The sequence below is a fragment of the Leptonotus elevatus genome, chromosome 17, assembly GCF_054856555.1.
Source record: "Leptonotus elevatus isolate MCC_2025b chromosome 17, RoL_Lele_1.0, whole genome shotgun sequence".
NCBI classification, from domain to species: domain Eukaryota; kingdom Metazoa; phylum Chordata; class Actinopteri; order Syngnathiformes; family Syngnathidae; genus Leptonotus; species Leptonotus elevatus.
The window spans coordinates 2843166-3838165 of NC_141255.1; the positions used below are offsets into that span (position 1 = coordinate 2843166).

The 995000-nt window shown below is 42.2% G+C and overlaps 62 protein-coding genes, 3 long non-coding RNA genes and 1 other non-coding gene across 129 annotated transcripts in view; 30 read left to right on the forward strand and 36 right to left on the reverse strand.

The window, feature by feature from the left end:
* The window catches only part of LOC147159241 (uncharacterized), a 25230-nt gene extending 25024 nt beyond the window's left edge, over positions 1-206 (forward strand). Inside the window, exon 3 of the long non-coding RNA XR_015090484.1 lies at positions 1-206. This exon is cut by the window's left edge and continues 48 nt beyond it. This is a non-coding gene — a long non-coding RNA (uncharacterized LOC147159241).
* A 6196-nt stretch (positions 207-6402) lies between these two features.
* Positions 6403-41254, forward strand: ppp1r12a (protein phosphatase 1, regulatory subunit 12A). 5 transcript variants are annotated; one of them, XM_086059136.1, is made up of 27 exons: positions 6426-6824; positions 18702-18832; positions 19899-20017; positions 22873-23032; positions 24012-24156; positions 24226-24300; positions 24370-24461; positions 24536-24702; positions 25415-25536; positions 26953-27183; positions 27258-27349; positions 27901-28014; positions 28930-29082; positions 29314-29505; positions 30406-30558; positions 31757-31847; positions 31936-32100; positions 32179-32350; positions 33508-33629; positions 33732-33797; positions 34756-34772; positions 34846-34972; positions 35055-35159; positions 35245-35292; positions 36177-36210; positions 36624-36674; positions 39786-41254. In XM_086059136.1, exons 1-26 carry the CDS (start codon positions 6588-6590, stop codon positions 36653-36655), a joined length of 3162 nt encoding a protein of 1053 aa, XP_085915262.1. In that variant the 5' UTR covers positions 6426-6587; the 3' UTR covers positions 36656-36674; positions 39786-41254. The 5 variants fall into 5 exon arrangements, with proteins under 5 accessions (XP_085915264.1, XP_085915259.1, XP_085915262.1 ...); XM_086059138.1 differs by lacking the exons at positions 36177-36210; positions 39786-41254 and adding an exon at positions 37488-38562 and having other exon boundaries at positions 6403-6824; XM_086059135.1 differs by lacking the exon at positions 36177-36210 and having other exon boundaries at positions 6428-6824.
* A 799-nt stretch (positions 41255-42053) lies between these two features.
* On the forward strand, positions 42054-70254 carry pawr (PRKC, apoptosis, WT1, regulator). Of its 2 annotated transcripts, none has more exons than XR_015090587.1 (7): positions 42054-42211; positions 42395-42873; positions 58576-58707; positions 61853-61890; positions 68180-68307; positions 69091-69195; positions 69698-70254. XR_015090587.1 is itself a non-coding variant. In XM_086060204.1 (7 exons), the coding sequence occupies exons 2-7, from the start codon at positions 42493-42495 to the stop codon at positions 69782-69784; spliced, it is 834 nt and encodes a 277-aa protein (XP_085916330.1). In that variant the 5' UTR covers positions 42054-42211; positions 42395-42492; the 3' UTR covers positions 69785-70254. The 2 variants fall into 2 exon arrangements, 1 of the variants encoding a protein (XP_085916330.1); XM_086060204.1 differs by having other exon boundaries at positions 68217-68307.
* Positions 70255-80305: 10051 nt separating this feature from the next.
* Positions 80306-167147, forward strand: syt1a (synaptotagmin Ia). 2 transcript variants are annotated; one of them, XM_086058079.1, is made up of 11 exons: positions 80306-80404; positions 105040-105100; positions 123052-123192; positions 143934-144121; positions 148458-148630; positions 151307-151423; positions 157483-157650; positions 158846-159013; positions 160071-160188; positions 162846-162979; positions 163123-167147. In XM_086058079.1, exons 4-11 carry the CDS (start codon positions 143944-143946, stop codon positions 163327-163329), a joined length of 1263 nt encoding a protein of 420 aa, XP_085914205.1. In that variant the 5' UTR covers positions 80306-80404; positions 105040-105100; positions 123052-123192; positions 143934-143943; the 3' UTR covers positions 163330-167147. The 2 variants fall into 2 exon arrangements, with proteins under 2 accessions (XP_085914205.1, XP_085914206.1); XM_086058080.1 differs by lacking the exon at positions 123052-123192 and having other exon boundaries at positions 80387-80404.
* An 846-nt stretch (positions 167148-167993) lies between these two features.
* Positions 167994-170273, forward strand: cyb5r3 (cytochrome b5 reductase 3). Of its 2 annotated transcripts, XM_086058082.1 has the most exons (10): positions 167994-168156; positions 168413-168538; positions 168673-168745; positions 168811-168917; positions 168992-169121; positions 169204-169287; positions 169363-169448; positions 169524-169623; positions 169709-169889; positions 170010-170273. In XM_086058082.1, the coding sequence occupies exons 1-9, from the start codon at positions 168136-168138 to the stop codon at positions 169879-169881; spliced, it is 900 nt and encodes a 299-aa protein (XP_085914208.1). In that variant the 5' UTR covers positions 167994-168135; the 3' UTR covers positions 169882-169889; positions 170010-170273. The 2 variants fall into 2 exon arrangements, with proteins under 2 accessions (XP_085914208.1, XP_085914207.1); XM_086058081.1 differs by having other exon boundaries at positions 169709-170273.
* A 5515-nt stretch (positions 170274-175788) lies between these two features.
* LOC147159247 (fibroblast growth factor 23-like) lies at positions 175789-186522 on the forward strand. Its single transcript, XM_086059048.1, is given in 9 exon segments — positions 175789-175937; positions 176110-176177; positions 184477-184494; positions 184497-184550; positions 184586-184603; positions 184606-184700; positions 184702-185050; positions 185153-185256; positions 186112-186522. Coding segments are annotated over 9 exon segments (1266 nt in total).
* Positions 177418-182895, forward strand: LOC147159248 (fibroblast growth factor 6-like). Its single transcript, XM_086060326.1, has 3 exons — positions 177418-178249; positions 178363-178466; positions 179796-182895. Exons 1-3 carry the CDS (start codon positions 177937-177939, stop codon positions 179970-179972), a joined length of 594 nt encoding a protein of 197 aa, XP_085916452.1. The 5' UTR covers positions 177418-177936; the 3' UTR covers positions 179973-182895.
* Positions 186523-188737: 2215 nt separating the features above from the next.
* Positions 188738-199324, reverse strand: LOC147159249 (G1/S-specific cyclin-D2-like). The gene is made up of 5 exons (XM_086060169.1): positions 198894-199324; positions 198049-198264; positions 195471-195630; positions 193469-193617; positions 188738-190795 (listed from the first exon to the last, which is right to left on the reverse strand). The coding sequence occupies exons 1-5, from the start codon at positions 199104-199106 to the stop codon at positions 190640-190642; spliced, it is 894 nt and encodes a 297-aa protein (XP_085916295.1). The 5' UTR covers positions 199107-199324; the 3' UTR covers positions 188738-190639.
* A 20295-nt stretch (positions 199325-219619) lies between these two features.
* Positions 219620-221150, reverse strand: pex26 (peroxisomal biogenesis factor 26). 4 transcript variants are annotated; one of them, XM_086059454.1, is made up of 6 exons: positions 221066-221140; positions 220763-220865; positions 220547-220684; positions 220152-220465; positions 219919-220056; positions 219620-219832 (listed from the first exon to the last, which is right to left on the reverse strand). In XM_086059454.1, the coding sequence occupies exons 2-6, from the start codon at positions 220846-220848 to the stop codon at positions 219732-219734; spliced, it is 777 nt and encodes a 258-aa protein (XP_085915580.1). In that variant the 5' UTR covers positions 220849-220865; positions 221066-221140; the 3' UTR covers positions 219620-219731. The 4 variants fall into 4 exon arrangements, with proteins under 4 accessions (XP_085915580.1, XP_085915579.1, XP_085915578.1 ...); XM_086059453.1 differs by having other exon boundaries at positions 220547-220687; positions 221066-221139; XM_086059452.1 differs by having other exon boundaries at positions 220763-221150.
* A 30-nt stretch (positions 221151-221180) lies between these two features.
* llph (LLP homolog, long-term synaptic facilitation factor) lies at positions 221181-222446 on the forward strand. Of its 2 annotated transcripts, none has more exons than XM_086059455.1 (3): positions 221181-221317; positions 221745-221982; positions 222059-222446. In XM_086059455.1, the coding sequence occupies exons 2-3, from the start codon at positions 221751-221753 to the stop codon at positions 222232-222234; spliced, it is 408 nt and encodes a 135-aa protein (XP_085915581.1). In that variant the 5' UTR covers positions 221181-221317; positions 221745-221750; the 3' UTR covers positions 222235-222446. The 2 variants fall into 2 exon arrangements, with proteins under 2 accessions (XP_085915581.1, XP_085915582.1); XM_086059456.1 differs by having other exon boundaries at positions 221745-221970.
* Positions 222447-222626: 180 nt separating this feature from the next.
* Positions 222627-229118, reverse strand: hcls1 (hematopoietic cell-specific Lyn substrate 1). Its single transcript, XM_086059450.1, is given in 15 exon segments — positions 222627-223174; positions 223253-223318; positions 223391-223706; positions 225244-225381; positions 225464-225612; positions 225689-225758; positions 226194-226249; positions 226322-226445; positions 226448-226620; positions 226698-226752; positions 227003-227113; positions 227187-227310; positions 228412-228485; positions 228557-228640; positions 229048-229118. Coding segments are annotated over 14 exon segments (1677 nt in total). The 5' UTR covers positions 229048-229118; the 3' UTR covers positions 222627-223037.
* Positions 229119-229566: 448 nt separating this feature from the next.
* On the reverse strand, positions 229567-242777 carry golgb1 (golgin B1). 2 transcript variants are annotated; one of them, XM_086058824.1, is made up of 18 exons: positions 242175-242777; positions 241504-241582; positions 241250-241423; positions 241058-241171; positions 240736-240993; positions 240551-240664; positions 239762-240473; positions 239618-239697; positions 239341-239398; positions 234117-239025; positions 233639-234050; positions 232566-233579; positions 232304-232497; positions 232076-232235; positions 231121-231209; positions 230953-231024; positions 230807-230876; positions 229567-230729 (listed from the first exon to the last, which is right to left on the reverse strand). In XM_086058824.1, the coding sequence occupies exons 2-18, from the start codon at positions 241570-241572 to the stop codon at positions 230589-230591; spliced, it is 8640 nt and encodes a 2879-aa protein (XP_085914950.1). In that variant the 5' UTR covers positions 241573-241582; positions 242175-242777; the 3' UTR covers positions 229567-230588. The 2 variants fall into 2 exon arrangements, with proteins under 2 accessions (XP_085914950.1, XP_085914951.1); XM_086058825.1 differs by having other exon boundaries at positions 240736-240990; positions 242175-242776.
* Positions 242778-244460: 1683 nt separating this feature from the next.
* guca1aa (guanylate cyclase activator 1Aa) lies at positions 244461-247932 on the forward strand. The gene is made up of 4 exons (XM_086058833.1): positions 244461-244762; positions 245981-246130; positions 246231-246324; positions 246987-247932. The coding sequence occupies exons 1-4, from the start codon at positions 244565-244567 to the stop codon at positions 247112-247114; spliced, it is 570 nt and encodes a 189-aa protein (XP_085914959.1). The 5' UTR covers positions 244461-244564; the 3' UTR covers positions 247115-247932.
* On the reverse strand, positions 247900-253193 carry orc5 (origin recognition complex, subunit 5). The gene is made up of 14 exons (XM_086058831.1): positions 252550-253193; positions 252015-252107; positions 251766-251951; positions 251615-251689; positions 250848-250959; positions 250610-250740; positions 250489-250537; positions 250314-250404; positions 250191-250243; positions 249686-249798; positions 249260-249307; positions 248531-248641; positions 248335-248447; positions 247900-248260 (listed from the first exon to the last, which is right to left on the reverse strand). The coding sequence occupies exons 1-14, from the start codon at positions 252676-252678 to the stop codon at positions 248215-248217; spliced, it is 1350 nt and encodes a 449-aa protein (XP_085914957.1). The 5' UTR covers positions 252679-253193; the 3' UTR covers positions 247900-248214.
* Positions 253194-253291: 98 nt separating this feature from the next.
* lhfpl3 (LHFPL tetraspan subfamily member 3) lies at positions 253292-260519 on the forward strand. Its single transcript, XM_086058832.1, has 4 exons — positions 253292-254127; positions 256259-256489; positions 257291-257346; positions 257429-260519. The coding sequence occupies exons 1-3, from the start codon at positions 253683-253685 to the stop codon at positions 257311-257313; spliced, it is 699 nt and encodes a 232-aa protein (XP_085914958.1). The 5' UTR covers positions 253292-253682; the 3' UTR covers positions 257314-257346; positions 257429-260519.
* On the reverse strand, positions 259133-280844 carry kmt2e (lysine (K)-specific methyltransferase 2E). Of its 4 annotated transcripts, none has more exons than XM_086058828.1 (23): positions 280469-280844; positions 275755-275942; positions 272295-272406; positions 271985-272214; positions 271773-271912; positions 270697-270878; positions 270541-270579; positions 270254-270454; positions 270044-270174; positions 268726-268843; positions 268541-268650; positions 268218-268464; positions 267695-267793; positions 266578-266763; positions 265147-265476; positions 264786-265088; positions 264557-264707; positions 264259-264485; positions 263084-263680; positions 262728-263005; positions 262580-262659; positions 261989-262068; positions 259133-261914 (listed from the first exon to the last, which is right to left on the reverse strand). In XM_086058828.1, the coding sequence occupies exons 2-23, from the start codon at positions 275826-275828 to the stop codon at positions 260946-260948; spliced, it is 4884 nt and encodes a 1627-aa protein (XP_085914954.1). In that variant the 5' UTR covers positions 275829-275942; positions 280469-280844; the 3' UTR covers positions 259133-260945. The 4 variants fall into 4 exon arrangements, with proteins under 4 accessions (XP_085914954.1, XP_085914953.1, XP_085914955.1 ...); XM_086058827.1 differs by having other exon boundaries at positions 270697-270881; XM_086058829.1 differs by lacking the exon at positions 267695-267793 and having other exon boundaries at positions 270697-270881.
* Positions 280845-287909: 7065 nt separating this feature from the next.
* ndufb2 (NADH:ubiquinone oxidoreductase subunit B2) lies at positions 287910-288676 on the forward strand. The gene is made up of 4 exons (XM_086059254.1): positions 287910-288124; positions 288246-288378; positions 288456-288528; positions 288599-288676. The coding sequence occupies exons 1-3, from the start codon at positions 288039-288041 to the stop codon at positions 288525-288527; spliced, it is 291 nt and encodes a 96-aa protein (XP_085915380.1). The 5' UTR covers positions 287910-288038; the 3' UTR covers position 288528; positions 288599-288676.
* A 27-nt stretch (positions 288677-288703) lies between these two features.
* On the reverse strand, positions 288704-304180 carry kdm7aa (lysine (K)-specific demethylase 7Aa). 3 transcript variants are annotated; one of them, XM_086059252.1, is made up of 18 exons: positions 303993-304180; positions 299156-299241; positions 298951-299068; positions 297681-297841; positions 295858-295999; positions 295593-295779; positions 295367-295529; positions 293355-293442; positions 293185-293291; positions 293005-293096; positions 292852-292938; positions 292485-292766; positions 292272-292396; positions 291035-291165; positions 290852-290943; positions 290635-290753; positions 290226-290560; positions 288704-290022 (listed from the first exon to the last, which is right to left on the reverse strand). In XM_086059252.1, exons 1-18 carry the CDS (start codon positions 304088-304090, stop codon positions 289934-289936), a joined length of 2502 nt encoding a protein of 833 aa, XP_085915378.1. In that variant the 5' UTR covers positions 304091-304180; the 3' UTR covers positions 288704-289933. The 3 variants fall into 3 exon arrangements, with proteins under 3 accessions (XP_085915378.1, XP_085915377.1, XP_085915379.1); XM_086059251.1 differs by having other exon boundaries at positions 290852-290946; positions 303993-304179; XM_086059253.1 differs by having other exon boundaries at positions 290852-290946; positions 292485-292751; positions 303993-304178.
* Positions 304181-305615: 1435 nt separating this feature from the next.
* Positions 305616-322852, reverse strand: LOC147159260 (fatty acyl-CoA reductase 1). Its single transcript, XM_086060064.1, has 12 exons — positions 322672-322852; positions 318417-318695; positions 313255-313430; positions 312761-312940; positions 311036-311213; positions 309336-309380; positions 309141-309259; positions 308983-309050; positions 307712-307883; positions 307494-307623; positions 307213-307340; positions 305616-306974 (listed from the first exon to the last, which is right to left on the reverse strand). Exons 1-12 carry the CDS (start codon positions 322678-322680, stop codon positions 306812-306814), a joined length of 1647 nt encoding a protein of 548 aa, XP_085916190.1. The 5' UTR covers positions 322681-322852; the 3' UTR covers positions 305616-306811.
* Positions 322853-324401: 1549 nt separating this feature from the next.
* On the reverse strand, positions 324402-403735 carry magi2a (membrane associated guanylate kinase, WW and PDZ domain containing 2a). 16 transcript variants are annotated; one of them, XM_086058516.1, is made up of 24 exons: positions 403292-403734; positions 384570-384686; positions 353901-354020; positions 352504-352731; positions 351047-351251; positions 349894-349973; positions 343569-343626; positions 343181-343302; positions 342496-342765; positions 341648-341830; positions 338880-339488; positions 337561-337592; positions 335705-335951; positions 333043-333087; positions 332845-332957; positions 331429-331621; positions 331132-331356; positions 330865-331050; positions 329654-329879; positions 328755-328986; positions 328529-328681; positions 327352-327490; positions 327109-327197; positions 325446-325661 (listed from the first exon to the last, which is right to left on the reverse strand). In XM_086058516.1, exons 1-24 carry the CDS (start codon positions 403593-403595, stop codon positions 325605-325607), a joined length of 4233 nt encoding a protein of 1410 aa, XP_085914642.1. In that variant the 5' UTR covers positions 403596-403734; the 3' UTR covers positions 325446-325604. The 16 variants fall into 16 exon arrangements, with proteins under 16 accessions (XP_085914638.1, XP_085914640.1, XP_085914637.1 ...); XM_086058521.1 differs by having other exon boundaries at positions 325514-325661; positions 327109-327219; XM_086058512.1 differs by lacking the exon at positions 327109-327197 and having other exon boundaries at positions 324402-325661; positions 328755-328980; positions 403292-403735.
* Positions 403736-410394: 6659 nt separating this feature from the next.
* On the reverse strand, positions 410395-422417 carry gnai1 (guanine nucleotide binding protein (G protein), alpha inhibiting activity polypeptide 1). The gene is made up of 9 exons (XM_086058200.1): positions 421965-422417; positions 419365-419407; positions 417920-418061; positions 417566-417723; positions 414285-414413; positions 413125-413254; positions 412896-413049; positions 411746-411972; positions 410395-410994 (listed from the first exon to the last, which is right to left on the reverse strand). The coding sequence occupies exons 1-8, from the start codon at positions 422080-422082 to the stop codon at positions 411782-411784; spliced, it is 1065 nt and encodes a 354-aa protein (XP_085914326.1). The 5' UTR covers positions 422083-422417; the 3' UTR covers positions 410395-410994; positions 411746-411781.
* Positions 422418-423905: 1488 nt separating this feature from the next.
* Positions 423906-429717, forward strand: cd36 (CD36 molecule (CD36 blood group)). Its single transcript, XM_086058640.1, has 12 exons — positions 423906-424471; positions 424637-424797; positions 424870-425014; positions 426483-426638; positions 427526-427617; positions 427685-427734; positions 427810-427879; positions 427949-428136; positions 428201-428319; positions 428707-428780; positions 428868-428922; positions 428995-429717. Exons 1-12 carry the CDS (start codon positions 424349-424351, stop codon positions 429169-429171), a joined length of 1410 nt encoding a protein of 469 aa, XP_085914766.1. The 5' UTR covers positions 423906-424348; the 3' UTR covers positions 429172-429717.
* On the reverse strand, positions 429459-466355 carry sema3c (sema domain, immunoglobulin domain (Ig), short basic domain, secreted, (semaphorin) 3C). Of its 2 annotated transcripts, XM_086058638.1 has the most exons (19): positions 466331-466355; positions 466141-466217; positions 456682-456846; positions 444714-444874; positions 444076-444138; positions 442045-442164; positions 441724-441814; positions 440857-440976; positions 440640-440782; positions 440446-440560; positions 439594-439663; positions 438608-438752; positions 438125-438347; positions 436845-436933; positions 434939-434980; positions 434700-434857; positions 433260-433327; positions 432198-432328; positions 429459-431762 (listed from the first exon to the last, which is right to left on the reverse strand). In XM_086058638.1, the coding sequence occupies exons 3-19, from the start codon at positions 456818-456820 to the stop codon at positions 431289-431291; spliced, it is 2352 nt and encodes a 783-aa protein (XP_085914764.1). In that variant the 5' UTR covers positions 456821-456846; positions 466141-466217; positions 466331-466355; the 3' UTR covers positions 429459-431288. The 2 variants fall into 2 exon arrangements, with proteins under 2 accessions (XP_085914764.1, XP_085914765.1); XM_086058639.1 differs by lacking the exons at positions 466141-466217; positions 466331-466355 and adding an exon at positions 459209-459365.
* Positions 466356-466506: 151 nt separating this feature from the next.
* On the reverse strand, positions 466507-469780 carry fam180a (family with sequence similarity 180 member A). Its single transcript, XM_086059792.1, has 3 exons — positions 469213-469780; positions 467773-467870; positions 466507-467629 (listed from the first exon to the last, which is right to left on the reverse strand). Exons 1-3 carry the CDS (start codon positions 469337-469339, stop codon positions 467303-467305), a joined length of 552 nt encoding a protein of 183 aa, XP_085915918.1. The 5' UTR covers positions 469340-469780; the 3' UTR covers positions 466507-467302.
* A 9026-nt stretch (positions 469781-478806) lies between these two features.
* Positions 478807-585484, reverse strand: mtpn (myotrophin). 4 transcript variants are annotated; one of them, XM_086058276.1, is made up of 9 exons: positions 585380-585484; positions 584661-584770; positions 568063-568146; positions 567807-567969; positions 535636-535780; positions 486053-486094; positions 481623-481736; positions 481467-481550; positions 478807-480273 (listed from the first exon to the last, which is right to left on the reverse strand). In XM_086058276.1, exons 5-9 carry the CDS (start codon positions 535699-535701, stop codon positions 480187-480189), a joined length of 393 nt encoding a protein of 130 aa, XP_085914402.1. In that variant the 5' UTR covers positions 535702-535780; positions 567807-567969; positions 568063-568146; positions 584661-584770; positions 585380-585484; the 3' UTR covers positions 478807-480186. The 4 variants fall into 4 exon arrangements, with proteins under 4 accessions (XP_085914402.1, XP_085914400.1, XP_085914403.1 ...); XM_086058274.1 differs by lacking the exon at positions 568063-568146; XM_086058277.1 differs by lacking the exons at positions 567807-567969; positions 568063-568146.
* chrm2a (cholinergic receptor, muscarinic 2a) lies at positions 538471-586680 on the forward strand. 2 transcript variants are annotated; one of them, XM_086058271.1, is made up of 5 exons: positions 538476-538628; positions 543589-543677; positions 554113-554235; positions 554598-554646; positions 581090-586680. In XM_086058271.1, exon 5 carries the CDS (start codon positions 581133-581135, stop codon positions 582639-582641), a length of 1509 nt encoding a protein of 502 aa, XP_085914397.1. In that variant the 5' UTR covers positions 538476-538628; positions 543589-543677; positions 554113-554235; positions 554598-554646; positions 581090-581132; the 3' UTR covers positions 582642-586680. The 2 variants fall into 2 exon arrangements, with proteins under 2 accessions (XP_085914396.1, XP_085914397.1); XM_086058270.1 differs by lacking the exon at positions 543589-543677 and having other exon boundaries at positions 538471-538628.
* A 7-nt stretch (positions 586681-586687) lies between these two features.
* On the reverse strand, positions 586688-610848 carry ptn (pleiotrophin). 2 transcript variants are annotated; one of them, XM_086058273.1, is made up of 5 exons: positions 610688-610848; positions 597951-598048; positions 597605-597778; positions 595034-595195; positions 586688-587093 (listed from the first exon to the last, which is right to left on the reverse strand). In XM_086058273.1, the coding sequence occupies exons 2-5, from the start codon at positions 598045-598047 to the stop codon at positions 587038-587040; spliced, it is 489 nt and encodes a 162-aa protein (XP_085914399.1). In that variant the 5' UTR covers position 598048; positions 610688-610848; the 3' UTR covers positions 586688-587037. The 2 variants fall into 2 exon arrangements, with proteins under 2 accessions (XP_085914399.1, XP_085914398.1); XM_086058272.1 differs by lacking the exon at positions 610688-610848 and adding an exon at positions 598441-598542.
* A 93-nt stretch (positions 610849-610941) lies between these two features.
* On the reverse strand, positions 610942-624980 carry LOC147159269 (uncharacterized). The gene is made up of 3 exons (XR_015090431.1): positions 624883-624980; positions 624726-624798; positions 610942-611068 (listed from the first exon to the last, which is right to left on the reverse strand). It is a non-coding gene; the product is annotated as an uncharacterized LOC147159269 (long non-coding RNA).
* A 1504-nt stretch (positions 624981-626484) lies between these two features.
* Positions 626485-629175, forward strand: rad51ap1 (RAD51 associated protein 1). Its single transcript, XM_086058599.1, has 9 exons — positions 626485-626689; positions 626773-626825; positions 627550-627643; positions 627713-627825; positions 627896-627961; positions 628039-628116; positions 628180-628335; positions 628719-628838; positions 628919-629175. The coding sequence occupies exons 1-9, from the start codon at positions 626673-626675 to the stop codon at positions 629044-629046; spliced, it is 825 nt and encodes a 274-aa protein (XP_085914725.1). The 5' UTR covers positions 626485-626672; the 3' UTR covers positions 629047-629175.
* On the reverse strand, positions 629048-636264 carry ada2b (adenosine deaminase 2b). The gene is made up of 10 exons (XM_086058596.1): positions 636209-636264; positions 634025-634348; positions 632701-632920; positions 632413-632623; positions 631090-631217; positions 630935-631025; positions 630761-630869; positions 630541-630698; positions 629565-629767; positions 629048-629477 (listed from the first exon to the last, which is right to left on the reverse strand). The coding sequence occupies exons 2-10, from the start codon at positions 634311-634313 to the stop codon at positions 629390-629392; spliced, it is 1497 nt and encodes a 498-aa protein (XP_085914722.1). The 5' UTR covers positions 634314-634348; positions 636209-636264; the 3' UTR covers positions 629048-629389.
* A 162-nt stretch (positions 636265-636426) lies between these two features.
* On the reverse strand, positions 636427-640979 carry atp6v1e1b (ATPase H+ transporting V1 subunit E1b). Its single transcript, XM_086058600.1, has 10 exons — positions 640853-640979; positions 640674-640744; positions 640050-640115; positions 639486-639595; positions 639298-639364; positions 639136-639225; positions 637969-638037; positions 637807-637901; positions 637629-637716; positions 636427-636868 (listed from the first exon to the last, which is right to left on the reverse strand). Exons 2-10 carry the CDS (start codon positions 640704-640706, stop codon positions 636806-636808), a joined length of 681 nt encoding a protein of 226 aa, XP_085914726.1. The 5' UTR covers positions 640707-640744; positions 640853-640979; the 3' UTR covers positions 636427-636805.
* A 503-nt stretch (positions 640980-641482) lies between these two features.
* Positions 641483-645128, forward strand: LOC147159273 (uncharacterized). The gene is made up of 2 exons (XM_086058602.1): positions 641483-641640; positions 644057-645128. Exon 2 carries the CDS (start codon positions 644185-644187, stop codon positions 644692-644694), a length of 510 nt encoding a protein of 169 aa, XP_085914728.1. The 5' UTR covers positions 641483-641640; positions 644057-644184; the 3' UTR covers positions 644695-645128.
* Positions 645129-648753: 3625 nt separating this feature from the next.
* On the forward strand, positions 648754-651499 carry spic (Spi-C transcription factor (Spi-1/PU.1 related)). Its single transcript, XM_086059051.1, is given in 7 exon segments — positions 648754-648761; positions 648811-648844; positions 648847-648858; positions 648948-649035; positions 649107-649219; positions 649291-649396; positions 651012-651499. Coding segments are annotated over 7 exon segments (795 nt in total). The 3' UTR covers positions 651446-651499.
* Positions 651500-652569: 1070 nt separating this feature from the next.
* Positions 652570-655857, forward strand: spi2 (Spi-2 proto-oncogene). The gene is given in 7 exon segments (XM_086058601.1): positions 652570-652602; positions 652604-652677; positions 652679-652691; positions 652762-652846; positions 652930-653000; positions 653895-653994; positions 655524-655857. Coding segments are annotated over 7 exon segments (687 nt in total). The 3' UTR covers positions 655835-655857.
* On the reverse strand, positions 655514-698612 carry LOC147159276 (N-acetylglucosamine-1-phosphotransferase subunits alpha/beta-like). Of its 3 annotated transcripts, XR_015090457.1 has the most exons (24): positions 698131-698612; positions 697522-697607; positions 697311-697430; positions 697037-697087; positions 696767-696969; positions 696561-696625; positions 696348-696482; positions 692767-692928; positions 692047-692226; positions 691802-691972; positions 691364-691487; positions 690393-690608; positions 690196-690304; positions 688647-689340; positions 688323-688525; positions 687951-688170; positions 686622-686735; positions 686465-686550; positions 686285-686383; positions 686050-686217; positions 685158-685248; positions 675629-675793; positions 675484-675519; positions 655514-655828 (listed from the first exon to the last, which is right to left on the reverse strand). XR_015090457.1 is itself a non-coding variant. In XM_086058592.1 (22 exons), exons 1-22 carry the CDS (start codon positions 698294-698296, stop codon positions 684632-684634), a joined length of 3561 nt encoding a protein of 1186 aa, XP_085914718.1. In that variant the 5' UTR covers positions 698297-698612; the 3' UTR covers positions 683895-684631. The 3 variants fall into 3 exon arrangements, 2 of the variants coding, with proteins under 2 accessions (XP_085914718.1, XP_085914717.1); XM_086058592.1 differs by lacking the exons at positions 655514-655828; positions 675484-675519; positions 675629-675793 and adding an exon at positions 683895-684703 and having other exon boundaries at positions 697522-697633; XM_086058591.1 differs by lacking the exons at positions 655514-655828; positions 675484-675519; positions 675629-675793 and adding an exon at positions 683895-684703 and having other exon boundaries at positions 698131-698609.
* Positions 657416-677436, forward strand: mybpc1 (myosin binding protein C1). Of its 10 annotated transcripts, XM_086058588.1 has the most exons (33): positions 657416-657660; positions 660202-660228; positions 661428-661499; positions 663307-663357; positions 663861-663902; positions 664313-664354; positions 664770-664880; positions 665084-665232; positions 665314-665431; positions 665523-665571; positions 666028-666084; positions 667528-667691; positions 667758-667890; positions 668524-668538; positions 668717-668841; positions 668930-669035; positions 669124-669290; positions 669378-669543; positions 669634-669740; positions 669822-669958; positions 670044-670203; positions 670290-670394; positions 670462-670650; positions 671159-671293; positions 671388-671555; positions 671628-671716; positions 671794-671989; positions 672053-672192; positions 672273-672432; positions 672692-672828; positions 672900-673086; positions 674865-674903; positions 676764-677436. In XM_086058588.1, exons 1-32 carry the CDS (start codon positions 657639-657641, stop codon positions 674882-674884), a joined length of 3546 nt encoding a protein of 1181 aa, XP_085914714.1. In that variant the 5' UTR covers positions 657416-657638; the 3' UTR covers positions 674885-674903; positions 676764-677436. The 10 variants fall into 10 exon arrangements, with proteins under 10 accessions (XP_085914714.1, XP_085914706.1, XP_085914707.1 ...); XM_086058580.1 differs by lacking the exon at positions 674865-674903; XM_086058581.1 differs by lacking the exon at positions 674865-674903 and having other exon boundaries at positions 665526-665571.
* On the forward strand, positions 678621-683845 carry chpt1 (choline phosphotransferase 1). Its single transcript, XM_086058598.1, has 8 exons — positions 678621-679039; positions 680038-680185; positions 680253-680394; positions 680464-680548; positions 680630-680761; positions 680837-680995; positions 681924-682049; positions 682818-683845. The coding sequence occupies exons 1-8, from the start codon at positions 678800-678802 to the stop codon at positions 682932-682934; spliced, it is 1149 nt and encodes a 382-aa protein (XP_085914724.1). The 5' UTR covers positions 678621-678799; the 3' UTR covers positions 682935-683845.
* LOC147159279 (N-acetylglucosamine-1-phosphotransferase subunits alpha/beta-like) lies at positions 697268-707094 on the forward strand. The gene is made up of 18 exons (XM_086058595.1): positions 697268-697474; positions 700631-700791; positions 701157-701251; positions 702101-702220; positions 703184-703386; positions 703556-703620; positions 703706-703840; positions 703950-704111; positions 704232-704441; positions 704653-704823; positions 705263-705386; positions 705472-705629; positions 705726-705925; positions 706006-706225; positions 706317-706409; positions 706482-706567; positions 706636-706734; positions 706808-707094. The coding sequence occupies exons 1-18, from the start codon at positions 697441-697443 to the stop codon at positions 706977-706979; spliced, it is 2508 nt and encodes an 835-aa protein (XP_085914721.1). The 5' UTR covers positions 697268-697440; the 3' UTR covers positions 706980-707094.
* A 260-nt stretch (positions 707095-707354) lies between these two features.
* LOC147159280 (N-acetylglucosamine-1-phosphotransferase subunits alpha/beta-like) lies at positions 707355-717400 on the forward strand. 2 transcript variants are annotated; one of them, XM_086058593.1, is made up of 20 exons: positions 707355-707425; positions 710104-710264; positions 710615-710709; positions 711067-711186; positions 712578-712780; positions 712924-712985; positions 713071-713205; positions 713307-713468; positions 713582-713791; positions 714003-714173; positions 714802-714925; positions 715011-715279; positions 715376-715575; positions 715656-715875; positions 715967-716059; positions 716132-716217; positions 716290-716388; positions 716465-716632; positions 716767-716854; positions 716931-717400. In XM_086058593.1, the coding sequence occupies exons 2-20, from the start codon at positions 710148-710150 to the stop codon at positions 717000-717002; spliced, it is 2694 nt and encodes an 897-aa protein (XP_085914719.1). In that variant the 5' UTR covers positions 707355-707425; positions 710104-710147; the 3' UTR covers positions 717003-717400. The 2 variants fall into 2 exon arrangements, with proteins under 2 accessions (XP_085914719.1, XP_085914720.1); XM_086058594.1 differs by having other exon boundaries at positions 716138-716217.
* A 2333-nt stretch (positions 717401-719733) lies between these two features.
* On the forward strand, positions 719734-725481 carry dram1 (DNA-damage regulated autophagy modulator 1). The gene is made up of 7 exons (XM_086060195.1): positions 719734-719955; positions 720202-720269; positions 721066-721208; positions 721297-721474; positions 724649-724707; positions 724781-724873; positions 724965-725481. The coding sequence occupies exons 1-7, from the start codon at positions 719825-719827 to the stop codon at positions 724998-725000; spliced, it is 708 nt and encodes a 235-aa protein (XP_085916321.1). The 5' UTR covers positions 719734-719824; the 3' UTR covers positions 725001-725481.
* Positions 725482-726400: 919 nt separating this feature from the next.
* On the reverse strand, positions 726401-727771 carry LOC147159282 (uncharacterized). Its single transcript, XR_015090585.1, has 3 exons — positions 727597-727771; positions 727251-727357; positions 726401-726508 (listed from the first exon to the last, which is right to left on the reverse strand). It is a non-coding gene; the product is annotated as an uncharacterized LOC147159282 (long non-coding RNA).
* Positions 727772-728704: 933 nt separating this feature from the next.
* Positions 728705-804734, reverse strand: anks1b (ankyrin repeat and sterile alpha motif domain containing 1B). 2 transcript variants are annotated; one of them, XM_086058956.1, is made up of 28 exons: positions 804181-804734; positions 789101-789181; positions 787089-787245; positions 781684-781836; positions 781004-781147; positions 778492-778567; positions 777387-777488; positions 776711-776833; positions 774566-774753; positions 771795-771938; positions 767217-767373; positions 762189-762322; positions 759556-759769; positions 754369-754856; positions 754099-754227; positions 753532-753601; positions 751031-751137; positions 748029-748127; positions 747615-747767; positions 737062-737169; positions 736781-736972; positions 736590-736715; positions 735316-735387; positions 735121-735204; positions 733912-734049; positions 733586-733756; positions 730170-730261; positions 728705-729533 (listed from the first exon to the last, which is right to left on the reverse strand). In XM_086058956.1, exons 1-28 carry the CDS (start codon positions 804309-804311, stop codon positions 729485-729487), a joined length of 3882 nt encoding a protein of 1293 aa, XP_085915082.1. In that variant the 5' UTR covers positions 804312-804734; the 3' UTR covers positions 728705-729484. The 2 variants fall into 2 exon arrangements, with proteins under 2 accessions (XP_085915082.1, XP_085915081.1); XM_086058955.1 differs by having other exon boundaries at positions 735121-735207; positions 804181-804733.
* Positions 804735-805284: 550 nt separating this feature from the next.
* On the reverse strand, positions 805285-822967 carry bltp3b (bridge-like lipid transfer protein family member 3B). 3 transcript variants are annotated; one of them, XM_086059923.1, is made up of 24 exons: positions 822599-822967; positions 819296-819458; positions 819175-819213; positions 819002-819093; positions 818733-818922; positions 816929-817069; positions 816690-816857; positions 816438-816618; positions 816280-816363; positions 814902-815057; positions 814449-814561; positions 814246-814387; positions 813164-813357; positions 812385-813083; positions 811738-812309; positions 810438-810521; positions 810079-810227; positions 809699-809847; positions 809472-809622; positions 808112-808147; positions 806704-806954; positions 806384-806486; positions 806194-806318; positions 805285-806124 (listed from the first exon to the last, which is right to left on the reverse strand). In XM_086059923.1, the coding sequence occupies exons 1-24, from the start codon at positions 822640-822642 to the stop codon at positions 805990-805992; spliced, it is 4161 nt and encodes a 1386-aa protein (XP_085916049.1). In that variant the 5' UTR covers positions 822643-822967; the 3' UTR covers positions 805285-805989. The 3 variants fall into 3 exon arrangements, with proteins under 3 accessions (XP_085916049.1, XP_085916051.1, XP_085916050.1); XM_086059925.1 differs by lacking the exon at positions 810438-810521 and having other exon boundaries at positions 805286-806124; XM_086059924.1 differs by lacking the exon at positions 808112-808147 and having other exon boundaries at positions 805286-806124.
* Positions 822968-823891: 924 nt separating this feature from the next.
* ckap4 (cytoskeleton associated protein 4) lies at positions 823892-826311 on the forward strand. The gene is made up of 2 exons (XM_086058146.1): positions 823892-824374; positions 824968-826311. The coding sequence occupies exons 1-2, from the start codon at positions 823976-823978 to the stop codon at positions 826036-826038; spliced, it is 1470 nt and encodes a 489-aa protein (XP_085914272.1). The 5' UTR covers positions 823892-823975; the 3' UTR covers positions 826039-826311.
* A 1845-nt stretch (positions 826312-828156) lies between these two features.
* On the reverse strand, positions 828157-829629 carry LOC147159286 (inhibitor of nuclear factor kappa-B kinase-interacting protein-like). The gene is made up of 3 exons (XM_086059890.1): positions 829546-829629; positions 828820-829041; positions 828157-828756 (listed from the first exon to the last, which is right to left on the reverse strand). The coding sequence occupies exons 2-3, from the start codon at positions 829009-829011 to the stop codon at positions 828229-828231; spliced, it is 720 nt and encodes a 239-aa protein (XP_085916016.1). The 5' UTR covers positions 829012-829041; positions 829546-829629; the 3' UTR covers positions 828157-828228.
* Positions 829630-829935: 306 nt separating this feature from the next.
* Positions 829936-832118, reverse strand: LOC147159287 (inhibitor of nuclear factor kappa-B kinase-interacting protein-like). The gene is made up of 3 exons (XM_086059891.1): positions 831881-832118; positions 831679-831796; positions 829936-831103 (listed from the first exon to the last, which is right to left on the reverse strand). The coding sequence occupies exons 1-3, from the start codon at positions 832063-832065 to the stop codon at positions 830231-830233; spliced, it is 1176 nt and encodes a 391-aa protein (XP_085916017.1). The 5' UTR covers positions 832066-832118; the 3' UTR covers positions 829936-830230.
* A 475-nt stretch (positions 832119-832593) lies between these two features.
* On the reverse strand, positions 832594-842320 carry arfgap3 (ADP-ribosylation factor GTPase activating protein 3). Its single transcript, XM_086059889.1, has 16 exons — positions 842147-842320; positions 841592-841710; positions 840540-840612; positions 840342-840473; positions 840188-840268; positions 840046-840118; positions 839905-839964; positions 838351-838397; positions 838102-838250; positions 837632-837763; positions 836193-836333; positions 836003-836116; positions 835810-835936; positions 834818-834905; positions 833892-834016; positions 832594-833810 (listed from the first exon to the last, which is right to left on the reverse strand). Exons 1-16 carry the CDS (start codon positions 842213-842215, stop codon positions 833793-833795), a joined length of 1548 nt encoding a protein of 515 aa, XP_085916015.1. The 5' UTR covers positions 842216-842320; the 3' UTR covers positions 832594-833792.
* A 258-nt stretch (positions 842321-842578) lies between these two features.
* On the reverse strand, positions 842579-857785 carry pacsin2 (protein kinase C and casein kinase substrate in neurons 2). 4 transcript variants are annotated; one of them, XM_086059418.1, is made up of 12 exons: positions 857622-857785; positions 854404-854487; positions 854157-854313; positions 852306-852541; positions 850610-850765; positions 850371-850546; positions 850189-850309; positions 850029-850076; positions 848008-848141; positions 846096-846257; positions 844804-844985; positions 842579-843786 (listed from the first exon to the last, which is right to left on the reverse strand). In XM_086059418.1, exons 2-12 carry the CDS (start codon positions 854458-854460, stop codon positions 843674-843676), a joined length of 1542 nt encoding a protein of 513 aa, XP_085915544.1. In that variant the 5' UTR covers positions 854461-854487; positions 857622-857785; the 3' UTR covers positions 842579-843673. The 4 variants fall into 4 exon arrangements, with proteins under 4 accessions (XP_085915544.1, XP_085915545.1, XP_085915546.1 ...); XM_086059419.1 differs by lacking the exon at positions 850029-850076; XM_086059420.1 differs by lacking the exon at positions 846096-846257.
* A 232-nt stretch (positions 857786-858017) lies between these two features.
* On the forward strand, positions 858018-866087 carry bik (BCL2 interacting killer). Of its 2 annotated transcripts, XM_086059770.1 has the most exons (7): positions 858018-858175; positions 863691-863758; positions 863843-863871; positions 864532-864646; positions 865441-865533; positions 865609-865660; positions 865727-866087. In XM_086059770.1, the coding sequence occupies exons 4-7, from the start codon at positions 864540-864542 to the stop codon at positions 865820-865822; spliced, it is 348 nt and encodes a 115-aa protein (XP_085915896.1). In that variant the 5' UTR covers positions 858018-858175; positions 863691-863758; positions 863843-863871; positions 864532-864539; the 3' UTR covers positions 865823-866087. The 2 variants fall into 2 exon arrangements, with proteins under 2 accessions (XP_085915896.1, XP_085915897.1); XM_086059771.1 differs by lacking the exon at positions 858018-858175 and having other exon boundaries at positions 863673-863758.
* ttll1 (tubulin tyrosine ligase-like family, member 1) lies at positions 858177-864133 on the reverse strand. Its single transcript, XM_086059764.1, has 10 exons — positions 862460-864133; positions 862248-862371; positions 861563-861771; positions 861308-861488; positions 860415-860552; positions 860227-860335; positions 860004-860147; positions 859810-859896; positions 858799-858962; positions 858177-858458 (listed from the first exon to the last, which is right to left on the reverse strand). The coding sequence occupies exons 2-10, from the start codon at positions 862358-862360 to the stop codon at positions 858338-858340; spliced, it is 1266 nt and encodes a 421-aa protein (XP_085915890.1). The 5' UTR covers positions 862361-862371; positions 862460-864133; the 3' UTR covers positions 858177-858337.
* Positions 859373-859458, reverse strand: trnay-gua (transfer RNA tyrosine (anticodon GUA)). The gene is given in 2 exon segments: positions 859373-859408; positions 859422-859458. It is a non-coding gene; the product is annotated as a tRNA-Tyr (tRNA).
* On the reverse strand, positions 864273-870099 carry mcat (malonyl CoA:ACP acyltransferase (mitochondrial)). 4 transcript variants are annotated; one of them, XM_086059768.1, is made up of 6 exons: positions 870039-870099; positions 868877-869233; positions 867968-868055; positions 867540-867895; positions 866120-866403; positions 864273-864603 (listed from the first exon to the last, which is right to left on the reverse strand). In XM_086059768.1, the coding sequence occupies exons 2-5, from the start codon at positions 869069-869071 to the stop codon at positions 866128-866130; spliced, it is 915 nt and encodes a 304-aa protein (XP_085915894.1). In that variant the 5' UTR covers positions 869072-869233; positions 870039-870099; the 3' UTR covers positions 864273-864603; positions 866120-866127. The 4 variants fall into 4 exon arrangements, with proteins under 4 accessions (XP_085915894.1, XP_085915895.1, XP_085915893.1 ...); XM_086059769.1 differs by lacking the exon at positions 870039-870099 and adding an exon at positions 869630-869730; XM_086059767.1 differs by lacking the exon at positions 870039-870099 and adding an exon at positions 869331-869425.
* Positions 870100-870283: 184 nt separating this feature from the next.
* def6c (DEF6 guanine nucleotide exchange factor c) lies at positions 870284-880987 on the reverse strand. The gene is made up of 14 exons (XM_086059339.1): positions 880842-880987; positions 880717-880765; positions 877364-877592; positions 875473-875613; positions 875222-875407; positions 873538-873768; positions 873295-873441; positions 873108-873216; positions 872817-873031; positions 872304-872411; positions 872048-872214; positions 871126-871348; positions 870964-871054; positions 870284-870688 (listed from the first exon to the last, which is right to left on the reverse strand). The coding sequence occupies exons 1-14, from the start codon at positions 880888-880890 to the stop codon at positions 870477-870479; spliced, it is 2157 nt and encodes a 718-aa protein (XP_085915465.1). The 5' UTR covers positions 880891-880987; the 3' UTR covers positions 870284-870476.
* LOC147159295 (tetraspanin-7-like) lies at positions 878319-880941 on the reverse strand. The gene is made up of 3 exons (XM_086059340.1): positions 880842-880941; positions 880717-880765; positions 878319-880434 (listed from the first exon to the last, which is right to left on the reverse strand). The coding sequence occupies exon 3, from the start codon at positions 880290-880292 to the stop codon at positions 879177-879179; it is 1116 nt and encodes a 371-aa protein (XP_085915466.1). The 5' UTR covers positions 880293-880434; positions 880717-880765; positions 880842-880941; the 3' UTR covers positions 878319-879176.
* Positions 880988-881577: 590 nt separating the features above from the next.
* On the reverse strand, positions 881578-887064 carry LOC147159296 (uncharacterized). 2 transcript variants are annotated; one of them, XM_086059338.1, is made up of 9 exons: positions 886924-887064; positions 886463-886665; positions 886299-886391; positions 886141-886233; positions 885960-886070; positions 885767-885884; positions 885151-885625; positions 884535-884587; positions 881578-883851 (listed from the first exon to the last, which is right to left on the reverse strand). In XM_086059338.1, the coding sequence occupies exons 1-9, from the start codon at positions 886928-886930 to the stop codon at positions 882392-882394; spliced, it is 2613 nt and encodes an 870-aa protein (XP_085915464.1). In that variant the 5' UTR covers positions 886931-887064; the 3' UTR covers positions 881578-882391. The 2 variants fall into 2 exon arrangements, with proteins under 2 accessions (XP_085915464.1, XP_085915463.1); XM_086059337.1 differs by having other exon boundaries at positions 885136-885625.
* A 267-nt stretch (positions 887065-887331) lies between these two features.
* Positions 887332-889094, forward strand: washc3 (WASH complex subunit 3). Its single transcript, XM_086059662.1, has 7 exons — positions 887332-887519; positions 887725-887823; positions 887903-887968; positions 888038-888175; positions 888244-888342; positions 888429-888493; positions 888571-889094. The coding sequence occupies exons 1-7, from the start codon at positions 887469-887471 to the stop codon at positions 888662-888664; spliced, it is 612 nt and encodes a 203-aa protein (XP_085915788.1). The 5' UTR covers positions 887332-887468; the 3' UTR covers positions 888665-889094.
* Positions 889095-889524: 430 nt separating this feature from the next.
* On the reverse strand, positions 889525-899384 carry apaf1 (apoptotic peptidase activating factor 1). The gene is made up of 27 exons (XM_086060231.1): positions 899240-899384; positions 898583-898764; positions 898338-898512; positions 898075-898272; positions 897802-897991; positions 897603-897715; positions 897395-897526; positions 897054-897292; positions 896175-896342; positions 895972-896103; positions 895797-895910; positions 895546-895730; positions 895350-895476; positions 895078-895203; positions 894873-895013; positions 894571-894696; positions 894348-894494; positions 894149-894277; positions 893031-893156; positions 892825-892953; positions 892626-892751; positions 891545-891670; positions 891344-891469; positions 891150-891275; positions 890948-891073; positions 890466-890612; positions 889525-890397 (listed from the first exon to the last, which is right to left on the reverse strand). Exons 2-27 carry the CDS (start codon positions 898724-898726, stop codon positions 890251-890253), a joined length of 3765 nt encoding a protein of 1254 aa, XP_085916357.1. The 5' UTR covers positions 898727-898764; positions 899240-899384; the 3' UTR covers positions 889525-890250.
* Positions 899385-899773: 389 nt separating this feature from the next.
* Positions 899774-907930, reverse strand: tcp11l2 (t-complex 11, testis-specific-like 2). The gene is made up of 10 exons (XM_086059656.1): positions 907659-907930; positions 905964-906140; positions 905700-905832; positions 904362-904482; positions 903433-903656; positions 903234-903370; positions 902988-903160; positions 902650-902825; positions 901086-901258; positions 899774-901013 (listed from the first exon to the last, which is right to left on the reverse strand). The coding sequence occupies exons 1-10, from the start codon at positions 907780-907782 to the stop codon at positions 900742-900744; spliced, it is 1710 nt and encodes a 569-aa protein (XP_085915782.1). The 5' UTR covers positions 907783-907930; the 3' UTR covers positions 899774-900741.
* A 298-nt stretch (positions 907931-908228) lies between these two features.
* Positions 908229-918214, reverse strand: scyl2 (SCY1 like pseudokinase 2). 2 transcript variants are annotated; one of them, XM_086059654.1, is made up of 19 exons: positions 918075-918214; positions 917078-917274; positions 916852-917009; positions 915582-915726; positions 915352-915501; positions 914981-915202; positions 914790-914906; positions 914589-914714; positions 913410-913586; positions 913298-913309; positions 913101-913223; positions 911265-911378; positions 911050-911182; positions 910844-910962; positions 910643-910743; positions 910492-910558; positions 910325-910402; positions 910138-910260; positions 908229-910015 (listed from the first exon to the last, which is right to left on the reverse strand). In XM_086059654.1, the coding sequence occupies exons 2-19, from the start codon at positions 917252-917254 to the stop codon at positions 909458-909460; spliced, it is 2700 nt and encodes an 899-aa protein (XP_085915780.1). In that variant the 5' UTR covers positions 917255-917274; positions 918075-918214; the 3' UTR covers positions 908229-909457. The 2 variants fall into 2 exon arrangements, with proteins under 2 accessions (XP_085915780.1, XP_085915781.1); XM_086059655.1 differs by lacking the exon at positions 913298-913309.
* Positions 918215-918443: 229 nt separating this feature from the next.
* depdc4 (DEP domain containing 4) lies at positions 918444-921720 on the reverse strand. 2 transcript variants are annotated; one of them, XM_086059824.1, is made up of 9 exons: positions 921621-921720; positions 920761-921160; positions 920560-920693; positions 920304-920490; positions 920011-920237; positions 919461-919603; positions 919265-919390; positions 919114-919192; positions 918444-919037 (listed from the first exon to the last, which is right to left on the reverse strand). In XM_086059824.1, the coding sequence occupies exons 1-9, from the start codon at positions 921697-921699 to the stop codon at positions 918841-918843; spliced, it is 1572 nt and encodes a 523-aa protein (XP_085915950.1). In that variant the 5' UTR covers positions 921700-921720; the 3' UTR covers positions 918444-918840. The 2 variants fall into 2 exon arrangements, with proteins under 2 accessions (XP_085915950.1, XP_085915949.1); XM_086059823.1 differs by having other exon boundaries at positions 920304-920493.
* Positions 921721-922936: 1216 nt separating this feature from the next.
* On the forward strand, positions 922937-928206 carry dnajc2 (DnaJ (Hsp40) homolog, subfamily C, member 2). The gene is made up of 16 exons (XM_086060083.1): positions 922937-923140; positions 923460-923650; positions 923875-923950; positions 924182-924280; positions 924359-924581; positions 924720-924785; positions 924876-924967; positions 925046-925167; positions 925257-925406; positions 925477-925565; positions 925818-925887; positions 926006-926193; positions 926432-926532; positions 927445-927555; positions 927766-927920; positions 928027-928206. Exons 1-16 carry the CDS (start codon positions 923086-923088, stop codon positions 928093-928095), a joined length of 1857 nt encoding a protein of 618 aa, XP_085916209.1. The 5' UTR covers positions 922937-923085; the 3' UTR covers positions 928096-928206.
* On the reverse strand, positions 928110-931533 carry pmpcb (peptidase, mitochondrial processing subunit beta). The gene is made up of 13 exons (XM_086060084.1): positions 931428-931533; positions 931080-931217; positions 930920-931006; positions 930667-930796; positions 930390-930588; positions 930229-930308; positions 929556-929668; positions 929330-929473; positions 928976-929136; positions 928806-928891; positions 928651-928739; positions 928472-928547; positions 928110-928322 (listed from the first exon to the last, which is right to left on the reverse strand). The coding sequence occupies exons 1-13, from the start codon at positions 931509-931511 to the stop codon at positions 928258-928260; spliced, it is 1452 nt and encodes a 483-aa protein (XP_085916210.1). The 5' UTR covers positions 931512-931533; the 3' UTR covers positions 928110-928257.
* Positions 931534-931789: 256 nt separating this feature from the next.
* Positions 931790-933734, forward strand: phax (phosphorylated adaptor for RNA export). Its single transcript, XM_086059689.1, has 2 exons — positions 931790-931962; positions 932077-933734. Exon 2 carries the CDS (start codon positions 932079-932081, stop codon positions 933288-933290), a length of 1212 nt encoding a protein of 403 aa, XP_085915815.1. The 5' UTR covers positions 931790-931962; positions 932077-932078; the 3' UTR covers positions 933291-933734.
* A 3615-nt stretch (positions 933735-937349) lies between these two features.
* On the forward strand, positions 937350-938362 carry LOC147159305 (uncharacterized). Its single transcript, XM_086060147.1, has 2 exons — positions 937350-937542; positions 937745-938362. The coding sequence occupies exons 1-2, from the start codon at positions 937491-937493 to the stop codon at positions 938191-938193; spliced, it is 501 nt and encodes a 166-aa protein (XP_085916273.1). The 5' UTR covers positions 937350-937490; the 3' UTR covers positions 938194-938362.
* A 1251-nt stretch (positions 938363-939613) lies between these two features.
* Positions 939614-944318, forward strand: pus7l (pseudouridine synthase 7 like). Its single transcript, XM_086058077.1, has 9 exons — positions 939614-940721; positions 940788-940947; positions 942093-942309; positions 942375-942473; positions 942792-942873; positions 943013-943178; positions 943257-943380; positions 943497-943550; positions 943613-944318. Exons 1-9 carry the CDS (start codon positions 939944-939946, stop codon positions 943979-943981), a joined length of 2049 nt encoding a protein of 682 aa, XP_085914203.1. The 5' UTR covers positions 939614-939943; the 3' UTR covers positions 943982-944318.
* Positions 944319-992453: 48135 nt separating this feature from the next.
* LOC147159307 (prickle-like protein 1) overlaps positions 992454-995000 on the forward strand; it is a 10777-nt gene continuing 8230 nt past the window's right edge. Inside the window, exon 1 of the mRNA XM_086058038.1 lies at positions 992454-992558. Coding sequence (XP_085914164.1) covers positions 992532-992558 — 27 coding nt within the window. The 5' untranslated portion in view covers positions 992454-992531. The remainder of the gene's footprint in view (positions 992559-995000) is intronic.

Below are 995000 nucleotides of genomic sequence, written 5' to 3' on the forward strand. Positions count from 1 at the left end.
TCCCGCTGATGACTTCACCCTGCTGCGCCAGCGAAGGCCTGCGTGCATCAGGAGCTGCCGAGGCTTGTTGTGAAAGATGAGACTTCCCGCATTCGGGAAGCTGGCGTGTAGCGGCGAGCGGCGAGCGTGTCGCAGGGAGGAAGTGGAGAAGGACGTCGGATGCAGAAGTAGACTTGGTGTCACTTCCTGCTTCCGGGCAACCAATCAGATCGCATCCTGACTCCACAGGTTTCCCCGTTTGACATTTGGACCTGTTATTCACTGATTCACAACCACTGACAGAGACATCCACCCCCCGCAACCCCCCCCCCCCCAAAAAAAATGCACCATATATTTTTCTTTACATGGGGTAAATGACTTCACACTTTGGGCAGGAATTTGTCTAATGTCAAAATATGTGCTTTGTCTCAGTACAGAGTGTGAAGCTTCAAGCGCTGCTTTAAACCTTGCACAGTATCAAGGTGAGCACTCTACACACCCTAATTGCACACTTCAGTCTCTGTGTGTGCGTGTGTGTACGTGTGCGTGTGTGTGTGCGTGTGTGTGTGTGTGTGTGCGTGCACGTTTGTGTTATCCGCAAGCCATCTGCCGTTATCTGGGGAATGCTGTGCGCACACTTTATGTACATATATGTACCTTCGCTATTTTTAGCACCCCACGGCCGCCGCCTCCTCCTCCTTGGTGCAGATCTGGATAAATGTGCAGTTTTTTGCGGTGGATTATGCAACAAAATTCTGACTACACTATTAGAATTTAATAGCGGATTTATTTTTTGTAGTTGTCGTTATCACGCTTGGATGGAAAATGCCAAGTTCACGGCTAAAGAAAATAAAAAGTATGAAATGATGAATAAAATAAACTAAAATTTTACATCTAAAAATAAAATACAAAGTACAAATTTGTGTTAAAGAATATTACGCATAGATATGTTTTATTAACACTGTTAGGTGAATTCCATTATTATTATTATTAGCATTATTAGTAATTGAGGAATAGGTATGCAGTGTAATTAAAACATTTTTAAATTGTAATTAAAAAAAGGTGCAGAAAAATAATATAAAAAAAACATGTTGTGTGGAATATTGCAATTTCATAACAATTGTACTAATCTAATTTTAATGGAAATTTAGGAAACACCCGAATTGACACGGGGAGAAAAATTGTGATATATTTCTTATTAAGACGAGAAAAAAACTTTCTCGTTCGGATGAGAAAGTTTCTCATCAGAATGACAAAGTAGTCCATTGCTAGTATGCTAGCATGCTAGCACGAGACACCCAATAATCGGTTTGTATTTCTTAGTGAAAATTACTGCAGGACCGAGTTTGGTTATATTTTCATCTGGGACTTTATTATAAGGACATTTATGCTTTACTTACAAGTCGTCACCATTTTGTTGTGTCTGAGAGAAGAGACATTGAGAATGTCTGTCTTGTAGTCTGCTAAATAAGCTACCGTTTGCAGCTATAGATGTTTCTCATCCAATCAAGAAATGTTCTCATTCAAATGAGAAAATGTTCTTGTTAGGATGCAAAAGTTTGTCGTCCTAATGAGAAACATATTTACCCCCCCCCCCCCCCCATGTTACTTCAGGGGCTCTGTGTAAATTAAAGTAGATGTATACCAAGAAAAAATATTTTGAAAATATATCATTAGCCTCGTAGTGTAAATATGCTATTAGGCTCACAATATTATATAAATATAACTTTAATAATCATATTGAGTGAAACGTCAAAATAAATTATCTAATGAAAAATAAAAAATAAAATTTTAAATCACATGATTTAGACATAAAAAATAATCCTTCAAATGAAATGATGAAAATTAAACGTTAAAAAGTAGTTGTATAAAAGGATTTTTTGAAAAAAGGATTTGTTGATCATATCTGGTTTGATTTGTGCTTGTTTTGATGGTTTGCTGGAAAGCAAAGCGAGCCGCCCTGGAAGGCCGCCGAGCCCACACGCAGTTGTTTTACACTCGCTTGTTTTCAGGCTTCCTCTGCGATACTGCACTCTTCTCCCGCCTCCGTCCTCCACCTCCGCCCTCCGTTTCTCCCAAGCGACTCCCCCTCTCACTCTCACCCACATCCTCCATGCAAATCTCACCATCTCGGACGCAGGTATGAGGGGTGGGCAGCAAATATGACAGAGTGCCAGTAACACTTGAAATGGATCCTTTTTTCTTTTTTTTGGTAAAATCGTGGGAGCCAGACCTTTATTTAGAATGTACAAGAGCCAGTTGTCATGGCAACTGCTGTACAGTCAGTATTGGTATGAGTAGGTGATTTTTGTGAGATGATGAGCAGACTTTGGAAAGATAACCTGAAGGGGTTCTCGAACTTTTTGAGTCCAGGGGGAAATTTGTTTTCATTGGAATTTAAAAACGGGAAATTTTTGAGAAAAAAGTCATAATGAACAATAACAAATTAATATTTTCTAAAGAACAAATGTCGTAATGCTCTCAAGAACAGAGGTGAATTTTTAAAAGATAAAAATGTTTAATCTTACGAGCATTAAGTTATATAACAATATGATATTAAAAATCAATAATAATAATAATAATAATTCAATTTAAAAAAAAAGTCTGAATTTGACACATTAGCTTTAATTAACAACTCTGACTAATTTTAATGGTTAAAAAATGGCCAAGTGTGTAATATGATGTTTCAAAAAAAAAAAAAAAATCGACTTATTCACTTCAGACACGGTCCAATCATACACTGTCCAATCACATCCGCTGAATGTGCTAAAACCACACCCCACTCAACTCTCAGCTGTCAATCAAATGCCTCTTCCATGACCTGGAAAAAGCAGGCGGCTTCATCTAGCGTCTTTCTTAGGCCTACACAAAATTACATGTTTGAGCGTGAAAATATATACACTCAGGGTTGTTGCCGCCACAACGAGGCGCTCTAAAGCGGCCATACAACCATAAAGCCCTTGTCCACAAGCTAGCTGTCAAGTCTTGCCTGTTTTTTTTCTTTCTCCCTTTCTTTTCCTACGCTGTGTCATGCAAGCACTTATGGCTGACAATGAGGCACTCTAAAGAGGCCACACCAGCACAAAGCCCTCCAAATTCACTTTATAGAGTCTTTAAATGATACAACATACATAGTCATTCATTGAAAATGATTTTGTGGACCCCGAGCTAAGGTTCATGGACCCCAGGTTATACACGGCAGCATGCGTGGCAGCGGCGTATCGACAGCGACAGATGAGGCCTCCCATCACATTTGAACCTCAGAGAATTCCCCCGCTGGCCTGGCAGGGCCTTGGACTCTTGTTTGGAAACAGAACTGGAAATGTTTGGACTGGTTATCGTTGCGAGCATCTGCATGTTGTCATCCTCTCACCGCATCGTACGCTACGTCTTCTTTTCTACTTTGTAGTGCGCGGCCAGAAAAGCGATGAGCTTTTTTTTTCCACACGGTGCCGGGCCGCGATGATTCACACGGGCTTTTTAAGCGCAAAAACACATTTGCCGGGCTCTTGGCGCCGCGGTCTATTATTAGCGCCGGGAAACAAGGTCACTGGCCCATCTTTGTCTTATTAGGCTGTCACTGCTCAAGCAAGAGGCCTCGTACCTGATGCCAGAAGCGATGCCTAAGCGGCCGCCGGCCACGCTCGTGGGCCGCCTTCCCAAAAACATCATGTTGCTGTTTACACTGGATTTGTTTTTGCTGTCAAACTGGCACTTACGCATGCGCTGCCTGAGGGCGATGATGCACCGTCCAAGGGCCACTTGAACCCGATGGCAGGGTGTACTGACCGCGTCATCCGCGGAACGTAAATAAAATCCTTACGGGCAGTCGTTTTATTCACCCGGTTTACTGAGCGCGGCTGTTGCTCAGCAAAAACAGCACCACCGAATGACGCACGTCGACAGCGTCTCGTAGACAACAACTGCCGATGTGGAGTAAACATTTTTGCCGAGCGGGTAAGTTTGAATGTATTTGCGACGATGTTCGATCATGACACTGATAGTGATAGAATCAATACAAATATTGGCATTGATATTTTGATCAATCCGTCCACTTATAGGATGAAAAATGTCTTCAGAGCAAAACAGCTGAATGTTGTTGTTTTTTTCCACAACAATAATAGCAATTCCTCCTTGAAGGGTTGCCACCGCCATACGGCGAGATGCTAATCTTTTCCAATTTGATATGACTTCAGGCCGGTGATTGTGTGTTGTGTTTCATTGCTGTTTAGTGGTCAGACATAGTGAGACGCGGTCATTGTATGTACTGGAAATCTTATTTTCTACATGTCCCGTTTTGTACTTGTGTTTGACTATTGTGTGTGTCTCTTGAAGTGACAACGTCTCATTTGAGGAAACGGTGTTGCATTAGCAACTTAACACATTCTTAAGGCACTTCCCCTTTGGCATAACTGTCACTGGGCTCATGGCATGCAACAAACTTCTGCTTTTTTTTTTTTTAAACCCCTCACATTTGACTCTGACAGTTTGGGAACATAACGGGTACAAATGGGACAAACAATCCAAGTTATACCGTTTTTTTTTTTTTTAATTAGCTGTACGTGATTTTGGAACATCCCAGACATTGTTCCGCTAACTACGTGTGTCATAATTAGATTTAGTCTACTAACTCTTTTTACATGGCTCTGGCATCCACAACAAGCTTTTTGATGAAAGGACTCATTATGATCATGCATATTCCATTTTCATGTGTCCCTGAAATTGTTGTCCACCCTGTCATTAAAAGGTAACTGTGCCTTTACTGATATTTTCATTTTCAGGGACATCACTTTTTGTCCTTTAATTAATAAAGGCTAAAAACTGGATAGTTGCTCTCATGTTTTTGTCACTCCTAACATTTTCTGTGTAGTTTGATGCTGTCAAGGTGAAAATGTCCACACTGTCATAGTAAAATATCAATTGGTATAAGAATGTTTTGAAAATGTGAAATATATTTATTAAATGGCGCATAGTCGATTTGCTAACTGAATCATGCTGTGAAGTAATTGTCCATCATGTCCACCCTGTCGTTGTCCACCCCGTCATCAAGCTCACATATTTGACAGTTTTCATGTACACTGATTGCAGTATTTTTGTTGTTGTTATTTTTTGCATACAATAAGATGAATATGAAAGGAAAATCTAAACTTGGGGGGGTTCGGGCGGTGAAATGAGCAAGTCTTAAAGGCACCTTATGGCAATCTTGACTAGTTAGTACCTTAATGAACACAACTAGAGGGCACTTCTATTAGCAGCGTCACTTTCAGGAAGCCACAGTCAGAGTTGTCAGCGCGCCGATATCACTTGTAAATCAGCTCGGAGGCACCACCCCAACGCTAGTGTCTGGCATTGATAGCGGCCTTTGTAAAAACCACACGGCTTTCAATCACACCCAGCCCAAACGGGCCCAAGTGCTCCCGGTCCCGTTTTAGGGGGCGCCCTGGCACTCACGGGGGGAGATAGTGAGTTTCAAGTGTGGACAATTCCCGCTCCCATGCCCTCCGTGTCACCCACTGCCTGCGTTTGGCGTCTCGGGGATGTGGAGGGCCACTATCAGGAAGATAGACACGGGGCCCGACTTTCATGTTCTGAACGCCCTCAGAGAGAGAGAAAGAGAGAGAGAGAGAGAGAGAGAGAGAGAGAGAGAGAGAGAGAGAGAGAGAGAGAGAGAGAGAGAGAGAGAGAGAGAGGAATCACTCTGACTGAAAATTGTGTGGAGGGGACAACAGATAGGTGATATCTTTATCTGCAATGGTAATACTACAAATAAAGGCTGCAGGTTTTTCTTGACTGTTAATTGGGGGGGGGGGCTTCTATTACTGTAGGTGCTGCTGTTTTGGTTAGCAACAGAGTAAACAATAGCTAATGCTGCTTCAGCTTTTGGAGCTCTCCTCAATTAGCCATAATGGCTGATGAGATTTGGGTTGCAAACTCTATGCATATTAAAAATATTATTAAATGATTAATAATAGTCTACGTTTTATTTTTTTTATTTATCTGAACATCTAATTATATCTTCTATATTCACCAGGATAAGTGAAAAGTAGATATAGGCTACATTTGGTTAACTTTTATTTACAGACGGAAGGAAGAAAAGATGTTAGGAAAGAAGAAATAAGTGAATGAAGTTCGGATGGTATGAAAGAAAAGAAGGATGCAGGCCGTATGACAGTGTTGATATAAATGCAGTTCATCTATCCAATGCATATTTATATAAATAAAATTGTTGTCTATAGGACGTCATAACGGTGCCTACTGGCTGTTATGTAATATTTTCAAACTCTGCCTCGTCTTATTTGGTGTACACAGTCACAGTCTATAAGGGATTACCCGGCTCACTCTCTCGCTCTCCTCTCCTAATCCACAGTGGGTGACGTCACACTGCAGCTCCTCCATCGCGGACATCTCGCGAGACTACGATGCAACAATCCAGCCGCCCTCTTATCGCGCTAACGTCGATCTCCGATCGTCCCTCCTCCTATCCCGGTCCGCCCTCCTCCTCCCCGCAAGCAGCCCTCCCTTCCCACGCCCCAGTGCGCTGTGGGATAGTGCCACTATAAAGTATATCCTCTCTCGGACGAAGATAAGAAGCCCGAGACAGGAGGGGGATGAAGATGGCGGACGCCAAGCAGAAGAGGAACGAGCAGTTGAAACGGTGGCTGGGCTCCGAGACGGACCTGGAGCCACCGATCCTGAAGAAGAAGAAAACGAAGGTGAAGTTCGACGATGGCGCCGTGTTCCTGGCCGCTTGCTCCAGCGGCGACACTGAGGAGGTGCTGCGAATGCTCGACCGCGGCGCCGACATCAACTACGCCAACGTCGACGGGCTCACAGCCCTCCACCAGGTTGGTGTACCCACCCCCGACCCACAACCCGAGCCAGGCCCGGCCGCGATCGCCTATCTCCGGCGCTACGAATGTCCCTTGAACACCTGTCAAGTGGAAGCCATTCTCCTCCCGTTGTTTACCTACTTGGAGCCCCGGAGCACGGTCGCTCACACTACCCTGCTCTGAGTGCTCATGTGTTTAATTCCATTCGGTATTAGTCGTGTTTTGACTTGTGTACACGCAGCGAAGTTAACGGCTCTGCTCGTTGTTGTCGGTGTTGTTTTTTTGAGCCTTTTGGGGTTCCTGTACTTTCATGGCCGTCAACACACACCAGGCGATAACCGGAGTCTGTGGGCGCCGTCTAATTGCTGGCAATGCAGCGACTTTAGGGCTTCAGTCAGATGTGTCATCTTGTGTTTTTGTATTTTTTTTGACGTGTTAATCGGCGATTAGGTGTTGATACTATGGTTGGTGTTGTCACCGATTGAGTCTTCATTTATTTTACAAGGTAGAAATGAGCGTGCTGTGGCTAAGTGGTAGCGGCTAAAGTCGGTTTGTTGATAAACCCCCGTTAGCAACAGTGGCTTGTTGGCGAGCATATTTTATTACGATCACACATTTGTGTTGCCCACTGCTTGATTTATTGTCTTGTTGGTATTATTATTAACACATTCCGCAGTGCAGTGTTGGTTTCATGGTGAATTATGGCTGGGTTAGCAGGTAAATGCTAATGCTACGTTAGCTCAAGTATGTAGCTCCAGTTAGCCACCACCGGTCGTTCATTTGCGTTTGTCTTTGGAAAAGCTAGAAAGACCGTCAAGTCAGTGGGTAACGGTTTGCCCCAACAAAGATGACATTTAATGACTTTCAATGAGTGAACGTGTGCTTTTAAATCCACTGACAAGTCAGCATTCCCGAGCTAGCTACTACCCCGCTAGCGAGGCTAGCTGCTCTTGCAGTCAAATGATGAGATGGCAGCTCTTTGGCCTGACGAATTGTCACCATTTACTCGTCTTCCTTAGCTAAACATGATCAAATATCACATTTGTGTATCATGTGTTAATAGCACATGTCAAAAGATTGCATAACGGCGCTTGTTACGAGACGCTGTCACAATTAGATCTACTTAAGTGACTCAGATGTGTAGTCATTTGAAGTTTCATTAAATTGTCCAATTTGTGCTGATACAGCGTTTATCACAGCCTGTTGTTGTGTTTCTGATGGCCTCAGTTATTTTTTTTTTAGCAATAGTCTTGATGACAGCAGCTTTGTTATTGATGTTTTAACACATTTGTCCAGGTGCTATAGTCGTCTGTAGAGCAATGCGAGAGTTTTGGTATTAAACCTATAACTCATGCATAGATATGGAGCGATGTCACCTTCTTACCCGCTTGACTACTAAGCTCATGTGTCATCTGCTTACCTTGCTCCATTTGTCAACACCTGTTAACATTTTTGGAAGAATCGCAAGACTGTGCATCTCTCTGTCTTTGTCACCTTTTATTAAAATGTAGAATTAATTCCTCCCTCCAGTCCTCCCTCCCTCCTGCTCTCCTTTTGCGTAAAGATCGCAGTTGCCTTTTTTTGGGATGACGACTCGCAAGAGAGCGCTGCCCTACAGATGTAACCATCTCTGGAGAGGAGAAGCTCTGTGCGTGTGTGTGTGTTGTAGAGCATGTGATGTTTTTGCAGGGTAGGCTTTTTAAGGAGCTAAGGTGGCACTGCGGGAATTTGCGCCCTGGCCCGTTAATCCTAGAAGTCAAGATGATGACGACTTCGACTAGACGACCCATGTTTCCATGAAAAAGAGCTTGCCCGTCTTTGTCACATTGGCGAGGGAGGCCTGGAACAAAGCTCGAGGGTGAGGGGGGGATAGTGGCATATCGGGCCCCGAAACCCGTTGACCGGGGCAGGGTTATAAATATCGTGGCCGCAAGTTTTCCCGACTGTGTTTCAAGAGATGATGCTAACTTTGGCTATGACTCAGTCGGTGGCCACGCTTTGTAGTGGAGGGCCCGGTGTAATCTGGCATTGAGAAGGAGTCACCAGCTGCCTGTCACGGCGCAGAATGGCCACCGTAGGCAGAGAAAGGCCATCTGGTCTATCAGGAGCACTGAAAATTAACCTGAATTCTAATATTTGGCCCTTTATTTGTGGTCTAGTGTCTTCATTTGGTAGCATTTTTCTTGACTGTATTGCTTCCACATGAATTTAGATTCGATTTTTTTTTGTCCAATCAGATGTCAGTCTCTGTGTGGTTTCAGGTCAATCTAATCTGCCCCGGGCCTTCAGAATCAAGTAGTGCTGGTCGATGTAACTTAAGATGTAATGCCATTGGGACAGTTTCTTTAACCAATCAGATCTCAAATTTGTCCTCACAGTGTTTACGTCAGCAGTTTTCCACCTTTTAGATTGGTTGGTAAGCACCAAGTCGGTCAACTAGCAAAACACGTTTTTAGTGATTGACACACATCAATAATTATAAAAAAAAATCAATAATGCCTTTAATTAAGTTTAGCTTTTTCCCCCACATTTTTGTCTTGCTAGATAAAACTTTCAGAATAATTCCGGGTGACACACGGGTGCTTTTAGGTCACGTTTTTGTATAGCATTGATTGTTTCTATAATTGCAACATGATAGTGATGTATTTTTATTTATTTATTTATTTTTTAAGAGGCTTATGAAGTGCCCTCTGAAGGTCCAGGTACAAAGTTTATGGCCCACCAATACCTGTAGGTGCATTTTTGTTTCCGCGCTGGTAGTTTCAGTTACAAACAGCAACGAGGCGCTCGGGTTGAGGTGGGCGTACAAAAGTGGAAAGCGCGTCCTCCGCTAGAAATGTACTACGGCGTCCTCTTTGCTAAACTGGTCTCGGGAGCGTAACATTCCGAATGCCGTCGCCTCGGCCTCCGCATTCCTCACATGACAGTATTTGGAAACCATGGCAAAGAGCGAGCGGCGCAGACATTCCTCAGCTGTCACCTACCCCCCCCCCCCCGCCCCCCCAAACCCCCACCCCTCCCTCTATGGCCTGTCCCAATACCACTGAGCTCCATCAAGCCAATTAGCGTGGAGGTAACCACGGCTTGTTGTGGCCTCTCGCAGGAAAAGCTCCACATTGACCCACACCTGAACTTGAGCCTTTCTCCCGCCGGGCCAACGTAGCTCACGCCCGAGTCGCGGGTCCGTCCGCCCACCCCGAAGTCTGTGAATTTATCCGGAGCGGTCGCCATGGCGACGACGACGACTCGAGCAGAGTGTGTTGGTAAATTTGCATATACAGAGTGGGAGTTGCATAACAGCGTAACAGAGCTCAGCAGCGAGAAAATGAGTCAGGCTGGCGAGTTGCGGCCGACGTTGCCACGGAATGGTTGCGCTCGCCGCATGTGGTGGGCCGCGTTGCGTCCAGTCAGCCGGGCAGGGTACGGCCACCCGCTCTTGAGGTTCCCTGATGGATGACTCGGGGAAATTAATGTCATCTAATACATTTCAGATGACAAGAGTGAAAATTCAGCCATCGAGTATCGACCGAAAAATACGAGTTTCCTATTAGGCCTTTTATTACAGTTTTGACTCTGAGATACATAAATATTCATTTCCTTCAATGCTACATAGTGTAACCAACTCTTTACTGCAACTTAACGTTGAGCAGCCTGCCATTATTTCCTCACCAAACCTTTCTCTGAGCCATCTTGAAATTGACCACCCTGCTTTCTCTGGTCTCAACCCCTTTTATGATTTAGCCTGGAATCTTCCATTGCTATCAGCTGGCAGCCACACTCAACATTTTAATCACCCCTCATGAGTTATTGTTAAGCATCCTTGGTTTCCAACACAAGGTGATATTTTCACATCTCCCATCTTGCGCTCACCTGTTTAGTGCCTCTCATAAACAACAACCACCAGACCCAAAGTCCCTCTAGAATTGCATGCTTTGATGGTGACGTCTGCATTAGTGTCTTGAAGCTTTTTCAAGATTTGTCTTAAGGTAGCTCAAGAAAGAAACTCCGGATGCTTTGGAAGACTATCTGAGTTTGGAAGTGTTGAAGAATTAGAATCGCAGAGCTACTTGATTCAGCTCGATACAAGTAAAATGTCACTATTTGTTTTTAAATTGTTGATGTTCTATTATGCGTTTCTTTATCTGTATGGATCAATTTTCTCCCACATGATTGTAAGCCTTTGTTTGCAAAATGAGGGGCTCGTTGAGATGCACTGGTGCATTTGTAACATTTTTGCTGAATACATTAAGAAGGTGCACCTCAATAATTCATGGACTGGATTCTAGATGTTCTTGATTTGCTTTCTTTTTTGTTTTATTTAGCCAGTCTGGCTGTCTTAACCTCGACAGCTCTGCTAACGATGCAAATTCTCGCATACTGATGCTGCTGTTTTTCCGTTTCTGTCTGTTTTAGCACGTTAGCTGTGTTTCTGGACCTTTCTATAGCACACTGTCATAATTTGGATGCAATTAACCACGCTGTGTTAAACCGGAAATCAGGTCAACCGCAATCTGTGGCCTGTTTTTGGTATAAACAGATGGCAGGAGTGAGCATGTCGGGCAAATTCAGCTCCAGGAACAGTGTTGGGAATCTCAGTTTTAGACCCGGCAGCGCTCGGGTGACTAAGCGCATACATTCTCGCATCTGTAATTGGCAGGTCTCTCCATGTCGAGCCGACCAACCCCGTAATCATCCAGCAGGAAGTCCCTGTGATGTTGATGATGTGATGCCAGGTCGGCGGCGGCCGTGACTCGCCGGTGACGCTCACCTTGAGTTCTCTCTGTTGAGAAACACAAGGCGATAAAGTTATTTTAGAACACGTCACCGTAAGTTGTCGAGTATTCCGGAGAAGTGCGAGCGGCAGGTTGGAACTGGTTCACCCTGGGTCGTGAAGAGGAATTCCTCAGCAAACCTGCTGCTACGCATCCGAGCGGACTTGACCCAGGCCCCCCCAAAAATTTCAACTGCCGCGTCCGCTTTTTTTTTAAACGTTTGCAGGATGACTTCAGCTCATCAAGGCGCTCGCACCCTGTGTCATCTCGTCGGTCTGTCTTCTGCTTCCGAACAAAAACGACGGCGGTGATGGGAGGGCCGTGGTGTGGGGGTAGGCTGGTTCACTTTTTACGAGCCGCCTTGGAAGTGCAAACACCTGGACGGAGAGACTGCAAATTCCTAATGGTGGAAGCGCGCGTGTCCATTTGTTGTCCGCTGAGAGACGCATTCCTTTCGCCCTGGTCTGAAAATGGCTGCTACCAGAGTTATGGATTTAGGTACAACATTTGCGTACGGACTAAGCCCATTCATGAATAACAGACACTCACCCTAGAAATGATGGTACTTGCCTTTTATAAATGGCTTAAAGCAAAACATTTACCCCAAGATGTGACCTCCAAAGCACCTGAATATCATTTTAAACACGTCATACAGCAATTAGCCCCTTAGCTAATTCACGAGCAGCTACTTTCAACGCAGTTCCCACGATTGCCTACAGTTTTACAGCGTTTTGATGGCCCACAGAATATTGTGTATGTTTTCTGCTTTTCATGGCAAAATAATCATTTATTTATCTCATCTTTTTCACAAGTGCATCACGCAGTTTCAATTGGGACACATTTTGTCCGAGTGTGAGGCACCTAAACGTATATACGACTTTCAACTGATGGTATTTGTTGCCCTCATAATTGACGCGACGAGCCGAGATTTGCCGCCTGGTCTTTCTCATCGAGTGATCTGAATCCAAAGCGATGCAATGCTATGCTACCATCTACAGCGACCTATTTGTCATTATAGTGGTTTACAAACTGGAATTTCAGACTATTCAACTTTATTTAAAGAACACTTTAAAAGCAACAAAGCTGCATGCAAAGTTCTGTACATGTAGTAAATCTGGGTGAGACCATCTTTCACACCTACATGCTTAAAAACAAACTTTAATAAATTTGTCGTGGCAGTAAATGTTTAAGATAGGCACATTTTATGTCTTACATAAAAATTGGTGGATGTTTACTGTCGCCCTTATTTTATTCACTGTCAAACCCGCCAAAGCTTTGCAATACGTACAATGTGTAGTCAATTTATCAAAGTGTTGTTGACAAGATGTGAGATTGAATTAAATTTGCCCTCGTGCGCTTTTGTGTTTTATAGAGCTTGAAGGCCAGGTCACCCATAACACTTAAATTGAATGTTAATTGACTGCTGAGTGAATAATTAATGAGCAGCTAAGCTCATTTGCATAAGGCGACTCACGAGTCGAATTAAGATTTATGAGGACTGTCGGGTTGAGTCAAAACTCCACCTTTTGTGTTCACAAATAGCCAAAAATGCCTATAATTGATAGTTTCAATCATAAATGTACTACAAACTACGATGGACTGCTTTTTATATAGCGCTTATATCTGCACCTCTGGTGCCCAAAGCGCTTTACAATGCTTCACGTGCACCCATTCACACACACACACACACACACACACATTCATACACCAGTGGTCGGCTGCTCCCATGCAAGGCGCTACCAGGACCACTGGGAGCAAATCGGGTTCAGTGTCTTGCTCAATGGACGGCCACTCTACCACTGAGCCATGCCGCCCCCAATCCCAAACGGGACAACAATTACTGTGCTACTTTCCTATTTGGGCTGTGTGATTCGAGTGAATTGCTTAAAAAAAAAAAAAACTCCTTAGCAAATTTCATAGCCTGTTGACGAACAGACTTTAAAGTCGGACACAGCAATGGCATTGTCATTTGTCTTTATTTTATTTTTTTTACTGAAGGGGAGACTATTGCTAAAAAATTTGTATTTGGGATCTTTGGTGGCATCAAAAGATCACAAAACTTGCAAGTAGTTTGTGCAAAAAAAAAGAAGCCCAATAAGTGAATTTGTGGCTTTGTTGCGTGTGATTACTGAATGACTTTCTGTAGTCAGTTTGAAAGGGTTTCATATTGCGACGTGTACAATCGGCATTTCCAGTCAGCTCCCCGCCAAGGAAGGCGACGTTATCTCACTTCCTAGATGTTCACGTAGAGGGGGTGTTAAAACAAATGACACGTCGGTGGCTCTCCAGGATTTCTCTGCATGAGAGCGACGGGCGATCGGAAAGCGTCGCCGGAGCCCTGAAGAGCAACAGGAAGTGGCTGTTTATTTTTCTCATTTCCTCTTTGGTGAGGCTGCCTCCTTCCACCCCCCTCTCCTGTTATCATCGCACATGAACGTGTGCGTAGCCCGCTGCCCGTCTATATTGGCTAATGATTGGAAATGGGGATCTGCACGGGAATATCCGCGGACCCTCTCTCCAGCTACAATCTCACCGGCATTTTTTTTTTTTTCACCCTCTCCTTCCTCAATCCTGCTCCTTTTTCCACGGGAATCCCAGGCCCTTATATGGTTGTCATCGGTAGCAGCTAGAAGGCAGTGTGTGTGTTACAAGTGAGCTCATCTAGTAGTGTGTAGGGACCCAGCTGGTCGCCCTGTAGCCCCCTCCCCCTCGTACCCTCTGGCCTCTCCAACCCAGCCAGCGAGCACAGGAGCTCGATTATACAGCATGTACGCGCTCTTCGCCTAAGTTGAATTTCCTAATCTTTCTTTGATCTTTTTGACGTTTTTTTGAGTTAAGCACGTCCCCCTCGGACCCCCACGTCCACAGAGGAATTCCTTTTGTGGAAGCGGCCGCAAGAGGCGCCGGATGACGAGGGCCGGCAGGCGTGGCCAGAGCGCCGCCGATGCCTGAAAGCCCCGAGGCTAGGAGTAATACTTATCTGGGAATTTCTCCACTGGTATGCTAGTCCAGGGCTGAGAGAGGGCACTTTTGTGGTTGGCGCTGTTGGGTGAAAGCACTGTTTGTGGCCAAAAAGCAAAATAAATCCACACAGAGGAGCGCCGGGAAACGCAATCCCTTCCTCAAGGCTGTTTGACCCTCAATCTGTTCCTGTTTCACATTCAAAATTGTCTTCAAAGAAATAATGCAAAATTATTCTGTCTGCAAAAAAAAAAAAAAAAAAACTTGACATGTCTGGCTGATTGTCAGAAGAACAAAAAGTTAACATTTTTGGAGTGGAGTTTTTGTGTGTGTGTGGAAATTAAATGAATATAAAGCCTTTATTACATTACAAAAGCTCCTTACCACATTATGGGCTGCCTTCAGGGGCCGTGGGAATACCTTGTTGAGCGCCTTTTAATTGTCACGCCTCCATTTTGTTTGTTTGGGACAGCACAACATGGCTCACATAAAAAAATAATAATAAAAAAAAAATTATATAAAGGGGTGTTAGAAAACAAAAATCGATTTGGCAAAATATCGCATCCCCAAAATAACATGGCTCACATAAATATATATATTTATGTGAGCCATGTTGTGCTGTCCCAAACAAACAAAATGGAGGTGTGACAATTAAAAGGCGCTCAACAAGGTATTCCCACGGCCCCTGAAGGCAGCCCATAATGTGGTAAGGAGCTTTTGTAATGTAATAAAGGCTTTATATTCATTTAATTTCCACACACACACAAAAACTCCACTCCAAAAATGTTAACTTTTTGCAATCAAATGGCACGTCTATTGTTTGGGTCAGTGCAGCTTTTCATGATCGGTGTACCCTAGTTCAAAGTGCATCCCCGCAAACAGCAACAAGCTAATTTAGAAAAACAGTCAGTGTTGCCAACTTGGTCCCTCTATTTAGTGACTTTTTTTTGCCCCCATAATGACCGTTTTTCAAAAACACAACGAGCGTCTTTGAATTCTCGTGAAGAAACTGTTTCGCGTATGACAAGAAAGGAGCCTATGGTATGCAATCAGGAAGTCAGTCAGGCTGAACATTGGCTCATGATGCCTGCCTTTTTATACGCTGCAAAATAAGGCATGTTTGAAACATTACCAACTTGGTCCTTTTATTATTATTATTATTATTATTATTATTATTATTATTTCAACTTAACTTTTTTTTGTTTTGTTGACAATGGAGGAAGCACTTATTTACACCTGATAAAAAGGAAAAATATTTATTTTTAAAGTTGATAATGGGGGGGAAAAAAGTGACACTTTTTCTTTGAATAATTTTTCGCTAATGTAAAAATAAACAAAAATGTAATTTCATGTTAAGACTATATCACCTTGTCCTGCTATAATACCAATTTGTACCGTTGCGCTTTTTTTCACATCGCCCATCTTGCGGGTTCCTTGTGCGCCAAAGCCTCGCTCGCTCTCGCCGCTTTGCACCGGCTAAACAGGTTTGAATGACAACGTGTCTGCTGGAGAGTGACTCACTGCCGCTTTGAATGCTCCACTGTGTGCAGCTTAATGGCCTTCATCAATTTATTAAGTTGGCGGCGGGCGCGCATCTTTGTCCTTCATCGACCACTGAGTTAGGGCTGGACGATATGAGCAAAAAAAATCAAGTCTAAAAATGTTTTCTGTCATTCTGGACTATTATTATTTGAATCAAACATATTTTCAAAGATGTCATTTATTAAAAAATGATTCCTGTACAAAATGTTCAGACAACAATACTGTGTACTGATTCTAAATCAGTTTTAACGTAAACTTAACATTCATACTTTGCGCTTAAATGCCGCAATTAAGTAGTTGGTAGCTATTGTAAACGAAACACGTCTTGTAAAGTGCCCATCCAGCATTTTGACACTTGTGCTAAATAACATTTGGATGTAACGGAACAAAAGAACAGCTTTTAATAGTCCAGAAGAAGACAAGAGTGTGTTTGTTTATATGCACCTCGATTTCACGATTTAGCAAATTTTTTGAAAGATTAAATTTCTAAAACGACGCCAGGCTGCTTACGGTCTACAACACGGGTGTCAACGTTTCAATTCAAGGTACCGCTGGAAATGTCAAAGTACGTCAAATGTCTGAGTTTGATGCGTACCTTGGTTAACGCGCAGCATCACTTGTTTCTTTTTAGGAAATGAGTGAAGCCAAACCCATTCAGTGTGGTTTATTATGCTATAAAAGCACTAATAATGTTATTTAAAAAAAATAATGCTTTAGCTTTATTTGGCCATTTTAAATGCCGCTGGATTTTTTTTTCAACATATAACGTGACCATGACATCTTCTGTACTATGTTTATAAACCAACAAGTGGCGAGTCAGCTATGCTTCTTTTTTTTCTTCTTTTTTTTTTAAGAGCTCAGTATTGTTCATTGGGAAATGTCATCATCATTGCTCTTTTATTATTATTATTTTTTTTATTATTATTTTTATATATATATATTTTTTGTGTGTGTATGTGCGTGCGTGCGTGTATTTGTTAGCTCACCAGAAAACCTATTAGAAAAAATCTCATACCGTTCACCTAAACCGAACACCAGGAGACCCGAGGGGACCAAAGAAAAGTCAGCTATGTTTCTTGTCCCTTGCCTAATATGTTCTGCACTAGAACCCAAATAATAGTATTACATAATTGCCTTCTTCCTTAGTTTTAAAGAAGGAACAAGGAAAAAGCGAAGCAGTACTCTTGAACATGACGCCTTTGCTCAAATCAAGAGTGTGTGTGATTGTCTTTCAGTCCTCTCGCTCCATCATTGCTTTTGAAATGATCTTTTTTTTGTTGCTGTCCACCTGTGGCAGAAGATGTTCCCTTCACGCACACGCGCAGGGTGAGATAAGCTGAGCGCAGATACTCGGCAGCCTTGGCCATCTACGGCCGTGCAAAGCAACCAAATTTGGACAAGGATTGCAGGCAGATAGACGTGTGCCCTGAACGTGAGGCCACTCTGTGCGTGTGTGCGTGTGTGTGTCTATCTGTTGTCAATGACTTTGTTGTCATAGCAACCCCGGCAGAGAGAGAGACAGTCCAGGAGCTGTGTTGAAGGATAGTGGGTGAGTGGGATTTTTATGAGTGCTCTGTGGTAATTGTATTGTATGGCAAGTGTAGCTATGAGTTCACTGCCTTACATTTCAGGTTTACGTGTTTTTTTTTTTCTGGATAATCCAGTCTTGTAATTACTCGCATGTCCACAAAATATTGTTCATTGAAGAATAATTTGTCCTGATTAACAACTACAAATGTGAACCCTACCCAGATTCACATAAGTCAACCTTAAACATTTCTTGACAATAATATGTTATATTTGATCTCACTAGTCTAAACATGACATTCGAATTAATATTACATTTGTGGAATATGAGTTACGAAGCAAAATCCAGCCGTTTTTAATCCATCTCAGGGGTTGGCCATTTTGTCACTTGCTGTTGACTGAAGATAACATCACAGTTGCTCGGGTCTCAGGTAACAACCAATCACAGCACAGCTTCAGAAAACAGCTGAGCTGTGATTGGTCGTTGCATGAGTCCTGAGCAACTATGATGTCATCTTCACTCGACAGCAAGTGGCAAAATGGCTGCCTTATGATATTGATAAAAAGATGCTGGTTTTTATTGCTTAACTCATATTCCACGAACACAATATTAACCATAATACCATATTTAGACTAGTGGGCTGCATAGAACATAGTGTCAAGATGTTTTTTTTTAAGATTTGAGCCCTGAGCAACATTAATGTCATCTTCAATCGACACCAAATAGCTGGATTTTGCTTCATAACTCATATTCCATAAATGTAATATTAATCACAAAGTCATGTTTAGACTCGTGAGGTCACATATAACAAACATCATTGTCAAGAAATGTTTTAAGGTTGACCTCCCCTTTAAATGGACAAACAATGCGTCTTTGTTCATGTATCTATGTGGTTAATGTATGGTGACATTGACAAGCAGATCAATTTAAAGCTCTTCCACTAGATGGCAGAACATCCAATTATCAAGTGCGTGTATATACCTTTTTGTGATATTTATTGTTTGCTGGCGTGCTGTAAAATATCCGTCTTTTGGCAAAGGCTGTTGCCGTATCATTCAAACTGACTGATTGGTCGTCTCCCCCCCCCAGGCCTGCATAGACGACAACCCGGACATGGTGACTTTCCTGGTGACGCACGGGGCCAGCATCAACCAACCCGACAACGAGGGCTGGATCCCCCTGCACGCCGCCGCCTCCTGTGGTTACCTGGGCATCGCAGAGTGAGTGGCGTCCCCCGTAAACGGCACAACGCATCTGATTTTGTTTTGTTGAGATCGGGGTCACGTTGCCCTTTCCGGGGAAGCAGACCGATGCTATCAGGAGAATATCTAAACCGGTTTAAAGGGAGCGCTCAGTTCCCGTTTCATGACCTGATTTTCTGTCGCTGTGTGGCCAAGCTACACATTTCGCCACACTTTTTGGAAGCATGGGGAGAATCTAGAGAAATTCAGTGGTATCCACATGCGGGGGGAAAGTAGAAACGAGAAGTGGAGCCACGGGTGAAAGCAAAGGGTCAAGTCGCTGGTCAGACTGGTGACTAATGGAGACGTTGTGTCACAGAGGGAAGAAGAAAAAGGCTCGTTTTAGTCCGACAGTCCAGCGAACAACAACAACTTGGGACCACAAAGCAGCCAATGTCGAGATGCTAAGCAAGGGGTCAAAGGGGAAAGTGTGGCCCAGGGGTCCACTCCGATTCTTTAAACAGGCCCACAGAGGCATTTACATGATTGGGATTCCTGTGATATTTGTTGTTTTAGTTCATGTTGGAGCCATTTTATGTTTGATGGAAAATTACTTTGATGTCATTTAATATTGCAATTGATTTATCCATCAATCCATTTCTCAATGTGCATTGTCCACATTTGGGCTGAGCTGACTTTGTGCGAGAGTCAGAGTACACCCTGGACAGCAATTCATTTCCTGTAAATAATAAAATACAAGCTAGTAGTAAAATATATACTATTTGGAATAATTATTTAACACAGAATGTTGAATGATTTGTATGTGAAAGTTCATGAAATCAATCATTAAAAAAAAGTTACCGTAAAGACATTTTTAAAATAAATTTGACACGCCCTTTGGTAATACTGTGCCCGTCCGTCTTTGTTATTTAATGAACACTCTTCTCTTTTGACACAATATGAGCTCTTGTGTACGCTCATTAACCTGCCCTTGTGTTTACTACTTAAACGTGATCATGTATTCTGAATAAGCGTAGACCGCCTCGGGGGTTGTCGCAAGTGCAAAAACATCGTTGAAAACATGCGGTCGTGTCTCGACTGGCAGGTACCTCATCAGCCAGGGGGCCAGCGTGGGCGTGGTCAACAGCGAGGGTGAGACGCCGCTGGACATCGCCGAGGAGGAGGCCATGGAAGAGCTCCTGCAGAACGAGATCAACCGGCAAGGTACGGACACGACCAACATGCAACGTTAATGCTATTATTTTATAAATGGCTATTTTTAGGAGGATGTTTAAAGGTGAGGTTTTATCCACTTAATCGGCCTGTTTCTAAAAGTGGCGAGCGTCTAGGGATTAGGGGCCCCGTGCAGTATGTCATGCATGTATGAGTATGCCTTGCTCACTTCTCATTGACTGTCAGTCACCTGCTTCGTTTTTCCGCCCGCTTGCATAATAGCAACTTCTCTGAAAAGAAAAAAAGTCACATCTTTTCTATTCTTGGCCTCTGATGATGACTGTGCCCCCCTCCCCGCTGTGTAAAGGCATGCGTGGAGGAGTTTGGTGTGGAAGTACAAACCCGTCGAACAACACGGGAAAGAGGAATTGTTTGTCATCCATTTTGACTTCATGTAGGTGGAGTGGGAATTCAAAATGAAGGAAAATGGCAACCAAACAGCCCAATAATGTGTATGCACTGTACCTGCCTTGACTTAAGAGTGCCCCAACCTAAGAGTTAGCCAATTAACAGCCAGCTGCTAACTCTACTTTGAGCCCACCTCACTCATCAGGCCAGACTCCACCTTTTTAAAGGCACAGCCACTCAGTCTCGGATAGTGTCGTGAGAATGGTGACAAAATAAATGTGTAAGTCAAGGTACAATAGAAGCCATTTTAAGGTGTATTATCTTTCTGTCCAGCGTGTATTTATGATGTCAGCTGTAATCTGCTCAAATGGGTAACCTGAGCGAGTGCACATTTTCTTTTTGGGCCCGCCAGCGGCTGCCATCTCTCGTTTGGAGATGCCTGACGACTTTTTGAAGCGCGTCTCCGTGGCAGGGAAACGCAATGGCGATGGCCTTATGCAACCGGCCGTTGTGTAACATTTGTGTATGTTTGAAATATATATATAAATATATATATATATATATATATATATATATATATATTATATATATTGTCTATCAAGAAATACACATGATTTAAAAAAACAAAACATTTTGGATCACTGGATTTGTTTTTGATGGCACGGCAAAAAAATTTTTTTTTTGGCGGCACGGTGGCTGACTGGTTAGCACGTCCGCCTCCCAGTGCAAAGGTTGTGAGATCAAGTCCGGGCTTCGGCCTTCCTGGGTGGAGTTTGCATGTTCTCCCCGTGCCTGCGTGGGTTTTCTCCGGGTACTCCGGTTTCCTCCCACATTCCAAAAACATGCATGGCAGGTGAATTGGACACTCCAAATTGTCCATAGGTGTGATTGTGAGTATGGTTGTTCGTCTCTGTGTGCCCTGCGATTGGCTGGCAACCAGTACAGGGTGTACCCCGCCTACTGCCCGAAGCCAGCTGGGATAGGCTCCAGCAACCCCGCGACCCTTGTGAGGACAAGCGGTACAGAAAATGGATGGATGGATGGATGGATGGATGGATTTGTTTTTATTATTCCCGGTGCTCAGGTAGAGGATAATGCTGGTTTCTTGTTTAAAAAAACACACAAAAAAAAACACACAACAAATGTCAGCAGCTTTGAACTGCTGCCAATTCTTCTTCTGCTGGCTGGCTGTCTTCTTTGTGCAGTCCTACTTAGAGGCCATTAGGCTCCCTGCTTTTTATAGACGCTGTGTAGGCAACTTCCCAAGAGATCACGGGGACAACCCGCCGGGCCAGCGCTCCATTCCCGACCGATATCTAGTCCAGACCCGTCTATATTGTTGCTCACTTTGGAGTCTCAGCATCATTGTTCTTTATCGAAGTGGAAAGCAATGTTTAAGAGATAAGCGTGGCTCGTGACAACTTTTCACTTTTCACCAACTCCGAGTTGGATGCTATCAGTGGATTGTTATGACTTGCCAAGATGTCTCCACCAACCAGGCAACAGTTTAGAAAAAACTCTTATTCAGAATCAATATCTATTTGAAATTTGTGTCCCTTTGACGGTTTGGTTATGTTATTCTTACCAGTAGTGTAGTTCAGAGTGTGGGTATACACCATTTTTTTTTTAATGAACACTTATCATGAATATGGGCAAATTATTTGAGGCAAGAACAAAGAAACAATTCTAAAGCAGTATTACAAGGTACCTGTAAAAATATAAAAAGCGGGCCGAGGGAAGGACAGAAGGAAGAAAATGCAAAAAATCAGGTTTAAGCAACGGAAGGACGGATGCACAGTCAAAAGCGGGTCAGAAGGAGAAGAGAAGGAAAGAAAGGGAGGGATGGAGGTTGGACCGTGAAAATTAAAGCAAATCAGAAGTTTGAAGCAAAGTAAGGATTAAATTAAGGCTGCAAGAATTAAAAAAAAACAACTCTGAAGGAACAATGGAAGCCAGGAAGGAAGAATGAAAAAACTGCAAATGTAGAAATTAAAAAAATATATTTACTGTACCTACTTTGTGCCCACCCTGTATTTAAAACACTGACTCTTTTGTGATGTTCTGAACCCCGAGGAAGCTCATGTGGTAGCTAAGGAGGGATCCAAAATAACCAATGCACCCCCCCCCCCCCCCCGCCACTGTTTCTGGAGAAGCACCTTTTTTGACAATGGAATAAACTGCCTCCGATACATTGCGGCTCCTGGCCTGTCCTCAGCTCACTGTTTTTGTGTAGTAACACTCAGCTGACAAGCCGCTAGTGTTTTCTGCTGATTTAGTTTAGAGAGCGGACCAGGTGTCTTGAGAGACAATGCAGGCCTGTTTGGTGCATCGCGCCGACACATTGACCTACTTAACTGGACGCTAACTCACTGTCACGTTGACGCAACGTTGGCTTGAAAACCCGCGCTGCAAAGCGCAAGAAGCGGACGAACATTAAACACAACTGACGGGGGAATTAGAGTTTACAGGCCCCCCCCTTGTTGTTTTTGCTGTCGCAGGCGTGGACATCGAAGCGGCCCGCAAGGAGGAGGAGCGCATAATGCTGCGCGACGCCCGCCAGTGGGTCAACAGCGGCCAGATCCAGGACATCCGGCACGCCAAGTCGGGAGGAACGGCGCTCCACGTCGCCGCAGCCAAAGGCTACGTGGAGGTTTTAAAGTAAGCGCTCGGCCCCGAGTTTCGACGTCGGCCGGCTCACTGAGGGCTTTTGAAGCGGGCACAATGCTCGAGGACCACAGCTGTGTGTGTCCATCTGGTCCGGGAAGCCAGCCAGGATGCCATCTCAGATGTTCACTTAATGAGACAAGGGTACAAATTTGATCAAATTGGCCTTGTCTTACATTTTGGCTCCTTTAACAGTAATTCCCAACCACTTTGCTGGGAGAGCTCATCAGGTGTGCCAAGGGAATTGCCGCTTTCACTTTAATGGTCCCGCAGTGATTTATAGTGACAGGTAGAACAATTAATAAGGTAAATAGTAGGGGTGTCAGACAATTAAATTTTTTAATCATATGTAATGGCATGACTTAAATAGTTAACTCATGATTAATTGCAAATTTTATATCTGAAATATATTTTTTTTCATACTTTTTTTTTTAACATAAAAGTGGAAATAAATGTTAAACTAATAGAAATATGGCAGCATTTTTTTTTGTCATTGATACAGTAATTTCATAATTCATAGAAGAATTCAAATTAAAACGTACTGTACTGTAAAAATTAGTGTGATTTGGGTTTAGGTCATTTTTTGCCACTAGATGGCATAATTGCAACAGCTCAGTGCATTTTTCTTTTCATATTAAGAGCTATCTAATCTTAGATGAAGTAACTTGTGAAATCCTGCACATTTTTAAAATTGTAAAATACAACTTGACCCCAGTCTCCACAAATGTATGCAGTATGATTCAGTTTATTACTGCAAAAATTTTAACGTGGACGTGTCTGCTGTGTTGCGACTGGAATTCCCCCAGTACAGGCTTTCCAAGTAAGGGGTAGTCATTAATTGCGCGTAAAAAAAAAAATAATAATTTTTTACTGGTGTTTTATATTAACTCGAAATTAACGCACTAATTTTGACACCCCTAAAAAATTGTAATAATTGTTTCTGTTTGTTTTTTGTTTTTTTTCTATTCCGCAGGCTTTTAATCCAAGCAGGTTATGATGTAAATATTAAGGACTACGACGGCTGGACTCCTCTACACGCGGCGGCACACTGGGGCAAAGAAGAGGCCTGCAGGATACTAGTGGAGAACCTTTGCGAAATGGACGTCATCAACAAAATGGTTTGTGCCCCCAACATTCACCCCGCAATATGTATTTACATTTTTTATTTATTTATGACTTTGCATCAGGGCCAGACACCTTTCGATGTCTCGGACGAAGATGTTCTGGGGTACCTGGAAGAGCTGCAAAAGAAGCAAAATCTGGTAGGAGTTTCCCCAAGTGCTGTTAATCATTTGTTAAATGTTCAGTCTCATTTTCAGTCTTCATTCCAGCTGATGAGCGAGAAGAAAGATGTCAAGAAGTCTCCTCTGATTGAAACCACCACTACAGGGGACAACAACCAATCACTGAAACCACTAAAGAGGTAATCAAAGTGAGGCGAGGTCACGTATTTGTCACGTTGCGGCTCTTAACTGTGCTGAGCCGCCTGCGCCGCAGCAAAGAAACGCTACTGCTGGAGCCAGAGAAGAGCGCCCCGCGGATCGAGACCCTGGAGGCCGAGAAGGTGGATGAGGATGAGGAGGAAGAGGAGGGCAAGAAAGACGAGTCCAGCTGCTCCAGCGAAGAGGAGGAGGAGGAAGATTCCGAGTCGGAGAACGAAGCGGGTAACTTCTCCCTCTATCTTTAAACTTCTTGGTATAATTTTTTTGGAACTCCTTGAAGTTACAAAAAATTTGGGCTGGGTTTAAAAAAATCAAATAATCTATCGCAGCGATTTTTTTTTTCTTCCTATCTTACTCTTTTCTTGAAATTTACTGTACACATACATTTAAAAGTATTTTCTTACATTTATGAAAGACCAGACTTATCGCACTTAAGACAATTCAGAATCTTTAATTTATGTTTCAATTATTGAATTATGCAAATATTTTCATCTCACCGTTGCTGTTTGTGTAACACTTAAGTGATTATAACACGCGTTACTTTCATTAATAAACTAAATCATTTAACTAGTTACTGCCTCTGCACATTCTAATTTTGAATTTAATATTCGTGGAATTTTTATCATGTCCATATTTAAGAAGAATTGATGTTCCATAAATAATCAATATCGGATTGAAGTGAATCAAATCGATTTGGGAAAAATTTAAATCAAGTGAAATGAATCCTTGTAAATCGAAATTGAATGGATTAGTCAATGTGTGTGTGTGTGTGTGTGTGTATATATATATATATATATATATATATATATATATATATATATATATATATATATATATATATATATATATATATTTTATTTCGCTCAGCTCTCCTCTGAGCATTGCTTTACTCTTTGTTATAAATTGCCGAACTCCGATTTCTTCTTCTTTCTAGAAAAGAGCAAACCTTCGGCATCGGTGGGCAACAGCACGACGCCCGGTCCGACTGGCATCACTGTATCATCCCCCACCAGTCACACCAACCAGCTTACCAGCCCCTCGTCGCCGACTAAGAAGGTAACACGCACCAAATGGGCCACCTAAAAAATTAAAGGATGCACAAACGTCACATTTCACCCTTCGCTAAGGTTTGAGTACATTGAGTTAGTGAACAGAGACAGGAGCTACATTTCTGCATGATGCTAACATCTGCAGGCTAACAAGTGATAGGGCACGGTATCCATTTGGCCTCATTTGCAGCTGCTGCCCTCTGTTGGTAAAATGGACACATATATATGATTAGTAATTTCTCAGTAAAAACAGGGTTGTATGGGGTGCACTCCATTTTAAAACATGATCTTGAACAAGAGATAAATGTGAGGGTGTATTTTGTAAGAGAGGAGTATTTGAAACTCAAGGTCGTCTCACAAATGTGTTGGTGTACCTGAAAGCGGTCTGGCAATTGCATGCCTCCTCCTTCGTTATTGCTATTGAAAATCCAAGGGCTGCTCTTATTCTATTTGCGATGATTCACTTTGCTGGGTGCGTTTTCTTTTCTGCTTCTTTTTCATGCAAATGTGTGTGTGTGTGTGTGTGTGTGTGTTTTTTTAATCCTCCTTTGAAACCTAGTAACCCACACATGAATCTTCTATTGAACAAAATGTCCCAATGACACAATGTTTACAGAGTTTGGCACTTGACAGTAACGATTGTGTGGTGTTAGTAGACATCAAACAAGAAGTCTGTCCTTACTGCTAAAAGTGTTTCTTTTGCTGCTGCTTCAACCTCCTCCCTTCTCTTTCTCTTTCTCTCTCTTGCTCTCGCTCTCCCTCTCTCTTTCTGTGTGCGTCTGCTGGCTCTGTGTCTTTGGTTGGCTTTAGTTTGATTGTGTTGCCCCCCCCGTGCCCGTGGCGGAGCCGGGCTGTCCCGCATTGTGGCGTCGAGGCTTGCGCAAAACTGGCATTTCTCTCGTGCCCAAAAAAGCCACGGTGAGGCTAGTTTGGTGGTGTGCGCCGGAGTTTTCTGTTCTCTCATGCACCTGTACTAAACAAACCCCTTGCCTCCCCCCTTGTTACCATCCTGGGTTGCACAGACACTCACTCATCAGACCCACATGGTTTGCTTTTGTTTGTTTTAAATCGGTGAATGCATAATCGTGTTGTCACTTTGTGTTGATGTGGTTTATGTTTTGCGTGTTGGTGATATTTATGAGCACAATCAGCGTTGCTTTGATCGAATGACCATGAAGCAGAGGTGGGAGATTCAAGTCACCAATTTTAGGATTTAATTTTGTAAACACACATACCGAGTGATACTTGAGACAAATGATTTGCACAAATGGGATTTAATCCCACCTCTGCCATGAGGTAAGAAGTACAGTTAGTCTGATTTAGATGTGATCCTTTTAACAGGCATGTCCCAAAATCCTTAACCTGGATTACTTAATTTACTGACTAAAAATTTATTGTGACTAACATTGCATTTTCCTCCTAGGTCACCACCCAACCCAGTACCAAGATCTCGTCCAAAGTGGAGGAGGAGCGCAAGGACGAGTCGCCGTCGTCGTGGCGCCTGGGCCTGCGGAAGACGGGCAGCTACGGGGCTCTGGCGGAGATCACGGCCGCCAAAGAGGCGCAGCGTGAGAAGGACACCACCACGGGGGTGATGCGCTCGGCCTCCAGCCCGCGCCTCTCCACCTCGCTGGACAACAAAGACAAAGAGAAGGTCTGCGCGCTGAGGAGAAGCCCCCCCCAAAAGATTGAGCACAATGTGTAACTTAACAATGACATTTTCCACAGGAGAAGGACAAGGGAACTCGGCTTGCCTATGTGGCACCAACCATTCCCAGGAGGCTGGCCAGTGCATCGGACATTGACGAGAAGGAAAACAGGTGAGAAAAAATGCTTCAAAGCTCAGCAAACCTTGTTTGTTTTTTTATATAATGGACAAATCCATCCATCCATTTTCTGTACCGCTTGTCCTCACAAGGGTCGCGGGGGTTGCTGGAGCCTATCCCAGCTGGCTTCGGGCAGTAGGCGGGGTACACCCTGAACTGGTTGCCAGCCAATCGCAGGGCACACAGAGACGAACAATCATACTCACAATCACACCTATGGACAATTTGGAGTGTCCAATTCACCTGCCATGCATGTTTTTGGAATGTGGGAGGAAACCGGAGTACCCGGAGAAAACCCACGCAAGCACGGGGAGAACATGCAAACTCCACCCAGGAAGGTCGAAGCCCGGACTTGATTAATGGACAAATGGGTCAGGTTATTCATACATGAGGTGAAAAAAAGGAAAGGGGGTAAATGAGTGAGAAAACAGGATATAGAGGGTTTGAGCGGTCGTGTGAGGGACAAGAGAACAACAGGCACAACAACAGCCGCAGCAACGTACGTGTCGTGAGAAAATAAGCAAGTATGCTGTGTGTCTCTACAGGGACTCCACCACGCTGATCCGTAGCGGCTCATACACCCGGCGGCGCTGGGACGACGACATGAAGAACAGCGATGGAACCACCTCCACCAACAGAACCTCTAGCTACCAGCGAAGGTTAGCCGCCACCACCACCATCATCCCAAGAGCAAAAGCAGGAGCTGCTCCTTCGTCGTGCATAATTTGCCGAGGTCCCCATTGTTGTCATGCTTTCATGGAAAACGCTTTCACAAAGTCAGATGCATGACATGTGTTGCCTTCACGTCACATCAGGGCTTTTCATGGCTCAAATTGAGGTACCACTGGCTCAGACACTTAAGTCAAGTATGTTATCGTTCAACTTTAAGTTAAATAGTGCTGTCACTAGCAACTTAAAAAAAAAAGCCCCCACCCCAATCCTTTTTTTGTTTGTTTTTTTGGTCCAATAAGGGTAAACGTGAGTAGATTTTAGTGGATTTACGTACTCATTGTTCCTTACCACAAACGCCAACAAAATTAGTCTATGCTAAATGCGAAATATTGGTTCTGGCAACTTCCAGGTGCAGCAGATATGTTTTTTTTTTTAAATAGCTTAGACGCATGCATTTATGCCCTAATCATAAACCATATATTATACAAAGTAAAAATACAGGAAAACTAATCGATACTAAATTGAATACACAAAGTTCACATGTACATTTGGTTAAACAAGTTATATTCTTCTATAGTATCTTTAATTGTGAGTTTGTGATTAACTAGTAAGAGGATATGCCGATGCCTGACTTCTTAATAAATATACGGGGGATTTTTAGTGGACTTGTTAGAGAACTATATAGTAAATAATTCCAAACGCAGCCACAATTTTCTCAGAAATTTTGTAGCCGGAGGCAACCCCAAAATTAAGTGGTCTCTTTTGAACACCTGTGTGACATGAAAGCAGCAAGTGTGTGTCACAGATATATGTGTTTTTATAAGTGTGTGTGTGTGTGTGTGTGCGTCTCCACTGCTAACATGCTTCTTCCACCCGCCCGCCCGCCTGCCAACCCCCGCCAGCACGTCCCACACGCTAGCGCTAGGGCGGAGCGGCAGCACGCGGGACGTGCCGGCCAAGTCTTCGTCCACTTCCAGCTTGGACCCTAACACCTGTAACACTAAACCCTGGCAGCCGCCCACATCCCACTACCAGTCATACAGCATTTACCGCAGGTACACCCACATGCCCGCCACTGCTGTCCCACACCAAACCGTCAGACCAATTCCTGTTTATATGCTATCAGACGTCTATTCACAGCAGCTTTTTGTTTTTTTTCAAACTTGAAAATAAGTAGCATCTATCAATACTTGTGCAGAGAGGTGGCGCTATCTGTCCATGTCACATCCACTAATAAGAAGCAGGTTTTGGTTTGTCCGTAACTTAGTGAATTTTCCACCCCGTAGCGGCTCTTTTGGCAGACGGTCTGACGACTTGAGCTCCTCGACGACGACGACCACCCCCACCTCGGCCTCCTCCTCTACAACAACCACCACCACCTCCTCCTCATCGGTTACCTCGCCCATGGGCCACCGAGGCCTCCTCTCCAGCCTGGGCTCCGCCTCCACCCGCACTGGCTCCACCAGTCTCACCAGCAGGTAGGGTGGATGTCAGCGTACGTTTTATTTTATAAATTGTTTTACTTCCTACAAATAATTTTTTTTGTTCATCTAGCTAGTGTTAATTTCATCAACAAAAACTAAAAAAATTTTTTTCTTCAACACACATTTGACTTAGACTAGATAAAACGCTCATTAATAAACAATAACTGGGACTAAATCAGTATGCATTTTCGTCGACTAATAACGACGAGACAAAAATGTACTTCACTTAATAAAAACTGGACTAAAATCATTTTAGTTCATGAACAAAAACGAGACGAAAATTATATGATTTTGTAAAATCTTGTCTGCTAATCTGTCATGTGTCACACCCCCTTTCAAATTTGTAGCTGGCGAGTGCAACATGCACAAACATGGGACAGACACGAGTTTGCTTTATGGTGAAGGGTAAAAAAAAGAAAAAGAAAAGAAGAGTAAATTATAGTTATAATGTGACGTTAATCTAACGGCTATAACGTTCCAACAATTATGTTAATCCGACCGCTAACTAATGCTGACTAATTTACTAGTTTATAGCATAAAGCCATAGTTGTTTCTCATCAAAAAGATGAGAGAAAATTTAATGTGAAATAGTTTTAGATCTAAAATGTTCAACATAATCTGCTAAGGCAATTTTTTTTTTGTCCTGACTAAAACTATGCTAAAATGTTGACTTTCTTGGACTAAAATAAAGACCAAAATGCTAGATTTATAGTATAGACTAAAAACGGGATGAGGTTGACTAACTGATAAAAACTAACAAACGTGAAACTGGACAAAAACTGAGACTAAATGTAAAAATGGCGGATAAAATTAACACTACATCTAGATAAGATATGTGCTTCTGGTCCGATAACGGTTGTGACACGCCTGGTGTAATTGGTGCCCTCCCAACAGGTACTGGTCAGAGGAAAATGCGGAAAGGGAAAAGGACAAGGAGCGGGAGTCGGCCGCGGTCATCCCCACCATAAACACTGGCTCTACCACTACCACCATTGGCACGTCCGGCACTAACATCACCACCATGGGCACGGGTCCTGAACGTCGCAGGTGAAGAAAATGTGCTCAGAAACAAGACGAGTAATAATAGTGATCCCTCGCTTTTCGCGGGGGTTGGGGAATAATTGACGCCCCACCTAAAAAATTTGAGAATTGCCTTTATTGGGACCCACGAATGTTACTGCAGTCCTCTCTGCGTAGACGAGCACAACTAATTTGAACTCATTCACTGCCAGTCCAGTTAAAATAGATTTTTGACGTGTATATCCGTCAATGAGTTAAAATGTAATACCCTTGTAGCACCCTCTCATTCGCTGACACCCATGTCACTCACCAGACCAGGCCCCACCCACCTTTTTTAAGACCATAGTACTTGGTATGTTTGCAGAGAATAATTTTGGTTTTGTGCTACAGAAAAATGTTTTGTCAAACGCATGAAGGAAACACCTGTGTCGCATGGCTCCTTTATAAAAAAATAAATATATATATATATATATTTTTTTTTTTAATATGTATGTATGTATATATATATTATATATATTATAATATATATTATATTATATATATATATTATATATATATATTATAATATATATTATATTATATATATATATTATATATATATATATTATATATATATATATATATATATTATATATATATTATATATATATATATATATATATATTTTATATATATATATATATTATATATATATATATATATATATATATATTTTATATATTTATATATATATATATATATATATTTTATATATTTATATATATATATATATATATATTTTATATATATATATATATATATATATATATTTTATATATATATATATATATATATATATATTTTATATATATATATATATATATATATATATATATATATTTTATATATATATATATATATATATATATATATATATATTTTATATATATATATATATATATATATATATATATATTTTATATATATATATATATATTTTATATATATATATATATATATATATATATATATTTTATATATATTTTATATATATATATATATATATTTTATATATATATATATATATATATATATATATATATATATATATATATATATATATTATATATATATATATATATATATATTATTTATTATATATATTATATATATATATATATATATTATATATATATATATTTTTTAAATATATATATATAAATGTTTCATCCCCCCCAATTTGTAGGTCGTACCTGACACCTGTACGTGATGAGGAGTCCGAATCACAGAGGAAAGCTCGCTCCCGACAGGCTCGCCAGTCAAGGAGGTCAACCCAGGTGTGTTGATTGGAAGCTCCCCATCCTCAAATAACAATAACCAGGAGAAAGAAAAACAAAAGCAGAAAATATATTTTTTCCCTCACAGGGCGTCACTCTGACCGACCTGCAAGAGGCCGAGAAGACCATCGGCAGGAGTCGTACCCCAAAGAGCCGCGAGGAGGAGAAGCAGGACAAGGAGAAGCAGGAGGAAAAGAAGGAGTATGAATCCAAGGAGGACGACTACCGACCAAAGTACCGCAGCTTTGAAGACGTACGTTCCACACGCATCTCCCATTTACCCGTCGGCCACTTTCCAGCATTTGACCGGCCTTCCTCTCGTTACAATCAGCGCTACCGCACCTCCTCCGCCACGTCGTCCTCCATTTCCACGCTCAGCACTGCCTCGGTCCCGTCTTACTCCAGCACCGCACTGACCTCCAGTTCCAGCTGCCTCAACAGGCCCAACAGCCTGACGGGCATCACCTCCTCCTACGGTCGCTCCTCCAGGGACACCGAGAAAGGTCGGCGTTCCTCTCGCAACACAAATAACGACTCCATTGGCTGTTGGCGCACAGCGATATAATCCTCTTAGGTTCATTCCGGAACTGTGATGATCAGCAGCGTGTTTTTGTCACCGCCGACAGGAAATTTGGTAAAGTTGTGATGCCTCTCGGGAGGATAATAGAAGGTTGCTGTAGTGCATTCATCTGAAGGAAAACACTCGCCGCTTTGTCTTCCCCTGACAAAGGCCGCTTCTTCCCTCTCCAAGTCCTGATGATGACTTTTTTTCCAACGTGGGCTCCGTTTACCAGTTACGTCAAGGCTAATAACATGGCTACAGTGGTTTCCCCACTACATCACAGTTCATTATTTTTGTATTTTGCAGCGGATATCGCTTGTTTATTTATTATATATTGATTATTATTTTTTTAATACACTCATTACAACACACTTTAGAAAGTATTCAGGAGCACATTTTCTCTCTCACTCGCACGTTTAGCTCTCCAGTAAGATACTAAGTGTGCTTGCTTTAGGGGCGGCATGGCTCAGTGGTAGAGTGGTCGTCTCCCATCCGTGATGTTGGTGACCATCTTGAAGTGTCCTTGAGCAAGACACTGAACCCCGATTTGCTCCCGGGGGGGGGGGGGGTGGGGGGCATGGCAGCAGCCGACCACGGGTGTGTGAATGGGTGAATGTGACTCATAATAAAGCGCTTTGGGCACCTTATGGTGTGGTGCGCTATATAGAAAGCAGTCTATTTATCAAGCTGTTTGCCACTCCCAGTTGCAGTTTACTGTAAAACTGACACAAAACTACAGATGTGAAAGTTTCATACTTAAATTGAATTATTTATATTTAACAAGAAATTTCATTTAACATAAGTCTGCTAGCCTAATGCCAACAATGTAACATATCATAGACAGGCTAACTGAAAATTAGCATAGCATTTTTTTTTAACAGTAAGACATAAATTTAAAGTGTGTGTTAATAAGTTTGAATGTGTTTAAAATGAATGAAGGGTAAAACAATATATTGGACTTTTTTTATTTATTATACAGTGTATATTTAATCTCTCTCGTGGGTAGGTTTAGGATGTATCCCCCATCCCATGAGCAAGGGTTCACAGTAAGTGACAGATGTGCTTAAAGGAAACGTGCATGTTTCTTTTTGCCTTTAGAAACGGACAAAAAGGAAGAGGAGAAGGAAGGTGACGACAAGTCTCAGCCTCGCTCCATCCGGGATCGCAGGCGGCCCCGCGAGAAGCGACGATCCACCGGCGTCTCTTTTTGGACCCAAGATGTAAGACGCAATCAGTCCTCCCGCTTTTTATGTTCGTAATAAAGCAAGTTCTTTAAGGGCCCTTACGTGCGTTGTCGTCATCATCATCATCATCATTCACAGGGCGATGACAACGACCCTGACCAGCAGTCCGACTCTGAGGAAGGCAGCATCAAGGGAGAAGTGCAGGTAACTGACACAAAATGGCTCTGTGACATTTTAAAAATTCAGCCAGACCTTTTTTTCCCCCCTGTTCTTTTTGGATGGCGAGACTTCGGCTTTGATATTCACTCTCACCTCACCCTCAGGCTTTGATCTGAGATTGACACACGCACGCACGCACGTTTCCTATGATTGTCAAAGGCAAGTGTCCTTTTTTTCAGAGCAAGTGGACACGAATTGAAAGGACGTAAGCCTCGTTGCCTACAGATAATTGATCAAAAAACAGTGTCTTTTTAAAAGTGTTAATTTCTTTGCAAAATGAAAGCCTTAGTGATTCTGAAAAAATATATCCTTCAATCTTTTGAATTTGTAGTTATTATTGTGCCAAGGATGGGCAAAATATGCCCACCGAGCAAATAATTACATTATTTAAGTGTCCTGTGATATTTGTTGTATTAAGATGTTTTTTTTTTTCACTGATTGATTAAAATGTATACATTTTTATTTTGTATTATTTTGCATTAAATCTTGTATTCATTTATTTAATATAAATGAAATATTTGCTAAATAAGCGGTTTGATATACGTTGTATTATTAATTAATTATGATTTTATTTATTCCGTTTTTTAAATTTATCTTCATAATTTCTTATTTTACATAAATAGGAATATAAAATTGTAATGGTAAAAAAACAATAATACAAAGAACGTTTTTTTTATTTTATTTTTATAAATATGAGAATCTTTATCTTACTTCATGACTTGGAAAATCAAATGTGGCCCTTGTTTGCCCTCTTTTGAATTATACAATGAAAGTTGTATACCAACAGTATTAATATATTGAGCTAATTAATGGCCTAAAAATAAGTTTTAAAATTTGCTACCTTGAATCTTCAGACACCCTGAAAAGATCTAATCCACGAGCCTTTAAAAGGGACATATTGATATTTTCATCTTCTAACAACCACTTTCTTGTTTCCTTGCAGGTGGACAGGTTGTCCAGGTGAGTTTTAGGGCCTCTTGTTTGCTTAATACGAGCGAATCCGTCCACTTCTTAACGTGCGCTCACATTGCAGAAACGACAGCGGCACCACGGCGTCCTCCCTAGACCGCAACGACCCGCTGCTCAGCCGCAGCTACGGCGAGAGTCGGAGGACATACTCCAGCCGGCTGGACAGAGATGACGCCATCGACTACAAGAAGGTAAAGGAAACGCCGTCCGTCCGCTTTCAGTGCGGCGGATGGCGTGCTGGATTTGAACGGCGTGCGCGCGCTTTCCTTTCAGCTCTACGAGCAGATCTTGGCTGAGAACGAAAAGCTGAAGGCGCAGTTACGCGACACGGACCTGGAGCTGGCCGACTTGAAGCTGCAACTGGAGAAGGCCACGCAGGTGCTTTCTCCTTCTGTTCCTCATTGTCACCACAAACCTTTTTCCATTCCTGACTCGTCCGTCCACGTTTTTTTTGTGTTTGCAGAGGCAGGAACGCTACACCGACAGGTCACAGCTTGAGATGGAGAAAAGGGTACGTTGACGAGCCATCACTACTTAAACATGCTTAAAAGTCACTCCTCAAACTATTATTCACCATATCATTTGCAATGTCTAATATATAGAATACTTTCGGGGTATTAAAAAAGGGTCAAAATAGTAGCGCTTACATTTGTATAGGTATGTACATTTTGTCTGGTACTCTTGATATTTTTAAATTAGACCTGTGAAGGAAATTAAATAATAAATGAAAAGCAATAGTATAGTTAATATGTATGTAGTTTTTTTTCTTTTTCTTTTTTTTTGTCTATTTAATGTCATTATATATGCACACGCGTTAAATTATCATTTTTAGATAACAAATGTTACTCAAATGTATTTTTTTCTTCTTCAGTCGTTATAATGGCCATGTTTATTTATTTACTTAAATAATTGAATTGAATACCCCTTTTTGATTGGTTGTCACCTGAGCAACTGTGATGTCATTTTCAGTCAACAGCAAGTGACAAAATGGCCGCCCCCGAGATGGATAAAAAACCGGTTGATTTCGCTGCTTAACTAATATTCCACAAACACAATATTAATCGGAATGCCATTTTTTAGACTAGTTGGGGCACATGCATCATATTATTATTGTAAATACATTTTTGATTAATTTTGAAAGTATCATTGATTTTACGCTTTTTAATGTTAAATTTGTTCAATAAAATAAAAATAGTCATTGTAAAAAGAAAAGATGAGAGAAATAATGTAATTGATGTGACATAAATGGAAATACTGTTTGCTATAGCAAAAGAGGAAGGTTATCTAGTCCTACCCCTCAGTAATAGTTTTATTGAAAAAAGTTTTAAATGAAATATATAGTATCATAATCATCCAAATATTTGACACTTTATTATCTTTTGAATATATCTGAAGGTAACGAGCAGGCCTCAGTATCATCTGGGCGCTGGTATGAATTCAAGCTGACTTGACCTTTTTGCTGCTGTCCCTCGTAGCCGTGCACCTCCTCCGCCTCCTTCCTCCTCTTCTTTTTCTTGTCAAGCCTCCGAGGCCGCGTGTGGTCACCACTTGCCCAGACGCCTCATATACATATCTAGATATCAATATGCTGTGTGTGTCGATTTTATATAGTGCATGTGTTTTTGGTGCTGCTGAGGTTACAACACCACCACAGACTGGACAAATGACCTCGCTCGACCACGTGTTGATCACAGAGTGTGTTGATGGCTGACGCTTGTAGACTCCTCACGTGTGCGTTCGTGTGTCGCGCGCGTGCATCGTCTGGCACCGCACGCTTTGCCGCCATCACCACTCAAAGAAAGGAAAAAAAAAGTGACTTGTCTTTGTCGTCCCCCTCAACAGGAAAGGCGAGCTCTCGAAAGGAAAATTTCTGAGATGGAGGAGGAACTCAAGGTATACACACCTGCATGTACACATACATATACATGCCAGATTGATGCTAACGATGAGCGTTAGCTTTGATTTACTCGGACCCACGTACAGTTTCTTTTAACTCCTAAAATTGGTTTGCTTTTTTTATTTTTTAAATAATCTTCTATATGATAAGTTTTATAACAATTATACATGTAACAACATATATTTTTCATGCTCTTTTTTTTTTTTTTTCTCAAATAATCTGTAGATTTTTTTGTTGTAAATAATAAAATAAGATGGCCATTTATTAATTTTTTTATCTCCACCAATCAACGTAAATAATAAAATAAGGTGACTGAATTTAAATGACCATTTATTTATTTTTATTCCGACCAGTCAACATGCTGCACTTTGTCTAGCTCTGCCCATGGAAAGGGTTCCAAAAAAAGTGGTGTGGATCACTTCTTTTGGTACCCTTCAAGGTGGGAATGGTACTTGAGATGATTTATATGACACGTTCTGTCACCAGCCACTAGGGGGCGTTGTAGAGCTTTAGTCGATTGTATTTAGAGTTCCTCGTGGGTTGCCTTGTTTATGAGTGTGGAAAAAAAGTTGTGATGTCATTATGTGTTGTTGAAGTGAGTCCACACGGGTCCAAAATCTGTCCTCCATTTTCTAACAATCTTCCTTTTCTGTTTGCTTTGTCTCCTCCTGTTGCTTCTTTCGTCTATTAATGTGCTCCTCCCTCCTCTTCTGCTCCTCCTCTTCCTCCTCTTCTTGTTGTCCGCCACATTTGTTGTTGTTGTTTTTGTTGTTGTTGTTCCGCTGCTGTGTGTGTGGCTCCCCCTGCAGAACCTCCCCCAGGTAAAGCAGGTTCAGGCTCTGCGTCAGGTTAAGGAGCGGCTGCAGGCCGAGAACCGGGCACTGGCCCGCGTGGTGGCGAAGCTCTCGCAGGCCGCCTGCAGCCAGCTGCCCGCCGTCGACCTCTAAAAGCCGGCCACACTTCCTCCTTTTCACCCCAACGATCCCCTTGTCCCTTCCCCCACCCACCCACCATCCATTCATGCTCCGCCCCCGCCCACAGGTGCCTGACTGGTTTTCACATCCCTGCAGTTGTTGGTGTTTTCCCTGAGGAGGGGGTCTTTTGGTTGCAACTAGGGCTGGGCGATTCATTTATTAGTCTTGGTAATTGTTTTTCCTGTAGTTCCAAGCGCATACCCCAGGGGTGTCCAAACTATGGCCTGGGGGGGCCACTTGCAGGCTGCCATCCATTTTTTTTAGTCGATAAAACATTTCATTTAGTCGATAAAACAGGTGCCACAAATTAATTAAATTGGTGTGTGTACTATTTATGCAAAGATACGAAAACTATTTACAAATAAAATAATAATGTGGGTGTTTAACATTGTTTTAGGGCTACACTGATAATAGAATAACTCATTTAATTAAAATACAATTAATTAATTCAAATACAGAAACAAGGCCAAAGCAATATTGCTGCCCTAAAGTTTTTCACGGATCGGCTTTCCGTATGGTTCATTCAATGACACCCATGTCACTCCCCACTCCCCAGACCATAGGCACCACATTTTAAAGCCATACACACTCAAAGTCACAGGTACTATAGTAGATCCCCCCCCCCCCCCAAAGCTTGTTTTATATCAAGAGACATAGAGTAAAATAAATCCCAGAAAAGGGGTGGGGACAAAAATGTTTTTTGACTTAAGAGAATTAGACTTGACTTTATTGATCCCTTTGGGATGACTCCCTCAGGGAAATCTACATTTCCAGCAGCAATAAGAGCAAATAGGCATGCAGACAGGAAGAGCATCACACAAATGAAGAGAAATTAAAATTTTACAAAATTACAAATGCATTTAAAAAATGATAAAGGGGTGAAATAATATTAATCAGATTATTCTGTGGATGGGGGGGGGGGTCGTTTTTCTTTGATGTCCATATCGCCCATCCCTGGTTTGAACACTTTCCTTTGTTGGCACAATCCGACCCGATTGGCGCTTTAAACTGGACGCGCACGCAAAGGAAAGTGGGCCTCTCTAGTTTCTAGTTGAGTGTCTTTGCCTTGCATGAAGTGGCAAGACCCCCCCCATGACCCTTGAACCCTCTTTGTACGTGCGGGACAAACTCCCTTCCGCCATTTGATTCCCACTTAGTGAATTTGGGCCATTTTGTTTGGCCCTTTTGGATGTTTGTTTGTTCACGTGCAGTTCAGCTGGAATTGACCAAAAGTGTCACTGCAAACATCAAACTGAGAGAACATGACACTATATTTACAAAAGTATTGGGACACATCCTACAGGAAGTTGTCTGTGGTCGTACTTTTGAGAGGTCCAGGAACCTTTGGGGGTGTGGCTTTTCTGATTGGCTGGCTACTTTTATTAAGGCTCAGGGAAGCCATCAGAAAGTTTATCCCAGATCTAGGAAATTTTGGAGAACTGCTATTGTGTAAATTGAGTTCAGGAGTAGTTTATCAGGGCTAAAAAAAAAAGAAACCAAAACGTGCTAGTGGCTAGTTCTTTCAACAGGTTTAGAAACTTTTGAAGGAACATTTTATGTTTGTGTCAGGAACTACAAGATTCTGGTACAGTAGGACCAAAGCCTAACTTTAATTAATTCAGAGCTTTGAACATTTTGTGTTTGGACTGCCATAACTATTGTTTAAATTCGAGGGTACTTTATCAAGGCTAGAATAGGCCACTGCTTGAAGCTAGTACTTAAGACCAGTCCCGGAAATGTTGAAACATACCTGATAGACATAATGGGATCGTACCATTTGAGAAGGATACCGCTGTCCAAAATTTACCAATCGCACCATGTTTGATTCGATAAAGAGATGTGTCCCAATACTTCTGTCCACATAGCGTCATGTGATCCAGTTGCAGCGCAGAGTGATGGCGGCGGACACTTCGATTTTTTTTTTTTCCTTTTTGCAGTGTTTGACAATTGCTCTGTTGCCCATCTTGAGTTGGGTCCAAGTTGCGGTGTTGGCCGGATCCGGTTGTGTTCATGCATGGCTTTCCGGGGTTTTTGGGGTTGTTTTTGTTTTTAATTTCCTGTAAGCGTTAGTTTTGGCGCCACCTTGTGGGCCAAATATGTCTAAGCCCTTTTTTTGTTGTTGTTCCCATACAGACGCTCCCCGACTTAAAAGCGGACAACCAGAGGCTAAAGGACGAGAACGGCGCGCTCATTCGGGTCATTAGCAAGCTTTCAAAGTAGAGAAGACCGCCACCGAGACCCCCCCCCCCCACCGCCCCCTCGCCCCTCTGCCAGTGACTAATGGAATTGCACATTTAGATAGAATTGCAAAAGACATCATGAGACTTTTTTTTTTTTTCATCCATCCCCTCCGTTTACAAGCCCGACGTCTATTTAACCAGTAAGCCTTAGTTGTACATAAAGAGGACCGCTCTTGAGGAACAATTATTATTATTATTGTTATTATTATTATTATTATTACTACTACTACTACTACAACAACACCATCTGATTTTATTTGTGCCACGCCGCCTTTTACTTCCTCCTGTGTTGTGTGCTGTGCCCTCTTTCTCCCTTCCCGCTGAGAAGTGCCACTTCCTGTTTTTTTTTTTGTTTTTGTTTTTTTTAATCCTGACGCGTGCACACTCACTCACACACACGCACACGCACACGCACACTCACCCCCTCACCGTTTTCGTTATACCTCCAAGAGGGAAAAGAAACAGGAAAAAACAATTAAATATCGAGGCGGACCAGGTGGAATTTAAGCTTTCACTGAATGTGCAATATGCATTATTACTATTTTTGTTGTTGTTTTATGCTTTAATGAAATCACTTGGTTAGTCAGAAGTGTCACTCTTCCACTTTTCCCCCCTGTTTTTTGTGTGTGTGTGTGTGTGTTTTTGGCTTGTAGTGTTAGTTGGTTTATACTCCATATGTGTCACCTTGTTTTAGGAGGTACTGAGTGAAGCTGCGTGTAAATACATACATATAACATGTGTGTATTTACATTATGGCTGTATGTATGTTTGAGCGCAGCACACGCTGAGTCTGTTACTATTAAAAGTATACCAATTCCACACAGGACAAGCAGGTGTCTTTTTTTCCTTTTCCTTTTCTTTAAATTAGCTTAAGAGGCAAAAAGCGCTTCAGGTTCAAAAGTGGGACTGTCGACGGTTGTTTTTCCCCCCCACCCTTTAAAGAAAGTCTTGGAAAACAAACTACATTTCACTTTTTTGCATTCTTTAACTTCTGTTTTTTTAAGCTGTAGTATTATAGCCAACGACTCTCAAGCCTCCTTCCTTTATACAAAAAGTCTGTGCACTGTCGACGCCGCGAGTCCAAAACACGCCGATGAAATATCCCACGCCAACTTTTATGCATTTCAGTGGCCTTTTTAATTTTTATTATTAAACATATTTTAGTCGAAGAAAAAAGGAAGAAGTCGCTGCAAACAGACTGATGAGAATGATGACCATCAACTCTTGTTAAGTTTTATTTTATTCTTCTGTTTTTTTGTTTTTCTTGTAAAATAGGTGTGTGGCTTAATACATGCAAGCTGTGCTGTGACTACCAACCACTGAAAAGTTAATTAAAAATAAACTTGTACATTGTAAAGTCCACGTCTTGCTCATTTTTTATGTAACACTTTTAAATATTTAAGTTTTAATTTATTACAAATATTAACATAACCACTATTTCCCCTTTACCATTTTTGTGTGTGTGTTTCTATTTCGTTGAATGTAAAGGATCATTTAGAAATATTTAGCATACTTTCATTATTTTTGGACAGGCCCTCAAGTAATTGTCTGCAATACTCCATTACGCCCTCAAGAGGGAGACATTTAATCAGATAATACATTCGTTTGTTGGTACACAAGAGTAGAAGTGCTTAAATTTGGACAAATCCAACCCCCCAAAATAAATAAAATGGTACATTTGGAGTTAATTCACGCCATCCTGCGTTTGTGAGCAACTTGTTTTTCAACTTTCTTTGAATATCTTACATTATTTCGCATTCCAGGGCATGATTAGACTGAGCTTTACAAATACACATTATTGCCGAGAATCATGAGTCATTAAAATAAAAAATGATTAACTGGATGCTAACGGGGTAGCGTGGGAGCGCTGCCTTTGTTGTGACTCGGCCCAAATGACTCAAACATTCCTGTCCTTTACATCTTATTTCATAACGATCATAATAGCTGACATCACCTTGCAATTATGATGGATTATGTAGCTAAATTTAGCACGTTGATATTGAGTGAAACAAAACAAAAAAACAAATCCAAGCACTTTATTTATTTCACGTTTATATAAAAATATTGATATTTTCCACCGCTTTATTAGGTCGTAAATGTCACATAGAAGCGAGTCTGCCACTGTTGTTTTCCCAAGACCACTTCGGCTCCACTCGGAAATCTTCGGTCATTTCCGGACTCGGGCCGCCGCTCCGTAGGGCAGAGGGAGCTGCGGCTGCTCTCCGTGCGCCATTCACTGCAGTCAGGCGAGCAGGCGTCGGGAACACCTGGTCGGAAGCTCCGGCGTGCGAGTTTGAGAAAGCCAACGACCTGACGCAAGTGAGTACCCACTGAGCTTCCGCCATTTTTACAAAGTTTGTGTCGTTTTAATGTTTGCAAAAACTTCAGTTTCACTACTTTTGAATGCGTTTACAACTCGAACAACTCTCGCTTTTTTATTTTTTATTTAATTGTGTTTTATTTAAAACGTCCTCCCCCTTTTCGCCTTCTGTCTGCCACAAGCTCCCGGGGCACTCGCTCGAGGAATGCGGCGTCTTTAGGGGAGGAGAAAGTTGTCAAAACGTGTTGAAAGTGACGAGGACGAGCCTGTAAAAGCTAGCATGGCAACCGGTGGCTTCAAGTCGAGCGCCGCCACCGACTTCCTGGAGGAGTGGAAGGCCAAGCGGGAGAAGATGAGAGCCAAAATGCTCGGAGACATCGCCGCCGCCACTGGGGCCGGCGGCAGCGGCGGTGGCGGTGTCGGGGGCTCCTGCCGCCCGCCCGACGATCCGCAGCACCCGGCGGGCCACCTGAAGGACGACTCGCCGGAATGTTGCACCTCGGACGGCGGCGACCGGGACGGGGAAAGCCCGTCGCCCGGGAAGGGTAAGGAGAAGAAGAGCAGCGGGCTCAGTGCCAGGAAGGGGAAAGGACAGATTGAGAAGAGGAAGCTGAGGGAGAAGAGGAGGTCAACAGGTGTCGTCAGCATGCCGTCCAATGAGGTGAGTTGAGCTCTTTTTGCCGACATTTTGGATTACACCTGCTTGTTGTTTACAAATGAGATTTTCAAACGGAGGGTGGAGCAGCCAAAATTGCTCCCCTGCCCTCACTTCGGGAACCATTTTGGGTCCTGGCTCTGATGCTGCATTTGGGGAAGGTGGGAAATCGGACTTCTCTGACCTCATACCAGGAAGTGTGCACTGGAACGCCCCTTCGATTATGGAGATCTGAAATAAATGGGGTCCACACTTCACCTGACATTACTCGACAATGAGACACTCACCATGAATGGCGATTAAGAACATATTTATCTCTTTATTTATTAAAACATTCATTTAGTTATTCATAATAAGAAACTTGACTGCACTAACCAGAGCAACAAACAATTGACTGGAATCAGCCATTTTTGTTGTTTACATTGGGGGGGTTTCCGACTTCCCAACTTCCTCAAATGCATCATTAATTGGCATACTATATTGAGTTGCCATTCAGGGAGCCATTTTGTCTCCCCCACCTTCTGCTTGTGAACCCCAGTAGTCATTTTGGAAGCCGTTTTGGTGCCCTTCTGTAGTCAGGTTGTTGTTGTTGTTGTTGTGAAAAAATATTATATATTTCTACTGACATTTAAACATTTTGATTAGAAGTGTTTGATACCACTTTTTTTTCAGACTGATACCAGTATAAAATATAAATACTAAACCTAAGTTCATACCAAGCACCGATACCACTAGTAATTTTGACACATAAAACCCCCCCCCAAAAAATGCCAGATAATTTTAAAGAAGGATCTACACTTTATATCCCAGTTCAAATTTTTAATAAAATAGTATTCATTTGAATTATAGAACTAAATATTTATTATTTAGTATACTAATGTTTCTAATGCAGTGTTATAGTATTTTTAAGTGTTTTAAAATAATTGTCTATGTCATGGCAATAGATTTTATTATGCAACAATTCAAAACATAGCTTTTATATATAAACAAATATTTTATAAGTGGGGTTTATTTTCAAATAAAATTGATTTTCTGGGTTTACACTCTTTTCTTCGTCTGTATATGTTTTATTATAATTTCCTTCCTTTCATTCCTTAAGACATTATTTTTCATGCGAAAAAAGCATTTTATTCCTTTTTTTTTTAAACATGTAAATTGTTACATTTTGACGTTGAGATTGACTTCTAGAATGTGTGTGTAAATGGGTGGATGTGATGCATTGTAAAGTGCTTTGAGCGCCATACCATAGTGTAGAAAGCACTATATAAGCTCAGTCCATTTACCATTTATCTTTACGAGTGCTAGCGTAGACACGTTCCTCGCCAGCGTTTGTGTTGTGGCCCCATAAATAATTGTGGCCAGGAGGAGCTGTTGTTTCCCCCCACCAAATTCCTGCCATACATGTGTCCGCTCTAATCTGCTGCCGCTCTTTGGAGGAATGAAAGCAGCCTGCAGATGTTGGCCAAGGAGGAAGAAAAGAACTGAGGGCAGAAAGTGAGAATCAACTGGACGGAAAGCTTAGTTTACATTCTGGAGACTTTACACGTACTTTTTCAACCCCCAGAAAACATCTCACTCCACATGATGAATGGAATCAAAAAGCAAGTATAGTAGATTAAGATACTTTTGCGCTTGGCTGACGAGTGCATGCCGAAGCAACAGGTGGCGCTATATTCCTCAACTCTCGACCTTGTTTTCAGAAATGGCACAAAATAAGCAAGAAACAAATTCTGAAATATTTAACCGAACATGCAATTTGTGCATTGACTAAAATTCTGTAGACAAAAATGTCTACTTTTAAACTCCGGCGTTAAAGTGGGTGTGGCCTATTATGAATATGATATAGAATAAGGTCTTGTGCAAATATCTGTTGAGTCTAGCAAGCATGTCTTATCCGTTGACTCCTCATTGTGCGTCTTATGTAATCATGACACTTGAAAGTGAAAAGTCATCATAATGTTGACACAGTGTATGATACCCGCCTTTACCTCGTAAAAAGAAAAAGTCGTATACTTTCCTTGCTGCGTGTTTGTACGAATTCCAGTCGAGGCCAAAAAATGCGTTAATCAGCACGCGGAAGGGCGTGTTGCCGTGGATGCCTCGTTAGCACGTTGCCAAAACCAGCAGCTAATATTGTTCAAAACGTCCATTTTACGGGTTGCACTCGGACGCCATTTTGTGTGTGCGTGTGGAGCGTCACCAAGGTGCTGAGTCACACTCCCAGTGGGGAATTCCCACAGGAAGCAGGAAGTCAACCATTCTCATTTTCGCCCTCCAGTGACCTCCGCCAAGGCTGTCACAAGGAAGCGTGTCGTCTCATATGGAGCTTGAGAATTATTTGGGGTTCGGGGGGGGGGGGGGGGTGGGTGGGGGGGGTGGGTGGGGGGGGGGGCATATCATTAAGTACAAGAAGAATCAACTCTCCATGTCCTCGTCTCACCCGACTCGGCCTTCTTTCTTCTCTTCTCCTCATTTGGATATTGATGACCTCATTGCTTTTCCCAGCCTCCGTGTGGTTATCATGGAACATTGTGTCCAGGGGATGGGGGGGGGGTGAGGTGGGGGTAATTTTGGGGGGAGGGCACGCGGCAAGGAAGCAGGAAGCGGTTCGGCTTCTGGAAGGACGTTGCTGTTTTTGCCAGTCAATTCCAATCAGGCGGCTCAGAATCATGAGGCCTTTGGGAGCCCGCTTCTTAAGTGGAATTACGTTGACATTCCGCACGCGTTTCTTTTTTGTCCTTCCGCTGAACTGCCTGCACAAACATCTCAGACGCTTTGTAGCATCGCGTCGCTGGATCTCCATGTTTGAGTTTCAACTGAAATCTGAAAAATCCTGCAAAATAAAATTGTATGTTTTTAAATAATATCATTTTTTTTAAAGAACAAATTTGGGGGATGCATGCGTGGGGTCAGACGTTGACAATTAGCAAGTATCATTATTGTAAAAATGCATCAAATTAAGCTGAAAAAAAACAAAAAACTTACAAAATAAAATGGTATTAAGTATAAGTAATCACATTTTATTTTCCTATAAAGAAAGGTTCGGTGAATGTGCATAGGAAACTGGTGGGTTTAGTACCTCCGACAAGGTTAAGAACCAATGATAAAAAAATAATAATAATTATTTACAATTAAGATGAAATCCCCAAAAACGAAATAATAAAAAGTAAAATGTTATTTAAAATTAAAATACTTTTTAATTCAGAGAGCCATGTATTTGTTCCAATATACACAATTAGCATGTAGCATTTTAAGCTTAAACACACACAAAAAAAACATACACAATAATTGTTTTGTTTTTTTATAAAAAAAAACTTCTTTAAAACTTTGACTATGGAGCCAGTCATGATTTGGTGTGAAATGTGTGCCTTTGTGTAAATTTGTGGCTGGATGTCGGTCGACTGAAGCGGCTTTGAGCTGCTCCATGACGTAAGCCGAAGTGTGCGTGACGCACACACAAAAGCTCTGTTGCTGTTCATTCAGTCAGACTAACAACACCGACACCAGGACCACCACGAGGTCTCTGCCTTGTTGCCGTTTGTCGGCTGCACCCACACAACTTTTACATTCGAGTCTCATCATCATCATCATCATAATAAGCCCTTTGTTGTTAGTAACAAACAAGTTCAGCTCAAGACACATTTTTATATGAACACAAAAAAGAATCTGAATAGGCAAAAAAGTAAATATCAAAACATAAAATTGTAGTTTTGCTTTTTTTGTGTAAAATATGAAGAATATAGTAGTAGTACAGAAAAACTAAATGTGAACTGAAATACTGTATTCAAAAAGCTAAATATACTAAAAACTATAATTATAGTATAAAAACAAAAAATACATCAAACGGTCAAACAAAGTTGTTTCTTTCATATATTTGTATAGACATTTACCCAACGTAAAAGTAAAACGGTATTCAAAAAATAAATAATTATAAGCAAAACATAGAATAGTTTCAAACAAGTGTGTTGCAGAATATAAAACATTATATAAAAAGCTAAAGATACCTTAAACATAAAATTGCATTATTTGTATCACAACAGGAAAAATAAATGCATGATAAAAACTAAAACAATATACAAAAAATGCATATTTTTAATTATATAAAAGATGATAAAACTACAACAATGTCCCCCCCCCCAAAAAAAATCCTCCAAACATACAAGTGTATTTTTATTATTTTGGATAAAATTCCAACCATCTATATTTAGTATTTAATGAAACTAATTTCTTCGGAAAAAGAATGCAAAATTATTGTAACCAAAAACCGTTGAATTCGTAGTATGAAATCAAACCTCTGCTTGTGGCCTACGACAAACAAAATGTTTTAGTTTTTTTTACTTGCAGTGGTTGTGGTGACGCCCCTAGTGGAGCCGTTTTGCACTACACGTTCCTTAAGTAGTCTGCCGCCAAGCGTGAGTAAAGGCAGCACCGGATTAGTTCTTCCACCTGCGCAGGAACAAGACTCATCTGAGCGTCATTTAGCCACAGAGTGAGCAAGGCGAGGTGGCGTTGCCGTTAATCGGGCCCGGCAGCCTCATTTGCATGCAAAGCTTCCCCCGGTGATGCTTCAAAGAACAGATAAAAAGCCCTCGACTGGAAGCGAGGAAGGAAAAAAAAAAAAGCACGGACGGTGCAATCAACCGCTCGCGGCGACGTGACAGGCGGCGCTCGGTGCGCTGGGACGGCCGCGTTCACTTTTGTCAAGCATACTCTTCATCAACTGTCATCTCGGGAACCCCCCACCGACCCCCTCGCATTACTTAGCATTTTACGACTTACTTTAGCTTTAACTTGATAAATTAGTCACTCCAACATTCACAGCAAAACTCTTCTTGTAATACAATTTGCTCCGATTCCGATGCAATCTGAAACTTGAATTTAAAGCTACCCCGAGGTGTTACGATTCACACCAATTACGATGCGATATGTTCACAACAAATCGAACCATTCGTACACAATCCCATGCAATACGACTGTGATACGATACACTCCAATTAAGATACAAGACACCAATTACGACACGACGATTGGATTGGAGCTCGTTTCACAAGCCGCTACGTACGAATACATACGTTCCCCTTTCGACTACTGCCTTTTGAGTTGAGTGTGTAAAAAAAAAATAAATAAATGCTGTTTTTAAAGCAGCCTCAGCGGGTTCCAGCGCACGTTACAATTAAGGATTGTCTTCTTAAGCCGGGTTTTGGCCTTTCAGCTGCCGCCTGAGTGCACATTCCTCTCCGTCAGCTTTGTCTTCCTCCCACACAGCCTGATGAGTGTTTGGGCTTCTTCCAAGGATGTCCATTACAGAACAAAACTCTCTCTCGCTCTCACTCTCACTCTCTCTCTCTCTCTCTCTCTCTCTCTCTCTCTCTCTCTCTCTCTCTCTCTCTCTCTCTCTCTCTCTCTCTCTCTCAATCCCAACCTTTTATTTGGGAACTCGTGTCCAGGCAGATCGGCAGCCGAGGGGGTCACCGACGTGGACTTTTTTCCTTCTGTCGAAGCTGTCCGCCATATAATTATTATTCCGGAGCCGGCGTTCTCATGAATAACAAACGGAGCTGACCCTCGCGCCTTCAGGGCTGCTTCTTCAGGTTCCGTCACTGCGGATTCTTTCAGCAGCAAACACGCCGACGGCCTGCTTCCAAAATGAGATGTTAAATCCTTGGTAGAAAAAAAAACGTACAGGTTGTCAGTTACGACCTAAGCCAGATTTTTTTTGGCATTCTATAACTAAGGTAAAACACTATTTAGAATGATGAATTGATTAATAGTTGATTTTAAATATTGTCCGTGTCAGAAGTACATTTTCACTTATGTGACTAGTAAATATATAGTGACTTTATCCACATCTGCAACTTTTTCCTAACTAATCCGATTAATTAAAGACATTTTTTTTGTATGTCGCAGTCTCGGAAAAATTATTTGCTGCTTACCGGAACATGTAAAAATAAGCCGTAATTGTATGTTACCAACACTTTGTCGTAACTTATCCGATAATGTTTAAAAAAAAAAAATCCCCCCCTCATCGTCAGTAATCAAAAGTTATACTGCTGAATTTTCGTTGACCAGACCCATAAACGTAAACATTAAGTGTACGTTACCGACATCCTCAACTTGGTCGTAGCTCAGTCCGATGACGTTTTGAAAAAGAATATAACTGATGAATTGCTTGTTAATTTTCCCTCTCGTTGACCAGGGAAATTTAGTCAGACGTATTTAAGATAAAAATGAACTCTCATCTATCTGGTCTTCGACGTAACAAATTACCGACATTGCTAAATTTGTCCAAACGTATCCAAGATGGAGCTCGTATTGTCTGTTTTCCAGACAAAAGTCAATTGCCACTTACCTAAATTGCAAATACTTTATGTTACCCCCCCCCCCCCCCCCCTCATAACTTAGCCGATAAACTTTTAGAAATAACAAATGAATTGATTCATTGATTGTTCTTGTTCGCCGTGGTAGATCAGTTGAGACCATGAATTCCCGGCCAACTAGCACACTGTCATTTTAGCGTAGTTAGCTCAGAAAAAGAGGGAGGTATGCAAAAGTTTGATTTGGAAAATTCCACTTCAAACTCCGCAGCTTGTCAATCAGGGACTTCCCAGAGGAAAAGGCGTCCAAAATAAACTGGAAAAAGGAGGAACGCGTGTGGAGGAAACGCGCTAAGCTCCGGGCCTAACCGTCCAAATAAACGTGCGCATTTTTTCACACGGAAGCTTCCAAATCATCAAAGACGAGCTGCAGGGAAGCGAGAGTAAATCCGCGCTATGGCAGGCATGCGCAGACATTTGTGGATGTTTAAACTGCCGACGTTTTCGCCCGAGACCTCGCGGCCTCACCCTGCCCTCCTTCTTGTCAACTCCCAACGTTGTGCATCAAACATGTTTTACGAGATCTCCCGTGCGCCGGCTCGAGAAGGGAATGCGACCTATTGTTCTCCCTGCTACACTTTGGCACGGATTAGCGGCTGAGTCACAACATTCCCCATCATGGCCGGAGAAGACATGAAGGGAGAAGGAAATTGACTTCCAGCTTCTGTTCGTCCCGCATTGGATTAGTGCAACCTGGAAGGCAGGGAATGTTCATTGGCGTGCGGCGTTCTCGACTTGCGTTTCTTGGGGAGGCAGCCCCCGGTCTGCATTTACACATAAACAGGAAGTGGAACGTTACGCTTGGCTGCTTTTTTTCCCTTTCAGGAAAAGCGGAAGGAATGTCGGGAGTTGTTACCTCGTGGACAAAAATATTCGTCAGACAGCCAAATATTTCTGATGGAATTGTTCATTTTGCAAACATTTCAGGTTAATCCTCCGATTTTTTTCACATAGGGTGGGGGGGGAGCTCGTCGTACCGCCAATGGTGTCGTCCTGGTACACCACTGTCAGCATTGCGTATACTTGCACCGTTAGTAATATCTGTGAGCCAGATTAACCATACTTTTTGTGCAAGGATGGGCGAAGCCATGACACACCCTCCTCTACTTCTAATTGGCTGGTACCCGTTGCCTCCGCCCATGACATTGGCGAGCTCAAGGCATGAGAACTACTTTGGATTACTACTACTACTGAAAATTGAGAGTATACCCACTTCTCCAGGGGCCGCTACACCACTGCCTACCGTAAATAATTGACGCGCTGTATATCAACTTCCCTGCTAGAACTGCTGTCCCCGCAACGCCACCTTGAATAAGTGCTAGAAAATGGATGGATGATCGCCCATTGCGTCGCCCCTCGCCATATTGCGCTTCACTTTTCGCGGTCCTACTGTCATGAAGATTTTAAAATCTTACATCCAATTTTGTGTCCCAGATTTTTTACTGTATTGTAAATGTATTTTTCTAATTATTTTGTGAGTGCTTAAACATGCGCACATTATTCTACCTTTTATTATCATCTTTCTTATTACTTTCCTTATTCCACCGTTTTTTTGTCATTCAACTTCTACATTTCTCGTCCGATTCAGACCATTCCAACTTCAGCATGCTCCAAAAATTCATGATTGTTTTTTAATTTTCACATTTCATTATTTTTCTCATTTCTCACTTCCACTGTATTCCCACACGCTCCAAAAATACCCATTCATTTTATTTGAGACATTCAAAAATCCACTCCCAGCTCATTCAGTTCACCTTGAGATCAAATTTCACCACTCCCCCAATTCTCACATAACAAAAACTCCACATTTTTCCTCTAAATATATTGCACATTTTTCACCAACACAATTTCAAAGGTCGGCACTTAGTGTTCTTACCAAACTTACACCGTAGGGAATTTACCATTCATTTTCAATGGCACATTTAAAATAACATTCAAATAACCCCCATTTGAAATTCAAATCATTCTGCTTATTCATTTCACTGTGTGAACACTTTTCAACATGCCAACATTTTGCACATACCACACTCCCCCCCCCCCCCCTAATTCCATATAGTTATCATTCAATATAATTGCACATCATTCAATGCATGCATGTCACCACTGCCATTCAAGACCATTCCATTATCGTTCAATATCATTTAATATTGGTCCAAATCATTCAATCATTTGACATAATTCCATATCTTTCAACAACATTCCATCTCATTCAATATGATTCCATGTTTCTATTTTTTTTTCAGCATTCACACACAGTTTTTTCAGAAACTGCTCCTTCTAGTTTTTGAAAATGATTTAGTGATTAAAATAATATATATTTTTTTGTATTAAAAAAATTGTAACAATAAAAAAAGGACACTTATTGTTAATATTGTAAGATGAGTTTGAAATTGTATTATGTTTTGGGGTCACATAGATGATCACATATGATTAAATATGAATGCAAGTTATTAAAAAAAAAATTAAGGGTTCAAGCTCGTGACTAGAATAGTTAGTTATTTGTTTATGCGATGACGTGTTTGTTGACGCAGCTGTGAATGATCGACTTGGTTGGGGGTCAAAGTGCGTCTCCAGGACAGCTAAAGTGAATTGAACGTTGCCGTTTGATGCCTTTTTTTTTTTTTTTTTTTTTTTTTCTCGCGCAGGCCTCCAGTTAATCGCCTTTTTATTAAAACACAGCAGCAACACTGAGGCTAATTAGTTTGTTTGAAACGGGCACCGCGGATTGACGCGTTAAGCAGCACTTATTCAATTTCCGGGCACCAAATCAAAGCGCTTATTTCACATTTGGGCTAATGTGAGCTAATTGTTTGTTAGCACTGGAGTGTAGCAGACACAGAGGAAATGAAACGAAGCAGTTGAAACAGGCCCTCGGTGGCATCTGGGCTCGCTTTGTCTCACCGTGCTTCTTCGTTTCCACCGTCACGTGATAAGACAGCTGCGTTTTTGTTCATTTTGCAACCCCCGAAAATTTGCGAATTAACCTCGTTTCTGTTTTACCTACTCGCGTATTATTTTTGTGCTCAAACCATTTTAAAAAATATTGCCTTGTAATGACATCTGGTGGCCTATTGGTGCCACCAGGCCCAGACCTTGGGCCGCATTTTTGACATTTTCACTAAGGGGGTGTACTCGCTTTTGTTGCCGGCGGGTTTACAGTAGACATTAACGGTTGTTGCTCACATCTCATATGCTTGCCAAAGTAAATCCCGCTGCTGGGATCAACTGGCACTTGATTGGAATTCCTCTCCTATTGGAACTCGGATCACGCTTCTTCACACAAGGATTACCTATTCCCTCCCACTGTGCCTCTTTACTCCTTCTCACTCCATATAAGGATGATATATGCTCACTGGCACACGCACTAAAAATGTATATTTTCCCTCCCAAAGGGGTCTGCGTCCACACATGATAATTTTGCAGAGGTAAAAATGCATTCCCTGACTGGAAGGTGCTAGTTTGCGGCGCGTAAGCCGTCATTCCTTCATACAGTGTGAGATTTTACACACGTTTAAAAATGAGGTTGATGTTTCACTCGCGTTCTTCAACACTACGCAAGATTTTATGTAAATGTTTTTAATTCAGTACCTATACCTGTGTTTGTCAATGTGTAAATAGGTCAAAATGTAGCCAATCACAAGCTTTCTTGCCCAAACATTGATTTAGTTAAACCTGTGCCTGAAATGAGTCCAAATTTAGCTTTTGTTAAATTAAGGATGTTTTTTAAGATCCTTGTGTTTTTGTCAGGTGGCAAACATCAAAAGATCAATTTGCTTTTTTCCTTCTTTTTTTTTTTTTTTGCCAGTTAGTGTAACTGCATAACGTCTCCTTCAAGAAAGAATCGTAATCATGCTACTACAGCACAACCGACCGGTTGGGCGGCTTACGTGTTTTTGATGTACGTTAGCACGTCACAACCTGTTTCTGTTGTCCTACAAGTGTGAGCTTTTAGCACTACGCTAAACATTCCACATGTGGCACGGTGTCCACGCCCGCCATTTAAGGTCAAATGAGGTGCTGGAAGACTTTCTCTGATTGTGCGGCAGAACAAAGGAGCCAGGGTGCGATGTCATCCTGTCCCACAGTGGCCAAAAGATTAAATGCGAATGTCTTGCATTTTCAAGTTAAATACAACTGAACTCTACTTAACTCATGTACTGTAACATTATGCACAGTTTGAACATTTTCTTTCGGTGATTCTTTCATGTACCACTAGAGGGAGCCTTAATTTAAGTGGATATTTCTAACCGATCTCCTCCATGCCATGCATCCCATAATCACAGCATAATCCAGAGCTAACAATACAAGAATACGATTTATTTCCACCTAATCTCTTTGCCCAATTAGATTATTTTTTTTAAGTCACCCTCCTCCTGGCAACGATGCTAGCGCCAAAATAATTAATAGCAACCTGCCGGGAACGAAGGAGCTATTTGATTTGATTTTGTTTGAGCTCACATGAGATATTATCTCCTTAATTAGGCGGAGAAATTCCACTTGGGCAAGCCGGTGGCGTTTGTAAAGGAACTTTGCGTTTCTTCACCACAGTTTTCCGTTTTATTGGTGCCAGGACTCTTTTTGACTTAATTCTTGCCTGTAAAATGCAATTAAAAAAACATGCATGACGAAAACTTAAAGACACACATCCAACACATGAATTCTACAGTATGTACAATAACTACACTTGCATGTTTTATTTTGTTTTTATACAATGCAATGCTATTGTTCCTTATTTTTTAAATGTAACAAAAAATGTAATGTTTGCATTTTTTTTTCTCAGATTCTCAGAGATGTCTTTGCTATCAGGTTCCATATTGCCTTCCATTAACCAGTATAAGAAAAAAGAAAAAAAAGAAAGAAAAAAAAAAAAACAGTATAAGAGAGTATGAGAGCAACAATACCAAATTTAACACGCCTGCTCTCCATTCACACAAGAGACATTGCAACACTAATGAGTTGAGAAGAAAAATGGCTAAATGGATCCAGTTTGAGCAATGTCACTTAGGGGTGTGCTCACTTTTGTTGCCAGCGGTTTCGACTCTGGCTTTGATTTGATTTTGTTTATTTTGAAAAGACGTCAACAAATATGAACAAAAATCGAACTTAAATGTGAATTACCGAAAACGCTCTTAAAATTCTTTAATTATCTGCCGTTCTTGCGTCTTAAATTTGGTGAAAAGGGTCTTCCGGGTCTTCTTTTAAGGTGCAGATGAAGCTTGTTGTTTGTTGTCAGGCGTTATTGATGTTGTAGCAGCCAAACAAAATAGCTCAGCAGCGCCATCAGGTGCCCTCACACCGCTATTGCTGCTTTCCAAATGGCATGAGCCCCTTTTTTGTATTCTCAACAGCTGTCTTTACCATCCCTGTAATCAGTCACTCGGCAGGTGTTTTTATTATCCGGCGCCGGCGCGTCGTGACGATAGCAGCGCGCACGAGCAAGAGGAGCCTCTCGGCAGGAGGGTCGCTCTGCGCTTTGCAAGAGAAAGCTCAAAATCATCCAGCGGTGATTCATCTTTTTAACCGCAATCGAAGCAGCGTTTGTAGCTTTTCAGTAATCGAACCACTTTCTTGTATACGATGTCCTTTCTCGGTCAATTATGAGACGCTAATTATCCTGGCCCTTCTGGCAAATTCGAGGGGCCGCCGTTGAAATGCTCTGCGCTGACTTTTTTTAAGTCACACCACCGCAATGTTTTGTAATGTTTGGGGCCAAAGACAAGGAAGGTCAGTGACACCAGAAGGTAAACATGTTTGACATCCATCTGAAGTGACACAAATACACTAGAATGGACATTCCAAGGCCGCTGGAGACCATCTGTTAAGGGTAAGGAAGTTGGCATTAGGGGGTAGGGTTGGATCTGTAGTTCGAGTTAAGGGTTAGCACAACCGTTGACATTCTCATACTTCTGCTCGGGTCCAGGAGGGCAAAAATAACATGTTGGTGCATGAGAATAGCGGTCAACCTCACTAGCTTCTGTGATTCTGATCACCACTAGCGATAAAAGATTCATACTAGCGGTACCTCGCGGAATGGAATGTCTGTTTGGAGATCCTACTTTGTTGCTAAAAAGTTACGTCTAATAATGTACTGGCAACAACTGTGTGATAACAAAGAACAGTGGTTCTTAACCTGGGTTCGATCGAGCCCCAAGGGTTCGGCGGAGGCCAAGGCACACACCCGACGCAAATTGATTGGTGATGATACACCCCCGCTTGGCCATCATTGGCTGCAGGTGGTCAAACTATGTTGCTTGACCTATCCGTGCTGCAGGGAATTTGTTGCTGTCAGTAGTCGACTTGTGACTCCCTTCATACTAACTATGTCGAGCAAAAACAGAAAGTGATCAAACGGATATACGCAATATGAATTCACATGTATAACGGAACGTATGGTGTTCCACCGGGTTCACTTCTGAGGCCTCTGCTGTTTTCATTCTATCTGCTGCCGACTGGCTTCAAAGACTACGGTGAATGTTTTCAAGTGTTCCGTAAATATAGACTTGAGTTGAGTGATGGGAGTAATCATCCTAACTATCTAGCAAAATGTCTTCAATTAGGAAAAAAAAAATCAATAAAGAAAGGTTCTGTGAATGCGCATAGGAGACTGCTGTAGTGTGTTGCGTGACAGAAAAGAGCAGATAACATGCTTGTCCGCCCTGGTGTAGTCCTCAGTTGTTGTTGTTAACAAGAAGACCCTTTCTCTGGTGTTTGCAGTGAATGAAGTCTGCTCGAAGCCCTCTAATATTAGGCGCGATAAAAGCCCTGCATGAAAGCGCCGGAAAAAAGAGGTGAGCCGCGGGATATTGCCACTTTTTGTCTCCTGGCACTTCATCATCTTGTTTTTTCGCGTGACATTCCGCGGCCCGAAAGCAAACCGGTTCAGCGGCTTCTCATCCAGTGAAAATGTTTGAGAATAACCGCTTGCGTGTGCGCCACGGCCCAACAGATTCAGGCTGTGTGCAGGAGGAAGAAGAAAAAAAAATAATCCTTGGAACAGGAAGGAAGACGTGAAAACAAGATTAGAGGTTAGACACAACACAGGCCCGCTTCCTTTCAATTTGACAGGCCTCCATGCCACATTCTCAGTTCCATACCTGGTCTGGTCTGTGGTCAAAAAAACAAAGATGTGAAAACCATCCTAATAAATGAAATCTACCGACAAGGAGGTGAACACCGTGGATCCACTTGACTTTTTTCCTGATTTTCGCTCACTGCCGCAGGGTCACATCCGGAACTGATCAAATGCTAACATTCCAACTGGTTGCTAATAAATGAACAGTCAGGCAGATTATTCCTGGAGAATGTTAGTGGTCCAAAACAAAAGAGAGACACTTACGTAACTGCATGATTTGGGTTATTGAAACCAGATGTGGTGATAATGATAAATGTGCTTTGGTGTCAAGTCTTAAAATAGTTGCATATGCGTGTTGGTTCTGGTCCAGACCACTTGTAACACTGTGTGATCAAACCACACTTGACACGCTGACAAACATCCCGATGTCGCATTACAGCACCAGGAAAACGGATTCATCAAGTCTTTACATTTTGAGAGTTTTTGTGTGTGTGTGTGTGTGTGTTTTTAGCTCAGGATCAAATCAAACTTGATTAAAATAGCACCTTTCATACATAAAAATGCAACTCAAAGTGCTCTGTCTTTAACATCCACATAAAACCCACACCCTCCACACAACATCCCCATGAGCGCACGCACACACCCCGAGAACTATGTAAACGGACGTGGCGGGGCACAGAGAAACAATGTGAGGAAAAAGCACCCAAGGGGAGCTCATCTAAACTGAGAGAGATGAAAGCCTGCGGCCAAAGGGAGCAATGCCATCCCAGCGACCACTTGCCCAGATTGCCATCAAATTTTGAGCATGTTCAAAATCTCTCTGCGACAAGAAAAACGGTTCGAGAGCATAAAGAGGGTTGGTTTGAGAGAGTGTTGCAAGTGGCTGGCTACTGTGGCAAGCATTCAACAGTATGTGATTGTTAGCCTCGTTAGTAACAAGTCGCCATATTTTAGGATAGTAGTGGCATTTTGTTTGCATTATTTATACGTGGGTTCTTTTTGGATGAACCAACACGTGGTTTATTAGCACTTACTTTGTTTGCCTTTGAAAAAAAAAAAAAAACAACAAAGCGTGACATGAACGAGGATCCATCCAGGATGCTTTTTATACTTAAGTAAACATTGTGGTGAGGCCTTGAATCATTGACTCTTCTTGTAAACAGGAAGCAATGAGGGCTCTGGATTCTTTCTAGCCAAGTCAGTCAGTGTCATGGCTGAAGTATTCCATCTGTACTCTGGGTGCCCACTGCATTTTTTTAGTTCAACTCAATCATCCTTGTACTTTGACTTTGCACAAACCGCACTTTAATAATATCATTGGCGAAAACATCCCTTATATGGTTACAAGCCCATTTTGGAGTCGCGACTCCATCCAAAGTCAACTTTTGAGAGCCCTGATTGCAATGTAAATCAGTCCCGACACCAAGAAGTTCAAGTTACGTCCGGGGAAGGAGCGAGAAGGAGCTCGCAAGCCTCCCCAAGGAAAAGTGATAAAGCATTTGGCAGGAAAGGCCTCGCAAATGACTTAATTCCAGAGAAGCTATTTTTAGCGGCCTGTTGAGTGAGTTGGACATCTTTTGTCCTGCCTGCAGCGTGAAACCGAAACCGTTTGTTTGAATTTGGGACATCCGCAATCCTGAAAGCATTCAAACCTTTTTTCAGTACAGAACTGGACTTGCACGGAGTCCACGTATTCTACTGGACGCCATTTTAGAATTCCTGTTAATCATTCAGAGAACTGTTTTACTTTTTGTGTTGCACGGAGCACCCCAGGGATGATTGGACAACATTCCACAATTTCTCTAAATCACCTATAACCCATATTTAGTCAAAGAAGCACAGTTTCTTGGAACTGCTTCACATCTGTATTGCATGGAGTCGACGTATTCCAGCCTAAGAACTCTGGATGCAATTCTAGAATTCCTGTTAATCATCAAACTCATATTTGGTCATAATGTCCAACTTCTACACCTGTTAGTTGCTGGCAACTGGGAATCTGTCTCCCGCTATCCGAGGAGGTGAAAGGTTCCGGAAGTGGAGAAAGCTCATGTTGCTCCTCACTTCTCCTGTCTTAAGAGGATTAGAAGTGTAGAGGCGGAGGTTATCTCGGCCCGCCAACGATCTGCACTCTCGCCGCATCCGTGTCGAGCGACCCACTTACACTTTGCTGCTCCACTGATTTCTCATCATCACTCCCGTTTTCTCGTCCTCCCCCCCCCTCCCCCCCACTCCCCACCCAATTCTTCTTCTATCTTCCATCAGAGCTTAGATGAACTTGATGATGATGACGCCACGGAAAAGGACGGGCGGGAGGAGGAGGCGGAGCAGCTGGTCCTGGCCAACACCTTCCACAACGAAGCCATGACGGCGGACCCGGCCACTGGACATGTTACGGTAAGAGTGAGCCTGACGAGTTCTAGGCGACTCTAGAATTGTCCCTGGAGAAATGGGATACAAGTTTTGTCAAAATTGGCATTTTAGGCAGATGTTTATGTCCTTTTGTTTTTAAGTGACATAAAGACAAATCATGAACAGCAAGTAAATCACAATGACATCTTGTTGTTAGTTTAGTAGTAGTCGATAGTAAGGAGCAACATTATTCCTCAAACTGGTTCGATCTTTGTATTACAATCATTAAAAAGCATGTACAAGCCTAGTTAGCTCCTGTTAAATAGTTAAGTGCAACATTGTCTATAGCTGGTGTCTTCTTGTTTAAAAGCATGTTGCTAGCCTTGTTAGCTTAGCTTGATATTTATGTACAGTATCATATATATATATATTTACATATTTACAAGTATATATACATCAGTATATTTAAGAGCAACACTGTTCCTGCGAAGCTGGCTAACGTGACAGTTTGTTACAAACATCTCGTTAGCTTGGTTAGCTTAGCTTACAGAGTAAGAAGCAACACAGTTCCTGTGAAGCTTGCTAGCTCTCATTAGACTATCGCAGTCATTAAATAAAATAAATAAATAACAAACGTAGCTAGTCTCCTTAGCATAGCTTTTTATCTAAAGGAGCGACATTAACTCTAAAGCTGACCCACGACCTATTTACTATCAGTCGTTCAAAAGCCCGTAGCTAGTATCATTAGCTTTGCTTTGATATTGAGGTGTGACGCTGTTCCTCTAAAACTGGCCAACTCTTTTTTTATTAACTCTTTATTATTGTCGTAGTTAGCTTTGTTATCTTATCTTTGATTATAAGGACCGACATATCTAGTAGCACATTAACATTTGGAGCAATTGTAGTATGGCATTATTTTTCATTTATTTATTTTTCCTGGGTGGAGTTTGCATGTTCTCCCCGTGCTTGCGTGGGTTTTCTCCAGGTACTCTGGTTTCCTCCCACATTCCAAAAACATTCCAAAAACATGCATGGCAGGTGAATTGGACACTCCAAATTGTCCATAGGTGTGATTGTGAGTATGGTTGTTTGTCTCTGTGTGCCCTGCGATTGGCTGGCAACCAGTTCAGGGTGTACCCCGCCTACTGCCCGAAGCCAGCTGGGATAGGCTCCAGCAACCCCGCGACCCTTGTGAGGACAAGCGGTACAGAAAATGGATGGATGGATGGCATTATTTTTCAAATCATACCTGAGAGAAAGCACATTGAGGTTTGTAGTAGTTCCAAGAACTGTTACCGCTTGCTTGATTTGTAAGGCTTGAAACCAGAAACTGCAGTTCTTTGTGGATACTTGAAAGAAGCTGTCAAAAGTAACAAATATTAACTTTGTGATGGATCTCTGCTCTTTGGTCGTCCGTCTCGAGGCATCGCAAACCTGTCAGTTCCGCTATTGCAGTCACGAAAAAAGCCCTAACACGGAGCAGATGTGACCAAGCAGACACTCCGCTGTGTTACGCCGCATTCCCACGCACCGTCCTGCCGCTGAAGAAGCGCTCGGGCGGAACGGTCTTTTCCAGGTCGGCGTGCTGTAGTCATGTGGTCTGGGTTATCGGGCCTCGCCAAGCTCTTTTTGCCATCCTGGACCGGACAGAACATTCTGCAGGATCGTCTGCTTTTCATGTGGCGCCAGCATTGCAGCTCACCTTTTTGTCTTTCTTGGAAATTCAACAGAGGCCATTTTAGAAATATTGACCAACTTAAATTTGTGGGAAATGAGGAACGACTGGACGATGGAGTCTTCCAATGGTTTCTCCATTAAGGGTCAATTCAAATCATGTAACAAACGTGTTCATATTGTCTCTTTTTGGCAGACAACAGTTAAAAAGAAGCAAAAATGTTTTGTTGTCTAGCCGAAATGTCATCTTGATTTGTTTTAACAATGGGGAAACCATTGAAAGGTCACTACAAGCCCTAAGTGGAACAGCAGCAACCCAAACAATTTATTGGACATTTCCCGTCATGGCGTTCAGTGACGGAGGACCCGCGCGGGCCCGTTTGGACGTCGAGACGACGGCGGCGGGAGAAGCTCATATTTAACCGCCCGCGAGAAAACGCTTCATCGATCAGCATAAATGCTGCTTGCCGCCGACGCTCGAGTGCGTCGGAGGCGCAGCACCGGGAAGCGAAGCGGCCTCGCCGGTGCGCCCGGCGCGCACGGAGGCACATCAAGAAGTCATCTGTGCCACTAAAAGCTATTGCGGAGATTTGTCTCCGTGTATTTTTTGGTCAGGCGGCTCGCGAGAGACTGTTGTTATTGGAGCTGTCGCGACAAGAATGATCAAGTGTGTGGCGCGCTGATGTGCAGTAATCCCAGATGTGTGTGACCTTGTCGTCCATGTTCTGATCATCCACAACATTTAAATGGAGGCAACTAGGCCTTTTCTTGGCTGTTGAAGATGTTGAAGCTTTAACCCAAAAGGCTTCTTCACGTCTAAATCTCAGGTGTGGAGTCCCGGTGGTGTTGCCGCATAATCACCTGGCTAGTTTTGTGGCCTCGACCTCACACGGTTTGAACTTCCAGTTCAAGAAACGTTTTTTTCACGCTAATTCTCGCTTGTGTTAGCAGGTTAGCATTGTTGGCTAGCCTGTGGCTGCGCTGCTTGACAAACAAGATAATTTATCATCTCCGTAAGAGCAAAATAGCTCAACTTGTATTTGTTTCTTGTAGACAGGATGCATCCTCTGCTTCCTTATTCAAGGATCAATCAAAGCCATACCTCGAGGGGAGGACTTGCATCAAGCTGTTTTTTTTTTTTTAAATATTTAAATGAACAAGTTTGTCAGAAAAGTCGAGTTCATTTCCCTTCTTCTGATGGATATGTTGGATCCACTCCAATTTTAAAGCCCACGCCCGAAAATAAAGGAGACTGCTTTGGCTTCTCGTGGCGAGTGCTGCTTTCTTTAGCGTATCAATCCAAACAACTCCTGGATGAACATGTAATGGAGGGATGGAGATAAACATGATCTAGATTGCTTTTCTCCTGCTCCAGGCTGATGGATTCAACGCAACAAAGCTTGTGGGATACGTCAGCTCTGGTGTGCGTCCCGATTTAAAAGATGATGCGAGTGAGAAAGTTGCAAAAACTGCTTTTCCACCTCACTCGTGTCTTTTCCTTTTGTATCTATTTCAGGAGAACCTGGGAAGATCTGTGAATAGCCGCACTAAGAGGTACGAATATATCAATGCAACACGCTGATGTGAAATGTCTTTTTTCCCCGTTTGAACCCTTTTCCTCGCCGTTGATTTTTCACCCGATGGCCGCTTTTTGCATCAGTTGACATGGCGCCATCTGGACCCCCGCCCCTCCCCCCTCCACCCCGCCCCGACACTCTCGCAGGGAGCGCCGGGAGCAATTGATGTGCTTGGAAAGGTTCGGGTCGGACAAATGCGGCAGTTCACTGGAGTCCAGATTGCTTTGACATTTGATAAAATGACAGCAGCAAAGTGGACAGTAGCGGCACGCAACAATTGCAAGAGCGGAGAAATCCGCAATTCAAAAACATCCGTGGGTATAATTTCAGTGTGTGTGGCAATCTTAAGTAGCCAAATGACATGAGTCAATACATACTAATTATAGCTTATTGCTAAATGTGCAAACCGTCGCCATAGACATTCTATTAAATATGATTATTGTAGTTTTTTTTACAGTATGAAGTACAAAATTATTGCTAAATGTGCAAACCGTCGCCATAGACATTCTATTAAATATGATTATTGTAGTTTTTTTTACAGTATGAAGTACAAAATTATTGCTAAATGTGCAAACCGTCGCCATAGACATTCTATTAAATATGATTATTGTAGTTTTTTTTACAGTATGAAGTACAAAATTATTGCTAAATGTGCAAACCGTCGCCATAGACATTCTATTAAATATGATTATTGTAGTTTTTTTTACAGTATGAAGTACAAAATTATTGCTAAATGTGCAAACCGTCGCCATAGACATTCTATTAAATATGATTATTGTAGTTTTTTTTACAGTATGAAGTACAAAATTATTGCTAAATGTGCAAACCGTCGCCATAGACATTCTATTTAATATGATTATTGTAGTTTTTTTTACAGTATGAAGTACAAAATTATTGCTAAATGTGCAAACCGTCGCCATAGACATTCTATTAAATATGATTATTGTAGTTTTTTTTACAGTATGAAGTACAAAATTATTGCTAAATGTGCAAACCGTCGCCATAGACATTCTATTTAATATGATTATTGTAGTTTTTTTTACAGTATGAAGTACAAAATTATTGCTAAATGTGCAAACCGTCGCCATAGACATTCTATTAAATATGATTATTGTAGTTTTTTTTACAGTATGAAGTACAAAATTATTGCTAAATGTGTCGCCATAGACATTCTATTAAATATGATTATTGTAGTTTTTTTTACAGTATGAAGTACAAAATTATTGCTAAATGTGCAAACCGTCGCCATAGACATTCTATTAAATATGATTATTGTAGTTTTTTTTACAGTATGAAGTACAAAATTATTGCTAAATGTGCAAACCGTCGCCATAGACATTCTATTTAATATGATTATTGTAGTTTTTTTTACAGTATGAAGTACAAAATTATTGCTAAATGTGCAAACCGTCGCCATAGACATTCTATTAAATATGATTATTGTAGTTTTTTTTACAGTATGAAGTACAAAATTATTGCTAAATGTGCAAACCGTCGCCATAGACATTCTATTTAATATGATTATTGTAGTTTTTTTTACAGTATGAAGTACAAAATTATTGCTAAATGTGCAAACCGTCGCCATAGACATTCTATTAAATATGATTATTGTAGTTTTTTTTACAGTATGAAGTACAAAATTATTGCTAAATGTGCAAACCGTCGCCATAGACATTCTATTAAATATGATTATTGTAGTTTTTTTTACAGTATGAAGTACAAAATTATTGCTAAATGTGTCGCCATAGACATTCTATTAAATATGATTATTGTAGTTTTTTTTACAGTATGAAGTACAAAATTATTGCTAAATGTGCAAACCGTCGCCATAGACATTCTATTAAATATGATTATTGTAGTTTTTTTTACAGTATGAAGTACAAAATTATTGCTAAATGTGCAAACCGTCGCCATAGACATTCTATTAAATATGATTATTGTAGTTTTTTTTACAGTATGAAGTACAAAATTATTGCTAAATGTGTCGCCATAGACATTCTATTAAATATGATTATTGTAGTTTTTTTTACAGTATGAAGTACAAAATTATTGCTAAATGTGCAAACCGTCGCCATAGACATTCTATTAAATATGATTATTGTAGTTTTTTTTACAGTATGAAGTACAAAATTATTGCTAAATGTGCAAACCGTCGCCATAGACATTCTATTAAATATGATTATTGTAGTTTTTTTTACAGTATGAAGTACAAAATTATTGCTAAATGTGCAAACCGTCGCCATAGACATTCTATTTAATATGATTATTGTAGTTTTTTTTACAGTATGAAGTACAAAATTATTGCTAAATGTGCAAACCGTCGCCATAGACATTCTATTAAATATGATTATTGTAGTTTTTTTTACAGTATGAAGTACAAAATTATTGCTAAATGTGCAAACCGTCGCCATAGACATTCTATTAAATATGATTATTGTAGTTTTTTTTACAGTATGAAGTACAAAATTATTGCTAAATGTGTCGCCATAGACATTCTATTAAATATGATTATTGTAGTTTTTTTTACAGTATGAAGTACAAAATTATTGCTAAATGTGCAAACCGTCGCCATAGACATTCTATTAAATATGATTATTGTAGTTTTTTTTACAGTATGAAGTACAAAATTATTGCTAAATGTGTCGCCATAGACATTCTATTAAATATGATTATTGTAGTTTTTTTTACAGTATGAAGTACAAAATTATTGCTAAATGTGCAAACCGTCGCCATAGACATTCTATTAAATATGATTATTGTAGTTTTTTTTACAGTATGAAGTACAAAATTATTGCTAAATGTGCAAACCGTCGCCATAGACATTCTATTTAATATGATTATTGTAGTTTTTTTTACAGTATGAAGTACAAAATTATTGCTAAATGTGCAAACCGTCGCCATAGACATTCTATTAAATATGATTATTGTAGTTTTTTTTACAGTATGAAGTACAAAATTATTGCTAAATGTGCAAACCGTCGCCATAGACATTCTATTTAATATGATTATTGTAGTTTTTTTTACAGTATGAAGTACAAAATTATTGCTAAATGTGCAAACCGTCGCCATAGACATTCTATTAAATATGATTATTGTAGTTTTTTTTACAGTATGAAGTACAAAATTATTGCTAAATGTGCAAACCGTCGCCATAGACATTCTATTAAATATGATTATTGTAGTTTTTTTTACAGTATGAAGTACAAAATTATTGCTAAATGTGTCGCCATAGACATTCTATTAAATATGATTATTGTAGTTTTTTTTACAGTATGAAGTACAAAATTATTGCTAAATGTGCAAACCGTCGCCATAGACATTCTATTAAATATGATTATTGTAGTTTTTTTTACAGTATGAAGTACAAAATTATTGCTAAATGTGCAAACCGTCGCCATAGACATTCTATTAAATATGATTATTGTAGTTTTTTTTACAGTATGAAGTACAAAATTATTGCTAAATGTGCAAACCGTCGCCATAGACATTCTATTTAATATGATTATTGTAGTTTTTTTTACAGTATGAAGTACAAAATTATTGCTAAATGTGCAAACCGTCGCCATAGACATTCTATTAAATATGATTATTGTAGTTTTTTTTACAGTATGAAGTACAAAATTATTGCTAAATGTGCAAACCGTCGCCATAGACATTCTATTAAATATGATTATTGTAGTTTTTTTTACAGTATGAAGTACAAAATTATTGCTAAATGTGTCGCCATAGACATTCTATTAAATATGATTATTGTAGTTTTTTTTACAGTATGAAGTACAAAATTATTGCTAAATGTGCAAACCGTCGCCATAGACATTCTATTAAATATGATTATTGTAGTTTTTTTTACAGTATGAAGTACAAAATTATTGCTAAATGTGCAAACCGTCGCCATAGACATTCTATTAAATATGATTATTGTAGTTTTTTTTACAGTATGAAGTACAAAATTATTGCTAAATGTGTCGCCATAGACATTCTATTAAATATGATTATTGTAGTTTTTTTTACAGTATGAAGTACAAAATTATTGCTAAATGTGCAAACCGTCGCCATAGACATTCTATTAAATATGATTATTGTAGTTTTTTTTACAGTATGAAGTACAAAATTATTGCTAAATGTGCAAACCGTCGCCATAGACATTCTATTTAATATGATTATTGTAGTTTTTTTTACAGTATGAAGTACAAAATTATTGCTAAATGTGCAAACCGTCGCCATAGACATTCTATTAAATATGATTATTGTAGTTTTTTTTACAGTATGAAGTACAAAATTATTGCTAAATGTGCAAACCGTCGCCATAGACATTCTATTTAATATGATTATTGTAGTTTTTTTTACAGTATGAAGTACAAAATTATTGCTAAATGTGCAAACCGTCGCCATAGACATTCTATTAAATATGATTATTGTAGTTTTTTTTACAGTATGAAGTACAAAATTATTGCTAAATGTGCAAACCGTCGCCATAGACATTCTATTAAATATGATTATTGTAGTTTTTTTTACAGTATGAAGTACAAAATTATTGCTAAATGTGTCGCCATAGACATTCTATTAAATATGATTATTGTAGTTTTTTTTACAGTATGAAGTACAAAATTATTGCTAAATGTGCAAACCGTCGCCATAGACATTCTATTAAATATGATTATTGTAGTTTTTTTTACAGTATGAAGTACAAAATTATTGCTAAATGTGTCGCCATAGACATTCTATTAAATATGATTATTGTAGTTTTTTTTACAGTATGAAGTACAAAATTATTGCTAAATGTGCAAACCGTCGCCATAGACATTCTATTAAATATGATTATTGTAGTTTTTTTTACAGTATGAAGTACAAAATTATTGCTAAATGTGTCGCCATAGACATTCTATTAAATATGATTATTGTAGTTTTTTTTACAGTATGAAGTACAAAATTATTGCTAAATGTGCAAACCGTCGCCATAGACATTCTATTTAATATGATTATTGTAGTTTTTTTTACAGTATGAAGTACAAAATTATTGCTAAATGTGCAAACCGTCGCCATAGACATTCTATTAAATATGATTATTGTAGTTTTTTTTACAGTATGAAGTACAAAATTATTGCTAAATGTGCAAACCGTCGCCATAGACATTCTATTTAATATGATTATTGTAGTTTTTTTTACAGTATGAAGTATAAAATTATTGCTAAATGTGCAAACCGTCGCCATAGACATTCTATTAAATATGATTATTGTAGGTTTTTTTACAGTATGAAGTACAAAATTATTGCTAAATGTGCAAACCGTCGCCATAGACATTCTATTAAATATGATTATTGTAGTTTTTTTTACAGTATGAAGTACAAAATTATTGCTAAATGTGCAAACCGTCGCCATAGACATTCTATTAAATATGATTATTGTAGTTTTTTTTACAGTATGAAGTACAAAATTATTGCTAAATGTGCAAACCGTCGCCATAGACATTCTATTAAATATGGTTATTGTAGTTTTTTTTACAGTATGAAGTACAAAATTATTGCTAAATGTGCAAACCGTCGCCATAGACATTCTATTAAATATGATTATTGTAGTTTTTTTTACAGTATGAAGTACAAAATTATTGCTAAATGTGCAAACCGTCGCCATAGACATTCTATTAAATATGATTATTGTAGTTTTTTTTACAGTATGAAGTACAAAATTATTGCTAAATGTGCAAACCGTCGCCATAGACTTTCTATTAAATATGATTATTGTAGTTTTTTTTACAGTATGAAGTACAAAATTATTGCTAAATGTGCAAACGTCGCCATAGACATTCTATTAAATATGATTATTGTAGTTTTTTTTACAGTATGAAGTACAAAATTGTTGCTAAATGTGCAACCCGTCGCCATAGACATTCTATTTAATATGATTATTGTAGTTTTTTTTACAGTATGAAGTACAAAATAGATCTAATTTGACTTTTTACTGTTCTTACTTTTACAACACGGCAAAATGAGCATTTTGTTGACTTGTCGATAGCCGCTCAAACAAAGGCAATCATAAAATGAACCTTCAGCCCCCGCGAGTTTGGATCTCCGCCGCCGCTGCGTAAATGGTGACGCACGCTCGGCCATCCTGATATGTAAAGCGTTCAAAGCTCTTCAACAAAGGCAGTAACGCTCACTCCATTGAACAGAAGATCCCCCCCCCCCCAATCACCCACTCCCCCACACCTGTTCTTTTCACCCGTTTGTGATTCATGCCCTTTCATGAATGGAATTGCTTTCAAGCAGCAGGTGTGCTCATCATGTTGTCTGCGCGTGCGCGCAGCTGCAGCAGCATGGAAGAGGAGAGCCGGCATCGCCACGTCAGAGACGCCACGCCTGGAAGTCTGGAGAAGAGGCTGGAGGAGCTGGAGATGGTACACACCAAAAAAAAAAAAAAACATTGCATACTATAATTGCCGAGAATTCAATAAAAGCTCAAGTCGAGTGAAATCAAATTGGACTTTTTTTAAGGTAAATTTGACGATTTGAAGATATTCAAAACTTAGATGGTAAAAGTCTCAATTTGTTACTTTTTCATTTTAGTCAAAATACTATGACTGTAAAAGTGTAAGATTTCTTCCACTCTATCAGCGAAAAAAAAAAAAAAGTGTTAGGACTATGTTGATCATAAGGAAAATGTTTGAAAAAAATACTAAAGAATAAAAAGATATTTGTGTAATTACTGCAACAATTTTCTGGGATTCAGGTGCCTTAACAGAAATGAAAAAGTAAAACAATTGAAATGTTGTAAAATCTTTTTTGCAGTCAAAAATTGGGAACCTCACCCTAGAAATAATGACTTACTTTTGAAATGAAACAATATAAAAATTACATGTATGGATGTCTCTTTGCTTGTGGGCCGATGATGATGATGATGATGATGATGATGATGATGATGATGACGATGATGATGACGACGACGAAATTCCCTTGATGGTCGGAGTGTCTTTTGATCAAGGCTCGGCCCGGGTCGTGGCGCACATGTTCAGACAAGCGGCCCATTGAACCCACATCCACACTTCAAAGCCAAGAGTTCCTTTTATGTATCCAAATCTATATTACGGTTCTGCTCTGGGTTTCCATGGAAACACATTCGCGCTCATCAAATTCCTGATATGATTGCAAAGCGGGCGATGACCTCCCGGGGTCTTTTACAGGAGCTGGCCAATGAGCGGCAGGAGAACGACAGGCTGCTGAAGGCCCAACAGGACAAAGACAACCTCATTGACAAACTCAAAGAGGAGATTGACCTGCTCTACCGGGTGAGCATTGCCACTATTCCTTACTCTCATTTACTGCCTAAACGGGTGGCAGGTGAAAATAAAATAGTGCCGCTGTGTTCTGCTTTTCAAGTCATTCATTGTGATTGTAATTGTGCACAGTTGGCTCAGGCTCGACTACTGTAGGTGACTGCCTGAAGGGGCTGCAGATGGAATTAAAATAGTGTTGGCGTGTCTACCAGCCTTAGCTGGCTCAGGCCCTATGACTGTTGTTGGCTGCCTAAACGGGCTGCAGGAGGAATTGTGTGAAATAACATCGGCCATTATCAAAAATTGACCGAGGGCACAGTGGGCTCAAGCTACTGCTACTGCCTAAACGGGTGCAAGGAGAATTTGAATCGTGTGGGTTTGACTACAGAGCGTGACATTGTGGCAATTATGAAGACTTGCTTGTTACCAGCAGAGGGCGCAGTTGGCTTCTTCCCGACTATTTGGATTTTCTGCCTAGACGGGCTGTTGAAACGTGACTGTGTTGTCCCGGCAGGACTTGGACGACATCGAAGATGAGAACGAGCAGCTGAAGCAGGAGAACAAAACTCTGCTGAAGGTGGTGGGTCAGCTGACCAGGTAGAAGCGGCTTCAACCCGCCGTCACCAACGTACGCATATTTAATGTAAATGTTTTTGTACATACGGATCTTTTAGATGGAAATGAATGTATTACGCTTTAAAAAAAAAAAATGTGTAGCTGCTTTTTAACGACCAGTGCCTCGTGCGTCAATCATATCACTTTTTACGCTTTGCACATTTTTAGTGTCGGGGAAAAAAATGCCGGTCAATCATCAACTATTTCAGGGCATTTGAATGACGGTTTGTGTCTTCGGCTTACGAGCCTCTTTGTGTCCCAAATGAAATGAGAGTCTTGGAACGCATTGTGAAAGGGAACAAGCTCCGCGCCTCTTCTTTGTCTTCGGAATCTTCTTAAATCGTTTCTTTTTTTTTTTAGCTTTTAAAACGCACATAAGAAGGGTGTTCCGCGTTGCATTATGCATAGATGTGTACAGAAGATGCAGTCGTTTAATAAAACTTTGATTATCTCCCATCAGTCGCCTCGCTTGTGTTCATTACGGCTAATTGGATGTGATAGTGCACCGCTCGCTCGCTAATGCAAGGCGGCGGGCGGTGACACACACACACACAATCACACACACACACACACACACAGAAGTGACACAAATCCACCTGCCAATCATCCGATGTGGAATTTATACGCGAAAGAACCATCATCAAATCTCTGTTAATGACAAAATGGCGTCGCAATGCCTGATCGCCACGCGGTCGATAACAACATTGTTGTTTATTTCCGAAACGAGCTGCAGAATACGTCCAAATAGTGTGGGTGTGTCTCTTCTGGCGGGGAGGATTGGCACGATCCGTCAATTATCGGTAACTGATTGGTGCCAGCGCAGGATGCGGATTAATGCCTCAACGGGTTGCAGGAGACATTAAAATAATGTTGGTGTGTCTTTTTAGGATTGTCAATCATTAATCGTTAACCAATAATGGCCACAGTTAGGCTGACTGTGATCTTTTACTACCTAAATGAGAAATTGAAATCTCCACCACAATATGTGCAGTTTAGTGTCTGCCATTTACTCCCTCATCGGGCTGATAAAACAATTTCAGATATTGCTTATTGTCGACCCTAATGCAGAAATACTCGCAGTACTTTGCTTAGGCTGACTACTATCGTTTACTGCCTAAATGGGTGCAGGAGAAATTAGTGGGAGATCGGTACAATCAATCAATAATCGATAGCTAATCATTACCAACAGACAGAAGAGATAGCTGTTGGCTACTGTCCTTTACCGCCTAAACGAGCTGCAGGAAAAATGACAACTTTGTAGTTCCAAACACTTTGAAATATTGCCGTGAAGAAATACTCATAGTACTTGGCAGAAGTTATTTCAGGCCCAACTCGTTGACTGCTTCGACGGGCTGCTGAAATTGCAGAGTGAAATGTTAGCATCTGGCGCTTGGTTGTCTCTTCATGTGTTTCCCTGTCAGCTCCAAGTCGGAAAATTTACGAATTTTCCCAGCAGCCTTTGAACGCGGCGTAAAAGCTTAGAGGGCAAAAGCCGCATCAGGCCTGAAACGTATGAACAAGAGATGCCTTGCGATAGGACGTCCTTATCTTGTTGGCGGGGAAGGTTGACCATATTTCACCCTCTGCGACCAATCTCCTCAATCTGGAGCCTGATGGGAGGTCGGATGCCCGATTAGGATGCGCTTGGAGAAACACCAGCAAGAACTCAACCCGTCTACTCGGTCTTCTTCTGTTTTTGTGTGACCTCCACCGTGGTATTCTTCATCATCTGAAAAATAGAGTCGTCGGCGCGGGGGGTGATGGGAGGTGTTTGCCGCCCGATGGTGACACATGCAGGATTGACGGCAAATCAGACGCTCGCCATGGAAAGCTTCTTAGCGGCTTGACAGACTCGAGTGGCCGCTTGCTCTGCCGGGATTTGAGTCATCGCCGCCTTTTGATGTCTTCCCTGTGTTGCCGTGGAAACGGCGTAACCGAGCCTAGCCCGATCGATCGGTGGCTTGACAAATGCTTGCGTTTGTCTCCTTGGGCAACCGAAAACTGTGATCCGTGACGGTTTTTGGTACCGAAAGGGCCAGGACCGGAACAACTAGAAATAATCCACACACACACGAAAATAAAATCCAGGACACACTGGAAGTCGTGCCATACAAACACTAGAATGTGATCGTTCTTTGTCATTTATTCATGACAGTCGCCGACAGTAGAAATGACTGGAGCGAAAAGAAATCATCTACAAAGTCAAAAATGTCCAAAACATGCTTGGTCAGGTCACACACAGTCAGATGTGCCATACAAGTCATGATGTTCTTTTCCAGTTATCCATGACAACTGGCACTTACACAATTTAAATAAACAAAATGACTAGAAATAATCCACAAAGTAAAAATAATCATTCTAAAATTCCACACCACTTTTGGTCATGCTTAAGCAGGTGTGTAGTAAGATTATTGCAGTGCAATTGTTCCTTCCTAATTATTTATGGTCATGGACTTCATGCCCAATGAAAATAAACATGAGAAATAATCCAGAGTCAAAAAATCCACAGCACGTTGATTTGTGCATACAGTGAGTAGATCAGGTAGTCATTCAATTACTGTAACATGCTTTTTCATTTATTTATGATAACCCATGAGAAGATAAAAACAAACTTTTTGAAATCCAGAAAAACTCCAGAGTCAAGAAAGTACAATATGCAAGTTATAACATTAATGCAATGGCTCCTGTCATTGCCAAATATTCATGATAGCCACAAACATGCACAATAAAAGTAAATTACTAGAGAAAGCACCCCCCCCCACCCCCACCCCAAAAAAAATCCACACTGCACATGCAACACAATATAAATAATGATGTGATAGCTCCTCTTATCACCAGTTTCTTCATGCTACCGCCATGGACAATAGAAATAAACATTAACAACTCAAAATAATCCACAAAGTCAAAACAAGTCCACTGCATAAGGTACGTCATAAAATGATTGCAAAGATTTAGATTCCGTAAATATGCAAACCCCCATCATGCACTCAAGAAATTAACATGAGAAGAAATAATCCAAAAGGTAAAAAAAAAAAAAGTAGTCATGTAATTACTGCAATTAATCCGCCTAATAATCCACAACTCAAAAAATCCATGGCATGAATGGGTGATGTCATAAAATTACTTTAATGTAAATTAAGACTGCAACTATTAATCAAATAACTCTTCTAATTTAATTACAAAATAAGTTAGAAGCAAAATTTCTGTCTCGAATCTTTGCAGGGATAATTTTTCCACACGGGCTAATGTTACTGCATTCACCCACAACTCAACACTCTCATTTGCTGACACCCAGGTCACTCACCAGGCCCGGCTCCGCCTTTTAAAGCCACACGCACTCAGAATTCTCAGCGATTCTAAATATATTCGAGAGCAGCCGTTCCTTGACAGTTAATCATCATAACTCAATAGGGATGAATGCAGCCACGAGAAATGATCCTCAAAGTCAGGGAAATTGCCCGGTGAGCTGCCTGTGGCGCAAGCAGCGTCCTGCTGTGAAGGACGGAAGACGCCTGGCGTGAGGTCGTCCTCCAGTAAGTGTTTGTCTGCAAGTCACTTCTTCTTTTATCCCTCCCGATGGCCATCTTGTTTTTGTTTTTGTTTTTGACAGGAGAACCCGTGACAGGAACACGGCGGCAGCAGATGACTCAAAGTCCGAGCCGAGCGGGGAGGCTCGCCCGTGAAGGTCACTTCGCCGTTGCCATGACGCCACCGCCATCTTCCTCCTCCTCCTCCTGCCGAGTCAGCATGACGCAGCGTCAACACACGCCGGGGCCAGACGGGCAACCATCTGCCGGCTGCTCTCACGCTACTATACAAAATGGCCGACGAGACGTGTGTAAGTGACGTCACGTGGAGGTCAACCGCTCGGAATAATCCACAGAGGCTAAAGGAAAGGCACACACTACATCCAATGTATGTATTGTTTAATTAATTCACGATACCCACCAATGGGCACAATAGAAATCAACATAACTAGAAATCGTCCACAGAGTCGAAATAGTCACAAAGTAAAAATATTTTTAATGATTATAGTTTAACTTTAATGTCAATTTATGTTTAATTACAATTAAAAATCTTAATTACATTTAAAGTAAAATATTGTTACAAATATTAAATAAATAAATTTAGAAAAAAATATTGTTGCAAATATTACATAAAATGAAACAATTATTCATAGAAAAATATGAGGTAAACAAATTAAATGACAAAAATACATTTTAAAACAAAAATGCCAATAGGAAAATTGAAATAATATTCCAGATGAAATTAGTGTAAAAAAATCTAAATAAAGCTTTAAAGTTAACATGAATTTAAATATTTCATTCAATTGAAAAAATAAATAGTTTAGTTTGACCTAAAGACTTACATTGGTCAACAAAAATTAACTATATTATAAACATTTGTTTCATTAAAAACTAATCTTTTTTTTTATTATTCAAATAACTTGCATCTAAATGATAAACTAAAAACAATACAAAATTACAATATAAAAATAGAAATACTATTTGAAATTGCTATTTAAAACAAACATTTTGAATTAGTGTTAAAAATTTCAGCAAAAAAAAAAAGAATAATAAACAGGGAGCTTGTGTGCTGCATTAAGTGCGTCGTGTGCAATTTTCTCCTGGTAATATTTTCGCAAGTTACGCCGTCTGTCCGTCCAGCCTGGTGCTGCGAGTGTCATTAGAACATGAAAGCGTGAGGTCGTCTCTTCAGGCCTATTTTCTACTGGTGGCTTTGCATAATGGCCGCCCCCCTCCCTCACCCGCACCCCCCTCCATTAGTGGCGGCGTAACGAGCGGAGATGGACGCGTAATGACACTCGCTCTCTCTCCTCCCGACTTATTTGGCGGCAGCGGGCGGATGAAAGGAGCAAGGAAGGAAATTTGATTGCGCGTGCCGCCAATTTACTTTATTTTCTATTGCATGAACCACTTTTTTTTTTTATTAGGATTCTGGACAAAAAACATCTGACAGTTTATTTTAAATGTAACAATTTTGTGTGTAGGCGATTGATTTATATATATATATATGTATATATATATATATATATATATATATATATATGTATATATATATATATATATATATATATATATATATATATATATATATATATATATATATATATATATATATATATATATAGAGAGAGAGAGAGAGGGAGAGGGTGTTTGTGTGTGTGTGTGAGAGAGAGGGAGAGAGTGTGTGTTTGTGTAAGAAAGAGCGAGAGTGTGTGTATGAGAGTGAGAGAGAGAGAGAGTGTGTGGGTGTATGTGTGTGAGAGAGAGAATGTGTGTGTGTGCATGAGAGAGAGAGAGAGTGTGTGGGTGTATGTGTGTGAGAGTGTGGGTGTATGTGTGTGTGTGAGAGAGAGAGAGAGTGTGTGGGTGTGTGTGAGAGAGAATGTGTGTGTGTGAGAGAGAATGTGTGTGTGTGTGTGCATGAGAGAGAGAATGCGTATGTGTGAGTGAGAGAGAGAGAATGTGTGTGCATGAGAGAGAGAGAGTGTGGGTGTATGTGTGTGTGAGAGAGAGAGAGTGTGTGTGGGTGTGAGAGAGAGAGAGCGTGTGTGTGTGTGTGTGTGAGAGAGTGTGTGTGTGTGTGTGTGTGTGTGAGAGACTGAGAGAGTATGTGTGAAAATGTTTTTTTTTTTTTTTTTTTTGCGTGTTGACGGCGATCTTCACAGCGATCTAAATTGCGCAAAATGAGCGCTTGTCATCTGGGCTGCGATGATGGACGTCCGGGTGCCGTGACATCCGCTGTCGGAGGCTAGCCCGCTCATCGTGTCGCTATTGAGGCGCTTTTGTTTGGCGGTGCCGCAGGTGCCAATACCCACAATGTTGATTGCGGAGCCGTAGCGCATAATTACCAAGCACACTTTTCCTTTCAAAAGAAAAGCGGTGCAACTTAGATTTCTTCCTTTGCGGTCGCAACATTAGGTTGGCTACATGTCGTGCGTCGTCGCGCTGCCGCAGCGTGTTGCCGCGTTCGCCTGCAGCTGCACTCTGCGCGTCACGTGACCTGCCCGACTAAATATAAACTCTCCATCCAACACATCAAGAGAAACACACACGTGAGTGTTGCGTGTACAGTATTGCGTGGCGTTGGTCTTGAGAGGCTGCGGCGGCGTAATCATTTTTTGGCGTGTCTGTCACTTGCTAATTGACTCCCGAAAAAAATGTTAAGCTAGCAATGAGGTTTAAAAACAAAATAAAAATTATGAACATTCAATCTCATAGAAAAAAAATAAGTAATAAGAAATTTCAAATGTGAACATTTAGATAGAAATCTTGAAAAAATATTGAAATAAAACTCAATTAAAAGAAAAATTAATATTTAAGTTAGAACGAACAATCAACAACAATCAAAAATGGCAAGAAATGTAAAAAATTACAATTGAAATGACTGAAAATAAAATAATAAAATAATTTTGTACAAAATCCTGTTCAACATTTTAATTATCTAATGTAAAAGTTATCCTAAAAATGATCAAATTATTTTTATAAGTAAATAAATTACAAGTTATTTAAAAATGACAATTAACAATTTTAATGTAAAAGTTACAATAAAATTGAATTTAAAAAATTTGAAAATTACCCCCCAAAAAGTATTTATTTTTTACATAAATTGCAATTAAAATTTAACTAAAACAAAATGAAATGTATCAATAAAAATCTGAAATAAAAAATGTAAATTGACGTTGAAATCTAAAAAAAATTACCATGATTTTATTAAAATAAAAAAAGACATTTAAGAATTACTGTAAAATTAAAATAAAAAAAACATGACAGTTAAAGTTTTGAAAGAAAATTTAAAATATAAATAATTAAAAATACATTCAAACAGTTTGACTAAAAATGTGTTCAGTTACACTGGCCTATAGTTAAACTCATGTTAGTGTGAGTGTGTTTGTGTGTGTGTGTTATTTATTTATTTATTTATCTTTGGGCTGTTTGGACGTGGCGCTAGCGATGCATTGATTTGACCTTGAGTCATCTTGAGTGGCGTCTGATCCCAAATCAATAGTCTGCCTGCTCCCGAAATGCAACAATAATCCCCCAGAATTCCCTGCAGCTGAAAGACAAAAAAAAAAGCCAGGCCGTTATCTATTGTATGTGCGACCTTGTTGGGAACATCCCCGAGGCGTCTTGTTGCGCGGCATGTTGGCGGGCGCCATGATGATATATCAGCTCAAGGCCACCACTAGACAGTCACCCTAACTCACCCCTCAAGCCATATCTTAAAAATACAACTGTATTTTTGTAATATAATATTACACCTGCATTTAAATAATATAACTATATTATACCAAAAAAAATGTCATATAGTGACATTGGATTCATATTAGAGCTTTTAATTGGCCCAAAGCTAAGATGGGAGGAGTCATTGTTTTTGTTTTTTTATGTTGGGTTCATTTGCAAACTGCTCCCATGTGGAGTTATGCACTTTTTTTTAAAATGACTTAAAATGCATTGCCAATGATATTTCAGACCCCCAAGCAACAGTTCACGGCCCCACAGTGGTCCGAGCCTCCTCGTTTGACAACCACTGTGCTAAGAGAGTCTAATGCTCACGCGTCGCCCTGAGTGTTGACACAACGAGCCAGATAGCATGGCCGCTTCTTGTTAGTCCGAAAATAACCTCGCCGCTCGCTCTGCAGATTTAAAAAAAAAAAAAAAGAAAAGAAAAGAAGAATGATCTCCTCGACTTCATCTTGTCGTGACTATATGGATTAGAAAAAGAAAGACAAATACGCTGTCATTTCTATTTGGGCTCAAATGTGAGAAGTGGCAGCTTTAATTGGATTTATTTTAGGTGGGGGGGGGGACGCATTGTGAGTCGGCCATTGTTTAATTGACATGAAGAAGGCTTGAGAAATGAGCTGCTGAAGTGCTCATTTGCATTTGCAGGAGAAGAGTGGATTAGGCAGTCCACAAAGCCGTCATTGACCTGTGAGATGACACCTTATCCAGTGAGAAGAGGCACAGGAATCTCCTCACTTCACTTATCGCTCTTTGTGTTGCTTTTACGTTTAATATACTGCATTTTTTATATTACAATGCATAATTAAGGGAAGAAATCTACAAACATTGAATTGTAAGCTTTTACAGTACATGCAAAATCGACCCGATAGGAAAATATTATGGGTAAGGGGTTAAAACAGCATACATATATGCCTTAATGCAGGAGGCTTGTAACTGGTGTTTTTATTTAGTTTGTCCAAGTGGACTTTCCATCCTGCTTTCGAAGTGGACGTTCCAAGATGGCTCGATTAACGACGCGTTTAATTGTAAACGTGAACGTGTACTGTAACAATCTGCAGTATGGCGCCGCGCCACGGGGTGGCGCTTCTTTGTTTTTGTATGTAGTACTTCTTCGTTTTTGGCGGTGAATGTTCTTTTATGCTGTGGAAGCTACGGTTATTGTAACGCGTGATGGCGCCGAGCTCATTGTTTTGTTTTGTTTTCTAAATAAAGTGAACCTTGTGGACTGCCAAACTTTTTGTTGCTCTCTCGTTTTTTTTTATTATTTTTTTTGCTGTCCCGCTGCGCCACCCACGGGCCGATCAGTACCAGGGAGGACGTTGTTGGAATTGGATGAAACATTTTGGCAGTGGAAGGTTTGAAGGTATGTTGCGCAACATCTCTGCGTGGCCGATTACACCTTATTGGTTGCCTAATTATTTTTCAAATGTGATTCAAGTGTCATCAGGCTTGATCTGATCATGTCACGGCTATTGCTTCATACGCGGTGGGAACAAGTTTTACTCCATTTTATTTATTTACAATACAATAGCAATATGATGCTAAGTGGGCGGGGAGCTAGTTGAGAATTTAGTGGGAGTTTCAATTATACTGTTAATCCTTTTTTTAAGTATAAAAGTAGATTGCATTATAAATTAAATTATGCATTCTTTAAAAAATCTTCTTAGATTTGCATTTATTGCAATTAAAGTCATTCAATTAATTAGTCTGATCAATGCTGGAATGGTTCTCGTTCAGCTTTACTCAATTCTCGACTACCGCCCTTTCCTTCACTTCTGGCCTTCCTTCCATCCTTCATTCCTTACTTCCTTTTATGTGTCCTCATTTTCTTAATTTCCTCTTCCCATCATCCATCCTCCCTCCATGTTATGTTCTTTCTTTCCACCCTTGTTCGTTTCTGCCTTCCATCATTAAATCTCCATCCTTCTTCCCCTCTATCCTTCCTACTTTACTTCCCTCCATCATTCCACCCTTTCTTCGTTTCCCCCTCCTTTCCAATCATCCTTCCATCGGCTCGTACGTCTTTATTTTCTGCCATCTATCCATCCTTAATTATACCCTCCCGTTGTCCTTCCTTCCTTCCATCCTACTTTCTGCCTTCCTATTCCTTTCCTCTGGCATCCTTTCTTCCTTCTCCTTTTCCTTCATACCTTCCACCCCCTCTCCCTTTCTTCTATCCTTACTTTATGCCGTTATATGCCATCCATTCATCCATCCTTCTTCCTTTTTTTTTTACATTCTTTACATTCTGCCTTCATCCTTCTTTCCTTCCTTCAGTCCTTGCTTCCTTCCTTAAATAGCCTCTTACGGAAGGCACATTTTAAATGTGATGTGTTGATAGACTTTACCTCATGGCTTTAATAAAGTGCAAAATGGCGTCCGACGGTCACGTTTGAAGCATTCCATGGCAGCCCTTTCATTCACTCATTCATTCATTATTTCCTGGCCATGCCATTGAAATGGTATCGGTGCGCCGGCGTGGGCGGGCCCTCGCCTCTTCCCAACCTTTGCGTCATGCTGGGTGCAAAACTGCCCTGTGAGCACATTGTTACGGCTGCAAATGTTGTGTTGCTATAAATAGACGATTGATTATTGGACTGTGGCTGCAGAGCTGCGTGACCTTTTGGAGCGCCTCACCAAAAGCCGGCGGGGCGGGGCGGGGGGGGGGGGTAGAGCACACCCCCAGCCCCCCCAAAAAAGTGTTTGCAACGACGAAGGTGTCATGTTTAATCATGTAAATATCATGGAATTGTGACTTCTAATAATTTATATATGATGATGTCACTTCCTCATGTGGCCAATACATTAGGCACACAAGTCTCCAAACACTCAAGCTTTTAATAGAGACAATTTGCTTGAATTTTTGTTTTCATTTTTTACAGGGTTTTTTTCTTGCAACTTCCTGGAAGTGAGGTCGCCATGGCGACGCGGTCCATCACTCTTTAGCAGCCGGCCAACGACCTGGCAGGTGTTTCTGTCTTCCCTCTCTGGGGAAATTAGCCTAGCGCTCATGGGCAAGTTCTTACAAGTCAACTCCAGCGGGTGTGTTGGAAAGGTGGGGGGGGTACTTTTGTCCCATCCTTCTCCCACAGCCAATCACAGACAAGCACTCTCACTGCTGTAGGATGCTGGAGGGATTCCGAGGAATCGTGTCGTCGCCGGCGACAGATCATCATCATCATCCAGGCTCCGCCCCCGAGTTCCCCTCCCTCTCTCTCTCTCTCTCTCTCTCTCTCTCTCTCTCTCTCTCTCTCTCTCTCGGAGCGTCGCTGCCTCTCCAACTCCAGATGCCTCCGCCTCTCCAGCAGGAAGGTGCGCTTGCCGTCGTCTGCCAGGTAAGCACGCCGACCGCTCCTTTTTTTTTTTTTTTTTCTTTAAAATTCTCTCCGTGTGTTAACTTCCGGGAGGTTCCATCTCTGGCGGCTTGTTTTGTGGCTGGTGTTGTTTTATGAGTGCGTGCTGGTCTCCGGTTGCGAGGGGAGACCACCGTGTTGGTGTGTGGGTGGATGGAGGAGGGGGAGCGGCTTTTATCTTCTCCATCCCATCAAATGGACTTCTTTAATTTTTTGGGGGTGTTTCACGGGATTCTTTTCCTAAGAAATCAACCACTTATTTTATTCTTTTCATATCCAGCTCAAGTACTAGTACGCTCCTTGTACTAGTAAGCGCGCCAGTAGAGCGGACGACTAGTGTGTAGTTTTGCCCCACTACGCCCCTTAAAACTGCTGGGTTAACATTAACCCAATAGGGTTTAAAAAATAACCGAATATGGTGTTTGTATAAAAGTCAGCTAGCGTGAAATGCTAAAGACGGACACCAAAAAAAGCGTGGTAGCAACACATGCAGACAGACAATATAATCATTGGGCAAATATTCTTTATCCTCTGCTAAGAATGATTATCATTTCAATGTAACAAGTCTACTGCCCCCTGGTGGCACACCAGAAGATTATACTGTCAATTTTACACAATGAAGCATAAAATCATGGGAGTGCAAATTTCTTATTAAAAAAAATTTGGCAGGTTGGAACTCATGATTTTTTTTTTATACCTCTTTATTCACTTTTTGAGTACTTTTGATATACAGTATAAACTGTTGCTAGTAGTTGTCCTAGTATGTCACTAGTAACTAAAAACTATACTCGTAACAAACGATCTTCATCCGCCTCCCGGACCGCCCTCTCGCTCCCCTCAGGATTAGCTAACATCTCGGCAGGAAGCAAAGAGGTGATGATGAGGAGGAGGAGGAGGAGGAGGATGAAGAGGCGGGGCGGGCGGGCAGGTGCAGCTGTTTACCGCCAGCCCGGCCGGGAATACATTAACCAGGAAGCTCCCTGGTGTCCGAGCGTTACCAGGTGACAAACGCAAAAAGGCACAAGAGAGTGGCGAGCCCAACGCTCCGCCTTGCTCCCGCCTCGGCTGCGCTCAGTTCTCCGAGATGCTCCGTTTCGTAGACACGGAAGTGTGGCTATGAGGCAAAAACTCTTAATTGATCACGAATGCAAAGTTATCTGCCAAGGGGGGCAGAACTCACCTATTCCGGACTGCCTACTCCATCTAATGTTTGTCATTCCTATTGCACCCTTTTTAGGCCTTTTAAAAAAAGATATATACATTTTTTTCTGCCCCATTTTATTTAATTTTTTATTTTTTTTACTTTTAGTTTCTTTGCCCTGTAAAGTGTCCTTGGGTGTCTTGAAAGGCGCTGATAAATTAAATTTATTATTATTATTATTATTATTATTATTATTATTATTATTATTATTATTATTATAATTAATGATTGAACTTGTCCATATTGCTCAGAACGAGTCGACACTGTAGCTTTAACTAATTTATCACTTAAAAAAAATTATTTTGAAATCATTTTTCAAAGATTATTTTATCCCAAAAAGTAAATAAATGAATAAAAAATAAGTCAAAATTCACCTGTTACATATTTACAATAAAAACATTTGAATTTGAGGTGGAGGGCACCCGAAAAAAAATTACAAGAATAAATCATGAAATTGTTCAATTTTCATGAGAATTTCAATTTGGAATTTTGCGAACAAGAAAACACATGCTACATTTTTACAAAGAGAATGTTCATTTTGAGTGTATGAAATGGTAATTTTATGATAAATGAATTGTTCAATTTGTGATGTTTATGGCAATGTAAGTTTCTGTAAAAAAAAATATACACACACTTCCGGATAATAAAGTGGTAATATTTGGAAGAAAAGGAAAAAAATTGAAATTTACAAGAATATTTTGACAATTTTATGTGTATAAATAAATAACATTGTAAATGTATGAAAAAAAAACATATTAAGAGAATAATTGACAGTTTGATAATTAGGGGTGTTAGAAAAATCTATTTGGCAATATATCGCGATATTACAGCGCGCAATTCTCGAATCGATTCGATATGCGGCCGAATCGATTTTTAAACATCCATTTTTTTATGTGAATATTCAACAAAACGTCTTACTTAGGGTTAGGATTCACACACTAAGCATGGAAGAATGTTATATTAATGGAACATTAAGCCTTAATATTTTATTTCAGTGCTGTTTGTCAGTTATAAGCCTTCATTTTCAGATAAATAAATATTTTTTTATACAAGTCTTATGTACATGTACAAGTTTACTGATTAGTATTTTCTAAATTTGATTAAAATTAAAAAAAAATCGCAATAATCAATTTATAGCATCATATCGGGATTAATCGAACCGAATCGTGACCTATGACCTATCTGCAGAAATTTCCACTGCGGTCCATCCTGGTGCTTTTTGCGCACTTCCTTGAAATTCCCTCCTTCAAATGAATAATGCGCTTTCTTAGCAGCTGTCATTTGCAGATCTCTCTTCAGAGGAAATTGCTTGTGGCCCCACCGCATTTCTTTAATATCCTGATTCATACGCGGCTTTGTGGCCCACTTATTGCAAAATGACGCGTCACTGAGCCGTGGGGTGCGTTCGAGGTGTAGACGCATTCGATGGCACGTAAATATCCTACAACAGACATGGATATGCATGAAATGTCATTATTCCACATTAGACGTTATTAGTGGTACACACACCTGCAGTGTGGTACATTCTATAGATTCATAAATAGATGAATATGATATACATTAGTGGTTCAAACGGGAAATATTACGTACAGCTGGTATTAGCTTCTCTTACATTAACTATAAGGTCATTCTGGTACATTAGCTGAAATGATGTAAATTTGATACATTAGAGCTTTATGGACATTAAATATGATGTGAATTTGGTACATTCGTGGTTCATACATGAAATGCGTACTTTTGGTATTTTAGCTGTTCTGACATGAATGTGATGTAGTTGTGGTACATACAGTAAATATGGCACATTATCAGTACATACAGTAAAAATGATGCAAAAATGCTACATGAGAGGTACATAAAGTAAATACAATTTTGGGGTGTGCCCAAAAATTGATTCTGTTAAGAATCGGGATTCTCATTTAGTACGATCCAGAATCCGATTTTAAATGCCCCCAAATCGATTTTATTTAAATTATTTTATACTGTCTTCCCTTTGTTTGTGTGTGCCTTTATTGGGCGCGCTGTTCATGTTGTACCCGGTTTGGCCACCGAGGGGCAGTGTGGTTCCACGCGGTCTGATACACTGTTAAGTTGCAGCCACATTAGAGAGTAGAAGGAAAAAGTCACGATCGAGTTATTCCAATAAAAGTGTTTATTTTTTTTGTTGTTTGTGTGTGTGTGGAGCCGTTCTTTTGAGTGATAAAAGTGCCGCGAGTAGAGCGCTAATTAGCATCAGCGAGTCAGACTGGAGCAAAAATCATTGTCAATCAAATCATTTTGAATCAAAAATCCTTCTTAATCGAAAACTATGATGTCATTGTGGTTCATTGTAGACAAGAGGTACATACATTCAGTATGTGAGTGTACATTAGAATAACATGAAGTAAATATATGTAAATGTGGTACAAGTAGCATGAATCATGACATAAGCTATCAAAATGCCTTTCTTCTATATTTTTTTTCCAAACTGAACTGGTGTGACGGGTTGAGCGCGCGAGTGTGCCGGTCGGCGCTGAAACTTGCCTCTGATGTGAACATCCTTGTTTGTCGCCATGGCAACCAAGTCTCCCGCCGGGCTGTAGGTTGTCATGCCAGCCGCCTCGCGCCGCGCCACGCCCTCCCTCCCTCCCTCCCTCCCTTCTCACCCTTCCCAACCCACCGCGTGCTGTAGCCGGGTCGGGATTGTCCAGCTCTCACATAAATATCCCAAAGACGCCGTTGGATGGCTTTTTATTTTTTTTTATTTTTAGGGGCAGTCAGAGGTGTTTTCTTCCAAAACATGTCCTCCCAGTTCGATGGCAAAACACTCATTAGAGCGCCGCTTGCGGATAATAAGCAGGCATCTGCTTGCGTTTGATATCAGACATCTCGCGCCGATTCCCATTCTTCACCGCTGACACATCAATCGCGTCTGCTGCCGAGCCTCGGGCGCAACTTGCCATTTTCACGCCGCCTTATTTACTGTTGTGCTAAGGAGCCGGCGCGCCGATAACCGCGCTAAATTCGCCGTCTTTTCTTATCTCCTAAAGGAACTTAATACCTTGACGCTGCCGGGAAGAGATTGCTCTCCATTTTTTTAATCGGCGACCGCGCCGTCGCGACAACGGCGGGCGGGAAAAGTCATGTGATGGCATCGTCAAGCGTTGGTGAGGAAGACAAAAGCCGCCGTCCCGTCAATTTGCATTCCTACTGCACGAAAGTCGGATTGTTCGAGGTGGATTTCGGAAAGAGACGACTTTTTCAAGTTGAGAGAGTCTTTTTTTTTTTTGTCAGGAATAAATGAGATTTTATTTCGACCGTTTAAAAAGACGTTAAATCTTGCTTTTGAAGAAAAACAAGAAAAAGTTACATTTATTTGGAGACTGAAGTAGTATTTTTTTTGGGTGGGAAAAAAGTATTTTTTGGTGAATAAAATGAAAAAGAATATTTAAAGAAAAGAAAATCATAATTTCTTAAAGAAAACTGGTGGAGCATGCATGATTTCGAAAAAGCTCCAAATGCAGCTTTAATTAGAATTTTATTTTTGTAAGAAAAAATGTTTTCTCATCTCATATTTTTGGAAAAAAAATGTAAGTTAATGTCAGGAGAATTAAGCTGTATTTTTCATGACTTTTCAGAAAAAAAGTTTAGATTTTTTATTTATTTTTTTTATGTATAGAAAACAGTTGGAATCTATTGACAATACAGTATACGGCCTTTGTTTTGTTTCTTGCAGAGTCATATTTTTATTTAGTTTTTCATGTGTTTTTTTTTTTTTTACAGTGAATAAAATGTTTTCGGGGATGAAAGGCTTCATTTTATGAGAACGATGACGGTCAATTATTTATTTATTTATTTTTAAGTGTATTTCCCCCCCCAAAAAAGTCTGGGAAAATTTGAGGAAATCCTTAAAAAAAAATCTAACAAATAAATAAATAAATTAATTAATTAATTAATCAATTAAAAAAAAAAGTTTCGAATATTGACTTCAAGCTGCTCTATGTAGGAATTTGCCCAAAAATATCTTTACAATAAACTTTTTATTTGGCTTTTTATGACACAAACATCTTCTAGTTTAACACCTTAGCTGTTCACAATCCTCTAACCATTAGTTTTCAGACTGAATTCGGGTTCGAATTTCCCGCCCTCAGTCTGCAGATGTCATGCATGGGGTGTGTATGTGAAGAAGGGTGTGTGCAATGTCAGTTTTCAGCCACAAGTGGCAGTAGCGATTCAAAGTTCAATTTCCTGCATTGAGCAACTTTAAAAAACATTATGTTTCAAGGATATGTTGGCAGAAAAAGAAACCATGGCGTCATGTGACCGCGCGGTGATTTGATTCGGTTGGTACGTGGTGGATGTTGCTGATTGAAGAAGCGACAACGAGCGACGCCACTCCACGCGGGAGCGGCCCAATCAGAGGCGGCCTGCTGTCAATCACGCGCGTCCCCGGAAGCTAACGCTAATTGTGTATGCAAATGAGCAGAGCCGAGTGACTTTGCATCAGCTTGGGGCTTCGGCTGATTGCCAGATAAGCACGAATCTCCTCGCGCTACTCGGCGCCTTAATGAAGCCGCGCACCAGCCAGCGTTATTGACAAGAATTTCCAGGAAATGTCAAATCACAGGAGGCGTTCATTATCTCAATGAATTGAGGATACCGTGTTCAAAGAAAAAAAAACTGCCATCATTTCATCGTTTTTCGCAATATTTGAGATCCGAGTCGAGCCCAAATCTAGAGGAAAAGTATGAATATTAATGAGGCGAGCAAATGAGTGTATTAAGCCATATTCAGATGAAATATCAACTCGCATGAGGTATCTGGAAAATGAAAAGTCCATTTTTATTTAAATCTGTGCCGCATTTGGAAGTTACTATTTTTATATTTTAAAGAGAAAGTCAGATTTGTTTTTACAATTTTTGTGTGTTTAATTTGTTTTTAAAGAAAACATTTTTCATTTGTAATTTTTTTTGGGGGGGGGGAGATTTCTTCAAAGACCAGATTATTTTTTTGAAATTGTAAAAAAAAAAAAATACATTAAGCATTTAAACAATCAGAAATATTTTTTATGTTACAGTATGTAAATTCTATATTTTATATTCTGATAATATTTTTGGATGAAAACATTGAAAAAAAATCGACACTGGTGAAGAACGCTGGCCTCGCCGCCGCCGTTTTTTCTCGGCGCTGCCGCAGTTCCTCGGGAAAGGTGTGGAAGGAGGAACGGCATGAAGGGCAGCGCGTATGTCACGAACGACGAGGCGCTCGGATCCCTACGAAGCGCACGCGTGTCTTTGATCAAAAATGTGCCGTGTTTATCGGTGGCGAGCGGGCGGAACAGTCGTTGTCGGTGCGTCGGTGCGCCACATCTGATAATATACCATCAAAGAGGAGATTTGGCTTGCACGCCTTGTTAAACGTCGCACACTTGAGAAATGGTTACAAGGGAAAAAAAAGGAACCATAGTGTAAAATCAGGGAAGAAGTCTGGAAAATTTGGGGGATAAAATATCCTATTCAAGACTTTGTGGTCAAGCGTACGTTTTGGCCGTGTGTGCACCTTGTAAGGTGTACCACTTACCTGGAAGTCTTACAAGGTCAACAAGTTCACCTCCGTCTCCCGTCGGGCTTCAATCGAGCCGGAAAAGATAAGCCGGGAAAAAAATCGATATCGCTCATCACTCCAGACGCTCGACGGGGAACGCCCGCGGCGCTTCGTCCGCGCGCTTTACCCGCCGGGCCTCGAAACATAAACGTTTAATTGTGGGTAAACCGCGTCGCGCACGTCGACAGCAAACGCGGCCGCCGAGTCGCGACGGCGTGCGTCTTGGGCTTCGGGGTCGGCGCGTGGCAAGCGGCTGTTTACACGCCGTCCTCCAGGATTCGCCCTCGTGCGTGTGTGTGTGTGTGTTTTTTTTTTTTCCTCCCCCGCGTAAGATTGACACGGTCAGGCCAAGAGGCCAAATGCGACGTTGAGTACGCCTGGCTTTGGATCGGAAGACACCCGACCGAAACAGCTGCTAATATTAGCGATAGCATTTGAAGTGCGCGAGCATTCCCGTTTCAAATGCCGATTATTGGTATAGGCCGACCATTTTTAGCGTCGACGAAAGTTAAAGATGATGGAGATTTGGTGCTTATTTGTGCCTGAATTTATTCACTCATCACCCAGTTTGATGTTTGTTTTTTGAACAAATAGTTGAGCCAAGTAAAAAAAGAAAAGAAAATGTTTTTGATGAGAATAAAGTACATATGAGATCAAAGTCAAACAACAAAAAGCGTCAAAACAAAATCTGCAATCTTGGAATAAAAATGGGGGAGAAAATAGGTTTGAATTTGATCAAATCAAAGACTACATTTAATTAATGTGATTTATTTATTTATTTTTCTGGAAAAAGCAGTTGTAAGAGTTATGTAAAAACAAGCCATATTGGGTTAATGTCCTATTTTAGGACGTGGAAAAATGTTATGAGATTGAACTCAAACAAGCAAAAATATTTAAATGTTTTTATTTCAGAAACATTTCATCTTTTTGAGAATCTTGATTTATTTGAGAAAAAATATGCATGAAAATTTTTATTTTTAACAAGATGAAAGTATGATATTTATTTTTAAGGATTTTAATGTATTTATTTTTTTTAAGTTTTTTTTTTCTAGGAAAGAACATTTTTGTGAGGAAAACATGTCGAAATCTCAAACCTGAGGTTGTGGGTTCAATCCCTGACTTTTGTGACCATGTCGAAGTATCCTTGAGCAAGATACCGAACCCCCAGTTGCTCCTCATGCTGCGCTATGGGGTTGATGCTGACTTCCGGGTTTCGCACATCAGCGTCGTTTGCAGCCACTGATGACCACCCCCCCCCCCCCCTCCCCCCCAACCGTGCAATCCCGCCCAATCGCAGGGCGTCTCAACTCTCTGAAATGCTTCGGACAACTGAGACAGACACACTCGCACCCGACGACGGGAACGTGCAACCAAGGAGCACAAAGGCGGAACACGTCGCAAACAGGAAATGGAAACAAAGCTGAAAACCAGGAAGTCGGAAGTCCCGCCTCCTCCGTGGCATAGTAGATGAATGCAGGGCTGGACTGGCCATCTGCCATACAGGACAGATGCCTGGTGGGCCGATTATTATTTTCCTCCATTACCACAACTTAGAAGGAGCAGCCGATTCATTCATTTACAATCTAGAGCGCAAACTGAATCATCATCAATTGGTAGCGTTACGTTGTAGCCAAGAGCGGTCAGTAATCAGGCTCGGCCCGGTGAGTCCAGGGCCGATGATTTGTGCCAGTCCAGTTTTGGGTGAATGCAAAGTCAGTGTGAAGTGTTTTTCTGAGTGCCTTTTGAGTGGAAAAGTGCTCTAAAAATGAAAGACTGATGACCAAAATCCAAGTCTAAATAGAACGAGAAAAAACCCCTCCTTTTCTACCGTAAACTTCCCAAATCCTTTGCACCTGCGTCACGCATCTGTCTGACTCACACTCGCTTCAAAAGGCTGACGCTGACAAATTGAGTCAGCCCGGCCGGCACGGTGCATCCCGGCAGAATGAAAAGCAGCCAAACTGCAGCGCCATCAAAAATGTCGGCGCGAGGGGACGTGGATTCATGACGCGCGCGGGGGGGGGGGAAAGAGACGTCGCCGGTCTGGTGTCATCTCGGCGCTCATTTTATCTGGCATGTGCAGTCGCGCCGCGGAGAACAAAAGCTGCTCGCCCGCACAATGTTGAGTCAATTATAGAAACAATTATAATGTAGTCATCAATTATGAATCGGCGAATAATAGGACGGGACGGGGAGGTGGGGGACATCAAAAACAGGATCGGAAAAGCCGCACGCTAAAAACCCCACGGCCCCAGAAAAATGTCAACATTTCCATTTTGCGCACACGCCCGGTGCATTTTCAAGCGTGTTTTTCACGCGATCACTCGTTTTCTCCCGTCACAGATTTGAACATTTCCAGACCAAAAAGCGCACGCATGAATCAGCGCAACCAGCACAAAAGATTTTGTTGCTTCCCTTTTAAAGGCTGAATTTCCATGACAACTCTCTCCGCTGACAAACAAAAGATAATCACACTCGCTCGCTCACCAGGCGGGCGAGCGAGCGAGAGAAAAATGACGACTCCCAAATGGAGCCACGGGCCAACGCGGCGTGAAATCGCGCCAGGTCCCCAAAAAAAACAAAACAAATAAAAGCGTCCCGCCCTCGCGCAATTCGCCGTAAAATGATTTTCTGCCGAGGTCGGCGAGGGCTCGCTCCGCCGAATGTTCATTAGGCGGAAAATGCGAAATCGAACGTGGCTCGCACCTTTGAAGGCGCGACCGCTCTTTACCACGGCGGGAATGAGCTTGACCGGCCGCTCAACATCAATGAGGTTCCGTTTCACAACTGCGGAGGATTTGCCGTTGCAAAAGGTTAGAACAGGTTCGATTTATATGAATGTTCGTTCCCGATCTTAAAAATCGCTGCCAACGCAACAGGAAAATCGCTCTGGATAATCGCTAGCGACAATTGGGCACTTTTTTGGAAGATTGTCGTAGCCCACTTGCTAGCTTGTATTTTGCGTAGTCGCATCAATAAGTAAAACGAAACAAGATGTCGGCATCTTACGACGGTGTATTAGGGCCACGTATGAATATGTATATATTTTGGAGAGGACGCGGCAATATTCAGAGAAAAAAACTCAGAAACTAACAAGAAATACACATAGCGTATTATTCGGAATTTTGTGCCAATACTTTTCGGTCAAGTTTTCAAATAAGGAAATAGCAATGGCTTTAACCTGCCTTTTCATTTTATTAACAGTGTCCCATTAACCACAAACGAATCCTCACATGATTAGACTATAGCTACGCTATGTGTATTTCTCGTAATTTTCCGAGTTTTTTTTCTTGCAAATTTGCCACTTTACCAAGTGGCAAATTTACCGGGGTTTTTTTTTCGCTTTAAATTTTGCCAGTTAATAAAGTGGCAAGTTAGCCACTTCATAGTTGCAAATGTACCTGTTTTTTTCTCTTGCAAATTTACCACTTTATAAAGTTGCAAATTTACAAGTCTTTTTCTTGCAAATTTAACACTTTCTAAAGTCGCAGATTTGCTACTTTATATAGTCGCAAATTGACAAGTTTTTTTTCTCTCGCGAAGTCACTATTTGTCACTTTTAAAATTGCAAATTTACGAGGTTTTTTTCTGGCAAATTTAACACTTTATAAAGTCGCAAATTTGCTACTTTATATAGTCCAAATTCACTTTTTGTCACTTTTTAAATCGCAAATTTACCAGATTTTTTCTCTCGCAAATTTGCCACTTTATAAAGTCGCAAATTTGTGTGTTTTTTCTCGCAATATTGGCCCCGCCCTCTCGAAAAATATTTATACGTGGCCCTATTACGTCAATGTAGCATCTTGACATGGATCCTTGAAAACGTAGAGAGAAAAGCCGCTTCTCGTTGCGCTAGCTAGCCTAAGCGTCAAATGGCCGCCACTATATGAATCTTTCCAATGCAAAGAGCAGCAAATGTTGTCGGGCAGCTTTTGGCAGTGAACGATTTTGTTTTGCCCTTTTTGGTGCGCTTTCGTCACGTTTGGCTTCCGCCAACTGAACTCTGCTGGATTTCATGGCTAATTTCATCCACTTGATCCAAGTTGGTAGCGGCTTTGACGTCTTATGAAAAATGGACGGCGACTGTCTGAAGAGGACGGCCAATGACCGTCCGGGGCTCAATTGGATTTGCGAGCTGAGTGGAGAACGGAAGACGTCGCGTTGGCGGGCGACCGGTGATGAATGAGCGAGCGAGCGCTGGCGCGGATTGGCTTTTTATCTGCTCACGCGACTTGAACGGAGATTGATGGGCCCGCGGAGAACAGGGACGCACGCCGTTGTCTGTCTGGAGTGTCGGCGCCCGAAAGACCACCTTGCGCTATCCCCCCCAAAACCCCCTTAGCAGTCGTTTTTAGTGCAGGCTCACATGTAAGGTTAAATATTTCCTCGGCTAATTCCACTCAGCTGCCGTGTAAGTCGCCATGCGATAAGGGCCCCCCCCCCCCCAACCACCCGCCCCCCTTCCAGAATCTATACGTGAGCGCATCGATCTCCCCGCGTTTAGCAGCGCGGTGTACAAGTGTTATCTCTGGTCGCGGCGAATTGAGGCACTCAGACGCGCGGCATAGATTTTCCTGAGGGTCCAAGGTCACTTTGAGGCGCAACTTCCCCCACCAGGGATGAGGATGGAAATGATAAGCACAGCGTAAAAGCACTTTTCTCAGCTGTAAGCTAATGAGAAGATCACTTTTTTAATAAGATGCTCACACTTGCGGCTAAAGGAGGAAGAAAATGGCAATTATTTATCAAGTAGGGCTTGTACAAAAATAGCCGTAGCGCTCTGTAGTATCTCGGAAATGTTAATTCTTCACTTTAAATAGAGTTGTCAGGCGATTCAAAATTTGTAATCGTAAATTAAACGCATGACTTCAATAGTTAACTCACAATTAACTCAATCACTGCCAGCCATTTTCACTGAAGCAACCCCATTGAATATTGTGTTTTATTGCTATGAAAACATGGAACCTACCAAAAGAAAGATTAGAGTTTATTTTTTCATCAGGAAAAAAAAAAGTACATTTTGATCTGTTTCAGTTTTGCAGCAATTAGCATTAGAATATAAGTTTCATCATTATTCACAAATGTGTTTGTTTGGGAAAAGAGCTTTTTGCAACAAGGCCCTGGTTGATCTCTTATACTGTGCTGCCACCTGCTGGCCGTTTTTGTAATAACTACCATTGCTTCAACCAATCTCTTCCGTTCAGAGGCTGCATCAAAGCCTTCTGTATGCTTTAGCATAAAACAACATAAAAAAACATATAAATATGTCTTTGGGAGCATGGTCATTTTTTTTTTACAATAGAATGTATTTATACGTTTTGGGGAGTAAATGAGTTAATTGCACAGTTTATATCTGTTTTAAATGTACAATAAAATGTTTTTTTTTACTCTTAACATTAGGGATGCACCGAAATGAAAATGTTTGTCCGAATCTGAAAACCAAAAATGAGAAATGCTTGGCCAAAAAGCAAAACGCCGAAAAGAAGAAATAAGTAAAAAAAATTGTGGCGTTAAAGGAACTTTAATTAACACCCCTCGTTTAAATTAAACACTTTGAATGACATTTTGAGACAAACCATTTACAGCCCAATTAAGTGAAATTGGATCATTTCCACGGCCTCGTTTACTCGCACCGCTGTTTTGCCTGGCTTTTGGGCCCATTAGCGCCACCGATCAGACCGTATGGATCCGGATCCCGGCATCGGCTAAAGAAATCACGTGATGCGGAGTCGCGTTTCGCCCATTGACGTTAACCAAACGTTTGAGCCGCTCTGACGTGTGTGTGTGTCTCGTGTGTGTGTGCGTGTGCGCGCAGTCTGCCTGCATCCATTTTCCTCACTTAGCGCTAATGCCGTGTATTGAACAACAAGCAGGCGTGCTCCAAACAGAGGCCGGGGCCAAACAAGCATGCCTAATCCGGCCCGAACGGGCACGGGGCGCATCCCCGCAACATCCCGAGCCGTCCGCCTAATCGGCCTTGATGGGAGACGTGCGCCGGCCGCCGCCTCTCCTCGTAGACATTTGAACGATTCAAGTGAATACGGATGGCAAAGCCGCAGACGCGCCATTGTTAACCTCTTGACCGCCAACAGGCGTTATTAATCCGGCAGATTTCGATCGTCCCGAGCGGGGATCGTGATTACAAGCCAGCCGCTCTTGCGAGTTTATCGAAATGTTAATTGCTCGCGAGGATTTGCAGCGGATGGCGACGCAGTAGAATATTCCTCGCGCAGCACGCAGTCCGCAAGCTGTCGCGTAACACGCGCGTTAATAATTGAAAAAGGGCAGCAGGCAATGCAAACATTTGGCATCCAGCGCCAACGAGGCGCTGGATGCGAGCATGTTCTTGTTCCGTGGCCGCTGTCGGTTCGGCTGGCGGAGGCGGCGGGCGCTTCGCGGGTCGCCGCCGGTCTTTTTTTGTGTCTGTAAAGGTTAAAGCGTCACCCCCACCGTCCGTGCGGAGGCGTTTGCCTTTTGCGCTCGCCAAGATCCCCCGTTGACCAGAAGTCACGGAAGCAAGCGACGTTTGGAGATTGCATCTTTGCAAAGGGGGATTATGCTATGCTAATGCTAACGTCTTCTCAAGGGTCACATTTGGTTATTAGTATGCGTAATTCACTTTTAAGCAATTAACAACATATTAAATATATTGTTTTATATTAATCAAATTTTACTTTTGTATTTTTTACTGTCATAAATGTTTTGTTTGTTTTTAGATACTGCATAATTAAATGGTAATTAATTATTTAAATACATTTTATGCATTTAAGTTAGTAAAATGCAGTTTTTTACCTTTGTATTATTATTATTATTATTATTATTGTTGTAAATGTTATTTTCAATTAGTGAAATCATAATTAACTCAACTATGTAATGCCAACAAAGAAAAAAAAATGTCTTTGCAATAAATCAATTAAAATGAGCTACATGATTAAAAATGAATTTAAAAAGTAGGAATATATAATTAAAAAATTTATTCATGAGTCTAGTCTCTTTTGCTAACCAAAACAGCAGCACACAGCGAGGCATTTAAACAGTCTCTTGAATGTCTCAGTACCGTTCCGCCTATAATTCCAGTTCACCAGAGAAGCCTGCTACCATAATAGCATCTTTGGTGAAGCAGCATGCGGCTCACCCAAGCTTAACATTGTGCTCTTTGTTAAGTAACTGGATTAAGAAGTAAAATGAGTCCCACAGCCTGCTTTACGATCATCGCTGCAGCGCCACCTGCTGCACAGGAGGTCAGACGACACTTGATGGGCTTTCATGTTTCTGCTCCTCTGCCGGGTAAATTATTCACGCAAGTGATTTATACCGTGCGCCATGTTTGTTGCCCAAGCGCTCGCAACTGGCGCAACGATGTGCGATGTGGACTTTCCGCGTGGCCGCTCGCCATCCTTGCCAATGTGACCGCAAATGCCGCAACGATGGCAGCTGTGTTTGCGTGTTTCCCCCCCCCCCCCCCCCCCCCCTGCATATCAAATTCAGAGGGGGCCACATCTGTATCTGAAACGTCAAATTTTCTTTTGTACTGCAAATGTGTCAGTTGATGGAAGAAAAAGAAAACGTGAAGGACTGATATGGTTTCGTTTGTTGTCCATTGTTAAATGATGGCTTCCCGCCATGATAATGGCGAGCGCTTGTGCGTAATGTAGAAGTAATAAACGCGCCTCGGCCAGCTGTTGTTGGTCCCGGGGGGGGGGAGGTGGGCGCGTGAATCAGGTGGGCGCTCATCTGCAGAGTCGGCGCCAGACTCTTCACTCGGCTCGACGGCGCTAACTCCGCTCTGACCTAAATTTCGCAATGGCCCGGCCGCCAAATTCGTCACGCCATCGATCATACCTCGACTTCTCGCGCCGACGCATCATCGGTCACGGCGTCAACCTTTCCCGCCAGCCGCTCGATCGCCGACATCAATCACGCGTCAACGCGGCTCAAAGGAGACAGCGCCGGTGCACATCTGTATTTGTGACCTCCATCAGCGCTAACGCGCCGCTCGGCCTTTTTCTATTTCCTGCGCTCACTCGGCCCCGGGAAGAATCCTTAATGATTATTTATAAACCTTTTTGTTTATCGTTTTGGGCAGAGGGCCTCGTTTCAACCAAATAAGTGGAACGGAAAAAAAGCAGCTTCGCCTGAGGCCCGACGCTAAATACATTCAAATGCGCTCGCCAAGTGGAACAAAGTCAAGTTGAAAACAGTCGCGCTGCTGACGTGCTAACTTTGCCAGCCTGGAGAACCTCGCTCCGTTAAACGCGTCGAGGTTGGAGATTGTAATATTTCTCGTTTAATATTCACAAGAAACTTCCAAATCAAAATCATTGACTTTTGTTGTTTACGCAGTCGTTTAAAAGCTGAGGCTCTGAGCTAAGCTAATGAGCCCCAAGTATAACAAAATAAAGAGATTAGGGCTGTCGAAATTCAAGTGTTAACTCTGGAGATTAATTAAAATTTCATTAAAGAGTAAAAAAATTAACTCCGTTAAGTCAGTGTGCACTTTGCAGAGCTACATTTACACGGCATATTTGTACGCCTTTAATTAATGAATCGTGATTAATTGCGAAAGATTGTGCGATCAATTAAGTTTAAAATAAATTCATCGTTTGGCAGCACTAAAAGAAATACATACAATATTGAAAATAGTTGTCTGACAGTCCCAAGCTGCCACAGTTTGTTACATGCTACCTTTTGCAGATGTGGGAACCCAACTCCATTTGCTTGATATCATTTTGTGTCGTAATTAATTACAATATTCACAACAAATGATGTTCTTTATCGCTTAAAGTAGTTTGCAAAGTTGTGTCAAAGTGGAAGATGGCAGCACCCGATGATCTGAGCTAAACTGATAACCAGAGTGTAAGAAAATAAAGAACAGTAAAAGCATGTGAAAATGTTAAACGGTTGTCCGACAGTCCCAAGCTGCTAAAGTTAGTGACATGCTAACTTTACAGCTGTGGGAACCCAACTCCATTTGCTTCATATGATTCTGTGTTGTGAACAGTCACAATGTTTACAACAAATTGTCTTCTTTATTGCTTAAAGAAGCTTAGGAAGTTGTGAAAAAGTGGAAGAATATGGCACCTGATACTCTGAGCTAACTCAATATGACCCAAGTGTAATAAAATTTTAAAAAAAGACAGTAAAATCATGTGAAAATGTTGAAAAAATGGTTGTGTGGCAGTCCCAAAAAGCTAAGTAGTGACATGCTAACTTTTCAACCACGGGAACCTCACTCCTTTCACATTTAGCATTCTGTTGTTACAAGATTTAAACAAATTTTCTGTATCACTCAGCTGAGGCTCTAAGCTAAATAAATACACCAAATGAAACTAAAAATATGAAAATTTTTGAAAACAATATGGAATGACATGCTAATTTTGCCAAATTGGGGAACCTCGCCCCTTTCATTTTACACCAGTCTGTCGTAAACCTTTGCGCTACTGTAACAACTTTGTTTACTGCTCAAATGAGTTTATATTGGCGAGCTTACAAGTCGTAAAGGAAAGTTAACTTGCACAAAACTGAGGCATGGGGGAACCTCACTCCATCAGTCTGTAATACGAACATATATTTATGTAATTTTCTGTTGCTGCGAGAGACGAATCGACTGAATGAACAGCGCCTTCTACTGGCACGTTATAACACGCTACGACCCAACAAAACCTTTGAGCGTCAAAATAAACAGATGGGCAGAATTTTTCACCTGCAAAAATCTTAAGTGGACTATCAATGATCTCAACGGTTCGCTTTGTCCGAAATTGGGTTCCCAGCGCGGCGTGCACTTCAGTCCGCTTGATAGCACGTTAGCCCTTCCGCTATCACTTTGCGGCTGAACAGCGGCGCCCAAATGTGTTTACCGTTTCAATAAAATGCGGCGTCGTGCCGTCAAGCCTCCAAAATGAAGCGATGAATATGAATATCTTACGGGTACAGTGCGAACCGCTCCTTCAATCTCACCCCTCCAATTTGCACATGCAAATGTCCGGGTGGGTGGCCGCCGCGGCATAAATTACATTTGCATGCCGTTAGACGCAGGAAACGAGAGAATTACAAACGAGGGAGGCTGATTGCGCTCGGCTCTTTTTTTTTTTTTTTTTTTTTTTTTTTGGGAGGACCCTGGGCCAGTCTTAGGAGCCCCTCGTTGCAACTTTCGGCTAATGTAACGGTGGATTGGGCGGTCTGACGAGAACACTTATGGCCCAAGTGGGCAAGCTTTTGGGTTCCAATGTCGCGTTTGCTTTGATTGAAAACGGACAGATCGGCCAAATCAGTCAAAGGAATAAAATAATCATTTTCACAATAAAATGATTCATTCTCGTCTTTTAATTTGAATTCAAGTTAATGTTCTAATTAACTCATTCATTGCCTGCCCAGTTAAAATGGATCTTCAACATTTATAAGCCGGCAATAGCAGTGAACGAGTTAATACATTATTTAATAAATGACAATGGATGCAGGCTGTACGTATAATGGTCTATTTTATGATTTTTGAAAAATATATATTTATACTAAATTAATTAATTAACCTAACACCTGCATTTGGCGCCGGATAGAACCAAGCCCGACAGAATAGCGAAAATCGGTGTCTTTTTTGTATAATTGCAATGGGGGTGGGGGGGGGGGGGGTTGTTGCAAAGAAGTAAAGAAGTGGGGAATCAGGTTAAAAAATAAGCAAATAACAGGTAATAGGTTCCAAAAAAATCCACAAAAAGGTGAATTTGCAAATCCCAAACTGTGAATATGTTCACATCATTTGTAAATGTGTTCATTTTTCATAGATGTATTAATAAAAAAAAAAAAGTAATTTTATGTAATTTAATTCAGTTTTATTGTGTTTAATATTAATTACATTTATTCAACAAATTTCCGTAAACGTGTTTATTTTTGCTAATATTTTTAAGAGATATAATTATTATTATTTTTTTAATTGTAATTATTTTAATTGACCAAATTGAGAGAAAGTTGTTGAAATGAAGGCAGATTGGATTGTGTTTTTCACTCTTGGAGACAGCGCTTCATCACTCAATGAAAGGTTGTCAATGAATGTAGCTCAAATGCCTCTTGACAGCTTTAGAGTATTTGTAATCATAATAATAATGAATACCGATTCATATAGCGCTTTTCTAGACACTCAAAGACACTTTACAATGGAATGGATATATTGTCCGTGTACTCAAACATTCACACTGTGGTGGCGGTGAACTAATTAAGTAGCCATAGCTGCCCTGGCGGAAGCGTGGCTGCCAGTGTGCTCCTGCGGCCCCTCCGACCACCACCAAACATTCGCACCTTCCATACGCCAGTGTGAGTAGCACTGGAGGCAATGTGTGCGAAGTGCCTTGCCCAAGGACACGACGACACATAACTTGGGCAGAACCGTGAGCCACGGCCACCATGTGGCCCTGCAGCTCTGCTTACCTTTTGTATATGACGTGATGGAGACCCAGTAATGAATAATTTGTCACTTTTAAATGAGCTCTGCTCATGTTTCCGATCCGCCTTCTCACTGAGGCGTGACGCCAGTGATGATATTCCAGGTACGACTCCAGCGACCCGCCGGGCGAAGCGCCTTTTCCTTTCCATCACAGAGACTTTGGCCGCTTTGATTGACGGCCATTAACCTCCATCCAACGTTGTTATTCATCCGCCGCTCCTTTTTTTTTTTTTTTTTCTTCCTCTCTCCGTGAAAAGTCCGAATAAGGAGCCGACGTCGTCTTGACATCTCGGCCGGGGCCGTCACGACGTCGCTCCGTTTTTTTGTCGGCTTTGACGAGACAACGGCGGCGGCGGCGGCGGCGGCGACTCTTTTAATGAGGCACGAAAGGTCATCAAACCGCATAGCGAGCTCAGAATAGCCAATACGGTGCTGTGATCAAAGTCCACCTGGCTTTTTTCCCGTCCAATCTTTGCTGACTTTGATTTTTATTGAATTTTTTTACTTATTGGTTTTTTACTTACTTACCACGCACATATGACAATATATACAGTGTGATCTATATTTTATGCATACGTAGACAACTTAGTCTGAAATTGTCCTAAGATTATCATCAGAAACAAATGCCGCTAACACTGCAGCTCCGCTTACCTTTCGGCTTTGACAGGGTGGTTCTTTGCATTTTGGAACTTGTATCCAGAGATCCAACTATTTGTATCCAAACATTAAAACGTCTATTTTCTATAATAGTGTATGTCTCCTTGAAGCATTCCCGTCCCGAGGCAGTCGCTCGCAAACAAGGTTTGCGCGCGCACGTAATTTAATTGCCGTGTACTTTGCAGCCAAATGTGCGCAGCGCTCGGGCCATGTGCTCGTCACACAAACTCAATTAAAGCAACTCTAACCACGGCGAGCTGCTTCTGACGCACAAAAGCCGGCCGGCCGGCGTCGTATTTTTAGGATTATCAGGATACATTTGCCATTTTACGCTCGTCCGTTGGAAGCAAATGCGATTGATTTAGTTGCGCAGCTGACATTTAATAGCACGCGCGTGCTAATTTCACCCTGCAAACATGCAAATAGTCTTCATAACAAGCTATTAGGAGAGAACTCTTAATTATGTGTGACACATGCAGCATTTGCGTAATTAGAACAATTTTAAAAATGAGATAATTTATGGATGTTAAAAGTCATCCTAAATTCATATTTTCAGCAGTCACAAACTATGATCCCACAACAGCTTATAAAATTACATTTAATGGTAAATTGCTTACACATAAGATAAAAAAAAATAATGTATTTAACGTATGTCATACAACAATTACTATTAGGGCTTTTGGCCTTCCAGAAAGTGCACAAACCCGCAAATAGGTGAGTTTTTCCAGCTAACAGGTCAATTTTGGAATGCTAAACAGCAAATATGTGCATGATTGCTCTTTTTCAAATATCTGCCACTAGCCTAGCATTAGCACGGTAACAAAGAAATCCGCAAAAACACGTTACGGCGTTCGGATTAATATCTTGGTGAAGCAGCATGTGGCTCAGTCACCAATTCACTGGTGGCAACTTTTAGACCCGGTTTCCTGCATTCCATGTTTGCTCTGTGCAATTTCTCCTCAACACCTGCGAGTTGGGATGCTTTTAAATGCAAGCGTCTTTTTGATGGATGCCAGGCGTAAAGTGGGTCACCCTCCCTTGTGGAGGGGGAGGTCTCCGCCGCATCAGGCGTGGTCATGCCTGTCTCCTCCAATAAACCGTGGGGGCTTTCAGTTTATGCAAAAGTCATCTTACCTCGCCACGCCACTAAAGATGCAGTCATGTGCCCCCCCCCAAAAAATAAAATTAATAGAAATGATGAGCGAGAGTCAGTCTTCAAACGCAAACGCGGCGGCCGTTCCAAGGGCAAAAGTGTCATCATCTCGCCGCCAGACCATCTGAACGTCATTACGCCGTCTGATTGGAGTGGGCCGTTCAAGGGCGTTCCACTCTGCCCAGATGGTCGTGGAGGGCCGCACTCCAGACCACCAACAACAAGACATCGCTCACCAACCCAATGCAGTTGCGTTGATTCCAGCAAAATTGATTTCTAAACTAGGAATTCGTCCTTTGGTCATGCTCAAGCTACGTCCTCGGTTCGGATAACAAAATGGATCTTGATCCCAAAAACAAAAAAAAGGAAATCATCCACCTCACGCCACATTTCTAAATCACAACAAAAAATATTATAATAATTAATATCATTTTCTTGAGTCCTATAAAAGTAAAAATTGAATCGGATGAATTTGTCAGTCCGGCAAACCAAATGCAAAAACAAAAACTTCTTGATTCCAAAGAAATACAAAAATAAAATAGAGTTTCGTTCCTAATGATTCTACACCAAGGTTATTGTAGTTTATGAAAGCTAAATAAAAAAGTAAATATTTATTTTTACCTAAATAAAAAACACAAAAATTATTTTTTAAATAATATAGAACTGAAGCTACTTCTTATGTTTATAAAACTAACTGAAACTATATATTTTCTTTCTTCTTTTTTTTTTGTTCGACCGCACAGAAGAAAGTTGGAACAGTCATTTTGGAATTGTATTTTACTTCGCTTTATTACACAATACTTAAATATTGCATTCGACAAATATGCCATATTTAAAAATAAATAGATAGTAATAATCATAATAATAAAAACTCAATTCAAACGAAACTTTTTCAGAAAATGTCCTAACTGCATGATTTGCGATGCAAAATTGAGCAGTTCTCGTTCAGCGCAACTTGCTAGCTAGCAAAACTCGAACGAAAACACAACGCTTTCTGAATTCAAGATGAAGAGAGCCCGATTTGAGGAAAAGGCGACGCTCCCTGTTCGTTTTGTTCAGCAGTAAACCGTATACCTAAAAACTCAATAATGAAGGGTTCGGCGAATGCGCATAGGAAACTGCTGGGAGTTTCGTACCTCCAACATGATTAAGATGAAATGCTATCAGATTTTGGGTACGAACACTACATCGTCATATTTCCACACTTACTTACAATCATACATATAAAGGTGCTGCATATAAAAACATGAGTGAAAAACTGGTCCGATATAAGAAATACGTCCAAAATCTTTTCCCATTTGTTGTGTTTCATCATTTTTGAATATTCTTTTTGTGTCACGGCCTATTTCTCATATTCCAACCACATGTTTACTTTTTGATTTGCATGCGTTGATTGCACACATTGGCACGTTCACTGCACAAAATAGCCTCAAGTTATTATTATTATTTTTTTCTTCTTCTTTTTTTTTGCCGTTTAATGTCACCCAATTTAGTGCAATGACAACAGTGGTATAATTAGACACGCCACAGCCTGTTTCTTGTCTGGGTTTTTTTTTTGGGGGGGGGGGGGCAAATAATCCCGACACGTTTTCACATCGAGACAGACAAACGTTGAGTGGCAGGTTGGGCTTCGCCACCCCGACTAAAAAAAGATAAACAATGCGAGCAAAATATTGAACAATTCCTGCCGCCTCGACGGGCAGAATTATTCATGTCGCTTTGTTGCTAATACCCCGACGAGAAAACGGCGGAATACTAATAAGGCTTTTGTGCTAGCTTAGCGTTGGATGGGTAAGGACACATTTCGATGACCTACTTTGTAATGCGTCTTCAGTGCGCTCGGCTTAAAAATGTTTACTAGCCTCCGCGGACCTCTCGCCGCGTTGCTGGTACGAGCGCTTTCCTTTTTGCTCATAAGCGACTCAACCATCTGTTTTTATCTCATTTGTCTGGCTCTAATTGGCGTCACTTTTACGGTAATTGGCTTCAAAAAGCTTGTTTAGCGCCGGTCGGAAACATGCCTGATGCTTGAACCATTGGTTATGAGACAAGCGGATCTTTATTAGCAGGTGCGCGGCGGCCTCGCTTTAAAATGGAATGCAAGCGTGCAGATCGTTTTGTAGACAAGTCGGAATATACTGTCGTCTTATGCAGTAAAAAAAAAAGTAAGTCGGGTGACGAAACAGCCACAAATTGACTGACTGAAGTGCCTCCAGCAAAGTTGATGGGTGAACGCCGAGGCCGAGTCCGGACTCTGTTGTCTCTCCCGCGCCGGATGTGGGAACGAGCCGAGCGTAATGTTTGCTGTGTAAACACCGAGATGAGGATGGATGGAGGGGGTGGGTTATCATCGTATGGCGGCTTCATTACGTCGCGCAAACATGAAAGCGCCCTTGTGCAAAGGTTTGGCGCGGCCGTTCCTCGCCGCCGCCGCCGCCGCCGCCGCCGCCGCCGCCGCCGCCGCCGCCGCCGCCGCCGCCGCCGGCCCCCTGCCAGAGTCTTTGAGCGGCGTTCAAGTGGGCCTCACTTCCCTCCTGCCTGTTTTGCGGAGGCTGCCAGTCTGCTTGGAAGGCAGCGAGGAAGTTGCACACACACAAAAGGAGACAATGGAAAGAGGCTGGCATGATGAAAGCTCCTCCCTCCCCCCGGTGTAATATCGCCACGCCGGATATTGTGCCTGCTGTTAAACACGCGCCCGTCATTGTTCCTGCACAGCTCCTTTCTGATCAACAGATGCTGCGATCTCCACTCTTAGATGAGCCGACGCCTCGTATTGTATCTCGGTGTCTGTCATTACACAACCTCTCGACCCAAACACGTGATTCGCATCATCTTGTTAGCATATTGCTAATGCTAATTTCAATGTGAACTCTTAACCACACTCATAACACTTAGCCTCTATCCGATAAAGGCTAAGGGTTATATAGAGTCTCGGGATGGTCTATCCTTTAGCCCAACCCAAACTCCGCAACGCTCAACCCCAAACTCCAACGCTGATCTCTTAAACCTTGCCCAAAAAACCCAAACCGCCGAAAGCTTCCCCTAACCCCAATGCTCTTACACGAACCCAGAGCCATTTACCCCAATCACTAATCCCTGACTTCAAACCCAGACCTTACCCTGTCCACCTAACCCTAACTCTTATCTAATCCCGCTAAACCCAAGCCCTAACCCATGAACCCAATCCCCAAATTAAACCTCCTAGCACTAATCATAATCCTTACCCCAAATATGACCATAATCTCTTAAAGCGGAGGTGTCAAACTCCGGTCCTGGAGGGCCGCAGTCCTGCAGGTTGTGGATGTTTCCGTTCTCCCAACACAGCTGCTATATGATCAGCTCATCAGCAAGCTCTGCATAAGCCTGATAACGATCCTGCTGATTGGAATCAGCTTGTGTTGGAAGAGGGAAACCTCCAAAACCAGGACTGCCTGCCACTCCGGGACCGGAGTTTGACACCTATGCCTTAAACTTGACCCTATCCCTCAACCCATTACCCCTAAAACTATACCCAAAACAGCATAACCCTTATCCTAATCCGTTTCCCCCAAAACAGTACTTGCTAACCCTAACCCCAACCTCTCAAAATGTCCGTGGAGACCAATAATTTTTTTTTTCTTTATTTTTTTTATTTTTTATTTTTTATTTTTTTTTTTTATTTTTTTTTTAAGAGCTCAGTATTGTTCATTCGGAAATGTCATCATCATTGCTCTTTATTTTTTATTTTTTATTATTATTATTATTTATTTATTTTTTTGTGTGTGCGTGCGTGCGTGCGTGTATTTGTTAGCTCACCAAAAAACCTATTAGAAAAAATCTCATACCGTTCACCTAAACCAAAGAAAACCAAGGAAGGTGAAATCCAGCACCGACCTGACACCCCCCACGTGTAGACCAATCTTATAGCCCTTACCTAACCCTGTACCCTGTACCCTAACCTAGCCTAGCCGTAGTTTGTGTCCATGGTCTGCGGACTATTTGGCGTTGGTCCAGCCCACGCGATCGCAGCCCGCCGTGGCGTCTCGGTGGCCTTCTGCCGTCTGCAGCTAACTATTAGCTGCTAATTGGAGGCTTTTGAACAGCCCCGCGGTGACGGCTTGTGCTTAATGACCACCCCCGGTCCGCCCTCCCCCAGTTCATTAGTTTTAAAGACACGGGACTGCGCGGTGCGTGAACCACCGAAGAAGTGCGGGTGTTTCATAAGAAAAAAGAAAAAAAAGACCCGGCAGGTTGAAAACGGAATTATTTCCCACCGATTGAACAAGCAAAGCTCAAAGCAGAATTCACTCGCAGTCTGTGGCCTGATTTGACCAAACTCGATGGAAGGTTGAAGCGGAGGTTTAAGGACGACCCCCCCGTCCATCAGACTGAATGGTCGCCGAAACCTTCCCGAACGTTGCTCTGCCGGCGACACGGATGACAATTTGGGAGTCGCAGTCTGTCTTCTTACCCCGCCGGCGGTCGTTAGTTGGAATTAATTGTCTTAATTAGTGACGCCCGCCTGCCTTCGGGGCCAACGAGTGTTATTTAAAACATGAGTTCATCGTGATTTACGACTTCATCTTGAAATGGTTTCCTTTTGTCTCTTTCAGCAAACGCCGCCGTGAAGCTGGTGCAGGAAGGAGGACCCCGTCCGTCCATGTGAACAAAATCGTAAGTGTCTCCATTATGTGATAGGCGGTGTAAATCGGAGCAATTCCAAAAGTCCAATTGCGTCGTGATGATATTTGCCAAACGCTTCCCCTCCTGCGAGGCGCGCGATATCCATCAAAATGAGTTCATCCCACTGAGAGTCGGGATGCTCATTGGACATGCAGACGTTGTCTCTGTCGCTTCCCCCGGTAACGAGATGCGCAGGCGGGCAATCTCATATGCGGCACGCGGCGCGGCGGGATCGCGTTCTATTTCCGTTTCGCCGGGTTTGACTGATTTTAAAGTGTAACCCGCTACGTTTATTTCCAATTTGCAATGTCATATATTCAGCGCTGAGGCGCAAAACTGCGGAATCGCGCGGCTTCGGGTGGTCAATCAGACGGTGTTCTTTTTCCCATTTGGCTGACTTTTACCGACTTAAAAAGTGCGCCGGCTTTGCGAACGGCAATTCCTTGATTTGCAATGTAATATTCAGCCAACTGTGATTACGTGAGGAGGCGAGCGCAAATTGACTGTCCTGTTTCGTTTTCGGTGACTTGTACTTCCACATTCATAACATGGAGTTCAGTTCTCTCTAAATAAATTTGCGAGCAGCGGCGCGACTCTCATAGCACGGCCTTTTGTAATGCGATTGTGAAAGTGAGTTTCCGTGATGAATAAAAGCACAGAGAACGCGTAACCGGCTCGAACAAAACAGCAGCGCTAGCAACGCTACGCTAGCGTAAGCATAGTAAACAGCAGCGGTTAGCCTTAGCTGCTATGTTGTTAGCGTAGCTTATTCGTGACAGAGTGTCACTATAGCACGAAATGTTATCGGTCTGAAATATAAACGTGTGTCGGTTTTGCCCGTTTGCTCGTCTTTTGTGCAGCTGTTGGCAAACGAGGATGGGCTTTTTTTTGTTGTTGTTGCTGTTTTCCAGCAATTCTCGCTCGAACCCAATTATTTTGAAGCAAGGCAAGTTTCGGTCCATTATCCGCTTTTTGGACGTTTGTCTTTTGCCGATGAGGTCGCATGTGACTAATTATCACTTTCTGCGCTTGTCATTCGTGATTGACGTGTGGCGTGCGCGTTCTCTGCGCCTCCGCCCGCGTATCTGCCTTCTTCCATTAGCGCGCATGCTAATCCCCTTTGTGCTTGTTTAGCATTCGGCTTTGACGAATGTGCTTTTCTTACCATGTTTTCTTTTTTACCGTTCCTCTTTTTGACCAGCTGCCGGTAGATTCTGTGTATCGATGGCCAGGTAGAACCGTGCGAACATCCACGCAGTCCAATGAGCAACTTCCACATTGCCGAAAACAATCGTGAGCGAGAGGCGGCCGTCTGTCACAAGCGTCCTTCGCTCCTTTGGCCCGTGGTCAGCGTCTGAAAATGAAAGCCGGCGCCGGCGCCGCCGCCGCCGCGTCTCCCCGTGCCCCCTTTTTTTTAATCTCGCCGCCGCTGCCATTTCATTTCCTGCCCGCTTCGATGAATCAAAGCCATCTCGTGTCACTCTCACGCGCTTTACATTTCTAATCCACATGATGGCACCAGCTCGTGTCATCTTCTGCAGATAAACAAGCACCTGCGCTCGTAGACCGCGTGTTTAAAAGATGCGTTGTGAGTCATAGAAGCCAGTTTGTGTGGTTCTGCAACTCGTTTTTTTTGTGAGTTGGGAGTTCGTACGTTGGATTGCCAGTGAATGGCATGCTTGAATGTTGTCAAGTCAACCCCAAAAGTTTCTTTACAATAATATATTCTACACCCCACTATTCTAAACATTGTATTCTGATTAATATTGTGTTTGTGGAATATGAATTGAGTTGCAAAATCCACCCATTTTTTTCTTCATCTCGGGGGGGGCGGGGGGGGGCGGCCATTTTGCCACGTGTTGTCGACTGAAAATGTCATCACGGTTGCTCAGGGCTCACATTACGCTAACGGCCAATCGCTTAGGTTACAAACGTCACATGACCAAAATCCAGAAAACAGGTGAGCCGAGCGTTACATACATACAAAAGGAGTGCGGGCAAAAACCACAAGCTTTATTTAGCCCAGTCAAAATGAAGTTTAAGCCAACAAACAAAAAAGGACTGGAAACCCCAACGGTTCACTGTACTGCAGTTTAATTTCAATCCCAAACATTTTTTTTAATCTCCACTTCTCAATCATCACATGGGTGTTAGTTCTTGGTCGGAGGTCCGTGTGTCGTGCTGGAGGCCGCCCTCGCCTCCACCGTTCACTAAGCATCAAGGTGTGACGGTGACACAGTGAGAGAGGACAAGGCTTGTCCTCTGCCCCCCCCCCCCCACCACCCCACCCCTGACCATCCCTCGTGGTTGTCTAATGTGTCCTCTGTGAGCCAAAGTGTCTCGGACACATCGCGGTCGCTCTGAGCTGGAGGAGATATGACAAACACAAAAGGTCGACCCCGCTTGCCGCCGCCGCCGCCGCCGCACGACAACCGACGCCAGGCTAGCATGTTAGCCCACTTGCTAAAACACCTTATTAGACCTTCAATGGTTCTTGTGGAGCTGCGCGTGAAAGCCTCAAAATTCAATTTCAGATTTTTTTTTTCCCACAACAAATATGATTTCTATTATTTAACTCGACAAATTGCAATTTCTGTAGAAATTACGAGGGAATGCTGAAAAGCTGAATGCTAAGATTTGCTTCAATCATTTCAGTGAAATTGTAATCCATAAAATTATTATAAATAAATAAAAATGTCAAGCTGCTCTTCAGGTCAGCTTTTTAGCGATTTGCTATTAACGTCCAAGGCAATGATGGGGAGGCCAACGTCGCTGAGACCCGAAGCGGGTGCCGGTGGGCGAGCGGACGCGGGTTCTTCATCTCTCCGGCGGGATCCTGCTTTGAGCTGGCTGGCAGCAAACAGACACGCTTGCTTGGTCTTTTTGTTCTTGAGACTTTGTTTGATTGACGTTTGATTGATGCGGCGCCAACTCACCAACAAAGCAGAACCACGACCTTGAACAGTGGCGTAATGGAGGGGATAGTTTTCCAAACCCAGCCACAATCGGTGAAAACCCACCATTTGGAGAAACCGTATATTATCGTCCGTCGGATTTTTTTGCAGATTTTTCCGATTGTTTTTGTTTCTAATACAACAAAAAGATCAACATAATGACATTTAAACCTTCCTGCTCCTGCCAAGAAATGGGCAAACAAAATGTAATTTTACAGACTTTTCTTTCTGTTATAAAGTTAAACATATACAAAGTTTCATTTATTGCTGTCAGCGTTCAGGGACTTTTTTTTTTACATTTATTTATCAGCCAATTCATCAGTTATCAGAATTTTATTATGCCAAATATCGGAATAAGTATTAGCTTCAAAAATCAGTCGAGCCCCGATTTTGATTGACTGTTTGAGTTCACTATTAACTCATTTGCTCCCAAAAACATATAAATACGTTCTATTTTAAATATTGTCATGCTCCCAAAGACGTATTTATACGTTTTAGGTGGCAGCAGAACAGAGGAGATCAACCAGGGCCATGTTGCAAAAAAGCTCTTTGACTCGCATTTCTAAATAGATTTGTGAATAATGATGAAACTTAGCTATATTATAATTCTAATTGCTGCAAGAAATCTATATATTTTTCCTGATGAAAGAAGAGACTCAGATCTTTCTTTTGGTATTTTCCATGTTTTTATAGCAATAGAACACAATATTCTGTGGGCCTCGCGAAATCAGTCAAAATCCAGTAAAACAGCCGGGAGCAAAGGGGTTTGCTTCGATGAAAATGGCTGGGACTAAATGAGTTAAAGATACAAAAAAAAAAAAAAACACTGAAATCAGTTGTACAATATCGTGTAATTCAGCATTTCAGCTTCCAGTCGCCCTTGTGATATAGCATCAGAGGGGACTAGCGATTAGCCGAGAGCGTCACGAAGCTACCCTGGCGCACATCCTGAGCCAAAAGAACCCAGATGCTTGTTTAATACGGCGCTGGCTGGACCGTCGGCTGAAAAAAAAACGGAACACGGGAGCGTAATTCATGTTGTCTGTTTGCAGTGTTGCGACGGCGGCCAACCTTCTGCCTGTGCGGCCCCCTCAAAACACCGCCGCCCTCCCCTTTCCTTTCTCTTAATTCCAACCTGACGCCCCCGCATAGAAACGGGCCTTTCGAGAGTCAACTGATGACGATGACGACCTTCCAAGCGCCATCAGCCCAACGTGCGACTTCCAAGCCGTTAGCGTCACGCCGGTCCGGGTTGCCGCGGCAACTGAAAGCTCGCGGTTATTTCGGCAAAGTGCGTCAGGTTTCTCACACCTTCCGAGAATAAACTTGCGAGCTGCGTCGCCAGACAGCCGGGACGAGCAACGCTGACGACTGCATTACAACGTCGGCTAAGACTTTTGTGTTTGCTGGTTGACGCATTTTTGAACCTGCAACTCGTGTTTTCAGGGATGCAAGTTTAATGGACATAGCCCTGATGTCAATTATGAAAATCTGTGAGTCATCGGTGCCCACAATTAAGATATTAGTTTGAAGCCTAATTGACCTAGAATTCTTAGCTTAAAGGACTTACAATATAGATGGTTTGAGTTAAAATTTTAAAAAAAATTGCTCGCTCTTGTGTTGACTCTTAAAGCTGTGTTTTTTTTTACCTGGGTTTGATCAAACTCCAGGGTTCATCAAGTCGGCCTCGGGTTCGGCAGAGGTCAAGACACACACCCTTGCTTGGCCTCTCTGTGCTTCAGAAAATTTGTGGCTGTTGTGATGGCACATCGTGTGATTTTTTTTTAATTAAATTTTTTATGATCGTAATCCCGTCATACTATGTTGAGCAATAAAACAAAAGCGGTTGGATGAATACGTGCAATATAGATTTTTCTTGTATAATGGAAGGTGTGGTGTTCCACAGGGTTCAATTTTGGGGCCTCTGCTGTTTTCATTGCATCTACTGCCGTGGTCGTTTAAATGAAATCGTCAGCAATGTCAAACCGATTTATATTTGCAGTGATTGTTGGTTTTAAAGTGCTTTCTTTATAAATAAAGTTGAGTTGAGTGGTGTAATATCATAAAAGACAATTCAACGCATATCTCAATTTTAAAATGAAATTATTAAGTATGTCAGATCAAAACCGATTTTCAGAGTCAAATCAGTTTATATTAATTGCCTATTATATACAATTAAATACTAGCAGTTAGCCATTTTATTATATTTTTACTGTACGTGTGAAATCATAATAATTCATAAAGATGCCCCAATACTAAATCTGATACCAGCCTGTAATATATATTTGTATGCAAAATTATATTTTGGGCAGATTTCAAGGACAACCGTATCGTAATTTTTAAATCAATAACCGTTACATTATAATTTGAATGTTTTTGAACAAAGATAATTAAAAAAAAAATTTTTTAAAGCCTTATGATGCGCAGGTTTTTTTTCTGGAAACATGTCGTGACATATTCCGTGTCTGCTTGGCTGAAAAAGCGCCAGGCGAGCTGCGAGTGCTTGAAAATGGCGGAGGAGCTCCTCAAAGAGACGCCCGTGCCCTCTCCAGGGCGCCGACTTTGATCTGAGAGCTTCTCTGTTGCCGACAATGAGGCCTCATTTGGCCAACAGGAACTCTCGGCGCGGGCCTCCTGCGCGCTTTCCCCCCCCGCGTGACTGCCGGGGTCTTGTGACCTTGGCGTGACCTCCGAACATCACATCCAAATTGCCACGCTTCTCTCCCGTGACCCTTTACCTAACTTCATGGCGCTGCCCTAACACTTTTTACAGCGCAAACGGGAGGTTACAGACCCGTCTTGGCACTTCTCATAATACGCCCTCGCAAAAAAAAATAAAAATAAATAAATAAATAAAATACTGTCTGATCTAACACAGGTGCATCTGCTCTTTGGATGCTGTCGTCATGGAGACGACCCCCCCCCCCCTCCCTTGCAACCCCCCCCCCTCCCCCCCGCTGGCCTAGTTTGGCTCGCCTGCCCTCGCTGAAAGACGTTACGCAACCGCGGCGCAAGAGACGAGGTTGCTGCTCGAGCGAGATGATGACCTTAACGTACAAAAAAAAAAGTGTTGGAGGAAAGTCGACTTTTCTCAGGCTGGTTTTTGTGTTTGTTTGGGAAAATACATAATACCACGTTTTTAGGACTTATGCATTTGTTACTGATGACCATCCTAGCTAGTAATGAAAGGTGTTGATGCTTTATGATCCTCTGAGGAGTCGCTGAGTTTATAATCATACCCTAATCGTTACATTGAGACTATCAATGGATTAGGAAGAAGGAAAATGAGTGGTCATTTTGCCGTCATTTCTGTGCGGCCTCCATTTTGACTGAGGAGCCAGCACATTTCCATCTGCGTGTTTTTTTTTTCTTTTCTTTCCCAACCACAGGCGTCACCGTTCTTTATCCGACCCCCGCAGGCCTGCCGTGATTCTTATTCATGTGTGGCAGCGGATCAGCCCGGACATGGGGGAGGGACACGCGTGCCTCTTTGGGATTGGCATCACTTGAAAGTCGACCTTTGAGCTCGGGGGGCCACGTTTGATTGTTAGCGCGGATAGATGGGTCAGGTCGGGGAGGAAAAAATGGTTACAATATGTGTGTGAAATGTGGGAATGCGAATTCATTCATTCTCATTTAAAAATATGTTTCTAATGTATTTAAGTTTAAATAATTAACCAATTATTTATCAAATAAATGGCCATTTTAATTTTTAAATCAATAAATTTAATTTTTTTTGTTAACGCGGCCATTTTAGTAAAAGCTAAATTAATTATAGTATTTAATTGCTCAGTGGGCAGTATAAAGGAATAGAGTGGTGTATTTATACGTTTTCTTTTTTTATATATATATATATATATATTTTTTTTTTTTTCTAGAGCATACAGAAGGCTTTGATGCAGCTTCTAAACTGAGAGAATGCTTGAAGCAATGGTAGTTATTACAAAAATGCCCCACAGGTGGCAGCAGAGTATAAGAGATTAACCATGTTTCAAAAAGCTCTTTCTGTTTTAAACTGTTTTAAACAGATTTGTGAATAATGATGAAACTTAGCTATATTCAAATGCTAATAGCTGCAAAACAGAAACGGATAGAAATATACTTTTTTTTATTCTAATGTCTCTTTTGGTAGGTTCCATGTTTTTATAGCAATAGAACACAATATTCTGTGGGCCTTGCAAAATCAGTCAAAATCCAGTAAAACAGCCGGGAGCGAAGGGGGTTGCTTCAGTGAATGAGTTAAATGCTTTTGAATAAGACGGGTAAAGAGTCTTGTGTGTTTGCGCTTTTTTTTTCTTCTTCCCCTGGCTCGGAGTGGAGCTTCCCGCAGTGCGTCAAGGTCTCTGAACCCCGACTGCGGCGGCGGCGGGGCGACAAGGCCGTCCGCGTTTCTCGGTGTAATCTTGTTTGCTCAGGGGCACCGCGTGCGCGACAAAAGGTCCGCCTCGGAGATATTTGTGAGCGCTGTCGCGATAAGGCCGAGGATGTTTGCGTAGATGCACAGTGCCGCGGGGCACGGGGCACAGTTAGCATTAGCGGCTAGCTGCTGGGGAAGAGTGTGGAGAAGGATAGAAGAAGACTGGGATTATCAGATTAAATTAAGGCTGGGTAAAATCTCAATTTTTTTTCTCCCATTTTTTTCATCGCATCGAGCTACCAAAAAAGCTTTTGTAAATGAGCTCCTTTCTGTTGGCAGCCATGTTGTTAGTGTAAACTACTTCATAAACCTTTCCAAAAAAAGGACAAAATCATTCTGACAAATAAACTTACATTTTTCAAGGTCATTTTGCTCCACAGCACACCCCCATTTCCGTCTAGATGACCGTGATAATATCTCTCCTGTGGAGTAACCCCCCGCTCCCCCCCCCCCCCCCCCCCGATCCAAAGATTGCTTCTTACCTCTTCTCGGTGTGGTTACATAAGCAAAGCTCGCGGAGCGTGAAGGCGCTTGTGGACGCTCGCGCCGCCGTATGAGGATTTTTGCACCAGGAATGACATTTAGCGATATGGCGGGAATGGTCGAGAGGGTCGGCGCTGCCTGGCCCCCGCTAACCGTTGGGGTTTTTTTTTCCTTTCGGAAAGTGGCACGAGGTGATGAGCAGAAGGCTCGTTGGAGAAAATGTGAAAAGGCAGCAGGAGAAAGAGCTGCAGATGGCTGCTGAAAGGCAAATTTTCATTGTGCCGCGCGCATATTTAGCGGCGCATTTTTTAGTGGCGTCACGTCAGACTCGCCATATTTGCGACCGCATTCCGCATATTTTTTTTTTTTAGGTCAGGCTAAAAACGTTCTTTTCAATAATATGTTCTATGCGGCCGCACTAATCTAAAGACGGCATTCTGATTAATATTTTGTTTTAGGAATATGAATTAAACAGCAGCAAAATCCACCCCTTTTGATCCATTTTAGGGGCGGCCATTTTGCCACTTGCTGTCGACTGAAAATGACTTCACAGTTGCTCAGGGTATCGACCAATCACAGCTTAGCTTAGGTGAGCCATGATTGGTCATTGCCTGATGTTAGCTTTGGAGTCTGTGCTGCAACATTTTTGCATGAAAGTGACAAAAAAATACATATTTTTTGTATTAATTTAATAGCATTCAATCAATTATAAATAATAAAACAGAACATAAGATATGATAAACCTTTGTCAGTCCCACAATGGGGACATTTGAATATTTAGTTACATTTATTACAATTAATTAATTTACATATTTTGCATACATCTTAGCATCTTATACCAATAATACTGATAACAAATAATCATAAAATAGACACCGTTCCATATATTAATTATATTTAATGATTTAAAAAATAATAATAATTAAAAAAAAAAAATATATATATATATATATATATATATATATATATATATATATATATATATATATAAATAAACCATTTTCCATATAGATTAACATTTTATTAAATATTTAATAAATAATTATAACGAAATCAATCACAAATAGTACAATAAAAATAATGGCTTATTTTGCATATTCTATATACACATTAGAACTTAACATCTACTGATGGGCGATACCTGGCCTTATTTCAAGGTATTGCTACTCGTGACGATTTTACGATCAGGAACTTGAAAATAGAAGAATAGAAAATTGCCATTCATTTCAAGAAATTTAAAGATAAATGATTTATTGAGATAGATAGGTCTTTCTTTAAAATGATCTTTCATTGTTTTGTTTTTATTTGTTTTTTTATGCATCGAAAGTCCTAATGTTATCGGTACTTGGTATCGGTACTCAAGTTGAGTACTTGTATTGGTGCGAAAAAAAGTGGTATCGAACATCAGTAATTATACAAATAAACTTGAACTTGATGCGGTTGTTGTGGCTTAATGCAATGAGATAATTAGATGCGTGGCGACATCCGTTCCAATTGCTTTCGACACAAATGGGTCGTTGTCTGACAAATCTCAAGCTGTGCCTTGATGCGAGCACGTCGCGGTCTGAAATCTCCACACGATCCTTCATTTCCCTCCTCACACGTACGTTGAAGGTCTGAGCGTCAGCGGCAGTGTCAGTTCAGGTGGAGTTCAGCGCCGCCTTCCCGAGGCGCGTTGTGTGAGTGCGATCTGGGCCTCGTTAAAGCCTATTTGGCTCGGGGTCGGCGCGCGGCGCTCCAGCCCGGGATGGCGAGCCGGGACCCGCGGAGACGCGTCCAATTTCTCCTCTCTTATTCGACCTGATGGATCCAAAGTGGCACGGCGGCCAAACCAGGAGAAGGCGAATGGCGACTTCCTTTTCCCCAATTTCCCGCGCCCGTGTCCATTAGGGGTGCTGATTCTCAGACCTGTTTTCTTTGGGGTCTTTTTTTCGTGGCTTGCTGTCGAGAGTAAAACATCAGTTGCTTTCAGGGAGCTTTTGGACATGGAGGGCCCTGGCAAGGTGACCTCCGAGCGATGATGTAACGTTTTCCTTGGTGAGTCCTATCGACCCCCCAACCCCCCCCCCCCCCCCCCTGCGGTGGAGATGAGGCTCTTTGGTTGTAATTAGTGTCGTATGAGGCAGCCTCATTCTGCCAGGCATCAAAGCCGCCAGGTGCCGTCCACGACGTTCAGGTCTGTTTTTCTGGCTGCTAAAGACCATTTCATAATGTTTGTAAACAATAGGCGACTTCCGGGGCGTAGAAACTGATTGAGTACCGCACACTCGACGGTATAACGGGAAAATATGACAACATTTTTGTTGCGCTAGCGGTTGTATAGCCAATGTACTACAAAAGGGTTTTTTTTTCCTTAAAAAAAAAAATTGGAATTCAGTGAAACTTGTTTGTGATGAGGACAAATTGAACAGATGTCATAAATAGTTTTAAGATTGAAGATAGATACAGAATGTATCAAATGTTAGGATGAGTAAAAGTGTAAAAGCTAGCATGTTAGCTAACGTCAGTTCTACAGTGCGCTATCCATTACACCACCAATAACATCCGAGTCATAGAAAGTAAAATATTTAGCGAGTCCCTCCCATTTTTAAGGATGTAAAAAAAAAAAAAGAAGATTTGAATCGGAACATTCGTTTTGATTTACATGATATGAGTGCTTTCAGGTTATTACATCAAAACGTCTTTTATTGGAGAAAAATATCTGTCGGAAATGCCACACTTACAAATGACAACAAGAATCTTATTGCGTCATACCTTCTCACACCGAGCCGTTATCGAATTGTAATCCCGCAGAAACGAACCGAATCGTTCCACTTATAAATCCACATTTAACACATTTAAACTACGGCGGCGGATAAGAAAGCTAAAAGCATCATTGAAGCCATTTCAGCTGTTTTCCCTCAATCTTCTTTCTTTTAAGGATTTGTTTACTAATAATCGGAGATCGCTTGAGCTTTTTCCACCCCGAGTACGTTTGAAGGTCCGTAAATGAAAAGTAAATCGGGATGGAGCAAAAAATCTAAAGCCAAGGGGGGTGTCTGCGCTTTCCCCACCTGACGTACAATGAGGGCATCCATCATCGCACCGCCCACCGTGGCCGACTCCTGAACACACGCTCCGTTGCGCCGCGCAGTCAATTCTGCGTAATGAGCAATTGTGCCGCCGTGTGTTTTATCTACGACACACACACACGTACGCAGCGGGGACACCAACAACATTTGCTCGCTCCAGCAGTGATGCTGCCGAGTATCTGCGACTAAGGTGGGCCCCCGGGGGGGCCAAGCCATCCCCAATCAATAACACCACTGGTATAAAAATAACAACATTCAAGAAGATATCAGTAACTATGTATCGACCGGGTGGATGTTGTTAAAGCAGAGTTTAACCTAGAAATGTGATATTTGCCTTTTTTTTGTAAACATGTCTTTACTCTCGATTACAAAAAGCACGTGCGTTACACAACGATTATAGAAATTCAAGAATTCTACCATCGAAATGAGAAGCGCTGAAAAACAATATTTTCCAAATGTATCCATGTGTCAAAAATGAGCTACCACAATTGCATAATCATCAAAAAAAATTATCAAAAGACAACGATGTACCGTAAATCATTTTTATTTTACTCATATGGGCAATTATAAACATTTCTCTCTAAAAAAGGGGGCAGTTCACATATTGCAAAACTGGATTTGAAATGTCGATCATAATGTTAATAAAAAAATTACACATCCATCCATGACAAGCAAATGTTCTGCTTTCTGGCCACCTTGGCTGTATTTTATTGCCGGGCAGGGACGAAGGTCGCAGAGGTAATTAAATTACGGCAACCACCGCGGGGGTAGTAGTAATTACTTGCTTTCCCAAATCCAACCTAATCCCCCCCCCACCTCTCGAGTCTTCGGGAACAGACTCGGCTGCCCGAGGCGGCGCCGCTCGCCTCGCTACACTTTCGGATGTTGCAAGGATTGGCTAAGTGCTCGGTTCCCATCTAAAAAATGGCAACTCTTTGGCCTGAGACGCAAGCCCAAACATCTGCGGGATATCATCGGGCGCTGGCAAGTGTTGCTGACCCGAGCAGGTGTTGGTGTGTGAAATCTGGCGGCGGGTGTTTGGCTGTAAAAGGCGCACCTGTGCCCACAAAAGACGCCTCTGAATACTTCCATATTTCAACAGCCACTTATCCAGCGGCGAGCCTGTCAACCATTGGCGGCTTCCTGTCAGAGAGGGTGGAAGCGGGGGAGGCGGCAATTGAAGGAACAAATGGAGAATATATTTCCGTCAATCACTTCACGCCTATTTCTGTCCCGTCTCTTGGAAGCCTGCGGAAACGGACCAAATACCGTGGAAGGCAGTGTTGCGATCGAAAGCAAATCCTTCCCAGAAATGGCAACGACAAAGCCTGGCTTTGGTTTCTGAGCAAAGTCTGCCAAAGAGCTTCTTCTTTTTTTTAGCATGGATTTGTGAGCAACTTTAGCCTGGTAGCTTCAGTAATCTTAATAAACTTATTGCGTGTAACGTTAGCCATGTAGCTTCAATTTCTGAGCAAAGTTGGCCTTGTAGCTTAGTAGTGCGTTAAACAGAAGTAGTTTTCGTCATACAGTCAACTTGTTAGCCAAGTATCTTCAGGTATCTCGTAAACTTGAGGGTAAAGTTAGCCAAGTAGCTTAAGTTTTTAAGCAAACCTCGTAGCTTCCGTTTTTCCCCAGTTTATGGCAGCAATGTAAGCCAGGTAACTTGTCATAAAAGTAAACTTAAGTTGGCTTCATAGCTTTAATCATATGGTAAAGATAGCAAAGTAGCTTCATTTTCCGATGGTTAGCTTAGTAGCCTAAGTTGTATTTTCAACTTGAGGTTAAGTTCATCAAGAAACTTCCGTTTTTGATCAGTTTGATCCTTGTAGCTTCAGTCCTATAGTACATGTAAGTTATGTCACTCAAGTAGTATTTGTGAGCAACTTTAGCCTGGTAGCTTCGGTAATCTTAATAAACGTATTGCGTGTAACGTTAGCCATGTAGCTTCAATTTCTGAGCAAAGTTTGCCTTGTAGCTTAGTAGTGCGTTACACAGAAGTAGTTTTCGTCATACAGTCAACTTGTTAGCCAAGTATCTTCAGGTATCTCGTAAACTTGAGGGTAAAGTTAGCCAAGTAGCTTAAGTTTTTAAGCAAACCTCGTAGCTTCTGTTTTTCCCCAGTCTATGGCAGCAATGTAAGCCAGGTAACTTAAACATAAAAGTAAACTTAAGTTGGCTTCATAGCTTTAATGATATGGTAAAAATAGCAAAGTAGCTTCAATTTCCGATGGTTAGCTTAGTAGCCTAAGTTGTATTTTCAACTTGAGGTTAAGTTCATCAAGAAACTTCCGTTTTTGATCAGTTTGATCCTTGTAGCGTCAGTCCTATAGTACATTTAAGTTATGTCACTCAAGTAGTATTTGTGAGCAACTTTAGCCTGGTAGCTTCAGTAATCTTAATAAACTTATTGCGTGTAACGTTAGCCATGTAGCTTCAATTTCTGAGCAAAGTTGGCCTTGTAGCTTAGTAGTGCGTTAAACAGAAGTAGTTTTCGTCATACAGTCAACTTGTTAGCCAAGTATCTTCAGGTATCTCGTAAACTTGAGGGTAAAGTTAGCCAAGTAGCTTAAGTTTTTAAGCAAACCTCGTAGCTTCCGTTTTCCCCCAGTCTATGGCAGCAATGTAAGCCAGGTAACTTGTCATAAAAGTAAACTTAAGTTGGCTTCATAGCTTTAATGGTATGGTAAAGATAGCAAAGTAGCTTCATTTTCCGATGGTTAGCTTAGTAGCCTAAGTTGTATTTTCAACTTGAGGTTAAGTTCATCAAGAAACTTCCGTTTTTGATCAGTTTGATCCTTGTAGCTTCAGTCCTATAGTACATTTAAGTTATGTCACTCAAGTAGTATTTGTGAGCAACTTTAGCCTGGTAGCTTCAGTAATCTTAATAAACGTATTGCGTGTAACGTTAGCCATGTAGCTTCAGTTTCTGAGCAGTTTGCCTTGTAGCTTAGTAGTGCGTTAAACAGAAGTAGTTCTCGGCATACAGTCAAACTTGTTAGCCAAGTATCTTCAGGTATCTCGTAAACTTGAGGGTAAAGTTAGCCAAGTAGCTTAAGTTTTTAAGCAAACCTCGTAGCTTCCGTTTTTCCCCAGTCTATGGCTGCAATGTAAGCCAGGTAACTTGTCATAAAAGTAAACTTAAGTTGGCTTCATAGCTTTAATCATATGGTAAAGATAGCAAAGTAGCTTCATTTTCTGATGGTTAGCTTAGTAGCCTAAGTTGTAATTTTCAACTTGAGGTTAAGTTCATCAAGAAACTTCCGTTTTTGATCAGTTTGATCCTTGTAGCTTCAGTCCTATAGTACATTTAAGTTATGTCACTCAAGTAGTATTTGTGAGCAACTTTAGCCTGGTAGCTTCAGTAATCTTAATAAACGTATTGCGTGTAACGTTAGCCATGTAGCTTCAATTTCTGAGCAGTTTGCCTTGTAGCTTAGTAGTGCGTTAAACAGAAGTAGTTCTCGGCATACAGTCAACTTGTTAGCCAAGTATCTTCAGGTATCTCGTAAACTTGCGGGTAAAGTTAGCCAAGTAGCTTAAGTTTTTAAGCAAACCTCGTAGCTTCCGTTTTTCCCCAGTTTATGGCAGCAATGTAAGCCAGGTAACTTGTCATAAAAGTAAACTTAAGTTGGCTTCATAGCTTTAATCGTATGGTAAAGATAGCAAAGTAGCTTCATTTTCCGATGGTTAGCTTAGTAGCCTAAGTTGTATTTTCAACTTGAGGTTAAGTTCATCAAGAAACTTCCGTTTTTGATCAGTTTGATCCTTGTAGCTTCAGTCCTATAGTACATTTAAGTTATGTCACTCAAGTAGTATTTGTGAGCAACTTTAGCCCGGTAGCTTCAGTAATCTTAATAAACGTATTGCGTGTAACGTTAGCCATGTAGCTTCAGTTTCTGAGCAAAGTTTACCTTGTAGCTTCGTTGTGTGCGTCAAACGAAAGTAGTTCTCGGCATACAGTAAACTTGTTAGCCAAGTATCTTCAGGTATATAGTAAACTTGAGGTAAAATTAGCCAAAAATGTCTGTTTAAGCAAAGTTAGCCTGCTAGCGCCAGTGGTGGAGTGAAGACAAATTCGAAAAGTCACTTCAAATTTGACACAGTATCTTCCGTTGTAAATTTAGCCTTGTTAAAGTTAGCCACTTAGCTTCAGTTTCTGAGCAAAGTTGGCCAGTAGTGTTAGCCGCTGATAAATCTGGGTTAAAGTTAACTTCATAGCGTACTAAAAACCAGGACACTGTAATTTTGCTGAAAATCAAATATACAATAAATTCTCTCAAAATTAAATCACTAGTCGATCTTCATAAAAAGAGGGAAGTCGGGCGGGGGTTGTTCATGCAGAAGACTGATTGCATGCACCGAATCCTATTTCGTTATTACTTTAGCTAATGCTAAATGCGGTCTTGGTTGACAGCTCAACAGCGCTAAAAAATCCAATGCACTCACCCAAGCTTTTTTGCTCGGTCGCCGGCGGAACTCGGCAGCCAGGGCTCAAAACCGAGACTGTCCTGGGGTCAATCCGGCACATCTGGTCACCCTACATTTACAAAAAAAAAAAAAAAAAGTGTACTCTCCACACACTGCTAATATGATCTGACACCGGACTCATCCTGGGCTGTTGTCTCAACTCGCAACCTTCATTTCAATGTCATTTCTAGGCCAATGACATAACAGAACGCGATAAACGTGTTAGATATGTTTTGCTGGAAAAATCTTGCTTCGAGTTGGTCCTAAAAAATCTTGTGTTCTATTAGCCGGTAGCTTAGCAACAAGCGTAAATGCGACATCCTATGATAGATACACCTGAGGGAGCACATTTGAATCTTGGTGAAAGGAAACCTGTCATCGCCACAAGAAAGACTTTGGAGGGAAAAAAAAGCCGAAAGAGAATGACACACTCTGGCGGTCCAACAAAAAGCCGTAAATGTCAGCGCGGTGGAGGCGTCGGACGCTCCCGAGTGCCGCTCTTCCCGCCGATGGAGGAGATGTGACGCTGGGCCAGCTTCTGAAAGTCGACGTGAGTGCATGAAGTCATGGAAGCATTATGGATAATCACGCTGCCATTTTGCAATCGTTCAATAAGTGCATCACAATAGAGCGGGCAAACAACAAAATGGCACCAAACGACCTAACCGCGCTACCCTTTCTTTTAACAATCTAACGAGACCAGATTGTCCAAATAAAAAAAAACGGGGATGCTACAATTTAGCTGAAAATCAAATATCTAATAAATTCTCACCAAATATAATCACTCGTCAATCTTCATCAACATTTTGTGTTACGTTAGCTCAAGCTAAAGGGTTTCTTGATTTGACTGGCGTACCTCGCACCTCTACCGTATTTGGAAACATGCCGCCGGAAGAGCTCAGCTTGCAACAGCGACCGCGGCAGCAGTAGGACTACATTTCCCATGATTCTTAGACACGGAAGCAGGAAGTAGTTCTAGTTCCGATATAACAAAAACACGTGAATTTGGAAGTCAATGGGAAGTTTATCGTATGAATTCCTATGACAACTGTGTGGTTGACATACATGACAAAAAATGGGATCGAACAATAATATCAAAACGGGATGTCTTCATCTTCATTTCCTCAGAATTATGACTTAAAAAAACCCGACTTATTTCTAGTTTCTTGGTACTTAATTGTCCTTCTACTCTCTAACTTCTTTGCAACTTTCTTCCTTAAAAAACATGATATCGATTCCTTTCAGGCTGCAGCTTCGCTTAACATAGCCAAGATTGTCGTTTGCGCAACAATTGGATCCCATTGCAATTGTTTGCGAACGTTGCCATCTTTGCTTCATCTCCCTGATATCGCTCAGCAGGATTGTGCGTTCCTCAGCGCTGAGCTTTATTTACCCTGACATGCGTCTGCACGTATGCAAACCCTCAACCCCGGTTTTTTTTATTTTCTTTTTTCTTCCGCCGCATCTACCTGACACATTCAATTACCCACGACGGACGCTGCTGCCATTTTATATGCTGATAATCTGCCCGGCAACACAGACATCATAATGACCCTCAACTAATTCACATAAAACTATACAATCTTTTTCTCATTCACTGTGATGACTTTAAGCTAATAAAATTTGCAATGTATTCTTTTTAAAAAAAATATGCCTTGAATATCGGAATAGCCTACCACCAGGGGGGGGGGGGGCGAACCCTGCAACAGGAGCTTAAAGTTATTATGTGGACTAAATAGAGCGAGACAACAAAAGTTGCAGATGAGGAGATATTAAATGATGTCATTTGTTGAAATATAATGCAAATAACAAAATGTTTTTCCTAACATAATGCATAATTGTGATCAATAATCTTGAGTATAATTTCAATCAAAAATCGCGCAGCCCCACAAAAACAGGGGTGTGTAGACTTTTTAGATCCACTGTACTGTATAAAACTAAGTGTTTTAAAGCCGTATTAATTAGCGAACCTATTCTTGACTGCACTTAAAGTGGACATAATTACCACCTGCACGGGCCCCATCGTTAAAGCCATATACGGTCGCAGATGCTTTTAAGGGGCCGCATGTATACCCCGGGAATGCCCTTGACGAGGTTTCGGCGAGATATGGATGCGTTTAGGAGGGGTGGGGGGGGCTCTACACAGCATCATATTCACACATGCACACACACACACACACACACACACACACAAACACAGTGATTGTTGTTTTCACAGTGCAGAGGGTGCGAGTGGGTGGGAGAAAATGTCAGAAAATAGCCAGCGTGGGGATGGGGGGGGGGGGGGGGATATGTGCATTTTGTCTGACAGTAGAGGAAGAGAGCCAGCGTGTGTAAGCGTGTGTGCGTGTGCGGGGGGCTTGAGTAGGTGGGCGGGAAGAGAGGAGCGAGTGTCACGGACGGAGAGCGAGAGAGAGAGAGAGAGAGAGAGAAAGCGAGGAAGACGAGGCAGCCGCTCGCTGGCCGGATGCTCAAGTGTGCCGTCGGGAGCGTCGTGGTCGCTTTCTGAGTGCTTTTCATTTCTTTGATTTTGCTTTTATTTGCATACAGCGGCGCTTGGCAACTTGACACCCGGACCCTTCCCCTCCTCCTCCCCCCCGCCCCCCACCAAGACGCGACCCCCTGATTCCTGGGATTGGGAACGAGACCGCCAGCCAGCCAGCGCTCCCGGGAAGACGAGACTGCTGCCAGGTAGGACTGTGTGACGCGCGCACACGCAAGGTCGTGATTGTTGGAAATTATAGGAGGCGGTGGGATGCGCGCGCGCACGCACGCACGCACGCACGCACGCGAGCGAGCACGGAGACAGGTGTCAGATTGGGAATGACGGGATTACTGGAAAGGAGAAAATCCCCAAATGAGCTTTTTTGGGTGTGTGTGGTAAACTGAAGAGCACTTTCACACACTCACTTTTTGACGTTTGCCCGCCGCCGAATGGTCACACGCATTCTCACGCCAACAAATCGTCAAATTGCTCTTTTTTTCTTCTTTTCTTTTTCATATTCCAAAGAGATGCAAATTTGGTCATTTGAATGGTGGAGATATCACAGTATATCATAGCGAACCCCACATGCCTTGCAATTTGCCCCCCCCCCCCCCCCCAAGGGTCACATGATTGTAGTCTCGCCTTTCTTCTTTTTCATCAACAATTCTTAGGATAAAAAAAGTTTCTACGCTGGAAAAAAAGAAAGAAATTGAAACTGGAATACATTCCTGGCATGGAGATATTACGCATATCACAGCAAGCCCAAAAGTGTCATGCAAATTTCTTTTCTGACCTTGACACAACCTTGGGGATGTATTTGACAGTGTAAAGTCTGTCACAATGTCCTTTTTGTGAATCTGTAATGTGTAAATCTTTCATGCAATATTTGAATCTATATTTGTACTATCAGTGTTGCCTAAAATTGGTTAGCTAATTTAGAAAAATGCTTTATTAACATTAAATAATCAGTTGATCTATTTTACAATAACTAATGTAAATTTACATTGCAGCATTTAAAAAAAAAATGTTTTTTTAAATACTTTTATATATTTTTAATTATTTTACTTCAATTAACACATTATTTGTATTTATTTTTTTAACATAGTATTATTTATTTATTTTTGACCTAATAACAGCACATTCCCGCTCTGAAGGGCCATCTCCTCCTGTTGATCAGGTGCTTGTTCTGATTGGCTGATTGCTCAAGGGGCGGGGTAGGGGGGGGGGGCGATTCTGTGGTGGTGGGGGGTCTCAACGGTCATGTCGGTCCCACAGCTGCGTGTGATTGTGGATGCGTTAGCCTGTTTACCATTTCAGGACCCCGGACAGCGCACAAGTGCCTTTTTATGGAGAAATCCTCTTGTGCAGTGATTACATAATGATGCCATATTTGATTATTTACTATAGGCATGAGTCACACACACACGCACACACATGATCACAATCAGGCTGCGTAAAGGACACCAGCGTGTGTTTATTTAGCTTTGGTGTCATAATGTTGCTCAGTTCATTTTTTACAGCATTCACATAGAAGTACTTGTCTGATTGCGCAACACTAGAATATGCATGTAAAAATAATGTGACAAAATGGTCATATTTGTACAGGACTTTTCTTACTGGTTGTGATGGTGTAACTAATGAATCTTCTTGAGTCATTGATGCAAGTAGACAAGCGAGTGGATTCATTTATTGAAAGCAAACGTGGCCCCTGAGACCCCCGGAGACCCTCTCCAGTGTTTATATAAACACACGTACACAAACACACACAAATATGCAAACACGCTCTCAGCATGACATTGATTGTGTGCAACACCACACACACACACACACACACACACACACACAGAGCCTGACACAAACAATAATGTCTTGCCCCCCCGGCCTCACTTATCACCATCGGACAGCCAACCACCCTCTACTGCCCCCACCCCCACCCGTCCCCCCTCCCCCCCTACACATCTCGCCTAATTGAGGCAACTAATAACCAGCCCGGGTCATTTGTAGTCTATGTAGCCATTAGCATAATTGAACGGGCACGAGACTGAAGTGGTGTAAGATGTGTTAATAATGCGCCCGAGCGTCTCCAAACACGGCTGAATTGCCATTGATTTAATGGAGCGCCAGTCGGGATGTCAAAGTTGCGCATCGGTCACCACGGCGGACGCCAGCCTGTCGCACGGTACGCTGCCGCCCGCTGGTCAGCTCTTGTAAGTGCAAGGAAAGCCCTCAGAAACAAGATGGAAGCGTCTGGAAACGACGCTCGCGTTCGTTGTAGTGACCGATGCGATCCTTCGCCAGCTACTTGTTAGCCTTAGCAAATTCTGGTTAGCTTGATGGTAACAAACTGCAAAATGCCGTGGACTGCTAAAAAAATCGCATTTATGTCGCAGTTTTGTAATCCTTTAACGCAAACTTACTGAGGAGTTTTGACCGTCCTCATGTAAGTTTGGAGTATACTGCTCCCATGTGGCCAAGGCGCACACACCAGAAGGAGCAGCACAATGTCCATTGAATGGAAGTACAATATTATAGTGCTATTTTTTTTATTATTATTTTTTTTTTTAATTCATTTATTATCTATTTCTTTAAGACAGTTGTGTAGTTTGTTTTTGTGTTTTTTACATTTTCATTCATTTCAATGAGGAATTCTAAAGGTATTAAAAGTTGAGCCTGTGTGTTGCTATGCTATGCTAAGTGCGCCTCCGTCAGGTCGTCGCGCCACCTGCAGGTTAGCAGCAATTAAAAGATCTATCATGCCAAGAGGCCATCTGAGAAAGAAAGTCGGAGTGTGTCGGGTTATCCTCGCATCTTTTCTTTTTTTCTTCTCTTCCGCTCTCTCCAAACTCCAAATGGAGGCTAATCGCCCATCTCGGACGAGCGTCTTTATCCGCCCGGGAACAGATCCCATTACAGATGCGTCCCGCGCCGGGTTAGCGCTCTCTTTGTGGAACGCCGTGTGCATAAAATTCAGCCATCCTCGCCTCGCCATGCAGTCGTGACTGCAATTTGGGAACGGAACAGAATCGGAACGTTCCGGGTGAAAGGACAAGGAGTTTTCCTGTCAGAATGAGATTGAGATTAATCAACATCCCGTCACACTGCCGCCTTAAAAATGAAATCCGTGTGCCAGATTTGTGTGTTTTTAATCAAATCGCACTCTTTACTGTGTTACATAATTAAAGAGAATGTAAAGAAACTGAACAGTTACTGCCACATTGTTGGCTTCACTTCAATGGAAAGTGTGCTGCTCCTTGTGTTGTGTACATCTGGCCACCTGGGGGCAGTATAATATAATATACTACTAATACACATGAAGGAGACAATCAGTAAGAATTGCTTGATAAGCCACAATAATATTAGACGTCCTTCTCAGAGGATAAAGAATATATGCCTGTGAGAATTGTTCCATTACTTTTAGACGTGCTTCGACCGTGAGAATGTAATCAAATTTTGCGGGTGAGCACATGAGGATTGTGCATTAAACATGGCGCTGATATTCCATCACTGAACGGCTGCAAATTAACTTCCTGTCATTCCGCGACCGTAAAAACATCAGCGTACGTACCCTCGGACACCATTAACACCGTACACGGGAAACCCAGGCCTCGTATTCCTCCTTCTTTTCTGCCTCTGTAGAAACAAATTACCCAGGATGCACCTGGGAGAGATTGCGGCGAGCGTGCAGACGGATTACGGCGGCAGGAGTCTGACATTCACTTAATACACTACACTAATGGACTGTTTCGAGGCACCCTTCTGTCTGTGTGTGCGTGTGTGTGTGTGTGTGGTGTTCACGCCAACTCACTATAAATCACTTGTGCCGGATTCATAAAACTTTGATTTATTTTTTCCTGCTTCCAGCGCAACAAGCATTGAGTGACTTTTTACAAGATGGCGCTTCACCTCACTATAAATCCCTCAAAAGATATTGTGCTGGATTCATTTAATTTTGTTTTCTATTTTGTATGCGGTACGGCGGGAATCGGGATTCATAGTGATTGGTCACATAAGACATACTATCTATATGTTGTTAACAAACACGCCCTCTTAAGATGATGTCATGCACTTTGTTGACATGGATTTTTATTTTGCATCCGGTACAACAATAATGCCAAATTCAAAACTTAGTTACATGAATCCAACACAACACTTACTGAGCAATTTATAATGGTGTGATCCGGCTCCAACAGAAGTAAATGTCCTCTGGCTATGAATAACATATAATGTGCCGGATTTTTTTAACTTTTTTTTTTTCTTCAAATCCGGCACAACAAACCCCGAAGTGTTTACAGCTAGTAAATGCTCCACCATTGGCCACGCATACTGTCTGCACACTTTGTACTTCTTGTGCCGAATTCATGTAACTCAAATTTCATTTTGCATCCGGCACAACAATAATGTTAAATTAAAATCAAAGTACTGAGCGATTTACAGTATATTGCTAGTGGCCTTAGTGTCAACTGGCTCTGAGTGACTCTGCAGTTGTTGTGCCGGATTCATTCAACGTTTGTATTTTGACCGCATCCAGCACAACAAGCACTGAATTATTTATAGTGAGATAGCTTTTCCACTTTATGTGAATCAGTCGATACTTCTTGTGCCGGATTCATATAAGGCTCTTCTTTTTTTTTTATCCGCCAGAGTTTCGTCCACCCTACTGCCCCCTAGAGTTGTCTGAATGTTATTTTTTAAATGAGGTGTGCATTTGAATAATTGCATTTGATTAGAAAAGTTGCTTTCGAAAGGAAATTTATAGCACATTGAGTGTTGTATGTAATCAGCAAATTGTCATATTTGGTGCAAAACAATCATGGCGTCCCGCGTGTGTTTCTTTGGAATCATGGAAGAATTCAAGCATCCTCGTTGTTCATTTTCTCCCCCAATTTTGCTTCCTTAAGAGGACACTAATTATAAAAAGCCGCTTTCTTGGATGCCGCATTTCCCAGAAAGCAATTATCTACTCCATGCAGAAAAAGAGCTTCAGCGTGTACAATTTGGTTTGGAGGGTCCAGCAGGTTGCCGGATAATTGAATATGCTTGACAATTACTGCCGCTCACACAAACCCGCAAAGGTGAGCGTTTGTCGTGTCACTCAAATGATTGCGCAAGACAACAGCATGTTTTTAGTTTTCGATGCCGTCCGACCTCAGGTGCTCTCCCGCGCCTCAATCACGGAGCGGATCTTGAGTGACGCGCCGCCGCCGCCGCCGCCGCTAGCCACGCTTGCTAACCTTTTGTGCACGCTTACCTTTTGTGTTTGTGTGTTATCGCGGAATCGCCTGCAGGTGACCTGAGAGAGGGAGGACTCAAGTGGCAGGTGATTTTTAACCGATCGATCGAGACATTGATCCTCTTTAATGGCGTCGACAAACGTCTGTGAGCTTTCACACATTGATGAAGGATAATGGAGGCGTTTGGTTTGCCGTTGGTTTGGGACGGCTAACAAGACGCTACTCGCTGTGCCGGATTCATGTAACTTAGATTTTTACCTGGCTCAACTTTTAATTTATAGCAATATGATCAACTTGCTATGAATCACTCCGTATTTGCTGTAGCAGATTTACGTCACCGGTAATCAATTTTACGCAAGTACACAGCGGTTTATAGTGAGTTATAAATCACATTCTGTGCTTGTGCCGGATTGTGCGCATACAAAATCTAAATTCATGTTACATAAATCCGTAAGTACAGAGTGATTTATAGCAACGTGCAGTCTCATCTCAACATAAAACTTTGTACTTGTGTGCCAGCTTATGGAAATGTGCCGGATTCCCCCAAAAAATCAAACTTACGAGCCTCATTTATGTATCTTTTTTATTTTTATTTTTTTGCGTCTAACTCGACAAGATCGGAAATTTTAGGTCTCGGCCCAGGGTATAATTCACTTTATGTAACTGTGTTTTTAATTTTGCATCTGGGGTAACATAATTTGTCACAACAAATACAGAGTTAAGTGATAGGAAAATGAAGCGTTGCCTCGCTGTACTTGTGCCGGATTAATGTAACTTCTATTTGTATTTCACATCCAGCACAACATATACAGAATCAAGCACGAAAAATACTGAACGATTTATCGCAAAAAAAAAAATGACACCTTACCTCGTTATACGTCACTCTGCACTTGTGCAACATTGGTATGACCTGTTTTTTATTTATTTATTTATTTATTTATCTTTGCAATCAGTCAATACTTATTGTGCCGGATTGATGGAAGCTTGAGTTTTATTTTTGCGAAAGCAGACAGGAGAAAACAAACGAGGAGGAATTTTCACACTAATTCCCAACGTTCCCGCGCACGTGCGCGATAGACGGCTTATGCGTGTGCCATCCTTGGTTTCCATGACGACCGTGATCCCTGTATGATAATGGGATTCGCGCCGTAGCCGTGAAAACGCTCATCCCCGCTTGCGAAATTGGGCGGTCGAGGCTTACTCTGTGTACCTAATTCAGTGGCTGTTGTGAATTTTTTGGGGTTGTTTTTAGCCAGAAGATGAATGATTTTGTGTGTGTGTGTGTGTGTTTTTTTTTTTTTTTATGTGTCATGAATTTGTGTGTGTTTTTGTTTTTTGTTTTGTTTTTTTTTGTTAAAGGGAGCCAAGGCTAGACTGAGCACATTCATCTCTCGGCCGGGAAAAAGCGTGACAACTATAGATCCGGCTCTCCTTTTGCACAAGACAAATAACCTCATTACCCAACAGGAGCATTTAAAATAGGATCATGTCGGGAAAAGTGCCTCGGGAGAGAGCGCACGCAGACTTGCTGCTTTCATTTTTTGATTCTCCTTTTCAGCCACAAGACAAAGTACTGCCCTCGTCTTGTAGTTTTTTTTTTACACAGATTGGCTGCTGGGATGCATTTGTTTCACCTTAATGGCCGTCTTTTCCCTCAATAGCCTGCAGGTCTGATTTGTGAGCGTAGGAACAAAACGTTCCCCCCCGGTGAAAAATTAGAGGCCCCCGTGCATAATTACAGAATCGAGCCGGGATGCCCCGTGGCCGTTTCTGTACTCAAAATCCCAGTGCGCCTTTGCCAAAGCTGTCAATGAATATTCATCTCCGTTCGTTAGTGACAGGAAAAAAAAATGAGGCTTTTGGTACTGAGATTGCATCAGTGATGCCAGTGTTGAACTTTCAAATGGAAGATCTAGTCTTAATCTTCCTTGACGCAACATATATGCAAATGAGTGTTGACGTCAGTGTCAGCACTGGTGCAAGTATCAGCGATACCAGCCTATTCAAATGGCGTGAATGCACAAATAAATGACACCCATTGAAATGCATTGGGGGGGTTTTCAAAATTATTTTAAAAAACACTTAATTTAAATATGCTTTTTCACAATAAAACGGTTTAAATTTGGGGAGATACCAAAAAAGACTTATTTTAAATAAAATAAAAATCCACAAATAAGTGAATCTGCGGGTGCCGAATGCAGCGGTTGACTGTATCGGTATCGATATCAGTAGCTATAATTATATTAATACAATTACACAAGCATCAATATTAATAGGAACTTTGAAATGGTTGCCGATTGCTAATCACACTTATCAGTATCGATAGTTTCAGGGATATCAGCCTCTTTTACATATTTTTAAGCAACCATTTGGACAATATTGGAATGCACGTTGTTATTAGTATATCGATACACACCGCCATTTTACTAGGACTTTGTATTTGGAGGTATAGTGTTAATCTTTTGCTACTCAACATATTGTTGAAGTACCAGTATCGTATTGATCTCTGTGATATCAGCCACTGTTTTACCTGGATTTGGAAAAGTCTATTTTAACTTACTTTCCCTTTACTCGGCACATTTTCAAGTATTGATATCCGTAATTGATATCAGTTCATCAATACATTACTTGGACTTTGAAGTAATTTTTTGTGTCTCAACACCAGTACGAATGTTGTGGCCGGTGTTAGTTCACCGTCCACTCCGGTTATTTTCTCTCAATCGTTTTCATCCCTCTTGCAAAAGTAGTGTACATTGATTGGTCGCTGGACAAAAGCCAACATGAGGCACCGGCGTCCAATCACAATCCACGTAGACTGATTTCTAACACCGGCCGGTAATCGGCCAATCATAGCCTTTTCGGCTTTCTCTGCAGCAACCTGTCAAAATCTCTCATCTGGACTTTTTATCCCTCGGGTCTCTCTCGCAACCCCCCCGAACCCCCCCCCCCCCCCCCCCCCCCGCCTCGCCCCGCCCTGCCCTGTCCACCAGCCACCCACCTCTTCGCTGTCAACGTGTGACAGGAGGAAGCAGGAAGCTGCTTGTTACTTTCCACTTTATCTATTTTTTTTCCCCTCCACATCAGTCTGGAGTGTTTACACACAGCTCAAGGTCAAACTAGGGCAAACACGCGCGCGCGCACGCACGCACGCACGCAGTCATTTGCATGAAAAAGCAATTTCGCAGATATTTTAGAGAAGGCAGTAGACATCTGGAGGGCGCTGGGCTTTCTCCAATTAGACATAAACGAAAGGAAATGAAGGGTGGATTCAAGTTGGCTCGCAGGAACCCCCCCCCTCAGTTAACTCGTGGCCAATTCAAAGAAATCTGATCTTAGTCTAAAAATAGTCACTGGAAAAAGATTGTTATCATATTTTTGTGCTCTTTCTTTCACACCCTAAGATACGTAAGATGTTTTTGATCACCGTTTTTGAATATTTATATTTATATCCGACTGATTTGCATCCACGGGTGATACGATCTGCCGTGTTAATAATAATAATAATAATAATCAATAAACGCACACTCCGCCCTGCCTGGTTGTCATGGTGCTGAGTTAATATTTTTTTTTTAAAAAAATGACGTCTTTGCCCAACTTTGACCGCAGCCAGCACAAGCGACAGCCTAGCCTGAGGTGCACTTAAAGCCGGTGGAGAAGATCCACGTTGTAATACTCTCGCTGCTTCGGCTAAATGGAGACAAAGTGCTTGTCATTTCCTGCCTAACACCCGCTAATTCCCGTAAATGTCAGTAGCGCCGGCTTCACTCTCAGGTGTTTAAAAGGGGGGGGGGGAAACAAAATCGTGGGCGTCAAAACATGTATTTTGGGCTTTTTTTTTTTTGGTGGAGCAATCACCCGGATGTCATGAAAACCGGCATGCATGTTTGGTGTCCCACGCATGCAGAAAAACAAGCAATGTTGCAAACCGCACTCTTAGCCTGACATTTTTGTCTAAAAGAGCATTTTTCTGCCTTTTAGGCCATTTCCAACAATGGTACAAGAACAACAAATGGCTCCGCTGGGATTTATCGGATTCCCACAGAATTTGGTACGGGTATACGCCACAGATGGGCGACGCCAGATTGCAAAAATTACGAGTTTATGCTGTCGGGTGTTGGCGTAGCTCGGTGGCAAAGTTTGATGTTTGAAACGGAAAACGCGGCCTTTGAGTGTTATAAAAAATAAGCATCTGGCACCGATGCATCCAACTGACACGAAATCCGGCACACATCTTCAACGTGACAGGAAGCACGAAAAACCGAAATAGAAGCTAACTAAGGTTGATTTGAAGGCGCCGTCCTCTCTGCTATTCGCTCCATTCGTTCAAGCGACATTCTTTGGCGTTCCCATATTTGAACGTAAATTGTGAAAGTTGAGTGTTTTTCATCACACGGCGTGAACGGAGCTCGCCGGCAACGTTTGATGATTTTTTTTTTTCCGTGAAGCGCAATCCTCTCATAGCTCGCCTCGCCTCTGCGAGCTTCAGTCGCGACTGCAGTCGCAATGTTGAAATGATTTGGGTTACCTCAGCTGCACAAAAAGGGGGGGGGGGGGGCTCATTCTGCGTCCTATATGTGCACCGACCGACGCAATGAGTCACCATCCCGCTTCATTTGCAGCCATTGATAAGAAATCTAAGCGCTATAATGGGATGTGCAGATTGCCTCTGGCAATTAATATTGGCCATAAATCATCAGTTTATCTCAGTCTTCCTTGCAGACACTCTGTCCTGTCCTGTCCTGTCCTGTCCTGACCGGTCGGTAATGCTGATTAATTTTGCTTACGTATCAGACCAGGGTCCTCTCGGCTGACCTCAAGCGCGCGAGCTTACTTTTTGCGTTGGCAAAAAGCAAACATGCCGGCATGCTCTCTCTGATGTGGCATCGTAATTGGCCTAATGATGGCGCAGGAGAGGGTCCCGATTCGAAGCACAATGCCGCCTGATTGCATAGTCCTCGGCGCCGGTTGGAATTCCGTAATGAAATCAGCGCTCCCTTGTAAGCATCTTGTAGCGTTCCATTAAAGATTGTAATTTACTTTCCATGTTATGAGAAGCCTTTTTTTTTTTTTTTTTTTTTGCTCAGCATAAGAGAGACGATCCATCTTTATAATCACGGCCGGTCACGGCGGCAAATTTCTACCGGACGCACTTTTTCTGCTATCCAATTTGGGTTTAATCACTTCAGTTCTTCTTTGCTCGTTAAGGAGATGTTGCCTTACATGCTTCAGTGTAAAAGCAATTGATTATGATTATGGGTCACAATCGCCAACTTTTAGTACCCGAAGGTCGCGCAGTATTTTTCCTCCCAACTCGAGGACATTGAAGTCCGGAGCCGCTAGAGACGCTTGCCTAATGGTTCCGACCGAAGCAAACTCCTCAAGGGTCCAAAATGAGAGAAGACGGCGGAGCCGCAAGGTCTCGCCTCCGCGGAGACTCCGCATTACGAATGATAATGAAATGTTTGTACGCCCTCGCTCGGCTCTTGGAGGCCGCGCGCCGCGCTCGAAAAGGTGGCCGACGATCCGAACCCCCCAAACCATGTGAGGTTACAAAAAAAAAAGGTTGGCGCTTCAGGGCTCGTGTTCCCTGCGAGACGTTCCTGCCTGTCAGATGGCCGCTGAAGATTTTCCGTTCACGCTCCGTCGGCCTCTTTCCGTCTTGTCTGTTCAGATACTATTTTGTCCAAACTGGTGTCCCATTTGAGCCCCCCCAAAAAAAAAAGGCTCTTCTTTGAGCATCCGCCGCCGCCGCCGCCGCCGCCGCCGCCGCCTCCTGCCAAAAATAAGCCTCGTCACATTGTCACCTGCCACGTTTTAAATTAGCACGTGTCTGCTTTGTTGGTTAATTAAAAGGTTCCATTACATTCCTCTCCTGATAGCGATAAGACGTTTGGACAAAAAGCGAGGCTTTTAAACCGCCCAAAAATAGTCAGTGGTATTTTATTCCGCCTGATTAAACTGCGAGGTCGTCTTAGAAAGTGTTGTTAATCTCCTCTTTGTGAATTGCTCGCCCAGCTCAGTTTTAAACGGGGGAAGAAGCAGCAATTGGACGGTTCTTTGCTAGTTACGGTTCCTTGACGCGATTTCACGGGGGAAGCGGGGAAATAATTGGCCTGCTAATTGCTCTCATGGTCGTTTTTTTGTGGGTATCCGTTGGAATCCGTTTCAGAACCAGGGTTGGGAGTTTAATAGTCAGGTGTTGATTCAGGGGTAACAGTTACGGCGTAGAAGTTTTAGCGTTTAGAATCAGGGTAAAGGTTTGGAATGCAGTTTAAACTTGGAAGTTAGGGTTAGGGTTTAGAGCAGGGGTGGGCAAACTCGGTCCTCGAGGGGCCGGAGTCCTGCAGGTTTTTGGAGGTTTCCCTGCTGCAACGCAGCTGATTCCAATCAACAGGATCGTTACCAAGCTTATGGCAGAGCTTGCTGATGAGCTGATCATATATCAGCTGTGTTGGAGAAGGGAAACCTCCAAAACCTGCAGGACTCCGGCCCTCGAGGACCGAGTGTGCCCACCCCTGGTTTAGAGTCTTAAGATTGGTCGGTGAGTTCGGTGTTAAGTTTGGTTTAGGGCTTTGGTAAGGATTTTGCTGTTTGTGTTAAGAGTTCAGGGGTTAGGCTTCGTCCTGATAATCTGACGCGGGTTCGTCCCGTCTCTATATGCGGCATTAAATCCCGTCACTGTGTTTTTTTTTTGTCGGGATTAGTTTCCCCCCTGGCTGCTTCCCGCTGTCACGCATCCGGAACGTAACGTGATATTGTCGCTATCTGTGTTTTCATCCTTAACAGCCAGCGTTATAAAAATGATTCAGCGGTCGCCATTTTTTGCCCAAGACCAAAGAACAAAAAGGCTGTTGAGCGTTTTTGTTAGTCGTCGCAAACGTTTTTAGTCATTGCGATCTTGTCAGAGTGTGTTGAGCAAACATCTCGTTCCGTTTCTTCACGCTTGCAGGAAGAAGCGGGAGGACGGAATAATAAAAAAAAATAGTGTTGACAGAGCGTCTGGATAAAAACGGAAGGGCTCGGTACTCCCGCGCAAGCCGTCACAGCGACCCTTCCTCGGAATTAAGACGAGCGGCGAGATTGGACGCGGCTTCTGCGTTTTTGGGGGGTCGACGGGGCGGCGCGCGTCAGAGGAAGTTATCTGCAAAAGTGCGCCGAGGGGAATTGGTGTCGACAAGATTGTGCGGCGCGGCTTCTCTGTGGGCAGAAATAGGAATAAAATGTTTTGTAACCGAGACGGCGAGGCCAAAAAGTCACAACTTTGAGGAATGCAGCAAACTGAAACCTGAAAATAATAACAATTTAGTCGTTAGCTTCTCTCCTAAAAATATCCTTAATAGTCATCTGCATATTTCCACAAATTCACCAACCCGCGGTTTTTGAAGCCTATCGTCGGTTATTCACCGCTGACGGCACGTTTTGGCGTCGCTCTGCCGGAATCTGATCAATCTGTAAACTATATTTAAATAGACGTGCAAATAGCGGGCGTGTTTACGGCACAGCAGCTGTACAAGTTTCCATACACTCATCGTGGGCACGAAACACTCGCCCGGCGATTAATTACTAAAAAACCGTACTTGACTCAAATAAACAGCCCCCCTCGTAGAGCTCATTTCGTTTCATGATGCCACCCGCTCGACGGCCAAAATTCATCCAAGCGTAACTTGGACGACGACAACGTCGCCGCCGCTTTGGCCGTCGCCGGCGGTGATAATGATCATGTTGGAGGCGGGGGGAGGGTCCCCCCGACCCCCCCCCCCCCCCCCCCCCCCCCCCCCCCCCCCCCCGTTGCCTTGGGCTTCCTCCGCAACAGATGTTTTGGTTTTATTATCTGGGCAGATCAGGGACCCCAGTTTTGACAAGCACTGCTTTTATACGATTACAAAAAAGGGGATCTGGAGCAGACACTCCTGGGAAAAAATAAGAATCCGTCTCAACTGCAGGAGTCGCCGATTCTTTTTTTGTCCCACGCGGACGGAGAAACCTCCATCGCTGTATCTCACCATCGCGCCTGCCGAGCCGTCTTATTCAGCAGCAATTTTCGTCCCAATTTCACACGCTGTCTCGATACGGTCGCCTCAGATCCTAATCGTCGGGGTTTTGATGCCTCGCCCGGTACAGAAATTTCTCGGGCGGTGTCCTGTATGCCTGTCGCGCAAGCGTTACGTGTGCCATAAAAGCTGTCGGGTGTGAAGATGTGGAGATGTGTCTCGAAAGGTCTTAATTCAAATGAAGCCCGTTTTGGTTTCATGTCCAAAAGCAATAAACCCTAAAATGAACCAAGTTGCTTTCCCGACTAAATCTAACACGGGATTTCCCCGAGTAATTGTTCCAACTAAACTTCACCAAGTGTTTTTATGGCCTCGACTTAATTCGGTTTTTCAAACATCTAAACCTAACCTAGTTTCTGTTGGCCCTAAACCTAACATGTCTTACCCCAGGTTTTTTTTTTTTAGTCCAGTCTCTGTCAGACCGAAACCTTAACCAGCCTTACTTACGACTAAAGATGACCAAGTTGTTTTTTGAGTCTATTTCCAACAAAACCTAACCACATCTTTCTCTCAGGCCGGAACCCCCCCCCCCCCCCCCAACCTAGTCTAGCGGCCTGTCAGACCAAAACTTAACCCAGCATTTGTCCAGACCTGAACCTCAACTATAATCTCTCTCACAACTGAACCTATAATCGAGACATTTATCTACATCTATCCCTGTCTTTCTTGGTCCGAAACTTAACCAGTCTTTCGCTAGACAAAATCTAGTCGGTCTTTCTTACGATTAAACCTAACTGCGTCTTTCTCAGGCGAAACCTAACCCCGTCTTTCTTTCCAAGTCAATCTGAGTCTTTCTGGTCTCTGTCATTCCCAAGCTCGACTCTTTCTTGCCACTAAACCTATCCTCGTCTAAAAACCACCACGTCTTCCTTCTGATTCAATCTAACCCAGTCGTTTTTTTTTCCAACTTTAAAACCCAGCCCGCCGTTTTTTTCTGACTAAACCTAACCCAGGCTTTTCTCCTAACGCCAGCTTTTATGGCTCAAGCTTCTTCAAAAATCACGAATAAGAGTCACAAAAGCAGACGACTTGTTTGGACAAAAGTGAGAGTTTGCTGCTAATGATGCCGCGCCATAAACTGACAATACCCCGTTTATTTCCGTATCAGCCGCACGCGGTTATCTCTCGCGACCGACGGTGGTTTCAGTCCCGCTCTTCAAGCGGCGCTACGATTTAAAAAGGCCGTTGCGTTAAACGATGATGTCAGCCAGATCGGATGTGACAGCTCAGTCAAGTCCAAAGAAAAGAGCGTGTTATTTTTTACATTGCGCTCGTCGTCGGAGGAGGGGGGAGGGGTGGAGGGGGGGGGGGGGATTACTCTGGCGGCGAAAACAAAGCCAGCGCGTCTAAACGATGACTTTGAAATGACTTTTGGAGCGAAGAGGAAAAAAGCAACAACTCGTCAAAGCCGACTTTCTTCCCGTCACTGGTGTTTACACCGCGCCCCGTTGCGCCGCCGTCATCTAATCAGGGCGTTTTTTTATTTGCTGAAGGTGTTTGTCTCCTGGCCGCTCTCTCTCTCTCTACGACGCCGCCATCACATTAGCAACCCGGCGATGTGTTTGTGCTGCGTTATGATCTCGGGGATTGATTTTTCATGTGCTGTCATGTCAATCTAATCTGGCCCACAAGGCCTTCACAATCAAACTACATTAGCAATGGAAATATTTCCGCAACCATTTTAGATTGCAAATTCAACCTCCACTTGTTGATGACCTTAGTATTTTTTTATTTTTTTTTGTCCAATCCTTGGTGGCCTCAGAGCAAAAACTTGTTTCAGGGCAAGCAAAAGGCGTCTGTAAGGATTTGCGATGTCCTTCGAGAACCTTTTCTGTTCAGAAATGCGTAGCTGAGCTCGACGGGGGGAACCCGCATGGAGAAGTGAGAAGAGGTAGGTGGCGAGAGAAAAAGGGGGCGGCGACAACTGAGTAGAATGTAATCTGTAAGGAATTGCTTTTGATTCCACATGCCCCACAAATGTGCCTTGTTTTCTTCTGTGGGGGGGGGAAAGGTTGCGGTGACATGAGAATAGCGCAGAGATTTGTCACATCGCATCACGGCAGTCCCCCGCCGGCGGCTCCCCAGCTCGCCACATCTGGAGAAGATCACGTCAGGAGGTTAAAAAGCAAAAGAGTCTGGAATGGCAACGGTTCACCTTTTAAAGGACTTAATCCCACTGCTTTCCCCCCCTGCCACCGGGTTGCCGGGCAGACTTCGCCCGCGGCGAGGCGGAGGTTGAGCAAAAACGTCTCCTGTTATCCCCGCCGACTCCAGCCTTCGACCCGACCTCCTGCGCCAAACCGAGGTGAATTCCCCTCGGGGGGGGGGGGGCTGCCTTGTTAGTCCTCACCATCGGAGCAGACCGCCGGGTCCGAACGCAGGTCACTATCGGCAAATCTGTCAACATTTGTCGGACGGAATTGGCCTGTGTGTTTAATCTCTAGCCTTCACCCGATTCCCTTGGACTTTGCAGCTGACGGCGGCATTTTTTTCCCAGAGATTCTTTTTCACCTTCATCACTGAACTAACATTTCGTTGTATAAAATCTGTGTTTACACCTGATAATAAAGAGATCAACTTATTCCGCAAGACAAAAGTGGACTGCAGTACATCGATATTTTCGACCTCCATTTTGCCACACCCTCTTTATTGATTTGGGTGCACGTCATTCCGAGCCCTGAACGGCCGACCCATTTTTCCGCGGGGTGCCTTGCCTATCATATAAATAGACCGGTCGTCCCCTTGAGCATCCCGAGCGTGTGCCGCCGCGGGAACAAGAGAAGGCCGATAAGACTGGCGGCCCGCTCCTTTCTTCCCTCTACTTAGCTTTGTGAAGCTTTTGGAAGGCATAATTGAAAATGTGGGGAAATCTTTGAGCTGCGGCCTTAATAGAGCTGTCGCACCCGGGCAGCAAAGCGGGGTTAATAACTTTTTTTCCACTTCCATTACCCCCGAGAGATTGGCTGCAGGTGAGTAAAGAGGCCGAGCAGGACAAGGCGCAGGAAGCCACTTCCTTTCCTCTTATCTGCCGCCGCAGCCGACGGTCACGAAGCGCTTTATTATATTTCTAAAGACGCGCCCCCGCCGCCGGTGACACGCTTGCGTCTGCAAGCCGGGCGGCGTCCTGCCCGTGACTGACAGCCGCAAATTACCGCGTCGGTTCGCTAACCGCGCCTTTTTACACCAACTACAAGGCCCCTCCAGAGTCATTGACATTTGGCTCTTACTTGTACATTATTTGCTACGATTGGCTTTCGAGATGCCGGCAGAGTGACCCGGCGCACGTTTACATGCGTTTGGCTTCTAACTGCGGGCCAAGTCGGCACTCGAACGCGCTGTTAAATCAAATGTCATTCGTGTAACGTTAGAGAGAGTCGCGCGGGGGCGGAGAGCGCATTTCGCAATCACGTTGTTATTGGAACCATCAAAACAAAAGTCACGAGGCGAGCCTGGAGCAGGACACACATAACGAACGTACCCTTTTTTGAAACACTTTTCTAGTTTGAGGTGCAGTATCGGTTTTTTTTTTTCACATCGCACTCGATAGCTCAAAATAGTTTTTGCAAATATCTCAACTTTACTTTTGTTGTTCTATAGAATTTGGCAGCATTTTTTTTCTTACCAACTCAATCATTCACGGTATCGACTGAAAAGTGCTCGTCGAACTGTATCGTTTTTGTTTGCATAACCTGCGACCTGCTGTTCCGCGCCACTGCGCGCCATATTTTGAAGCGTAAATCGAACCGTAACCCTGTCAACACCTGCTTGATTGTGTCGTCAGAAAGCGAAAATCTGGACCCGACAAGGTCAGAAAAAAACAAAACGCCGAACTCTGCTCGCGCATCAGATAAACATCACCGCCTCCTTCGGCTCGACACCATCGTAATTAAACTGTTGCCGTTCCCTTTGGACCCCCGACAAGTGTCCTCGCGCTGATTATTATTGGTTTATCCGGGATCTGTGAGAAGTACCCGATTCCCTGAGACGGCGAGCGTAATGAAACCTGCGAGTGATGTTGAAGTGATTATCAAACGGCGTCGCGGCGACGCGCTCGCAGGCAATCAAACTTTGTTAGCGTGATTTTCACGGCCGCCCGGGGAATTTGAGGCCAACCTCATACATTCAAATAAAACACGTCTGGCTCCGGGGCTGCGTGTTTCTTATCGATCCGCGTTATTGATCCTGGCCCAATTAAGCCCTTCTGTATTTATGTATTGGGACGTTTTATACAACGTAAGCGGTTAGCGGGTGGATGGGTTGGTTATTGATAGGGATGGGCGAGTATCAATACCGCGTATTGAGCCTTATGTCAAGGTATTGGTTGTTACTATTAATTTCATGCAATTTTAAGAAAAATGCTATGTTGTGATATATACTTTAGGTCCTGCTATTTTTGAAGCATGTATAACGGGGCAAATTGATACGGCTAAGTTGTGATATTTTTTGAGTTGTCTTTCTACGTAGGTCAAGCATGGCAGCAAAGCTTGATGACTCAACATTTAAAAAAAATAAAATAAAAAAAAGCAATAATAAGGCCAACTCCACCAAGGTCAAAGCTGAACTAAACATGTTTTGAAAATTCATCCCCTGATGTCAATTTTCACTTAGTAATGTTAAATTTTGTGAGTAGATCCACAAAAAAAATGTTTTGATTTGAAGCAGCCATTTTATGTTGTCCTCCAAAGACAAAAGACTCAAGTCAAAGCTGTACTAAATCTTTTTAAAATTCATCTCCCAAAGCAAATTTTACTTTAGCAATGTGAACTTTTGTGAGTAGACCCACAAAAACGTTGTGCCTGAAGAGAGACTGGAAGCCATTTTGATTTGAAGCAGCCATTTTATGTTGTCCTCCAAAGACAAAAGACTCAAGTCAAAGCTGGACTAAATCTTTTGAAAATTCATCTCCCAAAGCAAACTTTACTTTAGCAATGTGAACTTTTGTGAGTAGACCCACAAAAACGTTGTGCCTGAAGAGAGACTGGAAGCCATTTTGATTTGAAGCGGCCATTTTATGTTCATTCCCACAGGTCCTCCAAAGACTCAGGTCAAAGCTGTAGTAAATCTTTTTTTTTTATATATTCAGCCCCTGAAGCTATTTTGACTTAGCATTATGAAATTTGGTAGACATGCGGACATGAGTAGACCCCCCCCCCCCCCCCCAAAAAAAAGTCTGAAAAAGCCTTACTGGAAAAGACACAGGAAGTCTGCCATTTTGGTTTGAAGCAGCCATTTGTGGCTCATTTTCCACGGGGACTTTGGATGGCAAATGAAGTGAAAGGAAAGATTTGTCATCACTGCTTTCATTTAAGTTGACATGTGTCGATAGTTAGCAGGTGATTATTGACAAAAGGGTTTTAATTGGTGATTTACTACATGATTAACTCATTGAAAGCTACAAGAGGGATGTGATCCATGTTGCTGCTTCTCACTCGATGAATCTTTTTTTGTATTCATACGGGGTGTTTTTTTCGTCTTCTCAAAAGCAGAGGACGTGCGTGATTTTATTTGGGGGGGGGGGGGGGCTGTGAGGGTATGATGGAGGCAACGTAGCAGAGCGAGGTAAGCGGCCAGGGAAGTGACCCAGATAGAGAAGAAGGGAAGCGTGTGTTGTTTCCAGCATCGGCGCTGCGTTTGGGGACCTGCTGGGCCATCTGGCGTCTCTGTAATTGGGTTGAAGGTTTACATCTGAGGAGGAGTCTTTTCACTCTTCTTTTATATATGTTGTATATTGTATTTGATGTTATCGTTGCATACGGTGGCGCCTTGACTTAAGAGTACCTTTTTTTCGAGTTACAAGTCATTTGGGAGATTTTTTTATTTGACTTTTTAAGTGATGAAGGTACTGTAATGCTCCTCGCATGTGGGAAAGGAGAGCCAGTTTGCAGATGCACTTTTACTGACATCCAACTAACAAATTATGCAATAATTACATTTTATAATATATATATAATATATATATTTCTTTATTTATATAATGTTTTATACTATTCAAGCTTGTATTGAATTTCTTCAATTAAACTAGTATTTGATTTTTTACAGATTACATTTTTTTATTTTAATATAAATAATATCATATAAAAATGGGCCATTTAATTAGAAAATATTTTTATGATTTATTTATATTATTCATATTTTTTAATGTGTGTCTTTTTTCTTGCACACTGGAACATCAAATGTGACACTTCAGTGGAGTGGAAAGGATGTACCGCAGGGAGCAAAAGCGGCCATTTTGTGCTTGTTTCCCTTCGAGGTCGTCAAAACAGAGCACGGGGAGCGGATGTATGCTATGCATGATATTCCCGCACAGACATGAGCGCACTCGGTAAAGGTCAACGCCCGCTTCAGCGTTTTTCCCGTGAAACCAGCTGAAGTGGATCTCCCGCACTAGAGGCGAGCGTGCGGAAGTTGCCGTGCGCTTCTCGAATGAGAGATGAGTCATTAAGGTGCAAAGGTAGCGTGACAACGTTTATATTCAAGCATTCCGACGACTGTCAAGATGGAAGAAACACGGAACGCGGGCGTGCGTGTTCATCTGGTCGAAAATACGCCTTTAAAAATTCAGCCCCAAATAAAGTTAGTTTCGCTGGGAAACATGTCATTTGGTAGGCGTGTCTTATCATAACCCACAAATAAGTCTCAAGTAGCCATGCTTTAAAAGAAACAGGAAGTCAGCCATTTTGCTTTGAAGCAGACATTTTCGGCTCATTTGACCCATTTTAAGCAGTTTTTCTTTATTCCATAGTTTTATTTAATTCAGCCCCAAAATCAGTTTCACTTGGCAATATAAGATTTGGTCGGTTTGTCTGTCTGGCATTTTATTTTGAAGTTGCCATTTTAGGCTGATTTGACACGTTTTTACGAAATCTTGTCAAGATGAATTAGTCTTGGATTTTTTTGTTTTTTCAGCTTGTGGAGCTTGTTTGTCTCAGCAACATGAGATTTGGTTGATGGTGGGTGGTTGTCTATCATGAGATGACCCACAAATACATATCAAGAAGTCGTGCCTGAAAAACAGGAAGTCTGCCTTTTTAAGTTCATTTGACCCATTTAAAAGAGTTTTCCCCGCATACTCTGTTTCAACATAAGATTTGGCTTGTCTATAATTATGAGTAGACCCACGAATAATCCTTAAGGAACCATGCCTGATTCCAAAGAAGCCATTTCTGGGTGGTCCTAAAAAGCGGAACTCCTCCTGGAGATTTTGAACAAAATTACCACCAAATTTAAAGGATGTAAACATGACAGAGTGACGACACTAAAAATGTTTAGACTTTGTAAAACAAAACTCTTTAATCACTCCTGTTTGATTTTTGTGGTTCAGATGATCTTTACACGTGTTTTCGTGTGTGCTGATCCGTGTATTATTTACACAAAAACACCTGTTACGCGCCCAGACGAGAGTGCAGCGTCCTTTCGGGCCGACTTGCAAACACTCAATTCAATTAAGTCCGAAAGCGGAGCCGACATTTATTGCCCGCGCCGCGCGGGGCTAATAAATAATCTCCCGTTTAAGCAAAGCATGAGCAGCTTTGTTGTGACTGCACGTGCCTCAGCGGATGTTTGTCCAGGCTTGGCTGGCAGATGCCGGCGCGCCTCAACAAACCCCACGCGCATCTGTCCGAAGGAAAAAAAAAACTGATGTCTTTGTCTGTTTTGATGGCGCAGGCTCGGCAAGATGAACGAGAGTCGGAGGGAAGCGCTGGCGGCGGCCCCCGCGCCCACCGCCGCCTCCTCCTCCTCTTCCTCCTCGTCCAACACCACCAACATGGCGGGCGGCCCAGACGCCGGACCCAAGGACGAGGCCTTCTCCAAACTCAAAAACAAGTTCATGAACGAGCTCAACAAGATCCCACGTGAGTTGTTTTTGACAATTATTGTATTATTGGGTTTTTTTTGTGTTTTTTTACAATAAAGTGTGATTACACATGCACTGCAGTAGGTGGCAGTGGAGCTCTCATTAATTGTATTATTATTATTAATTTATTATTTTTATTATTTCAGGGGAATTAATGCACTTTAAATACTTTCTGTTACAGACTAAATGCAAATAAATACATTTAAATTAAATTTGGAAAAAAATTTTTTAATTAAAATAAATTAAATTCTAAGTTAATCTAAATTTAGTTTTTAAGACTAAATGCATTTTGGGATTGGTTGATTTTTTTTTTTGTTCAATAGGGTACCACGTACATTAATGAACATTTCAATCATTACAAATAAAATGTAAACGCACTACTATGACAGTCACAAGGCTGATTTCCATAGATAGTCAACCCCTGCCAGAATGTACAGGCTGTGCTCATTGCATTCACACCTGCCAGTGAAGTCACGCACATAGCATGTTGTCGAATGAAATACACGCGTGTGCTTGTAGCACGTCATCCGGCATGGAGCGCTGCCCCGGCGTGGATAAATATAGCAACAAGCGTCGGCTCCAGAGCCAGCAACTCGTTCTCACCGCGGGGAGAGAAGCTCCTGTGGAAGAGTAGTGGCCCAATTTTCTACAAATACGCACACGGACATTTCATAGTGCCCGCGGAGAAATCCTGCGTGTGTTTACCAAAATAAAATTCCCATCAGGATCCACTAGTGCAGCTCTAGAGGTCGTTGTGAAGGTGAAGGAAGCAATACAATACAGTGCTTCACTTGTTTTGCATTTTGTGATGTTAACAGCCTTAATCAATTAATTTTTTTTCCTCACAATTGTGTTGATTGTCCAATTAACTGAATTTACCACAAGTGGAATCCAATTAACTCGTTCACTCCCAGCCATTTTCACTGAAGCAACCCCTTTCGCTCCCGGATGTTTTACTGGATTTTGACTGATTTTGCAAGGCCCCCAGAATATTGTTTTATTCCTATAAAAACATGGAACCTACCAAAATAAAAATTTGTCTCTTCTTTCATCAGGAAAAAAAGTATTTTGTTTCTGTTTTGCAGCAATTAGCATTAGAATATAGCTAAATGTCATCATTATTAAAAAATCTGTTTAAAACAGAGCTTTTTGCAATATGGCCCTAATTGATCTCTTGTACTCTGCTGCCACCTGCTGGCCGTTTTTGTAATAACTACCATTGCTTCAAGCATTCGCTTCATTCAGTTCAGAGCTGCATCAAAGCCTTCTCAATGCTCTAGCATAAAAAACATATGAATACGTCTTTGGTGGCATGGTAATATTTAAAATAGAACATATTTATACGTTTTTGGGAGCAAATAAGTTCAGCTGTAGAATCATATCAAGGATGACAGGATTTCTTAGCGTTTTGTTTGTTTGTCACATCCTTATTATGGTACATTGAATTTTGAAGGGAAAAAATAAGATGAATTTTGGAATAAGGCTGTCACATAACAAAATGTGGAAAAAGTGAAGTATTAAGTATTCACAGTGCTTCACTTTAAGTCTTCTTGAATGTTGAAGAAAAAATGTAATTCAAACCTTTTTTTCCTCCTTAAATTGACACACACAAAAAATTCCCTACACATCCAGACTGCAAATGAACGGCGCATGCTCAAAGCCTGTAAGTTGTAATTGGCAGCAAATGTAAACTAATTTCTCCTCCGCGTCTCATTTTAGGCGGAAAGCAACCCTTAAATGTCGTTCCGAAGAAATGTTTCTGCGCTTGCTTTTGATAGCTTTGGTTTGACTGATAACACGTATTTCTGCTGCTAATTTGCATAAACATTCCAAGGACGTCAGGCCATAAATGCAACACCACAATCGACGACAAGAACCTTTGTAGTTCCAGGAACTAACACGCCAAGAGCTAAAGCGCTAATAATAGAACACGTTGCTGGTGATTGTGCCTGTCATATCCGCCGTGTCGGGCGTCAGATAGAATTCACGGCAGAACAATGCCATTCCACAGAGAGCACGCATGAGAATTAGCTTGTGTGAAAAGTATTATTTGCCGTATCGTGAACTTTTTTTTCCTCCCCGTGAAAGACGTGCTGCCGTGTTGTTTTCTTAAACAAGCAAAACCCGGCAGAAGACGAGGACGCGGACGCACTCCCGCTCCCGGTCGTCATAACAAGACAAAATGGGGGGAAGGTTAATTGAGACAACAGGCTCCTGCCATATTGGATTAGTTCAGCATGGTGGATGGAAGACACTCACTTAACACAATAACATTTACTCTATCAGATGCATTGAGTATGTAACCGCCGGCGTTCAAGTGTCATTAGCGCGACAGGCCGTGTTTTATGTAGCCTTACCAGGAAGTTACCCGCTGTCAAATTGAGCGCATTGCTTATACAAGTGCTGCCTTGAAATGTTTTTTTTTTTTTTAAGTGAGTTAAATATCAAATAAATGACTGCAGTACTGACATAATTATAATGTAGGGAATTCAATAGTTTTTGCCACATTTTTTGCTCATTTCAATTGAAATCGTGCTCCTCCTTCTGGTGTTCACATCTTGGCCACTTGATGGCAGTATAATACAGAAACAGGGCTACATGGAGATGGTTAAATTTTTTTTAACATATTTGCTCTCCAAAAAACTATAAATATGCTGCATTATGAATATTACCATGCTCCCAATGACGTATTTATATGTTTTTAGGGGGGGTATACAAAAGGCTTTGACGCAGCATCTGAACTGAAGAGAATGCTTGAAGAAATGGTAGTTATTACACAAACGGCCAGCAGGTGGCAGCAGAGCAAAAGAGATCAACCAAGGCCGTGTTGAAGAAAAGCTCTTTCCCCACAGTTTAAAACAGATTTGTGAATACTGATTAAACTTAGTTGTATTCTAAAACTAATTGCTGCAAAACAGAAACAGAAAGAAATATACTTATTTCCTGATAAAGAAGAGACTCTAATCTTTCTTTTGGTAGGTTCCAGGTTTTTATAGCAATAGAACAATATTTTGTGGGCCTTGCGAAATCAGTCAAAATCTCGTAAAACAGCCGGGAGCGAAGGGGGTTGCTTCAGTGAAAATGGCTGCCAGTGAATGAGTTGATATAGTTTCAGGCTAACGCTACAAAATATGTCTGATTGCTAGTTGCATGAGTGAAATTTCAGAGTACCTATAAGTATGACTAAGTCAAATTATTTAATATAAGGGATCATAGGAAATTAGTACAATAATTTGTATTTTTACTAGTTATGTTACACTTATGGTACAAGTGCAAGTCAATAAACGTAAGACAACAAGCACAATAATCAACATTGTTCAATTAATTCCTTTGAGAATGACTATTCTAAAAATCTGGAGCTATTTGAAGCTTGCGAGTTGAACATTTTTTACGCCCCCCCCCCCCCCCCCCCCCCCCCAATCTCAGCGTAACCACAGATAAGCCATTGAAGGGCTTCGCACATCTTTTATACCCCTCGCTCTCTCCCTCTTGTGCTATTTTTCTCTGGAGAGAAGACACTGGCACAATGTCGTTAATTAGAGGAGGCTTTTATTGCTTTCTGGGACTCGGGCTTGCTTTAATTAAGGAACAACCGAGTGCTTCTCATTGGCCGACGTGAGCTCGATGAAGACGATAAGCGGCGTCCGGAATGGCACAGTTAGCAATGGCACCATCCCCCCCCCCCCCCTCAACCTGGCAACCCAGTTTAGTTTAGTGGAGAGAGAGAGAGAGAGAGAGAGAGAGAGAGAGAGAGAGAGAGAGAGAGAGAGAGAGAGAGAGAGAGAGAGAGAGAGAGAGATTGATTATTGTTGTGATGTGTGGCCCAAAGCATTCATACATGCTGGAGTTACTTTAGAGCATCAACTATTATTTTCTCTCTGGAAGAAAGAACTTATTGATTTTTGTCAACAGCTCATTGATCCTTGCACAGTACCCACCACTCATCTGCCCCCCCCCCCCCCCGCCAAAAAAGAAGAAGAAAAAAAACACTCCTCCCAGCAAAAGGCACTTTTCTTCTTTTGTACTTCAACTGTCAACAGCACCATTTTATTTTTTTGAGGCTTGGATTAATCGCTCACTGGAAAGTAAAACGTCCACCTCCTCGTCTTCCTCATCCTCGAAACTCGAAAGCATCAGTATGCTCCACTTGTAGGACGCGTGCAGGTGCGATTTGCATTTAACGAGCGACGTTAATCGCACAGCTGCTCAGGAGGAGGTCCTAATCTCATTAAACAAGTTCAGCCTGAACCGTACTGACGCTCTTCTGACACAACCCGTCGGAAGAAGAAAAACCCGCCGGCGGCCATTTTGACCGCGTCTGTTTGTCTCCGCAGTGCCGTCGTGGGCCATCGTGTCCATCGCCTTCGTGGCCATCATCCTGGTGCTGGCCTGCTGCTTCTGCGTGTGCAAAAAGTGGATCTTCAAGAAGAAGAACAAGAAGAAGGGCAAGGACAAAGGCAAAAACGCCATCAACATGATGGACGTCAAGGACGGGGCCAAAACCGAGGTAATGGCCCGTCGGCACAATGGTTCAAACATTCCTAACATTTTCAGATTGTAAACACATGAAAAGTGACATTTGTGCTCAGATTAATAGCAAAAAAGAGAATCTCAAAATCCCGAAACTGAGAAATTCTCATATTGAGTTGTAATTCCTGTCAATCTAGCCGCTATTATTCGGAACAAAGCTAACACATTAGCTGTCCTTGCAAATTGTTCTTAAAACGATTCAAATGATTATTTTCAGATTTCTGTGATCATTTTGGTTTTGTCTAATGAGGACCTAATGAGGTAATGAAGTGGCACACACCCCGAGAAATGACAAATTCAATGTTGACTTTGAATGCTAACAGTTAGCGCGCTAACGCTAGCACTGACATCATTTGTCTTTATTGTTTATTTGGGGGGGACATTTCCGCTGGGTTATTATACATGACGTGTGGGCCTTTGGATGAAAATCATTTCTCGCGGTGTTGCTCCTGTTGATGCCTGTGTGTGGTTGTTTTAATTTGTGTTTCTTCCTTCTATGTCCTCCTTATCTGTGTTGTGTCTGATGACTGTTCGGGATGGTCACTGGCGGTAGGTTTCCCAATTGCTGTTGGATTTTCTTAAGCCTGCTGCTCTGATGTTTTTGATCGTTTTCTGATAGCCTCTTGATGACAACCTAACTCCCGCTGCGCCCAAATATATGTAAATATGCATACACTACATGTTGATCTGCATATATGTGCGCACGCGCCGCATACGCACATATATACGACACGAATGATAAGACGAGGACTGAGCGACACCGATTGGTTGCCAGGCCCTCCCGCCTTTTCAACACCACCCGACCGACAAATCCGTCTGAGTGTCAATTGGATTTTTGTTTTTTCTAAGCGGGAGACCAATCGAGAGACCAATCAGCGTTGTTCAGCCTTTTGCTTTCACTGGAGCGGACTGGCCGATTGACTCAAAAGAAACGGGCCCACCAAGGACGCACTTGCGCAAGCACCCATTTGCTGGCATGATGCTTGGATCGCGCATTTGGCATAAGTGAGGGGCTCCAGGGAGGGGTGGGCGGCGACCAATCTTTAGGGCAGGGGTCCTCAATTAAACCAGAGGGAGAAAATATCTTTTGGAACATCATAATGGAAAATATATTGTACAATTTAATTCACTCAAAAATCGATAGTTGTCACCTAATAAAATGTTCCTATTTATAATAATAATAATAATTTTGCATTCAGTTTCATCCCAAAAACGTATAAATATATATATTTTTTAAATGGACATAAGTGTTTTTCACATAGCAGCGACAATATGTAATATATTATAATAATAATTAATTAAAAAAATTATAATACTACTAATTATTATTATTATTATTATTATTATTATTATTATTATTAAATATAAAATAAAATGACTGAAAATAGAAAAATAAATTTAAATTTAAATGTAAAAGTTACAGCAATATTATTAAATATAAAAATGATAACGCTAAACAAAAATGAGTATTTGGGTTTCTAAATTTTAATAATTTTATATCTAAATAATCCAAACTAATATGAACAGACGTAGACCTAAATGACTTCTTTCTTACATCACCACTTGCCCACCTCACATGCACCCACTAGTTCTACTTGCAAAAGCTGATCTGAATCAACCGTACTGACGAAAACAGTCCTTGCGTTGACGTGAAGTAATGCTAACCTTTAAGATTCAAGTGCGCTAAAGCCTGAAAATGCTAAAGTGAGCAAAAATATTTAATACATGCAATCCGAATAGCTTTAAATATAAAAAGCTTTCAAACTCGTCACCGCTTGCCAACTTGCAAATGTTCCTCCTCATAAAACTGAACTCCATTGAATTATTGATGATTGACGTTAAAAAGGTTCAAAGCAAAGTGCTTTTGAACATCCGCCTAAAAATGTCCAAATAATGTGGAGGAAATCTGAAAAGAAAAGCCTGAAAACCCCCAATTGTGAGGACCTCTGCTTTTGGCTGACGCTGACGATGATGATGATGCTGCTGCTGCTGATTGAGGGTGTAAAAACTCGGGGTTTGGGTCGGGGTGACACAGGAGCACCACAGAGAATGCTGTGCATGCCAAACGAGTATTAGAAAAAAAAAAAAAAAAAAAAAACTCTTGGACGGCAACTTTTGATGCTGAGTGAATGACTTTTGAGCCTCTTCAAACGCATGTTGTAGCACCCCCCCCCCCTCCCTTCACCACTATCACCACCTCTTGCTAACCCAGCAACCCCCCCCCACCTCACCCACCCAGGCTACTCACTAAAAAGGGTTGATCTGACTTGAAGTGACACCAAGGCAACTGTGATCTCTTTCCAGAAGATTCTTTCTCTTCTCTTCTCTGTTCTGTGCGTCTCCATCCTTGTTTTCCTTCTCAACGCTTGCCCATTGCTCTCATCTGCGGCGCCATCCTGCGACCTTCCCTCCAGACGCGCCATCAGGGGGAGCGAGGCTTTAGTGCATCTCGGAGCATGTTCCCGTCTTAACTGCTGCGTGTTTTAGTGCTTGCTCTTCCTCCTCCTCCTCCTCCCTTCAAACGTCATCAAACAAAAAAAAAGCGGCAGCCTTTGCAGGAGTCGGTCCGGCGAGCCGGCGGAGGGGGGAGCGGCGCCGGCACTCGGGCGAGGCGGCACTGACTCTTGGTGGGTGTCTCCTCCAGGCCTTGAAGGATGAGGAGGACGCCGAGACAGGCCTGACGGAAACGGAGAAAGAGGCCGAGCCAAAGGAGGAGCAGAAACTGGGCAAATTACAGTACTCGCTGGATTACAATTTCACCGAGAACACGGTAAGACGCCACCGCCGGAGCCTGCGCGCTCTCGCCGCCGTTTGTCTGGTGTTTTTGTCGTAAGTATGATGGGACGGCGATGTCGCCGTACAGTATCGATATGCCGATGCTGTCCAACTTCTCATTATGTTATTACCAATACGACAACATCAGCATCGTGATCTTATGGTTGGAAACTCTGAAAACTGCTGACCGCTGGTTTTAATTAGGGGTGTCAAAATTTGAGTTCATCCTTTAAAGTAACGCTAAGGAACTTTTCAGCTTTAATAAAATATTTTCATAACTCTTCTGATGAAACATGGACCTAAAACGAGTTGAATGGTACCTTTGCCATGGCCTGAGGGGGTCGGTATCATTTTTACTGGCACTAAACAACTTTGAGGAGGATGGTGGGAACACTGTCACACAAAATACACAAAAAAACTACAAATGTGATGACTGCTTTATGGCATACCTCACTTCCCCCTTTATCCATTCGTTACAAAGATGGAAGTCAATTTGAATGTCATGAGGTCAAAAATGACGCAATGTGCTTGTCCTCATGAGAAATGTGGTCTTTTTCAGGCATAATGTTACCGTTGTCCATATGGCGGCGCCATAATCAACGTAAACTGTAGGTTCCTTAGCGTTGCTTTAATGCCACTCATTTTTTTTAACGTGCGATTAATGACCACCCCTTATTTGGAAAGCCTGTACTGGGAGAATTCGCAGTCGCAACGCAGCAGACACGTCTAAGTCAAAATTTTGCAGTAATGAATTTAATAGTAATGCATATATTTGTGGAGATTGGGGTCAAGTTGTAGTTTACAATTTTAAGTTTTAATTTTAAGTGACTTCATGTTAAAGATTAGAAAGCTCTTAATATGAAAAGAAAAATGCACTGAGCTGACACCGCCTTACAAATGCAATTATGCCATCTAGTGGCAGAAAAATGACCTCAACACAAATTAATATCACACTAACTCAATTTTATGAATTATTTTGAAATCACTGAACCAATGACTAAAAGATGCAGCCATATTTCTATTAGTTTAGCATTTTTTCCTACTTTTATGTTAAATATTGTACATTTAGAACAGATATAAAAATTTGGTGATTCATTGTGAGTTAACTATTGAAGTCGTGCGATTAATTATGATTTTAAAAAATATAATCACCTGACACCTCTAGTTTTAATACACCGAGTGTTTCTACCCCTTCTCCCTCGCTCAGACTCAACCCCCCCCCACGCCCCTCACCACCACCACCACCACCAAAATAGGAATTATGATCAAGTTTCATTACTTCTCCCTATTAGACTATTTAACAAAAGCTGCTGTTTGGTCGCAGGAATTCCCAGCGAGGCTCCGGCGTTCCGGTCCGTCTGGTATTCTCGTTTGTTTCCGCCCGATTGGAAAACATCCCCCCGGCAGATCTCCATCTGCTTCATTTGGTTCCGCTGACTGACTTTTAAAAAGCAGACGATGCAGGACCGACATCAGCCGGCCAGATGTTGTGTGACAGATAAGACGCGCTGACTGAACGCGCCCTCCTGCCCCGATGGGACCAGCCGACTCCGCCGTTATGAGCGCGGCTGACAGGAGCGCAATTAGCTTCGACGCGGGATAGTTCGTCTTGGTCTTGGAAACAAATATTTGTAATCCACTGGCATCTTCCGGCTCTTATTGGAGCATGCGATCACATGACCGAGTAAGCAAACAGTCACTTCTGGAAGTTCTGGTTTAAACCCCTCTTCGCGACCTCAGAAAGTGGTATGAAGGTCACGATACGATAATTATCATGATTTTACGGGGAGGTTGGCGATATAAAAAAATAAAAAAGTCGCAATATTAATACATACACTCTAAAAACAGTTGGGTCAAAAATAGCCCAACTATAGGTCAAAAATGGACCGATCTGGACCGATCAAATGGACTTTGAGCCCACAAATTGGTCTTTTGGTGTAAAACCACTCATAAATATTGGTCAGATCCTTTATTTGGGTCCAAAAATTTGGGTCTATTTGAATAAAACAAGCCAGAAAGTTGGGTCAAATTGACCCATGAAGTGGATCGGTCCATTTTTAATCCAGAATTGGGTTACTTCTGACCCAAGTGTATAAACAACCTACAATCTCTAATGCACACATTGAGTTCTTCCACATGTTGACTCCGTTCACAAGCATATTACGTTCCCCTTTCATCTCACCATGAGCCAATGGCCAAAACATGCCCTGTAAAAATTTGACTAAACTAAAATTTGACTAAACTAAAAAACTAGCCACTAGAGGGTGCTACAACTGCACAAATGGAAATCAATCAGACTTTTTTAACATGGTGACAGAACCACCACGATATCGTGACAATTTTAATATCACGATATTGCCGTTAGCGTTGCATCCCTAGAAAGTGGACAATCAGGCCAACTTCAACTCCAAACGCTATGTCAGTACCTTTTCACACGGGGGGAAAAAGCCCGCTACAAAGGTGCTACTGTAAATTAAAAGTGTGAACACAATGAGAACCCTTCACCTCCTTTGTGGAGTGCTCCCTCCTCCAGGAATCTGACTGATTCACTCGTGGCCTTTGTCAGCACTCAAGAAAAAGAGCGCCAAATGCTTAATGACACTTGTAAAAGTCAAAGGAACAGACACCATTAGCGCTCAGGCAAGGATTACTTTCACAATGGCAAATTATGGAGTCATTTCGCAGAAAGGGCATTGAATGTGGACGAAATCATATTTTACAGCTCTCTGTGATTGCGACTCTAATAAGCGCCGCACGCAGCGCGGTTGAAGCGTATTGAAGGGACGGCGCGCCGCAATGGCCACCGAGGAGGCAGCTGTTTATCGCGCTCGCCGGGACGCTTCGCTCTTAATCCTCAGGCAATTTCGCTCAACGCCCGATGGACGCGGACGATTGCTTTCTTAGCTCCCCGTGTGCATCCGGAGGGGAGCGGATAAACTGCCCATTTCTCATCGCGTCCGCCGCCCCAAATATCGCCGCCCCCCCCCCCTAGAGTCGCGGCGCAGCTAATGAGACGAAAGGTCCCGCGTACAATGCAAATGAAGCACAAAAATACACCGTGTGCAGTTAACAGCGTGATATTTTATAGAGGAACCAGACCATCGTGTACCCCTGGGGGATGCGCGCTCGAGCTCAGACTCGCACAAAAATATGCATTTGTTATTTTGTACTATTTGTTATTATTCATATTGGCAGTAGACATCAAATAACTGAATCAACATGAATGTGTACTTTTGCCAAAAATACACAGAAAGGTGAACCTTTTTAGTTTAAATAATTTGCTTTAACCTCCAAAGGGTTTTCTCTTTGTAGCCATTTTAAATCCATCTACGTTGTTACTAGCCTCACGCTATCTAGTGCTAAGCTAGTTCGTCTCTCAAGTCCGGTGTCAGAGTTTGAAATGAAAACTCCCTTTCGCTTGTTGCTAGCAACGGCGTTAGCCGGCCAAAATATATTCCCAAAAGTACTTGCGGCTGTCCGCTCGAATGTAGCATGTATGCATAGCTTTCAGGCTTGTGCACTTGGACGAAGCATGCAAACATTCTTCTCTGACGACAATATGCGAAGTCAGATTCTGACTTGAATGGGGAAATTCTGATTTGCCGTTTGTTTTCGAAGGCTAATTCGAGCATAGCCCGATTTATCTAACAGATTTTTGTTCTGATGCCCGTTTATTTAGGTGCATTTCCACGGCCGGCCACTAGATGGCACCAAATTCATGTTTGACACTGTAGGCCTAAATTTGAAAGCAGAAGAGTGACAACAGGAAGTATTTAAAGCCAGCCTGTTTTTTGCTGAAGAATATCGAACATGAAATCCTTTCATTTTATAATGTTCGATGTATTATATTCATTTGTGAGATGTTGTTTGTGAATGGAAACAAGAGAGCAGGATTTTTATCCATTGCGTTTGCTCTATCTGTACTGTATATTACATATGTTTACATGTGTTTGCATCATTATAAAAATGTGTTGAAAGACCTTTTAAAAAAATGCTATAAAAACACGCCTAGAGAGTGTTTAACTAGACATAGCGTGGATTTCAATTTATTGCAAGGGTAATCTGGAACGTAACCTGTATCCTGATGACGGGACATATACCGTATTATACTTGACTGCAATAATTAACACTTTTAATCTCACACATACTCCAGAGTTTCCACATAGAGTGGTGATTCCCAACCGTAGTGTGAAAGCTGTTACAGTACATTTGTTTCGAAGGCTTTTTATCTGTTAACGTTGTGGGAGTGAGCGGCCGCGGTTGAGCCGGCCCACATATGCAACGGTGCAGTTAAGCCAGTTCAACTGAAGCGCGTCGCGGACTGAAGAGCAGCGCAAACAACGGAGCAGATGTGCAAACAGGGCCACGTGTGACAGGTGTGATTACAAGTGCTGTGCGCAGAGGTCACATGTTGGGTTTTGATATATTTTGAATGGCGAGAGTAAAAATCAACCCCCTACCATGCTACCCTTAAAGGCTAATTACGCACAAGTTTGTCACTCAAAAAAATCCAGGGTTGATTTTGCCGATCGGTCCCCGTTTTTATTGGGGGGGGGTTCTTCCCCACCCTGGCAGGCTTCCAGGATCTTGATGGCCGCCTGATGGGAAGTTGATTGACTAAGCAGCTCGGTCGCCTCTCGCGGGGGCGATGACTGGCAGGTCAATCTGACCGCCCGACCGCCCGGCGCACTTGACAATTATCGGCCTCGTCTCCGGACCCACACGCCGCCGCGACCTGCTAATACAGACAACCCTAACCCCACAATAGGTGTAAATTTATCATGTAGAGAGAACCTTTTTTTTTTTTTTTTTTTTACATATATTAGGGGTGTGAAAATGAGTGTGTTACTTTTGCGTTATGCTGCAATAGGGATTTTTTTTTCCCCAAAAAAATCTTTACAGTAGGCATTTTATTTGACCATTTATGACTGATCTTCTAATTTGTAGATTAACACCTTAGCTGTTCACAATGGGTACTTCCTGTAAGCCACAGACCAATAGTTTTCAGACTGGATTCGGGTTCGAATTTCCCGCCCTCTGTCTGCGGATGTGACGTAATGTCAAGTCAAGTGTGTGTTGTGTACGTGAAGAAGGGTATGTGCAGTTTCATTTTTCGTCAACAGGTGGCAGTAGAAATATTCTACGTTCAGTCGTTTTAAAGTTCCTTTAACGCCACTCGTTTTTTTTTAATGCACGATTAATGACCGTCCCTTATACTTGGACAGTCTTTACTGGGGGAATTCCTGTTGCAACGCAGCAGACACGTCCACGACAACATTTTGCAGTAATAAATCATTATAATAAATAATGAAATAATTAACTCATTCACTGCCATTGACGGCTATAGATGTCAAAAATTCATTTGAACTTATTTGTATTAGTTTAACATTTGTTCCTACTTTTGTTAACAAAAGTATAAAAACCTAGAATTTTTTTTTTATTGTATTTGAACAGATTAATTAGTGAAGTCATGCGATTAATTACGATTAAAAATTGTAATCGCCGGACACCCCTAATTTTTAATAACCTTTTCTTTAAAAGAATTTTTTTTTATTTAAAAATAATAATAATAATAAATAAATTTAAAGAAAAAAAGATTATTAAAAATTAGGGGCATCAGGTGATTAAAATTTGTAGTCTTAATTAATCGCACGATTAATCACAAATTTTATATCTGTTCTAAATGTACAAAAAAAAATCTAGGTTTTCATGCTCTTGTTAAAATGTTAAAAACTGAAGATTTTTTTTTTTTTAATTAACTAATAGAAATAGTTCTAATACATTTTTGACGTCTTTAGCGTCTATAGTCTAAGAAGCCAAGTTGCTGATGTCACTTACTAAGCCATGCCCCTTAAAGGCACACATGAAGCACTTTATAAGTCAAGGTGTCACTATATAAAGAAGACGAAAGACAGCTTTAAAAGAATAATAATAATAATAATAATAAATAAAAAAAGCATTCAAGCATTGTTGATACCAAAGCAGTTGCCAATCATTTCCAGATGTTCTCGTCATCATCCGGGATGACAAGTTTTGTCTCTTTCCTGCCCTCAGCTCATCGTGGGGACCATTCAGGCGGCCGAGCTTCCCGCCATGGACATGGGCGGCACGTCAGACCCGTACGTCAAAGTCTACCTGCTGCCCGACAAGAAGAAGAAGTTTGAGACCAAAGTCCACCGCAAGACCCTCAATCCCGTCTTCAACGAGCAGTTCACCTTCAAGGTAACGTTGCTGCTTCTTTTCTTTTTTTTCTCGACATTCTATTTTCATGCGAGCTAAGGTGTGCAGACAGCAGCCAGCTGGCGCATTAACAAGCTCCTGACAAAACAGATCACACGCTCGCGCGGCAGATGCTGAGCCAACGTCGTCACGGATGCCAGGCTTTTGCTCTGCGGCAAGGAAACTTTGGGCTTGCAACTTCTTCAAATCCAGTAAAACAGCCGGGAGCGAAGGGGGTTGCTTCAGTGAAAATGGCCGGGAGTGGATTTTGTTAAAATGTATTAAAATGACATTAAGAATCATTAAATACAACGAAGAGACATTAAATATGTAAATACAATCAGTCACTGTAACATAATTTAACAATAATAAATACGATTTTTTCTTAAATATGTATTTTGGGGAGCTGGTGAGTAGTTGTAATTTACAATGAAGAACATGACCCGGAGTCCACGAGTTGCTTAATGCTCCGAATACCAATTGCTCTGAATTTGAAAATGAAAAATGTAGTGTTCCTGTCATCAATGTACAACATGAAACACTAATGTAACCCAGTGGCAGAAATCATCTCAACACAAATTTTTGACTTAATGTTTCATGCTCTGTTTAACCATAACTGCTACCTGTAACTTTATGTATTACGACAAAATTACTGTATTAATGAACTAAAAGATAAAACCACATTTCATTTTAATTAACAAGAGTATGAAAAATGTAGAAATATATATATTTAATTGTACATTTAGAACAGATATAACGTGTTTAATTTAGGATTAATCGCGAGTTATTATGAAAATCATGGAATTATTTATGATTAAAAATTGTAATTGACTGACAACCCTAATATATAAGTATATGCATTATATATGTATGCATTTATGTATATGTGTGTTTGTGTGTTTATATGCAGTTGTATTAGAAATGTCATCAAAAAGCATTCAAATAGATTTGATCATACCTGCAGAAATCCTGTTATTGCATTCATGAAAATATATCATTTTTATTTTAATTATAGTTATTTCATTAGTTTTCATTGAAAATAAAAATAATGGCTGGTATGAAAAGTCACAACTGCACCACAGAATCACGTTGATCAAAATCTTCCCCTTGATGTGGGAGTGGCCTCATGCCCACCGCGTAGCTCCGCCCCCGACTAAGAACCACAAATGCACTCGCGCCATTGTGATTTTGCGTTCAGGTCCCCTACGTGGAGCTCGGCGGGAAAACCCTGGTGATGACGGTGTACGACTTCGACCGCTTCTCCAAGCACGACGCCATCGGCGACATCAAGGTGCCCATGAACAAAGTGGACTTCAGCCACGTCACGGAGGAGTGGGGAGACCTGCAGAGCGCCGAGAAGGAGGAGGTGAGAGCGCCAAACGGAAAACGGCGCTTAATCACACGTCCACGCTTCCACTTCAATTAATACCCGCCGTGGCTTTGCCGGGCGAACAGTTCAGGAGATTCCATTTTCGCGCTAAATGTCATGGCGCACTCTCTCGCGTTGCCACGGCAACCTGCTTCTCAGCACCAACGATGCTCCATTTAAAGGTTAATTGCGACAGCACCAGGTGACCGTGCCGCCGCGTCTTAAGTTGAAGGTTGACGCCTGGAAACCTTTCGGCAATTTGCAGGAGGGCGGGCAAATTTCTATTATTTTGTTTGTTTGTTGAAAGGAAACAGAAATTTATTGTCCGACGACAGCACATTCGTGAAGTGGTCTGCCTCACAGTTCCCAGGTTCTGGGTTCGAATTGCTACGGCGGCTTCCTCCCACATCCCCCTAAACATAAATGAAAGACTCTAAATTGTGTGAATGTCAATCTGAATCCTTATTCGTCTTCATGTGGCCTGTGATTGGCTGGCGACCAGTCCAGGGTGTGGCCAAATTCACTCACGAAAGGCTCCGGCTGAATTTTCTTTTTTTTTCTGTAAATCATCTGTTACGGCAACATGGCTTCCTATTGCGATGTTTAGTGATTGAATCAATTCATTTCAATTAGCATGTAGCTAATGATCGCATCTAATGGAGCCGAGCTTCAGCTTGTTAGTCAGACTTTTTTTTTTTTTTCTTTCGGGGAAAAGAAACGTTGTCAAATGAACGCCAACGTTTTTTTTGCGAGCTTCACTTCATCTCGATTATGGTTCTGCTGCGTGGGCGCCGCCATTAGCTGCTGAACATCGATGCGTGCTTGATTTATGATGTCTACGCTTTTATTACAAATAGACAAAGTTGCCAGCTACAGCTCATTAAAAGCCAATAAACGGCTTCGGACTTGCCTGCCGGAACGCGTGCTAACCGCTCGTTATGGAGCGGCGTTTTCCCAACCTTTATTGAATCAAGGCACGTACTGCATTTTACGGCACACCACCAAACAGAAATGTCACCAATAATAGTACTCGACTTTTTTTTTCCTGCTACAGCAAGAGAAGCTGGGAGACATCTGCTTCTCCCTGCGCTACGTGCCGACCGCCGGCAAGCTCACCGTGGTGGTCCTGGAGGCCAAGAACCTGAAGAAGATGGACGTGGGCGGCCTGTCAGGTGATATTTTCATATAGACTGCAAGTAGGAGTTACACAATCAGGATTTTGAAGCCGAGCAGGATTTTGAAAGATCGCAGATCCGATCAAAAGATCGACCGGTCTATCCAATCTATTTAAACAACTTTATCTACTGCACAGGTGGAGGATTGGGACCGGCCCTTCCCACGATAAGCCAAAATTTGCATATAATTGATGAAATAATAACATTTAAACACTAAAAGTTCTCCCCAAAACATTCAATACGCGGAAAATGGGGTGGAAACCCGACACACTGCCCAAAAAAACAACATTATTTCAAAATGTAAAAAAACTATATGACTTACTGTAATGTCTTATTTTGTGAATATGATCAATGACATCATTGATCAGTCTGCAGATTATATGACATTACAACCGATAACCGATTTTGCATAAAATGCCCAATATTTGCCAATCCAAAGGTGTACCATATCGAAAAAGTCCACCATATAAGATCCCTACAGCAGTGGTCCTCAACCCAGGTGCAGATCGTTATCAGCCTTTTCCAGAGATTGCTGATGATATGAATCACCTGTGTTGGCTGTGGGGGGCATGGAAAACAGGCTGGATACCGGTCCTCGAGGACCAGGGTTGAGGACCACTGCCCTATATAGAGTGGAACCTCGGTTTTATTGTGATAAAGCCATTCCAGGAAGTCTAACACTGAATTGTACGAAATCCAAAGAAGCATTTTCCCTAGGAAATAATGTCAATCCGATTAATCCGTTCCAGACGGCCACAAATATTAACAAAAAAATACTAGCCAATCTGATCAACCTGATCAAATTTGTGTAAGATGTATTATATAAAAAAAGTTGACCGTAAAAGATCCCTCTAGAGTGGAACCTCGTTTGTTTTTGTTTTGTTTTGTTTTGTTTTATTAAGCCATTCCAGAAAGTCTCAAACTAAATTTTACGAAATCCAAAGAAACATTTTCCCTAGGAAATTATGTCAATCCAATTAATCCGTTCCAGACACCCAAAAAATATTAACAAAAAAATACTAACATATTAACACACTAAGGATAGGTTCAGCAACACTCTAACAAGTTGGGACAACATCGGCGTAACATTCTGCCAAATGGGAGTCCTTCAAAATAAAATCATGGACACAGTCAAACTATGTTGTTTGTTTATATTCTGATTGTTAAATAAACCACCATGTGGTCCAACAAAGTGGTGAAACTCATTATACTGCATGCTTTTATTTTGAAGGACTGACTTTATGCAGGATGTATTACGCCAAGCTTGCAGTGACCCTTCCCTATATCACTATATAAAAAAAATATACATTACATACATACAAAGTCCATTGAAAATCACCAAATCTTTGCTCGCACACTCCAAATTTGACTCTGACTTGCATGTCAGCTTGCGTGGATGAAATAATAGGCAGGTGTGTAATCACAATCATTAAGCCCCTTCGGCGCCGCGGAGGAGGACAAGCCCCGGATGGCGCGCCGGCCGCGTCTATTGGTGTCCTCTTTAGCGCCCATGATTAGGGCCCACGGATGGAGACGTGTGCATTAGCATTAGCATGTGTGTAATCACAAATAATTATTTTGGTGGTGGGGGGGTTGGGGGGGCTAAATGCAGCAAAATGGCAGCTAAATGCGGTGCTGGCTCCTGCTAAGAGACACTTGTAGGTAAAAGTGCATTCATGTGTGTGTGTGCGTGTGCGTGTGCGCGTGTGACACGAGTGTGCAAAAGCGAGCCGACAAGTTACCCGCGGGTGCGCCGCGCACTGCGACCAATCCAAAGTGACGCGAGTGCAGGAGAGATGACAGGCGTTCTATTTTTAACCTGATTTGATGTTCATTGCCACAAAAACTCCCAGCATGCAACACGTTTTACATTTATTATAAATATTTTAAGGCTCTAAAACCCCCTCACAACACCTTAAACATTCACAATGGTCAAACCGTCATCATTTTTTATCAAATGGATACATTACTGTAAAAAAATAAAAATAATGCATGCAAATTTGCACTAAAAAAATCCGCAATATAGCGAGGCCGAAAAAAGTGAACCGCGTTATGGTGAGGGAACACTGTAATTCAAAAATGAATTCCAAAAAATGAGGGGGCAGTCCTAAGCGTGTCTTGGGTTAGGACCGCCCCCTCATTTGAATAACATTTTGTCTCCAGCATGAAATAAATAAATGTGAGAGCAGAGTGTCTTTATTTATTGATGGATATTTAATTCTAATTATAGATAAATTTTTGTATTTATTTCGACGTTTATTTTTTAATTGATTTTTATATTTTCAATCTCGTTTTTTTTTTTTTTACATTTTTTTATTTAGGGATTGTTTTTTTTGTTGTTGTTGTTTTTATTTCCATTTATATATATTTTTTTTTATTATATTTTTATATCTGTTTTTATTTTCACTTGTAGTCATTTTATATATTTATTTTTGGGATTTTGGCAGTTTTGGTCCATAAAAAAGGGCTTTCGTTTCCTTTTTTTTTTTTTTTTTTCTTTCTTTTATTTATTTATTTATTTATTTTTTTTTTTTTTTTTTTTTTTTCGTTTTCTGATGCAAGTCCCTCAAAGCCAATTTTTTACAATAGCGCCACGGACGGCCGTATGAAAGGGGTGTGAGACACTTTCTAAAGGCGCGTCTGTTGCGCCGCAGATCCGTACGTGAAGATCCACCTGATGCAGAACGGCAAGCGTCTGAAGAAGAAGAAGACCACCATCAAGAAGAACACGCTCAACCCGTACTACAACGAGTCCTTCAGCTTCGAGGTCCCCTTCGAGCAAATCCAGGTACTCGCTTTGCATGTCGATACTGCGGCACGGAAGATAATGAAACAGGACAAAATCCATATTTTTTGATGAGATGTCTACAAGATATGATAATATGGACAAACTAATTTGTCAATATGGATTTTCGCATCTTGTGTTTGTAGAAGGTTCAGGTGGTGATCACGGTGCTGGACTACGACAAGATCGGCAAGAACGACGCCATCGGCAAAGTGTTTGTGGGCCTCAACAGCTCTGGCACGGAGCTGCGCCATTGGTCCGACATGCTGGCCAATCCCAGGAGACCCATCGCCCAGTGGCACGTCCTCAAACCCGAGGAGGAGGTGGACGCGCAGCTCTCCACCAAGAAATAGGCAGGAACAGAGACGCCCCCCCCCGGCCCCACACACCCCACCCCGCCCTCGCCCGTCGCCTCCTCCACGCTCCTGCCTTCTTGTATAGCAGGGGGTGGGCGGGGGCAAAGTATGACCCCCGGGGCCACACCAGGTCCTCCAAGTATTGATATCGGCAAGTGAACTGGAATATTTTTATTTAATTGTATTTTTATTTTGGACTGAATCTTAAGTCAAATATGAAATTCTCGTAGATTCCACTTTACCATCACTACATATTTCAGATTAAAGGCACTTTTTATGGTAAAAAAAAAAAATAATTTTATATTAATATATTATTTATATTTATTTATTAAGTTTTTCCTAAAATTGGCCAATTGATTTTCATTGACCTCATGAAATAAAATTTTGAAAATGTTATCAAATACCCCAAAATTTACAGATACACTTAATTAAATAATTGGTTGATTTGAGTTGATATTAAAAAAAATGCAAATACATTTTTGACATTATTTGAAATGTATTTTATTAATTATTTTTGTTTTTAATGATAAAATTGTCAATTTTATATATAAAGTCAGAAAAATATGAAATAATGGGTTATGTGAATTATTGTAAATAAATAAAAAACTATAAAAAAAAAAAAGTATTTCATTACATTTTGAAAAGTAGTTTTATACATATTTAAATGCTTATTTAATTGCAATTTAATTCATTTTAAATGTTAACATTTTCTTTTGAATGAGCAAGATGATACCCTGCACACAAATAGACAAACAAGCATTCACAATCATTTCACGCATTCATTTTGAAGATTCAAACCCAGAATCTCTCAACTGCAAGGCAGCCGTGCTAACCAACAATCTAATGTGCCGGCCAAACTTTTCATGTTGTTTTAAAAATCCAAATGTGGCCCCTGGAGTGACCATTTTTGCCCCCCTCCCAACCCCCTTTCTTCAATAGCCAGTCTGTGTAAATACCTCAGTGATATCCACGCCTCCTCCTCGCTTTTCCCGCCACATCCTCGCCGTCAGGGTCTCTCTTGTCGCTTGGTCGTCCCCCCACAGCCCCCCTGGCCTGGCCCCGCCCCTCCTTCTTTTAAGCAATATGATGTGTATAGATGACAACATAGCGCATGACTGACACACACCTGTACATATATGACGTCCGTCCGTCCATCCGTCCTTCCACGCACTGTACACGTGTTTGTGTGTTGTTCTATCTGGATGTTTTTAATAAGATGTTCTATTTTGAACGCGTGTACATGGCGCACATACGTGTGTGCGCGCGTGTGCGAGCGACTGAGTGTGAACCAGAGCCAATATGATGCAACCCAGGATTTCTGAAAAATACTTCTTGTTGCAGAAATACTTCTTGTTATTGCATTCCATGTAAAAAAATTATATATATATATATGTATGTGTGTGTGTGTGTCTGTGTGTATATATACACTGTATGTATATATACATACATATAAGTATATATACATATATAAAGCAGAGGTGGCAAATCTAGGTCCAGAAAGTAAAAAACCCTGCCACAGTTTGGCTTTAGCCATTGAATGCTAGCTAGCTAGCTAGCTCCTTAGCTGGTAAACAAGCACTATGGGAGCTAGCAAGCTAGCACCTGAGGCTAAAGCCACACTGTGGCACGGTTTTTACTGTGTGGACCGAGATTTGCCACCTCTGATATAAAGTATATATACATATATATAAAGTATCAGTTTATATTCATATGCTATACATGTGCTAGCTATACATAGGCCTATGCTAGCAGACATCCAAAAAAAAAAGGCTATTAATTGCTTTGGTTATTTGAGGGGGGGCTTCTACAAGCACATGATTTCTTACGACTTTTTTCTACTTATTCGTCAGTCCGAGGGTCTCGCCTTTCCTCAATCGTACGAATCTCGTATCCTTTTGCTCGACACCCCCGCTGAAGTCGAGCTGTCGTGATAAAAGCACCAAGTCGTCGCCGTCGTGTCCTTAATCTCTTCTCTTTACCTTTGTTTTTTTATTGTTGGTTTGGGTTTTTTTGCCTTGTCGGCCGGCGTCTCCGCTCATTTTCTTTGATTGGTTTTCCTTCAATCGTAGGAGACAAAAAGCGCCCTCGGGAAGGGGGGGGGGGGGACGCCGGTGCGTAAACACTGCCATGCGCCGGGAGGCCAAGCTAGCTTGCTATCCTCTCGTGTCGCACACTGTTCGGGAACAAAACGAGTCTTGGCTTTCAGTTGCCTCGGCGCAGCGACGCCATTTTTTTCACTGCCAATCGTTGTACCCATTTGCACTCTAGGATTTTCTGTCGTTTGCGAAAAGTCGTCATTGTGTGTAAACAAAATGGCAGAACAAGCTAGCAGCTAGGTTCTTTCTGCCACGCTCAAAAAGCAAACGGTCTCGCATCACCTTCTTTACGTTTATTACACGGAGGGTTCAGTTTTCACTTTTGGAAAATCTCACGGCACACCACCAAACAAAAATGTCACATAAAATGATATATACTCTAATTACTTGGTGTGTAGTGTGTGTCTCAAGCTATTATTCTGTTGTATGAATGGCAACAGGCGGCTACAAAGGTTCGTTGTACCTTCTGCCATCTTGTGGAAGCGCATTTAATTGTTCTGCCTGTCACTACACGTTGCTGGCATTGATAAAGACATTATTTGTAGTAAATAAATCCTAATTTAGTGAAATTGGAGCTTTCTGACGTTTATATCCGCCAAAATCTAGCGTACGGGTGGTCAGGGGGACTTTCTAAGCGTTTTTCTCAAGTGTTCTTGTGTAGTTAGCGTATAGCGCTATTTGCGAAGATGCTACCCAATCACCATCATTCCGCGGGCGTCTCTCGCCAAACGCCCGCTTTGTGTATCACTGTGATGCCGTGCGTGTAGACGTGTAGACTTAGCGCTAGTTTGTTCCGTGGTGATGTCGTCAATTTCCCGCCAAGAGAGTTTGTTGAGCACTGTGCAATACTCCCGCGTGCGTGTGTTCATTCCATCATACAAAAAAAAAAAAAAAAAAGGCGACATTCCGAGCGAGGAAGCAAGCGACGACGTTCCCCGTTTGGTTTGGTTTTCCTCTGGTGCGCATGTGTGTGTGCACAGTTCAGGGAGTTAAATACCAAACAAGCTCTCCAAATCCGTGTGTGTGTGTGTGTGTGTGTACATATTTACATAAAAAAATGTATATCTATAAGAAATATGATAATCTAATCTTTTATGTGTCGCCATCCTTTTCTATTGGAGGTTACAATGTTGAATGTACAGTACGGACCGTGTTGGTGTTAATTAGATGTACTTTGCACTTTTATTTTGTATAAAACAACCTTTTACCCCCCCCCCCCCCTCCCTTTTTGCATCATTTTCAAGCTCCTGAAGAGGAGGAGCGGCAAATTTTAAAGAAAAGATGTTGGGAAACAGAAAATGTGCAAAGCAAAGTAGGAAAAGGGCAGGAACAAGGCGACGGGTGGGTAGGTGGCGGTGCAGAAAAACACAAAAACAAACGACAAAATAAAAGCCATTCAACTGCACCGCCGCCGCGCCAAGCTTCGCCTCTGACGATTCCCTGCACCAATCAGAAGCAAAGCGGTGTAAAAAGTACATGAAGATCCTTGTTGCCTTTGCTGTGTTTCAAAAACTGCCTGCTTGGTTACTTTGTGCGTTTTCTCCTCTGTGATCTCGTAAAAATTGTTCATTTATTTTTTCTTTTTCTTTTTTTCCACTGTGAGTGTGTGTGTGAGTGTGTGTATTGTGATTCACGCTGTGGAGTTTTCTGACTGTTGTTCTATAACTTCATAATATACAAATGATCAATCAATAAAAAAATGTTTTATTTCCCTGTTGAGATACAGAAAATTCACGAGTCTATTATTTATTTATTTTATTTTTTTGTTGAAAACCTTTACTCAGGTCACGTGTCGTCTTTGTTGTATCTTTTAGCTGCTGCTCTCTAGCGGTCAAACAGCAGGGGAAAAAAGTCTTAGCACCTCATGGAACACTACTGCCATCAAGTGGCGGCAAAGTACACCACCACAGCTAAATAAAAGTGTACTTTTGTGATAAATGTGACGATGGCTTATGTATTTACATTTAATATAAGTTACAATATAAAAAATACGATGCAGTACTAGTTCCGACAGAGGGGAAGGACGTTTATGGATGTAACGTCCTGTCACATAAGATAGTTTTTGCATATTTAAAAGTGAATAACCTTCGTGAATAAGATAAGAATACGGTTGATTATCGACATTTGTTTTGCGCCCAGACATGCGGATGTGACGTCATATAAATAACCCTCCCATCCTTTAGACTTGTCGAGTTTTACACCAATATTAATCATTTTTAAAGTGGGCAATATTTTGTGTAAAATTTGTTAAGAAAACGAGTTTCCAAACACTCGGAGAGCTAGTATTAAAAATCCACGCTGTGGTATGCGGAAGCAATGTTATGACAGACGGAAGTGACGTTTAATCAAGTTGCCTGTGTTCATGGCAAACAATCTGGACTGTTACTTAAAAATATTTTCAAGACACAATTATACTACTCTTTCAGAGCCTAATGTGTTATTAAAATGCGTACTACAATGTGCAACCTCATACAAATAATATCGTAACTTCGTAAGCGTGTGAAAAGAGTGTTTTATTGCTAATATAAGCGCTGTTGTCAAGCGTAACATTTTTATTTTGAAAGACTAAGAGCGGGTTCATGTTTTTAACCATGCTAACTTGACTAAGTCGCCTGTTGCAAACTGCGAGTTGACAGCCGACGCCACAGCAGCGACACAACACGCGTTAATTAAGTCATTTTTCTTCCCTTCAACCAAGTAGAAGAAAATGCTGTCCTACATCATTGGGGTGAGTCCACTTCAAATAGCACCAACATTGTTCGTCGGTGTGTCTCGGGGGTTCGCTAACTTGCTAGCTTTAGAAATGTAAATAGTGTTTGGGCGAGATGCCCGGACTCGCCCTCCGGAAAATGTGACTCACTTGACCCGCTCGGCGAGCCCGCTTAAGCCGCTAAATGAGCCCGTTAAGCCGGGACAACGCCCCACGAGCTCCCTTGCACAGACGATCGGCCAATGTGAAAAATGCTAATGCTAACTTGTGTCAGGTTATCCGGAGCGGCTTTGATGGCCTCGTAAACCTGCTCTTCAGGCTCCTCTTTCCCCGGAGGAGGCCCGCCATCACCCTGGAGGACCCCAGCGTCAAATATGCACTGCGGCTCATTGATAAGCAGGTGAGGCGTTCACCGACTCGTGTTTCATTGCAACTCATTTTGATGACATGATGATGATAATAGTCAGGAATTTTTTTAACATGACATGTAAAGCAAGATTTTGTGTATTCAGACGTCCCCTGCTTTATTTTCAGATTGTGAGCCATGACACACGGAAGTTCCGCTTCGCTCTGCCGTCCGGCGAACACGTCCTGGGTCTCCCTGTGGGTCAGTATAACATTTACTAGGTTCCTAATCATATCTTTAATTAAACACGACAATGTCATCCCCAGGACAGCACATCTACTTGTCGGCCAAAATCGACGGCAAGCTGGTGGTCCGCCCGTACACGCCCACGTCCAGCGATGACGACAAAGGCTACGTGGACCTGGTCATCAAGGTGATGACATTAATTCGACTTTTCCGTGGTTTTCTGTTTTTCCATAACTTATTTCATCATCCGTCCACGCGCAGGTCTACTTCAAAAACGTCCATCCCAAGTTCCCCGAAGGCGGCAAGATGAGCCAGTACCTGGAGAGTCTCCGCATCAACGACACTATCGACTTCAGAGGACCCAGCGGGCTTCTCATCTACCAGGGCAAAGGTGACATGATACCTGATATCAATACCTTTTATTGATACTCGCCCATCCATCCTAATAATAATGGCACATTTTCCCTGTGCAGGTGTTTTTGCCGTTCAGGCTGACAAAAAGTCTGCAGCTGTAACCAAGACGGCCAAACACGTGGGCATGATCGCAGGCGGGACGGGTAATTGTCCAATATCGTCGTAGACGTTACATGGCATATTTAATATCTGCGTGTATCGTGTGATCGCTACATCAGGGATCACGCCCATGCTGCAGCTCGTCACGGCCATCATGAAGGACCCGCAGGACCGGACGGTGTGCCACCTGCTCTTCGCCAACCAGGTCAGTCGCACCCCAGCCCTCACTCTCCATCCTCCATCTTGTTGCATGTTTGATCAAGTATGGCGTTCCCAACAGACAGAGAAGGACATCCTGCTGAAGCCCGAGTTGGAGGAGATTCAGGTCAACAACCCCGAGCGCTTCAAGCTGTGGTTCACCGTGGACAGAGCGCCCGCCAGTATGTTCATCCGCGCGCCACCACGTGTTTGTGCAAGCATGTGCAGTATTCCAATCTTCCGCGTGTGTGTGTGTGTGTGTTTTAGAGTGGGAGTTCAGCGAGGGCTTCGTCAGCGAGGCGATGGTGCGGGACCACCTCCCGGCGCCCTCTGCCGACACCCTGGTGCTGATGTGCGGACCGCCGCCCATGATCCAGTTCGCCTGCAACCCCAACCTGGACAAGGTGGGCCACGCCGCCGAGCGCAGGTTCATCTTCTAGACGCTCAGGTGTGACCCCCCCCCCCCCCCCCCCCGTACATGTATTTATATCATGTCACGCAGCTTGAGCGCTCACTCCAAATATGGTGCCTTATGCTTGTTGTTGTTTTTTTTTTTTGTATTATGCAGACTGATGTGATGTGTAAAAGGCTACTTGTGTGGATGCAATGTCATTTTCCGCCTTCCGGCCACTTGGATTTTCTATTCATAATCAATAAATCCAACCAATGTTGATCATCATGCATGTCGGCACTTTAACGGAGGACCCAGAAAGATAAGACATGATGACACAAGTTTTGTCCAGTTTGTTTATTGCTATCACAAAAAAAAAAAAAAAAAAAGGATGGGGGAATGTATGCAGCACATGTTTGATAAAGTCTTCTCCCAGAACAATTTTTGCCGTTTGTGTCTTTTTTTCCTCCTCGTGAGGACATTGTCTGTACACGCGTGTCACAACGTCGCGCATCACACACACAATCCAATTTTGAGGGTTTAAACCTTGTGGCACAAACGAGACGGGTATGATGAAGTTGCGCAATCCTCTAGCAATTAACTAACTTTTAAGAGTTGACAAGGTTGTTGCCATGTTTTTTTTCTCCCCTTTTTCCTAGAGAAAGGATCAAGACGCTAGGTCAGATTTGTTTTTAATGACCGTTAGACCTCATAATATGAAATGAAATATAGTTTATATAAAATTCAACCATGTTTTTAACATGACATGGTGCTCTGGGTCTTCTTCCTGGCCGCTGCGAGACCACCAGATGACGAGTCTGGCAGCTGCCCGACCCCAAGGATAGCCGGGTGTCATTCTGAAATGGATTTTTGCCTTGACTTGGCTTGAGCAGGGTGACCAAAGTAAGTAAACCCATTTGAATCAAGTTGATCTAATTGTGTCATTTCTGTCCACAGGCTTGCATCTTCAACATAGTTGCCAGATTAACTTCAAAATCTTTTCTTTTCTTTTTTTTTTTTTTGCTTTAATGTGTTTCTTCTCTGCAGTTTCACCAAAGCAGCACTGAGAGCCTCACCAAGGTACTTTACCTTCTCATTTATATTGGCATGTTCTTCCTGCTCTTGTCCACCAGGTGGTGCTGAAGAGCCCGATTCACGCAGCATGGCCTGACTTGTGAAGCAGAGCTTCGTGAAGATTTGGAAGTGTTGCATAAACTAACTTTATGAATCAAAGTACTTGCTTTTTGTCTTGTTTTTATTCTAGGTGGTGCTGATGCAGGCCAATCAGAAACATGACGTCATGATCAACTTCCTTTCCAACTATCAACGCCGTAAGCGGCAAACAAACTTGAGCACTCGCCTGCTTTTTCTTTTGACTTTGCATTCTGGATTCTTCCACCAAATGTCCAAGATGGGCTAAGTGACAAATTCTACATCAACATGCAAATAATAAAACTTGATTACAAAGAATACTATCAATTTGTCCTTCTCAAACATCACAAAAATCTAACTTAAAAATAACACTTTTTTTTGGGAGCTGATTGTTTTAAAAACGTATTATTGATTTTTTCAACAAAAAAAAAATCAATAATTTTTCCCCCAAAAAGGGTTAGGGTTAGCCTTCTTTTTCGATTCGTGTGTCTTGCCTGCATAAATTATGCAAATTAAGATTTGCGAACGCCCGTTCCTGATTGGAGGACTCATGTTTGGCTGCTGTCCTCCGCTTCCTCGAGCGTCAGTGTTTACGATCAGAGCAGAAACCCGTCGAACTCATTTTGTCCCATCTCATAACGCCGAGGTTGGAAGAGATAGAAATATTTTGGGCAAATGAGGGGAGACTCCTCGATATCTTCATTTCATTGAAGATGACGTAATGCTATTGGCGTGTGTGATGAATTGTCTGCAGGGCTGGATTTGTACTGTCGCCACAAATGTCAACTTTGTGCTTTTCAAGTGTGATTTAAATTAAAAGACAAATAAAAACTTAACACTGTTACTCAAAACAGCTTCGTATATTCACAGATGTGTCAGTAGCCTCTCGCATCGGATTATACGTCATCAAAAGCCTGAATGCGTTCTGCGCGGGCAGGAGAAAGTGCTTGGAAGGGAGACTGACACGTTTCTTCATATTTTCGCATATTTCCCCATTCTCAGTGGATTTTTATTCCCATTTGACCCCATTTACTGATTTTTTTATCAGCATTTTCGAAGAATATTTTGGGTTTGTAAAAAAAAAAAAGTCTCTTTTTTTATGACAGTCTGATAGATTTTAAAACCTATTCAGAAAATAGCATTATGTCTCTTTCAAGTCAAGCGCTTTCCTTGATTAACTTTTGATTGACAGCTGAGTGCTATTTGTGGTCGTGCTAGCTGCTTTTGTTGACATTTTAGCTAGCGAGCTTCCAATGGCGTAGCTAGAGTAACGATAAACAAACTAGAGTGTTAAAAAATATCATTCTAGGTCGTGTATTTAAATACATATAGAAAAGGCAGTTTAATTTTTTTTTAAATACTCACTCGAACGCATAGCAGAAATTTACCGGAAAGCTTTCGATAAGCAGAATCGTTCAATTCAAATTTAGATAAAAGTGCCGTGGTTGTCGTGACAACGCAACAACAACAAAAAACGGCTTCCCGTACTGTACGTTCGGGCTCACAAATGTTATCCGTTGAATTTACGGAAATACTTCCAAACAATTTATCAAAACAAATAGTACATTTGACTTTTGTAACGTAATGAAAGTGGGGAATGTGCTTTGGTAAAAGCAGCCTTCTCAACGCCAAATGGTCCAAAAATCTAACTTTTTAATATGTTTGTTTGTTTTTTTATCCCGTGGAGAATACGTACGTCTACGTTGATATTTAATTGCTTGACGTGCTTATTTTTTACTGACCGTTTTGCGACTTCAACACAGGGCTGGGGACTGGAACCACAATGTTTAAAAACAACAACAAAGCCAGATTGCACTTCTACTAATTATAATGCTAGAACGTTACAATATGTGTGTGGGCTGCAAGTGACTATACAGTATATTTAATTGATCATCAGTTAATTATATTGTCAATAATGGAATAGTGTGCGAAAATCGCATGTTTTGAATATTCGGAACATATGTTTTTTTTCTTTCCTGCTTGCGCAACGAGGATTTGGGTCAATGTGTCACAAGAAAGATGTCCCGCACCAGACGTCCAGTAGGTGGCAGCAATCCTCCGAAGCTCCAGGACATCCTGTCACAAGAGTACCCGTCAACCTCACGACGCGTCTGCGGCCGCCCGCTCGCCCACTTTCCTCACCCACCTCAAGCCTTGTCATTTTCCCTGTTTGGGGTGCGAGGGGGTGGTTTTATCGTCTGTGGTTTGTCGCGTTGCGCGCGGACCCGTAGGAGACCCGGGTGGGATGTGACGGTCCGTGCTGTCTTTGGGCCCAGACGAGAGCAGACACGCAACTAAATGCCCTGTGGTCGCGCATTCCAAAACTCCTCCAGAACTTCCTACAGACAGCTGTGACCAAAATATCAGATCCTGCCATGCGTTGCCGTCACAACATCGCGTCTTGGTTCACACGGAAATATGTTTACAATATCGTCTCTGGCTTCCCTTGAAAACTATTTCATCCTTCTATGTAATCCCGTTTTTTTGTTCAAAGCGGGCTATTTGTTGTCATGTTTTGTTGACACCTGCTGCAAGCGCCTCTCCGGCCTATATTGGCAGCAGCAAGGTCATCAGCGGCCTCCATGCGAGCCTGTCAGTTGGAAGTGGTCAGGATGCTGTTACCCCCCCCCCCCCCCCCCCCTCGTCCGCTCACATGAATGCCATCATTATGCTGTGGTCCGAAGTGGTAGTTTGCGTGGGGGGGATGGGGTCGCTTTCCAGGGCCTCTGCCCTTGTATGGCCGTTCCGCTGTTGTTATTTACATTCCGCGCAAAGCTTTACGTTGTAATCTCCTGTGGAAAGTATTTTTTTAGTTTCTTCTCTTAGTTATTTACAAGCTGCATGCACACGCGTGGATCCTTTGCCGTTTCGGATATCCGGCGGTGATGCTCCTCCAAACCCCGGCGTGCGGCGTGCACTTCAATTGTCACATGTCCCGGCCGATGGCGACCGCGGCGGGCGCAGGCGTCCTCTCTGGTGCTGGCACTGAGTGAGCAGACGCATCTGTCAATCAGTGGCTTCCGGAGTTTGTTTTCCGAGATCTGGTCTTCTTCTTAAGTACATGCTTTCCCCGCAAAGCTAATTGCTAGGGACATAATAGGACGTGTGGGCTTGTGACTGCACAAATTTAGGACCGTATGGAAAACGCCGCACGTTGATTAGTGTGCCTTTTTACGTGAGGCGTTCAGGTGCATCACGTGACTAAAGGATGGAGTTGAATTTTTCCGACATGGCTGCTAGCATTGATTTACTAGCACGAACCTTGCTGGATCTTAGCTTTGTCTCATTAGGATGAGCTTTTTTTTGACATTCATGTCAACGAGACATTAGTTTCGAGTCAGGGCGAATGCTTGCTAAATGCTTCGGCGTCGTTTTCCAGTGACGGGATATCGATCTGCCTAATCTGCATTCCCAGTGCTGCAATGCAGTCACAAACCTTCAGGTGCGGTGCTGGGGTGTCCTGACACGTCCTGGACACCAGAGGGGGGCAGTCGAGAGGTCAAGCAGAAACCAGGAAGCAGACTTTTTTTTTTTTTTTTTTTTTAGAAGTCAACCTTAATAGGTTATATTATATGTGACCTCACTAGTCAAAATATGACCTTCTGATTAATTTTACATTTGTGTAATATGAGAAAATCCAGCTGTTTTTAATCCATCTCAGGGGGCGGCCATTTTGCCTCTTGCTGTCGACTGAAGATGACATCACAGTTGCTCAGGGCTCGGGCGACGACCAATCACAGCTCACCTGTTTCCTGAAGCTGAGCTGTGATTGGTTGTTGCCTGAGCAACTGTGATGTCATTTTCACTCAACAGCAAGCGGGCAAAATGGCCGCCTTCTGATATTGATAAAAACTGTTGGGTTTTGCTGCTTAACTCATATTCTACTAACGTAATATTAACCAGAATACTGTATTTAAACGAGTGGGGTTGCATCGAACATATTATTGTCAAGATAAAGCCCGATAAAGACAACTTTTTCTATTTAACGTTTTTCCTTGATGTGATTTTCCGGAGAAATCTTTTTTCAGGCTTCCGATTGGCTGAAAGGGTCCTCCGACTTTCACTGATTGCTGGCTCTCGATTCTAAATATCATTTGTTAGTTGCTCTCCAAAACGGGCCTCGTGCCAAAACCTTTGATTAACTCCCGGCACGGGTGTGGATTTCATCCGGCAGAGGCCGCGACAGAAATAAACGGTCTGATCTTTGTTGTGCTGGCTGAGTGACAGCTCATCCCTCTTCTCTTCCCCCCCTCTCTCCTCCATGACTCTCCTTTCCCACTCGGCCTTGATCCGCCGCCGCTCGTCGGCCGCCGCGTGCTTTTCATCCTCGGGTGAGAACGGGAAGAGCGGTGGGCAAAATGCGCCTGCGGGATTCCTCGCATTCTCCTGAGCCGGCTCGGCCCCGGTGTTGGGTTCCTTGGAGGGGGCCGCAGGAGCTGGCGGGGGGCCGAAATCGGCTGACGACTCAGCAGCTGACACCTCCCGTGATCTCTGCCTCTTCCCACCGCCGTAAACCAAATCATCGACTTTTGCCAGGTGTTCCACTTTTCAGTTTGGCTCACAGTTTGGAACGCAGTTTGTTTTGCCTTTCCAGCTTTTTGAAGCGTGCCAATAACTACAACAATGAGCACAAAATCATTTTTTTTTTTTTTAATGAATGTTAACGCGATTGAACATATTCATTTATTTGAAATCAAGTGGATTTTTTTTAATTGAATGAATGATTCATTTGTGGCGCTAAAAATGACAACACTGTCACTTTAAATTATTGTCATCTCATGATGACCTCATGTCAAGAGTCATTATGTTAGCCGCGTTGCATTCAAGGGCACCAAAGTGCTGCGTCACAAGCAGCAAAAGTCACCTCCACCTACCGCTGAGTCAGCCGCAGCTTCCCGAATTTGGCAACGGACACCTCTGCAAGGTCTACCGGATGTACGCACCCTTGCAGAGGTATCGTTACCGGGAAACACCCGCATCGCTGTCGCAAACCTCGATATATGCGGATGCTTAAAAAAAGATCCTCTTGTGTCCCAAGTTTATTTATTTATAAGTGGCAGAGCAGTTTTTTTTTTTTTTTGTTTTTTTTTTCAGCTGCTGAATTAAACATCAGCTGACTCAGCAGGAATCCACCCCGGACGGCTCGCCATTCAGTCATCTCCAAATCTCGTTCTGTCTGTTTATTTATTTATCATGGATCTCTGGGAAAGTCATTTGGAAACGACTATTTGCGTCTTTCTTATTATTATTCCTGCCATTGTGTGTCTAAGTCAAGCACTCTGATGTCATTCCAGCCGAATCGCAGCTGCCGCGCCAACATCTCCCCTTTAAAGCCCGACTTAATCAGGCGCTCATCGCATTGGATCCACTTACTTACACTTTCATAATGCTCTTCGAATGGCCCATTGATTGGCTGCATGTGTGCACTAAATGGATGCTATAATTGCAACCGAGACAGCTGACCCCATCTGTCCGTCAAAATGGCCGGGATGTTCTGACTCAGTAAACTCCAGATTCCTTCTCTAATCATGACCCCTTTTTTTTTTTTCCCCCCGTTTTGTACGTGCATGCGTGTTTCAGATGCTAACGAGCGGCGGCATCGACCCCCCCCCCCCCCCCCGGTGCTCATTAAAAGTGCTCACTCGGCATCGATTCGGGTTTCATTTGTCAATAGGGCGGCTTCTTTTTTTTTTGCCTTTTCAGGCCTTCGCTGGCAAAAGCTGCAAAATTGCGCTTGCAACGAAGAATCTGTCATTTGAAAATGAGCCATTGGAACATTGGAATGGTTTTATAGGTTGATTGTTCACAAGCGCGAAGGCATCTCTGGCTTGGTTGCTATGGCGACGGCACACGCTTTGACCTGCAGGGAATATCCCCCCAGCGCGCCATCGCCCCCCCATCGTCCCCCACCAAATATATTATTTTTAGCATTGCACCTGCACTGTATGTGTAGATGCATGACGCGCATGATGAATAATTTGCATTAGGAAGTGTGGCCATAAACTTCCGGTCTAAATCAGGCAGCCATGCAGCCGCACATGACCCCCGTCCCCAAATTGGGCTGCGGACACCGTATCCGTCTTTCCGTCCTTCCATTCCATTCGACGGTTGCTCAACCCCAATGAATGTCAAACACATGCCCCCCCCCCCCCCCCCATGTTGGTCTCCCGTGTCACTTGAATCCCACCACAGGAAGGCGAAAAGAAGACTGAGGTGCTCGCCAATGTAAAAGCTAAAGCTAAACAATTTTTTTTTTAATAATAATAATAATAATTAAAGGTATGGATTATAGCTGGGGGGAAAAAGGCTCAAGTGACTCACTGCTGCCCCTTGAGGCCTAATGTGGCACTTGCCCATGCAGGATGCCCTTCCACTGCATCATGTCATTTTTGCAGATATATTGGGTTTTATTTTGAAAGTCAAACGAGGAAACTGTCCCTATCGCAGTGCGTGCTTGCTTGGCTCGAGTGTGAAGGTGCAGCACCCCCATCGCGTCCATCACAAGTGCCTGCAGGGACTTTTGGACCCCCTCTCTCTCTCTCTCTCTCTATCTATCCTTTCTTGTCCTCCTCCCATCTCTCCCACTCGTGACTCAGTGTTTGGGGTGTAGTGGGGGGGTCTACGGCGGTGATGTCACGCCGCTGAGGGATGAGCGCGTCAGGGCCAAGGTGAGTAAAGCCGCCCGCGCTGCGGAGTCCCTCCACTGGCCGGCGTTGCCCGCGAACGAGGCGGCGAAAGATGCTCATCGCCGGCGGCGCCACTCCAAGCTCGGACGCACTCCCTCCCGCCGCTGCCGCCGCTCCCGCCGCTCGGATCCCGGGCCATGGCGCCTTGAGCCGCCTGCTTCGCCCCACCAACAGCCTCCGCCGCCGCCGCCGCCGCGATGTCACAGTACGACAGGAAGTAGGACGACGTGCATTTCTCGGGCAGGTGTCCGCGTGCCCCCAGTTGCATGGCGCCTGCGCAAAGGCGCCTCTGCAGCATGACGCTGCCGGCCGCGCTCGTACTCTGGACTTGCGTGTGGGGGGTGGTCGCCCCGAGCAGCAGCGGGGCCAACCGCACTGAGTTGGAGAGGGGCTGGGAGACGCTGTTCTCGCGCTCCTATCTGGGCCACGCGGGCGGGCGGGCGCAACCCAGCTGGCAGAGCGACTACCTGCGGGGCGTCAAGCGGGTGCGACGCCTTTACTGCAACGTGGGCATCGGCTTCCACCTGCAGGTGCTCCCTGACGGCAGGATCGCCGGCGCGCACCTCGAGGAGCCGCACAGTGAGTTGGCGTCCGCTTGCGCGTAAAGTTGCCGCAACACGGGCGCGCGTGCGCAGACGCTGCACCTGCATGGGCATGAGGATGAGGATGATGCTAACGTCGCTCTTCTTCAGGTCTCATCGAGATCTCCAGCGTGGAGCGAGGAGTGGTTAGCCTGTTCGGCGTCAAGAGTGAGATGTTCGTGGCCATGAACCGCAGGGGGAGGCTCTACGCCACGGTAAATTGGTCGTCTTTTATCGTGCACCAAAATGAATCAAATGCCCACAAAATATAAACTCATAAATTACAAATTCCATTCCATTACAAAGTCCTCGGGCTACTAGTACCCTAAACAAATCACTACTTGACATTTCAAACTTTAACATGTGTCAAATGTGACAGAATGGACATATTGGTGTCCGTGGAGATGCCTGATGGCAAAGTTGACTAGTGATCACTCCCCACTTTTACAACCTGCTCTGAGATGAGTCCAAAATGGCGGCTTTACGAGAGTCGTTGCGTTATTAATATTCTGGCACGCGGAGGCGTCACATGTCCAAATAAACGTCCCCACGTAGGCCTATTTGTTTTTTATTTAGGGCAGGGGTCTGCTACCTGCAGCTCTGGAGCCCCTGTGGATCTCTAAAAAATATATATATATATTATAATTTGTTTCCTACATATTTATTTACATTTTTTTAGATAAAATATACTTTGAATAAATTAATGATTACAATTTTTTTTAATTAAAATTATTTATATTTTTTTAAATTCAGAGTCCACATTTGTAAGTTGTCTGAAAAAGAGACAAAAGATAGATGAAAAAAATTTTATAGCTAAAAATGCCGAAAAAGTGACCATGGAATGTCTAAAAAGAGCAGAAAATTACCATAACGTACACAAACTTGCCCCCAAAAAATTTAAAAAACAAAAAAACAAAAGAAGAAAGGCAGAAAATTACCACAAAATGTATTTGGAATTGTCAAAAAAAAAAACTGGCAGAAAAAACATTCAAAAAGTAACTATAAAATGTCAACAACAAAAAAACAAGAAATCCAAAAAATTATCATATAATGTACACAAAATTGCCCCAAAAAAGTCAGAAAATATATATCCAAAAATATCCAAAGACAAAAGAAGAAATCCCCCAAATGCCAAAAATGTCAGAAAATTAATAGCAAAAAAAAAGGCAGGGGAAAAAATGTCAAAAAATAGCCATAAAATCGTCCAAAAAAGGAAAAAGAGATGCAAAAATGACCATAATATGTCCATACTGTTTTGTTCATCACAATGTTCAAAAGTTTTGTGAAGATTTTTGGGTCATTTATTTGGCCGAAAATGGCTCTTTTGACAGTAAAGTTTTTGACAAATTTGACCTCATTCTCGAACTTCAACACGACGAATAAAAACTTTCAGTCAGTTTTCAGTTTCTTTAAGAATATGACATTGAACAGGAAACAACTATTTTGAGCTCAAAAGTATTGGGACAGTTGAAAAAAAAAATTGTAAATCCTACTCGATTGTCTTTAGGTCGGGGTTTTCTTGACGGCTTTCGTTGTTTTTCTAGAGGCTCTTCAGCGACGAGTGCAAGTTCAGGGAGACGCTGCTGGCCAACAACTACAACGCCTACGAGTCTTTTGTTTACAAGGGCTTCTACGTGGCCCTCAGCCGGCACGGGCGGGCGCGGCGAGGCGACAAGGCCAGCACCGCCGCCACCAGCACGCACTTCCTCCCTCGGTTGTGACGGACGCCGCCGCCGCCGCCGCGAGCATTTGCACATGCGGATTATTTTTTTTCCTTCCAGGTAACGCCGTGTCCACGCCAATGAACTGCGCCAATGTCGATTCTGTTATTATATTAAATATATATGTATATTTGGAGAGCTATCTTTATATTATGTATGCCATACTGTGCTGCTTTTCGGGGCCTTTGCCGCTCTCACTTGGTGCTTGCTCAGCTACACTATATGGACACGCCTCGTCATCGATCTGTCAATAAATCTGTCCAACTCTGGGAAAACAAGAACCGCAAAAAGCACGCTTGGATGAATTTGGTCTGGACACAAAATTGCACAAAAACTAGCCACAAACACACTTCAAAAGTCACTCCTGCTCAAAGAAGTGCCTTGAGATACGAGGGACCTGACTCACAATTTATTTTTGAGATACAAGCTGTGATTTTTTTTTTTTTTTTTTGCTTTGGCTTGCAAGCAAAACAACACTTTAAGCAACACATATTTATTTTTTATTTAATGATGTCATTACTTAAAGTAATATCATACACTCTAAAATCAGTTGGGTCAAAAATGGACCGATCCTCGACTTGGGTGAATTTGACCCAACTTTGAGTCAATAAATGTTTTTTTTAGTGTAAAAGAACTCATAAATATTGGTCAGATCCTTTATTTGGGTCGTTTTGTATGAAACCACCCAGAAAGTCGGTTTCAAATTGACGCATAATTGGGTTACTTTTGACCCAACTCTTTTTAGAGTGTAGGCTGCTTTAACAGTACTTCAAGTTACAAACGTGGTCACGGAACAAATTGAACTTGTATCTCAAGGCACCACTGTCCATAAAGTCCATATAGTGTATGTCGCTGACACGGAGGAAGAGCGTACGTGCTTAAAAAGGGTCTTTTAATTACCTCAAAGCACCGAGTTCGAGATGAAGGATGCATGGAACAAGCTCGAGTGTACGCGTGTGTGTGCGTGACTGATTTTAAATGCACTACTTTTGCTGTACGATTTAAAAAGGTGCCTTGGCGCTCCCACTCGAGGCCCCCTTGAACTTGCATGTAAGAGACACCCGGGTGAGGCAAAAAATAGGAATGACGATACGGAGCGGGCCTCAAGGAAAGGGGTGGGGGTCGGCAATGGGGGAGGGAAACGAGGGTGAGGCTATCTCTGGTTCTTCGCGCTGTAACGATGAAGTCATTTACAATCTCTGCCGCGGAGCAGAGAGGGGAGCCCAAAAAAAAACGCAGAGTGAGACCTCTGTGTCGTAGCTCAAGTGTGAACAGAGTGAGACGCCGACACGACATTTGACGCTGGTTGACTTTCAAATTGTTCTCATTTCAAAACGGCGCCTACGCAGCCTCTTTGCCACCTCGCCGTCTCTCTGAGCAGGATTGGAGGGTGGGGTTGGAGAGGGGTGAAGCGGCAGCAAAACAGGCCAAAAATCCAAATGTCAGCCAAAATAATGATAATAAAGTAAGACTACTCAACCTCGATGGTCACGCACAAACATGAGCTAATCCATGCTGTGTCACGATGCTGTTAGCTCATGCTAATTACTCATGTTAGCATCTGCTTGGAAAAATTAATCAGAGTAAATGTATTACTCATAATGGACACCACTTTTGGGCGATGTGCAATATGTTGCTAAAATGTTAGCGCACGTAACAGTCACTGTTGCATGTGATGTCCAATTTAAAAAAAATACACACACACACACACAATGTAAATAGTGCAGTTTAAAAAATGAATTCAGGAGACGCGAGTCACAATTCAAGATGTCGCCTCAGTGTTGCTGTTGGTATATGTGAGAGCGTGAGTGTGTGCGTGCCCTTGCCCTTTTCCCCAGTGTGTGTGTGCGTGTGCGTGTGCGTGCGTGCACTGCAGTAGCAGCCAGCAGCTCTTTCTCCGCTTTCAATGCAGTTAGGAACAAGTGGGTCGCATGCAGGATGCAGTGAAGGACAATGCAGCAAAATAGCCATGCCGTTCATTCTTTTCCCGCTCGACAAGTCGGGTCTGAATTAGTTGACCTTCCGATAGTGAAATATCCGCGACGAATGTCTTTCTACAAAATGGTCTTGCGCCATACTGATCTGCGCTTCTTGCAATTCACATAGCAGCCTGTTAAGGTGGCAAAGTATAGTCGGGTCTGAATTAATTGGACAGCAAACTAAATGGTCATAAGTCATACTCAGCTGTTCTTCTTCTTTCTTCAATTTTGGTGCCAGGCGAGACGGGTCTGAATTTAATGTTGCAATCTCAAACGCCACCATCCTGATTTAATAGTTACAGCAGCCTGTTTAGGCGTGTCACTACTTGTACCTACTCTATTTTCAGTTTAAGTTGACACAGCAGCCCATTCAGGCAACAAACTTGAGTCTGAATTAATTCTACTAGCAAAATTGATGACAAGGTTCACACGAATTTGCCCCTAATCAAACTCCATTCTCCTTCCCTGATTTGATTCATACCGCAGCCTGTTTAGGCGGCAAAACAGTTGGGCGTCAGGCCAACAGGCCTCTCAAATTCATGACGCCCCAAATATAAGATCTGTCGAATTTCACGCGCTCTACAAAATAGGGTTAAATGCATTCATCATACCCGTCTGATGAGAGCAGTTTGATTTCTGCTCGTAATGTCTACATTGGCAACTTATTCTTGACTGCATCATAAAAAAACAAAGTCATCAAATAAAGCATCTGCACCCAAAAGCTTGGCTAATCCAAATTTGTCCTTGCGATTCTTTGCCCCGTTAGTCAAATTGTCACTGTACTGTTTGCATGAGCACCTTCACCTGCTGCCTTAGTTTGACTGTCAATTAAAAAAAAAAAAAAAAAAACGTTGACTGATTGTCCCCAAAGCAAAGCGAGTTGGAGTCTTTTTATTTTTGTACGTATGTGCTGTGCACAGCAGTCCACTGTATTCCTGGGAAAACAATAAAAACTTTTCAACAACTCACTGCTGCCCCCAGTGTCCACTCACGTGAGTCGCATTCACTTCTCATTTCAATGCACGTTAAAAAAAATTGGGGGATTTGAAAAGCTGAAATAAAGTTAATTTGAACATGTTTTAGTTTGCAAATATGTTGACTCAGCAATACGGTAATATGATAAATATAATTATGCAGAGATTTGTGTATTAATATTTTCAACATATAACATTAATGTGATCATTTCAATTAGAAATGTTGTAACGATTGAAAATAGTGCCGCACTATGCACATAATAGCTGCGATTGGGAAAAACAAACAAACAAAAGAGCACTGGATTCTTAAAGCAGTAAAATAAAATACATGAACTCCACTAACGAGGATGGGTCACGTTCAAAAGTAATTAAAATATTAAAACATAATTAAAAAAATAAAAATTAAAACAACTTTCCTAACCCTAACCCATACAATTTCAGACACGATCCACATTAATCCTTTTCATTCATTATAATTCAAAGTTATTATAAAACATGATCAAAAAGAAAAGGGAAATAATTAGTGCTGTTTATTGTTTAAACACTATTTTATGCAAATTAGTTAAATTATAGTCACGGTCCCAAAAAACAAGTTGAAAAGAAATGAGCTCATAATTTCGTGGCAACAAATCACATTTCAGTTTAATTTTAAGTTGGTTAATTTAACTTAATGTAAAGTTGTCCTTTTGTGCTTTCCCGCATTTTACAACACACGAATTCAACCTTGCTGGCTATTTTAAACTGAATAAAAACAAGTCAGCAAATTGATTTGGACCAAACAACGTTCTTGCTTTGTTATGCTTACTCACACTTTTCCATAAATATAGATACATTTTTATTTTAAAGTTACCGTTTTAGGCAATCCATGATGTTGTTTTTTTGTTACAGTATGGTTGCGTTTAGGAATCGCGCCATCTGCTGGCTAAATGGTGAATGTGTTGTCAGGTGCGTCCAATCGCCTTTTGCGGTATCAAAAGTATTCACGTTCAATTCTCAGGTAGATATTAGGATTTAAAAAGAGTGTTTTGTCCAGGTCGAAGTATCAATTTAAGCTTTTTTACTTAAAGTAATATGGTAATCGTTTCTTCTCGGTATGTGCATATCAGGGCACGTGCCCTGACGTGGTTTTCTGATTACCGGTAATCTCGTATTCGTGGAATAATAAATAATCAGATTAATCCACCCACTCCCAACATTTTGACTTGACTTTAATGACAAAATCTTGGGCAAATGGAGCGGGCACAAAAAACTGGCCAAAAGTAAAGCACAATATTTTGAGTGTGTGGCGGCCATTTATCATTGACTTAATTTGTGTCACGTGCGGATGCAATGTGGCCTATCACGTGCAAACCAATGCAGTGTGGGAATGGCATCGGCCTCTATATGTTTATCTTTAACTTTCACGTCGAACTGCAAACAAAATCCCTCTAGTTTATCCGTATTGAGGCTTTTAAAACAACAACAGCTATTTCAGTCAAGAATACATTTCTACCTCGTGAAGTAACGAAGTAAGAAGTATCTTACTTCGTTACTTGACTGTATTTGTTTAACCACCGGAACACATTTCCTGTGTGAGGTGGGCAGGAAAGAGTCCAAAAACGACTTTAAAAAAAAAAAAAAAAGAAGAAGAAAAAAGAAAAAGAAAAAGAGCACCAACAACAAGTGCGGTGGCCCGGGCCGCGGGTCTAAACACGCCCAGGTGGAAGTGGCCCTTCCGCCGCTGCAAAGCCGCACATCTGCGTTGGTGGTGGACGGATGCGAGCAGGGCAGGGGGTGGCGCGGGGGTCCTTAAATAGCGTCCGTCTCCCAGCACGGCTGCAGAAGCCTCCCATCATGCACCACACGGCATCTCTCTGCTCCGGGATGGAGGAGGAGGCCACGCAGCGCCGCCGCCGCCGAAGCCGAAGCCGAAGCCGAAGCGTGCCGGCGGCGGCGGCCTGGATGCTCGCGCTCGCCCTCCTGCAGGGCGGCTGCGCGGCGTCCAACCCGTCGCCCCTGGCGGCCACCAACTGGGGCAGCCCGCGGAGGTTCGTGCACCTGCAGACCTCCACGGAGCTCAGCAACTTCTACCTGGAGATCAAGCTGGACGGCACCGTGCGGAGAAGCGCCAGCAGGAATCCGTACAGTACGTGTTCGTGTGTTGTTTCGTGTGTTGTTCAAGTTGGCGCTCCCGTTTTGATGTTTGTTGTTGTTGATGTTGTTGTTGTTGTTTTGGGGTGTCGCGCAGGCGTCGTCATGCTGAAGGCGGACACCAGGGAGCGCGTCGCCATCCTGGGCGTGAAAAGCAGCCGGTACCTTTGTTTGGACCTGGACGGAACCCCCTTCACCTCGGTGAGTCTCCCTCATCCTCATTTTTTCATCAACTCAGTGCAAGTATGTCGTCACTCTTGTCTCGTTTGACGCGCGCTTTTTACGCGCAGTTTCGCGGTCAGTTTGGAGGAAAACGACGAATAGTCATCAACTTGTTGAGGAATCATAATAAATGTGCGGCAGTTGAGGAAATCGAAGAACCGTTAATAATGAGGACATTTACGAGATGACAAGTGAATTAGAATAACAAGCGGCGGTAATGTATCAGAAAAGGTTCATGTAAAGATGACAACAAATGAATAACAAGCTATATGACAAATATAAAAGGTATAAAGAACATAGAAATAGAAACTAATTAAAATCAACACCGTTCTAGATTATTTAAGAACATGTAAACAATACTGTGGGAAAGTTAAACAACCCTATGAAACTGTAAAAAGAAAGAAAAAAAAGCAGCCTACATTATAGTTTAAAATCATTGAAATATTGGGGCAAAACGGAAGTTGAAGATTTATTGAAGTGTGCACATGCACGGGTGAAGCCAATAGTTTCAAAGTAGGGTTTTAAGACTTAAATTAGGAGTTTGGTTCAAAGGGTTTCAAACGGTTGGAGATAAAGCAAATAAATAATGTGCAATGAGGGAGGACTATGTTGTCAATATCTACTATCCTAGAAACGTTTCACTTGTCACGCCAAGTCAGCAAGATTGTTTTTATTGAGTAGCCTCTTGGCTACTATACCAAATGAATATACAAACAGTAACAAATCCAAAAACGGGTGCGAACGAATATGCGCAGCATCTGACAAGTGTAAATCACGTATATCGTGGATCGTGAATATAACTGATTGTTGTGTCGGTTTGTGTCCCCCGCACAGGCGGTGTGTCTACGCGACGACTGCGTGTTCGAGCACAGGCTGCTGGAGAACAACCGCGACGTCTTCTACTCCATCCGCACCGGCATCCTGGTCAACCTGGAGGGCTCCCGCCAGGTGTTCGCTGCCGGCCACAACCTGCCGCCCACCGCGCTCTTCCTGCCCAAGAGCAGCACGGTGCCCCTGGAGCGCCTCCTGCTGCAGCGGGAGAGGCGCAAGCGGCCGCAGGGAGAGACCGTCCCGGCGGAGGGTTCTGACTCCAGGGCCGTGCCGGAGGATGACGCGGAGCTGGAGCTGGAGCTGGAGCCCGGCGACGACGGCGCCAACGTGTCACGGGAGTTGTTTCGCGAGCCGCCGGCCCACGACCCGTGGAGCGTGCATTCCTCGAACCCTTCCAGTCCGCGCAGTGAGTGAGTGAACGAGTGAGTGAGTGAGTGCCCCCCAATAACAACAGCATAAATACAAATTTAAAAACAGATGAAATATGTAAATATGATGTAGATATCCGTAAGTGACCTTGAAAAGTTTTCCACCAATCTTAAATCAAAGACGATTTATTTATTACATATTTTTCTGGAATTGTAATTTATGATATGTATATACACGCCTACATATTTATATTGAAGGTATACTTGTGTTTGTTCACTTTGGGACCAAATAAATTACTAAAGGAAACTTGTTCAGCTGAAGTGATTATTATAAATCAGTAAATGCACGCATGCACCAGCGGCATTAATGTGAAAATTTGGAGAACACATAAAATAATAGTCTGACATTGTTGTTTTTTGTAAAAAAAAGAAAAGAAAAAAATCCTTCCTCCGTATTGATTTTTTTTTAACTCCTTAAATAGTATTTACATGACGTCACCGACCCCCACCTCTCGACCCAGCAGGCCAACCAAAATGCTGAGGAGCGCTCGTGTTGCTTACTACAAGTTACTTTGATTCATTCAATTGTTCATTCATTCCGGATTTTCACGAACCGCTTCACAACAGTGCACACGCGTGCCGTTCACGGGTGCAAAATTGGGCGAACCAAGATGTGAAATGAAATTTCTAGATAGTATTCACATGCCGTCATTTGCCCCACATTGTGTGCGGGTCCATGGAATGCCGAATTGGAACGGCAAAGAAGTGTCCGGAATTACAAAAAATACATCGAAAGGACTTCCAACCGACAAAGTCTACCAAAGTGTGTTCTTACTATTTTGATTAAAGTAAGTGTCATTGTAAAATGGTAAAAATGCTTTTACCATAATGCGATTGTGATTATATGTGAGCCGCTAGCCGTGGCTAAAAAATAGATTTGTGGTCAAGATGTTCGATTTTGAGATCTCTCCAAATAAATCCAAATAAGGTCTCTTATTTTCCTTTCCCAGCAGCCCAAAATTTGAAATTGTTGTTAAAGTGTACAAAAATAAGTGATGAATCAATAATATTGTTGTTTTCGTTGTAACATGCTAGTAGCTAGTAGCTAGCGCGTTTGGGGGGGAAACTAGCTACTTGGTTTAAAAAATAACCCGAGATTATTCACCTCGAATTCACAATTGATAAATGCAAATAGCAACCAATAAAATCCGACATTACAGAAGACGCAAGAATGTCCGCGCTTTGAGAGCCATCCTACCTTAGAACATACGTTTTCAAGTCGTCGGGTGCGGGCAGTATCGGCAAATGTTTGTAATCCAATCGATTCCACTGACCAAACGTTTCAACGTGTACCGATGCAACGAGCGTTGAGCTAAATCTTCTGCATACATCTTGCGTACACAAGTAACGTTAGCGGAAGCTCGTCAATAACAAAATGAAGATGACTTCACTGGAAAGTTGCCCGTCCATGACGTCAGTGTATAAACTATGTATACGCTATGTATGTAGGGTAGTTTATTTTCCTACAGCCTCTGAACTGTTCCCGATGACCCGCCCCTTAGTTAGGTGTACGTGCTGGGTTAGTATAAAAATAGAAAAATGAATCATTATTTGATTTCCGTTTTAAAACAGAAACATCAAAATTGTGCTCGATTTTCTCGTTTGTTGTCACTGACGTCATTCCTCATACTGACCAAGAGATGGCGCCAGCGTGGCGCCTAAAGACGATCTAGTGTTTTGGAACGAGCCATTATCTCCACTCGAGCAAATTCTAAAGGCCTATCACGTGGGGGGGATTTGTTGGTACCGCTCTGTTAATGATAGAAAGAAAAATTAGCAAAAGTAATAATAAATACAAAATAATGTAAATTAATTAGAATTTTGAGTGGCAAATGATGCTATTTCTATGTAATTAACACTCATGGCCATTTCATTAGGGACACCACATGGCCAAATTGTAACGTCACCAGCTCGGAAAAACGAGTGAACACATCCTGGGATTATATCGTTTATCCAAATGAAGCCCGTGTGACCTTTTATGTAGTTACTCTAATTAGTCAGAAGTCGGCAGCATTGCATAATTTCTTGTTGAATCCAATCATGCTTCCATCCAAACCGTTATCATGCAATCATTCGAAATCCTACATTTAGCAAATACAATTAATGCAGTTTATGTCGTAAACATAAATTTGACGTATTCTCCATCGCCCTCTCGCGGCCACAAAAAGTAAAGACGAGGACAAGAAAATGGTCAAGACGGGTGATTTTAGCCAATTTATTGAGAAAATGTTGAGGTACACTGTGTGGGGATAAAGGGGAGAGGATCAAAACCACGCCAAACATTCTGGTGGTACCTCAAAAATAAGACGATTCCACTTAAATCCAAAACAAACCAACCTTTAACTTTGGTCATTTTTGATACATTAACATCATACAGTACAGGGCGTGTTTGGAGCAGCACCACACAGATGAAATGTTTTTTTTTTCTTTTCTTTGTAGCCATTTAAAGCACAGTGGAATCTGATTTTAAAATAAAAGCATCCTCCCTCTGGAAAAGTAAGTGTGTGATGTGATTGTGAAGTGTGATGAGGTAACGCTCGATCCGTCCAAATTAACCTGAGGTACACAAACAAATTACAAGGAAGCAGCAAGAGTACAACCGATGATACAATAATAAACACAAGTACTTCCAGTCCCGCACCAAACTGTGGCGTTCCCTCCAGTACACACAAAAAAAGCAAAAGATGACTTGTAAAGTATACACAATTATAAAATCATAATAGCAGCAAACAAATGGAAACACAAATTTGTTTTTAAGACGAGAAGGAGAAAAAAAAAGCTATTTGTAGCAGCAAAGAGAAATTATATTTGTCAACTTTTTGTGTTCAACCCTTTGACACTTTTCAGTTTTTTTCTGTCTGCAAACATTTTGCTTTGTGAATTCAAAATGTGTGTTTGTTGGAGGGGGGTGAGGGGGTGTTGGTTTTTACTTTTCTTATTTCTATGTACAGTCTTTCACAAAGGCGACCCCCACCCCCCCTAAAAAAACAAAAAACAAAAAAACACACGCTCACATACAAACTTGCACGAGTTGAATACAAACACTATATTCAGCTCTGGAATAACTAGAAACAAATGTTTGGCTATGACAATTCAAGTACGATCAAATAAAACACGCACGCAAAAAAAAAAAGTCTACATATGACTGGTCTTTTCTTGGTCAATGTTGAATCAAATCACCAGCTTTCATCACCCCGTGTGGGAATCCAGCCCTCAAAAAAATAAAACCAATAACTTAAAACAAAAAAACTAAACAAAAACGACCCTACTAACCAAAATGAACGCTCCTTGACCACCATCCCCGTCTGCATCCTGAAGGAGCGCCTATTTTTATTTTTATTTTTCAAAAGTGCATCAATATTGTTCCTATGTCACGCCTCGCTCCACAAGTCCAAAACAAATTTGGCGGAGCGACGCTTAATCAGCATCCCGGAACCTCCTCATCTCCGCTGGGTTGTCAATAAACAAAAACCAGTATAGCTTACATTCCCACTTTTTTTTCCAACACCTGCGTCTGTCCCGCTCGCAACCTCCGCAAACCCCCGACTCGTCATCCCTGCCGCTTTTCGGCATCCTCGCCACTTCCTGTGTGAGCGGGCCCAGCCCACTCCTCCTTTTACACTTGACCCCGCCCCCCAGCAGCACTACAGGTGTCGGCAACAACAGCCTAGCGGCTAACAGCAACGGCTAGCTGCTAACAGCGAACAACTATCTGCTAGCAGCAACGGCTAGCTGCTAGCAGCAACGGCTAGCAGAACCCCCGAATAAATTGAATAACTGCAAAGATGCTAAGAGTAACGTAACTAAATACGAGCTAAATATACACTATTTTTTTGTTGCTCTCAAAAGAATATATTTAATAAGCTATTTCTCTTCAAGTATGAAAATATATTCAGGCTTCCGCTCAACATGGGGGGAAACCTAAGGCACTATCAAGTTTCAAGATTCTTAAATACCTTGTTTGATACATGCGACACCGTACAAAAAACGTTCCGGGGCAAACAAACCAAAAAAGAAGAAAACTCAAAATTTCTTAATCGTGAGAAATTCTTGGATTGTCAGGCCATCGCTTGAGACAAAATCAGTGTGGAAGGGGCGGGCCTTCATAAGTTGACGTCGCGCACGTCTGTGGGGGTGCTGGACTGGTCCTGCTGCTGCTCTCTCGACTTGTTGCTGCCGTTTGCACTGCCTGCTCGGCTCTCCTGCAGGTTGGCGGCCAGGACGCGCTCGATCTGCTCCTGGCATGCCCGCAAACAATCCTGCAAACGCAAGCGCGTCCTCGGTTAACTTCAAACAAACATTTGACACAAAGTTCCACTTGAAAAATGACTTTCTATTTTACCTAATGAAATGTTCATGCACATTTAATACAGCGATAATTTCAAATTCCACTAGAGGGGGCTCTCAGAGAACACTAAGAATGACTTGTCGGCGACAAATGCAAACTCAACGTAATAAAAATTTGATGTACAATAAGGTAATATTAATAACTGTAGGCAACAAGGAAACCAGCATTTTCAGCAATGCGAAACTGTGAAAACACTGCCATCTTCAGGCCAGAAAATGCAATTGCGTGTTAGGTTTGATAATATTAGGCTGATAGACAGCAGCGCAACGCTCGAGCCAACTTCAGCGTCACTGCTCATTTGAGTTATCCATCGTTTGTAGAATACATAACTAATCCTCACATCAAATTTACCAATTTCTCCCGTCAGACGAAGCGCATGTGGAAGCTAATTTGGGTATCAACTTAGTGTTTTTTCATACCCTGAATATAAGGGTATAAAGAAAAAAATACTTTAACAGATAAACATTTAACATTTGCATTTAACTCAAACTACATTGATTCTCTTTTGAGAGTATGTTAACTTAATGCTAACACACAATGCAAAACACCTTGCACTGGCTACAAAGACTAGCATCAATGTGGTGGTGATTAAAACCCTTTAACCAACTTCTATTTTAACACAAGCCTAACCAATCAACAAGCCAAAAACGAGCATCACTGCATCTTAACAGTTGTGAGCGTTTGATGTTTGTATTATACTGCCCCCTGGTGGACAAAGTGCACTCCAAAATTAGTTAGGGTGCACCCCAACTGTTTGATTCTTTGCATTTTGGGTTATGTTATTACTGTAAGTTTTGCTCAAGCACAATACAGTCTTTTTTTTTAAAAACAAACAATGTGTCGGCGTGTGGACAGCAGGTCTGCGCGTAGACGTGGGAGGTCGGTAGGTGGCTCGCTGCCGGGCGGCTGGCAAACAAAAGGGGAAAGCGGGGGCCAGCATTCCTTTGAAATGTTGTCTAATTGGAACCCGATGCGCCACCGGCCGCTGTTGTGACGGCGGGGGTCGCCGTGGCAACGTGCACCGCAAAACGCGGGGGGAGGCGGCCAATGACGGCGGCCCACGACCACGGCGGAGAAAAGCGTGTGGACTTTAGTTTTTTTTTTTTCATCTTGAGGGGCGCCACACCATCAAAGCACACACGCTGTGGAGGCTGCTGCCGCGCCGCCATCTTGTCAAAAAGTAGCATGATGGATAACCACGGAAGCAGAAACGCTCGGACTGACTCGCAAACATATTTGACTTGAGAATATCGGGTGCAATCTTCAACCTCCTCTCGCCATATCTATTCAAAATACCAACATGCTGGTTTTTAAACGTGCGTGATTTTCATGCCTGTCAATGTTCACCAATGCGGCACCTCTTCCAGTTGAGCGGCTGCTAGTCAAGTGAGCTAAAAAGTCAAGTGGCAAGTTGCGACCCGTGTCCCCTCCCGCACGTCGTGAAGATTCATTTAAAACTTCCCGTGGCATCTACAAAATAAAAGTGCTTACATATTCGAGTTGTCAGGACAGCTTTGTGACGAGGTGCGACAACAACAGTGGAATGCAACTGACGATTTTCATCGGTCAAAGAGCGCAGACCCCCCGCGCCTGTTAACTTTTACAATTGACGGAAATCCATCAGGGCGACGGAGAATTTTAAATCACTGCATTCTGAGCAAGATAGTTGTATAAAAAACGTATGTCTAAGGGTGTGAATTGCGTAGTACCTGGCGATTCGATTCGTATCACGATTCATAGGTCACGATTCGATTACATTAATCCCGATACAAATCTATAAATTGATTGTTGCGATTTTTTTCTTCTTCAAATTTTGAAAATACTAATCAGTGAACTTGTACATGTACACTGTAAGATTTGTATGGAAATGTATTTATTTATCTGAAAATCCAGGCTTCTAACTGAGCCACTGCATTGTGTTTTTTCCCCACATAAAAATTGGGGCCGCCTCAAAAGTGAGTTGCTGTATTTGACTTTTTTTATGATTGTGATGAACTTATTTTAATATTTTGGACAGTGAAACGTAACGGTTAAGTGTATTGATGGATAAATAAATTAAATTACATGCATATTTTTACAGGAATCATCAATTTACTTTTCACACTATGTTACTTAAAACATCACCGACCCAGTTAGTTGTGGGTTTTTTTCATGTTAAACTTTACAAGATATGTGGAAAGGGTGAGCAGTTTTGCTTTATATTACTTTTAAGATGCAGCGATCTTGTTTTTTGTTTAACACTTACACAAATGTTTTTTTTTATTACACATTTTAAATAATTTTCCCGATTTATATGCTGGCTTCATGCTTCTTTGATCACCATCTCTCAATCTTTTTTTTTTTTATGATAATCCAACATATTTGTATTATTTTCACAATAGCAAACATGTTAAAAAGATACTGCAAAAAGACGGAAGCGCTCCTCCACCAGGAGGGGCGAAGCGCTCCAGTGGGTGAGCAGAAATTGCATGTGTGCGACCACAAGAATGTGGGCTGCTGATGCTCTTTATAGTAGCAAAAGCAGCGGCGGCGGCAAACAGCTTCAATGTCGGTGCCGTTCTGTGCCGAGAGGCGACGCACTCACCACTTCTGTGTTTGTGATCTTAGCCAGCAGGTCAGTCAGGTTGTCTTTTGTCAGCCGCTGGTCCTTGTGGTCCAGCTGCAGGCCACAGATGGCGGCCCCCACGCTGCCGCTGGCAATCATGGAGGGGGGGTTCATGGCAAGACCGTCATCTGATGAAGAGATAAGCATGTAAGAATCACGTCTGGGTGACACGTGTGAGACGAGCGCTTTTTCCCAGGCTCTGAATTTCAAATTGGGTTCTTTCCCCCCCCTTGGAGGAAAAAGTGATTGGAAAAGCAGAGCAGGAATCCTCCTACTCGCCTTCGACAACGACTCCCTACAGTCCTCGTCTGAACGCCTGAGCCGGAACAGACCGCGCCAGCAAAAAGTCCAAATGACGGAAAAATGTGCTGCAGCGACGAAATCGAACGGCTCGAAAAAAATGTGATTAGAAAAAAAGGCAGATGAAATAAGATGGCACGATTGTGGCGAGCCAGGAGAATTGTCCGTAAAAGACAAGAGACTTTGGGATCATTTCACACTTAAAGGGGAAGTCAACCCAATAATAATAAAAAAAACATCTTGGCACTATGTTCTATGCAGCCCACTAGTCCAAATATGGTATTATGGTTAATATTGTGTTCGTGGAATACAAGTTAAGCAATAAAAAACAGCATTTTTTATCAATATCATAAGGCAGCCATTTTGCCACTTGCTGTCGAGTGAAGATGACATCATAGTTGCTCAGGACTCATGCAACGACCAATCACAGCTCACCTGGTTTCTGAAGCTGAGCCGTGATTGGTCGTTGCATGAGTCCTGAGCAACTATGATGTCATCTTCACGCGACAGGAAGTGGCAAAATGGCCGCCCCCTGAGATGGATGCAAACGGCTGGACTTTGCTGCATAACTCATATTCCACAAATGTAATATTAATAAATGAAAATAAACAGCCAGCCAACTCTACACTCATTCACTGACACCCATGTCACTCACCAGGCCAGGCCTTTTAAAGCCATACATAATTCAGTCACAGATACTACAGTAGAATGTGACGATGTCAAGCCCAAGTCAACCTCACATGCATGTTCGGGTCAACATTCTTATCAGAGTACTTAAATTATTAATGGGTTAATGAGTATAAAAGTTGCTTCTAAAAAAAAAAAATGCAATAGCTGCAGGCCTAATGGAAAAATTTTGCAAGCTGAAAAATGACAAAAAAAAGAAAGTGCGACAGGTTAGCACGTGACATTTGAACGACTTAAATTCAAACTGATTTTATTGTTTACTATGAAATCAAATGTGTGCCAATCATTTGAGTGGCCTTTCAATTCCAGCTTTCTTTCACACAGAAATCCTGAAAATGAGCGCATGGCAGACGAAGCAAAACTTATCTGGGTGTAACCAGAACCAAGCAAACTAAAACGTTATAAGAAAGTGTGGGAATAACTAAAAGCCATAAGTAGCAGTGGTGATAAAGAGCTTATTGTGCTTCTACTGCACTGAAGTAACCCTCTCCTCTGCTGCTCGTTTCCTGCCATTGAATTAGCAGGGAGGCGGCGGCACATAAAACAAGCGCCTCGTTTAACGCAGTCCAGGATATGAAAATATTTAGCGGGATTGTCAGGCAGAGAGGAGATGAGATGAGGCCTACGGGGGGAAGTTTGTGCTTCTCAGGGGGGGAAAAAATGTTTATTTTGGACTGCAGGCCGGGAGGAAGGAAGATCACAGGTTCGTCACCCTGACTTTTTCAACCTGGAGGCCTCCCCTTGTCAACACAGAACACCAATAAAGAGGAAGGAGGAGGAGGAGGAGGACGGTGCGATTGATTTGGAGACGCGGTGATTTCCAGGCCTGCAGCACACAAGTCATCCACGTGGGATAGGACGGCTCGAAAAATGGGTCACATGCGTCACCGGTGACTCATGGTGGGAGAATGCCGGACGTGTGTGCGTGCGTGCGTGCGTGCGTGGGAATCTGACGGAGGGGCGAGGTGCGGGATGCAGGGAATTGCGCCTTTACCTGTAGCGCACAGGGCGATGAAGGTCTGCGTGTGCTTGCGGATCATCGACACCTTGTCTTCGGGGAGGGGCAGCCGGCGCAAGATCTGCTCCACAAAGTCGTTGGGGGTGACGGCCGCCATGTTCCACCTCAATTTGCCCAGCACCAACAGCTCCCAGTCCTCAAAACACACACGAGCAACAATGTCCATAAATGCATTTGGTGACAATTAATTACAAAAAACGAAGTGCGATTTTATAAGTTGGAAGCACCTTTTCGCCAAAATAGCTTAACATGTTATCTATACCGCATTATCCAGACGTGTGAATGTTGAGTGTGTGAAATTCCACGCCAACGTCGGGAACGAGTCTCCAATCCATCCATCAGTCGGAAAAGTCCACGCAAGCTTGATTCCTTTTATCGCCTAGTAGACTTTTATCTTATCATCCTGCGTGCCATTTCTCATTCCTCACATCCGTTGTGTGCACAGCGGCGGTGACATGTGACGCGCTACCAAAGTCTCCCCCCCCCCCCCCCCCGAGCCAGAGAACGCCTTCCTTCCTGTCACAAGCCGAGGTGTGCTCCATAGCTCGGGCCTTCCTCGCTTCCGCAAAGCTTATCGGTATCGTACTAATTGAGAAGTATTGGAAACCGGGTTATTAGCTTTAGAAGGTTCATTTTAATTAGTTTTTCTTTTTGAGTGTTGTCTGTTAAATTTTGTTAAGTTTAATTCGTTTTCAGGGTGGTTCTGTTAGTTTCACTTATTTATAAAAAAAAAAAAAAAAGAAGAAGCTTAGTTTTAATTTTTTTAATGTGTATAACTTGTGCACAATATTTAATGAACACCATGGAATTTTTTTTTAAAGTAACACATTTCTTACCTGGCGTTGCATTTTGGCTAAGTTAAATGAAAAAGCAGGCGAGCCAAAAGTCAAGCAGGCAAAATTATGGCCTGGAAGCGACATCATCTGAAAGTACTTTTCGATTGGCTGCTGCGAGATGACGTCACCTCTGCGCGACACACTTTCAAATGTCCTTATTCCGGTTAATATCAAAATAAATATACTTAATAATCACATTTAAAAGCAAGCCCTTGGCTCATGCATGGAATTATTTACCATAGGCTAAAATGCACATTTTCACTAGTTAGTTTTAGTGATTTTTTTTTTAAACATAAAATGTCATTTCAGTTAGTTTATTTTCTTTTTAAAGTATTTTAGTAATATTTTTTTATAGTGAAATTGGAGATCGCAGACATGTCATCAATGTATTTGATTGTTGTCAACATATGTGTATCACCGCCCACAGGATTGGGGTGGAACTGCAACGTGATTGCGAAAATTTAGATCCAACTTGGCACTTTTTCAATAAAAAATTTAGATTTATATCGCGCCCTTCACAGGAGCCACTAATTACTAGCATGCAAAACTAATTATTTGTTGTTCATTAACGATTTAGCAACATTGGAAGGTCGGTACGCAATGACAGCGAAAAACTGCATATTCAGTTTTCAGGGCCATTTTGAGAACACATGATTTGAAGTTTAGCACTTTCAACAAAGCCAAATCTAAAATAAAACGTCTGCACCGCCGTAGTGCCAATGAACTCAGACAGTGCTAGCCTGCTATCTTACGGCAGTTAAATTAACGCATACCACTTGTGAATTTGTGCTATTTGCTGCCGTATTTAGAATCATTCATTTCATTCATATGCCTTACCTGCTTGCGTTGACATATGGATGTGTTTTTCATGCTTTCACATATGACAAGGTTGAGCAGGAATCAGACTCGCCTAAAGCACATTTGCGTCAAACATTTACACGCATTAATTGTCATTTGACATTGAATATGTGCCTTTTTTTGTGTGTCAGATCTCAAATATATTCTTATAAGTTAGTAGATAAGCGAGGGTGGGGCAGACAAATGGGACTTCCTGTTATCGAAGTCTAATATTTGCATTGGTGCACTTTGATGTCAGCGCGATTTTCTCACTCTGGGTGGCACGCATCTAAAATGGCTTTCTTCACCACTTCAATAGTTGAAAAGTTCAATGATATAAAATTGGATGAAGTTATGTTCAGACCCATAACAATTGCACCAGCTGATACGAGCAAATGATTGACAGTGGCCACACATATGCTAGCATTTAACACCATGTATCCCCCCGCGGAGGCCGCTTTGAGCTTCGAGGTTCATGCGCTCACTTCCTGGACGGATGTCCCACCCCTCCCCTCGCCGCTGTTGCAGCTGAAGAGCCACTGCCGCTTCTCTTCTGCCTTATCCTGTGAGGATATCCAGGAATACGGCGCATCGCAACAACATGACAGTGAACGTGACCGAAAGGATCAAACATGGCAGCCGAATGACTTCGCAACTCACATTCGTAACAACTCGGCTCATTACTGAAATCTTGCGCTTTTTGTTTCTTTCCTCTGACGCAACTTGAAAATGACTCAATTTCCAGGGAGCTTGCATGTGAACACTAGATGGCATTGCACTCCTCTTGCAGGCACGAGAGAATTGGAAGCTTCCTGTGAAACCAACTCGGCCATTAGCACTAGAATGTGAGGGCCCTCGTGAGCGGAGACCTTTTTTCTTACCAGCAGCTCCAGCGGTGTGATGGAGTTGTCCGTGTACATGCACAGCTTCTCGGCGGAGATGGGCCTGCTGTCCTTTAATTTGGAAGCCAGGAACATGCATACGGCGCCCAACAGCTGCAAATAATTCTTCTTGGTGGGCATCACAGCAAGGAATCTATCCAAATAATTGATGGCCAGTGGGAAGATGTCCTCTTCACTGTTCTCAGCCTCGCACACCTGGAGGAGGGGGGGAAAAAAGTGCATTTGAGCAAAGAAAGAACACTTTGTGCAAGTGTGCGGGAATAAATTGTTAAAGCCACTCATTTGCTTTTCAAGTTGCAGTAATGGAATAAGTACGTGGGCAACTAGCCTAATTTGGTTGTGCACATTAAATATGAAATAAAAAAGTGGTGCAAACTGTTACGAATACTTTACACACGACGAAAAGTTCAAATTCGCCATGTTGCCTGCCTTGTGCCTGAGCAGTTTTAACAAATTAATAATAATTCGTATGGTGAACTAAAGTGCCTTTTTTTCGGTTGTTAATTAAGACGACGCTGTCGTGCCTCGTGCCTCGTTCGGCCTAACCATTCCACGCAATTAGACCCATGATAAACACCACTAGCACAAGTAATTATCAAGCTAGGCTACGTCTTTATGAAGCTGAATTGTCTTCGTGGTGGAATTTCCGACTCTCCCACGCCTTTTGGTGACTCATTCCCATTCAATTGTCACACAAGTCAGGCAAAAAAAAAAAAAAACATCAATTGCAGGCATGTAAACGCGTGGCAATCTTGTGCAATTATAACCAATAAAATAGCTAATTAGCCAGGGCTAGCATAGTGGGGGAAAAAACAGCTACTAACCTCGAGCATCCAACCCGCGACGACCCGCCTCATGTACGGCTCAATATCCTTCTGGACCCGCTGGAAATAAGAGCACTGCGGGAGGAAGCTGTCCTCCACGGTTAGCAGGTTTTGCAAGACCCGGTCATCGTGGAGAATGTTCGAGTCCATCGGGGCTTTCGCCACCGTCTCAGAGTCCGAGTCCGACCCCGACTCCATGCAGAGAAGCTCCATGACTCGGGGCTAAAGCTCTTCTTCGTGTTTTGGTGACTAAAATATGAAGACGTTAAAAGTGTCACAGTGTTGTGGACAACGGGCAGGAGGAGGAGACGCGCCCTGGTCGAAGCAGGAGGCTGAGACTGCAACTTTTGTTTCAGTCTTGCTCCCCGGTTCGCCTCGTCGTCTCCTTCCTCTTCTCCTTCTGCTTCTGCTGACTTTTCGACCGTCAAGTTAGCAGGAAGGGAGAAGCGGAACTTCCTGTCAAAGTCTTCAAAAATAATGCTCACCAATTTTGGCTTTGAAAGCGCGATACAGTAAAAGCACTCAAAATAAAAAGTCATAATTGGACAAAATATACGTTCTCACGTCTAAAATACATGACAGTTTTTTTGGGTGTTTTTTTTTTTAAACACAGGTCATTCAAAGTACACAAAGTAAGCAAATTAGCTCGCCGGCTGGCTGGTTAGCTCCTCACATTTTATGGTGGCAATAAATGCATAAACACTCAATTTACATTCTTCTGCATTTATTGAAGGTAAACTGTGGGGAAATATGTCTTAAAAAAAAAAAAAAGTAATCTAAATAGACAACACAAAATGTATTTTTTTAAGAGTATAGACTAACTAAGATAACAGACTAGCTAGATCCAAAGATTATTGTGAAAATAAAATGCACACAATAATTCTACTGCCTTTATTGCATTTATGAGAAGTAAGGTAAGGAGGTCAAAGAGGTCTGCAATACAAAATATAACCCCCCAAATGTCCTTTTTGAAGAGGATTGTATGACGGGAAAAAAAGAGATATAAACACTTCTCTATTCTCCTTATTTGAGGTAAATGTAAAAATAAAAACATAAGCGTGTTTCTAAAATTGAATACATCATTTAAAGCAGAAAGGAGGCTAACAAAGCTAACTGGCTAGCCTTTGCGTGACATAATGCATGCACAAACACACACAAAAGTCTACACTACATTGTAGTGCATTGATGTAAAAAAAAAAAAGAAGTATAAAATACATCAAATACAACATATAAAAAAGAAAGGAAGCGAACTCAGCGAACTGACAGGGTATATCTTCTTGCATGTTTGTGATGGCAATAAATTCCTTTGTTGTACATTAGCCACACTTACAATCGACGCCACTTATTGGAGGTTAAAAACTGTGGGGGGGGAAATTACAGTACAAAAAAAATGTGATTTAAATTAATGAGGCTATTACAAGGAAAAAGGAAGCTGACTGGCTCGTTCAAGCGACGAGTGCTTGCATGTTACTGTGTGTGGCAATCATTACTACCGCACTTATTGGAATTTAAAAAAGGAAAAGAGGTCTAAAATACAACTAAAATATCCAAATGAACGAGGCCATTGAAAGAGAAAGCACCTAACACAGCTAAGTCAGGCTAGCTGGTTGCTGACGTGTTATGGTGGCAATAAATTCCTTTGTCAGAATCACTGGCAACAAATAGTCAACATTCTACTGCACTTGTTGGAGGTGTTTAAAAAAGGGGGGGAAAGCTACATGTTTCTGAGTCAATAATTCACCGGTGAACACAAGGAATGTAGGAGCAGCACGGTTAGCTCATGTGCTAAATACGCTGTGTCTTGTGCAGAGTAAATACTTTTTTTTTTTTTTTAATGATAAGGTTATTGTCAAGCCATATAGGTCGAAATCCATGAGACACGTCCCTATCAACAGACGTGGACTCTTTTGATCCTATTCCATAACGCATCTTTGATGCTGAATCATGTCAACGGATGAAAAATGTGCAGCAAAAAATATGTCATCCTAGAGAAGAAGAAAAAAAAAAGGGTAGAATTACATCAGAATAGGAAATCATGTGGTCGTTTGGCATTTCTTTGCTACGCAGGCCACGTGTATGTTTCTTATCAATAAAAAACATTCTCGAGCTGCTTCCGATCATGTGGGAAAAGCCTTGAATGACAGCTGAACTTCTTTTCACTGCCCCCCCACCGCCACCTCCACCACCTCACCCTCCTTCCTTTCTTTCTTGCTTGCATGCTTCCCCTCCCCCCCACAGCCAAAGTAGTGAATGAGATATGCAGTTTCATTGAGAAAAAAAAACACACACACACACACACACACTCTGTAGCCATTATGAGAGGCTAGCATGGGAAGGGAATGTCAAGGTTAGCCAGATTAGCTCAACTTCAAAGAAGGCGGCCTCTGCTTTTCCTCTTCTGGGATTTTTACGGGCACCCCGACAAAACGTCCCAAGAGGGCAGTAAAGGCGGACACCTAAGGGAGAAAAAAAAAAAAAAAAGGGGTGTCAGATTTTGAGCTGTTTGTGCATGTGCGCTATGATAACGCGCGCACACACAGAGGTAACAGAGAGCGCTGGGAAAGCGTGGAGGAGCGTGAAATCACCTTGATCCAAAGATTCCCGCCGCATACCAGCCCAGTCAACCTATGAGAGGCCCGCACATGGGCAGACCAGAAACAAAAGTCGAGGGAAAGAGGCGGAAAAATTTCTTTGAAGAGCCGGATCACAGCATCGCTGATATTATACCCACAAGAAGAAGAAAGCGAGTGACAACAGCTTCCTTACACTTGCCTAAGAATCATTTGTTTGCGGTTCAACTTATCCCTTCCTCACTCGTCACAAATGGTTTATGATGTCACAATGTCACATGCAAGAAGTGTAAATTATTCTACAATGTAAAAAATACGCAAGTAAAAAAATTATCATTGTGAAACGATCTGTCATCTCTGCATACAGCACTGTTGATGTTCTGGCCCAAAATGGCCACCACATTAGTATTTATATTGCCAAAGAAATTTGTATCCCGAAATGCAAAGTGAAAGCCCCGCCAAACTAAACAGGACGGCATCCTCGTGTTATCAATGACTTCCGTCTTTATTTAGATAGTAATTAGTTTCCTAAAAACACTGTTGCTAACAATTTACAGTTGTTGTTTTTTTTAGGAACCAAATTCTGTCGGCTGAATTATGTTAGGTTCAGACCGAGCATGGAATTCTGCGTCCAAAAACCTGACTATGCTCTTATTCAGGTTTTTGAAAACCCGAATAACAGCCCTGGGTTACTCCTTTCATAACCGCAATTCTTGCGCATATAAGCACATTCGGAATATCTCGATCGATCGGGGCAATGTTTTTCGCTGTGCTCGCTATTTTCTTCTTCGTCTTCTTCGCTTATTTGATTCGCAAAGGAATCTTGGTCTATGTAGACACAACTTATATGCGCAGCTCTGTTCTACTTGCTAAAGGCGCCTCACTTAAATACATACATTTCACATTATTTTGTATCTCTACGGCAAAAATGCCACAGTTTGTGCCTACATACACACGCAGTAAATTCAAGTATATAAAAGTTCGTGCTTCTGGCGTGTTAACCCACCGGAAATAATCAAGCCGTTGTCAACAAACATGACGCTTGCAGCAAAGAACCACACTTCTGGAGCAAGGAGGAAACGGACTACTTTATTTACTGTAGTGTAGTGATGGCAAAATGAAGCTTCATGAAGCATTTGCGATACTTTTTGACTCCTCTAGATGGTGCTCTTGGTTTAAAGATAAAGGCAAGTGCAATGAAAATGGATTACATTTGCATTGCATCTTTGAATCATGAGTGCCATCTTGAGGAGTCAAAAAGTATCGCAAGTGCTTCATGAAGCTTCATTTTGCCATCACTACTGTAGTGATTGACATATTTATGTCTTTTTTTGAACGCATAGTAAGTTATAAGCGGAAATGACGTAATTTACGAAATCACGTTGTCCGCGCGTCGTGGTCCGAACGGGTCAACCGGAATAACGCTTTCCCGCCACGCTTGTAAACGCGTTACCTCGATTGTTTCCGAAAGCGGAATTCTGACCGTAACCCGAATATTGACTGCATGTAAAAGTAGCAACTTGGACCCATCACGGCGGGAAAAACGAGCACGCGGCCTTTCCGGCATTCCCTAATACAAAAGCGCCATCCTGCGCGCCGTTACGTCTCTGACGCTACCCCCCCCCCCCCCTAGGGTGGAAAATTGCTAGGTTGAAGCGCACATTGGCCACCGCTGGCCAGTCAAAAGAGAAGCTTCCCCCTCGGCATGCTTCTGGAAGTGGGCCAATCAGATGAAAGGAAACTCGAAAAGAGACGGAAGCGCCAAAAAAGGATGCGCAAGTGGAGTGTTTTAAGTGCCAAGTTGCTTGATTACAGCTTACGAAGGGACAGTAGCGCCCAAGATGCTATGGCTGGAATGCTGCGGCGGGAACTCCCGCCGAGCGATGGCCGACATCGTGAGGAAGATAGTGTGGCGCTTGTGTGTGTCACATGGCCGACTGCGTTCACATGGACTGATTATACACCGTTTCCCAAACATGAATTGCAGGCGATAAAAAAAATGTCCACGGGTACAGTCACATGCCGGGGGAGGCTATTCCAGTGTCACAGGAAAAGAGGGAAGAAGACGCTTTCCCGCACGAGTCCTTTAAAAGGCACAGCATGCCAATTGCTCTCATTTCCTTTATCAAAATGCCGAAATGCCACTTTTTTCCATCTCATTAACTCATCACGTAAGCAGCCGCCCTGGAACACAAATGGACAGGGAGAGAAAAAAAAAAAAGAAAAAAAAAAAAGAGGGTGTTCCCACAGTGTGCCTTTGGAATGTTTTGGCTATTCCCAAAGTCATCATTCAAAGTAAAATGGCAACATTTGGAAGCGGGACAATGAAGGGACAGATAGCAACATCCGGCTCTGCCTTCTCGTGAGCTCGTCTGGCACTTTGGAACACAAGAGGGGTTTTCTTCTTGGTGCCGAGGGCCCCCCCCCCGGGTCACTGCGGCCCCCCCCACCCCCCTCCCCCCGCTACCTCAACCATTAAGTGTGTATACAAGCGTGACGTCCAGCAGCTTGCGCGGCTCACTCCTGGACGCTCCAAAGAACATTGGCCCATTCTCCGCCACGCATTCTCCAGAGCGCCGTTGATAGCGGGCGAGAGCGCGAGCGCATGTTTGCAACAAAAGCTCTTTTTTTTACTCTCAAAGGCTTTTTTTACGACCGCGCTGCACAATGATCGCAACGCTGGAAACAACCTTAACAGGAACGACAAGTAGCGAGAACAAAACATTCCTGGAATTTTAAGTGCAAATAAATACGGCTATACGTCAAGCACTTTACACCTGAACTTTTGTGTGCATTATTAGTCAGGAAATTTATCAAGGCCAAAAGAAGACCTTGCTCGGGTTAAACTGCTTTTGAGAGGTCCAGAAATCTTTTAGAGTGGGTTCTTGCAGTGTTGGAAGCTTTTACTTCCAGAAACTACAGGTACCCAGAATTAGGACTACAACAACTAGCAGCTTTTTTTAAACAACAGGAACTCGTGTTTATATTTAGCGACAGGGTAATGTATCCGGGCCAATAGAAGACCCGTCATGGGGGCATTACCAAGAATGAAATGTTTCCGGAAACTTGAGCTATCTAGTGCATTCCGACCACAGAAACGTTACCTCAAAACTAAAAACATCTGTGTGTTTGAACCACATACAAAAGTATGTCACGTAAGTTCCAGCAAAAGCATTTTAGTTTCATGAACTCCAAGTACCAAGAACAAAAAGTTTCCGTAAATTCAGGTAAGCATTTCAACCACAGGAACAAACTGGGCCCTTCTGAGTATTTGAACTAAATTATAATATTAGCTCCTGTGGTTCAAATGTCATCCATCCGGGCCTGGGAGATGACCTTGCAGGGATGGGTACGAGGTCCAGAAACATAAGAGTGGGATTTTCTTTACATGAACTACGGATGCCGAGCACTTCTGGAAACGTAGGACAGCCATTGAAGAGCACGTGTTTCTTTGCGGGGGGGGTCAAGCCAGGATGAAATCATTAGGGGACGTGCATGTGACATCACATCCTCGTTGTTTAACGGCGAAGCAACTCCTTGTTCGCCTGAATGATCGGATTAGACGCGCTCCGAACGAGGCACAAAGCCCCGTTCAGCGTTGTCTGAGAGAGACCACGACGTCTTCGGGTGAGCGTCTGGACTTGTGTTATGTCACTCCGGCTGAGGGCGGGGGGAGGGGGAGGGGGGGGGGTCCGCTCCCCTGAGCCCCCAACCCGCACATGTGGCGGGGTGGCTCAGTGGACGCGGCCAAGCGCCGGCGGCTGCCTGTCGCAAGTGGACAAGTGTGTGTGGTCAAAGATTAAGGTACGAAAAAAAAAGGGAAAATTGCGGCGGAGGGGCTCGGGTGGCAGCTGTTGACAACTGGAAGCAGATGATTGGCCGAGGCCAATGAGAGGGTGTGTCGCGCCTATGGAGAATGCCAATTCATCAAGGACAGGATGTTTAATAGAAAGACAAGGAGAGAAGAGAGCCTTGCAGCTGGACGCTTGGCGACCTTGCATTCAGCAACAGTTTCCTCCCAATGGTCAAATTTAAGAAAAACAAACTTAAGCGTTTGGAAGACAAATTCCATCAAATTTCAAGACCGCTTATTTACTTAAAGTGATCACTAGGGGACAGTTCCTGAGCTGCAGCGTGTCAAGGGTATCACCCCGTGACGAGACACTGTACCCCTTAAAAAAAGCCTTTTTTTTCCTTCTCTAAAGGGTCTCATTGTTCCGCAAATAGTTTCGCTTTCTTTGTGCGTTGGCTTCCCGTCGCGCACACGGCAACATTTCCACTCCTGCACGCTTACATTTCCCTCCTGAGAAAAAAAAGGCGGGAGGAAATGGAGAGGGTGGAACTTGACGGCTTTCAAAGCGTCTCCGGCCAGGCGATATGCTGCTTATAAACATGGAGCAAAAGGGGGGGGGATTGTGTCTGGGAGCTGCTTGGTGCTTTCCTGTGCGCCATCCGTGCTAACCTCGGGCCTCCAGTGGCGGGTGGCGGCATAAAGAGGCCTCTGTGAGGGCTCCCAGTCAGATCCAGACCTACGGTAATTCGCCTCAGTCCTTGATTAAATTCGGCAGTGAGAAGACTTTCAAAGACAAAATCTTGTACCGAGGAGACCTCCCTGGCTAAACGGGTGGCCCGAAAAGGCGACAAGAGAAATGCGACAAATCTGGATTTATGGAATGAGCATTTCGCGAGCTTGACAAACGTCAGCATACCGACCTTATTTGCAGGCAATTTTCGGGATAAGCTAGCAACATCATGCTAATGCTATCATGACCAGGAGGGGACCAGCATGACATTAGCATTAGCCTGACAAAATTTGCAGGTTTGGTTTCTTCTCTATAGGTGACATGTCCAACAGTTTCACACAATGACACTATTGTTATTATTTTACCATCACGTATCAAATTTCCCCAGATTTATTTGTTATGGTCGTGTGTTTTGGGTGCAGCACTGCTTGGATCCAAATCCAGTTGAGCAAGCAGACTCGCAAAAAACACACGGGGTGTCAATTAAATAACGAGCTTGACGGACCAGATAATGATGTTTTGTCTTGGCGGATCGTGACAGGACACGATGTTTCCCACAAGCCAATTCCCACGTCGACTGCCTCGCATTCAAGCGTATTGGGACCATACTGGAAGACGCTTGTCAATTCTTCCCAGTTAAAAAAAAAATTGTCTGCGACTAAGATGGAGGACGGCGCTGTGAGAAAGAGAAGGTCACACAGCGCCTGTGTGTCGTGGAGCTGCGACGGTCCGCTCGGTCGCAGGCCAGCGCTTCCCAGGACCGAGACCACGTCCCTAGGGGGGAGGCCGAGGAAAGTTCCGGTGGTGCTACTTTGCGACCTCAGCATATAAGGACAAAACGTCCGTCCAGAGCGACAACCCAAACCAGCTCGTTTTCAATCACGCTTAAAACTTTGCAATTCTGAAATAGTCAACTATTCCTGCAAAATGTGAACCGTTTAGCGGCAGTCTGGAGTTCTGCCTATGGCGCATATCTGCGTGACATCTCGGGGACAGGGTTAGGATAGAAGGGTGGGAGTTTAGGGTTGGATTTGAAGGATTATGAGGCTAGATTAGGGTTAGGGGAGGATGTAAATATTGCACATCCCAGTTCAGTCTGCCCCATCCTCAAGAAAATGTGGGGGGTGGACTGGGCGTCAAGGTGGAGGGGATAATGGGGAGTCGGGGTGGGGGTTACTTCTCCCGACAACCTAAGATGTCTTTGTTTCCAGGCCTTACGCAATGGCCGCTAACAGGAAGTCGTTAGGACCGATGTTATGGTTGGAAGTACGGGCCAGAGCTCGGAGCCCTCGGTCAGGATTCCCACTGTCAGTGAGGAAATGAAAGCACAGGGAGGCTTTCTTTTTATGGTTAGCCCATGAAGACATAAATACTCCCCGCTTTCAAATCCTCGACGGCGAAAAAAAAAACTTGATGACGGCGCAAAAAAAAAAGGAAAATGCAGAAGAAAGGCATACAAGATGCAGCGCTTCTTATGGAAAAGCACCCGCAACAAAAGACATGAAAAAAAAAAAAGAGCTGTGTCTTATTCAAGTGTGTTGACCTGGAAAAAAAAAGCAAACATTGTTGAGGAATGTGTGAAATGTGAAGCGTGGGAGGAGAGCTTCCACACATGTGGCTGTTAGCTAGACGCGAAGAGCTGCCAAAGGCTCTCAAGGTGCGGCCGCTTTCGCTCTCCCCCTCCACCACGACGGCTGTCGTCAAAGGGGGGGGGGGGTCGTCTGAGTTCATTCTCACGCTCCAGCTGCTGCTAGCACTAATGCTAACCTAAAGTGACAGTGCAGCTTGGTACATTCGCGCAACGTAGCAGAATATGTCAAAAATGAAAATCTGGCAGAAACCCAACATATAAGAAACATTTCCATACATTTTAGTGACGCTGAGAAGGTAGCAAGGGGGGGGGGGGGGAAAGCACTTTTTTTTTTCTTTTTTTTTTAATTGTGCGATTAACGTCACATTGACAACAACAAAAAAAAGACTTATTAAAATATGCTATTAGGCTAACGATCTGTGTTATCAAAACAGCATTTGATTGTCTTTACAGAAACGTAGCAAAAAACGCTACGTAATGTCCTGAATAGGGGAAACATATCATATCATAATTTCCACTACGCCAATGTACCGACCGGACAGCTGATATTGCGCTGCATGTCCGTCGGTGCTAATCAGGGCAAAGATTTCAAACGTGGCATGGACCCGTGTCATTCTTTTGCCCAATTGTGAAATGTGTGTCTCTCCCATGGCTGATAAGAAGGACAAATATGTGACAGCGAGGGAAACGCACACGAGAGTGAGAAAGTGATAAAATTCCCTTATGCTCAAATCATTTCCTCCCTGCAGCGCACTACTCCACACAAAGGGAAGAATTTGCAAGCTTCTGCAGCAAAATGCAACCATTTTGGAACAAAATGACATTTTTAGTGCTGCCTGCTGAACATTTGACATAAGTTTGACCATAAAATAGGTACGCCAGCTTTTTGTACCATTTCTTACTAAATTTGCAAGTTGGCAAAGGCTAATGCTGCATTGGAGGACGGTCAGAAGTCTGATTTAACGAAGTTGTTTTTTTCACAATTCCGACCTGTAAGCGTTGAAGGCGAAAGTAAAACAACCAAAATGGCTGATACTAATAAACTGTTTAGTTTTGGTCCTCAAAACTCATTTTGACCTCCGGCAAACTTACCTTCTCGAAATGTTACTTCATTTATTGTTTTTATCTTATTTCATAAGCATTCCATACAGTTCAGTAGTTCACCGTATAATTTCATGCAGGGAGATAGCATCATACTGTCACGTGCGTTGTGTTACGTGAAGTTATGTAGAATATTTATGAATGAAAAAAAAGCCATCTAGTTTTATACTGGAGTAAATTGTGTTTTACCATTCACGGTCTGTGGTTTTAAAGGGGTCGCCGTTGTAGTTTGTCGGTGAAGTCTGGGGTTTGTGGGATTTCCGAATTCAAGGGGCCGTTCCCGTACACACTAACTTCCTGGTTTGAATTAGGAAAAGTCCGACTTCCGACCATCCTCCAATGCAGCATAAGGATAAGGCTAAGGCTAAGTTGGATTTTACAGACATTAACTTGTTCCTGACACAATTTGTATTTATTTTTATTTTTATGAACAACTGTTCGGGAAATTATGATTTAGTGCAGCATCTCCACTATTCAAATGTAACATAATGACAAGTGTTTGTACATTGCTACCCAATTCTTGATTTTCATGCTACAATTAGTAGGACAAAAAAGACATTTGTCTGTCAACTGAAAACACACAAATTAGAGAAGGTTATGAAAACAATAGTCACTAACCACATATTAACAGCAAAATATAAAATGTTTGGTGATGCGATGTCTGCCTTTCTGTCAAAATTGTATAAACTATCCTAACATGGAGTTTTAAATAATCTAAGTTTATTGTCGCCAGAATTTAGCAAAATGTAACAAGACGCCATATTGAGTTGAAATTTTTTTTTTTTTACCATTAGCATGCACTAACCCTAACATTATATTGATTTATATAAATAAACAGGGCACATTTGCATTTTCTTGTGGGAAGTGGATTTCAAATTTGTGTACGATGTAATTCCGTTTCACAAATTAGAAATAAATTTAAAAAAGCACAGTATTGTACATTAATAAAACAAGAAATGGCCGGAAAAGAAATATGTCGCCGGCGTGACTCGACGGCCAGGTTGGATTCTTGAGTGACATACATCGCGCCTACCTGCTGACAGACGGCATAGCGTGGGAACCCGCCCACATCCGAGCCTATTGTGCAGCCATTAAATTGTGCAACGTGTATACTGTATGTCTACTTCGCAGCGAGAGCGCAACTTCTCCAAAAGCATCGTTTTATTTTGTGCTTGCTCAGTGCTTTTCTTGTGTGTGTGTCCACATTCACAGAAAGACGCTGACTTGCATCTGGCGGCGGCGCAGCGACCACGGCACCTTAACGACTGCGAGCGACACCCGTTTGGGCAAAAGCGTGGACGGGCACGCGCCAACACGTCAGGCGCTGCACCCTCTTGGGAAGCAGGGTTTCCCACAGAGGATTTGTTCTCACAACTCAGACAACGATCTGTTGTTGCGCATGGCGGAAAATACGCTAGCTAGCGTCACGGCGCTGTTAAGAAGATGGTTGGTGTTGGTGTTTAAGCAACAAACTGTAGTGGTTAAAGTACCTAAAAGGTTCAATCAAAAGCTCTTTTGGCTAAAAAAGTGCTTTGCTGTGGATCAAATATTTGGGAACTGAACAGGTCATAATGCTGCGTTCAGATGAAGAAACTGTTCATCAATCATCCAATAATTGTTTTGATAATGTATCTACTAAGGTTATTTTGATGAACTAAAACGAATGAAAAAACTATAGCTAAAATAAAAAAATAAAAAAAGTGTAAACAAAAAAAGAAAGAAAACTGAAACTACATTTTATGTTTACAAAACTATAATTATAGCAAAAATGTCAATTTTAGACTTTGGTACCGTTATTAATTTAATACATTAGCCTTTGGGAATGATTTTAAATATGATATATTTATATCTATATTAACCCGAATAGTGTGTCACACTGAAGTGATGTCGTCTAGCAGCAGCCAATAGAAAAGCACCTTCAGATGACATCACTCCTAGGCAAAAAGCAACGCTCGGTAAGAAATGTGTTACTTTTTTTCATTTTACCATGGTGTTTATTACATATTGCGCACAAGTAATATACGTAAAAAAATAAATTTAAAAAAAACATACTAAAACTACGCATTTAAAAAACTAATAAAAACTAACAGAACAACCCTGAAAACTAATCAAAACTAACTAAAATGAAAATTCCAAAACTATAATAACCCTGGTATCTACACACCAAATTGGACGCAAAACATGCTAACGGTGTATAAATCTTCCAGTGTCAAAAGACTTCAATTTCCCACTTTCCAGGAATGCAGCATAAAGCCACGTGAACTTCTTTCCAAAGCATTTAAATATTACAAACAATGGCTGCCTGTGACGGCAGCTGAGTCCAAACGGAACATTGTGTGGGCTGAGAGGTCTTTGGCTTTGAGTTTTTTTTTTTTTTTAAATCACGGCAGAGAAAAGGCGCTAGTGATGCGACGTTCTACAGCGGCGAATTGTAGCATACATCAAACAGGTCCGCCCGGGGCACACTTGATATCGCGTTTCATTTGAGTTGAGGCTCTTCATTCATTTCGGACTTTTAGAGTCGGACGGCCCCCGCCCCATTCTCCGCGGCCCCCTTTGGCTCGCTGTCGGTCCCCCCCGCGCCGAGGCCCCCGCCAGCCGCTCTGGAAAAACCCCGTGCATCTGACTCGCATGGCCTGGCTCCACTTGTGTGTTCTGCTTGGCCCGCGCCGCTCGCTCTGGAGGAGGAGGAGAGCTGGCCAATTACCCGCCGCCACCGCGAGACCAGTATGATGTCATCCCCTGCTCCGCCATAACAGGCTGCAGATGAGAGGAGGCCTAACGAGAAGCAGGGCCGCATAAAAGGAATCGCATTGTGCGGCCGTCTTCGTTATCGACGACAAAATCCCAAAGGAACGGACATGATGCCGTACAAACAAATGGGACTATCGGACTATTATTTTTGAGATAACATCACGGCAATCTAAGATCTTCCGGCAATGCCATGACATCAGCGCAAAATCAATATTTGAGTCGGAAGTTGTCTATAAAGACACAGCAAAGCTATTAGCTTAGCATTTAGCATCACTTTTGGATATCAAATGTGAATGCTTGTGGTTTGGAATGCAATGCAGGCGGCGAGACAGCAGTTCCAATTAAGGCTCTGGCGTGTCTATATGCAATCTTAAAAGGGAGGTCAACCTCAAAAAATGTTCTTGACACTAATATGTGCTATGCAGCCCCACTAGTATAAATACGGCATTCTGGTTAATATTGTGTTAGTGGAATATGAGTTAAGCAGCTAATCCAGCAATTTTTTATCAATATCAAAAGGCAGCCATTTTGCCACTTGCTGTCAAGTGAAAATGACGTCACAGTTGTTGAGGTCTCAGGTAACAACCAATCACAGCTCAGCTTCAGAAAACAGGTGAGCTGTGATTGGTTGTTGCCTGATCCCTGAGCAACTGTGATGTCATCTTAAATTGACAGCAAGTGGCAAAATGGCCGCCCCAGAGATGGGTAAAAACGGCAGTATAATCCATCCATTGTTATCCATCTCAGGGGCGGCCATTTTGCCACCTGCCGTCGAGTGAAAATGACATCACAGTTGTTGAGGTCTCAGGTAACAACCAATCACAGCTCAGCTTCAGAAAACAGGTGAGCTGTGATTGGTTGTTGCCTGATCCCTGAGCAACTGTGATGTCATCTTAAATTGACAGCAAGTGGCAAAATGGCCGCCCCAGAGATGGATAAAAACGGCAGTATAATCCATCCATTGTTATCCATCTCAGGGGCGGCCATTTTGCCACCTGCCGTCGAGTGAAAATGACATCACAGTTGTTTAGGGCTCAGGTAACAACCAATCACAACTCAGCTTCAGAATACATCTGTGATCTGTGACTAGTCATTCCCTGAGCAACTGTGATGTCATATTAAGTTGACTGCAAGTGGCAAAATGGCCGCCCCCTGAGATGGATAAAAATGGCTTGATTTTGCTGCATAACTCATATTCCACAAATGTAATATTAATCAGAATGTCATGTTTAGACTAGTGAGGTCACACATAACATAATATTGTCAAGAAATGTTTAAGGTCGACTTCGCCTTTCACCAAGCCTAGCCTTGAGCAGAAATACCTGCACAATCGCATGCCGCTCTCTTCCGGTAGACGGGACACTCCCTCCAGAGGCCGTTGAAGGTGACATACATTTATTCTCACACGCTTGGGCGCTCTCCCGCCAGGCCGCGCGCTTCCTCCGGGGCGGGAATTTGGCAGCCACATCAGAGAGGGTGCGAAGCGAGCCTGCGGGTCGCCGTTGATCTCCTCTCGTGGCTCCCAGCGCTTCCCGCAAAACCGAGCGCCGCATATAGATGCCGGACACGACGTATAGGCAAGGCCCCGCGGCAAGGCGACGAGCCGCAGTGTAAACAAAAGGCGGCTTTCACGCCGACGTTGCGTCGCTTTGTGACGTTTTTATCCTGGAGTTAAAAGAAGCGAAAGGGCGAGCGCATGACTTCATTTATCAGCCGGGACAGACAGGCGCTGTTTTTTTTTTTTTTCTGTAGCAATTTACTGTGTTGCACAGTCAGCAAGGTGCCATCAAATGTGACTGGAAATTAAATGTAAAATTATCACGTTACAGCCACAACATATAAAACATGCCTTCTAGTCAATCTATTCATTAATTAGGATTTGGACGACACCCCCTGAATCCTAGTAAATCATATTACCCAAGAGACATTTTAGATAATGGTGTGCTTCTTGCGGAAAGTTTGGGGGAAAACCCTCACTTCTGTTCCAGAATGGTCCGTAAAAAGCATGCTAACTTTGTCCAATGAAAAACCTGCCACAAGTGCTATAGATTTCAAATAGGTGTGTTACTCGACATGTTAATGGTGATCACAAAAGTCACGGATCGGATCGCCTTTTCCCATTAAATAAAAAAAAATAAAAATAAAAATTTAAAATGTCTAATATAGCCGTTTAGGATTTAGGAACACAACTTTTAAGTGCAATATGAGGCAGGAGCATTCTTATTTTTAACATGGTTCATGTATAAAATAAAAGGTATTAATGGCTTAAACTTGTTTTCCTATCATCTAAACAGCTAAGTTTGACATTTTCAGTTGAATGTTTTTTTTAAACAAGTAAGTAGCAGAATATTGAAAAAGAATTAAAGTAAACCAGGTACCTGTTGTCAAACTTACCAGCCGGCAGCCAGACACTCTTTGGTCATGCTAACAACTAGCCGCTAGCCACTTACTTCGGCGCCTTTTGCCATATTATAATATGACGGCATAATTATTCAGCGGTTTCTTACAGTCTTAAATTAGCGATTGAACATGAGTTCGGGATAACTTTGTGTCGATGTTGGTCGCAACTACAATGTCAATTAACTACGTCCTCAGTATAACGTCTAAAAGGGAAGTCAAGCTAGCCATCACGCCAAGACGTGAGCAAATTTCAAAGTAAAAGTGTGCTAATGCTATTTGCATCGCCGTCAATGTACTTTTACTGTATTTGGTCAACTTTATTTTGAAGTTTGTCTTAGCGTGTTACGTTGAGTATGTTTCAGCCTCCTTGACATGTCAGAATGGTATCGACTGTGAATGCGCACTTTATTTTTTATTTATTTTTTATCTCCACCAACCAATCCGCGGATCGGGCCTGATCAATGATGATCCGTTGCACCACTAGTTAAACATACTTTTTCATTTGGCATTAAATGCGTATTTGATGTCCATATGGCAAATAGGCACTAAATGAGTATTACATGTTGATTTAAAGTGCTCAAACTCGAAATGCAAATAGTAAATGCAGATCACCAAACACCCCCCCACCCCACACACACCCCAACATGACATCAGCCTGCAAACGTGCAAACAAAGTCCATAAAGCATGACAAGCATGAGCAAACAGCACGGCTCCATCAAAGCGCTTTATCAGCCTCCCCTGGTAAGAAGACCTCCCTCCATCTTGTCAGCGCATCTCCCGGAGAACATTCCATCCGCCTGTCCCACCTCAAGCCGGCGCTGGACTTTCTTTCCCACAGAACCCTAAACCCGATGAATGAGAGCGGGTCATTGTTTCGTCCCCATCCCAGCAACTTCCTCGTGGAGGAATGCTTCAGGAATGCCGACGCCGGCTACCTGACATTAGAAGGTCTTTGTGTGGGAATGGGAAGGAGGTCAAAGAGCTCGGACCATGGATGCTCACCTTGCTGAATGTACCTTTGATGAGCCAATTAAAAAATAAATTAAAAAACATGCAATTTATCACTTGCTACCAAGGGTACGAACTCGAGATGGAAATCAGAGTTTAACTCATGATATGGCTTCATTGCAAATTATAATTAGCATAATACAGCACAAGGTGGAAAAAACATTGATGTTACGTTGTGATAGCTGAAAAAGATGTGGTTGGTAGGGCTGGGTATCGATTCTAATTTCTTCAATCGATTCGATTCCAATTCACAAGAGTTCAGTTCGATGCGATTTAGATTTGGACTTCAATCCATATTAATTCATTATGGAACATCAGTTCTTCTTAAATATCAAGGACATGATAAAAACTCCACAAACATTAAATTCCAAATTAAATTTTGCAAAGGCAGTAACTGGTTAAATTATTTATTAATGAAAGTAACACACTATAAATCACTTGACTGTTACACAAACATTGAAATCAGCAAGCATGAGATGAAAATATTTTCATAATTCTAATTCAATAATTGTACAGTAAATATACATTTAAAAGTTTCTGAAGTGCAATAAGTCAGGACTTTCATGAATGTAAGAAAATACTTTGAAATTCACGTGAACAGTAAATTTCAAGAAAACAGTAAGATACAAAAAAAAATCTATTTTCATATGAATTTATTAAAATAGATTCATGGTTTTATGAATCGATATCAAGCTCAAAAAGGAAAATCGATTCAATATTGATTCTTCGATTTTTTTAAACCCAGCCCAAATGGTTGGATATTTTTTCAAATTTGTGTGGTTGATTTGATGACAAATTTAATTGATTCCACCTTTCTGACAAAAAGAATGTATCTTTTTTTTTTTTTTTAAAGACATCCAGATTACAGTGGACAAAATATTTTGGTGTCTTCATAGTAAAAAAAAAATTTTAATCCACTAAACAAATTTGGAGATACGGAACACAATTGAATGGATTGTAAAAAATAAAAATAAAAAATAAAAAAGTATGTGCGAATGCTGCGAGTTTTTTTTCTTCACAAAACACAAAATAAAAAGTTAATTTGGAGATAAGTGCTTTTTACAATGCTATGATGTCACCCTATATGAAGTGAAAAAGTTCCCTCCCAAAACCTTCGAGCGTCAATCTGACAGAAACACTCAAGCGCGCAGCTTTGGTTCGCTCTTATGCCAAAGTACAGTTTGGCCTGGAGGTGCAATTCCACTCATTCCTCCTTACAGGAGATTTTAATTGAAGGTGCGCCAGGCGAGGGTTTATTAAGATACGTTCCGATCATGTCCGGATGAGTCTTCCTCGCGACAAGTCGCAACCGGACGATGTGTTTTGTTTTGGCTTTTTAACGACTTTTGATTTGTGTTCCCGCCATGGGAACGAAACGGCCACGGCGGCCGCGCGGCGTGGCCAGGTGGTGCAAAGGTTTCGAGACTGCTGTTACGACAGGAAGTCGTTTCCCAGTAACCCGAGCGGCCCGGCATCAATGCACTTGCCGACATGATGATAAGAAGCGCAGATAAGGTGCCGACTGAAGAGTGCCGACGGGTGGGGCACCGTGAATAAGAAGCGGGCATTGAGGGGGGGGGGGGGTTTGGCTCATTTCAGCCTCAGCAGCATTGGGACGATTAAACTGCACGCTCAGCGTTTTTTGTTTTTTTTCCTCCACCCTGAACACATCGAACGCGTATCATGGAATCGCTGCGAGCGCCACCCAAAAGTCACGTCAAGCTCCAAACCAAACCGCCGCCCCACATCACTTTTTTTCCCCCCTCCCTCACAACAAAAGTCAGCACATGCGTTATTTACAACACACTTCCAAGAATCTGATTCTGAACCCAAGGAAAAATGTTGGCTAGAATTCAAACCGTTTGTGATAAGAAGCCAGCTGATTTATGCTTTCTTTTAAAATCAGGTCAGGGATTCCCAAAAGGTGGAACGGAACGTGCACCCCTGGAGGTATGGGGTGAATGAGTTTAAAAGTGTATTGACAGTTTATGGTACATAATATAGTTTTATAGTTTGCAGATACACAAGCAAAAAGTCACTCTTCTGCTTAACTCATTTGCTCCCAAAAACATATGAATATAATATTTTCAATGTTTTAAGTGTCCCAAAGACGTATTTATTCGTTTATTTTCTTTTTTCTTTTTGGTAATGCTGGAGCATACAGAAGGCTTTTATGCAGCCTCTCAACTGCAAAGAAAGGTTGAAGCAATGGTAGTTATTACAAAATCGGCCAGCAGGTGGCAGCAGAGTATAAGAGATCAACCAGGGCCATGTTGCCAAAAGCTCTTCCCCCCCACTGTTTTAAACAGATTTGTGAATAATGATGAAACTTAGCTATATTCTAATGCCAGTTGCTGCAAAACGGAATCATATAGAAAAATACTTGTTTTTCCTAATGAAAGAAGAGACTCGAATCTTTCTTTTGGTAGGTTCCATATTTTTATAGCAATAGAACACTATTATTCTGTGGGCCTTGCAAAATCAGTCAAAATCCAATAAAACAGCCAAGAGTGCAAGGGATTTCTCTTGAACGCGTTTCTTTTTACGAAAAGCTCAAGATTAGGTTTTGGTCAGAAATATGCCGCTTTTAGTCAAACCATTTTTTCGATAAATGACTACTAGAGAAAGGAAAAAGCGGAAAACGTTTTCACCATTTGTAGGTTTGGGGCTCATGACGTCACAAAAAGATTCTGTGGATCTTGGAAGATCAGTTGCTAAAACAGTTGGCACGACGGGAAACGCGTCTTTGAAAATGGCTGGCAGTGAGCGCGTTAAAACGAAGGGGGTGTGAAAGACCGACCTTATTGGACATCAAGGGCTTTTGTTTTGGAGAGCGTGTGCGCCGCCCTCCTAAATGAACATCAAGAGCAGTATTCAGCGCTTTACTTAGTGACTAAATAACAGCAAGTGAAAGTAACGTGTTACGGTTTTATGATAGCTTTATCAACATGAAAGAGGAAACATAAAAGCGTCCGACTTTTGTTTGCGACTGACAAACGGGGACGTCACCATGGCTACCAAACGGAAAAACACAGCCATTTTCAACTTAAAATCTCATTAGTTGACCGAGATGAGCATACTTATAATTAGCTAACCAAGTCACAACGAGCTAATGCTAAAAATGTCATTGATGCTATTCCACAAACAATAACATGGTTAAATAACTGCTGCGTAGTGACGATGCCACAACGTAGCTAGCTAACGTAGCAGCCTTCCAAGCAGAACCGGTCAAAAGCGGCTTGGCTGCCCATCAAATGACAATATCAACGGCTTTGAATCAGGGGGTCCAAATTCTGGTCCGGCGGCCATTTTGCTTTTTTATCTATGAGGTGGCAAATATCAAAATGGCCGCCGCTTGCTTGTATTTTTCTGTATGTAAGTTTGGACATGACTGCTTTAAATTAAATCAGCAAGTTGATCTGTTGTGAGGAGGTGACATCAGCTCCATGGTTGGAATAAATCAAAAAGCCGCACCAACAATATGGTGGCCCTGCTTGAGGCTGATTTTTCCCATGCCGTTACAACATTAAGCGGTATTATTGATGACGCTAGTGAAATGTCTGGAATGCAGTGCGAGAGGGGAGACGGAGGGATCTCGTAGAAAGCCAGCACTCCCCCCCAAAAAAAAGTTCATTTTCTCCAGCGCGCGCTCACCTAGCAACGAGCTAAACACTCGTCAACACTGGCGACGTGACGGCGACGTGCCGCCACCGGCGGGGCTCGCTGAGCGCAATGGTGGCCGTTGGGATTCATTCGCACTCATCTGATTCACTCCAATTATGAACGATATGATTTTTTTGCAATTTGCAAAAACGACACCATTCACTACAATTACAATATAATACATTTCAATGAAATCGCTCAAATGATATTATCTCCAATTCTGATACGATTCACTGCGACACATGATTCACACCAACTCCGGTTGGAATATGATTCACTTCAATTACAGCACAATTCTCTTGAATATTGATGCAATTCTCTAAAATTGTGATACGATTCACGCTATTCCCGATTTCGATCACGGTATGATTCCCACCAACACTATGATTCACTGTAAATACGATACATTCCAACCACAATGACGCGCTCCAATTGGGATAAGAACACGATATATACAAAGGGTATTTCAAGCATTCTCTACATAAATTAATGGTGAAATTATAAATCTGTCATTTCAGTATGATTGTAAATGGTAAAAAAAACACAAAACTGTCAGTATTACTTTCACATTTGATGACTTGAATGCTCGCCTGCTTATTGACATGGTCAGCCATGTTTTTTTGTTTACTTTTGACCCTGTAAGCGTTTAAGTAGGAAACTTCCCAGCCATGTGGAACATAGCATGAGCATGTGGTGACTCTTGAGCACCACCTACACGCAAGCACATGACATTGCTGCTTTTTTAATTGATTAAAATCAGAAAACATGTCATATAAATGAAAATAGGTGTAAAATGAGGCCATGCAAAAGTGCTAACCTTTCCAGTGTCATCCCCGCTTCCGCCTTTCTGTGTATCTGCTGCGGGGGGGGGGGGGGGGGGGGGGGAGAAAGTACAGCATAAGTGTGACACATTAGGTTAATAAAATAATTGTAAGTGAAAAGATAATTACAGTACCTGAGGGGGGAAGAACAGCAGTTTTGATATTGTGTGATGGTGAAGAATGTGAATCAAAGGCTTCAATGGAAGTCATGAGATTAAATAAGCAGCAAATAAAACCACACATTTGCTTGAATGTCAACAAGGAATGAAAATGAAATATTTCTATTACACATAATACATGAGTATGCACTTTAATATCCCTTTCATATGGTAAGTGCTTATTTATGTTACATGAGCCAGTGTGGTATGACCTGAAAAGCAAAATGAAATTACAACAATGTCCACATTCAGTCTTTCTGAGCTCGATAATATGGAGCCACCATGACGTTCCACATTTGTCGAAGCAGCTGATGTAGTTTGGAAATCCACACAAAGGAAGAAGGAAGCGCTGCAGGACACACAACAAAAGTGATAGCGTATTTCATGATGTTGTCAAAAATAGCTTCGTTTTTTTTTTTGCTTAGAAAAACTGACCTGGATCCAGGCGTAATAAAAGCGTGTAGAGAATAACAGCAGCTAAAGTGAGTTTATGTAATAGGGAGAATCCAGAAGTCGACGTCAATCTCCTGTAAGTAAGCCTCAACAAGGCCTCCACTTGATTGAGAATGGAACCTGTGTGTAGCAGGTTACAATATACGTATAAGTATGAATAGCAGCTTTCAGTATTGATCGACAGAAAGGTCCAGTGAGTCTAAATGCGCTCTCACCTCGCGTCGAGGCATTATCAGCATTCAACCCACAATCTGCGTTGACATCTGGCATGTTCCGCTCACGTTCCTCTTCTTCGATCATATCCAGCGCCGTTTGTCGTTGCTCTTCGGTGAATGTGGCGCTTCCCACCTCGCCCACGACAAGCTCGCGGGCCTGATCCGTGCGTCCGAGGGGCAGGAGGACATGCAGTAGATAGAGCTCAGCCACTGTGCGAAACCCGTCCAGTCTGCGGTTCGACGGGCTGTGCAGCCACGCTCGTGCAGCCTCTTGCACCGCTGCTGGCTTGTCTACCTTGGAATAGAGGAGGATGCTGCCGGGAAAGATGACAAAAGAGTATGAAAACCGCCGTGCAATGACATCATGGACAATGAACTGCTTCACGTGTACTCACCACATTTGTAATATTTTGGCTGGTATCTCATCCTGATGCTCATAATACTGAAGGACCCAAGCGAGGACACCTGGCCACTGGTTGAGCTCAGCCAAAGCTTGAATGCCCACTATGCAAAAACCAGCCTTAAGCTCACCCCTACTGGAGCGGATACGAAATCATGTAAATAAATAAATAACAAACTGAAGAAAGAGTAAGGTTTAAGTTAACACTCACCTCACGTCCTCTTCCTGCGCGTGGGCGAGGCTCTCCAGGCCTCTGTCGCACATATGAAAGGAAGCGTCGAAGTTTTTATAGAGCATCAGTTGCTCTGTGGCATCTTCCAACATGTCCAACAGTTTGGTTTGCGTAGAAGACAGCGGAGGGTTGAAAATGGGCGTAAAATCGTCGCTCACCGGAGGCCTGCTCATGACTTTAGTTACAATCAAATTATGTAAATGAACTAAAATAATGTTACAAACTTTGTTGTACTCCCGTCTTTTATTAATAGAATGTTGCTAAATATATAATTATACGCACCCCAAGGTGTTATTTGTACACAAGAACCTTCTGGTTGGTGTTATCAAAGCTTCCGGGTTGGGAATTATTCGCCAATGAGAAGTCACGTCATTACCTAAGAAAACAGCCAATCAAAACTGGAGATCTTCAGTTTACGCGCACAGCCAATCAAATCGAAGCTTATTCACGGAGCTCCTCTGCCACTTGTAAACACGTGTCCGTACCTTCCTGTTTCTTTTCACGGTCCAATTTCAACGAATACATCTAAAATCTGTAAGTTATTCTATTTACAATAGTGTTTCTTTAATTGTTAAGGAGTCGCGATTATGATATTGAGCGCTTCAACCGGCCTGTTTTGCGTAAAAAAAATTGAGTAGCAGTTGGATAGCTAACGAGCTAGCTGACGTTAGCTTTGCTGTAGCTTCATTTGTTAGTATTTAGAGTCTAAATACTCAAGTCATCTTTATTTATATAGCGCTTTCAGACAGCATAATAATAATTTATGTGATTTGTACCAATGTTATGTTATTTCAGAATGTAGCAATCTAAAAATATTACGTTTTTTTGTTGTTTTTACGTAACATTTAGAAGAATGTTATGTATTTCAGCCATCTTTTTCACCATGTATCCCTATACATATGGACAATCACTGTACATGCATGATGAGTAAGAACATTTGTTACTGTTGTTTTCCCCCCAGAACAAAATGGCCAAAAGCTTGCGGAGTAAGTGGAAGAGGAAAATGCGAGCTGAGAAGAGGAAGAAGAACGCCCCCAAGGAGCTGGCCCGCCTGAAAAAAACACTTGGTCTGGACAAGAAAGGCGAGGACGCCGTGATGAGCGACATACAGGAGATTGCCACCGTGGTCCCGGTCGAGAAGATCAAGAAGGAGGCTGACGTAGTCAATGAGGGAGCAGGAGACGATGGCGAGCGAGCATGTGCATCTTCACGCTTCTTAAATTGTAAACACACGTTACTGTATGTAAATAAATAATTGTATCACTTGCGCTGCAGGTGATAGCATGGACTTGGACAGCAAGCGCAACAAGAAGACACTGCTCAATGAACACGGACAGTATCCTGTGTGGATGAACCAGCGGCAGGCCAAGAAGCTGAGGACCAAAAGGATGTCTGAGAAGAGCGGCAGCAAAGTAAAAACAAACAAAATGAAGAAGGGCATTTCCTGGTGAAAAAAAAAAAAAGACTCTTGGAGGCAATCACTCTATCCATGATGACTGTCACGGTGTGGTTTACATTTATGTACCACACAGGCTCTGTTTATTTCTATGGAACAGAAGAAATATTTTGAACGGACACAAAACCTATTTTTATTTCATTTCTTCACTTATGTGTGATTAAATGTATCCCCCCCCCCCCCCCATATAAAATTCATTTAAACAACTATGAAGTCATTTTTGATTTACCAATATGACACAATTGAACTATAAAAAGTTAACAATTGCAAATTTCCTGTCTTATTGTGTTGGTAAATTAACCAGGAATGGGCAAAACAAGTCACAGGCACATATTGGTTTAAATTAGGTGTGTAAATGTTACCCTTGGCTTGGGACAGATAACAGACTTGTTGCAACATATACAGTATTATATTTATTGGGGATAATTCAATATTTTCATATTATGAGTTGTCCAGTCACGTGATGGGAGTAATTAGATATTCGGTACTGGGTGGAAAATATATATATTTTTTTATTTCCCATTTTTTTAGGGGTACCCAAGCAAAAAATAATTTTAAAGTACAGTGCAAAATATCAGATTGGGACTATCAGCAAACGCTCAAAATCAAGTCAGCGACTCAGACACAACAAAATGTGATCAGGACTTCGCTACTAACAGCAGCCAATACTGCGTGTTTTACAAAGACTCCCATTATCAACAACTCCACACCATTTCAAAGCTGAGACTTTGATGCCCAGCCCGAGAAAAAAAATCGTACAAGTTGCGGTGAGCCCCGGCGGGGGTTGGCGTCGGCATCTCACTGCATGAGCTGAACGTATGCGGCGGGAAACAGGCCGGTGCGTCCGTGGCAGTGTCCCTTCCACCAGCCCTCGTCGATCATCTCGATGTCTGTGATGACATCGTCGGGGTTGAAGGAGATCTCGTCCACGTCCTCTGCCAAAGCAAGTCAATACATCCTCACCAGAGCGCAGATTTGATTTAAAAAAATATGACCAGAAAATAGTAACGAACCTCCTTGATAGTCAAAAATGGCGATGGCTTGGACGCCGCCTGACAGGTCCTCATAGTCATCAGTTGCTGCAATATGGAAGAAAAGAAAATACGAAAATAGAAGTCAAGGCAGCACATCTTTGTGTGTTGATGTCATACCTGACGAAGCTGCTGGGGGCGCTGTGCAGACTTCTTCGTAGTCATCGCCTCCCTCCCCCACTGTGGGGGGCGGTGGTGCCACCTCCTCGTAGTCGTCGTCTCCCTCCCCCACTGTAGGGGGCGGTGGTGCCACCTCCTCGTAGTCGTCGTCTCCCTCCCCCACTGTAGGGGGCGGTGGTGCCACCTCATAGTAGTCGCCGTCGTCCTCCACCGTCACTTGGTTGTACGCATCCTCTGCTTCCTCAACAGGGGGCATTTGCAGGTTGTGGTCCGAGCGCACGGGCAAAGCCGGAGGCTCGGCGTCGAATGTTTTTAACTAAGATGGGGATGGGGGGGGGGGGGGAAATAGGACACATAGTGCATGTATAGAACCAGGAAGTGGTAAATCCAGGTCCATAAAGTTAAAAACCCTGCCACAGTTTGACTTTAGCTCCTGATGCTAGCTAGCTAGTTAGCTCCCTAGCAGGTAAACGAGCACCATAGGAGCTATCTAGGGAGCTCGCTAGCTGGCTAGCATCAGGAGCTAAAGCCAAACTGTGGCAGGGATTTTACTTTCTGGACCTGGATTTGCCACCTCTGTTAATAGAACTGAAAACCAAATTTGGTAACCTAAGTCAGTATTCACAAAAATACAGTTGTTGTTTACTTTATGTTTTATTTTTCTACATGTTTTTTTTGCAAGTAAGTAAAACATATGTATTTATAGTTTTACTTCTTTTTGTTTTTTCAATTTGTTTTATTGAGTTTATTGGTTTATTTTTTATATTATAACATAACAATGTCAGAAAGGAGCAAAAGTACTAATAGAAGTTGTAATAATTATTTAGATTGCACTTTTTTGTTTTTACATTATTTTATATTGGAACATTTTTAGTAAGCAAAATGCAAGTTGTAATAAATAATATCATTTTTTAAAATTATTTCCATATTGCAACACTTTCAAAAATGAGCAAAAGAAGCAATGCAAGTTTTAACTCATTCCCTGCCATCGACGGCTATAGACGTCAAAAATTCATTAGAACTAATTCTATTAGTTATACATTTTTCCCACTTTTGTTAACAAGAGTATGAATACCTAGATTGTTTTTATTGTATTAGAACAGATATAACATTTGTGATTAATCGAGAGTTAACTAGTGCAGTCATGCGATTAATTACGATTAAAACTTATAATCGCCTGACGCCCCTAATTTTTAATAATCTTTTCTTAAAAAAAAAAAGATTATTTAAAATATAAAAAACATCTAAGAAAAGATTATAAAAAATTAGGGACATCAGATGATTACAATTTGTAATCGTAATTAATCGCATGACCTCACTAGTTAACTCACGATTAATCACAAATTTTATATCTGTTCTAAATGTACAAAAAAAATTCTAGGCTTTCATACTCGTTAACCAAAATGGGGGAAAAAATGTTGAACTAATAGAAATAGTTCAAATAATTTTTTTACATCTATTGCTGTCAATGGCAGTGAATTAATATACATTTATATTTTACTTATTTTTATTATTTGATGACATTTTTAACCATATTAATAATACATTTTGTATAGCGCTTTTCAAAAGACACTTTACAAAAACAAATTATAAGTTTCCGAGTCCAAAAAAAAAAATGTAAGTAGGACTTCTAAATATTTACAACTAAAAGAAACATCTCAACATTACATAATGTAGAATAAACACGGACAAAAAACAATAAAGCAGCACAAGTAGCAGTAATGCAAATTCCAATATATATACATAGAATTTTTATGTTATCACATTCTAACAGCAGTAAAATAAGTAACGAAAACAGTAAATCAATATTTATTTTTGATTTTCATTTAACGAGTGGATGTTGAGTGTCTGACCTGTGCTTCTGATTGTGGTTGTGGTGTTGGCTGTGGTTCTTCTGCTGTGTTCTGATCGCTCTCCAGCGAAGCTTCAAAGTCTGCAAGCACTTCCGGGACATCCGCAAGATGAAGTTGGTCTTCTCTGCTCTTTTGCTCCTGTCGCAGCAAGCATTGAAGGGGAGTTAGTAAAAAATCCTCGCAAGATTTGTCTTTTTTTTTCTTTCTTGGTGGGGGTCACCTGCTGTTTGCGTTCTGCTTCCTGTCGTTCTCTCTTCTCTCGGTCCTTCCTCCTGCTCTTCTCTTCTTCTACTCTCCTCCGGTTCTCCTCGTCGGAGGCCTTGGCCAGGCTCTCGAAACGAGCCTTCAGCTTGCCCGCATTGGCGCCGGCTGCACGGGACGCAGTCAACGTTGACTTCTGCTTTATGTCATGTGCATACATAAATCTGTAACTCTTAGAACTCACAGGCTTCTATTGGCTGCGTCTTCTCATAAGCGGAGGCCGGGGAGTCCATGTCAGAGAAGGCGGCTGCACTCTTCAACATCAAACAAATTGAATTGACGTAAAGTGGCAAAAACGTCATATCTTAATCAATTTGTGAAAATATATATATATTTTAAACTGTACAGTGTGTTGTTGTTTTTTTAAATAAAGCATGATTTAAAAAAAAAAAAAAAGGTTAATAGGGTAATTGTAGTAAATCTTGTGTATGACAACTACTGACAAGTAAAAATTATAATATATATATTTAATGGTAATAGTTATTCAATTATGCTAATTGAGGGGGGGACTACCAATTTTATGTACAAATATTGTTATAGAGAATTACATTTACTGAATTTTTTTTTAATTAATTTGGAAATTACTTTTTACTGTATTTATTATAATATAACGACAGTTATATAATGAGGTTAATGATACGAGTAGTAGTAAAAAATAAAATCCAACTTCAATTATTTAACTCTCTCACCTTGTCCATGCGTTCCGACTGCACTCCATATCGACCCCCGAAACCTGCTGAATAATCTGAACACATTCCACTGGATTAAATTGATGTCGTGAAGCGGATTAGCGCAAACACAATCCGTGCCCTGTCACCTTTTTGGGACTGGTGTTTCTCCGTGCGGCCCTCGTAGTCATAACCCACAGCGGCTTTGTCCACTTTCTCCTTTTCCACGCCGTATTTGCCCCCGAAGCCTTTGGAATAATCTGACGGCAGAAAATGGAGGGGAAATGTGAGCTGTCAATCAAGCAGACTGAGATTATGAGCAGCAGAGTTGACCCGCCTCTTTGCGACTGATGCTTCTCCGTTTGGCCTTTGTAGTCGTAGCCCACGGCGGCTTTGTCCACTTTCTCCTTTTCCACGCCGTATTTACCCCCGAAGCCTTTGGAATAATCTGGAAGGATATAACATGCGAGACACATGATTAGAAATAAAACATTCTATATAACAATATAATGATATTCGACCCACCTTTCTGTGACGTATGCTGCTTGACTTCTCCTTTATACTCAAAACCCACAGCAGACTATACAGACAACACAGACAACTTTGTTACACATGGACTAAAAATGCTTTATAATTTACTTTAAATGCCTGATTACTCATGTTCTCTTGGGACGCACACAATTGACAAATTCTGTCTGACAAACATATTATAATGGAAGTTTTTTTTAGTCTATTTGAAGGCAATATAATGTGAATGATACCAAACGTAAAAAAAGTGCAGACAGGAAGTTATCAGAATAAAAATAAAACGTAGCCTCTCGTCCTCTGACCTTGTCGAGCCGATCCTTCTCCACGCCAAACTTCCCCCCGAATCCCTTGGCTGCATCTTTCTGGGAACTGTGCTGCTGCACTTGCGCGACGTAGTCGTGTCCCACCGCGACCTGCGCGACCCCAAAACGCAGTTTTGTACACTTTTTTGATCGAAGCGCGAAACCCCGACGTGCCCAATGGCACCTTGTCCATGCGGTCCGTCTCCACGCCGAACTTCCCTCCGTAGCCGTACGACGCTTTGGGCGTCATCTCCCGATGTTTCACCTGCTCGTGCTCTGCGGCCACTTTGTCCCTCAGCTCTGTAACACTGCACAAAATAAATGAATAATGGTTTAAGTTTCACCACGACGTGTTAAAGCATTTTGAAGGAGAAAAAAAAAATGCTGATTATTAGCAATCGAGTGACTGCACTGGAAAATTTACATGAGGAAATATGTCAATTTAGCTCAAATTCATCATCATAGTACTGTTTTTAAGAGTGACGTCACCTCATGTCAGTTATTTATTTGGTAATTTTCCATTCCTGCCAACGCGCCTCATACTCCTAATACATGCCACAGACTTTTTTCACCCTTTACTAACCATATTCAAAAGAACAAGTATGCAAAGAGTTTATAAGTTGTACAAATACTAATCGTTTTTAAAGCCTTTTTGTTAAGTGAGCTACTAATCAATTTTATATAAGAAATAGTATCATTATGAAAGTGTTGAAAGTTTGGTTTTTGGTTGCTGTATTTGCATTTGCGGAGATAGAATTTAGCTAAGACGATCAACAAGTTTATAATAAAACATACATCCTTTGTTTGCTTTCCATAATAAAATAAAAACATTCTCCCATTTTAAACTAAAGTCCTTGTGTAACTGTGAAGTAATAAATCCACAAAAGTCCTACATGCCACGGACTTCCGACTTGTGGGTTTCACACATCAGCGCAGTTTCCGGCCACTGCTGGCCGCGTTCCAACACTCGCACCCCTACCCCTGCGCTCCCCCCCCCCCCAACCGCGCGCTCCGGCCAATGAGCGTCTCAGCTCTCTGAAATGCTTCGGACAACTGAGACAGACAGACTCGACACTCGCACCCGTCGACGGGAACGCTCAACCGAAGGGAACAAAAGCGGAAGCGCAAGCACTGGGACGCGGCCCGCACGTCGCAAACCGGAACCGGAAACAAAGCTGATGTGTGAAAACCAAGAAGTCGGAAGTCCCGCCTCCTGCGTGGCATATAACCCATAGTGCTGCCAACTGCCCATTCCGTAATACAGTAATTGTTGGTAAACATTTGGTCAAGTCCATATTAGGCGATGACTAGATCTGCTCTCACTTCCCCTTCCTGTTTCTACACACTGACCGCCATGAGTGAACACAGGACTCAATTAAGTGGACAAGCATGACGTCTCCTTCACTTACCTGATGGGCTCTTTGTGGCCCGACCCTTCAATGGTCTTGGCCCCCCACCTCTGCTCCTGTTCCGACACGTCATTCTGAAACAGGAAGACGTTAGATCAAAATACATCCTGTACACACACACAGGCAGGAAGTCCTCATGCAGCACCTCAAAGTCTGGGTCCGTCTCCCAGTCGTCGCCTTCTGCAGCCACCGTTATGCTCACACTGTGGCCCGCCGCTGACTTCCACATCTTCAGGAATAACACACACATTGCATTGTGACTAATTCATGTTCATAACTTTATTGGGATGAATGGGGTAAAAAAAGTGCATGCTCAAGTTTTACTTCCCCAAAATGAACCACTTAAAGTTTGTCTTAAAAATGCACATGTATGGCGAAAAAAGCTTTTCATTTACAAAACAAAAACATATTGTGACTGTATTATGGTTGAGCATTTCTCATAATACCACTATTTGTAAATTAGCAAACATGTAATGTTAGCCCCCTTTATGCTGTCACACAATTACATTGTCTTTAAAGTTACCAGATTCCATCTTCATCAGTTATAAAAAATTAATGTATATACATTGTTTGGTTAAATATCAAATATATATATTATCTAAAACATTAGTAAGTTAAAAGAGAAGTTTACATTACCTTTCCAGTCCGTCACTTGACTTGAGAATGTTTGTTTCCGTGTCTCAGTCGAAGTGATGACACAAACGTGCGCGAGCATCAGTCACGTGCACGAGCGGTGGACATTCGTGTAACTAATTTTTATAGTATTTATCAATTTACAAACCGCACATACTTAAAATAACTTTAAATAAATAATACTTTAAATGGAATAAACTTGGATCGGAAATGCTGCGTTCAGGTACGGTCTGAAATTTAAACATTCGAATTCAGCAGACGTGAGACAATTAGTTTTTTTTGTTGTTGGTAAAATTATTAAAATATATCTTCAATTGAATCGCAGCAGATGCCGTTACGATCAATCAGGCCACTTCTCAATTTTATTATATTATTGTCGTACCGAGAATGAACACTTGAGGGCAGAATATCAAACTCCATGATAATGTTATCAAGTAAAACAAATCATGTTTTTTTTGTATTTCAGTTGAGGTGCAATAAAGATATCACCGTATTGAGTCTACAGTAAACCAGAGACTTCAGTTCCCACTGAAAATATCCTTTTATTCAAAACCTCTGAATATGTCAGCTAAAACAAAGATACCTAACTTACACCGCCTTTGCAAACAGGTTATTTTTGTCGTGAAGAAAAGAAACACATTTTTCCCTGCAGCCCTTAGAAAATGTTACATACAGTGTACATCTTCAAATGGAATGATGTAAGTAGGAAAGAAAGAAGACTGAACCTTTTCAACAAAAAAATTAATTAGGGTCAATCACAGTAATGCATCTTCTGATGGAATGAGCAGAGGTGGGCGTGTCAGTAAATTTTGCCGGCCCCGCCCTTCATTGTCAGTCCATCATCATTTCAAACCGAACCTTAGTACTAATCGGCGTTTATGGTTCAACTGGCTTCCAGATGGCTACCGATTCCACCTGTGGCTGTTAGGCTGTCCAGTTATTTTTGTGTTACTTGTCTGAAGATTTGTCACTAATAACAACATCAAAATTGTCCAGCTACATAACTATTCTTTAATTGAATTCTCGTGTGTTTATTAGAGAATTGAACAGTGATTGAGTTGAACAATTTCGATGTAGCTTGCGACTGTCGGAATGCCCACCTCTGGCTATGAGATGGCTACTGCTCGCAGCGCATCTCCTTTGGAATCCATTATCAACTTCAGTGAACAGAAAATGAATTATTGGTAATTGCACCACGCTCAGTTTTTGTGATCGCAACAGATAACGTGCGGAAACTGCACAACATGAACCTCAGAACCCACTTTGGATATATAAATATGGATACAATTATTTGCATTTCGACGTATAACATTTTCCCTTCATGTCCTCTCCATTAAAGTGTTAAAAACTAACAGCAGCTCCCTCAAAATGTCCTCACCCCCTGGCCAATTTATTAGGCACACCCAGCATACACCACATACGGACGGCGTAGTTATTGCAGGGTTGTTAAGATGATTCAGGGTCGGGGTTCCTAATAAAATGGCGAGTGTGTGTTTAATTGTACGTAAAGTGCAGTGTTTGTGTGCGGGAACCCTTTATCGACGTCACAGGAAGCCGCCCACGCACAGCAGCAGCAGCACGTGCACGCTGAGCAGGTAGACGGCCACCAGAAGCGGCGTGCGGCGCCGCCAGCACGTGCCCGAGCGTAGCGCCCGCAACAAGCCCGGGGTGGTGCCTCGACGAGTCTGCGGGAGGGGGAGAAAGAGGGGATTACACAGACGAGGTGCTAGAGTCACATGACTCAACTCAGGTGGAGACTCACGCGTGTGACGCTGCCTCCGGGAGGCTCGATGAAAACCGCCGTCTCCGACTGATCCTCCCATTTGGTTTGGCTGTGAAGGAGTATTCAACGAAAAAGATAAGCGGACATTACGCAAATTCTCCCGTCCTCCATTTTGCCTCTTATACCGCCTGAGTCGATCCTGCGCTTCCATGAGTTGCTCCTCAGCCGCCAGCCTCTGCTGCGTCTCTTCATCGAGTCTGAAGGAGCACATCCAAAAAAGATGCCATTACAGGCCGGTGATTCCCAAACTACATGCTGTGAAACAAAATGTCTTCTCTGGACCCATGCGGTACCTGCGCTGCAGATGCGAGGCGTGCACCTCCTGCAGGTTGCTCCTCTCCTGAGGAGCGCCGGGAGCACTGTCCACTTCCTGCTCTGAGGTCTGACAGAAGTATGAGAAGAATTTAATAATTCTACACTAAAATCGTTATTGTGGCTTAGAACAACAAAATATTTTTTCCCTCAAAATTTAGCAGGAAGAAATAATGAAATATACAAAATATTTATATACATTTTGTTAGAATAAACAATACTATTACTGTAGGCTACTGTCAATAATGACTTAACTCTTTCACTCCTAACCCAGTTGAAATGGATCTTTGACGTATATATATCGCCTGACACTCCTAATTTGTATATTTCAGTCAGGGAAAACAAAAAAGTATATTCACATTTGGTTTATTCAAACAATAATAATAATAATAGATTTTTTTTAAAAATCAGATTAATCACATCTTAGAATTTTGATTAATCACGATTAATCGCTTAATTAAAAGGCTTTTTAAATAAATAAAAAATTTGACTGCCAAATTTAAAGAGCACCTCTTATGTGTCAATTATTTCAACATTTAATATTATGAGAACATCTTCAAAAAAATTTGACCCACTCCACACGCTCATCCTCCTCTTTTTCAGATCAATTAATAAAATAAAATAAAAAAATGGAAAAAAAAAAAGACCCTGATAGTTTGACATGAACAAATATTCTGAATGTCATATGCAAACATTTATTAAATGCTTTATTTTAATGTATGTAATTATGTTTATTGCTCAAACGCAACCGGTTTTACCTTTAACGTAACCATACGCTATCTAGCTAAAGGATGATCTGTGGTCAAAATTAATAGTGTGATTAATCGGCATTAATGCAATATTTTTTTGTGATTAATTAATTAGTTAACGCTTTAACTTTGACAGCCCTAAATAGTAATAATAATAATAATTATTATTATTATAATCTTTGTTGACCTCTCTGTGGTAGTGTTCCTTCTGGCGTTTGGACGTGTGCGCGCGGGCCTCCTCCAACATGGCGGTGAGCTGCCTCAGCTGCTGGTCGCGCTCGGACAACGCGCTGAGCGTCTGCTGCTTCAGCTGCTCGGCTTGGCTCATCCAGTCCACGCGTTCCAGTCTGGAGGGAAAAACAATGCGCTCATCACCGCCAACATACAGATAGGATATGATGTTTGCAGGTCTCACCTGAGTGCCTCTATTTCCTCCTTGACACTCGCCGCCATGTTCTCCATCTCCATGACGACGCCGGCCAGGTGTGCGTTCTTGTTCTTCTCCTCAAAGAGCTCTTGGCTGACCTTGATCAGCTCGCCCGCTCCCAGACGAGCAAGCTCTGACTTGTTGGTCTTCAGCTCCATCGTCTGTGCGTGAAGCTGCTCCAGCTGTCAGGAAAGGCCAGAATTATCCAAAGAAATATCTTTAAGCGCCACTCGAGGAAGGCGTGACTCACCAGTCTCTCGCGGTCGTTCTGCAGAGCTTGCAGGGCGTTCTTCAGGCTCCACACTTCTCCGGCGGAACCCGTAGAGGGGCTTCCGACTTTGGTGGCCTCGTCCAGCTTGAGGGTGAGCTGGCGGGCTTTGTGTTCCGCCTGGTCCTTGCTGTCCTGAAGGGAGGCCATAGCCTTGCCGAACGACTGGTTCTCCGCCCTCAGCTGCGCCGCCAGCTCCTTCTCCACCAGCAGTTTCTGTTCGACGTCCAGAAGATCTCTCGCCAGCTCGGCGACCCTCTCCTGAGCGCTCTCGGACTCTGTGCGCATCAGGCCTCCCTCCCAGCGCAGCTCTGAGAGCTCTTTGGTCTCCCTTTCATGCGTCTCCTTCTCCTCGAGAAGGTTCTCCTCCAGAGCTTGCACTTGCCCGTGGGCGGCCTCCAGCTGCTCTCTTAACTTCTCTACTTCAGCTCCAGGAGCGTTGGCGGCTCGCAGCGGCGTCACCCGCTCCACTTTGAGCGCTTCCGACTCCCCGGCGTTCTTCAGTGCGCTTTCCAAGTCGTCGCGCTCCTTCTCCAAGGAGGCGATACGATCCCGCTGGGCAGCGAGAAGCTGCTTGTGCTGAGAGTCCTTCATGCTGAGAACCTGCTTGAGTTCGTCTCGGTAGCCGTGGAGCTCGGCGGATAGTTTGGCCTTCTCGGCGTACAGGTCGTCCCTCTGGACCAGCAGAGAGCGCAGCTCCTCCTTGAGACTGTTGCTCTCGCTCGCCGCCTCCTGGATCACAGCATCTTTGTCCACCATGACCTGGAGGTGCTTCTCCTCCAGCTGCTTGTACATGTTGAGCACTCGGTCGCGGTCGTCCTGCAAAGAGCCCATGGCCTTTGTGAAGGAGTCCAGTTTGGCTCGCCGGCTCTCACTCCCCTCCTCAGCCTGTCGCAGTTTCTCCTCAACGTCTCGGAGTTCCCCTCGTCTGCGCTCCAGTTCCTCCTCGGCTTGGCGTGCCCTGCCGTCTGCCTCCTTGCGCGCCTCCTCTGCAGCCTGTGAGAACAAACGCACTCGTCTCCAAGCGTGACAATGAGATCTTTTGCTGTTCTTACCTGAGCAACAGCTTGCTCCTTCTCATCCAGCATTTCCACTTCTCTCTTCTCCTTCTCGTGCAACGCCACCTGCAAGTTCTCCGTCAACGCCTTGGAGGTGTGCAGGTCCGCCTCCAGCTGCTCCAAGGTCAGGCACAGGCGCCGATCGTCTGCCTCCCTCTGCCGCAGCTCCACCTGGGCCCTGCCGACGTCCTCCTGCAGCCGAGCCACAGCCTCCTCCAGAGCATCGGCCCTCTGGTTGTGGCTTTCCACCTCGCCCTTGAGCAGCCGCACTTCGCTTTGCGCCGACTGCAATTCTGCTGTCGTTCGCAGGAGCTCGTCGTGCTCCCTCTCAACCTCAGCTTGGCTCTCACTTAATTTCTTCTTTGCCTCATCCAATTCCAGCTGCTGTTCTTTGTCGGATTTTTCTAACCTGCAATGTAAAATTCACGGATTTGAAGCACACGTGTGAACTCCGAAAAACAGATTTATGACCTACCTGTCCAGTGTGAGCTGGAGTTCTTCTTTGAGAGCGGTTTCTTTCTGAAGGTTCTCCGCCAGCTCCTTGGCCCTGGTTTCCCTGTCGCGAATGTCAGCCTCCTTGCCAAGCAGAGTGTCGTTAAAGCGCGTCTCCCATTGCCGGGCCTCGTCCAGAACTCGGTCTCGGTCGTCCTGCAGCGACGACATGCAGCGCGAGAAGGCAGCGAGCCGGGCGAGAGACTCATCGAGGCGGGCCTGCATCTCATGCGCTCGTCTCTCGGCCGCCTCTGCAGCCTCTCTGGCCTCCAGCGTGGCTTCTTCTTCTTTGTCCCGTTCATTGAAAGCCTCTTCCAGTCTCAGCTCCGTCTCCTTCAGTTCAGCTCCCAATCTGAACCGGACAGAGTCCAGCGTTTGCTCTGCTTCGGCTTTCCAAAGAGCTTCCTTCTGATGGGCGTTCTTTTCCAAAGTTGTTTTTTCAAGTATGACCTGGTTTAACTGCTCCTTGGCTTGACTGAAGTTGGATTTGCAGCTTGCAAATTCTGCTTCAGTGCTCTTCAGCTCTTCCAGATTTTTGGAAGTCTCTCCTTCGGACCGCTCAAGATTCTTGGTGAGCTCATTGTGGCCCAGCTGCAGGGCCTTCACTTCCACTCCCAGCTCGCTGATTCTCTCTTGGTACTGGATGCTGTCCTTCTGGAGCTGACGGACCTCCAGCTGCTTCTCCCTCAGGAGTTCCTCCAGCTGACGCGCTCGGCTTTGGCTGCCTTCTCTGACCCTCTGAGCAGACCTCAGCTGATGCTCCAACTCTCGGTGCTTCCCAGTTTCTGCTTCGGCTTCCGCCCGCTGCCTCTGGGCTTGCCTCATGTCCTCTTCAAGCCGGGCCGCCCTGTCTGTCTGGGCCCGGGCCTCGGCTTCAAGGTCGCCCCGCTCCCTCTTGAGGCTGTCCACCTCCCGTTTAAGTTCGGTAAGTTTCTCGTGGTGGTCGGCCGCGTCTTGCTGGTAGCCGGCAATGCTGCCGTTGAGTTGGGCCAGCTGGTTCATCAGACGCTCCTCTAAGTTGTCCTTCTCACTTTCCAGGTTTTTAAGGAGTTCCTTGAACTGGACCTCCCGTTTGGAGCCCTCCTCGATCAGACACTTTTCTCGCTCTTTGCTCTCCTTCAGACGCTCTTCCAGAGAGGCCATCAGGCTTGCATTTTCGTTGCTCTCCTGGAGATCTCGTTCAAGAGACGCTAGTCCAGCCTTCAGTTTGGCCTCCTTCTCCTGCCAGCGTTCCCTCTCTGAACTAAGAGCTTCCTCCATCTCCTTTATTTTGTCCTCTAATAAAGCGTGTTCCCTTGTAGGTTCCGATCCAACAACTTGAGCAGATGTTGAACTTATGTGGTCATCTGGATTCTTCTTTGGAGTTTTTTCGGCCTCAACCATTTCTGTCTCTGTCACGACTGGATCTGACGGCTGAACATCTCCTACGAGGGGAGCAGTGTGATCTTGTCTTTCCTCTTGGTCAAATCGTTCCTTGAGCTGCTGTGTTAAAGCATCTCTTTCTGCCACAGTGGTGTCAAGCTTGACTTTCAAAGTCTGAAGTTCCTCCCGAAGTCCGTTCAGCTCAGTGGTTTGAGCTTCGTCTTGTGATTTTGTTGGTGCGTTCTCCTGCTCCTCGCGAAGTCTTTCCGTCTCCTCCTCCAACTCCAGGATCTTTTGCTGCTTGGCTTTGACAAACTTCCTCATTTTGTCTTTGACCACCTCCACTTCTTTCCGTGCTTCCTCCGTCTGCATTTCCGCTTCCTGCCTCGAGGCCTCGTTAGACTTCACCTTAGCGGCGAGCTCCTGCCTCTCCTGCCTGGCAGCCTCCAGGACTCGCCTGACCCGCTCCGCTTCATCGCTCACGTTTTCGTAGGAGCGTAGCAGGGTTTCGTACTCGTCCTTCATGCCGTTGACCTTCTCCTCCCATTCCATACACATCTTAGACGCCTCCTCTTTGGCCCACTCGCCCTCTCTTTTACAGGCATCTTTCTCACTCGCTATGGCGTCCATTGCCAGCTTGAGACTCTCACAGGATGAGCTCAAGCTTTGGTTTTCTAGCAACATGCGGTCCACCTCGTCTATTAGCCTGGTGCGTTCTGCTCTGAGCTTCTCCAGCTCATCTTGCGCCACCTTAATCTTCTGCTGCAGTTCACCTATGAGGTTCTCACTCAAAGTCAGCTGTTCCTTCTGGGTCTTGTTCTCCTTCAGAATTTCCTTGCGAGAGATGAGGGCCGCCTGAAGCTTGCGCTGAAGCTGCTGGAGTTTGGCTTCGCTGTCCTCGTCGTCCTGCTTTTGCGGAACCTCAACCTCCAACTTCTTGCTGTTCTCTTTTTCCATCTTGAGTTCCTCCTCTAAGGAGGCTATCAGTTGATCTTTGTGGCCCACCGTGTCCTGCATTGACAGTATGAGGGTATTTTGCTCACAGAGCTGCTGGCTTAGCTCGGTGATCTCGTGATTCTTATTGTTCAGAAACTGTTTGAAATCCTCCACTTCAACTTGAAGAGCAGCAATGGAGCTGGTGGATTGAGAAGATGCTGTTGTGGTTGCAGCTTCCATTTCTGCCTTCAACGCCTCGGCACAAGACTCAGCTTGCCTGTACTTTTCTCTCAGATCTTTAATTTCATTGGAGATGGCTTCAATCTGTCTTTCATTTTCTCGTAGCGCTTGCAGCTCCTTGCTCACGTCCTGCAGTTCGGTTTCTTTCTGGGACAGGCTGGTCTGAGCTTCCTGAAGCTTGCGCTCAAGCTCCAAGTTTGCTGTCCGCATAGCCTGGATGTCTTCCTTGAGCGCTTTCAAGGGTTCCTCCATTTGAGCCGAGACTTGTGCAGACTGCTCGGAAAGTTGCTGTCCCTGAATACCTGATTTGTTTTGCTCTGAATCAGTCTCAGATGCTGCAAAATCCACCCAGTCTTCTTGAACCCAATCGTTAGCTGAGGTCTTCTCGATCTTCGCCATCGGGTCCTTGCTCTCCTCACCACGAGGGCTCATTTTATCTTCTAGTTGTCTAACTTTAGTGAGAAGAACCTCACGCTCACCACTCTGCAGCTCAAAACGTTCCATGAGCTCGCTGTATTCCTCCTTCTGCTGCTTCAGCTGATCCCGATGGTGCCTGTCTTTCTCCTTAGCTTTGCGGATGCTCTCCTTGCGAGATTCTTGAGCCTCTAGGACTCTCTTTTGCAGGGTTTCACACTCTGTTTCCAGGGAGGCCACTTGGGATCGTAACAAGGTGTTATCGGAGTCAGTCTCGGCCTGTTGGGTTTCGGTGTCCTTGTTCAGCTCTCTGTTAAGTGTTTCGGACAGAAGTTGCTCCTGCTGGCCAATCTTGCACTGAAGGTTCTCAATTGCTTCGTCTTTAGACTTCACTGTTTGCTCCAAGTCCGCCAGTTTGGCCTCCATCTCGTCAGTTGAACATTTTTCAACCTCAGGACATGTTTCAGGTGCCACCGTTTCTTCTTTTTCTGCATTGTTCTTCGCCTCCATCTCCAGACCGGCAACCTTCTTCGTGAGCTCTTTCCGTTGCACGAGAACAACCTGCAACTTCTTTCTTGTGTTTGTCAGCTGGGTTTCAACCTCCTTTTTGGACCTGCGTAAACTCACAAGTTCTTCATCCATCTCCGGAGAAGAAGTCTCTTCTCGTAACTGCTGAAGCTCTACCAGCTGCTCCTTCAGCTTGTTGACTTCACCGTCGGCCAAGGCGCGCTTCTCTTCTACCTGACTGAGTTTTGCAGACATGCTTTCATCGAGCTCTGTCATCTGTTGCTCTTTCTGGCTGAGGCGGACCTGCAGCTCACAGATCTCAGAGTCTTTCTTGCACAAAGACTCACTGTCACGAACTGACATCTGCGATTGTTCCAACATGCTGCTCTCCATATCTTGAAGCTTCATCTCCATCTGAGAGGAAAGGAGCTTTCTATCCCCTAACTGTGCGCTCAACAACAAAACCTGGCTCTCCTGCTCCGAAAGGGCTTGGCGAGCCAATTCCAAATCAGCCTGGAGAGTCTCGATCTTTTGCTCCTTGCCTTTGCTGTCACTGGACAGAATGTCAATTTGCTCTTCCAAAAGGCGCATTTCAGCACTGTGCTTCTCTGCCACACAGCTGCTCTGCTGGGAAAGATTTTGTAGTCCCTCTCTGGAAGATTCCAGCCCTTCTTCAAAGTCACTGGCCCGAGACAGCGCCTCTTCCTTCTCAGTAGTAAGCCTTTGTGTTTCTTCATCCAGACTCTTGATCTTCTCCTGTGACTCTGCAGCCGCCTCTCTGAGTGTTTGTAGCTCAGCCAGAAGCTCACTGTACCTTTTCTGGAGCTCCTTCGCCAAGGCCTGAGCAAAAAGGCCCGTGGGAACATTTTCAGAGGAGGCACCATCCTGAGTGACGTGAACCTCAACAGTCTCTCGGATCACGACAGAGGAAGACGTCACGGAAGTTGTGGAGGTTTCCTGCTCCATGCTCGTAGTCTCCCATGTCTGCAGCTGGCTTAAGTCCTGCACGACTGATGGCCATTCCTGACGTCCATCCTGATTCACGGCTTCGAGAAGAGTCCAGCTGCTGTGAGCCACCTCAGAATCAGTGCTGGTGACCATCTCATCGGAAGAAGTCCCTTTGGACTCTTCGGGGGATTCCTGATGTTCAATGAGCTCTGGGCTGCTCTCGTTGTCTGCAGTAACGGAGAGGACAGATGTGCCCTCAGCCACCAAGGTGGTCTCCTCTTCTCGGGTGTCCTCCAGGCAGTCAGGAGGCGTTGCAGAATTATCTCCAGTGTCACCGGTTTCAATCTGGTCTGTAGGTTCATCAACAATGTGAGGAGATGCAACATCACTTGTGCTCTGCTCTTCAGCCATTCGCAGACGTTCTCGCAAGACGCTAAGCTCATTATCCTTTTCCGACAGCTGTTGCTCCAGTGCCAGGACGGTCGCTATGAAAACCAACAAAGATCCAAATAGAAAAAAAGTGAAGTCCTTGATTTAAATGGGAAGTCAACCTTAAACATTTTTTTAACATTTTTAACCCTAACCCTGAGCAACTGTGATGTCATTTTTACTCGACAGCAAGTGGCAAAATGGCCGCCTTCTGATATTGATAAAACTTTTACTGATTAACTCATATTCCACCAACACAATATTAAGAGGAATATCATATTTAGAAAAGTGCGGCCGCATAGAACATATTGTCAAGAAATGTTTGGGGGGGGGGGGGGGCTGGGTCCCCTTTAAAGCAAAAACTTTTATACCTCTGTCAGCCTCAGAGGGCACATCTGCTTGTGGCTCCTCTGAATCCCTTTCGGAAGTCTAACCAAGAAGAAGAAGAAAACAATTTAGGTAGTTGGTCTGGCTGTCTAATCAGAAGCATCAACATCAGTGCAGTGATCTGAAGGTCAGATTAGAGTGTCAGTCACAACAGTGGAACAGTGCAAAAGAGATTAGAAGGCTCACGACACGACTATGACCTCGTTTCTGCCACAACTTGTCTGGCTTTGCAGATAAGACCTTCTTATTAGGAGCGCTCACCGGCCCGATCTGCTGCTGCTCCAGCTGCTGAACCCTGGCGATGGCGTCCTCCTTCTCACTGGTACTTCTGTCCAGTTGTTCTGGGAAGAAACCAGTGTTATTTTAAGACAAAAAAAAAAAAGAAAAGGCAATCTTCTTACTCACCTTGAAGAGCCTCCATAGTGTGAGCGACTTGAACGCAACGTTCCTCACTGTCGCTGTGATCAACTTTCAGCTTAGTCACTTGTGTCTCAAGGGAAAGCACAGCCTGCAGAACAAGAGAAAGATCATCTGGGACCGTAATGTCCTCCGATGGCTGTACATCTCGGGAGGTGGGAGCCCGCAAATGTCTCCAAATCTCAGCCAAGACCTCGCTCTTCTTCCAGGCCTCGTCCTGTCCCTCTTGAAGAGAAGCTAAATCTTGCTCAAGCTTGACTATTTGTGATTTTGTCTCCTCCAGGCTACTCTGGCTGGCCTGGAGTACTTTTGACTCGGCTTCTCTGGCGGACGTGAGCTCATTTTCAAGGCGAGATATTTCTAACTTGTCTTTCTCTGACGCTTCACGGCAATTTTCAAGGCGAGATATTTCTAACTTGTCTTTCTCTGACGCTTCACGGCACACTTGGACACTGTCCATTAGCAAAGCCATTTCTTTTTCCATCCGGGCAACTTCTATCCTCTCCTTCTCCAGGCTGTCGATAGCCGCCTGGCTCAGCGAGGATAGCTCGCTCTCGTATTTCGCTGCTTCCTCTTTTGCTCGCTCCAGCGCTTCCTGGAGGGCCGCATCAGCTTCGCTGGACCGCTGGGCCCACTCCTGTCGTTGTTTGACGGCTTCGGCCAGCTCCCCCTCCATTTGCCGGAACTGAGCAGTCAGGATCTAGACAGAAAATTTCAGGGATCATCTTGATTCAAGAGACTTCCAGGATAGGTTCAAGTGGATTGAAGAATCTGCACCTGTTTTTGTTGATCAGCACTGGTGACTTCCTGCTGCAGCATTTCCAGCACTTGTGAGCGGGATTTCAAAGCTTCTTCAAGCTCCTCGCACCGCCGCTGGGACGCATGGAGGGCCTACAAACACCGCAGCTGAAAATTAGCACAATTGATTACACGGCTTCATTGTTGCGTGCAAGATCTCGCACCTGCTGCAGCTCGCCGTTGTTAGGCGATTGTGCCGTGGTCCTCAGCAGCTCCTCTTCATGTTTTTGAATCTGCTCCTGAAAGCGCACATCCTTGTCTCGCACCACTGCCTGAAGGTGCCTTAACTGCTCGGCGTGGGCGGCATCCTTCTCCTCCAGCAGCTTCTCAGCGGCCTGGAGTCGTGTTTGCAGCTCACTACTGAGCTCTTGCAGGTCGCCCTCCACAGCCACATCTCTTGAAAACGAGCTGTCGGGGCTCTGCTGTCAACGAAAAAATTTATTATGTTCGATTTAAACAATTGAGATGTATTTGATTCAGGCTTACAATTGCTCCTTCTTGCCCCTTCAAATCATCAATTTGCTTGCTGAGAGAAGTTATCTTGGCTTTGGCCTGCAGTTTGAGCTTACTAAAGCGAGCCTCACTTGTCTCCCTTTCATTCTGCGAAAAGGAAAAACCAAACTTTCATGCATGCCTTATGATCTTTTTCAACATTTGCTGCTATTTATGTTATCCGACCTTGAGAAGTGCATCTTTGCCAGCCAGCTGAGTGTCCTTGTCACGGATGAGCTCCTTCAGTTGCACCACCAGCTGCTCCAGGTGGGCCAGACGCTCCTTGGTCTCCTCGGGGGATTCAGACTCTGCCAGAGCTTGGTCTGCATTGGCAGGAAGCTGAGGTGTGAGTTCACCCTCCTAGGAAAACAAACAAACATTTAGCTAACGTGTCCTCAGAGCGATAGTTTGATTCGAACATGTCTTTTTCTAAATTGCACCTGTGACTCTCCATCTTGACCCTCCTCTCCAGAGAGCTCCTGGAGGGCTGTAGCCAGGCGACTTAACATCAGGATGGCACTGCACAAAGGATGGGGAGGCAAAATGTAAATATGTGACTTATGCTTAGTACACAGTTAAGTTTATGCAAACTAAAACACAGATTTATTCGCCTTTAAAATGATTTATAAAGAATGCAGTACAAGAGCTGGATCCAAAATTACTTTAAATATATTTGTACTAGGGCTCGGTCTAACTTTCATTTATCCTGCCCACATTGACTGCGATCCCTAACTTCCGAGTCGTCACGAAAACCACCGACTTTTCCCGAGCCCATCGTCAACTATTCACTGCGTCTGCGTCACCGCGTTCTTCCACAGCGAAGATTCATGAGAGCTATTTCGAAATTAAATCGAATAGCTGGAGGCTGACGCCCAGATAGAGCGGTGGACATGTCAGGATGTTACAAGCGGGGTTAACTTGTAGGGAGTCGTCTGGGAATCTTTTGTTTACTACAGTTTTCGCGTCGATGCTACTTAGCTAGCTAACGCTCGCAAATTAGAAGCGAGCCTTCAAATCCTCTCCGGTTAGGGTTAAAGTCCGTCGTGTGTGACAGCTTGTTATGGAGCCTGCTAAGCAGTGAAGTTTGACAGCAGAAGGACCTTTGACTCACCTGTATGAGTGCTTCCCGGTGGATCTTTAGCGCTGTCTTTATCGGCTATATCTCCTTGGATGGATTTCCAAACAGAGCCACATCACCAAACTCTCCCGGAAACAAAACTTGCTCGCCGCTGATTGGACGACACGGTAAGAAACCGTGTGTCAATTACAATGCAAGGGATCGTCTTTATAAACGTAAAGATAAGTCACACCAAAAATAAATTAAACAAAATTATGTAATTGACTATCTCAAAACATATCCCCCCTTTAAAATTAATAGAGTGCGCTGGACATTGTACTGCACCTTCTGGTGTGTGGGTCTTGGCCACACGGGGGCAGTATAATAAGGTTACACAACCAGTCAAATCTCTGTAAACCACGGTCGCTCTTTGCAGAGGATAAAGTAAATATGGCTGTGAAAATTGTTATATCTGGCTACATCTGTTGCTCACGACACCTATGCTATTCAACAGGCCAACAATGTTTTGTATCGTTTGCTAAATAGAATTATCGAAAACAAATCATCCCCTCATCACCATATAGTTATTTTTACATAGTGGACTATATAGTCCACTACAAATCCCCCATGATTCCAAACAATTTTTTTCTTTTTTTTTTTAGGTGAAAAATAATAACAATGCAATAATGCCAAGACACAACCAGGCAGTAAAGCTGATCGTCAGCCGTGGCAGGCAGCTGGGTCGGAGCCTGGCGTTGCTGGCCAACTACGTGGCGGTCTTCGTGGCCTTTGTAGGTCGCTTTGTGCAGTGGATGGCGGACGCTGGGAGTTGGACCACGCACCTCACGCGCCGCACGCTATCCGCCTTCGACGGCGTGTACGCGCACCTGCGACGTGCCCTAAGGTGGAGGACTGGCGTGGACTGACCACCACACTGCGTACTCGACACGTTTTATCCTATGAATTTGAGGCCTTATGGTAGAGTTTTATGGGCTCTTTTACCCCAAGCATGTTACATTTGTACATGGATTTAAATTGATTTTACTTCAGAGACAATGCCTTTGCTAAGCATGATGCCATGGCACTACAACAAAAACATGAACTGATTAATTTTGTGTAAAACCATTCACATTAAGTTGTGTGAAATATTGGACTTTTAGTGCATAGCACTTGCACACAGCATTGAGTAAATTGCCACTAGGGGGCATGTGGTCATGGCAACTTCGTAATTTACTTAGTATGTACCTGTACAGGCACATACTAAGTTTCTGGGGTTTTGAAAAAGTGAAAAATTATCCATTTGTGATATTATCTCCTCAATGTTGTAAATGTGATTTATTATGTGATCATTTATTCAAAGGCAAGGCAACTTTATTTAGGTAGCACATTTCATAGAAGTGGACTAATTTGTCCTTGAAGTACTCTTCCCATGTATTTTTTTTTAAACAGAAAAGCATTACATTAACTCATTTACTGCCATAAATTCATTATTATTACAAATTAAAGGCAAGAGGCGATTACATTTTTGTAATTGTAATTAATCGCATGACTTAGCTAGTTAACTCGCGATTAATCAAAAATTGTACATCTGTTCTAAATGTACAATAAAAAAATTCTAGGTTTTCATACTCTTGTTAACAAAAGTGGGGGGAAAATGTTAAACTAATAGAAATAGTTCAAATGAATTTTTGACGTTTATAGCAGTCAATGGCAGAGAATGAATAAAAAAAAGAAAGGATTATTAAAAATTCGGGGGGCGGAATGGCGATTAAAGTTTTTTAGCGTAATTAATCGCATGACTTCACTAGTTAACTCGCGATTAATCACAAATTTCATATCTGTTCTAAATATACAATAAAAAAAATTATAGGTTTCATACAATTATTAACAAAAGTGGGAAAAAAACATTAAACTAATAAATAGTTAAAATGAATTTTTGACGTTTATAGCAGTCATTGGCAGTGAATGAGTTAATCTGTATTACAAAAAAGAAACAATCAGATTTATTATACATAAATGTTTTTGTCTTTTAGATTAGCATTATGCAGAAATAAACGCAAAGGGACAAGGAATTATTATTATTTTACATTTAAACTGACTTTATTTCTTTGTGCTCAGTTATTGCATTAAAAGAATGAAGGCACTGTCAACATTTTGGAGTGGATTATAATTTTCTGTCCACGCCGAGCGGTCTCGCACCTCCGCGTGACCGATGAACGTGCCAGTGTTTTGTGTCGTGTCAGCATACCTGGCAAGGAAGCGCCTGTTTTAATGGGACTTCTTAAAGCGTTAGATTGGATTACAGCCAGGGATTAGGAACCGAGAAGGGCATCACAAAGTGGCCTACAAAAGGCATCCCAGTGGCTTGTGCCCTTGTTCGCCCGCTATTGTGTGACTGTGAGGCGCCGTTCACAGTAGACCAGTCGGGCAAACGCGCGGTGGTCATGGGCAACTCGACAGGCAGCACGGTGGATGACCTGCAGGCGGTGGAGATGCACCTGTGGTACAAGAAGTTCATGACAGAGTGCCCGTCGGGTCAGCTCACCCTGCACGAGTTCAAGCAGTTCTTCGGCCTGCGCGGCCTCGACTCGGAGGCCAACGCTTACATCGAGCAGATGTTCCGCACTTTCGACATGAACAAGGTACTAGTTTCATGTTTGTACGAGGTCCTCTAAATGGATGATAGTATATAATGACATGAGCGATGGTCACCCCCATCAAAACTTCTCTGCCGCTGTTTCTTGCCCACTTGCCATATTATGTTTTAAAACAACACGATCTTGTATAATTGTTTCTGGATAACACATTGATTTAGTTAGGTTTAGTTCAATTAACCTAAATCTTGTTAGAAATAACGGGGCCACAAATGTTCATTTTAGAACGTAAACTGAATGATCATTTACATTTTTCTTTTATTGTTATCAATTATTTTATCTGTTGCATTTCTTTTTTATTTATTTACAATTGGCAATGGAAGAAAATGTGCTGAGTTTATACATTAAGTCAATCTGATTTTTTTTAAAATCTGAAATACTTAATTGCATGTATGGTGAAAATGACCAATATTTGTATTCATTATGGGTTTTTATTATTAAAAACAATATATATTTAATTCTAATCAATTGGCATTTTTGAGCAACTGTTTTTAGTTATTATTTATAAATTTCCTTTACCTTTATTTTTCTCATTCTAAATTAGCATTAATTTTATTAACAATTTTTACTTTGCTATTTTCTAAACTTATTTTACTGTATGAATGAAAATCATTTCTACATGACATTTTTTTAAGTATTTATTTTTCTGAAAAACTTTGCAACTGCTTTTACTTCACTATTTCGCTATAATTGTTTTTAATTAGTTATTTTCAAATTTTCTTCAACATTAGGAATGCAATACCATTTTCTGTGTTTAGAATGTTGTGATATGCCAAGAGCAGTTTCTAATATTTTGCCAGCCCCTTTGCCAAAATATTAGACACAGCCCTCACAAAAGCAGCTCGCACAATAATCACTCCTCATCAGTACTTTGAAGGGCGCCTCATTAAAACCCCGATGCGATGACCTTTCCCAAGAGGGACAATTCCTGAGACTAGGTCATCATCTGGCATTGGGGGGGGTGTCAATGTTAATCTTCACCCTTGAGATTATCTGATAGTGAGATGACGCATTCCCTGACACACTTCTGACTGAATAATTGGCCAATTAGGATTTGGAATTTTGGGAACCGCAAACACCAAATGATTGGATCGCGGGCGAATGCATTAGCAGTGCGTGTGAACGATTTAGACGTGTTTGGAGCCATCTTGTGGCGTCAGAAAGAGAACACAAAATGCAAATAGGTGAATTTTTCCCTTCCCTTAGGACGGTTACATCGACTTCATGGAGTACGTGGCGGCGCTCAGCCTGGTGATGCGTGGCAAGATGGAGCACAAACTCCGCTGGTACTTCAAGCTCTATGACGTGGACGGCAACGGCTGCATCGACCGATACGAGCTGCTCAACATCATCAAGGTTGGAATCGAAGAGGAGAAGAATTGACTTGCTGGAATAATAAGAATAAGAATATTGATAAGGGAGATGGAAGCAATTGATAATGTTGTTGTCCCCTCAGGCCATTCGCGCCATTACAGGAAACGACAACCAGGAAGTGACGGCTGAGGACTTCACCAACAGCGTCTTCGACAGGATTGACATCAACGGCGACGGTGAGGGCACGAAATTATTCATCTAGACATTTTAATATTTCAATAAATAGTGTTATTTACAGGATTTTTTGGTCAAGTGTGTTAATGTTATTTTGTATTAGCAATTTTTTTGTCTTATTCATTAGTAAAAGATTTGACTTGCATGTATGCCAAGCTGTTTTTTTCTCCGTTTTTATTTTTTCTTGTCATTTTTAATGTAGTAAATAAATATTACAAATATTCAAAATATATATTTATTTTTCTTCATGTTTTTTTCATCAGATATTAAAATATTAATTATGGTATACTTTTTTCCTCCCTTGAATTTTTTATTTTTTGGTGCAACTTAAAAACATTTGTATTTGTATTTTTAATTGTCATTATTTCATTCAACCAAACTTTTTAGTTCCCTTTTTTATTTTTATTATTTTTACTTAAGTGTATCTTCTACCTCAACCCATTTGAAACTTGATTTATTTTCTGTACAGTATTTCTCCCCCACCCATTATTTATTTAGATCTTTCAATAAATGTGAGCATTTATTTCTATTTATTTTTAGCTTATCTTTTTGTATTGTGAGCGTATTTGATGAGATAAAAACGGACTCACTGGCGCCATTGGCTAATACAATAAAAGATACTATAGTGCTCAGGTGTACCAAATGTTGTGTCCCGTACTGACAGGCGAGCTGTCGCTGGAGGAGTTTGTGGCGGGTGCTCGCTCCGATGACGACTTCATGGAGGTGATGATGAAGAGTCTGGACCTGACGCACATCGTCGCCATGATCCACAGTAGGCGGCACAGCGTTTAGCAAAGTACATTTGTGTAGAATATATGACGGCATATGCCCACGTCATGGAAATATGCTTTAAATGAGCGACAGAGATTATCACAAGACTACAAAAATAAGTGTATTCATTATAATTGTACCTTACGTCTGCCAGATGCATTTAAATTGAATCCAGTCAGAATTGAGGGATTCGGTGGATACAGTCAACAGGCATTTCTGTTAATATATTTGTAATATTTGTACTTTTTCTTTTTATATACACTATAATATTACATGAGCTGCTGCTGCCTGTTACTCAAAGTAGAAATGGATCAATTAGATGAGCTGCGATTGACTAGTGCCTTTTGGTTTGCTCGTTTGTACATTAAAATCACTTGCTCGCCCGTGATTTGTAAAGTTATAGTTCATTTTGAAGTTATTAAAAATATAGACAAGTATTCTATCTAGAGTTACCTTACAAGGTATGTAAATGCTTGTTTTTGTTTTTTTTACTTACATAAATAGATTTGCCGTACATTTTTGTGTGATTTCCAGTGGAGGAAAAAATAAATAATATAATTCACCTGCATAGTGCAATTTTAAGTGCGCTTCCATTAATTATTATCATCATGAATTTATTTTTAAAGAATACAGTAATGACATAATTGAACGTAAAGAATTAAGTCTGTTTTGCCACAATTTTTGCTTCACTTCAATGGACATTGTGTGGCGCCTCCTGGTGTGCGCAACTTAGCCACCTGGGGGCAGTATAATAGACATAAATGGACACAATCACACATCCTCAGTAAGATGCAGTAATATTACTCTTTTGTAAGTGATAAATAAAAATATACACCTGTGTTGTGTTGCTGTGTTGTCTTATGTTCAAAGACACTTTGCTAAAAGGGTTACTCTAACAGCACCAATGCTAACCACTAGCACACCTTTGGCGTTTTGCATTGCTTGTTAGCATTAAGCAAAATTGTCATAAGGCAAAGCTATGTGGTTGTCTTAAAAATGAATGTGTAATTTTCATTGTTTGATGCTTAGTCCGACGAGAGGTAACACTTCTGTGAAAGTAATTTATTTTATAATGACCACAAGGCGATTGAATGATTGTGTCCATGTAGAGAGAAAGTGTCTCATAAGAAGTCATACAAATACTTGATGATGTCAAAGTTCACCGTCCTGGGAAGAAAAAAAAACACAGTGTGCGTGTGTGTGTGCTAATGCATAGAAACAGCACACACACGCACACATACCTGGAAATAGCACAGATGAAGTCCTGTGAGACGGCGCATTTGTACTTGGGGGCGTCCAGCTGGTCCACATGGCTGACCTGCGTCAACAGCTGCAAGGTGACCAGCGAGGAGATCTGAACGGCACACAGAGCAAGGCTGAATGATGACGGGAGGCAGTCGCCGTGGATACCAGTCAGGTGAGGCCAGCCGTGCCCACCTGAGAGAAGATGCTGGCGGTGGGCGCCACCCTGCTGTCCACCACGCTGTAAAAGATGGCCAACAGGCGGTCCAGAGGGAAAGGTTTGGGTCCCAGCAGGTGGTTGCTCGTCTTTGGAGACATACATAAATGACGATGTTTATGTGATATTTCATAACACGCACAGTCGCACATGTAAGGAGAAAATGTGGTGGGCGATATACATTGTGATCGATTAAATATCTCGCATTCTGTAGAAACTGGATACAATTATTGTCAGACATTATTATCAAACATATTCACCAGAAATCCATTTAAACACCATTTCTCATTCTGAGAGCTCTCGTACAGGTGACAGTGGTAGGCAGACTAGTAATTACTGCAGCTCGAAATTTGTGATATCCGTCTTTATGGACTAATACGTGACATTTAAATTATATAAATATTCACAAAAATCTATGAAAACACTTTATATAGCCTGGATATAATTTTGAGTTTCTTCACTGTTAAACATTGCCGTAGAATATCATTGTGTAAAGCTTTGCAGAAGACGTATGAAGCAATACAAATTTAAATAAACAAACAAATAAATAAATATAGAGCTGTTGTTAAGAAAACGCTGCCAGTCCAATTGTTCGGTGAAGCGAGCGCAGATTTACATTTTTTGTAGAATAATTATCGTTAAAAATTTATGAAGAAAGAGAGTTTTTTTTCCTCGCCCATATCGCCCACCCCTATTTGCATGCTCACCTTCTCATTCTTCTTCAGGAAGTTGGTCTTTTTTATTTTGCCGTGATGCTGTTGGGAAGGAAAAAAAGACATCATAAGAAATGCATTAAAAAAGAAAAATCTTTTATTACTATTTGTTGTTTTGTATTGCTTTTTATAACCGCTTCTCATTTTTGGTTATACTTATTTTTCAGAAAACTCTTAATATTTTAAATAATAATTTAATATGTATATTTTAAATATATATTTTCTCAGAATGTCTCATTTTAATTAATTAATTAATTGAATCAAAAATATTTTTGGGGGTCAATTTATGTTTTATTTTATGATAATTTAGTAAATTTAAAACTTATGTCATCATTTTTTTTTTTATATTATACTTGTGTTTCGGAGAAATAATTTTATATTTTTCTCCAGGATTTAACATGATTTAAATTAGCGTCTCACCTTGACAAAGAAGCGCTTGTCGGTGCGGGCGGGGTTGTAGGATGCCAGGTAGGCAGCGATCAACAGGAACTTGGAGTAAAACGGCAGCTCCACATGGGTGTGAGCCGACAAACCTGACAGGAGGGCAAAAATGTGCAAGTAATGAGACAATTCTGCAAATGGAAATGGAAGAAAATGCACATTGGTAATGGATCAACTACAACTGAAACAAAAAAATGAAAAAGTCAAATATATGTATATATATTTATACTTAATAGCTAGCCACCAAGCTGATCTCACAACAGTTAACGCTACATTCTCATTCGAGACACCCATGTCACTCACCAGGCCAGGCCCCGCCTTTTAAAGCCATACACACTCAAATTCAAAAATACTATTAAAGAATGTCAGGATGATGACCCCAAGAGAACAAAAATAATACCAGCATGTATAATGCACAGTATTATGTTTAGTAAAGCAAAATCTAATTTGTATCAAATAACTCACTGCAGTCCTTTGAACTGACCTCTTAAAGCACCTGCTTCTGTCTCCACTTGCTGCATCTTCTCCCATTCAAGGCTAACAGACACACAGATATACACATGAGGGAAAACATTTGAGGAAGAGAGGCTTGCAAGGCTCCACTCACCTGGATACCTCCCTCAGGTAAACCGTTTGCATGGCCTTCTTCAGGTGGGGCTCAATGTTCCGCCACAGCTTGTGTGTGTCGCTCTCTTTGGCTGGTGACCAAACAACATATAAAAACACGTGACAGACACACACGTTTACTATTGTTATCTAGTTTGCTATTTTCAGCATCTTACCTTTCCCTTCAGTTACAGGCTCGCAGAATTTTGTAAAGTTGAGTGCAGCCTAAAGCGAAAAATCAGCACACATGAGGGGAAAACATACAACGGGGAAGGTGACGATCGAGGTGCAACCCACCAGGTGGCGCAGCTCTCTGAGGTCCCGGCAGACGGCATAGAAGACGCCCAGCAGGATGTGAATGTAGGAGGCGTAGAAGTCGGCGGAATAGGATGGGTGTCTGTCTCGGGACAAGATCTGGTGCAGCTCAGCTATTAAGATAATAAAATAAAATAGGTGGAACTAGCCGATGCGCACATCTTCAGTGCAAATGAGCATCTCACATGAAGATGGGTGACGGAGGGTAAAAAAAATGTACCTTTGGTGTAGTCGGGGAAGTGAAGTGGCAGAGGCTCCAAGCAGCCCGTGTTTGGCCGGAAAGTCTCCCACACGATCTCGCTAAGCAGGAGGACTGTCACATTGTCCTCCACCTACAGGAGGTGCATGCAGGAAGTTGTTATACACAAATATGAAACTAAAACCATGAGAAACAAATAGTATTAAAAAAATATATATTACAACAAAACCAAAATATAATAATGAAAAACGGTTATGGCAGTAACTCTCCCTTAGAGATAGGGTGAGAAATTCAGGCATCCGGGAGGGACTTAGAGTCCCATAAATGAAAAATATTAGAATAAAAATACACAAATCTTTGACAATTTATTTTTCCATTTTAAACTAATATTAGACAAATATGACAAATAGAAAATATTACAACAAATTGTAAAATCATTAGGGCAAAAATGTAACTTTTAAAATACAAATATTTTTGAAATTGTACAAATACAGCAAACTAAGAATAAATATTATGCCCAAAAAACACACACACATATTATAACAAAAATAATAGACATAAGACTAAAAATACAAAAATATATAACAACATATGAAGCAGGAAAGGAAAAAAAAAGGAAAAAATAGACACATTGGAGAGAAAAAATAAACCAAAACTATTGACACCCTCATCAATTAATAAAACATTATAGTCTATATTTGACACTGAATTACTGTGCGGCCTGTGAAATCTGCCACATGTGAAAAGTGATTTTGAGGTACGAAGTTGCTGCTTGACTAAATGCTCACCAGCTCCTGAAGACGCACAAGAACCGAGAGCAGATTAGAATCCATGTCTCGCAGCAACTCAGCTTTTTCCAGCACCTGAAGACCACAAACGCACACTGAAGCCAAAACAAAGATTGAATTTGATGCAGTAATGCTTATTCCGTGTCCTCACGATGTAATGCGTCTGCTCAGCAGCATCCCGTGAGCGATGTTGCCTGTAGATGCGGACGAAATCGGACAGCGACGGGCTGCGGGGGAGAGCGGCTGCTGCGTCTCCACCGAAGAAGGTCAGCAGGACTTGTTCGAAGAGCAGGGCAGCGGAGATGCACTCGGCGCAGCTGATGGTGGCGTTAGGTAGCTGCAAGGAGGACCATACAGCTTGTAAACAATTGCTGCATATACAGTATACAAACATGCTAACCTCCAGTTCCTTCAGTAGAATGTTCACCACGTGACTTTTCCCTGAGGCCCGATCCCCGTAGATGAAGATGCAAGGCAAGCTGTACTGCTGAGGCTGTTGAGACAAATATGGCACCAAATGACAATTTAATACCATTGATATTACCTTTGTCTTGTGCCAGCCTAAAGTACTTTTGTACTTGAATATTTTTGCCAACTCTGATTTTTACTGATGATGTGTTGCCAATTCACTCACCAAGAATGATTAAAACTAACAAAACAGCTCAAAGTAAAATTGACAAAAACATTTTCACTAATGAAACGAAATCAAAATGAGAAAGTAAAACTAATGATAACGAAAATGTCGTTTATTTTCATCTTTGTCAATGAATTTCACACATAAGCTTTCAGGGTTGATTTTAAATGTATTTATTTTGAAGGGGATAAAATAAAACTCCTTCTCTATAAACTAATAAACTTAAAAAAAAAAATTTAAACGTCAAAATGAAACTATATGTTTGTATCGCTTGGCATATGCCATGTGAGTGACCTCTTACTTCTCCCATGAGTGACAGCAGCATCCCGGTTTGGAGCTCCCGACACGGCAGCTGCTCGGCCACCTTCCGCAGCCTCTCATCTTTGTCGTCTGGATGCAGGTGCTGTTGAAGCAACGACGACGACGACATTTTTCTCTCCACAGTTTATCGGTTAGCTTAGCTCAGCTAGCATAACTGTCAACGAAGGGCTTTAAATTCTACCGGAAGTAGTGTCAAAAGATTAAGTAAAACGACGGCTGATAACGCAAATAGTTTTAACAATATGGTAGTGGCGTCGACATATCGCAAACTTATAACAAGTTGAGTAATAAACTTTAAGTTACAAACAAGTTAGCTTAACTGAGAAGACGAGTTTCGCGGGCGTCCGCGTTTCACATGGTGGCGTCAGCCAATCAGAATCAAGTGTCTTTACTACAGAGTTATGGGTAACGTAGTTTTCTTAAAACAAAACCTCGGGTAAATAAAAAAAACTATTCTAAATCTGCTATTGTATTGCTATGATATTCTACATAATTATATTAATGTAGTAATACTTAATTCGTGAAAGAAATATTAATTGCATAAAAGTTGTAATGTATTTTATGCAGGTCATTGCAGCTGTGTATGCTTGAAATGACGCTGCTATTACTTTTGTTTATTCATTCCTTCTTGCGTTGCAGATGTAATTACATGCTCGATCGAGTGCGCGTGTGCATTGAATCCCATTCCACACACGCACGCACGCACGCACGCACGCGCACGCTCGCGTACACACAAACCGTATATAACAGGCGACGTCAGACGAGGGATTAAAGAATGTGGGTTATCCCTGAAATATCCACGGCGGCTGCGAGCAGCTGATGCGTCGACTGCATGGGCTCTTTTTGCCCGAGACAGCTGCGTGTTTGTTTGTTTGTTTGTTTGTTTGCTTGTTTAGATGCGTACTTCGGTTGCATAAATGAATGCAAAGCAGACGTGTCAAGTCAAGTGATTCTGTGACTAAATAAGACGAGTAGGAGAAGACGGAAGAGGAGGAGGAGGTGGACGGGGCGGCGATTCGACCCTCGGAGCCGTCGATGTGCAGCTGAGCGCGGGCATCTTTCCTCGTCAGGAGGCGACCGAGGAGGAGGAGGAGCAGGAGGAGGAGGAGGAGGATGATGGTGCCCGGAGCCCCGAACACCGGTAGCGCCACCAGCATGCTCCCCGCCTCGGAGGCAGCCAAGATCTACCAGACCAACTACGTGCGCAACTCGCGCGCCATCGGCGTGCTGTGGGCCATCTTCACCATCCTGTTCGCGATCGTCAACGTGGTGTGCTTCATCCAGCCCTACTGGATCGGCGACGGCGCCGACACGCCGCAGGCGGGCTACTTCGGCCTCTTCCACTACTGCATCGGCAGCGGCCTGTCCCGGGAGCTGACGTGCCAGGGCAGCTTCGCCGAGTTCTCCAGCATCCCGTCGAGCGCCTTCAAGGCCGCCGCCTTCTTCATCGCCACGTCCATGGTGCTGGTGATCGGCTGCATCGGGTGCTTCGCGCTCTTCTTCTTCTGCGGCACCGGCACCGTTTACAAGATCTGCGGGTGGATGCAGCTGGCGGCAGGTGAGAGGGGCTGCGCGGAGGTGGGGGGTGGGGGTGGGGGGTAAACTGGAACATTATTAATGGAGGCATTGGAGGGGTTGACACCTCAAAATGTAACCATTATTTAGAAACTATATTTGATACGCTACCCCTCGCGAGCTTAACCATTTGATGCAGTTATTTTGGTACCCTTTGTTTGGTAGCTGTTCGCGTTGCCTATAACGCATTTGGTTGAGTTATTTTGGTACACTTATCTAAGACATTGCTACCCATATTTGGCATATTGTTGTGATAGCAAGGCTGCCTTACACAAGTAGACTTCATATAGGTTGTACTGTAGTTTGATTCAGTTTTTTTTGTGTATCCTCACCAAAGTTTCCGCTTGGTTCAGTTATTCTGACTGTAACTTTTGGTTCAGTTAATTTCAACCTTTCACAAGGTTGTACGTAGTTTTGGCTCTGCAAGATGAATTCTCGCGGTATTTGTGAGTTCACAAACACCGGGTTTCACACATCAGCATTGTTTCCGGTTGCTGTTTGCGACGTACGGACCGCGTCCCGGTGCTTGCACTTCCGCCCTCGTGCCCCCTCGGTTATGAGACGCCCTTGAGAGAATCACAATATCAATCTGGTGGATTTTTTTGGGGGGGGAGGGTAACCCCACCCCCACAATGTTAGCATTCAGTCCAGGTGTTTTCTACCCTCCCAAAAGTTATTGCTTGGTTCAGTTTTTTTATTAATTCCTTGCATTTAGCTCAGTTGTTTTCTCACCCTCCTCTTGGTTCAGTTATTTTAGTACCTTTTGTTTATAGTTTAATAAAGTTATTTTGATACACTCTCAATTTAATGCATTTGGTAATGTGACCATCGTCAACTTTAGCTTTTGGTCCGGCTGTTTTGACATGCTACACAAATGTTATGGTTTGGGTCTGTCCGTTATTTAGGTGGGCTACTTTCACTTCATGCTTGTTATTTTGGTACCCTATATGACGTTACCACCAATTTGTACCAGTTACAACATTATCATTTGGTTTTGTTATTTTGGCACATTACACAAGTGTTTGTTTCAGTGATTTTAGTACCATACGTCATGTCTGCTGTTTGTTCCAGGTATTTTGATACCCTAAATGAGGTTAAAAATGTCCACTCATCATTGGGCTACGAGTGCAAAGTATTGAAACTTTGATTTTATCGCTATAATTCTTATTTTAAAAAAAAGTGCCATATGAGCATATTTGCAATACAGTGGAGTCAGCAGGAAGTGTTTAGGGGGTTGGACTTGGGAGGTGGTTTGGGGGCTGGCGGATGTAAAGCGCAGACGACTTTTGCGGATTAAAAGGGGATCACCTCCTTTCACTAATGAGGATTTCCAAGGCGCAGCAAGTAATCTCCCCAAGCGACCGCTCATTGACAACTTACTGTAGCAACGAAGGAATGCTAAGCTAAAGCTAAAATAAAGCTTGTGCCTGCACAACAGCATGTGAATAAATGCAAACGATGCACAGATGTCCTCTCATATTGCTCAATAAATTGCTTTTTTTTTGTAATAGTGGTAAAGGCAGAAGTTGTATTTAAAGGCTGCCTTGTTGCCGGGCAAATTCTTGTGAATGTTTTAAACGCGTGTCCTTATTTTTCTCCCTCAGCCTTTGAAGTTGGGCTGCAAGGCCGTGGGGAAATGTCGCCGCTGTGCATCACTTTTGATGTTGGGAACATGTCCTCCCTCTCTCTTCTTTTTTCTCTCTCTCGCAACATCGAGCACTCATGACTGAAGGGAGTTTGCGATTTTGTGGAAATTCAACTGGAATGATTTTAATGAGGATTTAGAAGCATGTCTAACCTTTGCTCACATTTATTTATTGGTACATTTATGTGGGTGTTCAAATGAGGAAAATAATATAAATGTTACATTTAGGAAGGGGGAGGGATCCTGTATCTTAAAAATCTGTGAACAAAGACTTTTTTTCAGAAATGATTTTTTTTTTTGCCTCGGCAGCTTCCACGAGTACTCGATTTCTTTCAAATAGGGCTGGTATCGGCCCGATACCGATACATGGTATTGGTACTCGCCCATAAATGAAAAGCTTGTCCAACCAAGTTGAAAGACTGCCAAGTCGTCAGCAAAACCCAAAGTCGACTGTCCCCGTCCCCGTTAGGCACGTGTCTGATCCTGGGCTGCATGATCTACCCGGACGGCTGGGACAGCGACGAGGTGAAGCGCATGTGCGGCGAGCAGACGGACAAATACACGCTGGGCGCCTGCTCCCTGCGCTGGGCCTACATCCTGGCCATCATGGGCATCATGGACGCCCTCATCCTCTCGTTCCTCGCCTTTGTGCTAGGCAACCGCCAGGACAGCCTCATGGCCGACGAGCTGCTGGCGGACAGTAAGTAGCTCAGAAGGGCCGTGAATTAAAGCTGGAAATTGCAGGTCAGCATTTTGAGTTAAAATGAAAGTATAACATGAACAACTCAGAGCTTAACACAATAATAATTAATATGAAAAAAAATCCAATATCACACTAGTCATTAAATGAAATTGGATTTAATGATGTAAAATGCACTGCAATTGACTCAAATGTGATTTGAATTATTTATAGAGTAAATAAATAATGCAGTTCAAATAAAACGATACAAAATAAAATGATAGTAACATCAAATTCAATGTTATCCATATTTGCCCCTATTCATTAAATAAAAATATGGTAAAATAAAAAATGGTTAAATAATTAACACCTTAAAATGAAATGTCAGGTTGCCGATATAATGAATTAGTCAATACAAAAATAATATAATATCTTATAATAATTGTTAAAGTGAATGAAGTAAGGGTTTCCAAGTTGGCAAAATTAGTGACAATCAGCCTCCCCCCACCCACGAAAACACACATTGATGGGATCATCTAAAATCATAATAGTCAATAAATAAAATAACTGATTTGTAGTTAATTGTTTTAAATGTGTTCCAATCGCTTATTTGTCTCACGTCCAGCTGTTGAGCGTCTGCATAACATGAAGTCTCAGAGCCGTAGATAGAGTTTGGCCAATTCGGTTTCAGCAAGGTAACAAGATGGCGTCCGTTTGTCATGTGACCAGCAGTTGACCAATCGCGCTGTGATTGGTCAACTGCTGGTCACATGACATATTGTCACTATTTTAAATCGCTTTCTCTTCCAATTTCTCCCCCAGAGAGTGCTCACAACGCCATTTAACGCGCAAGTCAGCCTTTTTCATGCATATAAAAGGTGAGGAATGTGAGTTATTTTATCGTTTTATAAGGTGTACTATAATTAGAACCAGATTTGCATGTTATTCCTCAATTTACAGGTTGGCACGTCACCTGTTTCACGACCAAGCAGGGGCTGAGATGATGATGGGAAAGATCCAAACAAATCCTTGAGGTGGACAAGAAACTCGGAACATTCCATCTGTAAAATATAACTTACCTCAAACCTACTGCTTCATTTTGAGCAGGTTTTTCCCCCCCACGTTGCTGGCGTGTGAGATGTCGTCCATGTTGATATGAAGATGCCACTTAATGGGAAAAAACAAGACTTTTTATGAACCAAATTCATTCTGCAATTTTTTGCCATTTTCTTACACTTAAATGTTTGATGTGATTAAGTGGTGGACGTGACAATGATCGATTTAAACATTTTAAAAGCTACAGTCCATTGTTTGTGTGTAGCTATTACACGTGTGCCATCCATATGTACAGCCCGACAAAGCAAATAATTTTGAAAGGGAAAAAATTGCTACACCATTCATCTACCTCTACAGTTCAATCATGATGCTTTGTTTTTGTGTGACTTGCATAATACATGTATAGAATATGCATAAATAAGTGGACATGACCAGTATGGTGGGTTAAAAAATGTACTCAGAATATCGAAAGAAACGTTTTTGTGGACCATGTTGTGTTTTGAACTATTGTTTAAAATTATTTGTGGGGTAATTTATCAGAGCCAAATGGGGACCCTGCTGGCAGGTTAGTACAGTGGTGCCTTGAGAAACGAGTTTTAATTTGTTCTGCAACTGACCATGCAAACCACTTTTAATCGTCATTGAAAAATGCTTATATATATTTTTTAATATATATTGAAAAGTATGAATGATATTTTTATTTTCTTTCTTGTACTTTATAATGCCCCATTTTGGTTTACACACCTTGGCCACCCGGGGTCAGTATAATACTGGCATACAGAAATACTGTACCCGTACATGGATACCGTCACGACTCCTCAGTAAGTGGCACTATTACAGTATTTGTCATTATTTACAGAAGATCAATAATAACCATTATCTGTCAGTATATCTTGCTTTATTGTTTGTTAAAATATTCGTTGCTTGAAGGGTTTTTAACACCGCTACATTTATGCTATTTGTTAGCCCGTCTCTGCTGTTTTTTTGCATTGTGCGTTAGCATACTTTTAAGGCAAAGTTATGTGATTGTTCTTTGCCACAGTACAATGCTTGTACAGGGAGTCCTCAAGTTACGGCACAGTTCCGTTCCTACGGAGCCGATGTAACCCGAATTTCGATTTAAGTCGGATTTCCCCGTTCAAGTCGACAATTACATCAAAATAGTAATTTCAAAAACATTTGCGCGACCCGGAGGAGCCGGAATTAATATTTCCTGTTTCCGCACGGACATTCATTGTTGACGGACGGCAGAGCGGAGCAAATTCAAACTTTAAACACGGTATCTTGTTTTTGTCCTTGCAATTCAAAGCAAAAACAACTTTCATCTCAAGGCACCATTGTACTTTTGAGAGGTCACCGCCCTCTGGTGACCTTACTTAAAAGGTGCAGGCTCCAAAACCTATTACCCAAACTTTGATAACGCTTGTTTTTACAGTTTATCTACAATTTGCATGGATTTAAAAAATGCAAATAAATGAACTGAAACGGCAATAATGTCCATGGCATACTGGGGGGGGGGGAAGGTTCTATGCAAATAAATATGTGCATCGGTGGGGGTTTTTCTTGATTGACCTTCTGGCACTTAGAGAAAGCGAAAGCCAACAGAAGTGTTATAAAACTGTTATTACAGTGATTTATTATAATGAACCATGAAAATAGCCAACCAGTGCAGTGTCTGTGAGCTCCTCCTCTCGGCACAAACACACTCACACGAATAATATTAATAATAATAATAATAATAATAAAAAAACAGGACAAAGTTGAAGAGTCCAGAGAGGGTGGAAATAAAAAATAATGCTACAGTCACGGAAACATTCAGCTTTGCCAAGAAGAGCATTCTTATGTACAACCATGTTTGAAAAATGGGAGGCGATGGCTGCGAATTGTACAGGCGTAGAAAAAAAAAGAAATCAAGCAGATATTTACAAACGTGTTCCTGGTGAAAGCCGGAGTAACCACTTATTATACATTTAATTACACTTTCTACAAGTAACGCTCCTTATTGAAAAAAAAAAAGTAAACGGCTAGAATCCTATGGGAGGCGCTTGGCCCACCTCGGATGACCACCAAACGCGAACACAAGTGCACCCCCCCCCCCCCCCCCCCCGAGGTGGCGAGGACGTCTCCTGCCAATCATTTTCAGCGGCGCACAACAGACTTCCGTTGTCAGACGGAGAAATAAAAACAAAAAGGTCACCTTTTCTATACAAAACAAATGCTATAATGCGCCGCTAGATTCAAAGGGAAAGAACAGAGATAACAGACGGACGAAAGAGGAGAAAGGAGGAGGTGGGGTCAAGGCTGGAATGTCCATTGCTAAACAAAGTGCGGTTGAACAACAAAAGTAGGAGCTCGACCGAGACGTACAACGCTGACGTCTGCCCCACCCTTACAGGAAGAAAGTCGAAAACAAGAAGAGCGCTAAGAGCACCACGAGGGGTCGTCCATCTTTTACAGTTTGTCTTGAAGATGATGTCAGTCTGTTTGTTTAATTTATTTAAATACCCTTTTATCCAACAGTCAGCTGTTTTTCCACTGGCCATAAAAAAACATATCTACACCGCCCTTTGCTTGGGGTTGCAAAATTATGGGAATTTTTCTTTTTTTTTTTTAAGTGGGGAGATTACCATGGGAATAAATCAGTAATGTAATAAACTGAAATTTGGCTATCTGTAGGTTTTAAATTTGTCTGTGGAATTTACCCTTAATTAAAATTTTTTTTAATGAAGGACAGCAGTAGGCTATTGAATTTCCCTCAGTTATGAGCCGAAACTGGTTGCACTTGGAGCCGAAAGTTATGTTTCTGGAGAACCCACGGGGTCAAATTTGGCCCCTATAAATTCTGCTACTCAAATAACAAAGACCTTCTTTTTTTTTTCCCAGCAGTGATTTTGTCCCCGTGTACTTGTTTCCATTGGCCAAAGTGTGTTTGTACATTCATAATCCAGTTCTAAAATGCAATAAATAAAACAAATCAATTACATTGTTCAATGTAGCTGTGTATTTGATTGATTATTTTTCTTAAATTCTGAATAGTTTACTGACACAGTTTTTGTTATTCAGATTTTTCGAAATGATACCCCTAAATCCCAAAAGGGTCACATTTCGCCCTAATCCTAAATTAGGGAATAAAGGGTTAAAATTGAAAAAACATATATTTTGGTGTTCAGTGAATTTATAGCAGTCATTTCATGTATAATTCATAATTTTCCAAAGAAGAAAATGGTTCTTGGGTTCTCCAGGGTTAAAAAAATAATAATAATTTGAGGCAATAAGGTACAATAATAATGCAAATAATGCCCTCATATGTGGGCAAGGAAATTAGGAAATAAATAACTCTCAATATTCCCATGGAAATTTACCAGAAATTTCCACTGCTTTACAACCCGACCCTCGTCCCGAAATCCTCCTCAGGCAGAGTTCAGTGCCACCCTGTGCTCAGGTAACCCGAAGTGTGGAAGGGCGTCGAGGAGGCGGGGCCTCCGCGGGCCCCGGCTGGCAGCTGAGGCGCAGTGGCCGGAGCCGGCCCTTGCTGAGTCTGTTGCGGGGGCGGAGGTGGTGGCGGCGGCGGCGGGAGTCCGCTCTGCTGTAGGGACGAGGGGTAGGCGGACGGGGGCACCGAGGGGTTGACGAGCAACGTCGTCTGAAACCCCGCCAAGTTCTGAAAGTGGTGGACGCCGCTGGAAGGGTTGGGCGGCGGCGGGGGTGGCGGCGGCGGCGGGGTGAGGGACAGTGGCGGCTGCTGCTGAGTGGAGGGCTGGCCCTGCGTCAGCGTGGGGGCGGCGGTAAGCATGATCTGCTGGATGGGAGCGGACTGCAGGTTGACGTGTAGCAGGGCGGGGCTGGACATGGGGTGCGGGGGCGGTGGCGGCGGGGGCGGCGGCGGCGGCGGCGGGTCCGCCGAGGTCTGGTAGTGCACGCTATGGGGAAGAGTCTGCATCAGGGCTTGAGAACCTGGAGGGTAGGAAGGCGTGACCGCCGCTTTGAATCCGGAGAAGGGGCCCGCCGGGGGGGCAGTCTGAGCGGGGAAGTAGGCTGTGGAGGCGGGCGGCGCCGGTGGAGGAGGCGGGGGCGGCGGCGGCGGGGCGGCCTGCGAGTTGTACTGGACGAACGAAGGCGCCGGGGCCTGGCCTGCGGCTTGGTTTTGGGACTGGGAGGAGAAGAGCGCCCTCTGGCTGCGGTAAGGCGAACCCTGAGGCTGCACGTGGATGAGAGCTGGCCCCGGGTAGTGCACGGGGGAGGAGGGCGGCGGCGGGTGCAGCTTGGTAGGGGTGACGGGCGCCGATTTGGACTTGATGGGGAGTTGCAGGGTCTGGTTAACTACTCGAGGTGGACCGTCACCGTCTTCTTCTTTCCAGCTTATAGAACCAACTGCACCAGGAGAGCCCGGCTGGGAGAAAGCAACAAAACCATCAGAAACACGCCCCCTCCAAAAAAGTCCAACACGATCTGGTGAGAACTTACTGCATGAGTCGGGGTCTTCTGAGGCCCAGGAGATGTGCAGTCCCTCGGTGTAGGTGTGTCCCCTTCCTCTGCTTCACCATCTTGAACAATAAGAAATTATTTCACACTCAATTCAGTAAATGCAGTCAGTCAAGTAAGATTTTTTTTTTAAGCTTCTGTTGTTTTCTAATGACAATTTGATATGATAATATTTATGGTTTGAACCTGTTTTTAAGTACTGATATTTGGGGGAGGGGGATTCTACTGATGCTATTATAAACTGTCCAAACAACAAAGATGGGACAAAAGAGAAATATCTGCAAGGGCTGGGTATCGATTTCAAATAAAAAAAAAAATATGGGAAAAAGAGATACTCTATTAAAATAATCGATTCATGGTTTTATATATATTTTTATATTTAATTTTTAATTTTTATATTTTTTTATATTAGGCTCGAAAAGCAAAATCGATTCAATATCGATTATTAGATTTTTTAAAACCAGCCCTAATACCTGTTACATTTTGTTTTGGTACCAAGACTATTAGTTTTTTTAATATTTACATATAAGTATCTATTGTGATTTTCCTTGTAAGTGCTTGGCAGTCTCGCACCTGCGTCTTTGTCTTTACTGAGCAGCAAAGCTCTGTGGTAGCTCCGCTCGCGGGCCTGCTCGACAGACGTGGATGACGTCCTGAGAAGAAAACATCCGTTAACCCCAAGACAAACGCGCCAGATGTCATGACGTCATCTCCAGCCTACCATTGTCCCTCTCCTCCTTCCCTCTCTCCCGTGCTCTCAGACTCTTCCGTGGTCTGTGGCTCCTTGCCCTTGCTAAGAGCTGCAGAAGAGGGCGGAGGAGGTGGTGGCGGCGGCGGCGGCGGCGGAGGTAAGGAGGCCTCGTTGCTCGTTTCCATGGAGACGACAGGGAAACCGTCCATGCTCAAAAGGGGCAAGGTGGACACGGGGGAGTTGCACTCCGTCTTGGAGCCGCTGCGGCGAGCTTCACGCTGTCGCTTCCTGTATTCCAGCAGGGAGACCTTGAAGACAAGACGTGCTGTTGAGTGCAGGTGTCACAGCAAACCACAAGAGGGCGATGTCGCATGTTACAAGCTCACCTTCTTCTTCTGCGGGGGATTCTGTGCAGACCCGCCTCCCTCGTCGCCATTGAGCGAGCGCGAGTAGCCAGCCGAGCTTGCGTCTTCGGTGCAGGGGTAGAAGAGTGGCCCCTGGCCCTCAGCAAAAACTGGCTGGGCGGCCGGCACCGCCACCACAGGTGCCGCCGCAGCGTCAGGTCTGAAAGGCGCCTGCAGGGGCTCCAAGGTGTGTGAGGGGGTGAGGTCCCTTAGGTTGGAGTTGACAGGAGAGAAACTGAGGCCGGCTGGTGTCGTCGGGCACCTCTCTGGACTTTTGATCCAGCCGGGAAAGGGGGAGGAAGCACACGTTTCGGCGGAGGATGAAGCTTCGCCGCCACCAGCGCCCTCCGCCGCCACGCCATCCAGCCGGTCCTCCGCCAAGTCCGTGCACTCGACAACGGGGGGCGGCTGCGGACTCTCGGGGACAGACATCTTGGGGTCAGGCGGGAGAGCGTCGGTGCTCGGTGTTCGGATAGAGGGAGACGGGATCAACGAAGGAGGACGATCTGCCTGGTTGCTAGCTTCTAACAAACTCGCTTTCATGCTAACGTCTGGCGAGCTTTCCGTTGAAGATTCACTCTGTAGAGAACAAGAGAGGTCATTTCATTAACTCATTTGCTCCTAAAAACGTATCAACACGTTCTATTTTACATATCACCATGCTCCCAAAGACGTATTTATATGTTTTTTTAATGCTAGCGCATACAGAAGGCTTTAATGCAGCCTCTAAACTGCAGAGAACGGTTGAAGCAATGGTAGTTATTATAAAAAAGGCAAGCAGAGTATAAGAGATCAACCAGGGCAATGTTGAAAAAAAAGCTAATTTACTCACAGTTCTAAATAGATTTGTGAATAATGGTGAGACTTAGCTATCTAATGCTAATTGCTGCAAAACGGAAACAGATAGATAGTTTTTAGTGCAATAGAACACAATATTCTGTGGGCCTGGCAAAAACAGGAAAAATTCAGTAAAACAGCCGGGAGTGATGGGGATTGCTTCAGTGAAAACGTCTGGGAGTAAATTAGTTAATGGTCATATCCAGCTCTAAAAGCTCCGACATGATAAAATTGCTCTTCCAAAATGGTAAAAAATTAATTAAATATTGTACAAAAGGGTTAATCGTTTTGAGTTTGCCTCAAAAACTCCTGTCATTTACCTCCTGAGGTGTAATAAGTGTTTGCGTTGGGGTGCTGGCAAAATGCTCCGCTCCGGGCTCCTCAGTTCGGGGCCGCGGCGGCGTGGCCGTCAGCACGGGCGGCGCGGATATCTCCGATTGGTCGGCCCGGGTGGGCGTGGCACAAGGGGAGCCGTAGGGCGTGGAGCTCTCCGACATGCAGGTGTCGAGGGGGCTCAAGCGGCGCTTTTTCAAAGGCGTGGGTAACTCTGAAAAAACATACAGGCGTCATACATGTTTTTTTGGTGGATCGGTAGGATTACTGATTAAAGAGTGGTACCAGGCAGTGAACATGAGCCGTTGTAGGGGAGGGGGCTTTCTGAGTCTCCGTTAATGGAGGGACTGAGAGGACCCTCGCTGGGCATGCAGAGACTGGGTCTTCGGGCCGGACTGGTGGATCCTTCCTCTTCAAGCGCCTGCTTTAACCATCGCTGTAGCAAAGAAGGGAGCGTGAGTAATCTGGTAGGTGAACATTTCAACTGAGATGACAGTGAAGGACAGCATTGCACCTTCTTGCAGGAGCCGGTGGTCGGAGGCGTTTCGGGCAGTTCTCTGGAACGCCGTCTTCCGGTGGGGACGCCGGGGGCGGTGGGGCTGCGGTTGGCCAGGAAGGGCGAGGAAAATCGGACGTAGTGTTTGGGCGTGCTGTAGACCTGTGGCGAGCAGGCCAGACCCGGAAGGGCGTTGAGCTGGGTGGCGAGGACTTCGGGGTCGCTGCTTATCCGCAGCGGCCGCTCCGGCGGCGCCGGCTCCGGGGTGCGTGCCGCCAAATGATCTGGCTGCTTCTCGCCCACCCATTCGCTGACAAAGTGCTGTGGAGGCAAAATGATTACCACGAGCTCACGTGTAGCAAATAAAATGGCGACATACCTTTTTAGTTTTGAAACTCTTGCTCCCAGTACGGTTTCGGTCGGGTGCCGGCGAATTGCACTGCGGGGGACTGTCATCCAACGGCTGTGGAGCGACCACCTCGGGCTCCGGCGCGCTGGGCGGCTCCCCTTCGAGGGGCTCGCTGCTCAGAGGCTCAACAGACTCTACCGGAGAGCCCGGGGCCAAGTCGGAGCAGGTGCTGATGGTGCGAGCTCGCCGCCGCTGCTGGCCGATGTGCGTGCGGTTCCTGGAGAAGCTTTTTCTGTTCCGCGAGCCTTTGAGTTTCGCCGGCTTCAACCCCGGCTCCTCTTTTACCTCTAGAAGAGGTGGCTAGAAAAACAGAAGATAGTACAGTGGTAACAATGATGCAATAAGAGAAAAATAATGAAATGCGCTGTTGTTGGAATAGCCTGACGAATTAATCAAATTCAAATCGACATACAAAGTAGAATGCAATTTTAAATTGTGTGCGTGTATATATATAAAATTAGAAATTTATGGTGTCTATTAGAGATAGACCGATATGTTTTTTTCTTTTTTCAGGGCCAATACCGATTATTATTAGTCAGGGAGGCCAATAATTGATATTTGAAGCCAAAATTCATTTTTTAGTTAAAAAAAAAAAAAGGGGGAATATTGGCGTAATTTTTTTTTTTTATACAAATGCCAATCTTGACTTGTAATGTCTTAAAGCATGTTTATTTAACAAATTCCGACTCTTCAAAATTTAGATTTTTTTTAATTTGAGACAATAGACTTCATTTTAAATTTCTAAAAAAATGTTCAAGGGGCTCCCAAGATCATCAGTACATCTTAAAAAAAAAGAAGGAAACTTAAGCAAGTAAATACCATAGCTCTCTATAGCTTTCTACAGTAAAAGTTTTTTCCAAAATCAAAAAACCTGAATTCACATTTCTTTGTTTTAATGTCGAGCAAAAACAAAAGGTTCAGAGGGTTCCCGGGTTCGGCAGCATCTCTTATAAAGTTAACTGAAAATGTAAACAAAGAGTTCCCTGAGCTTGAAAAGTTTTAGAGCTACCTTTTATCGGCCGTCAGATAAAAAAAGAAAAAAAAGAAAAGAAAAGAAGTCCGACACTGATATTCATCAAAATGCTCAATATCGGCGATATCCCTACTTAGACCGATTATCGTGGCAATATTTGGTATTATGACAAATATCAGCATCTGCCTTTTTACGAATCTGAAAGACAATAATGCTGGTATCTCACTGAGCAGTGAATGTTTGCAAATTTAGGATTTTCATCAGGATTTGTAGGATGCTCACAGACAGTTTTGTCTATATATGTTTGGTGCCTACAAAGAGCAGTCCACATGTTTAGACATGATTCTAAGCGATAAAGCCACAGATTTGTTTGCATTATTGATGCAACCCCAGTGACATGGCCACAAACGCATAATCCGCCATCCTACCTGTATGACAGTAGGAGAATCTACCGTCTCCGGAGTGGTCGGCGGCTCTTCCTTGATGTCGCTCCGTCCCCCGAGCTCGGGTTTGATGCTGCCGATACGCTCCAGCGCCTGCTCCCGCCGCTTCTCCCGCTTCTCCATGCGCGCGAAGGCCTGCAGGATGGCTTCCATCTTCCGCTCCTCTCGCGTCTGCGGGGAGGAGTTACATGAGAGATGAAGAGGGCGCTCAAGCTGTTATTAATCAGCGTCACGTGGAGCGATGCGACAGGTTAATTTGTGCGACGGGGGGCAGAAGCTGCTGAGAGAGAGAGAGAACATGACCTCCCCCCCCTCAGCTCAAGGCAGAGGAAAAGTCAAGAGGAACACTGCAGAGGCAGGACAAGCAGTAGGTTGGAAGAGCTAAACTTTGGGGGGAAAAAATCTCTTGGGGAAGACACATAATGAGCGACAATGTATGCAATTTGGAGTGGATCCGGATAAATGCTACGAGTAGGTTACCAAAATAACTGGCAGCTTGAACCCGAAACCCCTCACAATTAGCGAGAATCCATCCTCACTGAGTCTTTAGCGGCGCGCTGGCTGGCTAACGATGAGTCAGCGCTTTATGCCCGGGCTCCGCCATGGGAAATGAAGCTGACTGCGGGGTAATTTCCAGAGCGCGCCCGTGCGTAATTTTTCCAGTGTTTAGTCGACCCCCGCTTGCTCGTTTTGATCCCTCTCATGTGTCGGGAACGTAATGGAGCGGGACAGGCGAGTATGCGGGCCATTTCATTCCGTGTGTGATGGGACAGCGATTTAACCAAGGGTTACTACTCGGGGTCTTTTTTTCACTGTGCAAAACAAACCAAAAAATTGGCAATGAGCAAAGCAAAGGAAAACAAAAGCAAGACACATGGAGGAAGGATATCGGTACTGATGAAGAGGAAAGAGGCAGCTGCCCCTAAACCAAGCCACAATTATTAGACCACAGCCAGACAGACACAAGTGGGGCGGGAAGGGGGCAAAAGGAGGGCGTTGGGAATGGCTCGTGGTTGATTTTTGTCATCTTCACTCTGTGCTGGGTGGCTGCAGGAAAGCCACTAAAAAGCTGAAACGGCGCCATTTGCTTTGGCACACTTACCATCTTCTTCCTCCTCTCTGCAATCTGTTCCTCTGACTCCATCTCTACTTCATTGCTAACGGACGTTTTGTCTTCGAGATCCTCAAATAAGTCGGGATCCTGTAAAAGGGAGGGGGGGGGGGGGGGAGAGGTGGCGGCATGACGCTTTGTCATTCAAGTCTGGCTACAGACGAGAGGGAGAACAGGTGAGAGAAGCGGAGAATGGGGAAGGTGAGGAGGGAGAGGGGGGGGGGGCAGTCACCTGAAGGGTACTGGGTGGGGTGAAGGGGGGTATTGGGAGGTGTAGTGTGCTATGCTTGGGCACAAAACAACACTGTACACCCACTGGCTTTCATGTGCACCTAGAAATGAATCGCTATCACCTCCTTTGTTGGGGATAAAGAGCTTTACCTGGCATGAAGTAAACTACCTGGAGGACAAAAGGTGACGAAGGAGGCAAAACTACAATTAAAAAGAAAGGGACGAACAGTGGAAATCACATGCAGAGACACTAACTAACTCAAAGGGGGAAAAAAAGTTCTACCTGGTTGTTCGAGATGGAGAGTCGAAGGGGAGACAGTTTCCTCTGCTTGCAGTCGCCGGCGCCCTTGCCCTCACAGTCCACGCCAATGTTCTGGTTCTGGCCCAGGTCCTCCCGACCCGGGTCCTTGTCTTTGCGGCTGTTCCGCCGCCGCACGCCGGAGCCCAGGTTCTCAGTGGGCTCCAGGTTATGCTTGAGCACGGGGCACTCGGGGTTGCCCTTCGCGCAGGCACAGTCCACCTTGTATTTACTGCGCAAGAAGCGAACGCGTGAGATCCAAACTGGAATCATCCGGAATGGCGGTTCAAGTTGAGCGTGCGACTCACCAGCTGCCGTAGTCGTAATCAAAACCGATGGTGATTTCTGTGCCTTTGGTGATGGGCCTCAGCGAGTAGATGTACAAGTGCAACATGCCGTCCTCAATGACGTGCCGCACCTGCCGCGCAGGAAGGAGAGTGTTCTAGCGGACCGCGACAGTTTGAATATGTTGCTGTCGGGGGTGTGGCCTCACCTCAGCGTTGGGCGTGCAGGAGCGGCGGACGAAGCGCGCCTCGTTGCCGAAGCTACGCGCGTCCACGCACATCTCCACCCCATCGAATTTGGAGTAAAATAACACAAATGGGTACGGTCTAGAAAAGGAAGCAGAGACAAGAGTGAGCTTGGGTTGTAATAACGCGTGGGTGGATTGCACACAACATTTTTTGGGGGGATATTCTGTTCTACCTTGACAGGTGAACTCAATTTGATCTTCTCTAACAGGGTTCCGACAGCTTAAGGCAAGTTAAATGCACCAAATTTGAACTCTATTTAAAATCACATTTAAGAACAATTTTACATTAGTTCCCAATGTCCCATGTTGTCCAAAGTTGCTACATAATGCTCTTAAGAGTCCAAATTAAAACTACATCACTGTTTTGTTGGTTACACTGTTATTCTCTCACGTTTCCATGAAAGTGAGTTACTATTAAATAATTTTTTTAATAGATTTATTTTGAGATTTGAAACTATTTACAATCTTTATGTTAACATTTAAGACTTTTGATAGATTGATTTAAAAATATATATATATTCTTGCCAATAATATGTTCTATGCAGCCCCAGTAGTGTAAATACGGTTAAGCAGCAAAATCCAATATCAGAAGGCGGCCATTTTGCCACTTGCTGTCGACTAAGGATGACATCAATGTTGCACAGATCAGTTTCATAAAACATGTGAGCTGTGATTGGTCCTTGCCTAAGCATCTTGCTGTCATCTTCAGTTGACAACAAGTGGCAAAATGGCCGCCCCCTGAGATGGATAAAAACGGCTGGATTTTGCTTCATAACTCGTATTCTACAAATGTAATATGAATCAGAATGTCAGGTTTAGACTAGTAACATATTATTGGCAAGAAATTTTTAAGGTTGACTTCCTTGTTAATGCCAAATAAGGCCTTGTTTTTTGTTTTTTTTATTTGCGGATTTAAAGTATTTTAAAACTTTTTAAGGATCCACGGGAACCCTGTTTGACTCACAATGTCAAAATGTAAACGTCATGAGGAAGAAGACTAACTGTTAACCAATTCTAATTAAACCAGTAAATATATTGGCCCATTTATGAAACAACACTTATTAGGAATTTTGTCATTCAACTCGCTTGTTAAAGAATATCAAATTGTGCAAAAAAACAAAAAACAAAACAAACAATTGGACATGTGTATTTGTAACTTTAAGTCTAATTAAGTTTCACCTGTAAAGGCTATAGTGCATTTTAGGTCCATCATGAAATTCCACCCCTTAAATCTCTTTTTGCTAGTAGAATAGTAAGTATTGTGTGTCCCGTATCTGACCTCTTGAAGAAGTATCCGTTGGCTTCAAACTGCTGCCGAAGCATAAACTTGCCCCTGTACTCGATGATGAGGGAATCCGGGGCCAAGTCCCTCACGGCCTTGAGGATTTTCTTGTTCTTTTGAACTTGACTCTGTGCAAAAACGCACAGCATGAGCCACTGGCCTGACAAACCGACGAAAGGACTAAACGACAGCCTGTGTTTGCCGTACCTCCACCGGGGGCTTGAAGGAGGCCGGGTGCGTGTTGTAAGCCAGGCTCTTGCCGTCGCCTTGCTCCTTGAAGCGCAGCAGCACTTGCACGTCCTCGCTGTACTGATTGCTGCTGGCCTCCTCATAGCGCTCCATCCACGTCTTGATCTTATTCTCCCACAGCACCGGATGCTCAGTCGGCTCCTGCTCGGGAGCGGCGCCCTGTGCGAAGAGAGGAAGGGCGGGGTCATTCCAGGATCGGCGCAGAGAACCCGGGTCGGGTCTTGTTGTGGCGCGTGTATTTTTACCTTTACTCTCGAGGACTTTCTCGAGCCCTCTCGGAAGGCCTACGGGGAGCAATTAAAATGTAAAGATAAGAAAAGCATGTTATGTCTAATATATGCAAACATTTAGGGATGCTGATTTGACATTAGCACATATTTATGTTTGCACGTGGAAACGACCTTCTTGGCTCGTGCGGAAGATGCCGGGGGTTCCTTTTCGCCGCTCTTCTTGCGCTTCTTATCCACCTGCTTGTTGCCGAGGCGCCCGGTGGTGAGGGTGATGGTGGTGGGCGTGTGCTGGAAGGTGGAGTAGAGCTCCAGAGGCACCTCATCCCCACTCTCCGTAGCACTGGTGTCCCCGTCTACTTGAATGACAATAACCCACCCAGCAGCACAGATTAGACTCATTCTTTTTGTGTCCAGCAGGTGTCACTGTTCAGAGAGGTGTGCCCTGACATGCCTTACAACCTACAAACATCATTGCCATCATTATGGTTAGTATACCACAACTATGTGGTACTGACAATGTTGCCAACTCATTTTGAGAGAATGTCACTGAGGGCGAGTTTATTTGTTGGAAAAAGTTACGAAATGACTTTGCAACTGTGTAATAATATTGCGTAGAAAATTATGTAGGTTAGACAGTGGCATTGAACAAACTGTATGTCCATATGAGGAAAAAAACAACAACTTTTTTTTTCATTATAACTGGTTTGTATTTATCTTTTCATTTACTAAATTATTTATTTAATTTGGTTTTAAATCGGTGTTTTGGACTACTCTAAAACAATTTAGCTGACAAGTCACAAGGAAAATACATCTTTAAATCAAATGTTGAGTAAATAATCTTGTTTTTTTGCCTGCAGTGAGTGAATATTAGCATGTTGCATTACTCAGACTGAGACAGAGAAAATCATTGTGTTGTGTAAAGGGAAAATGTGTGTGCTTTTAGGATTTGAGTCACTTTTTCATAACGTTTCCACAGAAGTTTTGTTAGCCTAATAGCACACAAAGTCATTTTTAACTTACTGTTAGCAAGTCAATAAAAAAAATCCAATGTGCTTACTGTGCTTGTTTTCCAAAAACATTCAAATGCAATAAGACTAACGATTTTAAAAGTAGCTACATTTCTTTTAGGGGGTTAGGTTGCTATGGTAGTCTGAAAAGTTACTTAATCTAACAACAACAACAACAACAACAACAACAACAGTGCTGAGTTAGCATTAAAGGTTTTTCCTCGTGTTGTTGGGTCCTACCTGACAAACATTCCCGCTTCCTCGTCTGCAGAAGGATGGCCCTCTCCCGGTCCAGGTGTCTCGGCTGGCAGCGCTCGCACAGGTACGTCTCAGGAATGTTCTGCCTGTCGATGCCCATGCAGTCGATGTGCTGCCAGGCGCTACAGAGGAGAATCAAAGCACAGAGTTGAGTCATCGCGTGATCGCTGAGGTGTTGCGAAAGGGCGGCGAACCTGCACTTGTCGCAGCAGATCATGTAGCCGTCGTCGTGCGTGAAGCCGCAGATGCAGCGGGTGATGTCGGCCCCGTAGCTGCCATCCTCGGAAGTGCTGAGCGTGGTGCCCGTGGATGCTTCGTCCTGGCCGCCCGGAACAAACAACCCCCCATCACCCTGACGGATCAACATGGAAGGGGGAGGCGAGGCCGGCGGCGTGGGCGGGGGCCGCGCCCCATAGTTATGGTCCTGGGGGGCGGCGGAAGTGAAGTCGTGAGTAGCGGGTTCATCAGGAGAATGTTTCCGGGTTGCTCGCTCGAGCTACTCACAGCATAAGGAAGGCCGATATAACTGTGGGAATGTTGAGAGCTGCTGCTGTAGATCTGGTGCGGGTAGCTGGACTTCTCTACCACCACGGGGCTGGCCTCCACCGACTCTGGTCTGCAAACAATACTCACATTAGCAAGCGCACGATATTAGCATTGTTTTCTATGAGTTTGCTGGCACGAGTACGGATGCATGCGACTGGAAGCACCTGTCTGTCTACGAGGCAGGTTGTTGGACGCGCGTGTCGTCACACAGACACACAAACATTTGTCAGGTTGGCTCATGCCAAACCTGTAGATCTACTTTCTACAAACAAACCAACAAAAAAATCCTCACGGCAGCCTGTTTGGCCGTTTGTGACCAACCCAAGTCGCTCTTTATTGTCACATGGCGGACATGTTTTATGGCAGAAATGGCGTGGTCCGAGAGGGAAGTAGCCATTCATTTTAAGCTTTGTTCAGCATCATTTTTTTTATTAAAAACAACTCAAAGGTCTAAACTCTTCTTCCATCTAATTACATGAGACAATTCTGTCACGTTAAAAAAATAAAGCTAATTCAGCCTGATGTACGAGAGTAAAACAGGTGAAACTTCACAGTGAACAAGCCATGCAGAATTTCACACATGCACACACACACACAGCCTTCCCTCGTTCTCCTCTACACATTTTAAAACAACCATCTTAAAACAATTTGACAAAAGAGAACAAACAAATTGAACTACATTTCAATCTCAAAGCTGCCCCGACTCAAATCATCATTTTGACGCTACAGTACCTGTCACAAGCCTTCGTAGAACTTGCCGCTCGAAATTTAACACTTCCCGCACACACAGTGCGGCCGCCAAAGTGAAACCTGAACAAGTGTGTGCACGAGGTCTGGAGGCGGAACTGTGTTGAGGTGTGTGTGTGTGTGTGTGTGTTGGGGTAAAACTCTTGTTTGTGTGTCTACACTACTGATTAACTGCCACACTGGCGCTCCTAACCGTCACGGGCGTGAGAGACACTGAAAAGAAAAAAGGCAGCTAAAAGGCAGCACAACCTTTTACTCTATCAATCATTAACAGCAGCAAAATCAGACGTGACCAGAAAATACTGTGCAAAACTTAGGTAAACTAATGACCATAATAAAAAAAGTGTCAAATATTTAGTGTGACTTTTCCCTTTTAAATTACTGATTTACTAGGTTGAAACAGGCTCTGGTGAAAACTGAAAAGGTCATTTAAATAAACAAACGTATGCAGCGAACCCCCATTATATCACAGACTTTTAAGCAATTTTAATGGGTCTTACACAGTTAACAGCCAAGTCCAAATTTAGATGCGTGTGCCGTGCCTTCAGCATGGTTAAATGTTGAGCCGCAATGTGCCAGGTGTAATTAAAGGGGAACTAAACCCAAGATGCCAAAACAAAACTTTGTTATAGTTTACGTGTGCATGCCCGCTTTATCAGTACTCATTCTTAAAAACATCTTTACATTACATCGACTCATTTACGGGGGTTGGCAATTTTGAGGTCTTTTCACTCACGTGAGAGTGTGAATTTGCGACAATGTGCTCATAACGTGTTGATAAATACTCATTAGATGTACAAAAGCTACATAATAAACATCATCATGCACAAGTTCTTACCAAGCTGTAAGGTGATCTGGTGCGTTCATTTCTTAGACTCATACGTTAGCATTAAGCTAACAGACGTTTGTTGATATTTGATTTGGTTGAACATTTTGGTCTCTTAATATTTACCTCTCTTTAGATATGAGTGACAACTGCTTGCAGAGATGCAGCAAGCACACCTTTTTTTTGGAGAACATTATGAGACCGTGAGAACCAAGGAATAATTTCATAAGTTAATACTTTTTTTGTGTGTGTGTGTGTTTGATAGGTTTAAGTGTATTTTAATAAGTTTAAAGGTGTCTAAATTGTATGGGAGGGGCACAACTATTTAAAAAATGTTTTTATACGGTCTGGATATTGTGTTTATTTACCAATCGTGGGTGGGTCTGCAACAAATTGCCTGCAATAAACCGCGGTTGACTGTAGTGAACACACGCCACACTTGTAGCATCAAGTGTGCAAACAAGTGAGCGAACTTGTGCAGTGTGGATGGAGGATATTCGAATATGAACATAGCTAGAGGGTTTGTATCATTCATGTGAAGTCGACGCAAAGGGGGAGGAATAGAGGGACGCTCTGGCACAGGTGTGGAAACGAGCGTGCGTGTGTGCGCGCGCTTTTGTTGTGAGTAAATGTTGTATTAATTGAGGAACAGCTGTGATTACATACATGCAAAAACAAGGGATGGAAGAAAATCGGACAAGCGGAGACAAGCGGTCAAAGGCAACGCCTTCGCTCCTCGCTGGCTTCCATGGCAACGCTACGTACTCCGCCAGCATGTAACTGTGGACAAGCACACATGCACACGCACGCAGGCAGGCACACGCTGCATTAGCCAACAGCTGGCCGCCCTGCTGCATACTTGAGGGGCTGTGGAAAGGACACGACGCAACTCCCTCCCCTGCCATCTTTTCCCACAGCGTGGCCATTTTTATTCTGAGCTGGTGGACGGACAAAAGAGCGAGCAGGGGAGTCAAGAAGGGGCGCATGTACATCCACACCATTGGACGCAGGGCTCTACTGAGGAGGAGGAGGGAGCTTTGTTGTGAGGTCCACCTGTCACTCAGACCGCTGCCATGGAAACAGGCCTTGCGCAGTGCAGAGGGGAGGAAAGAGGAGGGTATGTGTGTGTAAGTGAGGGGGGGGGGGGGATACCATGGCAACATAAGCTGTCACCGCAACAGCTCTGATGAAAGCAAAAAGTGGGCGGGGGCTCTGCCTCGTTTAAAGCGACAGACACCGTCTTCCTTCGCTCCTCGTGAGTGGATGACGCGTGTTATTCTTCAGTCATGCGAGAGCATCTTGCTTCATTTAAAGCCACGCCAGTGTCCTTGACGAGCAAACCAGAGGGAGGGAGGGGGTGATGGCGGGGAGACACTGACGCTTGTTGCCATGACGGCGCACACCTTTCTGCCTCAGCTGCACACACATGAGCACGCATCAGGCGACGATACGCTCGAGACACAAAATGCTGGCCGCTGCCATTTTGACACGGGCGGATGTAGTTAGCGGCGGCCACGGTTAAGTGCAAGAACAATCAATGGCGGAGGCGCAACTGTCCATTACTGCAAGTTCCTCTCCTATAATTGCTTAGTAGGGTTTAAAGGAGGCGATGGAAGCATTACTATTAAGGTATTTAATAAGGAGAGGACCTGTAGAAGGGAAATTGTTGAAAGTCGAATGAATCGAGTGTGTACCGCTTTGATCGTGTACGCTTTCATTCATCAAACTTCCTGACTATGTTTGACTTTTGTCATTACATTTTAAACAGTATTTATTCAGAAAATCAGGGGAAATAGGGTTCTATTATCAAAAACCAGGGTGGTCTGGCACCCCGTGGATACTTACTCCGAGCCCGCCGCCATGTCCAGGTACGAGGCGTCTGCTGCTGTGTCCACCCCCGCGGGGATGACTATGCTCATGACGTTCTCTGCTGATCAGTTCTTGTCCTACTGAGTCCAGAGAATGGCAGTCCAAAACACTGAGGCATGCCAGCCACAGAAGTCATTGCAGACATCTAAGTGCATCCACAAGGCCTGGTCATAGGAGGACAGAGATGGAGGAAATCAGTATTTGCATGAGACATCAAACATGTAAACAAACAACCTACAACGGTCAGGTGAGGCTAAGCTAAAAGTGCACTGTGAGCGAGCTCCCACAAAGGGGAGCAAGAGAACATACACGGTAGCTGGAAGCCATGAAAGGAAAATACACTCCGGCTGTTTTTTTGGGACTGGTGAGGGCTAGTCACTTTAAAAAAGGAACATGCTTTAAGTGCAGGGAATAATCGTGGGAACTCTGGAGTGTATGTGTTGTGAACATCCAGACGGGAGCATGTGTGTCAGTGTGACTGGCCCGGATACAGAGCTCTGTTGATAAGCAGGATTAGCGGGATGGGACAGATGACGGGACGAAATAGGCTGGAGGTCACACCTCCGCCTGGCCGCGCTCACTATGCGGACAAAGGCTCCAGCCCGTGTGATGTAGATAGGGAATATTGAGTGTTTGAGGTGCACGAGTGTGGCAGTCAGCTGTCACGGCCAGGCCTGACGAATCGCAGGAGGATGACCCCGAGCCAAGGGTCAGTCATGTCTCTTGACATACCTCCCATACGGGGGAAGTTTGCCAACAGCAACAATCAGACCTCAGACTAGCCCTTTCCTTTGCGTTATCAAACAGTGGCAGTGTGTTTATGACCAATCAGCTCAACTCCCATTTCATCCACAGGCGCGTTTCCTGTCTCGGGAACGCACATGACGGCACAAGTACACAGTCAAGACGGACAAAAGGAGAAAGCAAGAGGTGGGGGGAAAAAAAGAGAGAAAACAAGTACAGTACAGCAGCATTCCTGACTAAATCTGAGCTTTGACTGCCTCTGTGTGCTCCTCCCACTTCCCTTACAGGAACTGTCCGTCACCCTTAGAGTCAAGCGTCCAAGAAAAAGAAGGAGGGGAACACCACTCTTTCCTTTGCCCAGTCACCCCACCCAGCCGGATTTCTTTCCCTCCTCTGTGCACTTCCTAAACAAACCAGAGACGCAGAGCGGAGGCAAAAGGAGAGGGGCTAAGTCCGTTTGACAGTGACGCTACACAGCCGCGACCCCACGTGGACTCTGGGTGGCGACGTTGAGCTCACACACAGTCTCAAGAGTGCGGGGACACAGTGGCGTCATTGTGCGGGGAAGAAGAAGACCAAGAAGTGTCCTTTTTAAGCCCGCGCGAGGGAAAACCCAGACTCGGCCGCCTCCTCTGTGTTGTTTTCGTTGTGGTTTCTGCAGCCAACACTCTGAAGATCATGTTTTTTTTTGATAAGGGGGAAAATTACAAATTCCAACACCCCCTCCCCCCCCTCTTCTCTATGCCAAACGGCAAACAGATGTGCCTTGACACCGTCCTGGTAGGCGGCTGCAGTGACTCAGCTAGCTAGCGAGCGGAATCAAACACACACACCAAGTATGACCCGGATGGAATGTTTCCACAGTGACCACAATGGCACACGTCCGGCCTGCTCTTTGTAAAAATCGCTTCAAGTGTGCGCCATACATTCACTTGGGCGGGGGCATGTGTTTGTACACTGTACTAAACTGCACGTATAAACAGAAAAACCCCAGCAAGGCTCTTCAAAAGCATTTAGGAGGACAACGACAGACGGGACGCTGTGTTTGTGCTCACAACCTAGCAACTGGCAAAGGGGCGAGGGGCACTTCCCGTGGGCTGGCGGGGAAGCAAATTAAGAAAACAAAGGACGTCTCGAGGACTGCGTTTACAAGCGTGTAAAAGTCTCCTGACCTCCTGAGAGAAAGGAGAAAAAGATTAGGTTTGGCCAATGGTTCACACCAGTGTGCGTCAATGAAACAAACAAAAGGCCTCTACAGGTATCCACGGGTCTTTTATGACAAAATGCGCGCAGTGATGTTACATCACCGACATCAATGCTTGAGCCTGTTTAAAAATCTGACCAAGAGACACTCATGCCATCAAGGAGGTTGTCAGGCCTTGGCGGAGGTCCGCTCGCCTGTTAAGAAGAGGGCTCTGTTACAAAGCAGCCCAGTGGCACAAAAAACAGGTCACCTGAGCTGAGCCTCCTCCGCCCAGCTGGGAGGTCACGTGAGTGTGTCGAGCTAAACAGGAGCCGGGCGCATTTGTCTTGTGTGGGTCTCTCGGGGTGCGGGTACCACATGAGTGAGATCACTCTTGGTGGGTGGGTGAGAGTAGTACCACTCACATGCATGCACTAGCCCTACATGGTGATGTCTGCGGGGACGACAACACTTCACCTAAACAGACGTGAGACCATTTGGGGCTGAGACCATTTTTGTGAAATTATAAAGACAAATGCACCCCAAGCTCACACAGACGCCTTGACAAATTAGTTATAAACCTCCAGAGAGAAGCCTTGTCAGTGTGCGTCTCTCCATTCCCAGTGAGGAATAATAATGCATGTATCCTCTGATGGACGCCTTTTGACACAAGGGGGGACACAGTCATCTCCAAAGCTCCTGAGGTCTCCAGCCAAAAGGCAACACAAGATGACAAATCCTGTCAAAAGTCTGAACTACAACAAAAATAACTCATTAGGCCTAAATATGCCTATGTGTCTACGTCACACTATTTCTTTCTTGAGTGACTATTTTAAGAGCATCTCTTTTTCAGATTTAAAAAAAAAAGTATGCTTTTGTGTCACTTTTATCACAATTAAATGTAAATGCGTGTGCAGTTGCTTCCCGGTGAGTGTGTCGGCGCTGCAGTGAGGGCTGCCGGTAGGGGTGTGGAGGCGACAGCGTTGCTATTATGTTACCACAACAGGCTGGCCGCGGACGCCATTTTCCTGCCGCTTTTTCGTCGTCGTAAAGCCGACGGAGGCACGCCAGACGCGGGGAACCATTCTGCCCCGCGCTCGGTCGCCTCGCTCCCCGCATTGGCGACCCGAAGTATCGGCCCGTCCGACGAGCGTTTTGGTTCTGCGTGCCCGTGTGCCAAGAGCTCGTCGAAAGCAAAGCTAGCGAGCTAATCGGCTAGCAATTATGTGGGCCACTTTGGACGGACCGACGGCGATCGGAGCATCGCGACGAGGCAAATGCGCCCCACACGTCCGACGTGGTTACATTGAAGAGTGAGACACATTGATAACCGGAGGGTAATTCCACTTTGTGTCGTCAGTGAAGGTCAAAAGCGGCGAATGGAATAATACGTAATGGGTGCTAGCTGGGCTAAAAGCTAGCCACGACAATGAAAAGTGGGCTAATGTTTTGTATGTACATAAACAGGAGGAAGCGATCACGTCGGTGCTGGTCGACGACACTCGCGTGTAATTGCAAAACAATTACTCACTCATGGTTGCTTTTTTTAAAAAGCACGGCGATTTTTTTAAGCCTATATTTATTTAATTACAAACTGTATGACATGGGGCGTCCCCTCCCCCATGCTTGCAGCATACGAACCCAATACACACTTTAAAATCGACATTATATCACTTTGCTTTCACAAGTCCATTTCCGACAAAAACAGCAACTCTCTCTTCCCTTGGGGGAGCTTTTCGTCCCATTAAATTCATTTTTGCCTCGTCTAAAAAGCCCCCAGGAGCATGAGGTCACTGCGCAATGTAAGGCAGGCATTTAAGCCATTTCAGCAGCTGCTTGCATGCAACTTGAGTACTGCGAATACATATTTGTACACGTTTGTTTACATGAATGTTGGACCTTATTGTTTCTGAGGCGCTTGAGTTCGAACGGAAATGAACTGCTGCGAGTGGGCTGGATTGGAGTCACGTCGACTAAATTTAAGTTTGCAACTAACGCACATTATCTTACTGACTGTACACAAGCTCCGATTAGTTTGCTTAAAACGTATAGTTAGGGACTGAGTCGATCGTAAGCAGCCACGTAAATTATGTGGAAAGGTTTGGAGTTGAATCGGTGCGCAATGTGGCCCGCAACGACACCGTGCCGAACCACGACCGCTGTCATATGTCAAAAGACGGCCCACCTTTACTACAAAAAAAATGTACCTACCCACACATTGCATTGAGGTCCAGCTCAACGTAGTTTCTATTTTATTGATCGTCTTAACAAAGCCTTGACATTTTAAGCGTTACGCCCCCCCTCCGAATCGTGAGGTTCAAGCAGGATTATTTCTATCTCTGCTTACTTGTTTTCAATGCAGCGATCACTGCGATATGCATATTCTAACAACACTATACAGCTTTTTATGACGTTTAATGTACGGCCACTCAAACGTTGCTACTCCGTATCTGTCAAGCTAATTTGGGCTAATAGCATGTGCTAGCTAGTAGGAAGCAAGCGCTCTTTTGGTGTTGCCAACTTGACACATTAGTAGCTTATTACGTCACTTGGGTATTTCTCCTTAAATGCTTAGTCAATTCCCATTAAACGCCGTAGATGAGCACTTGTATACACAAGTGAGGATGTACTCCATGTACGGTACACACAGCTGATACGTTAGCCATCATTAGCGTGATGTACAAGCTAAAGTAAAGCCAACAATAGCCTTCCAGGTCGGATTTGTGCTAACCTGACATTAACAACAAACTGCTGTGTACTTACCGTGTTATATCCACGTTTAGGGGGGGACCAGGGAACGAATTAGGCAGCAGGGCAAGACCCTCGCCGATGTCCACACAGCCTCCACAACCAAAACAATGCTTGTGTCCACACACTGCGGATCACTAGCAAAAAAAAAAAGCTCCAAAAAGGTTTGGATTCTCAACCTCGTCCTCGAGATAGTCCTCTCCTGTCTAAAATTCCGCGCCGCCTCTGGTGCTGCACAAGAGAGGGAGGCCCGGGTCGGCACAGGAATTGAGGGGCGACGCGTTAAAAACAAACTATTCGCTGGGCAAAGAGCGACTTTTAGAAATTAGATCCCCCTCAAAAGCAGTCTCTTTTCCCTTTGCAAAAATGGCGGCCCTGCCAGGACTGTGGTGACTCCGCCTCCCACCGTTCTAACCCCCCCCACCCTCGCGACCCCCCTGCCCCTCCCCCTCCCCTCCCGTCAGTAAGAGCGACGCCCCGCCTCCATGTGCTGCGGGGTGGCACAGGCCATTTCACAGGGGCCGCCGTGCCCGTTGCGCGCGCACCCCCGTGTTTCCTTTCCTGAGCGGCCATTTGTCTTATTTGATAAGATGAAATCTCATTTTTCAGTTTAGTGCTAGCTACTATTTTCATAATCAGCTGTGTAATTAATATCGTATACAGGTGGTTTGTCTTTTGTGTTCTCGAAATTACAGAAACCATTCTTAATATACAATTTAAAAAAACGTGCAACCTTGCCATTACGTCATTTGTATTTATTTTATAACCTGACAAAAACAGTAAAAATAAAATACATCAAACTCACCATAGATGCTGATTATTAAATATATTAACGGAATGTAACTGTTGTGTTTTGCCAGTCAAACTTGACTTGTTGACCAACTAAATAGAAGATAGACCAAAGAAAAGAAAATGAAAAAAAAAGTAACATGTATTGTAAAATAACAGAAGCAGTGCAGCTAAGAGAACCACTATGAAATGAAGACAATTTACTGTTGGGAATAAATTAATTTAGAGTAGTATTTAGGTTGTCACTACTTGTGTCAGTGTTTAGGCTGAAGCCCTGACGTTCTATCACGTTTTTCTTCTTTTCTTTTAGTTACTAGTATTTATTGACAATAGGTGTTGGATGCCTGGATGAAGAGCAGCAGTGCCAAATTCCCTAACCCAAAGCAGCAAGACAGCTAAGCGCTTATGTAATCCTTTACACAAGTGTTTTTAAATACAAAGGGGTGCAAAAGTAGGTACACGCTTTTTATGAGACAAAAAAACGTCACAACTAGAATGACATACAATTTAACATTGAAAGCAATCTCTTAGGTGTTCAAATTGTTATCATTTAGCGTTTATACCTTCCTGAGGTCGAGTTTGTAAATTCAAGGACACTTTGACACAGTGGTCTTTGTTCCCAATTTCTTGCATGCTTCATCAGTAAATTAACGCGTCATCAACAGTGTGCGGTTGTCTTGATATTACCTAATATTTGAAAATACCGCAAAGGAAGTGATACGTTGGGGTAAGTGTAGATATATTTGTGGTGGCCATTCACTGTGAACCCAATGAGAACAATCGCAATACATTATGGGTGAAGAATGGATATAATCGGATACTTTCAATAATACAAATATTATTGAACATTTATAGCAACAAAAACCCCAAGGGGGGGGGGGGTGTCATGAGTCATGACTATGTTATTGTTTATTTAAATGATAGACTTGCATAATCTGGCGAACGCGGTGCAACATATTTAATGTGGTATTAGGTATATACAATATGTATATTACGTTGCGTCAAACTTCTGTAGAATTCCCTTTGACATCACAATGTTGGGAGAGGAGGATGTCCTCATCGTTTCCATGCAGCGCACTCCCCTCCCCCACAATCAAAGCGCAGCTCCTCGCGCATGCGCACTCGCGTCACCGCAGCGGCTGCTTTTCTGAGGCGCAGCATAGCAAAGCAGAGCCCTTTTTTTCCCCCCTTTTGCATTCCCTTCTCTTATGTTTAACCCGACACAAAGTTGGCCGTGGAGCGGCTTAAAAAGTCAGCTGTTTCCAGCCAGCGTCAAGGCGGAGATGCTCGGGGGAGGACACAGCGAGAAAACGGCCCGAGAGGATAAAACTTTTGAATGAACCGTCGTCGCGTGTTTTTTTTCCCCGACGACCTTACGATGACGGCGTATTAATGACAGTCATTTAACATGAATCCAAGTAAAAACATGCTGTTTTTTTTGCTGTAGCGTATGTGTGTGAAGCAGTTTGATTGCGATGACATCATGCGTTTAGTATTCAGTGGGCGGGCTCTGAGCTGTGAGGGGAGAGGGGCGCAGCCGGAGAGCCATCTCGGCGCCATTAGCCACAAATGTCGCAGCGACGCACATCTACAACAAATCCTTTCATTTTAGGCCTTTTGGAATACATTTGACGCTACTACGTTATATTCGTATGTAGCGGGATTTGGATTAGCCTATCGGGCGTTTAAAGAGGATGTATCCCTTGTTCTTATCACTCGAGTCCCGCCGTCGACAAGAAACAAGATGGCGCCCACGTCTTGTTTGAGTGCGGAGCTCGTGCACGGCTGGGCGGAGGCGCGGGCATGCGCACTGGCGACCTACTGTCTCTTATTTCCTGTTTAGTGCTTGTGCAGACACAAACATTCGTGATTCCTATTACAGTACTTTTCCACGCTAATTAGGAGCGTTTAAAGCCCCAGTTTTCCCTTTTTATTTCAGTTGGCGAAGACTGTTGAAGCTTTTCTTTTGTTGTATAAATACACAAAACATCAAAGCAACCATTATTTTTGTTTATGTCAAACGGACAAAGAGCTACAGTTACGTCCGATATATACACTACAAGTTAATATAAACAGGACACAAGCAATAAGTCGCCAGCCTCTAATAAATATTTGCCCCATTACCCCATCTAGTGGATAACAACGAATACACACTGACGTTTCCCTTATGAAGAGTTGGTGCTTTATGATAATACAACGTATGTTCCACAGTTTCAGTCATAAATCAAGTTAAATATTACTGGAAAATTAACTTTTTTAGGCGGTATAAAATCATTATCATTATTATACATCTAATTAAGCTATACAATACGGAACGACTGCACTAGCTAATTTCTTGCATGTACCTAGCTTTTTTCAGTTTTATGTATTCTATTTCACATGTATTTCCCAAGCCTTATTGGGCTCCCTCTTGTGTTATGTAAAATACACTGCCTAAGTACATTTAAGTTGTATTTCACTTTCATTACTGTATTTGTTTTCTAAACTTTTATTTTTTTTGTATTTATGTGCAATATATTTAATTGAAGTTTTTTCTATATATTCAGCTCAATTCTAATGTTAAAACTGCATAATGTTACAGTGGCTTACAATAATATACAGTACATTCAATTTTATTTGTTTATATGCCGTGGATATATAGAGGAATTGGCAATATGTTGGCAGATTTTTATGTGTCTTTTAGATTTATCAACAATAAACGGACAATTATTCACAATGGATTTTCAGAAGGAAAAAACTGAAGCATTTGACATTGAAACTGATATTTCCTACAGTGACACATACTTTTTGTATTTTTTTAACTGAATACTTCTGGCTTGGATTTAGTCATAAAAGTACACAAAAATAAATGAATAAATCATCTGTGAAACCCAAGCCATTATGTGTCAGGTAGAAATGAAAACAAACAAGAAGAAAAGTGTGCGTGTTCTTACTACGCGAAGGCCGAAGTGGGCGATGACCATCTTCAGGTGAAAGTATGGTGTTCTCCCTGAGCTCCATGGTTGGCATCCTTTCCCTGGAAGAGGTATTTATTACTTCGAGCACACAATTATATTGCATATACAAGTATTGTAATAACCTACCTTCTTAGGAAGTAGGTTGACTGGCTGCAGTGACAGTGGTAAGTGGAAAAAAGTCTCAATATTAACTATTTTATGTCCAAAATACCTTAATAACAAGGATACTGTTGTATATAAAATGCACTGTTGAGGTTTTCAACATTTTAAGCAACTATGGCAAACATGCGCTTTTGTTTTCATTTAATTTGATCTTTCTCAGTTACCGTACACATCCGGCTCAATGACCAAGTCTTCCGGTGACTACCAGCTGTATTTTGAGTGAGTAATGTAAACATTTTTGAAACTCTACATTTGCCTTTTATATGTAAATGTATGTATGTTAATAATTTAGGAACATAATTACGACACGAGACCCTCTGGTTTGTTTATTGTTACTCGCTACTTGACAGGAAGCTCGCTCGCGACCGTAAAGCAATATCAACAAAGGTCGCTAGCACGCCCACAATTAGCAGTGTAGCACCCAGCTGTCAATCAGGGAACGCGTTTGACTTGAATGTTGTTTTGTATGTTTTCCACACAAAAACTGTTGGAATGGTAGAGGTGCAGGACTGTTCTGATAAGTGGGTTTTAGACTAATGTAACTATATGGTTAGAGATGTATTTGTCTCATAATTATTCACACAATATGTACCGGTAATCGATTACGTGTTTTTAAGATCCACAAATATATCCGCAATTTTCACACATGCTGTTGTGTATGCATTTTATCATGACTTCCCATTTATGAATGTACACTTTTACTTGTGAGTTGTTGAATGTGGCATTTATTTGTGAGAGAAACATCACGCAGTTGTTTCAAGAGTCACACACAAGGCATTTCTAAACATTCACATGCGTTGAAAGGCAATCAGTCTTCCGTCCGCTAGAAGGCAGTGTCCCTTTGAACGGGAGCGAGCTGTCACCAGTTTCTCGTTTAAAATTGAAAAACGGAAAACAAGTAGTTTGTAACACGTAGAACTGAGTTGTCACTACTTGACAGAAATCACGTTCAAATGATACAGAAACACTTCCTCCAAGCGGACGCAGGAGCGATGGCCTTTCAGCATTTTTATTTTTTTTGAACCAATACAAACCATCCAAATACTGTATGTATACCAATATATATGACAATACAAAATAAATCTAAGAAAAATATAAACATTGTCGGCATTGAAATAAAATCACCTCAGCAGAGAACACCGTTCAATGGCTTTATTATCCTTCCCAAAATACAAAAAATCTGGACAACAAAATTTACTCATTCATCCAATGATTTAGACTAGGGTTTGTTTTGAAAAATTGACGTTTGTGGGTTGTCAACCACAGCGCTCTACATTTGCATAGAGACGAGGGGTGTGCCCCCCCCAAAAAAAGAAAAATAAAATTCTCATTAGAATCGCGATTCGCATTTAGTACGATTCAGAATCTATTTTAAATCACGAGACAGATTTCCACGCCCACTTTAGACAGCCAATCACAATGCTGCTAATCTGTGTAGCCACACCCACTTTCGGCAACCTGGCCAATCGCATCACTTGCATAATAACACCCATTTTTGACTAGCAAATTATGAATCTAATTTGCATAACCACACCCACTTCCAGAACTATCAGCGAACCGCCAAGCATTATTCCAGCCTTGCCACACATTTTGCAGATATTTGGGAGGAGGAGAAAAAAAAAAAAAACTGAAATTTTTTTTTTATTTACTTTTGAAAAAAGTAATTGAAATTTGTACAGAAGGTTGATCATGGACACATTTCTTGACAGCCTGCACCACCTAGAATAAAAAATAAAATAAAATTTAAAAAGTCAAGTACTTTTGATTTATCATGTTAATTTTTCCCCCAACAGGTCCAAACCATAATGAAGAGGAGCTCTTACTCCCAACTACACAAGTCAGGCCATGCTGCGTGAATTAGGCTCTCTAGCACCACCTGGTGGACGACAGCAGGAAGAATATGTAAATATAAATGAGAAGGTAAAGTACCTTGGTGAGGGTCTTGAGTCTGACAGCAGTGTCTCAGTGCTGCCTTGGTGAAACTGCAGAACAGAAACACTAAAGCAAAAAAAAAAAAAAAAAGCTCACTTCATACCACAGCTCTCATTGAATTGTCGTGACTGCAGGTAAAAAAGAAAAAAGAAAAGAAAAAAAAAACTTGGTTGGGCAATTAAGGACTGGACACAGCTGGGAAGTCTCATCAGGCCATTTTTTTTAACCTCCTTCAGTCTCAGCCAGAATCTTTGTGCCATGCGCGTTCTTCCTGGAGTGATCCTGTAGCACACATTACAATTATGACGAGTGTCTGTTTTCACCTGAACCATGATTATATCACATGCTGAAATAAAAACTGGTCAAACTTGTGTACTTTCGTGAAAGTGTGTTTCATATATTCATTCAGATATTAGTGTGGGCGACGAGAGCAGGGCAGCACTGGACTGGTTGTTGTAAGCGTTCTACTTTTAAACATTCAGCCTTACAAGCTAGTTTGTCTTCGCAACATGACATTTGCTAACATTTTTAGCAGCAAGAGACCTGTAACACTGTCATTAAGTCAGCAGACAGGAAGTCAGCCATTTTGGGGTAATTTGTGGGCCTGTTGCAAGACATATGAGTCAAATACACCAAATAAATTTAGTCTGTTTAATAATGCTTATTTCATACCGAAACGTGAATTGTGCCATTTTGCAGTCAATCTGGCCGTTCAAACTGGTGGACAGAAATTAGAATTATTTACACTCCATTCAAATGGGTTTACTTGTTTAAACCACATCAAAACACACACACACACGAAGTCGGCGATTTTAGGCTCAATTTGAAGATTTCCTCCTGTAAACATAATTAGACAATTAACAGGAATGTATTGATTTATTTAGTGTAAAAAAGTGTTTTACTCACCTTCGGGAAATCCATTTATCAGCATATACGCCAAATAAACGTGTTTTGGTGCAGTTTATCCTCGTAGAAGACTTTCAGTGCCAACGCTGGCGCAAACATTTTAGCTAGCATGTTAACGAGGTGAACATCACATCAAAAGTGCAACATCACGTTAAAAGTGAGCAAAAAGTAGTGAGTTTTAAAAGCTATTAAAAAAAAAAAGCCTGTCAAAGTGTTGGAGGGTCTCGTGAAATTCGAGCGGAGCCACAAAGGTGAGGTGAGAAACAATGATTGGCTCGGTTGTGCCGATTTAAATAGGTTTCCGGTGATGACGTCATGCACAAAAAAAAAATAATAATAAAAAACATTGATTTAACACAGATACTAGTAGAAGCAAGTTATTTTACCTTGGAAAAGCGAGGGTGAAATGTTTTACTTGGCTCCCAAATCCCTCAACCCAAAGCACACAGAACCACGCGCATGCTACCTCCAAAGTACGTCTACAGATTGGGAGGGGGGCAAAGGATAATTTGCTAATAAATCAACATTAATATTGCATATAAAATTTTAATTTGTAGGCCTGAGGCCCTTTTGTATGTATTGTATGCCTTCAGCCTATCTGTTGTTTTGCACTACATGCGTTAGAGGGCGCTGTGTGTTTAGAAAAAAATGACTGCTTTTCATATTCGGCCAATCAGCGCACGGCAACACACGTGACCGTCCCTTATCCAATCAGCAGCATTGACATTAGAGGCGGAGCACCCTTCTGTTTCTCTCGGGGAAGGTGACTCCTTGGCGAGATTCTGCTTTATTTTTCATTTTATAACGCATATGCTGTAAAATAGTTACTATTTGCCGACATGTCTTCTTTCGGGAGGGTGCTGGGCATCCTCCGGGGTGGCACTCGCCTCATTAGACGGGGTCCACAAAGGGTAATGATAAGAAAGTAAGTGCGTCGCTAGCCTTTGATGCTACCATGCTAACGAGCCGCTTGCCTCAAAGGAAGCCAAATCGCGCGATATGTTAAATCTCGTATACCTGTCAAATTATTTAACGTGTTATTGTAGAGCCGGCGATGCGCCGCAGTACAGACAATCTCCTCATGTCACCAAGAAGCAAAAGTTCGATGCGGAGCTTATTAGCAGTGCGATGTGGTTTTGGATTCTCTGGCACTTCTGGCACGACTCCGACGCGGTCATGGTAAGCAATAATGCATAATCACACCAGAGTCATATACCCCTTAGAGACGGACAAATATGATAATGTACCGCTTTTAGGGTCATTTTCCTTGGCCTGATGCTTCCAAGTGGACAGATGCGGAGCTTGGAATTCCACCAGATGAGGAATAAGGTGATTTGGCACACATTCAGAATCTGGTCTTAATATTAATCACCTTACCTTGTTTTGCTTTTTTTTGCAGATCATCAAGAGTTGACACCACCTCACACATTTTCCCTAAATCTCATTGTATATACACAATAAATCTATGGTAATGGTTTGGGATGTGTCATCAATAATGAGAGCCTTTCCACTTTTTAATGTATTTGTTTTATTTACACGCAAATTTTATTTTGAAATGCAGAAACAAAAAACGCATCAACAGTGTCTCAGCTTGCCAGTGTTTGGAACATAAGCAATTTGGGAACAAACACTTGAACACAAATGCCAAAAAGAGGGGAAAAAAAGGCAAGCTTCGTGTTTTAACAAAACTCGCCCGAGGATAGGAAGGAAAGCGGCGGTGGCGTCAACAACTACAAACCTGAGTGCTGAAAGTCACTCGTAGGTCGTGTGCACGTCAACCTGAGCACAGCTTAAAGCTACTTGGCATCTTTTTAGGATGACTCCATAACACTGAGCAGTGTGTTTTGAGAAAAGGGCAAAAGAGCAGGAAGAGAAAACAAAACGTGAGAACATCCGCGTCTGCATTTGTGACGTGGCTGGTGCTTTTATCAAAGGTTCTGGTTCATGGCATCATTCCCTGAGAGTCAACTGCCAAAATTCAGCACTATTTCCAACTCCTCGCAACCTCCACAGTGGCTCAGAATACTAAGTGGCACGCGTGGATTGAGTATGAAAAACAAGAAAAACAGACCCGTTCTAGTCGCTCATGGCCTGGGGTGGGGGGGGGGGGGCAACATCAGCGACAGGGAGAATTGAAAATTTGTAAATCAGCTGCTACACGACAAGATGACGAGCACACCAACACAAACACGCCACATTTACAGAAAAACAAAGAGAAAGAACCTCCAAAATATAATAAAAATGTATCTCTTCATTAATAAATACATTAAAGTAACAAAAAAATCACAGATAAGAGAAATAAATTAAGCAGAAAAATCCATGAGCTTTTTTTTTTTATAGATTCCTATTCAAACCAACAGGGGGCAGCAATAAGCTTGTAGAAAAAGCGCGGGGGGGGGGGGCTGCCACCTTTTTGAGTTCTTTATTGCTGGTGAGCTTTACAAAGCATGAGCACCATTTTTGAAATCTGCCACCGAAAAAAATAATAATCACAAATAGGCATCAAAAGTTGTTTGGTAAACCTCATCGTCGTCCTCCATTTTAATGCCCGCTGTCGCTCCCTTCCTCATCCTCCATTTTGTTTCATTTCATCGTTAGTGTGCTTGCGGTGAAGTGGTGCATGACCCTTTGTCATCTGTTCTTCTTCACGTCGTCTCATTTTCAAAAAGCACAAAAGTGTCCCAAAAAAAAAAATTCCTCAAAAGAATGAGCGTCTTATTTTTTTCTCTTTTCCTCAGACGAAAACGCGACTGTGTCTGTTGATTTTCAAAATCTTGCCCAGTCTCTGCTTGGCGGTGGCCATGCCTTTTTTGGGACGCTTGCCTAAAAACAAATTAGAAAAAAGAAAATCAAGAAATTCCAAAACAATTCAACAAAAGTTATAAAATATGCATTGTCTCATTTCGCATGTGATGTGCTCAGAATTAATTGTTTGAATGTTTGTAATTACTTTGCAAATTGATGCTAATTTCCATTCGCCGGTACAAATAAATAAATAAAGTATGAGAATGATTTGCTTGTCAAACCTTTCGTGGCTTGATTGCTGACAGGCGGTGGGTTGGGGGCGTGTCTCTTGGAGGGGTGCAGGGGCGGCGACATGTCGGGGTCACAGTATTGGTAGTCGTGCTCTGGGCTGGGCAGGCCCTGATTGTCCCAGGCCTCGCTGCTGTTGCCCTGGCTGTCCATGGGGCTGGTGTCCCCCTGCTGGTGGGACGCCGGGCCCCGCTGCCCCGCGGGGCCGGAGGACCACCAGGGCTCCTGAGGCGAGGCCGCTTTCTCCGACTTGGTGGGGCACAGCAGGCCGGCCATGGACAACATCCCCTGAATGGCTTCTTCCGTGCTGGGTGAGGTAGGACGTTCTCTGCGGGGGAGGGGGGGCGATGACAAAAACGTTGTCGTTTACCTGCCATGGCGCCCAAATATGGTCGTCCTTACCGTTTGAGTGGTTTCTGGCGAGACGGTTCCAGCTCGATGGTGTGTCCTTTCTTCCTTTGCTCATCTTCCTCTGAGTCCTCGTCGGAAGAGGAGGACGACGACAGTGGTGACACTTTGCGCTACAAACATAAAATGTTGTAATTAGTCATTATTTAGAGAAACTTTCTAAAACAAAATAGTAGGAAAATGTTTATGCCCAAATTAGACTCGTACGAACCTGCGTGGGGGCGTCGCTGTCCGAATCCATGTCCGACGCGCACGAGTGTCCCGATGCTTCTTCCCTGAGTTCGCTCTTCACTCTCTCCACACCTGCTACAAAAAAAAATAAAATAAAATAAAAAAAAGTCAAGTCGCACTATCATCAAATGTGAGATCATGACTCAGCAAGAATGCAACTCACCAATAATTTTGTGGGCGTCGGCATGCGATCCTTGATTGATCCGGTCTGACTTGACGTCAACGCTCTTGTTGGTGGCGGCGTGCCTTTCGGACTCCGTTTTGATCGGGCACGCCACGGGACGCCTCATATCCCTGAATATGATTTCAGAAGTTGATAAGAAGAGAGGTGATGGAAAAAAAAATGGCGCCAAAGTGTCCTTTGTCATCTTTTATAATAGCTAAAAAAAAGTGATATTATCTTACTGAGCGCCGAATGCTTGCAAACGTAGCAAATTTCGGGTTCTTAACAGGATTCGTAAGATGTTCACATTCAGTTTTTACTTGTCGCAGAGACATTTCGAGCATATTCAGACAAATTTGATCTTTTGAAAGCTTTTACGAACCTGACGAAAACCCCAAATGAGTTGTCACTCAGTGAGATACAGGGAACTTTTCATTTATGGATTTAAATTTCCACTTTATAAAAAATGATGCTGACACTGGGAACTCACTACCTTTTTTGTTATTATTTTTTTAATCAAAATAAATACAATCAAGAAATTATGTTGACATTTTGGAAAACTTTATTTACAATAGACAACTTTTTACTTGCTTAGGTTTTAATTTAGCTTAAAACATGCTCACTGCAATTTTTCTTATACTTTTTAAACAAAGGTTTAAAATTACGGTAAATGAAAATGTTTTTTTTGTTTTAACATTTTGATGTCTAATCTTTTCTCTTTTACTGCAAATTAATATAGTCTTAAAATATCGGTTATCGGCCTAATTAATTATTGATTAATTCAAATGAGTATGTATTTTTAACTTTGATGCAGGTCTGCTCGATTATGAAGAAAATATTAATCATTTATTTTAGTAATCATTGAAATAATGATTATTTTTTTAAACAAAACACGTAAAAAATTTAAGACAAAAAATTATTTGAAACACTGTAAAATATGCAAGTTCCACAATGTATTATTTTAAAATAAAATTAAAAAAAGTGCAAATGTATAAATGTAAACAAACAACTCAAAATTAGTATGAATAATCTTTTCTTTTTTTTTACGATTATGCTGATTTTGGAGTGTAATTGAAATTGTAATCGAATTTCGATTAATTGCACAGCCCTACCTTGATGTCTTGTCATGTGAATGTGAGCTTTTAGAAGGACTAAATTTTCCCCAAAGGATTTTTTTTTTTTTAAAGTTTCTATTTGTAAGGACCCGGTTGAAGGTCAAATGTGAAAGCATTCTGACCGTATGATCCTGCCGTTGACCAGCATGAGTCTCAGGTGGTTCTCCTCCAGGGACTCCGCGGCGGCGGCCGATGCCGTCGACGCTTTGTTGAGCTTCCCGCGAACTTTGGCGCAGAACGCCGGATCCTGCCGAGCGCAAATCACAGGTCAGCGCTGCCAAAAGCATCAATGGTGGGATAAAAAAAAATATATATATTGCGTCTCCCTCCCTCACCTCCTCCAGGGGGCCCACCTCCAGCCTCCTCAGCACCTCCCTGGTGTGTCTCTCCAGGATGTCCAGGTTAGACGGCGTCCGCGGCGCCTGTTGCTCGCGCAGGCGGCGGGCGGCGCGCCGGGCTTGCCGCGCCTGGCACAGCCGCTCCAGGGTGGTGCGAGTGGACGGGCACCCGTTGGATCCTGCGCCGCCGGCTCCACAAACGCTTCCCTGAGATTTGACAGGCTTGACGCCAACACCGCCGCCGCCTCCGCTGCTCGTTTCCTCCTGAGGAGCGACGTACTGCTAAATCTCATCATCTGCTTTTCAGCAATATTAGTTGCTCCCCACAGAGGATCAAGAATATATCCTCCATATGCATCCTTACCTCCAGGTGTCGTATTTCCTTGGTGAGCTCCTTGATGAGGTGGTTCGGCCTGATGTTGTCGGGGACCTCGCTGTTGGGCTGAGTCACCTGGAGAAGACGTCAAAGCAGGAGACGTTGAAAAGTGAACGGTGGAAAATGGTGGCGAGAACTCACCTCTCTCTTCAACCAGGTCTTGAGTGCACAGATTAAAGCCTTCACGCCCTCCGTTAGGTATGTCGGAGGTGGACACGTGTCTTCTCGGAGCTCTGATGGCGGACGACCCAAATAAAAAAAATTAATTTCATAGCTCAAGTGGTTTTAAGCATCAAATATTTTTTTTGTGGTCAAATTCACCTTTGAGAGTTTCCAGAAGATTCTTGGCCACATACCAACAGATGGCCTCAAAGTAAGGAAACTTGAAGAGGTCCGGCGTTTTCAGACGACGCTCCATTTCGTAACACCTGGCCAATAAAAGACATCGTTAACGCGTTTCCAATCCGGGGCCAATTTGAAGGTGTCGTCACCTGAGCTGCATGCCAATGTTGAGGTTGTGCAGGAAGTTGCCGCCGAACGCCATGCAATCCTGAGAGGTGAGGACGGCGTGGATCCAGCCTGCAGGGGGCGCCACAGCATTACAATCACTTGATCCAAAACAAGCCTGCCTTGTGCCATTATCTTATCCAAACAAACAAATACCACTCGGTACAACTTTTATCTTCACGCACACACAAATAGAGATAAACTTTTTTTTTTTTTTTTTTAAACAACTCTACGTGAGAGAAAGCAGATTGGAGAGTGGGGGTTGGGGGTTGGGTGTGTGCGTGTGATAAGACTTGACCCGCTGACCCTTCCTCCTACTTAATTCCAACCTCTCGGACAAAGAGAGCCACTGAGGACAATTTGGCAGTTAGCGCCGCTGACACTTTGATTGACAGGTTTGCTTTTTTCACTGGTGGCAAGTAACTAAGTACAAATACTTGATTACTCTCGTAGATCTTTCAAGGATGAGTGTTGCAAAAAAATATGTGCTTTCCACCAGTGGCGTAGCAACATTCCCCAGGGGCCCCCAAGCAGGGAGGGATTGGGTGCCCCAGCGGCCATTTATAGTAGACATTGTGCGTCATTTTGAAATTTCTTCAATAGATAATCACTATAAAGTGAGCCAGAAAATAAAATTACTAAATGTGTGGTCGTTTAAAAAAAAAAGAAAATAAATCCTTACTATACATGGTCCTTGTAAAAAAGAAGAAGTAAATAATAGCTTGTTGTTTTAACTTACTATACATAATTTTTTGTTTTTCATTTTCTATACATTGTCATTTATTACAAAAAAAGCCTTACCATACATAGTATTTTTTTTTTTAAATAAATACCTGATTATACATGGTCATGTAAAAAAAAAAAGTCTTACCATGGTACCATGGAATCATGGTCGTTAAAAAAACCACGCCATACTATATACACACGTCATCTTTAACTCATTCAGTGCCAATGACGGCTACAGACGTCAAAAATTCATTTGAACTATCTCTATTAGTTTAAAAAAATTTCCACTATTGTTAACAAGAGTATTAAAACCTAGCAAAAAAATATTGTACATTTAGAACAGATAGAACATTTGTGATGCGATTAATTACGATTACAAATTGTAATCACCCGACGCCCCCAATTTATAATGTTTTCTTTTTTTAATAATTATTTTTAATTTTTTATCATCTTTTTTTTAAATCAATTAATTAATTGCATAACTTCACTAGTTAACTCACGATGAATCACAAATTTGATATGTTTTAATATTTTTTTTTAAGTTAGGTTTTCATACTCTTGTTAACAAAAGTGTGAAAAAATGTGAAACTAATATAAATAAATAAAATAAATTTTTGACATCTATAAAAACGCTTTGGTTGTTAAGGGGAAAAAACCTGCCTTATACGTGGTCATTTAAAAAAAAAACTTACCGTTTTTATAAAAGCTTTATGACTATTTATAACCCTTTACAAAAAAGTTTTTTTCAGAACCCCCCACCTGCCTCAGGGAATTTGAAACCGTCAAATATTGTCATTGCTACACTGTTAATGTGAAGGATATGCGGTTTGTGTCAAACCTGTTGGCCCTCTGGGGGCCAATGCTGGCTAAGGGGCCCCAAGCAATTGCCTGCCTCGCCTCTGCTTTCCTTTGTGAAAACAGGCTCACTCTGTTTTTTTTTTGTTGCAAAAATTTGAATCAGTACCTCTTATTTTGACTAGAGTATTATTTCAAGGTATTGGTACTCGTGACAGCGGTCGATTATCAGCTGCCATCTTGTGGCCATTTTACGATCAGGAACTATAAATGAGATATTTGAAGAACAGAAAATTGCATTCATTCAATTTGAAGGAAAATGCAACGTTGGGATATATAGGCCTTCCTTTAAAATGAGCTATCATTGTTTTTTTGTTTTTTGGGGGGTGGGGGGGCACATTTAAATACGTGTACAACTCAAGAGTCGAGTACCAATACTCATACTCAAGTGTTACGTTACATCATACGTTTGTACCTGTGGGGATGAGCAGCGTGGTTCCCTGCGGCACCACACACTTGTAACACTTGTCCACTTTGTCCCCGAAGAAGACCTCGCTCTGATTGGCCGAGGAGCTCCACGCTTCGTACAGCGCCAGGTTGGCGGGCGTGGGCCTGATCAGGTAAAAGACCTTCTCGCCCTGATGGGGAGAGCACAACATTCATTTCCTTTTATCTCGTAGGCGGCGTGTCCTGATGCTTACCCAGAGGACGTGGTACCACACGGAGGTGCCGCCAAAGTCGATGTGGAAGTCGGTGTAAGAGTCCTTGACGCCCATCAGGCAGTACTTCTGCACGAACGGCTTGGGGAAGAACGAGTCGTCCGGCCAGTAGTTCTCCACCCAGGACATCTTCTGGGCAACGTCGGGCACCGCCACCAGTTTGGACATCCTCCATGGAGACCAAAACATGATTTTTTTAATTTGAATGGGAAACGCCATGACGATCCGATTGGAAAACGACGCTCACTTGCTGTCGGAGAACTCCAGGCTGATGAGGTTGAGTACTTTGGGCCGATGCGGGCTGGTGAAATACTTGATGAACTGACTGAGCTTCATCTTTGTGTCGGCTTGCCGCGCGACATCGATCACGTCGATCACTTTGTCGCCACCTATGGTCAACGCGAGGCATTGCATCAACATTGAGCTGCAGAGTTGACGCACCACAGAACAGCACGAGAAAAAAAGATGGCCTGAAAGGTACGACAGACTCTCCAGAGTGATTATCAAATATGTCCAGAAGGAAATGGCATGCGGCGGCCATCTTTTACACCCCGGGGCTAAATAAACGCAAGAAAAAGATGGCGACTAACATTTGTGAGGCTACAAATCACAGTGGGGCGACACGTAGGTTTCGGCAGCTGCTTGTTCAACTTTCCCTGCAGACACACACCTTTTATTACACCGCCACACTTTGTGTGTATACGCACGCGCACACACACACACACACACACACACACACACACATGGAGCCCAGCTGGCCTGCGTCTGATGATGGACAACAGCTGGAATGGCAAAAAGACCGAAAGGAGTCAGTCCAGACAGATGCCTCACTAAAGAGCTCTTAAAAGACTAAAGCCACATTCACTACATAAACGCTGGTATTAAAAAAAAATAATTAAAAAAGTTTTGCATCCTCCATCAGGAGGTTTACATTCGCAGTAAGTGAAATCCACGATATAGTAATATCCTATTTAACTCATTCAAACCCAAAAATTTATAAATATACCGTTTTTAATGGGGTTTTTTATATACTAGAGCATACAGAAGGCTTTGACACAGCTTCTGACATAAAGAAGTCGCTTAATGGTCGTAATTATAAAAAATGGCCAGCAGGTGGCCACAGAGCATAGGAGATCAACCAAGGCCATGTTGAAAACAAGCTGATTTACCCACAGTTCTAAACAGATTGGTGAATAATGATGAAACTTAGCTATATTCTAATGCTAATTGCTGCAAAATTTAAACAGATAGAAATACCTGCCGAGACTCTAATCTTTCTTTTGGTAAGTTCTGTTTATATAGCAATAGAAGAGATTCTATGGACCTTGCAAAATCGGTCAAAATCCAGTGAGGGGGTTGCTTCAGTGAAAATGGCCGGTAGTGAATCAGTTAAATACTCTATAGCTATACAAACACGCAAATGTGAAAAAGCAATGGATAACACAAAAATAACAGTGTGCCAATCCCGCTATGTGACACTGCAGAGGTGTTAAACTAATTGTTCAAATAAACATCTCACAATATACAATAATAAGTATGTACATAAAAAAAAAAGCCTACAGTAGTCACTTTCTGTAGGCATAAAAAGCAGGATTTCAGTAACAGAACAAAAACTAGGATGTGCTGAAATACTTCCTGTTTTGTTCTTTCAAATTTACCACCATCTAGTGCTCAATAGTGGAATTACAACCAATATAAAAGGAGAGTTCGACAAATATAAGCATCACCAGCTGCACAAAAAACAATCTGTGACCGAGCGGGGTTTTTAAGTTTAGTTTTCAGCTCTTCAACAAGCATGACAAGTTGTTGGACATGAGCGCTTTGAGAAATGTAACGCGACACCCGAGTGTCAGCGGAGTGTGGGGGCTTTAGGAGTAATGTGAACTTAATGATGGGCACAGCAGGGCAGGGTAATGGGTTTGTAACAGGAGCCGGCAAACAGAGGGCAGACGTCTTATCAGCTACGGGCCCGGAAATGCGTTAGACACGCAGGCGGCCATTAGCCGGCCGCGGGTTTCTTCCCGTAAACGCCAAGGAAATTCGACAGACGACTTTGAGGCGGAGTCTTACCCACGTACTGCTCCACGTCTCGCACGCCGAACGTGGGCGGCGGCAGCTTGAGGCCCAGGCCTTCCATCTCGGTGACGGCGATGGGGTGGCGGAAGCCGGAGCGCTGCAGGTACTTGGGCGTCACCTGCTCGCCGCGCATGCGCATCACAACCTCCTCGCAGCTGCAAATGATGCGACAACACATCAGAAGTTGAAGATCAACATTTGGAGAAAAGTTTCATTTGTTTTCATCGTGCTCGCACTGAATGATTATTTTTGGTATCACTTAATTTTTGAATTTTCAATACAGTATATTGAAAGGTTTTTAAAAATTTTTTTAATGCCATTTGAGATTTGAGATTTTTTTTTCAGTTTGCGTTTTTCAACATCAAGGTTTATCTTATGTATGTTATTTGTATATATTTAAGGTTAGGGTTTTTTGCTTATTTTTTATGTTTTTTAAAATGCATTATAAATAAAGGTTTAAATTATATTTCTTTCACATGTCAGATTTGTTTGTTTGTTATGCAATTCAGATTTTTTGGTCTATTTATAAAATTCAATAAAAACCTTTTATTGTATTGAAAAATAGACCAAAAAATCTGAATTGCATAACAAAGGTTTTTATTGAATTTTATATGGTTTAGTATTTTAATATGGTCAATATTTTTGTTTTAATTTATACATTGCTAAGGTTTTAGTTTAATTTGAGGTTGCTAGTTCACCCTATAACTGATTATTTTCCATATCTTCTGGTGTGTTGTGCTTCTGTCTTTAACTCATTTGCTCCCAAAAACATACGAATGCTTTCTATTTGAAGTGTTTTAAGTGTCCCAATGACGTATTTATACGTTTTTTAATGTTTGATGAAGCCTCTAAACTGCAGAGAACGGTTGAAGAAATGGTAGTTATAACAAACGGCTAGCAGAGCAAAGGAAATCAACCAGGGCCATGTTGAAAAAACTTCAATTACTCACAATTCTAAATAGATTTATGAATAATTATGAAACTTAGCTATATTCTAATGCTAATTGCTGCAAAACGGAAAAAGGTAGAAATATACTTTTTTTCCCTGATGAAAGAAGAGACTCTAGTTTCCATGTTTTTATAGCAAAAGAACACAATATTCTGTGGGCCTTGCAAAATCAGTCAAAATCCAGTAAAACAGCCGGGAGCGAAGGGGATTGCTTCAGTGAAAATGGCTGCGAGTGAATCAGTTAAATAGCCCCAATATAATCGTAACAGAAATGAATCATTTCCAACAATGTGCATGCTGAGACGTGTCGTGTACCTGGGGAAGGTCCTGCTCTGCAGCTGCTTGACAAACATGGGGGTGCCGGCTTGCACCGGCTTGGCGCCGTCGTCGGGCTCCGTGTAATCGTGGCGGTGCCAGTTGTTCCGTCTTTTCACTGGAAAAAAGCAAAAAGGCACATTGAAGCCGCCAAAATACTTATTTTTTTTTGTGTGTGTGTTATTAGTGAAGTGGCAACACTCACTCAGGGAGGGTCCATGTAGGACGTCACAGTTGGGACAGTGGTAAACGTCAATATCAACAGCATGGTGTTCCTCCACATGCACGCAGCTGCAAACAAAACAGAATTATTCGGTGAAGACGATGGGTAAATCGGTGCAAAAGAAACAAGACGAGTCGAGCGTGTTTAAAGGCCACGTTTTGCAACTGGATTACACCAGAAGACAAGATGTCCCCACTTGACCTAAAATGGCTTCTGGCTGCTCGTTGAAAATAGCTGCTTGCCTCCCTTCCCTTCGTTTAGTGACTTGGCCTGCAGGCATTTAGATTTGGATCAACACATAAAAGGATTAAGAGCGCGTCAGTCACTCTGTGCCACTTTTAGCTGGTCGGGGGTGGAGGGTGGGTGGGGGGGGGGCTGCTGCACCTTGCTATCTACTTGCAGGAAAGTGTAAAAAGGAAATAAAAGTGCAGGGGGCCATTAGTGCTCAGGAAGCGGGGGGGGGGGGGGGGGGGGGGGGTCCTGTGAATTCTTGACATTTGCAACACACACACGGGCATGAAGACGTGTCCCGAAATGACTCCCGCGTCAGGAACGGCGTGTTTTGAGGCCAGATGTGCTCCCTCCTCCCTTCCCCGCCAGCTCGCCTCAGCGCGTGACTTGGGAAGACACGTTAGCGGCGCTTGGCTGTAGTATCAGGCTCATGTTTCCACCATGTGCTCGCTCGGAGGAAAGCGTGACTCACACACACACACACAGCCTGCCTCTGTGTGTGCGCCAGCCAGCGACCTCGGCTGACTTTTCCGCCACGGCGGGAAAAAGGAGAATTAGCGACTCCTTAACGTCACCCACGCTGGGAGAGAAAATTGGGCTGAGGAAGTGCGGGGGCGCGAGTATTTCCTGCAACCCACCAGATGATGACATGTTGCATCACTCGATAAGCTGACGTCATTGAACAGGACACGTGACCATGTTAGAGTTTCGCACAATGTGGCTTTTTTTTTTAACTGCAGAAAAATGCGGAAAACCACGGAAAAGTCAAAAACTATTCTGTTCTATGTTTACAGCCTACTCTTGTTAACATACAAGTGGTAAAACGTTAAATAGAAATATGGCTGCATCTTTTATCATCAGCACAGAAAAAACCCATAAAAATTCATAAAATTTTGTTAAAATTAAAAAGATGTACAGTACCGTAAAAAAACGAGTGTGCTATTGATTTCTGTTGGTCATTTTTCTGCCACTAGGTGGCATAATTGCATTTGTAAGACATAGGTGACAGCTCAGTGCATTTTTCTAGCTATCTAATCTTTAACATGAAGTAACTTGTGAAATTCTGCACATTTTTAAAATTGTAAAATACAACTTGACCCCAGTATCCACAAACATATGCGTTATTATTAATATTATTACTGCTAAATTTTGACGTGGACGTTTCTGGTGCGTTGTGACTGGAAGCTTTCCAAGTAAGGGGTGGTCAATTGTGGTGTTAAAGGAACTTTAAATTAACTCAAAATGAACACACTAATTTTGACACCCCTAAAATATATATATTATAAATAAATGACTTACACATGATTTGACTTTTCAAATAATCTATCCCTTCCATGAACAATGCAGGCTAAAAAGATGTTAGCCTCTCAGTTGAGCTATTGTCGCTTCAACATACTTCCTTGATACCAATTACTACTTTCCCATTTGCCTGGGCTTTGGCGGCATCTAATAAAGTTCGATAAAAAGAGCACAAAAACTAAACAGTTCAACAAATCTCACAGACATGTTTGTGATTGCTGTGCCTTAGCGGAGGTCTGATTAGCGAGCAGAACGTTCCTTCCGAGCGGAGACGAGCGCTCGGCTTGGACTGCATCCACTTCCTGTCATCAGGGGCCTCCTTCCTGTGTGGCGTATTCATTAGCCGGCACTGTGAGAAGGCTTCATTGTCCTCCACGGGGCACAAAAGGCCGGAGGCGGGTACGGCCATTATTTTAAACTCTAAATAAGCATGCCGCACCGGGGGAGGCGCTACGCCCACATAAGGGGGACCCGGGCCGAGGTTCACCGGGTTGGCTTTATCTGACCTCCAAGCACCAACCTCGCGCAGCCCGCCTGCCCCGCTAATGAATGTAAACACAGCATTAACAGCAGCTACCTGACCGACATTGAAATGGATGGTCCCAAGTGGCTCAACATCCGTCCACTTAGTGTAAACACTAAAAAGGTACTCTGCGCAGGTCATCCATCTTTCTTTAGTGCGGCCTCACACACCGGGCACGACGTTGACGGATGGAGCGGTGAACTTGGCTCCGTGTCACGGCCATCAATCACCACCTCTGTTGCGTAGTCAACCCCCGACGACTAAATTAGCCGGCTAGCGTGCAACGGCGGCTCGGGGGGGGGGGGGGGGGCGCTCCCATGTGATCGAGGCTCGACCCGCTGACGATTCCCAGAACTTGAAAATTGACTTCAAGGACACGCTAGACATTTTTAGACAGAAATACTGCATTTTTTTTTACAAACAGCACAAAAAGTTTTACTTGTAGTTTACGCAAGTATCAGCCAGAACGGATTTTAAGACGGCCAATTGTCACTGCACTTTGGCATTGCAAATGTGAAGGATAATTGATTGCTTTGAATTCATTTGGACAGAATGTTTATTGATAAAGGCTACATTTTGTCACTATCCCATGGAGGTCTCAGAGAAAAGTGGGCGTGCCGTGCGCTTAGTCCGCAGAGGCGGTGCGCGGGGGTGTTGATCCGCTCCTAATGACGTCAAAAAGTGCTGGTTATCTCAGGTTGGGAGGGGCTGGTGCTTGGAGAGCAGAATAACCTAGAATTTCTTAAAGGGGGCGAATGGAGGAAAACACCACTTTGGTGATGTTTTTAGTGAGGAATTTGCATTTTAACGTGGCTAAAAGCTCCAAAAAGTTGATTTTTCACGTTGCTGTCCGATCAACGCTTGTTAAGATTGTAATGTCAACTAGGCGCTCTCATTTGTTGACACACATGTCACTCACCGTGCCAAACGCCAGCTTTCAAAGCCAGACACACTCAAAGTCATAGATACTACAGTAGCATGCGATGACGCCGACGGCAAGTGGACAAAAACAATACTTTCACCATGTTATAATGTTTAATAAAAAAAATCTATTTTCATCCAATTTGTTACGCTACAATTGTGTGCACTTTTCACAGATTGAAAAAAAAAAAAGGATTTGTCACAATGTCAACACTGCATCAGTGTCTCAAAACAAAAAACTCTTTCAGATATAGATCCCAAATTTTAAAGAGCATGTAATCCACTTTGCACAGAACATAACACGTAAAAAAGTTCTTGTTGGACAGTGACAACTGCTCTCAAACACAGATTGTCCTGCCTCCGAAGCTACTGATACAGATAAACATAAGACAACAGTACACGTGAGGGTCTCCAAACTTTGGTGCTAATGTCATGGTCGGTCGGCACCACTAACATTTCTCCTGTTGGCCTGCACTCGCAGATCCTGCGGCCTCGATTTATTTTGGCAGCTCCCTTCATGCCATTACGCAATCACTTCCGTCATTTCAAAGAAAAATCCTTTGTTGTTTTCCCAAAAGTGTTGCCGTGGTGACGCACCCACATTACAAAGACACAACACACCTCTCCATGCACAAAGCAAGCCAATGGGCACGTATCAGATCCTGACGGTGACATGTGACGCAATTTTTTTGCCACACAGCCCCGATTAGGTGACCTCGACGCCAGACGAACTTTACAGGCGTGTGCCACTGAACTTGATATTTGACACGCACGCACGATAAAAGTTGCATAACAATGAGTCACGGGAAGCGTTGATAACATCACAGGCACACGACGTGACTAATATGTGTGGAAGCAGAAGTTGCTGAGTGCCTGACAAAGGGATGAGTAAACTGCTGACTAATGCTAAATAATATCATAAAGGGGAAGATGGAGAGCAAAAGGAGAATTTGATCAGTCAACCAAAACACAAATGTATTATTATTTATTAAACTTGATCAAACCAGTTTGTTTTTTAATGCTTATATTTGACAAAAAAAAAGTATAAAACTAAAAAGTCCCCAAATCTGCTGTTGAGGGAGTCTTCTCATAAGCAGTTCCAATTTCGGCCTCAAGGGGCCCCCTCGGGCCATGTGCCTCAAAAAGGGGGATTTAAATTTCTCAAGCTGTCAATCAAAATCGCCACCATCATAACAAGGTCCTTGTTCTCAAACGACGCCTTTCAGGTAAAACGAGGCCCTCAAAACGCAACATAATGAGCCCGATTGTTCCCGCGAGGTGTCAACATTTTCTTCAAAACAACAATACGAGCGAGCCACGTTTAACAATGGAGGAAGTTGCTCGAGGAGCGTGTCAATGTAAATACGTTTTAAAGTACACCGACATCACTTTCACTAGTCCGACTCAGACGCTGACCTGTTTACACAAAATAAACACAAAAAGGGGGACACGAATCGATTGCTTTTGAACGCAAACACGCCGCCTTTGTAGATGACGCTGAGCTTGACTGACAACAGCTCGACGACCCCAAATTAGAGAATAAAACTACTTGTCTAAAATACCTCATGTGTCTTTTAACCATTTCTAAAAGCGTAATTATAAACTGCACATAATGTCGTTTCACTTGTGGGCCCAATCTGAAAAAAATCCAACACGCTTTCAAGTAAAAGCGAGCTCACTTTCTTCGGTCAACTCGCGTCAATAGACGATTTAAAGCCCTCGAAAGCTAAGCTAACATAGCCACCGGTCCGCCGTTCGGAGAAGCGTCGCCTTTCCCGGACAAACCCTGCGTGTTTGTCCCCTCAAACGGCGCTCAGCTTCGGGAGAACACCTTAGTCCACGTACCTGCCGTGGAACCAGTCCTTGCAGATGTCGCACTCGATCATAAACCGGCTCACGTCGTAGGGCTGCCGGCAGACACAGTACAGCGGGGCCGCCGCCATCTTGCTACTGTCCCCAAACAACGCAGGAATGATTGCGGGGCGGAGAGTCAAGTCCGATTACCGGAAATTGCCGAAGTGTAACCGAGCGAACCCGAAAGAGGCAAGCACGTTTTGACGAAATGGAGATACTGTTAACTTTTTTCCAACACGACGAGATGATGTCGATATGATCATACACGTGTATTAAAGATCACTTCACAGCATAATAGCGATTGCGTGATTGTTTTAACTTTATTTTTAACATGCAGTAAAAAAAAAGAAAAGAAAAACGAATGTAGAAAACACACAACCTACATAAATGTGTATTTAAGTTAGAACACGAATATCACATTCCCTCAACTCTTTATTATCACAATGCACTTTAATCTGAATTTTATACCCCACATATATTGTTACTTTTATTTATGTATTGAAAAAAATATCGCTAATAATTTAAAAAAACGTTTTTTTTTGCCAAGTACATTTAGAAATACTTAGAAGTGGAGTTGGTAAAATGTCTCACACTGTGCTTAAGTAAAATTACAGATAATAGTGTAAGAACTTCGAATTTCGAGTTAGTTACAAAAAATAATAATAGACTCATAACGCATAACATCAACACGGACGTCATAAGGGCGTGGGAGCAGCGCCATCTCTTGGCCAATCTGCGTAAACGCTGCACGTACAACTGTGACGTCAGGACGTAAACCCCCAAAACAAGCTCAACCACTGCCAAAAGCATTATGTGGATACGCTTAAATTTTTCTTCAAACGCGTTAAAGTTTTTTATTAATGGTGTAACAATATTTGCTTTAAACAGTCATAAATGGAAATCTATAGGACGAACACGCATGGGGGGAAAAGTATGCAGCGTTTGTACAAAATGTAATTTATTAGCCTGCAGCATGTTATGATCAAATTACGCTTTTTTTTTTTTTTTTTTTAACAAGCTACATATATTATTTTATTAAATGATTGTAATTGTTTTTGATTAGGGAAAACATTAACAAAATATCCAGGAGCAGTAGCAAAGGACACTGGGGATTTTAAACATTTTAAAATTAATTAAAACACATTGTATTCATTGATTGCATTTATTAACGTGGATTAGTATTCGTTTTCACTCAGATTAGGAATTTATTAGGAAAACTTCCTCCATCTGTAAAAAATATAATAAAAAAATCTCACCAATACACTCACTGGCCACTTCATTAGGTACACCTGCACCTATTTATGAAAACCATACATATATAAACCTGCCATTTAAAAAAAAATGACATTATATATATAAGGCAGGTAGGTGTTCCTAATGTAGCGTCCGCCGGTACAAAAGTGGACTGCAACTTTGTGCACTCTGTCGTCTGATTTATTTCACACTTAATGAAGCATGGAACAACAGACGCTGGTGAATATGACATCTGATGATTTCGATCAAGTCATTGTCGTCAATAACAGTTGCTTGGCCTGCAGCGCGCCCGAGACGACATTTTGGCTCGTAATCCTCTTTGGGAAATGAAGAGGGCGCTCACATCACAACACAGAAACAGACTTTGCATACATTTTTACTTTTGTCCCTTTGTTCCCTTCACATCCCAAACTCATTATGGCTCACCGCTTTTATGCGTTACGAGTCAACAACACTGTTTTTAGTAAGACATGTTTAGAACATTTCTCAAATGATTTTTGGTATTTTATAAGAATAACTATTTACACATCTTTCAAATTAAGAACACGTACAAAGGGGAAACTCAAAAGAATGGCAGTAGGTCCTGTTTGAAACGGGTTAAGTTTAAACATGTTTGAAGGTGTCCCTCAGAGATGCGTACTTAGCCCAGTTTGCTTTACTCATATGGAAGCATTCTTTGAAGGTGTCTCTCAGTGATGCACGCTTTGTCCCTTAAATGTTCTCGCACAAAACCATTCAGAAAGGTGTCCCTCAAGATGCATGCTGTGGCCCTATTGCTATTTGCTCGCAATGACGATGTGCCGCAGAGATTTGTACTAGTCCCTCTTCCATTTTTTCCACATATAATTGACAATGGCGATGACTGAGTACTTTCCCCCCCCCCCTTTTGCTTTTCTCTACTTTAACCCTTCATAGTTTTCCTATTTAACTAGAGAAAGATGCATTAGCATACAACATTGTATTAATTTCCCTTAAACGCAAATGCATACCCATATTAAGAAAGCCGATAATGAGACTTTGTAACGATCTGTGTGCTTTCTTGCAGGAAGTGTTGGGAAATGCTGGGCTCAAGAAATGAACCCTTCTCTTTTTTTTGTATATAACACACCGCAGAGGTCTCCCGCGCTAAGCTCAAGTACAAAGATGAAAAAGTAGTAAACTCAGTGTCATTACAAAGAGAGCCAAAAGGGGGTGGAAAGATGGCGGATCGTATTTTGGGGATGATAAAAAAAAAAAAGTCAAATTTTTTCCGTGGAGTCATCTTGAAAAAAAGGCAGTAGGTACACGTTATAGAAGACCTGCAGATATCCACCAACACTCGAAAGTCCCACAAAAGAAAAGTTCGACTCAACGTCGCGTTTCAAGTAACAGAAGCAGAAGGCAAGTATGCAGAGTGGCGGCGGGCGGCGAGGGAAAAGGCGTTCTGTTGCATATATTAAGAGAAGGAAAAACAAAATAATCAATGACACTTTGTGGGCGCGGGTGGACGGGTTCTGAGGACCCTCGCGGCCGGCGCGCCCGCCTCGTCCCGCACGAGTCCAGGCCAGGAAGCGGCGTCAGTTGGTCAGGGTGCTGGACGCGCGGAAGTAGGACAGGAACTTGAAACACAGGCTGACCACAAAGTACCAGATGTTGCGCGCCATCTGCGAGCGGGCGATGAAGACCCTCCAGATGAAGATCACCAGCACTATGTTGAAGGTGTAGCGAATGTTCCGCAATCTGCAAAACGGGAATGTTGTTGGCCAAGTTATCATACATACAATACCGATTAAAAAAAATAAATATATGAATCTTTTTAATGGATTCAACATGTAAGATTTGATCAAATATTTTTCAGCAAAATAGTAAGCAAAATCGACCAGCAGAGGGTGCAACCAACTCAAAATTGCTGCTGCACACTACAACACTCCCTTACTGCACCTCTGCTACATTTTTTTTCCCCCTTCGAGTAACTTACTTCCTCAGGTGCTGCCTGGCGGCGGGAATGTCAGACATGTCCTCGTTCAGGACGTACTTCTTGGTGCCGATGCAGTAGTTCTCGATGTACTCGGGCCAGTTGAGCTGGCGCACGTCAAAGTTGAACGTCTGAAAAAGACACACACACACAAAAAGGCTTGAAAATCAAAATGGTGGACTTCCAGCGTCTTATTTTAGTATGGTTTCTTGAGACTTTTTTTTGAATACGAGAATTCCGTTTCATCTCACTTCCTGTTTGTTTTTCGTGTCGCGAACACTAACCTTTCGGTCCTCCGGGTTCATCTGCGCCATCAGCATGCTGATATTCTCAGAGCTCCACTCCCAATCTTGGCTGCTGAAGTACTCCAACAGGCTGATGGCCTTGTGAAGCCGATTGAAGATTCGCATCATCCTGGTTGAGAAGACGAGAGACACGGGATCAGAGCCGTTGACCCCCCCCCGATGCCTTAAGCGTCAGCTAGAACCTGGAGGCATCTTACAGCGGCTTCTGTCCGGTCAGGCGCATTATGAAGTCATATAGCAGGGCGGGGAACTTGTGGCTGACCAGGATCCAGTACTGGTAGATGAGATAATTGGACGTGATGTTGGCGTTGGGCCGACGGAAGGCCTGCTCCAGGGGGTTCCTCTTGAAAGTCGACATCACGTGGTGCTCTGAGGAGGGGGGGGGGACATCACACACACACACACACACAAAAAAAAAGGATGAGCACTTCCTAGGAGTAGCGAGGCCCCGCGGAGGAGCCACGTGACTGCCGGCCCGTTACATCACGGCACGCAACAGCGGGCCTCTGTTGCCATGGCAACAGATCAAGAGATGACCAGATGCGAGGGAACGACGGGCTGGAGGCCCTCCAAGATGCGCATGAAATAAATCTAACACAAGACAAGAGCACAATAGCCACAACGCTAGCTGCTCTTTCTCGCATGATGATGATGATGATGATGATGAGTGATGATGAGGCCTAATCCCGCTACCGGCCATCTGCTAGCAATTCCAGCGTGCTCGCTAATCTGACAGGAAGCAGAAAAAGATGGAGGCCTGCCTGCCTCCCTGCTGACACGATGTCAGCCGGATATCCTGCCCGCACGCCTGCTAATCTGACAGTCTAATGACATGACATCCAATAATACTCTGGTTAGCACATCCATGATATGGCACGTGGTCCTTTTTGTGAGCACTCATCCCATTTTTATCGACACAAGGCATATTGTAAAGATGTAGTTGGTTAAATTTGCTTACTAAAGTGGACTCCTGCATATTCATGGTTCGGCATTTGCATATTTAACTATTCACAGATGGGTTTTTTTTTTTGCAGACACACCTGCCTATTCACAATTCTCCCCCCTCAAAATGTTTTATTATAAGAGATTGTCAGTTAATCACATATTTTTACTATTCACAGTTGGGCTCCATCACCCTGTACATTTAATAAAAATTCACAACAGACCCCTTCCAATTCCTTAATTATCTTTTGGCATGTTTTGTAATAAAACAAAAATAAAGACATTCAAAAAAAAAAAAAACAGTATAAATATAAAAATAAAAATGTACAATCATTATAAGCTTATTAGAGAAGCATCATCATTTTTTATTTGATAATTCAAAACTAAATGAGCATCCTTTCAATTGCTCCCGATGCCCAGCAGGGGGCGCAAAAATCCCACCTTTGCTTCGCAATTCCCAAAGCCAGCTGGGACATTTTTTGGGGAGAGCTAAAAATAGAATGCACCTGCACTTTAAAATACGTACCTATCTCGCCCCAGTGGAACGGGTTGATGCCGCCGGTTGTGCAGTTGTACACCAGAGCTGTTTTAGGTCTGCGGGGGGGAGGGAGTGCGGAAAGAGTGGTTATTATGATTTTCCGCACTTTGACGGGGTGTTTGAACGCATCGCGGACTATAACCAACTTGTGCACGGCTGTGTACCAGCCTGCCGCCAGCGTGAGGTTGATGACCACGTCCACGGGGATCAGATCGGCCACGGCGTCGTTGTTGGCCCGCATGGTGCGCAGGATGCCCTTGCCGGCCTGTCGCACACGTGACAAAAATGTTTTGTATGCGACGTGTGCGTACGTGGCGTTTTTTCAAGGCTGTCCTACTTACGGCGATAAAGACGCCGCTGGGCCCGTTGAAGTTGTCGATCCAACCCTGGGGAGAGAACACAGGAGCTCAATCAATGACGTCATAGGAGACAGACAATGCGTGCGTGCGTGTGTGCCGGCGGTATCGCGTTACTTCCTGCGACGGGTGAAGCAGCCGCCGTGATTGCCAATTAGACCTCATTAAAAATGCATCAAGAACTCCCGACGCGGAGTCAGGCTTGTGTCGCGTCTAATAATGTGCGCAACGGGAACGGAAGCAAGGCCGATGTGAACACGAGCTGACTGACAACAGATGGACAAGACTTATTTTTATCTCGCCTACTCTTTTAAGTCCACACTGACGCAGGTTTATGTTTAAAATTAATGGGTTTTTTTTTTATGGTTCTTGGCTTAATTATAGAAAGCAGCAGGTATACTATACAAAAGTTGCGTGATATATCATCTGAGCGGTTCAGAATCAATGAAAAAATGACAAATTAGGGGTGTCAAAATTAATTTATTAATTTTTAGTTAATTTAAAGTTCCTTTAACGCTACTAAAAAAATTTTTACGCGTGATTAATGACCGCCCCTTACTGGTGGAATTCCAGTCGTAACACGTCCACGTCAAAATTTCAAAGTAATACATTTAATAATAATGCATATATTTGTGGAGACTGGGGTCAAGTTGTATTTGACAATTTTAAAAATGTGCAAAATTTGATTGATTAGATAGCTCTTAATATGAAAAGAAAAATGCACTGAGCTGTCACCAACGTCTTACAAATGCAATTATGCCATCTAGTGGCAGAAAAACGAACACAACACAAATCAATATCACACTTGTTTTTTTACAGTGCAGTATTTTATGAATTATTATTAAATTACTGAATCAATGACAAAGATGCAGCCATATTTCTATTAGTTTAACATTTGTTTCCACTTTTGTTGAGTAAGAAAACTTGTAAAAAATTGTACGTTGTATTGTACATTTACAACAGATATAAAATCTGTGATTAATCGTGAGTTAACTATTGAAGTCATGCGATTAATTATGATTAAAACTTCGCCTGACACCCCAATAGAAATACGAAATGTATTAAATGTAATGCAGTTCGGTCAATATTGACTGTGACTGTTTTGTTCTGGCCGACGAATCAGAAGATGGAAAAATGTTAACATCAAACATATATAAAACACTCCAAATTCCAGGTGGCAGAACTGTGAAGCACATGGCGAAGGCCATGGGGCAGATTAGATTGGCATGGCAGCATGATAAAAAAAAAAAAATCTCATGTTTAGACCATGATGGCGCCGATCATTTCCAAAACAACATTTTGTTTGCTTGGTCTACGAGCTGGTAACAAAGGCGCAACGAAACTTGCTTTTAAAGCCTACACACACCACTCGACTACCTTCGTCCACGTTTGAAATTCTGTCGCAAGCGTAATCCCGCCAGCAGACAGGCGGGAAAGCCTTGGCGACGGACGGAGAAGATGTCTGGACGGATGAAAGCAGCTTAAGCGTCTTCTCGGATGGCCTGCGAATGAACTCTCCCTGTCACAGCGGCGCCCTCGCCTGCTCTGCGGCCCGCATGTGCAGCAATTAAAGCCGTAATCCTGCGCCATTTAAAATAAAACCCGCCGGGGGGGGCCGCGCGGGATTACGAGATCGATATCCACACCGCTGAACGCGGCGGCGGCGGGTCACGCGAGGGGCTCACCGGGAAGGGCTCCTGCCAGCTGGCCCCCACGATGGAAGGCCGGATGATGCCGATGTTGAGCTTGTCCTGCTCCTGCTGCAACACGTACTCGGCCAGCGCTTTGGTGTACGTGTACGTGTTGGGCCGTTTGCCGATGAGCCGCGGCGTGATGTCCTCCACGATGCTGTCATCCAGCCACCTGGAAACCAAAGCAAATGTGGGAGGAATTTAATTGATCGTTGCTGCCAAATACATAATTACATGTGAAGAAAACTCATTTATTGTTTTAAAAATGCGCAAAGTTAATAAGTACAGAAAAGTTATTATGTAGCTGAAAATAAAGTAATTTAATGCACAAAACATCCACATAATCCTTAATATCAATAATATTAATTTTATTTATTTATTTAATTTACTAATTCACTGCCATTGACGGCTTTAGATGTCAAAAATTCATTTGAACTATTTCTAAGTTTAACATTTTTGAAAACCTAGAAAATAAGTTGTTATTGTACATTTAGAACAGATATAACATTTGTGATTAATCGTGAGTTAACTATTAAAGTAATGTGATTAATTAAAATAAAAATTTTTAATCGCCTCTTTTTTTAAAATAATATTTTTTCAAAAACCAAATTTGTATTAATCTTTTCTTTTCGTTTTTTAAAATAATACATATATATATATTTTTTTAAAGACAAGGTTATTAAAATTAGGGCGTCAAGCGATTACCTTTTTTAATTGTAATTAATCGCATTACTTCAATAGTTAACTCATGATTAATCACAAATTTTATACCTGGTCTAAATGTACAATATTTTTTTTCTTACTCTTGTTAACAAAAGTGGGAAAAAATGTTAAACTAATAGAAATAATTAAAATTAAATTTTGTCTATAGCCGTCAATGGCAGTGAATGAGTTAAATCTCGCCTAAAAAAAACTATAAAAAACAAACATCAGTAAAATTAAATATGTCTTTAAAATAAAAAAATAAAAAAGCCAAAATGCACAAATTTAATAAGGCCCCAAATTTATATTATTTAGGAGAGATTTAAAGTAGAATTAAATGTAAATTCAAGCGCAAAAATTTGAATGTCAACCAAATTAATGACTATAAATAAGGTACAATTAAATGAAAAATGCACAAAATGAATAAGGCAACAAAAAAAGTAAACGCCACCTAAAACATAAAGGTAAATGAAAAGAAATCCATAGAATTAAATACATTGCCATTGAAATTTATAATTTAAAATATAGTTTAAAAAAAGCCCAAAAAGTAAACATGACACAAAAACATAAAGTGCAGAAAAAAATGCCTTAAATAAAAAACTATAAAAAATTATCATTTAAAAATATAAAAAATTAAAGGGATACTTGATTCATTGAGCCCTTTTCAGCATTAAAAACTTAATATTTTGTCCAGAATTAATTTGACAACTTCATTATTGTTAATGTACAACCTTTAAAAACAAAATTTTCCACTTACTGTCGACTGAAGATGACATCACCTGTGCTGAGGAAGTAGGTAACGACCAATCATGGCTCACGAATGAAAAATAATGAAGTTACCAAATTCTTTCTGGACAAAATATTAACTTTTTGCTACTGAAAATGGCCCAATGAGTCAAGTATCCCCTTTAAGGCCATGCATTTAAATATTTCACCACTAAAATTAATAAAAAATCAAGTAAAATTAACCATTAAAAAAACCCCATCACAAACATTTTTCCTCCCACGCTCACTCACTCGAGGGACTCGATGAGCTTGCGGGGCTCGACGGGCGGCGGGTAGATGACCTCGTCGATGTACTTGCGGTTGCAGTTTGCATAGGCGGTGGAGATGTGGATGAAGGCCTCCAGGTGGCGCATGCGCTTGGCCAGGCCGAGGAGCTGCTGCGTGCCGATCACGTTGAGCTTCACGGCGTGCCTGTCAAAAGCGGTGTTGCCACAGTTACCTTGAAAAATATACTTACTTTACGGATTACTTGACTTTAAAAGTAGCTTAGTTACTTAACTCATTATTGGATTTTAAAAGTAACTATTTGCTGACAACTGGTCGCCAGGAATGAGGTCTTCCCTCCTGTATTTCATTATTTGTTAATTATTAGTTTTGTTCCATATTACGGGACACGGTGACTTCTACTACCTTTCATTCATTTCTTTAATTGCCATCACTTCCTCTTTTATCAACCGCTTTCTCTTTACTTGTACGACCCAACCAAAGCGACGTCAAATATTTACTTGAGCGGCTCGTCGAAGCGGATGGTGGCGGCGCAGTGGAAGACGATGTTGATGCAGGCGGCCAGCTTGTCGGCGTCCTCGGGGCTGATGGCCAGGTCCGGTTGCATCAGCTCGCTGCTGATGGGTACGATCTTCCGGTGGAAATCAGGGTCGTCCTCCCGCACGCGGTCGAAGAGCTGCGACGGACAACAGACGGCTACGAGTGAGCATCATTTACATCCATCTTGCTGCATAAACGGGCCTGCGGAAGGACGTGAATTAATGCCAGTTTTTACCAAAACGGCCTGCAGGTGGCAGCAGAGTATAAGAGATCAACCAGGGCCATGTTGCAACAAGCTATTTTCCCCAGTGTTTTGAACAAGTTCGTGAATAAGGATGAAACTTAGCTAATGCTAATGATAATTGCTGCGAGCAGGTGGCAGCAGAGTATAAGAGATCAACCAGGGCCAGTGTTTTGAACAGGTTTGTGAATAAGGATGAAACTTAGCTATATTCTAATGCTAATTGCTGCAAAAAGGAAACATATACAAATGAATGTTTTTTTCCCCTGAGGAAAGTAGAGACTCTTATCTTTTTTTTAGTAGGTCCATTGTTTTTATAGCAATAGAACACAATATTCTGTGGGCCTTGCAAAATCAGTCAAAATCCAGTAAAACAGCCGGGAGCGAAGGGGGTTGCTTCAGTGAAAATGGCTGAGAGTGAATGAGAGAAATTTAATGGAGCTAAGTTCCACAGGCTGTGAATGTTAGCGTCTTGGCACCCTGAAAAATGGAGACTAATAAAAGGATGATTGTAACTATTATGGCAAAACATACAGAACAAATTGGTGAAATGGAGTGAGGTTCCCAATGCTAGAAAAATTAGCACTGTTGTATCCTCGTGAGAATTAGACTCAAAATGGTAGACACAAGTCCATTGCAACTATGATGGTAAAATCACAGCAGTTATAGAACAATAGGTGTAATAAAATGAGGTTACAAAGGCTGACAGAATTAGCACCGCCTGTGTCCCATTGAGAAGTAAAGACAAAAGAAGTCTAATTAAACTATTATTCTTACTGCAGTAACGGAGTGAGGTTCTAAAGGTCAGATGTTAGCGTGTCTCTATTCCTGCAGCTGTTTTTTTTTTTTTATTGCAGTAAATAACAGCTACAGAATAAACTGGTGGAATGGATTGTGGTTCCCGAGGCTGGAAAAGTTAGCGCACCTGTACTACCGCACCTTTTGATCAACAGTCACATGTCACACAACGCTCAAAATTTCCCAGTGAGTCATTCTGCCGGATCCATTCAATTCCAGTAGGTTTGTGTTCAGCGGCATGCGACGAATGCTGGAAAGCACCGTGTTTCTCGGATCACTGGTACAGGTGAGTCAGCCTCCCTTTCAGCAAAAGTGCGTCACCACAGAGAGAGGCCTTTTGAGGGTTTGGATCCCTCAAAAGTCACATGATGAGTTCCGCAGTTAACGGCGGCTAAATCCCAATCGGCATCGAAACTCGGTGGATTATTTCCAGCGCGACGAGCACACCTGTGTACGCTTCTGTCGGCTGACCGCGGGGCGGCATTCCGACACGCGGCGAGGGATTAAGTGAACCCTGCGTGCACACAATCCCGCCTCTGCCTGAGAAATTCGTTTGTGAACACAGTGGGGCGGAGCAGGTTGCCGAGGGTGACGTGAAGCAGTCGGACGCTTTCCCGCTGCTGCGGCAGCACAAGGAGTGCTACGCAATGCTAACGTTACGGCTCTGCGAGCCAGCAGCTGGCACAGAGCGGGCGGGGCGGCATGTCGTGTTAAAACGCGAGACGGCGATTTGTCAAATTCTGCCCACCGCAAGTCGTCCGCTTAGCGGCAAGGGGAGTCGTCCGCAAAGATGACGGCCGGGTTATCGGGGTCACGCAGGGAGGGGATGACGGCGGGGCTTCAACGACGGCCTTTGTGCGAGAAGGGCGACGCTGTGGGACTGCCAACGGGCCTCTTTGGTGCCAGTCGCTGACAAACAATAGCGCCACACAGGCGCCCCTGCAGTCACGTGCTCGCTCGCGCGGGCCTTCGACAAAGTCGGCGCATGTCGATCTGGGTTCGATCGAACCCCAGGAGTTTGGCGGAGGTCAAGACACCCGACTCAAAAGATTCGTCACGATATGCCCCCGTTACATCATTGGTTGCAGGTGATCACGTTGCATATGTGCGCTCAGTAGTCGACTTGTGGTTGTTGTGATGGCCCATCGTGTGATTTCTATATTATTGGAATTCCTTCATACTACGTCGAGAAAAAAAGAAAAGAAAAGTGGTTGGATACAGACATTTCTGAAGAAGAACCATTTGTTCTTTCTGTGTACCGGGCATTTTTGGGCATTACATTAGGGGTGGGAATCTTTGACGATTCGATTCAATTCCGATTTTTGGGCCTGCGGTTCGATTCAGAATCGATTTCTCATTCTGAACGATTTGACTGACAATGATTTCTGCTTCAATTTATTGATGTGCAAAGAATCGTCATGATCTACTCCAGTCTGACTCGCTAATGCTAATTAGCGTCCTACTCGCGGCACTTTCATCACTCAAAAGAACGAATATTCATACAAAACGCTTCGGGAATGTTTACAGAGAAGCATCTTAACATTACTCATTATGCTCTTCCCACGCTGCAAAAAAAAAAGAAAAGAAAAAAAAAAAAGACTTTTGCTGGCATAACTAGATCATGACTTTTTCCTTCTACTCTGTAATGTGGCTACAACTTAACAGTGTATCAGAACGTGCGGAACCACACTGCCCCAAAGTGGCCAAATCGTGTACAACATGAACAGCGCTCCCAATAAAGGCACACACAGACAAGGGCAAGAGAATGTAAGCTAATTTAAATTTAATCAATTTGGCGACATTTAAAATCAATTCCGAATCATACTCGATGAGAAATCGTGACTCTTATGAGAACCGATTTTTTTGCCCCCCCCTACATTACATAACTCTCTCGTCATCCTACTCTTAAGTATGGAAGGCGGTCGGGGTTAAGTGGCCATCTCTTATCACGTCCAACCTCTCAGTCAAAAATGTTTTACTTTGACAATACAAGCGCTTAAAAGGTCGCCGTCTTGACAGCCGCGGTGAGTTACGAGGTGAGCACACAGAACGGGTTTTTCCTCCAGCGGCTTTCAGTCTCTTTGTCCTCGGCCCCCGACTGACGGCGCCAAAGAATCTCAGCTTAGCGTGTCACAAGAGTTGTGATAGCAAAATGGGCTCAAGATGGCCTTTGGACGTTCCCCTCTCTTTTGAGAGGCGTAAATAACGGGTTTTCTTGAAATGCCGGTGGGATCTCATTCCAGTCGGGTTTCACGCCGATCTCAGGCCGAGGACGTTGCAAGCGCGAGGTGTGAAAGTCATCCTAACAATTAACCTGAAATAACCTCATGTGGGTGCGGAGAGCGGTAACAATTGTGCCCGGAGCTTAATAGCTCCACCAGCGACACGCAGTGTGCCAATTTGTTTCCGAAACTGGAGATAATTTGCGGCCTAATTACACAGACGCGCACCTGGCACCCTTTAAACCGCCTCTCCGGGGAGGAACTACTCTCTCGTCACATGCAACAGGATCCGCATCAGGTGCCGCCCGACGGCGCCGGCAATCCGCGCGTCGACCTTTTGCGGCCGTGCAACGTGGCTTGCATCTCCACCGAGTCTCCTTGTTCTGATGTCGTCACGCCGCGAGCGCAGCCAAATGCATTATTCAATGGCCGCCGTTCCGCTAACCTCTTCAGGAACGCAAAACGTTCGTCGGCGCCGGCGGCAGGACGAAGACGATCTGCGAAAATACTTCAGCCCCGCTAAATTCAAAAGATTCCACCTCTCCTACCAACGCGGCAGCAGCACAGAGCCCTCCAGTATGCGGGTTTGGCGGCAGAAAGGCATTCCGCAAAGCAGAGCGACGCCTCCTCCGTCAAGCGGCCTGACAGGACGAGCTGGCGAGGGCCCACGGGCGGCGCGTTGCGACACAATGGGATTCAGATCGGGCTGATACTTTCGAGTGTCGCTTGGAAAGAGCCGCCGCCGCCGCCCGGAATCTGTGGCGGTTACCTAGCAACAGGCGCAAAGGAGCGATACTATACATCGAAGGACAGCGGGTAGCAACGATGGCGGGCCCAACTTGCCCGACGTCATTCCTGGGCTTTAATGAGTCGCGCTTTGCCGCCCCGCCCACTCCTCAACTGCCTGACCACCTGTTTGTCCTGCTTACGTCCAAAATAATTTGTACGTTTTTTACCACATGACATGACATAGAAAATATTTAAAGGCATAAAGGAGTTGAATCAATGCGTCTTTTCTCCCCTACGCTCAGAGCTGGACTGGCCCAATTTTTTTTTATAAAAACAGCCCTGGCATTTTGAGTTATCTTGACCACCCGTGCCTAACACATAATCTTGGGAGTAAAATGGAGGAAAATAATAAATGGAAAGCACTGCATCTGCCCCAAAAGACGCCAGCCCACCGGGCATCTGCCCTGAATGCCAGATGGCCAGTCCATCTATATTACTTTTACTTAACGGGGAAGTCAACCCCCCCCAAAATTCATGACAATATGTTCTACCCTAAATACGGTATTCTGGTAAATATTGTGGCAGTGGAATACGAGTTAAGCAGCAAAATCCAAGATTTGATCGATATCAGAAGGCGGCCATTTTGCCACTTGCTGTCGAGTGAAAATGACATCACAGTCGCTCGGGTCTCGGGTAACAGCCAATCACAGCTCGGCTTTAGAAAAACAGGTGAGCTGTGATTGGTTGTCGCCTGAGCACCTGTGATGTCATCTTCAGTCGACAGCAAGTGGCAAAATGGCCGCCCCCTGAGATGGATTTAAAAAAAATGGCTAGATTTGGCTTCATAGCTCACATTCCACAATGTTTCATGTTTCGACGAGCGAGGTCACGTACAACATTATTGTCAAGCGAAGTTTAAGGTTGACTTCCACTTTAAATCCCCAGTGCGAGTACTTTGCCCACTGCTGGATTCTAAAGTTCGACAGACAAATGTCCCAAAGCCGGTTAAACCAGATGAGGGAGGCGAGCAGTCGTCACCCGGCCTGTGCGCCGTCAACTTTTCCATTCAGTCGGCGTCAAGGCGCCAAAAGTATTTTTGGAGCGACGGCGGGCTCAACTTTTGCAACCTCACCTTGCACTTCATCATGTCGTCCACCCTCTGCTGCATGGACTGGCCGGCTTTGGGTCGCACCAGCAGGAAGAGCGCTCGCACCTCCGGGCAGCAGCGAAGCAGCTTCTCCACCAGAACCTTGCCCATGAAGCCGGTGGCGCCCGTGATCAGCACGTTCTTGCCGGCGTAGTATTCGGCCACGGACGCCACGGACGCCGCGGACGCCAAGGACGCCATGTCCGACGGTGTGCTCCGAGCGTCTGCTTGCTCCCCGGCGAGGTTCCGGTTTTCACAGCGATTCTGAAGAGCACAGGAGCAATCCCAGAATATTTAAGAACGGCGATCCCAACCAATTATCCTGCCGTGACATCTTCCGACTGCTCGTTGGCTTCCGTTAAATCCTGCCACTTGTTCTTTACGACCCGTTTTAAGCGAGGGCGGCGCCCGTTCAGGCTCGAAGTGCAAATATGGATAACGGCGGACTCGTTTAGCCTCAGGTGCCTGGCGGAACCCGACCCAGATGTGTGTCGTCTCCCGGTGACGTGCGATGCACTCCAGCCCCGCCCTCTCGTTTAATTAGATCACATCCCGCTCAGTAATGGAGCGTTATTATTTGGGCCAACGCGATACGATAAATCGGGCGGCCAGTTCCTCTGGGACCACGGACGCCTCTTAAGCGATCCAGCCGGGCCTTAGCCACAAGCTGGGGTCAATAACATGAACGTTACACGCAGATTCCATAAAAAGTCCATAAAATCGGACTTTATGGCGGGTTTGTTTCTGCGTCACCTGATTTCCCTTCAAACCGTAGCAGAAGGTTGGCACATCCTGCTTGCACGAATCTTTCCAAGGATCGCAAATAATTCATGCTTTGCTGTCCCTGTTTTTATCTGCCCAAATGTTTTTACATTTTTCCAAGGGCGGCCTGACATCAGCACGTTTGTCAAATCTTGTTTGTTATACGGTATCTGCCGACGCCCCCTCGCACAGATTCCCGGCAGGTTGGCCTGAACGCTCGACGCCAAAACAAGCGCTGCCCACAGAACTAACAATGCTGTTTTGCTTGCTTGCTTGCTTGCTTGTCGCCTGCAGGATTAAATTACAACACCTCTTTGAAAGGCTGTTTGATGGATCCTCCGCTGAAACTTGCACACATCTAAAAAAAAAAAAAAATCCAGACCGTCTAAAGCACATTCCCGGAGTGTTTCGAATTTTGACTTCAAGGCGCCACTGAACAGTGAGAGTTTGAGTACTTTTGCAACCTATAACGGCCATGCATTGATGCCTCGGGCCCTCCATTAGCGGGTCAGCCTGGCGGGGCCGTGCGTGTGGGGGGGCTACGGCCGAGCTCGACAGATGCACTCGGGCTGAGAGCATTACGGACGGACAAAAGCCGGCGAGAGTGGCGGCGGCGGAGGGGGGGAAATTGAAGGCTCGCACGATCGTGTTAGCACGCTTGAAAGCCGGCGGCGGCGGGATTGAAGGGAAGTCACTTCTACGACGGGGGGAAGGGGGGGGGGGGGGGAGAGCCGCTTGAAAATAGTCAGACAAATGCTAAGCCAAGATGACAGCAATGAGCATGACGTGCATGTGCAAAAGAAAAACGGATTGCTTTTAGTGAGGGATGGGCCTTGTAATATAATAAGCTAGGAGGCATTGGAGGCAAAATGGCTACGAGTTTGAGGCCGAAAGAAGGACAACAGGGTGCAAGGTATGCAATGAAACAAATGTCCAAATCTGGTCATTAACTCATTCACTTCCATAAATTCATAAAAATAAAAAAAGATGATTAAAAATTAGGGGCAAGAGTCGATTAAAAGTTTTTAATCGTAATTAATCACATGACTTCACTGGTTAACTCGCAATTAATCACAAATTTTATGTACAAAACTAAATGTACAATAAACAAATCTAGATTTTCAACACAAGTGGAAAAAAATGTTAAACTAATACAAATAGTTAAAATGAATTTTTTGACGTTTATAGCCGTCAATGGCAGTAAATGAGTTAAAATAAAATAAATAAAAGCCTAATTTTTCGTAATAAAATTTTAGGACCACTTTTTTTTTTAAAGGACCAATTACATGTTAAAATAAAATTAAGTCCAGCTATGTCTCCATTTTGTTTTTGCTCTCAATTTGGGGAAAAAATTAAATATGAAAAATCTGATTAAAAAATACAAAAATATATATATAAATATTATATTATATATAATATATATATAATATGGTGCTATAATTTAAAAATATATACATATATTTTATGTTTTGATTTTGAAGAATTTATGAAAATTGTTTTACCCCACTTCCTTTCTCACATCTTAGTTCAAGTATTTTTTAGGGACATTTTTGTTAACAATTCAAATCAACTGTATTCTTTAGTACTTAAAAAACACCTGCTGCTGTAACAATGTGCTGTACATAATAAAACCTAATAAAAATCAAATAAATTTAGTTTTCAAACTAAAATATATGCTTCTTTAAAAACAAACTACTATTACAGTAGTTATTCAAATGTTAATCCTGAGTTATCAAAATGTCTGAGAGTTGACTCCGGAAAGTGGCTCATGTTAACAACACGGCAGCGTGCATGGCGGACATCTTGCCGGCACGGCTGTAATTACACCTGCTGTCGGGCCAGGACTGAGAAATCCACACCGGCCGGCTGGTGCCAAAAGGTCTCGGGAGGAGAATCTGATGTTTAATTTCCTAAAAGGATGTTGCGGTTGGTGGTGATCACTGTTGTTTTCTTCTGCTTCACTTTAGTGTACTTTTTTTGCTGAAATGTGGAAAATTGCAGTACTGTCGGGATATTCATGACATTGTCTCTAAGTACAGTATTGTCAGATCATCTTGCATGTGGTAAATTTGAAAAGCTCATCATGTTCTACGATAGGTGATTGATCCCTATGTTTCTTTTGTGTTAATTCATTTACAGCCAGTTTAAAAATTGTCAAAGTGACTCAACCCTCTGACATCATCATCCTGCTGCCAGTACATTTAAAAAAAAATATGCCCTTCTTAGGGTACAAACACGACTTTAGCGGCTTGGCCAAGACTTCACATGCTATAATTAGCAGAGTAGGCGACTCATGTCTATACATTAGCATGGTTCAAACTCAGGTTCACGTACAGGACTGGATGACAGCCAGTGAGTGATGATCATTTGCACCATCAGGCCTCTCCATCACTGGCTCGTGGCATGTTATTAACGCCACACCCTTCTACGTCGGGGTTCAATGTCGTGCCATCCGTGTAGTGCCCCTCTCTGGTTATTAAAAGCACACATGCGTTCTGAGGAGGCGGTGCAATGTGACGGTGACGGGAATTTGCCACATGGGAAGAATTCTACTCCTGTTTCCAATAGTATTATACTTAAAATCAAAGTCTCCCCAAAAAATCTTAAAAAATACAAAGTAATTATAGTAACACGCATACCAGATGTTACATAATCATTTAAACATAAGCAACGTCACATCATGGTTTTTAGTTGTCATTTAACCCAAATAATCCCATTCAAACTCATACATAAAGGCAGACGTGGTATACAACGCGAATTTCCGGTTTGTTCAGAGAATACGAGCGTCGAGGAAATAAAAGCCGGAACGAACGCTTCGCCTGCATTATTATGTTAATTATTCTCACATTATGATTCATAGTCGTAGTTCAGCCAAATCAATAATTATGGACGTAGCGGCTTTCAAAGTGGCGGTGCGACTTTGACAGGAAACGGCAAAGCGGCTCGCTGGCTAACTTACGTTTCAAACGAGAACTGGGACTCAACTTGAAGACGTGAGCGTAAAAATAAAACATGAACAACTTTAAACGATACTGGAGCGTTAAACAGGTTGTGCTTGTTTCATTGTGAAGGCCAACCTCATCGCTTCCGGTGTGCTCGTGGCTAACTACTGCGAGCTAACCCCCGGCGGCTGGCTGCTTCTCGAGTCGCCCGCCGCTCAGCTGTCAAAGACGGATACGGGCGGCTCCGCGTCCGCCCCTCTCTCCTCCGGCCCTCCGTGGTACCCACACCACTCGTAAAAGCCGTCAAAACGACGCAGGGTGTTAAAGAGTAACATTTTAAAGGCATATATTAGTCCCACGAGGCGCGTGGGTGCCTCACACCAGCCACACAACCGACAAAAACCGAAGATGTTCCGAGGTGGGGCGGCGACGAGCCTCGGATCGCCGCCGCTCCACCTCGCTCCCCCCCCGTCTCGACACTCGACCCTCGACCCGCCGTTCGCCGCGGAAAATCGGCTGCGTAAACTGCTTCTTACCGTAGCCATGAGTCGCGAGTTGGCTTCTGTCCTCTCGCGCCTGTGTAAAGAGGCAGTGCGGTGCGGCAGCTGCGGTTTCTGCCTCCTCCCACCGTCCGCCCCCCTCGACCAACTCGGATGCTCCCACAACCGTCGCGGAGGAAGAAAAAAAAAAAAAAAAAAAACCTCAGCCCGGCCCCGACAAATGTGGCGTCCGCCCGCCCAGCTCAACGCTGAATGAACGGGTACAGTACGTGTCACCCCACCCGTGGCCCCACCCCTTGCCTCTTGTCTGTTTGGCTGCCGCGACCAAAAGCCGTACACATTTCCGCCAAGTCTCGGTGTGGACGCAGGGAGGAGTTTCTTCTTGGAAGATAGAAAAACACAACTACCGCTAATATGCTATTGTAGTTCACTCTGGTTAATTCGGCGTGTGCCAAACACAAAATTGATCCACGTAAATTATACTACACCACGTGGATTTTAATGGTCAGATGAATTAGATTAGATTGGATTATATATTAATAGTCAGTATTTGCCTGAAAATTCCGCAGGTTTGTTTTTAAATGTCACTGATAGAAAGATTGTCACGTGTACACAATCCCACAGACATTCATGTCGGTTCTTTAGAGATCCCGATAGCTGGGCACGGCACACGTGTTCCTTTAAATAGAATCAAATTTGTCGTTAATGGTGCCGTTAGGACCAGTAGTTGTGGGATCACCTAAAAAGCTTTCTCGATGATGACGTCATGACGACGGGTGGGCGGCAGAACAGGCTGAGCAGCAGCAGCCGCGTCTGAAGAATGTCAAGTATGCGCATATGTGCAGGCATGTATCGGTACAAACCAAGCCCCGTTAAGATAACCTATCGCTCAAGAAGGCCCCCTTTCGGGGTTCAGAACCACACGTCACCTCTGCAGATGACGTCTGAGAAGAGTACATACAGTCAGGATGAAATACCTACGCGGGCTGTCCTTCCTGTCAAACAAGTTATGAGTCATTTCAACGAGCGGATTATAAGGATTTTTGGATTACAAACCAACGTTTGGGGGGGCTGTTTTTGTTTTTAGATTGAAAGCAATGCATGTAAGTATGCTGCCCACAAGATGTTTTTTCCAGCAGTTTGACTAGCCCCCATGCCCCCTTTTTTTTTTGTACTCTGACTTGAAGGAGGGAAGTACGAAAACATCAGAAGAAAGAAAAAAAAAAAAGAGGAAGTTGAGTGTGATGACGGTAAACCACACCAGGTAAAAGTGTTACACGCATTTCACAACACGGTCGACGCCTTTGAAAGAGAAATGAACATTGTGACCAATAAAAGCGTCTCACGTGGCAAGGTAAGGTGACAAGCGGTCTACAAACGTGTCAACGTGGACCTCCAGTGGACATTTCGGGGAAGACAATGACGACATTTTCATTCAGCGCGCCCTCTTGTGGACAAACGTGGACACTACAACAATTCAAATGTACAATGCCTCGTTGTCCCCTGCACTATAATGTGATATTGTATTAAAATATGCATTTTTTTGAACACACTACAAGCTTAAACATGGCGTATGATGCAATAGAGTAATCACAAATGTGAACAGAACTCCCTTTGAAATTAAATATGAACTTCCTGGTATGCACACAGAGAAGTGCTTCAGGTAAATGAAAAATAATTGCCGCTATGTAATTAATCATCCTGGTTAATTCGGCCAATTAATTCATAATGAATTAACCTAAGCTTGGCATGTTTTGGCACAATAACTTTGTACATTTCTTTACTATAGTGTCAATGTTTTATTTTATTCATCAGAGTATCATACAAGATTTCTGTGAAGAAAAAAAAAGAAGTTAATATCTTCATAGTGCTGCATTTTTCATCATAAAAATAGTTGCTCCGCATACCTACAAGTCTTGGTGACCGCCGACTGAACACCGAGTCATGTTTTTTTTTTTTTTTTTACATTTTTTTTTTTTACACTACACAGTGATTCTGAGCTGCGTGTCATCAAAACACACACTTACATTCACACAAACACACACACACACACGTTTTGGTTTTTGTTGCCCAACAAAAGTGATGAAAAAGACAGACGCTCCCATGTTGTGCTTGACGGTTCCTCATCGCCGTGGCAACCGAGAGGACTTCTTTTGCTTTATAACACCGTTGATGGCGCGGACTAGATTGTACAAAAAAATGCACAAGAGCGAAGCCATCTTGGCACACTTAAGGACCTGCGGAACATAAAAGCACACAAGCTCGCGACATAATCAAATTCACAGTACGTCATGTATGGTCGTCATGGTTACTAGCAGCCTTTGTAAAAACATCTACGCTCCGCCCCTCGCTCCTTTCCTAAGGCACTCCATGCCCTCCTCGGCGCCGTTTCTCAGCCTTATTGTCTTATTTACACGCTGATTGTTGTTGGGCCCACGCAGTCCGGTTAAGGCAAAGTCCGATAAAATAGACCCCATTGTGTCCGAGTTGTCGTATAAAAAGCTGCTTACATTTGATTGCTTCTCAGTTCTGCTGATTTCTCCAAACTAAAGTGGATGAACGTCCAGTTCTTAAGGTGGAGGGTGTCCAATAATTTAGTCCATAGTCCAATAAATAAAACAAGGAGGAGTCGAGGAGCGGTCCCGGTTCCCTCGGTCGGCCGATCCGTTATCTGCCCGACGTCCCCGCACGCAGTGCGCTGGGAAGCTTGTCCGATCCGGGGATCTTCCAGGGCCCCGGAGAGACGGCGGACTTCCTGGCCGCCGATTCCCGCCCGGGCTCCGGGCCCAGCCTGCTCTTCCCGTTCGCATGCACAGCGGGAGTGGCGGGAAAGCCGCTTTCGCCGGGAATTCTCTCGGCGGAGCGTCCTGGCGCGGCTTGGCGCTCCTCGCCGACGCGCCCCTCGCGGGCGGACCGGCCGCCATCGCTCCCGACGCTCGGCGCCGCCGAAAGGCTGTCGAGCGGCGCGGCTACTTCCGGCAGGCTTGGAGAGGCTGAAGGGCGAGCGTCCCAAGAGGCGCTATTGTCTGGAAGAGAAACGCGGCGGGGACGGAGTCAGGCTTGATGAAAAAGAGCGGAACCCCGCGACGGACACATGCCACTGCAACACCCGGCGTGCCGTCAAAATAAAACGCATGCCACAGGGAAGCACTTCGATTATTCCATCGCTTCATCAGATCACAACAGATTTTACATAAATAAAATGTATATCCGTGACTGTGAGAGTGTGTGGATTTAAAAGGCCGGGGTCTGACCTGGTGAGTGACGTGGGTGTCAAGGAATCAGAGCGTAGTATTGGCTGTTGTGACCTCAGGTTAGCAGCTAACTGGCTAACCGTGAGCTAGTCTGCGTACTGTTTATTCAGCAAAGCAATCATAAGCGCACCCGAGTATTCAAGTTAATCAATTTTTATCATTTCAAACCGGCGACATCACAGCTAGCTTTAGCATCAATACGTTTCAGTACAAGCAAAGCTAGTTCGTCTGTGAGCACCTGTGTCTTTGAACTTTAAACTCGCGCTCATATTTGCACCCTTGATTAATGTTCATCTCATTTTTGACAAGCGAGACTTGTATTTAAATGCACCTGTGTCTCTCTGACCTCGTTAAAAAAAGGGACAGTGTGTCTATATGCGCCTGTCTGACATTTAAACTTCTTAGAAAGAGAGCTGCTTGCGTCTTATATGCACTTTGATGGGAGTTGTGTCTCTTTATAGCTTTAGTTTTCATAAAGGCAAAGGGAAGCACGTTGCTTAGCGTTAGCATCGCTCGCTGTCGGGAAATGCTTTATTGCCCTTGATTTCTTTTGTCAGTCAGCAACAGTTTGAACGCACGCTATCGACCCCTACAGGACCAAAGTGGAACAGCAGCGAGTGGAAGGTTTACACTTATTTCGCTTAAATTCATTATTTTATTGATTTATTTTATTTTTACAAAATGTCTGCCTTTGTTAGCGTGCTAAAACTTTCATGGTTCCTAACTATGGTGCGACTCAAACAGCATTCAGTTCTTACAGACTGAACTGAAAATGTGTACAAAAGTATTGGGACACATGGTCGCCACCCGTACAGGAATTGACATCTCGAATATTCTGAGGCAGTGATGCATATAATCCACAGTGAAGAATGAAGAAGCTCAAAATAACTGATTTAAAAGGTGTCTCAATACTTTTGCCAACTTGCTGGATGCACAAAACACACATATGATGGCGCAACACCACACGAGTGCGAAGCATTAGCGCTATTAGCGCTATTAGCGCTCTACTGCCTAAAAAAAACAAACAACCTTTGCATTGCCATTTAAATGAGCACAACGGGTAGCGCTAACGTAATAATAAAAAACAACACACCGATAGCTTATTTTCTAACATTATTTGTCTACAGGTCAAAATATTAGGAACACACACACACAACACAAAAATGAGTGAGGGGTGAGAAGAAGAAGAAGAAGAAGAAGATTTGGCTCGTTCACAAACCGTGTCCTTGGGATGCCCCATGAGGACGAAATAGGGGGCGCCATGCGTGTCACTTTTCATGCACATGGAGTGAGCGGAAGATACCATTCCTAAAGAAGGGGGGGCGACAACCTAGAGCAATCAGTTAGTGACACCACGGTGGTTAGCGCTTAGACGAGAGAGAGACAAGATTAGCCGCGAGCGCGCGGTCATCCGTGTGATGTTAGCGAGGACGTAGCGTCGGAAGACGCCGTGTGGACTCACCGTACTCGGGGACCTGGCCCGTACCCCGCTTTAAGAGGAGACGCACCCGCCTGCCGCCCGACTTGATCAGCTCGATGGCGCGCCCGTGGGTCATGTCCCGCGTGGTCTCGCCGTTGATCTCGATGATCTGATCGCCCACCTGGCGGAAGATTGGGGACTTTGTATTGTATTGTACAAACCTGATCTGATGAATTCAATAAGAAGTACATGAGTTTTAGCAATCGAGATGGGGTTTTACATGTTCTGTTTACACTGTTGCTAAATCTGGATTAAAATAAAATGAAGGAATATTTCAATTGGGCAAGAATTTCAAAAGATAATTACGTTTTTGCAACATTTTTAGCATTATTTTTATTATGATTATTTTGGTTGCATTGTTATCTATAGCTATCTTTTTCCAAAATTTGTGAATCGTATTTATAGTATAGTTGTATTTATTATTTATAATTAATTAATTAATATGATTAATTTCACAATGTATTACATTTTTGCAACACTGTTTTATTTGTATATTTTTATCATTATTTTTATCATTATTATTTTGGTTGTATTGTTATCTAAAGCTATCTTTAAATTAATAAAATTTATTATTTATTTTATGTATTTATTTATTTATATTTGCTTGCTTAGTACAAGATTTACAAAAGACTAGAATGATGACAATATATGAAAATATACATAAAAAAATATATATTCTTAATGTTTAATGATTTTTTTCTTGATCATATATATATTTTTTTATATCGTGACGAGTAATAATTTTTTTTACCTCGAGTACATCTTTTTACGTATAGTGTTTATTAATACTTACTATTTACTGCTACTTTAAATTTAATTTAAAAGATAATATGACTGATTCTTAAAAGTGTTGCCAATTTTGTTTAAATTTGATTTTTTAAAATTATTTAATGAAAAAAAAAAGTATTTACAATTTTTCATAACAATTATTTCTTTTTTTATTTATTAATATATTTTGATGACAACGTGTTTTAAACACAAAGGTTGTTTTTAAAAAAAATTATTCAGGATTTTAGAGGTAATTGAGTGGCGACAGGAAAGTCTTGGGAAAATGTAAACAAAAAAATCCTGGACGTTGCGTAAATAAAATTGCTGCGTTATTATTATTATTATCAATAGAAAAGCGTTGCAGCTTTGGCTTTAGTGGACTGCCGCGTACCCTCATCCTGCCATTGCGTAGCGCCGGGCCGTCCTCGGCCAGCCTGAGGACGAACAGATCCATCTTGTACTCCCGACCTCCGCGGATGCTGAAGCCGAAACCCTTGACACTCTTCTCCAGCTCCACCGTAAAGAAGTCAAAGTCCTGCGACAGCTGTTAGCGAAGCGACCGTGTTCCCACCATGAGAAGACAACCGCAAAACGCTCCCGCACTTCTCCTCGCTTACCTGCACAGGCGGCATCCGGTAGTCCGGGATGGCGAACTGCGGCCGGTAGTCCAAGAGTGGCGGGTGGCGGTAGTCCAGTGTGGGCGGCTGGCGGTAGTCCAGTGTGGGCGGCTGGCGGTAGTCGGCCACCGGGGGGTGCCGGTAGTCCACGGGCGGCTGCCGGTAGTCGGTGAAAGGCGGCTGCCGGATGTCCGGTTTCACGTCCTGGCGGGCTTTCACCTCCGATCTGTAACTGAAACCATTTTAGAAAATTATATGAGTTGTGTGGTGTAAAAAAAAATGTGGACATTAATATTTTTAATAAGAAACATTACATTCACATTTTAATCAATTTATAAAATCCACAAAATGTTGAGGTACATGCTTTTTCATTTTTTACATGCAACCGGGAGAAAATAGTTACATTTGTGAATTAAATGAACTTTTAATTACTTTTTTGAATTTCAAAAAAAGGTAAATAATGTGGCATAAAATTAAATTGTATATATATTATAATTATTACTGTTATTATATATACATTTTTAAAAGGAACAAGATTTTTTTTTTTACATGTGACCAGAATAAAATTATTTTTTTCAAGAATTTGTGATTAAAAAATTTTTTTTTGTTAATAATGTATATATTTTTGCATAAAATGTTGAAATACATGTTTTTTTTTCCATATGCGACCAGAATAGAAATATGTTATTTAAATCTATTTGATAATTAAAAAAATAATAATACTTTTTAATATTGTTGTAATGTAGAGACAAAAATAAATTTACTAAAAAATACAAACAGAACTATATAAATATTTCTAAAAAAATATATTTATTACTTTATTAAAAAAAAAAACACACAAAAGTGATTTTTTTTGTTTAATTGCTGTACTAATCCATTTGGTCTGACTTTGGTCCTACCTGCCCTCGTGGGGGTACGTCTGCGCCGGCGGGGGTGCGGGCAGCTGGCTGCTGACGGGGCTCTGGTGGGCTTTGGCGTCACACTGGCCCAACTCTGCCACTCCTGGGCTGGGCTGCGAGCTGGCGGCGGCGGAGGCGGCCGGCTGCATTTTGGGGCTCTGCTGCTGCTGCGCCAGCGGGCTCGGCTTCTCTGAGGTGGGCGCTGACGGCGGGTTGCTCACCTCCGCTACAAGGAAGTCAGAGATTGACATTCAAATAATATCAAATGCAATTTTGCAAATACTGGCAGAAATAATTATAACCAATTTATAAATAATTATAATGATAATTACAAACAAGCAAATATGTTTATATATATATTTTCAGATAAATGTACATGCATTAATTTTTTTAAAGCATATTTGTAATTGTGAATGTCATTTTGGACACACTGTGGGATTTTTTCCCCTTACGTTTGTCCCAAATATAAAGAAAATTAAATGATTGTTTGATATGATATTAGGAAAAACAATAATTCTCATATTAGAAATTATATAAATACTTGTAAAATAGTTTTTTTTTAAATGTAAAACTGTAAGAGAGGATAAGGGCCAGTAAAGAAAAAAAAAGGTTGGCAGGATTCTGACTTTATTCTCAGCATTCTGACTTTAAATTCAGAATTCTGACTTTGACCTCAGAAGTCTGACTTTATTCAATTCTGACTTTTTTCTCTGAATTCTGACTTTCTGACTTCCCCCCACAATTCATGGTTCTACGTCACAAAGTCAGAATTCTGAGATTAAAGTGAGAATTTTTACTTCAAAGTGAGAATTTTGAGATTAAAGTGATAAAGTGAGAATTCCGAGATTAAAGTCAGAATTTTTACTTCAAAGTGAGAATTTTGAGATTAAAGTGATAAAGTCAGAATTTTTACTTCAAAGTCAGAATTTTTACTTCAAAGTCAGAATTTTGAGATTAAAGTGAGAATTCTGCCAAGGCTTTTTTTTTCTCTCTTCACTGGCCCTAATCCTCTTCCGTAAAAATAAAATGAAAAATGATGTCAGTATTTTTTCAGGCACTTTAAAAAACAAAATTTTCACACAGTATGAGATTATTTTTGGGGTATCAGTATTAACAAACATTACCGGCAGTAAAGCGCAAAACCAAATAAGGCCATTTGAGCCAATCAGACGTGTGGAGAAAGAGATTTCTGGAAAAGGCGTCTGTCTGACCTTCCTGCGGGATGACCGTCAGCGTGACACTGAGGCCGGCGTCCTTGATGAGTTTGACGATGTCGGCGTGCGGCATGTTGACGATGGACTGGCCGTTGACAGCCAGGATGCGGTCGCCCACCTTCATCTTGGCGCAGCGGTCGGCCGGGCTGCCCTCGATGATGCGCCCGATCTTGTGCGGCACCGCTGTCGGGCAAGAAAGGCACAGCGGGTCGAGGACCGATTCCCCGCAGCGGAACGGCGTCCCGATACTTTTGCGCGTCTTACCATTGGTGGCAGGCGCCTCGGGCCGGTTGAGCGAGCTGATGATGACGAAGCCGAAGCCCTCGCTCTCCTTCCGGTGGATGAGGACGTCACTTGGTTGCGCGATTGTGGGCGGCGCCCCGTCGGCGGCCGCGCCGGCGCTGTTGGCGTACGTCAGATCGCTACGCGGCGAGCTGTGCTGCGTGGACACCGAGCCCGAGTGGCGCCCGTTCTCTTGACACGACTCGCCTAAAATGGGGAGGTTCAGTCAAGGTCCGGAATGTGTTTTTTTCGTGCGACTTTCCTCCGGAGTAAACAAACCTGCGGCCTGCCTTCGCCTCCTGATGATCATGTTAACTTGTCCGTTGCGCGCGGCGCTATGCATCAGGTCGATGACGTAACGATGCGGCTTGCCCACCACGGGAATGCCGTCCACGAAGAGGAGCTCGTCGCCGGGACGCAGACGCCCGTCCACGTCCGCCGGGCTCTTCTCGATGATGGCGCCAATTAAGATCTGTTGGGCAAAACACAAAATGGACGGTTACATACAGGAAACCACTTAAGGACTACTTCCTGTCTAAGGCCGCATGCAGTGTGTGTTAAGGTGCTCGTTAAGTACACACTCATTAAGTGGGTTAGATCTCCTTGACTGACAACGTAGAACATTTATATTCAATAATCTTGGTTTTTCACATTTTTTGGGGGAATAATTACTATATAATGCGTTTTCTAATAAATATATACATACAGTGGACTCCCAAAATAAATGTTACAGATTAAAGAAAAAATGTTGCAACTTTATTTTTGGAAATGCAGCATATTTTATTTTTATTTTATTTTATATTTAACTTGGACCCCACTTAATTTCATATTTTTTTCATGGCAATTAGAAGAGAGCTTTTTTCTACATTTTCAAAATATTCTAAGACAAAAAAAAATATATATATATATATAAATATAAAATATAAAAATATTTATATTATAATATGGGCAGCCTCCACAAGTAGCCCGATACCTGGTAGATATCGGTACAAGCCCATCCCTACTTAATATTAAATTTTAATAATATTCTTTATTCATATATCTTCTGCACTCTAAAAAGAGAATTGTTGCACCAATTTACGATTACAAATTGAATTATTGACCAACTCAAAAAAAAATCGCTTCAATTGGTAACACACGATTGAATGAAGTTAGTCCAAAGTGAACATGTTAAGTTTAATTCATTATGAGTTCATTAAACGTAATATATTCACCTAAATTAAGTTAAATCATTCACTCCCAGCCATTTTCACTGAAGCAATCCCCTTTACTCCCGGCTGTTTTACTGGATTTTGACTGATTTTGCAAGGCCCACAGAATATTGTGTTCTATTACTATAAAAACATGGAACCTACTAACAAAAGAAAGATTAGAGTCTCTTCTTTCTTCAGGAAAAAAAGTATATTTCTATCTGTTTCCGTTTTGCAGCAATTAGCATTAAAATATAGCTAAGTTTCATCATTATTCACAAATCTATTGAGAACTAAGTAAATGAGCTTTTTTTCGACATGGCCCTGGTTGATCTCTTTTGCTCTGCTGCCACCTTCTGGCCGTTTGTGTCATAACTTTCATTTTTTTCAACCGTTCTTTGCCGTCACGTCACCACTTGTATAAAATGTCATTTGCTGATGGGATTTTTTTTTTTTTTGCGTGGATACAAATGAAACGAGCACACAACGGCATCGCCATACGAGCCTTCTCACGTGTCTCCGGACTCACAGGCTGGCCTGCCTCGTCCCCGCCCAGGACCCTGAAGCCGAAGCCGGACTTGTGCCTCCGCAAGTTCACCTCCATGTCCTGGTACTCTGCTGGATGACAAACGCACACAGCGGGATGAACGGGTTTGCTCGTGCCGTGCGTCGTCTTGCTTTGGAAGCGACGGATGAACGCTACCTGACGAGGAGTCTGTGGGAAAAGTCGTCCTCGGCGGTCCCGATTCTGCACAGAAAAAGAGGCAAGCGTGCTCCGTAAACCATAAATAAGTCTCAAATCTCGTGCGAACGAGACAGGTGGGAAGGCCCAGCTCAGCATTAACATCACCGCCATCATCCATAAAAGTCAGGATGTGCTTACGGCGCCTAATACAGCCGTCACTTGTGTGAGTAAAATCAGCTTCACACCACTCAAATCAATTCCAACTTCAACCAAACCAAGAAACCCAATCCAAGCAAAATCAGGTTGCTAAGGCACCATACGTCACAGAAAACGTGTGATGACATTTCACAGTGCAAAGTCACCTTTTTCCTGAATAAGACATCTAAAAGTCACCAAAAGCCACGTGAGAAGATAACCATAACATAATCACACTTCTGGATTTTTACTGTAGCCAAAAAAGCCCCATGACAATATAATCTTCTTAAAATGACAAATATACAAATGACACCAAAGAAACAAAAATTGGATCCTGGCCTGAAATCCACAAACACGCCTCGAGGCAGTAAAGCATCTTTGCTAATGGACGCTAACGCTAACGCTAACGCTAACAAATCTCGCAAAGATTGACAGAATGTAAAGTGTCGATAACGAATATCCGAATTTGGCCACTCACGAAACTAAAACTAAAAATCAAATAGAACATTTTTTTTTAGCTGCTTGTTTTCACCGTAATTTAAACGTACGCTTAGCTTTCTGTAAGCATGATCTAATCGACGTACCGATTTCCAATTCAGTTGCTAAAAGTAAATCTGATCTGTGTGTTTACACACAGACATCTTAGATTTCAATTCGATGAAACATATCTTCATTTGGCCACGTCGGGGACAAAGATAAATCATATTTTCTTGTTATTTGCAGCATTTAAGAAAAGTACTTGTTTAGTGTTGCGTGAAAAAGTTTTCAGCGAGAATTGACATGAATAAGCAGATCTTAACATATTTGATTCGATTCCAAATTTGGATCCATGTATGCTATCTGATAGTAATATTTGAGCAAAGTCAATTTAGTAGCTAACACTCGGGTTTCCATCCAATTGTTTTGATTTTTTTTTAAGCGAATGTACTGAAAATGAGCAAAACTTTTCCATCTGTTCTTTATTTTGCTAATGCAGTATCGAGAGGCGACTCCGCCGCTGTAGGTGGCAGTATACACCATTGAGTATTTTAGTCTGACGTCATTTTCTAGTGCAATCTTTCTTCCGGGTCCAAAGAAGACCAGGAAGCGACTGCGCCGTTCAATGACGTCGTATGAGTTTGCTTTTGTAATTCTTGATAAACCGTCGCGTTTCTTTGCTGTTTGTCATCTAAAATAGCATTAATATTCGCTTCTTTAATTCCAAAAAGATTTCCGTTTCATGATCCCCCCCAAACATACCTTACTTTATCGTCCAATTACAAACGTACGTGTGACGTGATATCCGGTCGAAACATGCGACGTGTATCCAGTCTTGGCAGCGGTTATTCGCAAAATCCACCCCCTCTATGTGTAAAAACGTGTTTTTTTTCCTGAATTTTGGGCGCCTTTTCGAATTTCTAGCGTTTTCATTCAGTTGCATTTTTGTGAAAATTAGAATAAAAATGGGTGAACGGAAACCCAACAATTTATCCAATCAATTTTTACACGTAAAAGTCACATTCGGGTTGCAATGTCAAGATAAATTCCACCCTTACTTTTGTCCGATTCAAATCTAATTTGCATCCACATACGATGGAAGCCTTATTCAGATCTGAGGACATCCGATTCCATGCATTAAAAACAAAAAGTTATTCTTATGCAAACTTGGCTCCGCGGAGTTTGAAAAAAATCAGAATCAGACGTCGTCACCCGGCATTTACAGAAACTTTCCGTTCCGTTCCGTTCCGTTCCGTCTTCAATTCCGCTTATCCGGGGTCGGGTCGCGGGGGCAGCAGCTTTAGCAGGGAAGCCCAGACTTCCCTCTCCCCAGCCACTTCAGCCAGCTCCTCCGATGGGATCCCAAGGCGTTCCCAGGCCAGCCGTGAGACGTAGTCTCTCCAGCGTGTCCTGGGTCGTCCACGTGTCCTCCTGCTGGTAGGACATGCCCGGAACACCTCCCCAGGGAGGCGCCCAGGAGGCATCCGAACCAGATGCCCCAGCCACCTCAACTGGTTCCTCTCAACGTGGAGGAGTAGCGGCTCGACGCTGAGTCCCTCCCGAATGAGCGAGCTTCTCACCCTATCTCTAAGGGAGAGCCCGGCTACCCTGCGGAGGAAACTCATTTCGGCCGCTTGTATCCGGGATCTTGTTCTTTCGGTCACGACCCACAGCTCGTGACCGTAGGTGAGGAACGGAACGGAACGGAACCTAACAATCAAATTTTCGTAAGCGAAAGTCGCAATGACAAGGTATCTGAATTGAATGGGGGCTCGATTCAAACCATCCTCAGCTCGCAAAGGACAGACTGGACCACAGGGGGAAAAAGTGAGACATTTTAACAAGTGGAAAAACAAGTTTTTATAATCCGCCGCTCGAACATCATCTGTTTAAAGTGTTTATTGAGAGCATTTACGACGTAAAGCTTCTTGGAGTCTATAAAAGTGTCAAAAGGAGGTAAATGCTTGTTCATTGCCACTTGTTGGTCATCCACCTGGCAAGTACTTACGCCTACTCTCAAAGATTGCCCGGGACTTGTCGTACGGGCCCAGCGGCTCGGGTTCGGACAGCGCCAGAGCCTCGGCGGCCGAGTCGGGCACCGAGGCTCTGTGGAGGAGATGCTGCTGCTGCTGCTGCTGCTGCTGCTGCTGCTGCTGCTGCTGCTGCTGGCTGTGGTTGGTGTAGGGGGCGCTGTGGGACATAACGAGGGCCGACAGGCTGCTCGGGCCCCGGGGGGGCTGCCACTGCTCCGACACCTGGAAAGCACAGCGGCAGCACGGATGGATGGGCCTCCTTTCAAGCATCATTACCGTTTTGTTTTTTTACTGCTACGACGATAAAAGTTCGAATGCTTTTAATATTCATGCATATCAAAACATAATTTAAAGCATTTCTCCCTTTATATCATGTAATATTTTCCCCCTAATTATTAGAGGTATTAAATATTTAAAAAGTAATCTGATTACTCATGTGGTCAAAGTCAAACATAATGCTTGTTTAAAATAAGGATTACAAAAAAAAAATCGACATCAAAAAGTGGTACGACTTTTTGAAAGTAATTAATGAGAGGAAAATAGAATGGCACAAATGTCTGCTTGCAACTAAAAGCATTACTTTTTGTATCAAATACTACTAAATTCTGGTTAAAAGACGGTTTCCAATTGTAATGTAATTGCAATTACTGTATATCAAAATTATAAAACATATTTATTGTCATCTATTTATTGTAGATTATAGCCCGTCTGGAGTGAATTTTAAAGGTTTATGTTATATTAAAGCCAACACAATTTAATTTCTTAAAAAAAAAAAAGGTAAATATTTTCCTAAAATGAAAAAGGCAGTTATGATATACTATCCTAATTATTATGATATATTATATTATTTTATATTCATATTCTATTTTAAGAGCAGAATATTTCTGCTTTCTACCAAAAGAGTGCATCATTTTTGTTGCAAATTTGATCAACTTCATTTATTTGCACGGAAATGCAACAGAGACACAAAAGCCAAAAAGGGAAGTGAAGTTATTAGTTGCGTTATTAAAACAGATATGCCGCCATGCAACAATATGTTTATTATATCCCGTCATCATGATTATTCCTGACGTGCTGTGCAGGTGCGCCTAATGAAGCGTCGCGCCGGTGTCACATGATGTCATCGCTTAATGGTGACATAACAACTTAGCATGAGCAGCATAGCAAACAGCGGCTCTGTGAGTGTGTGTGCGAGCGCGGCACCGGGTCCAGGCCGAACCTCCGGGCGCTAATATGGAGAGACGAGAGGCGGTGTGACACCGAGCAGACGGGCCGAGATGACACCGCAGGAAGCGCGACAACTTCGACAAGCAACGTGAGGCCGTTTTTTGGCTCCCTTTTTGCTTGCAATACATGCGTGTATCACTTTAAATTTCATTAAAATATGATATAAATACATATTTTGACCTACTACTTGCCATAGTAGCTAAATACTGAGGGAGTAAAAACTAAAGGTTTTTTTTTTTTTTTTTTTTTTTTGTGGAACCCATTCTTAGCTATTTACTGAAAAATCGATTTGAGGTTTTTACTCTCTTTCTGAAATGCTGGAAGATGCCACAAGATAGCGCCAAAGCCGTGTCTAAACAGGAATTGGTGTCAAGGAAGTATGTCAAAGCGATACATGTGGGAATCGCCCATGTTGTTTGTTGCTTGTTGTCTTATCTTGTTATCTTGTTACCTTGGCGGAGGTAACAAAAGTGAGCGAGGTAGTAAATGCAGGCTTGAAAAAGAGGAAAGTGTAAGCATCGTTAGTGTAGCGCGTCCAGATTTCCTCCCGTTAAAAAGCAAACAAATGGGCGAGCAGCAGTTTGAGCAGGCTGGTGTTTGTTACCTGCTTGCAGTTCTTCCACGGCGAATAGTGACCTGAAATATAATGCGAGAGAACAAACACACTTTTAGACTTGCAAATAATGGAAAATATGGCTACGGAGGCCAAAATACTCTTTAATTATTACTACTTCTGCGCACCACCAATTTTGTAAATCACAAATTCTCAGAAAAACGCATGAAGAAGCTTTCATTCTTACTAATGGATGCAACCATCCCCATGAAGGAAACCAATCATTGACACAAAACACAAAGGTGCCTTAACTATGTATGCAATCATTTGAACAAGCATTTCTTAGCAGAAGGTACTAAGATGCTTTAATTCATACTACTCATTCTTGCGACCATCATAACCCAAACCAACAATCCTCAGCAAAAGACACAAAGATGCTTCAGTTCTTACTAAACGTGCTCGCGACCATCTTCATGGACCAAACCAACAATCCTCAGTTGAAGACAAAAAGATGCTTTAATTATTACTTTTCATGCACCAAGCCAACAATACTCACCCGAAGACACAAAGATGCTTCAATTTTTACTATTCATGCCCGTGACCATCTTCATTAAGCAAACCAACAATCCTCATCTGAAGACAAAAAAAGATGCTTTAATTCTTACTACTAATATTTGCGAGCATGCTCATGAACCAAATCGATCTTTACCTGAAGACACAAAGAAGATGCTTCAAAAGTTTCTATTAATTCTGACAATTTTCATTATCAAGACAGATGAAGGCAAAAAAAAAGATCCTTTAATTCTTACTACTGATGCTGGAAAGCATCTTCATATACAAACCAACAATCCTCAACTGAAGACATCAAAAGATTCTTTAATTCTTACTTCTCAAGTACAGGACCATCTTCATGAATCAACAACACTCGGCAAAAAACATGGAGATGCTTTAATTCTGACCACTTGTGGATGCAAACATCAGCATAAAATGATGCTATAATTCTTATCATTTTTTATATGTGACCAGAAGATACAAAGTAGCCAATTTAGAATGCACCCAAGACCAAAACTGTGGCTTTCAACAGACAGTCATGTGAGGAAAATAATGACTTTGCACTGCACTTGACGAGCAAGTTGGAACCTCGCATTCTGAGTTCACGGTTCCAAAAGTCTATCCAGTTCGCAAATAAAAAACATTAGCATGTTAGCTAATCTTCGTTATTGCCAGTCGGAATTTTTGGGTTATTTTTATTGATAGTTTTTTTCTTTGAACTTTGAATTATATGCTACTTTGCTAAAATGCCACTTGAAATGTTAAACGTGGCATATGTAAGAGGCAGCGGTCACAGCGCCACCTGCAGTCGCTCTTACCTGCCATGGGTCTCTGCACCACCAGACACGTCTCGATGCCCACGGCGCACTCCTTGAGCATGTCCACCACTTGGGTGTGCGTGAAGCCCAGCACCGCCTGCTTGTTGATCTCCACGATCAGGTCGCCCTCGCTGACCCCCGGGCACCCGGCGGGCTCCAGAACCTGCTTGACGCGCTGTCCCGTGGCGCTGTCGGCGATGGTGAACCCGAAGCCGTCTGCGCCCTTCACCAGTGTGAGCGTCAACAACTCGCCTTGAGACGCCACCGAGACGCCGTCCGGGTTGTCCAGGTGGCTGTCCGCCATCTGCTGGTGATCCTGACTGGCGTCCGGGACCAACCGGGCCGTGCGGGAGATGTAGTCCAGGTAGTTGTCGTAGCCGGGGCGACCGTTCACCATCAGGGGGCGCTGCTCCATGATGCCCAGCGGGGAGATGATGGCGGCGGCGGCGCTGTTGGCGTTGTTGTCGTCGGGCTCGTATGGTAGCGGGTAGCCGCGGCATAGCACCAGAGTCACGCTTTGCCCGATGGGCACCGACTGGAACAGTTTGACCACGTCGGCGTGCGTAGTACCCAGCACGCACACATCGTTGATGTACACAATCACGTCACCTGCAGACCATAAGGACATGTTTTAAGTGCATATTTTTACACTCCGCCCTCTCTTGTTTGTGCAGTTAACTACAAAACCTGGAACAGGATCTTTCTGTAACTGGATATGCACTCAGAGGTGGCAAACCCAGGTCCAGAAAGGAAAAAACAATGACCACAGTTTGGCTTTAGCTCCAGGTGCTAGCTAGCAAGCTCCCTAGCTAGCTCCCCGGGTGCTCGGATACCTGCTAGCTAGCGAGCTCCCTAGCTAGCTTCCCGGGTGCTCGGACACCTGCTAGCTAGCGAGCTCCTTAGCTGTTCAATATTAGGGCTGTCAGTCAATTATAATTTTTAATAGTAATTAATCACATGATTTCCATAATTAACTTGTGATTAATCTGAAATAAATCGCACATTTTATATCTGTTGTAGTTTTTAGTCAAGTTAAAAAGACGCACAACAGTTAAAAGGAGTGTGAACCAGTGAGTCATATAGATTTGTGTTGAGGTAATTTTCTGCCACTATGTGGCATTAGTGTTTCATGTTGGACATTGGTGACAGGAACAGCACATTTTTCTTTTCAAATTCAGAGCAATTGGAATTTGGAACATGAAGTAATTAGTTTTTCCTCAAAAGGAAAAAAGAAGCAAATTACAACTAGTCACCAGTCCCCACAAATACAACAACAAAAATCACATTTATTATTGCTAAATTGTGTTATAATGACTTCTTATAAGCACGAATAAAAATGTTTTTACAGCAACTGTATTAACATTTTTAAAACATTTTATTTAATGCTTTTTATAAATGCAATTTGAGGTGTTAATTTGAGCAATGACTTGCAGAAACCCTGATGCAAGTAAAATATATTTCCATATTATTTAAGTGCAGTGTTAATGTTGAAACTTTGCATAATTGGCTCACAATAATACATAGGCAGGGCTGTGGCGCCATCTTGTGGCATCTTAGAGCATTACAAAAATGCAAACCGGTGATGATGATACATTCCACAGAAAATTCTACACCAGGTTTGTATTTTGGTCAAAAATGTTCCGCCCTTTGTCGTCCGCTAAGCGTCGTCAGCAAGCATGCTGCTGCTGTAGTCGTAATCTATGAAAAAAAAAAGAAGAAAATCAGCCTCACGCATTGATTAAAACACAAAGCATGTGCTTGCTCAGTGACCTTCAGCGCACAGCCACCTCCAAAGGAGAGCGCGTCATAAAAGCAGCCGTTAAAAATCAGTTTTACGCCGGCCAGGGACATCGGCGAAGGTGACGGGGAAGGGAAGACGTCGCCACTCCGCTGTCAAAGTACACTCGTTCTTTAAATTCCCTGCCGCACTTTGCGCATTTGCATTCACCGTCTGGCTGCGATTCCCGCGCGCGCGTGTCATCATGCCGCTGTCAGGCGGGAGGGAAACAAATCAGCCGAAATAACGTTAGTGGGAATTTCACACCTCCGCGCAAGCACTTTGTGTTGCGTGCTAGCGTGGGCTACAAGAAGTAGGACGCCGCGTCTGGGGAGGCGGGATGAGGATTTGAGGAGGGGGGGTTTTGCAGGAGACGGAGGCTTTGTTTGGACTTTTTCTCAGGTGGGTGAGGGCGCGCGCCAACTCTGTAGGAAGGCTTAAAAAGTTGGAGGATGGCTGAGCTCGATAAAGTTGTGGTGGAGAGTAAGAATAATGAGGCTCATAAAGTCGTGATTAATGGAGGGACAGTTGGGACATGGCAGGTTGCGTTCCTACCTGTGGCTTTCTATTGCGTAATGCTAAAAAATATTGGGACAATTCACCTACAGAAAGTATAGACTTCCGTCCCAATATTTTTGCAATTACATGTTGGGCCAAAAATATTGGGATGGTCCATCTCCAGATAGAATTATGTTCCAATACTTTTGTACATGTCCTATGGCTATCTATTGCACATGCACAAAAATATTGGGACAGCCTACCTACAGGAAGAATAGTCCTCTGTTCCGATATTTTTGTCTATATAATGTAATTGCATGTTGGCCAAAAATAATAGTGGGACAGTCCACCTAAAGAATTTTTTTTTCCAATACTTTTAAAATATTTGATCATGTCATCTATCCATTACACATGGCCAAAAGTATTGGAACAGTCCACCTAAAGTAAGTATAGTCCCCATTCTCAATATTTTGTCACACACGGCATTTCCTACCTGTGGCCATCTTGGCGTCGCCGGCGGCCGGCCCGTCGGGTATGACGCTCTTCACCTGCAGGAACTCGTCGGGCTCGTCGCCGCCGATGATGGTGAAGCCGAAGCCCATGTTGCTTTTATGGAGTGCCGTGGACAGGAAGCTGCCTTTCAGCTGCGTGGGGTCGCGCGTGAACAGCGGCTTCTCTGCGAGGGGCCGAAAAGGAACATGGCGGTTACACTCAAGATTAAAAATAATAATAATAATATATCCATGACGAGTAGGATTGGATTTAAGGGTCTTCAAAGCCAGTGTGAGTTGGGGGGAAAACTGGACGAAAAAGTTGGAATACTGGCAGGAAATTTGGGTGGTGGGACAATAAGAATGCAGGTGTGCCCCCCCCCCCCCCCCCCACACACACACACGAAGTACAACCGGCTCTTCTTCGAGGAATATGGCAGCCAGGGAGGGGTGCACTGGAGGGAGGGTCTCCCTTCCTGAAGCAGCGGGAATTCAGCCAATGGCATGCTGTCAATCAGGGAAAAGTTCCATTGAGGGGAAGAAGATTCTGGGACGATTCGGGAGAGGAGATAAGCAGCAGGATAGCTCACTTCCTGTCACACCGCCTCAACGGGAAGCAGGAGCTAGCATGACATCTGGATATATAGTATCTATTTAGTCACGCATAATTTCTTTATTTTGTTTTGCTCCATACAATGCTGTTGCTGCTGTTCACTACTTTTGTTACAAAAAATACTGCTGACTATTTTTGCTGCTAGCTCACCTGCCTCAACGGGAATCAGGAGCTAGCATGCTACGTCAAAAAGGAGCGCCGCATTCTTCCGCCGCCGTTGCCCCGCGACCTACTTACTGACGAAACGGCACAAAGGCGAGGGGCTACGGTGGATACGCGGATGACGGTGGTGGTGGTGACGGTGGCGGGGGCTCATGTTCATCCGCCGGGTCAGCACGTGCCGCAACGGGGAAATGTCGGCGGCGGTGAAAGGCGAGGCCGGGCGGCGCGCCGCGGGGGGCGGCGAGCGGGAGGACAGGTCGCTCAGGCTGTGGCAGCGCTCCGGTGCCGGGCCCGGGTGGGCGGCGGAGGATCTGGGGAGGGTGGCACAGGGGCTGCCATCTTGTACTGACACATTTGGAGGGGACGACAGGGTGGAAAAGAGAGAACCTCACTGGGACGTGTCGCCATGGTGACGGGCAGCGCCGTCCCGTCATTGCCGCTTCAGTGGGGTCAACAAGTGGCGTCGAAAGGACACTTAATTAGGTACACCAATCGAATGCAGAGCTATGTAGACTCATATATTGGGACATTCTTCCAACAAGACATACAGCGTTGTGACCCAATACTTTTGATACATGTAGTGTTTTCCTAAGCACATTATCATTCACTTTCAAATCACACTCATAAACACACACAGGTGTACCTAATGAAGAAGCCTGTGGCTGGAGATCCCTTAAGAGGATTTATTCCTGCTGCTGAAAAAAAAAAATATCCATATTCCCCACAAATGAATAAGCGCTAGATGATGCCGGCTGATTACCTCTGTAGATGGTGGGAAGCGGGAGCGAGGAGAGCCCCTGACTTTGCATCTGCTGCTCCTGCTGGAGTCTCCTCTTGGCCTCCAGAACCGGGTTCTCAAACTGGGTCCTCCTGTTTATGTGGCTACGATATGACAACAACAGAAGCATCATCAGTTTACATTTTTAGATCCGCTTCGGCGGTCCCGACAAGGCACTGCGGCGGACTCGTCTCTCGCTATGATGATTAATTAAATGGCCCGCCGCCATGTTACGTAAGCCAGCGGCAGAACGGGCTTCCTGACGGGCGGCAAAGAGAATTTTTTTCATTTTTATTTTGGTTGTCAAATATGTATTATGAGCAAAAAATGTGAGATTTTGCATTGAGCGCCTTTGATGGGGCCAACTTACTCCACATAGTAGCTGCCGTAAATGGGGTCGTCGATTTTCTCCCAGCCATACGGAAGTTCTGGAAACAGACATCAAAGAAAAATATTCAGACAAAAAAAAACAAAAAACATTCACTTCATTCCATTGGACATTAACTGAAGGGTAAAATGACATCAAACAAAACTGCAGTTTTTTTTCACATTCCGCCTCACTCATTTTCCTCCCCAAAAAGTGCATCAAATGATAAAAAAGAAAAGAAAAGAAAAGATTGCTCTAGTGGCTTAATTAAAACGAGTTAAATGTGAAGTACATATTTTGATTTGTTGTTAGACAAAACCTCAGAGTCTGGGATTTACTAGAGCATCGTTTTACCTCCATTTTTCTATATGGTCATTGTGTGCTTACATAATATTATTCCTTGGCCTACTTTACACACACACACACACACACACACACACACACACACACACACACACACACACACACACACACACACACACACACACACACACACACACACACAATGTGTCCTGTATACTTGCAGCCTCCCACACGCAAGGAAAAACTATCAAAGGCAAAAGCTGTCTTTTTACTTTCAGTTTAAGCTTTAACTGTCGATTTAGCCCGAAGGCGCTAATGCTAGCGCATCTAAGCTACGGAAATCACAATGCTTGGGATGTTTTCAACCTGAAGACAAGGGAGGGAAGTTGTGTTAATGATGCCTTCAAGGCTGGCCACAATTTGTTTGTAAATAGATGACGACTTGTAGATTTCCATTGCAACAAAAACTTACAGATAAATATTGTTTTTGTAGACTTTTTGTTTTATGGTGACGTTTAATGCATTTTATTCATCCGGGGTCAGAAATGTCATGTTTTTCTTGAATGCACCATAACGTTCTGGTATTAAGCTAACCCCTATTATTTTCTCTTTTTTAAAGGTAGCATTTCCTAATTTCTGACAACAATGGAAGTCCATCAAATGATGCATTCAGTACTGCTGGGAATTTGTTGTTGTATGCTAAGCTAGTGCTATTTGTTTCTATTATAATAAAAACATTCAAACAATATTGTTTATATGTTTTTTTTGTCTGAGTGTTTTTTTCTATGCGCTTGTCCGAGTGTCGATCTGAAATTAAACCATATGAAACCATAACATTCATATGACTTTTATAACACATAGATTAGCATTTCTTCTTAGTCATGCTCATGATGCATTCAGGAGCACCCGGAATTTGCAGATGTACTCACATGCAAACAAAAAACATGTCCAATGAGTGCACTGAGCTGGTATTTGTGTTGTTTAGAAATTGTGTTTTCTTTTTGATAGACATTCAAAATGCACTTTTTCTTGCACGTCTGCCATTTCCCAGTTTCATGGAACACACCACAACCACACTGCCCCCTATTGATTTGTCTCCGATCTTATCATCAACAAATCATCAATTTAAAAGCTTTCAAGCGATTCAAAACCCTGCGAGAGCCCTCGCCCCATTTGAGCAACCTCCCTTAAGTCTCTTGAGCTTACCATTTGTCATATTCTATCACCTTCGAATGCAGAGGCGTGCTAAAACCCATGTGCGGCTAAAGCGTGTGTATGCGGCTGGCATGAACACCCCCCCCCCCCCACCCTTTCCATCCTCAGCCCAGCTGTGGATTCAATTCCCAGCGAGTTCAAAGTGATAAATAGCGGCAACTGCGGGAAAAAGAGGCCATTTAATTCCGTCCGTGCTTCCTTCCGGAGCGCATAGTGAGGGTCTCAGCAGAAACGTGTCGGCGGAGACCCGGGCCGACCTTCTCATTGATCGCCAACAAGAGCTCGTAAACAAGCCCGTGTTTCTTTTGTGGCCGTCAAAAGTCTTCCGGGTCACGGATGTCCGCAAAAGGTGGAATTTAAAGAATTCCTGTCGCTTTGTGAAGGAACATTTACAGCTCCAGTCGGCACTTACAAGATGGACGCCCATAGAATTCTATTGTGATGCATAAGTGTCAAATAGCAATATGATTTCTATTTCTTTTGACATACAATCAATATATTGTCAATATTATCGCTATTTCTCTTTTGATACAGTATCTTTTTTTTTTTCTGTTTTTTTTCCCTTTAAGAGCTCAGTATTGTTCATTCGGAAATGTCATCATCATTGCTCTTTTATTATTATTATTTTTTTATATATATATATATTTATTTTTTTATTTTTATTTTTATTTATTTTTGTGTGTGTGTGTGTGGGTGAGTATGTGTATGTGCGTGCGTGCGTGCGTGCGTGTATTTGTTAGCTCATTGATACAGTATCCTATTGATGCCCAAGATTTTCTATGGCCAATTTAATTTGGACTTTTTAAATGAATGCAAAATCACTGTATCATTGATATCCCATGTCTAGTATCAATTTCGAAATGCTAGCAAGGCTACCTTTGCGGCCCCACTAAATTCTTTACAGAGTCAATAAGAAGCACATTTGAACACCACCACTGCATCAGTAAATCTGCTCCAGTACTCTCTGACGCACCACCCACACTTTGACCGGTGTGTGCGTGTGCGCGCCACAGGTGACTTATTATCGGGCGAGAAGCAGCGGCGCCCTCCTTCACCTTGAGTGGAGTCGCGGGTGGGGGGTGCGAGCCGAGGCGAGGAGTAGTGTTGTCAGCCACATGATTGATGCCTGCATTTCCAGAGCATCCACGCACAGCTGAGGACGTCCGATTGGAGGGACGCGAAAATGGTTGGACTTCCTGTCAGTGTGTGTGTTTTAGCTGAAGGACAGCCAATCAGAGCGCTGCTTGAGCTATCAGGGAGCCTCAAACTGCTGGGGTGTGGTGGGGTGGAGGGGCAATGGTGTAAAAGCGGTCTTGGTTCGATAGCTGCACATTGAAAGCATGTAATTATAGAATTATAAAAATATGAAAAATATGGCTGAGTGTAAACATTTCACTCCATAAAAATGATTTATTTTCATTTCAGATGTTACCAAAGTATGGTGCGCACCCTGATATCTGAGACGAGATACTGCAGCTAAGAAGAAAATACATAAAATGGACAAAAAATAACAACAATGCGAATAATAAAAACAGCAACAGTACATTAATTATATCAAGCCACAGTGTAAAACAAAATGTAAAACTGATCGATACCGAATCATAAGGAAAATTCAGTAAAATCCAAAATGTCATTTGCGCATTGAGAGAAATGGCTACTATTGAAAATGTTATTGTTATGAAGACTATATTCTGTTATCAGATTGATACTGTAGTAGGGACGTAACGATATCCAAACATCACGATATGATATTATCACAATATGAAGGTCACGATACGATAATTGTCACGATATTGTGGGGAGGTTGGCGATACCAAAAAAAGGTCACAATATTGTAAAAAAAAAAAAAAAAGAAGAGCTCATACAGTAAAAAACAATATCGTGCTTTTGTACATTACAGCAATAAAAAATATTGTATAAAACAAATGTAAATATTATATATATATATATATATATATATATATTGAGGCACTTGCTAAAGCAAGCACACATTGAGTTCCTACACATTATTGACATATTACGTTCCCCTTCATCTGACCATTAGCATAGATTTTACACATAGAGGGGACAAAACATGCCTTGTGAAAAATAGACTGCACAAAAAAAACTAGCCACCAGAGGGTGCTAGAACTGCACAAATGGAAATCAGACTTTTTTTTAACAGATGTACTGCTTTGAATAATCATGACATGACAACGATATATTGTGGCAGTTTTCATATCGCAATATCACGATATTACCGTTATCGTTACCTATACTGTAGCATAAGAAAAATTGCTATAAAATAAAAAATTGGATTTGTGCATCTATAACATATCGTGCAAGAAATAGATATAAATTTGATTGACGCATTGGTAGTGTATTACAAGATAAATGGCTACAATACCAAAATTGGAATTGTTGTGTATCGACACTGTATCATACGAGAAATGACTAAAATTAAAAAATTGGGTGTACTGTACTCTATGAAAAAATGACTTCACTAAAAATATACCAATATTTTATTGTATTGTTGTGTATCGATACTGTATTGTGAAATGGCTATAATCAAAAAAATCGGATATCAAACTGGCTTGTAAAAGAAACAACTATAAAATCAATATTTGACGTTACTGCATTGCGAGAAACAAGATTAGTAGTGCGATTCGCCGCCTGCATAGCGATACTGTAATTTTGCCTTCCTGTAGGCGTTTAGTGTCGAACAGAACGTAGGTGAGAGGCGTTTTTATTTCCCAGCCAACGTACGCTCGGCGGGGAAGGAAGACTTTCAAAAACAACATTTTCAGCTCGCTTGGAACAAAAGCAAACAACAAGCACAACCTGCTTGTTCCCGTCTGCCAAAAGCAAAGGCGACGGCTGGAAAGGGAAGCAAAGCAAAGTGAAGGGAAGGGAAGTGGGACAAAGACGCATCCCGATGTGGATGGAGCGAGACGGGAGGCGCAAATATCAAGACGCTTATGTAACGACAAGGCGGCTGTGATGTCGAGCGCGCCTTTCAACGCTGCCAGCGAGGGAACGTGTACGCAAACTATAGCGCACGTACGGGTTTGCAAAGTTTTGGAGAATTTTTTCAAGGACCTCGTCATAATCCTACCGCCAATTAAATACAACTGCCAATTTTCAAGATAAAAGTCATAGTTACCATAATAAGAATGTCTATATGTATATATCAATATTATAATAGTTTAGCATTTTTCTAGCTTTTACTTAGTTTTGACTTTTGTTTTTTAGATTCACTTGTTCCGTCAGTTTTTTTTATTTTTTTTTTTTACAAATATGCTTCATTTTAGTTTAGTTTTTATTAGTTTTTTTTAAAAAATATATATGGATAAAAAAAGTAAGATAAAAAAAAACACTAGTATTGACTAATATATAAATAAATAAAGTAATTTAAACTACAATTCCCAAACAAATGTCTGACCTTCCTTCTATTGTACAGATGTACAGCAATACCGAAATAAATCTATAATACAGTATATAAAATAGGGGATTAAAATTATTAATCGTAATTAATTGCATGACTTCAATAGTTCAATTTTATCTCTCTTTTAAATGTGCAATAAAATGAACAACAAAATATATTTTTCATACTCTTGTTAATACTAACTCTTGTTAATACTGACTAACTAATAGAAATATGGCTGCATCTTTTAGTCATTGGTACAGTCATTTCATAATTCATAAAATTTAGTTAAAATTAAAAAGATGTACTGTACTGTAAAAAATGAGTGTAATATTGATTTTTTTTTTAGGTCGTTTTTCTGCCACTAAATGGCATAATTGCAGTTGCAAGACATTGGCGACAGCTCAGTGCATTTTTTTTTCATTTTAAGAGCTATCTAATCTTTAACATGAAGTAACTTGTGAAATTCTGCACATCCTTAAAATTGTCAAATACAACTTGACCTCAGTCTCCACAAATAAATGCATTATTATTACATTTATTACTGCAAAATTTTGATGTGGACGTGTCTGCTGCATTTCGACTGGAATTCCCTCAGTACATGCTTTCCGAGTAAGGGGTGGTCATTAATTGAGCGTCAAAAAAATGAGTGGCGTGAAATTAACTCCTACTAACTATTAAATATTTAAAATTTTCCATGCTTGTTGCACACTATTTTGCTAGCCAGGTTTTGACCACCAGCCTTAATAAACTCTGACAAATCATATCCGTGCTTTTAATTGGCCCAAAGCTAATTTAGGGAGGAGTAATTGGTTTATTGTGTTAATTTAGTTGCTACGCCAGCCCCCCATGTGTAGTCAGGCACTTAAAAAAAAAAACACATTAGAATTTACTGCAACTTAATGACACTTGTGGTAACCCAAACAGTCGGGCCTTGCTGTAGGTCTGCGGTCCATGCGAGCGGCCATTTTGAACAAACTGAGCGCTATGACCGCGCCGTGCGCTTGACAGGTCGCGGCCGTTTGTTAAATTTAGCACCGGGGAAACTCTATCCTGCTGCTCCTGAACGCACCGCGACAGAAGTCCATCAGTCACGGACGCAGGGGAAGGACGAAGGAGACGGACGAAGGAGACGGACGAAGGAGACGGACGACACGCGTGTGTGTTTTTGTTGGCTGTCCATCTTTCTGTGTGTGTGTGTTTGTGTGTGTGTGTGTGGGCGGCTGAACCACACACCCCCTCGCTCCCAGCGGAGAATAAAGAATTCTTTGTAACCACCAGTCCATCTCGAAGTACATAAATAAGACTCCATCACAGCTCGTGTGTGTGTGTGTGTGTGTGTGTGTGTGTGTGTGTGTGTGTGTGTGTGTGTGTGTGTGTGTGTGTGTGTGTGTGTGTTTAACTCACCGTCCTCCTTGCACTCCTCGGGCGGTTTGGCCTTCTTGGCGAGCCTGGGGTCCAACCACGACGTGGTCTTGGTGTTGTGGCTGTGCAAAAGGACGACAAAACAGGAGTGAGTGAGCAAGCAACAGAGAGAATGTGTGAAGGATAGAGAGAGAGAGAGAGAGAGAGAGAGAATGCGAGAGAGGGAGGGAGTGTGAGAGAGGTGGGAGGTTGGCGGAGTCTTAATTGAGTGGCTGGAACGTTTTGGTGAATAGAAGAGAAAAAAAAAGATTGCGATCGATACTTTTAATTTGCTAGAGGTCTCTCATTATAGCGGAATGCAGATGGGGTGGCCCAAGTTGAAAAAAAAACAATTACTAATTAAAACAATAAGCAACTAAAACAACTCATGAAAAATATAAGAATACATGATTACACAAATGCAGTAAAAAATCAATTATATACAAAGATGAAGAGGACCACCACAAAAATGCTGCAAAAATAAATAAGATAATAAATAATGTATAAATGATTCAACTTCAATAAAAAACATAAATAAAAAAAATAAAATAATCTAAAATAGTAACAAAGCAAATTTACTGAAAAATAAACGCATAAAATGAATTCATAAAATATATAATACTTGAAATACAAATAGTACTCTTAATGACATTTAAAAAAAAGAAGATAAAAATAAATGACTACAGAAAAAGTATGATAAAAATATTTTGAGAGCATAATCACACAAAAACAAAAATAATATATGTATACACAATAGAAAATACTTTGGATGCTAGAAAATTATGAAATTAAAAAAATCATAAAATTACCTTAATTAAAGAAGTAAGTGTACAAATTAATTAAAACAAATACAAAAAAAACATTATATATATATATATATATATATATATATATATATATATATATATATATATATATATATATCCTTAGTAATTATAAAGTAATTTCCCTACACAGCAAACAAAATAAGCGTATACATTTTTTAACCATAATTATTACAAATCAATTTTTAACAATAAATCTAAATCTTTTTGAAATATATCTATTATTGTGTTGAGTATTAACTGGTGATTTGGAATATGTAAGTAGCCCTGACTGTGAAATGTGCCCACAAGAATAAAAATACCCAAGCAGCCGTCCTCAATGTGTCACTCACTCTATGAAGTAAACTTCTCCTTTCTCCGTATACGCCATCTCCCAGTTGTCGGGTAGCGGGCCCAGCTCGTCGCTCTCCTCCAGCTTGGGCAAGACGCCGCTTTTCGGGGAGCACCCGGGGTCCGTCTCGGTCGGGGCGTCGGGCGCGTTGCCCGGCGAGGGCGAAGCGTCGCCCGGGGCGCTCTTGTCCTCATGTTCGCTCGACTCTGCGTGACAAACGAGAAGGGACTTGAGAACAATCAAGATTGAAAAGAGAAGCAGGCTGCCGGGGCCTATTTTGACCCTACGGGACGACCCGTGTGTCAAGAAAAGGTAAATTGACGAAATAATGATAATGAAGACGTGTGAAGGGAGGCCAAGGAGATTTATGGCGGCTTTGCTAATCCAGGTTGAAACTTACTGATACTACGTGTTATGTAAAAATAGGTAAAAAAAAATATAAATCACACAGCTTTGTCTTAGGTAAATCCATTTAGCTCAATGCTAACAATGCAAAACGCCATAGACGGGCCAACAAAAGGCATCAGCGTTGTGATGCTCTAACCCTTTTCAGCAACGGTTATTTGAACACAAATAGTAACAATAGTCAAGAATAAACTCTTTATCCTCTGCAAAGAAGAGCTAACATTATTGCACTTTACTGAGACGTTGTGACGTCTTCTTCATGTATGTTTTTATGCATGTATCATACTGCCCCTGGTGGCCAAGGTATGTACACCAGAAGGAGCAGCGCAATGTCCATTGAATTAAAGCAAAAAAAAAAAAAGAAGCTTCAATTGAACCTTTTTGGGGGCAGAAAAGAAAATCTGATTTGATTGAAAAAGCCGACTACCTGCACACGTCCGGGAAATCCCGATAATGCCTGGAAAATCTAGCTCCTCTAATCCCCAATTACATCAAGCGAGTTCCGGTTAAGAAATCAGATTAGAAACAGAGAGAGATGCATAAGTGCTACAGCTATGTTATACCACTCGTAAATAATTTGAAAAAGAAATTGTCATGAAAACACATCACAAGTCTAAGTGCACAACAATAAAATAAAGGATCCTACCTTGTTTAAGATCCTTGTGGTAAAACCAAAACTTCATCCTAGCTAAGTAACTAAACTAAAGCAGCAAAGTATTGCTGCTTGCAAATGACTTAATTGGAGGGGGGGGGGAGCAAAACAAAATGCAGAAAGTACAGACGGAAAACCTCCCTCCCGCCTTGCAGCCACTTGCACTGATGAACCCTCTCTTCGAGTGAACAGATTTTGGATGTCTGGTGCGTAAAAAACAGCTTAGACGGGTCACAGGACCCCAGTGTGGTTTTGGCTTTGGAATCACAAAAAAGAAAAGAAAATCCAACTCAATGCCTCTTTTATGACGCTCCCTTCATGTGATCATGGGATGCTTGCAGGGGGAAAAAAGCTGGAATGAATAGAATTGAAATAAAACCAGCCGCCGTGTCGGGTCTGACCTGGAGTGAGGGCGATGCCGTTGACAATAACGGCGGCGGCGGGCCTCTCCTCTTCCTCCTCCTCCGGTGGCTCGATGCTGGCCTTTTCCATGTCGCTGACCGACTTGTTGCGCTTGCGCTTGCCCTCCGAGCTGGGTCTGGCGCGCGGTAGCAGCAGCAGCCGCTCCGTTACATTTAGCGACGGAGCAGCAGGCTCAACGGGAGGCTTGGGCGTGCCGTAAAAGTTATCTGGAAAAATCGCAGGGCATTAAAATGAGCAGGCGTTCCTACTTCATGCTTCTATATGGATAAAGATAACCAAATGTATAACTTGATTAAGCCATTTTATATTGTCGTACTCTGCATTAAAAGAGAATGGTGTTGCCTAGACGGGCTGCAGTAGACATGGAACGCCAGTATAGAAGTGGCTCCAAGTCACACTAATGCTAAATAAAGACAATATGCTTCAGGACTAATTCAAACAAAAGAGACAGTTCGTTGTTGCATGCTGAAGTAGGAGTGTGCTGCCTAAACGAGCTGTGGAGGATCTCAAAACAGGAAGCATATGCCACTGTGTTTATAATGCTAAACAAAGAGAGAGATAACTGTGGTGATGTACAATTTTAATGGCACGGGTGGTTGAAAACGGAAGTGTTGTAGTAGGAGGGCGGTGCCTAAACGGGTTGCAGAAGACATTTAAATACTGAGGGTAGTGCCTAAACGGGTTGCAGAAGAAATTGAAATTTATACTTAGTAGTATTGCTAAATAGCAAGCCAATTGTGGTGCCGGAATGAATTACTGTAAATTTAAGTCTTGTAGTAGGAGGATTGGCCTAAATGGGCTGGGGGAAATCTAAACAAGAATTATGCTCAGTAGAGTTAATGCTAATGTTAAATAAACAGATCTAATTGCGGTGTGGCAATTTTAATTCAGAAAGTTTTATGTAAAATAAAGCGCAATATTGTCTTGAAGTGCGCTCCCTAGATAGGCTGCGGAAGACAGACGTGACCCTAACCCTAACCCTAACCCAGTTTGAGAAGTGGTTTAATGCCATGCTAATGCTAGAAAAAGATAGTCTAGTGCAGGAAGAACGCTTGTAAATTAAAGCGGTATTATCCTGAAGTAAGCGGGCACTGCCTAGACGGGTTCCGGTAAGAAAAATATGAATTGCTGTTTGCTTACATTAAACAACTTGCCAAAATAGTCTGACATCCCTACAAATCACTTTCCAAAGAGCTGCATGAAAGGACGCACTTTTGTTGGGGAGTTAGCGTTATCGTCATGAAGGCAGGGGGTCCCTTGAGGGGGCGGGCCAAGGGCTTTACAATTAGGGCCTGATGAGCCCATGTGACAACATGAGGAAGTGTTTGTTTTGATCTGCCGCCGAAGAAGGATGCACACAATCGGCCCTGCTCACCTTCGTAAGTTCCGCTCTCAAGCAAGGCGCCGCTTTTCTCCAATTCCATAAAGCGCTGGACGCTTACGAAATGATAGTCCACCCCGGGGACCTCTCCTTCCTTGGGCTGCCTGGTGGTGCCTGCGGGTGACAAGTGGACGGAGACGTTAGACCCGGGAAGACCTCATTGCGCCACTGCAAACACACACGTACACACTTTAATGGCCTTTAAGAGGAAAGATTAGAACACAGCACCGGCGCAATGCATCAACGCTTATCCATTAAGTGCTTGTCCTGCTTTTGTCCTTTTTTCCTTCAGGAACAAGCAAACCTAAACGGGCAGCAGAAGAAATCATCACGGCTTTAAATAGAGAGAGATCACAACAGTGTGGGTTTATTTTGGATGAGTAAGGATGTATGTTGCAATCAGCACAATGTTGTTTTAAAGTAGAAGGGCACTGCCTTAACAGGCAGCGTAATAAAAATGAAACCGGTTCCGTACCGTTTCTAATGGTAAATAAAGAGAGAGTTCTAAGAGTGTTACGGTAGAATTTTAATCCACAAAAATGCTATAGTACTGTATGGCCGTTAAATTGGAAGGTACCAGCTAAATGGGAAGCGGGAACAAAAAACAAAACAGGAAGAATACTCGTGCTGGACTATTTGGAACTAAAACGTTTGTCGCAAATAGCCTAAATATCTTGAACAAGGTGGTACGCTGCCTAAATGGGTAGCAGAGAACATTGAAACAGGAAGTAAAGGTACATGCTCACAAGTGGCTCCTTGAAAATAAATCTTACAGTATCAACATAACTAGGAGGGAGCTGCCTGAACGGGCAGCGGAAGAAAATCTAAACGGGACTCATTTTTAGGAGTGATTTTAGTTCTTAAGATAAATTAAGAGAGCGATCAATACGGGGATATTTGAACATGAAAGTTCATGAAAGAAGGCGCTGCCTAAATGGGTAGCAGAAAATGGAAACAAGCATGTGCACTAGTGGTTCTAATGCCGTCCCCCAGTGCCCTAAAGCCTCTGTTTTGAGTGTCCAAAAAGTGTCAGCAGGGTCCATTGTACGGTGCATAATCCCGCCATTAGCCAATTAGGAAGTGAGGGGCAGCCCTAATGCCCTGGCATTAGTGCCACGGATTAGCAGGCGGACAAACGCGCCCGCGGAGGGTGCGCTCGATGGGCCTGAAAGCTGCTTTCTTTGCACTTTGCTCGCCGCTGCGCAGATTGGCAGATTTCTCCCATGATGCAGAGCGCGGACTTTATCAACTGTGATTATATATCATCCATGTGTATAGAAGGGGGTGGGGTGGGGGGGGTGATCCAGTGAGCGGAGGAATCGTTTTGGCTGGGCTGATGATGAAAAGTTAATACCCGTCGGGATGGTCTGGAACACAGCCAGAGGCGCTGATGGCTGCATCGCCCGCCCCTGAGGAGAAGAGACGGGATGCGGGAATTGATTGAGAAGGAGTTGGTTTAATGGTAGCTGTGTAGTCACCTGATGATGACATTGTTGTGTAAAAAGGGGCCAGAAGATGGCAGTAGAATCAGGGGTGGGCCTTGTTGCTTGATATGATCTCAGATGCTCTTCATGCCCATTGAGGCGGCGAAAATATCTCAACTGTACAGTCATTCCTTGTTTCCACTATCGCTCTGTTTATTTGGCATAAGAAACATGACTAAGCAAACATCCGGTTTCAATTTATTTTGCAGCCCGTCTAGGCAGCACCATCCTAGCCCATGTAAAACATTTTTTAGAAGAATGTCCATTCCAATTTTGTCAATTTAAAGTTGTCTTGTACTGCACCTGTTTCTGTGTCTACCGCAGCCCGTCTACCGCAGCCCGTCTAAGCAGCGATCTGCGAGTTCACACAATACTGCCCAATACAACTGTGCTTTTTCTGTTAGCATCGGTACAACTGTGCATACTCATGTTCAATGTCTTCTGTTGCCCGTCTCGGCAGACACTTTTTAGTTTCTGACAACCATGTCCTTTTAAACACTTGCTTGATCGCTCCAAATCGTCCTATTGGGAAAAGGGGGTGAACATGATTTGTTTCCCCTGTACTAGCATTAAGTGTAATTGCACATCCACTACAGTAGGTGGCAGTGGCGCACTAGTAATATTACCGGTATGAAGCGTAGTTTTTTTTTTTGCACCCATCATGCTCAAGCGCACCACATAAGAGATATGAAGTGTAGTAATAGACAGCATGGAAAAATGTAAATCTATTTATTGTTTGTTGTAAATTGATCTATATTTGTTTTGTTTTTAATGTCAATAAGGATACAATGTTACAACGTATGTAGAAGTGACTGTACTTCTTATGATTTCATAGTCAATGGATACTCTTTATAGTCACGACGGAGGGTTTGAGAGGGACGTGAAATATTTTCTTCTGCCTAAGGGGGCGGAGTGTAACAAAAAATAATTGAGAAGCACTGTGTCCTACTTCAAGATTTACAACAAGCCTTCCTGTTGCAACACGATCAATATGGTGAGAAGATGCGACTCTCCGCCACTGCCGATCTCAACGCATAAGAACTGAAGTCGGAAATCAAGGCTTAATTTAGGGCGCGCGAAGGTCAACGTCCGTATGGAAAACCGCCACAAAACTCGAAGCAACCTTCCACTATGTGGCTGAAGTCATTAGGCTAGCCAGTAGGCTGAAGAGTCACGTCATTAGACGTCGTTTTATTCATGTTTCCGCTTCATAAAATGCACTTAAGGGGGTTTTGTTCTCAGCATGCTACGGTTTCTCGCGGCTTGTCGCCTCACATTAGCGCACGGGCCGCCCTTTGCATGTCAAACGCGGCATTCTATTCTGCAAAACTTCAGACGCAACTGTTATAACAGCTACGTTTTCCCAGCTACATTTTCAGACCCTTCATTACAGTCTGTCCCAGAAGTAGGACATGGATCGCGGCGTTCAGGCGGATGACGCACAATAACAACTAACCTACCGCCGTGTCATCTTTTCAACGTGGAACCAGAGCGAGGTCTCCTGTCCTCGGTTGCGTAAAGATTTGAAACGCTCCTTTCATCGCGCCTAACGATCCGTCTGATCAATTCCACGATCAAAAGTAGGTCGCAGTTTGCAGTCCCGTTGAGAGACGCTTGATGATTCAGGGTCTCGACTACCAGGAACTTTTTACAGTCGGGAGATCCGACGGGGTGAGGGAGAGAGGGAGATTGTGGCTAGCTGATGTCATCTCTTTGGTTTTAGAAGAGGGGTGGGAGGGTGGGGGGGGCGGGTGTCCACGGCGGGACGGGAACGTGCCGCTGTGTCAGCCTAATCCCGCCGCCGCTACGCTACATTAGCGCACAATGAATGACACAATCTGTTTGCTGGTTAATTCGCAGCTAACGCCCCCGTTGTGACCGCTCGGCCCCCCGGGCCTGGGACGAGCCGACACCAATCAAACACCCCTAACACCCCCCCGGCTTCCAGCTTTCTTCGGATATGAACTGGCAGCCCAGCCGGTCAAGAAGTCAGGGATAATCATGGCACACGAGCTGGCGCTAATCATCTCATAGCGAGACCTCGTGGCCTCGCAGAGGTGAAAAAAAATCTTAGAACACTTCATTGGAGACTTTAAAATGTATATTGATATTTTAGAGAAAGGCTGAAAAGACTGAATTGTCTTTAGGTGTTCATGCTCATATGAAGAGAAAATATAAATCTTTAAGAAAACATAATTAATAACAAAAAAATTGGAATTGACCAAAAAGCATGTTAAGTTAAAAGACAAAATTTTATTTAAATGTTTATAAGAATCAATGTTAGGATTATTTAAGATAAATTAAAGTGATTAACGGTTTAGCTCAAATACTAATGACTACATTGTCAATTATTAAGACCACAAAAGTTAGGGTCAAAGACTAAATTTTCTTTGATGTTAATAAAAATCCATGTCAGGTTTCATGAGGAGATTAATTTGGCTTTAATCTTTACTGTTAGGCATCTTTACGAAAATATATGTTAGGTTCAGTGAAAAATGTAAACTGTTTTCATTGTTAGGACGTTTTTTTGTTGTTTTTTAAAAATATATTTGCTGTCTATGTTATGCTCATCTATGACAAAATTGTCTTTTGGCGTTGAGGAATAAATTGCGGTCGATTGCTACTGTATGTAAACAGTTTAAAATAAATCAATACAATAATTGTACATATTTAGGATCATCCAAAACTAAATTGTCTTTTATTATGTCTACCACATTACATATGGTTCGTTGAAGGGAAAAATTTTGGTCGTTTTTTATAAAACACGTACATTAGGTCGTCAGTCTTTATGAAAATGTGAATGTTGTGTTTGTTGAATATATTAAAGTTTAATCAATCAAACTTTATTTATACAGCACCATTCATACATTAAAATGCAACTCAAGGTGCTAAACAAATAAAACATCCATAATACAATAAAAAGAAAAAAAACACCCATCCCCAACACACACACACACACACACACACATACCAAAAAACAAAAACAAAAAAACTTGTCGGGGCACAGAGAAACCATGTGAGGAAATGCACTCAGGAAACACTGGAGCTAAAAACTCAAAGAAAACAAAATAAAAATAGTTAAAAGCTAAAAGAAAACTGAATAAAAGGCAAAAACAAATCTAAAATAAAATATGATAAAAGGAACTGGGAACAAGAAAATAAATAAAAGAGATTACAAAGATTATATTGGATTGTGTTACAAAAAACATGTACCTTTCCAATACTACTGCATATAGTCTTTATTTATTAAAATAATTATAGTTTGTTAGATTCGCTGAAAACTACCTAAATTGTATTTAGTGTCTGCCAAACCACAAACTTTAAAGTTTAAGTGCGCTCCAAAGAGGAAAAAGAGCGACAAAAGCTGTAGGTTTTAGTCTATGTTTAGCTTCATTGTTTTTCCATAGTAAACATCCATCATGGTTGACAGTGACAGGCTGTAATTGTTCCTCTTAAACAATCTACGCACTGCAGACGCAAGAGCGCGCCGTCCTCCATAAACTCATTTGCCAGCTTTCCGAAAGGCGTCTTTTGTCACCCGCCGATACAAAGTGCCCATTAAGTCAATATCCAATTACGAGGCCTGCTCAGAGGCCCCTCCCACCCGCCACCTATCTAAGCGCGATAGCTCGGTCGGGCGGACCAACGGACGAGGGGGGAAAAAAAAAATCCTTGGCTGAATGCTTCTGGCAGCGCCTCGCTCACTTTAATTGGATCTTTTTAATAGTGCTCACGATGGCCTCTCTCAGCCATGTCATTATCGGTGCCGATAAGTTCACGGGCGGGCGGATTTCGGCCAATTTCACCCTCAAAGGTCGTAGATACATTTTATCAAATCAATTTTTAATGTACTTTTTGTTTATTGCTAGTTGGGCAGCAGTTCCATATTGTCATCAAAAACAACAATATTTCTTAAATATTGTATTGTATTGATTGTGGGTGTCAAATAATTTTTGGGAACTAGTCGGGCAGCAGGTCAATACTGCCATGAAAACATACAAATATTTACTTTAGATTTTCAAATTGCTATTTTTTTTTTTATATTACAGTACTTTCTTTTCTGGTGACTAATCAATCAGCAACAAGCGAAATTATTATTTTTTTGCTTGTCAGGCAGCAGGTTAATGATGTGAGAACAAAAAATATTAATGAAACAATGAGATAATTATTCCATTGTTTAAGTAGTGCACATGAGGATTGTGTTGAATTATTGATATTTTATTTTTTGTTTCCTAAAATTTTTCTGCCGACAGAAATTTTGGGGAATAGTCGGGCAGAGCGGGGTGGGTTAAAATACTGCCATTAAAAAAAATACTACAAACCTATTTTATGTTATAAAATGCTCTTCTTTATATTAAATTTTTATGTTCAAAACATTTTCTTGTGTCAGATTATTATTATTATTTTTGAATAGTTGGGAAGCAGGTCTAGATTTTGTATGAAAGTAATACATTGTATTTAGTAAAAAAAAAAACCAATAAAAAACAAAAAAAACAATTGCCATTTAAATTTAGTTTAAAAAGTAAAACAAATAATTTGAAAAATTTAGAAAATATAAAAAAAAAAGAAGAGTAAAACATAAAATATAATAATTATTATTTATAATACACACTTTTCTTATGCTCTGCAGTGTAAAAAGAAGGTTGAATGTAATGACTCAAATTAAGTAGCGGAACGCCGATTCATAATTTTCCCATTTGATCTCATAATGCTTCCATTACAGAAATATGCAAGCGACGTACGCTGTGAATCCCCGAAGTAGTCTTTGTCTGTGAGACGTCATCATAGCAACGGGAATAATTGACTGCTTTAATTTCTCACGCAACAAATGAAAGGGTCTTTGCAAATGTGGATGCTGGCAGACCTTAGCAACGAACTAGCTTAGCCATAGCGAGGCGACGCTATGGCTACCACAAGCTAAAGTTGTAACGTGGGTACCAAACCAATTAAGCCATTGTGGAAGTGTATGCTCTTGCCTCTATCATCTTTGACACCCTGTGTGCTCAGTTGACTCGGTCATGTGACCGCATGCTCCAAGCAAATGTGCCAACAGTATATTTGTACAAATCTTTTTAAGGAAGATTTGCACATTTATATAAATAGATATTGTTTTATAGCTGAAAATATAGCCCCCCCCCTTTTTTTTTTTTTTTTACGTAGCATTTCCTGTCATTTTAATTCAATTCTCATACTTTGCTAATGTTCTTTTTATAGGCCACTTGTCAAATGATCCATCGATTTCGAATCACAAAATAGGAGGAGTGGAAAACAATTCCTGACGTGCAGACAGACGGGAGGATTTCCGCAGCGATTAATTTCTGCCACTTGCGAGGTGATTAAGAAGAACCAATCAGATGAATAATATATGTATATAGGCACTCCATCAGACGGCGCGGATGACGGGAGAATCATAAGCGGCTTAATAACACGGGTGGGAAGAGAGTGGGTGGGAATGTGACACTACGGATGCGCCAGACATGACGGATTGGAGGTGACACTTCATACCTGCCAAAAAAGAAAAAAAGAAAAAAAAAGTTACATTTGTTTACTCCAGAAAGTGGATTTGTGACGGGCATCATCATGAAGATGGATCAGCCCGCCCTTAAAAGCTGACGGGGTAGAAAGTCACATTCACACCATGACACTCTCCCGTCGGGTTCTGATGTTGAGCGTAAAACATAAGGCGGCGTGAAATCGCCCGTGCGACCATCTGCCGGCGGCTTAATTAAATACACTTGATTACATTTGAATTCCACGTGCTAACGGCACACGAGAGGGCAACAATTGTGTTTGAGGGGGGGTGGGGCGGGGTGGGGGTGGGGGAGGGATGGCCGTCCAGTCATCATTTAAGCGTTCTACCTCGCCCACCTGCCGGAACGCCGCCGCCGTCATCTGCCACCTCGCATTAGCGCTAAAGACGGCCGAGTGAATAGCGTGGAAAGGTCGCGCATGGAAACGACCAAGGCAGTTAAAAGTGCAGCCATCAATACAAGAAGCGGCAAGCAACGCCGTCACTTCATTTCAAAAACTTGAAGAACTATTGCTGCCTTTTTTATTGCTGTTCAAAAATGGAAACTTACTGCTACCTACAAAGCTAACTATGTTTAGGCGGGATTTAAAAAAAACGTGATTATTTTTATTTGACGGACTAGTTTGCAGCAGACAAGAATAAGAACCTTAAAAATGCTGGGCTAACAATAACTATTTTATTGTGAGCCATATTGGGCTAATTTAAACCAAAACTGGTCTTTTTTTTTTTTTTTTTTTTTTTAAAGCTTATATTTGGTTATTTTCAACTGAGCAGTTTCAAGGGTACACAAACACAGTTTGCCTGTTTTTACCTGAATTAAGTAGGATTTTATATCGAGTAGTTTACAACAATTTGTGAAAAAGAATTTTTTTTGGGCAAGTTACTTTGTTGTTGACAATTATTGAAGTACATTTAAAATGATTATCTTAACATAAATATATGTTATACTAGTTTAAATAGGAATCAAATAAAGTATTACATTAATCTAATTAAACACAAAACGATGTTGCCCTTTGAGATCATTTGATTATTATTATTTTTTATATAAATAATAAAAAATTATTATAAATGAATATGTAGCACAAAAGCATTTTTGAAAGCATTTTGAAAACAAGAAAACAACAAGAAATAATCACTATAAATAATTCAAAATTTGAAATAATCTAATCTGATACAATATTAAATATTAAAAAAAAATATGGCATATATACAAAATAATCCATACAATAGAAATAAAACAAATTACAGTACAGTTAAACAATTTACTTAATTAAAGGGATACTTGACTCATTTAGCCATTTTCAGCAGTAAGAACATAATCTTTTGTCTATAATTTATATGAAAACATCACTACTTTTTAAATACAATTAATACTTTAAAAACACATTTTGCCACTTGCTAACACTGAAGATGACATTCCGCGTACTCAGAAAACGGGTAACGACCAATCATGGCTCAGTTTGCTAACGTCACATGACCAAACCCTGAACATAGGTGAAGCGTGATTGGTCGTTACCTGAGCACCTTTGAAGTCATTTTCAGTCGACGGAAAGTGGCTAAAAAAAATAAAATAATGTTTTGATAGTACATGAAAATCAATAAATTAACAAATTCGTTGTTGACAAAATATTCAGCTGAAAATGGCTCAATGAGTCAAATATCCCTTTAAATTACTTTTACTAATTACTTTTAATTACTAACAGTAATGATAAATATTGCTTTTTTCCCATTTTTAAATGAGCAAATCAGATATAATAGATGAAGTAACAAAATCACCAACAAAATTCTTGCGCCTCCACCTCGTTTTCTGATTTCACATTCCTTCATTGAAGTTGCCATGCCAATAAAGACGGTGATTCTGTTGCCAGCTGCTTTTAAATTGTGCAAATATACCATCATTTACCTTTGAAGCCACGCTTTTGGGCGTTCTTTCGGATGACAGTCCCTGACAAATAGTCCAATTTGAAAGCTTTGCGCGTCCTCTGATAACGTGCGCAGTGTCACTGCTCAGCGCGTTACGTCAAAAACCATCGAGTGCATTTAAATCCACGCGCGAGTGTGCGCCAACATGAAGGCATTGAAGCGCCCTCTCCCAAAAGACGCCGCATACGCTCACTGTACGCGCGCGTGCGTGCACGCTCGCAGATAACCATGCGGCCCCGCAGCTCAGCTTAGTGTTCACCTATCGAGCGCAGGCCCAGCGAGAAGCCGAGCGAAGCCACTTATCGCGCGCCCTCAGAGCGCCGCATCCTTCAGCGGCGCGACAACGTGAAGCAAAAAATAAAACCAGACCAAAAGGGAAGAAGAAAATAAACCCCTGGTAGAAATTTATGTTTGGCACACACGAAATTCGATGTCCTGGATGTCGGTGGGGGTGTGCGGGCGAGGGCCGTGATGGAGATAATCCGCGGAATATTAACGTCTCGGCGAGTGATACAGCACATTACCAGCCGGATTTGGAGGCACTTGGGAAAGCACAAGTTGCTCTCTTGCCTCGTTCCTCAGAAGAACGCTGATAATAATCAGGCAGGTGTCGATCAAATCCATTGAGTGCGTGTTCCATGAAGGAAACGGGGCTCCAAGAGCACCGCTTGGCCCTTAACTCATTTGCTCCCAAAAAACATAAATACGTTCTATTTTCAATGTTTTAAGTGTCCCAAAGACGTATTTAAAAAAAAATATTTTTTTTTACTCTACAGCATACAGAAGGCTTTGATGCAGCCTCTCAACTGCAAAAAACGGTTGAAGAAATGGTAGTTATAACAAAAACGGCCAATAGGTGGCAGCAAAGCATAAGAGATCAACCAGGGCCATGTTGAAAAAAAAAGTTTTAAACAGATTTGTGAGTCATGATGAAACTTAGCTATATTCTAATGCTAATTGCTGCAAAACGGAATAAGATAGAAAAATACTTGTTTTTCCTGATGAAAGAAGAGACTCAAATCTTTCTTTTGGTCGCTTCCATGTTTTTATAGCAATAGAACACAATATTCTGTGGGCCTTGCAAAATCAGTCAAAATCCAGTAAAACAGCCGGGAGCGAAGGGGGTTGCTTCAGTGAAAATGGCTGCGAGTGAATGGAGTTAAATAGCTCAAATGGGGCTTCTGGATTCTAGTTAAGACTTAGGAAACAGATTTTTTTGGTACAATTTCCCTTCAAATTTTGCCAAATCCAAAGTTCCAAAAGTCCCATAGCGCTTAGCGTGTGCACCAGGAAAGAAGCAAGCTGCTGCTCAAGCAACAAGTCCTCCAACGATAACGACCATATTGGTCGTTTTAACATGCACCAGAATACGACCAAGTGTCACGTACTGGAGTTGAGAGACCTCTATCGGCCATGTTAAATAGGCACAGTGAGGTTGTAGACCGTTACAAAACATGCAGTCAACACTAAAACAATCACAGGACAAATAGCTCAGTCCGATAAATACTCGTCTTCCGACCAGACGGACCGGGTTTCGAGTCTCACTTAAGTATTTTTGCGCTATTTAACACGGCCGATAGAGGTCGTTAAACTAAAACCCGTAAGACTTGGTCGTAATTTGGCCCCTTTTCAAAGCGACATTTGTGGTGGTTATTATTGGAGGACTGTCTCTGCTCAAGTGCGTAGAGCCAGACATGCTTGAAAAGGAGTTCTAGATTCTTGAAACGTTTTGGACCAAAATTGACTTGACAAATTTCCGAGTGTTTCAACTGCCTGCTTGCAAGAGTCCAAAGCATTCAGTGTGTATCCCGAGAAAAAAAGTAGGCTACTTCCTCCAGCGCCGCACAGTTGAATGGACCCTGACAGGCTTAAACACGTGGATTCCCGAGAAGACTTTCAGACCTAATTTTCCTTCAAACTTGAGAGCTGTTTGACCGCCAAACATTAAATTCTGGGAGTCCAAAGCGTTTAGTGCGTATCCCAGGAAAGAAGTAAGCTGCTGCTTGAGCGCCGCGCCGTTAAACGGACCCTGACTGGCTTCAACCGGAGCTCTGGATAGTATTTAAGACTTTCGGAGTTTCATTAAAATTCCTGCAATTTTTTTTTCGCACCGACCTGTCATTTCTGAGCGTCCTAATCGATTACAACTTTGCCAGTAAAGAAAGCACTGCGCAGTCCAATTAACGAACAGATTAAATGGATATTAGCATTCCACTAAAAGCATATGCTTTTTTACTAAGCCGTGTTCAGTGGACTTGTTTGGCGTTCCAGACCACCAAGATGGAGGTCGAGCAGAGTTTGCACGCTCGCGTTCCTTTACATCTTGAGCAGCATTCCGTTTTTCCGTCTCGAATCAGGATAACTCGCCGCCTTTGTTGCGGTCTTGAATCCAATAAGAGCATCTCTGCGTTCCCTAAGTGGATGTGACGTTACATAATCACCCAGATGAAGGCTTGTCTGAATGGAACGACGAGGGGAAAAAAACAAGGAGTGAAGCGGTGACCTTCGGAGGAATGATGTCGAATAACGTAAGCTGGCCGTGCGGCGCTGTAACGAGCTGGTAATTTAACGACCTTGGTGAGCGTATTGACGGCTAAATTCAATTTCCACAGCGGAGCGATGGCGCGGAAGGCATTTTAAACATAGCCTGACATTTGAGGAGAGGCGTTCACGTCGTCGCGGCATACCTTTTATCATAAGAGGACAAATGCTTCGTGGATTATGATTATGATTTTCTGTACGACTTTAGAAACAAATACAGTGCAGCTCAGCCTCTGGCTCGTGGATGCGTCTGTGACCTAAAACCAGTTCACACTGGTTTCTGGATACTTTTTGGAGGAGCAATCTGCAACAAAAAATATCGTGCTTCATCATCATGAACTCATTTGCTCCCAAAAACGTATACAAACATATTTTAAATATTCCCATTGTCCCAAAAACACATTTATACGTTGTTTTTTAAAAAATGTACAGAAGGCTTTGATGCAGCCTTTGAACTGAAAATAATGCTTAAATGGTAGTTATTACAAAAACGGCCAGCAGGTGGCAGCAGAGTATAAGAGATCAACCATGTAGCAAAAATACTTTTTTCACCAGTGTATTAAACAGATTTGTGAATAATGATGAATCTTAGCTATATTCTAATGCTAATTACTGCAAAATGGAAACAGAAAGAAATATACATATTTTAAATAGTGCCATGGTCCCAAAAACGTACTTATGGTAGTTATTACAAAAAACGGCCAGCAGGTGGCAGCATAGTATAGGAGATCAACCAGTGCCATGTTGCAAAAATATCTTTCCCCCAGTGTTTTTAACAGGTTTGTGAATAATGATGACACTTAGCTATACTCTAATGCTAATTGTTGCAAAATTGAAACAGATACAAATACTTTTTTCCTGATGAAAGAAGAGGCTCAAATCTTTCTTTTGGTAGCTTCCATGTTTTTATAGCAATAGAACACAATATTCTGTGGGCCTATCCAGTAAAACAGGCAGGTGCGAAGGGGGTTGCTTCAGTGAAAATGGCTGGGAGTGAATGAGTTAATATTTTCCTGTTCTGAATTTTTGTTGTTTTATAGTTCGAGGTGTTCCAAAAGCAACAAATATTAGCGTCAAAGTCACTGTTGTACTTTTCACGTTTCTTTTCTTTTCTTTTTCTCTGCTATTTTGTCAGAAACTGGTGTTTTGGGGAAAACAAAACAATCCACTGCTGATTACAAAAGTGTGGAAAAAGCTAAAAACAATCTTTTTCCTCCGTTTTTTTTATTTGGATGATTCGATACTTAGCTTACCGTATATTTGTATATTGTCACAGAACTGAACATTTTGCGGGTCTTAAAAGATTAGCCAAAATGCTGTAAAATGCCTGGCATTAACCAAATACATAAGACCAAAGAATATACATTAGGTGCACAAAAAAAAAGAAAAAAAAAGTTTTTCTTTGTTTGTTTTGAGCAATTTGTTTTCGTTTCATTGGCGTCGTTGCCAATTCCTTCGTTGGTATTAATGACAGTGAAGAATATCGGCACTCAAGAAAGCCAAACTAAAATCGGATTAAAAAACACATTTTCTTGTCTCACCTTGCTTTGCTTTGGTTTCTGGATTAATTTTAGAGGAGTCATTGCTATCAGTTCTAGGCCTCTCGCCGACATGACCAAATTCTTTGGCGGTATCAATGTTACCCAAGAATGTAGGCACACAAAAAAGCACCCACAAAAGTGAAAAAAAACATTTTTTCTGGTCTTGTATTGTTTTTGTTTGAATTATTGTTAGATTTTGAGACCGACAAAGCTGATCTCGTCGTGTGTGTGTGTGGATCCATCTTTCCTGAAGAGCTAATATTCATCCGTCAAAGCTGCTAAGCGCTAACAAGCGCTCGACGCGACCGGCAAGAGAACATCCGGAGGTTAACCGCCGCAAACTCCAGATGTCGTCGTCCTTACTTGCGCTGGCGACGGATTAGCTTAATTCACTAATGTGACTTTATCCGCCTCCGGGGTCCATTTTTCCCTCTTTCTGTCTCGACGGTAATTGCGGCTCAGCGGAGCGTCAAAAATGGCCCATCAAGACATTTGCCGTCCCGTACCATTCGCGCGGCGTCCCCTCGAATGGCCACCTCGACCCGCCCGCTACCTGCTGCCTGATGATGCTTTTTTTAAAAACCTTGCAAGAGGTCGCCACGGTCTGGAATGACTTTACTAACAAGCCGTCCGCGGGAACTCCATCTGGGAAGGCGCCCTCCCGTCTCCATTAGCGGGAGCGCCTAATGCGTCTGGTATCGGATCGTGCGTTGACCTGCCGTTGTTATTGCCTCAGGGACTCGGGGACGTCGGGATCGGGAAGGGCGGACTCTTCGTACTGTTAATTAGAGCCCAAAGCCCCGTTAGCTGATGACTCGCTTTCGGTCAACCGGACAGAAAAGTAATCAGCTGCCGTCTTAATAACGTTATCGCTCCTTCAAAGACGTTATCGTCTAAATATTTTAACAAGAAACATGAGTGCGTTTTTTTTTTTTTTTTTTTTGGCTTCGTGACAACACTCATTTGCAAGACATGGTTCACCTGCCTCAGAAGTAGCTTCAGACAGGAACTAACTGAAATTTTGATGTACCGTTTACACGCCGAGTCGACACACAAAAAAAGCCAAACGAATGTAAAAAAAACCCCACAGAATTATTCTGCTCGATGACTACTCAATCCCAAATTTTCCCAGTTCCGTTTCAGAGAAAGCTAAAGTCTTCTAAAGCAGAAAGTTAAACAGAATGATGCGGCCAAAGATGTGCAGGGGGGGAAAAAAAATAAAATAAAACGAGTGCAAGTCAGAGGGTGTTAGGAAGAAGTGGATTCAGTTGTCAGGAGACATAATCGAGGCCAATCCCGACTCTGCACTGAGCGCCGATGAAGCTCGACATGCATTTTCGCAGCAGCACGAACTGCTTGACATTTGGAAGGACCTTTTCTCTCCCCGGCTGCCCGGAGACGAATTGGAGCAAGTGTGGGAGGCGGGAGGACTAAACGGTCTCGTCCCGGCTGCAATCAGAGCGTGTCGCAGGGATGGAGGAGGACTTTGACATCGCTTACCCAAAGTGCATTTTATAACGCCTTCCTTTTGAGGGGTTCCGATTCCGACGGGCCGCGTCACGTTCCCTATTTTCTTTCCCATTAGCTCATTCTGACGCTCGCGCCCGCGTCTCTGTTCGGCTGATGGAAGAATTCAGATAGCGGCTCGTGAAAGCTTTTGTCGCCCTCCACGCGAGTGCGTGAATGGCTTCCCAAAGTAGCGATTTGGGCAAAGTGGTGCAAAATGAGAGCGAGCTGGCAGGTAAACACCGCGCTTGTCATTTAAATGAGGGGACGCTACGCATTGATGTACATCACGAAGCCATTCATTGCTAACTTTTGAACGGATCTTAATCGGTGCTTGTTTCCCCAAAACGACATCCATTGTCAGAAGAAAATGACAGACGGGCGTGCAAGTAGCCTTTGAAGGTGATATCCACCATTTCAAAGTAAAATGGGGAAATGCTAACGCAGCATAAGCGAGCAATACTAGCCTTGTTAGCTTGTTAGCACCACAGATGCTAACTTGAGCTTTTCAACAGGCAATGCTGACGACTGCATAGCAACACAGCTTTTTATCCTTCATTTGGAAACGCGTGTTGGAGCTCGTTTCTGTGCCGCCTTGCGATTGGCCAGTCTGCGCTCGGGGGGGGGGGGGGGGTGTGGCTCAGCAACTGATAAACATGCCACTCATGAAGCATCCTGAAGGTTTTTCTCCAAGTGCGACGCGGAGGCCAGTTGACTTTCTTGAAGACACACAAAAAGATGTCTTTACACCCCGCGGGGTGTCGACGAGCGCGCTTCCATGTTTGGCAGCTCCAACTGTTGATTTGACACATGACTGTTGGCAGAGTTGCCGGACCTTGGCGAGGAGGACGTGCCTGCCGCGTGTCATGGCGGCGGGATTGCAAACACATCACTGATGAATCACCCGACACTGCACAGAGAGTTGAGACGCCACGAGAGGTCAGTGCCTGCGGACGCCAGGAGATCAGCAAGGCTGAGTCCTCTCCAGCAGCCGTCCCAAAATTTGACGGAAAAAAGCAGTTTCTGTCTCAACATTTGGCCTTTTTCCTCTTTCCGAAAGCAGCTCACCAGAGATGATATTATTTTACTGACTGGACCGACTTTTTTTTTTTGAACCACCAGTGGTTAGAAGACTCCATCGATTATTTCGCTTTTAGCTTGTGTCTTAAAGTAGGTACTCAATGTTTTCCACCACAAGGGAGGAAGCAAACCTGGATTTAGAAAAAAAAAAAAAGGAGAAAAGGATTCAGGTTCAACCCGCTCATTGATTTACCTTTAAACATCCTTCTAAACATTCCCTAAAAAAAAAAAAAAGACACATTACTGATGTTTGGGAGAGCGAGAGATCGAACCTATTCTATTGTGCACATCTCAATTTTGGGGGAGAATTCAAATGAAATCTAATTATTATTATTATTATTTTTTTTCTTTTCTTTTTTATTATAAACAGCTCAGTATTGTTCATTCGGAAATGTCATCATCATTGCTCTTTATTTTTATTTTATGTATATTTTTTATATATATATATATATATATTTTTTTTTTTGTGTGTGTGTGGGTGAGTATGTGTATGTGCGTGCGTGTATTTGTTAGCTCACCAAAAAACCTATTAGAAAAAATCTCATACAAAATCAAATTTTAAAAACCCTGAAAACTAAGGTAAGGTACTGAATCGTGATTTTGGCATATTTCGCTATCCGTAGCTAAGCGCACACCTCCCACAGAAAGAAATTGCCATCCTACTGTTCTTCTTATAACTCAAATGAAAATCATCAACCATTCTTCCTTTGACGACTTCACAATCTGCATTTTGACGTCAGCCATGTCTTGACTTGAGAACTCCCCCAAGTTTAAGCTCCTCCTTTCGACGGCAAACCCGTTGAGACCGAATCAACAGCCTGCCTTCCACCGCGTAAAGACCCGATCGCTCGCCAATGAATCTTGCTGATGTTGTTTATAGGTGCGTGGTTATCATGAGAAATAATGCTCAGTCAGAGCAAGTCGGCGGCGAAAACGCCGACTTGCCGCTAACGAAGTGCCTCGACCAACTGCGTGCAAAAACGCTGAAAGTTTGATCTAAAAGCTGCGCGACACAAAGCAGACAGAGGACAATTTTCACGCTGCGCTCCGCCTTTTATTCGTCTCGAAGGCGTCGCATAAAGACTCTGCCGGCGGGCCCAGTGGTCCAAACAAAACCTTGAAATATTCTGCCATTCAAATGGATGCGTCACTCGAGCACCAGACGAGAGTGAAGAGGAGATATTTCCCTGTGAAGTGTAAATAAACAGGCTAAATAAAACAAAAAAGATCTTAGAATTTTTGGGGTGCTTTTTTATGCAGTAGCATAAGCGAGGCGAAACGCTTCATCTGTCCTAACTTGACATTACGGCGAATATGTAAAGCGCGTCAGGGCAGATTCGCTCTCGAGCGCGTTGCGACCATTTGATTCGCGTTACATGGCGCGGTCGCCGTGGCGTCGCTTTAAATGTCCTGACGTCTCAATTATTTACAAGCGCGGAAAAATACACTTTGCTTTCATGCGATTTGGGCTCCTTGATCATCTCCTTTCAACTAACCAGCAAAATACTCAGTAAGCTGCGGAAACCAAAAACATCTAACGGGGACTTGATGAGAGGAAGGAGCAAAAAAAAAAAAAAGAGGCCATGAGAAACAATCTGACCTAAAAAAGTTGGAATTAAGCTACAAAATGTTGGAAAGCACATCGGAAAAATGACAAACTCCCAAAATTCACCATCAAACAGAATCCGTTTGCCCCCATCAAATTTGATGTTTAACGATATTTGAACCTTGGTTGGCTCGCTGAATTATGGAAAAACTATGAAACTTTGTAGACATCGGAAATGACCAACATTCACCTTCAGCTAGCGTTGATCGATGTCAAACTGCCAAAAAAATATTTTGCCCTATACATTTTTTTGGGGGGGGGTTATGATATTTGAACTACAGTTTGTTGGTTGACTAGCTGAACTATGCTAAACTAAACAAACAAAACTGTGTGGAGGAAGAAGCAATTAAGCTAGCTAAGTGGTCAAATACATCGGAAACATTCAACTTGACAAGTGCTCGTCAACGTCAAATCATCACGAAACATTCTGCAACATCAAGTTGTTGTTGTTTTTGCAATATTTTAACTACTGTTAAAACTACCAAAAAAAAAACAATTTGATACTGGTCATAATCAAAATAAATAATCGCAAAATTTATTCAAGTCACATTTTCCTGTCCTACTGACAGATAATTTAGTCATATATTACATATCGTAACTTTTGTTGCTTGGTTTTTTTAAGCCCAGTTTTCGCAGTGGAGTCGTTAACACGCCTGCCTCAGCCGATCCAGAGTTTGAATCTCAATGGGCGGTCCGCACCTTTTACCGACAATGCGGGGGACTAACATGGCTGTCTCCATGGCGATGCAAAATAAACGCAAGCCTCGATGAAATTCGGGGAGAGGAGGCGAGGACGAGAGACACACGGAGAAGGGTGAGTCGGAAATCCTCTGGGAGAGGCGTGAAGGAACATCGTGTCAGGAAGCTACCGCCACTGAATACTAATGGCAGCCGGCGAGGGATGCGAGGGGAGGGGAGGGGCTGTGATTTTGTCGTCGCATCTCACTTTCGTCAACAGTGGGCTCGGCGTCAAGTGAGAAAATCGCCTTTGAGCACAAATGCCAAAAGGAGGCCACGGTGACATTAAAGCCGATTGGGCCCAAGTGTCAGACGGCGGCAACGGAAAAGGACACCACAGGGTCAATGGCGGTGAAAGACCAGATGAGCGCGATAACCTCTGCACATTTGTTACGAGACGTTCACAATGACGTACAGTACAAAAGTTTAGACAAACAGGAAATGGGCGTGTGCAATGGTTGCTAAATGATCCGTTTCTTCTTCGGTACATTAAAGTTTAGAAAAAAAAAAAGAAAATGATTTCTTCTTCGATTGTTACTTCAGGCCATTCCGGTGCGTTGCTGTTGATATAGCGCCTCCCTAATGGCGCAAGACTGCAACTGCAGTTAAAATGCATTGCTGCCGAGCTCAACAACACAGCTGGAGCGCTGTGTCGAGCAGTATCAGCGGCTCAGGCTGGAGTTGGCGAGCAAATTAGGTGGAGGTGGCCGCCTCTGAATTTTGTACACGGGAAAAACCCTGATTTTGTAAACCCCAAATATTCTACAAAAAAACACAGATAACCCCCCCCCAAAAAGCCCCAAAACAAGGACATAAAACAAATATAGAAAAACAAATCTGTGAATGGTGCAGGGAAACAACAACAAAAAAATATATATATTTTATTTTTTATTCTGCTTATTTGTCATTAAAATGCATCAAGGGGGCACTCAGTGTATGTTCCCTGGCTTTTAGCCCAATTAGAGAGCAGTACTGTACTATAATTGATGTTATTAGCGTGGTAGTGCGCCCCCCCCCCCCCGCCCCCAGTTTGAAAAGCACAGGGCAGCGAGCAGCGAAAAAGCTTCGATGGCCAAATTAGTTTGACTCCGCACCACTTTTGTATTTCACTGAAAATGTCAACATTCATGAGCAGGGAGTTCAAATAAAACCCCCTATTGTGCGCCTTCCTTCTTCTACCACTCCGGAATGTCAACGTCGCCGCATTCTCCGCCTCCTGAACGCTATCCCGCTCCCAGACGTGTGGACAGAGCGCGACCTCGCAAAGTCGCACGGCCAAGAAATTTCAGGCAAACACACTGAGCAAGAATCCCTCTAATAATTTCTCTGTTTTCGGCACAGTACAAAATCCTGCATTGGGGGAGGGGGGGTGGGGGGGGGTTGATCGATGAGGCTACCAGAAAGTTGTTTTGATTGTAATTGTTTTATTTGACTCTGCTCTGGTGCATTGGAGCCACAAAGTTGAGGCTGGGTGATTTATCTCGAAAGCATCGGAACGTGGGTGAACATGAGGAATGTGCACAAAAGGGCGAAATCTTGAAAAATGTAAGACTGCACTCATTGTTTCAAAGATCAGGATTAAGGACGTACGTTGCGACCGGCCGGGCCTTTTAGGATACCGCTAAATTTCCCATCTTGACAGCTCGGGCAAAAACCAGGATTTAATGATGGCGATTACACATCGCGCTGCGGATTTACGGACCTTGGATTAAAACCTGAATCTTTTCATAGAAGGAGCGGCGAGAATCCTTCAAGCTTGGCTTCAGCTGGCGGAGGAGTCATGAGGAATCCCGCACAATGTGATCATGTGTGTTTCACCAACAGCCTTGACCTATTTGCTTCGTAAAGTCACCCGTCTAAAAATAGGCGTCGGACGGGTGTGCGAGTGAGACGGCGATGGAGAGTGCAGGCGGAATCTTGGATTTCAATCTGCGTTTTTACCGCAACGCAGATAGTGCAAACAAACATTTCCCGTCAAGCTTTACTGAATACAATTCATTCAGAACAGACTGGTTTGCCGCCTAAATGGGTTGCCACAGATATTGAAACAAGACCTCAATAGCAGGACAGCAGAGTCTGGTAAAGGACAAATTTGGCAACAAAATGTGTGTTGCAATTATTTTAAGTACAATCCAATTAGTTTGCCGCCTAAATGGGATGCTGTTGAAACTATAACAGGATGTAAGCAGGAGGACAGTGAAGTGTGGAGAAAGACCATTTTGATACCAACATGTTTGTTAAACAACATTTTGAAAATGCAAACAATAGTAATAATAATAATAATAATAATAATTCTCAAATATGACTAGATTGTTGCCTTAATGGGCTGCCAAATATATTGAAACAAGAACTACACTACAGAGACACAAGTCGTTGGCATAGAAACAGAAAGTAAAGAGAAGGACAGCAGAGTCCGATGAAGGTCACCTTTTTACAAACAGGTTTGTTGTAACAATCAAGACCAATCTTTACTGATTTGCTGCCTAGAAAGGCTGCCGTGAAATTTGAAAAATGGAAGTAAGCAGAAGGACAACCGTTTTTGGTGCACGACCATTTTGTACCAACAAGTTGTAATAAATATTGCAATTTTGTACATACAAATAATTCATAGTCATACCCAAGTTGTTGTCCGCCTAAGTGGGTTGCCATGAAACTTGAAACATAAATCAAAGGACAATGACACTTTTTAAATTGAATCTGACGACCTATCACCGCAGTTTAAACTACTGCTAATTTAACATCTTCCTCTTCTATGTATCCCTAAGGAGATGGATCAGACCCATCTAGTCCATCCGCAATGGTGGTTATTTTCCCTTTTAGGTTTAATGTCTGTCGACCTAATCTCATCCTCTTAATTTGGCGGCTGCAGCTCTTTGCTTCCACTCCAGGGAGATCGGCGATTAGGCGGAGTAAAATGTCCAAAGCCTGAGAACTCGAATGAACCAAGATGAGTCATGCGGCGAGTCGGAGCAGCAGAGACGAAGCGTGAGGCCGCGCCGCGTTATGGCCAATTATTTCAGGGCAGATTCAGGCCCGCTTAACCGAGCCTACCTGAGCGCCAGCGTGAGCTGTCCGGTTCTCTTGTAAGCATCAATAATAAATGTGCCCCGCAGTTAAACACACTTTTACACCGTACACAACACACCCTTCGTTTCAGGCGCGCTTACGCTCAGCCACTACCTGACGCCGCTGCAGGCTAACCGTGAACTCTTAAGGGTACCTTGATTTACGAGCTTAAAGCAGTTTTTTGTTTGGGTTCTTTGTTTAAGAAAATTAGCGCTGTAAACACAATAAAATATAAAGTGGTTTTATAGTGTATGGTATGATATGGGGAGATTAATTCATTTGCTCCCAAAAACGTATAAATGCGTTCTATTTTAAATATTCCCATGCTCCCAAAGATGTATTTATACATGTTTTATGTTTGTTTTTTTAATGCTAGAGCATACAGAAGGCTTGAAGAGGGCGCTTAAAGCAATGGTAGTTATTACAAAAACGGCCAGCAGATGGCAGCAGAATAGAAGAGATCAACCAGGGCCATGTTGAAAAAAAAGCTCAGTTACCCACAGTTCTAAACAGATTTGTGAATAATGATGAAACATAGCCATATTTTAATGCTAATTGTTGCAAAACGGAAACAGATACAAATATGCTTTTCCCCCCCTGATGAAGTAAGAGTAAAGGGGTTTGCCTAGTGAAAATGGCTGGGAGTGAATGAGTTAAGTACAAATACCAGGTATTGGAATCGTGCAGATACCGGTCTTATTTCACAGGTATCGGGTACACATGAAGGATGCCGATACCAGTGTGTGAGCTGAGGTCATTAAAAAATAAAAAAGTCCATAAAGCATACTGTTCATAAACTGGGCTTGTTTTTACCTTGGTTCCACAGCGCTGCACTTTTGGTAATAATGACAATAATAACGAATGAAAACTTTTTATTGATGTTTGAGGTGAGGTACTCAAGGACAACGCCACTTTCTGCCGTAAAGCACATCAAAACCAAAAAGGCTTTCAGGTGCGGCAAAGTCACACTACTCGCCTTGAGGGGTGGGGGGGGGGGGGTTTAGCCTGCAGGCACTTATTGATCATTTGAAAGCCTTGAGGTTCTAAACAAAACTCTCTTCGCCACACAAGCAGCCACTTTGCTGAATGAGAACAGCAGGTATTGCGGTTGCTTCCGCTGGAGGATGCGTCGAGGATCCACCAGGAGAGGCGCTAACGATAATCCCATTCATCAGGATAATTGGCTCACGATTGGTTTTCGTCAAGTCCCTGCAGATGCCATCAATTGGCGCGCGGAGATTACGGGTTTTCTCTAATCTCACCTGTGACGACGGTCCAGTTGTGTTTGACGTGTTGGGTTTCAATCTTTTGCTTAAAAAGAAGCCAGGTAGAAAATATTTGATGAAGCTGACAGTAACTTTTATGAACAAACCATTCTCATAGACGGGCATGATGAATGAATTTATTCGTATTTGCTGATCATTGGAATTTGAGAGACCTTGCATTTGAATCAACAGGGAGGCATAATGAATTGCACGAATGGTGCAAGTCATTCAGTTACAACTGGTTTGCTGTGAAAATGGGTTGCTGTTGAAACTGAAATTGAAAAGACGGTGGAGTTTGGCGTAGGACCGGACCATTATGTATGAACTCACTTTGTCAGAAATATTTTTAAATCAGTAATCCGTGCAGACCAAACTAGTTAGTACTTACTGGTATAAATAAAGATTCGTTTTGTTTGTCCCAAATATTGCGAGTATAATTTGGCCCCAAAATGATTTGCCGCCTAAATGGGCTGCGGTAGAAAGTAAACAGAGGAACAACGGAGTTTTGCGCAAGATCATTATGTATGAACATGTTTGTTGTAACTATTGTGACGCTGTGGTCTAAAATAATTTAGACCCGACTAGTTTACTGCTTAAACGGGCTGCTGTGGCCATTGAAAAGGAAGACAGTGAAGTATGTAGCAGGAAGTTATGCATACAATTAATTCAGTCACAACAGGTTGGCTACCTAAAGTGGCTGCGATGCAAATTGAAAAGAAGTGAATAGGACGGTGAAGAAAGTTCAGCGTACAAAACATTTATTTCGACATATGCATTTTCTTTCTTTCCAACTCACAACAGCTGGCAATACTACTCCTGCTACTGCACCGTGCGTCGTCGTCTTTGAAGATGAGATGAAACTTTAATCAGCCCCATGGGGGCAACGCAACCCGGAGAGGCCGCCAGATATGCAGGCGGGATATTATAGATGATAAAACACATAAAGAGAGGTGATGTGCCACGCAACGGATCGCCGTGGTGATAAATGGCCGGCGTGTGCCAATGATAGGCCGAACGACGCGTGACGGATTGCCTAAAAGATGTTGACATTTCTTATGAAACGTCTTGAAACTTTCACCCCGTGCCACTTATTGCATTGGGATGAGCCTCGCAGTCACAATAGCCCCCCCCCCCCCCCTCTAAGTGGTGTTGATGACCGGCATTATTGCTACGTAGCAAATGACATTGTGATAGCGTCACACCTCGCCAGTTGCCACGCATCAAATCGGTGGTACGTCTGATGGAATATTTCATTAGCGGCTTGGTCAAACACACTCGCGGCTCTGACAGCGCGTCTGCGTGAGCCACACTCTTCCAAGAAGTAGAGCGCAGCGCATGCAAAGATTTCAATCTCGCAAGATAAATAATTGCTTGGATATTCCACGGGTAGGGCGGTGCAATTCGGGCCAAAGCAAAGGGGAGTTTTTTTTTACGTTTCGGGCGTTGTCAACACTCCAGGCACGATTTGCACAACGGGCGATTGAAAACATTGTTGGATACTGAGTACCTATTATTATTATTTTTTTGTTGCTTTTTTATTTTTTTTACCAAAACCAGAAGTATAGAAAAGACAAGTCGAAAAGCACAAAAATTAATAGCTTAGACATTGAAAAGTGTTTTTATCTTTACCTCTTTATCTCCCAAAAACCTATAAAAACGTTCTATTTAAAATATTGCCATCGTCCCAAAAACGTATTTATGGTAGTTATTACAAAAAACGGCCAGCAGGTGGCAGCATAGTATAGGAGATCAACCAGTGCCATGTTGCAAAAAGCTCTTTTCCCCAGTGTTTTTAACAGGTTTGTGAATAATGATGAAAGTTAGCTATACTCTAATGCTAATTGTTGCAAAATTTAAACAGATACAAATAATTTTTTAGCAGATGAAAGAAGAGACTCTAGTCTTTCTTTTGGTAGGTTCCATGTTTTTATAGCAATAGAACACAATATATTCTGTGGGCCTCAAAATCCAGTAAAACAGCCGGGAGCAAAGGGGGTTGCTTCATAAATAAGCAGAAGGACATTAGAGATTGGTGCAGGACCATTTTGTACAAACATGTTTGTTGCAAACATTGCACGGACAATTTAGTCGGGCCCAGGTTTGCCGCACAAATGGGCTGCCATGTCAATTGAAACAAGCGGTAAACAAAAAGACGGTTGGCGGTTTTCGTAAATTAATCTGATCGAATCGTTTATTCAGCCCGTTTCGAGGATGAAAAGGCTTTGTGAACTGCTTACCATCGAGTTGGGACAATTCCTCACGGAGCCTCAGTAATTAACATCGCGAATGTTACTAAGCCAATACAACTGTGACAGCGAGGCCGCCTCCAAGGACTGGAACCCGGGGGACCTTCCTTCTTTCTTTCTTGGATGGCCTTGCGGCCCGTTGCGCTCCCTTCGCTGAAATTGTGTCATTCCAAAGCCGACTGAACCACCGAGAGGAGCCAAGTGGGAGGCGGCGACGGATGGTGTTTTATTTCATTCTTTGCGCTTTTAAAAGATTTCGCACATAAATCAGAACAAGCACTTTACATTCATCGCGTACACTATTTTAGGACGCCCTTGTGGCACCTCGCGGTGAAATGCAACACGATCGTTACGGATAAAAAAATAATCTATCATTTTTGTGTATGGATGAGAACAAACAGAAAAGCGGTTTCTCTTTAGACAAAATGGATGAATGGATGCTAAACATGCAACACTTCCTCCAATTATATGTGAGATATGGGTCGGAAATACAATTAAGGTGTTTACATGACAGCTCGTGTAATTACTATGTTCCCTATGACTAATTATATCCCTATTAATGGCGAGCATATAAATATAGAAGGATTATGTGTGTGTATTTGTGAGCACTTCAGAGGGAGGGACTGTTGGCCGGAATAAAAACGCCCTTTTGGGTAAAAGAGTGCAGTCTCTGGCCATGAATATTAAAGCCGTCGCTAGTCTGGTTCTCCGAAGCGGCTCTGTGGACCAAATCAAGCATCTTTCTTTGTCCTCGCATGAGCCACCACTTGGGTGAACTTTTTACAGAAACACCTGGGAGTTGGTTTGTTATATCTATGTGCAATAATAGCAGCCATAGAGAACATCACGACTGGGCTTGAGTCCAGAATGGCACATATGGAAGTTCATTAAGCATTCTAGTGAGGTTTTTGGCAGCTTTGCGACACTGATTGGGCGACAAACCCCACCGAGTTTGGCCTCATTTAGGATGAACCAGAATAATAAACAGCAACAAATTACAATGTTGCACATCAAATTCTAATTCGACTCCACAAAAACGTATGTTCTGGGGAAGAGTTTTTTTTTTTTTTTTTACTCCTCGTCTGAAACCGATCCGTCAGGATACACCCGCCCACTGAGCTACACACAACCTTAAACGTACCCCAATCCCTACATCTACACATACCTCTATAGTCACCAGTACCCCCTAAACCAGTGGTTCTTAACCAGGGTTCGGTGAGTCAGTCTCAGGGGTTTGGCGGAGGTCAAGATACAGATTAGCCCTCTTAATGACTCGATAGGTGACTTGAGCTCGGCCATTGTGGCTTGGCGTCTTCCTATCTATCTGCACTCTGGCGCACTTAAAACCAGTTGAAACCAGTTAAGACCATCAGGTCACATATGGGCCATTGCCCTAAACTTACTCCAAGTTTAAAATTGATGCTTAAGGGTAAGGACATCACCAAGTTACCTATAACCCTTTAACCTACCCCAATCCTAAAGATCTACAGTCCTACACCAACCAACTCACAGACCAGAACAGAATCCAAATATAGATGTAGGATGTAACCCTAGATTAGCACTAAACTAACCCCAAAGCCACCCATACACCCCTGTGTTAATTTGAGTCTCAAACCCATAGCCCGATACTACAAATTGAGATACTTGTAGACCTGAAACTACCACAATCCTTCAGGCACACACTTGACCCCATAGGCCTTCTATTTCCTAATTTACCCCTAAAACTACCCAAAGGCACCTAATCTGCTGGCATAAAATAATCGCCAAAGGCTCGCCGTTCCACTTACTCGTTCAGATAAGGCCGCCACTTAGTTAGAAACTAGGACTGTAAGCGCAGATAACCATCGCGGAGTTGTCCATTCAAAATGGAAAAAATGGTAGCGAGAGGACGAGATTTCAGCAGCGGCGGGTACATACAAAGTCCAAGCTCAAACGAGTTTTGGCAGACGGCTACAAAAGATGTCGGTGATAACGGCGGTCATCTCTTGGTGGAAATCGACCACGAGCCACTTTAAAGTGACCGAAGTGCATTAGTGACTACACAAAGCTCCTTTTTAAATATAGCCCTAAACATCAAGGAGCTGGGCTTTTTCGTCGTTACTTTGTAATAGAAGCATTGTTGGAAAATTCAGTTGAATGTCTTTCCGTTACACGACATGGGAAAGGAAGAAGCGGCACAGAGGAACCAAGCTCCATTAGGATCCATTCGAGAAAGCCGGTGAATAATGTAGCGCTGTAATTAATGCGCGGGTCGGCTGGAAATGCACGCGGACCGTCGGTTCAGGTCTCACGCAAGCCTTTTTGGTAAATGAAATGTCATTGTGAAATGGTGCCTTCCTTAAGATACAGATTGACTGCCGTATGTTTTGAAAGAGCGCCGACTGCTGACTGACAGAGGATCGTCTTTTGTGATTGGTGGGATCCGAACCAAACGCATCCTTTTGCTGCCTTTACCAAAACTGTTGACAATCGCGGACAAATGGACGGTTAATTTTCCGAAAGGTCAGCAACCAAACTTGATGTTTAGCGTTTACAGGGATGCTGCCCTTAATTACTTTCTGCTCCACCAAATTCGGGTCTGAAAGTGCAAAGACCCCGGACTGACAGGTAAGAGGGGGGGCGTCGAACATGGAGGAGTATGCGGGGAAGAAAAAAAAAAGAAAAAAAGAAAGACGTGAATTTTAGCAGCCGAGTCTTTGACGCAGGCGGGGAGAGGAAAGGGTTGCCATGGAAACCAGCACCATGCTTCCAATGAGCAAGGGAAGAGGAAAGGGGACAGATTAAATGCATGACAGAAATTGAGCTTTTGATTAAAGGCGTCTTTGTGATCCCAATAACCCTTTGTTGTGTCCATAAATATCACTCAGGCAAACCTATAACTTTAGGGTTGGAGGACTGCTATATGAAGGGGCAATGGGGGAGTCGGCTGTTAGTCTGTTTATTACCTCACTAATTACTTTATTAGGCATCTGGCTATCAAAAACAAACAAAGAGGGGGGTGGGCAAAAGCAGAAAAAGAAACTGTTGCAGTCAGATTATGTCTCTCGCCGAAGAGACAGACTGTGGGAGGACGCGGCGAAAAAGGCAAAGCGTGTGTTTCTCGCTTTCCGCCCGCCGCAAGACTCGACGATGATCAAACCAATAACGTGCGCGTGGACAGATGGAACATACGCTCCATCTCATTAGGAAACAGCCTCAGCGCTGCACAACCGGTTACCCCGGCAATCAAAACAAACTCCCAGAGAGAATCAAACCCTCCATTAACTCACATTCTAACCCATAAGACGAGATGGATAAAAGTCTTGGGACGTGCCTCTCTAATTCAGCCCCAATTCAAGACGAAGACTTCCTGGGGACAATTTAGGACCTTGGAGGAATCCGTAATACGGGAACCACGATATCCCCGAACCCTCAATCTTAACACCCAAACCGCTTATCCTCAACTCCTTATCAGACTAACCCTGCAATAAAACTGCCCTGGCCCTACCGACAAGGACGTTCCAGCCTACAATCACCCCCCCCCTCCAAAATGGATCACTAAGTGCACAACAATGTCCATTTTCTATTACATCCAACAAGTGATGTGCATGCCCCATTCTATTCACCTGCTCCTGACCCTTTGATCGTCAGCGTTATTATTCAACACTAGACACCGACCGCGCGCAACGCTAAGTGGCTGCACTGCCAAAAAGGTCACATATTATTGTGTTGATTTGCTTGTGCCAAGAAGACAAAAGAAGGAAACAGGATGGAAAGAAGAAGAAGAAGAAGAGCAGGCTAATAATACCTTGAGAGATTCATTTGAAATCCAGTTGACATTCAAGCTTTCGCTTATTTGTTTGCTGCAGCAGAGGAGCCTGTTTGAAATCGTCTTTTGTAAATCAGTGGACGTACGCAATCGTCGCAGGTCAACGAGTGTTGTGAGTCAGCTTCTTTAACGCAACTTCATTTCACCGCCTGACGTCAGCTTTTGCCTTGGCACACTTGTTCAATGTGCACCTCCAACTTCCGCCCCCCCCTGCTGCTGTCCACCTCTTACATCAAACCTACGTGGATTAGCAGACGATAGGCCCGATTTCACAACCGCTCGGGCTATTAACGCTCTGACCTTGGATTTCAACCAGGCAATTTGTCTAAAGCGCTGGCCCTTTCCACCCCCCCCCCCCCCCCTTTCCCAGCCACTCACTCAGTCCAAGTTGCTCCATTAGTATGTGAAGCAGGGACTCTTACCTGTCAGCTAACTCCCGCTACCTCCCCACCCCCCCAAAAATGTCTCTACTGTCCAATCAGCGCCTTATGTTCAAATTGCTGCGATGAGCGCTTCAGATCTTTGGCTTATTATTCTCTTTCAAGCCTCGAGGTTTATCTCTCACACACATCTCATCAACAGGCAACCATGAACAGTTGAGAGATAAGCATGGCCTAATGTTATCTTTTCATCGCAACTCCAAGAAGTCAAGTAGCTCCAGCAAGATGCAAAATGTTGGTGACAGACGATTTTGCCTACAGCAAACATTTGGACTGCTTTCTGGAGTAAGCCCCACGCTTTGGCAATAGATATGATTTCCCAGCTTTGTTGCATGTTATTATTAATCTCCAATAGCAAAAAATACAGGCAACACGCAAAGGAAAGGGGAGGAGGGAGGGCCTAAACCTAAAATCCCCCTTTTTTTGAATCCGCTTTTCATTTCTCCCACAGCAGTTACGATTAGACAAAGAGTGACAACAAAGCATCTGAGATACCGATTTATCTGATGCCTGATGTTTGGATGACGGAAGACTTCCTACAGCCTTCAAGAAGCCAGAATCACAGCCATGCCAGGCATATCAGTTCAAGTTTCCCGGACCATCAGAATATATTACCCGAGTTCATGTGAGCCAGTTACTTTATAGTTGTTTGCTGACTACCTAAACAGGCCTCAATACGTTTGTTTGATGCTTAGTACAACTACAAGAGCCTGGGGGGGGAAAAACCGGACTCACAAGAACACAGATGCACATAACAGGATATTGAAAATGTTGAGGAAAGAAAAAGTCCAATTACTCACAGCACTTTGACCCGCAAACACCATTTTAAGTGTATTTGGGTCAACATTTTTATTCCAAACATACCTCTTGTCTTTAATATTATTAACCAAGCCATCCATTTTGTGGTCCACGACTCTCTCATTTGCCATTCAAGTTGAACATGATGTTCCACGTTGCATAGCGCAATTTGCTAGCGCTACGCAAAAAAGCCTTGCGTCCTTCCATCCTGCATCTTGCAGCACCGAGGCCCATTGTGGACGACTCATTACTGTACTGTTGAAGCACCCTTTTTCTCCATGCAGTCCATTTACTTATTTTCTTTCTCTCCCTGTATTTGTTCTCCAATTTGTTCTTGCTCCTTACTCTTCGCCCCTCGTCTCCATCTGCCAATTCAGGAAAAAATTTACGCTTGCCTCAAAAACAAATTGTGCTTGCAAAAAAGGGTCTCGTATTTCCCGGACTTAAAGAGAAGGAGTTGCTCCATTAGGGGGTGCGAGGGAACGCGAACCACCAGGGAGCTGGGCTTAATGACACGGCTCTGGCTGTATATGCAGATAAGCCGCAACTATCACAGCCCCTTAAAGATGTAATGAGAATATAAGAAGAATATACATAATAGAAATGACTGAGGTAGTCTAATAAAGTCCACACCGGCACAGTAGACCCAGAGGCCTTCTATCCAAATCTTTCATTTCCACTACTAAACTGTCAGCTCTTGCGGTGCAGCTAATGCGGCAAATTAGTGCGAGACGGACGGTTGAATTCAAGAGCTGGGACCCACGTCCAAATCCAGCCCTTCGGCGGCTAATCAATTACACCCGCCACTTCAAACCGGACACCAAATAAAAGGTGCAGCTCAACAGACAGTATTTCAGGTATCTACCCCAGGCTAGAATCTTCGGAAATTATCGGATGAGATACCCTGAAAAAGGACCTTAAACAGAGCTTGAAGGGGTGTAAATAATGCACGGTTGACCTTAAAGCGCATGTTGTAAGAGTGTTGGCGAAGCAAACCCACATGACGTAACAAAAAACAGAGTAGCTCGCTGGATCTTTTGCGGGAAGCAAAACCAGAAACCGACAAGGGTAAAAAGGACGCAGGGACTCACAGGGAATGGTGCGGAGGTAGAGGTTGTCCCGGATAATTTGCTGCAGCTCGTGGTCTACCGAGCCTTTCTGGAAGCGCAGGTTGAGGTAGCGGCGCAGGTCCTTGTCAATCACTCCCCCTGGATAAACAACAGAGGCAAACTAGTATTAAGACAACTTGCCCGGAAAATCGATAAAAGGTGCTGAAAATGTTATTGGGCTTGGCGAACATGGAACAAACAAAGGGGACTCTGTCTAGCCTCGAAATACCATAGTGGCCCTGCAATGCACGCCAAGGCCGACTCTGTTGCGGGCTCAAGTTCACCTGTGAACTTTCTGCAATCGAAGGTAATGTCAGATGCGGGATGGGGCCTCTGTGAAAGGGAATAAAACCAAGCCGGGAACTCGGTTTTGAAGATTAACACCCAACACTGACTTCTCCAGGTCTGTTGTGCTGAAAGCAATTGTCGCTGTCCGATGACCGAATCACCTGTTTTGTTGAGTTGCACGTGAAATGCTGTGTCTCTGATGTCATTTTTTGCAGAACAGAACACCAACATATCGATCTGAATTCATCAAATCTCACAAGCAAACGTAGAAGACGTTATTCAATGCCCCGCGATCTGGCATCTGTCGGAATGGCGTTAATTGGAGCATGTGCAGCAAAACGTCGGCGTATAAATCACACGCCGATTGCCTTCCCTCCATAAGTTCCGTGAATGGATTTTCACGAGGAACCGGCTAATCTCGCTGGCTCAGCATGCCGGAAAAATAAAGTGAAGGCGGCGGGCGACAGAGGAATGGAGGTAGAGGATTAGAGAGATGGAAGGCCGGGGCAAATCCCAAGGGGGGCCGAGAGGAAGAAGATAGGGGAGGCATGGAGGGGTAGGGGGGGGGGGGGAGTAGGGAGCTAAAACAAGCATCAACTTGACCCCTCTTGGGTTCCCCTGACAAATACGCCATCCATCTTCTCTGCCACGCATCCGTATAATCACATTTAAAATGACGGAAGGAGGGAGGGCGGCGTGACTGACGTGACTTCAGGGATTCCGCAAGGCAAGTCTCGAAGCGAACGCGTCAAACCTTCAGATAGCATTCAGCCCCATCTTCTTCTACACTCTTGACGCCAAGACATCCACATTGACTATCAAAGCCCTGCCAACAGAATGTGCCCACCGAATTCATTATTCAAGGTAACCTAGTTCGGAAGTTTCCAGGCATATTGACGAGGTATTAATTGCCACACTGGTGCGGCGTGCACGTGAGGCAGACACGCACACACGCACTCGTCTATCAGAGCCGAACTAATTTGCGGCATTCTAATGAAGGAGACCTGAATTAAAGAGCGCATCTGCGCCTCTGTCAAAGGCGGCGAGCGGCACACGAGCGGCCAATTTGCATTTGCATGAGAAAGACGAGCCGGGCGACTGATCTGCATGCTGAAAATAACACACACGTTAACACGACACACTGAGATGGCACCTCTCGTCGGTGGTCAGCGTCCTTCTCGCCACAGGTTTCCCGTCTCGAGTTATCTCCACTGGCGGGAATGCGACGGCGGATTCTCTCCCGCTGGGATTCACCGGCCGCCCAACTCAATCTCTGCTCGCTGCAATCGAGCCGCGACCAGCCAAATTTCCCCCCCCCCCGACTTCGCACCACCTCACACTCTGCGTGTCTGTGCAGTCCACAAAAGGAGCTCCGACGGCAGAGCGTGGAAAGGAGTGAAGGAGAAGCGGCGAGGAGAGGGAGCGAGGCAGCGACAGCGACTGCTGCTGATGCTCCGGCGGCGCGAGACGATCACGCTGGGAGAACGTTTTCGCCAAGATCCCAGATGCAGAAGCTCCCCCTGTCCACCGGCCAGCGTACTACATCAGTTTCTATTGCCTGTCACGTTGGCAGCTTAACGTCCCGGCTTCATCCCACTGCCAATATTCACTCCAAAAGTCTCCCAAGCCAAAGAAGGCGGAGACAACTCCAGATTTTCATCAATTTCAAATTGCTGTTAGCGTTCCCCCACCATTTGTCGGTTCATTGTTCATGCCCTCGCTATATCACAGATTTTCACGTTTTTAACAGTAGTCGTTCCTTCAGAGCAGATAATATATCGTCCTGTTTGTCCAACTTGGCATGTCCCCATGTCGTCTGTTATTCTCACACATTATTAACCAATTAAAAGAAGTGTTGAAAACAGCTTGAACAACTCTATTAAATCTTAAATGCTGTAAAATTCCTGCTCTTCACTCACTCTGCGGGAGCCGCGCAGCATCATATCGTCTCAAGGCCGAAAGACTGGATGCATTTTTGACTAATACGGTTAAGTAAGCGACAGAAATGAAACTGCACGCAAACTCACCTTTGTGGCTGATGCGTCTGCACTGCTTAATCAGAGCTCATTTCATTAATTGGATCACTCATGGCTCAAAGATCTTTGGAAAAAGACTTTGAGAAGATGAAATAGCCACAGTTGTTTACAAAGGCCTTTTGTCTGTTTTCTTCTTTGGAATACCAGGAGGCCATTCCGAAAATCTGTGGTTCTTTTCTTTAAGCAAACAGCGCATGACTTGCAGATGATGAAACAAAACATCCCGAGCATGCAAAGAGCCACGGGCTGCCACACCAGCGGTTTTCAGGTACAAGGATGAAAACTATAGTGCCCGGCAGCAGAAGAGCGTACACCCTTTTTTTGCGCTCGGCAGGTGCCGCCGTCCATGTCCCCCCCCCGGGGAGGCAGATTCAGAGTGAAAACAGCCTGCTCGGGAGTCGAAAAAACAAGCGAGCAGCTGTTACCTCAGGAGGGGAATAAAAAGGTACATGTGACTCGTTAGGACGGTTACAAAGTCGGATTAGACTGCAAAATAACCAGAAAGTTTCCACTTCCTGGGAGCGCGGTCTCCCATTGGCGTTGGCTGTTTACACTGTGTAGGAGTGGGATTTGCAGAATCGGTTGCCTGAACTTCACTTGAACCTTGAAGATAAAAGCAGGCAAATACAACAGCGCCTTTAATATGTGCATTCAAGTAGAAAGGTGCCCATGAACCGGTGTGACACCGAGTGCTCGCTATTCTTTTTCAACAGCTTCACAGCATGGACGCAGAAGGAAATGAGCTCAGGTATCCAAAGAAAAACACATCCAAGGTTCTAAACCTGAGTACTTGGCTTGCAGGTCGCATCGCACATCTTATCTCCACCGAGGCCAAACTGGAGACCTAACCAGGACTTAAGTCGTGTCTCGAGGCACTTGATCAAGGCTTCAGAATTCAGAAGGAAATTAAGGCCAGGATTCAGAGGATGGAGGAACACTGAATTCCTCGGTCGCCTCTGCCTTTCAGCTTGGCTCCCTTCCGAAAGCTTAAGAGTATATCATTGACACTCGGCCAAATCGCTTAAAACCGCATCGGCACCCAAACTTCTTCTGTATTGATATCATTGATTTTGGTCACACAGGTTTAAAACAACGCTGTGTAAAGGCTTTGCTAAATCTTTGTCATCTGAGTCCTCTATCTGACATCTTTCTGTTGCACCTCCCCAATTGGCTTGTTTGGATAATTGGATAAGAAACATAATCCTCAAAACCAGTATACTTTTTTATTCAGCTCATTTGCATGCCATAACCGGCTGCATAGCAGACAGTTCAGGGGCTGTTTTAACAAGGCAACAAGGTGCCAGTTGTCCACAGGTTAGCATTTCCGACTCAGAACTAGGGGGTCTTGGGTTTGATCTTGGGCTCAGTTCATTTCGGTGTGTTTTTTTTTGGGGGGGGTGCAGTTTCTCCCTAGCTCACTCACATAGTCCAAAACGAGGACTGTGTAGTCAACAAATTGTGTCCTGTCGAAGGTTTTGAGTTTCTGCAAAACTGCAGTATGAGAGGGGACGTCCAAGACAGCAAATTTGTAGGTTGACTTTACCCACCCGCGATTCTGTGTTGGCCCCTTTCACACAGAAAAGCCTACATCACTGTGAAGAGGTTTTTAAAGCTTTACACGGAATCTCTTGGTAAGTCATTGATTCAGCCCCTTTCACACAGAGTTTCTGGAAAAACTGCTCTACTGGTGGGGCTGGGATTTTGTCACCCACTCACCTCTGATACCATTTTAGAAGGCAAATTTGCGGGATGACTTTGATTCCCCATTTCGTGTTGGCTCATTACACACGGTTTAGATTTGTTTGTTTTTTTAACCTATTCTGATTTATGCAGCGTGGTTAATTGAATACTGTAGTAAGATATAAATGTGAGTGAATTGTCACCTACACTTATCATGAGGAGGATCTACCTCCCGCTGTCAAAGGGCCTCCTCCTCGCTGCCGTTTTGAGGAGGCGGCGAGTGAGTAAAAGTCGCAGCCAGGTAGGATGAAGGGCGAGCATGGGGCACGTCGCAGTGCGGTTGCCATGGCGACGATAATACTCCTGTCACGGTAAAGACGAAGCTGGATGCGCTGGCATAAAGAAGCCGATGCTCCTCGGGTGGTCATCACGGGAAAATATGCTTCGGATATACTCCCGTTGAATCGAGTCCAATGCCAGCAATTTGCTTGTGGAACTTGGCAATGTCATTGAAGTGAGCGATGCATAAAAAACAAGGCTTCGAGGTAGCCAAAGATCCTTTTGCTAATGTTGTGGTGATGCTGTCACAACGCTCACTTCTCATTATTATCTCGCTTGGGGCCCTTTTTTAATTGAACTCATCCAGCCAAAGCTCAGCAGCGCTGCAGTCTGCTGAGCTCAAACGCCGCCGCCAATACACGCTAAGGGAAGGAAGTGTCCCCAACGTAGCGCTCGCTCTGCGTTGTTGTTATGGGATCATGGACAGGAATTATGGCTTAGCATAGCCAAACATTTTAGATACGTGTTTTTTTTTTTGCACAGGAATAAATGCTGAGAGAAATCGAGAACAGATAAATCGCACCATCATTATTATCAGATTAGGAGATAAGTAAGCATTAGCCACAGGAATCAGTCATTTTAGTTTGAAGCAGCCATTTTTGGCCCGATTCCAGGAACAAACTCATATCGAGGGAATTGTCTTAGCCTGGAAATCTAGACTCATCAGTGTAACAGCAATCGAGTCTGGTCAGTGTCGTCATCAAGCGCATTTCTGAGGCGGGGCAGGCCTCAGCAAACACAGAGTGGAACGAACCAATTAGAGAGGAGCGGATCTTACGTCTTTTGAGATGCTTGCTTCCAGTGTTGTCAGCTGCTGGGATTTTTGGTTTCTGGTTATTTAAAACCAAGTTCAATGCGGAATGAAACAAAGTACGGTCTCGCCTGCGCGTTATTTTGAATGTTATGAAAACGGGACGTTGGTCAAAAGGAATACGTCACAGCAAATATACACATTCTCTTGCACTGGAACTTTCCTAGAACCAAGACAGATGGGCGACAATAAATTCCAATACTTTTTGCCCACGCCATCCAATGTGGATGGAGCAAATACACCCCCTGGTGGACATTTGGGAAACTATACGAGCCAAATTTGGTTTGATGCACATTTTTGTCTGTCCCATGCCATCATTTCTTGATAGTCTTCAATGAAATGTCCTACATGTCAGGTCTTCTGAAACCAGTAGTAGCAGTAGTGACCCATCACTGACATTTTTGTTCCGTGACACACTCAAAACTAAATTTATCCAGTCTAGCGTTTAGGAGACGCACAATTTCTCTTGTACGGACTACGTGACCTCCAGAGTTACTATTGCTTCGACAAGTGCCTCCTCGCCACGAGTGTCAAAACAGGCGCCACGCTTGGCCAATCAAACGCCCCGTTGCCCAATTGTACTTGGCAGTCTGACTTCAGATCACAGCAGAGTCTCAAATGCCAGGATGGACCAATGACTTCTTAAAAAACGCAAACTCTCCATTGTGCTTGCGCCACAGGCTGCCGCGTTGGTGCCTGCAGTGCATCATTAGAGGCACGGGATCTAGGACGGCGCGAGAAAGGTCACAAAAAGCCGAGTTTGGGAAGCAAATCAACCCGTTTCCATTTGCATAGCAATGAAACTATGCAAATGTCGTGACAGTCCATGGCTTAATTTAAAATGTCCTACAAAATAATTGTTATGATCAAGATACCCCACTAACGTCAAAGTTTGTATGGTTTTTGTCAACAACTAGAATTTTCTATCCGAAAAATGAATCCAGCCGCAGTCGCCAGAGAAAAATCAACATTAAATCAAGCTAGGATTGAGGTATAATTCATAATCAGTTTAGGCTTTTTTCAGTTTTCGTAAGCGAATCATCCTCTTGCCCATCAATTGACATTGGAGCAGTATTGCAAAATTGCTGCATGGCGGAAAGTTTTTGGTCTCAAAACAGGACGTGTTCTTGACAAACCATGCAGGTGAAATCGCTGTTGAAAACACACGGAACTCCTCGAGCAGGCGTCCATGCAAAGCCAGGGAAAGCCTATCTGGATGCCGCCGCCGCAGTGGTACGCCGCATCAACTGAAGCTCGATTCAGCTGATGCTCCGGAGAGGGATAACGCTTTGTCTGTACCGACTTCAAGTGGAAGCTTATTCATACAAAATAGAAATTGGCAGACATCAACATTTAAACAGGCTACGATCGCAACACAGAGCTTCAGCATAGAAACAAAAAAAAGTGATACATCACCAATTTCTATCAGGGACATCAAGCTGCCATCATTTTTTCTGCGAGGAGAAAAATGATTTCCGCCGCTTTGCAGCGCAAAGACACTGAGTCGCTATAGAAAATCAACGTCTAAACAGGGCTGCTCTATTTTGCCAGTAATGACTGTGCAGAGCGTCACATTGATTTGTTTCTTTTTCCCCCGCGAGTGAGAAGAGGCTAATTACTGTGTCACCAGCTTCGTGCATTCGGCTGGGGGGGGAAATGCTTGGCGTTTAAACACAAGCAAGATCCCAAGAACAGAGGAATTCCCAAAACAAATAAGTCGTCTAAAATTATACAATATCGATCGGATCGAAGGACAAACAGCCACGTACTTTAAAAGCAGGGGTTGTCAAACTTTTTGGGTCCTCGGACAAAGTTTTTTCAAGGAACCTGTCATAATCCGAACACCGATTAAACATGTATCATAAGAATTGAAATGTTGCCTCTTTTTTTAGGGCAAAGACAACGTTACACAAACAAATACATTTTGTTGTAATGGAAAAGTCAATGTCTTTTTTTCCCCTGAGATGTAGTAAAATAGTTTTAACTCTGTTCTCATAATATTACATCTTCATTCTCATTTACATTATTGTCTACAAAATATAACTATTCTTAAAACAATTGCTCTCCACAAAAATAGCATTTTATTCCTGCAGTTATGTCAAATTTTTGAGATATGTCACAATCAAATCAGAGCTTTTAACTCATTCACTCCCAGCCATTTTCACTGAAGCAACCCCCTTCGCTCCCGGCTGTTTTACTGGATTTTGAGTGATTTTGCAAGGCCCACAGAATATTGTGTTCTATTGCTATAAAAACATGGAACCTACCAAAAGAAAGATTAGAGTCTCTTCTTTCATCAGGAAAAAAATATGTTTCTATCTGTTTCTGTTTTGCAGCTATTAGCATTTGAATATAGCTAAGTTTCATCATTATCCACAAATCTGTTTAAAACTGTGGGGGAAAGAGCTTTTTGCAACATGGCCCAGGTTGATCTCTTATACTCTGCTGCCACCTGCTGGCCATTTTTTGCTTCGTATTTATATGTTTTTGGGAGCAAATGGGTTCAAAGTAAAGACATCGTACCCACTTGATTTTGAGCATCTGCCGATACTAGTGGTGCTACAGATCATCATCCGATCCGATCAGGCCGCACGGTTCGGATCACGCCTGATCCACGTATTGGTCGGTGGGGGAAAAAAAAACAAAAAAAACAAAGTGCGCATTCACAGTCGATACTATTATGACATATCAAGGAGGCTGAAACATACTCAACGTAACGCGCTAAGCCTAACTTCAAAATAATATTTACCAAATACAGTAATACATTGACGGCAATGCAAATAGCTTTAGTACACTTTTACTTTGAAATGTGCCCACGTCGTGGCGTGATGGCTTCCTTGACTTCCCTTTTAGACGTTACTTAGGACGTAGTTGATTGCGGGCGCACTCGCACTAGGACCATTTCTTTCGTACCGTACTTTTGCTGATCCGAAAAAAACGATCTGACCCGTGATTAAAATCCGTGAGCCGATCCGAACTGTGACTTTTGTGATCCGTCGCACCACTAGCCAATACCGATCTGGGCCTTCGATCATGTGATCGGATCTGGACCACCGTAGTCCAAAGGGAAACGATACCACATAATAAATTACGAATCGTTTAGTGAACCCCCAAGCTACAGTTTGACAACCACTGCTTTAAAGCATTCCGGTAGTTCCGAGCCGAAGATGCAAACTTACTTAGACAGCTCCCCAAAAAAATGGATTAGCAGCATCCTTTTCTAGGCTTCCAGTCACCCCCGGATGCCCCGTAGCCAAGTGGGAAGACGCAGCGTGACATGCAATTGAGTGCGGCGCCCTCGCAAACACCCCCCCTGCCCCCCTCGCCCCCCCAGGCCGCCCCCTCCTGCTCCACTTGTACACCGCGCAGTCCATCAGCATCACTGTCAGAGCCGGCGTAAATGTTGATAGACGGGGAAGCCAGTTCCGTTAAGTTAGAGAGGAAACGAAGCCAAACGCGTGCATTCAACCACTTATTGAACATTCACGCCAAACAATGTATTTCTGTTCACCCGTCTATGCTAGCGTTGTATAGTGACATGATATTATTTTCTGTAACTACCACGGCTACACTTAGGTCCTCCCCAACATACAAACAACTCACTGTACTACTTTCCTATTTAGACAGGGCTCTGGCAACATCTTAAGCCATTTCCAAAAATACATGCAAAGTGCATCGTTTTTCAGCAAGTAAACTACAAACCGCTTCTTGAGAAGAAAAGCATGAATAGGTGACTTGGTAAATAGTCAAGGGTGATCATGCAGGAGATTAAGTGAATCAAAAATTCCTCCAGACTCCGCAGCATCTTACAGGACCTCCTCCCGAAAGAGTGGAAGCTGTTACGGCTGTCAAACGTATCCAGCAAACACTTTAGCAATCCGCAAACGGCGCCCCGATAAGCCGTGTTATTTATATGCAGATGCAATCAATATTGATGCGCTGCCCTTGTTGGAACTGGCCTTTGTCCCTTTGCGGCTGCACGGCGAGAAGGGGATGATGCGTCCCGGGAAGTCGACGGACAGAGTGGTGACTCCTGCGGAATGAGCTTTCACTTGTGACAGTTCTTATCTCGACACGTTGTTTTCATTAGCACCTCGCGCTAATTGAGTCAGCGGGCTCATTATACAAACAGCCACTGGGCTTTTGTTTTTTTCTGTTTTGTTTTTTTTGCACCAATGTTATTGGTTGTAGGTCAAATCCGAATCTCAAACTATACTTTCAAGCTTTGGAAGCCTAACCCAATCCGAACACAGGTTGTAAGCGCACGATCTTAATGAAACATTTATGCGGTGTTGAGAGCTTTTTTTGGCAGCAGAAACAATTCCTCTTTACTACCCGTGCTCCATTTTCAGGTGAAGGCTATTTTTGCATGCAGGTGCAGGCTTGTGTAACAGGAGAGCGCGTGAGAGCACCGCAAATGGAAAGCGTGTGCGATACGTGAGTGCGTGAACGCGTGTGTGTCTTAAAAGGGAAAGTATGCGCAGTTAATTGATCGTTAGGAATGTGGTTGATCATGCGGAAATTGATCAAGAAGGTGGGTCAACACGGCTATTCTATGTAATAGAAAGTATTGGTAGCAGCTCGGTTACAGGCTTCTGTAAGTGCACAATGTTGATAATAATGAGTGCTTGTTAACTCACCTGTGTACAACAAGAAATCACATGTACAATTTGACAAACCATTTGTCTCTAATTGGACACAAGCAGTAACCGTTCAGTAAGACACCTTGCTTGTATATATTACAATATCTCACTTCACCTCTGTACAAAAAGGTACCTCGCCGGTGTACAAGACATCACGACAATAAGACACACCACCTGTGTATAATAAGATACATGACAACTCACCTGTGTAAAGTGAGTCATCTTACCTGTGTACAATTAGACAATAAGATTCTTCACCTGTGTACAATTAGACAATAAGATTCTTCACCTGTGTACAATTACACACTTCACCTCTATACAATATATCACATGTAGAACAAAACAAACCGAACCGTCCAATAAGTGTCTTAAAAGACACCTTGCCTTGTTTAACATTACGACGCCTCACCTATGTACGATGAGATTCTTCAGCTGTGTTCAATAAGACACGTCACCCGTGTACAACAAGACATCACGTGTCCAATAGGATACATAACAGTCGTATAATAATGATACCTCACCTGTGTACAATAAGACACTTTGCCTGTGTCTGTGCAAACTGACTTCACTTGAGATACTTCACCTGTGTACATGAGGACACCTCACCTGTGTACAACAAGACACGTGATCTAATCCACCTAAACACTGTACATGACACATTCTCTGTGTACGACACCTCAATAATGTACAATAAGACGGCTCACCTGATCAAAATATGTCCCGCCACCTCGTTCGTACAGTGGCTCATCCCATTTGTGTACATCAAGACACATCATCTGACATGTGACAACTCAACTGTGGTCACAAACATACCTCACCTGTGTACACCCGTACGACACCCCGCCTGTGTAGACGACACCGCAAGCTTCCCTAAAAGGTGCTGAGCAAGCGTCTGCCGCATATTCCCTGTTGCAGAACAATGACAAACAATCTTTGAGAATATAAGCTGCTCGTTTGTGGACTAATTGAGCCGTTGCCTCCTAACGCAGAGGCGGCAGGCAATTAGGATACAGATGTCGCACAAGCGGCGGGCAAACACTCGCCTCGGGTAATTGGAGCCGACAGGTTGGACTCTGAGGGTGAGCGCAGGCCGTCTGAGACGCGGCGACGGCAAAATAACTCACTTTTATGGCTGTCAGTCCTTTTCCAACGCAGTAATTTTATATTGGATTTACTATATGGGCCATTTACTTTTAAAGCAGGACACCTGTGTCGCTTTGCTCAGAGCGACTTCTGGGATTTATTTGTCGGATGGGGCGTCGCTTACATACATGTACAAGTATGTATAGAAGCATTGACCTACAATTATATTTGTTCCATAAAATTGGAATTTGTAGCATTTTTCTTGCCTGCACTGCTTCTCGTGCATGTATGTGCATGGTAGATTTTTTTGTATTATATCCCATCACATTTCTGTCTCTCTGTACTGCCCATAGCTTTTTTATTTTTATTTTTATTTTTTTTTATTTTTAAGAGCTCAGTATTGTTCATTCGGAAATGTCATCATCATTGCTCTTTTTTTTTTTTTTTTTTTAAATATATATATATATATATATATATTTTTTTTTTTTGTGTGTGTGTGTGTGGGTGAGTATGTGTATGTGCGTGCGTGCGTGCGTGCGTGCGTGTATTTGTTAGCTCACCAGAAAACCTATTAGAAAAAATCTCATACCGTGTACTGCCCATAGCTTATAGCAATGTTACTGTTTCTTTAACCGCATTTTTCCGTCCCCGTTTTGTTGGCCTGAGCAAATCCATACACACTACTGGACACTTGGTGTGTGTATATAGTGTAGGCACAACGCTGTCGTTTTTTTCCTCAAACAGAAGTCCATTCCACCATGAAGAAGCCACTTTCTGCGCTTTGAATAATTAAGTCTAGCTAAAAGTAGCTCTCGCATAAAAAGTCGACATCGGTCTGAGCGCAAAGTGCCCGCACTCCAAATGTCCTCAATGTGAACGTCTGTGTTTACAGAGTCGGAGGCCTTTGCACCAGACGAGATGGTGATCGCAGAGATAATCCGCAAATAATGACAAATGGACGGCAACGACGTCGTCACGGGCTGGCTCGCAGTCCATTGCGCAACGCTGACAGGCACGGGAGGAGTTATAGCCGCGCTGTTTATCACCCGCACTGCAGACAGCGCGTACGCGGCCGACAAACCGCACTTGACATTGCCTTTGACAGCGCTTCGCAGCGCAATCCCTGGTCACAGGCGCTCTGTAAGCTCCTTCAGACGTGATTGAGCACACACACAAAAGACACCAAGTCTTCAACACCCCCCCCCCCCCCGCCCCCCACCATTGGAAGCGAATTAGACGTTTCCATGAGGACGGACGCCGCGGGCAGGCGGAGGCGGTGCGCTAATAAAACATAAATCACACATTTCGCTGGAGAATTGGGATCTGCTACAGTCTGGCAAGGCTTTGTAACGTTAGCCTTACGGGCGCTCATTACATTTGCGAGACACGCGGGATCAACGCTAAAAACTTTGCCGCGGACGTGATCAATTCTCGTCCATCGCTTTGCGTTAAAGGAGTAAATTGATTTACTACCGCCGAAAGAGCTTTTGATTCCGTCTCCATTTGCTGGATTACTCGAGAAATACTTCAGGCATTTTCTACGAAATCTTGTTAATGAGTCTGTGCAAATCCAAATAAAGACCTCGTCCAGGACCCACAAATATGTCAGACGAGTGGAATCAATGCTACAAATTCACATACAGGCCCAGGGTACATTTCTTCACAATCAAGATTAAACTGCCACTGAAATATTTGTGAGTTAGGAGTGGGATTTCTCAAGAAATGCGTTGGCCATTTTCGACTAAATTTGTGGACGGGGGTGTGGCAAAGACCAAGAACGAATGTTGGCACCGATTCAAATAAAGATATAGATTTAAGGACGACATCCAGTGGAGTCACATGGATCAACAGAGATGGGCACTTCCGTCTCGCCGTCGTCCTTTTCGGCCAAGTTCCCACTTTTCCCGCAAGTGCTTTATGACGCCACGCCTTGTAAAAAATACACGGTCTGTTACTGACCTGCCCCGACGGACGAAAACCCGCTTCAGTCAGTGCATTTTTTTTTTAAGGCTTTACCGAAAAGGTGGGCATCCGTCAACGGCGGGCCGACGAAGAGACAAAAGTGCCCACCCTCTCGTCAGCTATTGTCGACGCAACTTTGTGGACCGTCTGGCAAGGATCAACGAGGAACGGACAAAATACAACAAATTTTTTTTTTTGTGTGCCGTTTGTTACTTCGCTAAAATATGGAATGACATAACCGTTTTGCTTGCGATGATTCAGCAGTTTTTTTTGCTTGCGATGATTCAGCAAATTTTTTTTTTTGCTGTTGTTCATTTCTTGATTATTTGAGGAAATGTACATTCAAATGTGATAATGAGGTCCATAAGTATGATTCATGCCTTTTTCCCAACCAATGAGTTTCTTCTGGCTACTCGTTGGACTGGGGTTATAACGCCACCTGTTGCTTTGGAATGCACTTTGCAACCTGTGCTTTCATGTCGCCGGCTAATTTCTCCTAAAACCACTTGGGGGCACCTCGACGTTTTGGTCTCCAGAGCAGTAAAAAAAATACTAGTTTAGTCACAAGACGTACCGTCGGCTATGCTACATATGCAACAATGCCTTGATGATAAACACGCACACAGCCAATCAGTGCAAGCGGTTGTCATTCGGAACCACCAAGTCATCTGCACTACTTGTGAAGTCAAGAGGCGACGAGAGCGAGAGCCCCCCCCCCCCTCCCTCCAATCGCTCGTGGGCCCCCCCGCCCCTCGGGCTTCATCATCACACCGAGTGCACGTGCGAGCCTCGCTGGCACATTATGGAAATAAATGGAGACGGTCGACCGCGGCGAGGCACGAACGCAGATCCGAGCGGCGGCTCGCCTCGGGCCGTCTCCCGGGAGCCATTACGCGAAGAGCGCCGCGTGAAATTCCGAGTGCTTGGCCGCCGCGTTACGTGCTTGGTGGTTGGTGAACACACGCGAGAAGACGCGCATGTGCTCCGAGACAATACCATAACAGCACTTTAGGAATTCGGAGCAGCTCAGCTCTAAATTTCCTGTCGTTTTTCATCATGTCTCTTCTGCATCCATAATTCAGAAACAAGCTAAAGCCACTTACAACTCTAAAACGACTCAAAGAGTGACATTGGCAACTTGAGTTTACTTCAGCAAAAGTTTGGCGGCAAGCAAAGGTCAAAGTTACCTTGATTGGTTAGACGGTTGGTTAATCAGGTGGGTGGTTAATTAATTGCTTGCTTGGTTAGTTGATTGTTGGGTGGATGATTGGTTGGTTGGTCGGCAGGATGTGGATTTGTTAGTTGAGATGGCTGTTTACTTGGTTAGTAACTTGGTTGGTTGGTTTGTATAGTTGGCCATTCTGTCTGTCTGGTTAGTTCAGTCATTTTGTTGCTTGATTGATGACCTGGTTGGTTGGTTAGTTGCTTGAATGGTTTCTTGGTTGGTTGACTGTTGGGCTGATGGCTGATTGGCTGAGTGGATGGTCAATGGGTAATTTAGTTGCTTTGTCGGTTGGATAGTTGATTGGTTACTTTGCTTGGTTGTCAGTTGGCTAGTTGGTTAATTACTCAGTTGCTTGGTTGATTTGTTTGTTGGCTTGTTTGTTTGTTTACTTGGTTGGTTGGTTGGCTGGTTGGTGGGCCATTCACGCAAAATAGTAAAGTTAACATGTTTGGTTGGTTTATTGGTAACTTGATCGGTTGAACCAGATGACTGATTGATTACTTGGTTGGTTGACTTGATGGTTACTCGGATAGTTGATTGGTTTGTCGATTACAGGGTTGATGGTTCATTGGTTACTTGATTGGTTGATTAGATGAGTGCTTGGTTAATTGGTCATTGTTGCGTTGATGGTTACTTGAATGTTTGGTTGGGTTTATAGTTGATTAAGTACTTGGTTGGTTGATTGTTGGTGGACGGTTAATTGGTTTGATCGTTGGTTCATGGTTGATAGGTCAGCTGGGTGTTGATTTGTTACTTGGTCAAGCAGAATGGTTACTTAATTGGGTGCTCATTTAGTTGGTTGTTTTTTGTTTGTTTTTTTCTGCATGTTTAACATCTTATCTCCTCACACTTCTTGTATCCATGTCGTTGAGAGAAGCTTTTGTAAGTCTGTTACTTGACAGACAAGCAAAATGATGAAAGGCAAAGCAGCTGTGAATGGAAATGCATGCTTTGCTTCCCCGGTGTCAGCAGCAAGCACAAATGTTGCATTCCGCAAGCGTGGAGCTACATTTTCTTGTTCATAAGCTGCCTTTTGTCCCTCTTCTCTTCATTTTGGACAGAGCTGGAACTCCTTAACTGATTTAAGCTAACAGGAAAATGCAAGGCGGAATGTCAAAAGCCCAAAAGCCATTGTTGCTTTTCCCCTCCCGGCAAGGTCGCGGCACGGGGAACAAGACGGCGGATGAACGACACTTTCATTTTGACACGTCGGCCGCTCAGCCAGAATCGATGCGATCATTCCACCATGTTTCACTACCACACAAATAAGGCAACAAAGGGAGGTGCTGACAAAAGACACAAAGATGCGACATAAGGTGACTTTTCCCGACTTGCGCCCGGCCGTCGAGCGCTTATTAATGATTTTACAGCCCACAGCGGTCTCTTGATGAATCTACTTAACTTAGGGGGGGGGGGACTCGGCTTGGAATAGATCATTCTTTTACATCCGGATTTTTTTTTTTTTGCAAGGCCATCTGGAGGCCACGGGAGAAACAATCAGTCAAAGGAGAGCCCCCAAAGTTTTTCTTGTGGAAGTTTGGGGGACGTCGAGAATAAACAACACAGTTTGTGACGAATGGAAAATTGAGCCACGACGATGGATGCAACGAGGACACCTTTATCACATCGACATGCAAGATTGAATGTGTTGTATGGGAGCGCTGCTGCCTCTTGAGGAAGAAAGTGGGATTGCACTTGTGTTTGGACAAAAGTTTAAGGAAATCCTCATTCTAATTTTAATAATACTGTAATAATAATACATTTCTGGGTTTTGTATTTGGACCAAACTGAAAAGAAAATCAAGAGATTGTGAGAAACAGTTTATTAATATTTACTACTGTAGATAAAAAAAATTCTCATCATAACTACATATAAATATTTTGGTAAAAATGTAGATTTGTTTTTTCTTGTGGAGATGAGTGGAGAAATATTTTCTCAAAAAGTAGATTAACTTCCTTCTCATGAAATTGAGACATTAATTTGGATTGATATACTTGTATTTTTTTTTTATTATGAAATGTTTTTGATCATAACATTATTTTTTAGTATTCTCATAAAATGTCCAAGACGCCTGTAAAACAGACTATTTTCCTCATTAAATAAACTTTTTCTTAAGATTCGGTCTGTAAAAAAAAATAACGTTTTAAAATCATGAAGTTGAAATACAGTCTTTTTCTCATTATCTCAAAATGATTCTCATAAAATTGTGTATATTTTTCTAAAACCTCCTCTGGAAATTCAGACATTTTTCTTATAAAATATTTAAACATTAATCCCATGTATTCTCATAAATGTATCCAATATTTATGTATAATGACTATTTTTCCTTATAAAATCTGACGTTTTTTTTTTTATTCTGACTCTTGTCAAATATAATCTTTAAAATTAGTACTTTTCTCATATATAACCGTCAATATATTTTTGTAAAAAATTCTGACTTGTAAAATATTGCTCCTTTCGTCTTGTAAGGTTCCGACATTCTTCCTAACTCTTGAGGTGGGAGAGGGGGGGGGGGGGGAAGGGAAACGTTGTCTTCATGTGAATTGTGTTAAGGCTCATTAAATCCAAACAGACTGTCTGAGATGAGTCATCATTAGCTGCTGGCACACGGTGCACATCGGAGACGTTCTTGACTGGAAGCTTCAAGGAATGAAGCACAGACAAAAATAATTGTCATCTTTGGAATTCCGTCTTGCCACTTGTGAGTTTGAACTGTTCGAGGCATGACCTTAAAATTGTGGGTGGGTGGGTTGGTGTTAGGGGGCTCAGGTTTGACCTAATTAGTAGCAAAAGCCAGCGTTGTTTTGTCAAGTCTCTTACTGCTGCTTGATGCCCATCAGTGGAAAAAAAAGGAGGGTGCTTGTTTGCACGGGGCGGGCGAATCCACCTGCACACTCTCGGCATGTTGATAAAGACGCATGCTGGCGAAGGCTTACAAGGATTTGGGAGCAGAGGAAAAATGGCAAAATGAAGCAGAGTCACTAGCAATCAAGTTGGCTGGCTGGTTGAAAAAAATCCATATATTCAAACTGTAAATTGCATGTTCAGGAAGGAACGTGTGGTCTTGTCTCATTAGCTCTGATAGAAATGCATTAATTTGCCAGCTAAACGTAGAAAATGACAACAATCATTAAACACGTTAATGGTCCGACTCCAACACGAGCTTCCGCGCAGATGACAGAATTCCCGTCCCCTTTTGTGTCCGCACAATCAGTCCGGCTTTGCTATTATCGAGTGCGATGGCGGCACAGTCCAAGCTGGCAGTGCGACGCCCTCCCAGGAACAACTTAAGCGCTTAAATGCCATCGGACTGCGCTTGAGGACATCCACAATGCACGCTGGCGTCGGCAAGCGGGAAAAGGTAGAAGGCCTCCGGAGAGCGGGAAAAGATCGCAAAGAAGCTTAGCGGCCGATGACAATAGCCGTTTCCGCGCTGTAAAAAATAGAGGCATCAACAAAATGGTAGACAGCGGGCGCTTCATCGACTCAGGACAAATACTGCAAATGTCTCCGTTGAGGGAGGTGCAAGACGCAATATGGTTGGTGGGAGTAAGTCATATTTGGGTTCGGTATGTATTCAATTGGTAATAGGTGCATCCCAATCAACTTCACACAATTCTGATCTCACAAAACACCTGCTGCAATATTGGCTCCACCTGTAAACTAATCTAATAATAACATACTTGACAAGCTTGTGACTCAACGAGCACCAGGGTGCGAAAAAACACCGAGGCGCGATTAAGAAGGAGCTGAAAACAACAACACACTATTCAAACGAAAGCCTTGTTATACCCCTGACAAATACGTTTTTCAATATTATCGATTAGGAACAGCTTTTTAAACATATTTGTCCCATATAGGTGTGTCTGATAAAATAACTGGTTCATTAAAGTTAAACATTAAAATTAGACGCCTAAGTATCTACTTTATATTAAAACACCCACCTCCTTTTATTGCTGTGAACTTTTGGACTCTTTTATTTCTGATTTACCCGAATGCAAAACGCCAACTTCCAAACCAAACCATTACAAAATAAAAAATAAACATTTCAGCAACAACTCACAAAAACAGCAACACCTGAGTTGACATACTAAAAAGTATTTAAATAGACACATTTAAAAAAGAAACAGTCAAGTTGGCTACTCACCTTGTTTGCAGTGATAAGTTATTCTCTGTCTACCAAATGCTAGCAGAACCTAGCATCACAAAGAACGTCCAAAAAGCGTCTTTTATCACCAACAATTTACATGTAAAAATAAAAATATACAAAATATATATTGGTCCAACACTGGCGCTGCTGGCAGCACTTTCAATGAGGAAGCTATAGAAACACGGTTGAGTTGGCGTCTCGCCGCGTTTGACACATTTGAGTGACAGCGATTATTTATTTTCTGATTTTTATGAACGCAACACGTCCCCTCCACGGACCGAACTTAGCATCGGCGCCTAGCATCACAAACGACGTATAAGAACACGTTTTAACCAAAAAAGATAAAGAAAAACAACAACACTTACATAGACAAAACCCGAAAATACTTCTTTAAACAGTTTTAAGATCCTTTCAAGTAAAAATTGCAACGCCAAATAACACTTTTTTTTTCCTCCTCCACGAAGACGCTAAAGAGTTGTCCACTCACCTTGTTTGACACACTTGAGTCTGACGGGCTCCTTGCTGTGCCTCAGCACCGCCATCACGTCCCGGCTGGTGAGTCCGGCCACCGGCGTGTCGTTGACCTCCAGCAGCAGCTCCCCTGGACGGAGGCTGCCGCTGAGGCAAGGCGCTCCACCCGAGGGCAGCTCACCCACGAGCGGGAAGTGTCCGTGCTCCGCGCCGCCCCTCAGCTCCAGCGCAGCCAGCTGCCCCTCCGCGTTCCGGCCGAGAACACTTTCGTGGACTTTGTTGCTCCAGTGGTTGGTCCTCAGTTTCAGGCTCCGGGACATGACTCACGTAGAGGCGGCGGGGGAAAGTTCTGGAGAACTTTGAGGGTCCCCCCAACCCCCGGGGATGGCTCACTGTTGGCCGTTACTTGGGTCCATGTCTTCGGCTCCGCGCAGCTGGATCATCGACTCGTGGTGCGTTCAAGAACTCTCTCCGAGGTGGGAGTGTTTACATTGAGTCAGAAGCCTCGCGTAGTTGAATTCCAAAAAGTATAATAACGTTTAGCTAAATGTTTGTAGATTCGTATGAAGCGGTTGTAATTGTTTTCAATGTAGTGTATTTTTAGTATTTCCTTCCAAACAGCAGTTAGTAACTTCTTCCTACTCTTTTTCAGACCGTCAGCACGCAGTTTTAGTTTGTAATTTATTTTGTTTGTATGTACTGTTGCAATAAAAACCTCAAGCAGTCAAATTAATGTGATTGTTGTTAAGCTGAGCAAACATTTGACCTTTAACTAAGTAAATTTGTCATGTTCAAATTTAAAACATGCTCAAGTCCATTCACTGTTTCAACATTTACGAGGGTAAGATGAAGGCAGCACCCATCCAAACAAGTAACTGACCCGGATGTGAAGGCTCCAGAAAGAGGAGAAGTTGTTTTTTCCTCCACTAAATCCATCTTTCCTTTCACGGGAGAAAAAAAAACTGTGCGTGTTTGGGGGAGGGGGGTATAGAAGCTTAATTCCTTTATTTTCACTGACATCATTGTACCTTAAGATTGTTATTTACAAAAATAAAAAATAAATCCAAATGTGCTCCTATTTTTGATGATCCAAGTGGTTAACCTTTTACAGCACATCGAAGTAGACAAAGTTAATTACAGTATTGGGAGTACATGCCTTTTTTTTTTGCGACTTTCTCTAAAGAATTATCACCGTCGTTTGCATTTTATTGCAAAGATACATCACTGTAACGTCACTATTCCACGTCGCGCCGTTATCATTTCTCTAATGATTGGTTGGAATAAATCACGCGTTCTTCAAAAACACTATAAAATGTGAGAAAAAATAATCAGGTCTGCACATTCCAAAAATGAGGGAGGGAGGTTAAAGTCGAGTATTCGGACAGAGGGCAGGAATTCGGGAGGCAGTGTTTGAACAAGGGCGGGCAGGAATGCGCGTGAAAACACTCTGTGGCCACTTCATTAGGTACCCTCGCTCAATTCTCAATCGAGACCTGAGATAGTAACATACTCTTTCCCCGGCCATTTTGTTTTATACCGACTTTAATGACCCTGCACTGGGGCCTGTCGCGATCGTTACATCGTGTCGCCTCGTCGGCAACGACTCCCCAAGGCCACATCACCGGACTTCCATCTGGTTCTACCGCCTCGGATGGACGCGCCCGTGGACTTTCCTCATGTCATGTGCATCCGAGTCGAGCGGCAGGAAGAATGGAACGCCCATTTATTTGAAAATCGCGGTTACTTCGTTCGGCTTGAGAGGCACTTTAAAAAAAACCACAACACGGCATGTTTGATGGCTTTGGCGACAGAAAAGGCATCCAGTGGTGGACATGAACTGCTTTGTGTTCACACTGCCAAGTTCATTTGAAACAGGATCCACTTCTCTTTCTGGGCAAGGTCTGAAGAGGCGAATTGATTGAGTCTCATCAGGCTTTCGGAGGATTTTGATGTCCGTGAGTGGTTTGCGTCACCATGGTAACAAATGGAGGTGCGCTTACAATTATTATTATTATTTTTTTTTTATTGCCTCGTCCTTGCTTCTCCTTTTACGTCATCGTTCACTCACAGCGCGTTTTGCCACACTGGTGAGCTGGACATAAATATTGGACAACTCCGTAGCGTAATTGGGATCCATAATCATCCCAAATAATCCATTTGTTCTTAAAGTTATTTTGTTGAAAATGAACAGCTCGCCCAGATGTTTTAGGGAGTGCATACAGCCACGTGGAGTCATAATACAATCCAGTGAATCAGTTTTATTATTATAGATTGTCACAGCCTGGGTTGTTGTTGCAGGTTTTTATTTTTTTAATTAGTTGGTTACTCTTCTTCTTCTTTTTCAATCAATAGTTTAATCAGATGTTTTAGGGAGTGCATACAGGCTCCCTAAAAGTTTGGAGAAAACATGTTACTGTTGAAACTGGATTACCTAGTAACAGTTTTCAATCTGTGCTAATCTTGCATACAGGTAAAAAAAAACACAGGCATATATGTTAAAGAGATTTATAAAAAATAAAAAATAAAATAGAGTCAGGAATGACCTTATTTAAAATGTGCAGGGGTCACAATTTGTTTGGCTAGCGATCGATATTCCCGCCTTGCATCTTAATTCCGCGCTGAACTCGAAGGACGGGCCCTCCGAGACGGCGGAATTAAATTGTTCTCCTCATCATCACCACGTCGTTTGTCACAAATGGCCATAAAAGAGCTAAATCATTGCTGAGAGACGCCCTTGTTTCGCTCGCACCGCTGACACTTTATGATATTTCATGCTGATTAAGTTTGCGCTATTGCACCCCCACCCCCACCCCATCCTTCCTTCTTTGCGCCCCCCCCCCACACTTGATGCTGCCATAAATCTGCATCACTTTCCATTCATCACAGAATGAGCGGACGCGAGGTTAGCGAGTCGCTTTCTCGCTTCTTAATCTAAATAAATATTTTTGCCTTTGCAATCAGTGCACTTGAGAAGAAGTCCAGCTGCGTTGAGATAAAGGGAATTAAATTGTGATTATGTCACCACAACTCCGTGCATGCAAAAATATTCCACCGGCAACATTTCATTTATTAAAACAATTATTTTGATAGAAATAAGTAAAAAAAGCAAATAAAAATAATTAAAAATAATAATAATATCGCACCACATTCTAAATGACATTTAGGCCTACGTAAAATGAATACAAAAATAAAAGTTTTAAAAAGAAAAACAATTTGCTCGTTTGTCTTCTGAAGCTTTAATGCAATAGCGCCATCTCTGGGCGACATACTGCCACAGCAGACGGTGCTTGTGAGTTTAGACACGTACATCGAAGAAGAGTATATAAAATAAAATAAAATCAATTAAATACGATTAGGTATGACAAATACAATAAAGGCATCTTAAATGGGCTTCCATTTGGAATGGCGCACGTAATGACGTCTATCAAAGGTGACGAGAATGGTAAAAGGCATTTAAACCTGTTAAAAAATATCAACGAATATAAAACTGTTTCATAAACGTTTAAATTGTTTAATTGCAATAGAATACATAAGTCGAGTAAGAAGGGGGAAAAAAAACATCAGTATCAGCACTCCGCGCATGCGCATGACACACAGGGGAACAGATGTGACCTGCGCATGCGTAGAATGCTCGTGCGTACAGTGGAGGAATCCGTTTCTATGGCAATACTTGGAGAAATTACGTCATCAAACACTGGGAGTGGTTACTTTAAATAGCCATCAGTGGTTGACAAGAGCAACAACAAAACTTCTTTCAGGGGAAAAATAAAATGCTACAGGGCGCTATAAGGTACAAGTCCAAAAATGTTAAAATCAATAAATTAATAATAATAATACAAATAACAAAATTAGGATAGAATTGTACCACACGGGATGGGAATGGCGACGAGCTATATGTGCAGTGCTGTTTATTTCCAGTAGATGACGCCAGAAGCAAACATACTCAAACTGAAAAACAGATTGAAGTTTTCCACAGTTACTCAGATACTAAAACAACTGCGTAGGATCGTACCACTTTTTTGCCACCCCTCTGCCGAGTATGGAAGTGGACTGAAACCGTCCTGACTACTTATATGATTAGAGTAGCATAACCACCCCACAATTTTCCTGTTTCCTCTTTAGCCTCATTAGCATATTGGGCGTGCTAAAAATATTAACGAGGCTACAGGTGGTCGCCTCGTGTTCCAGAAGCCGCCCATCAGGAACATATTTGTCACCCAAAAGACGGAACAAAACAAGCTGACGTGGGTGCGTCAGGCTTCTCATGCATGTGATTCACCGGCAGCATGCGAGGGAGATTTGTGACGGGAGCCCACGCAGGTCCCCCTCGCCTCGAGCCCGTTTTATTATCTGGGGTGGAGGGATGTGACTCGTCGCCGGAATGTTAAGAGTGTCAAACGCACGCTTTAAATCCACCCTGGCTGGACTTTTTGTCCCGAGAACGGCCTGGATTTGGGGTCTTATTAGAGCAGGATTATGGGCCTACATGCTCGAGAATCAAACACACGACAAGGGATGAAATGCTTTCTCCTGTTTCAGGCCGCTATCAGAGGGTGGAAAAGGTCAAATTTGCCAGTTGTCGCGGAGGCTCTAAAGAAAACTTGAAGGGGGGGTTAATATTCCATTGCTGCCCACAGTCTCCACTTGGATAAAGTGTGTTTTTTATTAAATGTTGCAATCAAAACATTTTTCAAAGCTTTTTACTGTGTTCTACTCCACAGTCAAAACCTTTACACAGTGCTACGTTTTCTTGCTGCCCACAGTCTCCAATTAGATAGATATGAATATTTTTAATATTTTTATATTTTGGTCAACATATGCAGTAAAAAAAATAAAATAAAAGCATTTTAATTTGTGTTGTATGGCAATTTTCCATTTAGCTGCAATGCTCAGTTTCCTTGCCGCCCACAATCTCCTCTATGCATATTCCGCAGTCTCCACAGTTCTACGGCTGCCCGCAAACTCATAACAAAACAAGTTTTTCTTTATACTGGTCAACATGCCCAGGTACACCTGTGTGCTACCTTGGAATTACGATGATGGAGCTGCGTATTTGGATAATTTTCAGTTCTTACGACCCTCCACAGTCTCCAGTTTGCTGCCCTCAGTTTCCAAGCCAGGCTTTGTATAAAAGCGGCTTGTGGCCCACAATCTCCTCTCTGATAAAATGTGTCCTCTGACGAAAAGACCATTACCGTATTTTGCTAACTTGGAAACAGAAAAAAAGGCATACAAAAAAATAGACAGAATTAATTAGGTTTTAAATGGCCGCCATGACGTGAAAAACTCCTGACATGTTCCCACATGAAGCATCAGTAAAAAAAAAAAAAAGAAGAAGAAAGAACTGGCAGCTATTTTTAACCACTTCATCCCCTCGGCTATGAGAGAATATCTGTCGCCATCTCGCGCTCTTTCTCCCACCCCTCTCTCGACTCCCTGTTGCCATGGTGCTAAGAACCAATGACATCACAGCCAGTGTGTGTGTGTGTGTGTGTGTGCGCAGGGTGGATGAAAGTGGGAATTTGAGCGCAAGACGGAAAAAAAAAAAAAAGACGAAAGGCCGCCTGACGCTTTTTTCATCATGTGATAGCACGTCATCACACCACGCTCTATTTTTTTTGTTTTTGTCAGTTCAAGTCTTTTTGGTCTAATTGTCAAGAAAAACCCAAGACTCGGTCGGCAGTCTTTTTGCGCAAGGCTCAAGCAGACAATATGTGTGGTCTCATCAGGGCTGGACTGGCCATCTGGCACACCAGGCGGATGCCTGGTGGGCCGGCCTCTTTTAGGGCCTAATGTCGTGCTTTTTAATTATTATTTTTACTACATTTTACCACAAGAGACTGGCCCACAATTTAGAAGGACCAGTCCATTAATCAAAAAAATATATATAATAATAAAGAGCAATGATGATGACATTTCCGAATGAACAATACTGAGCTCTTTATAAAAAAAAAAAGAAAAAAAAAAGAAAAAGAAAAAATGCCAGGGCCGATTTTTTATTTATTAATTTTTTGCCAGTCCAGCCAAGTCCCCTGTGGTTTAAGTCTCAAGCAGGCCCCAGATCAGGTGTCGCAGGACTCGGGTAGATCAGAGATTCTCTCGTTCAAGACTCAGGCAGATATCAGATCTTATAGTCAAGACTGTAATAGTTCATAGGTCTTAGGATCCAATACTCAAGTTTTATGGTCCAAGATTCAGTCATATAATCGAAGGCTCAAGCAGGTGGTCCAGGCCTCTAATAGATCTTAGATTTTTGGGTACAAGACTAAAGCAGTTCCCAGGTTTTATGGTCCAAGGCACAAGCTGGGACTCGTTCATGTGGTTTTAAAATGTGAAGAAGTCCCAGATAAAGCGTTTTTTTTTGTTTCAAGATGAACTGATTATGCAATACAAATCCCAAACAGGGAACACGGCATGTGTCTCAAGCGGGCCCCAGGTTAATTGGTTCCTCGCAAGTCACTGGGTCAGGGTCAGAGTCTTAAGTCATGTCAGGTTAGGTGGTCTAACTCGCAAGCTGGCCCCAGGTTCCTGTGGTGCAAGCTGTGAGCAGGTTCAAGGTCACATCTCACAAGCCAACTACTTTGGACGTCAAATTGAAAATAGAAGGCACTTAGGAGATAACAGCAGATGTCTTCTAAAAGAGTCCAGACCTCCTGCCTGCAAACCCGACTCGTGATGTCTGTGCCCTTGGGAAGAATGTGAGCCTGGCGTCCCACAGGGCTCCTGCTAGTGCTGATAAGACTTTTTTTTATTTTATTTTATCTGGGCCCCGGAGAACGTGACGACCCGAGAGGAGACAGTCAACAGAAAGCCACAACCGCGTGAAAATAAAAGGCGCCATTGTTGTACTTGTTTACACAAAATGGAGGCAGCGAGTATGCATGATTTACCTGAAATCCACGTCCGGGAAGTCCTCTTTTGAGACTTAACTGGAAGCAGAAGTCTCAGGCGTCAACATTTCCATTTAATCACGCATTAGCATTGCTCGGAAATGGAAGATCTCAGCAATCAGGGCCATCTTGAATCAAACAGTCTTTAAAAAAAACAACAACAACTTTCATGTCATGAAGCAAGATGATGATAAATTGCTGTGAGTTGAAAGAAACCAGATTGCCCGTAAACTGTTTTCCAGTTTTTTTTTTTATTATCAAAATAAGGGAGATGAGTCTAGAAAGGTTCAGTGATGTACAATATCCCTCCTCGCAGGGAAAATGCCGAGCTACTGTGGCAGAAACTCCGCCATCTTATGTGCTCGCCCGTTTCCGAGGGAAAGAAACCAAAATGGCTGCGCTCCCATTCCTCGCAAAAAAACCCAGTAAAATGTACAAGAAAATGTGTGGTTTTTTTTTTACAGCGTTTAAAAAACAGAACCCCTGAATCTGAATGTAACAATGTTGATGGTGGGGGAATGTGTGTGTGTGTGTGGGGGGGGGGGGGTTGGGCTAGGTACACGTCGACCACCATTTTCCAGCAAAAAAAAGTTCCTCGACTGTATTTTTTTCCAAAAAGAGAAGGAAAAAAAAAAGGGAAAAAAAAGTCAAAGTCTGCCATTTTGACAACGATTCAACAAACATCCGACACAAAATGTCCCGAGACAAAAACATAAATAAAGCTGTTAAAAGTGGCATTACTGTACAGCGCGTGGGGGTTGCTGGGCTGGGGGGGAATCAGGGAACGCCGTTGCCCTGCTCCGTTGGTGTTCCTCCACCAACATGCAACCTGAGGACAACAAACAAACATAGAATTAAAACAATTAAAATTAGGGGGGGGGGTGTGAAAGTTACAATATGAGAATAAAATATTATGAGAATTTCTTTTAATAAAAATAAAATATTTTTATATTATATGACAAAGATGTTGGATTATTATGAAAAAAATATTTTACTAGGAAATTAAACTGTAAAATGGGGGGGGGGGGGATAATTCAAGAGTATTACTTTGACATTTTATGGGAAAAAATAGCGTCATTACAATTGCAATTTGTACAAATTAAAATGTAAAACTACAACATTCATTCAATAGCGAAGAAAGAAAACATAATTCACTACAAAAAGTTTTTACAAGAATAAAATCATATGAGGAAAAATATTAATAATAAAAGACAAATAGAATAAACATTGTACACAACAATTAACATTTACAAGAATAAAATCCATACAAAATTTAATAAAAATGGTGTCAAAATATTAGTGGTCATTAAATTTAAAAGAAAATAAGTAATAATTTACCGAGTACAAAACTGTGCTGACAAAAAAGAAAAAAGAAGAAAAATATATAAATTGGGAAAACAGAAACAAAGAACATTAAAAAACAAACAAAAACAACCTTGGGGGGCAAACCCAAATTTAAATCGATTTCGAACGGTTGAGCCTAATAAATCCGCAAACTGTTATTAGCGAACCGAAATCCATTGCATCTTGCTGTTCAATTTAAGCTGAATTGTTGTCGCGTCATTGTCAGTGTCGCTCACCCAGAAGAAAAATGTGAAGCTGGCGGCCGACGGCCCTCAGAAGAGGCCGCAGTCTTTCAGGTTGTTCTTGATGATGACGTCTGTGACGGCGTCGAAGACAAACTGCACGTTTTTGGTGTCAGTGGCGCAGGTGAAATGCGTGTAGATCTCCTTGGTGTCCTTGCGTTTGTTCAGGTCCTCGAACTGACACTGGATGTAGGCCGCCGCCTCCTCGTACGTGTTGGAGCCTGCCACACAGTCACGGGAAGCAATTCCCTTTGCGGTTCATATTCAAACAAAATACAATTATTATAGTATCATTTTTTTCGATAAAGAATGACTAGCGCAGTGGTTGCTAACCTTGTTGGACGTACTGAACCAATCAGTTTCCTATATGCATGTGTTTTCCTTCAATATTTAAAAGTATCAAAGCAATTGTTAAATAAATATTTTAAATTAATAAATTTTTCTCTGACAATTTTGACTTTTTTTGTTGAATGTTTTTCTTGGAATATGCTTTTTTTTTGCCATAAAATTACAAGGCTTTTATTAATATTTAGATTTTATTTTCATAAATTATTTTTTTTGCAAATGTATGGTGTCTTTTTACTTTTGTAAAATTCTAATTTTCTCACAACAGTCCGTTTCCTTGAATCCCATCCATCCAATTTTTCTCTAAATATTACGATTATCTTAATTTAATGTAAGTTTTGTTAAATTAAAAAATGTTCTTGTGATAGTCCGAATATTTTCAAGCAAAATTACGACATTCATTTGATAATGTTCTCATTTTGTCTTTATTTTTGTGATATTCTGAATGTTTTCCTTCTGTAAATAACGTATTGTTTTGTATTACTGACTTTAATTATATTAGATTAGGACATTTTTATCGGAATCATCCAATTTTATTTTCACCAAATGCTACTAAAAAATAACTATGGTAAAATGTTGCCTTTCAACTTTAGCCCACAAAACATGTGTTTGGTGTTTGTAAAGATTTGGACTTTTATCTTGACTTTCTCATAACATTAGAATTATTTTTTGCTAAAAATCTGACTTATTATCATAACATTTCAACTTTGACCCGTACTGAAGAGGACTTTGGGCACGCCGTTACAGAATTTGCCACGATCCACTTGCGGTTTCCCTCATCTAATGAGTCGATTCGAACCTGCATACTCCGGATAGCAGATGGTGAGCGGACTCTTCTTGATCTTCTCCTCAAACAGGTCCTTCTTGTTGAGGAAGAGGATGATGGACGTGTCCGTGAACCACTTGTTGTTGCAGATGCTGTCGAAGAGCTTCATGCTCTCGTGCATTCGGTTCTGAGGGGGATGTCAAAACTTTTTTTCCCCCCGCACTTTTTATTTCTTGTGCGGCCGAGGGTCCGAACCACATACCATCTCCTCGTCCTCGGCCAGCACCAGGTCGTAGTCGCTGAGGGCCACGCAGAAGATGATGGCCGTCACGCCCTCGAAGCAGTGGATCCACTTTTTGCGCTCTGACCGCTGGCCGCCCACATCGAACATTCTGGAAGGAAGACAACATTAGTGAGGGGAGGTTAATAACGCAATACATTATTAGGAAAAAAAATCTTTCAAGGCATTTGAGAAAACAATAGAAAATATTAAACAAAATCTAAAAACAAATTTAAAAAAATTAAAAGTAATTTACAAGTGTATATAATGCTCATAGGATACTGCATAATTCATTGGGCTATTTTAATATTGATATTTTATTACAGATCCTGAACTCCCACCCATGAAAAGAGCCAAAGAAATTACTACTAAAATAGAATTTAAATATATGATATAACTTATTTCAAAATAAGACGTTATGCCCTTGGACATATACATATATATTTTATTTAGCTTGTATTACAAAAACCTGTCAGACATTCTTATACTACATATAAATATATATATATATATATATAAGCCATATTTATGTAGAAATATAAATTCATTTAGTGTGTAAAAAAAAAAAAAAAAAAAAGTATCCTTGAGGTTGATAATAATTGTTTTATTTTTTATTAAAAAATTAATATGAAAAATATTTAATTAACAATAACTTTTAAATATTTGTATTTAATTTATTTCCCACCTTTTTCGTTGGAACAAAAATTACAAACAAAATAAATAAAACTAAATAAATAATATAAAAAACTAAGAATAATAAACAAAAATAAATTCAACAAAATACCGTTGTGGAAATACATGTTCAGTCAACTTTCGTCAAGTCTTACATAATTATGTATTGGACATTGTCTACATCGAGATTAAAAATAAAATCAATAATAAATTATTTATAATATTAAAGTACTTATTAAAAGTTGAATAAAATAAAATTGAGGATTTTCATGGTGCATTTTACGCATTTAAAAAAAATTAATAATTTTTGGGCAACTGCAGTGACATCACGGGCCAACCACTTCCCGTCTACGTCCATGAGCAGACCACAAATGAGTCACGGCAAACTGATTAAAGTGTGTCAACACGCAAACACAAAAGGAGCCAATGAGTCACAAACAGGAAGAAGAAAATGGCGGCGCTCCCCTCACTTGAAGTGGAGATCTTTGAAAGTGAAGTGCGTCTCCACGATGCCGGTGGTCTTGACGCGGGTCCGCAGCACGTCCTGCTGCGTGGGGATGTACGTGCCCTGCGAGATCCGGTCCAGGTCGTTCAGGTAGCTGTTGGGACACTGCGGCATTTAGTCCCATGCGCATCATCACTAATCAATTTCGTATTAAAGGCAAAGTCAAGTCCAAAATGTTCATTACAGCAATGTTCGATGCACCCCAACTCATCTAGATGTAATGTTGCGCAAAATCCACCCGTTTTTATGCATCCCAATAGGCGTGTCCATTTTGCCACTTCTGGGCGCCTGAAAATGACATCACAGATTGCGAACGCCACACAACCAAACTCAGAAAACAGCTGAGCCGTAAATGGTCGTTACCTGAGCCCTGCACAGCCGTGATGTCATTTTTAGTTGACAGCAAGTGGCAAAATGGCCGCCCCGAGATGGACAAAAACGGCTGGATTTTGCTGATTATTTCACGTTCCACAAACGCAATATTAACCAGAATGCCTTGTTTAGACTAGTATAGTATAGTGTAAAGAATATTTTTGACTTGACTTCTCTTTGAAGAATAAAAAACATTTTTAAAAAACGCAACAAATATCTATACACAAAAATATTTGTATTTACGTCTATTTTACTAAAATGTATTTATTCTAATTTAATATTTTATTTTACTTATTTGGTACCCTTTTATAAAAAAATGCACATTTGTAGAATTTATCTCTTTACAATAAAATTCAACTATAGAAAAAAAATGCTTATATAATACATAAATATTTGTGCACGTTATAATTTATTGTATTCATTTCTTTGATTTGGTACCCTTTTGTGGTGGCATCACAAAAACTTTTTGTTTATTTAAGATGCTTAATTTGGTGTTTTTTGTGCTACTGCCAAAACCAAATAATTTATCTTTTATTTAGCAAATTATATTTTTATTTTTTTGATACCACCGCAACAATACATTCCATTTTTTTGTTTTTGTGTGAACGCACATAAATATTTGATTTAGCTTTTTTTTTTATTGCTTGAGGCAAAAAATAAAATAAAAAATTGTACAGCTTTTATTTTTTGTGAATTAAAAATAGTATCCATCGTAAAAATATTTACAATATATTTTAGGAATGGGCGATATAAGCCTTATTTGAAGGTATCGTACTTGCAACGACCGCCGATACAATCAGGAACTAGAAATTAGATGAATAGAAATTTGCAATTAATCTCATGCAATTTTAAAATGGCTCTAAAATTCTCTCTCAATGTTTTTTTGAAACTACAAGTGGTATCGGTACTCAGCGGTATCAGTGACTACTCAAGAGTTGGGTATCGTACCGACATTAGTCTGAAACAAACTGGTATCAAACATCCCTAATTTCTGTTTAAAAATATATTTAGTTTTTTAAATACTTTATAATAACACAAAATCCAAATGTATTTATATTATATTTTTAGTTCAATTTTATTGACAACTTCATGGTATTTGTTTTATGCCATGGCCAAAACAAACAAACGAGTCTGACTGATGACGTCAATGTTGATTGCGCAACAGTGGCGACGACAACAGGGGTGGGGGTGGGGGGTGGGGGCGGTGGGGGGGAGAACACAAGCTGCGCTTTGTTGGGAAAATGCGCTGGCACAACATTCAAGTTAAGTGGAACGTGCTTGCGCAACAGCCGGAACGTCGCCTGAAGGCAGTCCGCCACGCACGGAGGTAAGGCTCTTAATGTTGCCGTGCCTTTCGCTTGTCCCAAAGTGGCCGCAGTCATTAGCCACCGCTAATAATGTTAGCATCTGCTCGTTAAAGACTTGTCTATGCCATTGAGATCTCACTTGTTTGCAGTTATGGTGAGCTGAATCTTTTTCTAGGTCGATTTAAATGAAGAAAAAAAGAAATGAAAAAAAAGTAGGTTGTTTTAAAATATTTTAGTCCACAAACATAGGACAATATGTATGCATTTACTATTTTATTGTAATTTGCATATTTGTTTTTTCATAAATGTACAGCATATGAGCAATATTCTGAATATTTTGCTTAAATGGTGGCATTTTCCCAATGAATTCCGACTATTATGAAATACTCTACTTTATTTTCTTAAAAATTAAGAGATTTTCTCAGCATTCAGACTTTAAACCTTAAAAGTAGTATGTTTTTTATTGTTGTTACATTACGTTTTGATATTTCAAATTTTGGATGGAAAAATTTGTGTTTATTGTAATATTCCATTTTATTTTTGTAAAATTGTAATAAAGTTGTGATACCCTGGATCCCCCCCCCCCAACAAGATTAGTGTTTATTTGTCAATATATTTAGAAAACTTTCGTAAAATTACATTTCTGACTTTCTCTTGATTTGCTAAGTTTTTTCTAATGTGTTCCGGATTTATATTCACGAGTTATTTATCATAGTTCTTCGAACTTTTGATTACACTTTTAATATGAATTCACTCCCAGCCATTTTCGCTGAAGCAACCCCCTTTGCTCCCGCCTGTTTTACTCGATTTTGTCTGATTTCGCAAGGCCCACAGTGTTCTATTGCTATAAAAACATGGAATCTACCCAAAGAAAGATTAGAGTCTCTTCTTTCATTAGGAAAAAGAAGTATATTTGTATACGTTTCCATTTTGCAGTAATTAGCATTAGAATATAGCTCGGTTTTATCAATATTCACATTCCTGGTGAAAACATAAGTTTGATTCTTAGATTATTGCCTGGCTGATCTCTTATACTCTGCTGGCCGTTTTTTTGCGATAACTACCATTGCTTAAGCAATGTCAGAATCTGTCAAAGCCTTCTGTAAAAAAAAAAAAAAAAAAAAAAACGCATAAAAACATTTTGGGGAGTGGAGGTCAAAATATTAAAAAACGTATAAATACGTTTTTTTGGGTTTGGATGAGCTCATATCTTATTTTTGTTAAAAATAATAATAATGCATGAGATTTCTATAGCACTTTTCTGGACGCTTCACAATGGATATATTATTCATTCACATTCACGCTGGTGGCGGTAAACTACTTTCCTCATAATGTTTGACTTTATTAGTATAAAAACTAAATTATTATATTCTTATGTCATTTTCATTAAAAAAAAATGCTTGCTGACTTTTCCAACTTCACATTGCTGTTATATTCCACATGTATTTTCTTAAATTTATCTTCTTTCTTGAAATGTCCAAAAAAATTTTTTTAACCATTTTGGTATAACATTTGTTCAACGCAATTAAAAAATAATTTCTTAGCGGGTACAAGTACTGCGACTCACTATGCGGCCGAGTCGTTGAGCTGGTACTCGCGCGAGCGTCCGAAGCAGGCCTGGACGCCGCCGTCCCGCCACAGCCGCTTGATGACGCCGGCCAACTCCGCGGTCATGAAGCCCTCCTCGGCGGATCCCGCCAGCACGAAGAGCTGTCGCGCGTCATCCTGGGCGTGGGTGGGAAATGGCAGAGGTTGGATGCTAAACCAGCTTGTGCGTCTATCATGGACAACCGGCGGCATCCATTGCACGACAACGGCTTCAAGCAAAGAGCGGCCTGTCACTCAAGCTGCTCTACTGACAGACGGAGCAAATCCTACTGGAGCAATAATGTATTTGTCTGATCGAGAAACAGCGACTCACGGCTCTGGCGGCGTCGCCAAAGTCGATCTTGAGGCGACCCATGGCTCTGATGATGGCGATGATGGACTGGATGGTGTTGCTGTAGACCACCGCCTTGTACTGCTTGCACTCCTCCTCCGAGTAGCCCGCCTCGTGGATGATCCTGGCCGGCAAGCGGAAGGATTTTGATGACAAAAATATTTGAATAAATCAGAGTGGCCCTTGAACTAGACAAGTGTTAAATAAATAATATATTAAAAAAATAAAAAATAAAAAGCTGGGACCAAAATATATATTTGTATTATTTGTATTTGTATATGCTTCATTCACTTTGTTATTCATGGTTTTGATTCATTCTTTATCCAATTCTATTCTTTGCAGATATTTAAATATTCTTATTACATCTTATTCTGGACTACAAGGCGCACCTGACTATAAGCCGCGCTAGCTACATTTGGGAAATACTCGAGTTTGTTGCACATAAAATCGCACCTGACTGTAAGCCACAGGTGTTTTAATGTTACCGCACCGGGTTCCCGCTACTTTCTTTTCCATAATGAGGGTGCAAATTGTCTCGCTCTCGTCCCGTCTCTCCTACTGTATTTGGGCTCACTTGGTTTGTTTTGCTCTGCTTGATGCTCTTGCGCTTCCTTTACAGTGCGCCCCCTTGTGATCTGATGGATAAGCTGCACCTTTGTATTAGCCGCAGGGTCGAATGCAAGTGAGAAAAGTAGCGGCTTATAGTCCAGGAATTACTGTAATATAAGATGTCATTCATCGGGCACTCAAAAGCTATTCATATTATCTACACATTGATCTGGATACTTAAATCTTATTTTCTTATGCTGCATGTATTTAACAGATTTTATTCATTTTACATGTACATTTACATTATACTGTTTTTAAATATTTGTGTTTGTTTGTATATATTTAAACTAAATATTTATATAGAGCATGCATGGACTTTCTATTGAGATTATTGGTATTTTTTTATTTGTCTTTATTTATTAAAAATTATTTTATATCTACAAAATATTCAGATATTTGAACATTACATTTATTCTTCGATACATGTATTTGTTAATGGATGGATGGACCTTGCGTCTTTTTGACTATAGATATATTTATCAAAATTTTACTTTATTAAATTGACAAATAAAAATGTAAAGATATATTCCTCTATATATATATTTTTTTACATTTAACTAGGTACCCAATGTTTTTATTATGACATTTACATTTTAATCACACATTCATGTTTATTTATACGATCTAAGCGATTTTCGCATTTTATGTCTCTTCATCTATTTCAAAGCTCTCAGCGTGATCCAACGCAGTTCAACACCACAGCAAACTAAAAAAACACAGCGAGATCTTCCCCCAAAAAGTCCGTTACACATCTCTCTATTTTGAAATATTTATCATGCAGTATATAATATTTGTGTGCTGGTGCGAATTGGACTCACTTCATCTGCTTGACGATGGTGCTCTTGCCCGACTCGCCGGCACCTGTGGAAGAGCGACGCACGCCACAGCTTTATTACACCTTCAATAATTCATCAGGCCTGCCTGGCCGGCTCGCCTTCGCTGGCTCTTACCCACGCGAGGGTTTCAGCAACCCTTGCGTGGAGCAAAACGACACGATGGCGTCAAACCGCAACGGGTGGTTCGGCCCTGGGGTCTGAGGCGGTGCCGGCAAAGCGGGTCAGGTGACGTAGGGTGGATTTTAGGTGCCATTTGTTTGGAGCAAATAAACCAAAAGGCGTTTGCTGTGTCGCTTGGAGTCCAGCAAACAGGATTTGACATCTCGCACGCCGCTTGTCGTACGCAAACAAAAGAGGAGCAGGAAATTGCTATTTCAACAACTCATCTCAAAAACAAACACAATGTGGTTGTGTTGCGTGACATTTGCTTTAGTATTACTATTGTTAATGATACACTGATATTCTGCCTTTGCTTTCATGTAATAGCATTTCTCATTTTGGTTTTATTTGGTCACATTTTTCTTAATGTATTTCTGTATAATTTTTTTAAAATATTTTTTTCTTGCAAATCGTCCAACTTTTTTGGGGTAAAATTATGCAATTCTTCCACATAAGTCAGATTTTTTTAATATTCCAATTTTATTGTCATTCAGTTCATTGCAATGTTTTTTTTTTATATTCAACTCTGCTTTCATAAAATTGTGTTTTTCTTGAAATATAGCAAAACTTTATCAAAACTGCATCTTTTTTGGTTTTTATTTTTGTTCAATTTCTGTTTAATTAATAGTCTACATCAGAGGTGTCCAAACAATGGTCCGCGGGCCATTTGCAGCCCACCATCAATTTTTTTGTGTGGCCCTGAGCATGTATAAAAAAAATTATAATTTGACATAGCGACCCTATTGGAATGTTGAAAAAGTGGAGACGAGCGGGTAGTTTTTGAAAATTGTGACACCCATATGGTGCAACACAACCAATACAAATAATGACTTTTCTGATTCCAATTTTTCTGTAAAATTAAATTTCTCTTAATATTCTAAATGTGTTTTCATAAAATTACACATTTTACCTACATTCATCATTTTTGATTGACGTCTTCTTTCGACTGCATACCTATTACGAACGAACAAACAGCACCTCCGCTGGTCACGACCAAGTACTACCGCATTATTAATCACAGCCTGTATGAACCAGAGTTCAAATTTGGAAAAGGAATTGAGACCCAAATTGGAATCTTACTGTACTGATTCAGATTTCATTATAGGAGAAATGTTATTTCCAAACGCCAATTATTGACTACTGTAGTTTAAATTGGAAGTTTTGGACAGAAAATGCTTTAAATTACGTACCGATCGGATGCTTTAAAGCTAATTTAGCGAAGAAAATGGCGGCGAAGTACATGGAATAGAGCACCAAACTGTAGGGTTTCCACAGAGCTTTTTACATTTTTAATGCTTTGCTTCTCTGCTTACGTTTTTTTGCCTTTCTCCCAGCATACATAGGTAGTAACCCGAACAGGCCTAACAGTGTTACTGGGTTACGCGTTGGACGGAATCCACAACCTGGCAGCTTGTCCCTCCGTCTATTGTAACTAAAACAGCTGTAGTGCAAATTCCCAGCAAACAAAACAAAGAATCCCATGTGACATGATGAAAACGTTTACCTGCTTTTGCCACAAACTTGACGTGACACGCCACCGGGCATGTTGCATCTGGCTCCCCTCTGCAACTGAGGAATGCGCTAAAATATGTACGCGTATTACTCTAAAAAGTAAAAATAATTAGCACTCAGGAGTCAGGTGTTAATTCTTGTAATTGATGTTGGGTTCAATGATGTCCTGGTAACCCACATACTGCATGTGTGTATGTCAACATTTGCCTAAGCATGGAAAAGTTCCTCACCTCAGGTCTGTGTTTACAAGAATAACAGTGTTGCTTGTCACTGTGTGTAAAAACATTTTGTTTTTGTTTTTATCTTCATCATAAGGACTTCATAAAAAAAATCATGAAAGGAGGACATCGTGGTATTTAATCATGCCACTATGTGGTAATGTGACTTTTAAAGGAGTGCAATTTCCGAGAATTGTCTTGGCGTGAACTTGGCACGAGGATAGCCTTGTTAAGGGAAGGAAGCTATTATTATCATAGCTATTAATTCTTTGGTTATGGGGCGTTTTTTTTTTTTTTAAATGACTGATTTGGACGTGTTGGCAAAGTATTCTGACATTTGTGAGCGTATAAAATCACTAACCTCTTGTCTTAGGTCATTAATATTCAATTCACGTCGACTAATGTTGAATTTATATTTTAAAAACAAATAATTACGTAGAAAAACGTTTTGAGAATAGTTTTTTTTTTTTTTTTTTTACTCGAAATACTGCGAAACGTTGCGTTCACGGACCAAAGTTAGTCGTGGAAGTAGGCGGTGACACAGCACAAAAGTAACCGGAAAAAGGCACTCGCCGCGGACCGACGTGAAAGCTGGGCGTCGACCACCACGACCACAACTCACCCTCCGCCCTGTGGCTAGCTAGCGAGCACCCCCCCCCCCCCAACCCCACCCCAACCCGCCTCGCCTCTTACCGAGCAGCAACAGCTTGACCTCCCGCGCCGCCTTCTCGCCGTCGTCCCTCAGGTTCCTGTCGATCATTTTGCTCCGCTCCACCGCCGCCTTGTCCTCGGTGCTCAGCGTGCAGCCCATCCTCGAGCGACTAAAATGTCTTCACTAAACCCACATGAAATGGTTAAAATGTTCTCCCCCTGCCAACTAACACACGCCCTTAAAAAAAAAAAAAGGGGAAAATGGAAAAAAGGGAGGAGGGGGAGACGCACAGTCGATGTCTTCCGAAGCTGAAAGGTGGACCTTTCCACCCAAAAAGGAGGTCGTTCGTACTACCGCCGAGGTGCTGGGCAGGTCGTATCCGAGATGGGTGGCTAAATTGACGGGTTCGAAATGCCTGGGTGGTGCCTCTCACACCCACTGGCGCTCCGCTCAATTCGTTGCGGCGGCAGCAGTTGAAATGCCTGCTGGAGGAGGAGTCACCATTCACCAAGCACATCGGACAGACATGGCACACTTCCGAGTTTTTTCTTCAGAATAAAATACACCATTAGTGCACCGTGCATTTTCACGCATTATACATGAATCGCGTCTTAAGCTTTTTACATTTCTTTTGGTGAACTTTATAGTTTAAGATGATTCATCCATCTGTACCGCTTATCCTCAAAATATAAGTATTTTTCTATAACTTTTATTTTGAAGTACGAAGCTGAACTGTAACGGGAAACGATTTAACTTGCTAGCATGTAACTTTACACATACACAATTAACAATAAATGACTACAATAAATAAATAAATCATTATAATAAACACAATTATCAGTTTTATATTGCACATTATACATACAAACGATAAGAATGTTTTAAGTTGCTTGACTTGTTGCTTGCTTGTAGAGGTTTATTTGTTCTTAAAAATACGAAAACACAGCACAATTTATTTCCTTACACATACGGTTCTATTGCACTGACTACACAGATGCACATTTCATAATGCATGTGCATTATCGCGATATCTGGGAAGGACCATAATATACATACTGTATATGTTCCCATGGGAACAAAGCCTGCAAGCAGTGACAGCGGCAGACCCCGTCGCCCCCTGCCTGCTCGTTCATCCGTACATTAGTCATTGTTTGTGGTTTAAATAATTCAACCGCTGGGACAAAGTCGAGCGCAAGCCTCCACAGTCAACAGTGCGTCCAAAGGTTGCTGGTGTGACAATAAGTCCCAACTGTGAGAAAAGTGTGCTTTTTTTTATTGCTTTTTTTTTTTTTTTGGGTGGTGGTGGTGGTTGGGAATGCAGGAGTGGTGACCGTCATGTGGCAGATTGCTAAAAGCAAGATGTCATGCAAACACATGAAACACAAAACCGCATCCCGTTTCGGATGATTTAGGAGAACTGGTTTACTGTATCACAGCAGGCATCAGCTTCGGAGTTAATATTGCCATTAAAACAACACGAGTTGAAAATAACATGTAGTGTATACAGTACATATTTGGTAGGCAACCATATGCGTGAAAACTCACCAATTTTTGCAACACTGCCTGAAAAGTAAAAAAAAAAAAAAGACACCACTTAACACAAAATTGGACGGGTCTATCATAACAGGACACAGGGACCCATTCCCGAAACTGACCAAGAAGTCACCGTTCTTAGCAGACATTTTGGGCCAATCCCAAATATCCAGGGTTTGTATTTTGGCAAACTTCCACTAGAAAATTGGCACAAATGTGACCCAATCAGAAGCAGAGAGATCCACTAAGTATCCGCTGACTTCTTGTTACTAATTAGTAACAATAAACACAACATGACAGAGAGGATCCACAGTGTCCATCATTCAGCAGTGACTGACGCTGCCCTCCAGTGGTAAAAAGAGAGCATACATGCCGCCCATTTGTCAGATTGTGGCACCAACGCATGAGCCACCATCCAAATCATATTTGACGTCACATCAAATCAAACCGCGCTTCCAGACAAGCCACAAGCTGACAAACAGATACTGGTCTATGAAAAAAAAAGAGAAGAAAAGTGAACGTGGGGATTTTTGTTTTTGGTCCCAGTTGTCAGCGTTTACACAAGAACAAAAGCATAAAAGCAGGAGGGATTTGAAGGAGTCTTCTTAGATGCATGGAACGTTGGACGTGAGTTGTTTGAACCTTTCCTTGTAAACTGCTCAACCTTTGGACTGGTTATCACCTGCTCAGATAGTGCCGTATGATATCTGCCTCTTAACGGACTGAACATTCAACCCTGGCCGACCTTTAAAAAAAAAGCCTTGTTCTCGGGAAGGTGTGCACCTTCTTTCTACCTGGCATCATCCACGCTGACGCCGGAGCCTGCGACAGGCGGCGCATACAAAAAGGCAGAGACGTTGCAAACGAGCGGTCGGGGCATACGCGGAGAGCGATGGGCTGCTGTAACAGGAGGTGCGGGCTCATCACTGGAGCCGTCATCGGGGCGGCGGTGGCCCTGCTGGGGGGCATCCTGATCCCGGTGGGGAATGTTCTAATTGAGGAAACGGTCTTACAGGTACGCGTGCCAATGCGGAGATCGAGGTGAAATCGATCCGGCTCCGAGGAGTTGATTTGTCTCTGATCTGAAAAGCGAGGCGTTGACAACATTTTTGAGCAACCATCTGCGCATCAGTCTGGTTAAAAATAGTCTTGTCTTGTCGGGGCGTGTGCGGGGTTCAAGGAGGCTTTGATCGCACCCGGAACGCCGGCGTACGAGAACTGGCTGGCGCCGGGGGGAGCGGTCCACAGACAGTTCTGGTTCTTCAACGTGCAAAACGCCAGGGAGGTGGTGGAGGAAGGTGCCACTCCGGTGGTCGTGGAGAAGGGACCTTACACCTACGTGTAAGGTTTGATTTCCCCAACCCTACCTTTTATTACTGACCCTCTCACACACTGACGACAAAACTCTCTCAGCACCAGGTACTTACCCAAAGCGCACGTCAACTTCAACCCCAACAACACTGTCTCCTACCTGCTTCCGCTGGGTGCCATCTTTGAGCCGTCCTTGTCGGTCGGACCGGAGGAGGACATCATCACCTCTCTGAACTTGGCAGTGGCGGTGAGTGAGAGCCGCGCAACTGTGCTGTGATCAATTACCCCGAGAGCAGAGACAAGTTAGCCGTATCCCTTTGCAGAGGCCAAATCCAACATCATTAATTATCTCCATACCATAATGAGGCTATCCGCGATAGAGGATCATCTTAGTTGACATTGTCAAACTGTCTTTATACTCTCAAAATGTTGTTGTTTTTTGTCGCACAGAAATTTAGAACAGGTTTAAAATTTGATTGCAACACTGAGCAAAGCCTGCTTGGCAAGCCTGCGCCGCTCAGTGAGATACGGGCTTAACGAATGCTGATTAGGCGTCACGGTTCTTTCAAGGTCGCAGTCATTCCTAAACGTTCTCTAAACAGTCTTAATGGTTTCCTAAACTGTTTTAATGGTCATTCTTGTGGCAAGGACATTTTGAACATGTTCAAAGTTTTCTTGTGACACGAAAGACGATTAAGACTGTTTAGAGAACCATTACGACAGTTTTGAGAACGTTTAAGAAACGCTATTGGGAACGTATTGTCACAAGAGAAGTTTGAACATGTTCAAAATTTGATTGCAACAGTGATGGAAGCCTGCTGAAAAAGCAACAATCGCTACGTGCGCACACCCTCACAAGCCCACACGCCGCTCAGTGAGATACGGTCAGGGTTCTTTCAATGTTGCAGTGTTTCCTAAACATTCTCTAAACAGTCTTAATTGGTTTCCTAAACAGTCTTAATAGTCATTGTTGTGGCAAGGGAAGTTTGAACATATTAAAACGTCTTGCGACAAGAAAGACCATTAAGACAGTTTTGAGAACGTTTAAGAAACGCTATTGGGAAAGTATTGTCTCAAGGGAAGTTTGAACACGTTCAAACTTTTCTTGTGACAAAAAAACCCATTAAGACGGTTTAGAGAACCATTAAGACTGTTTTGAGAACATTTAGGAAACGTTACTGAGAATGTATTGAACATGTTCGTAATTTCCTTGCAACAAGAAAGAACATTAAGACTGTTTAGGAACCCATTAAGACTGTTTTGAGAATGTTTAGGAATGGTTGCAACCTTGAATGAACCCCAGACAAACCCCGATGTGAAATCAACATTCACTAGCGTCGCAAACATTTATCAGTGGGATACAGACTTAACCAGAAAAATCATCCCTTACTCTTAACTCGAATCCAAATAATCTTCCATATCCCTTCACAAATCTAACCTTGACCTAAGCAACGGAAGGCGTTACCTAACCTAACCAAAATTCTAACCCTCCAGGCTAAATGATAACAAAAAGTGCTGGTGCATCGCGGCGACGTGGAACATTACAGCATTCTTGGCAGTCGACATTACTGATAAGAGTTTTGAGTGTCAGCATGTCTGATCCCAAGCGATTCTCTAATCAGATCATTAGGCTTCTTATGAAAAAAAAGTGCTCTTATCTCCTTTGTGTGTACTTAAAAAGAAAATATGAACATGGTTGTTTTTGTGTGTATCAGGGGGTGTATTCATTGGTTCCAAAAGCGCTGCATCCCCTACTGGAGGTCATGATCAAAAGCAGCAACTCGTCCTTGTTCCAGCATCGCAGTGTCAGGGAGCTGCTGTGGGGCTACAAGGATCCATTGTTGAAAGCCACCGTGGGCCTTTTTGCACCAGTGAGTCATCACCTCACGACATCCACACAAAATTACACTAGGACTCAAACCTACTTTTACACAAGCAAAGTTTTTCATCGTATATTTGGCTTATATTATTGTACCCCGTCCCCCACCCAACACCCCCCAATACTTGTGTCAAATAGTTTTGTATTTATATCTTTTAATATTGTTATATTATTATTAGCATTTACATTATTTTAGATCATTTTTATATTATTAGTTATTATTGTTTTTTAACATTTCATATTTTTTTCTCTATATATTTTTTTAGTACATTCTATATATCTTTTTCTGCAACTTATTTTGGTATTTTTTGTGGGATAGTTAAACTTATTGTAAAATATTTTGTATTTTATTTCTAATATATATTGTGAAAGTACCCATCCCTATTGGTCATCCCAGTATTTCTCAATCTTTTGGATTGAATACTTTTCAACTATTTATACATCAATATATTTTTAATATCGTTGTAATTTTCTCTTAATATTTGTTCTAATGTTTGTGTATTTTTCGTTTTAATTTAAATGTTGTTGTAATATTTGGGGATTTCTCATCCAAATATTTATTGTATTTTTCAAAACTTCAAATATAATTGCATTCATTCTAATATTTCATGTTTTTTTTTTGCTGATTAATTGTCTTATTACTTTGTAATATTTTTGTTTTTACTAATATATTTATTCAAATAATTTTATATTTTATAATACAGCATTTGCATATATTTGATCAATTTGAGACATTTCTTTAAATTGGATCACTTTTAGCATTCTGGTTAGACTGCGCAGGCGTACCTAATGTTTTGCCTCCACCAATCCCTGACGTATTTCTTGAAGCATTTTTGCTGTCTGTAATCACGAGAGGAAATGTTCATCCGCTCCCTCCAGTACAACGGCACCTTTGACGGCCACTACACCGTCTACACAGGCAAGGGTGACATCAACAAAGTGGGCATGATCGACAAGTGGCGAGGATCCAGGTGAGCGTGGACAAAATCGACAAGCTGACCATAACAGTCTTCAAGGAGCTTCCTGTTTTCTTTTTAGGAGCCTGCCGTTCTGGGACGACAAGTACTGCAACATGATCAACGGGACAGGTGAGGGTCTCAAGGTGAAAAAAAAAAAAAAAAACGTTGTCAGCATTCTAATTGGACTTGACCTCCCTTTTCCAGATGGTTCTAACTTTGCCCCCTTTGTGGATGCGACAAAGCCGATCTTTTTCTTTTCGTCGGACATCTGCAGGTGATTTAAGTCCCTCTGCAACTATCTCAAAGACCACTAGAGGTCACTGCAGTCCCGTGTGTCCCACAGGTCGGTGTCCGCAAACTTCCAGTATTCCACGGACCTAAAGGAGATCCCGGTGTACCGCTTCGGACTGCTGCCGTCCACTTTAGCCTCGCCGGTGGATAACCCCGACAATCACTGCTACTGCCGGTCTCCCGAGACCACCAAGAACTGCACCTTGGCAGGGGTGCTGGACATCAGCTCCTGTCAAAACGGTAAGTCGGGACAATCGGTCTGTCTCTTTAGCCAGGTTGTCATCCGTCTCGTTTTTCTTCACAGGACAGCCCATCTACATTTCCTTGCCACACTTTCTTCATGGTACCCCGTCCCTGCATAAGGCCATAAAGGGGCTCAACCCTATTGAGGAGCATCATAAGACCTACCTGGACGTGGAACCCGTAAGACTTCTGCTTGAGAACTATTGTCCCATCTTAGAAAGCTTCCAACAGGTTAAAAATGTTAACAACCAAGATCTTTTGCTCCAGTTATGTTAAAAGCATTTGTCACTGAAGTATAGATCACATTTTCGGGGCATGATTTTGTGGAAATGGTACCAGTATGTTCCCATGTCCCCCCAGTGACATGCTATCATATCTCTAAATATACTGTGGCCCCTTTCACGCAGCCAGTCCAAGTGAAGGGAACCCGCAAACTACACCTTATGCTGAAAGGCACAGACGGATAAATAAATACAATTGTGTGAACGGGGCAACTGGTTTGTAACTTTTGCAGGGCTAAAAAAAGTTAGGGGTCGAAGTGTACCTTTTGTATTTTCTTCCTACCAGATAACAGGAATCACCCTCGGGTTTGCCAAGAGAATCCAAGTCAACATGATGTTCGGACCATCCAACGTCATCACGTAAGTCGCATTTTTTGTACGTTTTAGCCTTAGCGTTTTGGTTTGTGGCGGCTTTTACTTGACGGGCGACGCTCTGTTTGCGCGCAGGGTATTGAAGAAAATCAACGAGAGCATCATTTTCCCTCTGGTCTGGATGAATGAGGTAACAAACACTGATGCCGGCGCACGCGATCGTTTGGGCTTTTTCGTTACGCGCCCGACGAATTGTTTTCAGACGGCGGAACTGGACGGCGAGTCTGCGAGCTTGCTGAAGGGGGAGCTGGTGGACCGGGTCAAGATGTTGGATGTGATCCAGAAGGTCCTGCTAGGCTCGGGCCTGGCCGTCTTCGCCTTTTGCCTGGTCATGTACGCCGTCATCGGGTGCAACAATAACAAGTCGGAAACGGTCTGATGCTGCTGTTTTGATACGGACTTATTATTTATGATGCCTCCCCGTCCCTGTGATATTCATACTGTGATTTTTGTAAAGGTTAAAACGTGTGTCACTCGTGTCACTTTAATTCAATCAATCAGGGATTCAGGGCCTTCTTTAAGTGCAATCCGATAAGCTATTTCAATGCTACATGACGTGCTACATGCTAGTTCTGTTGATTTGTGTTTATATGCTTTGTGGCTTCAAAGGAATAAAAAGCAGAAGTATCAGTTCGCTCCCTTTTAGCATAAATCACTGTGCCGTGGTTATGAGCAGGATGTGGGTTTATTGAGAATGTTTGAAGAGGAAAAAAAAAAGGATTTCTTTGACTCGTCCTGTGTGAATTGCGTGACAGAATGCCGATTCAGCAAAGTGTCAAACAAGCAGATTTATGGCCAGAATACAAAATAAGTGAATTCACATTCAAATGCAAAACTTTTATACTGTACATCACACAAAAAAAATGTCACTCGGGAAACTAAAGCTAGCTAGAACTAGCTTAGCATCAAACAAAATCCACCAGAAATGTTATCCTAAACAACATGACTACAAATAAAGATTATTATCAGTGTGTGAAAAGGCCTAAAATAATTTAAATGTAAAGTTAGCGGCTAAGCAAAACGAATTCCAACCAAGGCCAGCGGGGAAATCTCGACTCATAAACCAAATCGACCTGCCTGTTAATAAATTGAAGACGCGTTATGATAGCGTTAGCATGTTAGCTTACCTTTGACTCTCATACGAACGCTCGACACATTTATTCAGGCCATCAGTTCCACGAATAAATAGAAAGGCTTGCTTACGTCGGGCTTGAAACGCCACGTCCTTATCGACATGAACTGATGATCTGCAAAAAAATAATACATTCAAATTTAAGTCTCTGCAAATTGCAGATACAGTCGTATTTACACAGACAGAGCGCGTATTCACATTAAATAAGATACACATAATCTTTATCTACATGACGTATTCACAACCCGGCGGACATTTTCTGGTTTTGTGCGGATGAAAGCCCAACTGAGAAGAGTGTGCTACCTCAATGGTTCTCAAACTGGGTTCCCCAGACCACTTGGGAGTCTGCAAAATAATTGGCAATAAATTATTTCAGTATGTCATATAATTTAGAAAAGTGAATACCTACATACTGGGAGCCGACTATTACTCCTCCCATATTGTCACGTACGTCTGACATCTCTACATGACTTAAAGATATTTAAAAAATAACACTATTAAATTTTAAAATATGAATTCAACAGCATTGCATTCTATTAGTTCACCACAAGATGGCACTAAATCCTACACACTGTCTCTTTAAGTCTTCAACAACAAAAAATTAGATCAAAAGGTGTATTTTTTTTTGCAGTTCTATTTTATTTGAGAATAAAGGTGTCTTTTTTAGAGTAAAATGAATAATTTTGCGAGCATAGTTCTTTTTTGAAACTCAATTGTTAAAATATGACTCGGTGTTTCTTGTTGAACTTTGACATTCATGTTTTAAAATTACAACTTTATACTATATTAATTCCCATGGCATTTCGGGGTTTAATTCTTTTTAGGACTATGAGGTACTATTTGCTGGTCCCTGGACCCCAAAAGTCAGAATATTCTTATATTAAATTGACTTTAATATCATATAATGACTGTCTTAGAAAATATGACTTTGTTCTTGTAAAATGACAACATTTTTGGAATATGTATCTATATTATCCTAACATTACAAAAAAACTCATTTTTATAACATTCCAACTTTTTCATTTGTATGACAATCATGGATGGCTACCCGTGTAGTAGTTAATTTCTCCCTTGACCCCAAAAGTTTGAGAACCCCCGCGCCATCTCATGTGCAAGTCAGTCTATTACAATCTATGAGCATGCGCCACAGAAATAAATATTTGCAAATTTTGATCTGGGTTGTTAGGCAGACATGGAAATGCCGATTTGGCACCATTTCCCCCCAAAGAGTCAAGCATGCATCCATCTTCTTCCGCCCTCTTATCCCTACGAGTGTGTCCCTTTTATCCTGACATGGCAAAAAAAGGATCCACGCTAATTGTTGTTGTTGTTTTTCTGGTGGAGCCTCAAGTAGCGGCTGGTGTTCATGCTGCCTCCTGGCCAGCCGTCTGTCCTTCCATCACTCCTCCGGGAGCTGATTCCTCCGGGAGCTGATTCCGCCGGTTGCGACTCTTCCTGCGATCCAGCAGGGGCTTAAGCTTGGCCAAGTCCCCCCTGAGAGGCCCCGGTGGCGGGTGCGAAACGCTCTTCTGCTGCTCGTGGAGCTCCTTCCTTTGCTTCCTCTCCTTGCAGTACTGCTGCACGGCCAGACTCTCGGCCGGGCTGAAGGCCTCCAGGAGAGCCTTGGGGTGCGCCACCGACCACGGCCACGGCGAGCGCCCTCTCTCGGTCAGCACGCCGGCGGCGGCGGCGCTCAGCACTCGCAGGCGGATCTTAGCCACGGTGCGCTTGAAGCCGTTCTCGGTGGTCAGGCAGTAGTAGAGGCCCTGGTCGGACGGCTGGGCCGAGCGGATGAGCAGGCCGTGTTCCGTGGACAGCACGCGCTCGCTCAGCTTCACCTGAAGTTCACACGGACAGCCGGGAAAAAACACAATCGGCCTTTAAGGACGACGGAATGGAACTGAGGTCCGGTACAGTAATTACACATTCAAAAATCGACTTAATTGAAGGTTATTGAATAAATTGTTCCTCGTTTGAATATATATATTTAAAATAATTCCCTATAAAATCTAGCTTAAACATTTTAACAGAAAAATAATAAACTCAAGGGGTGTGTGCAAGGCTACAATAACTGTGCGCAATTGCAACTGGTTTAATTATTACACTTTTTTTCCACCCCAATAATTTTTCAAGGGGGCGGGTCTTCTCTGCTGAGATTTTGAAAGGGGTGCAACCCAGCTACTGCCATTCAGAGGGCCGTCAACTGCCTTGTTAGGCGTCAAAGTGAAAGCTGTCCTGTGATTGGCCACTGGGATGCTTTGACGTCACCTGACCTCCTTCCTCCTGTCGTTGTCCCTGTGGATGAGCCAGCGGATGGACGCCTGAGGCGGTTTGGGTAGACACTCCAGGAAGGTGGTGTTGTTACGCACGCCGTACTGCGTCATTTCTGCCGCGTTCCTGTATGCTAACGCGCACACACACAAACACATGCATTAAACTGCAGCCATGGAAGAAAAAAAGTGTCTAATTGGATGAGAATTGTTTTTTTGTTTGTCTCCAAGTTATAATACAGATTTTTTTTTCTGGGAGAAATAGGACTTCAAAGTTATAAAATTAAAACAACTTTTCCCCCCCTACAATTGTTTGGAATGTTAGACTTTCCTCATAATATTCTGATATTCAATTCTTGAAAAAGTAGGACTTTAATCTCGTAAAATTTCAAATTAACGCTTGAAAAAATGCATTTTCAATCTTGTAATATTCTGATGTTTAATTATAGAAAAAATATAATTTTAATCTCAGATTCCAACATTTAATTCTAAAAAAAGCTTTTCAATTTTTTTATTAATTTAATTCAAGACAGAATACAACTTAAATCATGTCACATTCAACCTTTTAATTATCGTTACAAATACAAATGTAAATACATATTTTCTTTGTTTAATTTTGTTAAAAATAAAATAAAATTTTGCAATATTGTGATTTTCAATGTTGAAAAAATTCAATTTTGGAATCAGTATTTTCCAACGTTGAATTTAGGTAAAATACAAAACAATCTCATAATATTCTGACAAAAATGCCAAATTTTATTTCAGAATATTCAGACATTTAATTCTCAAAAAATACAACCAATCTCGCAATATTCCCTTTAACCCAAAAATAAAAATTAGTTAAATTTAATACAATTCTGATGTCAAAAAAAAAAAAAGACTTTAATGTTGCGAGACATTTCATTCTTAAAAAATAAAACTAACCTTGAAATGTTCCTAATAATTATTAAAATGAGACTTGACTATTCTCACTTAGTGAAAATGTCTTTATTCTTGGCCTACATTGACACTGACTTTTTAATTCTGGAAATCATCCATCTTTAATCTGGGAATGTGCAAAATCACCTTTGAGGTTGAACCCTCTGCACTGCGTGAGCGGATTTCCATGCATGACATCCTGCCTCCTGCTCCTCCTGAAAGCAAAGCAAACGTCAGGTGGACCCGTCGTGCACGCGGTGGCGTCCCGACGTGTCACTCGGACCCTCGCGTCTGTGTTATGTCTGCACACACTAAAAGCGTAGCGACTGTGAAGTGCGCCTTCAAACGTTGTATTTTCTATCCTCATTTATCTCATTGTTCAGTCGTGCCGACATGGCTGACATCAATACGAAAAGTCTGCAAACAATTCTGCTTTTGTAAAGATAAAAGATGAGATCAGTTATCAGCGACATACTGGTCAATAAACAATGTAGAAATGTTTGTAATAACACGATATTACAAACAGTACAAACTCTTTCAGGTTGCTAAATAAGGTAAGAAAAATTGAGCTGAAAGCACAATAATAAACACGTTTTAAAATGTCTGTACAGCCGATAGGGAATGGGGCAGCCGATGAATAGTGAAAATTCACGTATATCTAATGGCCATTGAAACAAAAAACTATTCTAACTCAAAGAACTCTTCAAAAGAATTGCTGATAAGCATTTAATATCCATTTCCACAAAAAAATGCACAGAAAAAGAAGGGGGGGAAAAACATCAAAAATTATTTTAAAATATTGAAATATGAAACAAATAAGAATCTGGGAATACATAAAGGAAAAAAGAGAATGACTTATTTAAAACCACAACAGAGCTTTGCCGTAAACAAACAATGCAAAATGTCATATGTGGGCTAACTACTAGCATTTGTGTTGCGGCATTATTACCCTTTAAACAAAGGATATTCAAACACAAACGGTGCAGTAACGTGTCAATAGACTTTCTAACAATAACCAGGGGAATATATTCTGTATCCTCTGCAAAGAGTGACATATTATTGCGGCTGATTAACTACAATTCCATACTTTCTTTAAAACGGAAGTCAACCCCCAAAATAGTTTTTGACAATAAAATGTTTTATGCAGCCCCACTAGACTAAATATGTTAATCTGGTTAATATTGCGTAATATAAGTTAAGCAGCAAAACACAGCACGTTTTATCAATAACAGAGAGCGGCCATTTTGCCACTTGCTGTCGAGTGAAAATGACATCACAGTTGCTCAGGTCTCATTTAAAAATCAATCACAGCTCAGCTTCAGAAACCAGGTGAGCTGTGATTGGTCGTTGCCTGAGCCTTGAGCAACTCTGATGTCATCTTCAGTCGACAGCAAGTGACAAAATGGCCGCCCCTGGATTTTGCTTCATAACTTATATTCTACAAATGTAATATCAATCAGAATGTCAGGTATAGGCTAGTAACATATTATTGTCAAGAAATGTTTAAGGTTGGCTTCTCCTTTAAGATTCTAAGTTACATTTTAAATAAGGCGTCAACGACCAGATTGAGTGACGTGCTGTGCGCACCTTTTTCCGCTGGGGTAGAAACGAGAGCAGCTGAGTCCGTCCCAGGCGCAGTACGGATCTCTGGCCAGACAGCAGTCGGCGCAGGCCGAGCCGTACGCGTGGCAACGATGCAGCGACACCTGCGACACGCCCAGCTCCGAGCTCGCGTACAGTTGTTGCTGCAAAATACGACAAAAAGAGGGGAACGGTCGCCTCCTCGGCCTCATGGAGATTTCAGAGCAAGACAGTGAAACGCTTACTTTTTTGGAGGAGATCCGCAAGTTGGTAACCGGAGCTTGGTTCTGGGGGAAAACACAAAGTTGAAATTACACACATTGGACATTTCTATTCGACATTCAGGAAGTGGAAACACACGCTCTGTGGTTTCAAAGTAGGACAAGCAGCTGCAGGCCACCCGCACAAGTTAATAATACAAAGCTGCAGCCCCCCCCAAAAAAAGGTGCTCCAGTTTTAAATCCAAACTCAACATTGTTATCTCTGAAAAGGCTTTTGGCTATTGTAAAGCTGTTTCTAATATTGTGAAAGGAACACCATGAGAATAACATTAGACAATGAGAATAAAGTGCTTATCAAATACAATAGTCATATCTCAGCCCAACCACCATTTTTTGTGTTTTAGACTCAAGTTGTAACATTATGAGAATAAAGTCTATCTATTCTATTTAAAAAAATAATCAAATATTGTATTTATTGATAAAATGTTACAAAAAGTAAAAAAAAGTTTAACATTAGATAGTTGTATTTTTTTTAAGATTGAAAAATCATATTTTTTTGCAAGTGATTTTTCAGAAAAAAAGATTTTTTTTTATTAGAATAAAGTTGAAATATTTTCCGATTTTTTTTTTTTTAGAAAAACAGTGAAGTAGTAAACGCTATGAAAACAAGGGTAAAGTAAAAAAAAAAAATAAAGAAAAAAAAGCGTAGTATTATGAGAATTTAAGTATTTTTATTGAAATTAACTTATTTTGTTTGAGTCGATTAAATGAGTTGAGTAATCTGACAGGAATAAAGGCATCGTTTTGAGGAAAAAGTTACTTTTTTTTCTCCAAGAAATCTTGAAAGAAGTTTTTATTTTTTTTAAGGGACAGTGTGTTAAATTTAGCACCATCTAGTGGTGAATTAATAATTCATTAATTTGAAAAACACACAACTGATTTCAATAACATGCAAATAAATATGATTTTCACATCAACACACATTTCTTTTGTTAATATAATCAGAGGTCGAGTAATCGCTAATCATATTACATAGGTCGCGCATGTTTTACCAGTCACCATCTTTCTGCTATTGATACCCCAAGGAGAAAATCACAAAGGTAGTTAGCCCTGGTGGTGCTTGCAGCAGCTGGTGTCGGGTCCAATGGATCGATCGCCACAGCTACAGGTGGTTGCTGCTGAGTCCCATGATTCAAGCTCTCTGCTTTTCTCTCGCTCGCTTTTACTACGGCTAACTCCTGCTCGCTCACTTGCTCACTCGCCATCGCTCACCAGGCTCGTTCCCTGGTGGTAGGCTTGCGAAGTCTGGTTTCTCTGAGGCACCGTATTGTGCGTGCTTAAAAAGCATTGCATTCTATTAGTCCACCGCTAGATGTCGCTAAATAATACACTGTACTGTTAATGAAAAAACTGAACTCAGAATTAAACCATTTCTTTAATTGATAATAAAACGAATAATTTCAGTGCACCTTTTTGTCTAAAAACAACTAAATATTTGGATTTTATTTGTCAACAAAATACAACTTTAATTTTGTAGTAACTACTAAATATTTTTCATTTTCATCTAACAGAACTTTTTGTTGTTGAAAAAGGACTTTCTTCACATTAAATTCCAACACTTTTTTGTGTGCTCGTTAGCATTCCTCCGTGAAATTCTGAGGAAATAAATGCTATGAATAACATTTTGACGCCTTCAGGGCAATAACAGCAAGCACGTTTCTTTGCGCGTCTTTTGGGACGGTGGCACAGGAGTTGAAATTTGCATACTTTGATGACGTGTTTCCCGTCACCTTGCAACACTCAGTGCTGTGCAACATCCCTCCCGGCCTTCATCTTGCCTGCCCGTGAACCTGTCGCACCCTCCTCCCTGCCTCCCTTTGATTGGTTTTGGGTAAAGAAAGTAGGGGGAAACAAGGCGTCGGCAGCAGACCTTAAAGACTTGCAGCTCCTCCAGGATGAGATCCTTATGCAGGGACTGATTGGTGGGCAGGGCGATCACCTTCTGGACGCTTCCTTTGTCTGCGGAAAGAAGAGTTCGGTTAGCGAGTGTCAATCTGGGCAAAAACGGCAGAGGATTCTCGCGAGCGCCCTTGAATGATGAGACGCGGTCGGCTGCTGGCAGCTGGTCAAGAATCCGGCCTGAAGAAACAAAAGCGCTGCGTGCCGGATCAAACAGTGGGGAAGCGCAGACAAAAGGGCGTCGCCGTCCTCGCCTCTTAAGATTTGCTTTTCCATACGCCTTCGTCAAGAACAGGAGGAAAAAGTTTGTATTTGTTTTTATCAAGAAATTTGGCGTTTTAGGAAATAAAGTCGAAAGCTGACTGGAATAAAAAAATGAATTTTTTGAAGAATTCAGTGTTATCAAAAAAAGGTCAAAACTTTCTAAGAATTAATGAAAAAGGAAGTAGAAAAAAAATGCATGTTTGTAAGAGAATAGTTGATTTTTCCTTCTCGTAATATTATGAATGTTTGGTTCAAGAAAGTACAATAAAATACGAAAACTTTTTATGGAAAAGACATTTTCCATGAAAAATCCGACTCTAATATCGTTTTAATTTTAATACTCGAAGAAATACAACTTCAATCGTGGAATAATCCAATTCTTCTTATTATTTTTTATCTTTTAAAAACAACATTTTAACTGAAATTAAATAATCGAAATATACAACTCTAATTTTGGAATGCTTGGATATTTTTTTTTACTTAAAATTTTGCATAATTAAACATTTTTATCCTTGAAAAAACATTGACAATCTTGAAATATTTTGACTTAAATCTAAAAAAAACACAACTTTAAACTCATATTATGTACTTTCTTTTTTAAAGGAAAGTTTAATGACAGATTATTCCGACATTATCCAAAATCTTAAAAAAATTGGACTTTAATCTTATAATAGTCTGATTTTTATTTTAAAAAACATTTAGAGAGTAGCCTGACTTTTTATTCTTGGAAAAAATACTTTAATCTGACGAATTTGACTTCTAAAAAAAAAAGAAAAGAAAAACACCATTTTATATAATATATATATATATATTTTTTGTATTTTCAAGTATTCAATGTTTTATCCCCCTGAAAAAAATCTAATTTTATTCTCATAAAATAATTACTTTTTTCCTAATAATATTAAAAACTTTTCTTCGAAATTAATGTAATGAAACTTTTCTGCCCCAAAAAACTCGGGTAAACATGGGTTTGTTGCAAATTCTTACTAGTTCCCAGGAAGAGGACTTGGTAGTTGCCGTCGGCGGCGGCTACCTGGTCCACCGCCACCGCCGTGTACTTGTAGTCAGCGCCGGTGCGGACCACCAGGGGTCTCCTGCCCACCGGGTAGATTGGGTTGAACATGACCGGGTGATTGCGCACGAAGTTCACCACATCGTCCGGGAATTCTTTGGTGGTGTGGATGTCGGGTGTGAAGGCTCCACCTGGGCACTGGAGAACAGGGAAGAATTGTCTCATTTTTGTGAGAACTTCTTAGAAAAATCATACACAAATACGAGCTGTTTTACAATAGCACGATCTATTGTCCCGCAAAAGAAAAAGTACAATGAAATTCGAAAATGTTTTGATGAAACTACATTTTGCTGTTTTTCTACGCAAAAAAAAAAAAAAGCATTGTGGTGTGCTAAATGCTACTAAATGGATAATACCTAATCTAACAAGAGCAGGCAAGAAAATTAGCGCTAGCTCACCGTTCCGGGTCTGGGGTACGGGATGCGTCCCTGGAAGGCCACCCACTGGAAGTTGGGCCCGTCTCGATGAGCAAAGGGCCCGTTGAAGACCGTGAGGATGTCGGCCATGTTGTACACGCACACCGCTGAGCCTTTGAAGACAGAGCTGCACAAGAAAAATAAAAATAATAAAATATACACATTTACGTTGAATTCCAAGCGTCAGAGCACAGCGGGGGAACAGAAGCACATTGTGCCAAGTGGATTTGGCCAATAAGCAGGACGTCTCGCATGCTGACTCAATTAGACATGAAAACACGCGGATCAGGTGACGCGGCCCTGACGATTGGCCACGCTGAAACATGAGCCGCTCAGACAGAAGCAATCAAAACCGCACGTGGCACATAAAACGCCAGCAAATACGTAAGCAATAAATATCATGCCAATATGAGACAGTTGAAGTGAATATGTTTTACACGAGCAACTAATGAATTACTTAAGGCTAGCTAAGTATAGTTATGGTAAACTCATATTAATAATATTAATAAAAAATTCAGTAAACCAAAAAATTATGTCAGTTTTCTTCTAAAATGAAGCACAACAAACAAAATCTGACTAAAATTCAGTTTTAGAATGAATCATAACTGTAATAATTATAATATGATTCCAATATCCAAGTCATTTGTTCCAATTTATGAAATATTACGAACAAAATTATTAGTGTAAAGCCATTTTTCAGTGCACCCCTAAATAAGCGTTACTAACTACATTAAGTATGAAATCTTACAAAATTTGCTTAGAGGTATGTATCTTTTATCATAACAAAAAAACAAAAATGTTTCCCAACTCAAAAAATGACATAGAAAATGTGCTGAAATGATAATAAAAGCAGATATAAGAACCACTGTAAATGCATAATAATGACATTATGTCGTGTGGAGATTGAATAAAAAATGCCTTTATGCGGCGCGCTATGGTCAAAGTAAAGAGCAAGCATCGTCTTTTACCTCGTGGACGTGAAGACTCCGAACACTAGCAGGCCTTTGGGATACTCGCTTTCCAGCAAAAACACACTTTCTGCACAGAGGAAACGCAAAAACATCTTGCTCAGACCAGAATTGTTGCCAAAAAGCTGCAAAAGTTCATGCCAGTGCGACGCACGCGTGTGTGGTTTTTAATAACCCATGCAAAGTTTCAAGGAGCAACACAGGAAATGTTATGGCAGATGTTAAGTGCAGGACCAAAAAACAGCTACACAAGCTAACAAGCTAAAACATTTAATAATTATCAAATAAAATAACACAATAATAATAATAACAATAATGAAGATTAAGTATTTACAAAGTTTAAATAATCCACAAAATATTTTAATTCAAGAAAATGAAAGAAAATGATATACTATTGAAATATAAAATAAAATGCATATAAAAAAATACATATAAAAAAATACATGGACAGTAACTTCAGCTATAAAAAACAGGAAAATTAAAATAGATACAAATAACAAAATGTTTGTGGACAGCACTTATTTAATTTTTTAAATAAAATTTAAATTAAATTAAACTCATCAAATAAATAACTATATTAAAAAATCTGAATAAAATCTATGCAATAAAAATGCTTAAGAAATATAAATATATATGGAAAAAAATAGAAAGTAAATATTATTTTTACGTGGACATTTTATATAAACATGATCAAATAAAAAAAAACACACAAAATAAATAAAAATATTTGTATAATAAATACCGTATATCACGCACAAAATATCATTGAAAATAATGCAAATACTTACCCTAACAGCATAGTTGCCCAAGTCATATTTACTGTATCATTTCTTGAATTTGCGTCCGACTCACCCAGCTCATCAAAGTGCGTCTCCGTACCGTCCTCCTCCAGAACGGAGCAAACCATCCTGGCCTTGAGGAAGGTGGTCCACTTGTTGACCAGACTCCGCTGGCCTCCGATGTCGCTCTGCATGGGAACCACAAGCAGAAGAAGAAGTGTTTCACCAGGTAAACTTCTCGACAAGAAACTCAACGGCGCCACTTACTGGACAGACGCGCGCCACCATGCTGTGGATGTTCCTGGTGTTGCCGCTGTTGTCCGTCAGCCTCTCGCGGAAGAAGAAGTACAGTTTGGAGTCGTTGAGGTCCGTCCCGTCTGGGATCAGGTGGGCGTCCACGAAGATGGGCTCTGATTCAAAGAACGCCACCGATAAATAAATACAAGGACATTCATCAGATTGCAAGGCGTCCCGCTCGGCGTACCGCTAAGCCACTTAGAATTGTGCTGGTCGGTGCGCACGGCGTTCCTCTTAGTCAGGCTGCGGAAGATCGCCGCGTCTGTGCCCATGAAGTCGATGTACATGCCGGAGAACAGCTCCTGGTCTGAAATCACAAGAAATATTAGGAGGGCAACGACCTCCACCACGTTTTGCCACGTGACAAAATAAAAAAAAATAAAAATCAATGAATGAAGAAAAAAAACATGATAAAAAAAAAACATCTAATAAATTACAACCAAAAAATCTATATACTGTATAAATGTCAATTTAAAAAATATAAATGAATTACAAAACAGAGTAAAAAATATATAGATATTTTTTTTAATGTTTATTTTTTTAAATACACAAATAAATAAATAAAATTGCAAGAGATTGATTGAATTTGTTTTGGTGTCACCTTATTGAGCATGATGGATTATTATTTTTTAGGTTATTAAATAAACAAATATACAAACAAAATGTATACATTTTTACTAATAGACATACAAATGCGCAACTTAAAAAATTTATATATTCTATATACTGTATAAATATGATGTATTTTTTTTTTTTTTAAATAAATTAATTTAATGCAAAAATAAAATATATAACATACAAAAAATAACATTAAAAAAACATAAAACAACAAAAAATTAAAATTATAATAAAAAGTATATTGAACCACAGGTGTCACAAAACTAAGTATAATTTTGTCTTAAACAATCCATAATACATAAAACAAAACATTACAAAGAAAATAATCTGAATACATTTGAAAAAAAAAAACTTATGGAAAATATACAACTGAAAATAAAGCTGATTTGATTGCGTGATTATTTGCAAGTAATTAGTTGCACGTGTTGCGACCTACTGAGCATGATGGAGACAGTGTTGACCTGCGGGTTGAAGGAGCACCTCCCTTTTCCCGACTCGGACCTTGAGTCAATGTGAAATATTTGTTCCTGTCGCAAAGAGAAGGAGGCAATAAATCTCACACAAATGACCTGAGCCATTTTTCGTTGTCGTCTTGACAGAAAGCTGCAGAACAAATCAAATCTTCGCTTTGAGCCCCCAAATCCCCCTGACGCGCCCTGGGAATGGCGACGGCTTGGTTGCCGCGGTAACAACCCGTACCATCTGCTGCCTCTCATCAAAGTGACGCAGGTTTGGCGGCGGAAACGGGTTTTCTCACCTCTGGCCGGCGCCCCCTGTTGACGTAGACGCAGACGGGGCTGTAGGCGCCGCTGCCGCACATGAAGAGATGCGTTCGGTTGTATGGCTGCACCACCCGGATGAAGTTGCCGCAGCCGTGCTGGCAAGAAAAACACAAAAGGAGAGACGTTTAGGTGGAAATGGTGAAATCATTCTCTTCAAAAAAGTGTGATCATAACTAAAAAATAATATATATACTTAAAGCTACAGAGACGGTCACAGCTCCTTAGTAAGATGCAGTAATATTAGTCACGCTTGAAAGAGGTTAAAGAAAATACGCCTGTAAGTATTGCGTTGCTTCACCGTTTGAATCCAAATTTCTGTTGTTATAACAGCGCCCCACCGATGCTATTTGTTAGCCTGTCCATTGTGTTTTGAATAGTTTGCGAGCAGATAAATCTAAGGCAAACTTTCTGTGGTTGCTCTAAATACATATGTTGATCCTATTACCGGTAACTCATTCAATGCTATTGATGGCTATTAAAGCCATTTTAAACTGAGCTGTCAGTGAATGAGTTAAATGAAAATAAGCATCCAATCATGTTTGTTTAAAAGGCGTGACACCATTCTAGCAAGAATTTTATGGCCCCTGTGGCCCTTTGTCCTAAATCATGATGACTATTTGATGTTTTCATGATTTTGTATTTACTGAACGTGTCATTTTCCTGGCCTACTTGACTGTTCGTATTAAATCTGACTTCCAGAAAAGCATTCCAACTCATCAGAGATCCACTCCACTTTATCAGGGAAGAGCAGCCTTGTATCAGGAAGTGTGTGCGCGCGAGTGTGTGTGTGTGTGGGGTTAAGAATCCCGAGTACAAGCAGCCAAGTTGAATAGTCCGGCGGTCGGATATGGAAAAAGTGAGGGCTGAAAAACGAGAAGGCGGGAGGAGCGCGCGAGAAAACGAGGGGATTAGAGGGACGCTGCGATCCAGCGCGTCTCCGCGCCGCGCCAAATATTTGCGGGAGCGCGTCGGCAGTCGGGAGCGCTTCTCCCGAGTCCAGCTGCAGTCACAAGGGAGATGACGGATGGAGGAGCGGAAAATAAAACCTCCCCAACACGTGTTGCCTCATTTATTTGTCTGAAACGTTTTCCCACTTCGCTGCGCTGGCTGCGCTTTCGAGCCAATTAAGGCCAAGCGGGGACGGAGGAGGATAGTCATGATCTCTAATGCGCAGATTCATTAAATCTCTGCGTTGTGGAAGCTTTGATTCCCCCGGTAGGCCTCCCACGCCCTCGCCCGGATGACTCTGCGGACATCTGCTGCCGAACACATGTGGACGCACCCGACACGGGCAAGCAGATGGGGGAGAAAAAGGAAGGAAGTCCCCGGGGGCAACGTCCTGAAGCCCTCGGAAGGATAAATCCGACAACAGCTGAGGAGATATCGTCACTCCGAGAAAAAAGAAAAAAAATGTCAAGACTCCTCCACGTGTCGTAAATCATAAGCATTGTAAAAAAATTAAAAATACAAAGAAAAAAGGTGATAAAAAATGAAAACACAGAAGCATGCAACAGGCAGAAAAATTTAATTAAATTTGTATTAATTAAATTCCATTAAATGCAAATTTGTAAAGCTATAAAAAGTTAGCATTATTTATCTATGATTTTTGTAGTAAAATAAAAAATCTAAATTAAAAAAAGAAAATTTAAATTAAAACTACAAATGTAAAAAAATCAAGCTAATACATTAAAAATATTTCTTGAAGTTATCATTGAATTGTTACAACAGAAAATATAAAAAAAAATCTGAGGAAAAGGTCAAACTAAATACATTTTGATAAATACATAAATAAATAGATAACATAGCTAACAAAGCCATGATTCAAGCATGCTACACTCCACACCAATAGAGGGCAGCACCTGACTTAGCAAATCTGATGACAGCATTCACTATAATGTTATTGCAGATCATTATATATTTTTTAAATTCAGGGGAATTTCCCCTAAGATTGCTAACTTCTTCTAACAGCATGGATCTGCATTGCAAGGATTAGCATGCTAATTTACCGTGGGGTCTTTTCCCGCCATTTGGCATTCCTCGATCTTGCTTGTCGACGCGGGCCAAAACACCTGCAAAACAACACGAGAAGCTAATTAACGACAAGGACCCATCCCCACGACGACGGCAACAGACGTTCATGAATATGCAAATTCGCATCTTTGGTGAAATTAAAAGGGGGAACACATGTTGAGGGATGGGTAAACGTGGCGCTCCGTAAACGCCTTTTGCAATTTACGCGAGGGGAAACGGACACGGGGAGGGGGGAAATAAACACTCTTCCATCTGTTAATGGGCCTCGCGCTGTCGATTACACTCGTCGAGAGCTCCCTCTGCGAAGCGCTCGGGAGCTTCATATGGCACCTTTGGATAACCCCAAACGCGTGTCAACATGGACGCCATTTGCATAATATCACTGCAAAATTTTCAGTATAGCTGTGTTAACACAAAAACATGCTTTGTTTGCCACTTTTGGGCGGGATCCAAAGCAAACAAACACTGACTGACAAAAAAGCCAATGTTGATCATGTCAATAAAATAAAATAAGAATGAATAATAAAATAAAATAAAAATGAATAATAAATTATATATATACTACTTAATCAAAATGCATACTAAAAATGACCAAAAAAAGAAAGAAAATGACCTTTTGCATGGCGTGTGTGATGTTGTTGATGTCCATGGAGAGCACGTGGTCCTTGCAGCCCACATACATCCGGTCCTGGTCCTCGTCCACGTGCAGGATGCGGTAGTCCATGGGCCTGTCCGATAGCGTATAGTGCTCCAACGAGGCGGCGCTCTGCAGCTCTGCGGTACAAGGACAATCAAGCCCAAAAAACAAAACAAGACTTGATCATCTAAACTACTTGACTCGATAGTCAGTCCATAGGCAAGATTCTCATTGGTTTTGCCCAAAATGAATTAATGGACCCAAGCTAAGAGTTTGGAATTTTTCCATGACCAAAAACGGTATAAAGAATTTTCCCACAAGACCAAGTCAAGAGTACCTAAGCATGAGCCTTGGGGTACTACGTAGAATTCATTGACAAGCCTTAGAGGCATAATTGGGGCCAATTTTTGTCCTTAAGGTACGATCACTTCTATGAGTAATTATTGGACTCTAAAGTAACGGTATGGAGCTTTTCCAGGACCAAAACGGCTCTGTGTCATCTATATCTGCCAAGTCTAAAGGCACAATAGCAGAACCATCCCAAAACTCTCAAATTAGTGGTCTCAAAATTTGTATCCAGAATGTCCAGCCATGGCTTTAGGACCTCCATTTGATCTATAAACAAAGCTGCTATTTATTTTCATTCACTTCCAGTTCAGTCAATTGCAGTGACTTGGCGGCTGCGTGTTAGCGAGGTTACAGTAGGAAAAAGTCTCTTGTGCTCATTAAAGGCGCCCATTGTTCACACGCCGAGTAAACATTCCCAGACCGGCTATTTCCAGCCTATTGGCTCCACAGATGAAGCGCTCTTCAGCCGCCGCGTCATGAATATTCATGGCTTCTTCAATCGGAACGCTGAGAGCATCGGATGGTAGAGAGGCTCTCATGTGCAACAAACGGCCCTTTCCAAAGAGCGTTTTGGGTGCAGTCACTTTTTTTGTTTTATTTTGAAGTGGTTGCAGTAGCGGGCTGTTGTTTGGGGTTGGGGCGAAGCCTGAAGTGTTTAAAGCTTGAATGCTTTCACACAATTCTTTGCGCACTATGGTTAGCTTGTTCAATATTTTAGCTGTAGCTGCGTTGTTGTTGTTTTTTAAAAAGCCAGTTTTACTTAGCAACAGGAAATTTGGTAGGCATGTCTGCCATTTTACTTTACAGCAGCCATTTTAGGCGTATTGTGGCATTTTTTGAAAACTCTAAAACGCCTGATTCACTTCGCAATTTGGCAGGTACATCCATCAAGAGTATATCCACACAAAAAAGCGTCTGGCACACATGGCTAAAATTGAACAGGAAGTGAAGTGTCAGGCGGTCTGAAGAAGCCATTTTGGGGGTGAAGTCCAGGACTTGTTCTTTGACGAAGTCCTACTAGAGAATTGGCCCAAATTGGAAGCAGGTATAACAAAATCTCCTTTGCTACGCCATTTCATGTGCGTCAAGCATGGCGGTGTCAACGATTGATGATCATTTTTACCTACGCCGCTCAACAAGAAAGATAAATACTTCTAACTTCTTTACCTGCCTTTCAACTGCAAAGCAAAGTCATCCCGTCCGGCCCTAAACAGTAAAACAGCACATTAACTTCAAACAGATGAGGCGAATATTATCCTTCCATTAAAGCGGCTCGGCCGTGTGCCAGGGTGTGAGCAGGCCTGGCTTAATTGAAAACACACAGGAGGGAGAATAGTGCCAAGTCACCGTTTCATCTTCGACACGCTCCAAGGGGCCTCCTTGACTTCATTTTTCCTCACATTTGCCTGTGGACGGCATGCGAACATGACAAGGAATGCTTGAGGGTGTTAAGCTCCATCCATCATGCCATAAACCCCGCAGGGAAAGACACAACTCAACCACAAGCCCAGAAGGAATGCCGGTGAAACCAATGCTGTGGCGCTTTGTGGTGATGTTTTCAAGCTAGCCTGGCCAAAATGGGCGCACGAGCTATCATTTCAACGCTTTGTAAGGAATTTTGTCCATCTGCGGCTATTTATCCGGGAAGTTAATCCATTAAAAAGGTTTAAGGTGGTTTCAAGAATTTTGAAACACTCTTTCAAATAAAGTTTAATAAAATAAGTGTCACAATTTATATATATATATATAAAAAAAAGCCAACATAAAAAAATATTACTTTATAAGGAATTTTTAAAAAGTTTTCACAAAACTTCTAAAATCAAAGTTACATTTCAACTCTTCTTTGGTCACTGATAAAATAAAGCTGAGATTTAGATCGTCGTCAAACTTTGACCATTATTTGACTTTTCCTTGCAACAATCCGATGTATGACTACGACTTTTCTTTTCAACAAAATACATCTTTCTTCTTGTAAAGATGACTTTTTGAAAAGTTATTACTTTATTCTTGTCAGATAAACTTTTTGGGGGTCAAATTTGTCATTACGATTTTTTTTTTTGTCGAAAATAGGCAGCTTTTTAATTTAGTGGTTGCTTCTTTTTTGAGCTATCGTTAGCTTGAGAGTCGACTTGCCAAAGTCATTTTTGAAGTTTTTTCGAACCCCTTCCATATTGCAACCTTTCTGGTTTACAATGACCTGGATAACTATGTAAACATAAATAAATAAATCACAATTTTAGCAATCACATTAGTAATCTTTATTAATATGTTGACAGCAAGTTACAAATTACTTTGACAATTATGCTAACAGGCTAACAATATGTTATACTGGGTAAAAATGTTGTTCTACAGCATATTCAATTATTTTTTTTATTTTTATTTTTTTTATGAGACATGCCACACAAACAATCAATTTTTTTTTCTGTATCTGGCCCTGAGTGAATTTTTTTTGGGACATCCCTGATCTAAATCATTAATGGGGAAGTCAACCCTATAATTTTCTCAACAATAATCTTTTATGTGCCTGATTAATTAATATTGCGTTTGTACAATATGAGCTAAACAGCAAAATCCACCCACTTTTATCCATCTCAGGGGGCGGCCATTTTGGCAATTGCTGTCAACAGAAAATGACATCACAGTTGCTCAGGGCTCAGGTTACGAGCAATCACAGCTCAGCTTGCAAACGTCACATGACCAAACTCGGATGTATAACAACCAATCAGGGCTCAGCTTGCAAACGTCACATGAACAAACTCAGATATAACCGTTGAGCCATGATTGGTCGTTACCTGAGCCCTGAGCAAATTTGATGCCATTTTCAGTCGACAGCAAGTGACAAAATGGCTGTTGCCTGAGATGGGGGAAAAAAAACAGGTGGTGTTTGCTGCTTAGTTCATACTCCATGAACGCAATATTATCAGAATGCCGTGGTTACCCTAATGGGGGTGCATAAAACATATTATTGTGAAGACATTTTTTGGATTGACTTCCCCTTTAAGACTTAACCAGAACAATTCACCCTTTCCATTAGCGCCGTCTTTGTTGACTTGTAATTATTGGACTTTTCAGCTTTAGTTCCCTTCAAAACATTCCACAAGGAGGTGCGTATTGTCCCACAAGTGGGGTGGAAATTGCCCGTGGCTCCCTGGACACGAGCCCAACATGGCGGATCTGGTGTCATCCAGCACCACGCCGGCATTCCAATTCCCGTACGCTTCCCACATTCTCCGGCCGGACAACAAGATTTTTGCTGTTTTGCTTTTCATGCCGCGCTAGCGCTTCTCGGGCCCACGTGTCGCTCCATTAGTCAAGCGTGTTGGGATCACGCAAGGAGAAGTTGGTCCTCGGAAGGCGGCCGCAGGAGGGAATACCGCGCAAAGCCAAAGACGGCAGGGGGGGAAAACAGAACAAATCAAGAGGAAGTAGGCCATACAGCATCTGACAGTTGGCGGCTTTTCTATTATGCATGCGGGCAGGTGGGATTTTGACCCCTCGGTGAAATGCCGCGATAATAAAATCCGAGAAGATCCGATGCTGCGGCGACCGCAGCGGGGTGAGCGGAAAGGACAAGTTCAACCCCCCGTCTGCGTTTAGGAGTCGCGGTCGCATAAAAGCTCTTTTGTTGGACCCCCCAAAACCACTGCCTCATTCAAAATTTAACAGCAGATTTCTGTCTCGCACTGCAGATAAAATTGTGCCCATTTATTATACTGTATTATTTATGATCAACTTTGGCTAAAAAATGTGATTCCGAGTTTCTTTAAGTGAACTTTATGCACATGACATAATAAAAATGCATTGAGAGCCTGTGAAATTATGATAGCCAATCAGATGCCAGAAGAAAGTCGTAAGCGGCAAAAGACGCACTTAAGCAAATTGAAGAATTATTCGAGTGGATCAATCTGTAATTACTACTCAATATCACATTTAAATATAAAAGCGCTAAAAAAGGTGTAAAAGTACAAAAGTATCTCAAAATGTAAAAAAAAAAATATTTAAAAAGTTGTCCCAGGTAATGACAAGCCTTATAAAATAAATTAAGAATTAAATAAAAAGTTGAAGTGTAATATGTATTCTATTTTACTATTTTTTTCAAAAATATAACAAATACATAAAGCTAAAATCATAATTTAATTTAAATCATAATTTATTTAAAAATAATAATAATACAGTAATAATAAACAGTCTCATGCAAAAAAGGACAAGCCAACAATTAAGAGTAATAAAATGTTTTTACAATTATTTTAAAATGTATCCCCCCTCCCAAAAAAAAATATTTTTTTAACTATAAGTTTTTACCCTGGATGGTTACTTTTTAAATGACTTTCACATTTGAATCTTGGTGGTCATTCATAATTAAAAAAAAATTATGATCAGTTTATTAGCACAAAAAAAAATCCCTGTTTATTGTCAAACCAGTTTTAATCAAGAACTGAATTAACTTTAAGATGCTCTTTTGGGTTTTAAAATGAGTCCCTTGTTAAATGGCTCAGTCCCTAAACATGGCTAGCTTGTTTGAACATTTGAAATATTTTGGGAATTTATTATATGCAGTAAAATTTCCAAATAGCAGCACAAGAGCATGCTGTGGTCCAGTCGAAGGAGGCGCCCAAGTGGGCAACAGCAGGAAGTGAGAGCTTTGATTGCAGACACGCAGCGAGAACTCCCTCCCAAAATCTGTTAGGACTTTAACGGGAGAATTCCAAACATGTTTGCGTGATCAAATGGCCGGGAATGGCCCGTGCTGGTAAACAACAGACTCTGAAGCGTCGCGATGTCCATACAAGAATACATTTGTTAGGTAGGAATTTCTTGAATGTTGGAGGAGAATCAACTCGAGCTTTGGAGCGCTCCAAGACATTAAGAGAGGACAGCAATTGAATCTTGTGGCATTTTGTTGTCAAGGAACTACGATGAAGTGAGTTGAGTAGTTTCATTTACACAATAATAGTGCTTTGCAACAAGATTTGCGGCAAGATGACTTTGTTCTTGTAAAAATCTGAACTTTTCTAATTTCTTCCCCTGAAAAGAAAGCAACTTCATTCTCATCACATTAAATGTGAATTTTTTATCATAACATTTACCATTTACGGAAAATTTGGTGAACTCCGCCTTAGTGAAGTCGGGCAGCACTGACGCTGGCCAAACTCCGGACCAGACCAGTGCCAAGTCCTGGACAAAAACTATCATGGGGCTCTTTGGGACTTGGATGACAGGGAATAGTAATGATTTCCATCCTGGCAAGTGACAGACACTCAAGAGATCAAAAATGGCTCCTGTCAAGACAGGACAACGCCAGTCGACTGTTGGCCTGTCGCACGTTAAGGGGACCACCCAGGAAGTTTGGCGTCGGCCTTGGACATAGACGACATTCCCCGGAAGGCGGACCTACCGCACTGTCATGACAAAACGTCTTCATTCATCAACATCCTGCTTGATGACTGCGGCCAACTGTCAATGAGCAGATGCAGGTGCAGATTCCAAAATGCTAATCATACGGCTCAGTCCATGACAAAGCAACTAAGAATTTCCTCTTAACACACTTAAGAGTTTTTTTTTTCTTCTAAGTTTGAGCTGTGAACAGAATGGAAACATTGAGACATAGGCTAACAAACTTTTGGCTAATTAGAGAAATCGCTCAACTTTAACTCATTCCCTCCCAGCCATTTGCACTGAAGCAATCCCCTTCACTCCCAGCTATTTTACTGGATTTTGACAAGAAACCTACCAAGTGAAAGATTAGTCTCTTCTTTCATCAGGAGAAAAGTATATTTCTATCCGTTTCCGTTTTGCAGCAATTAGCATTAGAATATAGCTAAGTTTCATCAGTATTCACAAATCTTTTTAGAAATGTGAGTAAAGTAGAGGCGGAGCTTTTTTTCAACAAGGCCCTGGTTGATCTATTTTGCTCTGCTGCCAACTGCTGGCCGTTTGTGTAATAACTACCATTTCTTCAACCGTTCTAAGCAGTTGAGAGGATGCATCTAAGCCTTCTGTATGCTCTAGCATAGAAGAAATACATTAAAACGTATAAATACATCTTTGGAACATGTAAACATGTTTTTGGGAGCAAATAAGTTACGATTTTTTTTCAAATTTTGAGCTGCGAACAGAATGAAAACATTGAGAGACACAGGCTAACAAACTTTTGGCTAATTAGAGATACTGCTCAACTTTAAATATCACACCATTTTATAGGAAGCTGATTGTACTAGTAACATTTTAAAGCAATTTCATAGTCATACAAAACAGACTTCTATATAGCCAATGCACCTATTATTTATATATGTTTATTTTTAAAATGAAAATCTAAAGTATTGAGCAACACAGATGTATATTCTTTATCCTCTGCAAAGAACAACAAATTCGGATTACTAGTAATTGTGTATAACTTGCCTATTGGTTGATTTTACATGCAAGATTCCAGAGCTCTTACAGTAAGCGAGGCCTGGGAGTGTATCCCCATCGCGCCCCCAACCCCTCACTGATATTATCCATGCCTGACGTCTGCGTTCCGAGTTGACCCGCTAAGGTGTTGGCTAGGATTCCCACTTCGCTGAAACATGAAGCCGGCGAGCCGTACCCCAATTAGCACCCAGGCCGCACGCCTGCCCACCCCCTCGCCAGGCCCCGGCCCACCCCCCTCGCCGGAGACACGGGCGAGTGGCTCTACAAAGTGGGGATGTTTACGAGTCCTAAGGGGGAAGTGAAAAATCCGAAGCGTAACTCTCCGAGATGATGTCGCCGAGGTCCGCGGGTTGTTCCGCCGCTGCGTGGCGCTTACAATTTGGCTTTGAGGAAATTATTTCTTCTCCTGCTTTGAATGCACTCCAGTTGTAAAGTCAAGTCATAACTATTTTATGTGCAAGCGTGGAAAAAAGACATCAATACAGACGGAGGACAGAGTGAAAACAAATGAGCATCATTTGTTCCATAAAATTTGGGAACCATCTTCATAATAACCAAATTAAAATCATCTCCCTCCAACTTTGTCATCCCCTCCCAGGGAATTAAAAAAATAATAAAAATCACTGGCCTGATAAAAAATGCCTTCGGAGGCTGTCAAACATGTGTAAGCCTCGACTGTGAGGACATAATGGCCAATCAGAAGCAGGAAAAAGGTCATTTCTCCCCCCCAAAAAACAAGCCATGAGTCCAAAATACTACACACATTTTCAAATAAAGAATAACCTAAAAAAAAAAGGTATACAATTAAAAACAGATCAATATAAATTGTGACGTTTATTCAAAAAAGGAAAGAAAAAAGAAACGGAAAAGGAAAGTTTTTCATTTTTCGATGTTCATTCATTTTAAAACCACACTATTCATTTCGATAACATGCGAAACAAATATGTTTTATCACATTCATTTAACATATTTTTTTTTATATATAATCATATGTCTAGTAACCGTAATTATATTACATAGGACACGCTGTGCCTTACAGGAGGCTGACATGTTTCGTCGCCATCTTTCTACTACGGATACCCGAAGGAGACAAACTTAGCGAACGTAGTAATTGGTGGTATGCTCACGAAGTGTGCTCTCTCTGACGCACCGTAGAGCACGTGCTTCAAAATGTATACACCCTTACAAATTAGGTCGTTGCATTCTATTAGTTCACCACTAGATGGTAATTATTTATTTTTTTACACACTGTGGCTTTAAATGTAAACGTAATAAATTTAATATTTCTTTAAATTAAGAAATAAGGACTATTAATAATATATACTTTTTAAATTACTAACAATTTAAGAAAATTTACTGCTGGGCAAATTATTATTTTTTAACCAAATGTTGACTCTTTTTCCCACATAAGAACAATATCTTATGTTTTTATTTATTATTGTGGACGCCAGGATAGTATGGCTGTGACGTGTTGTAAACTTACCAAGCTTATACGTACATTTTTTAACACGAACATCATGCAAATCAACTAGCAATTGTGATTGGTTAGCTAGGATCCAATCATGAACCAGAAGTGTTGACATCATCCAAATGATGCGTTTTTATTGCTTGAGACACACAAATATGTCATGTCCACTGCAATCGAAGGGCTTAAAAAGATATGACTAAAAATACTACAAATAAAATCCCACTCCCCAAAGACAAAACATTTATGTATTTTTGGTGACTTAAATAGGTCTGTATAAAATTAATAAAATGACTACAGTTACTATAAATCGTATTCAAGCAGCACTCCGACATAAGACATCTATCTGCACGTCTCTGTGGACAGTTTTGCCAGTCTTGCGATTTCTTGGGCCAACTCCGCAATCACTCAGCGTCCGCTACTTCCCCGCGAGCGCTTTGACCATTTGTAAGACGTCCAATGTGGAAAACAGAAGCAAGAAGACACAGACGTCCAAGGTCGAGGCCTGTCAGCGCCGGTCTCTCGACCTTTGAACTTTTGCCGACCTCCCGGGACCCGTGCCCCCCCCCCCCCCCCCGCTCACAGGCTAACGTCTCTGTAACCGGATGATCGCTCGTCTACTCGTCCTTTTTAAGTCCTTGCGCACACGCAAGGGGTGAGGACGCTCGCTCTTGCCACATATGTTGCCAGAGACGACTTTTATGAGCGGATTCCCTGTGCGAGTACACTCATATGTTCAGTTTTATGCACTTTCGTGACTTAAAAATAAGTTCAGGGCGCAGCATTATGCCAAAAACTTTGTTGTCACATGTAGGATATAGCCAGGACATGCCAGAATTTTTGCAGGTTTTATATGTTGCTGACAGATGGGTAGATAAAAGCCACCCTACCCCACAGAAATGAGACATATGAAAATAATTCTGGCAATTGTCACATGTAGGACACATCCAGTAAAGCCAGAAACTCCTGCCAGATACCGATATAGACAGAAAAACTTTCCATCGACAAGTAATGCCTGCGTTTCACCTGATTCGTAACCCATATGAAGAATACAGCAGATTGTTGTCGCATGTAGGACACAGGAATTGCAGGAAATTACTACCAATATTTGTGGATGGATGAATGTTGCCTTTTATGCAAGACACATGAAAAATACAGGAAATGTTTGTCATGTGGGACATAGCCAGTACATTCGCCAGAACACTGCAGGTCCTTTAATGTTGACACTGTGATCAATTGTATTCCTTGAATGAGAACAATTGTGAACTGAAACTAAATTGGCTAATACTAAAAAATCAGGACTAACAAATGGGTACAATGAGGTGTGCCCCAAAATGATTCTGCGTGCATCTCCTGGGATGAGTCAAAACCTGAGCGGGTGGAGGAGCGCAGCCAAGCCAGGATGGAAGTCATTAAATTTTGGGGACTGTTTAGTTTCGCTTGTAAAGGGCGAGTTCCTGGAGTGACTCAGCACAAAGATGTTTGCCACCAATCAGTTGAAGGAACGCACACGCAACCAACCTGGAATTTTTCAGCTCCTTCCTGAGTTTCTCTCTCCGACTAACATCCATTCCCGCGGGGACTACAATCTCCTCCAAAAGGAGATTTGCGAGAGAGAAATAAAAAAAAAACGGAATCAATCAGTCCGCACGTCCACCCAGCAGGTGAAACTCGGAATTTTTAAATAAACATTCCTCGTTTTGGGAGCAGCTTACAGTGCGATCACTCACGAGATGAAATGAGCCGAACCGTAAACACGCACCGCTAAATCCTAAACAAACACCTGGAATTCCCTCAAAATGTCAAATTCCACCACTGTTTGAAGGAAATGGTAGCACACAAGGCTGGAAAGAAGAGAAGGTGGAAGCTCGCTGAAACTCATTCCAGCACGTATACCCATGACAACAATCTCCTATAATATCATTCATACAGTAAAAAACAGGCAAAACTCATCAGCAGACATGATTAGTTGATCAAACAACTGCAAGGAATTTCTGGCAAGTAATGGCAGTGTCCTCCATGTGACAACAGCCTATTGTATTCTTTATATATCTTGCAAAACAGCAAAAATGCTTAGAAAATTACTACTTTTTTTTTTGTTTTCTTCTGAAATTTTGGGGGCACCTGCTGGGTGGCCAGTAAAGATCAGTCTTCAAATTCCCCGCATGGCTGTTATAGTCTGGAAATCACTCAAGAAAAATAATCAATAAAGCAGCGGTTCCGTCGGTCCGAAATATCCTCCCGGTTGAAACCGGATCCGGCCCTGAGGCGGCTCACTTGACGATGGGACCCTCGGAGCGGGTCTGGCACCCCCCAGCTGAGAAGTTGCTGCCTCCGACATTCTTTCTGTCGCTTCACCGTGCTTACACAAGGCTTCCCGCCGCGGCGCTGCAAAGCCACAATTAAAGCCGCACAATAAACGCGGCTAACCCAAATAATCGAGTGCGGGATTGCAACAAAGGCTATGCGGTGATTTAGCGTTCGCACGTGTGAAAGAAAGGATGATTGACATCTACGTTCGCGTCGCATCGGCTTCTCCGCAAAGCGTAATTATGATCGACTGACAAAAGCGACACTTCTGCGTGTGCTTTTTTTTTTTTCCACGCCAACACCACACATGCTGATGTAATTAAACAAAGCGCTACCGTTCAGACATCTCACTAAACAGAAGCAGGCCCAGAGCTCGCTAGCATTTCCTTTGAACGGCAACGTTTAAACGGCAGGCAATCCCACCAAGATGCAAATTGACACCATTCCCAAAATGAATACCGCACAGTAAATTGCGACATTATATTTGCTGACGACGAAAATGTTAATCTGGGTTCGACTGAAAAGGGCTGACGAAACAAAACCAACAGGTGGCACTATAACATCTTGACTGACAAAAGACTGCAGCCAATCAGAGACCTGAAGAAAGTCATTTCTACAAAGGGCAAAAGAAGATTAGGTGAGTTATTTGTGTGGTGAATATCTATCTATCTATCTGTCTGTCTGTCTGTCATCCATCTATCCATCCATGCCTGTCTGCAATAAGAAGCAAAAAAACAACTAAAAAGTATTTTTAAGAAATATAAATAAATAAATACACTTTGAATAAAATCTTGATTTATATACACAAGTAAAATTATACACAATATACACCTATAAATATTAAATCAGTTAAATATACCTGAACAGTTTTATATATATTATACAAAATATTACATTATGTAATAAAATAAAATGATAAAATAAAGAATAAAAATATGTTAATTCTATAATAAAATATTAAATATGACTACAATCTGTATAAATATATACATATAAAACAACTTTCCCAAACTAACTTTAGGGACTTAAGCTGACCCACGAATGCCCTCAATTCAAATATTCACACGGCAATTCCACATCTGGGAAATTAAATAAAACAAAAGCACGGCGAGCAGAGAGGATTAAAATTTAACGAGGAGCAGTTTGCCGAGGTTCAACTCTCGGCAAGCGCGCACAACTGGACTTTCCCAGTCTGAATTGTGTGATATTAAACAGATAAAGCAAGAAAAATCAACAACAGGCTGTTTGCATTAAAGCCCCTGGCGGCTGTGTACACTTGGTACTAATGAATCCACGAGCTGTGTACTCTTCTAATGAAGGCGCCGCAGGGCAGCAGCAGCGGCGCGCCAGAAAACACGTGGCACCGCCGACTCATTAAAGCACAAACACATTCATCTTTGATGCGCTTACCGTCAAACGAGAGGAAGACTCGAGGCAGCGGCTGAGGAAGGCCGCTGACGCCTTCGGAGAAGAGGCTCACAAGGAGGAGAAGAAGGGGCGGCATGGCCGACGCCGTCCGTGGCTTGACCAGTGCGGCTGACCGACTCATGACTGACCCGGACGGGACAGCACCGCCTGAAACGGGAGACGGAGCAGTGGAGTTAGAACCACAAAGAAACGGGATGACAGGAGAAGACCTCCACCAAGGCAAAAATAAATACATAAATGAATAAATAAATAAATGTATTGTACTTATTTATACAGATGTAGTCATATTTTATGTGTTTAAAAAAAAAAAAAAATTGGGTTCAGTGTCATTATTATTATAATTTTTTACTTTATTCTTGTATTATTGTTATGTATCACTTGGTTTTAGCTGTGGTTGAGAGTTTAGTTTTTCAGATTGAAAAAGGTAGACAAAAAAGTTTTACAGAAGCAATACACAATTTGATTTACTTATTTAATATTATTTAAAATAAGTTAATAAAAAAATTGCAAATTTTTATTAAATGTATAGGTTTTTTATTAATTAAAAATACAAAATATTTAAATAATTATTTAAAAAATTATAAATGTTCTTAACTTTTCATGTAATTTTATTCATATACTAATTTAATTGCAATACACAGCCTTAATATTTAGAAAAAATAATTAAATTCATTTTTTTAAATTAATTTTGTTCATACTTTCTCCTTAGAATTTTATTAATTTAAGGATAGAGATATATTTACAGATAAAAAATATATTGCACTTGTATTAACAAATTATAATTAAATATATAAAATATTTTAGTTCAAAATTCTTTTATTTTTTCTTCACTTTTTTTTCATTTACTGTAATTTTTTCCTATACTGTCATTTAATTGCACAACACATTAAAAACTTCCATCCATCCATCCATTTTCTTAACCGCTTACTCCTCGCGGGGGTGCTGGAGCTTGTTTAAAATTATTCTAAATTTTTTACTCATTTTTTAAACTAACTTTGCAAAGCCCTCTCCCCATGTTCATATTACTACAAAAAACCCAACATAAATGTATATTTAGAGATATATATAAATTAAAAAAAAATCTCACACCTCGTAAACTTCACTTCTCAAGTCAAAGTCAAGTGCCCCCTATTGGCGAGGAGGTCTTCCTAAATGATTATGGAAACGCGAAAACTTAAGCAAAAATTTTGACATGAACTCGTCAGTCTTCCATTCCGTATCTTTGCACAAGCGTCTTCCTGAAAAATGGATGAAGAAAATCCTCGTTCTTGGTCCAGAACTCAATTATTGATTAGCGGCAGGTAGCGGACCGTTGCGCCGGTGGGGCTCAAGCAAACTCAAAACCTCTTATGGCCATAAAAAAATTGTTTTTACAAGCAGGTGGATCTCTGTTCTCATGGCTTATGCATGCACGCTGAAACATTGATGATCGCTATGCTTCAACAAGGCGATAAAACTTTTAGTGCACTTTGTGCACCAAAAAAAAAATAAAAAAAATAAATAAAAAAAAAGCATTGGGGTACAGACACGCCTCTATCAATAAAATCTTCAATTAAACTGTAGGGGAACACTTTGGGGAATTTGCTGTTCCCAGTGCACCAAGCAAGACCAGTTGGATGGGGTCAGTGTGGAAAAACATGATAAAAATACAAACATTGCTGACTTGCATTTCCCCCCCAGTAAATTTTCCGATTTTTGTAACGTGTGGTCAGGCTCGGACTTGCATTTCATAGTCAATGCATCATCATTACGATCCATTTGACGAAAAATCCTGTTCGGAGACAGTCCATGCCCATCTCCTGCAAATAAACCCACTTAAGTGATCAAATATGGTTCCCACAATACTCATAGTCGCACCCTGGCCTCCAAAAATCATTGCCAATCTAATCATCGTCCCCAGTTGTCCAAACGTGATCCAATCCTCCTGAACATCTGCTCAACTCTGGTGGAGAATTGCTGGCCATTGAAATTCCCGCAGCTGCTTAAGTCTTCTCCCTGACATCCCGACATGCGTGCGAGCGCTTCCCCGGACGCCTCTTGAACCCGACCCGGACCCCCGCCAATCCACACCTTGGGACAAGTGTCAAAATACAGGAATTCCAGAATCTTGTGGAATTCCAGCCATTAAGCAGTGGACGTCGGACTACTGTATATGTGCTTATCCAGCATTCCAAACACCACCCTAAAAACTTCATAACAAGATATTCACGACTCTCCGTCTGCTTTTCCTGAAACATTCCGGCATCATAAAAATAGCTGAGTAGACGACGGAGTTTAAAAAGGGTTGCTCAATCTGTCCCGTGTGTTGGTACACCACACCCAGCTACACTGACAGCAGATGTTCATAATCAGAGAATTTGGAACATTCGGGCTGGTGTATAAACTCCGTAGAGTTGAAACAAAGTTGAAAAGTGGCAGAAATGCGTGAGACTTGACAATCGGATGGTACACCTGACGATGCCTCCCACCTGATCCTGATTCTGGAAAGATCCCGGTGTGACACACTCACCTTTCAGAAGCGTCCCCCCCCCCACTCCTAATCCAAGTGAAGGTAGAGAACCCGAATGGTAAACGGGGATTTAAAAAAATAATAATATTTAAGCAGGTCCTGGGACTCCGAGGAACTGATTCGCCTTGCGAGCGGAGTTGACTGAGCGGCGAGGAGAGGGAGGAGAGCGGGAAGAGGCAGTGAGGGGCGGGTGTCCTGTTACGCCAACACCCCCCCCCCCCTCCGCTCCTCTTCCTCACCCCTCTCACGTGCCCCCCCACCCCGACATTAACAAGACAGCAAACGCAAGAGCTTCAAATTTTGCCAATGAATGCTTACATAACATATGATTATTAATTGCTGGCCGCCTAAACGGGCTGCGGTAGCAACATTTTCTTGCGATTATCTGGTGAAGACATTTTCTTAAAGCCTTTTTCATACTGTTTTCCCGCTAAATTGCCGCATCAGAGGGGTAACGAACTTGTGCGCATTCGCAAAGCCGATGCGGGTTGCCCAGTTAACATAATCAGTTGACGTCACGCACTCACTTGAAACGCGGATAAAATAATTGTAAAAGTGTAAAAGAGGATTTTGTTAGCTCGTCCTCAACTGTTGGCTGCCTGGACGGGCTGCACTTTCACGCTACATTCCCAGTAAATTGCTGCATCAGAAGCATAACGATAGAGCCCAATGTGCGTCACACAACTTCACACTCCGATTGAGGTTGGTTGATTCTTGGCTGCCTCAACAGGCTGTGGGTTAAGAGATAAATTTTCTCGCTATTATTTACTGCAGATCTTTCGGAACTGAGTCATGTTTTGAGCAAAAATCTTCGCCCAGATAGTAAACAAGACGTATTCGTACTTCTATTTGCATATTTGGGATGCAACTCCCGGGAAAAACACGCGTGTTGGGAATAACAGAGGTGGCGATAAGGCGGCGGCCGGTTTTGAAACTCTCAAAACATTTTTTAGCGGCCCTCTGAGGGATTTAAATTTGATCTTGAATTGTAGCTAAGGTCCAACAAGCAGATGGACCTTAACGCCGTCAGTGAGATCATCTAGTTTTATCTTGACGATCTTCATCCCTTTGGGTATGGACTGATTGGGTGTGAATTTTATTATCGGTTTGCATCAATCCTGTCCTCCAGTAAGCTTGTTTTTGGGTTCCACTGGCTGACATTCCTCATTGATGTGGAATGTTCATATCAAGCCTCTTTCCAGCTGTTTTTCAAGGCAAAACAAAAGAGATGACCGCAACGGGACCCGATCAGCTCTGCTTTGAACAAAGACAGCAGCAACTCACGGACCAAACAAAGAAAAGCGGCGACAGAAGCAATTCTTCTCCAAACATTACAAATTTATGCTGTGTGAAAAACTGTGCCTCAATGCTCCATAAAAACATACAAACTGGTTCTGTCAGTTTGACTGTTTTTATAACAAGCATGGGTAAACTTTTGAGTAAAACTGTTATTACTGATATTTTTCTCTAATTTACACAAAAAAAATGATTAACTTTCAAATGTTTTAAGTATCCCAAATACATATTTATACGTTTTTTTAATGTTGTTTTTTTATGCTAGAGCTTTGATGTCGTTTCTCAACTGCACAGAACGGTTGTTTTAATTACTCACAATACTAAATAGATTTGTGAATAATGATGAAACTTAGCTTTATTCTAATGCTAATTGCTGCATAACGGAAACAGATAGAAATATACTTTTTTTTCCTGATGAAAGAGGAGACTCTAATCTTTCTTTTGGTAGTTAATACAGTAATAGTAGTTAATACTAAAACGGCCAGCAGGTGGCAGCAGAGTATCGAGGGCCATGTTGCAACAAGCTCTTTTTTTGCCAGTGTTTTCAACAGGTTTGTGAATAATGATGAAACTTAGCTATATTCTAATTCTAGGTTCCATGTTTTGATAGCAATCGAACACAATATTCTGTGGGCCTTGCAAAATCAGTCAAAATCCAACAGCCGGGAGTGAAGGGGGTCGCTTCAGGGAAAATGGCTGGGAGTGAATGAGTTAATACAAAATAACTACATTTATCAATTTTAAGAAAACAACTATATTATTGCAACAAACATCGGGACTCTTCTTAATGTAAATGTTCAGTAAAGTTTATCAGAATATTATTAAAGTATTTCACAATCAAGTGATTATTAGCTCGAATATAAAAAAAAAGAAAAAAAAAAGATCGAAAGTGAAGTGGGCTTAAGTTTGGTGTTGGCGGAACTCCAAATCTTTGTTTTCACAGCGGCAAATGTGTTTGCTAAAGCATACAGTGCAACTGAAGCCTGTGAACGTTTGTTGGTCAAAGTAAGTCACACTTAGGTCGTAATGTCAGCGGCGTGCTTTCATAAACTGCGCTCCACTCACTTAAGACGTCACATCGCTTTGATGCGTACGCCGAGAGGACACAACATTACCAGGGCGAGTAATCGAAAACAGACGAGCACAGCGTCACTGGCGTTTTTTTTTTTTATGATGGAACAGATGTAGATGTAGTCAGTCTAGAGTGGCTTTGCAGATGCGCAAGATTGATGCTTCAATCCCCACAACGGAGCTAAATTAAAAAACAAACAAAAAAAAAACACAGTTTGACTGTCAGGTTAAGCTCACAAGTGGGATCTTTCCACGTGCTTTGACGGACGCTCGGTTTATGGGTTTTCTAGTCACCGCTGGGGCATCGCTGGGGCATCGCTGGGGCATCGCTGGGGCATCGCTGGGGCATTGCCGTCAACCCCCCCCCCCGTGTCGGAAATCCTGTACCAGGCCCATGCGACATCTGGCTCTCATTTTGCATACCATCAAACGCAAACCGCGACTGATTGTGATATCGGAATAATCAACGCAGATTTGATGGTTTGTTTTGTGCGTGCGCCACATTTACATTTCATTTGCATTCCAGCACCGCCGGCCCGATACATATGTCGAGAGAATCTAATCAGGGCACGTCATGTATATTCAACGCGAACGTCTATTTTCAGAGGAATTTGACTTTCATAGAGCAGCCATGCTGAGTCATCATTAATTCTAATCAGCGGTGGACAGTAATTGTGAGTGAAATCCTGCTTGGGTGGGTTGTGTTTAGACAAATTAAGTATTGGCCGACGCAGAACGTTTTGAAATTTAAATCAAACTTTTTGTGCTTCCGTACTTCTAATTTCAACAGCTTGACTTTTGACAAAAGATGTCCCTCCGGGACAACGAGCCAATTCGATAGAGACTCCAACGGGAATACCTGAGAATAATGCAGAGTGCCCCTCATCTAATTAACTGTATTCATTCCGGGGGGATGAGAGGGGTGGAGACCACCTTGTTGAGTTAATTAAACATGCTGGCTTTTACGACGCCCGCTCATTTACTTAGCGCGGGTATTCATTATTGATCAGAACCCCAAGTAATCCCGACTTAATGGTTTAGAGGTCTGCAGGCGGGTCAAGTAATCAAGTTGATTGAGCGATGACAAAATGACTGATTACGGCCGCGACGGGATGGAGATAAATGGGATTACTGTGCAAAAGTCAGATCTTGTTCAAGACACAAGGAGGACATAGTTTGTTTTTTTTGGTCCACGTTGATGCCTAAAACAGTCAATCCTTCCGAAATTTTATTGTGACAAAGAAAAAAAAATCAATGCGTGATAAAACGGCTAGTGTTGGTGGTAAAATTCCGGTCGCCATAAGGCCAAACTTTAGATGACATACCATCTTAACATTGTAGGAAGATATTTTTTTTCCACCATTGTATGAATGTTACCTAACAGGTGACCAGGAAATACTCCTGATTTGAACCCTGAGTGAGTCACCTAGGAATTGTTTGGATTTTGCTAGAGGTGTCAGGCGATTAATTTTTTTTTTTGATTAATCGCATGACTTCAGCAGTTAACTCACGATTAATCACAAATTTTATATCTGTTCTAAGAGTTTTCATACTCTTGTTAACATAAAAGTGGGCAAAAATGTTAAACTAATAGAAACATGGCTGCATCTTTTAGTCATTGATATAGTAATTTCATTTTAAAAAATTAAAATGAGTTAAAATGAAAAAGATATACTGTTCTGTTTAAAAAAATTGTGTGATATTGATTTGTGTTGGTCATTTTTCTGCCACAAGATGGCATAATTGCATTTGTAAGACATTGGTAACAAATCAGTGCATTCTAATCTTTAACATGAAGTAACTTTATGCACATTTTAAAATTATAAAACACAACATTACCACACTCTCCACAAATATATACATTATTATTAAATGTATTACTGCTAAATTTTGACACGGATGTGTCTGCTGCATTGCGACCGGAATTCATTCCCCCAGTACAGGCTTTTTAAGAAAACGTGTGGTGTTAAAGGAACTTTAAATTAACACACTAATTTTGACACCCCCAGTTTTTTTGCTAATTTAGATCAGGGAGTCCCAAAACACATAACACTTGCTACAAGATTTCAGCATTTGAGTCCAGAGACCCAGAGGACACCTACAAGTAGAGACAATTAGCACCCCTTCTCCCATGACTCAGGTAAAAACCTCTGGTGCATGTTTCACCAAATGCAACTTGGCAGGTGACCCTCACAGACAAACTAATTTGTGGAGGGTGTCCATAAGGTATTTAACAGAACTGACAACCAGGTTGGACAAATTAGAGGAAGGAACTGGAAGTTCTGATATTGAGGGAGGGAAGTTTTTGGCATCTCATAAGGTTTTGCAAGTCACCTTTTACTCTGGGGAATGCTTTACAGAAAGCAACCTGGTGATTGTACCGCAGTGCCGGGGCATATTTGAGCAGGGAACCGTAAATCCCAAGGCTGAGTAGTCGTCAGCGGGTGTTAGGTCTGAGGGATGTTTCACAGAAAGCAACCTGGCAAATGAACCTCAGGGAACGGACTCATTTGTGGAGTGTGTCTGGGAGATGTTTCACAGAAGGCACGCAGGTGAGTGAACCTCTGAGAGGGACTTGATGTTGAGAGGTTCCAATCGGAGGGAGAGGAGAGGTCACAAGCCGCTCCAGTGGATGTTTCACAGAAGGAAATCTGGCAAGTAAACCTCAGGGACGAAACAATTTGTGGAGGAGTGTTTGGAGGTTCAGGGATTGAGTGGTTCCGCTACGTGGGGAAGTCTCCGACCTGTCAGGGGGTCTTTGCTCGTCGCCTCCCCGTGGGGACACATGGGAACCAACTTCACGCATCTGTATCTAATGCCAAGGTCGGGTAAGGGATACGACTTAACCCTTGACCCGGGGTGAAAGTCAGTCATTCGTCAAGCTTCGTTGGATCACAAGCTCTCTGTCTCGTACTAAGTTTTCATGTCTGGGGTGGGGGGGGGGGGGGGCTGCTTGATGTGTTTAAATGGGCGTCAGTGGAGCAAGTGGTGAGACCCCCCACCCGCAATCTGGAGGGTCGCAGCCACTTCAGGGCAGACAGTCCATCTTCAAGGTTTATTTTGGCGTCGCACACCCGCCTGTCCGTTGTCCCATTTAGCCGCGACGTGAGTTTAAACCACACTTTGCCAACCGTCGGACGTTTACATGATCCAGGATGGATGGCGCTCTGGCCCCTCGCCTGCGCGCCATGTATACATTACGCCTTTCTTAGTCTCGCTCAAACTCGTGTCTTCCCATGCTGGTATTGTTAAAAGTTGTTATGAAAAGCACATGGATGGAAATGGGGGGGAAAGAGCTTGTATACAACTAAGCCGGAACGACAATATCTCACCTTGGCTGGGCCCTAAATACAAGACACTTCTGAACTAATTCTGGGTCTTCCCTTACGGATCTGATTAAGCCATTTTGAAAGGATCCCTATGTTGAAAGAAAGTGGATTTGACTCACATATTGGTAGACAAATTATGGTTCTTCTTTTACGGCTCCGATAAAGGATTATTATTTTTTTTTTATCAGAATGCGTCCGAAGAGGTTTTGTCTCCAGGAGAGCGATAACACCTGAGACTCACTTCCCCTGCTCTGGTACTTAAAAGTGCACAGTTGCAGCAATATCCCACTTTGTGAATAAATACCAGATCTTGTGTTACGGCTCGGAAACCCGCCTTTGAAAGTCACTTCTGTTTCGACCCCAGGAGCCAACTGAACATATTTACAACTGTTGATTGACATGTGGAATGGATGACACGCAAGGTGAACCCTGACCTTTAAATGAGGGCTCTGACTGACTAGAAGCACCCACGGAAGATTCATGAAGAAAGAAAATCCCATCCTGGGGGGACTGGCGTGGCAGTGATAGAATGTATATTTTCCCGTTGGCTGATCAGATGGCGATGGCGCCTCCTGTCAAAAGTAATCACGGTAGATCTTATCGGAAGTCAAGCTCAGGTGGTCCAATCGTCCACGCCGATTATCGGGAAGTTTAGCGGGAGGTTAAGGCAACATTTATCCCAACGCATGGTGAAGCAAGGGACCAAGGACCACCACTGGCTTTTGTTTTCTCTCAATATTGCTTAACTTGCGTTTAAGGTCCATTTGGGCAGCAAATACCTACATAAAGGATGGATTAACGCCATCTGCTAGTTGCCGTGAACTACGTTAGTCCTCTGCACCAGATTTGGAAAAACGCTAATACAGTGGTTCTTAACCTTGCTGGAGCAACTGAAACCCAACCAGTTTCCTCTGTGCATTCACCAAAACCTTATTCATTGAAAATAAATATGACACAAGACATACATTAGGTATAGAGTTGATTGGTGAATAAAATTAACAGGGAGAGTAGCCTTTTCATCTAATCTAAATGCATTGTGTTATGGTACTGGCCATAGCTACAAGCTAATCAGACATTAGCAGACGAAAATAGCTGTAAAACATGAGTTCATGTCCTATTTACAAAGAAAATGGCTACACTAGGCCTAAATCACATTGTCAGGTAATTAATGACGGTATCACATGTTACACCAAACTCCAAGTTTATTTTAAAAATCTGTTTTTGAAGAGAACTCACCCGCCACGTGATTAGAGACACCTGCCTGCACAAACTAGCCTGTCCTCTTCGTGGCATGCTAGCAAACGGAGCTCTTCCTGTTTTAAATTTTAAAAATGACAGCTTCTTTAATGCCATACAAAATTTCAAACTGGCAAATAAACTACATTTATAGACAGTCAATTAGAAGTTGAAATGTGATTCAACAAACCTGTGCTGTTTGGTGCGAGTGGGAGAAACGGGGGGGGGGGGGGGGGGGCATAAATTGGAAACATGTGTCATTGACTCAAATTGGGAAATGCTGCTACCTGGTGGATGAGCAATGCACTGCAAGACAAACGCATGACAGTATTACAAGGTAGTTTCACAGAATTATTATTTATTTTTTTAAACAGGATGAGCGACCAATATTTTTGGATTATATTATTTGTACTTTAGTACGACACTTAAAGCAGCACTAATAGAAAAGTGTACAGTATAAACCACAATATATATGAAAATTTAACTAATATAATGTATACTGAATAATTCAATAAACACAAACAATTCTAAATATATCTTTATAAAGTAAAAAACAAATGATTAGATGACAATTAAAAAAATGTACAGTATTTAATCTTAAGAGCCCATTTGAATTAGTGGCCACATGAGGGTGCTGTCTCCACGTTAAGTTGATGAAAATTTATATCTGCATTCTGTGTACAGTATGAGAAAAATGTAGAAATTCATTCATAGATTTTCAGTCAAAACAATGTGATTGATGACTTGAATATTTAATAAGCTATCTCACAAGTATAGATAGCATCAGGCTACAAACACCATTGAAACATAATAGAACACTGATTTATCTAAAGTATTTAGACATTTCCTTCCAGTCAATGATGAAGTGTTCTTCTATTATCATTCATGCAGCATCAATATTATTCAAATATTCATAATTCTCCTTCTCAAGCAATGGTAGGAAATTCTTGTATTTTCTTTTCATTTCCGCCCTAATCAGTCTTTGCTGAGTCGGCACGCTGTACCAAATTGCTGCAGTCATCAATAAAACTAGGAAGAGGATGAAATACTTGTTGAACTATATAACATTACATATTACAAAACCACTTTACTCAAACAAACACTGTAGAAGAAAAACAGCTTTTGAATAACCACTGTAGTGCTTAACATGAAAACCTCACACCTAGAATTCGAGATCCTTCCGGATGGCCCTGAAGAGGCGGACGAGGGACCCGGCCCAAGCCCGGCGCCTCTCCGTCCCGTCCGCTGCCGCGGCAGCAGTCTGGACGGCGTACACCAGCGTCAGCACAGTTCTCTCAAAGTCAGGTGCGCTCAGAGGGCGGCTGCGTCCGTCCAGTCGGGCGGACAGACGAAGGACCTGCGGGAGGCTCTTGGGGAGGACGGCGTCGCAGATGAGCTCCAGTGAGCGAACGCCACGCAGGGACGCCAGCTCCGGGTCGGCGATGACGAGCGGCTCTTGGCCTCTGATCTCCATTCCGGAAAGCAGGATCTGAATGGAAGACAAGGAAAAGGAGTTAGTTGGGTGTATAAAGTTGATTTAGTGGGAAAAGAATGTGGCGGGTTGAAACAAAAAAAGACAACGACAAAAAATACATTCCTGGTCTTCCTGTTGATGATTAGCGGCGTGCTAACCTCAAAGAGGAGCTCCACGTCCTTCACAGATTGCTGGAAGGAAGGATCCAGCAGCCAGGGTGCACCCTGCTTTGGATGCAACGCCGCCGGGTACAAAGCTGAGACAGCAGGACAAGAACAATATTGACTAAAATGAAAAAAAAAAGATCCCTCTGGCAAAAATTGTTTAAAATTCTTCCTTACCTCTAAAGATTAAATTGTGTTTTGAAAAACTGAAAATGGACATGCCCCACTGCTAACTTATTGATTATTCAATTAATTGTACTCTCCTCTCGTTTGTTCCTTGAAAAGCGAGCGATACGATGTTCACTCAATGAATTCGTTAGCGTAGCCTGATGCGCATTTGCCCGCACGGGGAATTTGTAATCCCAGTGGAACAACAAAGCTACGCTAATTAGCGCAGCTAAACGCTAGCGCTAGTTGGCTGGAGGCGTGCTCCCGCGCGGAAGAAAACAAAATGGAGGATGAAAGGAAGGGAAGACATCTTGTTAAAAGGAACCCTGACTGTAACACAAGTTTGCTCTATATTATTTGGTTGTTACTAACATAACTATGAGATTAATTTTTCAAAATTCCAGTTTAATACATTTTGTCGAAACTTTATTTGGACGTACACCGCCATTGTTATTTACATCGCAACGCATTCAGTGCGTAGTAACGTAGAATGGCAGCTGGCTCTGTGCCCAGCAATGTGAAACGCCCATAAAGAAAGCAAGGTATCGTATCGTTCCTAAAGAAACAACATGCGATCGGGAGAGTCACACTCTCGTCATTCACCAGACGTCACTAGGCAATGAATGCGTTGCGACGTAAATAACGATAGCGGCGTACTTCTAAATAAAGTTTCTACAAAATGTATTAAACTGGAAATGATTTTTGAAAAATGAATCTCATAGTTACAACCAAATAAATAATATAGAGCAAACTTGTTTTTACAGTCGCGGTTCCTTTTAAGTCATCCAGGGAACCCACGCTCATCCTTGCTCCGCCCACAAATACACAAACAATACACAAACCAGCCAAAGAAAAGTAAGCTCAATCAAGTAGTCATACATGATGACATTTTGGTCCAACTCCAAATTTGACCACACATTTCAGGCTTTATGGTTCAAGGCAATTTTTACAGGAATTTTGTCTTCTGCTTGTCTGGTTATCATCACAAATTTTTCATTGTTCTCCCCTTCTGCATTGACTTTGAGGTATATTTGCCCAAATTGTTCGTTAGACAACTCTTTTCCCCACTATTTAGTAACAATCACACGTGTCAAGTTGTTTTAGGGTCACGTGACGGGACGAAAGCTATGCGAGAAATTCCTCAGTGATCATAGCCAGCAACAACAAAACGCAGACTTTCCAATCCAAAACCTGATTTGACGGATTAATAATGAGTTTTGTAGTTTTGTTTTTTAAAGTCTGTAAACATTTGCAAGTCAGACTCACCTGAACGAGGGTGTTGAGCAGACACCACGCTGAAGAAGAGCATAACTGCCAGGAGCACGTCAGAAGCCATCGGGAAGCGTCTGTTCTCGCGTTCTTCACCTTCTGGTCGTCCGCCGTCTCCTGTCATGTCGTGTCGCACCGACTCCGATTGTCATCTGGAAGCAATCAGACGTCTGGACTGGACCGGACGTCCTTCTTCGGCGCAGCTCACACAATACACTGACTGGCTGACTGATTGGACCAGAAGCTTTTGCTTGGCATGAATGCAGTGCTTCAATTTTTTTTTTTGTTACACCCTTTCAGGAAGAAAAATATTTTTCACACACAACCAACTCAGCCACGACTATAAATAGCATAATTTGTCTATAAAATTGTTATAAGTACACGTCTGCAGATGCACTAATACGACTGTCACGCTCTGACAATGAGCATGCCACTGCCACCTACTGTAGTGTATGTGCAATTGCACTCCATCACTTGCACTCCTGGCATCACTGCGCCCCCCGATTTGAGAAGCACTGCATTAACAAATAAGGCAAGAAGCTCCTATTGCTTAGGACAGTCAGAGATGGTACCAATGTATGCCGGAGGTGTAACCCAAAACACATTTTAAAATGTTTCACTTGTAATAAATGGTCTCACTTGAAGAAATTATGATTTATAACATTTAATTATAAAAAATAATAAATTGTAGGTAATTATAAGAAGATAACAAAAATAAAATAATGTAAAATACATTATACGTACAAATTATACATATATTTTATTTTTTTAATATTTATTATTGAAATCAAACGATTTAATAAATGTAAGGATTTTAAAATGTTCTGTTAAAATATCTATTATACTAAGATCTATTTAAAAAATCTATAATTATAAATTATAATAATTAAAAAAATTAATACAAGTAAAATGGTCTATTTTACAAATGTATCTACAATAAATCAAGTATTTAATGAAGTAAATATTTTTTTAATGTAGATATAAAATTTCTTATTAAATCAATGTTAATAGAAAATCAATTAACCAGTTAAAAATAGTTTAAAAAAAAGGACAACTAAATTTACAACAAAAATTTGATTAACATTGAGTAATTTCTATAAATGTATTTATTTTAATATGAATCTAACATTTAATTTATTTGCAAAAACAACCAATCTAATACAATATATTTTTAAAATTTATTAATTTCAAAATTGTTAAATTTTACCCACCAAAAATAATTAGATTTTAGTACATATTTGGAAAGCAATTATTAATGAGATGATTTAAAAAATAGAATACATTTCAACTTAACCCCCTGCCCGCTCCTAAAGAAAATTTTAAGCCAAAAATTTAAATAAACAGTAAAAGGGCTGTTTTTTACGTAACTTTGTCTCCTGCTGGTTTAAAAAAGAAAATCGGATACACCTCGCTTGGGTTAACTGTGTAGTTTGATGAAACGAACGTCGTCGTCATTGATGATTGCGTTACGTGACCTGAGCTTCATACGCTTTCCCTCACGCTTTTTTTTTTTTGTTTCTTGCTCATTGCTGATTCCATCGAGAGCGAAGCCTGCATGAGGCCCTTATCGGAGGGGGGGTTAAACGTTGATATCTGCCGCCTTGTTGTTTACCGGCGCCTCTTTTTAATTTCCCACAAGAACGTCGGCAGAATATTATCTGCCTTTTAAAAGTCCCCGACCAAGGAGGAAATCAGATCTGCGCTGCTTGTTTTTGTGCGCGCGCCCGTGACACACTGTGCTGTTCCCTGCAATACAAGCAGATATGAAATTATTTCTTCTTCTTTTTTTTCATAAGCTTTGAGAGACAGACACCAACACAGAGATTACGAGAGGAAAAACATGTCGAGCCCATTCGGACATGACATTACATGTAAAGGTCAAGAGGCGCTGTGCTCACGTCCTTCCGATAGCATTCAAGACCAGAGTTGTGTGTGTTTGTGGTTCCCATCACATTGTGTTGAATGTCGTGGTAAATTGTTGTAGTCAAGTTTTGCGCATTTTGTGTGAGGTCACACTACTGCCCATGACCAGAAGGGGGCAGTGTGAAGACACTTGTGTCCTGATTAAATGTTAGCAAAGGTTACCATACTTTTCCAATATAGCCATTAGTGTCCTCATTCATTCAATATTAATTGTTACCTTATTAATACTGTCTTTGAGCCATAATCTATGCAAACTGCTGATTCACTCAAAATAAGCAAAATATATGAACAAATCTGTGCTTGTTGCTCTTATTGGGTGTGACGTGCAAAAAGCCAAGTGAAACGTATCCCTTGTTAAAAGATAACACTTCTTCACCCCCCATCTCGACACCCCGAGCCCCCCTCCCAAAGCCAAGCGTCTTGTTGGATGGCATCTGTCGCCGCCTCCCCATCGACTCATCATGTCTGGTTGGTAATTAAATCTCTACGTTTCCAGACAATGGCGGCGATCGCAACCAGACGAAATCAAGAGTTGTTCCAAACGGCTGCTTGTTAGGCTGTGAAAGCGCAGATCCAATCACCATCCCTCCTTCGAGGATTCTTTTTTTTGTTTGTTTTTTTAACGTCTTGGCAAAAGTTCTGAAAAGCTTTTTTTGGGAAGGGGGATATGATGTGACAAATATAATTAAAGTAACTCCACTTTGGAAACTGTTAAGTGCTCATTATTATTACTACATGTCTAGTGGTAAACAATAACACGAACACCCTAATTAAGAGTCGAGCATTTGCTTCCTCAAAATTAATATCCCTATTTTTCCCCGACCGCAAAGTGACTGTTCATCTCGCCATTATCGGGCCTCGCTGACTATGTAGCCTTTTATTTGCACTGGTTACACTTTTGGTGACAACAAAATTAGCACAGCACAATTAAAAGCAGACGACACAATAATCTCAGCAGGTGGGGTGCTGATTCATGTGGTCGTGGCTCGCTCAACTGATATCAAACTAGACCCCCGACTGACTCATCATTAGCGACCGGACGCTACAGGTGATGAGGCCTTGACAGCTCATTAAGTGACATAAGCGAATGATTCCCCAAGTCAGTGAGTTAATCAAAGAGGGCGGAAGGACGGAATTTATGAGACAGTGGAGCGGACACAAAAACAGGGCCAGAAAATCTTTCAGATATGATACATAGGTGAGAGGAATGCCCACAAATGTTTACTCAAGAAAAAACAACAACAACAACAAAAACCATCGGTGGAAAAAAAAAAACAGCAGGATTGGACTTGCAAGAAACACAGATGCTAGAATGCCTGACGGAGATGATTAAGTGATGATAAAGTTGTGAGTAAGACAGGTGGGCGGGACACAGAGGGAGCAATTAGTAAGCCTAATAACAACTTGGGACACAGGTGGGAGAAAATCTGGGGGAAAATGGTGATCTGATTGGCTGGACAACGAATGAGAGAAACACTGGTGGAAGAACGCCTGGAAAAAGAGGAAGCTGATTGACTGGAGACCAAAATGGAGATAAGTGGAAGTAGTATCGGGAAAAGATGAAGCCCATTGGCTGGAGACTCACAATGAATGTGAAGTTGGTGGCAAAGAGATAGCTGACCCCCGTAATGTATTTTTTTTTTTACGACACATAAGTAAAATGAGCCAAAATTTGGCCCACTATTGAAAGTGTGATATCTAAGTCATTTCTGATTTTTTTTATTTTTTTTACTTGCGACCACTCAAAATGTTCAGTGGCATCAGACCTATCCATACATATAGTTTTATTTATTTGTTTTTGATGCCCTCTATGTACAATAAAAGCAATAATGTCCTAAGAGCACAACTAACTATCATCTGTATATACAGTATATAAAAAACACATTCAAATTGGAATATTCACGTATGCGCGCACATAACACTCATCACACACACTCGTACAAATGTGCACGTACGTCACTGTTATTGCGTCCACACACGCTCACAGGCCTGACTGAGCTCTTGGTCCCAACCGTGCTTTCTTGTTTTGGTATAAGAATGGGGACATAGGAAACATATAAGTCAGCTCAACGAAAAATGATATTTAGCTCTCTAGTGCCATATGGTGTATCATGTTTTTTATTACTTTAAAGTTTTTAAAAAATGTCTACATTTAGTTGATGTCATCAAAAACATGAAAAATTATGATTTATAATGAGAGTCAATGGGCCAAAATTTTGACATTTTTACTCACGTGTACTATAAAAAATTGCTTCCCACATATAGTAATGACAATAACCATTTTTGAAATTTTGGATGGTGCCATTTTGAACTTACATTTTTTTTTGACAATTGGGTGCAATTTCAGCTCACTCAAGTGATTTTTTTTTATATGCTTTATATTTTATATTAACTAATTTGCTCCCAAAAATGTATAAATACGCTCTAGTTTAAATATTTTAAGTGTCCCAAAGACGTATTTATATATTTTTTATGCTGGAGTATACCGAAGGCAGCCTCTCAACTGCAAAGAACGGTTGAAGAAATGGTAGTTATTACACAAACGGCCAGCAGGTGGCAGCAGAGCATAGGAAATGAACCAGGACCATGTTGAAAAAACCCTCAGTTACTCAGAATTCTAAATAGATTTGTGAATAATGATGAAACTTAGCTATATTCTAATGCTAATTGCTGCAAAACGGAAACGGATAGAAATATACTTTTTTTTTCCTGATGTAAGAAGAGACTACTACTCTTTTGGTAGGTTTCATGCTTTTATAGCAATAGAACACAATATTCTGTGGGCCTTGCAAAATCACTCAAAATCCAGTAAAACAGCCAAGAGTGAAGGGGATTGTTTTTAGTGAAAATTGCTGGGAGTGAATGAGTTCATATTAATAAAAAGCCAAAAGTCCAAAAATTGACAAATTCCTTACGAGTGTAAGAGACACAGGTGAAAACAAAAAGACAAGGCCACATACAGTAGGGTTTTGGCCATATTGTTGTCGTGGTTACACTACCTGACTCCATTTTCACACTCTCACGGGGAAATAACCGTCACCTGTTGCGGGCATTTAGCCTGAATAAATGCTGTTGCGGTGCACCCGTGATCATGTGACTCGGCGCATGAATCAAAGGCGCAATATTCACTTTTTAATGAAGACAAAAAAGCCACCTGTGGCCGCATGGCTTGTTAGGGCAACAGAAAAAAGCTCTCCGTCATACAGAATCAATATCTGCCAACGCTTGCTAGTACAAACTTAACACCTTTTTTTTTTTTTTTTTACTACAGGTGGTGAGCAGCAAGGTAATATTTAATGCCAATTATACAGACGGCGCATTTTTACCGCAGCTCGGGAACACAAACAGACCACCATATTTCAGGCCCCGCCGGCTCATGTGTTGCGACAGCCGACATGATAGCATTTTCATTAGCACGCCAATTTGTCTGCTCGCACTTGGTTACCAAATTAGTTTTTTCATTATCAGGAAGCCGACGAAGGCACTCAGTAAAGCCCAGGAAATGGGAAGCAAGGCAGAGAGGTATGGACAAACACACAAATAAGTTTTCTGTGGCGCATAATCGCCAACTTTTTTCCACCGGTGAAGAGAATCTTAACTCCAAGGACCACACAGAGAACCTTTCGAAGGAGACACCATATTTGGGTCACCACCTGTTTAAATCATTATAAAAATGTATCACGCCACAGCAGGAGAAGAACTTAGGAGGGCACAAAGTTGGTGGAGTGGAAACGTTTGCGAAGAGGAAGAGCTGGCGAGGTGACAGCATAATGCTGATATGCTTACTTTGCGATAATATGCTAATTACTAGAGAAAGGTATAGTGAAAATCATTCAAAAGTGGCCACCCTTGCTTACATAAAAAACATTCAAATCTACCCTTTCCTTCTGTTTCGTAAACATTCATTACAGTGCGTTGTGGCGATAAAGCGAGCCAAACGCTACGTGGTGACGACGATAATCATTAAGTGTACAGTAGCAGGCCCCCAGAAAGGTTAATAGAGTGCACATGATCTTTTTGTCCCGATAGACTCAAACCGAATTAGCCTGCCTGCCTGGAGGAGCAGCAGCAGCGCAACTGTGGGTAACAAACAAGAGGAAATGAAGCTGAGCGAAGAGAGCAGCTCCACTTGGGATTGACGTTGTAAATAACGAGGTACTCGCAAAGGGGGGAAAAAAGGATCAATCCAATGAAAAGGGTAGATTCCTACACAGATCTCAAAGAATGGCAAGAAAATTAAGTTCATCTTAACAGAAACGAAATCAAACCATAGCATGTGAATTTGTCCCTAAATCTTTCACCATCCGCAAACATATACAGCATTTTTTCCTGATCAATTACCCAAGATGTCACCTTATACCACAAATCCTCATCATCACCCTAAATGATGCGGAGGACCAAAACTGCCAAAATTCAAAATAAATAAATGACTAAATAAATAAATGGTTAAAAGTGGAAATAAAAAAATATAATTCGGAAATTACATTAAAAAAATATAAATGGAAATAAAAATTACACATAAATACATACATTTGTATTTAATTTTTTAATATATTTACTTTTCTTTCCGTTTTTTATTTTCACTTTTAGTTATTTATTTAGTCATTTATTTATTTTGAATTTTGGCAGTTTTGGTCCTCGATACTAAATCACCCTAAGCTGTTCATATTTGAAAGCTCAGCTGTATTGGATTAGCTCAAAATGTCACAAGGTAAGGGTCAGTCCAAACTGGAGTGTCCTTCGTGGATCATGTGTTTGCTCAACAAATTCAACGATGCACATCTTCGGCCTACCTGCTCATACTCAGAGCGTAGGGAAAAGCAATAAAAGCTTTTTCAGCTTCAAGTCTGAAGATTCCAATCATTCACGTCATGGTAAACCGCAAATTGAATGGAGGCAAAGGGACGATTCCTGTTTTTTTGAAGAAGTTTCACCTTCCATCCAAACCTAAAACAGAATAATTTTGGATTCAAGGTGAAACCGAGAGGAGCCCAGTTGCCTCCATTTAATTTTAGCGGATCTTTACATCTTCCTGCCTTCTCAACTCGTGATACTACACAATAGCCATGAAACACGCCATTCTGCCGACAGTTTTACGACCTGATCAATGCCCGTCTTGTTGGAGGCTTCATCACTGCGCCTGATTGGCTGCATCAAATCGGATGAAACAACCCTCACCTCCCACAAAACACTGCCAAAGTAGTTTCACAACATTCTTCTAAACCGGCTCTGTAAAGTTGGAAATTAGAGCAATCAGAAAATGCAGCCCTGCAGTGTTTACACCTATTTTACTTTTGTGTCAAGAAGAAGAAAGACACTGAGTTCTCATGTGCGACTTACACAATCAATCGTCGAAACGGGGTAAAAATAATAAATCCTCTTTTATTCCCAATTAAAACGTCACCTAATGGCATTATGACTTCTGTTGATTTCTCCGCGGAACCTTCTAGTGGGATTAAGGCAACAACGGCACACTGCCAAGTCAACATATCTAAATAAACACTCTAAATCCACACCGTTGTGCTTGCCCTTTTCCCCCACGAGCCAGCGGACTTGAGGCTAATATCGCCGTGCGGAATCAAATAAAGAACAATCATTTAATTTGTCGTCGCTCAACGGTCGATTTCGCGCAAGGTTCATCTGGCCCTCGTTGTCCGCCATCTACAAAGGAGAGTGTGGAAATAAGTTATAGATTAGTCGCAGATCACTCATAAGCTCAACTAATGCACAAGACATGGAGTCGATAACAGATGAATGGAGGGAGGCGGCGGCAAATATGCCTGAAAGGCAATCACGAGTCCATATTAATTATGCTAATGATTTGGATTTGCTACTTCATTAAGCAGCATGTTGAGGCGGCTGATCACAATGGAAGTGGCGCTTAATGTGTGGCGCCAGCACACGGCTGCTAATTACAGCATCTGCCAATCACCACTGAGAGCCGAGCCAATCAGTTGGGTCGCCAACATGCGAACGGCAGCAGAGCTGTTGACCTGACGACGAACATTCGTCGTTCATTAGAACTTTTTATTCACTTGTGTGGAAAATAAATAGTGGGATTCGGTTTTGTGTATTTTTCAGCATCGACCTTTTGCTTCGTTTCTCAGTGAATAATGCATCATTGATACTGACAAAAATCCTTACATTCTTGTCCATGTACATCATGAAGTTATGTAAATCATTTCTAAAATGTAATAATAGTGAATATATTTGTGGAGACTGGGGTTCAAGTTATATTTTACAATTTTAAAAATGCTCTGGGAACTCCTTAAAGACGGTTGGAAAACCCTTTCAGGTGAGTAACTTTTGTAGCTCATCAAAAGAATGCCAAGAATGTGCAAAAAGTCATCAGCGAAAAGGGTGCCTTTTTATTTATGCATTTTTATTATTTTCACTTTTTTTTTGTTAAGTACATAACTCCAAATGTGTTCATTAGTTGTCGTCGTAGTTTTGATGCCTTCAGTGAGAATCTACAATGTACATATCATGAAAATAAAGCAATGTATTGAATGAGAGGTGTCCAAACTTTTGGCCTGTACTGTATAACTAAAAGATGCAGCCATATTTCTATGAGTTTAACATTTTTCCCACTTTTATGTTAATAAGAGTATGAAAACTTAGAAAAAAATATTTTATTGTACATTTAGAACAGATACAAAATGTGTGATTAATGAATTAACTTTTGAAGTCTTGCGATTAATTACGATACAATTTTTTAATCACCTGACACCCCTACTAAAATTATATATTTTAAATACGCCGTGAATAACGAGAAAGAAAAAAACTGACATTTTTGTGACATTAGGCATTTCTCAACATTTTAAAACATAAATTTGTCTATGAGCCACTATGTTTGTTACGCAACAATATTTTTACGGTACGGTAAATAACTCTTATTCAATTACAATGTTTGAACAAACCCATTTTGACATAAAAAAAAAAAAGTCAAATTACATTTTGTTGTAAATGTAAACATGTAAAATTTTCCTTAATTTTTCATGGAATGACGTACAATTGATTAATTTTGGGTTCAATTCAGTAATTAAAAAAATATTTAAGTGCAGAACCATAATTATTCTGGATTTTTCCCCTTGTAAATCATGGAATAATGAAAAAATGCATTAACAAGTGAAATTAGGATAAACTTGTGAATCCAGGATTTAAACTGGGAGGCATTTTTGACACTATCCCACCCAGCTGAAAGCATCAGAACGTAAAAAAAACAATTTTTTATGCATGTGCACAAGTTGCCAGAGACGCAAATGAGGACTGCTCGTCGTCTGTGGAGTTCAATAGTTACAATCTGGCATTTGCACACCAATTACCGGTGCAGGAGCAGAGATGTCAGGCAGGAATTGTCCGTGGTTGGGGGGGTTGTATATTTCAAGAATAAGCAATCTGATGACTAATTTAAAAGAGATGACTCATTTCACATACACCAGTCACTGGTCAACACACATTTTGGTGCCAAGAACGTTTAAATGGTTTTAGGGTATTTTGATATCCCCAAATCTGAAAATGACAATGTTCTTTCCGCGAAAACCGTTAAAACATCATTGCCACTTTGTTTCGGTGGGTGGAGACGGGCCAGTGTTATTATTCGACAGACAAAATCTTAGTAACACCACTAACCTCTCTGTGATCACGGTCAAAAACACTCAGATGAAGTGAACTTTTACAGATATTTTTATTCTTGTTTTTACAGACTTTTTGTCACAACAAAGTCAGTGAGAACATTTGTTTTTGTTTTGTTTTTTACATTATAGCAAGTATTTGTTTGAAAGCAACCGAGAGAGCGCGACGGCGTGATGACGTCCAAGCAGACTTGACATGCAGCCAAAGCAAATCCAAGGAGGGGGTAAGAAAAATAGCCAAAGTGAATAGAGGGGGCGGGGTCTCAATATTACTGGGGTGCACCTGCACCATCCACTTAACTAAGATGAAAAACAAACCTTGTAAAAATGCTTCAGTTTACTTTTTCTGGTAGCACCCCCACCCACCCCCTCACAAAACATTCAAGTGAGTGTTCCTAGTTATCGTTAGCCAGCATGGTGTTTGATCATTGGATACAGGAAATACTACGCGATATGTAAGCAATACAAAAAGGAAGTGGGAGTGGTTGCAATATATATATATATATATATATAAAAAAAAAAAACGTTCTTAGTTGACATTTGTACAGTGCAATTCTATGAAAAGCTCAGAGCCACACTGAAAAGAAAAAAAGAGAATTTAATTCTACTTTTATGACATGTTTATGGGAACATTTTTAAGAAAGTTATTTTTGAAAGAGAATTTTTTTTATTTCAGCCTTTTTTGGGGGGGGGGACGACAAAACAGTACTCCTTATTTTCCCGACAATCAAGACATATTTGTCAAGGGGGGGAAATGCTTTAACATTAAGTTGTACTTTTGGGGCAGGAAATGTCAAATTTACATAGAATACATATTTTTGGCCACGAAAAAGTATTTATTTATTTTTTAACTAGAATTTTTTCTCTCGAGAATATATATATATATATATATATATATATAAAGAAAAAAACAATTAAGGTAGTAATAGTTTTGCAAAAAATGACTGATCACATTACCGCACTTAAAACAAATGGATTATTCTCTTGGAATTAGTACTCCTTTCCATCTAGAAATAGGACGCCATTCTCATTTTTTTTAATATTAATTCTGTCCAGTGTGGCCCAAACATTCCTTTGTATAATTCAGTATGCAGAGGGAAAAACACAGGATTACGTAAGAGCGACTTTTGTTTAAGTGCTAATAAGCTTTGTGTTTTTATTGGAGCGACTTGAGCGCGCAACCTCCACCGGTCCTCCTGTTTAATGGCGATTAACCAAACAAACAAACAAACAAGAGAGCGGAAACCACATCCCGGAGAAGTGGGAGAAGAAAAACCACTAAGACAGGTAAGATGAGCACCCCGGAGCTAACAGACAGAAGCAGTGAGAAGAAGACCACCTGGTTCCGTGCCGTGTCCAGTATTGTTGCGCTCGTGCCCCCATGACGCCTCCCTGCGGCGCCTCCTGTCCCCTATCACTCCAGCATTGCCTTGAGGGCGTCATCGTTGACCACATCGAAGGGTCTCTTGCCATCCGGATCCTTACGATTCTTGTCAGCGCCCTGCGGAGGACACGGGGTGAGGTTGACCAAGGCTGCAATCTTCATCAGCCACACCTCAGCTGGGGTTGGGCTCATTAAAATTTGCTCGAGGAAGTTCGTGTGACACTAGTGAGCTCATTTGGACCACACCAAACATGGCAAACATCGTGTTTTTCACAACCCACAAGATGTCCCTCTGGTAAATGTATAAAATATAACTCACTGAAAATATGTACTTAACTATAGAGAGAAAATAATTGTAAGTAATAATAAATAATCCTATAGGGTAAAAATGGTCATTTACACTTTTTTGGAACCAAATAAAATCTGTATTTTTACTAGAGAATTGTGTAATTGTACAATTAGCATTTTACGTCAACATTGAACCAGATCTACAATTTCATATGGACCTCCATGGAGTCTATAGAAAACTCTTATTGCTTGACAAAGTGTGTGTGTGTGTGTGCGTGCGTGTGTGTGGTCAGCACTCCCATGCAAACACCTTATGACTGGGTCACCTATTGGGGTTAAATTGCCTTTTTAAACGGTTGACTGTGTGGCAACAACAGCACAGTTAGCACTAAAAAGGGGCAGCAATTGGGGCATTAGCACATGGGTCAGCTCCCATGGTGCACCTGGGAACACACAAAGGCCTCTTGTTTGCCGACCAGAGCTGTTGTGAATGAGTGCCGCCAGTCAGCAAGCTTTTTATTAACTCCAACAGGGCCACGGCGAAGAAAAGACTACAAATGACAATAAATGGGGGAAAAAACAGGTATGCTCATTTGAACTTGGTTGCTATCCAAAACAGCAGCATCCATTGAGACACATAAATGGTCTCAGAGGCAACTACAATCGTAAGCAAGTGTGCCGTTGTAAACCACAATCCTTATTTCAGTAAACTCCGACAGGTGGGCGCCCCGCCATGTTGCTTTACATGGCGTTTGCCATTCATGCCATGAAATTCGTCATCTGTTCTCACAAACAAAAAATGTTCTCGTTCTGTATCATGCCTGTTTCCCAGCCCACAACTTTCCTACTCCTACATAACACAACACAATGATATTTGACATACACGCACAAATCATCAATACAAAGCTTTTAGGGAAGTATTAACTTAAAAAAAACATGACTCCTATTTTAAGATCAGTGTACAAGTGAATTGCTTCATACAAAGAGGTGTGCCTAATTCAAAGTGTGACAGGTAAACCAACCTTTTCTAGCAGGAACTTGACACAGGCACGGTGGCCTTCGAAGCAGGCAGTTAACAGTGGAGTGAAGCCATGTTTGTCGGGAGCCTGCGAGGATGACGGAGTGAAGACATAAACATACAAAAATTGGAAATGTACAGAGACAAAAACTGTGGCTACGTTGACATCTGCTCCCTTGGAGATGAGGTACTCCGCCACGAGCGTCTGGCCAAAGTCGCAGGCGATGTGAAGGGGCATCCTGCCGCCATCCAGCGTCTGGTTGACGTCTTCCTTCTGCCGTGCACAAGAGAAAACAAAACAAAACAATCGATGACATCACTTCCTGTGCATTGACGCAGGTGAAGAAAGCAAAGCCTCAAAGCACCAAATTAGATGAGTGTGTCCAGTATAGATCTGGTTACTGCAGAGTGTCAAATGCTAACACCTGACCTGGTGAGGAAGGAAGGGAGCCATTTTGTATACCTGGGTGGACCATCACTGGCACTCAAAGTACACATGATTTAATCCAGTCAGTGATTGACAGCTATTCCAATTATGCAATCTCTTTTTTCCCCATCTATGCTAGTGACATGGAGACAGGCAGAATAATTAAATGCTCATCCACTAGATGGCAGATGTTGTGATTCATACAACAGTACAACAGCCGTTTGTTTAAACAGACCCAGACTTCAGAGTAAAAGCATTTTTGAGAAAATGTAAATGAGATTTTAGCATATATACTTTCTGTGACTTCTCTGTTTGAAGGGCCGCAACAACATAATACAATTTGGGAAACAATGATTTCAACTAAACACCACCATCGCAGTAAATAATTTGGTTGGTTATATTCTCTTATCGTTTACTTCCTTTTACAATTCCTGCGAAAGCCCCATTTAGACAGCACATAAACAGGTCCCAACAACATTTTCATCAATAAACAATCAGTCTTGGGGGTCTTTAACAGTTTCCTGCACACATCAGTTGTGCAACCGTTTAGCGCAACAGATTACTTCCTGTAATGTGTGAAGTTTGGTGCTCGTCCAGTGTAAAAATTCTCTCACCTCCCTGAAATAATGGTAAGCACCTGCAATGCAAAATTGTGCTGATTAGCATGAAAACATGCTGACGCTACACAGGCTTGCCTAACAGGTAATTCCATCCCCATTCAATTAATTCATCCATTTAATAACCAACCAACCGAGGCTACTTGGGCAGCTTTTATTTATACTGTCTGCCATTAGATTGTAAAATGGATCTTGTTAATGTGCATTTTAGGACTATTGTAGTAACTACTTTTATGTTACGTTTGATGTCCTTTTTTCTTACTGCCTTTTCGTATGATGTACTTTTTGCTACCACACACCTTGAATTTCACCTCTGGAGATTAATGAATCTATCAATCTATTGACACTGAAGTTAAAATTAAACTAAAATATTATTATTATAAATGACAGTGTGCAGGTTGAAACTATTGCGGGAGCCCATTCGGCAAGCCACGCGAGTGCCCCAGTCCCAACGGAGGACAGTCATTTACTTACAATGCAAATGCAATGTTTCATTTCATTTCAGTGACGACAATTAAATGCTGTCTTTCATCTTCCGATTGAGGAGTTAAGACAGCTGATCTCGAATGGAGTGTTCTGAGATCGCAGCTTGCAGTCTCAGAGGTTGAGTTGAGAATTAAGCCTTTGTTGCGGTGCTCAACATCACTCCACTGTGTGACAGACGCCATTTTAGCTTTCTGTTAATCTACCAATCATCCCATTGACTAATCGGATACAAATTTATAAAATTTAATGTGCAAACATCTGTGATTTTCAATGTGTGTGGCTTTATAAAGTGGGGCATGATCTAGTGAGTGACTATTGTGAGCCTGACTCACCGCAATCTTATTTCTACATGGAACGCAGAGATTTTGCGTTAACTTTTCACTGTAATCAAATTACTCAAGTTGTTGGTTAATCATTTCAGCTCTACTTTTTATGATGGGCAGGCATCTTGGATTGGCAATTACTTGGGTTACTATTTTTTCTTCCAGGAGGTGCAACGTTGTACAAAACTGGAAGCCACTGTTCGTGTGTATTGTGCTGGGGTTCACTTGCACATTAAAGTTAATTATCATGCTTGTTGATTGATGTCTTGTCTGGCACCTGCTTGCTTTCAAAAGAAACATCAGTTTGCTATCCGAACATGCATAGCTTATATACATATATATAGTATGTAACATTATTCGTTGTAGAGTACATGTCCATAGCGAATTGAACGACAAAGGCTCTATGGCTGAAACATGACGACACGTCCGTTCCTGCCAGCGACGTCGCCCAAAGCACTTCACGACGCTAACGCCAAGCAACTTGTCAAAAACACTGATATTCAAGCATTTTTAGTTAAAGTCATACTTTGACGTGACCGGTATAAAGCATATTAAAGAAATAAGTGACAGCTCCATCTCCCAAAACAAGAGTGACTCACGAAATCAACTTATTATTGACGTTAGCTGAGCGGGGCTAGCGTTAGCATGCTAATGCACTATCCACACGGCGGCCACTTGTCGGAGGCGCATTAAACTCGCTTGAGTGAACCATACCGGCATCGGATTTCCCCCCTCTCGTTGCGCCACCTCTAGTGTCTCTTACCGTCACCAGCATGGATTCGACCTCTTCCACGTCGCCGGTTTTCAGCGCCCAAATTACATTTTTGTTCTTATCTGTGTCTACCATTTTGTGCGTGTGCTTCTGAAAAGTGGTGTTCCCCAAAAAAAAAAAAAAAAGTTAGCTTAGTCGCTAACAGAGAAGAAAGTCTTCCGGTCGTCGCGGAAAGAGAGTCAAAGAAACCCACGCGTATTAAAAGAGTACAGTAGCCCAAAACGAGAGGGATGGGTTTTCGTTTGAACCGGACGGTGACAAAAATACGGAAGGAAGCTGAAAAAGACTGGAAATAAATCAAGGTGGGGGGAAAAAGCAAGTTAGCAAAAAGAGATCCGCCTTTCTAACACGAGTACTTCCGGTGTCGTCACCCGGAAGTTAACGCTGTAACGGGGACGCGTGAAAATGTTAAAATTTGTTTTGAAGTCGACTAATTCCACATATTATATTACTACTGGCAACAATGTTAATATTAATAACATTAAACCCACGTTTTCATGTTGGCAAAAATCATCAATATTAATATAAATAAAAAAATATTTTATTTGCACAACCGTCCAAAACGGTGCATTATTGCTATACTACTACATCCCCTTGTACTGTACTGTACTGTACTACTGACATACAATAATTGTATCACATATAGCAATAATATAAAATAAAATGTTTAGTTTTACCATAGTAAAACTGTTTATAATCATAATGATACTATTGTTCATTATTATAACATGGTTGCATTACAAACAGAAAAAAGCAATAATTAACAATCTAAAACAATTATATAAATAATTTCGATTTTTAGTTATAGCACAACGGTTTGTTATTGTTACACTTTACAACTATCATGACAACTACTATTTAATTGCTATTAGATTACATAACAGCAATATATGAAATATGATTAAACAATTTTTGTTATAGCACAAGTGTACTACTATACTGATAAGATAATTTCTGTTTATTTTTTTAATCATTATGATGCCATCTAATCTACAAGACTGTGCTTCAACATCACAAACATATTGCTAAATTAATAATTTTCTGGCCTCTTCATTGCCACTTGTAAGCTGACTGTATGATGACTTTTGTACTGTATAATATAATAAAATTTTTGCAGTAAAAAAACTGCAAATTATTTGTGTAAGTGTTCAGTAAAGAGCACTGAGGAAGAATAAAGAAAGATTGTCTTAATGTAAATTATCTGATTTTATTATATATATATATATATATATATGATTTTATTTTATATATATATATATATATATATATATATATATATATATATATATATATATATATATATAAATATATATATATATATATATATATAAATATATATATATATAAATATATATATATATAAATATATATATATATATATATATGATTTTATTATATATATATATATATATTTTATTATATATATAAATTCTTGGAATATTGATCCAAGCGGACAGGCATGGGTGGAGGAAACATTATGACTACCTTGACCTAGTAAAATTCAGAAAGCAGGTGGGTGGGGGGGGGGGGGGGGGGTAAAACGTCTCTTAACGATTGCATCGCACACATTTATTTCCTGTACGCTAACCCCGTTCCCAAGCGGCATTTGTCTGCCGGGCCCTGCTGTGACTTATAGGCCCTAACACCAATGTTATGGCGCTATCATGAGACAGGATCAGGTGCCCCCCCCCCCCCCCCCAAATCTATCCACAACATTGAGACGACTATTAAAAAAGGAAGATGACACTTTGGAATTTCAAATTCAAGTGCGTATGTAGCCTCACTCCCGATAGATGCTTTTAGTTAACATGTAGTCAAAATCGATGGCGTGACTATGATAATAAGGTCTCAGGAGTTGCTGTCTCAGTATCAATACCTCAGTGTGGCTTTCAATTAATTAGGAGATCATTAATCCTACAGTGATTTTCATAATACTCACATTGTGTGCGTGTCCTTGTTTCCTACCTGGTGCAACTGTTCGTGGCTCACCAAATCCAAGAGATTGCACTGTGGTTGAAAATAAGCACAAATACTTTATTGTAATGATAAAATTTTGTGTCGTCTAGTCCTTGACTTTTTGATTTCTGCCTAGCAACAAGTGGCAGGGTTAATGCGTTATAAGGCTCAGATGCACCATATAAATTCTGACAAGCAACAAGTAGCAATACAATTTTTTGTTATATCATGCTGCAGTAATTCTGCCACAAGTGATGAAACTGCAAATGCTTTTTTTAAGGCTGGGGTGTGCCCCATTCTGTCAAGCAACAGGTGACAGCACAAATGTGTTTGTCAGGCTCATTGTGGCGTTTGAATTTTGCTTAACAACAAATGACAGTTCAAATGTGTTATAAAGTGTGACAAAAATTCCACCGAGCAACAAGTACCCAATTAATTTATTTGTTGTACCCCATTAATTCTGCCGAGCAACAAGTGGCTGCACAAATATGTCAAAAGGCTTGTGTCTGCCCCACAAATTTTAACATGGCTCAAGTGAGCCCCGCAACCTGGCAACAAGTGGCAGCGCAATTATCTTCCAAGTCTGAGTATGTCCAGCAAATTCTGCCTAGCAACAAGTGGCTGTGCTCAACACGCTCATCCTCGTGACAAATTACGCTGCAAACGTGTTACAAAGTTTGGGTCTTCAAACAGATAGCCGTACAAATATTTCTCTTATGGGGGCTCAGTTGTGCGGCTAACTTTGTTACAAGGCTAGAGTGTGTCTCACAAAATCCAGCATGAGACAAGTGACAGTGCAAGTATGTTTTAAGGCCAAAGTGCGGCCCATGAAATCTGCTTAGCAACAAGCGACAAATCGTAAAAAATTAATTCAGTAATTTTGGTGATGTCTGTAGCGAGCGCTTTCCAAATGTTTACAACAGGATTTCTTGTCTGTGTGGTTGAGTTCATTTCAGTTCGAAGTTAAATGTTGAAAAGTGGCAAGACAACATAGCTGTTAGAGACAGAAAAAGCCGCCCTGCAGGTAATTTAATTCATGTATTCACGGCAGCGACAAAGTTTCTGCCTGAGCAAAGTCCTAAAGTGATTCTTCCCGTCGGGGCAACGGCACGCCGCCTCCATTTTTCAATCCATTAGCGGTGCTCAGGCGGGCGTCAGACAGCGGCGGCCGCGCTACAGTACGCAACGCTGGTCACCGTAATACACTACGCCGTTTCTACACAACCTCCAGGGGGCAAAGGGAGAATGAGGGTGCGCTTACCTCCCACCAACCGCGTCCGCCATTTTTATTCAATTACTAGCTCCCCGTGGCCTTTCAGCGCTGCCGTAACTGATGCTCTAACGTCGCAGTTATACAATTTAGTCGACTAATCCCACATGCATGACTTATTTCGGGATTCAATCAGTCTGTATGCAATAACAATATCAAGTCGTAATGCAGTGAAAGTGTTGAGTCGGTAATGCAATTCATATTGAATTACTGTGCTTCGTAATGGGAAGCAAAAATGGGGCGCCAGATAAAGGTAGTCCAAAAAAACAACGACGTATCCATTTTGGATTTCATTAGCTGTCCAAACCATCTCATTACACTGAATTGTACCCTCATTTTACGCTCATGAATTCATTTAGGACATATTTTTTTGCATTTAATCTAGCACTCGTCTGTACGCAATAAAACAAAGTAACAGTGTAGAGCTTTGCAAAAGGGCGTGAGTAGGAAATAAGCCATAAAGCCATAATTATAATTAGGCTGCCTTCATGCTAAATCAACATTTTTGCTGTAATATAGGGCCCCTCATTTTAAATCAATTTTATGTCCCTGTAGTCTTAAATTATATACTGTACTTCAGTTGAGTATTTACACACATAAGAGGTTTTTTTGGATGGATTTGTCCCTTGATTTTGAGTAAGTTTTTAACAAAGTAAACGCTGGAATCGTATCACTTTTATTGACCCAGGGCGGTTTCAATTTATTCTCACGGCAAGTACTTAGAAGAGAAGCCCGCATCTTTCATTTCCAGCTGGCCATTCTGAGTGTATTGTGTTGGAGTGGATGAGCATCATCTGGGAATTTAGCGTTTAAAATGTGGCAACTTGTGGGCTGAAACAGAAGTAATAATGTATACTGTATGCGTATAAAAAAAAAATGAAAGTGCACGAGGGCGCAAGAGGAAACAAGTTATGAATAATTTTCCACTCAGTAGAGCTTTACGAGACCCGGTGCCATCCAGCAAAATGTGTCAAATCTCCACTGATGCCTGCAAAGCGGAGATAAAGGTGTATTACTCAAGGATGCAATGTACATTGCAAGTTGGATGAGATAAGATAAAGTGGACGGTGAGGAACTAAAGTGCACTGAATGTCTCATTTGCAGCTGGGGGTCAATAGCAGGGCGCCCTCTAGAGGCCAGGCCATAAACTCGTTCTCTAGGTCAGAGACAGGAAGCAACTTTTATCTCTTTTTGCTAAAACACAGAAATGTAAGGCATTACAAATTAAACTTCACTAATATTCTAAAATCAGTATCTCATGTTACAATGCGTTTTAAAATTGTCCCGCCTTCCAGTTGGCTGTGTTGTCAATCACGGGATGAGTGACATGTCAATCATTACAACACGTTACCAATTGGTCAGTATGATACACAGTGTAGCTTGGAAATGCTCTAATGTTTTAAGGTTCGGCTTTGCAATTTTGTCTCAGGCCTACGTGTTCTCCATAAATTCTGCCTAACAACAGGTGACAGAGCATGTGTTCGCTGGCAAAATTCTGTTCGTGCCCCGCAAATTCTGCAGAGACCACACAAATGTATTTTCGAGCTTGAATGCGCGCCACAAATCCTGCCTAGCAACAGGTGACAGAGCATGTGTTCGAAGACAAATTCTGCCCAGCAAAATGAGGCACTGTTCGAGCCCCACAAATTCTGCGGAGACTACACAATTTTTTTTTCAAGATCGAATGCGCGCCACAAATTCTGCCTAGCAACAGGTGGCCACAAAAATGTTGTTCTTTTAAGGTTCGGCTGAGCGCCAGGAATGCTGCTGAGCAAGAGGTAGCAGCACACTCAGATGTGCCCCACAAAGTCTGCCTACACAACTTGTGACCACACAAGTTTGTTTGAAAGAGAATTTCTACCTGACAACAGGTGGCATTGTCAAGCTACAGGTGCAATTGAAAATTTGATGAATTCTGCCAGGGAACAAAGTATCTGCACAAATGTCCTTTCAGCCTCGGCTGTGTCCCACAAATTCTGCCTAGCAAAAAGTGACCACAAAAATCTGTTATCAGGCTCAAGTGTGTCCCAAGAATTATGCCCAGCAACAAGTGACCACACAAAAAGGGACTCGTAATCCTGCTTTTAAAGCTTGAGCTATTAAAAAAGGCGCAGGGTCAGCACGGTCACCTTACACGCTAAAAAAAATTGAGATCATAAAAAAAAAACAGTAGGCTCACAGTTCACCTGTATCACCCGCCATGACCATTCCATATGGAGACCCCTCATCCATCACTCGGACGTCCACTCCCTCCCCTGAACAGGCCTGACACTGGGAGGTTGGGGGGGGGGGGGGGGGTTCTCGTGCGCCCCCCGTGTGAAGACCTGATAGGATGTGACAAGTTTATTAGGCACAAATCAGGCGGGCACGGCCATCCCTTTGCGGCGCTCCGGTGCTTTTTCCCGTCACGGGTGGCGAGACGCTCTCCCCCTTACGTTGGCTTTTCATCTATCTTTGTTTATTCAAAGCCTCTGGGCCTTGCCGTGATTTTATCGGCTCCAGGGAGGAGACATCTTGTTGGATTCACAAGCAGGCACGCACAAATCCTTTTCTTTTAAGTTTTGGGTTTTTGTCCCACATAACAAGCTGAGTTGAAAACCCATTGGAAAAGTGCAGTTGGATTGACGGATTACTCCATTTAAAAGCCCTAAAAAGCAACAACAGTGGTATTCTGCGACTGTGAGGAGAAGCTCAATGACCACCTGGAAGCCGATCAATCGCCGCGAGGGAGGTTTATCTGCAACATCTCCGCAATTTGCTGCCGTTCGATTAAAGACTTTGCAGATAAAAGCCACCAAATTGAGCGTTTTTTTTTCCTGCCTCGCAGGTGAATATCAAGTGACTATTTTGGTAATGAGCTAAATAAGGCTGCCAGTAGGTACTAATAAGGAGCAATCTTTCTTAAATTTCCCCTTAAGAAAAGGCCCCAGCAGCCAAAAATGAGGGAGGAGTCTGCCCGTGTGCTTTTCGGTGATGAATGGTTGCCTTTTTGGAGGGGTGATAGCGATTCATTTGATGATTACAAACTTTTGTTTTCAATTAACCAATAAGTTTCTTTGTTCCCTTCCAAGGTGACCTTCCAGTGCTTCGCTGAACATGCTCCCAAACCCACAGCAGCGATAACAAAGCAGATGCATGCATTGGAAACAGCCCCCCCGGGGGAACCCCTTGATTGCTAGAGTCCGAGCAATCAGGCTTTTTCCACATGGCGCCGCTTTCATCTTTGTTGAGATAAGCCAACGTCATCAGATAAGCACTTCATTAAGGCGAGGTGAGCTGATGCCGCGACAACGTGTTGTTGGTGTTGGGGGGGGGGGGGGGGGGGGGTTGACTATCACGCTGTGCAATGTTCATGAGCTTAACGAGGAGTGTAAATTGAGAGTGTGTGTGTGTGTGTTGGCACACTACCGGTTGTGTAACAGCAAGACCCTAGTCTCAGGTTTCCACGGGTGTGAGACTAACAAACTGGTTTGGACGGTGTGAACAGCCCAAACCACTTTGGATTCCAATCTTTTCCAGATGGTACCACTATATTACAGTCACACTAAAAACAGCAATGTAAACAGGCCAAATCGCTTCAGACAGTACCGCTACAGAACCAAAGTAGAAAAAAAAAACTTGGTTTGAGGTTTATTGTGACTCTTCCTTGGCAGTGTGAACAATCCAAACCACTTTGGATTGTATTTTTTTCCAGCCTGTTACAATGACAGTACTGAACTAGTGTAAAAAAAAAAAAAAAAAAGACTTGGTTTGAGGTTTGTTGTGACTCCACCTTGGCAGTGTGAACAGCCCAAACCACTTTGGATTCCAATCTTTTCCAGATGGTACCACTATATTACAGTCACACTAAAAACAGCAATGTAAACAGGCCAAATCGCTTCAGACAGTACCGCTACAGAACCAAAGTAGAAAAAAAAAACTTGGTTTGAGGTTTGTTGTGACTCCACCTTGGCAGTGTGAACAGTCCAAACCACTTTGGATTCCAATCTTTTCCAGATGGTACCACTATATTACAGTCACTTACAGTAAAAACAGCAATGTAAACAGTCCAAATCACTTCGGATTCCAATCATTTTAGACAGTACCGCTATACCACCATAGATACAACACTGCAGATGCCGGTCTCAGGTTTTTGGGGCTTTTTTTTGTTTTTGTTTTGCAAACCATTTGGATTCCAAGCTTTTGCAGACTGTACCACTCTATTATCAAAATAGTTAAAAAATACCTGATTTGAAGTTTCTTGGCCTCTTCTTAGGCAGTGCAAAATGCCCAAATCACTTTGGATTCCAAACTATTCCTGAAGGCACCACAATGGACCCTGGTCTTGTTTTTGTTTTTTTGTGGCAAACCCTTGGCAGTGTGAACAGCATTCTTACACTATTTTCCATGGCATTGTGAACTGCCCAAACCACATTTAGCAACTTCCACATGAGGTACGGAATGGAATATTTTGTAGTGTCTGAACCATCAAATGGTAGACATAAGAATTTTTTTCCGAACTGAGAGGTACACTGTGGTATAAATGCATGTAGCTCATGGTGCGCACACACAGGCTGTCCCTGTTCCAGGATTTCCACAAGCTAGCCCAAGGACAGCAGCGTGCATACGTGGCATTGCTTTTGTTCCATGGCATGACAGTGCGGCTCATTTACATAATTGTAATTACCTCTGTGGCCGAAAGTCTGACGGACCCCGCAGGTAGCAATGAGATGAGAAGCTTTTCCACCGCCTTTTTTTTCCGCTTAAATTGCCATCTTGGGAAAAGCGCTCGCATTTGCAGGTGGGCCTTCGCTTTCCTTTAATGACACCTTGTGCCAGATTTTTTTTTTTTAAAGGGGGTGGAAATCAGCCGCGATTTCATTCCTGCTGACCAAACCTTTTTCTAGATTTTCCAACCGAGCGTCCTTATTACTGGCAGGCCTTCTCCGACTGAACACACATACAGCGGCTAATGACCGAAAGTCACATTCACAAACAGCATCTGGAAATTTGAGGAAGCGGGAAGGCAGGCAGTGAGCGGGCGGGCGGGGTGACCAAATTGCATGGAACCTTCACTCAGAGATCAGCAAGCTCGACACATTTCACCCTTTTTTTCTGGCGGGTGATTAAGAGCCTTTGAAGAAGGCCGATTGACATCATTTTCATGTGAAATGTGCTGATTAGCGGAGGCGCTTTTCTGGGAATTAACTCGGGAACCACCCCCCCAAAAAACACAGCTCATTTTGTATCAGCTCGCTCTGAGGGTGGGCGGAAAAACGCAGTGTCAAAGAGAACAGAACAAACTTCTGGAGCAGAGATTATCAAACTGGTACGCCTTGGAGTGCGCCGGCTAATTATTTTCATTTTATTTTGGCACACTTTGCATGATTAAACATGGTGCCTTGAAACAAGCTTTGTTTATTGAGGGGTTGAGCCATGTTTGTTGGAAGTTGCTGGGGGTGTTTGGTTTAGAGATTTGGATAAAGGCTGTTTTAAAATGCAAAAAAATTAATACATATTTTTTGCTTTTACAGAAACGTGCTATTCGTGTTGTTTGCGGTTGTGGATACAGAGACCACACTAACCCATAATAATGAATTGGTGGAGTTTACCCGCCTAAAAATATTGTACAAAGCCCATAATGAAATTTTACCAGTTAATATACAAACAAAATTTATAAAAAGGGAAAGTGAGTACTAATTAAGAGGAACAGACATTTTTTCCAAACCTAAATATAGAACAAAACAAAAAGAAAGATGTATTTCAACTCAAGGTGTCAGTCTGTGGAACAATCAGGATTGTAAAACAAAATCTTCTCAGTCTATTTGTATTTCTAAAAAAAAAGCATAAAAGCACAACTACTGCAAAAAAAAAAATATATATATATATATAGCACAAGGATACGCAGTTTAATTATTTAGATTTATTTTGTTATAACACTGAAAGCATCTTGACCGCTCGTTGTCATTAATTTTGTGTTGTTTTTGTTTGTTTGATATCATGAAGTATTTTAGTACTAATCCCTGTGATATGTCGCAGATACCACTGGGTTCCAAATTCACCTTCACTTGCAGTATTGTGATTCTGGGAAATGTTGCATCATCCAAAACAATATCGATGATGCACAAACGGCGTGTGGCGATACAATCGATATCTTCATTTATTCTGCAATTCGCAGCCAGACTCGTGAGTGCATTTCGACCATTTTCATGGTTCAGGGCTGAATGTCACCCGGTGAGATCTTGATGCATCGCATCTGTCGAGTTGTCGAAGTGGCTTAAAGAAGTTTGGCAAAGGCTGCATTCATTACTTCTACCCTGAGAATTTTTGGGTGGGGCGAGAGCTGGATTGTCAATCTCGCGGCCCGTGGGAAGAGGGAACCCTCGGCAATGACACCTGGAGCCAATTAGCCACAGCTAGCGCCAAAACATCTTTTGTTGTTTTGTCTTTTTGTTGACTACGGGAGGCCTTTGTTTTGCTACTTGTGTGAGTATTTCCCAGCATCCCCTCCAGGAGCTTGTCATTGTGTGTGTGTGTGTGTGTGTGTGTTGCGTAGCCCGCTAAATTTAGCCTGACGAGTATGTGCAGGACTCTCTCTCTTCTCCCAATCAATACTGGATGCACCTACGGGGACTTACCAAGCAAAATGGCTGCAGGCGAAGTCCCTTCCCACCCGTTTTCTATATATATAACTGGCCTGGCATATAATGAAAAACATTACCTGCCACCGGGGTACATAACACAGGAGTTATGGAGCGCCGCTGCGAAGAATGATCCAATTACACCAATTGTATTTTTACACGGGGGGGTCATTTATCTTGGCACCGGGATAGAGATAAATCATAGCTTTGCTTTGAGATAAAGTTGGACCAAATCACTTGATAATAGCCAGTAAAAAAGTCAGAATAGGCCCACCTGACCTCCCCTTGCTGCAGTTTGTCGGCTGGAGAATAGAAATACGGCCCAGCTGGAGAGTTTCCACGCAACTAAATAAATATGACACACTGTTTAGCGTCCAGGCTGCGGCTGCGGGGGGAGTCACTGCGTGGAGCTTTCCAGTGGTTATAGGTCTTTAGCCAAAGTCAGCGTACCTATTGTTATGTCACATGCCTAATTTGCATAATCATTTACATAGTAAACACCCCCATAAGGAGATTCTCTGCCCGTGACTTGTCCGCTGGGCTGGGTGAAGAGCCAGAACCGCTTTCAAGTGGATGATATCTGGCACACGTTTTAAAAGCCAAACGATAAGCAGAGCTGCAATGAATTTCTCTGGATCATTAAAAAAGTACAGATTGCAATTTGTTAACAATGTTAGCTTCTGGGCGGTCCTAAGCATGTCGTGGGTTATTGTTATTTTTATTTCCATTTATATATATATATATATATATATATATTTGTTTTTAATCCATTTTCATTTTCACTTTTAGTCATTAGTTTTTTTATTTAGTCATTTATTAATTTTTAATTTTGGCAGTTTTGGTCCTCCATAATGAAGTGCTGCCTCCATCGGTGAAAATGTTTTTTATTGTGTTGACGGGTGCTGGTTTAACCCCCCACCCAAATTCTAATGCCTCAGTTAGAAGCCGTGCTCCTACTTGAAATGCTCTAGCAGTTGGCATTGTAAACGAAACTCACCATTGGTCCAGCAGTATACCAGGCAAGGTTAGCAATTGCGCCAAACAGGCCAGGTCATGTCATGTCTTCATCCTTGGGTTAGTCTGACGAAATATATTTTTTATATATGCGGTCTTAGGACAACTGGGAATCGTTTAAATGTGAAAAATGTGCTTTACAAGTCAGTGGGTTAGTTCGTGCTGGCTAATGACGCGACCTTGCTATCTGGCTGACTAATGAACGAGATGAGGCCGGCTGAAAAACGAGCTGACTGGCTGCGGCAAATAAAAGGGATTCCTTAGCTCTGATTTCAGTGATTGATTTCACTCCTCAATTCCCTCCTTTAAATTCTTCTCCCTTCCTTAATTTGCTTTGCTGCTCGCGGTCGATGCGCTCCAAATGTAGCCAGGCATCAGCTCGTAGGTGCGTGCGTCAATTAAACGAAGCTCTAATGGCGCCGGAGCGAGGTCACCGGTTAACTTAGCTTAAGCAGCCGATTGGAAATGAAGCGCATTTCAAATCAATCAATACATCTTGACAGTTCAGCCCCCCAAAAGTTTTGACGAAAGGGAAGAGATCAGGTTGGAAATGGACTTGATGCACTCACTCGTCGGGCCTGGAACTGCAGTGGAAATTATGACTTTCGTGACATTAATGGAGTCACTCACAATAGACCATAAGACTAAGTTGACCAACACTAAAACTGTGGGTGCATTTATTATATTGTATTGATATATTTAAAAAATTCTCAGTTGATATTTAAAACATATTTTCAATATTATTTTGCTATCTAATTATTTAGTTATGCACTGCAATTTTTGTAAACTTTTTTTTGCCTCAGGAATTTCTTCAAATTAATTTAGTTTTCTTAATTATTTAAATTTTTGTAAACTTACTGTAGTATTTATTTTCATTTAAGAATTGTAATTTAATTGCTCTTTTGAATCATTCCTTTTGTAAAGTGCCTCAGTCATAATTTCTCTGTTTGTTGTGTGTTCAAAACTTGACATTTCAATTTTTTTTAAACTGTGATTTATTTAATTTTATTTCTGGTCATTTATTTTATTCCATTTTCATTTATTCTACTGATTTTTTCATTTCTGTTATTTAAAAAAATATTTTAAGTACCGTTTTCCTCAATTATATATAATAAATAATAATGTTTCTATTTCACAAAATCTCCCCTAAAAAAAAAATCTGATTCGATATTTTTTTCTATTTTTGTTGTATTTTATTTCAATTTTGTAACCCTTAATTTTTTTTGCCCCTCCAGTCATGGAAAAAAAAGTATTTTGAAGTGAGTGTCTAAAATTTAGCACCATCTAGTGGTAAACTAATTATTCATTCATTTAAAAAAAACGCACTATTGATTTCAATAATATGAAAAAAATCATGTTCTATCGCATTTTTTAAATATAATGTTAGCTAATTATATTATATAGGTCACGCCACGCCTTACCGGAGGCTGGACATGTTTCGCCGCTATCTTTCTGCTACGGATACCTGAAGGAGAACTCGCTAGCTTTTGCTGTCTTCTCCTGCTAGCCGCTCAATAGCCGCTCCGGCTAACTCCTGCTTGTTGGGCTGTTCACTCGCTTACGAAAAATAATAATTGGTGGTGGACTTGCGAATGGTCTGAGGCACCGTAGAGTACGTGCTTAAAAATCATTGCATTCTATTAGTTAACCACTAGATGTCACTAAATTATACACACTTACCTTTAACTCGCCATTGTAACATTGCAATCAGGCAGTTACAATATCAATATCTGATGTTTTTCATATCGGTATCATGAGTGCTATGTTGAGATATAATCCAGTATTTTATGTTGGGCTCATTCCCATGTCAGAGCTGTCATGGGAATGCTGGCTCAGAGAACACAAACAACTATCTTATGAGGCCAAAACAGTCGCTGTTATGATACACTTGAATGCAAATGGCATGCAAATGAGCAAGTGTTGAGGAATTGGTGTGGGGATGAAAAAGGCTTTAGAGCAATTAAAATGATGTGCTCTTTGTAACAGTCCAACACTCCCGTGCATTGCAGACACCTAGGGTGAATCCCATAACTTTTTAATAACCGCCGGAACACAACACAACACAACACAGTGCAACTTTCTGCCTCTCGGCATGACTTTTTGACCCGGACGGAATATTGCGGTAAGTTGCGTTATAAATATATATAAAAAAAAAAGCCCCCAGGAGCAGTAAGGGTTCACCAAGCTCCTCGGTACATTCATCACGCAGATAAACACCACCTGTTTTCTCTGGTATGCATTATGTACTTTACAAATGCCATTTAGAGACTATTGACTGGCTTGTTGTTTGACATTATTCAGGACGGATATATCGATCACGGAGAAATTTACCCCTCTTTCATTCGGTGTGTGGTCAGAACAAGTTCATCACCAAAGGTCAACGTAGGTGCTGTGAGGTGTTCACCTGATTTATTGATCGTGGTGTACGAGGCGAGCTGAGCTACGGTAGGGCGAAGCTGCTCTGGGGGAATAAACACCAAGGTTGTGGGCTTTAATTGCATGTGGAATACTGCAGAAGGCCCGGATTTGCTCGGGATGTGGGAGCCAAGAAACCATTATTGCATCAGTTCTGCAAGCACACATAATGATGAAAACTCTGAATTTAGTGCCGCCCATCTGTCTAGTACACAAGCTTGAGGTTTGGTAATATCGGTTAAAAACAGGGGAAACCATTTGTCTCAATGACTGGCGCCGGGTGCGATACTGGATTCAATGTCCTTGATTTATATGTTATTCGGATTCTTTATTATAATTTCAAGGCACATTTTATTCTCCACACATTTTCGATGTGCAAATAACTCCCACATAATACATCCGATTTACACCGTTCAAATTTCAACTTGCTTCAAAAATTCACGCCTCTCCTGGTATTTATCGTCTGATTCCACATTACTTACAGTATTTGCACTAACGTCAAATATCAACTTTTCCCTATTCTTTTTCAATGGGACTGACATTGGACTTTTTCTAAGTCCCACTTTCCACGCCCACTTCAATTACCAGTTTTCTGATACTGCTCAGTGGCGCAATTGGTAAAATGCATTGTCCGGTAACCAGGAGGTCGCGGGTTCAAATCCCACCTCCCACTGTACATTGCAAACGTATAACTAACTGACTATCATAGTTCCACTTTTTCATCTAAATGAATGGAGTGTACTGCATGCCTAGGTGGCACTATTAAGCGATTTTTTTTCTTTGTGTGCATTTTTCAATTGGATATCATTAGTTCCACTTTTTATCTTTCAATTTACTTCATAAGCATTCAGCTTAGCATTCAGCTATTAGCATTCAGCTTTCAGCATTCCCACACAATTTCTGCAGAAATGACACTTAGTCTAGTTAACTAACATAACCATTGTCACAATTCTCTATAATTACAACAAATATAGCTAATGCTAAAGTTAAAAAGTAATAGTTAAAAAAAAAAAAGTATTCCACCAGGTTCGGCATCGAGAGAACATGTTTTATAATTAAACTAGCTTCAGAGGTTGAATTTTCAAGATGTCATTAAACTTTGTTCCACCCAGAAATGACAAAAACATCAAAGTTTCGCAATTTAGCCTTGTTCATCGATTTGTCATACAATAGATTAAGTTTAAGAATAATTCTTTAGAAATCTCTGGAGTGAGTCTGTCAAGTGGCAGACATTCTGTTTCTTTTAGCATATGCCTACTTGAGACTTTCTTGAGGTTATAAATTAAAATTTCATGTTGCTAAGTGAACATAGCTTCATGGGCTGAATTTTCAAAACATTTCAACTGACTGGAGTGAGTCGGGATTTAGCCATCAAACATTGCTGCTACACGACACCGACCACGACTTGACAAACACACTAAATCCTTGCTATTTAGCACATCCAACTCTTATAAATGGTTCCAATTTGGTAGAAATCGGACAAAATCTATTGGATGAGTCTTTGGATGAGTCTTTCTTTGAAGGGTCCCTACAATTGATCCTAAAATGTCTGCTTCAAAGCAGAATGGCAGACCTGCTTTGTCTTTTTTAGGCAAGGCTTTTTGAGACATTTTGGTGGGTCATGAAAGACATGCCAGTTAAATTTCATGTTGCTAAGTGAAACTGGCTCCTGGGGCTAAATTTCCCCATCTGTCAAGTATACAAGGCTCAGAAAAAATCTCGAGGAATAGTCCGTCTTTGGATAATATGACCCTAAAATGTCTGCTTCAAAACAAAATGGCAGTCATCATGTGTCTTTTCAGGCCTGGCTCAGACTTTTTTGTGACAGCAAAGGCCACCAAATTTCATGCGAAAAGGACACAGATGTCCAATATGCAAGTTTTCCGACCTCCATCTTTGCCTTGATACAATATGGCACCCATGTTGGTTCATTTAAAAGCAATCCATGAGCCTGTGAGGATGCCTGGCATGCTTATCTGTATGCGGGCATCCTTTTTCCTTGCAGGAACGCGCAATCACAGCCCAATACAGCCGCAATGACTTTTCAACAAAACCAATGGCGTTTAGCACTGGGGGAGATAAGCAAAGTGGGCATGCGTGAAATAGACAAACAAAGAGAAGGGAGGGTTCCGTGCAGCCGGCAGTGGAGTTAATCTCACTCCGCGGCCGGATTAGGAGTCACGCTTGTGTTTTCCCGGAGAAGAAGAAGAAGGCGGCGAAGGGCTTGCGTATGAATAACAATCCCGACGAGGGGCCACTTCAGGCTGGGAAAAACAGGACGTTAGCTTGTCACGTTTTTCATTTCACGCAGAGATGGCCTGCTTCTTTTCCTGTCGTCGTAACGCACGTTGAACGCCGTTCCACCGTGGCACTGCAACCACACGTTCCTGTTCCCGTGTTTAACTTTGAGCTGCAACTGGATCTCTTGGTTCACGTTCGACAAGACCCCATTAGAGCTCACAATTTGAAATGAGATCCTGTTCCTGCACATTGCTCTCAGTTGGTTTTCAGACAAACATGATCCTGCAGAGGTCTACCTTTGAATCATTTTCTGTCAAAACTAAGCTACTCTTGATTGACCAAGCAGGCTAGTTCCTGCACAAGCTCATTTACTTAGATAAGCTGTTCCTGCACACCACCAAGAGTTGGTTCACTGAGAAAAATGTTCTTCCCACGTAAAGATGTTCCTTCACAACACCTACTGTATAGTTGGTTAACCAAGAAAACAGGATCTTGCACATCTTCGGTTAACTTACCTTGGAAACATGTTCAAGCATAACAACTTCAGTTGGTTTACTGAGAAAATTGTTCCTGTCCAACCCTTTCCATTGACTTAACAAGAGAACCAGTTCCTGCACAATACTTATCTAAATAACATGTTCCTGCACTGCATCGATAGTTTGTTTTTCCAGAGCCATGCTCCTGCACAACATCTTAAGTTGGTTAACTGAGAAAATTGTTCCTGTCCAACCCTTTCCGTTGGTTTATCCAGAGAACCTTTTTCTAGAACTCTGTTCCTGCACAACATCTTAAATTGGCTTACTGAGAAAAAAATTCTAGAACTCTGTTCCTGCACATCTTAAGTTGGCTTACTAAGAAAAAAAATTCCTGTCCAAAACTTTCAATTGGTTTACCTAAAAAACCTGTTCCTGCACAACACCAGCAGTTGGTTAACTAAGAAAAATGTTCCCGTTGGTTTTGCATAGAAAACATGTTCCTGTACAACACCTACATCCTGTCTAACATGTGTAAGGTTTATCCAATGAGCCTGTTCCTGCATAATACCTACAGGTGGTTTACCCAGAAAACATGCTCCTGCAGAGCACTATAGTTGGTTTACTGAGAATTTTTTTCCTGCTCAACACTTCCCGTTGGTTTACCTATAAAACCTTTTCTTGCACACCTAGAGTTGGTCTACCTGCACAACATCTACAAATCCTGATCCTGCACAAGGATTATTTCGTAGAAAGCCAGAGAAAGGGGATTTCTGTCCCTCATGGAAATGTAGTTGGCGTATTTCATTCGATCCCTTCCAAGATGAACCGTTTCGGTTGTGGCGCTCTGTGTCCAGACCATTAATCACGCGGCGTACCCACTAGCGCGCGGCTGTCAGGCGGGTCCGGCGCGGTAATTAACAAACTCATCACTGCTTTCACGCGTCCTCTCGTGCCGACGGTAGCCGCGTCTAATTACTAAGCACAAAAAATATTTGGAGGCATGTTTGGACATGGCAGGGAGCGCGGGTGATGAATTACGGCACGGGCATATTGTTTGTGGCGGCGTGATTAATTGTGATTTCAATAAAAGGAGGCTCATCCTCATTGTCGTGTGTAACACGTTTGTGCTTGGAGATAATGAGGCGGCTCTATTCCAGCAGGCTTTTAGAAGAAAGAAAAAAAAGAGACGGTGAGCTGCGGTGACACGTCAACAATGCAGACTGACCAGCTTATGCACTACTGTGAACCTCCACCTTTTGTGGTTGTCTATTCACAAATTCATCCATGGATCAACCCCCAAATTGTGAAAATCAGTGTAATGCGCACACACACACACACATATACACACACACATATACATACATATACGTACCTCATATACATCTCAAAACTTCTCGCTTACAGGTTTAGTTTTGCTGACGAGTACCACATGCCAAAGACGCACCTAATATGCTATTTGAATTTGGCTTTGCAAAGTGAGGTAATTACTTCAGATTTCTCCAACATGCGTCGAGCAAGTAAAACTGAAAGTAAAACTACTTATAATCCGTGTTTGTCCATCTTCGCGCCAGCGACTCTCCTTAACGCTTGCCTGCACACGAGTGGAGCGCTTATCGAGGCCGCCACAGGAATTCAATAAAACTGCGTTGACCGAGTTAACTTTTACATTTTAAATCATTTAAATTAACACCCAAAGTTAAACTTTGACAACCTTTTGAGTCTCGATACATTTGGTATGTTGAAGGATGTTTTGAATCAAACCTGATTTCCCATTCAAGTGGGATATCTTTGTGTTTTCCATTACCTGCGGATTTTCACAATTTTCACAGGGCTCGGTCCCGAACCCCTGCGATGTTCCCGTTAAGCAGCCCAACCAACCTCTCCTACCCGTCGTTATGCAGCGTTATTACCATCCTGATTTATAGAGCTAATATCTACACTCTTCCCGCGCAACGAACCGCCATCCAGCGGCCCTCCAGGCAATAAAGTCACCCAATGCGTTGCCTGATTAGGAACACCGTTGGCTAACAAAAGAATTGCACTTGATCACTAATGAGATCACCACCTCAGGTGCTTATTAATTACAACCTTGCACATATTTAAATATCTCTTTTATTGACATTCTTAATCGCAGGGTTAGGGCAAGGGTTATGGTTAACTGCGCAAACTAAATCGTAATCAGTACTTAAGATTTCAAGAATGAGCATATTTAAATATGTCTTTCATTGTTTTTTTTTTCTCCCCTCCATTGACCGTGTTAGCAAATGGCAGGCCATTATTATCAGAACCAAACACAAGCAGGGAGCTTGGAGGGTCTCAAGGGGGCCGTTTGTGTACATGCATACGCTGACCTTAATTACAAAGGGAAAAAAGTTAATTAAGCAATTAATGGCGGGAACGAGGAAACTATTACACACCAAATGCTTTCCACTTGATGGTGGACGATACATCGATTTAGCTCCATTACACTCATAGAGAAAAACATGCATTATATTTGATGTTTGAGTAACAGACAGAGAATTTAAAAAGTCTACACACCCCTTTTAAAATTCAATGTTAAATAAATAATAATAAATAAAATCTATCATTTTTATATGAAAAACTTTAAAACAGCAAAGAGTCCAAACAAACAATTCAGACAATAAGGTTGCACAAGTGTGCACACCCCCTTAAAATCAGCGTATGGCGGCGTTTGGAGTAAACCAATCACATTCAAATTACTGTTAAATAAGAGTCAGCGCTCACCTGCCACCATTTAAGGTGTCTTTGATTAACCCTCAATAAAGTTCAAATGTTCTAGTAGGGTTTCCCTGACATTGTGTTTGCTGACTGTTATTTGGAAATGTTCATAGCTCAGTTTTAAAAGGAATTATCTTGATTTGAAGAGGTGTGTGTAGTTATGTGCTTCATACTGAGGAAATAAATATTCCTACAGAACATCTTCAAGTTGACAGGGACGGAAAAAAATATTCCTGCACCTCACCTTCATTTGACTTTACAATTCAGTACCATAACTGTATTTTTTGGTACAGGAAGAGAAAACAAAGTCCAACAAAGAATTGATGCAAGACTTCAGAGGAGATTTACACCCCTGACATGTCTTTTTGATGCAGTAGGAAAACCAGAGTGCCCCCCCGCAGAGAATCGTCATCATCATGGGAGAAACGCTCTCAGCCTCCCCCCCCCCCCAACCCCACTGCCTTTGAATGGGGTCTCTCTCCCGCTGTGAAGTTGAGTGGAAAGCAAGATTTGACCATGATTTGAATTCCAAGAAATCAAGTGTAGCTGCTATGCCGGAACAGGATTTCTACACTGAGCCACAGTAAGGAGACGAACCACACCCTGCCTCTAGCGCTCCTCAATGAGGGATTAGCAAGTTAATTAATTCATATACTTTAACACCTAACAAATTATAGTCCCCCTGCAAATGGATCACGCGCGTAAATGAGTAAATTCCACTTAGCATCCATATTATGTGCAACGTGACGCTAATGTGACCACAGAGGGTTTAGGACACCGAAGACAAGCTAACAGGATACAACGACATCCCGCCTGCAACTTGAATTTGTATCTATTTGTTGCATGAGTGTTTTGTTTTGTTTTGTCATCGAACATTCTGCCTCGGGTGTTTTCAGATGACTTTGTTTCACCAATCTGATTTAACCACGAGTGACGTTGGACTACATTCACAAATCAAAGTGACTCATTTCGCTACATGACGCATGTCAGGATCCTTACAACAGATGAGTTGTCATCTGCGTCTGCCTAAAAATGTCCACATTTCAGCCTACAAGCATACTACTTGAAACTTGAAAAACATAGAATGTAAAGTGTGTGGAATAAAAGTGCAGCATTTAAAAATAATGAAGATGAATATGTCAGTTCGCAGAACTCACATTGCTGTTTTGAGTAACAAATCAGAGGGCGGGTGCTAATGAAAATTTGATATCCCGGTAATTAATTATCGTTGCTTTGTGTGAGACTATTGCTAAAACGTACAAGCGAGAAGGCTTTGTTAAACATTTACAAGAGCTACTGAGCCATTTAGTAAAAAATACACAATAAACCTAGAAAAATATTGCTTTTTTTGGGGTGCCAGGCCTGATCTGTGTGCCAAATTTTGCCAAGTTTTTGTGCACCCTAGATTTTTGTGCACCCCAGCTTCGAGGAGAAGCTGTCCAAAAACTTCTAAAAAGTTCAATGAATGCAATAATTGCTAATGAGAGTTCAAATCATCTTAACCGGTCAAGTTACATTTGATTCAAATGTAACTTGACCAGTTAAGAAGTTTTGGATTGAAAATATTTTGATTTCAGCCAATGCAGCCTCCTAATGCTGCAATTCAACAAATGACTATTTTCGATCTTTACCATCAACAAAATACCTTGAAACATTGATGTGCATAATCATTTGGAACAGTGCATTTTAACAAAAACAAAATTTTTATTTTTGAAAAAATAATGGCACCAGGGGTTCGGTGGAGGTAAAGACACACACCTGACTCAAATGATTGGTGATGACACGTCCCGCATCATTTGCATAATAATTTGGAACACAGTGTATATTCTTACATTGGCTGTGCAATGCTGCAAAGGGAGTGTCAATCAAAGTGACGCACCAAAGATCCTGTGGCAAAAGTCGCATGTAAACATGGATAAGCACAATATTCCGAGGAGGTCATGCTGAATAACAGAAAAAAAAGTTATTAAATGGCTGAGATGAAAAACAGCTAAAAGGATCTTTTCAATTTCCACGGGGATGTCTCTCTCGTTATTTCATTAACTCGCTTCATTTTTACCTCCGGCGCAGAAACAAAAAAACAACATTAATATCAATCATTTTCCTGCCAGAGTGAAACTGTTGTGCGAGAAAGCAACTCATCCGGGTGGTTTTTTTTATGTCCAATTCGCGACAGAGGAGAGCTTTGCGCTCCCGATGCCGCCGAATAAACAACAAGGGCGCTTTTGGAACGGGCGGGAAGTCGTGAAAGCGCTTTCAGATCACAGCTGCCCCCTCCCTTTGTTGTGCATGGGGATAAATGGCTGACACGCATTGCCGTTTTAACCCAAATTATCCTCCCACACACACTCGCCTCAGATCTTTCAATCGCCTAATTAGCGCAGGGAAAGGAGGAGGAGGGCTGGTTTGAAGCCACTTTTCAACCGCCGCACTTAATATGCGGCCATGATCATCATCCCAACACCTGGAAGGAGGAGGTGGAACATCATCATCATCATCATCATCATCCTGGCGACCCTTTGAGTTTGGGCCGGACAGGAAATGATAACATAATGTCGCCTTTTAGATAGAGTAACCTGATGGAAAAGTTTTTCAAGATGGAATAATACGTGCAGACAGATAACATGATATTCACAAGAGATATACTGTCGAAGTCACTGAGGTGGTTGGAAAGCTTCTCGGTGGCAAGGTCCCGGGAGTGGATGATATACTGTATTCTTTATAGAACATTACAGAAATATAAGTCAATACAAAAAATATTTGAGCAAAATAATAGAACAACTTTAAAAGTTTGGATCCTCCTATAACAAGAAAAGTCAGCAAAACAAATAAAACAAACAATATTTATCATCTGGTATATTTTTGGGCTTGTCTTATCCGACATGTTCCCACTGAAGCGGTTGCATTGGAGAAAATAAAATTTAAGCACACAAGCGACTCGAGAGCAACAACGGGCAAAGAAATCAATACTTTGAGCTCAACTTCAACTCCCCGCTGGAAACCGCGCTTGGCGTCTCAATACGTCGGCACAACGAGATTTTTATAAATTTATTATATATTTTTTTTAAGTTCAACGCGGTGATGGTAAACTCCGTTATCGGGGCGAGCGGGAGAGCTGGAGGTGAGGATGCTTTTAGATCAGAGATACAGCACACCTAAGAAAAAAAATCAATGGGTCATCTTTTCTACAAACGGAATCGTTCTGAGAGCCTCGGCTTGTTCTCGGAGGCTCTTTCCTTTTTCTTTTTCTTTTTTATATATCCCACTCACATCTTAGTCCAAAAACAGAAACGGGAGTGCAGTCCATTTCTGTCCATTTAACTCTTTGACTGCCAGACGTTTTCAGAAAAGGGATGCCGCCAGTGCCAGCCGATTTAAGCATTTTGACTGATTTTCAAGGTCCACAGAAAATGTTCTGTTTGGACTATGGAAACACACGTACTACCAAATGTAAGATTGGACTTTCATCTTTCATGAGAAAAAAAGAGTTTGTTTCTACCTTATTCCGTTCTTTAGTAATCAACAATAGAAAATGGTTAGTTTGACCCAATTTCGCCTGTGTTGGACCAAAATACGGAGAAATCAAGCTTTTAGTGAAACGATATTATTTCATGCATTCTAGTGAATTTGACACTTCTTTTTGTCCATGAATGATGCCACAAACACCTAAATAGTGCTTTACTTCTATAAAACACTACCACCAAGAATGAAAAAGTGTTTTTTGATAGCAAAATACGTTTATTTACATTCAACAGTGTAACAATTTGACAACAATTTGGCAAACTATTTACAAATGTGTGCAACTGTGGTGCTATTTACAAATATGTGGATGTTTCAACGACAGTTTTTCTTTTTGTAACACTCTCCTGCGTGCAAGGAGACGCAACAGCATTTGCACAAGATTGCCTCTTCGCGTGCGCCACTTTCTTGCCGGCCGTTTTTTTCCGGGGAATAGCAAGTATATACTGCAGTGTGTCATCAAGTCTAATATCAGGATCATGCTACGGTTACGTTACGGTGGTGTTACGTCTCGCTTCCCCGTGTCCTTCAGTTGCTATACCGGGTTGGTAGGAGATGTTCTGATCCATTTTATCCACTCCATTCATGGTGGCATCGTAGTCCAGAAACAGTGTCTTCTCCGTGATCAGACTGTACCCGCTCCTCCGATGAATATGCATTGGACTCGGGGTACTCTTCATTGTCCGATCGAATGTCCGCTTGTGCAGCTCCGCGTTTTCCGGCCTTAGCAGCGCTAGCCGCGCTAGCCGCGCTTTGCCGGTGGGGCTTACTACGTGTTCATAACAGTCACGTTGGCGTAGAGCTCGGAGTCATCTTCATCATCATCATCAATCTGCATTGGTCGATGCCAACTCTCCATCGCCCGATCGAATGTCCGATTGTGTAGAAGTACCCGGCCGGCTATTGTGCGCGTTTTCCGGCCTTAGCAGCGCTAGCCGCGCTAGCCGCGCTTAGCCGTGAGGCTTACTACGTGTTCATAACAGTGATTGATGCTTTCCGTCTTTGAAAAAAATGCTCAAGCTGAGCTGCTTGTAACCGGTTGCTTGGTCAAGCCATTGTGGCTTGGATCAGCCATTGTCTCCTCAACACTCTAGCTCCGCCTCACGTCTTCTACTGACGCCCACGGTGGGCGGCCCATCCAACCTTGTGCAAAGAGAGTCATCGCTGCCCTCTAGGGGCCAAAACGAGTCTTTGACTAATCAGATCAGCCTGATACTTTCAGCACAGCTGCCCAAGGCTTTCCTGCACCCGTTTTTGAAAAAAAAAATAAAAAACATAGGGGACGTCTTTTAACGTCCTCGGCGCCCTTCCCTAGGTTTATGCTAAACGTTTTATAACGTTTATGGCAGTCAAAGAGTTAAAGGCCCAATCTACACTTTACTCCATGTTTGAGTAAACCACCCCTTTGACGAGAGCCAGAAGTTCATTTTTACACCAATGGAACAATTTAGATTAATGTATTCCTTTACGATAATTATTGGACTCGAAGGTAACATTCCTAAAAAAAATTCAGGGTATATTTACAAATGGAAAAAAGCCAAATGTCAAGAGTGCAATAGAAGGAATTTTATGGGACAATTCCAATGATGAGACAACGTAACCTAAGCCAATTGGAATATAGACTAATGTACTCCATAAGGATTCTTTCAGGACTCTCGGTTGATGGTTTTCCAGTGTTAAGATGTCCAGGTATGTCCCCAAACTGGAAATATCAAGTGTCAAGCGTACAAAACAGGAATTTTCAGGGTGCAACACTGCAACTGGAAGGAAGACAAGTGTACTGCATAGGGATTCTGGTTTTCTGGGTCAAAAAAGACCAGTTGTGTTCTCAAACTGGAAACGTCAAGTGTCAAAAGTAAGATGTCTCGGGCAAAAAATTGATCGACGCAAAAATGCATGCGTCGAAGCTATTTTAATCATTCTAAAAACATATTTGCGGCACCTGGAGGTTGCCGGGAGACCCGGAACAAATATTTCGTGTTTCCACATGGACACTTATTGCTGACGGACTCCAACCGGCATTCACCACTACTAACTAAGATGCTTCTTAGGATTTTTGTTTGTGGTCTCTTTAGACTAAAAAGGGAGAAAATTAGCGTCGCTACATGTCTTATGTTTGTAACAGAACAATCCGAGTCAAAATCGCTAAATAGATAAAAGAGCTCTATTGAATTCATTGGCGCCAGACACACGTAAGATGGCATAGTAAAAAGTAGTTACTACACAAACAGCCAGTAGGTGGCAGCAGAGCAAAAGAGAGCAACCAGGGTCATGGTAAAAAAAAAAAGCTAATTTACTCACAGTTCTATAGTTCTATAGATTTGTGAAAAATTATGAAATTTAGGTATATTCTAATGCTAATTGCTGCAAAACGAAAACAGATAGAAAAAAATCCTGATGAAAGAAGAGCCTCTAATCTTTCTTTTGGTAGGTTCCACGTTTTTACAGCAATAGAACACAATATTGTGTGGGCCTTGCAAAATCAATTAAAATTTAGTAAAACAGCCAGGAGTGAAGGGGATTGCTTCACTGAAAATGGCTGCGAGTGAATGAGTCAAATGGGAAAACTCAAAAATAAAATACAGAAATCAGGACCAGTAGGAATCTAGACGAATGGACTCCAAAGTAACCGTTTTCCAGGTGGGAAAAACCAACGGACAAAGATACAAAATCATTAAGTTGGATGATGCCACCTTTCAAAACGTTCTAAAGTTTCCATTCACAGCTTTTGTTTTTCCACATGGAAGCTTTTAATTTGTGAAAATGAGCTTTTCATCATCAGAGATATTCCATTTGTCGAGTGTGTACAGGACTGGGGGCATGCTGGGCCCTTAATGACACCATCCTGGCACCAATTTTGGGCAGCAGCGAGCACGTTTTGTTGTTGGCTCCAAATTATTTGGCCCGGAGTTTTGCTCCTTCCGAGTGTTTACGAGCCGCTTGATCGATGGCGTCCTGGCCGCCGCCTCCTCGCCGCCGGCAAATAAAGCTGATAAGTAAAAACGAATCGGAGAGGAGGGTCTGTTTGGGTTTTTATTTTGGGAGGGGGGGGGGAATTCAAATCAACTACTCGGGAAGATGAATGACTGCTTTTTACAAACAGCAGGATGTTACGACGTGACTACAATGTAATAAAACAAACACAAAAGTCATTATAGAGCATTATGGCACGACAACACAAAACACACACACACACGAGCAGCAGACACTTTCTGCCATCGCCATCATTTTATTGGCCCGTTAACATTTGCTTCCTAAAAACCAAAACAAAAAGTGCTTATGAATAAAAATGCAGCACATTGTTCAGACAAGTGCCATGTTGCCAAATTGGATGACATGGCTGGTAAGCAGCAATAAAGAACATGACAAAAAGCCAAGGGAATTAATAAATTAACACCAGTAATACCCTCAAATTAAATAATAGTGCTAACATTTATTTATATATAAAACAAATAATGCTAATAATTGATAATTGTTTTATTCTTTAAAATTGTTTTCTAATAATATTCAATAGTTTTTTTTTTTAATACTTAAAATTATTAGCAAATGAATATAATATCAAATATTCAGTATATATATATAACTCCAATAGAAAAACTAATTAATAAGTCAACATTAATTAGTAATCCAAACTACAAAAGCAGTAATTACCTGGTTGAAAGTAGCAGGGTTACGCTATATAAGCTTTAAAATTACATCTAAATTCAATAAGAAAATTTAAAAACTAATATTTTATAATATCCAATCATGTAGGCTTTGTATAAGGTAATGTAGGTCAAATTTAATATTGGCAAATATTTTAACAATGTTACAATAAAATAATCCTCGCCCCCATTCTCATGACGCCACATCCTGGTGACACCAGACAGGTGTTAAAAGCAAAAAGTCATCTTTTTAAAAGCAGCGCACGCCGACCCGCAAGCCACCGACGTGCTTATTCGACTGATAGCAGCGCTTATCATCCTGCCGTTGTTCCACCCAGGAATAGGACCCCATACTTGGCCATATTAGGAGAAGAGCGACTTGTTGCTATTTCAAGATTCAAGTGAGCGTTTGTGTGTGTGTGTGTGTGTGTGTGTGTGTGTGTGTATGGACCCCCCCCCCAAGAGGTGTTAGCCCTCAGCTGGACCATTACGTTGACTGTGTATACCCTTTCTAATTGATCCGAGGAGGAGTGATATTGGGGGGAAAAGAAAGCGCTTTCTTTCTTTGTACCTCACACATAGTGCTTTCCGTCTCATGGGAAGCGAGTGAGCAAGGAGTGGGCGGTAATTTGTGTTAAAAATAGTGACGCCTTCGCCAGTAGGTTACTGTTTCACATCGCCGAGTTAAATGGCAGATCGAGACCTCAATGATTTTCTCATCATTGGAGGGGAAAAAAAAGAAGCACTGAGCAAAAAGCATGCCCCGGAATGTGGTTGTGCTGGACGAGAATTGCAAATCATGCAGGTAGGATGTTGACTCCCATCACTCAACTGAACTCTAGATTTATGGGGGCACGTTAAAACAACCACCGCTGTTTTCTTCAGATGGAACCCAGGGGCAGCAGATACAATGAAAACAGTGGAACAAACATATGTTCTGTTATACATGTGAATTGATATTGCACATATTCGTCAGATCTTTTTTTTTTTTTTTTTGCACGGCATAGTATGAAGGGATAAGAATAATAGAGAAATCACATGATGTACCATCACAACAGTCATAGGTCCACTACTAAACACACCATTATTCCCTGCAGCACAGACAAGCCAAGCAATGTAGCATAATCACCTGCAGCCAATGATGGCCAAGTGGGGCATATCATGAATGGATGGATGGATGGGTGAATGGATGGATGGATGGATGGATGGATGGATGGATGGATGGGTAAATGGATGGATGGATGGATGGATGGATGGATGTGTGAATGGATGGATGGATGGGTGAATGGATGGATGGATGCATGGATGGATGGGTGAATGGATGGATGCTAAATGGATGGATTGATGGATGAATGTATGGATGATGAATGGGTGAATGGATGGATAGATACTAGATTGATGGATGAATGGATAGATGGGTGAATGGATGGATGATAGATAGATGGATGGATGCTCGATGGATGGATGGATGAATGGGTGAATGGATGGATGCTAGATTGATGGATGAATGGATGGATGGATTGATAGATGGGTGAATGGATGGATGATTGATAGATGGATGGGTGAATGGATGGATGAAAATAATTCACACTAACCAGGCAAACTTCGGAGTGCCAAATACTGCAGAAAAAGGACAAGAAGAGCAGCTAAAAAACAAACAAAAGTTCATTACTATATATGGATAGACGAAAGGATGAATATATTCCTTCAAGGATTTTTACATGGTGGTCTATATAGTTGACTAAAAGTCAATTAAAATCCCTATATAGTGATTAGACAGTAGAAAATGAATCATTCGCTTATTTCCTAATCTTTAATCCCTATTGAGGGCCTTACAAAAGGGATGATAATAACCTTTACACATTACACATATGAACAGCACCACAAAATGGCAAAGTCACTATAAAGTGCAACTATAGCAACTAGCGAGTGATCCCAAACACATTCTAAATCATATGGTGGGTTATCATCTTAATAGTCCAACATGACAATGTATTCCCAGCCACCAACCATTGCGTAACACACAATTCCGCCTTGCCCGAGGGCGTCCAATACACACCTCAGACGACTGACACCTGCCAGAGCAGCCGCTGCCTAGAGGGGTTGTGTGTTTTTGCACAAAATTGGCCATGGTTTCTCCCTGTCACCGACGGCCATTTGCAGCGCTCGTTAGGCGGCGCGGGACAGCGGCGTGTCAGCAGCGATGCGTTAATGGCCGAGAATATCGACTGTCAGCCGGCTGACAAGAAGCCAGCGAGCTTGTTTGTTGTTGTTCATGGGGTGGGCGGACGTTTATGACAAAAACAGTTTTTAGACGGAGGGTGAAAATGACAAAAACATTTTTTTAATGCTTTCTGACATTTGGCATCACTGAAAACTGACTTTTTGGCTAACTTTCTGAAACCCGTTTTCAGGATCATTATTTTTATCTTATTTTTCATTCAACCAAAACATAAGTTTACACAAGTCAATTTAAAGCGTTTTTTCCCCCTTCTGATCACTTGTAGAGAGAAACCCATACAGTAAAGCCAGTCTAATTTCCATTTGCCAACTGACCTATTGTGTTCTGTTCACACCTCCCAGTTATCTGAGGGAAGCGATCCCTTCGAGAACCTCATTGTCCGTTATGCGCGTTCACACCTGCTGCTGTACGTGCAATTACACACATAAGACAACAGCAGAGTGCCATTAACACTCCCTGAAGTAATAATATCAATCCTCAGCTACTCTTTTCACACCTCCGACTCTCGAGGTGCGCTTTGCTCGTTATGGAGCGTGGGCACAACAATGAGACGTTCAACGCCTGGTGCCCGTGGCCTAAACATAGCGCAGAGTGCTTTCAGAACATAGCTCTCCGCTGATACCGCCTTTCAAGACAGCACGGGCCCGCAAATCCTCCGCCGCTGGAAGCTGTTGTGACAGAATTTCTGCCTTATTTGGGTTTTTGTGTCAGCCGAGACCCCGCGGCGACTCTTCGCGCTTCCTCCGCACTCGTCGCAGAAGCTGAGGTGGCTCCTGCAGGACAGCGCGGGGCTGCATTGAGCATATGGCGAGAGGAAGGCGCGCAGAGAAGGCTCCCAAACATGGATGACAGTGCTGCATACTAATAACGCTTTAAAAGTTGGTGAACATAAACGTCAGAAAGGTTGGAAAAACTGTTGTTGTTGACAAATTGAGTTGTGGAAATTTCAATTTGGTTTGAGTCTCCACAAGGTATAAGACCGCCCCTACTTACTCTTTTGCCTTCTTTCCCTTTCGCCTCTGGTTCTGGTCCACACCCCTGGCTCCCCTGCTCTTTGGGGTCCCCTCTTCATCTGGCACAGCTGCTAGCAGAGGGCCAGCACACGACGACCTCACGGCTCGCCATCGCTCAGCGACAGGCCCAGCGAATAAGAAGATTTTGTCCCTGCCAGGCTAAAACGGATTGCAGAGCCCACAACGGCGCTCTGACGCTGAAACCAACAAGGCCCCTCTTCCGCCGTCAGGTTGACCCCCAGGCCGTGAGGTTCCTCTGCCCATCCTGATGGAACTCTCTCTCTATCCTGAACTGAACCTTTTGCATCTGCTCTTCAACAGCTTGGTGACCCTCCACCCAGAAACAACAACTCCTCACGTCTTGGGCCACACATGAGACCATCCGTAAGTGTAACTTTGCAAACATTAACCAGATTGTACAAATTGGTGCATCCAATTAGGTTAAGCAATTAGGTTTAATGATGGGTCCCATGTTGGCTTGATGCAACAGACACTTCCAAAATCCGCAAAGTCTCAAGTGAATCAGCTAACTCAAGTCAAGTTAAACAAGACAAGTGAATAATTTCAGTGTGCCAAATTGACTCAGTCATCCCATTGCCAGAGGATTCTGGTTAGTGGAGCCATCGGACTAATAATTCCTGATGTTTCAGACAAGACAAGTGGTGGAAAGACAAATGGGCAGTCTGAAGGCGGGCTGATGGAGGATGCGGGGTGGGGCGGGCTGAGATTTGAGGTCGATAAATCACAATGACGTTCCCTGGTCTCTCCCCCTCAACCTCACTTGCAGAACACTTTCATAACTAATTCAGGACGGTCGTTAGTGGCGGGAAAAAACATCCAAGGATGGGCATTCCCTGCCAAGAGGGAGCAATGTATCACTTTATCTTTCGTCATCGTCACTGTTGTCGCCTGGGACCGATGCTAAAGACCGTCTAGACTCGGTCAAGGTTGCATTAGCCTAAGTGCAGGTTAACGCCGCCTGTGATGGACTTTCTGCACTAAATGAGAGAGGAAAATTACGGCTTTCAAAACCCCGTGGGTGAGGTTAAGGTGATTGCCGTCCTGGATGTTTTCTAAATTCATTGGAAAAGAGGCTGCCGTGATTTGGCCGATGCTTTACAGCCAACTTGGGAAATCACACGGCAAACTATCATGTCATAGCAACCTTCTGTGGACAAAAGCAACACGCACGTTAACGGTAACTTCCATGAAAATGGTCTGAGGCAGAGTGGAGGCCAAGCGGGCAAGATAGCTGGAATTGTGAGATTAAATCCATGGAACAATGCTGATCTATTGGATCTTCCCTCTCCCTTACCCTCCACCGTGTGTCTCTATTTCCTGCCCATCTGCAACCTTGCGACGCGGCTCTGCAGTTGTAATTCTCACCTCGCATCCAGCTGTTACCGCCTCCTTTGGGGAGCCGTTCTGTTTTTTTAGCCTTGTCTAAGACGACCGATTCATTCACACCTCTTCATCCAATTACGAGGAAATCTCAAAATATGCATGTCTGCCGGGTTTATGTGGTGAGATGATTGCACAGAACACAAGTTTAGACATTTGGTTGAGCTATGACCTTGTGGAGTTATGTATGGTTCCTGTTTTGTGGTGCGTCATCAAACCATGCTACCATGCTCCGCCCACAAGCAATACGATGAAAACTTAAAATCCTCCCAATATTGTGCCGTAAATCAGTCTAGTATCGTATTTCAACCATCTCTAGAAGTCTTTAAGGAGCTACAGTAACTAAACTGGCTTAACGTTAGCTTTAGCTAGCTACCATAAAAAACGCACATTAGCTTTAGCCAGATAACACTACCACAGCTTTATTATAACTTTATTTATACTTATGACTACTTACTATTATTTATGATAGTACAAATACTGTATCTTTGTTATTTTACTGTATCTATTTTTAAATTTGGGGAAAAAAATTATATTAAATTTTTCAATGAAGAAGCATTCGGTGAATGTGCATTGGAAACTGGTGGGGTTCAGTACGCCCAACAAGGTTAAGAACCACTGCTCTAGGCTCATTACAAATCAATAATTTTCTTGTTCTGGCCTTTCAAAGAAAAATCTGTGACCCGCAGCCAAGCCCCGACAAAGCTCTATTTCGTATCGTCACATGAATAAGTCAAGCAGGAAGCACGGACGCCTTTCAAGCGCCACAGCTGCCGCTCACTGGAAACGAGCTCGCTGAGATTCCCACTCTGCCAAGCGGAGACGGGGCCGCGGGGCGAAAGGCTCATTTGGTCGGGAATGTGGATATTGCAAAGTGGGGAGCAATGAGAGACGGGTGAGGCTGAGGGTGGCGAAGGGAGTTTGGAGGATGTGAAAGTGCTGACAGAGAGTCGGAGGAAAGGATAAGAGACAAGTCAAGGGCAACAGAGTTGGAAAATTGGCCTGGAATCCTGCGTGTGTATGGGTGTGTGTGTGTGTGTGTGTCGGGAGGTGGGGGGCAGAAATCCAGCATGCAGAAACACTAAAGTGCCAACATGATCCTCCGTTGCTTAATTTGCTCTATATTAGTTTGTTACATTGTTAACTGGCAAAAAAAAGAGCAGATGGGATTTTTGAGGGAAACAACGTACAATTGTTAACACCTGCTACAAAGCATCTAATTGGAACACAATGATGAGATGCTGAGACTTTTATGAACCATCATCAGATTCAAGCCCCCCCCCCCCCCCGATGAAAATTCAGCCCCCGAAGCCAGTCTCACCTAGCAGCATGAAATTTGGTGGCTGTGACCACCATCATGATTCAACCTATGACAAAGTCTCAAAAAGTCATGTCCAAAACCGCAAAAAAAGTCTGCAGTTTTGGTTTGAAGCGGTCCTTTTAGGGTTTATTACAACGGATCCTTGCCACTTACAACTTTCAAATAAATTCAGCCCCCATAGCTACTTACACAAAGCTACATGAAATTTGGTGGACATGAGCTTAAAGAAGCAAAGCTTGAAAAGACACAGGATCTCTGCCATTTTGTTTTTATGCAGCCATTTTAGGGCCACTTTTTCACCAGTCCTCAGAGTCCTTTACAGACAGATTCGTCCAAGAGATTTTTCCACATTGCTTACAAATTGGTAAACTAGACAGACGTACATGAGGGGTTCATTCTTAGCCTTTCCAAGAGACAAAAGCGTGCCCCTCCAAAAACAAAAATGGTGGCCTCCTTCCTTGGCCAATATTGAATTTCCTGGCTACAGAACATCTACTTCCTGCCAGGAACAGTTACTGCTGCAATAAAAAAAAACACCCTCACCATTCTTGTCTTTTTTGCTGCAAGTCCCAAAAGGTCCCTATGAGGGCTATTTGGGAAATGTTTGCAGAAAGCCTGATTTAATGGATGCTACAGACTTTACGAGAGAAAAACGACAAAGGAATAAAAATTGTTGCTTATAAAAGTCAAAGTGTCTCCTTATAGTCTTTATTAGCCCAAACAGGAAAAGGATGTTCACTTTCCAGTATTGAAGATGAGAGTGGAAATAAGTCACATTGGAGCTCCAGTGAATAATAATTAGACCTTCTTCCACAAATCAAATGCTACTATTTCTCACAATTCAACCAAAACTTTGACTGCGGTATGCTGTGACCGCTAATAAGTCCCAAGTGTCCCGCTAAAATTGGGAAAAAGCTATCAGAGTGTCAACGGCGTAAACAACGTCGGCCGCATGCTCATTTCTACGCATTAACAAGTGGAGCATCGTTAAAGGTGCTGCGGTTCAATCAGGCCCGTCCACAATGGCTTTGCATCCGCGGCAAGAAAACCCAGCTCGCTGCGTCAAAGCTAATTAATGTTCCTGCTCGCTCGCCTTCAACATTCTGCTCCGACAATGAGAGTCAACTCTGGAAAAGTCGTTGCTGAGACGTAGACTGCATTGTCATGATAATTAAAACTTTCCAAGTTAACTGTTATATCGAAGTTCACTTTTGCGGTCTCATGCTAGTGTCGATTTTTTTTTTTATAAACAAAACAAAAACGTACTTCACAGATTTTGAACCATATCGCAAATTTTGTTGTGATCTGTGATACTGAACCCATTTTTCTGTTCCAATATTTATCCAACTAAAAACTCTCAAATTCAATAAATTGAGGGATTTTAACTGCCTTAAAATAATGTATAAAGCCCATCATGAAATTTGACCAATTAACATGCAAATCAAATAAACAAAAAAAAAAGGGAAAGTGAGTACAAATTAAGAGGAACAAATATTTTTTCCAAATCTAAATACAGAACAAAACAAAAGAACGATGTATTTCAACTCAAGGTGTCAGTTTGTGGAACAATCTGGATTATAAAACAAAATCATCTCAGTCCATTGGTATTTAATTTTTTTTTTATAAAAGCTCAATTACTGGAAAAATATAGCACAAGGTCTTGCTCTTTAATCATTTTGTTTGTTACCATGATAGCATATTGACTGCTTAATGTCATTTATTTTGTGTTGATTATTATTACTATTGTTATTTTTTCCTTTTTATTTTATTTATTTGTTTTTCTTTTTTGATCAGGGGCAGATACCACAAGTTTGACTTCTTTCTGTCCCCTTTAATTTCTTTTTTTTTTAAAGAATAAAATAAAAAACATTTGAATTGAATACAAAATTTGAATTGAAATTTTTCCCCACAAGGATTGCCACTTCAACGAGGAAAAAGAGAACGATGAACATCCAGACCCATTTCATGTTCTATGGTTATTGCTGGTATTTAAAAAAATATATAATTTTGTACATTGTATTTTGATACGTAACTCTCCGCAGGGCTGCCATGTTGTGTTATTGTTGTTTTGTTGCCGTGTCCCCGCTTTAGGTGCCACTTGCTGACTCAGCAGGGAGCCCACGAAAGGTGAGCCTCGCTTTGCTTCAAACATTGCACACTGTTTAAGGTCGACTAAGCAGCAGGGGAGCTTTGCAGATAGCCCAGGGAGGAGGAGGAGGAAGACGAAGAAAATCTAAGCAGCGTTTAAAAGATTTAAGGGAAATTTCCCGTAACTTTAGGAATCTTTAGTGTGCAGGTGTGCTAGCGCTGCCTTGGATAAAAAAAAATAAAAAGTGAGCCCACGAGGATGCATGGAGATGAATGCACCATATTTACATCTTACTGATGGCAAAGCCATGAAAAGCAGAGCACCCCCACAGTTTAAATTCGTCATGAGACCACCCAAAAATAGGACATGTCAGGATTTGGGAAAGCCTGTTTCATTGATAAACATTTCATTTGGTCAGCACGTTTATCATGGATATAACCACAAACAAGTCTCAAGAAGCTATGCCTTAAAAGACACAGGAAATGTGACATTTTCTTTTGAGGTGGTCACTTCCAGGGATCCTAGCTGTCTTTGGATGAAAACAAAAATCAGCTCCTGAAGCCAGTATCACTTTAGCAACATGAAATTTGGTAGGTGTGTCTACTTTGAGTAGACCCACAAAAAAAGTCTCAAGACGCCATGGCCAAAAGGAAACAGGGAGTCTGCCATTTTGGTGTGAAGCAAATATTTTTGGCTCATTTAAGCCATTACAAGGGACCTGTCAGACGTTTTTTTTTTTTCCTTTTCTTTTATCAGATTGCTACCAAATTTGGAGCAAAATTATATTGGATATCAGTTTTGGTCATTGTGCATGGGCGGACCATGGCTGTGAAGTAAAACACAAGCCACCAACAAAGGGCACAATATCAGACATTTAGCTGCGGAATCCATTTTCACGTTGCAACAGAAGCCATGCCGATTTTCTTCATTTGGACCAATTCTAGGAGTCTCTCTGAACTTCACTTAAAGAGTTTTTTTTCCTGATTTCTACTTGGGTTCAGTACCTCCAACAAGGTAATAATGCCTGTGTGCCCCAAGGCACAATAATGGCTCAGTCAATTAATTGATATTGAAATTCTGTCATCTGATCGGAATTAAATTGTTGACAGAATCATCAGTTCTCTGCTCGCAAAGAGGAGTTCAGAACATTCATGAATTGAGAATTGTCCTCACAGTCGACCTAATACTTGTCTGCACAGTGTACTGTCACATCCGTAGTCTAAGGTAGCAATATGCTTGTTTGAGACAGAAATGCTTGCGGCATCAGTGTATCCTCAGCCAAGACACAGAAAAATGTAAAAAAAAACATTTGAATATAAATATTTCAAAAGCTTTAATTCTCCTTTTGTCGCCGGGACGGATAAAACGGAATCGCTTCCGAATGGTGTTGCTAGGCAACCGCCACCCGCCTGTCCGTCACGGTCCACAGACAAAGAACGGGTGATGAGCGAGTGCGCGAGACCCAACCACAACGGCGAGACAGCGCTGACGCTAACTGACAAACAGACAGAATAATATTAATAATAATCATAATAATGAACACTTATATAAGATTGTACTGATGGAAAAGTGATATGCGCGCACCCCGCCGCACGCACCCCTTTACCTTAATCTTCCGTACACCGCCCGGCAATAAAACCTTCAAAGGCGGCAATCAAGCAATCGTGAATTATTCAGCTGCCAAACAATGCGCACATAATCATTTAATGAGTTCTCGCTCGCTCTTTGGTGAGCCAAACCTCCTATTTCCGAAGAAAATTGGGCAGTTTGTCTTTGAACATCAGCTCTCCTCCGCGGCTGGAACGTTGTTATTGTTTTTTTATTTAATAGAAAAAAGCGCAGGAATCCATCAAAAGAGCGATGAGATTAGAAGGATAAACAGTGTACATCCGGCACAATCTACTTTTAATATGCTGAAAAGCAGCAAGTAGACGGCAATCTTATTTTCCAGGTTGCATTTCTGTTTGTGTGTCAGCCGCACACACGAACAACAACAGGCTTGAAAACAAAAAGTAAAAGTTTGATTGACAAGGAACTGACACGTACATCCCTTACATCTGCCACCTTCGTGCTTCGTGGCGAATCATCAAAGTTTGCTGTCATGTTTCACCCACACGTGTTGACAATAACTCCAAATTCACACAATCTTGCCTCATCCACCTGCCTGGTACACGTGGTTAAAGTTTGGTAGCAATCAGACAAAAATCAAGGCTTTGTATTTCAAGGACAGCAGCAAAATGAGCCATAAATTGCAAGCTTCAAACCAAAATGGCATTTTTCTGTGCGTCTATTCAAGATACACACACGCACACGCACACACACACCAAATGTCATGTTAGTAAGTCCAACTGTATTGAGAGGCTGCATTTTCAAGCTTAGTGAATCTCTCACTTTGTGGAGTTATTTGAGTTTTGTGTACTATGATGAGTCATCAAACTGACCCTACACTGTTCAGATTTGGTAGTTATAGCACCAAATCTAGGATGAGTCTGTGTTTGAACGACCCCTGGAAATAGGCAAAATGGGGCTAAAATGGCTGCTTCAAGTCAAAATAGTGGCGTTCCAATGTAGTTTTGGGCATGTCTTTGAGACTTTTTTTTGTGGGTCTACTGATTGATGATGAATGATCCCACAATAAAAATAAATATTATTTATTATTTATAAAAATAAATAAATAAATAAATATATATATATATATATATATATATATATATATATATATAGGAGTCATCCAACTTTGAAAAACCATTGAAACTGGCAGACATGAGTCTAACGTGAAAATGTATTTTTGGACATGTCTCCTAGGGAATTTTTTTGTGGGTCTACTCATGATTGACACAAAAAAAAAACTGGAGAATTCCATCTTTGAAAATCCATTGAGAATGGCAAAAACTAGTCTAACATGAAAATGGCAGAATTGTTTTGTCTTTTTGGTCATGGCTTCTAGATACTTTTTTTGTGGGTCTACTCATGATTGACAAAACTAAACAAAATTAACAGGAGACTTCCATCTTTGAAAAGCCATTGAGAATGGCAAAAATGAGTCTAATGGGAAAATGTCAGAATTTCTCTGTCTTTTTGGGCATGGCTTCGTGAGACTTTTTTGTGGGTCTACTCGTGATAATCAAGCTTACCAAGTTTCATGTCTCTAAGTGTAACTGGCTTCAAAGGCAAAGCAAAATGGAGTCCAATAATCGTCATTGCATTTTGAGTGGATGTCCTATTTATTGTGCTGCTGGACTAGAGACTTCCTACATACAGGAAATGGTTGCGGAATGTGACTTTCGAGAGATGGCACATTCCAGGGTGCACGCCCACCAGGCACCCTCGGCGGTTGGCGGAATGCGGGGTGTGCCCGTAGGGGGCTGGGGAGGACGTCCACTTGGATCTATTGCTTCCATAATGCAGTGTGACACTGCACAATTGGTTTCCCTCCCAAGCTTCCAACCACCACTTCTTTCCAATTCTGCTACTCCTTGCTGTCTTTGACGTTTGGCATTTTAAGGATGGGCAGTGAAGCAGCATGTGGCTGATGGCACCAAGGCTGCCTCCCAAGAAACGTTGAACAATTGTATGTTTGTGATCACGAGGTGTTTTCTACTACAGTATATGATGTGAGTTTACAAATATGATTTTTGATATTGATTGATATTAATTTTTATCAAATTTGGCAAAATATATCAAATATCGTCATCGGCCTTAAAAAAAAACTCCATATTGGTGGGCCCTACTAAAGTTTCTGGTCCCCTATGTCACCGAGCAGAATTTTTCCAGCACCCCCTCGTGCACCTCCTGTAGCTTAACACCTCTAGTGTTCATTAGCGCTGTGCAGCAGCGTGTCACGGCTTCTATTTACTAATTAGCAGCGAGCGACAATAGCTTAGTGGCACAAGAAAGAGGACAAACAACATCAATCTTTTCACCTGCGTCTCGAGTTCTAAGCGCGATCTCGCCGGAACACGTTGTTTGTTTACCGACGCGCTACCCCCGATGCTGGGGAAAAGTTCCGAATTTTTTTTCTCCCGCGACGCTCTGACTGCGGCGGAGGCCAGCGGGAACGCAGATAAAAGTGGCACCGCCTTGTGTACGGATATAAATATTAAAAAGCCGCTTCCTACCCTGCAAGGTGGAATTGAACAACACGAGGGGTGCTTTTTACCCCCGAGCGAGGACGGAGTATCACGGTAGGACCATGAATACTAATAATAATACATTCTGGCGTGTAAAAGTGGCCTGAGATTAAAGATATGTTTTTCACCCAACCAACAGCAAAAATTCAATTAAAAAAATGAATAAAACAAACCTTTATTTATCCAGGCAAAGAGGCTGAAAACAGATAAACGTTCGCAATGCTGATGTGACATTATTCTAAAAACTAAAACTAAACTAAAAACTAAAACTAAAAAGTGGCATCCAAAATCACGCTACTATAATTTCCCATTTTATTATCAAGACTTTTTGAAGCAATCAGTCGATTAAACATATAACAAAGACCGTTAAATGTTGTTTATTTAAATCAAACACACAGCTTTGCATTCAACTAGCTTAATGCTAACAAACAATAGAACGCGTCATCAACAGGCTAACATATAGCATCGATAGTTCTAGTGTTATCACGCTTTTTCAGCAACGGATATTTCAACACTTTTGCTCACTGCACTTTCACTTTTGTAAAATGGTGAAACAAACAAACAAACAAACACACAAACATAAATGGTGCATCAACTCATAGACAATTTAACAATACTCTGTATTTTCCTCTGGGAAAATCGAGTAATATTACTCCTGTTTTCTTTGTTTGTATGTTAATGACTGTATTATACTGCCCTCTGGTGGCCAAGGGAGGGCCAGAAGGACTCGCAATAAATGAATCATGATGCACAAATTCTATTATTATGGATAATATGTTTTATAAACAATATTAGAGACTTGCGTAAGGTGGTAAACTAGGATAATAAAACATTGTTACCGTATTTTTTCAATGTGATAAAAAAAAAGAAGAAAATAGTAAGAGATCCCACAGATAGATATTTTTCTTCTTTTAACATTAGCTAATGTGCCCACTTGGCTCATTTTCCAACCCATCTGCTTCTGCTTTTGCAATGATAATGCAGTATTTGCCTTTGATGGAATATGCCGTTTTATCCCGGCACGGGCTTGTAATGCTGCCAGTCCGCCAGTCTTTCCTCAGCAAAAGCGTCCACTGAGGCGGAGGAAAAGGACGAGCACACTTGGCCTGCTGTGTGGAGTGTTTTTATAAAGCACTATTGAGCACCTTCTCGCTATCGCCTCTTTCATTCGCCGCACTTCTCTCAAAGCGCGTCTTGGCACACGTCGGCAATATGGCCGCCCACACTCGAATAAAATGGCGTCATTCATTTGGAGCCGCGGCAGGAATTCATTTAAGTGGAACTGAGATCAATGGAGGTCGCCAACTGCTCGCCGCAAAACCAATGTTCTCATTTTCACTCGTGTGATAAAATTAGGCACAGTAAGTCTCAAGACTTGTGAAAATAACACAACATAAAAATATATAAAATATATAAAATAATGCTTTACAGCAGTTGTAAACAAGTAAGAATGGTTTTATTATTAACACATAAATCTATACAATAACTTTGTATACTTCATGAATTTTTTTAATAAGGTCATAAGAATCTTTATTATTATTATCTAATTTTATGCCTTATATATATTTTAAAATAATCAGCAGATTAATCGGTTATCTGTATTTGTTTCTGCCAAAAATCCGTATCGGCATCGACCTAAAAAAATGTATATCGGTCGGACCCTTGCGTGTCCATCAATTGGCATGCAAAGAAAGCTGCTGTTAACGCATTGTTATGACTGATAAAACAGGACGACACACACACACACACAAACACACACACGAGCCTTATCTTTGTTTCTCCTCCAAAATGGTGTCAATCCGCCTCCCCCCTTCCACTTCTACGCTCCCCATCCCCGCCATCCTTTCTCCATTTGTCATCGTTCAACGCGCCTTATCTACCGAACCAGCGTTGGCATCCGTCAGCAAAGAGGCTCCTCCTCCCCCTCCTCCTGAAACGACGTGTTCTCTTGTTCCCCCTAGTACATACCGATAAAGTGCCGCCCATGCCGGCCTTTATCACCCGCCGTGCGCGCCTTTCACAGAGTCTGACGTGATGATGCCTCTCAGGCGCTCCTATCGCCTCCACTTACTTCAGGACTTGAACAACGGCGTGTCAACAAAGGCGACTTGGCCACGACTAAAGCTGAACTTCCAAACTTTACTCACGCAGGAGTACAGGATATTAACAAAACGCTTGCAGCCAATAATGTTAGCAGATTAGCATCAATGAAGCTTATGGGGCTATTTGGCAGCGATAACGCATCAGATTGACCCAAAGATTTTATTGTGTGGGTCAAAGAGTAGCGCCGAGAGATTTAATACGGAGTTGGTGCACTTCCTCTCACTCGCACACTCATAAACCGTTAAAAAAAAAAAAATCCACAAAATTGAAAAACCAACATGTTTTTAAAAAAATTACAAAATGCAAATATCATTGATCTGGCGCACCCCCTGGATGGCTCTTTGGCACCCTTTATGTTACGCAAACAAAAAAAATTACTAGACGAAGTGCAATTTCTGCAGAAATTGCGTGGGAAAGCTGAATGCTAATAGCTGAATGCTTATGAAGGAAATTGAAGGATAAATTATATGAAAGTAATTAATTAATAATTACTAGTATTAGTAGTATTACTAGTAAGTATTAAGTAGTCAATTGTAGTTGAATGATAAATGAATAAAAAGAAAACTTGAACTGCAATCTGGTGAAGGTGGGATTTGAACCATGGCCTCCTGTTTACCGGTGAAAGCTCCGCTGCACTAGCTGAAGAGTTGTCCAAGCAGGGTTTGAACCGAGGTCTTTCAATGTGGCAGGCAATTGCTCAAACCACTGTGCCATTGCTGCCATAGAAGAATCGCTGACATTGTATATAATTGTAGTGAATATGTCAGTATATACTGAAAGCTTGCGTTAAATTTAAATTTGGAATATAGAATGGAGTAAAAATGTAATGACAAATGACATCATAATTAATAATAAATAAATAATTAGACAATTATTGAATGATTATAAAAACTCAATGTCAGTCCCATTAAAAATGAATGGGGAAAAGTTGATATTTAACGCGTTTAAAGTGTGGAGAATAAAAATACAAATAACATATGTGGGAATGCTGATTTTATTATTCCAGTTTCGTATTTTATTATTCCAGTTTGCCATCACACTATTGCATGACATAAAGGGCTCTCCTGTGCCCCCATGAATGTGTTATTATTATTAAACCAGCTTTCCATTACACTTTTAATCCTGTGCACACCCTGGAGGGCACTAGCGTACTCCTTTCATTTTGTAAAAAGAAAAACACATTGGAGGGGGGGGGGGGGACACATTACAAATGTGTAATTATTACACCAGATCGCTTTTAGTCTTGTGCATCCGTGGATGGCTCCCGTGTTCCAATTTTTGTTTTGTGAAGATAACAATTCAGAAAATAACGGAAGAAAAAGACTCATTATTATACCAGCTTACTATTGCATTTTTGCACACACCTTTAAAACAAAATTACACGAGAGAAAAAAAAATACACGAAAGTTCTAATAACCTTGCACACCCCTTGTGTGTACCCTTTTAAATTTTGCATAAAAAAATAAAATTAAAATAAAATAATAATAATTTGTAATCCAGCCCACCCTCTTTTTGTTTCATGAATGATGCAAATTTTTAGTAATTTCCTGCTAAATTCTGATGCCAAGGGCTTCCAGCTGGCCTTTTTGTTTGATATTACCAAAGGTCCCAACTATCTGCTTGTATTCATGAGCAACAGAGGCGCACACGTTAAATCAATGATGTGGGACCCTGACAATTCCATTACTGCTTTTCCTTGCCCGACCATCATTCCCCGCTAAATGCCTCCCACACTGGCTTCGCCACATTTTCCTTTGTCTCGGCTTTGGCGCAAAACAATACGTACGCTGGCGCCTCTCATTTTCATCCCGATCGCAGTCTTTGTCGTGCATATTTTTGCTGTCAGAGCGCCGTTGACACGCGAGTCCTTCCTCTCCGTCTGCATTAGCTGGCAACTTGGCTGAAGTGGCTCATCAATTAACTGCCAGCTCCAAATGAGCGCTAAATGTTTTTGACCTCCATCTGCCGTCCAGGGAAAGGAAAGCGCTGAAAAAATATTAGCCCCCCCCCCTTTTTTTTTAACAGAATTCCCAGTCACTCCAAGACTTCTTATGAATAACCGTTTACGTTTCTAGTCGCTCGGGATTTAGGTCTTTGGATTTAATAATGGTATTAGCATGTATGAATATTTATCGGGTAGAAAAGCAAACTCTCACAAGGATTTTCAACATTCCATGGCGATAAAGGACAGAAACGTCGGGAATGGACAAAATTCACGCATTCCAATAATTTCACTCACTCACTCAAACTGAAAATAAGGACGAAATCTTGCATGACAACTTTGAAGCTGACTGCTTTCCGTGTCTTAATTTCTTAGTTATAAAATCGTATGCTAAATGCAATGCTATAGTAAAACTCTGGCTGTTGACCATTTTGCATTGACTTTAAAGGGCTAATATAAAATTGGACACTAAATCTCAAATTTAACTTCAACTGATATGTCAAAATGTAGACTATAATTTACTTACTAAATTGTGTAGTTGTGAGCCTTAGCAACATTAAAATAATATTGAATAATTATATTATTTTATATAGCTCTCATACAATTTTTTAAACTTTTTTAGTACTGCTAAGCATTTATTTAGCAGTGTGACCTATGTTTGAACCACGTGGGTTGGGGTCATCTGTGAAGAGAGCAGAGCGCGAGAAGCTGCAGTTGCAAAACAGGAACATTTGGTGGTTAAACTGCTGAACTTTGACTGAAACTTTCAGCGCTGAAGAAAATCGTCCGCGTTCTTGTCTGCGCAATGACTCATGTCCGGGATGATTGTCACGTTGCTGTTGCTTCCCCAAACCCTTTAGAGCATCAATAAACTAAGCTACGTAACCAGGGAATATCCAATAAAAAGAGGAGGTTAGGCGGAGTGTGCTCCAGAACGGGTAGGAGATTGTAATCTGTGCCCATCTCTGTCCGTTCTCCTCGCGAGCAAAAATAAGTCTCTTGTCTTCCTTCCCTGTCTGTTGTTTATTAAATGTTCTAGGTTGACTGAACTTGACATTTTGCTTTTTTTTGCGTGTCTATTCTTTCGCCCGCGGAAAGTTAATTTGAAATAAATATAGAACATAGAATAGAATATATTCCCGTTCAAGCCCTACCGTAGCATTCCAGGTGTATCTGACGAGCACTTTATGGGACATTTGTGGGTCGTTACGGAGCCTATAGAATGCAAATGAAGGCATTTTTGATTAAACGGTGCAAATAAAGCATTTACAACGGGAGCAAGGTCACAGCATTCCTGCCTGAAATGACACATCTGTCGCGACAGATTGCTCCCAGAGTCTTCGCAAGCCGACGCCCTACAACGTCGCCGCCGCTGTATCAGTGCCATCTTTCCCACCAGAGAGATTACAAAGAACAGCCTGAGGCGGGATCGATGGGGGCCGCTTCCCATTCCCATGCCCTCATATTTTGCAGAGCAAATTATCAAGAAAAGACATCCCGATTGGACGTATGGAATATCGACCCGCGTGCTAACATATTGCTAACGTGTTTACATGCTGTGAGTGCACTAGATGTGTTTGTGTTATGGGCTGTCCCTTGACGCTTGTTTGTTTGTTTAATGGAATTCCGCAGGATTCTGTTGCCGTGCGAAGGGAAACATCAATAGCACAACAGATTGGCCTCTTTGCTACAGTACACCAACTGTATTAACACACGCATACACACATGCACACCAACATACTCGATGACACAAAGTGAAGCCCACAATCATCAGTTTTTTAAGCTAATTGGACTTTGAATTAATCATTTAGCAGGGATTAAATGAGACAACTATGTAGAATGTATGCATTGTATTATGTATTGTGTGTATTGTATTGTACTATAATTGGAATTGCCGGTAAATTACTTCATAAGATATTGTGAACAAAATCAAATGATGACTTTATTCCAATACATTTTGGCTGAACAATTCTTGCATTTTATTCAATTAATTATTTGTAGAAAATTCATTAATTAATAAAAATGGAGGAAAAAGAGCATTGTGTACTAGGAACTCAGATCTGTTCTAAAAGTTCACCAGTTGTGGGACACCGACTTGCTATAAGAAGAATTAAAAATGTTCTATTCAAATATTTGTTTCAAAATGTAACAGATTGTGTTGAATGAAAGAAAGTAGCATAAATGGACCCAAATCAAAATCCACAATATAGTGAACCGCGAAGTAGTGAGAGACTACTGTACCAATATGTATATATTTTCTTGACGCTGTTTGCTATGCACGCGTGTGCTCCTGCCATGTTTTATCGGCCGTCACAAGTGAGCAGATGCCGCACGCTGAGGTCGTCGCAGTTAATGTTCTAATGCATTCATGTGATGTCGTAACGCCCCTCCTCTTCCTCCCCTTTGCCTGACAAGCGCTGACCCACAGGCAATGTGTGATATGAAAATATGAAGATATTCCCACCGTCGCGAGTTATTGAATCATTTCGTGTCGTGTTGTGTCTGACGCGAAGTGTGACTTAATGGTGCACAACCAACCCGTAAGACACTAATATTCCTTAATGCTAACATGTATACAGTGGTGCTAATAAAAATGCTAAACACAGAAGGCGTGTACATGTTTAAATGCTACATTTGGCATTTTACGTCACTAGCGTAATTGTTGAGTCAAATTAATACCAATAAAGTAGGTAGGCAACATATATGTACTGTTTTGTTTTGTTTTTTTGGTATTTGGCTGTGAAAGTTTCGGAAAATGACATCGAGCTAGCCAAAATATTTGCTTAGCTATACAAAACAATCCAGTTAGTCTTATTTGCTATTCATTTAACAGAAATAAACCCAATACATAATTAGACTTTATGGAAAGTTTATTGTGAGTTATGACATCAACACAAGTGTTAGCTTGAAGTATCAGATTAGTTTAGCGGCTACCAACAAGATAGCCTTGTTGATTTGATTCAGCCCGTTTTTGTTTTTTTCATGATAGGCTACAAAAAGATCTATAAACAACAGCACATGGACAATGTATGGAAAGAATTACATTAAAACCAGATTCTATAGCTGTTGATTAATAAGATTTATTTGCTGATTCCATAGAAACACTCATCAAAACAACACATTTCTATAAACTAAAACATACGGACAACATCTTTGGACTTATGGTATCAACACCAAATCAAGCTAGCTATCTTATTAGCTTAGCCGCTACTCGACAATGGCTGTGTCCCAATGTCCCCAATTTTTTTTGTATTTTTCTATTGAATAACATTAGTTCCACTTTTCCATCTAAATGAATGGAGGGTACTTTCAGATAACACTTTTCCACTTGCTTCAAAAATTCACGCCTCCCGGGTTCAAGTGTTCTTTTTCTTCATTTATCTTTCAACTACAATTAATACGTTGAAATGTTCACATCATTTATCTTTTAGCTTTACTTCATAAGCATTCAGCTTGGCATTTAGCTATTAGCATTCATCTTAGCATTCAGTTTTCAGCATTCCCACACAATTTCTGCAGAAATTGCACTATATCTAGTTATCTTAGCATGTGCTAGAAAATGGATGCTGGTTGCGCGTTTTTGTTAAGCAGAACAAAAACAAACGGCTCGATAGCATTTCTGTTACTTTGCCGAATCAGCTAGGTCTCATTTCTGGAGCAGTACACTGGGGTTTCATTACAAAAGAGTAAATATGAAGTCAAGTAAAAGTAGAGGGCATAATGTTGCTTATTATTGCTTTTTTCTTGTTACACATAAGAGGAAAACACAGGCGAGTGTTGATTAATTAAGCTAACGCCGCTATGACATGTTCAATTTCACACAACGTGTTAATCTTGCATGAGGGGATTCATAAATCAAATTGTAAACACTTTAAACCCCTCTCCTCCATTAATAAAAGAATGCTGGATTCTGCAGTTAATGTCTCCGTGGCTTGTTATTATGTTTTTTTACATAACAAATACAGGAATCGATGCAGTCAATGACTGCTCGCAAATGAAGGGAGAAATTTTAATCAGGCAAGAAGCCGTGAACATTCTACATGGCCTCTTGGTAACGTCACATTTTTATTATCATCGCCGCAGCGAGACCAAGCGAGAGAACAACAAGACAAAAGCAATCAAGTGTAGCTGCGCTCCAGTCACTTCGCGTAACCTTGAATGCCAGAAGAGTGATGAAATGCACCGAGCTGATGTACTGAAACATGTGATTAGTTGCATCATGCTGGTTTTTCTTGGGGGTGAAAAGAGATTTATTACGGATTTCAGACATCAAAGTCTCTTTTCTATTGATTATGATATATATTAACTGAAGGTTTTTGAAGTTTTTGGAAAAGTTACAAATAAATACAGATGTCATTTTGAGGCCTCATTTCATCAATAAAGCTTGGCATGTGTTACCACATAGAAACCACAAAGAAACACAAGCTGTTTGCTCATTTTGTCAATGAAGTTCAGCACAGTGATGACTGAAACACTGGCAAAGTCACCATGAAAAAAAAAATGGCTGGATCAAAAAGCACTCGTGTCATTGAAGTTCAGTATGTGTTTGTAGTAGCATAGCATAGTTGAAATCCTCAAGTTACAATGTGGAAGTGTTGTTGTGATACCAGCGGATACGTTACTACATACCGACCACAAAAATTTAAATTGCACAATTTGTCAATGCAGTTTGGTCATCAGTCAAATTTTGGACAAAGAGGGCCTCTCAAACTTTGCAAGCGTAGCTCATCGATGCAGCTTTCTGCTCGAGCGAGTGGCTAAACATTTCTTTTAAAAGCGCCGCCGGGAAAGTTAGTGCTAATTGTGAGAGAAATTATGAATATTTCAAGCACTTCTAATGAACGTCTTACTTTGGTGCGCCACTTAATGGCCTCTAATTTATGGATGAGCGGTCAAAAGGTGAAGACCGGCCGGGCGCGAGCGCTTGGGATAACGCCGTAACTCTCCGAGCGAGTTAATTGGCAGCGGCGGCTGTTGTCTCCTGATACGCTTTCGACACACTTTCTGTCTTCTGTTCCGCTCTCACCTTAACTTCACACAAACGGCGCACTGCGACGATCCTCATAAAAGCGCCAACGCTAGCCCTTAATGAGCTTGGTGCGGCACTGCTTATATCAACGCATAAAAAGGTTGTAAATGCTTACGGGAGCTAATGTGTGCTTACGTTGCAATCCGCTCGCACACTGTATAAAGTCTAGCGGTCAATATGCAAGTAACACGATTTTTACTGGCCACGCAACGACATTTAGGTTAAGATTTATCATTTGTTGGTAGACGCACATCCGACTCAAATATTTCATGACGATACACCCCGCCTGGCCATCATTGGAAGCAGGATATCACACTAGATTGCTTGACCCATCTATGCTGAAGAGAATTTGGTGCGCTCACTAGTCGACTTGTGGCTGTTGTCATGGTATGTTGTGGGATTTATTTCTTATTGTAAACCTTCATACTAACTACTGTATGTCATGCAAACAAAAAAGGTGGTCGGACGAATACATGCAATATGAATACACATGTATAACGGAACGTATGGCGTTCCACAGGGTTCACTTCTGAGGCCTCTGCTGTTTTCATTGCATCTGCTGCCCCTGGGTTCCAGCTTTAACACTTTTAGCGCCAAAAACAATTAATGACGTAAACTACGGGTTTTTTTCTCAATGGGCAGTAGTGCAACTTGATGCGCCAGCAGATGGCAGCATTGTATCTCTTTTCGTACTATGAAATTACAATGAAACATGACGAATATGATGAAATAGAACATTTTCAAGGATGACGTGAATAATCAAAGCCTTTGTCACATTAAATAAAATTCACAGAGTGTCACTAAGCAAAAAATATTTGTGTCAATGTCATTGTTGTGCAGAAAATTTATCTTTTCACAAAAAGCTTGTTTTCTCTTTCTCTTTTCAATATTCGCTCAATCTCACTCAAATGACCTATTTTCAAATGGCGAGTGCATATAGAAAACTGATAAGATTAAGAACCACTTAGTTGGAAGCTACTGTAAGTAAGGTAAATATTTTACCTTACGGTTACGTCAGCGCTAATACGGCAATATACGCATTCCATATTTCATTGGGAAAATAAGCAATTTAAGACGATACATATGTATTTCTTTGTGGTTGCTTTGCTAACACTCCCGCAAACGTAATGCTGAAGTTTGCTGACAAAATGATTGATTTAAGATGATACATGTGTCTCTTCGCTGTTACCACGCATTTTTTTAATGTCCATTTGATAGAGGCAAGATCTCGATTGAAGATTGATTGAAGATCTTCCGAGCGATGACCGCCACCTGCTGTTACGGGGTCTAATTTCCTTTCTTGCAGAATTATTTTCACCCAACTTTCATCCTTGTTGACCAGCTAACACCTTGGCATGAGGGCACCTTGCCATATGCCAGGTGGGCAGAATCCCCATGAGGGAGCTGTTTTCCCATCTTGCGTCCTTACTCCATCTGTTTGAAGGAGGTCAACACTTCTTGCTGTAACGTTCTTGCAAAATCTTAATGAAAATGGACAAAAAATAAATTGCTTATTTTTCAGATTAAGTGTGGCATTGTGATTGAAATAGTTTTGGCATAGCAAAACTTCAAAAAATACACGCCTAAGTCTGGTAACTACGAAGAGATACAGATGTCTCATTAAATCTCAAATTTTTGACAATATAAAGTATGGCTTTAAGTTTATAGGCGCCTTAACATGATAACTATTAAGAAGTAATTTGCCATTGATCATGATCAGATATTTACTATATTTTGTAATGTAAAATTTACATTGATGAGGAAATTTTGAATCCATGAAACTTGTTTTTAGGGGAAGTCGGTGATTAGTGCACCCGTCATAAATCACACTGTTTGTGCTCATCTCGCGGGGCGATTAAACTCCCTGTTGTAATAACCACAACCGATAAAATTAACACGGAGCAATAAATACGACACGAAGAGCTTGACCGGCTCTCCCTGATTTTCTAATTGATTGCGCAGAATCATTTCCCCGCTCAAATTTACTGCGTAATTAGCAGGAAATAAAAGGGGATCCCGACCGGTTTGCGTTGCCGCCAGGCCTTTCTTAAGATTCTCATTCCCGGGTGGTGATTTAATGCGAGCGAGCTGGTTGCAGTTTGTCAATTTGACTGCCATGGACTGCATTGGCCGCCTTGGTTGAGGTCATAAAAAGTGAGCCATTACCCACATTTTTGGCGAAATGCATAGCGTGCGCAATGTGCATCACAATTTAGCATACAAAACAAAGAGCAAACTTATCCACCAGCTAGCTAGCCTTGTTATCTTAGCTTGCTAGCAATGGATAAGAACTAGGCTTTCATGTCAGTCGTATCACACTAGCATTTGATAAAAGCAAGATTATTTTACAGCATGCTCCAATCGAGCAGCCAATTTCAGTGGAAAAAGTATGTGATCAGCATATGCCGATCAATAACTTTCATTGCCGATCACAAAAAACGATCACCCACAGCCAGTACGTAGGAGCCTGCAGCCAACTCGAGACCAGCTCATGTGCTATCTACGTCTAACTACGTATGAATCTTGATTGTTTTGACACTCCACATATAAGAAGTAGCAGTTGTGCTATCTTCATAGCATTTGCATTTAAACCTAAGAACAGCATAGCATAATTTTACAGATAATACATTTCCTTTTTTTTTTGATGGATTAACCATGAATATGTATGTACACAGTATGGTAGCTAATATAGCATATTAACAGATAATAGTTCAGCTGTACATTTGCTTACATTCGGGATCATTTTGACAACCCACCACCGTCATAACCACACTGTTTAACCTTTATCACGTTTTAAAAGTGAAAATGAATTAAAACCGTGAACAAAATTATAATCCAAGATGGCCGTTTATCTTTTTCCAGGGTCTGCATTGATGTTAGTTTAGATCTCATCCACAGAAGGTTTGGGCCTTTTTGTTCAAGTTTATAACTCATTCAATGAAAATAGTAATAATTTTTCTTACTGGAGAATGCTTTTCAATGGACACACAAAATGGCCACCTAGCGTTTTGCTGCAATTTTCCCTTTTACGGTTGACAAATGAATAACTTTGTCTGACCCAAACGCTCTTGTCAGCGTATGCTTGCTTATTGTGTATAAAAATAAAAAATAAAAGACTTCCAAGTTGAACCTATTTGCTTGCTTCATTTTGCACACAAAGGCTGTCGGCTTTGCATAGATTTGTCTTTTTAATCTGCGTATTCCCACTTTGGGCTGCAGGTGGCGGAAGGTCAAATTGCCTCTTATTGTGCTTTGATATCAAAACATCTGCGCCCAATAGAAGTCAGCCAAATGCACACATTCTCCTCAGCGGGGCGCGAAAAGGACGGACTATCTTCCGCCGTGAATAAAAGAACAGGATGCGGGGACTAGCCGCGGCTAGCAGCTGTTAGCGCTCTTGTGTGGAGTGTTTTGATGCACGCGCATCTGAATAACAAAACAAGAAAAGAGCCGCGGGGATGTGTCAGTGTTAATGACATATTCATGTATGCCGCGCACCTTTTGCCGGACCGTTTTGATGCTTTGTCCCGCCACGACGCCTAATGACATCACTTCACTTAATTGCCCGCAATTAAGACACTCAAATAAAGTAAAGGGAAATGCTAATCAACTAATTTGGTGACATGGAAACTGTTGAAAAAGGACAGCAATTAACCCACGGGACACTTACCTGAAATATACATATCAAATATCCATTACATTTTGGGGGTTTACCCCTTTTTGTATTGAAATAATTAGATTAAGCTTCAACACGAAGGGTTAAAAAGTCTCAACATTGCATTTTTAATCTTGTAAAGAATGTACAGTATATAGTTAGACATAAAGGTATCTGTTAAATATAACACCGCAACGTCGATTGGAGCAGGTCTAATGCGTTATGCGTTATTAGTTATCTTGAAGTTAAAGTCGGGTCACCCGTTTCTGAAGGCACAACGTTATTATTATTTCATTAATTTGATTAGTTTACACTCATCACTTCAGTCGCGAGGCATCCTTGCGGAAAACAGTAAAAGCAGTAACACTTTGCTGCATGCTTTGAATGGCTAAAAAGTAGACGCCCTCCGGTGGACACAAAAAAATAACCTGTAGAGCAGTCGAAATGAAAAAGATGACCGAAAGATTGCATTATCGGAACGTAAAATAATACGAATGAGAATCATCTTATTGGACAAGTATGTAGATAGAGACATATTCTTTGTTTTTACATATTTGTTCAATAAAAATTGATTCTGATCCTGATTAGTAAATGCTCCAATATTATGGGGTTAAAGATGGCATTTTCAATCTCAAATACCGCATGCTGCTTTTCCAGACATTTCATTACCATCCTGGTAAATTTCCATTTTAATTAGACATAGAGGAAAGGGAAAAGGCAAATACCTGCCTCTGCGTGCATGTCACAAGCGCTTCCGCAGCACTTTAGAGAACGCTGAAGTGGTCCGCTTGCCATTAGTCCAAATAGGAAGACGAATCGCTCGACAAATGGGAGTAAACAGCGCCGGCTCCTTTTCGGTCATTGCAGTTCCAAACTGCAGGAAAAAAAACATAATTAGCATACAAACTCCAAATATTTTTGACATTCACTATAAAAAAAAACATGACAAAACAAACAAGATATTTTTGTGTTGGTTTAATGAGCTTGTATAATTATCCCATATGTTAAGATGAAGCGTGACTAAGACTTGGCACAAAAACAGCCTCCTCATTTTCGCAATGTTTATGCTTTCTGTCCATCTGAGAACGAGTGATGGAAAAAAAAGTATGGAGTAAAATTAAATTCAATCAGCTCATGGATACTGACAATACTCACAGACATGTTTTCTTTATCCTCTGCAAAGAACAACTTATAATACTGTAATTTATTGATTCACTTCAAGTAGTGAAGTTCTTTTTTTCGTTTGTCTTCATGACTGTATTATACTGCTCCCCGGTGTCCAAGTCACGTACAGCAGGCTGTCGCGATGAATTAATCATGATGCACTGTTTAATTCTTTACATTGCATTTAAATAGAACATTAGAATGTAAATTAATGTTAATTAGAATGTAAATTCGAAATGTTGAACTTTATATAATTATATAAAAAATATTCATATTTAAAAAAAACATGCACTGAAAAGTAATTGCAATATTAAAGTCAGAGCTCAAACTATAATAATCAATGCGACTTGCCGACATTTATGTACTTCAGTAATAATGTTATAATTGATTTTATTTAGTATTTTCTACACACACACAATGATACACTTCAGAAAACAATAACAACAAAATAAAACCAATGGTACTGAAAATGCACAATACAAACAAACATGGAACTAACAACCTCATTCCCCTCAGGGGAAGTCAGTAAACATTCATATTTTTAAAGATTAAAGAAAATAAAACTGTTGGCGCATGTATTGTCGTTAATAAAGTTGTGATGAAGGAATTGGGGATTATTTATTTTTTCGGGGGGGTGATATGGGGGACGCGCACGCACACAGCAAGCGAGGCGAGTTGTTTTCTGATTGTTTTCATTTTGGATTAGGTGCAGCCAACGCATCCAATCTGCTGTAAACAATTTAGCGCAAACTTCCTCCTGATTAAAGACTATTCGTCTCCCTCACGTGGGAGGACCACCCGCACTCCCCCAACACCCCTCCTCCTACCCAAGTCTACCTCCCCGCGATTGGACTTGGGCGCTGAATACTGATGTGCGCACTCATGATTGTTAGTAAACTTGTGGAAGAGGATGAGACTGCCATCCAAATGTGACCTCATCAGAAATACACTCACGGGCCATTTCATTAGGTACAACCTGCATTATCCAATGAGATCTAGTGCAAAAAGAAAAACAAACCCATAGTGATACTATTTAAATGGGCTTCTCCATGTTTGATTTAAATGATTACACTAATAAGATACAGGTAGAATCCTTTACTGTTTTTTTTCCCCCTTTTATATATATTTTTTTCCTGAGAGAGCTCAGTATTGTTCATTTGGTAATCTTACCGATTCAATATGTCATCATCATTGCTCTGTCTTTTGTGTGTGTGTGCATAAGTGTGCGATTTTGTGCTCATTAATTCACCTGAATTTTATAGAAAATTCTATACCCTTCACCTAAACCAAAGACTTCAGAATCCCGCTACAGTCGTGAAGTTGTCAGGAGACCCGAGGAAGAGCCGCGACAGCGCCAGGGCTCAAACCCCGAGCCCCAGAGGCCACCGGCTGAAGAGCAAACCAAGGACCCCGGAGTGCCCCCCGTCCCCACCCGAACATGGCCAGCGCCCCAAGCCCAACGCAGCAGAATGGGACACCGCAGGCCCGCCAGGAACCCCCTCGGCCCACAGCCACCCGCTCCGCCCACGACCTATTTTTCATTCAAACAAGAAGACGTTCTTGTTAGAACAAAAAAGTTTCTCGTTAGAACGAGAAAGTTTCTTAATCGGACGAGAAAGTTTCTCATTAGGATGAAATGTCACCCCCCGCCCCCTTTTGGGGCTCTGTAAAAACATGATAAAACAAAATAATTTTAAATCAAATGAGATTTGCAAACTGTTGCATGACTTACAATTATTTGGGGGACGAATTAGTACGGTGAATACAAAATAAATAAATTTAAATGACAAACAAGATATAAAATAAAAAATAGAATAGATTAAACTATTAACAAATTTAATTTAAAAAATCATGAAGTAAATAATAAATTAATAATAATAATAATGATAATAATAATAAATAAAGTGAATGACGAAAAATACATAACTTAAATTTAAAAAAAAATTGAATAGATTTATAAAAATAAAATAAATACAATTGACATAAAATAAATAACATTCACAAAATCATTACATAAACATATGCTTAATACACACACACAATACATACATATAGGCAACATACATACATATACAAGTAAATAAAATAAAGACATGTATTACACATCCAAAACTGTAGGCATGAAGTTGCTTGCCAATTCACAATCTATCAATCGAAAGTCACAAATGTGATCTCATCTCTCCTTTTGTCATTGCACAGGGGTACCTAATCAAGTGTCCACTCTGAAGTACTGTCAAACGATGGTTTATTCTTTGGATAAACGTCAAATAAAGAGCGCCATCACTATCCCCCCCACCCCCACCACCATTTTTTCCATCTCTCTCTTTCTTACTCTCTCTCTTTTCTCCCACACTCACGCACCTCCCCCAGTTCCTTGTGCACAGCCAAGGCGCCGCTCGCCTCCACAAGCATGCGCGCACACATGCGGGCAGCACGGCGCGATGAAGCGGAGCGACACAAGCAGCAGCAGCAGCAGCAGCAGCAGCACAGGAGGAGAATCACTCCACCAGCACCAGCACCAGCACCGTGCACGCAGCGTGACGAAAGCGTGAGGGCAGGTAAGACACCACTTTTTTTCTTTTTCTTTTTTTTTTTGTCTAAGCGTAACACCTCAACTGCATTGCAGCATGACAAGGGATTCGAACCCTTCCACCCAAAAACGGCCAAGGCAAACATTTGGTCTGTTTCGTGACGTAGGAAATGTGCCAAACGTGCGTAGCAGAGGAGGAGAATTGCTTTGCTTCTTCTCGTGCCAAATTGCGCACGCAAACACCTCCAAAAACCAACATTTTTAAATTATTCTTTTAAAGAATTAACCCAATCAAAAACTCATACACACATTCAAGTTTACGTACCACGCTCGCATTATTTCATTGAATTCAAATACTAATCCAGTTGTAGTCTTTTCATTTGAATTGGTTTAAGACGCAACAACGCGTATTTTCATGAGGTGCTTTTAACGCAGTTGGTGGTGCGTACGTGACAACTGGAAGTGCGTGGAGCATGACTGCGCGTCTTCCTTGTGGCTGAGCGTCCGTGCGCCCAGCATGCGTGCGTGCGTGCGTAAAAGCGCAGAGCCAAAAGGTGCGCACCGAGTGGATTTTGCATGCAAATAAGACGCGCAAAGGGATCCAGCTGTGGTTTAACTAAAAGGAGGTTTAGCCGGTTGGCTGAAAGGAACTGGTTACTAGTTTGCAAATGGGTCATTTGTGGTTGTTAGCAGGAGGTTTATGATTTGTGTGTGAAGAGTTAGAAAGGGATAAGTCGGTCTTCCCTATTGAGATATAATCAAGGTTGTGCAATTGTATGTTTTGGTATGCTATGTTGGCAGAATTGCATGGAAAAATTGCTGCGATGCTAAATTGGCACCGGAGTGGCATAAATCAACCGAATAAATGGACAAAAATGCATTATTGTAATAATTAAATTAATTAAAGGGGCCACCTCTTGTCTTACCGTGACCTGTAGACTGTTGTACAGTGGTGCTTTGAGATACGATTTTCAGTCGATTTTTTTTCAGCTCGAGATACGAGTGATATATTGACTCAACTCATGTTTACAACAGTTTGGCAGACAGTAAAAAATCCTGTGAATTTAACATAAATTACATGTTGTGTATTTATAGGAACCACATAGTGTCCGCTAACTTAATGCTAAGACATAATGGGAAATGTCATAGGCAAGGCTACCGATTAGCATTTATGCACCGGTGCTATAACCCTTTATGCAATGGATATTTGAACACAAACAGTGCAATGCACGCAGAGACAATATTACAATCAAAGGCATGTCTATTCTTTATCCTCTGCAAAGAACAGCTAATATTGTTGCATCTTGCTGACTGATACATCTTTGTTATACTGCCTCCTGGTGGCCGAGAAGCGCACATCAGAGTCATTTGATTTTGAAGAAAAACCACCGTACCCAAGGCAAAACAAGCAATCAGAGACAGAATTCATGACTGACAAGATGTCAATCATTTGCAGTGCACTTTATCCCCCCCCCCCCCCCCCCCAACCCCAAAGCAAAAAAACAAAAATCATTTGTCATTTGTTACCGGGTAGATTAATATCTAGATTTGACGGCTTATTACATTTCAATAGAAAACCCATTTTGCAGCAGGAGGTCAAAGCAGAGGGCCTCCCTCAGGGAACATAAAGCACGTTGCAATCACAATGTACGGCGTGAGGGCAGGGAGACAGGAAGTGTCTTCAGGTGTGATTAAAAGCCTCCTCCTTAATAAAAACACACACACATGGCGTATGACTGATTGCTAATGGTGTCTCCTTGTTGTTGTCAGCGCGGCTCGAGCAAACCCAACATCCTGCGCTTGACAGTGCACCGATGTGTTCCGCTGTGATTAAATGCCTCCTCTTTAATACAACACGCACACACACTGCCTATGAGTGATTGCTAATGGCATCAATTGACTATCAAGTGCATCTGTCCTGTGTCGGGGAGTCGGGGCGCACCTCGAGCCAAGCCGACAACAAGGAGACGCCATTAGCAATCAGTCATATGCCAGGTGCGTGTGTGTTTTATTTAGGAAGAAGCTTTTAATCACGCCTCCAGACACTTTCTGCCTCCTAATCTTTTTTTGATCTATGCTAAAGCTTATCACTCATTGGCGTTTCAGTGGCAAACATTGCAGAACTTGAGAAAAGTCATACAAAAGAAATGAATTTGTTTATCATAGTAAAAAAGTAACAACGTTGCGGACGTTTGTCACTTACGCTAAATGTTCGACCTCCAAGTGAGATATTCCCGACTAAGATGCTAACTATTACAAATGTTGGTGTCCAACTATATGCTTCAGTATTTATGTTTTGAAGTGCATTGGCCCCGCCCTAACTACTTTGCGGTTCACTTATTGCCGATTCAATCGCCGATTTTTATTTGGGTCCATTTATGCTGCTATTTTTGTCCTTTTTTTGTAATATCTGAGTGAATAAAAACAGTTCTTCCTTTCATTCAACCCAATCTATTACATTTTTAAACAAAATGTAAAATGTTTGTTAAATTAAGTAACGTGTACACATTTTATTATTTTTAGAAACAGATCCTCCTCACAACACCCCCAGGAACACTGTAGGTACAATTAGTTTCAAAATGAGAAAAAAAACGTTGTTCCCCCTCTGTTGGAAAAAGTTCAAACATTTAACACTTTTTCATGTAATTTTTGTAGCGTTTTTTCAGTCGCCCTCATGTGACAAAAGGGCGCCTTGATAGCTTCTCTTCTGCACCGACAAATGGCCGCCGAGGCCCTTTTAGCTTCTTATCAAGATGCCGAGTGATTGCGGCGCTCCACAATATGAAGTAGCACTAAAGCGGCCATTGATTGGTGAAGCGACGGAGGGATGGATGGAAAGCAGGAGGGGTGATTATCTCAGGCAAACAAATGGCATTTGGTAATTGCATTTATAACAACACACACACACACAAAACCCAGGAATCGATGCAGCATTTGTCAGCATATTCACAGAAAAAGGAAAGTAGTATGGCGGTTAACGCAAGATTGTGCTCATTTTTAAAAATGCTGGTTTTACATCCACACTTCATAGAAAGTGAATGAAATATACTGTTGCTGCTGACTAGAGGGCGCTGTGGAGCCTTCAAGCTACAAAACAGTAAGCGAAGAAGTAAGTCTTTCGTCCACATTCTAATAGATTTCATGATTGTAGTCTTGCCCACGAGTGGTGAGGGGCAAAATATTAGGGATACATACCAGCATGAAACTACACCATAGAAATGAACATTCAGTTTTTTTTTGTTTTTTTGGATTACAGCTCTTGTATCGGACTTGATTAGAATATGCAGGTGATCTTAATAATATGACATCTGACTGTAGGCTACATGGAAAACCAAACCATTAGCTGTTACCAGTGTCAAGTAATTTGCATATTATTACCTTATACTAAACCAGGATCATCTGGAATTGCGTCACTCTCAGAAATGGAACATTTCTATAGCCACAGTGAGAGTAGCGATGTTATTAAAAGAAGCTGCAGCAGCAGTATGCGCAGGCGAACAGTGTGGAATTCTACAGGGAATTCCGTAGAAGTGGAAGCCGGTCCAAAAAAAAAAAAAAAAATGCCTCAGGTGTGCCTCAGCCTTGCCATGCATCCAGCAAACATGCCTCTTTAATTATCCCCTGAGTTTCACTAAATGACATGAAATGTGCTACAAAAAAATCTCAAGAAGCCTTGAAGGAAAAGTCACAGGAAATCTACCATTTTGGTTCCAAGTAGCCATCTTATGAGTCATTTTCAACGGCCTCTCAAACACAGACTTTTTTTTTATTTTTAATTATTCAGTCTTGTCAGTCAATTACACTTAGCTACATGAAATTTGGTCGGCATGTCTATCGTGAGTAGACCCAAAATAAAGTCTCAAAAAGCCATGCCAGAAAAAAGCTAACCGGAAAACTGCCATGTTGGTTCAAAGTATTTTTTCCACTCAAAGACGGAGTTTTTGTCTGATTGTTCCCAAATTTTAACCACATACACAGATAGATGGGTGATACTAAATCATGAGGGTTTTGCATTTTTGTCATTGCATGTGGGTATCGCGTGGAAGCAAAGTTCTATGACTAGACATAAAACAAGAAACTTATCAACATGACATTTGGTTAAACCTATCTATCGAAAGTAGACCAAGAAAAAACTCTTAGTAAGCCATGTCGGGCAGCTAAGACACACAAAGTCTGCTGTTTTGGTTCTAAGTGGCCATCTTATGGTTGAGGTAAGCCATTCCCCGGCGTCCTTCAAAAGCGGACTCCAAGATATTTTGTTTGATTACTAGACTGATGGGTGTCATGTGTTCAGATGTTGACTTAGTCTGTGAGTGATGGGACACCTTGAGGACATTCAAAAACTCTACCTAATAGAAATAGACAGCTGCATGCACTGTATGTTTTTGTATACTGGCACTGAGTTTGCTTTGACACACATCCGTTGATGGTCATTTGTATTTTATGGAACTTTTGCACGTGAAGAAGAGCTGCTTATGTCCTTTTTCTGTAGCATTGTAAACTTGAACTTTCCTTTTTACGTGCTCGGGCGCCTTGGATTTATGGACGGTGTCTACTTTTGTATCTATTACACGAACGCGGGACGGCGTCCAGATGATGGCCGTAAAATAAGAGATGTCCCGCCGCGATGGCGTTCCGGCAGCGTACTGATTTGAAGGTGCCTCCGGGGCCACAGGAAGCAGGCTCATGAGATTCCTGGATGAGATAAACAGCGGCGTAAGTGTCTCACTTTCTGTCCTTGGGCGTTAGTGTCCACTGGATGACGAGCTGTGGTTGTCCTTCCAGGTGAACAACTTTTTGAAGAAATGCTAGCATAAAATGGGACAAGTGGACTAAAACCGAGTCATCCTGGCTGTTGTGGAATTTTTTTACTTGACAGGAACAGGACTCTCGACACAGTCCAGAGACGGCGAAACACAAACAACCTGTTGGATGGATTCACAACGATGTGAAGCCCCCCTTTTATTGCCTACTACTCTCTTCTGCAGACACAAACAAACAGGCGGACTGATGAAACACATCCATCACACCTTCTTTTACGCCGACATCAGATGATAGCCATGATAATATCCCGCTGGTAAGCAGAGATTCCGACTGTTTTTTTTTTGTTTTTTTTTGCTCCGTGAATTCAAATCCAGCCTTCAAAGCGTAGTTTGAGAGCAACGGCAAACCCTGGAGAGAAGCGCAACTGCAGGAAGCCGCGTTTCCAGCTGCTTTTAAACGCCGCGTCTCACCACATGCGTGTCAATTACACTCAACAAGCGCTCGCACATTACGGCGTATTATGGGGGTGGAGCAGTGCGTGGGGTGTAAACGGGGCGTTCGGTTCCCTGCCTGCCCCGGCAAGGTTAAGGAAGCGCTTGTAATAATAATACAATAAAGACTTACCTCCAGAGAGAAAGGAGCTGATCGCTTGAGAATGAATAAAATGACCTACACCATGCTGTACATTTACATCAAAGACGTGGCTGTTGATGACGAGGGTGAAGGCAGAAGTCACACGACCGACAATTTGCAGAGAAGGTCAGGGCAACTTCAATTTACATTTCAAACCCTAACCTCGTTATGGTGAAGGTGACGCCAGGGAAGCTAATGCCAGCTCGTCATGTAAATAAGCTGGTGGTGCTTCTTTTTTTTTGCATACATTTCCAGGTCTGCAATCATTGTGCCCGGTAGCGAAATCCAAAAGCCACACTACATATGAATGACACCAAAATCTGGTCACACTTCAAGGAATCTAAAGCCGATCCAATATGTAAATTGTCTCATGGTGCTTTTTTTCTCAACTTTTTAGAGAGGCAAACTCTGCTGATTTCTTCCAAACTGCCAAAATTCAATAACCATGACGCATCATGTGATCATTAGGGCTGTAACGATAACTGCAATATCGTGATATCGCGATATTAAAACTGCCACAATATTGTCATCGTCACGATATTAAAAGCAGCACATCTGTTAAAAAGTCAAGTGATTTCCATTTGTGCAGTTCTAGCACGCTCTGGTGGCTAGAGTTCTTTAGTGTCGCTTAATTTTCATAAGGGATGTTTCGGCCCCTCTATGTTTAAAATCTACGCTAATTGTCAGATGAAGAGCAACGTAATATGCTTGTGAACAAAGTCAATATGTGGAGGAACTCAATGTGTGTGTGCATTAACAAGTAAGTGCCTCAATACTAAGTGTAGGTTGTTTATATGCATTGCTGTTATGTACAAAAGCACAATATTGTGCTTTTATTTTTTTAGTATGAGCTCATATTTTTTACAATATTGAGACTTTTTTTTAATACCGACAACAAAATATCGTGATAATTATCGTATCGTGAGCTTCATATCGTGATAATACTTTATCGTGATGCTTGGATATCGTTACATTCCTAGTGATCATCGTCTCAAACTGATTCCAAATGATTGGCATAATTCAAAGTCCGATCTACATATATCTACAAAATTATTGATAATGTATCTAAATTGATGCGATTTTCATGTTTTCCCCGTCAATACACCGTTTCAACTGCCACAAAAGATAGCGTAACACTAGTTGGTGCAAAGTCAATAAATCACCTGCTAGTTCTGCCAAATAGCAGAATCCATAATCAATATGCAGCCAAGATAACGGGAAAATTCACTAGCGCCGAATCCAATCAATCAAAATCATTGACTTGTGTGAATTTTCCGATGTCCAAAATCCGTACTTCCCAAACATGGCTATCGCACGCCTCAAATTCATTGGCCAAGCAGGGAAATAAGAGCAAGCACATCTCCGTGCCGGTTTGCTCCTCTCTGCTGAGGTCTTGTCTAGTATTTGGACCATTTCGCATACTGTAGATCTCAGCAGGTACACACTCAAGCCACATTCCGTTTCCCGTCTTCATTTCTCGAAGCGATTTCTCGGCATAATAACGCTCACAAATCATCTGGCGGGCTGCGGAGCCCCCCTGTGAAATTGATGCGGCTTCACCTCAAAACAACGGCGACGGCTTATGAGGGGCTTCATGATGTCATAACTTTACTGGCTGACAGGGGCCGGTGAGAGGGCACCCCCCCACCCAGGAATGGCCAAGCGGGACGACGGGAGTGCTATCAAACATCAGCATGCCACCGAGAGACACGGCGGATTTATGGAGGCGATCGGACATGCTTGGTCGCGCCAAAGATGACGGAGTTTTATCTGCCGAACGTTGAGTGATTTGAACATGGCGCTGCCTAGCTAGCATAGCATGGGGCGTGCTGGTAAAGACAGTCACACCGGAGGGGGACAGAGTGCTAGAACTGATTGCATTTCCATTCCATTTTGATGGGGAAACATGATCTGAGAGTATTTTGTGGAATGAGAATCATCATGAAACAAATTAAACTTGTATCTCAAGGCGCCAGTGGACGCTATGATGTGGACTGACTCACATCCGATCCGCGGTGGTCCTTAAGGGTAAAAAAGGCTCAATTTGATGCTATGCCGCAAATGTACATCTCTTTCTTTGAGTTTAATCCAAAGATCTGACAGTTTGCATGGGAAACCTCATTAAGGCCAGACAGCTGGTGAGAAGAGTGAGTGATCTTGGCGGACGGAGAGCATCTTTGAGTTGGCGGGAAGCGGCCGACCATGACTGACAGGTGGGGTGGGGGAGGGTCAAACGGAGGCTACGCGGCAGAGTCTCGGGATAAAGATGCGTCTAGGTGCTCCTTTTGGCTGCTGCCCGTCCCGGCCTGTCAGGTGGGAGTGACCGGGTCGGGGGAGGTCAAGATGCCCCGTCAATGCTGTGACAAGCAAACGGATGAGCAGAAAGTACTTCAGCGAACGCCGATTCATTGTGAACACTGAACACTAGTACTACAAATTGGACACCACAATTTTTTTCATATATAATGTTCAAGTGGAATTACATTACATTAATCATTAAAATTATAATAATTAACAAGCTATGAAGGGCCCTCGCAGCCCGGGCCACACAAAATTTCACTCATGTTTAGACCATCAAAATCAATCATTAGAATAATTTTACACTGTCTTTGGTCTTTTACCATAATTTTTCATGGCAAACAGCGCATTGCCACGGCAACAGCGTTCGAAGATATCTCATTTATATATATATATATATATATATATATATATATATATATATATCTTTGGTTTTACGTTTTATCTTGAACATCTTAAGATGACACAGCCCCAGTTTCAAGACAATCCAGACCTCTGTTTGGTTCCTAATTACCTTCGTACCTTTTTACTTGAGGTGCCTCCTACTGCCAATGGCGAGCTGCCAAAAAGTTCACTTAATTTTCCCCCCCAACTTATGCGTTCAAGTGGACATTAACATGGCTTTTCTGAGCCTTCATTACAGAGAAGAGTGGCCAGGCGGATCATTGCGGTGATGGGGGGGGGAGGTAGGTGGGATAAGCGAAATGATGAAGTGGGAGGCGAGCCGGATGAAAAATGCCAGAGAGGCCGGTCGGTGCACGAAAGGAGAAAAGAAGTGACCAAATAAATCAGCGGCTGGCAAATAATTGGACGAGTGGCTCTCTTGGGGAACGTCGTGACGGCCCTGTGAAAAGTGACACCGTAATTTGCAATTAACTCCGGAGACGATGGACCAGGGAATCGGTTCCCATTGGATAAATCGCACAAATGTAATACCTGACAGAGCGGTGGCCATACTCATTATGGTCATTTACCTCAGGCCGAGTGTCGCCACTCGAGACGTTTCACTTTCGTATGTGGCGTCCCATAGCAATCAAGGCGAAGGGACATATGTTAGGTTATGCGCGACACTGTTTTGCATCCTACAGAGCACTTGTGAATATCGACCTTCTACGGGAGTGTTTTTGAAATAAATGACCCACACGACGCGAGTCCAATTCCAACAAGCAGAGCAATAATTTAAAGATAGCATCCCTCCGGACGAGTCGCTTTTCAATGCAAAGGGGCTTTGATAGCACCTTGGCATCATTTCCCGTTCCAAATGAGCATACAAACACTTGATATTCACCCTACAGAACTTTGGACAAGCTAGCGAACAAAGGTCAAGATCTACGGTGATGAGGTCAAATATGCCAAACACAAAATTCTTCAGCTTATCTATAATTTTTTTTAATCGATTGTCTTTGAACTCAGTGATGAATTGCAGGTACCTAGCCACTTAATCCGATTTGTTTTTAATGAGGTTTCACAGAGATTGCCTAAAATTTCACACCTATCATACAAATCACATCAAGCCATAGGTCAAATCAAAGGTCGCAATGAAGGTTTTCCAGTTTTGTCATTATTTTGGGAAATGTGCCCGAGTTGGATGACAAAAAGAACAAACTAACTAAAACCAAACTAAAACTAAGCGTTTTTTAAATAACTAAAACTAATAAAAACTAAGAGAACCACCCTGAAAAAAAAACGGGAAAAAACCCCTATAATAACCCTGTTGATACCCGATCAATGATAAAGACAAAAACACTGTGACGAAATGTGTATCTATGCTTCAGTTTTGACCCCAATGTGTTCAGGATTAGAAATGACCCGCATCGACTGAAACTTTTCCGCTCACGACAGTCTCGGACTGAGTGAAACAGGTTGACCTTTGTGCCACAAATAAAGCACTAATTACGAGTCTCATTTCGAGCCAATCAAGGAGCTCTTAAAATTCCACTCGTGTCAAGTTTGTGATTGACAAAGTCTGACGGGAGCTTTGCTATCCTATGAAGCAATTAAGACGACTCGCTTGACCCCCGAGCTAGTTGATATCGGCACTTTCGCGTGAGTCTCATTTGGCAACGAGCCGCTGCCGCCGCCACCGAGCTGCTTGGTAAACCCGACCCATCCCGCCCCGCTAACAGCTTCCAATTATAGGTGACTGGGGGATGAGACCCCATCTGCTTGAGCCGCGTTGGCCCCCGCGATCGATGGCGCGGGAAAAGTGTGTAAAATTGCAGGAAAGCGAGACGACCTTGTCCTACCGCCTGATTGACGGTGTGCACTCTACACATTAGTAACTCTCCTGTTACACGGTTTCTTTACTAAATAAATGGGTTAAAGCTGCACTTTCTACATAATTATCAAAATGAACAAATAACATGTAAATTCGGAATTTGCATTTGTTTTCTTCATATAAAAATAAAAAAGAGTTATAAACTTTTAAGAATGGATTAGTTTGACCTGATACTGTTATTATTGCTGTTGTCAATATACACCATACAAACACATTTTTAAATGCATTAAATGAAATGAAATATAATAACTAAGTATATGCAACACACTTTAGTACAATATTTTCAAGGCAAGGTGTAAGGAATTATGAACAGTTCAAAATAGCAGACCGTGTCAGTACAAAACCTCCAGGGTTTGTCTTGAAAGCAAAAAATACCAGGAAAAGCCTACCAGAACAGCAGAACTCTATTTGGGGTTGTTTTTCCTCAGATAGAACTGGGGCCTTACACAAGGTGGAATTATGAACAGTTTGAAACAATAGTGAGTGATAATTTGCATTATTTGAAGGTTAATCACAGGCAATTTGAATCGATGGCAATGTAACCGTTTGATTTTGTAAAACGGCCACATAGCAAGAATAAGAGGGTGTGCACACTTGCGCAAGCACATTGTTTCAGTTGTTTATATCCCTTTTAAAAATATATATAGTGTTGTACAGATCATAGGTCAAAATGGTGGGAAAAAAGTTTTAAAATGAGGGGTGTGTAGACTTTTTATATCTGTTGTACGTACATTCACCCACCCATCCAATATATTCTGAGCTACATTCTTCCAGAGAAATCCGTTAAGCGCTATTACATCATATTTTCCAAAGATAGGATATCTTGAAGTGGGATTAACTGGATTTGGGCTCCAAAAATGTACATCCGTATAAAGGTTACCCGCTAATAAAAAGTTAGCTTTGCGCATTTGCACTGCAATGACAAAAATGTCCGGCTTTCGGGATTTATTGCATGGATGTAAATGTGTCACTTCTTCATCTTCTTCATTTCCCGCCCACTCCAGTGCTAATTGGCGGGACATTTTTTCCCTGCAAGCTTTACAGCGGCTTGAGACGATGGAACGCTATAATCCTGACATGGGATTAAGAGGGGATAATCAGACGTTAGTGTCAACATCTGCACGGAATGGCGCGGGAATAATGACGCATGGGTTTGTTGTCCGGATTAACGGCACATCGCTTAATCAACTGCACTATATTCCCTAATAGTAAGTTAGCCATGCTACAGTAATACCTCCGCCAAGGCCGTTAACATCTCACAAGGAGCATTAGATTATTTTCTATCTCTGCAAACATCCACCAACTGCTTCCTCACATGCAAGAAGGGAAAAAGTGCATTTGCAGACTGTCCCTTTGGAACCATTAAAAATGGACGACTTCTCAGTGAGCACGATGAGCGGAACATACTTTGGTGATTCTAGCACTCATGTCTGGAGATGAGATATTAAAGGGAGCAGATCAGTGGTGGTTATTTCTGCTTGTTTCATAATGTTTCTTGGTTGCTCTGCTTCCAATTTGTGGATGCAAGATTATTATTTTTTTTTTGTCCAATCAGATTTCAGAGCGTATTGCCATGTCAATCTAATTTGTCCAGGGTTTACAGAATCAGATGGCTAATGTAATTTAAATTACATTAGCAAATGGATTTCACATTCAGTTACGCCCTCTTTTTTTTTTATACTGTACTATAGATGTTTTAGTTTCACATAACTTTCAGTTGCATTTTTATGTATGAGAAGTGCTACCTAAAGAAGTTTGTTTTGATCTCAGGTATTTTGTATTTTATTTAATTGATCAAATGTTTTTGTCATGATATCCGATAAATTGTGAGCTGCTCCAGACAATGCACAAATATATTGTATATTTGTAAGATGATGTAGCAGTAATGTATTAAGAGGTTGATTAAGTCTGTACTGAAGGCCCAGGTAGCAAATGCGCAGCCCACCACTGAAGTACGATAGATTTATCGCAATTATTCACCGTGGAGAATAATCACACACTTTGCAGGAGGTTTGTGACAATTAAGCACAGCAAATTGAAGAAGTGAGTCACTCCTTAAAAATAATCCCAACCAAGAAAATTCACTTTTTGTTTGTTCATTCTAAAAAGGCTTAAAGACTGAACTCCACTAATCTGAAAGTGAGGCTTTAATACAACTCCGACAGGGTTTAAATGTAATTGGATTATGCCGCTGGATTACCTTGAGGGGGGTAAACTTGCTTCCCGCTCTTAAAATGCACTTCTGGCATTAGTGACAAAAAGTGGATGAATGAATTAAATTAAATTAAATTAAATTAAATGTAAAAAAAAAATGTTTTAGCAAAGTACAGCCCAAAGTAATTAAAGTAAATTGTATCTGCAACACACCTTTCAGGAAATGTTGAAATAACTATCCAAAACTGTAGGGCTAAGTAATAAATTAAAGTCAAATTTTTTTTTTTTAATAAAGTACACACCTTTCAAATGGAGGTGTTATTTTTTTTCAGCTCTCTCTCATGTTTATTCACACTTGCTTTCACACATTGCTCACTCAATGAAAGCAACAGCATTCTGCTAGCTTTTAAATAACGCAGACGTCACGTAACTCCTTCCGGCATCTCATCCATCATGGTACAAAATCATGATGAGGCCGTCTAATCAGCCCTCGAGCCATCCCGACGTGTGTGCCAAACTTCCCCGGAACAACAAACCTTCCCAAAGTTACTTCATGAACGCTGGATAAGCCGCGTTCCTCGTCACGCAATCAACGGTGGATTTGTTGGCAGCTTGGCGGAGTGTAATTATGTATGCGTGTATCTCCAAGGTGCCTGATCACAGCTGTTCCTCCGCAAAACTCAATTATCCACTGAAAACAAGTGCAACCCCCCCCCCACCCACCAACCCACCCAACACCCCAAGGTTTTCTGCCGCTGGTTTGAGCTCCTCATGTAAAAAAAAAAGTCACATTTTAGTACTCTTCTATTGCAGGATTGTACAGACCAAATACACAAAATGCGCTATACTTCTGTCACAATTGTACAGTACGATCACAAACACACAATAGGTTGTGACCACCACCTATTGTACAGATGGGTGACAATCGCAACCACAACTTCTATTATTGTTTTCATATCAAGCAACCACACACAAAGTAAACAACCAACCTATTCATTAAACAACCAATACACTAAACATCACTGCCAGCGTATTTTAGGTTCCAATATCGGTGTCTTCCAAGTCAAACTCGTCAATAACTACTGTAACCGTCTGCCAAGACGAAAAGAGCCATAGAGAGAATACACTAAAGAACCAAACAAACAACTACACGAGCCAAACAAACAATGAAAAGCCATACAAAACATCCAACCAACCAACGAAACAATCAACCCACCCTAACACCAAGTTAACAACCAACCTAAAAGCCAATTAACTCAACAAACAAAAAAACAAAAAAGCCAATCAACCGAACCTACTTAATCAACCAACCAAAACAGCCAACTAAACAACCAACCAATGAATCAAACAACCAACCAACCAAAAAATAAGCAATGAAACAAGCCAATTAATTTAGTGTAACAGCTAAACAACCAACCAAATAAATAACCACCAGACGAATTAACTTTTTTTTTTTATATAGATTTAACAACCAACTGACGAAACAATCAACTAAACACAAATTATGCAACCAAAAGCCATTTGACTATACAATTGATCAAAAATAAACAACCAGTAAAACTAAAACTAACCAACCAATTAACTTAACAAATAATCAACGAAAACAATCAAACACCAAACAATCAAGTAAAAAACAACTAGCCAACCATTAAGCTAGCTAACAATCGACAATAAAAAGAGTAAACAACCAGCCAATTAAACAACAACGTAGCAGTGCTAGATGATTTCGTCGAAGCTTCAGATTCCAATTTCGCACTCCACTGTTGTGCAGCTTTTTCTACTAAATGCTCATCAGAACGTGTTGCCAACAAGCGTCCCTTTGACAAGAATTTTTGGACTCGTGACTGTGAGCTGGCAGCGTTCCGTTCTTCCGGCAGCAGATGTGATATCAGCCAACACTGATGAGGCTGGCAGATTTACTGTAAGGCAAGGCTGCCCCTTTTCCCCCTTGCTCCTTTGTCAGCCTCCCCCCTAAGGGGTGAGAAGTAATCCTGGGAGATGGATGTGATGGAGTGCAGACAACCAACAGTGGCACGGGTCAGCCTGTGCACATTTTTACAACGCCGACAGACGTTATTACCAGGCCTCGTGTGCTTCATCCCGCAGCCTTCCGATGAGATCCTTAAAGCTCGGATCCTCAATCTGACGTTCTCCGGCGTTTTACGAATTAGCGGCGACGATTAGAGAACATCATAAATGGATTAGAGATGCAGAGGAAATGATCATTAGGCACATTTTCACCATAAGTCTCCTGGAATGACAGCCATTTGTTTTGTTTTGTTTTCCACTGCAGCTGTTTCTTTTCAAAACAAAGCGACGCCATTTCGGCTATGTGATGAGTCAAAACAACGGGAAAGGCCATTATCGGCGAGGTCCATCTCCTCAGGAGACAAACACACAACAATCCCATATCATCCCAACTTATCGTCTTAACCATATAATGCAGCTTGGAAATCGCTAAAATAAAACAAATCGGGCATTATAACCCCTAATGGCACTTTTATGCAACAATATCGGGACCAAAAAGTTTGCATGTAAGCAGGAAATGAAGACAATAGTAGCTGCGATAAAATTGTTAATTGCTACGATCTCCTTCAAAAGCTGTATAAGCACGAAATATTCCCCAAAACTATTGTAGCATTAGCTAAGAGAGGGTTATTCAATTGATAAAAACATTTCACAACCCTTAAAAGTTGTGTCTGTTGGATTATCTGGAGTCTAAGATATAAACAAATCCATGTTGAAAAAAATAAATATTAGGGAATACCACTAACAATAAATGTGTAAAAATGAATTCTCATCTGGAAAAAGTAAGAACAAGCTCAAAAACTTTGATTAAATCTGCACAAAATGTGTGTAAGGACGAAGTAGTTCTCCAAAAACTTTGTAGGATTACTCAAAGTATTAACTATAATCAATGCCGATATAAGAAACCTGCAGACTATACTATAAACTTAAAAAGGGGCCATTACCGGATAAACCAAGAGAAAAAGAAAATCCTAAAACCTTGGTAAGCAACAAGCTTCTCGCAAAAATGACAAGGTTTGTGTTGGAAATGTTCATTCAATTAGTCTTGGCAATGAGAAAACTTTGGTTGTAATGACAAGTTTGTTCTCAAAATGTTCATAAGAAACACCAGTTCATACTGTGATCTTGAAAATGCAACTGTTCTTTCTCGAAAACCTAAGACCAAGTTCGTACTGAAAAAAGTTATAGTATTGATTTATTAATTATTAATTGTTGCAAAACAATTCCAAGGTAGGAAAAGGGACGATCCAATCCCCCAAAAAGTGCATAAAAATGATCTTAATTCCATTCAAGAATTCAAAGACGGTCTTCATCAGTCTTTGACGCTAATGCTAACGTTATGACTTTCCCCGTGCAGCAGCCATGGCTAATCATCACGAAGCTGGAGGAAGGCCCGCCCCCTGCTTCCCTACTGCCCCAATTAGCGTCAAGTCATGCTTGAACACATCCTCCAAGATGCAGAAGCAGCCCTGCTGGACCTGTAAGTACCAGCACAATAAAATCCATTTCAACAGGATAGAAGACACGAGTCAGTCTGAAGTGACAATTCGAAAATTGCAATTCTTTAGGCCTCGTTGAATCTACTTTAATGTACGGACACGGAACGTTTACATAATGCAGCGCTCCACTCAGCCTAGCAGGTAGCATCCATTAGCACGAATTAATTTTTGACACATACTTTCTTATTATGCAGAACGTCAACACCAGTAGCTAGTCCTTCTTTATGTAGTCTGTTTTCTTTTCTTTTTGTCTGTATTATCATTACAGCACGCACATCTGGCTTGTAAAGACCTTGAATCTCTCCACCAGAGTTAAACATTTTTCTTTTCTTTCTTTTTATAGAGCCGCGGGAGTGAGAGGTTAATCGCTGAGCGGAAAGAGATCGTCTCAGGTAAAGAATGCAGAGTGGTGGCTTTACTTACCTGCAAACACATTTTCGAGATGAAGTGAAATCGGCCAATTTCATGGTAAAATGTGATGCAAAACTATGTGATCGCTCCAGAAAAATAATCGGACCAGCCATGAGGAAAATGACGGAACTTAAAAAAATTTTTTTTTTATATTAACTCATTCACTCCCAGCCATTTTCACTGAAGCAACCCCCTTCGCGCCCGCCTCTTTTACTGTATTTTGACTGATTTTGCAAGAACCACAGAATATTGTGTTCTATTGCTATAAAAACATGGAACCTACCAAAAGAAAGGTTAGAGTCTCTTTCATCAGGAAAAAAAGTATATTTCTATGTTTCTGTTTTTCAGCAATTAGTATTAGAATATAGCTAGGTTTCATCATTGTTCACAAATCTGTTTAAAACACTGGGGGGGAAAGCTTTTTTGCAACATGGCCCTGGTTGATCACTTATACTCTGCTGCCACCTGCTGGCCGATTTTGTAATAACTACCATTGCTTTAAGCAACCTCTTCAGGTCAGAGGCTGCATCAAAGCCTTTTGTATGCTCTAGTATAAAAACATTTATGAATAAAACGTATAAATACGTTTTTGGCAATATTTAAAATCCAACGTTTTTAATATACGTTTTTGGGAGCAAATGAGTTAAACAAATTATTATATATTCAAAAATGTACACCCATACAGAATATCCAACACTATATACTGTACTTCCCTAATAATCATTCATACACAAATCAGATGCCTCCCAGCAAATGCCCAAATATGGTCATGCACATATGGCTGTCATTGTGCCGAGCGTCCTTGCCCCCGTCATCCATTGTTTGGTTTTAAAACCATTTAAAAAGTCATTGAACGCATCCCATTTGACACCACGCGTGAACTGACATCATGGTGGCCGCGAGAGGACGCGGCATCCAATCTGCTCGCACTCGGGGACCACTTGTCACCCTGTTATCAGCCACCGTCGCACACACTTGTGGCCCGTTGTTTGATGCCCCGACACCGGCGTTGAGGGCTCTCAGTTGCCATTACAGCGAGGCCAAGTGGCGGTGGTGGTTGGGGGATGGATTGGGGTTGGGTATACGGGGGAGCGACTGATCCGTATGCAACGCGGCGCCACACGGCATCCATTAGCGGCGAGACGCGGCGCGAGCATGCGGCTAAAAGTGTCAAATATGCATGAGTGAGCGACATCCTCCAGGCAATTAATGCATCGTAAAGATGCGCACCTCCTCCCTGCAGACATGCAGATATGCGCATGTTGAATTTTTTAGAGCACGCTCGTTAAAGAAGACACTGGCCACAGGCTTGCTTGTATAATTGAACAATTGTATTGTTTGTCATCACGAAAAAGATAAAAAATTAGATCGTTTATCCGATAATCATGTATTTGTCTCGAGGCATGATGACTCAGAATGTTCCTCTTCCCCTCAGGTTATTTTGCACGCCTTGTTCCGAGTGACACTGAACAATTGCTTGTGGTCATGGGACGGCTCAATGACAGCTAGCATATCAGATATTAGATCATCATTGTATTTGTCTTGAGACTTGATACATCAGCATGTGGCTCTTTGGTAATGGTCATGGGAAATTTACGTGAAAAATGAAAATAAAATCTGAGCTCATGTCGTGATCTTTAGGCGCGCTGAAGCAGAAATAAAAATTTATATATATGATTGATTATTCAATACAATTTTCAATAGGATAACCAAATACCAAAATACGATAGCTGCATCCAAAGTCTTTGGCTTAATATTTTTATACTTGTTGCTTTGGCATTTAAAAAACAAACATCTATCTGTGTACACTCTGAGTGTTTGATGCCACCTGGCTTTGTGTTTCGGAGCCCCACCGGTCACCGGGTTATCGATCGCGGCGTGTGGAAAAGAAGTGGAACGCACAGTGGGGGAAGCACTATTGATTGCGCTTTAAGTGACAAGATGGAGAAGGTCCACTCTGACATGTTATCCCTATCGCCACCAACAGACAAAGTGTGCGCCCGCGGTGCGCACCCGATTGATTTGTGCCCGCGGCCATCAATCACGGCCGGACGAAATAAATCGGCTAGTTTTCAGCGCCACGCGCGGGTACGACGAGCGCTCGTCCTCAAAAGTCGCGGCGGCGCGTACGCCGTCGCCACCTGTAGCCTGCTCACATGATTATATATCAGACGGAATTGCCTGCTGTCAACGTCAGGCCGTCGTGAGGTTGAAACAAATCACAGCGTACTAATGGTCCACGTCGCACAGTCGGCATCTGATGCCGTATATTTACATGACAGCACTTTGATCCCATGTTTATTTACATGATAGCGTTTTGGACAGATGTTTACATGACAGCCATTGGATCTATTGTTGGTTCACGTAATTGCATTTTTAGTTGAGATGACTGCTTTTATCTTGTCGTTGGTGTGGCAGCTTTCCAACCTGATGTCATTTGTTTATGGGAAGGCTTTTTGATTAGATGTTTATGTGATAGCATATGAATCTATTGTTTACGTTATATCGTTTTGAACTGATGTTTGTTTACATGAAAGCATAGTTATTTGTTGACGTGACAGAATTTTGCCCCGATGTCTGCTTACGCAATAGAATTTTGTTCTGTTGTCTTTTGACAGGATTTCAATCTGCAGTTTATTTGTTTGACAGGTCTGATCCCGATGACAGGTCAGCATCTTGATCAGAACTGGTTTGTTTATGCGATGTTTTCGATTTGATGTCGTTTGTTTATATGACAGTATTTTTGAACCAATATTTTCAAGCATTGCGATTTTAGCTGTTTGTTTACATGCTGTTTATGAACTGACTTTGCTTTGAAACTAACTTTTCACTTGTCATATGAAAAGGACTCCAGTCCTTCCTGTCGCCAGCAAGACAGGAAGCTAACACACGGCGACATTGCCCTTGAGTGCGAGACAAGAACAAAAGTGTTTGACCGCTAATGAAAGCCACTTTCAAGCGGCCGACTGGCTCTGATTGATATTTTTTGCGAATCCATCAAAAGTAATCTGGCAGGAAATTGCACAGGCGGGCGCTAATCAAGATACACTCACACAGAGTCCTGCGCGCCTCGAGAAGGAAAATGTAAAGATAAAGAGAAAATGAAAAGTGTGTGTGTTTTTGTGTGTTTGACACAGACAACTTGAATAAGCGGGCAACAAGATACAGTAATTGTATTGTTATAAATCGATAGCCTGTGTCCAATGTGGTGTTCTGATTCCTGTTTTCTTGCAAGTGCTGCACAACCAGATACCTATGAAGCTATTATACGTGTTCTCAATGTGCCCTCTTGCAAATTTAGTAGCAAATTGCGTGCGAAAAACAAAAGCATTGCTTTAAAATGCTACTATTATTAGTATTTGGAGTTTATCGTCTTATTTCCATTAAAAAATATAAACCTAGTCTTGTAATTTTGCTTCTAATCACAAGCCATTTTTAAACAAAACCAATTTAATTCTTATGAGATTGATACTCTATGTCCTAATTGTTCCCTAAAATGTTGCTTCAAAACAAACAGCAGGTGGCAAATACGCATCAAAATTTGGAGGTTTACTACTAATTAGTTTTTTCTTGGTGTCTGCGTTATGACTTTAATCACAGAATAAAGTCAGAATTCTGACTTTAATCAAAGAATTCTGACTTTAATCAAAGAATTCTGACTTTAAAGTGAGAATTCTGACTTTATTCTCAGAATTCTGACTTTCCCCCACAATTCATAGCTCTACGTCACAAAATCAGAATTCTGAGATTAAAGTGAGAATTATTTGATTAAAGTCAGAATTCTCATTTTAAAGTCAGAATTTTGAGAATGAAGTGAGAATGCTGCCAATCCTTTTTTCCCGCCTTTACTGGCCCTAATCCTCTTCCGTAAAAATCTTATATTTTGCAAATGTGTAGGTTGTTTGTTTGTTTTTTTACCTTCATTCATCCCATCTTCTATTCAACATGTGCTAATTAGCCAATGTTTGTACAAAATCCTACTAAAACCTCATGGGAACAATACGGCAAGATTGTAACAGCTTTGTATTTGCTGGTACCTCGGAACAAAATTGTGGATGACATGCACCAAAATGTATGTTTTCTACAAAATCAAGTTTTCTAGTGATTAGTCATTTTTTTTATGTACAAAATCCTACAAAATTCCCATCTTAATAGTATGGCAAGATTCTTTGTAGCTGACTGTTTGTTACAGTCATTTCTCTCATCTCAAAATGAATCAGTGCATCACAATTTACTGTATATGTTTGCAATTAATTCAAGTCAATCTTGTACAAAATCCTACCAAATTCTCATGGTAACAATATGGCAACATTCAAACAGCAACTTTGTATTTGTGCCTTATGTCACCTCCTAATCAAATTGCAGGAGACTCGTATAAGAACATTTGCACGTTTTCATCTGGTTCGTCTATTTCTGAACAAAATTCTACTAAACACTGATTATCCATGACTGCTTGTAATTGCATCTTTGTAGCTGTACTGTTCTATTTGTTGCATTCATTGGTCTCCTAATCAGAAAGCAGGCAACACAGGAGGCAGAATTATGTGCATACATGCATGTTGAGCACAGCGCCTATGAAATTCTCTGGCATGCTAATATATTTTAATCATCGGCGTATCTCTGGGATTCACTCGGGCGGATTAGCGCTCCCACATAGCAGCAGCACCTGCGACCGGTCATGCCGTTAATTAGCCGCTAAATGTCAACAATATGAAGCACGGTGAAGCCCGCCCAATCCAATGTCCATCTTGGACCACACGTCAGATAATTAGAGAACCACACTCTTAACCTCCGCTCCCGGCATCACAACAGGTGGCGCTGTCCCGGCAACCGTCAATTACGGTCACGTCCTTGTGGGCTACCGGAGAAATAATGAGCTCAAGTAAACTGTAATTATTGGAAGCAGGCCATTGATTAGGTGTGTGTGTTACGAGTGGCCCGGCAGGAGTGTCCGCACTTCCAAATATCTCTTTGAAAGCAACATGTGATGCACCAGGCCTTTGTCTCACTCACTCACTCACTCTGTATTATTCATGGAAGCCACTAAATCCACTTGTCGACCAGGAGATGGATGGTGTCCCTTCAACATTTATTCACACTCCGGCGTTCGTTTAGTGCGTGATGATAAATCTATTTATGGCGGCGGTATCGCGAACATGAATTATGCATGTCGTATAGATTGGGCCGGCGTATAAAGACGCGGCGAAAGACGTGATGCCCCGGAGCGCATTATTGGGACTCGCTGATTAATGCAATTTAGCTGTGTTAAAGTTCAGATTGTTCTTGCTCGACGGTATTGATATTTGACATGCCCATGCTGCAAAACAACCATGAAACGTGTGTAGCTTTTATCACGGAGCAATGTTAAGTTTGAACGGAGGTCAGGTCTGCCTGCCAACTGTCTGGCCGTTTGCCTGTTAGGCAAATCAGGATGTTGGGCTTTTTAGACTGTTTGTAAGCCATATAAAACAAAAAAGGCCACACACTAAATGAAAAACTGATTTTTTTTGGGTTACATTTTATTTGATTTACTTTGATTTATATAATTTTAATTTGAATAGATAGATAGATAGATACCAAAAATCAGAAAAATCAATTATTTGAACGATAGCCCACAAAATGTAAAAAAAAAAAAAATGAAAAAAACAGCTGTTGCTGTAGATCCATTTAATTTGTAATTGTCCATTGGTACAAAAACAGCAATTATCTGCCAGCGTAAAATGAGCCTGAAACTTCCTGAATCCAAACAAAGAGGCTAGCGTGTATCGCTAATGTAATTGCACTGCGGGGTTACAAGAAGGAACATTAGCGGTGCTATAGAGTGAATTACGGGTGCATTGTGCCGTTCTGCGGTGGGATAAAGGGTGGCGGCGAAGGCTTGGCGAGCAAGCATGATGAGGCTGCTCGCTCGCATCATTACCATTCATCAGCGCTATCATCATTAGGGCCGTAAAAGCCGCTGCCGCACTCGCTATAATCTTTGGCGAAGCCTTTTTTCCTTCGCCGATGGACACTACAATTTGCATACGTGTTGGAGTCACTCGCTGTGTGGGCAACATGAAAAATGCAATTTTATGGGTGACTTGCCACCAACTGAAGATGGCAGCTATGCACCACTGAGAGAGAGGCGAGCATGGCAAAGTAAAAAGCTACTGACATTTTTGTTGTATTATTTTCCCAGCAAATGGGATTCTGATGAAACAGTGTTGTACATAAAAACTATTTAATCACTGAATGAAACCCTGAATTTTTTACATGAGTTAGTAAAATTTGTAATTATCGTTGCAAAAGACGCATGTGTTTTTCCAGATCTTCTGTTTGGCATTGGCAAGTCATTTGTAAAGTGCATTGCCCCCACCTAAAGGACTGGAGTAAAACAAGCACAACTCACAGCATTCAAATTTCAGATCAGGCTTGGATGTGATTCTTTTGTAAAGACCAGAAAAGTTAATTTAAGTGATTGATTTTCTGAAAAGGGATTCACAATCAAACACAGAGCCTTTGATTGTGCGTGCTTCTGTACTTGTTATGCAAAAACATTGTATCTAATTTCTCTTGCCAATGTTTGAGGCATGGACCAACAATGTTTTGTATATTTGTATTTGCTGTTTTGGGAACTCAGATACAAGGAAGGTGCTATTATATTTCAGCATTATTTTATTTGGCAGTCAGCGAGCTGGTTTTAATGTGCAATGCTGCCACCTAGGACAGGAATGGAACCATGGAAGCTCACAACATTCAGATTTAAGCTTGGATTTGGATGTTTATCGCATTTTCGGGGATATACGACAGAACCACTTTAAAAGTGTCTGGGCCATGTTCCAAGCAGCACTTGGCTGTTTCCTAAATTTTTCTTGCGTAGCGTTGCTTGCCACTAGTCTTAGGTATTTCTACTTATATTGTTTGTTTTAACTGTAATATTTATGAGATATTTTTTATTTGATGACTGTCAGGTTTTCTATCCTGCTTATACCTCACTCCTGTTTTGACTTGAAACCCATTTCTCGTTCTGAGGTTTTTATAAAGCGTTGCGCTATGTTTGTGTTGTTTTTCCATTGGGGGGAATTGAGTTCAGCAAAAAAAAGAAAAAAAAGAAACATGTCCTGTCTGACAATACAAGAGGGAATGATGGGTTGCGTTCCAGCGTCACAGCTGGCTTCCCACACTTTGGTACCCACATGCTCATCCATCTGTAAAAGGCAAAGTCCTCCGAAAGTATTTTATGATGCGCCACGGGAGTCCCCAAAAAAATAAGACACTTTCAGTCTCCCATCTTCCTTCTGCAAAGCTTTGGCTTGCGTTCAGATCAATGTCGTGACTCCACAAAGACATTCGAGCAGCGACACGGCAAGTGTCCGGGATGTTCAATTTATAACGACACTTCTCCTGTGCGGGTTTCGATTTGGTGCATCAATATCACTCTGTAAATTCTAACTAGAATACAGAAGTAGTCGGCAGGGAGCACAGAACGTTACTATGAGGTGCACGTGTGAAGACACTTACTGGCTTCATAGCGATGGCGGTCAGATTGGCGGCGGCGGAAAAGGGCAAGCGCCTTGGTCTTGAATGTGAGGCGTCAGCGTTTGATGAATGTCTGACATCATCATTGCACGATTGGACTTGGGCAGGGTGATAAGCCGCGAGGAATCGCTGATGGATGGGCCACCTTCCGTGGAGATAAGGCTCATTTCGGCTGTACGGAAGTGGGAAATTTCTATTTTGACTTTAAAGACCTTGTGTGTATCACATCGGGGGCATCTCAATCGGCTCCTGGTCTGCCGCAACAATAGCTAGCTGTGACTTTGCAAGATGGTCGAGGAACCGCCCCGAGATTGTGCTGCCCCAGTGATAAATGCCGACGGTTTAGGTCAAAAGCTTCTGTTTGTAAAAGATGAAGCAATTTGTCTGGTTAAATTTCTGTTGCCGACAACACCTGATCCAAGGGATCTTTGAGTGATTACAGTCCTCTTCACTTGTCCTTTTGTCTGACATCTTAACCAAAGGTGGACAGTTAGGAACAGAAAGTCCCGGTGATTAAACTGAGTAATAGCTTGTGTACATTACTTGAAGAAGTTCGAGGCTCAAGAAAGACTTTCTGACCCAATACGCAAGACTCGAAGGTTCAGTATTCAGAATATTTATTGTGGTGAGTCGGATGGTGCTAGTCCCGTAGGATGTTGCGCACTCTACTCAAACAGCGAGTGGTTGTTGTACTGTAGTACTTTGTGAAGACCTGAGTGAGAGCTTGTGTATTTTAACAATGACTCATTGACATTCAGGGTTAATAGGTGAACAAAAAAGGTTCTGCAAAACTCGCTGATGAGCTGATAATTTGATTCAGCTGTGTTGGATTAGGGAGACATGGAAAACAGGTTAGATAGGGACTCTCAAGGATATGGACTTGGGCACCTTTTCTCTACACCAGGGTTCACCAATTCCGGTCCTCGAGATCCGGAGTCCTGCAGGTTTTAGATGTGTCCGCCCACTAGCACACCTGATTCACATAATCAGCTAATCAGCATGCCTGATAACGATCCTGATCTTTAGTATCAGGTGAGTTGGTAGGCATCTAAAACCTGAAGGATTCCAGACCTCAAGGACCAGAATTGGTGAACCCTGCTCTGCACTTGTCTAAGGTTGTAGTGGTTTTAACCTCAACCTAATTGCTTTGGCATCTCATTCATTTCCAACATAATCCTCAAAACCTGAACCTAGAACTAATAAAATATTTGCCCAGAATACCTCAAGGTTGTTTGCCACGTAGTCTCTATTATGGATTGAGGCCTATGCATATTACGTTGTCAATAGCGGAGATGGATGATGACGAAGAAATGAACAAGCTTCCGATAGCACACTAAAAAAAAAACTTGGATACAATCAGGCGAGTAATTCACTGTCTCCACAACTGTAGATAATTTTTTACGTGTTCATTAAATGAATTGCACGCTTCCTTCCTCAACAGTTTCCTTCCTCACCCTCCATATTCCAGTCACTTGGAATTTATCTCAAGTGGACACATAACGCTCACTTTCCTTTTAGCCCACGGGCATGCCTGTTAGGAAGATTTAGCATATCTCCCAGCTGCCTACAATCGATTTGAGGTGATTCCCGACGGAGCGGAGTAAATGAAATGTCAACATCTGTGACGTGTGATGAAAATTAATGGCGTGAGCCCACGACTACGGTGGAGACAGAAATGAGAGTGAGAGTGAAAGCCGCAGATAATGGCACACGCTCGAGACAGTCGACAGTACATGACATTATGGAGTCACTCTGAAAACTCCCATCCTACAAATCAGACAAATTTAATTTGAACTCTCGTGTTCATCCTCTATCGCCAAGATCTTCAAATTGAATGCCACAAGAACTGTGGCAGTCACTCATCTAATGTTCACTTTCTGATGGCGACCCTCATTTTGTTTCGTTAAGTACAATTGTGTTCGATATTGTACCCCTAGTAGCAAGTGTGCTACCAGTGGAAGGAGTTTTAATGTATTTTATTTTTATTAGTGTTGAAGTATTTCTGGGAAATATCTGCCTTGTTTTGGGAAGCTAAATCCCTCAAAGGATGCTCCAAGTGTCACCCGCACTGCAGCAAATTAGTTTCAGTGGGCTTTCAAAGCGCCGAATATGAAGAGATGCATCACAGAGGCGCGTGGCACTTGTCACACATCGATAGCGAGTAGTCGCTGGCCGTCGTCATTACATGCGAGGCCACGCGGCGTGATGGATCTGGGTCGCCGAGACGCAAGCGAGGTCGGATCAATGGCGGGGTGATGGCCTTGATTCAAGCAGCCCTCGGAGGGAAACGTCATTAAGAAAGTGGAATCCCGCTCAGATATCTCAGTGAAGACAAAAAAATAATAATTGAGAATTAGGACTGCTGCAATTAACTGGTGAAGTGCCGTTTGCGCAATGGTCATCATTGAAAAATCCGTTGCCACTGATTTAATTCCAGTTCATCTTGGCCAGGATCAATCATCCCAGGAGGCACATTATGGGATGTCAAATATGGTACATACCAGTCCATTCTGGACAGATTTGTTCTTGAGGATAATAACCGTACACATGGCCACCATGCCATCATTACTATTTTGGGTTTTTTAAAACATATGGCTTTCGGATTCTTTAAATAAACTAAAAAGTAAAAGACAGATGTGTTTATTTTTTAAATCAGTGGAATTTGTGTGAAATTGAGCTGGCAGGAATCAAACACATTCAAAAGCAGAATAGGAATGCCTGTTATCCAATTGGTCCGTCTATGCAGTGTGCGGAAAGCAAAAAGAATTGAATCACAACCTCTGGGGAGTCCAAACGCTTTGATGGAATCCATTTTTCAGTCAAGCATTAATCACAAAAAAATTGCATGTCTGATAATTCCATCTGCAAGAATCAATGGTGATGGAAAGTTGACAGCAGCGTGGGTGAGTTTGATTGTTGGATGAGCAATTGCTCTGGTCTGGCTCCCCCTCGTAGATTTAGAACGAGGTAAAAGTTATTTGCATTCACGCAGGGCAGAGATCTCATTTGCAGCAGTTTTTTCTTGCGACAAACTCCAGCTGTTTATCCAATTCCGTCAATCAAATCCCCTGTGAATCTCAGTAGACTTCATTTCAGCCAGCATTAAAAGATTAACTCTATCTGTTGCTTTTTTTTTCCCCCAAGCAGCTTTTTGTGAACAAACCACTACGACATGAATTTCATGATATGCTACGCTAACCGACAGGTTCACCGCCATATCACTTTTCATTAAAATTTATAAACGTTTATTTGTCAGTATTGACGTTAGTCAGGTTTTCATCCAATCGTTACGAATGTTTTAAGCGAATTTACTGAAAATGCGCAAAACGGACATGCGACTTGCCCGTTTTCATCTGTTCTTCTTTTGCGAATATTGAGAGGGGACTCGCTGCTGTAGGTGAGATACCATAGAGATGTGATCCACCAGTAATTTAAAAGAAGAAGAAGACCAGGAAGCGACTGCGCCGTGCGATGACGAGTTTTCTTTTGTAATTCTTGATTCCAAAAAGATTTCTGTTTCGTGGTCGGACGATACCTTACTTTATCGTCCAACATTGCTTTAGGACTACAAACGTACGTGTGACGTAATATCCGGTCTTGTCAGCGGTTTTTCGCAAAACCCTCCATAGTCAAAAATCACACTTTCCTTTTTTCGCTACGCTTCAAAATCCAGCCCCTATAAGTGTAAAAACTTTTTTGCGAATTTCGGGCCCTTTTTTTTCCTAGCGTTTCCATTCAGTTTTATTTTCGCATATCTTGAAAATTCTAATAAAAATGGGTGGATGGAAACCCAACTAATCATGCTTGAATTGACTCGGTTTTACTAATCTTAAATTTTTCTAATTAGCCAGGTTAGATCTTATGACAATTAGCAAAACTAAAATGTTGCTTAAAGGAAGTCAACCCCCCCCCATTCTTTAATAATATGTTTTATGTGTCCCCACTAATTTAATTGTTGTTAGTTGTGTTGGTAAAATAATATGAATTAAGCAGCAAAATCCACCTAATTAAATCCATCTCAGGGGGCGAACATTTTGCCACTTGCTGTCAACTCAAAATGACATCCTAGTTGCTCAGTTAACGATCAATCAAGGCTTAGTTTGCAAACGTCACATGACCAATCTCAGAAAACAGGTGAGACGTTATTTGTTGTTACCCGAGCCATGAGCAACTGTGATGTCATTCTCAGTTGATAGTAAGTGGTAAAATGACAGCCCCATGAGTTGACCAAAAAGAGGTGGATTTTGCTGCTTACTTCATAATCCGCAATCGTAATCACAATGAAGTGCTTAGACTAGTGAAGGCGCAAAGAACATTTATGGGTTGAATTTCCCTTTAAAACAGTCAATAAATCTTTTGGGAAAAAAATGGAATTTCTTTGTGGTGCTGGTGCTTGCATTTGGTGCTTTTCCCATGCTAGCGCTAAACGTTAGCAGCCTTTTTTACACGCCCGCGCAGGCCGGCGTTGCTATAAAAAAAAGTGGCTGTGGTGGTTATGCAAGATGCGCGAAGAATGCAAACTCCTACGTGTGCAGCCTGAAAGCAGATCAATAGACTCACCTGAAAGAAAGGCCCCCCCCTCGCACAACAAAGCCCTCCACCCCCTCACAAATTATGCTAATGCTCTCAGGGATCATTTATAGCACCGATAAGGGCGGCGACCTCATATGTAACGTCCTAATCTGAAAGGCCGCATTGTGCGCAGGCAGCCATGTTGCTGCTCAAATGTCAGCCGTTCATAAGAGGTTTATGATCTTCCTAAACCCTTTTAAAAGAGCACGGCTAGAACTGAGGGGGTGCTGCACGCGGCTGATAGCACAAGTGCTGGTCAGCGCCCCCGTGTGGCAACGGCGGGACATTCAGTCAACTCTTTTCCCATAGTACATATGAAGACATTTTTTGTGCTACATCAAAGAAATATTCAGGCTCAACATCAAAGTTGGTACACAAAGGTGAGAGAATAAATGTTGCTCAGGTAAACGGTGCAGTACAGTGGTGCCTTGAGATACGAGTGACCCCACTTAACCGTTTTTCAAGATATGAGCCGTTGTTCAGCTATGTGGCATAAAGCAACGGATATTTTATAAAAAAATGGTGAAGCAACTCTTGCAGAAAAAGATCACAGGCATATATTCTTTATCCTATGTGAATATGACTAATATTACAGCAACTTTATACAAAACAAAATAGTTAATTAAAATTGCATGCAGGTGTCAATCTAGATATAAATACTTAAAACTTGTATTTATTTATTCTGGGTATCAATATGTATGGCAAATAAAGATAATTTAACGTTAACTTTAAGCGATAAGAATTATGAATCTAAAATAAGAATTGGTATATATATATATTTTTGTAAATCAGTACAATTGTACACTAGTATTCAATAAAGTCATATAATACATTATATAAATGAATAAAATACACAAATATAACATACTACACACATTTATAATAAAGTAATGAAGGATGAACGTTCAGAAAAAGGCGGATGGATGGATGGAAGGAAGGATAGATAAAATAAATATAGCTAATTGCTAATCTAACCCTTTGTGTCGCCAACAGAAATAAATCAGAATGTGTTAGGCATTTGAGTTTCTATGGCAACACGCTGACTTACCCACAAAAAGAGGAAGTCATGTTTGCTGTCGCTTTAAAATCAATAGTGGCATCATTTCCATCCCATCCTCTGGGCTGGAACCCTTGTGGTGCGCGTGCGTGCGTGTACACTACACCTCATTTAGCTGCGCTCCACAGGGGGAATGGAAAATCATCAGAGGGAGCTTGAGAGAGGAGAATAAACAAACAAATCAAAATCATGAAACCAGCAAAAAAATACATTTAAAAAAATACACTGGTTTTCTTCTTCTATTCACCTTGCACGTGTGAGCGAGCACAGCTGCCTCTGGTGGTCTGAAAGTGTATTACTACAGCCAATAGTCAGAATTCATAGTGTTTGCCTGTCAAGTCAAAGGTTAAATTTTCGACGACACAATGTTAACTATAAGCTCAATTTAACTTAAAAAAAAAGAAAAAGGCTCAGAGTCACAGATGCAATATGAAGTGCTGACATTTCAAATGAATGGATAGAAAACTGCCATAGAAATGGTGAAGGTTAGGTTCTAAAAATAGACGCTGTCTTGATGCGGAACATAAATTCTCAAAAATCGACTCGAAAAAAATAAATAGTCAAGCCATTGCTGAGAGACCCGTTATTGCATTTTGTTGTAATTTGTCATTTTAATATTACATTTCATTTCAACGTTACAGACAGTGGTCTCGATCATGCAAGCAGCAGCTGTCCGGATTTTACAGCTCAGATTTACAAAAAAAAATAAGAATAAAATAAGTTTTCAGTGCTTTTAATTTCCCAGGTAGTTTGCGAGAATAAAGCATTGTCGGCTACTGCACTCCCCTTTTTAAATGAGCCATGAAAGGGAGTGTATTTCAGCAGTAAATGAACAAAAGGCTTTCTTCCATCAGCCGTGCATGGATCGCTTACTCTGTGCGTGTGCGTGTGCACGCGTATTATATTTGCTTTGTCACCATATAACTTGATGTTGCGTTTATGTGCCTCCACTCGTCGTCAAATAAGCTCTCCCGATGTATCCTGGCGGCCCTTTTTCCTTGTTTACCGAGCACACTTGCAATCAAGATAAGAAGCCTGCAGACAGTCACCGTCTCCGCTCACCACCTCCACTGCGTCGCTTGACATCACTTCAATCACACTCTCCGTCAAATTACAACAGTGCTCTTTTATTCAAAACAAGGCAAAGAGCTTTTCTGTCCTTCCGCCTGCCCTGCGGACCATGGAGTCAACTGTGAATTTGTTCCTGTGGCGCGTGACGTCAAGGCCGGGCCATGGGCAGATTAGGGTGCGATCAAAGTGCAGCTTAGCTGGACGCTTGACTTTGCTACAACTTGACCTGTAGCGAGCGGGGGGGAAAGACATTGCTGGCTGGAAGTGCGTTCGCTGCCACTTGAATCGGGCCCGCTTGTGATTGCATATCCACTTCGAGCTTAGGCAACGGAGGGAAAAATTTTGTATTACAGTGAACACTATTCGTAGGGGGTTAAGGAACGAGTACTGGTGTGAATAGCAAAACTTTGCGAATATTAGATGTCAACACTGTGGGGCCTTGAGATATTGAGTTTTTCTAGATGAGCAGTCATTTGGCCAACTTGTTTGCTTTGACTTGCGACCAAAAGTTCTCTAGCTTAATGCAGGCACATAAATAGACAATATAACAATATAGGCAGGCATATACAGTATTCTTTATCCTCTGCAAAAAACATCTAATATTACTGCAGATTGAGTCTGTTATGAGTCAGGTATTTTGTGCTATACCTAAGAAAGTATCTAATTGATCTGCCTTGTAGTACATATAAAAAAAACTTTACAGAGCAAGAAGATTCTGCTTCACCTGACATCACTTTTCTTACTACATTGTAATGCACGATTAGTTTAAACCGTCATAAACGGCCTCCAAGTTGACAGCATATTATGAGGAAAATTACGAGATGTCAAGCATTGCTGACAGGTTCCGATGTGGGGGCGACTTTTCCGTAAAGAACATAAGATTTATAGTTAAAGACTAATATTATCTCCGCTGAAAATTGGGTCAAACGTTGGCCTTTTCCGCAGAATTTGCCTTTAGGGTTAATGACAGCAAAATTCACTAATTAGGCAAATCAAAAACGACAGCAGGCTTCCTTGGGCTAAGACGCGATTGACTGCAGGCGATTTGTTGACACCGCCTTTAAGGCAGACGCACGTTGTTGCTCGGGCGAACGCTAATTAGTCGCCCGGAACAAGGACGAGAATTGGCGGTCCGGCAGTATTCCCATCTCAAAGAATAAAGCTGTCAAGTGGGAACACGAGGGAGAGCGACGCGGAGGACGGATGATTATGTCGTAATTACACAGCGGCTGTTTTTTTTTTCAGGCTTGCACGGTAATAATTCAAAAGGCGCCTTTGTTTGAGTGCAGCTTTTATTTTTAGGATTTGGCTTTATTGAGCAGAAAGGTTTTTTTTATTCCAGCACAACAAGCACTGCTTCAATCAATCAGGATGAAGGGCCAACATCAGTAACATTGTGTCTTTTGCATTTGGCCACCAAACAATATGCAGAACAATCCTGTAATCCAGTCATTTCCAGCCACTGTGCAGCAATTTAGTTTGACCTTGAGAGATCATCAGCGATGAGGCGGAATATTATCGAATTTATCTAAATTGATCTAAAAATGTCAATTCATCGTGTATGTTAATTATACCATGTGAGGTTGCTATCTTCTCTCACTGAAAAGACATTGCTCCCTATCTGGTATCTAAACAAACCAAGGAGTTATTATTATTATTATTATTATTATTATTATTATTTTGGTAGGTTCCATATTTTTATAGCAATAGAACACAATATCTGTGGGCCTTGCGAAATCAGTCAAAATCCAGTAAAACAGCCGGGAGGGAAGGGGATTGCTTCAGTAAAAATGGCTGGGAGTGAATGAGTTAACCATGTAGAGGATGCCTAATGCGAACATCCAAAACCAAAAAACATGTCCATTAACTCTTTGACTGCCAGACGTTTTCAGAAAAGGGATGCCGCCAGTGCCAGCCGATTTAAGCATTTTGACTGATTTTCAAGGTCCACAGAAAATGTTCTGTTTGGACTATGGAAACACACGTACTACCAAATGAAAGATTGGACTTTCATCTTTCATCAGAAAAAAAGAGTTTGTTTCTACCTTATTCCGTTCTTTAGTAATCAACAATAGAAAATGGTTAGTTTGACCCAATTTCGCCCGTGTTGGACCAAAATACGGAGAAATCAAGCTTTTAGTGAAACGATATTATTTCATGCATTCTAGTGAATTTGACACTTCTTTTTGTCCATGAATGATGCCACAAACACCTAAATAGTGCTTTACTTCTATAAAACACTACCACCAAGAATGAAAAAGTGTTTTTTGATAGCAAAATACGTTTATTTACATTCAACAGTGTAACAATTTGACAACAATTTGGCAAACTATTTACAAATGTGTGCAACTGTGGTGCTATTTACAAATATGTGGATGTTTCAACGACAGTTTTTCTTTTTGTGTAACACTTCCCTGCGTGCAAGGAGACGCAACAGCATTTGCACAAGATTGCCTCTTCGCGTGCGCCACTTTCTTGCCGGCCGTTTTTTTCCGGGGAATAGCAAGTATATACTGCAGTGTCATCAAGTCTAATATCAGGATCATGCTACGGTTACGTTACGGTGGTGTTACGTCTCGCTTCCCCGTGTCCTTCAGTTGCTATACCGGGTGGTAGGAGATCCATTTTATCCACTCCATTCATGGTGGCATCGTAGTCCAGAAACAGTGTCTTCTCCGTGATCAGACTGTACCCGCTCCTCCGATGAATATGCATTGGACTCGGGGTACTCTTCATTGTCCGATCGAATGTCCGCTTGTGCAGCTCCGCGTTTTCCGGCCTTAGCAGCGCTAGCCGCGCTAGCCGCGCTTTGCCGATGAGGCTTACTACTTGTTCATAACAGTCACGCCAAAGCTTCCAACTTTGGCGTAGAGCTCGTTGTCATCTTCATCATCATCATCAATCTGCATTGGTCGATGCCAACTCTCCATCGCCCGATCGAATGTCCGATTGTGTAGAAGTACCCGGCCGGCTATTGTGCGCGTTTTCCGGCCTTAGCAGCGCTAGCCGCGCTAGCCGCGCTTAGCCGTGAGGCTTACTACGTGTTCATAACGCCAAAGCTTCCAACTTTGGCGTAGAGCTCGTTGTCATCATCATCGTTGACATCAATGCGCTTTTTAGTATTGATTGATGCTTTCCGTCTTTGAAAAAAATGCTCAAGCTGAGCTGCTTGTAACCGGTTGCTTGGTCAAGCCATTGTGGCTTGGATCAGCCATTGTCTCCTCAACACTCTAGCTCCGCCTCACGTCTTCTACTGACGCCCACGGTGGGCGGCCCATCCAACCTTGTGCAAAGAGAGTCATCGCTGCCCTCTAGGGGCCAAAACGAGTCTTTGACTAATCAGATCAGCCTGATTCTTTCAGCACAGCTGCCCAAGGCTTTCCTGCACCCGTTTTTGAAAAAAAAAAAAAAAAACATAGGGGACGTCTTTTAACGTCCTCGGCGCCCTTCCCTAGGTTTATGCTAAACGTTTTATAACGTTTATGGCAGTCAAAGAGTTAAGATCTCATCCATTGACACGCTGCCTGAAGCTTTGTTACCGATTGTGATGCAGTAACATCCTCCTGTTAGCCGCTAATGTTATCGCTAATGTTGATGGAAGGGGGGGGCTTTATGGTAAAATTGATTATAAAGTTTTCACGTCAGGACCACCTTAATCGGTGTAGCACTGTAGCAACCATCTGAGTTTTCCTCTTCTTTGTTGCCATCTTCCAAGTGGTTTTGTTGAAACGGGCTTAAGTGCGCTCGTGTGAAAACGTCCCTGTCCTGCGAGGGTGCAAGGGCTGGTCGCCAGACAACATTGCGATGTCACACTGAGACGAGCGAGAGGCAGGAAATGAAAGCGATGGCAATCTTCAGCCGCTGAGATATAATTACAGATTTGCATTCATTTCCTACCACTGTCTACCCCCCCAAGCCCCCCAACCCCACCCCCCAATCCACCCTTCTCTCAAGGGTACCTGGCCACCGGGGGGGACGGATCTCAGCAGATGCCTGTTGAGATACAACATAAATATTTAGACAGCACTACGAATACTGACCCCCGCAACCACCACTCATCAACAACCTCCAGCGAATTTTTGTCCGTGCCCAAGGGCTTTGTATTCCCTTCAGAATGTTCTGCTGTATATATTTGCCGGGTAGGAGACCGACCACCCCCCGGGAGAAAGGCTATTTCTTCTTTCTTTTTTGGCTTCTCTCCACTCAAAGGTACAATGTCTGGATAGTGTCTCATTGAGTGCGCAGTGAGCCAAAAGACAACACCAAGGTCAGAGAATTCCGTCTTGAGTGGTGCTTCTGTAGAGAGTCTGTCCGAGGAAATAAAACCTAATGAGAGGAGCTCATTCCTAGCTGACAGGTGGGCTCTAAAAGTTGTTCCCAGGTTCTCAGTACCAATTGAATTCTCCATATTTGGGCACTCTGGTAATCCACTTCCTGGATTTCATGTCCGAAGAAATAAAATCGAGCAAGGAAAAGCTCGTTCCTTTCGTGATTGACTCATGGGCTGGCTCTAAATTGAAAATGCACACTACATACTGAAATCTCCTCGTTTGGTCATTTTGGAAGTTATGTTGGATTTTATGTCCAAGGAAGTAAAAGGTTTCCAGTGGCAACCTTAATTGGTTGCTCTGGTAGTCGACTTCCTGGTTTCTATGTCCTTGTGAAATAAAAATTAACAAGGAGAGCTCATTCCTTCCAGAGTTGACACACCGACCCTAAATTGATCAATCTCACCCAAAAAGTTCCAATTCCCCAAAAAATAATTAAAACCTAAATTCCTTATTTGGTCACTTTATAACCAAGTAATAACAAGGCAGAACTGAGATGAATTGGGGGCCTCAAAATCTTCAAAATATAATAAATAAAAAAAATCTTCTAAATAACAAAGGGGGGCTTTGGGTCTTGGAGGCCACTCCAAGTTATCTGAAAAGTAGTCCAGATCCAGTTTTTTTTTTTTCTGAGGAAATGAAAACCAACAAGGAGAAGCTTGTTCATTTCATGTTTGACATTTGGGCTGATTCTAAAAGTAAAAATGCCCCAAAATGGTTCCCACTTCCAACCAAATGTCCTTTTTTGTGTTCAAGAAAACTACGATCTAAATCATTTCTAGACTACGACAAGCGATGCTAAATAAATTAACCAAATGCTATGCTAATAAATCACTAACCTGAAAATCAATATAAAGATGTTCGCAAAGGCTACTATTCCAACGGCAACTTGCTAAGGAGGCTGGCAGAGCGACTGCGTCAGTTTCACGGAGGTGATGTCGGTAGTCCGTGCTCGTCCAATGAGAGGGGCGCGTGTGTCAAAAGAGCACACTTCTACTGGCTGGGGAATTAACAATGTACATCCTGCAGCATTTCAAGAATCATAAAACGAGTCATGAAGAAGGTGCCCTCTATCAACGCTTTCGATACCGCAGCCGCTTTGCACCATCTGTGAAAAATGACAGTGTCACTTCTGACCTCCGTCAACACTACAGACACACTCGCTTCCAACCGACCTCCCCGGAAAAATATGTCATCGTTTGAAAACAAAAGGACACAAAGAAAATGATGAAGACGGGCCATCTTGCATGTGTAATTTTAAAATGTAATCTCGCAGAAATAACTTACTTAAGAATCCTCCTCTGATTTGCCTTTAATTAGCACATTTCCATACATCGAAAGATAATAGCTTCTCCAAAGAAAAGGCGTGAGGGATGGGTTATGCTGCCTCACCTGCAGCAATTTGCTTCCACTCCACCTCAATGGGGAGCTTTAGTTTCTTATTAAAGTTGATCAGATATCAGCGAGACACGGCAGCTGCTAATAGCGATCCTCAGGCTACAAATAACACAAACTTTTTCCAAGCAGATTGTAGCGGCCCGAGAGACGTCTCCTCTTTTGGTTGTGTGAGTTGGCCCAAGCACACGCAGATGTTATTTACGACACGACTCAAGGATGGTGTGCTTGGAAACAAACAGAAGTTGAGCATTTGTGCTTGCCAAATTCCTGCAGCTGCCTTTGGAAAAAAAACCATGCAGTGCTGAGCAAAGACTACCTATCCCCAGGTGTCCCAGAGACCAGAGAGCAAATGTACATTATGTCCATACGCGATGTTTATTTCAACTGTATTGCGTCCCAGTTCCCACTAATAGATATGAAGGGTTAGGGTTAGTAGGTTTAATATGTTGCTGGTATACCAAGACACAATGTCAGGGCATTATTGTCGGACCAAATCACTTCGAAGAATGATTTACAGGCCCTCGGTTTATGACAGAATTACGTTATTAACGCAGTGATGTCACGTAACAAAAATTTGTGCATGAGTTGGAATGCGCTAAATTCTATTACTAACCAAACCTAAATCATAACAACAGAAACTATGAAAAACACTTCTTGGCCATCAACATGTAAGAATCAAATGGAAAAACATAAAACTGAGTAATAATTGAGTTTATTGCATACAATTCCTAACCTCGATACCTTGTTTGTCGATACCGTCATAAACGTAAAAGCCCTCTGTTACTTTATTTGCATTTCTTTACAGATATTTCAGTATTTTAGGAGGATTAAATGATAAATTTGAGTGATTAATTGTGACAATTAAATGTTGGTATAAAGAGATTAATTGTGTTTTGAAATTCTTTGTCCGTGTTTAAATCAGTAAACCGTCAAAAGTTCTCTCAAATGGAGAGTCCAAATTAAAGCACTTGATGATGCTTGAATTGTCTCATTCTTGTCGTTTTGACAGGTAGTCTAACAAATTTGCTGAGGCTTGCGTGTTTAAAATTAGCACACAAATATGTTAATAAAATATATTGTACTCGTGCAACATGTAGAATGAAATGCAATCCATTCCACAGAACAAAGACATAATGGCCAAAACAAGACCAAAACGCTACAGTTGCATGTAGTCAAGTCTAGTACTACTATCGTGCAGATGCAGAATTTGGATACATTTACAAGCTGGTCCCAAACAAGATGCCTCAGTTGATCGTTGTAATGTTCTAGCTCCTTTCCAGTGAACTCAGAGGAAATGGATCCTCTGCTAGGCTGGGAACAGCGACATAAGGCGTCCGCATAATGTGTCCTCCTATCCTTGCTGCCCGTTACGATCACTTCCCAAGAAAGTCGTTAGCGTGCGCCTTTGCTCGACTGTACGCTACCTCTGGGACTCACCTGTTTCTCCAGCTCGCATGCATTCCGATGAGCTGGCTCATTACGGAGAGAGACGGCCCCAAAGACGCTCTGCGCTATTGTGTTGCTTCTGGAGTTTCAACTAAAGCTTGTCCCAGGTGGACGTTTTAAAGAATGCTTGCTCCGTTGTTGTTTTGTTTTTGATCTGCGGCAGACAAACAACGAGGTCGCACGTCTGTGGTATGGTTATTATATCCCGAAGATTTGGGAGAGTGACGGGATTTGCAAATACAACTAATGGGTCAAACCTGTAGCAACAGCTCATAGCTAGGCTTAGCACCAATCAGATCACTATTTTACAATTACAATGGCTCGACTTGTGAGTTAAATTCGTAGCTCATAAATCTATTTTCCTAATTAAAAGTCAACCCCCACACAAGCAAAAACAACAACAACAAAACAACTGAAGCCCATTCATTCACAATTCAAGATACCACAGTTTGTTGTTTACTTTCGGAAAAAAATACTGTTTGTCTGTCTCTCTCTCCCCCTCTCTCTGTTCGTTCTTCGTAATCGAAGATGACTTGTTACTGAGCGAAACAGAGAACAGTCAGGAAAGAATCTAGCCTCTATGATTGGAGAGTCCACATTCCAGGGGGTGTGGCTTAGCAAAAGGGCGCTTGCTATAGTTTGTTGACTTTGAACGGGTCGTATAACAAGCCCCGGAATGTTCTCCTCTTGACAGGCTGGTGTCAATTGAAATATTGACAGGCTGGTGTCAATTGAAATATTCCTAATGGCTTTTCCGCATGTGACTTGAACGCCTTGCTCCGGCTGACTGGCTAGCGCTCACCCTCGATGAAAAGCTGGTGCTCATTAAGATAGCGACCGATAGCGACGACAGAGAGAAGGCAGGCACAGCAGTGGCGGGGGGACGAGATAAAGTGGGTGCCTGTTGGATTTGTTCCACTTCATTGTTTCTGCGTTTGGCCAGCCATCCCCCACACGTCCTCCTGTGATTCACAGCAAAGCGATAAAGAAGCAAAGCCAACGTTGCCCTTGGACAGTTTGTGCTATTTACAGTTCTCCGTCTTAACTGCAGCTGGCCCACAGATGGGAAAAGGCGAGGCAAAGCACACCTTCATCGCATAACAGGCAGCAGACGGTGACAAAGTGTCAGACGGGAGAGCGACGTGCCGCCGTCAATCACGAGTAGCCATCAGATTCCACACCAAAGCAGCTTGCGGCGGCGCTGGAAATAAAGCTGCCGGAATGTTAATCCTTGACCGACGGCCCGTCAAGTCGAGCCGCGTTGTGACAGCACCCACTTAGGCGACGTTCCCGAAACCCGCCTCTTGTTTATCCCCCCCCGCCGAAACATTAGTAGAGGGATAATGCAACACCTGTCAGGATTTGATCCCCCACTTATGTCCTGCTTACAGGAGATATGTTTGACACCTTTGGCAAAAAATCATTTGGCAAACTTCGGCTCTTGGAATTAGATATTCACTGATCTGTGATGCAACAATTGTCGACCTTAAAGAACTTTGCCTCTGATAGAAAGTACATGCAAGCCTACTGGTGCCAAACATGATTAATCACACTTGTTGTTAGGCTTGAGCACTGTTCTGCAGCCAGTATAGAAATAGCTCCAACAGTAGGAGTCCATTTTTTTAGCACTAGGGTTTAATCCACAGACAAGAGAATACTGTACAGTACTGAAAAGGCGCAGATATGTAAAAATCAACTTTTAGAAACTTTGAGGTGAGACAAGCCTTTGTACCACGGAAATGTGAACTCCTGAACTTTCTGAGTTTTGGGTATGGTACAAGTCCATTTCTGTACCTTGAACTATAATATTCCCACTGGTAACGTTTTAAAGAGATGATCCCAAGATGGAGAAGTCAAATGACAAGGCCAATGAAGTCTAATCTTGGAGGGTGCCACACCAATAATAAGACAGTGTTGTCCTAAAACCGACTTCTTTCGTGCGTGTTGCGTAAATTAAGAGTGCACTTGTGTCCCCCAGGGTACAATCAACACAAATGTACAGTATCCTGCAGAGCTAATTATTTATTTCTGAGGGATCTGTTTGACCTCTTTCCGGGAACACTCCAGAGCTGCAAAAGTCAAATGTCAAAGCCTAGCCTTTTTGCTGGAGGATTGCGTTCTAAAACAGTGAACAGGAAATGAGCAATCTGCCGCAACAACATTCACTGTTTGGTTGACCCATCACTCAAGCAGTAATGTGAACTTCTTTTGTATACATTGGCTTAGGGTTGATGTTGTGTTCACAGATGTTAAATGGTTGCCCAATGTGATTATGTTCTTCAAAGTGCAGTCTGCAGACTGCCTGTGTTATCTGGCCGATGTTTAAGTAGAAAGCCCTGTTTTCAATGTGGTTCTGGATTTACATTGCAGGTCTTAATGCCCAGTTGCAAATTAGTGCCGATATTTGATTTTAGGTAATTTTCCAACTTGTTCTACTGCCGAACATGTCATGTTCAGGTACATGTATCAATTTAACCAGCAAGTATGACCACATCCATTATCTTCCTTGTTGAAAATTCTATCTTAACAAGCGGAAAGTAGCATGGTCACTATCTAGACGTTGGAGACAGATGCAATTCCAGTCTATGTTGACCAATCTATATCAATTCCTTTTAAACTGGTTTCCTTTTCCTCTCTCTTACAAGAGAGAAATCTTGAGTGTATCGACCCACCCCATCCTGTCGACGTCCCAGCTGTGCTGCCAAAATCACAGCTTTTGAATTCTGGTCATACTTGTCTGCAAATGGCAAATAAACTCCGGCCGAGCCCTTGATGGAGAGTGCCGCCAATGATGGAAATGCAAACGATGGGGGAAGAGGGTGCAGGTGCCCCGGGATTTATCTGGGATCTGCAGATGTAAAGTGTGAACCCAGAGCACGGGAGAAGCGTCCAAGTGGGCCGCTTTAAATGCACAGCTGCCATGCTCACAAATCATACCGTGTGCTCAACGCGGGCGTCAGGCACCACCTGTTGCGTGTCGCCAGCAAAAATCGTTGACCCGTAAAAGCGGCTTCAAATTAAAAAGGCAAGGCCGGCATTGTCATTTCACTGCTTTCTTTCTCACCTGTGTAAAGCGCAAAATGCGGGGGGTAAAGGTGTCCGTGAAAGGGCGAGCTTGGTCTTTTTGTGCTCCCCAAAGGGCATAAGCAATTTTCGGGTCTGGTGAGCAAACTGCAGATCAAAGCAGGGAACAATACGAAAAGCTCATTTATTCGCATGGTGGAGTCCAGCAGGCTAATACCTGAGACAAAAGAAGCCTTTTAGGCATCCGCATGAGGTATGTCGGCCTGAATGGAGGCTGGCACTCGCATTATGTTCATCAGTCAAAGGGTGCGATCATCGGCGTCAACATTCTGATGAGGTTGGGGCGGACACGCGGTAGGGGAGCCCAATGATTGATAGCTACGCTAAGATAAGTCGCCGGTGGATCTCCCCAGGCGACTGCTCACTCAGCATGCTGGAGAGTCGTCAGCAAGGAAGAAGAAAAAAAAAACTTTCCATTTGGGCACCTCAGGGACATGCAGAGATGTTGCAGCCTGTCAAAGCAAGGGCGAGGGAGTGTCCACAGCGATGGATTTGTTTGGACTCCTGTGCAAGTGTCCGACTTCTCAGGTGTGTCGAGGCTTAGGTGGAGGACAAAGAGCAGCCACCTTTGGGACTGTGCTGTGGCCATCAACACTGCCCCTCTAATCCACTGGGCATGAAACAAGTGTGTCCCGTTTGTATTGTTGCGCTTTGCCGGCGTAAATCAGAGGTGTTAAACATTTTATGGGGATTAGGCCAGCTTAGTTCCATGCCCCAATGCCACCACTGGGGATTTCTGGCACTGCAGATAAGTGAACATTCACAACTGTGCACTCAATGCAGCACAAACACTTAATGTCACTCATTGTAGTAATTAGGGCCAGTAGATTTGTGTAAACCACTAGAATATTTTAAACATTCAGCTCCTGAAGCCAGTTTTATATGGCAGCATGTTGGCGTGTCTATAAAGAGGAAACTGACACACACAAAAAGAGCAACAATTGAATAGATACAGGAAGTCTGCCATTTTGGTTAGAAGCAAAAATTGTAGGTAGTTTACCTATTGCTCCCAAATTTTAACCACTTTTACAAGACAGAAGTTGTGAGGTTTGGGGGAGGGCGGTCCACTTTGTGGATGGAGCATAACAAAAAAAGTCTGTTGACTTGTCTTCAAACCGAACTCAACTACACGAGGTCAGACTTTGACCACACATGATCGATCCATCAATTTATCCATTTTCTTCTTCGGGATTCGGTTGTGGGGAGTGGACAGCAGTTTTAGCAGGGAAGCCCAGACTTACCTCTCCTGAGCTACTTCATGCAGTCTTTCTGGGGGAATATAGAGGCATTCCCAGACATAGTGGGAGACAGTTTCTCCAATCGTGTCCTTGGGTCGGTCATCCATTTTTCGGTGACGTCCCACAGCTCATGTCTATTGGTGAGGGTGGGAACGTAGATCGACCGTTAAATCAAAAGTGTCGCCTTGATACTTGGGATAGGATCTCATCCTCAACCTGAAGAGAGCACAACTGAGGACCAGATCTCAGTTTTGGATGCGCTGATTTTCATCCCATTCATAAAGGCTCTGGATATGTTGTGGTGCTGTTCTGGTTAACAAGTCTTAACATCGCATGGACATCGGGGACATTGCTTCTGGATTGGTAGATGTGGGGGTCCCGCTTTTTAAGAAGGAGTTCTGAGGGTGTGTTCCAAAACTGATCTTGTTTCATTTTTTTTAACACATGATTCATTTATTTTCTATCATCTCAATGTCATATTTCTGAATATTGTCTTGAGATCTCAAGGCGCCTTGACAGCACAATTTAATAACACGACATAACAATGGAAAAGCACTGCCTCGACAATTGTTACCCCAGGTCATCAAACAGATGTTTAGGCAGCATGTCGGCTTAGTAGAATATTAATATGCTAACGTGACAGCACTTTTCATTTCAAAGGGTATAAATATCTTTTTCATCACAAATTCTCTTTTGTGCTCCTCCGCAGGTTCCGTGTGAGTAGGAGGTGTCGACCAGCAGGAGCCGATGCCATGGATGCGCTGAATTTCAGCTACTGGAACGCCTCAGAAGGCAACGACACTGACGCGGCAGAGGAGCGTGAGGGCACCTACAAGACTGTGGAGGTGGTGTTCATCGTGCTGGTGGCCGGCTCCCTCAGCCTGGTCACGGTGATTGGCAACATCCTGGTCATGCTCTCCATAAAGGTCAACAGGAACCTGCAGACTGTCAACAACTACTTTCTCTTCAGCCTGGCGTGTGCCGACCTCATTATTGGACTCTGCTCAATGAACTTATACACAGTCTACATCGTCATCGGGTACTGGCCTCTGGGCCCGGTGGTTTGCGACTTGTGGCTGGCGCTGGACTACGTGGTCAGCAATGCCTCAGTCATGAATTTGCTCATTATAAGCTTTGACAGGTACTTCTGCGTCACTAAGCCACTCAGCTACCCTGTCAAAAGGACCACCAAGATGGCGGGCATGATGATCGCTGCTGCCTGGGTCCTGTCCTTTATCCTGTGGGCGCCAGCCATCCTCTTTTGGCAGTTCATTGTGGGCGGGCGGACAGTGCCAGAGAAGGAGTGTTACATTCAGTTCTTCTCAAACGCAGCCGTCACTTTTGGCACCGCCATCGCTGCCTTTTACTTGCCTGTAATCATCATGATTCAACTCTACTGGCAGATCTCCAGGGCGAGCAAGAGCCGAGTCAAGAAGGATAATCGCAAGCCTTCGGGAAGCAACGCAAAGCCTTTGTCACCAGCAAAGCGCAGGAACAAACCTAACAACAACAACATACCGGCTGAGAGTATAGCAACCTCCCAGAGCCGGAACACGGAGGATGGCGGCAGTCAGCACGACGGCAGGATGCAGAACGGCAAAGCGCCTTCCTCCACTGTTGAGGGCGAAACAGAGGGTGATGACACGGCAAGAGAGATTTGCACTGCTGGCGAGGAGAAGGAGAGCTCCAATGATTCCACCTCGGGCAGCGCGGCCGCATCAAACATGAAGGACGAAGAGTCCCCACCTTCGGCTGCTAATTCTGCCCCTGACCCTGGCCCTGGCCCGGGCCGCCCGCTACCCCGCCAGCGCACCAAAGCGGGGGTCTCCAAGCTGACCTGTATCAAGATCAAGGCCAAATCCCCCAAAGGCGACTGCTACACGCCGTCCAACGCCACAGTGGAGATTGTGCCCGCTTCGGAGCGGCAGAACCACGTGGCCCGAAAGATTGTGAAGATGACCAAGCAGCCGCCCAACAAAAAGAAGAAGGCGGCTCCGTCACGGGAAAAGAAGGTGACACGCACCATCATGGCCATCCTGGTAGCCTTTGTGGCCACATGGACACCATACAATGTGATGGTGCTGATCAACACGTTTTGCTCCAGCTGCGTCCCCAACACGGTGTGGACGCTGGGCTACTGGCTGTGCTACATCAACAGCACAATCAACCCCGCCTGTTATGCCCTGTGTAACGTCACCTTCAAAAAGACTTTCAAGCACCTGCTGCTGTGCCAGTACAAGAACAGTCGCTCTGCTAGGTAGACATTTCCAAGAGTGTGGCGTTGTGCTGATGATTTGTGCGAATGACAGTCCATCCTTCCATTTCCACCATTTCTCTCAATAGATTATTTCTCCATGACGTCACATGTACTTACAGGTGGCAAAAGCCCAAGTGATCTCCGATGGCACCAGTATTTAAAAAACAAAACAAAAAAACTTCTATATTATTTGACCAAGGTAGAGCAGTTCAGAAGAAAAAGTTTTTTTACCACCATAGTTTGAATGTGTAAAGTCTTAGGCAAAAAGAATTACGAGGTGAAGTGCTTGAAAAAGAAATCCAACGGCAGGTAATTACATTCAAAAAAAAGAGTAGAAATTCAGACATTATTGACATGACTGAAGTAACGGCTAATTCAGGAAACAATAAAATGTCGGACACGGTACATGCAGGGTAATGGCTACCATAATTTGTAGATTAGCCTCACCTAGCAATGAATAGTACTTTTGGTGACTAATGTTGTTTGACTTGGAATCTGCTAGGCTATGATTGGTCGTCACTTGCCCTGATATTTAAAGGTGCATTGCGAAGTTTAAAATGCTAATGTAGCTAGCATATAAACAAGGGGAAAAAAACAAGAAGAGGCCGGTTTAGATCACAACCCAAAATCCAATTTGCAGCTGCAGTTATCCTTTAAGCCAGAGGTGGCAGTCGTGAGTAAAAAAAAAAAAAAATGACAAACTCTGCACTGCATCTTTTACCAAGAAAGCTACAAGTACGAACCTTTTTATTTGGAAGTGGACAGTACAACCCCAAACAAAGTTTGTTGTCACCGGTTAAGTTTAGGTCAGCGGTAATCACTTGCATTCTGCTACCCGGAAGTACTCTGGTGCCTATTGTTTACAAACATTCTGAAATGTCCTATAAGCAATTGTAGCATCAGTAGGCTACAGGACAGGCTACAGGCTATTTTAGTGCTCCACAATGGGACAACAGGGCTGCCTGAATTTACAAACCTCACGTGTTTTACGTTCAGCGACAACACTTGTAGATAATTGTACAAAGCGGCTTTGTGTTCACCCGCAATCTTCCCCACGGATCTCCTCATCTTACCCAAAAACTGGATTTGTTTTCATAATTTGCCTTTTGTTTAGCTTCCCTGTCTACTAAATTCTACTCACGTGATGATTTTTAGCGCCCGTCAAGTTTTTTTTCTTTACGTGTCTTAAAAATTGGGAGGAAACAAATCGAATGTTCATCCCGGTATTCTGCTCGCTCATCTCTTTTTGACAGAATATTTTTTTGCTGACGCTAGCTAATAGCATATTTATGCATGCTGTCACATTACGGATCTCAACAGGTAGCTAAAGCTCAGAGCTTATTAGTGTTTGTTTTCGAGTGTGAGGATTAACGTACAGGTATATGGTGAGCGTGTGTGTGTGAGCGCGCGCGTGTGTGTGTGTGTGTGTGTGTGTGTGTGTGTGTGTGTGTGTGTGTGTGTGTGTGTGTGTGTGTGTGTGTGTGTGTGTGTGTGCGTGCGTGTGCGTGCGTGTGCGTGTATGCGTCCTGATGTGTGGTTGTGGGCTCCAAGTGTGGAGTTAACTTCAGATCACACCTTTACCGGCTCGTGATTTAAAAAGGGCTATTTTCTCGTCTTTAATGTCGTTTGGTCACGTTAGAAATTCATGTCAGCATTTTGAGTACATTTATACCTTCACACACAAAGCTTTTTAGGATGCTCACTGGACAGGGCTGATCAAAGGTAAGAAATTAGCACATTAGCATACACATGAGCATTTTACAGTCCCAAAATTTGCCCATTTCACGCCTTAGCTAGAGCATATTTATTGATCACCGGCGGAAGTAAGGGCAGCAATTTGTCTTTTTATGCGCTTCGACGCTTACTTGGACATACATGAAGCATAGCACATAATAGAGAATGGGTAGCATGTACTTTTCCTCACAACATAGCTGGAAAACACATTTTCATATGCTGCCCCCTAATGCAGTGACAGTAAATAAAATGTGATTAATTTAATCAAAAGTAGCATTATTCAACTTACCAGGATGCTTTTTTGGTCTTCTGTGTCTCTTTATGGACAATTCCTTCTCACAGTGTTTGCTGGAAAGAACATTTTCAGTTATGTGCTGCCACCTAGAGCTGTGGAGGACCCTGGTAAAACAACCATTGGGGGGAAATTGTGGGTAAGCGGTACAAAAGTGGCAAATAACAAATTCTAGTGTTGTCTTTTATTAGACTTCAAGGAAACTACGAATTCCCAAAAAGTAGGACGCATTTTCAAGTAAATGGTTGGGAACTTGTATAAAACTGACAATTCTAGCTAGCATGTCATTTTGGTTCACAAAATCTTGATTATTTTAATCAAAGTGGTGACAGCAGTAACATTAATCCATTTTCGAGAAGGGTCATGTCTTTGTAACCCCCCCCCCCCCCCCCCCCCCCCACACACACACACACATCTCATTTAGAATATGCTGGTAAAACTGGTCCAAATGTGACAATTCTAACCAAAATATCATTTTCTTCACACAATTTGATTATTTTCATCAAGGCCATGACTAAAGTAACATTATTTAACTTATCAATGTGTCTTTTTAACCACCAAAAAGCCCGCTGTAGTACTTTTATGGACATAAATGAAGCCTAGAATGCACAGCTTAGCTAGCATTTTTCTCACAACCTATCCGGAATGTAGCATTTCTAAAACGTAATTAATTACATAAACGTGATGACATGACAACATAACATTATTACACTTACCTCTAATTTCGTTGTTTCCCCCTTTTTTGGGACGAACTCCACCCACCATTGAAACATATTAGTTATGCCGGCATGTTCATCTTCTCACAATATGGGTGGAAAACCCACGTTTCTGGTCACAAGATGCCCCCTAGAGGCGCGGAAGACCTCTTTAAAATGACAAGGTGTTCCATTTTAAATGTTTAAAAATATATATACATGCTTTGATATCAAGGAATAAAAGATTATCCGTTTTTTATTTTAAAATCAAAATTTTGAAAATGAACAAAAAGCATACATTGATTTAAAATCTGATATTAAAATCCCCCCCCCCCCCCCCAAAAAAAAATTAGGTTTTTGTTAAGAGTCAATTGAGCAACTGCATTATGTTTGCTTTGCGTTGCCATCATCCCAATCTGGATGTCCGAGACTTCCAGTGCGGGAATTCCGGAATATCCTTGCCATTCGTTATTCCACGTCTTCACCATCGATGTCTTCATCGTGCCGTCAGAGCTAATCGGGCTCCTCTTCACACGGCTTTCGTCAAAGGGCTTAGTTTCTCCAATGCGGGAAAAAAGGCGGGGTGACGCAAAGAAATTTTGCGAAACAGGCGGGAAAGAAAATATCGGCAGATTGTACAGAGCAATTTCAAAGTGCCTTAGCCGGAATGACAAAATGGGAATTGCTCTTCGAGTGCTTGAATGTGCGTGTGTTAGCTCTGAGCTACAGCTATTTTCATTTAACAGCTGCCACATTTGTGTCAATATTTGCAGTGTGTGTACGTGTGAGTGTGTGTGATCTGAGATTGCAAACAGGCTTCCAAAGACTCCCCTCCATTTCACACACATTTTATAATTAGTGTACAAATGTGCTGTTGCAAAGTGTACAGAAACTTCGTGCGTTAAAATGTTTTTTTAATTATTATTATTTTAATAATAATGTGCATTTCTGTGGGCATGATTTGTATTGCAGTGAGGTTGGATGCCAAAAGTGAAAAAAAAACCTATTTGGCCCCACCAGCTGCATTTTTTTGTTTGTAGATGTTTTTGTGTGTGACTTGTGGAAAAAAATTAAGTTTGCCATGTAAATACAAATATATATATATATAAATCTATATGACATATATGTAAGAATTGAAAATGTACATACACGTGTTTCATAGCTACCTGAATGACCCCCCCCCCCCCCAAAAAAAAACCCCACTGCCCTTTCTCCTCTACAGCACCCCCTGTACAATAAAATGGTATTGAAAAATTTTCATGCATCTTAGTAGTTAAAAACTGTGCCATATTCTTTCAGGATGAAAATAAAAATGTAAAAAACAATAACAACTTTTATTCTTTTATTTGCATTCTAGGAAAACGAAAGAAGGAGACTTTGGGATGGGAGGGATGTTAACACGAATGAGGATTAATAGGATAAAAAAAAAATGGGGTACATTGAGGTAACGACAAATAAAAAGCAGCAAAAGGAAGGATAAAATATTCCAGTGATTGGTGTTGATTAAGTGATTAAATCTAACGTCTTTGTTTCTAGATAACACTAATTATAAACACTATGGGTCTTATTTGCACAGGCTGTAATCCCGCTACAGGCTACGGGACCGTCGATTCCGCCCCTCCTCTTCATCTTCATCCACTGCGTCTTCTTCTTCATCATCGTCGTCGCCATCGTCATCATCAGTCCATTTGGCCGCGCTCTCGCTTCTTGCCTTCTTTCTTCTGCTTCTTGGCATCTAGAGGACACCAAGAGAAGGAAAACGAGAACTTTTTGAGAATCATTCAATTATGAGCCCATGCTAGGCTTTCAAACAAAATGGTTGACTTCTTCCTGTGCCTTTTCGGGCATGGCTTCTTGGGACATTTTTGTGGGTCTACTCGTGCTGGACATACCCACCAAGTTTCATGTTGCTAAGTGTAACTGGCTTGGGGTGGGGGGGTGCAGATTATTATTATTTTTTATATATATATATATATACACGATTGGCACAACAGAGCCAATTTACCCTAAAATGGCTGCTTGAACACAAAATGGCAGACTTTCTATGTCTTTCCAGGCAGGGCACCTTGAGATTTTTTTGGTGGGTCTCCTTGTGATTAAACATGCCCACCAAATTTCATCTTGCTTTGTGTAAGTGCCTATGGGGAATGAATTTCTTTTGAAAAATGTAAGTAGCAAGGATTCCTGTAAAAGAACCCTAAAATGGCCACTTAAACCAAAATGGAGACTTTTCTGATAGACATTCCCACCAAGTTTCATGTTGCTAAGTAAAACCAACTTTGAGGGCTGAATTTTCCCAACTTTTCAATCAGCTCTGACCTGAGAATTTTCTGTATTATAGCAAGTCACACTTTTCCGCCACGCTCCACTCACACGCAATGGCGGATCGTCAAACCCTTGGCCATGTAGAGTCATTCATCTGTCTCGTACACGTGGTTCCAATTTTGTAGCTATCAGACCAAATCTGGAGAAGGACGACATTTTTGAGGAATTGAGCCGAAAATATCTGCTTCAAAGCGGGTCTCAAAATGTATACGTTCAAAGGGTTTTTGAGTGACAGCTACATGAGCATCAATTCTAATGAGGGCGGGCAGAAATTGGCTGTCACAAACACACACACACATACAAGGCAGGGTGACGGCAGCAGGAGTGCGGCAGGGAGCAGCAATCTCAGGCTGAGATGTGATTTTCCGTGTCTGCCAGTTGGGAGATAAGCAAGCCCCCCCCCCCCCCCCCCCACCCCCACACACACACACCCGAGAAGCAGAGGGGTTACCACGGGATTGGGATGGGACGGAGGGTGCACAAGGGATGGAAGAGATACAGTCGGCCTCCGGCAGACGGATCAGAGGGCTTAGGCGGGGGGGAAAAAAGCAAACAAAAACAGAAATGTTTAACCTCCACTGAGATGCCGTGTTTGCAATTCCAGAACAGGAGCGAGGACGGGACCGCAAAAGATTATGGTCGCAGTCCAAGAGCATCCATGGATTGCAGATCAAGCTCATCTTTTTCGGCGGATACCAACAATTTGGGTACACAGTTCTGCAGTAACGCTTTTTGTTTTCCTGTCTGCCATTTTGCCTTGAAGCAGCCATTTTAGGGATTTACCCCCTCCTTGGATCTCCTTTGGAAATTCAGCTCCCGAAGCCTGTTTCACTTTAATTCAACTTGGTAGACATGTCTATCATAAGTAGACCCACAAAAAAAGTCTCAAGAAGCAATGCCCATAAAAATGCAAAAAGCCCACCATATTGCTTTGAAGCAGCCATTTTAGGGGTCATCTCCATGGAGAATTAAACCCCTTGGATTTTCTTCAGCCCCAGAAGCCAGTTTCACTTAACAACTTGAAACTTGTTGGACACATCTATCATAAGTAGACCCACAAAATAGTCTCAAGAAGTAGTGCCCATAAAGATGCAGGAAGTCCACCATATTACTTTACAGCAGCCATTTTAGGGGTCATTTCCATGGAGAATTAACCCCTTGGATTTTCTTTGAAAATTCAGCCCCCAAAGCTTGCTTCACTTAACAACTTGAAACTTGGTGGACACGTCTATCATAAGTAGACCCGCCCAAAAAAAATCTCAAAAGAAGCAGTGCCTGAAAACACACAGGAGGCCCGCCATTTTTCTTGGAAACTGCCTTTTATAAGCATTGGTTCCAGAAAGCTTTGCACCTTGGATTTTTCTTTCCCTAGAGTTGATTTCACTTAGCACCTTGAAACTTGGTAGGCGCGTCTATCATAAGTAGACCCACCAAAAAGTAATATGCAGCAATGTTCAAAAAGGCACAAGAAGTTTGCCATGTTGCTTTTTTATTTTTGGGTCACAATGGTCTTTTACATGGTTGCCTCAAAGGCTGACTACTCCAAGAGATCTTTAGATAATGTTACCAAATTTGAACGACATACTGTACACTAGGCAGATGGCCAACCCAAAATGATGGGGAGTTTGAGTTTCCGTCATTGCACGTTGGCAAAGTTAAGAGTCTGAAACTCAAATTCCTGTAGTTTTTGTGTCACCAAACAAAGTGGATGCAAAAATGAGCAAATGAATGCAATGTTTCGGATTTTCCTACAGGCAGCGAAAAAAAGATGACTCGGGCACATTCGTCCCCTCGGGAATATCAAATTTGCTTCCCCTCCGAGTGCAGGGGAAAAATGCAGATTGAAACAGTGAAAGCAAGCCAGGCTCTAATAAACAATGCTTTCAGTGTTTGTAATAAGCAGAGTTGGGAGATGGATGGGCGGCCATTACTGCAAATGTTGTTTGTCACACAAAATGAAATAGCAGACAGACCATTTGCGCTCAAATCACACCGGCTCCTGTGTACTTTTGCCCCATAATAAGCCCCCTCGTGTTGCACAGCAAAGGAAAACCTCGACCAGGAATATGCTTCCAGTGCACTTCCATCTTAAGAGTGTGCATGAAAATTCTCGTATTAACATAAGATGTTAATACAAGTGTCAGAAAGTAAAACAGCCCCCACTTCCCACTAGTGTGCCTCAAGTGTGTTTCTGTGTCCTTCCAGCTTGTTATGTTGCCCCAATCACATTTGAGCTAATCGAATTCCTCCGGCTTAGCTGAGCGGTCATTAAAGGGAATTGAATTGGATGCGGGAGCGCCGCGAACGGCGCCGCCGCTGCCTGCTGTTCGCGCCGCATTACGGCAAACGATATGCACTGCGACAAGAGGACGCCGTTGCCTCTAATTTAACAAATCAACATGACAATAAAGTTAATGACAAAGTCCACAAAAGGGAGGGCTGTTCTCCTTTTTCTGCTACCCGCATTGAGTCAGAGGTATTTTTGATGCCTTATCCGAAATAAACATGGAAGGATTTACAAATTCAATTTAGTCACAAACGAAAATATCAAATCCTAATTAAGCAAATATAATGAACCCGCTTCTGAAGATCATACCGCATTGTGAGTATGCAGTGAGGGGAAATAAACATCTACTTGGGTATGACAAAACATTTAATTAGGTTATTTTATACAGAAAAATCTGACAAAGCCTGCAGGTTTCACAAACTTTTGAGCAGCACTGTGTGTATATATATATATATATATATATATATATTTTTTTTTTTTTTTTTTTTTTAATTTACACATTCATACATTTTGGTATTTATTTTGTACAAGTAACGAAGGTGATGTGTCGAATCTGCTGCTCTTAGTCATTCACTTACATTTACCTGAAGTATGCTAGCTTCTGATTGGTTCGTTTTAGTCAGCTGATAGGGGGTCAGGAAGTGTTGTCGCTCTCGCTGACCCGTGTATGACGAGGTTAAGAAGAAACCGTCTCCATCCCGCCTTTTCATTTTATAAAGAGTGTTCCATTAACCACAAACAAATCCTCACGTAAGATCCTGGTTTGACAACGTTTTCTCTCTCGCAAATTTGCCACTTAAAATGTCGCAAAGGTACGAGTTTTTTTCTCGGAATATTACCCTCCCTCTAAAAAAAAAAAATCGATATTTATACAAGGCCCTAAGACGCCTTCGTACGCTGATTCTCATCACTCAACTCAATTCTATATTTATAGAGCACTTTAAAGCAACCACCGCTGTTATCTTAAGATGGAACCCGGGGGCAGCAGATACAATGAAAACAGCAGGGGCCCCAGAATTGAACCCTGTAGAACACCATATGTATATAACCACATATTCGTTTGACCACTTAATTTTTTTGCACGAGAGGAATTACAGTAATAAAGAACCACTAGCGTAGATGATAAAATGCAAGTTATACAACACAATCTGCATATGACGCGGATGGCACTGCATTTTGTAGATGTGACTACTCTGGAATTGTCAAGCAGATGTTCCCCTCTCGGGACGGCATCTTCAGACCTCCGGTGTCCTCGCTCGAGCTCGCCACGCACTAATGCGAACGTTCACCCGGTTCGCCGCCCGGGTTACGCAAAGCTGGTGCGTGCGGTGTCATCTGCCGGGTGCGATAAGGCGGCCCGTTTGTGAGCGTTTGCCGGCAAACTGGCTGCGGCCGCCGCGCCGTGTTTGCGGGTCAATTACGTCCTGGTTTGCAGAGCTAACAAAAGGCCGTTGACTCACTCCTGGTTGGCTTGCCGCCTCGCGGTCAAATATTCCACGCGCTGTTTGACATTCTGCCGTCAGGTTTTTATTCCTGCGGCGGGAGGTGGGAGTTAGAAGCTAACAGCGTGTGATTACGTTTGAATAGTGAGTTAACCTCCTCACCTCGACTTTAACGCCATTGATCAGAGCCTCAAGCCCGCGCTTAAGTATGAGGCGAGAGCGAGGCGGGCCTACGCCGTTAATGGCGGCGGGAGATTCTGAAGGCGCAATCACAAGGATACATCAATTAAAGAACATTCAATGTCGCCGTGGAGAAGAAAGAAAGAAAGAGTGGCAACATGAAAACAAGCTTCACATTCCCTGGCGAGAAAAATCCTACAATGCTTCTTTCGTGATTGCTATTGTCGCACAGTAGTGGACTGGAACAGAATTTGAAATAATCATAATGTTAAATTGTTTACTGTGAAAAGCAAACCAGATGTTGCTGGGTTAAACACTCAAACATTCATTTTATGGTAATTTTCTGCTTTTCCTCTTCCTTTTTGGACATTTTATGATCACTTGGACATTTTTAAAACGTTTTTATCTGCCTTTCGTCTCTCTCTTTCTGACAAGTAAAACATTTGAACAATCTTTTTAATATTTAATTATTCATTTTTTATTTAAATCATTAATTAATTTGAATTTTATCTAAAAATAAATAGGAAAAAAAAAAATCTACAAATTTTTTAGAGATCCACACAGAGCCACGGGAGAGGGACTAAAGGGTCGCATTTGGCTCCAGAGCAACAGGTTGCAGACCCCTGATATAGTGGATGTCAATCATATTTGAACTGGATTATGAAATACCTACCTTAATTTAAATATCGAGTTTAATGAATGAAATTAATTTAATTATATTCATTCATGTATCGTTCCTAGTGTTTTTATTTAATTGTATTATTTTTTATTAATAGTTTTTATTTATTTTATATATTTTGTATATTTAATTTTTTTATTTAATTTTATAATTATATATATATATATATATTTTTTTATTTATTTATTATTATTATTTTTTTTAATTAAATTTATTGTAATCCAAGTGAATCGGGTCACATTGTAATTGAAGTGAATTGTACTGAAACCGCAGCAGATTTGGAGTCGATCCTATTGCAGTGAATGTTATTATAATTGGAGTGAATGGTGCGATAATTGGTGTGCTATCCCGCGGAGGCCGCCTCATCAGCATGCAGAACCCGGAACCAGTGTTTGGCTGGCGTCTGTGAGGTTGGCTTCTTTTAGCAGACAGCGCTATAGACAGCCTTACTGTGTCTGTGCGAGGCGCTGACGTGTCCATCCATAATTCATACGCCGACTTCCAAGCAGGACTTGCATAGGGGGTAGGGGGGGGGGGGGACGCCTGCTCCGCTATCCCCTACTTCCCCTACTTCACTGAGGCCAACACTGACACCTTTATTTATTTAAGGGTACAGTCTTATCAAGTCTATTTGAAAAACAGCCTAATTGCTGTAATAAAAAACGGCACGCCGAGTCAGGCAGTCGCCAACTGTGGAGTTCATGTCGGAATCTCAAGTGCAGAAAGTGAAGTGGCAAAAAGAGCGGGGGGGTCGGGTGGGTGGGGGTGGCTTGTCAGCATACTCCCAAAACACTGTCATGGTGCGGTTCATTGTGCAAGCCTCTTTCTTGAAAGGCAAGTTGCAAATATTCGATGGTGCTTCTACAGGAGCCTCCACATTGGACCAAAAAACTGCACCTTGCTGCACTTTTCCGCAGCGGGGACTTTAACCCAAGAACTCGGGGGGACTGTTCACTTCTTTCTTAACTCATTCACTCGCAGCCATTTTCACTGGAGCAACCGCCTTCGCTCCCGGCTGTTTTACTGGATTTTGACCGTTTTTTGCAAGGCCCACAGAATAGAATGTTCTATTGCTATAAAAACACGGAACCTGCCAAAAGAAAGATTAAAGTCTGTTTCTGTTTTGCAGCAATTAGCATTAGAATATAGCTACATTTCATCATTATTCACAAATCTGTTTAAAACAGTGTGGGAAAGAGCTTTTTGCAACATGGCCCTGGTTGATCTCTTATACTCTATACTTTTAACGTTTTTGTAGTCAGAGGCTGCATTATATCCCTAACAACAAAAAAACTAAAATCATATAAATATGTTTTTGGGAGCATGGTAATATTTAAAATTAACATTTTTATACATTTTTGGGAGCAAATGAGTGAAAAAACAAACTTAAAAGGTGTATCTTGAACCTCCTCTTAAAAATGTAAACAGTCTCTGTGGACCCGATGTCTTGTGGCAGGCAGGCTATTAGTTGAGCATCTTAATGGCTGACAGCTTTAGATCAAAATATACCAAATGAATAAAATAACTTATTTTTGGTCTTTCAACAATAAAGGCAGAGAACATTTGACTGTTCCACATTACTTTGTGCTTTTGTATTCCTTCAACTACACAAAAGAGCAAAATATTGACTGACTTTTACCAATGTTGAATGTTTTAATGTTATTAAGTAGGGAGGGGTGTGCCCCAAAAAAAAAATCTATTTTCATAAGGATCTCGATTCTAATTTAGTACGATTCAGAATCTATTTTAAAATGTCCCAAAATAAATTTTATTAAAATTATTTTATACTCTCTTGCCTTTGTCTGTGTGTGTGTACCTTTGTTGGGAGCGCTGTTCATGTTGTACCCGGTTTGGCCACTGAGGGGCAGTGTGGTTCCACGCGGTCTAATACATTATTAAGTTGTAGCCACATTAGAGAGCAGAAGGAAAAAGTCACGATCAAGTTATTCCAATAAAAGTTTGTTTTTTTCAGCGTGGAGCCGTTTATTTGAGTGATAAAAGTGCCGCGAGTAGCGCGCTAAGTAGCATTAGCGAGTCAGATTGAAGTAGATTATTACAATTCCTTGCACGTCTATAGATTGAAGCAAAATTCAATGTCAATCAAATCATTTTGAATCAAAAATCGTTCTTAATCAAAAAAAAGATTCTGAATCGAATCACAGACCCAAAAATTTGAATCGAATCCCACCCCTATTATTAAGCGTTCTTATTTTGTAATGTGTTAATGTATTAAAAAAAAAAAAGTTTAAAAAAGTAAATTGATACGATGCGAAACAATAAGGGCCTGACCAATTAATTGGCCGAGATTATCCGTTTTAAAATGGGCCAAAAATTGCTGTTTTTTTGTTGATTTTTAATTATTTTAAAATAGCTAACATCACTCGATTAAGTCGGAAAAGTAATTTGATATGATGCGATACAATTAGGGCCTGTTAAAAAAATAATAATTAAATGAAATGAAATATCATATTGTATTGCAATGTATCGTGTTTGTATCGTAGCATACCACATCGAAATTGGAGTGAATTCAATTCTAAAATAACTTAATGCGTTCGTTGTATTGCACCAAAATTGAGGTCAATCACATTGCATTGTCATTTTAGCGGATGGTCAAATTTTGCAACAACAAAAAATACGGAGAACAAAATGTTCTGAAAACTTTGAGTAGAAATGTGACTTTGGTGTCACGTTGTTGAACCTGAGTGGAACATTCCCGCTTGAGATGAAGGCGGGGCCACTTGTTATATGTATGAAGCGCTCACCTTGCAGCTTGGCCTTGGGAATCTTCCCGCAGGGCTTACTGGCCGTGACCGTGGGGGCGCAGGTGGCGTCCATGAGCGCCCTCTTGAGCACGCCCGTCCTGTTCTTCTTGCCCGTGCTCAGGTCGCACTCCCCCCACGCCTGGAAGTCGTACTTGCACTCCCCTGACAAAGAAATCAACATCTCAGTCGCTTATTGCCGCCAGATGCCTTTTTCTTCACCGTCGCTTATAGATGTCTGCTAACTGGAACAGATGGCGGCGGCGGCGGGCGGGCGGGCGGGCCAACATGATGGCACCCGCTAACAGATGAGCCCAATCGGAAGCGTCCCGGTTGCTGGAAATAAGGTCCAGATACAATCTTGTCAGCTGAAATAACTTGCACATATGTGCTTGGCCGTGATATAAGACGGAAGACACCTTCCATTCACCCCTGCGACGCATGCAATTTGCCCCGGGAAATGGTTGCTGTACATCGTCTTTTGCACGTGCTCATATCTCTCTCGCCGTCATTTTGTAAAGCGGAGGGATGCGGGGGGAGGAGGAGGGGAAAGCGACAGTTAATGAAAGACCCTCTTGTCATCGCCGCCGGATTCCCAGGGTGCTCATCAAGGGAGGGGGCGGGGGTGGTGATGGTGGTCGGGGGAGGTATTGGGTGATTGTTGTAAGGAGCCCATGGGGACATTCTGAGCACTTAAAAAAAAAAAAAGAAAAAAAAAAAAGAAGCCTTTAGTGTCTGGGCGAAGCATCCTGGGAATTTGGCAGGAAGCCCCTGGCCTGCCTTAACGCGGCCCAGGCACTCACCGGACATAAGATTAGTGACAATGAAAAGAAAATGACATCATGCTAACAGCTAATCCTAATATTTAGGTTTCCTCATTTAGCGACTATTGATGGGGGTGAAAAACGATTGGCGTTGATGCATTATACTCACCAAATCGGATCAGGGCAGGCATAATCAAAGTGAATCGTGAGTGGATCATAATTGAAGTCGAATCGTATTGTATTGTAATTGGACTTTGCATTTGACCTGAATTTTGCCGCATCAGAATCGTGTTGTATCATAATTTGAGTAAATTGTACCATATAGTTATAGGAGTGAATCGTATCATAATTGGAGTGAATCGTATCCTAACTGGACTGTATTATGTCGCAATATAATTAAAGTCATATCATATTTTCCTGTAATTGCCATGAAACGAATTGTATCATAATTGTCGTGAATTATTTCCTATCATAGATCATGGTATTGTATTACGTTGCATTGTATCATAATTGGACTTGGTGATATAATGACATACTGTAATTAAAGTGGATCAGATCGCAAGGCAACGTAATCAGAGTGAAAAATTTATCATCGTAACCAAAGTGAACGGAAGCAAAGTGATTATCTAATAAGTGGCGTAAATTGCATCGTATTGTAATCGGAATAAATAGAATGACATTGTGTGGCATCGTATTGTAATTGCCGTAAATCATTTCCTATCATATGGTATTGTATCGTAATCTGAGTAAATTGTTTCACATCGTATGACATTGGATCGTAATCGGAGCAAGTCGTATCACACGTATGGAATCATATCGTAATCGACGTATATTGTATCACATCTTATCGTAATTGGCATAAATCGTATCACATTACATGGCATTGTATCGTAATCGGCATGAATCGTATCACATTATAAGGCATCGTATGGTAATTGGAGTAAATTGTATCACATCGTATCATAACAGGAGTAAATCGTATCACACCGTGTGGCATTGTATCGTAATCGGCGTACATTGTATCATAATTGGCGTAAATCGTGTCACATTGCATGGCATTGTATCATAATTGGCGTAAATTGGATCACTCCATATGGTATCGTATCTCAATCGACGTAAATCGTATCACATCATAAGGCATCGTATGATAATCGGAGTAAATCGTATCCCATCGTGTGGCATCTTCTCGTAATCGGCGTATATCGTTTCACATTGTATCGTAATCGGCATAAATCGGATCATGTTGTATGGCATTGTATCATATTGCATTATATCACATTGTCAGTGGAGTGAATCATATATCATTGTAATTGGAGCGAGTCACACTGTATCATGTCCCATCGTATATTATCAGATTGTTATTGGGCTGTATCATATTGTATCGTAATTGGACTAAATGTAACGTGTGAATGGTATCATTGGCAGACGTGTCTCGTCTGAGAAAATTCCCTAAAAGTGTCCTGATCCCTTTGAGAAAGATACGGTCACTGACTTTGGGACAAAGAGAGACTTTTAAATTGCTTGGGGACAGAAGAAACAGTCGCCTGTCTGGACTTGTTGGCGGGGAAGAACAAGTGTTTTCAAATGTGAGCGACTCGCAGTCGAACTGGAGGACAGCTTGACAGCAGCAGCCTGGGGAGGGAGGGAGGGTGGTTGGGGGCGGGTATGGGGTCACTGGTGCGAAGCGTGAACCCAGACGGAAAACTGAACAGAAAAAGTGGAACTTTTGCTTGGAGAATTGTGCTAACTTGATGTCGGAACGCATCTTTCTCATTGACATTTTTCTATTGAATACAGAGCAAGGGTTCACCTCCGAACTTCTTCTTCCAGTTGCAGGGGATCTTGCAGCGCTGCGTTTTGATGGTCTGCTTGCAGTCGGTGCCGGTGCGCGTGCCCTCGCGGGTGCCAAGGCCGCAGTCGCCCTCGTTGGCCACGCAGACGCTCCACTGCCACTCGCCGCAGTCCGACTTGCGCTCCTTCTTGCCTGCGGGGGGCGCACAAATACTTTCATCTTCACTTCTGCTCAACCAGCACAATCGAGCGATTACATAAAAAACGATTTCATTATCGAGTTGGCTAACTGCAAAACAAATATTGATCGATTTTTTTATTTATTTTTATGATCAACAAAGACAGCAGCTGTTTGAATATGGCACCTTGTTTGTCCAATTTGCCTCCTTCGGCTGCCATGGCGGTGAGCACCAGCAGGGCCATGACGGCAGCTCGCACGCTCCACTGCTTCTGCCCGTGCATCCTGACAACAACCACACACAAAAGTAGCTCTGAAGGGCAAATGTAAACCAACAGAAAAGTCAATTTTGTTACAGGCTCCATTTTCAAATGTTGCTGTCATATCCTCCTAAACTTAAATTTAAACTGAGCTTAGCAGCACTAGTTCCCTCGTACAGTAAGTCTGCTTTGTTATCAAATGTTCAGCAAGACAGGTGTGTCAGGCTGTCAACATCAAATCATGCACAGTCATTTACGCCTCTCAAAAGTAATCAAACAGCACTTGAACTTAGCTGAGCGGCGCTAGCCGTATTAGCATTAGCAGTGCTACACTAGCGCCGCTCGCTACATTAGCATTAAAGAGTCGTCACGACGCCGTGACACGCTGTCGGCAACAACTTCAAAATAACAGCATACCAAGGCAGTTGGGCTTCCATCTACCCATTTTTATTCGAATTTTCAAGAAATGCGAAAATAAATGAGAAATTCGGGAGGGGGAAAGGGCTATGGGAACTGGTTTGGCAAATAACCGCTGGATAGACCGGATATACGTCGCACGTTTTGACCGGATATTACGTCACACGTACGTTTGTAGTCCCAAAGCAATGTAAGCGAAAATGATTGCTATTTTAGATGTAAAACAACAAAGAAACGCTACGGTTTACCAAGAATTACAAAAGAAAACTCATACGACGTCATCGCATGGCGCAGTCCTTCCTTTTTCTTCTTCTTTTAAATGACTGTTGGCTCACATCTCTATGGTGTATACCGCCACCTACAGCGGCTAGTAAGGTTTATTTTGAAGTTGGCCTTCTCACACACAGCACGTTACCATCATGAACAAGTGTTGCTGTGACTGCGGCGTGACCAGACGTCCCGTTTTGGTCGGCACAGTCCTGATTTTGAGCCTTGGCTATAATGCGTGACCGGGTGAATGGCACAGCCAGCTTCCAGTAGCTCTCATGCCCGGGCAAAAAAAGTTGACATGTTGATCACGGGTGCTTTGACACATGATTTTTGTTTGTCTCTTTCTTTTGTAAGCATCCTGCACCGATAAAAATGAAAAATAAAAATAAAAAAAATCCGGCAGGGAGAATAACATCCGCGTGTCACTTGAAATGAATCATAAGCTCGTGCTGAACTTGCGTTTAACTTTGAACACACTTTGAATGTGAAATTGAAATCATGTGTTTCAAAATGACGCTTGAAGGCCGTAATGAGTCGCGCGGCTGTCATGGAGGGCTGAAGGCGCCCGCGCGCGCGCGCTATTGATTTGACGCTTGTTGCAAAACACATGAAACTCATCCCGGCGGCCGCCATGACTTTGCATTGAAGCAAAAAGCAATAAAAGGATCACACACAAAAAAAATCCTCATCTTGCCACTATAAAGAGGTCCTATTGGTTTTGAAGATAAGACGGTGTCTGGAGCTTTGGATGGCGGCATTCGGATGACTTCCATTAAGTGTTTGTCATGCCTTTGTCCTCTGGGAACTCGCAAGTTTCGGGAGCCATATTAACGAGATTTCATCCTGCCGTAATTTAAAGAGGCACAAATGCAGAACTTTACTCAAGAAGGAGGAACTTTACAGGCATGCCGCAATGGAAAAAACCCATGTTGGGTTTTGAGGCTCAACGTACTGTTTTTGTTGTTGTTGTTTTTAAACCACAAAAACATGGTGCGATTGTCAAGGAAGAAGCGGATTGCCACAAAGACAGGAAACAAACGGAAGATTTCAGAGTATATTTTGAGAGGTTGCTGGCAATGATTGTTTGCCTCATTCCCTCACTTGCACCTGTGACAGAGACTCCCTACACTTTGCTTTCTAGCCACATGTACAGTACATATCAAATTATAATTAATCTGTATATACTAGTACTACTATCATCCATGCATCCATTTTGTATACAATTTTAGACCGTTTTTGTCTAAAATGGCGCAAAAGCCCTGGCTAATAGGAAAGTAGTAATTGATGTCAAGAAAGTATTGTTGAGGTGATAACATCTCAACTGAAAGACGAGTTTTGGGCATTGGGAAGTCAGCAAACACCAGACGCCATTTCATGTGCCTCTAGAAAAAAAAGAAAAAAGCTAAAAAAATTAATTAAAAAAAGAAAGAAAAAGTATTGCTTAAAAAAATGCTGAAAATGCTCTTAAAGTATTGCTTAAAAAATGCTTTAAAAAAATGTTAAAAAAATATTGCTTTAACAAATTGCTAAAAAAATAAAAATGAAAAATAAAGTTTGGATGTTCTAGTAGGCTTTCTATTAAAAAAAAATCAAAAAAAAAATCCGTCACCAAAAAACGAGCATTTGAAAAGGGGTGTGTAGACTTTTTATATCCACAATGCAGTCGAGTCTCCGCAAAAATGAAAGTAACAAACGCACGTCGACATTCCAACCAACCAATCAGAGGGCGTCTTCAGCCAACTCGTTTAGTCGACACGCTGACGTGTGATCAATGGCATTGAATCCACTCTGGGGAGTCGCGCGGTGGATTAGTGGCGCCGCTGGGACGCGCAGCTATCAAATCGCCCATTTGGCTTATTGATGTGCAACACACAGCTGGGCCCTCCTACACAATGGGAAGGGGGGGAGGCAGATAAATGGGGGAGGTGGAGTCAATATTCGGACCGCAGATCGATGGACCCTCACTGAGCGTGTGCAAACACGAGAGGAAGAAGATGTTGACTGATGAAGTACTGTTTGATAACCATTCATCCAAATGTACTTTTTAAATAGTAAATAAATTAAGTTTGGACAGTTTCTCATCCTATAGCACAAGAAAGTGATTTTATTTTTATTAATTAAATAAGAAGAAATTACATTTAAAAAAATGAAATGAATATTGATTGTCCTAACAAACTTTGTTGATTTTATTTACATAAAATAAAAATAGAGAGATAAAAAGATTTTAAAACATGGAATAAAGGGAAATTTAAATTAAATGGATAATGGAAATTTTACAAATTACTTTTAGTATGCATAATTTGTAGCATATCTATCTAGTTGTTGTTTTTTCAAATAGGGTCAAAAGATAAAAATAAAATGTTGTGAAAAATATATTTAAAGGTAAATTACATAAAATTGACCTCAATTTAAATGTCAATAATGACAATTTTATACTAAATAAATATTAATTTATCAGAAAAATTTAATTGATAGGATTTAAAAAATATATATAATACAATTAAACAATCTGATAAATTGAATAAAAATTTACAAAAATAAATTAAAACAATTATATTTCATTAAGTTTTATTAATACCAATTGAAATGTAAAAAAAATGATATTAATCTGCCTGGCCTACATTACTAAATTTTATAATCAGAAAAATATAATGGAGATATATATTTTTTTAAAGAACAAAAAGACAAACAATCTGATAACATTGAATAAAAATGTACAAAAATAAAATTCAATTACATTTGATTAAATTTTATTAACACTGCACTGAAATTGTAAGAAATTGCCCTTTTTTATACCAAATAAATATTAATATGTCTGGTCTACATTGCTGGATTTTATAATTAAATTATTGATTTCAATACATGGAATGTTTTGATTATTACCAGAGTTCATTTTCCCTTAAAATCCTTATTAAGCACATTTGTGTGCTCCCGGGGGACTTCGTCCAGTCTTACAGGTGCTCCACTTGTTTCCTTTTTGTTTGGAGTATACTTGGCCCTAATCCAAGCCCATCATGATGAACCCCGAATGGCGGAATGCAAATGCGGCTGCGATGCCTCCCGCCCGTCTCCTCGTTTGATCCCAGACAATAAACTGGCTGGCGTCCTTGGACAAAGTCGCCCAGAGAGAGTGAGAACATCTCATCTGCCCGCATATTGAACAGGATTTATTTTGAAGCCTTTTTTTCTTTCTTTTTTTCTTTTATGATCCGTGAGCAGACGCCACTCTAGAAATTCCGGCACAAACAACTTAACGGACAATGTGAAAAGAGCGAGGGGATATCTGATAGCGGAATAGGAATGGGGAATACAACAGGAGGCGACTCTGGTGGAAATGATAGAAAATAAAGTGCACTGATATTATGTATAGCTACTACGCAATGTGCTTTTTATCCTATGCGAAGAGCGAGTACTATAACTGCAGCTTACTGAGCAATTGTGACTGTCTCCTTTCAACATTACCTTTCTGAAAATGGCTTCCAGGACAAGATTTGATTTTGAGAAAAATACTCCACAAGTGCACATGTACATACACTTTTCATAACTTCCATTAACAACCCAGGATAAACTTCACATTCTACAAGAAAAAACGGAAATAGACGCCGGTTCACTTTTTGTCCTGAACTTTTCTCTGCCTTTTTAACTCTCTCAATACATATAACGTATATCAATACGTCATAAGCTTCTTTCTTTTTTTTATACAAGAGTGTACGTGTAGTGTAAGATTAAGCTTGACTGCAATGTTTTTTTTAAAGAAACGACCAGCAGGTGGCAGCAAGTAGCAGATCAGCCAGTATCACGTAAGGATCTTGTTGTAGAAGAAGAGAAACAGGAAGTGTAGATTGGGACGTGTGTCGTCTGTCACGACGAGCGTGTTGTAGAGCAGCGAAGAACAGCGGAAAATAAGCGATCAGCAAAACAAAACAGCAGGATTGCTTTTTGGCTTTAAAAAAAAAAAGAAAAAGAAATAATAACAACGATGATCCGCGGAGTTAACGGCTCGTTTTGCCGGTCACGTTGACCCCTGGACAACTGGATGTTGCGGCAGAGCTGCAGTTAGACCAGTTAATTGTTATGTTGTTATCAAAAGCACGTTTTGGAACGTTGTTTTATTGCACTAAAACATTATTTAGATGTTTGAGCTGTCGCAAAAGAAAAAATAGTAGTGTTAAAGTCGAAGTTGTGCTTGAAATGTTTGTTTTACAAAAAGCTCATTTTTTTACGTTTTTTTTTCTCAGGAATCGGAATTTCGACAAAACTTGCCTATATTCCAACGCTCCTAACTAAAGAACGGAAAAAGATAGAAATACACTTCTATCTAATCTTTCTTTTGGTATGTTCCATGTTTCTATAGCAATAGAACACAATATTTTGTGGGCCTTGCGAGATCAGTCAAAATCCAGTAAAACGGCTGGTATTGAAGGGGGTTGCTCCAATGAAAATGGCTGCGATTCAATGAGTTAATGAAGTCTTCTCACTGCGTCTCTTCTTTTTAAAGGTTAAAACAATCTAAAAGTGCCTGAGGCAGCTTGAAAGGGGGCTTTGAAGGGTTAGTTAAAGTCCACATGGGATACTCTTGGGATGACAGAAAGGCCCCACCTGCGGCCTCTCCGGGTCACTTGGTAGATAAGATAAAGTAAATAAAAGAAAAATATGCAGCATTATATTACACAACGGGCCGTTCTAATGTCAGTCGATACAACATCAACGGGTATTTTGGCCTACGAGCTAAGCAGAGAAATGTGACTGATGCAATAAAAAAATAAAAAAGATCAAGACACACACCCGACTCAAATGATTACTGTTGATACGGCAAACTTGGCCATCATTGGCTGCAGGTCACGCTACATCGCGTGGCCTATTTGTGCTGCAGGGAATTTGCTGCGCTCAGTACTCGAATTGTGGCAGTTTTCATGGTTTAAATGTTGTAATCCCTTCATACTACGTTGATCAACAAAAGAAGGGGTTTGGAAAAATATGTGCGACATGAGTATAAAACAGGATGTATGGTGTTCCACAGGGTTCAATTCTGGGGCCTCTTCTGTTTTCATTGCAAGCCGAAATTCACCTCATCTACTCAAAAGAGGTGCTGATCCCAAATCCAAAGTGATGCAAAGCCGCCATCGACAGGCGTCTGTAGTGAGTGAGTGTCGGGAGTGAACTGATTAAATAAATAAACAAATCATGCGTATGACTCAATCACAGCCGTAATGAGGCCCAAAAGTACACAAACATCACTCTCTGTTGTGTGATATTGCTTAATGATATCAAACTCTTTCCACTTGATGGCGTGGTTAGCATCACTGGCTTCTCTGGATTCCACCGCCATTCCTCAGACGGCGACTACATCCGCACGCCCACACTGGCAATATTTCCCCCACGGATGCCAAACCTGACAGGCAGCGTGGCTGAATGTGCAACCCACGCCACCATCTCGCACGTCATACAAAAGAAGACGGGAAAAAAATCTATACACCAGCAGCAGCAGATGCAGCACGCCACTCAAATGGGCCCAATTAATTTTAATACACGCCAGGGCCGTCAACACAAAGTAATGCATAACAGGAAGCTGTAATGGAAATAAAAAAAAAAGCTTGCAGACGGTTTTGATTCAAGGATGTATCCAACACTTCGCACAGCACTCGGGAGCGTCAAGGTCAAGTTAAACGTAAATAACCGCGAGAACCGGCAGCTTGCGAGAGATTAAGGGCTGTAACAAGCAACGTCACGAGGTGAGTATTTATAGTTTATATATTAACACTTGTTTTCCCACTCTGGAATGCGGGGGGGGGGGGGGGGGGGTGTCATGGCTAGTACCACTGAAAACTGTCAATTGTACAATATAGAAACAGGTAGGGCTATAAACCAATTTCAAACCATCAAAAATCAGAAGAAGGTCTCGTGTGGAAAAGGCCAGTACAGCATAATTGCATGTGTGGATGAACGGTAACGTGGATTATTAGACTTGAATAGAGAGACAATTAATAAAATGAATACATGAAACGAGACAAAGTGCCATTTCTGCAGAAATTGCGTGGGAATGCTGAGATTTGATGAGACCGTAAACTCACTGGTGACACATTGCAAACACGGCAACCCCCCTCTGGGGTCCCTGGCTCCTACTTTGACGGTCACCCCAAACAATATCATCTACGATGTTGTTAAAATGACTCGAAAGGACTTGAAACTCAAAAGTGTAGGACTTGAGGGCAAAGACTTGAGACTTGCAAAACAACGACTTGCTCCCCCCTCCCCCACCTCTGGTTGTTACATATACCTCCAAATATGCCTCCATATGCCAAGTATGACCCCTAGAAATGTATTGTGATGGGATGATTAATATTGTATAGACACCACAATAGCACTGATGTCTTTTTTTTCTCTACCCATAATGTGTGGCTTTGTTTTGCTGGCCACAGCGGTCCCCCGGTGGTGTCGCTGTCAGCAGAGGACCCTCATGATCCATCGTAATGGTGCTGGCCATCAGCAGCCTTTCATGGCAGTATTGAGCGTCTTTTTCCCCCCCCCATCTTTTGGTCTCAAACAAAAGCAGCTGATGGTCTCGCTATTTACCTGCCAGGGGGCATACTCGGTATGTGTGTGCGGCTCTTTTTTTTGTTCGATGCCCATTGATTCGGCTGCACTTATTCTCTTTTCGAGTCGAGCGAGTGATGTTCGCGCCTCCTCCCTGACCCCCGTGCACGCGCGCGCTCAAATGGATTTTTTTCTTTTTTTCCCGGCTAAGCCGTCACATATTGCGAAGATGACCTTATCATCGCCACACTGGCCTCCGGTGGCAGCGGAGAGTTATTGCCCGAGATGGTCGAAGTAAAGGAGTTTATGGCAAATCTATGGAATGATCCTCAAACTTTGACGTGGCTGAATTTGATGGATTTGAAGTTCGTCAAAGTACAAGCCCTGTAACCTGGGCCCCAAAATGGCTACTTCAAGCCAAAAATGTTCAGCTTCCTGTTTAATTTTAAAAAAAAAATGGGTCCCTGAGACTTTTTTGTGCATCCTGTTAAAACAGACATATCGAACCCAATTATGGATTAAATTAATGTCATGGGCTCCATCTTTCTATCTTTCAAGCCCAGGGATTTATCCAAAATGTAACCAAAATTGCTTACTAACTGTTCAAACATGGGTCCTTGAGACGATTTCATTTGTCCAGCTATGATGGACATGTCCACAGAGTTTGGTGTTGATCAGTCAAATTGGTGTTAGGGGCAAATTTTTCCAAACTTTCAAGCGCTGGAATTTGGCCAAAATGGCTGACTAGCTGTGCAATACCAGACCCAGACATGGGTCCTTAAGTAATTTCTCCCGCTATGATAAAAATGTCCAACCAGTTTCGTGTTGAACTGGTGTTGGGGGCAAACTTTTTCAAACTTTTGAGCACTGCAATTGACCCAAAATGGCAAATTCTAGCTGTTCAATACCAAACGTGGGTAGCTTGTGATGAGTTATTAACATTGTTTTTCAGTTTCAATTTATATTTTAGCCGTTTTGGATTTAGTTATAGCAGTATGGCTCAATGAATAGAATTGTATTATCTGTCTCACTCTCAGAAGAAGGGCAACGGGTTTTTACATTTGCTATCAGGAAGGGAGTCTGGTACCGGTCTCTGTCGGAAGAGGGGAGGCACAGGCTGATTATTGTTTTTCTCTAATCTGATTTATACCCATGGGAACAGAAGGGGGGATTTTCTTGTATTCACTAAGTGTAAACAAATGTACTGTAGGCTGATGGGAGGAAACTTTTCGTATTCACCCACTTTTCAATAAATAATGATGTGCCGGAGTAGAGAGACACACAATCTGAACAGATACTGTTTGAGAGAGTTCAATTGTTGTCATCAAAAGCTTTTGATACCTTTGCAAAGGGACTTCTTCACCAGGATCTCACCATTCAGTTAATTGAACACGTAAAGAGTACAATACTTAATATTGTCTACTCTAACACTTGAGACTTTTTTGTATTGTATTATGGCAGACATGTCCACCTAATTTTGTATCGTTATTCTCGTCTTTTATTTACTCCTTATGTCCCCAACAACCTTCTACTTTTGTCTATTGAGATGCAAGAGCTGGAGGTTTGTCCGTGTTGTTCTTTCTGCGTATGAGCACATAATTACACGTCCACTTTAATACTCTGCAAAAATGTGACGAAGAACAACACACTCGCAGGAAACCCCGCCTCCGACGGCCCTTGTTTGTCGCCGGCCCGCAACGCCAGTATCGCCGCCGCGACCTTCCATGTATCAAAGCCAGCTCGCAGACGCGCAACAGTCTCAATCCACTCCGTTCGGGGAGCGCCGTGACAGTCTTATTTCCCCGAAACCGGCGGCGGCCATTTACCCGGAATGAGTGGGAGGGGGAGGCGGGGGGGGGGGGGATTGGACATCCCTGATCCGTCAAGGATGGAGCGCCGGAGCAAAAGCACATCCTTCACTACGAGTGCCTCGACATTTCAAACAAGGAGATAGACACAGCGGACTCACTGAGGTAAAAGAAGTGCGACGGGCGCTGTGTGAAAGGGAGTAGCGGAAAACGCACACACAGGCATTTGAAGTTAGCAACATTACAGGAGAGACAATCGACTGCCCACTAAAGCCACATTTTTCCAGTTTTTTCAATGTCACTGCTTTGTTTGAAAGGTACAGAAATGGAACGAGAGTACGAAAGTGACGCGGTGGTATTTCTGGCATCAAAAGGTAGTATCAGAGTTGCTGTTCTGTGTGAAAGGTACCAATGCAGAATTGGTGTACAAAGAGACTGATCCAAGACTCTAGTCCAGGGGTGGGCACACTCGGTCCTCGAGGGCCGGAGCCCCGCAGGTTTTGGATGTTTCCCTTCTCCAACACAGCTGACATATGATCAGCTCATCAGCAAGCTCCGCATAAGCCTGATAACGATCTTGTTGATTTGAATCTGCTGTGCTGGAGCAGGGAAACATCCAAAACCTGCAGGATTCCGGCCCTCGAGGACCGAGTTTGCCCACTACTGCTCTAGTCCCTTTTCACACTGCTCATCGAAGCTGTCCTTGAGTTGCTAACCCAGTTAACATCTGTAAATCGCCAGCAGATTCCAGACAGGTAGGTCAAGGCTCGGTCCACGACTGTTTGCGGCTCGACGAAATGTGGATTCGGAAAGAGAAAACTAAACCCGCCTTTCTCCCCTCTGTTGTTTGTTTGCAAAGACCGGCTGTCTTGCAATAAAGACTGTGGACGGAATACTAATGCTTGTGACTCATGTTGCCGTTCCCTCCTTTCACACTAGAAACGCCGGAATACTTCATGAACGTATGGAATCTGCAAGCACATCCATGCCCCCCCCCCCCCCCCGCATCCATGTTTGATGCTATCTTCTCATATATCAACGGCGCACCCTCAGGGCTCGGGTAAAAACCTGTCGAGATCCAAACAAGGGTTACACAACCCCCAGGCAAAGGAATGACAGGAAAGCAGTAGAGCGAAAAGCCAATCGGCAAACTTGACGGAATTCTGTGCCTCCCCGCCATTAGCATCGCAATTAGCTAACGGATCGGAAAATGGAGGCGCTAAGTGGCAATGGTGTTCCGTGGCGACGCTTCGGATCAATGGGACGTCTCGTCGAGTGACCAAAGCGGTGTTTACGCCGGGCATTCCCTCAACGGGAATGATTACAATATCACTAATAATGGCTCTGGATCCACTGGTGGCCACAATTTCTCCGACAGGAAATGAGATTGCATTGATTTCGGTGGTCTTTATGTGCAGCTTTGGAGCCAGAATGGCGGCTTGTTGCTAATAGACGCTCAGTCAGAACCTTTGTGAAAGTTGCCCAACTTTTATTTACACTCCGGACAAAGCGGTCAGTGGACGTCATCAAAGAAACCACAGAAGCGTAACCTGACAACATACAAAGCGTAGACAATGCCGGACTGCTTTTTTCGAAAATCTTTTCAGTTGAAATGGGTTTACTATTACAGGATCCATCGCCGTAGAACTGGACGGTGTACACCGGTCTTGGTGCCGTAAATCATCTGTGGCTGGAACCTCTGCCACCTTTCATGAGCTCGCTAGTGATAGCTCCGGTGGATCCTACGCAACTTCCTCCCATCCATTCTGTCATGATGACCTTTCACCTCCAGCACTGGCTCCTCGGTTGCGGCGCTGCCACGGATGTCCGTGCGGCTCCTTGGGCCCAGCAATCGGACGCCTGCTTCCGTGGGAATGATGGTCTCGACGGAGGACTTCCAGAGTCCTTCATTGCCGTCCCCAACTGTGTCCGCGGGTCTCCTGACGAGGATCGTCCCGCAGTTCTGCCACCGTTGACGCTGGTTCTTAAACTTACCGCTCCCTTCTTACTATTTCCATCTGTTTTGCATAAAGCGTCTTTGAATAACCATTGTTTGAGACGCCATCTTTGTCAATAGGGACTGGCGGAAAATTGGAACAGTTGTGTGAAGTGCGACCTTAATGTTCGAGTCTTTCATAAGAACTCTAACCCAAAGTTGTTTCGGTCTACGCTGCTACGAAAATGTCTATATCCTCACAAGCTACTAACACGGAATGTGGTATGAAGACAAGCATCTTCTTCAGGATGGTCAGGACAGTGGAACGTATTTGCACATTTGGGGGGGGGGGGGAGCTCACCAGCAGACCCCCCACCCCTCCATCCATTCCGGCCTCATTCTCCTGCTTTCTATTCGGCGCTCTTCCTCAGAGGCCCCCTTGCTCCCCATGGAGGTTCATTCTGCTCATGTGAATGGTCGTTGAGGTGGAGGGGGTCAGTGAATGCACCACTCACTGTGAGCATCCTCACAACACCCCCCCTCCTTCCCACTCTTATGGACCCTTTTCACATCACCCCCGCCTTCACAGGGACACCCCCGGAGTGGCCTTATTGCTCCTCTGTGGAGAAGCGCTCCTCAAAGACACAGAAGGAGGAAGATGAAGCCCCTTTGTGCTCCATAGGCAGCGTCACATGGTCTTGGAGCACTGACATTCCCAAAGGTCTCCTTAAAGGCAAAGTGAGGAAAGGGGTCCGAGACTTGTTTATGTGTTTGCCCCTCTGCTCCCCGATCTGCATTGTGTTTGGAACTTCCTCGGAAAACTTCTTCAGCTCATCCGCCTCTTTCGTTCCGACCACCGCCGTGTGTTGACACCTCATTTTGAAAGGGATGGGAAGGGGGTGAGGGGCGCGGGGGGTGTGGGGGGTGCTTTTGTCTGTGGCAGGAATGCATATAAGACGGGAGAGTGTTTGCCGAGGGACACCATGGCAACGGCAGCTGGACGGCGGCGATAGAATACACCCGGTAAGGTTTGTCATTCCGCTCAGGCCTGACCCAAATGGCGGCGTCCTGGGACAAAAGTGGGCCCTGTCAAATAGCGCACATGATGCTCATCGGAATATATACCCACATGTCGCTTTTCAAACTCGAGGACAGAATTACAAACATCTTCAGATGAGTTTTACACAGAGAAAAAAAACCAGACAACTTCATACAGTAATGGTCTTTCCTTATAAGCTTCCTCACAGACAATGTCCCACCTTGGGAATACGGCCAGATTGCATTCATTACATTTACTTTCCTTCAGAACACCGAAACTGGAAAAAGTCCGCTTTGACCAGCAGTGTAAAAGGGGCTAGTGTCAGGTGTTAAACTTCAACCTCTCTTCCGGTTTTTCCCTATATGGTGAAATCCCACCTATTACCTGGCTCTGACACTACCTCCAAAAAAAGATACCGTCAGATCAACATTGTATGCCCATTTTTGTCTGTACCTTTCACGCATAACAGTGCCTCCAAAAAAGTGTCGCAACATTCCACTTTTTAATGTGCGCCATCATTCCCACATGGCAAAATAACTTCATCAAATGTTGGGAAAATTTCCCAAAGTTTCATCGCAAACTTCAACCAATACTTTAGAGAGGCCCCGACTTCCCCGGAAGTAAGCGCATCCCGCCTTTTCAAAACAAAGACGCACTTACTTGATCCCGAGGTCTGCTCGTTGTGTCGGCACTGTCGGGAGAAAAGTGTTCAGTCCTCTAGGCTCTTTTCATCGGAATCCTCTGTCCCGTTTTGCCCTGCCTGCCTCGCCACTACGCCTTCCTTCTCTTTGTGGGCTGAGCATAGCGTGTGTGTGGGGGTGTGGGGGTGTGTGTGTGCGAGTGTGTGCGTGTGTGCGTGCATTAGGGGTGGGTCAGTGATAGTTGTGGGGGGGTGCGAGGTTTACTGACTTGTGTTCAGGAACTCATTACCCCCAAGGTCACTCCAGGGACGCTCGGCTTAGAAGGAGATGGGAGATGGAGGGCGAGACCCCGAGATGTTTATGGGGGGGGGTCGACGAGGAAGCTCAACGAAGGAAAGAGCTGGAAGAGGAAGAAGTAGAAGTTTGCAAGAAGCGAAACAGGAAGTTATATAAAATACGGCATCGATCCTCGGAAAAGCGAATGGGATCATGACAATCGATGCAAAATTGACTGGGCTTAGGACTGCGCCATGGTGTACTTCCATTCCACTTCATCAGAGTGTGACTATTTGGACCGTGACGTAATTGTGCCAGTCGATACTGCTCGGAATGATGTCCAGCAATGAAAACACAAACGGATTTTCGTTGTTGTTGTTGACCAAGCCTAAAAAAGCTGTTGCTGCCTTTGCTTTGCACTTTTTAATAATTGGCCCCGAGTGCATTTACTTTTTCTAATTTTCCTACTGAACATTCCCGTTGAGTCTTTATGCCTCAATTGTTCAGGAAAGTCTAAATATGGGATTCCTGTCTTCCTTCGCGACCTTTTTCGCACCTTTAAAGGATTTCAAGGCCATCTTATTCATGTGCCTGTTCAGCTGTTTGAATGAGTCCTTGCAATTGCTAAGCGAATGATTTGCAAATGAATGAAAATAATAGGGGTGGGAGTCTCATGATTCGATTCCATTACGATTTTTGAGTCTGCGATTCGATTCAGAGTCGATTTTTGATTCAGACAACGATTTTTGCTTAAATATGATTTGTTTGACTATAATTTATATAATAAATTGTTTAGCATGTTGCCCCGAACATAGCGAGCTCAAGGCTAACGCACAATGGAAAGTGTCATTGACTTGTTAACGCTAATTAGTGCGCTAGTCACAGCTATTCATACAAAATGTTTCAGGAATGCATCTTAACACTTTGACCGCCATAAACGTTATAAAACGTTTAGCATAAACCTAGGGAAGGGCGCCGAGGACGTTAAAAGACGTCCCCTATGTTTTTTGTTTTTTTTTTGGAAACGGGTGCAGGAAAGCCTTGGGCAGCTGTGCTGAAAGTATCAGGCAGATCTGATTAGTAAAAGACTCGTTTTGGCCCCTAGAGGGCAGCGATGACTCTCTTTGCACAAGGTTGGATGGGCCGCCCACCGTGGGCGTCAGTAGAAGACGTGAGGCGGAGCTAGAGTGTTGAGGAGACAATGGCTGAATAAGCCACAATGGCTGACCAAGCAACCGGTTGCAAGCAGCTCACGCTTGAGCATTTTTTTCAAAGACGGAAAGCATCAATCAATACTAAAAAGCGCATTGATGTCGACGATGATGATGACTCCGAGCTTGACGCCAAAGTTGGAAGCCTTGACGCGACTGTTATGATCACGTAGTAAGCCTCACCGGCTAAGCGCGGCTAGCGCGGCTAGCGCTGCTAAGGCCGGAAAACGCGCACAATAGCCGACCGGGTACTTCTACACAATCGGACATTCGATCGGGCGATGGAGAGTTGGCATCGACCAATGCAGATTGATGATGATGATGATGATGACTCCGAGCTTGACGCCAAAGTTGGAAGCCTTGACGCGACTGTTATGATCACGTAGTAAGCCTCACCGGCTAGCGCGGCTACCGCTGCTAACGCCGGAGCTTTCACATGCGGACATTTTGTCGGACAATGAAGAGTACCCCGAGTCCAATGCATATTCATCGGAGGAGCGGGTACAGTCTGATCACGGAGAAGACACTGTTTCTGGACTATGATGCCACCATGAATGGAGTGGATAAAATGGATCAAAACATCTCTTACAACCCGGTGTAGCAACTGAAGGACACGAGGAAGCGAGACGTAACGAAACCGTAGCATGATCCTGATATTAGACTTGATGGCAACACACACTGCAGTATATACTTGCTATTCCCTGGAAAAAACGGCCTGCAAGAAAGTGGAGCACGCGAAGAGGCAATCTGTTGTGCAAATGCTGTTGCGTCTTCTTGCACGCAGGAGAGTGTTACAAAAAGAAAAACTGTCGTTGAAACATCCACATATTTGTAAATAGCACCACAGTTGCACACATTTGTAAATAGTTTGCCAAATTGTTGTCAAATTGTTACACTGTTGAATGTAAATAAACGTATTTTGCTATCAAAAAACACTTTTTCATTCTTGGTGGTAGTGTTTTATAGAAGTAAAGCACTATTTAGGTGTTTGTGGCATCATTCATGGACAAAAAGAAGTGTAAAATTCACTAGAATGCATGAAATAATATCGTTTCACTAAAAGCTTGATTTCTCCGTATTTTGGTCCAAAACAGGCGAAATTGGGTCAAACTAACCATTTTCTATTGTTGATTACTAAAGAACGGAATAAGGTAGAAACAAACTTCTTTTTTCTGATGAAAGATGAAAGTCCAACCTTTCATTTGGTAGTACGTGTGTTTCCATAGTCCAAACAGAACATTTTCTGTGGACCTTGAAAGATCAGTCAAAATGCTTAAATCGGCTGGCACTGACGGCATCCCTTTTCTGAAAACGTCTGGCAGTCAAAGAGTTAACATTACTCACCGGCATTTGCTCTTGCTACGCTGCAAAAAACTTTTATTGGCATCATTTGATCGTGACTTTTTCTTTCTACTCTCTAATGTGGCTACAACTTATCAGTGTATCAGAGCGCGCGGAACCACACTGCCCCTAAGTGGCCAAATCGTGTACAACATGAACAGCGCACCCAATAAAAGGCACACACAAAGACACTATAAAATAATTTAAATAAAATCTATTTTGGGACATTTAAAATCGATTCTGAATCTTTCTAAATGAGAATCGCGATTCTTATGACAATCATCAACTTTGGCACAGAAAATAAACAACATGGACTAAGAACCGTTTCAAAACTAGACACAGTAAGATACAAGCAGTAATCTTAAAATGCTTGAGGTTTGAAAAAAGGAATAGGAACAAGAAGCACAAATAATAAAACTAGTATCAGATTCTCGCCACCAAAATGGCCGTCTGGTGCACTTCCGCCCGTTTCGCCCGGCTGATGGCAATCGCAATTAGTACGAGTCAGCCACCCCGCTGATAAGGATCTCTAGCATTCCATCCGTCTCATATTCAGCTCATTAATAATCCATCTCATCCATTTGCGACCTCGGAATGCCGCCCTCCTCCTCCCACGAGGAGTCTTCCAGCGCGGGATACGCTTCACGAGTAGCCTGATATCATTTCACTCCATTTGATTAAAGGAGATGAAATGATGAAAAAAGATTGCCATGATCCGCACCCGTGCTGACAGGAACCATGCATTACTGACAAGCGGGCAGCCCTTTTTTTTTTTTTTTTTTATGATTAAATCTAAAAGTACTTCCTAACTAAGTTTGTTGCTGGAGGAGCGGCATGGGGCAAACGCTGCGGATTCATGGCTTACGTGTCTGCTGGCATCCCAGCAAAGAAGATGGCGGCAGCAGCGAGCGTGTGATGAAACCCAATGAAAGTGAAGCCAATAAATAAATAAAAACATGAAATATTGTTTTTGTTTTTTTTTGACTCTGCAGAATTCAATTTGTGTAACATGTCTGCGGGCACAATGAATTCTGGGACCATCATGTTGCCACGCACTAGACCAGTGCTTCTCAATTTTATTATTATTATTATTTATTTATTTATTTTTTAAATAGTACCCCCACCAACTCTCTGCCATGACAAGAAATAGTATAAATTTGTCCATAAAATTGTTGGAAGTACAGCTCTGCAGAGGAGCCCATACTGCTTGCTCTGGCAATGTGAGCACCACTGCCACCTACTGTACTGGATGTGCAATTACACTCTGTTCTACTAAGGTGAAAAAAGAAAACAAAACATGTTCCCTGAGGTCAACGCCAGTTGAGAACTAGACCAGGGATGGGCAACTTAAATTCTAGAGGGGGCCACAAATTTTCACTGGGGGGGCCACATACTTCTTAACTAACAACATAAATACAGTTTGTTATTCAAAGCAGAGGCCAGCTTTACCTAACAAAGTGCTCATCAAGTCTCTTCACCAGCACATTGTTTGTTTTCGTATTAATATTTAAACATCTGTGCTCGAGCGAGTAAAAGTTAAAGAGATGTTCTTCATTCTCATAGCAACGTTCCCGTCGGACTTTTTGCCGTCATGCTGACGAGGATCCTCGCGATAAAAAGCCAGTGATTAGTCACGGCCGGCTCGGAGCATCGGCAGTAAACATGGCCACGATCGTTCCATTGGCCAATCAACATGAATGCTGATTTATGAGCCCGACGCTGGAGTGTGATAATGAGAAGCCACGGGGCCCCCGCGGGGCACGGCAGGACGGCGGTGGTTGAGGGTGGGTCACGTAGGAAGTGAAGGTCCCAGCCAGGCTAACTAATGGAATCCAGATAGGACAATCCCTCCCCATTGTGTCCGTCCTGTTTGATTTGGGAGTGACAATTCATCTGAAGGAGCCAAAACACTCGGACGTGAGCCGCAGAGCGTGACAGACAGAAGAAGGGAAAAAAAAAAAAAAACAGCACTCGCCCCAATTTGTCTCATGGGCGACAATGCGGCCCACCGCTCAACGTTTATCCACCCCCCCAAAAAAAACTCATTAATCTCTAATAATGACTTCTTTCTTTCTTCCCGCTATAGCCTGCAAGTCTTATCAGTAATGGCTTTTCAATCTAAAGCAAAGAAAATGACTCTTCTTAAAAAAAAAGAAAAAAAAAAAAAGAAAAAAAAAGAAGAGAAGGATTGGATTGGACATCTGTTACCTTATTTGGGGCACCTAAACTTCAACCTGGTTTGAACAGAATTGGTTCATTAAAATGACATCAATATGCGAAACAAAAAAAACCCAATGCTGACAGTGGAAGTGGTGACAAAAATTATGATTTTTTTAAAGTAACAATGTAGTCGTGTGTTTTGAATAGGAAAAAAAAAAATCAATAAATTCACGTTTTTGGGCGAGCGCTCGAGGTAGTGAGTCTGCGGAACGTCACCTGTAGCGTTGAAATGAATTCCAGTCAATACCCCCCCCTAATGGAACATCTTTTGTCCAGCACCGACAGGCCCTGGCGTTCCCAATCGATGCCCGGTTAAATTATCAGCGAGCGCCTGACCGCCGGCGACGAGCGGAAAGTGTCTGGGATTGTGAAATATTTGCGCGCGTCGGCGACGGAATGCAAACGCGGCTGCCCCCGAGTACCACCTCACCCGGAATGAGCGCTAATGTGTTTCCGAAATGGCCTCCTTTCTCCGTCAGACGAGCGGATGGTGCTCCTGCCCTTTGCTCGCCATTCCCGGTGGGCGGCCATGCAAACAAAAACCCACCTGACAACACAGCTGGGACCATCTGGGATCGGGATGTACTCGGAGCAAGCGCCGTCGTCGCCGTCGACAACAACAACAGCAGGGGGCTCCACCAAGAGTTTAGAAGTTGGAAAAAAGGGGCAAAGAAGACGTGATGCAATTAGTTGCAAGAATTGTTTGTCTTAAGTTTTAGTTTTGAACAGAAAAGCAAAAAATCTTTTGTGTGCTAGCTTGACAGCTTTTATGCAATTGAAATAGCTATTTCGTTTAATTAATAATTGTATATAAATATTTTATATATGATAATTTTTTTTTAATTATGTATTAAATTATTTCACTTTAATTTTTTTATTGAAATTACATTATCAGAAGGTAGTTTAATTATACTATACTGTTCTGTTTATAAATGCTAAAATATACGATGTTAAATAGAAAATATTGTATTTAAGTTAACTATCAGGAATTTTCGGCTGATCCTGATCACGGAGCAACAAGTTTGAAAAAAATAATTTGATAACCAATCACAGATTTGATCGGAAGATAGAGAAATATATCTATTTAAAAGAAAACTTTTATATTCACTCTTAAGTTGACCACCACCATTGGCGGATTATAGGGACAGGTCGGGCCCATCAATAGCAAAAAAATAAAATAAAATCACACAGAATTGAAGCCAATTGAAATGCATTGAAAAAAATATTATTAAATATATTATGAAATATATGCCTATTATTGCCTTGTTAATACGTTTGTTGTGTTCTTTTCCCTTCAAGGACGTCACTCAGTGAACAACTCGACTGGCACTTATCAATATCAGCTGATTTGTTTTTTACCACGATCCATCAAAATGCCCGCCGCCATCCCCACGTGCCACCTCAGCATGTGCCGACTCACTATTCGCAGAGCGATTCCAAACAATAAATTTGCGCCCTTTTTATGACTCATCTGTGCCTGTGGTGTGTAAACTCGCCGCCGCGTGTGGACGTCGATGGAATCGACGTGGCGTAGTTCCGGCGCGCGAACGCGGCCCGAGCCTCGACGGGACGTGACCTTCGAGAGGGGGGCGCTGGCGCAGCGGCGGAATGGGACTCTGCGAAACAATTATGACGCCTTTACCGCCACACGCGGATATGATTTATCGGGACGGACGAACGCAAAGAGCGGATCGATGGCGGTTGTAGCCGAGTGCTGCTGTGCCAAAACAACTGGCACCTTCCGTAAATACGATCGAATGATGATGAAGACAGATGCTCGGCTGTCTTTAACTTCACAAAAACAAACGACTGCAGTTACATCTTCTTTTTCATTGGTTTCAGAGCCATGTGTGATGCCCTTAAAAAAAAAAAAAAAAACAATGAGCTGACTGAGCAGTTTAATGGAAACGGAAATTACCTTCAGGGCTGACCAATCCCTTCTGCACTGAAGCATGAGAGCGATTAATTTTTAACAAAAATGGGCAAACTCAGATGCAGCTAACCTAACAATTTGCACCCTTTTTTTGTTTATGTTTATATATATATATATTTATTTATTTATTTATTTATTATTATTATTTTTTTTTTTTTTTATAGGGGTGGGAATCTTTGAATGTCTCACGATTCGATTCCGATTTTTGGGCCTGTGATTCGATTCAGAATCGATTTTCGATTAGGAACGATTTTTGATTCAAAATGATTTGATTGACAATGATTTTTACTTCAATCTATAGATGTGCAAGGAATCCTAATGATCTACTCCAGTCTGACTCGCTAATGCTAATTAGCGCGCTACTCGCGGCACTTTTATCACTCAAAAGAACGGCTCCACGCTGAAAAAAAAAAAACTTTTATTGGAACAACTTGATCGTGACTTTCCTTCTACTCTCTAATGTGGCTACAACTTAACAGTGTATTAGACCGCGTGGAACCACACTGCCCCTCAGTGATCAAACCGGGTACAACATGAACAGCGCTCCAAATAAAAGGCACGCACAGACAAAGGCAAGAGAGTATAAAATAATTTAAATAAAAACGATTTTGGGACATTCAAAATCGTTTCTGAATCGTATTAAATGAGAATCGCGATTCTCATGAAAATTTATTTTTGGGCACACTCCTAATATATATATATATATATATATATATATATATATATATATATATATATATATATATATATATATATATATATATATATATATATATATATATATATATATATATCATAAAGTAATTAATACACTTTTTCATGATTTGATTTGAATTTAAATTAATTATAAATTCAAATAAACCATTGCAGTTATACAATTATGGGATGACGGTTTTCGAGTTGTGGTTTTAGAAATAGGCTCAGGTTTTAGGTTCCGCGAAGCACAACTGCTGGTGCTAGGAGGAGAAGAAGAAACAAAAAGTGCTGATGTCAGCGAGGAGATCCTAACGGGTAGGAGATTGTGTAACCTCCCTCTTGTGTCTTTTAAGCGGCCCCCGCGCGCATCCACACTGTGCTCCTCGGCTCGTTTATCAAACAAATGATGCGCATCACACTGCGCTGTGCTCTTATCACTCCCTGTAGGAACAAACGCACACATATAACACACACACACGCACAATATGCTGCGTCTCTTATGGGCGAGCATCCGTCTCACCCGCATAGGATATTAAGCGACCGAGGCCCATTTGCGTGCGAGGCTGGCAGCGGCGCGAGCACGTGAGCCCTAAAAGCGAGCAGAGATGGCGGGCTTCCCGCCAGCACTTCAAACAGGAAGTCAAGCATGCGGGCCAATTTGTTCCCCCGCGCGACCACAACAACAACAGCGACGCACGACGGAGGGGATTACAACGTGTTCTTTTTGACATCTGCTGCTGGTCACATTATTGAACAGCTGATTGGACTTATTGATTGTGACTGAGTGACCTATATGGAGGATCAATGTGGTATTAGGAAAATTCCGCCTTTGCCATTTTGCTTTGAAGCAGCCATTTGAGGGTTGTTTTGAACATTTTCAGGGTTCTATTCCAAGGCAAACTCCAACCTTTGCCATTTTAGGCCAAATTAATAACCAAAAATGTGTCTGGAGCCACAAAACATTTGAAGATTGTGATGAAGGAAACAGTGTGTTAGTGTTAGTCTAATTTATTGAGGGCCCAAGAGCTAATTAGAGATGCACCATAACACAAAAATATACAGCATCCACAACTTTGACATTCATTTTCTTCTACCTTTTTGTGTTTCGTTTTGGGATTTTTTTGTCACATTTTGTTTGTCATACATTTTTTGACTTTTTTGCCTTTCTGTTAAATTTCTGACATTTTGGGAAATTTTATGGACATATTGTGGTCATTTTCAGCCTCTGTGTTTGTTGTTTTTTGCGAGCAAATTTGTGACATTTTTGGCAATTTTGTAAAAATGTTATGGTAATTTTCGGGATTTCTTCTTTTGTTTCTGGACATTTTAGGTTACTTTTTGAACATTTTCTTTTCTGTCTTTTAAAAAAAAATCTCTGACATTTTTGGCAATTTCCTGGACATTTTATGGTAAATATCTGATTTTTCTCTTTCTTTTTTTTGACATTTTATGATCATTTTTTAAATATTTTGATATTTAGATTTTTTTTTAAACTTTTCCTCTTTTTCTAAAATATGTGGATGCTGACAATTTTTGACTAATTATTCATTTATTAATAATTCATTTGAAGAATACAGTATTTTATCTTTACAAAAATACAAATAAATATGTAAAAATAAATAAATAATGAATTTCTACTATTGTTTTTAGAGATCCACAGGGAGCTAAAAGAGAGGGACTAAGAGCCGCATGTGGCTCCAGAGCCGCAGGTTGAAGACCACTGTCTTAGACATTTTGTCTGATTTCTACTAAATTTGAACCACATAAACTACAACCTTGGATAACACTAATTTGCAATAGTCTTGGCAACGCAAGGTTGTGAAGCCTGACAACTAGTCTCAAAACAAAATGCTAATAAGGCCACAAGATTAGCACTAAACCAAACGTTTTGAAAACTCCACTTTAATTTAATTTGACCATGAGTGGACCCACAAAATAATCTCAAGAAGTCATGCCTGAAAAGCCACAGCAAATCTGCCATTTTAGAATTGTTTGTCACCATTTCCAGGGTTGTACCAAAACTTTGAACCACATAAACAAAACTGATTGCAAGGAATTGAATTGCAAGAAGATACAAAACTGAAATAACGACACAAGCTCAGAATAGCCCCTGATCCAAAAACAACACCAAATTGGGAGGAAATGTCAATCGTAACATGGCGACAAAGAAGTCTCTACAACCCATGCCTAGAATTAAACAGGATGTTGACTATTTTGGAAGACCTCCAAATAATAAAGAATTCACCTCAATCAAGCCCAAATGAGTGATGCTAAATTGCAAACTTAATTTTTTCTTTAACATGAGCGATAGATTGCCTTAAAATGTGATCGTTTTCAAGACTCGCTAATTGTGCTCACGTTTTAATTGTGACTGTGATTATCACGACGCAGGACAATTTGCAGAAAGCTGAACAAGGTGCGAGTCAGATGGCGGCGATGCGTTCAGGCGCAGCGCTCCATGAAGCATCCACTCTGAACGCACCGTTAAATCATGACAATTATACACCTTGTTTGGCACGTTATTAAAGCTGCAGCGGGCAACCGCGCGGGCGCTGACGTTCCATCATCAGCATGAGGCAATATCGGAATGCTCACAGAGAATCTGATTCAAGCCATTTGGACCTTATGAGTTTGACATTTGTGTCGCCGGAACGACAGGCTTGCGTTTAAATGCCATGCAACTAATGATTTTTAGGGTCGTGGCTTCTTTTCATGCGCTCATGAAAAAGGAAAAGAGGAGGAGGCCTGCAGTGTGTGCAGATTGCAGGGCGGCAGATAAGAGGAGCGTTTTATCACTTCTTTTCAAGAGCCGGCGCATCGATGAGCTCCTCGAGCGAACAAGAAGAAACCCTCGAGACAAAGCCACCCCCCCCCCCCCCAAAAAAAAAAAACGAAGATGACAGGTTTAGTGTGGGAAACGCTTGTGAAATTTTAATAACACTCACACGGCCTCCCTCTGATGAGCATCTCGTTACCTGCTAGGAGCTAACAAAACTCTCCACTTTAATGGAGGCGTACAAAGGAGGTAGCCACTGACACACGCACACACACACTATTAATGGATCAATTAGCTAATCAGGTGCACCTGTTAGTTTAAAATGAGTTCAGTTGCGCAGTGTGGACAAAAAATGGACTTCTCTTCCATTTCAAACATGCGCCTTTTGTTATTTTTAAACATGAATGACTGACAAATTCAGAAGCGCCACAAAAAAAAAACGTAGCCTAGCGTGCTAGCATAACAAACAAAAATCGCACTTGTTTTTTGGAGCTCCGGATGGCAAATGAAAAGGGAGGAAGGAAGGAGAGGGAAAAAAAAAAGAGAGGGAATGATCCAGTGGAGCAGCTGCGTTGTGGCCGGTCGTCAGCCGTGCTTGGCTTCTTTAAATGCATTTGTGTAGAAATGGTGCTTCATTGACATAGCACTTGTCCACCTTACAAGGCCCTCAAAGCGCTTTACATTCGACGACTCATTCAGCGACTGATGACGCAGCATCAAGAGTAACTGGGGGTTCAGTATCTTGCTCAAGGATACTTCAATGTGGTCACGATGGCATGCGATCGAACTGACAACTCTACCACTGAGCCACGCTGCCCCAGCAGAGAAAAGAATATTGGGAAATGCATATTTTAATTAAATGGATTAATGGATGGATGGATTAATTAAAATTAAAAAATTTAATCGCCTGGCGCCCCTAATTTTTAATAATATTTTCTTAAAAAAAAAAAAAGAGTATTTAAAAAAATTCTCATAAATGTTTTTTTGTTTAAAAGTAAAAATTATTAAAAATTAAGGGCATCAGGCGATTAAAATTTGTAAACGTAATTAATCGCATGACTTCACTAGTTAACTTCAGTTTAATCACAAATTTTATATTTGTTTTAAATGTACCAAAAAAAATCTCAGGTTTTCATACTCTTGTTAACAAAAATGAAAAAAAATAAATAAAAATGTTTAACTAATAGAAATAGTTAAAATGATTTTTTTTTAAGCCTATAACTGTCAATGGCAGTGAATGAGTTAAAAAAATAAGAAAATTACAAATTGTGTATAATTATTTTTGTGGATTTATATATATTTTTATATAATAATTTTCATATTTTATAATTATTAAAAAATAATTATTATTATTTAATTATAAATATTATGTATAAATATTAATTTAAAAATCTTTAATAAAATAATATAAATATTATACATATTTAATTATTTTAATATTATTTTATAATTATTTTTGTATTTATTATGAAGTTTAAAAATGCACTTATTTTTACCACAGTGCCATCCGGTGGTTTGGAAGGTAACTGCAACACCTTCCTTTAATATAACATGACAATCAGTGTGAAAATGTGTGGCTCATCATTAAACGTGAGCGTCCTCCACATTTCCGATATGCTTGAAGGGGTCACGTGACTTGTACCCGCCTGCTCTCGTGTCTCACTGCGGGCGTCGATTAAAATGACATCGCCGCCGTGGCACATTCAATATTCAGCCGAGTATGAATTATCTATTAAACATGACTGAGGCATAATGTAGCCGGCGTGTCGCCGTGACGAGCGGGACGCTTGCTCGCGCTTTTCTCTTCCTCTGTTTCCATATTTGGACACTTTGTGTGCATGGTAAAGCTGCCGTGAGGTGCATCCACACACCAGCGTGAGATAATAGCACTTTGTGTTATTGTCACGGAGCTATTCATTAGCCGACTATTAGGTGGAACTGACAAGCAGACATGACGAGTCGATGGAATATGCCCACTCTATTTGAGCTGTCTACAAAGAGCGCCATGGCACGGACTTACATATGACTGGACTGTCAATGCCGCTTAATCCGCCGATGGGAGAAGCGAAGGCACCGGCGGCCATCTGACGTTGCCACTCACGAAGGCCGCCTAACTCAAACACATTGATTTCTCCGCGGCGTTTTCACGTTATTTTCTGCCTCTACGGCGAAAATGTCACCGCGCATGACGTAGTTGTACCAATAAATCTGAGAGATCCAATCTTTATTGATGTCCATTTCATCAAAATCCCCAAGTAAACATAGCAAGCCAATGGATCGATCCGATCAAACTCATAGGCAGACATTACTAGTCGATGAAAATCTTTCATCATGTGAAACTCACAATACGACATTACAAGTCGATAAATTAATCTGTCGAACTCACAAGTACACATTACATGTTGCTATAAATCTATGAGGCCACAAGCAGACATAACTAGCCGATGGGAATCTATCCACAGAGAATAGGAACGCTTCAGTGGGCATGCAATAGCGACGGAATGCTCCCGATTGGTTGGTAGTGGACGAGGGCGAGCCATTACTGACCGATTACAGACATTACTAATCGATGGAAAGTAATTTAAGATTAAATACACCAGCAGACGTTACCCGTCGATTGATTTGGACGCTGGACTTCGTTTACAGCGCGTGGGCCTACCTAATGAAGCCCCTTCCATTATTTACACCTTTTCTTCAATCAAATATTTTACGTGGGGGGGTGGGGGGGGGGGTCTTGCAGGGCCTCACAACATTAATGCGCCAATCAATATGCATCCCATTACATGCGCTCTTGAACGCATGACGTTGTTACAGCTTTAAATGAGCGCTTTCATTATTAAATCGCAATCAATAGAACAACATGAAAGACTTTCTCATCCCCCGTGGAAGCTCTTGCTTTACCACTCAGGTGTGTGCCCGTGTGTGTGTGCGTGCGCACGCATCAATCCATAGTTTAAACATCACACTTTTGTACCATCCTCTCTGCACAGTAATAGCCTATTGACTTCTTGCCACATATTTGCAAATGGCCTTTTTTTAAAACAAGCCTTGATTTGAAAGTCCAATTCTGCTTTTTATCAAGTCCTCCGAGAGTCTGAAAACGCTTCATCACAGCACATCATAATGCCCAGACACCATGCAAGAGTAAATGCTAGTGGCTGCGAGTACTTTTCACAGCAATAGTCTCAGCAGGAGGCTACTGTGGACGCCATTATTTTATTATAGGCTACATTATTTTATTTACTTACATGTACTAATACTATAAATTGAAAAAAAACATGAGGTCTAAAGAAACATTTTTTTCCAACATGTTATTGTCATCTCCAAATTATCATTTTCAATTATTAGCTCTATTTATTTATTTTTAAACTGCATGAATTAATCGATTCATAATTGACAGCTGCTTGACCCTTTTGACTCTTGTCTTGTTAATGTTGCCTTTAATGACCCTCGTCACCAAGAGTATTCTGCTTCTGTTTGTTTGTTTTACATGTCGTATTTCATTTATTAATACTCAAAAACAGATAATTAAACTCTAACATTCATGGTGTGACTACTTTTATTATAAATGCACTGTCAACGCAATACAAAAAGGTGTACTTACTATTTTTTTTCCTTCCCAGGAATCATCAGGTCGAACTTGTGCAGGTAGACGCCGGCGTCCTCCCAGGTGGCCTCTTTTCCTCAGAATAGACCACATTAGACCACTTAAGACATTGATAGAGATATGTTTTGATATGCATTTCTTTTTTTAATCACACTTCGCTGACAACAACTGTAAGACTGAAATGACGGAAACAATCCAGAGCCAAATTGCCGCTGTCTACTCGTTTAGCGTCGTTAACTTTGAGCTTTCTCGGTCACCGTAGTTGCGGCTGGTTAGCTTAGCACGTCCACGGTAGCAATCGAGCTGTCAATCAAAAGTGAACGAGGACTTGAATAAAATATGAACGCTATTTTCTTTTTCTTTTTTTAAAGGCAATTGTTACTTGTCATAAAAACTAGAAAACGACTGAGCTATGTAAAAATACATAAGATATATTTATGTTATTCTGCTATTTTTAATGAATTAAGAGTACAAATTATTTTTCTGCTTTTAATTAAAATGTGTTTATTTAACTTAGCTGTAATAAAATGTCTCAAATTTAATAGCAGTCAAGTGTTTATTGCCAATGCCAATGATCTGGTCACCACTGAATTTCAAGTTCACTTACTCAACCCCAATCAGCCCTTTTTATGAGTTAATTTGCATAACTCCGCCCACTTTAAAAGATTACTTTTAAATCTCATCAGTAACTCTACCCACGTACCCATCTCCACCAAAACACAGCATTTTTTAGATCATTAGTTGCATGGACCAGCACTGGCCATTAACATTGTCCAAAAACTGCACAATTCCTTAGTCTACTTCAATTGGCAACTATGCTTTTAAAAAGTCGTCTAGACCAAATCATTGGCATTTCCGTGTATTTCAATAAGGAAAGACGATTTGCCAAACAAGTAGAGTCAAAGAACAAAATACCCTTCAAGGCAACACTGTACTTCATCAAGTCTGTCTTTGCACCACATCCCGAGTCAGACCTTGGCGATTGGAGACTGGAGAGAAGCGCTTCATGAACAGGTTTTCCAGCGATGCTTTAGCGCCACCTGGTGGACTTGAGCAGTAATGACAATGCAAACTACTGTACCTTGTTGAGGGTGACAAACAGACGTAGAAAGCGCAAGATATAATATAAATAGCTAAATATAGATATAAATCAGACATAGATAATGATATAATACATATTTTAACCAGTATAAATAGTTACTAATTTAATGTATTTTTGAAAGTACAAGATACACATTTATTATAATAACTATATAACTCAATGTTTAATTCATTCCGATACATTAATCAACTGGAGTAACATTTCCGGGCTCTCATTTCCGGGTACCCTGAGCAAATAAGAGTTCATATTAAAGTCATAAAACAGTAAACAATGTTTATGAAATTTAACCAATTGTATGTCGACATCGTAGTTGTACTCATTCTCGACACACAATTTAAAAAAAGCACACACACACACACACACACACACACACACACACACACACACACACACACACACACACACACACACACACACACACACACACACACACACACACACACACACACACACACAAATGTTATTTTAGCAGTTTGAACCATAGTTTGATCAACCATGTGAGCTATTTCTCCTCAGCAGATTCGACATATTTCCATACACAGTTCATGTAGACATATTTCTACAGATAGTCTCCAAAATGAGATAATATTTAAACTATTCTCACTAGCATGGCCTGAGGAAACACGTATCCTTTTTTGGGGGGGTGGCCAACTGACCGGATATGGCGTTTCGTCACTTCTCGTCTGTTCTGTGGCGGGCTGGCTTGAAGCTTCAAAATCAACAAAACACAACAAGGATCATCGTTCAAAACGTTTTTTTTTTTTTTGTTAACTTGCGTTGACTCATCTAATCTCAACATATTTTAACGTAATAGAGCTCGCTTTTCGATTATCTTGCGGCAAATGGATCGACCTGCGAGGTTTGTCAACGCTTAAAAGCGAGCCAGTTATTGTGCTAACTTGTCTTAACCACTCACCGTGTTTGACGCTGTCTTGCTTACAGGAAGACCAAGAGCGTCAATTACGACGAGTACAAGGATATGGACGACGACGACGGTGGGTGAAATAGCGAAAATGTCTTCTTGTTCAAGGAGCGTAGCGCCGTAGACGCGTAATGTGTGTCAGTCCCGAGCCACCACACATGCTAACCAGCTAGCTGGACGCTCTATCTCTTATCATCTGCATTCTGCTCACATGCTGTTATGACCAAGAGCTAAAATAAAAAAAGACTGTAATGACTGTAAAGATCAGTGTTAAATCTGACAGGGATTAATTTGTACAGTGCAATAATTATATACTGTTTGTGCATTCGTGATTTTGTCTCCTTGTGGACAAAATGTGTAATGCGGTTAAATAGTGTTGTGGAGTCAACTCGATCAAGTCAGTGTTTCTCAATCTTTATTGAGCCAAAGCACACATTTCACACCATAAATAAGTCGCGGCACTTCAGCAAACAAATGTTAGAAAAATATATATACATACTGAACTCCCAAACTCGTGTGAAATATGTGCCAGTTTAGTTAAGCATTAAGGTATTGTGTTTTATGAATGGCAAGAGAGGTAGAGATAGAAATACTCATACAGTTTTAAAAAAAAACTTTATTTGGGAGCAATCATTTTCATAGACGGTTGACATAAAAAAAACAAGAAAACTTGGTAGCGAAAAAGTTGATAGTCATGCTTGTTGAACTTGAGGCACATATCTGAACTAAGGCCACATTTATGCTGTTTCATTCAGAAGATTCATCTAAAAGCAAATAAACTCTATTCTTGATGGCAGATGAAGACTTTGCCTGCATGAAGCCCCCACCCGGCAAGAAGCTCAAACAACAGGAGCATTGCATCACATCAAGCCAAGAGAGACACAAAAGCAGGTAAAGTAAGGAAAAAATGGATGCCAAGTGAGACAGTTCTAGTTTTATTACTCCAAAAATGTCTTCCAGAAAAGCTCTTGATGACAAGCTGCCAACTCGGGATCTGGAGGCGGCAATTACGCTCTCCTTGCTCAATAACAGTAACACAGACAGGACGAAAGAAGCGCCTCCTGCTGGTCCAGGTAGGTTCAAGTGTTGTATGACTATGAAAAAGCTTAAAAAAATTTTTTTTAAACATGTTGCGAATTCTAGCTGATGAGAACACAGACCCCGCTTCCAGGCCTCGCTCCAATTGCAGTGTGGACTTGTCACTTTTGGGTGAATTTTTATTTTTTTAAATCTATACTGTGTATATATAAAGCAACAAAGTCACTCAATTCAATTATTTTTATTAGGCTTGGATGAGATCACCAAAGAGAAGCAAAAGAGACTTCCTCACGACGACGACGACTATGAGCCCAAACTGACGCCAGGTAGCCCCTCCGAGCATCCTTTTCCGGAGGGATTCATGCATCTTAATACGGCCACCGTTTCAGATTCGGAGAGCGAGGAGGTCTTCAGTGAGGACGAGGAGTTCACGGTGAACAAGAAGAGCCAGAAAAAGAAGGAGAGCGACCAGAGCAAGCCTCACAAGCGTCCCGGCTGCAAAAAAGAAAGACAGCCGCCCAAGTTGAAAGCGCAGCCCAGCACAGGTTCAATTTGATTTCCGTTTGTTTTACAGGATTGCTGACAAAAAATCATAAGCATAAGGTTTATAATTTTTGTCTAAATTTGAAATCCTCAACTCACTTCAACATATTTCTTGACAAATACTATTTTTGGCTAAACGCCATCATGGATTCTTTCACATAAAGATGCCACACAATGGCAACATTTGATTGAGCGCAAAAAAATAAACAGAAGATAAGAGGACAGCATAGGTTCTAAAAAAAAGTAATTAAAAAAATCCGAAAATGCCGAACTGCAAGTATGTGGTAATAGAAATTCGACAGCACGTTTGGTGTCTCTTTTTTTGTAATGTTTTTGGTAATTGTTTTGTTAAAAAAAAAAAAAACTTGTAAACTTGTCATTCAAGCATGTGCAGCGCCCCCTACGGCCACTCCGAAAAGCCCCCCGACGCTTAAACCTGCCGTGTCCAAACCGCCAGTCTCAGTCAGTCCGAAAGAAGGCAGGATTCCCAAATGGAACCCACCAGGTTATTATAATTACTCCAAGCATAAATGACATCTACGGAGGGGGGAAAATGTGTTCAGAATTTTCTACTTGACCCCTTAGGTCAAATTGGAAAAAGTCCACCTTCATCCCAGATTCCCACCGCCAGGTCTCCAGGTCAAGGCCTTCGTCTGGGACTGTCCCGACGCGTCCGAGTCAAACCGCTGCACGCCAGCAGCACCACCAACTGACCACAGGAGGAATGACAAGTTTTATTTTTTAAAACACATGTAAATATTCTTTTGAAATCATTCATATTGTTTTCCGCTTTTGTTGTACGTGTAAATTTGGTCAAAATAAAACTCAAAGGTATAAGGCAAGTTTCTGAACCGTTACTCGATTACTGCCAAACACGACATGAGAAGGATGTAGGAAATCCAGATGTGGTAGCAAAACAGCTGGTCTTGATTGATGGCGCCCTCTGATGGTCCCTGATATGATTCATTCAATACCTTCTGATAAAACGTTTAATTGTTCAGGCGCAAAGCGCGGTGTCGACAATAATGTCAATTCAAAAAAGGTTCCGCTGGGCTCTCATGAGTGAGCCGAAATAAAAGCGTCCCATTTCCTCTGCCACATCGCCCGTCCCGTGTCCTTGAGCGTCTCCGGCAGCGAGCTGTACCTGCGGGGGCCAACAAGGAAGCCGACGTTAGCCGACGTTAGCCGACGGGCGCGGCCATCCGACCGCCCGCGACCGCGCACGCGTCACCTGAGGGAGTTGAGCGCCAGTTCCTTCAGCGTGCCCACGTTGGCGTTCAGGCCGCCGATGCCCACGAAGGCCTGGTAGAAGTCGTAGGACAAGCCCGACGTGCCGAACATGGACGGGTCGTCCGAGCTGATCACCATCGGGTGGCCCTCTGACATCAGCACTGCCGCCGGATGGTTGCGCAGGTCCGAGACGAGCTTCAGGACCTGATGGATGCAAAGGGTTTTTTTTTTGCCACTAATTTTCGTTACTTCTAACTCCTTTGTATCCAAAAATGATTGCAGTGGACATGACATATTTGCGTGTCCAAACCAATAAAACACATCATTTGGATGATGTCAACACTTCTAGTTCATGATTGGATCCGAGCTAACTAATCACAATCGCAAGTTGATTTGCATTTAAAATGTTACATATAAGTTTACAACACATTACAGCCATATTATCCTGGCGTGCACTATAACAAATAAAAACATGAAATACTGTGACCCAACATTTTTTTCTTCATGTTTTTTTATGTGAGAAAATAAATAAATTTTGCTGAAAAAATGTGGGTCTGAAGGGATAATTTGAGGTTAAAAAAAAAGAAAAATAATTGGTGACCAAAAAAATAAAGCGGTTTTAAATATCCCTCTAAAAATTATATATTTTTTTGTACATTTTAAAAATCATGTCACCATTTATTAATTTTTTTACGATAGCGTAAAATAAATTTAGAAACATATTTGGTGATTTTTTTTTATTTCATTTAAAATGTACCTAAAAATTAAAAAACACAAAAAACCTGGCCTGATGTCACCAAATCTCATTTTAAATGTTACCTTCAAAATCAACCTTTGGTGGCAAAACACTAAATCATCAAATCTCAAACATCGGGAGCAAAAAAGTGAAATATGTTTCTCATTAGGACGAGATCAAGTGAAATTAAATCATTTCCTGCAATTGAACGAGTAGAAAAAGCAAATCTGGTGCACTGGACCTGGTTTGAAATGGGGCACACCTCCACCGCCACCTCCCTCCGCCTGGATATTTCCCTGGCGAGCGGGTGGTGCGCCAGCGCGTAGCCGTGCCCGACGCGGCTGGTGTTGAACAGCAGGGCGTCCAGAATGTTCTGATCCGCTTCCGTGCCCTCCTTGTCTGTCGAGTGTCACGTGTATTAGCGGCGTTTCGTTCCGTGTTCCTTTTCTCAACCCACCTACCGGTTTCTCCCGCGTGAAAGAAGTAAGGCAGGTTGAGGCCCAGCTTGGCCGGCAGCGCGAGAGCGTCCCGGAAGTACCAAAGCGGCCTGCCGCTGTCCTCCCTGCCCACCTGCCAAACGAGACGAGAGCTACCGACTGCGTCGCGTCGCTACGTTGCAAAACCTCAACTGCTACCAGGTCAAATCCCGCCACCACATCGGGGAAGTCCCGCCGCAGCGCCGCGGCCTCCTCGACGGCCGCCTTCACCTCGGATGCGCTCCAAGCCCTGCAAGCGGTTGACGGTTTGAGTGGCGATAAACATATGAGAAGTCTCTCAAGCTGGCGCGCACCTGTGCACGGCTACGATTAGGCGAGCGCCCAGGAAGTCCGGATGCTCGGCCACAAACTTCCTGGTGACGTCTTGAAAAGTCCTCAGCGTCCATATTTTGTCGTGGATGGTCCCGTCCAGCTCGTACGTCTGGAACGAGACGCGACAAAGCATCATAAGACTCGACTCTCAGCATTTACACAATGCATACTTTCATATTTTTGGCAAAGCAACGAAAAATGACACTTGTCTCTCAGCATTTACACAGTCAATATTTCCGGCACATGACTTAAGAATTGCAGCGCATCGTACAACACACCATAGCTTTAGTGTGAATGCTCTTCTCACACCCTAGAATTTGGGTTGCACCACAGCATGATTACAGCTGTGTAAACGCTCATCTCTCAGCATTTACAGAAATGTCATTTGTGTAGCGATATGGCATTATATAATACAACCCTCGGTGTGCTAGTCTCTCAGCATTGGGAGAATATTTTTTGTGCAAAATGATATTCAACAAGGCACGAAACAAATTAGCGCTCATCTCTCTCTCAGCATTCAACAAAGCAAATGTTTTGTATTGCGTTAATGCTCGTCTCTCAGCATCCACAGCAAGGGTAATTTTGGGCACATTTTGCATTACACAAAATGGCATCATGTGCATATTGAGAACACTTATCTCAGCATTGAACAGAATACATTTTGGACATACAAATTTGTGTGAATGCTCATCTCTCAGCATTTACAGAAATGTCATTTTGTAGCACTATGGCATTATACAATACAACTCTCAGTGTGCTTGTCTCATTGCGAGAAAATGTTGCGTGCAAAAGGATATTAGACAAGGCACGGAACAAATTAGTGCTGGTCTCTCAGCATTCAACAAAGCAAATGTTTTGTATTGCGTTAATACTCATCTCTCAGCATCCACAGCAAGAGTAATTTGGGGCGTATTTTGCATTACACAAAATGGCATTGGACAAAATAAATTTTTAACAGTGCAAAATCGGGATGCTTGTCTCTGAGCACTCAGAATATTTATGGCAGGGCACACATTAGTATAAATGTCTCAGCATTTAACAAAAAAAAAGATTTTGACAAAGAATTGTGTCAATGCTTATCTCTCAGCATTCACAAATTATTTTGCTGCACGGTGGCATTACACAACAATCTCTCAGCACAAAGGCATGCCGTAGATTTGTGCAAATGTCTCTCGGCATTCAACAAAAGAAATGCTTTGACAAAGACAGAATTAAGTGAATGCTCGTCTTGCAGCATCCACGACACAGCAGGGCACCTCCAAACAAAATGAACGACCAACGCTGAAACAAGAGCAAAGACAAACCCTGGACAGGCCGCTGCGCAGCTCCAGATACATAACGTTGTCTCGGTGCAGCTCGTGCAGGCCCTGCAGGAGGTAATCCTTCATCACGGGGGCGTGGCTAACAAGCCCGGCACTGGAAATGAAGGCTCTCTCGAACTTGTCCCACACGGCGTCCTGGTCCGGGTAATCGCCGTCCGGGTCGTCGGTGACCAGCGAGAGATGCTGCATCAAGCTTGAAAGCGACGGAAGATCAGTGAACTGTTATTTTTACGTCCGCGAGCGGGTTTGGCGGGTTGGCGGTGGCGGTACCTGGCGTCGAAGGCGTCCGCGTCGCCCACCTTGGCCCTGAGCGTGCTGAGAAGTTGCCAGTAGAAGCAGTCCCAGCGCGGGTACGGCGACTGCTGAGAGAAGACGAAACGCACAGAGTTGTCCCACGTGAAGCAGATGTAGCAGTGCGGCCGGTACGTCGCGTTCTTCACCAGCCACTCGGCGTTCACCAGGGACGAGCTGTGGACGTGCAGGGCGCCGCCTGCGGGTGACAATGCTCGACTCTCAGCACACACGCGCGCTCAAGTAATCTATTACCGCGTACAACATCATTTAGCAAAGAGTTAAACGTTTATCTCAGCATTCTGGCAATACATTTTTACCAACATCGAAGTCAATGATCGTCTCTCAGCATCCACACTTCTTTTTTTTTTGTCCTTCAATATCAACAATGGCACTTATCTCAGCATCAAAACAATATGTTGAGTCCAATTGTGAATGCTCAGCTGCCAGCATCCACACAGTAAATATTTAGCATTACAGAAACAGAACAGCTGTGCGAATGCTTGACTCTCAGCATTCACTTATTTTTTTTATACTTATCTCTCAGGATTCACAGCAACTTTTTGAAACTTCTTGTCTCAGCATTCACAAATATTTGTGCACATCAATTCATAGTGTAGAATGCTTGTCTCTCAGGATTGACCCAATTCAGGCGTGAAACCGACACACCAGAGTAAAACTGGTTTAAATGTTGCTCTCTCGGCATTCAAGATTATTTTGTCACGTCACAACATTGTGAAAATACTTGTATCTCAGCATTCACATTATTATTTTTTGGGCTGCGACAACACAGACTCGAGCACAACCTTTGAGGTATTAATGAGCATCTCTCAGCACTGAACTAAATACATTTTTGACAAATTGCAGACACTGTGTGACTACTTTTAACTCAGCACTGACAAAAATGTTTCAGGGCTACAAAAGCCTTAGATCCAAAATCTGACGCAAATCACAACTGACATGAATGCTCATCTCACAGTACTCACAAGATATATCCGCACATGCGTTTCAAAACATGGCACAATGCTTGTCGGCATAATTAAAATATTTTCAGGCAAATACAAAATTTGATGCACATTAGCGTTGGTGTGAATGCTCCTGTCTCAGCATTCACGTCCCCCCCCCGCCTCATATTATGTGAATGCTCATCTCTCAGCATTAACCCAATCAAGAATGTTCATCTCTCAGCATTAACCCACTCAATATTGTGAATGCAAAAAAACAACAACATTATTTTACACGCTAACTCTTGAGACCCACAAGCATCACTGCGAATGCTCATCTCTCAGCATTGCGAGGTCACCTTTGGGCATGTCCTGCAGCAGCTTGAAGATGGGACTGTCGCGTATGAGTTTCCTGGCCTTGAAGAAGTGGACGGCAGGTGGGAAGGGATCTGCCGCCATCTCGCGCTCCTTCAATCGCCGCAGCTCGGCATCTAATCGCCGTTCGGCTGGCGTGAGCGCCACACCGCCACCTGTCTGCCTGGATGCCTCCTGGCGCATCAGCAGGTCCCGCTGGCTCGGGTCGGGCATCCCTGCCGCCGCTGACAACCACAGGAGGGTCAACAATGCTCGGTGGGGGGAGGCGGTCATGCCCTTTAGGTGCCACTGGGGGGCGCTGGTCACAACTAGACAGAAGAGTCAGAAGGCAATATAAATTGTAATTTGCAGTGCGGCTGCACAACTGCAGCGAGCTCGTTTATTAGTTACCGTGGCAACCACATTGTTACATTAAAATCATAAGTTTACACATTAGACATTGCCTCATCCAAATCAGATTTTTTATTTGAGTAGTTCATGCATATATTTTTTTAAGAGAAAAAAAACATTGGGGTATCTTTCTCCTTAAATGTATGTTAGAAATGTAAACTTTATATATTGTGTACAGTATTTAATTTTTTTGCCACAAATTAAAATGCTGATTATGCTTTTTAGTCCAATACAGTCCATTAAGTCCCCCCCCAAAAAAAGATTTCAACTAAAATGTTTCATTTTTAATCAAGACAAACTAAATATATTTTGTTTTGCATTATTTAAAACATAAAAAAATAAGAATTTTCTTGATATCTAATAAAACAAATTACTATATATTTTATTAATAAAAATAAGCTAATTAAAAAATCTAGAAAATATATATTTACTTTACATTACTTATTACATGCACTTTTAACATTTTCTTTTCAGAAAAACAAAGAAAATGCCTTTCTGTTTTTGATATTGATTTTGAATTTCTAAGATGTGCACTAAAAAACAAGTACTCAGGATAAGTATTTTATTTTTAATGGGATTTAAATAAGACTAAAACCTAACCTGGGTTCAATCAAACATCAGGGGATTGGCGGCGGTCAAGAGAGACACCCGACTAAAATGATTTGCTTGGCCATCATTGGCTGCAGGTGATCACGCTACATTGCTTGACCTTGTGATGATTTCTTGATTTGAATCCCTTCATGCAAACTACAATTGTCAAAAAAAAAAAGTGATGGGATGAAAACGTGCAATATGAATTCACGATGATTAACAAAAAAAGGATGGTGTTCCACAGGGTTCACTTCTGGGGCCTCTTGCGGTTTTCATTGTATCTACTGCCCCAGGGTTCCATTTGAAGAAAACAGCGGTGGTCGTTTTAAAAAGTGTTGAGATTTGCAATTCTAGCAAAACTAAAGAAAGGGGAATACAACACCACACTTTCTGAATTCAAGGTGAAGAAAGCCAGATTCAATGAAAAAGCTACTCTCTCGGTTCATTTTGCTCACCAGTAAACCCTATACTTCCGAGCACAACCACATTACTTACAACCTGTTTTATCGCATACAGTAAGTTCTGCTAACCGTTTAATTAGTCAGGTTTTCCTTCCAAATGTTTCGAAATTTGTATGCGAATTTTGTGAAAATGCGCAAAACGGACATGCGACTTATGCCCGTTTCCATTCGCTCTTCTTTTGCGAATATGCGTCGCGAGATGACGTTATCGTGACGGAACTTTGGGACAATGGGGAGTTCCGGGTGGGAATGTTGCTTTTGACGGACTGAACGGAAGTAGTTTGTCTTGTTGACTTCCCTCCCGCATGTAAGTGAGGTGTGTCGTTACATTGAGAGCTGATGTTAATAAAGTCATCTAAAATTGCATTGATGTTTTTTTTCTTTAATTAATTATCAAAATAATCTTGTTTCTTCGTCTCCCCAAACCGCCATTTATTGCGACTACAAATGTGCGTGTGACGTAGGATCGGTCAAAACGTACGACGTATATCCGGTCTCGTAGTCGCTTATTCGCCAAAATGCGCATTTTCCTTTTTTCGATACGCTTCAAAAACCTCCCCCTCAAAGCGTAAAACCTTTTTTGCCAATTTCATTTTTCGATTTTCTGGCGTTTCCATTCAGTTTCTTTTTCGCAATCCTTGAAAATTCGAATAAACATAGGTGGATGGAAACCCACCAAGCCAAGCGTGGCTAAAATGCTTACTTTTAAAAAGTCAAAGTACTTACAAGAAGCGACGTGTCCACTCTGCCGTCTTCCCCAAAGACTGCGCCTTGTGCTGACCCTGCCTAACAAGTCAGCAAAACACTGGCACAACGGGATAATTGAGGCATTTTTGTCTTGACAAATAGCATGTGATTAACTAACGAGCCCAGCATGAATGGACTGTGCAGCAGAGTGAATGTGTGTGTGTGTGTGTTGTGAGGACACACATGACGTGTACCGATCACCATTCATACATTTTATTATCATTATTGTACATTTACAGCACATGACATGTTCAAACACATAATTTAGACAGGAATGTTCATATACAGACAGTTTATCCTCTCCGGTGGAATAATAAATTAACTCTTTAAACATTCGAACTTACTTCATGGCGATCACAATCCAGCCAAGTAACCGCGTCTCGTTTTCACGTGATGTGTAATAGCCGTGTTGGTCCTTCATGCACAGAGGAATACATCAACAACACACCCACACCCACAATAATAATAATAATAATAATAATAGCAGTTATGGCGGCAAAGCAGCCCCTTTTCGCAGAAATGTAACACAAAACAATAGAAAATGAAAACAATACGGAGACAAGGGGGCGGGGCTTCTCAGTCCATGAATTTGCGGTTGGGGTTGGCGCCGAAAAGGGCCACTCGGATGTCGGGCATCATCTGCGGACACGCAAGGCAAGTCAACGACATCAATTGGACAAAAGACAGATTGTTTGGGAAAATGATCAATATCACATGATCTTGAGATGAAACTGAAAAAATATATATATTGGGAGTTGTGGGGGTGGTCGAGAAGAACAGTCCAATTTTTTTTTCATTTTAAAAAATGAACACAGGATGTTATTTTTCAATGCAAAACAACCTTTTGGGGATATAATGCATTAAAAAATGCACAAAAACCTATTTTTGATTAGTATTTTTTCTATGCTAAAAATGGTTTGAAATGTATATATACAAGTTAGTGTTTTTTTTAACATAAAGCATTTTTAAAATGTTATCCAAAAGATTAACATGTATACATCTTTGAATATATTTGGAGGTTGATGTCCTTTACTGGGCAGTAACTTTAACCCATGACATGTTGTGTATTGTCTATTATTTTCATCAAGCATGAGTTCACGTGAAAAGCTAATTATTCAATTAAATTGGATGGCTGATTATTTTTATTAGAAGCTTACGGAGCCTGTTACGAATCTGTGGGTGCAGTCAGAAGGGCAGCACGCTATTCTCTTTTGCGTCTCTTGTCAGTGGTGTCTTTGTTTGGCGAAAGTAACTACGCACTTTTTGTAATCGGATCGAGACACATTTGATTGATTCATTCTCGAACCTCAATTGAACCAGCAACTTTGCCAAACAAAGAACAGGAAGCCATTCACAGATCGGGCTGTGTCGATGGTTAGCATGAAGCCGCGGTTGTTACCTGCTGACCCAAGAGGTCCAGTCTGCTCTCCAGGGTGTTGGCCACTTTGATCTTGCCGTTTCCGTTGTAGAGTTCGATGCCTCCGGAGCTGCCAAAGAGCTCGGTTTGTTATTTGCATTTGTGCGGGAGAGGGAAGTCCTAAAAAAAAAAAAAAAAAAGGAGGCCCGGCGGCACTCACATGTCGGGAGCCAGGAAGTTGTCCTGGTCGATGCGCACCTCCAGGTTGTTCTTCACGGACGCCTTGTAAACAGGCAGGTTCCTCTGGATGGAAGCCTGCGAGTCGACCAGAGAGGTGACGTGAAGGTGCCAAATTGGATTTCTGACGGCAATGAAGACTCACCTGCACCACCTGGACGTCTTGCTTGCGACATCGAATGGTGACTTTGGGCTCCAGCAGCTGATACAAACCCTAAAGTGAGAAACGACTTTAAGGAAGTGCAATTTGTGTACACATCTTTCATATGTTTGCCTTTGAGGGGCGTGGCCTAGTGAGTGACATCAGGAGCTCCTTATGAGTGCATCAGCGACTGAGGCTCTCTTTGCCCGCAAACAATAATAATTGAGCAAGTGATGTCAATGTACCACTCTATGGAGTCCTGTTCCCATTTTAAATGAAGTTAAACAAATGCGATCCATAGTAAACTTTTATTGTAAGCGAAAGTGCTGAGAAACAAAATATTACATATTACAACAAATATTACCATGCTCCCAAAAACATATTTATGTTTTGATGCAGCCTCAGAACTGAAGAGAATGGTAGAAGCAATGGTAGTTATTACAAAAACGGCCAGCAGGTGGCAGCAGAGTATAAGAGATCAACCCGGGCCATGTTGAAACAAGCTCGCTTTTGTCAGTGTTGTCAACAGGTTTGTGAATAATGATGAAACTTAGCGATGTTTTAATGCTAATAGCTGAAAAACGGAAATGCATAGAAATACACGTTTTTCTTTCTTTTGGTAGGTTCCATGTTTTAATAGCAATAGAACACAATATTCTGTGGGACTTGCAAAATCGGCGCTAAGGGGGTTGCTTCAATGAAAGTGGCTGGGAGTGAATGAGTTAATTAAGATCGCACTATTTTTACCTTCCAACCCAATTTTATACCCTGAGTTAATGTCAAAGATAAGATACACAGGCTTACAACAATTAATCAAATAACAAATATTTTGATTACACAAAATTGGCCGTTTTGTCCGTCAGAAAGCGAGCCAATTTTACGCACTCATTCGTCGACACCCACGTCACTCACCAGGCAAGGCCTCTACTTTTAGGGCTGACGTCACAGTCAAATAGAGTGGAGACCCCAAGTGGACAAAATAATACCACCCCCCGCACATTACTCCCAAATTTGTTTTGATCCAATTAATGGATATAATAAAATTAGAATAATTGTGTGTACGTGATTTGTGTGTGGGTGAAGTGAGGAGCTGATGTTCTGAAATGAAAATAAGACATTATTGTGCAAGATAATCGTGTTAGTTGAGGGTTTTTATGAGGCTTCGGTGACCTGCAGGATCAAGCCGTCAACCAACGCGGCGTACCGGGCCGGGTCTCGCGCCACGTTGGCGAGCCGCTGACGAGCCTCGTTGAGCATGTCCTGAAAAGTAAGACCCGCCCACATCCAATTAAAAAAAAAAATTTCTGCGTCATTGACGAGCACATGACTTACCGAGATCATGTCGTCACGGGCCTTGAGGACCTTTAGGCGGGCCTGGTTCATCAGGTTGGACATTTGGCTGTTAAGTAGACAAATGACACACACGTTGTTGGCTCGCTGTAACGCCGTAAGTGGCCGCACGCAACAACTAAACGCAATCACGGGAAAAGTCGAACACGCCAAGCGCGAGCGGCGCTCACATTTTCTTCTGCTGCTCGATCTGTTTCTCCTTCTTCTCGTAGTACTCCATGATCTTCAGACGCTGCGTTTGCACCAGGCGGCCCTTCTCGATGTTGAACTCCTCCTCGGCCTGTAGGGGGAGACGCAAGTGGAAGAAACAGAAAATAGAAATTTCAATGAAAACAAAAAAATCACTTAAATTGGGTTATGCTAATGTGAATATATGCCAGTAAGTGTATATGTAAATATGTAGGTTTGTACATTATGTTTAGATATATTCATTTCTATTTGGTTTAGAAGATATGGGAACGAATGAGAATGAATAATAACAGGTATTCATTTAGCAATGTTTATTTTTGCGGTGGATGTATTGATTACCATTACATAGTCAATTATTGAGACATGATGTCAGTATTGATACTGACATTGCAGTTGATTGTTAGTAAATACTTTTTTTCAACATCTTTATAACACTGACACTTTATTGGCTACATCTACTCTTCCCTCCCTGTAGTTGCATTACAAAATATCTCATAAACACACTCAATCATACAAAAAAAGTTATTGATCCACCGTGATTGTACCTTAGCGTCAATCTCCTCCGCCTTCTCATTGGCCTCCTGCTCGATGAAGGCCATCATGTGCTTGATCTGTGGACATGCAAGAGGAAAACCTCAGTACATTCTAAAATTTGAAATATGAAGTGTTTGCACTAATGTCAAAGATGTTTTGTGACACGGTGCTGTGAAGCGGCTGCTATTCTCACAGCCGTAAGGAATGTATGCAGCTATTTCAGTCACTAATTATAAATGGCACCTTCAAAAGGAGTCGTCAGAGTGTGAGGAGATTTAAAATTCAACATTTCCTCTTTTGCTATTTATGCATTGCAGTTCCTCATCTGGCCCCCGTCATGTGATTGTCAGGTGATCACTGGCCAGGATGACTCCAATACTCCACGTTTAGTCGTCAACACAAACGCCCAATTAAAAAACCAAAACATAAATATTAAATCCCTTGTCATGTTCTTATTTATTTTAGCATTTACCTCCTGGAGCTAGCTCAATGTCATTGAGCAGGATGCTAGCGGTTTCTGGCAAACAAAACGGCAGCGTAAACCAAGCAAAACGTGCAAAAGCAGTGATCGTCGCTACGACAAAAATGTGTTTTTTTCCCGCCCATAATCTTCAAAAATCAAAATTCTTGGTTACCTGCTTCTGAACGTCGGCATCGCTGAGCGCCATGGTCGCTACTGCTGCTGCTGCTGCTTGCTAGCTCGGGCCTGACATTCAACGAACACACAAATTTCAATAAAGCCTGATTACAATGCAATATTGCAACACAATTCTCGCGTTATATTCAAGCTAAATCAAGAACATTTTTGATTCACCCGAAAAATGTGACGAGGACGACGAATGAGCTAATCCCGGCGGTCGTGACTTGGTTAGAGACGTCTTCAATACAGATCGAGGGTCAGCTGAGCCGACTGGCAATGTCACGTGATGTTTACTTCCTGCTTTGTGGCCAATCAGGCGCGAGGGTGATGCGGAAGTTGGAGAGTGACGTCAATGAATGAAATGAATACTAAAAACATTTAAAAAATGAATTAAAAAAATATACATTGTATATATGTGTTTATATAATAATAAATATAATTAAATAATATACATAAATTAAAAGTAAACTATAAATATAAACATATGTATACTATATTAGGATGTTATCAATGCGCAACACAAATACCTAAACTACTAATTACACATTTTAAAGCTAAAATATACATCATAGCGGGTTTTTTTTAACAACACTTCCCAAGGGCTTTTGTGGATTAGTACATAAAAACTGCATATCTCTATCATATCATGTTATGTATTAACTCAACAATAGTTACTGTTTACACTCAGGTTAAAGTCTGATTAAAGGACTCCAAACATTTTTTCTACCTGCAGAGTCACCCATGCCATGGCGGATCCACGGCCAAGTGTTATGTCATTTGAAAGGAGGGGAGGGTGAGAGGGAACGAGAGCTTGGACATCGTGTTATTTGTGCAACAGATACCTAGCGTGCATGTCTGCCTGCCTGTCGCTCGCCTTGAGTGACGACTTTGTGTCTTAATTCACATTGCACTCTGCTTTTGGAACGCACTTGTTGTCTAAACAGCTCACCAACGACAACCAGGTATGCTCAGTGTTTTGTTTTTTTTTCGTTTTTTTAATGTGTGTGTGTGTGTGTGTATAGAAAAGTTTCAGCAAGTCATCTCAATTATGTGAATGTCTGTTGGCTTTCCTTTTAAAAATGTGTGCTGAGTTTGTGTGGACATGCAAGCGGTAGGAGAGAGGTCACTATGGGTCAATACAGTGCAGGGAAGGGCAGACGGTAACCTTGAACTTGAATGAGCGTGACAACCGCTTTGTCAATGTAACATGAACTGGGTATGTACATTTGAGTCATGCTTCTTTATGGCCAGGATGGGACCAAGGGGAATCCAATTAAAGTAACGGAGGATCACATGGCGTGCGTGTGTGGGGATTAGCGTGAGCGTGTGCATGTGCGCGCGCGCGCGCGTGCTTGGCTAACTTCAATGATTAAATTGGGGCGAGATTGATGTGGGGTCAATAAAACCCTGTGTTATTAGTAGAAGTACAACAACAGGTAAAGTTGGGGATGGATGAGATTGGGTTCTCACGCAAAAAAACAAAACCGCCGACGACGACTGTGTGACGTTTTAAAGCATAATTGTGAGTGACCATCTTGCGTTACGCGGAGACAACCATTGACACGACTGAATATTTGTTTAGTATTATGTACATAGCTTCAGCTTAAAGCTAACAAACAGTTCAAAAATAATAACCAATCCTCACATGCATATATTCTTTATCCTTTGCAAATAATTATTATCATCACTGAAGCTTATTGAGTCAGTTGTGAAACTCTTCTTTGAGTGTGTCAGCATTTATTTTACTGCCCCCTGGTGGCCAATGTGTGTACACCAGAAGCAAAAAAATGTGGCAAACACTATATTATTTTTTATATTATACTGAAATGTGTGTACGTTTTCATAAAATACAATATTATAAAGTGCTAATTTTCTTATTCAGATACACACAGCTGTACCAATAAAGGTGTCCCCACTGCTGGATGCCTAACCCAGTCTGCACTTGTGTAAATAAAAAAAAAATTTTTCATGATTTGATAGCTAATGAGCTAAGCTAAGTGATAGTAATTCCCGTTACAAGCGATGTTTATTTTGCTCCGATGCTAAACAAACACAAGGCAATTGCGTGGCGAACAGACAGCGAGCGTGGAGCGCCGCGTCTATTCTGGGCTTGAGTCCGGTGAATACTTTCCACAGTCGGCAAGGGAGTCGCGACACGCGGGGTTATAGGGGTCACCTTCGTGTGATATGTTGTGAGTCACGCACACGCTGGAAACTTTTAAAATGGAGGAATGTCTTAAAATAAGACCTGCGACAAGCACACGTTTCCCCTGGATTAAAAATACACGTGCGTGTGTTGCTCCATGACCACGACACGCGGAACCGCTTTGGTGACAAATTGATTTGTAAGGGCCCTAAACACAGATACTCCTATAGATGGTGCGTGACATTATTTTAGCTGCAAGTTATTTTTGGAACATTCTGGCGAAAATTGCGAGAGAAATGATTTTTGAATCAGTATTGACAGCTAAAAAAAAAAGTTAGAGCGTTCCCATTCCACACAGCTGTTGTATTGTGCTATTAGTTCTTTTTTTTGGGGTCCACTATGATATCGCAAATAATTCACATTTTGTGTATGGCATTATTAGACTAAGAAATTAGAAAAAAAATGATATATATATATATATATATATATATATATATATATATTTATAACATTTTTAACAAATATTTATTATTCTAATCAACTTATGCCCTTTGTAATTTAATTGTTTTCATGAAAAACTACTATTGATATTATTGGGGAAAAAAGCTTCTTTTTTTATTCCTGATGTATTGTTTTATTTACTTTTGTGAATGGTTTTATTTATTTATTTTTGCATTTTCTAACTTTTACATGAACATTCTATTAAAAAAAAAAAAAGTATTTTGTTCATATTTAATAAAAAATCAAAATCATGAATGGCTTTATTTCATCAATTGTTTTATTCACTTTTCTCATCGTTTTATTTTTTTAAAATGTAGAAAAAAATAATGAAATTGTTTTATTTTAGCTTACATTTATTTCATGATTATTTCGGTTTTATTTTGTTCTTCATCTGATTTTTTTCGCCACATTTTCAATTTCCCCATGAATTAAATTCATTATTTTTTAAAAATGTTTTATCTTATGATTCATTTTAAAATCAACAAACAACTTAATTTTGCTATTTTCCTTCATGAATTGGTTTCATATTGGATGATTCACAATCCCCCCCCCCCCACCATTATTTTGTTTATTTTATTATTTTTTATTTTATTTATTATTTTGTCAAGGAGTTCAATGAACTGGAATCAACCAACTCGCCTCACGCACATCAACTACTACACTATACGTATGCATGTCATAGTTTCCATCTTAGCTTTCCTGACTGACTTCAATCTGTTATGTCTCTGCAGTCGCCATTCTGGAGGGGAACGCCCCAGTCGAGTCTGGCGGGGGGTCCGTGGGCGCCACCTCCGCCACGCCACCCCTCAGCCCCGGACCCTGGCAGAGCGAGAGCCTGCTGGCGGAGTCCTGGTCCACCATGGGCGACGTGGACGCCGAGGACGCCAAGAGCCTGGACAGCAGCGACGGTGGAGCGGCAGTGGAGAACCACTCGTCCAACTCCGACATGGTGCACCTGGAGGAGGAGGAGGAAGACGAGGACGAGGAGCTTCAGACAAGCGTGTTGGACGTCCAAGCTCCAGAGACTGAGGAGCTCCTGTTTTCGTCGGAGCAGCATCAGACGGAGTTCATGCAAACGCTGCCCACCATGGCGTCGCCCCCGCTGCCCGTCTTCCGGCTAGAGCCTCCCTCCGCCACCTCCACGCCGACGCCCTCCGCCACAGCCACCGAGGAGACCCAGTATGCCACGCCGGGCCTCCTCCCGCCCTCGTCCATCTTACCTCCGGTGGTCGCCCAGGATGTCCCCTCGGAGGAGGAGTCCAAAGCGGGGGGTCCCGCCGGTCTGCCCGTGATGCTGTGTGGGGGCGCCGCTTTGGTAGCCGTGGTGGGCGTGATGGCGTACGGCGCCGTGGCCTACTGCAGGAAGTAGAAGAAAATAAAAAAAAGACTCTGGCTGTGTTTGGAATCATTCACTCATTCCCTACTCAATATAAAAGGGAGATTTATATAGTGGCCCTGACACCCACATCATTCACCAGGCAAAGCCACACATTTACATACACACTCAAAATGACAGATAGAAAGGGCACAATAAAGGGGATTGATAACCTTTATTCACTATAAATTCAAACACTACAACACAATAGCGAACTACTTAGTGGATAGGGAGTGATTCCGAGCACAGCCTCTTTTCTTTCGTCTTCACAATTCCACTTTGTCCTCCACAATTCAGCAACATGACACATTATTATTATTGTGATTCGATGGTTGTGTTTGTGCTACCTCAGCTCACAGCAGAGCTCATGGCCTTGACAGTACCAAACCATGTTGTGCACCTCAAGAGTATAAATGATTTTTAATGTTTGTGTGACTTTGTGTCTGTCCTTTTACTTCAAAATGTGTCAACATCTACATACAATGAGTCATTGGAAGGCTCTTGTATTTGAAATTCATGATATATATTATGGAGGGCCAAAACTGCCAAAAATAAAAATAAATAAATGACTAAATAAATAAATACATGACCAAAAGTGAAAATAAAATTGGATATAAAATATAAAATAAAAAAATTAATATAAATGGAAATAAAAAAAACAAAATATAAATATATCCCTAAATAAATAAACAAAATTAAAAATAAATACAAAAATAAGAAACGAGACTCAAATTTTTTTAATAAATATAAAAAATAAATGTCGAAATAAATATATAAATATAATTAAATAGAAATCAATAAATAAAAACGCTCTGCTCTCACATTTATTTATTTCATGCTGCAGACGCTCTGCCAGGTCGAAATGTTATTTAAATGAGGGGGCGGTCCTAAGCGTGTCTTGGGTTGGACTCCGCCATTGCAAATTGCCAGTCATTGATCGACTGAGCGGCTCGACAAACAAGATCGTCTCGCCGACTTGCATTGGAGAGCTCCAGCAATGGACGACCATCTTGTCCACTGACACCTCGACATGCAAGTCGCATGTTTCCATTCATTTCAATGAGGAACGGTAGTAAATGTGACACATGCAGCTCTTTACTGCCACCTGCTGAGTTAGGGTATCATAATTAATCAAAAATCTAAGATGTGATTCATCTGATTAAAAATAATGATAATCGTTTGACAGCTCTAATCTTAAACCACCATTCTATTCTCTCCTTCATAGTTTGTAAGCAGTAGTAAATGTGACACGCGCAGCTCTTTGCTGCCACCTGCTGGCCACTCTGCCACATTACAGACTTTAAGCATCCGCCCCAGTAAGTTACCTGCTCTTCAACTTTCCCATCGGAAAGAAAAGACAATGCCACTTTTTTTTCGCGCATGCTCGTGTGACTTTCTGAGATTGACTCTGTGACACTTCTTCATTTTCACACCAAGTGAAAATATTAAAGAAGAACAATGGTGTGGACTGTGCGGGCAGCTATTGAATGAAGAAGAGGAACGACCGCGCTCGCTTCTTTGTTCAGACTGATAGCGGGGGGACAAAAACACAACAGAAAACAGACCGCAGCACACACAAAAGAAAAACTTTCCATCCTTCTATTCTCCATAAAGATTAACTGATAGATAACCTAATAAGTCAGCATTTCACAGACTAAGCTTCTCCACACCCACACCTCGCCACGCTAAAATGCAAACAAAGGCGTCAATCATGTCAGGTCACACGACTGCAGTTTGACTATATCGAGTCAAAGTACTCTGTAAACTCTCTACTGTGTGTCCGACAACTTTGCCAGAAAGATAACAACGCGGCGCCGTAACACCTGCACGCAGCCGTCACGCTCCAGCCGCCGCCTGACACGTTGCGGTCGCTTATTTATGGGGGCGTAACCCCTCCTATAACCACACGCGCGCGCACACACACACACACGCACGCACGCACGCACACACCCTCAAAGTGGGAAATATGTATTTGGAGCAAAAGCTTTGTGGTTCTTCGTGTTATCAACCGTGGCAGGAAACACACACGCACATTTGCATGCCTGCACAAACACGCACGCACGCAAGAGCGGGAGCACAATAAGACGACATATGAGTAAACACAATAAGGACGTATCACATGGCAACTGACCTGCAGCCTTTCCCCTTTCCCATAATTGGCTTTAAAAAAAAAAAAAAAAAATGCTATTCACGGTTGAGGCCCGGGCGCACACTTGACGGGCTCGAAAGGGGAACTTGAGCACTAAAAGTCGGTTGGTATTTAAAACGCGGTGGCGACGCTGGAGATAAATGAACTTCTCAAAAAAGAAAAAAAAAACGGTGTTTATTTGAAGGACGCGCAAACATTGTTTGTGTGTTTGGCGCATTGAATTGTGTCAACCATTAACCTCAACGAGCAGCACGCTTATCGAGTCTCAGCGGCATAAAGGAGACGACGCAATACGGGAATAAAAAAGAATGAATAACTATTGAAAAGGTGACAAATTCAGATTATTATTATTTTTAACTCACAATTGAATTGAAGTTAAACAGGTGGACTCTTAAGTGATTTTAAAGGAGACAAACTAAATAATAATGCAAACCTTGAATTTTTAATGAAACTAAATTTGTACAAATGTTTTACACTCATTATTCCCTCCATAATTACTGGCACCCAAAGGTTAAGATGTGCTAAAAGCTTTAAATTAAACATATTATTATTACAGAGCATACTGAAAATGGTAGAAATAGTTCACCAGACATATAATCAAGCTCCTCCCTCCCATGGCCAGCTCAGTCCCCAGACCTCAACCCCATTGAACCTCAGTGAGCGAAAGAGGTCGCTTAACCTTAAAATTGATGGAGGTACTGAACCCCGTCAGTTTCCTATGCTCATTTACCAAGCCCTTTTTTGTTAAAAAATAAAAACTGATTTTATTTTTTTCAAATTCAAGACATACTGCTGAACGAAATGAACAGGAAGAGTCGCCTTTTTATCAAACCTGTCTCTCTTCAACTTGAATTCAAAAATCGTTTTTCTTGTGTTCCCTTCGTTTTGCTAGATAGCTTGTTGTGCCGGAGTAGAATTGCAGAAACAATAAAAACAGCAGTGGCCCCGGAATTGAACCCTGTGGAACACCATACGCTCTGTTATTCATGCAAATTCATACTGCACAACCGCTTTCTTTTTTTTTTTGTGTGCTCAACATAGTTAGTATGGAGGGATTACAATAATAAAGAAATCTCATGACATATCATCACAACAGCCACAAGTCGACCACTGAGCGCACCAAATTGTCAGCACAGATAGGCTATAGCAGCCAATGATGGCCATCACAAATCATTTGAGTCGGCTGGGTGTCTTAACTCGGCTGAACACCTGAGACTGACTCACTGACTCACTCGAACCCGGGTTAAGAACTACTGCTTTAGAGCGATTGGGCAAAGAGGAATGACCAACAAAAGGTTGGATTTTTTTAAATAATTTTTTTGTCCTATATCATTTAATTTTATTTTGGTCCTATATATATATATATATATATATATATATATATATATATATATATATATATATATATATATATATATATATATATATATATAAATAAATAAATGCACTTGAGATTTAGGTTGAATGTTACTTAAAAAAATATATATATATATTTATAAAAAAAATTACATTTATTTTTAATTTCGTTCCTATATTACCGATAACAAAGAGGAACGTCCCACCTATCATGCTGTGGTTTTTACTCAAAGGCGAGCAGCAGTGGTTGAGGTTGCAAACGCACGACATGCAAATTACACGTGCAGCAGTTGTGAGCAAAATACTTCCGATCAATCTGTAGGCTCAGATTCCAAGCAAAGAATCATTGTTTTGTTTCCTTTTAACTTTGATATTGGCATATCTACTGTATCTGTGCCTCCCCAAAACAACACACTCACGCATGCACGCACGCGGGCGCACACACACACACACACACACACACACCAAAAAAAGAGAAGTGTATGATGGCTGTGTTACATTGTGACGTTAACACATTTAAATTAAGCGTCCTCTGACTATTTATGCCCATGGACAGGTAGTATAAAATGTTTCATACCTGTCCAAAGCTGGCGTCCACCAATAAGGGCAGAAACCTCCTCGCCCCAGGGCCACACGCTCACTCCTACAAGATGGTGAGTGGACGGACACATTGGTTAGTAAACAAGGCAACTTACAATCCTTAATATGAGACATTTCATACATGCAACTATTATTTTTGCAGCACTGCTTGGACAACGACATCAACCAACATTTCCAGGACGCCATCGACGTCATCCAGCAGCATTCCGCTCATCCCTACTACGACTCAGGTATCGGTGCACATTTCACATTCGATTGATTTATATTTTAGGGTGGTTTTGACTGATTTATGTGCTTTCAGAGTATGCGTACTACGACACTCTGGGCGCTCAGCAGTGTCAGATCTCTTACTGCTTGGTCGGACCCCACCCTGACGAGTCGGCCCCCGGATACGAATGGCATGACTCGAGTGTTGTAAGTCGTTGTCCCTTTACAAATTATATATATATATAATATACCAATATGACTCGAATGATTGGTTTCAGCAGCAGACGTGGTCCCAGGTATTGCCCGAAGTCTCCCCGATTCAAAATGAAGCCGCTCACTTTTACTCATCCCAACGCCTCGCACCGTCACAGAGGAACAGCAGAGGTAACACACATGGCCGCGCATTGGTGTAGTGGTACCGTTGTGATCCTCGGATTAAAAAAAAAAAAAAAAACGAAAATAAAACACCACCACTAAAAGGCCTCTTTTTGAAATTTGGATCAGAAAGTGTCAACATTTTCATCCACCTGTTTTTCAATTATACTGCATATATTTTTAATGATCTTTTCTATATATAATACATGTAACACATTTTTTAAACTATATCTATACTGTAAAAATGTTTTTTTTTATGTGTACCTTTTTTCAAATATAATACTGTATACAAACTAAATTGTATTCACTACATACTAAATATGTTAAATTACTTTTTTCAAAATAGTATTTTTTTAAATCATCATCCTGTTTCATTATATTGAATGGCTGAATATACTTTTTTGAGAATCAACCCCCCCCCACCCCCAAAAACCAAAACTTGCAGACTGCCTTTTCCAATAAATAGCCACCAAAATATTCAATTTTCGATACACAGAAAAAACTCTGCTCTCGCGTAAGGAAGGCTTATACAGATCTTCAATTCTGAATAACAAGGACAGGTGAGGTCAAATAAATAATGCTATTTGTCAAGGTAAAATATGCCAGTCAGAAAATCCTGAACTGCAAAAAATGATTTTTAAGAAAAAAAACCCCACTTGTTTCTGGGTATTTTCCACCCTCATTTTTTTGCCTAACAAGATTAGAAAATAGATCTCAAATTAAAGAAAAATATCGAAAGACATTACAGCTAATATCAAGAAAAAATATATTCATAACAAGCTCAAATAATGGTTTCCATGAAATGACCAGCAGAAGAGCAATGCTTTTTTTGTTTTTCTAATTTTAACTCATTCACTGCCATTGACGGCTATAGACGTTAAAAATTCATCAGTTTCACATTTTTTCCACTATTGTTAACAAGAGTATGAAAACCTAGAAACAATTTTTTTTGTACATTTAGAACAGATTTGTGATTAATCATGAGTTAACTAGTGAAGTCATGAGATTAATTACAATTAAAAAAAAATAATTGCCTGATGCCCCTAATAAAAAAAAAGAAGAAAAGATTATTAAAAATTAGGGGCGTCAGACAATTAACATTTTTAATTGTAATTAATCGCATGACTAACAGTTAACTCACGATTAATCACACATTTTATATCTGTTCTAAATGTACAATAAAAAATATATAGGTTTTTATACTCTTGTTAACAAAAGTGGGGAAAAATGTGAAACTAATAGAAATAGTTCAAATTAATTTTTGATGTCTATACCCGTCAATGGCAGTGAATGAGTTAAGAAGAAAACCAATTACACAACTTCTCAGTTGACAATTTAAGGAATAACATGCCAATTAAAGTTTGAACACAGCTGGTTTTGTTTTCAAGCCTTATACCAAAGACTATAAAAATGGACACTCAACATACATTTATTTTATTTTATTTTTTAAAGTAGTTTTTATGCGAGTAGCGCAAGTGGGTGCGTGCGAGGCAGGCAAGCGGTGACGAGCTCAGTAAAAGAAAAAAAAATCAGTGTTAAAATGGCCACGAAAACTGTTTAGCAGTTAGTATTATTTTGCATAATTTCTATCCTGTCGTGTTTGTAACCGTCACCCGGAGTGCAGGTCGCAAGAAGCTGCGCCTGTACGAGTACCTCCACGAGGCGCTCTACGATCCCGACATGGGCGACTCCATCCAGTGGAGCGACAGCGAAAGCGGCACCTTCCACTTCGTGTCCAAGAACAAGGAGCGCCTGGCCGAGTGCTGGGGCCAGCGCAAGGGCAACCGCAAAACCATGACCTACCAGAAGATGGCGCGGGCGCTGCGCAACTACAGCCGCACGGGCGAGATCGTCAAGGTGCGGCGGAAGCTCACCTACCAGTTCAACCCCGACGTCTTGCACAGGTTGGGCTCGGGGCGGGCGCCAAGAGGGACTCCGCACAGCCCGACCGCCGCGCGAAGCGACTGTCGCCCGGCGGCGCCCGACTGGCAGAGCTGGTACGGGCAGTTCCCGGCGCAGGACTACCAGCACACTGGCGCTTTCAACGTGCTTTGTTGAAATACGTCACAGACTTGATGCCGTTGACATTTCTACTGTTTTCTACTGCTACCTTTTTTTTTAAATAAGGAAACACATTCATGTATTGTAACATAATATAAAAATGCAAATAAATAAACTGATCATATAAAGTGATTGTGAGTATGGTTGTTCGTCTCTGTGTGCCCTGCGATTGGCTGGCAACCAGTACAGGGTGTACCCCGCCTACTGCCCGAAGCCAGCTGGGATAGGCTCCAGCAACCCCGCGACCCTTGTGAGGACAAGCGGTACAGAAAATGGATGGATGGATGGATGGATGGATATAAAGTGGATGGATGGATGGATATAAAGTGAATGGCTGATTTTTACGGGTTTTTCACCGTTGTACAGGTTAACAATGTGTTATGGTTGTCGGTGTTAAGGCACTAATATATATATATATATAAATAAAAAAATTAAAAAAATTAAATCAGTTGGATATCTTGAGTATACCATTTGCAATTCATACAAGAAACAATTGGAAGTGCATCGGTGATCGTGGCTCTCCTTTCCACGCGACTCAAGCCGCCTCGCATCTGAAGCTCGCGCGTAATTAAATAATTTGGGCTCGCAACACTACGCAAAATAAGAGTTGTCAAGGGGAGCCGTTCATGACAAGCCGCACGATAAATCAAAGGTGCCATTCAACACCTGCTGTGCTCCTGACTGACTTGATCAACCAGTTTGTTCAAATAAAAATGTTCCTGACCTCGTGTGTCTTTTCAGATACAAAATTATGGAGGCTTTTTGTCGTTGGTAGACCACTTCCATCGAACCCCAGGGGTTCGGCGGAGACCAAGACATATAATCCACCGTAAGAAAAGATAATTTGTCTACCGAATTGCAAAAGTGTCACGTTTATTTTGGCCTCGGAACACGAACAACAAAAGAAAGCGACTAACTATTCAGCATCGTTACTGAAACGCGGCCGTTTCTCGATACATCCTGTGAGGAAAAATATGGCCGCAAGTGTGTTTTTCCTGAGAGGGTGGCGGCGGGCTCCAGACGCGGCCTTATCTGGGCCCAGAGGGGAGGATGTGGTCAGCTCTGGGGGGCCTTTATTGACGGGCTGACTGCTTGCTTGCCGCTGCTGGCGTCGTTGCGGCATGGAGCCCATTGTTACCGCCGGGCTCACAAACCCGCACTCCCTTTGGGGGAGGTATAAGAAAAGCAGCATCTTTTTCGTACTTTTTAGACGTTCTTCGGACCGACTTGACGAGCAGCGATGGTAATGAGCGATGAGCGATGAGCAATATCACTGGCAGAATGTCAACCATTAACTATTGCATGTCCTTCAGAATTCTTGCCAGGAGGCTCAGTCTGACTTGGAGGTGATTTTAGAATTCCTGGAGGAGTATCACAGACAAAACACGGAAAACGACGGTAAAAGGAACGCCATTGTTTGTTACTTGTTGTTGGTGCGTGTGTAATGTAGTATTTGATGAGATGTTTATATTTGACCGCAGGTGTGCGGGAGGATGCAACCGGTGTGGACAATGACGCTTGGCAGCCATGCTGGAGGCCTTGTGAGCCACCTGTGAGCATCACTGTTATTCCAAAATTATTATTATTATTATTATTATTACCATCATCATTATTAAGATAACATTTTTGAGTTAGTTGATAATTACAAATTATTATAATTACTATCTTTATATTAAAGAAATTCTGTATTTTTTTTCTATATTTTTATATACAATCTTTGCTATAGTTGCTAATGCTAAAACATTGCTATACTAAACATATTTCTTTAAAAAAAAAAAAAGCAATGTTTTTTATTTTTAATTACAAAAAACATACAGTATATATAAAAATATAGCAATGTATTTGTAATAAAATGTATAATTCAAATGGAAAAAAAATATGAAATAAAAAAATATAAATACAATTTTATTTTTTTAGCTGTTTTTTATTAAAGTGACAGTGTGTAGAATTAAGTGCCATCTAGTGGTGAACTAATAATTCATTAATTTGAAAAAAACACAATTAATTTCAATAATGTGCAAAACTTTTTTTTATATCACATTAATGTACATTTTGTTAAACAAATTGTAGGTCTAGTAATCGCTAATTATATGACATAAATTGTATCTTGCCTTGCAGGAGGTGTTTTGCTGCTCTTTTCTTTCTGCTACTGATACCCGCAAACGAATGCTGGTGCATTCTATTAGTTCACCACTAGATGGCACTAAATTCCACACACTTTAAACATATTTCAATGGTGGATATAAGAACTAGGTGTCATTTTTAAAGATTAAGGAGCACATGAACCAGTAATAAATAAGCAATATAGTCTAAAAATTAACAGTTAAGATATTTTTTCCTCCGCCCAAAAAAATCTGTTTTTCTAACAAAGTGAACCCCGAAGAAAACAAAGAAAAAGAAAAAAAGCTTAGCTTAAACTCCGACTTTGCCATTGTGTCCGTGTCAGAGCATCGCAGGTGGCCCCGAGGCGGAGCCCAGCAAGCCCTCGGCAGCCTCCGTGACCACGAGACAATTAAGCAAACATCAGGCCACAGCGGCTGGCAGCGGTGAGTTCTCCTTTTTTCTCTCTCGCCTCACACGGTTAGTGCCGCGGGAGCTGGCCGCCTCACAGCAAAGAGATCATAAACAATGCACGCATCTTTTTTTTACATATTTATGAGATAACCGCAATGTTTGTGCGACCGTCTCGCTCGCGATCCTGCTAGCTATTTTCTGGGAAATGCTTTTGAGGAAATGATTAACAGTAAGTGGTGTGGCGCAGATGTGAGGTGGGCGTTCGTGCGTTATTACACTGTCAGGAATCTATTGTGGGTGAAACCTGATGCCCCGCCCCCTTAAAAAAAAATTGGGATCCAAAATGTGCCACCCTCTAGAAATATTTGCATTGGCAACTGGCAATCGGTTTCATACGGGAAAACCTCAGCTGAACATCTCGACTGTTTACGATCACAAATTAATAAATCACGACAAGATTTAACGACAATGTCAGATGACCCTAAAATGGCCACTGTCTTTTCAGACAAGGGTTTTTGTGTGCGGGTCTACACATGTACGACACAGCTACCCTGGGGTACTCCATCAAGCCAGATTAAGGAAAAGCCTTATTTCGATGAACCCGGCTCATTTTAAATCAGAGTTCCCTTCCATCATGGTGGGTTATATAAATGCCCACTCGGTAACCATGGTAATTTATGCTGCTCCGGAGCAGGTTAACTGTTCAACTTAGTTAAGCTGTGTGTAAAAAAAAAAACGTCAAAAAGACTTTAACGTGGATTTCTGCGCTCGTGTAGCACCTGAAATGGTATATTTTCTTTTGTATGACATTTTATTTGATTAATGACACGTATGCATCATTTAAGTTTATTGTAAGATTAATTTAGCACGCTACCCTTAGAGGGCAGTGTTGAGCTTTTGGTGTTGACGGTTGGCTAGGTGTACCAGAGAAGAAGAAGCCCCCCCTTGGATGAAAAAAGAGATGGGGAAAGAGAGAGAGAAAGAAAGAAAGAAAAAAAGAAAAAGAGAGTTAACAGGAGCGAAGTTATTTGCGTTTAATGGCCGAGTTGTCAAATGACGCTGCCGTGCTTAAAAACTCAAAATAGTCTCAATTAAGCATTAAGCAAAGCCAAAACCTTGTACCTCCAAAATCGCCATCAAAGAGAGCAAGCCATTCTCAACACCTTAGATTGGTCACTTAAAATATGTAAATTTGACAAATTGTAATTTAGGAGGTTTTGGCCAAATGCCAGTGAGATGTACGTAGATCTAATTTGGTCACTAGTCTTCAAAAAGTGATTTCAAAGTGGATCCTTGGATTGGTCAAAATGGCCACTTCAAACCAATGTGGCTGACTTCCTATGTCTTTTCAAACATGGCTTCCTGAGGACTTTTTCATGGGTCTGCTCTCGGTAGACATGCCTACCGAATTTCACGTTGCTAAGTGAAAACAGCTTTGGGGGCTGAATTTTGCAAAAAAAAAAAAAAAAAAAAGTTGATTGGTGGAAGTATGAAGAATGAAGTAAAAAATGTAAAAAAAAAAAAAAAGGGGAAGAAACTGACCATTTTCTGCGTCTTGCAGGTAGGAAGGTTCGTCTTTTCCACTTCCTCTTCGAGATGCTGGAGGACCCCGCCATGGCCCACTGCGTGTCCTGGGTGCCCTCGTCCTCCTCAGGCGTGTTCCGCTTTTCCGCCCGCAACAAGGACCAGCTGGCGGCGCTGTGGGGCCAGCGGAAGGGCAACAAGCGGCCCATGACGTACCAGAAGATGTCGCGCGCCCTCAGGAACTATGCTCGCTCCGGCGAGATCGTCAAGGTGAAGAAGAAGCTCACGTACCGGTTTGGCGAGCGCACCCTGACGCTGCTGCGCCAGCGTCGCCATGGAGACCTGTAATGCAAACCGGGGATGAACTCTCACTGGAGTTTGTCCAGTTTGCATGCATCATCTCCAATAAAAAAAAAAAAAAAAAAAAAAACATTTTGTTGCTTGAACCACAAGGTGTCACTCGAGTCCATCTGATCCCAACGAACCAGAACCCCGCACCGACACCCCCCCCCCGCCCCACCCCGGCCTCCTTCAGCGTGCTTGTGACCTCATAGCTAAACCAGCCCTGTGATGTGAACCCTCAGTGCATTGCCGACAATACCAAATGGTTTTGAGCTCTTTGCAGCCCCCCCGGTGCCTACATGACACCCCCCCCCCCCCCCCCCCCCTAAGCCCAGCATTTACTGCTGGAGAGCCCACACCTCCCCCGGTTATAAATGGGCCAACGAGGGGGCGGCGAGTGTCCGTTACCAAGAAAGGCCACATGCCGTAAACGCAATAACTACATATTAAGTTTGATATTTTTGAATCGGTTTCCGTTTGTTTATGAAAACATGCCATCGTGGCTTTCGAACATTCGGCGCCATGACGAGGTTTGACCGTGCGGAGGTTTGGGTGCCGGGGTTAATTAAGTGAGACAAGCTTTGTCGTCGACGATTTCATTTGAGGGTCTTGTTTGAAAAGCTTCAATGAGTGACGTAATTCTTTTGTTTTGTTTTTTCAAATCAGATACGCGTGTCAAAGGTCAAGCAGCTTTCTATGTATAGGCCACAGAGCCAGCGCGCAGGCATCCCCCCCCCCCCCCCCCCCCGTGCTTCGCTGTTGTCAGAGGACAGCATTCCCGTCGGATTAAACAAATACCTGGCATGTGGCGTCGGGTTTGTAGCGCGTCATCTCAAATGTTCCCTTTATCATAAATCCACTGTTTCTCCAATTGAGTTGGACATGTGAGCATGGGGGGGGGGGGGGGGGGGGGGGATTGGCAACACATTCGGTTTCTCCGTCTCCGACCAAGCCAGTCTTTTGTCCATATAAACAATTTAAGCATATAATCAGCGGAATTAATTACAATTGCCGCAAATAGGACCGTGGTCTTGTGCTGCAGGGGCGGGTCAGCCTGGGTACTGTAGTTTATTTTCAGTCCGGTCGCACATACGCCATCCTTTGGCTATAAATAATCTCTAAATCCGCCCGTGAAAGTAATCCCTGACAATACGACCATTTGGGGGTGCATGTGAAGAAAAGTGCTTTTAAAATGTTTTGGTCTGAACGCTGACAACAAAGACGAGACGTGGTCATGCTTTAGTCCTTTTTGTTGACAGTAATTATTAAAGAAAACCAAAAGTCCCACACACTGTCAGTCAAACGTTTTGGACCGGTTTGGCCCCATTGGCAAGCCCTAAAAAAAAAAAAAAAATGTGTCAGAACTTTGGACTGGTACTGTAAACGAGAGAAAATGTTTGCTGCCTTCAATTAAAAAAAGATGGCACGGCAGCAGGATGAGTTGAGGGCAGCGATGCTCGCCGTGGGCCAGACGGAGTTTGACTTTCCACAAGAGAGGAGAGGAGGAGCGTGCCATCTATCTATATAAGGCCCGAACCTCATGTCCCTCCTGGATCTGTCACCGTTCCTCCTGTCCTCCCCCCCCCCCCCAGATCTCCAAAACGTACCCCTGTGCTCTCTACTCTACTCCCATCACTCTCGTCAGAGTGCACCGACGTTCTCTCGCTCTACCTGCCGCCTCCCTCCCTCGCTCGCTGGTGGACTTCCCGTGCCTCGTCCCGGCGACCTCCCCCCGTTGAGTCCCACCAGCTTGGAAGCTGCTGCGCCTTTTTGTTGACCGCCTGACACTCTTATTGGAACGCGGCTCAAGATGCCAGAGCCTGAGAAGAAAGGTAAGGGTGCGGATGGATTGACTATTGAGTAATACTGGGCTAACTGTTTTAATTATTATTATTTTTTTTTATTTGAATGTTGTATGATCGATGCATGCATGCGTAGAATGCCAAAGCAGCAGCATCCAAATTCCAAATTAAACATTGCTTCTGAGGTTTTGGGGCCAGTTCTGCAGAATCGGTGGCTGGACTTTGGGACCAACGATCCAAGTTGTTCCAGTTGTCTCGCCAGATGATTAATGACAAAGTCCATATTAAACTAGACACCTTATCTAAAACCATCCCATCGTCCCGCCCCCCCCCCCACTTTGGAACCATGACATCTGTCATCTGCAATATCATGTCCATCAACATTCCTGTTTTATTCCGCGCCTGTCCGTCGTCATGCGATGGTATTACTTCTGCCTTCTCCATTAGCCGCGACGTGCCCATGAAAAAAAATGCATTTGAAACTTTTTGGGGAGAATCTTGTGTCCGACTCACTGATAGTTGATATGTTTGTTTGTTTTTAAAATAAACCTGCCATCCTTTTTTGAGGATCATCCATATGTTGCTTCCATCCAAATGATATATTGGTATGTTTTGCTTCCAAATGATGGTGCCAAAGTATGAGGGATGCGATGAGCTGACGGAGCAACCGAATATCACAGCAGATTCTTGTTGAGTGACAAGCGGTCTTTTAAGTACGACTAAAAAAAAAGGGATCGCAAAAGTGAAGTCCCATTTAAGGCTTTACGGTTTTATCAAGGAAGCAAATTGTTTCACAGAAACGGTACGTTTTTTTTGCTTCCTCCTTGTCACCAGCCTCATTTTCACATTTTAACTCAAACAAAACTTTGGTATGTGACGCTTACAGGATTGATCTTAATTGAGAATTTGGTACAAGGATGCATTTCCTGCGTGCGCATCCATCGATCCCCCCCCCCCCCCCCCTCGGAGACAAACAGTACCCATAAATAGCCGCACATCCCCACAGGAGATACTGTAAATGTGTGCAGAAAAGTATTGTTCTTCAAATGGATCGGACCAGCTGTTGTTTTAGACGCCCCCCCCTCGCCCCCCTCCCCTACTTTGAATGCCGAACAGGAGATGATGGGTCGCCAGAGGATCCCCCCGGGGGCCAAGATTCTTGTCCCTGGAATAGTTTGGAATGAGCTCACTTTTAATCCCCATCCCTTGTTCCCTGCCATCTCCCTCCACTGACATCCAAGCCGCCCCCCCCCCCCCCATTGGCCCGGAACCAGATCTGACAACCCCACACAGCTACTTTATACATCACTCAAAAGGGCAGCCACCCCCTTTTTTTGACCCTACGCCCAGACGCCTTCCCCACTACTGTCCTCGCCCTCGTGCCGCTTTGTCTTGGGTTTCACTCGAGGAGACGCCCGCGGGCGTCTTCAATGCTCGGTTACTGTACTTTTTGTTGGACGAGAGTTTCAAGACTCTCCTCCTCCTCTCGGTCTCATGGTTACACAACAGCCCATCATAAATGAAGATTGTCAGCTGACTGTCATTGAAAAAAAAAAAAATGGGACTTGATCCAAATCCGCTAAAGTTGGGTCAAGTAGGAGCGAATGGCGGGCTTGGACAGAGGTTTTACTCACGCGCTCAAGATTTATGTTGGGCGAAGCGACAGTGGCAACGGTCGGAGCCTCGGTGAGCCCGTTTTGCAGCAGTGCAGGCGACAGCTGAAAATGCCTGCAACCTTGTCAGCTGAACTGGTGAGACCCGGTTCGGGGGGCCGCATGATGTGATCCTGCAGGATTGCGCAGCGGTGGCCAGCGACGCAACGCTTGGAAGCAAGCGTTGCGGCTAATTTTGGGTTTTTTGGCTTCAGCACATTTGCTGACAATGTATTGTCTCTCTTTTGAAAGCCACTTTCTCCCCGTTGCCATCTCAGCTTCGGATGTCCCTGAATTTTGTGATCATTCCCTGGTCAGCATTCCCGTCTCCAAGTATCCGATATCTTGTGCTTTCAAGAGAGATTTTTGGTCCAAGTCGTCCTGAATCCATGCCAGGCAAAGGTCATGTTCACCCGTCTCATGTTTGTTATCACTTTGCTGGTGTTTATCTTCTCCACTTAACCTTGACGGGAGCGCTGAGCTCCCCCCCCCCCCCCAAAACTAAAAAAAACATGTCGCCTTCCATAGATTTGGCCATTTATGATGTGTCTTTACGTAAGACAGTAAACACCTAAACAAAAGGTTAGGGGACCTAATCACAATCTGACCTAAAAAAAAAAAAGTCCAAATGTACAATTCTCAGTATGTATTGGACATGGTTTTGCGCACCAATAATAATGCAGAGCTGAAAGGCTCGGGGTTTTAGATTTTGCATCCTGATACCTTTTGTGTGGCAGCTTTCATTACTGTGGTGGTACGAGGCAGAGGGTGAACAAGTGGCGTGCCACAGGGCCGTCCATCCTAATCAGTTAAGACCGTAGGGAGTCAAGTTAACAAAATAGGTTCGCGTGTTGTGCATCAAATGCTTACGAACTGTTTTGTAATAAGAGATATCTCCTTTCTCTTCTCCCCTTTTTAGATGAGACGGCAAGTGAGCAGCCGAAAGGTGAGTAGCCAATGGCGGGTCCCCGCTTATCACTTCACACTTTAGGTCAGACGGACTCGGATTTATTTGTCTGTGGTTGCATAAATGCTTCAGAGCATTGACGTCGATAGCATCTTTGAGGGACAAAGAACGACGCCTCCCATCTGCCCAAGGTCACGCACGGGGTGAGATGGATCATGCCAAAGCTGATTTTGGGCTAATAGGCGAGGGTGAATCCTGATTTGGTCACCGGGTTGATCGCAGGGCACATGTAGACAAACTACACGAGCAAAGTCTTTGGAATATCTGGAGAAATCTCAAGCTAGCGCATAAGGAAGAAGTAAAAGACAGAAATGTCTTAAGCTAAGACTGGAACCTACAAACCTGTGCTAACCACATGCTCCATTGTGCCGCCGAGCTTGACGGAACAAGGTTTTGAACCAACAACCACATCTTGACCCTTTTGGCCACTGCTGACCCTAAGATCTCAGACACACACTCTTTAAAAAGCAATATTACGATACAAACGCTGAGTGATGCAATTGTGCTAACGCGTTAGCCTCAGCGTCGAGAGATTATGGACTCCAGCCGGTTCTGACTTTCCAAGAGACGACCAGACAGCACCTCCCCAAAGAGGAGCTCACAAACCTGAAGAGAGGTTGATCAGTCAGCATCTCTGACATTCCTCTCGGCCGCCCAGCTGATCCCTCGCTGTTGTTTCAGCTGACGACAAGTGGATTGGCGGCGGCGGCGGGCGGCGGCGGGCGGGCAAGCGGCTGGCTTTTTTTGCCGCCCGCTGGGATTTGACCTTGGAGCCCCCGCAGCATCTTGAGGCTCAAGCTGGGAGGAATTCTCCGAAAGCCTCACTAAAAATACCCCCCCCCTGGGACTTTTTGCAGAATAACTACAGCAGTGGCTCGAACGGGCGACCCAAAGACGACCTCGTGATTAGCAGCGCTAACGTTTTTTTGCAAGCGAGGGTAGCAAGTTAACTACGTTTGACCATCATCGATGCAAATCAACACGTGTACATTCGTACGACGGAAATGACATTGTTGGTGTTTTGTCTTGTGAGAATGCTTTGTGAATGTGCGCATCTTTGTGTGTCGTCGTCTATATTTGGTGTACCGCGAGAGTGCAAGAGGCGCGAAACACGTGCTTTGAAAAGCTTTGTGCTCATCCAAATCCATCCGCCGCTTTATTTGTCACATTATGTTCAGAAAGTGTTGCACCAGACAGTAACGGTGCCCCGCTCCTCCCTGTGATTTCCCTGGAGGTCTCTCCACCCCCAGGTGGGTAACCTTGACAACCCCCCCCCCTCCTCCCCCATCCTCAATTCTACCACTCTATCCCCCCCCCCCCCCACTCACATCACATGTTGGTTTGGGGTGTGCCATCACACGTATTCACTTTTGCGAGGCCTGCAGCTTCTCTGTGGAGGAGGTACGATGATTGTGGTGTTTTGTGGTTCTTATCGTCCTGCGCTCCCCCCCCCCCCTCCTTTGCACTTGTCCTGTGGCTTGACGCTTTTCACAGTGAAGATGATTTTGAGATATTACAAGGTATGCTCTGGGCGCACCAGGGTGGTAAGGAGTTTTAAGGTAGGAGTTTAAAAAGGTAGGTGTTGTAGGTAGGAGTGAAATGAGAACATATACGGGTTTATAATCTCAAGACGAAAGATGGGACTAAAAACGGGAAATAATCCTGACAAAAATATGGATCCAATTTATATAAAAAGGTGAGTCACCGAGTTTTTCCCAGGAACAGGAATCGGAGAATGGTTGGACAAAAGTTGTGTGACATTACGTTTTTTTTTCCAGGTGTCTGTTAAGCAATTACAGGTGCATCTCAATAAATTTAAATATCATGGAGATCTTAATTTATATCAGGAGTTCAGTTGAACACGTGAAACTCATAATTATATAGATTCATTGCACAAAGTCCAGATTTATAGCTTACAGTTAGTTGACAACAACAACAAAAAAAATCGAATTTACCAAAAATAAATTTGAATGTTACGTAATCAGCGATGTTTAAAATAAAAATTGGTTGGGACTGAAATTGGAGTACTTTCCTATGTGGTTTGTTAGTCTGTATGATATAAGTTTCACTTTTTGAATTCAACTGCTAAACTAACTGAACTTTTTTCGGCCCTGAGCATCTTATATAGGAATTCTTCTTCACTAAGAATCACATTTTTGAGCCCCTAACCATGAATGAAAACTACCGATCTACTGTTTTCGACATACTATATGACATCAAAAGTTGGCATTTCCAAATTCCTTCCTGGCCAAGCATTCCCGATTTTACGTTTCATCAAGAGCAACGGAAAATGGAAGGCATGCATATAACAGGCCACGACATCCCAAAAAAAAAGTATTTCATAGCCATATACAAAAACCTAACAGGAATTCCGCCCTTTTGATTTACTTTGCTTTCACGTTTTGAGGTCATATTTTAACAAACTCCAAACTCTAAATTTTGCGTACTGTTTAATCGAAAGATGTTGAAGATGAAAAGTTTCTTAAAGCTTTTTATTTTCGTCGAATACTGTTGCCATGGCAATGCGCTGTTTACCCCAAAAAAATGATGCTCTTTTTGATTGTCTAAATCGAGATGAAAACTCATGAAACTTTGCACACACACACGTAAGGCCTGGCAAAGATATTTATATTTGACAGGGTTTTTGTCCTATGTGTCAGTATCAAATTGTGCAAGTACACCGAATGTGACCCGGATTGCGAGCCCCCTTTATATAGCTCCTTGCAGCTCTAGTCTAGAATTATAATTTATTGAGATGCACAATTTAAATACAACTCTTGAGGTACAGAGAAGCTTTTTTTTTTTTTGGGGGGGTCGCTATTGTTGCACGCGTTTGGCACTTGCTGATTTGAACGCACACCACCAGGTTGTCGCTTGAGACGCTTGCAGGAATGAGCGCAATAAACGATCCACTCGTGATCTCACGGCAATCACGCATTTTGGGCATTTTGGGGCTTTTTGTCCATTCTCAGCGTCACCCGTCTTTTGCTTGCCATTGAAGGATTTGCGTCGTGTTGCTCGGTGGGTCTCTTTTGTCAACGAACACTTGTATTGCAGATGACGACGGCGTCGCGGCCACTAGTCCGCCCCCATCAACCCCCCCTGCAGGTTGGTACCCAAAACCCTGCCCGTTTATTTAAGAGGATGGTTGTGATCTCACCGCGACGAAAAGATGAGCCGCAATACAGTTCCCAAAAAGTCAGGGTTAGGATGTTACTTTGATAAACGTAAGGTCCACGGTTAGCATGACTTCCATCTGGGATGTACAGTCTTTTTTTTAATTTTTTTTTTAACATTGAGATGTAAAAGTGTGTGCGACGCCCTGGCATCAACAAATAAAGGCAATGATGCGAAACTGGTATTCCACATGTAAGCATACTGCGGACGCTTATTAGTTGTTATTGAGTCCATTTAAATCGAAAGGTCATGCAATTTATTTACACGTTCTTCCAATTAAAATGCAGCGTGAACACGAATAAATGTAAACGCGTCTACGCGGAGCATCGAACCGCAAATTTTCAACGGCGGGCGTCAAGAGTGAGTGGAAACCACCTTCTGCATTACGAGCCCACCCTGATCCTTTTCCGCGATGACTGTGCTTTTTTTCACAGAAGAAGCCAATTCACTCAAGAAACTCTCAATTGAGCTGCCGAGTAAGATGCCTCTGTTCGGTCCCGTTACGGCGTTTCTGACCAACGCGGTCACCTTCCCCTAAATCACTAAATCCCCCAAAAAATTGAGCGTAGGAAATATGGCTAGCATATTTTTGGTGTGTTTGGACAACGTTTGGTAGAACAACAGAGAAAAGTGGGGACGTCTCCTTGCTAACCAATTAACATCCACCTTTTAACTCTAGATTACACTTTCAATTTTGCCCCTTTTTGAGTATTTCCCTTCAAACAGCAGATACGATCCATTGTCAGTACTCCCCCCCCCCCCCCCCCCACAAAAAAAAAAAAAACTAATCGCCTGGCATTTTTGGTGTTGGCGTGTGCTTGCTACAGCGGACTTTACAGTACTATTCCCGCCAATGTGCTGTAAATCTCTCTTTGTCTTTATTTAGATGATAGCGTCCCTGTTACCTCCATGGGGAGAAAAGACTCAGGTAATTGAGTGGTGGACACAGTCACTAAGACAATGTTGATATTGTTACACGCAATAAGGGAATCGAGAATAGTGTTTCAAATTTATTTGCGATCCGCCGTCATCCTTGCCGGACATCACATGAAGTAAGTTTTTTTTTTGTTCCCCTCATGTCTACGCCATGCTTTCAATGTCGCTTAAACTGCTGCTGCTGCTGGTGGTGAAAGTGAGAGAACATGTCCAAGTGTGCGTTGTCCTGTCAGTCTGTCAGTCAGTCAGTCAGTCTGTCAGTCTGTCCTGTGTGTTAGAACTAAACAGTGCAAAAAGGCGGATGGTTTTACTGTGGTTCGGACCAACGGCGACCAAAAAGCCATTGAGCTGTTTTTCTCCTTTTTTAAAATTGACAACTGTGTGCATTTGTCCTCAATGTCAACCAGTGTGGTCTTTGGGTGAATCGCAGCCCCCGGAGGAACTGGAAAAGCCCATCGAGACCCCGCCGCTGTCCACCCTGCTATCAGAGAAACCCGTGAGCGGCGCGGTGACAGTCGGTAAGCATGTGACGAACGCAAACCGCTGCTACTCAAGATTCATGTGAGCGCATTGGATCGGTGAAGGGAACGTCCTCTCGGGTCTCGGGGGAGGAACCGCATTTTTACGTTTTGGGAATGTAAACCGCCTATCTGGAAAAACAAGTGTCCGCACACGCACAGTAACGTCCAACGTTTGTCATTTTTCGCCGTCCCGACGAAAGGTGGGGACATCACCTTTGTCGCCAAAGTGGAAGCGAAAGACCTTCTCCGCAAACCCACCATCAAGTGGTTTAAGGGGAAATGGATGGACTTGGCCAGCAAGACCGGGAAGCACCTGCAGCTCAAAGAGATCTTTGACCGCAACACCAAGGTAAGAATTTAGCATCTGGCGCCCATCGGATAAAACAAGCAGTCCTGCGACGCTTATTTACATTGCGCTCTCCTCCGCCAGGTCTACACATTTGAGATGCACATCATTAAGGCCAAGGAGAACTACGCGGGCAACTACAGGTGCGAGGTCAGCCTCAAGGACAAGTTTGACAGCTGTTCCTTTGACCTGGAAGTGAAAGGTCGGTCGAAGCACCGAGAGCAGGTGGCTCTTGCCGAGGCGCGCTAAAACGATGAATGCGTTACTGTGAACGCCTATCGCTGTCTTTCCAGAAGCTGCGGGAAATCAAAGTTTTGATATCCGATCCGCTTTCAAGAGGAGGTAATGCAACGAGACACGTTCGATAGCGTGGAGTGTGTATTCAGTATGCAACACAAAGGCGGAATTTTGTAAATGCATACAGTAATGACATGATATGATTGATAGCAGTTGTATCATTACAATCAACCCACCAACTCAACCGCCTTTACACAATTAAAGGCAAACTGATATATTAAACCCCCCCCCCCCAAACAATGCGTATGCAAGGCAATGCAAAGCATCCTCATGTCATTGCGCCGTCACACCGCGGCAATGTCAGCCGGGGACGCAAGACTTACACAAAAGCAAACCTCGTTTTCAAAACCAAACACTGCGTCTTGTGTAAGCAACCAATCAAATTGTTAGCTTGCAGCTAATACACTTGATTGAGCGTTAAGCTTTGTGTTGCACTTTTTAGCATTGTTTTCTTGTGATTGTTTCATTGAGTCTTGATTAATCTCTCCCTGTTAACGACAGCGCCGAAGGCCAAGAAGATGCAGGGGAGCTTGACTTTAGTGCTCTCCTTAAACATAGGTGAGAATCGTACGCGCAACCGCTGAGTGGATGTTGTCCTTTCTCGTCCAGTGTTGGCTTCATGTTTTTCTTTTGGCTTCCTTTGAAAACTGATTCATACGATGCCACACCCCCTTTGAACGCTTCTCTCGGTTGCTCAAAAATAAAAACGCAATGATGCCTATTTAAGCTAAAGCTAAACAGACACGAGCAGATAAATGATCCATTTATTTTGGGCTTGTCTCTTCTTCTCCCCTATACATATTCAGACATCAAAGGTTAGTAGAGCAAAAAAACCCATAGGTATTAAAAAGCGTTAGATCGTACTGCAGGTGAGTACTGTGATCTCGTAGAGTCCCCCAGCATGACATGGGGACTCCCGCGAATTTGGTCGAGCGAAGAGTGTTGGCGTACAGTAGCGTGGTAACACTTCATTTGAAAAGCAACATTCTGAACGGCTCCTGTGTGCAGTCGGTAATGATGGGAACGGTCTTGGGAGCAGCGTTTTCCCATTGTTAAAGATGCTATATTGAGCCGCGGAGAAATGATGCGGTAAAATAGTGTTATCGCTACATTGTCATTCTATTTCTTTGTGAGAAATATAAGGCAAATACAGCCATGTTTATTTCGGCTTTCCGCTTAATAATTGCCTGAAAATAAACAGAAGGAGTAAAAAAAAAAATGGATTAACATTTTCCGATGCTTTTATCCAGCTAACTTTCAGACATTTGAAAAAAAAAATGTCCATGAAAGATGGAATTGGTTTGAATGTTCTTCCTAACACAAACGCCGCTCAAGTCAATGAGTTTACTAACCAGGATCTCACAAATCTAACCTCCAAGATTCTAACACCGTGCGAGCTTCCCTGACTGGATCAATGGAATGAGCAGAATATAAAGGAATGGGCCAGATAGGAGGAAAACCAGTTCATGTTTGTTGCAGGCAAGAATAACTTTTTAGGTTTGGGAAAAAAAAGGGAACCTGGGAATAAAACCACAGACAAGAGAACAACAAGAATGAGCTGAAGTAAATCACAGACAAGGCTGGTAAGGCCGTAGGAGCCGATTGACAGAAATATTACATACTTCAATTTGGTCAGATTGACGATTAAAAAAAAAAAAAATCCAATTGTCAAAAGTACTCAAGGGTACCAATAAGATGTTTCTACCATGTTATTTGTTGGTAGCCATAAAAACTTGTCATGATAAGTAAAAAGGAACAAAAATGTTATCCTCAACGTATGTCATTTAACCTTTTGGACTCATACCAAAAATAAACTTTCTAAGATCAAGGTCAACTCAGGAAGACTTTGCTTGAAGCCCATTCCTTTTGTGTGACATGTCCTGAGGAAATAAAGATGACTGTACTGTACAGAATCTCACGCTCCAGTTACAATTCCTCAAGACACGTTACAAACACCCTGCCTATGACTCTGGTCCTCACACAATATCAACCCCCCCCCAGGGAGCACAAACAGGACGACACCCCTGAGGTGGACGTGTGGGAGATCCTGAAGAAAGCCCGTCCGGATCAATACGAGAAGATCGCCTTCATGTATGGTATCACAGATTTGAGAGGCCTGTTGCGCAGAATGAAGAAGATTCCCAAAGTGGAGAAAAAGAGTGAAGGTAAAGCTATTCGGAAATTGCAATTACAGCGAGAACAACGCTGACGTAAAATGTGCCACTTTGCAGCCTTTGCAAAGAAGTTGGACCCTGCGTATCAGGTGGATAAAGGAGGCAAAATCCGCCTCGTCGTTGACCTGACTGACCCCACGGTCGACCTGAAGTGGTACAAAAATGGACAGGAGATCCGTCCCAGTCCCAAGTATGTGCCGATCTCGCCTGTCGTGCATCCTAAATGTTGCCGGCCGTAAACCCAAATGAAGCGCATTCCATACGATGCCATTCATTTGCGCAAACGTGTCCTTCTGTATTAGCCGTCTCGCTGATTTCTTCTCGACTTCAATGTGGCTCTCTGTGCAGAGCGGCATTTGGGTGATAATCTCACATGTACTGTGGCGTTTAATCGCTTTTTTGTATGCCGTTATACAAGGAAAGGGTGGTACCTCCCACACAGGTCTTTAACTGAGTGTGGCTTTTTGCAAGAGGGTAGAGATGGAGGTTTTGAAAAGTGTGTTTAGAGTTTCGAATGGAATGCATTTCAAGGAAGTGAAGTTTAATCCCAGAATAGATATGATGCGAGACTTCCAAAGTAGCCTAATTTGAAGTCAAAGTCAAAGCCATGCCAAGCTAAAGCCATTTGGGAGGCTATTGCTGTGTTCTGGTTTCATCGCCAGGACTTCCTGTCGTTCTCCTGGTTGACTACCACCCCCAGGCATGATGTCTCTTTGTCTATGTCTGTCTATTTCTGTCATGTCATGATGCTCCTTCCTGTCTGCCATAATCACTTCCTGCACACTGTGTGCTCTGGCGCTGTTCTGGCTCTGGCACCTTTAAGTCCAATTCAAAGGAAGTAAGTCAACTTTGTCTGTCCGGCTACCTATTTGTTCAGTGTTGCAGAGTTAGCTCTTGTCCAATCTGTTGTGCACAACGCATGCTGGAAAAATTGATTAGACACGTCCCTATTTTACAAAGAGTGGGGAGTTCATCAGGCAAGTTGTTAGCCAAGCTAACTAATGGATCACGTTTAGGTACATATTTGAGCACAAGGGCACACAAAGGATCCTGGTCATCAACAACTGTGCTCTGACCGACGATGCAGCATATTCTGTGGCAGCAGGAGAAGAAAAGTGCGCCACAGAACTGTTCGTCAAAGGTACGGCAAGGACATTTTATAATCTCGACACTCTGTAAAGCTTCATCAAGTTTTCTCTTCAGCGCTAATCGCCATTTCTCGACCGCAGAATTACCAGTCAAGATGGTGAAAGGCCTTGAGGCTGTGACGACCACAGTGAACGAGAGGATCGAGCTGGAATGCGAGGTGACCGAGGAAGGCGCCCAGGTCAAATGGTAAGAAGATCGTGTAAAACCATGATTTAAAAACTACATAGAAACTTCCTTTTCCTGAACCACAGTTGCGTGCTTCTTTTTCTTCCAGGATGAAGAATGGCGTTGAGATTCCAACAGGAGTTCGATCCAGGTATCGAGTCAAGTGCGAGGGACTCAAACACTACCTGGTGATCGACGACGCATCCCTGGAAGATACTGGCACTTACTCCATCATGGCTACTGGTGGCACATCAGAGGCTCACGTACAGGTTGATTGTATGTACACACTGATGTTTGATTCACTTGCCGTTACCGCAGAATGGCTTTGTTCAGCCTTGAGATGAGCTTAATTCTGGTCAATAGTGAAACCATTGAAGATCCATCAAGACCTGCAGGATACAAAAGTGAAGCTGGGCAAGCCTCTCAAGCTGCAGTGTGAGATCTCCCCAGGAAACGTCCCAGGCCGATGGTACAGGAATGGACAGTTGATTCAGGAAAATGACCGCATCACCATCGTACACAAAAATAAGTATGACCCCATTGTTAGAGCCCCCCCCCCCAAAAAAAATATATGCACATAAGTGTTTAATGTTGAATAACTTCATGGTATTTTTTGCAGGGTTCACGAACTTTCAATTGAAACAAGCACCCTTCACGATGCTGGAGATTACACTTTTGTACTTGAGGGGTACTCAGAGAGTCTATCTGCCAAGGTTAATGTCATAGGTACGTTCCAAAAAGTCTCACTGACTTGAAATCCCACACACACACAATACTAAAGCATTTCATAATTTCAATTCTCTTCAGACCCCCCAAAGGTGCACCTGGAGGGTTTGAACTTCGTAGACAACACTGTGACAGTTATAGCTGGAAACAAAATGCGCTTGGAGATCCCCATCAGTGGAGAACCTGCTCCCAAGGTGGTGTGGATGAAAGGTGAAAGGGTCAGTATTGAACTTTTGTCTGCAACCCGGGTCGATGGTACTTCACGAGGTCTGAAATCATTGGACACCCAAATTTCTGTCTCAGGTTATTCTCGAGTCAGGCAATCGTGTCCGAGCTGAAACATATGTTGACCAGACGAGCCTGACGATTGACATCACGGAACGCGAGGACACGGGCAACTATAAGTTAGTTCTTCAAAATGAGGCTGGTGAGGCCTCGGCGAGCATCAAATTGAAGGTTGTAGGTAAGAGATGACACACACACACAAAAAAGGAGTATCGCATGCCTTGACAGGATCTCTAAAACTCAAACCACTTTCTCTTTCTTCAGACATCCCTGATTCTCCAGAAGCTCCTTTGGTCCCTGTGGTCGGTGGTGATTGGTGCACTATGACGTGGGAGCCCCCCAAATATGATGGGGGTTCACCAATTTTAGGTAAATGTCAAAATACCTACCTCACAAATGTACTGTTGCAACCAAAACGTACGTTTGTCTTCCACAGGCTACTACATTGAGAGAAAAAAGAAGCAGAGCTCAAGATGGATGAGAATTAACTTTGACCTGATCAAAGAGAACACATACGACCCCAAGAAGATGATTGAAGGCGTGCCATATGAAGTGCGGATATTTGCGATCAATGCCATTGGGGTGTCCAAGCCCAGTGAGCCATCCAAAGCCTTTACCCCCCTCGGTGAGTCATACAAAATGATCCCTTTAAAGCTCCCCCGGGACAACGGTTCAGTTTTCCATTGGCACCGTCTATGGCATGCCTTATTTGAACACAATATTGTCAACGGCATGCAATGCGTGTAAACCGGCTGTTGTCCTTTTTTTTACGGGGAGTTCAGGATGACTATAAGTGCGTGATGTGCCCTTGGAACCCCAAACACAGCTGTTGCCTCCCGTTTCACCACCATCCAAAAGCATTTAACTAAGACTTCCATTGGCCACGCAGGAGCTTTAGAAGATATTAAAAATGTCTTTACGATGACTGCCAAACCATCTGCGGATTATAGGTTTAGGAGATTAGGTCCATGAGAGAGTTCAGTAGGAGTGAAACGATTCGGAATCAAGAATGGATCGAGACCAGAGGTTGGCAGACAGCGAGGCGCCTTGCTCATGTGTTTGTGTGTTGATCTTGTTTTGTGTACGTTGTCACAAAAACAAAAGTCTGACGAACAATATTTGCATCCTCCAAGCTGTGACCAGTGAGCCCACCATGCTGGTGGTGGATGACGTGACTGACACAACAGTGACCGTCAAGTGGCGTCCCCCAGAAACCATCGGAGCTGCTGGCCTCGATGGCTATTTAGTGGAGTACTGCCTTGAAGGATGTAAGAAAGCGCACTCGCCCACAAAACGGTGACTCGCTGGGCTATCCTTCATCAAATTTGAGGTTGAAAAGGCGCAATGTTTCTTTACTGACAGCTGAAGAATGGGTACCAGCCAACACTGAACTGATAGACAAGACCAGATACACGGTCACAGGCCTGAAACCTGATACTAAAGTCTTCATTCGAGTCAAGGCTGTCAATGCTGCCGGAGCCAGCGCCCCACGGACCACTCAACATGCAATTCTTGTAAAGGAGGTTATCGGTAAGAAGAAAATGCAGAATAAAAGGAAAATGATAGTTGCCTCTGAAAGGTAATTGATGGCTCCTTCTTAAGAACCACCCAAGATCCGTGTCCCCCGACACCTGAAGCAGATTTACACTCGAAGAGTCGGGGAAACAGTCAACCTTGTAGTGCCATTTATGGTAAGGCGCTGTCAAAAGTCCAGTCCTTTTTCCAGCATCGTGTTTCTCCTCACATACCTGTGACAATATCCATATAGGGCAAACCGAGACCGAAAGTCACTTGGCTGAAAGACGGTCAACCCATAGATCCTGCCCATGTGAACATCCGAAACACCGATTGTGACAGCATCATTTTTATCCGTAAAGCCGAACGCAGTCACTCTGGAAAGTATCAAATGAAGGTGGAGGTAGAAGGCCACGTGGACTCAGCTGAGATGGACATACAGATCATAGGTAAGGGAATGAAAATTTTCATGGCTCAACCCTTGGCTCATGTTTCCATTTCTATACTGTTAGACCTGCCTGGGCCTCCCCAGATTGTGACAATCGAAGATGTCTGGGGAGAAAATGTATCTTTGTCCTGGACCGTCCCCAACGATAACGGCAACGCTGCAATTACTGGCTACACCATTCAAAAGGCAGACAAGAAGACAATGGTAAACGATGAATTTGGGGAAATATGCAAAGTCGAATTGCTTGTTTGTCACATTGACACATTTTAATGTGCTGAACGTAGGAATGGTACACGTGCCTTGAGCACTACCATCGCAACTCCATCGCCATCATCGAACTAGTGGTCGGTAACGAGTACTACTTCAGGGTCTTTTCTGAAAACATGTGTGGACTTAGCGAGTCGGCCACCCAAACCAAGAAAAGCGCCCTCATCCTCAAAGATGGTACGAGTTACACTTTCCTCTGATAAATAACGGTTTGTGGAGAGTTTTTTTTTTAGGTTAGTCAGAACACCTTGAGAGAACAAATGATTTTTGTAGAAACAATTTGTACACAGGTGGCCGTCATCTCACATGGTGATTTTACACCAATAGCCAACGCTAAAAGAAGAAACCTAGTCCTCCCCTCATCCCATACAATTGCACACCTGATACCACTCAGTATCACGCACAACCTCACATTCCTTTACCCTTCCACCCGCAGACATGAAGACGAAAATCTTTGAGTTCAACGACCACGACTTCAACGAGGCCCCCAAGTTCACGCAGCCACTCATCAACACATTTGGCATTGCTGGCTACAACACCACTCTCAACTGCAGCGTGCGTGCCCACCCCAAGGTAGGAATGGGGCAAGTGGGAACTCAACGAAGAATGACTCCAGCAACCCTAACCCCGTGTGTCTGCCGCAGCCCAAAGTGATCTGGATGAAGAACAAGATCATCATTGGCGATGACCCCCGCTACCGCAAGTTCAGCAACCAGGGCGTGTGCACGTTGGAGATTCGGAAACCCAGCCCTTACGACGGCGGCATGTACACCTGCAGGGCCAGCAACGACTTGGGGGAAGCCCAGGTGGAGTGTAAGCTGGAGGTCAAAGGTACGTGTGGACACAGAGCAGACTGCCGTGGTTGCCTGGCACCACTTTGTATATTTGGTTTTCCCAAAGTTTGAATTGCTCTCTTTAAATTTGAATTTAAATAATAATTTATAAAAGTACCCAATGAGTGGAAAAGAGCTGTGGGAGGCCAATTTAAAGATGGCACCAGTGTTTCAAACGTGTGTTGGGGAAAATCCTAAGGTCTGGCGTGTAAGGACATGTAAGTATCTGTTGTTTTTTTGTCACAGAACCTGTTCATGGGTTAAATAACCATTTTAACTCATTTACAGCCAAAAACGTTTAATGACGTTTACTAAAATCCAAATGAATGCCCCCAAAAACGTTAATTGACGTTTACTACGGGATTTTTTTTCTCAAAGGGCAGTGCAACGTCTGCAGCGCTGCCTTTCATTGGGGTTGTAAAATCCCCCAACAGCCACTAACTATGGCCAGCAGAGGGCAGCATTGTATCTCTTTTCAATGGGCTCCCGGTAGTATGAAATGACAGTGAAACATGACAAATCTGATGAAATAGAACGTTTTCAAGGATGAATGATCACCTTTGTCATATTAAATTAATTAAAATGTTGCACAGAAAAGTTTTCTCCTTATCTTTTCAATTTTCGCTCAATGTCACTCAAATGACCTATTTTCAAATGTTGATTACTAAAGAACGGAATAAGGTAGAAACATATTTTTTTCTCATGAATGAATGGAACGCGATCTTTCATCTGGCACCCACCATGTTTATGTAAATGCTCGAAATCGGCTGGCACTGTCTGTTTTTTTTTTTTTTGGGATAACGTGTGGCAGTAAAAGAGTTAAAGTGTTAATTGCCACACATTTCCCATATGTTCATCAAGAACATTCCATCCAGTTATCTTTAAAGCCCTCTCATGGACTAAATTATTCAAAGGCTCACTTCTGCTCTAAATTAGATATACATATAGAGCACGTACGGACTAGACGTTGCAGTACCACCGGTAACTGTGTGGGGGCAGTGTTGAAAATGGAAGTGAATACTTTTCAAAAATGGTGGCTGCCAATCAAAAAAAATCAAAAATCAACATGGACTGCCCTTGAAGTGTCATCTGCAGTCTTTCATTTGACCTTTAACTTAACGAGGACATTATTTATATGTCCCCCACCTGAGCAGCGCCCCCTGGCTCAACCGATGCAATGGTGTCTCGAAACTAAAAGGGTGACCGTATATTTTTGATCGTACAACGAGCACGAATGAGCCTTCACTCGTCAAGACAATCAAGCAACCAACGTACCCAATGAAAAGCATATATCTCCACATTGTGTTTTTTCTTTTGATCCAATATGGATTCAAAACAAAAACAAAATTAAGAGATACATGTGCTCATTGGTTGGTAACAACAACTGCTTCTTTGCAAATGAAACTTTAAAATATAGATGGTTCACCTCACGCTAACTTCATTGATGTACTGTTCCAAGAGCAAAAAGTCTTCTTTTTTTTTTTCTTTTAACATGTTTTGCCTACATTACCATTTTAAAGAAGCTCATGTTCTTATGGCAAGGGTGCGCTAACGACACCAGCAGGTAGTGTACACGATTAAATGTCATTTCATGTCAATTTTCATCTTCACTTCTTTTGACTTGACAGCGTTTTGATCACAGATGGGGTCACTTTCACTCGTTAACTCCTCATATAAAAAGAGTTCAGTAATCACTCAGCGGTACACCCCCTGGTGCACACATATAACCCCATGTAAACATTTCTGTTAACCCATATTTTCTTCTCTCTCCCCCAGTCCAAACTCAAGAATTATGAATGTTTTTTCTCACATAAGGTAAGCTTTCATATGGATCTGGCATATGAAGCTTATGTCATTCATTATGCATCCCGCCGTCAGCCTGCTTTCCTAACTTTTGAGTTGCTGGTGGGGACTGTGGCCGCTATTCCCCTTGCAGGAAGTACCCCCTCCCCCCCCCTCTTGGAAAGAACGTCGGCCATTTTAACGTAACGGGATTTGCATGATGCCTCATAGCTGGACTCCTTTACATCTATTTTGCATTTCTCACTGCCATATTGTGACTCTTGAGTGTTGTGTGCAGACGACACGAGGTGAGTAAATGGCTTGCTAAACTGTACGGAAACAACCGATGACGTATCTTTTTTATTTTCTCATTGGCTGCCGTCAATGGAATTTTTACAGCACCCAAAAAAAAAAAAAAAAAGTTACCTTTTGGTGCATAATTTTTCGGGGTCTTTTCTGTGCTGGATGATTTTGTTTTTGGCAGTGCGGCTGTATGTGCGAAGCCTCAGCTTGTGTCCCAGTTCAGTTCTACTTTGTTTGGAATTGTTTAAACTGGTCTAAAACAACCCATTTAAACTAACAAAAAAAATTAAGTAATACTTTAAAAGCTTACTTTTGATGGAATCTTGCACTGAAGATGTGCTGCATGCTGCAGAAGTGTAAAGAAAACAAGTTGTTAAATGCTGTTGGTAGTAAAAAGATAAGAATAAGTTAAAACCCTACTTTAAACAATTAGTAGAATAAAGTTAAATACTCACCCTTTGACCCAAATTCGCTTGTTTTTTTAAGATACAAGCCTTCGTCGATAAGGGTGCCATATCGTGACTTTAACTCCACTCCACAACAAACAGCAGTTTGGCACAAAAACAATTCTTTCTAAATGAATCTTCAAGCTGTTTATTGCCACCCCAAGTTGAAGTTTTCTGTCAAACGAAGCATAAGACAAAGAGAATTACATGTTTTCATAGCAACCAAATAGCCACTGCTAGCTTAATGCTACCACATAATGGGGAAAACAGCATAGTCGAGCTAATGAAACGAGCAGCAAAATTGTCGTAACGAGGGGTGGGAATCTTTGAATGTCTCACAATTCTATCAGATTACGATTTTTGGGTCTGCGATTCGATTCAGAATCGATTTTCGATTAGGAATGATTTTTGATTCGAAATGATTTGAATGACAATGATTTTTGCTTCAATCTATAGATGTGCAAGGAATCGTAATGATCTACTCCAGTCTGACTCGCTAATGCTAATTAGCGCGCTACTCGCGGCACTTTTATCACTCTAAAGAACGGCTCCACACTGCAAAAAACAACAACTTTTATTGGAATAACTTGATTGTGACTTTTTCCTTCTACTCTCTAATGTGGCTACAACTTAACCGTGTGTCAGACCGCGTGGAACCACACTGCCCCTCAGTGGCCAAATCGGGTACAACATGAACAGCGCTCCAAATAAAGGCACACACAAAGGCAAGACAGTATAAAATAATTTAAATAAAATCGATTTTGGGACATTTAAAATCGATTCTGAATCATACAAAATGAGAATCGCGATTCTTATGAGAATCTATTTTTTGGCACACCCCTCGTCGTAAAGCTTTAAGGTGGAGTAACAAATGTAGACAGATCATATCAAATGACAGTCCTATATTCTTTATCCTCATTGCGGCTTACTGTGAAGCCATGACTTAGTGGCACTTTATAAGCTTTTCATGTGTCCGCTGGTTTTGAGTTTTTGGGACAAACTTTTGGGGCTCACGATCCACAAACACAAAGAAGAACTGAAACGGGACAAACTACATGTACAGCTTTCTGCTAAAACCCCTTTCCGGCTGTCCGTCCCGACCTGATGACGAGTGTCCCCCTCTTGTTCCCCACGCCCACCCTAGGAGGGTTCACCTTCTACGAACTCATGCAACGCGGCGTGCCCCTCCACCTGATTGACAAGTACATGATGGAGACGAAGGTTGTCGAACAAGACAAGTAGAGACTTGTTGAGCTTTTGTTGCAAATTGTGCTGCCACGAGTGACGCCCCCCTTCTCCCACCGACACCCAACCACCACGGGAGGCCGGCAGAATGGAGGCAGATGCGGGGATGGAAGGGTGAACGGGGAGGGGGGAGGACGCACTGGTCTTTGTGTGGCATGCTGTGTCACCCTCTGTTTTTTATTTGTACGTCTCAAGTCAGCTCAGATGCATGTCAGCAGTTCTTTTTGTTTAGCTTAAGTGTGAAAACGGAATTAATAACAACACACTTCATGTTCTTTTTTTTTTTGCTGGGGTGGAGGTACTCGGTAAGGGGGGTCATGTATAAACAAATGTTTGTTTTGTCTTTGTATGGCGTCCCTGAAGAAAACTGCTGGATAAATGAATGTGTTGATGACTCATCATCTTAAGGAGAGGGGAAAGTGGATACAAAAATGTGGTTTATTCTGCATGAAATCTTGTCATTTTTTTTGGATTCATATTGGTGACTTGGGCAAGAACTGAAGCTCGGTCAAAATGTGCATGCCTTTGTAATTATGGCCTATGGATTACAATAAATGGCAATTTTAACTATGGCACTGTTCCTGGATATCTAAAGAGCTATTCCACTATTTACATTATTATTATTATTTTTTTTTTAATGAACGTGTCTATTACTCTATTTAAATTTGATTCTCATATAAACGTAGGCTGTATACCAAAAATACAATACACTAAAAAAAGTCATTCTCTTTTTACACCAGATATTATTCATAAACACTATTATATTGTATTGTGGAGATACGGTAAATGACGAGACGAGGAGATGAAGGCAAGTCTTTTTTTTTCCTTACGCTCCACACAAAACTCAGTTACATAGCAAGCGACAAGCTACTGCCCTTCAACCATTTCTTATCTCTCACCCCCTTAACCAAGAAACATCACAATCCCACCCCTTTTAAAAGGTACAGATCCCTGGCGAATGTCTATAAATCTCAAACTCCGGTCCTCGGTGTGCCTCAAATGTGCTGTTTTGTATCATGTGTGTTAGAGGTGGTATATATATCTAAAACTGCAGGTTTTGGATGTTTCCCTTCTCCCACACAGCTGATGTATGATCAGCTCATCAGCAAGCGCTGCATAAGCCTGATATTTGCTCACCACTCAATCTGGACTCAAACCTGCAGGATTTCAGCCCTCAAGGACTAAAGCTTGAGAGCTACTTCTTTTCCTTTTGGCTTTTCCCTTCATGGGTCGCCACTAAAACATTATGCAGCTTGAACAATGAATGTCTGTCACTGTGCTAAAATATTAGAAATATGCACTTAATTGAATTAAAATGTAACTCAAATAATTTAAATAAAAATGGTACCAAAATAGTAATTTAACACAATTTCTTAAAACTTTAAATGCAAATGTGTTGTACTGTGGCAGATTGTCTAGCGTGCCACAAAATTGAGCCCACGTCACTTGTAAGGAACACTTATCTAAAATAAAGACGGGATTGAACGTTGTTCATACAACTGCACAATATTGTTAGCTAACAATTTTAGATTAGAACTAGATTGCAGTTATAGCTGTTAACAAATTAACATCACAACGCAGCAAAGTTTACGGATACGTTTTACTAATCTGTAACACTGGTGTTATTTTTAAACGTGACCATAGTTGAAAGCATGTCGCTTTTACATTTTTTACTAAAATTAGCCGTGTCGTTAAGCTGATGCAGGAGTGCCCCCTTTTTCCGGTGCCCCACTTCCGGTAAGTCCTCAACCCGGTTCGAAACGTCATCGCCCAATCTATGTTCCGCCTTGGAAATGGCCTAAGCACATTCGCCTCCCTCTACAGGCCAAATGCGCTACTATGTTTTGGGCTTGGCCGAGAGTAGGTAGCCGAATCTGAGCCTCTTTCCCTGGGTGCCTGGCGGGAATTCTTCACGGTCTATTTTTAGCAGAAACGATGGCCCATTTCCTGTGGCCGGAGCCGCTGTCAACCGCGCAGCTCAAGCGGCTGGAGGAGCACAAGTACAGCGCCTCCGGTCGCTCCCTGCTGGAGCCGCCGTGTCAGATCTACTGGAACTGGCTCGTCCAGCAAATCCCGACATGGGTCGCCCCGAATACGCTCACCATCGTCGGCCTGCTGGTTAACATCGCCTCCACGCTCCTGCTCGTCCTTTTTTGCCCAACGGCCACGGAGGAGGTGAGTGAGTTGAGGCGACCTTGGACAAAAGTTTGTCGCTCGCGAAATCCGGTTCGCCCACTGAGCAATTTAATGTTAATTTGAGTATTTTACCAAATTTAATTTGAATTAACTCACTCAGAATTTACTAAGAGTGGTAAGGGGGCTCTACTAGGAATTCGGCGTTAAAATCGCTTCTATTTTTACATGATTTAACGGTTGCTACGTGTAGTCTTGAGTGCTTCATTGACTTGTTCGGTGATTGGATCTGAGACAATTCCATCTATTTGTTAGTGTCAATCGATTGATGGATGGTCGAGATGAGTGTGTGATCCATTTTTTTGCAAAAGTGGACCTGCGGTTGCCCGCCAATCATCGCTCATGTGACGCCGGGTTGCTGGTGTCAAAACACGGCTTACTGTGCACAACGCCGCCCTTGTTGATCACTTTTTTTTTCTTTTTCTTTTTTTAGCTTCAAGTTAGCCTAGTTGCTAATTGACGTCAGTAATCTGGGAGCACTTTTTTTAAACTCTTGACTAAATTACACGCGCTGGACCAGTCCAGCCTGTTTACTGTGTGTTAATTACGATTCTTGCTTACAACTCACTCAAAGTCCACATTTTATCTGATTACACGCTTATCTGCATTGATTCTTCACTTATTAAGCCACAAACTTACAGTATATGATGTACACATTTGATGATATTAATCGCCGCTGCCCAATAAATAGCGTGCACCTCCAAATGGCCTTTTTTTTTTAAATCTGAAACGCAAAGAAAAAAAAATAGTTTACAATACAATTCAGTTTGACAGTTACACATAACTTACCTTTTGTTTAGAGGCGTGGGCCTTGACTCAATTTGAGGAAATTCATTTATATGCAGTTTTTTTTTCCAAAACTTTGACTTTCTCCATAAGTAATGTGTGAATTGGGGGTGGTTTGGCCTCGGTGGGGTGGGGATGCCTGCACGCCACTATTGTATCGTTCTACTTCTTTAGCAGTCAAATCTCACCTCCAGGCTCCAGCATGGGCTTTCATCCTGAGTGCTGTGGGCCTGTTCGCGTACCAGTCACTGGACGCCATCGATGGCAAGCAGGCCCGCAGGACCAACAGCAGCTCGGCCCTCGGCGAGCTCTTCGACCACGGCTGTGACGCCGTCTCAACAGGTGTGCTATAATCCAATGCGAGTGTTATTCCTCACTGTTCTGAGGTGTTTGCGTCATCTCGCCGCAGTGTTTGTCGCCGTGGGAACGTGCATCTCCTGCGGCATTGGCCGATACCCCCACTGGATATTCTTCTGCGGCTTTGTTGGGATGTTCATGTTCTTCTGCGCCCACTGGCAAACTTACGTGTCTGGGACTCTCCGTTTTGGCCTGTGAGTCCCCCACTTGGGCACACGGTGACACGCTGGTCCATTTCAACCGCTGCTTTCCCTCCCGGGTAGGGTCGACGTCACCGAGGTGCAGTTCGCCATCATCATCATGTACATGATGTCAGCCTTCGGGGGGGTGAGCCTTTGGCAAACCACGGTAACTGAACCGCCCCGCTCCAATTTTGCACCGTTTCCGCCAGTTGACTAACGAGGTTTTCAACCTTGTGTTGTTTTAAAGTTGCCCCTCATTGGACTGAAGCTGTACAACTTCCCCATCGTGGGCATCATCGGCGGGGGCCTCTACTCCTGCCACAACTACTTCTACGTCATTCTCAATGGCGGCGTTGGTAAAAACGGCTCCACTGTGGCAGTAAGCGATGCCGAATAACGTTAGAAGACGCCGTGATGTCACGGCACGAATAAACAAAACATTTGCGTTGCGCAGGACACCAGCGTGCTGAGTCCCGGTTTACACATCGGCCTCATCCTCACGCTGGCCTTCATCATCTTCAAGAAGTCATCCAGTCAGCTGTTTGAGCACCACCCCTGCCTCTACCTGCTCACCTTCGGCATGGTCATCGCCAAGATCTCCAACAAGCTCGTGGTGGGTTGGTCTTGAAATTTGTTTCTTCGGTGTTTTCCCTCTTGGTCCATCAGGCTCCATCTTTTGGTCTTTTTTTTTTGTTATCTCTTGGACGAGTTGGAACTATTCAATTTTGTTGCGTCTTGTGGTACAATGACAGTGAAGCTATTCAGATTTTTTTTCCATCCTCAAAATGCACCAGGATGATTTGGCATTTCCAGAGTTCCTTTAAAAACAACAGGAATGTGACAGGGGCCGTTTAAATTGTCTTTAGAAATCTAGTCCAACATGTTTAAATAGTAAAAAAAAAAAGTTACCGAACTACGCCTACACCCTTCCCTTCAGAGTCTGCTGGCATAGCTGCTTTAGAGTGCCTCGTTGTCCGCCGTGATATGCAAGGTCAACTTTTTGTTGTTGTTGTAAGTATGACATGACAGCCAGTGTGTGGACAGTGGATTCACACTAAAAAATTAAGAGTGCCTCGTTGTGCAGCGTGAAATAGTTACTGCCTAACTGGTGGGATATATTTGAGCCAAATTTAACCCTCGTTTTTTTTATTCTTGGCTATTTCTTTAATCACTCAAATTAGAGCTGCTCGATTATGAAGAAAATATTAATCACAATTAATTTGGTAATAATTGAAATCACAATTAGGACGATTATTTATTTTTTGGTACAAAACAAAAAAAATTCTCAACGTAAAAATTATTAAGGCAAATAAAATTCTTTGAAACACTCATAATGCAAGGTATTTTAAAATTAATCTTTTTTTTTTACCATTATGCGGATTTTGTAGTGGAGTGTAACAATTGAAATTGTAATTAAATTCAATTAATTGCACAGCCCTAACTCAAATTCAGCAGGATTGTTTCTGTGGTGTGTCAAATTTCGAAAAACATTTATTTTCACTTTACAGGGACTTTAAAGTTTTTTTTTTCTACCTGCACAGGTGGCGCACATGACCAAGAGTGAGCTTCAGCTCCCGGACACGGCCTTCATCGGCCCGGGTCTCCTCTTCCTCAACCAGTACTTCAACAGCTTCATCGATGAGTACATCGTCCTCTGGATCGCCATGGTGAGTTCCTGGTATTGCACTTAAGAATTAACTCATTCGCTGCCATTGACGGCTATAGACGTCAAAAATTCGTTTGAACTATTTCTATTTAACATTTTTTCCATTTTTGTTAACAAGAGTATGAAAACCAAGAATTGTTTTGGGTATATTTAGAACAGATGTAAAATTTGTGATTAATCGTGCGTTAACTAGTGAAGTCATGCGATTAATTACGATTACAAATTTTAATCGCCTGATGCCCCTAATTTTGAATAATCTTGTCTTAAAAATTGTTTTTTAATTAATTAACTTTTTTTTTTATATATATAATCTTTTCATAATTAAAAAAAAAAAATGAATTAACTTTTTCTTTTTAAAGAAAACATTATTAAAAATTAGGAGCGTCAGGCGATTACAATTTTTAATCGTAATTAATCGCATGACTTCACTATTTAACTCACGATTAATCCCAATTTTATATCAGTTTTAATACAATAAAAAACATTCTAAGTTGTCAAACTCTTGTTAACCAAAGTGGGGAAAAATGTGAAACTAATAAAAATAGTTAAAATGAATTTTTTACGTCTATAGCAGTGAATGAGTTAATCAAAACGGAGAATTGTCAAAGTGTAAAATGTTCTCCCATTACCAGCCAGTTTCGCAAAAAGTACTGAAACAGCTAACAGTTGGACGTGCATTTGCAAGTTTTGAAGTCAAATTAATTAGACCGTTGGTGAAAACCTACTTGTTGCATCATATGCAAATTCATCAAATCTCTATGGCCTTCAGGTGCTCTCCCTAGTGGACCTGACGCGCTACTGCACGGGCGTTTGCCACCAGATTGCGGGCCACTTGCGCATCCGCGTGTTCAGCATCACGCCAACCAGACCCGCCAAACGAGATTGACAGCTTGCCCGGCGGGAGGAGGCGGGGGGAGACGCAGATCTCTCCCCGCTCGTGAAAGCAGATGACGACAACGATGATAACAGACCCTCCCTAAGCCTTGACCAAGTGACCACCTCTGCCTAAAAAATGAAATAAAAACTTGCCCACCAAAGTAAAATGCTCCCCCCAAAAAACCTGATACACCAAAGTTAAAAAATTAAATAAACTAAAAATCTGAAAATGTTTGTCCAAAAAAGTGATTGACATCACCATTAAAAAAAAAAATAATAATAATAAAAAAAATAAGTTAATAAATGATTCAATGCGACCAATCAGGGTGGATTCAATGTGGAAAAAAGTGATTTCCAATGAGGTATTTTGGTCAGCAGGCTATGTGAAGCGTTACTTTTCATCTCATCGCCTTTTGTTTTGCTTTCTGACTTCTCCCTAAAGGGCTAATAATGATTGTTGTGATTGTATGCAATTCAGATCAAGTCGCCTTAATTCATTTTGTCGTAATTGAAAAACATTGTGAATGTTGCAAACCAAACCAACTTTGTGCGTGTATTCCACTGAAAACTGCAATACAGAAGCTTCCCTTTTATCTACAAGCATGTAGGCAGATCTGTGACTTTTCTCGGATTGATGCGTTTCTCCTGCAGCTAATCTGATGTGCTTATTATTCAAGTCGACGTGGATGAAAGGGATTTCTTCTTCTGTGGTACCCGCTTTACTATTTTTAGGTTCCTTTTTCCTGGTTTGTACTCTGGAAAGCAACATCTGACTTTGTTTCTATGACCAACTATGTATTGAAATGTACAACCAAGATTTTTTTCACTGTTCACTAATACAACTGTACGACAAATTTTTACTAACAAGTGTGTGGGTGGGAGCGAGGAAGAGTTTGTAATAAAGAAAATATTTTTCATGCATTTTCTTGTCATCATGCTTTGGGAAAAAGCAGACCGAGAGAGACGAATATAGCCGAATACATTTTATTTCAGTCGGAAGAACAATAGCAAGCGACTTTTAAAGGGTGGCGACACACAGTATATAACAAAGCGTGCTGTCTCCATGGCAACGTTACAATCCCCCAAAAATAAGTTAAGAGCCGAGGTGTCTGAATTTCAGACATGATAGCGAGTCTGCTGAGTCCCACAGGGACACGCGCGCAGACGGCGCAGGGGAAAGCTGCCGTGAGCGACAAACGCACAGATTCAATAAAGTCCTACGGAGTCCTAAACACACACACACACACACAATCTTTGCACAACATTTGTCTTGTAAAACAAAGTATAGAAATGAACAAAGAAGGCACTTCTAGATCCCATATTGTTGAAGACAAAACCAACAATGATTTCAATCAATGATTCCTTTTTATACAATTCCATTAAAAAGAACTGAATAGCAAAATGTCCAACAGTTCGTGTCACAAACGCAAAAGAAGCCAGTACTCCGAGAACATATGCCACCTCTCAATTCATTGTCCGTTCATGTTTCAGCAAACGGCCTCAAAAAAAAAAAAAAACGTCGGAGTTGATGTAGACGGCCTCGGGAGTGTTGAGTGGGACAAAGTGAAAGAAAAATTCATGGTTTCTTCACTAGCGTTACTTCGTTGTCCATCACCAAATGAAAAGGGGGGGGGGGGTGAATCCATGTGAATCCTCCACCAAACAGGACGGAGGAAGCGCCGATGACGAGGTGGAGGACTTCCTGGTTCAAACTCTCTCAGGGTTGTCGTCCTTGGCCGTTTTGCGTCGAGGGAATATCTTGCGCTTTAAGTGGACCAGCTGTGAGAAAATGGGAGCACGCGAGGAGACCAATGTGATACTGGAGGACCTTGACAAATGTGTTTTGATGAAGATATCAAACGTTCTGGTCGCTAAGGGCTGGGTGGGGGGTGGGGGGGTTGTTAGTGGCGGAAATTCTCTTAAGGTCAGCGCAACTCGCTCGGAGAAGACACCAGACACCGGCGTGATTAGAGCACAACGTCAAAACCGAGATTTGATTCCGGCTGTTTTGGCGACAAAATCGCGCAATCCGACTCTCTGAGGGTCATCGAGTCCTCCCGCAGGGGAGGGAGACGAGGGGCCGGGGTTGTCTTCGGTTTCGGCCGAGTCAGCTCCTGGCATTGCTCGTCACACATGAGACGGACGAGCCGCCGGGCCGGGAATTTGGGTGGCCAAGGCGCGAATCGCGGAAACGGAGGAAACCGTGGACGCGGAAGACAGCGAGGGCACTGACCTGTTCGGCGAAGAAGGATATGACGGTGAAGGCCACCAGCGTCACGAGGACACAGTGGGTCCAGAACTTCAGCTTGTCCCGGTAGGCTCGCCTGCGAGGGGAGAGGCTTCCATTAGGATATCTTTATTGACACGTGAGTGGATGAACAAAAGGGAAAGGCGGTGATGCAACACGGACGCATCAAAGGGTGACGGCACTCGGAGGTGATGAAACGCTCGGCTTACCACTTCCATCTGAGGCGGCTCGTCTAATTTTAAAGTCTCTGTGTGAGGCCTGACACTTGACCCCGCCTCCCCCTTGAAGAAGCAGCAAGGGTCTTCGGACATGAACCCCTCCCTCCCTCCCTCGTTCCCTTTTCTCGGGATCCCCATGGTGACAAGCTGGCAACACTTGGCCCAACATGCTGACAGCCACTTGGGCGCTTGCGATGTTATGATGCAGCCATTATTAGCAGCTGGTGTGCCGCAACGAGCGCTGAGAGACGTACGGATTACCTCCACCAGGGAGGTTGCTTTCACGGCCGGGGCATTTATGTTTATGTTTATGTTCGACTACCTTGCTACGCTTTTTCATATTAGGACGGTTTTTGTTTTGTTTTTAGGTGAAATGTTCAACTCATTTCGCTGTTAAGCCTTTCACAAAATCTTCCCGCCTTTCACATTCCAAATTCAAAATATCTTGGGGACTTTTGACCACATTCCAATCATTCTCACATTCCTAGAATTCCACACCTCACAAAAGAATTCTCAAATTTAAGATCCCTTTAAATCCTTCCACATTTCTTGACCAACAATTCAGTTTCAAATCGGATCTTTTGTCTCAGGAACAGCAGTTCAAACACACGTCGTTCTTCCCAAAGTTCACAAAAGTTCCTGCGGTGGAAATGACCTACCATTCCTGGAGCTCATCCATGTGCAGGAAGCGGTTGCGGTACTCCTTCGGCAGCTCAAACTGCGATGGCAGCGGGAACATGGAGTCGTAGAAATCCCTCAGCACGGCCTTCACGGTGGCGGCGTCCTTGTGGGCGTGGTCGATGTTGTCGTTCAGACAGATGAACTTCCTGCGGGAAATCCAGGGTGTTAGGTAGCGAGACGATTGCGGGTTCCGCGTTGGAATGGACGCCACACCTGGGATTCTTCCTGATGTCGTCCAACTGGCCCACCACGTGCGACACGTTGGTGCGGACCATCTTGAACGCGATGTCCTCCTCGCCCTTGATCTCAAACCTGCGCAGCAAAGGAGGTCAACTCTGAAAACCAGGAGAGTATTTTTTCAAAACATGCCAGTGTTGCTACTGGATGTCTCACTTGTACTTGTTCTGGTCCAGGAAGGCCTTGCGAATGCGGTCCGTGATGGGCGTGCAGTGCATGACGAGGCCTTTAGTGACTGGCGGCTGGAAAACAAAATCCACAATGTTACTCGAAAGGCACAGAATTGAGGTTTTGTTTGCCATCGGGTGTTCACCATGCTGTGGTCGTAGTAGGCCTCCTGCGTGGGGTTCACCAGGTGGAGCTGGCTCAGGTTCCTTGGGAGCGTCTTGGAGCAGTTGATCAACATCTGCTCCAAACTTGTAAGGTCCTGAAAAAAAAAAGGGCCAAAAGAATACATAAATAGAAATACTCTTATGTCTTCGTTCCATCTCGCTCAGTCTTAACCTTGGGTTTGGTTAAGGGCTGATACGATTCATGAAGATACACGGACATTATTGGCTGCAAGGTGATCACGTTTGACGATCTACCGGTAATGAGCTCTTCTTACCAGTTGGGTAAAAGGACCCACTTTGAAGTTAAGTGCCTTCAATTAACTTTCTCCTCCGACAACAGCGAGTGCACGTGAAGTCATGCACGCAGAGGAGGAGGGAAGAAGGAAAAGGGGGCGGGGATAAAGGGATACGCCTTAAAATAAACAAACAAATACATATGTGACAAGTGTCCCCAAGGACAACATGAGTAACTGGAGTCAGTTCTAAAAATAGCCCACCAGTGATGGGACATTGTGATTTGCTAAGAAGAATTAAAACACAAGAAAGAGTGTCACCATTTATTTTATCTAAACTTAGCATGGTACGTGTTTCTTAATGTGCCAAATATTCTCTATTTTGTTTAAAAATGAACTAGAATGTGTTGAATAGGAAAAATAAATCCGTTTTTATTTACACAATTTTAAAAAGGACATTTTAGAGCAGTGATTTTAAACCTTATATCTTTGTGCAGTTTGTCTTTTTTTTTTTTATACTCGTGACCGCCACCTCTGGCCCAAAGCAAAACTGCAGCATCTGTGTCAGGCACGTTCATGGTGCACGTGCAAGTATGTGCACGATCTTAAAATATCAGCCACAGTTGACAAACGAAGACATGACTTCAACCGAGGTAAGAAAAACTCCGCCCCTTCCCTCCCCAAAGAAACTGGGAGTGTGCAGGGTCCGCACACTCTACTATAAAGATAAGATAAAAGCTGATAGGTGCAGTCAGAGTAAAACAGTCAGGGCTCGTCGTACTCATCTGGGCATTGGTGAAGCGTGCATGATGTAGAAAAAGTTTTAACATGACCTTTTTAAACGGCACAATGCACATTTAATACCGCGATATTTTTGCTCACAGTTGTCATACCGTCAAAATCGAATTTCGGCCCATGCCTATACTGTACTATGGCTTGAATTTGAAAAAAATCGTATTTTACTTTTCAGCAAAGAAGGGTTCGATGGCGGGGTCATTCAGTACCTCCAACAAGGTTAAGAACCACTGATCCATATAATCAATGAAAGGTTAGAAAACGCTGGTTAAGTCGACCGACCTGGAGGCTGAGGGGCAGCTCGTGAACCCTCGTGGCGAGAGTCCGAATCTCGCGATCGGACAGGACGCCAGAGTGGTCGGTATCGACCTCGTCAAACACCTCCGAGACGTTGAGCTGCTGCTGAGTGCTCATCAAGAAGTAGAAGTAGGAGAACGCAAACTGCATGTCGCCCGGGTGGCGCACGCGGTGGCAGGACGTCTTGTCAAAGTCGTCTGGGAAGCTGCAGGGAATTAAGAGGCAACACGTCATCACACAAAGAGCAAAGCGCAGACAGAGACTCTCCACGCTTCGCTCTTCAGCCCCAGGTACACGCGAAACATAAGTTGCGCCGCGTGGCTTGGTGTGCGGCGACCTTCAACGCGCTCGACTCACGTGTCCTGCAGTTCCTGCATGACCAGCCTGTCAATCATGTGCGGCATGTGCGCGGGGACTTTGCGGGAAGCGAAGCCAAACTGGCGGTTGAGCAGCTTGTTGACGTGCCGCAGCGAGTCGGCAAACGTGTCCCGCAGCTTGCGTCCGCCGCCGGCGCCGCCGTCCGTGTCGTACATCAGCGCCCTCTGCAGGCGCTCTTCCTCCTGTTGAATAAAAGACAAAACTTGAGAGCGAGAGCTTCACGCCAGGCAATGTTCGGAATCATTCCTTCCTTGCTCGCCTAACTGCTGGACATGAGATTGTTGGTTTTTTTTGCGAGCTCACCTCCAGCAGGTCTTGGAAGTACTTCTTCCTCTCCCACGGCAGGAAGCCTCTGTCAGCGGGGACAAAGTGTTGGAGCTTCCTCCCCGCTGGAGCAACGTGTGGCGGCAGCGCTTGCCACTCGGTGCTCTTCACTTTGGCAATGTGGCTCAGCAGTTTGGAGGTTTTGGGTCTCTCCACCACGATAGGAACGTCACGTTTGTCTCCATCGCGCTCTCCTCGCTCGGAGGTTAGCAGCTGAGCCTTGGTGAGGTTGTAACCCTTCGGCGTGATGTCTCCTCGGAGGAGTTTCTCATCCAGCTTCTCAAGCTCACTGCGCAGAGGAGCTGGCAAGAGCGACTCGTTGAAAGCGGGAACTTCTACGATGGCCTGGAGTTTGTCCGGCTGCCTCCTCTGGATCTTGGGACCCCTCTTGTCCTCGGGTACATCCGAGAACAAGAAGGGCGGTTCTATCGTCGCGGAAGGCTTCCGGGTGGAACTTTCCCCGCTGGTCTTGTTAACCCGCGGAAGCTGACGCGTGTCGACGGCCACGTTGAAAATCTTGCTAAACGTGCTGTCCTCTCTTTGGAAGGTGACGTTGTATTGGACTGTGCTGGCGTTGGAGCCAGAGTGGAGCAGAAGGTGGATGGTCTTCCACTTGTTGGCCACGGACGTGTGACGCACCACCGGGTTGTCGCTCACGTGGGCCTCGGAGACCCTGTGAGGAGGGGGCAAAGTGCCAGGAAGTTGGAAACTTAAAACCTGAAAGGGTTTCGCAAAAAATGTACAGGCTAGAGCTTGTGGGAACATGCTTTTTTTTAACTTGATGTTGAACAAAACAGTTGAATTGGTATTACGAGCTGTGGGTCGTGACCGAAAGAACGAGATCCCGGATACAAGCGGCCGAAATGAGTTTCCTCCGCAGGGTAGCCGGGCTCTCCCTTAGAGACAGGGTGAGAAGCTCGGTCATTCGGGAGGGACTCAGCGTCGAGCCGCTACTCCTCCACGTTGAGAGGAACCAGTTGAGGTGGCTGGGGCATCTGGTTCGGATGCCTCCTGGGCGCCTCCCTGGGGAGGTGTTCCGGGCATGTCCTACCGGCAGGAGGCCCCGGGGACGACCCAGGACACGCTGGAGAGACTACGTCTCACGGCTGGCTTGGGAACGCCTTGGGATCCCATCGGAGGAGCTGGCTGAAGTGGCTAGGGAGAGGGAAGTCTGGGCTTCCCTGCTAAAGCTGCTGCCCCCGCGACCCGACCCCGGATAAGCGGAATTGAAGACGGAACGGAAAAAAATGTTGAACAGCACTTTTTTTTTTTAATAGTATTTTTGACTGAGGGTGCATTTTCTGCTCATTTTCAAATGGGTTTTGAATGGAGAAAAACAATATTTAACTCAAATTTGTTCTTAAGTGAAATGAGTGATTCTTGGGTGTATTACGGCCAAGCAATATGTTTTTTTATGCTTGTATATGCTACTTGATTTCCAGTTAATTCCCTAAGGAAAATGTTTTCAAAATCCCCTATTCCATTTCTCATGTAAAGTTAGCCGAATGTATATATTACTACCTCTTACCTGTGAGCCAGCCGTTCAAAGCTGAAATAAGGTCTGATCTCGCCAACTGGGAGGATGTACAGTGTCTGGTTACTCAGCAGGGTGACACGATGCAGCTCTCCAAAGTGGTCTGTGACGCCAACACACAAAGTGGATCAAGAATTTGACTTTGAATTTGACTTGTGGAAATTAAGCACTCGTATTTGCCCCAAAGTCACCTGTGCCGCAGTCGCCAACGTCGAAACCGCAGGAGAGCACGTTGCAGGCCTGGTCACAAAATTTGTCAGCCAGCCAAGAGGTGGCGCAACCTTGATTACAGTACGAGGCTGCGGCCAGGCCAATTTGACCGCCGGCAAACTGCCACATCTGCCCGCCAGCTCCGCCGGGACCGCCAGCGGCGACCCCGCCCGGGAACCTGCTGCTCCCTACGACCCCTGAGAGAAAAATATCAGTGGTAGAAATGAAGAGTTTCTGTCATCTTTGCATGGGAATTGACAAAACGTATGAATTAACCCGGTTATAAGGAACATTTTAACATAATTCTAAAACATCTACCGATAGATTTCATACAAGTATAATGGCACTGTTACCGTTTTTGTATTGATTTTGCAAGGCTCACAGAATATTGTGTTCTATTGCTATAAAAACATGGAATCTACCAGAAGAAAGATTAGTCTCTCTTCTTTCATCACCAAAAAAAAAATAAAAAATAAAAATAAAAATAAATAAATAAAATAAAGAGTACATTTTTATCTGTTTCCGTTTTGCAGCAATTAGCATTAGAATGTAGCTAATTCTCATCATTATTCACAATTCTGTTTTAAAATGTGGGGAAAACAGCTCGTTTGCAACATGGCCTGGTTGATCTCTTATACTCTGATGCCCCCTGCTGGCCGTTTTTGTAATAACTACCATTGATTCAACCATTATCTGCAGTTCAGAGGCTGCATCAAAGCCTTCTGTATGCCCTTACATAAGAAAACATTAAAAACGTACAAATAAGTCTTTGGGATACCGGTAATATTTAAACTAGAACGTATTTATACGTTTTTGGGAGCAAATGAGTTAACCAAAATTCCTATTTCCTGCCAAATTATTCAATTGAAAGTTTCCAATTTCTATGAAAATGAACTGAATACTCAAGAAATGTATTGGACATTTTTCCCATCCCTGAAGAGCATCTCTTTACCAGTGCAGTCTCCTCCATCCCAGTCACACGCCGAGTTGTTGCACGCCTTGTCACAATAGCCATCCTTGATCCAGGATCCCGGGCAGCCTTCCGCACAATTGGGAACCGGCCAGGTTAGATACACCTGCAGGGAAGGAGAACCTGAGCGTGCGAGTCAAAAATACATTTGTTGTAACCATGAGTAAAAAGTGTCGCGGAAACACTCAACAGTACTTAAAAATCGACTACGCATAGATAGTAAAAATGTACTGCACTGGATTAAATTTAAGTCAGTTATTCTTTTGCGCACCACGAGAGCTACTTGTACACTTAAAAGAATTACTGGGTACAAGTCTTGTTTTTGAATTTGTGGGCTGCACACTTAGAAGATGGATGCATTTTATTCCATATGTTTTTCTTCTTCTGCTCATCGACGCTTCCGCATCTACTCAAGATTACCTTCTGTCCTTTCGAATGGCTGTAGAAGTCGTCCGGCCAGACGTCTTTGCCAAACATCACGTCATCATTGAGGTAGATGAACTTCTGCGAGAGTCCCGGGATGCGGTGGATGTGACTTTCGATGGCGGGCGAGCTGAAGGTGGGGAGGTGGCTGTGGTTCAAGAACAGCTCCTGTGTGGTTTAAATGAAAACATTTTGGAATTGGGATTCCGCTTTTGTTCAAGCGCTCACCTCGCGGATGTTACCTGATGCGTGACGACCGAAACGCGAGGGTTATCCAGATTGAGCCAAGAGGGAATCTGCCCGTTGGTGACGACGAAGACGTGTCGCACCCAGGGGGCGTGTTTCTCCACGGAGCGCAGAGAGTAGCGCAGCTCCTCGTTGTCCTCGAAGCGGCTGGCCGAGACGTCCTCGTCCTGCTTGGACTGCAGAGGAGTGAGGGAGTGAGTGAGTGAATGAATGAGTGATTCAATCATTCAGTCACATTATTATAACAAGAAAAACAATTACTTGTTCTTTGCAATAATTTATAATATATATATAAGAGTATAATATTGTGAGTTTAATTCGTGATATTAGTCATTTTCTTCTCTGAGGATAAAGAATATATGCTAGTGAGTATTGTTATACTCTGTGTTGCCGGACAGTTTGTGTTCAAATATTGGTTGTTTAAAAGTTTTTGTAATTTCCACGGCATCTACGCTACTTTCTTTAGCCAATCAAAGGTCAAGCTAGTGGTCTTACACAAGGCAAAGCTTTGGGGTTTGATTAAATGCAAATCGTGTAATTCACTTTGTGATATGTTTCAACAAGTTCAACAATAAGCACTTTTTTAAACACTTTTGTTTCAGAAAAAGCAGCAACTTGATGTTATGGAACTTGCGTCTCTCATCTCAAGGACAGAGTTATAAAAATAAAAACATTTGATCGCGTCTAACTCGTTAGTTGGGATTATTCGTAAATACCTGCGAGATGGCTGTCAGGTCCCAGAAGAGGTAGGCGGGGCTAATGGTCAGCTCCTTCCCATCCAGTGTCAGGTTCTTCTTGGACTTCTGCATGAGGTCGGTGAAGTCTTGCGGGCCTTCGAGGTGAAGCAGAGCGATGCTGGCCTCCGAATACAACTCAAACTGAGGAACACACCATTTTGACATACGGTTGGACTTCCATTTCAAACTCATCACGCACTTTTAGCCGACAGTGACATTCAATGTTTTCGCAATTAAATGCCCCTTTGTTAAATATAACCAGCAAATGTATTTAGTTTGGAAAACTTGGTGATGTCATCCCCACCACATACACCGTGTGTGTGTGTGAGGGACAAGCCCCCCCCACCCCCACCCACTGCCGAATCTAAGCTTCCCAGGAAAAGGTCTGCTCGCTGCCTCACTCCATCATCGAGCGTCTCGCATGAGCTGGCAAGCCGCCGCCGCCGCCGCCGCCGCCACCTCTCGCTCCTTTTAGGTGAGGATTACTCGGGACTTATGGAGCCAACGCAGCCCGGATCGCGTTGCATCTCTATTATAGTTCTCCGAGTAGGCCCGATAATGCTCACGCGTGTACACAAAGAGGGTGCGTGGCAGCCTGGCAAAGACGGCTTTCATCGCCGGCCAGTGTCAACAGTTTCACTCACACACACACACACACACAACAAACAAAAAAACACAGCCACAAAAAATCAAAGTAGACGACACGCTAGAGGACCACAAGGCACCGATGTGGTTGGTCACATGACACCACAGTACATATAGAGTAGCAGTGACAAACAAATAGAAATATGGTACCAACACAGCAGTATTGCACACTCAGTATATAAACATGATGCAACAAACAAATGAGGTTGAAACGCATGCCACAAAATGGTACACACACACTAGTAACATGGAACAGGTGCAAGAGAAGTTGCACACAACCTACAATGTGGTCAATTCACAACCACACACAAACTTAAATGCTACAAATATACAAAAACAGTACATTGGAACAGACGATACAATTACAGGTGTACGCACACACAAAATAAAAATATGGTGGATGACAGTGTCCTCCCCATTTGAACACAATAGAAAACCATTCCAACAAAAAGGAGTTGGTGGGGTGTGGTGGTGGTGGTCTTTCATCACAATGGCATTGGTTCTAACACTTGCTATAAATATGGACCGACCCCCGCTCCCCTTTCGCAGAATGGACTTGGCGACACCAGGAAACACACCTCACAGTCCAGAATCTTCCCTCCCCTTGTGGTTCAAACGGAACAAACAGGTAAGAGGGCAGGTGACATGCGGGAGTGGGTCGGCGCAGGCCACTAAAAACCCCGATGACCTTCCAGTGGCGCCGCTCCGCTCCAAACAGTTGCTCTAATATTAACCATCGCAATGGCGGCTTAGATAAGAGCTATTATTCAGGGTCTATTTTTTTCCCCCCCCCCATTGTGTTTGTTCTCTTTCTTTCTTTTTTATGTGAAGCACCTTGTGTTGCTTTTTAAGTATGAAAGGTGCTATAGAAATAAAAGATTTGATCGATCGATCACACTGAAGTCGTCCTTTCGCCATTGAAATGAAATGAATTGAAATGAAATGAATTGAAATGAAATGAATTGAAATGAAATGAATTGAAATGAATTGAAATGAAATGAATTGAAATGAAATGAATTGAAATGAAATGAATTGAAATGAAATTAATTGAAATTAATTGAAATGAAATGAAATGAATTGAAATTAAATGAATTGAAATACCACCACTCTCCAAGCCTTCTCTCTTCTGCCTCTATCCAAATACTGATTGCTGATAAACAATGCCAATAATATAAAATAACGGCGATGGATTGACAAACTGATGACTAACAGACTGCACCCATGAAATGTACTGCCCGTCCTAAAATAGCAGCTGCAATTTAGCAATGACGTAAGCCTGGTTAATGTAACGCTGACGGATCGACAGTTTGGTTCGGTTTGAAAGAATTGACGATTCACGGACGGGTGCCAAATGACGGACGCTCAAAATTCATTGACGCGTCCACCTCTGCCTATAGATGTTCATACTGATAATGTAGACATCGTGTGTCTGCACTATGCACTTGACGAGTGGACTTTCAGACACATTATAAGCAGCGGTGCATGCTTTGCATCATTAATTTCAAGCCGGGTTGAGAAAAAAAGTGTATTTCAGCTAAAAAATGTAATATAATTATTTTTGCACTGAAGCACTACAATTACGATATTTTACCTCAAGTGGCATTTCAGCCCCTGGAATGAATTGTAATGATGAAATATTTTGGCTGAATTTAATTGAAGACATATGGAAAGCCATGGGTGACCTTTTTGGCTATGTTTGTTTTTTGCGGGTACATTCACCCAATATCAATTGCATAAGACATCTAATCGGCCGTGCACGTACTTCATTGGCTGGGACAAAATGGCTGCCGGACATGTTACGGATTTCCGTTTGTTTTGATAATTCCCCCCAGTAATCCGCGCTGATCTATCCGTATAACCTTATATCCTGGCTCAGCAAATAACACTTCATCTCCTTCAAGGATGATGGAACCATCCGGGAATAGCCCCGCCCTTGGATTGCATTCCTGTAATGTATGGAAAGATTCACTTCATACACACACAAGCTTATATTAAAGCACCACTGTAAAGAAACAAGGACGGTATGAAGCTCATCCATGGGCAGCGACATCTTGTGGCAGTGGGAGATGTGGCAAAGGGCGTCTTTGCGTTGGAAGAGTGCAATGCCGCCACCTGCTGTTTGTTTACCCCGAACATCAGTCACATTTTTTTTTTTTTTTTTTTTTACAACTGACAAAAAAAAAAACTGGAAACTTCCTGTTGCCAAGTATGACTGTATACCCACAATGTATGAATCAATCCAGTATATAACAAACGGTAAATGGAGTGAATTTATTGTATAGCCTTTTTATCTCCACGCCATATGGTGCTCAAAGCGCTTTATAAAGGCTCACATTCACACGTTCAAATTTCATTATGGATTTGGAGAAACTAGCCCAAATATACTAATTGATGTACACAGTATACTAATGATTAGGGATGTTTGATACGACAGATACGAGAAGAAGTACTCAACCCTTGTGTAGTCACTGATGCCAATACAGAGTACGGATATAAAACAAGTCATTTTCATACATAAAATTTCCCTCCAATAACCAATAACAACAGATAATTTTAACAAAATATTTAGTCATTCCAATAAGCATTTTTCCTTAAATTGCAACCCATTAATGGCATTGGCAACTTTCTATTCTTTTCATTTCTAATTTCTAGTTCTTGATCATAAAACGGCCACAAGAAGGCAGCCGATAATGGTACCGACAGCCATTACGAGTACTGAATCCAATACCTTGAAATAAAACCTGGACTCGGCCCGATACCAATACCTGGTATTGGTATTTGGTACTCGCCCATAATGATATAATTAAAGCGCTGAAGTTGACAGGGTATGACATAATCAGACACCCCTGACCTTGGATAAGTTTACATTTTGAATTAACAGCTAAAGTGGCACAAGGTGACTGATTTCCACTCACCTGTTTGATTTTGTCGGTGACAAAAGAGGGCAGCTTTGCTCTCAGCTGCTCCGTCTCCTTGAAGGACCCCGGGAAGCCACTGAGGTAGGCCAGCGTCTGCATGCGGATCAAACCCGGAGCTTCTTTATCGGTGGTCTGTGGAAAACAGGGCGAGATAACGGAAACACAGCTTCCTTGAAAAAGGTGAGGTGAGGAAACTCAAACGAAACTGACTAGATAACATCTGGTCACGGAGAATTTCTTCTCTTCCTTGAACGTGTCAATGTAGGCTTTCTCAGCTGGAAGAAGAGCATAAAAAAAAAAATCCAGTTCATCTTATTTACAGTATCTAATCATCATCATCATCATCATCATCATCATTATCATCACAGTGCAGTGAACCTCCGTTTATCACAGACGGGGCTTTGCTTCAGACTCACCATCAGCCTGTGAACTGAACACCAGCACGGAGGCGGCGGTGGACGGATGGACGGGCTTGCGGAGCTGCAGCAGCTCCTTGGCGGCCGCCAGCGACGGCGAGAGCGATGGCAGCTCCTGGAGCGTGGCGTTGGCCGGCAGGGCTGGCTCCAGTGCCAGCATGGGTGCCACGATGCAGTGGGACAGCAAGCATTCTGCTTTGGCCCTGGGAAGGTGCGCCACGCGGTCAGGAAAGGCGGACTTTGCAAAATATTCAGGATATTCAGTATTACCCGACTTTCGGCTCTTCTGTTGTCTCACTTGCATTTTTCCCCAGATGTTCTCTATACGGATAAGAGACACATAACAAAACATACAGTGACAGTGGTTCCTTGATTCACCAGCAGACTGGCCAACCCGACTCCAACTCCTGATGTCACCCACTAGGCCACATCCCTTAAAGCCACACACCCATCAGACAACCACTATGGTACATACAGTAATCACATTTCATAACACTTTCATATTTTGCAAGCAATACAGAAAAACGGGTCTCTGTATGGCTACCTGAGAGCTCTCTGTTCTTCTGCCAATTGCTCTCTCACAGCCTTCAATTCCCTCAGCAGAGCCACGTCGGTGCCATTCACCCACGTGTACACCACATCGATGGGCATGGGCAAGCAAAGCCTACAGGAGAATGCAAAGGAAGCTCAGCTGTCAGACAGCGCAAGGTAATATTAGTGCCTATTTGAGGGTCGAGAAATGTACTTGCGCTAACCTGCTTTGAAATGATTTGCCACCCAAGTTGTCTCTATAGGAGTCAAACAGCACATGGTACTGGTCTCGGCTCCACTCAACCACAACCTGAAGGGAGAAGGCAATGGACAACCCTGGAATATTAGCCACATATAGTGCTGTGCTGCTTTTTTCCTTGCTTAGATTTAAATGAAAATTCCTCCTCAAAGCTGCTCTTTGAACTTATTTCTGTGTTGGTTGTCCTTATATTGTTATGCGTTTATAAGTGTCCATCTGCAACAGTTCAAAAACGAGTGACGTCAGATTGACAAATGACCATATAAGGCATGAAGAGTGCCAATATCGATAGTACCTTTCCTTCTAAAACAAGTGAGTGTTCTACTGTAAAGAGCTTTGAAGTGAATTATTTCGTGGCCGAATTCTAAAGAAGCACCCGCTCGAAGCAATCGGTGGAGCAAAAACATCTACAATGGGGCACAAGATGATTTTTGGCTCGGGTTTGTCTTGGAACTGCGCTTTTTGTGCTCGGAGTCTGGCAGCAAGAAGTTAACAGCTGCCGCCGGCAGACGACGAGAACAACTAAATGTATTCAAATGCTAACTGTGTACACAAGCGAGATGGAGCACCTTACCTCCCCGAACTGGAAAGCTGACACAATCATGAGGACGATGCCTCCGAAGCAGAGGTAGAGCCCATAGCGGTGGGACAGACAGGTGTACGTCTGCCTTTGAAGCAGCTTCAGCACCGAGTTGACGACTACCATGGCTCTCCGGGGCCAACCATAGCGCCGCATTCATTCGACAATAGCGAGCAAAAGCAGCTAAATAAACACAAGCATCACAAGCAAGTAGGATTAGTCAGCTGACCGTCAGCACACATGACAGCCATTCGTGCAGACCACTTCTTCGGCGGCGTTTATGCTATCGCGCCTCCGTAGTTGGTCGACCCCTAGCGGCGGGGAGGAACAAACAAAAGACAAATATGCGATATATGTAATATTTGTTGTGGAAGGATATTTCATATTTGTAAAGAACTTATCAAAATAGTAGAGGCATTTGTCCCAAAAAAATTTCATAAAAACTTATACGTACACTTCACAGTTGAACACCAGTTAATTTACTATGTTTTAGAAAGGAGTAGCCTCGAGGCTTTTTTTCACTTTCATTTTTCTTAAGCTCTTTTTTATTAATACAATTGCATGTTATATAAGAAGGGAGTAGAGGCAGTTATGAAATCACACGGATGGTGCCACATGTTATTCTCATGATTGCATTAAGTGGAACTGCTGAGCGAGGACCGGTCTCACCAGTTTAATGAGGTTTTTAATGCACACAAGAATGGATAAATGTACATTCCACACCAGGTGTTGAACTTGCCTTGGGCATATTCTCAGAAGAACTCAATGGAGCACTTCTAAAACAATCCCAGCTACAACAAAGTGCTGTAGGTCTACACGTTTAAATTTACAAACCCAATTCCCAAAAAGTTGGGACGTTGTGTTAAAATAAATAAATAACTAGAGCTGTCATAGTTAAAGCGTTAACTCATTGATTAATCATTAAAAAAATATGTCATTATCACGTATTAACGCAGATTAATCACACTATTAATTTTAACCGCAGATTATCCTAGTTTGACACGGATGGTTACGTTTAAAGTAGTGTAGGTTGTGCATTTAAGTAAAGCATTTAATAAATGTTTGCATCTGACATCCAGAATATTTGTTCTAGTCAAAATATTTGGGTCTTTTTTTCTTCCATTTTAAATAATGCAAGTAATTAACTGATTAGAAAAAGAGAAAGATGAGAACATGCAGTGGATCCAAAATGTGGAAGACATCCTCATAACATTAAATGTTGAAAGAATTAACACCCATTCGGACTGATTTGGCCTTGATTGGAGAGGGTACAGGTGAGATACCAAAAGATGACTAATTGGAGGGATGACATTGTAAATATGACAATGGATCGTGACAAGTTTAACTCATTCACTGCCATAAATTCATTAAAAAAGATATAAAAAATTAGGGGCAACAGGCAATATTTTTTTTTAATTGTAATTAATCGTATGACTTTACGAGTTAACTCACGATTAATCGCAAATTTTATATCTAAAATTTATATCTTAAACTAATAGAAATAGTTCAAATAAATTTTTATAGCCGTCAATGGCAGTGAATGAATAAAAAAAAGAAAACATTTAAAATTGTGGGCGTCAGGTGATTAAAATTTTAATTGTAATTAATCGCATGACTTTACTAGTTAATTCACGATTAATCACAAATTATATATCTGTTCTCAATGTACAATAAAAAAATTCTAGCTTTTCATACTCTTGTTAACAAAAGAGGGGGGAAAAAGTTAAACTAATATAAATAGTTCAAATGAATTTTCGACGTTTATAGCCGTCAATGACAGTGAATGAGTTAATGAATAAGTTAATCAACTGCTTAAAACACTTCCAAATGAAGTGAGACAGGTGAAACCCAGTCAGGAGTTCCACCATGAACAAAAGAAGGCCAGCCATGGAAGAAAAATCCCTAATTTAGTTTGTAGCCAAATAACTTCAAAGCTTGTTGCTCAAATCAGAGGCCAAGTCCAAGAAACTACACAGAAGGAGACTGTTAACGCACCTTTTCACCTCAATAGATATCTGAGGTTCTAGTAATCTGGAAAAGTCTCCACAACACCCACCAGAGACATAAATCGGAAGATTGCTACAAACAAAAATATATATTTTTAAAGCAATCAAATTTAAGGTGTGAATGTACAATTACAATATATATTTTTTTTATTGATGTGAAATTGAAAACGTGATCTTTTGATGTGAGGATTTTCAGACCCAAGAAGACTAGACACTGCTACCAGCTAAATGTGGATCCTTTTAATAAAGTAAATGTTCACAACTATTCATATTGGTTCAACCGTAAAATTATTTGCACAAAACATGTATTATTCGTTTTTCATTACCTTGAAAAAATAAACGGTTTACAGGTGATGCAAAATTGAAACAAACATACAAGATTATTTCATTTTCTGCTTCACTCATGTTTGGGCAATAGAGCATCTTAATTCCTGACACCCACCCTTACAGGTAACTGCTTGCCAAGATTGCCTCTATTCATTCAACAGGATTCCAACGTTGGGCTCAGTCAAGAACAGCGGCGCGCGTCAACATGGTACTCAAGCTGCTTCACAGGCTGCCATGCACCTGCTCGTCTCACCGATACAGAATCGTAGCTTACTGCATGGGCCTCATTCTTACGGTGCTGTCATTTCAGCTGATCGGAGAGGTGAGTTAACTCTGGTTTTGCTTGCCAAAAATGTCTGCGTGGTTTCAATTATAGGAAGAGTTAGGATACGATTGTGACAGTAAACAATTGATATCTCATTATTATTGTTTGTTGTAATGGGATATTTGTAATCTGTTAAGAGTTTTGAAGAGGCATTTATCAAAGTGTCAAAAATGAGCACCCTAACACTGTAGTTGGCATATTTTTGGATGCTAATTTGCTGTTGTCACAACTTGTTTTGCAAGTGGAAACAATGTGGCAGGTTTGAGTGATTTAAGTGCACACGAAGTTAAAGTTGTGCGAGATCAAACGGACGATGATATTTCAGTATCCTTCCTCACCTGATGTGAATTGCATACATGCAGTTTGTGGAAGAGCGCAGTTGGGACCGGTTTCGCCGGTTTCATGATGTTTCTGATGTGCACGAGAAAGTGGATGATTGTACGTCGTTCCATAGCAGGTCAGTAATCAATCTCGGGAATGTGTGTGAAACTCTTTTTTTCATGTTGTCATGCCATTTTGTTTGCATCGTGAGCGAGGTTAGTGTTCTTGTTTAGTTAACACTGACCTTACCCCAAGCATTAATAAACATGATGCCAAGAAAAGATGCCACGTAACCAGTTCTAGGGATGTAACAATATCCAAATATAATTATATATATATATATATATATATATATATATTATATATATATATATATATATATATGTGTGTGTGAACATCACGATATTGTGCAAAGGTTGGCGATACAAAAAAGCTGTCGATACTGTATAAAAACGCATGATACTTAAAAAAAAAAAAAAGGTCATATTGAACAGCAGTGACAGAGAAATAGGCTTGGCGATGTCATGTCACATGCTCCTATTGGCTCAAAAGCAGCGCAAAGTGTCATGGTCTACATAGTTCACAATATTGCATTTGTTCGGCTGAAGTGAGCAAAAAGTAATGCTTTTGGATGGAGACGTTGAAAAATATTTGCTGGTATGACTGATGTATGAGAGTAATAGCTGCTGCAATGGCCAAAACCTTCCTAATTAAAATTAAACTGCACTAATTAACTAACCACCAGAGGGTGCTAGAACTGCAAACATGGAACACAACTTCCCTTTTTAACAGCGGTGCTGCTTTTAGTATCGTAACACGACGACGACGACGACGACAGCAGCAGCGATATTGCCGTGATTCGTTACAGCCCTACCTAGTTCTGACAAAAAAAAATGTGTAGAGCAACATACATTAAGTTAATTTTAACTTTTGATTTATTTTGTTGTAATATTGTATGCTGCCTTTTCGACCTCATGTCTTGTAGAGAGTGCACGCCCATACCCATTGATCTGGTATACACGTGGGTGAATGGCACAGACGTGGCCTGGCAGACGGACTTCATGCAGGCTAAAGAGCAACTGCCGGAAAAACAAGGAGTTTTGAGGTATGTGAGGAGTGCAAAGCTAGGGAAGGTGACCAGCTCAATGACTTATTGCAAACACTTTGACTGAGCTGTACCATCCTCATTTTTGAGGTTGAGGCCTACTTATTAGGTCCAAATGGTACAATGCTGAAAAGGGCAGGACACGGGTAGTGAGTAGTAGTTCTACCAGTTCGAGGCGAGATTATGTTGATTATGCAGTGCCTAAACAACAGTACAAACCAGTAGTCAAAGAAGTAAACGAAAAATTAGGTTAATTGTGTATAGCAATTTGGAGTGGCCACACCCTATGGGTAGACCTGTTTGAGAATCAACAACAGCACGTATGCCCATTAGTTATTAAAGGTTTCCTGGAGTTGCTGCGCAGGCACAGTGACGACAGACGGACTTGGCCTAACTGATCCAAGAGTCAGGGAACCCACCCTGGGGGATCCAGTCCACAGGAGACCACCCATGACAAGAGACCCAGGGCGGTCTGCCAGAGTCACCTTGGCACCCCAACCAGCCCCCTTAGGGTGGATGCAGAGACCTCAATACAGTAGAGTAGCTGGACTTTCACATGCCCTGGACCAGCCCTAACAGAACCATGAACAAGGCCAAGAGTGTGGAATATTTATAGTGTCAGGTGGAGGTGGGTACTTAGTGTAAGATTTAAGAGGCTAGTTACCTGCGGGGCAGACCCGTCCACCTGGACGAACACCGAAAAAGGGGCCAGCTCATCCCACATCTACCTATGCCCCCCAAGGCAGTCCTGCACTGCAGCGCCCAATACCAGTCTTGAAGCACGGATGGCGGATGCGGCAACAAACCAAGAGGCTCCCACAACACCCACAGCTCAGAGTTTGTGGCGATTTCATGTTGACATGCGGGTTCCATTTTTTCTTTCCAAAATCAAACTTAGCAGTATCCAAACCACATACACGAAAGAAAAATAGACTTTCAAGCCTTTTTACATCTTGTGTCTAGAAGGAAACCACGATGCCCGTTGTCTCAATGCATTGCAGCACCCATGCTGGTGCTTGAACCTGCCCTACCGGCCAAGATCACCACTCAAGAGCTACCCTCGGTTTTGCCCTCCTTTTCGACCGCCAAGTCGTTGCTTCGGTTGACCAAACCCCTCCAACCCTCCGATGCTGTCTCCGTGGTCGTCTTCCATTCCCAGGCTGACGGTAAAGCTCTGCAACTGGCTGATGTAGCCAATAATTATTAATGATGTTACTAGGAGTGACCTACTCTGTCAAACTCATGGCTGGCTCCATCATGACAGTAAATAATCTGTTTGTTGTGTTTACGACTAACCTCCGTTTTTTGCACGTCTCTTCTTGGGTTGTCTTCCAGCTGAAAAGGCCTTGACAGACACGCTCAACGATGACGTTGAATTCTCAATCGCCAAATGTTACCTGGTGAATTTTGATTTTCAAGGATGTTCTATTGGCGTCTCAACATGACATCAGCACTTCACATCAGGCTGTATGTTGTGTTTTCCAGACCACAGACAAAGATGCCCCAGGTCTGATCCAAATGCAGACTCTGGCCTACCTGAGCGGCTTCTCTGGGTCCTTCAAAGAATCACAGGAGCTGCACGCTAAATTGCCTGTCACCATCACTGACAGGATCACTGCGGTAAAGCTGCTTGTCCATCAGGGAATTATTTTGTTCAGTTACTGCTTTGTGGTGTCATTTTCCATCCAATGACGTGACATCATGGCTTGTTTGTAAATGTGTTCCTCAGTTGGAGTTGTACCCAGAGGCCAGCATCACTCTGCTCCACCTCAAAACTCCACAGAATTTGACTGATCTCGTCCACGAGGCTCAAGATAAACTGAAGATGGATGGGAAGGAGCTGGACATCAGTCCTGTGTACATGTTTTGGGACATGAGTGCCATCATAAAGGTTGTACATCACTGCCGTCAACAATCAACATATTGTATGAGTGGTTCCGAAAATTGATTGATTGATAGATCAAGGATGGATAAATTAATGCCGATCTGACATTGTCAAACATATTCTCAGTTCTCGCAGATGCACCCTGTCCCCACAGAAAAAGAGACCCGAGATTTTCTCACTCCTAACCGCTTTGAGGACAATGGTGCACTCCTCTATTCCTTACGCTCCGTGGAGAAACACGCTCCTTGGGTGCGTCACGTCTTCATCGTCACAAACGGACAGATTCCCTCCTGGCTGAACCTGAAAAACCCGCGAGTTTCGATTGTCACACATCAGGCAAGCCTCATCTGCCAACTGCTCGATTAGAACATTCTTTGACAGGAATTCCTTAGACTAGAAGTTTTAGTGATCAGATCTAGATACGAGTGATTGGATTTTGTTTTTCTCTCAGCTTACAGGAACCTGGTTAAACCTTAATGTGTGGCACTTTGCAGTGCTCCTAGATCCTTTATCCCAAATTAACAAGTATGGCCTCTCTGAATTATAGGAAATCTTCTTGAACCAGAGCCACCTCCCCACCTTCAGCTCCCCCGCTATAGAAAGCAACCTCCACCGCATCCTTGGAATCTCACAGAAGTTCATTTACCTCAATGATGATGTGATGTTCGGCAAAGACGTATGGTTGGACGACTTCTACACCCCATCCGATGGGCAGAAAGTAAATGGAATGGAATACACAACCATTCACTAGTGTGGTACCCTGCAAGGTTCTGTGTTTGTACACTTGGACTTTAACAGCTTGCAAACATATTTTCTTAATAGCTAACCCTGAGAAAGCTTTGTTCTCGGGTTCAAATTCGTGTAGATCATAGGTCTCAAACTCCAGTCCTGGAGGGCTGTAATTTAACATGTTTTAGGCGTTTCCCTCCTCCAACACACCTAATTCATAATATTCAAACCTGATAATGCTGATGAATTGATTCAGGTGTGTTTGAGTCGGGAAACCTCTAAAACATGCAGGACTGCGGCCCTTGAGGACCTAAGTTTGAGCCTATGGTGTAAAATAGATCATGTCTTGTTGGACAGAAATGGACTCCTATTTCTCCAACTTGCGTGTGACAGAACACTGAGAAAAGTGTCTTCTTGCTGCTTGGCAGGTTTATCTCGCCTGGAATGTCCCAGCATGTTCAAAAGGCTGTCAAGGAGATTGGATCAAGAACGGGCTCTGTAACCAGGCATGCAACAATGCTGCCTGTCAATGGGACGGAGGAGACTGCAAACGTAAAGTGATGAACAACAGTCGTGCCACACAATTGGACTATTCTGCCTTTAAATACATTGTCATGCTTTTATTTGACTTGTGCAGTAAGAAACCGCAGGTTTATACACAGCGCTGCTGATGGCGACTTTTCTCAAGCTAACAAGACTCAGGCAACCAGGCAGAGGTCACGATCGACACAAAAACCATCGAGCTTCTTCGCAAATGAGAATAAGAACAAAAGAGATCCCAAAATCCAGGAGAAGGTCAAATACTTTCAAGACCTACTTAAGTATGGCCAATTCTAACTTTGTATAGTATCTTGCAATCTTAAGTGGCAAAGTTTCCTTTATATTTAACAGGAAGAGGATCATCTACAAAGAGCCTTAACATATGAGACGGATGGTGCCGCCATTGGCCGAAAGCTGCAAGAAACTTTTGTCGACACATTGCGCTACGTAGACAGTCTATACAACCAAAGGTTTGGCCCCTCGGCCCGAAAAGTGATTGCACATGCGCCCCATATGATTGACAAGCTTGTGATGCAGGAGCTGCAGGACACGTGAGGACTCGAAGTTTTGATTGCAGGCCTTCTTTCAGGGCTGCCTGCTAAGGCTGCCTTGCTCTTTTTTTTGTGTGCAGATTCACACAAGAATTTCAGAAGACCTCAAGCCACCATTTGCGTCATGCAGATGACATGCAATTTGCCTTTTCCTACTTTTATTTCCTGATTGGTGTCAGGCAGCAGGCTAACATCTCAGAAGTGTTTCACACTGCTGACAAAGACCGCTCTGGCGTTCTGTCTGATAATGAAATTCAAGCTCTGGCCATGCAAATCTCCAAACAACAGCTCAAACCCGAGGTGGGTCTGGTTATAAGATATTTACTGAACAACTGCTCAAAATAATGTATATTGAATCAGACATCCAATATTATTCTGTGAATACTTCAAGGACTTGACCCGTTTGAGGAATCAGTTGATCAACTGCTTTCAATCACTTCCAGAAGAAGTCAGCCAGATCCACAGGGCGAAACCCAGTCAGGAGGTCAAGAACCTTACATTTTTGCTTTGCGCCTTTTAAAATGTTAGCAGCTTTTGACAAATCAATGGTTTCCAGTCTCAGGTCACAGAGGAACTCGTCATGAACTGCAAGCCTGTCACAGATCGCATTCGCAGTACCTTTGCAGACCAGAAGAAGTACAAGTGAGAGTTTTTCTGACACCACGTAGAGATTAACAACCTCCTCTGCTAAAACGTTGACTGTCCAACAGGTATAAAATCATGGGTTCAGAAGATGTACACTTCAAGTTGATCAACAATGACCTGGCTGACGCGGCTCACATATTTCATGACATTCATCAACAACCAAGGTGAGAAACCTCCAAGCGTTAAAAAGCAATTCAGTTCCTGCTGTTTGTATAGCTTCTGTACTTCCTCTAACAGGAAGTTCGTCTGCATAAATGATGAGATTGACCATACCAAAAGCAATGCTAAGGAAGTGAAAAAAAAGTTGATGGAATTTTACCAATCCATGTTCCCGCAACCGTCACAATTTGAGCTCCACAAAGACATGCCCAACAAGTTCCTGCACATGGATGAACATCGGGAATGGTAGGAATCATGATGAAGGCATTAGTTCTGCGGAGGACGCAAGAGCAGAGTTTGCAGAGCAGCTTGCACAGTAATCCACACAAACACACAATGGGCACGCACCAAAAACAAGACCAAAATGTAACCATACCGCTCATTTCCCAGGCAAGCTTACCAGAACAAGATGCGCTTCTATAGATACTCTGCCATTGTGGTCCTTGTCATCTTCGCTTTCAAGTTCTTCGCCGCAAAGGTCAGGATCCATGAAAAGTTTATTTACCCATTCAATGGCCATCACTCACACTGTCCCCTTTTTTTTTGCAGATGGCTCACCTGAGACAAAAGCTGCTGCGTAAATGCAAAGAGGCCAAGTACGAGAAACTACAGATAATATGAAGGAGGACGACGACGCCATCCGGTGACCCAGAAGAAGACTGCCATGGTGTCTTTTTGCCACTGGGACCCAGAAGGGTAATCAAATCTATCTGTGTAGATCCTCAGTCATCCAGGTCATGGTACGCTGGAAAAGCAACGCCCTAACCGCTGGCACCCCTGGAAAAGTCCAGTTGCCTCGATTCAAGTTTTGTGCATTTCGGAAACAACTCCAGTGCTAGACGCGTTTACCTTATTTTTCCTACCCTGAAGCATTTTTATGAATTAAGAACTAAATGAACAAATGGAAGGATTTTGGATGGTATTATCTTGCCTTGAGAGACATGTTATCTCACATATTAAAACAGTTCCTGAGTGTTGAAGAGGGTCTTCTGCCCAGATTTAGTCATAACTGTTTTAATTTCCTTATTTCCTCAGTAAAGCTTTGTGAGTGTTATCGCAATGTCTCCAGGTGCCGTCATGACTGAGACCTACTGTATTTCCACATCAATGGGACATCTGTCAATGTGTTTGAATGATGTTTTTAAAAGTCTTATCTCATGTATCATAGTATAAGAATGTTGTAAGTCCTCTGAAATCTTTGCACTTGTGAGAAGCTGCAGCCATTGTCTGTCACTCACAGGTGCCCGGAATATTCTGTAAAAATAAAAGCTTTGAAGCAACTGTTCATCGATCTCCAGCCTGTATTCAGATAATCAACATTCTCTCTCCCCGAAAGAAAACGAACACGCGGAAGACAAAGCTGTTCTTCTAACAGTGTCCCTAGAAAGGTTATTTTAGTTAACGCTAACTAACGTAATAACTACTAAAATAGAATTTTCGTTAACGAAATAAACTTTTTTTTTTTTTATCTGAAAACTAACTGAAACTACATTATACGTTTACAAAACTAACTCAAATGTCGTGGTTCTTACCCTTGTTAGCGGAACTAAACCCCACGAGTTTCCTATGTACACCAACCAAGCCGAACCGCTGAGACTGACCCACCCAACCCTGGGGTTCGATTGAACCCAGGTTAAGAACCACTGCTATAATTATGGCAAAAATGTTCTTTGGTTCCTCTTTAGCAATTAATTAAGAAGCAACGTCATCTAGCAGCAGGCAATACAAAAGCGCCACAAGCTGGCTTTGCTCCTAGTTTTATGCTTAGTTTTTGTTAGTTTCGGTGTAGTTTTTTCATCATGTATTACTTGTGTGCAAGATAGTAAGTGTTGTGTAGTAAAAAATAAAACAAAAACGTTTGTCTTTTGGCCTGAATGGCTCTCCAGCTTTTGTCATTTAACTCAGCTTGAAATGCAACACTAGGTAATATGTCCTTACCTTATTTGGTTCATATATGAAAATATACAAACAAGGCCAACTAGCTTTATTAAATTTGGGTTGTGATGAATCTAACTTTCAAATAAGTTATTCCCTGCACTTAAGTCTGTGGACTGTGGACCGTAATTCATTTGCAGAAGTGGGCATTCCATCAATATTGACGAAAGGTCTGTCAATCCGTCATAGACGGACGCCCATTTTTGTTGACAATTGACGGGAAACTTTGAGTGGACGAATTTAGCATTGACGAAAGTGAGTTTTGGGGGGTGAAAAAAAGTATTTCCATTACACCTTTGCAAAATACTTCTCAAATAAAACGTAAAAACTTTTTGCCGATATTTGAGAGTTTTTTTCCGCAATTCCTGTTCATTCATTGTTCATTTATTTCAGGCAGCAATCAACAATTTATCAATTCCCTACAGACAATACTCAACTAAACCTAGCCTGAAAATGAGTGTGAGGAAGAAAAACTTATTAAGTCCCACCCCCAATCTCATTCATATCAAACTATGAAAACTAATTTAGCTACTTTCCTGCAAACTTGCAGTAACCAACTGCGGTTTCCATGAACACTGAAAAAAAGATGTGTCTACAAATAGAACTAAAACAATGTGTTAATTAACTAACGTGACATCAAAAGCTCATACCAGTAATGGTAATGAAAATTAACAATACCGGCCTGGGTAAGAGACAAACAGCACATGCACTATCACAATAAGATTGAGAGCCACTCTCCAAAAATTGAAAGCCTTTACGAACTGTTCTAAATTAAGGTCAGATCAAATCTAGGCATTTTCTTTCTTTTATAAAAATAGATTGTAAGTTATTAAGTAGTAATTCATGAAAAGCTTTATGCAAGAGTATTAAAGTATTGTACTTTATAAGGTCATGTAATGTAAACAACTTTGACTGAATAAATAGACTATGAGTGTGACCAGAAAAAACGACTTTGACGTAAAAAATTAATATGAACCATTTCTATTAGTTTAACAATTTTTTATTTCATTTTATTTTTTATGAAAACCTTTTTTTTTTTATTGTACATCAATAACAGATATAAAATTATCATGCGATTAATTATGATTTAACGCCCCATATTTAATTTGTTTTAAAAATAGGCCGATCAGGCGATTTTTTAAAAATTGTAATTAATCACATGACTTCACTAGTTAACAAATTTTATATCTGTTCTTAATTTACAAAAATAAATGTTTCTAGGTTTTCATACTCTTGTTAGCAGAAGTGGATTTTTATTTTTTTTTACTATTAGAAATAGTTCTAATGATTTTCTGACATCTATAGCCATCAATGGCAGTGATTAAAATCAATGAACAAACGTAAAAAAAAAATTCATTTTCTGTTCCGCGACTGTAAATTGCTGACGCCCACTCTTACAAGTTAGCTGTTTGTCAACATTGTATCTACTCATTCAACAGGATTCCAACGCTGGGCTCAGTCAAGAACAGCGGCACGCGTCAACATGGTACTCAAGCTGCTTCACAGGCTGCCATGCACCTGTCCGTCTCACCGATACAGAATAGTAGCTTACTGCATGGGCCTCATTCTTATGATGCTGTCATTTCAGCTGATCGGAGAGGTAAGTTAACTCTGGTTTTGCTTGCCAAAAATGTCTGTGTGGTTTCTATAGGAAGAGTTAGGATAACTTACAATTGTGACAGTAAACAATTGATATCTCATTATTATTGTTTGGAAAAGGTAATTATCAAAGTGTCGAAAACCACAGCCAAACACCGTAGTTGGTATATTTTTGGATACCAAGTGGCTCCTAATGCATCAGTTATAATGGATGGACTAATTAAAAACTTGTTTTACAACATAATGGAAACAATGGTGCGGGTTTGAGTGATGAGTGTGCACATGGGTTGGAGTTGTATAAAATCAAACGGATGATATCTCAATATACTGATGTGAATTGCATACATGCAGTTTGTGGAAGAGCGGAGTTGGGACCGTTTTCGCCAGTTTCATGAGGTTTCCCATTTGCACAAGGAAGTTGATAATTGTACGTCGTTCCATAGCAGGTAAGTGATCAATTTCAGAAATATGTGTGAAACTCTTGTTTCATGTTGTCATGCCATTTTGTTTGTACAGGGAGCGAGGTTAGTGTTCTTCTTAAGTTAACACTGACCTTACCCCAAGCATAATTTTTTTTTGATGATGCCAAGTACCCAATTCAGAGATGTGACATTACGATATGAACCTCACGATACGATAATTATCACGATATTGTGTGGAGTTTAGCGAGACAATAATAGCTCACAATACTGTTAAAACATGTCCTCTTTAACTACATCCATAAACATCCTCTTTGGTCCACTATGTATGAGCACAATACAGACCAACAAGTCCTCGTTCCTCGACTTCTTCATGTCTTGTAGAGAGTGCACGCCCATACCCATTGATCTGGTATACACGTGGGTGAATAGCACGGATATGGTCTGGCTGATGGACTTCATGGAGGCCAAAGAGCAACTGGCGAAAAAACAAGGAGTTCCAAGGTAGGTGAGGTGTGCAAAGCTAGTGAAGGTGACCAGCTCGATGTTTATTGCAAGCACTTTAACCGAGCTGTACCATCCTCATTTCTGAGGTTTGGGCCTACCTTATGTGCTCCACTTGTCTCTCCACTTATTAGGTCCAAAAGGTACAATGTAGAAAAGGGCAGGACAGTACTAGTCTATCAGTGCGTGGTGGGATAGGGATTGATTATGCAGTGCCTAAACAACAGTACAAACCAGTAGTCAAAGAAGTAAACAAAAACGTAAGGTTAATTTTAAATTTTAATTTGGAGTGGCCACAGACCCTGCAACTAGATTAAATGGGCATGGGTCTACAGAAACATATTGGGGAATCAACAACAGCAAGGTTACACATTAGATGCGAAAGGTTTCCTGGAGTTGCTGTGCAGGCACAGTGAGGACAGACGGACTTGGCCTAACCCATCCAAGAGTCAGGGCGGCACCCACCCTGGAGGGTCCAATCAACAGGAGACGACCCATGACCAGAGACCCAGGGCGGTCTGCCAGACTAACCTTGATACCCCAACCAGCCCCCTGAAGGTGGACGCAGAGAACTCAATACAGACAAGTGGAGCAGCTGGATTTTGACATGCCTTGGACCAGTTCCCAATAGAACCATGAATATGAGCGAAGAGTGATTTGTGAGGAATATTTATAGTGTCGGGTGTGAGTGTATACTAGGGCTGGAAAACAAAGTCGACAAGGTCTGTTGGGTCGATCACAAAAATTGGTTGACGCAAAAACAAAAAAAACAAAAGCGGATGTGGCACCCGAAAGTTGCCGGAACCATAATTTTGTGTTTCCGCGCGGCCATCAACAAAACACTACTTGGATGCTTCCTAGGATTTGTTTGTGGTCTCTTTAGACTGAAAAGGGAGACAATTGTGGTTTTACGTATTACTGCAAAGCAGAGCTTTAAACACGGAAATGTGAGGCACATGACGGCGAGCCGACCCGCTGCATCGGCGGCTGCTCAATGCGCACCCTCTGCTGGAGGTAATAGTAATGCAACTTTAAGTCTGTGTGCGTTTCAAAGTGTATAAACACAGAACAAAGTTAATCTCCGCCAAGCGTCTTCCACTGATTACTTGATGAATCGATTGGGATAATTGATAGGTTAATCGATCCAGAGTGTACCGATACCCCCCAAGACAGTTGCGCACCAGTCTTGAAGCATGGATGGCGGATGCGCCAAAAAAAACAAGAGGCTCCCACAACTGGTCCCAAGGCTAGCCTTGGACCCCTCACCCACAGTATTTCATATTGACATGCAGATTCCATTTTTTTCTTACCAAAATTAAACTTAACAGTATTCAAAACACATACAAGAGAGAAAAATAGACTTTCAAGCCTTTTCTACATCTTTTGTCTAGACAGAAACCACACTGCCCGTTGTCTCATTGCATTGCAGCACCCATGCTGGTGCTTGAACCTGCCCTACCGGCCAAGATCACCACTCAAGAGCTACCCTCGGTTTTGCCCTCCTTTTCGACCGCCAAGTCGTTGCTTCGGCTGACCAAACCCCTCCAACCCTCCGACGCTGTCTCCGTGGTCGTCTTCCATTCCCAGGCTGACGGTAAAGCTCTGCATCTGGCTGATGTGGCACATAATTATTAAACTCATGGGGCTCCATCATGACGGTAAATAATCTGTTCATTGTGTTTATGACTAACCTCGTTTTTTTTTTTGTATGTCTCTTCATGGTGGGTTGTCTTCCAGCTGAAAAGGCCTTGACAGACACGCTCAATGATCACAAATTCTCAATCGCCAAATGTTACCTGGTGAATTCTGATTATCAAAGATGTTCTCTTGGCGTCTCAACATGACATCAGCACTTCACATCAGGCCGTATGTTGTGTTTTCCAGACCACAGACAAAGATGCCCCAGGTCTGATCCAAATGCAGACTCTGGCCTACCTGAGCGGCTTCTCTGGATCCTTCAAAGAATCACAGGAGCTACGAGCTAAATTGCCTGTCACCATCACTGACAGGATCACTGCGGTAAAGCTGCTTGTCCATCAGGGAAATCTTTTGTTCAGTTACTGCTTTGTGGTGTCATTTCCCGTCCGATGATGTGACATGTTTGTATATGCGTTACTCAGTTGGAGTTGTACCCAGAGGCAAGCATTGCTCTGCTCCACCTCAAGACCCCACAGAATTTGACTGATCTCCTCCAAGAGGCTAAAGATAAACTGAAGATGGATGGGAAGGAGCTAGCCATCAGTCCTGTGTACATGTTTTGGGACCTGAGTGCCATCATAAAGGTTGTACATCACTGCCCGTCAATAATTAATACGAGTGGTTCCGAAAATTGATTGATTGATGGATCACGGATGGATAAATACCGATCTGACATTGTTGAACCTATTGTTCTCAGTTCTTTCAGATACAGACTGTCCATACAAAAAAAGAGACCCGAGATTTTCTCGCACTTAACCGCTTTGAGGACAATGGTGCACTCCTCTATTCCTTACGCTCCGTGGAGAAACACGTTCCGTGGGTGCGTCACGTCTTCATCGTCACAAACGGACAGATTCCCTCCTGGCTGAACCTGAAAAACCCGCGAGTTTCAATTGTCACACATCAGGCAAGCCTCATCTGCCAACTGCTCGATTAGAACATTCTTTGACAGGAATTCCTTAGACTAGAAGTTTTAGTGATCAGATCTAGATACGAGTGATTGGATTTTGTTTTTCTCTCAGCTTACAGGAACCTGGTTAAACCTTAATGTGTGGCACTTTGCAGTGCTCCTAGATCCTTTATCCCAAATTAACAAGTATGGCCTCTCTGAATTATAGGAAATCTTCTTGAACCAGAGCCACCTCCCCACCTTCAGCTCCCCCGCTATAGAAAGCAACCTCCACCGCATCCCTGGAATCTCACAGAAGTTCATTTACCTCAATGATGATGTGATGTTCGGCAAAGACGTATGGTTGGACGACTTCTACACCCCATCCGATGGGCAGAATGTAAATGGAATGGAACACGCAACCGTTCACTAGTGTGGTACCCTGCAAGGTTCTGTGTTTGTACACTTGGACTTTAACAGCTTGCAAACATATTTTCTTAATAACCCCGAGAAAGCTGTGTTCTCGGGGGCAAATTTGTGTAGATCGTAGGTCTCAAACTCCAGTCTTCCAGGGTCGTAATAAAGCATGTTCTAGAGCAGGGGTGCTCAAGTTCGGTCCTCGAGAGCCCCTATCCAGCCTGTTCTCCATGTTTTCCTCCTGCAGCACAGCTGAATCTAATGATCAGCTAATCAGCAAGCTTTGCAGAAGCCTGATAATGAATCAGGTGTGTTAGTGGAGAGAAACATGGAAAACAGGCTTGACAGGGGCTCTCGAGGACCGAACTTGAGCAACCCTGTTCTAGAGGATCCCTCCTCCAACACATCTGATTCAAACCCGATAATAATCCCGATCATTTAATTCAGGTGTGTTGGAGTCGAGAAACCTCTAAAACCTGCAGGACTGCGGCCCTTAAGGACCTACGTTTGAGCCTATGGTGATCATGTCTTGTTGGACAGAAATGGACTCCTATTTCTCCAACTTGCGTGTGACAGAACACTGAGAAAAGTGTCTTCTTGCTGCATGGCAGGTTTATCTCGCCTGGAATGTCCCAGCATGTTCAAAAGGCTGTCAAGGAGATTGGATCCAGAATGGGCAATGTAACCAGGTGTGCAACAATGCTGCCTGTCAATGGGACGGGGGAGACTGCAAACGTAAAGTGATGAACAACAGTCGTGCCACACAATTGGACTATTCTGCCTTTAAATACATTGTCATGCTTTTATTTGACTTGTGCAGCAAGAAACCGCAGGTTTATACGCAGCGCTGGTGATGCCGACTTTTCTCAAGCTAACAAGACTCAGGCAACCAGGCAGAGGTCTCGATCAACACAAAAAACACTGCGTTCCTTCTCGTATGAAAATGAGGACAAAAGAGATCCCAAAATCCAGAGCGTACAGCATGGAAGAAAACTGATGAGTGACACGGAAGTGGTCGGCAGGACAGATCCAATGGGGATGATGCTCCATCAGATGCCTTCTAACAAAGGCTTCCTGCTCTGGATGAAGGTAAAATACTTTCAAGACCTACTTAAGTATGGCCAATTCTAACTTTGTATCGTATCTTGCAATCTTAAGTGGCAAAGTTTCCTTTTTATTTAACAGGAACAGGATCATCTACAAAGAGCCTTAACATATGAGACGAATGGTGCCGCCATTGGCCGAAAGCTGCAAGACGCTTTTGTCGACTCACTGCGCTACGTAGACAGTCTATACAACCAAAGGTTTGGCCCCTCGGCCCGAAAAGTGATTGCACATGCGCCCCATATGATTGACAAGCTTGTGATGCAGGAGCTCCAGGACACGTGAGGACTCGAAGTTTTGATTGCAGGCCTTCTTTCAGGGCTGCCTGCTAAGGCTGCCTTGCTCTTTTTTTTGTGTGCAGATTCACACAAGAATTTCAGAAGACCTCAAGCCACCATTTGCGTCATGCAGATGACATGCAATTTGCCTTTTCCTACTTTTATTTCCTGATGAGCTTCAAGCAGCAGCCTAGCATCTCTGAAGTGTTTCACACTGCTGACAAAGACCATTCCGGCGTTCTGTCTGATAGCGAAATTGAAGCTCTGGCCATGCAAATCTCCAAACAACAGCTCAAACCCGAGGTGGGTCTGGTTATGAGATATTTACTGAATAACTGCTCAAAATAATGTATATTGAATGTGACATCTGACATTATTCTGTGGATCCTTTAAGGACTTGACCCGTTTGAAGAATCAGTTGATCAACTGCTCTCAATCAATTCCAAAAGAAGTCAGCCAGATCCACAGGGCGAAACCCAGTCAGGAGGTCAAGAACCTTACATTTTTGCTTTGCGCCTTTTAAAATGTTAGCAGCTTTTGACAAATCAATGGTTTCCAGTCTCAGGTCGCAGAAGAACTCGTCATGAACTGCAAGCCCGTCACAGATCGCATTCGCAGTACCTTTGCAGACCAGAAGAAGTTCAAGTGAGCGCTTTCTGACAACATCTAGAAATTAACAACCTCCATTTATCTGCTAAAAAGTCGACCATCCGACAGGTATAAGGTTCTGAATTCAGATGAGGTACACTTCAAGATGATTCACAATGACCTGGCTGAGGCGGATCGCATATTTGATGACATTAATAGACGACCAAAGTGAGATGAAACGTCCAAGCACTAAAAAGTAATTCAGTTCCTGGTGTTTCTATAACTTCTGTACTTCCTCTAACAGGAAGTTCATCTGCATTAATGATGACATTGACCACACCAAAAGCAATACTATGGGAGTGAAAAAAAAGTTGACGGAATTTTACCAATCCATGTTCCCGCAACCGTCCCAGTTTGAGCTCCACAAAAACATGTCCAACAAGTTCCTGCACATGGATGAACATCGGAAATGGTAGGAATCATGATGAAGGCATTAGTTCATTGGAGGGAACGAGCAGAGCTAGCAGAGCAGCTAGCACAGTAATTCACACAAACATACACACATAAAAAAAAGACCAAAATGTAACCATCCCGCTCATTTCCCAGGCAAGCGTACCAGAACAAGATGCGCTTCTACAGATACTCTGCTATTGTGGTCCTTGTCATCTTCGCTTTCATGTTATTTGCCGCAAAGGTTAGAATCCATGAAAAGTTTATTTACCCATTCAAGGGCCATCACTCACACTATCCCCTTTTTTTTTTGGCCGCAGTTGGCTCACCTGATACGAAAGCTGCTGTGCAAATGCAAAGAGGTCGAGTACGAGAAACTACCGATAACATGAAGGAGGAGGACGTGCTGTGGTTTGGTTAGTTTTGTTGTCTTTTGTCTATCATGATCAGTGTTTTTTTTTATGTTTTTCTTGTGTCTCCCTTTGTCTCATCAAGTGTGTTCGCATCCACCTGTGCTTGTCTTCCCTCCCCCTTTTTTTCCCAGCCATTCAGTTCCCTCAGTCACGTGTATCTTATCCAGGTGTGTCTCATTGACTAATTAGTGAAGGTGTGTCTCGCTTCTGTTTTTGCTCACTCTGTGACGGTTCATTGTCGCTCTCCCGCATCCTGCTGTCCCCTCACCAGGTCACTGAGTTTGTCACTTGGATGATGTACTTTGTCATTTTTGCGTTACCTGCCAGTGCCATGTTGACCACCTCGTTTTTGTTCTATTAAAACCATTTGGACATCATCCTTGCCTCGCTGCCTTGCTTCCCCGTGAAAATAGGTCAGGGGTGAAAAAAGTGAGAAGCATTTGGACCAAAATGTTGCCATTAATATTCGTCGGGCACTCGTCAAACGGGTTGGGGGCATGCGGTGGACGAAGGGATGGCAAATTCAAATGTTCAAAATTTTACGGCGGCAAGAAAAACTGTTTGCAAAAATACGAACATCTTTGCTACATTTATTGGACCATGGATGGATGTTGAAAAAACAGCATGCGCTGTGTTCAAGTCGGGATGGGTACCTTTCGCATTTGAACCGGTTCCGTTCCAATTGTCAGCATTGGGGTATCGATACTAGTACTGAACCGTACAAATTTTCGGTACTTTTGTTCTGTTGTTTGTGGTAATACATGTTAATTTATTTAACAATAAAATAATCATTTTATAAAAGAACATTCACTTTAACAGTGAACGCAGTGAATGAATGTAAAACACAAGAGCCAGAGAGGATGGAGTAAAAAAAAAAAAAAAAAATCAAGGTAGCTACAACATTAACTCATTCACTGCCATTGACGTCAAAAATTCATTAGAACTATTTCTATTAGTTTAACATTTTTCTACTTTTGTTAACAAGAGTATGAAAACCTACATTTTTTATTGTACATTTAGAACAGATATAAAATTTGTGATTAATTGTGAGTTAACTAGTGAAGTCATGCGATTAATTATGATTAATTTTTTTTAATAATCTTTAAGTCGCGTCAGGCGATTATTATTTTTTAATTGTAATTAATCGCATGACTTCACTAGTTAACTCACAATTAATCACAAATTTTATATCTGTTCGAAATGTACAATAACAAATATAGGTTTTCATACTCTTAACAAAAGTAGAAAAATGTTAAACTAATAAAAATAGTTAAAATGAATTTTTGACATCTATAGCCATCAACTCACGATTAATAACACATTTTATATCTGTATTTTTAATTTTAAAAAATTCTAGGTTTTCATATTCTTAACAAAAGTGGAAAAAAATGTTAAACTAATAGAAATAGTTCAAATGAATTTTTGGCGTCTATAGCCGTCAATGGCAGTGAATGAGTTCATAAAGTATAAATAAAACCCAAAATAAAATTAATATTACAAATTACAAAGTGAGAAGCAAAGTTATTTACAATGAACAACGTAAATAAAAAAGTTAAGAAGTAATACATGAACAGAAGATAAATAATTGTATTTGTGTTATTTTGGTTCCTTGTGCAGTTTAAAGAAACTTTCAAGAACGTGCCTGCCGCACATCCAATTTGGAGTAAAATCTCGCAAATAATGACAGTTGGAAGAGGACGTGAACGACAACGAAGAGAATAATTAGCTTGAGATGCAACACACGGTAAAATATCCTGACCTTATTCGGTTCATAGATGAAAATAGAATGGCACACCAAATTAAAATGTAATTGTTCTCAAAAGGAATTCAGACCACAAATCCACTTTAGAAGTTGGCAACTTGGCAAACAAGGCATCCTCGCTTTATTAAATTTGTGCCGTGATGAATCTAACTTTCAAAGAGGTATTATTCACTGCACTTTATCTCATTCAAAGTCTGTGGACTATTTGATTTGTGGAAACAAACTAAAACTAAACACAGAAATCACTGAATGGTTTGCAACCTGTAGATGTTAAAGAAATGCTGATTGATCATAAACCCAGTAGGGCTCTGAGATCTGCAGACTTTTGGTCAATTGGTGGCGCCAGAATTCAAAGTAAGCATGGCGTGCCTGCATTTAGCCGTTATGCTGCTCATAAATGGAATAAGCTGCCAACAGGAGCGAAGTCAGTGGAGTGTAAATGCTTTAAATCCAGGGTAAGAACCCCACCACCATCACCTTTAATTAAAGTATTATAAAGATATTTTTTATTTATTTTTTAATCCTACTGTTCTTTTACTTTTAAATGTTTTTCTTATTTAAGTTTCCTGGTCATGTGTTTAAATATTGCCATTGCACGTTCTTTTAGTAATTTTCGTAAGCCACTTTTATTTTTTGATCATTGATCTTGTCTTGACAAATGTATCTTGAACTGTTTTGTTTGTTTGCCTTGCCTCATCTTCCCTAATCAAAACCAACAAAAGGCCCTTATAGCTCCGTCGGGAATCTGTGTGTAAAAACCCATTTGATATTCTAAAACATATTTATAAATTATTTTTTTTCTCACACGCGTCAGTCAAACCCTAAAATACTGTAGTATGCGGTACGTAGTGATTGTTGCAGAAGACGGAGGAGGACCATGATGACGTCGTGGAGTCATTTTTGAGGAAGACGACCAGCCGAGCACGTGACTAGCGGTTTAAAAAAAAGAAAAAAAAAGAAAAAAAAAAGAAGACTTCCCTTCCTCAGCGCTTAAGGTCACACCAGGACGCACCCACGCGAGTGTGCGTTGCGGCTCGCCATGTGGTGGTTCACGCAAGGTTTGTGCTTCTTGCCCGTCTTTTTGGTGGCGTGGTCCTCCAGCACTTTCATCCTGGTCTACGTCATCGCGCTGTTCAGACGCGACGTGGACGTGTTGTTCCCGTACATCAGGTGAGAGACAGACAAGAGTTTCTCGTCGTTCGGGCCTGAAAAGTGGCTCGGCGAGTAAGTTTCGTTTCGTTTAGTTTAGTTTCGTTTCGTTTCGTTTCCCTCTTCCGTTGGCTGCTACCCAAATTCCTCCAGCGCGGAAACGTTAACTGTTGATTATAATGCGCATATAACTCTCTATTGTTAAAGCAGGAGAATTCTTTAAAAAAAATAATCAGTTTGAAGATTTGGCTGTTGTCAATTTTGCAGTGACACAGGAGCAAACCCCCCCGAGAGCTGCATATTCGGATTGATGACATTTGTTTCTGCATGTGCAGGTATTACACACGTACACGCTACAATATTCATCATTACAACGTTAAAAAAATAAAGAATAATAATAATAAATGGGCATGCTGGTATTCCTATTGTACATTCAGATATTTTTTTTTGTATTATATGATTATTAAATAATATACATATGTTAAATCTCACTCAATCATGCACTTCACAAGGAAACAACATAACAAAAAGGATGTTTGATGATCCATTGACATTGCATCGTCAAAGAGAGCAAGACAATAATTTGTTAAAAGAAATATTATATTTATATGACACACCGAAAAGAGAATTGTTGGACCAACTTAAGTTAGTCCAAAGTGAATATATTAAGTTTAATTAATTGTGAGTTTGTTAAACGTAATGCTTTGGATTAACTTAATTCAGGTGAATATATTCGGTTTAATGAATATAATAATTAAACTTAATATATTCACTTTGGACAAAATTCAATCGAGTGTTACCAATTGAAGCAATTTTTAAAAAGCAATCTTAAATTGGTTCAACAATTCTCTTTCTAAGAATGTACACTTTTTTTTCTTTCTTTTTTTAAACAAACACAATTCAGAAATGAGCATGAGTTATTCATGCAATGCATTTCAAAAGTTCACTTTTTTTTTGGTGTTACTTCTCATTAGTCACACGTTCCTGGGAACAAAGCAACAAGCGGCCATTCATTGTGCCGCCTTGTCACGCTTCCCACAAATGTCTCACTTCTGCTTTTGGAGGAAAACGAAAGGTGATTGAAAGGGCTCACGCACCACGACAAAACTGCACCTGCGTATGTGTGCGTAGGCGTGGCCACCGTCTACAGCAGGTTCAAGTTTGTGGAGAAGCTGAGCGAGGAGACGAGGGTGGCGAGTCCACGCCTGAACAAGACGGCGCTGGCGCTGGGGATGCTCGCCTGCTTGGGAATGTGCGTGGTGGCCACGTTCCAGGTGGAGGCTTCTTCGTCGTCGTCGACACGCACGCCATCAAAGGTTGCGTGTTTGTTGTGTTTGTCAAGTGGTGGCCTTTGATTGGCAGGAGACGACGGTGACGGCGGTTCACGATATCGGGGCCTTGCTCTTCTTCGTTACGGGCGTCCTCTACATCCTCTTGCAGTCCGCCATTTCCTACCACGTCTTCCCGTACGGCTCATCCGTGGTGGTGTGTCGGGCGCGGCTGGCTGTGGCCGTCATCGCCTTGCTCGCATTCTTCCCAAGTATCCTTTTTTTCTCACGGTCAAGAAATGCTGAATTCTGAAAGTGTTGTGTTTTTCCATTCCCCATCTCCATAGTTTTCCCCATTACTCAACTCAACAGAGCACTTTAAAGCAACCATCACTGTAGAGCAGCAGATACAATGAAAACAGCAGAGGCCCCAAAATTGAACCCTGCGGAACACCATACGTCCCATTATACATGTGAATTCATATTTCACATATTCGTCCAACCATTTTCTATTTATTAATTTTTTTTGCTCGACATGGTATAAAGCCATTACAATAATAAAGAAATCAAACATATCGACATTCGGGTTGTCACGATACTGAAATGTCAAACTCGTTATCGATACCCAGGAAAAAGCTCGATACCATTTTCGATACTGCGGAGATTAAAAAATGAAATACTTAGAAAATGCATAGAAAAATATTTGTATTAACATTACCGCAAATAATCAATTACATTTAATGATTAATAATCAGAAAATGAACAGACTATCACTTTTTTACATGCAAATAAATTATTAATAACATAAATGAAAGAATACGCTAGGGCCCGACCGATTAATCGACTGACGATTATAATTGGCCGATTATTGCCCTTCAAACACCGGCCAAAACAATCGGCCAATTGGACCAAAATGGCCGATTATTTTAGCCTGGAAATCCAGACTCACTCGCGGGGTTTGCCAGAGTGAGTCTGGTTAACCGTCCTATCAGTCGCATTTCTGAGGCGGGGCAAACCTGAGCTAACATACAGTGGAATGAACCAATGAGTGAAGAGCGGACCTGACGTCAGAAAAGCGACTCGCTGAAGTATTTTTTTGCGGTGACGGAGTAAAAATCCAGCATGGCTACTAGCCGAAGAGAGACAGTAGGGAACGACTAATGTCGTTGTTGATTCATGGTGTCATTAGCCACTCCGTTTTGATAGTCAAACAGCACTAGCGAAGACAACGTCACGCAAATAGACGAATTTGATTGGCCGGCGCCAAATCGCTGTCTATAGACGTCTGTCCAGAACCACTTTCTTTTTTAACTCTTTGACTGCCAGACGTTTTCAGAAAAGGGATGCCGCCAGTGCCAGCCGATTTAAGCATTTTGACTGATTTTCAAGGTCCACAGAAAATGTTCTGTTTGGACTATGGAAACACACGTACTACCAAATGAAAGATTGGACTTTCATCTTTCATCAGAAAAAAAGAGTTTGTTTCTACCTTATTCCGTTCTTTAGTAATCAACAATAGAAAATGGTTAGTTTGACCCAATTTCGCCTGTGTTGGACCAAAATACGGAGAAATCAAGCTTTTAGTGAAACGATATTATTTCATGCATTCTAGTGAATTTGACACTTCTTTTTGTCCATGAATGATGCCACAAACACCTAAATAGTGCTTTACTTCTATAAAACACTACCACCAAGAATGAAAAAGTGTTTTTTGATAGCAAAATACGTTTATTTACATTCAACAGTGTAACAATTTGACAACAATTTGGCAAACTATTTACAAATGTGTGCAACTGTGGTGCTATTTACAAATATGTGGATGTTTCAACGACAGTTTTTCTTTTTGTAACACTCTCCTGCGTGCAAGGAGACGCAACAGCATTTGCACAAGATTGCCTCTTCGCGTGCGCCACTTTCTTGCCGGCCGTTTTTTTCCGGGGAATAGCAAGTATATACTGCAGTGTCATCAAGTCTAATATCAGGATCATGCTACGGTTACGTTACGGTGGTGTTACGTCTCGCTTCCCCGTGTCCTTCAGTTGCTATACCGGGTTGGTAGGAGATGTTCTGATCCACTCCATTCATGGTGGCATCGTAGTCCAGAAACAGTGTCTTCTCCGTGATCAGACTGTACCCGCTCCTCCGATGAATATGCATTGGACTCGGGGTACTCTTCATTGTCCGATCGAATGTCCGCTTGTGCAGCTCCGCGTTTTCCGGCCTTAGCAGCGCTAGCCGCGCTAGCCGCGCTTTGCCGGTGGGGCTTACTACGTGTTCATAACAGTCACGTTGGCGTAGAGCTTCATCTTCTTCATCATCATCAATCTGCATTGGTCGATGCCAACTCTCCATCGCCCGATCGAATGTCCGATTGTGTAGAAGTACCCGGCCGGCTATTGTGCGCGTTTTCCGGCCTTAGCAGCGCTAGCCGCGCTAGCCGCGCGTAGCCGGTGAGGCTTACTACGTGATAGTAACAGGCCAAAGCTTCCAACTTTGGCGTAGAGCTCGTTGTCATCATCATCGTTGACATCAATGCGCTTTTTAGTATTGATTGATGCTTTCCGTCTTTGAAAAAAATGCTCAAGCTGAGCTGCTTGTAACCGGTTGCTTGGTCAAGCCATTGTGGCTTGGATCAGCCATTGTCTCCTCAACACTCTAGCTCCGCCTCACGTCTTCTACTGACGCCCACGGTGGGCGGCCCATCCAACCTTGTGCAAAGAGAGTCATCGCTGCCCTCTAGGGGCCAAAACGAGTCTTTGACTAATCAGATCAGCCTGATTCTTTCAGCACAGCTGCCCAAGGCTTTCCTGCACCCGTTTTTGAAAAAAAAAAAAAAAAAACATAGGGGACGTCTTTTAACGTCCTCGGCGCCCTTCCCTAGGTTTATGCTAAACGTTTTATAACGTTTATGGCAGTCAAAGAGTTAAGAAAGTGGGTGTGGTTCGCCAGGCTACGATTATTTTCACATTAAAACATTAGCGTTGAATAAAAACGAAGTTTCCGACGCTGTGAAAGTACCCTGAATGCACCGTTTTGCTTGCGTAGCATTAGCAACTAGCAAGTGTGTAGCATATGTTATTCTGATTGTCCCTAAGCGTCCTTTAAACTGTTTAATGACATCACAGTTGGAGTTAACTGTAAAACTAAACACACGACAATAAGAATTACATCCACTGTATATTTGAATACAAAACATTCTTCGTTTTTAAAACATCGCTAGCCTAGCGCTAATGCTAAAAACGAAGGGAGGATCCCATTCAAATGCTAACAGGAAGTTAGCATCGTCGTCGGGAGCGTTTTTCCTTCAAATAACGCAAACCAGGCATCTTGCTTTTTCTTGTCCATCAAGACTGGCTGGTTTAACATATATATATATATATATATATATATATATATGCAGACATTTTTGCCAGGAAATGTTTTCCCTTGACGGCCAAAACCCCAAGCTGTCATTTGTGCATTTTTCGTGAAGCAAAGCGACCTGCACAGAGATGCGGCAAGCGAGGTGGGTGACAAGGACGGATGACCGTCACATGAGACGACAACGCTGACTTGGAAGTTGTGTTTGTCAATTTCAGGATTATCCCTTCCACATGGCCAGCGCCGTGTGCGAGTGGATCGTGGCCTTCAGCTTCGTCTGCTTCTTCCTCACATACATTGACGACTTTAAAGTCAGTCTCACACCTTTTCGTTTCTTTTCAAACTGTGTTTTTTTTTTTTTTTCGTGGTTAACTTGTCTTTTTTCGTGTCCTTGTCTCGCAGCTGTTTACCTTGCGGGTGAAGACCGAGATCAAGTAGGATAAAGCAAATCGCACTTCCTGTAGCATTTCACATGCTACTGCACGGACCTCACGTCCGCGAAGAAACTCTTGCACTTTGCTCCACTCTTGCGACAGGATGGAGAGGAAAAAAAACATATTACGAGAAGCCAGCGGACGCATGATCGACGAGAATTGTGGTCACATGACGTTAGCCACTTTTATTTTTATACCTTTCTACAAGTTGCTAGTGTAACTGTGTCTGACTGAAAGCACTCTTAACATTTCATGTATTCAAAAAAATAATTTTGAAGTAAATTTTCAGAACTATAATCTTCACAGGTAATTTCACAAGGAATTTTTTGAATTTCACGAGGACTGCTGGAACAACTATGAGTTATCTATCATGTGCTTTAATGTGCCATCCGGGTAAAAAGGGACCATGATGAAAAGTATTCATTTGATTGTTAATTTAACACCGATGAGCAACAATAAAGACGCTTTTGACATTTTTTAAAAAATATGTATGCATATGATTTGCTGTGTCTATTTTGGGTTAATGTTGGGTAACCCTTTCTAATCACTTTTTGTTGCAAAATCTACTTTAGTCATGTATGGACAACTAAACATAACGATACTAGTTATTGAGACCTTTGTCGCCCCCTTGTGGCAAATGCAAGCATGACATCATTCATTTTACAAACCGCTGATCCTCACTTTGTCAAATCTGTCAAAATTTTAGAGTACACATTTTTAAATACCTATATTTAAAACATTAAAGGGATATTTTACTCTTGAACCATTTTTAGGAATAAAAAGTTAATATTTTGTCTAGAATTCATTTGATAACTTCATTATTTGTCATGTACAATGAATACCTTTAAAACCACATTTATCAACTTGCTGTCGACTGAAGATGACATCACCTGTGCTGATGAAATTGGTAACGACCAATCGTGGTTCACCTGTTTTCTGAGTTTGATCAGCAAACCGAGTAGTGAACTCCATTCAGCAGCAAGTAGAAAAAAAATGGCTTTTTAAAGGCATTAATTGTTCATGGAAGTTATCACATTAATTATAGACAAAATATTATGTTCCCTTTAATACCAGTTTTGCACAATTACAATGAAAGGTGCTTCAACTTGATGATTTTAGTGTCCATTGTCGCCCTCTAGCGGCATTTGCTAGATTAACCTTTAAAAATTAAAATTTATGATATCAGTTGTATAACATTAATATTTACACCATTTCACATGTTTCCAATTCCAAAGCAAAACATCTCACATTTGAATGTTTACGTTTGAATCCTTGTGTGACATTTTAAAGCCATGTGAGCTTTCTGGAACTATCTGTTGTCAAATGTCAAATTTCACGTTTGGAGTGTTCACTTTATACTAAAGATAGATGTGTTCAATATTAGACTTCCACACATCTACTCACTGCGTCTTCACCACATGGACGGCCAGCACAGGAAGTTCTGCAGGGGAAAAATCATCCATCATCTGTCATCGGGACGTTCATCAATCACTGGAGGCATTCATTGCTGCACTGTGAAGTCAAGCAGTACATCAAATCCATAAAGGCTATCAAAACTTTGAATATTTGTAAACACATTTTTTTGGTAAAACTTCCCCTAGCATAGTGTTGATTTTTTTGTTATAATAAATGATTTGTTCAGTCACTGTAATGTGACAGTTTTAATAAAACCTATTGTAAAAAGTACAAAAGACAAAAAAAAAATATTTTTTTAATGAAGGCATCTATTTTGTGCTCCTCGACGGCAGCAGGAATCACAGCCGCGCAGTCCTGCATGTTGATGTCTCCCTCCTCCAACACTGGTGAGGATCGTCATCGGGACAGGCTTCTCCAGAGCTTGCTGATCATTTGAATCACATCTAAAACACACAGGACTGCTACTCTGGAGGACCAGGGTTGTCTACCCCTGAGGTTTATTTAACCCTACCACAAATTACTGTTAGTTTTTGACATTTCCTTCTTCATTGCAGTTAAATGGTGGATTTGCATTCAACTTGTACCATGAGCATTTTGACGCTAAAGAGGTGTCCAAAAATGGCCAAAAATATTAGGTACACCCCACTTCTTTTGTGCTGGGGGTTTGGAGTGAAGTGTACAAGATGACCAAATTATTAGGTACACCTCAGTTCTTATTCATAAGTGTACCCAATTGGGCATTTGACATATTTTTGATGGTAGCTGTCATTTGTCGGCGTCTAGCGCCCCCCTTCTGTAATTGTCAGTAATCGTCGGTTCGACGTTTTATTTTACCCACACTTTCGTTCTGTTGTCACTTTGGCACCGCTACTTGAGGATGACCGACAAAGGTGGGCATTAAGTATTGTCGGACCGTCCTTCAATCCGTCACTGGTGTCAGTAGTCCTTTAAATCAAGAAAGAAAAAAAAGAGGACTGATACTTCCCTTTAGTCGACTTAATTCACATTCACATGAAACACAAGATTAAACTAGTTAGCATGCTAGCCGTAAAAAAAAAAAAAAGATAGCATAAACTGGCGTGATATCATACACGAGCTTACACATATAGCCTATTTACAATCATCTTCTTGACTCAAACATTTAACAAACAAAAAACTAAGTAACAAAATATTAGGTACCTTACCTGTGTGCGCTCCAGTAGTAGACTCTGCCTCTGTTGCTCACTCGCACTCTTAGTTAACTAGTCCCAAACAGGAAGTAATTGTATGACCCAAACGTGAAGTAATTGTTTACAAAAATATTCTTGAAATAACTTCGCCCAGATTTTAACAGAACCTCACAACCATAATGTTTATATGCAAATAAATGCATATAAATAAAAATATTAGATTGATACAAATATTGTAGATTTGTCATGTCACCGGCAAAGTGAAGAGACATAATTTGTCCTAATTCGTCTGGTTCCGCCTCCTTAGCCAATCTATTTTGTTTAGATTCTACTCTAAATTCTCAAAATCTCCCTGGCGTGTTCGGTGTTGTTTACATTGTATTTTTTTTTCTACATGTTATGTATGCTGTTTTTTAATTAAATAAAGTTCATTGTAAAAAAAAAAAAAGGGGGGGGGGGAAAGAAGCCCTTTTGGTCTATCATAATTGGGAACAAGTCTCAGCAAAGATCCTTTATTGAACAGGAGTAGTCACTCTCACACACACATATATTCAACGCAGTCCTCTTTAAGTAACACACAAGAACAAACACACCACACGTCGGCACTTGACCGGGTGAGGGATTATTACACCCACGGACGGAAACTCACGTAAATAAATAAATAAATATTAGGTACACTCCAATTCTTGTGTCTTTGGGTACATAACGAGGTGACCAAAATCGCCAAATTATTAAGTACACCTCCGCTCTTGTACTTAAATGTATCCAATGACGTGTACAAAATGTCAAAAACGTTTTGTTTCCTTGGGCAAACACTGGGCTTTTTATTCCTGGTGATTAAATTTTAAATGTCTATTTAAAGGGGACTTATTCAAATGAGCGTAGGTTTTTGGCAGTAAACGTTATGAGGGAAAACATTCATTATTTGAACAGGCTTACGACAACCATCACATTCAAAAGCACTCACAACAAACAGTCAGGTCCCAATACTTTTCTCATAAAATAGCACACAACAATGCTAACACTAAACAGTAATTCTCAGCAATACTATTCACATAGTACACATACACATGGCAGTCTTGAGCTGTGGAAAAAAAAGAGGGGAAAAAATTCTCCAGTCTCCTTCATGGTTGTACAAGTCATATTTTATTCCATGTGTGCTTTACAGGGTTATAAATAATGGCATAAAATTACAAAAATCAGCGTGCTGGAAGCCCCAAGCCTATTTACATAAATGTCACTCCAAATACATCATCTATAGAATCATCTAGTACGTAAGTCTTCTTTTTGTCTTTAGCTTTTGTTTCCAGTGCCACAAACTGTCTGTTCATCTTTTACATTACAGCTATCAACAATGAGTTGGCAAAATATTTATGTACATTTTATAGCCTCAGATCCCGTACGTACAGTAGTTGAACGCCGTCCAGAGAGGAGGGACGGAGGTCCGCACATTCACGCTTCTCTTTTGTGTGTGTGTGTGTGTGTGTGTGTGTTTTTAAAGGTGGGGGCAGTCATCAGTCTCGAGCGCATAGAAAAAATAATGTGACATGAGGACGGCAGCAGATGACAATTGCACAAGATAACCAGGGGGGGGCGTTATAATACTCTCAGATTAAACATCGATACCAGTCTGCTCACCTTGAAAAATTAGTCAAAAATGATAATAATAATTCAAAAATAAAACGGACACATTCCCTCTTGTCCATCTCCATGGCAACCTCCCCCCCAAAAATATTGGAGCAGAACATTCAGTCCCCCGTGCGTGTGTATGTGTTGGTCCGGACATAGTAGTCAAGCTTAAACGCGGAACAGAGAGGGAGGGGGAGTGAGGGAGTCCATGTTTGTAGTCCTTTGAAAAGAGCGGACGTGTTACACCTGACAAGGTCCGTGTGTTTATGGCTGGCTACATTCTTTGATTTCCACAGTAAAAGACATGAGCGTCCGCCACTGCCCTGCAAAATGAGATGACATCACTTATCGAGAGCGCCCTCGGCATCACCCCGCCCCCTCCCTCAGCAAAATGGCCGCCATGCGTCTCACGAGCCACATGCTTTATAAAGACCCCAGCGGGAAAACATTTTCGAGCAATCCGATGGAACCAAAGGAACAGAAATGGCAACAAAACCATAAAGCGCTCCTTCTGCTTGTTGCTGTTGCTATGACAACGGCCTCCCAGACAGCTAAAACACTGCTGCACCTGTCAATCAAGTTGCCAGGGGGCGGGACGCTCGGACAATTAAGAAGAATGCAGAAAGAAAGGAAAAAGAAAAAGGAAATGACTGATTGACAAACAGGAAGTGGGGGAGAAGACGCTGCCCCCTAGGGGTGGAAACAGAAGTGCACCGCAGCCCCTGCCTTGAAAAACAGCCCAACGTCGTCATGCAGGTGGCCTAACGGAGGAGGAGGAGGAGGAAGGGCTGGCGGGATGCTTTTGCTTTTGAGTCCCGCTCACGCCCACGCCCCTCCCCACTGACCGACAACTCCGGCGCCGCCCCCATACCCGCCCCCTCCTACGCCCGCCCTCTCGGAAAGGCACGCACACGCAGGGGGTGCACAAGGCGACATGTTAAAAAATAGTGGTCTCGTACTTGGTGTTGACTCCTCTCTTGGCCTCCTGACCCGGCTCCACTATCCACGGCACGTTGGCGTGGCCCTTCTGCTCCATCGACGCCTGCTCCATCTGAACACACACACACAGAAAAGTCCAGTGAGAGAGACGCTAGTACCAGTGTATCACTTTTGTTGCTGGATTTAGCAACTCTTTTCCCCCAAAAGTACGTAATGGCCGCTCTTTAAGTAGAATAAAAGTAACTTTATCAACCAAAAGTAGTTGGACTCATAACCTCATCAAAAATGGTCCACCGCTGCCATCTAGTGGTCAGTTGGCCATCAAGCCAATCTAAAAGAACACTTTGAAATGACTTTTTAAATCTACGTGACATTTTTACGTGATTACGCAATGGCGACGTCATCGAGAGCGACCATCCCTTTTGGCAACAACGGACAGACCGAGACCCAAAACGTGATGTTCAACAGCACCGATGGATGAAATGGGAACAAACACTTCAAGCGCATTCCAGCCAATCGCAACGCTCGCTTTGGTTGGGATACTTCAATGTCAATTTGATGAGTATGAGGGGGATGATGGAGAGGGGGGGAGGGGGGGGGGTTGTTGGTGGATATCAGTGTCATTAGAGGTAACAAGGCTCATTTCCACACGTCACTGCAAACTCATGATACACACACAGAATCTTGTTAGAGGATTAGCAACACACACAAACGCCACATCCTCATCGTCAAGGTGGTCCTTGGCGGCAGCCGAGCTCAGCCGGATGACAAAAAAAGCCTCAACAATGACAACGACTTCATTTGTGGGAAATTACAAAAGGCGGATTTAAATAAATAATACAAATTACATGACAAATGTGAGACTTTCTAACTTGGGGGGAAAAAAATGTTTTTTTTTGTACTGTATTTTGTTCCCTGCTAAAAGTACTTTTTTTGTGTGTGTCTGTGACAGGTTGTCTAACGAAAATTCGGCTTTGTCAAAGACTTAAAAAAGAAATCTTAAATTGCATAAACTTCTGTTGTTGTTTCTTATACAAAACAATGACATTATTGTTTGGTTTTAATTTTGGGGGATTGGTGATAATATATATTTTTTATATATATTTATTTTTTTCTGGCAAAAATATGCCAAAAACAGGGGGAAAAAGTATATTCAGAAAAAGAGAACAAAAATCATTAAAACAGAAAAGCAATTCAGAAAAGAAACAGGAAAGAAAATATCTAAAAATGGGGAAAAATATTCACAAATATTCAGAATATTAATTAATATACGGAAAAATGAAAAACATGATTCCATCAAACTGAAAAAAATAAAATATATATATATATTTAAAAAAATTATAATTAGTCCCCAATACTTTTTCTCCTTCTGTACTAATGTCCCCCCCACAAAAATAAAATTATATATATTTATATAAATTTAAACTTGCCAAATTAGCATATTTTCTTGAAAAGTAATATATATATATTGAAAATCATTAACTTCAGTTATTACTTAATTTTTTCTGGAACTTCAGTTATTACTTTCTCGATGCCTTTATAAATAATAATAATAATAATAACAACCACATAAAACACTACAAGTTTAAGGAAAGGATTTTTTTTAAATGAAAAAAAAACGAACTTATCTCTAAAAAGTACAACTCTTTTACACAACATTGACTTTTTTATGGAAGAGGATTAGGGCTAATGAAAAAAAAATGTTGTCAGGATTCTGACTTTATTCTCAGAATTCTCACTTTATAGACTTCAATCTCAGAATTCTGGTTTTAAAGTAAGAATTCTAACTTCATTCTGATTAAGGTCAGAATTTTCACTTTAAAACCAGAATTCTGAGATTAAAGTCAAAATCCTCCAAACCCTTTTTTTCCCGCCGCTTTATTCGCCCGCCCTAATTCTCTTCTGTAGACTTTGAACTTCTTCTGGAAACAAACAAACATTAAAAAAAAAAAAAAAGGTTATCCGTATTTGATCACGTTTGTCCTTTTAAAACCTTTTTCCGTTGAAAAGATGCAACCTTGGCATAAGCTTTCAAGTGAACAGGAAGTCATCCACTTCTGACTGAGGGATGGCGGGAAGGGGGCGGGGTTTTGTTGAGCCACACAAGCAATACGGCAGCACTCACAGGTGCAACGCCGGCGTTGGCCCTCCCGCGCAAACGCACAAAATCAAGCGAGAGACGAACGGGAAGGAAAGGAAAAGTGAGAAGGACCTGCGACGGAGCGAGATGGAAGAGTCGGGAGGGAGGAAGAGGAGGAGGGTGGAGAGGAGGCCGGTGGGGGGTGTAAATGTGGCCCAGTGACCAGCGGCCCGAGGGGGACATGGTGACCTGTACAGGGGGCATACAGAGGTCACACAGAGGTCAAAGGCCGCCCAGAGGAGATGCGGGAGCGCGCGCACACGCATGCGTGAGGACAATCGGCGACGCAATGATGGCAAGCAGGGTCCTCGGAGATGGAGAGCGGCGGGCTCGTTACGTGAACGGCGCTGCAGCACGCACACACACACACACACGTGTGGAAATGAAGGCTTAATGGCATGTAACAGTGGCGCATTCAGCAGATGTGGCTTCACACGCGCGCGCACGCACGCACGCACACGTCGCCGTCAAATCCGTGGACGGAATCGCAACCTGCGTACGGCTCAATTCAAATACATTTCAAGTACAAAAGTATTTGGACATGTTCAGGAAGTAAAAATGCTTAACTTATTCACTCCCAGCCATTTTCACTGAAGCAACCCCCTTCGCTCCCGGCTGTTTTACTGGATTTGGACTGATTTTGTAAAGGTCCACAAAATAGAACCAACCAAAAGAAAGATGAGTCTCTTCTTTCATCAGGAAAAAAGTATATTTCTAGCGGTTTCTGTTTTGCAGCAATTAGCATTAGCATATAGCTAAGTTTCATCATTATTCACAAATCCGTTTAGAGTGGGTAGATCGGCTTTTTTCAACATGGCCCTGGTTGATCTCTTGCACTCTGCTGCCACCTGCTGGCCGTTTTTGTCATTACTACCATTGCTGGGAGGGGGGCTTTTTATTGGAAAAGATTTTTCTACACAAAATACCTTCCTTGAAAGAAAAATTGATTTATTTTTCTTCTTGTAAATGTATGACCTTATTCACCAGTAAAGCTGACAACTTTTTTGATATAATGGAAAGCATATTTACCAAATTCTTCCACACCAACTCATTCAAACTTTTAACCAGGAAAACTACCTTCTGCAAACAAATTTCTCTTTAAACACACACGCGCACGCACACACACACACACACACACACAGTGAGGCTAGCTCATCAATCAGCCCAGCAGCAGGACGGACGGACGGACGGACGGACGGACGGACGGACACGCCGGACGGTCACCACGGCGTCAGCTCGTAAAGCGCAGCGAGTTCCCCGCGAGATGGCGAGCGGCGTTCGGGCGGGCGGGCTTACGGATTTTCGGATGTTGACGCCGCGCGGCTTGGGCACGGGTTTGCCGGGCTTGCTGTCGAAGCTCTCGGGCAGCGTGGACGAGCCGTGGCCGCTCTTGCGCGCCTGCAGGGCCAGCTGGTAGGCCACCTCGAAGGCCTGGCCCAGCGTCAGGATGATCTCGTACGCCAGGTTCTGCCACGGGAGATGAGGTGGCAATAGCGTTAACGTCACAGATTTGACAGCGATTGTTTTTTTCCCTCCGATCAATCGGCCAATAATCAGATGATTATTTATTTTTTTTTGTTTGCATTTGAACTTCTCTGTCTGTCTTTTTCCAGCGCACGTACCACGTCGAAAGCGGTGAAGACGTGGCAGTAGTGGTGGCTGGACTTGAGGTCTTTGGTGATGTAGGCGAAGGTGGACAGGTCCTCGGGATCCTGAGCGGCGCACGAGATGTTGCGGATCTCGTGCTCGGCGATGATGTTCTGCGCACACAAAGCGCAGCGGCGTGTTGTTATTCCGCGTCTGTCTCCGGCGAGACGCAAAACAAACGCCATTTATTATTCAGCGCGTATTTCATGCAGTGTTCTTGCTTTGGGAGCTTTTGTCCTGCGGTGATGGCAACAAGAAGAAGAAGAAGACTAAAATGGAGGATGCTTGGCGCCATCGCACTTGATTTCATTTGGTTGGTTTGGATTGTCTACTACAAAAAAGCGACAATCATATTTGTGCATATAAAAGATGTATATAACTGATGAAATAAAAAATTAAATGAAGGCCACCTTTTCTGCCGAAGAACATGTATACATTAAAACAGTGTAGAAATAAATAACACAAAATGTAACTTTCCATATTTTTCGTGCAATGAAAAGATTGAAAAAAATTAAATAAAATACAATTTCCAGCCAGTTTTTCACCATTTTTTCCCCTTAATTTGCCAGTGAGAGATATTATAATTCCTAAAAAAAAACATGAGATTGAAAATTAAATTAAATTACAATTAAATTAATATTATGAATTTAATTAAATAAGTACAATAAAAAATAAACTTTGTAAATAATGAAAAAAAAGTATTATGAAAAACAAAGAAAATTATAATAACATGAATAAAAATAAAAATACATTTAAAATAAAAATTGAAAATGAAAATTATAAATTCAAATTGAAAAATAAATTAAAACAATACAATTAAATGCAATTAAAATTGTCAGTGGACAATGACAAGATTATGAAAAAACACTTAAAAAAATATATAAAATAAAATGAAGTATCATTTCGACCGCTTTTTCTTTTTCCATAGTGAATGATGCCAAAATTATAAATACAACTATTGAATTACAAATAAAACTATTGAATTACAAATAAAACTATTGAATATGTAAAAATTTAATAAATGTCGACATTGGGCCAATTTCTCAGCAAACAGTCCAAAGATTATGAAAAAAAAACCCTACTTCAAATAAAATAAAAATGAAATAATAAAAATAAATAAATACAAAATAATAATAAAATATATTTAAAAAAAATAGATAGATGAGAAAAATAGTTCTTGTTACCTTATTGGTGGCGTCGATGAACTTGACTCCCTTGTAGGACACGGAGAGGATGATGGTGGGCACCTTCTTCATCTGCTCCGTCGACTTCTTGGAGGTCGCCAACAGAGTGTGAAACAAGCGGAAACAAATCACTTCCACGACATGACAACGGACGGACGCAACGACTGCGTGAATCTCGGCCGTGCGCGTTCGTACCCTCATCTTGGCGCAGGCGTCGTGCGTGGACTCGGTGCCCCTCAGCTCCTTCACCAGCATGGAGCCCAGGTACTGCACGCACAAAACCACATCAAACCCCCGACAAATGGACGTCTAATCCAGACCAGATGGTTCGTCACATTTTAGAGCAAGATTAAAAGCTTACATTTTTTCATCAATTTTTCTGAGACATTTAATCCATTTAGGCTGCCGCGTCCTCAATATCATCTGTCCACTTGATGGAACGGGACAAGTTTGGAGTGTCTCTGCGCGGGATTTTGTGCGTCAATAGAAAAGTAGTGAAGGTTTTATAAATTGTAATTTATTGGTATTCCTGTGTTGACTGTGTGCCTTTAAGAGGTGTGGCCAAATTAGTAAAAGTGTGTATTGACTTCGGTAATTTTGGGGATTATTTGTATTTATCAGAGTACCGGTAGTGTTAACGTACTTGTTACTTTTACTTGAGTATTTTCATGAAGACAAAAAGCTACATTTACTTTTTTACATTGAGCTACGTTTAATGTTTATTTTTTAATCGATCGATTATTGTTTGCTATTTGTTTTGATTTGTCGGAAATTCTTGTACCTCGGGAACTGTCACATGATTCTGGTTAACCAATCCAAGGCAATTATTAAATTGTGATTGTTATTGTTCATTTCGGAAGATTTAATTGTTTTAAATTTGTGATTTTGCACATCCTTATTTTAAATTTTTATGAAGAAATTTTTTTTAAATGTCAAGTTACTCACTACTTTTTTAACTAATCACATACTCAAGTAATTATTTGGGAGGATACTTTTTACTTTTATCTATTCTAGCTAACTCTGCTAGTGAGTGACATCATGATCTTAATTTGGTATAATTTTTTTTTTATTTGTGTTTTTGACATCCAATAATGGGCTGAAAGTGCAACGGCGACTGCGGCTCATCTTGCCCACACGCGAGGGCATCACTGCACTGACAGTAAACACGCACCTCCATCGCGAATTCCGGGTTTAATAACTAATTTATTCTGGCTTTAGACTATTTCGGATGCAATTCCACTGTTGACCACAAGATGGCAATTTAGTTTGAGACAAATTTGAAAGAAGAACAAAAACATAATTTGTTGATGATTAATCTCTTTAATCCTGCTTTTTATCCTTACAGAAATCAACGTCTGTGCGTTTATTTTATAACGTAAATCTTTGGGCCTGATTATTGATGTATATTGCAAAATAATAAGAGCTATAATATTTGGAATGAGGGTTAGGGGTCCGATAAGGGGACTCACGTAAGCTTCGTAGTCGCACGACTGAAAGATGAGCTTCTCGGGGTGGTGCTGCCAGTACTGAACGGGTGTTGACGAGGTGGCCTCGTTCGGCGGACGCAACGTGATGGGCTCGCACCACTCGCCCGCCTGCAAACGACAGCCAATCAGACATCGGCGCGACACACATTCGACTGGCGCCTCCAGTCACCCACCATGCTGACTTGCGCCATCTGCCGCTCCAGTTTGGATCGCGGCACGTCGTCAAAGTAGTTGTCGTTGCTGCGCTGGCGCCGTCGCGCGTCCGCCTGCATGATGAGGTGCTGCACGTCCAGGGAGCCGCCCGGGACCCCCGCCGCGTACGCCGCCGGGCTGAGCTGGGGGGGAGTGTGGTTGCCGCCGGGCTCCTGCGCACAAAGCCGACAGGCGGTCGGGTCGGGTCGGGTTGGGACCGCCGGGTAGGGGAGGGCTTCTGTCGGGACCCGGACGCACTCACCCGGAGGGAGACGGCCCGCGGGGGTTTCTGTGGGGTGTCCTCGTGGAGTCGGTCCCCCAATGAGGCCAAGATCCGTTTGCGGTGCCCAATCAGATTAATCTTCAGAACCTGAATGGAGTGCAAAAAGAATCACAGTAAATACTTGAAATAATCACAATACATTTATATATATTCTAAAATAGATGAATAAATACATAAATACATACATATATACATAAAAATTACATCAATAAAATAAATAAACAACGTATTAATTAATAAACAAATAAATAAAAAGGGTAGGCTAAATTGACTTTTTGATGTGATTGTTGTCTCAAGGGCTTTTCTCCCAAAATTTCTAATTGTATTTATTTAAAAAAATAATAATATTTGGTTAATAATTAATCCAAAAATCTTTAATTAGATTTTTATTATTGATAGTAATTATTTCCCCCCCAGATATCTTGTAATGGGAAATGTATTTATTTATTATAATTTTTAATTATATTATTTTATTATATATATATATATATATATATATATATTTAATATATTACTTGTTTTCAGATTATTTATAAAGATACATTTCTCCAAATGCTGAATTTGAACAAAAAAAAAAAAGTATTCTTAAATGTTTTATTTAAAAGTTTTGTTATTCGTGTATATGTGTGTGTGTGTGTTTTTTTTTTTAAATAAATTTAACAAATAATGTATCCAAAAGATTATTATAACATTTTAGTTTTTATTATCATTGGTAATTTTTCAAAATGTAAAATTTTCTCCAAATTTCCATTTCTCCTATCAAATATAATCTATTTAACTTTTGTACATACGACACATTTCATGACTTGTATTCATGATCATTTTTATTGAGTGCAATATTTTGACAAGAGCCACTTTTGATGTCATTTGCATGATGTTTTGCATTTGTCAAGTTAAACACTACGAGGGTCTCGTCAGACCGTCTTCATCATCGAAGCTTGAAGGCAGCTCGATGCAAATGAGCAGCGAGTAAATCAAAGCATTCCACATTTGGAGTTGCGTAATGTTGTCTCCAGTGGGAGCGCTAACCGCTAACCTTGCCGCACTCTGACTGCATGTTGTCGTCATTTCTGGCGCTTAATGAATGAATCATCTGACGGCGCGGCCATCAAACGCACGCTGTGCTGTTTTTGTGCTGATTACGCCCAACGTGCATACAAACACACACACACACTTGGACGCCATTAAAAGGCTGCATTGTTCCCGCGGTCACCAGGCGTCCTCTGACTGTGCCAGTTACCAAAAAAAAAAAGAAGAAAGACCAGCGGGAACACGACGGCCTTCGGCGGGGACGTTTGCACCTTGGCGCACCAGCCGGTGCGACTAACCTCTGTGTGATGCGTGCGTGGTGTGTCTGCATGTGTGTGCGTTTGTGGTAATTAGCTTCAATGCGAGGCCTTGCCGCCAGCGTAATGATTCTCCCAAAAGGCCTGAGTCACAGGCACACACAGACACACAGACACACACACACCCCCACACACACGGGCGCTTCAATGGCGTCGCGGTCTGATTTGAGAACCTTGTATGTCCAATTACTGTTTTACAGAATTTATTACATGAGTTATTTATGTCAAAAGCAGATTTATCAAAAGCAGTGGAATGTACCTAAAATGGTCGCTTCAAACCAAAATGGCAGACTTTCTATGTCTTTTCAATCACGGTTCCTTGAGAGTTGTTTTGTGGGTTTACAACCTTAAGCATTTCTGGACAATAACATGTGACCTCACTAGTCTAAACATGACATTTTGATTAATATACCATTTGTGGAAAATGAGTTATGAAGCAAAAGTCAGCCGTTTTTATTCATCTCAGGGGGCGGCCATTTTGCCACTTGCTGTCGACTGAAGATGACATCAATGTTGCTCAGGGCTCAGGTAACAACCAATTACAGCTCAGCTTCAGAAAACAGGTGAGCTGTGATTGGTCGTTGCCTGAGCAAATGTGATGTCATCTTCAGTCGACAACAAGTGGCAAAATGGCCGCTGCTTAACTCATATTCCACTAACACAATATCACCCAGAATACCATATTAAGACTAGTGGGGCTGCATAGAATATGTTATTGTCTTTTTTTTGTGGGGGGGGGGGGGTTCCCCTCAAAATGGCAGACTTCCTGTGTCTTGTCATAAATGGCTTCTTGAGACTTTTTTTAAATGTTCACCAAATTTCATATTGCTCAGTCAAGTTAGCTTCAGGGGCTGATTTTTCAAGATGGGCAAGTTAATGTCTGCTTTAAAATAATATTGGAGACTTCCTGTGTCTTTTCACTTTTTTTTTTTTTACTAGAGTTTTTTTGTGGGTCTGCTCATGATAGACACACGTACCAAATTCCATGCTGCTAAGTCAAACTGGCTTTTGGGGCTCCACTTTCCAAACGGTAGTACATGCTCAAGTCTTAATAACAACGCTTGGGAGATGCGGCAGTCACGAGAACATCATCTATTTAAGTACAGCAGACCTCAAGCAGAAGTTCACCTGTTGCCATGGCAACACAGAGCCGCATCCGCAGACACGCGCACAACTCAAACACATCCAGGACCGTATGGACCAAGGAGGCAACGACGGTGGCGCCGCACCGTTCGCATGCAAACGACCCCTGCCGCACGCGGCCGCAACCCAGAAGCCAGTCGGCGCCGAGTCGCCCGATGCCATCCCGCACAGGCGCCGCTGTCCGTTTTTTTTATGTCGTTAGCGAGCAGATTTCCCGACTCCGCTTCTCCAGCCGTCGCGCTAATCTCGTTAGCGCTGCCGTTAGCGCAGATGGGAGCGGCCTTGATCAACGGATTAAGGCGACGCAAATAAAGAAAAGCTCACAGAGAGGCTGCCGACCAGCCGGGAACACCAAAGACGCAAATTAATTGGAACGAATTCTCTGTTAAATCCACAGAAAACAGCCTCATCCACTTTTGTGGACTCAATAGCCTCCTGATGAATGCGAAGTCATGACCTCAATGAGGTCGTGCATCGACTCCTTCAGAATCGATCCCGGTGGGTCAGAGAGTCACCGGCGTCAGGTTACCGCCAATGGACTCCACTGGAGATCCTATTGATCCACGCTCGCCTCAGTGTCATCTTGGGAGTAGCGTGCAAAAAAAAACAAAAAAAAAACTTCATCTCAAGTTCTCAAAACATGTCAACAAATAATAGTAACAATATTCACAGTTATATTAATAATACTAAAATGAACTGCATTTGTTGTATAGAATATAATTCATATTGAGACTGCTTGAGTGTATATTTGATACTATAATATTGCATTTTGGTACTTTAAGGGAATCAATTTCATTTTTTACGACTGTTGAACTCGTCTTTGCACCTGAGCCACCAGCACTGGGCTAATGTGTGTGTGGAATGGATCATTAGCATCGACTGGCCCGTAAATTGCCCCCTCCCCCAACACACACACACATTTGTGATGGGGGGGTTGTATGTCTTGGGGGGGGGGGGGGTCTACGACTGGACGGTAACCACAGACCAACTGGTTGCCTAGCAACCAGCACGAGCCACCAAAGAAGAGGTTTGCAATGTGTTGGAAGTGATAAAACCGTACAGTAGCCAATGGGGCGGCTCTGCGAGGGCGGGCGGCCAATAGCGGAGTGGCATGAAGAGGCCCGCCTACACGGAGACAGATGCATCTCCATTAATAGCAGGAGGAGTGGAACTAGACTGTGCGTGTATGTGTGTGTGTGTGTGTGTGTGTGTGTGTGTGTGTGTGTGTGTGTGTGTGTGTGTGTGTGTGTGTGTGTGTGTGTGTGTGTGTGTGTGTGTGTGTGTGTGTGTGTTAAATGCTGCAGGATCAACATGAAAACGAGATCCCCTCACTGCTCACACATGCACACACACGCTAGGATGAGAGTTGATGCTATTTTCTGGGTTACTAAAATACTTCAGAGGGTTAAGATGAAGCGTGTTTCATAATGCAGAGCATCAGCGCGCGCGCACACACGCACGCACAGGCGTTAAAAGTCTAAAGTAGTAGGCAATAAATACATCGCACACCGTATGCAACCAACTATACGCATATTAATACACAGTAGGCGGTATATGTCCATATTGACTCCAGTGGGAGGCTAAATGTCGCCCAAGTATAAAAAAAATATAAATAAATACGCATCGTATTCCGCAGTAATAATGTCGGTCCAAGTGTCTAAAGATAGATCAAGCCAAAAAGGCGAGCCGAGCCGTCGTGGGCCTTCTAGTGTTGCTTATTCCAGACGTCACGCAAATGGGTCACACGCCGAGAACGCCACGCTGCTCACGTCAACATGATTTATGCTCTCTAAGTTCCTCCAGTGTCGTAGCATCCAAAGAAGCTGAACAATTTTTAGCTAAATGCGGATGCTCCGAATTTCCATCACGCCATCGGATCGCGTTGTATTCCGTTAGTGGTTTCAACGGACCAAAATATATACACTGCGCCGACAAAACCGATGCCTAAAGCGGGTTAGCCTGACTGTTAGCAGCAATGCTAATGGCAACGGCTTAGAAACGTGCTGATTTTTGTAGTCGGCTCGGTTAACAACCAGATTATACTCTCCTTGATAATTAATGGTTACAGTGAACTAACCAGACTTGTAGCATGCTAACATTAGCGGCTAAGTAAGTAGCCGGACGCTTTTTTTGTTTTTTTGGGACACCAGCAACAAGTTTACTCGGCTAGATTAGTCATGTCATAATGTTGCTGCTTTAACTGACCAGAAACAAAGGGTTAAAATGGGCTAGCCTGACTAGTAGCGGTAATGCTAACGCTCGTAACCAAAGGAGTAGCCACTTCAACACTAGAAACATACAAATCTGTTCTAGTGCTAAGCTAGGTTAGCCTTCGTGTTCCAATAGTGGTTTAACAAACGACAAATCAATAGGATGAGATGGAGCAGCAATGCTAATGCTAGCAATTGAGAAACTGAAACCAAAACGTTGACAAACAGAAGCGATGTTTCTTATTGAACGGAAATAAAAATAATTTTTAATTTAAAAATAAAGGTGGCGAGTTGACGCTATCACTAAGAGCATCTTATGTACCAACAATTTTTCTACCTCAATCTTTTAGCCACGCTATCGCTAGCAGTTTTCTCGAGTTGCACTGCAGCCTGATTTAGAGCAACAACAAAAAAGAAGAAGAAACTGAAGAAAAATCACTACAAAAGCTATCCAAATCCATACCAAGGCTGTTTGTGAACTGATGAATAATGCATGAACTGGGTCAACATCTTTTTATTTGGAATTGAGTTTCTAATGCATTCGGAGTAGAGTACTGCTCTGTTGGTGCTTTATCATATCTAACGATGCCAGTGACGTGCAGTGACAGGTAGAACAATTAAATGCTATTGTACACAAAAAAAAAAAATCCCACTTGAAAAACAATTCCACTAACACGCACAGTCAGAAAATGTAATTCAATGATTATTTTTGCATGCCAGTAGAGGGAGCTAATGTACCACACTTGGAGAATCACTGTGCTAAATGGGAAAATCTACATAATTAAACATAAATATATGAATTAATTGAGATGAATCTCTGTCGGGCAAAAAAAACACATTTTATATATATATAAAAAATATATTGTCGTTTTTACACATTATCAACCAATTTCAAGTATAGAAAAATTCTTGCCTGAGAAGTGTTCAAACGTCTTCCCTCACTGTGTGGGAGCCGTGCGCTATTTCATCGCCTCAAGATTGGAAGTCTGGATGTTATTAGGCAATAAGTGAAAATTGTTCGAGCCATTTGAGAAAGTCGATTTTTTTCCCTTTTGAATTGGATCGCTGTAATGCTTCCGTGCAGGAGGCGGCAGATTTATTTTCACCGCTTATTGTTGTCACACAAGATGATGTAACCTCAGTTGTTTGCTTTTGTGAAAAAATACTTTTTGTATCGTTGGGGGGGGGGGGGGGGGGGGGGTTCGACCATTTTAATCAATGACGTGATAAATTACAGATGTGTTAGCAAAGTAGCGTGAGGAATCGGCCCGACATTTTTATTTCCGTTGTAATATTTTTCAGAAGTCAATTATAAGCCTTGACTAAATAAAGCACCGTCGACCAAAAACCAAAACCAAAGGCTAAAGTAGGCTAGCTTGACAATAGCGTTAGTTTAAGCGTCATTATCTCACTCCACATTTTTCATAGTCTGACGGATAGTTCCAATATTTTGCATTTTTTTTTATTATTATTATTATTATTTTTTACCGCTGCTGTGAAAAGTTGGACATGCGTTGGCCGTCCGTCAAAGTTCACACAAGGACACGGGTCTCACGCCTCCTGTCCAGGAAGTTCCGAGGCCGTCCGTAAAAACAAAACACGTGTTGCCAGAGAGAGCAAGCGATTTTCGGACACACTGAACTCCTTCTCTCGACCACTACCACCCCTCACTCACACCCACCCCACCCACCCCCCCATTTACACACGATCGTCGTAGTCAGCAGTCATGAAAAAGACGCGCCAAACAACAACAGCCTACAAACACAACAGCGCTCACCTTCCCCGAAGAAAACGTAAACGTCAAGATGTCGTCCTGGCAGATTTGTCCGCTTGCACTTTGTTTTCCCGAGCGGCGTCGCCTCTCCCTCTCGTTCGGCAGCTCCTCTTCTTCTTAGCTTGCGGCAGCTCGGCTGCATGTCTCTGCCTGATCTCTCTCTCTCTCTCTCTCTCGCTCTCGCTCCCTCTACCCTCCTCCTCCTCTCCATCTCGTCACTATGGCGACGCGGGCCAGGCGCTCGTATGGCGTCCGTCGGCTTACTACGACGCAAGGTGATTCACGATCGCCTCGTAGCGAGGAAGGGGGGAAAATCAATGCGGCAGGCTGATTGAAAACGGGAAAAGCGTGCCTTGAAGGAGGTAAAAAAAAAAAGAAAAAAAAAAAGAGACGTTTGAGTCACTACTTGCGCAAGTGCCATTCATTCCTACTTTTAACATGAAAGAAGAAGGTATGTGTCATATGAGCGTCATTGTAGCTTTATACTCCTCAAAATAAGTTGTTTGTGTAACATACGATGATAATAGATGAATCGGAAAATCTGTCGATGAAGTGGGAATCACAAAGAAACTCAATAATGCGGCGATACAGAGTTTATCAAGATACAATTGCGCAATCAATCCCTCGATACTGACAGGGTTTTTCCTGCTGTGTTGATTGAGCTCGGCAGCAACGCATTTGAACTGCAGTTGCAGTCTTGCGCCACTATGGAGGCGCTATATCAACAGCAGTTCAGTGGAATAACCTGAAGCAGAAGAAGAAGAAGAAGAAGAAGAAACAGCTTTCTTTTTTTTTTTTACTCTAATATACCAAAGAAGAAACAGATCATGGAGCAACCGTTGCACACGGTCATTTCCTGGTGTGTGGGTTGGGGAAGGGGGGGGGGGTGTCTCAGTCCTGTCTCATCTAGCTTCACGATCCAGAAGTGAGTGACGGCGAACTAACGTTACATTCGGTATATCCAGTCGCAACACGTTTTTTTGCTTTTTAAATATATTTTTAATAAATTTTCTTGAAAACTTCTTGGGTGGCCCGCCCAAGTATTAACACGGTGTGGGAAACACTCGAACTCTGAACTATATTTACAATTTAATATATACTAGTGGATTAATTTTTTATGTTTGCAGTTAAAAATGGCAAAAATGAATGGCAACTTTGTATTCATATAATTTCTCATTTCTAGTCCCTGATCGTAAAATGGCTGCAGGAGGGCGGCTGATTATGGTAGAGGGCACCGCCGCGAGTACCGATACCTTAACTCATTTACTGCCATTGACGGCTATAGACGTCAAAAATTCATTTGAACTATTAGTTTAACATTTTAGAGTATGAAAACCTAGGGGAAAAAAATATTGTACATTTCGACCAGGTATAAAATTAAAATAATCGTGAGTTAACTAGTGAAGTCATGTGATTAATTACAATTAAAAAATGTAATCGCCTGACGCCCTAATTTTTAATAATCTTTTCTCTTTCTTTTTTCAAAAAAAGAAAAGATTATTAAAAAATAGGTCGTCAGGCGATTAAAAGTTTTAATTGTAATTAATCGCATGACTCGCATGATAGTTAACTCATGATAAGTCACAAATTAAAAAATTTTTTTTCTAAATGTACAATAAAAACCTTTTTTCCAGGTTTTCATACTCTTGTTAACAAAGTGGATTTTATGACGTCTAAAGTCGTCAATGGCAATGAAATGAGTTCAAATAAGACCTGGTATCGGTAGTCAAGATGATACCACCTCTGCCCCATTTTGAGCCAGGAAAAACCTGACTGATGTTTACGTAACAAGCAACACGCTAAAATGAAATGTGTCGTAATACTATCACATTAAATAATACGGTAAATAAATGATGAGTCGGTGCAACAATATCAACATTTGATCCAGTTGTATTGATAACAGAAGGATGGAGGAAAGTCCATGCAAAAGGGAAAAGTGGTGCTTTGAAGGCAGTGTACACCGCAACGGGTTCGCGTAGTGTACGGTTTGATCCCGCCGTCTATATTTAAGGCCCGGAACCATCTGGCAGCGGGACGCCGCACAATCTGTCCGCTTGGAGTCCTGACAGAAAAGGTGATAAGCGCACACACGCTGCTCGCCATCACTGGCAGCGGGCCACGCGGCGTCGTGCAGGTACACACGCACACACACACACACACACACGCGCGCGCACGCTTAGACCAGTACACTTCAATGAACTGCTATCGTACCATATCTCGCGTCACTACGGCAACCAGCAGTCGCCATGGCAACAGGCTAGCGCCCGGCGCCAGAGAGGAAGACAGTCCTGGCTTTACTTGTTTGCATATTTGCACACGCACGCACTTTGTCAAAAAAGTGTGACGGGAATGCGCCGGACAAGTCGGGCCTTGTTTGTGACGAACACGCACGTACACACACACACACACACAAAGCAGAACAGGCTTTTACATGCCAAGAAGCGGAAGAATCCCACTCTAACCTAACAGAGACCTAAAATGGCCGTTTTGTACTTCCTAACTGCACTCCATTCCAAAATAAAACCACTGCTCTTATTTTGAAGGGATGCGCACCTTCAACAAACGTCCACAAGGTGGTGATGCTCACTTAAGTCATCTGTGTGTCACGTTTCTAGCGAAGGAGGCTGAAAATGGTCATTTGGTGGATACTGGATTGATTCGTTGGTTATTACAACAGGAGCACAAAATGTGTACACGGTAAAAAAAAAAAAATTTAACCAACCATAAATGTTTGTTAAAAGTGGCCAAATGTGACCTTGAAGTGGGACCCAGACTAAGTCGTCGCCAACATGCAACTTCCTGTCTTCACTCCAAAACTAAAGCAAATATCAGTCTCCTGAGCTCTAAAAATGTGATAGGTGAGCATCGCCATCTTGTGGACGTTTCTGGACTGCAGCCACACCTTTCCCTTGGAATTAAAGCATCACTTCCTGCTCATACTGAAAAACTGGAGAATCCATCAAAGTAAAGACTTTAATTATTTTGCGTGCTTGTACACCCTCTAGCGGCAGTTTACTGCACTACCAATTCACTCGATCCTGTTTAAGCATTTAAAAATATTAAGACCAATTAAAAAAAAAACATATATATATATATAATTTTTATTTTTATTTTGGTACAAAACAAGAAAATGTTTACACATTTAAAAATATTAAGACCAATAAAAAAAAATAGAAACACTATAATTATGTAAGTTCCTTTTGGATCAAACCGAATTTATAATGATATATATTTATAAAAGTATTCATTTAGGTTGGCAAAACTTGGAAGTTGCACTGCATGTGCACTGTGCAGTCTTGTGCAGTCATTTCTTTTTTTTGGTACAAAACAAGAAAATGTTTAAACGTAAAAAAACAAATAAAAAATATTAAGACAAATAAAAAAATTTGAAACACTATAATTATACACAAGTTCCTTTTGGATGAAACAACATTTATTAAATGAGTTACTTAAAATGTCTAAAAAGGTGTGAATGTGTACATTTGAACAACAACAAAAATAGTATTAATAATCTTTTTTTACGATTATGCTGATTTTGTAATTGTTGTGAATTTCAATTAATATATATATATATATATATATATATCTCGCAGACTCCCATGACGTGCCAAAGACTGATGTAAATCCACGCGTGCCCTCGACGTATACGTAGAGTGTCAGTATTCGTTCGCACTCTCTGCGTGTCACATATGCATCCCACAGATGCGCGCGCACGCACACACGTGCGCGCGCACGCACGCACACACAGCACGTGGGCGGCATCCCTGACGCTGTGAAGCATCTTGCGGCCCACATGCTTATATAACGAGGCTCTCTGCACCTCCTCCAGCTGATCACTTCATCAGCGCTGCCTCCACTGGGGAGGAAATGCAGCGGCAGCAGCAAGCAGAACCACCCCCCCCCCCTCCCCACCCCGATGCAATGTAACACGCATTCCAGAAGCAAATAGACAACACAAGAACAGCAGGTGTGATAATGAAACACCTAAGTGCATCCGATAGCGAGTCGTGAACATTTTCATCGATTCGAAGACGTTTCGGAGAGACAGTCAGGACTCACGTTGATGAGCTCAATCTCCCAGATCTTCTTGACCAGCTCCATGGACGTGTAGCCGTTGACCAGGAAGGACTTTGTGTAGTCGCCCAGCTCCAGGGACTCCAGCCACTCGGCCACCGACGTCGGGTTGTTGCCGTCGTAGCCGATTGGCCTCACCTGCCACGAAAAAGACACTTTTCAAAAGTTTGACAGTCACAAGTGGCAGGAAGTTCCTCAGTGGCTTGTGAGAAAGGAACTGCTGACTGCGGTAAAGTGCTGCTATAAAATCTGCTTATTCCAAAACTCGACACTTGTCTACTACTTCATTTGAGGGCACTTAAGGCCTTAAGTAAGCCCGTCAATCTTCATTATGTTGTCATGCGCACTCTATAGAGTTTAGTGTGCAAAGAGCTCCTATTTGGTGGCTTAACAACTCACCCTGGGCAGGAGCCGTATGGCCTGCAGGAGGCGCTGTCTGTGGGCCGAGTTGAGGATGCCGATTTCTAGCAGGTCCTGGTCCTCCACCACGTTGCTGCCCTGCGCGCCACCACACACACACACACACAAACCATATTAGCGGCTAGTGTGCTTCACATTGAGCAAACATTTTGCACTTGATGCCAATTTACAGCTTTAGTTTTTCCCACTTTAAAGCACTCGGTGTGAGGACGAGCAGAGCACTCTGGCGGCTTCATTATGCAGCTCCGCGCTAGTCGATACCTTCCAAAACTCACGAGTTGTGTTAGCAAAAAAAAAGAAAAAAAAGTGCCAATTATTGGCTGCCATCTTACGCCAAATTGCACGCTTGTGCATGGCAAAGCATCTAAAAACACATAACATCCACTATCGCTACAATAGGAAGCGCCAAAGGCTAACAACTAGCATAAATGCGGCAGTGTTGTTACTAGGACTCGACAGACATGATTTTTTTTTAGTTCGATCCCGATACGATATATATATATATATATTCAGATATTTGACAGAATAAAATTCAGATAATCTGCTGATATTTATGAATTACAGGCAGAACATTTGATTGTTTTACAATAGTTGTTGTCCTTTTTTATATTTGTTTGAATACAAAAGTTTAAAAAAAATACCCCCCAATTTTTATTTTATTTTTATAAATTGGGCAATTTTCTTTGGCTGGGGCGGAAGCAAAAAATAAATAAAAAATTTGGCAGATTTTTGCAGATTATAAAAAAGTGAATATTGTCTGCTTAATTGTTTGGGCCCTTCAAGCAACAGCGATCTGAGCATAAACAGGACAGCAACACATGTCAAAAATACCATATGACATACATTCTTTATCCTCTGTGTAGAAATGCAAATATTACTGCTGTACTAAGAAGCAGGGACAAGCCGAGTCAGTACAGTATACAAATTATGTGTCCGTCTTATACTGCCCCCCCCGTGGCCAAGGTGCACATCAGGATGAGGAAAATTTATTATTATTAATTCTATTAAATTATCTCATTACTATAATAAATGCAGTTCTATTTTATTCATTAAAAACATTACAATTACTGTAATGTTATTTTTGAGAGGCTGGAACTGATTTTCATTCATTTCAATGGAAAAATATAAGTAGTTGTGATGTCATCAAGCCGGTTAACACATCACAGCATATGGTCTGCCCTCTGGTGGCTGGGCAGAGAACTCCAAGGGAATTCTCATTGGCATGATTCCCACATTTCCCATTTGTTCAAGTGGATTCATTAGTATGCATAGCGATATGGAAGACACATTGATGGAGGCGGTTTGGGAGGGGGCGGCTTTGGCAGGCTACTCTGGTATGCAACGGGCGTATCGGTTCATCAGTCTCATGAGGAGCGAGCTGGGTTGTCATCGTCACAATAGTTGCTAAATTAAAATTCCTGCTCGATGGCGGAGGGGCAAGACCAGAATGGAGATGCATGACAAGGATGTGAAGTTAGAAGATATCAAGAGAGCGATGAGCATTTGGAATATTGTTATATATATATATATATATATATATATATATATATATATATATATATATCCTCTTTATAGCAATTTTCGTGTCCTTGACTCAATTCATGAATTTGTGTTCAACCTCATCGCACACTTCATTAGGTACGCACCTAATCACATCCTCGCCGTCCAATCGCATTTGGTGACGAGCTTCCAATTGGAAAAATAATTATTAAGTTATGTCCTCGTCTGGTTGATGGAGATTAGCGGACATGCCCAAGGCTAATTAGAGGTGAGTGCTAACGATAAATGGTTGCTATGCAACAATTTTAACTGCCACTGTCATTTAAAAACAAAACATTTTCTAACCTTTTCTCTCTACTTGTGTATTTTGAGTGCTAAAGCTAACCGCACTAGTTAGCGGCTAATGCTAAGGATACAAGTGTTCCTAAGCAACACTTGTATGAAGACGATTTTTAACATGTAAATGTAAAACAACTTTTTTGAGGCTCTTGTGCATTTGAACAAGAACTGAGAAAATATGACACAAACCATAATCTCAAAACACTTCCATCTACTGTATAAAGGACGGTCGCAGGTTAATCGGTTCAAAAAGTCTGACTAACCAAAACATACGAAAACCAAAACAATACTTCTCACAGGAAGTAAAGTAACTCTAATTAATTCGTTTTAGACTCCCAAAGATACCAACATAAAAATACATTTTATAAGCAATAACTATAGTTAGAGAAAACAATGACAAATCTACGTAAGTCCCTAAAAGGAAGCATGTTATTGTGTGTTAGCACCCCCTTTTGGTAAAACCCAAATACTGCAGCTAGCTACGAAAACAAAGCAGATTTATGAAGACTGAGGCAAAATTTCAGCAAAATAAATAAATAAATAAATAAAATAAAATAAATCTTCCACTATATATTAAAACGTACAAAATTACACAGATGATTACTTTTTTTTTATGTGATAAAGACTCATAGTAGCACCTACGAGCAAAACTCCCATTTTGAGCTCCACCTAGTGGTAAAGCTCCCAAATTACAACATCATTGCTGCAACGTGCACCTGGAGACATCACAACAGAGACGAGGAGGTCGAGGACGCCCACCACGTGCGAGAAGACTTACTGCAGTTATCACGGGAACAAGATTCTCTTCCCCCATTTAAAAAAATGATCTCATTTCTTTCCATGTGCGATAATTGGACTAAAAACGAGATCAATTCCTGCGGAGAGCAATCTGTATCGATAAAAGAGTCTCTGGTCCTGCGCCACTGCTGTCGAGCATCCGCAGGCAACAGGTGCTTTCCTCCACCGTGTGCCATGTTTATTCATTTCCAGGGGCCGCGCAACATTAAAAAAAAAAAAAAAAAAACGGGCAGCGTCTGCAGCTCAGAGCTGCGGCGTTGGCTCGCCGCGCGTGGGAGGCGCTCTCGCGGCGTGGGCGCAACGAGGAGGAAATCCGACAACTTGCAGAGCCAAATCTCACTCACCATGAACTGGACGTTGTCGAAGCCGTTGGCCAGCAGGTGGTTCTCGTACTGGACCAGGCCGATGGAGTCCAGCCACTGGCCCGCCGACTGCAGCGGGCATCGGGGACCTATGAGGGGGTGCAGGGGCAGACGCTTGAGAAGGGAGTAGCCGTCCACGCGGTAGCAGCGGCAGTCCGGCTGGGACAGCTGGCACTGCCACATCATGTTGTGGCGGGCAATGTGGCTGTCAAATGAGCCAGCCATGCCTTTTGTGAGGAAACAACAGGGGAGGGAGGGCAGGGGAGGGGGCTAGGCTACAAACATAGTGAGGGCGCAGGGGAGGGGACGGAGGGTCAGCGTGGAAAGGTGCGAGGGTTAACTGGTCCGAGATGTTGGATGGAGGGAGCCTGGAAGAGGAGGGGGCGCTTGCAGAAGTTGTATCCAGAAAAGAGCTCTGGTCCTGGGTGTGAAATCCTGCCAGGAGGTGGGCGGCTGGCCGGATGAGGATGGAGGTCGAGATCCGCAGGCGAGAGGCGTCCGTCCGTCCGTGTGCTCGGAGCAGCTGCTCGCTCGCTCGCTCGCTCAGCTGTTGCGCTCCCTTGCCTGCCTGCTCGTGTGTGTTTGCAAAAAGAGAGAGAGATGGAGCCGTGCACTGTCGACTCTCTTCGTCGAGGACTCCCACGTTCATCTGTATGCTTCTGCTGTCTCCTCTCTTTCTCTCTCTCTCTCTCTCTCTCTCTCTCTCTGAGCCCTCCTCTTTGCTTCACTCTCCCTCCATCGCCACTGCGCTGCCTCTGCGCATGGTAGCCATCGCAACATCTCCAGGCGTCTTTGTCTACAAGCCCAGCCAACCTTCTTCCACGTACACAAAAGTGTGTGTGTATTAGTGTGTGTGTGGGGGGGGGGGGGGGTGGAGGAGGGGGGGGCGGTAACCATGGTAAATGGAGGCTTTGGATTGACATAAGAAAAGGAAGTTTTTTGATGGGGTGTTAATGAGAACACAGGCATTTAAAAATGCATATTGTCGTTGTCGGGTGGAAACATCATGTCCAAATATGGGCATTTCCTAATTTGTATATGATTGGTCAGCCCCCACGATGTCAAGCAATTAAAAGGGATGATAAAAAGCTTTGGGGCAAATCTATTATTAACACTTTTTAACTGTCTGGGAAATGTCGTAAAACTCCGCCTCCTTCTCAACCAGCAGGAGCCGTGCTGCATTATATTGCCTCAAGACTGAAAATGACTGTTTTTTTTAGTTGTTTTTTTTTAGACAATAATAGTTTGGTTAGATAATGTATTAAAACTAAATAATATTATTGTCGTCATGTCCCGTTATTAAAAGCAGCACATCTGTTTAAAAAAAGTCAGGTTAATTTCCATTTGTGCAGTTCTAGCACCCGCTGGTGGCAAATTCTTTAGTGCAGTTTAATTTTCACAAGGCATGTTTTAGCCTTCTGTTTAAAATCCACGCTAATGGTCATATGAAAGGGAACATAATATGTTTTTGAACCGAGTCAATATGTGGAGGAACTCAATGTGTGCGTTTTAGCAAGTAAGTGCCTCAATATTAAGTGATATTAGCGATTGTAGGTTGTTTATATGCATTGCTGTTATGTACAAAAGCACAATATTGTGCTTTATTTTTAGTTAGGAGCTCTCAATATTGTGACCTTTTTTTATATCGCCAACCTCCCCACAATATCGTGATAATATCGTATTGTGATGTTTGGACGTCGTTACATCCCTAATAATACATACATTATAATATATACATTATAGCACAGATTAATTTCCTTCTGTTGTACTCCTTAGTCAGTTTAGAGTTCAATTTATTGCATAACTTATGGCTCTAAGATCTTTGGAAAAGAGTGTGGGAAGATATTTAAACCCAGCCATTGTGAAGTATTAAAGGCTTCTTGTCTATTTTCTTGTAATATGATTTTTTTCATCAAAAATGACAACTTTCATTGAACATTCAAAAAATATATATATTATATTGAACTGTATTGTGCACAATTGCTTAACTTTTTTTCCTTGCAAATATGACTCATTTTCCTGAAAAACCTTTTTTCACACAGTGTCACAACTTTTTTCTTATGATTTTTTTGCTGTGAAAATTATGAGATTTTCTTTCAACTTTTTCCTTTTAAACCTTTTGCAGGTTGACTTTTCATAGAAATATTGGACATTTTCCTGAAAAATTATGACTTATTTTTCTCAGAATATGACATTTTTGTACATAATAATAAGACATTTTTTTCTTTATATATTTTTTTTTTCTTGTAATATTGCAGCTTTTATTTCCCAGAAAAATTACAAATATTTTGCCAGAAATGTATATTACATGAAAAACGTAATTGGAGAAATGTTCTTAAAATATGAACTTTTCTGTGAACATGACCAGTTATTAATATAAGCTTTAAAAAATAAAAATAAAAAATCGTCACTGGAACTGCTTGCCTTTTCCTAGTATCTCATTTCTTGTAACTGTTAGTTGTTGGTACTTGTGTGTGTTTTACCTGAATCGTGTTCTTCCACATCCAACCCGCTGCTTATTCCCGCCCCGATGGAGCTCATAATCTTGTCGATCTGAGCAAACACACGAAAGAGATTAGTTTGAAAAAAATTGGCGCAATGTTAGCAATAAGATGCATCAAACAAACAGTGAAGTACATCCGCCTTACTAATGAGCAAAATGCTCTGGAAGATAACGTCGCTAATAATGCAACTTTTTCCTCCGCCACCTTCTTCTCGGCGGTTTTCCACTGAACGCAGCGTGGCTCCCGGCCTTTCTCTTATCTCGCCCTCCCACCGCGCGCAATTACACCGCAAAGGTCGCCTTAATTGCCGGGAACTATGCTAAATTCCATATGCTAATTCGCGGCGGCGGCCGGCTAACAAACGCGCGCCGCAAATGCGGAATTCGTTTTGCGTCATCAGTAGACTGACGAAGTATTCCACGGATGCTGATATTAAAATCTTAATTGCACTTCATTTTGGACACTTCTTTGCTTCTGACCTTGTAGAAAGTCTGTCTCAATACTTTTGAGTGATGCTAATGAAGGTATCCATCAATTAGCTCGTACCTCCTCCCACTCAGCTGTGAACGAGGGCGTTCTTTCCAGCTTTCCCGCCGGTGTGGTTCCGCCGCCGCCGCCTGCACCCGAAGCTGCTGAGCCTTGGCCACGAGGTCCACACTCCCAAATGTTCTCCTCCTGGATAAAAAATAATAATAATAAATTGCTTTTTTAAACATAACATGTTTAGTTACTAAATTCTACTAATTGTTGTAGTTTAGTTTTTTGCTATTCAAAGTGCAATTAACCCTTTAGGTTGAATGAAAAGTCAGTGTCCACCTGTATGGGCGACACAGCGACCAGGTTGGAGTCGGACTTGGACAGGGACTTGGAGAGCTGCAGGTCCAGCACGCTGCGGGGCATGGACCTCATCCTGCCCAGGGTGCAGGCCCTCTCGTCGTAGCCAGGACCCTTGGGCGCGCTCCCTCCTCCGCACTCGGCGACCTCGCCGTTCGCTCCGCAGAGCGACTCGATTCGTTGATCCAGGTCTTGGTTGACTCTCGTGTGGAATACGGTCCGATAGACCACCTGGGGTTTTCCGCAGGGCTTCTGGGTCGCCGATGCGATCTCAAGGTTCAAATCGGGCGGCTGCAGGCTCGTGGAGGCGTGCTTGCGAGGTTTGGGGCTGTAGAGGTGGTACGGCGTTTCCGGTGTCTCGCAGGCTGGGGACGATCCGTGGAGGAGGCCCGCGAACTCTTCCGGGATGTGACTCTTCCGCCGGTCCTCTAGCGGTGGCTGCAACGGGTCTTGATGGTACAGCCCGTCATCTGCAGAGAAAACAAGGAGAAGAACAACTGCTGACTTCATTTTATGCTTGACTGTTTGAATACAAAGTCTCTGAAGTGGTGCATGCATGCGTGAATTCATCATCGCAGAGACACCAGAGGCTTTTTTATTTTTTGGATGGTGGGGGTATAAAGCTAGCTAATTTGAATTTAAAGTGTTTGAAGTGGTGCACAGATGTGTGAATTCATCGTTGGGGAAACAACTTACCGCTTTTTTGGCGGGGGTAAAAGCTAGCTAGCTAGATAGATATACCTAGATAGCTAGATAGATAGCTCAATAGCTACATAAATAGGAAATGGTGGGGATATAAAGCGTTTAAGCTAGCTAGCTTGAATGTTTGAATTTAAAGTGTCTGAAGTGGTGCACAGATGTGTGAATTCATCATTGGAGGGGGGATAAAGCTAGCTAGCTAGCTCGCTCGCCATCTATCTATCTCGCTATCTATCTATCTATCCATCTAGATAGCTAGCTAGCTATATAGATAGTAACTGTTTTAAAAATGGTGGGCTTAGGACAGACTGTTGTTTTTCTTCTGAATATAAAGATGGGATCCGACTGCAGTTCAGTGGAGGGGTTGTTATTGCCGGGTGGGTTACAGGGTCAAACCAACACAAAATCTTGGAAAATCCTAAACTATTTGCCTTATCGAAAGCTGTTCAGGAAGAAAAAAAACACCAGAATGTATAAAAAAGATGCAGTTGTTTGATTGGCTGATTTTGGTGGAATTTCAACGTGGCCCTTGCGTCCTCCAAATTTTTGATACCACTGGTTTCACAAGTCAATAGAAGAACAGAAAATCCGCATCGCTCTGTTTGAGTGAAGGCTTGTCCAGCCGTAAGTCATGATTCTTCATTGAAATTAGCATAAACACAGAAAATAACATCACCATAACAACATGACATCAGGTCTGTGGCTCCGGAGTGACGTACGACCGTACGTAGAAGCATCATTAAAGTTTGGCTGCACGTCACGCGCCTCCGCTCCATCGCCAACAGGTGAGCGGCTCCGTCGCCATTGGCAACAAAGAACCGCAGCTCCATTAGCGCCTTTAGCTTTCAAATGAGCGCGAGGAGAGAAAGAGTGGGGATGGATGAAAAAAAAAAAAAAAACGTTTTCGTCTGACGGCAATCAAATAAGCGGGGGCGTAAATGTGTGTTTCTCAACGCGTGTGTTCCAGACGAAAAGTGGCTTACCTTAAAGTAGACCCTGCAGAGAGCACGTAGCGCTAGCACGCTAACAAACGCTGCGTTTGCCTCGCTTTACACATTACAACATTGACGACACGCACATATATGCGCATGTGTATACAGGTCACGGCAAGTTACACTCGCCCCGTGACAAACGACCGCAGAAATGCACGTGCTCGACAAGTTTAGACACAAATAATAAACGTGAGCGGCTTTAGAATCATTTTTCTAATTATGAAACCAAATATCACTGACACAGATGATTTATTCCCATATTCAGCATTTCTGTGTTATATAACCCCCATGCATACTGTATGTTGTACACCTGGCAGGAAATGATGCAAACAAGAGGGCTACAGGTGGTGCTAATTGACAGAGACGTCCCAGTGGATCTAGAAGGACGCCAGGCGGTACACACCTAAATGGAACATAGCATAATGTAATTTATGCACTGTCGTCCTTGAGGAGGAGGATCTTAATGCATAATTGGGCCGCTGTTTGCTGCGTCCATGAATAAAGCCGCGCAAATAAATACATAAACACATAGGAGGTGATACAAATCTCAGATAGTGGCATGTTCGTTCTGGATGAATGTTATTAAAAGTAATAACCGTGCTGCCAGTCAGCACCGGAGATTAAATACAGAGGCCTATTTCCTCGGAGATGCCGCGCAGGAAGTCATTACGCTAGGCCTCGGGCGCTAACCTCACTAGGCTACGCTAGGCTAACAAGTTGCGCTGTCTCAAGACAAGGGATTTATCTACGTTTGGGAGGACTAATATTGCGATTTTGGCTAACTCAGCTAGCTTAGGGGGTGTGATGTCACTAGTGGGTGTGGCCAAGATGCTTTGAATTGCAAAAAATGCGACAAATTGATCAAACATGAATGCACGATCGACAGGGTAATAAGTAAGAAAGAAATACATAAGCTATTGTTGTGTAAATGTGAAATAAACATAAGCTGCTGCCACCTGCTGGTGTGGAGAGTTACTGATGATATTTCCAGAGTAAAATGCTGTAAAAATATTTTAACCTGAAACCAAAAGGAAAAAAAAATGTGAGGGGGTAGTCAGAGAATGTTATGTTCAAGTGCAAGAATAACACAGTTTTTTCCCCCTCTACTCTTTTTTTGCCCTCACACTCCTGTGCACTTTGAGGGATTTGCAAGCGTCTGTGTCGGAGATTAGCGTCACAGGCGCCGAGATTTGTGCTCCGGCAGCGGCGCTTTTGACAAAACGGCAAGCCTCATTTGGAAATCTCCCGGCTGCGAGTCACAGAGGTGGCGCATGCATTCCGAGTAAGCTGCTTCCAAAATACAATAAATCACTTTAATGACGAGCGTGTGCGCGCTTTTGTTGCGCTTGGGGAGGGGGGGGGGGGTTGCTGCTGATGCGTTCAAAGAGAAGGTTGCTGCCGCGTCCGGGAAGACAAACCGCTCTGACGACCATCTTATCGGCTCAGCTCGTTACCAGAATGAGCAGGCAAAACAAAGATCACCTTTGTGCAGTTTTGCTTGTCGAACAGTTCTGACCAATCAGAGGACAGAAGCGAGCTGGCCTTAATCAAGCATATTTGAAATCGTATTGGTTCATGAAACTCGCTTAAATTATAATATTCGGAAGGACCGGAGCAAATTTCAATGACATGGCAACACTTGCCACTGTTACGTATAAGCCTCCGTGATGGATGTACTGCCGCTTCTAAATCCGCCGCCCACTCAGGTTGGGAGATTTGTTGCATAAACGTTTTGGCTGAAGAGGAATATCGGCGAGCGCTTAAGTCGCTCCACCTTCCGGGAAAACCTCGTTCGGCAACGTTTTGGCAGCGCGTCCCTCTCTTCCTCTCACCCACTTGCTGCACTGGCATCCTTTGAATCCTCTCTTGTCTTTCTTTGCTGTACCCACGTACGTACGCGGCTTGTTTCTCAAGCCACGCGTTGCCACGGCAACGCCACAATAGGCCTGATAAAGCTAATAAGCGGAGAGAGAGAGAGTGAGATGAAGCCAACCAGGGTCGTATAAAATACAGATAAATTAGTCAGGAAATTGAAGGGGGAAGAAATGATGACGTGGTAAGCAAAGGCAAAAACCTGAAAGTCATTCGAACCAATCAAAAGCTTGCAGAAAGTCACTTCTAGAAACGGCACAACAGTGTGGAAAAGATGTGTGAACTTACCTAGAATGTAGATAGAAAGTCATCTTAGCTTAATGCTAACAAGCAAGGAAAAACGTCATAGACAGGCTCACAAAACTAGCATCGATGCTAGATTATTTTTTCTGGGGGTGTCAGGCCATTAATTTTTTTAATCGTAATTAATCGCATGATTTCAATAGTTAACTCACGATTAATTCAGAGATCTGCCAAAAGAATCGTCCAATTGGGCCAAATAGCCGATTATTTTCCCCTAAAAACGTAATCATCGAAGAAAACCGAACTTTCCGACGCTGTGAAAGTACCCTGAATGCAGCATTTTGCTTGCGTAGCATTAGCAACTAGCAAGTGTGTAGCGTATATTATTCTGGTTATTCTGTTGTCCCTAAGCGTCTTTTAAGCCGTTTAATGACATCACAGTTGGACTTGATGTACTGTATGTGTTTAAATTCAAAACATGCCTTGTTTTTAAAACATCGCTAGCCTAGCGCTAATCCCAAAAGTGAAAGGAGGATCCCATTCAAAGGAATTGGGGGAGGGGAGGGATAATTTTATGCATTAAATATATATATTTAAATAATAGGCAGATTAATCAGTATTTGTTTCTGCCAAAAATCGGTATCGGCATCGGCCTCAAAAAATGCATATTGTTCGGGCCCTAGTTCTAAATGTAATAATTAAACATAATGATATCAAATAATTAAATTAAATAATTATCTACACTGCCCCCATGTGGTCAAGACACACCAGAAGGATCAGCACGAATTCCATCGAATTGAAACAAAAAAACTGACCGCATCCAAGGCTTCCTTTTGTGACTAATCCGTCCAACCAATCAAAAACAAACCGCTCGACTCGGCTGACCTGGAGTCTGCCCCACGGGGACGTCTCGCGTCAATCGTCAGCCACTTCCTGCGTGCTATTAAAAACCCTCAAAGAGAAACGCGTGATCAATACAACTCGGCGGTGACAGCTCGTTATGTTTAAAAAAAAAAAAATAAACATCTCATGAGCGAAAATAGCATGCTGGACTGGATGATGAACGGCGTGTTAGACAGGTGTGTGTGAGTGTGTGAGTGTGTGTGTGTGTGTGTGTGTGGGGGGGGGGGGTTCAAGTCTCGCAAAGACCTCTGAACCACACTCACAAACACACAGGCGTCTTTATGCATCTGTCCATCAAACGTTACGGCCGCCACTTCGCCATGACAACAAGAATCCTGGTTGTCGTGGCAACGCGAGAGCAGGTCAGCACGGAAGCAAAACCGCGGAAAAAGGCACGTAGGAGGAAAAGGCAAACTCGCTGTTACCTCCACCAAGGAGCTGCAGCATTTTTGGAGCCTACCTGCCAGCGGACAGTCGTCGTTGGACCCGGCCGAGTCCTGGTCCCGCTCCTGGTCTTGGTCCTGGTCCTGGTTGGGGCTGAGAGGGGGGCTGGCCGGGGGGCTGGTGCTGAAACTGGCGTAGCCCAGGGACGAGCTGACCTCGCTGGGCTCGCAGCTGTGGTTGACGGGCCGCTGGACGTCCAGAGAGGATGACAGGGACGTGCGCTGTTTGGGCTGAAGGGAGATTACTTCGATTACTATCATAAGTCAGTGAACTGAATACTTCAGAGTTTATGGTCAACACCGCAAGTAGCAATCACTTCCTGTCAACTAATTATTATTCAAAAACACACACACACACACATGTTGGTATAAGAGCTAATTAATCCCACTTTAATCAGCTGCGACGTGTTCATTATCCAGCTGCCAGTTCAGGTTGTCACCACCAAAGCTTCAGCCGGACTTGCAGTGCTTGTGTGTGCGTGTGTGTGCGTGCGTGCGTGCGTGCGTGCGTGTGTGTTAACGAGCAGAAAATGCTGACAGAGACATTCAGGAAGTGGTTAGTAAGTGCGCGGTGACACTCCGGAGGCCAGTGTCGCCGTAAACGAAGCTCAGACGATAAAGGGGAGGAGCTAAACACACACACATGCACGCACATTCAGCAGCTAAGTGATTAATGAGGATGTTCATTAGTCAGCTGTGATCTCACTTTTACTGCACGTGTTGCTCATTTTGTGCTGCTTGATTGCACATCCCAGTGCAGTTTTTTTTATACTTATTTATTTCAGCAATGGCAATAATCTAGTCAGTATAAAGCTAGAGCTGTCAAAATGTATCAATTAATCGACAAGTAATAATTATCAAATGAATCGACATCTATTTTTCAATTTAATTTAATCCAAAAATTTTATTTCATTCTTTAAAAAAAAGAAATGAAAAGGGACAGAAAGAAGTAAAACTTACACAAAATGAATGACAGCAAGCAATCAAAAACGTCATGACCTTATATATATATATATGGTTTTTTTTCTAATAATTGTGCATTTATACATTTTTTAAAATACAAAAAAACTGAGATGATTACATTTTATAATCCAGATTGTTCCACAAACTGACACCTTGAATTGAAATACTTTGTTATTTTTGTTTTGTCTTGTATTTAGGTTTGGAGAAAATATCTGTTTCCCTTTTTTTGAATTCGATTTGCATGTTAACTCATTCACTCCCAGCCATATTCACTGAAGCAACCCCCTTCGCTCCCGGCTGTGTTACTGGATTTGGACTGATTTTGCAAGGCCCACAGAATATTGTTTTCCATTGCTATAAAAACATGGAACCTACCAAAAGAAAGATTAGAGTCTCTTCTTTCATCAGGAAAAAAAAAATCTATTTATATCTGTTTCTGTTTTGCAGCAATTAGCATTAGAATATAGCTAAGTTTCATCATTATTTACAAATCTATTTAGAACTGTGAGTAAATGAGCTTTTTTCAACATGGCTCTGGTTGATCTCTTTTGCTCTCCTGCCACCTGCTGGGCGTTTGTGGAATGACTAGCATTTCTTCAACCGTTCTGCAGCATCAAAGCCTTCTTGTATGCTCTAGCATTTCAAAAAATTCTAAATACGTCATTGCGGCACTTTGAACATATTTATACGTTCTTGGAGCAAATGAGTTAATTGGTAAAATTTCATGATGGGCTTTATAGATTATTTTAAGGCGGTTAAACTCCCATCAATTCATTAAATTTGAAAGTTTTTTGTTGCATAAATATTGGATAAGTGTGATCTCTGTATCCACATCCGAAAATGACATGAATAGCGCGTTTCTGTAAAAGAGATTAGCTTCTGTGTTGAATCAAAATAAAATATTTGCTGTTTTTATTTTGGAATACAAGGACCAAACCGCTAACATAGTAAAACATCCCCCCCCCCTTTTTTTTTTATCACTAGACAAATAAGAAGTACGAAATCAACACCAATCACTGGTTAATAAACAATAATCAGGGGGAAAAAAAACGCTTTTGTAATACACTTTAATGCAAAATTACAATGAATCCGATTAGTCGATTAATCAATTGAATAATCAATAGATTACCCAATTTTAAAAAGATTCTAAAAAGATTCGATAGCGACACGACTCCAACGTGATGATAGACTCAAAAGGCTTGAAATTTCCAGCAATGCAAGTGATTAAACGAGCGTCAAGCGGCGCCATCCCCCCCGCTGGGCACCGCGTGGCGCCCGTCCGTCCACGTTAGTTAGCGGACCAAAGATAGCCGCCATGGCGGCGGATGATCTCAACCCGAAAATAATCCCGTAATTGAGACACTTGTGATTGCTACCTGAACTTTTGTTGGGCTTGCGGTGATTCCTCGCTACCAAAAAAATAAAAAATAAGGAGCTCAAAGGCTCTTTGATGGTTGCTGGAAGGGGAGTGCGACAAATCAATAACACACAGCAAGATGGAGAGAATGAAATGTGTGTGTGTGTGTGTGTGTGTGTGCGTGTAGTCAGGTGTCTGAGCTGCATGTAGGTGGATGCTGTGATGTTCAATAATGCATCCGTCGCTTCAACAATCATTGCTGTGTGTGTGTGTGTGTGTGTGTGTGTGTGTGTGTGTGTGTGTGTGTGTGTGTGTGTGTGCGTGCGGTACCTGTGGGCGGATTACTCTTTCGATGTTCTTCAGGGCCGTGTCGGGAGAGGGGGGTGAGCAGTCTGGAGTGGGGCCCGTAGAGTGGTTGCCATGGTCACCGCGCACCCCCTGGCTGGTTCCATGGGACAAGTGACCTTGCGGAGGGAAGGAGAGAGAGAGAGATGCTTTTTAGAGTGATTTTTTTCTTCTTCTTTTTTTTAATAATGTGTGCGTGTGTATGTGATGTTTGCGTACACAGCACAAAAAAAAAAAAAAAAAAAAAAAAAAAAAGCCCGGTGATGAATTAACTCTCACAGAGTTGATTTGAACACTTTTTTTCCCCCCAGAGTTTATATAGCTGCACACTTTCCAGAGTCAAATCAACTTGTAAAATAGTGAAAATATTTAACACTGGGAGAGAGTACATTTTTAACTCACTAGGCAGATTTGTTTAACAGAGTAGTAGACATTTAACTCTCCGTTGACAATCATAAAAGTTGACTCCTAAAACATCTGCCATCAAACCGGCACACTTTGGTATCACACGTAGCGACCTTAACCTCTAGGCTATCCAGCCGCGTAGTCTTTGGGGCGTTAAATAAATTGAACACAGAATATTGTGTTCCATTGCTATAAAAACATGGAACCTCTCACGTCTCTTCTTTCATCAGGAAAAAAGTATATTTCTATCCATTTCTGTATTGCAGTAATTAGCATTAGAATATAGCTAAGTTTCATCATTATTCACAAATCTGTTGAAAACAGTGGGGGAAAGAGCTTTTTGCAAAATGGCCCTGGTGGATCCCTTATACTCTTGCTTTAAGCGACCGCTTCATGTCAAAAGATGTATCAAAGCCTTCTCTGTATGCTCTAGCATAAAAACGTATAAAAACGTCTTTGGGAGACTTATTAATAGAACGTATTTATATGTTTGGGGGGAGCAAATGAGTTTAAAAAATTTAAGTTAATTTCTCAAGAAAATGTTAACTCTTATACTGTGCTGCCACCTGCTGGCCATTTTTTGTAATAACTTAAGCCACCGCTTCATATCAAAAGCTGTATTAAAGCCTTCTGTATACTGTTGCATAAAAAAACGTATAAATATGTTTTGGGGAGTGAAGGACAAAGTATTAAAAAACATTTACACGTTTTTAGATTTGAGTTAATAGCGAACCCTCGGAAAAAAATACACATATTTTGTTCAAGGCTTCGCTTCACCGAAAATGCGGTTACGTGTCAATGACGGTAAATAGTCATGAAAATAAACCAAATTTGGGCCTGTACTGTACTTTTTTTTTTAGGGGGTCAAAACAATACATGAAACCGCATAAATTAAAGAATAATTCATTCACTGTTTAGCAAGTAAACTTTTCACCTTAAAGCAAATTGAAATTTCAAAGCTTGAAGATGCATTTATCTTGGGGCAAAAAAAAAAAAAGCATTTTCAAGAATTCTGTCTACAATCTGGGCGTATTTTCACCAAACACTAAAGACAAACGACTCCTACTGTACGTGTGAGGCCGAGCATCGCGGCTAATTTCCCAAGTGTACTTTGGGGGGAAACAGAGGCTTTTGGGGGGTGGAGGGGGGGGGGGAGACGGGAAAGAGCTGACGTGGCCTGAATTCGCTTTGGGAGGCAGAAAGCGTTTGTCTTCATCAACAAACACGCCGTCCCGAAATACGCGCACATCACACAAATAGCATCACAAGCGCCTGCTGCTGATGAATAAGTGATGCGTGACGAGTTGCGCCCGTCTCGCGGCATCGCGACAGAAGCCACAGCTTCACGCCGATGAGCCGATTCCCCTGCGATCGATTGCTTCGGCCTGTCCGGCTGAAGACCGCCCCAAGTCAATGGGCCTCGACCTTTCCCGACACCTGCCGTTACGTCTGGATGCCATTTGAGCCACTGCGGGCCATCGGCGTCAAGACGGCAAAATTTAGAGAAAAAAAAGAAAAAAAAAAAAAGAAAAAAAAAGACGGCAAATGAGGCGAGACCCAGGGTCGTGATGGCGAGGCGTGGGGTTGTCATGGCGACCCGAGGTGGCAAAAAAATTGAGAATCGGCGCGCAGCTTTTGTGTGTTGATCACGATGCTAAATCAATTAGAGAATTCAAGTTGACTTGATTTCGATTAACTGATGATGTCACAGATATTGTTCCGCAAACTTTTTTTTTTGCGCCGCAGACGATTCAAAAATATGAGTCAGCGTTACGCTTATTGTGAAATCGTCGTCGTCATACGTAATTGTCACATTTTCAAAATCGCAACTACAAAATCACTACCAAACACCGTATCGTTCTATGGAGGGCCAGAAATGCCAAATAAATAAATCAATAAAAAATTAAGAGATATAAAAAGTATAATTCAGAAATTAAATATAAAAAATAAATAGAAATAGAAATAAAAGCAACAAAAATAAATAAATAAATAAAAGTGACAATAAAAAGAGATATAAAAATAAACATAAAAAATAAATATTAATAAAAGCAGCAAAAATAAATATATAAACAAATAAATAAATAATAGTGAAAAATAAAAAGAGATATAAAAAATATTATTCAAAAATTTAATATAAAAAATAAATAGAAATAGAAATAAAAGCAACAAAAATAAATAAATGAATAGTGAATACAATTAAAAACAGAAAAATAAGCGAGATTCAAAAAAATCTAAAAATAAATGTTGAAATACAAAAATAAATATACACATAGAGAAATAAAAATGCTCCGCTCTCATATTAATTTATTTCATGCTGCATACACTGACAGCATGAAATGCGTCATGAGATGTTATTCAAATGAGGGGGCAGTCCTAAGTGTTTTTATTTTCAGTCCTCCATATTGTTCAAATTGGAATCATACTTTATATTACTATCATACAACGTTGAGCACTTACATCATCACCAAACTAAAATCATGCTCAATGGTTAACCTAACGTGCAAAAAATTTATAAAAATACATTGGACGTTCCGACCAAGCAAAAAAAATGTAATAAATATTTCTAAAGCCCAATCGACTACAGTTACATCATCTTCACAAACTCTTTTTCAAGGATCTTTGAGCCACGAGCGATGCAATAAATACGACAATGAGGTGACTAACACGTGATTAGTCGATCTCAAGCGTTAAACTTCAATGCAGACTAGTATCGTCGACTAATCCGTTCAACCCCAATCTAACCAGTAGCCTACAGCACTTTCTCGGCTTATATGACAATTCAGGGGAGGGAATTCTGTTTATAGTCATTGAGCGGGTGCTCCAGATACGGCAGGATGCTTGGAATCGGTAACGTAGCGGAGTCAAGAGGGGAACGAGATGAGAAAAGGTTGCATGATTGACAGCCACCAGGTGGATTCCGATAACGACGCCAGTTTGTTTAATATTAATTAAATAAATAAATAAATAAGACAACAAATCCCTCCAGCCCCCGGTGTGCGCACGCTGCTAAAAAAACGGAGATTGAGGCAAAACTGTGAAGGAGCAGCGCAGTGAAATATTAATGAAGCCACAGGTGGCAAAGCAAAGCGATTAATATTTTGAATAGGAAATTCAATATATTTGGATAAATACATACAGATAAAGAGTGCAAAATTGACAGTGACATTTCACTTTTATATAAAAAATGTTATATTATATATATTTTTATATTATATATGATTTATATATTTTTTTATATTTCACATACACCTTTTCATAATTTTTCCGTCGAGTTTTACCCCGAGGCAGCCGACTTGCACTACATGTGACGTGTGAATACAATTTCCATCGATTAGTTGATCGATTTCAAGACGCGGCGGACTAAATCGCTCTTGGCACTTTTTGCAGCGTGCAGCTCGACATCTCGGTGTGACTCTTCCCGCATGCTTCCAGACGCAATGACAGCCGTGTCCAATTAGGCTGACAAGTGAGCACACATCCTGGATTTTTCCTCCAACAGAAAGAAAGTTAAGCGCTTGAAAAGTCCCTGAGTGGGAAGAGAGCGAGAGTTTAAAACCCAAGAGTCACTTGGCTGCATTTGGTGAGGATTTCCAAAGCACAGGCCGCAATTTTTTTTTTTTTCATTCATTGCTGACGTGCTTACATCTCTCGCTGGTTGTCAATGACCATGCAGTTGCCATGGAAACATAACAGGTGACTCTTCAGGAGGTTGACGCAGTTGCTACAAGTGTGTAGTCAAAAAATAAAAATGAAAAATAAAGAAGTGGTAGAAGTAACAATGTACCTCCGCAGATTTTCCAGTACTTTACTCGAGTGTTTATTTTTCTGGCAAAAGCAATAAACTATGTTGAAGTGAGTTGTTATTTATTATTTTATTTATTTAAATTATTTTACTATATTATTTATTTATTTATTTGTTATTTGGACAATCATTTCATCTTGGTGTCAAGGAAGTATGTTGAAGTGAGCTGAGGACTTTGGCTTGCCACCATCTTGGATTCTAAGGAATTTTGTGGGTTGAGAAGTTTCGCTTAGACAAGATTAGTGCTTTGCCGCCATCTTGTGACATCATAATGACCAAGGAACTATGTTGAAGTGAGTTGAGGTGTGTCATTTAGACAAAGGTAGTGCTTTGCCGCCATCTTGTGACATCCTGGCACCCAAGGAACTATGTTGAAGTGAGTTGACGTATTTCATTCAGACAAAAGTAGTGCTTTGCCACCATCTTGTGACATCATGGCGCCCAAGGAACTATGTTGAAGTGAGTTGAGGTGTGTCATTTAGACAAAAGTAGTGCTTTGCCACCATCTTGTGACATCCTGGTGCTTTAGAAATTATGTTGACGAGTGTTGAGGTATTTTCATTAAGACAATAGCAATAACAATTTCAGTGTGAAGGAACTATGTTGGAGTGATTTGAGGCATTTCATTTGGACAATAACACAGCCTTCACCCTCTTTTGGCTCATTTTGGAACGTGTACTTTTTTTATTTGACTTAATCATGTTATTAAGCGCGTGAGTAATTTTGCCAGAACAGCAAAGAAGCATCAAGATTTAGCAAGCCTGCTCCACCTGGGGGCAGTAACGAACCATTTAAGAAAAGCTTACCGTTCCGTGGCGAGGCGTCGGGGCGCTGGCCCACGTTCAGCGAGCAGGGCTTGCGCGTGACGGCGGTGGTCACCGACTCGTAAGGGTTGTCCTCGTCCTCGGGCGGGAACACGTCCAACGACGGCGAGGCCAGCACCTCCCCCGAACGCTTGGAATCCTTGCGAGAGGCAAAAAACGCAAATCACATGATAGAAAAGAGGGGGAAATGAAATAAGGAAGTAACCTCTGAAGAATGCGACGAATGTGGCCCAGAAAATGAGAAGATAAAAAAAGACGCCTTTTGTGTGCAGGCTGCAATGTGCACGAGTCAAACTCATAGTTGGGAAAAAATGAGTGCTACTTCCTCTCTTAAGGAGGTTACACGCATATCAGTGTCGACATTTTGAAATGTATAAAAAAAATAATTATCCTGTCTGTCAAACCTGTATTATTTATGAATAATTGCTTTAAATATCCTTACATTTCAATCAAACCTTTTTATTATATTATTGTATATTACTAATTATTTTTGAAAATATTAAAAAATATATACCAGTCAAACCTGTATTCTTTTTTAATATATATATATATATATATATATATATATATATATATATATATATATATATATATATATATATATATATATGCACTAAAAAAGATCACATGTAATTAAAAAAAAATATTCCAATCAAACCTGCTTTCTTTTAAAAATATATATTTTTTAAATATTTCTATCAAACCTTTTCATAAGTAATTGTTATAAATATACCAGGAAAACTTGTATTATGTTTTAATATATAGAGATTTTTTTAATATTCTAGTAAAACCTGCATTCTTTTTAAAATGTTTTTGTTACAACGACATCTGCACTACTAAACAATAATAATATTCCAGTCAAATGTGTAATATTTAAATGTATATATATATATACATTTCAATTAAGCCTGAATTGATTTTTTAAATCAATGTTTTAAATATTTCAGTCAAAATCTGTATTACTTTGAAACATTTTTACCTCTTTTTCCAATACCATTTATTTAATGCTATTATTTACAGTATTGCCATTATATACTTTTTACAGTGCATGTTATTTATTTTCAATTGAAAAATATTTTTTTTCAAAAACACCCTTACAGCGGTGTTCGTGTTGAATCCACACAATACCATAAAAACAAAAACTAAAAGGGCAAAAATACCTTTTAAAAATTAACCAAATTTACTGCAATTATGAATGGTCTGAAAAAAGTTAGCGATTGCACTTTAATGCATTTCATTTTTGCGGCTGCAACAGTGTAGCATCACAGGTCTCTCACAAAAGCAAGGCCGCTCGGAGTGACGCCTCTTATCTCGGAGGCAGATGTGTTCCGTAAACAAGAACGAGCGTCCCGAGACACAACATAGCACCGCCTCTCCGTCATCGTCTCCCCGGTGTCGGCAGTGCCGCGAACCGTCCTGATTGAATTCTCCCACTGGCGCTCCCAACACATTCTTCTCCATTATTGTGCCCTGGCCCCCTGAGCTCATTGAAAAACTATTAGAGGCATACTACCCAGCGTGCATTGGGCCATCCATCAAGGTGGACTCGATCATGCGAGAGTGACAAGAGGACGAAGGAACACCCAAAACCGTTAGCGCTCTTATCGCAGTTTAGTGTCTATATTGCAAACGTTTTTTCAGTAAAAGAGGCTTCAAGTTGTTTACTGCCATTCTCAGTTAAGTTGACTGTCAAACTAAGAATAAAACAAAGATAATTTCCAGAGGTGGCAAATCCAGGTCCAGAAAGTAAAAACCCTGCGCCACAGTTTGGCTTTAGCCCCCTCTGCTAGCAAGCTAAGTCCCTAGCAGGTAACCGAGCACCCGGGGAGCTAGCTTGGGAGCTCGCTAACTAAAACAGGTTTTTACTTTCTGGACCTGGATTTGCCACCCCTGATAATTTCCCATGTATAATTTTCCCGTAAAATCTGCTATCTTAATGCTAACACGAATAGAAAAACCTGCTGGGCTAACAAATAGCAACGGTGTTTTGGTTTTATGACCCTTTAAGCAACGCAATATTTGAGACAAGTAGTGTAATTATATACAGACAGTCAGCTGCACTACATTGCCCAGAGTGCACTGGGCTCACATCCAAAAAAAAAAAAACAATCAGCGTGGACTCATTCATTTAAGATCGACATGATACTATGCCAAACAATAAACAAATGTACATGCTAGCAAACAAATAGCATACAGACAGCAGTATAACTTACGAAGTCGCGTCCCGTGGAGAAAAGCAGGAAGAGTAAAAAAAAAAAACGAGGAAATGGGAGTATGGCGCGGGAATTTCCTCTGGCACGCTCGGACAGGAAGTAAAGGACACAGACGGAAAGTTTGAGCGCGTCCCGACTGGGCGGCTGACGCGGGTTTGGATGAAGATGAGCTGCCGAGGCGCTCGGCGATTGCAAGTCATTCATTATCCACGACCCCTCCCACCCGCAACCCTCCCCTCCCTTCTGAGCCAGAGATAGTAGACAGAGCAACTTGTGTCCGAGCTGCACAGGAAGCCGGCGGACAAACAAGAAGCCTCATCTGGACGCTAATTAGCGGCTCGCATGCGGATGTCGCGCGACTGCTGATTAAAGGCCGCCTACGTGTGTGTGTGTGTGTGTGGGTGTGTGTGTGTGTGTGTGTGTGTGTGTGTGTGTGTGAGACATTGATATAAACACTCATTATGTATTTTTTTAAGCCATGTTCAAGCCCCTCGTACCCTCCCTCCCCTTGCACCAAGTTCATAGGCCATCAGATATGAATGGAGGCTGTAATCGGCTAGCGTTTCCTTCATTAGAGACGCCACACGGGACAATGAAGCTTCTCATACACATGACAGCACAAGACCATCGCCAATTCATCGACAACTTTTCAATTTAAAAAACACTTTTGTTTGCATTTTAAAAACGCGCGGCTGCACCTGTCTCACCTAAAATGCAACAGTTTTGGTTCTGATTCTGTATTTTCTCAGTTATCTATTTTTTTTTTACGGAAGCGCGGAACTGCTAATGAGGAGTAAACATTTTTGACTGGCAAGTATGTTCGGACTTATTTGAGAGTACATTCGAACGTACTTAAATACGTTTGAAAATACGCTCGAATGTACTCGCAAAGACGTTCAAATATACTCGCAACAACATACTTGTAGCATATTTTGCCTTATATGCAGCTTAACTCATTTACTCCCAGCCATTTTCACTGAAGCAACACCCTTCGCTCCTGGCTGTTTTACTGGATTTTGACTGATATTGCAAGGCCCACAGAATATTGTGTTCTATTGCTATAAAAACATGGAAGTTACCAAAAGAAAGATTAGAGTCAGGATTTTTTTTTAAATTTGTATCAGTTTCCGTTTAGCAGCAATTAGCATTAGCAAATAGCTAAGTTTCATCATTATTCACAAATCTGTGGGGGAAAGCGCTTTTTGCAACATGGCCCTGGTTGATCTCTTATTCTCTGCTGGCCGTTTTTGTAATAATTACCATTGCGTCAAGCATTCTCTTCAGTTCAAAGGCTGCATCAATGCCTTCTGTATGCTCTAGCATTAAAAATTATTATCATTATTTTTAAACGTAAAAATGCGTCTTTGGGAGCATGGTTATATTTAAAACAGAGCGTATTTATACGTTTTTGGGAGAAAATAAGTTAAAATCGTAATCGTCCAAAATTACATTTTTTTTTGTATATCACTACAAACTCAATAAAATGTGTAATTCTGCCTTGTATTGTATTGTGTTGTCATGTATTACATGTAGTGAGTGCCCTAACGGGTCTATATCCTTCCAACGAAATCTATAGAAGTAATTCATCATGCAAGTGCCCCCTAATCAAGTGTCCCGCCAGTGTATATTGGATGATATAAAAAAAAAAGGCGCGAGACGAGATAAAACTTCATTGATCCCTGAAGATAAACACTACATCAACAGCTCACTGTGGCTCACAGCTCACGCGTGATAATAAATCACTTTAATTACGAGTCTGTTCGATGCGAGCGTCCGCAGGCGTGAGCAATTCTCTCACTCACCTGAATCTACTTGAGTGAGTGTCATCATAGTGGAGATGTCTACCAAATTTCATGTGGCTGAGTGATACTGGCTTCGGGGGCTGGATTTAAAAAAAAAATATATATATATTTCTACAGATACGGGCGGTATTGAGCTAAAATGGCTGCTTCGCACCAACATGGCAGATTTCCTGTGTATTTTCCAACAAGGCTTCTTGAGATTATTTGTTGCATATGCTCATGCTCAACATGCCTACCAAATTTCAAGTAAAATGATCATCGGGTTATTTATTTTTTTAACGTTCCAACGCATCATTCTCAAGCCCTAAAAAGTCAGAGAAGAGAAGAGAATATATATATATATATTTTAGTATTATTCATATTCTCTAGGAATCAGATGAAATACAACGAGGGCTCCTTCCTTGCGTTCCCAAGGTAACCGGTGGAACCCCCCCCCCCACCCCCACACTGCACTCAGCATGATGCAGTGCAGTTGTTCACCACTGCCAAGCACAATAATAGACATGTTGCTACATTAATTTGCTCAGTGTGATGCGTTTGCGTACCAGCGACAGGTTGGAGAAGCCCAGGTTGTGGCACCCGTTGCAGGGGGTCAACGCTTCCCAGAATCCAGCGGGGCCGCAACTCCTCTCGGCCTGGTCGTCGTCGTCATTTTCCTCGGGGTCCACGGCAACGGGCGGGGTCGGACGCTGCAGAGATATACGCCATATTAATCACTTTTAATTGAACAGTAAGTAGAGTTAGTTATTTATTGTTAGGCAGTTATGCTTATTATTTGGCCCATAAGAAATTATTAAAAAATTCAGCCCGCAAAGCCAGAATAATTTAACAACCATAAATTTAGTAGGTGTGTCAATCATGAGCAGACCCACATAAAAAGTCTCAATAACCTATGCCCAAAAAGACACAGGACGTCAGCCATTTTGTTTTGCAGAAGCCATTTTAGGGTCAATTTGCTCAGTTGGACCAACGAGATTTAAAAAAACAAAACAATTCAGGCCCACAAGCCAGTTTCACTTAGCAACACATAAAAAAATAGGAAGGTTTGTCTATCATGAGCAGACCCACAAAAAAGTATCAAAAACCTATGCCCGAAAAGACACAGGGTGTCAGCCATTTTGTTTTGCAGAAGCCAATTTAAGGTCAATTTGCTGAGTTGGACCAACTAGATTTTGTTTTGAAAATTCAGCCCCCCATACCAGTTTCACTTAGCACCATAAAATTTGGTAGGTTTGTCTATCATGAGCAGACCCACAAAAAAGTCTCAGGAACCTATGCCCAAAAAGACACAGGATGTCAGCTATTTTGGTTTTAAGCAGCCATTTTAGGGTCAATTTGCTCAGTTGGACCAACTATGATTTTAAAAAAAATTTAAAATTCAGCCCCCCATGCCAGTTTCACTTAGCACCATAAAATTTGGTGGGTTTGTTTATCATGAGCAGACCCACAAAAAAGTCTCAAAAACCTATGCCTGAAAAGATACAGGAACTCTGCCATTTTGGTTTGAAGCAGTCAATTTAGGGTGACAGTTTGCTCAGTTTTTCAGAAAGAAAGAAAAAAGAAGAAAAAAAATAATTCAGCCTCCCAACATGACATTTGGTAGACTCGTCTATCATTGAGTTGACCAACAACAAAGTCTCAAGAAGCCAGGCTGGAAAATACACAGGAAGTCATTTCTGAAGGCCCATTCATCACTGCTTTTAGCTTTTAATTGTGGTTTCAGCAGAACCATGTCACATTGCGACCTATTCCTAATATTTTGCCCCTCTCTTGTAGCTCAATAAGTTGGACAACATATAAACATCTAAGAATATAAAGCAGCTCAAACTACAACCACATATTGGAACCCTAACATCCCTCTAACAGTGAGTGCGCTCTTATTATTCTTATATTTGGCGCAGTGTCCTTTCCCGGGGGTCCTCTCGGGGCTCGGGTGCACTGAGACCTCTGCCACACGATTGACTGTCATTGACTGCGGGAACATTCCATAGGTCACGTACAGTTAAAAAAACCACACACAAAATGGCTACCGTGGCAACATTCCTGCACTGCGTGTTGCAATACAGTGAGCATGTTTTATTCATGACAGTCACCTCGCGGCGGCGGAGGCCACCCGTCGACACGCTCGCTTGGAGGGACTCCAACTCACGCACACACCCGGTGTGCGCCGAGGAGATGATTAAGTGAGTGAAGATGTGTGCACGGCGTGTGTGTGTGCTCTTAAAAGCTGTTTAACGACCAACACAATAGGCTGATTTGTCTGATAGTGCCCCCTGTTGGCAAAAGTGAGCAAGTACAAGCCACGTGTAAAATAAAAAACACTAAATTTTATGAGCAGTTTTTCAAGCATTCCTTTGCACCTAATGTCACTCTCACTTATTCTGCTAAGAATTTGATTAAATTTGTCACTCCAACTGAAGTTGATTATATGATTATAGAACTGACATATAAAACAGAAGAAAATTAACTCATTCACTGCCATTGACGGCTATAGACGTCAAAAATTCATTTGAACTATTTCTATTAGTTTAACATTTTTTTCAACTTTTGTTAACAAGAGCATGAAAAAAATATTGTACATTTAGAACAGATATAAAATTTGTGATTAACTGAGTTAACTAGTGAAGTCATTTGATTAATTACGGGGGGGAAATTATCCCCTGGTGCTCCTAATTCTTAATCTTTTCTTCTTTCTTTTTTATTTTATTTTATTTTTTTTATTTTTAATAATCTTTTTTTTTTAAATAAAAGATTATTAAAAAATTAGGGGGGTCAGGCGATTACAATTTTTAATCATATTTAATTGCATGACTTCACTAGTTAACTCAATCAATCAATTTATTTCATTAATTTTTACAAGAAAAAAGACAATAAAGAGCAAAATTCAAATTCCAAGTAAAGCAAAAGAATGAAAGGGGAGAGAAAGAAGTCAAACTTGTTTTGTCTGCTCCTGATCAACTAAAAACAAAACAAAACAAAAAACTCACGATTAATCACAAAATGTATATCTGTTCTAAATGTACAATAAACATTTTTTTCTAGGTTTTCATACTCTCGCGAATAATTTAACATTGGTGCATATATGTCATATATTTAAACCAACCAAACCATAAACAAACAAAAGTCTACTCGCTGAATGCTAGCATATAATAGGAAACTTCATAGACAGGCTAACAGAAATTAGCATACAATAAAACAGCGAGCCTAATAATGAACCACGATATAGCTGGAGATCACTTCATCGACACCAATTTCCTGTACATGTCTGATTTGATGGCATCACTAATTATGCGCATACTAATGAGGGGCCTATCACCTTGCCGGTGCGCGTCAGGGTGCCGTTGGGCGCGTCTGCTCGCTCCTCGTCCGACAGCCTGCCGCTGCCGAAGCTGTCCATGGAGTGCGAGGAGATGGTGTGGCACAGCTCCTCGAAGGAGTAGTCGCGGTCGCGGCACTTTTTGATCTCATGGAGCAGCTTGGACAGCTCGCTGGTCACTGCGTCGTCTGAAGAGACGTCGGAGGCGGAGCAGAAGAGAAAAAAAATTACACAAATGCCATTATGAAAAGGTCCAATAAAAGTGTTAAGCAAAAAACAATGACATCATTGCAACTCTATTTTGAGTCTCATTAAACAAAAAAATGGATCAAAGTGGAGGTAATTAACACTGACAATCCAATTCTTCCATCAGGCTTTTGTGTGTGTGTGTTTTTACAATGCTGATGCGTTCAGGTGCAATTTGTCTGCCGCCTCCCGAAAAGCCCTTCGGCAGGTAATGAGCCAATTATGCTCTGTGCTGACATCACATTACACAAAGATAGAGAGGATGTCGGCAGGATGCAATATCACAATCAGACTACAGGGGGCAGCATTGGATTGGAAAACAGTCAGCTGGGACGCTGCATTGTTGGGAGCACGGAAAGCCATTGGGCGGTTATTCGATAGCCTTGACATCCATCTTAAGGTCCGTGTACGAGTGCATTGTTTGTGCTCACCAGTGAGACAATTCAGTGCACTAGTAGAATGGCTGGGTCCACTTCTAGCGCCACTTTTGGTCTCTAGTGCAATATTAAACAACTGTGCTGCTTGAGTAACACTGAACAGTTCAGTTATGTAACTTGAAAGTTCAAAAGCTTTGTAAGAAGATTTATGTGGGTACAATTTTTGTTCAAGTTTTACGTGTATCAAAATTACTAGTGCGCCCTTTGTCCTCACTAGGAGGACGATATGTTGCAAGCAAGGCAAAACTGTGAGAAATGTGTGCCACGAGTACTACTAGTGACATGATAAAATTGTATTAGTTGATAGGGGTGTGCCGAAAAATTGATTATCATTTAGTACGACTCAGAATCGATTTTAAATGTCCCAAAATCGATTTTATTTCAATGATCTTATTCTGTCTTGCCCTTGTTTGTGTGTGCCAAGCGCTGTTCATGTTGTACCCGATTTGGCCACTTAGAGGCAGTGTGGTTCCGCGCGTTCTGACTGTTAAGCTGTAGCCACATTAGAGAGTAGAAAAAGTCACGATCAAGTTATTCCAATAAAAGTTGTTGTTTTTTGCCGCGTAGGAAGAGCATATGCCGGTGAGTAATGTTAAGATGCTTCTCTATATACATTCATGAAGCGTTTTGTATGAATAGCTGTTCTTTTGAGTGATAAAAGTGCTGCGAGTAGCGCGCTAATTAGCGTTAGCGAGTCAGACTGGAGAAGATCGTGACGATTCCTTGCACATCAATAGAAGCAGAAATCAATGTCAATCAAATCATTTTCAATCAAAAATCGCTCTGAATCGAACATCGATTCTGGATTGAATCGCAGACCCAAAAATCGGAATCGAATCGTGAGACAGTCAAAGATTCCCACCTCTAGTATAGTAGTACTTAACTATTGTTAACATCTCGCACTTCATGTCCTTCTGGTGTGCCGAAGCTGTCCTACTAGTGTGCAGAAATGTCAAACAGTAGTAGAAATAAAGGGTACTAGTTCTACTAGTATGGTGAAGATGAGTTAATAGTGTACTAGTACATGTACCTTAAACTGGATACGAAAAGTATCAAATAAATTATCTGAATGGATTTCCAAGGAATGCAGTAGTGGGAAAAAAAAACGTGTGTCGAGTTGCTTTACTCGTGAGAACCACAATTGTACTAGTGCATGAATCTTACGGTGGATATTAAGGCTCTTGAATAAATGATTTTGGACAATTCAGGGTCGTTCACTAATCGAATGAGCGTGCACTAGTTGACCAGCAGTCTTTTGGTGCTACTATCATCCACTCACGACATTTCTGCACACTAGGTCTGGCAACTACGAGTTCAACCACATTACTAGCAAGGTAAAACTACTCACGAGCATTTTGGTGCTACTCATCCAGAACGCTACTAGTGCGTGACACTAGCCGGGGCTTAGTGATGTTACGAGTGCAGCACAGGAATTGACTAGTGAGCAGATGCGATTACTCACTCTTGTGCCTGAGGGAGGGCGAGGCCGATGGCGAGGAGATGGAGGTGCGAGGCGCAGGGACGGGACACTTGCGGACGGGCTCCTCCGCCATGCTGCGGCGCTCCATTTCCTCCGTCACATATTCTGCACGCGCGCGCGCGCACAAAACAAGAGAAGAAGAAGAAGACGGCTGAGGAAAGATCCCATTGATGGTTAATTGCGGCCGGTCAACAGCCAGGAATTGAATTAGCCGTCAATGGCGCGTCTATCGCCAGCTCTCCAACAGGAAACGGCGTGCAGCTGATCTTTTCACCCAGCCACAGCTGTGGCGTCAAATCGCACAGTGGCGTCCATTTTGGGGACGTTTTCAAACCAGCGCCAAATGGCAGCAGATGGGGAAAACAGTGGAGTGTGTCGCCAAAAGACGAAACGGTGGCTATGTTGTACAAGCTCGTGCACGTTTGTTTGTGTGTGCGTGTCCGGAAATGCTACTAGTACAAATCTGCTCACTTTTTTTTTTCAAGCAGGCAGCTTGTGCTAAAATGCAGCAGATGGTGAAAAACAGTGGAGCGTGTCACAAAAATAAAAGGAATTGGAAAATATGATGGGCCAAACAGCTTTATAGTACAAGCCAACCTGGTGTGTGTGTATAGTGCACGTGTGCGCATGTGTGTGTGGGTGCGTGTGCGCATGCTACCCTGGATAAGCGCGGTAATTTGCTGAGATTTGACCGCAGGATGTTCTCGGAGGATGTCCAAAGCCGTTCTTCCCTGGCTATCTCGCAGATTGGTGTCGATACCTAAAACACACACACACACACACACACACACACACTAATTATTATGTACCATCGATCACCAATGAGGAGGACCAAAACTGCCAAAATTCAAAATAAATAAATAAATTTGATTCTTATGAGAATATATATTGTATTTAATTTTTGAATTATATTTTTTATATTTATTTTATTTTTACTTTTAGTCATTTATTTATATTGAATTTTGGCAGTTTTGCTCCATACTGCCAGGACGAAATGTTATTCAAATGAGGGGGCGGTCCTAAGCGTATCTTTCATTGGTCGAGTGAGCGGCCCGGCGAACAAGGAAGTCTCGCCGGCTTGCATTGGAGAGCTCCAGCAATGGACGACTATCTTGTCTCGACATTTTGGATCTAAAACTATTTCACATACATTTTTCTATCATCTTTTCGATGAGACACTGGCAAAGATTTCTAGAATAAAAGTGTTGATTATATTGATATTTATGAGATATTATTAACATGACCAGTGTCTTCACACATACATTACATTAATTATTAGTAATTGCATTTAGTACTAACATTACTAAAGCCAATACAAGCTAATGCGCAAGTCAATACACTGTTGCATTGTGGGAAAAAATGCCAAATCAAAAATAATGCACTGTAGACATCACAATAAATCACCAAAGTTATAAATAAACACTGTGGGCCAAATATGCTGTTTTTTTTTTGGTTTGCAATATCCTGTGGCATTATGAGAAAATATGCAATATTTCAAGTATGTTTCTTTTTAAAGAATAAAATAATATTTTCATGAATAAAAGGTTTAAAAAATATATAATAATAATTGACTATTTGTAGAGCGTGCCTCCATGTCGGCAAACGACAATGACTGGCTGGCCTGTTGCCGGGCAACACAATGTCGTTCATCCCGGAGGTCAGCAGGACACTCCGGGAAACAGGAAGTGCAAAGCGGAAGCGCTATCAAAGCCGCGGCTGCAGAGGGGGGCGTGCTCTCGCTTGAAATAGTTTTCGAGTCCCACCTGAGTCGAGCAGAAGGCGAACTACGTCCATTTTCCCGAAGAGAGCCGCCTCGTGGAGGGCGCTGCCATTCTCCGTCTGAAAAAGAGCACGCGTGTGTTGTCATATAAAAATTGACGGAACATTTGCTTTCACACATGAAAATAAAAAGTTTGATCCGCTTTGAAGCTGTAACGTGAACAGTAGCAGAGCTTCTGGAGAAAATAATTCTGCCATGATGCAACGCATGGAAAGTAAACTTCTTCTTTTTTTTTTACAAGCCAAATGTGAAGACATTTTAAATGTTAGCCAATCAGAAGCCTGAAGAAAGTCACATTAAAATGACTTACAGGTTTGTCTCGTACAGGAGGAAGATTCCAATCCCAAACTAAGCTGAAGCGTTGCAGCAAAGGATGTGATCCGTTTGACGCCCTCACGTTTTTGTTCCCTGACACCCCCCCCCCCCACTCCCCGCACACACACACACACACACACACACACACACACAGACACACACACCACCACCCATTTCCCATAGTGACGCTGTCAAGAGGAAACCAGGAAAGGCGACCCTCGCTTTTCGACAGTTTCCGGGAATTGAAAGGCGTCAACTGCGAAGTTCATTACGAGTGTGTGTGAGTGTGTGTGTGTGCGTGTTACCTGCCAACTTATGAACAGGTACACTCCCCCACAACCCCCCCTCCGAGGGGTTTCCCCTCGTTAACATGCACAAGTGAGAGTGAGGAAGAGGCCAGAGAGAAAGTGACTAGTGTGCTGCTGCCATAAATTATTCATGCACACTCAAGCAAGGAGACCTTTATGGCTTGACTCCAATTACTGACCTACACACACACACACACACACGCACACACGCACGCACGCACGCACACACACACTGCCTTTCCACCAGTGACAATTTATGTGGTTACATCATCCCGGCCTGCATTTTAAACTTCTGCATAAGTTTGAGGCCACAGTCACCATTTATTGTAAATACGTACATACGAGGTATATAATAATGCATATGTAATATACTGGAGCATTATTATCAGTATTGCTCTACTAAAAAAAAAAAAAAAAAAAAAAACATCGACACAATGGCACCTTGCAAAACAAGTGACCGAGCTAGGCTAATTGTTAGCATCTACGTGGCGAACCATCACAGTTATTTAAACTCACACGGCACATCAACATATGCAGACAGACAATATAGCAAATGCTCACAGGCATGTATTCTTTATCCTCTGAGGAAAAACAACTGGTATGACAGCTCACTGAGTCCCTTTCAGTAGTTGTGAAACTCGTCTTCGCTTTTGTCTGCATGACTGTGTTACAGTGCCTCCCAGTGGCAATTCCGCGTACGCAAAGAGGAGCCATGAAGAATTCAGCGTAAAGCACAAACTGTTTAATATTGACATTCTATTTAATTACCGGTATGTTTGTATTAAACAAATATATTAGTTATAAATATTATAGAGTGCTATGTCCTTTTATTTACAAATAGTAGTGTTGGGTTTGAATGCAGGAAAAGTAATTTAAGATACCAATTGTATTTTTACAATTTTTATATAATATATATAATAGATTAATTTATGTTGTTATATGCATGGCAGGAAATGGTGTACAATTGTAGACGCTTTACTGTTTGTATACACTGTAAAAAAATAATAATAATTAAAGTTAAAAAAATAAGTAATATAACAGAATTTTATTTTTTATTTTATAGTTTTTTTATTTACTTTCTGTATTTTAAATATTTTTAAAATACAGAAAGTATTTTTAAAATATCATCTAATTTAGAGAAATAAACTCAGATTTACATTTCAAATGTAAAATAACATGAAATCACTGTAACTGTAAAAACACACAATATTTCTGTTTTACAAAAAAAAACTCCATTAGAAATATATGTATTGATTGTTAAAATACGTTCAATAATGTATTGTAATTCCACAAATATTTGTCTGTAATTTAATGGAGTAAAATGTAAAATTCTACTTTAACACCCCCCCCCCCCAAAAAAGGAAAACATTTATATTTACTGAGAAATTAAGTAAAAAAAAATTGTTTACAATTTATGAAAATAACTTCTATTTCTGGAATGTCCTATAGATGGTAGCATTCATTGTATTAACATTTATTTTGAAAGGTCACTAACGCGATATACTCTGAAAGCCTATTTAAAAGCTAGATTTACAAAAATGAAAAAAAGTAATTAAAAAAACATATACATATATATATATATTTATATATATATATATAAACCCTTCCCTCACGTTTCAGTGAGGGAAGCAATATGAAACGTGACGCGCCTCAGGAGATTCACGTCCTTTAACACGGAATCCGTTATGTAATAATAACACCACTGAGCTGAGGGGCAAAAAAAGAACAACACAGCGGCAATTAATTAGTGTAGGCTGAAAAAAAAAAAATACATGCCAACGTCCTGCTCCTGCTCTTCAAGCACGTTCTTAAAAATGCTTTTAGCACTTGGCCGTAAACGCATAGCTGGCTGGCTGGCTGGCGGGCTCTTACCACGCAGTGGACGTCCATGCCGGCCTCCAGCAGCGTCTGCGCCGTGCTGCGGTGTCCGTTGCGCGCGGCCAGGTGGAGCGGCGTGTGACGGCGGCCGCGCACGCCCATCAGGTTGGGGTGAGCGCTCACCAGCATGCACACCACCTGCGTGTAAAGGAGACACCGTGACGGGGCTCAGCTCAACTTTTGACCCGGCGCCGCCGCCGCGGCAACGTTTTCATTCATCCTCATGCAACGCCGCCTCGGTCATCAATGATTTATGGCCGTTGCGTGGCCGCAGCGCAACTATGTCAGAGAATAAGGAAGGGGGTGTGTTAGAGTTTACAGTATTGTTTTAATTTGACAATATCTGCACATTTGCAGCCTGCTTTTGGCGACAAGAGGAAGATTTGTTCTATCGGGGGTGATATTTATGTGACGTTGTGGAGGGTAATGGAGGAAGTAGACATTTCAGGAACAAAACAAAAATTGACCAAAATAGCAGGTCGGTCCAAATTATTTTCAATGTCCATGCATTGCCTTTGAAGGGAAAGTTGCCCCTACCAAGATGGCCGCCACATAGGCACGGCAGTTATCTGCGCTGCTACAGAATGCTGGCAGGTATCTAAAATGATGATACATTATGCTAGCTAGTAGACCAATCAGAGGCCAGTGTTTTTGGATCATCAACGCTTTCTGACCTGCAGGCGTCCGTAGAGCGCCGCCAGGTCCAGCGGGGTCTCCTGCCGGCTGTTCCTCATGGTGGGGTCCGTCAGCTCCTGGAGCAGCACCGACACCACCTCGGAGTGGCCGTACTGCGCCGCGCAGTGCAGCGCCGTCTCCCGCTCGTGGTTCTGGATCGGATGAAGGGATTTACAGAAAAGGGAAGAAGAGGAGAAAGAAGACTTTTTTTTTAAAATGCAAGTCAAATATGTGGAACACACCAAGAATCAAAGTTGGACTTTGCATGGACATGATTAATTGATCCAGAAAACAAGATCTGCTTTGGAACGGAATCCACCACAAATGGGCATGTTTGCGCTTCTCATGCCATTTTGAACTCGGCCGGGTTGTTTTGTGCTCCCTCCGGGACTCAGATCGGCAGCACCGCTTGTTCCCCTCGGGGGTGGGGGTGGGGGGGTCAGCGGAACAGAGTGAATAAAACGCATTCCCGTGGGGATTAAAGCTCCAGAACGCAGTTAAAAATTGATCGGCTGCGAGCCATACCGCGGACATGTGATGTACATATTAATGTCAGGGCCCTCAGGGGAGTTTTGACTGACATCGACACGGAGGTAGTAAGTGTATTTGTGTGTAGTTTGCAGCGGTGTGCTACTGCATTGAGATCTTTTACCAATATTTACCTTTATTTTGCTAGAATATTCCAAGGGGATTAAATCAAGATCTACTTTATGGAAAATCACACTTGATATATGCTATTGCACTTCACAAAAACATACAGTAATAATTAAATGAATAATAGAATTAAACAGTTGTTGCATCATGAATTATTCTGGTGTGCCCAACTTGGCCATCGGGGGGCAGTATAACACAGACATGCATAATACATGATACAGACACAAACAAAGAAGAGTTTCACAACTCCTGCAAGTGACTCAAGCGTTTTCCATTGTTTGTTAGCAAGCAAGTATTCTGGCGCCACACCTGATGTTGTGGACATTAAGTGCATCTAAAAGAGACTTAAATTTCCCCACATTTTACCCGCCTTGAAAGCACCAGGCCTCCGTTTGTTCAAGTGGTAGCTTCATGTGTCGAAGGAGCGTAAACGTCATTTTAATAACGCCGCTGCGACGTAGCGCCCTCGTCAAGGCGTAATGGAGTGCCTGAGTGTCGGTGAACGCAGCGTCATCCGTCACGAGGAGCGCGGAATTTCGGCGTGCGGTCTGTGCGACAAGCCAGTATAATTAGGAGTGCATTATGTGTGAGAAAAAAAACAACAACAATGGATGTGCTGTATTTAGAAGCAATAACGACACTCTATTATCAGGTGCGGCGGAGGAGATAAGCACACCGCATTGGCCTTTTGCTGCCACCGACGAAGCTTTGACTTGGATATTAGACTGGCTGTGTCCAACCCCACACCAGCAAGGCACCATTTTAGGATGTCATATGCATGCCAGAGCAACAGGGGGCGCTATAACTGCTTGTCGTGAGAGCATTTTAGCTCGTCACAAGCTTAGATAACATGATAGCTACTCCTGAAAATGAGGTTGAAATATAAAGTAATAATATTTTTGTTAAGTAATAAAATGTTAAGAACATAATAGTGAAAGCAAAAATAAAAAAAAGATAATTTAAGTGTACTGTAGAGAAAATACTTAAAACTATAACCCCTCCCAAAAATCTAGAGGGATTAAAATTTGTTAAATAAAAAAAAAGAAAATTGTGAATGGCTCCCCATGAGTAAATGATGTGCAGCCTAGTTATTGTTACTGTTTAAATTCATGTATATTAAGTGTATAAAACAGAAAATACATAAACATATGAATAAATACAATGGGATCTCCCCTTGAGTAAATACAATTTGTCCAATTAAATAAAGGCCAAAAATATTAATGAATGACTCTCCATGTGCACAAAATTATTCAGTATTTATACATATTCAAATTGGATTTTTAATGTGTATAGTACAGAATATAAACACAATACACAGTGAAAGGTTGTTTTTTTTTAAACTAAAAAAGCAACACAATTTACTGTACATTAAATGACCAGTACAAAAAATATGAATAAATAAACAGAATTCTCCCTTGAGGGATGGAAATTATTATTTTTTTAATTAGGGATGAGTGAGTGGTGGGTAAGTAGTAACGAACATCCTTAAAAAAAAAAATTGAAGAAAAGAAAAAAAAGATAAACATAACAAAAAATAATCCGAACTAAATCAAAGGCTTCCTCATGTGTAAATATATATTTTTTAAATGTTTATTTACTGACATATGCCTGTGGGTCTTCCTAAAATGTCCACACATGATCACCCAATTGTGAGCAAACGTAGCCAGTAATAAGTATAAAGTGTTATTTAAAAATGAATAAAGCCGCAGACGCCAGTAAGTAAGTATTCCCGTGATTGGAAAAAAAAGAGAAAGAGGACAAAGTACCTTAAGAAGACATAAAAGTGGAGCACGGGGAACAATGTTTGCTGTTGGGATTAGTTGTGAACTAAAGCCAAATTAAAATTTGCTGATCCAAATTAAGCATGCCAGAAGATGTTTTGCTACATCCCAATTGGCTCCTTGCTGTGACATAGCCCCGCCTCCTATCAGCCATTATTTGCATATTTGTATTTGTTTCAAGCGAGAACCTGTTTTATTCTGAACGTTCCGCCCACAACCTGAGAGGCGAGGATGCCGGAGACAAAGGGAAGACCCGGCGTCCATCTTGTCGGCGCAGGCCATTTATTCCCATTACACTCTTGGAGCGCTGCTGATTGCATTGTGGAAAGGCGGCCTTCCGCTAATGACACACGAACAGAAGCGGCGTCGACGGGCACGTACGGGCAGACGCGGGGCTTGACTCCATTTCATTTCTGCTTTGCCTTTTACATATTGCACCTTCAATCATGACATCATCACGACAGCGGTGCCTTTTGCGTTCACCGCTTTTTGCCACTCGTTGAGGTTTCATGACAAAGTCAAATTAAACAGTGACTAGCACACATTGTGTATTTAAAACAACCAAATAGGTGAATGCCAGCTAGCTTAATGCTAACACACAGTTGTCAATATGATGATTATAAACATACAGTTAAACTACATGAATATAGACAACCTCAACTGAGTGTACGCACACATATTGCCAAGAAGCCAAGCTGCTGCACCGAAGGCGGGAAGTTATTTATGGCAACGCACGGCAGTGGCCATTTTCCCAGGAAGAACCCCAGCAACGTGCGCTCTCGTCCTCATAATCTGGCTAATTACGTCTCGCTTTTCCACCTTTATCCCAATCATCTGCTACTGAGAGTTTATGGGGTGGGGAGGGGAGGGGGGGAGGGGAGGGGAGGGGAGGGGGGGCATTATTATGGAGGGCTGAACGACAAGGAGGGAGGAAAATTCCAGGCCTCCGTTTGGTGGGAAAGAAAACATTTGGGTTATCTTCAGGCTAAACTAGTGGGGACATAATGGATTGTGTTGAACCCTCAACGTCGCAACAATAACACATTATCATCATTTAAATATTTATTATAATTAATATTAAGTCTGTAACGACACACTATTAAAACACAGACTGAAAAATTTGCTCCGCATTCGTCCCGTAAATGCCAGTCAAACGACGGTTATCTGACTGGAGTCAGCAAAAAACTTGGCTAATGCTAATGCTAATTCTGCTCAATGCGGAGATGAACAAACCTGAGTATGACTAAAAACCCTGAAAATGCCGACCCTAAGAAAAATGACAGACGAAACAATATTTAATTAAATAATCTTTTTATATCAAGCATAATAATGATAACAAATAAATAAATAAATAACTGGAAAAAAAACAAATTAATAAAAAATTAAAATATCAGTTTGGTTCCTTTTTTTTTTTTTCATTTCCAAAGTCAGTGTTGTAAAATGACAACATGAAGGGGCGGAGCTAAACACAATGAAGTGCACTGATTGGTGGACAGTGTGTGTGTGTCTTTTCTCAAACTTGTCAAAATAACGTGACTTTCAACATCAACATTCCGTCAGCCTCATCGCAAAACAAATCGGTGCTTCCTCGCGATCCATCACTTCATGCACGCACGCACGCACGCACGCACACATCAAAAACAGCTGCGTATGTGAACTCCCGGGACCAATTAGGTGTTAAATGGCAGGCTGGCTCAGGTTTACCGCCGCCTCCTAACATCCACTCACCTCCAATAATCGCACAGTCCCGCCATCCATCATGAACCTTTAACGCGCTTGTGACCTTTCACGCTTCATACGGCCATCTCACGCACTCTCGGGTTACCCCCGTACCTCACTTCCCTTCCGCACGCGCTAAGGATAAACTTCCAGATATGTGTGTGCGTGTCCACTGAGGACAAGACAAAGAGAGGGAAAATACGGCGTGTCGTAAACACCCCAAACGACACATCGATCTCGTTTGCGGATTTACAGCCTGGGAAAAAAAGTGGAAGTGCCTCTCAAACGACAACATAAACTCGCGGGACAGAACATTAGGTACACCTGTGTTGTCATAAGGAGTTCAAAATATCAGAAATCTGTTATTTACAGATGGGTTGTTTAGTTGGCATGAGATCTTTATTTGACATGTGAAAGTGAAACTGGAGTCAAAATAGGGAGGGAGTGTAATTGTGTTTAGCCTGAGGTGGGCGGTTTATTAGGGGTGAGATCTTTATTTGTTGTTACATGCCAAGTCAAAGTAGAATTTAAAATAAGATAAAGGGGACATATATGAAGATTTGGTTACCTGATTAAGCCGCATAGGGGGATAAAACTATTAAAAACTTGGTGGGAGGCATTTATTGAGGGTGAGGTCTTTATTTGTGCGCCAAGAAATTGACTATTATGGAGACCATTTGTTTATTTATCTTACTTAACCACATGAGGATGTCAACATTTTGGGAACTTGTTATCTGTTTGTAATTGCAAATGGAGGGAATCATTTATTGGAAGTAAGGTCTTTAGTTTTTGTTATATGCCAAGTGGACATGAAATTTAAAAGTGAAGAATGGGACTACTGTTGAGATTTATTTAACTTTTAAGCGGGATAAAATTTTAGGAATTTGCAGTCTGTTTATAATTGCAGATCGGAGAGGCATTTATTGGGGGTCAGTCCTTTATTTATCGTTAGATGCTAAGTAAAAATGGAATTTGGCAGAAAATAAAAAGCGACCAATATGGAGATTCATTCAGTCACATAGTAGGATCAAATTTTCAGTCTATTTGTGATACAGATGGGGACTTTATTGGGGATAGGTCTTTATTTATTTTCTTACGCAAAGCAGACTAAGAATCAGAGGAGAGAATACCTTATTTAATATGCGACACCATCGGGTAATCGATAATTACGATAAAAAAAATATATCCTGACGATGGACGAAAACAGAGGCGCCTATTTGGAGGGAGGCACTTATTTTTCTTGAGCTCACCTGCTGGTTGACTTGGCAGCGAGAGGGCCCGTGCCGGATGAGGATGCGCACGATGTCCACGTCGCCCCGCCAGGCGGCCAGGTGCAGCGGGACGCAGCCCTTGCTGTCGGCGGCGTTGGCGGACGCCTCGAACTGGAGCAGCTTCAGCACCACCTCCCTGGCGACGTGAAACAAGAAAAGAAAGTTAAAAACGCTCACTTTTGTCGCGTTTACACATCAGCGCCGCTCACGCTCGGAAAAGCCAGATAAGAGCGTGTCATCACATCAACAAGCGGCGGGGCTATTTAACCACAGTCGGCGTTCCCTAACAGGAAGTCCCCAGCCGAGGCGGCTCATTTGCATTCCAAATGTCAGCGGAGGAAACCAGGCGAAGAGGAGGAGGCGACTAACGAGCTGCTAATTTCAATCATTCAGAACGACGCTCTGCACCACTGAGACAAAAAAACCCTAAATGAATATTTGCAGTTTTCTTTTGTAAGCAGCTTCCTTTTTTTCCCCCCCTTTTGACCCGTTGATCTGCAGCAGGAAATCCACATAATTGCCCCCAAAACATGTCGCTAATCCTCCGTCTCCGGGAATCCGGGCTGGCTAATCCGCGCCACCGCGACTGCGTGTTATCAAAGAGTTGTTTGGAGGAACGGAACATTAGCCAGTTTCAATTAGCAACATTTGGCTTGAAAGCTGCCAACTGGGCTTAGAAGCACTCTGGAGAATTATTTTGAAAATTCAGCCCCCAAAGCCAGTTTTACCTAGCAACATGAAATTTGGTAGGTGTGTCTACCATGAGTAGACCCAGGAAAAAGTCTCAAGAACCTATGCCCGAAAAGACACAGGAAGTCTGCCATGTTGGTTTGAAGCAGCCAATTACGGGTCAATTTGCACTGTTGGACCAACTGCATTTTGTAAAAAAAAAAAAAGAAAAAAAAGAAATCAGCCCCTTAAGCCAGTTTTACCTAGCAACATGAAATTTGGTAGGTGTGTCTACCATGAGTAGACCCAGGAAAAAGTCTCAAGAACCTATGCCCGAAAAGACACAGGAAGTCTGCCATGTTGGTTTGAAGCAGCCAATTTCGGGTCAATTTGCACTGTTGGACCAACTGCATTTTGTAAAAAAAAAAAAGAAATCAGCCCCTTAAGCCAGTTTTACCTAGCAACATGACATTTGGCAGGTGTGTCTACCATGAGTAGACCCAGGAAAAAGTCTCAAGAACCTATGCCCGAGAAGACACAGGAAGTCTGCCATGTTGGTTTGAAGCAGCCAATTTAGGGTCAATTTGCACTGTTGGACCAACTGCATTTTGTAAAAAGAAAAAAAGAAAAAAAAGAAATCAGCCCCTTAAGCCAGTTTTACCTAGCAACATGACATTTGGCAGGTGTGTCTACCATGAGTAGACCCAGGAAAAAGTCTCAAGAACCTATGCCCGAGAAGACACAGGAAGTCTGCCATGTTGGTTTGAAGCAGCCAATTTAGGGTCAATTTGCTCAGTTGGACCTAAAAGATCATTTATTAAAAATTAAAAATTAAATTAAAAAATAATCCAGCCCCCAAACCAGTTTAATTTAGCAAAATAAAGTTTGTTATGCATGCCTATCACAAGCAGACGCACATAAAAGTCTCAAGAAGCCATGCCGAAAAAGACACACGAAGGCTGCCATTTTGGTTGAAAGCAGCCATTTTAGGTAAATTTTTGCCATTTCCATAAGCAGACTTGTCTGACATCTTTTGTAATTGGATTGCTACCAATCTCAACGTTCACTCTGCTGTTAATCATTCAACTGATATGAGAGGATGCCATTTTACTTTTACAAATGCTACCAGCTGAGTGAGAATGTCTTACTTGTGTGGTACAACGTGAACGGAATGCGAATGCTGCCGTGTGCCCTTTTATTCTCGCTTCCTATCAATCACGCGGCGGAGCTCGCGGCGGAACTAATTGTCCCCTGCTTATGTTTCCCCGCACGTCACAACGCACAAACGCACACAAAGCCGGCGTGTGCTGGGGAAGCGGTACCTGTGTCCGTTGAGCGCGGCGTGATGCAGCGGCGTGTATCCCGAGCTGTCCGTGCAGTTGACGTTGAGGCCCTTCCACATGCTGGGGAGACACAGACACATGGTTTGAACAGACAAGAAGCTAAATTGGCCCACATGCGCAGAAACTGACCAACTTTTTTGCTGAGCGGGCATAACGCAGCGTGTCCACTCTGGTCCATAAAATACAAAAAAAAAATTGGGTTTTGTAACTAAATGTCCTCACTTGAACTTGAGCTGAATTCCAGCCTCACCACAGGTCAGAAAAAAAACAACACAAACATGTTTGCACAACAAGATGAGGTGAGCTGACCTCAATGTAGTGTGTAACATGTGCACTGTTAGTTTTGATTAATCAGGGAGGCTAAGGAAGTAGCCCGGAGGCAACGGGCCAACACGTCTCCCTTCCCATAATGCACCTTAACAAGCCATGACTTCACTTAACTAATGAAACAATCAGACGGAAAGCATTTGGAATATTGCCACTCGCCGCAACGGCCGACGCTATCTGATGAGAAACTTCCATCAATCGATCCACGGATGACAAATGAACATTTGTGAATCTATCCGTGCCGGCGACGTCGTGTCAGTCAGCGTAATTAAATGTTTCATTATAAAATTTTAGACCTTTAAAAAAGGTGAGGTCTGGGCCGGTGAGTGACGTGGGTGTCGGTAGATGAGAGTGTAGAGATGGCTTTGGTGAGTTCAGGTTAGCAACTGGCAGCTAACTGGCTAAGCGGAAAAAATGCCTTAGAGTCAGTTGTGTGTGATAAATGTGACTTTTTTACCGATTGTTCGATAATGGATTGAAAGCTGTCCCATAGCGTTACGATACCATCTTGGCGGTTGGCTTCATTATTTTAGCTAACAGTGTCACCTTGTTGGCGAAAAATGATCACAGCAAACCTATGGAGAAGAGAAGCTTCATCTTTATTTTGTAATTGAACTATTTGAGGTATTGGATTTATTATTTCAGCCCTAATTCAGCCAAATATTGTCAATATGCCTTGATGGGAAACTCTAACATGCTAGCGTTCCTAATAGAGTGGCCGTTGAGTACATTTTTTACCTTATGGGCTAATTGGAACACTGATTCATTGTAGCTCGTAGCCACCTAGAAAAACAAACACTCACGCACACGTGCGTGTTTTAAAAGTTAAAACACAGCAGTCAATTGAGAAATTCCCCATAAACAAACATAAGTGACGTGCTTGTTATTTACAGGGAGGCCAGAGTCAAACTTGGCAGGTGTAGCCCCCTGTTTGAACCCGTTCCTCGCACGATCGGTGAAATGAGCCTACCAGCGATCAAAGTCAAACACTTGTCATGTTCCTGAATTCATAGAAGCGAATTGTCATTAAAGGAAGAAAAAAAACAAAAAACAAAGAGCACAAAGGAGGAAGAGGAACCGCCAAAAGCTTCGTAATTGCTGCAAACTTCCTCGCAAAAAAAACTAAATCAAAGATTCTGCCTCTGAAAACGAAGAGCAGGAGATGGCTGCGGCAAATTGGGGTAGAGCGAGTGAGGGGGTGATAACAACAGACAGGAAGTGGCCTTGCTTCATTTCCTGTTGTCAGGAGAGGTCGGCTGACTTGTTTTTGACCCGCCAGGTGACAAACACTCACACACGTGCGCTGTATTCAAATAAAAGTCAGGAGCTGTCCTTTGATGTCAAACCCCACAAAGGCTTTCAATTCCCATCATGCTTTGGGGCATGAATATTCTACTTTGCAGCCCGTATGGAAATTTGCATGCGCGTGAAATTCATTTTTGAGGAAAACACTGACAGGATATGTATTTGAGTTGAGAAACAAATGAAACAGAAAAAAGTATTGGAACATTCCCAGAAAACAAAATTACATTCAAATAATATAATTATTGTGATAACTTCATTATTTTTCATGAACAATTAATACTTTTAAAACTAGTTTTGCCACTTGCTGTCGACTAAAGATGACATCACCTGTGCTGAAGTCGGTAACGACCAATCGTGGCTCACCTGTTTTCTGGGTTTGATGAGCAAACTGAGCCATGATTGGTCGTTACCTACTTCCTCAGCAAAGGTGATGTCATCTTCAGTCGACAGCAAGTGGAAAAAATAATTTAAAAAAAGGTATTAACTCATTCACTGCCATTGACGGCTATACACGTCAAAAATTAATTTGAACTATTTCTATTAGTTTAACATTTTTTCCACTTTTGTTAACAAGAGTATGAAAACCTAGAAAAAAAAATATTGTACATTTAGAGCAGATATAAAATGTGTGATTAATCATGAGTTAACTATTGAAGTCATGCGATTAATTACAATTAAAAATTTTAATTGCCTGACGCCCCGAATTTTTAATAATCTAAGTTGCATCAGGCGATTAAATTTTTTTATCGTAATTAATTGCATGACTTGAAATCACAAATTTTATATCTGTTCTAAATAAAAATATAGGTTTTCATACTTTTGTTAACAAAAGTAGAAAACATTTTTAAATTAATAGAAATAGTTAAAATGAATTTTTGACGTCTTTAACCGTCAATGGCAGTGAATGAGTTAATTGTACATAAAAATAATTAAGTTATCGAATTAAATCTGGACAAAATATTAACTTTTTACTTCTGGATCAAAAACTTTTTTTTCTCATTTATTACTTCAATTCAATGCAATGCTGCTCCATCTGTTGTGCACACCTTGGCCACCAGAGGGCAGAATAGCACAGACACAGATATGCATGGCAGTAATTCTGTTGGCAGAAGATAAAGAAAATATGCCCGTGAGTATGTTGCTTTAAGTTTTTCATTCTGTGTTAGAATTAAGCTAACATAAGGCAGAATTGGCAAAAGGCAATTGAAAGTACAGCGAGAGGAACTGTAACATCCCACTGTGCTTAACTGCCAGTTGACGAGCGACCATTCACGGGGAATTATCTCACAATGGCCGCCGTAGAAGATCTCATGTACGGTGTGTATATTTCTAAAAAATACACACTGATTGACTCCACAGAGCTGGCGGTGATCAATAAATAACCCCCAGAGGAGCATTATTGATGCATTTATACATTGGCAATATGCTCCTACGCGTGTGACCCAGTGACCTATCGGGTGTTTTAGTGTAAGTTGCAAACTACAAAACAAAACATATGACCAAGCGATACTAGCGACATCAAAACAGCTCTGAAAAGAAACATTAACGTCCGATTCCTCTTGCCTATAGTCCCGCTATGTTGTTATGTTTTACGCTCGTGTGCGCGCGCGTGCGCGCGTGCGTGTGTGCGTGTGTTTGGCATCAGCCCAGTGGCGAGCAAAGAACAATGCCTATATAAGGCGTGGAAGGAGACCTTCGCTATCTCACGCTAACGTCGCAGGCGCAGATGGCGCGCGTCGCCATGGCAACCTGCCGTCCCGGGATGAATCAGCGACAAATGCTCAGCACCTCAAACAAATAAGCCACCTTTTTTGCTGAATCGGAATCTTTCCACGCTGTCCTCTTCGGTACCAAAACAAAACACTGAAAAGCACAAGAGGCCGTTTTTAAAGAGGCTACCTGTGGTGTGTTGCAAGCGAACGCCAACTTGCACTCCACTATAAATACACAACGGCAGCCGCTATAAAGTCAAGTGCCTGTGGAAGGCGGGGGAGCATAAACAACGCGCGTGCACAACGCCCAGCGTGACTTACGGCCTGCGATGACACGCCACCGGGAGGCATCGGGCATTGCCGTGACGGCTGCGCCGCATGGTCGGGCAGGAGAGGCGTCACGTTACGCCGTGAATCAAAACATTAGGAGGAACCCCGGCCGGCGGTAAATCTCGCTAAGGGGAAATGTATACAAACCAACCTCCGTCCTGTGAACGCGTTTAAGGCACACTATGGACCAAAAAGCGTTGTGATCAAATGAATAAACCCTATAGATTTGCTTGACTGATGATTTCCGCTTCGGTTTATAAGATGCGCAAAGAATCGTCATGATCGACTCCAGTCTGGCTCGCTAATGCTAATTAGCGCGCTACTCGAGGAACATTTATCACTTAAAAGAACTGCCATTCATACAAAACGCTTCAGGAATGTTTACACAGAGAAGCATCTTAACATTACTCACCAGCATATGCTGTTCCTGCACTGTAAAAAAAAAAAATACTTTTATTGGAATAACTTGATGGTGACTTTCCTTCTACTCTAATATGGCTGCAACTTAACAGTGTATCAGAACGTGAGGAACCACACTGCCCCTAAGTGGCCAAATCGGGTACAACATGAACAGCGCTATTTAAAATCCATTCTGAATCGTACTAAATGAGAATCGCGATTCCTATGAGAAACGATTTTTGGGCACAACACTAGTGAGTGACATGGGTGTCAGCGAATGAGAGCAAAGAGTTGGCCGGCTGTTAACAAGCTAACCCACTAGCAGGGTTATTATAGTTAGCAAAAATCATGAAAATAAAAGATTTTCATAAACTAAACACAATCTTTTTTTCTTTTTCTTTTTTTAAAGCATTTTAAACAAAATGATAGCTAGTAAAACTAGTTACGATTTTTTTTTTTTTTACTAAAAAACTAAATCTTAAATATAATCGCAGTGAAAATGTCCATTGTTTTCATATTTGTCAATTTATATCAAACATGAGAGTAATCATTTCAGCCCTACATTAATTAGACCAAAGAAAAACAAAACCGATTGCAAGAATGCCCCTTGATGCCCCCAAATTACGCTCACAAGTAGCTGAGGAGCAGATTATTTCAGAATTGTCCTGTTATTGCTGCTAGTTCACTGCAGCGAGAGTGCAAAACTGTTTGCCGCTTGATGAAGAAGCGTCTCGCGGGTATTTCCCCCTTTTGGCCTTGTCACTTCCTGGTTCCCACCACCAGCTTCTCTGCAACCAACACCCCCCACTCCCCCTCCCCCTCCCGTGGGCACTCCGTCCCTGCTCGCTAGCTCGCTGGCTGCCCTTTCAAATTAACAAGAGAAGGAAGGGAGGGGGCGAGGGGGGGTGTCAATGCCAAGCCGGGAAGACTTCCGAACGGAGATCAGGCCCGAACGGCAAAGCTCATGAAAGATGCAGAAACATATGGATGCTCGCACACCGCCTACTATATGACCCACTTCATATGGAGCATGTGATTCAATCCGGCATGTCAGGCCGCACTTGGGCGGGAAGCGGGAATATGGCGGCTACGATCGGGCATATGTTGCCGTCTTGTCGGTGGGATGGAGGCACAGGTGGCCGAGGCAAGATGCCACGTTACCATTGGAAAGCAGGCGGCTGATTGGGAAACGTTGTTGTTGTTGTTGTTGTTGTTGTTTTGGGGGTTTGTTTGCATGAAAACGCAGATTTTGAGGCCTGAAAATGTTTATTTTTTATTTTTTATGAAAGTGTAATAGAAAATGAGAATTTTCTTCCAAATATCAAAACTTCAAAATGTGGCACAGGTGCACAGGGATAGAGATATCGCCCACTACTGGCACGGCATGCGTATCACAGTTTTAGTTTTTGCGGGTATTTGAAAATTGGGAAAAAGCAAGCAAATGATAAAATATATAAACGAGAACAAAATCTATAAATATAAAATACATTAAAATAAATTAAACCAAAATAAAATAATTTATAACCAGCTAATACAGTAAGTAAAATAGCAGAATAAGTAAAAAATATTTATTTAAACATATAAAAACCTAAAATATTACAAATAAAATAAGCGAATATCCACATAAAAACATTTAAAAATATATATATATATAGACCTTTTAAAATAAACAAAATAAATGAAAAAACTAAGAATGAAAATATAAGATACAAACAAAAAGAATACAAACGAAAATAAAACAAACAAATGACAAGATCCATAAATATGAATTAAAATTCATTTACAAAATAAATTCAACCAAAATAAATACAATCTGTATACAGTAAATAAGTTAACAGCATAAATATAAAATAGAAAACATCTAAAATATTACTAAATAAAATGAACAAATATCAACCCAAAAATAATAAATTAAAATAAATACTGTCAGAAAAACAAAAACAAAATAACAAAAAATTAATTATATTTATATTATATTTAATATATATATATTAATAAAAATACAAACAAAAAGCTACGTTAGATCTAATATTACTTGTTACCACATTTTTTAAAACGATTTCTTTACCGTAGTATTTGTGCTAATAGTGCGGACATTTAATACATTGTAACTGCATCGCCACCTACTGGCCTGGCATGCGCATTACAGCTGTAATGCAGCTGTTTTTCCACTGTGCAATTTTGTCTCCATTGTTTTTGTGTCAACGTGGCCCGAGCGCTTGGTTGCTCTCATTCACGGCCGGCGGCTTCAACCTTCCTTCGTCCGAGCGGCGAGCGAACACGTGCCGGCGACAGCGGACCCCTCGGCCATGTTGTTATCACCGATGGGCGGATGTGCCGAGGCCTCCGATTTGACACGGCAAGGAGGGGAGGTCGGCGGCGCGACCAGCCGAGACGAGGCGAAGGACGGGAGGATTAGAATTTGTCCCGCCTGCAGCGCACCGCTAATCTGATAAAGATTGCAACCCCCACCACACACACCCATTTACTCTCACACATTCTCATGCACACTCTTGCTTCACCCACACACACTCTTATTCTCACTCTCTCACAAATTTTGCATGCACACTCGTTCTCAATCACACATTCTCTCTCACTTGCGTCTCTCTCATTCTCATTTTCACACACAAAGTCTCACATACTTTCTCTCATGAAAACTCTCTCACACTCTTTCTCACTCACAGGCACATAGGCACTCTCTTTTGCTCACTGTCATGCACTTGCATGCTCTCTCACACACTCACTCTCTAACTTCCTCTCTCACTCCGTTCAAACATACACTCTTTTTTACACTCATAACTCACTCACACATACTCATGCTCACGCTCTCTCACACTCTTGTGCTCTCAATCATGCACTCTCAGCACTCTCTCACTTTCACATTTTCATACACACAGTCTCACTCCGCTAAAACATACACTCTTATTCACACTCTCATGAAAAATCACTCACACACACCCACTCTTGTGCTCACATAATCATGCACTCTCACATTCACACATTTTCACACAGTGTCACTCACTAACTCACACGCTCTCTCACTTACTCTCTCTCACTAACTCACACGCTCTCTCACTTACTCTCTCTCACCCCGATCAAACATACACACATACACTTATTCACATTCTCATGGTAAACTCACTCACACTACTCTTGCTCACTCTCTCTCGCACACATTTGCACTCGCTTGTGCTCACTCAATCAAGCACTCTCACATATTCACATTTTCACACACACACACACACACAGTGTCACTAACTCACACTCTCTCACACACATACGTGCGCACACACTATTTGTAGATCACTAAATCAAAAGCTTCTACCACAGCAAACTCATCCAAGAATAAACTCTCACACACACTCTCTCTCTCAACTCAGAAAAGTGCTGACTCACTGCCCGGAGGTAAGAGAAAAGACCCGAAAGAGAACACGCCCTGCAGCTTTAAGAGCTTTGTGAGCAAACCAGCCTTAAGTCGGCAGCAGCTAGCAACAGCCTTCAAAATGAGTGGCGGTCAAAATGTCCTCCAAACACTCAACGAGGACAATTTGGATTCAGATTCATTCAAAATACCTCGACGTAAAAACCCACCCGATTATTATTTAGCCGTGTTTGTTGCCAGCGGCGTCATTACTGAAGCTTTATTCCTCCCACTCCGCCGACACAAACTTCTTCCACAAACATGAGACAAAAGACAATTTTCAGCACCGAAAAGCACGCAGACATGATCTCGCTCACAGTGAAACGGCGTCTGCCAAACCCTGCGGAGAATTCTCTCTAGCGTTTTCCAAAAGCTTTTTCCGCTAGCAGACCCCCCACCCCCCCCGCCCCAAAAAGAAGAAAAAAAAGCTCCATGGGAGGTGCGGTGCGCTTGCTGCCAAAAAAAAAAAAAGTCCCCGCAAGACAACCTGCCCCAATTACATGCATTAGCCTGCTCGCACACTGCGAGTAACAAAGCCAAACAACAAAACGTGTTTGACAACCACAATTAGCATACAAAACGGAATGTGCGTGGTGGATGGTGAAGCAGCATGTGGCTCGTTGCACATGAGATAAGTCATAAAATAAGTCTTAAAAAATAAGTCATTAGGCCTAAAGGAAATGCTTTAGTTAGAAAACAGTCAAATGCATTTCAAAATAAAATATAATACAATAAAACATGAATACTAATTAAAAAAAAAAAATTATGCAAAAAAGTACAAATAATCTATCTGTCTCTCTTTATATATATATATATATATATATATATATATATATATATATATATATATATATATATATATATATATATATATATATATAAACACATCCAATCAAATAATTACAAAATACCTTAACAAAAAAATACAAAATAAAATATAATACAATAATAGCCGCTTTTTTAAGTATTGGTGAATGGTATCGGCAGCCTCCATGAGTACCGGATCCCTTAAAATATGGCCGATATCGGTACTCGCCCATGCGTAATAGCATTTTTTTTTAAATTAAAATAATGAATAATCTGTGAAGCAGCATGTGGCTCATGCCCTAAGAATTTAATGTAAGCCAAAATGTTGCTGATTGCTCCGTACAAATTCTCCTGATTGAAATGTTGACCTCCATCGAGGTCAAGTATGCTTTTTTTCAAATGAAGGTCCGCATGGCCCCGCCCCCCGTCCACTCTCATTCTTACCTCCCTCAGGGCCAGAAGGCCACAAATGGTCATGCAGTGACTCAGCAGGAATAGAAAAGGGCAGAGGGACGGGAATGGTGGGGGGTCAGATTGGAGGGGGGGGGGGCTGATTCTAATGAAACAGGGCGTAGCGAGAATGATGAGTCAAGGTCTGTGTTGTAAATCACGCTTTACGATGATGTTGGGGCGGTTGGGCCTTCACATCCGCAACACGCGATAAAAATGATGTTTTGGGTTCCACTCCCAAGTCGACTCTTTTAAATGACATAGCACTATACACTCACTTGTTTACTTTCAAAATGGCAAACTAGTCGGGCCTGAGCTAAACTTAACTAAATGGAAGTAAATTCAACTAACTGATTAATATCGAGGAATATGAAAACAGACAGGTGAAAACATGATTTTGCAGCCAACGTTTAGTCGGGCCTGAGCTACACTTGTTTATAAATATAGCAAAATGGAAAGAAGTTATATATCAATGTCAATATTGACCTGGTGAAAACTTCATTTTGATTCTTACAGCAGCCCATTTAGGCAGCACCCAATTAGCGGGCCCCTCAAGTAAAATGAAGGCAACGTAGTTTACTGATTATTATTGACAAATTGGAGCACATGAGCCTAACATCAGACAGGTGAAAACATGATTTTACAGCAGCCCCTTTAGGCAATGGAAAGCTAGTCAGGCCTGATCTACACTTGTTTACAAGTTTAACAGCGAAGTCCGATCATGTCACCCTAATGATAGCTAAAGGAGAATATTTGTACAGCAGGCAGCCTGTTTAGGCACTAAATAGCCTGAGCCAGAGCCATTGTAGTCAAAGCTGCAGATTACTGTTGGCAAATAGGAGGTTGTGCGGCAAATAACAATGGGATCAAAAAATTCAGTCAGCAGCCCATTTAAGCATCAAACTAGTTGGGCTTAATCAAAAAAAAAGTAAGTGCACTTTCGTGATTATTGTTGACAATCACGTACATATATATGAGCCTATTAAGAGTCACTTAAACACACATGATTTTGATTTGAACAGCAGCCCGTTTAGTCAGCGAACTATAGCTGGGCCTGGATGAATCACACCCCTCCGACTTTAGTCCGCTAGCCAGATGTAATCTAGACACAAAATCACATCACTGGAATCTTAGCTAAAATCACATCACATCATGCCCGTCTAGTCATACTTGAGTCACAATAACATTAGCGTGGATGCACGACTCAGCAGTCACACAATGTTGGCTGAATGATGATACACGGTCTATTTTTCAATCAGCGGTGAAGCAGGAAATAAATATTACCGTTTAGGCAGCATCTAACTAGTCGGGCCTGAATTAAGTGCTCCTGAGTTTTTATTTTGGAAATATGTTACAAATCTGAACCAATCCAATGAGGCTTTAACGAGAAACGTGAACTTTGTGGATAGCGATGGCCTGAATGCAGAAGGCCAAACGTGATGTGGTTCATTGACAAAATGTAATTTGGCATGTTACAAAAAGCAAGACAACGTAGTGCAGCGTTAGCGGCAAAGGTGTCGATAAAGTTTCGAAAATAAACAGTGTTTCGTCAGTCGAAAGAGAATGAATCTGTCTGTTCTGGGGATGTAATTGGTTGGACTCCCTAACAACACCTGAGTGAAGGCGAACGGGAGACGAAGAAGAAAGGTAGGATGCTGGAAGGGCATGAGAGACATGACAGACGCACAAAAAGCTGCTAAGTGTGTAGACTGAAGCCCGCAGGGGTGCTCAAGACTGCTTACTCAGGAGTTCCAGTGTCTACCCCGTCGAGTCAGGAGGCGAGGAAGACGAAAAGAATATGCCGCGTAACTGAATAAGCGGCTGACACATGAGCATCTGCTGTGGAGACGGGTAGCAATGCAAAGAAAAGTATGTTTTCCCAATGTAAAATAAACGGGTCTGAGGCTGTGAGCTAAACAAATGCATCACAACAAAAGCAAGTCCAGTGGCAAGCCTTGTGATTACTGTTGACAAACACAAGCGGAGGCAGTCAGACCAGCTGATGAAAACACCCTTTTCTGATTCGCAGAGCAGCCCGTTTAGGTGGCAAACTGGTTAGGTCTGAAATAATTGAGCTACCCCCTCATTATCATCATTTAGTGAGACGGGTTTGGGTAGTAACATTGCAGCAGATACAAACACCTGATTTTGATCTTGCAGCCCGTTTAGGCAGCAAGTTATTTAAGCCTGAATTAAACATGTGCAGGAACAGACAAGCAGATGAAACCATGTGATTTTGATTCGTCCAACAGCCTGCTTAGGCAGAAATCTAATTGGGCACAAATCATTTACTCCTGCATGTATACCATAGATAGGTTGTAATCAGTCGGGTCTGACACGTCTTCACAACTACAACAAACATTATTGTTGAGAAATATGAATAGAAGCAGCAAGTAACAGTCAGTCCACCATATAAAAACACAGTTTTTAGCCATCCTGCAGCCCATTTAGGCAGCAGACTTTTTGGAGCCGACTTAATCTGCCACTGAAGTGCTTAATCCAGTTTTAACAAAGACACAACCATAGTGATGTGAAATCCTTCACGACCCAAAATCAATTTATCATGCCCGTCTTGTCCTTTGATCCGATCATTACAAAAACATTAGCGCAAATTCTCGACTCTCAGCGTTCGGCGAGACCGACGTGTAGTCGGGTGGATGATTAATGGTCCATTTTTCATTGAGCAGTTCAGCAGCAGATGAATATTTGATGCCTCGTTTTAAGAAAAGATGAATCCCGCACATATTTCACGTGTATTGCCCAAGCGAGTTAGAGGATAACTGCACATTTAACTGCTAGGAAATGTGCTGCATGCGTGTTGAAGCAAGGTTCAAAAAGGCGTGTTACTGTATTGTGATAAACTGACAAACGCCACGATGGGCATGATATATTGATTTTTGATCAGTCGGGTTTTGTGTCACTGAGGTCCTGAAGTGTCTTCATTAAGTCTGGATGATGGACTTCAGTTGCACATTAATTCAGGCACGACTCGCCTGCTGCCAAAACGGGCTGTGGTATGAACTAAAATCATGTCATTAAGTTCCCATGCTCATGTTTGTCAACAAAAAAAACGTAGACTGGACATTCTTTGTTTTGCTTACACACGAGTTTAGCTCCAAAGTATCATACCCGTCGAAAGGATAATGAAACCACTTCCATCCCAACTGCTGATATTCACGTACGCAGATGGACACAACTAGTTTGATTCCTAAACGGGCCGCAGTGCATATCAAAAATGTGGTGTTTACATCTGCTTCACTGACCGTCACTACTCATATTTGTCAACAATAACCACTTACTGTCTTGTCTTACGTCAAACCCGTTGCACACATTTAATGGCGTAAAAAGTACTGTCTTCCAATCCTACTATAGATGCTCACATTCATTTAGTTAAAGGATTTGAGTACCGGGGCGCAATTAATTCAAACTGAACTAGTTTGCCGCCTAAACAGGCTGTTGTGTGAATCAAGCCTCATCAGACCCGTCACACTTATTTTACACGGGGAAAAAAATCAAGCCTTCTTTCATCCCCATCGCTGATGCTCACATATGTCTGATAGCCTTGCGGGTGCAATTAATTCAGGCACATCTAGTTTGCTGCCTAAATGGTCAGGTCTGTTTTGTTACACAAGCCTCAGACCAGTCTCACTGACTTTGACGTCAGAAAAAACATGCCTTCTTCCACCCGTACTGCAGATACTCACATACCGTATGTCTTGCTTATTGACTTTAGCCCAAGAGGTGCAATTCTTTCAGGCCCAACTAGTCGGATCGACAGTTATAGGTACTACTTGTTTTTGTCAACAATAATCAGTAGGCTGTACTTGAAGTACTTTGTTGATCAGACCCATCACAGCAATTTTGCGTTATTATCTCCAGGTCCGAACTTGATTTATTTATTTTTTTATTTTCTTAAACGACAACAGTCCCGTCAGGTCGGGCCTGGAGGACTTCCATCTCATGTTCCTTTTCACCATGATAACAGCTCTCGTTTACTAGCGCCATCCATCAAGCGGGCGGCGTGGAATTGAGTGATGTTACGCAGGTCACCACCGGCATGTAGATTAGTCGGGCCTGACACAGGACGTGAAATACTTCTTCCTGTTATTAGCAATAGTTAAGTTCCATTTGCCACAGCCCACCCCCCCGAGGAGGAAAAAGTACAAACATGGGCGAACAAGAGTGTGAGAGCTCGTCTTCTCTGGGGACTCACTTAAAGCTTGGTTGTTTGCAAAAGAGGAGGAGGAGGAGGAGGAGGAGGAGGAGGAGGAGGAGGAGGAGGAGGAGGAGGAGGAGGAAGAGGAGGAGGGTGCGCCACAAAAAAGAACGCTAACAAAGCGGGCTTCCCCTGAACGCGTGAAGCTAACATCTGCACGCCGTCATGACTCATTTGCATCCATATGAGTGCGATGAATGAGGAGATGCTTCGGGGGGGACTCAAATGATAATCTACTTAAAGGTTAGCATTTGAACAGGAACAATAATGCCAAACTTTTCTCCAAATCAGCCACATTGAGATCCATTTTTAAGAGTTAACATTTGCACAGGAACCATTACAAGAGTTTTTGAAAAGAACCACTTTGAGAACCAGTTTTTAGGATTTGCATTTGCACAGTAATAATAACAGATTTAAAAAAATAAAAAATAAAATAACTTCCACTTTTTAAAAGTTGGCATTTCCACAGGAACAAGAACACAAGAACATTTACATCCTCTTTACCATTTCTTAAAAGTTAGCATTTGCACAGGAACAATAACAGGAGTTTTCAAAAATCATTCATTTCGAGACCCATTTTTAAACGCTAACATTTGCCCTGGAACAATAACGTGTTCTGAAATTACTCCAACTGGAGACTAAAAGTTAGCGTTTGGATAACAACAACAACAAAGGCATCCATCCACTTTACACCCTATTTTTGAAAGTTAGCACTTGCACAGGAAAAATAAAGGGTTTTCAAAAAGATGCCCAACTAGTGACTCAGTCTTAAAAGTTAGCATTTGCAGTAACAGTAACACCAAACTCTTCCTAATATAATGTCCACTTTGAATCTGAATGTTGTACAGGAACAATAACACTGAGCTATGTCAAACACATCTACTTCAAGACCCGCTTTTGCCACCTGAATCTACTAATCTGCACAGGAACAATAACGCCTGTGTTATTGACATCAACAGTAAGTCCGAGAGAAATGTCAATGGCAGAGCCGCTTTTTCGGCCAAAGCGCAACAAGTTGAGGTCACCCCTGAGAGAAAACGAGCCATGACATCATCCCGTATGGATTTCCCGCCTGCCGCATGCGAGCGGTTGGTTTTCTGGTTGCGAGTATCCGGTGCGCTCGCCGTGCTTTCGCTTTGGCCGAAGCGCCGGAGCCTCATGACTCAGGAATGCTGCTCGGCAGAGAGGCCTTAAGATGGGAAAAAGCGACGCGGCCCACCCACGTGCGCGTGTACAGTAACTAAATCACCTTCGGGCAATTAAACCATCAACTCCAGCCATTGTGTCTGAATTCCAGTTACGGTCATGCCTTGAGATACGAATGCCCCGATTGAGAATTTTTCAAATTCCAGTTGGAGTCTACGATCAAACTAAAGATAAAAGAAGGAAAATGACACATTGTGTCTTTAAACAACCAACGAACTTTGCCCTAGGAATGCCTCCGCTAGCTTAATGCTAACACAAAATGGAAAAGCCAATTGTCGAGCTAACACTCGATAGTCATGAAGTGGGGCCTGACCGATAAGATTATTTATTTTTTTTCGGTTGATGTCAATTGCAACATTTTGCAGAATAAAATACAGATAACCAACTCATTGGCCAATTAATTAAAAAAACAAAAAAAACTAATATAATAACATATTTTTTTCATGTTTACAACAACAAAAATACGAATTGCAGGCAGAATATTTGACAAGAGAAAACGATGATTACGTACTTTCATGTCATTTATCTCATGGGGAAATGTCATTAGAAGGTTCAAAAGGCTCCTGGAGGTGGATAGTGGCCCCTATAGTTGAGAGCCCGAGGACCCCACACCCCCAGCTTTGATCTCCCTAATCACCTGTCCCCTGGTGAGGAGATGCTGCAGGGGTGGGAGGAGGACCACCAATCACCTGAGGGCTCTCTTTGAGGTTCTAGTTCAGGTAAGGATTCATTGTTCTTCAATATGGGCACCAAAGTAAGTGGCTTTTTTTTTTCTACTTGTATTGCAGGGCGAAGATGTCAACATAGAAAAACATCAAAACTCAAAAAAAGAAGCATTGTTTGATTGAAAAGCAACAGTTTCTCCATCCGAGAGCTTAGAACATACCTCAGCAGGTTGGGCAGCGGAATGGAACCCGAGCCCGAGCCTAGCAAGCCCCTCTTGCCGCTCAGCAGCTTCTCCACCACGGCCACGTTCCCGGTGCGGGCGGCCTCCAGCAGCTCCTGCTCCTTCCCCATCCCGGACACGAGTGCTGCACGACGACGCCGGGCCAGCGACGACCGCAATCGCCCATGAAATCAAGCCCCGCTCGCTCCTCCGTTTACGCTCGCTTCACGGCGGGGGCATGCCGCTGGTGCTCCCGCTCGGATGCTGCAGAGCGCGTCCCCCCCCTCCGTGCGCGGTACTCCCTGTTCATCCAGACTCCCGAGCTCCGGTGCCTCCTCCGGGGATCCCGCCGCGAAGACGCAACCTTTGCCTTCCCCCACCACCCGAGCGAGCCTCCACTCCGGTCCGGTCCCGCTCCTGTCCAGCTGATGACAAGCTGGAGGTGGAAAGCGTGTGCGCCCACCCTGGGAAGAGACTCTCTTACCCGGTCTTTCTTCCTTCTCTCGCTCTCCGCCAAACCTTCCGCACTGGCCGGTGCCCCCTAAGTACAGACAGGTGTCAAGTCACGTGCAGAAAACACGCAAGTTCCGGTTTAAGTTTACAAAATCATATGCTTAGCGGATGTGTTAGCATATGCACATTACGTTAACGACAAAATACACTATTCAGACGTTTCTATTAAATATATATTTAGCTAAATAACATGAACATAAAATAACATGAAACTATACACGAGCTAGCTAGATAGCCAACAGGCTAACCGTAATGATTTGCCAGTATTTCAACAATTTTATACTATATTAAAGCTTTAACTGAAGCGTTTTTCTGGCGGATTTAATTTTTGAGTTGAATAACTCAAATGACAATATTTTTCTTCTACAAGAATGCAACAATCTGTATGGGCCTACGCGTAGTTCTCGTCCTATTTTGAAAGCATACTCGGTTATTTCCTGCCCTTCACGCGGACGCTTTACGTACAGTAAGGGCGTGGAAGACAGGAGGATGCGATTCCTTTGTTCGACACTTCAAAATAAAATGTTGATGAAACACATTCTGAACCTTCAAATTTACTCTCTCGTCCATGGGAGGATGACCAGCCCCACGCGTCGATATATTAGATGGATAAACAATTCTCAAATAAAAAGTCTATTTAATTACAAAACAACAACAACAATTGAAAACTAAAACACAGTTAAAGGAAGTTATGAACATGCTTCCTGCCAAAATAAACAGTCATGTCATCTCAGAGGATAAGTTTTCTTCTTTCATATTAGATTTGTTTGTAAATTGTTTAATAAGCATTTCAGCAGCTTTGAAAGACAAATGATGACATGAAAATAAGCCTCCCTTTTTGCACAGTTCAATCAAGATGGCGGCCAACCACGCAGAAAGGCGCACAAAGACCAATGAAGCTAAACTGAGCGGACGTACACGCTGTACATTTTTCTTAGAAAAATAGCTGGGAAGCGGCCCAACCCATAAAACCTCATCTTATCTGGAGAATGAAATGCTTGTTCTCTCACCGACACGCGCACATTCAACACTGTGGAACCGCTCAGACCTTTGTACAAAAGAGTTCCCACATTCTAATAGGACAAACACGCACACAAAAAAAAGAGCATGATGTGCAAAATTGATCTTTTCCCGGCGACATTCCTCAGTCACATTCACGAAGAAGAGTTGATTCAACCATTGTCCAAGTCCACATCGCGACGCACACACATCATACTTTTCTTGGGTCTCTGCATTGCTTCATGAAGGAATTATTAAGTTAGGGGGGGGGGAAACAAATCTCCACGTCGCGAGCAGCTAGCTGCTGGTGTTGTTGACCTTGAGGCTGTTGATTTGGTGCATCAGCGAGTCCCTCTCCATCTGAACCTCGGCCAGCGCCATTTTGGCCCGGGACAATTCCACTTTCAGGCATTCGTTCTCCTCCATCAGCATCTGCGGGCGAGGTCGTTGTATAACGTGCGCGCGTGAAACGCCCGCAATGCTTATGCAATGTTTACTCACTTGTTGGTGGTGTGACGGGCTGGCGCTCACGGCGTGGGTCTGCGCGGCGTCCGCGATGCTGACCTCGGCGACGGGATTCAAGGCGCCGTCCGACGACGACGGCGAGCGTTTGGCCTTGGAGTCCACTGTGAGGGGGGGGAAGACATGAGCAGAGTTGTCTTCATCTAAACCTAATGTGCGGGCGTCTCACCTCCGACAGAAAAGGCGCCGTCATCCCGTCGGTGGATGACCAGGTTGTCCACGTGCAGCGTGATGGGCTCCGAGTCGGACGGGGTGTCACGCTGGCCGTCGTCCTGCAGGAAAGAAAACATACTGTAAGTAAGCTAGACAGTCAAAAAAAAAAGAAAAAAAGGAGGGTGACGCATTGAGTCGTAGATTTGTTATAGTGAGGTAAGTTTCTGCCACTAGGTGGCATTAGTGTTTCATGTTGGACGTTGGTGACACGGAGCACTTGGTATTTGGAACATTAGTAAAAATGTGTCAAACGTGAATTGATTTCCCACCACTCACCTTCAAATGTATGTGCGTGTTCTGCACGCTGATCTCCATGGGCAGCACCTGTGGCGGCGTGTCTTCCTCCAGGAAGTGGGCCAAGTTAAGCAGCGTGGACATCAGCAGGCTGGCCCGGTAGCCGTGCAGACGCAGCTGCAGGAAGCCGTTGCGCTCGGCCAGCGGCGAGTGGGCGGCGGCGCGGGGCCCGCTCTCCAGTCGGGCCCGCACCTCCGGGGCTCCCGTGGATGGCGACGGCACCTCGGCCGGGGCTGTGAGGAGTAGACGTGGGCAAACAGAAACATTGTTGGACGGTTTCATGAACGGCAGCATTACTTACAGACGCTACTCGAGGAAAAAAAAGAGGATTGAAGACAAAGAAGGCGTTTTGTCTGAAATGTTAAGAAAAAAAGTTCAAGTTAAAACAAAGAAGAAAAAATAAGGCACGGTTTTGCATAATCCCGCAGGGTTAGTGGGGAATATAAGGCTCAAAATAATGGTGACAAATTCCAAAGTAAATCAAAATGGCGGACTTCCTGTTTGATATATATATATATATATATTTATTTCCATTTATATTCATTTTTCTGTGTAATTTTTTTATTATATTTTTTCAGTTTTTATTTTCACTTTTAGTCATTTATTTATTTTTAATTTTGGCAGTTTCGGTCCTCCATATGTAAATGAGTCGAAATCTGGAGAAACGATGATGCAGTTCATGATGTGAATGTCGAACGCCATGTAAAAAAGAAGAAGCCACGCCTTCAATTTAACCACAATTGTGTTTTTTTTTTTTTTTTTATGTCACAAATCCAATAATCTGATCGCAAAATGTGTGTAAAAGTGCGGCAGTTTTGCAGGATCTCTGCATGCAAGAGGCTGCATGAATGCTCTGAGAGAGAGAGAAGTCATCATGTGATGTCGGGGTTAATAACACAGCAACAGCGGGTCCAAAAGAAAGGGGGGGGGGGGGGTCTTGCAAGATAGCTGGAAGCAGCGAGAGGCTTTCTCTCATCGGCAGGAATCACTGGACTGAAACTGCAAAATCTGCTGCTGCAGTGGCGAGATGAGGGGAGAGGCGGAGTTGGGGGGTGGCTGGGGGGGGGGGGGGTGAGTGATGTGAGAGAGGAAGGGTGAGTCTGTCAGGCAGCGAGGAAGACGAGGAAGATTCGCCATCTGCACTTCATTCCGATCGCACGCGCGCTTTTCTTAAGGTTGCGCGCTTAATGTCGCATATAATGGGAGCGCTCCGTCGATTACCGTCAAACTCTTAAAGGCGCACGAGCTCGCGGGTACGGAACAGGGCGCCATTTTTCGCGCATGTGACCTCCGCCGGCTGAAGCAAAGGGCGACTGGAGTGTCACACACACACACACGCACGTAAAGACACATGAGCATGCACACTAAAATTGGAGGTAACAAAAGTTACCTGGGCTGCTCTGAGCCGGCATTGAACACACCATACCTGTGGGGTAAATACGACCAAGGCGTGTTAGCGTGTGTGTTAGTGCAGTGTTTCCCAACCCTGATTGCGCCAAGGCACATATTTTACATTGGAAACATAGACGGTATAAAAATACTCACAGGTGATTCTTTATCATCGGCAAAGAACGACTGAGTCAGTTGTGAAACTTTTCTTTGTATGAATTTGTTGGCATTATACTGCCCCCATGTGGTTAAGGCATGCACACCGTTAGGACCCAAAATAATGGCCATTCAAATGAAGCAAAACTGTTTAATTAATTATTAACATTCTATTTAATTATGTCATTACTTTGTTTTGATTTTATAAAGTGAAATAAACAGTACTTTTTTTGTTATTTAACTCATTGACTCCCAGCCATTTTCACTGAAGCAACCCCCTTCGCTCCCAGCTGTTTTATGACTGATTTTGCAAGGTCCACGGAATATTGTGTTCTATTGCTATAAAAACATGGAAGCTACCAAAAGAAAGATTAGAGTCTCTTCTTTCATCAGGAAAAAAAAGGATATTTCTATCTGTTTCAAAGTATTTAAAAAACGTATTTATATGTTTTTGAGTTTGAATGAGTTAAAATTTCATTACAAATATTTTTGTTGCTTTTTTTTTGAGAGGCTGTAATGGTTTAATGGCATGTATTTATTTTAATGGAGAGAGATGATTTGAGTCGATTTATTATACAAAAAATTTGAGATGCATGCTAACTATTGATGAATATCGGACCGATATTGGGAGAAAAAAAACGGCGTCATTTGTATCGGTGCGATGCTGCAAAATTAGACCGATATTGAAAGCCGCCTCACGTTGGTCTGCTTACTGTCCCTTTTAAGAGTTCGCTTCTGCTGAAGGAGGTAAGACGTAAAATGGCGGCGTTGCCTGCGACTTCAGAAGTAAACAGTGAGCAGTGTGTCAACACCTGAACTCTAAAAAATAATATTTATTATCAATATTGAAACTTTTCACAAGAGCACCATTCGCTTAAATGAGAGCCACTTATGATGTTTATTAATGAACTTATTTTGTTTTTCCTGTCTTTAGCCCATGTTACAGATACAGCACATGTTAACTGCACCTTCTGCCATCCGGTAGAAAAACATTTCATTGTGCTGTTTGTCAATACAGGTCGCAGGCATAGATAGATAAACAACGCCATAGTCGTAAATGAATGACTTTTGGACCCGGGGCACATAACTGGTTGGGAATCACTGTGTTAGTGTGTGTGAGTGTGCTTCGAGGCTGTGGCTGGCAAAATGTCACACCCCGCCTTTAATAAAACGGGGAAAAAAGCTCAAGTGTGTCAGTTGCTCACCCAGGCTGCGGCTGCTGAGGTACTGCCGCAGACTGACGTTGCCCAGCTGGACAGGTGTGACTTTGTCCACCTCCAGAGCCACGCCGGTGCTCTCGCCCACCGCCTCCATGCCCACGCACACCGAGTGGACCTTCAGTACCAGAACAGACACCTGCGCAACACAGGCAAACACAAAATTAAACCTGGCGCGCACATCCAGAGTCAAGCGCACATGTCCGAAGTCTTACGATGTCCTTGGAAGGCTCGTCGATGCTTTGCGAGGCAGCGCTGACCGTGTCGGGGGACACGCCTCCTTCCTGCTCCGGGACCGGTGCAGGGGTGGCGCCCTCGGCGGCGCTGTCGGGGGTGGCCTTGAACCCTGAGATGGACATGTCATCTGTGGATGGGAAATAAGAAGAGCAGCTTTTTTTGTTTGAGGGTTTAGTGTTGGGCAACACTGCCACCTGGTGGGCTAATGCAAAAGCATCCGCACTGCCGAGGAGGACATGCTGTCAGATGATTTTTTTTTTTCTTAAGTATCATCTCTAATTTATAGAATTAATAAATGAAGTGTTAAACAGATTTTTTTTTCCCCCTTAATGATTCCAAATGGACACCGTGTGTGCACCTCTTTCCAGCAGGCTGTAGGTGTCGCCGTCCTCCAGCAGGTAGCTGTCAATGGAGATGTTGTCCAGCGACTGCAAGGACGGACTCTTCTTCATGTTCTTGTAGGACACGGAGAAACTGGACTGCGAGCGGTCGCGCATCAGACGCCCGCTGCGACACACAAACGCATTTGTTGGACACGCGCCTTTCACGTACGAGCGTCGAGTGTTCATGCGTGACAAGAAGCATGCAAACATGCAAATGTGTGCGCACAAGGTTTGCACTTTTATGTAGGAGTCCAAGGACACACGCACACGCGCGGACAATTCATGAATGAATTATTAGCACGACTAGATAGTCACAGATCCATTTGGGCCTTACATGTTGGACATGGAATAAAGGGAGGTGGATCTGCTGGTAGATGAGGAGCTGAGGAGATCGGAAACGACAGACAAACTTCCTTTCCTTGGTAGAGAGAGAACACACACACACCCACAAACACACACACACACACACCTTGCCAGAGTCAAAAGCGAAGAGGCCAAAAAAGGAAGTGAAGAAATGTCGCCAGCGCGAGGACGAAATGAGGAAAGATGGCAGAAGCGCGGTGAAGCAAGAGAGACTGAAACACACGGTTGGTTTTTATAGATGGAAAACGTTGAAGCAACAGCCAAGGTTATTATAGCCAAGAATACTACAATTACACGCTAGATATTAGGACTTTTTTTTTGGCGCCAATTCTGATATTTGGCAGGATAAAATTCCAATAACTGATTAATGTTTACAAATTCTAATGAATAAAATAACTTTTTGGGGCTTTAATTCGAATTACAGGCGGAACAATGCTTTATTCTTTACTATTTGCAACTTTATAACAGAGAAAAATCTGCTTAAAATATAAAAATGTTTTGCAGGTTTTTGTTTTACATGTGTTATGTTGCAAGGTAGTAAAAATTGGCACCAAAAAAAATGACTGTTTTTTTTTGCCGCCAATTTTGACTGATTCCTCAGTCTTGTGGAAATTCTTCAGAATTCATGGGATTTCCATTCATTTTGATGGGGAAAGATGATGTTAAGGAAAAATTTTAATAAATAAAAATTTTAAAAATACATCTTGAACTATTCTAACCTTGGCACGGGTATTATGTATGATTGGTTGAAGTCATAGATGTCCTATATCAGTGGTTCTTAACTTGAGTCAGTCTCAGGGGTTCAGAGGTCATGGCACATACCCTGTGTCCTATGATTAGTGATGTTATTGGCTGCAGGGAATTTGGTGCACTCAGTAGTCGCCTTGTGACTGCTGTGATGGTACGTCACATGATTTCTTTATCATTGTAAATCCCTCACATACTAAAACCACGTCAAGAGAAAAAAGCAAGTGGGTGGACGAATATGTGTAATATGAATTCACATGTATAAGGTGTAAGTACGTTGTTCCACAGGGTTCAATTCTAGGGCCTCTTTGTTTTCATTGTATCTGCTGCCCGTGGGTTGGTGGTTATTTTAAAATGCTCTATAATTATAGAGTTGAGTGACGGGAATCAGCGTCCAAACTGCATGAATGCTGGTGGGGTTCAGTACCTCCAACAAGGTTAAGAACCACCGTCCAAAATGCTCGGAATGGCGGAAGCTAAGCAGAAGATTTCAAACGAGGAGATTCTTAGGAGTTACGAAATACCTGGATGTGGACTGGGGCATCTTGGCGGCCGCAGCTTTGTCCTCACAAAGCGGCTCACCTGCCTGAAACTTGGTCTCGTCGTCGCTGGCGAAAACCTCGGCCACAAGCTCCCCAGCCTCACCGGAACTCCACCTCCCAGCATCCTTAGCGGAAGAAGTCCTCTCCTCGTGTGAGGACTGCTGATTTGACGGCATAGTGCTGGTGGGGACGAGCGGGTCGGGGCCCTGTGGCGCATTGCCGCACAACATCTGGTCCACGGTTGAGCTCCCCTTCCCTTTCGCCTCCCCCTCGCCGCCCGGATCCAGGGTTCCTCTGCTCTCTGAGGGGGACAGCTCGGACCCGAGAGGAGAACCCGGGCCTTCCGTCTGGGCGACGGGCTTGAGCAGGAGGGACACCTCGGCGCTCTTGAGCAGGAGGCCCAAGATGGCGGTGAAGGGCCGGTGGTCGGCGGCACGCTGGGACGGAGCCTTGCGCATCCCACCCATGTCCTCCAGGTCCTGCTGCAAGGTCTGCCGCAGGGCCTTGATGCTGCGCTGCAGACGCATCAGGAACACATACTGCTGGTGGCTCACCTGGAAAAACAGAAGACCTTGAGAGAATGCAGAATTGTCAGGCAGAAACCCCCCAGGAAGACGAGGCAAGCCTACCTGAGCACTGAGATGCTTGTGAACGTGCACCAGCACATGGACATCAGCATCTTTGCCTGAAGGCGTCAAAGGAGAAGAAGGCAGACTGTCCGAGGATTGCGGTTTATGGAGTCCGTTAGACGGACTGTGCGACGGCGTGGGCGCGCCGTCCGAGCTGTAGAACTCCTTGAGCAGCCGCTTCCTCTGCACGCGCCCGGCGGATTCAGCGGAGGCGCTCCGGGACAGTCCTCTCAGCTTCTCCTGGTGCTGGAGGAGCTTAGCGGGCTGGCAGGCCCACACGGTGAGGGGGAAGGAGTCCACGAAGGGCTGCGGCCGACCCTTGCCCTCGTAGTCCACCCAGAACTGCGCAAAATGCAGCGCCCAGAAGTCGGCGGCGGCCGGCATTTTCAGGGCGTCGGCCCCCATGGTGGGCGCCACCAGGCCCCGGTAGATGTCGTGCAGGCGGGTGTCCTGCTCGTGGGCGTGGTAGCGGAAAAGGGGATGAAGGAGGGGCAGAGAGGAGGACGAGCGGGGGAAGGAGACGTAAGAGGACGAGAAGAAGGCTTCCCCCTGGAAGGCCTGCAGCAGCGCTTCCAGGTGGGCGCGGGTGCAGTTGGCCGGGTGACGGGTGTTGGTGGCCACCATCTCCGACATCTGCACCGAGACGGAGCGGGGAATGTTGGGCGGGCACGAGGGGTCCCGATCGGCAGGGATCACCAGCTGGAAGGACACCAAGATTAGCCGACAGCCCGTCTTAGTTTGTGTGTTTTTTTTTTTTTGTTTCTTTTGTTTTTTTTTACCTTCAGCATGAGGCCGTCCACTTTGATGTCCACGTGCTCGTCAGGCTTCTGCGAGTCGTTGAGCTTGTAGATCTCCATGAACTGCTCCAGACTCTGCCGCAGGTCCAGAGCGAACAGGTTGAGCCACACCAGGCTGCGGGGATCCAGGACCAGCTGCAGTGCGTTCAGCTGGGCGTACAGGTTGGGGCACGGGACTGCCGGCGTGCCGGTCAATAACGACAATTAGTGTAATTAATCAAATTCATTGTACAAACGAAGTGGCAGCGGCAATTTAAAAGGCTCCCAACAAGGCTCTTTATGTAAAAGGTAAAGCAATAAAAGGCCATCATTAGTAATCAAACTGTGCCACATCAAGTTCATTACCTAAAATGAAAAGCAACTGTTTATGATATCTCCTAAAAAGAAAAAATGGAAGCTTTTGATGTTTCATGTTTAATATCAATAAATATGTACATATTCACACACAGAAAATAAGCGGTTTGCTTAGCATTCAGTTGTTTGTTTCTTTTTTTTTTTTACCTTGTGAATGAAATGCTTTTGAATGTGTCAGATTTGGGTGGGATCAATATCGAATCTATTTTCCTTTTCATAGCCTGAAATAGATTCGTACAGCCATAAATCTTTGTCTCATAAATTCATGAGAAAAAAAGAATTGTAATTGTAATTCTTGCTGTACGTATTTTCTTACACGTAAGAAAAACCTGACAATTCAGAATCGTGCAATTTACAATTATTGAATTACATTTATGAAAATACTATTTTCATCTCACCCTGGCCGATTTCATTGTTTGAGTAACACTTAAATGATTACAACACATGTTACTTATACGTATATTGGATTCATTTTGAATCGAATCGGGAAAAAAAACATCAATCGAATCGATTCAGTTCATGAGTATCGATAGCCAGCCCGAGTGGCGTCTCACCGGATGAGTGTCAGCAAATGACTGTAGCGGTGGCTGGCAGCTAAGTGGCTAACCTGTTAGCCAATCCGCAGCTCTTGTCGGTGGCTACTTTTGACGTGTTTTAAAGCATGAACTATAATTAAACCACATGATAAAAGCATGTGGACTTTGCCTTACTGGGATAGTCTTTTCCATCTGGGAAGTAGTACTCAGTGAACTCCACGTGGACAGCCGGCATCTCGGGAGGAAGGTACAAGGACTTCTTGTTGCAGGAGATCATGGCCTTGGGGCTGGAGCGACGCTGGTCCGCCGTGGACACCTGCCAAGCCCAAACGTACGTTAGCGGGAACGCCGAATCACAGTTTGGGCCAAAAGCCAACCTGGTAGACGCTGAAGTCGGCCACCCTGAGGACCACGGAGCTGGACATGAGTTGCGTCTTGGGGCTTTGAGGAGGAGGGCTGAAGGACGAGGTGGAGGACGTGCTGATCTTCCCTTCAGAGAATCCAGGACACAAAAATGAGAAGAGCGCTACCAAAAGGGGGCAACCGAGGGGGAGTCGGCTGAGCCTGACGCGAGGTGTGCATCACCGCACCGAAGCGTGCGCACACACACACACACACCGTGGTACCTGGCTCAAGGCACCAGCAGCACTGGGCCGGAGGCTGCGTGTGTGGAATCCGTTCTACCAGGGGTCCATCTGCCTCACTAAGCCCAATTGGCCAATACACATCGTCCCTAATGGACACTGGGGACAGAAAACCCACTGCGTGTGTGCGTGTGTGTGTGTGCGCGCGATGACCATCGCGCTGGTTAGCGATCCAAGTGCGTTTACCAGGTGAGCTGTGCTCAGGCGCCACGCCCTGCTGGCCTCGCACCGCACTCTTCAGCATCTCCACGTTGGACTTGAACTCGTCCAGGAGGCTCCTCGCCCACTCCTCCCGGGTTTTAGTGGCCTCCTTGTAGTGCATCCAATGTTTGCAGCTCTCGCCTGGGAGACGTAGCAAGACACAAGTTTGGATTGAGGGACAAAAAAAGTCACACTTTAACCAGAATATAGTCCGAATACGTCAAGGAAAAGGCTTTTTTTGGGGTTATTATATTTATTATTTTCCCCAAGCTGAATTTTGATCTTTGACCACCACTTTTTTTAAGTCCTATTTTTAGGAAAATGAAGTAATAATTTCCACAATTTAAACAATTTGCAATTTTACAATCATTTTTAAAATAAGTATAAAATGGTAACTTAACTTATTAATTCGCAGCCATTTTCACTGAAGCAATCCCCTTCGCTCCCGGCTGTTTTACTGGATTTTGGCAGATTTTGCAAGGCCCACATAAAAACATGGAACCTACCAAAAGAAAGATTCGAGTCTCTTCTTTCATCAGGAAAAAAGTAAATTTCTATCTGTTTCCGTTTTGGAGCAATTAGCATTAGAATATAGCTAAGTTTCATCCTTATTCACAAATCTGTTTAGAACTGTGGGGGAAAGAGCTTTTTGCAACATGGCCCTGGTTGATCTCTTATACTCTGCTGCCACCTGCTGGCCATTTGTGTAATAACTACCATTTCTTCAACCGTTCTCTGCAGTTGAGAGGCTGCGTCAAAGCCTTCTGTATGCTCTAGCATTAAAAAAAACATAAAACATATAAATACGTCTTTGGGACACGTACAACATTTAAAATAGAACGTATTCATACGTTTATGGGAGCAAATGAGTTAAAAAGAAAAAAAATGAAGTTTTAAATTTTATGAGAATAAAGTGGAAAAATCACCCAAAAAGTTATATTTTTATAATGTAAAGTCCTAATTTGACTTTTTAAAAATTGCTAGAAAATGCTATTTAAGAAAACAAATCGGAAAAAAAAGTTTTCATTTTCGGTAAATAAAGTTTTTGTGAGAAAATAATTTCCAATTGTAAGTGGTTATAAAGGAAAAGAATGAATGTCTTTTTTAAAAAATGAAGTAATTTTGTGCAAAAAAAAGTCCCCATTTTACAAGAATAAATCAGTGAACATTCCAAGAAAGTAAAGTAAGAGAATTCAATTGTAACTTTGCGGTGAAACTGTCACAATTGTTGCTTCTGAGAGGTTTATGAGAACCAAGTTGTAGTATAAACAAGAACTTTATATACAATAATGAAGATAAAACTTGTGAGGGGAAAAAAAGTTTGCTGAGAATAAGCTTGAAGAAGTAAAAGAGGCTTGCCCACCTGCCCTGTGGAAAGGGTAGTAGTCCAGCGTGATGGAGCTGAACGACAGCTGCATGGCTCCACCTGTCATCCTCTTGTTGACCACTGCAAAGAAACACAAAAATCCGTTTTTATAAAAGCAATGACAAAGAACGCACGGGCGTCCGATTTCCCGCCACCTTTGTCGGCGGCGTGGATGTCGTCGCAGATGTGCAGGTCCAGGTGCGTGATCTGCAGGTGATGCGACGTCTCGCACACGTCGTAGTCGCTGAACAGCTTGGCCATGGTGGCGCTCTGGTCGGCCGCCGCCGCCGTCTGCTGCGTGCGCACCTGCTGGGTCGAGGGCGGCCCGGATGACGCCTGCGAGGCGAAGATGAGGGCAAATTAATCTCCGCCGGCGGGGGTCGAGCGGCCGAGTTGCCGGTCTTCACCTGGTCCTCGGTGGCCAGGCTCTTCCTCTGCTGCGCCGACTTCTCCATGGCCTCGCTGAGGGACTTGGCGTACTGCACCATGGCTTTGAGCTGCGAGTCGGTCAGCACCCACAGCAGGTCGTCCAGGATCAGAACCAGCTTGGAGGCCACCACGTTGCAGTCTTTCATCTGGACCGGAGAGAGGGGGGACGGTTGTCCTAACTCAAGGTCAAAGAAAATGGGAGACGCGTGCGTCTTACGCGTCGCTTGAGCGTGACTCGGATTTTGGACTGGTTGGTGATGAGGCGGATGGGCGCGCTCAGCATGTCGTGCTCGGCGCTCTGGATGGCATCGGCCTCGATGCGGATCATCTGCCAGCTGATCTCCTTGAACGTCAGGAGCTGGAACAAAAAAGAAGGCTTAGCTACAAAGAGACGAAGAAAATGATTTTAGAGAATAAAGTAGTGATAACGCAAGGGGAAAAAAAAGTCGGATTTTAAATATATATGTCATGATGTTACAATTTTAAAATGTCATAATTTAGAAGTCTAAATTTCTCAATTAAAAAGATGCGTAACACATGCAAAAAAAATAAAAATTGACATTTATAGATTTTTTCCCACACACAAATTAAAAATTGTCCTTCTTAACTCATTCACTGCCATTGACGGCTATAGACGTCAAAAATTCATTGGAACTAATTCTATTAGTTTCAAAAAATAAATTCCACTTTTGTTAACAAGAGTATGAAAACCTAGAAAAAAATGTATTGTACATTTAGAACAGATATAAAATGTGTGATTAATCTTGAGTTAACTAGTGAAGTCATGTGATTAATTACAATTAATAAAAATTAATCGTCTGATGCCCCTAATAAAAAAGGAAAGATTATTAAAAATTAGGGGCGCCAAAAAATTACATTTGTTAATTGAAATTAATCGCATGACTTCAATAGTTAACTCACGATTAATCACACATTTTATATTAGTTCTAAATGTGCAATAAAAAATTCTAGTTTGTCACACAAATTTTACAACAATAAAGTAGCAATTTAATGAAAAATATGATTGTAATTTTTAAGAAAAAGGTCTAAACTATACGAGAAAAGGGGGACAATATTACAAGAATAAATTCCTACCAGAGTAAATACTTAGAAAAAAAGACTCATTAATAAAAAGTCAAATTAACGCATTTGCTCCCAAAAACATATAAATATGTTCTATTTTAAATGTTTTAAGTGTCCCAAAGACGTATTTATACTTTTTTTATAGCATACAGAAGGCTTTGATGCAGTCTCTCAACTGCAAAGAACGGTTGAAAAAAATGGTAGGTATTACAAAAACGGCCAGCAAGTGGCAGCAGAGCAAAAGAGATCAACCACGGCCATGTTGAAAAAAAATCTCTCCTACTCACATTTCTAAATAGATTTGTGAATAATGATGCAACTTTGCTATATTATAATGCTGCAAAACGGAAACAGATAGAAATGTACTTTTTTTTTCCTGATGAAAGCAGAGACTCTAATCTTTCTTTTGGTAGATTTCATGTTTTTATAGCCATAGAACACAAAATTCTGTGGACCTTGCAAAATCAGTCAAAACCCAGTAAAACCGCCGGGAGCGAAGGGGGTTGCTTCAGTGAAAATGGCTGGGAGTGAATGAGTAAAAAAAAGTGTAAACAATAAAAAGGTAGGAGAAAAGTCTCTGCAATTTAAAAAATGATATAATTACAAGATAAAGCTAGAATTTTGTGACAGAAAAAGTCACACTTTTACAAAAATAACATCGTAACTGTGAGAGAAAAGAAGCCTATTTTAAAGGAATAAAGTGGTTTATAAATAAATTTTTTTTAAATAAAAATAAAGAAGAAGCCAGATTTTTTTTTATACAATAAGGTAATATTTTTTACAATAATAAAATGGCAATTTGGCTTGGAAAAGTCTAAATTAGATAAGAACAGCATTAAAAAATGTTTAGGCATGCAGTGGCCAAGTCGAGCAAGGAGTCCAGCAAATACAGCCACATCTTGAAAAAAGCTTTTGTGGAAATGCGTGCTTTGGCGTACCTCCCCCCGCTGAGGGTCCTGAATGCGTGTGTGGCGCAAGTCGCTGACACTCCAGCTATTGTTGACGCTGTACACTTGCAGCTGGGAGAGCTCGAAGGACGCGTTGAAGGCCTTGGCGCTGATGCGGATCACGATGGAGTTGATGGACAGCGACACGCCCTCCACCACCTTCTCCGCAAAGCCGTACTCACTACAAACGCCGGGGCACAAACTCGTCAAGCATAATCTACATGAGGTGATTTTTTTTGGGGGGGGGGGGGGGAGCTCACCTCTGACCCGATGCCGTCGCTATGGGGGAGGGGCCGTTAGGGGGACGAGGTTCATCGCAGGTGCTCATTTCCATTTCCACTTTATCAAGCGTCTGAAAGAGCAAAAAAAATAAAAATAAAAAATTATCTCTGTGACTTTTCCCAAATTGTTGGATGACCAGAGAGCAAGTTACCAAGGAAATTGGGTGAGTCTTTAACTTGGTCCATGGGATCTACCGAAAGAATGACACAATGATAAGGAGCTAAAGGAGCGCTTGATTTATAATTCCAAATTGAAAAGGTCCGTTGCCGTACGCGGATGGCGGCCTTGTTGCAGCACACGCGGTTGATGGCCAGCCAGGTGGGAAGGTCCAGCAGGCTCTGCAGCACCTCCTCATCCAGCTCCAAGTTGGTGAGCTGGCCCTCGCCCTTCAGTGTGCTCAAGTTGATCTTGTCCGGCGACAGGTTCTTGGCGAACCTGGCGACACACAAGAGGAAAAAGTCATAATTATTATTATTATTATTATTATTAGTCATTATTTGACAAAAAAATCTCTTTATTTATGATGATAAAACATCCTAATTTTACCGGATTTTTTATTTGTATTTTATAATTAAAAAAAATACAATTATAAAGGAAAATGTAATATTTTTTATAAATAATTAAGTTGTAATTTTACGAGTGAAAAAAACCCTGTAATATTACAACAAAAAAATATATATAAGCATGGGCATGATTTTGAGAGAGAAAAAAACATGCATTTTCAAGTGATAATATTATAAACAATAAAGTCACATTTGTACAAGAATTAAGTCAGAATTTCATGAGGAAGGAAATTTTGAATTAAACTACTGTGATATAAGACAATAAATTTACCAGAACATAGTTGGAGTTTTGCAAGAGTAAAGTTCTGATTTTTTGGAGAATAAAAAATCTCACTTCTATGAGAATTATTAACAAAAATAAAGCCGAAATTTTGCAAAAGCAGTCATTTCAGAAAAAAAAACTCAATTTTATGAGGTGGCAAAAAAAATCCTATTTAAACAAGCATTATTGTCGTTTTTAAGAAAAACAAATGTAATATTACAAGTCGTAATTTTCCAAGAAAGAACATTTTTGAGCAAAAAAAAAGAGAGGCCTTTTCCTACAACATTAAAGTTTTAATTTAGCGTAAAAAATATTACAATCTTACCGTGTCCCTAAAGTGACATTGAAATGTGTTTCTCATTAGGACAAGAAAACGTCGTCATTCAAACAAGAAACGTTCTCGTTCAAACGCAAAACTTTCTCATGATCCTAACGAGAAAGTTAAATGAGCTACCGCTACGTTTTTTAAATAGGACGAGAGTTTCTTGCTCTAATGAGAAACAAATTTCACTTCCCCTCCCCCCCTTGTAACTTTAGGTGAACCCACAACCTCATGAGAATATATTAGTAATAATACGGAATATGGTTTGTCTAAAAATAAGGATTGCGCACCATAAGAGCAATAAATCACGAGGCTTTGACACACAAAACACAATCGGACCAACAACTTCTTTTCGGCTTCTCTGCTCCCTCATTAGCTTAACGTTAAAGCCCTTTATTAGCATTTTGGACCACAAAGTCACTCGCACTTTCAGTGTTTGCGCGAAGTCCATCTCCGTGTGTGTCCGCTGCAGGTTTGCTCTTTGGTTTAAGCAAACAAACTAAAACACACAGAGTGGGCCTCCGTGTCCTCCGTGCTTCTCACCGCAACCTGCCAGTGGAAGGAAGGTCGAAAAAAAACATCGTAAAGGATTTTCACAAGGAAAAAGTGCAGCGGGTGCGAGGCACTAAAAACAATGCAGGAGTTTCTCTGCGGTCGCCGCACCTCCTCCTCCTCCTCCTCCTACAAGCAGCGTCACATTCCTCTCCAATTCTGTAAATTATTTAGCTGAGCTAACCTGCACACTGGCTACACACACACACAAACACACTTGGGCAATAATGTCAAAGAACAAAAGAAAAAGAAAAAAATAACACAAAATGTGATGAGAATATTGGTTGGAAAATTGTAATAATATAGACATTTTCCATTTGCTACTTTAAGAGAATAAAGTCAGAATGTCATGAGAACTATGCTGTCATTTTTGAGAGGGGAAACATTTTAATATTACAAGAAAAAAAACTACGAGGAAATTAAACAAAAAAGGTGGACCTCATATTTTTTAAATATATATTATATGATATTATATATTAAATGATATTGTTGCCAGAGTATGCAGCATTGCCAATGAAGGTCAGTGAATCATTCCTGAAGATGGCGTGAAGGTGAGCACGATGCAGAAAGCGACATGCTGCCAAATATCGCTCTCGCGCACGCACACCACCGAGTCACTGAAGCGCACCCACCGTCGCCCGCCCGTGATTCATGCCTTAATAGTCATCCCACCAGTCGTGCGGGCAATAACAACGGAGGGTTTTCACCTCGAGAAAAACTTGAAATGGATGACCGAAAAAAAAAAAAAAGAAAGAAGGTAAAACACAAAATGGAGGACACGCCAAGTATATCTATTGTTCAACAATGGTGCTTTTAAACATTGAGTGTTTTGATTTTAGAATAAATACAATTGAGCTTTCTTGCATAAGTAGCAATTTCAATATAAACCCCATCTTCGACGAATGTTGCGTTTTGAGACGTCAATCATATGCTGTAGTAACATAAATTACAGCCACAAAGCAGTAGATGAGGCGTCTATTTGGGGTAGGGTGTTGATTTATTTAAGTGCTAGACGACAGTTAATAATGGAACGGTGTCTATTTGAGTACATAGAGTACTATATTATGTCATATGGTTGGTTGTCAGTGAAGTCTCGCAGGGATGTTTGTGCCCATGTTGACACCCACAACACAACCTCAGTCACTAAACACGAGGATAGTTCGACACGACCTCCTGCGACCAATCGGGTCGATGGGGCTGCCAACAGGCGTTTGTGCAGGTGTGACATCGCCACTTGTGCGGTGGTCACTTCCTGTACAAACCTAGTTCCCTTATTTGCACAAATAGATGGTTAGTCAGAAAGAGGTTAGTGATGGGTGACGTCACAGGAGAGGCCCTTGAGGAAACCCTGGAAAGGGATAAATAATGCAGGCATCTTATAGCTAGTTAAAACAAACACGAGAAGAAAATTGTGTTTTGGTGCTAAAATGATACATATTTTGAATTCAAATGACACCACTAAAGCAGAATAAGGTTATGAGCGGGTGAAACGAGATGACATAGCAAATTTAATCTATGGCATGTAAACAATATATGACCACCTTGGCTGTAATATCAAATTACACGTTGGAATAAGTTCCATTTGTTCCCATTCACATGTAAAATGATTAAAAGTTGAATATTTTATGTGGTAGGTCACGTTTAAGTCACGGCTGAGATTGTTATTTGAATAAATCACACTCCGAAGGGCGACCAGTTCAACCTGCCATAACCTGGCGACGGATTAGCCCCGCTAGCTTGTTAGCTTAGCCCGGCTAGCTCCGTGAGCAAAGCGAGGGTCACCGGTGGGAAAAGGCCGGCTGACAGTCGCCACACGGCGGCCGCGAGGCGCGACAAGCCGCCCCCGAGCCACAATCACAAACAACAGCTCACTGACCTGGAGAGATGCTTCAAGATTTGCTTCTTGATGAGCCCCGCCATGGCGCCGCGAAGTCTGGGAGACTTGCCCCCGGGTAGCTGCTTGCTTTGCTGGGTGGGCAAGACACAGACGACTCAAAATTTGGCCGTCTTCATTTTTGGACTGTGCTCCCGCTTCATTCTTCCGGCCAAGAGGAGGAGGAGGGGTTTCGGGGCGTGAGGTGGTAGCCCTGGCAGACAAAGCATAGCACGGTGGTGGTACTTCTCCTCATCCAGTTAGGGGCTCCGAAGACAGGGCGGGCCAGGAGAAGAGCTCCCCGGAGGTGAGCACCTGGATGGCGGCGAGCGGCGTCTGCCGTCACCGGGGCTGGGCATGCAGTCGTGATGCATTCAAGCGATGCTCGGAAAAAGTGACGACGCGTTTTGGAGGAATCATGTCTATTCTTGTAATTTAAATACGTTAAATTCTCCATAAAATTGTAGATAACTTAAGATAACCGCCTTAAATAAATGTTTATAAATGTGAATAAAAATGTGACACTCGTGGGACTCTTCATTAAGTATTCGATTCATGTAGAATTTTTGCAACCATAAACATGCTCAATGTGTCATATTAACACATATCTTCACAGGCTCCATTTTTCGTAAAGTTCTTGTTTTAAACCTTACTTGATTCAAGACAAACCAAGGTAAGCAATGTAGAGTATATGTACACGCTACTTTGGCGTACTCTAGCGGACAATACGAGAACTGTACAAAAATTTTGTTCACTGTACCGCAATTTTCACTTCTTTATTATACTTTTTTTTTTACTTTTTCATTATATTCTTTAAATGTATTCTGTGGCATTTTCTCCAGGTTAAAAACTAATGTTCAAACATGATTTTTCTCTGAACGAAAACTATGATGACCAGTCAGAATTGTGATGATATATTGGTGAAATAATCCAATTTAGCTATAGTGTGTAAAATAAGTACCTTTTGTTCCTAAGAAACTTGTGAGCTGGCATTATGGGTTGTGGCAGAAGGCCAGTTGCCACGTATGAGGGGAGGTGTTTTGCTTCGAAACCACGCCCCCAGATAGTAATAGTATTATTTAAAAGTCTAATATGAAACATAAATGCAAAACTACCAAAAACCGTCAATTAAAAAATGGAGTATTTGATCATTCCTGGTATTTCCCCCTCACTTTTGCACCACTTTTGGCTGCAGTAGTCCAACATGGGACGTCCCAAAAGCCACCCGAAAGACACGACTCGATCCCTGATACGCTGCTGCAGCCCCGAGTAAAAACAAAAAACAAAAAAGCAAAAAAAAAAAACTCCATCCATCCACGACTGCAAAAAGGAACCGCACGGCAACACTCCTTCTTTCACACTAGTCCGCCTTCAGCGATCATGACGGCAAAGAACCGACAGAAGAGCAACGCGGGCGAGAAAGCCGCCGCCGCAGCTTCCCCGGCCGCACCGGCGCACAAGGAAGAGAAACCCCAGAAAAGCAACGGGGTGAGCGGCTCCGCAGCCTCTCAGGGGTCGCCGCGCTCAACCGCGAAGAAGAGCGGCGGCGGCGGAGGCAGCAGCAGCGGCGGCAGTAGCGGCCGCAGCAGCGGCGGTGGCGGTTGTCTGAGTACTCTGTTCTCTGCGCTCTTCTACGCGGCGATGATCGGAGGCGCCGGCCTGGCCGCATTTCACTTGCAGAAGGTGGTGGAGGAGATCCGGCAGACGAGCGCAAACCACGCCGAAAGTGCGCAAAAGAGCGCCGAGATTAGCGTCAAAATGGAGAGCGTCGTTCAACAGGTTCGTTGGGATTATCGTATATGTCATTAGTCAGGCATTTGTTAACTTAACTACACCCAACTTTCTTTTCTTCTTTTTTTGTTTATTGTTCCCTGCATTGTGGCGTTAAAAGTGACGGAGCAGCTCCTGTACTTTGTGTACTTTTAGACTGAGGAGGGGGTCAGGGGGTGGGGTTAGGGGGGGCGGGGTGACCCCCAGGTCCCTGAATGCAGACTACATACATGCATGGCAAGTCAATCAACTCTCTCGAACCACATAGCCATTCAAATCTTTTATAAAGTCTTCCCAGAACAACACAAGCTATTTTCTTTCATCGCTTCCTGTCCGACTGCCTTTTGTTTATGTACGACCTCTCCCCCAAAGGTTCCAGGAACTTTGAAGTTATTTTGAGTAGGGCTGGCCGAGTACTGTTGGTATCGATATTTTACCGTATCGGGTATTAATAGAGGCAGCCATCGATACCGATATTTAAGGCAAAAAAAACAAAACAAATAAAGCTGACATCAAGTAAGTCCTCCTCGGCAGTAGGTGGCGCTATACTGTGGCAGACTGTAACATGCCATCCTTAATATTTTGATACTATCCAACACCAGGTGGCTTCTCTGAAGGGCGCGGTTGACAGTCTGGAGTCGTCATTGGGCGCCACCCGTGCGGAGCTGGAAGGAGCCATGACCCGGATGACCCGGGGCGAGGAGGAGACCCGACGGGTGGAGGAGGCCCTCCAGAAGCTCCAGGACGACCTCCTGCGGGAGCTCTCCGAGGGCATCAGCGAGGTGAAGGAGGCCCGGGAGCGTGACTTCTCCTCCCTGGAGACGACGGTGGAACAACGCCTGGAGGAGGTGAGCAACTCGGTGCGCGCCAGCGTGGCCGAGTTCACCGACGCCCAGGGCGAGGCGCAAAGCCAGCTGGCCGAGCTCAAGGCCAAATTGGGCGGCATCGAAGACCCCGCCATGGTCAAGCAAGAGATGTCCGCCATTGTTGAAGTGTTGGCCCAGATCAGGACGACCAAGCAGGAGGCCGACGCGTCCGCCGATTCCATCCGGGAGCAGATCAACTCCGTGAGGGAGGAGCTCCGAACGCGTAGCCAGGAAGTGGCGTCTCTCTCCTTGGACGTGGAGTCCTTCAGGTTGATGGTGCAGGACACGGTGGGAAGTCTCAAGCTCACCGTGTCCGCCGCCGAGTCCGAAGTCCAGGTCTTCGGGGACCGAATCGGCTCCCTGGAGGGAGGCTTCGAGCAGTCGGCCGAGGGGGTCCGCGAGGTGGAGAGGAAGCTGAACGAGGTCGCCGCTCAGACGCAGAAGAGAGCCGACGACATGGAGGCCCGCCTCAAAGCCTCGGAGGAGACCGGCGAGTCCGTCACCGCCAAGGTGGAGTCGCTCCTCTCCCAGCACGACACCCAGCAGAGCGCCCTGGCCGGGACGGAGCTGGAGGAGCTGCGGGCCAACGTGGCGGCGGTGGGGGCGGCGCAGGACTCGCTGGCCCACACCGACTCGCTCATGGCGCAGCGGGTGGAGGAGCTGGAGAGGCTGGCCGCCGAGGGGGCCGCCGAGCACGCCGCCAAGCTTGAGGAGCAGCAGCAGGCCATCGCCTCCATACAGACGGCCTTGGAGGAGGCCGCCCTGACGCTGGCGGCGTTGTCCGAAGGCGGCCAGGCGCAAGAGTAGCATCGCGACAAATTACAAAACAAAACACTTTTTTTTTTGTTAGTAACTTAAAGATGCACGTGTAGGACAAGACAAGATGGAGGAGCTGGACTGCTGAGCTGTGAATCAACACTCGATCTGCACTGTTAGTTACATTTACTTTTTTTTTTTTTTTTAAATACTTCCTGCGCCAAATGTGTTTTTTTTTTTAATCACAAGCTCTTGTTGAGCACTCCGCGTTTACTCTGTTTGTTTGTTTTTATTTTACAATAAAAACACTCCTGTTGACCACAATATGTCACGTTTTCATGTCAAACTATAAATGACCACGTCAACAACAACCTTCGAGTTCCAGAGAGCACAAGAACTAAAAAAATGACAGGTAAATTAGTAATTGCATTTCTTCTCATTAAACCGTTACCTACTAGCATAACTGCCACCAAATTTACTAAAAACATTTATCCTCGTTTATATATATATATATATATATAAAAAAAAAAAAAAAAACTTTCATATGACTTATAGGCAAGTAACTAACCAAATACAGTCCATCCTTTTGGTTCCTGGAACCTTTTAGTCCTCAAAACTTGAGGTGGCAATTCAACTGAAATTTTATTTGTAAAGCACTTTAAAACAACCGTTGGTGCATACAAAGTGCTGTACATGAATAAAAAAAATAGTCATACAATAACTGAGACAGTTAAAACAATAAATTCATAACAAAATCAGTAAACGCCATAAAGCACTAAATGCAGAGACAAAAGCCACTTGTAGGCTAAATGCTAATAACTTAATATTTTTTTCCCATAATGCCACCGGGTTTTTACTTGCGCATGTGCATAATCTGTTGCATTATGGGGGGAAAATGCCTAACAGAAATCATGCACTGCAGACATAATAAAAATTAAAAATGAACAATGTCTACGTGCTTGCTTAAAAAAAATCAATAATTATACTTGCACAATTCAATACAAAGTGGCATTATGTGGGGGGAAAAAAAACGTACTTTTTTTTTTTTTTACGTATTTGCCAGTCAAAAATGTTTACTCCAAATTGGCAGTTCCACACTTCTGTGCAAAATGGTATTATCATTCAAACATAAAAAAAAATTGTAATGTGCTTTTTAGGAAAAATATAATTCTCAAATATTTGACTTCAAAAGCATAGCAATAACATAATTAAATATAATGTAAAGAAAATAAAAATTTTGTGGACACTGTGCTACTCCTTGTTTGCGCCTTGGCCACCGGGGGGCAGTATAATACATAGCCAAGACTTTTGAAGTCGCGACTCGCGAGGCAGCCATATTGCTCCTCCCAAAAAACATTCTTGCCATCCAATCCTATACATTTACAGTACTGAGACAGTACTGAGTAGAAACCGCATGATTTATGATGTTTTAAATCTGTTAAACATAAACAAAAGGACTTCAGACATTTTGCCTTACATACATGTATAAATTATATGCGTAATAATGTTTACAGGAGGAAACGTGTATATTTTTTTATTAAAGAATTATAACTATAATTTAACCAAAGATTCCTCTTCTAAATCTAATATTGGGGTCTAAGGAACTGAGCGATAAAAGAAAAATGGGGGTCTTCAAAGCAGTACATACTGTGAACTTATTATTATTATTATTTTTTTTTTATAATAGTGACCACCCCGCCACAGCCCCCCCCCACCCTCTACTAACTGCCTACGAGCTGTATATGTCTAATCTGTACGTATACCGTATAGTTTACACAGTAGTCTGCTCGCGAGATGGGAGGAGCAAGATGGCCGCCCATGTCTGGGCTATCGGCTATCCGTTCATAGATTCAGATCAGTGTCAGAAAACTGCAAGAATAGTCCATCTTTGCAGAGGATAAATAATATATGCCTGTGAGTACTGTAGCCCGTCTATGGCGTTTTGGTTTGTTAGCATGAAGCTAAGCAGACTTTATTAATAAGGAAAAGCTTTGTGGTTGTTTTAAATACAAGTGTAACTCTCTTCGTTTTTTGTAAATTGTCAGAATGACAAGGTATATCTGGAAAAATTGATAAGTTGGGTCATTTGTACCTCAAGGCACCACTTATTTAGTTCTGGAGTAAGTAGCTGATCGTATCATACACATATAACACAAAACAACAGAAAAGTTGAAATCTGTAAGTTTTATTGTCTCGAGTGAAGTCGTGTGTTCATGTTGGCTGCTGCGTGTCAGATTCCGATTAAACCGCCGCCCGTTCAGTAGTGGCACTTACGTCCTGTTCTTGGTCCGACGTGAGGTGGCCCAATGTGCGTCTCAGCTCTGCAATCTCTACCTCCCTCTTGCCGAGATCCTCGGCCAGGCTCCCCACGCGGAAGGTGAGGTCGGCCAGGCGAGGCTCCAGCGCCCCGAAGTCTCTCTTGATGGCGCCCACTTTGGGTTTGAGGTCCGCCGCGAAGCTCACCGTGCGGATGAGGCGAGCCCGGCCGCCCTCCAGCTCCAGCAGCTGCTCCGATACGCTCCGATCGGCGGCGTCCAGCTCAGGGAGGCGTCGGCGGAGCTGCTCCAGGGCCTGCGCGTTGCGTTCGGACGCCGCGCGCAGGTTGGAGACGCGCTCGATGCTGCCGACCAGCACGTCGCCGATGCGCTTCACCATGGAGCGCTCGGCCCGGGAAGCCTGCTCCTCCAGCTCCGACACTTGCGTCAGGAGGGAGTCCAGCTCCGAGCGCAGGCCGTCCATACGCCGAACATCCGTCCTCACTGACGCCACCTATTGGCAGGGAGTATTACTGTAACGCGCAATACCCAGTACAGGATGACAAATCAAACGCACCTTGTTGGCAAAGTCCACCGTGATGGCCGAGGTGCGCGCTTCAATCTGGTCCACGGCGCCGTTCAGCGCGTCCACGCTGGAGCGCAGATCCAACCGTTCGTCGCTCAGCCCGGATGCCCACTCCTTCAGCTGGCCCACGTCCTGCTCCAGGTTTGCCAGCTGGGCCCGCGCAGCCTGATGGCGAGCGCCCATGTCGTCCAATGTCTGGTGCACGCTCTCGCACTGCAATACACGACATGATCAGGCAAGGAAAAAGTAGTAAATTTTATTAGCAAGTTGTTGTTTTGTTTAACTATTTATTTAGTTTACATTTCTAAGAATATTTAAATAAGATTTCAGGGTATTTCAGTTTTTAAATCAATGTTTTATTGCCTATCATTTTTGTTTTAATTCATATTAAAAATATAAAACATAACAAATATAAGTCAGTTAAATTAAATTAATTCTTAATGTAAAAATATTATTTAATTTTGAAAATTATTTTAATTTAACATTCATTTTACTTTTATAGCTAAATTGGGTCCATGCTGATCCCCCCCAAATACAATTTAATTAAAAGTGCCTGTTTTTCAAAATTAAATGTAGGGAGTCCTCGCGTTACGTCGTAGGCGACCTACGCAGTTTTGACTTTACGGCGCCCGTGCCTCGTACGGAGCACCTTCTTTTTCGTTAATTTCCCACAGTAATCACGCCATTTTTTAAAGTTATTTCAAGTTGTGTTGTTACCTCCAGAAACGGACGTCCATCAGCAGGTCAAACTTAATGCACGTTTCCGTGCATTAAGTTTGAATTAGCTCCGCTCCGCCGTCCGTCAGCAATGAATATCCGTGCGGAAACACGAAATCTTCAGAAAGATTTTTATTATTTTTCAGTTTAATATTTTTATTTAAATTTTCATTATTTTATCCATTTTATTTTAAATTGGGAGCATATTGATTAAAGTTAAAATTAATCAAGTCGAATCAATTATAATTTTATCAAATAAAACACATGGTCCCAAATTTTTTTTTTATAATTGACTGATGCATTTTTTGTGTGCTGTTGATGCAATTCACCAACAAGGCCCTATGGGGGCGCTAATCACCGTAATCAAGCAGTTATTCAAACTACTTCATACCTCCTACTACAATAATTACACATTTTCATTGTGTTAAGCTGTATACAAAAACACTCAAAATCCAACTTGTTTATTTTAGAATTTATTGGTAAATTAAAAAAATATATATGTCACGCCTGCAAATGATTGGTGACCAGTCCTGCTCACCTGCCGCACTGCGGACAAATGGAATTCATGGTTGGACAATTTAACTTAATAGTTTAAAGAATAGTTTTAGCTAGTATGCGTTTTCACAATAAACTCAGAAAATAAATCTGGCATTGTGAAACCAGAGAACGTCTTTTTTTTCCCTGGCTAAAGTGACATCCATTGTGTGACATCATCTTGAGGCGTTTCGGCTGGCTCCTCCCACTCTTCATCCGGCTTCTCCACTTCCTCCTCATTTGACTGACCCCCCCTGAGCACCACGGTGAGTTCTTGCACGGCCTCCCGCACCACTGCCAGCTCGCTCTTCATCTTCAGGATGGCGCCGCGGGCCTGCAGGGCGTCCATTTCCTGTCGCATGCCGAGGATCTGGTTGAGCGTCTTCAGCATGTTGTCCTCGGCTGAGAACACCTGCAGCGTCACCTCCTCCATGCGCCTTTCGGCGCCGTTCAGGTTGGCGCCCAGCTTCACGATGGAGCGCAGCGCTTCTTCCACGTGGGGAAGCTGCTCCTCGCACTCCTTGGCCCGCGGCAGGTGCTCCTGCAGCTGGGTGCTGAGCTCCGCCTCCTGGCGTGCCAACCTGTTGATGTTCTCCTCCATTTTGTGGATCTGCTGGGTGTTCCAGTCCAGCTGCGCCTGAGCCCGCTTGGCGTCATCATCCTCGGCACGCTCCATGGCTCGGGCGTTCCTCTTGGTGCTGTCCTCCAGCTCCTCCAGCTTCTCCGCCAGCGACCGGGCCCTCCGTTCGGCCTCGTTCACCCGCTCCGTGGCGCTAGCGTGGGCCTCCCGGGACTCGGCCTTAAGGGAGGCCAGCTCGGAGGCGGCGGCGCCAAGACGCTCCTGCCACGTCTCCGTCACGTTGAGGAAACGGGCGTTGACCGCTTGCAGGTCGCCCGACGCCGTGCTGTCCTCCGCTTGTAGTGTCGCCACGGCAACGCGCAACGTCGAAACATCCCGCCGGAGTACGCTCGCCGAGGAGACGGCAGAGAGCACCGCCTGGAGGTCGTCCTCGGAGTCGGCGAGCTGCAGCCGCAACACAAAACAGGAGGGCTGTTTCTCAAGAAGAGCTCAAGCCAGGAGGAATCCGTCAAATTGGGTGGGGTCGGGTAACTAGAGGGTGGGGCTAGACACACTGCAGTCTGTTGATTGGAAGCTGGATAAGGTACTCTTTCGGCGTAATGGAAATATGACAGAATGTCATGCCAAAAATTGTTTATTTTGGTACCCTCACGAAATGTTAAGCAAATCCAATCCAAATGAGCGAATCCGACCAATCACAGACCTGCAGTGAGCTCCCCATTTTAACCACTCAAGCGTACCAAAAGTGTCAGCCAGAAATCCAGTTTGGTCCAGAAAACCCCAAATCCAAATGAGCAAATGCGGCCAATCACGAGACAGCATTGCGTCTAGCACTCCACTTTGAGCTGGTGATTCATTGGGTGCCGAAAAGTCTCCTTTGCGAATGACCCATTTTAGTTACAATCACGCCATGTAAAATGTTGCCCTAAAAATGGTTTTGCTATCTGACCGCTCTTATTGATTAGCTATAAAGCGGCGCCACATTTTTGGACTAAAAAAAAAAAAAAAAAAAAACTTACTTTTTTGGTAACCCTCTCTACTTGCTCCTCCATTAGCGACAAACTTGAAGTCTTGCCATACAAAAGTGCGAACTTTTCCTCCATTTGGAAGAACCTCGCATTCTGCTGCTGCACCACCCTGAGAAAAAAAAAAGAGAATGAAATCAGATGACAAAATATGAAATGAACCCCCCCAAAAAATGCATGTGTGGTTCTAACTTACCAGCTGAGTGCAGCACATACCGCAAGCGAAAGTACGCACATGATGCATTTAAGGTCCAAACGCGACGTTTTTGGAGGCGTGCTGACATGTTCACGCTTCACTTTTGTGTCGTTTTGTTTGGTTGCATAATCAGGAGCGACTTCATCACTTTGCTTTTTCTTTCTTTGCTTCACTTCACCAGGCATTTTTACGGATTTTAAAATGGCAAAAATCAATAGGAGGGGCGAAAACTCACCAGTTTTCTGTAAAATAAGACACGTTAGTCCTCAACACGTTCATAGTATCAATAAAGTATGAAAGTGGGCTTAAAAATCTCCCCTGTACTCCATTTTCTTTCACCCGGTTGTGCATATAAAGGCTGCGTTCAGGTACCTCTCGTAAATTCCAAAGAAAAACACTCGAGCATAATACAACTTTTCTAGTTACTGCTAATTAATACATGTACATTAATGTTGACAACTCGCTCAGTTCTGTACATTGATTGTGGGTACTGTTTTTGAAGAAAATGCCAGTTCAATGGTCAAAAATTTCTTAAAACTTTCTTATTCCCACTCTCGGGGAAGACCATTGAACGCCTCAGGCAGCCACGTAAGCGGTTGCCAGCGTTCTCGAACGTGTTGACACAAGAAACTCGAAAACGAATCAATGGGCAATTCACAGGCAATCACTGGGAAAAGAAATAAATACAAATATGTAAAATAAAAATACAACAGTTTGAGTTTAATTGCAAGCAGTTTTTATTTTAAATGTTCCAGAAAAAAAATGTGATTGCCAGTAGATTGTACAAAGTTTTATACTGTATATTCATTTTATATATGATATATTATTTTATATATCATATATTAGTAAACAGCAGTTCACATGTCAGCTATTCCCATATTGTTAATCTTACACACTTCTCATTAACTTCAGTTTACCACAACTTTAAAGTACATTCAAGCAAAAGCTGCCAATTTTGGCCAAATGCAAATGGGAAAAAAAGTAACCATATCTCTCCATAGTAAAACAGAATAATCAATTATAACTTTGGATGAAGGCATTTTAGAATGACGTAAACCAACATAAGGTAGACACGATTCCCAGCATTAACAGTACACTGAGATCTAGTGATTCAAGAAAATAGAATATCTAGCTCTAATACGTAAACTAAAATAACTAGAGTGGCGCCGTCTGCCTGTATAAATGCCCAAATTAAACATTTGCATTGCCTTAAAATGACAAAATGGGCTCGTAACACAAACAAACAAAATCGACAAATAACAAATCCCCTGAATTGAGATTTAAAGTGTCTAATTATAAGAAAAAAATATATCCCACTTAATAGTGCAAAGCTGCAGCAGTTCCAGTCAAGCATTAAGAGCACTTCATAGCTTTCAATATTTTGTTGGTAAAAATGTACCCCTTATACCCATCTCATTTCTTTGTATTTTGGTATTAACTCTAAGCTAAGCTACACTAAGCGGCATAATAAAAAAAAAAAAAGAAAAAAAAAAGAAGGTTCACAGGCTCCAACCAGGAAACAGCACAAATATTGTGTACTGATGTGTTAATAATTCATAAAGAGGTATTAAAATGAGTTTGAGACGAACGACGACACCCAATATACTTAAGAGCACTTTGGGAATAGAAAGGACACTTTTTTTCCTTTTTACCTTATTCATAACAATAATAACCTTCATAACATTGGCTACATACGTGTCTAATGTATTTACATGATTAAACTGGAACGTATTCACAAACTTTTGCCTTTACAAAGCTAAAAAAAATTAACACTACAGTCTTTGTAAAGCCTCATCTATTGATGTAAATGTCGTGTCCAAAGTGTCGCTCGAAGGACACAAAGACGCCACTTTGGACTCGTGTGTATACTTCCCATCATGTTTTGAGGAGTTCATAGTAATGGATTCATCCTTCAGGAGCTGTAGTGATCCTAAAAAAAAAACCACACACCAAAAATTCAAATGTGACACTCAGGAACGTAAACGTGCGTTGGATGAAGACGAGCGGAGACCTGGATGGTGTTGACGACGCCACTGGCCATGACCGACAGCTTCCCGGCGACGTTGCGCACCCCCATTTTCAGCTGCGTCATGTCGGGAGCGCTTGGCAGCACGTTGGTCAGGCGGTACGAGTTGGCTACGATAGAAAAAAAGGAAAAATGCACACAAGTGTCTTGATCAGAGGTGGCAAATAGTGTTAGCTAGCTCCCTAGCAGGAAAACGAGCACCATGGGAGCTAGTTAGCTAACTAGCACTTGAGGCAAAATCCAAACTGTGGCAGGATTTTTACTTTCTGGACCTGGATTTGGCACCTCTGATCACTACTAAGGTCTCGAAAGTAAAAACCCTGCCACAGTTTGGCTTTAGCTCCTAGTGCTAGCTAGGTAGCAAGTTAGCTCGCCCCCTAGCAGGTAAACGAGCACCATGGGAGCTAGTTAGCTAACTAGCACTTGAGGCAAAATCCAAACTGTGGCAGGATTTTTACTTTCTGGACCTGGATTTGGCACCTCTGATCACTACTAAGGTCTAGAAAGTAAAAATCCTGCCACAGTTTGGCTTTAGCTCCTAGTGCTAGTTAGTTAGCTAGCTCCCTAGCAGGTAAACGAGCACCATGGAAGCTAGTTAGCTAACTAGCACTTGAGGCAAAAGCAAAAACTGTGGCAGGATTTTTACTTTCTGGACCTGGATTTTGTACCTCTGATCACTACTAAGGTCTAGAAAGTAAAAACCCTGCCACAGTTTGGCTTTAGCTCCTAGCTAGCTAGCTAGCTAGCTCGCCCCCTAGCAGGTAAACGAGCACCATGGGAGCTATCTAGCTAACTAGCACTTGAGGTTTAAGCCAAACTGTGGCAGGATATTTACTTTCTGGACCTGGATTTAGCACCTCTGGTCTTGATTATAGCTCACATATAATTACAAATGAGTCCGAGATACTTACCAGCCTGCTTCTTCTGGTCGTCAAACAAGTCAGCTGAACTTATAGAAGAACTTCCGGCGAGTCTGTCCAGGCGCGATCTGGCTTCATACTGCCAACAACAAGCTCAATTTTTACACTTTAAATGGATATTAGGCCTGAACATCTAATTTCCTAGTTACATATTTAACACAGTGGTTCTTAACCTGGGTTCGGATGAACCCCAGGGGTGATCACGCTACATTGCCTGGCCTATCATTAAAAAAAAACAAAAAACAATCACAGGTTATAAAAATCATGCCAAAGCAACAGGTGGCGCTACAACCCAATTTAAAGCCATTTTAGCCAATCAGACGCCTGAAGAAAGTCCCTTTAGGAAAAGGTAATAAAAAATGAAAGCTTTCCACAATAACTCATTCATTGCCATTGACGGCTTTTGACGTCAAAAATTAATTGGAACTATTTCTGTTCGTTTAACATTTTTTCCACTTTTAACAAGAGTATGAAAACCTAGAAAAAAGTTGTTATTGTACATTAAGAACAGATATAAAATTTGTGATTAATCGTGGGTTAACTATTGAAGTAATGTGATTAATTACAATTAAAAATTGTAAACCTAATTTCTAATAATCTTTTCTTTTCGTTTTTAAAATGATCTTTTTTCAAAAAAAGAAAAGATTATTAAAATTAGGGCGTCAGGCGATTATTTTTTTTTTATTGTAATTAATCACATGACTTCAATAGTTAACTCATGATTAATCACAAACTTTATATCTGGTCTAAATGTACAATATTTGTTTTCTTGCTCATGTTGACAAAAGTGGAAAAAACATGTTAAACTAATAGAAATAGTTCAAATGAATTTTTGACGTCTATAGCCGTCAATGGCAGTGAATGAGTTAATCACCTTTCAAAAAATTCAGTTTGTACAAACTCCAAAAAAACAGGCATGATAAACATAATTGAGCTGAAGGAATCCATTTTTGCAAAAGGAACAAAAGATGCAATATTTGTACCTCCGTGCTGTCTTGCTTTCCAAAGTACATGTCTGAGGAGATGGATTTGACGTCCTGGCCGAACTTCTTGCGAGCTTCTCCCGTGTCTACGACGGCTACCGGGTCTGCTTTCCTGCGTGCGGCGGGCCTAAAAGCACACCATGTAGTGTTTAACCATCGTGACGGACGGAAAGTGTGGCGAGCGCGTCCTCACTTTTCATCTAGTGAGGTGATGGCGGACATCAAAAAGAAGTCAGGTTCGGTTTTCTTGCTCCATTTGGAGGAGAAAAGGTCTGAAGGGTTGCTTTGGTCGTAACGGGACAGAATCCTGAAAAATAATAATAATAATAATAAGACGGCATGCAAAATATGAAACATTAACACTTGTGTTAGTAGTATCCTACCCTGAGCTGAAGTTTCCCCCGTCATCGTCGCCGTCGTCGTCGTTGCCTTCGGCGTAACGCGTCAGTTTGCCGGTCCTGGCCGCCATGGGACGCTCCTGCTGGATGATGTGCATGTCGGACGCCACCGAGTGAGACACTCCACTACGGGGCGAGACGGACAAGACACAAACGAGATGCAGAGTATTTCCAAGGATGGGCATTGGGCAATTTCATATTTTTCCACAAATTAATACGGAAGGTCATGGGCTATTTTTACACATTAAAATCAATTAGCTTCTTGGACACTTGAAAATAGAGATAAGACAGCTGTGGTTTTTTTCAGGGCCGATTATTACTAGTCAAGGAGACCGATAACCGATATTTGGAGCCGATATTAAATTTCGGTAAAAGGGAAAAATTATTGCCGCAAAAAAAAAAAAAAATCCAACTCTTAACTTTGTTGGAATGCTTTAAAGCATATGTTTATTATTATTATTATTATTTTTTAATCTTAAGACAATCGTCATATGCTTTAAAATTCTAACAAAAATTTCAGGGAGCTCCCAGGGTCATAAGTATGTTTTAACTCATTCACTGCCATTGACGGCTATAGACGTCAAAAATTTATTTGAACTATTTCTATTAGTTTCACATTTTTTTCCACTTTTATTAACAAGAGTAAGAAAACAAATATTGTACATTTAGACCAGATATAAAGTTTGTGATTAATCATGAGTTAACTATCGAAGTCATGCGATTAATCGCCTGACGCACACATTTTAATAATCTTTTCTTTTTTTGAAAAAAGATAATTTTGAAAACGAAAAGAAAAGATTATTAGAAATTAGGTCGTCAGGCGATTACAATTTTTAATTGTAATTAATCACATTACTTCAATAGTTAACTCACGATTAATCACAAATTTGATATCTGTTCTAAACGTACAATACATTTTTTCTAGGTTTTCATACTCTTGTTAACAAAAGTGGAAAAAAATGTGAAACTGATAGAAATAGTTCAAATGAATTTTTGACGTCTAAAGCCGCCAATGGCATGAGTTAAAAACTAAATGGAAAAATAAACAAGTAAATGTCATAGTTCCATATAGTTTTCTACATTTTTTTTCTCTCCAAAATAACTACAATGTTAAACTTTCAGGTATCTTTGTTCTACTTTCAAACACAAAAAAAAAAGATGCAGAGCGTTTCTCGGGTCAGCAGCATCTCTCTGAAAAATCAAATAAAATTATTTTCTGAGGTCAACACAGGTTTATATGAATCTAGGATGAGCCATCAGATAAAAAAAAAAAAAAAGGCTTGATACCGATATTCATCGAAATACCAAATATCCCGAGTGCTGCAAAAGCCCACCCCGCCTCGCCCTCTTTAGCATTACGTCTAAGACTTAAGCCTTAAGTCTAAGACCCCCAATCGACGTTGGTTATCACTGCTTTGGCGCACCTCCTGACGCCGAGCCCCATTCCCAGTCTCTCCGCTTGCTCCCGCTTCTTCCCGTCCAGATTCTTCAGCTTCTGCTCGTCCTTTTTCCTCTGCTCCTCCAGGTCTTGGTAGGCCAAACGCATGGATGGCGCACTGAGAGCACAACACAGGACACACCCCCCCCCCCCGACTCATTGGCTGCAGGTGATCACGCTAACATTGCTTTGGATTCGGTTTCGGCATCGGGTGAATATGTGCAATAGGAATTCACGTGTATGACAGAACGTATGGTGTTCCACAGGGGTCAATTCTAGGGCCTCTGCTGTTTTCATTGCATCTGCTGCAACTGGGTTCCATCATAAGAAAACAGTGGTGTTTTTTTTTTTTTTTAAGTGCTCTATATAGTTATGTTATCTTTCAATAAAGGATTTGGTGAATGTGCATAAGTACCTAGACACACCATTAGGGGCACAATTTAAGAGTATCCTCACATGGACTCCGCGGTTTTAGTGTTCTTGTCGCCGGACACGTTCTCCACCTTCTCCCGAAGCTTGTCTGCAGCTTGCGCTTTCTTTTCCAGCTCGTTGAAGCTTTTGCTGCTCACCTTCTGAGCGCCCAGGCCGCCTTTCTTGACGGCCATCTGCGAGTACGAAACACACACACACACACACACACACGCGTGTTACAAAAGTCAGCTAATAAGATAGCGAGACACGTGTGATGTATTTATTTGGACGTACTGTTTTCTTGGCGGCGCTCGGCTTCTTCTTGAGAAGAGACAAAGGTTCTGGAAAAAATTGCATAATGCATTGAAGTAGTAGTGTTAATATTATCAGCCATTAGTCTCAGTTTTAGTCCAACTTCAGTTCGTTTTTAATCATAGTTAGTCAACCTCATCCCATTTTTATTTAGTCTCCTTTTGTTGACTATTAGTCGAGCATTTTAGTCGAAGAAAACATCATTTTATTTGTCATAATTTAACATTTTAGTCTAGTCTACTGAGGACAATCATTTGACACTTTTAGATTTTTTTTTTGTCAGCAGATAATATTGAACATTTCCATCTAATCTAAAACGACTTCACATAAAATGTTCTCTCATCTTTTTGATTTAAAACAACTTTTATACACAATTACAGTATATCAACAAACGGCTATTATGACTCCATGCTACAAGCTAGTAAGTTAGCGGTCGGATGAACATTGTTTAAATGTTAGCCTATAGCTGGTGCATTAATGTTACGTTGCACTCGCTGGCTGCAGATTTTATGCGGGAGGGGGGGGGGGTCACCGTGTGTTAGTGATGGATTAGCAGAGGCGGTATTTTACAAAATTACCATTTTCATCTCGTCTTTATTCGTGAACTAAAGTGACCATAGGAAAAAAATTGGCATGCATAGAACATTTTGTTATCACTTTTTGACTAATTCAAAGCTCTAATTAGGTCATAAGAGATATTGCACTTGAATTTAATATATATATATATATATATATATATATATACCAGGGGTGGGAATCTTTCTCACGATTCGATTCCGATTTTTGGGTCTGCGATTCGATTCAGAATCAATTTTCGGTTGCGATTTTTGATTCAAAATGATTTGATTGACAATGATTTTTGCTTCAATCTATAGATGTGCAAGGAATTGTAATGATCTACTCCAATCTGACTCGCTAATGCTAATTAGCGCACTACTCGCAGCTCTTTTATCACTCCAAAGAATGGCTCCACGCTGCAATTTTTTTTTTATTGGAATAACTTGATCGTGACTTTTTCCTTCTACTCTCTAATGTGGCTACAACTTAACCACACTGCCCATCAGTGGCCAAACTGGGTACAACATGAACAGCGCTCCAAATAAAGGCACACACAGACAAACGCAAGACAGTATAAAATAATTTAGATTAAATCGATTTTGGGACATTTAAAATAGATTCTGAATCGTACTAAATGAGAATCCCAAATCTTATGAGAATCGATTTTTTGGCACACCCCTAATATATACGGTTCAGTACAAAAAAATTATAGTCCACTTTAGGACTTGTCCTGTCCTGGGAGGAGGAAGGGGGGGATAAACAAATAAATTAAAACTATATAAGTATGGATAGGTGTGATGCCACTGAACATTTTGAGTGGTTGGAAGTAAAAAAAAAAAAAATTCATAAATGACTGGGTTCAAGTTGACGAAAATATTTGTATTTAGTTTTCGTTAACAAAATTAACACGAGGAGCCAGTGGATGAGAGTATACAAAACCAATGACACGTTGATATCTTAAAGTGACGACACGCAAACCTGGATTGGCCTTCGGAGAAGCACTCAGCATGTCCACACTGGGGCCATCTTCTGCATTACCTGGCAGTTCACACAAAGTCATGAGACGCACACGTGTACACACAAACATTCACATCCATCATGAGACAGAATCTCCGGTACCATCTTCCTCTTTGCCTTGCGTCTCCCACGTGACACAGCTGAGGCTCATTTGGGACATATTTTCTGGAACTTCCTGTGAATCCAACACATAACAGCAAACAGCGTGCTATAAATGTTGCAAAAGCGTGTCGGGAGGTGTTACCTGTGAATGGAGACTGAAGAAATCAGCATGCTTGTCATCTGGTGACGCGCACCGCGTAGAACCCTGACTGTCCAACCAAAGCTGTGAACACAACATTCGTGAATAAATCAATGACTAAATCAATGAAACTGATTGACAGTTTCTTGACTGTCACCTCCGTGCCGTGCGTTTTGGTGGCGCTCGTGGCTTGCGTCTTGATTTTGTCCCTGTACAGCTGAGCGGCCCGGCTGTTGTATTTGACGTTGGCGGCGCTTGCCGTGCCGCCGTGCTGGTTGAAGAACGACACCTAGACAGGAAGTGAGGTCAGTACGCCGGAGACGGTTCTCGTGTTAGCGTGCGTCTCTCTGCTCACCGCGCTGGCGTTGCCTCCCACTTGCATGCATCGCAGCTGGTACCATGACCAGTTGAAATCCAGCTCCGTGGATCTATTGGCACAAAAGATGTTAAATTGTTAAACAGTTGTTTAAATAATAGGTGAAGAGTCACCTGTGGTATTCCACAGGGTTCGGTATTAGGACCTAAGTTATTTATAATGTATTTAAATGATATTTGCACTGTTCCAAATATATTAAAATTTGTCATTTTCACTGATGATACAAATTTATTTTGGGTCAAAAGATAACATGAAACTCATTAAAAACTGTAGAAAAAGGGAATTGATCATGTTAAAAAAAATGGCTTGATTAAATGACATTAATAAAACTAATTTATGGCGTTATTCAATTGTGATATCAAACTTAATTTAAATGATGTTAAAATTGAACGAGTTACTGAAACAAAGATTTTGGGAGTGATTCTTGATCGTAAACTGATTCCTAAATAAGAAAGGTCTTCATCTATTTTACTCTTCTCTTGTGTTACCTCAAGCTTAGGGAAATGTATATAAAACAAATATATATTTTTGGAATAGGGAGACATAGGGAGACATTTTCTTTTCTGTGTTAAAAATGGAGCCGAGATAAACCACTTTCATTTACACCTCTCGAGGAAAATGAACTCAAATAATAGTTGATGGGGAAAGAAGGAACCGAGAACACTCGAACAGAAGAGAACAAGGATGGTATGAAAGGAGGTAAGTAAGGAAAAAGAAATAAAGAGATGCAGTGATGGAGAGAAGGATGGAAAGAAGGAAAGAACTGGTTCAAATGTGAAATATCAAGAACTCTATTTTAAAAACCTGTTTAGAAACCCCAATTCTTTCTTGAAACCCTAACCTTTGATGAGAAACTACTATAACTTAGAAGTTCACCTCGGAGGTCTTTATTGACATTGATTCATATCAGTATATATATATATATATATATATATATATATATATATTTTTTTTTTTTTTTTTAAATGCAACCATTTTAATGTGCACACCACCGACTTTTGTTTCATACTGCGAAGTGCACTGAATCGTACCTGATGAAAGACAAGTGCACCCCTAGTGACCTGTGTGTTCCTGAACAGTCTATACATAAGAACACGCCGTAGGTGATGCTGGCCCAACTGGGATTTTTAGCCGAGCAGTCAAAACAAGCCTGGGAACGAAAAACAGAAACAATTACTTTTTATTGAACAGTACTGATCTTTATACACATCCATCGACACCAACCTAAGTTAAGAGGCGGTTAAGGTAACAGCTAAGGTAAGCTAAGGTGACAGCTGTAGTACAAGCACTAATTGTGTGTGTTTAGAGAAGAGTAGAACCTGTGGAACGAAAACATGTGGCAACTGTCAACACGTTCGAGCTACGGAGATCGACTGTCAACCACCTAACAATTAGCTTCCAACTGGTTACTCTTCCCAAGTTCGTTGTAAGTACGAATTCTCAGCAAATGTATCGAACAAACACATTCGCTATCTCGTTATTTGGACTCCGGTTGCTAACTTTTATGCTAGCTGTGACGGTTCTACAAGTGCGACGTGTCAGACGTTGCCTTACTTCCTTGTTAAGAGGGGAGGAAAAAAACTCACCTTATTCGTGGAAACGGAGCGAAGTCGCTTGAAAATAGTACAAATGTCTTGCTTGCTGGGCTCCGTCATGATTCTTTACACGCGTGTGCGGTCACAAGAAGTCAAGAAAATAAATAGAAGCGGGGTTATGTTGAATTATAGCCGAAGTGACACGTACATTACGGGGAGGGTGAAAAACACGGTTGCTCGCCTGTGATTGGCTGAAAATGACACGTGGCTGTGTTATTGTTGCAGTGTTTTGTGGGTAATGACGTTTATAAGGCAAATTTGCGATTCATGCTAGAAAAACGGTTAAATAAACAGCTTTACTTATTTTTTTCCTTTTTTTTTAAAGAGTCAATTTTTTTTACATTTGGTTATAAAGGGCATTTTCTCAATTCTAGATGCAGAGAATCTAGTAAATAGTATGCATTAATACAAAAAGTCAACACGTTACTGAATTAAATTCATTTATTGTTGTGTGGGACAACATTTTCAAACAAACTGTGCAAATGACAATGTGTGTGTCCTGAAAACCTGGAATTCATCTTTTCTGCATTTGAAGGCATCAGGGTTTTTGTTGTTTTGAATCATGAGATCATGGATATACACACCAGAAAGGCAAGGCTATCATTACTGATAAAAAAAAAAACATCTATAAAAGGTTATGGAATAAGGTATTATACCAGTAATGATTCACATAGCAGCCTACTAATTGTATGAATTTGGCCACATGCAAAGAGAGAAAAAATCATGTTGGAAAGTAGGAAAATAGCATAAAACATTTTTTTTTTGTACAAACTGATTCTCAGTCATAGCATTGGAACAGAACAAAAAGTACTTAATGGGTATATCATAAATTAACAATCAATTTATTACTATTCCAAGCTTAATTTGTGTCATTTACATACGCCTATACAATACCATATTTCACTGTGGTTGGATGGCGTTTAAAAAAAACAAAAAAACACTCCCAAACTTGAAACTGAGGTGGTGCTTCAAGCCTTCTGGAAGAGATTCAGTGTTGAATAAAATGGCCCCCCAAAAAAACAAAATACAATCTAGAATCAAAAGTAGAGCGCATTGCATATAATTAAGTCAGTGGTTGAATGTACAACAACAGCATATGGTCGTGGACAAGTAATGAACAAAAATACAATCTGAGTTTACATTCAAGTGCAGTGCCAAAGGTGACCCCCAACCCGATGTGAACACATGAGGGCGCCACTGGACTGAACTGTAGTCACGTGAAAATCCCTCTCCCCACCACATCTCCCTTTAATATGAAAGTCCATAGTGGCTTGCGTGTAACGAGACATTTCATCAGGCCCAGTGTTTTACTGCATTTAAATTGATGAGCGTGAGCCATTTTTTGTTTTTTTTTGTAACAGCGTCAACAAGTGTCTTAATGCCAAACTGAAGCAATCCTCCCATCTTGTGAAGGTCTAACGAGGTCCTTTGGTGGGGGTCCTTCTCGCTCTCTGACCACTCCAACACATTGGCGAGAAGGCCACCTTGATCTCCATCTACTTCACTCACTTGTGGTCATTACTGGATGTCCTCCACGTAATTGGCGGGGTAGAGCCCCATTTTCCCGTCCTTGAGACGGCCTTTGCACCAGCCCTGGTCGTCCTCCTCGCCGATTTTGGTCAACTCGTCACCTTGGAGGAGCAAAGACCAGATCGAATCGGGCAGTCTGGATGTAACGTACAGCAATCCCCAGTAATATTGGAATGACGTTAGATGCCACAAGTTGACGCCCAAGTCTAAATAGGAATTGGCTGATGTTCAAAATGATAAACTGTGTGGTATGCAGGCTCCCTCTAGTGGTACAAGACGGAATTGCTGCCTAAATACAGTTCAGTTGTATTGATCTTTTTAGTATAAAACGGCTTGTTTTGAAACTTTTATGAGGTACAATCTTTAATAAATTTTTATTTGCAATACTTTTGATTGAATCACTATTTGAAACCCTTTAATGTTGACTTACAATATTAACTCTTTGACCGCCAACAACGTTTAATGACGTATGCTGAAATCCTAATGAACGCCACCAATAACTTTTTCTCAATGAGCAGTGCAACGTCTTGCGCAGCACTGCCTTGTCATTGGGGTTGTAAAATCTCAAAACAGCCACTAACTATGGCCAGCAGATGGCAGCATTGTATCTATTTTCAATGGGCTCCCGGTGTATGGAATTACAATGCAACATGCCGAATCTGATGAAATAGAATGTTTTCAAGGTGACGTGGATGATCAAAGCCTTTGTCACATTAAATCTAATTCACTAAACAAAAAATATTAATCTCAAAGTCACTGAAAATGTATCTTTTCACAAAAAGCTCGTTTTCTCCTTGTCACTCAAATTACCTATTTTCAAATGGTAATTACTAAAGAACGGAATAAGGTAGACACATATCTTTTTTTCTCATGAAAGAATGGAAGGCGATTTTCCATTTGGTACCCACCATGTATATGTAGTCAAAATATTCATAAATATTTTGTTTGCCTTGAAAGATGAGTTAAAATACTCTAAATCGGCTGGCATTGTCGGGGTTGTTTTTTGAATAACGTTTGGCAGTCAAAGAGTTAATGACACTTTTTGGGAGTAAAACCTTCGTCTCATTTTTGACAAACATGTTTTTCGGTTTAAGAACCACTGACGTCGGGAGACGTACCCGCTTTGAAGGTAAGCTCATCCTGCTCCTGGCCCTCGTAGTCGTACAGCGCCCGGACCGGCACCGACACCACCGGGGAGGCCGGCTCGTCCTCGAACGGGTTGCCGTCGCCGTTGGCCGAGAAGGGGTTGGGTGTCGTGTCCTCGTCCGACCAGTCCGGGGTCCTCTCCACGCTGCTGACGCTGCACACACGATAGGAAAGGTGTTCGTGAAGCGGGCGACGAAAAGGCGTGACCGTGTTAAGCCGCAAGATACGAAACGCCACCACGGTGAATCCTGACGTAGCCGCTGAGCTGGTTTCGCAAGAGGAAATCAACCACGCTCGACACGGGGGAAAAGTGACAAAATAAGACAAAAAGGCACGTGGAAAAAAAAGGCGCAAGCAAATCATTGAGGCGGAGGCGTGATTGGAGCCAGGGTCAACCTTTGGCGGAACGCCAGCCAACACTCAAAACAGCAAGTCAATAAATAAACATGTAGGAATTATTTACAGTCAGATCTGTTACCATGTAAGAAGATAAGTCAAATAAATGCATTTTAGGTCATCTTCATTTCTCAGTTTTTGTTCTATGCTCCCCCACTAGTCTAAAAATAGCATTCTGATTAATATTATGTTTGTGGAATAGGAGTTAAGCAACAAAATGCACCCATCCAGTGGGGGCGGCCATTTTGCCACTGAAAATGACATCACAGTGCCTGTGGGTTCAGGTAACGACCAATCACGGCTCAGCTTCAGAGAACCGGTGTCGAAATGCCGTGTTTAGACTAGTGGGCGCACATACAACATATTATTGGAAATAAAATTTTTGGGTTGACCTCCTTAAATTAGGGCTGTCAATATCAAATATTTTTTTATAATCAATTATTCTTTTGATTCTTCCATCGCTTAATCAAATATACTGTATATGGATGGATACTTTATTCATCCCAGGAGGGAAATTAAATACTTAAATTTGTGTTTTTTTTATTATGTATTTTTAAAGTACTTTATTATACACCAGCCAGTATTTATGACTACTTATGAAATAACAAAATGGCGGCCGTGGGGTTGTGTGTTAGATCTGACTGTAAGATAAGAGATAATAGCGGCACTGCAACGTTCTGCAAGGCCTGTTAGGAGTCAATGACACACACACACACACATAGACATAAACCAAGCTGTGTGTGCGCGGCATAGTGGGTCACCGTGCACGGCGCCACCTGGGAAGGGATGCAAAGATTGAAATAGCCAGCAGAGTCCATGAACCAGCAAAAGGACGAGACAGAAGACAAGTGCAGGTGTATCCACCAACGTTTTCACTTCCTCCTTTTTCCCACTGATGTGGTTGAGTGCGGGCGGCGTCTGCTCCACCACCTCCACCTGCACCTGCACCTCCCGCGCCTCTTCGTCTTCGTCGTCATCCTCGTCGAACGGGTTGGAGCCCGCCGGCGCCGCTTTCGCAGGCACAGTCAGGCTAATGGTGCGGGACACAGTGAGAGAGTGGATGCTGAACAAGCCACACACACACACACACACATGATGATGGCTGTTTTCCACTAGGAAAGCTCCCACGTGATCCCTCTGACTCACTGACCATGGGGATAGCTCCTCCCCCAAATGGACGTCCAATCGCAGCTCAGTATCCCGAGTGGCTGAGGGGAAGTCGCCTCATTCTTTCCGCCACTACCCAAAATCTTGTGACCAAAAGGAGCTCATATGCTCAGAAAGTTGAACACTACTTTATAACATATTCTGCAACTTCTCAGCAATGCGCTGCCCCCTATTGACTTGGAGTATGAAATGAAAAAAATAACTGAGGTTCTAAAAATTGTAATGCAATTATTAAAAAGTATTATTTCAAAATCCCAGTTTTTGTTTTTTTTTCCACTTGGGGTCACCGTCCTCACATTCTATTGTAGCACCAGTGACTTTAAGTGTGTATGGCTTTGAAAGGCAGAGCCTGGCCTGGTGAGTGACGTAGGTGTCATGCAGAATGTAGAGTTGACTAGCTTTCTAACTGGCTAATAATCTGTGAAACAGTCTGCGTGTTGAGAGACTCGGTATAATAAGAATTGAGATGTGCCCTTGACTATTTGTAGTTTTTATAGACCAACAATTTTTTCCGTAATTAATGAATTGAAATCGATTCACCTAAGAAATCGCAATTCTCATTTAGTACGATTAAGAATCGATGTCCCAAAATCGATTTTATTTAAATTATTTTACACTGTCTTGCCTTTGTTTGTGTGTGCCTTTATTGGGAGCGCTGTTCATATTGTAGACAATGTAATGTTAAGATGCTTCTCTGTAATCATTCCTGAAGCGCTTTGTATGAATAGCCGTTCTTTTGAGTGGTAAAAGGGCCGCGAGTAGCGCGCTAATTAGCACCAGCGAGTCAGACTGGAGTAGATCATGACGCTTGTTTGCACATCTATAAATTGAAGCAGAAATCATTGTCAATCAAATAATTTTGAATAAAAAAATTAATGAAAAAAATCGCAGACCTAAAAATCGGAATCGAATCGCGAGACAGTCAAAGATTCCCACCCTTAGAAATAACCACATTCAAATATGAAAGAGAGAGTACACCAGCATGTAACTACAACAACAACTCAAGGATAGTAGCCTATGTTTGTGTAAGCGCGCTCGAGTGAATCCTGCAGAGTTATTGCATAAACACGGCTCCTCCAAAATGTAACTTTGGCCTTGTTGCGGTCAACAAAGCGTATACCAGCTTTGTCTTCTTTTAAGACGTAAACACATATAGAGGTCAAATATTTCCCGTGGCCCACACATTCCTTTTGTTCACTCCTCTCGTGCACGTAATAAAATAGGATACTTGCAAGTATTTGCAGTGAGTACGTATGGCTAGCGAGGTTATTCGAGTTCATTTCCTCGCGCAGGTGTTTGATTTGTCTAAACCCAACATTCCGGCACCTTATCGTCGCACAGCGTGCAAACCGCCATATTTCCACATTGCTGCTTTGGCACGCGTTCAACTATGCACCGAAGACGTCTTTCCCAACAAACTGTGACCGTGAGTGTTTGCGGTCGCTGGGGAAACATCTGCACCAGCGGCGCGTCGTGCTCTTACGTAAGCTTTTCGTGCGCATTCTTGCGCAGGATGTCGCCATGTATGGTTCAGAGATAAGCTCACTTGGGAGGGGAGTGTTTGCGTGCACAGGACAGCCACTAAAAAGCCGAGACGACCATGCAACTTGTACCTGCTGTTGTTGGTCCTGAGAGCCTGGACCGGCTGGTCGGCTCCGGTTTGACTGATGCCCGTCAGCGTGACGCCCTCGGAGGACTTCTTCGTCCCCCGCCTGCTGAGGGTCCTGTTCAGGTCTATGGACCAGTCCTGTGATACAGAAACACAGCTAAGCGTCTTACTGGACAATGCACTTTACTAACATGTGCCATTGAAAATGAATGGGGAAAAGTTGATATTTAACATTACATTGTGCGAATACTGCAAGTAATGTAAAATCAGACGATATATCTGTACCCCGGCGGGCGAGACTTTTTTTAAGCAAGTAGAAAATTAAATAGCATAAATCGGAAGTATTATGTGGGAGTTGTTATGTTGCAAAAAAGTGTGGAGAATAAAAAAAACACACTAACATATGTGGGAATGCTTCAGCACAATTAAGAATAAGCCAGTGCAGTGTACTCCAAACAGATAGGAGGCAGCATATTTTCATTGGATGAGCACAAGTGTGTAATCAAGTAGTGGTTCCCAACCTCTGTTGAGACAAGGCACATATCAGGACTGTCGAAAAATCCCCATTTTTCCCCATTGCAATGAATTAAAATGCCATCAATCCATTCCAGTCTCCCCAAAAATCCAACAATTTTGTGACCTATTTTTTCCCCCTTTAATACAAGCAAATAGCAATAACATAAATAATGTTGCACTTTGTAAAAACAGAAATAACAATGAAATAGTTTAGATTTTTTTTCAGCTGATCACTGATCGATGAGTTTGAAAAAAAACAATTAATCCACTCACCGATTCGATCAGAAGACGGACCAAAAAAAAAGTTTCTATTTACTCTACTGTCAACCGCCGCCATTTGCAGGGGATAGAGACTGGCCCGGCCCACGAAGAGCAAAAACCGCTATAATTGACGTCAATTAAAATCATCAAATACAACATGTAATGTCCTAATTCATGGAGCCGATCAATAACGTTATTGCTCAATCGGGCAAATTAAGACATTACAGCTGATCACCGATTTTGCACAAAATTCTAAATTTTCCGATCCCAATCCAGCCGATCAGATCGGCGTAAAGTTTAAATACTATAATGTAAAGATATGATCGGTTTGTGCATCATGATTTAATGCTTCAATTCAATTTATCGTGCTGCTCCCAACAGTATTATAGTTAACTACTAAATATAAAAAAAAAATTGAAGAAAAAAAAATCCCTTCATGAAATAAAATAAAAATGCTTTGAAAATATGAAAACTTAAACTACATCTTACATCTTGCGCTCGAAAAAAAAAAACTAAAATACAAACTAAACTACAACAAAGCCTTATTTTAAGGTATCGGTAATCGCTCTTGTGCCCGTTTTATGATCAGGAACCAAAAATGAGAGAAGATAGCCGTTCATTTTATGCAATATGTCTTTCTTTAATTTTTATTTTATTTTATGGATTTTATGTATAATAGTTACTAATGGTGTCAGTGCTTGGTATCGGTGAATTCTCACGAGTTGGCTACTGTACTTGTACTGGTATAGATCAAATTGGTATTGAACATCCCTAGCTCCTAATATGCCATGGTACAGTGGTTGGGAATCACTACTTTCAAGTGTAGTGTCCTTCATATCCTTCACCTGCTTAGAGGGGAGGGAAAAAAAGAAGCAAAAAAAGGGAACCCCACTGCCGTCATCCCAAAGGCGTGATAAACCCGATAGAAGTCACCGAAGGGGGACAGTGCGCGTTCACATGGCCGTTGCAGCTTCCCGCGTTCAGATAATTGGATGCGTGGCAACCCCACAGGCAGCTTGATTTATTTTTGGCCAGATGTTTGTCCTTTTGACTTGTCGCAAGGATCACATGCGGCGTCGCTGCGGTATCATGTGACAAGCCGCGCAATTGCGAGTGAGCTCGCGCGCTCAACACACCTCAAGGCAAATGAAAGCCGTTAAGGAGTTGGGAGCGTTAGCGTGAATGAGAAAGGATCCCAACATGTCCCGCCCCCTTTTTCGTGGCCGCCGTGATATGAAGAGCACTCACTACAATGGACCTTCTCTTAAAGGAGCGAACATGGGACCAGTCCAAATTCTGGAGGAGAGGGAAGGCAGGCCGCAATCATCGAGATGGCTGATCGATTCTGGATATTTCTACAAGTATTTGCTTCCCTGCGGCCAAACATTCAAATTTAACGGCGTGTTACCTCAAACTGAGGCCAGTTCATGGGCATGCCGGGGCCGTGATTGGACCGGAACCATTTCAAGTCCTCCTCTGCGTCCGTGGCGGCGATGGTGTCTTCCATCGTCTGGTAGATAGTCTGGAACCTACGGAGGAGCACGTTAAGTTTCATTTCTGCCCGGTGCGGCCGCCTGGTGGAGAGCCGACCTGTGATTGGTGGAGAGGTCCAAGTGCTGCTTGACTTCCAGCAGGAGCTCCTTGAAAAAGCGAATGCGCTTGTCTTCAAACTGCTGCCACTGCTCAAACGCCTGCTCCATGTTCTCCATGTACTGAGGCGTCAGCTTGTCCAGCTCCTCCAGGGACTTCTCGTAGCGTTCCTTCGTCTGGGTAAGGAGGAATGGAGTCGTTTATGGGCGGCTTTGGGTCATGGAGCTCGGCGCTCGTACCTTCTGCGCTTCCTGCTGGCACTTCTCCACCTTCTCCTGGAGCTTCTTCTGCGCTTCGGGATTGTTGTTGCTCTCCAGCTTGCTGTTGGTTTCCCGGCTGGCCGCCAGCTTCTCCTCCTTGCAGGCGGAATGGTACGACTTCTTTATGGTCTCCACCTGGGAAATTGACTTGGTGGATTAATTTGAGGTGTTCTGTTTACCTGGATTGTGAAAAGGTAGGTTTGGCGTCAATATTGGGCAATAAAAAACATTTTTTTTTATCTGACAGCCAAAAATCTAAAATACATTTTAATCTCAGGGAACTATTTATTTAAAGTGGAAGTCACCCGTAAACATTTCTTGACAATAATATGTTATATGTGACCTCACTATTAATAGAGTTATGAAGCAAAATCCAGCTATATTTATCCTTTACCCCATTAAGATGACATCACAGTTACTCAACGACCAATCAGAGCTCACCTGTTTTCTGAAGCTGAGCTGTGATTGGTTGTTACCCTAGACTTGAGCAACTGTGATGTCATTTTCACTCGACATCAAGTGGCAAAATGGCCGCCTTCTAATATTGATCAAAACTGTTGGATTCTGCTGCTTAACTCATATTCCATTAACACAATATTAACCATATTTAGACTAGTGGGGGATGTCATTTTTTTTCATTTTATTTAATTTTGGAAAAACTATTCACTGTAGAAAACTATAGAGAGCTACGGTAATTACTTGTTTAAGTTTCCATTAACTTTTTAAGATGTACTGATAACCTTGGGAGCTCCCTGAATTTTTTTTTAGACATTTAACATGAATTCTATTATCTAAGATTTTAAAAAATTAATAATAATACATTTTGAAAAGTTGGAAAAAAAATCTAATTGTTTTAAGACAATTTGTTATAAGACATTACCACAAAGTCAAGATTAGCATTTGTATTTAAAAAAAAATGTGATGGCAATATTTCCCCCCTTTTTACTGATAGTGAACATCGGCTTCGAAATATCGGTTATCGGCCACCTTGACTACTTACTAATAATCTGAATCAGTATCAGCCCTGAAAAAAACATATCGGTCTATCTCCAGTGAAAGTTATTACTAATAACTGGTGATAGGGAATGGGATTCATTATTAATTGAATACATGTAATTCATGTCCAAACATGCAATTAACTCTTTCGTATCAGCGAAATTGCAGCCTTAGCGTTTTTTTTTTTTTTTTTAATCGCATTCTCCACGATTTGCCGTCCACATGCAGCTACAAGTAGTGATGTTAAGTGTGGGGCCTCATCCCCAGTGACAGCCTGTCATTTAGCAGTGCTGTTAATAATCCTCATTTCCTCCCGGCGTTCTGCCACTCTGTCAATAAATCTCCATGGCTACAAATCTCTATTGTTCAGAGCCGGGCCAGGACGCCCCCCCCGCCTCCTCCCTGGTGACATCACACACACACACGCACACACACACACACACAGGATATGAGGCCTGTGCAGCGAGGAATGTCAGCTCGGAGGCAACAAAAGCGTCGGGGAGAACTTATTGGCGCTGTCAGAGTGCTGCACTTCCTGTCAGCTGCACCTTGCCAGTCGAGATGGTGCTTGGCAAGAAAAATGCAGCGAGCCCAATAGTCACCACGTGAAACATTAGAGACTTGGTTAGTTTAGTCATCGGCGACTTGCTGTCGGGTATGCCGCATCTGGGCTCGGTACCTCTTTGAGTTTCTTGGCCCAGGGCTTCTGCGCCTTGCGGAAGCCATCGTCGGCCTCCTTGGTCTCCTTGAAGCCGCCGATCATCTGCTTGTGGTAGGCGTCGCGCTGCCAGTTCTTCAGCTTCTCGAAGTCCTCGCCCATGAGCGCCGACTTCACCTCCATGTGCAGCTCGCTCACCTTCTCCGCCTCCGTGCACAGCGACGACCACGCCCGCTCCAGCATGCCGTACTGGGGACCTGGTGCAGGGGGGGGGGGGGGGGGGGGAGCCTGACTTCAGTCGCGCGGAATTGGACCCCAAACTCCAGTATTCCATATTGTTCGTCCTCGCATAAATGAAAGCGGCTACCTCTATAAAAACCTTGTAACGTTTTGCATTTGGTTGTATGCAAATCCGACCTCAACCTGTTAAACTGCCACTTCTCCTCTTGCGGCCTTCAATGTCAATATTGTGAGTATCAAGTGTTGATTTTAGGTTTCTTTTGAAACGTGGATGTTTGATACGTCACAGTATCTAAGTCAGTGAAAAAGGAACAGTGGTGATCAGTGACACAGTGCCACTGAAATAAACACATTTAAAATAAACAAAAGCTCATGTGCGAAAGTAATTAACTCATTTGCTCCCAAAGACGCATTTACACGTTTTTTACGTGTGTTTTTTTATGCTATAGCATACAGAGAAGGCTTTTAATGCAGCCTCTGACCTGAAGAGGTCGCTTAAACCAATGGTAGTAATTACAACAACAAAAAAAGGCCAGCAGATGGCAGCAAAGTATAAGAGATCAACCAGGACCATGTTGCAAACAAGCTCTTTTCCCCACTTTTTTTTAAAACAGATTTGTGAATAATGATGAAACTTAGCTATATTCTAACGCTAATTGCTGCAAAATGGAAACAGATAGAAATATACTTTTTCCCCGATGAAAGAAGAGACTCTAATCTTTCTTTTGGTAGGTTCCATGTTTTTATAGCAATGTTGTGTGGGCCTTGCAAAATCAGTCCAAATCCAGTAAAACAGCCAGGAGCGAATGGGGTTGCTTCAGTGAAAATGGCTGCGAGTCAATGAGTTAACAGACACTGAAAAAAAATGTAATAAAATTTTTGCTATATAGTTTTAGCTAGTTTGATAAATGTAAAATGTAGTGTCAGTTATTTTTTTAATCACTCTTGTTTTTATTTATTTTCATTAACAAAAAACGGATTACATTTTATTTCATTAGTTTTTGTTAATTATGAAAACCATGCTTCTGACCACAAAAAAACACATACTAAAAGTAAAATTCAGTAGTTTAAATTTTACTTTATTTGGTCACACTATAAATAGAGTAAAAATTACACTTGGAAGAGAGTAAAATATTCAGAGTAAATTTTACTGAAAGTATTTTAGTATACGAGAGAATTTGCCAATTGGATTAAAAAAACGATTAACGATTTTTCACTCAGGAATTCTAAGTAAATTTTGAGTTACACAAGGGATGAGGAACGAACTCACAACCTTCAGTTTGGGAGACTGCCATTCTACCACCTGTGCTATGCCACTCTTACTGTTTGCTTAACTCTTGGGAGCTACCAGGATTCTCGCTGACACGAGCGATATACGAACACATAACAGGAAGTGCGTGGCTCAGGGAGTAGATTGGCTGTCTCCCAAATTGAAGTTGTGGGTTCCTCAAGCCTTGAGTTTCTTTTCTTTCTTTTTTTTTTACTTGATTCCAAGTGCAAATTCTACTCCATTTAGAGTGGGACCAAATAGACTCCGTTTAGAGTACAATTTACTCAACAGAATTTACTAGGATGAAACCTTTTTCTTGATGAACTTCTTGAAAAATATTTTTTTGCTAATTGCCACCCGACCTTTCTCGATGAGCTGCCTCCACCGCTTGCCCCACTCGGTCAGCTGTTGCGCGTACGACTTCTCGATGCGCGCCCGCTCGTGGATGCAGCTCATGAGGTCATTGCACAGCCGGTTGCCGTCGTCCACGCGCTTCACCGTGCGCTTGTAGTTGCCCACCTGACAACAGACAACAGAGAAAATCACAGCTTGGTGCCATGTCTCGCATTCAGTGGCGCACTGTCTGTCCCGTCTCGGGCGCCTCCTCACCTCCCAGAAGCTGTCGCTGGAGACGTCGATCATGGAGTCGTCGTAGGAGCCCGACATGGCTGCTGCCCGGAAGTGACAAGTCGCCTGGAAAAACACAGCAGATATTTATTTTATTTAACTAGTAAAAATAAGTATGACGGCACATTAGGGCCACGTATGGGGGAGAAAAAACTAATAAATTTTGCGACTTTATAAAGTGGCAAATTTGTGAGTTAAAAACTCGTAAATTTGCTACTTTATAAAGTGGCAAATTTGTGAGTTAAAACTCGTAAATGTGCGACTTTATAAAGTGGCAAATTTGTGAGTAAAAACGTGTAAACTTGCGAGTTTATAAAGTGGCAAATTTGCGAGTTTATAAAGTGTCAGATTTGCGAGAAAAAAGAAAAAAAAGTGCAACTTTATAAAGTCGCAAATTTGCGAGTTTATAAAGTGTCAGATTTGCGAGAAAAAACTCATAAATTTGCGAGTTTATAAAGTGGCAAATTTGCGAGGAAAAAAATGTGAATTTGTGACAAAAGTCGCAAATTTGCGAGTTTATTAAGTGGCAGACTTGCACGAAAAATCTCAGAAGCGTGCGAGAAATATACGTAACATAGTACACGGATGTTTGAGCCAATACTTTTCGGTCTGCTTTTCAAATAAGGAGATAGTAATGGCTTTAACCGTTTGTTAAGCATACAGCCAACGACAAAGGCGCCCCGCTTTGCGAAGGTCCAAACCCTGACGATCAAGTATTTAAGTTAATTTGTTCAAATAAATATTTACTTGTACATTTATGTTTCCAGAATTATTATTTACACATTCATACATTTTAGTATTTTTTTGTACAAGTAGCTAAGTTGATATGTCGAAATGTGCAAATTTGCCACTTAATTAACTCGCAAATTTGCCACTTTATAAAGTGGCAAATTTGCGAGTTTTATTCTCGGAATGTTACCCCGCCCTCTAAAAAAATATATATATGTAAGATATTTATACATGGCCCTAATACGACATTGTAAAGTACAGGACAGGGGAGTGAACCAAGCTGTATTACAATATTACTCTTTAAAATGTAAAATTGTTATGCAACCGTTTTCCGCTTGTCTTGTCCAGGACTCCCTGTGAGAAGAGTTATTGTAACTCAGTGGGTACGCTTCCTGGTTAAATAAAGGTTAAATGGAAAAAAAATGATGTGGGAGCACTACCGCTTCCTTCAAACCACAGACTTGTCTCTGTTTGCACCCCCGCACCCCCACCTTCTCTGCTTGCATCCATTAATTGAAAAGCCTCTCTCGTTCCTCCTCGATGCAGCTGCCCTGCTCACATCCGAGACGCTCCTCTGCCAATTTTTCACTTAATTCCAGTGTTGATAAAAAACCTGAAGCTTGCGATACAAAACTGCAATTTGACACACACACATGCACGCCAAATCGGAGAAGACTTCCCGGAGAGGATGCATGTGTGTTTGTGTGTGATGCTGGCTGGTCAGTGACCCGTGGTGCGCAGGCCCGCCCGGACAGAGGGTGTTATTGTGGCCACATGAACAACTCATCCATACCCACGACGCACACGCTCTGTAGATGTAGACTCACGCACACACCAAGAAAAGTGTTTGCAGAAGCCTCCTCTGTTCTTGCGGCGACGTCCGACCTAATCAATGGCCAACAGGAACCAAACGCGACTTGTCCGGCCAGTGCAAACACGGTTGTTGACTCAGCAAAGGTCTATAGTCCAGCGCCTCGCTAGGAAAATTCAACATGGTGGGAAAACTCCACGGTGAAAGTCGTGGTTGGTTCCATAGTTGTCACGGTCGTGATTTGCCAAATTTTAAATCCATCAGTGCAGCGCTTGATTGAATTATCCTCCAAAAAAATTGGCCGAGTTGTGCTGTGTAGATTATGGAGCTTAGCCGTGACGTAATCAAACACAACAATGATGGCCACTTGAGGCCCAGTGTCATAAGCCTGATGGAATTTTGGTGGACTCCGGTCTCGAGATCCACCTGGGAACGCCGAGCCATTTCCCACGTTGGTGTCTGACAGGAAACAAGAATCCACTGAGGCCCAATAACACCTGCTGTGAATATTTAAAGTTGATCTGTGAAAGAAGAGTCTCTGGTTTTGATTTTTTTTTAAAAAGGGAAAAAAGGGCAAGTTTAAGTAAAAAAAATTTTTTTTATCACAGTTAAGAGGAAGCTCTGTTTCCACTTCCTTCTTTTGTTGCACAAAAGACCAAGCTGATCCGTCCGGAGATGTTGCTTCATCCCAAAAACACCGAAAACAGCACGTTTCCATCACAGGGGAAGGTTGTGACCTCAGGTTTGTGTGTCGCTCTGCGGCAAACCCCCTTTGCAACACAATACCATTTGTTCCATTTAGGTTCAAGCATTTTCCACAGCGCTCGCCAGAAGCACACAGAGGAATAGAATGGAGGGAAACTCGGCATTATATGGCAGTGGGGGGACGGGGAGAGACCATTACACTGGCGGTCTTTCCTGGGGAAGCCCCAGCATCTCTTGTGATGCGTTTTAATGAACTTTGGGCACAATGCACTTTATAAACTTTTTTTTTTTGCCTTTTATTAGCCACCCATTTAGCTGATTCACGCATTTTCCAGAAGCAATTTTAAGATTCTGAGTCAGAACACTAAAATAAACAGACAACTCACTTTAAGAGTTGCTATTGTTGACATAACCAGGAAAAGGGAAGCCATATTTTACCTCGGCTTCATTTAAACAACACCACACTATTAAAGCTCATAAAATCCCAAATGTTCAATGAATAACTCAAACGCATTGCAATATATTTGCTGATGGTGCAGGTGTTCCTAATGTTTTGTCTGTGGGTGGGGGGTGGGGGGTAAATGACAGGACATAAAGCAGGAGGTGAAGCTGCCCCGCCCTTCATCAATCCACACCACTCGATTCAACCAAAACTGATAATTGTACTATTTATTTAACACTTTTAAGTCTTATTTTGACATTTTAGAACTCCCCGATTGATTCAACGTCATATCTATCAAAGTCTTTCGTAATGTCATCCAATGTCCGCGTATTTTTTTTTTTTACGAACGACTAGTTCGCATTAGGTTTGAGTTTAGTTACAGATCCTTTTTGTTTGTTTTTAACTCAACTTTATCGAGTTGGCCATGCCCCTTCGGTGTTAGCAGATTAGCCATCGTCGCTTCAAAAAAAAAAAAGTTAAAATGGACAACTCAACGTGCCGCTGTCCTCTTACCTCTTGCGGGTTCGCTCAAAGTGATGAGTTTATGTCCGACTGGCTGGTTAATTTTCTCAGTCGTGTTTGTTTTAAGAGTTTGCCCCGTCTCTTTTTCTTTTTTTTTCCGGGACAAGCGGCACCACCACCAAAAGACTGACTGACACCGCCGTCAGTTGCCCCAAAATGTCTTACAACACATCCGGTTAAGATATCAATTTCAAAATAAGACGATACACAATCCTTGTTGCGTCTTATCGATGTGTAACTGGGCGATGGCCTCTACGACCGGTTACTTTACTTTGAAGGACTCCATCATTTCGAGAGGCAGGTCTATTGTGACGACAAATCCGCTTCCAAAGTAAAGCATAAAGTCTCAAATGTTTGTAACATTAAACATATTTTTATGACGATATAGAGATACTAGCTATTGAACATGTAAACAAATAACTGCACTTAACACTGACTAAGCAAGGCAGTGTTTTTTTTGTTTTTTTGTTTTAAAGCGAGATAACTTCAAAACCACGGAACATTTCCTAATTTTTCTTGCCCTTCTGAAGTAAAACGACACAAAGGTATGTTGTATTAGAATTTTATAAAGCAGATAGCATTGGGCAAATAAAATGACATTCCACAAGAGTAGTAGAAGGCAAAACGAGGCACAATCCAACGTAAAACAAATAGAAAATTAATTTATTTTGAGTCCATGGCGAGTAATAATAATGTTGAAAAGTCTGTCACTTCCAGGTGGCCGCGGCGGTGCGAACAGCGCCGCTGCCCTTGGCACCCTTTGACCCCAGCGGCTGACCCGAGCGACTCCGCAGGTCGGCGTCGCTCTGCGCCTGCTCTTCGTCATACCTACAGAGATCGCAAAATGTCAACAGATTGTAACCGTAAACCTTCGGTAGCTCGGTAGAACGGAGGACGAGCTGGCTCAAATTTAGCTCGAAGGAAACATTTTGACACAAAACAAGCCTGTGTCCTTTTTTTTCACGGCAAGTGAATGAAGTAATAATGACATAATACATTATAGGTTTTAAAAAGTATCTCATTCGAGCTAGCGACCTAAGGATGCCTGGTAACGCCAACTGCGATGAAGGTTGCACCACCAACCCCATTATTATCCCATAAATAAGTCCATAGAGATCCATGGCGACTTCTAGTGGCAATGACGTGTACGTGGCTATTTTGTACTCACAGAAGTTCATAGTTCCCCAGGGCGTCTTTCGGGGGGCTTCGGTTCCAGCGGCTGTCCGGCATCTCGCCATTGGGCGTGACGATATTGAGGGTGTCGTTGATGAGGTTGTACTTGAGGATGCGGTCGTTGGCCGTGCTGGACGTTAGCGAGGGCGACGCATTTACCTGGAGACATTTTTGCATTTAAATATAAATATCATTTGATGAATAGGTGTATTACAAAAACACGAACACCAGTCAAAATAGATTTGATGGATGCGTGTAGAGCGTTTTCCACCTTTAGCACAAACACGTGTTCAAAAAAAGAGATCTGCCTTGGGGGCATTTAAAAGAACGTCAAGTCACTATGCAAGCATGGTAGGCATTGGAAAAAACAAAGTATTGTAGTTTTGGTGATAAAATAAAAAAGATTATGCTTTTTTGTTGCATGTGGGGGAGGTTTCTCTATTGAGTCATGAATTAATGAAGATGTTTGTCTAAGCTGTTTACACAGAAATCCAATTTAAAAAAAATTCTTATTCTCGACAATAGGGCATGAAAAGAGTGCTGTATATATTGTTGGAAAAAAACAAAATTCCTTCGAGCCGGATTTGAACCAGCGACCTAAGGATTTCGGCATCACCACTACAGTCCTCCGCTCTACCAACTGAGCTATCGAAGGCGATGCAATAGCTTGGTTACAAATAGTTTATATAGATTAATATTGGTCAAACAGTTAAAATAACATGATAACTTTTTTTATGTCAACATAAAAGCTTTGTAAATTCACCCGTAATCATCTTAGTGACGCTAATCGACACTAAAGTGTACGTAAAAATTGCTTAGCTGAGCATGCTAAATGTAGCATCGGGCCTACGCAAACAAAACGGATTTAAAGGGGACGCGTACGTATTATCTCATTTTGCATTTACTATGTTATTTTTTATTTATGTATTTATTTGTTTTCGTTAACTTATTCAAAAAGTGACTGCTAATGTTTTTTGTTTTTGTTTTTTGCTTTACTGATACCCACCTCGATGAGCCACGGCTTGAGCTTGTCATCGATGATGATGTCATAACCGTAACACTCAAAACAATGTTTATCATTGTTCATCACAGGCTGGAAAAAAATGCGCAGAACGGATAAATGGGAAAGTTTACTTTAAGAGAAAAAAAAAGAGAAAGAAAGAAGAAAAAAAAAAGTCCCACATTGGGACAAACACTTACAGCCACAGCCTTCAAAGATTGCACCACAATCCAATGGATCTGGTCAAAGAGGCGACTGGTCACCTCCTCTCCTCTGGTGCTCTCCAGGTACAGCCGCAGATTACTTACCGTCCACTTGCCTCCGTGGATGTGGTTGTAGTCGTCCTGGGTGGACGGACAACAGTGGCATAACACAATTACTATTATTAATGTCTAACGGGATCCAATATATCCCGAGCCTTACTCCATGTTTCTGGATGGCCACATTGGTGAGGTGTACAAACATGTTGTCCAGCTCGCTTGTACTCGGCGTGTACTTGACTGTGCAGAACCTACAGAATCCCAGCTTGTACCTGACAATAAACATCACAAATAGCCATAAGGTAAATTGCATAATTGTAAATAGCATGAATAGGGTGGCTGGGTTCTTACATGTAGCATTTGAGCGGCCGATACGTGGTGACCAAAACGTAGAGACGCAGGTCAAACTTTTTCCCACCGATCAGAAGGGGATTGTCAATATACAGGGAGATGACGTAGGCCTCCTTGCCACTAGAGGCCGCCATGAACCTGTTTGTTGAAATAAAATAAAATGTATAAAAATAAACCCATTTAATGGAAATTAAAAACATTTTTAAATATGTGCAATGCAATGTAGATTTGGTCATGCAAAACTTACTAAAAGTACAACATTTGAAATATACTGTATTTAATTAGCTTTAACTTTACGTTTGCACAGGAAGTCGCTTCGATGCCACGAGGCCGCCATATTACCACTCCCAAGAAACGCTTCTCAGCATACGATCCTATACATTTACAGTATCAAAATTGGAGAACCTTTGAGACGGTACTTAGTAAAAACAGCATTATTTATATTATGTATATGTCTAATCTGCACATATATGTATCCTTTATTTTAGTCTGCTTGCGAGATGGGAGTGATAAAATGGACGCCGGCGAACAACAATGGGAAGAAAGCATTTTGGTTGGCTAATGACAATGGAACGAAATGGATCTAATTGGCTGACGTAGACAGTCTTGCGGCTGAGGCTAATGCTGAAATCCTTAGGTCGCTGGTTCAAATCCAACTCGAAGGAACATTTTTTTTAAATCAACTTTTCCACAAAAGACAAATAGATGCCTACCTTTCACCATCAGGAAAAATTATGTGTACTGCAGTCGTTGTAATTAACTTAATTTGTAGACCTAAATTAACTGGGAGCATGTTTGGATTAAGTTGCTAACCAAAACAGCAGCACCTACATAACCATTTCAACAACACTCTCCAGTGTACGTTTTGTTTTTTTCTATTATCCGTGACGTACGTGGATGTACGGCTGTCCCGTGACCACTTTTTGATCTGGGACAGTTTGTTGATAAGAAAGATGCCTTTGCCCTGTGCCTTCCCGCACGGCTTCATGATCCACGTGCTGGACGGGTTTTTGCGGAATTCCTCCACGAAGAGATTATAATCTGCCGGAAGCATGAACGTCACCGGGACGAAATCTAAGACATAAAAAAAGGAGTATATAAAGCAGCTGATGACTGATGATGTTGGTCATCTCGTGTGCGCGTCATACCGAGATGGATGTACTTCCCGTTGTCGTCCTTGTCGGCCAGCGGGCTGCTTTCTTTCTCCAGATCCTTGCGGTAGCGCTTGATGTTCTTGATCATCAGATCCTTCCTGGTCAGCTCGTAATGGTTGGGGAAGTGGTTGACCATCTGCTCGTCGGTCAGACGGTAGCCCGTGTCCACGCTGAACACGTTGCGGATGGTCTGGATGCTCATCCTGTCATGTTAGAAACATGCCAGCCATTTTGTTGCCTAACAATGTTCGACATAAATGCAATCCAATCCAAGAATTGAAACACAAATTACGCATTTACAAAGATAATAGTAGTATATCTGGGATTTTTTTTGTACATTATTTAATGTGATACCTTTATATTATTAGTATTGATTAGTTGTTGTTTTTTTAGATTATTTACATTTCTATTTCAATATCAGAATTTTTGTACCAACTGGCATCATATTCGCAATCTGAAACAACAGCGCCTCTGCTGGTTGCAGCTGAGTACTGCAGTGTACCTTCCACTGCTTCAATACTTTAGAAATTAATATCACACAATCAATTAATCTTAACCTATTGTTGGACCCACACCTAAATATTCTGCCCTTCTTAAGCAGCTAAATTAGTTATTTAAACAATGGGTATAACACAGAACTGTTCAACTTGAAGCACCCTGATAAATTATTATTAATTACCAGTAAAAATTCCAGTCGTCATTTTCCGTCACTTGAATCCAGTCCCTCTTCTCAAAGTTATTGATGAGCACTGACTTCTCAATATCTGTCACCCACCTCACTTTACCGGCCATGTTGCCCCCCACTGCAAGATCAGGTAAGAAAACAGGGGGGGAGGGGGGAGAAATTACTATAAATATGAATAATTCATAAAATACTCTAGCATGTCTCACCAGTGGATCAGCGTGAGCAAACAGCCAGTCATCAGTGTTGCTCTCTCTGACTAGCAGGATGCTGCATCCTCCTTGCCCGGACACCGCCCTCCTTCCTGCCCGTCCCTGGTGCACCCTCACCGGCCTGACATCAGCTCAGCCCTCGGTCTCTCGGAAGCTCCGGTTAGAGGATTAGAAGCGACTCCATGACGATAGCAAGTTAGCGTCCGAAGCAGCAACTTATCGATCCGGGTGACGCGATGAGGAGGGTGTGACGACATCTATTGCTCTTCATAATAAAATCAAGCCTTCAATGTTTGTTAAATTTGAGGAAGACGAATATTTTTGAAGGCTGAATTTAAGCTAAGTCAAGAGAAACGAAAGTGGATTTAGGGTGGGATGTTTTTGCCAGGATAACCTAGCAACCACGGTGCAATGACAAACACTATCTCAGTTCGTCTGCAGGGGGCAGTAAAAGGGGACGCGAAAACCTATCCATAATAATGTTGTACAAATACTTTAAAAACATACAAGTCCACAGCAAAATGTAAATCAATGACATTTTGAGCATTAAAGATATTTTTATTTTGTCGAAAATACAAGACAGTATGGAACGTCCGTTTTTTTAAGGAACAAGAAAATGTAGATATATTTTAATTACATTATTCGATAGTAGAATATTAATTGTAATTACAGCACTGTAATTCCCGTTTTTACTTAGATTTTAATAAATAAGCGTCGAAAATATAAGACAATAGTGAACTTCCGGGGTTGTCAGACTAGTCTACCTCGCAACAGCAACGCTCCCTCAAATGTACAGAAAATGTAAAAAAAATTTTTTAAAGCACACTATTCGGGAGTAATGTACAAACGTTACTCAATTTGTTTTAGTTTATTTGACTAAATGCGTTGAACGGTAGACTACAACGGTGGCGTAACATTAAATAAAACGCTACCTCCGATCTTCCACCAGAGGGCGTTGTTTCAACAGAAAAAAAATATAGTTTAAAAACCTAAAACGTTCCAATGGTTGTCATGTTATTACTGACATGCATAATGAAAAAATAAATTGTACTTTAAAGTTTACGTCTCTGATATGTAAAATGTTGCCTTTGTAAATTTATTGTTAAGGCTGCTTAATGTGATTTTTAAATGGAATTAGAATAATAATATACACTATAATAAACTGAGTGTGATTACCTGTACTGTACTTGAAAAACAATTCCTGTATTTCCCTCCCTCCCTCATGAAGTGGTAAAGGCGTGGCCAAGCGAGGTTGGTGGCAGTTACTCGACAGCGACGAGATTAAAGGACGCTGCTGTAAGTAGATGGGAAATAATACCTACAAAAATATATTTTTTTTAATGTACATTTGTAATCAAAATGTTATTGTGTTTCTTACAGGGCGGCGTCCATTTTAATCTACTGACAAGGTATGTTTACTCTGTTTTTATACTTGGGTACATGGACTCTTATTTTTTTTTTTAAAAGGACTAATATAGCATGAAAGTATTTTTTAAATATTTTTCATAAGGCGCGTAGTGTGAAAGTGTGTGTGTGTGATCTTGAAGATGACCTTTGTTCTGTACGTGAGCGATGACTTCATCCCTTTGTTGTGACAATAGGCCCAGTTCAGATGACTCGTTTTCTACCACATTATTTTTAGGTTATAATAGAAGTAAAGTATGATTAATAATAACATATATGGATGTTTGTAGAGCAGTACATGAGCAGCAGTTGAATTATGGAAATGGCCAATTTGCATCAACAGACAGGAAGTGCTTGGAGAGCAGGTGCACGTACAGCAAATAATTACCATTACACCTGATCAAACTTACTTAAAAAAAAACACCTTTCTTTATTGAATATAAAAAAATCATACCCAGGTTAAGTGGCATAAAGGCGGGTACGTGACCTACAACTGTTGAGCCAACGCATGATGTCACCTTTCTCGATGAGCCTGTTTGGTTAGGACGGCTGATAACAACACCGCCGCCCTCGCTGTTGACACAGCCTGTTTGTGAACGTTACACACGCACACACACACACCCACACGCACTTGACTGTACTTTGCATATATGGCGTCTGTGCAGCGAACAACATGGTGGAGCAGACACGAGAGCCGAGACGCGCCGTCGCCGCCTCGTCGACCTCCCAGGCAGGACCTGGCGATGACATCACGGGCCACCTGTTAGACGGCAACTTCAGGTTTTTAAACACAACACAGCGAGAGGGACAAAAGTAATTGGACTTGGGGGGACCCTTAGAGGAAAGCTCCATTTTACTGCCCCCGCCCCAAAAAAAAAAAAAAAAAAAAATTGGGATGAGCTTGAATTTACTTTGTGTCCCAGTATTTTGTCCATGCAGTGTGTATGTGACTGGTAAAAGCATACATTTAAAAATATTTTTTGTTTTAGTTTAAAATAATAAATTGGACATAAATGATTTGATACAATCACATTAAAAGCATTTTTTGTGCTGTATAAAATAATTGGCAAGGTGAATCGTGTCAAGCCCCCCCCCCCCCCCCATTTATTTAATTAGTCAAATGACTCTTTTTTTTTGTTGCTAGATTTGAAAAACAATCATCCAAAGTCATTAAACCATTAAATAGAATTTTATAATTTCGTCTGATTTCAAATCATTTTATCTGGGAAAAAAAGTCAATAAAGCAATTCATTCATTTGAATGTTGTTGTCTTAATATTTAAAATGAAGTCAAATGTAGATAAAGTACTTAATATGTATGTCTATTAAAAAATATAAGTAATTAATTTAATTAAAAAAACAACTACATATAAATAGCATTTTCCCTGTTACTATTTTTTTTTTAATTACTCTAAAAAGTCAAACAAACATTGAATTGACTTTTATAGGTGTCCCAATACTTTTGTCTATGTATTGTATTGTTGGTAAATTAGCTATTTTCATTGATCAAACAAGTTACAGAACCTCTTTCATCATTTTTCAAAAATGTTTAATTGTATTATTGTTGGACTGCAGGAGGAGGAGCCGGTCTACGCAGTCGGTGGGTCGCCAATTGGCCACCATCGGGGACCAGCTGACCCGGAATCGAACCCAGATCCCGCGGGTCAGGTATAGTCACCACGCAGCGACGTCACACCCTGAATTGTGTTAACTACATACTTAAATGTTGCTGTTGTTGCGCAGGGAAGTGCGGCGTCCATTGTGGGGCTTGCGGATTGAGAGCAGGGCATTCTGGGTAATCTCCAATTCCGTGTTCTTGTGTTGGACTGTGTCGTCTAAAACGGTGTTTTTATGCTCCCAGGTGTCCACTTTGAAACCGGGAAATTGCAGCGACCTCACTGGAGGAGCGCTTCTGGCGGCGGCTCTTTTGCTTCTGGGTTGGAAGAACAGGCCTTAAGCAGGACTTTCGGCCACAAAATACGGAAAATGATTGCCCGTTTTTTTTTTTGCTGTTTACTTTGCGTTAATTTGATACTAATTTGACATAAACATCAGCTTTTACCTTCTATCTATATATATCTACACATACAGTTAAGATATGTAGCATAAAAAAAAAAAAAGTGTTGTTCAAAAGTATTGGGACGCTGGACTGTCTTTTCTTACGAAATTAAGGGAGCTGGACTTTCTGTTTTTCACCAAATAAAAATCGCTTTGACTGCAAATTCAACACCTTTTTTTTGTTTTGAATTCCCACCTTCCGCATCACTCTTCGTCATCATCGGCCGGGTGGACGTGCGTGTAACCGTCGAAGGCCTTGCGGTTGCACCGCTGCAGCGTGGCGCCCAGCTGCCGCCCGGGCCCGACTTCGTAGACGCGCGGGAAGCGCTCGCCGCGGGCCCGCTCGAACATCTCGTGCAGCGTCTGCTCCCACTTGACGGGCGCCGTCAGCTGCTGCGCCAGCTGGCGTCGCACGTGGCCCTCGCTCATGTAGCGCTTGCCGTCCACGTTGGAGTACACGTTGATCTCGGGACGACGCACCTGCGCAAAAATATACGGCGAGGTTTAGCGTGAGCCAACCAAAGGAGACCTCTGCCAAGGAATGAACATTCATCAGTGAGTCCACTTCCAAGAACGACATGCCTGATGGCTAAAATAGAATAAAAACAACAAACTACAATATTATTACAGGATATATACTTGCAAATTTAATATTTTCTAAAACGGTTTAGTCATATTTTTATTTCATTTATTTAATTTTGTCAAGGAGGAGCTTGATGTGTACAGATGTATAGTGGAATTATGTGCAGCATGTGCAATGTTATTGACATAAATATGAAACAGCATAGGACCTAATATAGATTCCTGAGGAACACCTTTGGGTGAGGGAAGAGGATCTGAGACCCTCAACCCCCAATGACTGCAAACGACCGATGCAATAAATTCTGAACCAAGCCAGACAGATTATTGAATATATTTTTCTGAAGAAAAAAATATATATTTTAATGAGGGAATTTAATTTAAATTTAATTTATATTTTCTGTATGATATTTTAATGATTTATATATATATATATATAAATAAAAATTGAATGAGCTAATTAATTCAATATTTTTAAAAGTAATTTTAAAACAGCAATATTTTTCTTTATTAAATGGAAAAAAAAATGAGCAAATTGATTTAACTGAATATTTTTAGAGTGTTTTTAAAGTGATTTCATGGCTCAATTAAATACCAGAAGTCCTTTTTTTCTCCTCTTTTTGGGTTTTATGCTATGCTAGTCTCATCTATTATTGTTGTTAGTAATTTTATGTTTTTAACTCATTCACTGCCGTAAATTCATTTAAAAAAAGATTATTAAAAATTAGGGGCGACGGGCGATAAACATTTTTAATTGTTATTAATCACATGACTTCACGAATTAACTCATGATTAATCACAAATTTTATATCTGTTCTAAATATACAATAAAAAAAATTCTAGGTTTTCATACTCTTGTTAACAAAAGTGGGGAAAAATGCTAAACTAATAGAAATTGTTCAAATGAATTTTTGACGTCTATAGCCGTCAATGGCAGTGAATGAGTTATTGTGTTCAATTTCACACACGCACAAAAAAACATGTAACCCTCACACCCTTCCTTGGCAGAGGTACCGTAATAGTAGTTGAGTCCTAACCTCCAGCTGCCGCAGAACATCTCTGAGGGGCTCGACGGCGGCGCTCATCAGCTCCGTGTGGAAGGCGCCGCTGACGGGCAGCATTTTGGTCCTGAGGAAGTGGAGCCGCTTGGCGTTTTGCTGCAGGAAGTCGAGCGCCTGGCGGTGTCCTGCGATCACCCTGCCGTCGGGGAAGAGGTAGGTGGCCACGGCACACACGGGCTCCTCCACGGCCAGACCGCGGCAGTGCTCTTTGGCCAGCAGGCAGGCGTGCTTGTACTGTGCCTGAGCTCTGCCCGTCACCGACAGCATCCCGCTCGGCGCCAGATCCGATGCCTGCTGCATGGCCTCGGCGCGCACCTTCACCGCGTACAGAGCTAAAGAAAAAAAAAAAAAAAGAGGTAGGGGATTATTGGACGCCGACGATGAGGGCGCAGAGGCGTGTTTACCTTCAGCGAAGCTCATGGCGCCAGAAAAGACAAGCGCAGCAAACTCCCCGACGCTGAAGCCGGCAGCAGCGACACACGTCTCGATGGCCTGACACAAATGCAACAAAGATCATTACTTTTATGGCCACTTGTATAAATTAAATGAACATGCTACATTCTATGAATATATTAATTTTATGTCCAATATATATTAGTGTCAATACATCATTTAATTCAATGTATTATTTGCTAGATTTTTTTTATTATGTTCTTTAATCAGATAAGCCAAATCAATTACATTACATAATTTGATCATTTAAAAAATATTTTTTTTGATATGATTAAAAATTGCCTCATTAAATATTTCAAATCTTTTTAAATCATGATTTTTTTTGCCTGATTAAAATTTTTAAGAATTTAATAAAACAAAGAAGTACAACAAATGCACCTTTTTTTGCCTGATGTGATTAATCAGTGTTAATTTTTTTGTGCTTTATTTTTCACCTGTTTTTTTAAAACTAATCTAAATGAGTCAATTAGTTTTTTTCTATATAATTAAACAATTCTATTTTTGCCTGATTTTATTTCATGTGTAACAAATCCATTAAGTAAATGCATTAACTTTCCTTTTTAAATTACTATTTTCTTACCTTTTTTTTTTTATTGAAAAAAAATGACTCTCTTAACTACTACTTTTTAATATCGTGCCAGTTCTTTTCCCTTAATCATTACAACCTAGATTAATTTGTATTACATTTTACTCCATAGCAAGTTGGAAAAATGTCTATCCAAAAAAAATCATAGTGATGACAACAGAAAAGCTAAATGAAGAGATTTTGCGTTTTAGAGGTACAACGTTTAACATGATTGTAACTGTAGTTTTAAATTTAGTTTATAATATAAATAATAATATGACGTGAAAGTGTTTACTTTGGGGTTTCGGTGGTTGAGCTTCTCCACGGCCGCCAAAGACGTGACGAACACCGCCGGCTGGCAGTGAACCGTCTTCGCGAGCTCCTCCTCGGGGCCGTTCAGGCACAGTGACAGCAGGTCGTAGCCGAGGACCTTCCGAGCCGCCTCGAACATGTCTCTGACGTTGGGGTACCGTAAAAGCCCGCGCCCCATGCCGACAAACTGGCTGCCCTGGCCGGGGAAGAGGAGCACGGAGCGATCGCTGGGGTCCTTCCAGGGTCTCGGCTCGACGGGGTTCTCGGCCGGCGACGGTGGTGAGCCATTCTCGGGCTGGATGGTGGACAGCGTCCTACACCGCGAGAGCCGCTGTCTGACCTTGCGGACGGAGGGAGCAATCAGCCACGCCGACATTAGCATTAATTCAAATCTAAAATATGTATATATATATATGTATATATTAAAAAAATACTACATTTAGTTCGGAAATAACGCGAGTTATTGTCTCGGCATGTCGCGCTATGGAGGCTGCCATGTTTGAATTTGTCACCCTCGACGAGTTGCAATGTTTACTTCCGGTTGTGCTACGTTGTTTAAATAAAACGGTTTTTTTTTTTTTTTTAATATAGATAAAACAACAAAAACTCTGGGCTGTTCAATCCTGGCTTGTTAACATTCATCGCGACGGTGTAAATGAACCAACATTTTATTTTGAGAGTAATTGAAACTATTTCACCAATTTCGTTTCATTTTCGTTACAAAAATCGAAATTACCAATTGCCTTGATTGATTGATTGTCTAACTTCAACGGATGACCCGAAAAAAGGTGGAAAACATGTCGCATTTACGATGTGCAGTTTTTTTTCCGTTGTCAAGACAACCAGCCCGGCCACCGGTACAAATGTGAAATTTTCTGATAATAGTTACACTTCCGGTCTAAATATTAACTTGATATTTTTAGTATTTAAGATGTAAATGTATATTTAGGGTTTATGATGTGTATACACTTGTATAAAAAAACATATGAATCAATTGTAGTATTATCAGTAATAGGCTACAATGAAAATACCGTGAAATATGAATATTTACTTTGCAATCATTTTACCGTGTGCAACCCCTATAATTTTCTTCCTGTGCGCCTAAAATTTGAGTCTGCAAGCCGACAGCCAATACATTTACGTACTGAATTATTTTGTTATCGAAGTTGTCTTCTTGTTCTTGGGTGTTTGAATTAATTGGTTGCACAAATGTTATTAAATCATTTGGTGTGCAAAAAAATTATCTTCCGGGTTTTGACGGTTACTTCTACACTCCTGCACTGCCCCCCTGTGGCCATTGGTGGTTACAATCAAATCATGCTGAAAATACAAAGCAGTAAAATAACCAGGGAAAATTACAAAATATTACAATAAAGTGAAAAAACTATCATTATACAACAACAATAATAGTACTTTTTATTACAAAAAGTTAATAGTAAATCTTTTAACAGCCTGGCTTTACAAGAATAAAAAGTATTTACTTATGAGACTAAAGTTGGCATTTTCATTTTTATCAATTCAGGAAATGAAAATATTTGAGAAGGAATTACTTATTAAAACATCACAGCTCATTTCCCGCGTGATCATATTGTTCCGTTGGAAGTTTCTGACGCGTCTTCAGAGTCGTCCGACAGGTGTGTTGCCTCCATGCTCTCCTCCTGCGTGTCCCGGTACTCCTCGGGCGCGTGGTTATTGCGAGTGCCTCGGATCTTGAACCTGGAGATGAACTCATTGCTGGCCAGGGCACCTTCCTTCTTGGGGCACAAATGTTTGGTGGAACGACGTTCTAAGCGTTCTAGAATAGATGGGCAAGATCAGATTTATTTTATTGATTTATTTCTCACCGTAGTCATATGTGGTGAAAACGGCGCTGATTGTTCAAATATCCGTTGCTTAAAGGGTGACAATACCACAAAACTAATGCTATTCTTTAGCCTGTCTATGGTGTTTTTTTGCATGGCTGGTTAGCATTAAGCTAACAATATTTATGTCATAAACAATGGAATGTCACAGAAGTAAATAGTGAACGATATTGTGTAAAAAGGACAAAAGTGTGTTGAGCGTGTGCACCTCCAGGGCCGATTGGCTTCATGAGGCGGTTCAGTTGGACATTCCAGTGGCGGACATGTTGACTGGCGTTCCTAAGCTTCTCCTGTACTTCCTGGAATGCGGACGTCCAAATGAGAACGTGCTTACTGTCCAAAAGTGTGAGTGGGGCCGAGATGCTCTCACCTCCAGGCGCTGGTGGCTCTTCTGTCGCGACGCCCGCAGATCCTGGAGCTCCAGCGAGGCCGAGTGAAGGGCGTCGGGGCCGTGGGGGTCCGCGTGGCGGTCTTGGGTGTGATCGATGTCGGGGGCGTCGCCGTCCTCGTCGGGGCTGAGGCTGCGCAGGACCCGCTGCTGCTCCTGGAGGAGCTGGAACTGCTGTTTCTTTTCCTCCTCGGCCTCAAGCAGCCTGCAAGTGTGATGAAGACGAGCCGGTGTCAAAATGGAGCATACGTTTTTTTATTTTTTTATTTCAGGAATTGTGCTAACAATGCATTCCCATGATTAAAGTCATTGGACTAAATAACTTAGTTAATACAATGTAAACTATGTAGCATAAAGTGTTTAGTAAAAGAGATTAAACATTTATTTTCCCTTCATTTTTGTCACTTGTTGCTAGGCAGCTTTCACATGGTAAAAGTGTCCGCAGGTGACTGAAAAAATATTAGTCGTGCCCACTTTTTTTCTTTAAATACCAAATTAGGGACATGTTTCTTTGGAGAAACTTAACCAATTAAAAAAAAAGTGTATTGGATTAAACAAATTTAAAAAAAAAGTGTATTGGATTAAAACAAAAAGGAAGCTGAAAGTGGCCTTTATTTATTTATTTACTGAAAGTCAAACTAGGGGCATTTAAGAAAAAAAAATGACAAGACACATTCAGTTTGCAATTTAATCTGAACTCTGTATTACATATGACATTCCTACTGGCTAGACAGGAAGGCAACTTTGCATCGTCACTTGTTGCTAGGCAGACTTGACCAAATGTGAAAATGTACATTTGTCAGTCATGCTCACTCGCCTGTGTGTGTGTGTGTGTGTGTGTGTGTGTGTGTGTGTGTGTGTGTGTGTGTGTGTGTGTGTGTGTGTGTGTGTGTACATTAGTCACCTCTCCAACTCCTGCCTGGCCTTCTCCTCCTCCATCCGCGCCTGTATCTCCATGTTGAGTGCGGCCTCCATTTTGCGCTGCGTGACCTCCAGCTCTTGTATTCTCTGGCGCTGCTGCTCGGCCTCCTTGGCCCGCTCCTGCATCTCCGCCCTCATGCTCTCCCTCATCTGGCACCACAAAGTGAGCAGTTTTTATTCCCAAAAAGCAACAGCTAAAAAATAAAATAAAATGTATCGATAAATGAAAAAAACCTGACCATCTGGGCCTCTTCCAGTTGTCTCTCCAGCTCCATCTGCACCTCCCTCTGCTTCCTCCTCTCCCGCTCGTCCACCTCCCGCCGCCGGGTTTCCAGCTCCCGCGCGTGCTGCGAGACACAAAACTGTTAACGCGACCGTCAGCCCAAAGCATAAGTGGGCCGCAATTAACAAATCAATTAACAAGTCCACTGAGCCTTAGTATTGTGCAAAAACAAACGTGACCTAAAAAAAAAGTCAAATTCTTGGATTAAGACAGTTTCAGATGAGTTTTTCTAAACTAAACGTTTATCATTAATCATTCATTTTGCCAATAAATATAGATGTGAGACGTCAAGCAACTTTGTCCTCACCCGGGGCACCAATCAAGTTTAAAGTAGTTGTATGAATGATCAATAAGCAACATTATTGGCAGAAACCCTCATCAAACTTGCTTAGGTGCCCGGTGCGAATAACGCGATAAAACCGTCACATTCGTACCAATCGCGTTCTAATGAAGTGTCCCAAGGTCTGACCTGTATGATGCTCTCGATCTCCAGATCCTGCCGGTCCTTATCGGTCCGCTCCGCCTCCAGGGTGCTGGAGTCCTCTGATTGGCTGCTGCAGCTGCTGCGGGCGCTGCAGCTGCGCTCCCGTTGGCTGTGCTCCCGCTGCACCCGCCTCTTGGCTTTGAGCTCACGGTGCAATGACGGCTTGCCCTCGCTCTGAAGGCGCAGGGCCGTCTGCACGGCTGGACGTGCGCACAAATTCGGTTCCGATCCAATTCCTGATATGAGGATGTGAAAATGTGCCGTGTACTGACTCACCTTGTGTCCACTCCACTTTCTGTCTCTGGTCCGAAGCGCTCATCTCGTAGGTTTTGTTGTGCGTTTTGACACAGAACAAGCAACGTTTTCCCTCTCTGTCCGGAATGGGCTGGAATGACAAGAAAAGAAAAAAATAAAGCGATGCTAGCGACGCGGACTAGAGCCCCCCCCCCCAGTCCCGACTGACTTCGATGACGCAGGTCTTGTCCAGTTGGATCTCCCCTCGCTTGTCTTTCAGGTTCTCGCCGACGTAGTAGGCCACGGAGGATGGCTTGAGCACGAACCAGCGCTCCGTCCAGTTCCGCCGCACGTGGCCCTTTTTCCACATGTAGCCCTGCCGCCGCCGCCGCCATGGCGCACGTTAGCATCACAAAGAAATGCGGGCGGGGGGGGGGGGGGGGGGGGCGGCACCCGGCCGGCTCACACGCACCCGTTTCAGGACATTGTGGTACATCTCCAGGAAGACCTCGTGCAACGCCAGGCTGAAGGCCTCGGCGCTGGTGACGCGCAGGAGGCGTCCGGCGTCCACGTGCTCCAGGAAGCTCCAGACGGACAGGCCGTCCTCGTGCAGCGTGGGATGCTGGGACGCCAGGTCCTCCAGGGGCTTGCCGTCCCACTCCTGGCTCATGGCGCCGCTGATTTTCTTGAGTAGATACTCCACCTTGATCAGTAATAAATATATTCTGAGTGGATTCTTCTTCTTATTATTATCATCATCATATGTATGACAGCAAAATAGCTCCGCAATGCAAAATGTAAATACATACAAATATATGAAATTCCTGCGTGTCAGGCGATTACATTTTTTAAATTGTAATTAATCGCGTGACTTCAATAGTTAACTCACGATGTATCGGTTCTAAATGTACAGTAAAATATATTTTTTCAAAATTTTCATACTCTTAACATAAAAGTGGAAAAAAATTTAAACCAACAGAAATATGTCTGAATCATTTAGTCATTGATTCAGTAATTTCATAATAATTGATCAAATTGAGTAACAATTAACTCATTCACTCCCAGACATTTCCACTGGAGCAATCCCCTTCGCTCCCGGCTGTTTTACTGGATTTTGAAAGGCCCACAGAATATTGCGTTCTATTGATATAAAAAAACATGGAACCTACCAAAAGGAAGGTAAGATTCTCTTTCATCAGGAAAAAAGTACATTTCCATCTGTTTCCATTTTGCAGCAATTAGCATTAGAATATAGCTCAATTTCATCATTATTCACAAATCTGCTTAGAACTGTGCGTAAACCAGCTTGTTTTTAACATGGCCCTGGTTTATCTCTTCTACTCTGCTGCCACCTGCTGGCCGTTTTTGTAATAACTACCATTGCTTCAACCGTTTTGTGCAGTTGAGAGGCTGTATGCTATAGCATAAAAAAACATAACAAAATTTATAAATATGTCTTTGGGACACTTAAAACATTTAAAAAAGTTTGTGGGAGCAAATGAGTTAAAAAGATGTACTATGCTGTAAAAATCAAGTGTGACATTGACTTCTGTTGAGGTCATTTTTTTGCCACTAGATGGCATAATTGCATTTGTAAGACGATGGCGACAGCTCGGTGCATTTTCTTTTTCTTAAGAGCTATCTAATCTTTAACATGAAGTATTTGTGGCGTTAAGGGAATTTTAAATGAATGAACTCAAAATTAACACACTAATTGTGACACCCCTAATAAAAAATAAACAAAAATACTTATATTTACTTACATAGTGTTGATTTAATTAGGGATTATAACAAGTATAACACATTAAAAAAAAAAAGTTTAAAAACCTGAAGAAATTAAAAAAGCTCTACAGACTTATACTAAGCAGATAAAATATAAAAAACAAACAATAGACCAAAATAAAGTAATGAAAAAGCTCGACATTCAAAAAATAAACCAAGGGAAAAACATTTAATTGGATAGCACCAAAAATAAAATATAAATAAAAAGGCAAATAAGTTCAAAAATAAAGAAATGAAAGATGTTTAACGTAGTTTATTTTTATCTTGAGTCACAGCAAAGTAAAAAAAAATCCTGGGAAATAACAGGAAGGAAGAGCCTCATTAACTGTAAACTTGAAAAAGGTCCCGCCCAGCGTTTCCCTCCACCCGCTCACCTCCTCCGGGATCATGACCAGCGGGTAGCGGTCCTCCGAGAGCAGGTTGAACAGGCAGAAGAGCTTGAAGCAGTTCCTCTCGGACAGCAGCGCCCCCTCTGGCGGCGGCCCCTTTCGGTTCTTCTTCATGGTCATCATCCAGCACAGGTCGTCAAACTTCTCCTTGTCGAACATGCCCTCTTTCACCTGCAACACACGTATTATACGCGACGCGCTTGTATTGTAATGCTGACAGGCTTCGGGACAGTTACCTTATCCAGGATGTATTTATTGAGGTACGGCATGTAGCCGTGATTGGACACGGGGCCGTCGTCGTCATCCTGGAAGTGCTCCTCTAAGGTCACCGGGTCGTGCGGGATGTTCAGCACCGTGTACAGGTTGTGGGAAAGCACCTCAATGACAACAAAATCGTACACTGAAAAGTGGACAGGCATTGAAATTTGGTAATAAAATCAATCTTCATATTTCAGTGTTTGCACAGGTGGTGTCAAAAACCAATCCAAATAAGACCATTAAAAATCCTAATTTGCTTTCTGTTTAAAAAATGATTTCATAACTTTAGAGATACCAAAAAAAAAATGACATAAGCAATTTTATAATGAAGATAAAATAAAATACCACAGTGTTACCTAGAAATAATACATTCATAAAATGCCAGATTACTTGAAAAATGTGCATGGAATTTTTTTTTTATAATACCTGAATAAAATAAATGAAAGCTGTACAAGTACACAAAAAATAAATAAAACAAAAAAAAATTTTATTAAAAAAGTTATTTCTGCAGAGGTCAAGACACACACACTCGACCCAAATGATTCGTGATGATGTGCCCTGCTTGTCCATCATTGGCTGCAGGTGATCACGCTACATTGCTTGGCCTATCTGTGCCGCGGAGAATTTGCTGCGCTCCGTATTCGACTTGTGACTGTTGTGATGGTACGTCGTGTGATTTCTTTATTATTGTAATCCTTCATACTAATTATGTCAAGCAAAGAAAGGGAGCGGCCGGACGAATGTGTGCAATATGAATTCACATGTATAACGGAACATATGGTGTTCCACAGGGTTCAATGCTGGGGCCTCTGCTGTTTTCTTGGTATCTGCTGCAACCTTCTTAATTCAAGGTTAAGAGAGCCAGATTTGATGAAAATACTCTTCCTGTTCATTTAGTTCACCAGTAAATGCTATCCCTATGTCTTGAATTTGAAAAAGAAAATCATACTTGACTTTTCAATTAAAGAAGATTCAGTAAATGCACATAGGAATTTGGTGGGGTTCAGTGCCTTAATGCAAGCAATGATCTAAAGAGAAACTATCAAATTTGAATACAAAACACAAATACGTTACAAAATATATAGAAGGAAAAATAACATATTTAAAACTCATTCACTGCCAGCCCAGTTACAATTAATCTTTCAGTCATTTTTTCCATTCATTTTTCATTTATTCCAGGCGACAACTTACAATTAAACAATTCATCCATTACATGAACAATATATGTGACCAAAAAATAAGAGAGGAAAGAGAAGAAAAAAATTGACGTCTATTTCCGTCAATGGCAGTGAATGAGTTAAACAAAAAATAACTAAATAAATACAGAAAATGTGAACTTTAAAATGTTTATATAAAAACAGCTTTTACAAAAACTAACAGTAATAAAAAATTGAAAGTTCTCCATACTGGGTGTGACTAAATAAAAATTAAAGGTCAACATACACACGCGCACACACACTTATTGTTTGGCCTCTTTTTTTTTTATTATTATTCAAGAGCCATAAACACACACACACACATAGGAGCAGGCAGCCATTGCGACATGTCAGGACAGCTTTCCACATGTTCCCGAGATTCTTTTTACCTAGCGGAGTTTCAACTCTAGCAAACAGGAAGTATTCAAATTAACACATTTGACAACAAAACTGTCACATACCGTTATTTATTTATTTATTTGTTTGAGACCAAATGCTAAAAAGATAGTGATGTGAAATATTTGGACTCCAGGTCAAATTCACTCCTCTTCGGCACAAGAAAAAAAAAAAGAGAAGCGTAAATATAAACGAAAAGCCCACTTGGCTGCCCTTTGCCCTCCCAGCGCTTCGCTCTTCAACAGCGGGGCCACTTCGCAAAAGACTTCCTGCTTACCTTCAGCTGAGATTTGGACACTTTCCCGCACTTCTCCACATCCAGCGAGGTGAAGGCGTACCAGATGGACTTGAGCAGCTCCGATTTGAAGTCCATGTTCCTTTTTTTTTTTCTCCCCCCCCCCCTACCTATCCTCGCCGGCGCGCGCAGCTGAGCTTGCTCGCTTGCTTGTCCCGCAGCTGTGGCGGGGGCCGGGGAATGTGGGGGCAGGCAGTGCTGCTCACGCAGGCTGCAGTGCAAAGAGCAAAGCAGGGAAAACATGTCAGCAGATGTGGACCAGAACCACAGAATCCACAACAAAACCACTATTTTTTTTCCCCCATTAACAAAATGAGTTCCACAAGACACATTTCAAACAATAGAAGTCAAAAGTGGGACGATTTTCTGGTTGGATTGCTTGAATTCCTCGCAGGCTATAAAACTACTAAGCAAATAAGAGGATTCACAGGACACGCCCATATTTGGTGATGTCATTACTGCTGCTTTTTTTATTTTGTATTTTACACAAATGCACGTATGCGCTTGTTTCTGTTGACCAAGTGGCAACATAGGGACTTTTTCTAAGGAACGACAACAACAGCTTCCCAGACTTAAGTTGCACGGATGTCCACCAGACCTCTCGAGTTCATTTTTCTGTGTGCGGTCACTATCGGGTTAAACAAGGTCAGTGCAGTGTAGCGCAAGCCTCGCTAGACAGACCATAATGTAGGCTAATCAATAGCATAATTAGGTCCTGAAAATGGTGGGCTGATACAGGACTTTATATCGTTGAAATCTTAGGATCTAATGATTTGCTGTTGTGTTCCTCCCACAAGGGCGCATGTCATCATCACTGTGTGGCGTACGCCGCCATTATTTACAAACATTGCCACAGAGCGTAACGGCCGTTTTAAAACGGCCGGATCAATATCCTAATCTGCGACGATTGTATTGATTATTTATCATGGACACATAATACTTTCATCCATGCTTTATTGTTATACGGACACAATCATAGTAAATAAAAACTGAACACAGAATGACGTCTCCTAGCCTACATAAATGACGAGACATGAAGACATTTCAAATGAATTACAAGGCCTTTGAAGCTAAGGCAGCACAGGGTTAGCTTAGCGTAGCATCCTCAAAACATATCAGTTGCTGTAAAAAAGTGATGTTTAAAAATGTACACGTGCTGTTTTTGTGCGAATTTGGCACAGTCACTACAACAAGAAGATTTCTACACTATGCTAGGCTAACAGAATGCTAGACATATATACATTTTAAAAAAAACTGCTTAGCAGTTCACTATATAAATTACAACAACATACAGTATTGTATTTTTTTTAAACTTATATAACTAACCTAACTTTTCAGACAACATTTAAAACAGAGACGTAAACATTTCACATTTTATGGCGAGCACCTTTAGCTGTTAGCCACTGCATCGAAAGTGATCTTGAGGCTAAACCTCACCTGAAATCATGCAACTCCATTTTTTCTTCTCATGTAAAGTACAGTAATCCTTCACAGTTTAATAATGTTTCAAATTAACCTTAAAAACAAATGGCTTTCAGGTGATTTCATTTCAAAAACACAACTTTATGTGCCAATTAACACAAGCTAATCCTTGTACCGACTGTACTACTTTCCTTTTTTAGGGAGGGCTTTGGGGCATGTTGGGGCGTTAAAAAAAATTCACCAATGGTGAACCTTGAACCTGCGGGGATTACCGTCTTGCCATGTTTTCATGCAGGAAAATGTCTTTAACATGCTTTCAGTGACGCCAAAACTCTAAAATCTTACAAATTATAACAATGAGTTTTTTTTAGAATTAATTTGCCACGACACGTTGCTGTTGCCGCGGCGCTAGCCTGTTAGCCAACAAGCACGCCAAAGCGATGCCGCCGATTTGGGTGAAGGCCAATCCCAGCACGGTGGCGGCGATGTGGAACACGTTGTCGTTGACCAGGCTGAAGACTTTCCGGAAGCATCCGTGGGGGTGGATGCCCGCGGCGACCACGCCGTCGTTGTCCTCCGCGGGCAGCGGCCTGTTCCTGCAACCTTTGCGCCGCATGCAACAGCTGTCCGGCAAGGACCCCAGGGTGCCGTTCTCATTGGGCAGGAAGGGCATATGCTGGAAAGCCCAGTCCGAGGTCAGCCAGTCGCGCCATCCTTCTGCCCCGCAGCACTGCAGCGCCCTCTGTAGGCTATCTAGCGCATCAGCACGGCCTTCGTCCTCAGTGTATCCGGCCACGGCTCGCTGTAGACCGCTACGAAACCCCCCGGCGATGTCCTCCCGGTAGAAGAGACCGCAAAGTCCGCCGGCCAAGCCGGCCACGAGCGCGGCCAGCTGGAAGAAGCCGTACGCCCTCAGAACGTACGGGAGGTTGGCCGCCACCCCGAGACAACCCAGGAAGCCCCAGATGGTGACGGCGGCCCCGGTGATCAGCAGGATGACCGGCGCGTTGGGGTAACGGTTGGCGGACAGCAGCATGAAGTCGGCCAGGGAAATCTGCGCCCACACGCCCAGGGTGAAGAGAGCCAAGCCGGCCGCCCAGAAGAGGCAGCTGAAGGCGAGAAGACCCAGACGGAGGAGGTGCATGACTCCTACCGGGCGGCGGCAAGGAGCGACGGCGGCAGCGGCGGCAGTGGCGGCGGCCACAGGTGGAGGCGGAGCAGGGGGCACCCGGGATATCTCGGGAGGCGAGGAGAGACGGCGACGCTGCTGGTGGAGGAGGTGGCGGTCCTCCTGCTCCTGGTAGGGCGGCAGCAGGTAGCCGGGGATGGCGGAGGCGCGGCGAGGGTACGGCGGCGGCGTGAGGAGGTTGAGGCTCCGTGGGGACGACAGTCTCCGGATGGCTAGCTGCTCGTGGTCCCGCTCCACAACATGCCTGCTGGGGCTCGGCCGGGCGGAGTGGGACTCGCGACGTAGCGGGGAGCTCATCATCCCTGCTTGGGTTTTATCTACGCTCCATTTACGCGCCCCCCCTCCTCCTCTTCTTCTTTATGACCGGTTATTAATCCGCCACCTGCGCCGCCGACCGTGGCGTAAATCACGATGACGGCCCGCGTGATGACTGCGCCGTTATCTGCATGCACAGACGTCAACGTTACGCACATTCTGTCCGGTTATTCCGGGCGTCCGTTCATTCGGAAAAGGACGAGAAATCCGCTGGATGAGAAAGAGGAACCGACCCAACGCGAATCAACTCGTGCACACCCTCTTCTGGTGCGGCGGATTTTTAAACTCGCCGTGCTAATAAAATGCTGACGTATTTAGGAATTTGTAATCAGGTTCTCAATATTTAATCGGATGCTTTTCAACTCGAACCAGACACCTTATTGGGGATATGAAAAATATGTGGACTCACCACGTCTCATGTACAAGATGAGCGTTTTCCGCCACGCGTGGCAGCAGTTCTGCCGAATAATTAAAATTTTCAGGATTAATGAGACCCGTTTAATGTGTGCTCTGATTACCGCGGAAATGACTCACCTGACACGTATGGCCTGAGATTTAAGAGCTTCCTCGTCCTCCTTTCCATAACGGCTTTCTGAAAATCGCTGTGGTGAGCAAATGCAGCCGCCTAAACAGGAAGCCCATCACCTAAAATGGAGGCAAATAACAAAAAATAAGACACAAGATAATGAAGTTTACACCAACACTGTGAATTTACACATTTTTGCCGCGATAACACTTTGGAATATGTTCCATTCTGCTCACCATGCATACCACCACCCGCACTATTAGTCAAATTTATTTTCCATTTTTTCTGCCCAACATAACCTCATTCATTCAAATATCGTTTAAAGTGGAAGTTTCTTGACCTCGCGAGTCTAAACATGACATTCTGATTAATATTACATTTATGCAATACGAGTTATGCAGTAAAATCCAGTTTCAGGGACGGCCATTTTGCCACCTGCTGTCGACCGAAGATGACATCACAGTTGCTCAGGGCTCAGGCAACGACCAATTAGAGCTCACCTGTTTTCTGAAGCTGCGCTGTGATTGGTTGTTACCTGAGACATGAGCAACATTGATGTCGTCAAACGACAGCAGGTGGCAAAATGGCCGCCCCCTAAGATGGATCAAAACGGCTGCATTTTGCTGCTTAACTCCTATGCCGTTAATGTAATATTAATCAGAATGTCATGTTTAGACTAGTGAGGTCACATATAACATGTCAAGATGTACAATCGGGAATGCTTTGTTAAAAATGTATACGATGCACTATTGAGACATTTATTGAAAATCACACAAGAAATCTAAATTATTGATGTTCATGCCAGGTCTGATGCGCGTACAAACTTTCACGAGTTGTCGCTCAGATTTAGACCCTCAAACGTAGCGTAGTTTTTCTTTGCAAACATTGCAAAAATTAAATTGAAAAAAACTTACAAAACTTGACTGAAGCCTTTTTCCGCAGTAAAAAGTTTGTATTTTGTGCAGAATGAATTTAATAACGACAATTATTTTTGGGATATAAGTAATACCCTTAAAAAAAAAAAATTCCACTTTAACTGTGCTGAGGAAGTAGGTAACGACCAACCATGGCTAGTTTGCTGGGTTTGGTCAGCAAACTGAGCCATGATTGGTCAGTACAGGTGATGTCATCTTCAGTCGACAGCAAGTGGAAAAACTAGCTTTTAAAGGTATTCATTCTACATGAAAAATACTTTAGTTATTAAATTCATTCTGTACAAAATATTAACTTTTTACAGCTGAAAATGGCTCAATGAGTCAAGTAGTCCTTTCATTTCAATCACTTTTCATTTTGAATATCATCAGATACGTAGTTTGAAGACTTTAGCGTTCGTTAAAATAAGCCCAAAAAATGGCAACAAAGTCCAAGGTAAATCAAAATGGCGGACTTCCTGTTAGGTTTAGCATATGGCTCCAAAATACTTTTTTTGCACGTTGTGAACTGTTGCATATGCCTGCCAAATGTCATGGATGCAGGTCAAATGTACCCCCCAGAGTGGTTCGTTAAAAAAATAGAGCCCGAGCAGCAACAACAGCAATAAAAACGAGTTCCTCAATTGTCATTCAGTGCTAAGTTCCGTGTGCGTCTCCATGTGTTTTTTCAGTCTGGCCTTGGATGGGAAGCTCTTCCGACAGTGGCCGCAGTGGGGCTTGGCGGCGCCCGAATGGCTGCGCTTGTGACACGCCAGCTCGGACGAACTCTTGAACCTGAGCTGGCAGGCGTCGCAGGCGTACGGCCGCTCGCCCGTGTGCCTGCGGCGGTGCAGCTGCGCCTCGCTGAGGGTGAGGAAGGACTTGTCGCAATAGCCGCAGGGGAACGGCCTCTCGCCCGTGTGGATGAGGTGGTGCCGGGTGAGCGCGTAGGGCTTGGCGAAGCCCTTGCCGCAGTAGGTGCACGGGTAAGGGCGGGCGCCGGTGTGTGAGACCGCGTGCTCCTGCTGCGTCTTCTTGCTCTTGAAGCGCTTGGCGCACAGCGAGCAGCCGAAGGGCCGCTCGTCCACGTGCGAGCGGTGATGTTTGGAGAGCTCGCCCTGGGACAGGAAGGCCTTCCCGCACTGGGAGCACAGGAAGGGCTTCTCGCCCGTATGCATCCTCTCATGGCGCGCCAGCACCGACGCCAGGGTGAACCTCTTGGCGCAGTGCAAGCACTGGAAGGGCCGCTCGCCCGTGTGGACGCGCAGGTGCTTGACCAGCATGAAGCGCAGCGAGAACTGCTTGCCGCACTGGCCGCACTGGTGCGGCCGCTCGCCCGTGTGCGTGGACATGTGCCTCTTCACGTCCGAGCGCCGCGTGTACGTTTTCTCGCAGTGCGGGCACTTGAACTGCCGCTTCACCTGATGCGCCTGCCGGTGCAGCGAGCGCTCTAAGAGCGTGTCGAAGCCGTCGCCGCACTGCGCGCAGACGTAGCGCTTGGCCACGTGCGACTTCCGGTGCTCCAGCAGCTCGCCGGCCGAGGCGAAGCTGCGGCTGCAGATGGAGCAGATGTGCGGCAGGTGGCTCCCGTCCGAGTGGCAGCGCTTGTGGTGGGCGGTAAGCGCGCGCAGGTTGGCGAAGGACGCGCGGCACGGCGAGCAGGCGAAGGAGACGGCGGAGGCGTGCGACTTGCTCTCGTGCTTGACCAGGTCCCACGAGTGCTGGAAGGTGCGATCGCACTGCGAGCAGCGGAAGGGTCGCTCGCCCGTGTGGGTCATCTGGTGGCGACGCACGTCCGACGTGCGCGTGAACGTCCTGCCGCACGTCTCGCACGTCAGAGACTTTTGCTTACTGCCGGCTTGCCGCGAACTTCCAGAGCCGTCGTTAACCGCCGCGCCGTCAGCGTCTCCTTTGGGGATAAGCTTAATGGATGTAAAGATTTCATCCGATTCCGAAGGAATCGGGGCCGCGTTGGATCCTGACAGCTTGCGGTAGTCCTCGGTGCGAACGCTCTGCATGTGGAAGTGCGGCGGGCCGTTGTCGTCCGAGTGGTGGAAGGGACACTGTGAGCAAGTGAAGATGATGGAGGTCATCTCATTGGAATTTCCTATGAGTGAAATAATATATAAATAAAGGGTGTCATGCAATTTAAAATTGTATTCGTAATTAATCTCTTGACTTCAATAGTTAACTCCCAATTAATCACAAATTGTATATCTGTTTTAAATGTGCAATTAAAAAAATTGTAGGTTTTCTCGTTAACATAAAAGCGGAAAAAAAAGTTAAACTAAGAAATATGGCTGCATCTTTTAGTCATACAGTAATTACATAATCATAAAATTTAGTTAAAATTAAAAAGCTGTACTGTACTGTAAAAAGTGTGTGAGATATTGATTTGTGTTGGTCATTTTTCTGCCACTAGATAGCATAACTGCATTTGTAAGACAGCTGAGCTCAGTGCATTTTTTTTTCCATATCTAATTTCTAACATGAAGTAACTTGTGAAATTCTGCCCAATTTTAAAATTGTCAAATCCAACTTAACCCCAGTCTCCACAAATATATGCAATATTATTACATTTATTAATGCTAAATTTTGACGTGGACGTGTCTGTTGCGTTGCGACTGCAATTCCCCCAGTACAAGCTTTCCAAGTAAGGGGCGGTCATTAATCGCACGTTTAAAAAGTTTGTGGCGTTTAACTCAAAATGAAAGCACTAATTTGGACAACCCCTAATATAAAGTAAAAAAAAAAAAAACGTTCATGGGGCTCACAGGATCGCACGCTTACCTTTGTCACTTCCCTTAAACACAGAGGAGCCAATTGATTGGCCAATTTGAATGCTGAGGGATAAAATGACATTTTTTTCAGTCAGGGTGTACCCCATTGTGCACATGTGCTATCTTCTTTAAAGAGGAAGTCAACCCCAAAATTTTTTTTGACAATAATATGTTTTTTGCAGCCTCGCTCGTCTAAATACGATATTCTGGTTAATATTGCATTAGTGGAATATGAGTTAAGGGGCGATATACAGCAAGAATTCATTTTAATCAGTATCAGAAGGCGGCCATTTTGCCAAATGCTGTTGAGTAAAAATGACATCACAGTTGCTCAGGTCTTAGGTAACAACCCGTCACAGCTCAGCTTCAGAAAACGAGTGAGCTGTGATTGGTCGTTGCCTGAGCCCTGAGCAGCTGTGATGTCATCTTCGGTCGACAGCAAGTGGCAAAATGGCCGCCCCCTGAGATGGATAAAAACGGCTGGATTTGACTGCATAACTCAAATTCCACAAATGTAATATTAATCGGAATGTCATGTTTAGACCAGTGAGGTCACATATAACATATTATTGTCACGAAATGTTTAAGGTTGACTTCCCTTTTAAAGGTACCTCTTTAAGTCACACCAGCAAGTGGAGGCGTCCATCAGTGGAATGGATGAATGTTGCGTTTCAAAAACAGGACGTTCCGAGGCATGGGTTGCCATGTCCTCTTGTGCAGAAGACGCCTTCGCCTCAGTCTCATCTTCATTTGCAAACTGATGGTTTATCGCTGTGTCGTTTTCAACTCCATCCTTTCTCAATGCTTTGTTCAGCATTTCCAGCGCGTCGGCCACGTCCAGCGTCTCGCCCGTGGCAATCTCGCAGGGCGCCACGCCCACCTCGTAAAAATCCGTCTGAACTTCAGCCGCCATATCTTGGACCTCCATCTCGGTGTAGACCGTCACCACGCTGTACTGCTCGGCCTCAGCGAGAGCCACGGGATGGAGGGCGTTGGAGTAGTTGTGCGCCGACTCCGCACACTGGGAGAGGTTTGCTTTTTGGGAGGGCGGGATGGACAGAGCGGACATGATGCAGCTGCCAATGGTGGACGAGGGACCGTCTGGAAGAACCAGGAACACGAGTTGAACTTCAACAACCAAGAAGAGTTCAGTTTCCTGCCGCGACAACCTATAAAGACGGATTATGAACTAAAAAAAAAAAAAAAAAAAAAGGCAAGATCAACATTCCAAGGTGTACTCACATTGCATTTTAAAAAGTCCAGCAGCCCTGCAGTGCTCAAAGATTAAGGCCAGCTCTTCTGGCGTGGATTGGATGCACTCGCTCAAAACGGCGGGAGCCGAACCAAGCCAGGCTGCGGTCTGGAATCAAAACACGACAAAGTGTATTTCACACATAAATAAATCGAAAATACCAAGACAAAATGGACTTAATACCTGCTTGAGGTCTGGTACTGGGAGCAACTTCTCTAATTTTGAGAGGAGCTCCCAAAGTAACACATGTAGGGCTGCATCATACTTTTGTCCATATTCTACAGGGAACACCTCCTATAAAAAAATAAAATTTCATTTTCAACAAAAACTATTCATTTCAAGGGATATAACTAATTTGCCCAACCTGAAAGAAGTAAGCTCGTTCGGCTGGATCCTTGAGGAGGCTCCTAACCAGAGCGACGAAAGTGGTCTCTGCTGATTTCACCTCAGCGTCGCTCTGCAAGCACGCGTTTGATAAACACATCAATGAAAATAAGATAATGAAGTCGCCACTGCACTTACATCTGAGGTTACTGGGAGTCTCTCCAAGTGGCTCTGGATCATCTGAGAGTCCACAGAACCTCGGGCAGAGTCTTTGCACAGCTCCAAGATCAGCTGCAGAGACAAGAAAGGTGAATGATTCCACAATCCTACTGAAGACCAAGACCAACACAACTATTGTATACCCTCGCTCTAAGGCCCAGGATGAGCTGGGCTCTCTGCTTGTTGTTCATCAGTCCGGGCACTGCCTCGGTCACGGAGTACACAAACTCTTGGAGTTTCTGGTAGTTCATCACATCTTTCTGCTTGGCCAGCTGCCAAATGGCGGCAGAGCACAGCTGCAAAGGGGGCACCAGTTGGCGGAGGGTCGACAGGGGTGGGACAGTCTCTGAAAAATAAATACATTTAATTAATCAGACTTTTAGTACAATTATTCTCACAATAACGGCAGTATCAGTGCAACATATGTTTGACTGGTTTTAAGGTTTTTCACAGTAAATGCACATTTATGTCTATCTGCTCAAAACATTAACGCAACAGCACGAGCCTGATTGCTTGGCTCAAAAAGCTTTACGTAGACGGGCCCCGCCAACCTGCGAGCTAACATAAATAGACAACACCAGGAGTTCAATATTTAAATACATACGGTTCATTTTCGCTACGTTATTCCCAAAAAGGTTACAGGGGTGCGCAAATTCTCCCGTGGCCTTGATAAAGTCAAATAAAATAAGTGTTGTTTAATTTATTGGTTAGCATGCGCTATCACGACGCAAGCGTACTTTCCCTCAAAGTCACTATGCTGAATTTCCGCTTTTCAAAACAAGAGTCATAACAGTGCGCATTATTTTTCTTACAAAAAAAAGAACAAGAAGAAAACATAACTACACTCATGCAATATTTTAGGTTAGTAAATATGACACTATTTATTTTAACTGTGCTCCAAAATGGAGATCAATTAGTTCGTTTTTAGGAGTGAAACAAGTTCGCTTGGCAATACCGGATGTTCGTATGAGCCCGTCGCTGCAAATTACAACGTGAATTACGTCTCGTGAAGTCACGCGATACTACAGTTCATAGTCACATGAAACAGTCAACAGTAGTGTGCACATCGTATCTGCCTTTTCTTCATCATATAAAGCAGAATAAATTTAATTTGCACTAAAATAAGTGACGTGTCTTTTAGTTAGAGATATGGACGAGGACGGACTTCCGATTGTGGGCTCTGGAGTCGACCTGACGAAGGTTAGTGTCAAGCTAGCTTTTTTAGCTTAGCCAGTACATGAATGAATATAGCATGTACAGTTTGTCAAACGGAGTTGTGTTTGTTTGAAAACAACCTTTTCCAGCTTAAGCAAGTTGCTTGGTATATTTTCCAATCCAGAGTCAACATTTTAACACTTACATGTTATTGTCACATATTTGTATTTATTAATTTACCTGCTTTTAGGTTCCAGCCATTCAGCAGAGAAGAATTGTTGCTTTTCTCAACCAGTTCATCGTCCACACGGTTCGCTTCCTTAATAACTTTTCCACAGTGTGTGAAGAGGTTTGTGCTTTTATTTGCACATTTCTTACCACTTGTAAAACATAAAAACAAAACTCAGATATTCAACTTTGGCCTACAGAAACTTGCCAACATATCACTGCGCATCCAGCAGATTGAGACCACGCTGTGTATCTTAGAAGCCAAGGTTGGTTATTTCTTTTTCTTCTTTTGTTCATCACAACTCCTTGATGGAATACAATTCAACTGTGAGCAGATTTCATCCATTCCTGGACTGGAGGACGTCACGGTAGATGCAGTCGCACATCCCCAAGAAGTTCATACCAATGGAACTGGCACTTCTGGACCGGGTCAGACAGAGGGTCCACCTGTAGTGTTGCTTCCCCCTTCAGAGGTAAAAACACCCCACAATGTTATTAATGTGCGCTTCACTTTTATTAAATACGATCTGCTCTATTTAAGCCTTCAGACGATGTGACAACGCCCAAAACCGAGGAGGTGAATGTCATGACGGTGGCCAAGGATCCACGCTATGCCAGATATCTGAAGATGGTTCAAGTGGTGTGTAAAATTTTGTATTGTCGCTGTCACTTTTTTTAGACGAACCATCTCAGGCATAAACCTCCTGTTGTTGTTGTTGTTGTCAGGGTGTTCCCGTAATGGCCATCCGGAATAAAATGAGCATGGAAGGTTTGGATCCGGACTTGCTGGAGTAAGTTTTGAACATTTCCTCTTTGTCATTTTGTTGCCTTTTTCCACTTTAATGCGACACTTTACTGCTGGTGGCAGCAAGCCGGACACCCCCGTGCCAGACTTGAGAGGGAAAACCGGCGAGGAGCACAATATGGACGCTTCGGATAGCGAGTCGTCCTTCAGTGACTGATGTCGAGATGAATGCGATTTGGCCAACCATTGGTGAAGTGGCCTGCCTGCGAGCGGGCTAATTGCTGCAAATTAGCCAATTGCACAAGCTGCAGATAAAGCATTTAGTGGTTATTTCACTGAACAGTATGTTGGACATTCAAAATACTCAATGAGGACGTTGTAGTTCTCTGTGATGCAATCCAATTTACTAACATTTACCTTTTTAAGACAGTTTCATCCTAAATCGGAGGCCATGTTCAAAAACGTGCCTTATTTTATGTAACACAATAGCATAAATTGTCCATAGATGTGATCAAAATGGATGGCTGGAACATTGCAATTGATGTGGAGCACAATAGCGGTACTTTCAGAGAATGTCAACTTGAGCCACAGTTTTGTTGTTGTTTTGTTAACTATTAGTGCGCAAATAAAGTCTACTGATTACTTAACATGTTTCAAGCTCTTTTGTTGAACAGTAACTGCCATGCATACAACTTACTACCACCAGAGGGTGACAAGAACACTATCCAGCATCTTTCATGAATTTGTCGATATTTTTGCTATGATAGAATTTCTAAGAAGAACATACAGAAATTTTAAAGATTAATCATTTTTTATTGTTAAGTTGTTAAAAAAAAGCTTCTAAATATCCTTACCTTATGTTGTTGTCTAACAGCCCACAAAATGGATGGCAGGTCACTTCTCCCTTTAAACCGGTCCAAAGGTGTCTTCAGCTCGCTAAATTAGCTTTCGGGCTAGCTACTTCCGGGTTAGTATGGTGCCATGGTCCCGCGAGCTAGTTTTAGCTTCGCTTTTTAAAATTAATTTTTTTGACATACTGTGATTTACAACTCCTTGTTGGAAATATCTCAAATCAAGTACAATGTCTTACAAGTTCATTTTATTAGTGCAATACTTGAATGCATTATTTAAATGGCTCAAAGTACAGTACTTACAGTATTCATAGATCCTGAGTGAACACATTTTTTTTTAATCTGTAAATTGAATATATATAACATTTAAAGCACCAATCCCAGGAGCACATAGTGGAACATTACTCACACTAACAAAACGCATCCTTATTAATATTCACATGCATATTCCATCTTCCTGCAACTAATTAATTCTTTGAAAGATTACATCAAGGCAAGAAGCACCAACTATTGATTACATGAAAGATTGTCAAGTGTAGGCTCAATTGTGAAACATACTGATTAAAAAAATGACTATTAGCAAGTGGAAATTCTTCTTTTTTTTTTGTATAAAATATGTAAAACAACAATTGTCTTAGGCTTTCAAAAGATGACAGAACGGACAGGCAATATTTAACTCAGCGCAGAAAATAAGGCTGCTGTACTCTGGAAGAGAAAAATCTCATAATTGCACAACTATAGACCCATGACAGATATCACAGCATTGATTAATGCATTTAACGGGTCATTATGGCTCAAAATGTTGATTACAAAAAAAGCGTAACCCTTGGTCTTATGTCTTAACCATCTACAACCTGATAGAAGTAAACAACTTAATGCACCTCGTCTACTGTCTTGCGAGCAGCTGCTTTTCGGCTGGTGACTGCAGTAGTTTGCAAATAAAAGGCCATCATCACACGACCCTCTGGAGGATGTAGAGAATACCGATGTTGTCGATGGTGACGAACGTGGAAAAATCAGGCGACACGTGGACCTTCTTCAGTGCACTTCCTGTCGGGTAGAAAGTCTGCAGGGCTTCTCCTTTGTCCACGTCCCACCACTGGACGAGGACGCAATGAGAAAAAAGGTTTAAAAGTGTAAACTGTAGGCGGTGATATGCCGCCGTACCTTTACGTAGCCACCTGTGGACACCAGGAGGGAGTCGTCCGGCGAGAAGTGCAGGTCGGTCACCCAGCCCCCGTGCAATGAGTCGAGACCGTCCTTTCCCTCTCGCGAGCATATCTTCAGCAAGGAGCCTTCTGAAACACTCCATAGCTGTTAAAGTAAAAAAAAAAATAGTATGCTATTTGCTGGAATAAATGTACACAAGTTATCCCATGTTTACTCTTATAGTATTGCAAAACATTTATTCAGCAGTGTAATCTTATGTTTGAACCATGCGGGTTGGGGTCGTCTGTGAAGAGAGCAGAGCGCGAGAAGCTGCAGTTGCAAAACAAGAACATTCACAGATTCAGTTCTCCTCGCGAGCAAAAAATATATATCAGTCTCTTGTCTTCCTTCCTTGTCTGTTTCTTATTAAATGTTCTAAGTTGACTGGACACAATTTACTGCACACTCCTTGGATGGGTAGAACGATTCAAAGAACCTACCCGGATTTCGCCGCTGTCGTCCCCCGTAGCCAGCCGTTGCCCGTCCCAAGAAAAGCGGCAACTCCGGACGCAGTCTTGGTGGCCGCGGAGTATGTGGAGACACTGCCAGGACTCACTGCGCCACACCTTGAAGACCACAAAAAACAATTCAGCAAACGCAATGTATAGAAGATAGCGAGCGAATTAGCGCTATAGCTCGCACCTTAGCAGACTTGTCAGCGGAGGTGGTGGCAAAGTAATGTCCGTCCAGGGAGACGTGACAAGACAAAATGGCTCCCCGGTGAGCCTCAATGTGCCGCAGCTCCTCTCCGCTTTCCAGCTCCCACACCTGAGCGCGAGAACAAACCGCGTTGTTACGTTTCACTTCAAGGCAAGGCTTTTTTTCTGATGGCTTACCTTGACCGTGCCGTCAAACGAACAGGACAGCAGTCGCGTTTCAGCCGGCGGCAGCAGAGAAAAGCATCGTACTTGCTCCTTGTGGCCCCGCAGCACCAAGCACTCAGGCGACTGCCACTCCCACACCTGCACAGGAAGACATCGGTAACGGCAATCCAAAGGGGGGGACGAGGAATAAATGAGGGAGGGATGGCAGCCCACATTGATGGTCGTGTCCTCGGATGACGTGATGAGTGTTTTTCCGGCGTGGAGGAACTGGCAGTGCAGGACCGTCTTGGTGTGTCCCAGCAGGGTGGCGAGAACCTTTCCGGAGGGGATGGCCAGAATCTGCACATGTAAAAAATAAAATAAATAATAATAATAATAATAATATCAACACTCAAGTGGCCATCACACAATTAAACGAGACAAAGTGCAATTTCGATAAAAATGGCGTGGGAATGCTAAAAAGCTGAATGCTAAGAGTTGAATGCATGTGCTTATGAAGTCAATTGAATGATACATTATATGAAAATTACAACTTTTTCACTGCAGTTAAATGACAAATTAATACAAAGAAAACCTGAACTGCAATCTGTCTACGGTTGGGATTTAATCATTTCTGTAAAATTATAATCCACTTCCTGATATGATAGTCAGTTGGTATACATGTATATATGCACTTAGCATAACGGTCATGGATATATTTGTATCGAACCATCGAATGTACTAAATGTGGTCCAAAAGGAGTTTGAACCCAGGTTCTCAGTGGTGGCACGCAGTTGCTCTAACAACTGAGCTAACTTGACTTGTTCGAATTCACGGCTAATGGCGTATTTATTTTGAAAAGTGTCATATGATGCTGAAAACTAACATGTATTTAATCATTTCAGTGGCATTTTAATCAATTTCCTGATATGATAGTCAGTTGGTATACATGTATATGCACTTAGCATAACGGTCATGGATATATTTGCAATGTACAGTCGGAGGTGGGATTCCAACCTGCACCCTCCTGGTTACTGGACAATGCACTTTACCAACTGTAAGTCCAATTGAAAACGAATGGGGAAAAGTTGATATTTAATGTTAAATCGTGCCAATACTGTAATGTGGAATCAGACGATATATATACCGCGGGAGAATGTGAATTTTTGAAGCAAGCTGAAATTTGAACTGTGTAAATTGGAAATATTATGTTATGAGTTTTTTCATGGCAAAAAAGTGTGGAGAATAAAAATCACAATAACATATGTGGGAATGCTTAAGCATTGTCACAATGAGATCCAAACGTGGTCAGAACCTGCACGGTGCCGTCCTCTGTGCCAAAGGCGACAGCCAAAGGCTCGTTGCAAAAGCTCGTGCATCGGATCCGTGACGCCATCTCCTCCGACTGAAACAGCAGCGAACCCGCTCGGCCAACGCGCACCTCAAACGCACACAATGCAGTCAGTCAACCTGTCAATCAAATGTTTTGCACTTCCATGGTGCCGCCAGCTCACCTGCAGTCTGTTGCGGTTGTCTGCAGCCGAAACCACAAAGTGGCCATCTTCTCCCGGATGAAAGAAAGCATCAGAGTCTCTCTTTAGGCGGACTGCTGAGGTGGTGTGCACTTTATTTGTCTCCCAGAGCTGCAAGGGAGGGAAAATACATGTTTTAAATTTGACGGTTTATCTACAGCAACATCATTGACGGTAGCACGTCTCACCCTGACGGTTTGGTCGTCGGAGCAAGAGAGAAGCTGCGAGCCGTTGGGGGAGAATTGGACTCGCTGGACCCAACTGAGGTGGCCGCTGCAGTCAGCCATCTTCTTATTGTCCTCCAGATCCCACAGCTGGAAGGGATGCAAGATACAGACACGAGAGTCTAAACAAGTGTGGGGAAAAGTTTTTCCCTCAAAATTGGACAATTTAAGTGTTTTTATTTGTTGCCTATTTGTTTTTGTCTGTTTAAAGAGATACTTGACTCATTGATCCATTTTCAGCAGTAAAAAGTTAATATTTTGTCCAGAATTAATTTGATAACTTATTAAATAATTTTTCATGTAGACAGCAAGTGGGAAAAATATTTTTTAAAGTTATTAATTGCACATGAAAAAAAAAGCTATCAAATTAATTCTGGACAAAACATTAACTTTTTACTGCTGTAATGACTCAATAAGTCAAGTACCTCTTTAAATTCATGAATTGATTTATTGTAAATGAAATGAAAAGTATTTGTAAAATACGCCGTTAAAAATACAGTACGTTTTAAAATAAAAATGATTATTTTTATGTTAAAATAAAAATTTAAAAAAAGATCATATAACTAATTTATGATATAAAAAAAAGAAGAGGGTTGATTAATTATAAGTAAATTATTGCAATTTGTATGCTTAAATATAATGATTTTCTTATTGAAATAAAACACTTTAGACAATTTGGACTTGTTTCCTATGATACCACTATTGATATGTGAAATCATCACTAAAAATAATCACATTTGCATTTAATCTTAAAGAACTGTTTTTAAACTTAAATTTTAATCAAATCACATTCTTTCTTTATTTCTTCCTTCCTTTCTTTCTTTCTCTATATTAAATTGGAGTGTTGACGTTCAAACTGCGCATAATGTTACAGTGGCTTATAAAAATATGAGATACAGTATTCTTAGGAATAATAAAAAATAACCCTTTTTATGATAACTGTTTATGGTGGTACTTATGATAACTGTTTATGGTGGTACTTGGTACAAAAACTTTGGAAACTGTTAGAACACAACATAATGAAAAAATTAATTTGGGCCTTTAACTCAAACGTTTGCCCATCCCTGGTCTATGTCTCGTACCTCTACGGCGTAGTTGGAGAAAGCAATGGCCAACAGGTTGCTGGTGGGACATGCGTGACAGTACTGCACCATGCTCAGGCGACCCGTTCGGATCTCGAACAGCATCTGGGCCGTCTCCACATCCATCACCTGCCGCAAAACCGACACGTAAACAAACAAAGTAGTCTAAATTGAACACCATAATATGACACCCACTCACCAACACGGCGCTCCTGACAGCGCACACCAGCCGCTTGCAGTCGCCCGTCCACGTGCTGCACTTGACCGGAACCTCCTCGCCGGCATCTGCGCACCACTCACACACGTTGATGGTCTTCCACTCGTTGGCGGACGACACCTCAAAGAGCTGGAGTGAGGACAGATACAGGGATGCATTCTTTTTGGCATTCTTCGGTTGAGATTGACAAGAAGAGCATGTTCACCTTAACAGTGCCGTCGTTAGAGGAGGTGGACAGGTAGGTGTCGTCGGGGGAGAAACAACAGTGGTTGACCGGCTGAAAGTGGCCAAACATGGCGTTCTGTGAGGAGGGTTTGTTCAGGTTCCACAGCTGAAAACACAGAAATCCACAAATTTGACCACATATGTAGTCAGATAATATAATTATTATATATATTTTTTTTAATGCATTACAAACTGTTTTATTGTTTCTTTTGGAAGGATGGAACAGATTGATGGCATTTTCATTCATTTCAATGGGAAAAGTCAAGGAATCACTGCACTTACCTTGACGTTCAAGAAATTGTCATTGGAGCAGGTGGCCAGCAGGAGGCGGCGTGGTGTGTTGGTGAACTGGCAGTGGTTGACCTGCTCCTCGTGTTCCACATCAAAGACCCTCAGCAGCATGCCGCGCTCTGGGTTCCACACCTGAGAAGACACGCAGGCACTCAAAACAAATGTGTGGGCAAGGAGGAGAAAAGTTCAGTTTTACCTTCACTTTCCTGTCACTGGAGCAGGTTGCTAGGAGACGGTCGTCGGGGGAAAAGGCGCAACAGAGAACCTCGTCATCGTGGGCTTGGATCTCTGTCAGCTTCTCACCGGATGTGCTCCTAAAAACCTGGTAACATGGAATGGAAATATGGAAAAGTATATTTTAAAAGTCAAACTAATTCAGGGCAGCTCCGTTCAAAACAAGTCAATTTCACCCACAAAAAAAAAATAAATCCTGAATATTTTTTATTTGAATCGTTTCCAATCAGATACCTTGAGCGTCTTGCTGGCTCCGCAGGAGGCGATCTTGGCTCCGTCGTGGGAGAAGCATGCGGCGTAGACGGAGCCCTGGTGGGGATGGATCACCAGCCGGGACAGGCTCTCCACGCTGCTCTTATTTCTAAACGCGGAGACAAAAAAATGGAAACACGTCCGGGAAAACATAAAGGAAGCTTTCTTGCTCGCTTACAGCCAATCAAAGTAGAGTTTCCCGCTTCTGGCCCGCTCCTGCGCCTGCTGAAAAGCCTGCCTGTACACTTCTGAGGCCTGAGGCTGCGACAGAGCCAGCTGGACCACGTCGGGAAATGGCCGCTGCTCCAGCTGGTGACCGTTGAGGGACAAAAACTCCTGGAAGTGACTCCGAATGTTGCTGTTCTGCGAGTGGGGCAGGGAGATCAGTACTTGAGCAATTCTCCATGCTGCATTCTTAACTTTGCTTACCTTTTTGTCCAAAATGGGTCCATATTCCACAAAGTCATTTATAAGATGAGCCGGACTCAGTATTTGGGCCTTGTGGGTGATCCAGTCCAGAGAGAACATGAGAGAGTAAAGATCCTGAGAAGATAAGAACACCATCAGGAATACAAAATCCACTCCCTCAATGTCAGTTTGTTACCTGGGTGAGGTTGGCTTTGGCCATGTGGTGGGCCAAGAACCGGATCCAGTAGAGGCACTCGTCGTCCCCGGATGTGGGCGGAGCTTCGCTATAGTGCTGCTGGTACTGACGCACAACCTTGGTGTGAAGATTCTGCAGCACAAACAAACAAACACACGTCACAAAAATGTCACCTTTTTTTGCGAGTTGACTTCTATACAGACCTCGAGTTGAGCACGATTCTGCTCAACCAAGAAGTCCAGTTGAAGGTCGTGGAGGTAGTACAGTTGAGGTTTGTTGTTATTGTCCACAAACAGCAGGGACTTGTTGACAAACTCCTCCAGGATGTCCTCCACCTCCTCAGGCTCTAGATCCCACAGGATAGACAAAACCTGGAGAAACAAGATGCCATTTGGATCGGTTTCGGCACATACATTTGGAAACACTAAAAAAAGGAACATATGTAAATATTTCATGTAACCATTTCAATTTGGACCCCAAGCTGAAAAAAAATCCATATATGCACATATACATATATATATATATATACAGTGTATATATACATGCATATTTTTTTTATTATTATTATTTTTCCCAGAAGATTTTGATAGTAAATTATTTTCGTCAATAGGATGGCCTTTTTTTAGTTGAGTTGAATAATAATAATAAATTAATTAATAAATTAATATTATTATTATATGATATGTCAAGGCATTTGTGTGACATAAATATTCACAAAAACAAATGAAAACACCCTATAAAGCTTGGCCATAATTTGAATTAATTGTAATATAATAATAATAATAATAATAATACTTTTTTAATCCAAATTATTTAATATAAAACATTTTTTTAGTAGTGAAAATAGCCTGGCAACGAGTTACTGTCATTATGAAGTCCTTCAATTACTAACTCAGTTACTTTTTTAAGCAAGTAATGAGTAACTATAAGTAATTACTTTTTTAAAGTAACACTGCGCTTATGAGTAAATTAAGCTTAAAATAAGAAATACCACAATTCTATAAGTGAAGGTACAGCAGTTCATGAAACTTTTAAACACTACTGCCTGACTGTAATGAATATTTTTCCACATTCGCATCCACCTTGGCGGGAATTTTGATGTCGGGCTCCAGCACGGCGAAGTCCCGGTAGAGCTCGCGGTGCTCGTCGGGCAGCACCTCGATGCTGGCCGCCATGGCCTGGTCCAGCGCGTCGTAGTCATAGGATGACGACTTGCGTATGCGCTTGAACTGCTTCTGCTGCAGCTGCCGCAGGTAGTAGCTCCAGCGGTCGGGCTTCTCTTTGAGCAGCGCGCCGATCAGGGACACCACCAGCGGGGAGCCTGGAGTGGACCAAACGTATGATCAAATATCACAAAAGGCTATTTATTTATTTATTTATTTGTTTGACATTTATGAGTGAGGATTTGGGGTTGACAACACACCTTTGCATTCTCTCACAATGCTCCGGGCCTCCTCAGGCAAACCTTCGAGTGTGTTTCTAGTGTACAGCGCGATAATCTCCAGTGCTTTGTTATCATCCAAACCACTCTCAACCTCGACTTGATGTTTAGCACCTGAAACGGTTTGATGAGTAGGTTTTCATAGCTCGAAGATGGCGCACAGTGGTTCGGGACTCACCGAATCACTTACCACTCACTGAGTCAGCGAGGCTTCTATTCCTGGTGGTCAGAAGAATGCGGCAGTGGATATCGAACGATTTGAGCACCATGCTGTCCCAGGTGTCATCAAGAATCAGCAGAGATCTGGAAAACCAACAAGCAGACATGTGCGAACATCTCAAGAAACACTCAAATGGAGTCACGTGCTCCTTTCAAAAAACAACATTAACCTGGGGTATCTATGCAAAACCAGGAAGCGCAGACGTTCCTTGGCCTCGTCCAAGGAGGCGGGAGGCCGCTGGAGGGACTGGGAGTCCAGGCTCTGCTCCAGACGGAAGCAAAGCGCTTGGATCTTCACCAGCAGGTCCGCCTTGTCCAGCTGGCCAATGGACAGCCAGTGGATGCCTCCTGGGAAGCACTCTGTGCAAAAAGAAATAAAAAATAAACAATATCACAACCAAATCATTGGGCATACAAACAAATTGGACACAGATATGAATCACCTTCAATGAGTCCCTGGTCTCTGACAGCTTCGGCCGCCAGCGTGGATTTTCCCGAGCCAGCCATGCCGAACACAGTAACCCACCCAGTTTCCTTTCGGAGATGGTAGAGCTTCTCCCGGATCCGGTTGACCAGCTCGGGTCGGCTGACAAAAACCACAGGCCTCTGAGGGACCCCGCCGGCACTTAGAACTATTTGGACTAATAGAAAAGGAGGAAATGGTCACTTGTAGTGCCCTGGAATTTTGCGACCCTAATTCTCTTACCATTGGATGTGCTGTCAGAACGCCTCAGTGACGCGCCAGGAAGGGCACCGTGAAGCAAATTGGCCAAGTCATAGTACGCCTCCTTGACCAGAGCGTTATAAAATGAGATAAAAGCACTGTTGTCCTTCTTGAGCAGCAGTTCCAGCAGCGCCGCCGCCTGCTCTTTCCTGCTAGGCTGCAGAAAGACACAATATCAGCGCATATTTCAGCGAGGAATTTTTATTTTGTATCTTCATTCCAGCAACCTGTGCACTGATCCTCTCTTCCTCCTCGCCGCTCAACACGCTATCGCTGATCATATGATCCATCAGGTAGGCGGGCTTGATATCCTGCTCCAGGTTGCGGCGAAAGCGAAGCAGGCTGCTCCGCGCGCCTTCGCCCAGCATCATTGTCGACCATACAGGAACTGGTTGAACAAATGGAGTTTCTGCAACAGGGACACTCATGTTAATGTATGTTTTTATCTCGTGGATCTAAAACAATCAGAAGCACTGACCTTTATTAACAACCTACGTTTAAAAAAAATTCCAATAAAACTATACTGATGATTATTTTTTTTCAAAGTCAGTTTTCTTCGTTTTCTGTAAGGTCATATCATGTTTTGCTTCCTCCGGTGTCAGGTGTTGTGAAACGTTTCTAAGCAGGATACTGATTTTGTCTCCAAACAAGCTTGCCATACAATGAATGAGAAAAACACAAAATAAAATAACGAAGACGAGCGCTAACTTTTCCAAATACTTCCAAAATTACATTTCCAGCGAACATAACCTTCAACTGAAATTTTAAATAAAAAATAACCTCGTCGTTCCTTTTACAACTGAACCGAAACTATTCCTGCATGTCGAGGCGAGTTCCCCCAACACCTGTGTGAACAAAGAAAGTAACCGCGTACGGATACTTACGATTATCTTCTTTTCTCTACACGGGAAGATATTTGTTAAACTGGGTCATGAATGTAATTTAAAGTCACAAAATAACGTCAGAAGTAAGTCAAACTAAACTGTTTCGTGAAGCCATACGCCCTCCTCTTCCAGCCTGCTTCCTCGTTGACAACATAATAACAACTTGCCCGGCAGGAGGCGACCAATAGTGTGCCGAGACTAAACCACGTGACAAGTGAGGTCAACTGTTTTTGTTTGTCACTGGGCAGACTTGTCGGCGAAACAAAACGAAAAAAAATATATATATAACATACATCTACCCATATTTAGTTGTATTCACTAGAATTGTTTAGCTAGCAATGTGTGTATTTTTATTTCGCGTGTTTACTGACAATTCAACTTACCAATGCTATTGAGGGACGGATATGATGTTTTTCTCACAGTTGAAATAATTATGCAAATACAAATTGCCCTACAAAATGTATTATTAGCTATCGCAAAAATGTTTACCAATATACTCAACACAATTATTTAAAAACATAATACACGCTTGCATCAAAATAGTATCACTTTTTTTTATTAAGTGTAGTACAGAAGGGAAAAAATGTAAACTTCAGTAAAGGTAAATAATTGCTTTTTTTTTGTTTTGTTCTGTGCATCTTTGGATCCACACTGGACTCAAAATCCCTCTCGAGCTCAACACTATTTTGTGTGTCCACGCGGGTTCTATCGAGCAAATGCAGGAATAGGATAGCTACAGTACCGAGCCATGTAACAAACATCACCGATCACACAAAACGGATATAATTGACATATAGCGCAAACATATGGAAAATTGTCCCAAACAAAAATAGTAAACACAAAAACACAGCCATGCATACAAACATACAAACAAATCCCTAAAGTTGAATAGTTAATAGGCTATGAGGTTTGTATCATCATTTATATACAGGTGCAAAAGCAGATGTAAGTGAAATTAGTGACATGATTTTTATTTATTTTAATAACTTAATGATTTATATACCTGTATACCTACTTTTGCAACACACTGTATACAACAAAAGTTTATAAACGGTCATGTGTTTATATATATATATACCTGTGTTGTTACTCTTCTAAATAACGGAATCTGCTTTAGAGCTCTTCCATACATTTGCATGTAAGAATCACAATGACATTTATTCATAATTTCCTACAAATAATGTATATTTGTTCATATATATATGCTGGCGACGTAGTGACAGACAGAAAAATGAAATGCTCCTCCATTAGATAGCAGAACAATTAACCTATTGCTGTTCATAACAGATAGATTTGCCTTCAGGCACATTCTCATTATTTTCCCCACTTTTTGTAACATTTTATGTTTGCTGACATTTTTCCAATGTAAAATATGTGCCATGGCTATATATAAAGGATTGGAAAACACTTTGCTGTATTAAATGCTATACTTCACTGCCGGCAAAGCCGGCTCAGTTTGCAATTCTGGTGTCTGGTAAAAGAACAAAACGGACATCACAGGTTCATTCAGAGGCAACAGTGTCATGAGGCGGGGAAGATGGCGGCGGCGACGACGGCGGCGGTGGGCTGTTGGTGGTGAACATCAACTTCCTGATGATGTCGGCGTAGAAAGGTCCATATACGGCCTTGTTGTAGTTGACCAGGGAAAGGAACTTGGTGGCCAACGTGACCAACTCCGAACGGATGGCGGTGAGGCCGGCGGGTGTTTGTTCCAGTCTGGCTTGAGGTTTGGGATCGCAGATGAGCGCCGTGAAGTAGTGCTGCACGCGGTCCTCTGCGGACGAAGGGGAGACATTAGGACAATGATTCTGGAATTCAGGAAGACCGCAAGCATTCCGGAACGTACCGACGAGAGTGCGGATGGGGTTTTCCTTATGGGCGATGCTGCAGATCTGGCCCGTGAGGGTGGCCTGCAGCGCGGGGCTTAGTGTGGGGTAGCCCCTCTCTGCGAGAGACTCGTTCAGCTCGCTGCAGATCTGTGCGCTGACGCCCACTAGCGCCTCCTGCAGGCTTAAAGTCCTGAAACAAGGTACAGTGAGACCGACCGTTCGACACTGAACGGTTATGTTTTCAAAGCCTTTTGAAACCCTAACCCAGGGGTCCGCAACCTGCGGCTCTGGAGCCACATGTGGCTCTTTAGTCCCTCTCCTGTGTATCTTAAAAACAAATATATATATATATATATAAATTAATATATATATATTTACATATTCATTTTTTTGATGAAATATTATTTAATTGAATCAATGATTTAAAAAATTAATAAATATAAAAAAATGATCAGCCTTCAAATTTTTAAGTTGTCAGAAAATGAGAGATGAAAGGTTTGATGAAAAACTTTTTTTTAAATTACCTAAAAATGTTGAAAAGGTGACCATAAAATGTCCAAAAAGGAAGAGGAAAATGTCAGTGAAATTGCCAAAAATGTCATCGAATTGAATCAAAGAACACGCCAGAAAAGAACACATTCAAAAAGTAACCATAAAAAAATCGCAAAACAAAAGGCATCCTCAAAATGAACATAAATAGCTATAAAACGTCATAATTACCATAAAATGTCTACAGAATATCAGCTTCAAAATGTTTAAGTTGTCAGAAAATGAGAGATGAAAGGGTTGATGAAAAACTTTTTTAAATTACCTAAAAATGTCCAAAAAGTGACCATAAAAGTTATCATAAAATGTCCACGAAATTGGCAAAAATATCAGAGAATTTAATCAAAAATGTCAGAAAAGAACATCTTAAAAAGTAACCATAAAATATTCAAAAACAAAAGAAGACATCCCCAAAAATACCATAAAATGTCTTTAGAATTGCCAAAAGTCCGAATATTTAAAAAAGAGAGGCAGAAAATAACATTTAAAAAGTAGCTATAAAACACCAGAAAACAAAAGAAAATTTCCCCAAAAATGACCATAAAATGTCCACAAAATTGCAACAAAAAAAGTCAGAAAATTGATTTATGGCCGGAAAGCAAATGTTCAAAAAGGCAACCATAAAATGTCCCAAAAAAATTCCAAAATGTCAGAAAACTGATAGCAAAAAAGGACAGATGTAAAAAAAAAAAAAAAAAAGTCATAAAATGTCTACAAAGGGAAGAGATGCAGAAAACGACCATAACAAGCCCATAAAATTGCCAAAAATGTCAAAAATTTGACAGAACGGCAGAAAGCTCTAAAAATGTATGAAAAACAAAGTCTGAAAAATTACAACAACAAAAAAAAAATCAAAAAATGGAAGACTTTGAAAGGTAGAAGAAAATGCTGCATATTTTTGTATTATGGTGCAGCTCTAATTACCTCTCAGTACATCCAGACAGACTTTTGGTTATTTATTTGGCCTAAAATGGCTCTCTCAACCGGAAAGGTTGCTGACCCCTGGCCGAACCCTACAGTACACGATGCACTCACGGGTTGTGGTCGAGCAGCACGGCGGTCATCCTCTTGAGTCGCTCCGACAGGGCCGCCACGTCCTGGACAGGCCCGCCGACCACGCTGTAGACGATGAGCAGAACCTCGTTGACCGCCTGCCACCGCTTCAGCTGCGCCTGCACCTCCCGCAGGCGCCCCTCATCCGTCATCCACGTCTAAACGCGGCATTAAAAAAAATACACACTGCAATGATTTTGGCCTGTTTTACTGCTGCTTCTCCTCTTTTTTCCCCGTGGCTGATTCAAATCATTTCAACCGAAACTGTTTTAAACTCGTTGAGGAAATTTACAAAACTATTCAAATGAAAGTCTACGTACCTCTGGGAGTGGGTGCTGATTGTAGTCCCACATGAGTATGTGTAGGAAGGCCGCATTTAGAACTTGGAAGGGTCCGGGTAAACACGACTGTCCTTTTCCCCGGTTGCTCGGCATGGTGGACAGAAGCTCCTCAAAAGTCATTTGGATCCAAGCGTTGGTGTTGTCCAAAGCACCTGATCCAGAGACAGAAGACATCAAACCCCGACGTCCTCACCCCGCGGACGTTTGTCTTGGCACTGCGCTCACCGGGCGTCTTGTCCAGGATGCTCTGGAACGTCGCCCTCTCGTACTCCACGCTCTGCTTCTGCATGACGGGCCGCAGGTTGTCGATGGTCAGGTTGACAAAGTCTGCCTTCATCAGGTCCAGCACGCGGAAGATCTCCCTGGTGGATGAAGACTCTCGCGTCAACGTGGGTTCCCTCGAGGAACACGTGGACGGTTTTACCTGAAGAGCGTCACCGTGTTGTCCGTGCTCTCCCTCAGCTTCTTGATCTCGTCGTCGCGGACGGGCGCACACAGCTTTCCCATGGCGCTGATGATATACGAAGCCAGGCCGGCGATGTCCACGGCGTCGTTGTCCACCTGTTGCCTGATCAGGTCCATGTCCAGCACCTCCAGGATTTGCGTCCGCATGCGGTTGGCGCCGGGGTTGAGGAAGGACAGCAAAATCTATCCCAAGAAAAAAAATAATTAAAAAACGAATAAATACGCTTTTTAATTATTTGTCATTCACTCCCAAAAAACATATTTATACGTTTGTAAAAATAAATAATAATAATAATAATAATAATAAAAATAATAATAATAATAATAATGTTATGCTGGAGCATACAGAAAGTTTTGCTACAGCTTCTGACATGAAAAGGTTGCTTAAAGCAATGGTAGTTATTACAAAAAAATGACCAGCAGGTGGCAGCAGAGTATAAGAGATCACCCAGGGCCATTTGCAAAAAAGCTATTTTTCCCAGTGTTTTCAACAGGTTTGTGAATAATGACTTGAATCTTTCTTTTGGTAGGTTCTATGTTTATATAGCAATAGAAGACAACCTTGCAAAATCAGTCAACATTCAGTAAAGGGAGCGAAGGGGGTTGCTTCAGTGACAATAGCTGGGAGTGAATGAGTTAATGGCTTTATTGGGGCGTGGCCCAGAGGTAGAGTGGTCGTCTCCCAACCACGAGTTTGTGGGTTTGATCCTCAGCCCTTGTGACCATGTCGAAGTGTCACCATATGGTGTGTAGATAAAGCGCGATATAAAAAGCAGTCCATTAACCATTTTACCAAAATGAATCATATGAGTCCAAACCCCCGAAACTGACATCGAACCCAGGTTAGGAACCGCTGATTTAACAAGAAGGTGATTTTTGATTTGATACCTCTCGGATTTCCTCTAGCAGTTTGATGGCTTGCTGGTACTCGGGCGGGTCGTCGTTCAGCTCAGACTCTAGGATGTCCCAGAATGCCTTGTGGACGTTGTCGCGGACCATCTTCCATAAACTGGAAACACAGCAAGCGAACGTTGCTTGGCTTACGTGACTGAATCGCCATAACGCTGTGTGCAAAGATCCCAAGCAAGAATTTGACCAGCTCGGATACTGGAATGTTACGACCCACCTCATCGTAAAATAGACTTACATATTTCAAACTGTTTTTATTTTATTATCAATATTTGTATTTATTTTTTTATTTGCACGGAAAGTTATGTGTGTGGACAGTACTACAGTCTCAACAGTGTTGTGGTCAAATCAAAATTAACTCATTCGCTGCCATTGACGGCTATAAACGTAAAAAAAAAATATTTTCACTATTTCTATTAGTTTAACATTTTTTCCCACTTTTGTTAACAAGATTATGAAAACCTATATATTTTTTTATTGAACATTAAGAACAGATGTAAAATATGCGATTAATCGTGAGTTAACTAGTGAAGTCATGCGATTAATTACAATTCAAAATTTTAATCGTCTGACACCCCTAATTTTTATTAATCTGTTCTTTTTTTTTCTAATTGCATCAGGTGATTTAACATTTGTAATTGTAATTAATCGCATGACTTTAATAGTTCTAGGTTTTCATACTCTTGTAAAAATGTAAAACTAATATAAATGGTTAAATCGAATTTCTGACGTCTATAGCCGTCAATGGCAGTGAATGAGTTAAGGACATTTCTAAGTGATAAGTCATTCTTTTGAGTATAAGTGTATGACTCCTTAACTCAAAGTTGTTGTTTTTTAATGAGAAAAATCGACAACACGCTATCAAAACAAAAACATCACAAAATGTACACTGAAATAATAAATCACCTCCTCTCGTTTAATCGCAAGGTTACTTTGTCAGTGTGAAATCTGGGCGTGTTTAGCTAGGCTATAATTCTATTGTATGTATGACAACAGGTTATACCTCCCACCAACTAGTGGTAACTATTTGATATTGTTCTGCCTGTCACTACAGGTTGCTAGCGTAGAAATATGGAAAAAAAAAAAAATAATAATTCAGAACAGTTAAGTGAAATTGGGCACTCGTCGGGAATCACGGTTTGAGCTAATGCGCAACATTTGTTTTCCCAGCTACGTTTATACAACGTGTTTAAACAACTTGGCCGGGAGAGAAAAGCAAGCAGCCCCGACTTGTTCCACGACGGGAGTGCAAATACTTGCGCGCGGCGCGTGGCGCAACAACGCAGACGGTGACAGTTTTACAGGCACGATAATTACCTGTCCTCGGGCAGGCTGTGCGGCTCCAGGTGGAAGTCGCGGTTGACGACTATCTCGTGGAACAAGCTGAGGTTGGAGAGGTCTCTGGCGGAACCCATAACCTCGTCCAGGGTGCGCGTCTTGGGGGGGCTTGCTGGTCGGTAACAACAGAGGTATATATTTGATAACTGCTGATCATGATGTGAAATTGTTTCATCCTTACTGACACTTAAAAAAAAAAAAAAAAAAAAAAAGTTCTGTACACAAATACTTGTCGGTACTCACAGGAGGGCGAGCAGTGTTTGCTGGAGCCAACGCTGGTGAAGCTCTCGCGGGAGCAGTCGGTGTCGCTGGCCGACGCGGTGCTGTCGCAGCGCCCCTGTAATGACTCGCCATCGCTGCCCTGCTCGTCGCCGCTGGAGGAGGTGGACGGACGCTCGTTGTTCAGGGGCATGTTCCGAGCTGCGAGGCAGTCCGTGGAGTTTATTTACAAACCCTAAGAAAACTCTTGCCGTGTGACCACTAACTTCTGCCTGGCCCATCGCCATGGAAACGGTTGCTAGATGACGCAACCGACAGTCAAAACAAAACAACAATCCACTTTTAACAGCAGCTTGTATTGAATGGGAACGGGATCGGGTGTCCCCATGGTAACGCAGGAAATCCCTTGGATCCGGTTACATTTGAGTTGTTTTATAGTAAAAGCGTCACAAAAAAAAAAGAATAGACAGCAAGCAGAGGGTGACATAAGAGCCCCAGTTGCAGTTTAGGGAGAGCTATGATTATCTGGATTATCTCGAAAAACATGTTCTTTAATCAAGTCTTAAATAAATGTTTATCCGGCTGATCGCAAACTTTTTCTTATTTTTATTTTTTTTAAAGAATGACATTTCCACAATTCAAGTGTCTAATATTATCTAAGGCCCCCAGAGTGCTCATAATGCTATCTGGAGCTAAAAATGAATGTTCACTCCCACTTTGGTTTAAAGATAGCACAACAACAAAATGGGGGAAGTGGGGGGGGGGGGGGTGATGTGTTCGTGTGTGTGTGTTCCCCTGCTGTGACGTTCATTACATCATCTGCACGACCAAATAGCTAGGTCACATAAAAAAGCAGCAGGCTAATTTCCGCGGATTACCCACAGAGATTCCGGAGCAGGGATTATTTCTGGCATCTGCGCTTCCTTCACAAGTGTCGAAACGGCAACATTTGACCATTCTTGACAGCATTTAGACTACTATTTACGATTTCATACTTGTTTACGTGAGGTCTGTGTGGGAATTATGTCGTAAAATAGCTACAATAATGCAGACATAAATGGACTTCGGATCAATTTAATGTGCACAAGTGTAGAAAATGTAGTAAATATAGTACAAGATCAACTGTGCATCGTTTTTATGATTGTGGGCTGCCAAGTGTCTGAACAAAGACGTCGAGATTGCTGCAGCACAACGTAAACAAAACTGTGGATAAATAAGGCGGGGCTTACAGGAACGGACACTCCCCATTGGCTAGCACCGCCCGTCTATCACCCCTACATGGAAAATCTTTGGTTCCGAGCACAGCACATGGACCAAAAAAATATCCACACACGCGTGAGAACAAGGTACACGTGATCTGGACTCAAGACACAAACAAGAACAAAAGCCAATAAAGTATTTTCAAATAACAATTTAAAACAACTAATGTTTATTCATCGGCACACTTTTATGGTTGTTTCTGCCAATCCCGGATGTTTTTTCCACGTTAAAATTTTGCACGGTATAGTTGCGTTTACTTTAATGTACGATTTAAATGCATATTAAACACAACTAATTTGTCATTTTGACCAATTTTCTGGAAAATAAACACAATCTTTTGCCAATTCTTCGATACTATCAGAGTTCTCATAAGTGAGCAAAACTCGCATTTGAGCGAGGCGACAAACGAAAGCTTCGCGATTGTTTCAGAAAAAAAGTACATTACAAGTGTATCCTTACCGTATTTAAATCTCCCGAAATGGAGACCGATATAGTTGCTTCGTGAAGCGAAGTTTAGCCGTTTCCTGTGTTGAAAGCTTGATGGTTTAAAGGTCCTTCGATTCTCAGAGGAGCTCGAGGACATACGGGCGAAACCATTTGTGACACACGGGGGTGAGGTTTAGGAACACGCGCACAAAAACAAAGACAGACTGTCATAGATTCCATAAAACGTTAACAGTATTAATGCAGCAACACTAATCGCTGTAAATATAAAAGATGTGGCACCCATTTTGACTGGACGTCGAAGAGAAGCGTGATTAAGACTACTGTATCACCCCTGGGTGAAATGGTACGCTGCCATTAACTTCATGAGGGAGGGATTTGTTTACGGATGTGACTTCACTAAGGAATAAAATGACAACTCGTCATTGAAAAGACTTTATTAGACATTAAGTACGTGATTATATGTACGTATTTCCTTTTTTGTATGTAAACGAATGACGATTTTGGGATTGTCGTTATTGTGTGACGTTTAAATGGCAAATTGCCGTTGAGCTACTTTTCTCCATCACAAAAATAACTACACTCTTAAACGGTTGTATACATTTCTTTATATGTACACATTTTCATTGAACCACCTCAGAATGATCAACATGAAATCACAGATAACACACAAATGCCAGCAGTAGTGTATGTGAGATGCTGAATTGGAATGACAAAAAGCTTTCGGAAAGCAGCCTCCAGCGGAAACACAACAACTATGCAGTTTTAATTTAAAATTTAAAAGCATCTAATGAGCTGTGTGGACGTTGGAGGTCAGTGCAGTATGAACCATCTAAAAGAATCATAAACTCATTCACTGCCATAAATTCATTTTAAAAAAGATTATTAAAAATTAGGGGAGACAGGCAATTCAATGTTTTAATCGTAATTAATCGCATGACTTCACTAGTTAACTCATGATTAATCACAAATTTCATATCTGTTCTAAATGTACAATAAAACAATTCTAGCTTTTCATACTCTTGTTAACAAAAGAGGAAAAACAAGTTAAATAGAAATAGTTCAAATTAATTGTTGACGTTTTTAGCCGTCAATGGCAGTGAATAAGTTAATATTGCACAAGCTTCCTCACCTAAGGCCTCTTGAACTCTCTCTCTCACACCCAACTAAAACTGCAAAGGACCTCTCCATGCTAACCAATTAAAAACTTGATGAAAAGTGCTAAAATCTAAATACATAGAGACTTTCTTACTATTTAAAATTTTAAATATTAATGGCACGCTGCCGTGTCAAAACGAATCAAAGAAACACAAAAGCTAAAAACGTTCATTGGTCAATTTGAGAAAAAAAAAGGACAATCAATACTAGTTCAACCCTGTAAGGCACAACAAGAGCCTACAATACACCTTGTTAGCATTAGCATCTAGCCACAAGTGATAATCCAGTCGTACTGCATTTAAAAGGAAGTCAAATGTAAATGTGTATGTACTAGGTAACGCTGTTGCGGATTGTTTGCCACGGAGCCAGCCCTGGAAAAAAAAAGGCCTACTTTCCCAGATGCTACACGACCAGCTACCACCCTCCGGAATGTCCTCAAATCGTCTGAATAAGGTAATTCATAATGTAACCCTCAACTCCCGCGTGCGCCCCTAAGAACATCAAGTAGAAAAAGAGTAAGAAACCCACAGCTTTGTAGAAGACAGCATACAAGAAGTAACACGTTGTCCTTCAAATACAAATGAGGTGCAGAATGTGAGCGCGATCAAAAATAGACACAGCAAAAGTGGACTTTTTCAACTTCATGTTGGATCTTTTCAGCCAAACAAGTCTTTAAGGTCGTTGTTGGCGGACGTGCTGTGCTTCAGTCCGCTGTGGTTGGCAGCGGCGGCGGCAGTTTGAGAGAAGTTCTGCGGGCTGAAAAAAGGGTTCGCTTGCATCCCGAATCCCGCCGCCGAAGCCCCTTGCATGACGGGCTGAGCGTTCTGTGCCGGAGTGAACTGGCCGAGCCAAGGGGCGCCGCCTCCGGGCGCTATTTGATTGAGGGGGACTTTGGGCTTGTTGGACGTGAAAAGGTTGTCCAGCGCTGACATGTTCACCTGGCCGTGATTCTGCGCCACGGCGCCGAAGTTGGGGGTGCTGGCGGCGGAGGCCATGCCGCCGTAGACGGCGGAACCGGGCGGTCGCATGGCCATCCCCATGCTTGCCGTAGGAAAGCCCATGGCCGGGTTGAAGCCGTTGGACACCATGGACGAGGGGGGGAAGGCGGACATGGCGGGGGAAGCCTGCGCCATGGGTGGCCGCGGCGTGTTGGTTAAAGACATCGTGTTCAGGGACGCCATGTTGGTGAGGAGGCTGCTGGTCAGATCTTTTGTCTGCAAGAAAAACAGACAAAAATTAAAGACCTACAGTTTTGTGCTCAAAGTCTGTTTCGATAGGAAAGTAGTACAGTAATTGGTGTAAAGGAAGTGATTGATCGTCATTTTTTTTTTTGGACCTGTGAGTTGGCAGAGGCGGCCGGTTTGATGCTCTGCGGCGCCAGTGGCTGCTGACTCCTCAGTTTGGCCGCCTGCTCCTGCTCCTTAGCCAGTCGCTGCTTCTCCTCCAGAGTCAGAGACATCTGAAGACAGTCGAGACACGTAGTTAAAAACATCTTCATGAAACCAAATATGTGGTCTTCTTACTCTATTGGGTTGCGGGGCTGCCGCCGAGGACCCGTTCTCCTTCCCGTTCACCCCCGCGCTGCCGAAGATGTCGTCCATCTGAAATCAATGGCGTTAAAAAAAAACCCACACAATCATGCTTTCATCCAGTAACATTTCTTGTTGCTCTCGACCTTAAGTAACCTCACCTGGTGCGACGACGGCGGGTTCTTGGTCTCCTCTGATGACTTCTCTGCGCCGGAGATGTTCAAACTCCTGACGGGGCAGACGGCGAGAAACAATTATAGAGAAAGAAGGCCTCTTTTTTTTTGCGTTGTTGGCATTTCATACGGAAATCACCTCTGCTGCTCCTGCATGATGTGCAGCTGCTCCAGCTTGGTCTTATGCTCCGCCTCCATGCGGCTCAGCATCTCTCGGATGACCACCATGAACGAGTTGAACTGGAACACGTGAGATCTTTACGTCAAAAAACGCTACCGCATCATAATTTAACAATGAAAATACAAAAAAAAAAAAAGAAAAGGAAAAAAAAAAAAGTACCTGATTGAGGTTGAGGTTGCTGTCGATGCTGAGCGACACCAAGTGCGGCAGAGTCTTGGTGGCCAGGTTCTCCTTGGGGACGCCCAGCTTCTTGTGACTGAAGGTGCACTTGTAGATTCCTGAAGGAGGTGACAAGTAAGGCGGTGCTCAAGCAAACCATAAAAAAAAAAAAATAATAATCAGGAAGTCAAGGATTCGAATCTCACCCAGGATTCCCATGAGCACCGCCGGCTCCCTGGAGGGGATCTGCTGCAGGAAGGGCAGGATCTCCTCAACCACAAACCACTTGTCCATGTATTCCAGGATCTTCCCGAGACACACCAGCGAGTTGACGCGCACCTACGCCGCCACGGGGAAGGCAAAGGTCACCGTGGCTGTGCGTGAGAGTGTTTTTTTTCCGAAAAGGTGGAAGAAGACTCACGGCGAGCGAGGACGTCTGCAGGCAGGCGGATTTGATGCGAGGGATGAGGGAGTTCTTGATGGAGGGGTAATCGATCAGGTTGGCGAACGTCGGGATGATGTTGAGGCACAGCTCCTGGAAGACGTCGCACATCATCACGGCATGCTCGTTTTTGCCATTGGTGTCCCACTAGTTAGCTTCCCAATTATTATGTAGTATGTAAGTATGTATTTTTTTCTCAAAATATCAACATTTTACTCGTGCAAAATAATATATATTGCTCATAATAAAAACTTTTTCTTCAGAATTTTTTTGTCTCATATTTCACCTCTACTCTAAATGTAGCATTTCTTCCCCCCCCATCAACATTTTATTCTTATAAAATCAGTAAAAAAAAATCCCCATAAAAATACCTATTTAAAAATTATTTCTCATAATATTACAACTTTATTCCTTTGAATTCAAATATTTGTATTTCTAATCGAAGTTTTTCATGTACATTATTTTCCTCCCTAATAAATGTGTATTTGTTTCTAATAATTTATTTTCATGAAATTAGTACTTTTTTTGTTAACTCATTCACTGCCATTGACGGTTATAAACGTCAAAAAATCATTTTAACTATTTCTATGAGTTTAATTTTTTTTTCTACTTTTGTTAGCAAGAGTATGAAAACCTAGAATTGTTTTATTGTACATTTAGAACAGATATAAAATTTGTGCTTAATCGTGAGTTAACTATTGAAGTCATGCGATTAATTACGATTAAAAATTGTAATCGCCTGACGCCCCTAATTTTTAATAATCATCTCGTCAGGCGATTGCATTTTTTTAATTGGAATTAATCGCATGACTTCACTAGTTAACTCACAAGTAATCACACATTTTATATCTGTTCTAAATGTAAAAAAAAAATTCCTAAATTTTCATACTCTTGTTAACAAAAGTATGAAAACTTAGGATTTTTTTTTTTAAACTAATAGAAATAGTTTAAATGAATTTTTGACGTTTATAGCCGTCAATGGCAGTGAATGAGTTAATACATAACTTTATTCTTTTAAAATATATTATATTTTTTCATAACATTCTGACTTTATTCATGTGGAATTTATATTAACTCATTTGCTCCCAAAAACGTATAAATACGTTCTATTTTAAATATGACCATGTTCCCAAAGACATATTTATAAATGTTTATGAGCATACAGAAGGCTTTGCTGAATATAATGGTTGAAGCAATGGTAGATATTACAAAAACGACCAGCAGGTGGCAGCAGAGTATAAGAGAACAAGCCATGTTGCAAAAAGCTTTCCCCCACTGTTTTAAACAGATTTGTGAATAATGATGAAACTTTGCTATATTGTAATACTAATTGCTGCAAAACGGAAACAGATAGAAATACACTTTTTTTTCCTGGTGAAAGAAGAGACTCTAATCTTTTTTTTTTTGGTAGGTTCCATTTTTTTTATAGCAATAGAACACAATATTCTGTGGGCCTTGCAAAATTAGTCAAACTCCAGTAAAACAGCCGGGAGCGAAGGGGGTTGCTTCAGTGAAGATGGCTGCCAGCGAAGTGCGTTAACTGTAATGCTATCTGCGCCCCAACATTTTTAGGTAAACTATTTTTAATATGACCAAGACATCATTTTATAAATGTTTTTTTTCCATAGGAAATTTAAGGTAAAAGTTGATTTGAAATAAGTAACATTTAATTTCAAATCTAAAATGTGCATTTAAACTAACGCTCTGTTAAAAAAAAGAGACAATACAAGTATTATTGTTCGACAGTCATCCTGCTCTCGTGTTATTGTGGAAGCGCTACACAATACTGTGATAACCAACACACAAAATGGCCACCTGGATCTGCACAGAGGGAGCTTCCAGAGCTCGGTAAACCATCGGCAGCACGCTGTTCTTGATGTCCTCCGCCGGTGTTTTGGTCAAGAGCAGATCCATTTTTTGCAAGAAAATCAGCAGAATCTGCACGGGGACACGGGCGGGAGTTATAAAACCACTTCCTGATCAAGAAGGTAAAGAACCAGCTAACCACCTACCATGTTACTAGCCTTAAGAAGAAGCATGGGAGGAAATAGAAAGACGTCTGATAAAGTGACGAAGCACAATATAGATTTTAGCTTTAGCTTTTTATGGAGCATTGGGTTCTACCTGGACGGGCTCGTGCTGCTTGAAGACGGGCGTGAGGTCGGGCAGGATGAGGCGGACGTACTCGTCCTTGGTGCACTCCTCGGCGATGAGCAGCACGTTGGGCAGCACGAAGGGCACCATGTCCGGGTTGACGAACTCCGAGGTGAGGGACGGAAGGATGCGGTAGACCACCACTCGCTTATCAAGACAAAGTTGAAAATGGATTTCTCATTATTGTGTTGACCCTCATTATGACATTAATGCATTCCATTAAGTTTTATAGGGGAAATCAACTAGATGTGGGAATCTTTGAATGTTTCACGATTCGATTCGATTCCGATTTTTGGGTGCACGATTCGATTCAGAATCGATTTTTGATTCAAAATGATTTGATTGACTGATTTTTGCTTCAATTTGTAGATGTTCAAGGAATTGTAATGATCTACTCCAGTCTGACTCGCTAATGCTAATTAGCGTGCTACTCGCGGCACTTTTATCACTCAAAAGAACGGCTCCATGCTGCAAAAAAATAACTTTTATTGGAATAACTTGATCGTGACTTTTTCCTTCTACTCTCTAATGTGGCTACAGCTTAACAGTGTATCAGACCACGTGGAACCACACTGCCCCCAAGTGGTCAAATCAGATACAACATGAACAGCGCTACCAATAAAAGGCACACATAAACAAATCGAAGACAGTATAAAATCATTTAAATAAAATCGATTTTGGGACATTTAAAATCGATTCTGAATCGTACTAAATGAGAATCGCGATACTTATGAGAATCGATTTTTTGGCACACTCCAAAAATCAACCCCCATTTTTTTTTGTGACAATAATATGCCCCACTGGTCTAAATATGGTCATCTGGTTAATATTGCGTTAGTGGAATATGAGTTAAGCAGCAAAATCCTGCCGTTTTTATCCATCTCAGGGGGCGGCCATTTTGCCACTTGCTGTCGACTGATGATGACATCACAGTTGCTCAGGGCTCAGGCAACGACCAATCACAGCTCACCTGTTTTCTGAAGCTGAGCTGTGATTGGTTGTTACCTGAGCCCTGAGCAACATCGATGCTGTGGCAAAATGGCCGCCGCCTGAGATGGCTAAAAATGGCTGGATTTTGCTTCATAATGAAATAGTAATCAGAATGCCATGTTAAGACTAGGTTAAGGTTGACTTCCACTTTGAGTTTACCTTGGGAAGTTTTGGCAGGACTTTGGGGAGGCCTTTGTAGAACTGCGACTTCTGCAGATTATCCCTCTGGAAAAGCGAGTCGAAGTACTGCAGCGTCACCGCGCCCACATCGTTGAAAAATGGAATCTGTTTTTTTGCAGATAGGAGAAATCCATCAGCCGCACGCCCGACGAGGACGATGTGCCACGCGACGAAGCCGACCTTGGTCATCTGGTCGGCGTCGGGACGCAGGTCGGGCGTGACGCTGAGCAGCATTTTCACATGCTCGCGCACCTCCTCTGGCAGCTTGTTCAACAGCGCCGGACTTATGTTGGTGAGCTGCAATGCGCAAAAAAAACATCCGTTGGAATGCGAAAGGCAAATCGGCAGCGACGTCGGCGCTCGGCGCCAACCTGGTCGAGCTGCCGGCTGAAGCTCTTGAAGATGTCGTGCTTGTTGACGGCGCACACGGGCTTGCCCTCGTTGAAGACGGCGTGCGCCACCACGCCCAGCGAGTACATGTCGGAGGCCGTGTCACAGCTGACCGACAGGATGTACTCGGGCGCCAGGTACTCGGGGTTGGGCAGGCACAGCGGCGGCAGGTTGGGCTCCCATTCCTTACACGAGTACTTGGGCTGCGAGGAGACAAAATGGCAGACATACGGGGACAAATCGACTTCTTTGTGATTGAAATCACACAACCAAGTAAATATTTCATTATCTGCGTCGTTCTCAGAAATGTGTCCAAAACGAGGACAGGCAGATCGTGTCTCCTTTCACTCACATCGATGTCTGACGGGTTGCTGGATGAAATACTGAAATCAAAACCCATAATCTTCCACGATCCACTCTTGTTGAGAACAATGTTTTCTGGACACAAGTTTCTGTGGACCATCTTTACTCCGCTATGCAGGAAGGACAAACCCTCAGAGATCTAAAATAAAAAAAATAAAAAAAGAGACAATTAAACATCTGATATTCAATCTGATAGTCTCTCAGGTTCTTTCCTCTTACCTGTAGCAGGCCGTACTTGGTCTCCACGTCATACAACTTGTACTCCTTGATGTCGTTGGGCACGGGGCTGGGCAGGTTGTCCCAATGGCCCAGCACGTTGGACAGACTGGCGAAGACCGGTTCCGTGCAGAAGGCCAGACAGTCTCTGGATAAACCACAACAAAACGTTGACACATTTTCCAATCTGTGACATCTTGGTCACCTCATAGTGGGGTCAAAATGAACTGGAAAAAAACCCTGAAAAAAGTTACTTGGGGAAAAGGCATTTATATTGAGGAGACGCAAGGGAGAAGATTAATGTTTTTTTTTAGGCCATTAAAATATATTTTAATTTAGTACCTTAGTAGCATAATTGTTACAAGATTATTAAAAATGACCATGTGCTTGCTAAGAATTGTGTTTTTAGTCATTTTCCCCAAAATGTCTTAACCACAGTAAAGTGTCACTTTTAACTCATTCGCTGCCATTGACGGCTATAAACGTCAAAAATTCATTTGAACTATTTCTATTATATTATTTTTTTTTATTATTAACAATAGTGTGAAAACCTAGAATTTTTTTTATTGTACATTTAGAACAGATATAAAATTTGTGATTAATCGTGAGTTAACTAGTGAAGTCATGCGATTAATTACAATTAAAAATGTGTATCTCCTGACGAGATGATTATTAAAAATTTGGGGCATCAGGCGATTACAATCTGTTCTAAATGTACAATAAAAAAAATTCTGTTTTCATACCCTTGTTAACAAAAGTAGAAAAAAAATATGTTAAACTAATAGAAATAGTTAAAATTATTTTTTTGACGTTTATTACCTTCAATGGCAGTGAATGAGTTAAAGGGGAAGCCAACCCCCAAAAAATCTGTACAATAATATGGTGTATACTGTATACACGCCGACTAGTCAAAACACAGCATTCTAATTAAGCAGCAAAATCCACCTGATTTTATCCATCGAAGGGGGCGGCCATTTTGTCACTTGCTGTTGACATCACAGTCGCTTAGGGCTCAGGTACCGACCAATCACGGCTCACCTGTTTTCTGTGTTTGGTCATGCCACATTGGCAAACAGAGCCGTGATTGGTTGTTACCTGAGGCCTGAGCAACTGTCATGTCATTGTCAGTCAGTGACAAAATGGCCGCCCACTGAGATGGATGAAAACGGGTGGATTTTGCTGCTTTATCCATTCCACAAATGTGATATTGATCAGTGTAGAAGTATATGTTTCCTCCCACCCCATGTGGACATATCAAGAGTGTGCTAGTCACCGCGACTCCTCCAGAGGATGCTGAACGGTCAGGAGACGGGGGTGTCGCAGTCGGGTCAGCTGTTGCACCCCTCGCTTCAGGGATTCCACGATTTGGTCCTTGTCAAACTTCTGGTACTTGTCAATCATCTTCTTATCAAAGACAAACACGGCCACTTCCTGGAAATGACAAAAGGCATCCCGTGAACATTTCTGCCATTGCAAAGGGTCGGTATAATACGACGCACCTGCTTAGTGGACTTCTTGGTACCGTTGTAGATCCTCCAGCACATGCCGGGACCGGCGCTGGCGATGTGACGGCCCACCTCGAACTCCCGTGTGACAGGGTTGCCCATGACGGCGCTGGTGACGTCGGCCGTCACTTTGGTGACTGTGCTCTTCAGCTTGTTTAGCATGGACTCCATGATAAGGCTGGAGCGGGCAGCTGGAAGGATGCCCAGGGTCGGGTTAGGATCTCACATGAGGTAAGGCGTTCACTTTTTCAGATTAATCATCATTTCAAGAAATGTCTCCGAGACGCGTCCAGCCAAAATAAGGCCCTCAAAACACTTGAAAAGGAAGTTGATGCCAGATTATGCAACGGGAAGTCTCATAAAAGAACACAGTTGAAAAAATGTTCATGCCACTGTGCAACACTTTGGCTAAAATTCTCTTTTTTTTTATGAAGGTAGACTGAAAACTGAGTCTGTAAATTCTTGTTCTGCTGCAATCACTTCGAATTGGAAATCTAATTTGAAATCCATTAGTATGCCAGAAACATTTTCAGTTTGTCTAAATTAATTAATTATGATCACCTGTCCAACTGTCAACATCTGAGCTTTTTTTTCTTTTTTTTTTAAATACACAATCCGTGCATTATTTACGTTCTGTATTCTCAGCAGGATCTTGGCAATGATTCACCGCTTGTTTGGAATGTTAGTATGAATATCTAACACATTGTTCATGTAACTAATCATTAAACATTATTGATGACGAGCTAGTCGTGGCTCGGGACAGGTTACTCCAGCTAGCATACAGCGATAACTTGAAGTACTAAATAACGGCAGCTCGCTGACATGTTCTCCCTCTGTGACGTTAAAGCACATTTGTTCAATTCTCTCTATTTAATATTCCTGGAATGCTTCATCGCGGCAGTCGGGAGGCGAAGCTAACTAGCCGACAATGCGCAGTAACACCGCAGTCGTAACAATCAAGAGTCACAAACTGCTATTTGGTCAAACTTACACAATTATAGTACAAGATGTTTCCAGGCGATTCCCTTTTAAAAAGTCCACTCCCCGAGGAGTGCTGTCACTGACGTGTGTTGCTCACAGTCCCCATGTTTTCAAGCAGCCTACAGAATGAGCTAGCATGCTAGGCTAGGACGCCCGACATTTGTTACTTCCGGGTTCAGCGACGTCACGTTTTCCAGGCGGGTCACTATTTTGCAAGGACAACTACTGTGCAGTTCAACGTGGTCACTATTTTGCAATCTTAAATGACAATATACATGAAAATATAGAGAATATAATAAAAATGCACGCCTCTAATACGTTGAAACGTGATAACTAATGGCAATTGAACAACGTTAATGGTCATAAACTTAAAAATACATGATTTAATATGTACTTTAATTAAAAATAATGGTCATAGAAGGTATATACTAACTGTAACCTCACTGATCAGCAGTTTAATTAAAAATGAACATATTTCATCATAACACATCAAAAATTACAATCAATGTATCTGTGTGGAATAAAGTGCATTCTAAAATGGCTCCAGTGCACTAGTGGGGCTTCAATCTATCGCTCTCTAAATTATTATTATGATTCAAGTGCATACAGCATTAATTCATTATTTTCTAACACATAAACTTTCCTTAAATTAGCTTATAAAACAACACCGACAGTAATCATTTCTTTTGATTTGACAAACATCCAATAATAATCACTAAAAGGATTCCAATTACAAAGTACCAACTACCATCAAGACAAATCCACTCGTTTTGTGTTCAGATGCTGTTGCAGAGATGCTGGAGGAAGACCACAGGGTGATGCTTCTCAAATTGCTTGAGGCGCCTCCTCTTCTCCCTGCCGCTCATGGAAGATGAATCTATGTGGCGGAGGAGGCACTTCAGGCTCTCGTGCGTGGCATCGTCACGCCGCTTCCGGTATTCCTGTGGCGTCACCTGCTCGCAGAAGGCGAACGCTGAAGCGAGGGAACAAACCGTCAGCGTCAACAATCGTACTGGTGTAGCCCACCTAATGAAATCATGAAATCTTACTTGTGAAGGAGTCCACATCTTGGCCTTCCTGCAAGGTCCTCAGTGTCTTGTGCACAGCTTGGATGAGGGATGTAGGAGTCTACAAGCATGGGGGGGGGGAAAAATCACTTTTAAATATTACTTTTATAAACACATAAGAATCAGAAATTACCTTGAAGAGGTCTGAGTGGTTATCCATGAGAAAAAGCACCAAGGTCTCACTCTGTGCTCGCGTCAGTTCGCTATTGTGGACGACGGCCTTCTGAAAAGCACGGCAGACCACAGCGCGGTTGTCCGTCTGCAAGCAAAAGATACCTGTGAGTGCTGGAATTGCGCTACTGTGTATGTTTTTGTGTGCAGGAGGCTACTTGTTTTTGGAGGCGGCAGGCGTGAGGGCAGGCCGCAGCCGCCATAAAGACCAAAAGACGCCGGAGCTCATCCCGTGCGCTGGCCTGCAGCAGGTGCAGGCACAGCAGTGAGGCTCGAATGGCGTGGTGCAACTTTGCGACTCCTGCAAGGAAACCAGTCAAAATGTAAAATGCATTCATTAATATATAAAAATAATATTTTGTTGTCATTTTTTTTTTAATTCATAAAAGTTAATTATATGTTTTAAATTTTGTTTACTTTTTTTGATACATTTTTTATGTTTATTTTATTTTAATTTTTTCCTAAATATTTTTTTAAACTACGTTTAGCATACGTTTTTTTCCCCAAATGTTTAAATATTTTTTTCTGTTTAAAATGTGGTTAAATATACAAAAAGAAGCATTACATAAAAAAACATGAGATACTGCTAACATCGTTGGGACAATTGAAAGGGTGCTACATAATGTTATTTATTATTAGTGGCTCTCGAGGACCGAACCTATATTTAAAAAAAAAACAACCAATTCATTGGTTGGTGTTTGCGTTTACCAAGCAGCTTGAGAATGGCAACGTGCACATCCAGGTAGCGCCCCGAGAGCAGAGGCCCCTTCTCCCGCCCGTCGTAGTGTTTGGCGATGGCATCAAAGAGGAGCCGCTTTGCCCGCTCCGACGACTCGGCGTCATCCTGTTGCCGGAGGTGCTCACAGGCGGCCACGATCAGCTGGTCTGGGAGGAGCTCCAGGCAGTCGGCGGCGGCCGACAGCCACTCGTCCCACCTGAGGACGAGTGGAGTCAGTACGTTTAAAGTGCTTAGAAAGAGAAGAAGTGTGAGACGAACTCACTGGGGTAAGTTGAGGATGTCTGGCAGCTCTCTCTCCAGGCACGTGTTGGGGATCACCAGGTCCTGCAGAGGTGCCCTCCCGGCTCGAGTGCGACTCCTGGCAGGAGACGCCAGGATGTTGTCCAGCACGGGAAGCTCGATCGTCTGCAGCAGCTGCAGCAATGCTTGCTGCTTCCACACTTCCTCCACCACTATGAAGCCACGGTAGAGCCACTCACTTCACTTCAACACAAGACAAACTGACTCTTGGAACTGACCTGTTTGTGGCAGGAAAGAGGATGTGGGCGGAGGCGGGGATGGCCGCAGGTTGATGGACCTTAAGAGCCTCTCTACCTTCCTATCAGGTGGTCCCACAGCAACAGGATTGGAGATGGTATACACGTCGTTCAACCTGCATTAAAAAAAACTAATTTGAGCATCACTGATATGGCAGACTAAAAATTGCCTTTAAAATCCACCTGGACCGCTTGTTTTTCTTCATCTCCACTTCCTCAGTATCACTGTTGCGATCCTGCCCCTTGCTCTCTATGAAGCGGTACAGGCTTCCGCCGCCATCCTCAAACGTCACCTCCTTGTCCCGGCGAAAGAGCTTGGCGCCCACCGGCTCAAACACCCTGGCCTCCATCAAGGCCTGGCAGAGACGGGTGGCCGTGAGGCGCGACACCTCACCACCCCCGGCACGAAAGGCGGCGTTTTGCATCAGGTAGCTCAGCACGGCATCCACTGCATCAGAACCTGCGAAGCTGTTGATGTGGACGCGCAGGTGCCTGCGGTGATGGCGCACCTCTACTTGGGTGCGCAGGGCGTGGATGATGTTGTGCCACAGCTGTGTGGCACCAAAAGGACCAGAGATACATGCTAACACAGATACAAAGTGCAAATTGAGAGGTACAGGTGTTATACAAATAATATAAAAGGTGTACAGTACATATTTCAATATGCATAAAATTTGATGGTACTTAATGTACAGTATAACATTATTGTACAGTAAAGTACTTATCTGCATTTCAAATGGGGGGACCATTCAAAAAAAATTGTTTTTTAATCATCTGACCTTGAAAAAACCCACAACCTGGTTTGTAGTTACATCAACTTTACATTCAAGTTAAGCTGAATGTATCTCCATTCGGTCCTATATAATGAGACTAAAAATACATATTTTTTCCTGCTATATTGTACAATAATCAAATTCGAATTCGCCGTATTGCTTTTTGACACTTGCCAAGTTGCCCTCATAGATAATAACGTATCTCAGTTACGGCTTGAATATAAATAAATATCATGTAATAATACAATATTTTTATAATCAAAATCTTACCACGATAGTGCAAATTGTCACGAAAACTTCGCGTTTGGCTATTAAGCCGTCGAAATCGCGGAGTTAAATCAACCGCCATTCTGGTCAAACATGTGACGTCATTACCTTTCTTCCTCGTCATCATCTAAGATGGTCGACGTGTGTAAAGCACACTGCTGCTACTTTCAGGCAATGCCACGCACTGCAACGTATTAACATTTTAATTTTGTACAGCACTTGCAAAAAAGTTAATGTAGCCTCGGAGTGTGTGTGATTGTGGGTGTTTAAGTTTTAGACATGATACCTCCATAAAAATAAGCTTAAAAACAAAATATTGTTATTGTACTGGCTTTGAATATTCGCCAAAATTATTACATATATAACACGGTCGCCGTGTTCATTCTCTTCTGCACGGTTCGTTTCACAATCAACATAAGAACTTTTAAAGAGTAACGAAAGAAATTAGAATTGTAATTACCTCCCTCTCCTCATATCGTCAATAAGTATGGAAACACATTTTAAGTTGTTATATATCATGTAAGGATTTTCCGAGACAAAGATTCAACATATAGCAAAATAACTGTTTTTGTTGTTGTTAACTGAGACCTTGGAACCTGTGTTTAGTACAAAATAACTTTTTGTAACTATGAGACCTTGGAATATTCCTAACGAAAAGATAAATACAAATAAAATAGAGACATTGGAGCAACACTTTTTTCACCCACACTGGAATATAAAACACTATGATGTAATATGAGACGATACAACAAGAAAGAGAGTAAATGAAAGAAAAGGAGAGCAGTTTTCTAAAATAATTAAAAGAAAACATAGTTTAGAAGATGGTTAAGAAAATCCAAGTTTTTTACCTGGATTTAAAAGCATTTACACTTCGGGATGACTTCACTTTTGTTGGCAGCATATTCCATTTGTGTGCAGCATAACGGCTAAATGTTGCTTCACCGTGTTTACTTTAAACTCTGGGCTCCACGAACTGGACGTCTGCAGATCTGACAGAGAGAGCACTGCGTTTATATTCGTTCAGCATTTCTTTCATATATTATGTATGTATATTTATGATGATGATGATAATTTACATCCATCCACCATCCATTATTTAAACCTCAAGATAAAAAAAAAAGGCATAACTTCACGAAACATCGTGGTTTGTACTGACTGCGTGAGACATGCAGTTATCTCCCTGCTTGATGTTAGTCGTTGAAACTTATAAAACGGAATAAGATACTCAAAGTCATTTTATTAATACGAATGAAGCAAAAATTGCTCAAGTCGACGTGCCAAAAACGGAAGTTACGTAACAGAAACCGCGACATGCTGCGGCATTGGCGGACGTGACGTAGGGTTGCTTCAACACATGCTGCAGCCGCAAAATGCGTTAGCTAGCCCTTACTGAAATTTGAAGCACCTTCTGAAATACATCGTTGGATTATAGCGATTCTTGAATGTTTGTGTCGCCATCATTCTAAAAATGATATTAAAAGCGGTGGACGGGGATGAAACGACTGTTTTTCAAGAGGTTGCCGGTAAGAATTGAATGACTGAATGAGGCCAGAGGGAGATAGCCCGCTAAGCTACAGTTATAAGAGTTTGTTAGCATGCTTGTTAGCTATACGTTTGAAAACAGACAGTGAACATTCAGCTGTAGCCAAAGGAAAATAGCTGTCTTTATGGATGCGTGTCCTTGTATATATTTTAACGCCAGTAGTGCTAATTTAGCCAAATATTGTGACTGTTGCATAACAGCAGCCCAGTAGCTGCAGTGATTTTTATATGTGACATGTATTATGTTATTATGTAGGTACTATGTTAATAAGTTATCTTGCTTTTGCTTCCCCCTGTTAGCCTCTGTGCAGGTTCAGGTGGAGCCAGTGGGCCGCTGGTTCGAAGCCTATGTGAGGAGGAGAAACAGGAATGTTTCGACCTCCTTTCAGGAGTTAGAAGAGGAGTCGTCGTCCTCTGAGGAGTCTGATGATGAGGACTTTAAGTTGGAAGAGCATCCGATGCTCCGAACGCTCGATCCAAAGGACTGGAAGGCACGTAAAAGAAAAGAAAAAAGTTGAATACTGCTAACTGGCTTCAGTCAGTCCTGATTGATGGATACTCAGTACAACTATTAGAAATAATTTCACATCGTATGCCAGCATTCATACTTAAAAATGCATTTCATACAGATACAAGCGCTTAGTACTTTTCCATTCATGTACTTGCACATTTGTCTGCTTATAATTTGCTTAAGTGTTCTGTTACTTCTTGTTAGAATCAAGATCACTATGCCGTCCTCGGTCTGCCACACTTGAGATACAAAGCCACTCAGAAACAGATCAAAGCTGCCCGTAAGTATGCTTCCTGTTCTCAGGTGTGCCCTTTTTTACACTGCATGGTGCCTACGGCTGCGTGGTGGTGGTGATCTCTGCCATCAATCTGTCAACACACGGGATTATTATTATTCACTTTCATCGCTTTTATTTGTTAGCATGTCTCACTAATGCGTTGGATGCAGCATGGTTATTCTCACATTATTGTAAAAGGTTCCTTGGGTCACATTCGTGATTGTTTCTCAACAGACAAAGCCATCGTGTTGAAGCACCACCCTGACAAAAGGAAAGCTGCAGGAGAGCAGATTTCAGAAGGCGACAATGACTATTTCACGTGTATAACTAAAGGTGCATTGCGTCGTAAGTAGTTTTTATTGATCTGGGGCTCTCTACTTATGTCCCTCTATTGTCGATTTTGACCAACAGCTATAGAAGCTCTGTCAGATCCTGTGAAAAGACGAGCCTTTGACAGTGTCGATCCCACATTTGACAACGGTGTACCTTCCAAGAGCGAAGGCAAAGAAAACTTCTTCCAGGTGTTTCCTGCCGTTTTTGAGAGGAATTCCCGATGGTCGATCAAAAAGCATGTGCCCAACCTTGGAACCATGAAGTCTTCTTTCGAAGAAGTGGATAACTTCTACTCATTTTGGTATGTGGTATCAATGTCATCGTTTTTTGTTTTGTGTCAGGAGTACCGGCCCACAATGTGTTCAGTGGTACTTGTCAAATTTGTTTTTTTATTTAAGATTCCAGGTACCACCATTTGAACTTATTTCTGTTGTTGCAGGTACAATTTTGATTCATGGAGGGAATTCTCATACTTGGATGAAGAGGAGAAGGAAAAGGCTGAGTGGTAGAACTTCTTAGCACTTAAAAACCAATTCTTTGGCCTGTATGTCACCCCATCAGTGTCTGACTAGCCATTCATATTTTTCCCCTGTAGTCGAGATGAAAGGAGATGGATCGAAAAGCAGAATCGAGCTTCCAGAGCTCAGAGGAAGAAGGAGGAGATGATTAGAATGCGAACACTAGTTGGTACAGAGACCGCAGATGTGAAAAAAAACGCATGCGGTTGAGGAATCCTTAACATATGTTCCATTTGTCCCAATATAGATACCGCGTACAGTTGTGATCCTAGGATAAAGAAGTTCAAAGAAGAAGAAAAAGCCAGGAAAGAATCTGAGAAGAAGGCAAAAGTTGAAGCCAAGAAGAAAGAGCATGAAGAAAAGGAGCGAGTACGTCCCAATGTGCAGAGTTCGAGCAACATTTCAGTTTGCTTTTGAAACTCCCGATATCATGTGCGGCATTATCGTTTTGTTTGTAGGCCCGACAAGCTGAGCTGGAGACGGCTCGTTTGGCTAAAGAGAAAGAAGACGAAGAAGCCAAGCAAGCGGCTCAGGTAGCCAAAAAAGAAAAGGAGATCCAGAAGAAAGCCATAAAGAAGGAGAGGCAGAAGCTCAGGACAAACTGCAAGGTTTGAATGAATTGCATTATTTGCTTGAGATCTGTCGGGTCTAATAACAGGTCGATTTCACATGCCGCAGACCTGGAATTACTTTGCTGACGGTGAGACCGAAAACGTGAAGATGATGGAGGAGGTGGAGAAGCTCTGTGATAGGCTAGAACTCACAAGGTAAAATAAACCAGATTGTTTTTCATGACAATGGTAACCAATGTGCTATTAAATTTTTTACCTGTAAATGTCTGAAGTGTTTTCACACTGCACTTATTTTTCATGGAGGCACCCACTGGCTCTGTGTATTATCATCTTTGTGCCTACGCTTCCTTTTATGAAAACAGGCCAAATAAGAATCATACCATACTGTCATGGAAACCTTTTTGAGATTTAGTTTCATCTAACAGAAGTCCTTGTGTCCATTTCTAGCCTGCAGTCCCTCAACGAAATACTGGCCTCTGCTTCAAAGGAGGACAGCAAAGTCGCAGTAGAGAAGCAGGTATATATATAAAAAAAAAAAAAACCTCAATGTTTCACACCAGCTGAGCAACTGAACTTTTTGAAAAAACATTGCTATTATTTTAAACACATCTGTACCTATGTGCCTTTCTTCTCAGGTGCAGGAAGTTAACCTGCAGCTCCAGAAGGAGAGGGAGGCCGAGGTCCAGGCAATGCAGTCCTCTCGGAGCGCGGAGCAGGCCAGTGGAGGAGGAGGAGGAGGGGGCGGCGGGAAAGGCTGGAATGAGGAAGACCTTCAGCTGCTCATCAAGGCCGTCAACCTCTTTCCTGCTGGAACCAACGCCAGGTAATTTCTCAGCCTAGTATTCACTCCTAAACTGCTATCATCTTAATTTGAAACGGCATGTGTTCAGGTTTTACTCTATTCATTTACCAAAATATCTATTCTAAAATTGAAAAAAATAATAATAATCTTACAGTGTCTCTTTTGTATTTGATTATCAAATATTGAGGGGGTAATCAATTATTTTTCTATGTGCATAACATGTGTGTCTAAAATGTTTATATTTGGGGGTTTTTTTCAGATGGGAAGTTATTGCCAACTATATGAATTTACACTCAACTAGTGGCATGAAGAGGACAGCCAAAGACGTCATCAACAAAGCAAAGAATTTACAGCGGCTTGGTAAATATTTACGCACTTGAATTTGGTATTCGGTAAGCCTGACATTATTTAACCTTTGGTGCACTTAAAGAAATACTTGACTCATTGAGCCATTTCTAGCAGTAAAAAGTTAACATTTTGTCCAGAATTAATTTGATTACCAATACTTTAGTATTTTTTTTTATGTACAATAGCTTTAAAACTAATTGTTCCACTTGCCGTCGACTGGAGATGACATCACCTGTGCTGAGGAAGTAGATAACGACCAATCATGGCTCACCTGTTTTCTGGGTTTGGTCAGCAAATTGAGCCATGATTGGTCGTTACACATACTTCCTCAGCACAGGTGATGTCATCTACAGTCGACAGCAAGTGGAACAATTACGTTTTAAAGGTATTAATTGTTCATGAAAAATAATGAAGTTATCACATTAATTATACAAATTATTATCTCTTTACTGTTGAAAATGGCCCAATGAGTCAAGTCCGGCCCTTTAAACTTTAGTTCGGTTATATAGACCATTAATGCTAAAAAGATCCACATTCAACTTTAAACAAAGCTATGCCAATGCAATCCCAAAACGAAAGATTGGTTTGACTTACCTTTTTAGATGACTTGTTTCTGTGCCAATTTCTTCACATTTTCCGCATTTATGTATGTGCACAACTTTGTCAAATCAAAATGCTTAATAATCACAAAACAAAAACTCTTGTCATAAATAATACAAAAATAGCCCGCAAGTTTTTCATCAAACTTTTTCTTCTATCCCGCGCACCTTTTCCAATCAACTGGACTGCCTACTGGCTTCAACGCATTCAAAATTTTGGCCACTAGGTGGCACAATTGCTCATTTTAAATTCAAGCAAACTATTGGCTTCCCATCTCTATCGGTTGCTTTTTCTTCCTCCATTGAGTTGCTGTTGTCTCTTCAGATCCACTACAGAAAGATGACATCAACAGAAAAGCCTTTGAGAAATTCAAGAAGGAACATAATTCTGTGCCACCCACCGTTGACAACGCCGTGCCATCAGAGAGGTTTGAAGGTGAGTGCGTTGTGTGTAAAGTGGAACCGCCCAAGTTAAACACAATAAGTGGCCTCGGAATCGTTTGCCTTTCAAAAGCCAAAGTTCCCTCCAAAAAGCTTTGTTAAGCATAAAAGCAGCGTTTCCATTTCATTATTGGTTTTAACTGTATATTCTGTGGAATTCAGATGAGATTCCACTGGTTTTAGTCTCGATTGTGTTAACCACCAGGCGGTGATGGAATCGCAGCCCCCTGGACTACAGAGGAACAGAAACTTCTAGAGCAAGCCCTCAAGACATATCCCGTCAGCACACCTGAACGGTGGGACAAGATAGCCGCTTCCGTCCCCGGACGAAACAAGAAAGACTGTATGAAGAGGTACAAGGTGAGATGAAGTGACGGCCGACACTGTAATTACAACAAAGTGGTCGTGCATGTGCTCCGATGGTTTTGTTGTACATTGAATATGACATTTTGCATTTCTCTGGTAGGAACTGGTGGAGATGGTTAAAGCCAAGAAAGCTGCACAAGAGCAATTGGCAAACAAGAGTAAAAAATGACAACACAACGACAGTAGTATCATCATCATCATCATCATTATTATTATTATTACAATAGTATTGTGTTGGGCTTTGTTTTATACGAAAACAATTAAAAGGACATTGAAAAAAACTATTTAAATACTGTGATGCCTTTTTTTATACATTTGAATGTGACTCTGCTTAGTTCCTTAACCAGAACATTCCACTGCGGATCTGGCCGTAGTCAGGGAGCTGTTCAATTGGACCTGAAAAAAGGTGAATTGGATTTAACAGCCAAAAACACATTCTCACTACGAGTGATTGCAAATGTCGCGCCCTCACTCCAATTTTGAATTTTCATAATAGTACTCCATATATATATATTTTCAAAGCTCGCGGTAAATAAGCAACATACCGACAGCTGCGATGGCAGGAGCTTTGTCGAAGATGTATTTGGTGCACACGTCCTTGATGGTGGCGGCGTCGATGGCCTATTGAATGAGACGTGATCATCACAAAAAATGTGCCACTATGGCTGTCGGTGTTACAGGGAATATCAAATGTGTGGAATTGATTTTGACACCATCCACTCACATCAATTCGGGTCTCAAGCTCATGCAGAGGAATCCTGCGACTGTAGCACAACATTTGCCTGCCAATGTCCTCGCAGATCGGCGTGGATCCTAAGAAGTGGAATCAACAAAATAAGGCTCAGGATGTCTTGGGATTCTAACCAGAAGCCGCATTACCATCGAGATGCAGCAACATGTTTGTCTTGAGAAGATTCTTCGCCCGTGCCACCTCGCCTTCAGTTACGTTGGTACAAAGTGACATCCTGATGAGAGGATTACAGAAAAAAAAAAGTGTCACATAACGATACTGGCATGTCGTTTTGCTCGACTCTCACGGGCAATCTCACCATTCTTTCTGCATGAAGTGCATCATGTCATTGATGGTGCCTGGCTCACACACCATGTAGAGTCCCCACAAGCCTGTGTCAGTGTAGCAAGTATTGAAGGACTGGAAGCTGTGGCACAAGTTCCCCTGACACGCCATCTGGGCCAGCTTACTTGACAGATTCTGAGGGATGTCCAATGTACTGTTTTTGTCATTTTAAAACCATGATGCTTGAAAATTGTTTTTTTTTTTTAATCACAAGTCTCACAGTCAAAGACACAAAAATATGTTTTATACTTATGAGTGCTTCTTCATTCCTCCCAGATTTGAAACATCAAAATTGTTGAGAGTAAATGTTTCAGGAAAAAATACTTACAACTCCTCCGCCAAATGAGCGGTCCCAGTTCCCAATGAGTGTGTTGGCCACCATAAGGGGGATGGTGTCGGGGTGAGACCATCCAACAGCCTCCACAGCGATGGCAATGTGAGCTAGCGGCATCTTATCGTCACGCACGCGGATCTGAAAGGTCACAGTTCATTGAGTCTGAGCAATAAGTATCGTATTGAAGTTTTACAATGAGGTCTTAAATGACAGCGATTACCTCACTTCCTGTGAAGGGGCAGGCAGGCGGTGCCGGGGCATCGCTGTCATACCTGCCAAGAAGCTTTCCAAAGTGATACTTTGCCAGGTCAATGAGCTCATTGTGGGAAACTCCTATTTGAGCATCCAAAGAACACAAATCAATCATGTTAATGTCACAAACTGATATTTTACTGATTATTCGTCGACTCTATCTTCAAAATGGACAACTGACTAGAGTTGATTGGATTCATTTATTAACTCATTCACTGCCATTGACGGCTATAGACGTAAAAAATTCATTTGAACTACTTCTATTAGTTTACATTTTTTTTCCACTTTTGCTAACAAGAAAGAGTATGAAAACCTAGGGGCGGGGGAATATTGTAAATTTAGAACAGATATAAAATGTGTAATTAATCGTTAGTTAACTAGTGAAGTCATGTGATTAATTACAATTTAAAAATGTAATCGCCTGACGGGCCTAATTAAAAAAATAAAATAATAATAATCATAATTAATCGCATGATAATTTTATATCTGTTATAAATGTACAATAAAAAAATCTAGGTTTTCATAAAAATAAAAATAAAGTTAAACTAATAGAAATAGTTCACATGAATTTTTGACGTCTATAGTCGTCAATGGCAGTGAATGAGTTTATACACTGATCACATGAGCCAAGTAGTTCTCACCTCCAGCAGCAGCCAGTACTATTCTCGGACCTTTGTAGTGGGTGGTAATGTACTCAACCAGATCGCCTCTATTTATCGTCCTACAATGAAACAGTTGTGAAACTCATATGATGACAGCTAAGAAAGACTTTGTGTTTTGATACAATGTCAAAATTCTGTACTTTATATTCTCAGTTGGGCCCAGGATGGTCCTGCCCAGCGCTGTGGACTGGTACGCGGTAGCGTGGAGGTAATCGAAGACCACTTCCTGCAAATTGGTCTCCACTTCCTGCATCTCCCGGAGGATCACGCCACGTTCCCTCTCGATCTCCGCTTCACCTAACGTGCTGTTCTGTATGATGTCAGCCAGGATCTCCACAGCTTTTTCAAAAACATGCAATGAATGAAATAGTCTTTTTTTATTATTTGAATTGAGTTTCGGCACAGGACCCGTCATACCTCGTGGAAGATCCTTTGAGAAGGCCTTGGCATAGTACACAGTCTGCTCCCGGGATGTGTATGCATTTAGGTGTGCACCCATGTTTTCAATTTCTAACTCCAGGTCGAGCTGGGATCTCTTTCTGGTGCCCTGTCACAGAAAAGGGACAAGTATGCAATATAAAAAAAAATAACATCACAGGCCTTCATATTTCTATATTGGTTCGGGGTCAGTTGAATCAAGGTTCCACTGAATTTAGGGCGACTTTCTTACTTTAAATGCCATGTGCTCCAGAAAATGGGCTGTGCCGTTATTTCTTTCGTTCTCATAACGACTGCCAGCGTCAATCCACAGGCCAACCTGAAAGAAATGATGTTGTATTTTCAACAGCAGTCAACAGTTAAGTGAGTGCCAGGGTAACTTTAAAACTTACTGTACACGTGGACAGCCCAGAGTCTTCAGAAGCCACACGGAGTCCATTTTCCAAAGTGGTCACTTTAGTTTCAGGGACATTTAAAGCTACTTGATGCGCAGCCTGTGTAGTCAAGAGTCTGCGTGGTCCAGCAGTGAACTACGAAAACACAAGAGAATAGCATGACATTCATATTCTACGTGACTACGACAACATTATTGCAAATACTTGAGCCAAATATCATAATTTAAATGCGCTTGTGTTTATGAAACCACGCACGGACACGAACGTCAATTTAGCGAAATTAGTTGATACAACTCTCGAACATATTTCAGTACAACTACACGTCCGGTAACACATTGTCCTTACTCCGTTGAGATTATTTTTCCCCAGTAAAGATCTGCGAAGTAAACATTGCCCCGCGGACGCGAGGAGACGTAAGGAGACCGCCATATTGTTATGTCAGACAGAGCCAACGGAAACTAATATGTCACATCCGGTAAACGATTTTCTCCTTTCCTTGAGTGTTTTTGTTTCATGCTTTTCAACAAAATATTAAACGTAAATTCTGCGATATTTATTGCGTTGTTGGAAATTTGTGTCAGAATTAAAAGTAGTTTAAGCTCTCGTTTTAAATTGGAGGAAAAATAAAACACATTTATTTTGAAAGGGACTGACAGGAAAGCCGGCGAAAGTGATGCTGAAAGCGCAACGATCGCAGTTTATTTTGAAACGGTCTGACAGGAAAACGGACGGAAGTGAGGCTTTAGCATAGCGCCAATTTTCCTCAGATCGTACTGTCATGTCACGATAGTTTACATTAGTTTAGCGGCTAAACTACTCTGACATACAGTTGAATACTGATTCGCGTGTCTGCGTATTGGTTGTGAGCAACTATTTGCAGGTAATTAATTGGTTTATATTAATTAATTGATAGAAACAAATACCGAGTGTTGTGCTTTTGTTGTTTATGAATAGAAAGTGCCACCGCGTGGAGTTAACAGTTTTTTGCTTTCAGATATGGACGGCGATCTGGAAGATGGAGAGATTTCCGGCTCTGGTTCAGATTCTGAGATGAAAACCGCCACAGCAGCGGCACCAGCCCGACCCTTGCAACATGAAGCCTTTAGCGGCCATTCCTTCCAAAACAGAGTTAGCAGCTCTTTGCCACCTGCAGTTGCCTACAGAAACTCCGGTAAGACGGCGGAGTCCAGTGACAGCGACCCGGACTCGTCTGATGAGGAATGTGTCGCTTGGCGCCACAAACGTCAAAAAGTATCCAACATTCGCCAACCACCTGCAGCCGTTGCTCGGCCGGCACCGAACCGCGACGCATGCGCGCTGCGAGGCCGCAAAGTGAACAACATTTGGGGCTCCGTGGTACAAGAGCAGTGCCAGGATGCAATAGCTGCAGAACTGTGCGTTTTTGGCATGGAGGGTGAGGTTTGCATGTCTGACAGAAACGTGGAGACCTACAACTACGTCCTGGCTCATAAGATCATGGAGAAGGAGCGGCAGACGGAGAAACAGCAACAACATGAGGGAGAAGTGAAAATGCTGGATGACCAGCTGGATGATTACATGAAAGGTCAGGGGTCAGAAGAGAGAGCCGGCGGTGACATGAAGAGGAAAAGGCCAGTGAAAGAGAGACTGGGTCCTTTAGCTGAGATGGACATTAAAGGCCGCTATGAGATCACCGAAGATGACCCCGATGATAAAGTCGTGGATGAGATCGCGTACAGGCTGCAAGAGCCCAAAAAAGACCTGATCGAACGCGTCGTGAGAGTTGTCGGGACAAAAAAAGCCATAGAGCTGCTGGGTGAGACGGCCACACTGGAGGAAAATGGCGGCGTCTACACCATGGACGGCAGCAGGCGCCGCACGCCCGGCGGCGTGTACCTCAACCTTTTAAAGAGCATGCCCAGCGTCTCCCGGGCCCACATAAGAGAGATCTTCTTTGACGAGAGTCAGAAAGAACAGAAGAGCAAGAAGGCGGCCCAGAAGAGGAGGCGGCACTTGGTGGCGAAGAAGATGAAGCAGGCCATCGGCACGCTGAACTTGCAGGAGCACGACGATGTCTCCAGGGAGACTTTTGCCAGCGACACCAACGAGGCCTTGGAGTCGCTGGAAGAGGCCGCAAAGGAGGAAGAGGAGGGCCAGGAGGAAGAGCACGCCGTGGGTACGGAGGAGACGCCGGTGGTGTACAGCTCAGGAGACTTGGAGGTCTTTTGAGAGTTGCCTGACAAAATCTATTTACCAAAGCATCGATCCGTCCTGTCGGAAATAGTCGCATCCATGGTTTAGACGGCGAATCACTGTACAACTAATATCGACTGATATATTAAAGCGTACTTTTTTTTTTTCTTTTTTTTTTTTTAGCTACACAAATGTTAGCTTTGATCTTGATTACTATTAGCACATTGACACTCTAGGACATCCAAAGGTTTTGTTGATATCTTTGGGACCTGATTGGTTTAATTTGAAATGATGTCTGGAAGTTGCGTAACATTGTTGAAAGTAAATCATCATGGGGGCATATCCATAATGTAAAGGCGGGAAAAAAGGACAATTGTAATGTTTGCCCTCACGAATGGCATTAGCAGCACTCCTCTGCAATTTACATGACAGTACTTAAATATGTTCGCCATTGTATAAAAATAAAGCAAATAAAATCCATGCTCATTTATTTTTCACAAGCAGCTTTCAAGTGTATTCTAAATGTATTTATTTTGGTTTTGCTGTATGGAATTATACTTATTACACTATACTTGGCGACCTTTAAAAAACATTTTGCACTTGGCAAACAAAATCAAATACTAAAACTAATAACTAAAAGCATTTTTTGGGGGGGGAGGGAAAGGCTAACAAACCCGATATAAAAACTCAAACTGAACAACAAAACAAAAACAGCTATAATGAAAATCAAATATAAAAAAATATATATAAATCTACCTGCTTTTAATGCTTTCTGGCACAGTTAGTCAAATAACAGGCAAATTGTACTTGCTTCAAGCTGTTTGTCAATTTAATTTTTATTGTCAAAACTCAAAATGTTCAAGTCATGTGTTTATCTGATGAAAGTGTGCTTGCCTAATGTAAACATAGAATATGAAACATCATAGACAGGCTAAGGAAAATTAGCACCAGATCCATAACATATTTCCGATCTCGACACTGATCAACAAATTGTTTTTTGGTTACCTTCCTACTCTATTGACAACAGCAACAAAATGAAAGGACAGAAAGAAGAAAAAAAACGCATCAAATGCCAGAAAATTGAGAAAATATGACTTCATTAAAGGGATACTTGACAAATTTTCAACAGTAAGAAGATAACATCTTGTCTATAACTAATGTGAGCAATTCATTATTTTTATGAATTAATACCTTTAAAAACGATTTTTTCCAATTGCTGTTGACCAAAGATGACATCACAAACAGGTAACGACCAATTATGGCTCAGTTTGCTGACCAATCCCAAAAAACAGGTGAACCGTGATTGGTCGTTACTTATCTCCTCAGCACAGGTGATGATGTCATCTTCAGTCGACAGCAAGTGGGATTTTTTTTTTTTTTTTACTCATTCACTGCCATAAATTCATTTTAACTATTTTTATTAGTTTAACATTTTTTCCCCACTTTTGTTAACAAGAGTATGAAAACCTGGAATTTTTTTTATTGGACAACTAGAACAGATATAAAATTTGTGATTAATCGTGAGTTAACTAGTCATGCGATTAAATAAGATTACAAATTTTAATTGCAATTAATCATATGACTTCACTACTTAACTTATGAGTATGTACATTCAAATTTCCTAGTCCTCACTCATTTAAATAAAAAAAATCATTACACTCGTAAAACTATGCTGCACTAGTTAGTATTAGCACTGTGGCTTTACCAGTAATGTTTTAACCAATACTAGTGCCACTTTTGGTATACTATTAGTACATAATTAAACCTTACTAGTAAACCATTGTGCTGTACAATTAATCTTGCTATTATGCTCAATCGTCTATTTGAGCATTTATGTAAAGCTGAAAGTTAATACCCTCTTTGTCCTCACTTGTTGGACAACTTGGGCAAACAAAGTAGGGACAACAATAATTTTAGGAGTGAGGCAAAACCCACTAGTTGACAACTGCATGCCACTACGGGTGCCATTAGACAATCGAAATAAATGACAATAGTAAGCATCTGTCCAGTTGTCAACGAGTGCACCATTTTGCCTCACTCAAAACACGTATGTCCTTACTAGTTGGTTGGTTTGGTTTATCGAACATATAAATGCAATACAAAATATGAAATAAAAGTGAAAGAAAGAAAATCAAAGTTAAGAAGGAAAATAATTATTAATAGTCCGAATTGACATGTTCAAAGGGAGTAGGAAGAAGTACAATAACTTATCTATATCCTACCCCTTATAACATATGATAATGTACAAGTGATTATGTTTAATAAAATATCATTAAGATAGAAAAGAAAGCAAATGAATAATGAAAAATAAACAGAACATGCCATTTTCTTGAATGCACATATATTAGTGTAAGTTATAAACCCTTATCCATTGCATACGCAAAAAAACAAAAAAAACAATGATAAAATATAGCCCTACATATACAATTAATCACAATATGATAAATTTCCCAAAATTAATTGATTACATACATGAGCACATAGAGCATGCTTATACCTATACATACATAATATGCATGTTCATGCATATACTCATAGATTCATTCATATATTTACTGTATACTTGATTTATACATTTTGTAGCACTATATTTGTAAACGTCATTCACAGTTTTTCAATTCAGTTTCATAATTGTTCCACAAATTAACCCCTAACAGAAACACACATTTTGCTTTATGTTTGTTCTTATTGATTTATTTTTTTAAAGTCACTTGTGCCTTAACTCATTAGCGGCAGCCCTCTTTGATTTCAAACAACTTCTGAATTTGTTTGTTGAAGTTGGTTATTGTATACTTTATACATTATTTGTACTGTTTTAAGTTCGATTAGGTCATAAAATTTAATAACAAAGTTGAAAAGGGAGAAATGATTACGCTAATACTGCAACATAATCGCAGAGCTGGCACGGAGCTCGACTAAATGCTCGAACGCACGAATATGCGTCGTTGCAGCAGCTGCAGTTTGATCACTGGTCAAAACGCGCGGGGCAGTGGCGGAGTGGTACCGTCACTTGCCTTCGATGCATGTTGGCGCGGGTTCGCTACCCCGCCTCGAAGACCCGCCTCGGAAACCAGGTTAGTGCGTATGAATGTGTGCGGGTTTCTACGGTTGCCCTGAACTGCAAAATGCAAAAACTCAAAAGTGAACACATCTGCAAAAACAAAAAACACAACAACAAAAACAAAATGCCAATTAAAAAACACAACAACAAAAACAAAATGCCAATACAAAATACAAAAATAAAATGCCAATACAAAATGCCAATACAAAATACAAAAATAAAATGTCAATACAAAATACAAAAATAAAATGTCAATACAAAATGTCAATACAAAATACAAAAATAAAATGCCAATACAAAATGCCAATACAAAATACAAAAATAAAATGTCAATACAAAATGTCAATACAAAATACCAAAACAAAATGCAAAAAGAAAATGCAAAAATGAAAAAAGAAAATGCAAAAACAAAAAACAAAACAAAATGCAATTGCAAAAAAAAAAAAGAGACAAACAAACAAAATAAAATAAAACATTTTATTTTTTTAAACGAAAACGAAACAAAAAACTAAAATGTAATCGCAAAAGCAACTAGTCATGCGATTAAATAAGATTATAAATTTTAATTGCAATTAATCATATGACTTCACTACTTGACTCACGAGTAATCACAAATTTTACATGTTCTAAATGTACAATTAAAAAAATAATCTAGGTTTTCATACCAAATTTAAACTAATAGAAATAGCTCAAATACATTTTTGACGTCTATAACCGTCAATGGCAGTGAAATTAATTCTGGACAAAATATTAACTTTGACTTGACAAGTAGACATTTTGGCAAGGATCAAGCTCATTTATGCTAAGTCAAGGAAGACGACTTTTGCATTGATCGACGACACATCATTTACATTATTCACATTAGTGGGATCTCCACTTTTTTAGCAAAGGATGTACAAATGAAGTTTTCCATACTTGGGGAATTAATATGAAAACACATTTAGTTGCACCAGAATTTCAAAATCTTCTTTTAAGGCTGTGTTTCATGGAGCCGTTGTGCTTGCTTCATCAGGTTAAAGCTTCGTTGACATACAGCTACGCTTGTCACAGACATGTCATGGAGCTGTGTATGTGGCACGGCCATGATGTCATTTTTTTCAGTATATAACTGACCGAAACCATTGAACGTCACTCGTTGAGCTCACAGAATCTTCGAGTTCAACTAAACAGAGAAAATGAAGTTCATTGACCTCACGCTGCTGTGGACTGCGCTTGTCGTCCTAACGGGTAAACTTCAGTTTTTGCTCAAATTACTACTTTCATGATGTGTAATCTGTCTGTGCCCGAGACAGGAACTGCGGTCACAAACTGAGTCATGTGGTAACCGCTATCGGTGGTGGGGTAGCACCCTATTTTATTGCCCTCTATTGAGTACCCTAAAATGCAACATTGTGACTTACTTTTGCCCCTTCTGCTTTTCTGCTGTCAGGTTCAAGCACAGCACACAAATCGAGCGCTACCGCTTACCCGGGCGATACCCTCACCCTCATCACCAATCATCCCCGCCCACCTACCGGCGAGAAGCTGGGCTACATCAAATGGACCGTTAACGGGAAGAAGATTGTTACCTTCACCTCCGATGGTGGCGAAAGTAGGGCTGAAGATTATGTCGGCAGGATCGAATTGGACCACTACAACGGGAACCTGAAACTGGAAAATGCGCAGATGAGCGACGACGGGAACTACGTAGCTGAAATCAATTCCGTAGCAGAATATAACACGATGAAACGGGAGATAGCACAAAAAATGCTCAGGATGGACATCCGGGACTACGTGAATAGCATCAGAATTGCCAATGGTGCGGCAAATGTGACTGAGATCAACATCAATGTTTTTGGCACATTCAATGATGAAAATCCATTGGTGGCCCTTTATTAGCGATAGGTCAGTAATAAACGCACGCTGTTTATTATTATTACCACTAGAATCTACTGATGCTTCAATACTGTTCAGGACCCCATTCACAGTCATTTATTTGTAATGAGTTGCATTGTATCATTTACAAATTTTTGACTGGATGGTTATATACATGTGTCCTGTAGATTATTATTATTTTTTTACTTTTTCCATGCAATTTACACTCGTGTCATATTGTTCCAATAAAATGTGCCTTTTTTGAATAAATCTGTTAGTTCCACATTAAAAAGTGTCAAGCCACTTGACTCATTCACTGCCAATGACGGCTATAAACGTCAAAAAAATCATTTAAACTATTTCTATTGGTTTAACAGGAGTATAAAAACCTATTAAAAAAACTTTATTGTACATTTAGAACAGATATAAAATTTGTGATTAACCTTGAGTTAACTGGTGAAGTCATGCGATTAATTACAATTTAAAATTTGAACCGCCTGAAGCCCTGAAATCTTAATTTTTTTTGTCTTTTAATTCATTCACTGCCATTGACAGCTATAAAGGTCAAAAATAAATTTTAACTATTTCTATTAGTTTAAGATGTTTTTCCACTTTTGTTAACAAGAGTATGGAAACCTAGAATTTTTTTATTGTACGTTAATTAGAACAGATATAAAATTTGTGATATATTCATGTGTTAGCTAGTGAAGTCATGCGATTAATTACAATAAAAACATCGCTTGATGCCCCAATTTTTTTATGTTTTTTTTTAATGAATTGATGGCAGTGAATGAGTTAACAAAACACATTACATGTTTAGTTTCAGGTTAATTTGATAAACTGCTACATAAGAGCTTAGTGTTAAGGTTATACGGTGAACAGTTGCAGATTTGTCAAGATTTTGGGGTGGCCAACAAAACGATAGTGAGAGAAACTTTTGCTTCTTAAGATAAATGATCTTTATTCACAATACTTTGAAGATAAATTATTCTACACCTAAATAATTGTACTAATTTGTATCGTAGCATTAAAACAATTAGTAGTAGCACCTATTTTTTCCAAAATGCTCCCCTGTGGGCCGTGTCAATGAATGACAGGCCGCAAATGGCCCCCAGGCTGTAGTTTGGATACCACTGAACTAATGCATCCTTTCCTCTCCAGATCTACTCCCCCGGCACACATTTTTGCATCCCTTCCTTTACATTTAAATAAAATAAAATAAACTATTTGCCTCCCCTCCTTTGGTAACTAAGGCTGTTCCATAAATCACTTCTTCTTTGTTCTTAATCAAAATTGTTTGCAACCATTTACAGTCCATTTTTTTTATTTCGCCACGTTTGGCACATGAATGTGTTCTTCAACATGGCTAATATTCCCGTGAACACCGGCCCTTTAAGAAAACAAGGTCACGTGACGTATCATATGCCCCGGAAGTAGAGGATTGAGCGTGCTGTGTTGATGTGTTTACGTGCCACAAGCGGGCTACTCGAAAACACGCCGATCGCTCAATTTACGTAGGAGTTTCCCCCCCCTGTTGTTTTCCCCCCAACAACCGTGTCATTTTGGTATGTACTTATCGCCAGTGTTTTGCTAACTTGTGCAATTCGTGAGAACTATTGTGTAATTAGTCTGTTCCGTCCCGGGAGCTGTCTTTTGTGTCAAATATGAAGCGTCTGTTCATAGCTTCGTAATATTTCTTCGGCTAAAAATATCCTTATCGACAGTTTATGTCCGTTGTTTTCTGCTGCGGTTTATTTGTGGAGATTACATTACAATGAAGCAGGACGGTAATGTTGCCAGTGTGCCCGCATGCTTTATATCAAACCATGAGGGGTTTCTTGGAAACATTAAAAAGTTCATCCGAGACTTTGTGGTGACTGAAATAGACATCGATGGGCGGCAGGTGACTACGCAGGCTCCTCATTGCTCGGGCAAAACCAGTGGGAGCTCTAAACAGAATCAGAACCCTCACGGTTTGGAGGACGCTGACTTGTCAGCCGACTGCAGGTTCGATTTGACCATATCGAGCCCTGACAGCTTGGACTTGAGCATGGTCTTGGGTCAAGCGGTGAGCGAACAGCTGGAACAGTTTGTGGTGAGTCTCCGAGACGAGGTGGAGGAGGGTGAAAAGTCGGGCCACAAGGAGCTCTCCCTGGGCTCCTTCACCGACAAGTACCAGCGAGCCAACGTGCACCGGGCCGTCCGACACCGCTTCCCCTTCCTCATGACCGTCACCATCCAGCCCGAGATCAGGGTGAGGGAGGACCCGGACTACAGGGAGCTTTCCCAGCTGGTCACCGAGGAGGAGGCGGAGGACTTCTTTAGGTTCATCGACGCCAAGGTGCAGGACTCGTCCTACACGTTTCACCCCGACGACAACAAGGAGCACCGCACGGCCGTGCACCACTTCCTCAACCGCCGGTTCGGGAAACTGGTGGAGACCAAGAGCTTCAACGAACAGGAGAGGACGACCATCTCAGTGCGGCTGAGGGAGCGAGGCAGACCCAAGAAGAGGAGCGCCGAGGAACGCAGGGAAGAGGACGTCTACACAGGTGAACTGACAAAGCAACAATGGCTCACGTTTGTTGCTTGGTGCCTCACTTTGTTCTTTCCTCCAGCTTTCACTCTGTGTAAGGAAAACTTGGAGACTCTGGAGGCCATCAGCTACATGGCGGCAACACTCGGCGTGCTGCCGTCAGACTTCACTTACGCCGGTATCAAGGACAAGCGGGCAGTCACCTACCAATCCATGGTGGTCAAGAAGGTCTCGCCTCAACGGTAACGACACAGCTGGACGGGGAATATAGTTCTTGTGTGGGATACATCCCAGGTCCACCCACAATAGAGACAAATGCATAATTCGATAAAAACAACTAATTTATTTAATCTAAATTTAGATTATACTATTTTAAATTCTATAGATTGTAGATTTTAATATCTAAAATTTCGTTTAGCATCTATGTTTAAAAAACAACAACCTGATTACTGCTTCTGACTCAGTTATTGTTATTATTATATTATATTATTGTTTTCAAAGTAAAAGCAAAAAAAAAAACCTGATTACTGCTTCTGACTCAGTTATTGTTATTATTATATTATATTATTGTTTTCAAAGTAAAAGCAGATATTTGCAAAGTGTCAGTCTACTTTCATGAAAGACGACAGAATTTAGAGAATAATTACTGTTGAGAGCCCGATGAGGATTTGGACAGTCTTGTCAATCAATCCAAAATGGCTCTAAAAAGAGTATCAAAATAGTTGTGATTAACGCTACAGAACGTAGAATATTCAATTTTGAATCGCTACTGCCACCTGCTGACGAAAAATGAAACTGCACATACCCTTCGTCACATACACAACACGCACAAGACCTCACATCCTGCAAAAAGAGCGCGGGAAATTCGAACCCGAATCCAGTCTGAGAACTATTGGTCAGAGGCTTGCAGGAGTACCCTTTGTGAACAGCTAAGGTGTTAATCTACTAATTAGAAGACATTTCAGTCATAAATTGTCAAATAAAAAGGCTACTGTAAAGATATTTGGGGGGGGGGGGGGGGAACTTTAAATTTTTTTATTAGTTATTGATTAATCACTTAATTTTGATGCGACTATATTGAAGTTTACTGTAACACTGACATATAAAAATAAAAATAAAATTGTCAAACTAAAATCCAAAATGTTAAATCAAATCATAATTTTATGCAACAAAAGTCCACTAGCTTAATGCTAACATATAATATAAAACGCCATAGACAGGATAATGGAAATTAGCATATATGTTAATGAACTACTACTTTAACATGAAGGCACGCAAATCCGAAACGATAATTTAAAAATCTACCAGCGATGAACCGCGATATAGCAGGGCTTCAATGTAATGTCTATCTTGTTTCAAATTTGAAAAAAAAAAGTTTTCTCACCAGGTTGATGGAGAAGAAGGCGGAGTTTGAGAGGCGAGGGATGCGTCTTTCTCACATTCGCTCCGTGGCTGAGCCGCTGAAGTTGGGCCGGCTGCATGGAAACCACTTCGACCTGGTGGTTCGCAATTTGAGGTCGCACGGCACCAGGGAGGCACATTCGAGTGTCGAAACACGACATCGACTTGCTGGCTTGGTGGAGGAAGCGCTGGAGAATGTTAAGGTACGAGCATTTTGACAGGAACCTTCCTCGACTTGTTCACAGTGGATGTTGTTTGTTTTGTGTAGGTGAGAGGTTTCGTTAACTACTACGGGCCGCAGAGGTTCGGAACTGGTCAAAGCGTTCAGTCTGACATGGTTGGGCTGGCTTTACTCAAAGAAGACATGGTGAGTATTAAATACTGGCCATATAAATATATTATTATTTTCTATAACTGATTAATCATTTTGAGACCTTGTTTTATTTAAAATCGTCCAAATCTCCAGAATTTGAGCTTCTCAACCGTAAATATTCTTAGATTTCTGTCGTCTTCCATGAAAGAACACTGAATACATCTGCAAACATCTGCTGTAACTTTTAAATGATACTGAATTGAAATACAGTTATAATCCAAAATGTAAAAATATAACTCAAATAATTTAGCTTAAGTGAGACTATTCTAAAAAAGAAAACAACAACAACAAACCCTCCTGTCTTGCGTTCAGGTAAACGCAGTCCGTTTGTTCTTCAGTCCCGAAGACGGCGACGATCCTCCGAGCAAAGCGAAGAGACACTTCCTCCAGACTGGTGGCTCAAAACTCCTTCGCTAATCTCTCACTTGCTGCTCAAGCCGCAGAAATAAAATTTGCTTCCTAGGAAATATTTAATTACTGCCGTTTTTTTTTTAGTTTTGTAAATAGTACAAAGGATTTTTTTTTCTCTCCAGATAATGCGAAGGAGTCCTTGGCGTTAATGCCCGCGTCCAAAGCCAGGGAGCGGCTCATGCTCCGTGCCCTGAACCGGTACGGCACCGGTCCGGATGGTTGCGCCAAAGCCTGGCTCAGCCTGCCGCATGGCATGAGAGTCTTCTATCCGCACGCCTACTGTAGCAGGTCAGCTGCAAGAAACGCTATTAGATGACCTTGACCTGCGGAGTGTTGTTAAGCCATCTGTTTTTTATAATTACGCAGAGTTTGGAATGAGGCAGTCGCACACAGGTTGGCTACGCTGGGTCACCACGTACGAAAGGGAGACCTGGTGTGGATGCAGGAAGCCGAGAAAACGGACGACTGCGGAGAAGGCAGGGCGGCTCAGGTAACGTGGCGTGCGCAGCGCGAGCCCGAAGGCACTTGGATGTCAATTTCAGTCGACAGTATTTAAAATGTGAGGAGAATTAGCTCTGAGCTTCAGGCTCTGCTGCCTTTTCTCAGATCCATGTGGTGACAGAACAAGAAGAGCAACAGGGAGTCTACGCTTTCGCTCAGGTATGGCGCCGAGACCACATTTTGTACTTTTGAATTCAAATCATGCCAACTCATGTTTGCAGGTGTTGCTCCCGATGCCGGGAAACACGGTGAAGTACCCCGAGAACGCCATGGGGACGTGGTACCGGGAGAGACTAGCCAGAGACGGCCTGGACAACTGCCGCTTCCGAGTTGGCGGCCTCAAGCTGAACCTGCCGGGTTGCTACCGCCCCCTACTGGCCAACCTGTGCAACCTTAGCTACCAGCTCCAGACCAGTGAGGAAGGAGGAGGAGAGGCAACGGGAACCAGCAGCAGAAAAAGCGAAGGACACTCAAAGGCGGCAATGGAGGATGGCAAGTGCGAATCGCTGACGCTCACCTTGAACTTTGACCTGGAATCCTCATGCTATGCCACCATCTGCCTCAGAGAGATCATGAAGTGTGATCTTTAGATGTTGTTTGCACACTGGATGGACCTTGTGAAGGGCATCACACACTAGTTTGTACTCTTGTGGTCGTAGCTCAGTATTTTGGTTGGTATTTGTGTAGTTGTGTGAGTATTTTGTGGCATAAATGAGAAATATAGACATTAAAAAGATACTTCGTTCATGTAACAACAAATATTGACATTTTTACAGCATGTTTTTTGCATTGGTGAAATAGTCTCGTTTGAGTCAGCGCATTCTCATACTGCTGAGTCAATGGCAAATTAATCAGACTTTCATTAGAATGACAGTGGAATAAAAAAGGACCACCAAGATTATTAAAATGTTAGATTTTTCATTATAGTTAGTTTTTATTTCATTTTGACTTTATTTTTTAAAATTCAGTTAGTTTTATTTAGCTTTAGTTATTTTTCAAAAAATGCTTAAGTTTAGTTTAATATGCCGTATATACACGCACACACACACACATATATATGTATTTAAACATAGAGTATAAAAAAGGCCACTAAGTATGATGTAATCAAGTAAAGTAATCTCGTTCTCAAACGACTGTTTGACCTTCCACCTTCTGTACGGAAGTACACCAATACTAAAATAAATACATCTAAAATGAACCACAAAAGCTCATGTATAATATTAATTGCCAAAACAAAAACTAAGTAAAGTTAATTTTAGCTTTAAAAAAAGAGGAAAAAAAGGATAGTGTTTTTACCTTATGAAAATAGTTTTTCTATTTTTTTGTTTTTATTCATCTTAGTTTTTTTTTTTTGTTAACTATAATAAGGTTATTATTCATCTTGGTGAACACCCAAATATATCAAAACATGTTAGTGGTGAAAAAGACAAGTAACTAATTCATAAGATGCAAATGTTATCTAACTTAAAGCAAGTAGCCATGAAATGGGCAAAATATTCTATTTTATTGTTATTAATTACAGTAAAAACATTGCGTCACTTCTCACCTGTTTGCTGGGTTTGGCCATGTGACGTTCACAAGCTGAGCACTGATGTCACTTTCAGTCAGCAGCAAATGACCGTACAAAGCAAAATGGCCGCCCCTTAGAGAAGGATAAAAACAAGGTGATTCTGCTACTTAATTTGTCTTAAAGTGGGCATGCATAGAACATTTTTTGTAAAGAAAATTGTGTCCTTAAGCTACTTATCAACGACATCAAATACATTCTCAAACGGCTTTCCATATACCATTAACTTTTTAGTTAGCCGTACAATTAGCTCTTTCCCACTAGATGGCGGCAACTGACTTAATGTTCGTAACAAGCTCCTCATGCTCGGCATCTTACGTTTTCTATACAGTACTCGCTTTGCCAATCAATGATCCCATCCCAGGTGACAAGAAGCCGGAGTTAGCCAACCCAGAGAACAAGCAAACCCCATCCAGGAAGGGCATGAGCCAAACTTGTTGACTGCCGCCATGATGACTCTCTGCGTGTGTGTGTGCTGGCACTGACCGTGATCTCTCGTTCTTAGAGAGAAAACAGCCTCCGACACGGGGCGAAAAGGTTAATGAGTCCACCCTTAAATCTTTTACGTTTACGAGACATTTAAAGAGACGCTCTGACTTATAATGATGCGTGCAACCCTTGCTGAGATGACTCCTGGGAGGCCGCTCTCAATCAAAAACTCAGCCTCTCCTGTGACTAATTTCTGGAATTTTGATGAGTGTGTAAAGCGCTAAAAACATTTCCCTCCTCACTGCATCCCTTTAGGCTATATTTAATTCCTTCTACTGGAAGATCTTAATGGATGTTTTTGGTCCTAACATGCAGACTTGTCAACTTGTAAGATAAACTGCCACATTAAATCATTAGCAGACTTTTAATTTCAAATGCGATTGATATTAAAATATCACAAGAAAGAGGACAGAATAACTAAAAAGGCTTCTAACGTTTTCCGACCTGGATGCTGGAGTCTAAATTAAGATCTTAAAATTGTTTTTGCTTGAGGAGTCAAACGAGAATCTTGGCAGATGAAATGTGTGCGTGTGTTTTAAATGTTCAGACAAGTGCTGGCTCAATAATTCGGTCGCCCCAGGTGGCGTGAAGGCGGGAAATAATCGCGCATCTCGAGCCTCTCGACAATCTTATTACACTCTTTTGGTGAACATTACTTCCAGATGTCTCGACTTGACTTGCTATTTATATAAACGCGCACGAGTAGAAGACAACAGCGAGGCCAAACGTGGAGAATTTGTACTTGTACTTTGACATTCATCTTCCAACTGGAAGGTCATTGTGCAGAACTGTAATCTACTGTGCTCATGAAACGGCGTCTGGCCAAGCCATTCCCATCCCGGGCCGTCCGCGGATAAATATCGGCCCACTTCCACAGTGACGCATTCACCGCCGGTCTTGAAAAACCAGCAAAAGGAAGTTGAGGGTTATGAAAGACATTTACCATGCTTGTGCACGGATATTATCCTAACGAAAGATACTTGGCTCCGAAAGGCGGCCTTCCCTTCGGAGATTTAACAAAACACATTTTTTCAATCCGTTTTTTCATGTGACCATTGACTAATAGTTCCCCGGAAAGGAACACTTCCTTAACCAATTAATAAAAGATGAGCTTCTAAGTACGTTATAATGCTGTGTTGAATATACAGTATGCACTCAATTGAGAGACTTTCTCATGATTGGACATACCAAAAATGTGTTTGCAAGAAGAAGTTTGTTTTCATTATGTGTCAAAGTGCGTCCAGACGTGACAGGGCGACGTGTACAAAAACAAAGAGGCGTAGTGACGTGTCGCAAAAAGGGCTTATATGGCGAAGCCTGATGGGTCTTCAAACGGCGTCCCTATTTTCTTAGCCAATGTAGGCCAAATAAATAACCAAAAATCTGTCTGGAACAGCAAAAAATTTGAACGTTGTGATGAAGGAAACAGTGTGTTAGGGTTAGTCTAATGTACTGAGGGCGTAAGAGGTCATTAGAGCTGCACCATAAAACAAAAAATATGCAGCATCCAATATGTAAAGATTCATTTTGTCTTCCATTTTTTTTCAGACTTTGTTTTTCATACGTTCTGTCAAAATTTTGACATTTTTGGCAATTTTATTGGCATGTTATGGTCATTTCCTGCATCTCGTCATCTTCTTTTTAGACATTATATGGTTATTTTTTGACATTTTGTTCTGCCTTTTTTGCCATGAGTTTTTTGACATTTTGGGCAATTTTGTGGACATTTTATGGTAATTGTCGGGATTTCCTCTTTTGTTTTTGGACATTTTATGGTTGCTTTTCAACAATCTCTTTCCGGCCTTTTCTTAAATCAATATATATATTTTCGGACTTTTTTTTGTGTGACAATTATGTGGACATTTAATGGTAATTTTTGGGAAATCTTCTTTTTGTTTTTGGACATTTTATAACTACTTTTTAAACTTTTTTTCCTGCCTTTTAAAGAAATAAATATTCTGACTTTTGGCAATTCTAGACACATTTTATGGTATATTTTTTTAAATTTCTTCTTTTGTTTTTGGACATTTTATGGTTATTTTTTTTATGTTTTATTTTCTGGATCATTTTTTTTGTTAAATTCTCTAACATTTTTGGCAATTTCATGGACATTTTATGGTAACTTTCTGCTTTTCCACTTCCTTTTTGGACATTTTTAGGTAATAAAAAAAAAAACTATGTACCTTTCATCTCTTTTTCTGACAACTTAAAAATTTGGACTCTGACATTTTTTAAATATTTAATTATTCATTTTAAATACATCTATAAATCATTAATTCAATTAAAGAATATTTAATCTAAAAAAACAAAATTTTAAAAAAAAATTCAGAGATCAATATAAAACATAAAAAAGCGGTCCCTAGCTTCTGTGTGATGCTGTAGACAAGCACACATAAGTTGCTTGTGCATATTCTCATTCATCCAGGTCATTTCTTTCTCAGGGCATTGAATGGATCGCAACTGGACTGACTCTTCCGGGAAGGCTTCATCAGTTCATGCAACAACGCCACGTAAGTGATCTCCGTTGACGTTTGTGTGGCTCGGGTGCCACATGTGAGAGGCCCACATGTGGCACCACCACTGTTGACCTGAAAACTGCGGCCCGTCTATTGACGAGCCTACAGCTTTGTGGCGGAAAAAAAGCACTACGGCCGTGCATCAGATGAGATTGATTTCAGAATGGAAAGCCATTTGAGCACTCGTAGAACAACTCCAGCAAGTGGAGAAAAGTGGAGCTATGATGAACAACTGGCCTATGAAAATGACCCTCATCCAGGTGGTCATAAGGGAACCCAGGACAACATTATGGTGGCAGTGTGATGGTCTGGGGCTGCTTTGCTAATTCAGGACCTGGACGATTTGCTGTGATTGATGCAAAAAGTCCCGAGTGAGAATGTTTAGCCATCAGCTAGTCACCCCAAGCCGAAGTTTCTTCCAAAAGGTTGTTGAGGCTTTAGCACACATCTTCTTCTATCTTCTTCCATCCTTGCCACCATCCTCCCTACCTCACATCCATCAAGAGTCTTGAAGGTAAATTTGGTTTGGAGTCATCTAATTGCCTTGTTGACTCGAGCTCAGCTGTGCACGCGTGCGCACACGGACAGATCGGAATGAAAATGGGAAGCAGGCCTCTATCGGGGGCAGCTGCGCCGAAAGGTCCGCGGCGCCCTGGGAGGAGAAGGAGCTGTCCCCCCGCGGTGATTGATGGAACCACTTCCTGCCCTGCGAGACTCGTCTAAGGAGCTCAGAGGGAACTTGTTATCCTCCGATGACCAACTTACGAAACAATGTGTTAGCATATGGCCCCGCTGCTATCTCTGTGAAGAGCAAATTAGCTCCGTCTCGACTTGCAAGGTTATCGGAGATGTCGGTCTGCTGGATTTGATTACGCAAAGGCTGCAATAGCATTACAGGTAATGCTAGCCTCTTAGCATTTACATAATTACATTGCAGCACTGACAATAATTAGCAATGGAAAGACAATGTTGATGCAAGGCTTTTTTTTCCTTTGCAATTTGTAATTTTGTCATACAGAGACTTGTCCTCAGAGTGATGAATGAGCTGGCGATGATTCTGACTGACTTGGGCCGACAGATGGGGTACACTCTGGAATAGTTTATTTTAAAATAAGGTGTATGCATAAGAGGGTTGTAGTAGTTCGGGAATCTTCATTATAGCTTTGATTTCATTTTGACTTAGTTTTTTTGAAATGCAATTACTTGTTAAACTCTTCATTTTTACTTTAGTTTGCATTTGTTTTAGTATTCGTTTTGTTTGTTTTTCTAAATATATGGAGTATTTGTTAAGTAAACTACAGTTTCCAAACGACTGTTTGACCTTCCTTCTTCTGTATGGACCTACAGTAGCACCGATATAAATACATCTAAATCTAGACATTTGCAATTTCTGCAGAAATTGCGCGTGAAAGCGAAAAAGCTGAATAAAAAACATTGAAGCATGCAGAATCATTTGGAATGATTTGGAATGACATGGAATTAGCTGAATATGTTCAAGTTGTAATTGTTTGAATTAATTGGTCAATAATACAGTATGTGGAAACTGGGGGCAAATATGTAAATATATTGAATTTAGGATTTCAGAAAATTTCGTTAATTTTGTGAGTGGGAGTAATAAACGAGATGGCCGCTTGAATGATCTGCACATGTTGAAGTTGGAAAAGTTAAATTGGTCAAGAAATGTTGAGGGAGGAGTAAGTAATGTAGATTATGTCCTAATATGGGAATTTTGGGGGTAAAAAGAAGAATTTTTTTGGGGTTATGTGCAAAATTTTGGCATGTTGAAAAATTGTTCATAAGGAAAAGTGAATAAGAAGAATGGTTTTAAATTCAAGCAAATCTGCCAATGGAAATGAATGGTAAATAATTATGTGGGGAATTTGGCCTCATTTGGAATGAATCGGGAATTATTAGACGACAAATGTTGAATTATGGGAAAATTAAGAATTTTTGAAACGGGAAAAAAAATAGAAGCCCCCATGGCGTGAATTTTTGGAATATGTTGAAGTTGCAATGATGTGAATCAGATGAATTATGTGGAAGAAGAAGCCAGTCCAAAAAAGTGGGAGGACTAAAAAAAATAAAAATAACTCATGTATGATATGAATGGACAAAGACAAAAACGAAGGACATTGTAGACGATGTCGATTCAGTTAACTTTCATTATTATTTCATTACAAGCAGGTGTTATCTCTTCTTTAGGAATTAAAATTCGCCCTCGTGCTTGTTTTAGCACAACCGTACATTATAGAACAACATAAGAAACGGGAAGTACAGTATTTACAGCATGAAGCATCTCACAGTCAGCGTTCCATATCCTCGAAACGCAAACGTTACAGTGCGTGCGTACGTGCTGTACATCGCATCTCGACACGATCAGAAACAGGGCACTCCCAAATCGCCCCAATTTCCTGCTGGATTACCTCTTTTCTGTCTATACGAGTCCTGGGGGAGGTATATCGGATGACACATTCCCACACTTACAGTCGGCCAACGGTCTGACTGACCGCACACACGTGCCTCGTTGTCTCTGTCAGGACCGGGCCAAATAGATATGGATGCAAACTATGCAGATAGTGCACATTGATGTGCCCGTGTGTGCGCGGGTTTGACACATGCTGGATATACTGGACAAGTGCCAGTGTTGCAAGTTACCTTCAAAATGTAACTTAATTACTTTACTGGTTACTTGACTTTAAATGTAACTTAGTTACTATAATGATACTAGAGTAGGAAAAGTGAAATTGTATGTTACATTGAAAAGATGCTAACAAACCTTTTTGCCAAAGAAAGTGCACGTTTGAGAATACCGTAAAAAAAATTTTTTTTTTTTAATGAAAGATAAAATGAAGGATTCTTTATGGATTTCACTTGAACAGGCTACCGGTACTTGATTTTTATAAACAAATAAAAACAAAACAGTCTTTCTAGACTTCAGTTAAGATGTATTTTTTTAGCCGGTCTGTTTTGACATATTTGATTGTTAATACGTCGAAACTTAACATTTGCATTGTTTATAAATAATGGACCTCATATAGTCACACAACCTTGTGGGTCTTTCTCGTTAAGCTTTAATGTGCTGTGATCCATGTTAAAAACATTTTTTTAATATGATGTACCGGTACTATTTTTGAAGCTCAATAACACGTTGTCATCTTGAAAACACAAATCTCTCTCCTTCCTCCATTATTATTTTTCGTGTGGTCAAAATGACATCACTCTTCCAGACGGGAATGCAAATTGTGAAGTCCCAGAGAATGCTGCTGTAAATGCCGTAGTTCCCGTTTCTTATGTTATTCTAATGTACGGTTTGCTGAGTGTTTTTTATGTACGAATAGAGTCTCTTCCTGAACTTTATTATTATTTAATGATTAGATACACTGTGATAGCATCTTAGAATAAAAGGCTATTGTAATGGCGTTAAAACAGATTTACACTGAATCTGAAACTAATCCAAGGCCGATGTGCATTAGGCTCATAGCGGGTTAAGGACACAATGTCCTCATTTCACGTGGGCTGGCCGCCATCGAGCAATGCGAGCATGCAGTTTCGTCATGAAACACCTCAAGAAGCACATCCACTGATTAAGCGCAGATCTGCGAGAAACAATAGACCGGATCCAAGAGAAAAAGAAAAAAAAAAGCAGACGGTTGTTAAAATAGCACCGGAGTTTTGGCTTGCGTTGGACAAAGTAGAGTCAAGGGGCTGCTTAGGATGCGTGTTACTGATATGCAGATGATTGAGTTGTGCAAGTCCTCAGGCGTGGAATTCATCTGGCTGTGCAAAAAAACATTAAGTGCAACCTCAGGGATGTGCGGAGGGAGAAAAAAAAATTTCTCCACATTTCGTCAGATCGGTGCCAACCCAAAATGGGACTCTGATTTCACATTTTCACCCCCACAAAAAAGTCTTATGATGTTTGTTTGTTTTTTTTCAAGGTGGTGGTCCATGTCGCTGGGTGGCTGGTCATTAGTGTCACAGGCCATCACCTTCAACCTGGATTAAATGCCCCTAAAGAGCCTGAGCAATGTCCCAGACTAAAATCCAGGCGACAGGATTTAATGAAATGCGTCTAAATTAGCGTGTGATAGTGCCTTAATGCCTCAGGCTTATATTTTCCTTCTCATTTTGGCCATGTGAACGACATGGCCGGCCAACACAAACTGGATCGGCTTGCGTCACTAATGGATGTTATTGTTGAGTAATGTGAGAATTCATTGCCAGGATTCTTGGTCTGGAGGAATGCTGGGACAAGCCCGGATCTTTACACCAAGAAAATAAAACGCTTTTACTGCTCAGATTTTCACTGTAATATATCCAAGTACAGTTCATTGCAGGATGTTCACACATTAGGCCACCTTCCTGTGCCCATCCCATGATTGAAAAATTCTGCAATAAACAGACTTGAGTGTTATAAATAGAACAAAGATTGAAGACCAATCGCACACAGAAGCATTATTATTATTATTTTTTAAAACCAGTGGTGCCAAACATACGGACCGCGGGCCGGATCAGGCCCACAAAGGGGTTTAATCCGGCCTGCGAGATGATTTTATAAAGTAAAAAAAAATAGTTAATTAATCAGTTGGCCACAATCAAAACATGTACATTCGTAATTACACAAGCAATCCTCAGATGAGCAATGCAACTTGTACATGGAGTTGCCCAGGATGTCATTATTGTACACACCACCTAAAGTTTCGGTTTGCTTAAAAAAAATAAAAATAAAATCATAGACCGACATAAATACGACACAAATTCAATTGCTGGCAACATAAACACACATGACAAGGATTACCGTCCTTATAACTTCATTAACTGCGCCACACAGTGCATTCTGGGTACAATATATATGCAAAACGGGTAGCTACAACACATCCGGAACTCATACAGGCAAAGTGTTGCTACGTTCCATTTGCATTCGTGTTATTTTTTGGAACAATATAATTACAGTTGAGCCCCGTAACGTAGGGCTAACCCAGAAAAAGCGAAAATCTGCATATAATTGACGGCAATTGTTTTTAAGTTATATACCATGATTTTACTGATCTGGCCCGCTTGGTAATATATTTTCCTCCATGTGGCCCTTGAGCTAATATGAGTTTGACACCCGTGTTTTAAACAGCCTATTTGGACTCCGCGGTCTTCCAAAGGAGGCCAAAACAAAGCTTTATCTTGGGATCCAAGAAGACTTGGCTCAAAGCGGCCGCCTCAGACAAAATGCAGGTTGATGCAAAGCTGATATATGATAAGTGGCACCCCCTCTCCAAAATACTTAGTGGCGGCTCAGGAGACACGTGAGAGAGCCCCTCTGCTCCGCCAGTGCGCATTCGCAAACCTCTGCGAAAATTCCCTTGCGGGGACCAATGGCGGCTTCGTCCACTTATGTAACACCGCGCTCGCTGATTCGATACGCTTTGCGCAGAAACCAAACACACGTTTCAGTATATGCCATCAGCACACACTGCACATGACTGCGCTACAGTTTGCTAGCACTTGATAAATTACCCTGGCACTACTGTAAATTTAACGCGCTTCTCAGTCAAAACAAACAACAGTCGTCCAGACGTTATTAGTTCTGGGGTAAAGCCCACTTCCTCCAATGGACCGTAGATATTAGGAAGTTTGAAACTGGAACTTTGGCAATAAAACAAGAGCTGACAGAAATCCCATCACCAAATTGAATGGATGAGGTTCTGCTGTCCACTGCACAGAGGAAGAGCATGTCATAACACATCGACGGAGTTGCACGCTAATAGCAACAATCTGCCCCCTCGTGCACTCCCGGCTGGCTCCGCACCATTCATACCCTGCAATTTTCCCGAGGACGGAAGGTTGCTTCCACGCAGGGGTCAAACATAAACACGGGGTCGCCGTTTGGTACACGGCGAGCGGGTTCACGAGGAGTTCAGGGGAAGCCAGGCATCATTTTGGCAATTAGCTCTGCGGCACCAGGCCCTCATCGTGCTTGAGACTTCGGCGCCTATTCGCGATATTAGTGGGAAAAATCGCTGCATAATTGGATTATGCACTTCTGGTTGCTTGATATGATCGGCAAGATATAATTCTGATGTTGCTTGTACTTTTAACAAAATTGTAAATAGCTAAATTTGCTAATATTCTTTCGTTAATACCCCCCCCCCCCCCAAAAAAAGAATTCTTAACAATAATATGTTATATGCAGCCCCACTAGTCTAAATACGTTATTCTGGTTAATATTGCGTTAGTGGAATATGAGTTAAGCTGTTTTAATCAATATCAGTCGGCCATTTTGCCACTTGCTTGTGGAGTGATAATGACATCACAGTTGCTCAGGTCTCAAGTAACAACCAATCACAGCTCAGCTTCAGGAAACATGTGAGTTGTGATTGGTCGCTACCTGAGCCCTGAGCAACTGTGATGTCATCTTCAGTCGACAGCAAGTGGCAAAATGGCCGCCACCTGAGATGGATAAAAACGGCTGGATTTTGCTTCATATTTCATATTCCACAAATGTAATAATAAAGTCATGTTTAGACTAGTTCAGAAATGTTTAACGTTGACTTTTCCTTTAACTCTTTTTTTTCAGTGCGGAATCCAAAACTTCATGCTGACACCTTGACTTAGTGCATCTTCCTTAATCGGTTAAAGGTTAAGGACGAGGAGAAAACCTCGCTTCCGTTCTGCCCGTCAGATGTTTTATTCATTCCGCAGCTTGCAGCCAGATGGAAGCGCTTTGTTACGCAGCCTGACAAACAAATTCTCAGAGAAAAGATACTGGGAGGGAATGAAGACGAGGAAGTGGATGGTCAAAAACTGCGAGGGAAGCTTTTGTTTGTCAGAGATGAGCGATAAAGATTTCCCTGCGCATAAATAAATTCTCACTTCACCTCAACGATGAGGCGTGTGGCCAACTGACCAGACGTGATGGCGAGCTTGTAGCAACAAGGAGTGCAAAGGGCAAAGATGCCAGACGAGGGTGAGACATGGGAGACACAGCGAAGGGCAGCTGGGGGGGGGGGGGGGGGGGGGTTATGACGCTGTGGGAAGTGGACGGGGAACACAGCCTGGGACACATTACCCTTGGAAGGCAATCAATCTTTCCTAAAATTCAGACGACGGACTCCAGGCAAATGCGCAGAGATCAACCGTCTAGCGTCTTCTGTCTTTCGGTTTCAAGCTTCTCCCTCCCTGACTGATTGTTCCATCTCTACTTTAAAGCCAATTATGGATAATAGTTGGTGCTCAAGGTGTGTGTTTGAACTCTCTCGTGTGTGACATATGGCTGCAATTTCGGCACCGTGTGCGTATGCGCACATGAAAGCGGGGGGGTATAGAGAATGTACTAGGACGCATGAGGGTGCATTTAGTTGTCGTGGTTGCACGCATGCGAGCCTGCCTTGGAAAAGTAAAGACGATCTGACGTGCAGATGGCGAGATGACAACCCTGCTTCGTGTCAGCCTCAATAGAGAGCGGCGTCCCGCCTGGATGCGTCCCGAATCCTGGGACATTTTCGTTTGTGCTAGCGTATTCGTCCGTTCGCATAAGTTCATTTGTCGTTACTGTGCTAAGACAGCAGCTCAAATGGTGGTTAGCGAATCATTTGTGGTTACTTAAGTTGGGCTTCGCACATTGTTCTCACCGTGCTTGCGTGGGATTTCTCCAAGTAGTCCGGCTTCCTCTCGCCCTGCGATTGGCTGGCAGTAAGTCCAACGTTTTTCGTGCTTCTCGCTCAGTCAGATGGCACAGGCTCAAGTTCATCCAATCACTTTATGAAAAAAGAATAATAATGGGAAAATTAATGTTTAGATAAGATAAAAAAAATAACAAGTGTTTGACTCTAGCTTATTCTTCTATTATTTTTTTTTAACACACTCAAACTCTTCTTCTCACACAAGGCGCCTCCCGCTCTATGAAATAAAACTCACACTATTGTCTTTCTCATATTAAGAACATCCGGGAAGACATAAATGTTTATATTAGGCACCCGGAGCTGGAAAGGTCTGCGAGAGTTGCGGGGCCTGAGAAGAAAACTGGCACCAGTTCACACAACGTTCCATCCAAAACGTTTACAGCACAAATCTGTTTTATTGCAGACTTCTTTCCATCATACCAACGAGCAGTATACGGGGGAAAAAAGAAGGTTACATTTAGTCTCATGGCTTAAATATCCTAATATTGTTATTGTTAATGATTTTTAAACATGTCATTTTGGGCCCCCATCTTGAACGGTCCCGCCGTCTTTTCTGGCTTCTTCCTGTCATTCCATCATCCCGTCATCTGATCCCTAAAGTAAGGATGGCGGCCTCAAAACGTTTGAGCTCTTTCTGTCACTCAATACAGTTGTAAAGCGCCGCCACTCCCTCTTGGCTCTCTTTTCTACTTCAACCACTCCAGCTTTTAAGCCCACTTCTTGTGAATTCTCCCGCAGGTGTTTGGTTTTGACTCATGTCTGTCAAGCGTCCTGCTTGACTTACTGTACACTGAGAAGACAGTTAACAATTCTTTAAAAAAGAAAAAAGAAAAAAAGAGGTTTAAAGCTGTATATTGTCACTTCCAGTTGAACTTGGAAATAAAGTTATACATTGTGTACTTAAAAAAAAAACGAACAACATTGCTAGGTTGCTATCTTAATGATAGCATACATAAAACTACCAGGCAATATTGCTAGGTCGCTAGTTTAATGCTAATAAATACATAAAACAGCCAAACAACATTGCGAGGTCGCAAGCTTAATGCTAACATATACGTAACAAAACCAAACAACATTCCTAGGCTGCTATCTTAATGCTAACATACATAAAACAACCAAGCAATATTGCTAGGTCGCTAGCTTAATGCTAACTTATACGTAAAACAACCAAACAACATTGCTAGCTCGCTAGCTTAATTCTAATTTAGAATGAACACTTTTAAGTAACGGATATTTGAACACAAATAGTGCAACAATACAAATAGAAAATATTACAGGCTGGTAGTTTTCATTACTAAAAATGCAAACATATTTTTGGGGAGGGGCTGGAAATTATTAATGGTATTAAACTTGTATCTGAGAGCACCGGCGTATACAGTAAGACCTTGAATTATAAATGCTTTTTATTTAATTTCTTTTTTTACTTTTTTTATTTAGTCAACTTTGTGCTTTGCTTTATTTCACCCCCCCCCCAAAATGATTAATTAATAATAATAATAAAAAATATTCTGAACAATTAATCCAATTAAAATCATCATCACAATGTAGTAGAATGCAATTTCTAACAGCAACATAATGTTTGCATTATCTGATTTATAACCTACTGATTTATGTTTATGTCACACTTGATTGGTAGAATTTTGTGAAGTTATTGCAGTGAACACTTAAAAGACTGCCAGACAAATTGTTTAACAACTCTAATCGAAGAAGATACATAAACTATCTTCAATTTTAATTCATGGTTCATCTGTCTTTAATTTAGCCTATAATCCTAACCTGTGAGACAAAAACAAACATGTATAATAAATCTGATATTGTTTATGGTACTATTGATGAATTTACTGCTTGAGTTAGTAATAAAAAAAAATACATGGGAAGAGGACTTTGAAAAAAATTATCACGTATTAAATCACAATCACAAAAAAAACAATGAGATAAATGTTCTAATTAATTCAGCTGTAATTTAGGTCGAGCAATACTCATTCAAGTGTAGGCGTATCTGGATTAATTACGCCTGGCTTTTCCCAAACACATCGCAAAAAAGAATTTGAAAATGTTTTCTTTGCCGGGTAATAAATCTGACAGGCGCTGAGACGAGGGCTATTATTGCTGTTATCATTTCAGTTATTGATGACTCTCTGAAATGAAACTGTTCTTCCCTTTCCTCCGCACTTGAGATCTCCAAATGAACTATTGCTGATGAATGAGTGAAAAAAAAACCTGCAAATTTTAATACTGAGCAGTATGGAGGTGGGATAACTGCGTCACCCACCTCAAAAGTCACAGCAAAGGCAAACCAAATGTCTGCCTGAGTGGACATGGCTTTAGGCCAAGGACGTTTTGCTTTGAATCGGAGCACCAGCTGCATCACAAATTGTTTACTCGTGCTTTAAAGTGATGCTAGATAAATATGCACAGCATTTCTTCAATTTAAGGGCCAATAGAAAAAAAAATGCAGCCAAAGCTGTGTTTTTTTTCAACGTGTTGTCATATCAAATGCAATTCTTTATTTTGCTTTCTTTTTCATCTGCATGTCACTTGCATCTTCTCCTTATGCGAGTACATTCATCTTACATCATTTTGGCAGGCCAAGCAGTTTTGTCTCTACTCTGCGACTACGAAATTTGTTACACTTGCAAGTTGGATGCTGAGTTCCATCGCTCAACTCACAGCTATATATTTATAGAGCACTTTAAAAACCACCACCGCTGTTTTCTTAAAAGGAACCGCGACTGTCATGACAAGATTGCTCTATATTATTTATTTGGTTGTTACTAACATAACTATGAGATTCATTTAAAAACGTTTTTTTTCCAGTTTAATACATTTGGTAAAAACTTTATTTGGACATACATTGTTATTTACGTTGCAACGCATTCCGTGCGTGGTGACGTAGAATGGCGGCTGAGCAATGTGAAACGTCTATAACGAAAGCAAGGTAAGCCTTCGTTGCGTTCCTAAAGGGACGATTAGAACTCGTCTGGTGAATGACGATTAGCACGGCGTGGGGGAGGGTGATTATCGATCGCATGTTGTTTAGGAACGCTACAAGGCTTACCTTGCTTTCTTTGTAGGTGTTTCACATTGCTCGGCGGAGAGCCAGCCGCTATTCTAAGTCACTACGCACGGAATGCGTTGCGACGTAAATAACAATGTACGTCCAAATAAAGTTTCTACAAAATGTATTAAACTGGAAATGTCATGTTAGTAACAACCAAATAAATCATATAGAGCAAACTTGTCATGACAGTCGGGGTTCCTTTTAAGATACCATACAAAGAAAACACAGAGGCCCCAGAATTGCACCCTGAGGAACACCATACATTCCCCTTATACATGTGAGTTCATGTATCATCACAAAATATGAGTCGGGTGTGTGTCTTGACCTCCGACGAACCCCTGAGACTGACTCACTCGTGCGATCGAACCCAGGTTAAGAACCATTGTATTGAATGCATAGTAACAGTACAGTACAGTAACAGTTTTACAGTACATGCCCATCTGTTGTTTCTCGTTCGGCTTGAATTCAATTTCTTGCAATAATACTGCAAATATATTTGCATTTTGTCTACTCAAGTTGATGAAAGTATTAAAAGCTTGAAACATATTCTTTTATTGTACATTTATAACAGATAAAATATGTGCAATTAATTAGCGATTAATCATGAGTTAACTGTGGAGACTATATCATTAATTGGTCGGCAGCTCTGCTTCAATTACATTTAAAGAGTTTTAATATCTTGAAGTGTGTTTTAATAAGTTTTAAAAGTGTTTAAAGTATATGGGAGAGGCAAAACAAGGAAGAATGTTCACCTACATGCAGGGTTCACAATATCGTACCGTGACTTAGTTTGCAATTCCCATCCCCGATAAAATGTGTGTGCGTGGACTGCAGAAGTGCGTTCCTCAAAGCCTGCTAATCCGCTTGTCAAGTGACCGTTAACTCAGGAGTGTGTGGTCGCCGCCGTGGCTGCTGCGTCTGCGCGTGTGATGTGTGACATTCCAGTCATACCAGACCATCACGCAGACCAGGAAGGAGGGGTGGCGTTCAATTATTATTATTCAGTGATTTCAACTAGTAAATGTTATATTAACATGTCTGTAAGAGTTATTACAGTGTTTTTGTGTAAATATTTGTTATTTGAAGGAGTACGACTCATGAAACTCGGTGCTAATTTTCAATTAGCTTGTTCGTCAATTTTGAGCAAATTTTGAGTTTGAATGCAAGACCCCCGTTACCCATAATGCATCAGTGTCCGGGTGAAACTTGAGTGGTTGAGGGATGGTGGACTCAAACGCAAGGGAAACAGGAATAAAGTGCAATGCGTGGAACTTTAACTCATTCACTGCCATTGACGGCTATAGACGTCAAAAATTCATTTGAACTATTTTTATTAGTTAAAATTTTTTTTTTCCACTTTTGTTAACAAGAGTATGAAAACCTAGATTTTTTTTATTGTACATTTAGAACATATATAACTTAACTGGTGAAATCTTGCGATTAATTACGATTACAAATTCTAATGGCCTGATGCCCCTAATTTGTAATAATCTTTAAAAAAAAAAAAAAATTATATATATATATATATATATATATATATATATTTATTTTTTTAAAGAAGAAGAAAAGATTATTAAAAATAATTGTAATTTATCACGTGACTTCACTCATGATTAAAAACAACAACAAAAGATTATTAAAAATTAGGCGTCAATGGCAGTGAATGAGTTAATTAACCATAGGGAAAACGGTGAGCAGACAACCTTGACTTTATGGGATGCGACTGGACTGGTCGCCATGACTGAACGGGACGTGACCGGGCTGGTCGCCATGACTGGACAGAACACCCATAACAAACAAAAACCCAGCCCTCACAGAACCGAAACATGACAATCAGATGGGCCAGCAGCCATCATATATATATCCTTGCTCATCCTCCGTGCTCACTTTGACTGTACAGCCACGCCGTAAAAAACACATCCTCCTCACACTGAACTGATAACTGCCTTTTAAATCAAAGCTATAAAAAAGTCCATTCTTGAGAACTTTTTTGTTTTGTTGCTTTTCCCAACTCAATATTGTTGTTTTTTTTTTACTGCCCCGCGTCGTCCTATTCCACATTTCAATAAAAGTTGCAGGCCAGCTGGGATTTTTGTTTTGCGCACACAGACTTGAGAGAACTCCATCCTCCCTCTGAGCCTTTCCACACTTCATCAGGACACTAGCAGGAGGCCACTGTCAAACACATCCTCGGCAAAGCCCGCACAAACAACATTAAGTCATCTTTTGGGGCACATTTTCCGGAGGCACACGACATCCTCCGACAAGTAGCCGTTAATGAGCCACCAAAAACACTCAAGAAAGAAGATCGTTCACAGTGCGCGCAACACCTCCGGCGTGTCAGCGGAAATCCAGTCATTCCTCTTGGAGAGAGGAAACTGAGCCAATGTGTGGACAATTAACAAGTTGGGTTGCAGGGGAGGGAGAGAAAAAAACATCACACACAAAAGTGTCAGCACAACAACAATAATTGCAGTCTATAAACCAATTCTGCGACAAAGATCAATAAAGATTAAAGTAAAGGTTATCCATTAGTCTTAATCCTCCTGCTAGGTTGGTTTCTCAAATTCTCGGAAACAACGATAATGTTCCCGGGTCAATTTGACCCAGGCTATGTTCAATGATAAAGGCACATTATGAACCACTTTCATTGCAAATATTTCAAATGAACAATTTTCAACAAATTTCTTAATGAAATACTACCATTTGTTGTACTTTGAAACGGGTCATTTTGACCCGGATATGTTTAACTCATTCACTCCCAGTCATTTTCACTCAAGCAACCCCCTTACTGGATTTTGGCCCACACAATATTGTGTTCCATTGCTATAAAACATGCAACCTACCAAAAGAAAGGTTAGAGTCTCTTCTTTCATCGGGAAATGAGTATATTTCTACCTGTTTCTGTTTTGCAGCAATTAACATTATATTATAGCTAAGTTTCCTCATTATTCATCAATCTGCTTGAGCTTTTTGCAACATGGCCCTGGTTGATCTCTTATACTCTGCTGCCACCTGCTGGCCGTTTTTTTAAAATAACTACCATTGCTTCAAGTATTCTATTCAGCTCAGAGGTTGCATCAAAGCCTTCTGTATACTCTAGCATAAAAAAACAAACATTAAAAAAGCATACATGTCTTTGGGAGCATGGTAATATTTAAATTAGAACGTATTTATCTGTTTTTGGAAGCAAATGAGTTAATGTTCCATAAGCATTCCGATAAACATTAGTAATCGTTTTACTTGAAAATATTTCATCGTGGACCAATTTAATTGTTGAGCAGTTTCATACCAAAAAACTACTCATTTGTAGTTCATCAACTCTAAAATGGGTCAGTTTGACCCGGTTATGTTTAATGTTCCAAAAGCATTCCGCTAAACATTTAACTGGAAATATGTCATAGTGAGGCGGCACGGTGGATGACTGGTTAGCACGTCCGGTTAGCACGTCCGCCTCCCAGTGGAAGAGGACGTGAGATCGAGTCCGGGCTTCGGCCTTCCTGGGTGGAGTTTGCATGTTCTCCCCGTGCCTGTGTGGGTTTTCTCCGGGTACTCCGGTTTCCTCCCACGCTCCAAGGACATGCATGGCAGATTAATTGAACACTCTAAATTGTGAATTGAGTGTGAATGGTTGTTCGTCTCTGTGTGCCCTGCGATTGGCTGGCAACCAGTTCAGGGTGTACCCCGCCTACTGCCCTAAGGCAGCTGGGATAGGCTCCAGCACCCACGCGACCTTAGTGAGGAATAAGCGGTTAAGAAAATGGATGGATGGTGGTCATAGTGAATAATTTCAATTATCTGTTGATGAGACGTTTCATAACAAAACAAAACAAAATGGGTCAATTTGACCTGGGTTGTTTAGCTTTCCGGGTCAATTTGACCCATAATGTTTAATATTCCAAAACATAATCATTGAAAAGTGGCAAATTCTTTTTTCCTCACAGCCATATCTGATGGCCCATGAAGCAAAATCACACTGACACACAGAATCAAATGGCGTCATCCTTTCACAACCCATGTGTAAATCAAACAAAGCCGTGTCAATGACAACTCTGGTTTAAAGTCACGGGAGAACAATGGCGAACTATCCAACTTCTTTCTTTTCCGCTGTGTATTTTGCGGTGCACATTCTCAGCCTGCTGCATCATGCTGAGCAGCCCCCGTTCCAAATGTCAGCGATCATGTCGTACAGATTCATACGAAGGCACGGCAACCTTCTGATTAAATCCCCTCACTTTTGATGACCCCCCCCCCCCCTCCCTCCTGAAATCTGTTTGCCCTTAACTTGCTAGATCACTGCAAAGCCTGCTTGCATGTCGTCATCACTTGAAAACGCTTCATGAGAAATTGAACCCCTTCATTCATTTCCTATTTAGGAGCTGAAGAAATACATGAATGTCATGTTAAGTTGTGTCTGGGCGTTGTGATACAGTCACAACTGTGGTCACTTGTCAGCGTTGGGAAATGTGCGACAACCTGCATGCGATTAAACACCGAGACCACAGCGGAGTACGCCAACTCCCAAAACTGTGGATTTCTTATTTTGCTACTTTTTGACCTTCCTGTGATGTTTCGTATCCCCGCTTGCGCGCTATTGGAATTTACAGTCCGATGGGCCTGCCTGCTAATAAAACACATGTGGACTTGTAGAGGAATGGGGAGGGATGGCAGGTTCGAAGGGGGAGGGACGGGAGGCCGAGAACAGCCTCTCTCTGTATGCCAGCACTTAGAGCACAAACACACACAAACACAGAAACACGTCCATTCCTGGGTACATATACGTTAACATATACACTTATTATACTTGTGTACATGCTCAGTGCACATTCCTCCTCTTGCTTATTATTGTATCCCGCTTGTATACAGTATCAATTAGATTAGAGTGTGTTGAGAACATGGGCCAAAAGTTGCGTCTCCTTACATTTGTTGCAATTCATCAACTTTTTCACAAGGTAGAGCAGCGATACTCAAATCCAGTTATTCTCAAAAATATTTTTTTCAAGGACCCCCCAATAATCCAAAATCCCAACACATCAATTGTGAGTCCATTCAAATTCATCTTGTGAAATTAATTGAATTCTGAAATTCAGAATTTTGCACAGCCCGACTGGATGTATTAAAATGCCTCCTAAAAGTTACCTTCTTATTTTTAAATCTGCAATACTCCCTAAAGGTAATCTAAATACTCCTAAATATACTCAAATACTCCCCAAAAGTTACATAAATACTCTTAAATCTAGAAAATACTAAACTAATACCAAATCATCTTAAATCTACTGAAATACTCCCTAAAAGTTATCAAAATAGTCTTATAAAATAAATACTGTACTGAAATAATGATTCAAATGTATTGAATATTAACAAAAGTCGGCGATGCCACAAAACGTATTCCAAGGTTGGGGCGCTGATTTCTTAAAACGAACAATCAAATTTCATACAAACGTCGAATGCAGTCATCTGTTATCGAGAATCTGTAAAGTCACGTGACAGAGCAGACAATTTCTCTATTGTTCCCAAACCGTCCCGCCCGCATCATATGGACGTACAGACAGACGGCCAAGTGGGAGCTGTATGTGGGGGGGGGGGGGGGGGGGGGGGTTGAGAGTGGGGTCGAATCAAGGCTAAATCACAGTCTGTATATTATTAGGATACAGGCAGATAATAAAGGGACGGTTGTGGGGGTGGGAGTATAGGCTGTCCCTACGTGGACTCTGTAAGATGCATAAAGTGGAGTCCAATTGGGGGTGCGAAGGGGGATTACAGTAATGAGCATCACAAGGAGTCAGATGTCTTTGTTTCATGAACGTGATGAGGATGCACAAGACCCAACATGGCAGCTTTATTGTTTCCATCAGTGGAGGTTTTTTTTTTTTTTTATGTACAGTACACGGCAATCCACTTTATAGGTTCTCAGCAGAACTCTCGCCACTATCAATGCTCGTCTCTGTATGTACAAAGGAAAGATATGAGCTAACCACGAGCATTTGCGCATAATGTCCATATATGGACTGTTTCCTGTCAAGTTCTCACAATGATTACTTTATGATTCGTCTCTGTGACCCACGCCGCAGGCCTCTCCCTCGTGTGTCACACGCTGCCGCAGTGTCGATAATACGCAGCCTACATACATAATTGATCCATTTCCATGGCGACACCGAGGAGGCGCTGACCTGATGAGCTCCTGGGTTGGCAGATAAACAACGGTGTAGGGTGGATCGTGTCGCCCTTGGCTTTGCTTATATATATCACAAATTTTAATGTCCAATAAAATGTACAATAATTTTTCCCCTAAATTTTCATACTCTTATTAACATTAAAGTGGGGGAAAAAAATAAACTAATAAAAATATGGCTGCATCTTCTAGTCATTTTATAATAATTCATAAAATTGAGTGAAAATTAAAAAGATGTACTGTAAAATAACGAATGTGACATTGATTTGTGTTGAGGTAATTTTCTGCCACTAGATGGCATAATTGCATTTGTAAGGCATTGGTGACAGATCAGTGCATTTTTCTTTTCCTATTAAGAGCTATCTAATCTTTAACAGGAAGTTGCACATTTTAAAATGCTTTATTATTAAATTTATTACGATTAAATTTTGATGTGTCTGCTGTGTTGCAACTGAAATTCCCCCAGTACAGGCTTTTCCAAGTAATTGTGCGTAATTTTTTTTCAGTGGCGCTAAAGGAACTTTAAATTAACTCAAAATTAATATATATACTTTTAGGAATACTTTCTGTAAAGTTGTGCATGAGAAAGTTAGCTGGCAGAGGTCACTGTTGTTGTACATAATTAGTGCAATAAGGGACCCATTTTAGCAACAAACAAGCCTTTTGTTGACCTCTCGGTAAACAAACGCCAGCTAATCCTGCAGAATTTAGAGCATCCACAGGCTGACATGTAGCTGCGGGTCCTAATAGTGTTTAGCGCTGCATCTGTGCCAATCTTCGGCAAAGTGGACAAAAGCGCTCAATGTTTGCCGACAGTCGCGCTGGGGGGGGGGGGGGGGGTAGGACGTGCTGGCGAGGGCAAGCGTTCCCGCAACCCACCCTTTACCGATGTTTATTTTCGAGACCTGTGACGGTGGAATAGATGCGTGTAAAAAGCTACAGTATTCGCACCGACTTGCTGGTTCGACAATCCAACACAAACACACGCGAGGGCGACGCGGCACACTGCAGATTGCGGACGCACACTCGGGTCGCCCGAGCGAATGAGGTTAATCGAGCCAGCTTGATTGAGTCCCATTTCCAGCTGGATTGCATTTTGCGCATTTTAATAAAAACGGAAAAATTATCATTTTGCGAACACTTGAGAGTTCTGGATGCGCGCAAATGCATTTCCCCCGGGCCAGGAGTTGCTACCGTGCGCCTTGCCTTGGCCTGCAATCAGGTTCCTTTGTGAGTCAATGGTCTGTGAATAACAGGCATGGGCGTAGTGCGGGATGATCCGAGGTAAACAAAGGACGAGAGGGTGTGAGGGGAAAACTGCAGCTTCGCACACTTTAAATTCGCACAACGCCGCGAAGAGGTCAAAGGCGAGACAAATTACCTTTAGCTTAACCGTCTATCCCCAAAAACGATTTTTTTTTGTGCACAATGTTGGCTATTTTGCAATATTGACTCATTTAAAGTCGTTCATGAAACTGTCCGAGTCATCATATGTGTTCATGTTTTCTTCTCCCTTCTGCCTAAGCCAACAGTTAGCGGTGCCAGCGATGTCGATGAATAGTGTCTTTATTCAGCGTCCCCTCGGTGGTCTCATTTTAAGGGCAGACTAAAGTGAAGGAGAATGACCATATTATTTATACATAAAAAAAAAAAAAAGGAGGACACTTTTTTTCAAGTTATAAACTACATTTGGAGGGAGCCCATTAACAACATTAGAAGGCCCCCTTAATGTGATTAGCAAATGGCCGCTCAACGATGGAACGGGACTTTGAAAGCTGCAGATGTACGACTGCCGCGTAATCCAACGTGATGCATGCTATCGCATTGATTGGGGCGTTCTCATCCATCAAACTAACAGACTCGCCATTTTGTTTTCGTCTCAAATGGCGCTTCTAATTGAATTTGCACACAAGCATCCCTGTTGTGTTTCAAGGTCATCCAAAATAAATAACTGCTCTTTTGGTTTTTCTTTCCATGGCCACCAGCTGCCTATCACGCAATTTTGTCATCCACGCATTAAAACGGCTTCACTCTTGCTTGAAGATACATTTTCCATACGTGCGTGTGACCTTGTGCCAAGTCTGCTCCGAAAGGTCGCCCAACGTCGCAGTCTCGGCTGGCTGTAGGTCCCCCCTCAGGGTAGACGACCTATAACCCCACCCCTGGTTAGTCTTGGGGTCAGAGGACCTTGACCTGGGCAGTCACAAAGGTGAAAGGGACCCCCAAACCCACAAACATTGTCCATTTAGGGGTATGACGGCTTGTCACTGGGGTGGTATCTTCTGGCTTCGACAGTTTGGGAACAGAACTGTATATTTGTAACCTTGGAAAACAGCCAAACAGGAGTACAATAATTAGCCCTGAGGGATACATTAGTGTAGATTGAACCTTGAGGGACTGAAATGGACTCTTACGATAGCCCTGACACTGTACTGAGTCTGCAAAAAAAAAAAAAAAAAAAAAAAAAAAAATCCTTCAAGATTGACTTTGAAGCCTGTTCTGTGAACATATTAAGTTTCTCCAGAGCCGCCAAGTCTAGCAGGCTACGGTGATTTACTACTAAAGCCTTTGGTGTCAGAAGTCGGCGAGGTGAGAGAACTGTAGGTATCATTATAGTGACACTCTACAAAAGTGGCTGTTTATTCATTAAAATGTTTCATTTAGAGTGCGGGAGGCTTGGTTGTGTCTGGCCACGATTTATTTATTGTTTTGCTAAAAAAAATACATTTAAAAATCCCATGCTACAAAAGTGCATTCTTCTTATTAATATATTAAATATAGCATATCCATGTTTTTGGAGTACACACATTTTGTAACTCCTCATGCACCGCTAACGGTTCTTGTGGGGTATCAAAAAAAATACTTGTGTACTTTTGAGATCGGTGTTGTCGTGGCGACTTAAGTTGAGCTCTTTCATGGCTACGCAAACTAGGCAAGATAGTTTGTGTTTTCACTTTTGGTTGTCACTTTAGAATAGGGGGACGCAAAATGATTAGTGAAAGAATTGTTGATGTGAAAAGATAGTTTGTCAATAATAACAAATAGTAGCAGACAACATGGTAATCAATAGACTACAACAATCTGAAAGACACCATTTTCTTCACCTAATTTGGTTGTGGCTTCTTCTCTGGTAAGAAGCAGTCTTGCGTTTGGAGTTGCTCTTATGTGATGACTGCCATCTAGTGGTGAATATTAAAACTACCAATCTACAGTCAACTTTTTTATTTTTTTTTCAAAAATGTATTGAGGGTCAATCCTGGCCGCATGCCAGTTGTTGCCCATCCCTAGCGTAGCGGTTTACCGGTACTATTTTCTTTCGTATACGGAATGTCACAAAATTATAACTTGCACTGCTCTCTTGTCATACATAAACTAACTTTACAGTAGACTAGAGCAGGCTAAAAAGTGCATCAATGTGGTGGCCATGTTAGCAGGGGAGAGAGTCCCTTCAAATGTATGGAGCATTGACGTTAGCTTAGCATCCGCCAAAGGAATGGAGCTAGCTCAAAATACAACACTACGAGTATTGTGTTTGTCTTTCACTCAACAAGATGCATCAAGCTGCCTTGTATCCAATCAAAAACGATGGAATATGCCCCTTGGATCTGTGGGTTCTTTTTTGTTTTTTTTTGGGTAATCCTGCTAACAACTAAACAAATGGTGATGAAAACAAAACCTCCCTTGCCAAGGTAACAATACAGATGATATGTAGCCAAAATTGTGGCAATTCCAGTCCTCAGAAATATAGTACCCAAAATGAAGGGTTTTAGGTTGAGAATCATCCACCGCTAATGAAGCTTATGTTGGATTTATGCACACAAAAAAAAAATGTCCTCGGGTTTGGAAAACATTGTGGCCTGAAATCAAGCCTGTGTTTTGTTGTTGCAACAACAAAAGTTTGCCTTTGCAGTGTTTGTTGGAGCCGTTCCCGACCTTAACTCTCCCTTCAGTTACGGAACTCTTTTGTATAGAAAGATGGGCGCGCTGCCGCTGTTCAAAATGTGGACTTGAAGTTGAGTTTTGGCAAAGGAAGGTGGACATTACGTGTAATTGTTGTTTACACAAACGGACAATGCAGCTCTGGCAACCGACCGCACTGTTGGTCCAGCCGGACCCATAAACGAAGATTTCCACAGAGGCAGCGATGCTTCAACTGCCTTTTACCTATCGGGTCTGTGCCAAACGACCAATCAAATGAAGATGACACTCCTTCCACTAGCATGGAGGGTCTCTGTGATTCGATGGATTCGGTACCCTTTATGCAATCTTTATATATCGCCTTTGTGCATGTCATCTGCTGATAGATTAATCATTGCCGCCGCCGCCGCCGCTGCTGCTCTGAATCAACGTGGACTTTCTTTTTCTCAAGCTGTGCCTCAAGCTGTTCTTTTAGCGTAATTCAAAAATCAAGGGTTTGGGGGGCAAAAATATCTTGCATTTGCTTAACTGCATTTTTGAAGCATCGGTTTTCACTGACGGTCAAACGACTCTCCGGTAAATGAAGCGACGTTAGTGCTGAAGAAACTCGAATTGCATTTGGGACTAAATTAAGGAAAGCATTCCGCAAGGGCATCTTCCGATATTTTTGTTCCCTGGGGACTGCACTGAAGTCAGAGGAAGGTTTTACCTCGATTTCCGGTCTCCCCCTGCTGCTCCACACAGATGGTTAAGCTCTGTCAAGCAGCATGAAAAAAAAAACAGCACCTTTGTAAAACTGGGAGAATTGTACCTCAGCACAAAAAAAAAAAAACAACCTAAAAAACACATGCTTTGATTTTTTAGGGTGAATATTTCCTGTCATTTGCTCTTTTTAACAGCACACACACTCAACTGGCGAGTCAGCAAGAGTTGGCTGCCGCGGCGACTGAACCGTGCCAAGGCAGCAGCCTGGTGAGGCCATAATGATGAGTCACAGTTAACAGGAACATAGCGAGGTGCCATTCGTCACACACACACACACACACACACACACACTGTAGAAATACTGTGTAATGCAGACGCATGTTCAGATCACTTTAACTCCTCTCTATTGTTGTTTTTAGAAAAATATTCTTTATCTCTTCACTTCCTGCTTTGCCTCACTGCCATGGCCGCCAAAGCTTCAGAAGCGTCTGACTTTAGCGCAACAATTCACAGGTACACAAATGATCAAGAATGGCGGGGGAAACAACCTCAGCAGAAGACGCCACGTAGTCTCCCCGAGGATCGCTTTGTTTACATTCTTGAGTTGGCGGTGAAGCTGCACTTGGATGCAGAAATCTATGGTGGTGCACAAATATACAAACAAGCATGTCGATGCCTATAGGCATCCTGATTTGACATTTAAAGGCCCCTATTGAGGATTTGACAGGTATGATAACGCTGGTGGCAAGTATTCGGGGTTTCTCGTGCTGCAGCGACCAGACGGCTTACTCGCAGACTAGTTTGCTAGGACGTGCACACAGTGGCAAAACAATATCTCCAACGCACCTGAGAACCACCTAGTAATTCGACACCTTGCGGCAACGGCACGCCTCAGACAGGTGTAGCGTTACATCACCGACACACTTTACCATGAGCCCACGGATTCTAAAGCGGTCCGAGTGAAGATCTATCATTGTTGCGTATGCCGCGACATCGGAGGCCGCAATGGAAAGGCAACGTGGGGAGGACAAACCCGGTCAATGGGTCGACTTCAGTGCCAGGCAGTTCCGTCAAAACATCTGCTGGATCGTTTTCTTCAACGTCTGCTATGCTAACATCAACTCCCAGTTTAGACTCTTTAATGACGCCGAGAAGATTTGACACGCGGCGGTTGAACCACACACGTGAGGAAGAAGGTCTAATATGTCCAAAATGATTCCTCCGCTTACAGTTTTAGCCAAACCCACACGGGAGTAGCTACAACGCGACTATGTGTAAGCTAGCAAGTCTTTGGTCTTAACTTAAAAAAAGAGTGCTGAGCTTTTAGCGAGTGGAAACGTCACAACGATGTTACCGTCTATCTCAACAAGCCTATTCTATAAATGGCGTCTCGGAAGAATCCTAACCAGACGCCCAAACCACCTCATCTGTCTACTCTCGATGCGAAGGAGCACCTTGCGGAAGGAACTACTTTGGACCACTTGCATCCTGGATCAGCTTTTCTTTTAGTCACGACCTACAAGTCGTGACTAAAAGGTGAGGGTAGGAAAATGGACCGACTGGTAAATTGAGAGCTTCCAAGTCCTTCTTCGCCACGACAGACCACTACGGAGTCTGCATCGCGATCTCCCACTCCATTCTTCCCTCACTTGTCAACAAAATCCCAACAGGTCTTGGGGTCTTGTTCAATATTTATTTTTGAAAGATCAACTAAGCAAACGGGGGGGGGGGGGGGGGGGGGGTTAACTTGTAACTCCAAGCCGGGCTGCTACTTTCTAGGGAATCACTACTATCGGGAAATCGGCTATGATTCCATGCACAAGACACTCGCCATGTAAAAAAACCAGGAAGTGATACAGACCCCAGACTTCTTTTCAAACCGGCTTTCTTCTTGATGCAAACCCATTGTACCGCCGCCGTATTCTTTGATATTCCTCACTCTGCTTTTTTGTCTCTCAACCAACCATGCCTCAGGACACAGGCAAGCTCTTAACAATTCATGTGTCGAAGCTTCAGGATCCGCACATCATCTTTTCATAAAAAATTGCTCGTCCTAACCCCGAAACTCCAAACCCCCATACATGTTGACGACTTTGATATGGTACACGGCAGGCAAAATTCTTGTGGCTTGAATAAAAGGGATGACCGTATCATCGGCTTTTTTTCCCCCCCCCCCTCTCTTCTTCTCTAGTTTTCTGCACAACATGCCGTACAATAAGGTCGCTCGCTTCTCACGAGAAAAGCACTCCCATCATCAGTGCATATATATCACGTTCTACATACTCCGAGGGCCTGCTTGCTGATTAAGCGCCGCGTAAAGACAGCGTGCGCGTACGTCATCCGAAACACAACACGGTTATCAGAACACGGCGGTTTTGTTCATTGGTTCTATTTGAGTGTGTGCGCGCACGGAACATGTGTTTCTCATTGGGCTTCATTTGCCTATCGGAGGCCAGGTTCCCACCTCTGAATCCTCGTGGGTTGATGTGCTAAAAAACATTAGATGAGATTAAGAGGAACAACGCCAGCATCTCACGTTACCGGAAGAGGGTCCAACGGAGGTTGCAACTTTTGATCACGTTGCTTGGGGAATATTCCTGAATGAAGGCACAAGGTTTTACACTTCCGGACCAAACGCTAACACGGACAGCGATGATTTCAGAACTATCTGTCTCTATGATCAAGAGCAGAGGTGGGCATCGAGGGCCGGAATCCTGCAGGTTTTGCATGTTGCCCTTCTCCAACACAGCTGATATATGATCAGCTCATCAGCAAGCTCCGCATAAGCCTGATAACGATCCTGTTGATTGGAATCAGCTTGTGTTGGAAGTGAGAAACCTCCAAAACCTGCAGGACTCCGGCCCTCGAGGACCGAGATTGCCCACCTCTGATCAAGAGCAAGTCAGTTGCCTGAAAATGATCGCGCTATGGTGCCTATAAGTTGAGGTTTGTGAAGGGACATTTTGTCTGCAAAGAGAGACGGCCATGAGTGTTTGAATGCAGTATTTTCACATTTGATCTTGTTGACGGACTGCGGGCTTGAGAAAGGGAGGGAGGGAGAGAGCGTTCATTTGGCCGAAGTTGTACTAAAAGCAGGGAAAATACATCTTTGGGCCATCAGAGGCATCTGTTCTAACTGGACTCCGTGTTCTGGGAAAAGTGCAACATTGAAGTACTGTTCATGCCTTAAGGGACACAAAGTCTTGCCACTGGGGTGGTACCCTCAACGGTTCTGTCGCTGTACCCTTGCAACCAGAAAATGGATACACTTGGGACTCCAGCCCTAACACAAAAACTGTACGTTGGTAGCTAGTAGACGTGAGGGCCACTGGGTTTAGGACCAAGTACAGTATCATGGTCACTTAATAAGCCTCCCTTATGGGATGTACAAGGATTGATACCAGAGAAGTCTGCAAGGCCAAGTCAAGTTTCAAGTCTTTGACCCAAAAATCCAAGTCAAGTCCAAGTCAAGTCCACGTCCCTGACCATGAGTCCGACTCACTGGATAAAGTCTTTAAAAGCAAAAGCTATAACAAACGGCAGCGCAAGCCAATGCTGATGATTATTTGTGTTGTTGTCGTCGCATTGGTCGACATGATTAGCATTGGCCGTTGCTCGGGCAACGAGCCGGCACCTGAGCCGAATGCACACAAACACGTAGATAGTTGGAGTAAGGAGAAAAAATAATATTCACGAGTCCCAAAAGAAGAGTCCGAGTCAAGTCTCGAGTCTTAGTCGAGTATCAAACAATAGCGACTTAAATCTCTCACGAGTTCCGAGTCCGAGTCCCCTTCTGTGGTCCATGTCTGGTGTTGCTACTCCTTTTATCAGCCTGAAACATACCCGGCACCTCCTCCGTCACTTTGTCATTCTATCCGTTTAGTTTGTATGCGTTTTCTTGCTCACAGAAGTTTTGGTTTTTTGGTGCGAACGATGTTGAAACTGAGAAATGACGTCGTGTGTCAGAGATGCCAACGCGCCGTTTTATTGTGCCATTAAAATTTCGCTTCTCGAGTCTAACGTTTAGGGATGGGTAACTTTGGGTTAGCAGAGGCTTAAAGATTAGACAATGCCACACAGAAGAAGTTTAGTATTAACTTAAGAGTGAGGTAATCACGTTAAGATCCATAGGTGTAAAAAAAAAGGGAGCAGCTATTAACACACATAAAAGCGCTAGTACTTAAAACAACCGAGATGAAGTTCTGCCCCCCAAATTCCGACTGTACCAGTTTGGCCAAGTTTCGCCGAAATATGAGATGGATCCTTTAGTTACGAGACGATCTCGCACACCACCAAATTAAAGTGCTCCCGCGTTTGGGATTTCACCGTCTTACAGTACAGCCCTGAGGGTGAAACTCCCCTCACACACACACACACACACACACACACACACACACACACACACCCACACACCACACACACACACACACACACACACACACACACACACACACACACACACACACACACACACACACACACACACACACACACACGTAGAGGTAGGTGTTGCACTGCAGATGGGAATGTAATTGCTTCATGCAACAGTTTTTCGTAGAGTTTCGGGGCATACCAACTGCGTACGCGCTACATGTCTGCAATGGAGGGAAGTAACGACGTACTCACATGTTAAATGGAAGACAGCAGCATACTAGCCACCATTGTAAGTGCTTTTGATAAAGCTCAGATGTAAAGTTCTAGTAGGCCTTTCCTGGCAGCATTTTGTAGTCTTATTTTACAGCACAAGCCACGGTTCAATGGTGCCAGTCAGGAGGAAGGTACAAAATAATTAACTATGCATATATATATATATATATATATAAAAAAAATATATATATATATATATATATATATATATAAATAAATATATATATATATATATATATATATATTAAAAAAAAAAATATATATATATATATATAAATATATATATATAAAAAAAAAATATATATATATATATATATATATAAAAAAAATATATATATAAATATATATAAAGGTGTGTCATTATCAAGTGGAGAAAAAAAAAGGCATAACATCCCTTCAAAACTGATGAAAAGACGTGAAGAAAACCAGGAAGGTTGCTCATAGGCAGACGTTGAGGGGGCTTCTCGAATTTCTAGCAAGTCCTGGCTATTAAGCACACGTGACGTCAATCTTCAAAAAAAATGTTGGCCTCAAAACCTGAGCAACAGCCACATTTCAGAATATCATTTAAGCAGTTATCACTGCGCACTCCAGCGGCCAAAATGAGCAACAATTTCATTTGAGTGAAAAACTGCTCTCTCCCCATGGGCCAGATTGGACCCCTAGATGGGCCAGTTCTGGCCCGTGTGCCACATGTTTGACGACCCCTGGTCTAGAGAGGGCGAGAATGAGCAGAATCCTCAACTCAAATCAAGCCTTATATGGCCCGCACCTCCAGAACCCAACTCAGAGGGGTTGACAAAGTGCTCAGGTATGCCAACTATGGAGACTTCGCTGCCAGAGGTCCGAGGTAGCTCGCCGGATGCGATGTGATGTCCTCAGCCCTCATTAGGACTGTTTGGTGCTTGTCACCAGGAGTCGGGCCGAGTGCGTGCGTCCCCTTGGCGAGGAAACGGCACATCCAACTTGACGGGATTAACGTTTAACTCGCTCTGTGTCACACACACACCTGTCTTGAAAAAAAAAAAATACAAAATAACACACACACGCACGCAGAGGCGTCAGGAAGCTGTGTGCACATGCGAGCGCGCCTCCTGGGGGGGGGGCGGAACGCCGACTGTTGATTTACCTCATTCAACAATTACCTCTCAGAGGTGGCAAGAATTCCAAAAATGAGGAATGGCTCTGCTGCACTCCATTCATCCGGCGCTTTCCCACTCATAAAAATACCGGAATTAGTTGAATTAGTTAGCTAAGCTTCTCTTGTGTCGTGGCGCATCTGACCCTTAAAGGTCCGCTTGTCACTCCGAGTTACGCATTTCTCTGTAAAGTGACTCATGTTGAGCATGAAGGTAGAACAGATCTTCCCCTAACATCAAACCATTTTAGTTGACTGCAACTATTTGTTGACAAAATAGCCCAACAGTTTAAGAATAATTATCTGCAGCCTCACTATTCTAAACACGTATTTTTGATTAATATTGTGTTTATGGGAAACGAGTTAAGCAGCAACATCGACTTGTTTTTATCCTTCTCGGGGGCGGCCATTTTGCCACTTGCTGTTGACTGAATATGACATCACAGTTGCTCAGGGCTCACGACTCACCCGCTTTCTGAAGCTGAGCCGTGATTGGCTGCTGCCTGAACCCTGAGCAACTGTGATGTCATTTTCAGTCGACAGCAAAGTGGCAGTAACAAGACAAAATGGCCGCCTTCTATAATGGTGGATTTTGCCGATTCGTTCATTTTCCACAAACACAGTAATAATCATGAGGAGTTTATATTAGTGGGGGCGCGCACAGAATTGTCAAGAAAATGTTTGCGCTGGCGTCACTGTGTCAGGAACATGTAACAGTTTGTCGCTAAATCTGCAAAAGCAAATTAAAACCCCACCACGTAAACGCGAAAACCATATTATCAAATGCCGCTGGCTTCTCTGGGCCCAAGCTCATCTGAGATGGACTGACACAAAAAGCGAGCTGCGGTCTGACGAGTCCACATTTCAAATTGTTTATGAGAAATCATGCGCATACGTCAGCCACCATCGGGCCTTCCACTTCACGTCACCGAATCTGTCTTGACTTGAGTGAGCCGACTTATCTGATGACAGCTCAGCGAAAACACGGTGCCCACCCAACACAGACGCCCCCCCCTCCCTCCTTTCACTTGCACTCCTGTTCTCCCTGTGGCTACCGTGGCGATGACACAGGATTGCAGGTACGTGGACATGACGGGCGAACTTGGCTTTTTCCAAATATCCGCGGCCACATGGCAAAGAAAGGACTATTGTTCAAGTCTGTACTTAATCAGACGACGATTTCCAAAGGAATTCCCGTTCCTGATCTGCCCCCGGTTGATGTGGATTCCCACAGTATGATTGACAGTTCTCCTCGGGGCCATGTCTGGAGCCACTTACCTCATTCTCACTGAGGGGGTGAGAGGGTTTGAAGCCGGGTTATTTGGGGTCACGGAGAGAGAGAGAGAGAGAGAGAGAGAGAGAGAGAGAGAGAGAGAGAGAGAGAGAGAGAGAGAGAGAGAGAGAGAGAGAGAGAGAGAGAGAGAGAGAGAGAGAGAGAGAGAGAGAGAGAGAGAGAGAGAGAGAGAGAGAGAGGCATGATGCCATGCCCGAGGGGGTCATGGTCAGAAACGGAAACTAATGTCTTCCCAACAGAGGCTGACTGATTTAGCAGCTACCTCAATGTAAGAGTATCGGCAAATATGTGAACGCCTTAAACTGGGTTTTGCAATTCTTGGCTTGAAGCTATTACTCTAATTGATCCCATCTAATTGGCACAGTATACACTGGGGCTTAACCAACGACACGAGTCTGGCTGAAAAAAAATCGAATTGTGATTTTGTTCCCTCAATATCGTGATTGCAATTTAATACGTGATTATTTTTTCAAGGCTCTTTTCTCATGTATTTTTTTCTTAACTAACAAAAGCCATAAATTCATCAGAATTGCAATAAACAAGTCTACTTTATTACACATTGTTTTGGTCTTACAGGTTAGGCTTCAAAGTAAATGAACAATGAACGAAAGACAATTTATCTATTTAACTTACTAAGCATTAAGCACTTTTAACTCATTTTCTCCCCAAAACGTATAAATACGTTCTATTTTAAATATTACCACACTACCGAAGACGAATTTATACATTTAAAAAAACTGAAGTTTTTTTTTTATGCTAGAGCATACAGAAGGCTTTGATGCAGCCTCTGAATTGCAGAGAATGCTTGAAACAACGGTAGTTATTACAAAAACGGCCAGCAGGTGGTAGCAGAGGATAAGAGATCAACCAGGGCCATGTTGCAAAAAGCTCTTTCCGCCACCGTTTTAAATAGATTTGTGAATAATAATCAAACTCAGCTATATTCTAAGGCTAGTTCATGCAAAATGAATGAAAGAAGAGACTCAAATCTTTATTTTGGTAGGTTCCATGTTTTATAGCAATAGAACAAAAACATTTTGTAGGCCTTGCAAAATCTGTCAAAATCCAGTAAAACAACCGGGAGCGAAGGGGGTTGCTTGAGTGAAAATGTCTGTGAGTGAATGAGTTAAAGTGGATGTCAACCTCCCAAAAAAATCAGAAAAAAGTCCTAAAAACCCAGCACCCCCCACACCAGAATGGTTTGACCCAATTTGTCATATGCCAACTGTCAATCACTTGAAAACTTTATTTAAAATGTAAGAACAGAGCTTTACTATGATTCCAAAAGATGACACTTTATGTTGATAATAATTTATATGTGCACAAATCTTTATTTTATAATTAATTAATTAATCAATGCTTTTCAGTTATATATTTGTATTTCCAAAAGCTCACATAAATACAAATAGAGTTCCAAAGTTGAATAAATCAGACAATGATGGCACAGCGCAGGTTTTTAATTTGAATTTTTCTTCAGTCAGAAATGCTTGTGCTGGTTAGGGGGTACTATTTTGAAAAAAGATTGAACATTTGGACTGCAGTTTGAATTTATCTCGACAGTAAATACAGCCTACGCACCGACCAAAATGAAGCAGAGTTCTTTTTCGTCTCCAAATTGCAGCGTTTGCGACTTGGGAATTGCATTCCGCTACATTACGAATTTGATTAATTGTTCAGCCCTACTTGTCTACAACATTTATATCATTTGTTGACATCGCACCGTGCGCTTCTTAATGACTACGTGTGTGCCCTTTCAGGCCCTGAAAATTCTATGCTACATTTATCTTTGGTTACACAATATAAAAACTTGGAAATGTTTCCTGTATAGACAACAAAACAAACCAAAACAACCTCTATTCACGTTGAAGGAAGACACTGCAATATGCAATAAGTCGCATATCCAAAGCCATGTTGTGAATGTGCTTCATTTACAAATGTTTTAAATTAAGATACTGTATATGAGTCTTATGAAACAATAATGGTGTTGTTTTGAAAAAAAAAAAAACTCAATTGGCCTACATTTTTAGGGCCAAATTTCTGGCAGCTGACAGTTAAAAATGACAAAATCCGCTTTTGGGCGTACAGGAAAAGTTCCCAAGTCCCATCCATGGTGACGGATGACGACAGCCTGCGCTGACTAAACAGGCCGCAGCGTGACAGATGAGCCCCGGCGTGGCTTTCAGATAAGATCAGCCAGCGTCGTCTCCTGCTACGAGCCGATAGAAAAGATAGGCTTTCATTGCTCGTGACATCCAAGCTGCCATCACAAAGTGCGCCGGCCCACATCAACGCGGCTTGTTTTCAAAGCGCTCCTCCGCAAAGTAAATAAAAAAAGCGGGTTAGAGAAAACGCGCAGGGAAGTGTGGTGCGCTGTGCCCGCCTCGAACCAGCCTTGTTTTCACTTGCGGGATTTACCGACCCGGGGGCCCCCCATTTTGTTCTAGCCATGCCGCACTGATCCTCGCTTCCTCTTCGGCCGCATGCGCAGGCCTACGGGGCTTACCTTTTATATCCCTTTCCCCCGTCTCTGTCTGCTGTAAATAGGCTTAATGTTACAGTTTTCTGTGGATGCACAAAAGAGGCGCTGGGGCGCGCTCCATTCGGCAATGGGCCCAGTTGGGAAATAAGAGAAATCGCCACACAAAAGATGATCAAATTTCCCTTTTTATAAAAGGCGGGCCCATCTCGGTGTAAGATGTTGAATAGCGAGCAGCAGCGCCGCTTAACAATATAGTCGTAAATCACACAGAAACAGACCATCTTGCAGCAAAGTGGGCGGCCCTGAGTCACTATCACAACAATGCAACATGCAAAGATGGCGGACATGCTAAACTGGGAGAAAAAAAAATATTTGAAAATAAGCCTCAACCAAGTACGGAAGAGGATTAGGGTCAGTGAAGAAGGGGGGTGGCAGGATTCTCACTTTATTCTCTGAATTTTGACTTTCTGAGAATTGAACAGTAGAATTTCACTTTAAAATGTAAATTGTCATTTTATTCTCGTAATTCTGACTTTAAAGTGAGAATTCTGATTTTGATCTCAGAATTCTCACTTTATCACTTTAATTTGAGAATTCTCACTTTAAAGTGAGAATTCTGACTTTGTGACATAGAACTATGAATTAGGGGTGGAAGTCAGAAATTCCAAATTCCGAGAATAAAATGAGAATTCTCACTTTAAAGTCAGAATTGTCACTTTAAAGTCAGAATGCGGAGAATCAAGTCAGAATTTTCTCTAAACTAGCCTTAATGCTCTTCCTTAAACAAGCATCATTTTTCAAAATATTTTTTGTTACATACACACAATTTTTTTTAAATAAAAAATATGTTAATTGGGTCCAATATGTAAACCAGGACATTTAGTGCCTTTGACAGTCAGAGTTCAAGATGACCTCATATTTTGTTATCCTTTTAACACATGGCAGTGATATCATAGCGGACAAGACTATTATTACTCAAAATATTATGAGATCTGTTGTTTATTGGGCGAAATACACAATACAGCAAGCATGTTGTATGTCCCATGTGAGGCGAGGGAGCATGCACTCAAAGCAGAGAGGAGGAGGAGGAGGAGGAGGAGGAAGGGAGGGGGGTATTTTTTTTTTAAGCCAATAGACATCCAGAACTGCTAATATCGTTCCTCGACTCTAAGCTGGTGCCAGAGCTGCGCAAACGGCTCAGTCCTGGTCATTCTCTCTCTCTTCGCCTCAACTCCGAGATGAGCTTGCAGGAGGCTCGCAGTGACTTTTGGTAGCTTGTGCACGGACGGATGCCGCCGCGGTGAATTCATCTGAAGGGAATATTCCACCCACATCGCTGCATTCAAGCTGTTGCCTCACTGGGTGAGTTTTGCTCCTCTTTTCATAATGAATACTTTCACACGTTTTTAAATTTGGATGATGACTGTTTTTTTTTTTAAAGTAACCATACACCAGAAAGTGGTGTTAATAATTCAGATGATGGAAATCAGATCAAATGTGGTTGAGAGAGGGGGGGGTGTTGAAGTGGGTGGGATTTTCGTCTTAAAAAGTGTAAAGGCGCACTGAGGAGGGCCGAGGGGGGTGTGGAGTTTTGCTTTCCAGATGTGTGGACTCAGCTGTTGCGTGTCACTCAGGTGGTCCCGCTGCCCTTTTTACAAGCCCGCTCTCCGTACCTCTTCCGACTGGCCGTAAAACGTGTCAGTGTGGACAAAGCGCAGAATAAAGTCAAAGTCATCAAGTCATGGTCCGTTAAAAAATGTCATGTTGCTCTTTCCTTTTTTTTTTATCAATGGAGTTCAAGTCATCTGGGAAAATGAGCACACTTGAGCTCTGCTGTTCAGCGTCACTGCTGTCAAACCCGCGCTGAAGCCAGTTGCGGCCTCTAGTGGTGGTAATCGAAAAGAAGCAGCCCAGTGGGGAGCGTTTATTTTTGGCAAACGCCACTTGATGCATCCATCCATTCGGGACAGAGCGGATCCTGTGCAAGGTTGAAAAGGGGGCGGAGTCTGCTTATCCCAGCTGATACCCCGGGCGGGGTTTTCATTGCTGATTCAGGATCAGAGCAGTCAAGGGTGAGGATCAGGTGACGAATGAGGTGTGTATCCCCCCCCCCCCCTCCGTGGGGGGCCGTTCTTTGCTGGGGGGACGCTAAGCAATGCTAAGCCTTTGTTAATGAGTATGTATCTGTGTGTGTTTCCTTGTCTGTGTGTGGCGCTTGAGCGTTCCGTGCGAGTGTGTGCATACGTGCACACAAGCATGTGTGTGTGTGTGTGTGTGTGTAAAGTTTGGATCCAGTTGGGAGTTAAGCTCTGGTTAATTGGTCAGCCATTTTTGATGCACGCAGCAGGCTAGTGAAGCCTAGCGCGCATGCACAGCAGGTACTTTAAAAAAAAATAAAAAATAAACAGCAGAGCAGAAGGTGGCACTACAACGCTTAAAAGTTGTCGGCCATTATAGCCAATCAGAAGCCTGACTATTCCCTCAACTCAGTCGTTCTCAAAAAGGGGGCGGGCCCCCCTGGGGGGGGGGGGTGATGCTATGGAGGTGCGTATGACACAAGGGAACTTTTTGTGTGTGTGCTTTACTAGAATAATGTGTAATTGCACATCCACTACAGTAGGTGGCAGCGGCGCTCTCAAAGCTCGCCAGCACGGTTCCGTCAGCCGTTAGCGACTGCTCATGTGATGACCTCATAATATTTCAATACATATTTAAATAACAATAAATTTGTTCCCCTGTTTGAATGTATGCAAGTACCGCCACAATAATAAACTGCCTCTCAAACAATAGATGTTCAATCTCAAATAGTTTACCGCTTCCCTCTCCTGGCGGTTGGGCTCGTTACCACTCTTCAAACTGCTTTCAATTTAAAGGGCCAGCGCATCAGACTCACAGCAACTCATCCCCATGAAAAACGTATAATACGGCATAACTCGACCTTGGCACTGAATGTTTTGATTCTAATAGACTTTTTAAATCGCCGTTGGCATTTAATGAGTTAATCTTGATCTTCATTTTTAACTCGTCCTACTTCATTGCGTATTTTCAGATTTGATAGAATCGGTCCACTGGTTTCAACGTGCCATATGGACGAGGCTCCTCTCAGATGCGTGTTTTTGTCAGCGTGATATGTTCGCAATAAGTGGCTCCATCCTTCACTGTTCTTTGTTTAGCCATATGCAAGCCAGATTCTCCTTCTCGGGCGCGTTGTTCAAGTGCCAGAAAGGAAATCCAGCCTTAGAGATTGTTTTGGTATTGTTGGACACTCTCCTGGAAAAAAAACAACAACCTTTACACTCAACAACCAAAGTAAGACTGCAAGCCTGAGCTTAATTTGGATTGAAGAAGCACAAATGAGAATCCGCAAATGCATATTTTACAGGAATCGTGGCTTAAATGCTTGAGTTTTACAGCACAGCACAGAATATTAGCGACTACTTTTTGGGTGTCTTGCAAGCTGGCTGACTCGTGATTTAGGGGACGAGCGAGGCAGTCAAGATGTTTCCATGCACACGGCACAGACTGGAATTAGATCAAACAAATTGAGCTAATAAGAAACACAAACATGAATGTGAGCTATACGTGTCTATACATGAGTGTGTATGTGTGAGAGAGCCCTTCACAGTCACGCACCCGACACTGTCCCGACTGTGCGCACGTCTGTCAGTCTCGAACCTCAGGCCAACATGTGCGCACACTGCCGTATTTGTGCAGGCGCGCGCACGGGCATTAATCGAGCACCGGGTTGTGTAAATCACTGCAAACATCAGAAAAAAAACCACACACACGCACACAGACTCGCCAAGCGGGTTGTGCGCGCGCGGAGGGCCAGAACGCAAAGAAACAGAACTGTTAATAATGAGAAACAGAAGCAATCAGTACAAAACAAGACTCTTTAAACGGGGCTCATTTTAAATTGGTAAAAATTCGGAAAGCTCCAACCAGATGGATGCGGAGCGGACACAAGAAAGCCCGATTGGTCGACAGGTACAGGTGGTACGAATCAAAGTCAACATGCGGGACCAAAAATGGTTCCAAAAGTCAAACGAGTAATAGAAGAATTTTGTGGATTGGCAACTCAGGCCTAACAGAAAAAAATACTTTATAGAAACCACTGACAAAATAAGCCTGCATTTTCTCACTATCACAAAGTCATTTGAAAATCGAACAGCATTATGACTTAAAGTTATTCAAAGGTTATTGTTGTTTCCCCCCCAAACATTTTGAAGCTAAATGACCAGCAGAAAATATTAAAGTGGTGCTCGCACATCATATTTTACTATTAAAATTAACGGGAATGCCATTAAGTAGTGCCATTAACAAAAGCTGTAATGAGTATTTTAATGAGTTACCACATCATAATATTTACACAATTTTTTTAAAATAATAATGACATAATTAAATAGAAAAATAAACTCCTTGGTACGGCACTAATATTAGACATTCTTTGCAGAGGATAAAGAAAATATAACTAGGTACTGTCCGCAGTGTGGTGGTGAATTGAAATGTGAATTGGCCATAACAAACGAAATCAGAATTTTCAGAACCGAATCAAAACAAATCATTGAATATTGTCACATTGTCAGAGCCTATAAATTGCTACATTCACATCTCAGTATGTGTGAAATAGTAGTGGTGCTCACCGCTCAAGCTAGTTCCTGCTCTCCCGCTAGTTGCTCCAGCTAGTTTTTGCTAGCCCCTCTTGTTAGATGCTCTAGCAAGTTTTTGCTAGCATTTGCTAGCTTCTCCCACTAGCTGCTCTTGTTAGCCACTCCAGCTAGTTCTTACTACCTGCTCTCGTTAGCCGCTCCAGCTAGTTCTTGCTAGCCACTCTTGTTAGCCGCTCCAGCAAGTTTTTGCGATCTTTTGCTATCTTCTCCCGCTAGCCGCTCTTGCTACCCGTTCCAGTGAGTTCTCGCTCGCCACTCTTACTCACATCTCAAGCTCGCTCCTGCTCTCCCGCGAGCTGCTCCAGCTAGTTCTTGCTAATTGCTCGTTAGCCACTTGCGCGTTCATGCTAGCTTTTGCTAGTTTCTCCCGCTAGCCGCTCCAGCGAGTTCTAGTTCGCTCGCTCACTGACTCCAAATGATAATAAATAGTAATTGGTGGTAGGCTTGCGAAGTGTGGTCTGTCACCATAGTGTGCGTGCTTCAAAAATGGTTGCATTCTATTAGTTCACCACTAAATGGCACTAAATATTACACACTGTACCTTTAACTATAACTCGTTCTTTAAATTTGCAGTAAATTGCGTTTTGCTTCATCAAACGAAAATTGTTCTGAAGCCCCACAAGTCGCGCACAAATTTGACACGGCTGCACCAAGTGTGCGTTTCAGTGTTAGCATACCGGGGGGTTGTCATCACTCCATCTCTGACCATTAATATGGATCCTTTTCGCTCTCGCGGTTACACAGTGAACCCTGCGGGCCGCCACTGGCTGCACAAGGCTGGTATTATGGTCAGTTTGCGGAGAGCGCAAGTCAGCCAGACGTTGAGTAAAAAATGCCCTACGCGAACCGTGAGACCGCAGAGCGAAGACTCCCGGCTGCGAGTGAGAGTCGCTTCGGCACCAACTTAATTACCTGTACACACAAGCTCTATTTGATGATGATTAAAGCCCTCGGTGCACGTACGCGCTCGCTCAAAAAACTTCCCAGACAGCCCAGTCTCCAGCCACGCAGACATAAAAAAGGTGATGATTATTAGATGATAATAATTAAAAGGCTTGTTAGTCTAATAGTATAGATAGCATCTCATTTAAGATGTCGGCGCAACAAGCACGTAATTATTCCCAGTCATGTGACCACCCAGAGAGACGCAGGAAAGTAAAGACGAATGATGGCTTTTGGGGCTTTCGGTTGTTGCCATGTCCAAATAGAGCATATGCCAATTTTAGTCATGTGTTCACCTCAAGCTGAAGGACCGCATGCTCAGATAAAAGTGAAGATATTACGCAAACCTCAACACGAGTGCATGATGTCAGCCGCGTAGCGCCATGGAAACAAAAACAATCTCGGCGTTGTCAGTGAATCGATGACATTTCGCAATATTTGCGGTTTGTACGTTTGGCTGATCAAAACATGACAAATGGCAGTAGAAAGAAATAATCTTGCAGTGGTTTGGTGTCGTTTGCACGACGACTCTTAAACGCACGAGAAACCGGACACATACAGTCTTCCTTTGAATGGCTCTCATGGTTTGATACTGCGGTCTTCAGTTTGCTGAAGCTTCGTTTAGTTTCAAAGTACACTTTTTCCCAAAAAAAAGCAAGAAGATGACTACATCATAAAAACGCAAACTCAACATGAAATCTTTTACCCCTTGGGTGGACACCAGTGCGTCTGCAGACCGTCTATCTCTTTTCTATCGCCTCACATCGTCCCAAAGGATTTCATCCAGAGGGGAAATGGTTTTGTCCAATCTGATGCTACTCGGGAGTCAGGAAGTGACTGGAATCAGAAAAGTGTGGGTGTGGAGTCACTTTTTCTGACGGTATTTTTTTTTTCTTTTTCTTAAGAGCTCAGTATTGTTCATTCGGAAATGTCATCATCATTGCTCTTTTTTTTTTTTTTTTTTTTTTATATATATATATATATATATATATATACATACATATATATATATATATATATATATATATATATATATATATATATATATATTTTTTTTTTTGTGTGTGTGTGTGTGGGTGAGTATGTGTATGTGCGTGCGTGCGTGCGTGCGTGTATTTGTTAGCTCACCAGAAAACCTATTAGAAAAAATCTCATACCGTTCACCTAAACCGAACACCAGGAGACCCGAGGGGACCGAAGAAAACCAAGGAAGGCGAAATCCAGCACCGATCTGACGGTATTTGTTAAACAGGCGCGCTGTTGTTGGTGCGTCGCGTCGTTTCATGTGTCTGGCAACGACCAATCGCAGCTCACCTGTTTTCGGGAGCCGAGCCGTGATTGGTTGTTACCTGAGCGACTGCGAAGTCATTTTCACTCGACAACAAGTGGCAAAATGGCCGCCTCTGAAATGGATAAACTTGATCATTTTACTGCTTATCTAATATTCAACAACCGCAATATTAATCAGAATGCCGTGTTTAGTCTGTAGTATTGTAAAGGTTGACTCAATATCCACAATCCTACTTTCTTTCTTCAAGAGAGGAAGCGTTGTCAACCTTAAGCGGTTACTGGATGAAAGCTTGGGGCTTTCCAAGTGCTCGGCCCCAGTGATACAAACAGTAATTTGGCTGTTGTCTGGGTTACCGTGCCAGAAGATCCATTTGCTCCTTCCTCGTCTTCGTGAGAGCGAGCTTTAAATTGCCCTTTGCATTAATGAGGCACTTAAAAAGTGTCTGTTGTGTTTACGCCGTTGACCTCAAAATCCAGACACCAAGCGAGCGAGCGAAGGCGATCGTGACCCCCGATCGGTCAACCGTGAAAATCGACATGCGAGGGCTTGTTTACTGTAAGCCTCTTTTGATCCGTTGCATAGATTTTGATCGATTGACACTGTAAATCGGCCGTTTTTGGAGAGTATGAAGGAGTCGAAACCTCTCCTGGAATGCCCTTCAGGGCCCTTTCAGGCATCTGGTTGTGGATGGACTTGCTTGGAAGTCCAAATATGTCCAATGGCGCCCCCTTGGGGGACGCCTCGTGCACATCATTACGGCCATCCGACGACTTGGGTTGTCTGAAACCCTATCATTTTGGTTCCGAAGGCTACAAATATGCTGTGGAGCTTTTAAAACCACTTCCTCTTGGCCTCTTCCATCTGTTGCAGATTAGTCTTCAGTGTGTTTAGAGAGCTGAGAGCACGACCGCGCGGGACCCAGAGGAGGGTTTTACTCGGAACAATCACTTCGGTCCAAATTAACGGAGAGGCCATCTAAGGATATGGCCGGCTGGGAGACGGCTTCAAAATTGTCCCGTGAACATCAGGCCTGCTTCCTCAAAATAGTACCCCGAGAGAGGGATACAGAATTCTTATGAAACGTACAACCAGCACCATTTTTTCACGTGCCGGTGAGTTTATTGAAAGCTATTGTCACGTAGCGTCCATCTCCGTCACCCTCGCGGCATCCAAAACCGCCAGTAAAAACCTTCGCGCTGAGCTAAGCGGATACCTCTCGTCAGCTGTTTTGTTATCTACTTCTGCGGCGCCGCTGGCTTAGCAAACCCGCACAAACCTCAACAAAAGCCTTGGCAGACACGCTTTTCACTCGCACTCCCTTGTCAAACACCTGAGAACTGAACTGTGCCCAGGCTGCCAGCCCATGTGGGCGCAAAGGACTCGAAGGGCCCGCCCGGGGGCGGTAAACTTGGTCAGACTTGCCATTGCCAGATCTTGTCGCGTTTGAAGTAGCAAACATGCGGCAAAGAGATTATTAGCAGTTATGTAAGTCTGAAGCACGCAAATGCGGATCTGTGACGCGTGACTGACGTAGCATCCCTTTCGAGACATGTCATTAAGTTGCTGTGTACGCACCCTCAATCCCTGGCCGACATCGCGTGTATCCATTATGCCAAATTCATTGCCTCAACATGATAATATCAAATCATTTGTTAACCGTATCTTACATATCCACGTCTGATGCGCTTTGCGTTGATTGACAGCATTTACCTTGGCACACAAATGCGACACAACTGTAAATCTTTTCCGTAATGCAATTCTCCATGGGAGTCAACAACATTCTTCAAGCCGCGTCTTGTACCAATTTATTTACCCTGGCAGGTTCAGTTGCAGTACGTACTTCTTTTCTGACAGTATTTTTTTCAAAGAAAAAAATGGAGGAGCCATTTTCCCACTAAAAACAGGAAACTGGAAACATTTGTGAAAAGGTCTTATACCGGATCCAAACACTGTCTGTTGGTGTGTAAGTAAAAAAAAAAAATAAAAAAAAAATAAAGAGGTTCCTGTTTTTACAAGCACAGTCAACCCGCGGGGCCCGACGTTGCATTCACTGTATGTGACCACACACAAGTAGCGAATACTCCCTGTGGACCAAATTACCCCCCCCCCCCAAAAGAAAATTGCACCAACCATAATCTGCATGCTAATTTTCATTGTGTGGGGTCCGAAAGAAAAAAACAGTCCCAAGTTTTTTGGCACTACTCGAATACAAAAACACAATATGCGCCAAACACGGCGACAGTGACCTTTGGATTTTTATAAACGGCACAATGCGATCGGTGCAAGATAAGACACACACACACACACACACCGGGACTGTATTGTTTCCTAATAGCTATTATAGTTTTCTGATGTCGTGTTTCTCACTTCAATTGCAGTTCCTCAATTGAAGTGGTAAGCATGTGTGAAAACATCCTCCCCTCTTCTCCCTCCCATGTTAATTTCTTCTCCGTTCAACGTGTCCGACGTGCTTGTTTTGCCTCACAGCACTTGCACTGCCCCGCTCAGGTCGTGTTAAGACCTTCTGTTAACGTTATTTCAAAGTGGAAGAAGTCACTTTTTTTGAAGAGATGTTGCAAAGGCTCAGCAGAAGAAACGGACTAATTGGTTCAAACACTGGATGCTAACTAAAGCCTCCGAAAGGTCGCTCGGCATTTACTTGACAATTTCCTGCATTTTACGGCACTTTTACGACTGCCCCCCCCCCCCCCCCATTGTCCCCGCGGGCGTTTAAGTAACACCCCGCGGTGGTTAGCAAATCTCAGGCACTGGGTTTTATGACGGGGGAGCCTAAATCAGCCATAGTTTAGGAGTGTCAGGGAATATTAACACTGAACTGGCAAGACCTCGGAGCAAGACGAGCTTTAGGATCACCGGAATTGAGACGTCTGAGGTCTGTTGGATGGACCGCAGCTGTGCGTCAAGGCCTGGGGTCAAGGCTTATTAAAATATGAAATAGATACAGCAGATATACTTAGCTAAGATAATCAGCGTCATAAATCGCACAGCGTTCTGATTTAGACATGCCCCCCCTGGTGATTTACACGTTGAGGCTTGTCCACACAAAAGGGGTATGGGAAGTGTTTCTGGATTGTAGCTTTGTTCGCAACAACTTACGTTTTGGGTTTCTGGATTTAAGGGTTCTTATATTGTGCTTGGGTTGTGATTGTTGAATGTGACTTTTAGAAACAAAGTCCACAAGGCTCAAAATATTTCTTTTTTTTTATTTGCAGAAGTTTTGCAAATCAATGATTAAATTTGTGGAGCTTTTTTTTTTTTTGCATGTTAATCCCAGGGACCCAACGCAAGGGTTTACGATAAGATTATGACAATATAACGGATGAACATTTGGTTTTAGAACCTTTTGCGTCAGCCTTGGTTGCGCTGAATCCCGCTCTGTCCCTCTGAGATATGGTGTCCCACAGGGTTCTATTATGGGGCCCCTAATGTTTGCATTGTATTTGCTGCCCCTGGGTTTCCGTCTAAAGAACGTGCTTGAGAAATCAACTTGAGTTGAGCTAAATTCACAGGGGATAACAGCAAACTGTATATTCTTATTGAGAAGTAAAGGTAAATTGATTAAAAAATAAAATAAAATCTACTGTAATGTATTTTGAGAACATTGATAGCGAGGACCTCAAAAGTCCAAATCAAGACTCATGACTAATTCCAGAGTTCAAACACATAGTTCAAAGTTGGATGTTCTCTGCTTTAATGCAGTCCTAGCCATAAGTCTGTAAAAAGTGTAACTGATCAACCACCCCCCAATTTTTCTGACAATATGTTCTATGCAGCCCCACTAGTCTAAATATACTTTTCTGGTTAATATTGCGTTAGTGGAATATGAGTTAAGCAGCAAAATCCAGCCGTTTTTATCCATCTCAGGGGGCGGCCATTTTGCCACTTGCTGTCGACTGAAGATGACATCAAAGTTGTTCAGGTCTCAGGTAACAACCAATCACACAGCTCAGCTTCAAAAAAATAGGTGACCTGTGATTGGTCGCTGCCTGAGCCCTGAGCAACATTAATGTCATCTTCAGTCGACAGCAAGTAGCAAAATGGCCGCCCCCTGAGATGGATGAAAATGGCTGGATTTTGCTACATGACTCTTAATCCACAAATGTAATATTAACCAGAATGTCATGTTTAGACTAGTGAGGTCACATATAACATATTATTGCCAAGAAATGTTTAAGGTTGACTTCCACTTCAAACGCTAGCTGGTCAGTCTAACGTTTAGCGCTTAGGAATTAGCATGGCTTCTCCATCTTTCCTTGTCCTCCCTTCGCGAGAACGATACTTGTCAGATGTGTTTGAATGAGGCGCAAAATACAAATTTTGACACGCAAACCGCAAAGCAAAACTGCTTATTTCAAGCCTCGGTCCATATTTGGGGGTAGAAATGTCAGCGTATCCTAAATCTCACATGTTTGCCTTTGTGTTTTACGCTACGTTAGCATCAAGGATGGCCTCTGTTTGCTTTCTTTTTTTTTCTTGTTCAGAGCAAGCAGAGGGCCATTGACTGTGATATTTACATTCTAAGTGCCGTCCCGTCCCTCCTGGGTATGAAACACAGTGGCGGTTGTTGAGTGAAGGTGAGAATGACTATTACTGATGAAGATGGAGCACTTTAGCTCCCTGCAGGCTAGTCAAGCTCCAGTAAATGCGTGTTGTGTGTAATATTTGTATCAACCTTAAATATCGTCTCTATGGTCAAAAGGTGGAAACTAAAGCATAAAAATGGATCCAAAAATGCACAATGAACATCCATTTTCACAAGCATCGTGTGTTTGTAACTTGCAAATGCTCGCTCGGGGTCAGAGGTAACGGCATAAACCCTCCATTAGTTATTTCGTGCTCATGAGTATCGGACATGTGAATTGAACCAGAGTATAATCCATTCAACACTTGTCGAATGACTCGGCAAAACACTGCTCCATGAGGTCGCTGCTTTAAAACAACACTCTTCTACTTTTTTTGGGGGGGGAGGGGGGGGCATGATTCCAATAACAATACTATTGGTTTACATCAATGATCTAATCATCAGCTGCAGCATGAAAAATGCATTCAGGATTCAGTGTTGCCATTGTTCTTTTCAACAAAAAAAAAACCACAAGTCCATGCCAAGACTATTGCTATTGGGGTAAATCATGAGAACATTTCTATTGATATAAAGAGTAAGTATACGGGAGAAAACGTCTTCTGCCCAAGTTGCTAAAGTTTCAAGGCTGAGTTTCTCCACGCATTGGCAAAGCGCTCTCCGTTAAGCGAGTTAGCAAACCGAGCCATTCCTCATTCGAGGCAGCAAATTTGGCATGTGACAAACAGCCCCGCCGTCCCCTCTGTTAAGTCACTTAGCGCGGTTGTCAGGGGGGGGGAAGAGGGGGCTGTCTTTGTCCCGCCAGACAATTGAGTAAACTCATTTTTCATCCCGGGAGCGTTTTAAATGATTCCGGCTTTTCAGGCCTTTCACAATGACAGATGCTTGCGACCTTGTCCAAATAAGTCACCTTCGAGCTGCCGCAGCAGGACAGGACGTCCCAAATATCTGCTATTGGTTTATTTCTAACTCAAGTGGACTGTTTTTCATTTGCTTGAGCTACTTTTATTTTTTCTCAATATAACGTTTGAATTGAATACATGGGGATTTTTTCGAAGTTGGATGATGCCTGGGGAAATAACCCAACGATGGGTCAAAAATGGACCGATCCTCTCCTTGGGTCCATTTGACCCAATTTTGAGTCAAGAAACGGGTCTTTCGGGATAAAACGACTCAAAAATATTGGTCGGATGCTGTACTTGGGTCGACTATTTGGGTCATTTTGTATAGAACAACCCAGAAAGTTGGGTCAAATTGACCCCTAAAACGGATCGGTCCATTTTTGATCCATAATTGGGTTACTTTTGACCCAACTGTTGAGTGTAGAGTGTACAATGCAGGATGAGTAGAAAAAAAGTTGGCAATAGCGATTTGTTATTAACAGTTCCTGGTGATAATTTATTGTACATTTGATTTTCAACAAAGTTGAAGTGGCCCAGTTTTTTTAATTTTGAATATGTGTTTGTCCTAAATTGAAACTAAGGAGGATTTTTTATAAACATAAGAGAGTACATGTCATCAAGCACTCCTTTGCAGTCAAGTTGGTGGATAGAGAGAGAGGGGGGGGTGGGGGGGGGGGGGCACTTTAGTGGAGGAAAGAGTGTGTGTGATTGAAGTGCAGTGGCAGGCTTTTTTTTTTCTTTTTTTTTTTGCTGGTAAGGGGAGGAATGAGGGAGGGGCCATCCAGTGAGACCTGCCTACACACACGCACTCACTACACACTTGGGATCTTGAGACACTCCAGATAGAGACATCACCCCTCTTGGACCTCCTTCTCAAGGACTTCTGCATCCCTAAATGAGGTGCTCCGCAGCTGCAAAGGGGCTGCCTCCTAACTTTCGGAGACATTTAAAGGAGGAGGAGGAGGAGGAGGAGGAGGAAGGGGGGGGGGGCACTTCCTGACCGAGTTGGATCTGGAACTGATTAGAGCAAAGACGCATTTGGTGCTGCCGATATGTAGCTGAGAGGAACGTTTGAGATGGGAAGAAAGATGCTTTTCCTGGAGGTAAGGGCCAAAAACATGAAGATGTCAAGAAACGCAATACAAATTTGAGCAGGAATTTTATATGACATTTCTGTATTTGTTTTGTTTGAGTGCGGCCTCGCTCGAGCCGTGTTAAGTGCTCTCTCGTGCACCCTGCGACACCCATTTGGCCCTAAAATAACACACTTCGGCAGTGAAGGAGTGATGACCTCGGCCTTTGAACTCCACTATTTCATGTTTTTCCTCAATCAATGTGGAACATTTGCTTTACTTGCATCAGCATTTGCTTCCAAGTTTGTCCTCATCAGCTACGAATATCTGGTCGAATATCGGCATTGAGGTAGTCAACTTTATGTGCGGAGAACTTCGAAAGAATAAATGAAACAAAAGTAATGTTCATACAGATCACACAAAATGATCAAATAATAAACTACTCAGTGTTTTTTTTTTTTTTTTTTTTGGACCAACCTGAATCATGACACCTGTTTTTATAATCAGCATTAAGATTTATGTTCAAAATAACTTTTTGACCTCGTCAGTCCAACGTCAGCGGGGAAGGAGAGACCCCTCTAAAAGTGTCAGTCAAGCGGGGGAGGAGCGCGCAGTTAACCGTTAGCCGACTACATCTGGCCCGTGTTTACACAGGGCCAATGTTGTGACTCCTAAAAAAAAATATATATATATATATTTTTTTAAATTACGTGCGCTCTCATTCGGCCAACCTTCCCCTTGTGACGTCCCCTGCCGGTGCCTGGCAATTTCTGTTTGTGTTTTCCCCCGAAAGACAACCATTGTGTTATTGCCAATGCGAGCTAGCCATGTCGGTCGGGGGCCGAGGAATCTACAACATCTCAAGGTCTTTTGTGTCTAAATAGTGTTTAATATATACTGTATGTATATATATATATATATATATATATATATATATATATATATATATATATATATATATATATATATATATATCAATAAAGAAGGGTTAAGAACAACAAGGTTAAAAACCCCTGTCACATGAAAATACATTTCCCCTTTTAACACAATTGCCTCTTTCAGACCTCACATTTAAAATATTTTGTCTAACAGGAAGATGCAATGGCCTTATGTGTTAATAAATACATCCCACATAGTCAATGATGAGGTGCCACAAAATAGACTTAAATCATCTATTTGTGCTGATGACTAGTGTTAACTCGTTTACGCGAGATAGCGGTGCGGAGTGGGTGGAAAGAGAATTCTCCAGGGTGATAACATTATCTATCGGACCATAAAACTTGATAGATTAGGGCACAGAAGAACAAAGCGACATTCAAATACTCCTTTGTCTCCAAGCGGGAGTTTTGGTTTGGTCTTTAACAGCATTTCTAACGTGTTTTGGGGCCCTGGGCTTTGATGGAACTGTATGCTAATAGCGAAAATGCTAATACTTGTCCATCCTCGTTTCTTTGATAGCCTGAAGGGCGACAGACATTTATAATGGGTGGAAACGGTTCCCCCTGTTCTGTCTGAAATGCTTTACGAATCCAATTTTTCCATTCACAGGGTCTTATCTAAAAGCTGTAGACAAGCATACTTGGCCTGGCAATTTCAGCCATCCAAGCACTTTTTGTTTTGCCAATAGAGGCCATCGAGATCCTCACGACCCAGATAGTGCCGCCCTCATACATGTAAAAGATCACACCTACGCATGCTCTGCGGTGCTAATGCGAAGCATCTGTTTGCCCCCAAACAAGTTCTGTTCAGGTTTGCATGTGAAAGACTGCGTTTACATACAGTTAATATTCGGGCTAAGGCAGTCCTTCTCAAATAAAGGGGGCACGGTGCGATGCCGGGGGCGTGTGACCCCCAGGAACTTGGATTTTTTTTGTCATGATAAAATAAAGTGTAATTGCGCATCTGGTACAGTAGGTGGCAGTGGTGCTGTCATTGACAAAGAGTGTGCAAGGACTATCAGCTTCTCTGCAGAGGTGCACTTACAAGAATTATATAAATAAATGATACTATTTATAGTCACGGCACAGTTAGGGGAGTGCGAAATATTTTCTTCCTCCTGTGGCCGATAACAAAAAATAATTTAGAAGCACCGGGTTAAGGTCAAAATTCCGCTTTCTGAAATATTCGGGATAACCCGCCTACATGTTTGAGCGGGACAGAGTTACAGCATTGTGGCCGCGAAGCACGGATGTAAATACACACGATGGCATTTTCGCCGTAACGACAGAAAATAACGTGAGAATTTCTTCTTTTCCTTTCGGCTTTTCCCTTCGCCGTAGTGAAATCAATGTACAGTATTCAAGCGAGTATATCAGGATGTCTTGCAAATAGAAATAAGTGGGAGGAGTGGGGAAAGAGAATTCGCAGAAAGCAAACTAAAGCCCCGTTCATCGAAAGTGTTCCTGTGACTGAATACTGCTGAAGGCAGGAGACAATTCCTCTTCGAGTCCGAATGTGCTTGAAAACCTCTTT

Coding starts and splice junctions, on each gene's coding strand:
- ptn (XM_086058272.1), bottom strand. CDS start 598,460: ATGGAAGCCCAACTGCCTTG. Junction 595,196..597,604: donor CTGGAAGAAGAAGTTCGGAG/GTGAACCCTTGC, acceptor TTTCTTTGTCAG/GGGAGTGCAAGTACGACTTC. Junction 587,094..595,033: donor TCCCAAGGCCAAGCTGCAAG/GTGAGCGCTTCA, acceptor GGTGTCCTCTAG/ATGCCAAGAAGCAGAAGAAA.
- mtpn (XM_086058277.1), bottom strand. CDS start 535,701: ATGGCAAGCGGACCACTTCAGCGTTCTCTAAAGTGCTGCGGAAGCGCT. Junction 481,551..481,622: donor CCAAGGGAGCAGATGTCAAC/GTAGCCACAGTT, acceptor TCATCCTCGCAG/GCTCCCGACAAACATGGCTT. Junction 480,274..481,466: donor TCAAGTTCCTGCTAGAAAAG/GTTGGTTTACCT, acceptor TGTCCTCCGCAG/GGCGCTGACAAGAATCGTAA.
- LOC147159249 (XM_086060169.1), bottom strand. CDS start 199,106: ATGGAGCTTCTCTGCATGGAGTCGGGGTCGGACTCGGACTCTGAGACG. Junction 198,265..198,893: donor TCGCGGGTTGGATGCTCGAG/GTTAGTAGCTGT, acceptor CCCCTCCTCCAG/GTGTGCGAGGCTGAGAACAG. Junction 190,796..193,468: donor AGATCACAAACACAGAAGTG/GTGAGTGCGTCG, acceptor TTGCGTTTGCAG/GATTGTTTGCGGGCATGCCA.
- tcp11l2 (XM_086059656.1), bottom strand. CDS start 907,782: ATGTCCTCGAGCTCCTCTGAGAATCGAAGGACCTTTAAACCATCAAGC. Junction 901,259..902,649: donor GTGCTGCTCGACCACAACCC/GTGAGTGCATCG, acceptor ACCTTGTTTCAG/GACTTTAAGCCTGCAGGAGG. Junction 901,014..901,085: donor CCCCATCCGCACTCTCGTCG/GTACGTTCCGGA, acceptor CTTCGTCCGCAG/AGGACCGCGTGCAGCACTAC.
- pmpcb (XM_086060084.1), bottom strand. CDS start 931,511: ATGGCGGTCTCCTTACGTCTCCTCGCGTCCGCGGGGCAATGTTTACTT. Junction 931,007..931,079: donor CTGGGCTGTCCACGTGTACA/GTAAGTTTTAAA, acceptor CATTTCTTTCAG/GTTGGCCTGTGGATTGACGC. Junction 930,589..930,666: donor CTCAAAGGATCTTCCACGAG/GTATGACGGGTC, acceptor TTTTTGAAAAAG/CTGTGGAGATCCTGGCTGAC.
- ttll1 (XM_086059764.1), bottom strand. CDS start 862,360: ATGGCCGGTAAAGTGAGGTGGGTGACAGATATTGAGAAGTCAGTGCTC. Junction 860,553..861,307: donor CGGGACAGCCGTACATCCAC/GTACGTCACGGA, acceptor TTCAACAAACAG/GTTCATGGCGGCCTCTAGTG. Junction 858,459..858,798: donor CTGGGGAACTATGAACTTCT/GTGAGTACAAAA, acceptor CGATCTCTGTAG/GTATGACGAAGAGCAGGCGC.
- cyb5r3 (XM_086058081.1), top strand. CDS start 168,136: ATGCTGTCCTACATCATTGGG. Junction 168,539..168,672: donor TGCGGCTCATTGATAAGCAG/GTGAGGCGTTCA, acceptor CTTTATTTTCAG/ATTGTGAGCCATGACACACG. Junction 169,449..169,523: donor ACCTGCTCTTCGCCAACCAG/GTCAGTCGCACC, acceptor CGTTCCCAACAG/ACAGAGAAGGACATCCTGCT.
- bik (XM_086059770.1), top strand. CDS start 864,540: ATGGTGGAGCAGACACGAGAGCCGAGACGCGCCGTCGCCGCCTCGTCG. Junction 864,647..865,440: donor CTGTTAGACGGCAACTTCAG/GTTTTTAAACAC, acceptor GTTGGACTGCAG/GAGGAGGAGCCGGTCTACGC. Junction 865,534..865,608: donor ACCCAGATCCCGCGGGTCAG/GTATAGTCACCA, acceptor GTTGTTGCGCAG/GGAAGTGCGGCGTCCATTGT.
- dnajc2 (XM_086060083.1), top strand. CDS start 923,086: ATGATATTAAAAGCGGTGGACGGGGATGAAACGACTGTTTTTCAAGAG. Junction 925,168..925,256: donor AGCATGAAGAAAAGGAGCGA/GTACGTCCCAAT, acceptor TTTTGTTTGTAG/GCCCGACAAGCTGAGCTGGA. Junction 925,566..925,817: donor GATAGGCTAGAACTCACAAG/GTAAAATAAACC, acceptor GTCCATTTCTAG/CCTGCAGTCCCTCAACGAAA.
- bltp3b (XM_086059923.1), bottom strand. CDS start 822,642: ATGGCGGGGCTCATCAAGAAGCAAATCTTGAAGCATCTCTCCAG. Junction 810,522..811,737: donor ATGCCCCAGTCCACATCCAG/GTATTTCGTAAC, acceptor CTCTCTACCAAG/GAAAGGAAGTTTGTCTGTCG. Junction 806,125..806,193: donor GCCCGTCACACCACCAACAA/GTGAGTAAACAT, acceptor CCTCGCCCGCAG/ATGCTGATGGAGGAGAACGA.
- ckap4 (XM_086058146.1), top strand. CDS start 823,976: ATGACGGCAAAGAACCGACAGAAGAGCAACGCGGGCGAGAAAGCCGCC. Junction 824,375..824,967: donor TGGAGAGCGTCGTTCAACAG/GTTCGTTGGGAT, acceptor ATCCAACACCAG/GTGGCTTCTCTGAAGGGCGC.
- anks1b (XM_086058955.1), bottom strand. CDS start 804,311: ATGGGGAAGGAGCAGGAGCTGCTGGAGGCCGCCCGCACCGGGAACGTG. Junction 776,834..777,386: donor AATTACCGCGCTTATCCAGG/GTAGCATGCGCA, acceptor GCGCGCGTGCAG/AATATGTGACGGAGGAAATG. Junction 753,602..754,098: donor TCACAGCTGAGTGGGAGGAG/GTACGAGCTAAT, acceptor GTGTTTGCTCAG/ATCGACAAGATTATGAGCTC.
- washc3 (XM_086059662.1), top strand. CDS start 887,469: ATGGACGAGGACGGACTTCCGATTGTGGGCTCTGGAGTCGACCTGACG. Junction 888,176..888,243: donor TGTTGCTTCCCCCTTCAGAG/GTAAAAACACCC, acceptor GCTCTATTTAAG/CCTTCAGACGATGTGACAAC. Junction 888,494..888,570: donor TTGGATCCGGACTTGCTGGA/GTAAGTTTTGAA, acceptor TGCTGGTGGCAG/CAAGCCGGACACCCCCGTGC.
- LOC147159260 (XM_086060064.1), bottom strand. Junction 313,431..318,416: donor ACGACATGATGAAGTGCAAG/GTGAGGTTGCAA, acceptor TGTCCGTCGCAG/CTCTTCGACCGCGTGCGGGA. Junction 309,381..311,035: donor GCTGGCAGGAGCCCTTCCCG/GTGAGCCCCTCG, acceptor TTCTCTCCCCAG/GGTTGGATCGACAACTTCAA.
- pex26 (XM_086059451.1), bottom strand. CDS start 220,956: ATGAGCAGGCCTCCGGTGAGCGACGATTTTACGCCCATTTTCAACCCT. Junction 220,466..220,546: donor GCCAAAATATTACAAATGTG/GTGAGTACACGT, acceptor CTTTCCCGGCAG/CATCCTCCTCTATTCCAAGG. Junction 219,833..219,918: donor TTTATTACGCCTGGATCCAG/GTCAGTTTTTCT, acceptor TGTGTCCTGCAG/CGCTTCCTTCTTCCTTTGTG.
- scyl2 (XM_086059654.1), bottom strand. CDS start 917,254: ATGGAGTCCATGCTAAACAAGCTGAAGAGCACAGTCACCAAAGTGACG. Junction 915,727..916,851: donor CATCCTCTGGAGGAGTCGCG/GTGACTAGCACA, acceptor TGGTTTATCCAG/AGACTGTCTGGCCTTCTGCA. Junction 910,559..910,642: donor ATCATGCAGGAGCAGCAGAG/GTGATTTCCGTA, acceptor CTGCCCCGTCAG/GAGTTTGAACATCTCCGGCG.
- magi2a (XM_086058510.1), bottom strand. CDS start 403,595: ATGTCCCGGAGCCTGAAACTGAGGACCAACCACTGGAGCAACAAAGTC. Junction 352,732..353,900: donor TGAGAGCGGAACTTACGAAG/GTGAGCAGGGCC, acceptor CGATTTTTCCAG/ATAACTTTTACGGCACGCCC. Junction 331,622..332,844: donor GTCCGGAGACACGTGAGAAG/GCTCGTATGGCG, acceptor TTTGCCCAACAG/ATCTTAATTGGCGCCATCAT.
- lhfpl3 (XM_086058832.1), top strand. CDS start 253,683: ATGATGGTGCCCGGAGCCCCGAACACCGGTAGCGCCACCAGCATGCTC. Junction 254,128..256,258: donor GTGGATGCAGCTGGCGGCAG/GTGAGAGGGGCT, acceptor CGTCCCCGTTAG/GCACGTGTCTGATCCTGGGC. Junction 256,490..257,290: donor CGACGAGCTGCTGGCGGACA/GTAAGTAGCTCA, acceptor TTTCTCCCCCAG/AGAGTGCTCACAACGCCATT.
- syt1a (XM_086058079.1), top strand. CDS start 143,944: ATGAACGAGAGTCGGAGGGAAGCGCTGGCGGCGGCCCCCGCGCCCACC. Junction 157,651..158,845: donor ACGAGCAGTTCACCTTCAAG/GTAACGTTGCTG, acceptor TTTTGCGTTCAG/GTCCCCTACGTGGAGCTCGG. Junction 160,189..162,845: donor GGACGTGGGCGGCCTGTCAG/GTGATATTTTCA, acceptor GTTGCGCCGCAG/ATCCGTACGTGAAGATCCAC.
- LOC147159273 (XM_086058602.1), top strand. CDS start 644,185: ATGGGCGACGTGGACGCCGAGGACGCCAAGAGCCTGGACAGCAGCGAC.
- phax (XM_086059689.1), top strand. CDS start 932,079: ATGGACGGCGATCTGGAAGATGGAGAGATTTCCGGCTCTGGTTCAGAT.
- LOC147159276 (XM_086058592.1), bottom strand. CDS start 698,296: ATGAATGCGGCGCTATGGTTGGCCCCGGAGAGCCATGGTAGTCGTCAA. Junction 696,483..696,560: donor CCGTGACCAGATGTTATCTA/GTCAGTTTCGTT, acceptor TGTTTTCCACAG/ACCACCGATAAAGAAGCTCC. Junction 691,973..692,046: donor TTTCGGTCGTCACGCATCAG/GTAACATCCGCG, acceptor TAAACCACACAG/GAGCTGTTCTTGAACCACAG.
- gnai1 (XM_086058200.1), bottom strand. CDS start 422,082: ATGGGCTGCACGCTGAGCACCGAGGACAAGGCGGCGGTGGAGCGGAGC. Junction 417,724..417,919: donor TTGGCGACGCCGCCAGAGCC/GTGAGTCGCTGT, acceptor ACCCACGCCCAG/GATGACGCGCGACAGCTCTT. Junction 413,050..413,124: donor TGGCCGAGGACGAGGAGATG/GTATGTGGTTCG, acceptor CATCCCCCTCAG/AACCGAATGCACGAGAGCAT.
- dram1 (XM_086060195.1), top strand. CDS start 719,825: ATGTGGTGGTTCACGCAAGGTTTGTGCTTCTTGCCCGTCTTTTTGGTG. Junction 720,270..721,065: donor ATTTGTTTCTGCATGTGCAG/GTATTACACACG, acceptor ATGTGTGCGTAG/GCGTGGCCACCGTCTACAGC. Junction 724,708..724,780: donor ACAGAGATGCGGCAAGCGAG/GTGGGTGACAAG, acceptor TGTCAATTTCAG/GATTATCCCTTCCACATGGC.
- depdc4 (XM_086059823.1), bottom strand. CDS start 921,699: ATGGCGGTTGATTTAACTCCGCGATTTCGACGGCTTAATAGCCAAACG. Junction 920,238..920,303: donor GACATCCTCAACTTACCCCA/GTGAGTTCGTCT, acceptor ACTCGTCCTCAG/GTGGGACGAGTGGCTGTCGG. Junction 919,391..919,460: donor CCTGCCGCCTCCAAAAACAA/GTAGCCTCCTGC, acceptor TTTTGCTTGCAG/ACGGACAACCGCGCTGTGGT.
- rad51ap1 (XM_086058599.1), top strand. Junction 628,336..628,718: donor GAAAGCGCAGCCCAGCACAG/GTTCAATTTGAT, acceptor TTGTCATTCAAG/CATGTGCAGCGCCCCCTACG. Junction 628,839..628,918: donor TCCCAAATGGAACCCACCAG/GTTATTATAATT, acceptor TTGACCCCTTAG/GTCAAATTGGAAAAAGTCCA.
- apaf1 (XM_086060231.1), bottom strand. CDS start 898,726: ATGATGCTGGGCGAAGGCGCGCGGAGCAGCCTGCTTCGCTTTCGCCGC. Junction 894,697..894,872: donor ACAATTTCTTGAACGTCAAG/GTAAGTGCAGTG, acceptor CTGTGTTTTCAG/CTGTGGAACCTGAACAAACC. Junction 891,671..892,625: donor CAGAGGACGGCACCGTGCAG/GTTCTGACCACG, acceptor TTACATGTGCAG/ATTCTGGCCATCCCCTCCGG.
- atp6v1e1b (XM_086058600.1), bottom strand. CDS start 640,706: ATGGCGCTCAGCGATGCCGACGTTCAGAAGCAG. Junction 638,038..639,135: donor TTGACGGCTTGATCCTGCAG/GTCACCGAAGCC, acceptor TTCTCACTTTAG/GGTTTGTATCAGCTGCTGGA. Junction 637,717..637,806: donor AACTTCCTGGCTCCCGACAT/GTGAGTGCCGCC, acceptor GCTCTTTGGCAG/CTCCGGAGGCATCGAACTCT.
- mybpc1 (XM_086058580.1), top strand. CDS start 657,639: ATGCCAGAGCCTGAGAAGAAAG. Junction 669,544..669,633: donor ACCATCGTACACAAAAATAA/GTATGACCCCAT, acceptor TATTTTTTGCAG/GGTTCACGAACTTTCAATTG. Junction 670,395..670,461: donor TGGGGGTTCACCAATTTTAG/GTAAATGTCAAA, acceptor TGTCTTCCACAG/GCTACTACATTGAGAGAAAA.
- arfgap3 (XM_086059889.1), bottom strand. CDS start 842,215: ATGACGGAGCCCAGCAAGCAAGACATTTGTACTATTTTCAAGCGACTT. Junction 834,906..835,809: donor GAAAGCAAGACAGCACGGAG/GTACAAATATTG, acceptor TGTTGTTGGCAG/TATGAAGCCAGATCGCGCCT. Junction 834,017..834,817: donor CGACCAGAAGAAGCAGGCTG/GTAAGTATCTCG, acceptor TTTCTATCGTAG/CCAACTCGTACCGCCTGACC.
- pawr (XM_086060204.1), top strand. CDS start 42,493: ATGGCAACCGGTGGCTTCAAGTCGAGCGCCGCCACCGACTTCCTGGAG. Junction 58,708..61,852: donor CGGCCACTGGACATGTTACG/GTAAGAGTGAGC, acceptor TATCTATTTCAG/GAGAACCTGGGAAGATCTGT. Junction 61,891..68,216: donor GTGAATAGCCGCACTAAGAG/GTACGAATATAT, acceptor GCGTGCGCGCAG/CTGCAGCAGCATGGAAGAGG.
- LOC147159248 (XM_086060326.1), top strand. CDS start 177,937: ATGGCGCCTGCGCAAAGGCGCCTCTGCAGCATGACGCTGCCGGCCGCG. Junction 178,250..178,362: donor GCACCTCGAGGAGCCGCACA/GTGAGTTGGCGT, acceptor GCTCTTCTTCAG/GTCTCATCGAGATCTCCAGC. Junction 178,467..179,795: donor GGGGGAGGCTCTACGCCACG/GTAAATTGGTCG, acceptor TTGTTTTTCTAG/AGGCTCTTCAGCGACGAGTG.
- mcat (XM_086059766.1), bottom strand. CDS start 869,275: ATGCTAATGTCGGCGTGGCTGATTGCTCCCTCCGTCCGCAAGGTCAGA. Junction 868,056..868,876: donor TCAACCACCGAAACCCCAAA/GTAAACACTTTC, acceptor CATTTGTGTCAG/GCCATCGAGACGTGTGTCGC. Junction 866,404..867,539: donor ATGTTCTGCGGCAGCTGGAG/GTTAGGACTCAA, acceptor ATTTTTGCGCAG/GTGCGTCGTCCCGAGATCAA.
- fam180a (XM_086059792.1), bottom strand. CDS start 469,339: ATGACAGGAGACGGCGGACGACCAGAAGGTGAAGAACGCGAGAACAGA. Junction 467,871..469,212: donor TGCTCAACACCCTCGTTCAG/GTGAGTCTGACT, acceptor CTGCTGTCTCAG/CTTTGTACCCGGCGGCGTTG. Junction 467,630..467,772: donor ACGTGGAGCTCCTCTTTGAG/GTTAGCACGCCG, acceptor TCTTCCATTCAG/ATCCTGCTTTCCGGAATGGA.
- ndufb2 (XM_086059254.1), top strand. CDS start 288,039: ATGTCTTCTTTCGGGAGGGTGCTGGGCATCCTCCGGGGTGGCACTCGC. Junction 288,125..288,245: donor CAAAGGGTAATGATAAGAAA/GTAAGTGCGTCG, acceptor GTGTTATTGTAG/AGCCGGCGATGCGCCGCAGT. Junction 288,379..288,455: donor ACGACTCCGACGCGGTCATG/GTAAGCAATAAT, acceptor TACCGCTTTTAG/GGTCATTTTCCTTGGCCTGA.
- sema3c (XM_086058638.1), bottom strand. CDS start 456,820: ATGAGTCGGTCAGCCGCACTGGTCAAGCCACGGACGGCGTCGGCCATG. Junction 444,875..456,681: donor AGTCTTCCTCTCGTTTGACG/GTAAGCGCATCA, acceptor CTTGTACCGCAG/AGCTGCAGAGCGCCGCCTCG. Junction 434,981..436,844: donor AGGAGCTGCAAGTCTTTAAG/GTCTGCTGCCGA, acceptor GTTTTCCCCCAG/AACCAAGCTCCGGTTACCAA.
- LOC147159280 (XM_086058593.1), top strand. CDS start 710,148: ATGGTACTCAAGCTGCTTCACAGGCTGCCATGCACCTGTCCGTCTCAC. Junction 713,469..713,581: donor ACCTGAGTGCCATCATAAAG/GTTGTACATCAC, acceptor TATTGTTCTCAG/TTCTTTCAGATACAGACTGT. Junction 716,389..716,464: donor GACATTAATAGACGACCAAA/GTGAGATGAAAC, acceptor TTCCTCTAACAG/GAAGTTCATCTGCATTAATG.
- cd36 (XM_086058640.1), top strand. CDS start 424,349: ATGGGCTGCTGTAACAGGAGGTGCGGGCTCATCACTGGAGCCGTCATC. Junction 424,798..424,869: donor AAGGGACCTTACACCTACGT/GTAAGGTTTGAT, acceptor AAACTCTCTCAG/CACCAGGTACTTACCCAAAG. Junction 428,923..428,994: donor CTCTGGTCTGGATGAATGAG/GTAACAAACACT, acceptor AATTGTTTTCAG/ACGGCGGAACTGGACGGCGA.
- LOC147159287 (XM_086059891.1), bottom strand. CDS start 832,065: ATGCCTGGTGAAGTGAAGCAAAGAAAGAAAAAGCAAAGTGATGAAGTC. Junction 831,797..831,880: donor GTATGTGCTGCACTCAGCTG/GTAAGTTAGAAC, acceptor TTTTTTTCTCAG/GGTGGTGCAGCAGCAGAATG. Junction 831,104..831,678: donor TAGAGAGGGTTACCAAAAAA/GTAAGTTTTTTT, acceptor TTGCGGCTGCAG/CTCGCCGACTCCGAGGACGA.
- golgb1 (XM_086058824.1), bottom strand. CDS start 241,572: ATGTTAAGTCGCCTGGCTACAGCCCTCCAGGAGCTCTCTGGAGAGGAG. Junction 232,498..232,565: donor AGAACGACCGCGAGAGACTG/GTGAGTCACGCC, acceptor CTTTCCTGACAG/CTGGAGCAGCTTCACGCACA. Junction 230,730..230,806: donor CCGGAGGCAGCGTCACACGC/GTGAGTCTCCAC, acceptor CCCCTCCCGCAG/ACTCGTCGAGGCACCACCCC.
- chrm2a (XM_086058270.1), top strand. CDS start 581,133: ATGGATGCGCTGAATTTCAGCTACTGGAACGCCTCAGAAGGCAACGAC.
- LOC147159295 (XM_086059340.1), bottom strand. CDS start 880,292: ATGATGAGCTCCCCGCTACGTCGCGAGTCCCACTCCGCCCGGCCGAGC.
- pacsin2 (XM_086059418.1), bottom strand. CDS start 854,460: ATGTCGGGCTCCTACGACGACTCCATGATCGACGTCTCCAGCGACAGC. Junction 848,142..850,028: donor TTAAGAGAAGGTCCATTGTA/GTGAGTGCTCTT, acceptor TCTGTATCACAG/GACTGGTCCATAGACCTGAA. Junction 844,986..846,095: donor AAAAAGGAGGAAGTGAAAAC/GTTGGTGGATAC, acceptor TCGTGTGTGCAG/CGTCAGCAGCGTGGAGAGGA.
- chpt1 (XM_086058598.1), top strand. CDS start 678,800: ATGGCCCATTTCCTGTGGCCGGAGCCGCTGTCAACCGCGCAGCTCAAG. Junction 680,549..680,629: donor TGAGCCTTTGGCAAACCACG/GTAACTGAACCG, acceptor GTTGTTTTAAAG/TTGCCCCTCATTGGACTGAA. Junction 680,996..681,923: donor AGATCTCCAACAAGCTCGTG/GTGGGTTGGTCT, acceptor CTACCTGCACAG/GTGGCGCACATGACCAAGAG.
- pus7l (XM_086058077.1), top strand. CDS start 939,944: ATGAAGCAGGACGGTAATGTTGCCAGTGTGCCCGCATGCTTTATATCA. Junction 940,722..940,787: donor GGAAGAGGACGTCTACACAG/GTGAACTGACAA, acceptor TCTTTCCTCCAG/CTTTCACTCTGTGTAAGGAA. Junction 942,474..942,791: donor CTTTACTCAAAGAAGACATG/GTGAGTATTAAA, acceptor TCTTGCGTTCAG/GTAAACGCAGTCCGTTTGTT.
- guca1aa (XM_086058833.1), top strand. CDS start 244,565: ATGGGCAACTCGACAGGCAGCACGGTGGATGACCTGCAGGCGGTGGAG. Junction 244,763..245,980: donor GCACTTTCGACATGAACAAG/GTACTAGTTTCA, acceptor CCCTTCCCTTAG/GACGGTTACATCGACTTCAT. Junction 246,131..246,230: donor AGCTGCTCAACATCATCAAG/GTTGGAATCGAA, acceptor TTGTCCCCTCAG/GCCATTCGCGCCATTACAGG.
- orc5 (XM_086058831.1), bottom strand. CDS start 252,678: ATGTCGTCGTCGTCGTTGCTTCAACAGCACCTGCATCCAGACGACAAA. Junction 252,108..252,549: donor TGCTGTCACTCATGGGAGAA/GTAAGAGGTCAC, acceptor TTGTCTCAACAG/CCTCAGCAGTACAGCTTGCC. Junction 250,741..250,847: donor CTTCCCCGACTACACCAAAG/GTACATTTTTTT, acceptor TTATCTTAATAG/CTGAGCTGCACCAGATCTTG.
- LOC147159279 (XM_086058595.1), top strand. CDS start 697,441: ATGCAAAGGAAGCTCAGCTGTCAGACAGCGCAAG. Junction 700,792..701,156: donor CATTTCAGCTGATCGGAGAG/GTGAGTTAACTC, acceptor GCATACATGCAG/TTTGTGGAAGAGCGCAGTTG. Junction 706,226..706,316: donor AACAACAGCTCAAACCCGAG/GTGGGTCTGGTT, acceptor GAATACTTCAAG/GACTTGACCCGTTTGAGGAA.
- LOC147159296 (XM_086059337.1), bottom strand. Junction 886,392..886,462: donor TCCTGGGCCTTAGAGCGAGG/GTATACAATAGT, acceptor TTGTCTCTGCAG/CTGATCTTGGAGCTGTGCAA. Junction 886,071..886,140: donor AACGAGCTTACTTCTTTCAG/GTTGGGCAAATT, acceptor ATTTTTTTATAG/GAGGTGTTCCCTGTAGAATA.
- llph (XM_086059455.1), top strand. CDS start 221,751: ATGGCCAAAAGCTTGCGGAGTAAGTGGAAGAGGAAAATGCGAGCTGAG. Junction 221,983..222,058: donor AGACGATGGCGAGCGAGCAT/GTGCATCTTCAC, acceptor CTTGCGCTGCAG/GTGATAGCATGGACTTGGAC.
- kmt2e (XM_086058827.1), bottom strand. CDS start 275,828: ATGAGCATAGTCATCCCCGCGGGGGTGGACACAGCAGCAGACGCCTCG. Junction 268,844..270,043: donor AACGGATACTTCTTCAAGAG/GTCAGATACGGG, acceptor TTCCTTTTCTAG/ACCGTACCCATTTGTGTTAT. Junction 267,794..268,217: donor TCTCCATCTCGAACAACCAG/GTAGAACTTTTT, acceptor TCCCTTTTACAG/GATCCCGACTTATTTGAGGA.
- LOC147159286 (XM_086059890.1), bottom strand. CDS start 829,011: ATGGGCGCTCGCCATCAGGCTGCGCGGGCCCAGCTGGCAAACCTGGAG. Junction 828,757..828,819: donor CGGTGGACTTTGCCAACAAG/GTGCGTTTGATT, acceptor CCCTGCCAATAG/GTGGCGTCAGTGAGGACGGA.
- ada2b (XM_086058596.1), bottom strand. CDS start 634,313: ATGACCGCCTCCCCCCACCGAGCATTGTTGACCCTCCTGTGGTTGTCA. Junction 632,921..634,024: donor GCTGCAGGACATGCCCAAAG/GTGACCTCGCAA, acceptor TGTCACCCGCAG/GCGGCGCCCTGCACGTCCAC. Junction 632,624..632,700: donor GCGGACGCCTTCGACGCCAG/GTACCGCCACCG, acceptor GTCGCTTTCAAG/CTTGATGCAGCATCTCTCGC.
- kdm7aa (XM_086059251.1), bottom strand. CDS start 304,090: ATGGCGGCGGCCCCGCTGTACTGTGTCTGCCGGCAGCCCTACGACGTG. Junction 299,242..303,992: donor AAGGACTGGTTCCACGGCAG/GTACGTGGACTA, acceptor TTTTGTTTGCAG/CTGCGTGCATGTGGAGGAAC. Junction 292,767..292,851: donor AGGAAATACGACACCTGGAG/GTAAGGATGCAT, acceptor GAGATTTAGCAG/TACGTCGCTCCTCAGGAGGA.
- LOC147159305 (XM_086060147.1), top strand. CDS start 937,491: ATGAAGTTCATTGACCTCACGCTGCTGTGGACTGCGCTTGTCGTCCTA. Junction 937,543..937,744: donor TGCGCTTGTCGTCCTAACGG/GTAAACTTCAGT, acceptor TTCTGCTGTCAG/GTTCAAGCACAGCACACAAA.
- ppp1r12a (XM_086059133.1), top strand. CDS start 6,588: ATGAAGATGGCGGACGCCAAGCAGAAGAGGAACGAGCAGTTGAAACGG. Junction 20,018..22,872: donor GAACGAGATCAACCGGCAAG/GTACGGACACGA, acceptor TTGCTGTCGCAG/GCGTGGACATCGAAGCGGCC. Junction 34,973..35,054: donor ACGCCATCGACTACAAGAAG/GTAAAGGAAACG, acceptor CTTTCCTTTCAG/CTCTACGAGCAGATCTTGGC.
- def6c (XM_086059339.1), bottom strand. CDS start 880,890: ATGGAAAGGAGGACGAGGAAGCTCTTAAATCTCAGGCCATACGTGTCA. Junction 875,408..875,472: donor ATAAATACATCCTGGATAAG/GTAACTGTCCCG, acceptor CGTGTGTTGCAG/GTGAAAGAGGGCATGTTCGA. Junction 872,412..872,816: donor AGATCGAGAGCATCATACAG/GTCAGACCTTGG, acceptor TGTGTCTCGCAG/CACGCGCGGGAGCTGGAAAC.